General features: G+C 38.1%; 1 protein-coding gene and 2 pseudogenes across 1 annotated transcript; 2 read left to right on the forward strand and 1 right to left on the reverse strand.

The window, feature by feature from the left end:
• Positions 1–18,222: 18,222 nt before the first annotated feature.
• Positions 18,223–73,438, forward strand: LOC139183030 (craniofacial development protein 2-like; annotated as a pseudogene).
• Positions 72,833–631,695, forward strand: TAFA2 (TAFA chemokine like family member 2). The gene is made up of 5 exons (XM_019960906.2): positions 72,833–74,318; positions 464,223–464,329; positions 587,064–587,216; positions 588,288–588,412; positions 629,558–631,695. Exons 2-5 carry the CDS (start codon positions 464,224–464,226, stop codon positions 629,567–629,569), a joined length of 396 nt encoding a protein of 131 aa, XP_019816465.1. The 5' UTR covers positions 72,833–74,318; position 464,223; the 3' UTR covers positions 629,570–631,695.
• Positions 610,533–611,206, reverse strand: LOC109558289 (sentrin-specific protease 8-like; annotated as a pseudogene).
• Positions 631,696–1,153,433: the final 521,738 nt, after the last annotated feature.

Raw genomic sequence — 1,153,433 nt, forward strand, 5'->3', positions numbered from 1 at the left:
ATTTATTTTTAATTGGAGGATAGTTGCTTTATAATGTTGTGTTGGTTTTTGCTGCACAACACTAATTAGCTATAACTATACATATATCTTCTCCCTCGTGAGCCTCCCTCCCCCACATCCCGCCCCTCTAGGTATGAATACTTATTTATTTATTTATTTATTTTTGACCCTGCTGCATGGCTTGCAGGATCTTCATTTCGCCATCCAGGGATCAATCTCATTGTAGAGGCATGTAGTCTTAACCACTCAGTTCAGTTTAGTCACTCAGTCGTGTCCGACTGTTTGCCACCCCATGAATCTCAGCACGCCAGGCCTCCCTGTCCATCACCAACTCCCAGAGTTCACTCAAACTCATGTCCATCGAGTCGGTGATACCATCCAGCCATCTCATCCTCTGTCATCCCCTTCTCCTCCTCCCCCAATCCCTCCCAGTATCAGAATCTTTTCCAATGAGTCAACTCTTCGCATGAGGTGGCCAAAGTATTGGAGTTTCAGCTTTAGCATCAGTCCTTCCAAAGAACACCCAGGACTGATTTCCTTTAGAATGGATGGACTGGTTGGATCTCCTTGCAGTCCAAGGGACTCTCAAGAGTCTTCTCCAACACCACAGTTCAAAAGCATCAATTCTTTGGCACTCAGCCTTCTTCACAGTCCAACTCTCACATCCATACATGACCACTGGAAAAACCATAGCCTTGACAAGACGACCTTTGTTGTCTTTGCTTTTGAGTATGCTATCTAGGTTGATCATAACTTTCCTTCCAAGGAGTAAGCGTCTTTTAATTTCATGGCTGCCATCACCATTTGCAGTGATTTTGGAGCCCCCAAAAATAAAGTCTGACACTATTTCCACTGTTTCCCCATCTATTTCCCATGAAGTGATGGGACCAGATGCCATGATCTAATCATCAGACCGTTTTCTGAATGTTGAGCTTTAAGCCTACCTTTTCACTCTCCTCTTTCACTTTCATCAAGATGTTTTTTAGTTCCTCTTCCCTTTCTGCCATAAGGGTGGTGTCATCTGCATATCTGAGGTTATTGATATTTCTCCCAGCAATCTTGATTCCAGCTTGTGCTTCTTCCAGCCCAGCGTTTCTCATGATGTACTCTGCATAGAAGTTAAATAAGCAGGGTGACAATATACAGCCTTGACGTAGTCCTTTTCCTATTTGGAACCAGTCTGTTGTTCCATGTCCAATTCTAACTATTGCTTCCTGACCTGCATACAGGTTTCTCAAGAGGCAGGTCAGGCGGTCTGGTATTCCCATCTCTTTCAGAATTTTCCACAGTTTATTGTGATCCACACAGTCAAAGGCTTTGGCTTAGTCAATAAAGCAAAAATAGATGTTATTCTGGAACCACTAGACCACCAGAAAAATCCCATGAATACTTTTTTTTCAAGTCTGAAAGAACTTTAAGTTAAAGAGAGTAAATTAGCTTTTTTTAAATACAGAAAGACTCATCTAAGAGAAATGATAATTCACTGGAAAGGAAATTTTCCCCGACAATGATTTCATTAAGTAATTGCTATCATGATATGGAAGAACATTTATGATGAAATCAACTTAGGAATTAGGTGTTCCTTTATATATACCTGTGGCAGATTCATTTTGATATATGGCAAAACCAATACAATATTGTAAAGTTAAAAAATAAAATTTAAAAAAAGCTATAGAAATAGTATTATCTGATTAAGAATTGACTTTGGCACCTCAAATTAAATTTTAGGCCTTCTCCTTCAAAAAGGCGCTCTTAAGGAGCAAGGAATCCAAGAAGAGAATGCAGCTCTTCATCTGAACTTCAGAAAGGGATAATGGAACTCATTTGGAATTTGCTCTTCCTCTCCAACACCAAAGGTATGTTACGTATCCAGTGAACTATTAATGGCTGGAGGGTTAAAAAGGAAAAATCATTTCAGCCTCAGGTAGTATTCCTGAAAGTGTGGCCTCTGAATTAGCTATATCACAAAGAAGGTGCATTTAAAAATGTGGATTTTTAGGCCCAACTCCAGATAGAGTGAATCAGAATTTCTTGAAGCCTGCATATTAACAATCTCACAGGTGATTCTTGTGCTCTCCAGAATTTGGGAAGCGGCAGGAGGAGAAGGGGACAACAGAGGATGAGATGGCTGGATGGCATCACTGACTCGATGGACGTGAGTCTTGAGTGAACTCCGGGAGTTGGTGATGGACAGGGAAGCCTGGTGTGCTGCGATTCATGGGGTCGCAAAGAGTCAGACATGACTGAGTGACTGAACTGACTGACTGACTGAGTGCGGTCCATGGGGTTGCTGAGGGTCAGACACGACTGAGCGACTTCACTTTCACTTTTCACTTTGATGCATTGGAGAAGGAAACCCCAACTCACTCCAATATTCTCTGCCTGGTGAATCCCAGGGATGGGGGAGCCTGATGGGCTGCTGTCTATGGGGTCGCACAGAGTCAGATATGACTGAAGTGACTTAGCAGCAGCAGTGTAAAGAGAGAAGTTGGCTTCTGAATTAATTTTATCCAAATACAGGCAATGACCTTGTGATAAGGGCACAATTTTTTCTAGCTGTAAGGCTGGATTGTCAGTTCTTGATAGAACAATTTCCATCTCTAGCCCTCCAGGAATATTTAGTCTCAGTAAATTAAATAAACAAACCCTAGTATAACTCTCATATACCGTAACAGGCATCACTTCTCCTAGGATGTTTTTTCTTCTTAAGAATTATGACAATTTCTTTAATAAAGATGCTGGCTTGTATCAATGGACTGATATTATACTCAATAATTTCTTCTATTTGAGGTCTCTATATTAATCCTTTATAGTCCATTGGGTTTCTTTTTTAGTAGATAAATCATATTTCAGTTAAAACACAATAAACTAAGAATTGTGTATCCAACTGATGATAAATATTTTTAGTAAGTGGGCTTCCCAGATGGCTCAGTGGTGACGAATCTTCCTGCCAATGAAGTAGACACAGGATATGTGAGCTTGAGCCATGGGTTGGGAAAATCCCCTGCAGGAAGAAATGGAAACCCACTCCAGTATTCCTACCTGGGAAATCCCAGGGACAGGGGATCCTGGTGGGCTACAGTCCATGTGTTTGCAAAGAGTCAGACATGACTGAGCAACTGAGCATGTATTTTTAGTAAGCATTGTAAAAGTAATTTATTTTTATGTTAAAAATATAGCCTATACAAATAGATCTAATTTAGATTTGTTAAGCCTGGCTACCAATGGCTAAATATAAATATAATTCAAATATATGCTATGTCATATAGATTTAAAAAATATATTGTATATTATATTTATATATGTGTATATACTTAGATAATGTTTAAGCAGAGGGAATGAAGTACTTGTATAAATAGTGTGCCATATATTATATATATGTATACCACATATTTATCTACGATAACTTAAATGTGTGATAATTTGCAGACTGTATGTAAAACCTGTTTGCTTCAGATTTGTAAGGATCATAGTATTCATTACTGCATTTAAAGATCATCACACTAGAAAATCTCATTAAAAATGGAGCCTATTTTGAAAACACTGAAAAGATCTTTTTGTAGGCTGCTATGCAGCCATGAAATTAAAAGACACTTACTCCTTGGAAGAAAAGTTATGACCAACCTAGATAGCATATTGAAAAGCAGAGACATTACTTTGCCAACAAAGGTCCGTCTAGTCAAGGCTATGGTTTTTCCAGTGCTCATGTATGGATGTGAGAGTTGGACTGTGAAGAAAGCTGAGCGCTGAAGAATTGATGCTTTTGAACTGTGGTGTTGGAGAAGACTCTTGAGAGTCCCTTGGACTGCAAGGAGATCCAACCAGTCCATTCTGAAGGAGATCAGCCCTGGGATTTCTTTGGAAGGAATGATGCTGAAGCTGAAACTCCAGTACTTTGGCCACCTCTTGTGAAGAGTTGACTCATTGGAAAAGACCTGGTGCTGGGAGGGATTGGGGGCAGGAGGAGAAGGGGACGACAGAGGATGAGATGGCTGGATGGCATCACTGACTCGATGGACGTGAGTCTGAGTGAACTCTGGGAGTTGGTGATGGACAGGGAGGCCTGGCGTGCTGCGATTCATGGGGTCGCAAAGAGTCGGACACGACTGAGCGACTGAACTGACTGATCATACACAGACTTCTATATATGTAAGAAGAAGGTATGAAATATGTAAAAGTGGCACATTATTGGGTACCTCTCAAATTGGAAAATCAGGAGGTCAGAACTAGGAATTTGATGTATTAAAAGCCCCCTAGATGATTTTATGAAGTTAAACAGTCCTTTGAGAAATCTCAGTTATATAGAGGAGACCACAACATATGTTAAAAGTGAAAGCATCAGTAATTATTCTTTTTAGTTCCAAACATTCTGCATTTTGTATTGTGGCAGTGAACACCCACCCCTATCCAACCTCACCCTACCCCCAAATGAGTTCTAAATCATTTTTTCTTCCCTGGACCCATGTCTCTTCAATGAGTACAACATGCCTAGGGAGCAGCTTAGGGATGCATGGGACTGAAAACATGGCTTCCTTGAAAAGCACTGAAAGTGCCTATATATTGATTTATACAACTAACTCCTTAGGACTCATATTTTGACAGGTAAGAGATAATACAGTATGAGATTCAAAGGCGTCTTGAATAAGTAAACTTATACAACACAGAAAGACAATGGCAATATGATGATGGTTTTTAAAATAACTAAAAAAGATTAAATATACTTAAATTTAAGAGCAAAACATCAAGACAAATGCTATTTAGTGATACATTTCCCTTAATTGGAAACATAAATGAAAGGCTTGGGTTAGCTGTAACTAAGATTTATTTATTTGGGAATCATTGCCAAATAATTCAAGTCTTTACTAACAGTTTATAGTTGTTATAATCTCCTTTACTTACAATTATAGTCAAATATTTTCCTGTTTAAAATCAGAGTTTCGGATTTGTTACCTTGATTTAATTTAGCCTTGAGTGTCTATAATAAATATTAAGGAGAAAAACTCTCATTCACTTTCAGTACCTCAAATAGTAAAATACAAACTCTTGAAAGGAAACGTAAAGAGCAACTATTTGAGAATGAGAAGTAAATACTATGGAACAGTATTTACAGTGGTTGATATACATGAAGGGGGCTCCTGGGAACACTGAACAAGTTTCTGACTCTTCAACTGACAAATGAGGAGGAAACAATCTGTGAAAATCTCCATTTGTAGCGTCAAAAATCAAGTGTTCTTAGACCTCAATGGACCTAGCAATCATCTCATTTCATCCTTACCTTTTGGATGAACAGTTTAATAAGTGAGGTTGTGACCTTCTAAGGTCATAAAGCTAGTGAAAGGGTAGGGTTAGGACTAGCAGCCAGATAACCTGACTGTTACTTTTGCATAATGTCACACTAATTCGGTAAGTCACTATATTACTGATATTGGGCATTCTTAATATAACAGATTTTCTACTAAATTGGAAACTGGGTATGCCAAAAGTCATAGTACTCCCTATGGCAGAGATTGCTTATGGTCTACAAACCTATACTCTAATTTTCTTCCATAGCAACAGAAGTTTCAGCTGAACACATGGCTACACAATCAAACACTCTGAATGCGTTTTCTTTTTAAAAACCACTTTGAGATATAATTCCACATGCCATACATTTGACTCCTTTGAAGTGCGCCACTAATGTCTTTTAGTATATTCACAGAGTTGTGCATCTATTGCCACAATCAATATTAGAATATTGTCATTACCCTCCCCCAAACTCCACACCCCTGGGCTGTCACCCCAAAGCCCTCAGCCCCTCAGCCCCAAGTAGTCATGAATCTACTTTGTATATGTTATATGCTATGCCAAGTCTCTCAGTCACGTCCATGGACTGTAGCCCGCCAGGTTCCTCTGTCCATGGGGATTCTCCAGGCAACAATACTGGAGTGGGTTGCCATGCCCTCCTCCAGGGGATCTTCCCAATGCAGGGATCAAACCCAGGTGTCCCACATTGTGCGCAGATTCTTTACTGTCTGAACCACCAGGGAAGCTACTTTCTATATAGATTTGCCTTTTTGGACCTTTCATTTAAATAGAATCATACAATATATCCTCCCTTGTGACTGGGCTCTTTGATTTTGCGTAATGTTTTCAAGATTCATCCATGCTGTAGCATGTATCCGTGCATCATTTCTTTCTATCGAATAATAATAATTCTATTGTATAGATATACCACATTTAATTTAATCTACTCATAGTTGATGAACATTTGGGATGTTTTCACTTTTGGACTACTGTGAATAATGTTGCTGTGAACATGGTGTTAAATTGTTTGTGTGGATGTATATTTTCACTTTTGGGGCATATATACCTAGGAGTGGGATTGCTGGGTCAAATGGTCACTCTGTGTCTAGTCATTTGAAGAACAGGCAGACTGTTTTCCAAAGTGACTGCACCATTTTACATTGCCACTAGCAGTCTCTGAGAGTCCCTATTTCTCCAACTCTTAGAAACCTTTGTTATTATCTGTGTTTCTGACTATAGGCATTCTGGTGTGTGTGAAGTGGTATCTCATTGTGGTTTGATTTGCATTTCCCTGATGGCTAATGATGTTAACATCTTTTTTTTTTTTTTTTTTTTTGCTTATTGACCCTTTGCATATCTTCTTTGGATAAATATCTATCCACATCCTTTGCCCATTTTGTACTTGGATTATTTATCTTTTTTATTATTGAGTTGTAAGTGTCCTTTAGATATTTTAGATACTAGATCTTTATTATATAGACAATTCTCAGAGTCTTATAGCTTGGATCTTACATTTAGTCTTTGATTCATTTTGAGTTAAGTTTTGTATGTGATGTGAGGCATGGGTCTAATTTAACTCTTTTGCATGTGGAAACTCCAGCACTACTAGTTAAAAATATTATTCTTTCCTCCGTTGGTCTTGGCACCTTTTTGAAAATTAACTAACCAGAGCTACAAACACTCTCAGTTCTATTTCATTCACTTGTATGTTTATCCTTATGGCAGTATCACATTGCCTTGATTACTCTAGCTTTGCAATATGCTGTGAAATTGAGAAGTGTGAGTTCTTCAACTTTGTTCTTCTCTCGTAGGATTGTTTGTCTATTCTGAGATTCTTGAAATTCCATAAGCATATTAGAATTAGCTTCTCAATTTTTGTAGAGTAGTCGGCTGGGATTTTGATAAAGATTGCCGAAATTTGTAGATCAATTTGGTGAGTAATGCCATCTTAACAATGTTGTCTCTCAATTTATGAACAAGTGAACACACCATGGTTACTTAATCTGCCTTGCTAATATATGTGGTCATGTTCTAGGTTGTGGTCAATAGAATGTGAGCTAAAGTTATGTGTGAAATGTCATATTCATGCTCATATAAGGAAGGATCATGTTTATCACTCCCCCATTCCTGTTCTTCCTTTCTGGTGGCTAACAATTAGAGATGATAGTGAGAGCTAACGTTACCATGTTTTCTGTAAACTGGAGTTGATCTCCTGTCCTGGATTAAAGGACTTTAATCCCATCCCGAGGGCCCCATTTTTATGACCCAATCTATCTCTAATCACTTCCTAAAGGTCCCACTTCCAAATACCATCACATTGGGGATTAGAGCTTAAATATTTGAATTTGGGGGATGATGGTATACAATAACATTCAGTCCATAGCATTCTGGCACTGGCTTTCCCAAATTTATATCCTTCTCACAGGCAAAATACATTCACTCTATCTGAACAGCCCCCAAAGTCTTGACTCTTTCCAGGATTAACTCTAAAGTCAAAGTCCCATCTAAATCACATGTGGGTGAGACTTCAGGTATGATTCATCTTAAGGCAAAAATTCCTCTGGAGCTATGAACCTATGTAACCAGACAGGTTTTGCACTTGCGTAATTCAGTGTGAGACAGGTATAGGTTAGACATTTCCATTCTCAGTGGGAGAAGTGTGAGAGAAGGAAGGGTGTGGGTCCCAACAAGTTAGACTCTAGCAAGGCAATTCCCATTGGATCTTAAGGTGAGAGAATAGTCTTGGTTAGATGCTCAAATCTCCTGGAGTGGCAGTATCTCCCCAATGGCTCAGCGGGAACACGCAGTCTACACCTCAGCTCTAGCAGTGGGCGTCATGCCTCCACAGCTCCAGGCAGTCTCACTCTGGCTTCCCTTGGTGGCTGTCTAGCCTGTTGAAAATGTGGTGGTGGCCCTGATGATCTCTGAATCGCCCCCAGGGCCATTCTTCCCTTATCTTGAAAAATAACACCTGTTCACAGCTAAACAGCATTATGGTTTGGGTGATTTAGGGTGTAAAAACTCTGACAGCTTTCTTTGGTTTTGTCCCCTCTCCATTCCTTTCAGTTCAAACTGGCAGGGTTGCTGGAGTGGTTGATTAGATCTGTGATTAACACCCATGTTAAACTCCTAATTGAATGGTCAGTCAGCCATACCCTTAGCATTCTCTTATGAATACACTTTGTTCTTTTTGTGTGTGTGTGTGTGGGGGGGGGGTAGGATCAGAATTTTCCAAATATTTAAGTTCTAGTTCCTTTTTGCTCAATAGTTTTATCTTCAATTTAAATCTGTCTTATATGCAATCAGAAGGAACCAAGCTACTCCTACTTCTTCACACTTTGTTTAGAAATCTCAGCTAAAAATCCAATGTCATAATTTGTAAGTCCTACCTTCCGCTATACATTAGAACACAAACACAAGTCAGCCAAGTTCTTGGCCACTTTTTAATAAGGAAAGCCTTTCCTCCAGTTTCCAATAGTCTGTTCTTCATTTCTATCTGAGATTTCATCAGAATGACCTTTACCATCCACATTTCTACTAACATTCTGTTCATGATTATGTATTTTCTAAGAAGATGGACACTTTCTCTCTAGTTCTCCTCTTTCCTTTCTGAGCTCTCACCACATCACCTTTAGCATTCCCTTATGACAATATGAGCTTTTTCTACCAGGCACTTCAAAGTTCTTCCAGCCTCTTCCCATTCCCCAGTTACAAAGCTGGTCCACATTTTTAGGTATTTGTTACAGCAGTATCCTACTTCTTAGTACCAATTTCTTTATTAGTCAAGATCCTTCAAAGAAACAGAACTAATAGGACATATATATCCTATATATATATATATCCTATATATTTGTATATATATCCCATATATATATATCCTATATACACACAAATATATAGGACACACATGTACATATATAGGATATACATATATATATGTGTGTGTGTGTGTGTGTATTGGCTTAAACACTTATAGAAGCTGAGAAGTCCTGTGATCTTCTGTCCGGAAACTGGAGGGCTAGGATAGCCATTGGTATAAATTCCAGTCTGAGTTTGAAGACCTAAGAACCTACAGAAGGTGCAGATTGTGTAAGTAGTCCAAAGACAGTCGGTGATTGATGGCTGAATTCAAGTAGTTAGTCAGGGTGAGAGAGCCATCTCATGTTTTTTCCTTTCTTTTAATAAGGGCACAAATCCCATCATGAGGACACCACTCTCATAACCTAATGTAATCCTAATTGCCCTCCAAAGACCCCACTTCCAAATAGCATGGCACTAGGGATAAGGGCTTCAAAATATGAATTGGTGTTGGGCACCACATTCAGGTAAAAACAACAGGTCACATTACAATTAAGATGAAAATAAAGAAACAACTCAGAAATTGTGTCCTTTCAAACTTTATTTTTTATTGAAGTATAGTTGCTTTATGATATAATATTAGTTTCAGGTATACAACATATTGATTTAATATTTTTATATATTATGCTCCATTTAAAGTTATTACAAAATAATGTCTATATTTCCCTATATTGTATAATATATCTTTATTGTTTATTTATTTTATACACAGGAGTTTGTATCTTTTAATCTCCTGCATGCATGCCCAATCACTTCAGTCGTGTCCAACTCTTTGTGACTCCATGGGCTATAGCGCACCAGGCTCCTCTGTCCATGGAATTCTCCAAGCAAGAATACTGGAGTGGGTTGCCATGCCCTCCTCAAGTGGATTTTTCTGACTCAGAGATCGAACTCGTGTCTCCTGCAGCTCCTGCCTTGCAGGTGGATTCTTTACCGCTAAATCACTGAGAAAGCCCCATTAATCCCTAACCTCCTCCCCCGCCCCACCTCAAATTGAATTCTTTTTTTTTTTTTACTTTTATTTTTACTTTTTATTATTTTTTTAAATTTTATTTTATTTTTAAACTTTACAATATTGTATTGGTTTTGCCAAATATTGAAATGAATCCGCCACAGGTATACATGTGTTCCCCATTCAAATTGAATTCTTTATCTGAGAAAAAATCTCCCTATATTACTTAGCTTTTACTGTGTAGCCAATCATCCAAACACTTGGTGGCATACAGGGAATAGACTTTCATTTATTTCTTGCAAGTCTATTGTTACTAAGGTTTGAGAAATCTTACTTAAACTCAATTGACTTTGGCTCTAGCCACAAGTTCGGTCTAAGTATGCCCTACATTTCTGTTATCATAAGAATCAATATACCTGAGGCATATTCTTCTGATGTGAAAAGCTGGAATGCAAGAAAGAAATCTTAGTCATGTAAGCACATTGCAAGCCTCTGGTCTTGTCATGTCTATTAACATTAATTTGGCCAAAGGACATTATAAACTCCAAATTCAGTTCAGTTCAGTTCAGTTCAGTTGCTCAGTCATGTCCGACTCTTTGCGACCCCATGAATTACAGCATCCCAGGCCTCCCTGTCCATCACCATCTCCCGGAGTTCATTCAAACTCACATCCATTGAGTCGGTGATGCCATCCAGCCATCTCATCCTCTGTTCCTCCTGCCCCCAATCCATCCCAACATCAGAGTCTTTTCCAATGAGTTAACTCTTCACATGAGGTGGCCAAAGTACTGGAGTTTCAGCTTTAGTATCATTCCTTCCAAAGAACACCCAGGGCTGATCTCCTTTAGAAGGACTGGTTGGATCTCCTTGCAGTCCAAGGGACTCTCAAGAGTCTTCTCCAACACCACAATTCAAAAGCATCAATTCTTCAGCACTCAGGTTTCTTCACAGTCCAACTCTCACATCCATACATGACCACAGGAAAAACCATAGCTTTGACTAGACGGACCTTTGTTGGCAAAGTAATGTCTCAGCTTTTGAATATGCTATCTAGGTTGGTGATAACTTTTCTTCCAAGGAGTAAGCGTCTTTTAATTTCATGGCTGCAGTCACCATCTGCAGTGATTTGGGAGCCCCCAAAAACAAAATCTGACACTGTATCTACTGTTTCCCCATCTATTTCCCATGAAGTGATAGGACCAGATGCCATGATCTTCGTTTTCTGAATGTTGAGCTTTAAGCCAACTTTTTCACTCCTCTTTCACTTTCATCAAGAGGCTTTTTAGTTCCTCTTCACTTTTTGGCATAAGGGTGGTGTCATCTGCACATCTGAGATGATTGGTATTTCTCCCGGCAATCTTGATTCCAGCTTGTGCTTCTTCCAGCCCAGCGTTTCTCATGATGTACTCTGCATATAAGTTAAATAAGCAGGGTGACAATATACAGCCTTGATGTACTCATTTTCCATTTTGGAACCAGTCTGCTGTTCCATGTCCAGTTCTAACTGTTGCTTCCTGACCTGCATACAGGTTTCTCAAGAGGCAGGTCAGGTGGTCTGGTATTCTTTCAGAATTTTCTACAGTTTATTGTGATCCACACAGTCAAAGGCTTTGGCATAGTCAATAAAGCAGAATTAAATAAAGGCAAAAAAATCCTCCTCTCCAGAGGAGGAAGGAGACAAATGACTCTCTGTTGAACAATGTTTTAAATCTAATCTACTACAGTCTTCTTTTACAGTTGTAAATATTCTTTCATCAACCATATGTAATATACACTCTCTTTCATTTCAAGACACCCCCAAAGTCTCATTCAAGCATGACATCAGATTTAAAGTTTAGGATCACATGAATTTTTAGTGTATCTCTTTGTGATTCAAAGACCTAGAAACTTATAGGATAAAGTATCTGCTCTCAAATATTCAACATATTATGGTGGAAAAAGGAAAGGATAACTATAAAAGACATTTCCATTTGAAAAGGAGAAGAATGAGATACAGATAGGAGTCACTGGCTCATACCAATTTTGAAATCCTGCTAGACAAGTATTTCCAAATACCTCCACCTTGGGGAAACATAATGTTCCTTGGTGAACATCGTTCCCATCCATGCTTCTTCATGGCTCTTTGCTCTGTCCTCAGGTGAGGTGGAAGGATCTTTATTTATTTATTTATTTTATACTCCTCCCTAGTCATTTCTGAAAAGGGCTCTTCTTGGTGGCTAAGATGCTTTCACAGTCTGGTCCCTGCGTGTAGAAAGTTGGGGCCTAAAGTTCTTTTTATATCTGTAGAGCCTCAGTTTCTTTCAGTTCAAACCTGTGGTGACTTTTGCTAGAACAGCTTGAAGGAACAGTCATGGATTTCCTTTGTATTGATTCCAGTCAATCCTACATACCGAAAGGCTCACTCACAGTTCTTTTTGAGATATGATCATCTTACCTTATAGACTTACTTGGAAATACTTTGGGTACTGTCAAGACTTTGTTGAACCATATCCTTTATCTTTATAGATCCCTTCCCTGGTGGCTCAGATGGTAAAGAATCTTCCTGCAATGCAGGAGACCCGGCTTCAATCCCTGGATCAGGAAGATCCCCTGGAGAAGGAAATGACAACCCACTCCAGGATTCTTGCCTGGAGAATTCCATGGACAGAGGAGCCTGGTTGGCTACAGTTCATGGAGTCACAAAAAATTGGAGAATTGGACACAACTGAGCAACTAACACTTTCACTTTCTATCCAAGTGAAAAGATTTAGTAGGTAACACGTGTAGTAGACACCTACTACCTAAACTCATCTCTATGGCTGCATGATGGATACCTAATGACTAGTTTCCGATAAAAGGAAAAGTTTGAGCTTTATTTATGAATGATTCAAATCAGTATGTGGGTGAAAGTCAAGAAAAGAGTGGTAGTTACTCTACAGATCCATTCATGAGTGGGTTTAAAAAAAACGAGACCAGGATAAATTCTCTCAATCAGCAGAATTTTGGTTGGTACACTTAGTCATCCATTTTGTACGGAAAGACAAGTTTGTTCAGTGACCTGAAAGGAGAAATATTGTTAGTTTGAGGGCCAGAAAGTCTGAGGTAAAGTTATACGGATGGCCCTAGGGAGATGGGCAAAAGTGTCAAGAATTTTGTATTGTATGTGATCACCAACCATAAAACAGATACCCCAGAATAATATTTTGCCAACAAAGATCCTTTGGGATTGGGGGCAGGAGGAAAAGGGGATGACAGAGGATGAGATGGCTGGATGGCATCACCGACTCGATAGACGTGAGTTTGAGTGAACTCCGGGAGTTGGTGATGGACAGGGAGGCCTGGCGTGCTGTGATTCATGGGGTCACAAAGAGTCAGACATGACCAAGCGACTGAACTGAACTGAACTGAACTGAGGGAGATGGGCAAAAGTGTCAAGAATTTTTTTATTGTATGTGAGCACCAACCATAGAACGGATACCCCAGAATAATATTGGAACAAACAGACTGAATGACTCAAACAGTTGACATCAAATAGCCTCTATCCTCAGAGCTGTAACAACGAACACATGAATATCATAGCCAGAGTTGCAGGGATGATGGCTATACAAGGGGACTGCAGCGCAGTCTCCTACTTATCAAGACTGATCTAGCTGTTACTGCTGCCAAACATCCAACTTATTGGGAACAGAGATCAATACTGAGCCTGTAATATGGAATCATCCCTAAAGGAAGAACAAATGGTGTCATGTTAAATACGTTGGACCGTAATTCTGGAAAAGGCAATGATTTATCTTGATTACAGTTTATGTTACAGGTATGAATTTTCCTTTCCTGCCAGCAGTATCTCAAACATCTCCACTAACAAAGGGCTCACAGAAGGTTTGATGTTATTCCCAGGTGGCACTAGTGGTAAAGAACTCGCCTATCAGTGCAGGTTAGACAGAAGATACACTGGTTTGATCCCTGGGTTGGGAAGATCCCCTGGAGAAAGGAATGGCGATCTGTTTCAGTATTCTTGCCTGGAGAATCCCATGGCCAGAAAAGCCTGGCAGGCTACAGTTCATACGGTTGCAGAGAGTCCGAAACGACTGAAGTGACTTAGCATGGCACATAATATGTCAAACAAAAGGCTACCATCTTTAGGAGATGTTCCATTCCAGGGAGCATCCACTATGTAATGACTAGTTTAGTATAGTTCAGTGGCTCAGTCATGTCTGACTCTTTGCGACCCCATGGACTGCAGCATGCCAGGCTTCCCTGCCCATCACCAACTTCCAGGGCTTGCTCAAACTAATATCCATCAAATTGATGATGCCATCCAACCATCTAATTCTCTGTCATCCCTTTCTTCTCCTGCCTTTAATCTTTCCAAGTGATAGGGTCTTTTCTGATGAGTCAGGTGGCCAAAGTATTGGAGCTTCAGCTTCAGCATCAGTTCTTCCAGTGAATATTCAGGACTGTTGTCCTTTAGGATGGACTGGTTGGATCTCCTTGCAGTCCAAGGGACTCTCAAGAGGCTTTTCCAACACCACAGTTCGAAAGCATCAATTCTTCAGCACTCAGCTTTCTTTATAGTCCAACTCTCACATCCATACATGACTACTGGGAAAAACATAGCCTTGACTAGATGGATCTTTGTTGGCAAAGTAATGTCTCTGCTTTTTAATATGCTGTCTAGGTTGGTCATAACTTTCCTTCCAAGGAGTAAGCGTCTTTTAATTTCATAGCTGTAGTCACCATATGCAGTGATTTTGGAGCCCCCAAAATAAAGTCTGCCACTGTATCCACTGTTTCCCAATCTATTTGCCATGAAGTGATGGGACTAGATGTCATGATCTTAGTTTTCTGAATATTGAGTTTTAAGCCAACTTTTTCACTCTCTTCTTTCACTTTCATCAAGAGGCTCTTCAGTTCCTTTTCACTTTCGGCCATAAGGGTGGTGTCATCAGAATATCTGCGGTGATTGATATTTTTCCTGGCAATCTTGATTCCAGCTTGTGCTTCATCCAGCCTGGCATTTCCCATGATGTATTCTGCATATAAGTTAAATAAGGAGGGTGACAATATGCAACCTTGATGTACTACTTCACAATTTGGAACCAGTCTGTTGTTCCATGTCCAATTCTAACTGTTTCTGCTTGACCTGCATACAGATTTCTCAGCAGACAGTTCAGGTGGTCTGGTGTTCCCATCTCTATGGAAAATAAGAATTTTCCATATTTTGTTGTAATCCACATAGTCAAAGGATTTGGTGTAGTCAATAAAGCAGAAATTCTTCTGGAGTTCTCTTGCTTTTTTTTTGATCCAGTGGATGTTGGCAATTTGATCTCTGGTTCCTCTGCTTTTCTAAATCCAGCTTGAACATCTGGAAGTTCACGGTTCATGTACTGTTGAAGCCTGGCTTGAAGAATTCTGAACATTAATTTACTAGCATGTGAGATGAGTGGAATTGTGTGGTAGTGTGAGCATTCTTTGGCATTGCCTTTTTTTGGGATTGGAATGAAAACTGACCTTTCCAGTCCTGTGGCCACTGCTGAGTGTTCCAATTTTGCTGGCATATTGACTGCAGCATTTTAACAGCATCATTTTAAAGATTTGAAATAGCTAAACTGGAATTCCATCACCTTCACTAGCTGGTCCCATCACTTCACAGGAAATAGATGGGGAAACAGCAGAAACAGTGTCAGACTAATTTTTTGGGCTCCAAAATCACTGCAGATGGTGATTGCAGCCATGAAATTAAAAGACGCTTACTCCTTGGAAGGAAAGTTATGACCAACTTAGATAGCATATTTAAAAGCAGAGATATTACTTTGCCAACAAAAGTCCCAGTAGTCATGTATGGATGTGAGAGTTGGACTGTGAAGAAGGCTGAGCGCCAAAGAATTGATGCTTTTGAACTGTGGTGTTGGAGAAGACACTTGAGAGTCCCTTGGACTGCAAGGAGATCCAACCAATCCATTCTAAAGGAGATCAGTCCTGGGTGTTCTTTGGAAGGAATAATGCTAAAGCTGAAACTCCAATACTTTGGCCACCTCATGCGAAGAGTTGACTCATTGGAAAAGACTGATGCTGGGAGGGATTGGGGGCAGGAGAAGAAGGGGATGACAGAGGATGAGATGGCTGGATGGCATCACTGACTCAATGGACTTGAGTTTGAGTGAACTCCGGGAGTTGGTGATGGACAGGGAGGCCTGGCGTGCTGCAATTCATGGAGTCGCAAAGAGTCGGACACGACTGAATGACTGAGCTGACTGAGTGACTGACACTAGCTTTGTTCGTAATGGTGCTTCCTAAGGTCCACTTAACTTCACATCCAGGATGTCTGGCTCTAGGTGAGTGATCACATCATCGTGATTATCTGGGTCTTTAAAATCTTTTTTGTATAGTTATTCTGTGTATTCTTGCTATCCCTTCTTAAAGCTGCTTCTGTTTGGTCCATATCATTTCTGTCCTTTACTGTGCCCATCTTTGCATGAAATGTTCTCTTGGTATCTCTAATATATTTCGAAGAGATCTCTAGTCTTTCCCATTCCATTGTTTTCCATTATTTCTTTGCATTGATCACTGTGAAAGGCTTTCTTATCTCTCCTTGCTATTCTTTGGAACTTTGCATTCAAATGGGTATATCTTTCCTTTTCTCCTTTGACTTTAACTGCCCTTCATTTCTCAGCTATTTGTAATCCCTCCTCAGACAACCATTTTGCCTTTTTCCATTTCTTTTTCTTGGGGATGGTCTTGATCACTGCCTCCTGTACAATGTCACGAAACTCTGTTCATACTTCAGGCACTCTGTCTATCAGATCTTATCCCTGTTTGGCCTAGTGGTTTTCCCTGCTGCTGCTGCTGCTAAGTCACTTCAGTCATGTACAACTCTGTGCGACCCTGTAGATGGCAGCCCACCAGGCTCCTCCATCCCTGGGATTCTCCAGGCAAGAACACTGGAGTGGGTTGCCATTTGCTTCTCCAATGCATGAAAGTGAAAAGTGAAAGTGAATTCACTCAGTCGTGTCCGACTCTGTGCGACCCCGTGGACTGCAGCCTACCAGGCTCCTCAGTTCATGGGATTTTCCAGGCAAGAGTACTGGAGTGGGGTGCCATTGCCTTCTCCGGTGATTTTCCCTACTTCCTTCAATTTAAGTCTGAATTTGGCAACAAGGAGCTCATGATCTGTGCCACAGTCAGCTCCTAGTATTGCTTTTGCTGACTATATAGAGCTTCTTCACTTTTGGCTGCAAAGAATAGAATCAATCTGATTTTGGTATTGACTTTCTGGTCATGTCCATGTGTAGAGTCGTCTCTTGTGTTGTTGGAAGAGGGTGGTTGCTATGATCAGTGTGTTCTCCTGGCAAAACTCCGTTAGCCTTTGCCCTGCTTCATTCTGTACTCCAAGGCCAAATTTGTCTGTTACTCCAGGTATCTCTTGACTTCCTACTTTTGCATTCCAGTTCTCTATGATGAAAAGGACATCTTTTCTCAGCATGAGTTTTAGAAAGTCTTGTAGGTCATCATAGAACTGTTCAACTTCAGCTTCTTCAGCATTGGTGGTGGGGGCATATACTTGGATTGAATGGGTTGCCTTGGAATGAACAGAGATCATGCTATCATTTTTGAGATTGCAGACCAAGTACCGCATTTCGAACTCTTTTGTTGACTATGAGGGCTATTCTATTTCTTCTAAGGGATTCTTGCCCACAACAGTAGATATAATGGTCATCTGAATTAAATTCGCCCATTCCAGTCCACTTTAATTCACTGATTCCTAAAATGTCAATGTTAACTCTTGCCATCTCCTGTTTGACCGCTTCCAATTTACCTTGATCCGTGGGCCTAACATTCCAGGTTCCTATGCAATATGGTTCTTTGCAGCATTGGATTTTACTTCCATCACCAGTCACATCCACAACTGGGCATTGTTTTTGCTTTGGCTCTGCCTCTTCATTGTTTCTGGAGTTATTTCTCCACTCTTCTCCAGTAGCATATTGGGTACCTACTGACCTGGGGAGTGCATCTTCCATTGCCATTTCATACTGTTCATGGGGTTCTCCAGGCAAGAATCCTGAAGTGGTTTGCCATTCTCTTCTCCAGTGGACCACATTTTGCCAGAATTTTCCATCATGATACGTCTGTCTTATGTGGTCCTACACAGCATGGCTCATAGTTTCATTGAGTTAGACAAGGCCGTGATCCATGTGATCAGTTTGGTTAGTTTTCTGTGATTGAGGTTTTCATTCTATCAGCCCTCTGGTGGAGAAGGATAAGAGGCTTATGGAAGCTTCCTGATGAGAGAGACTGAAGGCGGGGAAATTAGCTCTCATTCTGATGGCCAGGGCCATGTTTGGTAAATCTTTAATCCAATTTTCTTTTGATGGTTGGGGCTTTGTTCTCTCCTGGTTGTTTGGCCTGAGGCCAAACTATGGTAGGGGTAAGGAAGGTAATGGGAACTTCTTTAGAGATTTTGTCTTTATCCCAGATCAAGTATCACTGCAATAGATTAGACTTGCTACTTCTCTGAAGTTGGAATTTAGTGATAAACAATTTCTGTTTTAATCCTGTAAGTTTCAAAATTTCTGGACTCTAAGTTTTTCTCAACTCTATAATTCAGGCAGTTCCTTTAAAGTTAATCTCTCTCTTTTTTTTTTTTTAATTTTAAAGATTTCTTTATTTTGTTTATTTATGGCTGTGCTTTGTTGCTGTCCATGGGCTTTCTCTTGTGGCGAGCAGGGGTTACTCTCTCTAGTTGCAGTGTACAGGTTTCTCATTGCTGTGGTTTCCTTTGTTGCAGAGCACTGGCTCTAGGCAGATGAGCTCAGTAATTATGGCTCATGCATGGGCTTATTTGTCCTGTGGCATGTGGGATCATCCCGGGCCTGGGATCAAACCTGTGTCCCCTGTATTGGCAGGTGAATTCTTCACCACTGAGCCACCAGGGAAGCCTGAGTTCATCTCTTTCTTATGCCTTTGCAAGTGGCAGCTAGCAGCCCACTTTTTAACATTCTACTTTTAAATCATCTCACCTAATTTCACAAGTTTATTAAATATATGTTCTGCCTTCCATGTTATTGCAGGTGACAATTGCCATTGCATAATGCTGCCATTTTTCAACTCTCCAGTGACAATTACATCATTGCCTGCTGCCCATTCCTAAGGTTAGTGCTACATAATTTAGGTTTTTGTTACAGAAGCACTTTAAATACCAAATTTTTTATCTGTCCAATTTTTCTGCCTTTCAAAACACCTCCAATCCTACTAATGCACAATAATCTGCATGTATTTCTTATCCTGCACTTGTGAGTGGGATGGAGTTTGGCTGATGTCAGTGGGGCTCAGCTGGTCTCCAAGCTACAGACTGGGACTAAGCCTGCTTCACAAATATCCCATCTTCAAGGTAAACCTGTTCTCATGCAAAAAGCAGAAGACCAAGAGACAAGTCCAACTATGCAAGCCCACAGTCAATAGCAGAGAAGTGTATTCCTCATGTAGGGCTAGGGAAAGGTGGTGATCATTTGCTGAAAAATCCTCTGTCTACTGTATTACTGGAATGTAGAATAGATAAGGCATAGAAAATATGAAAGAATAATTATTTAATGGAGAATAGACAAAACTCAACATTTGTCTAATAAGAGTTCCAGAATGAAAAATAACCAATATTAAAAGAGAAAATGATGATTGTTTTTTTTTTTTCCCCAGAAACAGAGTTTTCAGATTCAAAACTTAAACTAAACTTTATGTAAGTAAAGTGAGTGTCCAGGAGTCTCCATCAGAGGTGTGGTTCAGTGGTCGCCTGCTGCAGGGTTGGGGGCACTGAGTGTAGCAGTACATGCATGGGATCTTTTGAAGGAGGTCGCCATTATGTTCATTACCTCCACCATAGTTTGGCCCCAGGTACATCTGGTACCATCACTTCATGGCAAATAGATGGAGAAACAGTGGAAACAATGGCAGACTTTATTTTGGGGGGCTGCAAAATCACTGCAGATGGTGACTGCAGCCATGAAATTAAAAGATGCTTGCTCCTTGGAAGGAAAGTTATGACCAACCTAGAGAGCATATTAAAAAGCAGAGACATTATTTTGCCAACAAAAGTCCATCAGGTCTAGACTATAGTTTTTCCAGTAGTCATGTATGGATGTGAAAGTTGGACTATAAAGAAAGCTGAGTGCTGAAGAATGGATGCTATTGAACTGTGGTGTTGAAGAAGACTTTTGAGAGTCCCTTGGACTGCAAGGAGATCAAACCAGTCCATCCTAAAGGAGATCAGTCCTGGGTGTTGATTGGAAGGACTGATGTTGAAGCCAAAACTCCAATACTTTGGCCACCTGATGCAAAGAGCTGACTCATTTGAAAAGACCCTGATGCTGGGAAAGATTGAGGGCAGGAGGAGAAGGGGACGACAGAGGATAAGATGGTTGGATGACATCACCAACTCAACGGACATGAGTTTGACTAAACTCTGGGAGTTGGTGATGGACAGGGAGGCCTGACATGCTGTAGTCCATGGGGTTGCAAAGAATCAGACAGGACTGAACTGAACTGGACTGAAATAACAGGGAGGGAACACAGCTCCACCCATCAACAGAAAATCGGATTAATATTTGCTGAGCATGGCCCCACCCATTAGAACAGGAACCAATTTCTCCCTCAGTCAGTCTTTCCCATCAAGAAGCTTCCATAAGCCTCTTATCCTTCTCCATCAGAGGGGCAGACAGACTGAAAACCACAACCACAGAAAAGTAACAAATCACATGGACCATACATAGCCTTGTCTAACTCAATGAAACTATGACCCATGTTGTGTAGGGCCACCCAAAATGGATGGGTCATGGTGGAGAGTTCTGACAAAATGTGGTCCACTGGAGAAGGGAATGGCAAACCACTTCAGTATTCTTGCCTTGAGAACCCCATTAACAGTATGAAAAGGCAAAAAGATAGGACACTTGAAAGATGAACTCCCCAGATCAGTAGCTGCCCAATATGTTACTGGAGATCAGTGGAGAAATAACTCCAGAAACAATGAAGAGACGGAGCCAAAGCAAAAACAACACCCAGTTGTGGATGTGACTGGTGATGGAAGCAAGGTCTGATGCTGTAAGGAGGATAGGAACCTGGAATGTTAGGTCCGTGAATCAAGACAAATTGGAAGTGGTCAAACAGGAGATGGTAAGAGTGAATGTTGAAATTTAAGGAATCAGCAAACTAAAATGGACTGAAATGGGTGAATTTAACTCAGATGACCATTATATCTACTATTGTAGACAAGAATCCCTTATAAGAAATGGAGTAGCCATCATGGTCAACAAAAGAGTCTAAAATGCAGTACTTGGATACAATCTCAAAACCAACAGAATGATTTCTGTTCGTTTCCAAGACAAACCATTCAATATCACAAAATCCAAGTCTATGCCCTGAACCAGTAATGGTGAAGAAGCTGAAGTTGAATGGTTCTATGAAGACCTATAACACCTTCTAGAACTAATACCCCAAAAAGATGTCCTTTTCATTATAGGGGAATGGAATGCAAAAGTAGGAAGTCAAGAAACACCTGGAGTAACAGACAAATTTGGCCTTGGAGTACAGAATGAAGCAGTGCAAAGGTTAATAGAGTTTTGCCAAGAGAATGCACTGGTCATAGCAACCACTCTCTTCCAACAACACAAGAGAAGACTACACATGGACATCACCAGATGGTCAATAGTGAAATCAAATTGATTATATTCTTTGCAGCCGAAGATGGAAAAGCTCTATACAGTCAGCAAAAACAAGACCAGGAGCAGACTGTGGCTCAGATCAGCTCTTCATTTCCAAATTCAGACTTAAATTGAAGAAAGTAGGGAAAACCACTAGACCATTCATGTATGACCTAAACCAAATCCCTTACGATTGTACAGTGGAAGTGACAAATACATTTAAGGGACTAGACCTAATAGACAAGCAAACAAGTGCCTGATGAACTATGGATGGAGGTTCATGATATTGTACCGGATACAGGGATCAAGACCATCCCCAAGAAAAAGAAATGCACAAAATCAAAATGGCTGTCTGAGGAGGCTTTACAAATAGCTGTGAAAAGAAGAGAAGTGAAAAGCAAAGGAGAAAAGGAAAGATATACCCATTTGAATGCAGAGTTCCAAAGAATAGCAAGGAGAGATAAGAAAGCCTTCCACAATGATCAGTATAATAAATAGAGAAAACAACAGAATGGGAAAGACTAGAGACCTCTTCAAGAAAATTAGAGATACCAAGGGAACATTTCATGCAAAGATGGGCTCAATAAAGGACAGAAATGGTATGGACCTAAGAGAAGCAGAAGATAATAAGAAGAGGTGGAAGAATACACAGAAGAACTGTACAAAAAAGGTCTTCACGACCTTGATATTCACGATGGTGTGATCACTCACCTAGAGCCAGACATGCTGGAATGTGAAGTCAAGTGGGCCTTAGGAATCATCACTATGAACAAAACTAGTGGAGGTGATGGAATTCCAGTTGCGCTATTTCAAATCCTAAAAGACGATGCTGTGAAAGTGCTTCACTTAATATGCCTGCAAATTGGAAAACTCAACACTGGCCACAGGACTGGAAAAGTCAGTTTTCATTCCAATCCCAAAGAAAGGCAATGCCAAAGAATGCTCAAACTACTGCACAATTGCACTCATCTCACACGCTAGTGAAGTAATGCTCAAAATTCTCCAAGCCAGGCTTCAGCAATATGTGAACTGTGAACTTCCAGATGTTTAAGCTGGTTTTAGAAAAGGCAGAAGAACCAAAGATCAAATTGTCAACATCAACTGGATCATCGAAAAAGCAAAAGAGTTCCAGAAAAATATCTACTTCTGCTTTATTGACTACACCAAAGCCTTTGACTGTGTGGATCACTACAAACTGTGGAAAATTCTGAAAGAAATGGAAATTCCAGATCACCTGACCTGCCTCCTGAGAAATCTGTATGCAGGTCAGGAAGCAACAGTTAGAACTGGACATGAAACCACACACTGGTTCCAAATAGGAAAAGGAGTACATCAAGGCTGTATAGTTATATACAGAGTACATCATAAGAAACACTCGGCTGGATGAAACACAAGCTGGAATCAAGACTGCCTGGAGAAATATCAATAGCCTCAGATATGTAGATGACACCAACCTTATGGCAGAAAGTGAAGAAGAACTAAAGAGCCTCTTGATGAAAGTGAAAGAGGAGAGTGAAAAAGTTGGCTTAAAGTGCAACATTCAGAAAACGAAGATCATGGTTTATCACTTCATGGCAAATAAATTGGGAAACAGTGGAAACAGTGACAGACTTTAGTTTTGGGGGCTCCAAAATCACTGCAGATGGAGACTGCAGCCATGAAATGAAGAGATGCTTGCTCCTTGGAAGGAAAGTTATGACCAATCTAGACAGCATATTAAAAAGCAGTGACATTACTTTGCCAACAAAGATCCATCTAGTCAAGGCTATAGTTTTCCCAGTAGTTATGTATGGGTGTGAGAGTTGGACTATAAAGAAAGCTGAGCACAGGAAAACTGATGCTTTCAAACTGTGGTGTTGGAGAAGACTTTTGAGAGTCCCTTGAACTGCAAGGAGATCCAACCAGTCCATCCTAAAAGAAAACAGTCCTGAATATTGACTGGAAGAACTGATACTGAAGCTGAAACTCCAATACTTTGGCCACCTGATGCAAGATCTGGCTCATTTGAAAAGACCTGGATGCTGGGAAAGATTGAATGTGGGAGGAGAAGGGGATGACAGAGGATGAGATGGTTGGATGGCATCATCAACTCAATGGACATGAGTTTGCGTAAACTCGGGTAGTTGGTGATGGACAGGAAGGTGTGGTATGGTCCAGTCCATGGGTTCACAAAGAGTCAGACATGACCAAGGAACTGAACTGACTGATGTATGTAAAACTAAACAAAATCAACTCTCTCTCCATAGACACACACACACACATACATTCTCTCTTTCTCTCTAAAGATATGCAAACACATATCTATGTGTACAGAAATCAAAATGAGTTTGATGAGAAAAATAAATCCATACATATTCATACCTACATATATATAGGCTCTTTTTCATGAACATAAAAAAGAAATCTGAGAAAATATCTTAAATACTAAGGAAAAAGACAGTTCTCTCTTAGAGAAATGCCATTTAGATAGAAAACTTCCCATCAGTTATAGTATATGCAAGAAGACATTGAGAAAATATCTTAAAGGTACTGAAAGGAGAATTGCTATCAGCTTAAAATTGTGTACTCAATTGAATTATTCAAGATGAAGATGAGGGGAAATTATAGATTTTTAGGAAAAGATTGAGTTTACAACACACTGAACTCCCAGTTTCTCACATCATGTATTTTAGGAAGACGAAAATTGAATACAGAAGTGGATGTAAGAAGCCATTTTGAGCAAAGAAATAAATACATATAACTATTGATTAGACTGATTTTAAGAAGAGGTATTTTTAAAGAGTAATTTTGTGAATGAACCTTGAGAATATTATGCTGAGTGAAATAAGCCAGTCAGAAAAAGAATATAGGATTCCATTTATACAAGGTTCCTAGAGTAGTCAAATTCATAAAGACAGAAAATATAATGGTGGTTATAAAGGGCTTGGGAAAGAGATGAATGGGGGGGGGGTTGTTGTCTAATGGGTATAGAGTTCCAGTTTTGTAAGATGAAAAGAGTTTTGGAGTTTAAGTGCATAACAATGTGAAAATATTAACATTACTGATCTGTACACTTAAAAATGGTTAAGATAGTAATTTTGTTTTGTATATATTACAGTTAAAGAAGTTGAAATAATCTCAATAAGTACAGTAAATGGTCTAAGTATTAGCAGTATCCATTAACTTTAGAACAAGTGTGTTAAAACTGTAGGGGTAACTATCATTAAAAAAGAGGAAAAAAAGTAAATTAAACCACTTCACTAGAAGGAAGACAAGGAGAACAGCAAGGAGATCAGCAACAATACCAAATAGGGAGAGATTCAAAGAAGCAGCAATGGAAAGTATAGCATATAGAAAGCATAGCATATCTATGAGTAGCTGCTTCTGCTAAGTTGCTTCAGTCATGTCTGACTCTGTGCGACCCCATAGGTGGCAGCCCACCAGTCTCCGCTGTCCCTGGGATTCTCCAGGCAAGAATACTCGAGTGGGTTGCCATTTCCTTCTTCAATGCATGAAAGTGAAAAGTGAAAGTGAAGTCGCTCAGTCGTGCCTGACTCTTAGCGACCCCATGGACTGCAGACTACCAGGTTCCTCCGCCCATGGGATTTTCCAGGCAAGAGTAGTGGAGTGGGGTGCCATTGCCTTCTCCATCTATGAGTAGAAAGAAGGCCAAATACAATCACAGTAAATATGAGTAATTGGACTTGTTAAAAACCAGAGGCTTTTTAGTACTTAAAAAATAAAACACCCTTAAGCAGTTTATAAGAAGTATCTGAAACACGAAGACATATAGAAATATTGAACATAAAAGGATGGAAAATAACATGCCAGGAAAATACCAAAGACAGTTGGTTTTGCTGATATATCAAAACCTATTTTGGGTTGTCTTACCATCTATTATCAATCAAATTTCTATCAGTATAGACTTTGAGGCAAAAAAAAAATTATTAGGTAAAAGTCACCATTTAATGATTAAAGTAATAGTTTACAAGGGAAATTTAACATCTGGAGTCTTTCTGTAACTAGAGGCATGATCTCAAAACATATAAAGCAGAAAGTCTAAATAATTATAAGTAGAAATTGAGAAACTCTTTTAAAAGATGACAGAACAAGCAGAAATCAGTAAAGATAGAACATATCAGGACATCTTCAGAAATATACTTTATCTAATAATCATATATAAACTCTTTTGGCCAACTATTAGAGAATACAGATTATTTCGAACAAGGGTAAGGAATTTATAGAAAGCAAGCAGTACAAAGCCAGAAAGATTTCAGAAAATGTCAAACAATCCATGTCCTAAAGAGCTCCTTTTCTGAACAAAATTAGAACTCTAAAAGAAAGATGGCCCCAAATACTGTGTATTTGAAAACTAAATGGTTCATGGCTAAAATATTTCGAATTGGAAACTGCATAACATTTATAAAGTAATAACAATGAGAATAGTCTGGTGCTAAAATAGAACCAAGAGTGACATGTAAGGTCTAAATGCATAAATAAGAAAAAATGATAATTAGGGAGCTAGATTTTCATTTTTAAATGATAAAAGTACAACAGAGTAAGTCACAGAAATTAATAAAATAGAAACAAAAAAAAAAAATAGAAACAAACAAAAAAGCCAAAATCTGGTCCTTTGAAAAGGCAGGTGTATTTTATAAAATGAGAAGAATGATGCCAGTGCATAACGAATGTTAAATAATAGCTATAATCATTAAAAGAAGATTGCTACTGAGCCATCAACTTAGTTTTCTGGATTTATACCATGTAGTTAGGTTTTGCTGGTTCAAGTCTCTGGCATTTAACCACACAATAAAACAACAAAAAAATCAGTCCATAAATGATAGCCTTTACAAATAATCATGAGTGTATATTGTTGCTTGGTTTAATCAACTGCATAATGTTTTATAAAAATTACTTCATTTACTTGATAAACTGAAATGGCTATGGGGCTTGATTCTAGCCCAAAGGTACGTGATATGCATTTATAAATATGTAATTAGGCAGCTCTTAAAGCCAAATTTGCCACTGCTACACTGCAAGTCTAGCATTATAAGTACTAAAGCGTTTTCCTGCCATGCTTCCTTTATCAACTTTATTACTAAGTGGAGAAGCTCGGCATTCGAATGTAGTCTCTGTATGGAAGTATGTAATGGAGAATCAATAACCTGTGTATATCCTATATAATATTCTCATACTATATAAATATTTCACAAATAGGGGTGTTTTCATTTTCTTAATATCTTGAGTATCATAATATTTAAAATATTAATAGCTTAAAATCTTAATAATTTTGCCTGTAGTTTTCAACACAATTTTATGTAAAACACAAAGTTACTGTCTACATTTCAGGTCAGTGACTCATTTAAAATGACTTTTAAATGAATATAACTTTTGGGCTTTCCCTGGTGGCTCAGATGGTAAAGAATTTGCTAGTAGTGTAGGAGGCCTGGGTTCAATCCCTGGATCAGGAAGATCCCCGGAGAAAGGAATGGTTACCCACTCCAGTATTCTTGCTCAGAGAATTCCGTGGACAGAGAGAGGAGCCTGGCATGTTACAGTCCAGGGGGTTGCAAAGAGTTGGTTTTGGGAAGAAGTGTGCTTATTTTTTTTTGAAATGTGCTTATTTTTAAATAAAAAGTTTTTAATTAGAGTTTTACAAGTTGGTTAGTTACTACAGATTACATTCATATAGGGTATGTAAATTTCAATCTGTGTGAACTTTACTCCAATCAAAGTATTGTGTTTCCTCAGGTTAAGAAGACTTTGCTTTTTAATCTTTAGATGTATAAAGCTAAGTGTGTGTGAAATTCAATTTTAGAATTTGGGCAATTAAATTTTAAACTTTGAAATATTTGAAAAATACAGGAAATTACAGAAATAAAACATACACCTGTAAAATGACCATAAAACATCCTCAATAGTTAAAATTTTATCATATTTGCTTTATCCTTTTATAATATAGTGACTAAAACATTTAGAATTGAGAGTCATTGTCCCTCCTATCTAGTCCCATTTCCTTCCTCTTTCTCTAGTAAATTCAGTGTGTCTTTTCATTCAAATTTTATGCTTGTGCATATGTAAAAATATAGTTAGATAAAATTTAGAGTACAGTTTTATGTTTTAAGCTCTACTTAAATGAATTCATTCTGTATAAATCATTCTGCAACTGCTTTTTTGGACAATATTGTTTTTATAATCCACTATTTACACACACACACACACACACACATGTAATCAGTGGGTTGCTTTTACTTGCTATATGATGTTCTGTCATTTAAACATAGCACATTTTAGTTATTTTCCATCTGATTGACATTTCACTTTTGGTCAATATTTTGAATACATACCCTTTTATAAATATGTGTGAGAGCATCTCTAGAGTATGTATCTAGAAATAGAAATGTTGAATTTTACAGTATGTTCATATTAAACTCAAAGCCCTTCATTTACTTTTTGCCAAAGTATTATATCCAAATAGTTAAAAATTCAATGGGCATTATAGAGTATAGCATAAAAATTGTAGTCCCTATTTCTGCCTTCTCTCATGCTTGTCCTTGGAAGTCACCACTTTCAACTGTTTTAAAAGTTTATTCTGATATTTACCCCATTATATAGAATATGCACATGCTTTCATCATAAGCATCTATTGTCTTCTTGCTTTGAAACATAAATGCTTTATTTGGCTCATTCATAGCTTCTTATTCCTTTCTTCTATTTTTCTGTATAATTTTGTCTCAGTTTTTGATTATTAAACCTCTAATTGTGTCTGTATCTTTGACTCCATAAATATTGATCACTCCTGAGCCATGTGTTAACAGCATTCTTTTGTTCCCTGTTGTGTTCTTTTTTTCTGAAGCTGATAATTGCTTGATTTTTAAATTATTATTTTTCTTTGAAAATTTGAATAAAGTTTTCCCATAGCTCTAAAACCTCCATAGAATATATCTCAATCTAATTTTCATAATTTTCATCAGGCCTAAACTTTAAAACAATTATTCTATTGCTCCCTCCCCTGAAAACAATAACACTGGACTTATCTGATACCCTGCCAATCTGAATTGGTTGCATTCTCAGCTTTGATGTTCATTGTTATTTTGGAGCTTTCTTTTGTCATCATTTTTGGAATTTTGTTTACTTTCTTTCTGTCTGCTTTCTGGAGCTGAAAAGAGGAAAGAGGAAGAGAAGCACCCCACTGCTCAGTATGGACTCTTTTCACCACTCTTTCATTTGCCTGGTAATCTCCAAACTGGTACCTCTCTGTTATTTCCAGAGGACAAACACATTTCCCTCTGGTGACTGGGGAAGTTGCCTGACTTGTTTGAGGGTGAGGAATTGGGAGTTTTGTTACAAGCTGTACAGTTTTACAAGCAGTATCTGTTTTCAGCTCCTCTGCGTCACTGCCTCCAACTCTGGAGCCATTCAAGGGTTCTGAGGGCCAAGGCAGCTTGCTTATATTTGCTTCTCCCAGTATAGGCAAAAATGTTGTGTTTCTGTTTCTTGTTATTTGAGATAATTTCCAAATGGGGGAGCAGTCAGAAATGTTTTCTGTTCCTTCTGCCACGGTATATTGCTTTTTCAGAGGACCCAGAAGTTAGATTTCCACATTCCCAATAACTACTGTGGCAGCAGTTGCTGGAACCAAATTAGGAATTCAACTGAAACATCAGTAAATGAGACTGAAATTAACCTGGAGAAAACTAGATAAAACACCTGCATCAGTCAAGATAAGGACTTAATGTTGTAAAATTAAATTGAATGCCAAAAAGAAAGGAAAGGGTAGCCCCTTTTCAAGATGACAAAGGTATTTCTCAGTCCTCCTTTCGAAAATTCCTTCAAAACAGAAAAATGAAACAGAGTTTATCTCTAAAGAAACTTGGAGACATTTGTATCTCTGAACCACAGTAAATGAAGACAAAAAGGAAGTAGGTCAGATCTGACCTCTTTACAACAGAAGTATCAATGTGAGGCAAGTTTGCATGATCTGACCCAATCTAGTGTATCTTTTGTCACTTTCTTATGAGCATGCTAAGTCGCTTCAGTTGTGTCTGACTCTGCAACCCTATGGACTGTAGCCTGCCAGGCTACTCTGTCCATGGAATTCTCCAGGCAAGAATACTGGAGTTGGTAGCCATTCCCTTCACCAGGGGATTTTCCCAACCCAGGGATCGAGCCCACATCTCTTATGTCTTCTGCATTGGCAGGCGGGTTCTTTACCACTAGTGCCATCTGGGAAGCCCTTATCACTCTCTTACCTGTATCTTATGTTTAAATAGAAACAGGTCCTTCAGTTTCCTAGACTATATTTACATTTCATATCTTCTTATGTAGGACATATGCTATTCTCTCTGCATAAAATAATGGTTCTCAACCTTGTCTTGTGTGTGTGTAAGGAGAGGATGTTGAAAATTAAATATTCTCCTAGTGAGCTAGTAACATTAGAAACCATGGGACTGGAATGTCCTCACAATACCTTTTCTCTTCTGCCCTCAAACTTTTCTGTAGCAAAACTCTACTCATTTTTTCTGATCATCTCAAGGTCTACCTCAAACTCTTCCTGACCCTCTCACTCTCCATTGTCCTATCCAGATATTATCTCTTCTTCTAGTTATTCTCTGAGGCTCTTTATTTGTATACTTCTTCTGGTACATATTATATTCTTCACACAGAGGAATGACACTTGTTATTTGTTTTTGTCATCCCTAGACTATAAATCTATGGAAGGATTGAGCCTCTATTTTTTCATTTTTACATCTTTCAAAGCATCTAGCACAAGGGCTTTCATATAAATGGGTACTCAATAAACATTGGTTACACTAAATATTCAAAACCTTTTTTTAAAACACTTTTTATTTTGTTATTTTTGGTCGCGTTGAGTACTTCATTGCTGTGTGCAGGCTTTCTCTAGCTGTGGAGAGTGGGGCTACTCTTAGGTGCAGTGCTCAGGCTGCTCACTGTGGTGGCTTCTCTTGTTGCAGAGCACAGACTCTGGGTGCACAGGCTTCAGTAGTTGTAGCTTGTGGGCTCTAGACTGCAGACTCAGAAATTGTGGCACACAGGCTTAGCTGCTCTGTGGCAAGTGGAATCTTCCGGGACCAGGGATCAAACCGGTGTCCTCTGCATTGGCAGCAGATTACTACACACTGTTCCATCAAGGAAGTTCTTCAGAATTTTTGAATGAGATGCCTTTTTTTTTTTTTTTTTTTAACTGAGAAAACAGCTTAGAAGTCTGTGGACTGTGAAAATAAGGGCATATTCAGTGTCAGGTCAAAATTAATGACTTTTTTTTCTTCCATGTTTGAATGTATGGTTTAAAGTACTAAAAGTCTGATTAGTTATAATGTTTCTAACACAAAGATAAGTAACATACAGATCTTCAAAGATTTACCCAAGTTTATAATTTCTAATTTTCTATGTCAGAAAGCAACTCTGAAAAGAGAATCATCTTAATTATTATGTATTTCCAGGCCCAATAATTAGAAAGTCAATTAAGTAGTATCTGCTGGCTAGAAAATTACACAACATAGGAAAGAGGAAATTATAGTGCAATATATCAAAGCAACAGTATTTATAAATTCAAATTGCTTGTCAGTCAGCCTTTACCTGGTGCATCTTATATATTCATTGTTTGAAGGGCTTAAGTAATACAAGATGAACTGAAGTAAAAGTCTGATGAGGCAGGTCAATGCTAAAGATTGGGGGAGGGGGCAAGAACATGGTGGTAGCTAAAGCCTAGAGAATAGGTGGGATTACTTCAGAAAACTATGTCAAGAGAAATGTGTGGACCAAGAGTGACATCCTAAGATGCAATAGCATTTAAACGATGTCTTAGGCAGAAGAATTTATGAATGTAAATGAGGAGGATAGGACAGACAAGAAAAGGAAAAGCAGGAGGGAGTTGAATTGCAGAAGCCAAGGGACTAGAGAGTTCAAGGACTCATGAGCACTTCTGGTTTGAAGATGGTAGCATATATAGTTGGCATTTACCTTTTCTCTTTTGAAAAATCATCTGAAAGCAACCAGGGGAATGAGAAAGTAAAAGAACACAAACCAGGAGACAGCTAAAACCCCAGTCCACCAGATAGGTGGAAATGATGATGAAAACTTTAGAAATTAAGCAACAGTGTTTGTAGGAGGAAGCATAGAGAACACACCATTATGAATACCTTAAAAAGAGCCAGCAAAGTAAACTTGCCAGAGGCAATAGGCATAGCCTTGGAGCAAAATCTAAATACGTTGTTTGGGAATAGGGTGTATGTTTGTTGCATGAGACCATCTGTAGGATAAATTGCTAGAAGTGGAATTGCTGAGTCAAAATGCAGGAAACCCTGGAAATTTTGATAAATATTGCCAAATTGTCTATAGATCTTAAACTAATTTACACATCAACGAGCAATTTATAAAAATGCTAGCTTCTCTATACTCTATTAAGCTTTCTAATCTTTGCCAAATTTATAGGTGAAAATGGACATTTCAGTGTATCTTTATATATGTTTCTTTATATATGTTGGCACAATTTTTCTAATGACCAGGAACCCATGAAATGTCTCTAGATGTTCCCTCATTTTCCTTATTTTTTCTGAAAAATACTGATTTGGAGAAACTTTTACTATATAAGGGAAATTAATCATTTGTCAATGAATAAGTTGCAAGTTACTTCTAGTTTTGCTCTTTTTTTTTTTTTTTTACTATATTTGACTACTGGTAGAGATGATTACATGACTGTATATATTTGCCAAAGTTTATTATATTGTGTGTGCATGGAGGGGATGGATAGGTGTAGTTATAAAAGGGCAACTTGAAGGATCTTTGTGGTGATAGAACTGCTCAGTATCTTGACTGTGGTGGTGGATACACCAATTTACACATGGGATAATATTGTATGCTAAGTTGCTTCAGTCGTGTCCGACTGTGTGCGACCCATAGACGGCAGCCCACCAGGCTTCCCGTCCCTGGGATTCTCCAGGCAAGAACACTGGAATGGGTTGCCATTTCCTTCTCCAATGCATAAAAGTGAAAAGTGAAAGTGAATTCGCTCAGTCATGTCCGACTCTAGCGACCCCATGGACTGCAGCCTACCAGGCTCCTCTGTCCATAAGTATATGCATACAAATGAGTATGAGTAAAGCTGGGCAAATTTGTATAAGAACCAAGGATGTTATCAATGTCAGTATTCAGTTTGTGATATTAACTGTAGTATTAAAAAATATTATCATTGGAGGAAACTGGGGAAAGGGTACATGGGATCTCTCTGCAGTATTTCTTACAATTACATGTGAATCTATATTTATCTCAATAAAATCTCAGTTAAAAACTCAGTGAACTTGGGTGGACTTGGAGGGCATTATGCTAAGTGAAGTAAGTCAGAGAAAGGCAAATACTTTATGATACCACATATATGGAGTCTAAAAAATACAAAAAACTAGTGAATATAACAAAAAGAAGCAGAAACACAGATATGGAGAACAAACTAGTGGTTACCAGCGGAGTGGGAGGGGCAACATAAAAGTGAGGAAGCGGGAGGTACTAGGCTCAAGGACGTATTGTATAACACAGGAAATGCATTCAATATTTGTAGTAATGGTAAGTTGAAATTAATCATTTGTCAACGAATAAGTTGCAAGTTACTTCTAGTTTTGCTCTTAAAAAAAAAAACTTCTCTTGATTTTTCCATGTATTTTTTTTATAAAAATTAATTGTAGTCAAATTAGTCTTTTCTTTTATGGTTTTTAAGGTGGAAAGCACACACTTAGAATTTACTTATTTCAAGATTGTAAAATTTTTTCCACATAAATTTTTCTAATTTCTTTATGAAAAAAAGTGGAAGTGAAAGTTGCTCAATCTTGTCTAACTCTTTACGACCCCATGAACAATTTAGTACAGATTGATACTACTATTATTCATGCTAAGGCACCAATAGTTTATCCACCAATGCTTTTGCACCATTATCACAAATATCAATCAGCGACAAGGGCAAATAACATCTTCATTTTATTATGAAAGTTGTTTTGACTTCATGGGACCCTTAAAGCATCTTAGACACCCATAGGGGTTCTCTGAAATGCAGCTTGAGAACTGCTGGTTGAAGCATCAGAGTCTTTCTCTTTGTGACCCCATGGACTGCAGCCTACCAGGCTACTCTATCCATGGAATTCTCCAGGCCAGAATACTGGAGTGGGTAACCATTCCCTTCTTCAGGGGATCTTCCCAACACAAGAACTGAGCCTAGGTCTCCCACATTGCAGGCAGATTCTTTGCCGTCTGAGCCACCATGGAAGCCTCTATTAATATTTGAGTCTGATAAATCTGGAATTTTTCTCAGCATAAGATGGGATATATGAATCCAATTATATTATTTGCCACAAGACTATTTCAAAGTTATTTATTAATTAAATAATCATCTTTCTCAACAACTCAAAATAATTTTATTGTATTAGATCTGTTTCTGGTCACTCTCAGTTCAGTTCAATTCAGTCACTCAGTTGTGTCTAACTCTTTGCGACCCCATGAACTGCAGCATGCCAGGCCTCCCTGTCCATCACCAACTCCTGGAGTTTATTCAGACTTGTGTCCATTGAGTCAGTGATGCCATCCGACCATCTCATCCTCTGTTGTCCCCTTGTCCTCCTGCCTTCAATCTTTCCCAGCATCAGGGTCTTTTCAAATGAGTCAGCTCTTCGCATCAGGTGGCCAAACTATTGGAGTTTCAGTTTCAACATCAGTCCTTCCAATGAACACTCAGGACTGATCTCCTTTAGGATGGACTGGTTGGATCTCTTTGCAGTCTAAGGAACTCTCAAGAGTCTTCTCCAACACCACAGTTCAAAAGCATCCATTCTTCGGTGCTCAGCTTTCTTTATAGTCCAACTCTCACATTCATACATGACTAGTGGAAAAATCATAGCCTTGACTAGACGGACCTTTGTTGGCAAAGTAATGTCTCTGCTTTTGAATATGCTATCTAGGTTGGTCATAACTTTCCTTCCAAGGAGTAAGCGTCTTTTAATTTCATGGCTGCAATCACCATCTGCAGTGATTTTGGAGCCCAAAAAAATAAAGTCTGACACTATTTCCACTGTTTCCCCATCTATTTCCCATGAAGTGATGGGACCAGATGCCATGATCTAATCATCAGATCATTTTCTGAATGTTGAGCTTTAAGCCAGCTTTTTCACTCTTTCACTTTCATCAAGAGGCTCTTTAGTTCTTCTTCACTTTCTGCCATAAGGGTGGTGTCATCTGCATATCTGAGGTGATTGATATTTCTCCCGGCAATCTTGATTCCAGCTTGTGCTCCACCCAGCCCAGCGTTTCTCATGATGTACTCTGCATAGAAGTTAAATAAGGAGGGTGACAATATGCAGCCTTGATATACACCCAGGAAGTAGAATTACTGAATCAAATAATAACTATGTTTCATTTCTTTTGAGAAAGAACCGTACTGTTTTGACAGTGGCTACATCATATTGCATTCCCTTTCCACTCTATTGATAGCGTCCTCTGTTGCACAAGTGTCACAATTTTGATGAAGTCCACTTTATCTTTTTTTTTTCTCTTTTGCTTCCTGTGTTTTTGGTGTCACATCCAAGATGTCCTTGCCAAATTCATTGTTATAAAGCTTTCCCCCCCTCTATGTTTTCTTCTAAAGATTTTATAGTTTTAGTTCTTTCACTTGGGTCTTAATCCATTTTGAATTAGTTTTTGTATATGTTGTAAGATGAGAGTCCAACCTTACCTTTTTGTGTGTGGATATCCAGTTCTTCTGACATTGCTGAAAAAACTGTCTTTTCCTATTATGGTCTTGGTACCCTGTCAAAAATCATTTGATCACATATTACTTGTTTATGCATTTATATACAAAATTTAGAATCTGTTTGCCTAGTGGAAAAGTCCTGTTAGTATTTTTTATTTATTTATTTATTTATTGTTAGTATTTTTTAAATTGAGATATAATTGACATGAAACATTATTTTAGTTTCAGGTGTACAACATAATGATATAATATTTGTATATATTGCAAAATGATCAGCACAGTAACTCTAGTCAACATCTGTCAAGCATACATATCACAGAATTTTTTCTCTTGTAGTGAGAACTTTTAAGATTAACTCTCTTAGCAACTTCCAAATATTCAATGTGATGTTATTAACTATACTTATCATGTTGTATGGGCTTCCCTGGTGGCTCAACAGTAAAGAATCTGTGATGCAGAAGACCTGGGTTTGATCCCTGGGTTGGGAAAGTCCCCTGAAGGAGGGCATGGCAAGCCACTCCAGTACTCTTGCCTAGAGTATCCCATGGGCAGAGGAGCCTGGAGCATGGGAATCCATAGGGTCACACAGAGTTGGACATGACTGAAGCGACTAAGCAGCAGCAGCAACCGTGCTGTATAGTACATCCAGTGACAACTTATTTTATAATTGAAAGTTTGTACCTTTGACTTTCTTCACCCATTTTGTTCATTCTCCATCCCCCACCTCTGACAGCCTTCTTTTCTCTGAATCTGTCCTATTAGTATTCTTGTTGGGATTGCATTGAATCTACAGATTAATTTAAGGAGAATTTATATCCTAACAGTATTGAGTCTTACTAACCAAGAATATGGTATGCTTCCTCATTTGTTTAACTCTAGTTTTGTGTCCTTTAATATTATTTTAACATTTCTTTGTATAGATATCACACACTTTTTACTTAATAAAATCTTGGCTGTTTTGTCTTTTTATTATTATCATAGGTGAGATCTTTTCTTAATTTTAAAAAACTGATCACAGTATGTATACAGGAATTATTTTGTTTCAGTTCACGGAGAAAATATGAATATATATTAATTTCATGGTGAAATGAGTGGGTCACAATTTTTGCTTATTCTTCAGCAATGTTTTCTGGAGAGTGTTTTCAATTGTCTTTCCTTATTTGTTTACTCTGGTACAATCTTTGTGCAGATCTTGTGCTGGCTCTTTATTGATTACTCATTTGTAAGAAAGTTTTTGTGGACAAGAAGCCAGAGCTGTGTTGAGACTAGCGGAAATTTCCTTATGATCTAGAAGTATGTGTGCGTGTGTGTGTGTGGTGTGTTTTAAAGCCTTTAATTCTCTCCAGTCAATGGAGAAAGACATGTATGTCCAGGGGACTAGAGGTTTTCAAAATACAATGTCTCTTCACCCTTCTGTCACAGACACAGACTACTTCCTAATATGTCTTTCTTGTTTTAACCCTTATTTAGCCCCACTCCATCTTTTTGTTAGACTTAAACTCTTTGTTTAATGTGGTTTAGAATCTTTACTCTGGAAGTCTCCAACTTATGGATTTGTAAAAGTTTTCATATATTTTGGATATTAGCTCTTTGTTGGTTATATGTGTGGAAAATATATTCTCTGTACTTTTCTCTTTTCACCTCTGTATACTGTCGTTTGATGAACATTAACTCTTCATTTTAATGTGCTAGCATTTATCAGTCTTCACTTATATAGTCAGGGTGTTGGTGTCTTTAAAAAAAATTTTTTTTTCCTCAAAGATCATAAACTATTCTCTAATGCTATTACTGAAACTTTTTAATTTTGTCTTTACATTGGCTTCTCTAATCCTCCTAAAATTGATTCTTATGAATGGTGTGAGATTAGAGCCCCATGTCATTTCCCCCAGTTATCCCAGGATCATGTATTCAAAGGTCCATTCTTTATCCACCAATTCATCATGCTACCCCTGTGGTCATACTCAAGCAGGTCTTTCTGGGTTATCTGTCCTGAATCATTGATCCATTTGTTTATCCCTGTGATAATATTTCATTGCCTTAATTATCACAGCTTAATAATAAATCTTAATATCTGTTACCAACTTAGATTCCTAATAAAATATGTTAGAGTGCATTTCAATATTTTCAGTGTTTTTGGACACTGCATATTAAATAGTACTCTTTTAAAAATATATATATATATTCAGTGAATTCTGTGAGGTCTGAAACATTTTTTAAAGTTAAATTCTTTAGTCAGTGTTGGTCTATTCATATTCTCTATCTCTTTAAATATATTTTTAGTATTTTACAACTGTTCATGCATTTACCTTTGATTATTATCTTTATTACTATACTATTAAAATATTTTCAGTAATTTCCAAATCCTTTTATAGACAGCATGAGTAATTTCTGGTTATAATATATATGATAATAGCAATGTATGTATATCATAAAAAATTGGGAAGTATAGAAAAGTATAAAAAAGAATTAAAATGACCTATATTCTAACTACACAGAGATGATTATTTTGTTGAATATTTTGCTTCATTTCTTCCAGGCATCTCCTTTTTTTTGTTTTATTTTTAAAAGGAGGCTTTAGCTTTTAGAGAAGTTTTAGGTTTACAGTAAGACTGAATGGACGGTACAGAGATTTCCCATATGCTCCCTGTCCCTACATGTAGGTCTTATCAACATTCCTTACCAGAGTGGTCAGTGGGTTACAGCCTTCACTAGCACATCATTATCATCCAAAGTTCATAGTTCACAGTAAGATCCACTCGTGGTGTTGCACATTCTATGGATTCTGACAAATGTATAATGACAATGTACTCACCATTGAGTGAGTACAAATGTAGTCACCATTATAGTGTTGCAGAGAATAGTAGCACTGGCCTAAAAATCCATTGTGCTTTGCCTATTCATCCCTTCTCCCAAGAACTCCTGGCAACCACAGATGTTTATACTGTCTGTATAATTTTGCTTTTCCATAATGTCATATAGTTGGAATCATATATTAATAGTATTTGGCCTTTTCAGATTGGCTTCTTTCACTTAATAATATGCATTTAAGTTTCTTCCATGCCTTTTCACAGTTTGGTAACTCATCTCTTTCTTTCTCTTTTTTAAATTGGGGTATAGTTGCCTTACAATTCTGTGTTAGTTTCTGCTGTACAAAGAAACGTATCAGCCATGTGTATACATATATCCCCTCCCTCTTGGACTTTCCTTCCATCACTCCCCCATCCCACCCATCTAGGTCACCACAGAGCACTGAGGTGAGTTCCCTGTGACGTACAACAGGTTCCCATTAGCTATCTATGTTAGGACTCATTTCTTTCTTTCTTCCTTTTTCTTTTTTCTTTTAATTTTGGTTGCTCTGGTTCTTCGTTGCAGTGTGTGGGCTTTCTGTAGTTGCAGCATGTGGGCTTCTCTTGTTGTGGAGCATGGGCTCAGTAGTTGTGGTTTGTGGGTTTAGCTGCTGCACAGCATGTAGGATCTTAGTTCTCTAACCACAGATTGATTCTCCTGTGTTGGAAGGTGGATTCTTAACCACTAGAATACCAGGGAAGTCCCAGGGTTCATTTCTTTTTAGCTCTGAATAATATTCCATTATCTGGATGGACTATAGTTTATTTATCCATTCACCTATAAAAGGATATCTTCATCTCTTCCAAATTTTGGCAGTTATGAAAAAACTACTATACACATCTGCAGGTTTTTATGTGGACATAGGTTTTCAACTCATCTGAGTAAATATCAAAGAGTATGATTGCTGGATTAAATGTTAAGAGTTTACTTAGCTTTATAAGAAATGACCACACCATCTTCTAGAGTGGTTGTACCATTTTGCATTACTATCCACAATGAATAAGAGTTCCTGTTGCTCCATGTCCTCATTGGCATTTGGTGGTATCAGTGTTTTGGACCCATCTTTCTAATAAGTGTGTAGGGGTATCTTATTGATGTTTTAGTCAGATATTTAAAAAATCTCTGGGTTCTTATATTTAGTTTCTCACTTTATTAAATGGTATTTTCTTCCTTTTCACTAAATGGGCTTAATTTTGTAATTTCTTTTTCAAAATAATCATTAGTGTTTTTTTTTTTTAAACTGTATTTTTCCTTGTAGTTTATTTCCACTGCTTACTTTCACATGACTTATACTTCATTTTAATTCTTTTTTTTTTTTTTTTTTCATTCTGGTAGTTTGTTTCTGCCTCTCATTACATTCTGCCTTTAGTAAAGTCATTTTAAACAGTTTTTTAAGATGACATTTCAATAATTCAGCTGTTTAATAGACTTCATAATTTTGTTCTAGACTTTTTCGCTTTCTGAAACATAAGTATTTTCAGTTTTCATCTCACATTCTCTTTGATCACTAGGTTAAGAAAAATTCCAAATCTGTAGGTTAGCTTGTTGAGTAAGCCCTGTGACAGAATGAGATTTTGTGTTGTATCTTAAAGTTAATATATTAGAATAATTAAATGTAGAAAGTTATTTAAGGAGTAAGATGCACTGATACAGTTGTGATTTAATGGAAGAAGGCACAGTTTTATGTACAGAGTAGGTGGGTCAGTAGTAATAAGAGCAGTGAGGTTATATTTAGTGATATAATTGTCCTAAATTTAATGAGAAAATTCAACTCCTTTTTTAAAAAATATATATATTTTTGTAATTTTATTTTTATTTTTTTAATAGTATTAATCTTTTTTTTAAATTTAGTTTTATTTTTAAACTTTACAATATTGTGTTGGTTTTGCCATATATCAAAATGAATCCACCACAGGTATACATGTGTTCCCCATCCTGAACCCTCCTCTCTCCTCCCTCCCCACACCATCCCTCTGGGTCATCCCAGTGCACCAGCCCGAAGCATCTAGTATTATGCATCGAACCTGGACTGGTGACTCGTTTCATATATGATATTATACATATTTCAATGCCATTCTCCCAAGTCTTCCCACCCTCTCCCTCTCCCACAGAGTCCAAAAGACTGTTCTATACATCAGTATCTCTTTTGCTGTCTCGTTTACAGGGTTATTGTTACCATCTTTCTAAATTCCATATATATGCGTTAGTATACCATATTGGTGTTTTTCTTTCTGGCTTACTTCACTCTGTATAATAGGCTCCAGTTTCATCCACCTCATTAGAACTGATTCAAATGTATTCTTTTTAATGGCTGAGTAATACTCCATTGTGTATATGTACCACAGCTTTCTTATCCATTTGTCTGCTGTTGGACATCTAGGTTGCTTCCATGTCCTGGCTATTATAAACAGTGCTGTGATGAACATTGCGGTACACGTGTCTCTTTCAGTTCTGGTTTCCTCAGTGTGTATGCCCAGCAGTGGGATTGCTGGGTCGTATGGCAGTTCTATTTCCAGTTTTTTAAGGAATCTCCACACTGTTCTCCATAGTGGCTGTACTAGTTTGCATTCCCACCAACAGTGTAAGAGGGTTCCCTTTTCTCCACACCCTCTCCAGCATTTATTGCTTGTAAACTTTTGGATCACAGCCATTCTGACTGGCATGAAATGGTACCTCATAGTGGTTTTGATTTGCATTTCTCTGATAATGAGTGATGTTGAGCATCTTTTCATGTGTTTGTTAGCCATCTGTATGTCTTCTTTGGAGAAATGTCTGTTTAGTTCTTTGGCCCATTTTTTGATTGGGTCATTTATTTTTGTGGAGTTGAGCTGTAGGAGTTGCTTGTATATTTTTGAGATTAGTTGTTTGTCAGTTGCTTCATTTGCTATTATTTTCTCCCATTCTGAAGGCTGTCTTTTCACCTTGCTTATAATTTCCTTTGTTGTGCAGAAGCTTTTAAGTTTAATTAGGTCCCATTTGTTTATTTTTGCTTTTATTTCCAATATTCTGGGAGGTGGGTCATAGAGGATCCTGCTGTGATGTATGTCGGAGAGTGTTTTGCCTATGTTCTCCTCTAGGAGTTTTATAGTTTCTGGTCTTACGTTTAGACCTTTAATCCATTTTGAGTTTATTTTTGTGTATGGTGTTAGAAAGTGCTCTAGTTTCATTCTTTTACAAGTGGTTGACCAGTTTTCCCAGCACCACTTGTTAAAGAGATTGTCTTTAATCCATTGTATATTCTTGCCTCCTTTGTCAAAGATAAGGTGTCCATATGTGTGTGGATTTATCTCTGGGCTTTCTATTTTGTTCCACTGATCTATATTTCTGTCTTTGTGCCAGTACCATACTGTCTTGATGACTGTGGCTTTGTAGTAGAGCCTGAAGTCAGGCAGGTTGATTCCCCCAGTTCCATTCTTCTTTCTCAAGATAGCTTTGGCTATTTGAGGTTTTTTGTGCTGCTGCTAAGTCGCTTCAGTCGTGTCCAACTCTGTGTGACCCCATAGATGGCAGCCCACCAGGCCCCACCATCCCTGGGATTCTCCAGGCAAGAACACTGGAGTGGGTTGCCATTTCCTTCCATACAAATTGTGAAAAAAATTCAACTCCTTATGGCAAATACTGTTTACAACTTTAAGTGAAAAAAAAATTTTTGTTAGCAAATAAATGACTCATAAAATATATTTTTTCAAGTCAACAGTCCTAAAAATTTTACTATTAGAATTAATTTCTGAATATTTAAGAAAAACTCTGTCCTTGATATACAGAAATCTAGGTTTATATTAGTTTAGATTAAGTATGCTGCCAAGTCGCTTTAGTTGTGTCCGACTCTGTGTGACCCCATGGACTGCAGCCTACCAGGCTTCTCCGTCCATGGGATTCTCCAGGCAAGAACACTGGAGCGTGTTGCCATTTCCTTCTCCAATGCATGAAAGTGGAAAGTGAAAGTGAAGTCACTCAGTCATGTCTGACTCTTAGCGACCCCATGGACTGCAGCCTACCAGGCTCCTCCATCAATGGGATTTTTCCGGGCAACAGTACTGGAGTGGGGTGCCATTGCCTTCTCCCTAGATTAAGCATAGATTTAATTTATTTTGCTGTTACCATTTGTACATGCTCTCTAGTCTTCTCTTGTATCTACCAATGCTTGGCATTCCCCACTGGTGTTAGCAACATTTTCAAATTTTCTATTAAATACAAGTAAACCTGTGACCCGAGGTTTCACTTATAATTTTAACTAAAGCTAATTCTTCATTTCACACTTCAAATAACCAAATTAATTTCTCTTATATCTGTATTTGAACTCCTATAAATAAACCTAGATTTTTGTTTTTAGAAACAGAGTGTAATTTTATTCATTGATTTATGTAAGTATAATATTAATAAGAGGAACTTAAATATTGTGTCTTTTCAGAAATATTTTTCCATAAATTTTTTTTCTTTTGCTATACTCACCTTGATGTATTCATTCATAATATATTATTCTGTTCTCATCTTTTCTCATTTAGTCCAAATCACAGTTTTCGTATATTGCCATTTTAATCTCATCATCTCAAATCCAAAATGCCAAAATGTCTAGCTATTTTGCAAGTATGATATTACTGAATGTCCTATGTAAATGTGTAACTGCTTGAAAAAATGTCCTTCAGGATATCTTTAGTAAATAGAAAACTATTCCAATTTAAATGTCCTTTTGATATCTATTCTGATTATCATTGCTTTATTGACTTTGTGACTTGCAATGAGGTATAAATGAAATGTAAAAGAGAAGGAAAGTAAGTGGCTAGGAATAGCATTATATCCAATAACATCTGAAATATCTATTTGGCTTATAGATTTAAGAGTGTACATAAAGATAATGCTACTATATTATAGAAATAGATCAGTGCTTGACATATTATAAATGCCAAATAAATATTTATTTAAAGTAAGTGAGTGAAATTCTGGATTTTCACAGGAGGTAAAAACAAGTAGAGTTTGGGTTAAAATGTTTAGCTTCTTTGTTGAATAGCAAATGGTAGTTTTTCTCTGGAGTAATGTTATTCTTCATTTCAGTTAACTTGTGAAGTGAAAGGCTACACAACACACTACATAGCTTTTCAAGGAATAGGAAGGTGTGTTTATCAAAGATGAGGAGGGGAGTCTTTTTTGCCTTTCCTTTTTCTCCCTCTCTTCCACTCTTTTTTCCTTATAAATTAGAAATCAATTCACATTTATAAAAACCTAGAAGTAAAGTTTCTTTATTTCCCCTTTCCTCCCTTCATCTAATGGAATATAATTTTGGTATGTATATCTTAGGTAAGTTTTCTGGAGGAAAACATTCTCAGATGCACATTTGTTTGCAAGAAATTTATTGAAATATGTCCTTGAGATCAATACCCATGGGGAATGAAAGGAAGTACGAATGGTAAGAGGGAGGAGTTGAGCTGTGATGCAGTTGTGACAAGGGCCTCAACCATCTCAAGGGGAACTTTGGAACTAGCATGGCCTTTCTGAGGTGCTCCATTTTGAAGGAAGTGCTGAGCGTTTATGCCTTTGTATCTGGATTTGACTCTGGAGGTGGGTGGAACCCAGGAAAGGAATTCAGTTTTGGCCACATGACTCTCTTGAGCTGACTTAGGGAAGGTCTGGCAGAACCCACCTCATAATGAGCAGTACTGGCCCACTGGTCACCTGAGTCTCCACTGATCAGGCTCTGTGTCTTTATGAAGGTCCAATAGCACTCCAGAGACCTATTATTATGTTTTTAAATGCTGTACAACTCACTGCTACAGATGACATAGTTTGATAAGAATCCTAAGGATGTACATTGTGATTTTACTTTGGGAGCTTGTCTTAAATTTCACATGGTATCTTTTCCCATCACTCATACCTTGAATACTGAAGGATCTGCTAAGTCATACAGTCCAAGCACTCAGCCTGGACCTGCTGCAAGTCTCTTTCCTGCTTGAGCCCCACTCAGACTGTCATGCCACATGTTAAATATACCAGCAGTCTTGTTAGTGTGTAATATGTTACTTTCAGAACCAAAAGACAAATATTGGACATTATGCTTCCTTCTTTGTGCATAGAGACAAGTTGCAATAATTTGTTCCTTAGTTTAGAAAGAATGTCATGACTTGTCCCAGAGCCCTGGACTCTTGCATGTTACTTGTATAGCATTTCCCTGAATTTTTGTATAGTTTAACTCCTACTTTTTGGAACACATATGTTATACCAAGGCCTATAATATGTATGTAACTTGACAGGATTGCATTTGTGACTTCACCCCCATATTCTGGTACTCTAACAGAGGTAACATGTGATGTTTCAGTGTCAAATCAAACCCTGTGTCCAAAATCCCTTGGAAAGTGTGAGTATTCTCTTTGCTGACTATATAGTCTTAGGTCCTTTGGGGAAAGATTAAGAACATTTTAAACTTACTCACTTGCCATGGTGATATAGGTCTTTGGGACTTGTTCTTTCAATGGGTAAAACTTGTAGTCTTCACAATGATACAATTTTATTTAATGCTCATCATGTGAATAGCTGACAATATATAAGTGCCCTCTCCCTACAGATAAAAACCAAGTTTCAGGGAGTTTAGACTACATAAATAGTAAGTTGCAAAACCTATGTCTGTACCCATATCTTTTATTTTGTTGATTTGTGAAACAGTGTTCTTTTTCTTAAATCAAATACTATTCTGGATAGGCTGTGGCTACAATAAATTTACTGAAAGTAAGATTATATTTATTCTTCATATCTGAAAAACAAAGTTGAAAGGCAAAAATGTCAGTACTTCCCTAGGCTGTGGGATATGCTAGTAAATTTATCATTCTTGTATCCTATGAAGTGAAATGAAAAAATGCTGATCTTTTTTCATTTCAGAATATTCCCACTGTTAGGGCAACTTCTGGGAAAATGAATGACTTAGGTCTAGTGCACAGTGATTTTTCTGGTGACAATATCAGCAATGCAATTAATAAATACTTTATGAGAAAGTGACATCACTACTTAGAAAGTTTCAGTCTCCCATGTGAATATACATAGGTATCTTATACAAAAATGATTTAAGTTTTTAGTAATCTCTCTCAGATGAGTGTTCCAAACCTTCCTTCCTTTTCTAGACATCTTTTTTTACCTTGAAGCAGGAGAGTGAGTCTTAGCACTGTTGAAGGAGTATGAGTGAACATTCTTGTGTCATTCCTGACCTTAGATAAAGGCTTTTAATTTTTCACCCCGGTGGCTCAGACAGTAAATAATCTGCCTGCAATGTAGGAGACCTGAGTTTGATCCCTGAGTTGGGAAGCAGAAGGGAATGGCAACCCAGTCTAATATTCTTTCCTGGAGAATTCCATGGATAGAGGAGCCTGGCAGGCTATACAGCCCATGGGGTCGCAAAGAGTTGGACATGACTGAGTGACTAACACTTTCACTTTCATTGAGTATGATATTACCTGTGGGCTTGTCATATATGGTCTTTATTATGTTAAGGTATAATGTAACTATACCTTCTATACCTAATTTGTTGAGAGTTTTTATCGTGAAAGAATGTTGACTTCTGCCAAATGCTTGTTCTGCTTCTACTGAGTGAAGTGAAGTGAAAGTCTCTCAGTGTGTCCGACTCTTTGTGACCCCATGGACTATACAGTCCATGGAATTTTCCAGGCCAGAATACTGAAGTGGGTAGCTGCCGGGAGCCGGCATATTGCATATTGAGTGCAGCACTTTCCACAGCATCATCTTTCAGGATCTGGAATAGCTCAACTGGAATTCTATCACTGCCGGTAGCCAGCGTGAGGAACTCCGCCCATGACAAAGGTCATGAGGAAGGAGGCTCGGCATACGCAAAGGCGGGATCGAGCCTCAGGAGTCCCCCATCTACCCCCAAAACCAGAGTCTGCCTATTTTCTGCTTTGTGCTTTCACCTACACCTCTGACTTTATGAGGGGCTGTCCCCCACTACCTCTCTCTGAAAAAAGAGTTAGCTTACAGCTCCAGTTAATAATTCCTGGGTGTGACAGTGTTTCAACCTACAAACTCCTTTGGAAATCCTCTAGCCTGCCTGAATAGGTTTTTCCAGCCACATGTGATTGTTCAGAGCCTCCCAACTGTGAGAGGCAGGAGATGTTCTAAACTGTCTAAACACAGATTCTTTTGAGTAGTTAAAAGATTGATTAGAAATTGTATTGGTGAAGGGATTTTCACTTGTTGGGCCAATGTTTGCTGCTAAGTTTCCATATCCCTTACCTGCTGTGTCCCTGGCTGTGTATTGATTAATATAATTGGTGTAAGTAGTAGCTTTAATGTTTGTAACCTGGGACCCTTGAGTTAATTCTTTTTCTTGTTATAGCCCACCACACCTTTGCTCTGTAGGAATGCAACTTTATCTAATGCTTTTGGAGGGTGGCGCTTGACTTATCACCTTTAGAGAAAAATAAGTTTTCTGAAGAAAGGGTCTTAAAATGTTAACAGGCCTCCGGGCCAGAAGATGATGCAAATCACCTAAGCTTTTGCATAGGATAAGTTTGCAGGAAGAAAGCCTGGCTTGCTGCATGACTCTACCCCTTCTTCCCCCATTATCCTCTATGCATAACTTAAGGTATAATAACTACTTTGGAAAATAAAGTGCGGGCCGTGTTCACCAAAACTTGGTCTACCATGTCGTTCTTTCTCTTACCTTCTGGCTGAATTATTCAGCCTCTTTTCTCCACTGAATTTCCTCACTGAGCTATCCATATTTCAGCCTCTTTTCTCCACTGAATTTCCTCACTGAGCTATCCTCATTCTATTACTCTTTATATCCTTAATTAACATTTAATTAAGCAATTGTTTCCTGATCTTCGCCTACGCCGTCTCTCCTTCGAGTACCCTGGATCAGCCTGGACCGTGGCAGGTAGCCTTTCCCTTTTCCAAGGGATCTTCCCAACCCAGATATCAAACCCAGGTTCCCCACATTGCAGGCAGATTCTTTAACAGCTGAGCCACCAGGGAAGCCCACTTCTATTGAGATGATCATATAATTTTTATCCTTCATTCTGTTAATGTGATGCATCCTATTCATTGATATGCTTATGTGCTACCATCCTTGCATCAGGGATAAATCAATCAGGGATAAATCCACCTTGATTATGGTCTATGATCCTATTAATGTGCTGTTTTTAAATTTGACTTGCTGGTTTTTTGGTTGTTCTTGTTGGGGATTTTTGCATCTGTATTTATCAGGGTTATTGGCCTGTAATTTCTTTTCTTGTAGTGTCTTTGGCTTTGGTATCAAGCCATTTTGTCAGGCTAATTTTTGGGGAAGATCTTGAAAGGAGTTGGCATTAAATCATGTTTAATATTTGTAGAATTCACTAGTGAAGCCATCTTATCCTTGCCCTTATCTGCCCCCAGGTGTTCTAACTATGCTGGTTGCCTCAGCACTCTGAATGAAGTGAGACAGAAATAAGTCTCTTGGGCAGTTCCTGAAAGGCTACATACAGATGCTAGGTGGACATGTCATTCATTCTTTCCCCTGAAGATCAGATTGAAGGCTCAGTGGTCTCAGCCCTGAACTGGTGGCTTGAGGGAGGGGCCGACATGAATCAAGTGAAACCATTTTATTTTCTTGATTTTGTGCTCTTTTGGGGTGTTGCAAATTCTTAATTGGACACTGAAAGCCTCATAAAGGTATCTTGGCCCAAGTATTGTTGCTTTATTGATGTCTCTGTTGGGGGATCAAGAGGTGGAAATTTCTATTTCATCATCTTGTTAATGTCACTCAGGTGTCTAAATCAGCCCTTCTGTTTTTTTCTTTTCTTCTTCAAATGTGTGTCTTACATTTCTTATTAATTTATTTGGCTGCCCTGGGTCTTAGCTGTGGCCTGTAAGATCGTTGACCTTCCTTGTGGCATGTGGGATGGTTTAGTTGGGGCATGTGGGATCTACTTCCCCAACCAGGGATTGAACCCAGGTCCCCTCCATTGGAGCATGGAGTCTTAGCCACTGGACCACCAGGGAACTCCACCTGAATCAGCCCTTCTTAGTGGGGGATTCCTTGGTGGTTCAGGGGATCACTGGACTCCTTGAAACTGTTATTTAAATTTTAGAAGTATGTTCTTTCATCAGGTTCTTATTGGTTCCCCCAAAGGTAAGAGTCCAAAGGGTGTTTACATTCTGATAGTAGTATCAACTGGAAACTTGATTCAGCATCTCCTTTTTTAATGTCTTTTTTTCTGAATTTTTTATTTTGGTACACAGGTCTGGGAACCGACTCTCTGTTTCAATATTGTTTTCACAGATGAGGACATTCTGAGTTTCAAATAACATATAATGTCTTGAAAGACATCCCATTGTAAGTTGAAGCTCCCTACAGTTAAGATAAAGAATAAATGTTTTTGAAGGATTTCAGAGACTGATAAACATTTTTATTCTCTGAATTGGATTATAAATTCTAAAAGACAAGACCATGTATATTTAAAAAGCCCAGTACTACACAAAGGAGTACCTAATAGCAAACTGTACTTTGAATAATTATTAAACAAATTGAATTTACATGTTTAAGTATTCATAAAGAAAACTAGACAGATTGTTTATAAACAGATTACAACCAAGGATTTCTCCTCTGAATTCTAAGTATGGCTTAGAACTATTTCATTCTTCCTCTTATTGGGAAGAGAAAAATTTCCCCTCCCTACCTCTCTTGAGTTCTTGTGGCTGGACAAATAATAATATGGATACAAGAGAGATTAACAGGAGAAAAAGAAACAAATTTTAATTCATGTATATGGAGGTCTCATAGAAATGGAACCTAAGAAGTGCCAAAGCAGGGTAGCTTTCATACTTTCTAGAAAAATAAACAATACATTGTGAAGAATGGGCAGGACAAAGAAACAATGTTTGGGTATTTAATTAGTGAAGAATCTAAACAGAGTTTGGGCTTGTAAATTAAAGAAGTAACAAAGTTTGTTTACACAGGCTTTTTGGCTCCCAATTCCCTATCTCTAGTGATAAGAACGTCCTTCAACCTCCAGATGCAGGGAGTGTACCTTTCACATGACAGATTTATTTCCAGCTTTAGGGAGAGAGAGAGAAGAGTCAAATGGTCTCTCTTTCATCATGCCAAGTTGCGTCAGTTGTGTCTGACTCTTTGCAACCCTGTGGACTGTAGGCCACCACGCTCCTCTGTTGATGGGATTCTCCAGGCAAGAATATTGGAATGGGTTGCTGTGCCCTCCTCCAGGGGATCTTCCTAATCCAGGGATTGAACCAGCATCTTTTATGTCTCCGGCATTGGCATGGGTTCTTTACCACTAGCGTCACCTGGGAAGACTCTTGCATTGGATCTTCCCTAAGTAGCTTTAATTCAAAATAATCAATATGCCACTGAGGCACATTTAGGGATAGTGGGCCCTGAGTTCCAAGAGTTTTCTGCTCTGAAACTTCCCTGGAAGTTTTACATATTAAAATTTGAGCTGGTATATTTTTCCATCTCATTGAACCAATCTCTTAGCCTTGACAATAGGCTAGTTCACTTAGACCCATTTGCGTAGGTGGTGATCCAGGTGGGTTCCCAAAATTAGGTCTATACTTCAAGCAATTGTATATTTAATAAGAAGCATGTCCATGGAAACAAAAGAAAGACAGAGGTTAATGACTGGAGCAGATTATAAACCAGTTTCTGAGCCCAGAGGCCAGTCATTCAAGATGTCTAGATATCAGGGTTGAAGTTTGAAATGTCTCTGAAAATATCATCAGTAAGCTTTTCTGAATGGCTCATACAGCAGAGCATGAAGACTGTGGCAATTTCTCTGAAGTTTGTATTAAGTCATCTAGTATCAGTTTGCAGGCCTTCAGGTAATAGGGCAGTTTTAATTCTCAGTGATATCAAATGAAAAGGATAGCATAAATTTGGAAATGTTAGTTTGGAGAGTCATAGCCAGATGTTAGAGGAAACTATCTTTTTGCCTTTTCATGCTGTTCATGGGGTTTTCAAGGAAAGAATATTGAAGTGGTTTGTCATTCCCTTCTTCAGGGGACCATGTTTTTGTCAGAACTCTCCACCATCACCCATCCATCTTGGGTGGCCCTACAGGGCACGGCTCATAGTTTCATTGAGTTAGACAAGGCTGTGGTCCATGTGATCAGTTTGGTTAGTTTTCTGTGAGTGTGGTTTTCATTCAAGGTTCTGTTTGTGCCCTCCAAGAGTCTGTTTCCCCAGTCCTGTGTAAATTCTGGTGGCTCTATGGTGGGGTTAATAGCGACTTCCTCCAAGAGGGCTTATGCCATACCCAGGTCTGCTGGACCCAGAACCCCTGTCCCAGCTGCAGGCCACTGCTGACCCATATCTCCTCAGGAGACACTCAAACAGTTCTGGCTCAGTGTCGCAGGGTCTCTGGGTCCTGGTGCACACAAGGTTCATTTGAACCTCTGAGCATTGCTGGTGGGTAAGGGGTTTGATTCTAAATGCGATTTCACCCCTCCTACCATCTTGCTAGGGCTTCTCCTTTGCTCTTGGACATGGGGTATCTTTTTTTTTTTTGGTGGGATCCAGTGTTCTCCAGTCAATGATTGTTTAGCAGAGAGTTGCAGTTTTGGAGTTCTTGCAGGAGAAGATGAGTGTAAGTCCTTGTACTCTGCCATTTTCCAGGTTGTTCTACTCAAAGTTCAGAAAACTAAGATCATGGCATCCAGTCCCATCTGCTGCTGCTGCTGCTGCTAAGTCGCTTCAGTCGTGTCCGACTCTGTGCCATCCCATAGACAGCAGCCCATCAGGCTCCATAGTTTGGGATTCTCCAGGCAAGAACACTGGAGTGGGTTGCCATTTCCTTCTCCAAAGTATGAAAGTGAAAAGTGAAAATGAAGTCGCTCAGTCGTGTCTGACTCTTCAAGACCTCATGGACTGTAGCCCACCAGGCTCCTCCGTCCATGGGATTTTCCAGGCAAGAGTACTGGAGTGGGGTGCCATTGCCTTCTCCACCAGTCCCATCACTTCATGGTAAATAGATGGGGAAACAGAGGCTGACTTTATTCTTTTGGGCTCAAAAATCACTGCAGATGGTGATTGCAGCCATAAAATTAAAAGGCACTTGCTCCTTGGAAGAAAAGCTATGACAAACATAGACAGTGCATTGAAAAGCAAACACATTACTTGGCCGACAAAGGTTCGTCTAGTCAAAGCTATAGTTTTTCCAGTAGTCAGGTACGGATGTGAGAGTTGGACCACAAAGAAGGCTGAGCACCAAAGAACTGATGCTTTTGAACTGTAGTGTTGGAGAAAGACTCTTCAGAGTCCCTTGGACTGCAAGGAGATCTAACCAGTCAATCTTAAAGGAAATCAATCCTAAGTATTCTTTGGAAGGACTGATGATGAAGCTGAAACTCCAATACTTTGGCCACCTCATGCGACGAGTTGACTCATTGGAAAAGACCCTGATGTTGGGAAAGATTGAAGGCAGGAGGAGAAGGAGACAACAGAGGATGAAATAGTAGATGGCATCACTGACTCAGTGGACATGAGTTTGGGTGGACTCCAGGACTTGGTGATGGACTGGGAGGCCTGGTGTGCTGTGGTTCATGGTATTGCAAAGAGTCAGACACAACTGAGCGACTGTACTGATACTGATACTGATTAACTGGAACTTAATTCTTTGAAACTTAATTTTTTAGTAAAAATGAAGAAGTAAACAGTTGTGAATTGTAATAATATTATGTGGCTTGGAAAATTTTTGCATACATTTTATAATTTCTAGAAACATAAGCTATTTCATAGTAGAATCTTTCAATAAACCATTAAATACATTAACTAATAAACCAAAACTTATTTTGTTGTTGTTGTTGGGCAGTTGCTCAGTTGTGCCTGATTCTTTGTGACCTCATGGACTGCAGCATGGCAGGCTTCCCTGTCTTTCACTGTCTCCCAGAGTTTGCTCAAATTCTTGTCCATTAAATCAATGATGCCATCCAACCATCTCATCCTCAGTCGACCTCTTCTCCTCCTGCCCTCAGTCTTTCCCAGCATCAGGGTCTTTTCCAATGAGTCGGCTCTTCTCATCAGGTGGCCAAAGTATTGAAGCTTCATCTTCAGTATCAGTCCTTCCAATGAATATTCAGGATTGATTTCTTTTAGGATGGGCTGGTTGGATCTCCTTGCTGTCCAAGGGACTCTCAAAAGTCTTCTCCAGCACCACAGTTCAAAAGCATCAATTCTTTGGCCCTCAGCCTTCTATATGGTTCAACTCTCACATCTGCACATGACAACTGGAAAAAACCATAGCTTTGAATAGACAGACCTTTGTTGGCAAAGTGAGGTCTCTGCTTTTTAATGCATTGTTTAGCTTTGTCATAGCTTTTCTTCCAAGGAGCAAGCATCTTTTATTTTCATGACTGCAGTCACCAGTCTCATTGATTTTGGAGCCCAAGAAAATAAAGTCTATCTATTTTCATTGTTTCCCCATCTATTTGCCATGAAGTGATGGAACTAGATATCATTATCTTAGTTTTTTGAATGTTGAGTTTTAATCCAGCTTTTTCACTCGCCTCTTTCACTTTCATCAAGAGGCTCCTAGTTCCTCTTCACTTTCTGCCATTAGGGTGGTATCTGCCTATCTGAAATTATTGATATTTCTTCTAGCAATCCTAATTCCAGCTTGTGATTCATTCAGCCCAGCTTTTTGCATGATGTACTCTGCAATAAGTTAAATAAGTGGGATAACATCCTTGACATACTCCTTTTCTAATTTTGAACCAGTCTGCTCTTCCATGTCCAGTTCTGTTTCTTCTTGACCTACATATAGGTTTCTTGGGAGGCAGGTAAGGTAGTCTGGTATTCCCATCTCTTAAAGAATTTTCCACAATTTGTTGTGATCCAAACAGCCAAAGGCTTTAGCATAGTCAATGAAGCAGAAATAGATGTTTTTCTGGAATTCCCTTGTTTTTTCTATAATTCAACAGATGTTGGAAATTTGAACTCTGGTTTCTCTGCCTTTTCTAAATCCACCTTGTACCTCTGGAAGTTCTTGGTTCATGTACTGCTACTGCCTCACTTGAAGGATTGGATCATTATCTTGCTAGCATGTGAAACGAGTGCAGTTGTGCAGAAGTTTGAACATTCTTTGGCATTGGAACTTATTTGGTCTCTGTAATAAGAGGTCAAAAGTAGGTAAACAGACTTGTTCAGCAATAAATGTTTTAGTATTTTACCTTATTTGGAAATGATCTAGACATTAAATGCATCCCCATCATTTAATTTAATGTTGCAAAACTCTAACGGTATAATTACTAAAGAGATTTAGGAAACTATGTAGACATATCATAAAGTAATTATTGTTAAAAATTTAGTTTAAAAACTCTTATCTCATTTACATCTATTTAAATCATTTGTTTTTAAACAATATACTTAGATTACTCATGATGATTTCATGAGACAGTGAAGCATTTAGTCATTAAGTTTTGCTGTTATTGTTGACATACTGCTAGAGAGACTACATGAGGCCATTTGACTAGTATACCCAGGTAGAATAAAAGTTGTTTATCTGCACTATATTTAGTGCTGGCAACTCTGAAGACATACCTGTATTAATTAAACCAAAAAGCTTCAGTCTAATGCTCTCCCAACTGAGTTATTTCAGCCATTTAGACCAACAAGCCTAAAGTTAGCTTTTATTCACCAAAGATTATTCTAGATTATGTGAACTTGAAAAATATTTGGATTAGTTTTTATTATGTTTTGAGAACGTTTATAAAAGCACTTGCTTGTTTAGGTCAAATACATAGAGCTCTTTTACAAATTAATTTTGTAAAAACATACAATGGTAGAAAAATAGGGTATCTACAATGCACACGTGTAGATATGTAGAAAAGCACCACCACAGATCTCATAGTTACCATTTTAAAACTTTAGCCATTAATCAAGTAAACTAAAAAACTCAGTACTTGATAAGTAACAGTTGGAATAAATGAAGTTTACTTGCTCATATAGCTAAATTCTCTTATTATTTGTGGAGAATAATTTAAGATCTTTATTTGCCCTTGACAAGCAATTATAAGGAGGCTGTGATTTATTAGCAATGCAGGAGCAACCTTTTAACGATTTGTATTTAAAAAGGCCTCTTTCCTTTTTTGTTTGTTGTTTCAGGTTCTACCAATGGAGCTAGTATGGGTCAGTCTCAGGCAATGTGGGCTGTGTTTACATTTCAAAGACATAATAAGATTTATAACTTTAAGGGACAGAGAAAGAAAATTCAAGTTTTCTCCTAGGAGTTTTGGAGTATATTTCTCTATTATAAGTCTTAGGGTAATTATTATTAAAAAATTTTTTTTAAGTATGGAAAATGTTGCTTCATTATTCTGATCTTTTATAGTATCAACAAGCATTTTGAGAGGAATAGGTGAAGTTTTGGGACTGGTAAAAAATGTGGGCCTTGATTTGTTTCTAGAGTTGCATTTCTGGTGGTGTTGAGATTTGTAAGAGAAAGCCAGTTGTTTCTAATAGTCCTTGAATATTGGCTTCCAGATCATGTTTCTTGATAGTTTGTAGGAGAGTCTGGAGATGTTTTGTTTTGTTTTCTCCTAAGAAGAGAAATTTATGTTGGATCTTTAAATCTAATTTTTGTTTTTTTTCAGAATAAAGGATCTTTAAGGCTAGACATTATACTTTTTTCCCCCTCTCAGTTTGAGTACTAATATGACAGTTGTTTATAATGACAGCTCTAAAAAAATTTTCCTTTAAATATAACCAATTTAACGGGTCCATTGTCAGGCCATTGATGAGTAGGATCTTATATTAATTTCAAATAATGACTCAAACCAATAAGCCTTTTTTTTAAATGGCCTAACTAAAGATGCAAGGAGGCATCCCACATGAGAGCCTTCACAAAATCCAGAAAGCTCATTCCCAGAGTTCATCTAAGAAAGGGGATAAACTAGGAATTTGGAATTAACAGGTACATACTGCTGCTGCTGCTAAGTGGCTTCAGTCATGTCTGACTCTGTGACCCCATAGATGGCAGCCCACCAGGCTCCCCGTCCCTGGGATTCTCCAGGCAAGAACACTGGAGTGGGTTGCCATTTCCTTCTCCAATGCATGAAAATGAAAAGTGAAAGTGAAGTCATTCAGTCGTGTCCAACTCTTTGCGACCCCATGGACTGCAGCCTACCAGTCTCCTCCATCCATGGGATTTTCCAGGCAAGAGTACTGGAGTGGGGTGTCATTAACTTCTCCAACAGGTACACACTACTGTACATAAAATAAACAAAATGGTCTTACTGTTTAGCACAGGGAAGTATATTCAGTATTGAGAGAGCTAATTATTAGAAAGAAAAGTGAAAGTGAAAGTGAAGTGGCTCAGTCGTGTCCGACTCTTTGCAACCCCTTGGACTGTAGCCTACCAGGCGCCTCTCTCCATGGGATTCTCTGGGCAAGAATACTGGAGTGGGTTATCATTTCCTTCTCCAGGGGATCTTCCCGACCCAGGGATCAAACCCAGGTCTCCCGCATTGCAGACAGATGCTTTAACCTCTGAGCCAGGTTGATAAATAGTCCAGTAGTCATGTATGGATGTGAGAGTTGGACTATAAAGAAAGCTGAGTGCCGAAAAACTGATGCTTTTGAACTGTGGTGTTGGAGAAGACTCTTGAGAGTCCCTTGGACTGCAAGGAGATCCAACCAGTCTATCCCAAAGAAAATCAGTCCTGAATATTCATTGGAAGGACTGATGCTGAAGCTGAAACTCCAATACTTTGGCCACCTGATTTGAAGAACTGACTCATTTGAAAAGACCCTGATGCTGGGAAAGATTGAGGGCAGGAGGAGAAGGGGATGGCAGAGGATGAGATGGTTGTATGGTGTCACTGGCTCAATGAACATGAGTTTGTGTAAACTCTGGGAGTTGACGACGGACAGGGAGGCCTGGTGTGCTACAGTCCATGGGGTCACAAAGAGTCAGACATGACTGAGTGACTGAATTGAATTGAACTGGTAAAGAGTCCGGGGCCCTCAGGGAGGAAGGTATCCAGGGCCCTTGAGAGGAGAAAGGAGTCCAAGGCTCTCAAGGAAGAGAAAAGTACAAATGGGTCATATAACAATGTATCTTGCTCTAGGACAGGTTTCTCCTTTTAACAAAGGCCTTCTGACTAATCTTTTTGTCTTAAGACTTGTGGGAGTGGATCTGGTAAGGCCTTTCTATTGTTAATTCCACTCTTGTTGATTTAAGATGCGTGTTGTGGGAGTGGGTCTGGTTAAAATATATAAGGCCTTGATAAGACTAGTGAGGGGGGCACTCTCTGTTCCCCTTCTGATGTCTATGTCAGAAGCTTTCTCTGTCCCTTTTTTTACTTTAATAAAACTCTGGTCAACACCAAAATCAGATTGATTATATTCTTTGCAGCCAAAGATGGAGAAGCTCTATACAGTCAACAAAAACAAGACCAGGAGCTGACTGTGGCTCAGATCATGAACACCTTATTGCCAAATTCAGACTTAAATTGAAGACAGTAGGGAAAACCACTAGACCATTCAGGTATGACCTAAATCAAATCCCTTATGATTATACAGTGGAAGTGAGAAATAGATTTAAGGGCCTAGATCTGATAGATAGAGTGCCTGATGAACTATGGACTGAGGTTTGTGACATTGTACAGGAGACAGGGATCAAGACCATCTCCATGGAAAAGAAATGCAAAAAAGCAAAATGGCTATCTGGGGAGGCCTTACAAATAGCTGTGAAAAGAAGAGAAGTGAAAAGCAAAGGAGAAAAGGAAAGATATACTCATCTGAATGCAGAGTTCCAAAGAATAGCAAGGATAGATAAGAAAGTCTTCCTCAGCGATCAATGCAAAGAAATAGAGGAAAACAACAGAATGGGAAAGACTAGAGATCTCTTCAAGAAAATTAGAGATACCAAGGGAATATTTCATGCAAAGACGGGCTCGATAAAGGACAGAAACGGTATGGACCTGACAGAAGCAGAAGATATTAAGAAGAGATGGCAAGAATACACGGAAGAACTGTAAAAAAAGGTCTTCACAACCCAGATAATTATGATGGTGTAATCACTCATCTAGAGCCAGACATCCTGGAATGTGAAGTCAAGTGGGCCTTAGGAAGCATCACTATGAACAAAGCTAGTGGAGGTGATGGAATTCCAGTGGAGCTATTTCAAATCCTGAAAGATGATGCTGTGAAAGTGCTGCACTCAACATGCCAGCAAATTTGGAAAACTCAGCAGTGGCCACAGGACTGGAAAAGATCAGTTTTCATTCCAATCCCAAGGAAAGGCAATGCCAAAGAATGCTCAAACTACCGCACAATTGCACTCATCTCACACGCTAGTAAAGTAATGCTCAAAATTCTCCAAGCCAGGCTTCAGCAATATGTGAACCGTGAACTTCCTAATGTTCAAGCTGGTTTTAGAAAAGGCAGAGGAACCAGAGATCAAATTGCCAACATCCGCTGGATCATGGAAAAAGCAAGAGAGTTCCAGAAAAACATCTATTTCTGCTTTATTGACTATGCCAAAGCCTTTGACTGTGTGGATCACAATAAACTGTAAAAATTCTGAAAGAGATGGGAATATTAGACCACCTGATCTGCCTCTTGAGAAATCTGTATGCAGGTCAGGAAGCAACAGTTAGAACTGGACATGGAACAACAGACTGGTTCCAAATAAGAAAAGGAGTATGTCAAGGCTGTATATTGTCACCCTGCTTATTTAATTTATATGCAGAGTACATCATGAGAAACGCTGGACTGGAAGAAACACAAGCTGGAATCAAGATTTCTGGGAGAGATATTAATAACCTCAAATACGCAGATGACACCACCATTGTGGCAGAAAGTGAAGAGAAACTAAAAAGCCTCTTGATGAAAGTGAAAGTGGAGAGTGAAAAAGTTGACTTAAAACTCAACATTCAGAAAATGAAGATCATGGCATCCGGTCCCATCACTTCATGGGAAATAGATGGGGAAAGAGTGGAAACAGTGTCAGACTTTATATTTTGGGGCTCCAAAATCACTGCAGATGGTGACTGCAGCCATGAAATTAAAAGATGCTTACTCCTTGGAAGGAAAGTTATGACCAACCTAGATAGCATATTCAAAAGCAGAGGCATTACTTTGCCAACAAAAGTCCGTCTAGTCAAGGCTATGGTTTTTCCTGTGGTCATGTATGGATGTGAGAGTTGGACTGTGAAGAAGGCTGAGTGCTGAAGAATGGATGCTTTTGAACTGTGGTGTTGGAGAAGATGCTTGAGAGTCCCCTGGACTGCAAGGAGATACAACCAGTCCATTCTGAAGGAGATCAGCCCTGGGATTTCTTTGGAAGGAATGATGCTAAAGCTGAAACTCTAGTACTTTGGCCACCTCATGTGAAGAGTTGACTCATTGGAAAAGACTCTGATGCTGGGAGGGATTGGGGACAGGAGGAGAAGGGGACAACAGAGGATGAGATGGCTGGATGGCATCATTGACTCGATGGACATGAGTCTGAGTGAACTCCAGGAGTTGGTGATGGACAGGGAGGCCTGGTGTGCTGTGATTCAAGGGGTCGCAAAGAGTCAGACACGACTGAGCGACTGAACTGAACTGACATAAAAGCTCTTGAGTGATCAATCCTGGTCCTTGGTTCCAAAGCTAAATCCTTTTCTTTGGAGATCACAAATCTGATATCGTTCACTGTAAGTTGTCAGTATTTTATATTGCTGCTGCTGTTAGGCGCTTCAGTTGTGTCTGACTCTGTGTGACCCCATAGACAGCAGCCCACCAGGCTCCCCTGTCCCTGGGATTCTCCAGGCAATAATACTGGAGTGGTTTGCCATTTCATTCTCCAATGCATGAAAGTGAAAAGTGAAAGTGAAGCCACTCAGTCGTGTCTGACTCTTAGTGAACCTAAGGACTGCATCCTACAAGGCTCCTCCATCCATGGGATTTTCCAGACAAGAGTACTGGAATGGGTTGCCATTGGCTTCTCCAGTATCTTATAATAACTTTCCATAATATAATGGAAAAGAATCTGAAAAATATATATGTTTGTATATGGAAAACTGAATCACTTTGCTGTTCACCTGAAACTAACACAACATTGTAAATCAACTATCTTCAATTAAAGAAAAAAAAGCAAATCAGAGACCATATATGGGAGGAAAAGGATTCCTAGGGATCACTAAGTCCAAAGAACTAGCTCTACAAATATTTTCTTTTGCTAATTCTAAATTTAGAGAGAGAGAAAAGGGAATCTCACCACTTTTCTTTCCACCAGACCTTGCAGGCACTTGGTAAGAAGTCTTACCTTCTGCTAACTTTAGTCATGTATGGATGAAAGAGTTGGATTATAAAGAAAGCTGAGCACTGAAGAATTGATGCTTTTGAACTGTGGTGTTGGAGAAGACTCTTGAGAGTCCCTTGGACTGCAAGGAGATCAAACCAGTCAATCCTAAATGAAATCAATCCTGAATATTCATTGGAAGGACTGATGCTGAAGTTGAAGCTCCAATTCTTGGCCACCTGATGTGAAAAGCTGACTCTTTAGAAAAGACCCTGATGCTGGGAAAGATTGATGGCAGGAGGAGAAGGGGACAACAGAGGATGAGATGGTTGGATGGCATCACCGACTCAATGCACATCAGTTTGAGCAAACTCCGGGAGATGGTGAAGGAAGGACAGGAAAGCCTGATATGCTGCAGTCCATGGGCTTGTAAAGAGTTGGACACAACTGAGTGACTGAAAAACAAGAACAACAATCACCTTTGTCAGATATCCCAGGTCTTCTCAGCTGCAGCAGCCTCAGGATAGGAAGTGGGGACCAGCTAGCCCTCCGGTGGCTCACTAACTTTCCAGGAGGAGAAAATTTCCCCTTTTCGTCTCTTGAGTTCTTGTGGCTAGACTAATAATAAAATGGACACTGGAGTGGATTGCCATTTTCTTCTCCATGAGATCTTCCTGACCCAGGGATTGAACCCAGGTCTCCCACATTGCAGGCAGATTCCATACTGTCTCAGCCCCAGGGTAGCAAGACGGACACAAGAGAGATTAACTGGAGAAAAAGAAACACGTTTTAATTCATGTGTATGCAGTTTCATAGAAATAGGACCTAAAAAGTGGCCAAAGCAGGAAGCTTTTGTGCTTTTTAGACAAGGAAACAATTCATTTGTGAAGAATGGATAGGACAAAGAAACATAGCCTTTGGGTACTTAATGAGTGAAGAATCTAAAACAGAGTTTGGGCTTGTAAATTAAACAAGTAAAAAGGTTTGTTTACATAGACTTCTTGGCCCCATGTTCCCAATTTCTGGTGATAAGAGTGTCCTTGTACTTCTAGATACACATAGGGCACCTGTTATATGAGAGATCTATTTCCTGCTTTAGGGAGACAGAGAGGAGAGTTAAGCTGGACCTCTTGCATTGCCTCTTTCTACAGTAACTTTAATTCAAAGTATTCAATACACCATCGAGGCACATTTTGGGGCAGCCTGGCCTGGGTTCCCACACACTCAGCTACTCTCCAGCTGTGCTCCATGTCTAGTCAGGAGGGACTGAGCACTGTGTGGTATGCCAGTAGTTGTCTGGTCTAAACCTAGAAAAGAAAACAGGCATTTAGAGTAGCTTCTGGGTACAAACTGATTCAGAGGCTAAAACTGGGGCCTCGAAACTTCCTGGGTTGCCAGTATATGTTCTACTAATACAATCATTTCACAGCCTCTCATATGGTTATTTCCACCAAAGAGAACAAAATGTGTTATTCGTGGCTTCCATTTTACATAATTTCATAGTTGATATTTTTTTTTTTTTTAAGAACTAGGACATAAGGCAGAGACTTCAAGTTTCAACCATTTGTTTGGGCTTATTTTCAGGCATCTTCAGGAACTCTGATATTAAAAGTTTTAATTATACATAGCTTTAGATTCTGATGCTGGGAGGGATTGGGGGCAGGAGGAGAAGGGGACGACAGAGGATGAGATGGCTGGATGGCATGGCCGACTCAATGGAAAAGAGTCTGAGTAAACTCTGGGAGTTGGCGATGGACAGGGAGGCCTGGCGTGCTGCAGTCCATGGGGTTGCAAAGAGGTGGACGTGACTGAGAGACTGAAGTGAACTGGACTGCCTTCATACAGTTTGGTGATTTTGTTGCAAAGTTAGTTACTCATAATAAAGTGACTTAATAAAGCACTACATTTTGGGAAGTTTGTATGAAATGTAAACTGGAGAAGTTATCCTTATGATTGTCCTTCATGACTGCCCTGTTTACTCAGTTGTATTAGCTATACTTTGTCAGTGGGAGAGAATGGACTTATAGGAAAGAAGACAAGAATTTTGAATAATGGGCCGGTGGCTCAGTGGTAAAGAATCTGCCTGCCAGTGCAGGAGATGTGGGTTTGATCCTTGGTCTGGAAGATCCCACATACCGGGGAGACACTAAGCCCTTGTACCACAACTACTGAGCCTGCACTCTATAACCTGGGAACCAAAATTAATGAGCTTACTGCTCTGCAGCTACCGAAGGCTGTGTGCCCTAGAGCCTGTGCTCGGCAACAAGAGAAGCCCCTGCAACGAGAAAACCTTGCACTGCAATGAAGAGTTGCCCCTCGTCTCAGCAACTGCCGAAATCCCGAGTGCAGCAACAAAGACCCAGCACAGCCAAAAATAAGCAAATAAAACTGTATGAAAAAGGAATTTGGAATAGTCCTGGTACATTTATGAAAATATTTTCTGTCACACACATGAAAACTAATCAAAATGTTGAGAGCTACCGGTCCAGTCTATTACATAACCTTGTACACATGTGTTCTGTGTTGGGGCCAGCACCCTAGTAGAGCTAGGATTTCACAGTAGAATCTGACCCAGAGAGCCTAAGCACAAAATGAATAATTAAGAAAGAAGACATATTACCATTAAAAATCCTTTCCCTATCTTACGTATGGCTCTATGGCTATTTGTCTACCTTTAAAATTTAAACTATACCCCATCCCTAAAATTCACTCCTCTTTATCATTCACATAATTGGATTAGGAACTAATAACTTCATTTGTAGTGATGCCATCATTTTGCTGTCTTGGACTTTTTGAAAGGGCAGGTGCCATTTACATATAATTAAGCGTGTAGTAAATTCACTTAGATGATGATGCTGTTCTAATGTTCGTCTTATTAGATTGCTTGCTGCATGGTGTTCCCTTGCATTTGTTATTACTACTTGAGGGAACTTGATTTCTATAGGTTTCCCATCAGTTGTCTAGCTAGAGATTTTGTTGAATACCTCCAATATTGGCAATTCCACTCACTTTTTTTATGGCTCATTATCACCGACTCGATAGACATGAATTTGGGTAGATTCCGGGAGTTGGTGATGGACAGGGGGCCTGGCGTGCTGCAATTCATGGGGTTGCAAAGAGTCGGACACAACTGAGATACTGAACTGAACTGAACTGATGCTGTCTAATGAACCTATACATTAAAGTATGTTAAAAACTAAATTTATCTCCTCTTAATTTTGACTGATTCTTTTCACACAATTAAATTTTATTATCTCATTTCCTTTTACTCCTTTATTTCTTCTAGGATTTTGTAACAGGCACATCTTTGTTGATACTACTTCACTGGGATGACCCAGAGGGATGGTATGGGGAGGGAGGTGGGAGGGGGGTTCAGGATGGGGAACATGTGTACACTTGTGCGGATGCATGTTGATGTACGGCAAAACCAATACAATATTGTAAAGTAAAAAAAAAAATAATAAAAATAAAATAATAATTAAAAAAAAAATAAACTGGATCCTAACAGGAAAAAACATTTTTTTTTGGCTTCTCATTTTCACTTGCTTCTTTCTGTTGTGGGATTATCTTCTAAACGTACAAGCTTTACCTTTGAAAGACTTTAGAACTTTTGTCATGATTTATTTTTGTTGCTGTAAAGCAGGCAGTATAAACCGTAGAGACATCAGCACTTGCCTGCAGTTGCTCTGTTTTGACACTGGGTGGCTGAAATACACATAGAAGATTCTTGAAACTGTCTTAAATCTCTGTAGGCAACGTTTTGATCATGTTGGATGACAGAAACCATTTTTGTTATACTAGAAATGGGAGGAAATTTTGTACAGAAATCCAGAGTTCCAATGGAGGAATTTCAGGGTTTGAGTTTGAGCTTTCTGGAAATGATTAAACCAGAACAATATATGTAGAGTAAAAAGAACAATGGACTAAGTGATACGAGTTTTTATTTATGCTCTGGAGTCAGATCTAATTGCAATTCTGGCTGCTATCACTTTTTACCTGAATTGTTGAGCAATTTACTTAATCTCTGAGCCTTAGTTTAGAAGTCATAACATGAGATATCTCTTTTATAAAACTATTATGAGAAGAAATACATTAGTTTTCATTCTTTTGTTTTCCATTTCTGAATAAAAACTTGTAAACCTTGTCCTCTACTTAGTTTCAATAAAAACAATCTTTGGTACATGATCAATTAATTCAGTGGATTTGACACTCCTTTCCCCCTATACTTAGCCACATTCTGTGGATGAAAACTATGGGTTATTAATAACTCATTGGCAAATAATACAGGGAAATGGGATTCTGAGCTAAAGACTAGAAGGACCAGGCTCTTAAGCATGGTACTGAAATCTGACTTTCATCTTGGCTTGTACCTTTGCTGTGTGATATCTTTTGTTCCGTGATAAAGTGAGAGTCTGTCTGCTTCTACAACCTTGCAGTGGGAAAGGGAGGGAGGCAGGAGGGCAAAAAGGAGTGGAGACCAAAAGCAGTCTAGTTAGTCCAGTAAACCAGGCAGGAAGAACGAGGATTGGAAGAAACACTGATTGTCCATGATTACCATGGGCATGATAAAGTCAAGAGACAGATAATCTGGAGCTGGTAGCACTGGCAGAAGGCTGTGTATCACACTTCAGGCGTAGACCGAAGGACAACAAATCTTTGTCATTTATGAAAATCATATGAATGAAGACAGCCAATGACTTAAATCAGGTAAGGTTGTTAAAGACCCTAGATTTCCTACCTCAAACCAAAAGAGATTTTAATTTCTAGTGGAGGAAGGTAGTAATTAATTAAGAGTAACACTCTTAATCCTAAAGATCCAGCCCTCTAACCTATACTGCTGAGACTGGTATGTTCATTACATGGACCATTAATTTCTCATAGATCTGGATCTTGTCAGTCTCTGCCTAATCCTAAGCCCATGCTAGCCATTCATAATGATTTTATAGCTACTTACTTGCTTCCTATTTAGTTCTAGAAATCATGAGACCTCCTGCCTACTATGATACTATAGCATCTTTCCACCAGCAAGTGGTATATGTAAATAGTTTCTTTCTGTGTTATACTGCATGGGTCAAAAAGTTTGTTTGGGTTTTTCTATAAGATGGCATGAAAAACCCAAAAGAACTTTTTGGCCAACTAAAACACTATATGACTAACAGGTCCCAAAGGCCAGTGTTCATAGAACCCAATGTTCAGGCCATTAATAAACAGAATGGATACAAATTAAGTGCAGTCAAAAAGTAGTTTAAAAAAAATAGTTTTTTCTTCCATTGCTTTGATGTCTCAGGTGGCTTGTGGGACACCTGCTTGGTCTGTGGAACTAATATATATTAATATTTGGCCCATGAAATTTGCCTCTTAACTATCTGATAACCTTTTTTTTTTTTCCTGGTCTGCAGTGTTTGGTCCCTTCAGCTAGCCTCGTATCTTTAGAATTTTTCAGACAAGAAAGAGGTACTTTTCTCTGATTTCACATTTTCCCCCAAAACTACTGGGAAACAAATTTTAGATTCTCCTAAGGGTTCTTTGTAAGTCAGGTCTCTGCAACTCAGCAAGCAACTGGCCAAGGAGTGAGACAAGATTGTCCACCTTATCTCATCCTTCCCTGTGGCCGACCTCAAGTTCACAAGGAATGAGGATGTCTAGACTCGGGCTCTATACCAATACAGTATGTAAGGTGTCATAGGGAAGGGCTCCTACTGGGTGCAGCATGAAGCTGACACCAGGTCTCTTTCTTACCTAGCTACTCTGGCAATGTGGGCACATTTTGGGGAAACTGTCTATGTGCTTGTAACTGAAACAAGTTGCTCACCAAGAGATGGGTCTTTTAGAGTCTGGGGCTATTTTTTTTTTTTTTGGACCTTGGACTGACTATAACATTGTGGAGAAGTGAAACTTTCCCTGTACTCTAGGAACCACTGCAGTTCAGCTGTTGGAGGAAAGTGAACTTCTGTTACTATTCTAAAGTGGGGCTTCCTGCTAAAGTGTGCATAGAGGCAGCTGAACGTAGGAAATAGAAACAAGCAGGTGGGACTCTGTAGGTCAGCAGGACAAGAGACCTTGAGGAATGCATTTGAGTTCCTGTCTCTGGTGTGCGTGTGTGTGGTTGCAGTAATAAAGAAGACTAATTTTATAAACCATGTCAGCATTTTTCAAGATTGCCAGTAGCTACTTGGACTCTAGTGCCTAGATGAAGGTAATCCCTGTGATTAGCAAGATGAAGGCCTAACATCATTATTATTGAATATGAAAATAAATGTGACCATATATTGTTCCACAATTTTGTGAATTGAGATCAGTTGCTCATCCATTCATGACTGTAGCTTTGGTAGATGAAACAAGAATAAACATGACTATGTACCTTCAAGAGCATATAGTCTAACATAGGGTGGTCTATTAAAAATGACTCAATTACAATATGTTGTGGTAAAGGTTAAGATAGAAGGAACTATCAGGTGTTTGGGAGTACATAGGAGAAACAAGTTAATACAGTGGATTAAGGGGATTGTGAATGAGTTTTTGGAGGAGATAACCCTTGTCCTGAGCCATAATGAATGAGTTGGAATTAACCAGGTAGATTGTTTACAGATAAGGTGCATTTCAACCAACTGCATTTGGAAAGCCATTATAACAGGTATTACTCATCTCATTCTTTGGAGTATGGTAAAAAAAATCAGGAACTAAACAAATAAAGTCTCTAAATAACCAGAATTGATACTATTACCTCCATGTACCAAAGATGACATAATCTCTGACATATAAAACTTGCTAGTGATTTCTAGCTTAAGCAGTTAGATTTTTATAATACTGTTGATAAATCTGAGTTGTAAATTAAAGCACTGAGATTAATTCAATGGCTAATGTGGAAAGTATATAAAATCTTGGGAAATTTGTGCTTTCTAGTGAGACAGAATTGTAGAAACGTGTTTCAATGTATTGGTGAAAGCTGTTGGATGGACTGTATCTTTTAAACTGATCATGGGAACAGTCCAGGGACTCCATAATCTGGGCAAACTTTTTGTTTGTACCCAAGACAGGTGTCCTTTAATCTATAATGGGAATACTCTGCTGTGCACAAGTCAGATCACAATACTCCTGCTGGATTAAGCTCCTGTGCAAGATGCTAGCTATTATACTAGATTGAAAAATTGAACACAAAACCTTTCCCCCACTCTTTAACGTGTTTTTGTAGTTCTACCCATTGAGAGATGGAGTCCTTCTTCACCCCTTGAATCTGGGCTGGCCTGATGAACTGCCTAGCCAAGAGGACTGTAGCAAACATGTGAGCAGAGATTTGGAAAGTGCTGGGTATTGAGGCTTCCCCTATTGCCACTCTTAGAAGCCTGTGATTGCCACCGTGTTAAATGAGAAGAGACAAGCAGCTTATTTACTCTCCAGTTCTCCAGGTTTCGGTCAGTCAATGGGGTGAGGTACTATACTGTTGACTATAGGCACAAGAGTAAGCTCAGCTGAGTCCAGAGGAACTGCCCAGCTGAGCCTAGATGCACTCAACCCAAATTGCCAATCCCACAGAAATGTGAACTAAATAAATACTTGTTCTTTAAGCCACTAACTTATGGAGCGGTTTCTTGCATTTGCCTCCATACCCCACAAAGGGCAGTGCCTATGTACTCCTGCCTTAGTACTTTGTCTTACCGCTCTGAGGAGTAGTTCTCTTCGTTTATCACCATGGTTTCAGTCTGTTCACTTGACCAATATGGTTTCCTGATTATTGACTATAATGTATTTATATTTATTGTATGTTAGGTACTATGCTAGGTGATGGGGATTCTAAAAGTTAATAATGTACACATGCCACCTTGAGTGAGTGAGTGAAAGTTGCTCAGTCGTGTCCAACTCCTTTCGACCCCATGGACTATACAGTCCATGGAATTCTCTAGGCCAGAATACTGGAGTGGGTAGCCATTCCCTTCCCAGGGAATCTTCCCAACCCAGGGATTGAACCCAGGTCTCCCGCATTGCAGGCGGATTCTTTACCAGCTGAGCCACCAAATGGATGCTATGCTTCCTTCTGTGTACCTGATTCATGAAAATGAAAGTGAGTGAGAGAGACATTACTGAAAAAGATGGAATGAGGTGATTAGCACCAAGTAAACCAAACGAAAGGAGACAGCAGGGAATGAGCGGCACTTGTCTTCACTCATACACTAGAAATCAGAACTTTTTGCTCATTTGTTTTAATATCCTAGACCCTCAGAGCACTGAGGGAAGCTGGTGCTTGTTTTTCTTCTCTCTCTCCCACAAATAACTTCCTTCTATTCTTATTAATGTACCCATGTTCTTTGGTTTTTTCCATGCATGATGCATGTTAAGTCACTTCAGTACTGTCCGACTCTCTGCGACCCTATGGACTGTAGCCTGCCAGGCTCCTCTGTCCATGGGACTCTCCAGGTAAGAGTACTGGAGTGGGTTGTCATGCCCTCCTTCAGGGGATCTTCCTGACCCAGGGATCGAACCCGAGTCTCATGTCCCTTGCATTGGAGATGGGTTCTTTACCACTAGTGCCACTGGGAAGCCCAAGTTTTTTCCCATATCCAGGTCCAAATGATTTTAATTTCCCTGTAATATAGAAGATAGCCTATTTTAGTGGTGGTGCTGGGGAGGGTAGAAAAAAAATAAAAACCAAGGCGTTTCCCTGATGTCTCAGTAAAGAATATGCCTGCCAATTCAGGGGACACAGGTTCAGTCTCTGACCCAGGAAGATCCCACATGCTGCAGAGCAATTAAGCCCCTGTGCCACAACTACTGAGGCCTGTGTGCCCTAGAACCCATGCTGCACAACAAGAGAAGCTGCTGCAATGAGAAGCCTGAGCACTGCAACCAGAGAGTAGCCCCTAATTACTGCAACTAGAGAAAAGCCCCAAGCTGCAAGGAAGATCCAGCACAGACAAAAACAAACAGATTAAAAAAAAATTAAAGCCAAAACCAAACCAAAAACTGGTTTTGGATTCAAGTAGATCCATCTAGTTTGATTTCCAGCTCTGCCACTTAATCACAGTGAAACTGTCTCAATTTTTTTTTTTTTTAATGTGTAAAATGGGGTTATATCATGTACTTTGGTGGCTCAGATGGTAAAGAATCTGCCTGCAATATGGGAGACCTGGGTTCAATCCTTGGGTCAGGAAGATCCCCTGGAAAAGGGAATGGCTGCCCACTCCAGTATTCTGGCTTGGAGGATTCCATGGACAGAGGAGCCTGGCAGGCTACAATCCATGGAGTCCCAAAGAGTCAGACACAACTGAGCAACTAACACACACACACATTGTGTACTTTATGGCATGTTGTGAGGACTTAAGAATTTGAGTGTTTTTTTTTTTTTTTTTATAGAAAGCCTCTAGCAGAAAGCTTGCTGCTGCTGCTGCTGCTGCTGCTAAGTCGCTTCAGTCGTGTCCGACTCTGTGCGACCCCATAGACCGGCAGCCCAACAGGCTCCAACGTCCCTGGGATTCTCCAGGCAAGAATACTGGAGTGGGTTGCCATTTCCTTCTCCAATGCATGAAAGTGAAAAGTGAAAGTGAAGTCGCTCAGTCGTGTCTGACTCTTAGTGACCCCATGGACTGCAGCCTACCAGGCTCCTCCATCCATGGGATTTTCCAGGCAAGAGTACTGGAGTGGGGTGCCATTGCCTTCTCCGAGCAGAAAGCTTGAAGTGCCCCAAAGTGATGTTTCAGTAAGCCCTCAGAATGTGAAGAGCTGCACATGGAGTTGCTATCAGTGAAGTTCTGCATTCCAAGTAATTTTTTTTATTGTTTATATCAGATGAGGCAGGCAGTTTAAATAAACAGATGATTACAAATATCATCTCAAGATTTCTATTCAACTGGGACATATTTGCTGCTTTGTTTCAAAGGGAAAACAAAATACTTGATTTCAAAGTCTGGGAGGTGCTGGAAATAGGAAAACCTTGATCTAAAAATCATCAGATATTATCTAGATATTTACGAAAAGTACAAAGGCTATTACAGAATTATGAGTGTGGATAAGAAATTCTATTATATTTTGTAATTAACTTATACATTTGTTCTCTTCATGAACTTCTTTTCTGTATTTTTGTAAAAACATATGGGTTTAATATTGAAAATAAGGATGAAATGGCATACATTTTAACAATAAAATACAAATTCAGCAATATGAAAAAATGATAGATTTTCCTATAGTCACTGAGAGCTACTGAATTAGAAGCTAGAAGGGTTGAAAGTATGCTTTATATTTCTTGTAAGAAAGGAAAGCCAGTGTTCTGAAATGATTTTGTAAACGGCTATTCCTCCCAGCACAGAGCCCAGGTTCCCAGTCATTCCTGCTTGGATTCCATGCTACTACTTAACATAGCTGATTGAGAATTACTGTAGAACTGGCAGTGAAACAGTAGTGCCAAGTGTCTTAAAATGTAAACCTTGCTTCCTGAGGAAAGTTGCTAGGCAAGAGGAACAAAATAAAAATCTTTGACCATATGATATGAATCTTTTGAAAGAGACCAGGTGAGGGTACCTCAAATGATTGATATGTATTTGACTGATTCAAATCTACTCTAGTACAATTAGCTGAAAGAATAAAACTACATTATTTAGTTTTGGCTTGTGTGTGTGTGTACACATGCGTGCATGTGTGTGCATGTGCGTGTGCCATGAGGACTTCCCAGGTGGCACAGTGGTAAAGGATCTGCCTGCCAATGCAGGAGACACAGAAGACATAGGTTCCAACCCTGGGTAGGGAAGATCGCCTGGAGGAGGAAATGGCAGTCCACTCCAGTATTCTTGCCTGGACAGAGGAGCCTGGCGGGCTCCATGGGATTACAAAGAGTCGTACATGACTGAGCACACAGGCACATGTGTCATGCTATTATTCAAATGAAAGGGTAAAAACTACACTGTACCAGGAAATAGCAAATATGACAGTATTTTACAGCACAGCATCATAGAAAATCCCATGCAATGCTGTAGAGTGGAAAGTAAACTCACCAGATACTGTATATCACCCAAAGTGTCCAGGAAACTGCAATTAGAAAGCTGAATTTGGCTTTAAAAACATTCGCTCCTTGTTTTAAATGACTTCAATTAGTCTAAGCTATTTTTTAAAATAAATTCTTTTCTTTCTTTAACCCTAAACTAAATTAATTATCACATTAAAATAGAACTACTCCAAAAATTCAGAGTGAATGGAAAGGAATTTAACAAAAACTTGAATACATTTAAAAATAATTTTTAAATGGAATTTTTGTTTTCCTGCTTATTTTGACTATTTACTTTAAATTTTTATACATTTTTTTAAAGGTTACTTTTCACTTACAGTTATTACAAACTATTGCCTATATTCTTATGGTTTCCCAGGTGGTGCTAGTGGTAAAGAACCTGCATGCCAATGCAGAAGACGTAAGAGACATGGGTTTGAACCTTGTCTTGGAAAGATCCCCTGGAGAAGGGAATGGCAACCCACTCCAGAATTCTTGCCTAGAGAATCCATGGGCAGAGGAGCCTGGTGGGCCACAGCCCATGGAGTCACAAAGAGTTGGCCATGAGTAAACAAGTACATTGGGTGCAGTCTTGGTGTTGTACAACACATCCTTGAGCCTACTTTAGACCCAATAATTTGTACCTCTCTTTCCCTCAGCCCTGTATGGCCCCTCTCCTCCCCTTACTGATAACCACTTGTTTGTTCTCTGTATCTGTGGGTCTGCTTCTTTTTTGTTATATTCACTAGTTTCATGTATCATACAGAAATATTTTGAATTAAAACTTTCAAATAGTTCACAAAATCTAAATATTAATGTTACAGCTGGGCCCTAGCTTTAACTTGACCAAAGTAATAAAATATTGTAACATCTGTGACACTATCTTATTGAAGCAAACTTGTGTCCACTCCCTCTGGTTTAGTAAAGCCAATCTACTCTCTCTGGGTTGTGGTGAAGGAAAGAGCAATGTTTACTGTAGGCACCAGACAAGGAGTGCCAGTGCTGTTGCTCAGAAAACCCAGAACTCCTTGTCTGATGTCTACAATAATCATTGCATTTTCCCTTACTACAACCGAGTGTCGGTAGACTGGCTTTACTGCCCAAGGGTGAGTGGACCCAAGTTTTGGTTTGGTAATTCAGTTCAGTTCAGTTGCTCAGTTGTGTCTGACTCTTTGCAACCCCATGAATCGCAGCACACCAGGCCTCCCTGTCCATCACCAACTCCCAGAGTTCACTCAGACTCACGTCCATCGAGTCAGTGATGCCATCCAGCCATCTCATCCTCTGTCGTCCCCTTCTCCTCCTGCCCCCAATCCCTCCCAGCATCAGAGTCTTTTCCAATGAGTCAACTCTTCACATGAGGTGGCCAAAGTACTGGAGTTTCAGCTTCAGCATCATTCCTTCCAAAGAAATCCCAGGGCTGATCTCCTTCAGAATGGACTGGTTGGATCTCCTTGCAGTCCAAGGGACTCTCAAGAGTCTTCTCCAAAACAATCACCCCAGCCTAGCACAATTTAAGATGGCTAAAAAGTGAAACTATGTTTCACATTTCTTTGTAAATGTGGTAACCAGTATTACTTATACCTGTAACTGATGAAAGGAGTATGTGACCGTCTGTCAATGGTTTTAGTGTATTAGAACTATAAAAGCACAAAACTTCAGAGCTAGAAGGAATTTAGTCACCTTGACAAAGACTAGTTAAATAAGGTATGGATATTGGCTCCAAAGCAAGATCTGTGAGTTATCGCTAGATATAAGGGGTTTGTAAGATTTCCTGGATCCATCAGGATCATTTCTTTGTTTTAGATTTTCTTTTTCCAAATTCATTATTCATACTTATTCATTTTTGCATAATCCTCTAGTCACTAGATTAAAGTTTTGCTCATGGCCAAACTTAATCAAACTGAACCTTAGAAGACTCTTCATTTGAGCCCTTATGCCTACTGTTTAAGTCAGCGCTCAAATTGCCCAAACCTGTAAGGACATGACCTTTCAGCATTTTGCTATTAAATTTCTGTAACGACTGTAAGTTTCCTTTATCAAAGACACTGCTTATCTAGGCCTTCGGTACAAATCCTGTCTATAAATAAATTAAAGGTTGGAATTTGTAAAACGAAAAAAACTCTCTGAAGCCAGATACTCTTCCTTTGTGGAAAAGTTGAAGTCCCAGTTACAGCCTGTAAAGCGTACTAACCCGGATCTCCCTCTAGAGGGAGACATAGTCCAGCTTTTACATCTGCCCTCTCATCTTTTATTGCCTCTTTTTCAAGACCGCAGTTTGCTCTCAGAAGCAGGTGCGGCTGCTGAACAGAGGTGGCTATTGGGAAGAGAGATCGAGGGAGGCGACGCCGCCTGGTCCTGCCCTTGTATTTTCTAGCTTAACTCAACCTGGAGTGTTGGCACCTGTTTTCTCCTTGCACCTGCGTTCTCCCTGCACCACACAGGGAAGCCAGTCATTCCGAACTCCCTGGACTTCCAGGCTGGGTGGAATAAGGGGTCTGGGTGGAACAGGGGATTCTGTCCTCTACGGTGACTTTCTAAAAGGTACCCACTAGTGTGTTTTTGACAGTGCAGCACCTATAGGGTGCGAGGCGGAGAGGAGGCTTCGGTTACTAAACCGCTTCTTTTTATTCTGGGGATCTGATTTGTTTCCTCCGCCTTCTCCCCCGCCTCATCTCTCCCGTTCTTTAGCGAACTGACACAGACAGCACCTGCTGGCTGGTGTTCGATGTTGGAGCTCGCACCTTCTCGGTGGTGACGGTGCCAGCGTACTGGGGACAGGGGGACAGCGGCGATTTCCCCTCCATCCAGCCCATGATGCCTAGAGGAGCAGCGGCTGGGCTGCGTGGGGTTCTGCCCGCAGCACTTCGAGGCGGGATTGAGGGGCTGCAGCTGGCTATGAGTTGCTGTTAAGTGGACTTGGCGCCAAGTCTCGGAACCGGCATCAGCTGAGACCTATCTGCTAAAAGCCGGAACACAAGCGCCTGCCTGCACTGGGCAACTCCAGCGTCTTGAGGGCGGAGGACAGCGAGCTCGGAGCCTCTTCTCCGTCCTATCCCGAACCTCCCCAGCCACTCGCACGTCGGAGACCCGGGACCTGCGAGCCAGGGAACTGGAGAAATACGCGGCGGAGGCTGCTTTCCTGAAGGTGAACCGTTCCGTCCAATTGCCTTTCCCCAGAGAGCAAACGGGAGGGCGGGAGAGAGTGAACTGAGGATGTGTGCGTGTGTATCTGTGTGAGACGACGTGCAGCGGGAGGAAGAAAAGTCGTTACTCGGCGTTTTAAAAGCAAACAAATCAGAGATGGATAAGAGCGGCGATTGCTGCGAGACCGCCTTGATTCTCGCAGTGTGAGGAGCTGAGCGCACCGCGCGCACCGGCGAGGACAGCGGGCGACCGCGGGCGCTGGCGAGGGCTGGGGACTTTGGCTTCTCCCCTAGCCCACAAATCTTTTGATTACTTTGACTCGTGAAAAACGAGAGGAGGAAAGACACGTCACCTTCCATCCACTTTAAGGGGATTCCAGTTTGGATGTCAAGAGATTCCTGAACCCTCTTTGCTATCGGAGGAGGAAACAGACGCGCGCGCGCACACATACACACACGCACGCTCGGGGCCACACTCACACGCCCTCCACTAGCACACACCTCCAGACTTCGTTTCCCTATGCCCCAGAACGGTAACGGCGGATTGGCATCTTGGAAGCGATGCGAGAGCGATAAGGCTGGCGCGGGTCCGCGGAAGCTGCAGGAGCATCGCTAGGTGTTGCCGCCACCAGGAAGCCGGGCTGCAGGTAGGTGCCGGCCGCGCCTCCCGCCGGCGCTGGGGACTCGCGCGGCAGCCGGAGGACCTGGGGGTCGGGGGCTGTAGGGAGCTCACCGGGGGACAGCGAGGGGGTGATAGCAGATGCTAATTGGGAGGCCGGGGTAGGGGCGGGAGTAGAGGAACGCCGAGGGGGTCAGAGCAAGCGAAGGAGGTTCCAAGAGCCTTGCCCTTCCTCTCTTCTCTCTCTTCTCTGCCCCATTTCTCCTAACACAGAGAGCCACCCGGCCGAGGACTGAAGTGGGTGTTAATTCTATCCCTCTACCTAACCGATCTCGGTTGGTAATCATTTTGGACTCCTAATAAGAAGCTGGGGGTCGCGTATAAGGGACCCTGACATCAATAGCGTTTCAGGTCCTCTTTCTGAAATCCCCACTTTCTGTCTACTTCTGATTATTTCTCGGGCCTGTCTGCAGAAGGTGGGTGTTTCAATGAGGCGATTGCTTTCTCCACCTCTGACTGTTTTCATAAAGAATCATCTGGATAAGTTCTGGCGCCGTGTCTCCCTCCGTAAAGGCTTTACTTAGATTTGGTAGCAGACGCTTTACTACTGAGATAAAGATCTAGTAAAGGATACTACGGGAGAGGTTTAGGACAAGGATCGTTTTAGGAATAGCGTTCAGAAAACAAAACAAAACACAGCTTCGAGAAACTGACGGTTTTTCATTTGTTTCCGGATGGATGTCCCCACAATCTTGCTAATACTACACGGTTTTTCTGACCCACTGCTTGCCTGGCCCTTCCTCTTCTATTCCAGAAGGCCAGATTCCACCAAGAAGTGTTTTCTTTTAGGCCACTGTCAGTGGGAAACCTGTTATTTCCAAAAACTGCCTTTGCAAAGGAAAGTTTGAGGTCCATCGCCCTCTTTCCCCTAGAACTGCAGGCTGAGCCATCTAGTCTCCACATAAAGAGGACGAACTGTCGGTGCTGGAGAGCCCCTGAATGATGCGAAGCTTTCCGAGTCAGTGAGTCAGTATTCCACTTCCTGAGCAAATGTTAAACAATTGCCTGGAGCATGTGGAATCACAGGTGTAGTCACTACAGTAACTAGCTAGCCACTCTTCACCTGGTGCTGGGTGAGTTGGGCTTGTGGCCATAAGACAGAAAATAATCTTTTTGAGAGTGTTAAATACCGTCTTGAATTTTGCAAGCTCTGTTCTTGAAAAAACAAAGCCAAACCTGTATGCAACCTTTGCTCTGTAAAGTAACCCCAAAGCAGCCAGTGCATAAGGGTCTTTTACTCATGACAGGATGAATTTTAATGATTATTGACTGCATGATAATTATCTGATTCCTGTCTTCCCCAGCTAGATTGTTTGAGACATCAGCATTCAGACTGTTATCAATTAACACTTTAAAACTGATCTATTAGGCAGTGTAAGTTAAGACAAATGAGTAATTAATTTAAGATTTCTGTGTAAAGTGCTAAATGGCAATAACTAGCAGAGGAGACTGAAAGCACTTCTAAACCCTTTAAAAACCAAGCATTAAGATTATCTGTATTTATTCCAGCCTTCCAGTGTTTGCACATGTACTCTCAGACTGGTGAATCTTTTACAGTTTCAAATCTCACATCTAAGATTATTAAAAATGACCGGACACATTTAATCTTCTCTCTCCCTACTTTGTCCTGTTTTGGATCACCTCCTGGGTCAGTTGTTTGCATATTGACCTTTGTAGAATCCTAATTTTTAAAGTTATCAGTAGCCATTGAAAGGCCATTACTAACCACACTGGAGTTTATTTTATTTTCATTTTCTTAACTTCCAATGAAAAAAATTGGGTTACATTATTTATAGATATAATACTATGAGAACAGTGTTACACTGCCAACTGACTTCTTAGGTACTTAGATACTTTTAAGAGGCATAACACAGTTTTAGTATGTTGCTTTTTTCAAGTTAGTTTTTTTTTTTTGAGACTGGAATCTTGATTCTTGCCTTTAGCATAGTTTTATAGTTTAGGGTCCTTGAACTTACATATTTATACATAGTGCTATGACGTACGTCTCTTAAGGAAGAACCAAAAAACTTGGCATAAAAGCAAACACCTATAGTGCTACAAGTTGTGCTAAAAAGGAACCTAAGGTTACTGAGTTAATGTGATTTTGAAGCTGCAAAGTATTAGCTATTTTAAGTGACAGATTGGAGAGTGAAGATTCATTGACATCCCATGGATCTATGTGAAGAAAGGTACATATTTCTTGAAGACTGCTTTATAGTATTTACTAAACACCAAGTTATAAAATGTCATAACACAGCTGTAAAAAGATCTGTTTTTAGACATGGCCACTTTTCCTTTTTAAAAATTTATGAAGTGATGAAACTTAGGCGGTGATAGGTTTTATGGAAGTTATTTTGTATAGTATCGAAGTTTTAGTGGTCCTGGATTCTATATCTTCAATATAGTATTTTAATTTTGATTCTTTTACCAAGTGTTCTTGAGTATTGAAATGTTGAAAGTGCATTTTAGGGTTGATTTATCACTAATTGCAAGTTATGGATTATCCTATATAGATAGGCTAATATGTGCTTCTCTAGCATTTTCCAGGCTTTTTTTTTTTTTGAATCATGAGCTCTGATAAAAGGTACTGTCAGATTCTGCCTAAGTTTGGCTGTGGTAGCAAACTGATGGGCGTTTGCTTCTCTAGTGCATGTCCCAAACTAAGAATGTTCTAAAGTGTCATCAGTTTATTTCTAATATATTTGAGAGGATGAAACAACCAGAGTACAAACAGTTCAGTGCCCCTGCTTTTACTTCTCCAGTATTTTATTAGGGATGCCTCATTAAGTCACATTATTCTGCGACTGTTTTGTTCGTTGAAGATTCAAGTAAAAATAAGGAACTTGACTGTGCAATGCAGTTTTGTTTTCTAGGTGAAAAACCATAAGTTGAAGTAAAATAAGCATCTAATGTAGTCCCCTTTGATCTATACCTGACATTTACAAATGCAGTTCATCAACCTGTTATTTGTAGGGCTCCATCAAAGCAAAGAGAAAGAAATGCATTAACACAGACTGTTTCTAGATATGAAGGCCAAACCAGCTGCATCAACCTCATATCTGGTCCACATACCTGCACAGTGTTTCATGAAATATATATTGTTTATGAACCATTGATTTTAATGCCAGGTAATACGGTGAATTTGCCATTTTGTTTGAAAATTCTTTGATTTATTTTGAACTACTTGGAGCACATGGAACTGTACCACTGAAAGAGGAATGTATTCTCACAATGAGTCTTTTTAGAGAACAGTCTTACTTTAGGTTTAGAATGCAGTCTGAAATAAGGGAGAGGGAAAGTCAGGCCCAGCAAACAGCAGCCTAGGAGTTGGTTTTGGTTTTTAAGTTGTCATTGACCACTGGTAATTTTTAGAGAGCCTGATTCTGTTCATTTGGCACAATGAGTCAGTGCCCTTGTCAATGAAATCCAGCTAACAATTTTTGTCTTCTCCTCATTCTTGACAGAAATTTTAAGAGGAATGGTTAGACGTAATTGGAATGTGAAGAAAAACGGAATTTAAATACTTTTTTTCTGGCGATATGACTCTAATCTCGACTTCTATATGTTAATGTATGTACATGCATACACACATCTGCATTTAATGTATTGAAGGGGAGAGAAGGCCTTTAAAAAAAGGTCTACATTTTAAAGGTACCTAATATTTCACTCTTTTACATGATTTGACCTACAGTGCAACTGTAGCTGTCATTTAACAAGGTTGCTTATAATTGAGCTTTAATCTTTGAGCCACTGTTGCAGGCAGTATTTTTTCTCTTCAGTTCTCTCTTTTGGAGATATTTTTATTCATTAGGCTACAAATGCAAAAAACATCAGTTTTGTCCTCTATGTAAGGGCTTTTTGGAATGTGTTTATTGACACCATGACTGGCAATCTCAACACATTTTAAACAGTGACTATATCTATATTCTCTTTATTGAATATGTACCTCTGCAGTCAAAACACAAACTGTGCATTACATGAGAGAATGCTATTCTGGTTTCAAATGGTATCTATAAAATTTCCAGAAACATATTGATATTACACTCCAAGTTTGTTAAATTTCCTGAACCCACCTACTTCCAATGTGTGTACTACATGTATGTGTTGGGTTTTACCCTAGACTATAAGTATAGGCCACTTAGTGATTGGAATTAGTGAAAATTTTATGCAGTTGATTTTTATTAACATTTAAAAAATAGAAGACTTTCAGGTTACTTGGGCTTTATATAAGACATGAATATATAAGCTATGAGGAAAGTATTCCATTTTATTCACAATTATCCATATGGGATATATAATATAACTAGGGAATCAGAGCTTATATGCTTTTATTTGATAAAGTCCTTTTAATCACTTCCTTTAGTCTCCTAAATTACTCCATAGCACCTGTAATTATTTTATGATTTACCCTGAATGGCCAGTTTGAGAAGTTACATCTCCCTTTCCCCTAGCAATAGCCAAAACATACTTATTCAATTACATTTATATTTATAGTTCTCCTTTTACACAGTAGATTTTGGAAACTTTTTATAGAGAGAGAGATTGGATAATGTGATAATGCTGCCTGCTTAGCAATTATAGTGGTAGGCTGAATTTAGTACTTTGACAAAACGGGGACAATCAGCCCAACAAGTCTCCTTTGCTCTTTTATCTTCTTGAGCTATAAGTCTTCATATAGAGCCTGGAGAGTGCAAAGTAGCTTTTGATGAATGCAAGGTTTGTTTTACTAAATATTTTTGAGTTTTTTCCCTGCTATGAACTAGTCACTGTATAATTGCATGCATGTGAATGGGCAACTGTGTTGACCTTTAAAGGTCATGCAAAGATTCTAAGCCTTACTATTTGCAGTGTTAATTGCCTATGGCCTCCTGTTGCTGCATATGGAGCTTTCTGTTGAGTTTAATAATACAGAACAGATTATAGAGCTAGCAGATTATACAGCTCTTTATAAGTGAATTCATGAAGATATCCATGGTAGGCACTGTGACAGAAGATTTTTTGAAAAGCCTATATGTGCTTTAAAGTTAAAATTTTTGAGGAGAATCACCTGGGCTATGAGAAGACAGATTATTTCTGGTGCAAAAAACTGATCATTGAAAATTATTTTTGTGTAAAAACCGTGCTTTGGTTTTATTTGGCTCTGACTGAGTTTTCACTCTCAACATTCTTGGAGATCTGCAAAAGAATTGTACTTAAATATTAGAGAAAACATATGCTTGTTCTTTCCTGCTCTGTTACGATAAAGGCCATCTAGATGAGAAAAGCAAGGTGTGTTATTTGTTCTAGTCGGCATTATCCTGGCTTCATGTTTTTTGACTTTATAGATTGGAGTAAGCAAAGACGGGCAACTACAAAAGGGTTATGTGGTCATAGGAATAGTAATAACAAAATCTCAGTCTAGTAATAGAACACTGAGACTGTTAGAATATGTTCTTCAAGATAACAAGCCCTTTAAATTCCTAGAACTTAACGTCTACTCAAATAATAGAGCTTTGTGCATTGATATAGCCAGTTTGGGACTGCTCAGATCAGTCAAGAATTCAGAAGTGGTCAATTCAGATCATTTGAGGAAAGCACCATATATACTTTTTAATTTATATTAGTTTATGACAGTTCCAAATTATTTAAGGTAGAAAACCTAATTACTGTTACTACTTCCTTCTTAGTTTAGTTGTACCTTTTCGTAGGGGTATGATAGATGGCATACTCAAATTTGTTGGTGCTGAAGAGTTCAGTAAATTCTTCCTTAGAATGGCCATCAGACATATCAGCAGCAGTGACCTGGTCCTGCTTTGGTTTGTATTTTCTTCAGAAAGTTGGCTTGAATTGAGTGAAACAGTTCTAACTTTAGTTTTCTTTCATGGCATATAAGGAGAAAGGAGGTAGATCATCTACCTTTTGGGCAGGCAATCCAAAGGCCAAGGGTATTGACATCTCAGACTCTGGAAACAGAGGCCCCATTTTGGGCAGCTTTAAGTTCAAGGAAAATTCTAGCCTATTTTTTTTTTTTTCCTCTAGCTTTAGGTCCTGAAATGTTATATCACAGTAGTTTCCTGCTAAGAAGCATATTTAGCATTTGTTGCAAACTTCTTTTAGATTGATTGTTGGTGTGTGTATAAATACACCAGAAATGGGTCAAAATTTAGACTTTGCTATTTGAAGATATATTTGCTCATCACATTATTTGTTGAAGGGTTAAAATTCATTGGCTTGCATTTTGGTTAGCAAATAAATTTTGAAAATGATTTTTATAAAACCCGTGTGGTACTGTGGTGAGAGCTCTGGAAATTCTTTTGTAGCTCTACCAATAAATAACCACATAACCACAAGAAAATCACTTTACTTCTCTGTGCCTCAGTTTCTCAGCAATATATTTTTTTCATTTAAGTTTTCAAGATAATTAAAAATGTATTTTTTTGCTGTGTCCTGACCTATTAAGCTTCATGGTGTAGGAAATGTAATAATGTTGCAGTACATGCCTTTATTTAGAAAGTCAAGAGATGGCTAGCATAGAAAGTTTCTGGAACACCAGTAAATGTTCCATAAATGCTTTTCAGTAAGCAGTTTGTCAAAGTTCAGTTTTATATGATTGGGATGGTGATGATGTTAATGATGATTATGATGACAACTAAAGACTATAGATGAAGGGACACAAAATCGAATCAGACTAACTCTTATTCTATTTATCCATTTTTCCTAATTTGCATGATGCTTTTTTGTTGTGGAACAAGTTGTAACAGGCCTTGAGTCTTTGGTTTGTTGGAGTTACGTGTCTCTTCTCTACTGCTGGTTTTCAGAGTCACCGAATGAAAATGATTTGGTTGATTAACCCAAACAGAACTAGGTTAACAAATGAATAATCTTCATATACCTGTTGATAATTAAACACCTTCATTCAAAAATCTGCATGTGAACTTTTGAGAATTTATACTCCTTGGGAAAGTCCACAGATCTATTCAATGTCTTGAATACTCATTAGGTGCTTGGGGGTATTTCAGTAAACAAAGCTACAGAATTTACCATTTTAGTATAATACTTGACGTTTTGAAATGAATCTGGAGGAATGGTTCAACAATGTATTTGTGTTACAGCTGCTTTTACTATTCTTGTTTATAACTGGAGAATAGTTCCAAAAAGAAATAGTTATAATATCTGAGTTGGAATGAGTTGTGAAGAATAATATCACAGTATATATTTAAGGTGAGGTAATATGTAGTTAAGTGGGTTGATTCTAGCTCAAAAGATGGATTTTTAAACCAGTGTAACACAAACAATGGCTCCTTTTCCTGTTTTATGTACATGAAAGAAATAAATTCAGATAGGCTGAATGACTTGATCAGTGACGTGATGCTCCCTAGAGACTCGTAAAGGGGTTGCAAATTCAAATGTGCATAGGAGTCTGGCTGGGAATGTGAATTAATGAAGCTGGCCATGGCAACAGACAGTCTCAGCTACAGTGTTGGGGAGATTGGGGGGAATGGTAGAGATTCTGGCCAACATTCAGAATGGGAGAACTGAGCCTTGGCTCCATTTGTTGCCATGCCAGAATGTGGGCCTGGTGTTGCTAGATTTTCCGAATTGTAGAACAGGACTTAGAAGTGTAGAATTTTTACTGCGAAAGTTTTAGATTTATAAATGATGCTATTCAAATTTGAAATACTGGGTGGGCCAACAGACATATCTGCAGGCTGTATGTAGGCCAAGGGCCATGATTGTGTCATTCTTGAGAGGGATATGTGAAGACAGCTAGCGAGGGAGATATGTGTATGCCTGCCCTTCTGTCGTCTGTAGCCACAATCCTCCAACCCCAATTGCATCTGGAGCCAAGGTGGTTGACAGCAAAAGGGTTAGCTGGAAGAGCTGACTGATCATATTGAGAGGTTCAATCTCACCCCTGGTTTTAGTTTCTTTCTTACTGACTCATTGTACCGTTGATGCTGAACTCATCTTGATATTGGTGGTACTTTGGAGGGTTTAAGCAATGTGCTGTGAATACAGAAGTTTAAGTGTATGCCAGATATCTGGAATAGCTCTATAGTTCTGTAAAACCATTTCCTTTAGATCAGTGCTTCTTAAAGTTGGAAATGTACACTAATCATCTGGGGAAATTTTGCTAAAATGCAGGTTCTGTAGTGGGGCCTGGAGATATTGCATTTCTGATAAGCTCCTGGGTGGAGCTAATGCTGCTGGCACTGGAGTTGCAAGGTTTTAGAGAGTTTCCTCACCTGAATTTCACTCCATGCAAGCAGAAAGGCTCCTACTATTACTTCTCCGACAGGCTTCTCCTTGTAGTAAGCAGCCTGAACTTGGCCACTGACCTCAAACACTTGTCTCAAAGGTTCTTTAATTTGCGCATAGAATTCATAAGTGTTATGCTTAGTTTTCTAGTCTTCTATTTAGAGAACATATTTTCCCCCAGAACATGTCAGAAATTGCCTTTTCTTCACATATTAATGAAAATTTCATTTATTTCCTACAGTTTGAAGAAATAAGTTTATTTTATAAGTAAGGCACTATCTTAAACACAGATTTAGTCAAGTCAGTTTTAGCTCCTCAAATAATTTTTGTAATTTCAACAGTAACTTCTTTCTTTAAGGTTTAAATGTCACAATTTTGGCCACAATGTCTGGATTTTTGTTCAATTTAAGTAGTTATTTGGAATATGTGGGAGGATGGAGTTGGAAAAAGATGGTTTTCCTTGTGTGTTTATTGTGCTTATAACTTTTTTTAAATTTAAATTTATTTTAATTAGAGGCTAATTACAATAAAGTGAATCTCTCTCCTTTTCTTTTTTGCTCTGCTAATCAATCCTAAATAGCTTTCAAAAAAAAGTGATTTCTTTAACATTGAAGGCATAATAACTTATTATGTAGGGTATTTGACTTTTTTATAATTAATATTTTTTTTCTAAACCAGTTTTACTAATGCCAGAGGTGTTGTATCTCAAATGTGTAACTCGATTCAACTGAGAGATGACCTAGATCTCATGTTACAAGCCCAGTTAAAAAAAAATTCTGTTGCCAGTTTTATCAATGTCCTGGAAATTCTCAGGTTTTCTTCTTGGTATGTTAATTTCAATCTGAGGTTAGATTTAGACATGTCAGAGGGAAGCAGTTTGTTTTCTTGCATGCTGAATGATTAAAATAGTTTGTAATAGTAATGCTATTAAATCTTACTCAATTTCTTTTAAGTGCTTTAGAAGTTTCTATTACATTGAATAGCTTTGCTCATAGCTGAGAATTGATGTGAATTGATTTTACTGAATCTGTTAGACTGTAAGCTCTGTGAGGCAGAACCATAAACATGTTTCTATTAATTCCTGGTACTTAGCACAGTGTCTGGCATCTAACAGGTACTTAATACATTTAACAGGAAAATGATCAATAGCTCATGTTGATAGAATGTCTTTTTGTATGTTGCTTCAATGTGTGAGGAAGTATTATATGAACTGTCATTTATTCTAATTGTGTTCAGTGTGGCTGTGTGTGTGAGAGAAAGAGGGTTTATTTTGACTTGGAATTTCCATCTCTAACCTGAAAGGTATCTTGGCATTAAAAAAATAAATGCATTCTAGTCAAAACATCAAAGACAAAAAACAAAATGAGCATGCTGACCGATATTCCATTCTTTCTACAATTTATTGTAACCTGGAGGTTTAGAGACTACGTGTGCTTATGATTCTGCGGTTGTATAAATTAAATAATATTTGTCAATGTCAAATTTAAGTGTTGTTAATCACATATGGAATATATTTTGATTGCTCTTGTCAGTGACTTGACTCATCATTCATTAGGGAATTTAAAGCCATTTATTCTTATCCACGTAATTACCATTTTCATAATTTATCATGAGCCAGATTTCCTTCACTCTTTTGCCTTCAGAAACACTATTGACTGTGATATCATTGTTCTTGGTTTCAGTGATATTGAAAATTACTGGTGTTCTAATTTTAAATGCTATTTTGTACAGATAGTATGCGTTCAAGTATTGATTTTATTTTAGTTCTTCTGGGTTAAACAGAGCTTTTAAATGCTTGCCACCGTAGATGATTTCACAAAATTAAAATTCTTTGACTGTAATTGAATATGAAGGAAACTCATGTGTATCATAAAAACCAAAACAGTCAACTGATTAGTTCATTAAAAACTTAAAGTTGGATTGTGTTGTTTTCATTGTAAAAGATTGCATTAAATTGTATATATTTAGCATCCCTATATGCTTCAAAAGGTGCTCAAAGCCCTTAGACATAATGTCTTCAGTCTTTGAAATATAAAACATATTTTTGGAACTTTTTAATGTGAGTCAAAGGACAGGCTTTACACTGACTAGATCTGATTTTTCTTGGTATTGTTCAAAAACATACTTTATAATTAAGATCTAAGGCTATTGAACTAGGGCCATTGTGGAACATATTGAAAAAGATAGATCTATGCTTCTTCCCCAACTCAATCTCAAATATGAGGTTAATGAAAAATTTAAGTACTGTATAGTACTGAAAGATTTTAAAAATCAATAAGTAGAATTAAAGTCAAGCTTAATGTATACTGGTGAATTTTTCCTTGGAGCAGAGTTTCTTTTATATATCTAGGAAGGCTATTTAAGTTATAGTCATCTTTGTCTGGTATCTTTCCTTGCAGCTGATTACATCTAGTCTTTAAACTCAGGGTTTGGGGCTAATATTTCACTTTGTATTTTGTGAAATCTGCTTTAGGTTCACGGAGTGGATGCTATGGCAGACTGGAGTGAAATGAAAGCAGGAAGCAGACTGAATAGCTGGCAATCAGGGATTAAAAAGGTGGCAGGGTTAGCATTTTACAGGATATAGTGGGGAAAAAGGTAATAGATAGGGACCAGATGGAATGAAAGGGAAGAAAAAAGGTCAGAATGGAAGTTTGTTCTAGCTAGAATTTTTATACAAGAAGAAGAGGAAATGACCTTAGAGAGAAGGGAAAGTTAGACAAAGAATACATCCATTATAATTCTTGGAACAAAGAGGCAAAATGGCAACAAACTAAAGCTACAGAGGAGAGAAAGATGTATGGTGCCAAATGAATTTTTCCCTCTTGATCTTGTAAAAATTCTATCCTGGAATAGGAACTTTCTACGAAGGTGTTTTGTTTTGTTTTTCAACCAAACTAAAAGACTGGATTCTAGTTCTGACCTTGCCTCTAGATAGGCAACCCTAAAAAAAAGTTACTGAACATTTTTGTCATCAGTTTTTCCAATGTAAATGAGATGATTGGATTTAATGATTACTTAGATCCCTCTAAACTTTGTAAGTCAAAGATGACCATAGGTCATCCTTCTGTGCTTCTGTTCTGTCCCCTGAACGTTATCTTAGACCATGCTCTGTCCGCGTCCTTTCTAGACTGTGAAATTCTTGAGATCTGGAAATGTTTTGTTCTTTACCTTGTACCACCTAAGCCTACCTTAGAACATACTCAGGCATTTAATAAGTGTTTTACTAATTGATCTTTAATTTTATTATTCTAAAATTCTAGATTTTTCATCTACATAATAAACAGTGTATTGCAGAGGCATAACTAATAACCACATTTGCATGCTGCTTATTGTTATAGAACACTTTCATGCATGTGATTTTATTTGATATCTAAAGTCGCTATGAGATCAGGATAACTGCTATCCTCAATTTCAGGTAAAGAAATTGATGGAGACTGGTAAAAATCACAACTAGTGAGTGCCAAGAAGTTGGCTTGAATTCAAAGCCTAACTGTTGGGAGAAAATTCTCTATGTGTCTCTCAAGACACTAGGTATCCTATAGTTCTGTAATATCTTGTTCAGTTCAGTTCAGTCGCTCAGTCGTGTCCGACTCTTTGCGACCCCATGAATCGCAGCACGCCAGGCCTCCCTGTCCATCACCAACTCCCGGAGTCATATCTTTTTAACCGTGTTTAAAAAGTGAATGGTCCTGGAATAATGTCTCCCTCTGAATCACAGGGCAGATTTGCTTACTGTCCAGCATTAATAAAAATAATGTCTCCCTCAAAGGCAAAGGGCGCATCTACTAGTAGTTTATTATGAATGATTTCCTAAGCCCACATTCCTAATTTCCACAAAGCAGTGCGTATGCATCGTCCATATGGGCTGTTTTGTACTGTACCTATGGGACTTGGTGGCAAAGCAACTGACTCGAAAGTGATGTTCATGCTTCTTGCTGTGTAATAGCTCCTCTATGTTTTAACCACGAGTCTTGTGTCTTTTGCCATTAGTTCTGGGGTCCTTCTTGAGACCCATCCTTCTCTGATATTTAGAAAGATCCTTTGGTGGCACTATAGAGGTTAAGTTCCATGAGGGTTTGGAATAGGAAGTCAGGGAGACCAGCTAGAGAGCAAGTGAGAAATGGCAAGAATTTGAAGAAAGAAGTTGGAAGAAGGGAGGAAGAAAAGGCAAAGGTTAGATGTAGGAGATGGAACCAATTGATCATGGAGACTAAATGTGTAAAAGAGGGAGAGAAAGAGTCAAGGATAGGTCTTTGCTTGGGTGACTAGTACTGTGTTACACAGTGTGACCCCCAAAGTTACCCTAGTCTATCTAGATGAAGATAGTTGGTTGAATTTTAAGCATTTTGAGTTTGATGTGCCCTTGGGATATCCAAGATGAAGTCTAAATAAGTAGGGGTAAATTTGGGTCTGGTGTTTGGGACAGAATTATAGTTTAGACATGGGGATTTGGGAGTCATTGGTGTACATGCTGCTGTTGAAACCTAATTAGATGTGATCTCCAGGAAGAGTGTATAACAAAACACCAAGGAGAGAGCCCTGGGGAACAATGAAATATAGAAAGGAATCTCAGCTCTTTTTTTATGTCATAAAGAAGAGTCACCTTTCTATTTGTTCTCTCTCTGGGTTTTTGCTCAGCTTGCTACAACTTGGCCTCATAAACTAAGGAGTCCACCTTTCCTGTTATGATCTGCTGTATAGAGATGCTAATGGTAGCAGAAGGAGAGAGCAGTGGAGGAAAAGTGGGGAGTATGCCTGGAGTTCCTTATTTCCATTTTCCCCTCTGCTATCCCTGGATATCATTGTGTTTTAAGGCTGTACTCCTCAGGACTGTTGGAGAAGGGAATGGCAACCCACTCCAGTATTCTTGCCTAGAAAATCCCATGGACAGCAGCCTGGTGGGCTGCTTGCTGTCCATGAGGTTACACAGAGTTGGACATGACTGAAGCGGCTTAGCATGCATGCATGCATTGTAGAAGGAAATGGCAGTCCACTCCAGTATTCTTGCCTGGAGAATCCCAGGGACAGAGGAGCCTGGTGGGCTGCCGTCTGTGGGGTCGCACAGAGTTAGACACAACTAAAGTGACTTAGCAGCAGCAGCAACCTCAGGAATGTCATGGACAAGCACAATGTGAGGGGGTAAGGACTTTCCCCCTGTGGTCTTTACTCTTTATGGAGATCTATAGACATTTTAAAAATTAAAAATTTGGGCTTTTACAACATTCCAGGCACTGTACGAAACACTTCATGAATTATCTAATATACACAGTAATTCCAGAAGAAGGTACTACTGTTATCCCTATTTTGTAAGTAAGTGGCTTGACGAAGACTGCCCAACTTGTAAAAACCAGGTGAATCTTGAATCATCCTGCCTTCGGGGCTAAGTTTTTAACCATATAGTACTACATCTAAGTCATACTTTTTGGAAAAGTAGACCCATTCTGCTTAATACACTGCTGGTTAAAACACTGTTGATTCAAATTATTTCTACCTAAACATCATAAGTCGGAGAAGGCAATGGCACCCCACTCCAGTACTCTTGCCTGGAAAATCCCATGGATGGTGGAGCCTGGTAGGTTGCGGTCCAGGGGGTCGCTAAGAGTCGGACATGACTGAGCGACTTCACTTTCACTTTTCACTTTCATACATTGGAGAAGGAAATGGCAACCCACTCCAGTGTACTTGCCTGGAGAATCCCAGGGACAGAGGAGCCTGGTAGGCTACCGTCTGTGGGGTCACACAGAGTCGGACACGACTGAAGTGACATAGCATAGCATAGCATAAACATCATAAGTAGGTCTTGTCTAAGTTTAGAATTGTACCATTAAAATTACACTATAACATCCATAGCATTTTTTGAATCTCTCTTAGATTTCCCATATGTAGCTTTGTATGGTCCTCCAATTTCATATGATAAGACATTAAGTAATGAGATAAAGAGCTAGCATTCAAGAAAATATGAAAAATTTATTCATATATTCAAATATTTGTTCCTTTGAATCAAAAAAGGAAAAGCTCCAATTTCGAAACAAATGTGAGCTAAAATGTGTCTTTTTCTGGAATTTAAATTCAGGCTGAAACATTCTATTACATTTATCTTACAAAAATCTCTCTTGGGCTCTTGGTTATATAAGAAATGGGTTTCTTAAGGGTAGAGTGGGAATAGCTTAGGCAGCAGTCCTGGCTGCCAAACTCAGTTGCCTCTGTAGAACATCAATATAAGACTAATTAGATGCTAAATGCTTGGTGAGTATTGAACAGTGCAATCTTCTAATTTTCTGATTAATGACAAAGCTTCATGGAAACATTAATTATATTGGAAGAATTCAGACAATCCCATTTTTGAGTAAAACAGAAAATATGTATGTAAATGGATTTTTCCCCTAATAATATAGCAGCAGACACTCTATGGTCACATGAATAGTAGGTTCCTATTCTTGAGGGTTATGGATGTTTTTAATAATATGATGACAAAATTGAAGGAGGAGTACTGTATTATAGCTACATTATATTTTCTTTGGAATCTATCTTTAAAGCTCAGTGTTAGAAAAGAACATATTGAATCTTTTTTTTAAATGAGAAGTATCATGCAATGCAATTATATATATGTATATATATGTTCAGAATATATATGCTTTATATTCTCTTTGTATACTTCCTTAGTCTGAATTATTTGCTTCTAGAATGGATTAGTAGTTGATGATAATTTGTCTTATTTATCAATAATTTAAGTATCACTATAGATTATACTCTAACACTATAAAAAGCCCCAGCTAGAAAGTTTTGTTAGTAAGAGAAAGGTCTCTTGGGAAAGATATGATTTAAAATCATAACAAACAAGAGTGTACTTTAACTTGAAGAGCCACTTTGTTGAAGATGACAGGGCAGTTGTATTTCAAATGACTGGGGATATGGCAAAATGAAAATGTGGTATAAAAGGAGCTTATTGTAGATACACAATAACTTCAGAAAAGAAGAAAAATGTGCAGTTCAAAGAAACGATATAATCAGAGCAATCAGTAGGCATTTTGAATATTTTTCTTCACTCATTTTATTATAACATTTATACCTGATTCCACCCCTTCCCTGCCATAATATAATAGTTTTAAATCAGGAAAAGGCCTTGGAAATGTAGAATCCAGAAGTCTCATCTTATAAATGAGGTCTCAAGGTCGAAGAAGTGGCCAAAATGTGCTACAGGACACAGAAATAGTGTCAGATCCAGGTCTGAAACCTAGTTTTTCGGATTTCCTGAAGGGATGTTTCCACTGCAGACACACTTCATCAGTTTTTAATAGTCAAAGTTCTGGAAGGGAGTTTTAGAGGGCACCTAATCTATCTTACTTTCTTACACTGATTTAGAAAGTTATGTGAACATTGATCCAATTAAGGAAAAAAGATCTACAGAGAAAAGAATGCTAAAATTTCATTCAATAATTTATTCTAGAGTTTAGTACCCTGTTTGTCAATATATGTTGATACAGTTGTTCATGAAGTACCTACTATGTGTCAGGCACTATCCTATGTGCTGCAGATACTTAGTAAAGCAGAAAGAGTCCTTATTTCTTGGAGTTTTAATCCAGTAGGAGAGAGAGCTAATACACATACATGTATATTCATGAATATATGCATATTCATATAGACACAAATATATTTGCACATTAAGGTAAGGCTGTATCTTCAAATATTTAGAAAATAGTGTTGTATCAATGGATAGACATACAAGGAATAAGATTTCGATTCAGAAGGAGAAAAATATTGGAATTATTTAGAGCTGTCTGAAGATTAAGAGCTTTAGAAAGTGGTGATTTTATAACATTGGGGTGCTCATGAAAGTGCAGCTGGACAGCTTCCAGGAGAGCATTATTTTGGAGGCATTCAAATGCTAGATGGACCTCTTATTAAGTTATTTTTCTTTGAACTTCTTTATGGGAAAAATTAAATTCTTTGCCCAGTGGATTTTATTTAGGCTTCATTTTATTTGATTTCTCTGACATTTGATTTAGATGGCCATTACCTTCTTCTCCAGCTCAACTTCCCTCCCCACCCCCACAGGCTTAATAAACAATATTTGTGGTTCCTTTCTTTATTCTATGGTCTTTCTTTAGAACCTCTTTTGCTGGCTCCTCTTCCTCGGTTGTTGTTTAGTCACTCAGTCATGTCTGACTTCCTTGAAATAATGATGTTCCCTAGTACTCTGTCCTTAGAATATCTACATATGCATATTTCCTTGATCTTATTTACTCTCATCACTTAACTAGTGCCATTGTGTTACTGATTTCCAAATCTGAGATTCCAAGCAAGAGTTTTTCAATTGAAATATCCAACTGTATACTACACCTCTCTACCTGGATGTCTCAGATTGAACTCATTCTCTACTCTCAAAATTCTTCCGTGTTTTCCTTTGTCACCAAGTAATATCTAAATCTAACTAAAAGTTGTTTCAAATCTAGATCAGAAACTAAGACACAGGTTTCAAAGACTCTGGTCTGGAACAAAGTCCATGGCATGTGGTGAAGCAAAGTTGTTCAGTCATGTCCGACTCTTTGCGACCCCATGGACTCGAGCCTACCACTCGCCTTTGTCCATGGGATTTTCCAGGCAAGAGTACTGGAGTGGGTTGCCATTTCCTTCTCCAGAGGATCTTCCCAACCCAGAGATCAAATCTGGGTCTCCTGCATTGTAGGCAGACGCTTTACTATTTGAGCCACCAGGGAAGATGGCATGTGGTAGATATTTAATAATAGTCAACTAACTGAATGGATTAAACTTATGCTTGATATTGAGGTCACGTTCTTTCTTCTGCTCCTCAGTTCAGTTCAGTTGCTCAGTCATGTCTGAATTTGCAACCCCATGGACTGCAGCGCGCCAGGCTTCCCCGTCCATCACCAACTCCTGGAGCTTGCTCAAACTTGTGTCCACTGAGTCAGTGATACCATCTAACCATCTCATCCTCTGTCGTCCTCTTCTCCCGCCTTCACCTTTCCCAGCATCAGGGTCTTTTCTAATGAATCAGTTCTTCCCATCAGGTGGCCAAAAGTACTGGAGCTTCAGCTTTAGTATCAGTTCTTCTAATGAATATTCAGGACTGATTTTCTTTAGGATGGATTGGTTTGATCTTCTGTCAAACCAAGGGACTGTCCAAGGGACTCTCAAGAGTTTTCTCCAACACCACAGTTCAAAAGCATCAATTCTTCAGCGCTCAGCTTTCTTTATGGTCCAAATCTCACATCCATACATGACTACTGGAAAAACCATAGCTTTGACTAGATGGACCTTTGTTGGCAAAGTAATGTCTCTGCTTTTTAACATGCTATCTAGGTTGGTCATAGTTTTTCTTCCAAGGAGCAAGCATCTTTTGATTTCATGGCTGCAGTCACAATCTGCAGTGATTTTGGAGGCCAAGATAATAAAATCTCTCACTCTTTCCATTGTTTCCCCATCTATTTGCCATGAAGTGATGGACTGGATGCCATGATCTTTGTTTTTTGAATGTTGAGTTTTAAGCCAACTTTTTCACTCTCCTCTTTAACTTTCATCAAGAGGGTCTTTAGTTCTTCTTTGCTTTCTGCCATAAGCATGGTGTCATCTGCATATTTGAGGTAATTGATATTTCTCCCAGCAATCTTGATTGCTGCTTGTGCTTCATCCAGTCCAGCATTTTGCATGATGTACTCTGCATATAACCATGATGGTGTGATCCATTGTGGTTATCTGGGTCATTAAGATCTTTTTTGTGTAGTTCTTCTGTGTTTTCTTGCCACTTCTTCTTAATATCTTCTGGTTCTGTTAGATCCATACTATTTCTGTCCTTTATTGTGCCCATATCTGCATGAAATGTTCTTCTGCTCCTAAGGGAGGTTAAACCATTTGATAAGGAAGATTGTGGAATGACCTTTTTCAGTACTCTAAGTTCAGAATGTCTTCAAGGGAAATTAAGGAAGAGAAACTTCAAAATCTTTTCTAGTTAGGGGACCTCATTTTTTTTTTTCCTGTGTATGTAGTGAAGACAGGAGACTCGCATCTATTGAGTACTTTACATTGGACCATGCCCTGAGTTAGTAACCTTTATATATATGTATTTGTTCATTTATTCCTCATAATGAGCTAAGGGCCCCAGGGGTTAGTATTGATATCTTCTACTTCATTTTATGGCTAAATGGTTGATTGTCAGATTAAAAAATAGTTCTGTTAAAGGTCACTAAACTTATTAGGTGACTGAGCTAAAATTTGAACCCAGATTATTTAAATTCAAAGGCAAGGGCTTCTTCCAGCCTTCATTTGTTTTCTGTCAATCATTTTCCATTTACCAAGGTCACTGGCATTGTAATTCCATCTTTATATATGAAAACACTTTGCATGTTCATGTAGCTTTGAGTGTGAGTGTGTGCTTAGTCATTCAGTCGTGTCTGACTCTTTCCGACCCTATGGACTGTAGCCTGCCGGGTTTCTCTGTTCGTGTGATTCTCCAGGCACGAATACTGGAGTGAGTTGCCATTTCCTTCTCCAGGGGATCTTCCCAACTCAGGGATTGAATCCAGATCTCCTGTATCCTTGTAGGCAGATTCTTTTCCTTCTGAGCCACAAGGGAAGCCCATTTAGTGTGTAGTTAGTATGTATTAAACACCTACTTTTTACTGAGTATTATACACAATAAAAAGAGGGAATAGTCAGCTCTTGCCTTGAAAGAAATGACATAGTTATCCACAGGGTTATGAAGCATTCTCTTTAGGCCTCATGGAGATTGTAGAAAACTAATTAAAGCACTCTGGATCGAAGATTAATTCCTGTGATGCTTTATTTTTCTTGTTGAATTGTTGTAGTTACATGATCTTAGAAATACTTTTTGGTGTGTTGATGAATATATCACTTAAGTCATGTCAAGAGTCTTCTATTTAAATGGAGCTAAGGTTCCTCTTTTAAGCACAACTTTGATTTATATCCCTTAATGTATCCACTTTACTTTGTTGAAAGTATTTATTTATTTGCCTTAGTCACTAGATTATGTGATTCTTGAAGGCAGAGACTGTTCTTTGCTTATTTTCTGGCATATTGTTGTTCCTTAATGTTTATTGGAAAAAGAAGGGAGGGAGGAAGGAAGAAAAGTATCCTTGTCTTTTATCTCCTGAACTTATAATTTTGTTAAATAAAAATATTAAATTTGTCTGAAGTGTTTTATTTTTTCAATAGTCTTTCTACTACATGATCTATATGATTTTTCTCTTTGATAAAGATTTTTATGATGATTTGCTTTGGTAGGTTTCATTAAAAAAATAAATATGATATAGTTCTCCTCTGACCATCTTCCTAATCCTCCATGAATTTTTAAAAATGATAGGTGTGGGCCTATGGCCAGTTTCTTAATATTATAATAGATTAAATGTGTTTATTCATACTTTATTTCTGTATTATCAGTATACAATGCATCAAAAGAGAAGAAGAGAGGTCCTTTGAAGTCTCTGGTGAAATTCTCTTTTTTTGAGGGGGGGATGCCTCTTCCTACGGAGAAGGCAATGGCACCCCACTCCAGTACTCTTGCCTGGAGAATCCCATGGATAGAGGAGCCTGGTAGGCTGCAGTCCATGGGGTCTCTAAGAGTCAGACACGACTGAGTGACTTCACTTTCACTTTTCACTTTCATGCATTGGAGAAGGAAATGGCAACCCACTCCAGTGTTCTTGCCTGGAGAGTCCCAGGGACAGAGGAGCCTGTTGGGCTGCCGTCTATGGGGTCGCACAGAGTCAGACACGACTGATGCGACTTAGCAGCAGCAGCAGCCTCTTCCTAATCATTTATTATAAATGGAGTGTCATGCAGCAGAAGTTTCTTATTACTGTTCAAACTTTGTTCTAGTCACAGCTGTTGTTTTCTTTCAGTACCACTGAATATTTCAGAATTTGGAATTGTTCTGTAATATAAAATTTTAGCAGAGTAGAGCTGAAGGATTTGCTTATGTTCTCTTGTTCTCTTCAAACACTATAGATCATCTACATGAATCAGTTATCAGTAATGAGGTGATGGTTTATAATAAATAATAAAAATGATTAATACTAAAATAATCATAACAGCAATAATGTAATTTATAATAAGAGAGATCATGTGGTAACCTTAAGAGTGGTGAGTCATAGCAAAGTGAATAATATAATGTTGTTAGGTTATAAGCTGGCTTCCCCAGTGGCTAAGTGGTAAAGAATCTGGCTGCCAGTGCAGGAGATGCAGGTTCAATCCCTGGGTCGGGAAGATCCCCTGGGGAAGGAAAGGGCAACCTGCTGCAGTATTCTTGCCTGAAAATTCCATGAACAGAGGAGCCTGGTGGGCTACAGACCATGGGGCTGCAAAGAATCAGACATGATTGAGCACACACATATGCACACACATAGGTTGCAAGCTACTTATTGTTTTCAGAATAGAGATCAACCAAGAAATGCTATAGCAGCCTGAACAGATGAGTGAGAATGAACATGTTTTCAAAATTTGTGGATATGTTAATAAAGTATTGATGGGTGGAACTATAACAATAGGCCAAGATAGTCTGCTATCTGATAAAGCCCATATTGCAGTTAGGGTTTACAGTTCTTGGGGGTCTCTCTTGAGTAAATACTACAGAAGTAATAAACAAGTACATTACTCTGGTAGAGCAAATATGGAAATGGAAGAACATAAAAGCAGAGTTATCTATCTCAGGAACCTGGCTGACGTGATGTATGTGTTAGACAAATTTTGAAGCTAATATTTCTTTCATGTTTTGGCAGCGTTTCAGAAGAAGGTGAATCTTTACACTCCCTTTATCACTAGGAGATTTGTTTTCTCAAGGAGATTTGTCTAAAGTACCCACCCAGTGTGATGCTAATGACCTAACATCTGATTTACCTGACTGTAAAAGTACTTTTGCTTATTATTATGATGATGATAACACTGGACTCTGACATATAATTTTCTTTGTTTGACATTTAAAAATGGGATATCAATTATTTTAGGCCCAAGGGTACTATTAAATCTTGCCCTAGGGTCCTTGGGACTGCAATTTTCTCTTAGAGCTTTCATAAATCACTGGCACAACAAGACAAACAAGACAGTTATGCTGCTTGTAAAGAACTTGGAAACTATACAATAGGGGAATTGTCTTAGAATCTTAATTTAATTTTTAGATTTGTGTTTCATGGTAAACTTGTTTCTGTTATAGTCCTCAGATTCATTTCTATTATATAGGTGCTGTCATTTATGAATATAATATATTAACAAAAATGCTTTTTAAAAGGGCCTGTTACTTAGTTTAAAACATCTATTTTTTGTGTTTTCTAAGTCTAATTTACCACTCTTCTAGTTGGCCTCACGTTTTACTATAATAGGTACACACTTATAAAACTCTTACTAAATGCACATTTAAGGGCTTCCCTGGTGACTCAGATGGTAAAGAATCCACCTGCAGTGTGGGAGAACTAGGTTTGATCCCTGGATTGGGAAGATCCCCTGGAGAAAGGCATGGAAACCCACTCCAGTACTCTTGCCTGGAGAATCCCCGAGGACAGAGGAGCCTGGCAGGCTGCAGTCCATGGGATCGCAAAGAGTCAGACACGACTGAGCAGTCACTAAGCACAAGTACACAAGGCGTGGGAAACCCTGGAAAGCTAGGTAATATAGGCAGTCATCAGTTTACAAATGGTCGTGTGTAGGCATCTGTGTAGTGCATTTGAGAAAATCTCGGTGTACCAAACAGATCATAGACTTTGGCATCAGATAAATCAGATGAGTTCTATTGCTTACTGCTGCTGCTGCTAAGTCGCTTCAGTCGTGTCTGACTCTGTGTGACCCCATAGACGGCAGCCCACCAGGCTCCCCCATCCCTGGGATTCTCCAGGCAAGAACACTGGAGTGGGTTGCCATTTCCTTCTCCAATGCATGAAAGTGAAAAATGAAAGTGGAGTCGCTCAGTCGTGTCCGACACTCAGCGACCCCATGGACTGCAGCCTGCCAGGCTCCTGCATCCATGGGATTTTCCAGGTGAGAGTACTGGAGTGGGGTGCCATTGCCTTCTCCCTATTGCTTACTAGGTGCATGATATTTGCCAAATTACCAGCTTCCATAAAAAACAATTTATGGCTGGTTTTGTTCATCTATATCTTCATCTATTCCTCTACCCCTAGATTAGAGAGTCCAAGTTAGCTATTATTTCTTCTTAAAATATTTCAGTATTTTTCTAAAAGATAGTAACTTTTAAAAGTTTTATGTATTTTGGATATTAACCCTTTATCAGCTAGATGATTTGCAAGTATTTTCGGTTTTGTGTGTTGCCTTTTCATTTTTTCAAAAAACTACGGAAATGCTGTTTAATTTGATGTAGTCCCGTTAGTTTGTTTTTGCTTTAATTTTCAAATCCAAATAATCATTGCAAAGACTGAAGTCAGTGAGCTTGCCCATTATGTTTTCTTCTAGAAGTTTTATGGTTTCAGGTCTTATGTTCAGGTCTTTCATTCATTTTGAATTGATTTTGTGTATTGAGTAAGATAGTGGTTCAGTTTCATTCTTTTGCATATGACTGTCTGGTTTCCCCGGAGAAGCCAATGGCACCCAACTCCAGTACTGTTGCCTGGAAAATCCCATGGATGGAGGAGCCTGGTAGGCTGCAGTCCATGGGTTTGCACAGAGTCGGACACGACTGAAGCGACTTAGCAGCAGCAGCAGCAGCAGCAGTCTGGTTTCCCAATGCCATTTATTGAAAAGACTATCGTTTCCCCTTTGTGTATTCTTGGCTCCTTTGTCACAAATTAATTGACTATAATATATATATATATATATATATATATATATAGAGGTTTATTTATGGGCTGTGTATTCTATTCCGTTTATCTATGCATCTGTTTTTATGCCAATGCCATACTACTTTGATTTGTAGGTTTGTAATATAGTTTGAAATCAGGAAGTGTGATGACTCCACCTCTGTTCTTCCCCAGGGGTTGCTTTGTGTTTTCAGGTCTTTTGTGATTCAAAACAAATTTTAGCACTGTGTGTTCTATTTCTGTGAAAAATGCCATTGGAATTTTGATAGGGACTGTATTAAATCTGTAGATTGCTGTCGGTAGTAAGGACATTTAAACAATATAAATTCTTCCAATCCATAATCAGAGTATCTTTCCATTTATTGTATCTTCCTCAGTGTTTCATCATTGCATTATAGGATGTAAGATGTTCTATACTGTATATGATGCTATATACTGTGTATGACATTATATACTATATATAAGATGTTATATGCTGTATATATGTAATATATATATAATATATAAATGTATATGTACTTAAATATATAAATAGGTATCTAAAATATATGTATGTGTATGTATATAAAGTACTCCTGCAACTCAACAGCAAAAAAACAATTCAATTAAAAAATGAAGAACTAGATACACATTTTTCTAAAGACATACAAAGGACCAATAAGTACTTGAAAAAGTACTCACCATCACTAATTATTAGGGAAATACAAATCAAAACCTCAGTGATATACTTCATATTGTCAGATTGGCTATTATTAAAAAGAGAAGAAATAACAAGTGGTGAGGATATGGAGAAAAGGAAACTTTGTGTACTGTTCGTGGGAATATAAATTGGTATAGCTGCTATGGAAAACAATATGGAGGACCCTCAAAAAAATAAGACTATATCTACCATTTGATCCAGCACTTCCTTTTCTGGATATATATCCAAAGAAACTAAAATCACTATTTCAAGAAGATATCTACACCCTATGCTCATTGCATCATTTTTTAAATAATAGCCAACACATGGAAACAATTGAGAGATCCTTTGATGGATAAATGAATAAAGAAAATGTGGTATATTTATACAATGGAATATTCTTCAGCCATAAAATAGAATGAAATCATGCCCATTGGTCACAACATTGATGGACCTCAAGGGCATTATGCTAAATGAAATAAGTCAGACAGAGAAAGACAAACACTGTATTATTTAATTTATATTGAAATAAAAAAAAACTTTCAGAAACAGAACAGGTTGGTGGCTGTCAGAGGCAGGGAGTGGGGAAATGGGTGAAGGGGGGGTCAAAAGTTTTAACTATAAACTTCTAGTTATAAGGTGAGTAAGTTATGGAGATGTAATGTATAGCATAAAAGACGCTTACTCCTTGGAAGGAAAGTTATGACCAACCTAGACAGCATATTCAAAAGCAGAGACATTACTTTGCCAACAAAGGTCCGTCTAGTCAAGGCTATGGTTTTTCCAGTGCTCATGTATGGATGTGAGAGTTGGACTGTGAAGAAAGCTGAGCGCCGAAGAATTGATGCTTTTGAACTGTGGTGTTGGAGAAGACTCTTGAGAGTCCCTTGGACTGCAAGGAGATCCAACCAGTCCATTCTGAAGGAGATCAGCCCTGGGATTTCTTTGGAAGGAATAATGCTAAAGCTGAAACTGTGGTGCTTTGGCCACCTCATGCGAAGAGTTGACTCATTGGAAAAGACTCTGATGCTGGGAGGGGTTGGGGGCAGGAGGAGAAGGGGACGGCAGAGGATGAGATGGCTGGATGGCATCACTGACTTGATGGACGTGGGTCTGAGTGAACTCTGGGAGTTGGTGATGGACAAGGAGGCCTGGTGTGCTGCGATTCATGGGGTTGCAGAGTCGGACACGACTGAGTGACTGAACTGAAGAGAATAAATCTCAAATGCTCTCATCATAAGCAAAAAGAATATGTAACTATGTTACTATGTGAGATGATGGATATTATCTTACTGTGGGGATCATTTCACAATATATACATATATCAAATAATTATGTTGTACACCTTAACTAATAGTGTCATAGATAAAAAATCACAATATCTTCATGCCTAAACATTTAACATTAATTCCTAAATATTACCAAATATCCAGCAGTTGGTGTTGAAGTTTTTATGAGAACTGCTAAGATCAGGATCTTGAAAAAAATATATATAGACATCTTGGATCAGGATATATATATAGTCCATCTATTCATGACTGATGCCTCTGTTAAATATTTTTAAACCTATATTCCCCCTCCATCTCTTTTATTCTTCTTCCTTGTAATTTATCAGTGAAAGAAATGAGGTCATTTGTCCAGTAGACTTCCTATAGTCTGAATTTTAATGATTGAATTCTTTCTATGTTTTTAACGCATTTATTTGTTCCCTATATTTTTGGTAAATTGGTAATTCAAACTAGTAGTGTGGTCATCGGAGAAGGCAATGGCAACCCACTCCAGTACTCTTGCCTGGAAAATCCCATGGATGGAGGAGCCTGGTAGGCTGCAGTCCATGGGGTCGCTGGAAGTCGGACACGACTGAGTGACTTCCCTTTGACTTTTCACTTTCATGCATTGGAGAAGGAAATGGCAACCCACTCCAGTGTTCTTGCCTGGAGAATCCCAGGGACAGGGGAGCCTGGTGGGCTTCTGTCTATGGGGTCACACAGAGTCGGACACGACTGAAGCAACTTAGCAGCAACTTAGCAGTGTGGTCATATTCAATTTAGATTTTTTGGGACAAGAATACGTCACAGATAGTGTTGTATACTTGTGTAATATATGATTTTCTTTCTTTCTTGATGTTATTAATCACTATTCAGTGCTTAGATCTAGTAATTTATGAAGGGTTACAGAGTAGTGATATAGCAATTCAATTATTTGTTTTTTATTTATTGGCTATTCTGCTATAAGGAGAAATCTCTGCTTATTTGTTTCTCACACAGAGGTACAGTGTAGAAAAGGCAGTATAAAAATGTGATTTTTTTTTTTAATTTACAAATTTTCAAGTATTATTTTAGCATCTTTAAAAGGTGCCTAATGAAAAAAATAAGTGACTAATGGGTCCCTTAAAAATTGTAATTATGAAGTCATATTTCATATGTCTCATTCCACTGCAGATATTATCCTTATTAATGCTTAAATTGCCCTGTCTTTGGTCAGTATGAACCTTTTCAAGTTTCCTCATGAGTTTTTTTTTAACAACTCTATTTTTAGTGTGACAAGATGTCTCAACCTTTTAACAATACTTTTCTTTCTACAAACCTGGAACACACTATTTTTCTCAAGTAGCCCTGCTGCTCCTTGATAGGAAGTGGCATTTAGAACTAGGATCTGGGAATTAGGGTTGCCCATTGCTATTGGGTTGTATGTTGTTGCAAAGCCTTTCCAGTGTATAGAATTAGGAAATGCTGAGTTTTATGACATTTTATTATAAATTTATAATAATACCTCCAATAGGACTATAGAGCTTTTACTTAATTTCTTTGATTTTATGTCTTAATCCCATGCTGGAAAACCTGGTTACCAATGACAGCAATATAATTGTGCATTTGTTTCCTCTGACAGTATACGCACAACAGGCTCAGGATGATGGTACCAACTCTATCACCAATGAATGAGTGCTGAAAACATCTAATGTTAGTTAATAGTTTCTCTTTGTGCTTAGGCTACATAGATTCATTGGTTTCTTATTGCTTTTAGCTTTCAGAGCTTGCTTTTTAAAATTTGAAAGTAAAATATTTGTATCTAAAACACAAGGCATGTTCAGAGAACTCTGGTTTCTATCCCTGCCCCCTTCCACTGCTTCCCTCCCTCCCTCCCACCCTCCCTCTATATAGATAACTGTTTAAGTTTTTGTTTTTATAGACATTTAAGAATAATTAAGTGAATGTGTATATTTTTACCCCAAATCTTTAGATAAATAGCAGCATATTGTACATATTTTTCTCTCCCCCCTCTTTTTTTTTTTTCCACTTAAAATTTCTGGAAATCATTCCATTGTAATATATGGAGATTTCTGAACACGTTTTACACTTGCATAGTGCTCATTTGGTGTATGTAATAGAGTTTATTTGGCTAGTTCCTGTAGATGGACATTGTGGGGTCGTCAAATATAATAGTTAAAATGATTCAGGTAGAGATTACAGGCTTTATTGAGCTGATGAGCACTGGGAAGTACTTGAAAATCAGATAATTCCCCAAGCTGTTTCAGACCTGGAATTTCACAGTGTGAGAAGGGATGGCCATGCTGCTGCTGCTAGGTTGCTTCAGTTGTGTCCGACTCTCTGCGACCCCAGAGATGGCAGCCCACCAGGCTCCCCATCCCTGGCATTCTCCAGGCAAGAACACTGGAGTGGGTTGCCATTTCCTTCCCCAATGCATGGAAGTGAAAAGTGAAAGTGAAGTCGCTCAGTCATGTACAACTCTCAGTGACCCCATGGACTGCAGCCTATCAGGCTCCTCCATCCATGGATTGTCCAGGCAAAAGTACTGGAGTGGGGTGCCAGTGCCTTCTCCAGATGGCCGCGCTACTTCATCTTAATTGTTGGAGAGCTTGCGGCTAGGACAGTTAGAGGTGGTTTTGGTTCTTCATGCCTCATGTTTGGGATCATGGGTGTCAGTCTCCTACCAGCAACTGTCAGAGCAGTTCTTAAAGAGTATTTTTGGAATCTTTGTAGTTTTTTAAGGTCCAGGGGTGGGGGGGTGGGGGGAAGTGAACGCGAGGTAGCAAACAGAGGGGAAAAAGGAAAAGGAAGCAGAGATTGAACAAGAGAAAATAGGGTCTGTTTAATTCATTTGTAAGCTGTTTCCATTCCTTTGCTATTATTAAATAGTGCTTCAAAAAAGGGCTTTTTTTTTTTTTGGCCAGTATTACTTTGGAATAGATTCTTGGAAGTGAAATTGCTGGCTTATAGGCTAAAATCACATGTAATTTTGCCAAATTTTCCTCCTTAGGGTTTTAACTTTTCCATTAACACAAGTATTGTATGAAGTGCACATGGTTCTACCAGACTGCCAAAAGAACATGTTAGATTTTTTGATTAGTGTCAGTCTGATAGTTAAGAAGTGGTGCTTCAGTGTAGCTTTAATTTGCATTAGAGGTAAATATTCTTTTTAAGGAGAGATACATAAAAGAAAAAGAAAGTATGAGAAAAATCAAAGAATTGTTATTGTAGATATGTTTCTTTGCAGAAGGATTAAGGTAATAGCCTTCTCAAAAGAGCATTCATGATACTAGTCCCTAAACATCCTGAGAAGTCAGAATCCAGATAATGTTTGTTAATAATATGGAAGAAAGAGAGACTGACTCTAGTATGTTTAAGTAACCACCGATTAAGAAGAAAAAAAAAACAGCCCAGCTGACAAAACATTAAATTCTAGATTCTCTAAGCAGTAAGTTTGGGGCAGACTTCCTTACCTTTTTGTTGGAGAAAATAAAACAGATTTCCTGCTTTTCTTTGGCGTTATTATCGAGACTGTATTTTAACCTGAATTGTCTGTGGAAGACAATGCTTATAAAACCTTTCTAGAAAGTGAACTTCATTTGGAAAATGTTACTAGTGAGTGACATCAATTCTAAAAAAGTATTAGGTTGTTTAAATTTAATTTTTGTTTTTGTAAGAAAGAAACAATCACATTAATTCTGAGCACTATATGCCTTTTCTCATTGCCTCAATAATGTCAAAGAGAAACATTAAACATACTAATTGACATGTAACATTGCATTTTACTGAGAAATGGAACAAACATGGTGGATGACAGGGCCAGGTGGTAGAGAGTTCTGACTGCAAAAGCAAAGCAGGTAGCTCCTGTCTAGTAGGTGCAGTGAAGTAGTTGGACAGATTTGACCTGAGGAAAAATATGATAAAATGTGTGTGACTCAGGAAGACAGGTTACTGTCAGGGAGTTTGTAAGATGGTGAGAAATAAAGGCAGAGCCATTTCAGAGTAGTTGCTGGTAAGGAACTAAACTAATGTAATACTTGTGTTACTTGTGGGAGAGGAAAGGAAAGAGAAAAGAGATGCAACAGAATTTGTAATCAATCACTTCCGAAGGGCAAGGAGACTCAATGATGTCTTCATGGTTTCAAGACCAGAAGAATGATGGAACTGTTGACAAACTTTGAACATGAAGATTTTGAGCTACTCTAGAGGGGAAGATGATAATTTTTATTCCAGACCTAGTAATTTTGAGGTTATATTGGAACATTTATGTGGTAACGTCCGGTAGGAAACTGGAAATTTGCTGCTAGATTTCAAGAAAGACCTGAGGGCTGAAGATGTTTTAGAGAGAGTCCTTGGAAATATGTGTGAACTCTAAAGGAGAGAGAGGATTCAAGAGTTTAGCTCTGCAGTGTCCCCTTCTTTGGGCGCCTGAAGGAGCAAGAAAGTAAACAGAGAAGGAGTAAATAGACAGGAGTTGGCTTATGGTGATGTTGCTGAAGCTAAAGAAGAAGGCAATGATGATGGGAAAAAATATGAGAGGTTCAAAGAAGGTAATGACTGAGGGAAAGCCCATTACATTCTGAAATGATAATCAGTACAGAGGCTGAGAAGGCTTGCCATTGGAATATAGAAATGAAGATTCACCCTTCTCTCACAGGATCTTTCGTATGACAAAATAACTCATTATAATTGAAAAAATTATTTCCCCCAAGGTATTGGGAAAAGACTATTAGATGTGTAAGGGGGCCTGCATTCCAATTTCAGGTCTGCCACTAGCCAGTTTTGTAACCTTGGGCAAATGATTTAATTTTGCTGGGCTTCATTTGTCAAATGAACTGTTCAGTGAGGGGAGGGTGGATGACTATTGCTACAGCTACCACTACTGCTGTGCTGAACTGCTCAGATGAGATCAGTCGCTCAGTCGTGTCCGACTCTTCACAACCCCATGAATCACAGCACGCCAGGCCTCCCTGTCCATCACCAACTCCCGGAGTTCACTGAGACTCATGTCCATCGAGTCAGTGATGCCATCCAGCCATCTCATCCTCTGTCGTCCCCTTCTCCTCCTGCCCCCAATCCCTCCCAGCATCAGAGTCTTTTCCAATGAGTCAACTCTTTGCGCGTGAGGTGGCCAAAGTACTGCTAGCTGTTGCTTATTGAACCCTTTGTGCCAGGCCTTGTACTTTATCTCTATTCTTTCATTCATGTGATACTTAACGTTCCTTTTCTTGGTGGCTCAGACAGTAAAGAATCTGCCTGCAGTGCAGAAAGTTCAGTCCCTGGGTTGGGAAGATCCTGTGGAGAAGGGAATGGCTACCTACTCCAGTATTCTTGCCTGGAGAATTCCATGGAGAGAGAGCCTGGCAGGCTACAATCCATGGGGTTGTAAAGAGCCATGACTGACGACTATCAAGACTTTATCAAAACATCATGATTTAATCTGAAACATATGAGAAGCTCTAACACTTGGAAAATACTCTCAAATAACCAAGATTATGTCTGAATTTTTCTAGTTGATTAATTTTTTCCAATTGATTAACTCCTGGGTAGATTTATAAAAAATAATTTTCTTAAATCTCAAGTGAATCATGTGTGTATGAGAGTGTAAGTCCTGAACCCTGGCTAGATTTAAAATGTAGACATTTCCACAGAAGGCAGCCGTTGTATTTTTATGCTTATTTCTTCCACTAAAGACAGACATGCTTATTAAGATACTAAATGAAATATATCTTTAAAAAGAACTCTGTGTCTCAATAAGGCTGCCTGGCTTTGTCTGCAAGGCACAATGATGTCCTGAGTATAAAACTGTATCTTAAGTTCTTCAGGTACAAGATAGATGTTCTCAGGTTTGAGAGAGAGAGTTGTTGAGAAACTAAGTGAAACTTTGGCTGCCCTTCAAAGACCTCAAATTTACCAAATTGCAGATCAATGGACTCACCTCTTACTGAAACTTCTAAAGGAGAGTCCTATACAGAAGGATTCATGGCATAAGCACAGATGTGCTTTGAATCGTGCTTATGAAAAACAAATCAAATACTAGATTTCTTTTTCCACTCTCTTTGATTGCTAAAATAAGACTATTCATAACAGTTCCATTTTCTGTTTTCCAAAAATAAATTAGATCTTGGCTCTGATTATAGAAACATCTGTTGAAGTGAAAATCCTTTTAGTAAAGTCATGGGAAAGAGTTAAAATGCAGCTATCCACCACCCCCCGTACCCCCAACCCTTGTGTTTTTACTATCCCTATCAAAAAAAAATATGACATGTTATACAAATGGTTACTGTGGACCTCCATTTCTTCCTTTGCCCACCAGTTTGAGGATCCATTGCAATGAATGTAGGCCAGTGAGAGTTACATTACTTGGAAAACAAACAGGTATATTTGCTGTACTTAAATACAACCTCTCTTTAAAATCATCTGTCTTTGAATGCAGATATCATAAATGAAAGAGGACATTCTGTGGGTTCTTACATTTCCGTGACTGCTCATTTGGTTTCAACAAATCATCTTTAAATAGGTAAATTACCTCCGTGAAAACAAGCAGGAAGGTCAAAGAAAAACTAGAACCGCTGGCCTTAGCCTCTATGAGTGACAGCATAAGAAAAATGAGAGCAATGGTTGCTCTGGCCCAGAAGATCAGGAGTTGAAAACAAAGAAATTGTTCTTCTAAAGAGCTGTGCCATCTTAATAACAACACCCCAAACTGCTGCTAGCTGTTATGGAGATAGAACTGATAACTGTGGTCAGATTAAAGACCAGCTTGTAAGAGCAGTGAAAAGTTGAGATTTATGTTTTCTTCTGGTGTTTGAAGATTTTGTCTGGAATTGAGGATAATTTTTACAGAATTGTAAAGAGTGTAGCACTCCCCTGGTGTTCATAGCAGCACTGTTTATAATAGCTAAGACATGGAATCAAACTAAATGTCCATCAACAGATAGTGGATAATGACGATATATATACATACATATACTCATCTTCATATATATGTGTATACACACACACACACACAGTGGAAGATTACTCAGTCATAGAAAGAATGAAGTATTGCTGTCTGCAGTAAGATGGATGGACCTAGAGATTGTCATACTGAGTGAAGTAAGTCAGAGAAAGACAAATATCATGTGATACCACATATATATAGAATCTAAAATATGATACAAATGAATTTATTTACAAAACAGAAATAGATTCACAGACATAGAAAACAAACTTTTGGTTGCCAAAGGGGAAAGTTGTGGGGGAGGGGATAAATTAGGAGTTTGGGATTAACAGTTACACACTACTGTACATAAAATAATCAAGGTCCTAGTGTACAGCACAGGGAACTATATCCAATGTCTTGTAATAACCTATAAAGTAAAAGAATCTGAAAAAGAATATATATATATAGAAAGATACATATGTATATCTGAATCACTTTGTACACCTGAAATATTGTAAATCAACTATAACCTCAGTAAAAAAATAAAAAAGGAAGTGTGGCACTGAACACACCCTTTTGTATTTCTCATGAAAGATCTTTGCTAAATTTCAGAGACAAGCCGGGTTATGTTTTGAGTCAAGAGGAAACTCTCATCCGGCATGTGGATCTCTGCATTCTTATCCTAATGTCCATGACTGGTTTTTACTTCCAGTCTTCTGCATGCACACAACATCTCAATGTGACCAAACTTCTTAGGGTTCTCTAAACACTTAGCTTTTCCTTCAGTGAACTTTGTTCATGCTGCATCTTCTCTGTGTCATCTTCCTTCATTTCTGCTTTTAAAGAAATCTTCCCTTTCCTTAGACCTTAAAAGTCCTAAAATCTTAAAGAAAGCTTGTCTTTTTGTGTGTGTGTGTGGAATGCCACATAGAAACATCCATATAATAGATATAGAATTCTTAGTTGACATCTAAATTCCTTTTTAAATAACGTTTCATTATTTTCTGACTTCAGAATCCAAAGAGGAATCCCAATGAAACGTGGCAGATTTGCTGGTGACTGGAGAAAAGTCTGGGCTTCCCAGATAGCTCAGTGGTAAAGAATCCACCTGCCAGTGTAGGAGATGCAAGAGATGTGAGTCTGATCCCTGGGTCAAGAAGATCTCCTGAAGGAGGAAATGGCAACCCACTCCAGTATTCTTACCTGGAAAATCCCATGAACAGGAGCCTGGTGGGCTACAGTCCATGGGGTTGCAAAGAGTTGGACACAACTTAACAACTCAGTGCACATATACACACACAAGGGAAAGACTGCAATACATTGGGCATTTTTCTTCCCAGAATTCATGCTGGATGCTGTTGGGGAAATAAAATTAAAAACAACATCTCTTTCCAACTTAGGAAATCTCTCCACAAAGGTAGAGAGAAAGAGAACAGTTTTATTATTGAATAAGTATTAAACCAGAATGTAATGTATATCTAGGTGATTTATAGAGATTATAAAGACAAAGAGATCTCAGCGTTTTGGATTGCTAGGCATGTTCTCCAGATACATAATGACTAGTCCTCAAGTAAGGAGACTAGACAGTATCGCTTGTCAAGCATAGTTTATCATATATTCACCTAGTAATTGAGGTGACTATCCATATTAGCTAGTTGACTTTACCCAGAGGGAAACACACTTCTCATGGCAGGTGGTAGCTTTTGCAATTTGGCATGAAGTTCCCACTGAAGTTAGTAGTCATATCTTCTTAGATGGGGGTGGTCATCATCTTAGAAGATGGGGGTCCTATCCTAGATGATTATGTTTCAGAGAGTTGGATTCCAGGTCCTTGAGGGAGACATGCCTGGTTTTTTTTTGACCACACCATGCAGCATGTGTGATCTTAGCTTTCTGACCAGGAATTGAACCTATGCCCCTTGCAGTGGAAGTGTGGAGTCTTAGCCACTATACCTTCAGGGAAGTCCCCATTCCTGGATTTTAAAGTCAGCAAGAGATTGACTTATCTTTTAAAAAGATTTATGTGTATTTTGGAGAGAGAAAGAACTTATAAATTACAAGTGTTTGCAAGTAACTAAGGAAAGGGATGGTCAGTGGGGAGGATATATCTTATTTTCTTTCTTATCAAAAAATAATTCCAATATTTGAAACTTTCTTTAATATCCAAAAGAGCAATCCTCTCATTCACTGTGCTTTTGTTGTGTATATACATTTAGACTTTCTTTACTCTCTGAAGTATTTTTCTTTTCTGGTGGTATTTTATGCATCAGGTTATTCATTTTTTTATTGTAGTAAAATATATGTAACATAAAACTTTCTATCTTAATCTTTTTAAGTTTACAGTTTGGTTGAATTAGGCACCTTCCTACTGTGTGTAACTGTCACCACCATCCATATCCAGAATTCTTTTCATTCTATAAAACGGAATTTTCACTCCATAAAACTTAACTAAATATTTAGTTAAATAATGTTAACTAAATTAAATAATAACTTAAACATATTTAATAACATTAAATAATAACTCTAAGACTCTCTCGCCCTAGTCCTTGGCGATCACTATTCTACTTTTTTTTCTTTTTAAAAATCTCCCCTTTTCCGCCTGTGCTGCAGGCTCTGGTAACTCCCATTCTACTCTCTGTTACTATGAATTTGCCTTAAAAATACAAACACACACACACATACACATCACATATAAGGGAGATCATGCAATATTTGTCTTTCTGTGTCTGGCTCATTTTTTCGGCATGATGTATTCAAGTTTCATCCATATTATTGGAAATGGCAGAATCTCCTTTTTAAATAGAATTCTATTGTTAATGTACACCACATTTTCTTTATTCATCTGTTGGCAAATATTTAGGTTGTTTTCCTATCTTGACTGCTGTGAATGATGCTTCAGTGAGCATGGGTGTGCAGATGTCTCTTCTAGACAGGGATCAACTTTTCTATTTTAAATTTGTATTTGCCCTTACAATACCACCCTGAGAGCAACAAGACCTAATTTCAGACCTCTGTCACAGGTAAGGACCCAGAACTGGTCAGAGGCATACCTATGGGAGACAGACCTGCCTCATACTCTTGTGCACTTGCAGTTGATCATATTGAAGTCAGAAATTGGCAGTAAGAGTTTGTACTTTTCTGTTACGAGACATTACTTTCTGCTATATATTAGAGTTATTTATATGCATGCCTCATCTCCTTTGCATGTCTTGGAGCCCCTGGGTGGCAGGCAAAAACCAATTTCTTACTGTTTTCCAACTCACTCCTGTTTAGCCACATTTAATATTTTTTTGTGGTAGATACTGTGCTAAGGCTAAGGGAAAAGAGTTGAATATGAAAAAATGGCACCTTATTCGGAGTTACTAAGTATTTGCAACACAACTGACCAAGGCCTTTAAGAGGAGAAGAAACAGAATGTATGCGTGAGAAACTACCTGAAAGATTCTGGAAAGATTGTTTTAGGAAGTGTGGTGGTTAATTATGTATGTCAACTTGAGTGGGCCATGGGTTGCCCAGATTAGGCATTATTTCTGGGCATGTCTGTGAGGTTGTTTCTAGGTGAGATTAACATGTGAATTTGTGGATTCAGAATAAGTAGATTGCCCTCCCCATTGTGAGTGGGCATCACCCAGTTTTGGGGGGCTTGGCTAGAGCAAAAGGGAGTAGAAACAGAAATTAACCTCTTTTTTCCTGCCTCATTGCTTGAGCTGGAACATCTCCTCTTATTTTCCTTGCCCTCAGATGTGATTTCCCTTATTGGCTCCGCTGGTTCTCAGCTCTTGGGACTTGGCCTGAATCACACCATTGCCTTTCCTCAGTCTCTAGCTTGTAGACAGCAGACTGTGGGACTTCTCAGCCTCGATGTTTGCAGGAGCCAAGTCCTTGTAATAAATCTCCTTTTATAGCCTATTGGTTCTGTTTCTCTGGAGAACCCTGACTAATACAGGAAGTGACACTGAACCTTGGTAGAAATCTCTTTTATCAGTCTACTCATAGGTATATTGACTTTTTCTTAATCACCGTCTGGAATTGTAGAGCTGTTAGGGAAAGAAGAAAGACCAAGAGAGAGAGATTGTGTGTGTGTGTGTTGGGGGAAAATGGAGGAGGAAAGGGCAATTGCATGGCTAGGTTCCCAGGAGATTTTCAGAAAGGGCTTCAGATATACTCTTATCACCAAACACTTTGCCCTCTGAGCTCTAAAAACATGGGGTCTGATGGGGCTCTGGATCACAGAGGATGTCTTCTTGCTTGAGCTGAATGTGTTGGATAAAGGTACAGAGCTGAGAGGAGATCCTTGAAGACACAGAGCTCCACAGGCAGGGCATCCAAGAGTGTAGGAATAGGCATATCATGGGGCAAGCTACGGGCATCAAACATTGTCTTCCTTTACTGCTTTACTTCATTTGCACTGAGCTTAGCTCAGAAACTGAGACTTGGTAGAGAATGCAAGCCTATCATTCAGGTTCTGCCATAAAAAGTATTTATTGTGGCTTTCTGTTAAAACAACTTGGAGTTCTGACACTCAAAGGAGCAGCCTGTTCCTTTTAGAATATTTCTTCCTGAGTTATAATCCCTAAATGGGGAAATGCATCCTACAAGGTACTTAAGAATTTTATGATGCTCAGTAATTCACCATGGTCTCCTCAGTTTATGGTGGCAGTTCTGCTGGTAACGGTAGCATGAATATTTTTATTAATGGCCATTACATTGAATGTTAGTTTCTTCAGGATTATTAAAATCCTTTGTTTAGTTATTTGTTTCTGTTTTATTCTCCCCTGAACCTACCTTTTGGCAAGTGATTGACTACAGCCCTGCATGAGTCAATACTTTAAAGAAACAACTTGAGTATTCAAAAAATGTCTTTTAGTCACATCTAATGCAGTTATAGAAACAGAAGAGTTCTTCAGTGCTATGTCAAGTTACACCATGGGACAGGAAGAAATTATGTTTCTTCTATAATGAGTCTTTTGACAGCCTGAACTCTTAATAATTTTTTTAGAACTCCACATTGAATTAAAAATTCAGTTGTATACCTGTATAATATGTGAAGTTATTACCTTTTACTTCTAAACTGGAGTGTTTCAACAGAAGAGAAATATTTCTTCTTTCTTGCTTTAACTGAGTTGAGGAAGGAGTTGAATGCTTCATATCCTCCAGTTCCTTTTCATTTGTACTGAAAGTACATGAGCTTTAAGTGCTGGAGATAATTAAGGAGGTTAACATCCTCTTTTGCTTTTAATGGCATTATCTTGCCTTTACCATCCTGTCTTGGAAACTAAAAGTGAGAGACTAGCTGTGATAGAAAGAAAAAAAGAAACATCTAGAAAAAGACCAATTGTAGTTTCACAACAATGTCTTTATAACTGGGCAGGGTAGGAAAGAAGTGAATCTGAAGAATAGAGACCTAGGTCTAAGATACAAGATGCAGATTTAAGGGGCCAAAGCAATTTGAGATGGAGAAGGCGATGACACCCAACTCCAGTACTCTTGCCTGGAAGATCCCATGGATGGGAGAGCCTGGTGGGCTGCCGTTTATGGGGTCACACAGAGTCGGACACGACTGAAGCAACTTAGCAGCAGCAGCAGCAATTTGAGAGTACCAAGTCTAAGGAATTTAGCTGATAGCTCTGAGAAGATTTGACTCTGTTCCTGTAGAGAATTGACAGTACCTGGAAAAATATGTTCTTATATGCTAATAAATTGTGACGAACTCACCAGGGGAATATCTGGGTCAACTCTTCAGTTGTTTTGTTTTAGTACTTAGAATACTTCACTCAGTAGAAATATGCCAAATAGAATATGTTTTAATAAACTGTTATGTGAAAATTATGTTTATGATTTGAAATACTGTCTACTATATTCACCTATACACAGCAATTTAGTCCTTCCCAAATATCTAAATGTGGTTATATAAACTTGTTGTTTATGGAATGCACATGCATCTTTTTTTCCCACTCAACACATACTTAAGCAGCACTTACTTTGTGATGAGCCCCGTCTTTGGTACTAGAGATAGAGCTATTAAACAACACAGACCTTGCCTCTGCTTTTTTGGATCTTATATTCTAGTCTAGTAGGGGCATGTGTGCTAAGTTGCTTCAGTCCTGTCTTTGCGACCCTGTGGACAGTAGCCCACCAGGCTCCTCTGTCCATGGGATTCTCCAGGCAAGAATACTGCAGTGGGTTGCCATTTCTTTCTTCAGGGGATCTTTCTGATCCAGGGATCAAACCGGCACCTCTTATATCTCCTGCAGTGGTAGGTGGGTTCTTTACCACTAGTATCACCTGGGAAGGCCCTTACTGGGGTAGGCATAGAATTAAAAAACTGTCAGATAATTGTAAATGCTATGAAAAAAATAGAAGCGAGATGATGGTAGGACCTGGACCTGGACCTCTCTCCAGGGTGGGAGAGGCTAGAGGAGGTCAACTGTTTAATTAGGATGTTCCCAGAAGGCATCTCTATGGAGGTGATGTTTGAATCAGCACTGGGATGATGAGAAGGAAACAGCCATTGGAAAAATGGGAAGATGACAGCAAGTGCAAAAGCCCTGAGGTGTTAGTGAACTGGTGAGACTCAGGGCGACAGAGGGGTAACAAGGGAGGCAGGCTTGACTGCAGAGGTCTTGTTGGCCATGAATAGATGTAGGTAAGGTGATTCCTGAGGTTTTCTAAATATCTACTCCTTAATATCACTTACCACTTTAACATCGCTCATATTCAAATTGCATTTTAATATCTGCCTATGCTCTGATATTCAAAAATCAAGTAGCTGTGCCAATTGCTTCTTCATAGGGCACTATAATTATATTGTCACTGAGACAGAATATTTTCCTAATTTCTTCTTTCCTGCATTGATTTTTTTATTTTAGATGGTCCCTCAGACCATTTTCTAAGATATGAAAAATGTAAGACTTCTTGAAAGAAAAAAATATTTTCTATTATTTATTTTTGAATACTGAAGATAATTATTTTAAATTTCATGCTTAGGATTTTTTATAGTTTTTATTTGAGGGAGAGCATAGTGTTTCAAGGTATTTTAATGTACAAACTGCATAATTACTATTAATTTCATCACATGTAAATGAAGTAAAGGCATATATGCTCCATTTTTAGACAAAAACAAAAAAAGGTAAATAGTGTATTTACATAAAAATAAAGCAAAATGTAAAAAGCTCCTATACTGTGCTTTAATGTTATATACCATAACTGAATCGCATGCTTTTAATTTATGCTATCTTAAATGCACAAGGAAAAGATATTCATTCCTCCCGTTTGTTTCAAATGTATGTGTGTGACCTAATATTACTATATATTAGTTAATGTGCTTATATATTAGTTAAAATATAGTATATATTTTACCTTAGTATCTTTTTCCAAGATACTGTATATACATGAAAATAGTATAATATTTATTGCACTTAAAAAAGTTCAACTTTTGGAATACTGTTCAGCCATAAAGAAGGATGAATGTTTACCACTTAAAACAACATGGATGGACCTGGAAAGTATTATGCTAATTGAAATAAGTCGGACAGAGGAAGACAAATACTCTATGATATCACTAAGATGTATGATCAGAAAAAAACTAGTGAATATAACAAAAAAGAAACAGACTCACAGATACAGAGAATAAACTAGTGATTATCAGTGAGGAGAGGGAAGAGAAAGACAGGTAAGGGATTTAGAAACACAAACTAGTATGTATAAAATAAACTGGAAGTATATATTGCACAACACAGGGAATATAGCTAATTTCTTATAACTATAAATGGAATATAACCTTTAAAAATTGTGAAACACTGTTATATACCTGAAACTTAAATAATATTGTGGATCAACTACACTTCAATTTCAAAAAACAACTTTGTTTAGCTCTCTGGATAACAGAACCTTTTCAAATATGTTATCTCATATAATCCTTGACACCAAGTCTGTAAAGAATATTGAAGCAGACATTGCTAGTTACCTATTCATTCCAATCTCCCTTCTTTATTAACACAACTTCAGTTTTGACTGGGTTGGACATGTGTTCATCTTAAAAAGTGTGCATTTCCTAACCTTCCTTGCTACCAGTGGTGTGTGACACAGTTGTAGCCTATGAACTATAAATGGAAGTCTTACATGGATCTGAAGTCTTTTCTCTTCCAATAAAGCTTCTGTCCCCACCTGTCGCCTTTCCTCCTTTTATCACAGACACAGTTATTAGCTGGAATGTCAGGTCCATGAATCAAGGCAAATTGGAAGTGGTCAAACAAGAGATGGCAAGAGTGAATGTCAATATTCTAGGAATCAGCGAACTGAAATGGACTGGAATGGGTGAATTTAACTCAGATGACCATTATATCTACTACTGTGGGCAGGAATCCCTCAGAAGAAATGGAGTGGCCATCATGGTCAACAAAAGAGTCTGAAATGCAGTACTTGGATGCAATCTCAAAAATGACAGAATGATCTGTGTTCGTTTCCAAGGCAAACCATTCAATATCACTGAAATCCAAGTCTATGCCCCAACCAGTAATGCTGAAGAAGCTGAAGTTGAATGGTTCTATGAAGACCTACAAGACCTTTTAGAACTAACACCCAAAAGAGATGTCCTTTTCATTATAGGGGACTGGAATGCAAAAGTAGGAAGTCAAGAAACACCTGGAGTAACAGGCAAATTTGGCCTTGGAATATGGAATGAAACAGGGCAAAGACTAATAGAGTTTTGCCAAGAAAATGCACTGGTCATAACAAACACCCTCTTCCAACAACACGAGAGAAGACTCTATACATGGACATTACCAGATGGTCAACATCGAAATCAGATTGATTACATTCTTTGCAGCCAAAGATGGAGAAGCTCTATACAGTCAGCAAAAACAAGACCAGGAGCTGACTGTGGCTCAGACCATGAACTCCTTATTGCCAAATTCAGACTGAAATTGAAGAAAGTAGGGAAAACCACTAGACCATTCAGGTATGACCTAAATCAAATCCCTTATGATTATACAGTGGAAGTGAGAAATAGATTTAAGGGCCTAGATCTGATAGATAGAGTGCCTGATGAACTATGGAATGAGGTTTGTGACATTGTAAGGAGACAGGGATCAAGACCATCCCCATGGAAAAGAAATGGAAAAAAGCAAAATGGCTGTCTGGGGAGGCCTTACAAATAACTGTGAAAAGAAGAGAAGTGAAAAGCAAAGGAGAAAAGGAAAGATATAAACATCTGAATGCAGAGTTCCAAAGAATAGCAAGAAGAGATAAGAAAGCCTTCTTCAGCGATCAATGCAAAGAAATAGAGGAAAACAACAGAATGGGAAAGACTAGGGATCTCTTCAGAAAAATCAGAGATACCAAAGGAACATTTCATGCAAAGATGGGCTTGATAAAGGACAGAAATGGTATGGAGCTAACAGAAGCAGAAGATATTAAGAAGAGATGGCAAGAATACACAGCAGAACTGTACAAAAAAGATCTTCATGTCCCTGATAATCACGATGGTATGATCACTGACCTAGATCCAGACATCCTGGAATGTGAAGTCACTATGAACAAAGCTAGTGGAGGTGATGGAATTCCAGTTGAGCTATTCCAAATCCTGAAAGATGATGCTGTGAAAGTGCTGCACTCAATATGCCAACAAATTTGGAAAACTCAGCAGTGGCCACAGGACTGGAAAAGATCAGTTTTCATTCCAATCCCAAAGAAAGGCAATGCCAAAGAATGCTCAAACTACCACACAATTGCACTCATCTCACATGCTAGTAAAGTAATGCTCAAAATTCTCCAAGCCAGGCTTCAGCAATATGTGACCCGTGAACTTCCTGATGTTCAAGCTGGTTTTAGAAAAGGCAGAGGAACCAGAGATCAAATTGCCAACATCCGCTGGATCATGGAAAAAGCAAGAGAGTTCCAGAAAAGCATCTATTTCTGCTTTATTGACTATGCCAAAGCCTTTGACTGTGTGGATCACAATAAACTGTGGAAAATTCTTCAAGAGATGGGAATATCAGACCACCTGACCTGCCTCTTGAGAAACCTGTATGCAGGTCAGGAAGCAACAGTTAGAACTGGACATGGAACAACAGACTGGTTCCAAATAGGAAAAGGAGTTCGTCAAGGCTGTATATTGTCACCCTGTTTATTTAACTTATATGCAGAGTACATCATGAGAAACGCTGGACTGGAAGAAACACAAGCTGGAATCAAGATTGCTGGGAGAAATATCAATCACCTCAGATATGCAGATGACACCACTCTTATGGCAGAAAGTGAAGAGGAACTCAAAAGCCTCTTGATGAAAGTGAAAGTGGAGAGTGAAAAAGTTGGCTTAAAGCTCAACATTCAGAAAAGGAAGATCATGGCATCCGGTCCCGTCACTTCATGGGAAATAGATGGGGAAACAGTGGAAACAGCGTCAGACTTTATTTTTCTGGGCTCCAAAATCACTGCAGATGGTGACTGCAGCCATGAAATTAAAAGACGCTTACTCCTTGGAAGGAAAGTTATGACCAACTTAGATAGCATATTCAAAAGCAGAGACATTACTTTGCCAACAAAGGTTGGTCTAGTCAAGGCTATGGTTTTTCCTGTGGTCATGTATGGATGTGAGAGTTGGACTGTGAAGAAGGCTGAGCACCGAAGAATTGATGCTTTTGAACTGTGGTGTTGGAGAAGACTCTTGAGAGTCCCTTGGACTGCAAGGAGATCCAACCAGTCCATTTTGAAGGAGATCAGCCCTGGGATTTCTTTGGAAGGAATGATGCTAAAGCTGAAACTCCAGTACTTTGGCCACCTCATGGTAAGAGTTGACTCATTGGAAAAGACTCTGATGCTGGGAGGGATTGGGGGCAAGAGGAGAAGGGGATGACAGAGGATGAGATGGCTGGATGGTATCACTGACTCATTGGACGTGTGTCTGAGTGAACTCCGGGAGTTGGTGATGGACAGGGAGGCCTGGTGTGCTGCAATTCATGGAGTTGCAAAGAGTCGGACACGACTGAGCAACTGATCTGATCTGATCAGATTTGTTAAGACCAGAGGGAGAGGCCAAGAGAACTCCATGACTCTGGCCTTGCTTAAGTCACCAAGCCAACTCCACACTCCTGGGCTTCTTGTGTGAAAACAGCCCTCACAGTTATTCACCTGCAGGCAATCCATTACTAACATTAGTAGGACTCTTAGGTTAGAGTTTCATTGAATTGACTAAGAGCACACAGCACATAAACCTTGGGACTTGAACATTAGTCTTTATTGTTGTCGTTCAGTCTCTAAGTCATGTCTGACTCTTTGAGACCCCATGGACACAGCACACCAGGCCTCCCTGTCCTTCACTATTTCCCAAAGTTTGCTAAACTCATGTCCATTGAGTCAGTGATGCCATTCAACCGTCTTATCCTGTGTTGCCCCCTTCTCCTCTTGCCTTCAATCTTTCCTGGGATCAGGGTCTTTTCTAATGAGTCCGCTATTTGCATCAGGTGGCCAAAGTATTGGAGCTTCAGCATCAGTCCTTCCAATGAGTATTTTGGGTTGATTTCCTTTAGGATTGACTGGTTTGATCTCCTTGCAGTTCAAGGGCCTCTCAAGAGTCTTCTCTAGCACCACAGCTCGAAGGCATCAATTCTTTGATGCTTAGCCTTCTTTATAGTCCAACTCTCATATCCATACATGACTACTGGAAAAAACATAGCTTTGATTAAATGGACCTTTGTGGGCAAAGTGATGTCTCTGTTTTTTAATACACTATCTAGGTTTTTCATAGCTCTTCTTCCAAGGAGCAAGTGTCTTTTAATTTCATGGGTGCAGCCAACATCTGCATTTTGAGACATGTGGGATTTTGGAGTCCAAGAAAGTGAACTCTGACACTGATTCCCCCTTTTCTCTTTGTTTTCCATGAAGTGATTGGACCAGATGCCGTGATCTTCGTTTTTTGAATGTTGAGTTTTAAGCTAGCTTTTTAACTCTCCTCTTTCACCTTCATCAAGAGGCTCTCTAGTTCTTCTTCACTTTCTGCCAAGTGGTATCATCTGCCTATATGAGGTTGTTGATATTTCTCCTGGCAATCTTGATTCCAGCTTGTGCTTCACCCAGCCCGGCATTTCACGTGATGTCCTCTGCATATACTTGGGCTTCCCTGGTGGCTCAGAGAGTAGAGCATCTGCCTACAATGAGGGAGACCTGGGTTTGATCCCTGGGTCGGGAAGATCCCCTGGAGAAGGCAATGGCAACCCACTCCAGTACTCTTGCCTGGAAAACCCCATGGACTGAGAAGCCTGGTAGGCTACAGTCCATGGGGTCGCAAAGAGTCGGACATGACTGAGCAACTTCACTTTCTTTTCACTCTGCATAGAAGTTAAATAAGCAGGGTGACAATATACAGCTTTGACGTATTCCTTTCCCAATTTTGAACCAGTCTGTGTTCCATGTCCAGTTCTAACTGTTGCTTCTTGTCCTGTATACAGGTTTCTCAGGCGGCAGGTAAGATGGTCTGGTATTCCCATCTCATTAAGAATAGTCCACAGTTGTGAACGCACAGTCAAAGGCTTTAGAATAGTCAATGAAGCAGAAGTAGATATTTTTTGGAATTCTCTTGTTTTTTCTATGATCCAGTGTATATTTACAATTTTATCTCTGGTTTCTCTGCCTTTTCTAAACCCAGTTTTTACATCTGGAAGTTCTCCATTCACATACTGCTGAAGCTTAGCTTGAAGGATTTTGAGCATAATCTTGCTTACATGTGAAATGAGTACAATTGTGCAGTAGTCTGACCATTATTTGGCATTGCCTTTCTTTGGGATTGGAGTGAAAGCTGACCTTTTCCAGTCCTGTGGCCACTGCTGAGTTTTCCAAATTTGCTGGCATATTGAGTGCAGCCCTTTCACAGCATCATCTTTTGTGATTTGAAAAAGTTCAGCTGGAATTCCATCACCTTTACTAGCTTTGTTAGTAGTAATGTTTTCTAAGGCCTGCTTGACTTCACACTCCAGGATGTCTGATTCTGAGTGAGTGACCACACCACTTTGGTTACCTGGGTTATTAAGAGCTTTTTTTGTACAGTTCTTCTGTGTATTCTTTCCTCTTTTTCTTAATCTCTTCTGCTTCTATTAGGTCCTTGCCATTTTTCTCCCTTATTGTGTCTATCTTTGCTTGAAATGTTCCCTTGGTATGTCTAGTTTTCTTGAAAAGATCTCTAGTCTTGCCCATTCTATCATTTTTTGCTATTTATTTGCACTGTTCTCTTATGAAGGCTTTATATTCTGGATCGTATATTCTTTTTCACTGTTGTTTTATTTGTATCATACAATTGAGTTATCATTTTTATTTCATATTCCTGTTATTGTCCAAAATCTTGCCTGATTAGATGCAGCATTTTCTAGAGTATGTCCTAATGTTCCTCTTCACCTGACATGATAATGTGATGTGATAGGTTTGGTGGTCAGCGTGCCAAGCTTATGCCAGAGGTAGCAGGTCAATCCAGTTTTGTTGTAGTGATCACCCTGCTTTGAACAGTCATCACCAGCTACCTTTGAGAACAACTATAGCTGTCCTTCTACCTTCATATCACAAATTCCTAGTTCAAATTGTAGAAATCAGAAGTTGTATTTATTCATTAAAAACAACATTATTGAATGCCACGCACTGGGTAAGGTGGTGGTACTAGAATTATTAATGGAATCTTACTATTAGTATAATGAAGCGAATGTCCCTCCTCTGATTGTTATGCTAGACATCAACATATCACAACATTTTGGCATTTTTTTATTTGCCCTAGAGCAAGGGTTCAACACATTCTTGGAGCTTGATTAAAATTAAAACATGAATACTTTCTGGAGAACTGGCTCTATTGTTGTAATATAATTTGACACTTCAGTGGCTTTCAAATCTGTCTTTAGAGTCACAATTATGCTGGTGATTTGAGCAAAAGCAATTACCCATGCAAGTAGCTGCAGCTGTGTACAAATAGCCTAAAATTATTCATGGCCCCCATCACAGCTCTATGTCTCACTTCTATGAGAGAGTGACCCTGAATTTCAGAATAGCATTTAAACAGGAGATGAATTACTATGCAGTGGAAGACACTGTCAGAATGTTCATATCTAGCCCTCAGATCTGAATTAGACAGTTTTGGATTTCACATTTCCAGAGAACCGGAGACCTCTTTATGCCACAGGCAATCAACAAATAAGTAAAATCTCCAAACACTGAATGTTTGGTCACATTTTAGTGCTGCCTTTTGGATCAAGAGTGAATTGCTGAGTTTAAGGGGTTTCAAGGTGCCATATCTTCTTGGAGGGGGTCTTCTTCCTCCTTAGTTGTTTTATCCTCTGTAAGGAATTGACATAAGTTTACATTTCTCTCAGTAGTTCGCATCAAATCACATCCACATTGAGGTTTTTTCTTTCCATTGTTAACTGTGCATACAAATAAGTAATCTGAGAATGTGAATGTAATTAAAAAATGCTCTCTCATGAGCGTGGCAGGAAAAACCTTCCAGACGTCATCTTTTTTCCCCGCCTCTAGATACAGTTGATTGCAATGTAAGGTGTTTGCACGTTTTCCAAAGCAGCATTGTTGTGCTGTATATTTTACAGATCAGCTTGCTGTTTCAGAGGACTGTACTAAATCAGAAATGTCTGTTTTATTGAAAATATTTTGTACTACGGTCTTGCATTGTGTTTCCTCCCTAGAACCATAAACATCTAAAGGCTAACATGATTTTGTTCCTCTAGTTCACTGGGTAACTGTATCTGATAACTAAATGAAATGTAACAGAAGAATTTATTTTTTGAGTCTTGTTCATATTCCTAACCCCCTTAATATACTTCTCTAAATAATAGAGTCTATTCTAATATATGGCATAGAAATCTCATTGGGCTCAAGTGTGTGTAGAAAGAGATTTCTTTTCTATGTACTAGATACACAAATCTGGAGGGGAAGGAAATTAGCTTTGGAACATTTCTTCTACCAGCGTAAACTGGCCAAAGGATTTTCTTCTCAATGATAATATGTAATTAAGTTATGAAATTGTTGCTAAAATCTTAAAGTATCAGGTCTTTTCTATATGACACGAAATAACTATACACACATCAGATATTGCAAATGTACCATATATATTGTCATTCTGGGCAATCTTCTGCATTTAAAGTAGAGAAGACATTCCTTTACATAGCGAATACTTCCTAGACTTCTCTTCAAGTAACAAAATCTAGGAACACCATCTTTCTCTGTGGAGACTTTCAACAAGGACTGATTTGCAAGAGGCATGCACTGATGGGCTGTGGACAGTTGTCATGGACAGCTTTCCACACTGCCTCATGGGTTGGCTTTCTTCTTCATGGAGGTACGATGACAGGAAGCTTAAACCTGCAAGGTGGGTGCTTGTTGGCTGGGTGACCTTGAACTGTGGTTTGCTAAAGTGGTTGAATTTGTAAAAAGAGCGGCTTTCTTGACTAAAGGAAAGAAACCAGTTTGCATCTCAAGGGACCTTTTAGAGCTCCTCTGGCTCCAGGAGTCAGATTTCAGGGCACATTTGAAACAAAATTTGAAACTGCAGAATCACTCCTTCCTGCTGCTTTTGGTGTTGGTGTTGGTGATATGAACGTGGCAAAACTGGGAAATAAATAACTTATGATGGTGATGATAAGATCCCAAATGGATAAAAAGTTGAATTTTAGGTGAAAGTACACATGTATTGATGGTCATTTCTTCTAGAATGACGGGGCTTTACACATTTGGATATACCTAGTTTGGTTTAGGAATGGGTTACCCAGTTCCCTCCTCTCATAAACACAAGAAAGATGGAGCATTAGGCAGGTTCTATATTCTTTGCACCAAGACTATCTCTGATTGCTGCTGTTTGGTTGATTTTGAGGACCAGTGTGTGGTGTGGCAGTTAACACTTTTGAATAGGTGAGTGATATGATCAGGAAAGCCCTATTAGGAAAATCAATCTGATTGTAGGATGGATTGGAAGAGAGGTTCAGTAGATAATGATTCAGGAAGCGAAGAGAATATAACTTATCTACCCCTCTAGGCAAATTTAAATTAATGCCTTCTCTTTCCAAAACATGCTAGTTCATTTTGTTTGTTTACCGGTAATACTGTATGTGTTTTCAAAAACAGATATAAAATGGGTTAAAAATAAAGATATATACAAAAAATCATGAAAATAGAACAAGAGCTGTCCAGCCAAGATCTCTTGTAGGGAAGGCATTATGTTTTTTTTTTTTTAAATTTAATTTTATTTTTAAACTTTACAAAATTGTATTAGTTTTGCCAAATATCAAAATGAATCCGCCACAGGTATACATGTGAACCCTCCACCCTCCTCCCTCCCCATACCATTCTTCTGGGTGTCATTGGTTCCTACTGCAATGCTTGGCACCTTACCGAACCATTTAATATTGGCTGAATTAATGAAGAGTCGGGTGATAATTGGGTCAGAAAAAACAGCATCTTGAATATAGGTCCTTTCCCTGACTCTGTGCCCAGATTTAACTTTCAATTCATTGGCAGCTGAAGGCAAATCTAAATGACAGATTCTTTGATATCTTGAAAAAATAAACATGGAAGGTTTTTACGGCTCATGGCTTTAAGGGAAGTTCATGGCATGTGTTGTTATATAAGGAACCTGGACAAAGTCTTCAGTAACACTGTCACAAACCAAACAGAAATGTTTGTCATAAAGAGGTTCCTTATACTGACCCCTGATAAAGGCCAAGGCATAGTATTATACTTCTGTAAAGGCATTTCTGTGGCCAAGTTAGAGTTGAAGGAAGTTATTTGGCATAGCTGAATACTGAAGAGTGAATTGCAAAATTATTGACTGCATTTTGGCATAGTTATTAACACCACCTGTTTTTTTTACACCACTTTTTTTTTTGAATGATAGTTAATTGGTAAATAAGTTTCTCCAGGAAGCTTTTATTCTTATTTGATAAGGGAAGAAAATATGTACTATTTGGTTCATTTAAAGAAATTTATGTAGAAAATGGTTATTGTGGGGTGGCAAAACCATTTCCCTCAAATAAAATATGAATCCTAATATATGAAGCTAATGAATTATGGTTGACAATGTGTAAATTGAGAGAGCGGAAAGAACCACTACCATGAAGGTTCCTGTCATCTCTCTGTGGAATGCTAGGACTCTGCACAACCTGGTTTTGAAACCTCTTCCTCAAAGCTTTAGAAAGTTGCCTAAAGATCTATGTCTTATCCCTAGTTTTCCAACATTTAGAGGACCTGAATTTTAAGTCTTAAGAGCCAATCCCTATCCATGTTGATTCTTAAGATGTATGGCAAAACCAATACAATATTGTAAAGTAAAAAAAAAAATAAAAAAATAAAAAGAAAAAGGAAAAAAAAAGAAATTACAATAAAGAATCTGAGGGAATGTTACTGGGATTTGTGTCCAGAATGAATAGTAGATTCATGAATGTGTTTGTCTTGGAATCAAAAGCAAATTGTACATTAACAATCACTGTAACTCTATGCTAAGGCCTAGCTCAGGGTCGGGCTGAGAGTATGCTCACTCCAACTGAATTGTACCAGTGAGACAGGGGCCAGAAAAAGAATTCCAAGTCATTCTAAGATAATAATGTCAGGTAATGAGGTCACAGAAAATGGAAATTTTGAAAGACTCTCAGGTTGGGATGTCTGAAAAATCTTTGAACACTTTGATAAGAGGAGTCCAACGTATATTGTAAGACACATTTGATGATTTATTGAGGAAGAGGTCATATGAGCATTAGATGGAGTGACTTCTAATTGGTTATATCAAGTAACTGAGAAAACTCCTTCTGAATTACCAACATCAGTGAGAAAAGCCCCTTTGTTTCTACTTTGCCCAGTGATCATATTAATATTTTAATGAAGGACCTAAATTTTAGCAAGAGGCAGTCACTCTCTAGATCTCTGGCTCTGTATAAACAGGTTTTAAAACTCCCAAATGAAGATTATCAGGTCAGAGTCTGTATTTGACTCTTTATTTTGTCAAGTCCTAGAGATTTTAGTCCTTATCAGATATATTCCAGAGATCATGGAGAAGGCAGCCTTTTGCCACTTCAGGCTTTGGAATGTGTTTCTACATGTAATGGGATTGTTAAGTGACATTTTTTGCCTGAGATATAGAGACTAGATTTCAAAGCTAGAGACAGAGAGGTTAAACCTCTACTCTTCTTTTTCTGACTGTGTCAAGTGCCTTGCAAAATTTAGTTCCCTGACCAGGGATTGAACCTGGGCCCTTGGCAGTGAAATCTGAGAGTCCTAACTATTGGACCACCAAGGAACTATCTAAACCTCTATTCTTAAGAGAACTACTATAATGGAGAGCCACAGACTTCACTCAGGGCTGAGACGCAGAAGCCTTGCTACCCCCAGTCATTACCCAACCTTCTAGTCCCCAGTTCCAGTCTATAAAAGTTAGGTGAGGGAAGGGGGAGCTTTGTAGGCACACAGAGCATAGCCTCTAGGAGTGTGGTGCTTGATAATGGGAGCAGGGAAGAATAATAAGTCTGGGGAAAGGTATTTACTTTCTCAAGGTGAAATGAGGGTGACCTGGGAAAACTCCTTTTAGAGACTTGGGATGACTGCAAGAAGGGGAAACTGTCACTTCACTCCAGGATAGATGTTAGATTTGGCAAAGGACTTGATAGATCTCTGTGTTTATGTCAGCAGGGAAAAGGAGAACTGGAGTGAATTGCATGGCCAAGAGAAGAGAGAGGGAGAGTAGCCTGCCTTCCTACCATTTGGCGCTGAAAGGAAGGATGAGTGAATTTCTCATTGGTCACAGAGGTGCCAAGAAGTAGCTGTCTTTCTTGGACCCCACATAGTATGAAGGGCATCCCCACAAAAAGGGCTTTAGGGTATATACCACTCTGCTGAGAGTGGGCCAGCAAAGAGGTCAGGCTGGAACAAGATTTCCTCATGTCCAGGGACTGTGCATGGAGGACACCTTGCAGAGTCAGCTGACAGATTCACACATGTTCCTCATGAGAGAATGAGAAGTTGGACATTTTTTCCAGATTTCACATTTATGGCCAGTGGTACCCGGTGCTGTGCTGTGCTCAGCTGTGTCCGACTCTTTGTGACCTCCTGGACTGTAGCCCTCTAGGTTCCTCTGTCCATGGAATTTTCCAGGCAAGAATACTGGAGTAGGTTACCATTCTCCTCTCCAGGACATACCCATGGCCAGTGGTACCCAGTAATGCTATTCAAGTAAGAGGTGCTTGTTCCCTTCATCTGAAGGAGAGACTTAGTGGGGGAGAGCATGTCCTAGAGGGCAGTTTGTGGATGTTCACTCTAAAATAAATAAGGAAGATAAGTTAAAGAATATATTTTGCTCCACTCCCTTCATATCGTTTCTACCACAGACTGAGCAATGGCAAGTGGGGAAAGCTTTAGCTCTGATATGAGACTGGAAATCAGGTTGAACAAATGATTGATAACAAAAGGTGATTAAGGAGTGATGGAGCCTGCCTAGGATACTGTTAAATGCTTGCTATGCTGAGAAAGGAGGAGCTTTGGAGAGAGAGAAAAAAACACTGTTTATATTTCACCGAGGAAAAGCTTTTAAATAAACTGGTATGTGTAGGTGATGATATACTAACACTTTCAGGTTGGATATCAAGGCTAAGTCCATCAGGCTGAGGCATAGCTTCCAGATCAATTTCTTATAAGATGAGAATATACACCTCCTTAACCAGTCCATCTTGAGAGCAGCTTAATGAACAAACTGCCAGCCACAGGGCGATGTGATGATATTCTGTGGCATTGGAGCTAGGTGGTGTTCTCTCTAAAGGGTCTGGGATATTGTTTTAAATGATGCCATATATAGGGAGTATCTTCTTTTGGGATAATTTTAATGTATATTTGAAATTAGGAAAAGAAGCAAATCTAGTTACTTTACAGATATAAATCAGTGAAGGGTTATTCTTCTGCTTCTTTGTTCTGTGTCTAAAAAAGGATCACACAGTATTTATATGTTACCACACTGGACCAGCTCTCTTTGTGGGTTCTTTTTCTTAATTTTTTTCTACAAATGTCTAACTGTATCTGGACCTTTCGTTCTTTTTTTAATGGAGGTGAGGGATAGGGTCATTCCTTTGTAGAGTTTTGGTGACTTGACCTTTTTTGTTGACCTCTTCTGAGTAGACATGATTAGCAGAAATGATATCCAGTCATAACTGCATGATTCAATAGTGATTCCAAAAGCAGACCACTTCCTTCTTCTTAGTAGCAATGTTCAATGGGAAGTTGGTAAAATTTTGGATAAATATATTTCTTACAGGAACTTGGCTAACATTTCATGCTCTCTCTATTGAACTGTATCTTCTAGTGAAGGGCACACACATCTTAAGAACAATAGCAGTTATCATTTGCTAGTTCCATTTGAGTTAAACAGGAAAGAAAAAAAAAAAACTATCAATTATGTGGTAACATAAGGGAGCATTAGAACTTTAAAAGATAATTTGACTCAGTTCAGTTCAGTAGCTCAATCGTGTCCGACCTTTTGTGACCCCATGGACTGAAACATGCCATGGACAGGCCTCCCTGTCCATCATCAACTCCTGGAACTCACTCAAACTCATGTCCATTGAATTGGTGATGCCATCCAACCATATCATCTTCTGCTGTCCCCTTCTCCTCCTGCCTTCAATTTGACTGATGGTCTCCAAGAAATGGATACCATCAAGAGGAGACTTGGTGAGTAAGACTGGAGCAGGCAAAGAAGACTGCTATGAGACTGCCATTAGCTGAGTCTGGGCTGCTGCTCACAGCTGCTCTGGGCATATACTGCACTGATCTAGGCAGCTCCCTTCATGTGGATCACATAAATGATACCTGCTGGAGTTGTGCAGTGTGGTGGCTCTAGGGATGTGACTCTGGGCAGATTTTACAGGTGTTGAGATAAGTTCCTAGTCAGGTCATCTTTGGGCTGGTCAGATTCTTTGACGAGTTCAGCAGGTGAAAACATTCCTGTATATGATTAGTTCTAAGGTCTAAGTTCTGCATACTGATCACTTGGCTTTATAGAAGGTTGGGCATGCCATAACAGTACCTAGTTTTTTTCCTAAGTAAGTCTGCAAATGTGATTAGAGACTCTCCCCAGATGACCGTTGTGTATGGGAGATTCTTCTGCCAAAGGGGCTTCATGTTTTTGGGAACATAAAGAGATCTGTTAGTCTTGAAAGACTATGAGATTATGTCACAGATAGATGAGAAGTGACCTAACATGTAGTCATCTCCTTATTAAAAAAACTTGTTAGGCACAATTTACAATATTTATTTGTTTTTGGCTGCGCTGGGTCTTCATTGCAGTGTGGGTTTTCTCTAGTTGTGTCAAGTGGGTGCTACTTTCTAGCTGTGGTGTAAGGGCTTTCCATTGTGGTGGCTTCTCGTGTTGCCAAGCACAGGCTTCAGAGTGTGTGAGCTCAGTAGTTGGGGCTTGTGGGTTTAGTTGCCCTGTGGCATGTGGAATCCTCCCAGACCGGGGATTAAACACACATTCCCTGCATTGCAAAGTGGATTCTTAACCACTGTATTAATAGGAAAGTCCTGCTGCTGCTGCTGCTAAGTCGCCTCAGTCGTGTCCGACTCTGTGTGACCCCATAGATGGCAGCCCACCAGGCTCCCCTGTGCCTGGGATTCTCCAGGCAAGAACACTGGAGTGGGTTGCCATTTCCTTCTCCAATGCATGAAAGTGAAGTTGCTGAGTCTTGTCAGACTCTTAGTGACCCCATGGACTGCGGTCTACCAGGCTCCTCTGTCCGTGGGATTTTCTAGGCAAGAGTGCTGGAGTGGGGTGCCATTGCCTTCTCTGAGGGAAGTCCTAGGCACAGTTTTAAACTTAGCCATTTCTTAAGTCTCTTTAAAGGCAAAGAAGTCTGGAAAGACAGATACAAAGGAACTGTATAACACAGTCTCTGGCACTGGAGTCAGTTCAGTTCAGTTGTTCAGTTGTGTCTGACTCTTTGTGACCCCATGAACCACAGCACGCCAGGCCTCTCTGTCCATCACCATTTCCTGGAGCTTGCTTAAACTCATGTTCATTAAGTCCGTGATGCCATCCAACCATCTCATCCTTTGTCATCCGCTTCTCTTCCTGCCATCAATCTTTCCCAGCATCAGGGTCTTTTCAAATGAGTCAGCTCTTCGCACCAGGTGGCCAAAATATTGGAGTTTCAGTTTCAACATCAGTCCTTCCAATGAACACTCAGGACTGATCTCCTTTAGGATGGACTGGTTGAATCTCCTTGTAGTCCAAGGGACTCTCAAGAGTCTTCTCCAACACCACAGTTCAAAAGCATCAATTCTTTGGCACTCTGCTTTCTTTATAGTTCAACTCTCATATCTATACATGACTACTGGAAAAACCATAGCCTTGACTAGACAGACCTTTTTTGGCAAAGTAATGTCTCTGCTTTTGAATATGCCATCTAGGTTGGTCATAACTTTCCTCCCAAGGAGTAAGCATCTTTTAATTTCATGGCTGCAATCACCATCTGCAGTGATTTTGGAGCCCCCCAAAATAGTCTGCCACTGTTTCCACTGTTTCCCCATTTATTTGCTATGAAGTGATGGGACCAGATGCCATGATCTTAGTTTTCTGAATGTTGAGCTTTGAGCCAACTTTTTCACTCTCCTCTTTCACTTTCATCAAGAGGCTCTTTAGTTCTTCTTTACTTTCTGCCGTAAGGGTGGTGTCATCTGCATATCTGAGGTTATTGATATTTCTCCCAGCAATCTTGATTCCAGCTTGTGCTTCATCCAGCCCAGCGTTTCTCATGATGTACTCTGCAGATAAGTTAAATAAGTAGGGTGACAATATATAGCCTTGACATACTCCGTTCCCTATTTGGAACCAGTCTGTTGTTCCATGTCCACTGGAATACCTGGGTTTAAATCTTGGCTAAACCCTTATTCATAGTATGACTTTAGCATTTTCCTTAACTTCTGTGTGCTTCACTCATCTCCACTGGAAAATGGGGACACTAGTACTACTTACACAATAGAGTTTTCATAGGATTAAAGATGTTAATCCACATGGAGTAGGTAAAATGTTGCCTGGAAAATAGTTACAATTCAATAAATATTAACCTTTTAAACATCGTCTCAGATACCCTGCTTTGACAAGAGGTGAATCTGTTTGATTTCTTTGGGAATCCATTTAATTTAAAGGGAATTTGACTAGTTATAGGCTGTTAATCGTTCTTTCAGAGAATGCAATGGCACCCCACTCCAGTACTCTTGCCTGGAAAATCCCGTGGACGGAGGAGCCTGGTAGGCTGCAGTCCATGGGATTGCGAATAGTCGGACACTTACTGAGCGACTTCACTTTCACTTTTCACTTTCATGCATTGGAGAAGGAAATGGCAACCCACTCCAGTGTTCTTGCCTGGAGAATCCCAGGGATGGGGGACCCTGGTGGGCTGCCATTTATGGGGTCACACAGAGTCGGACACGACTGAAGCGACTTAGCAGCAGTAGCAGCAGCGGCAGCAATCCTTCTTTAGAAAATATCAGGGAATTTTGCCTGAAGTATTGCTGAGGCATTTTATTGAAAGCTCTGACTTGGGTAGAACTTTTCTCCTACTTTATTCTCAGTTTCTCCAATCAATATTGGGTGGTCATGCTTAGGAGAGATTAGCAGTTTGGTATGTCTCTAGCTGTCAAATTTTTCTGGAAATATAAGAGTGCTATGATCTGAAACATGATACAATATAGTGAAAGGAACTAAGGTATTTAGAAATTGAGACACAAAGTTGGAATTCCTGGTATTTACCAAAGTGTGACTCTGGATGGCAATGAGCCACCATTTGCTGCAGAATGTCCTCATCCATTTTCTTACAGTATTTCTAATTCTCATTGCCTTTAGGCCTTGTGAATTTCATTCATTCAAGAAATGCTAACTGATGTCCTAGGACTAATTGATAGCCTAGCATTTGATGATGTGAGCCAGGTGGAAAACCAGGAGTGTGAGTACTGCACAGGCTCCAGTAGTTATTTTTCCCATTTTATATGGGCCAGAACTGGCTTGGATAGGTTAAATAGCTTCTCTAAGATCACATTGCAAAGAGAAGTTACTTAACCTTTAGGAGCCCCTGCTTCTTTGATAAAAAGGAGAAGATAATACCTATTGCAGCTAGCACACATGGATATGAACATATCTCCTTGACTGACTGACGAGGATCACATGTAAAGTCTGGCATTTGTAGGTACTCAACGTGTTGTGTGTGTGTTAGTTGCTTAGTTGTGTCCGACTCTTTGTGACTGCATAGACTGTAGCCCACCAGGCCCCTCTGTCCATAGGATTCTCGAGGCAGGAACACTGGAGTGGGTTGCCATTTCCTTCTCCAGAAGGAACTATAGAAAGAAAGAGAGTGAAGTCGCTCAGTCGTGTCGAACTCTTTGTGACCCCATGGACTGTAGCCCACCAGGCTCCTCCATCCATGGAATTTTCCAGGCAAGAGTACTGGAGTGGGGTGCCACTTCCTTCTCCAAAGTACTCAATAGATGGTTGCTAATAACAACAGAAATGATGATAATTTAGTGTGAAGGCCAGTTTCAGTGCATTTCCATAGGAAAATTTAGTTTGAATTCTCCTAGATTACCAGGAAACCAATGATGACTGTAGCTCTGTCAACTGTTCTTAGTTGATGGAGTTTAGTGTTTACTGAGGCTTACCTATGAGTTCCATTAGGTTTATAAGATATGTCTGTGCACTAACAAAGCATTGCAAATCAACTATACTACAATAAAGATTAACAAACCAATAACAACAAAAAGAAAAGCCTGTGCAGAACTAACTATAGAAAATAAGCATTTGTTTTCCCTATTTGTGGCATGGCTCTCCTCTTCATTGCTTTGCTCACATTGTCTCTTATTGTTTACAGTTTAAGCATTTTAAAAGGCAGATAACAGTATAAAGCCAAATCAAAAGATGGCTCACGAAAAAAGGCAAATTGTTAGGCTCCAATATACAATAAAATTTAAGCATGGAAATAGCGAAGTGCCGGTTCTTTGTTTGAATGTTGTGAGTATCAAGTCTGAGGTTTACCCTCAAAGCAGGGAGCAGATGTGGAAGGTTTCAGGTAAAGCTTCTGAAGGTTGAGGTTTAGATGAGAGCCCATCCAATAGCAACAGGAACTAGAATTTCCAGGCTGGTACCAACAACCTTGAACCATTTCAGAAAGAAGTGTATCCATTAGCTGAGATAAGCCCTCTCGCCTGTTATGTTCTTGTCAGGCTATAGGAACACACAGGCCCCAGAACCCAGACATCATTCTGAATTTTCAATCTCCAAAGATGCTTCAGGGCTTTAAAACGACATTCTGTGTATGGAATGAAGAACTTTGTTTATTGTTAAAGGAATTTCAGGCATCTGTGATCAGGTTAGTGACCTTGAAGAATTTATTTAGCTTCTCTTGTTTCTAAAACTGTAAAACAGGGATGATAAAACCTACCTCAGAGCAGAGGGTGGTTGTGATGATTTAAAGGAGCAGTATACACGCATCACCCAGAATAGTGCTGACCAGGAAAAGCTAGTTATGATAAAACATGAACAGAGAGTCCTTCCTTAGTATACACTTCACCAGGGACCTGTCTGTCCTCTCTATAGTCTAGGCTGTTTTCATTCAGCTTATGTGCTAACTTTTTGATCTGATGTGAGCAAGGCCTATAGTCTTTGACCAGCTAGTCTCTCAAATTTTCCTGTTCCCACAGGAAATAACCCACTTCTGGCAGTACCAGTGCATAATCTGCACTGGGGAAGTTGATGAGAGGATGAACTGGGTACCACCCGGGGCTGGCTGAAAGTTTGTGGTTAGGATGTCTGTCTGAGAAACAAAGTAAATGTTTGTTGTAGGTTGGATTGAGTGGAGGCAGATGCTGGGACAGAGTTTGGGGGACAGTGTATTTATTGAGGATCCACCCCTGTGAAGGGAAAGAGAAAGAAACAGAATTGGGTGAAGGGAGAAGTAGAATGGTGATGTAGGTCTGGCAAAGCCTTGCTCCTCCTGGGCGTGAGCTTTGGACCAAATATCATGCTTCAGAGTTGTCCTGTATTTGCCCAACTGTTTATCCTCCCACCTTGCTTGCATACTGGATTTGGGTGCTACCAGAGGGCTTGATGGAGGAAATGGCAGCCCAGTGTTCTTGCCTGAAGAATCCCATGGACAGAGGAGCTGGGAGGACTGTGGTCCATGGGATTGCAAAGAGTCAGGCACGACTTGGCAACTAAACAAGAGGGTGTGAGCTCCAGTGAGGCAGTTCTGCAGCTGATGGGAAGCTGGAGAAACTGAGAGCTTAAGCTATTCTTTTTGTTGGGCAGGAGGAAATCCATCTTTGAATGTCTACCAGAACATTTTAGAATGAAGAAAACTGTCATTCCTGTTGCAGATACTCCCTCACAAAACTGCTTCTTATCTGCAGACATTGGTTTGGGGAGGCTGGGATAAAAATTTAATTCAACAACCGAATAACAGGAAACTGCTAAAGTATTTAACAATAAAATCCGCCAAGTTCCCAGGACAAACCTCTTTATAAAGCACACTCCCCCAAGAGCCCATATGCTCTGGGGAAGTGAAATATACACTGCCCCTCTGGTGTTGTCTTTCTAAGGTCTTTATATTAAAAATACAAATAAACAATAATAAATGACCATGACCTTTCTCTGTCTTTCCTCCTGCTACTTAAAAGAAAGGTAAACCAGGATGTCTTGAGTACTCAAAATATAGTGAAAAGATGGTTGATTGGGGGTTAGGTGACTTTATCTTGGTCCTGGCTCAGTCACTGTGTAAGCTGGGTTAGTCACTTCTCAAGTCCAGACCTCAGCTATCTTGTCTGTATAATGGAAAATTGGGCCGGATGCCTTCCATCTCTGGTGTGTTGGAATAATAAGAAAGCTTCTCTCTAAAGTGTTGGCTCCTTGGTCTTTTTTTAAAATCGCATGCCATGGTTTCAAGCAGTGCTTGTTGTTAAGACATAGGTCATTGGTCCCACAACCTGCTCACTGGAGAAAATGTTCCTCTGCTGTAGACTTTGGCTAACATATTCTTATTATTTCCAACCAGTAGAAGATGTAGTTATGAATGTCTTGATCTGTTGTTTAATTTTATATTAAATCAGTGAGTCAACTATAAAAGAGGAGGCATAAACTTCATATTCTGTCATAAAATTCTGTTTCGCTTTTCTAGTAAAAACAACTTGGAGTGCTGATTCTCAGGGGTAGAATGTTTCAGTTTATCCTGCTGCTGCTGCTGCTAAGTCGCTTCAGTCATGTCCAACTCTGTGCAACCCCATAGACGGTAGCCCACCAGGCTCCCCTGTGCCTGGGATTCTCCAGGCAAGAACACTGGAGTGGGTTGCCATTTCCTTCTCCAATGTATGAAAGTGAAAAGTGAAAGTGAAGTCGCTCAGTCGTGTCCGACTCTGTGCGACCCCATGGACTGCAGCCCACCAGGCTCCTCCATCCATGGGATTTTCCAGGCAAGAGTACTGGAGTGGGGTGCCATTGCCTTCTACGACTTCTTTGTAAATTACAGTCCCTAAATAGGGGAAATGAATCCTACAAAGACTTGAACATTTTATGAGACTCAGTAATTGAGTAAAGAGTAGTCATTTTACAGAGTTGGATGCACTGGTTGCGACAGCTCCAAGTAATTATAATAATGACTATCTTTCTGACTATTTTCTTCAGGAGTGTTAAAACACATTGACTTATTCCCCAAACCTGCCTTTTAACAAGTGATTGACAAGACCTCTGTCTAGGTTGGTATTAAAGGTATTAAGCTTTGAAAAAGTCCCCCCCTTCCATGTTCCCATAATTTAAACACATCTAACAATGTAAAAAATCTTAGAGTTTCTTTTATTTATCTAGTTACTCCATGGACAAGGGCAGAAATTATTATTTTCATCCTATCACTGGTCCTTGGGTGGTGTGAGATCTATTAATTCTTGTGGCACTCATTATAGAATTAAGGATTCCGTTGGCGAGCCTGTTTAAAATGGAAAGCTCACACCTCTTCTGAAAAAGGTTATTTTAAATTAAAATGAACATTTCTGTTTCCATTGTTTTAGATGTCTTAAGTGGTGCACTGAACTGAAAAGAGATGTGAAGCAGACGTTTGGTTGTACCAGGGGAAGTCAAACTTTGCTGAGTGCTGTGTATGCACCCAAAGGCTGCATTTAATTGGCATGCAGTGGAGTGTAGCAAGGCAGCCCTCCCATTACAGCAGCCATCATCCATATAGGTTTCAGAAGACTGCACAATTCAATGCCTTCTGTTGGTCTGTCAACTGAGACTTAAAGTAGTAGTGGCCATTTATTCATTCATTCATTCATCAAGTGTTGATTGTGCACCTACTATGGCCTTGGCATTGTTCTGGCGATTGGAGCTATAGCAGTAAACAGGCAAGATTTCCTGTTCTCATGAATCTTATATTCTGCAGGGGGCAGAAAACAGAACGTAAGTGAACAGGTAACATTAGTGGTATGTCAAATGATAATAAGTGATATAGGGAAAAATAAAGAAGGGTAGGGGGATAAGGAATGTCGAGGTAGAAGTTTGCATCTAATTTAAAATAGTGTGGTCAAGAAAGACCTCACATACCATTTCACACCAGTCAGAATGGCTGCGATCCAAAAGTCTACAAGCAATAAATGCTGGAGAGGGTGTGGAGAAAAGGGAACCCTCTTACACTGTTGGTGGGAACGCAAACTAGTACAGCCACTATGGAGAACAGTATGGAGATTCCTTGAAAAACTGGAAACAGAACTGCCTTATGACCCAGCAATCCCATTGCTGGGCATACACACCGAGGAAACCAGAATTGAAAGAGACACGTGTACCCCAATGTTCATCGCAGCACTGTTTATAATAGCCAGGACATGGAAGCAACCTAGATGTCCATCAGCAGACGAATGGATAAGAAAGCTGTGGTACATATACACAATGGAGTATTACTCAGCCATTAAAAAGAATACATTTGAATCAGTTCTAATGAGGTGGATGAAACTGGAGCCTATTATACAGAGTGAAGTAAGCCAGAAAGAACACCAATACAGTATACTAACGCATATATATGGAATTTAGAAAGATAGTAACGATAACCCTGTATGCGAAATAGCAAAAGAGACACAGATGTGTAGAACAGTCTTTTGGACTCTGTGGGAGAGGGAGAGTGTGGGATGATTTGGGAGAATGGCATTGAAACATGTATAATATCATATATGAAATGAATTGCCAGTCAAGGTTTGATGCAGGATACAGGATGCTTGGGGCTGGTGCACTGGGAAGACCCAGAGGGATGGTACAGGGAGCGAGGTGGGAGGGGGGTTCAGGATGGGGAACATGTGTATACCTGTGGCGGATTCATGTTGATGTGTGGCAAAACCAATACAATATTGTAAAGTAATTAACCTCCAATTAAAATAAATGAATTAAAAAATAGATAAGCAACAAGGCCCTACTGTATAGCACATGGAACTACGTTCACTATCTTGTAATAACCTGTAATAAAAGAGAATCTGAAAAAAAAAAAAAAAAGACCTCACAGAGGAGATGGCCTTTGAGACAAAGTCTTAAAAGATATGAGGGAGTTTGTAATGGGGAATCTGGGGGAAGAATATTCTTTGCAGAGGGAATAAGCAGGTATGGAAATCAAGAGGTATCAGTACATCAAGGAGGACATTTTCCTAGTTTGAAGCAATTTGTAGGGAGAGATTTCGAAGAACCAAGGTAAGATCAGACAGGCAAGTGTGGGAGCTAATGGAATTGGACTTTGTAGGCTTTTGTAAGGCATACAGTTTTAAAAACTTTAAAAAAATATATAATTTGTTTATATATTTATATAATTTTTATTGGAGTATAATTGCTATGCAGTGTTGTGCGTTTCTGTTGTACAATGAAGTGAATCAGCTATATGTATACATATGTCCCCTCCCTCTTGAATCTTCTTCCCAGCCCACTCCTCTATCCCACCCATCTAGGTCGTCACAGAGCACTGAGCTGAGATCCCTGTGCTTTATAGCAACTCCCAACTAGCTGTCTGCTTTACACATGGCAGTGTATACAATGCTACAGAGTCAATGCTACTCTCTCAATTTGTCCCACCCTCTCTTTCACCCCTGTGTCCAGAAGTCTGATCTCCTTTTCTGTGAACTCTATTCCTGCCCTGAAAATAGATTCATCAGTACCATTTTTCTACACTCTGTATATATGGCATATGGTTTTTATCCAAAATATGTTGGGGAGATATTGCAGGATTTGAGCAGAGGAGTGATGCTATTATCTAATTTATGCTTTAAAAGGACCACTTTGGCTGCTGTGTTGAGAGCAGAATGCATGGGAGTAAGAATGGGATCTGGGAGACTAGTGAGAGGAGGCTATTATACTATAGATGGAGATGATGGTGGCTTATACCAGGGTGTTTGTAGTAGAGCTGGTGAGAAAGGGTTGGGAGACTTTGAACTAGATTAGGTATATGCTCAAGAAAGAGGCCTGGGCTCTGTCTGTATTCTAAGCACTGTGAATGGTTAGGCCATCAACTTAGCTGTGGGGTAATAAAACAGAATAGCACGTGGGCTTTGGAATTAGAGAAATCTGGATTAGAATCCAGTTTCCTTCCCATATCAGGAATGTGGGCTTGGGCAGGTTACTTAACCTTATGGAACCACTGCCTTTGAGTGGGAATGCTGTAGTCTGAATGTTTGTGTTCTCCAAAAATTCATATGCTGAATTTTAATTTCCAAGGTGATGGTGTTAGGAAGTGGAGGTGATTGGGCCATGATAGGTGGGACTAGTGCCCATATAAAAGAGGTTCCAGAGAGATCCCTTACTCCTTCCACCACAAGGAGAAGTGCTAGCTGTGAACCAGAAAGGAAGTCCTTGCCAGAACACATCCATGGTTAATGTCTTGATGTGACATGCGGACACTTGACGTCTTCATTTGGAAGTCTTACAGTTCTGTTACCTTGATATTGGACTGCCAGCTTCCATAGCTATGAGAAATAAACCTGTTGTTTATAAATTACCCAGTCTGTGGTATGTGGGCTTCCCGGGTGGTGATGGTGGTAAAGAACTTTTCTGCCAACGCAGGAGATGTAAGAGATGTGGGTTCAGTCCCTGAGTTAGGAAGATTCCCTGGAGGAGGGCATGGCAACCCACTTTGGTATGCTTGCCTGGAGAATCCCATGGACAGAAGAGCTGGAGGGCTACAGTCCATAGGGTCGCAAAAAGTCGGACATAACTGAGGCAACTTACTGCATACAGTCTGTGATATATTGGTCAGCAGCTTGAAGAGTCTAAAGTAGGGAATAAACAACAACTCCAAGGGCTCTTATGAAGATTTAATATGGTGACAGAATGACAATAACCTGTAGAGGGATTAGCCTACTTAAGTGCTTGAAAGTATTAGTTTTCTTCAATTTTTCATTAGCTTAGATATTGTCACCTATCTTGTAAACTCAATAGAGCATGGTTTATTTGCCCATAAACTATTAATATGTTACCCTGACTCTCTGGGCAGAATCTGTGCAGGGTATTCCCCAGTACATCTATCCTTGAGGTGGCAGGGGTGACATGTAGGAGGTTTTCTGGCCAAATGACTGTAACCATGTTGAAGACAAATTCCTAATATAATGGTTTTTTTTCTTTCAGTTTCAGTCCCATGTTAAAGGTGAAGGTCCTCTCTAAAGCAGAGACTTTTCTTGGGGATTGGGGGATGGTTTTCAAGGATAGACTTAAAGGGCTCAGACAATCTCAAATATTATCAAAATTTTGTGTATATGCATTTTTTTCTGGGAATAAGAAATTGAAGATTATAAGAAAAAGAGGCCCTTGAGCCCCCCAGTATTATCAACCACTGTTCTATAAATCTTTACTTAGCCAATGACTGTGTTCTAAATACTGCCTCCCCATCCCCCACTCCCTAATGTAAGAGAAATTGTTGCCTACTCTTGCTAATTCTTTTAACAAATATTTCACCACAAAACACTTTGTGGTTAGGAGATGTTATCCCGGTTTCTTATATTTCTCAGGATGTCAATAGCTTCTGTCTTTGACTCCCCGACCACTGCTAATTATACACTTCTCTGCGTATATACTATTTACAAAAAAAGCTCAGGAGATCTTTATACCTTATAATTATTGTTGTGAATTACATGAATAGCTTATTTTTCCTGTGAAATGCTCCCCCAAAACCTGGAGGGAGTAGGGATCATATTCTGAAAGGTTTGTCCTTTGCTATTTGTATTTGTTGAATTGGAATGATAGAGTTTTCTAGAAGGGTAAAACAGGTATCTTTGAAAATTATCAGGGTTGAGAGAAGAATCATGGAAGAGATGGGAAGGGCTACATTATGATTCTGAATTTGTACCTATCTAATCCATCTGTAGCCATACTTAAAGTACATGATTCATACCAATTGTGAATCACTGTATTAACTGAAATAACTTAAAGTTACATGGATCTTCTGAATTGATGAAAGGGAACATACATTTTCTCTTAATGGAAATCTCTGTAATTTAAAAACAAAAACCTGTTCACTTGTTAACTTGGACTCATACCCCAAATACTGCTGTGTGTGCAAGCCAATGAATTTACAAACTTGAAAAATTGCATGCAAAATAAGTGTCTAGGCAGTGATGAGTCAAATATCGTCTCATCAGCATTCATCATGATGCCTCTGGCATGAAAAAGAGCATTCTTCTCTTGAGACACAGAGAGAGCAGAGAAAAGTCAATCAGGGTGAAGGAGCCAGGCATTCCTTCTATACATACATGATTTCTCCTGAGATTTACATTCTTTATCAGGTAGTTCACATTGCAAATAAGTCCTCATTCTTTAACTAGCTACTGACCGGTCAAAAGATACGCTTTTCTAAGAGCACTTCATATGATTTTTTGCATGATTGCATAATGCAAGCTTTGTTGCTAACTTAATTGAGCTGATGATATCCATAAGTGGGGATAATTCAAAGGTGGTAAATCAGCCTCTAAATTTGCTTTCTAAAAGGAAAGCTTGTTTTCTTATTTAATTTGGTTGTTTTACCATGAGATATAAGATCTATTTTTTATTACATGTTTTTTCTTTTCAATGTTTATTTTCATTTTCAAACAATCCATTGCTTTATAATGAATTTTCCAAATCTTTCTCACCTTGTTGTAGTAACACTCTGCTGGCTCTATAACCTTGTGATGAAGGGGTTTTTTACTTTTGTTGAGTAGTTGAGTTTCCAAATCATAAATCTGATGGCAATCTTCTGATGCCTGTCACTGGATTGCTAAGCAATTTATTGAATTATCCAGTTAGAGGAGTCAGATTTTGCTAAGAATGTGGCTTTGCTTGGGTCATTTGGAAACACACACACACACACAACTGGCTCTTTCGTGCAACAGACTCTTGTTCACAACCTCAGATCAAGTACCTGTTTTATTGAGAGAAGGAAGGGAACTGGTTTCGTTAAGTACCTATTATGTACCTGCTGCAGTGGCCAAGATACAGTCCTATTTCCATAGAGCTTACAGGTGACCAGGGAAAAGAGGTAATTAAGTAAATATTATAATACATGTGATTAGTATTATAGTATTAGTATTATACCATTATTCTAGTGGGCAGTAGTGGGGGCTTTACTTAGTATTATGGGCCAGAGAAGGCCTTCTGGAAAAGAATGATGTTAGGATGAGATGTGATAGAACAGCAGAAATTAGACAAGTGATGGGAAATAGGATCAGGAGCGGAGGTAGGTAGTACTGCAATACTGAGATGAAAGATGACTTTCGGCAGGAGGTGTAATATGTAAAAGCATGTTTGAAGAATTTAAGTCCACAAAGCTACAGAATATAGAGTTTGAGTCATATGAGGTGGACTAGAGAATTTAGCTCCAGTCATTTGACAATTATGTGCTAGATGTTGTGATAGATGAATTAAATAGATATGCTTCCTGTCTTTATCAACTTTACATTCTGGAGAGAGCAACACTAGATAAATAAGGGAACAAATCAAAACCAAAATTAACATAGATTGTGCTAAGTGCAGTGAAAAAAATAAATGGTATGCCATAGAAATGTGGGTGTGGCTACAGAGTAGTCAGGATGAGTTGGTAGGGGAAGTGACCCTTATGCTGAATCATGAAGTACTAGGAAAAGTCAGCCATTAGAAGGGAAAGAGAGGGACTTGCCTGGTGTCTAGTGGTTAAAACTTCATTTTCCAATGCAGAGGGTGTAGTTTGATCTCTGGTCTTGGATCTAAGTTCCCACATGCCTTGCAGGCAAAAAACAAAATGTACAACAGAAGCTATATTGTAACAAACTCAATAAAGACTTTAAAATGGTCTATATAAAAAAAAATCTTTTTTAAAAAAAAGGGAGAGAAAGAGCATTCCGAGAAGAGACAATCTTAAGGACATGACTGGTGAGGTTGTTTGCCCAGGTTATCCCAGGCAGTGAATGGCAAAGCTATGAAGATAGTATAAGCCTTTATTCTCCATGGTTGTTTGTCCAAGCCTATGTTGTTTGTTTAGTCATTCAACTGATTAATATTTATTGGCAACCAGGCACCATTCTGTGCTTCAGGGACACAAAATTATATCAGATATTCAAAATTCTTGCCTTCATGGGGTTATGTCTTGCTCTTTTCCCTGAGTCATGTTGCATCTTTGGAGGGCAAGGGGACGATAGAACACTTTCCATCTGTAAGTAATGAAAAAAATAGATTAGTATGAGTATGGCTTATGAATTAAAGGGAAATTGTTTGCTTATGTAATTGAAATGAGGCTTCCAGGATGATTGAGTAACTCTCCATCTCTATTTTTCTCCTGTCCTTCTCTTAGTCCTTTTCTCTTCTGTGATTTAGTATTGCTCAGTTCCAGATTTTGTATTCACCTACCACACTGTCCAAAAAGAAAAAAAGTTTCCAGAATTTCCATCATTAGTTCTGAATTTTGTTTTCATTGGGTTGACTTTGATGGAGCCAAGATAACATTCATGATGTCTGGCTTAGGCCTCGGCTCTGTATTTATTCCTGTGATGAGAATATTGCCAGATTCTTAATGGGGAGTGATATCAATCCTTGGGTGTATATGTGCAGAGACTTAGGAATGTTGTGTTATCACAATGAAGGGAGGGAGTTCCTAACTGACATTTAGTCACTGAAGACCAGGAGTGCTAGAGGTTCTTCAGTGCATGGGACAGGTTTGTACCACAAAGAAGTGTCCCATATTCTGCATACCTTTCGGATGTGCTTCTAGACAATATATAGGTGAAACGTTTTATGTAATCATCTGAACTTAGAGTTTAGCTGTGCCACATTTAAACACAAAATGGAGTTTGGGGAGTGTGGGGAGGAATATTTTAATACATAGTGAATTTCCCAGAAATGTCACTATTGGATATTTGGTGAGAATATTGTACTTTGTTCAGAATTTTTCTAAGATTTGTTCATCCGTTTGAAAAATCACATCAGGATTGTTATGATGCTCTGATATTTGAGATGTTTGTGCAATATACCTCATCAGTTGCATTTGTAGGAGTCTCATTTCATGGTGGTTCCATGGAAAGGTATAGGTATTTGACTACATTGTGTTAGTTGCTTAGTCATGTCTGACTCTACAACCCATGGACTGTGGCCCACCAGGTTCCTCTGTCTGTGCAATTCTCCCAGCAAGAATACTGCTGTGGGTAGCCATTCCCTTCTCCCAGGGATATTCCCAACCCAGGGATTGAACCCGGGTCTCCTGTATTGCAGGTGAGTTCTTTACCATCCAAGCTACTGGAGAAGCCCTTGACTACAATAGCGTGCCTAAATATTTACATCCTGAAATATTTTTGTCTTATGAATTCCTTTTACTTCTACTTTACATTTTATTTTGAGCCTTATGTTGATTTTTGAAATCATGGAGAGAATTGTTTGTATATTTATTTATGAATTAATTTTTTGGTATAAAAGGGATATTGGAAAATTGTTACTATTAACAGGGGCTGATGGACCTGGTGGGGTTGAAATCGCTGGTTTAGACCTATCAGAACCCACCTCTGCAGTTGGGGGTGAGGTTGATACTGTACAACCTGTTTAATATGCACTGGGGAAAATGTAGAATGGATATTGGGAAGATACAGTGTCAGTGGGATCCTCATTTTATTGTTAAAAATGTGCTTTTCTGAAGACAGAAGTGACGTGATTACAGTTTAATATTTTTTTGCATGTATTTTGTCAATCTCATAAATGACATACATCTCATAAATGGCAGACCATCACTTCTGCCACATTCCATTGATTACACAGACCAACCTTGACACAAAGTACGACTACACAGGAGTGTGAATACTAGGTATGAATACCAAGAAGTGACAGGCTCCAGTACCCTCGGGTAGCTGAAGTGCCATTCTAAACTTTAGTATAAAACTAAGGTTTCTTTTTTAAAATTGAAGTATAGTTGATTTGCAACGTTGTGTTAGTTTCAAGTGTACAGCAAAGTGATTCAGTTATGCGTGTGTATATCTCACACACATATGCACACACTAGTTTTTCAGATTCTTTCCCATCAGAGTTTATTACAAGATATTGAATATAGTTCCCTGTGCTATACAGTAGGTCCTTGTTGTCTCTTTTATATATAGTAGCGTGTATTTATTAATCCCATACTTCTAATTTATCCCTTCCCCCTTTCCCCTCTGGTAGTCGTACATTTGTTTTCTGTGGCTGTGAGTCTGTGTCTGTTTTGTAAATTAAGTTCATTTGTACCATTTTTTTTTTTAGATTCCACATGTGAGAGGTATCATTTGATATTTGTCTTTCTCTGATTTACTTCACTTGGTATGATAATCTCTAGGTCCTTCTATGTTGTTGCAAATGGCATTATTTAGTCCTAATATTAAATGCACCTTCAGGTAAAATCTGGAGAAGGCAATGGCACCCCACTCCAGTACTCTTGCCTGGAAAATCCCATGGATGGAGGAGCCTGGGAGGCTGCAGTCCATGGGGTCGCCAAGAGTCAGACTCAACTGAGCGACTTCACTTTCACTTTCCACTCTCATGCATTGGAGAAGGAAATGGCAACCCACTCCAGTGTTTTTGCCTGGAGAATCCCAGGGACGGGGGAGCCTGGTGAGCTGCCGTCTATGGGGTCACACAGAGTTGGACACGACTGAAGCAACTTAGCAAGTAAAATCTAGATTAAGGTAACTTTTTGTTGTGAATACTGGCCCAAAGAGTTTATTTTCAAAAGCAAGCTCACCTGGGATGAAATGTGACACAAGTTTTATTTCATGCTGAAAATTTTGTCAGTTTAGGTTTCAGATTGTCGCTTTTGACAGTTCAGTTTGTATAGGCATCTCTCATTTGCTGCTTTAACATCACATTTTCCATATTAATGTCGTGCACTAAATCCATGCTTCCAGCATCTAGAAGGGTTCTCAAACATAAACTTGATCTGGCCTGAAGTTGTTAAAGAGGGATGATGACTGAAATACTAATTTCTAGTAAGAGAATCATCATAGAATCAATAGTAGGATAGAAATGGAAGGCAGCAAGCAAAAAAATGGAGAATTTTGGCTTGGTTTATTTAGCAGGCTAACCAGTTGAGATAGTAACTCAGATAAAAGTTGAATAAACATATCTGGTTCCTTTAAAGCTAGGCTTAAAAAAGATAGAACATTTGAAAATGGCCATTTTAGCTAGGGGGAATAGATTTTTTTCTGCTGCTACAAAATTCACACCTAAGTGAATCTCTTATCTGTTTCCTTGAATTAAATGAAAAGTGTTTCTATTGCTTTAGTCATAATGTATCTGGTACAGTGCACACACTGGGCTCTTCCAGGTGCACAACCGAGAGCCATTTGAATTTTGCAGAAGAATTTGTGGAGAGCTACCGGGAACATGCCCAGAGACCTTCACTTCAAGGACTTTCTAAGTTTCTATAAAATAATGGATTTATATGCCAAGCTTCCTCTAACTATGCAGGAGTTAACTACTTGCTGTTGGATAAGCTTAGATGCACAGAGAAAGTGCAAATGTGACCTCTTTTTTTTTTTTTTCTTTCTCCCTGTGTGTGGATGCCAACCAGAGTCTTTACAATTTCAAGGGTTGTAGGTGACCTCTTAATTATAATTACTTAGCAGGGAACCAGCTCTGACATTTTGCCTTTGTGCCCTACATTTCTAGCTGGTCTAGTGAACCGCAGTGCTGCATTGCCTCATATGTTGCCTTCTTTCCACAAAAGCCAGTGAGCTCTATGGCATTGGCCCTTTTCATTAGTAAGGTTTTCCCATTTTAACATGTTGTCTTATGTCAGTTGGCTTTTTTGGTTTTGCATCAACATTGTAGTCAGTCGCTACCATTTTGTTAAGCTATTTGTTGATGCTTATCCCTTGTCGGGTTCTCAGTTTACTAACCACTGATATGATTTTCACTTTTCAGAAAAGGATTTTTACAGTTTAATAGAATGTTCCCAAACAGACCATTTTCTCTCCCCTCTCTTCTCCCTTTCTTGACTCTTGCTTATAAATTGGTATGTTCCTCTCAAAGAAAACATACTGTGTTTGGAAAACAGGAACAATTAAAACATATCAAATATGAGTCAGTGGATTTCAAGTGCCAACTAGAATGCATGCTATGGGAAGCATGTCATATGTCTACATACAGAAATGCTCTCAACCTCTGTGAACAGCTCTTGTGCTGTGTCTGCCATTCAGTGAGTGCTCCGCTGGTGAAGGCAATGGCACCCCACTCCAGTACTCTTGCCTGGAAAATCCCATGGACAGAGGAGCGTGGTAGGCGACAGTCCATGGGGTCGCAAAGAATTGGACACGACTGAGCAACATCACTCAGTCACTCCAGAAGTGCCAAATGGAACAAATTGAGGAACACACCAAATAATCACTTTCTAAATCTAACTAATAAGGAACTCTCATTTTCATTCATATTTCTACCATAGTCTATCCTGGTGAGTGAGTTGGGCAGTAAAAATATCATGAACTGGTTTTACTTTATCAGAAATATTAGTTTATATATTCACTTATTCCTTTCTCCCTTGAAGCAGATATCTTACTTTTGCCACTTCAGTTTTGAGCTAAAATGTAAAATGCTTTCCCTCCTTCAGGTGAGTTTCAGCAATAACAGGAGAAACTCTGAAGGCTTCCTGATAACAGTTGAAAATATATGTTACCTTCTTTGCTGCCAGTAAAAGAAATCGCGAAAGGGGACATTATGTATGAGGTTACAACTGTGGTTTTGAAGTCCCTCAGGCTCTCCAGTTACTTGTGACACTGGAGGCAGTTTACTTCCAAGAAGAGCTACTTCTTGTCTTCTATTAATAATTTATTCCTAAAAACAGCTGCTAAAATGTGAGGAGATTAAGTTCATGAATAGAGCAAATACTTTGGATTTATGTTTATCATCTGTTGTAACAAGGAAATGGGATTTCTGGCTTAGTCTAATGTGCTGGTTAATGGAGTGTTACCAAAGCATAACAGAGAGACTTCTTGTTTATCCAATATTGTTGGGAAATGGAATATTATGGTATTTTTGATCCTCAAGAATTGCCACATATGCCTGCTGAAGCAGTGACTCTCAGCTGGGAACAATTTTGCTCCCTAGTGGACATTTGGCAGTGCCTGCGGATATGTTTGATTGTCAGGGTGGTGGGAGGAAGAGGTGCTGCTAGTGTTGAGTGGATAAAGCCCAGGATACTCTGCATCCTGTGACACACAGGACGGTTCTCACAAGACATTATCTGGTCCAAAATGTCTGTAGAGACCCTGCTATGCAGCCTGGCACTTTTTATCAAAGTAGAATTCAGCAAAATTCAGTTAACTACAAGATGACAGCGAATACTTTTGGTGATTTAGATGATAATTTAACATCTTACAGTGCTTCAGTGTCTTTATCAACATTAATTACCACTGTGTTGGTAAAGGATAGGAGGGTTGGTTTGTGAAGATTCCTGGGTGCTAGAAGGCTAAAGATGTTATGCTGTGGTGCAATTATCTGAAGAGGCTCAATTAATTCTTGTGTCATAACAGTTATTTGAGTTAGAATTGCTACTTCTTTCTTATAGGGAGGATCATTTACTTTTCACATTACCACAAAATTGAAATATTACTTGGTCTCTGTTAGTGTGTTTTAAATATACTTTAAAAATAATAGGTGACATGGTCTTGGAAGAATACTGCTCTCAATACAGCTGTTGTTACAATATTCCATGCTTTTATTTTAAGCCTACTAGGGGAATATACGGAGAAGGCAATGGCAACCCACTCCAGTACTCTTGCCTGGAAAATCCCATGGATGGAGGAGCCTGGTAGGCTGCAGTCCATGGGGTTGCTAAGAGTAGGACACGACGGAGCGACTTGGCTTTCACTTTTCACTTTCACACATTGGAGAAGGAAATGGCAACCCACTCCAGTGTTCTTGCCTGGAGAATCCCAGGGACAGGGGAGCCTGGTGGGCTGCCGTCTATGGGGTCGTACAGTTGGACATGACTGAAGCAACTTAGCAGCAGGGGAATATAAGAAGGAAGGAATTTTTCTTCACTCATTTGGACAAAGTTTGTGTGCACAATACAACAAAATGGAAAAGAAAAATACTGCTTCTGGTTAGGAAAAATGAAGGAATCTGTTTATTATTAGTCAATGAATTAAATATTATGGAAGCTGTCTCATTCACAATCTGGGGCTAGCACAGCAAATAAGGTAGAACTTTTTATGATGTCATTTACTGAATTTTTTGAAAAATAATAGAAGTCTCAAGCATGACACTAAAAGTAATTTTTTGTGTCTGTAGTAACTTCTTGCACACATGGATTCAGGTGTGATATATGAGATTTAAGAATGTGGAGACTTCTGTCAATGTATGGCAAAACCAATACAGTATTGTAAAGTAATTAGCCTCCAATTAAAACAAATAAATTTATACTAAAAAAAAATAGAGCATGGAGACTTAAAAAAATAGAAACCACTGATTGTGTGACCCTAGTCTTGTCCTTTGAACCACACTGAGTTATAAGGTGATTAAGTATAGGTTGTCATCAGTAAGTAGGCTTATGCTGTCAATGATTTCTTTTTACTAAGCACATATTAAACACCTAATATTTGCTATGCTATTCTGGGAAGAAGAGATTAAAACATAAATCAGGAATAGTCTCTGCCCTTCTGTGCAACTGCTGGAGGAGGTTCTGGGGCCGGGGAAGAGAGAGTTGGACAGGGAAGTGTTGAGATTGTGGAGTGGGACAGGAGCGGTGGGGAGTTACATGAATATTCACATCAGTGGTAGGAGGATAAAAAACAGCATGAAAGAAACAAAATCTGTCACTTATACCTGTTTTGACCTCTTGTTTTTTTTAGCTGGGATTTGTTTATTTTTTACTCTTTCTGTTAGACACATTTAACTCTCAATTGTGTTGAATAACAAGCCTTGGGAAGGGCATGGTAAACATAAGCTTAGTATGTGTTTCACAAGCTCTGAGTTTCCTAAGAAATGAATTGTCTGAGTGTGAACTCAGTGCATTGATTTTTGTCACACTTAAACCTGTGGCTTCCAGGGCCATTCTCTAAATAGATTAACATTAAATAAACAGTGAAAAATCTTGAGCCTATATATTCTGCAGTTTCTATTTCAAAGTGTAATCCTAATTAAACTTTTACATAGTTTTGTTTTGTCCTAGAAGAGAGTGATCAAATTGACCTGAACAAACTGCTGAAATGGAAGGGAAAAATGTAACCTAGGTAGGCAACAATCTCAACACGTTCAAAACAGAATGTATAATTTTCCACCATACTCTTGTTTCTTACTCTGTACCCATTTTTTTCTTGCCTTGATTGTGCCTCCAGTGGATTTATTTTTTGCCAGTCTTGATAGCTTCAAATCTGTTCTCCACATGTGATGTCAGTAATCTACAGAAACCATAAATATGATGGGAGTAATATTAGCAGATAACATTTAACTAACACTTACTATGTACTTGGTATTCTTCAAAGTGCTCAATATATAGTAAATCTTAATTTTCACAATACTGTGATATCAGAACTATTATTACCTTTAATGCACAGACAATCTACATAAAATGAAGATTTATTATACTTGCCAAAGGAGGAAGACAAGAATTGGGAATGGGTGGTGAATAATGGAGTTGATCATTCTTTGGAAGTTGCCATCTTCTTTCTGACCCATTTCCTTTACCAGTTCTTTAGCACTTTTGGATTTATAATTATCTTGTACTCAAGCTCCACTTTCTAATGGGAGCACAGGAGAACACCATTAGGGCCAAACAGAGGCTAAATCCAAGACTACATCCAGTACATGAACCCATGATGAAGCATTCATGTACCCAGCAGACTCTGTCGCTCTCAATTTTTAAAAATGTATTCCATAAAATACTGACTGAAAACTGGTAAGTCAAGTAAATTGGTGAGTATCTTCCTAAAACAGTAAATCAGTATATCATGTATTATAGAGTATTTATTTAATGGATTCTGAGGAAAAAAAAGTTGCTCTATTAAAAAAAAGATTTGTTAAAAAAAAAGGCATAACTTTTCAAGAGCCGTAATGCTGAAACATGGTTCGCTTAACAGTTATTGTGAAATAGTTTATGCTTTTCTTAAAGTCCTTCAAGGTTCTGCTTTTGGGTGATTCTCTAGCGTCATTTTTCCCCACTTCCCATCTCAGCCCTTTTTGATGATGTTGTTCAGTCACTCAGTCATGTCCGACTTTTTGCGATGTCATGGACTGCAGCATGCCAGGCTCCTCTGTCCTCCACTATCTCCTGGAGTTTGCTCAAATTTGTGTCCACTGAGTCAGTGATACTATCTAACCATCTCATCCTCTGCTGCCCCTTCTTTTGCCTTCAGTCTTTCCCAGTTACTTGTTGAGATTGTTGTTGTTGTTCAGTTGTTCAGTCGTGTTCAACTCTTTGTGACCCTATGAACTGCAGCATGCCAGCCTTCCCTGTCCTTCACCATCTCCTGGAGCTTGCTCACATTCACGTCCATTGAGTTGATGATGCCATCCAACCAGCTTGTCCTCTGTTGTCCCCTTCTCCTCTTGCCTTCAATCTTTCCCGGTATCAGGGACTTTTCCAATGAGTTGGCCCTTTGCATCAGGTAGCCAAAGTATTGGCGCTTCAGCATCAGTCCCTCCAATGAATATTCAGGATTGGTTTCCTTTAGGATGGACTGGTTTGATCTTGAAGTCCAAGGGACTTTGAAGAGTCTTCTCTAACACAACAGTTCAGAAGCATCAATTTGTCTTTATACTTAAGCATCTACTCAGTGCTGTTTCATACCTGGGTTCCCACTGCATTAAATATCCATTTCCCCCTTCTTTATGCACAGAGTGGGTGTGTGGCTCAATTGAGGAATTCTGAACTTTGGAAACCTCAACCTTTTAAAGGGGGCTATTAGCAAACCTGTTCCAACTGTCCTGGAAGGACACATTATCTTTATTCTTCTGGTCAAAAACCAAATCTACCCACTGCCCTGGAGAGAGAATCACTGTATCTTGCAAGACTGTTTGATAAACATTCCTGAGCAGCTAGTCTAGAATACAATAGCTGATAATGCTTTTGCTCAGAAAGTGCAGAAACAGGAGAGCTGCTTGGAGAATTGTGCTCCAGTTGTTGCTCTTGGCACATATTAAAATTACTCATTTAAGTTTCTGGTTGGAGAGCTTATTTAGAGCAGAAATTTAATCTTATCAATCTTTACATTCTTAACATTTAGCATAGTGCTTATCCCAGAGTAGAGATTAATATTTGTGAAATAAATGAATAAATGAAGGCCTTTAGAAATAAACTACACTAAGCACAACTGTTTCAAATGCCAAGTGGCTCATTGGTAGCCACCTGGTTTTCCATGATCCAGACTCTGAAACCTTTGAAATAATTTTTTATTATATAATGATAATGCCAAATGTATTAGTTATTATGGACCCAGAACTTAAACTCTTTATAGATAATGCCTCAATATGTCTCGATAAGCAACCGTTTGAAATGGTACCATTATCATTTGCTATCAAAAACAGAGATTCAGAAAGGTTATGTAACTTGTTCATAGTCACACAGATGGTCAGTGGTGGAGATGAGATTTGAACAATGGCAAGTTGTTTGACTTTGGAGATTGTGTTTTTAGCCACTTAAGTGGTAGAGGCCCTCATAGGAGAGGAAAGAAAACAGTCAGCCTGAGTTATCGTAGGTTTTCTCAACAGATACTCTGTCTCCAAAGCCAAACTTGGATAGATAGAACAAAAAACAGATTCTGACATGCATTTGGTGAACTAAACAGGTTTTGATAAAGATGTCTTGCTTGCAAAGGAAATTCTTTGAGGGTAGTAAGACAAAGGTAGCATCTTTAGGGATGAAGGATCCACGAAGACATTCTTTTTGCTAACCTCCAGCTAACTAGGCTAGAGTGGGGCCAGCGTCATGGGCCTATTACCAATGTAGTCACATGGGGTCTTGCACTTAGAAGGGTTGTGCTTTGAAGGGTTTATTGGTTGGTTTTGTGCTCTGCTCTCCTGTCTTGAAATTCTTTTTTAAAATTTCATTCAGTTTTATAATATCATGTATGAAACGAGTTGCCAGTCCAGGTTCGATGCATGATACTGGATGCTTGGGGCTAGTGCACTGGGACGACCCAGAGGGATGGTATGCGGAGGGAGGAGGGTTCAGGATGGGGAATACATGTATACCTGTGGCAGATTCATTTTGATATTTGGCAAAACTAATACAATTTGTAAAGTTTAAAAATAAAATAAAATTTAAAAAAAATTTCATTTAGTTTTGACTGTGCTGGGTCTTCACTGCTGTGTGTGAGCTTCCTACAGTTGTGGTGAGCGGAGGCTACTCTCTGGCTGCAGTGTGTGAGCTGCTTATTGTGGTGGCTTCTCTTGCTATGGAGCACAGGCTCAGTAGCTGTGGCACCTGGACTTAGTTGCCCAGTGGCATGTGGCATCTTTTGTGGATCAAACCCAGGTCCTCTGCATTGGCCTGTGGATTCTTAACCACTGGTCCTCCAGGGCAGTCCTTGAAATTCTTAATACTTTTTCTGTAAGGGGTCCTGCATTTTCCTTTTGCTCTGGGCATCTCAATTTTTGTAGCTAGTCATGGGCTGGAGTCTTGGTTAATCATTTATGTGGCTAATTATTTGACAACGGGGAAGGAAGATGGACTGGCAACATCAGAGGAGCTACCAGTAAAGTCTTCAGTTTCTCAGTATTCATACTAGAGCTCTGGAGAGAGAAGCTCAGGCCTTGAATTTCTAGGCTGTGGAATATCTAATTCCTAAATATTTGATGATTCTACAAGATTGCCTTCGGATTGATTTTAAGATATTTATTGTAGAATACCAGTCTGTCTTAAGGGAAAAAATATTACAGATAGTATTTTCTGGAGTTTTAAAGATCTTAGATCTATTTTCGTTCTTTTTCCTGGTTGGCTGGTTTGTTTGAGGTCAATTTAACCATTCTTTTTTTTTTTTTTAACAAGCACCAAATCAATTAAATGAGAAATAATATTTCCTTGTAACAGGAATCAATATCTACCATTTCTATTTTGATAAGTTGCATTTCTATTATCTTTCATAAATGTGAATGCACTTTGTGACTTCAGGTTTTTTTTTTCTTTTTGATGTGTGTGTGACAGTGTAGGCTCAATATGCTTTATATCATCAGGTTTGCTAGTATATTTCAGTGATGTTATCAAAGATTCTATTTGTGATACCTCAGTAATTCTACCTACCTACTGCTGCTTTTTCTTTATGTCCTCAGGAACCTAACTAAGAGACTTTCTATAAGTTTGGGTGACATCCATCTGCATTTGCTTCTGACAAAGTGAAAGTCACTCAGTTATGTCCAACCCTTTGCGGCCCCACGGACTATACAGTCCATGGAATTTTCCAGGCCAAAATACTGGAATGGGTAGCCTTTCCCTTCTCCAGGGGATCTTCCCAACTCAGGGATTGAACCCAGGTCTCCCATGTTGCAGGTGGATTCTTCACCAACTGAGCCACTGGGGAAGCCCTGTTTCCAACAAACACACATGAAATCCAGATCTTACTTCTGATGATTATTTTCTTCTGTATGTGTTTATATCATTGTCTCTGCCATCTTTGAAATTTACCCTGCTGAATTCCACCATTCTCCATGTTAAAATAAGCAGGGGTAAAGAAAACACTGATTTGTGATGCAGTTTCTTAAAAACCACTTGTCCTGATTTATCGTTACAAATTTTCCAAGTCCTAAATCTTTTCTGTTTTCAAATGATTATATTCTGATGAATACTGAGTTGAATTTTACTTAAAACAGGAGAGATTCTCTAGGGAATGAGTTCCATAACCTCTGATGCCACAGTTACCTGTTTTACTGCCGCAGACCCAGCAGAGGGAGCCCGAGTTAGTGAACATAATTTTCTCTGTAACTATTTTGATGACCCAAATGAGTAACTCATGGTCCAAAGGAGATTTTTTGAGGGGCAGGGGGAGCAGTCAGAAAATATGGGGTATATGTGTACGTGTGTTAGAAAGAGAGTAGAAGGGAGAAGTAAAATAGAAGTTGCCAGCCATGTGGATTTTAAGATGCACTTGAAATGTGGGAGATATATGACATCTTCTGAAGGGAAACGACAGAACTGATGGAGAGAAGCATTTAATTTTCAGATCCTGAGGAGGTAGTTTCATGTTAAAGGTATAAAATTACTTTCTTTTTCTTACTTTTCCAGTTAGTTCTCCCTTTAAAACTTTTTATTAATAGATTGAATTCTTATACATTTCCATTTCTTGTGATTTTTATATTCAGGGTAATTTCCCATTGAAAGCTTTTTAAAAAATTCCCTTTCTCTGTCTATTACCTTACTGGCCCACACATTTTGCATCCTTGTCAGAGTCTAGAAAATCTTGGAGCTGTTTAAATTTAGGTGAATATTTATTCAATAGATTAATCAATTAGTCCACCAACTATGCAAACAGTAGTTATTGAACTTTTAGTGCTATATGAGGTGCAGAATGCGTGTACATCTGTGTATATGGGGAAGCAGTGTAGTCATAGGGGAGAATCGAAGCAAGTTTCTGTGTGCAATGAACTTACATGTAGTTGAGTCGATAAGTGTGTTTGGTAAAACACAAAACCTTATGTATGCGACCAAATGTTAGGCAATAGTTCTAAGTGCCCACAAAGTTAAACTGAGCATAAAGTAGGTTTTCACAGAAGAGACCTGCAGATCCTTGAGGTGGCTGGAAGAGCCCAGAGAGGTCTCAGGGAGGATATGAATGGACCTGAATGATGAGTGGTTCTGTGTGTGGTGAGAGCAGAAGAGAGGAGGGAGCCAGGCCTCCCTTGGTAGAGGAGCAACTTGAGAGAGGCTGTGAGAAAGAAAGCATGGTTATGATGGCGATACGGGGCAACTGTGAGGGGTTATGGTGTAGTGTACCGCATACTCCTGGGGGCGCCACTGATACCAGGCCTATGTGAATGGTGCTACTGGAGGCACCTAGCACCTTAGAATGAGTTCTGGGATGACGATGGTTATGTTGAAGAGTGACTTCTCATTCTTTGTATATTGTATTAATATAACCATCAATCTACTCTATTGAGAGGAATCTATATAGAGACAAGAGAGCACAGCGGGTCCAGATGAAATGTATAGTCAGACAGCCTAGATTTGAATCTTGGGCACATCAAAATATAGATGTGTGACTGAGGTAAGTTTTCAACCTCTCTAGGCCTTATTTCCCTCTTCCGTAAAATGGCAAGTAATAATGGTTTCTATTGCATGGAGTTGTAATGGTTAAATGAGATAGTGTCATATGCTTAAAACAGTGCCTACACTAGGCACTGTGAGCCCTCAGCATTAGCTATTATCATAAGAGAACTGATGTGTGACTCAAACAGAAAGCAAATATCCTACTCTTTCAAGTGTAGAAATATTCCATTAGGCTTTCTTTTATGAAAACCCAGGGTGTCATCTAGGTATCTTTGTCTTTTGCTGGTGAGGAGTGATGAAACAGATTATATGGTTTAAGATTATACCAGTTTCACAGGCTGATTTATGTAAATAAATCAGGTGTGACCAACCTTGTTTCAATAAATTGAAGATGACACTCATTTCAGTCGGATTGGTGCTCACCTGGGAATTTGATGGTTCTGATTGTGCTTGCAGTGCCTCCATATTTTCCAACTGTTTCAGACCATGGACAGAATATAAGCTCTCTGAGGGCAGGAACCATGCCTACCTTGGCTATTCTTGTATGTCCTTGTCATCTCAGTTCAGTTCAGTGGCTCAGTCACTCTTTGCGAGCCCATGGACTGAAGCACACCAGGCTTCCCTGTCCATCACCAACTCCTGGAGCTTGCTCAAACTCATGTCCATCAAGTCGGTGATACCATTCAACCATCTCATCCTATTGAACTATATTCAATAACCTGTAATAAACCATAATGGAAAAATATATGGAAAGGAATATATATATGTGTATATAACTAAGTCACTTTACTGTATAGCAGAGATCGTCAGAATACTGTAAATGCTGTAAATTAAGTATACTTGAAAAAAAAAGATGCAGCAGCTTATGTCATGGCTGCAGTCTGATCACCATACAGTTAGATTTTTCCCTTTGGTGGCAATTATAGTATCTGCAAAGCACCTCAGGAACGTGCATCAGACACTGTTATCTATATCCTTCAGTTCAGTCACTCAGTCATGTCTGCCTCTTTGCAACCCCACGGACTGCAGCACACCAGGCTTTCCTGTCCATCAGCAACTCCTAGAGCCTGCTCAAACTCATGTCCATCGAATTGGTGATGGCATCCAACCATCTCATCCTCTGTTGTCCCCTTCTCCTGCCTTCAATATTGCCCAACATCAGAGTCTTTTCCAAGAGTCAGTTCTTTGCATCAGGTGGCCAAAGTATTGGAGCTTCAGCTTTAGCATCAGTCCTTCCAATGAATATTAAGGGTTGATTTCCTTAGGATTGACTGATCTGATCTCCTTGTAGTCCAAAGGACTCTCAGGAGTCTTCTCCAACACCACAGTTCAAAAGCATCATTTCTTCAGCCCTCAGCATTCTTTGTCCTGGTACCTGACATTTACTCTTTATTATGGGTCAATGATTGAATGAAAGCATGATTTTGAAAGTTCTCCTTGTCTTTTACAAATGTGTGGAACGTTCTATTCCTGGCATAGATGAAGTAGGCCTTACAACAGAATGTCTTGAGTGATGTCTAATTAAATATCTTTCCTGGTGTTTTATCATTGCCATAAAATGAAAATCACATATTTTAGATCACTTAATAGCTTACAGATGTTGTCTTATACTTCATGTAATTTTCTACAGCATTCATATGAATTTGCTAATAATATTCCTTCCATTTAATAGATTGAGCCGTTTAACTCTACTGAGATTCAGTTACTCAATCTTACACATGGATTATTGTGGAATTCAGGCTTAATCTGAGGTCTTTTGACTGCAAGTGCAAAAATCTTTCTTTTAATTTTTGCAGCACCATACTTTTTCTGCCTGGATTAAAAGCCTACACAATTATATTTGCTGCCCAGGGAAGGATGAAGTGAAGTTGCTCAGTCGTGTCTGACTCTTTGTGACCCCATGGACAGTAGCGCACCAGGCTCCGCTGTCCATGGGATTTTCCAGGCAAGAATACTGGAGTGGGCTGCCATTTCCTTCTCCAGGGGATCTTCCCAACCCAGGGATCGAACCTGGGTCTCCTGCATTGCAGACAGACGCTTCTTACCGTCTGAGGCACCAGGGAAGCCCAGGGAAGGATGGGGCTTCTCTAAATTTCTCATATGGGCGTACGTTATTTATGAGATTAGGTTTGAATTACTTTGGAAGACACCCAAAGCTCTTAGGGGATGTGATACTGGCCAGAGCCTTGAGGTGCGAAGAGTAGTGGGCAGAGTTAGAATCTACCTTGGGTAGCTTGTAGAAATCATGGCATGTCCTTTGGAACTGGAAGGCCTGGATGGGATGTTCCACTAGAAGTTTTGAATAAAGGCAGTGGGAGTGTGGAAAACAAAGACAGGGAAGGAAGACTGGAAAAGAAGGGCCTTGCACAGGCATTACAAATCTTCATAATTTTATGTAGAGCTGATCTTGTTATTGAGTCAGATAGAAACCTAAAGCCAAGAAACTGAGTAGGCTGAAACTGTTTGACTGTATAGGGCTTCAGAACGAGAGAGTTTGGAAAGACCCTGTTTTTCAGTTCTTCTTCTGGGTTTGGAGAAAAGTCTTCATCAAATATATTGGCAACATTCATCATCTTCTGTGCCAGTCTTTTGGAGAAGGAAATGGCAACCCACTCCAGTATTCTTGCCTGGAGAATGCCATGGACAGAGGAGCCTGGAGGGCTACAGTCCTGGGTTCTCAAAGAGTCGGACACGACTGAAGTGACTTAGCATGCACACATGCATGCCAGTCTTTACATTATGTTCTGAGGTAATGCCTAGAAATGGATTTTGCCTGACAAATTTTACTACTGTTGACAGTTTTTATTCTAAATTCCCAACATCATGAAATTACTAAATGAACTTTTTAAAAAGAGATTAAAAATGCCTATTTAGTGAGAACTTTGAAATGTACAGTGCTGTATCCTCGTAGGTACTTAGTAATTACCAACGTTCTTGAACCCAGTCAACATTTGTGGGCACTTCCATTATATAGCTTATCATGGTTGGTCCCACCATAAATTTATGTCTCCCTGATTTTGTAATAGAGCAAATTTGTGTCCTTTATATTATCTAGGTCAGTGCTCTGACCATAGTAGATGTTTAATAGATATTTGTTAAAATGGATTAGAAATTAAATACTGTCACTTTTATAGAGTAAAATGGTGGAAAAAAGAGAAAAAAAACTCTTCTGAGATAGTGGATATTTGGCAATTAATTTACTTTTCGGTATACCACTTCTTTTTTTTTTTGAAGTCCTTTATATATTTATTTTTATTATTATTATTTTTTACTTTACAATATTGTATTGGTTTTGCCATACATCAACATGAATCTGCCACTGGTGTACACGTGTTCCCAATCCTGAACCCCCTTCCCATCTCCCTCCCCGTACCATCCATCTGGGTCATCCCAGTGCACCAGCCCCAAGCTTCCTGTATCCTGCATCAAACCTGGACTGGCGATTCATTTCTTATATGATATTATACATGTTTAAATGCCATTCTCCCAAATCATCCCCCGCTCCCTCTCCCACAGAGTCCAAAAGACTGTTCTATGTGTGTCTCTTTTGCTGTCTCACATACAGGGTTGTCATTACCATCTTTCTAAGTTCCATATATATATGCGTTAGTATACTGTATTGGTGTTTTTCTTTCTGGCTTACTTCACTCTGTATAATAGGCTCCAGTTTCATCCACCTCATTAGAACTGATTCAAATGTATTCTTTTTAATGGCTGAGTAATACTCCATTGTGTATATGTACCACAGCTTTCTTATCCATTCATCTGCTGATGGACATCTAGGTTGCTTCCATGTCCTGGCTATTATAAACAGTGCTGCGATGAACATTGGGGTGCACGTGTCTCTTTCAATTCTGGTTTCCACTTCTTTTTTTATTATTATTTTTTAATTTTTGGCTCTGCTGGGTCTTCATTGCTATGTTGGCTTTCCTCTAGTTATGGCAAGTGGCTGCTGCTGCTGTTGCTAAGTCGCTTCAGTCGTGTCCGACTCTGTGCGACCCCATAGACAGCAGCCTACCAGGCTCCCCAGTCCCTGGGATTCTCCAGGCAAGAACACTGGAGTGGGTTGCCATTTCCTTCTCCAGTGCATGAAAAGTGAAAGTGAAGTCGTTCAGTCGTGTCCGACTCCTAGCAATCCCATGGACTGCAGCCTACCAGGTTCCTCCGTCCATGAGATTTTCCAGGCAAGAGTACTGGAGTGGGGTGCCATTGCCTTGGAGGGTTACTCTAATTGCAGTGTGCGGGCTTCTCGTTGCAGTTTCTGCTCTTGTTTCAGATTACAGGCTGTAGGGCCTGCAGGCTTCAATAGCTGTGGCTCTGGGGCTCTGGAGCACAGGCTTAATAGTTGTGGCACTCAAGCTTAGTTGCTTCATGGCATGTGGGATCTTCCTAGATCAGGGATTAAACTGTATCTCCTGAATTGGCAGGTGGATTCTTTACTATTGAGCCACAGGGGAAACCATGGTATACCATTTCTTTGTGAACCAATTTTATATATAAAGTGAAGTGAAAGTCACTCAGTCATGTCTGACTCTGCAACCCCTTGGACTGTAGCCTGCCAGGTCTCCTGCATTGCAGGGGGATTCTTTACCATCTGAGCTACCTTGGAAGACTTTTACACAAAAGGTGGAGGTTAACTTGATTTCATTTAGAGTAGAAATCAAAATAAGCAATATACGAAATGCCCGTAAAAACAAATTAAATCCTAGTAGGAATGCAAAAATGGAAATGAGAGTGGATATGCAGAGCACTGATTATGCTTGCCTTTTCCACATTGCCATTGCTTTCCAGGCATGGTGTGTGTATGTGTGAGTTTGTGTGTTCCAACTAGTTAAAATAGATTTTTAAATATGTCTTGATGAAGGGATTAGGGATTCTTAGTTGTTTCTCTCCTTTTTATAATCATTCTTACTGTATGTGATAGAATTAGCAACTTCAGTTACTACTGTGTAAGGTTTTCGTTTAGGAAGGCATTGCATTAATATAAGTAAGTAATATCAGAATTTTGGGATAGTTTATTTTGGAAACGTGTAATAGCAATTTCCTGTAACTAGAGATCAATGCTTGAAGAATAAATACTTTATAAGTATCAAGAAAACTAGGAAATTCGATCCTTACAGTATATTAAAAAAAACCCTCAGCTCTAGATGGGTTAAGAATTTAAATGTTAGCAAATTTTTTAACACTTGGTAGACTATACACATGAATGCATTTTAGACCCAGAAGTCAGAAAATATTCCTTAAATAAGGCATCAAACGTTGACTACAAAAGAAAAGACATACATTTTACTATATTAAAATAAGAAATTTATCAAGAGACCACTTAAAGAAAATGAAAAGTCCTATCACAAACCAGGAGAAGATATTTCTGATATATACAACTGACAAAGGACTGGTGTCAGGAGCATGGAAACTTTTGGCAAAAAATTAAAAGCCTGAAAACAATAATGTTTGAAGATACAGATACACTAGATGTTTATTATGGGTCTGAGTGTAAATTGGTGCAATCATTTTAGAAAACATTGAACATTTTGTTGCACATTCATATATCCTAGGATCCAGAAATTCCACTGCTAGATATTCAGTAAACCACATGGGCATGGGTGACAGAAAACATGTACAAGGATGTTCCTATTAGTGCTAGTCAAAGAATAACCTGCACATGACCCAAATGTTATCAGTAGAAGCATGGATGAATAAAGTGGGATATATTCACATAACATGATGTAGTAGTCAAATAAAACACTGCATTTACAAATATGAGGGAACCTTATCTATGTAATCCTAAGTAAAAGTATCATTCTAAAAAAATTATGCCTTTTTATAAAGTTAAAAATAACTAAAATATCTCTTGAAATACGGCTAGATGTAATAAGTCTGTTAAACAAGGTCATCAAGGGAATGCTGAATATGGAAATGAATATGGTTATTGCCTTAGGTTTCAGAATTGGAAAGGTTATCATATGAGGTGACCATGTAGCTGAATGTGGTTCAGGATCCTCTTAACTTCTTTTGGATGGGCAAATTTGTGATTCCTTACTATATTATTCAAAAATGGCTAAATAAATGGAAGTGGGTCATATAATTACCAATGATGTGAGTATTGTATAAGCCAAAGATTATGATTAATCCAACTTTGTGCACCTCAAATACAAAGAGAAAAAGATGAACTAGTTCCCAAAATATATAACTATTAAGGACATTCAGTATTTAACCATATTTTCAGAGTTGACGTGGCATACTGTATTACCTTACTATTTTTATATTATGTATCTATGCTTTTTCAGATTATATGTTACATGAAAGAACATTTTGATCTTATTCCCAGATTATTTGTGTCTGTCACATAAAAAATAAAACATAAAAGTCATTCACCATTTTCTTGGTGCGTATTTTAATTATATTTAATCTCTTTTTAAAAACAAGGCAGTATCTGAGACCAACTTGTACTGCAGAAGTATTAGGTACTTGAAACATTTTAAGTGCTAAACATTTAAATAATCAGCCTAAACATACCTGTTAGAAAGATGTGGGGTCTTAGACTGAATTGATCTTGGTCAGTATGTGGAATTTCCCATCTAAAATATCGTATTTCCTAAAACACATTTCCTAAAATACAGTTTGTTATACTTAGAAAACAAAATTGAAAGCATCTCAGAATAGCAAAATTAAATCTGTTGTGAATTACTGTAACTACAATACAATACAAATATAAAGTGGCATATACAAGATCCACGATTATGAGAGAACTAATCAATAACAGGGATAGGAATTTCAGCTGACAAAACCAACTGGCAGTTTTTAAAATCTGAAAATACTATTTTGCAATGAATCCCAGGTATTTATTCACATTTGTATGAGTTTGCTGGGACTACCATAAGAAAATCACAGACTGGGTGCTTTAAGCAATAGAAATTTATTTTTTCACAGTTCTGGAGGCTAAAAGTCCAAGATCATTGCACTGACAGGTTTGATTTCTTTTGAGGCCTCTCTCCTTGGTTCACAGATTTCCACCTTCTTGCTCTGTCCTCTCAGGGTTTTTCTTCCGTGCGTAAACATCCCTATTGTCTCTCTTTTTTTTTTTTTCTTTTTTAATTTAATTTAATTTTATTTTTAAACTTTACATAATTGTATTAGTTTTGCCAAATATCAAAATGAATCCGCCACAGGTATACATGTATTTCCCATCCTGAACCCTCCTCCCTCCCCTACCATCCCTCTGGGTCGTCCCAGTGCACTAGCCCCAAGCATCCAGTATCGTGCATCGAACCTGGACTGGCATCTCGTTTCTTACATGATATTTTACATGTTTCAATGTCATTCTCCTAAATCTTCCCACCCTCTCCCTCTCCCACAGAGTCCATAAGACTGTTCTATACATCAGTGTCTCTTTTGCTGTCTCGTACACCGGGTTATTGTTACCATCTTTCTAAATTCCATATATATGTGTTAGTATACTGTATTTATGTTTTTCCTTCTGGCCTGTTGTCTCTTGGCTCTTCTCAGGATACCAGTTGTACTGGACTAACCTCCTCCCCACCCACCATCTCCCAGCAGCAGCTGCATTTTAACTTAAACACTACTTCAAAGAATTTTGCTTTGAGATGCTAGAGCTTAGGATTTCAACATATGAATTTGGGGGAAACACAATTCAGCCCATAACGCATCCTTTTCTGTGACTGATTCTTGTTGTGAGTGTGTTCCAGGCTCCTTTTTAGATGTTGGGGAATAGCACTAAAGCTTATTATCTGGGTCTCACAAGGCGCTCAAATTAGAGGAAAAGTCCTATGGCATTAAATGTGCAAATGCTATTGTTTCCAAATCCCTGTAGTATTTACTAAGGACTAGAGGCTTCTTCCTCCATTAATTGTTTAGAAGAATTGAAAGTGAAAGTGTTAGTCACTCAGTTGTGTCCCACTTTTTGCGACCCCATGGACTGTAGCCCACACGGCTCCTTTGTTCCTGGGATTCTCCAGGCAAGAATACTGGAGTGGGTTGTCATTCCCTTCACCAGGAGATCTTCCCGACCCAGAGATTGAACCCAGGTCTTACTCCTTGGAAGGAAAGTTATGACCAACCTAGACAGCATATTAAAAAGCAGAGACATTACTTTGTCAAAAAAGGTCCGTCTAGTCAAGGCTATGGTTTTTCCAGTGGTCATGTATGGATGTGAGATTTGGCCTATAAAGAAAGCTGAGCACAGAAGAATTGATACTTTTGAACTGTGGTGTTGGAGAAGACTTTTGAGAGTCCCTTGGACTGCAAGAAGATCCAACCAGTCCATCCTAAAGGAGATCAGCCCTGGGATTTCTTTGGAAGGACTGATGTTGAAGCTGAGACTCCAATATTTTGGCCAGCTGATGCGAAGAGCTGACTCATTTGAAAAGACCCTGATGTTGGGAAAGATTGAAGGCAGGAGGAGAAAGGGATGACAGAGGATGAGATGGTTGGATGACATCACTGACTCGATGGACATGGGTTTGGGCAGACTCTGGGAATTGGTGATGGACAGGGAGGCCTGGTGTGCTGCAGTTCATAGAGTAGCAAAGAATTAGACACAACTGAGCGACTGAACTGAACTCAACTCCTGCATCAGCAGGCAGATTATGTACTGTCTTCCACCTGGTTGGGAACCCTGACAACTGATAAAGAAATCCTTGTTGTTACTCACTCTAAGAGTCCAGAGCAGGCTGTATGGAGTTGAGCATGTGAGAGCAGCTTAATTGCAAGGGAACACCCATAATTAGTAGCATGTTTCATTGTGACAGTCAGTTGTGGATTCTTATTGGAACCTCTGTATTTTCTTTACTGACAAGGTTGTGCTTCATGTCTGAGATGCGTCTTCCCTAATTGTGGTCATGCGGGTCCCTTGCCCCTTGGAGTTAGGTGGCCATCTTCTAGAGCAACTATCTCTCTTAAAGTATTTCTCAGTCCTTCAAAGGGAAATTTGGGTTCCCTGGTGGCTCAGATGGTAAAGAATCAGCCTGCAATGCAGGAGACCTGGCTTCGATTCCTGGGTTGGGAGGATCACCTGAAGAAGGGAATGGCAACCCACGCCAGTATTCTTGCCTGGAAAATCCCATGGCCAGAGGAGCCTGATGGGCTTCAGTCCATGGGGTCCCAAAGAGTTGGACATGACTGAATGACTAACACTTTCACTTTCACAACACAGCACATATTTGAAGTCAGAGACCCAAACATACCCTCTAAATTTTTCCTTTTTTTTTTTAAGACTGTCTTTGTAATACCGTGTCACATTCCCAAAACTAATAATTTTCTGTGGTTGTTAGACAATACAGGCCACTTTAAGGCAGGAAATGGATGGTGTCACAGAAATGGAGAAAAGTGGCTTGGTCAAGACAGAAGCATCCTAACATCGCCATCAGGTCGCACTCCCCTGATAGCTCAGTTGGTAAAGAATCCACCTGCAATTCAGGAGACCCTGGTTTGATTCCTGGGATAAAGAAGATCTGCTGGAGAAGAGACAAACTACCCACTCCAGTACTCTCGGGCTTCCCTGGTGGTTCAGCTGGTAAAAAATCCACCTGCAGTGCAGGAGACCTGGGTTTGATCCCTGGGTTGGGAAGATCCCCTGCAAAAGGGAAAGGCTACCCACTCCAGTATTCTGGCCTGAAGAATTCCATGGACTGTATAGTCCATGGGCTTGCAAAGAGTTGGACATGACTGAGCAACTTTCATTTTCACAAGCAGTCTAGGCTGGCAAGATGGCTCCAGAGTGGAGGGGCACTGAGGTCCTGTCTTCTTTTAGCTCCCTAAATTCCCAAGAGTAGTTTTCAGCATCAGAGAAGCCTGAGTGTAAATTAGTCCAATCTCTGGCCAGTGAAGTCAGCTTGCTTTTGGCTACAAATGCTATATTGAAATGGCTTGAGCAGTTGAGCAAAGTATTTAATTGCTTCACTTGACCAAGAGTAGGCAGATGAGGTGGCATCTCTGTGAGTTCATGAAGAATCCTAGCTCTTTCCTCACCTCTGTTCTGCTTTCTTCATCTTGTTACCTTTGGGTCCTTGAGATGGTCACCGTGTATTCAAAAAATGACCCCAGACATTGTAGCCCTATACCAGTGCCCCATTCAGATAGGCAGGGAGGGAACTTTTCCTTATATGTCTTCCTTTTTTGCTTTCTTTTAAATTAGGGAGCACAATTTCTCGAAAGCCCCTCTGAAAACCTCTGCTTGTGTCTTTTTTTCAGTTTATCTGAAGAAAAACAAAAATGATTCACCCATTGCTCTTGCACTATATCTGTTGCCTCTGGCAACCAACAATCTGTTCTTGTATCTGTGAGCTTGGTTTATTTGTTTATTCGATTCCACATGTAATATAGAGCATTTGGTATTTACTTTTTCTGACATATTTCATTTAGAATAATGTCCTTGAGGTACATCCATGTTGTTAGAAATGGTAAGATTTCATACATTTTTATGGCTGAATAATATTCCATAGTGTATGTGTGTGTTTGTGAGAGAGAGAAAGAAAGATATATATAGTTTCTTTATCTGGTCATCCATTGATAGGCACTTAGGTTGTTTCCATATCTTGGCAAATGTAAATAATGCTGCAAGAATACTATAACATGACACCACCCTTATGGCAGAAGGCAAAGAAGAACTAAAGAGCCTCTTCAAAGTGAAAGAGGAGAGTGAAAAAGTTGGCTTAAAACTCAACATTCAAAAACTAAGATCATGGCATCCAGTCCCATCTGCTGCTGCTGCTAAGTCGCTTCAGTTGTGTCCGACTCTGTGCGACCCCATAGACAGCAGCCACCAGGCTCCTCCGTCCCTGGGATTCTCCAGGCAAGAATACTGGAGTGGGTTGCTTTTTCCTTCTCCAATGCATGAAAGTGAAAGTGAAGTCTCTCAGTCGTGTCCGACTGAGACTCCATGGACTGCAGCCTACCAGGCTCCTCTGTCCATGGGATTTTCCAGGCAAGAGTACTGGAGTGGGGTGCCATTGCCTTCTCCCATCTGGTCCCATCACTTCATGGCAAATAGAAGGGGAAAAAATGGAAACAGTTACAGACTTTATTTTTGAGGCTCCAAAATCACTGCAGATGGTGATTGCAGCCATGAAATTAAAAGATGCTTACTCCTTGGAAGGAAAGTTATGACCAACCTAGATAGCATATTAAAAAGCAGAGACATTACTTTGCCAACAAAGGTCCGTCTAGTCAAGGCTATGGTTTTTCCAGTAGTCATGTATGCATGTAAGAATTGGACTATAAAGAAAGCTGAGCACTGAAAAATTGATGCTTTTGAACTGTGGTGTTGGAGAAGACTCTTGAGGGTCCCTTGGACTACAAGAAGATCAAACCAGTCCATCCTAAAGGAAATCAGTCCTGAATATTCACTGGAAGGACTGATGCTGAAGCTGAAACTCCAATACTTTGGCCACCTGATATGAAGACCTGACTCATTGGAAAAGACCCTGATGCTGGGAAAGACTGAAGGTGGAAGGAAAAGGAAATGACAGAGGATGAGATGGTTGGATGGCATCACCAACTTGATGGACATGAGTTTGAGCAAGCTCCTGGAGTTGGTGATGGACAGGGAAGCCTGGCATGCTGCAGTCCATGGGGTTGCAAAGAGTCGGACAAAACTGAGCAACTGAACTGAATACTATAACGATCATGGGAATATATAGATGTTTTCAAATTAGTGTTTTTGTTTTCTTTGGATAAATATCTGAAAATTAAATTGCTAAGTCATATAGGAGTTCTAGTTTTAATTTTTTGAGGAACCTCAGTACTCTTTTCCATAGTGGTTGCACCAATTTATGTTGCCAGTAATAGTGCATGTGGGTTCCCTTTTCTCTACATTCTTGCCAAGACTTGTTATTTATAGTCCTATTGACAGTAGCCCTTCTAACAGATGTGAGGGGATATCTCACTGAAGTTTTGATTTGCATTTCCCTGATAATAAATGATATAGAGTATCTTAAACCTGTCAGCCATCTGTACATCTTCTTAGGAAAAATGTTTATTTGGATCATCTTCTGTCCATTTCTTAATTGGATTTTGTTTTTGTTTTGTCATTATGTTGTGTGACTTCTTCATACATTTTGGATACTAGCCCCTTATCAGATATATGATTTGCAAATGTTTTCTCCCATTTGCTAGGTTGCCTTTTCATTTTGTTGATAGTTTCTTTTGCCATGCAGAAACTTTTTAGTTTTTTGTAGTCCCACTTGTTTATTTTTGCTTTTGTTGCTTTTGCTTTTGATGTCCGGATTCAAAAAATCATTGCTAAGACCTATGTCAAGGAGCTTACCACTTATATTTCCTTCTGGAAGTTTTATGGCTTCAAGTCTTACATTCACTTTGAGTTAATTTTGTGAAAGATGTAAAATAGTGGTCCAGTTTTGTTCTTTTGCATATGGCCGTCCAGTTTTCTCAAATAGAAGAGACTGTTCTTTCCCTATTGTATGTTCTTTGCTCCTTTGTTATATATTAATTGACCATATGAGTGTAGGTTTATTTCTGGGTACTTCATTCCCTGCTTTTATGTCAAAACTATTGTTTTAATTGTTTTAGCTTTGTAATATAGTTTGAATCATGGCATTTGATGCTCTAGCTTTGTTTTTCTTAAATTCACTTTGGCTAGTCTGGATCTTTTATATTCCTATTAAATTTTTGGGATTGTTTATTCTGTTTCTGTGAAAATGTCATTGGAAAGCTCTCCAAATATTAAAGTTGATCAATTATTTTCATGTTTTTAGACAAGTTACAGAACTAGTATCTCATTTTATTTAAAAATGTGGTTGGTTTCTCTTTAGATTATCTAATGCTTTCTTCCTCCTTCCATACTATTTTCTGTTATTTGGGAGTCTAGACCACAGAAGGTTGTAGAGAAAAACAGTCGAATAATTTTATTGAAGTTGAGGTATCTAGAGGTGATGGGGCGATTGTGGATGGGTATGAATTTACACCTGGCAGTAATTTCCTTGGGTCAGTGGCCAAAGACTAAAAAGGAAGCTGGATGTCTGAGTAGATAGCATTGCAGATAAACAGCATGAGATTCATTCCATACTCTTTGGATTGTGGTACAATTATGCTCCCTCCGCAGGGTAGAAATCAGATCTAACCTTTGGAAACCACGACTGTGGGGAGAGCAGGTGAGTGTAGATGAGAAGATGCATCTTTAAATTTATTGAAATGACATTTCCATCACATGGTTATAGAAACATCAATATATAATATTTCTTGCCCATCTGAGTTTATGGTTTGCAATTTGAACCTGGCACTGTCCATTCTATATATTTCAGTTTAGATACAACAATCTCTGGTAACAAGGACTGAAAAAGATTGAGCAGCAGCATGGCTTGATCCAAGGCTAGAGAATCATGAACTGTAAAAATCTTACCCTAGCTCTTGTAATATGCTGTCATAAATTGAAAAAAATCAGTACAGTGTGAAATACTGGCCTTCTGCAATAGCATGAAGATGATCTGATATATAAACTTGGAAAATGGGGGCCTAGAGAGAGGAGCATACACAACCTTGGTACAAATGGGAAGGTAACTGTTGTTAGTTTTCAGTTTGGTGATATTCTGATCAGGCTGAATTTAATAGTTTCTCTTCAGGACTTGAGATTAACATAAAAATAGAAAATAGCCAAATTATGGGGAAGGAATTACTCAAAGGAGGTCACTATATTGAGAAACTATTTTAAAAAGGGACGGTGCTGTGTTAGTTTTAGAAATTAGCTTTGGCCTAAATGACCAAAATCACACTGCATTTCAATAATCCATAATTAGATCAGCTCATGTTCCATTAAATGATGCCCTTGATTTAGAAATGTCCCATAAAAGAACTCTGACAAAAATTATTAATAAAAATAAAATTCTTGGGGTAATCTTTGAGGATGCTTAGAGTCATGAATCATACTAAGAAAAACAACTTGTATAATTACAACAGTGTGACAATAATAAATATGCCTGTTAATATACAGCTGCTGCTGCTAAGTCGCTTCAGTCGTGTCCGACTCTGTGCAACCCCATATACAGCAGCCCACCAGGCTCCTCTGTCCATGGGATTCTCCAGGCAAGAACACTGGAGTGGGTTGCCATTTCCTCCTCCAATGCATGAAAGTGAAAAGTCAAAGTGAAGTTGCTCAGTCGTGTCTGACTTCTAGCGACCCTGTGGACTACAGCCTGCTAGGCTCCTCCGTCCATGGGATTTTCCAGGCAAGAGTACTGGAGTGGGGTGCCATTGCCTTCTCCACCTGTTAATATAAGTAGTGGTTAAAATCCTGGACTTTGGATTCAAGTAGGCTCTGATTCAAAGCCTTTGTCTACCAGTTAGTATCTGTGACCCTGGGCAATGCACTTTGCCCTTCTGTAAAATGGGAACACACGTACAATTCCACAGTATTGTTATAGATGTTAGATCAAGTATCTAATGTGTGTGGCAATGGTAATAATTTATATTATTATTAAAAATCTTTTCAGTTGGAGGCTTTCAGCAACCTGACCCATGATCTAAAATATTGCTTTTGGTTGGCTTTACAAAATAAATTTAAGTATTGAGACATTATGATTTCTTGCATTTCTTAAACAATCGAATCTTTTAACACATTAGAAATCACTGATACACAGGTAGTAGCTTCCATATGGTTTTTCATGAAGTATGGCAAAAAAAAAAATACCATGAAAAGATAAATGAAAGAATAAGTTCTTTAGACAATACTGTTCATAGCTTCCCAAGCAAGATAGGAAAAAGAGAAGATAATTGTAATGGCATCTGGCAGATACTAACAATATTAATGTAATAAATACTATAGTAATTTATGTTCTATTTAATAGCATTCTTATTTCAGTCATCTGGGAGAAATAAAGCTACTTTTATATGCTAAATGTGGAAATAAGAGGTTGTTTTTATGAATGTGCACTGAGGAAAATAGAAATGCAGAAGAGTTAAGAAATCCAGGGAAATGAGTTGTACCTATGGCTGATTCTTGTTGATGTATAATAGAAAACCACAAAATTCTGTAAAGCAATTATGCTTCAATTAAAAAAAAGAAATCCAGTGAATATCCTAAAGAAATAACTTTTCTTTCAGGTCTTTTATTTCAATTTCCTCTCTGAATACAAGCCCTACTTAAAATAATTTTAGTTCATTAAATCAGAATCCTGAAAATTTTGAGGATGCTATACTATAACTAAGAAAACATGACTTTAAAAAATTCCTCAGAATTCACTCCTGTTTTTCATTTTTAAGACAGAATGTGGTTTATTTGGAAAAATAAAGTCCAAACTTAGGACTCTGGCTGCATTTACTTGATATTCCCTTTGGTAATCTTCCTTTTTTGCCTTTGCCATTTTGAAGAAATGATCATTTTTCTAATAACTTTGTTAATCCTGATTGGTCTCTCTTTTCAAATTTTTTTTTTTTTAAAGAAAATATCAGAGCTATTTTAAAATTTTTGCCTGTACTACAGAGTGACCTGGGCTTCCCTGTTGGTTCAGACAGTAAAGAATCTGCCTGCAATGCGGGAGACCTGGGTTTGATCCCTGGGTTGGGATGATCCCTGGAGGAGGGCATGGAAACCCACTCCAGTATTCCTGCCTACAGAATCCCCGTGGACAGAGGAGCATGGTGGGCTACAGTCTACGGGGTCCCAAAGAGTGGGACACAAGCTGAGCGACTAAACACAGCACAGAGGGACCTAAATTTTTTTTTTTTTTGCTTTTCACTTTTTATTAATTACCTTTAATTACTTATCAGTAAGGGATTGAGGGTGTATCTTCACAGTCTAAGTATATGAAAGCAAAAAAAAAAAAAAAAAAAATGCATGAAGAGGATTAAGAAATCTTTGTTAGGGATTTTGTCTTGATCTTTATCATGGAGGCTCCACAATTCCGCAGTGCAGGAGATAATGGAGACCGGGTTCGATCCCTGGAGAAGGAAATGGCAACCCACAGCGGTATTCTTGACTGGGAAATCCCATCGACAGAGGAGCCTGTGGGGCCACAGTCCATGGGGTCGCAAAAAGTGGGACACGATTGAGCACACATACATTGTCATGGAGCAGTGGAGAGGCTAACAGTGAGTTAGTAAAGCAAAGCTCTCATTTCTTGAGAAATTCTTTGCGGGAGTCAAAAGATAGCAATGATCCTTTGGAAATAGAACGCTGTACAGCAGTAAGATGAAGCTCTTTTGCAAGCCTCTCCGCTGCTGCTGCTGCTGCTCCTCCTGACAGGGAAGCTATTTTAACTTTTAATTTGCTGAAAGGCAAATAAGGCAGCTGTCTTCACAGTAGGAAGTTAGGGGGTGAGTGTTGGAGACACAGCTCTCTTTTCATGTAAATTAAAGGAGAATATACTAAAGGAAACTATACTGTTGCTGTACAGACTCTCAGCAAGCAGGCCAGAGTGTCATCTTTAGTGATTCTCTTATGATTTCTTTTAATTTGCCATACACATCAGATCTGAGAACAGATTTTATATTTGACAGCACTGAAGCATCCCTTCCCTTTTGCCTTCCTCCACCTCTCCAAACACCAAAACTCAGGAAACGTTTTGGATGATGTTTGAATTTAAAACTGTACTTAATGTTTTCACTAAGCCTTTATTCTTTTCTTTATGATATTCCTTTTTATTGAAGCATTTTTCCAAGGGAATTGAAGCTCATGAGGGAAGAATTGTGATTGCACCTATTTTTCATTAAATAGGACTGTGTAAGTAACTTCTCAACGTTGCATGGAATATAGTAATGGCAAGTCTCTGGATGATTCCTTTTGATGTTGTCCTCTAAAAGTCTCATCAGAAAGCATTGCTCTCTGCATTATCCCCTTCTGATTTCTGGTGGTTTTGTTTTGTTTGGCTATTGATTGGTATGACACATCCCTCTTAATGCTAACATTAGATGATGCTTTATAAGAGCACTTAGTGGAAAATGACTGTATGTAGGTAGAAAGTTCATTAAATGGTTTGAACTATTTGTCTGAAATGCATTATCAGTCAGATGTATGTTCCAACTATAGGACTGATTGGGAACTTTGGTATGTTGACTCCTTTAACTTATCTCTACTATACTTCTCTTTTGTAGGGTAAAATGCATTATTTAGAAGAATGCGAAACTTCTCTTTGTTCTCAGTGTAATACATTTTTAATGGCTAATGATTGTATAGATAGATAATCTCATATGGGGAGCAAAAATATTTCCCTTTGGTTATTATAAATTTACTTCCGAACAAATTAAAAATGAAATCATCATCCCTGTCAGAATTGGGCAAGGAAACAAAGGCTTATTAAGGAGTTGTTTTCCCTTCGTGAAATATATTATCAATAATCATTGTAGTTCATAATGCATGTGGTTTGGCATGATGTTTTAATTTGTGCTGATTTGATGGTGTAGAAACCATTATTTTTTACACTTTCTTGTCTGAGAACTTGCAATAGTCACATATCTTCTGTAAATGAGTTTGGAGGTGGCTCAGTGGTAAAGAATCTGCCTCCTAATGCAGAAAATTCAGGTTCAGTCCCTGAGTCGAGAAGATCCCCTGGAGAAGGAAATGGCAACTCACTCCAGTATTCTTGCCTGGAGAATCCCACGGGCAGAGGAGGCTGGTGGAGCTACAGTCCATGGGATCGCAAAAGAGTCACACATGACGTATCGACTAAACAACAATCACACTGAAACTGGCTGGTATCAGGACAAATAAAAATTAAGAAGCTTAATCATCACTGTTGAAAATAAGGGAAGAGACTCCCCCCTCCCTTTTTTTCTTTTCTTTTCTTTTTTTTCCTTTAGAAAACTTGTTACTTGTACATACTTTCCCCTCTCTTCAAATGTATATATATCCTCTGAAAACTGGATGCACCTTTCCTCAGCTTTGTGACCCTGGAGTATCTTTCTCAAGGGCCTGGGCACCATCCCTTTGAAATGTCAGCACTGAAGAAGAAAGAGCCCCTGCATCCCTGTGTCTCTGGCATGGTAGGAGCCTAACTTTTGTGGGACCTTCTCACCAAGTTGACAAAATTACCTCTTGTCATAAAGAATGAGCAGTTTGCTTCTTCTCTAAATAAAGCTAATTACCTCACACAGATGGTTCCTCCAATTACCAGGTAAATTTAAGGTGAGCTACATGTGACAAACTGCGCTGTTAAGTCCTCTTGCTTGAGAACTAACTATTGTTAATCTTGAAAATATGTGTGCAATAATTTGTGTCCTCTTGACTATATAAAAAGAAAGATTTCTTTCCATCTTTGCAATCTCCCAGTGGATCTCAAGTGATGCACATTACATTCTGTTTTAATAATTCTTCAAAAATATAAGTGTTTTCTTTTACTATACCACCTTTAGGGAGAGTGTTTAGAGGAGATTTTGTTTTTAATTCCATTCCCGAAACAGTGGTCATGTGTGTGCTAAGTCGCCTCAGCTGTGTCCACTTCTTTGTAACCCTATGGCCTGTAGCCCTCCAGGCTCCTCTGTCCCTGGCATTCTCCAGACAAGAACAGTGGAGTGGGTTGCCATGCCCTCTTCCAGGGGATCCTTCCAACTCAGGGATGGAACCCGAGTCTCTTATGTCTCCTGTATTGGTAGGCAGGTTCTTTATCACTAGTGCCACCTGGGAAGCCCCAGTAAAGGTCATCAGTTCAGTTCCGTCGCTCAGTCTCGTGCGACTCTTTGTGACCCCATGGACTGCAGCACGTCAAGCTTCCCTGTCTATCACCAACTCCTGGAGCTTGCTCACACTCATGTTGTCTAGGTTTGTGATAGCTTTTCTTCCAAGGAGCAGGCCTCTTTTAATTTCATGGCAGCAGTCACCATCTGCAGTGATTTTGGAGCCCCCAAAAATAAAGTCTGTCACTGTTTCCATTTTTCCCCTGTCTATTTGCCATGAAGTGATGGGACTGGATGCCATGATCTTAGTTTTTTGAATGTGGAGTTTTAAGCCAGCTTTTTCACTCTCCTCTTTCACTTTCATCAAGAGACTCTTTAGTTTCTCTTCGCTTTCTGCCATAAATCATCTGCCATAAGTGGTGTCATCTGCATACCTGAGGTTATTGATATTTCTCCCAAAAATCTTGATTCCAGTTTGTGCTTCATCCAGCCCAGCGTTTCTCATGATGTGCTCTGCATAGAAGTTAAATAAGCAGGGTGACAATATACAGCCTTGATGTACTTCTTTCCCAATTTGGAACCAGTCCCTGTTGTTCCATGTCCAGTTCGAATTGTTGCTTCCTGACCTGCATACAGATTTCTTAGGAGGCAGGTCAGGTAAGGGAATAGTGGTCATGGACTATTATAAAAAACACTTTGACCAACCTATGCCTTGAGTTGTCTTTCCTTCTTTAATCAGATGTTCAGTTCAGAGATAACCCTCTTGGCTAAAATCGCTAATCAGTATTGTGTAAAGAACAAACAAGACTGTTTGATTAGCATTTTTTTTTTAGAACAGCCAGCATTCCATATTCAACTGTGAAAGCGATTGTGAAGATAGAATTAGCTAAGTGGCGCATTTGTCACTCTTTCTTTTAATTACTACTTAATACATTCTCTCAATCTATTTTTAGGCTAATGTTATTCTGTTAAAGTTATCACTATTCATTTTAAATACAACTTGCTTTCAGTTATATTGTTTATAATATCCTTATTATATTATTAAGGTGCAAAATGTTAAAGTTGGCATTGCTAACTCAAAGGTGACTTGTGGCATAGGAATGATTTACGCTTGTGGGATTGCAGAGTCTAAAAATAGGGCTTGATGTTGCATATGTACTGCAGTATGGAGGCCCAATAGGGTCAGAAGAGGATGGGTTTTCATCTCTGTCTATCAGTTTTCTTGCTTTTGTCTCCAAGTCTGAGCAGCACTGGAATAATTAGATTGCCCATTTGTATCATTTCCCTTCAGTGCATACCTTCCGGCCCCGCCAACTCCCAGGTGTTTACAAGGAAGCACATAGTCTGTAAATAGCCTTTCTATACAACCCTAAATACTATCTTACTTTGAAGATGTGCTTAGTTGCTCAGTCGTGTCCGACTCTTTGTGGCCCCATGGACTGTAGCTTGCCAGGCTCCTCTGTCCATGGGGACTCTCCAGCAAGAACACTGCAGTGGGTTGCCATGACCCCTCCAGAGGATCTTCCCAACCTAGGGATCGAACCCAGGTCTCCTGCATTGCAGGTGGATTCTTTACCATCTAAGCCACCAGGGGAGCCCATGAATACTGGAGTGGGTATCCCCCATCTACTGAACTGGGTGGTGATAGACCCTTGCTGTTAGGTTCTGGTGTGGTTAGTGTGGGACTTTAACCTTAGGATGACACTTTCATCAGAGTGTCTAGACATAGAGCAAATATTGCAAAAAGAAGGTATTTCTGTAAGCAAGGTGCATGACAGCAATTCTGGGCAAGGAGCATTTCTGAATGAACAACACACATTTTGGTTCTTGTTCCTTCTGGTTTGATGCATCTGCTTGTGGCTAAGTGTGAGATGACAGTGTTGACAGATGCTTTCCTTCAACCTTTCCAAGTATGAACTCTAATCAGATGAGTGGAAGTCATGTAATTGAGTTCACAGATCTATTGTTGATGGGGCCAGAAGTTGCATGAGCATAAGGGTGTGCTATAGAAAGGGAAATCAAGGCCAGTACCATTCAGAATATATATGGGTGACTCAGGAATTGGGTAGTTTATCTCCTCATTGGCTGGACTGGATTGGACTGTGGATAAGACAGATAAGCTGACGGAGCATTTATGTTCGGTATAGTTCCAGGCCCTTCTTTAATGAAATCTGTGAGGATTAAACATGATAGCTCTGAGTTTGTGTAGATACCATGAGTCACTAGCTTAGTTTTTCTCTATCAGAATATATTTGATTATGTTTCTTACTTTAAGGTGATGGGGCCATTGGGTTCAGGCTATATTATTATCCTGTGAAAGAGGAATTGTGTAGATTTTGGAAATAGCTCTGGAGTTCTGTAAAGCTGTGGTAATTTATAACTGTTCTGACACTGTTGTTTAATAGGTAGTTCAGCTCTTGGAGTTTCCTGGAAGAGATCTCAGGGATCAGCCTCTCAGCAATAATTTTATGTCAGTGTAATGGCTTCTGTGTTGCTGTGGTGTAACAATGTGGAACCTTTTATACTACTTGCCAGCTGCCAATTTAAATACACACTGGGGAGAGTAATCTAATTTTCAGGGAGTATTAACCTGATCTTAATGAATGTTGATGTTTAATTTAATTGTGACCTTTTAAGTTATACTTTTTGAAGAAAAACGTCTCATGTTTTCACAACATGAACTGTTGCAGAGTCAAGACACTGATTTTATAATGGATCTCGAAAAACATTTTAAGTAGAACAATTTAAATATTTTGAATCTAGCCCATTCCATTTTAATCCAAAAAAATAAACTTAGTGAATCTCTCCTGATTACCTACTTTAAACTCAAAGAAAATATAGTCAAAGGAAAACAAGCACTAATATGAGAGCAGAAAGAAAAATTTCCTCTCACACACTTATAATTAGTTATACAGGAAGAGTAAGATTACTCCCACTAGCTCTATCTCAGCTTCTTAACCAGGCAAACTCCTACTTGTCCTACAAAACCCATTGATAAAATTCCTTTTTTTTTTTTTTCTCCTGTGAATACTTCCCATTTCCTGGGCTACCCACAGGCAGAGCTCATTACTCTCCCAGCACCTTGTTCATATTTTGTTAGCACTGCTATGTTTTAAGAATTTACTTTTATATTTTCCTCTTTCCCTTGACTATGAGTTTCTTGAGGATAGAAACTATTTCTTACTTATTTCAATGTATCATTGTGTAATGTTAAACTTAGTATTAGACGTACAGTAGGTACTCCAAAAATACTTAATAAAAAAAGAGAGGAATGAATGGGCTCTCAAAAAACTCAAGAAATGGTCCATCCTCACTGTGTTGAAGTAGAATTTTCTATATTGGGGGGTGATGGTATGTGTCCTCCAGTGGTTTATTCTTATAGAAGCTCTACCTAGGGTCCTGCAGTTCATCCACTGCAGATTGACCTTGGAATCCCCTTACACTCTTAAGCACTTTGTCTTTCAGGATAAGAGCTATGTATGGGCTTAGAGAAGAACTAAGTCTCAATCTAAGAAAATTTGATAAGCAAGTATTATATGATGATTGTGTATCTCCAGGTAAATGCAAAATACCTTCAATCTAAGTTTAAACTCATGATAAGCATGAGTATAGGTCAGAGATGTGTCAGTTCTGTGTACCTTCATACTTATTTAGGAGATGGTCTCATAATTAGGTGTCAGCCTTGGCACTGTGTGGGTCAAGTTCATTAGTCAAGTATATGTTGGTTTTTGTGGATCTCAGGTGAATACGGATTATTGGTTAAGGAACTTAATGTGGAGTGCTGGATTCTCAAGCTGCTCTTATGTTTGAGGGATCACTTGGAATCTTCAGGATTGTCCAGGATCTTTGTATATTCTGGAGTGCTCTTGAAAAACAAGACTGTGAATCAAGGTTGTTATTGTATAATCTGCTACTAACCTAGACCATTTCTGCACTGTGAGTGTTTGTACAGGATATTGTCTTAGTTTGGGCAGCTTCAACAGCAGACCTTTATTTCTCACAGTTCTGGAACCTGGAAGCCTGAGGTCAGATTGCCAGCATGTCTGGTTCTTGGTAAGGGCCCCTCCTTCTGTTTCAGTCTTCTAGTGGTCACCTCACATGGCAGAGAGAGAGCAAACTATCATGTTTCTTCTTGTGAGGGCACTGATCCCATTCATGAAGGCTCTACCTTCATGTCCTAATTACTTCCTAAAAGCCCCACATCCTACTAATATCATTTTAGGAGTTAGTTAGGATTTCAACATATGAATTCGGGTGGCACAATTAGTCAGCCCTTAACAGGTATGTCTTAAAGTGTAACAATTAAACAATAGTCTATAGGAAACTATAAGATGTCACTTATCTGTGATTCAGGCTGCTCTTTCTGATGTAGCTCTATTATTTACATAACTTTTCAAGCCTTGTTTCCTCAATTTCTGTGATAAAGAGAACAAAGTGGTACCGAATTTTAGGCCACTGCCTGAGGTAGGCATTGCTTTTCCCCAGGAAGCACAGTTCATATTGTAGTCTGCTGCTGCTGCTAAGTCGCTTCAGTCGTGTCTGACTCTGTGCGACCCCATAGACGGCAGCCCACCAGACTCCTCTGTCCCTGGGATTCTCCAGGCAAGAACACTGGAGTGGGGTGCCATTGCCTTCTCCAATTCATGAAAGTGAAAAGTGAGAGTGAAGTCGCTCAGTCGTGTCCCACTCTTAGCGACCCCATGGACGCGCCTACCAGGCTCCTCCATCCATGGGATTTTCCAGGCAAGAGTACTGGAGTGGGGTGCCATTGCCTTCTCCAATATTGTAGTCTAAGTGACTACAAATTTGAAGGAGCTCTCTTAAAATTTGAAGAGCACGGTGTGTGCAACCACTACTGGAAGACCTGCATGGTTATGAAAAGTAATGAATCCCTGCACACAGAATGCTCTGCACAGTTCCTGGGACATGTACAGAAATGACAACCCCCATTGTTACAGGAAGGATCAGATGTTCTTTGAAGAAGACTGAATAGGATAAGGGATATGCTATGTTGCTCTTGTTCAGGTGCTAAGTCATGTCTGACTCTCTGTGACTAACATGCCTGACTTCCCTGTCCTTCACTCTCTCCCTGCATTTGTTTAAACTCATGTCCATCGAGTCAGTGATGCCATCCAACAATCTCATCATCTGTCATCCCTTTATCCTCCTACCCTCAATCTTTCCCAGCATCAGGATCTTTTCCAGTTAGTCAGGTCTTTGCATCAGGTGGCCATAGTTTTGGAGCTTCAACTTCGGCATCAGTCCTTCCAATGAATATTCAAGGTTGATTTCCTTTAGGATTGATTGGTTTGATCTCCTTGCAGTCCAAGGTACTCTCAAGAGTCTCCTTCAACACCACAGTTCAAAAGCACCAAGTCTTCAGTGCTCAGTAATCTTTATGGTCTAACTCTCACATCCGTGGATTACTACTGGAGAAACCATAGCTTTGACTATATGGACCTTTGTTAGCAAAGTGATGTCCCTTTTTTAATATTCTGTCTAGGTTTGTCATAGCTTTTCATCCAAGGAGCAAGCATCTTTTTAATTTTGTGGCTGCAATCACTGTCTGCAGTGATTTTGGAGCCCAGGAAAATACAATCTGCTTATAGGTTATAAGGAATACCATTTCAGAGTGATGCTAATAAGTGAGTAAAGGATTGAAAATGCAAACACAATCTATTTCATCAATTATTGGTAGACTTTATGTTTAGAAGTCCGGAGAAGGCAATGGCACCCCACTCCAGTACTCTTGCCTGGAAAATCCCATGGATGGAGGAGTCTGGTAGGCTGCAGTCCACGGGGTCGCTGAGGGTCGGACACGACTGATCGACTTTACTTTCACTTTTCACTTTCATGCATTGGAGAAGGAAATGGCAACCCGCTCCAGTGTTCTTGCCTGGAGAATCCCAGGGATGGGGGAGCCTGGTGGGCTGCCGTCTATGGGTTGCACAGAGTCGGACACGACTGAAGTGACTCAGCAGCAGCATGTTTAGAAGTCAGCTTGTTTGCTAGAAATCTTAGACCAAATTGCCTAAGAATATAATTACAGTCACATTTCACATATTTGGAGGTGATTTTCTATCTCTAATCCTGCTTTCTGAAATGTCAATTCTTTAGGATATAACTTTTACTAGACATGAGATAATAAACTGAGGAGGTTTCAGAGATGCAACCGTGAAGATAAGGAATTGACTTTCTGGGTTCTTGTAGAATTTTATGACTCTTAATAAACCTACAGTTCTCAAGCAGCATGGTCATCTTGTTTCCCCATCCATAGCAGATTGGAAGAGCAAACTTGAAGGTGTGTGTGTGTGTGTGTGTGTACATACATGTATCTGCTGCCGCTGCTAAGTAACTTCAGTCGTGTCCGACTCTGTGTGACCCCATAGATGGCAGCCCATCAGGCTGCCCTGTCCCTGGGATTCTCCAGGCAAGAACACTGGAGTGGGTTGCCATTTCCTTCTCCAATGCATGAAAGTGAAAAGTGAAAGTGAAGTCGCTCAGTCGTGTCCGACCCTCAGCGACCCCATGGACTGCAGCCTTCCAGTATCCTCCATCCACGGGATTCTCCAGGCAGGAGTACCAGAGTGGGGTGCCATTACCTTCTCCAATACATGTATCTAGAAAGCTACAATTAGGAAGACACAATACACAATGACAGCAAGTAGAATAATCACAAGCTTGGCTTGGAGGGGTTAGAAAGAAAAATGAAAGAAAATCCTCCATATCGATTATCCCTGACACATTAAGAAAATATACTCAATATTTTCTATTTAAAAATGAAATTCATATCTAAAATTAATTCCCATTTTGTGAAAGTGAAAGTCTCTCAATCATGTCCTGCTCTTTACAACCCCATGGACTATATAGTCCATGGAAGTCTCCAGACCAGAATACTGCAGTGGGTAGTCTTTCCCTTCTCCAGGGGATCTTCCCAACCCAGGGATCAAACCCAGGTGTCCCACATTGCAAGCAGATTCTTTACCAGCTGAGCCACAAGGGAAGCCCTCCCATTTTATGACCATTTAGTAACTAAAAATGGTCTAAATAAAAAAAAATTGTAGCTAAGAGAAGGCATATGATTGGTGATATGACTTGGCATTCGAATGGGTTTACATTCACCTCTTATGTTTAAGTGATGTGGGCAGATTAGTTAGTGCTGTGAACTTCTGTTTTCTTATCTCTCTTCTCTATAAAGTAGAGGTGATACCCCCATGCAGGGATGCTGTGAGGCTGGGACGACATCATATATGTAAAGTGCAACCAGGAAGGACCCCATACATTATTGCCTCTCATTCTATTATTTGTCTCCTTATCTGTTTGGTGAAATCTTTGTATCTAAAACACTCTATTCCCAATGAGGTTTCACTGCATTGCTATTTATTGATACTTGACTGAAAATTAAATTTATAATTCACATCTCAGATAACTGATAATTATATACTTTGAATGATCTAGATACTGCTAAAAGCCTGCAGGTATGAATCGGCAGCAAAGTGCTAGGGTTGTCTAAATCTCAAAACTATTTATAGTTTTGTGAGATTTCTGGAATGTTATGACTCTCTAGTATGAAGGAGAAAAGATACATTTTATTTATTACCTGTGTAACTGAAGTTAAGAAGACTGATTACATTCTTGTGTTAAATGCACTTTGGAAATAGTTTGGATAATGGTTCTGGGCTGTGTTACAATTCACTTTTTTTTTTTTTTTTCATTTACTCTTAGGTGCTTCTTGTCATTATTATATATCTTATTGATTTGCAGGATGTTCTAGAGACATGTACTATTGATTGGGCAGTGTTTCTATATTTTGTGATTTACCAGTTTTTGCTCCTTATATCATTATTACCACTAGAATCAAATTGAAAAGACTCACAGATCCTTTTCTATCATGGAATTTTTAGAGTTATTTTTATGACATGTAATGGATTAAAGAATTTAATGGTGGCTGCCTAATTCCTTTAAAGTTATCTAAAATATGCCATCTGCTTTATAACCTCAAGTGATCTTATGGTTTATTAGTTTTATTAAGCAAACATTTAATGTGTAAATATGATTTAATAAGCTTTCCGCAGGTGTCTAATTGGGTTTTAATTTCTTCCACTAGAATTAAATCCAGTAAAATGTATGTAGGTCTCTTAAGTCACAGTAATGTCTCTGAATGTTAGCTGGTCAAATATAAATTTGTATTTTGGTTCAATTTCAATTTTAATATCTATCAATCTCTGTTGGATTCTGCTACCAGATCACTACATTAAAGAGATGATTCTTAAGCTTTCAGGGGTAATTTATAAGCCAGAACTAATTCTGCTGCAAGAGACAGAGAAGTCCAACTCAGACTAGCTTAACTGAAAAAACTGATCATCTCAGATAGCTTGGAAGAACACTAGGGTAGATCTCCGAATTGGAAGAAGAGATGTAAGAACTAGACCTTAATGAGTGAAACCAGGGACCCAATGATCACAAAAATCTATCTGCCTAATTTTTTTTTTTACACCCATGTTTCTATTTCTTTACACATTTGTTCTGTTTTGGAGAGATTTATTTTTTCCATTTGGCAGGGGACAAGGCCATTGCAGCCCAAGCTTAGCAACTCCAGTGGAAAAAGTTTCTTTCTCTTCATCTTCATATGTCAGTGCCAGGGAGGACTCTGACCAGGCCTTGGTTACATGCCCATGGGTGATGGGAAGGCTTGCTAGGCACAGGTAGGTTGACCTCAGTCAATCACTCTTGAACCCTTCTGACAAGCTGATGAGTGTTATAGACCTCTGTAGGAAAATCTCTAAACACAAATGTGTCTGATTATTTACATATTCCTCCAGGGAGCTGGTTAATAGTCTCTCCTTAGAGGTGTATAGACTGCAGGTTAAGAACCCCTGTGATAAAATGTTAAGGCAATGTGAGTCAGCATTGAAATGAAATTTTGGCAAATGTTTTTATACTTCCAAAATATTAAATTCTTTAAGTTAAATAAGTGTGTGTGTATGATATATACTTATATATGCTTGTGTATGCTTGTATATGGGCTTCCCAGGTGGCTCAGCAGTAAAGAAGCTGCCTGCAATGCAGGAGATCCAGGTTCAATCCCTGGGTCAGGAAGATCCCATCTGAAGGAGGGAATGGTGATCCACTCCAGTTTTTTTGTCTGAGAATTCCATGGACAAAGGATCCTGGTGGGCTACAGTCCATGGGGTTGCAAAGAGTTGGTCACGATGGAGTGATTAATAGTTTCACTTATATATATGGTATCCAATAGAATTTTAGGAAATATCTCCTTTAGATACAAGGGAATATAAACACTTAATTATCTGGGGATAAACTTCAAAATCTTAAAACATCTTCAGGCTGTAATGATGAAGCAGCTTCCAAGAACAGTGAATATAGCTTAGAAGCATCAGAACTTTTCTTACACTATTATATGATTTGTCACGTAGAAGAAAAGAGGGATTCCATTGTCTCTAATAAGTCAAGGTCTTCCATGAAAAATAAGAGTCGGGTATACATGACTGGAGGGGAGAAGGAGCTCACGGAGAAAAAAATAAAAAGGAGTCTCCCTGTGCCGCTGCCGTGCCTCTAATTGGCCTGCTACCTTCCACCCTTGGTGCTTCCCCAGGGAACAGACAGAGCAATCATTTAAAGTACAATCAAGCAGATCATGTCCATATTGGCTAGTCCTTGTGCTGAAAATAGTTACCATGACCTATATGCCATGATCTGGCTCCTGCTTCTTCCCCCACCTCCATCATTTCAATTTTCCCCTTTGCTTTCCCTTCTTTCCATTCCTCACATTCCATTCTTTCCATTCCTCACATATGCCAACTCTCATTGATCTTAGGCCTTTAACCTGCTGCACCACCTTTCTTCTTTTTTTAAAAATATTTATTTGGCTGGGGCATATCTTAGCTGCAGTGTGTGGGATCTTTGATCTTTGTTGTGGCATGCAGGATCTTTATTTATTTATTTAGTTGTGGCATGAAAACTTTTAGTTGTGGCATGCTGGGATCTAGTTCCCTGACCACAGATTGAACCCCTGCCCCTATGCATTGGGAGCACAGAGTCTTGCCCACTAGACCACCAGGGAAGCACATTATTTCTTGAATGTCTTCTCTCCACTCTTTCCTGGCTCTCTCCTTCTTATCCTTCATGGCCTTGGTTTCATTATTACTTCCTCAGAAAAGCTTTCTAGAACCTGAGTCTCAAAGAACTGCTTCCTATTCCACCCCTTGATAGTATTGTATTACTGCAAGTTGTAAGGACATATTTCTTTGTTTAACCTCTCACTCTCTATTTTGCATTAATAAGCTCTGTGTGATCAGGTACCATGTTTGTTTTGTTCATTTGGTGCCTAACACCGTGCTTGGGGACTTAATGCTTTTTGAATAATCACTGAAGAAATGCAAAGAGAATAGTGGAGATTAGAAACAGCTGCAACAGCTGACTAAAAAGCTTAGAAGTAGCAAGGGATTGTAACAGCAGTAGACATTCTGGTGGCTGGGTCAAGGATAAAGATGCGTGCACAAAGCTCATGGAACAGAGTTGCAGCCTGGGGCACAGGGCTGTGTGATTTCAGGCGTGTACCCATGAGGACATGCACAGGCACATGAGCCTTCTGCTCAACAGCCTTGTGTGAATCAGGGTGACATTTGGGAGGCCTGGCGATCACCATAGCTTAGCAACCTTGGGAACGGTTTGCACATGGCCTGTGAGTGACAAGCTAAGCCATTTGTGCCTGTGTGTCAACACTAGCTCCGCTGGCAGGTTTGGCTTCATTTGTAACCCTGAGTTCGGAGAAGGCACTGGCACCCCACTCCAGTACTCTTGCCTGGAAAATCCCATGGACGGAGGAGCCTGGTAGGCCGCAGTCCATGGGGTCTCGAAGAGTCGGACACGACTGAGCAACTTCACTTTTATGCATTGGAGAAGGAAATGGCAAGCCACTCCAGTGTTCTTGCCTGGAGAATCCCAGGGACGGGGGAGCCTGGTGGGCTACCGTCTACGGGGTCGCACAGAGTCGGACACACTGAAGTGACTTAGCAGCAGCAGCAGCAGTAACCCTGAGTTATCATTAATGAAATATTGGAAATCAAGTTGTACATTTTGGAAGTATTTTCATTAAAAGTAAAGGCAAGATTTGATTGTTTGCCTTCTTCTTGGTGTGTGTACTTAAAAAAGGGGAGACTCAGTTGGAATTGGACTTTATAATCCTAGATACCCAATTTAGCTTCAAAATAAACTTCATTCCTCTGCTTTTTCAGCTAACATTTTCTATTTCCTTATCCATGAACAGGATCACATTGTGAGGTGTACCATGTCATTTTACATTTCTTAGCTTTTTAATTTTTTTAAAGTTTCTTCTTGATTAGGTATAGTTGGAGCAGAGCTCCGCCTCCCTGCCATTTTCTCTACAGTATGGATGGGATTTTAGTACTAGTTTTATCATGATGTGTGGGTGCTTGACTTTTAAAAGAGCACATCTCAAGATAGGAGTCCCCGGATCCATCTGGGAACTTGGGCTGTGCACAAAGATACTAAGAGCCCACCAGCAGATAAGATCCACAAATAAGAGAACCTAAGGCACCCCTCTGCTTCTCTTGATAAAGGCTTCCACATCTTCTCTCAGAACGCTGGTTTCACGGTGTGTGTGTGCTTAGTTGCTCAGTCATGTTGGAGTCTTTGTGACCCCATGGACCCCACCAGGCTCCTCAGTCCATGGGATTCTACAGGCAAGAATACTGGAGTGGGTAGCTATTCCCTTCTTCAGGGGATATTCCTGACCCAGGGATTGAACCTGAGTCTCCTGCATTGCAGGCAGATTCTTTACCATCTGAGCCACCAGAGAATGGTATTGGGAAGTGGTAAAGTAAAAACGTATTGAGAGGGCAATATAGAGAGACATTTTCCTATTATCAGTCTTCATGAAAATTTACTCTCTGAACCAGATGTGTTATGCCCTTCTTTTGGAGCTTTGCATAACTGTATCCTCTCATTTATCAGATTTCAGTTTAAATACCGCATCCTCAGAGAGGTTTTTTCTGATGTAGGTCAGTTCATGAAGACTGCTTCATACTTGTGGGTTGACAAACAAGGATTCTCATCTTCGAGCAAGCTCTTAGGTTTCTTTTGTATTACTGTGAATTAGACAGTAAGCAGTGCAGTGTACACGTGTATTTAACAATACAGTGGTGAGGGTGGATGCAGATTCCTGGAACCTCCTGTATTTTTCAGAGGCTCCGCCAAAATATAGTAGAATCAGGTGTGAAGGACTCTTCAGGTAAGAGGAAGTTTTGCCTTTTAATACCTTATTAAGCCCCTTATTTAAAAAATGCCATTTGAAGTGTACCACTCAGATATGGATAATGGTTTCATAATTTTTTGCTGTGTCACTTGTACATCTTATTCACTGCTGTGCCACCTGGCCTTACAGGGTTTCAGTGTTTTGGGCCTGACTGTGATTCTCTAGAATTTATTTCCATCATAATTCAAATAACACTCATTTATTTGCTTGTTTCTTGACTGTCTACCTCTTAACTCCAGCAAGGTGGTGATTACATCCCTTTTTATAGGTGCAGCCTCAGTGCCTAACATAGTTTTAGGAACCTTGAATTTTCTACCCTTATAGTATCATGCATGTATTGCTCTTGTGCTTGTATATGTCATGAAATAGGAAAGCTTTATAAGAGAGCAAGGCAGAAACTTTCACTACGTCTATTAAGTCTGGAACCTGGGATCTGGAGCTAGGTGAGCAGGTTTAGTGATATTATCACAGAGATCTTTAGCATTTGGAAGAATGGGCAGTTAGAAGAACTTGATGATGACTGAAATTTCTTTGTTAAATCTCCTCATTCCTGCAAATTTTATCACCTTTGAAACACACTTTGCTAACTTGTCATGATAATACAGCCAGTACTCTAGGCAGTGTAGGCTTTTATTTCAGAGAGTAGTCTCTGGATTGAGTTGCCTTTGTTTCTGTCCTCTGTCTACCTCTTGAGTTATTTGATTTTTGGTGGTTTCTTAATCTCTCTGATTTCAGTTTCTCCATTTTAAAAATAAAGCTGATAACAGAATTTATTAATATTTTATAAGGTTCCTGTAAAGATGAAATCAATATGTTCAATGTGTTTAGAACAGTATCTTGAACAGTAAGCATTTAATACTAGCTAAAATAAACAAATATATTAGCTAATTTGGGGATAAAATTGGGGTTTACATTTGTTTTGTAAGAGGTAAACTTATTTCTTTCTAAAATTCTTTCTTATTAAAGCCAACAGCTGCTTTAGTCAATGATACTAATCTTTTTAATGTTGGGAGATGTAACCCTGAGAAGGTTGGGGAAGGTTGGCTCTTAGGTGTCTAAACTTGCAAATACCCACAGGAAGGAAATGTTAAAACACAGAAGTTTCTGAATGTATTATCCAAGTGATTGATACCTTTCAAAGTATTCACTCCTGGAGGCTGCACACATTTCAACTCTGCTGTAATCGCTCAGTATATGTTAAAATCTCTTCCTGTTTTGGACTTGCCTTCAGAACAAATTTGACAATCTTTACAAGTACATCTGCCTTTTTATTTTGTATTATATTTAAATCTTGTTTTAGACTCAAGATAGTGTTACTCAGTTTTATTCACTTGAATTTATTGAAACTGACACCAAATAATTTTAGTTCTTAAAAAAAAAAGCCACCCTCAGAGTATGAACATGTTGCCCTCTGAGGACAATCAAAAGTGTGATGTGGGCTTTGGGAGTGTTTTCAAAGGTAGAGGTCCAAAAATGTTCTGAGCCTATGGCATCATCACTGGAAGATGGTGCAGCCTTGCAAGGTTATCATTTTGAGGAGGACAACACCAAGTTGCATGTATAATTTCTAGCAATTATTATCTTTGTAGCTAAAAACTTAGACTCACCAGGGGATCTGGTTAATTCTTTGCTGTTAAGACACATAACAACTTTGAAGCCAAAATTGTATGTGAATTCTATTAGTTTAAAAAAAAAGTCTCTTCATGGTGATGTTTGGCAGAAACCAACAAAATTCTGTAAAAGCAATTATCCTTCAATTAAAAAATAAATAAATTTTAAAAAATACAAAAAAAAATCTCCAGTAATGCCAATACACAATCTATTCTTGTCATTGCTATATCTTACCATTAAATTAAATATTAATTTTACTAATTATAATTAAATAGCAAATATAATAATTAATGTAATATAGTAAAATATAATTTTACTATTTAATTATATATATAATTGGAGAAGGAAATGGCAACCCACTCCAGTGTTCTTGCCTGGAGAATCCCAGGGATGGGGGAGCCTGGTGGGCTGCCGTCTATGGGATCGCACAGAGTCAGACACGACTGAAGCGACTTAGCAGCATAGATTAAATAGTAATTTATAATTCAAATTGCTATTAGCTGAGATTTTCATTTCTGTCATTAATATCTTGATAAACCCAGCATGTGCATAAGAAGGGCTTGTGTTAAAAAAATATATAAATACATTCAATTATTGCTTTTAATCTCAACACATTCCTGCAAATGATTATATAAAGCAGATAATATTTTTCCCAAAGGAATGATATTGTTGGAGGTTGTGTGCCTAACCAATGACAGAGAATCAAATAAATCAGAGACATAGCATTAATGCATTTTAAATGCAAAATTATAACAGGCAAGTTTTATATAATAATCTAAAATAATAAGTTGTATACTAAGTCCTATCAAATATCCATAAATATACTGTGCATATTGATAATAAAGAGAATATGAATGGACTATATGTTTTCATATTGCAAGCAAGACCTCTATTGGAGTGTAAATTTGACTGGAAACTAATGTCTGATCAGTCATAAATGGTAATTATTCATTTAATTATAATAATTTAAAAATTTTATGGTATTTGGAGGTAGGTTTGCAAGGCTCATGTCTTTGGAATGGTCTAAAGAAATTTAAACATTATGACTTTTCTCCCTTGATAGAATATTCCCATAGCAGGCAAATTTGTGAGGAAAAAAAAAATTAGTACCATTGACCTCAGATCCATCTCCCAACCTACTTTAGCAGGTTTCCAATACATTTGTTGGGAGATTGATTCATTGATTTCTTCAAGATATTTATATTAGACATCAACCGTGATCCAGGCCCTGACATCGGGTTATTATAAGTTGGGGAGTTGATCAGGAAGCCATAAAGGAGGCCGAGAAGTAGTGGAAAGGAAAACCAGAAGGATTCTAGAAGTCAGTTGAAGAAGGTATTTCAGGGAACCTGGGATAATTAGTCCTCATATTACTGGAAACAAATAAAAACTGACCACAGAATTTATTGAAGTGGAGGGTCATTTGTGATCTTGATAGGAGTGGTTTTGGACAGAGTGGAAGCTTGATTGGAGAGAATGGGTGGCTAGACATTGGAGTCAGGAATTTAAACAACTTTTAAAGGAGCTTTGCAGTAAAGGATTAGAGAGAAATGAAGTGATTAAGAAATGAAGGTACAGGGGAAAGAGGTCAAGGTTTTTTTTTTTTTTTAAATAAAATGGGAGAAATCACAGCATCTTTGTGTGTCGATGGTGCTGATCTATAAAAGGGACAATCTGTTTATAAAAGAGCAAGGGGAGATGGGCTGAATCAATGTTCCTGAGTAGGCGTGAGTAGATGGGATCTAGTGCGCAAATGGAGAGTTGAGCTTAGCTAGGCGCACAGATGGTTTCATGTTATCAAGACAGGAGGTAAAGTATGTGGGCAAAGATGCCAATAGGTGGGTATTATTTACCCTTTTAAAAATAAATTTAAATATTCAAAGGATTCATTATTGTTGCCCAGTGTCATACTGGATAATGATCAGCTGGAAAGAATATGTCACTCAACTTGATACTCTGTTGATATTCATTAGAATTGCTTTACTTTTCATTGGAAATATATTTAAAAATACTTAATAGCCACTCTTCCGGATGTGTTTCAAAATTCCTTTCCTATAGCAGGTATAAGCCAATTATGAAAGAGTCTGATGACTGAACTTACATTTCAACTTCAATTTGACAAATCATTCAGTGAATGTATAGGGGCTGGGATCACTTAAGTGTGGCTTTAAATGATTGCATTTGAGATATGAGTAATGAGAAAAGATGGCAAAGAGCTATATGAAATATGAATTACCTGTTTGGACTATCAATTATCTATCAGTTTTTCGTGGATGGTTTGGTGAGCCTCCTCTTCTCTACCTTCTACTCATAAAAAGGTTATAAAACTCATAAAATGTAAGACTTGTATCAGGAGAAATGTTACATGCAGGGTTTCCTTGTGTTTATGTAAGTATGTGTGTTATTTTAAAGAGGGAAACATGCACTTAATATTCGTTTCCTGTATGCTAAGCATGTGCCAAGCTCTGTAATGATATTTAATGTCTCTTGGATGTTCACTACCTTGGGTTGAATTGAGAAATATAGATATGAATGCTATATTGTTTAGAAAAAGACTGGACTGGAATAGTTGTAGAAAACTTGGATAAGAAATGAAGAACTTGCATTGGGACTTCAAGCCAAGTCTTTGCCTTGGCACCTGAGATAGGAAGAGGATGAAGGATGTATCTGTGCCTAGCAAAATGCTCGGTGTATATTAAGTACTTAAAAGTACCTGTTTGATTAATTTTGCTACATTATGTGTGTGAATATTCAAACCTTTGGTTCGCATTTCCTAGAAGTGGGAAAACAATGGAGACTAGGCATACATAATATGTAGTAAAGAATCCAGTTTTGCTAGCATTATTCAGTCTTAATTATTGGAAATCTAATTTAGATCCAAATTGGCTGTGCTCTGAAGGATTTATGAAATGTTTTAATAAAAGTGGCAGATTTCTGGAAAGAACTAAAAAACCAAAGAGGAGATAACTTGGCTCATTCATCTTCATTGAACTGGGAATATTTTTCCTGGAAAATAAAGGTTGCTATTGGGATTATCTATTCTTTAGAAAAAATATTTGTTGTGTTCAAAAGAAAAAAAAGGTTTAATTAAATGATTGTAGGAAATAAACAGAGAATAGACTAGTTTTTCAGTTGACCTTGAGGCTCTAGCACTAGAATTGACAGTAACTCTATTTCAGCCTCAATTTATTCTTCAATTGCCAGGAAAATGTCTTATTCACACAGTCTTGAGGCAAGCTCTAAGTTATCAACAGATTGCTCAAAGTGATGTCAACTGTTTTCTATAAAAACCTATTCTTCAAACTGTAAAAGTATGCTTCTGTTTTCCAAAGTAGAAACATATTGTATTTTCTGTTTTCTTTGATTTTTGTAGTATAATTTTGATAACTTTGTAGTAGAGTTTGAAAATTTTTGATTATATTATGGGCATGTAAATGACTGCCAGGATATTTTGTTCAGAGTCCAATTTCCTATAGCTCGTCACTTGTTTGTAGAAAAAGCTTTCAGTTCAGTCCACTGGTTGACATTTTTGAATAAATCCTACCACGAGTTTAACTCTACTGGACTAGAGGTTGTACAGATGATTTTGAAATCATGTTTAAATTTTATCCACTAAAAAAGCCAAGATCTGAATGTGAACAGAAACCAAGGGATACTAATATTGGAAAAGTCCCTGATGCTGTGAAAGACTGAGGGCAGAAGGAGAAGAGGGCATCAGAGAATGAGATGGCTGGATGGCATTACTGATGCAATGGATATGAACTTGGGCAAACTTTGGGGGATGGTGAGGGAGAAATATCAATAACCTCAGATATGCAGATGACACCACCCTTATGGCAGAAAGTGAAGAAGAACTAAAGAGCCTCTTGATGAAAGTGAAAGAGGAGAGTGAAAAAGTTGGCTTAAAGCTCAACATTCAGAAAACGAAGATCATGGCATCTGGTCCCATCACTTCATGGGAAATAGATGGGGAAACAGTGGAAACAGTGTCAGACTTTACTTTTTTGGGCTTCCAAATCACTGTAGATGGTGACTGCAGCCATGAAATTAAAAGGCACTTACTCCTTGGAAGAAAAGTTATGACCAACCTAGATAGCATATTCAAAAGCAGAGACATTACTTTGCCAACAAAGGTTGGTCTAGTCAAGGCTATGGTTTTTCCTGTGGTCATGTATGGATGTGAGAGTTGGACTGTGAAGAAAGCTGGGTGCCGAAGAATCGATGCTTTTGAACTGTGGTGTTGGAGAAGACTCTTGAGAGTCCCTTGGACTGCAAGGAGATCCAACCAGTCCATTCTGAAGGAGATCAGCCCTGGGATTTCTTTGGAAGGAATGATGTTGAAGCTGAAACTCCAATAATTTGGCCACCTCATGCGAAGAGTTGACTCATTGGAAAAGACCCTGATGCTGGGAGGGATTGAGGGCAGGAGGAGGGGACGACAGAGGATGAGATGGCTGGATGGCATCACTGACTCGATGGACATGAGTTTGGGTGAACTCCGGGAGTTGATGATGGACAGGGAGGCCTGGCGTGCTGTGATTCATGGAGTCACAAAGAGTCGGACATGAGGGAGGTGGGAGGGGGGTTCAGGATGGGGAACACGTGTGTACCCATGGCGGATGCATGTTGATCTATGGCAAAATCAATACAATATTGTAAAGTTAAAAAAAAAAAAAAAGTCAGACATGACTGAGCGACTGAACTGAACTGAACTGAGGGACAGGGAAGCCTGGTGCGCTACAGTCCATTGGGTTGCAAGGGCCTGAAGGTAACTAAGTGTGGAACACATTGTGTAGGCAGCCTTAAGAGACTGATAATATTTAGGTAGCACATAGCTATAAAGAACAATATCACTAGATATCCTTCTTAATTTTGGAGAAGGCAATGGCACCCCACTCCAGTACTTTTGCCTAGAAAATCCCATGGACTGAGGAGCCTGGTGGGCTGCAGTCCATGTGGTAGCTAGAGTCGGACACTACTGAGCGACTTCACTTTCACTTTTCACTTTCATGCATTGGAGAGGGCAATGGCAACCCACTCCAGTGTTCTTGCCTGGAGAATCCCAGGAACGGGGGAGCCTGGTGGGCTGCCGTCTATGGGGTCGCACAGAGTTGGACACGACTGAAGTGACTTAGCAGCAGCGGCACATAGCTATAAAGAACAATATCACGAGATATCCTTCTTAATTTAGACTATAGGATAGAATGATGAGTGAGGTTTGGATCTGCAGAAATACCTGTGACTAAAGAACTGTTAAAGGAATAAAGCAAATGAAGGTGACGAGATGAATGATGTTTGCATAGGCAAAAGCCTCATCAAGTATGTTACCCACAGTTGTTGATCTTGGAAATCAGGAAAATATGGACTTCCCCTAAACCATCAATTCTAATGACTCTTTGGCAATTACTTGTTCCAACTATGGTTTTTAAAAGATCATTCAGATACTTCTGTGAACCATATATTTTTAAAAGATCATACCAGGTTAACAGGAATATAGAATAGATTCAGTTGGCCTAAAGGGATTGATAGTATCTCCTGTGGTCACACCCTGCCCCCTTCCACATGTGCCGTCCCCTCTCCAACACCCTGCCATGATGTTACACCTGAATTTAGACTCTAGTTCAGTCCTGTTGCTCTTCATATCTTGTTTGTCTCATCCTAAAGCCATTAATTGACAAACTCTATTGTTGTTGTTGTTTAGTCACCCAGTCGTGTCCATCTCCTTGTGATTCCATGGACTGCAGCATGCCAGCCCTCCCTGTCCCTCACTGTCTCCCGAAGTTTGCACAAATTCATGTCCATTGCATTATGTCATCCAGCCGTCTCATCCTCTGTCACCCCTTCTCCTTCTGCCCTCAGTCTTTCCCAGCATCAGGGACTTTTCCAATGAGTTGGCTGTTCACATCAGATGACCAAAATACTGGAGCTTCAGCTTCAGCATCAGTCCTTCCAATGAGTATTCAGGGTTGATTTCCATTATGACTGACTGGTTTGATCTCCTTGCTGTCCAATCGACTTTCAGGAACCTTATCCAGCACCACAATTTAAAGGCATCAGTTCTTTCGTGCTCTGCCTTCTTTACACTCCAGCTCTCACAACTGTACGTGACCATTGGGAAGACCATAGGCTTGACTATATGGATCTTTGTCAGCAGAGTAATGTCTCTGATTTTTAGCACACTGTCTAGGTTTGTCATATCTTTCCTGCCAGGGAGCGATTGCCTTCTGATTTCATGGCTGCAGTCACCATTCACAGTGATTTTAGAGCTCCAAAAGAGGAAATCTGTCACTACTTCCACCTTTTCCCTTTCTATTTGCTCTGAAGTAATGGGGCTGGATCCATTATCTTAGTTTTTTAAATACTTAGTTTTAAGCCAGCTCATTCACTCTCCTCCTTCACCCTCAAAGGGCCCTGTAGTTCCTCTTCACTTCTGCCATTAGAGTGGTATCATCTGCATATCTGAGGTTGTTGATGTTTCTCCTGCCTATCTTGATTCCAGCTTGTAACTTAACCAGCCCAGCATTTCTCATGAAGTGCTCAGCATATAGGTTAAACAAACAGGGTAATAGCAGACAGCCCTATTGTACTGCTCTCTTAATCATGAACCAATCAGTTGTTCCCTGCTGCTGCTACTGCTAAGTCGCTTCAGTCGTATCTGACTCTGTGCGACCCCATAGACGGCAGCCCACCAGGCTCCCCCGTCCCTGGGATTCTCCAGGCAAGAACACTGGAGTGGGTTGCCATTTCCTTCTCCAATGCATGAAAGTGAAAAGTGAAAGTGAAGTCGTTCAGTCGTGTCCGACTCTTCGCAACCCCATGGACTGCAGCCTTCCAGGCTCCTCCATCCATGGGATTTTCCAGGCAAGAGTACTGGAGTGGGGTGCCATTGCCTTCTCCGCAGTTGTTCCCTACAGGGTTCTAACTATTACTTCTTGACCTGCATACAGGTTTCTTAGGAGACATGTAAGATGGTCTGGTATTCCTGTCTCTTTAAGAACTTTCCACAGTTTGTTATGATTTACACAGTCAAGGCTTTAGTGTAGTTGTTGAAACAGAGGTAAATGTTTTTCTGGAATTCCCTTGCTTTCTCTATGATCCAGCGAATGTTGGCAATTTGATCTCTGGTTCCCCTTCCTTTTCTAAACTCAGCTTGGACATCTGGAAGTTCTTGTTTTGCATAATGCTCAAGCCTAGCATGCAAGATTTTAAGCATGACCTTACTAGCATGGGAGATGAGTACAATTGCCCAATGGTGACACCTGAATTTAGACTCTAGTTCAGTCCTATTGTTCTTCATATCTGTTTATCTCATCCTAAAGCTATTAATTGACAAAAATCTATCACAAAAACTAAAAAAAACCAGTCCTGAATTCTTGGGTACTGTTGGAGTTCTTCCATTTAGGCTAATACCAGAATCATAGTATGGAGATAGATCACAAAACTGAAGCTTAAAATAGTCTAGAAATTATGGGTGGTAGGTAGAGAACAGCAATTCCCTTTGAAACACAACTAATCTTTCTGTTTGCTTCTTTACCCAGATCACACTACTCACTGACAGTCCCCAGTCAATTATCAATCACTTTAAAAAGTTTATTGGTGTATTTTCTAGTAAGAGATTTTAACTAAGTAACCTTCAAATATTAATAAAGGAGAATAATTCTAGTACAGAGCTTTGGTGTTCATATGGTTAACAGTTGTCTCAGATTTGGTTTGAAATCGTATTTTGCCTTGAAGAAATCTGTTGAAGTTTAAAATTAAGAAAACTTTAGAGAATTTTTCATTGCTACTGCTGCTTCTTTGAAGAGGGGAAAAAAGTGATGCTATTGATATTTCCATAGAGTATTTTTGTTTTCTGGTTCTTTTTATTTTTTGGTGAGAATAGGTAACAGGTCAGCCAAAGTTGTTTTTGTTTTTTGTTTTCTCAGAATGCAAAATAATACTAAGTCTAACCCTCATTGAGATTATCTCAGAAAATGACAACTTCTAGATATCCAGACCTATTTCTTGACTTCCAAATTTTCCATATGGCTAACTCCATCACTTCTGAGTTTTTAAATGCAAGGCATTCTTGTGGCACTAACTTCCTCCTAAGGAAGAATTCTTATATAGCCTTATTCCCCCACTTCTGATGTGTATTTTTTAAACTCAATGTCAGTGCCATTTTCTGTGGAGCAAGCAGTCTGTCTTTAGAGCTTTTCCCCCTGAGGCTTCCCCTCAGCTTTTCCTTCTATTCACTTCATGGGATAAGCCCATTGCAGGCTCTAGGCTGCAGCATACAGCTCATTTTAGCAGCCTTGCCAGGCCACCGATCCTCTTCCAGATCTTTGTTTCTGCATAAATAGAAGGACTGGGGGCATCATGAGAGCTGCTCCTGTATGTGCTGCTCCTCCTGGAAATTGTTCTTTTTTCCTTTATTTTTCTGGCCAGTTATTTAAACTTTATTTAGTTGGCTGATTCAATTTGCCTTTTTTTTTTTCCTACTGAAGTTTTGAGATGCATACGTATCTACTGAATTGAGATGGAATGAGGAACAGGTGCTTCTTGACTGATCATGGACGAAAAGAACTGATGGGTAAAACATATGGAATCCAGGGTGTGACTGAGTATATATCGGAGAAGGCAATGGCACCCCACTCCAGTACTCTTGCCTGGAAAATCCCATGGGTGGAGGAACCTGGAAGGCTGCAGTCCATGGGGTCACGGAGAGCAGGACGCGACTGAGCGACTTCACTTTCACTTTTCACTTTCACGCATTGGAGAAGGAAGTGGCAACCCACTCCAGTGTTCTTGCCTGGAGAATCCCAGGGACAGGGGGAGCCTGGTGGGCTGCCGTCTATGGGGTCGCATAGAGTCAGACACGACTGAAGTGACTTCACTTATATATATATATATATTTCTTTTTCATATTCTTTTTCATTATGGCTTGTCACAGGATTTTGAATATATTTCCCTGTGCTGTACAGTAGAATCTTGTTGTCCATCCTTTATTTATATAATAATTTGCCTCTGCTAATCCCAAACTCCAGTTCCTTCCCTCCTCTACCCCACATCCCCCTTGGCAACCACAAGTCTGTTTTTATTTTGTAGATATGTTGGTCTGTATATTTTAGGCTCCACATGTGAGATCATATGGTATTTGTCTTTTTCTTTCTGACTTTGCTAAGTGTTATAGTCTCTAGGTCCATTCATGTTGCTGCAAATGACATTATCTCATTCTTTTGGTGGCTGTGTGATATACCATTGTGTATGTGTATATATATATATCTCACAACTTCTTTATCCATTCAACTGTTGATGGACATTTAAATTGTTCTCATGTCCTGGCTATTGTAAATAGTGCTGCTATGAACATAGAGGTGCATGTATCTTTTTGAATTACAGTTTTGTCTGGGTATATGCCCAGGTGTGGGATTGCAAAGCTCCAACCTATTAAACAACAGCTTCCTATAAATCCCTTGCCCTTGCCTGAACCCCTGGCATCCACCATTTTATATTGAATCTCTATGAGTTGGACTACTCAAAGTACCTCATATAAATGAAATCATACAGTAGTTGTGCTATTTTAATTGGCTTATTTTATTTAGCATATGCTCTCAACATATGCTCTATTTAGCATATGTTCATATGAAAGTGAAAGTCACTCAGTCATGTCCAACTCTTTGGTACCCCATGGACTATATAGTCCATGGACTTCTCCAGGCCAGAATACTGGAGTGGGTAGCCTTTCCCTTCTCCAGGGGATCTTCCCAACACAGGGGTCGAACCCAGGTCTCCCACATTGGAGGCTGATTCTTTACCACCTGAGTCACCAGTGAAGCCCCCTACTTTGATTTCTCAAGATTCATATATATTGTAGCATATGTCAGAGTTTATTTCCTTTTAAATCTGAGTAATATTTCCTTAGTTGGTGATGGACAGGGAGGCCTGGCGTGCTGCAATTCATGGTGTTGCAAAGAGTTGGTCACGACTGAGCGACTGATCTGATCTGATCTGATATGTGTATAAACCACATTTGTTTATCCATTCGTTCATTGATGGATATTTAGTTTACTTTCACCTTTTGCCTATTTTGAATAATGTTGCTATGCATACAGATTTCTGTTTGAGCCCCTGATTTCAGATCTTTTGGATATATACTCAGAATTCCTGGAAAAAAGTGAAAGTGTTAGTCTCTCAGTTGTGTCCAACTGTTTGGGACTCCATGGACAATAGCCCACCAGGCTCCTCTGTCCATGGACTTCTCCAGGCAAGAATACTGGAGTGGGCAGCCATTCCCTTCTTCAGGGGATCTTCCTGACCCAGGGATTGAACCCCGTCTCCCACATTGCAGGCAGATTCTTTACTGTCCGAGCCTGGATCATATGGCAATTCTATGTTCAAGTTTTTCAGGAATCACCATACAATTTTCCATAGTGGCTACACCATTTTTCATTCTAACCTATAGTTGAGAGCTTTAATTTCTCAGCATCTTCACCAAAGCTTATTCTCTGTGTGGGTTTTGTTTGTTTTTTTTTTTTTTGATAATAGTCATCCTATTGGATGTAAAGTGGCATCTCATCGTAGTTTTAACTTGCATTTCTCTAATGAGTGATGTTGAGCATCTTTTTTTCATGGGTTTCTTTTTTTCTTTCTTTCTTTTTTTTTTTTTTACAGATACGCCTATTCAAGTCCTTTACTACTTTTTATACTGTTTCCTAAATGTAAAAAATTTATTTATTTATTTTTGCTGCCCTGGGTCTTTGCTGCTGCATGGGCTTTCTCTAATTGGGTGAGCGGGGGCTACTCTAGTCATGGTGCATGGGGTTCTCACTGTGGTAGCTTTTCCTGTTGTGCACAGGTTCAGGTGCATGGGCTTCAGTAGTTGTGGTTGCACGGGCTTAGTTGCCTTTTGGCATGTGGAATCTTCCCAGACCAGGAACTGAACCCATGTGCCCTGCATTGCAAGGCAGATTCTTAGCTACCGGACCACCAGAGAAGCCTCCTTTGCCATTTTCTTCTTTTTTTTAATATAAATTTATTTATTTTAATTGGAGGTTAATTACTTTACAATATTGTATTGGTTTTGCCATACATCGACATGAATCTGCATCAATTTTTAAAAATTGAGTTATAGGAGTTCTTTATATATTTTGAATATATCCTTATCAGATAGATGGTTTGCAAATATTTTCTCCCATTCTGTGAGTTGCCTTTTTATTCTGTTGATAATGTCCTTTGATGCACAAAAGTCTTTAATTTTTTTCTTTTTTAATTGGAGGAAAATTGCTTTACAATGTCATGATGGTTTCTGCTGTACAACAATGCAAATAAGCCTTAATTAAACATATATCACCTCCCTCTGGAGAAAAGTTTCTAATTTTGAGCAAGTCCAAATTATCTGTTTTTTCTCTTTGCCTGTGCTTTTGATATTATATGCAAGAAATAATTGCCAAAGTCATTGCTATAAAGTTTTCCCCTGTGTTTTCATTTAAAACCTTTGTAGTTTAGTTCTTAAATTTTAAATCTTCTATTTACAATTAATTTTTGTATATGGTACCTGTTCTATTTTTTAATTTCCATCACTCCAATAAAATATAAGCTCAGTAAAATTATAGATCATATCTGCTTGGTCTGCATCATATCCTCACTCCTTCATGAGAGTTTGGCATATAGTAACATACTAAATGAATGAACTAAAGACATGCATGTGAAGTTTCTAAGGCACATAAATGTTTACTTTTTAGAATCATAGAATTTTGTGCTAGCATCAGAGTTTATTTAATTTGTCTTGGTCACCTTCTAAGTCAACTTTCTTCTGTTCGTATTTCTTTTATGACCATATAGCCTAGAAGTTATACTCTTGGAAGCATGGTTAATCAGACTTAAATTATCACAATCCTCTAAGACTGGGATAAAACATAACATAGATAATGTAACAAACATCAAAAAGTCTTCTTTTGTACAAAGAAGAAATTGGGGCAATGAGCTTCAGAATAGTTTTTTTTTTTTTTTTAATTCTTTATGTTTCATATATCTTTTCACTTTAGCTTTGGCCAGTTTCTTTATTTACCTGGGGAAATACAGTCCTATTTATGATTCTTAACATTATGTGACCCCATAATTGAGGAAATGGGCCTAGAAACTTTGACATTCCTCCCCTTAATAATTGATTGGAGGGTAGAGAAGACTCTTCTTTCTGCCATTACTTCCCTTACTGCCCTTACTTCAGGAAAATCTGCTTATACTACCTGTGAAAGAATCTACTGATGGCGATAGGGAGATCTGATAAAAAGAAGACAAGTCATAATTTCCTTGATGGAGATTGGAGGTACTGAAGGATGAATTTAGGTTTGGGTAGCCTGGAACAGTGGCAAACAGACTTGTCTCGGTCAGGGTGGCAGTAATCACTCCGCTTAGGGCTTCCCTGGTGACTCAGATGATATGACTACAATGCAGGAGACCCAGGTTCAATCCCTAAGTCAGGAAGATTCCCTGGAGAAGGGAATGGCTACCCACTCCAGTTGTCTTGCCTGGAGAATTCCATGGGCAGAGGAGCCTGGTGAGCTACAGTCCATGGGGTCATAAAGAGTTATACATAAAGCATCTGTCTACCATGTGGGAGACCCAGGTTCAATCTCTGGGTTGGGAACATCCCCTGGAGAAGGAAATGGCAATCTACTCCAGTACTATTGCCTGGAAAATCCCATGGACAGAGGAGCCTGGTGGGTTACAGTCCATGGGGTCACAGAGAGTCGGACACGACTGAGCGACTTCACTTTTCAAGCGACCAAGTATACCAAACACACACAATTGCTCTACCTGGCTCTGGATTGGGGCAGGGAAATTTGCACAGATAGAAAGAAGTGTTTATCTTGAAGGAGCCTGGCTAGAGAGGGGTCTGTCAAAACCAACAACACTGGATTTTTAAATTTCTTAGTGAATACAGCAGCTGAAGAATTGCTCATGGATCCTAAAGCTTGAAGTAGTGTGATGAATGCAGTAACTTCTGGACACCTTAAATGGGTTCTCTTTCTCTTTTTGAAGAAAGAAAGAGACTTGGATAATATTTTAAAAGTTCACATCATAAGTAGAACTGAATTTTGTGTCCACCCTCTGGCTCTCGAGTTGTAGGGAACAACTACTGTATCAGGAAAGCCTTAGTAAATGTTCTAAGTGATGCTAACATGTCTTGCCTTGAACTTTTCTCTCTCACCATTTTTTTTTTTTTTTGAAATATGAGATTTCTTTTTCAATGCTTCAGATTATGGTAAAAGAAAACAAAATAAATTCTCTGGGTGTTTGTTAGAGTATTTCTTAAAGCTTCTATCATTCAGATACCTGTTTGCTATCTCTCCTATTTTTTGGTCCAATCTTTACCTCTAGGCATGAGTGTTTTTTTTAAATTTTATTTTATTTTTAAACTTTACAATATTGTATTAGTTTTGCCAAATATCGAAATGAATCCGCCACAGGTATACGTGTGTTCCCCATCCTGAACCCTCCTCCCTCCTCCCTCCCCATACCATCCCTCTGGGTCGTCCCAGTGCACCAGCCCCAAGCATCCAGTATCATGCATCGAACCTGGACTGGCATCTCGTTTCATACATGATATTATACATGTTTCACTGCCATTCTCCCAAATCTTCCCACCCTCTCCCTCTCCAACAGAGTCCATAAGACTGTTCTATACATCAGTGTCTCTTTTGCTGTCTCGTACACAGGGTTATTGTTGCCATCTTTCTAAATTCCCTATATATGCGTTAGTATACTGTATTGGTGTTCTTCTTTCTAGCTTACTTCACTCTGTATAATAGGCTCCAGTTTCATCCACCTCATTAGAACTGATTCAAATGTATTCTTTTTAATGGCTGAGTAGTACTCCATTGTGTATATGTACCACAGCTTTCTTATCCATTCATCTGCTGATGGACATCTAGATTGCTTCCATGTCCTGGCTATTATAAACAGTGCTGCGATGAACATTGGGGTACACATGTCTCTTTCCCTTCTGGTTTCCTCGGTGTGTATGCCCAGCAGTGGGATTGCTGGATCATAAGGCAGTTCTATTTCCAGTTTTTTAAGGAATCTCTACACTGTTCTCCATAGTGGCTGTACTAGTTTGCATTCCCACCAACAGTGTAAGAGGGTTCCCTTTTCACCACACCCTCTCCAGCACTTATTGCTTGTAGATTTTTGGATCGCAGCCATTCTGACTGGCATGAAATGGTACCTCATAGTGGTTTTGATTTGCATTTCTCTGATAATGAGTGATGTTGAGCATCTTTTCATGGGTTTGTTAGCCATCTGTATGTCTTCTTTGGAGAAATGTCTATTTAGTTCTTTGGCCCATTTTATGATTGGGTCATTTATTTTTCTGGAGTTAAGCTGTAGGAGTTGCTTATATATTTTTGAGATTAGTTGTTTGTCAGTTGCTTCATTTGCTATTATTTTCTCCCATTCTGAAGGCTGTCTTTTCACCTTGCTAATAGTTTCCTTTGATGTGCAGAAGCTTTTAAGTTTAATTAGGTCCCATTTGTTTATTTTTGCTTTTATTTCCAATATTCTAGGAGGTGGGTCATAGAGGATCCTGCTGTGATGTATGTCAGAGAGTGTTTTGCCTATGTTCTCCTCTAGGAGTTTTATAGTTTCTGGTCTTACGTTTAGATCTTTAATCCATTTTGAGTTTATTTTTGTATATGGTGTTAGAAAGTGTTCTAGTTTCATTCTTTTACAAGTGGTTGACCAGATTTCCCAGCACCACTTGTTAAAGAGATTGTCTTTAATCCACTGTATATTCTTGCCTCCTTTGTCAAAGATAAGGTGTCCATAGGTGCGTGGATTTATCTCTGGGCTTTCTATTTTGTTCCATTGATCTATATTTCTGTCTTTGTGCCAGTACCATACTGTCTTGATAACTGTGGCTTTGTAGTAGAGCCTGAAGTCAGGTAGGTTGATTCCTCCAGTTCCATTCTTCTTTCTCAAGATCGCTTTGGCTATTCGAGGTTTTTTGTATTTCCATACAAATTGTGAAATTATTTGTTCTAGCTCTGTGAGTGTTGATAATAGTCTAAGCATGAAGCCTACTAATTAGGAAGAAAAAATTCAACTTTAGTAAATGAATCAGTGAAGGAAGAACTTCCTTTGCCTATTCTCTTTTTCCCCTTTGGGGGCAGCAGTATTTCTCTCCTCATAATAATTTTTTGCAGACTTATGTCCCAACATTGCTGTCCAGGTTTTGGTAAACATTTTCAACTGTGCACTGGTAAAGCTGCTGAGAGACTTTCCCCACTTCTTGTGAATCTGACTTTGCACTGCTCTTTTTGGCATCATTTGTATTACATCTCTGCCTTTTGTACTGTGTTATTATAAACAGAGAAGAGCAAATGGAAAAATGCTAATGATTGTCATAATTGGGTTCATTATTTAAACAAGTATTAGATAAGCTGTTAGGTATTTAAGTATTAAGCCTATAATTGGGAAGTGGTTTTGTGCTCTCAAAAAGCTTTCCTGTAAACTTGGGTTTGAAAATTGTAAAAGGAATATAAAAACGTGAGAGGAAATATTTAAAAAAATGTGTTTCTGCCAGACGATTTTGTCTCCCTTTACATACTTAGGGCAGATTTTGATGAAAGGTTGGCTTTTTTTATATATGTAAGAAATGCACTGTGTATTCATACTTAAGCCATAAATCTCTTGAATTTGGAGTTCAGTTTAAAAACATGCCAGGAATACTGATGTATCTCTTCTTGAATGTATCTTTTGAAACACACACACTCAATCACATACACACAAAAAGATTAAAGTGTTATCCAAATAGCAGCAGTGTGGAATGAATTCAAAATAGATGATAAAAATTTTTAAAAATCACATAAAGGCTAAGGCTACTAACATAGTTTAAATGTTCTAGATATTTTAATGACAGAGATATTCTGTTGAGACTCCAGCACACTAAAGATACTACTGTATTGGTTTCTTCACTATCTATCTGGCCATTGCACCATAAAAGTATTTAAGATGTTTTTCCTGTCTTATGCTGAAACTCTGGGAGACAAAGTGCTAATGCAGAATAAAATGTTATTTGTAAATGACTGAGGTTTGAAGCTTTAAAAATACTGTTTAGATTCAGATTAACAAAAGCTCACTTTATTTTTGCTTTTGTTTTGATAGAGGGGAGGAGAGATATATTAATAAAATATAGACATATCTAAAAGATCAGACCTATACTTGACATGTACCACCAGAGAATATGTTTAAGCATGCTTTGGAGGATGTCCAGTAAGCATCATTCTATGTTCTCCTTTACAAATGAAAACTCTTCAGGTAACAGAAGAAAGAAGTGGTTTCTACCAATGTAGAAGTTACAGAAATTTTAGTGATGCATTTTCTACCCAAAGAGACGATTCACATTAAACCATGTCATAGTCCTATCAGATCATAGCAGGTTCATATAAGATCAGCTATCTGCTTCAGTTTATTATCTCCATTACCTAAACATAGAAAGTAAATTCCCAGTGCCTGTAGTTTAGGAGACACTCAACAAGATTAGATATTGTGGCAACAGAGTCTACTGGTGAGAACCTTGATTCTGGAACCAGATTATGAGAGTTTAAATTTTACTTCTACACTTACTGTGTATGATTTTGAGCAAATATCTTTTTTTTGGCTTTAGTTTCCTCATCTTTAAAGATGAGGATAATAATAGTACCTACTCTTGAGGGGTAGTTTGAAGGATTAAATGGGAAAAAAATAATTATGGAACATGGTGGAACTATAGTTCCATAATGTGTTAACTGTTCAGTAAGTGAGTTCAATTCAGGTCAGTTCAGTCGCTCAGTCATGTCTGACTCTTTGCAACCCTATGAACCGCAGCACACCAGGCCTCCCTGTCTATCACCAACTCCTGGAGTTTACCCAAACTCATGTCCATTGAGTCAGTGATGCCATCCAACCATCTCATCCTCTGTCGTCTGCTTCTCCTCTCACCTACAATCTTTCCCAACATCAGGGTCTTTTCAAGTGAGTCAGCTCTTTGCATCAGGTGACCAAAGTATTGGAGTTTCAGCTTCAACATCAGTTCTTCCAATGAACAGCCAGGACTGATTTCCTTTAGGAAAGATTTGTTGGATCTCCTTGCAGTCCAAGGACTCTCAAGAGTCTTCTGCAGCACCACAGTTCAAAAACATCAGTTATTCGGTGCTCAGCTTTCTTTATAGTCCAACTCTCACATCCATACATGACTACTGGAAAAACCATAGCCTTGACTAGACGGACCTTTGTTGAGAAAGTAATGTCTCTGCTTCAATGTGCTGTCTAGTTTGGTCATAACTTTCCTTCCAAGGACTAAGCGTCTTTAAATTTCATGGCTACAGTCACCATCTGCAGTGATTTTGGAGCCCCCCAAAATAAAGTCTGACGCTGTTTCCGTTGTTTCCCTATCTATTTGCCATGAAGTGATGGGACCGGATGCCATGATCTTCGTTTTCTGAATGTTGAGCTTTAAGCCAACTTTTTCACTCTCCTCTTTCACTTTCATCAAGAGGCTCTTTAGTTCTTCTTCACTTTCTGCCATAAGGGTGGTGTCATCTGCATATCTGAGGTTATTAATATTTCTCCTGGCAAACTTGCTTCCAGCTTGTGCTTCATCCAGCCCAGCGTTTCTCATGATGTACTCTTCATATAAGTTAAATAAGCAAGGTGACAATATACAGCCTTGACGTACTCCTTTTCCTATTTGGAACCAGTCTGTTGTTCCATGTCCAGTTCTAACTGTTGCTTCTTGGCCTGCATACAGGTTTCTCAAGAGGCAGGTCAGGTGGTCTAGTATTCCCATAACTTTCAGAATTTTCCACAGTTTGTTGTGCTCCACACAGTCAAAGTCTTTGGCATAGTCAATAAAGCAGAAATAGATGTTTTTCTGGAACTCTCTTGCTTTTTCCATTATCCACTGGATGTTGGTAATTTGTTCTCTGGTTCCTCTGCCTTTTCTAAAACCAGCTTGAGCATCTGCAAGTTCACGGTTCATGTATTACTGAAGCCTGGCTTGGAGAATTTTGAGCATTACTTTACTAATGTAAGGGAGAAAAGGAAAGATATACCCATTTGAATGCAGAGTTCCAAACAATAGCAAGGAGAGACAAGAAGGCCTTCCTTAGGATCAATGCAAAGCAATAGAGGAAAACAATAGAATAGGAAAGACTAGAGATCTCTTCAAGAAAATTAGAGATACCAATTAGAGATGCAAAGATGGGCTGAATAAAGGACAGAAATGGTATGGACCTAACAGAAGCAGAAGATATTAAGGAGACGTGGCAAGAATACACAGAAGAACTATTCAAAAAAGATCTTCACGACCCAGATAATCACGATGGTGGGATCACTCACCTAGAGCCAGACGTCCTGGAATGTGAAGTCAAGTGGGCCTTAGGAAGTATCACTGTAAACAAAGCTAGTGGAGGTGATGGAATTCCAGTTGAGCTATTTCAAATCCTGAAAGATGATGCTGTGAAAGTGCTGCGCAATATGTCAACAAATTTGGAAAACTCAGCAGTGACCACATGACTGGAAAAGTTCAGTTTTCATTCCAATCCCAAGGAAAGGCAATGCCAAAGAATGCTCAAACTACCATACAATTGCACTCATCTCAGTGAGTAAATGACACAAATTCTTTTTAGAGTCTGTATTTTTAAATTATAGTAAACGTTCTTCAGAATTCAACTGAAGTGTTCCATTGTGATAAGTTTATGACTGGTTACTACTTTGATACATGATGTGATTACTGTCTTTTCTTGACTTCAGAGCCTACACCAGAAGACTCTATGAGCTTATGAGCTCAATAAAAAATAGAAATCTGCTTTTTCTTGTGCTCCTAACTTGCTTAAGAAAAATTATTTAACCTTTTTAGACTCAGGTCTTTTCCCATTTGTAAAATGAGAAAAGTAATATGTACTTTATCTATTTTGCATTAATTTCTTAAATTATAAAATTGATGTGACAATAATTGTGAAGGTAACATGAACAGTTAAAATGATAATTTCAAAGGTATTTAATTCTATATATAGAAGTAATACTTAGGGGAAAGTTTTAATGCTAAGGGAAAATAGTGAAAATTTTTTTTATGAACTGGTTGTATAGACTGCTCTTCATGGACATAAAAATACAGTGAAGTTTGGGCCATTTTTTTTCTTTTCTGTCACCTTGTAAGTTTTATAAGTGTGTTATTTATGAATACATAGTCATACAAAGTAGGAATCATTATTTTATACATAATTAAACTGAAGGCAGAAAAATTCAGGGATTTATTAGATCCACATTGAATAATGTATAGATTTCAGAATTTTGTAAAGTTCGTGTATGTGGCAAATCAAAGAAGCCATAGCCGTAGCATACATCCTTCTCTCTGTGTCTATTGTTTCTTTCTTTTTTTCCTCATCTCCTTGGCCAAGATATAATTCAATCTAGCACATGATTGTGTGTTTGGAAAAAACTATTATAAGTAGGAAGGGTCATATGGGAGGGAGAGTGTTAAGAGGGCCCATGAGAGTTCTACCTTCTGGAGTACATCTTGATATAATCCCCTCTCTTTAAATGTGAGCCTGCACTAGGCCCATGATGAAGTTTTAAGAAAGAGAGATTTTCCTTGGTGAGCCTGAATCCATCAGATGAGTCTTTAAAAGGGACTGCACTCTTCCCTGGTGGCTCAGCTGGTAGAGAACACCTGCCATGCAGAAGACCTGGGTTCATCCCCTGGGTTGGGAAGATCCCCCGAAGAAGGGAACGGCCATCCACTCCAGTATTCTGGCCTGGAAAATTCCATGGACTGTATAGTCCATGGGGTTGCAAAGAGTCGGACACAACTGAGCAACTTTCACTTGTACCTCACTTGCAGTCTTCCTAGAGAACAATATTCAGATTGAGTGGGAATTTTTGACAAAAGGAAAAGGTCTTGTCACTTGCTTTGAAGACAGAGGGTCATATGGCAAGGAATGAAGCTGGCCTCTGAGATCTGAGAACAACCTCCAGCTGATGGCCAACAAGGAATTGGGGACTATAGTCCTCTGACTGCAAGGAATTGAATTCTGCCTCAACTTACTATCTTATAAGATGAGCTGAGTTCTAATTGAGAATACAGACTGACTGATACTTTGGTTTTAGCCTGTGAGACGTGAGCAGTGAAATCAGTGTCTTTGTGCTTGGACTTCTAACCTAAAGAACTATGAGCTAATAAATTACTGTTTTAAGCTGCTAAATGTGTGTTGATTTGTGATGCAGCAGAAGATAATTAATGTGGAGAGATTAAGGGATTGACTTTGCGATGGCTGTGCTACCTGATTTACTTTCTGTGAGCAGCTTCTGAAAACAAACAAACAAAACACAAATAGTGTGGCCCAGATGAACCAGTGTTCCAGACAGGAGTACTGATTTCAAATAATGGATTTAGTAACAATATGCTGTTAAAACTTTACTTGAAGTCAACAGCATGGCTTGACATAGAGATCTGTCAGAAACACTGAATAATTTGAATGTAATTGACAAAGTACATTTTTATTAACTTCATTTTAAATTTATGCTCTTTGTTTCTTATGTCAGTTTGCTACCTGTCCCAGTGACAGGGATAAAGATGTCAGGAGATGAAAGTTTGCAGATTTGGAAGTGTGTGTGTTTGTATGTGTGTGTGTTTGCATGTGTATGTATGTATGTGTGATAGAGAGAGAGAGTGAATATGAGAGTACATTGAGATTACACAGACATTCAGATGTTTCTGGGTATATGAGACCAGAAATTTCCCTAGGCTTCTATGTGCTTGGCTAGACTTACTTGAAAGAAAGAAGCTTGTAAGAGAGATACTAGTGTATAGAGAGCTAATTTTTTGATAGAACTGAAGTTGCAGATGATAACATGACATTGGGAATAGAGCCTGACTCGGTGAACCACATATGACCTCATAGAGAGAAAGGTGGTAATTACAATTTAAGAAATTGTTTTAAAGAAAATTTGTGAAATATGTACATAAACTGGGCTGCATGTATCTCCAGGGTACAAAGCAAACAAAAGTGGAGGATTTTATTGTTCTCTCCTTTTCCTTATGAAGTATGGCATTGTTCTGGTGGTATGAAGGCCATAGATACTCATGGATGTACCCAGAATGACATGGACAGTCTCTGACAGAGAAAATGGAAACGATTTATTGAGAGAGGGAATACAGGAGAGCTAACAGATGATTTGAGTGTGGGTTAGGAAAGAGAGAGTAAATTTGAAACATGTTGATTTTGAAGTCCTGGGGTATAGAAGTAGAGGTTTTAAAATATGGATTGGGTTCATCATTCCATATGTATGAGTTAATATAGGATACTTCTTTTTCTTTTTCTGACTTGCTTCACTCTGTATAAGAGACTCTAGGTTCATCCACTTCACTGCTAGAGAACAGACTTGGGTTCACAGCGAGGCAAAGTGAGGGTGGAATGAATTGAGAAAGTAGCATTGACATATTACATTACCATGTGTGAAATCGATAGCTAGTGGGAAGCGGCTGTATAACACAGGGAGCCTATCCCAGTACTCTGTGATCACCTAGAGGGGTGGGTTGAGGGAGGCTCAAAAGGGAAGGTATATTATGGGTGTGTGTGTATATATCTATATAATTATGACTGATTTACATTCTTGTATGGTGAAAATGAATACAACATTGTAAAGCAATTTCCCACCAATTAAAAAATAAAAGAAGTATGAATTGGGAACTTAGCATGAGGTTTGTGTTGAGGATGTGGATTTTGACAGCGTATTGGTGCTAGTTGAATTCACGGGTGTTGATGAAATCATTTTGGGAAAGTATATGGGATAATAAGAAGTAGCTCTGGAGATAGACAGGGCATACTGGAAAATACTGCTAAGTTGTCAGAATTTAGAAGAGAATTGGAACAAAGTTGGTATCCTGGCAGTGAAGGGAGAAAGAGGTTTTATATCTTTGTAAAATTTCTTACATGCTTTATAATACCTGTTGCATAGCCTTAGGGGGATTTAATGATCCAGTCATTAAAGTAAATTCTCAGAAATATGCCACAGTTGATGCTAATCCTCATTTCTTCACCAACAATATTACTTTCCTTTCAAATATTCAGAAAGAAGTTACTAAGCATTTCCTCTTTTGTAATTAAACAATCATTACTTGCTAATTTAAGAAGGAGCTTTAATTTTTAATTTACTCTTATGTAAAAGACAGCATATGCAGTGACTTTGAGCCAAAATATCCGTGAATATTTCTTTGTCAATTAATGAAAACAGAACACAGAATAAAAGCATCTCATCAAGCTGTGTTCATATGTTTTGCAGCTTCTGAAATCACTAGCGTCAAATTAATTGAAATTTCTTTAAACTGTTGGTTTTAAAGAGAGACCTAATCAAGTCAGCCAACAATAATTCTCTAGGTTGGTAATTAATGAGTTTAATAATTTATCTAGTGTTGAATAATTCTTTTTATGGCTGATGAATTTATAAATAATTATCTAGGATTAGAAGAATATGCAATATTTTCATTTATATTAAATATCTCAGAAAGTTAATCACCTAAATCTGGACTGATATCCTGGAGGAATCTAAAATTCATTGAGGCTTCATTTCTATCAGAATTCCACGTTTGAGGTTTCTCCTTTTCAGAGGTTCTGGTTTCATATTATTTTTTTTTCTCAGAGACTTTGCTACCTTAGGCAGCTATTTACATCTTCAGGGCCTTCAGAAAAACTATCTTATCTAAATAATGTCCTCACTAGCCCATGGGGATACTTCTGGGGATGAGAAGTTATATTTTTATTCCTTCTGCTTTGTAAGTATAACAGTATATTGTTGTTGTATAACAGTAAAACTTCTGGTTAATGCTGTGGAAAAAAGAATTGGTGGAAGCTGTTGTCTGACGTCCTTCTTTTGATGGTTTCAAATGTGATGTGAGATTGAGTGAGGAATGCTCATGAAAGATTCCTGGCCAATACACACAGGCTTACCTGTGGTATCTAACCTTAGTAAAAGAAGAATTGAAAAGAGTCATCAGGAGAATATTTGATTTTATTGAGAAAGATACCTGCAAAACCCTAAGGAAACCTTGTGTGTGTGTGCTTAATGGCTCAGTCATATATGACTCTTTGTGATCCCATGGGCTCCCGCCAGGCTCCTCTGTCCATGGGATTTTACAACAAGAATACTGGAGTGAATTGCCAGTTCCTACTCCAGGGGATCTTCCTGACCCAGGATCAAACCCACATCTCCTACATTGCAGGGGGATTCTTTACCACTGAGCCACCTAGGAAGCCCAAGGAAACCTTAGGAAGCAGAAAAAAAACATAGCTCACTCAACTGTCATATCAATAATAAGACTTTGTTGAAATCCAGGACAGGAAAGTGATTTTAAAAATGTTACACATATTTTGCAGTGAAAATATTTATTTATTAAAAAATCTCTATTTCTAAAGCCTTAAATTGCACTGAATTACCCTCCTAACAAAATCTAAAGATAATTTGAAGGTTTTTCCTTAAGAGATTTGGAGCTTTAAAATTCTTCATTTTTCTTTTTTGATTAGATTGCTGCAAAAGTAATTCTATGAATTTTAAATCATTATAACTAGACTCAAACACATCTTTATTAGTCAAAATAGGAACCATTACAATCAACACATTTTTGCCAATGAGAAATAAGTTTGTTTATTCCAATAGCATAAAAATCCCTGCTTCAGGATTCGACAGACTCTTGGAAAACATTTTCTGCCTCCTGCTGGTTGTGGAAGTGCTTTCCCTGTAACAAGTTGTCAAGATGCTTGACGAAGATGTAGTCAGTTGGTGAGAGGTCAGGTGAATATGGTGGATGAGGCAAAACTTTGTAGCCCAATTCCTGCAACCTGTGAAGCGCTGGTTGTAGAACACATGGTCGGATGTTGTCATGGAGAATTGGGCCCTTTCTGTTGACTAGTGCTGGTTGTAGGCATTGTAGTTTTCAGTGCATCTCATCAATTTTGCTGAGCATACTTCTCAGATGTAATGGTTTCACCAGGATTTAGAAAGCTGTAGTGGGTCAGATGGGCAGCAGACCTCCAAACAGTGACCATGACTGTTTTTTTTGGTGCAAATTTAGTTTTGGGAAGTGCTTTGGATCTTCTCTGTCCAACCACTGAGCTGGTCATTACTAAATGTTGTATAAAATCCACTTTCCATCACACATCACAATCCGATTAAGAAATGGTTTGTTGTTGTTGCATAGAATAAGAGAAGACAACAATTCAAAATGAAGATTTTTTTTTTTCTGTCAGCTCATGAGGCACCCACTAAGTGAGTTTTCTCACCTTCCCACTAAGTGAGTTTTCTCACCTTTTCCGTTTGCTCCAAATGCTGAACGACTGTAGAAAGTCAATGTTGAATTTTTTGGCAGCTTCTCGTGCAGTTTTAAGAGGATCAGCTTCAATAATTGCTCTCAATTGGTTGTTGTCACCTTCCGATGGCTGGCCATTACACTCATCTTCAAGGCTCTAGTTTCCTTTGCAAAACTTCGTGAATCACCACTGTGTTTTATGTTTGTTAGGAGTTCCTGGGCCAAATGCATTGTTGATGTTCCAAGTTGTCTCCACTGCTTTATGACCCATTTTGAACTCAAATAAAAATCACTTGAATGTGCTTTTTGTCTGACATCGTGTGTATGTGCACGTGTATGCTCAGTTGTGTCCAACTCTTTGTGACACATGGACTATAGCCTGCCAGGCTCTTCTGTCCATAGAATTTTTCTGGCAAGAATACTGGAGTGGAAGAGGAGCCATTTTCTTCTCCAGGGGATCTTCCCAACCCAGGAATCGAACCCGCATCTCTTGTGTTTCCTGCATTGGCAGGCTTCATCACTTTATCACTCAGGTTTCTTTATCATTGAGCTACTTGAGAAACCCCTAATATCATTGCCATAGTCTAAAATAAATATAATATAAGCAGCAAGTAGTAAGTCAGCAAAAAAATAAAGTGAGAAATGCATATTAAAACATATAACATAACCACATTTATGGAGAATGTATTCCAATATCAAATGGCAAATTTCAACAGTCCAAAAACTTCAACCTAATACTTTATATAGGTCTGTTGGATTTTTCAGAATAATGCAAAGTACATCAGATGTGCTCAAATACATAGAAGTAGGAAAGTCTCAGCATAGATAATTATCAATAAAATAACATAAGGAATAATTCACTTCCTGTTTGAAATGTACAGTTCAAATTAGCTGAATTTACCAAGTCAAACATTAGCAATATTGTTACAAAGAGATGGTATAGTGTAGTGTGAAGAACACAGACTTTGGTTTACTGCCTCCTCTGCTGACTGAAGGGTGTGTGCTATTTGGCAAACCACTCAACTGCTCTGAATATGTTTAGTTACAAAATAAAAGGAATATAATGAGGATCAAGAGAGAATGTTTTTAGAAATGTTTTCTAAACTGTAAGTTCAAATGTTATCATTAGCAATAATAATCTGGAGAAGGCAATGGCACCCCATTCCAGTACTCTTGCCTGGAAAATCCCAAGGATGCAGGAGCCTGGTGGGCTGCAGTCCATGGGGTCGCTAAAAGTCGGACATGACTGAGCGACTTCACTTTCACTTTTCACTTTCATGCATTGGAGAAGGAAATGGCAACCTACTCCAGTATTCTTGCCTGGAGAATCCCAGGGATGGGGGAGCCTGATGGGCTGCCGTCTATGGGGTCGAACAGAGTCGGACACAACTGAAGCGACTTAGTAGTAGCAGCAGCAGCAGCAGCAGCAGCAATAATAATTAGAAAACAATAGTTTCATTTACAGTTCATGTGAGTGATCTTGATGTTTTGGTCTGTACTTACTCTTAAGGAATTTATTGAATTAATAATCCTGCAAAAGTAAAACCAAAAGCCTCTATTGGTTATTGCCTATAAAACACACACATATATATACATACATAGAACCATACATACATGCATGTATGATCTATTGATTAGACTGGCTAAGTCACTGCAACAAACAAACATCAAAATAGTGGTTTAGTAATTTTACCATGATGATGTGATCACTCACCTAGAGCCAGACATCCTGGAATGTGAAATCAAGCGGACTTTAGGAAGCATCTCTGTAAACAAAGCAGGTGGAGGTGATGGAATTCAGTTGAGCTATTTCAAATCCTAAAAGATGATGTTGTGAAAGTGCTGCACTCAATATACCAGCAAATCTGAAAAATGCAGCAGTGGCCATAGGACTGGAAAAGGTCAGTTTTCATTCCAATCCCAAAGAAAGGCAATGCCAAAGAATGCTCAAATTATTACACAATTGTACTCATCTCACACTCTAGCAAAGTAATGCTCAAAATTCTCCAAGCCAGGTTTCAACAATACATGAACCATAGCTTTCTTATCCATTCATCTGCTGATTTGAATCAGTTCTAATGAGGTGGATGAAACTGGAGCCTATTATACAGAGTGAAGTAAGCCAGAAAGAAAAACACCAATACAATATACTAACACATATATATGGAATTTAGAAAGATGGTAACAATAACCCTGTGTACGAGACAGCAAAAGAGACACTGATGTATAGAACAGTCTTATGGACCCTATTGGAGAGGGAGAGGGTGGGAAGATTTGGGAGAATGGCATTGAAACATGTATAATATCATGTATGAAACGAGTTGCCAGTCCAGGTTCGATGCACGATACTGGATGCTTGGGGCAGGTGCACTGGGATGAGGAGGGAGGAAGGTTCAGGATGGGGAATACATGTATACCTGTGGTGGATTCATTTCGATATTTGGCAAAACTAATACAATATTGTAAAGTTTAAAAAAAAATACATGAACCATGAACTTCCATACGTTCAAGCTGGTTTTAGAAAAAGCAGAGGAACCAGAGATCAAATTGCCAAAATCGGTTGGATCATTGAAAAAGCAAGAGAGTTCCAGAAAAACATCTACTGCTGTTTTATTGACTACGTCAAAGCCTTTGCCTGTGTGAATCAAAACAAACTGTGAAAATTCTTCAAGAGATGGGAATACCAGATCACCTTACCTGCCTCCTGAGAAATCTGTATGCAGGTCAAGAAGCAACAATTAGAACTGGACACGGAACAACAGACTGGTTCAAAATTGGGAAAGGAGTATGTCAAGACTGTATATTTTCACACTGCTTATTTAATTTATATACAGAATACATCATGTGAAATGCCAGGCTGGATGAAGCACAAGCTGGAATCAAGGTGGCTTGGAGAAATATCAATAACCTCAGATATGCAGGTGACACCACCCTTAGGCAGACAGTGATGAAGAACTGAAGAGCCTCTTAATGAAAGTGAAAGAGGAGAGTGAAAAAGTTGGCTTAAAACTCAACATTCAGAAAACTAAGATCATGGCATCCGGTCCTATCACTTCATGGCAAATAGATGGGGAAACAATGGAAACAGTGAGAGACTTTATTTTCTTAGGCTCCAAAATCCCTGAAGATGGTGACAGCAGCCATGTTATTAAAAGACTCTTGCTCTTTGGAAGAAAACCTATAACCAACCTAGGCAGCATATTAAAAAGTAGAGACATTACTTTGCTACCAAAGTTCCCTCTAGTCAAAGCTATGGTTTTTCCAGTAGTCATGTATGGATGTGAGAGTTGGACTATAAAGAAAGCTGAGCACCGAAGAATTGATGCTTTTGAACTGTGGTGTTGGAAAAGACTCTTGAGAGTCCCTTGGACTGCAAGGAGATCCAACCAGTCCATCCTAATGAAAATCAGTCCTGAGTATTCACTGGAAGGACTGATGCTGAAGCTGAAACACCAATATTTTGGCCACCTGATGCAAAGAGTTGACTCATTGGAAAAGAGTCACCCTGTGGCTGGGAAAGATTAAAGGCGGGAGGAGAAGGGGACGACAGAGGATGAAATGGTTGAATGGCATCACCAACTTGATGGAAATGAGTTTGAGTAAGCTCCGGGAATTGGTGATGGACAGGGAAGCCTGACGTGCTGCAGTCCATGGAGTTGCAAGAGGCGGACATGACTGAGCAACTGAACAGAAACAATCTTAAGTGTTTTCATCTGGCTGGTAACTCTGCTGCTTATAGTCAAATAGGAGCACAGCTGGAATGACCTTGTAGCTGTGAAAAGGAGGAGAGTGTCTAGTCTGGTTGCACTGATGTCCACTCAAGCAAGTAAGGTGAAATGTGCATAAATTGCTTCTACTCACATTCTATTGTCAAGAGCTTGGGCACATAGCCACATTAGGTGAAGGGACCTTGGGCGTACACAGGGTCTATCTTTGCATCTGTATCCAACCTAGAACTTTATTCCTATCAAAAGAACAGGTGGCATGTCCACCATAAAGGGTACTGCTTTTTCCTTATTTTGCTTTTAGTGGAATACCTAGTACATTGAATGATTTTGATATTAAATAAGATACCATGTGGATAGTACATTTGTGTTTGATATATGGTCAGTACTCAACTGATAGCTGCTATTATTACACAAATGTTTCAGTTAATATCAGGGAACAAAAATGTATTTTTGGTACAATATTTGGTATCTGAAAAGGTAATAACTCATGTTCATGTTTCATCCATGACATTTCCTATAGTCATTAAAAATGTAAAAATCATGTAGATAAAAGGATTCCAGTTATATTAGATGTAAATATTGCATATATGAGTTTGCTTAATGCTGTTAGTCATGAACCTCTTCATGGATCACAGCCTTGTCATGGCAAAAGTGTTTCGATAACTCAATGAAGCTATGAGCCATGCTGTGCAGGGACACCCAAGACAGATGGGTCATAGTAAAGAGTTCTAACAAAATGCGGTCCACTGGGGAAGGAAATGGCAATCTACTCCAGTATTCTTGCCTGGAGAACACCATGTCAGTTTGAAAAGGCAAAAAGACATAATACTGGAAGATGAGACCCCCAAATTGGAAGGTGTCCAATATGCTACTGGGAAAGAGTGGAGGATAGTTACTAATAGCTCCAATAAGAGTGACTGGGCCAAAGCAGGAATGACACTCAGCTGGGGATATGCCTGGTTGTGAAAGTAAAGTCCGATGCTGTACAGACCAACACTGCATAGGAACCTGGAATGTTAGGTCTATGAATCAAGGTAAATTGGATGTGGTCAAGCAGGAGATGGCAAGAGTGTGCATCAACATTTTAGGAGTCAGTGAATTACAATGGATGGGAATGGGTGAATTTAAATTCAGATGACCATTATATCTACTCCTGTGGGTAAGAACCCCTTAGAAGAAATCAAGTAGCCATCATAGTCAACAAAAGAGTCTGAAATGCAATACTTGGGTGCAGTCTCAAAAACAACAGAATGGTTTTGGTTTAGTCCCAAGGCAAACCATTAAATATCATAGTAATCCAAGTCTATTCCCCAACCACTAATGCCAAAGAAGCTGGAGTTGAATGATTCTATGAAGACTTACAAGACCTTCTGGAACTAATACCAAAAAACATGTACTTTTCATCATAAGGGATTGGAATGCAAAGGTAGGAACTCAAGAATTATCCAGAATAATAGGCAAGTTTGGCCTTGGAGTACAAAATGAAGCAGGGCAAAGGCTAACAGAGTTTTGTCAAGAGAATACACTGGTCATAGCAAACACCCTTTTCCAACAACTTAAGAGATGACTCTACACATGGACATCACCAGATCGTCAATAGTAAAATCAGATTGATTATGTTTTTTGCAGCTAAAGATTGAGAAGCTCTATAGAGTCAGCAAAAGCAAGATTTGGAGCTGACTTTGGCTCTGATCATCAGCTCTTCATTGCAAAATTGGGTCTCAAATTGAAGAAAGCAGGGCAAACCATCAAGCCATTCAGGTATGACCTAAATCAAATCCCCTATGATTATACAGTGGAAATGAAAAATAGATTCAAGGGATTAGACCTAGTAGAAGTAGATAGAGTACCTGAAGAACTATGGACAGAGGTTTGTAACACTGTACAGAAGATGGTAACCAAAACCATCACCAAGAAAAAGAAATGCAAAGGCCAAGTGGTTGTCTGAGGAGGCCTTACAAACAGCTAAGAAAAGAAGAGAAGTGAAAGGCAAAGAAGGGGAAAGGTATAACCAAAGGAATGCAGAGTTCCAGCAAATAGCAAGGAGAGATGTGAAAGCCTTCTTAAGTGAACAATGCAAAGAAATAGAGGAAAACAATAGAATGGGAAAGACTAAAGGTCTCTTTAAGAAAACTGGGGATATCAAGGGACCATTTCTTGCAAAGATGAGCATGATAAAGGACAGAAACAGTAAGATTCTAGCAGAAGCAGAAGAGATGAGAAAGAGGTGGCAAGAATATACAGAAGAACTATACAAGAGAGGTCTTAATAATCCAGATAACCACTGTGATGTTGTCACTCACCTAGAGCCAGGCATCCTGGAGTGTGAAGTCAAGTGGCCTTAGGAAGCATTACAAAGAACAAAGCTAGAGGAGGTGACGAAATTCCAGCTGAGCTATTTAAAAAACCTCAAAGCTGATGCTGTTAAAGTGCTGTACTCAATATGCCAGCAAATTTGGAAAACAGCAGTAGCCACAGAACTGGAAAAGATCAGTTTTCATTCCAATCCCAAGAAGGGCAATGCCAAAGAATGTTCAGACTACTGTACAGTTGTGTCCATTTCACATGCGAGCAGGGAAGTGCTCAAAACCCTTCAAGCTGGACTTCAGCAGTACGTGAACCAAGACCTTCCAGATGTACAAGCTAGGTTTCAAAGAAGCAGAGGAACCAGAGATCAAATTGTCGACATTTGTTGTATCATGGAGAAAACAACGGAGATCAAGAAAAACATCTACTTCTGCTTCACTGACTATGCTAAAGCCTCTGACTGTATGGATCACAACAAACTGGAAATTTCTTAAAGAGATAGGAATGCCAGATCACCTTACCTGCCTCCTGGGAAACCTGAATGTGGGTCAAGAAGCAACAGTTAGAACCAAACATGGAACAATGGACTGGTTCCAAATTGGAAGAGGAGTACGTCAAGGCTGTATATTGTCACCCTACTTATTTAACTTATATGCAGTGTACATCATGTGAAATGCTGGGCTGGATGAAGCAGAAGCTGAAATCAAGACTGCTGGGAGAAATATCAACAACCTCAGATAGGCAGATAATACCATTCTAATGACAGAAAGTAAAGATGGACTAAAGAGCCTCTTGATGAGAGTGAAAGAGGAGAATGAAAAAGCTGGCTTAAAACTCAACATTCAAAAAACTTAGATTATGGCATCTTGTCCCATCACTTCATGGGAAATATAAAGGTAAAAAGTAGGTTTCTGTAGAAATAGTGACAGATTTTATTTTCTTGGGTCCAAAATCACTGTGTATGGTGACTGTAGCCATGAAATTAAAGTCGCTTGATCCTTGGAAGAAAAGCTATGACAAACCTTGACAGCATATTAAAAAGTAGAGACATTACTTTGCCAAAAAATGTCTGCTAGTCAAAGCTATGGTTTTTCCAGTAGTCATGTATGGATATGAGAGTTGGGCCATAAAGAAGGCTGAGCACTGAAGAGTTGATACTTTCAAATAGTGGTGTTGGAGAAGACTCTTAAGAGTCCCTTGGACTGCAAGGAGATCAAACCAGTCAATCCTAAAGGAAATCAACCATGGATATTCAGAAATACAGTTGCTGAAGCTGAAGCACCAATACTTTGGCCACATAATGTGAAGAGCCAGCTCACTGGAAAAAGACCCTGAACCTGGGAAAGATTGAAGGCAAAAGGAGAAGGGGGCAGCAGAATATGAGATGGTATGTAACATCATTGACTCAATGGACATGAATTTGGGCAAACTCTGGAGGATAGTGAGGATAGAAGAACCTGATGTGCTAGAGTCCATAGGGTCACAAAGAGTCAAATATTACTTAGTGACTGAACAACAGCAATTTGTCATAAAAGTAAAATGATGATCAAAAGATGCATCTTTGAAAGTAAGAGGGAAACAGAATTTATTTTTAAAGTGTTTTATGAATCTGTTCAGTTCAGTCACTCAGTCCTGTCCAACTCTTTGCAACCCCATGAACTGCAGCACACCATGCCTCCTTGTCCATCACCAACTCCTGGAGTTTACCCAAACTCATGTCCATTGAGTTGGTGATGCCATCCAACCATCTCATCCTCTGTAGTCCCCTTCTCCTCCTGCCCTCAATCTTTTCCAGCATCAGGGTCTTTTCAAATGAGTCAGCTCTTTGCATCAGGTGGCCAAAGTATTGGAGTTTCAGCTTCAACATCAGTCCTTCCAATGAACACCCAGGGCGGATCTCCTTTAGGATGGACTGGTTGGATCTCCTTGCAGTCCAAGGGACTCTCAAGAGTCTTCTGCAGCACCACAGTTCAAAAACATCAGTTCTTCGGTGCTCAGCTTTCTTTGTAGTCCAACTCTCACATCCATACATGACCACTGGAAAAACCATAGCCTTGACTAGACGGACCTTTGTTGAGAAAGTAATGTCTCTGCTTTTCAATGTGCTGTCTAGGTTGGTCATAACTTTCCTTCCAAGGAGTAAGTGTCTTTTAATTTCATGGCTTCAGTCATCATCTGTAGTGATTTTGGAGCCCCCCAAAATAAAGTCAGCCATTGTTTCCACTGTTTCTCCATCTATTTGCCATGAAGTGACAGGACTGGATACCATGATCTTAGTTTTCTGAATGTTGAGCAAACTTTTTTTTAAGCCAACTTTTTCACTTTCATCAAGAGGCTCTTCAGTTCTTCGCTTTCTGCCATAAGGGTGGTGTCATCTGCATATCTGAGGTTATTGATATTTGTCCTGGCAACCTTGATTCCAGCTTGTGCTTCATCCAGCCCAGAGTTTCTCATGATGTACTGTGCGTATAAGTTAAATAAGCAGGGTGACAATATGCAGCCTTGACGTACTCCTTTTCCTATTTGGAACCAGTCTGTTGTTCCATGTCCAGTTCTAACTGTTGCTTCCTGACCTGCATACAGGTTTCTCAAGAGGAAGATCAGGTGGTCTGGTATTCCCATCTCCTTCAGAATTTTCCAGTTTGTTGTGATCCACACAGTCAAAGGCTTTGGCATAGTCAATAAAGCAAAAATAGATGTTTTTCTGGAATTCTCTTGCTTTTTCGATAATCCAGCAGATGTGGCAATTTGATCTCTGGTTCCTCTGCCTTTTCTAAAACCAGCTTTAACATCTGGAAGTCCACGGTTCACATATTGCTGAAGCCTGGCTTGGAGAATTTTTAGCATTACTTTACTAGCGTGTGAGATGAGTGCAATTGTACAGAAGTTTAAGCATTCTTTGGCCTTTCTTTGGGATTGAAATGAAAACTGAACTTTTCCAGTCCCATGGCCACTGCTGAGTTTTCCAAGTTTGCTGGCATATTGAGTGCAGCATTTTAATGGCATTATCTTCTAGGATTTGAAATAGCTCAACTGGAATTCCATCACCTCCACTAGCTTTGTTTGTAGTAATGCTTCCTAAGGCCCACTTGACTTCACATTCCAGGATGTCTGGCTCTAGGTCAGTGATCACACCATCGTGATTATCTGGGTCATGAAGGTCTTTTTTGTATAATTCTTCTGTGTATTTTTGCCACCTCTCCTTAATATCTTATGCTTCTGTTAGGTCCATACCATTTGTGTCCTTTATTGAGTCCATGTTTGCATGAAATGTTCCCTTGGTATCTCTAATTTTCTTGAGATCTCTAGTCTTTCTCATTCTATTTTTTGAATCTGTTAGTTATGAAATCTGTTATGAAACTGTTAGTTATGAAAAAAACTTTGGCATATATAATTCTTACTGCAAATATTCCCAAATTAATAAATTTATCACCATCTAATAATTTTTGTGAATTATGAAATAAGACATCACTCCCTAAGCAATTAAATTGTGGTATAGACTAGAATTTGAGGGATTTAAAAGATCTTTCTTTTTAAATTAGCCCTTCAGTTTCAAGGCTAAGCAAGATAAGTATGGGAATTTTTGCAATGCAAAAAAATTTCTTAATGACATACAGGAAGAACTATAGCATTCTTGTGCTGTCTTGCTGGCTGGAATGTTGTGATGACTGGTAGTCTCCGTACTGTCTGAGCACAGAAATTTAAAGCTAACCTTGGTTTTTCAGTGCTTTAAATTTCCCTGTGTGTGTGTGTGTATGTATGTGTGTGTGTGTGTCTGTTAAGTCTGAGATGTAAAGGCGTAATAATACAGTAAGTTAAATCACTATTGCATCCATGTATTCTGCTAGGCAAGTCAATCAAATGAAAGCAAATTTGCATCCACCAACTCAAGTTCAAATTTAACACATACCTTAAATATGCTTCTATCATTAACACATAACATAGTTGAGCAGACAGAGATCTAACTTACTATCAGTTCAGTTCAGTCGCTCAGTTGTGTCCGACTCTTTGCGATCCCATGAATCGCAGGATGCCAGGCCTCCCTGTCCATCACCATCTCCCAGAATTCACTCAAACTCACGTCCATCGAGTCGGTGATGCCATCCAGCCATCTCATTTTCTGTCGTCCCCTTCTCCTCCTGCCCCCAATCCCTCCCAGCATCAGGGTCTTTTCCAATGAGTCAACTCTTCTCATGAGGTGGCCAAAGTACTGGAGTTTCAGCCTCCACATTCCTTCCAAAGAACACCCAGGGCTGATCTCCTTTAGAATGGACTGGTTGGATCTCCTTGCAGTCCAAGGGACTCGAAAGAGTCTTCTCCAACACCACAGTTCAAAAGCATCAATTCTTTGGCCCTCAGCTTTCTTCACAGTCCAAATCTCGCATCCATACATGACCACTGGAAAAACCATAGCCTTGACTAGACGGACCTTTGTTGGCAAAGTAATGTTTCTGCTTTTCAATATGCTATCTAGGTTGGTCATAACTTTCCTTCCAAGGAGTAAGCGTCTTTTAATTTCATGGCTGCAATCACCATCTGCAGTGATTTTGGAGCCCAAAAAGTAAAGTCTGACACTATTTCTACTGTTTCCCCATCTATTTGCCATGAAATGATGGGACCAGATGCCATGATCGTAGTTTTCTGAATGTTGAGCTTTAAGCCAACTTTTTCACTCTCCTCTTTCACTTTCATCAAGAGGCTTTTTAGTTCCTTTTCACTTTCTGCCATATGGTGTCATCTGCATATCTGAGGTTATTGATATTTGTCCTGGCAATCTTGATTCCAGTTTGTGCTTCTTCCAGCCCAGAGTTTCTCATAATGTACTCTGCATATAAGTTAAATAAGCAGGATGACAATATGCAGCCTTGACGTACTCCTTTTCCTATTTGGAACCAGTCTGTTGTTCCATGTCCAGTTCTAACTGTTGCTTCCTGACCTGCATACAGGTTTCTCAAGAGGCAGGTCAGGTGGTCTTGTATTCCCATCTCTTCAAGAATTTTCCACATTTTATTGTGATCCACAAAGTCAAAGGCTTTGGCATAGTCAATAAAGCAGAAATAGATGTTTTTTTGGAACTCTCTTGCTTCTTCCACGATCCAGCGGATGTTGGCAATTTGATCTCTGATTCTTCTGCGTCAACTTGCTATAGCAGCATACAAATGTGAAGGCTGGTCCTTCTTATCAAAATAGTCCATGCTCTCTCAGCACTGTATAGAAGGATTTGTTCTTGTCTGTGTAGCCATGGTATAGGAAGTCCTCAGTGCCACTTGAGTCCACCTGTCACTTTATAATGGCAGATAACTGAAAATATACTGTGCACCTACTGTGTAACCAGAAATGCATATAGTGAACTATAAAAAATTAGTTATCTTTAAATTCAATTCATTCTAAGAAAAATTGGAAGGCACTACGTGAATTTTCAAGTTAAACAGAACTGAAGTACAATCCTAGCTCTCAAACTTACTAACCGTGCAATACTACAAAGTTACCTTTTCTGAACATGAGTGTTCCCATCTGTATAGTAATACCTCAAAGAGCTTATGGGAAGATTAAATGGAGGAAGACAAGCAATGAAAAATGTCAAGTACAGATGGGGAAAATCGTAGAGTTACAGGGAAATCTTTAGGTAGAACTGTTTCGATATGGTATTTGTAGTAATTTTTTCTCCCCAGGTTCCAGTCTCTCTTTCCCTCTCTCTTTTGATTACTTCTGCTCACTATTCAGCATTGCTTGCTTTTGTTTTCTGAAATATGATAGATGGGATGTGGCACTTCCTGTTATCCAAAGCAGTGTCTTGGGTTAATTTGTTTCGGCACTTGCCCTTTCCTCTGTGTTGTTCTGGTGGGAGGAATTTAAAGGTCTCAGTGGCTTCAAAAGAGAACAAGAATATCCAGGAACTATATTTTGACACTGATTTCTCTTTCAAACTAAACAGTCTGATTGTATAAGAATGGCCTGCTCTTGGATGAAAGCCAGTGTTATCTGTTGATCATGGTATTTGTTCTCTTTTTTTCCCTTTGCCCCATCATTTTGTCATTCAGTATCCTCACCTGTGGAGTGGGGCCATGGGTTTAGTGTTGAGAGTGCAAGATTGTAATCACCCAAGGATCCTCATGCCCATTTTACATGTCAGCTTATCCATCTTTCTTCAGAGATGTAGCTTTTTCTAATGCAGGATACTTGGAGAATGAGTACAACAGAATAGTGATATGAGAATTTTGATATGCCTATTATGATACTAATTGTTATAAACATTAGGGTTGTGAAGTACATTGCTTGACAAAACAGCAGACCTGGTGTGCCTAGGTGTCTGAAACAGAACACAACCACAACAAAACTGCATTTCCTCTACCCCTTCTAGTCTTTCCCATTTCAGTACTGGCACTGTCATCCACCTGGTACTTGTTCAAGCCAAATGTCTAGGAGGTAGCACTGTTTCTGACTTTCCAGGTGCTAATAGTAAAGAACTATCCTCCCAAAGTAGGAGACGTAAGAGACGCAAGTTTGATCCCTGGGTCTGAAAGATCCGCTGGAGGAGGGCATGGCAACACACTCCAGTATTCTAGCCTGGAGAATCCCATGGACAGAGGAGCCTGGTGGGCTACAGTCCACGGGGTCACAAAGAGTCAGTATCTCAGATCTGTCTTTTCTTTTTTTCCCCTAACTTTCTAGTCCAAGTCAGCATGGTATCTTCTTCGTGTCCTTTCTTGGATAGTTGCTCCCCCTGAATTCATTATGTGTCTCTCTCCTGCTTCAGAACCCTTGAAAGGTCCCATCCCACTTAGGAAATCCACTCTCCTTATTCCAGCTTTCAAAGTCCTACACTTGCCTACTCCTCTGAGCTGCTTTTGTGGTACTGTCTCTCCCTAGCTTGCTCTGGCCACATGCCAAACGTCTTTGCGCTTAAATCCAGTGCACTGGGTATTCCCTGTGCCTAAGAGCTCTTCCTCCTTATCCTCAGAAGATGTTTCCTTCCTGACATTTCAATTTCAGCCTAAAAGACACCTTCTCAGAGAGGACTTTCCTGTTGCTTTCCTTCATGTGATTACTTTTAGTTATCTCCGAAGCATTTACCAGCCTCTGACCCCTTAGGGGCTAAGTTCTTTCACCGTATTCACAGAACCTGCAACAGTGCCTGTTTACAATCTATTTAGCATGTATTTATTAAAAAGCTTTTTTGCTTTTTCTTTGCAGTTTGTGTATTAAGCAAGATTTAACTTCACATCAATTGTAGGAGAGCATTAATTAGTAATACCTATTATCAAATGGCACAGTGTTAGAGAATCTGCCTGCCAGTGCAGGAGATGTTGATTTGATCCCTGGGTCAGGAAGATCCCCTGGAGAAGGAAATGGCCACCCACTCCAGTATTCTTGCTGGGAGAATCTCATGGACAGAGGTGCCTGGCAGGCTACAGTCCATGGGATCACAAAGAGTCGGACACAACTGAGCACACACACACACACAAATTAGTGATAGGTTCAGTTCAGTTCAGTTGCTCAGTTGGGTCCCCTTTGCGACCCCATGAATCGCAGCACGCCAGGCCTCCCTGTCCGTCACCACTCCCAGAGTTCACTCAGACTCACGTCCATCGAGTCAGTGATGCCATCCAGCCATCTCATCCTCTGTCATCCCCTTCTCCTCCTGCCCCCAATCCCTCCCAGCATCAGAGTCTTTTCCAATGAGTCAACTCTTCGCATGAGGTGGCCAAAGTACTGGAGTTTCAGCTTTAGCATCAGTCCTTCCAATGAATATTCAGGGTTGATTTCCTTTAGAAAGGACTGGTTGGATCTCCTTGTAGTCCAAGGGACTCTCAAGAGTCTTCTCCAAATCCACAGTTCAAAAACATCAATTCTTTCCTCTCAGCTTTCTTTATGGTCCAACTCTCACATCCATATATGACCACTGGAAATCTGTTACTAGGTCACTCTTAATTTATTAGTTACAACAGGTGTAGCCTTAACCACTACAGATGAGTGTAACCCTAACTACTAGTAGAGACCAAGGAATGGAGGTATGGCACTTTCTCCATCTGTTAAGGAACACTTAACATAAATGCTCTAGCCAAAGAGCTGCCACCAAAAGTCTTTTTGAATTAAGTCAAGTGAAAGATCACATTGTTGACTGTATTTGCTTTTATAGTTATTGCTCCTGGCTCATGTGTTTTGAAGCCTATTGTTCAATATGTATTTGGTGAGTATTATAGCATATTTTCTCTCTCACTCTTGCCCTCCTCTTTCTCCTTCTTGTCCCCTTTCTTCTCTTCTCCTTCTTCTTCCCTCCCTCTACCCATGAGCCATGTGTGTGTGTGTGTCTGTGTGTGTGTATACACACACATACACACTTTTCTGTCCTTGTGGAAGGAATAATATCCTTTGAGGTTTGCTTAAAAAATTACCAGTGGTGCCAGTGTTAGAGATTAAGAAAGTCTCTGCAGTCCATTGCTATTATTATACCTCATTCAATACAGTTTTAAACTTGAATTCTCCAATAATGTTTTAAAAATAAAGCAGTGCAAGCAATAAATATCTTAAGAAGGAAATTGACTTTATATCTTTGGAATTTCCTTTAGTTCTTTGCTGAGAGCTGATCTCAGATGGCTCATGAAAGAATGAAAGAATGGACAAATTAATATTACTCTCAAGACTATCAAGCAAGTGTATAAATATATTTGAAAAGTAAGGCTACCTTGCAACATTATAAGTATTAAAAAGAACTTGACAGATGTGCTTTGGCCATAATAAGCATGATACCTAATCCAAATAAAATTATTTTTATTTTAAAATGTGATAGCAGGTCTTTTCAGTATTTGTGGCTCAGTGGTAAAGAATCTGCCTGTTAATACAGTAGATGTAGATTTGATCTCTTGGAGAAGGAAATGGTAACCCACTCCAATATTCTTGCTGGGAAATGCCCTGGACAGAGAGCCTGGTGGGCTACAGTCCATGGGGTCACAAAGAGTCAGATTTGACTTAGCAACTAAACAGCAACAAAGCAAGTCTTTGCAATATTAATGAAGAGTGCGTTGGCCATACCTACTGAACATGAAGCAACGTGCATGATCACTGTTTTGTTGTTCTTCTCACATGAAAGAATCAAAATTCAAAGATCCAAGGGAGGCAATTGAGTCCTGAGTAATACGTTCTTTACTTACTCCTTTTTTCCCCCCAAGAGTAAAGAAAAGTTCTTAGACTCAATATACACATGTAAGGAACCTATTTACATGTTTACCTGGCTCTTAGGAGCTGCTCAACACACATCAGCTGGTGTCATTATATAGCATAAGGCATTTCTTATCTATTGTTCCTATTCTGCTGGAAGTCAGTCATGCTATTAAAATACAATTTGGGAGGACTCCTGGGAAGTGTAGCTTCTGAAGGTGGTTATCTATCCAGGAGGCAGAGCAACCCTGGAAAGCTACAGTTCAGCGTGCTCTGTTTTGGTAGCATGCTAGGTGTGTATAGAATAAAGGATTAGAATGCTGTCCCTTTCCCCTTAGACTCATAATAAGAGCACCAGATCAGTGATTTCCAGAAAATAAACAACACCGACCTTTAAAGAAATCTCTGTTTTGATTCTTCCCCTGCCTCTGTGCCAGTAGGGATTTTCTGTTATGGTCAGAGACAAACAAAAAAGGGTAATGGGCTGTTATGAAACAACGAGAAAATATCCATCCTGGAGGGCAGGAGACCTGTGTGTGGCCAAGGAGACACTTACTGGGGGCTTCCAGAGATTGCACAAGCTAATCCCCTCTGTGGAAATTGCGATTCAGAGTCACTCTGCTTCTTTTGTGATTGAGGTTTTTCAAGCTGGCTTTGTTCATTTTTAGAGAGTATATGCTTTGTGATAGCCCTACCTAAGAAACTTTTAAGACAAGAAAAGTATCAGTGACATCTCTGAGAAGTATCATTCCATCGGTCTGTGTGTTACTGGGTCCAAACTCGCTCTGCTCACTGCACAATGCGCCAATGAATCCAAGAGACAGGTTGAGGCATGGAAGAGACTTTAATTGGGAGCCAGCTGACTGAGAAGATGGCAAGCTAGTGCCTCAGAATAACCATCTTATCAGGGTCTGGATGCCAGGTGTTTTCATAGATGAGAGATGAGGACAGTAAGGAAGCAAAGTAAAAAGGCCATTAATCTTGCAAGCATCTCCTAGAATGGCAAGCCTCAGGTGGATTATGTGTTAATTTCCCCCTTCCATCCATCTACAAGCACACAGGGTTCTGAACAAAGGCACTGTAGCTTAATAGTCAGGCAGAGGGGCAGGATTCTTGGAGGCAGGCCATTCTGTATGATTATAATAACAAAAGCAAGGAAAAGCAAGTCAGAGGAATGGTTCCATTGTGGAGTCAGAATTGGCTTCTTCTCTGCAACATGGGCAGTGGTATTGATAACACTAATGTGTTCCATCTGTAAGAATTCATCGTTTCTATTTTTAAATGGCTACCTGTGATTGTCAATATTCCTGAGATTTGCAACCATGGAGGCTGCAGGTTCACATTTCCTGGTAATGCTTAACAGTGGCCGAGTCGTACAAAACATCTGAAATTCTCTCTGGGAAGTCAAAGATAACACTTGGCTTGGTGATGGAGAAATCCTCTAAACTGAATTTTTGAATAATATTTGGAGTCTGTGAATTTTTCCATTTCCATATCCAAACAGAAAGGGAACCCATCTGATAATTTGACTGGGGTGATGTATGAGCCCCTTGCCTAACTATTGTAAGACCTATTCCAAGGAGGCAGGTGGAAGATGAGATAATTCCTCTTAGGGCGCCAGCAGGAAAAATAGCTTAGCTTTGATATTTTTCAGCTTTTCAAAAGAGAGCACAGGTGAGGTTATAAAAAGAGAATCTCATCTCATCTCTCTTTCCCACAGTTCCATCCTACAACTTTGTGAGTGCCAAGTTATCTATGAAGGGGATTTGTACAGGTAACCGAGGATGTACTATTGGAAGTGAAGAGAGACCATGAGTCAACCATATTGGGGTATTTGTAATTTAAATTTCCTTGAAGGTTAACTTTATAGTTCTAGTTTTTTCCTTTAAATTATATTTGTAAGGACTTTCATCACAGTGTTTCCTATAATGAAAAGATATAAAAACATAGAGATCTGTTCTGAGGTGCTTTGACGTTTGTATTTTTGAAGTGAAGCAAGTAAATAAGCCTTATTATTTCTATTTTTGTAAAAGCCAAGGGAAATGGAATTATAGTCCAGTGTCAATAGAATTGAGCCACTGTGGAATTAGGGGATGGAGTTTGTAGAACTGAAACTCTGATGCTGATAGTCTTCCTTTCTATTCAGAAGAACCTGAACAAATAAAAAAGTAAAAACAAACATTATTAGAAAAGGAAGTAATAAAGAGAGATACAAATTGAAATGTCATTTAATAATGAAATAATGCAAACCTAATTATGAAATCTGATCTTTTATTTGTCTTGTTTGTAATTCCTGGATATTTAGGAGACACCCATATAGTCCTTGAAATTTCCTTTTGGTATTCTAAAGAGAGTGAATTTTTGACTGATGCTTTATCATTGAAAAAAATTGGGCTTTTTCAGGAAAAGGGGAAGGGTTAGCAGCCTTTTATTTATATGGGGAATTGTCCTATTTTTGCTTTCAGTTACTAATTGTCATTATCTTTTCTCTATGAAAAATTACTGTTCCTCATCACACAGAAATGACAGGATTTATCTCAAGATTTTCATACATGCATTGACACTGTCTGGATTACACTGACATTAATCATTGTAACCAGTTGTTTTTTAAAGTGGTGTGCTTCTGGAGACTGTTGGTGTGTTTATAACTGACGTACCAGAAAAAAGCTTATTTTTCTTTTATCATTTTGTGGATGATAATGCTGAGCACAGGTGTAAAAATTATTTTAAGGTGAAAGTTCTAGTTCCACCCCTATTAATCATTAATACACACATCCAGAGAGTCAGATATTTTATCAGTATACATAATATTGCTTGTTTAGTCAGACTCTATGATTCTAAAAATTGATCACACATAACGATCTGTATGATACAGAGGTCAGCTAAGAATAAATAGGAAGAAGTTCATGCTGCTGCTGCTGCTAAGTTGCTTCAGTCGTGTCCGACCCTGTGCGACCCCATGGACAGCAGCCCACCAGGCTCCCCGTCCCTGGGATTCTCCAGGCAAGAATACTGAAGTGACAGTCATTAAAAAGAATACATTTGAATCAGTTCTAATGAGGTGGATGAAATTGGAGCCTATTATACAGAGTGAAGTAAGCCAGAAAGAAAAACACCAATACAGTATACTAACGCATATATATGGAATTTAGAAAGATGGTAACAATAACCCTGTATACGAGACAGCAAAAGAGACACTGATGTATAGAACAGTCTTTTGGACTCTGTTGGAGAGGGAGAGGTGGGATGATTTGGGAGAATGGCATTGAAACATGTATAATATCATATATGAAAAGTTGCCAGTCCAGGTTCGATGCATGATACTGGATGCTTGGGGCTAGTGCACTGGGATGACCCAGAGGGATGGTACGGGGAGGGAGGAGGGAGGAGGGTTCAGGATGGGGAACAAGTGTATACCTGTGGCGGATTCATTTTGATATATGGCAAAACCAATACAATATTGTAAAGTTAAAAAAAAAAAAAGGGGGAAAAAAAGGAAAAAAAAAAGAATACTGGAGTGGGTTGTCATTTCCTTCTCCAATGCATGAAAGTGGAAAGTGAAAGTGAAGTCCCTCAGTCATGTCCGGCTCTTAGCAACCCCATGGACTGCAGCCTACCAGGCTCCTCCATCCATGGGATTTTCCAGGCAACAGTACTGGAGTGGGGTGCCATTGCCTTCTCCCAAGAAGTTCATATTAGTTCATAATATATGAAGCTCTGGGCCTGTACCCAGATACACACATTTCTCAGTCTGAATACTGATTTTGCAAGTCTAGGTATGATTTTGGAGTTTTCAACTTCACCTTTTCCCGTTGTTTTGATATTCTTATTGGTTAGGTTACTTAGGAAAACAAGTCACTTGCGTTATGTTCACTGATTGTTTTTTTGAAGTACAACAGGTTGCTGAGTACTTGATTTTTGCAATTTGGAAATTTTTATTCCTGTTTACTTCCCATACAAATATAATTGACATTTTGACTGCTCTCTGGTTTTTCCTGGGAGTGTGGTGTATCATCTTAATGAGCACTTTCTTAGTAAAATGCATATGTGAGTAGGATGTTCTGATTTCATGCAAAGTTTGTACTCGATATGAAAAAAACTTGCAAAAAACGTTTGCATCGTGACTGGTTTGGGGAACTAGATTCCTCGGAGGAAAAACAATGCTGTATGATTTGCTAACGCTGAGAGAGTTCCCTTAGGCATAGTGCTAAAATACAGCAAAACAGCTATCTAAAATAATATTGTACATAGCATTCAATTATATGTATACAGGACCTCATAGTGTTAATTAAACTAGTAAAATTAATACTAACATAGATAACAGAAACTGGACTTCTAGTTGAAAAGATAGAGCAAATTCAATAGAAGACTTCCGGCAAGGATTGTCAGTGTTACTTCTGTGGTGATAGTTTTGGAGGTTTTGTGAATTATGTGGACACTAAGCATATTTGAATGTTACCAACCACCATTTTGTTTCAGGTTTGCAGATGGATTAATACATAGTGAACTAGTATGTATCTTAATATCATTTATTAGGGAATACAATTGAGTGATATAAGTAAATTTTTTTACTAAAATTATACTGTATATGAAACAAGGGGAAACTTAATGATTATATTGAAAAGAAACATATTTGTATTTAGACAATTATTTTAATATTTTGCATTATCTCTGTTGAATCCCATGAAATCAGGTTTGAAAACCGAAGTCCAACAGATTTGGTGATGTATATTTTTCCTTTTATTCTCCTCTTATTATTTTTGGCTTGCAAGCTAGGCCTGGGTTCCCTCTTAATGTTGTACTGGCAGTATGTTAATTAGAAAACACAAGTAGCTATTTCATTGTCTACAACTATTATTGTAGGCTAATACATAAACTATTTTTTGTCTCTGTGTATATTCTTTGTTGGGAGAAGGAAATGGCAACCTACTCCGATATTCTTGCCTGGAGAAATCCATGGACAGAGGAGACTGGTGGGCTACAGTCCATGGAGTCATACGGAGTCGGACACAACTGAGTGATTAACATAACGTAACATTTACAGTTGTTGTCACTAAATCATGTCCGACTTTGTGATCCCATGAACTGTAGCATGCCAGCTCCTCTGTCCTCTGTTATTTCCTGGAGTTTGCTCAAATTCATATCCATTTAGTCAGTGATGCCATCTAATCATCTCATCTTCTGCTTCCCCTTTCTTCTTTTGCCTTCATTCCTCCCTAGCATTAGGGTCTTTTTCCAATCAGTTGGCTCTTCATATCAGGTGGCCAAAGTATTGGAGCTTTAGCATCACTCCTTCCACTGAATACTCAGGATTAATTTCCTTTAGGATTGACTGATTTGATCTCCTTGCTGTCCAAGGGACTCTCAAGAGTCTTCTCCAGCACCACAATTCAAAACCATCAATTCTTCAGCACTCAGCCTTCCTTATGGTCCAACTCTCACATCTGTACATGACTACTGGAAAAACCATAGCTTAGACTATACGGACCTTTGTTGGCAAAGTGATGTCTCTGCTTGTTAATATGCTGTCTAGGTTTGTCATAGCTTTCCTTCCAAGGAGAAAGCATCTTTTAATTTCTTGACTGCAGTCACTGTCCATGGTGATTTTGGAGCCCAAGAAAATGAAATCTATCACTGTTTCCACTTTTTTTTCCTTCTATTTGCCATGATATGATGGGACTGGAAGCTGTGATCTTCATTTTTCTAATGCTGAGTTTCAAGCCAGCTTTTTCATTCTCCTCTTTCACCCTCATCAAGAGGCTCTTTAATTCCTCTTCACTTTCTGCCGTAAGAGTGGTTTCATCTGTGTTCTGTGAGGCTGTTGCTATTTCTCCTGGCAATTTGTGTGTGCATACAACGTGGCAAAATGTGTTACAAAAGCCCACAAGAGTGTCCTTTTCCCAGAAGTTAAAAACTGTTAGCTAAGATTTCAGTAAATTTTAGAAAGATTGTGGGCTTTGAACTCGGATTCAAAAATCCCCACTCTGACACTTATTAGCTATTTAATCTTAAACAAATTTTTTAAATTGCTCAAAAAATGAATCTTTATTTTCTCATCTCCAAAATGGTCATGCCACATAAACTACACAATTGTTAGGAATGTATTAATACATAATTAGCACTTAGCTCTATCTCAGGAACAGAGCAAGTGAAGAGTAAACAATAGCTCTTATTACTGTTTTTCTAGGGAGTTGCTTTTCTTTTCTTGCTCTTAAACATTAGAGTCACTTTCTGTGCATAGCCAGCCACCTTTCTTAGGGACAACAATCAAAATCATTGGCTTTCTTTGTATTTGGATTCATTTCTGAGATCTCATTAATGGTGATTAAGTTTTGTTCTTAATTTTTTTTTTTTTTTTTTGTAAAGATTGATTCCTTTAATAGTTTACTAAGGGATTTTTTCCCCCCCCAAAGGAAGTAAATTAACATTTATTTAGTTCCTCTTTATGCCTTGTTCTCTTCTGCTTTCTGATTGTAAGAAATCTATGTATCACATGTTTCTATTAAACATAATATTTGATGTATTTAGAATGCTTTATTCCCATTTGGATAATGAATTTGCTATGTGAATATCATTTGTTGGGCAAATAGAAAATATGATTTGGTTAAGCATTAAGATGAATACTCCATTGCCTCTGTATCTGCCTTTTGATCAAAGGTGCCTTTTCTAGGAGTACATACTGAATAGATTTCATTGTCATAGAAAGATCCCAAGGGCGTTGACTAAAGGTTAACTCAAACTGTTTATAGAATACATATTTCTGTTTTCTCAGATAAACTTTAGGAGATGAGTGAATAAGAAATTTGTGCTATGATGTGGCATCTGGATTTATTCATAACACAAAATAGATAAATAGTCCAATTATTGTATCTATTGGCTTAGGTTAGCACTGGAAATTACAGGACTATTTCATGTTAAGATTTGGGCAAAACTTCAAGAATAAAAGGTTATAACCAATTTTACCTTTTACAAAGCACCTATCACTTAGAAGAAGGCTAAAATGACTAAATAATACTCAATAAGAAACTTATCTTTTAATGGAATAAGTAAATTTACTCTGAAATCACAAAAAATTTTTTTTAAATTGCCATTTCAGGTTGAATTAATGGAAAACTTTTGCATCACAAAAAGGACAGTTATCCTAAAGTGATAAAGTACCATGAACATAAACCTAGAGAAAGCAAAAAAAAAATGAATGTGTTATCATTATTAAATTTTTTATGGAAACAAATAATATTTCCCTGTTGTGACATGGTTTGTTATTAAAGATTTGAATTATTATTGTTTCACAAAGCATCTAAATGACATATAATAAGAACTTTTATAGTATGTAGCTTGAAAAGTTATTGTTCTGCATCACAAAATAAGTATACCCTGATAAAAAAATTCTATTCTAATTACTTAGGAAGTTTATTTCCTCTTTTGAAACTTTCTAAAATCACATTTGTATGAATAGTAATTTAATTATTGTAATTATTTGAAGTCTCTCATTTTTTGCTGTGCATGATGGAAAGAGGCCATTAATAAAACTTCTTCTTCTTCCCAACCCAGCCTTGTTTGTAGGCATTACAACTTTCTTGCTTAAGAACCATCATGGGGCCAAGTTACTAGGGTTGTGTGGAAGCAGAATGAAGTGAAAGTGAAAGTGAAGGCTGCTCAGTCATGTCTAACTCTTTGCCATCCCATGGAGTCTACAGTCCATGGAATTCACCAGGCCAGAATACTGGAGTGGGTAGCTTATCCATTCTCCAGCGGATCTTCCTGACCCAGGTATCGAACTAGGGTCTCCTGTATTGCAGGTGGATTCTTTACCAACTGAGGGAAGGTCAGAAGCAGAATAATGGATCCCCAAAGATGTGTGTGTCCTGAGACTCAGAATCTGTCAGTATGTTACCTTACCGCTGTCTTAGTCAGTGGTTGTTGTTTAGCCACTAACTCTTGTCTCTTTGTGACCCCATGGACTGTAGCCCTCCAGACTCCTCTGTCTATGGAATTTCCCAGGCAAGAATACTGGAGTGGGTTGCCATTTCCTCCTCTAGGGTATCTTCCCAGACCAGACATTGAACTTGTGTCTCCTGCATTGGCAGGCGGATTCTTTACGACTGAGTCACCTGGGAAGCCCAGTATGGGCTGCTATAACAGAATATCATAGACTGCAATGGGTGGGGTGGGGGCTTATAAACATCAGAAATTTAGTTCTAACAGTTCTGGAAGCAGGAACAGAGGTTCCAGTGAGGACTTGATGAGGACCCTATTCTGGGTTGCAGATGGCTGTTCTCTTGATTCATAGTGAAGGGGGTGAGAAAGAGCTTTCTGGGGCTTTTTTTTTTTTTCTTCTTTAGTAAGTTCCCATTCATGAGGGCTCTACTCTCATGATCTAATTACCTATCAAATGCCCTACCTCCTAATAACATTACATTGGGGTTTAGGATTTTGATATGAATTTGTGGGACTACCTGGAGAAGGAAATGGCAACCCACTCCAGTATTCTTGCCTGGAAAATCCCATCGATGGAGGAGCCTGGTAGGATACAGTCCATGGGGTCGCAAACAGTTGGACATGACTGAGTGACTTCACTTTCTTTTGTGGGAATACCATGAAGTCAATAACTATTGCAAAAGAGGCTTTGTAGATATGATCACAGGTAAGGGCAATGATCAAGGGTCAGGTGAGAGACTTTACTGGATTATCTAGGTGGGCTCAGCTAATTACAGGAGTCCTTGAGAGTGGAACACCTTTCCCTGGTGGGTCAGAGAGATGAGACAGAAGAAGGAGGAGGAAAAATTTGTGAGAGGGACTTGACCACTGTTCCTGGATTTTGAAATGGAAGAAGGGGGCTGTGAGTCAAGGAATGCAGCGGGCTTTTAAGAACTGGGAAAGACCTTTAGCCTATAGCTAGAAGGAAAATGGAGACCTCAGTTTTACAACTGTGAGAAACTGAATTTTGTCAACAAGCAATAAATAGCTTTTCTCTTAGAGCCTCCAGAAAAAAATGGAGCCTATCAACACCTTGATTTAGTATAATGAACTACAGAACTGTAGATTTCTGCTGTTGTAAGCTGTTATGTTTGTGGTAATTTGTTATGGAAACAATGGAAAACTAATACAGGTGAGTTTACCACTCCACAGCATTCCAAGCAGATCGCAACAGGGCAGTGGTGTTGGGCTCTTAAAAAAAAGTAATAACACTTGCTCTACTACTTGGCTAGGTAATTTTGAGGACTATGTATGAAAACTATTGCAAATTGTACAAATACCAGTGGAAAATAGACAGGTCCTTTGATAAATCAGCCTAGTTGAGCAAAGAATTTGTCCCAGAAACTAGTCTTTCCATTTATTGGTTCTATGATCTTAGGCAGTTCATTTGAGTTCCAAGTCTTGATTTCCTCATTTTTAAAAGAAGTATGATGATAATCTCTGTTTCATAGGGTTGGACTATTATTAGACTTGGTGGGCTTCCCTGGTGGTGCAGATGGTAAAGAATATGCCTGAAATGCAGGATACCCAAGTTCAGTCCCTGGGTTAGGGAGATCCCCTGGAGAAGGGAATGGCAACCCCCTACAGTATTCTTGCCTGGAGAATTCCATGGATAGAGGAGCCTGGTGGACTGTAGTCCATGGGGTCACAGAGAGTGGGACATGACTGAGAGATTAACACACTTACTAGATTTAACTTTAGAGTGAAAAGAGGCCAAGTTGGCCTGGAACCTATAATGCTACATGCTTGACCAGCCTTTCACCTCAACTGCACAATGACGAGAGAACTTGAAGAGTGAGATCCTTTGATGTAATTACTTCTTTTGTCATTATAAGTTTTGGCTCCAAACTCTGATCCTCATAAATTGGGCTATACTATGAGTGGACTTCCAGCTTCCCTTGTCTTTCTGATGTAAAGTGTTAGTTGCTCAGCTGTGTCTGACTCACTGTGACCCCATGGACTGTAGCCTGCCAGGCTCCTCCATCCATAAAATTCTCCAGGCAAGAATACTGGAATGGGTTGCCATTCCCTTTTCCAGGGGATCTTCCCGACCCAGGAATTGAACCCCAGGCCTCTGGCTTTGCAGGCAGATTCTTTACCATCTTAGCCATCAGGAATGTAATGCTATGCTATGCTAAGTCACTTCAGTCATGTCCGACTTTGTGTGACCCCAGAGATGGCAGCTCACCAGGCTCTCCCGTCCCTGGGATTCTCCAGGCAAGAACACTGGAGTGGCTTGCCATTTCCTTCTCCAATGCATGAAAGTGAAAAGTGAAAGTGAAGTCGCTCAGTCGTGTCCGACTCTTAGCGACCCCATGGACTGCAGCCTACCAGGCTCCTCTGTCCATGGGATTTGCCAGGCAAGAGTACTGGAGTGGGGTGCCATTGCCTTCTCTGTCAGGGATGTAAGGCCTAGACTAAAAACAGCCACATCATTCTCCTTTGTCCAGGCCAATACTTTGAACCTGATTCTTGTGGTCTTCCTACCAAGATGAGATGAGTAGGGAAGGATGAACCCAAGGAAAGAGGCATTACATTTCTTGCTGAGATTTAGAGCAGAGATGGCCTAACTAGCCCACTCACAGGTGTCCTCAGAGTGGGAAGGGAGGGATTCTCCCTAGCTTGGCAGTCCTAGTGAAGACTGTCTTTCCACACTCACTGCATAGGAGCATAGCCTTGAAAATAAGGCTGAGAGTCAAGAAAGCAATAGTCTTAAAAAAAAAAAAAATCAGTGGTGAAAGGATTCTAGGCACAGAAGAAAAGGCCTGTAATTTCTTATCATGTCACACTAAAGCCCATCTCCTGTGCCAATATTGTTATTATTTAATCAAAGAAGAACTTGTGTATTTTTATAACTTTTTATTGAATTATAGTTGCTTTACAATGTTGTGCTATTTTCCACTTTAGAGCAAAGTGAATCAGCTATTTTTGTTGTTCAGTTGCTCAGCTGTGTCTGACTCTTTGTGACCCCATGAACTGCAGCACACCAGGCTTCCCTGTCCTTCACCATCTCCCAAAGTTGCTCAAACTCATGTCCATTGAGTTGGCCATATGTACACATATATCCCCTCTTTTTTGGATTTCCTTCCCATTTAGGTCACCACAGAGCATTGAGTAGAGTTCCCTGTGCTATATAGTAGTTTCTCATTAATTGTCTATTTTATACATAATAGTGTATATTTGTTGATCCTAATTCCTCCCACTCCATTTTCCCCACTTGGTGTCCATGTGTTTGTTTTCTACGACTGTGTCTCTGTTTCTCCTTTGCAAATAGGTTCACCTGTACATTAATTTTATCCTCCATCAATATTCCCCATCCAGATGTAAGAAAATTTGTTCCCTCCATAGGATGGAGTGTGTTATTAACAGACTTAGCAGACATTTTAAATTAATAAATTTCATCTTGAAAATGAAGGCTCAATCTGATTTTCAGTCACCTGGTGAAATAAAAGAGTTTTATATTTTTACATCTCTCTTTCCTGAACCTCCTTTGGACCTCTTCATGCCAAAGGGGGTCTTTCCCTCTCTTACACTAAATAGCTTAATGCCCTCATGCTTAATAAAATACTTAGTAGAGGCAAGTTCCCTGTGGACAGAGTTTTGTCACTTGCATCTACTGATGTGTCTCTAACTGTTGGAGAATTGTCTGACCTGATACCTTGTAGGTGCTCAGTAAATACTTGTTGAATGAATGGATGATGTCTTCTTAATTTTTCTGGCACCTTATAACATCCTTGGGCTTCCCAGACAGCTCAGCTGGTAAAGAATATGCCTGCAATGCAAGAGACCCCAGCTAGATTCCTGGGATGGGAAGTTCCCCTGGAGAAGGGATAGGCTACCCAATCCAGTATTCTTGGGTTTCCCTTATGACTCAGATGATAAAGAATCCACCTACCACGTAGGACACCTGGGTTCGATCCCTGGGTTGGGAAGATCCTGTGGAGGAGGGCATGACAAATCACTCCAGTATTTTTGCCTTGAGAGTCCCCATGGACAGAGGAGCATGCTGCTGCTAAGTCACTTCAGTCATATCCGACTCTGTGCGACCCCATAGACGGCAGCCCACCAGGCTCCCCCGTCCCTGGGATTCTCCAGGCAAGAACAGTGGAGTGGGTTGCCATTTCCTTCTCCAATGCATGAAAGTGAAAAGTGAAAGTGAAGTCACTCAGTCGTGTCTGACTCTTCATGACCCCATGGACTGCAGCCTACCAGGCTCCTCCGTCCATGGTATTTTCCAGGCAAGAGTACTGGAGTGGGGTGCCATTGCCTTCTCCACAGAGGAGCCTGGTGGGATACAGTCCATGGGGTCGCAAAGAGTCAGACATGACTGAGCGGCTAAGCACATCACAGCACACAGCGTCTTTATTCCTGTGGTGCCTTCACTTTCCAAAGCAATTCTTAAACCTCATACATGAGAAACCTCCTAGTGGCGATACAATTAAATTATATTGAAAGAATGTACTAAAAAGCATAGGATTTTTTTCTACCTCACATCTTGTGACTGCCCTTTGATCACCCCATTTTCTATAGGATATATTTAATACTTACAACATCCCCAAAGACATCTGACTATAAGAACCACATAGTGACTACTGAAGGAAGGGACAGGAGACAAATTTCTAAGACCCACCCCAAGTGGGCAGTTTTAAAGACCAAAGGGTGGCATCTCCAGTGAGAGTAAACCAGTAAAATCTCATTGCGCAGAAAGACGATTCAAGAAGATGTGCTTGTCTGGACATTGTTGTTGAGTGGCAAGGAGGAAAAATGGTCATGCATGCTGCTACTGATGCTAAGTCGCTTCAGTCGTGTCCAACTCTGTGTGACCCCATAGATGGCAGCCCACCAGGCTCCCCCGACCCTGGGATTCTCCAGGCAAGAACACTGGAGTGGCTTGCCATTTCCTTCTCCAATGCATGAAAGTGAAAAGTGAAAGTGAAGTCGCTCAGTCGTGTCCGACTCTTAGCGACCCCACGGACTGCAGCCTACCAGGCTCCTCCGTTCATGGGATTTTCCAGGCAAGAGTACTGGACTGGGTTGCCATTGCCTTCTCTGGGTCATGCATGGGACTTTGTAAAGACAAAATAGCTCTCATATAAAGTTGAAATTTGAATAGCCATAAAAAACCTGAAGCCAGCAGCAGATTTCAATGTATTCTGAATTTCCTTATTTTTCTTTCTTTCTTTTTTTTTCTGAGGCTACTGGTAGAAACAAAGCTCAGTCTTTCCTAGAGGAAGGTTTCTTCTATCTATGCCTCTAAACAATTTCATTAAATAAGATAACAAAGCAAATACCTCAAAGTTGAAACGGCTTCACATGAGAGAACCAGCTGAAACAATAGATAATAGAATCAGACCCAGGGGCAGACAGACTCTAAGGGCCCCATGGTCCCTACTCCCAGACATTCACACCCTCGTGTAGTTTCCTCTCCTTGAGCATAGGTGGAACCTGTGACTCTTAACGAGTAGATGACAGAGAGAATGGATTGTCGTTTCTGTGATTAGGATACATAATATTCTATTGCACATTTTGCAAGGAGATTCTCCTTTGGTGGTTTTGAAAAAGGAAGCTACTTTGTTGTGAGATGTCCCATGGAGAAGACCCCATATAGGGGTCTGCCCTGGAGAAGGCAGCATCCAGCCAATGGCCAGCAGAGAAGTGAAATCCTGGGTCTGAAAGATTGCAGGGAACTGAAGGCTGCTGTGGAAAATTCTGAAAGACATGGGAATACCAGATCACCTGATCTGCCTCTTGAGAAATCTGTATGCAGGTCAGGAAGCAACAGTTAGAACTGGACATGGAACAACAGACTGGTTCCAGATAGGAAAAGGAGTACATCAAGGTTGTATATTGTCACCCTGCTTATTTAACTTATATGCAGAGTACATCATGAGAAACACTGGACTGGAAGAAACACCAGCTGGAATCAAGATTGCCAGGACAAATATCAATAACCTCAGATATGCAGATGACACCACCCTTATGGCAGAAAGTGAAGAGGAACTAAAAAGCCTCTTGATGAAAGTCAAAGAGGAGAGTGAAAAAGTTGGCTTAAAGCTCAACATTCAGAAAACAAAGATCATGGCATCCGGTCCCATCACTTCATGGGAAATAGATGGGGAAACAGTGGAAACAGTGTCAGACTTTATTTTTCTGGGCTCCAAAATCACTGCAGATGGTGATTGCAGCCATGAAATTAAAAGACGCTTACTCCTTGGAAGGAAAGTTATGACCAACTTAGATAGCGTATTCAAAAGCGGAGACATTACTTTGCTAACAAAGGTCTGTCTAGTCAGGGCTATGGTTTTTCCAGTGGTCATGCATGGATGTGAGAGTTGGACTGTGAAGAAGGCTGAGCGCCAAAGAATTGATGCTTTTGAACTGTGGTATTGGAGAAGACTCTTGAGAGTCCCTTGGACTGCAAGGAGATCCAACCAGTCCATTCTGAAGATCAGCCCTGGGATTTCTTTGGAGGGAATGATGCTAAAGCTGAAACTCCAGTACTTTGGCCACCTCATGCGAAGAGTTGACTCATTGGAAAAGACTCTGATGCTGGGAGGGGTTGAGGGCAGGAGGAGAAGGGGACAACAGAGGATGAGATGGCTGGATGGCATCACTGACTCGATGGACGTGAGTCTAAGTGAACTGTGGGAGTTGGTGTTGGACAGGGAGGCCTGGCGTGCTGCGATTCATGGGGTCGCAAGGAGTTGGACACGACTGAGTGACTGAACTGAACTGAACTGAAGGCTGCCAACAACCATGGGAACTTCCCTAGTTGAGCCTGTAGCCCTGGCTAACACCGTGGTTGCAGCTGTCTGAGACCCTGGGCAAAACATCCAGTTAAGCTTTGACTCCTGACCCTCTGAAATTGTGAGATACTAAATGTATGTTGCTTTAAGTTACTAAGCTTGGGGACTTCACTGGCAGTACAGTGGTTAAGACTCCTTGCTTTCAATGCAGGGGCCGTGGTTTTGATCCCTGGTTAGAGAACTAAGATCCTACATGCTGGGCAGTGTGGCCTTCCCCCAAAGTTACTAAATTTGTAGTGATACTGTTATGTAACATTAAGTAACTAATCCTCAAAGGTATCAGATATTGGAATGATGACAGAAAATATAATGAATATATATTTGAAGTTTGAAGAAATTAAGGATGGGATGAAAATGTGAGTAAGGATCAAGAGACTGTGAAACTGATCGAACAGATTTGAAAAAGGAAATAGAACTTCTAAATGAAAAATTTTAAAAAATGATATTAAAAACTCAATGGACAGTCTCAACAATAGACATAGCTGAAAATGGAATTAGTAGCCTGTCAGGAAGAGCTGATGAAATCATTCACAATGAACTTACCTTAACTCTTGCTGTTTGTTATATGGTCATATGGCTTGCTGCTTCACTCCTTACAGGTTTCTACCTACACATTACCTTATCTGGGTGGTCTTCTTGATCATCCATGATAAAAGAGCCACCCACCCTCATTCCTGCCTGTCTGATATCTCTCACCTTGCTTTATCTTTATTCGGAGTATTTATTATCCACTGACATACTGTTATTATTTATTTTGTTTATTGAGTGTGTCCCCATATCCCACCTTACAGACTATCCTTCGTGTTTAGTGCAGCAGCCCTGGCACCTAAATAATGCATGTCCATTAGTAGATGCTCAGTAATTACTTCTTGAATGAATGAGTGAATGAAAGTGGCACAGAGAGAAAAAGAGATGAGAACACATCTAAGGGAGACTGGGAGATGAAGCACTTAGGCTTATCAGACATACAACAGCTGTGATTATTTCCCTACTGTCTGCCTTGCCTCCTTAGAATGTTAGGACGCTGAGGGAAGGGTTTGACTGTGTTATTCACTGCTGTATTCCCAGTGCCTAAATGAGTCTGGAATTTAGTACTGCTGAATAAAATAATACATGAAAAGTCTATTATCTTTCTAATCAGAGTTTTGGAAGGAGAATGAGGGAGAGGTGAATTTTGAAAAGCTAATGACTGGGAATTTTTCAAAATTGATAAAAGATATTCTTTTTTATTTTTAAAAAATTTTTATTTCATATTGGACTATAGTTGATTAATGACGTTGTGTTAGTGAAAGATATTAATTATTAAGTTTAAGAAATCCCACAGAAGCCCAAGTAAACAAAAGGAAATCTATATCTGAGGCCCATCATAGTGAGAGTACAAAGATCTTACAAACAGCTTGATGAGAAGACAGATTTCTCTACAAAAGTTGACTTTTCAATGGCAAGAATGGGAGCCAGAGAGTAGTGGAATAATATCATAAATTATAATGTGAAAATAAAACAATTAAATAATTATAACTTTATGTTCAGCAAACCAGTCCTTCAAAATATGGGCAAAATAGATATTTTCAGAGAATTAAAGAGAGATTCGCCAAAGGAAATTCTAAAAGATATACTTACACGTGATTTCTTAAAGGGAGATCTGAATGTAAGGAGGAATGGTGATCAAAGAAAACCAGAACTTGTGGTTACAGCTAACTGATACCCAATACATGAATCAGTAATGACAGTGTCTAATTAGTGTGATTAAATAAATTAAAATATTTGGCAATAACATATAATTGAGTTGAAGTATGATAGAGTATGACAAGACTTAAAGTATCTTGAATTCCTTATATTTTTTGAAAGGAGGGAAATAATGTTGATTAATTTTAGGCTTTATGTTTTAAAGTATGCATAGTAAAATTTTAAATTTAAGACTGAAAGGGGACAGAGTTCATAATTTCCAAATTAGTGAAGTAAAAAAATGGAATGAGAAAGAAACTTAATTTAAAACAAGGCAAGAAAGGAAAAAAAAGTCTAGAAAATAAGAGAAAAAAGGAAGCACAATATCATATAGTAGGAATAAACCCCCAAATAATCACAATTTAGAAAGAAAACACAGTTTTAAAAGATAGGACCACCAAAGTCAGAATTTGTTTCTTTTACAAGACTAACATAATTAGCAAATATCTGGCAAGATGGATTACAAGAAAAAGAGAAAAGCAAGAACAAATTGGTAAGAATAAAAAGGGGACACAGATGAGAAATTAACAAGATCAGAAAGATGAGGTGAAAAACTTAATCACTAAATTTGAAAACTAAGACAAAAATGGGGGGAAATAATCACTTTTCATCAAGACTCAGAAAGAAATAGAAAACCTGAACAAATTCTACAAGCACTGAAGAAATGAAATGAATTTTAAATATCTTCCCACAAATAAAACACCAGGCTTTGATGCTATTATGGGTAATTCTTCCTAACATTCAAGGAACAAATATTTACAATATTCCACCATAAACTTTTCCAGAGAATAGCAGTGGATGTATAGCACAATCTTGACACCAAAATCAGAAAAGGACAGTATGAGGAAAGAAAATTTGCAGGCCTTTCTGTCTCAGAAATGTAGACAAAAGCCCTAAACAAAATAAATACTAGCTAATCTTGTCTTGGCAGAGGATTAGAAACCACCATCTTCATGTTTCTAAGGAAAGAATTATCCCCGCCCCCCCTTTTTTTTTCAATTGTATCAGAGGCAGGCAGCCCCCCCTGTTTAGCCTGCTAGGGAGTGCAGGAGTCAGTGTCTCTGAGGTAGTTCTTGATTTTCATTTTCCCTGGAATGTCGAACATTTGTGACTTCACTGTTTTGGAGACATTATGGCAAAAGAGTTTGTTCATCCCCAGGTATTAAGATCAGTATCAGAGCAGCCAGAAGTGTTCAGTGGTTGCCATAAATCAGCCCCCCAAAGTTGCAGACTGCTGAGATGGACACCTCCAGGGGAGTGGTTGTGTTGTGAGGGAGGTAAAGTGGGTAGGGGAACCTATGGACCATAAACTCCCCAGGCCCCCAAAGTTCTAGTGCAATTCCTCTCTCCTAACACCAACTCGATGGACATGAGTTTGAGCAAGCTCCGGGAGTTGGTGATGGACAGGGAAGCCTGGCGTGCTGCAGTCCATGGGGTTGCAGAGAGTCAGACATGACTGAGTGACTGAACCGAGCTAATACACTATCGGTGAGTGCTTTAGACCATATGCTGCTAGTACTACTTATTGTTCAGTTCAGTCTAATTATTATATGCGACACTGATTATATACATTACTAACTTTTCCAAGTTTAGACATTCTGGTTAGTTACTTTTATAGCATGATGTTCTATATACATTTTTGAAAATCAGAGGGCGTATTGGTTACTGCTGCTGCTGCTGCTTCACTTCAGTTGTGTCCGACTCTGTGCGACCCCAGAGACGGCAGCCCACCAGGCTCCGCCGTCCCTGGGATTCTCCAGGCAAGAACACTGGAGTGGGTTGCCATTGCCTTCTCCAATGCAGGAAAATGAAAAGTGAAAGTGAAGTCGCTCAGCTGTGTCCGACTCCTAGGGACCCCATGGACTGCAGCCGACCAGGCTCCTCTGTCCATAGCATTTTCCAGGCAAGAGTACTGGAGCTACAATAGCATATTGTTGAAGTGAAGATTGGAATGTTTGACACTTCTAGGAAGCTAGCACTCTAATGTGTGGGCCGTCTTGTGCTTCCCAACTTCAGATATCAACCTCCTCCACAAAAGGAGTTAGAAGAGGTGGATGGAGCAATATAAAGAGAAAAGTTTTACTTCCAGTTTTTAAAAATGTAGATCATAACATCAGGAATGAAAATTTGAGCTTTAATGCAAGGAATCATTTATTTCTATATTTGCTAGAATTTTAGATGTTGTGGAAGTGTATTAAATTCTTGGGTTTGAACTACAGAGATAAATTGTAAGCAAGAGTCAAGAGTTTTATATTTTACTTTTATACTTAAATTTATGCATAATAGTTCTCTATTGACTTTCAAAGATTTTTGACAGTTACCTATAATAATAAATAGGTTTTAATTATAACCTAATATGCATAAAAATACATAACTGAAAAGACATTATATGAAAAGATACTCATTACATATGATATAATTTAATATTCTATCATTTAACTAACAAATACACATTGTGAACCACTAAATTGATTTTGTGACATATTAATAGATTACAACCTCCAGTTTGTACTATGTAAAATATAATTAGATTGATAATGTTGCTTTAGTTGACTATTGATCTCTTTTATTGAATATTATTTATGAATAGTACTTCAAAAATTTTTTTCAGTCCTTGTGTTACCAAACTCAGGTTCAGTTGCTCAAGAATCCAATACTGAGAGACAAGTGTTGGGTGGAATGAAAGAGCTTTATTGAGGAAGCTGGCAATTTTAAGAAGGAAGCTAGCATGTTCCAAAGAAACCAAGCCAACTCCCCAGGTTTTGCTCAGAAGTTATATAGGGAGAAGAGGAAAGGACTATGTATTGGAAAGGGGTAAACTGTTTTTAGAGATGATTGTCTTAATCAGGTAGTTGTAAGTAGCCATCAGGTGTTGCCTGCAGGTGGAACACTATCTGAGCTGTAAATCTTTGGTTAGCTATTCCTGGAGAATAAGGAACAGGGTGAAGCTTATAAAACAACTAATCTTCAATCTCAGTACATCAACAGCTTTCTCAACCAGCAATAAGCTAAGCGTAGTTAATGTTGAACTAGGGTAGAAGTCAGGCATAGTAAACATAAGATCACAGCCACATCATTACTAAGAAACAGAGTTAGAATAATGCCAAGGAACCGAGAGCCCCTGGTTAGTGTCTCACTGCCTCAGTTACAATCCCCACTGTCAGGTTTTCTATTTCTATGGAAAAGGATAAAGAATTGTCTTCTGTGACTTCTTAAAGCTGAACATGGGCAACCAAGGATTCTTAGAGTGGAAGGATCTGATGTAGTGTAGAAACTAGTCTGGTTCCCTTAGGTGCCTGCTGAGGTCCCAGAAGAGGCATCCTAACCTTTTTAGTAATTATTTTGCAAAGAGTCATTATGCCAGTTACGATCTCCTTTTTTATTGGTTTTTAGTTGCTAAGTTGTGTCAGACTTTTTTGGAACCCCATGGACTGTAGCCTGCCAGGTTGCTCTGTCCATAGGATTTCCCAGGTAAGGATACTGAAGTGGGTTGCCATTTCCTTCTCCAGGGAGTCTTCCCAGCCCAGGAATTGAACTTGCATCTCCTGCCTTGGCAGGTGGATTCTTTACCAGTGAGCTGCCAGGGAAGCCCCATGACCTCCTTCACTGGAAAAGAAAATCCCACAGTAAAAGACTTAGTTCCAATGTAAGGATTCCTTCAACCATTCACCTAATTCCAGAGGGAATCCAAGAGAATAAGTTAGTAAACCAATCCCACCCTCCCTGAAATAGGGGAGTATGGTGGTCTAAAGTCTGTTGGAGCCAGGTAGCCAGTTGTCTAATCTTTTTAATACTAGTCTCAAGCTAGTCTCACGCTGTGAGGAGGTATTTATGTAAGAGCAGCAGGCATGGACTATGTGCAGAACAGCACAGTCAACTCTGACAATCATCTTGAAACTGGTCATGTGGTGGTTTGGTCAAATCATACTGATTGTTTTAAATGCTGCTGCTGCTGCTGCTAAGTCACTTCAGTTGTGTCCGACTCTGTGTGACTCCATAGACTGCAGCCCAACAGGCTCCCCCGTCCCTGGGATTCTCCAGGCAAGAACACTGCAGTGGGCTGCCATTTCCTTCTCCAGTGCATGAAAGTGAGAAGTGAAAGTGAAGTCGTTCAGTTGTGTCTGACTCTTGGAGACCCCATGGACTGTAGCCTACCAGGCTCCTCCATCCATGGGATTTTCCAGGCAAGAGTACTGGAGTGGGGTGCCCTTGCCTTCTCCTGTTTTAAGTGCAGTTAATCTTCAACTCCAGGACTGTTTTTTTCCCCCATCTCTTGAGGCCAGTTCCTGGAATTGTGCAAGCCATAGTTTCAGTACTGATCTAGTTGTAGCAACTAGGTTGCATTTATGTTGCTACACAGGCATTATTCCATTCTTTTCTATGGCTGAATAGTATTCCATTTAATATATGTGCCACATCTTCCTTACCCATTCATCTGTCAATGGACATTTAGGTTGTTTCCATGTTTTGGCTCTTGTGAACAGTGCTGCAGTGAACATAGTGGTGCATATATCTTTTTAAATTATAGTTTTGTCCGCATATGTTCCCAGGAGTGTATACACACACACACACACACACACACACACACACACATACACACATGGCTGTATACAGTCACCCTGCTTATTTAACTTATATACAGAGTACATCATTCAAAATGCCAGGTTGAATGAATCTTAAGCTGTAATCAACAGAGTATTAAGGATATAATGTGCAATATGATAAATATAATTAATGCTGCTGTATGTTATATGTGAAAGTTATTAAGTAAAAAAAACTTCTTTCTATTTCTCCAGTTATGCATCTATATGAGATGATGGATGTTCACTGAACTTGTTGTGATAATCATTTAATGATATTTGTAAGTAAAACATTATGCTGTACAGCTTAAACTTATAGTGCTATATGTATATTTGAATAAAAGTGGAAGAAAAATTTCAAAACCAAGATTGATAGAAGAAATATTAACAACCTCAGATGTACAGATGATACCACTCTAATGGCAGAAAGTGAAGAGGAACTAAAGAGCCTCTTGATGAGAGTAAAAGAAGAGAGTGCAAAAGCTGGCTAAAATCTGACATTCAAAAAGCAAAGATCATGGCATCTGGTCCCATCATTTCATGGCAAATAGGAGGAGGAAAAAGTAGAAGCAGTGACAGATTTTTTTGAGGGGGGCTCCAAAATCACTGCAGATGGTGACTGCAGCCTTGAGATTAAAAGATGCTTGCTCCTTGGATGGAAAGCTGTGACAAACCTAGGCAGCATTTTAAAGACATCACTTTGCCGACAAAGGTCTGTAGACCTTTATAGTCAAAGCTATGGTTTTTTTCCAGTAGTCATTTATGGATGTGAGAGTTGGACCATAATGGAGGATGAGTGCTAGAGAATTGATGCTTTCAAACTGTGGTGCTGGAGAAGACTTGTGAGAGTCCCTTGGATTGCAAGTAGAACAAACCAGTAAATCCTAAAGGAAATCAACCCAAAATATTCATTGGAAGGACTGACACTGAAGCTCCAATACTTTGGCCAACAGATGTGAAAAGTTGACTCATTGCAAAAGACCCTGCTGCTGGCAAAGATTGAAGGCAAAAGGAGAAGAGGGAAGCAGAGAATGAGATGGTTGGTTAGATAGAATCACTGACTCAATGGACAAGAATTTGAGCAAACTCTGGGAGAGAATGAAGGACAGGGGAGCCTGGCTTGCTGCAACATGTGGGGTTGCAAAGAGTCAGACATGACTTAGTGACCAAACAACAATTACCATCAGTTGGATTGCTGAATCATATGGATGCAACTAGAGATTATCTTGCTAAGTGAAGTAAGTCAGAAAGAGAAAGACCAATACCATGTGATAAGACTTATACGTTGAGTCTAAAATATGGGGCAAAAGAACCTATCTACAAGATAGAAACAGACTCATAGACAAAGAGAACAGATTTGTGGTTGCCAAGGGAGAGGGGGAAATGAAGAGGGATGGACTGGGATATTTGGGTTGGTAGATGCAAACTATTACCTTTAGTATGGAAAAAAACCAGGGAACTATATTCAATAACCTATGATAAACCATAATGGGAAAAATTGATATGTGTATAACTGAGTCACTTTCCTGTATAGTAGAGATTGGCAGAATATTATAAATGCTATAAATCAACTATACTTGAAAAAAAAAGATGCAGCAATTTATGTCATGGCTGCAGTCTGGTCATCATGCAGTTAGATTTTTCCCTCTGGTAGCAATTACAGTATCTGCAAAGCACCTCAGGAATGTGTATAGACTGTCATCTGTATCCTTCAGTTCAGCTGCTCAGTCATGTCCACTTCTTTGTGACCCCATGGACTGCAGCAGGCCAGGCTTCCCTGTCCATCAGCAACTCCTGTAGCCTGCTCAAACTCATGTCCATCGAATTGGTGATGCCATCCAACTTCTCATCCTCTGTCGTCCCCTTCTCCTCCTGCTTTCAATCCTGCCCAGTATCAGGGTCTTTTCCAATGAGTCAGTTCTTCACATCAGGTGGCCAAAGTATTGGAGTTTCAGTTTCAGCATCAGTCCATCCAATGAACATTCAGGACTGATTTCCTTTAGGATGGACTGGTGTCCTTGCAGTCCAAGGGACTCTCAAGACTCTTCTCCAACACCACAGTTCAAAAGCATCAATTCTTCCCTACTCAGCTTTCTTTATAATCCAACTCGCACATCCATACATGACTACTGGAAAAACCATAGCTTTGACTAGATGGACCTTTGTTGGCAAAGTAATGTCTCTTCTTTTTAATATGTTGTCTAGTTTGGTCATAGCTTTTCTTCCAAGGAGCAAGTGTCTTTTGATTTCATGGCTGAAGTCACCTCTGCAGTGATTTTGGAGCCCAAGAAAATAAAGTCTCTCACTGTTTCCATTGTTTCCTTGTTTATTTGCCATGAAGTGATGGGACCAGATGCCATAATCTTAGTTTTCTGAATGTTTAGCTTTGAGCCAACTTTTTCACTCTCCTCTTTCACTTTCATCAAGAGGCTCTTTAGTTCTTCTTTGTTGTCTGCCATAAGTGTGGTGTCATCTGCATATCTGAGGTTACTGATACTTCTCCCGGCAATCTTGATTCCAGCTTGTGCTTCATCCAGCCTGGCATTTTGCATAATGTACTCTGCATATAAGTTAAGTAAGCAGGGTGACAATATACAGCCTTGACATACTACTTTTCTGATTTGGAACCAGTCTGTTGTTCCATGTCCAATTCTAATTGTTGCTTCTTGACTTGCTTACAGATTTATCAGGAGGCAGGTCTGGTATTCCCACCTCTTTCAGAATTTTCCACAGTTTGCTGTCATCCACACAGTCAAAGGCTTTGGCATAGTCAATAAAACAGAAGTTTTTCTGGAACTCTCTTGCTTTTTCGATGATCCAATGGATGTTGGCAATTTGATCTCTGGTTCCTCTGCTTTTTTGAAAATCCAGTGCAAAGATGTGGAAGTTCATGGTTCATGTACTATTGAAGCCTGACTTGGAGAATTTTGAGTGTTACTTTGCTAGCGTGTGAGATAAGTACAATTGTGTGGTAGTTTGAGCATTCTTTGGCATTGCCTTTCTTTGGGATTGGAATGAAAACTTACCTTTTCCATTCCTGTGGCCACTGCTGAGTATTCCAAATTTGCTGGCATATTGAGTGCAGCACTTTCACACCATCATCTTTCAGGATTTGAAATAGCTCAACTGGAATTCCATCACCTCCACTAGCTTTGTTCATAGTGATGCTTCCTAATGCCTACTTGACTTTGCATTCCAGGATATTTGGCTCTAGTCCAGTGATCACACCATCGTGGTTATCTGGGTCATGAAGATCTTTTTTGTATAGTTCTTCTGTGTCTTCTTGCCTTCTGCTTCTGTTAGGTCCATACCATTTCTGTCCTTTATTGTGTCCATCATTGCATGAAATATTCCTTTGGTATATCTAATTTTCTTGAAGAGATCTCTAGCCCTTCCTATTCTATTGTTTTCCTCTATTTCTTTGCACTGATCACTGAGGAAGGCTTTCTTATGTCTCCTGCTGTTCTTTGAAACTCTGCATTCAAATGCTTATATCTTTCCTTTTCACCTTTGCCTTTAGCTTATCTTCTTTTCTCAGCTATTTGTAAGGCCTTCTCAGACAACCATTTTGTCTTTTTGCATTTCTTTTTTTGGGGGATGGTCTTGATCACCGCCTCCTATACCATGTCAGGAACCTCTGTCCATAGTTCTTCAGGTACTCTATCAGATCGAATCCCTTGAATTTATTTGTCACTTCCACCTGTATAATCATAAGGGATTTGATTTAGGTCATACCTGAATGATCTATATCCTTCAGGGAGGAACTAAAGATTTTGTGACTTTATTTTCCTAATCATTAACTATATAAGCCTGCTCTTTTGTGACTCAGGGGAAGGCCTGGGAGACTATTGCGTTTCTACAAGAAGGAGACAAGAGACATGGAGGGGCTTTTGCACCTGGAAGGGCCCTCAGGACCTCAGGGTCCTGCCAGGTTTCACTTGGAGTTTGTCCTTGGAATGGTGGCAGCATGGTAATTGTGACCTTCATAGCACATAATCAGCTTTGATAAGTTTACTTCTGCTGCTGAAGGTCTAAATGAATGACAGTGGTTACTGAATATGGAAATACCTATACTTATTGTAATAAGTTGACTAAATGGCTTGTGGAAAATCAGATGTGGAGGCTTTTATTTTTTTTCTGGCTTTATTGAGATATAATTTATATACAGCCCTGTATATGTTTAAAATGTACAGCATAATGATTTGACTTACATACTTCATGAAATAATTACCACAGTAAGTTTAATGAGTATTAATCATTCATACAGATACAAAAAGAAAAAAATTTTCCCTTGTAATGAGAACTCTTAGAACTTACTCTCTTAACAACTTTCATATGTAGCATACATCAAGGTTGATTATATTAATCATTGTTGTACATTACATCCCTAGTATTTATTTATCTCAAAACTGCAAGTTGTAGCTTTTTACCACTTTCATCCAATTCCCTCTTGAGAGAGTCATTTCTTTTTTTTTCGTATGTGCGTATTTATTTTTAATTAGAGGATAATTGCTTTACAATATTGTGTTGGTTTCTGCTGTATAACAATGTGAATCAGCCACATATACATATATCCCTTCCCTCTTGAGTCTTCCTCCCACTCCCTACTTCATCCCATTCCTCTAGGTCATCATGGAGCAACAGACGAGGCTTTTTTCTGTTGCACATATTTTTTAAAAACACTCTGGACTAAATGGGCTAAATATTAACTATTATAGTGGTCCAGGAAAGCCTATTATATATTTGAGAATAAATTTTGCTCTTTATTATATTTAGAAGATAAGAATACTGTTTTAAAAATAAAACTGTGTTGAAATCACAGTGTTCCCATACTTTAAACTGGGACACATTTATAATTCTTTAGTTCTGATATCACCAATAAATGCAGGTCCAGAAAACAAAGCATTTTAAAATGCCATGAAATGTACCCATGTGTTATGTATTTAGAACACAGCTTTACAGATTAGAATGTTGTTTTATGTAAAGTAGTAGCTTTCACACTTCAAGTATCTGGAAGAGTTTTATAAAACACAGCATTAAGTGTGAACTGCTCCATTTTTATTCACAGTTTATGAGATTCCAGAAGTACCATTATATTGCCTTTACTTTAAAGTACAATTCACAGTAAAATACACCTTCCCTTTCTTATTTAATAAGTTTCAGTGGGCTACAGCTTAATATGTCTTGTAACTGGTTTCCATCTTCTTCAGGCTGAAGATATTGAGGTGAATTCAGATTTTTGCCTCATTTGAGACTTCAATTTAAGTGTTCTGGAACTTTATTTTTGAAATGTTTCTTTGTTGGCAGCATAATGGGCAAGTCTTTATACTCAATCTAAGGCACTAATGAGGAAAAGGCCTGAAAAGGCAAAGTATAAACCTTTTAATATCATGTGTACATTTGAGTTTGTCGACATGCAGACACGCTTTCCATATTTTGAGTTAGAGGTGTTAACTGTCGAATCTGTTACTTTTGCTTTTTGGTTTTTTGGTCAGCTTGGTGTTGCTGGCTGAAAGCATTGCTTTGTCATCCTGCCTGCAGTGCTCTGTCTAGACCAGTGTTCCCCAACCTTTTTGGTACCAGGGACTGATTTCGTGGAAGAGAGTTGTTCCACGGACCGATGGAGGGTGGGATGGTTTTAGGATGATTCAAACAGATGACATTTATTTTGTTGCCGCTGATTTAACAGGAGCCAGAGTTCAGAAGGTAATGTGAGAAATGAGGAATGGCTGCAAATACAGACGAAGCTTTGCTCACCTGCCATTTATCTCCTGCTGTGTGGTCTGGTTCCTAGCAGGAACTGGTACCAGGGGTTGGTGACCCCTGCACTAGACTGGCCTTACAGCTGTTACTGGTCATTAGAAGTTCACACTTGTATCCTATGTACTGGGGTGTCCTCTTGTCCAAACTAAAAGACCCCAATTATCCTTTCTATATGTAGCTATAGTCTCGTTTGCAGTTCAAGGTCAACCTGTAGTAAATAAAATGACATAAAACCAAGAAAAATGAATGTATTTGATGGCTAACATTTATTCAACATTTTCTATGTACTAAACTCTGTTTATTTGCAGATTACAAGTATTTTCTCACACAGTCTCATATCAACATGACAAAGGGCTTCCCTTGTGGCTCAGCTGGTAAAGAATCCCCTTGCAGTGTGTTGGTCCCTGGGTTGGGAAGGGAAGGGCTACCCACTGCAGTATTCTGGCCTGGAGAACTCCATGGACTGTGTAGTCCATGGTGTAGCAAAGAGTCAGAAAGGACCGAGCAACTTTCCTTTCACTTCGCTTTCAACATGACAAAATAGGTTCTAATATTATTTCTATTTTACATGGGAACAAACTGAGACCCAGAGAGACATTAACTTGACCAAAGTCGCTCAGTTACTAAGCAACTGAGGCAGAATTGGCGTTAGTAGAATTTAATTCTGCTGTGTGAGATAGCTTCTCAACTTGCAAAGGAGTGAAAAAGGGTAGCGTCCCCCCAACATTTTCCTGATAAATTGAGGCCTTTTTTGTTGCATTATAAATGCTTTATGTTAAAATTATTATTTTTTAGTTAAAATAAATATTTCTGATAGGATCATAATAAAGTTACAAAGATTTTAGCCTATTTATTAATTTTATTTCAAAGTTAGTAAATTATCCATTTCTTCATTTCACTTCAGTTCAGTGGCTCAGTCATAATACGCCAGGCCTCCCTGTCCATCACCAACTCCTGGAGTTCACCCAAACTCATGTCCATGATGTCGGTGATGCCATCCAGCCATCTCATCCTCTGTCGTCCCCTTCTCCTCCTGCCCCCAATCCCTCCTAGCATCAGAGTCTTTTCCAATGAGTCAACTCTTTGCATGAGGTGGCTAAAGTATTGGAGTTTCAGCTTTAGCATCAGTCCTTCCAAAGAAATCCCAGGGCTGATCTCCTTCAGAATGGACTGGTTGGATCTCCTTGCAGTCCAAGGGACTCTCAAGAGTCTTCTCCAACACCACAGTTCAAAAGCATCAATTCTTCGGCGCTCAGCCTTCTTCACAGTCCAACTCTCACATCCATACATGACCACAGGAAAAACCATAGCCTTGACTAGACGAACCTTTGTTGGCAAAGTAATGTCTCTGCTTTTGAATATGCTATCTAGGTTGGTCATAACTTTCCTTCCAAGGAGTAAGCGTCTTTTAATTTCATGGCTGCAGTCACCATCTGCAGTGATTTTGGAGCCCCCCAAAATAAAGTCTGACATTGTTTCCACTGTTTCCCCATCTATTTCCCATGAAGTGATCCATTTCTTAGAGTCATATAACAGTCTTAAATACTCTTCATGTTAGTTTCTCTAAAAGATATTCTTTCAAACTCACAATGAAAAAATCAGTGAGAATAGTTTTAAACATATACCAGAAGATTAAATGTGTATTCAGAGCAGCATCTTATATTGACCAAACAAGTAAAAATCAATTACTGAGTAAATATTAATCTGAGTTGTAATGATATACACAAGACGCTTGAAGGAAGGAAACATTGCTGCTTGGGGAAAATGTACTGTTCACTTTTTATGTGTTTTCATGATTTTGATTTGGATGACAATGAATGAAATTAACTTTGATTTTAGAAGTCTTATGGGACCATCAGTAATTGCTCCCAGGAGATTAAATTTTGTATTTCTGCACTGTTTTAGCTTAATGCTCCATTCAGAAAATTCTATGTAATAAAAAGAAACACTAAACTCTCAACTTTTTCTCTCCATAATCTTTCACTTCTTTTAATGAGCCAATGTTAGTTTACTTAATTTATGAAGAAAGAGTGAACCATAAACTTCTCAGTAAACTTTCAAGTAATACTCAAATAATGAACCTTAAAAAAATTATCAGTTTAAAATTTGTACTCTGTTTGCTGCTGCTGCTGCTAAGTCGCTTCAGTCATGTCCAACTCTGTGCGACCCCATAGATGGCAGCCCACCAGGCTCCCCCGTCCCTGGGATTCTCCAGGCAGGAACACTGGAGTGGGTTGCCATTTCCTTCTCCAATGCATGAAAGTGAAAAGTGAAAGTGAAGTCACTCAGTCGTGTCCGACTCTTAGCGACCCCCTGGACTGCAGCCCACCAGGCTCCTCCATCCGTGGGCTCTGTTTAGCAAACAATAAATATCAGTGCTTGGGTGTAATCTTCATTTGCCGCTAATATATTCACAATATCCTCAGATTGTCTTAAATTCTACTTTTATGTGCTAGGTCCGATCCTGAAGTTCTAGAACAATTAGAATTTAGGCAGAGCAGCTTCCATCATTTTAATGGAACTGCTGAAACCAATTGCCTTTTCTGAGGGGCTGCTATGTATTAATGCCTGTTCATTATAGGTGTTAAGAGACTGGTAGAGGGTGCATAGGCAGAGAACTGTTTAAAGTAAAATATTATTATATGAAAGTATATAATCACTAGTTGCTTAGAGCAGACATTAGGACCGTCTTCCTGATATGAAGAGAAGGTAAAACAAGGAGGAGATAGTAGCAAGGATTAGAAGATGTTTGAATTGGCTCAGTTTTTAAACTTGAAATTGATATTAGCATACTGTGAAATTGGCATGCTATTGAATTAGCATACTATGGTCTGTAGGCCACTTGTGGCCCACTGCCTGTTTTTGTAAACAAAGTTTTATTGGAACTTGGCATGCTTGTCAGTATATATATTAGCTATAGATGCTTTCATAGTACAAAGGCAGAGTTAGTCATTGCAACAGAAACCATGTGGACTGTAAAACCTAAAATTGTTATCTGGCGCATTTAAAAAAATACTTGCTGACCACTTGTATAAATTTATATGAAAATTATCTTAAGTTTCTTTTAAGATATTATATATATACATGTAAGTTGATGTTATATCATGCAGCTAGAGTACTGTGATCTTTTAAGACTGCCACATGGAATAATTATTAAATTGTTTAATGATATAAAGATATATTCAGGAGCTATCTTTGGAAAAATGTTTTAAAAAATTTTTTTAGAATACAACTGCTTTAAGAACAGGTTGTTTTGTGTTCCTTTGGATGAAATAAATTTTTGCATGGAGATTTAATTCTTAGCGATTATATATTTTGATCATGTTGTAACAAAATTGGAATATTTGTTGTTCGAGTTTGTTAATATGGGGTAAACTATGTTTAGTTTTTACTTTGTTTATTGCATTAGATATTAGATACTAATGGAAATTAGTATATGTTAATTTTCTCATTTATAAAAGATTTTAGTTATTTATAAATGACAAAATATCAGTTGAATATTTCTTAGGCTTGGTAGCAATCTATGACATTAATGTGTGATGCACATAAGTTTCATGTTATATGACAACCATTAATATTATAAAATGCATTTAGTGGTTAAAGAGAAGGGTTCCTTTAGTATAATTGGTTCTTTCTTTGAATGGAGCAGAGAATTATTTTAGAAAGAATGCCAGCTGGTATATGTTTTGGTTTTATTTAATTCAACAGTTTTTCTGACCAAATAGGATATGGTTTTGAGGACTAGAGTGTGCCTTACTGCTGAGTGGCATCCTACATACAGCTCATACTTTAGTATAACTTTACTGGTTGCATGTCTGTTTCTCTCACTGTGTTTCTATATCATTGTGGACAGAAGAGGTATGCACAGTGCCTGGCTCTTTGTAGTCACTAAATATGAATTGCATTGAAGTATTTGTGTAATGAGAAGTTATTTATTTTTGAAATTCTCCTGGATTCCAAAATATTCTTGCTGTTCCTATTTTTATTGTTACAAAATATTCTTGCTGTTTCTACTCTGAAAATACACAAGGAAGCAGTTGTTTAGATGTCTGTCTGCCGGCTTGATCTTATAACCCTTCGTAAGGAGGGACTGTGCTTGATTCGTTTTTTCATTGCCAGTGCCTGGCACAGAACAAGGAGCACAAAGCAAGGTGATGAGTAATATGAGTGCCATTCCTCATCACAAAGAAGGGGCATTTGTTTGTGCATCTGGATGAAGTCTTTTTGCATGAAGCAGGCAAGAGGAGGAGGAATAAGGAGTAAATGTGTACGCCTCACTGGGTTAAAGGTCTGAGTAGTCAAGGATTGCTGAATGAATGAATGGCAGAGTAGTAATTAGACTCCTAGCTGTCAGGAAGCATGAAACTGAAATATTAGAGTAATACCAAAAGCTGATTTAGTAAAAAAAAAAAAAAAAGTCTTCCTCTGGTGTAATTTAGCAACACTAAGGATGCTGTTAAGGTGTGCTCCCTTGGAGAGAGTGAACTTTCAGACTTGAAAATGTTGGACCTTTGGAAATCCTGGAGCACTCTTCCAGACTGAGAGATAGGAAGGGATCCAAGTTTGCCTTTTATAGATCTGACGGATGCTTAGAGTCACAGTAGGCTGGTAAACGTTTAACAACTCCTCTCTAGCAGGGGACACAACTCTGATTTGCAGTGTTTTCCAGTTTCTTTGGTATAAATACTCCCACTATGGCTGTTAAGTTATTGACTTGACCTCACTGAACAAGGAGTTGGGAAGAAGTACCATACATAACTGATTCTCCTTAGCTAGTGCTAGCTGGCTATAGCACACAGCTGGTTTCAAATCACTTTAACTTTTGCTTTTAGGGATTTCCTGCCAGGTTACCAGGAGTTATATGGAGGTGTTCCATGTTGTTAACTAATAAGTATGGATACTATTTGTTTTACATACATGAGTGAATGTGGAATTGCAGTTTTTATTTTTTTTTTATCTTTGTGACATCTTGGCAAGAGATGCAATTGTAACTTTTAAAATGTGTGTGTCTGTAGACCAGAGGGCTGGTCTCAAGTGTTTTGTTTGCCCTTCAGAAATGGTAATAGCAGCAGCATGTGGGCATGCTCAGTTGTGTGTCGCTTTTTGTGACCCCGTGGACTGTAGCCCACCAGGCTCCTCTGTCCGTGGGATTCTCCAGGCAAAAAATAGTGTAGCAGGTTGCCATTTCCCCCTCCAGGGGATCTTCCTGACCCAGGGCTCAAACTCATGTCTTCTGTGTCTCTTGCACTGGCAGGTAGATTTTTTACCACTGAGCCAAGTAGAGGCATCTTGCAATTGTCTTTCCAAAAAAAATCGGCTTTCTCAAAGGTACCAGGGAGAGATGGCTTTGCTGTATACCCAAACAAGCTGGCGCTGTGCCATTGCTCTGGCCAGCATTGGTCTGATTTTATACTTGTGAATCTACACATTGTCTGAAGGTAATTCACACTTAGCTAAATTATTCAGCTAAATAAAAAAATTATTCAGCTAAAAAAAAAAAAAATTATTTGTGATATTCAGGTGGCAGCTTGGAAATTTTTCAAAGCTGCTCTTTTACAGGTAACTGCTAACAATGCTTCCCTGCAGAACCTTGTCAATGCTGTTTGTGTGTGAGGTGCAGAGGGTTTTCTTGGTAAGACTCTAATTTACTTTTTATGTTGTAAATATGTCACTCAATAAATCTAATAGCATCTTATATAATATATGTAAACTGACTTCACCTGGCAACCTGGTTTTCATCTCCTCCTATTTTTCCCATATATGTTGACTTTCTTCTAATGCTATTAAAATGTTAAAGATGATTGGAAACACCCCTTCATAGTCAGTCTTCTTGGAGAAAGGGTTTATATTTTTTTTTTCATTCATTCATTTCTTCCTGAATTCAATGTTGTTTAGCTTCTTTCACCCATTATTCATGGAGGAGGAACTGGCAGCCCACTTTAGTATTCTTGCCTGAAGGATCCCATGGACAGAGGAGCCTGGTGGGCTACAGTCCATTGGGTCACAAACAGTTGAGTACTACTGAGCGTGCACCCATTATTCAACTGAAAATATTTTAGTTAAGGACACTCTGTTCTTCTCCTTGTTGGCTTGTTTCCTGTATGCTGCTGCTGCTGCTAAGTCGCTTCAGGCGGGTCCGACTCTGTGCAACCCCATAAATGGCAGCCCACCAGGCTCTGCCATCCCTGGGATTCTCCAGGAAAGAACACTGGAGTGGGTTGCTATTTCCTTCTCCAATGCATGAAAGTGAAAAGTTGCTTCAGTCATGTCCGACTCTTCACGATCCCATGGATTGCAGCCTGCCAGGCTCCTCCGTCCATGGGATTTTCCAGGCAAGAGTACTGGAGTGGGTTGCCATTGCCTTCTCCAGTTCCCTGTATGACTTCCTCCAAACTCATGCCTGGGTTCACCCGCTTCCTTTTCATCCTCACAGCCCCTGGGTTACATGCCAGACACTTCTTACAGGGTCAGTGTGCTTGTCTGCTCATATCTCTGTGACCTTACATGTCCCCCCTCCAACTCACAGTGCTGCCACAGAGTGCACCATCTAAAGGAAAATCTGATCATGTTAGGTGACATCTGGCTGCCCTGGTTAAGCAGTGGTTTCATGCCCCTTCTGGAAAATTCTCTTTATTAAAAAAAAATTTTTTTTAACACCAAAAACATTTTGTATTGGTGTATGGGTGTTCTTTGGAAGGAATGATGCTAAAGCTGAAACTCCAGTACTTTGGCCACCTCATGGGAAGAGTTGACTCATTGGAAAAGACTCTGATGCTGGGAGGGATTGGGGGCAGGAGGAGAAGGGGACGACAGAGGAAGAGATGGCTGGATGGCATCACTGACTCGATGGACATGAGTCTGAGTGAACTCTGGGAGATGGTGATGGACAGGGAGGCCTGGAGTGCTGCAATTCATGGGGTCACAAAGAGTCGGACATGACTGAGCGGCTGAATTGAACTGAACTGATACGCAATTAACAATAATGTGATAGTTTCAGGTGAACAGTGAAGGGACTCAGCCATACCTATGTATGTATCCATTTTCCTTTAACATTTCTTTGGAGGGATGCCAATGGAGGGAGTGGTGGGTACAGGAAGGATTCTGGAGGCTCACTCAGGGAATGCCACCTCCTTCCCTTGAAGGCACATCACCAGAGCTGTTTGAACAAATACCACTGGAGGAAATACTCTTCGTCTTGAGACTTATTCTTTCATACAGACTCTCCTTGAGATAACTTTGTATCAGCACAGTTTTCTCCAATTTTCTAGTGATGGTTTCTTGATAACATGAGCAACTGCACGGCGAGTCAGCTTCTTAATGTGACTCTGCCTACAGATATCTTGCTTATATTATCAGATCATTGGTGATACATTCCTCTCCTTCAGTGTATGTTCGTTATGTATGTGGTTTCCAGCTAAAATATTTACATATTGCTAGTGGGTCCTGTTATCTACTATGAAATAACTCAAGAACGTTTGGGCCTTGGATTATGTAAAACCATTTAGTTCTCTATTTTATTAATTCTATGATTTGGGCAATTTGTATATTGAGTTTACTCATAATACAGCTTATCTGTCCACAATACAGGAGACCTGGGTTTGATCCCTGAGTCAGGAAGATCCTCTGGAGAAGGGAATGGCTACCTACTCCAGTATTCTTGCCTGGAAAATTCCATGGACCAAGGATCCTGGTGGGCTACTGTCCATGGGGTTTCAAAGAATGGGACACAACTGAATGACTAACACTTTCACTGTGATTATAACATGAAACTATGAGGGCATAAGTGTAAATGAATTTTATGAAACAGCATTATGATAAAATGTTGAATAGTAACTGACAACAAATGAAGATTCAGGAATCTGGGAATCGTAACTAGGAAAATGTGTACTGCTATGTGAGGATTTTAATTTCTAGTATCTCAAGAGTATTGTTACAGTCGTACATTTGCTTTTCCCTAAGTGATTCACTGTAGATGTTGAGAGAGAATTTCCCTGATTGGAAGCAATCTCTATCTTAAGCTGATCACCAAAAAAAAATTATTTGAAAAAATATACTTCAGAGATCACTTTATCATAACACATTGTTTTCTTTAAAGTAAGAATGTATGTAGTTGTCTTTTTTTTTTCTCTCTCTCTGATGTTTTAGGGCTTCCCTGGTGGCTCACACAGTAAAGAATCTGTCTGCAATGCAGGAGACCTGGGTTCAGTCCCTGGGTCCGGAAGATCTCCTGGAGAAGGGAATGGTTACCCACTCCAGTACTCTTGCCCGGAGAATTCCACGGACAGAGGAGCTTGGTGACCTACAGTCCATGGGGTTGCAAAGTGTCAGACAAAGTACTTGTGAGGAGTTTTCATTCAGAAACTTTCTGACTGAGAAAGTAATTGCCCATTTTCTGTTTTAGCCTCTGTTTATGCATATCCTAGTATTCCAGAAAATTCAGAACTAGATCATTCTTGAAGGCTAGTAGACGGAAGTGAAACTAAAAGGTTATTATTTACTTTTAAAAAATCTCACTAAGATAGTAAAATGACAGTTGCTTTGCATTTTGGCTATGTGTACTTCAAGGAAAGAAGATAATTTATTAATTAGTTAAATAAGATTTATGCTCAAATAAGTATTTATTTAAAAATGCCAAACTAACACTTTGGATAAATAAGTTTGAAAATCTGCATTGAAAATTGAATTAATGAAACTTAACAGTACTCTGTGATCAAATAAACTCAGCATCTAATCCAATTTATTCTTCATTATTTCTTATTGTTTCCTCTGTTGAGCTGAACATTGGTGGTAGTAATATATTTATATTATATTGGACTTTATCATTTATAAAGTAATGCCACTTGCACCATCTAATTTAGTTATCACAGTGCTCCTGGGACACAAGCTGAGCTTATATATTAAGGAAGAATTGTGGTTTAGAGAGGTTATGACTTGTCAGATGTCATGCAAATTATCAACTGGGGACCTAAAATTCAGGCATTCAGACACCTGGCCTTCCATATTTCTCTCTCCCTCTATCCTAATCTTATTTCTGTCCTAAAGACCTTGCTACTGCTGAGATGCTGCAGAGATATCAGAAGTGATGAAAATTTCTCTGATAATATGTTTATCACATATTAATAAATCACATTTGTTGATGCTTCAGTTCCTGATGTAATTAGTATTATTACTATTTTACTTAGCTAATTTTAGGATCTTAGTCTTCTTGCAAGTATTTTCTTTCTTTCTTTTTTTTTTTTAGCTTTTAATTTTGTATTGGGGTATAGCCGATTAGGGCCTAGATCTGATAGATAGAGTGCCTGAGGAACTATGGAATGAGGTTCGTGACATTGTACAGGAGACAGGGATCAAGACCATTCCCATAGAAAAGAAATGCAAAAAAGCAAAATGGCTGTCTGGGGAGGCCTTACAAATAGCTGTGAAAAGAAGAGAAGCGAAAAGCAAAGGAGAAAAGGAAAGATATAAACATCTGAATGCAGAGTTCCAAAGAATAGCAAGAAGAGATAAGAAAGACTTCTTCAGCAATCAATGCAAAGAAATAGAGGAAAACAACAGAAGGGGAAAGACTAGGGATCTCTTCAGAAAAATCAGACATACCAAAGGAACATTTCATGCAAAGATGAGCTTGATAAAGGACAGAAATGGTATGGAGCTAACAGAAGCAGAAGATATTAAGAAGAGATGGCAAGAATACACAGAAGAACTGTACAAGAAAGATCTTCATGACCCAGATAATCACGATGGTGTGATCACTGACCTAGGGCCAGACATCCTGGAGTGTGAAGTCAAGTAGGCCTTAGAAAGCATCACTACAAACAAAGCTAGTAGAGGTGATGGAATTCCAGTTGAGCTATTCCAAATCCTGAAAGATGATGGTGTGAAAGTGCTGCACTCAATATGCCAGCAAATTTGGAAAACTCAGCAGTGGCCACAGGACTGGAAAAGGTCAGTTTTCATTCCAATCCCAAAGAAAGGCAGTGCCAAAGAATGTTCAAACTACTGCACAATTGCACTCATCTCACACGCTAGTAAAGTAATGCTCAAAATTCTCCAAGCCAGGCTTCAGCAATATGTGAACCTTGAACTTCCTGATGTTCAAGCTGGTTTTAGAAAAGGCAGAGGAACCAGAGATCAAATTGCCAACATCCACTGGATCATGGAAAAAGCAAGAGAGTTACAGAAAACATCTATTTCTGCTTTATTGACTATGCCAAAGCCTTTGACTGTGTGGATCACAATAAACTGTGGAAAATTCTGAAAGAGATGGGAATACCAGAACACCTGATCTGCCTCTTGAGAAATTTGTATGCAGGTCAGGAAGCAACAGTTAGAACTGGACATGGAACAACAGACTGGTTCCAAATAGGAAAAGGAGTACGTCAAGGCTGTATATTGTCACCCTGTTTATTTAACTTATATGCAGAGTACATCATGAGAAACGCGGACTGGAAGAAACACAAGCTGGAATCAAGATTGCCGGGAGAAATATCAATCACCTCAGATATGCAGATGATACCACCCTTATGGCAGAAAGTGAAGAGGAACTAAAGAGCCTCTTGATGAAAGTGAAAGTGAAGAGTGAAAAAGTTGGCTTAAAGCTCAACATTCAGAAAACGAAGATCATGGCATCTGGTCCCACCACTTCATGGGAAATAGATGGGGAAACAGTGTCAGACTTTATTTTTCTGGGCTCCAAAATCACTACAGATGGTGATTGCAGCCATGAAATTAAAAGGTGCTTACTCCTTGGAAGGAAAGTTATGACCAACCTAGATAGCATATTCAAAAGCAGAGACATTACTTTGCCAACAAAGGTTCGTCTAGTCAAGGCTATGGTTTTTCCTGTGGTCATGTATGGATGTGAGAGTTGGACTGTGAAGAAGGCTGAGCGCCAAATAATTGATGCTTTTGAACTGTGGTGTTGGAGAAGACTCTTGAGAGTCCCTTGGACTGCAAGGAGATCCAACCAGTCCATTCTGAAGGAGATCAGCCCTGGGATTTCTTTGGAAGGACTGATGCTAAAGCTGAAACTCCAGTACTTTGGCCACCTTATGCGAAGAGTTGACTCATTGGAAAAGACTCTGATGCTGGGAGGGATTGGGGGCAGGAGGAGAAGGGGACAACAGAGGATGAGATGACTGGATGGCATCACTGACTCGATGGACGTGAGTCTGAGTGAACTCCGGGAGTTGGTGATGGACAGGGAGACCTGGCGTGCTGCAATTCATGGGGTTGCAAAGAGTCGGACACGACTGAGTGACTGATCTGATCTGATCTGATAGCCGATTAAACAGCAAAGGGACTCAGCCATATATATATATGTATACATACACAGACATACATTTATCCATCTCCCCCAAATTCCCCTCCCATCCAGGCTGCCGTGTTAACACTGAGCAGAGTTCCATGTGCTCTACAGAATGTTCTTATTGGTTATCCATTTTGAATATAGCAGTGTGTATATGTCTATCCCAAACTCCCTTACTATCCCTCTCACTCATCCTTCCCCATACCCCTCCGCAACCATAAGTTCGCTTTCTAAGTGTGTGAGTCTTATTTTGTTTTGTTAGTGAGTTCATTTGTATCATTTGTTTTAGATCCCTCATATAAGGGATGTCGTATGATATTTCTCCTTCTCTGTTGACTTACTTCGCTCATATCTTACATGCATTTTCTCTGTGTGTTAGCTTAAGGAATAAAAAGTAAAAGTGTAAATTCTTGGGATTTTGCGAGTAATATGTTAAAGTATTAACTCCATCTAATGAACAGAGCAGTAATCTGTTAAATAACTGTTAGACCAAGACAAATCCCTCAATCCACATGGTTTTAGTTATTCATGTATTGATCCTGACCATTGTTTTTGCTGATTAATTATGGCATAGGCAGTTAGAATGAAATGGGCCAAATAGCAATTATAGTACCAGAATTTACTTTATACTTGTATAAATATTTTAAATTTATATAAATATTTTTATATTGGATAGATTTGCTCTGTCAAAATAAGGGCACTTTTAGTTTCATTTTAAAATATTTTTTTTCAGTTTGATAACAGTAACCCAAAATTCAGAATAAACATGTTTAAGTGTTAACATTTGTTTTTCCCTTTAACACTTGCAGTGATTTATAACTCATATTAAATGAGATTCTGCATATCTTTTTGTGTAGTCAATTGAGATAGAAGATTGCAAAAGTGTAGCCTTTACAGTATCTTTTTCCTTTAATCTTTGTTTCTGATCAGTGAGCCGGAAGCTCCCTAATTGGTTAGCAATAAATCATAGGAACTGACTTATCTTAACTCATTTTTCTAGCTCTGATACACAACAAACATGGGAGCAGATTGAATTTTAGGGTCGAATAGTATCAGAAACACACTTTAATCTTTTGGACCCAGTCGTAGTTTTTCAAAAGCAAATTATAGCATTGCTGCCTTTGGGATCCCTTACTATAGCCATGGGCTACTCTGACCTTTGTATCCCTATCTAATGGGGGTCCCTTATTTCTCTAGCTTTTCTTCCTTTCCAGTTTCATCATTTCATCTGATTTTCCCTCCAATGTTCTTATCCTTAAGTTCTCTGTTAGTGCTCAGCTCCCTTGCTCTAGTCTTTCATACTGCAGGCAGTCTGTAATCTTTCTTGTCTTTTGTTGACTCTGTAGGCAATAGTGGTTTGAGAAGTTTCCTTGTGGTTTGTTACCTGTGTGTTGAGAACAATGGTTTCTCTCATATTGTTCTGGTAGCCATTGTAATTAGATTGATTTGGGGAAGGGGAAAGGAAAAATGTCATGTTAGATTCTCTCATATGTAATATTTTTCAGTTTTTTAAATAAACATTACAAATAGCCCCAGGTAATATCTGGCACCCCAGATATAGGTTCATTTTTTTTTTTTTAATAGAAGACATGACCAAAGTTTGTAGGGTGTAAGTTGAAAGCATAACATCTCTACCTGTAAATAATTTGTTGCTTTTGAATATTTTAGTTTTAACTGCAAATGTTAGAATCCATGTTACTTTGCTTTGAAAGAAAAAAGTAAGCATCCCTGTTTTTTTTTTTTTTTAAATTTTATTTTATTTTTAAACTTTACAATATTGTATTGGTTTTGCCAAATATCAAAATGAATCCGCCACAGGTATACATGTGTTCCCCATCCTGAACCCTCCTCCCTCCTCCCTCCCCATACCATCCCTCTGGGTCGTCCCAGTGCACCAGCCCCAGTATCGTGCATCGAACCTGGACTAGCGACTTGTTTCATATATGATATTATACATGTTTCAATGCCATTCTCCCAAATCATCCCACCCTCTCCCTCTTCCACAGAGTCCAAAAGACTGTTCTTTTAATGCTAACATCTCTCTGGGGAGTATGTCATGTGTGTTGTATGATGAAATATAGATTTGTCTGTTATAAGTTATTTATAGGAAAGCATGCAACTTCATTGCTTGGTCAGATTCCAACCAAAAGCACATAGTATTCAATGAATAACTAATACAGATAATTAACAGATTAAGAGAATGTGTGAGCCTAAAGCATGAGCAGAGAAATTGACAAGGAGGTTATCAGCATAAAAAACTTTGGAAATGAACAGCACAACTGGAGCATGAATGGAATCAATTTAATTTGTGGGAATAATATTTCCTTAGAATTATATTCTTATTTCTTTCTTATCACTTTGACTATATCCACATTAAGTAAGGAATATCCAGGTCTCAGATGTCTGTCAGATGGACTAGTTACATTTCTCCATAAACAAACTCATTGCTATATTAAATGGATGGTTGTATGTTTTTCCATTTATTTTTTTTTCTTTTTTTTAAATTTAATTTTATTTTTTTAACTTTACAATATTGTATTGGTTTTGCCATATATCAAAATGAATCCACCACAGGTATACATGTATTCCCCATCCTGAACCCTCCTCCCTGAATACTCCCTCCCCATACCATCCCTCTGGGTCGTCCCAGTGCACCAGCCCCAAGCATCCAGTATCGTGCATCGAACCTGGACTGGTGACTCGTTTCATATATGATATTATACATATTTCAATGCCATTCTCCCAAATCATCCCACCCTCTCCCTCTCCCACAGAGTCCAAAAGACTATTCTATACATCAGTGTCTCTTTTGCTATATTGTATACAGGGTTATTGTTACCATATTTCTAAATTTCATATATATGCGTTAGTATACTGTATTGGTGTTTTTCTTTCTGCCATCTCTGGTGTTCAAGGGCTCAAAATATCAGGCACAGTGATTTTCAAAGGGCCCAAGAAACACAGATGGGGACGGGTTTGTGCCAAATGAGAGGAGAAGCAGAAATCAGCTCAGCCATTCTAGGTCTTGCTCTGTTCTCACATAGTTTGGAAGCTTGAAGGAGATGAATTGCTTGTCTTCGCTTTCCGTACCTGAGAGAGATTTTAAGCCCAGCCGTTCAGCTAGCATTTGGCTAGTGGTACTTCAAAAGAATTAAAAAGACGCTATTCTCATGGAATCTTCCAAAAAAGGATTGGCCTCCAAGATGTTTGGCATAAGGACTAATGTCTGCTAAAGACTATTGATTTATCAGCATGTAAGCAGCAGACAGTGGAGCCAGATCAAAGGAGGATGAGTCTGAGCTAAAAATCACTCCACCTCCATGTTTATTAATGCTTGGTCTGTTGGCCGTTTCATGATGATGCCTGCCTGGTGCAAGCCAACACAGGCTGTTCAGACTTCCCTGCTCGTGGAAAATACACATGATTGGTCTGGTTTTATCCCCAGAATATGTTGCCCTTTGCTACCTTTTGGAAACTCCTTTCCCAGGTGTGGATTCCTGGTATCTTCATGATCTGTAACTTTCACTACTTTATCTGTGGATACAGAGATTTTGTTACTCTAAGTTACATAGACATAATAGCAGCTTTAAAGTGTTAAACCTAGGCAGCATGTTAAAAAGCAGTGACATTAATTTGCCAACAAAAGTCCATCTAATCAAAGCTATGGTTTTTCCAGTAGTCATGTATGGATGTGAGAGTTGGACCATAAAGAAAGCTGAGTGCTGAAGAATTGATGCTTTTGAACTGTGGTGTTGGAAAAGACTCTTAAGAGTCCCTTGGACTGCAAGGAGATCAAACCTGTCCATCATAAAGAAAATCAGTCCTGAATATTCATTGGAAGGACTGATGCTGAAGCTGAAACTCCAATACTTTGGCCACCTGATGCGAAGAACTGACTCATTTGAAAAGACACTGATTCTGGGAAAGATTGAAAGTGGGGGGAAAAGGTGACGACAGAGAATGAGATGATTGTATGGCATCACCGACTCAATGGACATGAGTTTGAGTAAACCCCGGGAGTTGGTGATGGATGGGGAGGCCTGGTGTGCTGCAGTCCATGGGATCACAAAGAGTTAGACACGACTGAGCAACTGAACTGAACTGAAAGTGTTAAAATTCCTAGATTATTGTTAGTTGTGTTTATATTAAGAATGTAAACTAGAAAGCTTTGGTCCATTTAAACAACAGGGTATAGATGAAAGGGAAGGAAGATTTTGTAATCTGAGTTTTTTTGGTACCTAGAAAACAAACAAGCAAAACAATCCATAACTCCTTAATATCCTCTGTACCCACTGCCTCCTGTCTTTCACAAAGGAAAATGGTGTTAATTTAGGATCATACTGTTAATGGATTCTCACGTACTTCTGTATGTATCTGAAAATACGCATTTCAAAGATGAAAACGTTTGGAAACTGTGAAGAACAGTTAAAGTCTCATGAGTAATTAATAGAAGATTTTTGAATTTAAGAGGATTATATTTGCTTTAGAATGTTAGAACAAGTGCCACTTGTTATCTTTTAGTGCTTTCCTTTGTTTGGTCTATTTTTCCAAAATGATTATCATAATTGTTAAGGCAGCATTCAATCTGATGGCAGTAAAGCTTTTATAAATCTTAATAAAATTCCCCAGCACGTGGTTTCAACCAATGTATAGGGATTTATGGGTTTAATATCAGATGGAATTATCACATATTATATGTTAGACAACTTAGGCCTTTCCTTTGAAGAATAGGCTCCTTGCAAGGTACTTAGTATGTGACATATTTCCAAAATTATTTGAAGCAAAACAAAACACCAACAGGTAAAATTTAAAGATTATTGTGACTAATTCTTGAGATTCAATTACTGTATAATTTTCATTAAGTGCAAATATTACTTATCCCTCTGAAATAAGGTAGGATTTAAGCCAAACACTGAAATATTAATTGAAGTGGCATCTTTTTTATTTTTAGAAATGAGACATACTACTTATAAATATTTGTTGCTTCATCATTTATGGCTTATATCTCTAGCTCTTTTTTTTGAGGTTCTGAATTTTATAAAACCATTGAGATTGGTAGAAATTATGAAGTTTTGAGGAAGAAGACTCTAAAGGATGCAGGAAAGACAAGGTGATGACAATTCTGTATTTAGGTGAATCCAAAAAGTGATCAGACGGTAGGTTGTGCTCAGGCCTGGGCTGTAGCACAGTTAACCTTGGAAGGATAGAGTATATTGAAAGGCCATCTCACTGGAACGGAACAGATGGTAAGATGATATATGCAGTTTAATATGGTTGATGAGATGCAGAGCCCGTTGTTAAAAAGTATAGCAACAAACAAAATAAAGGCTCTTCATAGAGTTATAAGTGTTTTGACAGGTAAGCTAACATAATATAATGTAAGTACTTAGGGCTCCAGGCAGACCTTTAGGCTGGTAGGACCAGAGAAGACATTCCACTAATTGCAAGTTCTCAGCCACTAGAATGGCATGTAGGGCAAGACTCTATTCCAGAAGAAAGGCTGCCCAGATGAAGCCAAAGTCTCTATTTTGGAGGAAAACATGCACCATACATGTTACTGAACCAAAGATTTGAGTGCAGAAACTAGAATTAAATATCAGTATTTGGTTATAAGCACCAGGATTGAGCTAACATCCAAGGAGACTTATGTTGATTCTATTTTATGCTAAATTTTGGGGTGGAGTTGCTCATGTTTTTGTTTATGATCTTATTAATGTTTTTAATAAGATTAGGATCCTAAACTCTGGGGCACAGTTGAGACTTCAGGTTAATTTTGATAATGGGAAGAAGAGAGCCTGGGGACAGATGAGGACTATCCTCTCTCCTGGGAATTCCCTTCAGGTACGGAATATTTGGCATTGTGGAGGTCATCTCTCTAAGAGACTTTCCATCATGATCATTATTTAAAATACATTTCTGTAAGGTATTAAGTCTACATGGATAAGTTAAATGCCTCTTGGATAAGCTTTATAACTCTGAGTCCAAAAATAAATATTAAATAATAAAAGAATGCTATCTCATTTGCTTTTCTGGATACTTGGATTTTAATCAGTATTGTAATTTTCTTTTAGAACTTAAAGATGCACAAAAAATTACCTTAAAATGAATTAGGTTAGCATTTGAAAAAAACCTTTTAGGTCCTGTGAGAAATCTTTATTAAACCATAAAGCTTTATTTAATATTCAGTGTGGTAAGAAAACATGATGCTATTAAAATGCTTAAATTTTACATTGTAATGTGCCATATGGTTTGTGTCCTAAGTTGATTTTCTACTCTTTATAAAGCAGAATAATAAATAAGTATACACATGATTCTGATTGTGACCTCCAAATTCTACCTCAAGATTTCCTAACCACATAGCCGGTTAAAGTTGTCCACCTGACCAGAAAGTCCATTTTATTAATACACATTGGTAGGAAATGTATTTCTTTTTGGCAGCAATAAATTCTAGGTACTTCTTTGTGAATTTTCTTTAGTTGCTCTGTGCACAAAAGTTCTCTCGGAGAGGAGAAATATCTTTTAATTATTACTGTGAAGTTAAGAAGACAGAGTTTCATTAATCTTCTTTTAGTACCTATCTCATGGTAATAATTACTGGAAAATACTTAAGGAGAGAACTGGATAGCTACATGCAAAAGAAAGAAAGTGGACGACTATCTTACCTCATACACAGAAATAACTCAAAATAGAATAACAGTTTAAACTTAAGACCTGAAACCATAAATCTCCTAGAAGAAAACATAGAATGTAAGCTCCTTGATGTACCTTAGAAATAATTTTTGACTCTCATACCCAAAGTAAAAGCAACAAAAGCAAAAATAAACAAGCAGGACTGTATCAAGCTAAAAGACCTCTGCGCAGCAAAGGAAATCATCATTTCTTCATCAAAAGAAAATAAAAACGCAACCTACTGAGTGGGAGAAAATGTTTGCAAATCATGTACCCCACAAATGGTTAATACCAAACATATATAAAAACTCATACAATTCAATGACAAGAAACAACCTGATTTAAAAAATGAGCAGAATATCCTCAAATAAACAACATACACTACAATCTAAAGAAATTAGGAAAAAAACAAAGCCCAAAGTCAGCAGAAGGAAGGGAATAATAAAGATCAGTGGGGAAATAATTACAGTAGAGACCCCCACCCCAAAATAATGGGAAAGATTAATGAAACCAAGAGTAATAGTACTTTCGGGTGTTAATTCAAGGAAAACAAAAACACTATTTGGAAAAGATATATGAACCCCTTTGTTGCAGCACTGTTTACAACAGCCAAAATATTGGAAGCAATGTAAAGATCCATAGATGGATGAATGGATAAAGAAATTGTGGTACATATATGAAATGGGATATTATTCAGCCGTGACAACTTGGATGGACCTCAAGGACATTATGTTAAGTGAAATAAGTAAGACAGAGGAAGACAAATATTGTATGATGTTTATTATACATAGAATCTTAAAAAAAACAAGTAAAACAACTAAGCTAATAGATTCAGAGTGGTGGTTGCCAGAGGCAGGGGGTGGGAGATGGGAGAAATGGGTGAAGGGAAGTCAGAAGGAAAATATATATAGTTCTATTTTCAGTACTTGACTAATTTCAGTAATTATTCCACAGAGTTCAGCAGTTCCAATGGAGGTCTGTTACCATGTAGTGGAAAGAACATGAATTTTAGAGGCAACAGATGAGTTTGACTACCTTTAAAAAGAAAAAACAAAAACCAGTTACGGCTCTCTGATTCTGGACAGTTTGCCTAACATTTCTATATTTCTGCTGTGAAAGGTAACAACTCCCTCAGAAGATAATTGTAGACACTAAATAAAGAAACAGTTAACATAATGTTGGCACTTTGTAATTTCACTTAAAGTTCAGTTTTCTTCTCAACTCTATTAAGCAGTGGAGGCTATGTATACCTCATCAGATTGTTTTAAGAGTCAGTGATGAAAATGTTTTGAATAGTAAGGTCCTATAGACTTGTAAGAATTTGTTATAGTTCTTTTTGGCTAACAACTGATGTCTCAAAAATGTTTTGAGATTTTCTTATCACATGACTAGTTGCTCACTTGACCAGAAAGATCATTTTAAAGGGGAGGCAAGTATTTAGGTAATTTCTATGAAATTCTTACATGTTTCTCTTTAATCCAAATTCAGTTTGACCTCTTTCCCCTTTGGTCCTATGATATAGCACTTTTCTCTATCCAACAATGATCTCTTAGCTTCCTTTGCTAGCACTTCCTCCTGTTCCTGTATATATATATATAACCAATATTTCATGGGGAATAGATGGAGAAACAGTGGAAACAGTGTCAGACTTTATTTTTTGGGGCTCCAAAATCACTGCAGATGGTGACTGCAGCCATGAAATTAAAAGACGCTTACTCCTTGGAAGGAAAGTTATGACCAACCTAGATAGCATATTCAAAAGCAGAGACATTACTTTGCCAACAAAGTTTCATCTAGTCAAGGCTATGGTTTTTCCTGTGGTCATGTATGGATGTGAGAGTTGGACTGTGAAGAAGGCTGAGCGCCAAAGAATTGATGCTTTTGAACTGTGGTGTTGGAGAAGACTCTTGAGAGTCCCTTGGACTGCAAGGAGATCCAACCTGTCCATTCTGAAGGAGATCAGCCCTGGGATTTCTTTGGAAGGACTGATGCTAAAGCTGAAACTCCAGTACTTTGGCCACCTCATGCGAAGAGTTGACTCATTGGAAAAGACTCTGATGCTGGGAGGGATTGGGGGCAGGAGGAGAAGGGGATGACAGAGGATGAGATGGCTGGATGGCATCACTGACTCAATGGACGTGAGTCTCAGTGAACTCCGGGAGTTGGTGATGGACAGGGAGGCCTGGCGTGCTGCGATTCATGGGGTCTCAAAGAGTCGGACACGACTAAGCGACTGAACTGAACTGAACTGAATGTTTGTATTAGTTTTCTAGGGCTGCTGTGGCTTAGAAAATGTGTGGCTTAAGGCTTAGGGCTATGGCTTAGGGCTTCCCCAGTGGCTCAGTGGTAAAGAATCTGCCTGCAGTGCAGGAAACACAGGAGACACAGGTTCGATCCCTAGGTCAGGAAGATCCCCTGGAGAAGGAAATGGCAACCCACACCAGTATTCTTGCCTGGAGTATCCCATTGGCAGAGGAGCCTGGCAGGCTAAGGTCTATAGGGTCACAAAAAGTTAGACACAACTGAAGCAACTTAGTACAGGCACTAGTATATATGCATCTCAGGATTTTCTAAGCAACAGGTGGTGATGCCAGCCTCTCCTTGAGGTCCCCTTTCTTGAGTTCTTAGCAGCAATCCTAGGCATACTAACAGTAAATATGGCATTGATACTGAGGCAGTGTAACATTAATTTTATCTGAGTTACTTTATTTTTTTTATTATATAAAACTTTTCATTTTATTTATATGAGACATAAGCAGTTTCTTTTTTTTTAAATTTTATTTTATTTTTAAACTTTACATAATTGTATTAGTTTTGCCAAATATCAAAATGAATCTGCCACAGGTATACATGTGTTCCCCATCCTGAACCCTCCTCCCTCCTCCCTCCTCCCTCCTCATACCATCCCTCTGGGTCGTCCCAGTGCACTAGCCCCAAGCATCCAGTATCGTGCATCGAACCTGGACTGGCATCTCGTTTCATACATGATATTTTACATGTTTCAATGCCATTCTCCCAAATCTTCCCACCCTCTCCCTCTCCCATCTGAGTTACTTTAAAAAGTCTTATTCTAAGCTCCATTTGGCAACAGATCTCTCTTGACACTGCTTAATGCCCTGCTGTCAACCATCAAATTTCTGCTTTACAACTGCTTGTTCAGAGTAAGAATCCAGTGAAAGGCGTTTCTCTTCTTTTTTTTTTTTTTTTTTGAGAAAATATGTTATGCACATCAGCCTCTTATTATCCTCTCCAGGGGGACCTGTGTAACATAAATTATAGTGATTTATTAGGAACGGAGAACCTATTAGAGTGTCCTTACTCAGTGGTTTTCATGGAGTGCTCTATAAGTAGAAGAATATTTGTCATTGTTGGATGGGTTCAGAATAAATAAAATAGAGAACTAGTATATGGTGCATAGAGTTTGACACATCAGATGAATTTGTATATCCTCACAATCCAGTGTACCCGTGGCATTTTGTACATGCATATTAGGAATTCTGATTCTGCATTTCCTGTTCTGCATTTTCTCTGCATTTGAGCTGCTGATGTCTCAAATCGAATGTGGGATCTAGAATATCCTTTGTGGGCCACTTGTGGCAAGGACAGAATCTATTACACTGTTTTAGAAAAGATGCAGGCGTCTTCTGAGGCAGATATTACAAAACAGTAATGCCATGAAGAGCAGTCAGGTCGGTGAATGGGCATATGGGAGATGACTGGGTGAGGAACTCGGGAGTAATCTAATTTCTTCCTGGGAGCTTGATGACTATCATGTACAAATGGCTGATTTTAATTTCCTGTAATAATTGAGACTTAAAATACACTCATGGTGGAAAAGATGGGTGAACGGAACATGGATTTCCTTCCTGGGAACCTGATATGTTGTACTTTCTTGCATAGCACCTCTAAGTGATAAAATGAAATGAGGATCCTGGCATTCCATCTTTTCCTCTTGCTTTATGTATGTCTAGAAGTTTTTCTTATATACAAATGAAATAAGAAAACTGATTAGAGTTGATATTCATGTATGTAGATAAGTACTCATTTTTCTGAAATTTGTTGAGTATCTGCTATATGGCTAGTATGGGGTACAAAGGTGTTTATGGTATTTTGTTTCCTCCAAAGAGATTTCAGTCTAGTAGAGGAAACTGTCAAATTATCAGGTATGAAAATTTATGTTGTCAATTATCTTTTATCTTGACCAATTAATAAATTGTTTCAGCAATAATTATTAATTATTGCTCTATTCTTTAAAGTATAGGAATGACTCTCAGATTTTGGTGCACATCAGAATTTGGCATGCAGGATCTCTTGTGGATTTTTAAAAAAGTATAAGTGGTCAGCTTCTATCTCTGGTTAATCTTATTCTATAAGTCTGTAGTGGGACCTGGGCATATATATTTGTAAAAGGCAGTGCAGACAATTCCGATGCTAGCCAAAGCTCTTGAACCCCTGCTACAAGTGCTTAGAAGCAGATATACATTATTTACTTACGGCATGAATGGTTTCAAAGTCATATGGTTTTTTTTTTAGCTGTAGCATGCAAACTCTTAGTTGAGGCATGTGGGATCTAATTCCCTGACCAGGGACCAAACCCAGCCCCCCTGCACTGGGAGCACAGTCTTAGCCACTGGACACCAGGGAAGTCCAGTAGCATTGACGTATACACACTACCATGTGTAAAGTGGATAGTGGGAACTGCCTATAAAGCACAGGGAGCTCAACTAGATTCTCTGTGGTGGCGTAGACAGGTGGGTTGGGAGAGGGGGGGCGCTCAAGAGGGAGGGGATACATGTGTGTGTATATATAGTTATTTCACTTTGTTGTACAGCAGAAACTAATATGACATTGTAAAGCAACTACACTCCAATTCAAAAAAGTGGTGGGGGTGAGAGGGAAGTTCAAGAGGGAGGGAACACACGTATACTTATGACTGATTCATGTTATTGTACAAAAAAAACCAGTACAACACTGTAAAGCAATAATCTTCCAATTAAAAATAAATTTTAAAAAGTGAAGAAAAACAATCATATCATTTTGCAGAAGACAGGAATTTGTCTGGAACTTTGAGCCAGAATTTCAGTGAGAGCAATTCAGTGACAGCACTGGCTGTTGGAGACTTCACCTGGCTCTTGGGTCAAAGGGATTCAATTGGCAGTGTTTATCCATCCCAGTTGGATGCTTAGGGACACTGGTTCTTGCTTCTTGGTTACTGGTTTGAATGAAACTCATCCTGCACAGATGGGCCATGGTTTGTGAGCACAGATGGAGAAGGAACAAAAAGTTCAGTGGCACAGCCCACACATGGGAAGGAGCAAGAGAGAAAAAGAGACAAAATCTGAAGGTGGAGGCACTAAACAAAATTAACTTTCACCTGGTCAGTGTTATGACAGAAAGCATTTGCTTATGGTTCTTAATGAGGGTGTACATATCAAGTCTTTTAGAAGCTCATCCAGATTTACTTAATTTATTGCCTCTAAATAACATGATAAATACCCACCAAGCACTCACTATATAAAAATCACTAACAATGCAGCAGGACTGAAGTAAAAAGAAACCTCAGTGACAAATTACATGCTTTTCTTAAAGCAGAAGGAACCGAGTTAATAAGGGTGAAAACAGTTGACTGACATTCTGTTCTAAACAATAAAGGTCTCAAGTTAGTACATGGGATTTTTCTTTAAAAAAGAATTACTCCTTCTGGTGACACGATGTCTTCATTTTCAGTATTTGATATTTGCTCTGGCTTTGAAATTTGATCTTTTTAGTTTTGTGATGAAAGTATGAGAGTATATTCATGTATATATATATATATATATATATATATATATATATATATATATGTATACACACACACACACACACATGAGGACATACTCAAAGGAGCATAAATTATATGGACTGTAACCCACCAGGCTCCTCTGTCCATCGAGTTTTCCAGGCAAGAATACTAGAGTGGGTTGTCATTCGCTTCTCCAGGAGATCTTTCTGATCCAGGGATCGAACCCCAGTGTCCTGCATTGCAGGTAGGTCCTTTACCACTAAGCCACCAGGGAAGCCCATAATCATTGCTACATATTCTATATTTTATAATCCTCATTTACAATTTATTTCCCATACTAAGTTTTAGCAAAATCCCACTCCCCCAGCATTACTCCTAGGCTGTTTGGTGAACACAGATGCACAAAAGGCGCCTGAAGTCTAAATGATGCAGATAAGTGAATGGACAATGAGGAAATATACAACCAGTGGTCCTGTGTCCACTGCCAAGGAGGCAGCTTACCTCATTTAGAACATCTCTGGAGAGGTCCACCAACTGATCCCCCTTCTCTTCTGTAGGTTTGGAGAGCTATCGTTTCTCTGACAGCTGTAGAACTTCACTCTTTAATTTCCTCTTGCCCTACCCAGGTTGTTTGAAAAATCACTCATTTCCTTATAGTATTCAGTATTATGTCATTGCTTGAAGCATAAAGGTCAGACTCAGTATTAATATCACCTACAAGGCCTTATGGCAGTGGTTCTTAACTGGGGATGGTTTTGTCCCCAAGGGCACATATGGCAAAATCTGGAGACATTTTTGATTCTCCTAGGATGTGAGGATTAGGGAATAGTGCCACTGGCATCTACCATGTAGACACAAGAGATGCTGTTGAACATCTTCCAGTGTGCAGGGCAGGTCCTCACAATAAAGAAGTATTGACTGCAAATGTCAGTAGCACTACGATTAAGAAACCTTGCCCTGTGGTATCTGGCCGCTGCCTGTTTCACCAGCCTAATCTCTGACTACCTTCTTATTGCACTGTGCACTCCAAGGCACGCTGGTTTCCTTTCAGTTCTTTGAATAACTTCTGTCCCTTTCTATTTTTAGGCTTTTGCATTTGAAACTCTCCATATTCAGACCCCATTTCTACTTCTTTCATTTGTCTTTCATGGTAGGAATTCACTCTGAACCCTTTAAAGCTCAGTTACCAGCACTCCTCAAGCACACATTCCATATCTCTCCCACTAGGTTAGGTGGCCTTATCTGGAAGATCCCCTGGAGAAAGAAATGGCAACTCACTCCAGTATTCTTGCCCAAGAAATCCCATAGACAGAGGAGCCTGGCAGGCTACAGTCTATGGGGTCGCAAAAGAGTCGGACAACTGCAGCAAATGCTCTTAGAGCACCATGCATTCCTGTGCCTTTGACCTTAATAACACCCTGAGTGTATTGTATAATCGGTTGTTCACATCTTACCTTCTTCCTGAGAATATAATCTGCAGCAGGGAAGGGCCAATTCAGTTTTGGATCTCCTGGGACTCTCATAGGGCTTTACACTTGGTAGTCACTCAATAAATATCTCGAATGAATGAATGATCAAATAAGTGATTTATAAAGTGATTTGTTGAGTAGACCTACTGCTATTTTTGACACATTAGCTGGGAGTGACATCTCTCCTCTAAATCTATAGAGCATTTTCAAATTTAAACCATATCAGTTATTAATCACATACTGTTTTGTATAGTAATTATAGACAAAGTAGGATATATTGGTTGTGGCTTTTTGTTTGCTTGTTTGAAAGGATTTCATATCTTTATTGTTAGAGAGTTCCCATGATAAATTTGTGAAGTCTATATATTTATCAATTATGGGGATTTGAAGCGTTCAGTCCTGGAAAATACGGAAAATACAGATAAATCTAACTTTCTAAAAGAAATTTTTTTTTCTTTTAAATTGGAGTATAGTATATGTGTATCTCCTTTTCCTTAGATTTCCCTCCTATTTAGGTCATCTGAGAGAATTGAGCTGGAGAAGGCAATGGCAACCTACTCCAGTACTCTTGCCTGGAAAATCCCATGGACTGAGGAGCCTGGTAGGCTGCAATCCATGGGGTCGCTAAGAGTCGGGCACGGCTGAAGCGACTTAGCAGCAGCAGCAGCAGCAGCAGCAGAGCATTGAGTAGAGTTCCCTGTGCTTATTCAGTTGGTTACCTATTCTCATTAGTTACCTATTTTATACATAGTAGTGAAGTGAAGTGAAGTTGCTCAGTCCTGTCCGACTCTTTGCGACCCCATGGACAGTAGCCTACCAGGCTCCGCCATCCATGGGATTTTCCAGGCAAGAATACCGGAGTGGGCTGCCATTTCCTTCTCCAGGGGATCTTCCCAACCCAGTGATTGAACCCAGGTCTCCTGCATTGCAGGCAGAGGCTTTACCATCTGAGCCACCAGGGAAGTCCCCAGTCTCCCAATCCATCCCACTACCCCTTCCCCCTTGTGGTCATGGCTTTTTTGAGTATGGTAGTTTTGTTACAAGTCCAAAATCACTCGCCTTTTTTTTTTTTTTAAATCATCATTCCTTGCTGTCCTTATTCTCTCTCACTCCAATTACATCTGACTGACTTCCCTGGTGGCTCAGATGGTAAAGCATCTGCCTACAATGAGGGAGACCTGGGTTCGATCCCTGGGTGCGGAAGATCTCCTGGAGATCTTCCAGTGATTAGGAATAGGTAGAGAATTTACATTTACATCCTGGAGAAGGAAATGGCAACCCAATCCAGTATTCTTGCCTGGAAAATCCCATGGACGGAGGAGCCTGTAGGCTACAGTCCCTGGGGTCCCAAAGAGCCGGACACGACTGAGTGACTTCACTTTCACTCGATTTCTACTTTATCTTTGCATTGTTTGATTTTTTAAAAAATTAATGACTATTACTTTATATTCAGAAAGATGAGTAACATTTCAAAATTCTATTGGAATTGGACTGGATTCTGGGATTGTCTCATCCAATTCCCCAAAATATAATTTTATAGGAATTTAATAACAAGAATATAGCACAAAATATGGCTATGGGGAAATTGGTGAGAAATTTAATTGAAGATTAACTATGTACATTAGAGTTGAGAATAAGAGATCATATTATGATCCAAACATCCTGCTTGGCTCACTGTCTAATATATACTCGGTCAAATATAGTTAACATAATTAGGCAGCTTACATAAAGCAGAGGTGTTCATCCTCTAGATTTTTCAAATAGAAAACAGACTGAATATCCTTATTATATTGATTAATCTATTATTCTGGAAAAACCTGAATGAACATTACAGCTAAAGAGAATAATGAGAAAACTTGAATTATAGGCCATTATATATGAATAAATTTGTGGAGAATGAATTGGCTCTGACCTTTCCTGTTGTAGGCAAGTCTAGTAAACATTTGAGTGTGTACATGTGATTTGTCTTCCAAGTAATGCCTAAACATCCTCCTGTCCCTTCTTAGGGTGTGGGCTTGGCAAAGGGAGTTGGGGTCCAAGAGAGGTGAAGACATCTACTGCTTACATTGCTTTCTAATGAAGAAATATGTGATCTGTTTTTAGCTGCCCTTGAGTCAAAATGCATCAAATTGCTGTCCATAATGTCATGTACCTGTTACACACATTTGTGTGTTAACTGAGTAATGATCTGTAAATACAGGACTTTGACTTACCCACCTTTGTTCCCAGCCTCTTTTATTCTTGGGCTATACAGTTAATTTTTCTTGAATGAATATATCAGATTTAATCATATGAAGTTGTTGATATTCAGCTATTATTTGACCTACATATATGACATTTTCATATGGTTCGGTTTAATATAAATGAGTGAATGGATGAACTTTAGATTTGTTTTTTCCATAGAGAAACAATATTGGTTCTAAGTGATAGTGAAACAAATTTGAATAGTATTGTTTGCTTAGGCACATAATAGTTCAAGTAGATTTTCATAGGTTAGCCAGGAACCTAGCCATTTTTTAAACCATTGATTCTGTAGGAAAATGCACGTCAACTACAAAATTCAACTTATATATGAACATTTGATACACAATGTATTCATAAATTGGTGATGTAAATCATTACACCTGTAAGAAAGTTCTTCATATTTTGGCAGGATCATTGATAGAAATTTCTCTGCTAGTTTTTTGGTTTAGGACCAGTGATTAGGAATAGGTAGAGAATTTACATGATAAAGTCAGTGTTGCTGGAATCTTTTTTTTTTTTTTTTTTTTATCTGAGTAATACAAAAACACAAATTTGACGAGATACATACACCCCTATGTTCATTGCAGCATTTTTCCTAATTGACAAGACACTGAAACAACCTAAGTGCCCATTGGATGAATGGATAATGAAGATGTGAGATATATATGTATACACATACACACACAATGGGTCCTTTTCTTGAGGCATTAACTCATTAATGGGAACCTCGGTCACAAGAGAACTGGATCTTTGAAATCTAAAGAAATGTAGCAAAAATGTGCAGAACTAATAAAAGCAAACATCTTTCCTAAGTGCTGATACATTCTGTATCAGTGATCTGCAATGAGTGAGATCATTTTTAGTCATTATCTATTTCCTGCTCTTAGGGTTTGAAGAATTCCTTTGCTCATGGATGTTAAGATCTCCAAACACACAGAAAGTATATGCAGTTTCATGAGAAACCTCATGATGAGAGTAGGCATATGGTAATGTTTCATCAGGAAACACAGGAAGGGTGATATTTCTGCCAAAGAGTGATGTAACTCACCATAATTTCAGCCTTGGAAAAGCAAGGGTAATTACTTAGCTCATTGCTTTCCATGTAGAAGTTGAACTAACTTTCCAGGTGCCAGTGTGACATGGCTGAAGGAGTGAGGTAGCCATCCATGCACGTGTTTCCTTGCAGGGAAGATCCTTAGTTGGGGGAGAGGAAGAGACAGAGGTGTGGATCATAGGTGTTTATTTACTCTTTAAATCCCTTGATGATATAACAACAGCAACAACAACAATGATAAAAAGTCATGAAGAGTGGGAATCATTGCTGAGGAGGAGAATATTCTTAGGTGAGAATGCTGCTTCCTTTTCTGATTTTATTTTTTAGATAAAAAGGAACATGGGAACTTCAACATACTTTTCCACTTGCCTGATTAATATTGAGCAGGAGAAACTAACAACACTCTTAATGCTCATAAATATAAGTAGCTGTAGGCATGTTTGTTGTTTTTTCTTATTAGAAGAGACCTGGAGATTTTTCTTTAATGCATCAAGAAGTCTTATATGATGATTTTTTTGAAGGAAAAGCAAGCAAAACCCATTATTACTATGGAACGTAATTAAAAATAAGATGAAAAATGATATGATTGCCAATCCCTTTATCATGCCAGGGGTTCTTAAGGCTGTAAACACTTCATGTGGTGAGACTAGAAGTAAAACTAAAATTATTATTATTATTACAGGTACAATTATAAGCATAATGCTTTGTATTCCCTATAACCCTTTTACATACTTGTGTTTTCGAAACAATTCTCAGAACAATTGTCACAGATACTGGCAAAGTTTGATTCAGTCTTAATGTGCATGTTATATTAATGTCAAGGTTACTACCAGATCCATCAGAAAAATTTGGGGTTGAATTGTATTGAGAGGAGTCATATTGTTGAATGAAGTTCTGTCCTGTTTCTCTGGTGTGTTTTTCCCTTGTCATAACTATCTCCTTCTGCTGTGTATGTTCAACATTATTCTTTGTGTTAAAATTAGCAGCAGAGGTGTTCGTAATTCATCACTTACCACTGATCTCTTGGACTAACACTTGCTTTGCATTTCCAGGTTGGTATTGTGCCATCAGTAACTGCTTTTTAAGCACACTTGCCAGCCAACTTTTAAATGTTATTTACATTATGGACCATATCTTCCCAGTTTGATCATTGAAAGCAAGCAGGGCCTAATTAGAATCTTTGCTGTGTTACGAATAATTTACTGTTTCTTCACAATATTCCTTATCCTATATCAGCTATGTATTTCTTACCAGATAAGAAATTAAATTGGTCTGGAAAATTCATTCTGAAAATATTAGAGCACACTTGAAACTAAATAAGATTGGTAATTCAGTAGGTCACCATAAATATTTGAATTATGCTCCATATGCTATAAAATATAGGTGATCAGAAGTGACACCATTTTGGAACATGGAGACATTTGTGCTTTTATTGCAAGAGGAATTTATAGCCTAGATGACTATTAAATTTCTGTTCTCCAAGTTCTCAAGATAAATACGCACAGCAATGTGTATTCTTTATAATATTCTGTGGGTTCGTCAGCACCTGTCTTGGTTGTCGAAAGTTCTTGGCTTTTGCACTGGACCCACCTCTTGATCTTCTCATGTATTGACTGGGACACGCCTTGTCTTCCTCATGTCAGTCAGTCCCAATACCAACTTTCAGTCTTCCAGGTCACACCCCACCATGTCCCATACCCAATTATTTCAGCTTCTGTACGCTGTCTTGTCCCTTACAACACTCCTCCCTGACTCCTAAAACCTCTTCCTGGTGCTTTCTAGAGCCCATGGACTGTTATCAGAAAAATATGTGATAGTTTTAGACTTTTCTCTGTATATTCCTTTTACTTCATCTGATGTTTAACTTTCTCTGAGGTTGCTGTTTGCATGGCCAGCCTGGCAAGAAGTGGCTATCCCCCTCCTGTGCCTCTGCTTTCTAGCCCCAGGCCTGGTGATGGGATCCAGGTTTTCCTCGTTCCTCATTGCTGTTTCCAGCCCATGCTCTGGCCTCCTCCTAAACTCCTTTAAACTGCTCTTACTCATTTCTTTGGCCTCCAGCTCCCTTGGGTCTTCTCTTTTTGTTTCTCCAAAGTTTCCCTCATGGCTCTCTCTCTCCATCTTAATTTTTGGTCATTGAAATGTACACTTAGGCGATCCTTACCATACTCTTGTCTCTGAGTTTCTAGGAGTCTCCATCTCCATTATCTTCTAACCCCAACCAGCTACCTCCTCACTCTGCCACCATCTGTGGGTTTCTAAGAATTCTGGTGTATTTTTACCTTATCTGAGCTTCTCCTTCTGAACAGTGAAATGATGAAAATTAATGAGTGGTGGGAATGACCATTGTGAATTCCTCCTGTAGGATAAATTGTGTACTTTTATGTTGCTAGAATATACATGAGTGACACCATGGAAGAATTCTTGTGATGCCTATTTATATGAGGGAGTCAGAAGAGATCTCAGTGGGAAATAAAAGTACTTTACTCTAAAAGCAGTGCCCTATGTTAATTCTGAGGTCATTTGTTCCATATACTGGTGTGATGCTATTGCTAGGTTCATCCTGATTCTCCAGAAACTTCTCTAGGCCCTGTGTGGGGTGTGTGTGTGTGTGTGTGTGTGTGTGTGTGTGTGTGTGTGAATGAATTAGAGAGAGTGAGAATATGAGAGAGAAAAAGAGAGAGAGGAAGGAGAAATTCCTTTCTTATGTAATTCCATCTATGTAGCCATGATCATGAGAGCTAGAGTCAACTTTCCTCATCTGGGTTTATTGTTCTGGCCATTTTAGAGAGACTTTGACCTCTATTTTAACTAGTGAAGCGATATAGAAGTATAGAGTGATTGCACTTTCTCTTGCCTTAATAGTCCACATTTTTTTGTGGATGGGTATAGGGGAAGAACTGTTTGTCTCATCAGCTGAGGATGTCCTGCCATATTGTCTGATAGGCACTCTCTCATGTGAATTTAAGTTTTTCAGGCATGGGACAAAGAAACTATAGTGCATAGTTTACTGGAGTTGGTAAATTTGCAAGCAGAAGACATGCTGGTTTTTACCTGCATGACCTTAGATGAGTCACATCTCTGAATTACTATAAAATGACTACGATAATACCATTTTGTTATCTATAAAATGACTATGATAATACCTCTTTCACAAGCATAATATTAGTGTTGAAAAGAAACATACAGGGCAACCTGTCCAGTATGTCAGGCACATGCTAGGTCTTCCATAATTTGATGGCTTTCTTCTTTGCATCTCAATCGACCCCAACAGTGCTGCCACTGAGTGTCTCCCTTGTAGATTATGTGTCCAACTCAGTGGTTCAGAATAGCTGGCCTGTTTTCACTTGGGATAAAAATATAAAAGCTGTTTAAAACCAATTATATGAGTTAAAATGTTACCTAATTTTTAATTAAAAATTAAATACATCGACAACATTTTGCATTTTCAATATTTACCATATTGTTCATTTAAAATATCCATCTTTATAAATTTTCTAATGTGTATCTATTAATTATACATTAAATACACGTTTAGCCCATGTATTAAGAATGAAAATAAGTATGGTTTTTGTGGCATGTTATTGTTATCACAGTACAGATAATAAGTGCCAGAGATCCCTCTTAGATATGTATTAGATGTGAAGAAGGGGTTGACGGAAGCAAACAAGAACTGAATAGTTTGGTCTACATTTTGTCCTTCGGGGTGTTTGTACTGGCTGTTATGACAGATGTCCCTTTTGCTGCTTAATAAACAAAGCTGATTTTGCTCACATTTGTTCTTGGCTCCTACCTTACAACAGGTGGCCCATCAACCTGGTGTCAACTTTGCAACTGCTGGCTGTCAGGGGCTTTGAGAACCTTCTGTTATGATTAAAGCAATAGTTTACGAGAAACTTAGGAAAACTAACTGAGTTTACACAATCTGTTTAAACTTTCTTGTAATCTGAGATGGATTCTAGGTACTCATGTGATGCTTTTCTTTTGTGCCATGTTGACATGTTTGACCACTGGGGCTTCTATTGTTGGCCACATTGTGAGTACTGAGTTGCTGGCAGCTGAGAATTATTTCATAAATGTCTTTGCTTGAGCCTTAGATAGAAGTGGTCTTTTTCTAAGACCTACTGATTTCTTACCCTGCAGACAAAAGAGGTTGAGGTTCAGAAGTTAAAGATGGGGAGAGAGAGGAGAGGCTCACTGTGGAGGGGCGAATGAACATCGGTCTTCCTTTCCCTTCCTGGTCAGCTCTTGGTAGACAGACTAGGTCCTCAAGCTCAGACTTATCATAGAAAATGAGTATGAACATGAGCTTTGTATACATTCCTTGAGAACTTGATATGGCACTAGAGTAGTAGAAAAATATTTGGGGAATTTTCTCTCTTTGGAAAATAAGAACACATCCATGACATGGCTTCCTGGGATTTGAACCCAGCCAGCTTGATAACAGAGCCTGCCTCTATAGCTCTGATGAGTCAGGAAGTAAACATCAAGACTGAAGCGTCAGAATCCTTTCACACAGAAAAAAGGATGACTGATTTGGATAACATGGAGACAGGAGATTTTTAGCCACTGCACCTCAGAACTCCTGAGCTTTTTTCTTATGTAATCTGAATTACATAAGATCTGACTCAGTCTGGTGATGGAAAAGCATTAGAACAGGCTGATGAAGCCTGTGAGTGGTACAGATACCTGGATTAAAATCTCTGCTTGATCATTTTTTACCTTTGACAAATGGGTGAATTTGTCAAAGGTAATTAATTAAACCCTGTGTTCTTCAGTTTCTTTATCTCTAAAATGGAAATAACTGCATAGAAGATTTAGATTACAAAGATAGAGTTCAAACTGGGGCTGGCATATGGCAAAGTGCCACATATGAAGATCTTTTTTTTTTTTTCCCCTGGAGCAGGAGTTAAATTTACTCTCTACAAAGTAGGATAATGTTGATGTACTATGCAAGGAAAAAAAAATCACCAGATTGTTTTGGGATTCTTATATGAAAATGCTATACAAATATAAGTATTATCAATCATAACACTAGCAAAGAGAAACTAGGAATCTTTTTTTGCTTTGCTTGTTACAATGAATTTCATTTTCTTAAAAAAAAATTTATGTAACTTATCTTAAGAATAATTTTACCTAGTAACTTTTTTTATCCTTACTCTATTGTCCCATGAACAACATTAATTTATTTGATTGTAAATATTATCCTCTTAGTCCATACCTTATGTCTAGGGCCATGTGCAAAAGCTGCATATGGCTTGTTGATTCTTTGTCTTGCAATCACATAAAATGCAATCAAAATAGTAACTTACCAAGTAATTTTCTTGGTCCAGCCTAGAAAATTTTCATTTACATATTTTAAGTTAGTCTTTTAGTTCAATGATTTTGTCTAATTTCATAGTTATAAATAGGTGGCAGATGTCATTTAGCTAAATTTGAAAATTAGGATTAATTATTGTAGAAATAGTGCTTTTTAATATGTCATTCTATGAACCATGGGAGAGCTATTATGCAAAACAGAAGAATATTCTGTGGAAAAATGTAAGTCTTTGAGCTATTGGTTTTTAAAGGAAAGACCCTAAAATTATTATGAAATGGGATAAGTTAGGACTATAATTTCATGCTGTGTTCTGATTTATCTCATGCTGTTTGATATTGCTACATAAGTGATGCCAGCATGGTCAAGCATTTAAATGCAAATTTATAATTCTAAGTGCTCTCCCTTGTTGAAGGCATTTTGTTTAAGCTTGGAATCCCCAAAAGATTTACCACAATTTTGATTTCTTTCTGAAATGGAAACCTTTGATAAAAATAGGAGATACAGAGAATAAGCCAAATAATAGCATTAATCAGCAAATTCAAAACAGGCCATTGCCCAGGCTCTGCAAACCAAAACAAAATTGGACAGAGTGACCCCTGTCTGCCAGCTGATAGAGGAATCAGAGCTGTTTGTGAGAAAAAAGACGGAATATGCTGCACGAAAGGTCAAGTTGGGCTGGAGCTGAAAAGAGAAAAGCAGATTAGCAAGCAGATGAACCTGTCATAGTGACAAGGGATGTTTCCAGGCTTTGCCAAGAGACTGGAGGTTCCCATTAGCCAGAAGGAAGCAAATCCATCATGGGTTCATCTCAGTGCAAATTGTGGGGAGACCTGGCAGAGAGGGGATCATGTGCTCCTCTCTCTTCTTTGTGTGACTTCTCACATTGGCTACATCCATCTGCTAAGGTCAACCTTCCTGACACATGGAATGTGTGAGCAATGGAAATCACACAAGTGGAACACCTAACCAACCTTCCCATTTCACGAGAGATTTGTCAGAGGGCTAGAGAAAGGCAGTTGACTAATTCTGATTAATCTTTTTCATGGTTAGTGTTTGTTTATCTAAAAAGCATGATGTGAATGCCCCTTCTAATTATTGTATTATTAGATTTTTTAAATCCCTTAAGATATAAAATATTAGTGGTCCTCATTGATTTGGTTTCCAAAAGTGCTAAAATATATATGGTATAAAAAAATGAAACAAGGTTGATTGTTTGCCATGTTAATATATGTTAAGTTATTTTAGAGTCTAGACTACTTACTCATCTTGGCTTTCTGTACAGTGCACATAGTAGGTGCTCAATATTTTTTATTAGAGTTTTTCTCTAGGTAGGCTATGGCTGATATAGATAATGACTCCTCTGATGGATCTGGGCAAAGTACAGTTGACCTTTGAATAATGCAATTTGAACTTCGTGGGTTGTCTTCTATGCAGATTGTTTTCAATAGTGAATATTGAAGTACTACATGATTTATGATTGAACTGTGGATGCTGAAGTCCAACTGTAAGTTACTTGCAGTTTTGAACTGTATTGAGGGTTGGCATCCTGAACTCCCTCATTGTTCAAGGGTCAACTGTAAATTGAAAACCTTCTGGAAAGGAGTCACCATTCTAGATGCCATTGAGGATGTTTGTTATTCATGGGAAGAAGTCAAAATATCAACAGTAACAGTAGTTTGGAAGAAGCTAATTCCAGCCATCCTGGATGACTTTGAGAGCTTCCACACTTAAGTGGACCAGGAAGCATCTGCAGATGTGGTGGAAATACCGAGAGAATTAGAATCAGAAGTAGAGCCTGAAGATGTGACTGAATTGTTGCAATCTCATGATAAAATTTTAGCAAATGAGAAGTTGCTTCTTATGGTGTGCAAATAAGTGATTTATTGAGATGCAATGTACTCCTGGTAAAGATGCTCAAAAGATTGTTGAGATGACAATAAAAGATTTAGAATAGTACATAAGTTAATAAAGCAGAAGCACAGTTTGAGAGGATTGATTCCAATCTTCAAAGATGTTCTGCTGTGGGTAAAATGCTATCAAACAGCATTGCATACTATAAAGAAATTGTTGGTGAAAGGAAAGGTCAACTGATGCAGCACATTTCATCATTGTCTTTTTTTTTTTTTTTAAGAAATTGCCACAGCCCCCTCAATCCTTCAGCAGCCACCATTCTGATCAGTCAGTAGCCATCAAGATCAAGGCAAGACCCTCCAGCAGCAAAATACTCAGGACTAGCTGAAGACTCAGATGATAGCTAGCATGTCTTAGCAATAAAATATTTTAAAAAAGGTGTGTACATTATTTAGACAATGCTCTTGCACACGTAATGGCTACAATGTAGTGTAAACATACAGGCATTGGGAAACTAAAAAATTCATGGGACTTTTTACCTGTATTGCAGTGTATTGTATTGCAGTGATCTGGAACTGAAACTGCAGTATCTCTGAGACATGCTTTATTAAATGCCTTTAAAATGCATGCTTATTATGCTTTACTAAGTGTGATGCAAAGCAAGTTAAAGCATATATATATATATATTTTTTTTTACACTGGCATTAGCAAAATAGCAGTAAGATGTTCTTGCTAATTTTCACCTGGTCTGCCTGAAATATAGATATGTTTTCTGTAGAAACTCTTCACTGTGAGTTGAAACAGTGCATAATAACATTTTTTTGATTTCTGTCCTACTGAGAAAAAGCGTCAAATAATAGATCGTCATTATGTAGGAATCAGAATGATTTCTCAGGTAGAACAGGAGTTTCATCTATCTACAAAGTAGAAACAGTCTGCAGAGGCTGTGTTCAAGTTAGTCAGTAGGCACCTTGAACACTGTCACAGAATCATTTTAGAAGAAGCTATGCCTATGAGAAGCACTGTAGCCCACCAGGCTCCTCTGTTCAGGGGATTCTCCAGGCAAGAATACTGGAGTGGGTAACCATTCCCTTCTCCAAGGGGTCTTCCCAACCCAGGGTTTGAACCTGGGTCTCTTGCATTGCACACAGATTCTTTCCCATCTGAGCCACCAGGGAAGCCCTTATCTGTTGCTAGGCCCAATTTATCAAACTCTCCATGACTATTCAGCCCACATAATATGGTTAGGTTACTTAGGCTGTAGATTTTGGAAAGTTATCTTTTCGGTAGTATATATCAAGTCTGTACAGAGAGCTAAGGAGAATGAATGCTGAGATCATGGAGCTGTTCATTGACTTTTCTAGTGTAGCTAAGGGTGATTGTACCAAATTATGGTGTGGTCAGATGGGGAAGGGGTCCAAATGATGTAGAGAATGTCTCCACATCCAAGGCAAGTAAGAGGAGTAGAAGCAGAATCTCTTCAAGCAGTAGAGGGAAGACAGTTGAGCCTGAGGTTGGAAAACTTTTAATTAAGTCAGACACAGAAAAGTACTTTAGAACAAATCTGCACTTCTGACACGACAGGCTTAACAAATGTCTATTTATCTCTTCTTTAAACTTTCTAATTAGGTAACTTAGGTTAGTTACCACAATAAGGATGATAATTTGCAGTAAAGAAAAAAAATTGAGAGGTAAATGTTGGTAGGAAGTTTTGGGAAGAGACCTGTGGTTTTCCCTACCTAATTTTTTTCTCTTTGCCTTTCAAAATCCCATTTGTCAGGGTGTCAAGTTTAGAATATGAAGAGTGAAAGTACAGTGGTAAAACTACCCATCTCAGGTGCATTGAAAAACATACAGAGGCACAGGATGCTGTCTTTCCCTCTTGGGGCTGTTTTCTAGTGAGTCTCAAAGGCATATTGCTACTGTAAGAAGTCTGCAGGGAATTCCAGACACACTTTAGCATCTTTCTAATCACAAAATCATAGTTTCTAATTTGTGGTCCATAAGTCTTGGGTTTGTAAATCTTTTAGTGTGTGGGCAATACTCTAACACAATGGTAACTTTCTTCTTTGTCATTTGATATTATTTAATTTTCCAATGACGTGATTAAGCCTAGGAAATACACCATAAGACACTGGTATCCTAGATGTACATGTAATTGCTAAATTTAGATCTAAACTTAAAAACAAATCGATTTAATATAAGCAAAATACTTAGAGGTGTGAAATACTTTCTAGAATAAATGAAGGCAAGCGCACCTCTTGTCCTTAACCTTGGTGGGCCCACCTCCTGTCCCCTATGCCCTTTTCCCTTTATTTCTAAGCTAATCATGCCAAGTAACAATCCCTTATTATTAGCTTTGTTTTTGGGAAACAGGCCCAAAGTACCATGTGTGAAGCACTGACTTCTGTCTTTTTTGGCTTCATTCTCATTACCAATACTTGTTAATTCTCTTTCCATCTTTCTATCATCTTTACTGTAACACACATCCACAAAACTATTTAGAAGTGAAAACTTTAAGAAGAAACTTTTCAAGGATTAGGTATATCCAACAGGATAATGCTGTGTTGATGGAATGATCAGTGACTGGGTTTCAGGTCTGAGATTGGTGGTGTGTTTGCTTTTCGTATTTAACTGTTGGAACTCCTAGGAACAGAAAAAACTACTTGCAGTTGTATACCCTGGCCTCTTCACTTTGCTTCCTGACATGTGAGAGACACTTAGTACCTGATTGTAGGGAGTGATGAATGAGGATGAATGAATGATGGCTCAGCTACCTGTCTTGCTTGATAAAAGGAGTTAAGGTTATGCTGCTGCTGCTGCTAAGTCGCTTCAGTTGTGTCCGACTCTGTGCGACCCCATAGACGGCAGCCCACCAGGCTCCCCCGTCCCTGGGATTCTCCAGGCAAGAACACTGGAGTGGGTTGCCATTTCCTTCTCCAATGCATGAAAGTGAAATGAAAGTGAAGTCGCTCAGGTGTTCAATATTTTCAGCTGGTGGTGCTTTAGTCACTAAGTCATGTCCATCTCTTGTGACCCCATGGACTGTAGCCTGCCAGACTCCTCTGTCCATGGGGTTCTCCAGGCAAGAATACTGGAGTGGGTTGCCATTTCCTTCTTCAGAGGATCTTTCCCACCCAGGAATTGAACTCGGGTCTCCTGCATTGCAGGCAGATTCTTTACTGACTGAGCTACAAGGGAATTCCAATATATTCACCTAGGATTGAAAAAAATCATGTGATTTGAACACTAAAAATATTTTCTTCCAAGAAAAGGGTTAAATCCAATCATGTTATTGTATATATGTCCCCAGTTGAGTAAGAATTACTTGCACAGTTAACATATGTAAAACTTTTAGTAACTGCCTAGTGAGTAGTTACAATAAGTACTAGCTATTACTATTGGGGCTTCCCTGGTAGTTCAGCTGTAAAGAATCCACCTGCAATGCAGGAGACCCCCGTTCAATTCCTGGGTTGGGAAGTTCCCCTGGAGAAGCAATAGGCTATCCACTTCAGTATCTTTGGGTTTCTCTGGTGGCTCAGACAGTAAAGAAAGAATCTGCCAGTAAGGCAGGAGACCTGGGTTTGAGTCCTGGGTTGGGAAGATTCCCTGGAGAGGGGCATGCAACCCACTCCAGTATTCTTGCCTGGAGTATCCCTGTGGACAACTTTATTTATGGACACTAAAATTGGAATTTCGTACAGTTTTCATGTACCTTGAAATGCTATTCTTCTCTTGATTTTTTTTCATCCACTTAAAAATACAAAAATTGTTCTTAGTTTGCAGGCCATACAAAATCAGGCAGCAGGAAAAATTTGGTCTGTGTGCTGTTTGCTGCTCCCTAGTCTAACAAAATGCCTGGCATGAGAATAGTGCTCAGCCGGTGCATTTGAGTGTGCATGGCAGCTCACTGACACAGGGAATTGACGTTCTCTAAAAACAGCATGTCTGTTTCTACCTGTAGGCCATGAGCCTTGTCTCTTTCTTTACTGAGAATGTCCTTTCTTGTTTTTGTTTGCTCGTTTTAATTTTCTGCCTAGTGAGCTAGTATTTGTTCTTCAAGATAGAGGATCAGCTTTCCAAAATAGAATTCAGCTCTCCTCCAGGTGAAAAAGGAGATGGGGTCTTTGACGAGTCCATATCCATCTGTGCTTCTATGGAGCTTTGTATTAATATTATATATCCCATTACTGTAGCACTTTTCATACTGTATTTTAATTATCTTTGCTTGTGTTGCTCTTTTCTATCATTTCCTGAAGTTATACTATATGCCTAGTACCAGTATAGGATATGACATCGATAGTCATTTAGTAACAATGAAATATTTTTATGAGAATTCTCAATATTCTGTTGAGACTGCTTGGCATCAGTCTAATCTATAATGATGAGACTGTCTTTCATTATTGATAATGAGGTATCTTTGGTGTCTAACACTGAAATAAATACAACTGAACTTGACTAAACGTGTTAAGTATCACTAAAAAATGAAAAACAATTAAATTGGAAGCTCAGGAAGTGAAAGCTTTGTGTGTGATATAAAACATCAGCTTTCTAATTTCATTTAAGCTTCAGTTCAGTTCAGTTTCTCAGTCGTGTCCAACTCTTTGCGACCCCATGAATCGTATCATGCCAGGCCTCCCTGTCCATCACCAACTCCTGGAGTTCATTCAAACTCATGTCCATCGAGTCAGTGATGCCACCCAGCCATCTCACCCTCTGTCAAACCCTTCTCCTCCTGCCCCCAATCCTTCCCAGCATCAGGGTCTTTTCCAATGAGTCAACTCTTCGCATGAGGTGCCCAGAGTATTGGAGTTTCAGCTTTAGTATCAGTTCGTCCAAAGAACACCCAGGACTGATCTCCTTTAGAATGGACTGGTTGGACCTCCTTGCAGTCCAAAAGACTCTCAAGAGTCTTTTCCAACACCACAGTTCAAAAGCATCAATTCTTTGGTACTCCGCTAAAATCTGTAGATATATTTAAAAAATACTGTCTTAAGCCTTTGCTTAGCAACACTATTTAATTACATGTATATATTGCTATTCTTTCCTGGAAAGATAAGGGAAACTGGTTGTATTAGAGATTTCATGGTGAAATGTAAAGGATTTTGACTAATTATTATGTTATTTCAGCAAGTTAACTGCTTTCAAAAGTTTACTTTGATGGGGTTTGCCTAGAAGAGATAGGAGATATTTTATAACATATCTTAGTTATAGTGTCAGATATTCCATTATAAATTCTCTCAGGCATCTTATATATGCTCAATACTTATTTACTGTGAGACTATCCAGTACCTTATATCATATATCTCTCTATTTCCTTGGGGAAATTTCCTGCAGTCTCCCAAACTATAAGATTTCCAATTGAGATCAGTGTTCTGGGTAGATTTCACCACAAATACATTTGGAAATCTCAGTAGGAATTGAAAGCACATCACCATGTGAGAAGAATAAGAAGCTTTTTCATTATTGATAATTTATTTTCATTCATTCTAATCAGAGAAAATAGTAGTGAGTGTGGTAACTTAGGTTGTCATTATAAATAGAATGTCTGAATGCAGGCTGCTTATCTTCTTTTATTGAGACAATTGCATACCAGTGATTGGAAATCAGCATGTATTCAGTTGGTACAGGTGTTTATAAAATATACGCCATATCAATGTGGAGAAAAGAGAAACCATGCTTGGGTGAACTTACCTAGTATTTAACTTGTAGGAAGTCATATTTCATAGAGGAAAAAATGTCAAATCACATTTATGGGATGGAAGAATGATGCTGAATGTAACAGAATACACAGAACAGGGATATTTTACACAAAACCCCAATCCTTGGTCCATTGGTCAGCTGTCTTAATTTAAGATAGTATGTATTTTCTTGTAAATTCATTCATTAAGGTTTAAACACCTTAATGATAGAAATTTAATCATATGTCTTTGTGTACATTGTAGTGTCTGGTACAGGGTTTTGCATATAACAGGAACACACACATTTGCTGAATTGTATTTATAAACAGTTCAGTGTGTAGAAAAAGTAGCAGTCTCTGAAATGTTCCCCGAGAATAACTTTTCCAAATATGTGCTATTTCCATAAATGTGTAGTAATTAAACCATGGCATCAGCTTTCATTCATTGAGAGCCTACAGTATCCTATTTTAATTTTTTTTTTTTTACACATTAACTCATTTAACTTGCAAAACAATGGTATGAGTTGGTATTAATCCTTTCCCCCTCCCAGAGAAACTGAGCCTCAGGGAATTTAAATAAACTGAGTTTATGTGTAAAATAAGAGTGGTATGTACTTTATAGGGTTTGTGAGGATTAACTGGGATGGATTATAGACCAAACTTCCTGGTGTGTGCTAAGCCCTTTGTTACTATTAACGATGTGCAGCTAACAAATTGTGAGTTGCAACTGCATCACAGTTAGTCTCACTTCAGAGCCCACACTCTTCATCATTGTGTTCCGATTTTCAACCCTAAATACAGAGTACAAATCATCTTCCTTCCTGTTTCGAGCTCCTGTAGGGCAAATGATAAGTCTTTCTTTTGTTTTATCTACTAGTACCCTGAACACATGATCATAAATGTTGTTGACTGGCTTGACAGTGACAGTTTATGGTTTTGTTTTCCATACGAATGGTTGGTAGATTGCTTGATTCTGAGAAGGACTCAAAGAAGTGTTGTCACAGTATGCCTTGCATTTTATATCCAAAAAAGTCCCCCTCCCCCAATAATATGCCACCTGCATCCTGATTCTAAATTTTGTTTCCCTTGGTGGTGGTATGAAGAAGGGACTGAGAACAGACATGGTATTCAGGTGGTGGTAACATTTTCCAGTGAGCTTTGTCAATTGCATCCTGAAGTCATTTCTGACGGTTGTGTCTTAGGATTTTTCAGAGTTAGACTTTTTTTTTTTTACTTGAGAGGTAAAACTTTCTCTGTGTTTTGAAGGTGAGAGAATTAAAAAAAACAAAACACTGGATCTCGTAGCCCTGGAGAACTTTCCTCAAAGGGAATCTGAGTAAAAAATGAGCTGTCAAGTGTCCTTGAGGTTCCTTGCTAGTCATATAATGAGGCATCATTTGTCAAATGCAGCTGTCTTTCTTTATGTGAAGATCCTGATACTGGGGGTGTTTCTCCATCCTTGAGCACGTGGAAGTCAGTAACAAACTCAGGACCAGCCCTTCTGTACGTGGAGGTGCTAAACGACGATCATACTCTCAGAAGGTATAATCAGCTTGTGTGACTCCGTTTTTTTTTTTTTTTTTTTTCATTGTGGAAGAAATGCATAACATAAAATTGATCATTCTGATTAAGTGTACAGTTCAGTGGCATTAAGTACATTCAAATTGCCCTGCAACCATCACTACCATCCATCTCCACAGTTTTCCATCCTCCCCAAATGAAATTCCGTGCCCGTAAAACACTAACTCCCCATTCTCCTCTCTCCTCAGCCCTTCATGACCACCATTCTGCTTTCTGTCTCTAAATTTGACTGCTTGTTTTAGTTTTATAACTCCATAATTTATTGGTTTAAACTGAGGCCTACATTTTCCCACTTTTTCTTATAATGGTTATTATCCAATTACTGAGATTGACGTTCCACTGCTATATCTTTGCAGTGAACTTGTGAACTTAATGCAGTAAATATTCTACTTTACTTCTTTGTATAGTAAACTCTTAAATCTTGTTATCACATCCTGAGGGGAAATCCTGTTATCTGTTCTGTTACCAGTGTTTGAGGCATTGTTGTACATTGTGGAGCAACAGTAAATATGTATAGAATAAAGATACTGCTGACTTTCATTATTGGACAAGTTTGTTTATTTAAAAAACATTAAAAAATATTTTACTGGACTTTTCTACTATGTAGGAGACCAGTTAAATCAGGTACTTCCTCTTTCTGTGATAACTTCTCTAAGTTTTTAAGAATTAACAAAGTTGAATTTGGGCTGATGCCCTCCAAATCACGGAGAAGGCAATGGCACCCTACTCCAGTACTCTTGCCTGGAAAATCCCATGGACAGAGGAGCCTTGTAGGCTGCAGTCCATGGGGTCGCTAAGAGTTGGACACGACTGAGCGACTTCACTTTCACTTTTCACTTTCACGCATTGGAGAAGGAAATGGCAACCCACTCCAGTGTTCTTGCTTGGAGAATCCCAGGGACGGGGGAGCCTGGTGGGCTGCCGTCTCTGGGGTCGCACAGAGTCGGACACGACTGAAGCGACTTAGCAGCAGCAGCAGCAGCCTCCAAATCATTTGCTTATTCATCCATCACCTGAGTATCCATCACCTGGGTACTGCTGTATGCTGTCTCCGTCTGCTAAGTACTGCTGTGCCTTAGGTGCTGGCTGTGCAATGGTGCACAAATGGCCTTGATCCTTGAACTCAGAGCCCTAGTGGAGAGCACAGGAGGTAAAAAGTGAACACACAGCTGATACATTCATTGTAAATTATGTGAAAGAAAAAGATGTGATGCTATCAAAAAGATCGATGATGGACAGACCACATTAAATTGAAGGAAGTGGAGAAGTGATAACTGTTTTCATGTTTGTGATGAGCTATGCTCTCGTGTAGGACAGCAAGAGGGCTTGTTTGAAAGATTCAAGAGGTTGTAGGATAAACATTCTTGTGCGTGTGTGCATGCATGCTTCAAAAATAAAATGCATGGCCTTTTCCAGATTGTCTCACTGCTGAAGGTAGTTAAACGTGACTTTGTGGAGATATTATACTCAAACACTGGCAGGTTGGTTTTGAAACCTGGTTGAATATCAGAATCATCAATTTATGTAGGAAGGTTCAGTCCATTGATTGATATTTAATAGTTCTGCTTAATACGTGCTACCTGAATCTGACTTTGAGTTGCTTTTTGGGTATATACAATGAGGGCAGCCAAGATGAGAAGTAGCTGAAAATGGTTTTAAATTCTTTCCAGCTCGCAAACACAAAATTAATTACTCAGCAGCACTGGTTAATATACCGTTTGATTAGGTCTGCATATTGGTATCTTGTGCCAAATTTGACTCACTAATATTCTAAATGTACACAGTAACCTTGAGGACGTAGCTTTTAATTACTTGCTTTTTGGTGCCTAATATAGAATCAAGATTAGTGATATCAGTAAGGCCTTTCAACTTAATGTATGTTATAGAACCCAGTGGAATAATGTGTATTGTAAAAATTTGGTGAATTTGTTTCACAGTAGCTCACAAAAGGTATCTGTCAACAATCAGCTATCTAGTATTTCTGGATCATCTCTTGTGTCCTAGGCACTATTTGTGAAAAGTGTATCTAAAAAGTTGGTCATTTCTTCTCTGCATATATTGATGCGACCAGCTGGGTATGGTTTGAGAAATGAAACTTGTTGCTGCTATATCAACTTTTGTAAAAGTGTAATGGTGTTTTGGCTTTTGACTATGCTATATTTGAAGGGAACCTTACATGGTGGCTTAAAGGTTAAAGTGTCTGCCTGCAATGAGGGAGACCTGGGTTCAATCCTTGGGTCGGGAAGATCCCCTGGAGAAGGAAATGGCAACCCACTCCAGTATTCTTGCCTGGAGAATCCCACCGACTGAGGAGCCTGGTGGGCTACAGTCCACAGGGTCACAAAGAGTCGGACACGACTGAGCGATGTCACTTCATTTACATGATGGCTTAACTTACATCTAATTTATCATATTTACATGTTGAATCTCTCATAGTGCCTAACTGTAAATGGTCAAGATTTAAAGACTAAAGTAGCTGAGTGAATAAGATAGGTTATCCAGTGGAATGACCTGGTTTCTACACATTCTATTGAAAAACAGTTTCACATTATTGCAGTTCATTAAGTACTACTGTGCACCTCACAATGTGGTTTATTACTCACACTGTGGTATTGGAATAGTAGTAATAAGGGTGCTTTTTTATAATAGATTAAGTCCAGCAGAGTCACCATGCTGTGTGATGATGATGTTTGTGGTGGTAAATATCTGGGTGTATTGTTTGCCTGAAAAACTAGATATTGGAATTATAGATTTATTATGTATTTAAGTCTCAAATGGTACCTAGTAGCAACAGGAAGTCTTCTTTCCTTTTTCTTGTTGTGTTTCTTAATAAACACTCTTAACAATTTTTTTAAAATATGTTAACCAGGAAAATTGTGTTCTACTTAATCCTATATTAGTTCAAGTCTGTTAACATACTATGATTAGAGATTTGTGGGTGGGTAGAGGCAGGCATTGATTTCTATTGTGTTGCCCTTACCGTAAATACCACGAATTTATAAGCTGCAAAGCTTGAATTTACCTCACTGATTTCCATGTAGTAAAATTCTTCCTCATTTATAACCTGGTAACCTAATCCTTCTCACATAGCCTATCCCACTGAATTTACTGATTCTTTGTCTGTGAACTGCAAATGCTCTGTAATAGGCTAAATTTGCATGACAGCATCTGGAGATAATCTAAATGTTCTCCCTGTGAACCTGTGTGATTTTAAATATGGAACCATGAATGCCTCTTAGGCAAGGAATTAATTTCCAGCATTTTAATAAGAAGGGTGTGTAAGTGTGCACTGAGGCCCTAAACTTTTCGTTAACTGGGCAAATTTTGTTTGTTTGCAGCATGAATGCACTTACATTATTTTCTGTAAGCTACATTTTCCTCCAGTATTTATATTTAAGTGATTTTTTTCCAACCTTGCAATAATTGAGAAAAGAGAATTTAATTTTTTTCTTCTATGAGTGCATTTTATTGTGGAGTATTTGGTGGTATTATTGTGTCTAAAACATTGATTCTCTATTGTTATTGGTGAGATTAAATTTCAAGTACTATGTTATATATGGGATTCCTAGCCATTAAAGTTCCACATATTTGTTTTTGTAGTATAATTTTAGGAATAGGATAAAGTCTGAGATGAAATAATTCGGACACAATATCACTCTTGCAGAGATTTTTCTACTTGTGTGTTTAGACAATTGAATAAGAGTATAAGCAATGAAACTTTGAAAGTACTAAGAAAAATGGGAAATACTTTCTGACCATAGGCACCTCTGCGCTACCACAAAACATCTACAAGAAGTTAAAACAACAACAGCAACACTGTTATTAAAACAACAACAGCAGCAACACTGTTATTAAAACAACAACAGCAGCAACACTGTTATTAAAACAACAACAACAGCAACACTGTTATAAACCAGCAGTTTGTTAGAAATGCTGGGAAATGGAGAATATGGTGTGTGTGCTTTTCATTAGTTTCGACGTGATATATTAAGAAAATAAAAGTAATACAAATAAGTTTTGTTACAGACCAGATATTTTGTTTTTTATATTTACCTTAGGAGAAATACAGATTTATCAACTTTTAATAATGTAACAGATAATTAATATTTATTGATAATTCTCTAGGCACTAGATTATATCAGGTGGTCTGAATTTTTAGTGTCATTGCTAAATCACTTTTATGTACTCAGCGTCTACTGGATATGACTAAAAAAATTAGACCTTAAAGATTCTAGATTTCTATAGATTCTATCTGTAATGTTGCACGTACATTATAAAAATGACTTAACATTTGAAAATTATATACAAATGTATGATTTATGAGAAGGCAATGGCACCCCACTCTAGTACTCTTGCCTGGAAAATCCACGGACGGAGGAGCCTGGTAGGCTGCAGTCCATGGGGTTGCGAAGAGTCGGACACGACTAAGCAACTTCACTTTCATTTTTTACTTTCATGCACTGGAGAAGGAAATGGCAACCCACTCCAGTGTTCTTGCCTGGAGAATCCCAGGGACGGGGGAGCCTGGTGGGCTACTGTCTCTGGGGTCGCATAGAGTCGGACACGACTGAAGCGACTTAGCAGCAGCAGTAGCAGTATGATTTATTTAGCATTTATGTCTTGAGAGCTCAACCAAGCATTTCACAAATGTGGTGGTCAGTACTAGCTCTGTTATACAGGTGAGGAAAACTGAGGTTTCCAGAAGAGCTTAGTGGAGTTGCTGAGATGCTGGTGTACTTAATGCAAGACCTGGAGCTCGTTGAGTATCTTATACTACAGTTTCAAATTAATGGTTTTGTAGGGATGTTTTAATGCTGCAAAATATAGTAAGAAGATATAAAAATTAGTGGAGACTGGTGTGTTTCTTAATCACATCTAAATAGGATATTAATAATAAGGCTACCTCTAAGAAGGCTACTTCTATAGGCCACTTCCCTTTATGCTTTTATGGTAATGGAAAAGCTGTTTGGAGGCCTTTTTCAAAGTACACTGAATTATTTTGACATACAGTGCAGTTGCACTAAGGCATTCCCATCAGAGTCTGAAGAGGGAAACAAAAGGAAGATGCATTTATTCTTTATGGTAAGATAAATTGTTATAAACAGAAAAACCATAGACTTAGATGCTAGCAGAACAGAGTTCAGATCTAAAATCTTATTTTTTCCACCTTGTAGGTGTCATAAAATTTTCAGAACATTGGTTTTCTTATATGCAAAACAAGGAATGTAATTCTCTTAGTACTTTCTGAAAGTGAAAGTGAGAAATACTCAGTTGTATCCAACTCTTTGCGACCTGGAATTCTCCAGGCAAGAATACTGGAGTGGATAGCCTTTCCTTTCTCCAGCGGATCTTCCCGACCCAGGAATTGAACCGGGGCCTCCTGCATTGCAGGTGAATTCTTTACCAACTGAGCTATCAGGGAAGCATCTTAGTACTTTCTAGGGGTGATAAAAGGATGGAATGACATAATGTATTGCTTGCAACGGCTTAGTCATTTGAAATAATATCAAACTTTTACATAAAATTTTTATATCTGAAATGGCCAAATGAATGTGTCTAAATTGCTCCATATCTAATACTGTTTCTTTTTGACTTATTCCATGGTGGTAATGTTATCCACCAAATCTTCCCAGGTGGTGCTTGTGGTAAAGAATCTGCCTGCCAGTGTAAGAGATGCTTAAGAGATGCAGGTTTGATCCCTGGCTCGGGAAGATCTCTTGCAGGAGAGAATGGCAACCCACTTCGATATTCTTGCCTGGGTAATCCCATGGACAGAGGAGCCTGGCAGGCTATGGTCCATAGGGTCACAAACAGTCAGACATGACTGAAGTAACTTAACTAGCATGCATGCATGCAGAAGTCCTGTTTGCTATGTTATTAATTCTGTCAGATCTAAAGGGGTTCAAACTATATATCATCTTTATATTCTCAGCAGCTGCTAGTTCCTGACATATACTAGGCACATGGTTTTGGGATCTTGAGTTTTCTCACCTGCTTTTTGATATCTCTGTAAAAAAGGATGGGTACCAGGGAATATGATGATTTCCTTCTCCACCTTTTGCTCTTATGATATTCCCCAAATTCATTTAATTGATTTTAAATAGTTTACTACTTTGCAAAATGTTATGAAGAGCAGAAGTTATGCATTCAAGATGATGGTTCTACAAATGGCTAGATACAGAAGTTCTCATGCCTTTGTCTTTTTTCAAAACGCTGGTTATACATGCTACCAGATTTCCTTTCTTGTAATTTGTGCTTGAAAGTGAAAATGATAGTCGCTCAGTTGTGTCTGACTCTTTGTGACCCCATGGACTATACAGTCCATGGAATTCTCCAGGCCAGAATACTGGAGTGGGTAGCTTTTCCCTTCTCCGGGGGATTGTCTCAACCCATGAATTGGACCCAGGTCTCCTGCATTGCAGGTGGATTCTTTACCAGCTGAGCCACCAGGGAAGCCCAGGAGTACTGGAATGGGTAGCCTGTCCTTCTCCTGAGGATCTTCCTGAGCCAGGAATCAACTGGGGTCTCCTGCATTGCAGGGGGATTCTTTACCAGCTTAGCTACCAGGGAAGCCCTCATGTGTATTTGGATGGAAATTTTCATTCAGAAGCATAACAAATTTTACTGGTTTCGAGGATTTGGTCATTTGAGAAGGAGATGCAAGTATGATCACAACAAAAGTCCTTTCTGTCAATTTCTTTTTGATTTTTCTCTATTTGACCCCACAATTTTCTTCAAAGGTCATTTCTCCCATCGTGTATAATATGGGGCCTAAATGTTGGCAATAAAATGGATAGTGTCAGGTATTTTTCTAAACACCAAATGACTGCAATCATTTTTCTTCTGTGTAATCCTGGTACATCTAGATATATGGTAATAGCAGAAAGCCAACTAGAAATATTTGGATATGTTAACAATTCCATCACTTTGCTTATTCCTTAGTGATTACAAGTATACTTAAAATCTGTCCTTCATAAAGTTGGACTTTTATAGTATTTTTAACACAGTCTAATATTTCTTTTAGATGAATTCTAGGCATATCATCTTTGGATCAAACTTAGAAGATGTCACAGTGTGTGATCATATGTTGAAATGCTTCTATTTTAACAAGTGTTGACAGTGTCATAACAAAAAAAAGCAATAGGTACTAGCATATGTTCACACATTTAAAATGTATATTTTTTTCTATGTCACCACTTTCCCTTTTTCTTTCTCAAGAAGCATTATTCTCTTAAAAGCTTTATTTTTAAAAGAACAAGAACTATGTGAAATATTTAACATTTAACCACTTAACTACTTCCAGGAATGTGATATTTTTATAGTTGTTTTTTGTTGCTATATTTTATTTGTCTTAAAATGATTGATCAAAAGGAAAAGACAATACAGTATTCCACCCCTTATCCTTGGGGAATACATTCCGTGACCCCCAGTGGATACTTGAAAGTATATTCCATGGATGGAGGAGCCTGGTGGGCTGCAGTCCATGGGGTTGCTGGGAGTCGGACACAACTGAGCGACTTCACTTTCACTTTTCACTATCATACATTGGAGAAGGAAATGGCAACCCACTCCAGTTTTCTTGCCTGGAGAACCCCAGGGATGGGGGAGCCTGGTGGGCTGCCATCTATGGGGTCGCACAGAGTCGGACATGACTGAAGCGACTCAGCAGCAGCAGCAGCAGCAGAACCCTATATACTATGTTTTTTTCCTATACATAAATACTTATGAATAATTTATAAATTAGGCCCAATAAGAGATAACAGCAATAATAATAGAATGATTATAACATTATAATTTAATAAAGTTATGTGAAAGTGGTCTCTCTCTCTACATATCTTTACTCAGCCTTCTTCTTGTGATAATGTGAGATGATAAAATGCCCACATGATGAGATGAAATGAGGTGAATGAAAGGCATTGTGATGTACCATTAGGCTACCATTGACTCCTTTTTTTTAAAAGACTTAAGTTATTTGTTACTTATTTTTTTTAATTGGAAGGTAATTGTTTTACAGATAAATGTCCGTGTTGGTTTCTGCCATTCAACAATGCAAATTAGTCATAATTGCATGTATATGTGTATGTGTGTGTGGGTATCCCTCCCTCATGAGCCTCCATCCCCTCATCCCAACCCACCTTTCTAGGTCATTGCAGAGCACCAGGCTGTTATATGGCAGCTTCCCGTTAGCTATCTGTTATGCATAGTAGTGTATATATGTCAATGTCTCTTTCTCAGTTCGCCCCACCTTCTCCTTCCCCTACTGTGTGCACAAGTACAATTTGTATGAAAACACAAAACACCCCGAATAGCCAAAGCAATCTTGAGAAAGAAAAACGGAGTTGGAGGAATCAATCTTCCTGACTTCAGACTATACTATGATGCTACCATAATCAAGTCAGTATGGTACTGGCACAGAAACAGACATATAGAACAATGTAATCAGATAGAAAGCCCAGAGATAAACCCATGCTCCTATAGGCACCTTATCTTTGACGAAGGAGGCAAGAGTATACAATGCAGAAAAGATAGCCTTTTCAATAAGTGGTACTGGGAAAACCGAACAGCTATGTGTAAAAGAATGAAATTAGAACACTTCCTAACACCATACACAAAAATAAACTAAAAGGCTTAAACATAAGGCCAGAAACTATAAAACTCTTAGAGGAAAACACAGAAAGAATAGTCTTTGATATAAATCACAGCAAGGCCCTCTTGGACCCACTTTCCAGAGTAATGAACGTGAAAACAAAACTAAATGGGATCTACGTAAAAGGTCTTGTATTATTGACCTTCTATATGATATGTCAGGGACAGCATCTGCTTCAGGTGATCGTGGATCATCGGGCCATGAAGGATGGTCAGATGTCAGGAACAGATTGTGTGAATGGTTGGGGATCCTGGGTAGAATTGAGTGGAATGGTGTGAGACTGCATCATGCTACTCAGAATGGTGTGCAATTTAAAACTTGTGAATTATTTCTGGAATTTCTCATTTAATGTTTTCAAGCCACAGTTGATGGCAAGTAACTGTGACTATGGAAAGTGAAAATGAGGATAAGGGGAGACTACTGGAATTCAGAAGAAAAAAATATTTTACATAGTAGTGCATTCAATTATTTAAATATCTGATCAATCTTTTTTCATGGTGTCTGCAAAATTTATTTGGTTAATTTGTTTATAATTTTTGTCTTTGCATAAAAAGGACTAAGAAAGGACTTATAAGTCCTGATTATGAAGACTTCTGAAAGTACTTTCTTAATAATCAATGGGAAGAAGATGGGGGTCTCTTTATTCACAATGATTTTTCTTTATAAAATCACAGAATGGGGCTCTAGAAGTCATTAGTTTATTCTCCCATTAAGAGCTGAAATTATCTCTGTGTTGGGCTTTCCCAGTGGCTCAGCAGTAAAGAATCCACCTGCCAATGCAGGAGACATGGGTTTGATCACTGGGTCAAGAAGATTCCCTGGAGAACGAAATGGCAACGCATTCAAGTATTCTTGTCTGGGAAATCCCATGGACAGAGGAGCCTGGCAGACTCTAGTCTATGGGGTCGCAAAAGAGTTAGGCATGACTTAGTGACTAACCACAGCAACAAACTCTATGATATACTTGCTAAGTTCATTCATTCATTCAATAAAAATATTAACTGATTAACACATGCATATGAGTGCTGAAGAATTGATGCTTTTGATCTGTGGTGTTGGAGAAGACTCCTAAGAGTCCCTTGGGCTGCAAGGAGATCAAACCAGTCCATCCTAAGGAATGATGGGCATGAGTTTGAGCAAGCTTTGGGAGTTGGTGATGTACAGGGAAGCCTGGTGTACTGCGGTTCATGGGGTGGCAAAGAGTCGGACACAACTGAGCGACTAAACTGAACTGATATTGGGCTAGATCGTGTTCAGCTCTTTGTAACCCCATGAACTGTAACTTGCCAGGCTTCCCTGTTCATGGGATTTTCTAGGCAAGAATACTAGAGTGGGTTGCCATTTCCTCCTCTAAGGGATCTTCCCGACTGAGGGATTAAATCCACATTTCCTGAGTCTCCTGCATTGGCATGTGGATTCTTTACCATTGAGCCACCTGGGAAGCTTAGTAATTGATTACCTAATATGAACCAGATCCTCTTCTACTCATTGTGAAAAAGCAGTGAACCAAATAAATAAACCCCCTGCCTCACAGAATTTGCTTCCTAGTGGGAAGATATGGACTGGAAAATCACTGTAATAACAGGAAATGATAAGTGCTAGGAAGAAAGTCAGCATAAAGGGTATTATTTTATATAGGGAGATCAGGGAAGAGCCCTTTGACATGGTTGCTGATGCTAAGTCACTTCAGTCGTGTCCGACTCTGTGCGACTCCATAGACGGCAGCCCACCAGGCTCCGCCATCCCTGGGATTCTCCAGGCAAGAACACTGGAGTGGATTGCTATTTCCTTCTCCAATGCATGAAAGTGAAAAGTGAAAGTGAAGTCACTCAGTCGTGTCTGACTCTTAGCGACCCCATGGACTGCAGCCTACCAGGCTCCTCCATCCATGGGATTTGCCAGGCAAGAGTACTGGAGTGGGGTGCCATTGCCTTCTCCGCTTTGACATGGTGCAGAGCCCTAAATGAACTGAGAACAGGTTCTAAGCCGTATACAGTCTTAGGGTCAGCATGTGCAAAGGCCCAGGGGCATGGTGTGCTTAACATGGGGTCACTATGGCTGAAGCAGGGGTAAAATGGTAGGAGAGCTGACCAGGGAACAGATAACATGCACAGATCATCATCACAGCATGTCTATCATGCTTCAAGGCAGGATCTGTTACTTAACCCAACGTAATAAGGGACATGGATTGTCCCTTTAGTCCACAAACAACCCTATAATGTAAGAAATGTTGTCCTAATTTTATACCCTATATATATATATATATATATAGTTTATGTAACTTGCTTGAGTCCAAAGCACAGACTTGTAATGAACATCTGAGGTGAACTGGGGATTGTCTCTCTTTTGTCTTGCAAGCACGTATTAAAAAGATCGATGGGGAATTACTCAAGAGCCGTGATAGAAAATGGGTGGAGAGAGGATGTGTTGGTCACAGAATTTGGTGACTTCCATTTAAATGACAGTGTCGGTGCTTGCAGTTGCTATTTTCCAATTGATAAGCAGGTGACAATCTGCTTGGCAAAATATGTTGAAAAATTGGAGTGGCTCCATCTATCTGAGGCAGATTTAACATTCTTTTCCTAGTGACAGCTTCCTAGCCATAGCTCGTTGTTCGACTTCAGTTAGTGGTAAAACAAATGTAAAATGTTGAAATAAATATAAATCCTATCATTCAATTTCAGTTTCTATGTCTCATAAATCTATTTTTCTTTCCAACTTTGAGTGCCTATACTACAACATGATGGTTATCTTAAAAATCAATCATTTGTAGTGCAGTATATTTCAGATCTTTAGATAATATCAGATATTCACATAACTCATATTTTCTTCTTTTTACCAGCAGAGGGCAGACTTCACAACCCTGTTTTCTTTGGTCAATAACAAGCACAGATGAATTAGAAAGAAAGGTTTAAAAAAAGAACAAAACCTTTCCAAAATGTTGAACTTTTAAATCCTCTGTACACAGTTTACAAAAAAAAAAGTATCCAATGGAAGGGAACTTAGGATCTAGTCAATACTCCTATTATCATGCCATATTTTATAGTTTCATGTCATCCAAGAGAGATTAAAAGTTGTTTCTCTTAATTGAGAGAAGAAAAATACAATAATAAATCCTTGCTATGAACCTTACTGGTATTAAAAAAAGAGAAAACAGATTTGTTTTGCCTCAGTAGAGCTTGATATGAAAATAATGCAAAGCAAATTGTAATAAATAGATGATTTGGGTGTAGATTATCCAAGGTTTACTTGCTTTGCAGTTGTTTCTTTCCAACTGTGACTTTCCTTTGACAGGTACGCATATCAGAAAGAGCATCAGACTTGAGCTGGGCACTCACTGTTTGCACAGCTTAGAGTATATGACCTGTCTCCGCGTCAATTTCCTTCTTTGTAAAATGCATGTAGTAAGGCTTGCCTGGCTTATTTGTGTCGGTTACTGGAGAGAAAGCAGGAGGTACAGAGAGAGGACCTGCATTATAGGCCGACTTTCTGACTCTAGACAATTGAACCTTGTTGGACCTCATTTTCCTGCTTTCAAAATGAACAGTCTGGACTAGAGTAACTACAGGTGGTACGTGGTCCCTGAAAGCACTTTTGTACTAAAATCTTAGCTTAAAATGGCTAGTAATATGGAAAGTGCTATATAAATGTAATTGAATAATAAGGCATGCATTTCACCAATATTTTAAAATTAAATTATGTTGTATGTGAGTTTCCAAGAGCATATCTGTACTCTGAAGCCACAGTGGATCAGTATTTAAAATCTGATTGGAAAGAGAGAAAGAAGCAAAGCTAAAGTGAAGGCAATATGAATAAAAATAGCACCCTTAAAAGGTAATCAGAATGACTGGTCATCAAGATATGACACTTCTTGCTAGGCGTCTTTCTTCCCAGAATGAAAGCAACCCTCAAGTTACAAACATATATATAATATATATAATAATACAGCTTATTATTTCATTCACTGATTATTTTATTCACTGATTCCCTAATTGAACATTTATATTGTCTTCCTTGTATTAAAGGCAGTTTATGCGTTGTCACATTTTCTGCCAAATGTGGAGATGCTGTTTTTTTCTTTTTCTCTCCTCATGTCAGAGCAGAGATGAGATGTTTTTTTCCTTTTCTACGATACAGCTATTTTTAGCTCAAGTAATTTTTCTTTTTTTTAACACCTTTTCGCACCCCCTTCCAGCTGTTGCTTAGTGATCTCAAATATACCTGCTCTCCTTTACCCTTTCCAACTCTCTTTTTCTTTCATTTAGATGAGCTCAAAAGAACCTGAATGTGGACTGGAAGTTGAACAGCAGTGCTGGTAATCTATTTGTAACAGGGATAAGCTTTGAGGTGAAAATAGATATAACAAAGGCCCCATTTCTAATAACCTTAAAAGGGCCTTAGAGTGCCCTTCAGAACTGATATAAAATTTCTGTCTTCCTTCTCATTTTCACTCTAATTAAATATGGCTGCTCTTAAGTGCTGGTATTCATAAAATAAGACTTTTATTAGTTGTTTTGCTTTTGAAAAAGGGAACAACTTTACTGGGGGAAATTTACATGCAAGAAAACTGCACATATTTAATGTATATAATTTGGTGAGCTTGCACACATGTACACAACCACAATACCGTAACCACAGGTGACATATCCATCACCTTCAAAACTTTGTGTTTTTCAGTTTTTAAAAATTCATTTTGGCTGTGCTAGGTCTTCTCTGTGGCATGTGGGCTTCTCTAGTTGTAGCACATGGGCTTAGCTGCAGTATGTAAGATCTTAGTGCCCTGACCAGGGATTGAACTCAGGTTCCGGCAGAGTCTTATCCCCTGAACCACTGGGGAAGTCCCTCCTTGGGTTTTTCATTAATTGCTTGATATTGAGATGGTTTCATTCACTGTTTTCCATTTATAATATATGGTATTTTAGATAAATATAAATTAATCATACTTTTATAGACTTAGTTGTGGATCTACAATTAGGACATTTGTTACTTTTAGGGAAAAATACAGAAATCAGCTTTTAGACTTTAATATATGGGTCATTAGGAACTTTCTAATCTTTTTTAACACAATTTTTGCAGAAAGATTGTACACAAGGAATCTGAAAGGTTTTACTACAATCTGCCTTTGGTTCTTTTGAAATCCAGCCAAGTCACACACAAAAACATACTTATGTTTAATTTCTTTAAATATATTTATTGTATATCTACTATGTAGTAGGCATTGTTTTAGGTACTCAGGATATATAATTAAACAAGACAGATCAAGACCTTTGTCACTCATAGAGTCTGAATTCTAATAGTGGAGGAGCAAGGGAAAGCAATTAACATAATAAATAAATTTTACAGTATAGTGGATGGATAAAAGAGCAATACTAGTAAGAAAAATAGTGCGGAGTGTGGAGGGTTGGGAGTGCTAGTCTGGGGTGAATGGGTTACAGTTTTAAATAGGATTTCAAGGTAAGCCTCATTTAGCAAAATTTGAAGACGAAGGAGAAACTCATGGGGACATACCTAAGATAAGAGCATTCCAGGCAGAGGAGACGGTGCAAAGACCCTGATGCATGGCATCTCTGGTGGGTTTGAGGCTCATTGAGGGGATCCGTTGCTGTCTACAGTGAGTGAACAGAGAGTAGTAGGAGAAGGGGAAATCAGATATGAAGGGCATGGATCATGACTGGGCTTGTAAGCCAATGGTTAGACTTTGGATTTTACTCTGAGACGGGAGTCAGTGGAGGGTACTGAACAGGAAGATTACATGATCAGACTTACTTTTTTTAAAGGATCCTTCTGAGTGTTCTGTTGTCAGTAGGTTGTTGGTAGATAAAATTGGAAGCTGGAGGACATGTTAGGAGACTTAATGTGAGATGATGATGGTGACAGAGGAAAGGATTTAAGAATAACTGCAAGGAAGTGGTTATAATAATTTTTCATGGAATTTTAATCTATGTAGGAGGGTGGAGACATATTAGGAGGGTAAAGGACAGTGAAAATTGGTAGGATCAATGCTCTGCAAGTTCCTATGGGGTCTAAGCATTGTCAGAGTGATCTGAGGTACAAGAGGAGGCATGCACCTGAAAATGGGATGTGATTAGGAAATGGGATGCATGAAATATAAATTTTTGGAGGATTTGTAGATAAAATCAAGGTGAGGAATGTGACTTGGGAGGGAGTGGCTAGAGGAGGGCATAGGACATAATTACTGGAGGAAAGAAATTTGGGGAGAGGCCAGGCTCTTAGAAGACCTATTTATGTATAAATTGAAATAGCCAAAATATGAAGAAAGGAGTTGGGCTTTAGAGAGTCATAGTACACAAGGAGCTAAAACTGTCAAGAGAAGATGACATCAACATTGTGGGCTTGGGTGATTAAATCTGATGAGACTCCAAGCTAGGATATTATATGGAGGAGAGAAGGAGAATGTAATGAGAAGAATGTGTTGTAATATGAGAATGTAACCAGAGAGAGACGCTGCAGTGAGAAACGAGGGTGCCTACCTCACTCCAAGGCCTGGCTGTAGGAAAGGAAGCCCGAGTCCTGAGACTCAAGGGAAGCAGGCTGCTAAAGGAGGAGCCAGAATTTCTGTTAGAGGAAGAAGGTGAAGATGACAAGATGGCTACATTCCCATTAAAAGGAGAAACCAAGAAATGCCTTTTATGATTGAAGTGTATGCCTCACAGAACACTTTTATCTCAAGGAATCAAATCTACCAATACTTATTGAATACCTGTAATACGTAGAGTCGGAGAAGGCAATGGCACCCCACTCCAGTACTCTTGCCTGGAAAATCCCATGGGCGGAGGAGCTTGGTAAGCTGCAGTCCATGGGGTCACTAAGAGTCGGACATGACTGAGAGACTTCACTTTCACTTTTCACTTTCATGCATTGGAGAAGGAAATGGCAACCCATTCCAGTGTTCTTGCCTGGAGAATCCCAGGGACGGCAGGGCCCGGTGGGCTGCCGTCTATGGGGTCACACAGAGTTGGACACGACTGAAGCGACTTAGCAGCAATATGTAGAGTACTATAGCTTATGATCCATGCAAACACAATGAAGCAGGAGCCTCTGGAAGATTCACTGGCTGTGACCTGCCCGATCATATCATGTCATTGCCTGTCCCTGAAGATTTTTTTCCATTGGATGGACGAAAGGACACTTGGTGTGGTTCATACAACAAGGAGAGTCTGGAGGGCTGAGGGATCTTTGGGCTGCTGATAAAAGCATCTGGATCTTATTTTTCTGGTAACACTGTTCTATTTGTACCACTATGGGATCATTTGATTCCAAGTTTCATTTGTATTGTAACTGTTTGACAACATCATCATTTAAGAGCCATTATAATTGTAGTTCCCCTAGTTTCTTCTGATGTTTAGTTTTTAATTAATTGTAATCATAGTGTATTTTTGTTTTACTTTTTATGTACAATTGAATCACTATATATTGTGTTGCCTAGAATAAAAGATGTCAGTTCAATTCATACATTTTTCAGATGTGGGCACACAGTGAAGTTTAGCAGCTTAACTGACTTGCAGAGCTGTCAAGGAAGCAATTGAACTTCAACAATGTCTTACAGACCAATGTTCTTGCTCTGATGCTCTTTCCCCTGCCTTTTAGAATTCCTGTAAAATATTCATAAATTACAGTGATATCATTAGGAAGGGGGGAAGGCAGTGGTGGAGCATAATAATGCTGATCCTCAAGCTTTTTGCTTACAGGCAAAAAGAGACATGTTTTTTTTCCCCAGTGTGCCAAGAGTCCCTCTTATGTCCCTTTCCCAAAGGCAATCGCTATTCAGATTTCTGTCTTTATACATTCATTCTACCTGTTTTTGACCTTATGTAAATTGATTCATAGAATATGAACCTCTTTGGGTCTAGTTTCTTTTGCTTCACATTCTGTTTGTACAAGTCACCATTATTGATATGAGAGGAGATGGTTTGTTTTATTTCATTGCCGCACAGTATTCTATAATTGTATTGCAATAATTCCTTTATTCTCTGTCCTGAAAGAACATGTAGATTGTTTCAGTTTGTGGATATTCCATTTATTACTGTTTTGAACATCTCTGATGATTTTGAGGGTACACATTTATACATACATGCTGAATATGTACGAGTAGTGGAATCACTGGGTCATAGGGTATGTATATGTTCATCATTGTCATTCAGTCACTAAATCACATGTCTGACTCTTTGTGACCCCATGGACTGCAGCATGCCAGGCTTCCCTGTCCTTCACTCTTTCCCAAAGTCTGCCCAAACTCATGTCCATTGACTTGGTGATACTATCCAATTATCTCATCCTCTGCTGTCCCCTCTCCTCCTGCCCTCAATCTTTCCCAGAATGTATATGTTCAATTTTCATAAATACCGCCATTTTTCCAAAGTGTTTGTACCAATTCTGACCTCCCTCTTGGAATGCATGAGAGTTCCATGTGCTCCATGCCGTTGGTACTACCTGATATGGAATCTGGTTCACAACTCTCATGATATCAAGGTCCTGACCATCTGTTATGTATTAGAAATTATAGCAAGTGTTGCAGGGAGTAAAAAGAAAGTATATGGTGTGGTTTATCTCAAGCTTCTCCTAACATAGTTGGAATAGCTAAAACATATGAAGAAAGTAAAGAATGACACAGGCAAAATGATAAGTTAGAGGGTTAGGCTTAAAGCTGCATTTATTATCTTTTATAATTTAATTTTGTTTGCTATATTTGTTTTCTTTTAAAAATGTACAAGAAACAGAAAGTGGCAGAAATCTTAATGGAAAAATAAATGAGTTGGTTAATTCAAACAAACATTTGATCAATTTATTTTGGAATGTCTCTGAAACCCATATTAATTTTTTGTTTGTAAGATTTTTCTCTGTAAATATATGAATATTTCTGAGAAAGTGCACCTATGTCAGAAAAGAGAGGTAAAAAGAACTTATATTAGCCACTATCTTACCTCTTTACACAATCTCACAGGTTTGGGGAAAGTCTTTATCCATCATTTCTGACATATGTCATCCAGGTCACCTTTCCACCCTTCTGATGGGAGGAGCTCAATTATTATTAGTTTTCATTGCCAAATTTTTCCTTTAAGTTCATTAAAAAACCTTTGTGCTCACATACATAACCTTGATTAATCTTCAAAATATTTTCTGGGATATAGGTACTAGTATTAATGTCATTATATAGATAAATAAGCAGGTACTGGTGATTAAGGAATTTGGTTAGAGCTTTTGAATTACTCTCTATGAAATTGTGTTGATTAGCATGGAACTGGGCACATGACAGGCTAATCAATCAGACAGCTAAATGATTAACCCACCATCAATGGATGATCAATGGGCTGATCATCACTTTATGAAGCTGTATCCATACATATATCTTCTCCATACTGTACAAAGTTATATGCTTCTATGTAAGATATTTAAGGTCTCTGTCCTTTAACTTCTTTATTTGGCAAATGCAGATACTAATACCTGAGGATCTTCCAAGTTGGATTTTTATGAGCTTAAGTTTAAATACTTTAAAATGAAAGCCTAATTGTATTCATATGTTGAGGCTATGGCATGAATTGTTTGGTAATGTCTGGGAAAATTTCATGAGAGTCTTAAGGCCACTTTGAAGAATGAGGCATGCTTTGGTAGACTAGGATTTTTAATTTTTCATTCAGTTATGTTGGAAGAGGGAAAAAAAACCCTCACATATTGATATCCTCTTATGGCAAGGGTATTTTTCAGTCTTAAATGAAATCTCTAGAGGAAAGAAGTGACAAAGCCTAGTATTTGAAACTAGGTCTTATTCACCCAGCTGAGTAAAAACCCGACCTCTTTAGCATAATGCCCTGGTATTATTATAGAGCAGGTTAGCGCTTGACTGCTATGCCCGGAAGAAAGTCCTAGAAACACACAAAGGAAAATGTTTAGCATGTTAGTCAGTTCAGTTCAGTTGCTCAGTCATGTCCGACTCTTTGCAACCCCATGAATCACAGCACACCAGGCCTCCCTGTCCATCATCAACTCTCGGAGTTCACCCAAACTCATGTGTATTGAGTCAGTGATGCCATCCAGCCATCTCATCCTCTATCGTCCCCTTCTACTCCTACCCCCAATCCCTCCCAGCATCAGGGTCTTTTCCAATGAGTCAACTCTTCACATGAGGTGGCCAAAGTATTGGAGTTTCAGCCTCAGTATTAGTCCTTCCAATGAACACCCAGGACTGATCTCCTTTAGGATGGACTGGTTGGATCTCCTTGCAGTCCAAGGGACTCTCGAGTCTTCTCCAGCACCACAGTTCAAAAGCATCAATTCTTCAGTGCTCAGCTTTTTTAACAGTCCAACTCTCACATCCATACATGACCACTGGAAAAACCATAGCCTTGACCAGACGGACCTTTGTTGGCAAAGTAATGTCTCTACTTTTTAATACGCTATCTAGGTTGGTCATAACTTTCCTTCCAAGGAGTAAGCATCTTTTAATTTCATGGCTGCAATCACCATCTGCAGTGATTTTGGAGCCCCCCAAAATAAAGTCTGACACTGTTTCCACTGTTTCCCCATCTATTTCCTATGAAGTGATGGGACCAGATGCCATGATCTTCATTTTCTGAATGTTGAGCTTTAAGCCAACTTTTTCACTCCCCTCTTTCACTTTCATCAAGAGGCTTTTTAGTTCCTCTTCACTTTCTGCCATAAGGGTGGTGTCATCTGCATATCTGAGGTTATTGATATTTCTCCTGGCAATCTTGATTCCAGCTTGTGTTTCTTCCAGTCCAGCGTTTCTCATGATGTACTCTGCATAGAAGTTAAATAAGCAGGGTGACAACATACAGCCTTGACATACTCCTTTTCCTATTTGGAACCAGTCTGTTCCATGTCCAGTTCTAACTGTTGCTTCCTGACCTGCATATTCCCATCTCTTTCAGAATTTTCCACAGTTGATTGTGATCCACACAGTCAAAGTTTTGGCACAGTCAATAAAGCAGAAATAGATGTTTTTCTGGAACTCTCTTGCTTTTTCGATGATCCAGCGGATGTTGGTAATTTGATCTCTGGTTCCTCTGCCTTTTCTAAAACCAGCTTGAATATCTGGAAGTTCACGGTTCACGTATTGCTGAAGCCTGGCTTGGAGAATTTTGAGCATTACTTTACTAACGTGTGAGATGAGTGCATTTGTGCGGTAGTTTGAGCATTCTTTGGCATTGCCTTTGTTTGGGATTGGAATGAAAACTGACCTTTTCCAGTCCTGTGGCCACTGCTGAGTTTTCCAAATTTGCTGGCATATTGAGTGTAGCACTTTCACAGCATCATCTTCCAGGATTTGAAGTCGCTCAACTGGAATTCCATCACCTCCACTAGCTTTGTTCATAGTGATGCTTTCTAAGGCCCACTTGACTTCACATTCCAGGATGTCTGTCTCTAGGTGAGTGATCACACCATCGTAATTATCTTGGTCATGAAGACGGTAGGTATTGCGAGAGGCATCAGAGGGCAGACACGCAAACCATAATCACAGAAAACTAGTCAATCTAATCACACAGACCACAGCCTTGTCTAACTCAATGAAACTAAGCCATGCCGTGTGGGGCCACCCAAGATGGGCAGGTCATGGTGGAGAGGTCTGACGGAATGTGGTCCACTGGAGAAAGGAATGGCAAACCACTTCAGTATTCTTGCCTTGAGAACCCCATGAACAGTATGAAAAGGAGGGTAAGAGAACCCAGGAGAACAGCTCTGCCGCATGGCTTGCAGTCTCAGGTTTTATGGTGATGGGATTAGTTTCCCGGTTGTCTTTAGCCAATCATTCTGACTGAGAGTCCTTCCTGGTGGTGCATGCCTTGTTCAGCCAAGATGGATGCCAGAGATAAGGATTCTGGGAGGTAGTAGGACATGTGGTGTCTCCTTTTGACCTTTCCCGGACTCTTCTGGTTGGTGGTGGCTTATCAGTTCTGTGTTCCTTACCAGGACCTCCTGTCTTAAAACATCTCATGCAAATGGTTACTATGGTGCCTGGCCAGGGTGGGCGGTTTCAGTCAGTGTGCTTCCCCTAAAAGACAGAGCAGCCTGGTGAACTACAGTCACTCAGTGGCAAAGAGTAGGACATGACTTAGTGACTAAACAACAGCAAAACATTTATCTTAAAAAAATGTGTAGATCTGAAATCATCATTTCAATGAAACCTCATATTTCCCCTCATACTGATGTTCTGAGTGACAGGAATTAGCAATCATACTTTTTAGGAAAACCTCTACTCTTCTTTTACCTGTCCTAGGTTATTCCCCAAATTCCTTCACTAAATGTATTCATTAAATTCCTTTTAATTTTCTCATCTTTCCACCTGTGAGCCTAGGATTTTCTTTTCCCTTCAGACTTGTATAATTTACATTTGACCTTTGATTTCCTGTGGATTGTGACTGAAGAAGCTGATCTAAGTTCTCTCCTTAGCATAAGTGCTTAAAAATAAGACTTCTCTTTGTCAGTAGTATGAACTGTTGTTTGTACTTTCTTACTTAAAAATTCCATTTAAAATTTTGTTTTAATGTGAATTTAGCTTTGGGTCAAAATATTCATTTGCAAGAAAAACTTACTGTTTGAGAGGATTAACGTGTTCACTTTTCTTTTAGATGCTTATGTCATTTGAATGCTTTCTTCCTCCCTGCATCTTTATCTACTCTTCTCTCCCTAGGGACCACTGTTAAACCTTTGTGTTGGTCCCTGGATCTTCCACTTCAGCCCTTCCAAAAAGGCTTCCCCACGTAGCAGTCAGAAAGATCCTATAGAAATGTAAATTCAGTCACATTTCAAAACTCCCCTGTGGCCACCTCTTGCTTTCCTCTAACTTCCTTCAAGAATTATGCTGCCTCTTTCCTGCCATTCTCGCGCTCCTTCAACTCCAGCTCTCCTGCCTTCTTGCTCTTCTTTGAACAGACCAAGTTCATTCCAACTGCAGAGGCCTTTGCCTTCCTGGTGAATTTGAGGTTCTTGCTTCTTGCAAAAGAATTGGAGATGAAGTGATAGGTAAAAAGTGGATTTTGTTCATTGTAGTCCCTAATTTGTGTCTGACTCTTCGCAATCCCAGGGACTGCAGCACGCCAGGCTTCCCTGTCCTTCACTATCTGCCAGATTTTGCTCAAATTCATGTCCATTGAGTCAGTAATGCTATCTAACCCTCCTCTTCTGCTCACTTCTCCTATTGCCATTGATCTTTCCCCAGCATCAGGGTCTTTTCCAAAGAAGTGGATTTATTTAAAGTGAAACAGATTCCACACAGAAGATTGTGGGCCATCCCAGAAGGTGAGAGAGCCTTGAAATATGGCATAGTTAGTTTTTATGAGCTGGGTAATTTCATAGGCTAATGGGAGGATTATTCCAGTTGTTTGGGGGAAGGGGTATAGATTTCTAGGACTGAGTCACCACCAGCTTTTTGACCTTTTATGGTTCACTTCAACTGTCGTGGTACTGGCGGGCATGTCATTTAGCACTTGCTAATGTATTACAATGAGTGTATAATACGGCTTAAGGCCTATTGGAAGTCAAATCTTCCGTCATGTTTGACCTAGTTGGTTCCAGCCAGTTTTTGTCCTATCCTATGGCCAAAGTTATGCCTTGCCCTCTTCTCCTGGTTCCCTTCTCACTTCATTCGTCTCTGCTCAGATACCACTCTTTCAAAGAATCCTTCTCTTGTCACAACCTCTTCTCATCACTCATTATCACTATCCTATTATTTTTAATTTTCCATCTATCACTAGCTGATATATATTTGTTTGTTACTTTTTGCTTTCCACTAGAATATAACCTCCAGAGAGTACAGATATTTTAAAATTAAGAACACTTGATGTGGTCAACTAGCGTGCTGCAGTCCATGGGGTCGCAAAGAATCAGACATGGCAGTGACTGAACAACAATAGCATTGTTGATGTGCAAAACTATATAAGCTTCAGGTATACAGCATAATGATTCACAGTTTTTAGAGTCTGTATTCCTTTTATAATTATTACAAAATATTGGCTATATTCCCAGTATTGTAGTACATCCACGTAGCCTATTTATTTTTTATGTAGTAGTTTGTAGTTCTTAATCCTTTACTTCTGAGGATGTAGATTTTGTTATGTCCACTGCTGTATTTCCAGGACTTAGAAGGGACCTTGGTTTATAGTGGATAATCAATATTTGATAAAGGAATGCATGAATTGAAATGATTTGTTGACTAAAGTGGCTTGGCAAGTGTGTAGACCTAAGAAGAATTTATTGCTATCTTATCTGATTGATATTATGCCATAATTTGGATTCAGGGTATTTGGTTTCTCTTGCTAAGCTGATGAGAATAGAGAAATATACTTTGAAGAGTGCTTGAAACTAAGACTTCTCCTTCCTAAACCACAACTCAAGACAAGGGCTTTCACACAGGTAGTTGATTTGGGGAAGTGACCCAAGGATGAAGAAATGGAACAGTCATGAAAGAGAAAGAGGGAAGCAATCATAATCTATCCAAGGTGAATTTTTGAACTGTTTGCTGCTGACTTAGCAGCTAAACAACAACTCTAGGTTTGCACATATACTGGACTTGATGGGCATTTCTGCAGTGTCCCTGTGGTTGCAGTGGGGGCCCCTGGTAGAAAGCTGAGGTGAGGGGCTGTTAGGTTACATCTGCACACAGCTGGTTACTGAAGTACCAGTTAGAGTAAAAAAGGGAGGGAGGAGGATGACAGATGGGTAACAAGAGGTTTCTTTTTTATGTTTTCCTGGCTGCGTGGCATGTGTGATTGCGATCTTAGCTCCCCAGTCAGGGATTGAACTCATGCTCCTTGCACTGGAAGCACGGAGTCTTAACCACTGAAATGGCAGGGAAGTTCCAACAAGAGTTTTCTGATGCAGTAATCTTCACTGTTTCCCTCTTACGCATCTTAAACTGGATTAAAATGATTCTTCATACTCTTTAAGGGCAGGTTAGGGGCCTTTTTCTTTTTGGTTTCCTTCAATATCTCACATGATATATAGTAGGAGTTGGAGAAATACTTCTTTACTACTTGATTGTCTTGCTAGCATTATTCCATATTCATTTACTTTTGGATAGTAACCTTAAGTATTATAAAACAAAGAATCTCTAGGTTAGTGTACATCTTTTGTCAATGAAATGTAAAAAACAAACATATAGACCCAATCAACCCATGGATTAGTTAACTGTACTCTTTTGGGGGGGTGTGAACAGCATTATTGTTATGCAATTTACATACTTATACAACTTACCTATTTATAAGTATACAATTTAGTGATTTTTGTGTATTTGAGAGTTTGTGAAGCCATTACTGCAATCCATTTTAGAACATATTTATTGCTTCAGAAAGAATTCCCATACTAGTGTTTAGCAGTCATTTCTTTCTTCTCAGCTATCCCCAGCCATAGACAGTGACTCACCTACTTTCTGTTTCTATTGATATGCATATTCTGGATATTTTATATAAACGGAATTATAAATATACTAGCAGATACACTCTTAAATCTTGCACATATTCATTGAACCTGAATTATTTAACTATCTACTATGAGCCAGGTACTATGCTAGGCATGGGGGAACGTGACGTTGGAAAAAAGCAGACCAGGTCCCAGGCTATACTTTATTAGAGGAAGCAGAAACAAACAAAACAACAAATCTAAACAACTACATAAAACAATTAGATATGTGCTATATTGAAGACATAGTATACAAATAGAGAAAAGTGATGATGGCAAAGACATTTTGATGGAATTGTGAGGTCATGAGCAAACACTTTCTAAGCAGGTGACATTTTTGTGGAACTTGAAGAAACTGATCATATGACGATAGAAGGATATTTTGAGAAGAGAGAGCAGCATGTGTAAACGCCATGCCATGAGCAGAAGCTTAGCTTATTTGAGAAACTGAACCATTGTGGGTGAAGCACAGTGAGCTAACAGTGACAGGGGTGCAAGACTGTGCACTCAAGTCCTTCTGGGACAGGGTAGGGGTGTGGGGAGTAGATGATGCAAGGCCTCAGAGATCAGTTTAAGAGGCTGGAGTTTACTCTCTTTGTATGAGAGGCTACTGAGGGTATTGCATAGGAGAGTGAAGTGAACTGACTTGTGTTTAATAGGATCATTCTTGTTGAATGGCAAATGGAAGAGATACAAGATAAATGAACCAATGAGGAGGCAGTTTCAGTGGTCTAGGCTAGCAAGGATGATGGCCTGTAAAGGGTTGATTTCAATGGAGATGCAGAGGAGTGAACATGTTCAAAATATATTGTAGAGCATAGAGAATATGACCCAGACCCAGATTCTGAACAAATGTTTAGAGATGAGATAAAGAAAAAGGAGACAGAGAAAACTCTCCAGGCAAGTAAGAAGAAAGCTGAGATTTTAAAGATGTAGAAACCAAGGATGATAGAGTGGGCAACTCATCAGAGGCTATGAGGATGTCAAAAAAGAGGAACAAGGAAGAGTCCATTACCTTTGGCAAAACAGAGGTCATTGACAACTTTGAGGAAAACAATATTGATGGAAAGATGGGTAGAAATGTGGTTGCTGCTGCTGCTGCTAAGTCGCTTCAGTCGTGTCCGACTCTGTGCGACCCCATAGACGGCAGACCATCAGGCTCCCCTGTCCCTGGGATTCTCCAGGCAAGAACACTGGAGTGGGTTGCCATTTCCTTCTCCAATGCATGAAAGTGAAAAGTGAAAGTGAAGTCGCTCTGTCATGCCCCACTCTTAGCGACCCCATGGACTGCAGCCCACCAGGCTCCTCCATCCATGGGATTTTCCAGGCAAGAGTACTGGAGCGGGGTGCCATTGCCTTCTCTGAGAAATGTGATTAGATGGACCAAAATGGGAATGCACATGAAAAGGTAGAGGTAGTCTGTGTAGACTATTAAGGAGAGTAGAGAAACAAGTTGGGGGGGTAAGTGAATTGGTGGGATGTTTTTTTCCTCCCTCCAGTTGGGACATATTGAAACACATTTGAATATTAGTGAAAATTACTCTGGAGAGGGTTTGAGACAGAGAGGCTTAAGATTCAGGTGAGAGGTCTTGAGAACACCATAGGATAGGAGATTGAGTATGATATGACTGGAGGCATTGGCTTTTAATAAGAATAGTGAATTTTCTTCATTGTAATCAGAGGGAAGAAGACAGAGCCAGCACAAACAGATAGGTTTGTTTAAGTTTGTGCTGGTGACAGAATTCCACTTTGATGGCTTCTTTTTTCTCAGTGGAGATGTCTGGACTGTGAAGAAGGGGAGAGTGTCCATGGAGCCTAAACTGAGGGTGGAAAAGGTACACTGTACAGGTGAACTTACCTGGGCAAGGGACAAAGGATAGGGTAGATGTATTGTTAAAAAATATTTGCAGAACCTGAGAGTTGCACGTTAAGTTTTATTTGGGGCAAAATGAGGACTGAAGCCTCAGAGACAGCACTTCATTTTTTTTTTTTTTTTTAACTTGGGGCCTCAGGCCCTGGGCCGGGTGGAGCTCAGGGACATGCAGCCTCAACCCCGTTTCCACAAGCGGCGGGGAGACAGCACTTCAAATAGCTCTGAGAAACTGCTCAGAGAAGGCAAGGGGAGGTGCTAAGATGTATAGGAATTTTGCAACAAAGAGTAGGTAGTCTGAATGCTGAAAGTTTACTGTTAAAGAAACCAGATATCTTAAGGAATTGAGTGCTTTGCTACGTATGGGAAGATACAAGAGTCTGGGCTCATTGAAATCATTCCTTTGATGTGCACCTCAGCTATGTGGCGCCAGTGTCCTGTGTTTTTCACGTCCTGAGTTCCCTCAGGGCTTGCCAGCTCACCATCCGTGGTGGCTGCAAGTACTGATGACTGTGGAATCCTTGTTTACCAATATGGCAGGAAATATGTTTATCAGTATTATGTGCATATGACATCTCATTGAATTACTTAAAATGAGCAAGTTTATTGGCTGGATTACTAGTTACAAAGTTGCAGGCCAGTTTGTAGAGTGGGATCTGGTGTTGAGCAGTTTGTGGTGTGAGTCAGAGATGAATCTAGACTTCATTCTATGTAGAGAGCTGTGCAGAGTTTCATAAGACAGCAAGAAATTTGAGGGATATGGTATTTAAGGAACATGAATCTTTCATCTGCTTTCAGTCTAAATTGGAGGGGAATGAAATGCAAAAACTTGAGGCAGATAAGGATCTTGTTAACACACACACTTTAGTTTCTGTGTTAGAAAATGATTAAGCATCTATTTCAGCATCTACACCCAACCGTGACCATTTGTTGAGTGTCCTCAATTTATGAATGTGAGAACTGAGGGTTAGCAGGACTAGAAAGAAAAATCCTGATATATGAAACTTGGATTCATCTAAGCAAATGGATCTCTACACTCTGAACTTCTGTGTCTGTCCAATGATAGGACTATTTGGCAATGATGAGGTTTGTAGCTTCTGACATCTAGGTACGTTGTATTCTTATACATATTTGTGTATCTTCTGGTCAACCCATCACTTAACACCTATTAGGAACATGATGACCAAGATATGAGGCAGAAAGACATTTTAATAAAATGGGTTCCAAATAAAGCCCTGAATGATATCTGTTTGGCAGATAAGATTAGCACACATACAGATTAGAAAATGATGGAAAACATGTATACTTGAGAGGACCGTGGTACCTCACAAGCTTTAAGCACTTTAATTCTGAGAATGGAGACACTGATATGAATTGGAATGATTCATATGGATGAATGGGATGCTGAAAAAGGAAATTACTAAGAGAAGCGCTGATTCATAGTGGAAATCTGAGATTTAGGATTGTAAGAAGGCATTCTGGATATAGTAAGAACACCAGTTTAAGGAATGGAAATGATGGTGGAATATTTAATGAGCAGAGAGACCTGGTGAAATGAATAGAGACTCTATTTAAAAAACCTTACTGCTGCTGCTCTCCAGCTTTGTGATTTAGGATGTGAAATATAACCTTCCTGGGATTCAGCTTCCTCATCTGCATAATAGGGATAATGATGCTTGCCTTCAGAGTTCTCATGAAGATGTGACATACTGTAGGCATTGGGCTTGACACTGAATGTGTAGGAGCTATTATTTATGGAACAACAGAGAGAGAAAGGATCATCATTCATTCAGTCTATTCTTTCAGAGAGTATATAAATGTGCTCGGCACTGTTCTTGGTTCCAGGGATGCAGCGGTTTATAAAATGCCCAAGTTTCCACTCTCATAGAACTTATAATCTTGTGGAGGGATGTATATTGAAAGAAAAGGAAGAGTAGTGTAGGTGAAGCAGAAAAAGGTGGATGAAGGAGCTGGTGAGGAGTGAAGGCTGTCAGAGATGAAGCGGTGGTCAGATCATATAGGACCTTAGCGAAGCCACCATCAGGGTCTGTGGTAGAGACAGTGGATTTGACAGATTGAAATGTGAAACCATCTAGATATTTGAGGGCAGTGGTGATACACATATGTTAAAGGCTCACCCTGGCTGCTGTGCAGCAACAGGCTATAGGGAGACGAGGGTGAAAGCACAGTGAATGGCTCTTGTGAAAAGTCCAGCTGAAAGGCAAAGGGGCCCTTGGGTTAGAAAGCAGTGGAAGCTATGAGATCTGATTAGTTGTTGCCTATATTTTCAATAAATAGTTGGCAGGATTTGTAGATGGATGGAATGTGGAGTATGAGAGAAAGAGGGTGATCAAGAAATATTTCTTCCGAATGTAGTCTCCATATACTAAAATTAGGGAGATAGAATAGTAGCAGCCATGTGTGGAATGATCAAGATTTCTGCAGGACATACAAACTGAGGCTCTTTTTTAGGTTTCCATATAGAATTAACTAATAGAGTTTGGAAGTTTGTCTGAATTTCAGGAGAGAGGGAGGGCCTAAAATACAAATTTGAGAGAAATTTGCACTTAGATATTTTTAAAAAGTCATATAACTGGGTGAGATGAACTAGGGAGTTGGTGTAAGAAGACAAGAGATCTAAGGATTGAGTCCTGAGTTAGATCAGTGCTTAGAGGTCAGGAAGATGAAAAGGAACCATCAGCAAAGAAGACTGAGAAATAATGTAAGAGAAGGATTGAAGGAGTAGTGTTTTAGAAGCCAAAATGTAGAGGCTGTTTCAAAAGACAGGGAGTGATCAGTGAAGTCAGTTTTTAATAGATGAGTGAGAAAAGCCCTGAGCAGTAGCAGTTGGGTTTGACAGTGTTGATTACTGACCTTGACTGGAGCTGTTTTTGGAAAACTAGCAGGAAATTAACTAAGTTAGAATAGGTTCAGGAGAGAATGCATCAGGATATTCAGACAGCAAGTATAGATAATTCTTTTAGAAAGTTTTGCTGTAAGAAGAAGCAAAGACATGAAATAAGGAAGATCAACAAAGCTTTTTTAAACAGGAGAGACGTAGCATTAATTTATGCTAATGGAAAAGAGCCAATAATGGGGCAATTGATATAACTGAACTGTAAAATTCATGTTCAAGGATGTGAGAAATATTTGGATAGTAGATGATAATATTAGACTTTAAAAGCCAATGAACTGGGACGACCCAGAGGGGTGGTACGGGGAGGGAGGAGGGAGGACGGTTCAGGATGGGGAACACATGTATACCTGTGGTGGATTCATGTTGATATATGGCAAAACCAATACAATATTGTAAAGTTAAAAAAAAAAAAAAAGCCAATGAAGAACTTGAGACCATGTTGTAGGCAACATGAAACCTTTATAGGAACTTGAATAGAGAAGTGACATAAAATCTATATGTGCCTTCAGTAAAATTCAGCAAATTGATTTATAGGCATCATTATGCTTTTTACCCCATTAAATATAAAAATTGGGAAAGTCTTTGCATTGTAAACACACAATTCATCCTTTGGTGGGAAGTGCTGTAGAACTTGAACTCTAATATGCTAGTCCACTGAATCCTCCTATCAAATCCAGAAGATGGATACTATAATTGACCACATTTTATAGAAGAGGAAACTGAGACCCAGAAAGTAAGCAGCTTTTCCTAGGCAGTAGATGAAAGTGGTAAAGCTAATAATTGCACCTAGACAATCCAGTTCTGGAACACAGTGTAAAGTAGCATGTTCTGTTGCTTCTCTCCATGTATTGTCTTATAATTTATAAATTTCATTTGGCCCCATTTATAGTTATTTCATGAATATCTAAAAAAATTTACTGTGTTCCTCACTTAAATATTCTGTCTCACCATTTCTATTAATTCTACAAATTATATTTCATTTGTTATAGCTCACATATATTATAATATACACATCACTGTGCATAATTTACAAATCATGTACCCACAAATTCTCTTTCTATACATATTCACCCCTTGATGTGATGGTCAAATGCAAAATCAGCTTAAAATGTTTTTAGTAATAGCCATTTCATAATTGCATAGTGCTGTATTGTTTACCGAGAACTACCCACATAAACAATTTTATTTAATACTTGTAACTACCTGGTATGTTTGTCAGAATAGATATAAATATTGCCCTTTAAGATTCATTGCCATTTAAACAAATGAAGAGTCAGAGATAGTGACACAGTGCTTAGCTCAGAATAGACACTTAGTTGAATAAAAAAAAAAATTGAATGAACAAATGGTCCATGGTTTTAGTCATAGAGTTTGGAAGAACAGTGCCATCATAGAAAACTGAGACTCCTGACTGTTAATCCAGGGATGTTCCCATTATATTGCAGTTGTCATGAATTTTTTAATCTTTATTTTTAAATGAAATCCTTTGGCTTCCAAGTACTAGCAGGTAAAATATAATCAAAGTGGTGAGATAGAATTCTTCATGTGCTGTATCTCAAATTGAGAGCTGGTTTTCGATTGGAGAATTGCCATGATATCAGAGGTAGCAGACATTTCTTTGGGTCAATATTTAATTAATGTCTCAGCAGATTGCTAATAGAGACTGAATCGTAGGGAGGGCTGTTTGGGAGGTGAAACGGATGAAGAAAAGATGATTCTCAGTTACTGAAATCATTAAAATAGTGAAGGTGATTATTTACACGCTTAGGGTGCATTAATTGTTCTGACATGGGCACACTCCAGCCCGGATAATCAATGTCCTCTTCATATCCCTCTCTCCAAGTCATTTTTAACAGGCTCTGAGGGCAATAGGTTTTGGCATCCTGTTTTGTGCACTTCTATACATTTGCTTCAGATGATGAGCTCTGCCAGATGCCGCGCTTGAAATACTTCTATTCTGGAGGTGGGTGAAGAGGTACAGGTTCTAACACCCATCTATGAATATAAGTTGTGAGTTGGCTTTGGCTTTTCTCCTCTAAAAGGTGGGCAGTGACATTCTTTCTGGATGAGGACGGCAGTTGCAGTGGTGGTATTGAGGGCTTTGGTAAGCAGTTAGAGTGGGGAGCACATGTTTTTATACTCTTGGTTAGCCAGGAATGATTTCATATAGCCTAGAAACTGTTGGAGTGTGATGGGCAATTTGGCCAAGTCAGGTACAATTGTCAAAGTTTTACTTTGAGGGGAACTTTAATGGGAGGACCCAGCTTTTCAATATGTCATTGACATGAGCCTTTTGGGGGGCAGTGGATAACCGTTGTGCGTGTGTGTGTGTGTGTGTGTGTGTGTGTGATATGAGGTAGTTGTTACTATTGTCCATCTCCTCTATGGATTGCCAAGCATCCTCCCACATCTTGATGAAAGGATACAGGCAGCTCTGTTATAGAATTCCATGCTTCTGCCCCAAACTAGTAAGCATAGGACCCTCTTCCAGCTAACTCTTCTTGGTGGTGAGTGCCACGAGGCAGTGCTACTTTAAATGTGTCATCTTAAACAGGTATGATCAATATAGCATGCTATCAACAAATATCTGTCTTAATTTTTTTTTTTCATGGTCAGAGGTATCTGAATCATGTAAGAAGCATTTGAGCGAAAAATCTTTATTTTTGAGAAAAAAACTGTTCCTGTTCACAGATACCTCTGTATCTATCTCTATATCATGATGAGACTGTTTTCTGAAACAATGAGGAAAGTTGAATTCCTAAGTGTCAGCATAAGATGACTACTTTTGCTTCTGTGACATCAATTAGAAGTGTAGACTCCTACTTCATACATCTCTTAGCAGAAAGCCCAAGCTTGCATGTACAGCCTCCTCCCCAAAGAGGTTTGAAATGGTATTTTGAGAAACAGTTCAAGAGACACGCTGTTCAATGAGAACTGAATAGTCTCTCAATTCTGTTGCAGGGGCCAAACTACATCACCGGAAGACAACACATCTTAGCTAAAACCTTGGTTTTCTAGTAGAATACATTGGTTGAGTAGTTTTTCTGAGTTTTTGTTTTGAGTTTTACTGGTGGAATATAATTAAATATTATATCATTGGCTTTGAACAAAGGGCAAGTTAAGAAACAGCTCTATTTGAAGAATTGTTCTTCATCAGAATTGCAGTGCACATGGCAATTGCTGCCAATAAACAGTTGTTGAATTAATGAATGAATTGAAGACATTCTGTACTCTGCTTCTTAAGGTTCTGTGCAGGAAGGGTCAAGTGGAAAACTCCTCCATGAGTTTATTACTAGCAGAGTTTTTGTTTCCATATGGGCTCACATACTTTTGATTTCATTACTTCCTAAATGGCTTCTGATCCATTTTAATTTTTAACTCAGCTGTTTTATGTATCTTAATATTATAAAAAACTCTCTAGACTCTAAATCTTGGAGCATTTCAGAATACATTTAGTTTATTTCGCTCTCTGTTGCCTGAAATGCTTCAAGTCTTATTGGGGAATGAGGCGGCCATATAAGATATATGAAAAAGAAGCCAACAAAAAATAATTTTCCCCAAAGTGCTTCCTCAGGAGAAAGAGAGATTTCCACTGAGACTTGTAAAGGAGGGAGTTTAGCTCAATCTGGAATTCACGATGGGCTGTGGTGGCTCAGGTGACACTAGTGGTAAAGAACCCTCCTGCCAATGCAGGAGACATAAGAGTTGCAGGTTCGATCCTTGGGTCGGGAAGATCCCCTGGCAAAGGGCATGGCAACCCACTTTAGTATACTTGCCTGGAGAATCCCATGGACAGAGGAGCCTGGCAGGCTATAGTCCATAGGGTCACACAGAGTTGGACATGACAAGCAACTTAGCACACATGCATGGCCCAAGAAATAATCCCTCAAAACCTGTGCATTTCCAGGGCAACCCTCCAACCTGACTGTACCCCACATACCTGTCCGAAGCAGCAATTCATCTACTGTAGAAGAATACTAACTGAAAGAAGGTTTCACCGTGATGATGATTTATCATTTTTAATTTATTTTATATGATTTAAGCCTTAGGAGAATTTATTGACTTTAATAGGCTTCAGCAAACATTGCTGCAAGCCTTGATTTATGTTGAGGTATTTATGAGAACCATTAGATTTCCCTCCCTGCGCTTCCTGAGCACACTCTGTTTTGGGGCAATGTTTCTGTGTCTATTGACTTCCTTCCACCAAAGAGAGCTTTTGTGAGATGCTACTTATTATTTTATTTGCAGATCTTGATAATTTCCTTTAGGTGAAGGAGCAGCCTGAATAATTTAATTTATTTGGGGTTTAGGTATTATTCTCAAAAGTACAGTTTTCAACAGGTTAACTGTCTTTGGGATGGGTGCAGACTTTTTTGGACTCTCTTTAGTTTGGGAGCTCGCAGGGGAATACTATTTACTGTCCGTTTCTAACAAAGGCAATATGCATTTTGAATATGGCAAGACACAAATTAGGTATGATACTCAGGCTGTGCAGTAATGGCCCCCAGATCCTGAGAGAAGTGCATTTGTACATTTGCTCGGTGATGAGTTGGCCACAACCATGTATTCCTTTGTCCTGGACCTAAATGGGTTACTGGCTTGAAGAGAAAGCAGAGATCTGTAGATAAAGTGCTCATTCTAACAGAAACTAGCAGTACTATTGCTCACCACTCCTTATTGGTTTTTTAATTCAGCCACATGTGAAAAGGATGCCAAGAGGAAGCACATTATGATTTATGAGTCGTGGAGCTTGCTGCACTAAGATTCTGAAAACTGTACCGCAAGCTTGTTCTGTGAATTTTGAAAAGAACACAAAGTTATTTTTATCCTCCTCATTTATAAAACTGGATGCTTAAAAACTATAACAAAATTATGATTTTAATGACTTTGTTTATATTTGGAGGAGGAAACTCAGCTATCTCAGATGAGATTCTTAGAGAAAATAATTAGTATCTTCTGTTTTAAATAATTCCCCAAGATGTGGGTTTGCTGGAGCTCTTTTTCTTGACCAAGAGAATTCGTTTTATCAGGTGGTGGCTTTAGTGCTGAGGAATGTGAGCCTCTGACATAGAAGCTTTGCTTGTCTTCTCCTTGGTTTGACTTTTATCAAGGCTGATTTATATAATATCAGATTTTTATGTAATTCTTCGAAATTTGAATGATTTTAGTTTTCAAACAGAGAATTGGTATGCTTTTGACTCTTATACACTTATAAATATATTTTTTGGAATAAAAAAAATTATCTCTCTTATACATACCCTGATCCTAACATCTGAGAGAAATAGCCATGAAGAAGAGGAAAGTGAAAATTTCTAATACATGTATATTGAGTTGTTTCAAAAGAGCCTTCTTTTTGTAAGGACTGTATTTGATTTCTGCTTGAATAAATACCACGTACTGAAGATTGAATTACATTTGTGATTTCATTACTATTGACCAACTACACAGACACATGCACTTTTTTCATACTATACAGTAGCACCATTTATTTTTATTTGATGCAATTAAAAATATAAAATACCTTACTAATTTTCATATTAATTACATGTTGAACTGATAACATTTTAGATATACTAAAGTATAAAATATATAACTAATAAGGACCTATTGTATAACACAGGGAACTCTACTCCATACTCTGTAGTGACCTATGTGGGGAAAGAATCTAAAAGAAGTGTTGGTATATGTATATGTATAACTGATTGACTTGGCTATATAGCAGAAAGTAACATACATTGTGAATCAAGTATATGCCAATAAAGGTTAAAAATGAAATGTACAAATAGGCAAATTAAAAAATTACCATACAGAATTATCATAACAATTCAGTGTATTTCATGATGATAGACAGTATAAATTAAAGAAATTTGTTTTTCTCCCCTAAGAGTTTAGGACTAGAAGACTGTTGCTTAATACTTTGTCCTTGATGATTTCCAGAAGATAAAGTGTATAAAGGATAAAATAAACTTCTAGTGGAAATTATTTGCAAAATACTTCTATTTTCTTTTGTTTATCCATGTTTAGGATATAATATACAAATCAAAATAAATCCAGTATTGCTATCCAGTCTTGAGGTCTGAGTCCTTAAGCTCTCAGTGCAGCAGCTCGTCTCCTTGATTGGATTTCATTGGTGTCAGACAGCATTGTCCATCAACACGAATGAACTGTGGCTTCTAGAGGGTAAATCGCATAATCAGCCCAACTTCACATTCAAAGCAACTTTCACCTTCTCCATCTCTCTAAATTAAATTCTAGGACAGTGTTTTAAACTTCAGTTCCTTTCACTTTCCTCAAGTTTAGTCAAGGAGAGTCTGGCTTATAATATAAAATACGATGTTTATTCTTACCCCAGTGAATGTGGACAGCAGCTATGTGTTCTAACTTGCTTGGTAGTAGAACACCATCACAATTCTAACAAGACTTGGTGGATATTGCTTTCATTCTGTTAGAAAATAAGCATCCTGACTTAATGGGGACAAGTTATATAATCACAGAAACAATTCCAAATTGTCAGTTCTTGTACCCCTTGTTAAACCATACATGTGATTATGTATATGTGTAAATGTATGCACATCGATTAAATGACTATGGTGATAATTTATTTAAAACTTAAATGCTATCCCATGTATGAGAAACATAACTGAAAATGCTCTTTAGAATAATAACAGTCTGTGAAGAGTTCTCACAGCTACTTTCTCTTTTGTTGCCTCTAAGCTGAATGTGCTGTGTGCTTAGTTGTTCAGCCTTGTCCAGCTCTTTGCACCCCTGTAGGCTGCCAGGCTCCTCTGTCCATGGAGATCCTACAGGCTCGAATGCTAGAGTGGTTTTTCATGCCCTCCTTTAGGGGATCTTCCTAACCCAGGGAATGGATCTCTGGAAAACCATAAAAGTGTTGAAGATACATGATGGAAAAAGGCAACCACCTTGGCTTTTACAGCCTCTTTTGTCATATTTGATAATGTCTTCCCTCAGCTATTGGTATGGAAAGAGCTACCTGGTTCAGAAGACCTGAGTTCTATTGCAAAGCTTACAGCTTTCTAGTCTGTTTCTCATATGAGAGTGTAATCTCCATGAGGGCAGGGACTGGGCTCTCGCCTCATTCATGATTTAGATCTTCAGTGGTCTATCATAATCTAAACTGATTTGTTCCACAAATATTTGAGAACCTTCTTTGGGCCATGTGCTGTTCTAGATGCTGGTGGTAGCCCAAGAAAAGAAACAAAATCCTTGTCTTTGTGGTGTTTACACTCTGCTGCTGCTGCTGCAAGTCACTTCAGTCATGTCTGACTCTGTGCAACCCCATAGACAGGAGCCCACCAGGCTCCCCTTTCCCTGGGATTCTCCAGGCAGGAATACTGGAGTGGGTTGCCATTTCCTTCTCCAGTTTACACTCTAGTTGGGAAATATATGTGATAAGTGCACTGAAAGATAGTATAGCAGAGCATATAAGGCAGAGTGCCATGAAGAGTGGCTGTGGAGGCATTTTTGCTAAATAGAAATGATTAAAGCCAGGAATGAGCCATGTGGATAGATGGGGATAGAGAGTTCAGGGCAGAATAATAGCAAGAGACCTTGGGTTGCTTGATATATTTGCAGAGTAGCAATAATAATAAAAGTGAACAAAAAGGAGTAAGCCTGAGATCATAGAGCTATTGGTATTAGGGCTTGAGGCTATTAGCTTTATTTGGTTAATAGGAGCTGTTAAGCTTGTTTTTCAGCCTCTGAGCGGGATATGCACTGACTTCCCTAATTCTTAAAATGCAGAACCTTCAGATTGATTTTTAGACTGCTGATTAATAACTCTAGGGATCTAGACCCTCGAATTCCACCCATCCCGTTTTACTACTTGGTGATAATAACAGAAAGTTTCCAGAAGGAAAGTTACTGGCAGTCTGAATGGGAGCTTTTCTTTGTTTTCTTCCTCAAGGGTGTCATTTCGGATCTCATTGGGTATAAATGGGAGAGTGTATTTATGGGAGATGTAGTGTATTGTGAAGAACAAAATAAATAAGGTGTTCTGTAGAAAATATACCATATTCCAGCACTGTTTAGTTTTTTAACTTCCCAGTGCTAGTCCCGGTACATGGTTGAGCCTTTTAAAACAGTGATATATTTTATCACCTACTCAACCCAAATTATTTGAGTTTATCAGTTTGTTCAGGTTTTTCCATAAAGTGTTATGCGTACATGTTTTCATAAGATGTTATGTAATACATGTAAGCTGTTGACCTTGTGCTTTCAGAAATAGGCCTTTCTTTCTCCTTCCTTTTTAAAACTAGACTTGAATGGAGTGTGGATCCACAGAGCAGGAAAGGGAATTAAAGAGCTTTTAAACATATGAAAAGCACCTAGGACAAAATGTTTTTTAATACTACCTCTTTTTTCCCCACCCAGTTGTTGGTAAGAATACAGGCATAGCTCAGAGATATTGCGGATTTGGTTTCAGATCACCATGCTAAAGTGAATATTGCAATAAAGCAAGTCACAAGCTTTGGTTTTCCAGTGCATGTAAGAGTTTTGTGTATACTATAGTGTGGTCTAGTAAGTGTGCAGTAGCATTACATCTAAATAACGTACATACCTGAATTAAAGAATGCTTTATGGTTAAAACATGCTAAACATCATGTGCACCTTCAGCAAGCTATAATCTTTTTGCTGGTGGGAGAGTCTTGCCTCAGTGTTGATGGCTGCTGACTGATCAGAGTGGTGGTTGCTGAAGGTTGGGATGACTGTGGCAATTTCTTAAAATAAGATAGCAATAAAATTTGCCCCATCACTTGACTCTTCCTTTTACTTGAACACTTATAGGCCATTGTAAGTTTACTAATTGGCCTAATTTCAGTATTATTGTGTCTCAGGGAATAGGAAAGCCAGAGAGGAGGGAGAGAGACAGACGCGATCAGTTGGCAGAGCATTCATAACACATACATGTCTTGGTTTAGTTCGCTATCCTATATGGGTGTGGCTTGTGGCAACCCAAAACATTAACAATAGTAACATCAGAGATCACTTAGCACAGATCACTATAACAAATAAAACAGTAGTGAGAAAGTCTAACACACTGCAAGAATTGCCATACTGTGACACAGACACATGAAGTGAACAAATGCTGTTGGAAAAAATGACGTTAGTAGACGTGGTTGACAGCAGGTTGCCACGAACCTTTGTTAAAAAAAGCAACTTAAAACAAAACCCACAGTGTCTGCAGAGTGCAAATAAAGCACCACACAGTAAAACAAGGGTGTGCCTGTCTAGTCATTCTGGAAATTTATCTGATAGAAGTTAATGAAATTAAGTTAACGTGTGCTGCATGGCCACTCTCTCAGACCTAGGTATGCCTGACAGCAAATTCTAACAAAGGTAAAGGAATATATCAGAGGATTATCTTCTCATCTGTTTTGGTGGTGATAGGAGTAGTACTTAAGAGCTAGAGGTGCAGAGGTAGAAAACTTTTCCCTTCTTCCATTCTCAATTCTTTGGCTGGTCTAATGTAAATGTATGGCTGATTCACTTTGCTGTACAGCAGAAAATAACACAATACATCCTCCAATAAAAAATTAAAAAAAATTAACAGGCATATTGGCAGGACAACATTTTCAATTTACTTGTACAGGAGATTATAAAAATACAAGGCCTGACCAAAGAAGGCAGCATTTTATACCTTTTAGGTAATTTAGACAATACATTTGTGAAGAACTCACAAAGCACAGGGGTTTGGGTTTGGGGTAGCAAATTAGTGACGAGGTCACAAATATTGTTTATACAGGTTTCTTGGCTCTAAATTCTTTGGTTCTGTTGATAAGGATGCCTTTTATCCTTTTGGTACAGCGAGGGCACTTTTCACATGTGAGATTTGTTTCCTGTGGACAGAGGAGGTTCACAATATCTTTATTTATTGGTTTTTCCTTAAGTAACTTCAATTCAAAATAATCAGTGGCATATTCTGCTCTCTTGGGCTCCAAAATCATTGGGCTTTCCTTAGAAGGAAGGCTATGACAAACCTAGATAGTGTATTAAAAAGAGACATTACTTTGCCAACAAAGGTCCATCTCATCAAAGCTATGGTTTTTCCAGTAGTTGTGTACGGATATGAGAGTTGGACCATCAAGAAGGCTGAATGCCAAAGAATTGCTGCTTTCAAATTGTGATGCTAGAGAAGACTCTCGAGAGTCCCTTGGACAGTAAGGAGATCAAACAAGTCAATCCTAAAGGAAATCAGTCGTGAATATTCATTGGAAGGACTGATGCTGAAGCTCCAACACTTTGGCCACCTGATGCAAAGAGCTAACTCACTGGAAAAAACCCTGATGCTGGGAAAGATTGAGGGCAGGAGGAGAAGGGGACAACAAAGGATAAGATGGTTGGATGGCATCACTGACTCAATGGACATGAGTTTGAGTAAGCTCCAGGAGTTGGTGATGGGCAGGGAGGCCTGGTGTTGCAAAGAATCAACAGAACTTAGCGACTGAACAGCAACAATAATAACAATAACAATAGCAATAGCAATATTCTTTATCAGAGGCAACAAAGATTTTTGTAACTAAGGAACTGAAAAGTAAAGTGTGGAGGATGTATACCCAACTTGTGCACTTCAAGGCAACAAATTAGATATAGATGGAGCAAAATGGACAGATATTAAAAAACTTAGATATTAAGAACCTGGTACAAGTTTAGAAAAAAAAGAATAAAAAAATGAGATGCGTAGTCTACTATTTACTTTTAATAAGTGAAACACATTCCTACGAACTTCCTATTTTCATAAATCTATGGTCATATTTCAGGACATATAGCAAGCAGTTTAGGAAAGGGGTTGGGACACCAAGCAAGGTAGGATTTAGGAATACATTGGAAGTTATGCCAAAGAGAGAGGCTTTCCAATGATGAGAGTGCCCTGTTTCCTTGCACCTGAGATCCAGAAGATAAAGCAAAGTCATGCTCTGTTATTTGAAAATCAAATAATCTTTTTTGATTCTCTGTTACTGTGATTCCAGTGATGTATTCCTGTGGGAGAACAAGTATTTGGAAGTAATTCTGAACAATGCATAACCATGAAATACACTTCAAAGATAACTTATGTAAAAGAAAATAAATTATTTTCTAAATAAACATTCACAGTGATGCCTCTTGGCAGTATGGTATTTAAAGTATTCTTTCAGAGAACACAAGGTTAGTAGGGCTCGCCTACAGAATGTGGGGAGGGGAATGGACTTGGAGGGCTGGCTGCTTATTTTTCCTTTTTATTTCTCTATTTCCACAATTATTCCTTTGTGAGATGTTTCTTCCCATCAGGTTCCCCATTTCTGCGTCTTTCACTAACTGGCTTCCTTCTGGGTGCTTTTACTGCCATGACTGGTGGCCTGGGGTGAGGGCCATGCTGGATGCTTACCTTGTGTTCAGAGTGCTTTTCTTTTTGAGATCGATTTTTCTTTTTTCTTTCACTTTTCTTATTTTCTCTGTTATTTTCTTAACTTCCTCCTTATGAACACTCCTTCCTTTTCCAATTTGAATGACATTTTATCCGATTCAGAACATTTTAGGGGCAGTACTTCAGTGACTTACTAGAACATATATTACCTCCCTCTTTCACACTCTTTCTATGCCCTGGTACGTAGATACACTGGATTTTAGCATTTTTAAGTAGAAAAGGTGAACTTATGCAGTCAGTTTTCAGTTCTGAAATGATAATACAGAAAATGAATCATCTTTTCAACACATTTTCTCTATTTGACTTTGTTTCTTTTTTATTAATATTATTTAAGTATTCATTTTATTCATATTCATTTTATTCATATTATTTAAATAATATGATCTAAAATCCATGATTTTGAGATATTCTTTAGTGGATTAATTTTTAAACCTTCATTGAAGATTTCTTTCCCTTGTTGATCCAGTAAGGCAGTGATTCCTTTTCTCATACACAGATTCCACTTAGTTATTGGTTCTCCAAGGATAATTACTATTTAACTAATTATGTGCTAAGTGCTCTGCAGTGGTAGGGTAATTATACAACTGTACTGCACCATAATAAAGTAACTGTGGTGTTTGGGGGAGTTTGTTTGACCAGAATTCATTTTGATGGTAATTCATTTGATACTAAGAGGGCATAACATCAAGTTATTTGTAAGAAAATGGCAAATGTCATTTAGTTTCACATTATAACCTATTATAGTTTAGCACTGAACAAGTGAAGTGCATTCTCTCATGAAAATGAATTTCACACACATTCTTGGTTACTGGAGAGCTAAGCTTTTGGTTTTTCCGATTAGGAGATAGTTGCAAGGGTTCATTTAGGAAATATTGACTATGTGTGCCTAGTTTGAAATGCCATGCACATATAGGCAAGATTAGGCAAGAGTCAGTAAGCATAGCCACTGCTCACATGAGACTTCGGTTCTTGCATTTTCTTGGAGTACAGTGCATGGACTGCTGCTTTGCAGTCACTGGTGAGGACACTGAGCCTCAGAGGGGATTCTTCTAGGGTTTTACCCTTCCCCCCAGCGCCCTAGGTTCCAATTCAATAGTTTACATGGAGCCCCAGAAATCTGCATTTTATCCACGTAGACTTAAATGCTCCCCAGTTGAGTCCAAGACATCTTCAACTTTGATAGCCACTCAGCGCCACAAGGACAACCAGGTTAATGCATGTGAGGGTGTGTGTGACCTGTGGGTTGCTTGTTCTTTATTGTCCTCGCCCCAGTGCTTCTCTCTGACAAAGATGTATGTCACATCTTCTTTCTGATATAGGAACATTTATCCTTTGTTTTCAATTTCAAAATTCATGTTCATTTTGAAAATGATTAAGTCCCCCATTTAGAGTATTTGTTACAAAATATTGTGACATTAATAGATGTATATCTTGGAATGTGGGATATGGTGTGTATGATGAATGCAGCTCCTGGATTCACCAGTTATTTTAGAAGTCATTTTTAAAGGGTGTTAGGCTTTTTGGAGATCATTATTAAATTCTCCTTTCAAAGTAAGGATTAATTTAATTTGGCAGTTACTCAGAGGGGCAGAGTATTTTATGTACATCATCCCTTTTAATCCACCTCCTCTTGAGAGAGTAATATTACATTTATTTCCACATGGGAAAATGTGGTATAGGGAAGTTAAGAAACTTGCTCAAAATCACACAGCTCAGTAAAAATTCATTGCTAAACAAAATCTCGGTAATGCTGCTATGGGGAAAGAAAAATAATAATTTTTCCTCAACCCTTCTAGGTTCTTGGCTGAGACCTCCCTCCTTTAATAAATAATAGATTAACAGGACAAAAACAAACAGCAGATGACTTGTTTACTTCTTATATACAAGGGAGATACGTAGGAAAACTAAGTGACTTCCCCAAATGACCCAAGCTACCACCTTAAATACTTTCTTCAGAGAAAGACAAAGGAGATGTTGGGAGAGAGAGAGGAGGTCAGTTTTGGAAGGTTGCCAGGGGAAACACAGCAATCAAGGGTAGGATTGTTATGTGGATTTAAATTCATGCCTTTTCCACTGATAAGAGATTCTAGAGATTTAAACATCCTCCTCCTGGTATGGAAAGGGAGATGTGGTTACAAATGGAGACTTCCTTTGTAAATATCTCTTACAAAAGGGTGACTTCTACTTGATTTTCAAGAGCTTTTCCTATGTCTGCTATTTCTTAAGAATAACCAGTACCCTAAAATAATCCTTATGCCAAGGGGACATATTTGAGGTAAATTCTGCCTTCCTTCACTGCTTCTGACACCCATACCATAGACAGTGTTGTGGGGCTGTTTTCATGAAAGTGAAAGTTGCTCAGTTGTGTCCAACGGTTTGGGACCCCAGGGACTATATAGTCCATGGAATTCTCCAGGGCAGAATACTGGAGTGGGTAGCCTTTCTCTTCTCCAAGGGATCTTCCCAACCCAGGGATCAAACCCAGGCCTCCCGCATTGCAGGTGGATTCTTTACCAGTTGAGCCACAAGGGAAGCCCACGAATACTGGAGTGGGTAGCCTATCCTTTCTCCAGGGGATCTTCCCGACACAGGAATAGAACCGAGGTCTCCTGCCTTGTAGGTGGATTCTTTACCAACTGAGCTATGATGTTTTCATGATTCCTAAAAAATAAATTCTTAATCAAAAAGAAGGCAACTCTTAGTCTACTGAAATCTGTATTACGATCCTTCCTTTTCCCTTTACCCTGCAATAATCAAAGGATGTCTGAGGACTGATCAGAAGAATGAGGACACCACTATGTTAGCATTATTAGGAACCTGGCTGAAAGACTGTTGTTCACAAAAGTGGCTGTTTTGCATTGATTTATGCTGAAAAAGACAAAGGGAAAGAGTGGCCACATACTCTAGGAAATGACAAAGACGTGTAGAATTAAATGAATGCAGCCACGAGAAAGCTCTGCTTTTAAAAAGAGTGACAATTTTACTTCCTTGGTCTACCAACTATAAGATACGCAAATACGATGTTCTTTTTAGAGGCCAGGTTCAGGGTTACTGAATGAGTTTCATGAAAGAAGAGGTTTCAGTCAGAAAGGGCTTGGCTGACAGCAGCACATCCATTATCTGAGCTTTGCAATGAAAGACAGGACATGCTTACTTGGTGAACAACATCAAATAAGAAAATCAAACAATAAGGCATTTTTGTTTCATAATTTGCTAGAGCTTTTATAATATTTCTAGTGTGAATACAAAGAGCCTAGACCATCTTTTAGAGAAGGAGATAATTAAAAATGCTTTTTTTAGTATTAGCAATTTAGAACCATTTTAAAATTTGGAGATGAAATGTTTTATTTATCCACAGATTTTGCTAAGAGAAGAATTGAAATATTGATCATATCAACCATTTAATGAAGCTTGGGCAGAAAAGTTTGTCTTTCATTTGGATTAAAATATATTAAATTTATAAAGCAAATTCACAGGAAAATTGCAAAATGTTTTGTGCTTAAAATGAATGTTTCTTATATTATTTTCCTTATAATGTTTGAATCGTAATAAACGTTGCTGACCAGATTCAAAGTAAAAACTGATTGAGTCATATGTGTTTCTTTTAACAGCTAAGATAGTCCATTTAAAAATTGTTTTTATGATACTTATTTTCAGAGTTATGTATGTTGCAAGATAAACTGAAGCATATTAAAAATTTTTGGAGTCTAATTGAGTAAAAAATCGATTCCAATTTGGCAACATCAAAATTATTAAATAGAAGTAGTTAGGAATGCTTCTCCTACAGGAGCCAGGGAAAAACTTACAGAACAGAAGGTGTGGAAACAAAGAAAGTAAACTATTTGCTTGGCTATGGCTTAATGCCTAGTTGGCTGTTTGTGATTGGTCGTTCTTAAGCTTTGATCTTGTAGCTCTGAGACATTTACAGGCTTAGATTTTGGGTAGGTTCCATAGAACCCCCCGTGGCATTTGAGCCACGTCAGTTTAATGACCTCATTGTTTAGTTAACAATAACAACTCAGGTTGTTGGAAAAAAACATTTGTCTTTTGATTGGGTGCCTAGTGAATTCAACAGTGGCTCAATGAAGAGATTGAAAGGTCAAATCATATCATCTTTGACTTTTTCATCTATGAAAGATTTGTCTAAGCTGGTGAAGCGGGAAAATGATTTTTAAAGGTTTGCCTCTTGAATTCCTCTTGATGTTTCAGGATAAGACTGCTAATATCTAGAATTGCACCTACGTTTGCATTAGAAATTGCAGATAATTTAAAAATTTCTTGGTTCATCTGGCTTTAGACCAGGGATTTACATTTATAACAATGGCTGAATTCTCCCCAAATGATTGGCTGTGTTGGGCAGGTGGAAATGTGCTCCCCTTTGCCTTCTTGAATTCTTTTTGGCTGCTCTAATAATAAAATTGAAACAAGACAGTCACATGTGTTTGCATAGAAGTCTCATAGAAATGAGACCCCCCAAAGTGACTAAAGCAGACTGTATATCATTACTAGACAAAGAACCAGATCTTTGTGACGATTTAACAAAGAAAAGGTGCTAGTGCTTAGGCTAGCCAACTAGTGAAGAAATAAGTTTGTTTATGCAGCTTTCTTAGCTTTGAATTCTTTAAGTCTGATGATAGGATGCTTTCTATCCTCTGGGTTTAAGGAGGATACTTTCATATGAGTTTGTTTCCTGCATTGAGGGGGAAAGCAGGTTGTAACTTTAATTGAAAATAAAGAATATGCCTTAGAGGCATAAGGAGCAGTCTGTTCTGGCCACCAGCAGCTGTATAGATTGTTTGCACATAACTTTGTCATAACCATGTGCTGTCAATTGGTGTTGCATGCCTAGCTGTTGGGGTTTCCCAGGTGGCTCAGTGATAAAAAATCTGCCTGCCAATGTAGGAGACCCAAGAGACACGGGTTCAATCTCTGGGTCGGGAAGATCCCCAGGAGGAGTAAATGGCAACCTGCTCCGGAATTCTTGCCTGGAAAATTCCAGGGACAGAGGAGCCTGGTTGTGTTATAGTCCCTGGGGTTGCAAAGAGTCGGAAACAACTGAGCACGTTTGAGCACTGAGCCTAGCTGTTGTTTAGATGAACTGATGATAATTGAGACTTTTTATTTTTGGACCAAGCAGTCAGTTTGCCACTGATGAAAAAAAATCTTTCCTCCATTTTTGTAGCACATGAGTTTTTTTCACCAAAGTAAACTGCATTGATTAATAATTCAAATGCTAGTATCCTTGCAAGTGTCTTATCACATAAGCCATAGAGACTGGATTTCATTTTGCTGTGAGCATTGTGCAGGAGATCAGCTGTTCTGGGTGGCATTGCTGCTGTAACAGTGTGAATTGCACTTTTAATTTGTCTTCCCATCTGACAGCACATCTAATTATACTTTATAAAATCTGTTTTAAATGATACTTATACCTTCCATTGAAAGATATTTACATAAAGGCGAAGATTAAATAAACATTTAAAAGTTATGTCATCAAATCATTTAATTCAATCACCCCTTCCATTGCATTTGAAATGTAATATACATTTTGTTCTTACTTAGCTAATTTTCAGGAAAACCACAGAGTGGCCAGAAACGACTGATTAGAATGAGAGTGAGGGATGAGAAATGACCTTTACTTGCTTTGAAGTTATTGGGTCACCCAATTTACATATCTGAGTATTTGGAAACTTTTTTCTACCACTAAACTTCTTTCTTTTTAAGTTTTCTTTAGACTTACATGTTTGGCAAGAGTAGTGAATAGGCCAGGCACATATTTTAATTATGTAGAGACTGAGAGATTCAATCACACCTCTTTAAATGCAATGGGTTACATTTCTTTTTCTCCCTTTGTCTTGCTTAGTCTTTTTCTGCTGCTGTCTTAATTTTTAATACTGCTAACATAATAGCTGATCTGCTTACTAGAGCATCATTATTTTTACATAATACACATTCTTATTCTTCTTCTTTTTCTGGAGAGTTTCAATAAGAATTATTACATTAAAAAATAAAGCTTTTTTCCCCCCAGACATCTAATGATTGTGATTACTTTTACAAGCCATGTTGATTCTTAAACTTGGCTATACATTTGGAGATTTAAAAAACAATTAATGACTGGCTCTCATCTCCCCAAGTTTATAATTAAATTAGTCTGGGGTGCAGCCAAGTTCTAGGGATTTAAGAAGTTCCCAGATGATCCTAGTGTGCAGCAAAGTCTGAGAGCTGCTGTTCTCAAGGGCTAATCAGGGTTCCTTGAGGGAGTTCTGTATTAACAATGGTTTCCAACCTGTCTGCACATTGGGATCCCCTGGGGAACTTCAAATAATAATGATGCTTGTGCCTCAAACCCAGAGGTTGTGATTTAATTGCTATAGATGGTAGTCTGTGATTTGGAATTTTTAAAATTCCCCATATGATTCTAATATGAAAACGAGGTTAGGAACCACTGTGTTAACCTATAATTAAAAAATAATAATCTAAATGGTATTTTCTAAGGACATCACAACTTATCTACCTTTGCAACATGTAATAAAAATGAGATATGAAGTAGTCTTTCCCCTTGATTGTTATATAAGGGAGTAGGTTAGAGGCACTTGAAACTTATAGCATTTTTGTAGTGTACCTTTAATTTGTATTCCTGTCTGCTCCTAAGTAGAAGAAATGAACTCAATGACTTTTAGTAGTAATAGCTATAATCTGTTTTTGATAGGTGTATTAAAAACATGCATTTATCTTAATGGATATGATAATGCTTGATGAGGAAAAAGTTGTTCTCTTATACAATTCACGTGAATATTTTCACCTTGGGATGATAATAAAGTGTTCTGTTTTCTGGTGCTAGTATTTGAATGGAATATTGAGGTAGGTGGGAAGATGATTTCTAAAGCATGAGTTATTTCATTTGGATCACTCGATTTTTGTGTAAGATATATCCTCTACTTCCTATCATGGATCTGTAATCCAGTTGATCCTGGTTTAAGGGTTACTCCTTGCACTTTCCCTCAGATAGTTCTTGTGTGCTTCTCTCTCTTGACATCTCATGCCCTTATGCCCAGCTCTTCCTCCAAATGACTTACTGCTGCCAATAATATCTATTTCCAATTATCAGTTTGTTCTTAGGTACTAGTGATTTGATCTTTTAGAAAAGTCTTTCTACTTGTTCATATTGCATTACAGATTCTTCATTCTGTATTCTTTTTTTACTGCTTAGTTCTTTCCCCATTTCTAGCTTCCCTAAGTTATCCAGACCAAATACCTTTATACCTTGCCCATCAGTAAGGGTTTGGCCAAGAAAACAAAATGCAAGCTGTGAATTCTAACTGCAAATGTTTTAATATATGGACTTAGGATCCACACCGGAGAAGGCAATGGCACCCCACTCCAGTACTCTTGCCTGGAAAATCCCATGGATGGAGGAGCCTGGTAGGCTGCAGTCCATGGGGTCGCTAAGAGTCAGACATGACTGAGCGACTTCACTTTCACTTTTCACTTTCATGTATTGGAGAAGGAAATGGCAACCCACTCCAGTGTTCTTGCCTGGAGAATCCCAGGGATGGGGGAGCCTGATGGGCTGCCGTCTATAGAGTCGCACAGAGTCAGACACGACTGAAGCGACTTAGCAGCAGCAACAGCAGGATCCATACAACTTTGCAAGGTCTAGGAGAGTGAAATTAACTAAGTTAACTAAGCTAATTTAAGGTCCTCCCTTCTTAACTTGTTCTTTATAAATACTGATGCCCTCACCCTGGTGCTTGATTTATTATTGGATATAACTTATTTTCCTCTATTAACTTCTCTTCTCATAATATGAATAACAAAATAGAATATATTCCAGATATTATATAATTTACCATTTTCTGATTCCTTCCCATCTTTAAAGACCCAGGTAAACTTTCTTTTTTTCTTTTCTTTTTCTAAAAGAAATCTCTGATCACCTTTTCTCATGTGATTTTTGGATGCATATTCAACATACATTGTCTTTGACTTCCGATCATTCCTTGTTCTTTTTTTCACTAATTTTGTCACTCCTTATTTTGCCCTGCTTTCCATATCCTCCAATTTTTCTTTTCATTCTTTAACTTCACTAATGACATGTTTTTCTATATCCAGTAACTTTTTTCAATCTTGATTCATCTAGAATTAATGAGTCACTAGATGTAGGGCTTACCTTCTCATTTTTGGAGTTCCTAGGTCTAAATGCAGATGTGCCAGAAGAAATGTTCCTCACCTTGTTAGTTTTTCATTTGTTTGTTTTACTTGTTTAAAGTGAATCACTGAGGACCCTTTTTTTTTTCCATTGCCTAAACCGTTTTTGGATTTTTCTTCTCTGTTCGCAATGCAGCCATTCTGATTTGGGTGTTCACGATGCTTTCTGTAAGAGCTTGCTAATTGGAGACTGTGGTTTCTGTAACCACTTAACAACTCCTCTATCCTGGCCCAGTAGGGACTTAATGCAGGTTTGGTAACTAATTTTCTTTAAAAAGTGCTTCCATTATGTCATTTTCTTGTAGAAGACCTTAGTTTTTGTTATAACCAAGTTCCTTTGACTATTGTAAGGTCCTTCAGGCTCTGGGCTTGATCTGCTATTTCATTCTTAACACCATAACCTCTGAAAGGAAAATGTTATATTGGCTACATTGATTTATTTCTTATATTTCACATGTGTTATTCCCCTTTTGCTCATTTAACTTTTACCTATCTTTGATAGCTAGCTTTGTTCTTATCATATTTAATAAATTACAGCTTCTGACATTATATTTTTTCTTTTGTGGCCATTACTTTTTAAAGTCCAATATTTGGGAAGCAAAAATATATATAAATTAAGAAAATTTGATTCTTCAATCAATTTTTAGTTGCTAACAAGTTTTATCATGAACACTTTTAGTCATTGTCAGTTCTATTCTCATTTGACGATCTCTACTTATAATTTCTGTTATCATTGGATAATTGATTTATTCTTTATCCTTTTTTATTCTTAGTGCCAAGAATAAAGAGTAGTATTTTATTCAGTACACACACACATGCACACACACACGAACACATATATATTTTAACCACAAAGGTACAGAAATCTGGTGTACATCTGGATTCAAATGGCAAGTCAAATATATTCTCTGGGTTCAAATGATAGAGCCCAAATTTCTGCTATGACTCTGTGCTTCTTAGCATGGCTATCAAGGTCTTGTCAACTGGAAAAATAGACTGTACAATTTAAGTGCTGTGAGTTGAATCTCTTCAGTGTCTTATTGAGGGACTCTGGCCCAGGAAACAGCCTCTCAGATAGCTGAGAAATTGTTCTGAAGAGATAAGAGGTGGGGCGAGATCTATATATATATGCGATTTTGGTAGCGCGCACGTGTAATCAAGCACACATCTAGACAGAAGGTTGCTGCTAGTCACAAGGGGCAGATATCTTAGTTAATGCTTTTCTTACTACAGGAATGTGCAGGAATTTGTGTTCATTAAGTTTTCTCCTGAAAATATCTGTCTGAAAGATTGTTTTGCTAGTTTTCCCAGAACACGGTATCTCATTCCTAACATCTGTCCTGAATTCCTTTCAGGGTGTTTGAAGGTCATCAGTACAGTGGCTAATGACTTAACTCTTGTAGAGCAGGTGGGAGTGACATACCTTAGTCGGCAGTCTTCAGCATCTGACTGTATGCTCCTTTCTTGTCCTATCTCTGATAGTACATCTTTATTTGCCCTTTTCTTTAGCCATATTGGATTTCTTGACATCCTCTGAACTTAATACATTGTAATTTTTTCGTGCACCTGTGCAATTGTTCTCAGTTTCCTCCATATAGAATATCCCTTTGTCTCCTTCTTTGTCTGTGAACTTGTATGCTTTTAAAGGGCCAAATTCAAATGTGTATTGAGTTCTCTGATCCTTCAAGCTTAGTGAATATCTCCCTCATTTGTGCCATTATATTATTATTTTTGTACCTTTTAAAAAGTGTTTACCACCTTATGTCATATATGTTTTCTCTGTTAGACTATGTGTTCGTTGTTAATCAGGTATATGTCTTCATTTATTTTTCACTTAGTACCTACTTGATCTTTCATTTGAGATGCTGATGGGTACATGCCTCTTATACACTGCTATCTTACACAATGTGTAATGTAAGATTTGGGCAAACAGACTAGATCCTGTATTTTCATAGATGTCTAATAGCCCCATGCTGGGTGAGGGTTATCCTTTGCAGTCACTGACTTTTTATCCAGACATCCTGTTACATTGTAGGTTTTCATATTCTTGGTATCTATTTAGTAATGGGTAATAGATTCTGAAGTAAGGAAAAAAGGAAGTTTAAAGTAGTTTTTCAAAAGAGTTTTTAAAAAACCTTTAAACTGCTTACTATTTGAGTATATATTTTCCTTAAAAATAAAAAATACATAGTCACAAAACATTTATGGATTACTTATGGTACCATTATTATACTAGGAACAGTAGGGCACAGCAATGTCATAAAGATATTTCTTAACTTGAAGAAAAAGGGAAGAAGAAATATAACTAGCTAAATATTTCTGTATGATAGTCACCTTTTTGTGTTTTATTCATAATTCCTGTTATTACTTATAATCACATTATTTTCTTCATGAAGAAATGTGGCTCAAAGTGGCTCATGAACTCACCTAGGGTAATATAGCTTGTGAGGGGTAGAGAAGGTATTTGAAATCAGTCTCTAATTTTGTGCATCTCAATTTTGTGTGTCTCTAAAGATGACACTAGTTCCACCCTTCACTATAGATATCATCTCTGCTGCTGCTGCTACTGCTAAGTCGCTTCAGTCGTGTCCGACTCTGTGCGACCCCATAGAGGGCAGCCCACCAGGCTCCCCTGTCCCTGGGATTCTCCAGGCAAGAACACTGGAGTGGGTTGCCATTTCCTTCTCCAATGCATGAAAGTGAAAAGTGAAAGTGAAGTCGCTCAGTCATGTCCGACTCTTAGCGACCCCATGGACTGCAGCCCACCAGGCTCCTCCATCCATGGGATTTTCCAGGCAAGAGTACTGGAGTGGGGTGCCATCGCCTTCTCGATATCATCTCTAGCAGATGTGAATTCACAGAGACAGGAATTCTAGGGCAAATTCCTTAACCTCTTTTCTCTATCAGTTTCCTAATATAGTTAATTGAAATAATTATCCTCATACCAACTTAACTGAAGAGCAGTGTTTCAATGATTGAAAAAATATGTGTAAAATGACTAGCACAGTGACTGAAACAGAGTAAGTTCTCATTGGAAGCTATTGTGATTATTATTATCATTAAATCATACTATCTCTAAAACAAATAAGCAAAGCAGGTGTGTGTGTGTGTGTGTGTGTATGTATGTGTGTGTGTGTGTGTATCTCCAAACAAACACAAGAAGCTCAAAATGTTGAATGTAGGACTTTGATAATGGCAATGAAACTGAGGCCCATGTTGTGTCTCAGGGCTTCTCTGATGGCTCAGAGGGTAAAGTGTCTGCCTGCAGTGAGGGAGATCGTGGTTCAATCCCTGGGTCAGGAAGATCCCCTGCAGAAGGAAATGGCAACCCACTCCAGTATTCTTGCCTGGAGAATCCCATGGATGGAGGAGCCTGGTAGGCTATAGTCCACGGGCTCACAAAGAGTTGGACACAACTGAACGACTTCACTTTCACACTTGTGTGTCTCATGTTTTTGTACAGTAGTTTAAGATGAGCAACAAGCTTTAACGTGCACTGTTAAAGCATGTAAAATGTAGAGGCTAAAGCACAAGCTTATTATACTATAATACATTTATAAAGTCTATAAGTTTGAGTTTATAGGAACTCAAAGTGATGTTTGGCTTGGAGAATGAAGTGAGTTAGGGAAAGTTAAGAGTGCTGACAGGGTTGTCATAGAAGTGTTGGTAGAGGGATTACAGAAGATATACCATGTAGCATGAAGAAAGACTCAGAAATCAGAATAAGAAATTGTATATGAAGAAAATGAAGTCAGTTCAGCAGAAATGAAGGCTTTTAAATATTTCATTTTCTAATTATCTAGCCACCTGTATAGCTACCTCAAAGAACAGCTAATATTGAAAGGAGATAGGGAACAGGTTTCAACACCTTTCAGTGATAATATGATGTCTGTTGAGTGATGAGCTCCCACTGCACCAGCAACAAGACCCTGATAAACAGTAGTTGCCCACCATATTACCAGGCCAGGACAAAAATTGCAGAAATAATGGCCGGCAGACCTGTTTATGGGATTTGTTGTTTGTGTGGATATCATGTTTGGATTATTATCTTCTTTGTTGGAAAATGGGTGACACTGGTAAGTAGATTATGTTTTCTCTTCATTCATGTAATACTACACTCCATAAATCCTGACTAAGTGCATGTTAGTTTGCTTTCTTCTGATAGGTATATTTTTACTCCTCCTGCTACTATTCATGATTGCTTTTTTAGTTGTGAACTGGAATGTATGAAAGTCCACAGGAGAACACTTCTGTGAACACTATTTTGAATGATTCAAGTTCTTTAAGCTTTCATGCTTTCATTTCAATTTCCAACATCTTGCATTATTATAGATTGAAAGAACAGTTCCAGTATGTTAGTGTTTCTTGTCTATGTTGACTGCTGAACGAGTTTTATTTAAACTCATAGATGGAACAATGGAGGCATAATATTTGATTTTTAAGTCTTTAGAATCAAAAGATTCTTGAGGATCAAATCATTTCACTAACTATGTAATAGATGGCTGTTAGATTCTCTGTAACTTATCCTTTACAGTTAGATGACTGTGTTTAAAAACTTTAAACTTTTTCTGGTATAGAACTTCTATGGGACATGGTTATTCCCAGATGGTATGTTACCTCTTGGGATCAAGTTAAATCCTTGAATTCTTCTTTGTAACCCCATTGAGCCTAGCACAGTGTTTATATTTAGCAGGAGATTAATTAGTGTATCTTGATTGAGTTAATTATTGCCTACTTACAGAAAAGTACATGTGCTGCTCTGAAAACTTAACACAATAAATATACAGGTAGAGAAAGATACACTAAAATGTCATCTCCTCACTGAAGCCTGACCCACAAGAAAAGGTCGAGACCTTCTGTGGTATAGTCCCTCAGCACTTCTCACTGTTAATTTGAAGCAATTAAAAAATTTGTTTGTAATAATAGATGCAATTTATCCCTAGGGCAGCTTGGCTATTATTCTCCCACATATTTGCTGCTCATATGTAAACTTAACACAATAGGATGTATACATAGAAAAAGATAGATACAGAAAAATGCTTCATTTGACTAGAAAAAAATTTTTTCATATTTATTTTTGAAATCTCCCATCTTAGTGTTGTAAATGTGTCTACATAGTTTAAAACACCTCAAATGAGAAAGCAGGAAGCTAGAAGTTGTGTTAGCATAGCTGCAAGTGAGAGCAAAGTGGGCTGTCCTCCAACCTCCCTTGAGATAGGATCATTCCATGTGATGTGCATCTGTTCTCCTTGGATGCTTCTGAGCTGAACTTTTTGCCAATTTAATTCCATATGTATTTATTGAATATTTATTATCTTATTGGGCATGAACTTGATGATGTGGATGATTTAAAAGATGATTAATACTAACTCACACCCATTAGATTAAAAACAAAAAAGACAAAGTGTTGGCGAGGATGAAGAGAAATTGGAACACTTATACACGGTTGGTGGGAAGGTAAAATGGTACAGCTGCTATGGAAAACAGTATGGCAGTTTCTCAAAAAGTTGAAAATAGAATTACTATATGATCTAGCAATTACATTTCTTGGTATATATCCAGAAGAATTGAAAGCAAGGTCTTGAAATTTTGTACACCTATATTCATAGCAATATTGTTCATAGTAGCCAAAAAAGTGGGAACAACACAAGTGTCCACCTATGGATGAAGAGATAAAATGTGGCATATACATATAATGCGATATGTTGTTTAGTCGCTCAGTCATGTCTGGCTATTTGCGACCCCATGAATTGCAGCACACCAGGCTTCCCTTTCCTTCACTATCTACTGGAGTTTGCTCAAACTCAAGTCCATTTAGTTGATCATGGCATTCCAACTATCTTTGCCCCCTTTTTCTCTTGCCCTCAATTTTTCCCAGCATCAGGATCTTTTCCAGTGAGTCGGCTCTTCACATCAGGAGGTCAAAGTTCTGGAGCTTCAGCTTCAGCATCAGTCCTTCCAATGAATATTCAGGGTTGATTTCCTTGAGGAATATGCATGCATGCTAAGTTGCTTCAGTCTTGTTCTACTCTGTGTGAACCCATGGGACTGCAACCCACCAGGCTCCTCTGTCCATGGGATTCTCCAGGCAAGAATACTGGAGTGGGTTGCCATGCCCTCCTCCAGGGGATCTTCCTGACCCAGGGATCAAACCCATATCTCTTACATTTAATCTGCTCTGGCAGGCAGGTTCTTTACCACTAGTGCCACCTGGGAAGTATAATGGAATATAATACAGCCTTAAAAGAAAGGAAACTCTGACATATGCTACAATATGAATGACCATTATACTAAGTGAAGTAAGCCAGTTACAAAGAGAAGACAAATACTGTGATTCCACTTAAATGAGGTACCTAGAATTGTCAAATTCATGGAGACAGAAAGTGGAAAGGTAGTTTCCAATTATGGGCAGAAGGGGTTGTTGTTTAATGGGTATAGAGTTTCAGTTTTGTAAGATAAAATGAGTTCTGGAGATTGGTTGTGTAACAATGTGAATGTACCTAAACTTTAAAATGAGGAAGATAAAAATTGTTTTGTATATTTTACAACCTCCCCTGCACATACACACACCAATTAAGACAGTGTTACTGCCTTTATGGTGAAAAAGTGAATGAAATTATAATTACCTGAGTGGAAAACTACAGAATAAGTGGGAGCTAGCTAGATAAGGAGAAGAGAAGGAAAAAAATATAAGATTCTGGGAGAGGCACATGGAGAAACTAGATGCTAGGATGGCTGAAGCTTAGAGGATGTGCTCAAAGGACAATAATATCAGATGAGCCTGGAGATGGAGGCAGGGTTCATATTTTTCAGAAATTTCTAGGCCATGTTACAAATTTTAGCTTTTGGCCTTTTGACTGGGGGGGTCACTGATTTGCTTGTCATCTCAGTCTCATTCCCACTTCACAGTGCCATTTAAAACTAGTTAAGGAGTAATAAGGGCTTCCCTGGTGGCTTAGTGGTAAAGAATCTGCCTGCCAATGCAAGAGGCATGGGTTCAATCCCTGGATTGGGAACATCTCCTGGAGAAGGAATGGCAACCCACTCCTGTATTCTTGCCTGGGAAATCCCATGGGCAGAGGAGCCTGGTGGGTTACAGTCCATGGGGTTGCAAAAAGAGTTAGACATGACTTAGCAAGTAAACAAAATAAATAATTTCACAGTTGTGTCCAAGTACTCTTGGAACTGGTCAATCCCTGGTTATTAGACTTCTTACTTTTTGCTCCTGAGATTCAGTCCTGTCCTGCCTCTAGTGTTCAATTCCCTCCTCCCCTCCAGTTTTATTGAGGTATAAGTGACAAATGAAATGTGATATATTTAAAGTGTACAATATGATGGTCTGTTACACATTAAGAAAGTATTCCCTGTATTTAACTTGTTTTGTGTGTGAGAACATTTAAGTTCCTTTCTTTTAACAGATGTATACAGTAACGTGTTATCAACTATAGTCACCATGTAGATCTTCAGACCTTATTTATCTTGTTACTGAAAATTTTTGCATATATAAGCAATACTATGTGATATTAATAGTTGTTTCTCTTTCTTTCTGACTTATTTCAATTGGCATAATGTCCTGTGGGTTGACTCATTTTTGTACCAAGTGACAGGATTTCCTTTTTTGTGGCTGAAGGATATTTCACTTATTAGAAATACTATTCAAGAAAATTAGAGATACCAAGGGAACATTTCATACAAAGATGGGAAAAATAAAGGACAGAAATAGTATGGACCTAACAGCAGCAGAACAGGTGGCACGACTACACAGGAGAACTATACAAAAAAAGATCTTCATGACTGAGATAACCATGATGGTGTGATCATTCACCCAGACCTAGACATCCTGGAATGTGAAGTCAAGTGGGCCTCAGGAAGCATCACTATGAACAAAGCTAGTGGAGGTGATGGAATTCCAGTTGAGCTATTTCAAATCCTAAAAGATGATGCTGTGAAAGTGCTGCACTCAATATGCCAGCAAATTTGGAAAACTCATCAGTGGCCACAGGACTGGAAAAGGTCAGTTTTCATTCCAGTCCCAAAGAAAAGCAATTCCAAAGAATGTTCAAATGACCACACAATTGCGCTCATCTCACATGCTAGCAAAGTAATGCTCAAAATTTTCCAAGCCAGGCTTCAACAGTATGTGAACCATAGACTTCCAGATGTTCAAGCTGGATTTAGAAAAAGCAGAGGAGCCAGAGATCAAATTGTCAACATCTATTGGATCATCAAAAAAGCAAGAGAATACCAGAGAAACATCTACTTCTGCTTTATTGACTATGCCAAAGCCTTTGACTGTGTGGATCAAAACAAACAGTGGAAAATTCTTCAAGAGATGGAATACCAGACCACCTTACCTGCCTCTTGAGAAATGTATATGCAGGTCAAGAAGCAATAGTTAGAACCAGACATGGAACAAATTGGTTCCATGACTGGTTCCAAATTGGGAAAGGAGTATGTCAAGGCTGTATATTGTCACCCTGCTTATTTAACTTAAATGCAGAGTACATCATGAGAAACGCTGGGCTTGGGGAGGCACAAGCTGGAATCAAGATTGCCAGGAGAAATATCAATAACCTCATATATGCAGATGATGCCACCCTTATGGCAGAAAATGAAGAGGAACTAAAGAGCCTCTTGATGAAAGTGAAAGAGGAGAGTGAAAAAGCTGGCTTAAAACTCAGCATTCAGAAAACAAAGATTATGGCATCTGGTCCCATCACTTCATGGCAAATAGATACGGAAACAGCAGAGATAGTGAGATACTTTATTTTTGGAGGCTCCAAAATCACTGCAGATGATGACTGCAGCTATGAAGTTAAAAGACACTTGCTCCTTGGAAGAAAAGCTATGACCAACCTAGACAGCATATTAAAAACAGAGACACTACTTTGCCAACAAAGGTGCATCTAGTCAAAGCTATGGTTTTTCCAGTAGTCATGTATGGAAGTGAGATTTGGACTATAAAGAAAGCTGAGAGCTGAAGAATTGATGCTTCTGAACTGTGGTGTTGGAGAAGACTCTTGAGAGTCCCTTGAACTACAAGGAGACCAAACCAGTCAATCCTAAAGGAAATCAGTCCTGAATATTCATTGTAAGGACTGCTGCTGAAGCTGAAACTCCAATACTTTGGCCTGATGCAAAGAACTGACTCCTTGGAAAAGTTCCGGATGCTGGGAAAGATTGAAGGCAGGCGGAGAAGGGGACTATAGAGGGTAAGATAGTTGGACGGCATCACCAGAGCAAGCTCCTGGAGTTGGTGATGGACTGGAGGCCTGGTGTGCTACAGTTCATAGAATCACAAAAAGTCAGACATGACTGAGCAACTGAACTGAATATTTCATTGTATACTTATATACCATATTTTCTTTATCTATTCATCATTGGCAGACACTTAGTTTTTGTCCATACATTGGCTATTGTGAATAATGCTCCTATGAACATGCGAGTAGGAACATCTCATTGAGGTCTTGATTTCAATTCTTTTGAAATTATATACCCAGAAGTGAGTATATATGAGAGTTACCAACTCTCATATGGTAGTTCTATTTTTAATTTCTGAAGGAACCTCCCATACTGTTTTGTATAGTGGCTGCATCAATTTATGTTCCCAACAGTGTACAGATGTTCTTCTTCTGCATGCTTACAAGCATTTGTTCTCTGTTTTGATAAGTCATTTAAACAAGTGTGACATGATACATCATTGAGCTTTCGATTTGCTTTTCCTTGATGATTATTGATGTTAAGCACCTTTTCACGTACTTCTTGACCATTTGTGTGTTGTCTTTGGAAAAATGTCTGTTCAAGTCCTTTGTCCATTTTTAAATTGGGTTACTTTTTAACATTTTTTTGCTATTGAGTTGTGTGAATTTCTTCTTTATTTTGGACATTAACCCCTTAGTGGATATGTGGTTTGCAAATATTTTCTCCCATTCTTTAGGCTGCACTTTTGCCTTGTTGCTGGTTTCCTTTGTTGGGCAGAAGCCTTTTGGTTTGATGTAGTCCTGCTTGTTAAGTTTTTGCCTGGACTTTGGTCAACTTGTTGTCTTGCTCCCTGATTGAGTTTTGCCCGTTTACCTGCCCACTATATCACTCTTTTCTCAAGAAATGAACCATTCTTGCCAGTTACCTTCTCCCAGGTGATTGCTTGCTTGCCTGAATTTGAAAGTCTGACCTTTCCTCAAATATTGTGTGACTATGCTCTGCTAACATTGATAGTTCACCTTTGAACCTCTCTACTTACTTCTTGATGGGAACCTAAAGATAAATGAAGCATTTTACTGTACTAGAGCCATTATAATCTGGTAGAGGGGGTATAGATAATTTTCCAATTCAAATCAAACTGCCCTGCATGTTTTAACAGAAGTATGTAAATTAATAATTTTTTGGACACATAAGAAAACCAATCGTATGGGGAAGATGAGGAAAATTTAGAGGTTCATATAGGAATTACAAATGACACTTGGACTGTTCCTGAAGGATGAATAAAATTATGACATTAGGCAAAGTGAGAAGAGAAAGAAAAATCTGGTGAAAAGAACAAATTGAGTAGTACCTAGCATTGTTCTAATACTTAACTAGGGTGTTGAATATTTGTTTAGTGAATAGATGAATGAATGAAGAAAAGTGTGGGATGAGGAAGAGGGAGTGATCAGAGATGACTCGTTGCTAACTTGGTAATGCCAAGACTCAGTGAGACATGGCAGACTGGGGGAGGCGGGGCAGTAGAGGAAGAGAGTTATTTAGCATGTGGTAAATTTGAGGTGTCTGGGCATGTCTTATCTCCTAGAGGTTAAAGCATTCTGATAGCTCAGCTTCAGCATAATTGAGCAGCTCATGGAGGGATGAAAAAGAGTGAAGGGGAGATGATTTGGGGACTTTTATAAAAATCTAGGTTAAAATGACTGTCTAAATTATGGTATGGGGAATATCAGTAAGGAAGGAGTGATAAGATTTGCTAATAAAGAATTTTATGAGCATGTAATCTGAAAACAAAGAAAGCCAAGTATAGACTACATATTTGGAGAAGGGAATGGCAACCCACTCCAGTATTCTTGCCTGGAGAATTCTATGGACACAGGAGCCTGCTACATATTTGGAGAAGGGAATGGCAACCCACTCCAGTATTCTTGCCTGGAGAATTCCATGGACACAGGAGCCTGGTGGGCTACTGTCTCTGGGGTTGCAAAAAGTTGGACATGACTAAGTGACTAACACAGTAATAATGATTAAAAGGATTTAGAAACCAAATAAGCAAGAATAAAAATCATAAGACTCAGTTTTCCATCCACTCATGACTGCATTTTTTAGAATTATAAGCATGGCTATTGTCTACTTTTCAGCTCCTAGGTGACTAAATAGAACACTATTAAGGAAAAGATGACCAGATCAAGCCTTTACCCATATAAAATAAGGACCTTATATATATATAAAATAAGAACTATTTCAGGGAGATAATTTACATTACTTGTGTTATGTTTTGAATTAAACTGTGATTCAGGTACTTGTTACTTTTCATGGCTTTGGGTTAAAATAATGAAGATAAGCAGGAATTACTGGAAGTTCTGTATTAAATGTAAAACACATGATCTTTAACCAATGAATGAATCAAGAATGAATGTGGCATTTGGTGGATTTTAATGCAAATCAATAGTGAAAAGTAGTGAAAGTATTGTTGTAATAAGCAAAGTTCAAATTATTGAATTCCAGTGTAAGGAAAAACACCAATGATAGGTAAGGTTTTTTGTCAATTAGAGGGATTAAGCATTCTGTTATTAAAGTGAAGTTGAATGCTATCCATTTGTTCATGGAGAAAGCACCAGATCGACTTGCCTCAAGTAGATAACAAGATAAAATCAAATAAATCTGGGGAATCTTTTTAATCTAAACATTTTGTGTTATAGAAGAGATTGCAACAAACATAGGCTTTATCTTCAAAACAAACAAATGAAAAACTTCTGGTCACATGGAGAACCTGAAATATACTCTATTGCATGGCTGGAGAAGTAAAAAGAACAGTTCCATAAACTTGGTGTCATAGGACCTGGTGTGTATCTCTGCACGACCATTCAATGTTTTTGTGACCGAACAAGTATGTGATGCTTATCCTCTTTAGAACATAACTTCTTTACCTATAAAATAAAGGGGAGAAGGTTTGCCCACTGACATTAAATTTATGTAAAAGCACTGTGGGATATAAAGTGTTATGTCAAGCCAGAAGTTCCCAGAAAGCAAAGCCAAAAAATCCCAGAAAGCAAAAGGTTTAACTCTAGAATAAAATTTTGCTTAGAAACCGTATTATCTCATCAGCCAAGATGACCACCATTATATAGCATTAATATTGGACAGAGAGTATATATCTAAGTAAAAATGATAGACCCAAGTTGATTGCAAATACGGAAAGGACAAAGAAGGGTTCCACTTTTTTTTTTAGTCACATGGTACATGCTTATGAGATACTGTAGATGCTTAGTTTAACAAGGCAAGTTTGAGATTGGAAGTTTTTTTCACTTAGGCAGGACTACTGCTGCTGCTAAGCCGCTTGTCATGTCTGACTCTGTGCGACCCCATAGACGGCAGCCCACTAAGCTCCTCTGTCCCTGGGATTCTCCAGGCAAGAACACTGGAGTGGGTTGCCATTTCCTTCTCCAATGCATGCATGCATGCATGCATGCATGCTAAGTCGCTCCAGTTGTGTCTGACTCTGTGCGACCCCATGGACAGCAGCCCACCAGGCTCCTCTGTCCACAGGATTCTCCAGGACTAAGTGGCTATAATTTTTAAAAGGCACACTGATAGTTTTAAAAATATCTGGAAAGGTAGTATAATTGACTGAATCATACAGTTGATTATATAGCTAAACACTGCTTTAATTGGAGGATGTACTACTTCTGATCATGTGGGTAACAGGAGCAAGTATGTGGGAGAGGAGCCAGAAGACCAGATTCCAGTCTTGTACCATCACTCTCTGAGCTGCTCAGAGTTGATGCCTTCATCTGAGACATGAGATTAATGATAAAGCATTTCTCACAGAGTGGCTGTGAAGATAAAATAAATCAATACAAATTGAGTGTGAACCACAAAACTCTGTTCAACAGACATATTTTGCACCAAAAATATGCCCAGCAGTGTGTTAGTTATTGAGGATACAGTGGTAACTGGGTGTAGCTTGTTCCCTTAAAGAATTCACCATGTAATGGGCTGGGCACCTTTCTGTGCTATCTTGTTGCTATGTAGAAATGCGTGCATAATGATTTGGGAGTGCAGAGGAAGGAGTGTTGAACCCAGAGATATTTTCTAGAGAAATTGAAGATAGAATCATAGTATAAAACAACAAACCAATTTCAGTTAAGATTTAAACTCATAGGCTTAAAGTGGTGAATGATAAAGACATTATTCAAGTTATTTAAATGTGAAATTGAAAATGAAAATAGGAAACTAAAAATTAAACAAATCCAGCATACAAACCATCCCCGTTTACTGGATAAAAAGTAATGCACTGAAATTTTTGATAAGCTGTAAATTTATGAGATAATTTCAAATATTTAAAGAAAAAGCAAAAATGCATACTTCGGATTGGAGAAGAAATATGTGGAAACTGAGTAATAATACATGAAATCTTAGTCCATATATTTATTAAATATCTCAGGAGAGACATTCTGTTTTTCCATCTCCATACAAAGGCATAGTGGTTGATGTTGGTATTATGGCCTTAATCTTCGTGCCCATTCCAGGACCCACACTGGTTTTACTTTATTCTTACTCAATAAAGCATGTACCTAAGATGTATATTTGTACTGGATATAAACAACTGATAGAATTAATGACAGAATTTGGTAAGTTTGCCAAATATGCACTACCTAAACAAAAGTAAGCAATTTATTTTCTTTGTCCTAGTAAGACATACCTAGAAATACTATATTACCTTTAGTGATAAAACTGTAAAATAGTTAGAAGTAAACTTACCCAGAGGAGTAGAAGACCTATACAAACAAAAACTGTAAAGCAAACATTGCATAAAGTAATAGATATATTAATTCTTATATGGGGGAGGCATATAATGAAAATATCAACTTTTCCAAAATTAACATGTATATTTAATGCAATTTCAATGAGAATCCCAACAGATTAATTTCTTAAATGGATAAAATGGTCTTATAGTTCATATAGAAGAATAAATAGCTGAGAATAGTCAATAAAAATGTGAAAAAGAAGGATATGGAGATGTTTTTCATATTAGATAAAACAACACACTATAAACCCTCTAGTCAAATCATTATAAAAATAGATGAATAGATTACTAAATAAGAGAATAATGAAGTTAAATATAAGGAGTTAATATTCAGACATTGTATCTTCAATTTCTTCGAAAGAGAATAAAAATGGATCCCTATCTTATGCTATATACAAAATAAATTTCAGATTAAAGTGTAAAAAGTTAAAAAATATATAAATGATTCAAAAAACATAAAGGTTATGGAAACTTCATTAACCAAGATGAATAACTGATTATGTACAAAGGAAAAAGAAAGCTTTTATCTAATCACTTAAAAGTTGAAAATCTATGTATGGAAAAAAACAGATAAACATGTGATAGATTTGGGAATATATACAGTCATGGTGATCAATATTTATATAGTTAAGAAAATTTTCAAAACAAAGGTAAACAGCCCAAGAAAAATAGGAAAAGGAGTACGTCAAGGCTGTATATTGTCACCCTGTTTATTTAACTTATATGCACAGTACATCATGAGAAACACTGGACTGGAAGAAACACCAGCTGGAATCAAGATTGCCCGGGAGAAATATTAATGACCTCAGATATGCAGATGACACCACCCTTATGGCAGAAAGTGAAGAGGAACTCAAAAGCCTCTTGATGAAAGTGAAAGAGGAAGGTGAAAAAGTTGGCTTAAAGCTCAACATTCAGAAAACGAAGATCATGGCATCCAGTCCCATCACTTCATGGGAAATAGATGAGGAAACAGTGGAAACAGTGTCAGACTTTATTTTTTTGGGCTCCAAAATCACTGCAGATGGTGACTGCAGCCATGAAATTAAAAGACACTTACTCCTTGGAAGGAAAGTTATGACCAACCCAGATAGCATATTCAAAAGCAGAAACATTACTTTGCCAACAAAGGTTCGTCTAGTCAAGGCTATGGTTTTTCCTGTGGTCATGTATGGATGTGAGAGTTGGACTGTGAAGAAGGCTGAGCACCGAAGAATTGATGCTTTTGAACTGTGGTGTTGGAGAAGACTCTTGAGAGTCCTTTGGACTGGAAGGAGATCCAACCAGTCTATTCTGAAGGAGATCAGCCCTGGGATTTCTTTGGAAGGAATGATGTTGAAGCTGAAACTCCAGTACTTTGGCCACCTCATGCGAAGAGTTGACTCATTGGAAAAGACTCTGATGATGGGAGGGATTGCGGGCAGGAGGAGAAGGGGACAACAGAGGATGAGATGGCTGGATGGCATCACTGACTCGATGGACGTGAATCTCAGTGAACTCCGGGAGTTGGTGTTGGACAGGGAGGCCTGGCGTGCTGTGATTCATGGGGTTGCAAAGAGTTGGACACGACTGAGCGACTGATCTGATATGATCTGATGATTTGCAGAAGGGCAAATACAAATGGTCAACAAATGTGAATAGATGCTCTAATCTAAATGTAGAGAAATGGAAATGAAAGTAAAAATGAGATATAACTTCATAATTATTAGAATAACAAAAATTGAAAGATATTAGTGATAGAAATTATTGGTAGGGATGTAGAAAAAAAGGTTATTCATATATTGCTGATGGAAATAGCCACTTTCAGAGGTTGTTTGAAAAAAATTAGAATTGTGGTGTTGGGAATTTATACCATAGAAATAAAAGCACCTATTTATAAGTAAGTATTTACTAAGGCATTTTGTCCTGTTGAAAATCAGAAAATAAAGTGTGTGTGTATGCTATATATAATACATGTATCTCCATAGTTTGGAATACTATGTAGCCATTTAAAGAAAATATTACTGTCATAACTTGGAAGAATTTCCATGAGACAGTATTGTGTAAGAAAAGGGAAGTTTAATAATATGGCTCATTTTTGATAAAACAATGACAAGAAAATTATATATATGTATCTGTACATATCTTTCTGTGCACATCTAGGTCTGTATAGGATTATATGAGTAAATAAGAAAAGAATACGCACCAGTTTGCTAACCTAGGTCCCCTGAGGAGCAAGGATGAGGTGCTATTGTAGATGGAGGTTGGAGGAGATGGCTGAAGGATAAGGGGATGTAGGAAGCTGAGTAAAAAGGGAAACTATAAGAAGACTGCCCTTCCCAAAAGTGTGAGCCACATTTATGCTTTTATGTGTGTGTATGTATGCATAATTAAAAACATTAACAAACTAAAGAGGAAATTATCAAAATGTGAGTGAGAGAAATGGCACTCACAGGTTATTATAAATTTGCCTACATTTGCAAACAAAGTCATTTATAAATGTTAATATTTTATTTATGTAGCAATTTACTTGTAATCCATCTCAAAATTCAAGCCACAGTTAAGTCACTAATCTGGATAGGGGTTTCCCATATTCTTCATCTCATAGCACATGTTGGAAATGATAATATTTACTTGGAACATTAGGGCTTTGGGGGAGGCTATTTGCAGATTAGATATTATGAGGGTCTCTGCTCTTATGGAAGCCATGTGCTCTGCTTCCCAGGGCTCTCTAGAGTTTCTCTTCCAGAGAACCACGGAGTTCAGATACCTGTGTGGCTACTCAGAATGCTGTGATTTCTGTTTTAATGATTGCTTTCTATTTTACTTAACCAGGAATCCTGATGTTACACGTGGATTATATTAGCTCATGCTAAATTTTTAAAACCTGGATTACAAATCTTTATATCCCATAGCCTAGATTTCTCCTCTGGTAACATATTCTCAAAAGAAGCATTGCATAAATGCCGAAGAAAGAGATGTCTGTGGTTCATTCATACTTAATTTTTTAAGAATTAACTTCAGAATTTTATCTTTCCAACTGAACTTATAATTTTACCAAGAACACTGTTATTATAATAAGGGAATCATGTTTGCCAAATGTCTCAGCCAAGATTGTTTTCTACTGTTAATTACAGAAAACCTGACTAAACTGGTTTAATATTGCTCACATAAAAAGAAATCTGGAGGAAGCAACCCAGAGTTGCATTATGAGTTACATGTTTTCAGCAATGTCCTGGGCTCGCTCTTTCTGTTCCACCATCTTCAGCATGTGGCTTCCATCTCTGTGGTCACAATTGGGATTCGCTATGTTCAGAAAGAAGTGGGAGAAGGCAGTGACTACACTTGAAAAGTAAAAACAGTCCCAGAACTTTGCAGCAGACTTTCCTTTATGTATTGTTCACAACCATGTAACATGTCATACTCAACTGCAAGGGAGATCTAAACTTTTAGCTGAATACATGGTAACAAAGGTTTTTTGACCAAACTTTGGATGGCTCCTTTGAGTCCTCTTCTTGACTCGCCCTCAGCTTTGGCTCCCACTCTGTCTTTGGCCTGCCCAGCCCAGTGTTAACAATAAATCCTGCTAAGTCATTTTAGTGAGAATTCCCCCACCTTTGATCTTGGTCACGCTGTTCATCCCCCATCTTTAATGTACAAATCCTTGACTTGTCTTAGCAAGAATCCTATTAGGTTATTTTAGCAGGAATCCTCTTGTCCTTGATGTTTCCTCTCTATAAATTTTTATCCACTGGCCCCTCAACTCTGTTCCTTGCCTGTAGATCCCCAGTTGCCTTTGTTCTTGTTGTTTTTAAAAATTTATTGATTTGGCTGCATGGCCCAGGGTCTTCAATCTTTGTTGCAGCATTTGGGATCTAGCTCCCTGACCAGGGATCAAATCCAGCCCCCCTGCATTGGGAGCACAGAATCTTTGCCACTGGGCCACCTTTGTCTTCGCTGTATTTGGAGTTGAGTTCGATCTCTGTCTCCTACTGCAATATCCCTATTGCTGTAGTTCCGGATTTAAGCTCTTATCATCTGAGGGCTTCCCTGACAGATCCGTTGGTAAAGAATCTGCCTGCAATGCGGGAGCACTGGGTTCAATTCCTGGGTTGGGAAGATCCCTTGGAGAAGGGAAACAAGTGTCAGAATTTTTTCTTTAACAATGGCCAGTCTGAACAGAAAAAGGATTCTGTTAGCTGAGAAGAGAAGAACGGATATGGATAAGCAACTAAGTGCCTGTCACACTAAATGTCTCCTTATTCTAAACTCAAGTCATTTATACTTGAGGAGCAAACATGATATGAAGTTATAAATCCTTGTGAGTGTGGGACTTACATTTAACTTCCATTCTCTTGGTCATATACCAGGTGATACACTATTTACATTCAGTAAAATAAAGCCTATAAAACTTTCTACCTATGTATTTTGCAGTGAAGTTTAATTAGCTAATGGTGATAAAATGATGTGAAGAAAGTTACTGCAAGTACATAAAGCTTTGTTAGATAATGTGTGAGTAATTTCACAAAATCTGGATAACCATCAAGTAATTAAAGGCAAATGCACTGTCAAGGCAGTTATGTGACTTCCATTAGCGCTCATCAGAGGCTGACACACCCATTGAGGGAGGAGCAGATCTTATGCGGTTCTGAAATGTTTTTTGAAAAATCCTTACTCCTCTTTTAAAATCACTTTCACCATCTGCTGGTAAAAGAATTGAGATGGCTGCCTGTGAACTTAGCAATTAAATGTGCTAATACAGTAGCTGGAGAAAATGACTGTCACACCTGTTTTTAAAAAACAACAACAACAAACAAAACAAAATTCCACTACCACCCCCAAACCAAAAAAACACCATCTGGTCTTCTGTGAAAACCTAACTTCAGATTCTTAAAAAAACAAACCCAACTACATTTTCAGGTATTATTATGGATACTGAAAATGTAGTCATTTTATCCCAGTTAATTTCTCAAAAAATTGGCATTTCAAGGCAGAGAGTCATCAAACCAATATTACTGTGTGTTTTCCTTCCTCTTTTTGGATTTCAAGAAGATGGAGGAAGGGACAAAAAACAACTGTGAAAGAGTTGTTTAATTTTGCTTTGTCAGTGAACTCCTTACTCCACCTACAAAAGACAAGCATTTGTTTCTATTGAAGACATATTAGTTGTTGAAGATGAGCATGTATAAAGCTGATAAGGGAATACATAGCAAAAGAATTCTTTTTTTTTAACAAAAGAATCTAGTGAGACAAGATGCAATAAAATGGAATATTTTGACCCTGACAGGGGTTCCTGAAAACCTTTGGAAAGTGTAGGACAAAAGTATTAGGGGAAAAAAAAACCAAAAACTAACTAGTCTTCATAAATTAGTAGGCCACTAGAATCTAATTTTCTGATAATTGTTATTCATGTCTTAGTATCTGCCACTAAATCTCATGCTCTCATCTTAACAGAGAAATTGTGGTTGAGACTAAATTAAAATGTTTGTACATATTATTGGGCTATTTAAATTTTAAAATCACTAAAATTACATCATTAAATTTGGGACATTAAGAGGACTTCCTGGCACCAAGAAAATTGATATAAATAAAATCACTACATGCTTTTGTTGATTCATGGTTCAATCATATCCACTGCTCCAATGTCCAGTGTGAGAACCATGTAATGCTGTACGTTAAGCAGTTCCTTCCAGAAAAAGTCAATCCAGCTCTTGACTATGTATTAAAGTTAATTTAATACACATTTTAATTAAATTTAATCTTTCTAGAAACATCTATTGTATGAAGGTAAACATAGGGTAATAATATTATTATTATTTGGTCTAAATAATGTAGTTAACATATGTGCCCAATCAATATTAATATTTTATCTAAATTAAGCAATAAATATCAGCTAGTAAGTTCATAATCCAGTTATTGTATTACTCTAATAATATGGGTCTTTAAGACACTATTTTTTAGTAAAACTAATATTATTTCCAGGTATTGTAGTCTACTCTTAATACAAGACCCTCAAAATACCTTTTACTGGGATGATGGTGTGTGTGTGTGTATTCAGGGAGGGTTATATTACCCTGGTACTTGTGAGCTTCTAAGAATTATACAATGAATGAAGACTTCAAGTTAATAAATCTTTTCTCTGGTTTAATGATTTCATGTAGGTCAACAAACCCTGAAATAGGGCTTGCTCTGAGAAAAAGTTCAAGTGGAAATATCTGTGTAGTAATGTAACAGCTAGACATTTTTTTTTGGGGGGGGGGGTCTGTCCCAGTTTCTAACATTAAAAGTTACCAAGTGTCATTTAGGTACATGAGTTTCCCATTTTGCAACAAACTGAAATTACATTTAACACTGTAGTAAGTAGCTCACCCAAAGAGAATTAAGTATTATTTGGAGGAAGTTTTAGAAAGGATGTTGATTATGTTCTCCACCCACTTTGCTCCCCACAATCACAGTGTCTTTTCAGCTCAATCTACTTCACCTACATATCTCCAAGCAATATTACCAAAGGTATTTTTCCGTTGTGTATAAAATTTCCCTACCAAGGGTGCTGACAGATGAGCTGGGTCAGGAGAAGACACTGATGCCCCAAGACTGCCCTTCAGTGGTAAGGCTGGAGGAACGGGCAGCTATGGTCTCATTGGTGGCATTTGAAACACCTCACAGATGCTGGGCCCCGAGAATGTGCAATGAAATGACACATGCAGGCTGCGTGGCCTTGGACCTCGGCAGACGTGCATTTGGAGCCCCGGAGTTCTAGCCCAGAAGCCCTTGTGACTACCCGTGGCTCTTGAGGCTGCCGGAAGGCTGCAGATTTCTGGCCCACACATGCGCAGTTCCCTCCCAATTCTGTCCTTAGGCACTTCCTCCCCTGGTAAGCATTCAGGCCACAGACAGTTCATATACCTGGACAGTCCACTGAGGCAAGGCACCTCATATTGGGGTGAAGACTGCTGGGGAGACCTTGAGGAGGATTGGTGTTTGTATGAAAGGTGGAATGAGCCAGGCCCTTATAGATGAGTCTGGGAGGAAGAGTCTCTGGGAGGGGTCTCCCAGGTGTTTTTCATCCTACGAATACCCTGTGGGCCCCTGTAATATCCTAAGGTCCGGTGAGACTGGACTTTCTTTGGGAAGATTGCTCATGGCTGCAGTACCTTCACCTGATTCACCTTTTCTGGGTTGTTTTTACTCCTGGGCACAACCCAACCCATCCTCTCCTCTTCCTTCATCAGGACCCAAAAAGGAAAAGAGAAAAAAAAATCTTATAAGGTTAAAATAGATACACATAGGAAAAATATTGGTTGACTGTGATAAAATCTATACTGTACATGAGATGCCTCTTGTTTTCTAAGCAATTAACTTGAATTTAGATTTATATATTACTGACTCCAAGGGCTACTTTGGAGAGTATTCCATTCTCTCCTTCCACTCCTCCAGAAGAAAAAGAAAAAGTAAATGTTCTCTCTGGAGTCTTGAGTGGACTTTTTGAAAACCTTTATTAGTCCCCATCAGTAGCTCTGCAGTTGCCTTAAAATTAATCCTGTAAGTTCAGTGTCACCCCTAAACTCTCTTCTAAACCTTTGCATGCATGCAAAGTCGCTTCAGTTGTGTCCAACTCTTTGCAACCCTGTGGACTGTAGCCCACCAGGCTCCTCTGTCTGTGAGATTCTGCAGGCAAAAATACTGGAGTGGGTTGCCATGCATCCCAGGGCATCTTCCCAACCCACGGATCAAACCTGTGTCTCCTGCAACTCCTGCATTGCAGGTGGATTCTTTACCACTGAGCCACCAGGGAAAGTCTCTCTAAACCCTTATTTCTAAATAAATTCAGGTAAGGGTAGATCTAAGAAAGTATGTTCTATTTTAATATATTTTTTAGAAAATGTGCATACAGTGACTTGTCATCAGTGAAATACCTATATCTGTGACTGATTGTGTGATACACTGTTCTGTCCTCCATGTCCCTGTGATTCTGAAAGCACATAACTCAGACAGAGACTTGAGCCTGCTCTTTTAAATGAAATAGCACACCTGTTTATGAAGCTCAGGTTTTTTATGTCTGGACTCAGAAAGAATTCAAAGAGGGACAAAGTGATAGGTAAATAGTGGATTAATTTAGGGAGATACACTTTCTATAGAGAGAAAGCAGTCCCTCTCAAAAGGCGAGAATGGCCTCAGGGCACAGGGTCATCTGAAAAAGGGAGAACACCCCTAATATAAGAGGAGGTAGTTTTCAATGGGCTGGATGACTCCATAGGCCAGTGGGAGGATTATCCTGATTAATTTGGGGAAGGAACAGGGATTTCCAGGAAGTTGAATCTTCTGCCATGTTGGACCTAGTTGATTCTAACCAGTTTATGTCGCATTCTCAGCTGCTATGTCATTCTTTTAAAGCTTGTGTCCTGCCCCTTTACCTACTGTTTCAGTACTACATTGGTTCAACTATGCCCTTGTATTTTGCTGAGTAAAGTACTTCCAGTTTAAGGAAGACATTGACACAGGTTCCCCAATAATATAGAAGTCATGAAGCTGTTATATCCTGTGTGTTGTTAACAGCGTACTAACTGAAGTCACTGCTTATTAATCATACATATTTGTGAGTGTGTGTATGTGTAGGCTAAAAATCCCATGGATATGTAGCAAATAAACTAGGATGTAAGCTAAAAGAACTGTGAATTCTTAGTAAGAGATTGGCAGTTGTTATTAATCTCAAGGTAAAGCTGAATCATAGCTGCACTTAATTTGTGCTTATTTTACAATGTAATTTTGGTGAAATTATACCTCTTTTGAATTACTGTTGCTCAACTATTTTCCTGACTTGAAAGGTGTTACTAACTTGTACCTGTTTTTCAATGGAGTAGTATCTTGCATTTAACTTATTGTTACTAATACTTGTAATTCAATTGAAATAACCACATGAAAAATAGATTAGTTGAGTGGTGGTAATACAAAGATGCCAAAGTTGGCAAGGTTGGTAATATAAAGGTGGCAAGAATACACAGAAGAACTATACAAAAAAGATCTTCATGACCCAGATAAGCAAGATGGTGTGATCACTCACCTAGAACCAGTCATCCTGGAGTTCGAAGTCAGTGGGCCTTAGGAAGCATCACTATAAGCAAAGCTAGTGGAGGTCATGGAATTCAAGCTGAGCTATTTCAAATCTTAAAAGATGATACTGTGAAAGTGCTGCACTCAATATGCTAGCAAATTTGGAAAACTCAGCAGTGACCATGGGACTGGAAAAGGTCAGTTTTCATTCCAATCCCAAAGAAAGGCAATGCCAAAGAATGTTCAAACTATCTCACAATTGCACTCATCTCACATGCTAGTAAAGTAATGCTCAAAATTCTCCAAGCCAGGCTTCAACAGTACATGAACCATGAACTTCCAGATGTTCAAGCTGGTTTTGGAAAAAGCAGAGGAACCAGAAATCAAATTGCCAATATCCGCTGGATCATTGAAAAAGCAAGAGAGTCCAGAAAAACATCTATTTCTGCTTTATTAACTATGTCAAAGCCATTGACTATGTAGATCACAACAATCTGTGGAAAATTCTTCAAGAGATGGGAATACCAGAGCACCTTACCTGCCTTCTGAGAAATCTGTATGCAGGTCAATAAGCAACAGTTAGAAGTGGAGATGGAACAATGGACTGGTTCCAAATTGGGAAAGGAGTACGTCAAGGCTGTATATTGTCACCCTGCTTATTTAACCTGTATGCAGAGTACATCATGCAAAATGCCAGGCTGGATGAAGCACAAGCTGGAATCAAGATGCTGGGAGAAATATCAATAACCTCAGATAAGCAGATGACACCACCCTAATGGCAGAAAGGGAAGAGGAACTGAAGAGCCTCCTGTTGAAAGTGAAAGAGGAGAGTGAAAAATCTGGCTTACAACTCAACATTCAGAAAACAAAGATCATGGCATCCGGTCCCATCACTTCATGCCAAATAGATGGGGAAACAATGGAAGCAGTGACGAACTTTATTTCTTGAGGCTCCAAAACCACTTCAGATGGTAACTGCAGCCATGAAATTAAAGACACTTGTTCCTTGAAAGAAAAGCTGTGACCAACCTAGAAAGCATATTAAAAATCATGTCTCTACATTATTTTGCCAGCAAAGATCTGTCTAGTCTAAGCTATGGTTTTTCCAGTAGTCATGTATGGATGTGAGAGTTGGACTATAAAGAAAGCTGAGTGCCAAAGAATTGATGCTTTTGAATTGTGGCGCTGGAGAAGACTCTTGTGAGTGCTTCGGACAGCAAGGAGATATAACCAGTCAATCCTAAAGGAACTCAGTCCTGAATATTCATTGGAAAGAGTGATGCTGAAGCTGAAACTCCAATACTTTGGCCACCTGATGTGAAGAACTAACTCATTGGAAAAGACCCTGATGCTAGCAAAGATTGAAGGCAGGAGGAGAAGGGGACAACAGAGGCTAAGATTGTTTGATGGCATCACCAACTCTATGGATATGAGTTTGAGCAAGCTCCAGGAGTTGGTGATGAACAGAGAAGCCTGGCGTGCTGCAGTCCATGGGTTCGCAAAGAATCAGACAAGACTGAACGACTAAACTGAACTCAATACAAAGTTATAGGTCTTTTTTAAGAGGAGTGCCATTTTTTTCTTTGAAAAGTGCAAGCATGCAATGCCTTTGCATAGTGCTTTCAGATTTGGGCAATGTTTTCTCAGGACACTGGAATAGCTGAGTCTTTACTTAATATTTCTCTAATTTCCAGAAGAGCCTTATTGCTTCATGGAGGAAATGATAAACATGAACAGGAGATTGGATGAAGAGACACCGTATAGTTTTGCTTTGGGTGAATGTGCTTTATTATTGACTCAGAATAAAATGACATACTTAAAAACTGGTCTTGGTTTTCTGGGCTACTTTGACAGATTTCTGTTTTTACAAAATGTAAAGGAGGAGAAATTGTCTTAAAAAAGGTCATCTTGAGAGCAAAACCAAAAACACTTGTCTTAGGCAGACACTTTACTATCTGAACCACCAGGGAAGTCTTTTATGGCCACATAAATAATCAAATATATTTGGAAACATTTAGTCAGGGAGTATGCCTGATTCTGAGACTTGTAAATGATTTTTCTCAAACTCTTATCTATGTCATAACTTTTCCACAGCTTCAGATATACAATTTTTTAAGGCAATGAAAAGAATCCTAAAGATTAACAAAAAACAAATTGGAAACCTGGTAGTGAACGAAACTTAGGTCCACTTATTCATGAGCAGTAGAGCCAATCTACTGACACCTAGTTGAGGAGAAGGAAAGTGCAGTGTCAGTATAAAGTGCCATACAGAGTCCAGGACAGGTAGCGATCAAAACCCCCAAACTCCCCAACGAGTTTCAGAAAAGCATTTTTTTTTAATTTATTTTTTTAATTTTATTTTTAAACTTTACACTATTGTATTAGTTTTGCCAAATATCTAAATGAATCTGCCACAGGTATACCCGTGTTCCCCATCCTGAACCCTCCTCCCTCCTCCCTCCCCTACCCTCCCTCTGGGTTGTCCCAGTGCACCAGCCCCAAGCATTCAGTATCGTGCATCGAACCTGGACTGGCGACTCATTTCATACATGATATTATACATATTTCAATGCTATTCTCCCAAATCTCCCCACCTCTCCCTCTCCCACAGAGTCCATAAGACTGATCTGTACATCGGTGTCTCTTTTGCTGTCTCGTACACAGGGTTATTGTTACCATCTTTCTAAATTCCATATATATGCATTAGGAAAGCATTTTTAAAGGTCAGATGAGGGAGGGGAGTCTCAGCATTTGTGAATCACCTAGTGCACAATTCTCTGACTGGTTGAAGGTGAGGTAACAGAGTGGGATTTCTTTGGAAGGAATGATGCTAAAGCTGCAACTCCAGTACTTTGGCCACCTCATGCAAAGAGTTGACTCATTGGAAAAGACTCTGATGCTGGGAGAGATTGGGGGCAGGAGGAGAAGGGGACGACAGAGGATGAGATGGCTGGATGGCATCACTGACTCGATGGACGTGAGTCTGAGTGAACTCCGGGAGTTGGTGATGGACAGGGAGGCCTGGCGTGCTGCGATTCATGGGGTCACAAAGAGTCGGACATGACTGAGCGACTGAACTGAACTGAACTGAACTGAACAGAGCCTTGTCACTGGGGGATTAGTATTATTAGTCCTCAGGCTCCCATAGGCCTGGGGCTGTGTGGTCATGGTCATTAAGTAGTTAATATCTGCTATTTGGTGGAGATTTTAGCATCTGTAAAACAACTCAGGAAGTGTGCATAAGATATTATTATCTAGGTAATATAGATCATGACATCTGGTCTCATCACTTCATGGTAAATAGATGGGGAAAGAACGGAAACAGTGACAGACTTTATTTTCTTCAGCTCCAAAATCCTGTGGATGGTAACTGAAGCCATGAAATTAAAAGACACTTGCTTCTTGGCAGAAAACCTATGACAAACCTAGATAGTGTATTAAAAAGCAGAGATATACTTTTCCAACAAAGGTCCATGTAGTCAAAGCTGTGGTTTTTCCAGTAGTCATGTATGGATGTGAGAGTTGGATCATAAAGAAGGCTGAGCGCCGAAGAATTAATGCTTTTGAACTGTGGTGTTGGAGGAGACTGTTGAGAGTCCCTTGGACTGCAAGGAGATTCAACCAGTCAATCCTAAAGGAAATCAATCCTGAATATTCATTGGAAGGACTGAAGCTGAAGCTCCAATACTTTGGCCACCTGATGCAGAGAGCCGACTCTTTAGAAAAGACCCTGTTGCTGGGAAAGATTGAAGGCAGGGGGAAAAGGGGACAGCAGAGGATGAGATGGTTGGATGGCATCACCAACTTAATGGACATGAGTTTGAGCAAACTCTGGGAGATAGTGAAGGACAGGGAAGCCTGATGTGCTGCAGTCCAGAGGATATGGGGGAAGGGTCTGTCCCAGGAAGGCCCCTTCAGGTCCTGCTCAGTTAGAAAATCTTGGTGTGGATACATGAATATGTAGATCTAAAAAGCTGCCTGCCATATCAGTAAACAAAGGATGTTGCAGACTCAATCCACTACACCTGCCCCTCCCCCCATGGCGAGCCCTAAGGGAACTCTGGATGGAGACCAAAGGGCTGCAGCCACCCCCAAGGGTGCATTCTCAGGGGACTCAATATGGAAAGAACAGGACACTGGCCCCAGATGGCCAAATTTTTTGAAAGTGAAAGTGTTAGTTGCTCAGTGCATGGAATTCTCTAGGCACGGATATTGGAGTGGGTTGCCATTCCCTTTTCCCAGGGATCTTCCCGACCCAGGAATTGAATCCCGGTCTCCTGCATTGCAGGCTGATTCTTTACTTTCTGAGCCACTAGGGAAGCCTGAGATAGTTAAGGAGAATATCAAAGGAATGATGGTAGTGAGCCCAGATTATTTTATCTTCCCATACATAGAAAAGTGCTAAATTCATTAACATGAGATGTCTGGTTTTCTTTAATTAACAGTAATCTGTTGATGTTCTGACCATTTAGTCTGTTGCAAAAACATTCATATCCTGGGTCTTCCCTTACCTGGTCAGAGCAGTCCCTCTCGGCTGGTCTGAGAGGCTGCCTCCCAGGCTTGACCTAGAAAGTCCGCCAAATAAAACATAATTCTCAACTTTTATGTTGTGTATTTTTTTGTTTTTTAGTCATCCAGTGTATCATCCAATGTATTTATGTAGAAATATTCTGTAAATAATAAAATGTAAGCATTGTATTTCTGAAAGCCTGTTTCCAATGAGCTTGTCTTTGTCAGTTCTTGGAGTTTTTGTGTTGATCCCAGGAAGGTAAGGATTTAGGTACTGAAAATCTAGGAAAGAATATATTAATTTGAATTAATTAAAAAATCTTGAACATAACAATAAGAGATAAAAATCTAAAACCTCAGGATGGGGCATGCAAAATAATAGTAGAGAAAACTGATAAAAACCTTTCATATTTAATATTTTATTTTTATAGTCTATTTCCCTGCTGAACATCTCATAGCTTCTTCATTATTACCTAATAGATAAAAATAATTATCTAATGAAAGCACTGAAATATAGATTGACATTATGGACATTTTTACCTTAAGAGAGTCTGCGGTGGAAAATGATCAGCATAGATATCTGTCTTGGTTCTATCTGCCCTCTTCCTGTCAATCATCACCTGGATAAATGGTCACATTTGCAGAGACTTGGTACTAGTCATGTGTGTCCAAGAAAAAAATCAGAAAAAATGTGGCAGTAGCGATGAGAAATACATTCTTTGGCAATTCATTTTCCTCACCACTTAGCCACCATTAACACCAGGAAGAATTCAAATTGCTACCCTGGGTTTAGCTGTCTTGGGTTATTAAATTACTTAAAGTCCTTTGCATTTTTTCTCAAATGTGTATTAAGCTATATTTAACTTATTTTTTTCTTCTTATGAGGTGAATATTACAGGTTACAGAAATCTGACTGAAGCCTTAAATGTTGACTAACAAATTTCATTAATAGGTGCAAATAGTGATTAGTTTGGCAGAGTTGTTAATCATGAATTCCAAGAATGGAGACCTGGTTGGCGGGGGGAACGTTTATTTGGAGTTTGTTAGGGCTGCAGCCCAAGAGAAACAGATACAAGATGTGCTTGAATTGTGTGCTGCTGGACCACAAGTGGGAGGAGATTATAAAGTAAGACACCTGCAAGGTTATGTAAATTGTTAGTCAAGAATTAGGATTGGAGCAGACGAGAAGTAATAGTGCTTGTTAAGAAACAAGTGGTTGGGGGGAGGGGGCACATAGTATTTCAAGGCGGAAGCCCTGTGTGTCTCCCTTTGCCTGGCCAAGTAATAAAGCTATCCTTTTCAACTTCACCTAAAACTCTGTCTCTGAGACTCGATTTGGGACCAGAGTGCAGACAGACTGAGCTTTTGGTGGCAGCAGGAGCTTAGATTTCCGAAGTCCTACTAACATCACTGTGTGTGTGTTCTCAGTTGCTCAGTCGTGTCTGACTCTTTTGTGACCCCATGGACGGTGGCCCACCAGGCTCCTCTGTCCATGGAATTTTCCAGGCAAGAATATTGGAGTGGGCTATCATGCACTCCTCCAGGGGATTTTGCTGACCCAGGGATCAAACCCATGTCTCTTGAGTCTCTTGCATTGGCAGGCAGATTTTTTACCACTGTGCCACTGCTGTCACTAAGACAATAATAAATAACACTTAACATAAATCATGTTTCATCTGCTAAAATATCATAAAGTAAATTAGGACCTGGAGGAAAAACAAGACTATCAAGGAGTGTCACTCCTTGTTGCAGATGTGGAAGCTCCTGCCTCCATTAAACCATTAATATCTCTGTTTTCAACTCTGGGCTCTTTCTTTGGTCTTGAAGCTGGGAAAGCACAGGTCTTGTAGGCCTTCAGGGTGCAGTCCAATAATTGGCCTAGCAGCCAGAGACTGAGGAAACTCCTGTGAGTGGCAGGATGTGGGGAAATACAAGACGGGATGGAGAGAGGTGGGGGTGGTCCACCAGCATGTGGGGCCTGAAAGTTGTAGGTGTGAACCTGGGCTGGCCATCCGTGAACATACAGGGCCTGCTTCATCTACACCAGACTCACATTGACTTACCTTCCTAGTGCATGCATCTGTGCTCAGTTGTGTCCAACTCTACGACCCATGGACTGCAGCCCACTAGACTCCTCTGTCATGGAATTTCCCAGGCAAGAATGCTGGAGTGGGTTGTCACTTCCTATTCCAGGGTGTCTTCCCGACCCAGGGATCGAACTCACATCTTCTGTGTCTCCTGCATTGGGAGGTGGATTCTTTACCACTGCCACCTGGGAAGTCGAGTATTCACTCCAGACTAGCTGGTGATTGTTCGTAATCAAAGAGACGGTGAGGAGCATGCCTCTCTCCTGGTTTCTGTGATAACTAATGAGCCTACCTGATGTAGATTTCCTTATAACTGGTAATTTCCTCTTTACCCCTTCCCCAGGGGCCAAGACTGGCTCCATGTCCTGCTGGCCATTTGCAGCATATAATGGTGTGTCACTCCAGGACCTTGCTTCAGATGTGTAAGCTCCCCCATACATTAAACCATTGATTTCTCTGTTGCTGGAAAAAAAAGAAAACTATTGGTTAGGTTTTGGAAAGTTTACATAGTTGGGAAGATTGTGGGTGGAGGAGGGCTTTGGAACTACAAAGTTGCAGCTAGCAGCTACTAGCAAATTCTGTTTTGAAAATGGCTGATAGTGTCCTCAAGTTTGATTCAGTTTAAAAAAGTCAAGTTCTCAGTGATACTGGAACATGTCTGAAACCATATCCACAGGTGGCCACCTGGCTCCATTTTGGATGCCTGAACTTTCATGAACCTTACTTCATTTTGATTTTTAAGTGATCTTAAATATGTCACCAGAAGTATGCCTTATTTGATAATTCCAGCGTTTGAAACTGGGTTGGTGATTATGTAATCAGGATCCTAGGGGTGTGGCTTATTTTGAAGTAGGAGAGTTGGTGAAGGACTGTTTAGAGTCACGATGGATGACAAAATTGGGACAGCAGTGACGCAGCAAGGTGATGAGAAAGTGGTCTGGCCATAACTCTGGCTATGTGACCTTCAACAAGTAACTTAAGTTCTAAGTCAGTTAACTGATTCTGGGTCTCAGTTTTTCCCTTTGTAACACAAGGCGGGTATAAATGTTTGCTGGGATCCCTTTTATTTCTAACATTCTGTGAGTTGGGAGCCTGAGAGTTCTGACTACAGCAGCAGGATCAATCTGGGGAGGCAGACAGTGGAGAATACTTGCTGTTCAGGATCCATTTATCTTCAAGCTGTACAAGTGGAGGTAGTCCCCATGTCCTGTTTGAGGAAGATTTCCTTATTTTCTTTAGACAGTTTTTGACCACATATAGAGTCTAGCTTTTATTAGACGTTAAGAATACCAGGGTTTATTTTTGCCTCTGCAGTTGTAGCTTTAGCTAAATTTTGCTTGACCATCTGAAAAACAGTAATATAATCTCTTTCTTTTGTTCAGATGTGTTTTTTACAGTCTTAGATTCAAAATTAAAGCCAGGCAGGTAGCACCTGATGTAACTCTATAGTTTGTGATATGACTTACCTCCCCATTGCTTCTCAGCCTTCCACAACCCAGTAGTGAAACTGAAATCAGTTATTACAAGAGACACTTAGCCCAGAGACTCCTCTACTTCTAAATAATACTTCTAAAATATAATATATATATTATTATATATTATATATAATATAATAATACTCCTCTACTTCTAAAATATAATATATATATTATTATATATTATATATATATAATGTATAATATAATAATACTTCTAAAATAAGAAAAGCCAAACTATAAAAATGCATTTAAGCTGGAATATGTTGGCAACAAATGTTTTTTCTGTTGTAAAACCATGAATCACTCACAGGGAAATAGTAAAAAATTAAGTAGCATTTTATCAGGACTTTGCAGCCTATTTTCAAATAGGTATTTACTTTACATAATAGGCAGTATTTTGAGAAAAGTGAATATAATGTGTGTATTATATGTACATACATTTCATATTTTATGTTTTTATTTAACATATTTTTCATATGCCAAGTCCTTTTCCAAGCATCTTAGAAAAGTTAATCTATTTAATGATTATTGCAGGTATGAAACTCTGTGCCAATGCACTTATTCATGAATTTACCAGCTAATTTTTTCCATGAAATATTTTAAATTTTAACTTATATTCACCTCCTAGCTTTCCTGAGTATATTCTAGTATATAGTACAGGTACACAATATAAATTATAAGTATAAACTATCAGAATAAATATTAAGAGGAAAGGAGGCATTATAAATATCGACACAGTTACATATTACTGTCAAGATTTCCTGTAGCACCAGATTCTGTTCAGTGGATATCCTTCCCTCAGGTAAGCCTAAAGGGGTGGGTGTATCATTTGGATCATCTTTCAAAGGGTGCCAAAGGCGGCATTATTGACAGTCCTTCCAGAACCCAGGAATGAAACTGTGACACAATTTTAGCTTGGTGAATTGATTTCCTGACTTATTTTGAAATTCATAGTACATGCTTCAGGGTCATGTGGAGAAAGAAAAAAAAAGGATAAAGTATGCTTCCTTTGTGACACATCTTCACTGTTCTCTTTCCTTCAGCGCCCTTCATCTCCTTTCCCTCTGTAGTTTTGTTTTCCAGACAAAGTTGCCAAGGCTTTCCCCTGTGGTTCTGACCTTTCTCTCCTCTTTCCGATGGTTCATTTAATTTTCATCTCACAACCAGTGGTCAGTTGTCTAATTGGAGCCACCATATTTATGCATACCTGTGCACATTTATTGCAGACATGGGCATCCACTTTTTGTTTATTCATAGTTTTCAGTCTAAATGGTGTTCTAAGTGGGAATAGTCCAAATTGCTGATATTTTTCTTTTTAAAATATTAGACTTCTTTTATTTTAACCATTAAAAAAAACCTTTCTAGAATGGATGTTTGCCTATAAAAAAAAAAACCCCACAAAATTTAACCTCTTGGTAAGATCATTTTTTTTAATTAAAGTATAGTTGATTTATAATGTTGTGTTAGTTCCTGCTGTACAGCAAAGTGCATCAGTTATACACACACATACATCCACTCTCTAGATTTTATTCCCATATGTCATTACAGCGGAGAAGGCAATGGCACCCCACTCCAGTATTCTTGCCTGGAAAATCCCAGGGACGGAGGAGCCTGGTGGGCTGCAGTCCATGGGGTCGTGAAGAGTCAGACAGGACTGATCGATTTCACTTTCACTTTCACTTTCATGCATTGGAGAAGGAAATGGCAACCCACTCCAGTGTTCTTGCCTGGAGAATCCCAGGGATCGGGGAGCCTGTTGGGCTGCCGTCTATGGGGTCACACAGAGTCGGACATGACTGAAGTGACTTAGCAGCAGCAGCAGCAGGTCATTACAGAGTAGTGAATAGAGTTCCTTGTACTATTCAGTAGGTTCTAGTTTGCTATCTATTCTGTATATAGCAGTGTATATATATCAATCCCAATCTCCCAATTTATCCCTCCATTCCTCCTTTCCTCACTGGTAACCACAAGTTTGCTTTCTACATCTGTGACTCACTTCTGCTTTATAAATAGGTTCATTTGTACAACTTCTTTAGGTTCCACATATAAGCAATATCATATTTTGTCTGTGTCTGACTTCACTCAGTGTGACAATCTCTAGGTCCATCCATGTCACTACAAATGACATTGTTTTGTTCTTTTTTTATGGCTAAATAATATTCTATCATATATATGTATCATGTCTTCTTTATCCATCCCTCCATGGATGGACATTTCAGTTGCTTTCATGTCTTGACTGTTGCAAATAGTGCTACAGTGAACATTGGGATGCCTGTATCCTTTCAAATTATGGTTTTCTGTGGATATATGCCCATGAGTGGGATTGCTGGATCATATGGTAACTCTACTTTTAGTTTTTTAAGGAATCTCCATAGTATTCTCCCTAGTGGCTATACCAATTTTTTCATTTTAATTAGTCCTTCAAGTGATTGGATGAAGGCAACCCATGTTAGCAAGGACAATCTGCTTTACTCAGTCTACTGTTTCAAATGTGTTTATTGTTATTGTTTAGTTGCTAAGTTGTGTCTGACTCTTTTGCCACCCAATGGACGGTAGCCCACCAAGCTCCTCTGTCCGTGGGATTTCCCAGGCAAGAATACTAGAATGGGTTTCAGTTTCCTTTCCCAGGGGATTTTCCTGATGCAGGGATCGAGACTGGGTCTCCTGTAACCCAGTCAAGTTGATGTAAAATTAACCATCACAAGTGATAAGCAGTAAATGATAGTAAGACAGAGAGGAACTACTTAAATAGGATAATTAGGCTTGGGTGGGGAGATGATGATTAAAGTAAGACAGAATGTTGAGTAGGACTCAGCAATGGGGAGAGGCACTTACTGACCTCTGCTCCTCTCCTGTATGGGTTTAATAGGAATGTGGGCTATAGAGCTAAGATGTCACAGCTATTGTATTTGCATAAAAATATATATACAGTTTTACTAAGAATTACAATGTAAACATCCAAAAACTACCAGCCACATCAATAAACGGATCATTTACAACACTCTTGAGCTCCCCATGATTACAATAAATTCTCTCCCCAGGGAGAGACCAGCATCCTGCCATTTGTGAAAATCATTTGCTTGCTTTTTATAATTTTTAAAATTTACAGACACATCATGAAATGATATAACTTGTTCTGCCAAGTTTTGTATTTTATATGAATCAAACCATTCTGAATATATTAATCAATCTTTAAAGTGACCTTCCCTGTCTCTGATTGTCTTATTTCCAAGGTCTTCTGGGGTGTCACACTATTGCCCCCATATATTTCTGTGGACAAAATTTCCTCTAGTCGATTTCTCCAGCTTTCAGATTTGTAACTGTTTGTATTAGAAGTTGTTTGCATTAAGGTTATGCTTCCTTCAGATCTCAAATATAAGGGACTGCCTAAACTTTTAATCTTGGCTTTGATGCTTATTAGCTGTGTGCCTGTGCGCTCAGTTGATAAGTTGTGTCTGACTCTTTGTGACCCCATGGACTGTAGCCCACCAGGCTCCTCTGTCCATGGGATTTCCCAGGCAAGCTTACTGTAGTGGGTTGCTATTTCCTCTTCCAAGGGATTTTCCCAACCCAGGGCTTGAACCCACATCTTCTGCGTCTTTGCATTGGCCTGTGAATTCTTTATCACTAAGCCACCTGGGAAGCCCTATTAGCTGTGTAATCTTGTGTAAGTTTCTTATCCTCTGCTCTGTGTAATGGGGATAATAATGCTATGGACTTGTGAAGATAGAAAATAATACACGTAAGGTGTTTACTGCCATGTCTGTTGAATGCCACTCAGTGACTCTTAGCGTTTACTATAACAATGAGGGGTTTTGTGAAGATTAAATTTGAAACTGTTGCTGCTAACATGTGATAGGTACTCTGTCATTCTTGGTATCATTTCTCTGTTTTTTTTCCTTTTAGGTGTGTGGCTGCTTGCCAGATATTTGTGATTTCTTTGTCATGAAACTTCCCTGTTGGGCTCAGACGGCAAAGCATCTGCCTACAATGCGGGAAACCCAGGGTCAATCCCTGGGTTGGGAAGATCCTCTGGAGAGGGAAATGGTGACCCACTCCAGTACTCTTGCCTGGAAAATCCCATGGACAGAGGAGCGTGGTAGGCTACCGTCCATGGGGTCACAAAGAGTTGGACATGACTGAGCGACTTCACTTTCACTTTTCATGTCATTAAAAGTATAATGCACTAATGCTATCATCTCTATACCAAGGAGACTGGGAAAATCTTGGCTTACAGGAATCAGAAAATTCATCCTCGCAGAGCATATATTGCTGGTTAAATTTTTGAAGACAGTGAGTGAGAGTGTTAGTTGCTCTGATGTGTCCGACTCTTTGTGACCCCACAGACTAGCTCACCAGGATCCTCTGTCCATAGAATTCTACAGGAAAAATACTGGAGTGAGTTGCCATTTCCTTCTCCAGGAGACCTTCTCAACCCAGGGATAGAACATGGATCTCCTGCACTGCAGGAGGATTTCTGAAGGATGGGTGAAAATTGGCTCAGTGAACCGAGGTGGGATTTTCTATGAACAGAATGGTAATTGGACATGCAAATTTTTAGAAAGGAAACATTACCTGTTCCTTTGAACATCATTGTTTTTCAGTTGCTGTAGAGAAGCTCGTGATGAAAGAGGTGACCAAGTTCTTAATTTTGGCAAGACCTACTTTTGTTTACAACATTGAATCTATTAAACCAATACTGTCTAATAAAATATAATGTGAGCCAACATATTATTAAAATTTTTCTAGTAGCCACATGAAAAAAAGTAAAATAACTGAAGTTAATTAAAAAATACTTTGTATACCATATCTAGAATTATTTTAATATATAATCAATATAAGAATTATTAATAATCTATTTTAAGGTTTTGTGAATAGTAGTCTTAGAAATTTGGTTACAGTCAACAGTTGTAGTATTATCAATTCAAATTATAAATTTTCATGAAAAGCACTTGATTTGTATTTCAGTTTTGTAAAATTACAGTTAAAAATAGATTCACATACACATGCTGTTCAAAACAAACATAAATGTTTTTAAATAACTGAATGAGGTTTATGTTTTAAAACTAAACTTAAAGTTTTCTGTGTGTTAGTTGCTCAGTCGTGTCTGATTCTTTGTGACCCCATGGACTGGAGCTCACCAGGCTCCTCTGTCCTTGGAATTCTCCAGGCAAGAATACTGGAGTGGGTTGCCATTTACTTCTCTAGGAGATTTTCCCAACCCAGGGATCAGACCCGGGTCTCCCGCATTGCAGGCAGATTCTTTACCATAAGTTAACTAAAATTTAAAGTTAAAAATTGACTTTTCAGGTAGCGCTAGTTGTAAAGAACCTACCTGCCAATGCAGAAGATGTAAGAGACACAGGTTCCATCCCTGGGTCAGGGAGGATTCCCTGGAGGAGGGCATGGCAATCCGCTCTAGTATTCTGGCCTGGAGAATCCCATGGACAGAGGAGCCTGGCAGGCTACAGTCCATAGCATCTTATAGAGTTGGCCATAACAGAAGCAACTTAGCACACACAGTTAAAAATTTAGTTCCTGACTCACATGAGTCATATTTCAAGTATTCAGTAGTCATAAATGGCTAGTGTTTCCTATGTGGAACAATCTGGCATCAAACTATATTCATCTGAAATAAATTAATACAATTTTCCCTAATGTAACTAAATGATAGACTCACAACTATAGTATTTTATCAGCTTCATGAAGTAGTTTATAGATTTGACCTGTTTTTTCACACATCTCTTTTTTTGAAGTTACCATTATAGCCCCCATTTATTTAGGTGGATCAATTTGTCTATATGGAAGGATCAATTCTCAGTCCTCTTACTTGACCTCTTACTTGACTAGGGCTCAGTTGGTAAAGAATCCACCTGCAATGCAGGAGACCCTGGTTTGATTCCTAGGTCAGGACGATCTGCTGGAGAAGGGTACTTTCACTGCTCCTTCCAGTATTCTTGAGCTTCCCTTGTGGCTCAGCTGGTAAAGAATCTGTCTGCATGTGACTTGATCCCTGGGTTGGGAAGATCTCCTGAAGAAAGGAAAGGCTACCCACTCCAGTATTCTGGCCTGGAAAATTCCACAGACTGTATAGTCCCTGGGGTCGCAAAGAGTCGGACCTGACTGAGCAACTTTCACTTTCACTTTACTTGACCTCAGAGCAGTATGTGTGTGATGCAGTGATCATCTTCTTCTCCTGGATGTACTTGCCTGGGACTCATGCCATCATACCTTCCTAGTTTTGCTCTGATCCCACTGGCTGGTCCTTCTCAGTTTTCTCTGGTGCTTCCTCTTTCACTCTAAATGTTAAAGGACTTTGGGTCTCAGTCTTAGACCTCTTTAAATCACTTATTGATGATTTAAATCACTTATTTGATGATCCTGTCCAGTATCATAACCTTGAATATCAATATGTTGATGACTCCTAAGTTTGAATCTTTAACCTAGACTTTCTCCTGAATTCCAAACCCATATATCTACTCTACTGCCTACTTTCATATCTGATTACACATCTCCAGTATACTCTTGAATAACATGAATTCGACATGCACAGTTCCACTTGTGCACAGATATTTTTTTCACTAAATACATACTACAGTACTATAGGATCAAAGATTGATTGAATCCATGTGCAGAACCATAGACACAGAGGACCTACTTTTCTGAGTGTGTGGAGGTTGGCACCCCTAACACCCATTGCTCAAGAGTCATCTGTAAATTATCTAAAACTGATTTCCCACCAAACAAGCTCTGCCAGTCTTCCCCATCTTAATGGTTAATGGTAACTATCCTTCTAGTTCTTCTGAGTAAGGTCCATGGAGTCATTCTCTTTCTCTTACACTCACAAATACATCAGTTAGTCCTGTTGGCTTTACTTTCAAAAATATATCCAAAATCTAACCTCTTCTCACCAATTTTTTTTCTGCTACTATCCTGGTGTAAGCCACCATCATTCTTATCTGGATAACAACAACAAGCTCCTATTGCACTCCCTATATTTGCATTCTTAACACGTTCAGTCTATTCTCAAGCCAGAATCCATAAATGACATTGTGCAAAACATCAATGACTTCCCATATCTGACTAAAAGCCAAAGTTCTGGTTATGGCCTCACACTGCCACTTGCCTCTCTGACCCTGTTCCACCCCCACTTTGGGCTTTTTAAAGAAAAAAAAATTTTACTAGAATTTAGTTGCTTTACAATGTTTTGTTATTTTCTGCTGTACAGCAAAGTGAATCGGTCATTCATGAACATATATCCCCTCTTTTTTGGATTTCCTTCCTATTTGGGTCACCACAGAGCATTAAGTAGAGTTTTCTGTGCTGTACAATAGGTTCTCATTAGTTATCTATTTTATACATAGTAGAGTGTTTATGTCAATCCCAATCTTCCAATTCATCCCATCCCCTGTACCCCCTTGGTATCCATATGTTTGTTCTCTACTTCTGTGTCTCTATTTCTGCTTTGCAAATTGATCCATCTGTACCATTTTTTTCTGGATTCCACATGTATGCATTAATAGGGCTTTTTGAACTCTGGGCTTGTGCAAGAATTTGAGACAGCTCCTGTCTCAAGGTCTTTGCACGTACTGTTCCCTTGGCCTTCTCCTCTTCCTCCATTCTGTACAACTCATTTGTTCACCTCCGGCGACCTTTATTTGATCGTCACCCTTTCAAAGAGGCCTTCTTTTACAAGCAGCCCCATTGCTACCTTGTCTGTGTCAACGAAGTGGTGCCCTCCCTGGAAGCATGGCTCTGTGGTTTGCAAAGGGACAAGGAGACCGGCTGCTGGGCTACTGCATTGAAAGGTACCTGTGACACTTGGTAATCTGTGTAATTGTCCTCTCTTGTGAAAACTATCTGGAAAGCTGCCCACAGTTTTCTGCAAAGAAGACTCTCTCTACTTCTAGGTGGTTTTTGACTTCCCTTGCCTGCTCAGCCGGGCACCCTCGTGCAGCTCAAGATGCAGAGGGTCGTGCTGAGGCCCTGCTGACCACTCCTCCCACCACATGTCTCCCTATCTCCCTCCTCACTTTATTTTTTTCTACAGTTTTACCTGCCATCTAGGAAATGCAAATGTTGGGCCACTTGTTCACAAGTATTCAGAATTTCAAGGTGACACCAGCACAATGTTAGGCCAAGCACAGGTCCTTCTGATCTCAGACCCTTGTGTTTTTGAAGTTGGCCCTGCTGTCATGTAAGAGACTAAAGATGGCACTTGTGTATTCAGCCTATTGTTTGTTCTTAGCATACTCAAATATAACCTCAACTGGGGTCTGGGCTTTTTTTCTGTTCTGTTTCTCTGTTATATCTGCAGCCGCTGGAACCTATTCTTTGACAGATAAAGGGATGTGCTAAGCATGACGTATAGGTGTTAAATATATTGTTAATAAAGCTGATTTTACACATGGGAAAGGTGAGGAAGATTGAACACTGTTCAGTGTATTGTCACATGTGTGGAAAGTGGGGGCTGGGAAGCTGTTCTATTTAGAAAGGGAGGCTCAGTGAAATTTAGGAACTTCCCCAGGAGTGAACATTTCAGTGCAGAGTATTGCTCTTTTTCTCTGAGTGCTACTTCAGCAAACAGCTTATTTTTGGCTCTTCTGCTATGAGTGGGTAAAGAGAACAGTCCCACCAGGAGAGATAAGTAACTAATGAATTTCACGGTTTCTCTCTTTTCAGTTGAAAATTCCCTTGATAATAACATTAAGTACTTGTATGTAGCTCATAAATTATCCCATTTGCTCCACAAAAATTCTCTGAAATAGACAGAAATTGTGCTTTTTCGTACTTTATAGATGTGAAATTTGAAATCCAAGTTGGCCAAGATTATGCAGTTTAGTGAGGAGTAGGGCTGTCAGACACCAAGTTTTTAAAGTCTTGGTTTCTCTTTGGGTTTTGTTCATGTTGATCATTGCAAAAAATGATTTTTTAAAACTTGTGGCAGGTTTCTTTGATCAGTGGTTATAATTTTTCTATTTCAAGGTAATGAATATACTGAAGAATGTCATATTCTTTTTGTTAAAGCTATGGTGTTTGTGAAACCTGTGTAAATCTCATGCTGAAACTATGTATATATCAGGAATTAGTTTCTGATTATATTTCATGGAGTTTAAAATTGGTGTGATGTAGCACATTGATACTTAATAAGGTGTTTATAAATTGATAAATAGCTCAGTGAATTATTTCATTGATTCAAGTATTAAATGGAAGTTTAGTGTGGTGGCTTTTGATGAATTAGAACATAATAAAAGTTTCCTGGAGAACTATGATATAGGCAGTTGCTTATGATGAGTTTCTATCAATTGAGAAACAGATTGTATTTCTGGAAAAGGTAGCTTGAAGTATTGCTTATCATTTTGGTACTTGTATTTCTTGGCATTCACTATTGAATAATTATTTTTGGATAATATTGTCAGAAACCAGACATTTTAAAAATAAAGCACACTCTCATAAAATTAACATTTTTTTCAAGAGTTGACTCATTGGAAAAGACTCTGATGCTGGGAGGGATTGGGGGCAGGAGGAGAAGGGGACGACAGAGGATGAGATGGCTGGATGGCATCACTGACTCGATGGACGTGAGTCTGAGTGAACTCCGGGAGTTGGTGATGGACAGGGAGGCCTGGCGTGCTGCGATTCATGGGGTCACAAAGAGTCGGACACGACTGAGCGACTGAATTGAACTGAACTGAAGGAATATTAGCAAAACTTAGCACTTTGCATATGCAGTTCTATTTTTCATCCTGATTCAAGTGATGGTGCTATATAGTCAGTAATTAGTTTTTTCATATATGTATTCATAACAGGCTTAGTTGGTGTTTATGAATTCAGCCAGGTGGACTCATTTTTCATAAATCTTACCTGATCTGAGACAAATCGATGTTCTTCATTTTATAAATACATTTCCCGATGAGTGAAAGTGTGGAAGGAGAGTCACACATTAAGTGTGGTAAGGAAGTGATTATTTGAGGAAATTTTTTCAAGAAGTGGTGAGTCTTTGTAAAATCAATATATTTCATTTATTTAGATTTTGGACTAGGTTTTTTTTTTTCCTTCCTGAATAAACCATTGAATTCACTATGTGCTAAATGTCAAGAGTGACCGCATTGAAAGTTCTGTCTAGAGAAACTCTCACTCAACTTGGATATCTGTAGCACAGCTTCTGAGATATAGAAAAGTATCTTTTGTAAAGTGTCACAAATATTATAGAATGAAGATGTGTCTGGATGAATTGAAGACAGTTTCTCTCTGCTTTGAGGCAGGGTTTTCTCAGGCAAAGGAGCATCTCGTTGGTATATATTTGGTGGTTCCAGGAGTTATCATATATCTCATCTGAGTTCAGCTGGGCATGATAAAGAAGTATAGGAAAGGGGTTCTTCATCATAATCATGGTAATTTTGTTCCTTTCTAAGGTGCTAAATGTGATTCTAGTTGATGTTTGGACTCACCATTAATTCCTAACAGAAGAGTTACTTACGTCCTGTACTTTAAATTTATTTTTAATTGAAGGATAATTGCTTTACAATATTGTGTTGGTTTCTGCCGTACATTGCCATGAATCAGCCTCAGGTATATGTAGGTCCCCTCCCTATTCAACCTTTCTCTCCCCTCCCACCCCTTCCTACCCATCTAGGTTGTTACAGAGCCCCGGTTTGAGTTCCCTGCAAATTCCCATTAGCGATCTATTTTACATATGGTAGTGTATATGCTTCCATGCTACTCTTTCCATTCATCCCACCCTCTCCTTCCTCCCCCTGACCATGTCCATAAGTCTGGTCTTTATGTCTTTGTCTCCATTGCTGCCCTCCAGATAGGTTCATCAATGCCATCTTTCTAGGTTCCATATATATGCATTAGTATAGTGTCATCTGTGGTGGTGAGGGTTAGGGTTTATTCATCAATTTGGAGTCTCTGAGCTCTTTTGAGTAAGACCTTGGGTTCCTCTAGGCCACCTGTTGAGGACTTCATGATTAGATTGGAGGTTCTGGTCTTCTGTCTCTGATGGGTATAGTACTGCTTAATAAGTACAATATTATTAGTATACTATATTAATTTATATATTAATAGTATAATTTTATACTATTAAAATTACACTATAAATATATAAATTAATATAATTGTATACTATAATTTTAATTATATCATGATATTACTTTACTAGTTTCTGGTTAAGGGAGTCTGTGGAACAGTTTTTATCTGACTGTCTTGAGCTCTGCAATGGGAGTATTTATGGTAGTGAAGATATATGGATTTACTTGGGCCCCAAGGATCTCTTTTACTTTTAGGTCTTGAGATATGTTCCATATACTAGGGAAAACTATTGTATTTAGAATACATGAACAAGATGAGCATTGGGAACTTCTTATCTGTCTGATCCTGGAGAAGTTACTTAACCTTCTTCAAGTCAAATTAGATGCCAATTTGGCAGACCCTGGAGTCCAATCAAGGGATGAAATCTCTACCTATCCAGCTTTCTCCTTACTGTTTGCACCACTCCATAGTGATAATTTTCAGTGAAATAACATCCATATTGTAAGGCTTTTATGAGATTTAGGAGTACTATGTGCATATGTTAGGGCTTCCCTGGTGGCTCAGTGGTAAAGAATCCACCTGCTAATACAAGAAATGCAGGTTCTATCCCTGGGTCGAGAAGATCCCCTGGAGAAGGGAATGGCAACCCACTCCAGTATTCTTGCCTGGGAAATCCCATGGACAGAGGACCTAGCAGGATACAGTCCATGGAGTTTCAAAAGAGTCAAACACGACTTAGTGGCTAAACAACAACAATGTGCATGTGTTAGCACTGTACCTAGTCTAGCAAGTGTTCAGTTAAAGGTCATTATTATTGTTCTTACTATATCTGCTACTATGACAACAGCTGCTGTTTTGAACAGTTTTAGTTAAGGAGGTGACATATTTTTAACCCCTGGGTTCACGTTCTGCACCTTTATTGTTTTATTTAAAACTTTGTTGTTTTATTTAATCATGACAAACTAATGAAGTAGTTATCACCTTCCCATTTACATAAATGTAGAAACTATAGCTCAGAGCAATTAAGAATGTATTTGTTAAGAATCTTTATGAGATTGAACTGGGACTTGGGTTCAGTCTGTCTGGTCCTAAATTCCATGTTCCTTCCTTGCTGCCTTGAAGCATCCGAGATAAATCTAGAAATGAAACAAATGTGGGTTAGCACACAAAGATTCCTTCCTACATCAGCACAAGTATCTCTTTTACCTTGACCTCCAGAGCCCTTTTTCACTATGTGGAAGTTTGGGGAACTTGATTTTAAGCTCAGCTGGGTAAACCTAATTTCTATCTATTTCTGTGTCTACCTAGAACCCTGCTTAGCTTTCATAGTTCCCCAGAGACAGCAGCTTGTAGCTTAGGGAAGCCTACATCTAGTATTTAATTTGATGGCTCTGTGATGCAGCAAAAAGTGTACCATGCAGAATAATTTCCAGTGGATTTTCATAAAATATATAACCATCAACTCTCTGCCAGGGAGAAGAAGGATATGAGAAGGTTAATGGAACCTTAACCTTTGGCACTTGGGTGCCAAAAATCTAGAGTCTTATAGAAAAAAAATGTTTGACGGGCGATTCTAGGGCATTAAAAGACTTGAGAGTGTGTGTGGTATCTTTCTTCTCCTTGCTGGACCATCATCTGATTTTTCCCTTTCACCTCTGTAGCTAATTTTCCCAGCCTCAGAAAGTATTATTACTATTCTCATTAAAGGGTTACCACCTTAAAGTTTCTTTTCAAAAGTTGTACACAAGTAGAAAAGAAAATAATATTTCATCATGTGTATCTTAATTCCTTTTTTTGTTGTCAAGAGCCACATGAAAAGACGTTTAGCATCATTAATTATTAGAGAAATGAGAATCAGAACTACCGTGAGATATCACCTCACTCCAACCAGAACGGCTATCATCAAAAAATCCACAAACAATAAATGCTGGAGAGGGTGTGGAGAGAAGGGAACCCTCCTACACTGTTGGTGGGAAATGTAAATTGGTACAGCCACTATGGAGAACAGTATGGAGGTTTCTTAAATAACTAAAAGTAGAGCTACCAAATGACCCTGCAATCCCACTCCTGGGCATATATCTGGAGAAAAACACGATCTGAAAGGATACATGCACTCCAGTGTTCATTGCAGCACTGTTTGCAATAGCTAAGCCACCTAAATGTCCAACAACAGAGGCACGGATAAAGAAAGTGTGGTACATATATACAAAGGAATATTACTCAGCCGTTAAAAAGAATGAATTAATGCTTTGCAGCAACATGGATGGACCAAGAGGGTGTCATACTGAGTGAAGTAAGTCAGAGAAAGGGAAATAGTGTATGAAATCCCTTATATGTGGAATCTAAAAAGAAATGATACAAATGAACTTACTTACAAAATAGAAAGAGACTCACAGACTTAAAGAACAAACTTATGGTTGCTGGAGGGAAGGGATAGTTAGGGATTTGGAGAAGGAACTGTACACACTGCTATATTTAAAATGGATAACCAACAAGGACATTCAATACAGCACATAGAATTCTGCTCAATGTTATTTGGCAACTTGGGTGGGAGGGGTGATTGGGGGAGAATGGATATATGTATATGTATAGCTGAGTTCCTTCACTGTTCACTTGAAGCTATCACAAGATTGTTAACTGGCATTACTCCAATACAAAACAAAAAGTTCAAAAGAAAGAGCCCTATCACTGATGGAATTGGTGATATAGGAGCAAAACTTGCCACTCCAAATGTCTCTGTGGCATGCAGATTATTTTGCGCTAGAAAAAAAAGAAATTCAAGACTCAGGAAGAAAGACTGAGAAAGAAACTTTGACCTTCCTCCTAACTGCCTAAAAGAATCTAGACAAGGAAGCGTGTTCCCTGGAATGGAGCTATCACCAGAGATATCTGCAAAGAATGTGGGCCGACAGTGGTGGGGGAAATTCTGACAGGGTACATGCAATCTGTGTCTCGTTTTCTCTACAGTTCAGTTCAGTTGCTCAGTCGTGTCCGACTCTTTGTGACCCCATGAATCGCAGCACGCCAGGCCTCCCTGTCCATCACCATCTCCCAGAGTTCACTCAGACTCATGTCCATCGAGTCAGTGATGCCATCCAGCCATCTCATCCTCTGTCATTCCCTTCTCCTCCTGCCCCCAATCCCTCCCAGCATCACAGTCTTTTCCAGTGAGTCAACTCTTTGCATGAGGTGGCCAAAGTACTGGAGTTTCAGCTTAGCATCATTCCCTCCAAAGAAATCCCAGGGCTGATCTCTTTCAGAATGCACTGGTTGGATCTCCTTGCAGTCCAAGGGACTCTCAAGAGTCTTCTCCAACACCACAGTTTAAAAGCATCAATTCTTCGGCACTCAGTCTTCTTCACAGTCCAACTCTCACATCCATACATGACCACGGGGAAAACCATAGCCTTGACTAGACGAAACTTTGTTGGCAAAGTAATGTCTCTGCTTTTGAATATGCTATCTGGGTTGGTCATAACTTTCCTTCCAAGGAGTAAGTGTCTTTTAATTTCATGGCTGCAGTCACCATGTGCAGTGATTTTGGAGCCCCCAAAAATAAAGCCTGACACTGTTTCCACTGTTTTCCCATCTATTTCCCATGAAGTGATGAGACTGGATGCCATGATCTTTGTTTTCTGAATGTTGAGTTTTAAGCCAACTTTTTCACTCTCCACTTTCACTTTCAAGAGGCGTTTTTTTCTACAAGGCTCAGCAAATGTGTGTTTAGCAAACATTTGCTTTTCCATCTCCTTGTGAGTTGCCTTCCTTCCCTTCAAAGTCCAAAACCACTATCCCCAATATCCTCTTTTATCTTCAGTTGGAGATGATATTTAAGGTGAGGGTTTTGCCCATTTTGATGAGTTACTGTTTTCCTGGGTCTCTCTCATGTATACTTGTTGTTAACCTTTTGTTTAATTCCTCCTGTTGATCTGTATCATGTTGATTTACTTCTTAGACCAGCCAGAAGAATCTAGAAGGGTAGAGGAAAATTCCTCCCTCCCCAGCAGTGGACTGAATTTGTAGTCGGCCTTCAGAAACCATTTTCCCCAAATGGGAAAGTATACAAATTGTTTTTCTCCTTTGAAAATACCATATGGGTGCTTTTTGTTTATGTACACTAATAATATACATTCTTCTACTACTTTAGATAAGGAAATTAGTTTTCTGGTATAAAATTTAATTTGAAATGAGTCAATAATTTATAATGCTATTTGAAGTAACTGAGGTGAAAAAAGTTACAAGGTAAAGGAGAAAATTTATGCTTTGGTGTAATATTTGCAAGGAATGAAAACATTGGTGAAGCAGAATTGTCTTCAGATACATTTTTGTAGGCAAGCAGAGCCCTGTAATTGAAGAAGGAAATGGCAACCCACTCCAGTATTCTTGCCTGGAGAATCCCAGGGACAGGAGAGCCTGGTGGGCTGCCGTCTATGGGGTCTTACAGAGTCGGACACGACTGAAGCGACTTAGTAGCAGCAGCAAGAGCCCTGTATACAGAATTTTGATTATCTATAGAAATTTCCTGGCACAAACCTGATACAAAAATTGGTTTGCTGTATATTACTTTTGTGTTCTAGAAGATTTCCCAAAGAAGATAATTCACCAGATAAAGTTGCTTTATAAGCCTGCTGTGCATTTTAAAAACAAAAGCCCTAGTAACATTACAAAATGATGGTGACCAACAGGGATCCGCGCAGCTTGAGTTAAACAGCACCTTCCATGCTGGAGATTAGCTTATTTCTCTTTAGTTTTTGAAATTATTTGGAGTAGAGCAGATCAAAGATTTTATGTATTCTGGAGGGTTTCACAAAAGACCACAGGTAAGCTTCAATAATGATTACATGGTAGGAGTGTAGATTCCTCAATCATGGCCTTCATAGAATATGCTTATAACAAAAATGCATTAAAAGGTATCCACTTTCACTGCACCTGGACAGTGCTTTGTGGTGTTCCTCACAGGCAGAGGAACTGGCATTGTGCCCTCTTGGTTACACTGATTTGAATTGGAGTATTGCAATACTTACATCTAAAATTAAGGTGTTTTTATGTATTAGATGAACCAAGGTGTCTGAGACTTCCAGTCTATTATAGGCATTCAGCATGAGGATTAATTTGTATGTGCTTATAGCAAGGATTGATTATTGAATGCTGAACGATAATGTATGGAACAGACTAGAATCCTAAAGTTGGAAAAAAAAAAAAGATAATACACTTAATCATAGAATGCCTTGGGGAAAACTAGAGCTATTTGTGATCATGATTAAACTGATGGTGGCATGAGGAGCAAGAACATGTTGAATAGTGTAATTTCTTCAGCTATTTTGACATATAGTAAAAGGAAACAAATGACCTCTCATTGGTCTGTCTAGTTATGTATTTTATCAAACCAACTAACTATAACCAGGCTTAAGTAGGAGACAGGTTCTCACTGTATTCATTAAGATGTTGGCGCCAAATTGCTTCTGCTATGGAATCCTCTTAGGATTTAACATCAAGGCTCTCAAAGGAAGCAGCTGCTCCCAGGTGAACCACTGTGCCCCGTGGCACCTGACAAATTGGATTACAGACATTGCTATTCAGGGGCCTTAGTTACTCCCTATCTCATGTAGAGTGCTGTAAGGGGAGACTGAAAATTCTGAAAGTATGTTCCAAGGTTTTGAGGAACTTAACTCCAGTGGAGAAATAAGCCCTTTAGAGATATCCACTGAATGTAATGTACTAACGTAAAGCAAGGTCCCAAAATAGTGACTATACAAATGGCTTGCTCTACTACTAGGTGTAAACAGTATGGAGCGTGATGGTTAGGATCAGGTGTCTTGTATCCAGCAGCTTGAATATTGATTTTTGCCCCTGGATAGGTATGAGGTTTCAGTTTTCTCATCTGCAAAATAGAGTGAATCATAGTTTTTACTTGTAGGGTTGCTGTGAAGAGGAATGTGATAATCCATGTAAACTGCTTAGCATGAAGCCTACCATATGCTAAATGTTCAATGCATGTTTCCTACTTTTGTTGAAGCGGCTTCTAGTATTCAGGGGGTACAAAGATGTAAACCTTTCTGTATTCCTTTATCTGAATTTTAAACTTAATTTAAACTAAATTTAAACTAACATTAATTTAACTAAATTTAAACTAAAAAACCCTTGATGCTTTCAAGGCTTCATTTTGACTTGTCTTTTTTAGGGTTATACAGTCACTTCTGCCTTAAAACCTAAGTCTGTTTTGGGTGAATAGTCAGATTCAGGGTTCTGTTCTCCTTTTCTTCCCCTTCTTCCCAAGGCTGATTCTGAGAGCTTTTGGATTTTGGCACCAGGGAAGTATCACATGGTCTGTGCTGCTTTTCATTTGCCATCTGCTGCTCTGTTGTATGTGTGGAAATTGCACAGTGATCGATTGATCTGGGGAGATCAATCCAGACTCAGTCTGATGTGGACTTCCTGTGATGACTTAGCCCCACCTTGGCTCTGGATATGGAGTTGCTCATCCAGTCTTCTTGGCCCCATAGCTCTTGCAAACTGTGCTTAATCAGATTATGTTTATTATTATGATTATCGATGTTTCTGACTCTTCCAAAAGAGTCTTCTAGAGATGAGAATAACACAAATTGAATATGGGTGCTAAGGGACAGCTTCTGTGACCATAAATTACTGTAGGGTCACAATGGCCAATGGGAAGCTGGTGATTAAATCTGTAAAAACAGTTACAGTTGACCTTGGACAACACAGGTTTGAGATGTAGTTTCACTTGTATGTGGACTTTTTTTCAGTAGCAAATACTACAGTACAACACTATCTGATCTGCAATTGGTTGAATCCATGCATGCAGAACCACACACATGGAGGAACCATGTTCACAGAGGGCGGACTATACCTTATGTGTGGGCTTTCAAATGTGTGGAGGGTCATGGCCTACAAAGTCAACTGTAGTTTGATAACCAGTTACTATAACTAAAATTTAACCTCAACTGTTCAGTTTCCAAGTCTCATCTCCTTTTCACTGTTGCTTTTACCACCTCTTCCCTGGTAGCTCAGCTGGTAAAGAATCCACCTGTAATGCAGGAGACCCTGGTTCGATTCCTGGGTCGGAAAGGTCCTCTGGAGAAGGGATAGGCTACCTACTCCAGTATTCTTGGGCTTCCCTGGTGGCTCGGATGGTAAAGAATCCACTTGCAATGCGGGAGACCTGAGTTCGATCCTTGGTTTGCAAAGATCCCCTGCAGGGGGAGGGTATGGCAACCCATTCCAGTACACTTGATTGGAGAATCCCCGTGGACAGCAGAGCCTGGTGGGCTACAGTCCATGGGGTGGCAAAGAGTCAGACACTACTGACTAAACACTACCTCAATTTTTGTTTTTTTAACAGATCTGTTTTTCATACAAAATTTTACTTTGTATTTTAAAGGAAGAACATACATCCCACCAACCGGAGGGCTAAGAACACTCCATTGCTCTGGACATATTTAATTCCATCTAAAAGGTCAAGAGAGAATTCTTCCATTTATTCCAATCATTCTCAGCCTCACTATTATTGGGTTGGCCGAAAAGTTCATTCAGATTTTCTGTGTGATTGCATGGAAAAGCCTGAACAAAATTTTTGGCCAACCCAATGCATTTTTGCCTTGAGCATGTAAGGACTAGTTTTGTTTGCTCTCTATTCCTTTAAAGTTGTTCTCCATAAAAGCTCCAGACTTCTCACACGTGCTAATTCCCATTAGGGTTGCCCATCCCCTCCTCTGTCTCTGCCTCCTACTCTCCTCATCTCCCAGCACTTTTACACTGGGCCCTTTAAGGTCGCTTGTAAACAAAACCTCTATATTCCCCATTTTCTCTGAACAGTTCCTTCACCTTCTTGTACTAATGATAACCTGGCTTTTCAGAGAATATTGCTTCCCCTGAAGGTATTTCAAGTGGTTGCTTTTTTCCTCCAATAGTTCTACTATCAAGGTTGGAAACGAGGGAGGTTTCCTAGTTACTCATCAGCAATTCTAACTCGTTCCCCCTTCATCCTCTCTCAAACACCCTACTGTTGAAACTCATGTCAGCAGAATGTATGATCTGCTGTCTCTCAGTGTTCTTACCACTGATTCTTAAACTATTCTGCACTTCCTGATGATTTTACCTTCTGCCACTGTTAATTCATGGAAATTTTGATATAACTCTGTATAATCCTTCCAACACTTTGACAACTTAATTTCTTTCTTTATTTTTTAAAAACTTTTTGGCCAAGTCACACGTCATGCAGGCTCTTAGTTACCCGAACAGGGGTCGAATCCACACCCGCTGCCTTAAAACATGGAGTCTTAACTACTAAGCCACCAGAGAAGTCCTGACAGCTTGGTTTCTTAAACTCCCTTTCTCTAATAGTTTGTCATGCTTCCTACTTCAGCCATTTAATCCCAGGTCATCCTCAGGCCTTGGCACTATTGATAACTATAACCCACACACAATTTCAATTTCAGCTGGGCTACTCTCTGACTACCATCCATGGCCTTTTAATTAAATTCCTTTTACTATACTGAAATCCTTCTCATATCCTTCATTAGCCCTTCAACCCCTCCAGGATCTTCAACCCATTAATCGTACCAACTTTACTATCCTCCAGTCTCTTTATCCTCTCAGCCCTCTCTATCTAATTTTAATCCCATGGTCAGTTTATACACTCACTACCTTGCTTTTGTTATTGAATTGCCCTTCTTTTGCATCTTTATACTTCCTTGGAGAAGCATAAACTTCTTTAAATCAAACTTCTCTGTTTCTGCACTGGCCCAGCTGATTTTTCAGTTCAGTCACTCAGTCGTGTCTGACTCTTTGTGACCCCATGGACTGCAGCACACCAGGCTTCTCTGTCCATCACCAACTCCCGGAGCTTGGTCAAACTCATGTCCATTGAGTCAGTGATGCCATCCAACAATCTCATTCTCTGTCGTCCCTTTCTCCTCCCACCTTCAATCTTTCCCAGCATCAGGGTCCTTTTAAATGAGTCAGTTCTTCGTATCAGGTGGCCAAAGTATTGGAGTTTCAGCTTCAGCATCAGTCCTTCCAATGAACACCCAGGACTGATCTCCTTTAGGATGGACTGGTTTGGTCTCCTTGCTATCCAAGGGACTCTCAAGAGTCTTCTCCAACACCACAGTTCAAAAGCATCAATTCTTCAGCGCTCAACTTTCTTTATAGTCCAAATCTCACATCCATACATGACTACTGGAAAAACGATTCCTTTGACTAGAAGGACCTTTGTTGGCAAAGTAATGTCTCTGCTTTTTAATATGTTGTCTAGGTTGGTCATAGCTTTTCTTCCAAGGAGAAAGCATCTTTTAATTTCATGGCTTCAGTCGCCATCTGCAGTGATTTTGGAGCCCAAGAAAATAAAGTCTGTCATTATTTCCATTGTTTCTCCGTCTATTTGCCATGGGATCAGATGCCATGATCTTAGTTTTTTGAATGTTGGGTTTTGCTGATTGAGGCAAGAGTAAAACAGGTTGACTGGTGTCTCTTTAAATATGTAACCATATACCTCAAATGGGTCTTGAATGCTTCTTGGCAATCATGCTGTCTTCTACTCTCCACATGTCTATTTCACCATTTTCCCCTCCCTCCTCAAAGGCCAGAACCCCTTCCTCATCCCCACTCTTCTCTGAAGGCCTTACTTCCTGAGTCTTTCAGAAAACTGAAGAATCAGTAGAGAACTTTCACCAACACGTCTACCCACCCATCACCCTCTACCTTCCTGCCTCCACTGTAGAGCATTGCTCTCAATCCTGTTGGCACAGTTAGAATCACATGGAGGTTTTATAAAACTACTGATGCCTCAGCTCCTGCACTAGATCAGTTAAACTAGAACCTACCTGGGCATTGCATTTTTAAAAGACTCTCCAGGGGGTGTTTCTGTCCTGCCAGCATTGTGAACCATTGCTATAGATGAATTATCTCTGTTCATACCTAAAGCCAGTCCCTCCACTTACTCATTGGAACAATGAACCTCACCTCCCATCTCCCAAGGACATAACTATGGATTCTCCCTTCTTTTTCCATCATCAGTTAATTACCTCTCAAGTGGATCATTTTTTTTTACCAGCATACATAACATTAAGTAATTTATGCAGGATTTTTAAAGTAATTTTTGCCACAGTTCCTCACCAGTTCCATCATTTTACCTCCCTTTGAAGAAATCTTGCTCTTCTTCCATTCTCTCTCTTTTTTTAACCCTTCCAATTTTATTGAGCTATAACTGACATACAGAACTGTGTGGGTTTAAGGTAGACAGCATAATGATGTGACTTACGTACATTGCAAAGTGATTGCCACAGCAAGTTTAGTGAACACCCATCATCTATATCATGTAGATGCAACATTAAGGAAATAGAAAATAATTTTTTTCCATGTGATGAGAACTCTTAGACTTCTTTTTCATGTGTAATGTAGGGCAGTGACTCTAAATATTTTCTAACTTTAATTTTGTTTTAGAGTGATGTAAAATATTTGCATGTTTCTCTTATAACAAATATAATCTGGTCTTTGTGTTCCCTCTTATTTAAATCTGCTCTAGTTAAGATAACCAGGGACTACCCCAGCAGTCCAGTTGCTAAGACTCCAAACTTCTGCTGCTGGCGGTGCATGTTCCATTCCTGGTCAGGGAACTAAGATCCCATGCGCCTCTTGGTGCAGCGCCCCCAAAATAAATAAATAAGATAACCAAAGACTTACACATGGCTAATGCCAATATTCAGTTCTTAGTCCTCATCTTCCTTGAAGAATTAACAGCATTTGACATAACTGATCACACGCTTCTCCCTGACACTCTTTCTTTATTTGACTTAAAGGAAACCACACTCTTCTATCCTGCCTCATTTTTTCTCAGTCTCCTTTACTGGTTGCTTCTCTTTTCCCTAAATACTCAGTGTTTGTGAGGTCTTGGGCTCAGTTTTTAATCCTGTTTTCTCTTCTGTATATACTCACCCATAGGCATAGTATCTAATTCTCACTTTTGTATTAAATTGCTTAATCCAACAATTCCACATGAAGAGCTGATAGACAGCTGATAGCCCTTTCCATCTTTGATAGTGGCAGTTCTATTTTCCAAAACCTTGAAGTCAACCTTGAGTACTCTTTTTCTAATACTCACATTCAATCTAATGGTAAGCCTTCATACTCTGCCTTCAGCCACATTCAATCGATCAGTAAGACTTCTGATTCTACCTTCAAATTATATCCAGCATCTGGCCACTTCTCACCACCTCCACTGTCATCGCTCTGACTTCTGTCACCATCATTCTGACCTGGATTAGTCATACATACAGGGAAGCCCTGTATGACTTACTTATTATCATAACATTATTAAAAGATCATATTATTCTATGAAGTATACTTAATGATTTATTCAATTGTCAAGGAAAGAATGAATATTTAATAATTCATTGTCTCAATTAGTATTTAAATTAGTGCTGATTTGTTACATCAGTTATATATTATACCAACAGTATAGATCTTTTAATTTCGTTGCTTGATGGTGTTTCAAGTACTTAAAAAATTGCCTATGTGCTCATTACTTTTTAAAACATTTTGCTTATAATAATTTCATATTGGTAATGAACTAATGAGACTGAGAAATTTTCACATGAGTCAACAGCAAGAAAGTGAAGTGGAAAATTGAGATTACAATACTGATAAGCTAGACCAAAAATGTATTTGCCTATATTAAGCAATTTGAAACAGACTTTTATTGTTTTGGGTTGAGTGATTAACTACTGTATACTGCCCTATTGCCCAATTTCCTACTCTTACTGCAGATTTAGACTCAATGATCATATGAGATAAATGAAGAAATTGACCATTATACAATTATAATTATGAAACAAAATATGATGATCAGAAAGATTGCATTGGGGAGGTGATGGTTGATTTGAGTGTTTCACAGATGGAAAATATTTATTCAGAAAGGCAGTCAAAAGAGCTTTCTAGGCAAAAAGTGCAACATGCCAGTAGGCTTGTTTTAGAGAAATGGCAGTAGAAATCAGGGGCTGGTGTCTAGGAGAGGGCAAGTTGAAAGAGGGAAAGGTTGGCTATGAAAGGTGTACTGAATATCAAATATACCATTTTCTGGTTGATTTTTCTATGTCCTGTTTCCAAAGATATCTTCTGAATTTCACACAGAGCATCAGAAAAAGAAAGGCAAGAGGGAAAGTGGTATTGATGGTTGAAGTAATTCCTTGAGGGAAAACTGAAATCAACACATTGTAATAATGAAAAGTAAAAAATGATGATTGCTACAAATTACTTAATGGGCTACTATCAGTTCAGTTCAGTTCAGTTCAGTCACTCAGTCATGTCCGACTTTTTGTGACCCCATGAATTGCAGCATGCCAGGCCTCCCCATCCATCGCCAACTTGCGGAGTTCACTCAGGCTCACGTCCATCGAGTCAGTGATGCCATCCAGCCATCTCATCCTCTGTCGTCCCCTTCTCCTCCTGCCCCCAATCCCTCTCAGCATCAGAGTCTTTTCTAATGAGTCAACTCTTCTCATGAGGTGGCCAAAGTACTGGAGTTTCAGCTTTAGCATCAGTCCTTCCAGTGAACACCCAGGGCTGATCTCCTTTAGAATTGACTGGTTGGATCTCCTTGCAGTCCAAGGGACTCTCAAGAGTCTTCTCCAACACCACAGTTCAAAAGCATCATTCCTTTGGCGCTCAGCTTTCTTCACAGTCCAACTCTCACATCCATACATGACCACTGGAAAAACCATAGCCTTGACTAGACAGACCTTTGTTGGCAAAGTAATGTCTCTGATTTTGAATATGCTATCTAGGTTGGTCATCACTTTCTTATAGGCATTGTGTTATAGCTTTACACACATTGTCTTATTTCATTCTTTTAACACCTCAAAGAGATTGTTAACTATGATTATCATCTCCATTTTACTAAAGAAGAAATATGGTTGGTACTGGCAAACCCAGGTATAATATTAATTCATACCTTTCTGACTCCAGAGCTCTTAATCATAGCACCGATATTTACCAAAGAGCCTGCCCTTGTTACATATGAAGTCTCCTGGGTCCCACACTGGACTTATTGAATTAGAAACTCTAAGGATAGAACCCAGTGCTTGCTAAATTGCTTCAGTTGTGTCTGACTGTTTACAACCCCTGGACTGTAGCCCACCGGACTCCTCTGTCCATGGGATTCTCCAGGCAAGAATACTGGAATGGGTTGCCATGTCCTCTCCTAGGGGATCTTCCCGACCCAGGAATTGAACCTGCATCTCTTTGCATCTCCTGCATTGGCAAGCAGGCCCCTTACCACTAATGCCTTCTGAGAAGCCCATGGAACCCAGTAGCTTGCATTTTAAACAAGCAGGTTCTTAGCCCAATGTAATTGGGAACCCCTGAACTACACACTACTGTCTCTCTAGAACTGCATTTGTTCATAAGATTCAGGAAATTTCTAAATGAACGGTTGTCTTTTTTGTTTCCAAAATTTAGCTATTGATTCTCTTTCTTTGGGCTAGGCTTTCCCTGCTGTTGGCTAAATTGTATGTGTGTGTGTGTTTTTTAACCACATGGCTTCTTGGGCCTTTAGATCTATGTCTGATGTAGGAATTGTGTGACTTTGATAGACTTATATCCAGGGACAGACAAACATTCTCATTCTGTTTTTTTTCAGGCCCCTAAAGGGCTTGTTCCCTAGTAGGAATAAGTTGGCTGGCCTGCTTTAATGGGCAACAGGAAAAATGCTATGTGTCCAAATACCTACCAGCCCTTTCCCCTCAATTTCCCACCTATTGAGCTTCCTGATATGTGACTCTAGTGAGCAGAGGTCAATTATACCAGGGAGTTAAGGAGGGTATGGAGTTTGATCTAATAAAATGAGCAAATGTCTAACCAAAAGATAGTCCGTCAGCAGAATGCTATGCCTTATGAGATAGTGAGCCTCTCACTAGTGGACATAATCAAGTAGAGCCTGGGTGTTTTATCCTCAGGAATACCACATGAAGAACTGGATATAACTCTGACCTTGTTATTAAAAAAATGAAATGTTTAATTTTTGACAGCTGAAAACTATGAAAAAAGTCTTGCATTTCTTTCAAAATGCTATCTAGACTTGGACTCATAGGGGAAGTTTCATGCTTTTTCATACTATTTTATTATCTCATGAATGCTTTCCTTGTTAAAATGTCTCCATGTCCAATGACTTCTGATCTATGCTGTTAAGGTTCTTACCAGGTTCTTCTGACAGTTATCCCTATTGATCTTGAACACTCATCTTCATCTCTCTCTCTTATCCTTGTATATTCTAATGGCAGGACTGGGGGCTGGGAGATCCACATGACTCACTCTCCTTGCCATGTACAAGTTCTTACTACTCCCAGTTGGGCATTTAGGTTAATTAGACATGAATGACAATGATGTGAGTGAACTTATCATAGTTAATGTAGCTATTAAGAATACATTTCCAGGCAACATCTGTACATAATTTGGATAAGGAAGCATAAACCCTGAAGTATATCCTTTTAAAATTATTTCTCAAGCAGAAATGGAGAGCATCTTAGATTAATTTGGAATTTTCACAGTGATTCTACTAATTGGGAATAAGTGATCTTTTTGAACATGTGTTACAGATTCACTGTAACATGTGGCTCAGATGTCTATGCTCAGAAATTTTTTTCTAAATAATAGTGGAATGAAAGCAAAAGCAAGCCAAAAAATCAGCAAATAAAAAAGCAAAAGTACAATATTGCAGCCAAAGGTGAAAAATGAAAAAAGACAATAGAGAGTCTTTAAGTAAGTTCAACAATTTCAAAGATGACCTAACAGTCACACTTTACTTTGGTCTAGTCGGATTACAGCTAGAAAGTAAAAATAATAACACTGTAAAAACAACTACCATTAATTAAACCTTTGCTATTTGTGAGATACCATGCTGGACAACAGACATGCTAATCACATTTAAACCTTGTAATCAACCTTTAAGGAATGTAACGGAACATTCTGATTCCTAGGACACAGAAGTTGCGAACCAGACTCAGAGAGGTTAATTAACTTGCTGAAAGTCAAAAATAGTTGGCAGTTTTAGAGCTGAGGTTCTAACACAGATCTATCAGACCCCAAAGTGTATTTTTAAAAAATTATTATGATATAAATTCTCCTTTTATTATGTTTAGCTCTGGATCTCATCTTTCAATAGGAACACAGAAAAATTGGAACCTATACAGAAGAGAATAACTCCAGTTAGAAACATTTTCATGCCATTTCATATGAGGAATGACTGAAGTCCCCAGAGAGGACTTAGATGAGTCAAGAGAAAGGTGAGAGCTGTCCTCTTAGTATTGAAAAATGCACATTTGGATGGGGGCTTTGATTTGCTTGCCTTAGGATGAGGATCTACTGGGAAAATGCATCTGTCCTAATTGGTGGAATTGAGTTCCTTTGCTTGGGGTGATTTCTAGAACACGTGCGACAGGCACTTGGTGGGGATCTTGCAGAGAGAACTGACAGATATGTGGACTACATAAGTTCGTCGTCCCTTCCAAATCTTAAACTATGTTAATTGGGGAAACAGAGTTTAGAGCAAGTTCCAAATCATGTCCACTATAAAACAGCTATAGAGAGACTAAAAGCCTTGTATAGCTAATTCCTTGTCAACTCTGGATCCCTTGCCTGGCATATAGCATTCACTGAAGTACGAGTTGAAGGAATCAGTGAATGGTATATGATAATATTAAGGTGAAGTCTTGAGAATGTAATGGCACGTCCTACAATCTAGCCATGAGGATATTTTTAGATATCTCTTTTGAAGGAAAGTCTCCCACATGTAATATTTTCTGCTAGGTAGTCTCTGCTTATTGATGGACCAAGAGAGTCTTTAACTGGAAGAACATTAATCATTTTCATGGGGTTTAGAGTGGACTCACGGCTTCCAATAACTAGGCTTTCTAAATAATAGATTCCAACCTTATGAACACTCAGGCAATTGCCCAAACTCCCACACTTTTGGAGAGTTGTGCAAACTTTGGGGAGCTGTATGGTGAAAGTGGGGCTTACCAGGTAGTGCTAGTAGTAAAGAACCCTCCTGTCAATGCACCTAAGAGACACAAGTTCAGTTCTTGGGTTGGGAAGATCCTCTGGAGGAGGGCATGGCAACCAACTCCAGTATTCTTGCCTGGAGAATCCAGTGGACAGAGAAGCCTAGAGGGCTGCAGTCCATAGTGTCACAAAGAGTCAGACATTACTGAAGCAACTTAGCATGCATACATGGTGAATATGATGCTCATATTTTGAGACTTCCTCCTCTCATGTGAGACAAACTGTAGACCCTTTACATAAATTTAATATTAGATCCAAAGACATGCCATTTCCCATGGCAAAATTAAGAAGTAAATGAAGTTTGATTTCAATGCCTTCATCCTAAACAGTAAACACTGTTATCACCTTATACTTAGTGAAATTCCACCTGTGGGTTTTCATCTTTAAAGGTACAGCATCAGGGACAGGTGTGTGGAGAGAGAGGGGGGATTAGGGTAGATTTCCTGGCATCCCCAAATTTTATCACTCTTTTTGCCTATAGTCAAGACTGATCTCATTCTTGCATGGTATTATTATAATTGTTTAGGATAGATGAAAGGAACAAATCTCTCCCTTCACAAACCACAGAATTCTAGAATGTTGGAGATGTTAGGGGATGGAGTGACTACTTAGTCTAATTCCAGCAAGGTTGTGTCCTGCTTCAAGTCAGTCGGGATGGAAATATAGTTGCTCTTTCCCTTTCAGTCCTGTGCTTGTAGTTACTTTGCGACACAGCTGCTTCCAAACGTGCTTATTTAAAGAGTTTTTTTTTTTTTTTTTGTCACCTCTATTCTGGATACAAGGAAATAATAGTTCTCAAGACTCAGATGTTGGGCTCTAGTGAAGGGTTGTGAAGATATGGCATCTACTTTCTCCCGTCATCTGACTGTCCTGAAGTCAGGCTGGGCATAGCTACCTTCCAGGCATATGTTTTCTAACCAGATTGTAGCTCTGGTGCATAAAGGACTTTGGTTCATTTTTTGCTGACCCCATTCATTTGCATAACAAATTACTGAGAAAGTGAAGCCATACAACAAATATTAATAAAGAATGTTACAAACAGAAGTTGGGATCATGATCTACTTGCTCCCTGTCGTTCACATCCTCCTAACTTCTATCCTAGGAACCAGAAGGATGTGATACACAGACATCAGAGGCTGGAAAAGAAGTCAGGCTTTTAAACTGCTATCTTTTTTTTTATGTGGCCCATTTTAAAGTCTTTGTTGAATTTGTTACAGCAGTTCTTCTGTTCTGTGATTCAGTTTCTTGACTACAAGGCATGTGAGATCTTAACTCCCTGACCAGGGATTGCCCCCTGCATTGGAAGGTAAAGTCTTAACCACTGGATCACCCACTTTGGGACATCCCTCAAAGTGCCATATTAAATATTGAAGCTTGGAGTACATTTCTTTCTCAGTATCTCCCAATTTTTTTTTTTTTTTCCCCCTGTGCCAACAAGAGCTGTTGAATTAGAGCTGTCTCCAGGGATTAATGTATGTAATAATCAATACATATCTTTAAAATCTTTTAAGAGAAGTTGGAAGTTTTCTCTGTCAATTGAAGATACTGATTTCTTGAGTTCTATAAAGGTGGACACTTTGTCTAGCAATCAGGACCAGTTCAGCTTTTTTAGTACTTTGCCTGCGTATTTTCTTTCCTGGTTCTTTCTTTCTTTACTTGGTTTTCATTCTAGTGCACTAAAGCCAACAGCCTCAAAACCAGGAGAGGAGATTGTTCATAGTTGCCTCCATAGCAATTATTGGACAGTTTTTATTTTATTTACTTATTTTTAATTTTTAAAAATTTTTATTGGGATATAGTTGGTTTACAATGTTGTAAACCATTAATTTACAACTGTACAGTTTCTACTATGTTAGTTTCTACTGTACAGCAAAGTGAATAAGCCATACATATACATATATCCTCTCTTTTTTGGATTTCCTTCCCATTTAGGTCACCACAGAGCAGAGTTCCCTATGCTATACGGTAGATTCTCATTAGTTATCTATTTCCCATACGTGAAAAGTGAAAGTGTTAGTCCCTCAGTTGTATCCGATTCTTTGTGACCCCATGGACTGTAGCCTGCCAGCCTCCTCTGTTTGTGGGATTATTCAGGCAAGAATACTGGAGTGAGTTGCCATTCCCTTTTCCAGGGGATCTTCCCGACCCAGGGATCGAACCCAGGTCTACCACACTGCAGGTGGATTCTTTACCTTTTAAGCCACCAGGGAAGCCCATTTTATACTTAGTAGTATATATATGTTAACCCTAATCTACAAATTCATCCCATCCCCTGCAGAGTATTTTTCAAAATTTGAGATTCGATTCTTTGAAGACAGACATCCGTCACCTATTTACCGAACACACGGCCACTCCTTTTTGTATTAGTAGTTCACCAGAACTGTTCTTCTTATCTGTATAAACAGCAGAGGATTCTATAAGTTTCTGCAAGTCTGTGACCTCGGGCCTACATGGCTGCTTCCTTACTGAGGTAGGGTGAGGCTTCCAAGCTCTTATACAAGTTAACTAAGGTCAGAATAGAAACCTCTGATCTGTTATCAGGTCTATTTTACTATTCCTTGAATCTTCTGTGATTCACTTCTGTTTTATCATGGTCATTCAAATACCTTTTGGAAGAGGCAGAAATTTCTTAGCTATTGTAAGAGGAAATAAAAGAAGAGTTTGTTTCCATACTTGGATGCTGGTGGCTACAGTAAACAGAGTGATTCCAGCAAGGAAGGTAAAATCAGGAGCAAAGTTAGAACTTTCTGTTGGCTTTTTACCTGTCTGAATATTCTTCATAGCTAAAACTTTGGGCTTCTCTGGTGGCTCAGATGGTAAAAGAATATGCCAGCAATGCAGGTGATACAAGAGACATCGATTTGATCCCTGGGTTGGGAAGATCCCGTGGGGAAGGAAATGGCAACCGGCTCCAGTATTCTTTGCTTCGGAAATCCCACGGACAGAGGAGCTTGTGGGGCTACAATCCATGGTGTCACAAAGAATTGGACATGACTGAGCAACTAAGCATATATTTAAAGTCCTATTTGTTTTAATGCCATTCTCCCAAATCATCCCCCGCCTCAATATTGTAAAGTAAAAAAAAAAAAAATCCTATTTGGAGACTCTGTTTTTCTAAGTTCATTTAATTATTTATGTATTTTTGGTCTTGCTGGGTCTCCATTAGTGTGCGTGGACTTTCTCTAGTTGTGGTAAGCAGAGGCTTTGTTTCAGTCATGTCTCACTCTTTGCAACACCATGAACTGTAGCCCATCAAGCTCCTCTGTCCATGGGATTCTCCAGGCAAGAATACTGGAGTGGGTTGCCATTCCCTTCTCCAGGGGATCTTCCCAACCGAGGGATCAAACTAGAGTCTCTTATGTCTCCTGCATTGGCAGGCGGATTCTTTATCACTTGCTCTACCTGGGAAGCCAAGTTGTGGTGCACAGGCTTCTAATTGTGATGGCTTCTGTTGTGGAACATGGGCTCTGGGTGCACAGGCTTCAGTAGTTGTGGCTTGTGGGCTTTAGTTGCTCTGTGGCATGTGGGATCTTCCTGGGCCAGGGATTGAGCCTGTGTCTCCTGCATTGCAAGGCAGATTGTTAACCACTGGACCACCAGGGAAGTCCTATGTTTTGTTTTAAAAAGGACTCAAGAAAGACTGAATTTATGCTCTAAGATAATCAACAGCAATATGAGGTATATAGAATAAGTATTAAATATTAATTGAATATATTTAACTTTTCTAGTTGTTGTTGTTCAGTAGCTCAGTTGTGTCTCTTTGCAACCTTATGAACTACGGCACAACAGGCTTCCCTGGCCTTCAGCATCTCCCAGAGCTTTCTCAAACTCATATCCTTTAAGTCAGTGATGCCATCCAACCATCTTATCTTCTGTCACCCCCTTCTCCTCCTGCCTTTAATCTTTTCCAGCATCAGAAGTCAGTTATTCGCATCAGGTGGCCAAAGTATTAGAGTTTTAGCTTTAGCATATTCAGGACTGATTTCCTTTAGGATGGACTGGTTTGGTCTCCTTGCAGTTGAAGGGACTCTCAAGAGTCTTCTCCAACACCACAGTTCAAAAACATCAATTCTTCAACACTTAGCTTTTTTTATAGTCCAAATGTCACATCCATACATGACTACTGGAAAAACCATTCCTTTGACTAGATGGACCTTTGTCAGCAAAGTAATGTCTCTGCTTTTTAATATACTGTCTAGGTTTGTCACAGCTTTTCTTCCAAGGAGACAGTGTCTTTTAATTTCATGGCTTCAGTCACCATCTGCAGTGATTTTGGAGGCCAAAATTAAAGTCAGCCACTGTTTCCACTGTTTCCCCATCTATTTGGCATGAAGTGATGGGACAGGATGCCATGATCTTCGTTTTTGAATGTTGAGTTTTAAGCCAGCTTTTTCAATCTCTTGTTTCACCTTCATCAGGAGGCTCTTTAGTTCCTCTTCACTTTCTGCCATGAGGATGGTATTCCCATCTCTGGATGAATCTTCCACAGTTTGTTGTGATCCACACAGTCAAACCTTTAGAATAGTCAATAAAGCAGATGTTCTTCTGGAGTTCTCTTGCTTTTTCTATGCTCCAGTGGATGTTGGCTATTTGATCTCTGGTTCCTCTGCCTTTCCTAAATCCTGCTTGACCATCTGGGAGTTCTCAGTTCATGTACTGTTGAGTCATATAAAAAAATAAGAGGGAAAATTAATTTTCACGATGTATTTTATTTAAATCTATATCCAAAATATCATTATTTCAACATGTGGCTCTAGTTACCGTTTAAGTGCTTGATAACCACATGTGGCTAGTGGTGACTGCAGTGGACAGCACAGTTCTAGAATGAGAACTGCATGCATTTTGCTTGCACAAACTCCATCATAAATAGCATATTGTAGAGCAATGAGCATTTTGAATCCCATCTTGGGCTCTTACTGTTTGGGTGACCTTAAGAAGTTACATACGTTTCTGCAGTTTGTATTTCTAATGTATAAAATAGAGTATTGATTAATGCCTAGAGAGTTGTTTTGAGGCTTAAATGAGATAACATGCATATGATGCTAGGCACACAGGCACTTGATAAATCAGTAATTATCAGTATCGGTAAGTTTCACTGTGGAGTTTGGATAAAATTGTTAAGTTTTTCCTCAAATAAGAGCTGGATGAGAACACTTAGCAAGTAGGGATGAGGCATTGACTTTGGCTTGGCTTTCATTTGGTTCTTTTTTGAGATTCTCTACATCCTTTCTGGTGTCCTGTGTTGTTTGCATTTTCATTGCTCACTTTCCTCTTCAGAGCCTTGCTTGTTGCTTCTTGGCTGCTGTTCTGGTGTTTCACCTTCTCAAGTTCTTGATGTCTCTCATTCAGAGTCTCTGTAATCAATTCTGGTTTTATGCCCAGTTCTATTTGTGACTCACTGTCTGGGCCTGATGCTTGCTTTCTGCTTCCCTGGCACCAACTCTGGTTTTATTCTTGTTCTGCCCCGGAAAACAAACTAGGACAGATAACCTTGCTCACTGGATGCGTGATAAGTGTGGGCTTTCTAAAGATTGGGTGTGATCTTCAGTACCTGTACCTAAGCCTAACAATGAATTCCTATGGGATTTAATTTGATACCCCAAGGTGAATTAATTTAAGGGCTATGTGAGTGGAAAATATCATAACTCAGACATGCAAAGAATTAACCACAGTGGAGCTTGACTTAGGAATTGTGAAAGAAATGGTAGGGTTGTTTATAGCTTAGGGGTTTTGATGGATTAAGGATTGGGCCAACTTCAGTGCTTATTTGCTTAAACAGTTGGCCAGAGACTGGGTGAAGGTGGGAATACTGAGAATTGGGGTAAGGAACTTCCTGCTGCTGAGTGATTCTAGGAGTGCTAATTATGGTAAATTGCTGTGATTTTTTGGTTTGGTTTTTGTTTTTTAAATGCAAAACTCAAAGAAGCTTTCCAATCCAATCTTAAATGAATGGCCCAGAAAATAAAACCTAAAGTAAACGTGGCTATTTTCTTCTGAAAATCATGAGGACAATATATGAATAAATGCAACCTTCGTGAACATCTGTACAAGCTATAACTCCTTAGCTAGGCGGGGAACTTGGAGGCAAATTACTTGTCCTATTTTTGCAAGTCCTGAAGACAAAGCAACAGTCAAGTATCTGATCTTTGAGGTGAATATCTCCTAAAATAGTGTTGTTCAAATCATTGGCAGTGTTAGGACTGCTGGTTACCCGCTTTGAAGAAATACAGATGATTCTGAGTTGCACAGGATGAGTTTATCAAGAGTGATGACAAAGGAGGTACTGATTGTGATGGGATTGGATATTCTTTGCTGTGCTGCATGGGGTCTCGACCTTTACCCAGTTTTAAGACCCAGCCCAGTTCCTGCCTCTTTCATAGCTTTCCCTTAAATGTATTCTTTTTTTCTTTAAATACATTTCAGTCTATAGCATGAATTTGATAAAAATTCTGTATAATCCTGGAGAAGGAAATGGCAACCCACTCCTGCAATCTAGCCTGGAAAATTCCATGGAACCTGGAAGACTAGAGTCCATGGAGTCACAGAGAGCTGGACATGACTGAGTGACTAAGCAGCAACCACTGCATAACCCTAGGGAAGCTCTCTCGTCGTCTTGACCAGTCTACAGAATCTTAATGTTATTTAAGATTTCTCATGGGTAAGTTTTATTTTCCAACTAAATTGGGAGCTCCTTGAAGACAGGGGCTATTATTTATACTACTTTAACCCCCAGCCCTGCCCAGGAGGTATTTATTGATTATATTTATCCCAAAGTCAATCTCTGGGGTGAGTGTTGTTCACATAGTTGAGACAAGCGGATAGTCACAGCCTTAGATCCCCGCCCCCAGCCTCTTCATGTGTTGCTTGTCCTCAGCTTATTGTACCCTATGGAAGTCAGGAGGGAGTGATCCTTTCCAGTCTTCCTAACACCTAGTTTAGTCCTAGGAGTTATGTTCCTAATACTCAAATTCTGATATGTAAATGAATAAAAATAAGAGACCATTTCTTTCCATGCTGTGGGTTGTACTCCCAAGTTGCATGAATCATCTAATGAATGCATGCTTTGTATCCTGAGGGACTGAAAGAGAAAAGAGGGTTAATGGATCTGATAGCCACCGGCTCCAGAACACACACACACACACACACACACACACACACACACACACACACACACAAACACAAGGATACTTGTGACTCTTGGGGACTTACTTTGTGTTGTACTGGGAATTATTTACACACTTGACTTTTTAACATCTGAGATTTATCTTGTGTATCCTTGTCTTTTCCTATAACCTCTTTAAAAAAATATTTGTCGAATAAATGCACTATCTTTACACATTGAAAAGTCAATAAGTATGTCAGTTGTTTATTTCAGTGGTCAAGAAAAGTTTTTAAGTTTTTATTAAGTAGATTCCTTTCAGTGACTATTCCAAATTTTTACCATTCCCTTTAAGATCCTACTCAACTTTTCCACTTTGATTTTCCAAAACTTAGTGTGCCTTTTCATGTATAAAAAAACTTAAAGCCTTCAGATGTGATCGGTCTCAAGTCTTCCTTTCTCCCATTTCCAATCTCTATTATTCTTTTTAAAATACACTTATCTACTTATTTTTGGCTGTGCTAGGTCTTCGTTGCTGCTTGGGATACTCTGTGGTTGTAGAAGGCTTCTCATTATTGTGGCTTCTCCTGTTGCAGAGCACAGGCTCTAGGGCATGTGGGCTTCAGGGGTTGTGGCTCCTGGGCTCTAGAACACAGGCTCAATAGCTGTGGTTCATGGGCTTAGTTGCTCCTCTGCAGGTGGGATCTTCCTGGGCCAGGGATCCAACTCGTGTCTCCTGCATTGGCAGGTGGATTCATTACCACTGAGCCACCAGGGAAGCCCTCTTTATTATGCTTTGCTACATTTGCCACTGCTCTTTGATTCCTTCCCATGTAACTCTATCCCCCATTGGCTGCCTAATCCTTGCACACTCTTGGCACTTCTCATGCCTCTGTGTCTTTGGCGTAGGCATCTTTTCCTTCGCTTTTCCTTAAATTTTGGCATTTTTCTTCTACAGCTCTGCTAACACCAGACTTTTTGCTGGTTGATCACATCATGCTTCTCACTCGTTAACTACCCCTCACCTCCTCACACATATCCATATGCTCTGATTCTCAAATGTATATTTCTAAACTAGATGTCTCTCCCCACGCCCCAGAGGCTCAAAATCTCATAGGGAAATGTCCTCCTGGTCAGCTTTACCCATGAAGAGGCTGTGTGCCCTCCTTACCCTTGCATCTCCAGGCACTACTAGTATGCTCTAAAATGGCATGATTTTTTTCTTATGCTATGATATCTCACCTCCATGTTTATAGACAAGTAAATAGAACCTTGAAAATGTTGTGACTTCAAGGTCAAAATGCTCGGTACAGTTTACAAATTTGTGACTAACTACTTATCCTGTGTAGGGCCTTGGGTGCCTTTCTCTCTAGATTTCCTGATATGTGAGCATCCTTCATTGTGTCCATGGGATTACAAACTGTCATCTCTGGTAACTCTCTGACAGTGAAATGCAGGCTCCTTCACGCTTCCTGAAATTGCACTGTTGGATCACTCTAGGATTAAAAATCACACTGCAGACCAGGGAATAAACTGACTTTGGGGGAAAGTTAGCAGCAGTTGAGACAGGCTGAGATTTGTAGAGTGCAACATTCTGATCATACAGTGAAATACGCAAATGGGAGAGACCGTGAGATACTATCTAGTTTATTCCTTCATGCTCAGATATAGGCAAAATTGTTTCTGTGTTGCTATGTAAAAAGATTTCCTCAAATTTACTTGAGATGAGTTCATGTTCTTTAATGATATTATATTCAGTGGATCACCTTTTGGTGTTTGATTTTGGGTGTCTGGGTTGATGATTCTTGACAGACGACATTCTGGGACATTCTAGCACCACATATCACTGTGTTTGACACTTTCAGAATTTATATTCTGCATATTTTCCAGAGCCCCCTGGAACCTGTATCCTTGTAGTAGGATTTGTGACATCCTTATATCCTGCAGGTGGTGATATTCTATAATGTGGTGGAATATAGGTGACTTTTCCATATTTTCAAGTTAGCATTCAATGTTTAGAATAGTTATACTTTTTCTTGTCAACCCATTAAGGACCAAATTCGTGTCCCTGCAGTTACTCTGAATTAGGTAGTATACTGTCTTTGTTAAAGGGAGATTAAAAGTACTAAAGATGCATGTTAACAACTTGATTACTGAACTTAGGCTTTTTCCATGTATTCTCAGATGAATTTGATAAAGTATTAAAAGAGACAGCTTTGGGGCTTCTGTGTGAGAGAGTGTCTGCATGCCTGGTAGCAATAGATAGATGTTAAAGGCATTTTGTTCAGGGACTTAGTAAAATGAGTGTTTGCCTTTTTGTAATTTTCAAAAAGCTATTATCCCCTATGTATGAGAAAGGGATTCTGCATTGTGCTTTGCTTTCATAACTGAGGAGGACAAGAACCTTTTTTTCCTGATTATAATCTCATTTCATACTGATTTGATATGAGGAAATTTTCCCACAGTTTTTAGGTAACAGTGGTCTGTCTGCTGATGCTAAGACTCTGGTGCTACTAATTCTATTCATTTCTTTAGCATTTTTATAGTTTACATATTCACTTATGTACAGTAGCAAACTTGATCCTCAATGTTAATGAAATAATATTGAGAACATCTTACCTTTTGAGGGGCTAAGCTGAGGATTTATTGTCTTTAGTTTGGATCATCATTATTATAGCTATTTATAACTCTCAAAACTAGTATCTTAATGTTTAAGATAATAGTAATGTTGGGTTATTGAACTATGGTTTCAAAAACAACTGACAGCTTATTGCGCTTTCATTTGTGGTACTTCTTATGTCATTTCAAGTAATTAGCACACTTATTAAAAGGCCTGGTAATGGCTTAGGCTTTTGAACAATAATACAATCTCTTACTCTAGAAGATAAGAGATTACATTTTTAAGATAGTCATAAAATATTTCTATTACATTGTAAGAATCTCATGTACTGCTGAATTAGGTACAGTAATTCTCCATGAAACAGAGTAATACTTGCTGGCTATATTCCTAGATTTAACCAATTAATTCTTAGGAAATGGAGAACCAGAAAATGAAAAAAACAAAACAAAACTCATAATTCTTCATTAGGTACTGAATGTACACTTTCTTCTGACTTCTTTTTAGCATCTAATTTTTAATGGAAACCTGCTGAAGATATTACATTTAAAAATACCTTGGCTGGTAAATGAAATCAGCATGGTAGATTTTTGTGGTTTTTCATTGACTGAAAGAATGAGGCCAATGAACCATTTATTTAATAAACCTTTCAGCATACTGACATTTTCTAGGTACAACTGCTCTTGTAGTCTCATTCATTTTATGCTCAGGCCAGTAGTTACAGTGTGCTTCTTGCCAGTGGAACCGAATAATGTAGACTATACATCGCTAGGAGGAATCGCATAGCCCATTGGTTAATGTAACCTGGTTGAAAATTATGAAAATAAGTTGTTTATCAAAGTGTTTTCATTTGTGCCATGTATGTCACCCACTTTATCTTGGTTGATCATCAATGGAGTTAGTATTATTTCCATTTTATCCAGGAGAAATCTAAAGGCTCTAAGTGAAAGTCGCTCAGTTGTGTCCGACTCTTTGCGACCCCATGGACTAGACAGTCCATGAACTCCTCCAGGCCAGAATACTGAAGTGGGTGTCCATTCCCTTCACCAACCCAGGGACTGAACCCAGGTCTTCCACATTTCGGGCAGATTCTTTACCAGCTGAACCACTAAGGGAAGGCTAAAACTAAGTTTCTACACTACTAAAGGCTTATTTTATAGTCCTAGCAACTAGTGTAGTCTCTAGGACAGAGTACTTGATGAGGAAACATAGGTAAAACAATCGAGTACAAACTTGTAAGAGGCAGAGCCAAATTTTAAACTTCTATCTAAAGTCTCCCTATACTCTCACTTTTCTACTCTGCCTCTTAAATAACTGAATTTTGGGGGAAGTTAGTCCCACTAGAAAAAACATCTGTAGTATTTTTCGTCCAAATGCCCAAACTTTTTTATTGAGGATGGTTTACCTTCAACCTGGTATTGTGATTGCAAAGCCAGGAGGGTCTTTATGTGTGTTGTCTTTAGAACATCATCCCCAACTGCCATAGTGTATTGATGGAGATCAAATTTGTATTTTTTTATGTTATTAATAATGTAGTCAATATAGAAGGATGCTTTAAGGTTTCTACTTCTAACTTCTATGATGTGTCAGTTTTTTAGTGTTTCAAAAACATGGCTTTACAGTTGCAGAAATCTTTAGTAATTCCTGATGATGATTCTTGAAAATATAGTAGACTTTCCGAAAGTCAAGCATTTTTCTCAAATCACTTAGACTGTTACTATTCCATTGTCTGAAAGGCAGGTAACTGAATGAGCGTAAATTACAGTTGATGTTTTAGAAAATAGCGTTTGATCTTGAACTTCCTTAGAAGTAAAATTAAATGTGAAGTTTTCAATTTCATGAGTGCAGTTGTGTTTTTGACTCACATATAATGGTTGATGTACAGAGAAACTGTAGAGATTTAAAATCACTGTTTCTTAAAATTAGAGAATAGAACACAAATCAAGAAATTTCTCCAGGACTGTTCAATTTGACATGAAAATAAAAAGAATTCAGGGCCTTTTTTGGGAATGGCTCGTGGGTATCAGAAGGAGGGGCTTTATAAAATTTTTTTCTTTCATAAATATTTATTGAGTGCTTATTATGTGTCAGTCACTGTTCTAGACCGAGTAATGTGGAACCCAGTAGTGAATAAGGCAGAAAAAATGCTTCATATGGAATTTAGATGCTAGTGGTAGGAATCATAAAATATACAAACAAATGCACAAATACATTATTATTGATAGTGATGTTCGTTGGATGGAAATCAACTGGGGACTAAGCTTTACATAACAGGTGGAAACCCTCTTGGAAAAGGTTAAATTTGAACAGAAATCTGAAGAATGAGGGAATGAGAGAAACTTTCAGGGAAAGGAACTAGACAATGTAAAGGACCTGAGGACTTGTGTGTATGTTCAGTCACTAAGTTGTGTCTGACACTGCAATCCCATGAACTGCCGCACACCTGGCTTTCCCAATCTCCTGGAGCTTGCTCAAACTCATGTCCTATGAGTTGATGATGCCATCCAACCATCTCATACTCTGTCATCCCCTTCTCCTTGTGCCTTCAATCTTTCCCAGCATCAGGGTCTTTTCCAATGAGTAGACTCTTCACATCAGGTAGCCAAAGTATTTGAACTTCAGCATCAGTTCTTTCAATGAATATTCAGGGTTGATTTCCTTTAGGATTGACTGGTTTGAAATTTGAGTTTAGAATTTTTAGGAAAGAGATGAGTGGGAGGGAGAAATATAATAGATCAAATGGCAGAGGTAGAATGGGCCAGATCATGCGTGGCCTATGAGGCCACAAGCAGGAGCTGGGATTTTATTCTCAGTAATAACAGCACGTTGGTAGTACCACGGCGGATGTTACGTGAACCAGTGTAAAATTTGCATGTAAAAATGGAATTTGCATGATGGCTCTTACATTATTAGGAGAAAAAATTCTACAGTGAAAGAGTGGAAGCAGAGAGGTCAGATAGTACCCCATTGTAGTGGTCAAGGTGAGACTTGGACAAGAATGGAGGGGGAAAGAAGTAGGTAGATTTAATGTATATTTAGGCTACTGAGTACAGGATGTGATGAAAGTTGGGAATGGGAGGGAAAATAGGTGACTTCTGATTTATTTACTTGGCAAGATGGTGGTATAATGAAGAATAGGAGAAATAGTGGGAGAGAACGATGGAAATGCATGACTCTATCTGTTAAGTATGAGATATTCATTAGTCATATACTTGGAAATGCTACATTTTCTTTTTGGCCATGCCACCAAGACTTGCAGAATATTATTAACATTTAATAGTTTCCTCACCAGGGCTTGAACCTGGGCCCTCAGCACTGAAAGCACAGAGTCCTAACACCTGGACTGCCAGGGAATCTTATAAATTGTTATTTGACTATGAAAGTCTGCCTCAGGTTAAGATGTCAGGGTTGGAGGAAAATTTTGTTAACAGTGAGGAAATCATATTAAAGCCATGAGACTTGATGAGGTGATTTGGGGATACACTGCAGACAAAGAAGGCTCCAACAGAGCCATGAGACACTGTGGTAACCATTCAGAGGTCAGCTTGAGGAGCAAATATAGGCTAAGCACCCTGAGAATGAGAAGCCAGGAAGGTAGCAGGAGAATCAAGAGTGTGAAGGTGTTCAATGCGTCACTTGTAGAAGAGGGCAGAGTGTTTCAAAATGAAGGGTAGGCTCAGTTGTATTTATGCCACAGACAGGCCGAGAAGATGAGGAAAGCAAGGTTAACTCTAGCACAGGAAGTGGTTTATGTGCTATTTTTTGAACTAAGCATTGATAGTATGCAATCTCCAGCTTTGAGTAGCTGGGCAGATAGAAAGTAGTCATGGTATTAATATCTTATTTTTAAAAGTTGTGACAGTCATTTTATAAATATATCAATAAAGCTGTTAACTGAGGTGATATATTTTTCCTTGATTCCACAGTTTGGCTAGAATTCTTACATTGTGTTACTGTACACAGCGTAGACTTCATAGGTAAAAAAGAGGTTAAATACCTACAGTGTCATACCATGAAAATATAGAATCTTTAATGTTAACGCCTGTGGCTAAATCAGTAGGTTGCAGTGAAAGAGCTTAAGTGGCAGAGGTGCAGAACTGGAAACCCTATCCATAGTCACAGGAGCTATAAAAGTAAAAAAACTGTGTTTTCTAGAATTGTAATCATATACATTAAAGAAGTAAAATTTGATACCTATGCATGAAGATTTTCAAAGAAACAGACCCCATTATCAGAAATGTATCGTGGCAGATCTGTGAGAGGATGCATAGCTGTATAATCATCATCATTAACTGATGTGGTTTGGCAATCTAAAATTGTCTCTTGATGCTGTGGGAGACATAATGTCACAAAGCTGTATGAATTCAAAATGTTTTATGGGTATGGTGCCTTCAACTCAACATTAAATCTCATTGTATTTCTTCTGATCTTATCTAAGAAAATACTTTTTATAGGCCAAGTACTTCTACTTTCTTCAGATGACCTCTTGCAAAAAATCATGATTTTGCATTATAATTACATTGTTTAGATGTCTTTTTCTGCTGTAGGAATACCATGTACTTATTTTGCCATAATTTGCAAGTGATGATAAAATTTAGAGAATGTTTTTTTTAACTACAACAGTGGAAAGTAGAATTTAAAAGTATTTTAAAAAGTGAAATTGAAGAGTTGAAACTCAGAAAGCAGATCAAATTTGGCAGCATTGCTCTTTTTCTTCAGTTGCCAAATCTTGTCTGACTCTTTGGGACCCCGTGAACTGAAACACGCCAGACTTCCCTGTCCTTCATTATCTCCTTGAGTTTGCTCAAATTCATGTCCATTGAGTTGGTGATGCCATCCAGCCATCTGATTTTCTGTTGTCCCCTTCTCCTCCTACCCTCAATCTTTCCTACCATTAAGGTCTTTTCCAGTGAGTCAACTCTTTGCATCAGGTGGCCAAAGTATTGGAGCCTCAGCTTCAGCATCAGTCCTTCCAATGCATATTCAGGGGTGATTTCATTTAGGACTGACTGATTTGATCTCCTTGCAGTCCAAGAGACTCTCAAGAGTGTTCTCCAGCCCCACAATTTGAAACCATCAGTTCTTTGGTGCTCAGTCTTCTTTATGGTCCAGCTCTCACATCTGTACATGGCTACTGGTAGAACCATACTTTTGATTATACAGACCTTTGTCAGCAAGGTGATGTCTGTGCTTTTTAATATGCTGTCTAGGTTTGTCATAGCTTTTCTTCCAAGGAGAAAGTGCCTTTTAATTTTGTGGTTGTAGTCACTGTCCACAGTCATTTTGGAGCCCAAGAATATAAAATTTGCCACTATTTCCCCATCTATTTGCCATGTGATGGGACAGGATGCCATGATCTTAGTTTTCTGAATGTTGAATTTTAAGCCAACATTTTCACTCTCTTTTTTCACCCTCATCAAGAGACTCTGTAGTTCCTCTTTACTCTCTGGGCATTAGAGTAGTACCATTTGCATATCTTAAGCTATTGATATTTCTCCCAGCAATCTTGATTCCATCTTGTGAGTCATCCAGCCTGGCATTTTAAATGATGTACTCTACATATAAGTTAAATAAGCAGGGTGACAATATATAGCCTTGAAATACTCCTTTCCCAATTTTGAACCATCCAGTTCTAAACTGTTGGTTCTTGGCCTGCATACAGGTTTCTCAGGAGGCAGGTAAGGTGGTCTGGTATTCCCATCTCTTTAAGAATTTTCCACAGTTTAGAAAATAGACAGAATGCTATTGGGAAAATATTCTTAGTCAAATAGACATATGTAGGCATACATTTTAGAAAGATCATTAAAAAGTGACCAACAGCTTCTTAAAAGAAAATCCAATATGCTTCTTATAAAAACAGATCAGAAATTGGTAATCACATGGACAGCTTAACTTTCTTTACTGGCTGGTTAGTTCAGTGGTAAAAAACAACAACAATGTGATTTTGGTGGCTCACTGATAGAAACAAAGGAATAATGCTGAATGCTAACATTAAACATCATTTACTTATTCAGAAATTAATGAATATCAATGAAAATCATGAAGTTAGACAAGCATCATATAAAAAGATATCAGCTAATAAAATGTTGATGTCAGCTGTGTGTGATAGTTGCTGAGTCACAAAGTCAACTCTTTGTGACCCCCATGAACTGTAGTCCACCAGCCTCTGCTGCTATGGGATTCTCCAGGCAAGTCTACTAGAGTGGATTGTGATTCCCTTCTCTAGGGTATCTTCCAACCCAGGAATCAAACCTGGGTCTCCTGTATTGCTTTCAGATTCTTTACCATCTGAACCACCAGAGAAGCCCATATATCTGCTATATCTCAATAAAAATTTGGTCTTAAGTAATGATAAAGGAAATACAAATTAAGATCAAAATGGATACTGTTTTAAACCCACTAGAATGCAAAAAAAAAAAAAAAAAAAAAGAGAGAGAGAAGCTTTCCTGTTAATATATCGAATGTTGGCAAGAGTGTAGAGTAATGGAAACTCCAACAGTGCTGCTAATGGGGGTGTAAATTAGGATGGACACTTTTGAAAACAATTTAGTATCATCTTGTGAAGTTAAACACATACATTCCCTATGACTAACAATTCTTTTCTTAAGTATAAATTCCAGAGGAACTCTTAACACATGTGAACCAGGAGATGTATATAAGAATATTTCTAGTTGTATTATTTAAAATGTCAAAAATACAAAAACAGAAATCCCTAGGAACATCCTAAATGTCCAGTGACAAAAATGGATAAGTATATTTTGCTAAAGTCACACAAGGGATTATCTAACTTTGAAAATGAATGAATTACAGTTGAATACAATGACACAAACACATCTTTGAAACATAATGTTGAGTGAAAAAAAAGACCCAAGTTTCAAGAGATTGTGTATAGTGTGATACCATATTTGTAAAGCTTAAACTAAGCAAATTGAATTAGTGCATTGGCTAGGAATACATATATAGCTGCAAAAATTACTTAAAAAAAAAGTTAGTGATTACTTTTGGATGAGGAGGAGAAGAAGGAAGGAAACTGGGAACTATATAGCTTTAAGAACAGTAGTAATTTTTTTGTTCTTGGTGATGGGTTTAGTAGGTGGTGGTTCACATCCACTTTTATTCTTCCTAACTCTACATATATTACCTGTTTTTCTGTGTATCAAATAGGATAGAAAGCAATTGCTTATGAAATCAGTTATTGTTCAAAACATCTTGACTGACAGCAGAGATAAGGTACGACCTAGGTAGGGCACCATGTTCTCAGATAACTATATGCTCCATTTGCTGTTTATATCACCAATAGCTTGATGGCAAGCAGAAGGAAAGAACACTGATAATACAGTTACATCTCTCTTTAGAAGCTTAGCTCAGATACTGGGCTGTTTCAGAAATCATTGAGTATATTTAGCATTTCCATTGACAATGAGACACGTTGTCCAATGCCTGCTGAGCCCTCTTTCTTCCTTCGTTCAGTTTTCAAAGTGCTGCCAAGAATAAAGAAAATCAAATAAATCATTTGTCAAAAGACTCACGTGTAAGGTATAGGTAAATAGTGTAGGAGTACTGATTAAAATGAGCAGATTGAAATGCTGATAACCAAAACCTCTCTAAGCAGATAGAGTGGCAAAGTAAGAGCTTCCAGCATTTGAAGTGGCCCCATAATATCAGGAACAATGATGTGAATGTGAATCTCAGCACTTGTTGAGTGCTGTGTATTTAACTGAAGAGATAATTGTATGCAAGTCTGTGGAATCCCTGGGCAGATTAAAAACACATGGTATTTGGTAGATTATAAAAATATTTCATAATGTTTTTTGTATTCATGAAAGTATAGTATAATTAGATTTTGGCTTCATTTGTGCTTGTGACTGCCATTGTTAATTTTTTTCATTCCAAAATTTTATTAACTCATAACCTCAGAGTCATTACTTTCCTTCTGTATTTCATACTTAGCTTTGGCTAAGTTTAAGGATGTAATTGCTATGGAAGGAGAAATGAAAAATAGAATAAAGAACTGGCTCCCTGTTGCCTCATCTATGGTCATAGATTTTTAGGTGCTATCCTCTTGATCCAACATTCGATAGTTGTATTCCTTCCCTCCCTAACCTTTGTATTATATCATCCTTCTCTTCCTTTCTCCCTCCATTCTTTCTCACACTTTGCTCTGTCTTCCTGTCTTCAGGTGCTGTTTGGATTTGTAGTCTTATGTCTAAACAAAATTCTTATTCACAATACTTTCGGTGGAAGGGAGTTACTCCTATATAAAATTAAACATCTGAGGAATTGGCATAATCTGTTCTTTATACCTTAAATTAGAACATTAGATTACCAGGTTGCCTAGGAATGCCTTCCTCCATTCTTCCATTTACTTATTCATCCAATAAACACATGTACTGAGTATCTAGTACATGGCAGTGCTCTTGTGGACTTCTGGGATACAACTCTGCAGAATGGCATAGTCCCAACCTCTGAGAAGTTCCCTTTATGAAGAGTCTGCTCAATTTATAATTTAGAGATATAAGCTGTCAAATATATGAACTATTGAGGTTATTTAAAATAAGCAAGGGTGTCTTTCTAGGGAATGCTGACCTTTGTGAATCCCTCTCTGAATCTCTCCTCCATTGTATTTGTGTTGGCTTTGAAGTCCTTGAGTAAATTCCAGGTGTGTGTGTGTGTGTCTGTGTGTGTATGTGTGTGTGCACATTCTCAGTCATTTCTGACTCTTTGTGACTATAAGGACTGTAGTTCAACAGGCTCCTCTGTCCATGAAACTTTCTAGGCAAGAATACTGCAGTGGGTTGTCATTTCCTTTTCCAGGGGATCTTCCCAATCCAGGGGTGGAACCTGCATCTCTTGCATCTCCTACATTGACAGGTAGATTTTTTTTATCATCTGAACCACCAGGGAAGCCTTCATCAGGTCTTACACTGATTGCAGCATTATTTACAACAACCGAGACATGGAAACAATCTCAGTGTCTGTCAATGGATGAATGGGTAAAGAAAATGTGATATTTATATAGTATGGTATATTATTCAGCTGTAAAAAGAAGGAAATCCTACCATTTGTGACAACATGGATGAACTGTGAGGGCATTATGGTAAATAAAATATCATAGAGAAAAACAAATAGTGTATGTTTTCACTTATATGTGGAATCCAAAGATGTTAAAATCATAGAAATTGAGAGTAGGCTGGTGGCTGATAGGGAGTATGAGAAATGAGATGTTGGTCAAAGCCTGTAAACTTCAAGTTACAAGATGAATTAGTTCTGTAGATCTAATGTACAGTGAAGTGACTATACATAACAATACTTTGCTCCATATTCGAAAGTTGCTAAGACAGTACATCTTAAATGTACTCTCATTACACATACAAAACTGGTAATTTGGTGAGGGGATAGAGGTGTTAACTTACCTTAGTTTGGTTGTTTTTCAATATATACTTAGATCATCATATTGTATACCTTAAACATACACAGTGCTTTATATCAATAAAGCTGAAGAAAACTGAGCTACAGTGTCATTGGTTTAGTTTTTGAGATCTGTTTTATTTTTGAGTATGTGATGACTAGATCAGGAAATAGTGAGTGTATCCTTTGTGAAGGGTAGAAAGATATCGAAGGACTGGACTTTTTAATGGAATCAAAGTATTTGACACTTCAGTACAGTTCAATCACCCAGTTGTGTCCAACTCTTTGCTATCCCATGGACTTCAGCACGCCAGGCTTCTCTGGCCTTCACCATCTCCCAGCGCTTGCTCAAACTCATGTCCATCAAGTTAGTGATGCCATCCAACCATCTTGTCTTCGTTATTCCCTCTCCTCCTGCCTTCAATCTTTCCCAGCATCAGGCCCTTTTCTAAAGAGTTGGCTTTGCACATCAGGTGGCCAAAGTATTGGAGCTTCAGCTTCAGCATCAGTCCTTCCAATGAATATACAGGATTGATTTCTTTTAGGATTAACTGGTTTGGTCTCCTTGCACTCCAAGGGACTCTCAAGAATCTTCTCCAACACCACAGTTCAAAAGCATCAATTCTTTGGTGCTTAGCTCTCTTTATGGTCCAATTCTCACATCCATACATCAATACTGGAAAAATCTATAGCTTTGACTAGATGGACCTTTGTCAGCAAAGTAATGTCTCTGCTTTTTAATATGCTGTTTAGGTTTGTCATAGCTTTTCTTCCAAGGAGCAAGCATGTTTTAACTTCATAGCTGCACTCACCATCTGCAGTGATTTTGGAGCTCAAGAAGATAAAGTCTGACTGTTTCCATTATTCTCCCATCTATTTGCCATGAAATGATGGGACTGGATGCCATGATCTTAGTTTTTTGCATGTTGAGTTTTAAGCCAACTTTTTCATTCTCCTCTTTCACTTTCATCAAGAGGCTCCTTAGTTCTTTACTTTCTGCCATAAGGGTGGTATCATCTGCATATCTGAGGTTATTGATATTTCTCCCAGCAATCTTGATTCCAGCTTGTGCTTCATCCAACCCAGTATTTCACATGATGTTCTCTGCATATAAGTTAAATAAGCAGGGTGACAATATACAGCTTTGACATACTCCTTTCCCAATTTGGAACAGGTGTATTGTTCCATGTCCGGTTCTAACTGTTGCTTTTTGACCTGCATACAGATTCCTCAGGAGGCAGGTAAGGTGGTCTGATATTCCCATCTGTTGAAGAATTTTCCACAGTTTGTTGTGATCCACACAGTCAAAGGCTTTGGCATAGTCAATAAAGCAGAAATACATGTTTTTCTGGAACTCTCTTGCTTTTTCTATGATCCAACAGATGTTGGCAATTTGATCTCTGGTTCCTTTGCCTTTTCTAAATCCAGCTTGAACATCTGGAAGTTTTTGATTCACTTACCATTGAAGCTTAGCTTGGAGAATTTTGAGCATTCTTTTTTTTTTTTATTTTATTTTATTTTTTAACTTTACAATATTGTATTGGTTTTGCCATATATAAAAATGAATCTGCCTCAGGTATACATGTGTTCCCCATCCTGAACCCTCCTCCCTCCTCCCTCCCCCCTCTTCCCTCCCCATACCATCCTAGCGTGTGAGATGAGTCAATTGTGTGGTAGTTTGAGCATTCTTTGGCATTACCTTTCTTGGGATTTGAATGAAAACTGACCTTTTTCCAGTCCTGTGGCCACTGCTGAGCTTTCCAAATTTGCTGGCATATTGAGTGCAGCACTTTCACAGTATCATCTTTTGAAATAGCTCAACTGGAATTCCATTACCTCCACTAGCTTTGTTCATAGTGATGCTTCCTAAGGTCCACTTGACTTCTTACTCCAGGATGACTGGCTCTGGGTGAGTGATCACACCATTATGGTTATCTGGGTCATGAAGATCTGTTTTGAATAGTTCTTCTGTGTATTCTTGCCACCTCTTCTTAATATCTTCTGCTTCTGTTAGATCCATACTGTTTTTGTCCTTTATTGTGCCCATCTTTGTATGAAATGTTCCTTTGGTATCTCTGATTTTCTTGAAGAGATCTCTAGTCTTTCCCATTCTATTGTTTTCCTCTATTTCTTTGCATTGATCCCTGAGGAAGGTTTCCTTATCTCTCCTTGCTATTCTTTGGAACTCTGCATTCAGATGGGTATACCTTTCCCTTTCTCCTTTGCCTTCACTTCTCTTCCTTGTCACCTATCTGTGGCTTTATGGATTGTGGCTAGTTGTTGAGAATCTTGTATATGTGTTATTTTTCTCACCTGATAAGAAAACATTTTTTTTTTTGAAGTGTGGTTGACTTACAATATTGTGTTAGTTAGGTGTACAGCAAAGTGATTCAGTTATATTTATATATATATGTACATACATATATACAGACACATATATATTTGAGATTATTTTCCATTATTGGTTAAGATATTGAATATAGTTCTCATTTTTATACAGTAAGTCTTTTTTGCTTATCTAATTTATGGACAGTGGTTTTTATCTCTTAATCTCAATATTCCTAATTTATCTTGTCCCCACCCTGCCCACCCCTGCTTACTAATTCCTTTTCTCTTTGGTAACCAAAAATTTGTGCTCTTTGTGAGTCTGTTTATGTTTTCTATATAGATTGATCTGTATTGTTTTTTAGATTCCACAAATAAGTGGTATCATATAATGTTTTCCTTTCTCTAACATACTTCACTTAGCATGATATTCTCTAGGTCCATCCATACTGCTGCAAATGTTAATATTTCACTATTTTCTATGATTGAGTGAGATTGTGTTATTATCTTCTTAAGATAATCATTTGTTGATGGGCATGTAAGTTGTTTCCATGTCTTGGCTAATATAAATAGTGCTGGTATGAACACTGGGGTGTGTGCATTTTTTTGAATTAACTTTTTTGTCTTTTCTGAATGTATACCCAGAAGTGCAATAGCTGGATTAAACTAGCTCTAATTTTAGTGTTTTTTATTTTTTTGGCTTTTTAAAAAATTTTATTTTATTTTATTTTTTAACTTTACAATATTGTATTGGTTTTGCCATATATCAACATGCATCCGCCACAGGTATACATGTGCTCCCTATCCTGAACCCTCCTCCCTCCTCCCTCCCAGTACCATCCCTGTGGGTCGTCCCACTGCACCAGCCCCAAGTATCTAGTATCGTGCATCGAATCTGGACTGGCGACTCATTTCATATATGATATTATACATGTTCAATGCCATTCTCCCAAATCATCCCACCCTCTCCCTTTCCCACAGAGTCCAAAAGACTGTTCTATACATCAGTGTCTCTTTTTCTGTCTCGTATACAGGGTTATTGTTACCATCTTTCTAAATTCCATATATATGCGTTAGTATACTGTATTGGTGTTTTTCTTTCTGGTTTACTTCACTCTGTATAATAGGCTGCAGTTGCATCCACCTCATTAGAACTGATTCAAATGTATTCTTTTTAATGGCTGAGTAATACTCCACTGTGTATGTGTACCATAGCTTTCTTATCCATTCATCTGCTGATGGACATCTAGGTTGCTTCCATGTCCTGGCTATTATAAACAGTGCTGCGATGAGCATTGGGGTACACGTGTCTCTTTCCCTTCTGGTTTTCTCAGTGTGTATGCCCAAACCCAGTGGGATTGCTGGATCATAAGGCAGTTCTATTTCCAGGTTTTTAAGGAATCTCCACACTGTTCTCCATAGTGGCTGTACTAGTTTGCATTCCCACCAACAGTGTAAGAGGGTTCCCTTTTCTCCACACCCTCTCCAGCATTTATTGCTTGTAGACTTTTGGATCGCAGCCATTCTGACTGGTGTGAAATGGCACCTCATAGTGGTTTTGATTTGCATTTCTCTGATAATGAGTGATGTTGAGCATCTTTTCATGGGTTTGTTAGCCATCTGTATGTCTTCTTTGGAGAACTGTCTATTTAGTTCTTTGGCCCATTTTATGATTGGGTCATTTATTTTTCTGGAATTGAGCTGTAGGAGTTGCTTGTATATTTTTGAGATTAGTTGTTTGTCCATTGCTTCATTTGCTATTATTTTCTCCCATTCTGAAGGCTGTCTTTTCACCTTACTTATAGTTTCCTTTGTTGTGCAGAAGCTTTTAAGTTTAATTAGGTCCCATTTGTTTATTTTTGCTTTTATTTCCAATATTCTGGGAGGTGGGTCATAGAGGATCCTGCTGTGATGTATGTCGGAGAGTGTTTTGCCTACGTTCTCCTCTAGGAGTTTTATAGTTTCTGGTCTTACACTTAGATCTTTAATCCATTTTGAGTTTATTTTTGTGTATGGTCTTAGAAAGTGTGCTAGTTTCATTCTTTTACAAGTGGTTGACCAGTTTTCCCAGCACCACTTGTTAAAGAGATTGTCTTTAATCCATTGTATATTCTTGCCTCCTTTGTCGAAGATAAGGTGTCCATATGTGCGTGGATTTATCTCTGGGCTTTCTATTTTGTTCCATTGATCTATATTTCTGTCTTTGTGCCAGTACCATACTGTCTTGATAACTGTGGCTTTGTAGTAGAGCCTGAAGTCAGGCAGGTTGATTCCTCCAGTTCCATTCTTCTTTCTCAAGATTGCTTTGGCTATTCGAGGTTTTTTGTATTTCCATACAAATTGTGAAGTTATTTGTTCTAGCTCTGTGAAGAATACCATTGGTAGCTTGATAGGGATTGCATTGAATCTATAAATTGCTTTGGGTAGTATACTCATTTTCACTATATTGATTCTTCCAATCCATGAACATGGTATATTTCTCCATCTATTAGTGTCCTCTTTGATTTCTTTCACCAGTGTTTTATAGTTTTCTATGAATAGGTCTTTAGTTTCTTTAGGTAGATATATTCCTAAGTATTTTATTCTTTTCATTACAGTGGTGAATGGAATTGTTTCCTGAATTTCTCTTTCTATTTTCTCATTATTAGTGTATAGGAATGCAAGGGATTTCTGTGTGTTGATTTTATATCCTGCAACTATACTATATTCATTGATTAGCTCTAGTAATTTTCTGATGGAGTCTTTAGGGTTTTCTATGTAGAGGATCATGTCATATGCAAACAGTGAGAGTTTTACTTCTTTTCCAACTTGGATTCCTTTTATTTCTTTTTCTGCTCTGATTGCTGTGGCCAAAACTATGTTGAATAGTAATGGTGAAACTGGGCACCCTTGTCTTGTTCCTGACTTTAGAGGAAATGCTTTCAATTTTTCACCATTGAGGATAATATTTGCTGTGGGTTTGTCATATATAGCTTTTATTATGTTGAGGTATGTTCCTTCTGTTCTTGCTTTCTGGAGACTTTTTATCATGAATGGATGTTGAATTTTGTCAAAGGCTTTCTCTGCATCAATTGAGATAATTATATGGTTTTTATTTTTCAATTTGTTAATATTACATTGATTGATTTGTGGATATTGAAGAATCCTTGCATCCCTGGGATAAAGCCCACTTGGTCATGGTGTATGATCTTTTTAATGTGTTGTTGGATTCTGATTGCTAGAATTCTGTTAAGGATTTTTGTATCTATGTTCATCAGTAATATTGGCCTGTAGTTTTCTTTTTTTTGTGGCATCTTTGTCAGGTTTTGGTATTAGGGTGATGGTGGCCTCATAGAATGAGTTTGGAAGTTTACCTTCCTCTGCAATTTTCTGGAAGAGTTTGAGCAGGATAGGTGTTAGCTCTTCTCTAAATTTTTAGTAGAATTCAGCTGTGAAGCCATCTGGACCTGGGCTTTTGTTTGCTGGAAGATTTCTCATTACAGTTTCAATTTCCGTGCTTGTGATGGGTCTGTTAAGATTTTCTATTTCTTCCTGGTCCAGTTTTGGAAAGTTGTACTTTTCTAAGAATCTGTCCATTTCTTCCACATTGTCCATTTTATTGGCATATAATTGCTGATAGTAGTCTCTTATGATCCTTTGTATTTGTGTGTTGTCTGTTGTGATCTCCCATTTTCATTTCTAATTTTATTGATTTGATTTTTCTCCCTTTGTTTCTTGATGAGTCTGGCTAATGGTTTGTCAAATTTATTTATCCTTTCAAAGAACTAGCTTTTGGCTTTGTTGATTTTTGCTATGGTCTCCTTTGTTTCTTTTGCATTTATTTTTGCCCTAATTTTTAAGATTTCTTTCCTTCTACTAACCCTGGGGTTCTTCATTTCTTCCTTTTCTAGTTGCTTTAGGTGTAGAGTTAGGTTATTTATTTGACTTTTTTCTTGTCTCTTGAGGTATGCCTGTATTGCTATGAACTTTCCCCTTAGGACTGCTTTTACAGTGTCCCACAGGTTTTGGGTTGTTGTGTTTTCATTTTCACTCATTTCTATGCAAATTTTGATTTCTTTTTTGATTTCTTCTGTGATTTGTTGGTTATTCAGTAGCGTGTGGTTCAGCCTCCATATGTTGGAATTTTTAATAGTTTTTGTCCTGTAATTGAGATCTAATCTTACTGCATTATGGTCAGAAAAGATGCTTGGAATGATTTCAATTTTTTTGAATTTACCAAGGCTAGATTTATGGCCCAGAATGTGATCTATCCTGGAGAAGGTTCCATGTGCACTTGAGAAAAAGGTGAAATTCATTGTTTTGGGATGTTGTTGTAGTCGCCCAGTTGTGTCTGACTCTTTGTGACCCCATGGACTGCAGAACACCAGTCCTCCCTGTCCCTCACCATCTCCTGAAGTTTGCCCAAGTTTATGTCCATTGCATTGGCGATGCCATCCAGCCATCTCATCCTGTGACCCTTGTCTCCTTCTTCTTCAACGCTTGTTTAAATAGTATATAATAGTTATTTTGAACAAACTAAAATGTAGGAAAGAATGGACTATTTTGTGTATGTATTTTTATGTGATCATTTATAAAATTTGAAAACAATGGAAACTATCCCCACATCCACTATCTTCTTTCTTTTATGGTGGAAAATTTGCTTCTACTACTTTAAGTCAACCCATCTGTCATGGTTTGGGTCTCATTTCCTCTCAAGGACTTTGGTCCTACCATTTTCATGCTTCTCAGTCCTGAGTTGTTCACTTTTCCTTTTCTACTGAATCATTCACGCCAACATACACAAATCCTCCTACATTTCCTGACCCTACATCTCCCCATGCTACCATCCTGTTTTCTATGTTCACTGTTTCCACTTCTTCATCTCCTTATCCCACTCCTAAGGGACTTCTGTTCCTCCCCTTCACTCTTGCTGCTGTTTCCAAGGTCACCAAGGCTTGCTTCCCTGTTATCCACTGTCATGGTTACTTGTTGAGTTTCTCTTATTCAATCCCTAGGCAACAGTCCACACTTTGGTCTCGGTTGACTATCTCTTTCTTTTGGGGATGTCTTTTTTCTTTTTATGCTTGTGGAAGCACTCTCTCCTGACTGTCTCCCCCTTCTAGGGCTCCTTGTAAACATTTTATAAACTCTTCTTTCTCTGTTACACCTCTAAAGTTCAGAGTGTACTAGGTCTTGGTCTTTCTTATTTAAAATCTTACTTTGAGTTGGGGTTTCCAGATATATCAATTAAAAATACAGGATGCCTACTTAAATTTGAATTTTATGTAACGTTTTTTAATGTAAGTAGACCATCCCCATGGAAAAGAAATGCAAAAAGCAAAATGGCTGTCTGGGGAGGCCTTACAAATAGCTGTGAAAAGAAGAGAAGTGAAACGCAAAGGAGAAAAGGAAAGATATAAACATCTGAATGCAGAGTTCCAAAGAATAGCAAGAAGAGACAAGAAAGCCTTCTTCAGCGATCAATGCAAAGAAATAGCAGAAAACAACAGAATGGGAAAGACTAGAGATCTCTTCAAGAAAATCAGAGATACCAAAGGAACATTTCATGCAAAGATGGGCTCAATAAAGGACAGAAATGGTATGGACCTAACAGAAGCAGAAGATATTAAGAAGAGATGGCAAGAATACACAGAAGAACTGTACAAAAAAGATCTTCACGACCCAGATAATCACGATGGTGTGATCACTGACCTAGAGCCAGACATCCTGGAATGTGAAGTCAAGTGGGCCTTAGAAAGCATCACTACGAACAAAGCTAGTGGAGGTGATAGAATTCCAGTTGAGCTATTCCAAATCCTGAAAGATGATGCTGTGGAAGTGCTGCACTCAATATGCCAGCAAATTTGGAAAACTCAGCAGTGGCCACAGGACTGGAAAAGGTCAGTTTTCATTCCAATCCCAAAGAAAGGCAATGCCAAAGAATGCTCAAACTACCGCACAATTTCACTCATCTCACACGCTGGTAAAGTAATGCTCAAAATTCTCCAAGCCAGGCTTCAGCAATATGTGAACCGTGAACTTCCTGATGTTCAAGCTGGTTTTAGAAAAGGCAGAGGAACCAGAGATCAAATTGCCAACATCTGCTGGATCATGGAAAAAGCAAGAGAGTTCCAGAAAAACATCTATTTCTGCTTTATTGACTATGCCAAAGCCTTTGACTGTGTGGATCACAATAAACTGTGGAAAATTTTGAGAGAGATGGGAATACCAGACCACCTGATCTGCCTCTTGAGAAATTTGTATGCAGGTCAGGAAGCAACAGTTAGAACTGGACATGGAACAACAGACTGGTTCCAAATAGGAAAAGGAGTACGTCAAGGCTGTATATTGTCACCCTGTTTATTTACCTTAGATGCAGAGTACATCATGAGAAACGCTGGACTGGAAGAAACACAAGCTGGAATCAAGATTGCCGGGAGAAATATCAATCGCCTCAGATATGCAGATGACACCACCCTTATGGCAGAAAGTGAAGAGGAACTCAAAAGCCTCTTGATGAAAGTGAAAGTGGAGAGTGAAAAAGTTGGCTTAAAGCTCAACATTCAGAAAATGAAGATCATGGCATCCAGTCCCATCACTTCATAGCAAATAGATGGGGAAACAGTGGAAACAGTGTCAGACTTTATTTTTCTGGGCTCCAAAATCACTACAGATGGTGACTGTAGCCATGAAATTAAAAGACACTTACTCTTTGGAAGGAACGTTATGACCAACCTAAATAGCATATTGAAAAGCAGAGACATTACTTTGCCAACAAAGTTTCGTCTAGTCAAGGCTATGATTTTTCCTGTGGTCATGTATGGATGTGAGAGTTGGACTGTGAAGAAGGCTGAGCGCCGAAGAATTGATGCTTTTGAACTGTGGTGTTGGAGAAGACTCTTGAGAGTCCCTTGGACTGCAAGGAGATCCAACCAGTGCATTCTGAAAGAGATCAGCCCTGGGATTTCTTTGGAAGGAATGATGTTAAGCTGAAACTCCAGTACTTTGGCCACCTCATGCAAAGAGTTGACTCATTGGAAAAGACTCTGATGCTGGGAGGGATTGGGGGCAAGAGGAGAAGGGGATGACAGAGGACGAGATGGCTAGATGGCATAACTGACTCGATGAACGTTGAGTCTGAGTGAACTCTGGGAGTTGGTGATGGACAGGGAAGCCTGGCGTGCTGCGATTCATGGGGTCACAAAGAATCAGACACGACTGAGCGACTGATCTGATCTGCTCTGATCTGATGTCCCGTGTAGTGTGTATCCACATACATCTGTCTATATCTATCTATCTACCTATCATATAAACTATTGGGACATACTTTTGTATGTTTCATGCGGTGTTTGGGACATACTTTTCACTAGGATAGAATTGAAATGCAATAGCATGTAAGTTTAAGGGGTATGACATATTGATTTGATAGATTTATGTATATATATTTATATGATTGCCATCGTAGCATTAGCCAACACCTCTTTCATATCACATAATTACTTTTTCTTTTTTTGTGGTGGAAATAATTAAGATCTATTGCTTGGAAAATCCCATGGACGGAGAAGCCTGGTAGGCTTCAGTCCATGGGGTCGCGAAGAGACGGACACGACTGAGCGACTTCCCTTTCACTTTTCACTTTCATGCATTGGAGAAGGAAATGGCAACCCACTCCAATGTTCTTGCCTGAAGAATCCCAGGGACAGGGGAGCCTGGTGGGCTGCTGTCTATGGGGTCACACAGAGTTGGACATGACTGAAGTGACTTAGCAGCAGCAGCAGCAGCAGTCTCTTAGCAAGTCTGATGTATATAAGATAGTGTTGTTGTCTATAATCTCTATACTGTGCATTAGATCTCCAGGACTTTCTATCTGCTCTACTGGCTATTTTATAATTCCCATATTCATGAAACATAAAGGCAACTGTGGGAAAATAAAAGTGAACATATTTCCCACCTTTTTTCTTTGTAAGTTTGTACCCTTAAACATCATCTTTCCTATTTTGGGATATACTTAAACCAAAATTATTCATTATGTCTGAAATTCGTGTTTAGCTTGTGTCCTGTATTTCATCTGGCAACCCTACCCAGTGTGAGTTCATATGGATACTTGGTGTTAAACAGCATCTGTCTGCCCCAGAATTTATCTCTCTTAGCTCCAGGTCTGGGTTCCCAACTTCCTAAGTATCATCTTGGACACCTCTCTTCTCAAACTTAGTATGTCCAAAGAGAATTATTCATTTCCATCTCCTCTCTTTGTTACTAATGACACCAATATTTTCTTTACTACCTTCTCATAAAATATTTGGACAAGCTCTGAGGTGTATATACTCAAAACATACCACAGTGTATGCAGTTTTATTCATCTTTGCTGATACCTTATTTGGTCAAGCCATCATAACAACTCACTTGCGATGGCCCCAGCTTCCTCCTAGCTCTATTACATCAACTCTGTACAATTCTGTATCCATGTAAAAACTCTTTATAAAGTGATCTTTAAAAGATGTTCATGAGATCATGTTATTTGACCTATTGTAAATTGCCCTATTGTAAAGCTTCCTCCACTTCTACCTTCCAATGACTTTTCACTGCACACTGAATAATCCCAAATTATTTTTTAAAAATTAATTTATTTTTAAATTGAAGGATAATTGCTTTACATAATTTTGTTGTTTTCTGTCAAAAATCGACATGAATCAGCCATAGATATACATATGTCCCCCAACCCTTGAACTTCCAGCCCATCTCCCTCCCCTGAATAATCCCAAATTCTTTATCTTAACCAAGGCCTCTGTGATCCAACTCTTGCCAGTATCACTTTTCTGACCCATGCCTACCTGCTGTGGCCACACTGCCTTCTATTTCAATATTTCTCTATTTTTCCCCTTAGAATATGCTTTCCCTTTTTTTCTCATGGCTAGTTCCTTTGACTACTATTTTTCTCACCATCCTCTCTGATGTTGCTTTGAAATCTCCAGCCTTCCATCACTGTCTATCACGTGGCTCTCTTATTTTTTTCATCAGCTGTAATTAATACTTGAAACTACCATATTGGTTTATTTAGATATTCATTTACTTTCACTCTTCTGGAACATAAATTCTGTGAGGAGAAGGACTTTGTTTCTTTTATTAACTATTTTATCTATAGCTCCCAAAATAGAACATAGTAGGTATTCAATAAATATTTGTTGGCACTGAATTAGTGGTTTTCTAAAATGCATTTGAGCCATGAAAATTCCAGCATGTTACCCTTCCTTGGATTTGAAGGGGAGCCTGGTGGGCTGCCGTCTATGGGGTTGCACACAGTTGGACACGACTGAAGCGACTTAGCAGCAGCAGCAGCATAGAATGAAAATATTTCCACTTCTTTTTCCCACTGGCACTTATGTTATGATGTTGAGTTGGACATGTTGATGAAAAAAACAGCAATCAGTACCAATGAAAACACAGAATGATTTCATCTGCTGGTATGAGCTGGTTCTGCCCCTGGGGAAAAGCCTGATATATTATAGCCAGTCAGGATCCTACAATGGATTGTCTTTCAAAGTCAAATTTCAGCCTGTCAAAGAGGTGGAGAAAATGATTTGTGACCTGAAGAGCTGGTAGATTAATATTTCTGAAAGAGTGTTCACTAAACCCCCTGCAGCTACTTGTTTGTTCCTCTATTAAGACATCTCTCCCTCTGGTGTAGGAACTGCTTTGCACAAAACAGCACCTTTGCTTTGTGTATAGACATTTCCCCTGCCCCAAGATGGGGTTTCCCAGTGAGGTGTAACTTTCATTAGCCCCTTTGGATGATGCACTTGCTGAAACAAGTTTGTGTCTTATTCTCAGAGCTTCATTTTAGAGCCAGAATGCACTGGGTGTCTGGGGGAGCTGTGATGTATGGAGCGGAAAGAAGATTGATTTTCCACCAGGTACCAAGTACCTGGAGTAATGAGAATGGCAAATTACTTGCTCACTGAGCAGACATGACAAGAATGTCATGGAGTGAGTTTGTATGTATGCAAACACTCTGTGGTCACATGGGGGAGAATTCCACAAAGTGACCTTATCTCTGGAAGGTATCTCTCCAAAGCACCACCATATGCTGGGAAGGCTACGCTCAATGAAAGCTGTGTAATAGCTGCTTAAAAACAAATGCTTCTAATGAATAATGTAATGCTCATGGTACAGTAGGAAATAGGATAAATTGTGATGCCATTTTAAAATGGAAGTCTTCAGCTCACAGGCTATTTCTGCCATTCATCTTGAATTTTGTGGCAGTAGAACATAAAATATCTCCTTTAATAGAGTAAATGAAATGGGGTGATTTATCCTAGTCACTGTGGGCCTTTAGAATCTCTCATTTGGTAATGGAAAAAATCAGTGGTTGATGGAGAAGCAGATAATTTTTCGATGTTTAGGCAGTCCAATGCATAGAGAACATACACGCTTCTCAGAACATTTGGGGCAGAAAGAAATTTTTTAAGTCTTTAAGTGACAGAAGGAAATGGTGGTAATATTCCATTAAAACATTTCAAGATCTCCAACATGACAGTTTACACAATTCACTTTAAAAAGCATTGCTAGTGCTTTTAGCTGTAAACTCTTAAAATAACATTAAAACGATAATTTCATTTTCTTAGTTTAAAAGCCTGCTGATTTTAGCAAGTCGTCTTGGATTTAAAATTTTTTTCCCTTGTTTGATATTTATTTGTTGATCATTCATCATTTGTTGTTTTGAAACCTTGGTTTGTGCCTGATGTTATGTTATGTTAAATGTATGGTCCACAGAGATCAAAGAAACCATCCAGGTCCTCAGGCAACTCATTCCTAGTAACTTACATTGTAAGGTAAAATAAAGCCAGAGAAAATGAACTTGTTAAGCCTAGTTGGGGGGACTGAGCCCTGAGAAGCAGGGTGGAACACATCATTGTGAAAGAGGAGTTATCTGCCTTGGCCCCCCAGTAGTCCCCAGAACATTGACTGGAATACTCAGCAGGATCCAGTTAGTCTAGATATTTGTCAGCAACAAATGTGACATCCTTTAACTTGGTACCCAATGGATAAACAATATATATGTTTTCTGTGTGTCATGCAACATCCTAACTGTTTCACTTGTCACCTGGCTTAGCTAATTTAATAACCCAGGTTCGATGCACGATATTGGATGCTTGGGGCTAGAGCACTGGGACAACCCAGAGGGATGGTATGGGGAGGGAGGAGGGAGGAGGGTTCAGGATGGGGATCACATGTATACCTGTGGCAGATTCATTTTGGTATTTGGCAAAACTAATACAATTATGTAAAGTTTAAAAACAAAAATTAAAAAAAAAATAACCATGCTATTCCTATTTGGTAAATTCTGGCATTAATTCCACTTTGCAGGCAAGGAGATGAATAGAGAGTGAGAGGAAATAATTCTACCAAAGTCATACAGGCAGTTTGTAGTCAAGGCCGACTGGCTGTAGACCCCTCTGGTGTACAGCCTCCTACAACCCCAGGGGAGTTGACCTCTGCTGGGAAGGAAGAGGATCAGGAGGGCTTTGTTTGAAAATAAATGAATCCTGCATTTTGGAATAAGAAATATACTCTAAAATTTACTTTGTGACTGCCTAAAGCATGTTTACGTACAAGGCAAATTCTATAGACTGAAATTCATGTTCATTTCTAGGATCTGTTCACTAAGAATATGGTAATATACCCACACCTTGATCCACTAAAATTTTCTTTCTTTAGGTTGCTTTGATCCTCCTTGGTGCTTGCCTTGTCCTAATATGTGTTGGATTATTGCATTCTTGCTTGGGGCCGTCATTTTTATTCTAAAGTTCTTTGTGTCTACTTGATCTTTTAAAGTGTAGCCTCTTACTGAATTTCTAAGAAAGATTGCATCCTTTAAAAGCTTTGCAGAACATGAGTTGTTATATGTACTTATCATTCTCACTTTGCCTGCTTTTCTGTTTGTAAGAGGATGTAGCTACGGTTGCTTCATGTGAATGACTTTTCTGTGTGGTGTTCTTTTACCTACAGCTAAGATTTGCATTTACTTTTGGTGGGAAGAGTTCCGATTGGGGCTGGAGTAATGACAAACTGCCTATGAGTCAGGAGCATGATACCTCCTTGCTCTAATCACTTAGAAATGTTCTGATTTCATCATTTTCTCTCCCTGAGTATTGTGTGGGTTACAGTAATAATAGAAGTTGGCAAGGCTATGGTTTTTCCTGTGGTCATGTATGGATGTGAGAGTTGGACTGTGAAGAAAGCTTAGTGCCAAAGAATTGATGCTTTTGAACTGTGGTGTTGGAGAAGACTCTTGAGAGTCCCTTGGACTGCAAGGAGATCCAACCAGTCCATTCTGAAGGAGATCAGCCCTGGGATTTCTTTGGAGGGAATGATGCTGAAGCTGAAACTCCAGTACTTTGGCCACCTCATGCGATGAGTTGACTCATTGGAAAAGACTCTGATGCTGGGAGGGATTGGGGGCAGGAAGAGAAGGGGATGACAGAGGATGAAATGGCTGGATGGCATCACTGACTCGATGGACGTGAGTCTGGGTGAACTTCGGGAGTTGATGATGGACAGGGAGCCTGGTATGCTGCGATTCACGGGGTCGCAAAGAGTCGGACACGAGTGAGCAACTGAACTGAACATTTCAGTATTTGCTAAGTGCTTTATATGTCTTAACTAATTTAATAATAAAGCTAATCCTATCAGAAAGCATTGTTTTCTATTGTGTTGGCCAAAATATTCATTCATGTTTTCCATAAGTTGTTGTGGACAAATCTGAATGAACATTTCAGTTCAGTTTAGTTCAGTCACTCAGTCATGTCTGTCTCTTTGTGATCCCATGAACTGCAGCATGCCAGGCCTTTCTGTCCATCACCAACACCCAGAGTTCACCCAAACCCATGTCCATTGAGTTGGTTATGCCATCCAACCATCTCATCCTCTGTCATCCCCTTCTCCTCCTGCCCTCAATCCCTCCCAGCGTCAAGGTCTTTTCCAGTTCATGAACCACATTGTTTTTTTCTTTGATATTTTAAATACCTATAAGAACTAACAATATAAAACAACAAAAGTCAAGAACCAATTATGTATATTCTCAGTTGCTTCAGTTGTGTCCAACTCTTTGCAACCCCATGGACTGTAGACCACCAGGCTCCTCTGTTCATGGGATTCTCCAGGCAAGAATACTGGAGTGGGTTGTCATTTCCTTCTCCAAATATTATATACATAAATTTTAATATATATATGGGCATAAATATAATTATATATATGCATGTATATGTATATATACATATCACACATAAATATATGTATGTATGTAATATGTGATTTATATTATATTATGTGATTATATATATTTATATTTATTACATTATAAATATGTTATTTATATTATATATATGTATGTAATATGTGATTTATATTATTATGGCAACCTACTGGAGTGGGTTGCCATTTCCTTCTCCAATGCATGAAAGTGAAAAGTGAAAGTGAAGTCGCTCAGTCGTGTCCGACTCCTAGTGACCCCGTGGACTGCAGCCTACCAGGCTCCTCCATCCATGGGATTTGCCAGGCAAGAGTACTGGAGTGGGGTGCCATTGCCTTCTCTGATATATATATATATATATATATACACATATACATATATATATATACATACACACCCCATATATATATATGTGTGTGTGTATATTTGGGGTATATGTTTATATATACTTATCTATTTATATATATTTGTAAAAATATGTAAATACATATATTTATCTATATCTACATCTATATATATACACATATATGTGTACATATGTGTATACACATACACATATACATAAATACATATATACCCCAGATGTGTGTGTGTGTGTGTGTGTATTTATTTCAGTTAGATTATAAGCCCCCAGTGATCAAGTAGACACAGATGTCCATTTGGACTCAGAGCTAGACCTTGACGTTATGAGGGCCTGATAGTGGGATCAGGCCAGCTTGGGTCTTTGAGGGAAGTTTCATTCTGGTAGGTGAAGCCTGGTATCTAGGCCATAAGGCAAAAGCAGCATAGCCCAGAGAATTCTTGTGGAGAGCAGGAGAGGTATAAGCAGACAATTAATGTCAAGGGAGACTATTGGGAGGTAGCAAAGACTAGGGCTAAGTTTCAGGATCAGAAAGAACTCCAAGGAGATGGCAAGAGCAAAGAGAAGTCCTTTATAGGTGCTAGATACAGAAATCAGGCCTGGAAAAATGATAGAAGCTCCATTTCCAGAACCAGGGCACCTGGTGAGGGCCAGACTGACAAATGTAATGTGAGTCCCATGGTTTGGGGCCAGCTCTACTTAAATTTCTCATTCCAACTGCTAGAACTGATTCTAAGTACTAGAGGGTGGGATGAATCTAAAGGAGAGGCAGATAGGTTCTAGCTTTAGAAAAATACTCTCCTTGAAACAATTTTTTAATATAAATTTATTATTCATCTTTTATTATTGTCCAATATTTCATATTTTAGAATGCTTAAGTGAAATGCTATCAGACAAGATTCAAGTGTTCAGCTAGTGGGTTAAACACTTCAGCTTCATAAAAGCCCTCTCCAACAGTCTCAAATGGGATTTTATGGTGTGGTTTTAAATCTGGGTGATATATTCATATACTCTCTGCTCTGAAACATCTTGATTACTGTCTGACCCTAAAACCTCTATAAAAGCTCATGGAAATTAATGTTCTTATGGCCTGAGTTTGAACTACTAGGCCACATCATATATCCTAAAGGGTATATTTTAATATCAGCAAAAGTTTTACTGATTTGGAACCATCATAAGCACCTTAGAAGTAGTTAACTTCTAAAACTACTATGGTTAATATTATACAATTTACTCCTGATGTTCAAAGACTGTGCATGTCCTTTTAATGGCCAGATTTTACTTTACTTCAGTCTTTTTTTTTAATTAAAATTTTTGTTTCTTGTAATTGGAGGATAATTGTTTACAATGTTGTGTTGGTTTCTGCCATACAACAATGTGAATCAGCTGTAAGTATACATAATCCCCTCCCTCCTGAGCCTCTCCCCCGCTCCCTATAATGCACTCTCCTTTATCAAAGGGAGGCCTTACCCATATCATCACTCAAATATTAACCAATTTTTTGTCAGAACTATGGGAATATTTCTAGATTTAGGTGTATTCCTTTAGTTATACTTACTGGGTTTCTTTCTGATTGGTTCTTGAGATGGAGTGAAGATAGTACCCTAAACAAATTTATTTCTAGACAAATTTGTTTCCTTACATAGAAATGAACATTCTGAAAGGAGAGAATACTAGTTTATATCAGTAGTGTTATCCTTTGTCAGAAGATGGAAATGAAGCCTGCTAAGGCAAGCACATCAATGGTCAAGTCACTAGCATGGAAGGAGGAGAAGAGTTCGACTCATTCTGTTGAACATAGTAGAGGAATAAAAAAGGGCCAAACTTCTCTGTCCCTTGGCATTATGTTGTCTTTCTCCCTTAGTGCAAAAATGACAACCAATATGAGACCCAAAACTCCTTCTGCTCTTTCATTTGGTGTATAACATTCCCACTGTTATTGCCGTAGAATGATTTGAAGGAACAAGAAATTTGTAATCAGAGGACCTGGATGGGGGCCTAAGTCTACCACTGATGGTTGTGTCCCTATTGGGCAAGTCATTTCATCTCCCTGAGGCTGTTTTCTTATTTTTGAAATGCTTTGTTCTAGACTTAACTTTTTATTCCAGTCCATGGACTTAAGGGTGAAGCCAAGTGAGACTGCTTGCCATTTCTAATCCTTGCATGTTTCCAGTTCCATATCTTTCCCTAGATTAAATTAGCTTTATCATTTTCTCAGTGCTTGTAGATTTGGTGGTAGGACTTCTGAATCTTTGCTGTTTGCTTAAATTTGTCTAAACATACCCATTACAGAATGAATACTTAAGTCATGATAGTTTCCATTTCTTTAAGATGATGTGACATTTGTATTAAATTAAACTTAATTTGAATATCAAAAACGTATCTTGATATGTCATGCTTTCTTATCATCTGTGCTTATTAAAATCTTACCCGTATGTTAAGATTTAGCTCAGTTATTTCCTACTTCATATACAGGGTTAACATTTATGGAGGATGTTCTTAGTGTCAAAAACAGAGAGGGTGCTTCCCATTTGTGGCATAATGTAACTGCCAAAATTGTGGAGGAACTGATATTCAGACAAATCTGCTTATTCTATCTTGATTTTTTTTTTCAGAAAAAATTTGAAAAAGCTGTAAGATTGGTAATGTTTTATTTTTTTATTTTATAGATACGAAAACTGGCTTGAAATAATTTATTTCCATTCATATAACCAGTTTGAGTGAAGATATGATTAGAATCTAACTCAGAATTACTAGTCTTGTGCTTTGTCCTATTTGTAAACATTTTATGAAGGTACGTTGAAAGGGATGTTTGGTCACTGTCTCTGCTGCTGCTGCTGCTGCTAAGTTGCTTCAGTCATGTCCGACTCTGTGCGACCCCATATACGGCAGCCTGCCAGGCTCCCCCGTCCCTGGGGTTCTCCCTAAACCTCTACAATCTTTTATTTAGTATTCCATGCCTCATTCTCCTACTTAAGTGATCTTATAAATCTCATGTCCGTTCCTCTATTATGAGTCCCTTAAAGGAGGAAGGAATTGGGGCTTGCTGATCTTGGTATTGCTTACAATGCCCACCAGAAGGCCTTGCATGAAAGACTCTTAAGAGTCCCGTGGACATCAAGATCAAACCAGTCAATCCTCAAGGAAATCAACCCTGAATATTCATTGGAAGGATTGATGCTGAAGCTCCAATACTTTGGCCACCTGATGCAAAGAGCTGACTCATTGGAAAAGACCCTGATTCTGGGAAAGGCAGAGGGCAGGAGGAGAAGGAGGTGGTAGAGGATGAGATGGTTACATAGCATCACCAACTCAATGGACATGAGTTTGAGCACACTCTGGGAGATAGTGAAGGACAGGGAAGTCTGGTATGCTGCAGTCCATGGGGTTGCAAAGAATCGGACATGGCTTAGCGACTGAACAACGATATTGCCCCAAGCCAAACTTGGAGTAAACAGTTGCATTTCCATTAAGTTTGCCTAATGGCAAATATATCTATGCTGTTTAATAATTATCACATAATGATGATGTGTATATAGTAAATAATAGTTTGTGAATTCAGGCTCAGTGTACTTCAGAATTGAATCTATGCCATTATACTCTTTTATTTATGGAAATTAACAGAAAATGAGCAATACATGATTAAAATGTATTTATAATCCTTTTATTAGCTGAATGATGAATTATTTTGTTTGCTATATTTTTGTCAAAACTTAAATCTACAACTTTAATCAAACTGTATACTCCATTTGTGCAAGGATCCTGCCTGTCATTTTCACAGATACATTATAGCCATTATTTAAAGTAACTGGCGTATTTGTTGGATGATTGGTGAGGTTATGGTTTCATTGAATGATGAACCTTTGACTCTTTAGATAATATGATTATTAGGGTTAAAACTTATACATTTTTCATGTAGATTAGCTCTTTTGATTTTCTTAACAATCCTGTAAAGTAGTTAGAGCAAGTATTATACCTTCAAAAAAAGCTGAGGCTCCAAGAGATAAAATAACTCCAGAAATCACTTCCCTAAGCAGTAGCAGGTGACCAATACTTGAATTCAAGTATTTTTACTCCAAATCATGTGTTTGTTCTGCATTTTCATGTAGTCAGTAGAGGATTTAGACATAGATTAGAATGTTGGCCAAGGTATTCACATTTGATACTTTTTAGAGGTGCTTTCTGGAGAGTTCACTTCAGTTCAGTTGTTCCATTGTGTCTGACTCTTTGCGACTGCATGAACTGCAGCATGCCAGGCCTCCCTGTCCATCACCAACTCCCGGAGTTCACCCAAACCCATGTCCATCGAGTTGGTGATGCCATCCAGCCATCTCATCCTCTGTTGTCCCCTTCTCCTCCTGCCCTCAATCTTTCCCAGCATCAGGGTCTTTTCAAATGAGTCAGCTCTTCACATCAGGTGGCCAAAGTATTGGAGTTTCAGCTTCAACATCAGTCCTTCCAATGAACACCCAGGACTAATCTCCTTTAGGATGGACTGGTTGGATCTCCTTGCAATCCAAGGGACTCTCAAGAATCTTCTCCAACAACACAGTTCAAAAGCATCAATTCTTTGGCACTCAGCTTTCTTTATAGTCCAACTCTCACATCCATACATGACTACTGGAAAAACCATAGCCTTGACTAGATGGACCTTTGTTGACAAAGTAATGTCTCTGCTTTTTAATATGCTGTCTAAGTTGGTCATAACTTTCCTTCCAAGGAGTAAGTGTCTTTTAATTTCATGGCTACAGTCACCATCTGCAGTGATTTTGGAGCCCCCAAAAATAAAGTCTGACACTGTTTCCCCATTTCCCATGAAGTGATGGGACCAGATGCCATGTTCTTCATTTTCTGAATGTTGAGCTTTAAGCTAACTTTTTCACTCTCCTCTTTCACTTTCATCAAGAGGCTCTTCAATTCTTCTTCACTTTCTGCCATAAGGGTGGTGTCATCTGTATATCTGAGGTTATTGATATTTCTCCTGGTAATCTTGATTCCAGCTTGTGCTTCTTCCAGCACAGAATTTCTCATGATGTACTCTACATATGAGTTAAACAAGCAGGGTGACAATATACAGCCTTGACGTACTCCTTTTCCTATTTGGAACCAGTCTGTTGTTCCATGTCCAGTTCTAACTGTTGCTTCCTGACCTGCATACAGGTTTCTCAAGAGGCAGGTCAGGTGGTCTGCCTGAAATTCTCATCTCTTTAAGAATTTTCCACAGTTTATTGTGATCCACAGTCAAAGGCTTTGGCATAGTCAATAAAGCAGAAATAGATATATAAATTGAAGTGTTTTGGTATGTGAAAGATGGCACTGCTAAGGAAGTCATGTTACTGAGGTTGGTGAAAGAATTAATTTGAAGCAGCTATGATTGGCCTTTGAGCCTTATACTGTGAGAAAACTAAGTACAAACATTTTATTCTCTGCTTACTTTGCATCTATATTCCAGCTTGTCTGAACTATGAGCTATTTAAGGCTTCACATTTTTACCAGAGTCTTTTGAATATCCTTTTGCACTCTGTAATTTTTGTTCCTCCCAGTTGAAAAGAACCAGCTGACTTTTTTGGTATTTTTATACCCTGTGCTTTATTGTCTTCCTCCTGTGTTTTCTACCCGACGCCAAAGTGCAGATGCTGTGATTACTACTTCTAGTTCAAGACATCTGATTTTCAGTAGGTCCTTTTCTTTCGTCCTCAGTTAGAATCTTTATGTGAGCATAGCATTGGATCTTGTCCTTGCAAGAACAAATACTCTGTTTTTAGCCTCTGGATTCTCCCATGGACAGCACACTTAGTTTTATGTTGCATTCATGTTCTAAACATCTCTAAATCTATGAATTTTAAAATATTCCTAAAAGTACAGTTCTCTGATGAAAAAGCACTCATTGGAAGTCACAGGTCTAGACACAATTTTCAGTTGGGTTAAATAAGAAGAATGGGGATGTTGTTTTTCAGTTGCTAAGTTGTGTCCAACTCTTTGGGACCCCATGGACTGCAGTGTGCCAGACTTCCCTGTCCTTCACTATCTCACTGTTTGAGAGTTTGCTCAAACTCATGTCCATTGAGTTGATGATGCCATATAACCATCTCATCCTCTGCTGCCCTCTTCTCCTCCTACCCTCAATCTTTCCCAACATCAGGGTCTTTCTGAATGAGTAGGTTCTTCTCATGAGGCGGCCAAAGTATTGGAGCTTCAGCTTCAGTATCAGTCCTACCAATGAATATTCAGGGTTAATTCCCTTTAGGATTGACTGGTTTGATCTCCTTGTAGTCCAAGGAACTCTTAAGAGTCTTGTTCAAAATCATAGTTTGAAAACATCAATTCTTTAGCACTCAACCTTCTTTATGGTCCAAATCCCACATCCATACATGACTACTGGAAAAACCATAGCTTTAACTATACAGACCTTTGTTGGAAAAGTGATGTCTCTGCTTTGTAATACACTGACTAGGTTTGTCATAGCTTTTTTTTCCAAGGGGCAAGCATCTTTTAATTTCATGGCTGCAGTCACTGATGGCAGTGATATTGGAGCCCAAGAAAAGAAAATTGGTCACTGTTTCCACTTTCCCCTTTCTATTTGTCATAAAGTGATGAGACCTGATACCATGACCTTAGTTTTTTGAATGTTGAGTTTTAAGTCATATTTTTTACTCTCTTGCTTCATTCTCAAGAGGCTTTTTAGTTTCTCTTTGCCTTATGCCATTATTATGGTATCATCTGGATATCTAAGGTTGTTGATATTTCTCCTGGCAATCTTGATTCCAGCTTGTGATTCATCCAGCCTGGCATTTCACATGATGTACTCTTCATAGAAGTTAAGTAAGTGGAGTGACAATATACAGCCTTGACATACTCCTTTCCAATTTTGAACCAGTCCATTGTTCCATGTCTAGTTCTAACTGTTGCTTCTTGGCCTGCATACAGATTTCTCAGGAGACAGGTAAAGTGGTCTGGTATTCCCATGTTTTTAAGAATTTTCCACAGTTGGTTGCAATCTACACAATCAAAGGCTTTTAGTGTAGTCAATGAAGCAGAAGGAGATTTCTTACTGAAACCCCATTGCTTTCTCTGTGAGCCAATGAATGTTGGAAAATTCACCTCTGGTACCTCTACCTTTTCTAAATCCAGCTTATACATCTGAAAGTTCTCAATTCACTACTACCAAAACCTAGCTTGAAGGATTTTGAGCACAAGCCTGCTATCATGTGAACTGTGTGCAACTGTACAGTTTTTGAGCGTTCTTTGGCATTGCCCTTCTTTGGGATTGGAATGAAAACTGACCTTTTTTCAGGCCTGTGGCCTGAAACTGCTGAGTTTTTCCAGTTTGCTGACATATTGCATGCACCACTTTAACAGTATAATCTTTTAAGATTTTTAATATTGTATTAGGTCATTTTTGCTATTAGATGCTCTCCTCCTGCTTGTTTTTCTGATTCAAGTCAAACAGAGTTTCTATAGCCTATGACTAGGAAGTTCTGTCTGTTCTAAAACATACCCCCCAAAATGGCAGATTAGATCAGAGGCCACGCAGCTGCCCACAGGCAGTATTTGTCATGCAGAGTGTTGAATTATTGAGAACATTTAAAAATTGAGAGATTTCAGATATGATTATGGATTTCTGGTTCCTAATGAGAATGGGAGGTATGACAGAACCAAACTCACATTTCCATGTACATTTCTTTCTCCTTTTCTCCTCTCTATCCCTCTGCCTCTCTCTCTTCCTCTTTCCCTCTAGTCTTATATCAGTAAATAGCTAAATTTATTTCCAGACATTTATAATTTTAATCTTTTTGAGCATGTAAAAAAATCCATGGTCAAGGTATCTTTTTTCTTTTTTTTGTATAAATCCTCCCCCACTCCCAAATATAGTAGGAATTCTTTAAAAATACATAATTCTATTTTAAAATGTGTTAAATAGGACATGAGCATTGTTGTTTTCATTACCAAACTGGAAAGAATTTTGGGCCTGGAGCTAAAAGACCTGGTTTTGAGTTCTGGCTCTGCCACTTAGTAACTTTGAACAAATCCCTGAATTTCTCTGAGCCTGTGTCCTCATCTCTGCAGGGGGATGATTATATCCGCCAGCCTCATGGTCATGTGTATCAAATGTGATCATGGATGTGAATGTTGTTAGTATACCATATGGCACTATGGAAGGTAAGATCCTTTTTAGGGAAGCAGAGCTATAGCATATGGCTTCTCAAGGAGCTTAGGATGTGGTTACAGAGATGGGACTCACATAAGATAGATTAACAGTTAACAGTATCCTATCGCCTGCAAGGGGTGGAGGAATTAAATGTTATCAGACATAAGAAAAAGTACATGATTATGTAGTGTAACCAAGTTCAAAATTAAAAGGATATATGTAGCATTTCTTTGTTTTATTAATTCATTTATTCCATGCCTACTCTGTGACAAGAAGTATTGTAAGTAAACTGGGGATAATGTAGTGAAATAGAAAGCCTGGGTTCCTGCTTTTATGGGGTCTGTATTCTAGTAGGGGGAGAGAAGAATACTATACAAATAACATATGCTGCTGCTGCTGCTGCTAAGTCGCTTCAGTCGTGTCCGACTCTGTGCGACCCCATAGACGGCAGCCCACCAGGCTCCCCCGTCCCTGGGATTCTCCAGGCAAGAACACTGGAGTGGGTTGCCATTTCCTTCTCCAATGCACGAAAGTGAAAAGTGAAAGTGAAGTTGCTCAGATGTATCCAACTCTTTGTGACCCCATGGACTGCAGCCTAGCAATCCCATCCTCTGTCCATGGGATTTTCCAGGCAAGAGTACTGGAATGGGTTGCCATTGCCTTCTTCAAGGCTGCATGATATTCTGCTAAATATACACAGCATGATGTTTATCCTGTATGATATTAGCTATTGTAATGTGATTTGGTAAGAAGTATAATTTATAAAATACTTTACAAACTACTTTAATTATACATGGTAAGAAGAGTATTGGGCTTCCCTGGTGGCTCAGATGATAAGGAATCCGCCTGCAATGCAGGTGACCTGGGTTCGATCACTGTTTGGGAAAATCCTCCTGAAGGAGGGCATGGCAACCCACTGCAGTATTCTTGCCTGGAGAATCCCCATGGACAGAGGAGCCTGGTGGGCTACAGTCCATGGAGTCTCAAAGAATAGGACATGACTGAGTGACTAAGCACAGCACACACATAAGAAGAGTGTTAACTCAGGGATTATTGGTTAAATTGCTGTTAAACTGACATGGTATCTGGCACAGTTGTTGTAAAGTATTCTACCTGCTGTGTCTTGGATTATTGTTCCCGACAATGAAGTAAGAGGATATAAATTGGGAGGAAATAAGGTCAGTAGGTTTTCAACAAATATGGAATGACTGGCTGTAATGGGTTAGTTGCTAAGTTGTGTTCAGCTCTTGCAATCCCATAGACTGTAGCCCACCAGGCTTCTCTGTCTATGGATTTCCCAGGCAAGAATACTGGAGTGGGTTGCCATTTCCTTCTCCCGGGCATCTTACCAACCCAAGGATCTAACCTGGGCCTCCTACATTGCAGGTGTATTCTTTATTGATTGAGCCATCAGGGAGACTCAATCAGTAGCTTGGACTAATCCTACCTGCCCCGGCCCCAGTGTAGGACTTCCTTCTAGTCTGTGTTATTTTGGGGATTTTTTCTGAAAGAGATTCAGGTAACACCCTTCTGCCACCACTTTGGGCTATAATTTCAGAATCTAATAAGTCTAATCATTGGGGAAATGTCTCAAGAGTGCACATTTAACTGCTTGACTGCTGCTTCGCTGTGTGATTTGCATACTGCTGGAACATACCCGCCCTCCAACCAAAGAAACCAAGTTCACCATAAAGAAAATGATAGGGATGGAAAGAAATGGCTAGTGGCAAAGATGGAAATACTGTATATTATGTGATTTTATTCGGAAAAGGAAATTCCAGATATTGGAAAGGGTAAAAAAGTAAGATTTTAAAAGGAGCCGAAATCTTGTTGTGAAAGGAAGAAGCCAGTAATCAGTATGTATGTGTGTGACTCTTTGCTACCCCATGGACGGTAGGCTCCTCTGTCCACAGGATTCTCCAGGCAAGAATACTGGAGTAGGACAATAAGGTCTAAACATATAGTGGTTGCTGCTTTAACTCTTAATGAACTAACTTCTCAATTGCTTATGTTATTAACTGAACAGTAAGTATAATACTTTACTATATTAAAATCTGCTCATGTGCCACCCTTCTCTCTAAAGGATTTCATTAACATTTATGAAGTTATGTACAAATATTGAACACACACAAGGAGTGTGTGTACAGTGAAGTAGTGAAAATGTACACGTCTCAGAACTGCAATCTCTTTTAATCATGCATTGCAACCTGCTGTGCTTGGAGTTAAATGATGGTACACATGGGTGTCCAAACATTTTGCTCAAACCATTACTCTTAGAGCAGAGTGTGGACTCTGTTGAACTTGATTACCTCTTCTTGGACTTCTTTCCATTGTTTTTTGTTTGTTTTTGAGGCTATAGAATGGCATGTGTTTCAACACAGCTCTCAGTGCCTTGTCCAAGGTTTGCTTGCTTTTATACTTTTCGAAGGTAAGGTTGAAATGAGTTAATATTAGTACCTTTTGGGAGATGGTTATATGTGAGGAGGCCTTCAGAAATACAACTTTAACCTTTTAGGTCACTTACTGCTGAGAAGGTTCTATGCTGAGGGAGGGACTATATTGCAGTGGTTTATTGGTAAAGACATGTTTCTCTCCTGAATGTATATTATTAGTGGACAATGTGTGATGGCCTATGGGCCACACTGGATGCCCTCAGACCTGTAGCTGTAGTTACAATGAGAAAGTGTCCTTGCGTGTGTGTGTGTTCAGTTGATCAGTCATGTCTGATGGTTTACAATCCTATGGACTGTAGCCCTCCAGGCTCCTCTGTCCATGGGATTTCCCAGGCAAGAATACTAGAGTAGGTTGCCATTTCCTCCTCCAGGGGATCTTCCCAACCCAGGGATCAAACCCATATCTCCTGCATTGGCAGGCAGATTCTTTACTGCTGAGCCACAGAAAAGCCTGAATGTGTCATTCTTAAGTTACAAAAGTTATCCTAACAAAGAACCGTTGAAGATGAATTATTTTTATCATTGCCACTCATTCTTTTGCTTCTTTGTTAGCATGAAGGAGAAATTGCGAAGTGGAGTGAATTTCTCCTGCAGCCTCATTTCCTAAGAGAACAAGGATAACTAGAGCAAAAGCAAAAAAGTACTTACCTAGTCTCAATGGTAATTGAGTGGACAAATATTTAGAACTGATTTTATGACTACAAAATATTTCCTTTAATAATCATAAAAGGTTTACTTAAAAGGGGAAGAAAATATTTTGTTATGAATCTTGTATGTGGAATTTAGATGTTATATGTAGAGCTGGTGATGATTTTGCCATACAGAATCACAAAATTATATCCTAGGTTTGTGATTTTGGCATCTATCAAAGAGTGAGTATGATTGGGAGTTTTCTTATTCTATTTAGTTATATGCCACCCAACAGCTGTGAAACATCACCATCTCTGTCACTCAGGAGTGGATGTTTTGTGGCTTGTCTACATACTGCCTGTCCTACCACCTGTTTCTAGCCATATTTTGACAGAGAATCATTGCTGTAAGAAGGTGGGAGGAGGTAAATCAAGATTTTTCTAGTTGACATATTTCCCTAAAGTTTTTGTAGGAGGAGATTGAGCATGAAATAAGATTTGTGTTGTCTAGATTTTAATAATCTAGCCATCTCCTTTATAAATATCATCAATGCACCATCATTTGATAGTACACATATATTCTATATTAAATGGTACGGCCTAGGCTTCTTTCCAATTAAATAGCTCTACTTCATTTTAAGTTTTATCTCAGTTATACTCAAATTTGCTTCTGGTTTATTGTTTGATGTCATATATTACTTGTTGTGGGTGGTTCGGTGTGAAATCTCACTTTGACCATACCAGGTAATCATAATGTTGTTTATTGTTGTTCATTCACGAAGTCCTGCTTGACTCTTTTGTGACCCCATGGACTGTAGCCCACCAGGCTCCTCTGTCCACAGGATTTTCCAGACAAGTATATTAGAGTGGATTGCCATTTCCTTCTCAAGGAATCTTCCCAACCCAGGGATCAAACCCACGTCTCTTGTGTTGGCAGGAGGATCCTTTACTGCTGTGCCACAAGCACATAACCATAATGCCTTCTGCTAATTTTTTCCCTTGGGAAGAGCAGATTTGAATTGTGGAAACAGTGTTTCATAATTAAAAAGAATGATAAATAATCGTAAGAGTAGGGCACTAAATACAAAACAGAAATGCAGAGAAAGAATTTTATTTAAGGTTAATATTGTGAAGTGAAAGAGAGATTAAATTAAAATCTGATTGATTTAACTACTATACTTTGAAAGGAGTAAAACACCCCAACAGGGCATGTAAGAATGAAGGATAGGTGTTTAGTGTTGTCTTCTTTGTGCCTTGTGGCAAAGATACTGAGATCAGTTACCTGGTTTTTCTGTATTGAAAAAAGAAGTTAATCACAGAAGAATTTTAAATGATTATTGTGTCACAGCTGGCATTTATAGATCAATTACTATGTGTCAGAATCTGTGCTTAGAAGTTTAAATAAATTAACTTAGCATTCCAGTAGGTATTGTTATTATCTACATATTACATAAGCAGAAACTAAGGCTTTATGAAATTAAATAGCATGTCTCTAGCAGGTGGTACAAAGTAGTCTCAACATCCCATTATGACTTCAAGCCTCATGTCCTTAGTTGCCATAAGACTAAATTTGCTACATTTTAAACTGGAATATACAATTCATATCTTAAACACTGGTCAGAAGAACTTAAGCCAAGTTGAAGAAGTAGTTTTTAGACATCTTTTCTTGAGTCTATATGCAGAAAATAGACAATCAGAAAACATATGAAGATTTATTTTATTTTCTACCATTCTCTATATTCTAAGTATGTTTTTTTTTTTCTTCAAGCATGTTTCCACATAGAAGTCAATGTTAATGTCTTATTTAAATTAATTGGAGAAGGGAATGGCAACCCAGTCCAGTACTCTTGCCTGGAAAAGCCCATGGATGGAGGAGCCTGGTGGGCTGCAGTCCATGGAGTTGAGAAGAGTCAGAGATGACTGAGTGACTTCACTTTCACTTTTCACTTTCACGCATTGGAGAAGGAAATGGCAACCCACTCCAGGGTTCTTGCCTGGAGAATCCCAGGTACGGGGGAGCCTGGTGGGCTGCCATCTATGGGATTGCACAGAGTCGGACACGACTGAAGTGACTTAGCAGCAGCAGCAGCAGTTAAATGTGAATTTTAGATAAATCTGATAAGGGATTTATTTCTGAAATATAGGGAACTTTTTATAATCTAACAGCAAAACAAAATAGATTTTAAAATGGGCAGAGGGTTATATAGACATTTTTCCTAAGAAGACTTACAGGTGGCTAACGGGTACATAAAAAGATGCTCAATATCATTAATCATCAGGGAAATGCAAATCGAAACCATGGTGAGATATCACCAAATAGCCAAAAGATAACAAATGTCAGTAAGGTTGTGGAGAAATTGGAACCTCTGCACTCTGTTGGTGAGAATGTCTACAAAGCACTGTGGAAAACATTTTTCAGGTTTCTTAAAACATTAAAGATAGGAATATCACTGTCGTGTTCAGTTGCTCAGTCATGTCCAGCTCTTTACGACCCCATGGACTGCAGCATGCCAAACTTCCCTGTCCTTCTCTGTTTCCCAGAATTTGCTCATACTCATGTCCATTAAGTTCGTGATGCCACCCAAAAAATTCTTCCGTATAGGAATACCATAAGAATCTAGCAATCCCATTCCTTGGTATATTTCTAAAGTACAATTGAACTTAATATCTTGAAGAGAGATCTGCACTCCCAAGTTTACTACTGTGTTGTTAACAATAGCTGAGATATTAAAACCACCAAAATGACTACTGACAAATGAATGGATATAGAAAATGTGGTATACTCGCTGTTGTTTAGTTGCTGAGTTGTGTCCGACTCTTTTTTCTACCCCGTGGACTGTAGCCCACCAGACTCCTTTGTTCGTGGGATTTCCCAGGCAAGAATACTAGAGTGGGTTACCATTTCCTTCTCCAGGGGATCTTCCCCATGCAGGGGTCAAACCCATGCCTCCTGCACTGGAGGACAGGTTCTTTACCACTGAGTCACCAGGGAAGCCTGGTGTACTCATGTAGGGAAATATTATTCAGCCTTAAGAAAGATGGAAATCCTGCTGTTTGTGATTACATGGATGGATCTGAAAGACAATATGCTAAGTGAAATAAGTCAGTCACAAGAAGACAAGTACTGCATAATTCCACTCATGTGAGGTATCTCATCAGTCAAACTTACAAAAGCAGAAAACAGAAAGTTGTTTGCCAGAAGTTGTGGGAGAAGATGGGGAGTTATTTAATAGGTATAAAGTTATAGTTATAAAGCATGAATAAGTTATGAAAATCTGCTGTACAGCATAGTGTGTATAATTGACAATGTGGCATTGTGCACTTTGAAATTTGTTTAGGTGGTAGAATTCATGTTAAACATTGTCCTTAACAGACTTATACACAGAGGGAAACAACACAAGGAAACTTAGGAGGTGATGGATATTTGTGTGTCTTGATAATGATGATGGTATCATGAGTGTTGACATGGCCAAATGCATCAAACTGTATACACTAATATTTGCAGCATTCTAATATATTATTTTTCTCAGTAAACCTGTAAAAATATAAAAGTGACTTTAAGTTGGCATCCTTTATTTTATCTGATAATCCTAAATTTGTCACTTCTGGTATAACAATTTTGTTAGGTCTAATCTCAATAGACTAATATCTGGTAGATATTGGACCCTTAACTCTGAAGTTTTAATTCACCTTTCACCAGATCATGCAGTGAGTATAAATAATAAAAGATACACCATTTAAAGATTGATTGTTTTGTAGCCCATAGACCACAGTAATGAAAAACAATAGTCTTTCCTTTATCCAGTGTCATGGAAATATGGTGATCTTCTTTTGATGATTTTCTAGATAAATGATAGTTAGAACTTGCTTTTAGTCTTTTTTTAAGTCTAAAATGTACCATCTACTTTGGGGCCCATTACAGAGTATTTGGAGTATTGTTAACTTGCAATGAGAACTGAACCAGTGGGCAGAAAATTGGTTTCAAGACCCTCCTCTACCATCTACAACTTGTCTTCAAATGTTCTTTCAGATTTGATCTGTAATCTGAGAATATTAATATGTACAAAGCTTACATCAGAAAGTTATTGTGAGGATCTTTTCACGTGCCTGTTGGCCATCTGTATGTCTTCTCTAAAAAACGTCTATTCAGATCTTTTGATCATTTTTGATTGGGTTGTTTGTTTTGTTTTTGATATTGAGTTGTATAAGCTGTTCATATGTTTTGAATACTAACCCCTTAGCTGTCATATCATTTGCAAATATTTCCTCCCATTCCGTAGATTATCTGTTCATATTGTTGATGGTTTGCTGTGAAAAATTTTTAAGTTTAATTAGATCCTATCTGTTTATTTTTGCTTTTATTTCATTCAGATCCCCCCAAAAATGTTTCTACAGTTTATGTCAAAGAGTGTTCTGCCTATGTTTTCTTTCTAGGAGTTTTAAACTTTCATGTCTTGCATTTAGGTCTTTAATCAATTTTGAGTTTATATTTGTACATGATGTGAAGAGATGTTCTCTCTCTCATTTTTTTAAAAAAAACATAATAGACTCTTTTTTTTAAGATTTATTTATTTTGTTTTATTTTTGGCTGTGGTGGGTCTTCGATGCCACGTGGGCTGTCTCTGATTTTGGCCAGTGGAGCTACTCTTCGTTGCAGTGAGCAGGCTTCTCCCTGCGGTGGCTTCTCTTGCTGTGGAGCACAGGCTCTAGGCACGTGGGCTTCAGTAGTTGCAGCATGTGGGCTCAACAGTTGTGGCTCATGGGCTCTAGAGAGAGGCTTAGTAGTTGTGGCTCATGGGCTCTAGAGAGAGGCTCAGTAGTTGTGGCGCATGGGCTTAATTGCTCTGCAGCATGTGGGATCTTTCCGGACCAGGGATCAAACCCATGTCACTTGCATTGCAAGGTGGATTTTTAACTACTGAACCACCAAGGAAGCCCAGGAGATGTTCTAATTTCATTCTTTTACATGAAGCTGTGCACTTTTTCCATAACCACTTATTGAGGAGACTCTTTTTCTTCATATATTCTTGTCTCCTTTGTCATAGATTAGTTGGCCATAGATACCAGTGTATTTAAAACTATAAACATATGTAGCAATATTAATAACTTCAGTTAGCATGCTGTGTTCCAGGTATCTCTATAGGCATTAGAGATAGCTAATGATCTAATGTATCTAATGATCTTAGAATTCTGTACATTTATAAATTTGATGTCTATTCTCTGATATCCCAGTATCAGTATTCATTTTGCAGAGCCATCTGAAGACTCTATTAATTAGCCTTGCTTTTTTTTTTAAGACTTTTTCATATTCCTGTCTTTAATTCTATAGACTTAGGATAAATTCCTAAAAGTAGATTCATTTTCACCTATGATTAAAACATGTAAGTTCTTTTACTTGTTGCTCAAAAACTATTTCTCACTAATTCCCAGCCAGGTGGCTATGCCCTAGATGTTATTAATAATGTATAATAATCACTACAGTTTGAGTGTCTACTTTATTCTGGCTTTGTGTCAGATTCTTTATATACACTGTATTTATTCCTTACAACAGTCCTACCAGTATGTAATAGTATTTATGCATTCTGTATGTGGGCATTGAGGCTCATAGTTGTTAAGTACACTCGACAGAGGCATTTTCCTATTGTATGTCAGAGCTAGGATCATATTCAGGTAAGCAGTTCTGTCTTGCAAGCCATGCTCTGAAAGAAGGATCTTTGAAGAAATAGTAGTAGTGCTGATTTAGCACATAACTTTCTTTTAAGTTCAAGCCATCACACAATTTCTTATTAGTTTTAATGACATTCCTATTTGAAAAAATAGATGGCATTCCCATTTTATAGGCTGAAAAGGAAGGTAAGTGATTCAGTTGTAATAACATGCACAGCAATGTGGTTTAGCTTAGCCCTCGTCATTTCAGGTGTCTGTCATAAATGATTGCTTTATTTTGCCTATAGTGTTTTTGTCTGTTTTGGGTATTAGCACTTGGAGCCTTAGAATATTGTATGTTTCAGGAAAAATCATTTGAAGGATAATACATTTCTATTTCCTATCATTATGGTCTGTAGGTGGCAAAGGCACTTATGTAAAATCAGCACTTTGGTTGTACATTACTAGGCATCAAGCAAAAGCACTCCTGGATTTCTATACCCACCAAAATTGCAGTATTGTAGGAAAATGAATGGAAGTATAAATTTTGGGTGAAGGAAGGAGGCAATAGTGGTTCTTAAAAGAGGCTTATATTTGCTGCCAGGCAATCCTTAGAAACCAGTGGAGCTTTCTTGGCTAAATCTCCAGGGTCGACTTCTTAACTGAATGGAATGTAAAAGGTACATTCATCATGAAACACTGATGTATTGAGTGAATTTTATAGCTATTGTTTCCATTTAGAAAAATGTGAGAACCAGGACTATATTCCAAAGTCTTTGCTTTGAAGTTACCTAAAAAAAATGTGAACTAATTGGACTAATCTTATGACTGGCATATAAAAATGCAAAGTAAATAAACTTTACTTTTTAGATATTCATTTGGCTACTTAAGGTCTTGGTTGTGACATATGGAATCTTCCACTGGGACGTGTGGGCTTCTCTCCAGCTGTGGCGCTCAGGCTCAGCAGCTGCAGCACACAGGCTTAGTTGCCCCTTGGCATGTGGGATCTTAGTTCCCTGACCAGGAATTGAACCCATTTCCTGCACTGCAAGGTGGATTGCTAACCACTGGACCACCAGGGAAGTCCTGTAAGTCTATAAACTTTTGATAATTTTAAAATGGGAAATACAGATTCTATTCAGTGGGTAGATTCTAATTTAAATAACATACACAGTTAACTGTGGTGTGAAATACTATAATGTCATGGTATTGGATATGTGGTATAAAGTGGATCCAAATGAATACCAATAATAAAAATGAGTAGAGATTACTACCTCAGCTTCTGGATAATATAATACAATACCACAGGATTATTGGTAGGGTCACATGATTATCTCTTAAATTTGCTACTATATATTGTATGTACAAAATATGTACACACACGGATCCCTTATACTTTAATATGCATCTATATTTATCTAATCTCAATACTGATATCACTGTCTGCCTGCCTCAAAGAATATTGCAATAGCAATATTCTTGACTAGCATAAATGCTAGTCAAGTTGGACATTATTATTGGATAAAACCAGCAATGTAGTGAAATTTGTGGCTCAAGATGTCATATTTAGTAGGGTTATTGTAATAACCTATCAGAAAACAAAGGATAATTAATTTTGGAAGATGCATTTGCTTCAATATAAAATAGGGAAATTAAAAGTAATAACAATACTTAGGATAATAATAATATTGTCATAATAACTTGTCTTTGTAGAGCATAGATATTTACAAAAACTTAGTCTACCCTGACTTTGGTATTTTTAACATACCTCTTCCTTCTGGCTTTTTCCAATCACCTGTTCAAGTCTCTCGCTACCATTTTGTCTTTACTTCCCTTTTCAGTATGTTTCTTAAAAGAGTGATTTAGTCTGTTTCCATTTTCTCATCTCCCATGCTCCTCACTTCATTTTGTATCTCTCCACACGCCAGCCTGTGCACCGTACTTTCCACTGACATTCTTAGCCACTGAGTATAGCAGACATTTAGTTGTTTAAAATAAAAAAGTTATGAAACCTCCATTAAAAAGGATTCATTTGTTCTGATTCTAAAATCAAGGCACAGATTCCTTCATTGAACATATGTTGATGTTCTGTGAGGTATTCTTTGTGCTGGCACAGTGATTAATAGAGAGGAACTTGGACTTCCCTGGCAGTCCAGTGGTTAAAGCACTGTGCTTCCAATGCAGGGACACAGGTTCAATCCCTGGTTGGAGAAGTTCTACATGCTGTGTGGTGGGGCAAAAAAAAAAAAGTGCAAAGGATTTGTCCTTATAGAAATAACATTTTAGTGAGAGAAAGAAGAAAATAAATACCTCAAATATGTAAATAAGTGAATAAAATAATTTCAGATTATAATAAATGGAGGAAATACAGATGGTCCCCAACTTTAAATGGTTTGCATTCATGTAACTTTGAATTTGACTATACTTTCAAACTATACTTTGAATTTTGAATTTTTTTCTTGTCTGGCAATATGTGGTACAATACTTGCTCCTGATACTGGAAAATATGGGTGAATTGAAGCTTCCTGTTAGCCATATGATCCCAAAAGTAAATAGCTGCTTCACTTAGAATCATTCTGTACCCATACTACCATTCTGTTTTTCATTTTCAATATAGCACTCAATAAATTTATGAGATATTCAACACTTCATTGTAAAATAGGCTTTGGTGGTTTAGTCACTAAGTCATGTCCAACTCTTGTGACACCATGGACTGTAGCCTGCCAGGCTCCTCTGTCCATGGGATTCTCCAGGCAAGAATACTGGAGTGGGTTGCCATTTCCTTCTCCAAAATAGGCTTTATGTTTGCCCAACTGTAGGCTAATGTTGGGCTTCCCAGGTGGTGCTAGTGATAAAGAACTTGCCCAGCAATACAGGAGACTTAAGAAACTTGGTTTCGATCCCTGGGTCAGGAAAATTCCCTGGAGGAGAGTATGGAAACCCACTCTGGTATTCTTGCCTAGAGAATCCCATGGACAGAGGAGTCTGGTGGGCCACGGCCCACCAGGTCATGAAAAGTTGGACGCAAAGCGACTTAGCATGCATGCAAAGGCTAATGTAAGTATTCTGAGCATGCTTAAGGTAGGCTGGTCTGAGCTCTGATGTTTTGTAGGTTAAGTGTATCAAATGCATTTTCAATGTACACTGAATTAATCTGGATGTAGCCCCATTTTAAGATGAGGAAGATCTATATGACAGGATATTAAGAACAAGAGAGAGTGGGGTGGGTGTCTCTGGACTCTGAAGGGTAAGATGCTCAGGAGTTGTTCTCTGTGGAGGTGACCATGAACTGAAACTGACCATGCAAAGACTAGAGGGAGAGCTTTCAAGGCAGAGCTAACATTTAATTTGGGTTCTAGAATGAATTTGGCTGCAAGGGGATTGATTTACACCCTTGAAGTTTCCAGGGTGAAATCTGAAACTGGCCTCCATATGTGGAGGGTGAGGAGGGATGCACAAGGGAGATTGGTTAAGTGGAGCATTTAACAAGCAAGGGAACTTACACTGGAGGCTTGTCTTAGGTGCTGGATGAGGGAAATCATTCCTCAGCTGCCCAGCAAATCTTAAGAGGCTTTACTAGGGTTCAGTCATGTATTCAGTCTGGATGGTCTTAGCAGCACACATCACCTCTCAAGGTACATCCTTGGAGTAGCTCTCCCTGTCGGCACAGTGGGCAGAATATACATTCCTAGGACAGGGAAGGACCCTCCGACTGCCTGGGTACAGCTTGAGTATCAACCAGCAGTCATGTCCTCCTGATTACCTCCTCTGACAAAGGGACAGAGGGAGGGCCAATGTGTCTGAAGTGTAAAGATGGAGGGGAACATGGATGTGAATTGAGGTCAGAAAAGTCAAGCAGGGAGATGATGTTGAACGTTCTCTCCAGTGAGAAATTTAGATTTTTACTCTTATTTCAATACGCAGGTAAATTTCTAGGGTTTTCAGCAAAGAGCGGGGTGTGGTATTATTTGATTTACATTTTATAAATACCATTCTGGTCCCTATCAGGACAGAAGGAACTTATCAGTTGGAGCATTCTATTTCAAGGTTAAATCCCTTTACTAGATTTGGCTGTTAAAGTTCATGCCATCGTAATTTGTTGACACAAGGTTGATATGAATGCTAGATCAGTGTAGAAAAACGTCATATAAAAAGACTTTTGTACTGAGCTGGCCAAAAAAGTTCCTTTGGGTTTTTGTAACATGGAAAAACTCAAATGAACTTTGTGGCCAACCCAATATACATTGCCTTATATGACCATTATTAAGGCTTCCCTGATGGCTCAGTGGAGTAAAAGAATCTACTTGGAATGCAGTAGACACAGGAGACTCAGTTTCTATCACTGGGTTGGGAAGATCCCTTGAAGAAGGAAATGGTAACCCATTCCCGTATTCTTGCCTGGGAAATCCCATGGACAGAGGAGCCTGGCTGGTTATAATCCATGGGGTTGCAGAGTCAGAAATGACTGAATGACCAAGCGTGCCTAAACACACACATACACATGACCTTTACTTCCACAAATAAGTGCCTTAAGCTCTAGGAGAGGCCAGGTGATTGGGTTCCAGGCTCCAGCTTTTTATCTTCTTGTTTATAAGTCTTTCCCACCTTTTTTCCCTTTCCATCTTCTTTATATTAGTTAAACCTGCCTTCTGTTTTTATGGTAAAGTGATTTTTCTAGGAGCATGATAGTTTCTTGCTTATTTATAATTGAAATACACTTTTAACATCAGTGTGGGGGCAGAGGGTTCTAACACCATTCAGACATCTGAATGGATATAACTGAAACATAGTACAGATGAGAAGAGCAAAAGAAAGTCTGGAGATTTAATTGTCAGTTCTCTACTTTGACAGCTTTTCACTTCAACATCCTTCACCGCCAAGGTTAGCATTTCTCAATTATTCTATTTCCCCTGTCTTGCCAGCGGCTGCTGCTTGGGGAGCAATTTCAAGGTTTCATCCTCTCTGTGAATTTATCCTTCAGTTTCCAGTTTCTTCTTCTCACAGCTTTTGCTGTTCTAAAGTTCACTTAAATGTTGCTTTAAAAAAAAAGAAAAGAAAAAAACAAAACAACAGTGTGACAATTTTGAAAGTGCATTCAACCTTTGACTATGGGGGAAATTTTTAGACTGAGACCTGGTGTTTAGCACCTTGAATGAGAAGTGAGTGCCCCCACCCTCTGTGCTCTTGTACAAGGTCAGGAAGAAGCATACCATCCAGCCTATTTTCTTTAGGGTTTTCTTCCTGGGTGCTGCCCCTTCGTGGAACATCAGTCATCACTCTGTTACATTTCAGTTTGCTCAATCTTGGTTGTTATTTTAAAATCAGAATAAATCACATTCCAGATTGGATTTCTCCCTTCTCTTTTTCTTCTTCGCTTTGTCTTATCTTCCCCTCCCCTACCCCTATCTCACTTTCTTCTTTCTGTGGGTCTTTTCCTAGTTTCATCCTAAAATAGTGACACACACTTGCTTCCTGCTCATGTTGGCAATGGCACGATATCTTTGGCTCTACAACATGATGTGACCCACGTTCAACAAATACTCTCTTAGTTATTGAGCTGAACCTTGGGCCAGGCTCTCTTTTATTGTTCAGTTGCTAAGTCATTTCTGACTCTCTGTGACCCCATGGACTGCAGTGTGCCAGCCTTCTGTGTCCTTCAGTACGTCCCAGACGTTGCTCAGATTCATATCCATTGAGTCGGTGATACTATCTAACCATTTTGTACTCTGTCGCCCACTTATCCTCCTGCCCTCAGTCTTTCCCAGCATCAAGGTCTTTTCTAATGAATTGGCTGTTTGCATCATGTGGCAAAATTATTGGAACTTCAGCATCTATCCTTCCAATGAATATTCAGGGTTGATTTCTTTTAGGATTGAGTGGTTTGATCTCCTTGCAGTTCAAGAGACTCTCAGGCTCTAGGTATTTTCAAATGTGTGGTTCACAGTCCCTATCTTTAGAAATCTTGTATGACAGTAAGGGATGGGGATAAGTAAATAGAAAATTATATTACAGTGTGACATGTGCCTGGTCTATATAGAGTAGGGCTTTTAACATGCTGCTGCTGCTGCTAAGTCGCTTCAGTCGTGTCCGACTCTATGAGACCCCATAGACGGCAGCCCACCAGGCTCCCCGTCCCTGGGATTCTCCAGGCAAGAACACTGGAGTGGGTTGCCATTTCCTTCTCCAATGCATGAAAGTGAAAAGTGAAAGTGAAGTCGCTCAGTTGTGTCCGACTCTTAGCGACCCCATGGACTGCAGCCCACCAGGCTCCTCTGCCCATGGGATTTTCCAGGCAAGAGTACTGGAGTGGGGTGCCATTGCCTTCTCCGGCTTTTAACATGGTCTTGACCAAATCCTATAGAAGGAATTCTAAGCTACACCCTGACCAATGAATAGAAGTTAGCAGTTTGAAGAGTCTGTGGCACATGGAGATGGGTGACATGTTTCAGGTGACATGGAGATTTAGTTGGAAGATGTAGAGGAAATTTTGTAGAGTTAAAATATTGACTATGAGTGTACATGGAGAGAGAGTTGGGGAAGAATGGTGTAAAGTAAGATTGGAGACAGAAAGACAGAAAAAGTAAAGTTATTGTTTTTAACTCTGATACCAGTACAAGTTTTTTTTTTTTTTTTCTTTCCCTTAAACCTAGAAGAGAATCATGTGAAGGTTTCAATCACATGAAGGGGGTCTCATGATCATAGTTACATGTTTGGCTACAATATAGAGTGTGCTATACGGGTTTTCCTGGTGGCTCAGATGGTACAGAATGTGCCTGCAACACGGAAGACTTGGGATTGATCCCTGGGTTAGAAAGATCCTTTGGAGGAGGGCACAGCAACCCAATCCAGTATTCTTGCTTGGAGAATCCCATGGACAGAGGAGCCTGGTGGGCTACAGTCCATGAGGTCACAAAGAGTCAGACACAACTGAGTGACTAAGCACAGCACACATAGAGAATGCGTTTTGCTCAGTTAGCAGTATTTATCAGGTACTTCCTAAGTACTAAACATGACAAACAGAATCATATGAAAAGCAGACAAAGATTCAGCCTTTGGTTCCCAAGGACGACAATATTGGCAGCAGGAAGTCCAGTTAGGAGGCTGCGTGTTGCCCATGAAAAATTTTGGTGGCCTGAACTGCAGTATTGCAGCAGGGATGTGTGCATAAGTAAGAGATATTCAGAAAGCAGTATTGACAGAACGTGGTCATTGACTGGATAGGGGTAGGGGTGGTATGAGAGGAAAGGCAGGGGTCTTTACAGACTTCCCTATGTTGACCTCCTTTCTCCTTCCTTTTTCAGTTTGACAGCCTGGTGACTTTGTGGGTGTTTCTGTTTCCATATGTCTAGTTATCTGTTTGACCAGTTGTCAGTTCTGTCATGCCATGTGGTCGGGGAACAATGATAGGGAAAATACAATGGGTCATTGACCTTGTAGCAGAGGCCATTTGCTACGGGAAAGCTATTATCAAGAATTATGCTAAGCAGCTCTTCTTGTCAGATGAAGTTTGCTAAACTGTTCATTCTGTTATAGGTTATGCAGTACAATATTGTTGCAGGGATTGGATGTAGGAGAGGAGGCAGGATGGTGGCAAAAATGTGAGAAAAAGAAGAATCTCATAACAAAGCTAACAGTAAGAGTGCCAAAAAACCACAAAGGTAATAGAATGGAAGATTTTAAATGGGAATTAAATGGGCACTTGAGATTGAATATCCCTAAACCAGATTGTTTTTCTAAGATACTTCCTGAGGACATTAGTATACTGTATTACGCTGTGAAGAAAGGTTTCTAGACAATGCTGTACACTCAGATATGCCTCTTGTTTCAAAAAATCTGGTTGCACCCAGAGTTTTGTAAATCTACTTGCCCCCTTTGTTTTTCAATACTGTATTAACATTCTGTGAAGTGATGCCTCGCAGGACACACAGATTTGGGAAATGCAGGTCTAACAAAGTTATGGCCGTAGTAATGGTTAACACCTATTGAGCATTAATTATCTTGTATGTGTAGTGGTAAATTCTTTCCATGAACTAACTCCTTTAGTTTTTGTACCAACAACTATGAGATAGATATTATTCTCACTTTGGTTGCAAAAATACTTAGTTAAGTAATTTATAAAGTCATATAGATAGTAGGCAATAAGCCAGATTTTAAACCAAGCCATCTAATCCAAAGGTCAACACTTATTCCTTTGTACATTATCTAAACACGTCACAAAACCAAGGTCCATGGAGGACTTGCAGCTGTTGGGTCCACTGAAATTCCCTTCAATCATCTCATGCATGGATGGGCCTCTCATGTACTCCAGGAACAACAAAACATCCAAATGACTGAACACTTTCCAGGCTCATAGTCATTGAGCCCTTATACATGCCAGCCATGGGGCCAGGCTCTTCACATACATACTCCATATGGCAGAAGAAAAAGTTGAAGCAGGAGATCCAGAAACTCACACAAGATTACTCAATCAGAAGCCAAGAGAGCCAGACTCAAATCCAAACAGTCTGATTCAGGAGTAAGTCTGGAGTCTGTGTTCTTAGTCACACATTGCTGCCCCCTCAACATCTGAATCAGTGTGAACAATCTCTCCAGGCCAAGAAGTGTAACTGTGTATCTGTATTAAATATGCATAAAATATCAATTTATTTTTAATCCATTTATTGGTATGAGTGACTCCTCTTCAAAATTATACAGTCATCATTGCTACCACAGAGTCATACTTTTGGAGACAGAATGTTTTGGAAGTGAAGGTGTGAGCAAAAAGATAACATGGAGGACTCAGGAGGAGGAATCAGGCTAGGTGAGGAAGCGACCTCACAAACTTGCACTGGAACTAAGACAAGAATGCAGGTCAGATAAGAATGGAGTTCTGTCCATTCAGGATCGAATCTGGGGAGGTACAGTGTGATGGATGTATATTTTATCTCCCTCATAAATAAAATGCGGATGGATTATATTTTATGTTTTGCTTACCCCTTAGCAATATAATAGTTAATGTAAAGATTTTAGATTAAGGCAATTTGGTGTTTGAGTTTTCACTCTATCATTAAACACAAATTTAATGTAATTTCTGTCCTTCATCATCTACAAAATGGGGATAGACATACCAACATCCCCAATTTGTCCTGAAGAACAGTTGAAATAATGTTGTATTCAGTGCTACAGAAAGTAGGTGCTAAACTTTTGTTTTGGGTAGCTATTATTTTATTATAACATTGCTTTGTTTTCCTGTTTTGTAGTCTCAACTTGCAAATGTTAACTTGCTATTTTTCATTCTCCTGTTTCATTTTTCTTCTACTCATAAAGTACAGCATGGTAGGTTCCAACAATATTAAGACACCTGTGTTTCAGCAGTAGTGATGTCGTACAGTAAAGTGACTTTTAAAAAGCACATTAGAAATAGTAGATTTGAAATGATTTTATTCTGTGCAGGAATTCATCAAATACGTTTTATCTCAACTGTTTACCCTGACCGTTTGACTTGGCTTTGAAGAAGAATTTTTTAAAAGTAAAACAAATCACTTACTTAAAGATTATTCAAACAGCTGTGCCTTGAATTTTTTGAAAAAGATGAATCTATATTTATATGGAGAGAAAAATAGTAATGTTTTTTGGTTGGTTTCAGCTGTCATTAAGTGAAACAAGGTTGATAGAGCTAGGGCCTCTCTTATCACTTGCATTGTATCAAGGTACTTTGTTTGGAAAACTTTAATCTTTTTTCTGTTCATAATTTATATGCAGAGAACAGTATTTTAATATAAGAAATGCAAATGTAGGTGTTAAAATGTCATAGGAACTTGTACCATGATTATAGTGGATAAACAGTGGGTTCACATACTTAAGATTTTTATTATTATTATTATCATTTTTTACAGGATGAGTAAGAGATACTTACAGAAAGCAACAAAAGGAAAACTGCTAATAATAATATTTATTGTAACCTTGTGGGGGAAAGTTGTATCCAGTGCAAACCATCATAAAGGTAAGTTCTTCTCATTTCTTCCTCGCTGTCTATGGAAGGAAACTCTGTTTAATACAGACTATTGTGTTCTGCCTTTACTGGTGAGTTACTTTTACTAAATATGGGTCTGCCCATTGCAGTTCTTTTCAAGTGAAGATGCAGAGATCCTAATATGGCTTTGATAGGGAATGAATGAGTATTAAAATGTTTCCAAGATTACTGTCACTTCTGCAAATAATATTCAGAGTACAGAACTGTGAATCTGCTTTATTCCTACCATTTCCATTTTTAAGATGTTAAAATGTTGAGTTGACAGGCAACAAAGATGAGTTTCAACGTGTAATTATCCAATAATGAAAGCACCTTTAATAATATTTATCTTAATAATATGTATACATGTGAATTTCAGTACTTTTTGTAGGTCATATTTCTTCATGCCAGAGTATATCTTTGGCCACTATTTGGGTTTTACCGCTAGTATGATATTAAGCAGGTTCAATCCTGCCATGAAACAGGGGAAGGGAGGATATTTGTCTTATTTATGTGTGTTAAGCTTGATAGCTCAAAATTATGCCTCTTTCTGTTCTCTTTCCTGAGCATGAGACTCAGCATAGTGAATAAATACTTTTTCCTAAATGAATTAAAATGGGCTATTTCTGGACTGTTCCTACCATAATTAAGTATTCATAACCTGAAAAGTCAATTTAGATTTTTCTGTGAAATATGATTTTACAATCTAGTTCTTTTTCCTCTGTAAAGTCCACAGATTAGCAACTTACTTTCTTATTTTTGATTAGAGTTAAGCGTGCCTTGAATTTTGTTAACACTTAAAATAGTTACACGTGTGCATTTAATTAGCATTACATGGAAGAAGTATGCCAGGGAGGGAAAGATGTGGTGTGACACTTACAAACACTTATAAATCTTTCCCCCCTATGTTTAAAACAAAAAAGTCACCTTTCAAAATATGAATTTTATAAAAAGTTTCTTCATATTTCACAATCCTGTTTTTGCCCCACTGTGCATGTTTTCTTCTTTTCCTTAGTATAGCTCACAGATCCATAAATAAAGCTTAAAAATTTTTAAATAAGGGTTACTGGTATAATATTAAAACAACATTAAACAACAACAACAACAACAACAACAATCCTGTTGTTGACTGAATCCTGTTCAATCCTGTCCAACACTTTGAGACCCCATGGACTACAGCATGCCATGCTTTCCTGTCCTTCACCATCTCCTGGAGATTGCTCAAACTCATGTCCATTGAGTTGGTGATGCCATCCAACGATCTTGTCCTCTGTCATCCCCTTCAGCCTTCAATCTTTCCCATTATCAGGGTCTTTTCTAATGAGTCAGCTCTTCCCATCAGGTGGCCAAAGTATTGGAGCTTCAGCTTCAGCATCAGTCCTTCTAATGAATATTCAGGATTGATTTCCTTTAGGATTGACTGGTTTGATCTCCTTGCAGGCCAAGGGACTCTCAAGAGTCTTCTCTAGCACTATAGTTCAAAAGTATCGATTCTTTGGCACTCAGCCTTCTTTATGGTCCAACTGTCACATTCACACTACTGAAAAAACCATAGCTTTGACTATATGGACTTTTTTGGCCAAGTAATGTTTCTGCTTTTTAATATGGTGTATAAGTTGGTCATAGTTTTTCTTCCAAGGAGCAAGCATCTTTTAATTTCATGGTTGCAGTCAGCATCTGCAGTGATTTTGGAGCCCAAGAAAATAAAGTCTCTCACTGTTTCCATTGTTTCCCCATCTATTTGGCATGAAGTGACGGGACCAGATGCCACGATCTTAGGTTTTTGAATGTTGAGTTTTAAGCCAGTTCTTTCATGCTCCTCTTTCACATTCATCAAGAGGCTCTTTAGTTCTTCTTCACTTTCTGCCATAAGGGTGTTTTCATCTGCATCTCTGAGGTTATTGATATTTTCTCTCTGCAATCTTGATTCCATCTTGTGCTTCATCCCAGCCTGGTATTTTGCATGATGTACTCTGCATGTAAGTTAAATAAGCAGGGTGACAATATACAACCTTGACGTAGTCCTTTTCCAGTTTTGAACCAGTCCTTTGTTCCATGTCTAGTTATAACTGCAGCTTTCAATATTCACCTTTTAAAAAGGGGCAAATTACTGGGGCCGAGCCCCCTGATTTGGACTTCACTAGAGAAGACACCAGTTTTCCAGTGGTCATGTATGGATGTAAGAGTCAGACTGTGAAGAAAGCTGAGCGCTGAAGAATTGATGCTTTTGAACTGTGGGGTTGGAGAAGACTCTTGAGAGTCCCTTGGACTGCAAGGAGATCCAACCAGTCCATTCTGAAGGAGATCAGTCCTGGGTGTTCATTGGAAGGACTGATGCTAAAGCTGAAACTCCAATACTTTGGCCACCTGATGTGAAGAACTGACTCATTGGAAAAGACCCTGATGCTGGGAGGGGTTGGGGGCAGGAGGAGAAGGGGACAACAGAGGATGAGATGGCTAGATGGCATCACTGACTCAATGGACGTGAGTCTGAGTGAACTCCGGGAGTTGGTGATGGACAGGGAGGCCTGGCGTGCTGTGATTCATGGGGTTGCAAAGAGTCGGACATGACTGAGTGACTGATCTGAACTGAATAGAGAAGACATATCATCCATATGGTCCCCATGGATGGTCATCCCAGTGCACCTTCTCAGTCTATAAAAATAGAATTGAGAGAAATGGGAGAGATTTATAGTAATTGTGAGTGTCAGTCCAGCAAAACAAGGGCTCATGATAAGGATGTTTTCTCATCTCCAAAGCCAAGTCGTGGGGTCTCTAAGAGAATCAATCAAAAGGACTGCTCCATAGTGAATACTGCATACAATTTTTAGAGCTGCTTTTAAGAACTTATAAGTTGTGCTCTGTTCTGTGCTAACCTCAAAACAAAGATCTTTTCTTACTTTTTGCCAAAAAAAAAAAAAGAATGTTTCTTGAACATATGAGATTGACTCAGAAAACCTACTCAAAGTGCCAAACCCAGTGCAGTATAGAAATGACTTTTGAGTTGTTTTGCTGATCCATTTCCACCCTATAAGAATATTTTGGAGGAAGAATGTAGGAAAAATTTCTCTTCCTCTTTCCCCTTTTCCTTTCTTTCTTCCTTTTATATTTTCTATGCAAATATTCCTTTTGTTTAAACTATTTTACATCTAATAAGTATTATTTACATATTATTTGACATGTACATAATATTTTAATTAATGTACATACAGCAATACGTGAACTGTGAAATTCCAGAGGTTCAAGCTGGTTTAGGAAAAGGCAGAAGAACCAGAGATCAAATTGCCAACATCCGCTGGATCATGGAAAAAGCAAGAGAGTTCCAGAGAAACATCTATTTCTGCTTTATTGACTATGCCAAAGCCTTTGACTGTGTGGATTACAATAAACTGTGGAAAACTCTTCAAGAGATGGGAATACCAGACCACCTGACCTGCCTCTTGAGAAACCTGTATGCAGGTCAGGAAGCAACAGTTAGACCTGGACATGGAACAACAGACTGGTTCCAAATAGGAAAAGGAGTACGTCAAGGCTGTATATTGTAACCCTGCTTATTTAACTTCTATGCAGAGTACATCATGAGAAAAACTGGGCTGGAAGAAGCACAAGCTGGAATCAAGGTTGCCAGGAGAAATATCAATCACCTCAGGTATGCAAATGACACCACCCTTATGGCAGAAAGTGAAGAGGAACTAAAGAGCCTCTTGATGAAAGTGAAAGAGGAGAGTGCAAAGGTTGGCTTAAAGCTCAACATTCAGAAAACTAAGATCATGGCATCTGGTTCATGGCAAATAGATGGGGAAACAGTGGCTGACTTTATTTTTGGGGGCTCCAAAATCACTGCAGATGGTGATTGCAGCCATGAAATTAAAACACACTTGCTCCTTGGAAGGAAAGTTATGACCAACCTAGACAGCATATTAAAAAGCAGAGCCATTACTTTGCCAACAAAGGTCCATCTAGTCAAGGCTATGGTTTTTCCAGTGGTCATGTATGAATGTGAGAGTTGGACTATAAAGAAAGCTGAGTGCCGAAGAATTGATGCTTTTGAACTGTGGTGTTGGAGAAGAGTCTTGAGAGTCCCTTGGACTGCAAGGAGATCCAACCAGTCCATTTTGAAGGAGATCAGTCCTGGGTGTTCATTGGAAGGACTGATGTTGAAGCTGAAACTCCAATACTTTGGCCACCTCATGCGAAGAGTTGATTCATTGGAAAAGACCCTGATGCTGGGAAAGGTTGAGGGCAGGAGAAGAAGGGGACAACGGAGGATGAGATGGTTGGATGGCATCGCCAACTCGATGGGCCTGGGTTTGGGTGGACTCTGGGAGTTGGTGATGGACAGGGAGGCCTGGCATGCTGCGGTTCAGGGGTCACAAAGAGTTGGACACAACTCAGCTACTGAACTGAACTGAATATTTAGGAAATATTCTTAAAAGAACACAAGTGTGCTCATCACCCGATTGAGACATGTAACATTTCTAATTCTTTTGAACATGTGTCTTCCACTCTAATTTCATTTCTTTGCCTCCTTACCTAAGCTAATCCCTATTCTAAACTTTGTATTTATAATTTCTTTGCTTTTATTTATAATTTTACCATGTATCTGTGTATATCCACATGACATGCTGCTGAATTTTGTTATTGATTTACATAATAGTGTTATACTGTGTTTTTATAATTTGCTATTTTGCCAAATAGTATATTTGTGACATTCATTACATTTGATGGTAAATACCTGTGGTTAATATTCTTATTATTTAATGTTGCTCTGTTTTTTTTTTTTTTTTGGCTTCCCAGGTAGCTCAGCTGATAAAGAATTCTCCTGCATTGCAGGAGACCCCAGTTTATTCCTAGGTCGGGAAGTTCCCCTGGAAAAGGGTTAGGCTACCCACTCCAGTATTCTTGGGCTTCCCTAGTGGTTCTTTGGTAAAGCATCTGGCTGCAATACAAGAGACCTGAGTTCGATCCCTGGGTTGGGAAGATCCCCTGGAGAAGGGCATGGTAGCCCATTACAGTGTTCTTGCTGGGATAATCCCCATGGATAGAGGAACCTGGTGGTTACAGTCCATACATGAATATTTTGTGTTCTTGTCATTATGAACTAAGTTTCTATGAATATTCTTGTGTATCTTTCCTGTTGTACATGTGCAAGGGTGTCTCAAAGGCACATTCCAATGAATAAACTTCTAGGTCATGGGGCATTGCATATCTTCAGTCTTGCCGGATTCTGTCAAATGGGTTTTCAAAGTAGTACTAAGAAAGTTTTTCAATTATTTCTTTTTATTGAGGTATAGTTGATGTATAATACTAGATTAGTTTCTGGTATATAACACAGTGATTCAAAATTTTTATGGATTATATTACATTTAATGTTATTATAAAATGTTAGCTACATTCCCTGTGCTATATACTATATCCTTATGGCTTATTTTATACATAATAGTTTGTGTCTCTTAATCCCCAACCCTTATTTTTCCCCTCCTCTTTTCCTCTCTCCACTATTAATCACTAATTTATTCTCTATATCTAAGAGATTGTTTCTCTTTTACCATATTCATTTGTTTATTTTAATAACATACAATGTTTGTCTTTCTCTCTCTGACATATTTGACTAAGCACAATACCCTCCAGGTCTATCCATGTTGTTGCAAATGGCACAATTTCATCCTTTTTATGGCTCAGTAGTATTCCATTGTGCATACATACCACATCTTTATACATTCATCTCTCTATGGATATTTAGGTTGCTTTCAAAACTTGCCCATTGTAAACAGTGATGCAATGAACATTCAGAAGCATGTATCCTTTCAAATTATAGTTTTCTCTGACTATATTGGTAAAATACCCTGGAATAGAATGGCTGCATCATATAGTAGATTTATTTTTCCATTTTGGGGAAAGATTCCATCCTGTTTTCCATACTGGTACACCAATTTACATTCCCCTTCTCACCAACAGTGTACAAAGGTTGTTTTTTCTCCATATCCTTGTGAACATTGATTACTTGTGATCATTTTTGTGATAGCCATTTGACAGGTGTGAGGTGGTATCTCATTGTGATTTCACTTTGCATATCCATGATGATTAGTGATGTTCATCTTTTCATATGCCACTTGGCCATCTGTGTGTTTTCCTTCAGAAAAATGTCTATTCACTTATGCCTATTTTTTAACCAAATTGTATTTTTTTTGAGTCGTATGAGCTGTTTATATATTTTGAATATTAACCCCTTATCTATCATATCATTTGCAAATGTTTTTGCCCATGTAGTAGGTTGTCTTTTGTTCTATTGATGGCTTCCTTTGCTGTGCAAAAGCTTTTAGGTTTAATTAGATCCCATTTGTTTATTTTTGATTTTGCTTCCATTGCTCTTTAAGAGAGATTCAGAAATGTATTGCTATGATTTATGTCAAAGAGTATTCTGCCTATGTTTCCTTCTAGGAGTTTTATAGTTTCAGATCTTACATTTAGTCTTTGATCCATTTTGAGTTTATTTTTATGTATGATGTGAGAAAAATTTCTAATTCTGTTCCTTTACTTGTAGCTGTCCAGTTTTCCCACTGCTTATTGAAGAGACTATTTTTTCTTCATTACATACGCTTGCCTCTTTTTTATAGATTAGTGACCATGAGGTGCATGGGTTTATTTCTGGGCTGTTTATTCTGTTCTATTGATATAGATATATGTCTGTTTTTGTGCCAGTACCATCCTAATTTGATGGCTATAGTTTTGTTGCATAGTCTTAAATCAGGAAGTGTGACACCTCTAGTTCTGTTCTTTGTATTCAAGATTCCTTTGGGTATTCCGGATCTTTTGTGTTTCAATACAAATTTTAGAATTATTCATTCTAGTTGTATAAAAAAAAAATCAAAACACCCAGCAGCACACTCCTCTCTTGTTATCTAAGCTATATGCTCTTGAGGTTCCCTCTAAGAGGGCTGTCTAGGTCCTTCTGTTGTGACAGATTGACTGTGTAGGCAATCTGGTGGGTTTTGTTGGCTTCTGGCCCAGATGATTATCAGACCCTGCCTTGCTAGTGGGGCCTGATCAGGAGGCAGCTGATTGCAGAACCCCAGGATGCCCTGAGGCTAATACTAACTCACTGGTGGTTGGAGTCAGAGTCCAGAAGACTCTGGGACTATCGTACCCACTACTGGTGAATGAATCTGAATCCTGGAGTCAGTGCCAGACTACTGGCAGGTAGTAAGATCAGTCCTAGAGCCTGGCTTCAGGTTCCAGGGATCCCAGAGCTCGTGTCAGATCATTGGTGGACAGGGGTCTGGTTCTTGACTCAGTTGCATATGTGGTCCATGGTGTCCTGAAGCTTGTGTTGGCCTGCTAGTTACAGAGCTGGGTCCCCACTGGTCCCAGGGTAGCGTCTGGCCTGATGAGGTGGACTATGTCCTCAGGCGAAGAATTGTGATTTTCTTACTGCTGTCTTATCTGCTGTCTGCCCCATCATAGATTAGGCTGGTCTAGAGGCTTGTGCAGGCTTCCTGATGGGAGCTGCTGGTGCTGGCCTACTGGTGGGTGGAGCTGGGTCTTGGCCTTCTGGTACTATGGACCCTTTGGAAGTGCTGAGTTTAGAGGTGGCTGTGAACTCGGGAAGTTTTTAGGCAGTCTGTTTGCTGATGGGTGGGACTGTGTTCCCAAACAGTTAGTTGTTTGGCCTGAGGTTTCCAGCACTGGAACGACAGAGGATAAGATGGTTGGATGGCATCACTGACTCGATGAACATGTGTTTGAGCAAGCTCCAGGAGTTGGTGATGGACAGGGAAGCCTGGTGTGCTGCATGCAGTCCATGGGGTCGCAAAGAGTTGGACATGACTGAGCAACTGAACTGAACTTCCAGCGCTGATGTCTAGAAGCTGTTGGATGGGGCCAGGTCTTGGCATTAATGAGCCAGAGGGAGGATCCCATGATGGCAGCTGCAAGCAGCAGTGTCCATGTGGTAGAAAGCTCCCATATATGGCTACTGTGAATGTCTATGTCCCCAGGGTGAATTGCAACCAGCCCCTGCCTCTCCAGGCAACTCTGCTAGGTCTAACTCAGGCTTCTTTCAAATTACTACTCCTGCACTGGGTGCCAGAACATGTGGGAGTTTGTGTGTGCTCTTTAAGAGTGAAGTCTCTATCTCCCACAGACCACATGGCTTTCATCATAGGTTAGGTTTAGGGCAAAGGAGCCCTGTTTGCTTATTTTCATTTTTTATTGTGAGATAATTAATAAGAAATCTGTCTCTGATCCAGAGCACACTGTGTGAGCATTCAAGGTAAAAGTAATACAGATGAATATTAAAAATCCAACAGCTCTATTTTAAGAGCTTTGTAGATATGAACTCATTTAATACTTATGACAATCTATAATGTAGCTACTATTATTTTATCTGTTATATAGATCAGAAACTGTGGCAAAGAAGAGTTAAATCATTTGACCCAAATTGCCTAGCTAGTGTAACTGTTGGGAGAAGAAATCAAATCTCGGAAGTCTCATTCCATGTGACATGACAAATATCTGGTAGTGAATTTCTTTGTATTATTTGGGATTTAGTTGACTTCCTGTGGATTGGTGTCTTTCATGACCTTTCAAAGAATTTCAGATATTACATCTTGAGATATTCCTTCTATATCTCTACTGAGCTAGAACTATGGTTATATGTATGTCAGCTTCCCCTCTCTGTACTGCATGTATTTCAGTCTCTTATATTTTGCACCTTCAGGTCTTTCTGTGCAGTATTCTGCAGTATTAATTCAAATCTTTTTTTTTCCTACCAAAAATGTGTTCTCTTCAGTCTAATTTGCTCTTTCACGTATTTATGGAGTCTTAATTTCATCTATTACATGTTACTAAAAACTCTTTTTTCTTACAAATTGACTTGGCTTTTGATATATTTTGTTCTTTATTTGCTTAGTTTTTATTTCTTTTTATACATTATATATCAAATGTCACACATATATTTGAGGCTTCTGTTTTATGAAATTTTTACGATTTCCTCCTCATGACTCTCACTCATCGTACTTTATTTTAGGGTTTTGTGATTTTAAAATTTTGTGAGCTAATATTTATTGGAATCATATTGTGAGAGTTTTTAAGGCCTATATTTAGAATTCATTCTTCATGAGTTGATTTGCATGTGTCTTAGGTAAGCTTCTCTAAAATCAGAGCCAAGTCAGGAATTCTTATTTATGTGATTTATAGAAAGAATACTCTCAGGAGGTGGAGAGCAAGTGCAGCAGGATAGAGTTGGAGACAAAAGTTGAGCACAAATAGGGTCTCAGCTGGAGAATAGCCTGGTCAAGTCCTTCAGGTGGCTCAAAAGATAAATTGCTTCACAGAGTTGATTCCCTCCTTGAAGTGAGATAAAGAGCCTCTTCTACATTTGTGTCCATTTGGCACTCTCTGTTGACATGTTAAACACGGTAGGGAGTAACCCTCCTGGAATATTAAAAGCTTCTCTTTAACAGGTGGTAGAGCCCTAAACAAGGGAGGGGCTGTGAATTGTAATCTCCTACCATTCACAGCAAGTATGGGTAAGGTGCGCTGCTGATAAAAAGGGTCTTGGTAGTGAACCAACAGCTACGTATCATGCAGTCCACTTCTTTTACCCCTTAGAGTTGCTTGCTTCTTATTTAAACTTACTCTGTCCAAGCAAAGCTTATCAAAGATTCTTGTTGGTTACAATTTCCAAAAACACTTACTTGAGGAGGAATTGTGGGGCCATCACTAATGCAGTTGATACCAAGGCCTTAGCTGATACTCATTATCTGCCCACTTCCTTAGCCATTAGATTCCTATTTCCTTCCTATTCAGCTAGAAGGCTTACCTTGATGATTTACCTAGACCTCACAGCTAAGGGTTCTAAGCTCTGTGTTATTATGCTCTTAATTCTGGGGTTGTTGTACTTACAAAATTAAAAATTTATGGTTGTAACTGGGCATTGGGGTTGCCAAGAAATACCTCAGTGGACGATATGAGAACCTAACCTATTTTCTTCTGTCAAGCAAGTACCCTCTTCCTTGTGACCAGTGAGGTCATTAACCTCATCACTATTTAAGTCCCTTTTTTTTTCTTGCTCATCTATGGGGCTGTTGTTTTTCAGTTGCTCAGTTGTGTCTGTCTCTTTGCAACCCCATGAACTGCAGCACACCAGGCCTCTCTGTCCCTCACCATCTCCTAGAGTTTGCCTAAGTTCATGTTCATTGAATCACTGATGCCATTCAGCCATCTCATCCTCTGTCACTCTCTTCTCCTTCTGCCTTCAATCTTTCCCAGCAACAAGAGTTTTTTCCAATGAATTAGCTGTTCACATCAGGTGGCCAAAGTATTGGAGCTTCAGCATCAGTCCTTTCAATGAGTATTCAGGGTTGATTTCCTTTAGGATCTACTGGTTTGATCTCCTTGCAGTCCAAGGGACTCTCAAAGAGTCCTATATGGTTCTGAGTAGGCAGCAATTGAAGCTGTATGTTTAGTAAGATTCTTATTGTTTCCCCTTGTACACACTTTCCCTTTCTGGGAACCAGGATTGCTAGACTCAAAGAGTCTATTGGTAGTTTTCACAGGAATATTTAAAGTGAATAATTCTGATGGAAAATATGTTTTACTCAATAGTTTTCGAGTACCCACAATAAGGACTGAGAATATGCAGTACATATAAGAGGCAAAAATGTTGTACTTGTGGAGTTTTTGTCTTAGAGGTGGGAAGATGGAATAAAAAGGAAACCAGTTTTATAGTGTAAATGCTATGGAAAAAAGAAAGGAAGAAAGAGGTAGGAGAATTGTTCAAGGGGGATTGTAGTCTTAAATAAGGCCTTTGGGTAAGACTTAAAGTTTCCAGTGGAACTAGCCGTGAAAATATCTGAAGGAAGGATGTTCCAGGCAGAGCAGTAAATAAGTATGAATGCTTTCAAATAGGAGCATGCCTGGAGAATGACGAGTAGCAAGGCTGCTGTGCGTAGAGCAGAGTATGTAAGGAAGAGAGTGGTACAAGATGAGATCATTACAGAATAGGTAAGTGTAGGAGATGAAACAACAAAAGAAATAGCTCTTCCAAATACCAGTGCAATAGCACTGTGTTCTCAAGAGCAACCAATTGCAGAATAGTTTTACTCTGTTTTTTTTTTAACACAATGTAGAAACACTGTAGAAATCTAGAGCATTTGTATTTGAAAAATGAGATATCTAAAAATCAGAAAATGTCATTGCCTGCTTAATAAAGTCTTCTGAGCTTTGGCCACTAAAAGTCCCTCACCCACAGACAAATCTCCACAGATATTCTGTCCTGAATTCTCACAGTTGTTTCAGGCTGGGCATTTTGGGAAGGGTGTAGTGATTAACTCAGAGCATTGTGACAGCCAATCAAAAAGTATAAGCACTATTTCCCCTTGGAAGAAATTGCATCAGGTATAGCTTCAGATAGTGGAGATCAGAGAGGAAATACTTCAGTTTAGAATGCCAAGTTCCCAATAGAAAAACAGTCATAATCTTAGAAGACTGTTTTCTTGCCTTTTCTTCCTATACCCATCATATCCAAACTAAATTTAGATAGAACGAATCATCATTGAATGTTTGAGTTGGAAAGTGATCTGTATTTAGTGTGGGATATAGTCACTTGGACTGCAAGGAGATCCAACCAGTCCATTCCAAAGGAAATCAATCCTGAGTGTTCATTGGAAGGAATGATGCTGAAGCTGAAACTTCAATACTTTGGTCACCTCATGCGAAGAGTTGACTCACTGGAAAAGATCCTGATGCTGAGAGGGATTGGGGGCAGAAGGAGAAGGGGACAACAGAGGATGAGATGGCTGGATGGCATCACCGACTCGATGGACATGGGTTTGGGAGAACTCCGGGTGTTAGTGATGGACAGGGAGGCCTGGCGTGCTGCAATTGATGGGGTCACAGAGTTGGACATGACTGAGCGACTGAACTGAACTGATACACAGATGAGAGTTAAACACACACACACATTTATTTATTTATTTATTTTAAAATTACAATATTGTATTGGTTTTGCCAGTTCATTTAATTATATGTTATCCTTCAGTGTCATATTAGGTGATTACTAATATGAGTTGGAACTTTTGATTAAATGAATTTTTTTCAGGAAAAAAGTTAAACTGTGATTTTCAGCCTAAAGCCTACATGAGAGAGCAGCCATTTAGTTTTTTCCTTTTGGTAGTTCTTGATTTATTTGTTGGTTCATTTGATAGTTTATTCATGTCTCCAACCAGTTACCCAATAAACAAAATATATATTTTTTCATTAAAACAAAATTTGTTTTAATTCCAAAACAATAAATATTTACTAACGACAGTACTTTGGCCACCTGACACTAAAGAGCTGACTCATTGGAAAAGGCCCTGATTGGGAAAGGTTGAAGGCAAGAGGAGAAGGGGGCAACAGAGGACAAGATTGTTGGATAGCATCACTGCCTCAATAGACATGAGTTTGATCAAGCTCTGGGAGATATTGAAGGACAGGGAAGCCTGGCATGCTGTCGTCCATGGGGTCACAAAGAGTTGGACACAACTGAGTAACTGAACAACAACAATAATTGACATTTTAAAAATATAGATAAGCAAAAGAGGCAGAAATAAGAGTCATTCATGATTTCATGTTCCAAAATAACCACTGTTACGCTTTCAAAAACTGTATAAAATTTTGTGACCTCCTTTTCTCACTTTAAAATATACAAAATACATATTGAGTATTTGTTAAGTGTTGGGTTTTAGGTCAGGTTCTGGAGGTTAATAAGTGACCAACACAAGCTTGTTTCATGCTCTGTGGAACTTACAAAATAGAAGGTGTGAAAAACACTAATTTGATAATTGAGAAAATAGATATTTAATTATAAATTGCATTAAAGTATTTAGAGATATTCAGGATAAGAGTATATAATATACAAAATGGGTGGAAGGCAATCAGGAAAGTCTTTTCTAGGGAAGAGACATTTGAATTAAGGCCTAAATGGAGAGCAGGAGCTGGCATCCAGGTAGGATCAGTAGCCTGTGCAAAGGTGCTAAAACACGAAGGAAGAGAATGCTTTGGAGCAAAAACAAGATCACTGTGTCTCAAGGACATAAAGCAGGGAGGATGGTGTGTGCAGTTAAACAGGGGATGTGGCTGGAGCGGATCCTTTGGGGTCATATTCAGTTAAAATTGTTTGATCTAACTTAGCTAGGATGTTACTATGTTCTCTTGTGCTGGTTTGCAGTTGACTATGATGTACACCAAAATTTAAGAACCCTGATTTATAATTCACAGTGTTTCAAGAGCCTTGTTTATAAGAACAATTAGATTAAAGGCCTAAGAGAAAGAAAAATGGCCATAACATTAACTGACTGTACTTTCGACTTTTAACAATACGTTTTATTATTTATTTCATTGAATTTTCAAAGTAATGCATGTTTATTTGAGAAGCTTTGGTAAGAAAGAAAAATATCAAGAAGAGAAATCAAATTACCCATAATTCGTGCACATAGAATTAATTAGATGGCATGTGGGCATATTTTCATCTGATTTAATTTATGAATGCATTAGACATATTTGAGAGCATTCTGTTCATTCAGTTGTTATTTATTTGTACATTTATTGACATGGACTAGGTGAGAGACTATGCGGTTCTGGGCTGGTAGTGTTATTGTTTAATCATGGAGTCATGCCCAACTCTTTTGTGACCATGGTCTTGGTGATTCTGATTTAAATGCTGTAGATAAAGTTGCGGTTTTCCTGGAGTTTAATATCCTGAGTTTTCTCCTCTTTTTAATATTAAGATATCTCATGAATACAGAATAATGCACAAAACACATATGTACACTCAAAATAACAATTATAAAGATAGCAATTGTTGTAAAATACCAACCAGGACAGTAAATAAAATATTACCAGCCCCCCAAAGTTCCTTATCCCTCTTCCTGATTACAACCCTTTGCCCACAGAGGTACCTCTCCTTGTCTTCTTATGCTTAACTGTAGAGGGTTATTTTGTCTGTTTTTTGATTTTGTTAAATTGGGATCATGTTAGGTATTTTTAAAAGTGTTATTTGAAACATGTAAAATATCATGTATGAAACGAGATGCCAGTCCAGGTTCGATGCACGATACTGGATGCTTGGGGCTAGTGCACTGGGACGACCCAGAGGGATGGTATGGGGAGGGAGGAGGGAGGAGGGTTCAGGATGGGGAACACATGTATACCTGTGGTGGATTCATTTTGATATTTGGCAAAACTAATACAATTATGTAAAGTTTAAAAATAAAATAAAATTTAAAAAAAAATAAAAAAAATAAAAAATAAAAAAATAAAAGTGTTATTTGCTTCTTCCCTCAACATTTTTTTTTCTTGAGATTCATCCACATTGTGACATAGGAGTCCATTGTGTGAGAAGAATGTGATGCATTTATCTTTTACTGAGGTGGGCATATGGGTTTTTCCAGTTGTTGGCTGTTATTGCCAATGATACTGTGGACATTATTGTACATGCACTTTGGTTCACAGGTTCACAATTTGCCCCAAGTATATTTTTCTGAATAAAACTCTATGGGCTATATATGATAAGTACATATTCAAATTGATCTTTTTCCCCACTTAGTAGTATAATTAGCAATAAATGCTAAATTAAAAGACAATTGCTTCTTGGTAGGAAAGCTGTGACAAACCTAGACACTGTTAAAAAGCAAAGACATCTCTTTTGCCAACAAAGGTCCATATAGTCAAGGCTATGGTCTTTCCAGTAGTAATGTATGGATGTGAGAGCTAGACAATAAAGAAGGCAGAGCACCGAAGGACTGATGCTTTCAAACTGTGGTGCTGGAGAAAACTCTTGAGAGTTTCTTGGAAAGCAAGGAGATCAAACCAGTCAATCTTTTTTTAAATATATATATATATATATTTTTTTCTAATTACTTTTTTTGCCATACATCAACATATATATATTTATTTTAATTGGAGGCTAATTACTTTACAATACTGTAGTGGTTTTTGCCATACATTGACGTGAGTCAGCCATGGGTGTACATGTGTCCCCCATTCTGAACCTCCTTCCCACCTCCCTCCCCATCCCATCCCTCACGGTGTCCCAGTGTACCAGCCCTGAGCGCCCTGTCTCATGCACTGAACCTGGACTGGCGATCTATTTCACATATGGTAATATACATGTTTCAATGCTATTCTCTCAAATCATGCCACATTCACCTTCTCCCACAGAGTCCAAAAGTCTGTTCTTTATATGTGTCTCTTTTGCTGTCTCGCATATAGGATCACTGTTACCATCTTTCTAAACTCTATATATATGCATTAATATACTGTATTGGTGTTTTTCTTTTTGACTTACTTCACTCTGGATAATAGGCTCCAGTTTCATTTACTTCATTAGAACTGATTCAAATGCATCTATTGAGATAATCATATGATTTTTATCTTTCAATTTGTTACTGTGGTGTATCACATTGATTGATTCGTGAATATTGAAGAATCCTTGCATCCCTGGGATAAAGCCCACTTGGTCATGATGTATGATCTTTTCAATGTATTGTTGGATTCTGTTTGCTAGAATTTTGTTAAGGATTTTTGCATCTATGTTCATCAGTGATATTGGCCTGTAGTTTTCTTTTTCGTGGCATCTTTGTCTGGTTTTGTTATAAAGGTGATGGTGACCTCATAGAATGAGTCTGGCAGTTTACCTTCCTCTGCAATTTTCTGAAAGAGTTTGAGTAGGATAGATGTTAGTTCATCTCTAAATTTTTGATAGAATTCACTGTGAAACCATCTCAAACCAGTCAATCTTAAAGGAAATGAACCCTGAATACTCTTTGGAAGGACTGATGCTGAAGCTCTAATATTTTGACCACCTAATGCAAACAGCTGACTCATTAGAAAAGACCCTGATGCTGGGAAAGATTGAAGGCAGAAGAAGATGGTGACGGAGGATGAGATAGTTGAATGGCATTACTGATTCAATTGGACATGAACTTGGGCAAACTCTGGGAGATGGTGAGAGACATGGAAGCCTGGTGTGCTGCAGTCCATAAGAGTAGCAGAGTCAGACACAACTTGGCTACTGAAGGTGACTGAACAGCAACAAAATAGCAACAAATGATGTGTATTTACTTATATATCTAAAGTGAAAGTGGAAGTTGCTCAGTCCTGTCCGACCTTTGCAACCCCGTGGACTATACAGTCCATGGAATTCTCTAGGCCAGAATACTGGGTAGCCTTTCCCTTCTCCAGGGGATCTTCCCAACCCAGGGATAGAACCCAGGCCTCCCACATTGCAGGCAAATTCTTTACCAGCTGAGCCACAAGGGAAACTCAAGAATACAGGAGTGGGTAGCCTATCCTGTCTCCAGGGGATCTTCCCAACCCAGGAATCAAACCAGGGTCTCCTGCTTGCAGGCGGATTCTTTACCAACTGCGCTATCAGTGAAGCCCTTATATATTTAAATATATATCTAGATATATTTTTTATATATCTAAAACTATCAATAAAACATTTTTTAATTGGGACATGAAAAAACATTGTAATAATGTACCCTAAATTACATAAGAAAATCTTTGTTGTTAGATTTCTTTGAGACTGTTTTGTTTGTTAATATTAATATAAAAACATTTGTGTGAGAACTTTTATTTATATTTGATATTAATATTAATTTAGTTCAGTTCAGTCGCTCAGTTATGACCGACTCTTTGCGACCCCATGAATTGCAGCATGCCAGGCCTCCCTGTCCATCACCAACTCCCAGAGTTCACTCAAACTCACGTCCATCAAGTTGGTGATGCCATCCAGCCATCTCACTCTCTGTTGTCCCTTTCTCCTCCTGCCCACGATCCCTCCCAGCATGAGGGTCTTTTCCAATGAGTCAACTCTTCTCATGAGGTGGCCAAAGTACTGGAGTTTCAGCTTTCGCATCATTCCTTCCAAAGAACACCCAGGACTGATTTCCTTTAGGATGGACTGGTTGGATCTCCTTGCAGTCCAAGGGACTCTCAAGAGTCTTCTCCAATGCCACAGTTCAAAAGCATAAATTCTTCGGTGCTCAGCTTTCTTAACAGTCCAACTCTCACATCCATACATGACCACTGGAAAAACCATAGCTTTAACTAGACGGACCTTTGTTGGCGAAGTAATGTCTCTGCTTTTTAATATGCTGTCTTGTTTGGTCATAACTTTCCTTCCAAGGAGTAAGCGTCTTAATTTCATGGTTGCAATCACCATCTGCAGTGATTTTGGAGCCCCCCAAAATAAAGTCTGACACTGTTTCCACTGTTTCCCCATCTATTTCCCATGAAGTGATGGGACCAGATGCCATGTTCTTCGTTTTCTGAATGTTGAGCTTTAAGCCAACTTTTTCACTCTCCTCTTTCACTTTCATCAAGAGGCTCTTTAGTTCCTCTTCACTTTCTGCCATAAGGGTGCTGTCGTCTGCATATCTGAGGTTATTGATATTTCTCCCAGCAATCTTGATTCCAGCTTGTGCTTCTTCCAGCCCAGAGTTTCTCATGATGTACTCTGCATATAAGTTAAATAAGCAGGGTGACAATATACAGCCTTGACGTACTCCTTTAGTTATCAATTAATTAAATTTTATTAATGCATTTTGTTCACTTTAAATTTATTTACATAGTTAACACAAGTGAGAACTTTTGAGGTGAAAAAGAATAAAATGATTAGTTTTGTGTCATTCAGCATTCACTCAGTAAAAAGGAAATCACAGTAAGTGGTTTAAAATAAGGAACTGATTACAACAGTGTTGAAAATGTTACTATCCAGACATTGGTTAACTACAGAAAGCTATAACTGCCCATAAGGATGGGAGAGCAAAAAGGAAAATGGAGTACCCAGTGAAGTGAAAGTCTCTCAGTAGTGTCTGACTCTTTGTGACCCCATGGACTATACAACTATACAGTCCACGGAATTCTCCAGGCCAAAATATTGGAGTGGGTAGCTGTTCCTTTCTCTACCCCAGACCAGAATACTGGAGTAGGTAGCTGTTGCCTTCTCCAGGGGATCTTCCCAACTCAGGGATTGAACCCAGGTCTTCCACACTGCAGGCAGATTCTTTACCAGTTGAGCCACCAGGGAAGCCCAGAGTTACCCAGAGTTCCAACTTATAGTGTTTACTGTTGAGACTGCTGAAGCACTGCTGGTGCTTTGGGAATCACTTCCATTGCTTCTAAGCCAGAAGCCTGAAACCAATTCTGTCTTGAGATTCCAAGAGCCCATGGGCCTCCAGCACTGCTGGGCTCTCAGAAAATGCTGCTGAACTCTCAGCAAATGCTGCTGAAGTCAACAGACATTCACACAATCTCCCTTAGCACTTCTGAAGCCAGAAGCTGGAGAAAAAATTGGACTCCCTCTTTCTTAAGAGCACTTTCCTCCAAGAAGCAGACTCCAGGACAGAATTCAATGTGCATGATTGTTTATTGTGGGAAATACCTTTGAAGTATAAAGAGGGAGGGAGCAGGAGTAGATGGGGTGAGTCTTCAGACCAGGAGGAAGGCTTGACACCTGTGAAAGAAGAGAAAGAAGAGAAAGAAGGAAGGAGGCTTCAGTAGGAAGAACCCTAAACTTTAGCCCAGTTTTGAAAATGTCTTGGCCAGGCCAATTCTGAGTCCTGGAGCAAAGGCTGCCCATTGGAGGGAGTCCCATAAAGGGCTGTTGTGTCACTGCCTGCTTGCCGCCCAAATGAAGTGTGGTCTTGACACAGATCCACAGGTGGAGTTACTGGAGGCCATCACTCAACTATGTTATTTGCAGTGGGTACTTTTGAGGGAGAACTAAGCATCCATCTTTGTGGCTGCCACACTACCGTGTGCAGAATCTAACCAGAAGCCAGCTGGCAAGAAAGTCGGAAGAATCTAGTATAAGTTTTCAACCCACTTCAATACAGACAGGAATATAGAAAGATACATGTTGAAAGAAAATGACAGGTAGCTGCTGCACAAATATTTATACATTTTGTCGAATTACCTTTTATTCCTTCACAGAGGTATATAAGACTTTGCTTCTCACCAGTCTGAAAATATTGGCTACAAATCAATATCTTTGTTAAGGTAGAAGGTCCTGACATAGTCTCTTATTCATATTTTAATTTATATTTTCTGTTAATGGATAGTTAATGTTTGAATTATTTTCATTTTCTAATATTTGATTTATTCATTGATTCCTTTGACAGTTTAATATTTCTTTCATTGATGTTTGAAAACCTTAGATAACTTTTAAACCTTGGTCACATCCACTGTATATTTTCCGTTTACATGGTTTTCAAATTCAATGTTTATAGATTGTAGTTTTTCAGAACATAGAGTGTCTCACTGTTGTCAGAGAAAATTTGAAAATGTATAAAATATAAAAAAGAAAATTTAAAACACCTTTAATCCTATACATATATAATTATTAACTTTCAAATATTATTCGTATAATATTGGGAATATACTGTATCCATAGATTTTTCTCCTTTCTTGTTGTGAGCACTTCTTCCTCTTTCCTGTGAAAATATTTATTTAAACATACTATATAATTGGATAGTAGAGCTGTTTATTTTTCTTCTAGTAAAAATAAAGCTGCAATAAACATTTATATGTGCAGTTGCTTTTTCCCATATCTATTTATTAGGTTAAATTTGCAGTGATCGAGTACTAGTTCAAATGGCTTAAATTTTAACATGTTTTAAAAATGATATTTTTAACTATAAAAATAACGTGTTCATTTTAGAATATTTGGAAAGTATAAAAGAAGCACTGATAAAATTAAAATGATGTAATATATGTAATATATTCACGAAGTGAAAGTGAAAGTCGCTCAGTCTTATCCAACTCTTTGCAAGCCCAGGGACTATATACAATCCATGGAATTCTCCAGGCCAGAATACTGGAGTGGGTAGCTGTTCTCTTCTCCAGGGGATCTTCCCAACCCAGGGATCAAACCCAGGTATTCTGCATTGCAGGCAGATTCTTTACCAGCTGGAGCCACCAGGGAAGCCCAAGAATACTGGAGTGGGTAGCCTATCCCTTCTCCAGTGGTCTTCCCACTCAGGAATCGAACCTGCATTGCAGGCAGATTGATTTATTAACATGATGCACGTTAAAATGTGTGCATTTTGATATTATTGAAAAATTACAAACATCCCTATTCATATTCCCATCAGCAAAGAGCTTACATACTATTGTCAACACTTGGCCAGACCAATTTGGAGTCCTTGAGATTTATCATTCTAACTAATTTTTGTCAATTTCATCCTGTTTTAATTTGTGATTTTTGGTTATTAAAGATTAAATTTTATTGGTTTATTGACTGTTGATTTTTTTACTAATTGCGTTTTCATGTAATTTATCCACTGTTTTTATTAGGTGACCCTGTTTTATGAGAGCTCTTTATAAAGGATTAACACTTTGAGCTGTTACCAGTAGTTTACATTTTGCCTGATCAGTGCATTTGCATATAATATGCAGGAGCACAGCTTCAGAACTCCAGACAATGTGTGTTTTCAACCACGTTTGTTCTTTTACTAGCTATGGGTAATTTTTCTTTTTTTCTTTTTTGTTTGTGGTGGAGTGATGGTGGGTGTGGAGTACCTGAATCCTTTTAACATAGTTTCTTTTAATTTAGGACTTCCCTGATGGCTCAGATGGTAGAGAATCTGCTTGCAATGCAGGAGACCTGGGTTCAATCCCTGGGTCACCTTAAATTAAAAAAAAAAATTGCCAATATATATCTAGGTTTTGTCCTTTTAATTATTGAGTGAATCTTTTCAAGCTAGACTTAAGTTTTCAAAGATAATCTTACTTTCACTTTTATTTAACTAGTGCTCCTATCTCTGTGTCCAGTTTCACTTTTTTTTGTATTTAAGTAGTGCTCCTATCTCTCTGTCCAGTTTCACTTTTTTCCTCCTCGCTCAGTTTTTGGATTTCCTATTGTTTGGCTGTTTGACCTCCTGAACTTGTCTTCTAATATTTTTCTATATTCTTTGTGTTCTTTTGCTCTTTTTGGAGGAGACGGGTTGGGTGATTTCTTCACCTTTATTGCCCAAACTTGTGCAAAATCTTATTCTTTTATACTTTTAATTTTTTGCATGCATACCATGCAAAAAAAAAATGTTTTCTGAATGTTCTTATGCCCATGCCTTGTGCCACCTGCCCCCAGCTCCCTGCTCCATTTATGAGTATTTCTTCTTGCAAAGTCTCTTTTTTCTCTTAGATTTTTTACTGTAGCTTCTTTCCCTGCTTTCAGGAATTTTTTGTTTTTGTAATAAACTCAAAGCAAGTCTGCTAAGAGAAGAGTGAATCTTACTATTTTAGGTGGGTATAGTTTTCTGGTGTTGGTTTTGATACTCACTGGATGAAGTTATATCATTATTGCATAGTTATATGCTTAAAAAAAAGAGATGAAAATTATGAAACATTTGTTACCTTTTGACCATGAACCATTCATTAATTTAAAAATATTCAGTTATTTCCAGGTGTATATACTAGACACTGCACAGTTATCAACAAGCATTTCATAACTCATTTTGGGGAATTTCTATAATGTATTCCTATGACTGATTGTAATCACCTAGCAACAATTAAAGGATGTCAAAGGAGTTTTGAATTTTTTTTAACTTACTGCAGAATTTGCTAATGCTTATTTACATAGAGCAGTGTTTTTCAACTCTTTTTCTACTTTTGCTCTCTAAGGAGATTTTTAGATTTTTTTTTAATTGATTCTCACCCCTTGAAATTTGTATATATTTATGTGCTGCATGTGTATCTGTGATTTTTGTAGATAAAGAAGGTAAGAGTTTTCCATAGTTTTTTCATGGTTCCCATGAAGCAATTTTCACACTCTTGTGGGATGATATTACTCTTGTTGCAAGTGCATGACCCAGAGTTAATCAATTTTCATTACTATGATTTCTGTTTCATAGTAATATTCTTTTCCTCTCATTAGTCATTGTAAAAATTCCTAGTAGCATTTGATATAAAGACTTGGAAAAGCTAATATAACCTACTAGATCAGTAATCTATACATTTGTGAGTTCATATGAAAAAATATTTGAGGAAAAAGTTCTTTTCTATATCTTATAGTTTGTTTTATTTGTATTTTTTAACAGTGTCATAACAAATAGATGATGGCTTATTGAAGTACTTAAATTTTTTTTTTCAGTCACAATAGACTTCTGTGAATACCTTTCTTATCAAATTACCAAATCATACTGTTCTATACTTTTATAATACAAGTTATCAAGTCACTGGAAAACATGTTTAATATCTTCTATAGTCTCTATTGGGCTTCCCCTGTGGCTCAGATGGTAAAGCATCTGCCTGCAATGCAGGAGACCTGGGTTTGATCCCTGCATTGGGAAGATCCCCTGGAGAAGGAAATAGCAACCCACTTCAGTACTCTGGCCTGGAAAATTCCATGGACAGAGGAGCCTGGTAGGCTACAGTCCATGGGGTCACAAAGAGTCGGACACAACTGAACAATTTCACTATAGTCTCTATTTTTTCATATTGTGAGTTCCATTTGTGTATCACTAATGTACTGGCTGTCTGTATAATGGGAAGTAATTTACTTACTAAATCAAGTCTGGTCATGATATTTGGATGTTAATAAAATGAAATCAACAGGACACAAGATTGGATATTAAATTATCAAACAAAATGACTACTTAGCTGATTACTCATGATGAACATGTCTACTTCCCCAAATAAATTGTTTATAAGTTCACAGTGGATATGAGAGAAGACTGCATCTGTAGGATATGCAAACTGTAAAACTAATTTGAAATGGTGCCTAAGCTACTTTACAGAGTGGTGAAAAAAGAAGATTTGGAGTTAGGAGAATTTAGGGTTTGAGCTGAATGCCCTTGGGTGAAATACATTAACCTTGAGATATTAGGGTATCTTAAAATAGGAGTGATAGGTGTTCATTTTCCTACACTGGATTGGTATAGAGGTAAAAAAAAATGATAATGCATATGAAATTTCTTTTAAAGTGCCATAACTCATTATAGTTTCTACTATATACAAAATTTTTAATTTTTACTGATAATGCTTTTATAAATATTGATAGTTTTGAAAGGCATTTCTTGGGAAATAAAATTAAAGTGTGAATCATAAAGGAAAGACTTTCTATTTTGAAATATGGTATATATAATAATCAACCCCATACATGAAATTAAAATGCTTTTGCAAATGTGCATCTATAGGAGTGTTTAGAGGAAACTGAGTGTTACCTGTTAGAAAAGAAAAAAAAAGATCTATCTGCTTGATAATATATTGTAAAGTTATAACTAGTTCACTGGAAGGTTAATGCTAAGAAAATCAATAAGTTTTTTCCTGACTTGAAACATTAGAGCTATAAAAAGAAGTGAAAATCAGCTATAGATAAAAGTGACAGCCACACTAATAGAGGATTCAGGGAAAAAACATGTTAGCATGCCATTTTAATAAATTATTAGGCTATTTGTGTTTGTGTAGTAGCTATGGCCTATGTGTTATTTCCTAACTCTGCAAATGTCTTGTCTCAAAATAGATGTTACTTAAGTAAAACCACTCTTGTGTTTGTTTCCTAACAAAGATATGCTATTCTAAAACTATGAAAGTAAAGGAAAGTGAAGTCGTTCAGTCGTGTCCGACTCGTTGCGACCCCATGGACTGTAGCCCACCAGGCTCCTCCATCCATGGGATTCTCCAGGCAAGAAAACTGGAGTGGGTTGTCATTTCCTTCTGTAGCAAATACTCCTCTACAAAGCTCATGCCTTAGGGACATTTGGGTCAAAGATAGATAAAGCACTTTCTTTCTTTGCAATATATATATTTTTAAAATTTATGTTAAATAAACTTTGTAAATGAATTAATTTTAGAAATGAGGAAATTTCAGTCTTTTTAGGTCAATTATGTTGACATGGGAATACATGTGTCCTAATGTATTTTTCTTAAACATTTTACATATTATAGTTTTTCAAAGTATTTATATGTATCAAATATTGAAGAGAAGTTACTTTCAGAAATAATATCAAATTCCCATTGGTTTTTTCTTTCCATTTAGTTTTCCAATAATTTATATATCATTCATTCATTCAACAAATATGTGTTGTGCATTTATTACATGCCAGATACTATTTAGTCACCAAGAGACTATCAAAGTGAATTAGATCATTGTGCTCTCAAGGAACTCATCAACTAAAAGAAAAACACAATTATCTAATGAAAATCTGAACACAATGAGTATTTAATAAAATCTTACCTATTCACAGACAAAGACAAAGCATGTGCACAGGTATATAAACAGCAGAAGAAATGATAGAGACAAGTCCATCTTAGCGCTAAAGAAAAAGTAAAATTACTAGAAAATGCATAAATATGTGTCAGCCTGAGAAGGTTGGTGAAAGCAGGAGACAGAGGATGTGTAATGAATGAGTGAAGGATTTGTGATGGGAGGAAATGTGTCAGGGCTGAAACGGGGCTCAGAGAAGCATGAGGAATCTGTGTGGGATGTAAGAAGGAAGGCAGGATGCAAGCTATGATCACAATATGAATTATCTGATGAAATACCTCTGGGACATAAAATTCAAGTCTTTAGTTTTTCTAGACTAACAGCTTGGATTTTGAAATTGCAAAACTTTGACCACTGTAACTTAACAGCTGTTGAAATTTCTTTGTGTTTGCATGAAACACCTTTCTAAAATGTGACTGTCAGTCTCAGAGCTGCCTTTGGCCAGGCAATTGTTTTAGGTTACAAGTCTCATTTAACCACAAATCAAGTTTTTAAGTGAAATAATATTCAAGTTACATAAACAAAGATAGTAGCTCTAATCAAGTCAACTTGGATATCACAGAAAGATTTATAACCAGTTATCCTTCAGAGATTTCTGACTTGAATTTGTTTTGGACTTGTGATCTTATTTTATCAGAGTACAGAATTCTCACATAAGTCATAAACTTTTAAGAAATTATATCATTAATGAAAATTCCTGGTAGAATTACTACCAAGAATATTATCTTGGTATAAGTACTAGAATGAATCCCATTCATCTTTCAGAGGTATTTCTGAACTTGAATATAACCATTTAGAAAAAGCTATTGAAACCAAATACGTATATTTTTTGATAAAAAGAAAATTTGAGAACAATGTCTTAAAAACTTGGACAAAAATATGCTATAGAACATCAAATGTCAAACCACAATAATTACACTATGTTAATAAGATAGGAAAAAAAGTCTATTCATCTAGTATATTAGATCTACAATGACAGTACCTGTGAAGATACTCTGGGATTTTGTATTAGTATTGATCAGTACTGGAATTGCCACTTTTCAAGGTTGACTTTGTTGTTCCTTAGGTAAAGTTTCATTTTTCTAAGAGAATCTGGACTTTTAATTTGGACTCTGAATATATTTATTTCAAAGTATAGGTTGATATTATTTTTAATGTCCTCAAAGTGGAGTAAAAAACTTTTTTTAATACAATGAATTCTCTGGTTATTTGAACACAACCATTCTATTATATATTGATAGATGTTTATTGTAGTGTTAGTGAAGGAATTATGATCTTAGGAAATGGGCTTCCCTGGTGGTTCAGATGGTAATGACTCTGTCTGCAATGCAAGAGACCTAGTTCTATCCCTGGGTTGGGAAGATACCCAGGAGAAGGGAATGGCTACCTACTCCAGTATTCTTGCCTGGAGAATTCCACGACAGAGAATGGGGTTGAGAATGGACAGTCCATAGGGTTGCAAAGAGTCAGACACAACTGAGCAGCTAACTTTAACTTTTCCTGTTCCAAAATGGGTTTAGGCAACTTTATATCTATTTTATTAATAGGAACATCCTGGAATCTTTCCACAAAGTATGTTGGTATGTTGGATGTTTTATATTTTTATAGAACCTTATTTTATGGATTGTTTATGTGAATGCTAGCAGCAAAGTGCTTTATAGAGTTAGCAAATGATTGCTTGAGCCTCTGGACATACTGGGGAACTTCAGTAATAATGTTGTATTTCCAAGTGCTGAGACACTTTCTTTGGAAAATCGGTAGTTTCTTCCCCAAAGGATACTAACCTAACTCACCCCTTGAGGGGATTTTTAAAAACTTAAGTACACTTGATTTACAATGTTGTGTTAGTTTTAGGTGTACACCAGAGTGATTCAATTATGTGTGTGTGTGTGTGTATTCTTTTTCAGATTCTTTTCCATCATGGGTTTTTTATAAGATACTGAGTACAGTTCCCTATGCTATAGGGAAGTAAGTCCTTGTTGAGGGGATTTTTTTTTAATGTCTCAAATATGGCTTCTCATATCAAATCCTCACAGGGACAATTTCTGTGCTAAAGATCCTATTCTTATTGATAAATCAAAGATTGATTATAGAGGCACAATGCTTCATGATGTGATATTTCGAGGTCTCTATGTCAGTTGTCCTGACCCTATAAGGTGATGAGAAATGTGGGGCTTGGGTTATTGGGAGCCAGAATCTGGGGGTGCCTAAGCTCTTGGGCATATTTGGAATCTCCATATGCGTTTTTCCCCCCTAAGAGATAGTGTCACAGAGTAAACAAGGAGGGAACCTAGGTACAAAGTATTAAGAATACTGTAAATAAAAATTTGAATATATTTACACTTTAGTAAGTCTCACTGAATGGCCTGTGTCACAGTAAAGAAACTCCTGTATTTTTGTCAGTGCTACAAATGCTGTGGACACGATTAGGCTGCAGCTATCTTAGGCACCCAAGATTTACAATGTCAACTCAACCAATTGCTTTCTCAGTTTATCATTTGACTTTTTTCTGTTTATGAAATTTCTGTTTATTCTGTACTGTTTACCCAGGAACCATCAGCTACCACTTCAAGTAGACTACTTCATCATTCTTAATTCATTTTGACTTACACACCATTTCTGTACTTGGTCCTAAGTTCAACATAATGGTAGCTTTCTTTGAATTTTAGATAGTCTATATGTAATATATAAATATACACTGTGTATATTACTTCTAAGTTTTGTAATACTCCAGATAAAGTTGCTTTGTGGAGTGTTTTTAAGGCAGGAAACAATACTACCTAGGTATGAGAGAACAACAAGTTATCCCTCATAGACAAAGATGATTTTCTATGAACTAATAATAGATTCTCACATGGCTGATCATTTTTCATGAGTTGTGCTTTTTAGCCAGTTTGTTACTTCTCTATAACTGTGTTTTGTGATATTTTATTGAAGCACAGTGACTTCTTATTTTAGAAGAATAAAATTATTATTTCTGTTTACTTTCATTTCAAATTAGATCATAATGGAAATCTTTGGGTGTAATGAGCTTTAAAACCTAGTTTCTATAAAAATGATTCATTTTAACCTATAGCAAAATGACTTTAGTCTCAGTAATATAAATTTTGTATCCTGAAGAAATAACAGCGCATAGAAAATATGTAGAAAATGCTTTCTTTTGTCTTACTATAAAAATAAAGCAAACTTGTCCTTCTATTTTGACAAATGACTCCATATATATGATTCAGTTCTGAATATAGCAACACTGAAACACTACTTGACCAGATTTCAGTCTTACTGAAAATGCCTTGAAATATTTCTCAGAAAACCACTTAAATAAGAATCTTTTTCAAACAGGAGATGCCTGCCACTCCATGTCATTCTGAAGTTCAAGGCTGAAGTAATTCTTTATTGGCTGAAATGTAGAATTAATTTAAAGTGGACTTCTCATGAAGTCTCATGTGGCTTTTCTAGGGAAGAAATTATTCAATGAATAATGAGAAGGCACTGGTTTATAAAAACTCTGATCTTTTAAAGCGTCACCTGCCCCCCATTATCTACATCTCTACATAAATTATTAAGTGCTTCTAGAACCACCTCTTATTAGCCAAGTATGTATTATTTTTCCAGTATTATTATTAACGCTGAACATTTGCTCTTTCCATGTTAACCAATTAACTCAAAATTTCAAAAGTGAAAAATTCTTGGAGGTCATATACTGTAACCATTAATCAGAGCATGACCATTCTGTCAGGTTGGCCAGCAAGTTCATTTGGCTTTCCCAACTGAACTTTTTGGCCAACTCAATGCAATACTCCTGACCAGTCTTCAGCTTTTTTAATGTATTGCCACAATCAGCAGTTTCAGTGTTTGAAATATCAAATCATTTGAACTTGTTTGAAAATTTTTCTCATGTCTGCATATATTTATATATTTGTTCATCTGTGTTTATACGTGCCTACTTCCATAATTAGAAGTAATAATATCTGCATAATTGCAACCAGTTGAAAACAGATAACAAAGCATCACATGACTATTCCTTCTGTGTAATGATCCTGTCAGTATTTTCAGGCACACATCTTTTAGTCCTCCTTTCCTTAGAATTAACATCCGCTAATTTCTCAATTCATTTTCAAAAACAGGCTTACCTTTATGATCTTTGGAGTTACTTCTGTGTTTTACAGATTACTCTAATTCTAGACTATTCCAAGCAGAATAAAATGAGAAATACAGTTTCCTAAAGTCTTTATGTTGCTTTTTCTGCAATTCCGGATTTTCCTAAATAACAATTTCCCCAATATCTAGAGTTCAACTGCTTCCTAATAACCCCCTCTAATCCATGGGGGATACATTCTAAGACCCCAAGCAGATGCATGAAACCAAGGGTAGTACCAAACTATATATATATATATAGTCTTTTCCTACACATACACACCTATGATAAAGTTCAATTTATACATGATGCACAGTAAAAGATTAAAATAATAACTAATGATAAAAGAAAACAATTATAGCAATATACTGTGATGAAAATTAATGTACAAATGTAATGCCTTTTCCATCTTAACCAAGCACTTATGCACTGTGGCCTTAACTTTTGCAGTTTGAGGTGTGACAGAGCTAGAGTGAATTTTTTCCCTCCTTCCGAATTTCACCAATGGAAGATTCATTCTTACCATAGATCTTAACAGTGTAGGTACACATTTTTTTTTTCTTATTAAGTCAAGAACTTCGAACTTTCCATTTATGGGAAGCACTCTACAGCTTCTCTTTGGTATCTCTGAATTGCAGCATCACTACTCTGGTGCTTTGGAACTGTTATTAAGTAAAACAAAGATGATCTGAACACAAGTACTGGGATCCTCTTATAGCTGATCTAATAATGTTGATTTACAGTCAGAATACATATACTGGACAAAGCAAAGATTCATGTTTAGGCAGGTCTGAGCAGGAGATTGTGAGATTTCATCATGCTACTGAGCATGACATGCAATTTAGAATTTATGACTTGTTTACGTCTAGAATATTCTGCTTACTGTTTTTGGAAACCAACAGTAAGTGAAACTGTGGATAATGGGGAATTACTGTAACCCAACTTTGTTTTGGATGAAGCACAAGCTGGAATCAAGATTGCTGGGAGAATTGCCAATAACCTCAGATATGCAGATGGCATGACCCTTGTGACAGAAAGCAAAAGTGAAAGTGAAGTTGCTCAGTTGTGTCTGACTGTGAAACCATGGACTGTAGCTTGTCAGGCTCCTCTGTCCATGGGATTTTCCAGACAAGAATACTGGAGTGGGATGTCATTTCCTTCTCCAGGGGATCATCCCAACCCAGGGATTGAACTTGGGTCTCCCACATTGCAGACAGACTCTAGCATCTGAGCCACAAGGGAATCTTGGCTTAAAATTCAACATTCAGAAAACTAAGATCATGGCATCCAGTCCAGTCACTTCATGGCAAATAGATGGGGAAACAATGGAAACAGTGAAAGACTTTATTTTCTTGGGCTCAAAATCACTGCAGATGGTGACTGTAGCCATGAAATTAAAAGACGCTTGCTCCTTGGAAGAAAAGCTATGACTAACCTAGACAGCATATTAAAAATCAGAGACATCACTTTGCCAACAATGGTCCTTCTAGTCAAATCTATGGTTTTTCCAGTAGTCATGTACGGATGTGAGAGTTGGACCATAAAGAAAGCTGAGCGCCAAAGAATTGATGCTTTTGAACTGTGGTGTTGGAGAAGACTTGAGAGTACCTTGGACTGCAAAGAGATCCAACCTGTCTATCCTAAAGGAAATCAGTCCTGAATATTCATTGGAAGGACTGATGCTGAAGCTGAAACTCTAATATTTTGGCCACCTGATGAGAAGAACTGACTCACCAGAATAGATCCTGATGCTGGGAAAGATTGAAGGAGACAGGAGGAGGGGCCAACAGAGAATGAAATGGTTTGATGGCATCACTGATTTAATGGACATGAATTGAGTAAGCTCTGGGAATTGGTGATGAACAGGGAAGCCTGGTCCATTGGGTTGCAAAGAGTCAGACACAACTGAGTAACTGAACGGAACTGAACTTTGTTTTAAGGAAAAAATGATGTAGCGTAATTTAGCAAATAATTTATCTGATGCAGGTAGCTTAGACTTGTAGTTACAGATAGAAAAGATTTTTCTGAAATAACTTTCCATATTGCCGTCTTCTTCGTCACGTGCTTTTAGTGAGGGAAGTTTGTTGCGAAATTTGTCCCTGGTCTCCTGTATGACCTAATAAACATACAGCAGGCCATTAGTGTCTCTCCATGTGGTAATTAATCTCAACACTACCCTGAATGTCTGGGACATTCTTCCCTCTGTAGACCTGCTCAGCTTCTCCGTGCATATGGCCACTCATCTACTCTCCAGTTTATTCAACATTAGTTGCAGCCACATGATGAATCTGGGGCTAGTGCAGTTCAAATATCAGTGAAAATTCATCAAAGAGATGTCTTCAGTAACAGTGCTGCTGTGCTTAGTTGTTCAGTCATGTCCAACTCTTTGCAACCCCATAGACTGCAGCCTGCCAGGGTCCTCTGTCCATGGGAATTCTCCAGGCAAGAATACTGGAGTGGGTTGCCATGCCCTCCTCCAGGGGATCTTCCCAACCCAGGGATCGAGCCCAGGTCTCCTGCATTGCAGGTGGATTCTTTACCATCTGAGGTTTAAATCTGACTTGTGCAGGGCATTTCAAAGAGAAAGAACATCTACTTCAGCGTTGTATAGCTCTTTGGGTTTTCCTAATGTTCAGTTTGTGGCTATTACTTTGTATTTTTCATTTTTGATGAAATTAAAACATCGTCAAATATTTGGGGCTCCTCATGCTTTGAGGGTTTTGAAAAAATGGGTCTCATCTGACTTTTTCTATCCTAGAATATGTGTTTTTGTTTGACTTATTGAAAGTATTGCACTGAGTACACTTGGCCTTGACATGAGAATTCTTTAAATGGGCTCATTATAAAAGTCTCACAAACCTGAATATACTCAGGTCCTTAACTTGGCTTCTTATTCTTCATACACATTTATGTAATCCACTGTTTGGAGGCTGAAGATGTCAGACATTTCAGAGGATTTGTACCTGACATTTTCAAGAACAAAAGAGTTCAACTTAAAAAAAAAAATCAGGAACATGCTATGTTGAAACTGGATCTGCCTTTAGAATACAGACTCTTGGTTGCACTTGATATTGAGCATTTGTTGCTGCTGCTGCTGCTAAGTCGCTTCAGTCGTGTCCAACTCTGTGCGACTCCATAGACGGCAGCCCACTAGGCTCCCCCGTCCCTGGGATTCTCCAGGCAAGAACACCTTCTCCAATGCATGAAAGTGAAAAGTGAAAGTGAAGTCGCTCAGTCGTGTCCGACTCTTAGTGACCCCATGGACTGTAGCCTACCAGGCTCCTCCATCCATGGGATTTTCCAGGCAAGAGTACTGGAGTGGGGTGCCATCGCAGTTGACCCCCCCACCAAAATAAAGAGCAAGTTCCTCCATGTGGGAGAAGCTCTTTGGTTGAATGAATCAGATGGTATTTTTTTTTTTCTACTATATATCTTTTGTCCCTGTGTGCTTTTGTAGGTGGCTGAGAAAATTCATGATCTAGTGTTAAGTGTAATTATTTTCAATACATCTTTAAATCATGAGCAAAAACAGAAACAAAACTTACCTATGAAGACTGTGCCATTAAAACCCCCTGGTCCTTTTCTTAAATCTTAAGCTTTATCTGGCATTGACCAGTATTTTAGTTGAGGGTAAGAAACTGAAATATAACTTGGCTTATCTGGGCTCTGTTTGTCTATTACCTCCCTTGACCAATTTGGATACCCTATTATCAGTTGGAGTTTCACAGTGGTAAAGAATCCGCCTGCCAATGCAGGAGATGCAAGAGACGTGAATTTGATTCCTGAGTCAGGAGATCCCCTAGAGAAGGACATGGTGACCCACTCCAATATTCTTGTCTGGAGAATCCCATGGGCACACATACAATCAGTCAGCTTGTAAACTTTTACTTTTTGAATTAGCCCCAGCCTTAAGAAGTATGCTGGCTTGAGAAAGGTTCTTCCAAAATACCTTTCTTTTGGGAAGAAAAGTCCTATGTTGACTATTTAAATTTAGAATAAAGGGAGAGAGCTTGTCATAATCTAATGCAACTCTTTTGCCAGGGTCTATTCTCGCTGTTCTTGGACACTATCTGTGATTGTACACAGTTCTCATGGACCACATTTATATTGTGTCTCACCAAATGTTGGACACGAATGAACGACTCAGCTCAGCACAGCACAGCATAGCACCTTCTGGTACAAGCAGTCTGTGGCCTGACTTCTAGCTCAGGCTGACCCTTGCTCCAGCTGGAGACATGGATATTCTTAGGGCCCTGGGAGGATTAGACACTCCATCAGTCTGTTGAATTAAATTGAAGATGCTTTGTGCCAGTATAAGACTCTTTTTGTAAGTGGGATCTTGACTCTCCTGCTGATGGTTGACCTTACTTAGCCTTGATTTCCAGCACCTCTATAATTATTGGCCTCTGACCGCTGGCCTTGACCATACTTTAACTCTAAATTTCCCTCATGCCTTCTGTTCCCGGTCTTTGAAGTGTCTATCGGTGTAACACCATCCTCACTGTTCCAGTCTCAGAAGAGAAACTGAATTAAAACTGATTCAGACAGTACAGTCCATGGAGTTGCAGAGTCGGACGTGACAGAGCAACTAACACTTTCAGAAAAGAAACAGATTATTGTTTTCCTTTGTTCTTTTAATAGGAAGTTGGTCAGGAAAATAGTAGCTTTTTTGTTTAGCTGGAGATCTAGATTATTTTAAAGAATAAAAGTCCTTTAATGAAAGAAAAAAGCCTAAAAATTTTGTGATGTATAACTACTGAAGACGACAAGCTGTGTTGGGAGTTGCCTTAGAAACATAGATAATTCACTGGCAGCCGGTATCAAATTGTTTTTCTCTCTACCTGAGATTTTTCAGTAGGCTTATTTGTTCTGTCATCTCTCAACCAGTGTCTTTAGTAAGTCTTCTAGTTACAGAATCTGTGTAGCTTACTGTCTGTTCTCTGGTTGAAGGGTATATGTTGGGCTTCCCTTGTAGCTCAGTTGGGAAAGAATCTGCCTATAATGCAGGAGACCTGGGTTCGATTCCTGGGTTGGGAAGATCCCCTGGAGAAGGAAATGGCAACCCACTCCAGTATTCTTGCCTGGAAAATCTCATGGACAGAGCAGCCTGGCAGGCTACAGTCCACGTGATCGCAAGAATTGGACATGACTTAGCGACTAAACTACCACTAGTTACAGAATCTGTGCAACTTACTGTCTGTTCTCTGGTTGAAGGGTATATGTTGCAGACTAACATGTATATAAAATTAAAGAAATGGTTGTCAAGGAACAAAAATGGAGGTGAATGTTTCATATACCCAGCCTTATGACCAAAGTAAATTTAAGAGGTTTTAAAATATGTAAGGTTGATTCCTTGTGTCAGTCAAACTGACTGGTTGTGAAACATGCCAAATAACATTATCCCTGATTTATCACACTCTCAATATACAGGCACAGTGAAATACAGAACTCAGGCACTTCAGGCACATACATAAAAATAGACTTGAAGCATATTAAGTCAGAATTAACCTAAAAATGCCACTACTTCCTACTTCACAGTATACCAAGTCACAACTCTGCTTTGTTAGCCAGACTGCCGCTACATTAGGGCTTCTCAAGTGGTACTAGTGGTAAAAAAAAAGAAAAAAAGAAAAAAAAACAAACACCTCACCTGCCAATGCAGAAGATGCAAGAGATGCAGGTTTGCTCTCTGGATTGGGAAGATCCCCTGGAATAGGAAATGGCAACCCACTCCAGTATTCTTGCCTGGAAAATTCCATGGGCAAAGGAGCCTGGCAGGCTACAGTCCACGGGGAGACAAAGGGTCAGACATGACTGAGCATGCGCGCACTCACTGCGGCTACATTGCTTTCAGTTTGAGTTCCTGCCCCTCTGAGGACAGCAAGGACTTACCCCTTCACCGTTCTATTGGTTAGCCTTCCCCTTCCTGGGTTTTCTGCCTCAGATTTCCTGAGGACCTGAGCCCCATGGACATTCCATGCACTCTTACAGCTCTGCTGCTGCTGCTAAGTCACTTCAGTCGTGTCCGACTCTGTGCGACCCCATAGGTGGCAGCCCTAGATCTTCATATTTCAGGCTCCTTTTACCTGCAATCTTTACTCCATTGTCTACTTCAGCTTTGCTTGGCTGAGTCCTTGTCATTCTTCTGATACTGATTCTGCTCATGCTTTTATCTTCTTGCTGCTGCTGCTAAGTCGCTTCAGTCGTGTCCGACTCTGTGCGACCCCAAAGACGGCAGCCCACCAGGTTCCCCCGTCCCTGGGATTCTCCAGGCAAGAACACTGGAGTGGCTTGCCATTTCCTTCTCCAATGCATGAAAGTGAAAAGTGAAAGTGAAGTCGCTCAGTGGTATCTGGCTCTTAGTGACCCCATGGACTGCAGCCTACCAGGCTCCTCCGTCCATGGGATTTTCCAGGCAAGAGTACTGGAGTGGGGTGCCATTGCCTTCTCCTTTATCTTCTTAGGCGGCTACTAAGACATATTTCACCTAGGAAGTGTTACCTGATCCCCTAGTCCGGGTTAGATTGTTATTGTTTTCAGTTGTGTCTGACTCTTTGTGACCCCATGGATTGCAGCACACCAGGCTTCCCTGTCCTTCACTATCTCCTGGAATTTGCTCAAACTCATGTCCATTGAGTCAGTGATGCCATCCAGCCATTTCATCCTCTGTCACCCCCTTCTCCTCCTGCCCTCAATCTTTCCCAACATCAGGGTCTTTTCCAATGAGTTGGCTTTTCCCGTCAGGAGGTCAAAGTATTGGAGTTTCCGCTTCAGCATCAGTTCTTCCAATGGATATTCAGGTTTGGTTTCCCTTAGGATTGACTGACTTGATCTCCTTGCAGTTCAAAGAACTCTGAAAAGTCTTCTCCAGCGTCACAGTTTGAAAACATCATCCTTTGGCACCCAGACTTTCTTATGTTCCAACTCTCACATCAGATAGTCACTTCATTGTTTTACATGATCATATGTTTATTGGTATCTTAGGATTGATTGTTGTCTATTCATCTTCATATCTTTCTATCCTATGGCCCCCATTAGTAAGTTTCTAGACCGCAACAGATGGCCTGCTTCAGTGTTCCCGAGGCATAGGCAAATTTTAACACCTGATAGAACAAGCCTGAATGAAATCTCCACTTTTTGGCAACTTCATGTATAATAGCTTTGCTATTACCTTGTTTACTGTAAGGCAGGGTTTCTCAACCCTGACACTATTGATACTTGAAGATGGGTAATTCTTTGTCATGGGGTCCTGTCCTCTGCACTGCAGGATTTTAGCAGCATCCCTAATCTCAACCTGCTCAATACAAGCAGTTCCCCTACCCCAGGCCTGAGAACCAAAAATGTATCCAGACATTGCTGAATGTCCCTGGGGATGGGGAGCTGGGATTTTCCCCAGTTGAGAATCATAGCTTTAAGGTTATTAATCACAATATTTACAAATGTTTTATTGCTTCAAAATTATTGACAAATGTACTTTAAAATTCTTTAAATTTCTTTTTTCACCATTAAAAAATTGAAGTATAGATAATTTACAGTATTGTGTTAGTTTCAGGTGTACAGCAAAGTGAGTAAGTGTTGTGTGTGTGTGTGTGTGTGTGTGTGTGTGTGTGTGTGTATAAATGTCCTCTGGGAAGTCAAACTCTCATCCTTCCACACTTATCCTTCCCCTGACTATTCTGCTGCACTTCTGCAGTACCTGGCATCTAATAGGTGCTCCAAAGTGTTTGCTGAAAGTACTTAAAACTACCTAGGAGGAACATGTTTTTCAGTCATTGAATTGCCTTTTGTGTTTGTTTGTTTCCTTTTCTGCTTCAGGAGGAACAGTATGAATATTTCTCATAGGCTATATCCCAGACTCTGTAGATGGTCCATAAGGCCCCCCAGGATTCCAACTCTTTCTACCTTGTCTCATCTCAGATGATTTCTCTTTTCATCTCGAAGGATTCTTTCAAGGTGTCAACTTTTTGTCTGCTTTGAGCCTTGGTGTCTGTTGTCTTCTCTGTCTGGAATACACTTTCTCCCATTTTACCTGCTTTTGTGACTTAGCGTGCTTTGGGTTGAAATGAAAAAAGAAATCATATTCTACAAGCTTTGGCAAACGTGGAATTTATTGGAAGCATGCTGCAGCACCTCCCATAGCTGTATGAAAGGCAGGAGTGATCCAGGTCTTGGGGACAACTGCCTCAAGAAACTTAAGTATTGCTTGGATTCCCTTTTGTCTCTGCCTCTCATGTCCATAAATCTCTCATATAGCCTTTATTTTCTTCTCCTACAATTTCTTCCCTCCCCATGCAAAGAACAGCCACAGCAAAGTGCTGGTTCTCCCTCCTGTGTTGACTCTTCTATGACTGGAGAGGCACTGATTCTCCTTTCTTAGGGTTAGTCCCCAGAATTGCCTCACCTTGGATCAAATGTCCATGCCTACTTTAATCAGCTCAGGCTGTGAGCTAAGCCTGTGTAAAACAGATGTGGCAGTGCAGAGTTCTTTGTGAATTTTGTGAGCCACTCAGCCAACTCCAAAGTTGTCTACTCTACTGGCTAATTATTCCCATTACTTCAGTGCTCCTCTCTGAGAGTAGTTCCTCAAAGAACCCTAATTACAAGCTCTTGTAGCGGTTTGCACTTCTTCATAACACTTATTAAAATTATAATTACTTTTTTATTGGTATAATTTGTTTGCCATTGCTCTTCCCCAGTAGAATGCAAGTTTCAGGAATGCTGCAACCACATCTGTTTGTTCTGTGTTATTTTCAGCAATTAGTGCAGAATCTTGCTAAGAGTACTATCTGATTAGTAGTTATTGAATGTAGGAATGCATTCCTGGATTCAGTCACAAAATTTCTAAATGAGCCGATCAGAGATAACAGTGATGATTATTAGAGATGAAGTGTTCACAGATTCCAAATTAGTTTCATTTAAAAGAATATTAGTGGATTTCATGTAGGTAGTGGATTTCATGTGATACTTTCTTTCATCCTGTCTAAACCAAGAATATGACTCATATTTAAATACTACTGGAGAAGGCAATGGCACCCCGCTCCAGTACTCTTGCCTGGAAAATCTCATGGATGGAGGAGCCTGGTGGGCTGCAGTGCAGTCCATGGGGTCGCTAAGAGTCAGACATGACTGAGCGACTTCACTTTCACTTTTCACTTTCATGCATTGGAGAAGGAAATGGCAACCCACTCCAGTGTTCTTGCCTGGAGAATCCCAGGGACCGGGAAGCCTGGTGAGCTGCCCTCTATGGGGTTGCACAGAGTCGGACCCGACTGAAGCGACTTAGCAGTAGCAGCAGCAGCTGAATGGTTATATATCAAAAGTGCTTTGCAGTTTATGTAACTGTCAAGTAGTCAACAATGGGTTAAAGGTTATGATATGAAGAAAGAGCAGTGTCATTTTTTATGCTTGTGAGGAGAGATGTTAAAGAATGAAGAAGAAATCACATAGAGGAATAACAATGTGTGCCACATAATCTTTGATTCAAGGCAAATTGGAAGTGGTCAAACAGGAGATGACAAGAGTGAACATTGATATTCTAGGAATCAGTGAACTAAGATGGACTGGAATAGGTGAACTTAACTCAGATGACCTTTATATCTACTACTGTGGGCAGGAATCCCTTAGAAGAAATGGAGTAGCCATAATAGTCAACAAAAGAGTCTGAAATGCAGTACTTGGATGCAATCTCAAAAATGACAGAATGATCACTGTTCATTTCCAAGGCAAACCATTCAATACACGGTAATCCAAGTCTATGCCCCGACTAGTAGTGCTGAAGAAGCTGAAGCTGAACAGTTCTATGAAGACCTACAAGAACTTCTAGAACTAACACCCCCAAAAGATGTCCTTTTCATTATAGGGGACTGGAATGCAAAAGTAGGAAGTCAAGAAACACCTGGAGTAACAGGCAAATTTGGCCTTGGAGTACAGAATGAAGCAGGGCAAAGGCTAACAGAGCTCTGCCAAGAGAACACACTGGTCATAGCAAACACCCTCTTCCAACAACACAAGAGAAAATCTACACATGAACATCACCAGATGGTCAACACCGAAATCAGATTGATTATATTCTTTGCAGTCAAAGATGGAGAAGCTCTATATAGTCAGCAAAAACAAGACTGGGAGCCAACTGTGGCTCAGATCATGAACTCCTTATTGCCAAATTCAGACTGAAATTGAAGAAAATGGAGAAAACCACTAGACCATTCAGGTATGACCTAAATCAAATCCCTCATGACTATACAGTGGAAGTGAGAAATAGATTTAAGGGACTAGATCTGATAGACAGAGTGCCTGATGAACTATGGATGGAGGTTCATGACATTGTACAGGAGACAGGGATTAAGACCATCCCCATGGAAAAGAAATGCAAAAAAGCAAAATGGCTGTCTGAGGAGGCCTTACAAATAGCTGTGAAAAGAAGGGAAGCGAAAAGCAAAGGAGAAAGTGAAAGATATACCCATTTGAATGCAGAGTTCCAAAGAATAGCAAGGAGAGCTAAGAAAGCCTTCCTCAGTGATCAATGCAAAGAAATAGAGGAAAACAATAGAATGGGAAAGACTAGATATCTCATCAAGAAAATTAGAGATATCAAGGGAACATTTCATGCAAAGATTGGCTCAATAAAGGACAGAAATGGTAGGGACCTAACAAAATCAGATGATATTAAGAAGAGATGGCAGGAATCCACAGAAGAACTGTACAAAAAAGATCTTCACGACCCAGATAATCATGATGGTATGATCATTCACCTAGAGCCAGACATCCTGGAAAGTGAAGTCAAGTGGGCCTTAGAAAGCATCACTACGCTAGTGGAGGTGATGGAATTCCAGTTGAGCTATTTCAAATCCTGAAAGATGACGCTGTGAAAGTGCTGCACTCAATATGCCAGCAAATTTGGAAAACTCAGCAGTGGCCACAGGACTGGAAAAGGTCAGTTTTCATTCCAATCCCAAAGAAGGCAATGCCAAAGAATGCTCAAACTACCGCACAATTGTACTCATCTCCTTGCTAGTAAAGTAATGCTTAAAATTCTCCAAGCAATATGTGAACTGTGAACTTCCAGATGTTCAAGCTGATTTTAGAAAAGGCAGAGGAACCAGAGATCAAATTGCCAACATCCACTGGATCATTGAAAAAGCAAGAGAGTTCCAGAAAAACATCTACTTCTGCTTTATTTACTATGCCAAAGCCTTTGACTATGTGGATCACAATAAACTGGAAAATTCTGACAGAGATGGGCATACGAGACCACCTGACCTGCCTCTTGAGAAACCTGTATGCAGGTCAAGAAGCAACATTTAGAACTGGATGTGGATCAACAGATTGGTTCCAAATAGGTAAAGGAGTACATTGTATATTGTCTGTATATTGTGTGTAAAAGTCTATATATTGTCACCCTGCTTATTTAACTTGTATGCAGAGTACATCATGACAAACACTGGGCTAGAAAAATCACAAGCTGGAATCAAGACTGCTGGGAGAAATATCAATAACCTCAGATATGCAGATGACACCACCCTTATGGCAGAAAGTGAAGAAGAACTAAAGAGCCTCTTGATGAAAGTGAAAGAGGAGAGTGAAAAAGTTGGCTTAAAACTCAACATTCAGAAAACTAAGATCATGGCATCTGGTTCCATCACTTCATGGCAAATAAATGGGGAAACAGTGGAAACAATGGCTGACTTTATTTTTATGGGTTCCAAAATCACTGCAGATGGTGAATGCAGCCATGAAATTAAAAGATGCTTATTCCTTGGAAGGAAAGTTATGACCAACCTAGACAGCATATTAAAAAGCAAGACATTACTTTGCCAACAAAGGTCTGTCTAGTAAGGCTATGGTTTTTCAGTGCTCATGTATGCATGTGAGAGTTGGACTATAAAGAAAGCTGAGTGCCCAAGAATTGATGCTTTTGAACTGTGGTGCTGGAGAAGACTCTTGACAGTCCCTTGGACTGTGAGGAGATCCAAAGCAGTCCATCCTAAAGGAGATAAGTCTTAGGTGTTCATTGGAAGGACTGATGTTGAAGTTGAAACTCCAATATTTTGGCCACCCGATGTGAAGAACTGATTCATTTGAAAAGACCCTGATCCTGGGAGAGATTGAGGGCAGGAGGAGAAGGGGACGACAGAGGATGAGATGGTTGGATGGTATCACCGACTTGATGGACATGGGTTTGGGTAGACTCCGGGAGTTGGTGATGGACAGGGAGGCCTGGCGTGCTGCAGTTCATGGGGTCGCAAAGAGTCGGACATGACTGAGTGACTGAATTGAACTGAATCTTGATTGTTAAAACTTAAGAAAATAGTAATAAAAGGAAAGAAAATAAAAATAACATTGCTCTAAGATAGAATATTGATTGCAATCCTTATCAAATCTATTGATTATTATATCATTCACAAGGTGGAGATACGTTTAAAGAATAAAGTTATAGAATAATGACTATGACTATATGATACTTTAAAAGTTTGGTCAGTTAAGCAGACTTCAAAAATTATTTATGACAGGTAATGAGGTAATAGCTTAAATACATTAAGAATGTTTTTTTAATACAAGCCATTAAGGGAAAACCCCAAAAGCAGTCTTAGAGGGTAGCATAAAATTCACAAAGGAAGAAACACAAATTCCCAGTAAACATAGAAACATTCAAGTATTGTTTCCATTTCAGTATTAATTTTCTAAAAACATAACAATTACACACACACACACACACACACACACACTCTTGGCAAAGTTTCCGAATTCTAAGTGATAGCTAATTTATGATAAAAAAGACACATGAATTAGTTTTGAGGAACAGAATTAGATAAACTTTCAACAAAGCAGTTTGGAACTATTTTATAAGAGCTTTGCTTCTGTTAAGGAATTATTTATATTTTTAGGTGTCATTGAGACCAGCAGAAATAGTCCAACAGCTGGCTTAAGGAGGAAATCATAAAATTTAAAACTGACAAAAATGTACATCAATTCACTCAACTGTTATGGATGGCTAAGGCCTTTACTTGGAAATTGGTCCTCTGAATAAAGTTTTGCCTTATCTTCCCTGTATAAATAGCACTCAATGTATGATCTAAATTTCCAGGTTGGGATTCAAGAATCTGAGATATTTTCTGAATAATCTGTGTGCAGCATTTTTCCATATATTTTTCTCTAATCTTTTGCACTTTTTACTTATGTCTGTCTTCTCAGAAGTACATTTTTAGTTAATCATCTTTCTTGAATCTTACCAAATCTTTCACATTTGAATAGTATCAATTTTTATAATAGTTAATTGGATTATGTAAGTACAGTTACAACTGATACAACTATGTTTGTGAGGACACTCAATTGATTTTTGGTAAATACAAAATTTAACCAGTAGGAACAAGTAGCCATAACCCAAGAGTATGCTGCTCTTGGTGTTGGGGAATCCACTAGTCAAAGGCTAGGAATGGAGGATATCAAATAATCCAGAGTTTAAAAATAGACGTGAGTTAAGGGAATATCTACTCTACTTACTGTTATTTCAGTACTGAAGATGCTTAGTACTTCTAAGTACTAATAATTGTACAATTACTGTATCTCCTTCTGGACGGGAGGCCCCTTAAGGATGGGTGCTATATCTTGACCATAGCTGTATTTCTAGAACCTATGGCAGGGTCTGACACAATATAGATGATAAAAAGCATAGTTTTTAGGTTAAATGAAGAAAGGAACAGAATGTTTGTGGTCTTTCATTCAGTAGTATTTCATTTCTATAAATCTATCTCAGGACAAATTCAGACCTATGTCAGAGATCTATGTTGTTTTGTTTTTGGGCTTGCAGGATCTTAGTTCCCTGACCAGGGGTGCAACCTGGGCCCCCTGTAGTGGGAGTGCAGAGTCTGCCAGGAAATTCCCAGAGGATCTATATTTAAAAATGTTTATTCATAGTTTTTTTTTTTTTTCTGGATAATTTAAAGATAGCTATTGTTAAGGATGACACCACCCTTATGGCAGAAAGTGAAGAAGAACTAAAGAGCCTCTTGATGAAAGTGAAAGAGAAAAGTGAAAAATTTGGCTTAAAGCTCAACATTCAGAAAACAAAGATCATGGCATTCAGCCCAATCACTTCATGGCAAATAGATGGAGAAACAGTGGAAACAGTGGCAGACTATTTTTTTGGGCTCCAAAATCACTGCAGATGGTGACTGCAGCCATGAAATTAAAACACACTTACTCCTTGGGGGAAAAGTTATGACCAACCTAGACAGCATATTAAAAAAAACAGAGACATTACTTTGCCAACAAAGGTCCATCTAGGTAGGCTATGGTTTTTCCGGTAGTCATGTATGGATGTCATGTAAGAGTTGGACTATAAGAAATCTGAGTGCCGAAGAATTGATGCTTTTGAACTGTGGAGTTGGAGAAGACTCTTGAGAGTCCCTTGGATTGCAAGGAGATCCAACCAGTGCACCCTAAAGGAAATCAGTCCAGAGTGTTCATTGGAAGGACTGATGTTGAAGCTGAAACTACAATACTTTGGCCATCTGATGCAAAGAGCTGACTCATTTGAAAAGAGCCTGATGCTGGGAAAGATTGAAGGTGAGAGGAGAAGTGGACGACAGAGGATGAGATGGTTGGATGGCATCACTGACTCAATGGACCTGAGTTTGGGTGAACTCCGGGAGTTGGTGACGGACAGGGAAGCCGGGCGTGCTGCAGTCCACGGGGTTGTGAAGAGTTGGACAGAACTGAGCGACTGAACTGACTGACTGATAGTGTTGCTCATAGTGTTGTTTGTAATAGTAGATGATGAAAAGTATCCAAATATTCAATAGTTTGAAAACCAATTTATCATTGTAGTGTCTAGTAAAATATTACAGGCATTAAAGATAATTTGTTTGTTAAATATTAAGTCTTCTTTCCCAAAGAACGAGAAGTGTACAAAATTTGACATATATAATTTAATAACAGTAAAAACCTTGTATAGTGTTATCCTCATTTTAAAAATATAGTTATTTATATATGGATATATCAAAACCTAGAAGGAAAAACATTACTGTTAACAGTGGCTCAGTTTGGATGGTATATAGTTTTTATGTTCTTCTTGATGCCTGTTCACAGGTTTCATGTATTCTAGAGTCAGAAGAAGAGAGTAAAGTTTGGGGTCAAGCTGATTTTTCTCAGGCAATGAAGAGAAATGGATTAGCATCTAGTTAGAAATGTAGAAAGCAGTCAAGACGGAGCAACTGAGACAACACAAGTAATTCTAGAAGCTCATAGTCACAGAGGAAAAAAAGTTAAGAAAATGACAGACAGGAAAAAAAAAAAAAGAAATATTGTGTTCCAAGAATTGTTTTGAGGGACCATGGAAGAAATAAATTACATGATTTTATGTAAAAAATGATTGCTGTGGCTTCAGTGAATTATATAATGTTACTGATTTTATTGCATAAGGAGTGATAATAAAGAGAAATGACTGTCACTTAGGCCAGAAAAAATAAGAATCTAGTCAAATGGTAAAATCAACTGTTGGTAGGATTTCAAAGCTGGATATTTCTTGCAGTTATTTCTCACTTATTTTTATCTTCAGGGTTTGTTCACTGTTTGAAGTTATCTAATTGGGATAGTCTCCTATGAGTTGATGTTTTCCTCAGGAAGAGACTTGGGAAAACATATACTGACCTCTTAGCAAAACATTGTGCAAAGCTCTGTACACCAGGTCAGAGCACAACTGTATTGAGACTTACAACCAGCGGGTGGGCTCTATTACAAATGGAGCTGCAGACTGGCCTGAAGGCGAAGTCAGTCCACCAGATTTCCCCCTGCAGAAGCTAAAGTCACTGGATCAGGCTAAGGTCAACATTGTGAATCACAGGAGTTACTCACTGCAGAAATAAGGGCTGATGTGCAGGTAAGGAATCCAGCAGCAAGTCACATCAGGCAGCCTGATACTATTGATTTTACTGACTTCCTGCTCATGCTGCCACATTCCCATTTCTCTTGAGTGAGAAGCAGACGCCTATAAGCTGGGCACATGTCCCTGTGAGGCGCAGGAGCAAAATGATGCAAACAGGAAGGAACCCTATCTAAGCTATGTTGATTTTTGGTGCTTGTAAGGATTGAGTGAGGTAATGTGTATGAAAGCATTTAGATCACTGCCTGGCATATAGAAAAAAAATAAACATAGTGTAAGTGAGAAAGTAATGAATTTCAGCAAGAAGGAGTAGTGATTAAGAGATATCCCCTGGATCTTGAAGGATGAGCAGATTGTTAATGGGTTCATTTGGCACAGTGGTTTCCATTCTTGGTTTAGGGACCAATCTGACTGCATGAGAATCACATGAGAATAGTGACAATCTCTGGCTTCTACCTCAGATCTTGCAATGGGGCTATTTAATGTGTGTGTTGCTGCTGCTGCTGCTGCTAAGTTGCTTCAGTCATGTCCAACTCTGTGCGACCCCATAGACAGCAGCCCACCAGGCTCCCCCATCCATGGGGGATTCTTCAGGCAAGAACACTGGAGTGGGTTGCCATTTCCTTCTCCAATGCATGAAAGTGAAAAGTGAAAGTGAAGTCGCTCAGTCGTGTCCGACTCCTAGCGACCCCATGGACTGCAGCCTACCAGGCTCCTCTGCCAATGGGATTTTCCAGGCAAGAGTACTGGAGTGGTGTGCCATTGCCTTCTCCAAATGTGTGTGTTAGACCTCCCCAAATTATTCTGATGCACAGCCAGATTTGAAGTCACTGATGTTTTGGAGCTGTGGAAAGAGTAAAACAGCATAATGAAATGTAGGGAGTCATGAAGGTTTATGGCATGTTTGGAGTAGTAAGTCTCCCCAGTTTGTCTGGGCAATAGAGTTCTGGAACATTATAGATGGAGATACATTCAGAAAGATAGTTATTGATTGGAGCTATTATATAAGGGCTCTTGGGTACTATGCCAGAGATATTTGACTTTACTGGCTAGGAAGTAGAGACTCATGAAGGATGAGTAGGGACTGAGAGTGATGTCCTTGATCCCAAGAATCAGGAATTTAAATGTTACCATTTCTAAAGGGGTTTGGAAAGAATCATACTGCCTTTTCTAACTTGAAATTCATGGTTATCAAATTAATTGAGACTTAACTGCAATTAATAATTTCATAGGTAGCTCTTAAACAATAACTGTGCTTTGCTCCCAATTCCTGAAGATCTGCTTTAGCCTTGATGAGATGGACCTTTGTTAACAAAGTAATGTCTCTGCTTTTTAATATGCTGTCTAGGTTGGTCATAACTTTCCTTCCAGGGAGTAAGTGTGTTTTAATTTCATGGCTTCAATCACTATCTGCAGTGATTTTGGAGCCCCAAAATATAAAGTTTGCCACTGTTTCTACTGTCTCCCCATCTATTTGCCATGAAGTGATGGGATTGGATGCCATGATCTTAGTTTTCTGAATGTTAAGCTTTAAGCCAACTTTTTCGTTCTCCTCTTTCACTTTCATCCAGAGGCTCTTTAGTTCTTCTTCACTTTCTGCCATAAGGGTGGTGTCATCTGCTTATCTGAGGTTATTGATATTTCTTCCAGCAATCTTGATTCCAGCTTGTGCTTCATCCAGCCTGAAATTTCGCTTGATGTACTCTGCATATAAGTTAAATAAGCAGGGTGACAATATGCAGCCTTGACATACTCCTTTCCAGATTGGAACCAGTCTTTTGTTCCATGTCCAGTTCTAACTATTGCTAGTTGACCTGCACACAGATTTCTCAGGAGGCAGGTCAGGTGGTCTAGCATTCCCATCTCTTAAAGAGTCTTCCACAGTTTATTGTGATCCACACAGTCAAGGTTTTGGTGTAGTCAATAAAGCAGAAGTAGATGGTTTTCTGGAACTCTCTTGCTTTTCCAATGATCCAGTGGATGTTGGCAATTTGACCTCTGGTTCCTTTGCCTTTTCTAAATATTGCTTGAACATCTGGAATTTCATAGTTCACATACTGTTGAAGTCTGGCTTGAAGAATTTTGAGCATTATTTTGATGGTGTGTGAGATGAGTGCAACTGTGTGGTTGTTTGAATGTTGTTTGGCATTGCCTTTCTTTGGGATTGGGATGAAAGCTGCCCTTTTCCAGTCTGTGGCCACTGCTGAGTTTTCCAGATTTGCTGTCATATTGAGTGCAACACTTTCACAGCATCATCTTTTAGGATTTGAAATAGTTCAACTGGAATTCCATCACCTCCACTAGCTTTATTCATAGTTATGTTTCCTAACATAAGCCCCCCTTGACTTCATCTTCCAGGATGTCTGGCTCGAGGTGAGTGATCACACCATTGTGATTATCTGGGTCATGAAGATCTTTTTTGAATAGTTCTTCTGTGTATTCTTGCCACCTCTTCTTAATATCTTTCTTCTGTTAGGTCCATACCATTCCTGTACTTTTTTGTGCCCATCTTTGCATGAAATGTTCCCTTGGTATCTCTGATGAAATATAACTTATTAAAAATGTCTTCCATTATAACTCTACGTAAAATAATACCCCTCTGTCCTTTTCACCCTGCTTTCTGTTTCTTCATAGTGCTGATTTCTATGTGGGATATTATATTATTGTGTACTAGTTTATTTTCTGTTTATTCTTATGGGAATGTATGCAGTCTCAGAGGAAGGATGCTGTCTGTATGGTGCATAGTAATATATATCCACACCCTAGAATAGTGTCTAACACATATTGTAGGTGGTCGATAAATACTTATTGAATGAATTAATCAATAAATGAATTTATAACTTAAATCCTAGCAATGGATGAGGTAATCAAAAGGGAAAGGGTTGAATAAAGGACCTTTGGGATTCCTTTGAGAGTTTATTCATTCAGAGGAAATGAATCCACTGAAAGAGATTGAGGTAGTGGGAGAATCAGAATGTGCTATGTCATGAACATACTGGTAAGATGAATATTTAATATAAGGTTGGAAAGGATGAAAAATGAATAGAAAACACTGGATTTAGTTAATAAATCTGTGAATGTTCTGGTTATTTACTGCTGCATAATCATCTATCCCAAACTTAGTGGCAAAAAGATGACCATTTTATTATGCTCAAAACTCTGTAAATCAGGAATTGGGACACGACAGAGCAGTGGTGGATTCTTTGGGGTGTCAGCTGAGAATACTTGGTTGGCTTGTTGTGACTTGAAGACTAGAGTTGGAGTCACTTGGAGACTTTGTGTCTCGTGCCAGGTCAAACATGAGTGGCAGATGGGGTTCAGCTGGGACTATTGACCAGAGCACCTCTGGGTGACATCTCCTCTGGCTTGGGCATGTCACAACATGGTGCCAGGGTTGTTTCTCAGAGGAAGTGTCTAAAGACACATCTGGAACATCTGATAGGTGGTCTTTCCAAGAGAAGCAGGTGTAAGGTGCATGGCCTTCTGTGGTCTAGTTTGGGAAATCACACAGTCTCAATCTATTGCTCCATAGTTTGGGGCACAAGCAAGATACTAAGGACAGCTCAGATAAAAACAGGATAAGCACACTCAAGGAGAGGGAAGTAGACTTCATCTCTTGATTGGCTAGTGCTAGTATCGCACTGCAAAAGAACATGTGCAAAGGGGGATTTCATTGCCATTTTTCTCTCAAACCTTCTTCTTTTATGTACTTGTGTTCATATTTTCTCTGAAGATGATTTGAAATAAATATATTTTAATATTGTCAGTACTTATAAACTAAATAATTATAGAAAGATTAGCATTATAATCTTTACTATTCTCCCTTATTATCTACATATATTACTATTATTTACATTTAATAAAAATTTTGGGATCAAAAAGAGATATATTTTTCCTAAAGATGTCTAGCTAATGTGTATTTTTTTGAAATTTATTAAATACATATATGTCCCTATTTGTTTAAACCTTTGGATGTTTTAAATTGTTTTTTTATGTAAAATTAGCAACTTTCAATATTAAATATAAATTATTGCATTTTCAGTTCAGTTCAGTTCAGTTGCTCAGTCGTGTCTGACTCTTTGAGACCCCATGAATTGCAGCACGCCAGGGCTCCCTGTCCATCACCAACTCCTGGAGTTCACTTGAACTCATGTCCATCTAGTCGGTGATGCCATCCAACCATCTCATCCTCTGTTGTCCCCTTTTCCTCCTGTCCCCAATGCCTCCCAGCATCAGAGTCTTTTCCAATGAGTCAACTCTTTGCATGAGGTGGCCAAAGTATTGGAGTTTCAGCTTTAGTATCAGTCCTTCCAAAGAACACCCAGGACTGATCTCCTTTAGAATAGACTGGTTGGATCTCCTTGCAGTCCAAGGGACTCTCGAGAGTCTTCTCCAACACCACAGTTCAAAAGCATCAATTCTTCAGCACTCAGCTTTCTTCACAGTCCAGCTCTCACATCCATACATGACCACTGGAAAAACCATAGCCTTGACTAGACATTTTACTATTAGAAAAAATAAATTTACATTAGTGACTAAAATAGTTTAATATATAAAGCTCATAAGAACATTTCCTCCAAGTTACATGTTCTCCTATTAACAAAGGAGCCAAGTAACTTGCTGTCTTTATTTAATTTATGTTATTGTGATTAGGAATTATGGTTATCTACCTGTTCATTATGTGAGCACTGATCACACAGAAGTTCAATGAGGCAAGCCTGTATTATATGCACAACTCTTTTTAAAAACATAAGTGTCCAACAAACAGCTCAGAAACTAAATGTATCCTGAGACCTTTATAGTTTTAAATAGAATTAATGAATACCCACAAATATCTTACCAGTGTGATGAGACATTTGAATAAGCTTAATTTAAAATTGTAATTGGGAAAAGAAACAAAAACATCATTAATTTATTCAAGATTATATTTGTATTCAGAATCAAACTGTCCATGTAGAGTCATTAGATAGCTATTCAAATGTTTATATATTACTTGGACCTCAGTAGAATCACTATTAATTCTCTTTAATTAAACTTCTGACATTTAGTGTTGAAAGCTACAGTTAGTAAGGTCTAAGAGATTTGATTGAAATCAGTTTGATTAAAGTTACTGAATGCAGCTTAAAAAAATTCCTGAGAACTATATATTTGGTTAATTTATTAAAGGGTAGCAAGTAATCTGATTGAAAACAGCTTGATCAAAAATTGGCCAGGACAATAATTCTATTAAAAAGTTGATCAAAACAAATAGTTTAGATACTCTTTTGTCAAGTATCAGTTATCTTGGCAAAACAATTTTTAATTTCATAGTTAAACAGTTACTATACCATGCACATTACTATTTATATAAAATTATGCTGTAAATTATATTATTTTGGTTTATTGTTGCTCAGACTCAGTTGTGTCTGACTCTGGCTGATTGCATAGATTGCAGCACACCAGGCTTCCTTGTCTTTAACCATCTCCTGGAGTTTGCTGAAACTCATGTCCATTGAGTCGGTGATGCCATTCAACCATCTCATCCTCTCTTGTCCCCTTCTTCTCCTGCCTTCAATCTTTCCCAGCATGAGGGTTTTTTTTTTTTTTTCCCCCCAATGAGTAGGCTCTTCCATCAGTTGGCCAAAGTATTGAAACTTCAGCTTCATCATGAGTCCTTACAATGAATAATCCAGGATGCATTTCCTTCAGGATGGATTGGTTTGATCTCTTTGCAGTCCAAGGGACTCTCAAGAGTCTTCTCCAACACCACAGTTCAAAAGCATCAGTTCTTAAGGACTCTGTGGGAGAGGGAGAGGGTGGGGAGATTTGGGAGAATGGCATTGAAACATGTATAATGTCATGTATGAAACAAGTCGCCAGTCCAGGTTCGATGCACGATGCTGAATGCTTGGGGCTGGTACACTGGGACGACCCAGAGGGAGGGTATGGGGAGGGAGGAGGGAGGAGGGTTCAGGATGGGGAACACAGGTATACCTGTGGCGGATTCATTTCAATGTTTGGCAAAACTAATACAATATTGTAAAGTTTAAAAATAAAATAAAATTAAAAACAAACAAACAAAAAAAACAAAAGCATCAGTTCTTTGGCACTCAGCTTTCTTTATGGTCCAGCTCTCACATCCATACATGACTACTGGAAAAACCATAGCTTTGACTATACAGACTTTTGTCAGCAAAGTGATATCTCTGCTTTTTAACGCTGCTGTCTAGGTTTGTCATGGCCCTTATTTCAAGGAGCTAGCATCTTTTAATTTCATGGCTGCAGTCACTGTCCACAGTGATTTTGGTGCCCAATAAAATAAAGTCTGTCACTGTTTCCATTGTTTTCCCATCTATTTGCCATAAAGTGATGGACCGGATGTCATGATCTTCATTTTTTGAATGATGAGTTTTAAGCCAGCTTTTTTACTCTCCTCTTTCACCTTCATCAAGAGGCTCTTTAGTTCCTCTTCAGTCTCTGCCATAAGGATGGTGTCATCTGCATATCTGAGATTATTGAAATTTCTCCCTGAAATCTTGATTCCATCTTGTGCTTCATCCCATCCAGTATTTGGCACGATGTACTCTGCATATAAGTTAAATAAGCAGGGTGACAATATGCAGCCTTGACGTACTCCTTTCCCCACTTTGAACCAGTCTGTTGTTCCATGACCGATTCTGATTGTTGCTTACTGACCTGCATACAGATTTCTTAGGAGACAGGTAAGGTAATCTCATATTCCTATTTCTTAAAGAATTTTCCAGTTTGTTGTGATCCAAAAATTTTTAATAGACTGTGCTTTATTATGACTAATGAAAAACTAATGTGGCCCATGCACATATGGTTTGATGGCCATATAATGTGGCAGTAATTATTGATTAGGAGATTAGATGTGGAAGACTAAAGGAGCACTTAGGTTACATAATTCTTTGACATTCCAACTCTCAGGATTCTAGCCAAGTGGCAAGTAAAGAAATGGGTTATAGTGATTATCTGAAGATTATTGACTTTCTTTCAATGTTATTTGCTAGGTTATCAGATGATTGAATGAAAGTAAATTTTCCTTAATTTACTCCTTCCTCTCTAATGTGTAGAATGCTTGTGAAACTAAAATGAATTGATAAAACATTGCTAAACTGAAACTGAAACCCTCGGTAGGTTGAGTATATGAATTGTTTCAAATGAGTTCATTGAACTTTCAGATGCCATCATTAAACTGGTAAACCACCCTTAATACATTGTGGCAAATGGAAAGGGGGTAAAAAAGGAGGACATGGACACATTTAATAGAACTAATTAATATCATCCTTAATTAACTTTATTTTCACAAGTGAGAAGTGGTTGAAATGGACCATCTTTTGATGTAATGAGTTTTCTGTTATTGGATGGTATCTAAGCAAGAAATGAAGAGCCATTTGTTGAACATATAGTAGGGCTTATGCATTAACTAGTGATTCAGAATCTCCAAAGAATGTTCTACAGAAGAGTATTTATGAAGTATGTTAATACATTTGTGTTTAAATGTTTCTATATTATGTTTCTAGGGGGGAAAAAGTTAAACATTTTCATTTATTTTAGGAATACTCTTATTTTTGGATATACTAATATGCCTCATGAATCTTAAGGGAATTAATTTTAAGTGCTTTCTAAACTTTTTTGACTTTAATACCCTTTATTTATATCTTATGAGACTTCTGCTTATCCAACTGACTACACATCAGGAAACATCAAACCACGTGTTACTTAAAATTTTTACTGCTCTGAGATTATTTGAATATAATCATTTTCTCAAAGTGGAGCTACAAGTTTAAAAGGAAAATAAAGCAAGTATGATTTCTAAGAACAAAGAACACCAGAGAAACTATTTCCTCAATAATACATGAGTGTTTTGGAATCACAAAGATAGGTTAGCAAGATTCAGAGTAATACTGCTTTAAGTGAGATGGAAGGTTATTTCTCTCATAAAATTCTGAAATGGTATTGGAGATGTGTGACAAGAATTCATCAAGATGGAAGATTCTTCTCCCTTAGTGCTTCAGCTTCCTAATGTGACCCCTTCATCTTCCTGGACCATGGTGGTGGAAAAGGGGAAGGGGAGGACAGGCTACTTTCTTTTATTGACAAGGGTACAACTTGTCAATTGTATATCATACTTCTACTGGCATCCCTGTGACCAAAACTAAATCAGAAGGCTACCTGCAACTGCAAGAGACTGGGCTTAGTTCATTCTGAGCTAAAGATTGGAAAGTTCTCTTACTGTACAAGATGGAGGACATGGGTATTGGAGAACAATATTCGGTCTCTGTATTGTCAGTACAGTTCCTTCCATATTTGTAAGAAAACATGGCCTCTACAAATTGACTCCATTTGTTTTTTGACATCTTGTCATTCCTTAAGTACATAAGACTGAAGGAAGTATGAAAATATTAGTAAGAGAACTGAGAGACAGAGAAATTGAGTGAATGAGAAGGTAAGCACAGTCTAGACTGTGCATATTGCATCTTGCATGAGTCAAAGCTGAGGGTAATATTTTGCATTTATGGTGAGATTCCCTGGCCACTAGGAAATTAATATGTACTATATCAAAACCCATGAGACTTCCTCAATGGGTCAGTGGTAAAGAATCCACCTTCAGTGCAGGAGATGCCAGAGAGAGGGGTTCAATCCCTGGGTTGGAAAGATCCCCTGGAGTAGGAAATGTCAACCCACTCCAGTATTCTTGCCTGGAAAATCTCATGGACAGAGAAGCCTGGTGGACTAAGTCCATGGAGTCTAAAAGGGTTGAACACAACTGAGTACGCATGCACTGCACCGTGTTAGAGCTCCCATGGGTGGCCTGACTTGTGGCCACTCAAACTTTCATAAATTATTTACTTTATGTTGGTGTTAATATTTCTAAGCTTAGAACTGTTTCCCAGTTTTCTTATTTTTAATCACGAGACTTGTCATTGACTATTTCTAAGTTGCATGTTTAAGTATTTAATGAGAATTCACTTTGCTAGCTATTTTACATCTGTTTTCTCACTTAAAACACAATTTCAACTTTACAGATATGTGTATGTATAATTATGGGTCAATGGATAAGTGTAAGCACTTTCTCCGTGTGATTGTGTTAAGTGCTGTGTTGAGATGTGGAAGAGCGGCACATCATGCTATGCGTGTTCTAAAAATAGAAACCATGGAAACCTGCTAAAACAAATGCAAATTATAGGATTAGTGGGCATGGTGTTTGCTTGTCTGGACCTAACATTCATCATCAAGAAATAACTTGCTTTCCATAGCTGAAGACAAAGTGCTATAATCTTGCATCTGGCTGTCATTGGTTCAACTCAGGGTGCTGTATTAAGAATTGGAAAGCATGTCAGAAAATTGCCCAAATAAGATATATAAAATGACTTCAGGTTTTTCACAACTTTCATCAACCTTTCCATATTCAATGCAGCTATACATACATTCCATTCTTATAGCTCTGTGGCTTATTTATATTCAAAATAGAGATAGAAAGTCTTCTTTCTCTTTAATTTTCCCTAATAGAAAAGGAACTTGCTATTCCAAAATAACAATTATAGTTTAAATTTGTGCTTTATAGATTTCTATAGCATCTTTTAATAAATATTTATTTTCATATTCTGAAAATACTCAGATCAGAGCTCTCTCCTTTTGAATTGTTCTTGTAATACATAGCCTGAAAAACATCTAATCTTGTAAAACAGCCTGAAAAACTCCAATCTTCTAATTTTCCCCACATTTTTATTCAAGATCCTTGTTGCTTGCATGCATGCTAAGTTACTTCAGTTATATCTGACTTTTTGCAACCCTATGGAATGTAGCCCACCAGGGTTCTCTGTCCATGGGATTCTCCAGGTAAAAATACTGGAGTGGGTTGTCATGCCCTCCTCCTAGGAATTGAACCCGAGTGTGTTACATCTGACACTGTGTAAAGAGTCGGACACGACTGAGCGACTGAACTGAACTGAACTGAACTGTGTTACATCTTCTGTATTGACAGGTGGGTTTGTTACCACTAGCACCACCTGGGAAGCCCTTGTTGCTCAGTCTCCTTGAAAAGGTATTAAATATATCACTGTGCCCATTTTTTTCTCTACCAACTTAGACTGACTCATCATAAACCTAACACTCAATCAGAACTACTGCTTTAGTTGTTTCCTCATTCCTTGATCTCCTTCTCCATACCTACTTCTCAGCCCTCCCTTCTAACTAGCCCTTTAAGTAAAATAGGTACCACATCCAACTATTCCCTCCTCACAAACTGGTACCACCTCTCAGCTTTCCTTACTCTGTTAATGATGCTTCTATTCCCTCTCATGTAGGCTTGGAATATCAGAGTCATTTTCAAGTCATTTCTAACATCTGTCTCATGCAGTCAGCTGTTTTGCTTATTCTAGGGTCCACATCCATGACATCTTTCTTGTCTGCCTGGATCCTCTGTTGATCCCAGCCTGTTTCAGGCCCTTATTATTTTTTAACTGATGCTCTATACTGTGCTGTTTATTGGGATCTTTCCAATAAACCATGATGACTTTCAAACGGAAATTCTCTATTATTTGAACATGCCCCTTATTCTTAGGGGCTTCCTTGGTGACTCAGCAGTAAAGAATCTGCCTGCCAATGCAGGAGTGTTAGTCACTCATTCATCTTCAACTCTTCTCGGCCCCATAGACTGTAGCTCAGTAGGCTCCTCTGTGCATGGAATTTTCCAGGTGAGAATACTGGAGTGGGTAGCCATTCCCTTCTCCAGGGGATCTTCCCAACCCAAGGATCAAACTTGGGTCTCCTGCATTGCAGGCAGATTCTTTACCATCTGAACCACCAGGGAAATCCACCAATGCAGGAGACTTGGGTTCAATCCCTGGATCAGGAAAATCCCTTGGAGAAGGAAATGGCAACCCCCTCCAGTATTCTTGCCTGGGAAAATCTATGGACAGAAGAGCCTGGTGGGCTACAGTCCATGGGGTCACAAAGAGTCAGACAAGACTTAGCAACCAAACAACAGAAACTTATTCTTAGCTCTGTGTGCCTTTATTCACTGTTTTCTCCCATAGAGTGTTCTCTTCCATGTATCCAGTTATTGAAATATTACCCATCTATAAGACTTATGGTTATTTATCTGAAATCAAATTTTAAAAAAACAGGTATTATAGATGGGTTCGTACAAGTAATTTTACTTTGCAATAATGCACGTATTTTCCTCTTTTCTGAAACTATGATCCACTAAGACATACAGTATTATAAACAACTTAAAACCTTTTTGCATGCACAACACATTGTCAAAACTTACTGCGGCAGAGTTGTAATTTTTCTTAGGACATCAGTCATGCCTTATTCATATCTGGATTCCCCAGAGTACTTTCCACAGTTTCCACAAAATAGAACTTCATTAAATATTTGATGACTGAATAAGTGAATAAATTTAAGATTTTTATTCTTAGTATTAGTGGACTCTAACTGCAATGAATGGCCAAAGACCTCATCAGTTAACTTTGAGCATAAGTTCCTCACTTATTTTATAAGGTATTCTTTATTTCAATTTTCTGAGAGAATAATGTGTTACATTTTGGAGGGAAATAAAATAGCTTTATCTGTTGTTTGAATAGAGAGTTGAAAATTGATCAGAATACTTTTTACTACCTAGCATGGCACTGATGAGCACCCTACACAAAATACAGGTATGAGAAGACCAATATTACCTTCACTGTTGTATTAGTTATCTATTGATATTATTACATTACAAATTACCACAAACTTGACAGCTTCAAATAACATGTGTTTTATTATCTCATGGTTTCTGTGAGTCAGGAGCTCAGACACTATATAACTGGGTTCAGTGGTTTAGGATCTTACCAGGCTGCAGTCCAGGTTTGGGCTGGATCTGCAATTTCATCAGAGGCTCAACCAGGTGAGAGTTTTCTTTCCAAGCTCACTCAGGTGATTGGCAAGTTCATTTCCTTGTTGCCTGTAGGACTGAGGCTGCCCTCAGCTCCTAGATACCAGCAGATCCCTGTAGTGTGTTTTCACTTCCTGGCAGCTTGCTTCTTCACAGCTGTCAAAGAAAAGAGACTCAGAAGCCATTCTGCTGGCAAGACAGGGTCTCATATAACATAATCAGAAAATGACATCCCATTACTTTTGCCATCTTCTACTTGTTAGAAGCTCATCACAGGTCACACTTATACTCAAAGGGAGGGAACCCTCAAGGGTGTGGACATGAGTAGCTGGGTATCTTAGAGGCCAATTTAAAATCTTGCACCACAGTGATGGCTTTCGGCATATGGTTGCTATTTGCTCATGCATAAGTCCTTCTTCAGATTATGTTGTTAATATTATGCTAGGAGTCATATCCCTACTTCTTTTTTGAAAAAAAAAAGTATCCAGAATATAGAATTTCAGACTTATTATTTATTCATTTATTTTGGCTGCACTGGGTCTTCTTTGCCGTGCAAAGGCTTTCTTTCGTTGCCACGAGTGGGGGCTTCTGTCTACTTGCAGTGTGCAGGTTTCTCATTGCAGTGGCTTCTCTTGTGAAGCACAGACTCTAGAGCATGGGATCAGTAGTTATGGTGCATGGGCTTAGTTGCCCCAAGGCATGTGGGATCTTCCCAGAATAGGGATCAAACTTATGTCTCCTGCATTGACAGGCAGATTCTTTTTTTTTTTTTTTTTATGGAAAACTATACTCTTTATTATAAAATTCAACCCACACATCATGTAGTACAACAAATAGCTTTCCTACCTCTGTTTAACTATTTGTATCTGTGGTCATAAATTGACAATGTTTTATTTTAAATTAATTTATTTACTTTAATTGAAGGCTAATTACTTTATAATATTGTAGTGGTTTTTGCCATACACTGACAAGAATCAGCCACGGGTGCACATGTGTTCCCCATCCAGAATGCCCCTCCCATCTCCCTCCCCATCCCATCCCCCAGGGTCATCCCAGTGCACCAGCCCTGAGAATCCTGTCTCATGCATCAAACCTGGACCAGTGATCTGCTTCACCTATGATAATATACACATTTCAACTCTATCCTTTCAAATCATCCCACCCTCACCTTCTTCCACAGTCCAAAAGACTGTTCTTTACATCTATGTCTCTCTTGCTGTCTTGGATATAGGGTCATCGTTACCATCTTTCTAAATTCCATATATATGCGTTATTATACTGTATTGGTGTTTATCTTTCTGGCTTACTTCACTCTGGATAATAGGCTCCAGTTTCATCTACCTCATTAGAACTGAATCAAATACATTCTTTTTAATGGCTGAGTAATACTCCATTGTGTATATGTACCACAGCTTTCTTATTCATTCATCTGCCCATGGACATCTAGGTTGGTTCCATGTCCTGGCTATTATAAACAGTGCTGCGATGAACATTGGGGTACACATGTCTCCTTCAATTCTGGTTTCCTTGGTGTGTATGTCCAGCAATGGTATTGCTGGGTCATATGGCAGTTCTATTTCCAATTTTTAAAGGAATCTCCACACTCTTCTCCATGGTGACTGTACTAGTTTGCATTCCCACTAACAGTGTAAGAGGGTTCCTTTTTCTCTGCACCCTCTCCAGCATTTATTGTTTGTAGATTTTTGGATAGCAGCCATTCTGACTGGCATGAGATGGTACCTCACTGTGGTTTTGATTTGCATTTCTCTGATAATGAGTGATGTTGAGCATCTTTTCGTGTGTTTGTTAGCCATCTGTGTATCTTCTTTGGAGAAATGTATGTTTAGTTCTCTGGCCCATTTTTTGATTGGGTTGTTTATTTTTCTGGTATTGAGCTGCAGGAGCTGCTTGTATACTTTTGAGATTAATTCTTCATCAGTTTCTGCGTTTGCTATTATTTTCTCCCATTCTGAAGGCTGTCTTTTCTCCTTGCTTATAGTTTTCTTCATTGTGCAAAGCTTGTAAGTTTAATTAGGTCCCATTTGTTTATTTTTGCTTTTATTTCCATTACTCTGGGAGGTGGGTTATAGAGAATCCTGCTGTGATTTATGTCAGAGAGTGTTTTGCCTATGTTTTCCTCTAGGAGTTTTATAGTTTCTGGTCTTATGTTTAGATCTTTAATCTATTTTGAGTTTATTTTGGTATATGGTGTTAGAAAGTGTTCTAGTTTCATTCTTACAAGAGGTTGACCAGTTTTCCCAGTACCACTTATTGAAAAGGCTGTCTTTTCTCCATTGCATATTCTTGCCTCCTTTGTCAAAGATAAGGTGCGTGGCTTTATCTCTGGGCTTTCTATTTTGTTCCATTGATCTATATGTCTGTCTTTGTGACAGTACCATACTGTCTGGATGACTGTAGCTTTGTAGTATAGTCTGAAGTCAGGCAGGTTGATTCCTCCAGTTCCCTTCTTCTTTCTCAAGATTGCTTTGGCTCTTTGAGGTTTTTTGTATTTCCATACAAATTGTGAAATTATTTGTTCTAGTTCTCTGAAAAATACCATTGGTAGCTTGATAGGGATTGCATTGAATCTATAGATTGCTTTGGGTAGTATACTCATTTTCATGACAGGCAGATTCTTAACCACTGGACCACCAGGGTTAACCATTGGACTAGCAGGACAGCCCATCCCTACCTCTCCTTAAAAAAAATAAAAAAGAAGAAATTCATGCCAGATCTCCACCGGTAGGACACAAACCTTGAAGGACCTGATGAATTAGGAGGGGATAGAAGACTATGTTTTGGAGAAGGCAATGGCACCCCACTCTAGTACTCTTGCCTGGAAAATCCCATGGGCAGAGGAGCCTGGTAGGCTGCAGTCCATGGGGTTGGTAGGATTCGGACACGACTGAGTGACTTCCCTTTCACTTTTCACTTTCATGCATTGGAGAAGGAAATGGCAACCCACGCCAGTGTTCTTGCCTGGAGAATCCCAGGGACAGGGGAACCTGGTGGGCTGCTGTCTCTGGGGTCACACAGAGTCGGACATGACTGAAGCAACTTAGCAGCAGCAGCAGCAGACTATATTTATCTGGTTTTGTTTCAAGGACTGAAACCACTGCAGAGTCCAAACTAAGATTCCTGAAGAGCAATTATACCAGGATAGAGTGCTCTGAGCAGGAAAGAACCTGTGAAGTTATCTGGTACAACTACTCACTTTGCTGACTTGCTAACAAAAGTACTCAGAGATTGAGTGGTTTGCCCAGAATTGAAGCTGAATTTGTGACCTTCTTGGAGAACCTGGGCTCTTAGATAGCAAAGTTAATGAGCACCTGCACTGAAATTACTTCACTTCAATATAGTTTATGGAGACTGGCTTTGATCCAAAGAAGCAGGTTTTTTAATATTTTTACAAACATTTTTAAATTGGCATAACACAGTGAAAATCACACAGATATTATGCTTATTTTGGCACATAAAGAGGAAAATTAGAAGATTCTTTTACACAATTTTTAAAATGGGATATTTAATGCATGTGCTAGCTGTTAGCTTATGGAATAAAAACAACTACCATTGTATTTCCTCAGAGTTAAATATAACTCTACAGAGAATACATATGGAATGAATGGTTGAAATGATCAATTATGAATAAATGAAGAACCTTTATCTGAATGTTGGCTGTATTCCTGGTGCTTTCTCTGATCCTGATTAGGATCTACTCCTTGGAGAATATATTTGTATTTTCCTTAATATAAATCATTTATTCTTAATTACATATTTATATACTTTAGTATAAAGTGTCTACATACTAGACATTACACTGGCCCTAGAAATACATAGGTCAAGACTTAGTTCTTATTTTTAAGTATTTCATAGTCTATTGGGAAAGAAGGAAACATAAACAAAATTATCATGCAATATGTTAAGGTTAGTATAGTCAAAGCTCTGATTTTCCCAGTAGTCATGTATAGATGTGAAAGTCAGACCATAAAGAAGGCTGAACACCAAAGAATTGAAGCGTTTGAACTGTGGTGCTGGAGAAGAGTCTCAACAGTCCCTTGGACAACAAGGAAATCAAACCAGTCAATCCTAAGGGAAATCAACCCTGAACATTAACTGGAAAAACTAATGCTGAAGCTGAAGCTCCAATACTTTGGCCACCTGATGCAAAGAACTGACTCATCAGAAAAGATCCTGATGCTGGGAAAAATTGAAGGTAAAAGGAGAAGGAGGCAGCAGAGGATGAGATGTATAGGTAGCATCATGGACTCAATGGACTAGATTCTGAGCAAACTCTGAGAGGACAGGAGATCCTCGAGTGCCACAGTCCATGGGGTCACGAAGAGTCAGACATGACTTAGCAACTGAACAGCAAAAACACATGTTAAGAGTGTGGTGATATAAACTAACCCTAGAGCAAATCTGCAGTTGGAACAGTTCCTGTATCTGAAGGGCTGGAGAGACTGACAGAGAAGTGACGGTTAACACCAGGAAGGTACACAGTGAGCAAATATCTTGTGCTCCAAGCTGGTTTCTTAGTTTTCTAGCATTTTTACCTTATCTGCATTTTGATTCTTCATGATTGAATTTTCATTCTGATTTAGAGTATTTGTTGTTGTTATTCAGTCCCTCAGTTGTGTTCCACTCTGTGATAGCTTGCACTGCAGCATGCCAGGCTTCCCTGTCCTTCACTCTCTATCCGAGTGTGCTCAAACTCATGTCCATTGTGTCAGTGGTGCCATCCAACCGTCTTATCTTCTGTCATCCCCTTCTCCTCCTGCCTTCAATATTTTCCAGCATCAGAGTTGTTTTCCAATGAGTTGGCTCTTCCCATCAGGTGACCAAAGTATCAGAGCTTCAGCTTCAGCATCAGTCCTTCCAATGAATATTCAGGATGGATTTCCTTTAGGATTGAGTGGTTTGATCTCCTTGCAATCCAAAGGACTTTCAAGAGTCTTCTCCAACACCACAGTTCAAAAACATCAGTTGTTCAGCATTCAACCTTCTTTCTGGTCCAACTGTCACATTCACATATGACTACAGGAAAAACATAGCTTTGACTAGATGAATCTTTATCAGCAAAGTGATATCTCTCTTTTTTAATATGCTCTGTAGGTTTGTCATAGCTTATCTTCCAAGGAGTAAGCATCTTTTAATTTCATAACTACAGTCACCATCCACAGTGATTTTGGAGTCAAAGAAAAAAAGTCTGTCACTGTTTCCATTGTTTCCCCATCTATTTGCCATGAAGTGATGGAACCAGATACAGTGATCTTAATTTCTTGACTGTTGAGTTTTAAGTCAGCTCTTTCACTCTTCTCTTTCACCTTCATCAAGAAGCTCAGTTCCTCTTTGCCTTCTGCCATAAGGATGGTGTTATCTGCCTATCTGAGTTTATTGATATTTCTCCTGGCAATCTTGATTTCAGCTTATGCTTCATCTAGCCTGGCATTTTGCATGATGTATGCTGCATATAACTTAAATAAGTAGGGTGACAATATACAGCCCTGATGTACTTTTTTCCTGATTTTGAACCAGTCCATTGTTCTAACTGTTGCTTCTTGACTTGCATACAGGTATCTCAGGATACAAGTAAGGTGGCCTGATATTCCCACCCCTTTAAGAATTTTCCACAGGTCGTTGTGATCCACACAGTCAAGTGCTTTAGCATATGTAGTCAATGAAGCAGACATAGATGTTTTTCTGGAATTCACTTGCTTTTTCTATGATCTAGTGGTTGTTGGCAATTTGATCTCATATTTAGGTGGGTTTATTGTAATAGACTGCAGTTAGAGGCACAGATGATTCATTTCCTTTACTACTGTATATTACCCCCAATTTAATGCTACAGGGTTTCATGGAAAATGCATTAATAAATATGTAATAAATAGGTGATTTATATTATATCTGCAGTACACGAATTACAAGATTTTGATGGTGAAAGAACCAGTTCTCAATGTTTTAAATTTATGTTTTCTCATCATCAAAGAATAAGATGAAAACCTTTAACTATAGTAGCTACAGATTGAATTAGTACACAAATTAATATTTTCTTTTCATTTTATCTTAAAATAAATGAGAAATTATAACTCACAAAATATATTCAGAGAGATTTTCCATAAAATCTATCATTAAATTTCTTGTATTTGTTGCTTTATAATTGATTTTTAGTTCTAGAAAGTTTTAAAATTAATTCATTTAATCACATATAACTGTGACTATCTATAAAATGGGGCTAACAATTCCCATTTACCCCATAAGTGGATTAGAAACTCAAAGATAAAAATGAATAGGAAAATTCCTATGAATTAAAAGTTCTACAGAAGTGAAAATCACTTAAAATTTGGAAAACTAAGTTCAGAAATTTTACTAAGTTTTAGAAAAAAGTTTTAAGGCATGGCAGAAAATGAGTTAATTAAAAAAAATTTTTTTTTCTGTGTCTAAATCCCATAAAGTCAGTTACGCATTGTTATAATTAACATTCTCTTGCAGAAGTGCTTAGTGGATTTTTAAGGATAGAGAATAAATGTGTTCTTATTAGAGTTCTTACTTGCAAATTTATGTTAGTATGAGTCACAGTCTGAGTGAGGAACAAAATTCCTAGAAACGTTTCCAACAGTCTCTCTCTCTTCCTCTCTCTCATTCTCCCTACCTCCCTCCCTTCTTCCATTGTTTTCTTCTCTTTTTTCCTTGCATTCTACTTTAATAAAAGATAATATTCACCAGGCTACCTGAAAAGTTCAGTTTGAGTTCTGAAAAATAACTTTTATTTAACTGTGGTTTTCTTTTTATTTCCTAACCACTTCCTAGATTAGCTGTTAAAAAGAATCATAAAAACAGATTCCATTTAATAAAATATTGAGAATTTTCAAGCCACTTACCTATATGATAAATACTTAATCATGAGTCTAAATGTATCAACATTTTACCTTATGGCTAGAAAAAGTGAGTTAAGAGATATATTTATCTTACATGCAGTAGTTAGTTCAGATTGTAATGGGATGTTTTAGTGCCCTCATTTAATTGCATGGTGTGTGTGTTTGGTGCGTGAGCCCTATGAAATGAAGTGTCAATACTATAAGTAATCTTTAGGAAAGAAGAGGAGCTGGTCCTTGAATGAATGCCTAATATGTAGAGGCAATAAAAGATGCTGTCTCTCTCACTAACAAATTAGAGAAGGTATAGACATCTCAAAGTTTGGTACAGTTATATCCCTTGACTGAATAATATTTCAAAACAAAGAACAAGAATATTTCTTTCTCTCTCTCTTTTCTCTGCATGTGTGTGTAGGTCCCTTTGTTAAAAAAGAAAAAGAAAACAACAACCACAAAATAAAAAACCTAATAGAATGTTACTGCTAGAATTACCAGTCACCTAGTCCCAGTCATTTGTTCTATACATGAGGTCCAGGGAGGGCAAGTATGTTTTCAAATATTCCAGCAAGGAAAAAGAGCTTGGATTAGAATCCATCTCATTTTCCAAGTAGAGTTATTTTCACGTTCATGTATTAGGCTTATCTTTATGTTTTCTTTATCTTTTTCTTTTCCTCTCCTCCTTCTTTTCCTTTCCTCTTCTCTCTCTCTCCCCCTCTCCCCTTCTCTACCTTCCTACCTCCTCTTCCTTTTGTGTTACTGACTCTGACAGGCAGCATTCTGGATAGTGGAAGTTCCTAAAACTCACAATTAGGTAGAGTGAAAGAATCATATAGTTAGAAAGAAAGAAATAATGCTATTATTGCTTCTTAGAGGTAAGTGAAAATCAATGAAGGGATGAATGTAGATGTTAATCTAAACATACATTTCCCACATTATTTGAATACGGTGAGACAGATTTAAGGTTGGAACACAATACAATATTATTATTATCTCTTGGTGTCCAGTTATTTGAACAATTCATGCCCACACCATCGTTTTATAAACATGTCATGTTGAAGTGAATAAATTAGATGCACAGTCTATCAATATGTCATCATTGATCCATAGAGTAATGGAATCCTTAACATGGTGAGAGATGTTGGCAACTATTGGAGAAGAAACTGATGTAAATGCAGATTCTTTAAGAATTCAACAGTGATTATTAAGACTTGTACAAACAATTTCTCCCCATGTTGTCTGGATAGGGAAGAGTGGCTCTTTTCAAGATCAGCTACACTTTTAACAAGATTTGGAGACTAAACGAAGTTTCATGATTATCTCACAAATTTGCCCATAGATTTTGAAATGAAAAATGTACAACGATTTTGAAACTTAAAACTTTGGTGGAGAAAGTTTTAACCTCCCAGATGTTGGTGCACTTATGAAATTTGATAAAATTTCATGGAAATGTGTACTGAAAAATGCCTTCCGGGACATTTGTCAGATTCTCAATATCGGTTCATGAAATGGAAAACAGAAGCTGTTCTGAGCTGTCACCATTATGTAATAGATAGTAAACTTGTGTTTTCGACAAGTGAATAGTTAGCAAATTAGGCATCTGGATGAAGTAGAATTTTGGATTCTAAATTGCATAATTCACCCCTGAACATCTGCCAGAGGAAAAAGAGCAAAGATAGCATAGAATCTGAGGAAAGATAGACGCTGATAAATAGGGAGTGATAATGCAGTATCTAACAAGTTTTTGAGTTCAGATCCCTAGTATGTTTTCTACAATGATACTATTTCTGTAATTATCCAGAGATATTTGGATTTACATAAGAGGTATTCTGGGGACGTGTAATTCAGCTGGTTATATGAGAAAAAAAAATCTGCTTATCTTTACATTTTACTATTGGAAAGATTTTACAAGTCCTAGAAATCCCATAAATGCCCTGACTTGATGATACTGAATGGGTTAAGAGGAATTCACAATATATTCTTTGAAGTAAACTTTTCAGGTAATCACAATTTTTCTAGTACATTTAAAAATTTTTAGGTTTTGCACATTTTAACTATTTATAAATTTATCAATGTTGTCATCTCTATCTCTTTAGCTCAAAACTATTATTTCTTATAGTGGTCTACATAAACCTGCTCCTTCCTACTGTTCTACTTTTAACTAGGATAAGTATTCCATGGGTCAGATATGCTTAACATCCATGTAAGAAACTGTAATTAACCAGTGATGATGGCTGATGAAGGCTAGGTTAGGAAGAGGTGATGTGGTTTAGAGGCAATATACAATAATAGGATAAGCAAGAGTTTGAATCTCATCCTAATCTCTTACAAATATGTAAACCATCAGGTTACAATCTCTGAGTGTGTGTCTTTTCATTTGTAAAAATGAGTATGATAGCATTGTTGGGGGGAAGTGAATGAGATACTGTTTATGGGTCAATTCAATAAAACAAAAATTAGCACTCAACAACAATATAGTTTCCTTGCCTCTCAATCTTCCTCTCCACATTAAATAGAATCTTTGGATATTGGAGCTAGACAGGAACTTCTTGATCACTTTGTTCAAAGACAGTCATGTGCCCCTTGGAGTCTTGAGACTTAAAAATATCTCAGGGGCTGTCATAGGAAAGGGTGATGATACTCCAGGGGACAGGACTCTGGAATCTTATTTCAACCTGCATCAGATGGTGATGGAGGTGATCCATTCCAGGTGATTTGCTTTGTATATTGATATACAATAGTATTTGGAGAAAGAATCTCACTATTTAATAAAGGTCTGAAAAATACTAATTTTAATCCACCCTACCCCAATTTTACTGATGAGAAGATGAAGTCCCAGGGAAGTTATATTACTTATCCAAAGTGAATATTTTTTTTTTGGCACATTACCAGTTAAACAGGCTTCCCAAGTGGCTCAGTGGTAAAAGAATCCACCTGCCAATGCAGGAGATGCAGGAGACGTGGGTTTGACCCCTCAGTCAAGAAGTTTCCCTGGAAAAGGAAATGGCAACCCAGTCCAGTATTCTTGCCTGAGAAATCCCATGGACAGAGGAACCTTGTGGGCTACAGCCTGTGGGGTTGCAAAGAGTTGGACACGACTGAGTGACTGAGCATGTGGCTATTAAACACAAGCAAAATAATATGAGCACTGAAATGAGCACAACTTTTATGAAATCGTGTTTGGCAGATGCTATATGGTAAAAGAAGAAGAAGAAGAAGAAGAAGAAGACATGTGACAGTATAGATCAGAGAGAATGAGGTGAAGATTTAATCATGGTTGAGCAGGATAGAGAGGAAGTTGGGGCTTCAGAAAAATGATCAGTCAGTTGGCTCAAATCCCAATGGAGGAAGATGTGGATTCCATTCTCCTGGTGAGGTTGGCTGCCATCCTGTGCTGAATTATGAGGAGGAATGATACAGCTGATGCTGGATGCTGGGGAGAGTCTGTTTTGGATAGCTGGCAGCCCTGGGTGTTGCTGAAGGATGATGGAAGCAAGAAGTGAAGGAAAACTGAACAGTGGAGGCTCCCCAGAGCCATCGCTGTGATTTAAAGTTTCTGAGAATGAAGTTTGGAGCATTTGGGGGAAAATGCCTGGAGAAAAGTAGAGGCTGGTTGAAAAGACCACAGAATTGTATCAATATGTCATTTTGAGGTGGCTGATTTATGTTTATTCTGGTGATTTTTATATATCACTGTTATTGCTTTTTGCTAAAATTCACTCATTGTGGCTTTTTTATGGCTGCCTTGAGCTACACTAATCTGCATCAAAACTGAAGAGAGTTATGGCATTGGTTTTTAAAGACCTAGGGCATACCTAGTCACCACTTAACACAGAAAATATCTTTAAAGCACTACCTTTAAGATGACCTTTGAGTATGAAAAGATAAAAATCTCACTTTTAGGGGGAAAAAAATCTTGTCTAGGAATTGATTGTGTATGTTTAAGAATTCCAGTAAGTCAAAATCATATAATATAAATTCTTCATTATATATTCTCTATCTCCAGAGTATATTTTGCAGTTTAGTTTCTTAATAATGTTATCCTATTAATAATTACTGACTGACTAATGATTAGGATATATTATCTGAAATACATATTATTTTTACTATCATGATAATCATTTTGTTGTTTTCCCTTTCTGACCGACTTAGCCCTGTCACATGAACATGGGACAGGAAGATTTGTTTATTTCCATTTACAGATTAGAAAATTAAGTCTCAGAGTTACTTGTCAAAGTCCCCAATCCTATTATATGTGAGGTCTGGTTTAAGAATCTTGCCTTCATATAAGCCCACTTTTAGTTCACTTTATCAGGATGTCATTATGTCACATATAATGTAGCAGGTACAATATGCCTCCTGACATATTTGCATTTCAGTCACTGTGTTTTTATACATCAGATCAGATCAGATCAGTCACTCAGTTGTGTCCGACTCTTTGCGACCCCATGAATCGCAGCACGCCAGGCCTCCCTGTCCATCACCAACTCCTGGAGTTCACTCAGACTCACGTCCATCAAGTCAGTGATGCCATCCAACCATCTCATCCTCTGTTGTCCACTTCTCCTCCTGCCCTCAATCCCTCCCAGCATCAGAGTCTTTTCCAATGAGTCAACTCTTCGCGTGAGGTGGCCAAAGTACTGGAGTTTCAGCTTTAGCATCATTCCCTCATAGTCTCTTCAAACAGATTGTGAGCTATTGGAAACAGCAACAAAATCTCTTTATTTCTTTTGATCTCCCAAATCTAGCACACAATAAATAGTTATCATTTGCTCATAATGTTTCAAAGTCATGTATAATAATATAGATCATAATAATAGCTCTATCAGTGCCAGATTCTGTACATACAAAAAGAACTAGTTATTAGTTAATACATTTGTTCTCTAAGTGCTCAGTCAAATGGGAGAAGACAGGTAAGAAGTCCAATAAGTATGGCTGCTCCTTTGCCATACACAAGGAAGGGTTAGGAGTAGGGTTGTCATACACACGTCAGCTTAAGTGTTTCCTCAATGAAGGAGTCTCTCACTCCCAATCTAATGATGCTTCCCTCCGCTAAACTCTAGTACTTTTTGTCAACTGAAGAAGACTTTTCCAACTGCTTCATTCATTTCAATCAGCCCTGAGAACCCACATCACCTCACTTTATTTTGTTATAACACTTATTTTAATTTATATTATTATTTATTCATTTGTTTTATTTTGTTTCACTGGAATAAATGCTCCATGAAAGCACAGGCAGTCTTGTCTTGATATTCACTGTTGTAATGTCCCAATATTAGAAAAGTAAGTGCTTAATAAACAGAGCATGGGGGAATATTTTATATAGCCTCACAGCTTTAACTACTGTCTAAATACTAATGATTCCCAAATTCTATGTAAATTTTTTGTCTCCAGCCCTTTCCTCTCCTCTGAGTCCCAGATGAATATACTCAATTGCCTACTTATCCCCTCTTGAATGTCTAAAAGGCATCTGAAATTTAACATTTTCAAAATAAAACTCTTTATTTTCCCATTCTTCTTCCTTCTCAACCTGTTTTTTCCACAATTTTCCCAACTTAATACATGTCTTCACAGTCTACGTCTTCAAGTCAAAATCCATTAGTCTAATGCCTCTTCTACTAGGTCTGCCTCAAAAATATATATCAGATTTTTCCATTTCTCTACTATTTCTGCCACTGCTGCTCTATTCATGACACTATCTTCTCTCACATTTAAATACTTGATGCAAAAACCTTATGTATTTAGTTTCCTATTGCTGCTGTAACAAATGACTGCACACCCAGTGACTTAGAGAAAAACAAATTATCTTACAATTCTGTAGATCAGAAGTTCACAGTGGATCTTACTGGGATAAACTCAGTGTGGAGTCAGGGCTTTGCTCCTTCAGGAGCATCTTGGGCAAAACCCATTTCCTTCCCTTTTTTAGCTTCTAGAAGGCATCTGCATTTCTTGACTCATTGCCCCACCCTTCATCTTCAAAGCCAGCAGTATAACATCTTCCAATCTTTTTACCTCTGTTTCCACTATTATATTCCCCCCCCCCTTTTTTTTTACATTCTCTCTTAAAGGACACTTTTGAGAACATTGGGCCAACCTCCAGGATAATCTTCCCATCTGAAGGTTTTTTAAATTAATTATATCTTCAAAGTTCCTTTTGCTATGTAAGGTGACATATACACGGATCCTGGGGATTAAGATGTGGACATCTTTGTTGGGGGGAGGTGAAAGTGAAGTTGCTCAGTCGTGTCTGACTCTTTGCAACCCCATGGACTGTAGCCTACAGGCTCCTCCATCCATGGTATTTTCCAGGCAAGAATACTGGAGTGGGTTGCCATTTCCTTCTCCAGGAGATCTTCCTGACCCAGGGATTGAACCTGGGTCTCCCACATTGTAGGCAGATGCTTTACCATCTGAGCTACCAGGGAAGTCTTATTGAGGAGAGGTATTGGTCTGATATTCATCACAGTTATTAATATTAGTCAATAATGAGTACAAACTAATTTTATAATTGGGTCTTTTTTGATAAAATATGATTTAGTCAATTGATGGGATGCTATACAACCACTATGATGAAAAAGTTTTAAAAGGAGGTTATACAACAGAAAGAGTTATTTTTGTAAAGCAGTATTCTGTGTATATACTCAAGGGAAAATTAAGGAAGGAACTATAGCGAACAAGCTAGGAAGTTATTTTGCATTTTTTAATTCATCCAAGTTTTTAAATCATCTTTGGTAAATTTTATTAAAAAGAAAAGTAAAGCACCAAACAAAATGGCCATTACACTAACACAGGGAGAAGAAGATGAGGCTCTTCAGGTTTGAACCCTCTAGTTCAATCCATACTCAATCACTAGGTTTATTGATCACATGGACTATAGCCCGCCAGGCACCTCTGTCCATGGGGATTCTCCAGGCAGGAATACTAGAGTGGGTTGCCATGTTCTCTTCCAGGGGATCTTCCCAACCCAGGGATTGAACCCAGGTCTTCTTCATTGCAGGCCAATTCTTTACCATCTGAGCCATGAGGGAAGCCCTTATCTAGCTCAGGGGTCCCCAACCTCTGGTCCATGGACCAGTACTAGCTGGGTCTATTAGAAACCCGGCTGCACATCAGGAGGTAAGAGGCAGATGAATGAGCGAAGCTTCATCTGCCACTCCCCATCACTCACATTACTGCCTGAACCATATCCCCACCTCACTTCATTCCCAGTCTGTGGAAAAATTGTTTTCCATGAACTTGGTCCCTGGTGCCAAGAAGGTTGGGGACCACTGATCTAACTGGTATAAAACTCTGCTAGTGGCTTTGTTTATGTGCTTAATAAAGTGAAAACTTAGTTTGATATTCAAGATTCACTATGAACTGTTGCTACTTATTTTTCTGGCTCTTTGCTCATTCATTTCCTATGTTTGATTATAGCATGTTTTTGTCCACTTGATTTTTTCCTAACTTGAATTCTACTCATTTAGGAAGGGCCAGACTAAGTGCATTTTCTATGAAAACTGCACTCTTACTGGAAAGTGAACGTTCTCACTTAAACTCTCATCATAGTCTTCAATATTATTATGACATATACTTTTGTTTTCTTATGGTTACGTTGTAGATGGTTTGTCTCCAAATAGTTTTAAAATTGCTTCATGTCATGATTTATGTCCTTTACATCTTGTTTCCCAAAGTCCTTGAATATCGTCATGCCCTGTATATAAACACTTTCTAATTGAACGGACAGTCAACTTATAGATTTGCTTTTTTTCTTATTGGCTTGAATTTCTTAATATTCTCTTTGCTCTCTAGCCATATGATTATCTTCCATTTGAGTATTTTAAATCCCTTCTCTACCAACTAATAACAATATAATCTTGGTTCAGTCACTTACCCTCTCTGTGCTTTATAGTTTTTAATGCTAGGATTTTCAGAATTAATTGTGATAATTATATAGAATTATGGGAGACCTGGGTTCAATTCCTGGGTTGGGGAGATCTCCTGGAGAAGGGAACAGCTACCCACTCTAGTATTCTGGCCTGGAGAAGTCCATGGACAGAGGAGCCTGGCAGGCTACAGTCCATGGAGTTGCAAAGAGTCAGACATAACTGAGCGACTTTCAGTTCACTTCATACATCATAAACAATTGATAAATATTGGACAAATTATTTTTTAAATTTATTTTTATTAACATTAATAATAGTTTATCACTTGACATTGCTATTTAGAAATCTTCCTTTGAAGATTTCCTTTGAGAGAAATTTTTATTTTTATTTACATGTAAATTATGTAGTATTAATGTATTAATAGTTGACTGTATAGTAATCGGACTGGGTAGATTAGCTAGGGTTACTCTAGCTTCTGTAAAAAAAAAAAAAACAAAAACAAACCACCAAATCTCATATGTTCATACAATAAATTCTATTCCCTGACAGTGCCAGGAAGAGTGGTGGGTTGATCTCAATTCTCACCCAGTTTTTCAGAAACCCAGGCTGACTAAAATCTGCTTTCTTCAAAACCTGGCTTAGGAAGTCCCCTTAAGCAAACACTTCCAGCTGGCTGACATGGGAAGAACAGCAGATCACTGAGGATTCTATAGGACATTTTTATGCCCCAAGAATGGAAGTGGTGAATCTCACATCCACCTTGATTCCACTGACTACAGCTTGGCCCCACCAAGGTAAAAGGGAAGATGGGAAGTGTAGTCTTTAGCCAGGCAGCTACTTTCCAGCAATGACTCTGAAATAAGGAAAGGAGTACAGGGAGATAGCTGTCTCATTAGATCACAAGCTATTTCTGCCATATTATTTAAATTTTATTAGTGCTTAAATGTTATGAGGGTCTTCTTAAAGTAATAGGAATCGTATCATGTGAAACAATAATTTGAATCTGTTCTCGGTTGCCAGCACTGCCCTCCCAAATTATCTAAATTTTATCTGAGGCTACATTTAATCCCCTAAAATGCACTTAAGTGTAAGTGGAGATATCTACATTTAAAGACAAAGGAGTCTTGCCCTAAAGTTATAGCATTTTTTTTAAAGGAACTCAAAGTAATGACGATGCCTCCTTTAACACACTTTCTCCTTCCCAGCTCCATTGAAAAAAGAGTCAAAATAACTCTAGGAAGTTAGGTTTAATACATTGAAGATCAGAGGCAGAATTTCTTAAAATATTGGGCAAGGCTTATTTTAAGGAAAAATATTCTGGTGTTCATTTACCAATGTTTGAGTAATCTTTAAGTGATGAAACAATAGGAACAGTAAATTTATATTTATTTTTTTACACAAAGGAAATAATATGATCAGATGGCAAAGATGATGAGAGAAGAAATGTAGTTCTCAGGAGGACCCCCATGGACAGTAGCCCACCAAGCTCCTCTGTCTTTGGAGTTTCCCAGGCAAAAATACTGGAGTGGGTTGCCATTTCCTTCTTCAGGGGATCTTCCTAACCCAGGGATCAAACCTGAGTCTCTTGCATTGTAGGCGGTCTCCTATATCGCAGGCAGATTCTTTACCTACTTAGCCATCAGGGAAGCCCCCAACCTCAAGTCTAGTAACTAACATTTATTGAAGCTGACTATGTGTAACCTGAGGGCTTTCCAGGTGGCACAATGGTATATGGCCTGCCAATGCAGGAGACCCAGGAGACATGGGTTTGATCCCTGGGTCAGAAAGATCCCCTGGAGTAAGAAATGGCAACCCACTCCAGCATTCTTGCCAGGAAGATCCCATAGACAGAGGACCCTGATTGGACATAGTCCATGGGGTCACAAAGAGTTGGACATGACTGAGAACATGTGTGCAGACGTGCACACACACACATGTGTAAGACAGTTTACGAAGTACTTTACTTTTATTATCTCAGCTAATCTTATAAGTACTATTATAATGCCATTTTAAAGACAAAAGCACTATTTTACTATCAGTATTTTAAATATGAGAAAACCACGGCTCACGTGGTGAAAGAACTTGCCCAAGTTTAGCTAGCGAGCATTAGGACTGTGATATGATCAAGGAAGCCTGACTTTTGATGCTGCTCACTGAACCTTGTGCTCTCTGCCTTTCCATCGGTGTGATCTTGCACAGAAAGCACCTTCAAACTGTGTGCTTTCACATAGCTCCAAACTTGGATGTCCTCTGTGATTCATCTGTTTCCCATCGCCACCATTTCTAAATGCCTTTACTAGCCTCCCTTTCCATTTTGATCTCATAGTTCATTCATTGATTCTTCACTTGGTAAACATTTACTAATTGTATATTGTGCTGCAGGCACCATGTAAGGATGTAAAGCTATTGCCAACCACATTAATTCATTGATTCCAATCTTCACCCCCATAACCCATCCTGCAAGACTCCTTTCAGACCAATAGTCCTTCAGTGTTGTTTTTATCCTGGAAATCTAAGCTCTTCTGCTTAAACTTAGAGGCTTTTAAAACATCAATCTAATCTTACCATCCTACTAAATATCATGCCCTATCCTCTCATTTGTCCAGTTCAGTCACTCAGTCGTGTTCGACTCTTTGTGACCCCATGGACTGCAACACGCCAAGCTTCCCTGTCCATCACCAACTCCTGGAGCTTGCTCAAACTCATGTTCATCGAGTCAGTGATGCCATCCAACCATCTCATCCTCTGTCGTTCCTTTCTCCTCCTGCCTTCAATCTTTCCCAGCATCAGGGTCTTTTCCAATGAGTCAGTTCTTTGCATCAGGTGGCCAAAATACTGGAGCTTCAGCTTCAGCATCAGTCCTTCCAATGAATATTCAGGACTGATTTCCTTTAGGATTGACTGGTTTGATCTCCTTGCAGCCCAAGGGAGTCTCAAGAGTCTTCTCCAACACCACAGTTTAGAAGCATCAATTATTTGGCGCTCTCTCATTTGTACTTCTAAGCTTTTGCACATTGCTTTGCTTCTCAGCTTATCTAAATTCTAATCATCCTTAAAGGTTTTCCCATGGGGTTTCTTCCCCGTGAGATGGGGAATGCATAGACATATACACACATACATTTATATACCATTTTTTGGGTCACTATACTTTTAGACAGAAAGGATAAAATACAAAAATAATCATACATTTTCCTTTCAAAATTACAGCACAGTTTGGGGAAACAAGTCATCATCTGCCCTCTCTATCCTTCACATCTAAGTAAGCGATTTTTGTTGTTGTTGTTGTTTATTTTTTTAAATTGGAGTATAATTGCTTACAATGTTGTGCTAGTTTCTGTAGTACAACAAAATGAATCAGCTATATGCATGCATATATCCCCTCCCTCTTGAGCCTCCCCCACCATCCCATCCCTCTAGGTCACGACAGAGCACGGGGCTGAGCTCCCTGTGTTATACAGCAGCTTCCCACTAGCTATCCACTTTACATATGGTAGTGTATATATGGTCAGTTTTCATTCCAATCCCAAAGGAAGGCAATGCCAAAGAATGCTCAAACTACTGCACAATTGCATTCATCTCACACGCTAGTAAAGTAATGCTCAAAATTCTCCAAGCCAGGCTTCAGCAATACGTGAACCATGAACTTCCAGATGTTCAAGCTGGTTTTAGAGAAGGCAGAGGAACCAGAGAGCAAATTGCCAACATCCGCTGGATCATGGAAAAAGCAAGAGTTCCAGAAAAACATCTATTTCTGCTTCATTGACTATGCCAAAGCCTTTGACTGTGTGGATCACAATAAACTGTGGAAAATTCTAAAAGAGATGGGAATACCAGACCACCTGACCTGCCTCTTGAGAAACCTATATGCAGGTCAGGAAGCAACAGTTAGAACTGGACATGGAACAACAGACTGGTTCCAAATAGGAAAAGGAGTACGTCAAGGCTGTATATTGTCACGATGCTTATTTAACTTCTATGCAGAGTACATCATGAGAAACGCCGGGCTGGAAGAAACACAAACTGGAATCAAGGTTGCCAAGAGAAATATCAATAACCTCAGATATGCAGATGACACCACCCTTATGGCAGAAAGTGAAGGGGAACTAAAAAGCCTCTTGATGAAAGTGAAAGAGGAGAGTGAAAAAGTTGGCTTAAAGCTCAACATTCAGAAAATGAAGATCATGGCATCTGGTGCCATCATTTCCTGGGAAATAGATGGGGAAACAGTGGAAACAGTGGCAGACTTTATTTTTCTGGGCTCCAAAATCACTGCAGATGGTGACTGCAGCCATGAAATGAAAAGACACTTACTCCTTGGAAGGAAAGTTATGACCAACCTAGAGACCATATTGAAAAGGATAGACATTACTTTGCCAACAAAGGTCTGGCTGGTCAAGGCTATGGTTTTTCCAGTGGTCATGTATGGATGTGAGAGTTGGACTGTGAAGAAAGCTGAGCGTGGAAGAATTGATGCTTTTGAACTGTGGTGTTGGAGAAGACTCTTGAGAGTCCCTTGGACTGCAAGGAGATCCAACCAGTCCATTCTGAAGGACATCAGTCCTGAGATTTCTTTGGAAGGAATGATGCTAAAGCTGAAACTCCAGTACTTTGGCCACCTCATGTGAAGAGCTGACTCATTGGAAAAGACTCTGATGCTGGGGGGGATTGGAGGCAGGAGGAAAAGGGGACGACAAAGGATGAGATGGCTGGATGGCATCACTGACTTGATGGACGTGAGTTTGAGTGAACTCTGGGAATTAGTGATGGACAGGGAGGCCTGGTGTGCTGCGATTCATGGGGTTGCAAAGAGTTGGACACGACTGAGCTACTGAACTGAACTGAACTGAACTGAGTGTATATATGTCAATGATACTCTCTCAATTCGTCCCAGCCTCTCCTTCCCCCATAATGTTCAAGGTCGGTTCTCTATGTCTGCATCTTTGTTCCTGCAAATGTGTTCGTCAATACCATTTTTGTAGATTCCACATATGTGCATTAATATACGATGTTTGTTTTTTCTTTCTGACTTCACTCTGAATGACAGACTCAATGTTAATTGTTGTTAACTTCATTCTCTTCTATATATCTTGATTGTAGACACTATATCTTATGTTTGTATTTAGTGTTGCATATTGCCGAGTACATAAATAAACAATTTAATATTTTATTAATTCTGTTGAAATAAAATCATCAGAAATTAGGGTCAATTCCACCCTAGCTCTGTGGTTTATGAATAGATAATTGTATTAAAAACATGGTAATGAGTTCTGCTTATTAGTATCCCTGTGCTTTCAAAAGGGAAAATTAAACAAGTTGACATTTGCACATGCTAGTGAATACACTTCCTTATTTCTACAGCATGTATGTATTCATTCTGGAAATTTAAAAATTATAGCCTAAGGTGTCTTGATGGACTTACTCTGCACTGTCACTGGTGAGGGCCTGAGTTGACCAGGGATTGAACTCAGGCCCTCAGCAGTGAGAGTGCAGAGTTGTAACCACTGGACTGCCAGGGAATTCCTCCCCCCATTTTTTTTTTTTTAATTTAATTTTATTTTTAAACTTTACAATATTGTATTAGTTTTGCCAAATATTTAAATGAATCCACCACAGGTATACCTGAAGTGTATTTTGTGTCCATTAAAAAAAACATATTATTATAAATTTAGTAATATGTAATCTAATAGTCATTGAATTTGAGTGTTTGAATTAAAATTGGATGTTTCTATATATAGTCAGGAATGAGGTAATGTATAGATATCTCACTAGCATGTGCTATGGGTCTCATTTACCCATTTTTTAGGACTGCTAATGTGTTTTAACAAATGATAATATTTACATATTGTGGTCAATTTTTGTGCATTAGAAAGCATTGTGCCTTCATTATATCCATTATATTTCTTCAAGTACTATTTATTTTAAATTAGTGAATCATCATTAAAATAAAATTTTGATCATAATATATATTGTCTTTATCATGGATTAATGTGAGATACATATTCTATTATGGATAGATAAAAATAGAATTGTTGATTTTGTGCAAGGAATGATTATAGCATTTATGCTATCCATTAATTCTGCTTTTAAGCTTAATTAAGCTTTAAGCTTAATAATATGTGAATGTTACAGTAAGACTTGTCCTTCTGTCTGGCTACAATGTCAAATCATTTTTATGTAAGAATAGGAATGCTATGGATAAAGGATAGGTAACTTTCCAAAGGCCATTGAAATTTGAAGTTTTGTTAATTTGAGTCTTGGTTCTACCCACTATGAGTATATAATCTTAGGTTGTTACTTAATCTATAGGTGCCTCAATTTTCTCATTTGATAAGTAGGAATAATAAGAGATACAAAGGGTTAATGTAAGGTTTAAATGAGATAGTGTGTACAAAGCATTTGGGACTAGAAAGTGCTTCAAAGGTGTTAGAATTTATTAATTTTTAAAAGACTTCCGGTCATAATGATTCCTGGAAGCATACTTACTGTAGGAGCTTGTTTCATAGAAACTTACCTTGGTTTGACGACCTTGACCCAAAGATATTATATGAATGACATCCAGAATCATTGTAATATAAAATGCAGTTCCTGACTCAATTCTCTGCTCCAGACTCGACCTAATCTACATTCTGGGTGACATTAACATAAGTTTATGAGTAGGAACTGGTTGAAGTACCCTTCTCATGTCCTTCTCTCATGGAGAAAATCATGGAGAGTGTGCCTGACGAGCTAATTCAAGTCTCCCTGAATCTGAAGTTGTGAGAAGGGAGTAGTATAAACCATATGGCTTTGTTTATAGCAAGTTCTTGACAGATATGCTTGTGAATGCTTATAATTAGTGACAAGAGTATTTGAAGATGGACATTATATCCTATATATTAATCACATTAATAGTGAATTGGGCACTTGTGTCAACTCCCTGTTACATGTTGAAAGTTTATAAAAGAGAAATATGAGTCACAGATTTTTTTTCATTTAAGTATGCAAAGCCATTGTATTCTAGTCTTGACTTGGACAGGAAACTGTGGATTGGTACTTGAGGTCTCAGAATTTATACTGTCATTTGAAGATGTTGAATATTTTGAGTGGGAAAGTTGTAACAAATGCACTGAGTTTGGTGCTATTTTTCTTCCTTAATTTGATAAGTGACGAATATTGTATCTAGTAATAATACCTCTCTTATGGTCTTATTAAGAGTATTAAAAGAGATAATATACATAATATGCATACAATTACACTTGGCACATGGGGAGTGATATGTAAATCTTAGCTATTCTTATTGTTCTTAGTATTCTGGAATATGTATTATATTTTTGTTATTTCAGTGATTTGTAATAGCTAATCTCCTGAGATCTCATTTAGCTAGTCATGAAGGCAGAAGTTACTATGCTTCAGATTTTAAAAATTCACAAAAATACTTAGTAAATCAACAAGCTATAGTTATATTTATTAAACAGTTGAGCAAAATCTTAGAAAAAAATTGTGTTTATGTTCAGTTTATGTATATATGCCAGCACAGGGTTGACTGATACAACATATGCCTAAGGGGATTTAGGCTAATTTTGTTACCCATAAGATGTACAATTACTGACATAGGTTCTTGCTTTTAATAATAGAATAATCTTATTCAGTGTATCTAGAGTGAATAGAACATTGATGCTTAAAGTTGGGAACAAAGTTGGTTGCAGAATTTGAATGAAATCTACCCTAAATGAAATCAGACATTGTTTAGTGTCACTTGAGAGTGAATTTTATAACTTTGCCATCATTGATTCCTCTTTTTCACTTTCTACTCTGTTGCATGATAGACTTAGAACTCCAGGGTAAAGTCTCCTTGGCCAGAGACTTTGAGCTAACAGAACTTTGGGTTTTAGAGCTGAAAACATAGCCAGCCATGCTCGCTAGTAAGTCATTCCTATCACTGGACATATCTTTCTTATCAGTTGCCTTGTCTTGTTTATCATCTGTACCACATGGATAAAAGTATTGGTTAGCTCTATATTCCACTGGAAGAAAATGTTAAATAGTTATTAATGCTCTCCATTCTTAAAAATGGAATATATTGCCTTTCAAAGTTCAAAAGCAACTTTTAAAGGATGGTGGATGTTTCAAGTTACAATGCTTTAAGTGTAGAATGGCACACAAATGGAGCTCTCTGACACTGAAAATACCTAGCCCCTGGATTCCTTTGAGGCAGTCTTCGTAACTGACATGCACTACAGTGATCCTTGCTGGCTTTACAGTGTCTTACACTGAGAATGATAAATGGCATCTCATTAACTTTTATCTCTTTTGTTCCATGTGGAGTCTATTTCTGACCCTGTGACTTGTAAGTGTTCTCTTGAAGGTCAGCAAAGGATTTTTCTCCCTACGGGTCCTTCTTAGCCTTTCTGAAGCATTTGACACAGTTGCCTACAACCACTTTCTCAAATCTCTCTTCCATTTCCATCTCTAGTTGGCCTTACCCTGATTCCCTTATATCTCTGAATATTCCTTCTCTTTCATGGTTCATTCTCACCTATTTCTAAAATTCTGCCTTCTGAGTCCTTATCATTGATGGTGCCCTCTCTACTCTTAAAGCTTCATGGATTTTACTGTTGTAGCAGATGACTTCCCAGCTCATTTCTCAGGCCAATCAAGTTTCCACATTTCCAACGAAGTCTTGATGAATTTCTCCCTCTATATTGGGCTGTTACCAGTAATTCAACATGTCCAAATAAAGTCCTCTCATGTTTTCCTGATTTCAGTTATTGAATCAAGGTTTCTCACTGGCAACTTCCTCCTAATAAATATAAATTGCCTAAAGCTGTCAAATTTTTCTTCTGAAAGGAAGGTTCCAATTATGCATTTCTTTCTCTATCAAGTTTTAAATTTGAATTCAGAGTTCCCATACAAGAATATTACCAACTTCTTAGGGTTGTATTGAAAATTAAAAGAGACATCATAGATAAAGGTTACCAACATTATATGTACAACATGGATAGATAGTCCGTATATTATTCAAGACTATGATTAATTATATTATCTTATGATTACTACTTTTATTACTTCAACTATGTTCTGCTTTTTAAGTGCCATTTAAATTAATTCTATGATATTTTCTCAGTTATCATTTATAAAAGTATCGGTTACCTACCATTACAAATGATAGTATTTATTTGCAAGCAATGTAATTTACTTGATTTATACAATCTTAAACTAGATGGATGGAGAAGGAAATGGCAACCCACTCCAGTATTCTTGCCTAGAGAATTCTGTTGACAGAGAAGCCTGGTGGGCTGCTGTCCATAGGGTCGCACAGAGTCGTACACAACTGAAGCGACTTAGCAGCAGCAGCAGCAGCAAACTAGATGGAATAGAAAAATTAAGACTTTTCCAGAGAAAAAGAGAACTGTACTAGAGACCCGATACCATCTCTCTTTGCCTGGATTCCACCCTTGAGTAAATTATTTTATCCTGTTATCCTTGTTTATTTAATCTCTAAATCGGACATATGCATATATTTTATAATTGTTTACCTTAGAAGTTTGTGGTGAGCCTTGGATGGTGGTCCTACCCCATTAGGGCTTTAGTTTTCTTGCCCTCTTGAAAGGGCTATACTCTTGGCCTCAGCTCTCACAAGCCCCTCTTATACACATCAAAACCTGTCCCAAGGTAGGACCAATGTCCTTAATGACAAAGTCTAAATTATTGATAACACCTATATATGACTTCTTCCCAAAAGTTAATAATAAATAATAATAATAATAATATACTACTAAGCAGTGAATGGAACATTATTTTTAAATATAAAGAAAAAGAAGAACAAACATATGCTGTGAGATCACAAATGGATTCTGTAATATTGTTCCCTATCCACAAAGTATTATTATCTGTCTGTGAATTTAAAAAATGAAATATGGATTTTAATCAAATGTTTGGTAATAAAGACTATCTGCAAATTTGGTACAAGTCATATAGAGAACCAGTGGAGCCGAGAATGAAGGAAGCTGTGTTCTCTATCCGTTTTTGTTTTTTGGTTGAAAGCTATTTTAGGATATGCTGCTTCTTGGTAGGTTCAAATTATTGGCAGTTGGACCTATGAAGGAAAATGGAGAAGAAAATTTGGTGATGCTAAGTATTTCCCTTTAAAGATCATATAATCAGTTATCTTAGATACTATTCTATAGAATATTTTATTTTATTTTTTATAAATTTATTTATTTTAATTGGAGGCTAATTACTTTACAATATTGTATTTGTTTTGCCATACATCAACGTGAATCCACCACAGGTATATACATGTTCCCCATCCTGAACCCCCCTCCCACCTCCCTCCCCATACCACCCCTCTGGGTCATCCCAGTGCACCAGCCCCAAGCATCCTGTATCATGCATCGAACCTGGACTGGCAATTCATTTCATATATTATATTATATTCATATATATATTAATTCATATATAATATATCATATATTATACATGTTTCAATGCCATTCTCCCAAATCATCCCACCCTCTCCCTCTCCCACAGAGTCCAAAAGACTGTTCTATACATCTGTGTCTCTTTTGCTGTCTCGCATACAGGGTTATTGTTACTATCTTTCTAAATTCCATATATATGCATTCATATACTGTATTGGTGTTTTTCTTTCTGGCTTACTTCACTCTGTATAATAGGCTCCAGTTTCATCCACCTCATTAGAACTGATTTAAATGCATTCCTTTTAATGGCTGAGTAATACTCCATTGTGTATATGTACCACAGCTTTCTTATCCATTCATCTGCTGATGGACATATAGAATATTTTAAATATCTCATGTAGATCTCTGTATCACTGATCTGTAGTATCTTTTCATAAGGCATTTAACAATATAATATATAAGTATGAGAGAACTTCACATTTTGATGATGGTTCTATTATATACTTATTCCTACTTTGTATAAATATTATACCTTAAAAATGAGCCTTAGTACCTAAGGTAGTCAGATTCATAGATACAGAAAGCAGAATGGTGGTTGCCAGGGTTTAGGGAGAGAGGGGGTGGGAAGTTAGTGTTTAATGGGTACAGAATTTCAGTTTGGGAAGATGAAAAAGTTCTGGAGGTGGATAGTGGTAATAGTTGCACAACAATGTGAATGTACTTAATATCACTGAACAGTTAAATGGTTAAAATGGTACATTTTATGTTATGTGTATTTTTCCACAATAAAAAAATTTAATCACCTTGTCAGGGCAGTGTTTTCTGAACTGCATGCTATGTGCGTTAGTTGATCATGAAAGCATTTTAATAGGTCATGTGTGTGGCTGCTAAGTTGCTTCAGTTGTGTCCAACTCTTTGTGACCCTATGGACTGTAGCTGGCCAGGCTCCTCTGTCTGTGGGATTCTTCAGGCAACAATACTGGAGTGGGTTGCCATTTCCTACTCCAGGGGATCTTCCCAACCCAGGGATCCAACCTGTGTCTCCTACATTGGCAGGTGGGTTCTTTACCACTAGCACCATCTGGGATGGTTAGCATATAAACAAATGAAAGAAAGAGGATAGAACAGAATAAAATATATAAATGCATTGCTCACCATAAGGGGAAGTATGGTTCAAACTTGTGTTTCATGATAATGTAGCCAATTGTCATGGCAGTAATAGGCTGTACATGGCTGATGTCTTAGTCCCTTTGATAAATTCCCTATTCTGATAGGAGATGTGCCGGTGAAAAATTGATGCCAGTGACACACTGAGTGCTGAGTATTTGGAAAATCCCCTCTGTAGGTAGGGGTTACTGATATGAAATATATTTCTTCTTGTGGTTGATATTCAAAATATTAAAAGACAAATATTTCAGATGGGAGGAAATCTAACTGATAGGCAGTAAACTCTTGCATCAACAAGTCCAGATAACCGATGTCTTACAGCTTTAACTGAAGCATCAGCAATAAAGCTTTATCTGCCTCTCTGGCCAAGGAGGGGTCTTGACTTTGTGGAAGATGAGATCACCTTTCAGGGAAACATGCTTTCACCAGTGAAGCACTGATTGAATAAATAAGTCCCTGTACCCTGAGGAGGCTGAAATCAGATGGATGAAAACTGGCCAGATCCTAGAGTTTCTACATGGACTACTCCATCTGTGGTTTTCTATTTTTTTTCTTTTTTTTTCTCACAGATTTTTGCACCCAGCTGAGTCTAGGCCGATTTGCCATGTAATTCATGTAAAACTTTCCCTGAATCAGCAGCTATAAATCCATCCAACTGTCCACTGCAGCTCATTGGAAGTGTCCTGATACTATTCTGGGCTTAATTTCACTGGGTCATTAGTGCATAACTCTCAAGAGAATGCTTACATTTTGACTTTTCTTGATTTTTTTCCCAAAGAGGAAAAGTTTTCCTTGACAGATGGCTGTTACTGGTGGCTGGCAAGCAAGCTGATGGATGAGGGTTTTTTTTTCGTTTGGCGTGTGCAGTGGGGCATGCTCAGCAGTGCGGCTGTGGCAAACCATTCATTAGCCTCGCTTTTGAAGGCTACTAGAGATGATATTGATGTGTGATGCTGTGTGAACTCTGCTCACATCCAACTGGAATAAATAGGTTAATTGCTCAATGAAATTAGCTCATCTAAGTTAGCTGGTCTGGCAACTGGGTGGTAAACAGTTACCAAGAATTACTCTTGTGAATTTACTGACTACTCTCTGGAACTAGTGGTCTGGTTGAGAGTTTTGTAACGGCTGCTTGAAAGATATATGACGAAGGATGTCCACTGTACCTGCACTGGCTTGGTAGTTCTTAGGAACGTTCCTGCATTGTAACAGGTTGTTGGTGTTCAGTTACTAGGTAGTGTCTGACTCTGCAGCCTCATGGACTGCAACATGTCAGGCTTCCCTGTCCTTCACTATCTCCCAGAGTTTGCTCAAACTCATGTCCTTTGATTAGGTGATGCCAACCAACTATCTCATTCTCTGTCACCTCCTTCTCCTCCTGCCCTCAATCTTTCCCAGCATCAGGGTTTCTGCATTTATATTTATGTTAAACTGTGCAGTCAGTAAATTTCAGATTCAGAAAGACTGCCTGTCACGTCTCATAATCTAGGAACAAGAAGATGCTTCACTGTTGTTCAGAGCTAAATTTAAGACAAGTTTAAAGCTAAGTTACTTTTGTCCTCTATTCATTGCAAAGACAATAGCTGGACTCAAAACTCATAGACATGCATGACTTTTCAAGTCAAATCACAATTTTAATAATACCTTTCAAATCTCATTTCTTGAGTTTTTCCCCATTTGACTAAGAAATTTCTTTCTTAGAATAGAATAGTGTAATTTTTTCCTTTAAAATATTGCCTTCCCACTTTTCCTCACTTTATCCTAGCTCCCAACTTCCAGGCAACCATGAATCTGCTTTCTATCATTACAAATTAGTTTGAATTTTTCTAGACTTTTATATAAATGGAATTATATAATATATGCTCTTTAAATCTGGCCACTTTCATTTTCAGCATAATTATTTGAGAGACATCTATGTTGTTGATTGTATCAATAGTTCATTGCTTTTTTACTACTTAGTAGTAGTATATTGTATGATTAGATCACAATATGTTTATCCATTCACCTGTTGATGGCTGAGTCATTTTAAGCTTTTGATGAGTATGCCTCTTTGTGTGTATATCTGCTATAAAGATTTATTTACAAGTCTTTATATAGATATGCTCTTACTTCTTTTGAGAAAATACTAGGAATAGAATGATTGGGTTATATGGAATATTTAGCACTCTAAGAAATTGACAAACTCTTTGCAAAGATGTTGTTCAGTTGCTTAGTCGTGGTCGACTCTTTGCAACCCCATGGACTGAAGCACGGCAGGCTTCCTTGTCCATCATGAACTCCCTAGCTTGCTCAAAATCATGTCCATTCAGTTGATGATGCCATCCAACCATCTCGTCCTCTGTTGTTCCCTTCTCCTGCCTTCCATCTTTCCCAGTATCAGGGCCTTTTCTAATGAGTCGGCTCTTCACATCAGGTGGCCAAAGCACTGGAGCTTCAGCTTCAGCATCAGTCCTTCCAATGAATATTCAGGAATGATTTCCTTTAGGATTGACTGGTTTGATCTCCTTTCAGTCCAAGGAACTCTCAAGACTCTTCTCCAACACCACAGTTCAAAAGCAGCAATTCTTCGGTGCTCAGCCTTCTTTATGGTACAACTCTCATATCCATACATGACTACTGGAAAAAAACACAGCTTTGACTATATGGACCTTTGTTGGTAAAGTAATGTCTCTGCTTTTTAATATGCTGTCTAGGTTTGTCATTGCTTTCCTTCCAAGGAGCAAGTGTCTCTTAATTTCATGGCTACAGTCACCATCTGCAGTAACTTTGGAGCACATTTGCTGTGATTTTTAAAGTAGTTGCTCTGTTTTACGTTTCCACTAGAAGTGTATGAGAATTCTAGTTCTTCCATTTCCTTCACAGTATCGCCAAAACTTGGTTTAGTTAGTTTTTTCAATGTTAGCAATTGTGATAGGTGTGTTAAGAAGGTACCATTGTGGTTCTGTTTGCATTTTCCTAATGACTACAGATGTTGAATGTCCTTTCACATGCATATGTGCTACCTGTCATATTTTTGTTGTTGTTGTTGAAGTGTTCTGTTTACATGTTTAGACAATTTTCCCAGCACCATTTGTTGAAAAGATTGCATTTTCTCCACTAAATTGCCCTTGTATTTTTGTTGAAAATTATCCATATGGGTGTGGGCCTATCTCTAGTTTCTTTATTATGCACCACTCTTCTATTTTTCAACCTTCATGACAGTACTATATAGTCTTGATTATTCTCAGTTCAGTTCAGTTCAGTTGCTCAGTCATGTCCGACTCTGTGACCTCATGAATTGCAGCACACCAGGCCTCCCTGTCCATCACCAACTCCCGGAGTTCACTCAAACTCATGTCCATCAAGTCGGTGATGTCATCCAACCATCTCATCCTCTGTTGTCTCCTCCTCCTGCCCCCAATCCCTCCCAGCATCAGAGTCTTTTCCAATGAGTCAACTCTTTGCATGAGGTGGCCAAAGTACTGGAGTTTCAGCTTTAGCATCATTCCTTCCAAAGAACACCCAGGTCTGATCTCCTTTAGGATGGACTGGTTAGATCTCCTTGCAGTCCAAGGAACTCCAAGAGTCTTCTCCAACACCACAGTTCAAAAGCATCAATTCTTCGGTGCTCAGCTTTCTTCACAGATCAACTCTCACATCCATATATGACTACTGGAAAACCATAGCCTTGACTAGATGGACCTTTGTTGGCAAAATAATGTCTCTGCTTTTTAATATGCTATCTAGGTTGGTCATAACTTTCCTTCCAAGGAGTAAAGTGTCTTTTAATTTCATGGCTGCAATTACCATCTGCAGTGATTTTGGAGCCCAAAAAAATAAAGTCTGACACTCTTTCCACTGTTTCCCCATCTATTTCCCATGAATAAACCTTTATATAAAACCAATACAATATTGTAAATAAAAAAAAAATAATAATAAATTAAAAAAAGAAGTATTAGTTCTGTAGCTTTTGTTTTGTTTTGTTTTCCAAAGTTATTTTCAATATTCTAGCTCTTTTGCACTTCTGTAGTAATTTTAGCTGCATTTATAAGATTCTACAGAATCTTCTGATAGGTTAAGATCACGACAAATCTAATGACCAGTAAGGGGAGAACTGACATCTTAACAATGTTAAATGTTTTGATTCCTGAATAAGATATATCTTTCCATTGATTTAGATATTCCTTAGTTGCTTTTATTGCTAAAGTAATCATAATTTTTGATGCTATTTAAAATTTTTCATTTTTTTAATTGTTGCTCATATATAGAAATACAATTTATGTTTGTCTGTTAATGTTGTATCCTTCAATCTTGTTAAATTCACTTAGTTCTAGTATCTTTTCTGTAGATTCTATAGGTTTTTTTTCCCTGTAGGTGATCATGTTATCAGTTAATGCAGTTTTATATCTTCGTTTTCAATCTGGATACTTTTCATATTTTTACCTTGCCTGATTGAACTATTGAGAACTTCCAGTAAAATGTTAATAGTAGTTGTGAGAATGGACATCTTTGTCTTTCTTCTGATTTAATATGTCACAGTTACATAGAATAGTTGTAGGTTTTCCATAGATACTCTTTATCAAATTTAATATGTTGTCTCCTACTCCTAATTTCCTGAGAGTTTTTTTTTTTTAAATCAGGAATAGATGTTGGATTTAGTCAGTTTCTTCTTCTGTATTTATCAAAATCATTTTCTCCTTGATTAATGTGGTAGATTACACTGATTTTCAAATACTAAACAAACCATGCATTGCCCGATCAATCTGTATTATCATTTTAATATATTGTTAGATTTATTTTGCTAGAATCTTGCTTTAAATTCTTACCTCTAAAAAAAAAAAATAAATAAATTCTTACCTCTATGTTCATGAGGGATGAACAATAGTTTTCTTATAATGAGTTAGCTGGTTTAGTTATCAGGATTATATGGACCTCAGAGAATGAATTGGAAAATAGTCTCTCCTCTTCAATTTTCAGAGGGTTTTGGTAGATCTGGCATTATGTCTTCCTTAAATATTTTGTAGAATTAATAAGTGAAGTCATCCAGGCATAGAGTTCTCATTGTGGAAAGGCTCTTAGCTAAAAATTCAATTTCTTTCATAGATATGGGCTATTTGTGTTATCCAATTCTTAAGTAGAGTTTCTAACTTATGTTTTTCAAGGAATTTGTCCATTTCATCTAAGCCATTAACATTATTGGCCCAAAGTTATTTTCTTTATTTCTCCCCTTTTAATATCTATAAAATCTGTAGTGAGGTCACATCTCTCATTCTTGTTATTGGTAATTTTTTTCTCCTCACATTTGTTCTTCATAATCCAGGCTAGAGGTTTATGAATTTTATTAAATTGCATAAATGTCTCAACCAGCTCTTGGTTTTTATTGATATTCTCTATTGTTTTTCTATTTTTCTAGTTCACTTATTTTTAATTCTAATCTTTAGTATTTTCTCTCTTTTGCTTACTTTGTGTTTAATTTCCCCTTCTTTTTGTAGTTCCTTAAGAAGGAAGCTGAGGGCATTGATTTAAGATTCTTATTATATATAAGTAATATAAGATAATACAATAATAATATATTATTATATATAATAATTTATATTTAATTAAATAAATAAGAATAAGAATATATTTTTATTCTTTTTATAATGTAGGTACTTAGTGCTGTTAGTTTCCCAGCATCCCACAAGTTTTGGCAGATTATAATTCATTTTCATTAAAATTTCAGTTAAAAGTATTTTACTTTCTCTTGCATATCTTCTTTGACCTATGACTTAAAAGTATGTTATCTTGTCTCCAAATAATTGGGCAATTTCTAGATCTTTCTAATTTAATTCCACTGTGTCCAGAAAATATTCTTTGTATAACTCAACTGTTATATCCTCTTGATAAGCTGACCTCTTTATCCCTGTTTGTATTCTTTTTTATCCCTGTTAATATTCTTTGCACTGGAATCAACTTTGTTCAAAATTAATACTCATTCCAGTTGTTTTGATTAGTGTTTGCTTAGTATGGCTTGTTCTACCCTTTAATTTTAACCTATTTTATCTTTAAATAGTTATCTTGAAATTTCATCTAATTTAATTATCTCTGCCTTGTAATCAGCGTATTTAAACAGTTTTGTTTGATTATTTATATGGTTGTTTATATCACTCATCTTCCTATTTGTTTTCTATTGGTCCTATATAGTTTTTACTCCTTTTTAATATTTTTTTGGCTTCTCTTGGATTGAGTAATTTTATGATTCCATTATATCTTAGTTGGTTTGCTAGTTATAACTTTTGTTGTTATTGCAGTGGATGCTTCAGAGTATACAGTACACATCTTTAACTAAAGGTAACAGTTTATTTTCCAGTGATATTATGTTTCACAAATACTGTGAAAATCTTAGGATAGTGTACTTCAGCTTCCCCTTTCTTGTCTCTGTGTTATTGCTAACATACATTTCATATCTACATGTGTTATTAACCTCAAACTATATTGTTACTGTTTATAAGAAGTCACTCTTTTAAATAATTAAATTATAAGAAAAATCCTATATATTTTCCCACGTCATACTATGTCCTATACTCTTTATCCCTTTACATAGATTCATATTTCCATTTGGTACAATTTTCCTTATGCCTAAAGGACTTCCTTTAACATTTCTTGTAGTGCAGCTCTGCTGGCGATGAATTATTTAGCTATTGTATTTCTAAAGATATCTTTATTCTGCCTTCAGTTTTAAAAGATATTTTTTGCTGGATATAGAATTATCAGTATGACAGTTTTTATCTTTCAGCCTCGAAAACATGTTCCACTACTTTTCAGTTGCATTGTTTCCAATGAGTGATCTTCTCTTTTCCTCATCTTTGTTCTTTTGGACCTTATGAGTCTCTTTTCTCTGGAAGCTTTTATGATTGTCTGTTTATCAGAGTAATATCATTATATTGTTCCTTGCTGCTGTTTTCTTCATGTCTCTTCTTCTTGGGGTTTGGTGAACTTTTGATATCTGTAGTTTTAAATTTTTAATCAAATTTGGGGGGTTTTATCCATTAGTTCTTAAAATATCTTTCTTTATCCTTCAACCTCACTCCCTTTCTTCAGAAACTCAAAGTGGATGAAAGACAAATAAGTAAATGTAGTTGAAACATACACACATATAATTAAAGAAATTCCAATTACACATAGTTTAGACCCACAGCTTGCTGGCTCTCTACTTATGGTTTATATTTTTAGTCTTTGTTTTGCTTCGTGTTTTATTTTGGGTTGCTCTGCCTTTATAGTATTGTTTCTTTCTGCAAGTCTGCTGCTGCTGCCGCTAAGTCACTTCAGTTGTGTCTACTCTGTGCGACCCCATAGATGGCAGCCCACCAGGCTCCCCCGTCCCTGGGATTCTCCAGGCGAGAACACTGGAGTGGGTTGCCATTGCCTTCTCCAATGCATGAAAGTCTAAGCCACCACAAATCTATCCTGTGTATTGTTTCATCCCAGACATTGCAGGTTTCATATTTCAGAGTTCACTTTGAATTATTTTTGTCTTTTCCTTTTCTCAAAACATTTTCAGTCTTTTTCTCTCTCACCTCTTAAATATTTGGAATGCAAATACAATAGCTGATTTGAGGTTTGTCTGCTAATTCTAACATCTATGTCAATTATGGATCAGTTTCATTTGCTTCATTATTTTATTTTCTTTTTTATAGGTCGTATTTTCCTGTTTCTTTACATGTCTGTTAATTTTTGACTGGTTGAAAGTCTTTATGAATTTTGCCCTTTTGGGTGCTGGATTTTTTAAAATTATAAATATTGTTAAACTTCATTTTGGTACACTGTTAAGTTACTTGGAAATAGTTTTATATGCTCTGGGTCTTGCTTTTTAAGATTAGTAAGGCAGGACCAGGGCAGCATTTAGTCTAAAACTAATTATCCTCTACCACTGAGGTAAGGTCCTTCTGAGTATTCAATACCTCATGAATTATAAGGTTTTCCAGTCTAGCTGTTGAAACCAGGCACTATTCCCAGTCCTGTGTGATCTCTAGCTACTGTTTCCTTTAATCCTTTTGGGTGTTTCTTTTCCCTGCCTCAGATACTTTCTTCAGAAGCATGTGCTGATTATTACTCTGCTCTTTACTCGAGTTCTCTCTCTGTGTAGCTTCTCCTCTATGGTAAACTGTTTTGTAAACTCTAGCTGTTTTTTCCTTCCTGGACTCACAACTCTGTCTCCTCAACCAAGAATCAACAGTTTCTAACTGGGATCTTCCTCTCTATTTTCTAAGTTTAATGCTTCATTTTGTACATGGTTCTGCTGCTGCTGCTAAGTCGCTTCAGTCGTGTCTGACTCTGCGACCTCTTAGAAGGCACCCCACCAGGCTCCCCCATCCCTGGGATTCTCCAGGCAAGAACACTGGAGTGGGTTGCCATTTCCTTCTCCAATGCATGAAAGTGAAAAGTGAAAGTGAAGTCGCTCAGTCATGTCCGACTCTTAGCGGCCCCATGGACTGCAGCCTACCAGGCTCCTCTGTCCATGGGATTTTCCAGGCAAGAGTACTGGAGTGGGGTGCCATTGCCTTCTCCGTATATTCCCCTGCTGCTGCTGCTGCTGCTGCTAAGTCGATTCAGTCGTATCTGACTCTGACAGGACTTACTTACTCACCTCATTATCAGGAAATAAAAGAGCTCTTTCAAATGTTCCTAAATACTTTAAATGAATAGAAAGTAAATATATGTGCTTCACCTAAGCTCATAAATTCTGCATTACATACAATGTCAACTTTAGTTAAAACCTCTTCTAAACCTTTCCTAAATTAAGAGGAATTTGAAACCTGGCCTTGAACAAGTTGCTAGACCAAACTTCTTTGAGCCTGTTTTAAAACTGTGAACTTTCCCTTTTATGAAGTTATAAAGTTTATATGAGATAATAGGTATAAAAACAGATTCAATATGCTATTCTGGGTTCTTCTTAAAGGTAATACTTGTTTTTTTTTTTCTTCCTGGATATCAGCTGAGGAAAAAGATCTGGTTTAGATGATAATATACCAGTGTACTCAATCATTACAAATTAAGTGTGAGTTATGATACAGAGACTGGTGGATAAAAGTTACTTTTATGTATGCATTTTATTTTAGTGCCAGAACAGCAAGTTTAGATGATATGGCATATTTATTTTGTAACTTGGAAAGTATTTAATACTTAAATCCTCTTATAAACAATGTATTTGGTAAAGCACTTTTTCTGTTTTGTGCTCAATTTTTGATTTTTTAAACTTCCAATATCTCCCATTTTTATTGATCGTTATTTTCTTTTTCCAACATGTCTTTCATAGGATTTTGCAAGGAGCATGTGTATATACAAATGACTTTTTTTTGGTTTGCATCAGAGTAAATATGTTTGTACCAGTAAACAAATATAATACAAATGTGCTCATATACTCAAAGTCCAGAGGTGTTATACTCCACATCCATACAGACAGTTCTAGGCATGATTGGCACTTCATTGACTACAAAAAGGGATGAGGTTCCCCTTTCATATTTACAGTTAATATGGCATTGCCAAAAAATAGGAATAATCTGGGCATTGGTTCCATGGAAAAACTACACTGTAGTAAAATGTGGTAACATTCATTTCCTGTTAGGATTCCTTTCTTAGGAGTCAGAAAATTAAATTTAAAAAGAAAAAAAAAGGAAATAATTTTAAATGAGAGAATGTAAAAAGACTAAATATATAAAGCTTTCCTTCCCTGTAATGTAAATTTGAAATACAATTTTTTGAAAAATGAGAAGAAGATATTGCAAGACACTTTGAATGTCCCGTTTCATTAAATTAGAACTTGTGATGAACTCCCATCTAATTTTCTTCTCTTTTGATAAATTATTGAACACTTGAAATTTATCTCTAAAGTATTTTCTCCCCCTATACTGGACTGTGAAAAGTTTCTCCCCAAACTCTTTTTCCAAACTGTGGATTGGAAACAATTCCATGAAGATGATACTATGCCAGTGAAAGGGGAAAGAGGAAACCCAGTCTGTATAACCTACAGCAAGACAGGGTTCTTACTTCTGATCTTAGATACAATGAAGACCAGGGGTGAACCATGTGTTACACCTTTCTCAGGGAGCTTCTTTTATGTCACTTCTCTTGATGTGCTTGGCATTCTTTGCTATGCTGATCCTAGGTACTGGATCCTTCTTTTAACAAGAAAATTTCTCAGAGCCTTTCCAATCATCCACACTTCAAAAGATTTAGAGAGAGAGGCAGTCTCTGCTGTGGACTGAAGCCTTATGTCCTCGCTCCCCAAATCCACGTATTGAACCTCCTAGCCCCCTATGGGATGATATTAGAAGATGGGGCCTATGGGAAGTAATTAGGTCTTGAGGGTAGGGCCTTGATAAATGGGGCTTGCACTCTTACTAAAAAGATAGGAAAGATATAACCTCACTCTCTCTCAGGCATGTGAGGATATAGCAAAAAGATAGCTGTCCTCAAGCCAGGACACTCTCACTGGACACTGGATCTGCTGGGGCCTAGATCTTGGACCTCCTGGCCTCTAGAACTGTGAGAAACAAATGTTTGTTGTTTAAACCACCCAGTCTATAATACCGTTGTTGTAGAAGCCCAAACTGATGAAGTCTGCTCAGTCTCTTACCATCTTTCCCCCTCTTTCCTTTCTTTCTGCATGGGATGGACTCATTTTCAAACTCTCAAAAAGATTAGACTATGACCTTTCCGTCTCTATCTTTCCACTCTTTTCCAGGAAAGGCCTATCTCACAGGAGAAATCATGATCACCTAGATAAACCTTGATCACAAAAGTCTGCTGCTGCTGCTGCTGCTGCTGCTAAGTCGCTTCAGTCGTGTCTGACTCTGTGCGACCCCATAGACAGCAGCCCACCAGGCTTCATAAAGTGACCATGCTGCTTTTATGTCTCTGACTGCCATTTGATCTTCTGTTTATGCATGATTTAAGTTTGTCTTAGGTTACTTATGTAGAATTACCACTATATTCATCTTCTCTGACTGATTGAACTACTAGTAAAAGCCTTGAAATGGAACATTAAGCTATATAAATATTGAAAAGACATACTTCTGTTCCTTCTTAATGACACTGACTTTAAAATTGTAAATATAGGGTGCTGAATTCTTCAGTTTTTAGTGGGGTCTTGATTTTGTCTTGGAACTTAAGAATCCAAATGAGTTACATTTAAAATAGTTTAAAATTATTTCAGAAGGAATGCAGTCTATACAACCGACAGCAAGACAGGGTTCTTACTTCTGATCTTAGACACAATGAGGACCATTGTCCAGTGGATCAGCTAGTAGACCACCTGTGCTCTACTAGTTTAAAGAGCATATCCTATTGGCCGCTTCCCTTTTCTGAAGTAATTTTTTATTAATAAAGTAAGTAATGTCAAGTCTGGAATAGAAGGTGAAGCATGCTTTGTTAGCTTCCTGTCTGGCATATCCTTAATGTTCATTCATTTCTATTCAGTAAATGTTTATTGAAAACCTACTGTCTACATAAAAAATACTCACAACCTAAAAGTTGAGAGTTATGTTTTATTCAGTGGGAAATTTTAGGATGTCAAACCCAAGAAACAGTATCTCAAGTAACCCTGAGAGAACTGCTCTGAGCAGGTGAAGGGAGGAACTAGGTTATATAGAAGTTTGAAGCAAAGGGCAGGTAGTCTGAACATCAAAATATTATTGTTAAAGAAAACCAGGTATTTCAAGTTGAGGAATTTAGTGTTTTTCTGTGTATGGGAAGATGCAAGAGTCTGGGCTCACTGAAATAAAATTTCTTTCATATTCATCTCAGCTATCAGGGCCAGTATCCTGTGTTGTTCACATCCTGAGCTCCCTTGGTGCTCACCTTAGGGAGTGACTGCAGTCTGATGGCTACCAGACTGTTGCTAGTCTTCTTCCCGAGTGCCCTTAGGGCTCACCAGCTCACCTTGAAGGGCTGCAGTCACTGATGACTGTCATGTCCTTGTTTATTGACATGGCAGCCAGTATTCCATTTTCACTACTCTGTGCCAAATTAAGAAATCCCTGTCTTAGCAGAGGAAGCCAATTTTTACAATAGAGTTTGATAACTAAGTACACTAGTACGACAGAGAGGAGTGGTACCAAATTCTTCATTATCAGAAACAGTTTATTATCAGATAGTATTATTATCAGAAATAGACTTGATTTTGTCATGTATAATTAGACATTATGAAATCAAGGCCTATTCATATGAATTTGTCTTAACCAAAAAAGGGAGGTATTATTCAACAGTACCATGTAAGTGAATACTAATTTTTGTATTCTTTATAATATTTCTTTATAGTTTGGTTTTTATATTTCTGATTGATCTTCTGTGGGCTCCGAACACTTCAAACTTCCTTGCCTGAGGCTGCTTATCAGGTAGTTACTGATCTGTAAGCAGTGTTTTATCTAAGTATTTTTCAAAAAACTTATTGACCCTTTTATTAAAGTACAGTATATTGAGAACAAAATATGTGAAGTGTTTTAGCATAGATTCTCCACAAATATTTTCCTCAAGCTTTAAGATTAAATTCTAGGACCTCCTGGAAAATAGATATAAATGTCAGCTCTGGTCTTCATTATCAGGAAATAAAAGGGCTCTTTCAAATGTTCCTAAATACTTTAAATGAATAGAAAGTAAACATATTTGCTTCACCTAAGCTCATAAATACTGTATTACATACAATGTCAACACTAGTTAAAACCTCTTCTAAACCTTCCCTGAATTAAGAGGAGTTTGAAACCTGATTAAATAACAAAGGGACAGGGAAAATCTTTACAAGCTTATTTTTTTAGGCCAAGAATTTAACCTTGTACTTTTGGGCTCAAATATTTACATGGGATAAAAGGCTTTTTTTAGTAGTCATTTACACCACCACTGTGCCTAATACACGATCCCTCCTGGCCCAAATCCCACTGTTTCCTAAGGAGGACCCCAGTTCAGGAGGTATAAGAACAAAATTCAGAACAGGTAGAAAGGGTTTTATGAGTTTTATGGGTTGGTGAATGACAAGAAATCTCATAAACTGCCATTTTTACTTCTATTGGCAATTATCCCTAAGTGAAAGTAAAATTGCTACTCTTCTGAGTTTTAAATTGTAATTATTATTATTTTAGTTCAATTATTTTGTTATAGGTTATTCAGTAAAATTTTTTTGTAGTAACATATTATTGTTACAATATTTTTTCTATAAGATTCACTAATGACTTTAAGATATATGTTTGTGGTTTATTTCTAACACTTTTACACTGAGGGCTTTTTTTTTTCCAACATGACATTGTCTGTAATGGAGGGGGATTGATAATTTTTGCTTTGCCTGAGGCTGTATTGTACATGTGTGCACACACACACATACCACAAATTTGATTCGTGCCGTAGAAAGAAAAGTGGAAAAACCATGTCCGATTTCAAGTACAGTGATATTCTAAAATCTAAGCTACTTTACAAGAAGTCAGAGTGTTTAATAAAACAAACCCTGAACATCTTCATTAATCAAGCTGAGTGTGGCAGCCTGTGTTTGCAGCTGCAGGACAAAAATACCTCAGCCCCTAACTTCTTTTTATCCCACCCAGCTGGAGGTAGATGAGGCAGACTCTAGGCTAAGCTGTAAATGTTGTGGTGTTTGTCTTTTCCCTCCTTTTTCTGACTTTTCCCCTCCTCCCCATTTCCCCTTTGTCCTTCTGTTCTTCTCATGCTTCCTGCTCCTCAATCCAAACAGGAAAGTATCTTATAAAGACCTATTTATACCTATTGATTGACTGATTACAACACTTCTGAAATGCCTTCACACTGAAGCATTGCATCAGCCAGACCTTTCTCTCCGATTGTAGGACAGGCTTATTCCCTGTTAGGAATACTCTGTTTCCTCAGCAAGCTAGTAAAGAGATTGTCTGGAAAGTGAGATTAGGAGGAGGCTCTCAGGAGCCTCAGAAATCACATTTATCCTGGTCACACAAAGTTAATTTAGACCTTGTAATGTTTTCAGTATCCAAGCACTGCTGTACATTGAGAGCCTGTGAAAGAAAATTTTGTGCTTTGTTGTTCAGTCGCTAACTCATTACAACTCCATGGACTACAGCATGCCAGGTTTCCCTGTCCTTCACTATCTCCCAGAGTTTACTCAAACTCATGTGCATTGAGTTGGTGATGCCATCCAACCATCTCATTCTCTGTCATCCCCTTCTCCTCCTGCCCTCAATCTTTCCCAGCATCAGGGTCTTTTCCAATGAGTCAGCTCTTCACATCAGGTGGCCAAAGTATTGGCACTTCAGCTTCAACATCAGTCCTTTCCATGAATATTCAGGGTTGATTTCCTTTAGGATGAATGGGTTTGATCTCCTTGATGTCCAAGAGACTCTCAAGAGTCTTCTCCAGCACCAGAGTCAATTCTTCGGCACTCAACCTTCTTTAAAAATGTCAAGGAAGACTTCATTCAAGACTAGTGCCAAGGGAAGAGAGATGGAATATCACTGAGAAAAAAGGCAGGAGAATTTTTAAACAATGGAAGCAGGGCTGGGAGGAAGAGGTTGAGTTGGAGGAAAAGTACTGGAGGACATTATCGGGAGACTGGTCTATCTGTGTTCCTTTGCATCTGCTAATTGGTACAGATTAAAGTGAAGCTCCTCCTCTCCCACAGGGACTGGGACAGGCTCCAACTTCCTTGATGATTATATTTCAAAAGGATGGCTTCTTTTGCATCCTTGAGAAAAACATTCCTGGATGGTAAAACTGGCAGGAGTCTGGGAGACAATTCATATCTCAAAGGAGGAAACGAAGAATTTTCAATTGCAAATTTGCTACAGTAACAGCTATTAAAAAAAAAAAAAAAAAGGACAGTCAGGGGAGTATAGTGTGCAAAAAATCCATCTCAAGTTTAGTCAAGCTGAAGACAACTTGATGCCTTCTGGCCATCCACTTTCCACATTCTTTCCCTTTCTAACCTCACCTCTAAGCTCTTCAGTTTTTGAAAAACATATGAAGGTTTCTGGTTCTCACTGAAGTTGATCTCATGTCCCTGCATATTTATGTGCTTAGTTGCTGAATCATGTCCAACTCTTAGTGACCCTTTGGAGTGTAGCCCACTAGACTATGCTGTCTATGAAATTTCCTACTCCAGGGGGATCTTCCTCCACCTAAGGATCAAGCCCACGTCTCCTATGTCTCCTACATTGTGGGTGGATTCTTTACCCACTGAGCCATCAGCTTCTTCCATTTGTGACCCTTGTCCTGCACTAGCACAGGTGTGTCTGTTGGCATTTATCTTCTCTGTATATGTTGCCTGCCCACCCTTTTGATCTGAGCTCTGCCATATTTTCCAAAGGCTCTATGCCTCGGAATCACCTATATTATGTTCAGGGAGATTTGACATTGTTTTCATGGGCATTTAATGACTTTTCACATTGTAACTGTCCTTTTCTGATCTCCTCAAACACACTTTGAACACAAAAATACACCTCTGGTTGTAAAGCTGTGCCTAAGATCAATATCATTTGGGCTGTATTCTCTTCATTAATAGAGATGTTATCTTATTGAGTATTAATGTTTATAGTAACAAAGGAAAAGCACAGATTTAGTACAAAGACACTGCAGATGCCACAGTTTTCTTACTGAATCAAAGCTTACTCTGCTCACTCTATGAGAAGCCAATGAATCTGAAGGGTGGGGTATTGAGTGAAGGGATAGGACTTTATTTGGATAGCAGGCTGGTGGATAAAATGGCTGACTAATGTCTCAAAATAACCATCTTGTCAGAGTCTGGATGCCAGGTTCTTTTATGGATCAGAGATGAGGTGGAGATGTGGAAACAAAGTAAAAAGACCATTTAATTTGTGCAAACATCTCCTAGAATGGCAAGCCTCAGGAGAAGGCAATGGCACCCCACTCCAGTACTCTTGCCTGGAAAATCCCATGGACGGAGGAGCCTGGTGGGCTGCCGTCTATGGGGTCGCACAGAGTGGGACACGACTGAGCGACTTCACTTTCACTTTTCACTTTCATGCATTGGAGAAGGAAATAGTAACCCACTCCAGTGTTCTTGCCTGGAGAATCCCAGGGACGGGGGAGCCTGGTGGGCTGTTGTCTATGGGGTCGCACAGAGTTGGACACGACTGAAGCGACTTAGCAGCAGCAGCAGCAGGCAGGGGGATGTGTTAGTTTCTTTTTCTTAAAATCATTCACAGGTGGCGGGGTCAGATTATCTTTCTCTGATCTAACCAAAGACACTTTAAGTGGCACAGAGCAGGCACGGTTCTCTGAGGCAGGCCATTATGTGTGATTATAATAAGAAAAGTGGCCAAAGACACAGATCTAGCATGGAAGAGTAAAAATTGATTCTTGCTAATCAGTTTTGCTTTGTGGTAGTGAGAGGAATGGAGAAGGCAATGGCACCCCACTCCAGTACTCTTGCCTGGAAAATCCCATGGATGGAGGAGCCTGGTGGGCTGCCGTCCATGGGGTCGTGAAGAGTTGGACACGACTAAGCGACTTCACTTTCACTTTTTACTTTCATGCATTGGAGGAGGAAATGGCAACCTACTCCAGTATTCTTGCCTGGAGAATCCCAGGGACAGGGGAGCCTGGTGGGCTGTGGTCTATGGGGTCGCACAGAGTCAGACACGACTGAAGCAACTTAGCAGCAGCAGCAGCAGTGAGAGGAAACTACTTGATTGTACCTGGGCAAAAACCTGGAGCCCAGCATATGCTTTTCAGAGAAAGAAACAGTGACTGATTCCTCAGAGTGAAAAATTCTCCATCCCCATTTAGGGAAGCCTGTACTTTCCCAATTGCTTTTAGTCTCTTCTGGAATTTAAGTCTCCCCTAATCCCCACCATGAGAGTTCATAAGACATAATGATCCACAGCAGCACATTTCTAAAAGCTTGGGTATTTAGGCTAGAGTAAGACTATTCCTATCAAAGGCAGGCTTTGGTTCAGGGTGAGCATTGGCTATGATTATATGTTCCAGTTTGCATATAGCCAGCTCCATTTAATACCTATTATTTAAGCATAATCATTAATAGCAAACCTTTCACTCTTGAATGGGTCCTGAGTCAGATAATAAATGATATGGTCCTTTGAACTTTGTCACTCAAAGTATTGATTTTTTCTGTGGGTCCTTGACTCCTATACCAGTGTATAGTAAAAGTACTCCTCATTCTGTCTGATTTCAGATGTGTGAAAATTAGATTAAAATTTCTCCTATTCTTTCTCACACACACACACACAGACACACACAGACACACAAAGACATGTACAATGCTACAAAGAATGTACAAAGAATGCTTACAAAGAATGTACTTCTCAGTCTGACTACCTTTTAAGCATAATTTAAGAAGAAAAATGTTTTCTTAAATGCAACATAATGTGCAAAGATACTTGCCCAAGGTGAACTCAGAGCTTTATATTATGACACTAAGCACAGTTCATTCTCTAGTGGAGCTCATTGCTTTGTGTTTTCAAAAAACAGAGATGTGGTGGTGATCTTTTATTTATAGAAAGATAGCCAAAGCTTTGAAAACGTATTTTTTTTCCTTTTTATCAGATCATATTTTAAAATAAGCTTCCTCTTCCATCTGTCTTTGCAAGCAAAGGGTCACAGGTAAAAGGATTTCTTTTCCTTTTTTGGTCTTAAGCAAATTACCAAGACAAGTAGTAGGTAAGTAAATGTAAGAGGGTTAGTCTTCTAGTTACAAGTGGTCATTGGTATTCACATGTCCCCACAGCTGAAACTTAATCTTAGAGCAATGACATAGGTCATTGAAGACAGCTAATAAGCATGAAGACCTGGGCTGATCTGACTCCATGGGTGCTAAATTGCTTCAGTTGTGTCTGACTATTTGCAACCCTATGTACTGTAGCCTGCCAGGCTTCTCTGTCCATGAGATTCTCCAGGGAAGAATACTGGAGTGGGTTGCCATGCTCTCTTCCAGGGAATCTTTCCAATCCAAGGATTGAACCCATGTCTCTTATGTCTCCTGCATTGGCAAGTGGGTTCTTTAACCCTAGTGTCACCTCAGAAGCCCAATCAGTTTCCATAGCCTGTATCCCAAATCATTCCCCCGTACTGCCTTCCAGCTGTATCATAGTTTGATCAAAATTTGTCTTCTCCACCAAGGCAGAGTTTGGCCTCCCTACGTTTAGCATACCACAAGTCATTAGTCAATAATAAATGAGTGAATAATTGAAGTTATGCATGAGAAGGGTAATAGGATGAGAGATAAGAGCTAGGGTGAGTAGGTGGGAACAGAATTGGACCAAAAGGCCAAGGATGATGGCAAGTGCCTGTTGGCAAATGTTCACAAGGTGTCATGAGGACTCTCATTAAGAACCCAAGGTAAGAAGCAAGTTCAGCTTGGGGTTGAAGGAAGAAGAGATGATATAGTGATGAATAAGGTTCAAGAGTGGGGTTTGGTGGCAGAACAGTTTGACAGTTTTTCTGAGTGGCTTTCTTGGGCCTTAGCCTAGAGAGACAATGCCCAGCAGTGGTTAAGTTGAGGGCTTTGAATTGACATAGTCCTTAGGTCAAGCCTTCAAAAAGAATTTCCCAAGGCATAGAGGTAACTACTTCACATCCAGTATTCCATTTCATCCTCACAACATTTTCATGAGGTGGATAGTTTGTATCCCACTTTATGACTGAGCCCCTTGAGAATTTGAAGTGAAGTAACTTCAGTGAGGTTAGCTTTCTAATCCAGGTGTTTCTGACCCTAGAGAATGACCTCTCAGCTATCCTATTCCTCAGGAAGGCTTCTTGAGAATATTATTTTGCGTAGTTAAGAAGTTACCTACCACCAACCACATCTTCCTCCTCACTCCCCACTCATCCTTCATCAATGACACTACCTCCTGCTTCACCAAAGGTGTTAGGCAAATCATCATTTATGTCAATAGCAAACATTTACAGAATATGTACTGTGGCCAGATACTGTTGTTGCAAATGCTCTCTATTTATTAGCTATTAAGTCCCTAAAAATGTGCTGTGAGGCAGATACTATGATTTTTCTTCATTTTACAAATGAGGAAACAGAAACATGGAGACATTCAGTAACCTGTCAAAGGTTATGCAGCAAGCAAAGAGCAGAACTGGAATTTGAATCTGAGTAAGGCAATGGCAACCCACTCCAGTATTCATTCCTGGAGAATCCCATGGACAGAGGAGTCTGGTAGTCTATAGTCCATGGGGTCGCAAAGAGTCAGACATGACTGAGTGACTAACACACAGTCTGGCTCTGGAGTCAGCAGTAAAGAATCTGCCTACAATGCAGGAGACACAGAAGCCTCAGGTTCAATCCCTGGGTCAGAAAGATCCTCTGAAGGAGGAAATGGCAACCCACTCCAGTATTCTTGCCTGGGAAATCTCATGGACAGTGGCAGGCTACAGTCCAAAGGGCTGCAAAGAGTCGAACATGACTGACCACATGTATGCACGCACACACACACACACACACACAGTCTGCCTCTAGATTTGTGTTCTCAGCTATGGTTGACCCATGAACAACGTGGCAGTAGGGGGCATCCACACTCGGAGCAGTCAACAGTTCCCATAAAACTTACAGTCCACCCTGCCTATACATGGTTCCGGTACCTTCAGGATTTCACTTGTGCAAATTCAATCCAGCATGGATGGTGCAGTACTATACTGTTTGCTATTGAAAAAAAATTTGTGTGTAAATTAACCATCACAGTTCAAACCCATGTTGTTCAAGTGTCAGCTATGCTATGTGCAATTATTTATATATTGGGAAAGATTAAAGGCAGAAGGAGAAGGAGATGATAGAAGATGAGATGGTTGGATGGCCTTACCGGACATCCAACCAGATATGATTGACATGAGTTTGAGCAAGCTCCAGAAGTGGTGATGGACAGGGAAGCCTGGCGTGCTGCAGTCCATGGGGTTGCAGAGTCAGACATAACTGAGCAACTGAACTGACTGACTTAGAGAAGAGAGTAACTTGCTGATGACTAGATCCATAAATTAGTTTCCTTTTATTCCTTGTTGGAGTATAATTGCTATACAGTGTGTTAGTTTTTGCTGTAAAACAAAGTGAGTCAGCTATATGTAAACATATATCCCATCCCTCCTGAGCCTCCCTTCCACCTACTCCCATCCCATCCTTCTAGGTCATCATGGAGCACCAAGCTGCCCTGTGTAGCAGCTTCCCACTGGCTATCTGTTTTAGACATAGTAGTGTGTGTGTATATATATATATCAATGCTACTGTTTCAGTTAAAACCACTGCCATCTGTCCTAGCTCTTATCCTGACAACTCTCCTCAGAAGGATAATAGGAGCCCTGTATTTGTAATAATATTGATAATAATAGCCAATAACCACTGAACACTGTCTATGTGGTGGACACAGTGCTAAGAGCTTTACCTACTTTCTTTTATTGAATATTCCTAACAAGATTGTGAAGTAGCTTTATTATTCCTGTTTGGCAGATGAGGAAACTGCAGCTTGACTGTAAGAACTTTGCTCAAAGTCACACAGCAAGACTCAGCTGTGGCAAAGCCGGCATCTGTCTGATTTCCTCTTGAAATCACCAGATGCTCTGCTACCCCCTAGCAAAAGACCGCCTGAGCCTCTGACTCATTAATTAGTTTTGCTGGATGGTGTCCATTTTACACTACCCAGGAGGGCCTTACTGTACATGCTCATATCACTTTTAGGAGAAAAAGTCAAATTATGCAAAGAACAAACTGACACCAGGGACCTTTTCCACTAAATAACATTCCTGGGATGTCACCCGGTTAGTATTCACTAACTGCTACATTTCACACTGAGTCTTGTATTTTTTCGTATCTGTGTAAAGCTACACTTCAGCACATCGGAGGGCTGGAAGCCGACAATCATGGCCAGGATTAATACTGAAAGTAAAATGATACTTAGGAGATAAATGTTTAAAGAAGCAGGACAAGTGTTTTAGAAAGGTTTATATTCTAAGTATTTTAATATATGGTTTTGGATGGTACATGTTCTGTGGTTCAATATACACATATTTATATTTGGCAAAGTAAACCAAATCAATAAAAACCTTTCTATATTTTTATTGAAAAGGTCAATGAAATTATAGAAATTTAAAACCAGAGGAACCTCAGAGACCATCTATTCCAGATCAGGAAGCTAAGTGAGGTCAGTGTTGCTAGTTTGGCTTGGCAAGCTTTCAAGCATCTTGCAAAATTCAGATTAAACATCTTCTTTACAAATTATTTCCTATTTCCCTTCTCATGCCTGCCCCTTCCTGGGTAGAATTCATGGATTTAGATTATCTTAGTACAATCTGTGGCTATGAGTGTCATGGCCCTTTAATCACTTTATTTTACTTTTTGTGCACATGGCTCTCTTCCTCTACTGCCTTCTGAACTCATTGAGAGTTGTTTTCCCTTTGGTTTTATATTCTCAGGAGACAGCACAGTGCCTGAGATATAATCAGTATTATGTATATCTTCCATATGTGAATGCAGGGTTAGTTGGTAGTGGAGTGCAAAGGAGGGCATAGATTTTTCCAACTCATCCAGCAATGATCCTTCTACTACACTTTGCTATTTCTCTCTTCTAATTTGAATTTCCAATCAAATGTGAATTCTGAACACATTTTTAAAGAAGACATTATCTAAGAAGCTATCAACAACCATAAAATTTGGTTTTTATGACAGTGTAAAGTTCTTACCCAATGACTAGGTAGTACGGAATATAATTTCTCAAAGAGCTACTGGCATCTGAAAACTAAAAAAAGCCTTGTCTAGTCTGCTTTAATAATTTGACTTAGGATTTATATCTTTTTGATCTAGAGTGACACTCAGAACCCAGAAGTTCCATATTGAAATTGCTGAAGTAGTGAGGAAAGAAAACCTAAATTTGCTTTTCATGTCAATCACTGGGAATAAAGAAAACCTTCCATGTATGAGAAAAGATTTTGTTGGAAGCCAGAGATTTTGTTCATTCTTGAATAATGTTGATTACTTCTGTTTATAGATATCTTGCTGGCCCCACAAAATGCCTCCAATGTAGAAAACCTCTTAGTACACTGAAGGGTATGGAATTATGAATCTGCAAAATTATATCCAGGAAATAGAAGTTCAACCTTCTCTCAGGGGATAATCATTTCTTAAAATTAAATGACTTTAGTGCCTCTATCTAGATTTGTATGTAGCTTACAGTAAATTTTCAGAGTGGAAAAGAAACAGAGATCCTTCTAATTGTGTGGTTGACGAAACTGCAGTCTAAATAAGTAAAATGATTTTTCAAAGAGCTTTCCTGACCAATTTGAGACCAAAGTTAAGGTCTCCTGTGTCAAAGTACATCATCACATGACTTCTCTGATGAACAGACTTTTGGTGATTATGTTGGAACTTTCTTCTGTTATGTACAAATGCTACTGGTTGAAATGCTTTTAGCTGACATATTATTTTCCTTATATATGATATTAAATAGTTTCCTATTTTATATGGCCAACTTTCTTATTTTGTGGATGATAAATTGTGATTTAGAGAGATTAGGTGATTTACTCACAATTAGTTGTGATAGTGAAGTGAAGTGAAGTTAAGTGAAAGTCACTCAGTCATGTCCAACTCTTTGTGACCCCATGGAATTCTCCAGGTCAGAATACTGGAGTGGGTAGCCTTTTCCTTCTCCAGGCGATCTTCCCAACCCAGGGATCGAACCCAGGTCTCTGGCATTGCAGGTGGTTTCTTTACCAGCTGAGCCACAAGTGAAGCCCAGTACTGTGATAGTACTGGAAATGGAATTTAGGGCTTCCAACTGCCTAATCCAGGGCTCATTGAATGTGTCTTTCCTCTTGAAACTCTACTTGGTTCTCCGATAGAACAAATTAAACACATATTCATGTATCCATTTCAATATAGCAAGGTCAAATGTTTTTACAATTCTAATAAGTTCATCTAAGACTGGACTTGAAAAAAATGATTAAAACTTACTGTTTTTTTCCCTCTCCTGAGAACTCTTATAGTAAAGCATTTATTTATTCATGTATTCATCAAGGATATTGATTTCTCTATTATGGATCTCAAACTGTGCCTCAAGCTAGGGATTCAGAGATGAATAATCATGAGTTTGGGCCTCACAATTTAGTAGAGGGAAAGAGAGATATAAAATGTAAATATAGAAAACTGCGACAAGTGTGGTAAAATAAGAAAATGTTAACCAGAGGACAGAGCAGTACAGTCTACCTGAGAGGTTGATTAACAGCTTCGTAGTTTTCTGAACTTTAAAGATGGGATAGGTGTTTCCTTAGAGTAAAAAGTGGGCCAGTATTCAAGAAAGAGTGAAGGTGCTGAGCAAAGATATAATAAGATTATAAAAATAGTTTATATAACTTCTGTGTAGGTTGTGTCAAGAGTACCCAGGAAAGTGAGGCTGGAGAAATCAGAATTGGTCTGATGGAAGGATGCTCATGCTATGCCCAAGAGTTTTGAATTTATCCTATGAAAAATAAAGAGCCAAGAATACTTTTAAACCATAGCCTTAATTTTATTATCTATTTATAATTTTTTTAGAAAGACCTACCAAGGAAGACGGTGTGTGTTTTTTTTGTGTAAGGGAATGATCTAGCCAATAGGGATCCTCATGATTATTTAAGGAAAAGTTGCTATGGATAGCTTGGCTAAGACAGTAGAAGTGAAGTTGTAGAGGAGAGAGAGAAAATAAGGAGGTTTAAAAGAGGCAGAAGAGAGGAATTTGGTGAACAGAAATGTGGGGGTTGGTAATGGAAGTGACACTGGACTAATCTTAAGAGAGCTGAGTACTAATCTCTGATCTTGAATTAACATGTTTTCTCACCATCAATTTCTGACAGGGAAACCTGGTGTGCTACAGTCCATGGGGTTGCAAAGAGTCAGACATGACTGAGTAACTAAATAACAGCAAAGGACTTTATTATTCTAGAAGTCTCTAAAAATCAATGATTCTCTCTTAGATATCTGCATTGTATATGAATAGATTCAAGGGTTTAAATAAGGTATCCATAATAATTCTACCTAGCATCTAATAATTATAGCTAAGATCTACTCTTTCTCATATATAAGCATCATTATGAATGTTGACTCAATTGATCTTCATTATAACCCTTTAGATGATAATGTAATTCTCATTACACAGATGAGAAGCTAAGGCTTAGAGAGGTTAGGTAATTTTTTAAAAATCACATCTTTTGTCTTCATGTTTCAGTCCACATGGAGTGCTATGACAAAATACCAAAGACTAGGTAGCCTATAAAAAACAGAAAATTATTTCTCACAGTTCTAGGGGTTAGAAGTCTAACATCAGGATATCAGGTGGTAGTATGAGGGCCTTCCTCTGGGTTTCAGACTCCATGTTGTATCCTCATGTTACAGAAGAGTAAACTAGCTTTTGGGGAGTTTCTTTCATAAAAGCACTAAATCTAATCACCTTCAAAGATCCCAAAGTTCCTTCTTCTTAATACCATCACCTTGGGCATGAGGTTTTCAATATATGAATTTTGAGTGGGAGAGGAGACACAAACATTCAGGCTCTTTTTATTCTCTGTGTAATTTTTCTTATCAAATGTTTGGAGTGCATCCAACTCCTTCCTACATCCATTACTAGGAATATTATCCCATACTAATTAATATGTGCTATTCTAACAGCTGTGCTTAGTCACTCAGTCATGTCCGACTCTTTGTGACTCCAAGGACTATAGCCTGCCAGGCTCCTCTGTCCACTGGGATTCTCCAGGAAAGAATACTGGAGTGAGTTGCCATGCCTTCCTTCAGGTGATCTTCCCAACCCAGGGATCGAACCTAGGTCTCCTGCACTGCAGGTGGATACCTCTAAATCTTACTGGTTTAACAAAGCCTAAGTTTATTTCTTGTGCATGTGAATCCAGTTAGTATCAGAGGGTAGATCTTTATACATCATTCAGGGTCGCAGGATGATGGTGACTCTTCAGGATAACCCTTGACACTGACTTCTATCTGAAAGAGGAAGACAGAGAGTGGCTGATAATGGGGGAGGGTTTTTGAAGACCTGATCATGAAGAAGTATAGCTCACTCCTGCCCTTATTCCACGTGTTGCATGCCAGGGAGACTGGAAAATGTAGTCTACTTGTGTTCCCTGTGGGAAAGAAAAGGGAGTCTTGGTGAATAGGTAGATACTTGCTTTTAAAGGTGGGACTTGAACCTCGACCATCTGACTTCAGACTCCTCACCCAAACCACCATGCTATATATAATATTCTGACTTGATTGCTCTCATGGAATCAACAGTAATCAAACTATTTTGTGCATAAAGCAGGATGAAGATATAGGTTGACTTTATAGTGAATATTATACTGTGCAGTTAAGATTCATGGCTTCATACAGATAAGAAATACATTCACAATATAAATTTCATAAACTCTCTTCTCAGTTTCTCATTAAGTTCAGTGACTTAATGAAGTTAATTTGTGAGTTTGGATCAATTAAAAATATGTTTTACTTCGACTTTCACTTTCTATTAGGTCTAATATATTGTACCCATTATAATGGAACTTGTCATTTCATAAGCTCACAGCATTTTAGAATTGGAGGGAACCTCTAAATTAACTCTAAAACTAGTCTGATTTCTTCATTTTGTAGATGAGGAAAGAAACTCAAACACTCAACATTTCACTCTTCAGGGACAAAAATCCCATGTTTTTTTCACTGCTCTTGTTACTCACTCTATCATTTTCCTCAAAAAGCACTTAGGCTGCACTGCCCTTCTTCCTACAAGCACTTATAGGAATACTAACAGTCATAAAAGAATAGCATTGACTCTCATAGTATTTAGGAATTGAGGGTGTTATGATTCTTCACATTTTGGGGGTATAATTTGGGATTAAACAGGAAGTTTATTTTTAAGTGTCTGGAAATGGCAACCCACTCCAGTGTTCTTGCCTGGAGAATCCCAGGGACGGGGGAGCCTGGTGGGCTTCCGTCAATGGGGCCGCACAGAGTCGGACACGACTGAAGCGACTTAGAGAACTAATACAATTATGTAAAGTTTAAAAATAAAATAAAATTAAAAAAAAAGAAAAAAAAAAAAAGAAAATAATGGACCATGTCCCCCTCATAGTAATTGGTGATAGTCATCTTTTGAAATGTCAGTTTTCAATATGAGATAAATATAGAAAGTGAGATGGTTGAATTGTGAATTTCCCAGATCCTACTTTGAAGGTAGAAATTTGTCTTTTGCTCTTAGAAGTGGGGGTAGAAAATATTTCTTTTCTTAATTGAAGTATAGTTGATTTACATTGTTGTGTTAGTTTCTGACGCACAGCAAAGTAAATCAGATGTGTGTGTGTTCTTTTTCATATTCTTTTCTATTATGGTTTATTACAGGATATTGAATACAGTTCTCAGTGCCATACAATAGTTCTGATTGCTAATTAGCTTTTGTTAATTTTAACTTTATTTAAAAAGGAGAAATAGCCTAGTCAGTATATTATTTGGGGGTCAAAGAACAGAGACATCATCAGATTATATCAGGAAAAAGGGACTTATTGAAACCTATTCTATAAAATGTTTCAGGAATTGAGGGAAAAGTTCAGGAAGCCCTAAGGAAAGGCAGACACGAGGGTGGATGGTAGAACTACCTACTTCTTTATCTCTTACTTCTGCCCTCATGCTTAGCTCCTGCTCTTACCTGCTTCTTGTGAGTCCCTATCTCTCAACATCATGAATCTTGCAAAAAGCTCTCCACAGGTCAAGGTGTGACTCCTGACACCAAAATGGCCTTTGGATGTAAGGGTCCATTTCCAGGGGACAATTCTGTAAGTCTGAGTTCAGATTTTTAGAGAGATGGATTTGATGGGTCCAGTTCCTCTTTTTCAGAGCAGGCCTTACCAGCAGAAGTTGCTGAATAGTTTATAAAGAGACCAATATTCCTTGAGGTTTACCTTCCTCAACATCACTTCTCATTTAAAACATAGTGGAAGGTGTTCATGATTGAGCTGAGGGGCAATAAATCTAAAACTCTTCCAAGAATAAATCTTTTTTTCTGCTTCTTTCTGTTAAAACAGATTGCAGGACATCCCCTGGTTGAGGGTTTGCTTTTGTTAATGGAGACTGTACTGTTATTAGGATTATTATCGTTTAGTGGCAATCTGGTTTTCCCTAATGATTTTATCTTTTCCATATGAAACTGGAGCAGTTTTAGAAAACAAGCTCTGTAAAAGTGTCATTGGCATTTGGCTATTTCCTCCCTGATCACCCTGACTTCATAAATTATGTGAACTTTTGAAATTTCATTGAGTTTTTTAAATGACCATTTCTTTCAATTAGATTGCTTGAGCATGAAAGTCTAAACATGTGCCCCATTTTTTTCAGTCTAATGAATTAACGTGAGAAACTAGCTGTCTCAAAAAGTTTTTGTTTCAGCACATTTTTTCCATTCAACGTGATTTACAGCAACCTAAGTCCACTAACTAGCTTGCATTTCAGATACCTTTTGGTGAATGTAGGTGATGCTTTATTTCTGCTTAGAAATTGTAATGCAGACTGTCTGGGGAGCTAGTCAAGATGATAAAACTATTCAAAAGAAGTATATGGAGACAAAATTTCAGAATCAATGAGACAAATCAGAATACAAATAAGAACTGAAATCTAATGGAGAGGAAATCAAGTTGGAAAAATTCACAACTTGATGCTAAGTTTACTCTCTTCTGTGGCTTGTGTCAGATTCTTTTTACAAGCATCTCATGTCAACATAATTAAGTATATATTATGAAATTAGAACTTTTATAGAATATGGATCTTTCTCAGCTCTATTTTTAAAATGTATATATGTTGAATCATTTTGATATTCATTTCATTAATAGTTACAATAAAAAATTTTAATGGTATACAATTTAAAAGCAGTTTCACATACATTATCTCATTTAAATCTTTATAAGGACTCTGGAGCTATTTTAGAGAGGAACAGCAGTTCTGTGAAAGGCAAATAGACTTAAACATTCACTCAAGTATAGTGCAGTACAGGGCAGAGTTGTACTGAAGGATTTCAGTTCCAGTGCCCTCGTCCTTTCAAGGCTACCAAGCATCCCTTGTAGGGACAGTGATACACTTTGTGCTTTCCTTCACATCACGGAAACTATAGTTTACTGCATGGTGTGCAGAGCTCCATAGAAAAGGCATTACATGACAGAGTTGAAGATCGTGGCTTCTGAAAGCAAACTGCCCTGAATTCTCACGTCTGGTTTTGTCTATTGGCTATTTTATTTTGGGCAAGTTACTTACCGTTTCCTGGCTCAGTTCCTTCATCTGTAAATTGGGGATAATTATAGTTTCCTCTTTAATAGTTGCTGTGATAATAAAATGGAATAATGCATAATATACAGTGAATATTCTATAGATGTAGGCCATGGTAATTATCCCTTGAATTGTTTCCAGAGTGAATGGATTATTCTTACATTTAGAATGTGATATGCATAGCTTTGTGTTCTTATTAACTAAAGGCAAGCAACCACTACTCAAGGTAAATGATTTGCATAAATATTATTCTACTGTGAATCCATTTTTCATATTTATGTATTTCTAGCAGGGCTTCCCTGGTAGCTCAGCTGGTAAAGAGTCTGCCTGCAGTACAGGGTAGCCCAGTTTGATTCCTGGGTCAGGAAGATCCTCCGGAGAAGGGATAGACTACCCACTCCAGTATTCTTGGGCTTCCCTGGTGGTTCAGACAGTAAAGAATCTGCCTGCAATATGGGAGACCTGGGTTTGATCCCTGGGTTGGGAAGATCCCCTGGAGAGGAGAATGGCTACCCACTCCAGTGTTCTTGCCTGGAGAATTGCATGGACAGAGGAGCCTGGCAGCTACAGTCCATGGGGTCTCAACTGAGAGACTTTCATTTTACTTTCTTTTCAGTTGGTTCATAGGTAATGAATAAAATGTGACTGTATTAACACACACACACACACACACACACATATATATAAAGTCCCTATATAAACAATATGTATATATAATTTTATGTGTAAATATAGGTATCTGCATATATATATATATATATTTAATTTGTGCACACATACAAACCAAATGCTATTCAGATTTTTTTCTCCTGTGGAGAAGGTGAAATGCAGTTAGAAACAAAGGATTTAGTAAAATGTCTTACAAGATTTCATCCCAGTCACAATGGCTTTGCAATAACATTTAAGAATCTTGAGATACGATTTAAGAGGCTGTCTCTTAAGGCCATGTTTCTAGGGAACCAGTAGGGCCATATCCTATTGTTGAAATGAGATACAAGGGTAGTAAGCTTGTTGTTGTTTAGTCACTAAGTTGTATCCAACTGTTTTTGACTCCATGGACTGCAGTATGCTAGGCTTCCCTGTCCTTCATTATCTCTCGGAGTTTGCTCAAACTCATGTCCATTGAGTTGGTGGTGTCATCCAACCATCTCATCCTCTGTTGCCCCCTTCTCCTCCTGTCCTTAATCTTTTGCAGCATCAGGGTCTTTTCCAATGAGTGGGCTCTTCGCATCAGGTGGCCAAAGTATTGGAGCTTCAACTTCAGCATCAGTCCTTCTAATGAATATTTAGGGTTGATTTCCTTTAGGATTGACTGGTTTGATCTCCTTGCTGTCCAAGGGACTCTTAAGAGTCTTCTCCAGTGCCACAAGTTGAAAGCATCAGTTCTTTGGTGCTCAGCTTTCTTTATAGTTCAACACTCACATCCATACATGACTACTGGAAAAACCGTAGCTTTGACTATGCGGACCTTTGTTGGCAAAGTGATGCCCCTGCTTTTTATTACATTGTCTAGATTGGTCATAGCTTTTCATCCAAGGAGCAAGAGCCTTTTAATTTCATGGCTGTAGTCACCATCTGTAGTGATTTTGGAGCCCACGAAAATCAAATCTTTCACTGCTTCCAGTTTTCCCCATCTATTTGCTGTGAAGTGATGGAACCAGATGCCATGATCTTAGTCTTTTGAATGTTCAGTTTTAGGCCAGTTTTTTCATTCTCCTCTTTCACCCTCATCAAGAGGCTCTTTACTTCCTTTTCATCCTCTGCCATTAGAGTGGTATTATTTGCATGACTGAAGTTGTTGATATTTCTCCCAGAAATCTTGATTTCAGCTTGTGAGTCATCCAGCCCAGAATTTTGCATGATGTATTCTGCATATAAATTAAATATGTAGGGTGACAACATACAACCTTGTTGTAGTCCTTTCCCCCTTTGAACTAGTCTGTTGTTCCATGTCCTAACTGTTGCTTCTTGACCTCAATACAGGTTTCTCAGGAGATAGGTAAGGTGGTCTGTTATTTCTAATCACTTTAGGAATTTTTCACAGTTTGTTATGATCCACACAGTTGAAGGCTTTGGTGTAGTCATTGAAGCAGAAGTAGATATTTTTTTCTGGAATTCCCTTGCTTTCTCTATTATCCAGTGCATGTTGGCAATTTGATCTCTGGTTCCTCTGCCTTTTCTAAATCCTGCTTGTACACCTGGAATTTTTCCATTCAGGTATTGCTCAAGCCTAGCTGGAAGCATTTTGAGCATTACCTTGCTAGCATGTGAAATGAGCACAATTGTGTGCTAGATTGAACATTTTTTGGCATTGCCCTTCTTTGGGATTGAAATGAAAACTGACCTTTTCCAGTCCTGTGGCCACTGCTGAGTTTTCCAAATTTGCTGGCATATTGACTACAGTACTTTAACAGCATCATCTTTTAGGATTTGAAATAGCTCAACTGGAATTCCATCACCTCCATTAGCTTTATTCAATAGTAATGCTTCCTAAGGCCCACTTGACTTCACACTCCAGGATGTCTGACTAGGTGAGTGATCACACCATCGTGGTTATCCAGGTAATTATGACCTTTTTTTTGAATAGGTCTTCTGTGTTTTCTTTTCACCTCTTCCTAAGCTTGTCTGTTTCTTCTTAGGTCCTTATCATTTCTGTCCCTTATTGTGTTCCTCCTTGCATATGATATTCCCTTGATGATATATGATCTGACAACGTGATTCACTGGAGGAGGGAATGGCAAATCACTCCAGTATTCTTGCCCCATGAATAGTAGGAAAAGACAAAAAGATATGACACTGGAAGATGAGCCCCACCCCCAAACTCCCACCCAGTTTGAAAGGTGTTCAATATGCTGCTGGGGAAGACTGGAGAAATAGCTCCAGAAAGAATGAAGAGGCTGGGCCAAAGTGGAAATGACTTTCAGTTGTGGATGTGTCTGGTGGTGAAAACAAAGTCCGATCCTGTAAAGAACAGTATCGCAATGGAACCTTGAATGTTAGGTCCATGAGTCAAGGTAAATTGGATGTGGTCAAGAAGGAGATTGGCAAGAGTGAACACTGACATCTTAGGAATCAGTGAACTCAAAGCAATGAGAATGGGCAAATTTAATTCAGATGATCTCTGGTTTTGGAGGCTTTGAACTGCCTTCTTAAGTGTACAATGCAAAGAATTAGAGGAAAACAATAGAATGGGAAAGAAGAGAGATATCTTCAAAAAAACTTGCGATATCAAGGGAACATCTCATGCAAGGGTAAGCATGATAAAGGAGGAAATGATAAGGACCTAACAGAAGCAGAAGAGATTAATAAGAGGTGGCAAGAATAACCTTGGCAGGCAACAATTAGAGTTGGGCAAGACTTGGTATTCCTGTTTTCATAGGAATTAAGCCTATGTGTGTCTAGTGTCATTTCACCAAGGTGTAAGAGGCAACATTTTGTGCTCTGCATTATGTCCAGGGAGGAGAAAGTAGCAGAAAGACGTGAGGGTCTTTTTTTTGTTGTTGTTATTGTTGTTCTTGTTGTTTTATCTTTTGTGACTTGGGGATTATGACATCAAGGAAATTGGTTGTTCTTTTTTCATTTAAATCTTCTCCAGGGTGTCTTGCATCATTTTAGTATGATGCTGATTGTCTGTGAAGTCTATTTTGTTAATTTGGAAAGGCCTAATATTTGACTAGATTAGTTTATCATGAGCTCTGCCTGACTCTGGGTAGAGAAGTCTAGTAACTGCTTTAATTTTTTACAGTCATTAAGCTTTTAAAGGAAAACCACAGAAATTAGTTTTACCTTCTTATTACTTGTTTACTAATTATTAAACATGTACCACATACTGAGCAGTTTACATGAAAAATTAGCCTTTGTCTATAAGAATTTGATGTAAGAGTTAAGTTATATAGCAGAAAAATAAGAATTATATATGGGAACACCTATGCAATGCTTTGCTGTTGTTCAATTGCACAGTTGTGTCCTCCTCTTTGCGACCCCATAGACTGCAGCATACCTGGCCTCCTGTCCCTCACCATCTCCTGACGTTTGCCCAAGTTCGTGTCCATTGCATTGGTGATGCCATCTAGCCATCTCATCCTCTGATGCCCTCTGTTTCTTCTGCCCTCAGTCTTTCCTAGCATCAGGGACTTTTCCAATGAGCCAGCTGTTTACATCAGGTGACCAAAATACTGGAGCTTCAGCATCAGTCCTTCCAATGAGTATTCAAGGTTGATTTCTCTTAAGATCTACTTGTTTGACCTCCTCGCAGTCCAAGGGACTCTCAGGAGTCTTCTGCAGCACCACAGTTCAAAGGCATCAATACTTTGGTGCTCTGCCTTTTTTACAGTCCAGCTCTCACAACCATATGTGACCACTGGGAAAACCATAGGCTTGATTGTATGGACTTTTGTTGGCAGAATAATGTCTCTGCTTTTCAACACATTGTCTAAGTTTGTCATAGCTTTCCTGCCGAGAAACAATTGTCTTCTGATTTCATGGCTGCAGTCACCATCTGCAGTGATTTTAGAGCCCAAGAAGAGAAAATCTGTCATTACTTCCAGGTTTTTCCCTTCTATCTGCCATGAAGTATTGGGGCAGAGTGCTATGATCTTAGTTTTTTTAATATGTAGTTTTAAACTGGCTCTTTCACTCTCCTCCTTCACTCTCATTAAGAGGTTCTTTAGTTCTCTGCTTTCTGCCACTAGAGTGGTATCATCTGTGTATTGCTTCTCTGGTGGCTCAGACGGTAAAGCGTCTGCCTGCAATGCAGGTGACCCGGGTTCGATCCCTGGGTCGGGAAGATCCCTGGAGAAGGAAGTGGCAACCCACTCCAGTATCCTTGCCTGGAGAATCACATGGATGGAGGAGCCTGGTAGGCTACAGTCCACGGGGGTTGCAAAGAGTCGGACATGACTGAGCTACTTCATTTTCACTTTTCATCTGTATATCTGAGGTTGTTGATGTTTATTTCACCTGTCTTGATTCCAGCTTGTAACTCATCCAGCCTGGCATTTCTCGTGATGTCCTCAGCCTATAGGTTAAATAAAACAGGGTGACAACAGATAGCCCTGCCATACTCCTTTCTCAATCCTGAACCAATCAACTGTTCCATAAAGGGTTCTAACTGTTGCTTCCTGACCTGCATACAGGTTTCTCAGGAGACAGGTGCCATGCTTAGGTGAATTAAATTTTGCTAGAAGATTCACTTGTCTGTTTTGAAGTATCTCATTTTGTTTACCACATTAACTGGCATATATAAAAATATTGAACAGCCAGTATTCTCCCTACCCATGTCTTCAAACTCTTTGAGTGTAGGATTATCCATCCTTCCACCCAACCCTCCACATCTACCTGCATATATTCCTACCATCTATTCCATTTTTAAAAATGTAATTATCCTTTCTTGTTCTCAGTCACTAAGTCACGTCTGATTCTTTGTGACCCGAAGATCTCCAGTCACCAGGCTCCTCTGTCTGCCTTCCAGGCAAGAATACTGGAGTGGGTTGCCATTTCCTTCTCTGATCCCTTTCTAATTCCCCTGAAGAAACTTTACAACTTTAATTTTTAATAAAAAGAACAAAGGTTGATAGAGTTTGTTTGTTTGCTTGTTTTTTACAAAATCCCACTTCTCACAAGGAAACAATCTGTGTGTCTGTGCACTTTATTCATAGGCAGAAAAGCTGTGGGTCTGTGAGGCTCGGTCTTCCAGGTCACCTTTATTATGAATCCCTTAACATTTAGTCCCATCTTCTCTGAAGGGAAACATGCCTCTCTTCTTCTCAGCGCAGCTCCAACCTTATCTTTCTCCTTATACCATATGGGCACCATTTCACCTTTTTTCTCCTCAAAGAAGAAAGAAGCACACTTTCTTCACCAGAGCTCTGACATACAGAATTTAGCCAGCATTCAGTTCAATTCAGTTCAGTCACTCAGTTATGTCCAACTCTCTGCAACCCCATGAATCGCAGCACACCAGGCCTCCCTGTCCATCACCAACTCCCAGAGTTCACTCAGACTCACGTCCATCAAGTTGGTGATGCCATCCAGCCATCTCATCCTCTGTCGTCCCCTTCTCCTCCTGCCCCCAATCCTTCCCAGCATTATCCAATTGGAAATAATTTATTACAATTCATTTAATTATATAAATGTCTAAACAGCATTTTCTTATATATATTTATTCATTGACTCAATGCCCTAGAATGATCTGGTTTTGAGATTATCATTCTTCACTGACTTGTCCACTCACCAATGCATTTGTGTGTGTGTGTGTGTGTGTGTATATATGTGTGTGTGTGTGTGTATATATATATATATATATATATTTCTATCTATCTCCTGTTGAACAACCTAGGAAGCAGTAGAAAGTACTATGGTATTGTCAGGGTAGGCTGTTTTGTGATATTAACAAGCAATCAAATTTTAGAGTCTTGTAACACTTTATGGTTTATGTCTTACTCTTATGTCCATGTGGTTGGTGGGGGCCCTGTTTCATGTCTTTTAACTTGGGAACTGAATTTGGTATAGTGTTTATCATCAACCTACCTACCATCTATTCTATTTTTTTTTCTAAATTTAATTATCCCTTTCTTGTGCTCAGTCACTAAGTAATTTCTGTATAATTTGTTGCTCTGGCTGGTGGGGAAAAATCTGGTGAATGAATACTATTAATACGTCCTCACAGACTGATATCCTTTGCTTTTGCTCATAAGTCTAGTTTTCATTTCATTGGCCAAAGCAAGTTCCATCACCACATCTAAATATAATTAACGGGGTGGAGAAGTACAGTTTTTCTTGTCAGGCAAAGTAGAAAAGAATTTTGACATTGGGAAGGGGAAACCAGATGCAGATTTTTCACCAACTTTCTTTTCCAACTTATGATAAAATCTCCATATGACAAAGATGATAGAATGGCCCTGGTGGGTAATGCTGAAATGGTGTTTCTTGTCTCAGGGTAGGGACCCATGGAACCTCACTGTGTGCGCCTGTCTTCTGTGGTTCTGTGAGAGAGAACTGAACCAACATCTGGCTCTCCCTGAAGCTGTCTCAGATCAGTGCTCTGCCTAATAGCATCACTATCTTAAGAAACCCTAATAATCTCTTGTCTCTGGCTTCCATTTAAAGACCTGCAGGACACATCCCATCATCCCTATTGGAGGTCCAAGCATCCCAGGTAGTCTGTCATCACACAGATGTTTATTTCCGTTTTGTGCTATAATCCCACCCCTCCGTTCATTCCACTATGTCTTCTACAGTTTACCGTGTGCATCAGCCAGCTCCCTGCCAGGCATTCCCACCACTCCTTCCCAGTACATTTATTCTTCCTCTTTGAAATACATATTTCATGTTTTTTTTTCTCAAACATCTCTCATATTTCATAGCAAATGAGATGACATCAGATATGAAACTGCATTATCTTCTAACCACCTAAACGGCTCACACCTACCTGACTAAATTCACGCATCCCACCTTCACTCTTGTTAAAATGGATTAAATGTCCCCACATGAATCTAACGCCAACCCCACCACATGCCCTGCATCTTAATTCTTTTTTTTCCCCTTTCAAGAACAGTTTTTTAAAATTACCCTCTTTCTCTTCTATATTGTCATTTTCTTTTTCTACTAGATTATTCCAGCAAGCAAGCATGCTTTTATGGCATCCATTAAAAAAAATTTCCCTGACCCTTAGACTCATTCCAACTACTGCTTCATTTTCTTTTTCCCTTTACAGAAAAACTCCTTGAAAGAAATTTTTATAATTGTCTACAGTTTTGCATCTCATTCTTTAATAAACTACTTTAATCATGCTTTTATCTCCATCATGCCATTAAAATGATTTTCATCTGGATCAAGTGCTAATAATAGCTAACACAGAGTGCCTGCTATGAGGCGGGGAATGCTCTAAATACTTTGTACATATTAACTCATTTAGTCCTCTAACCAGTCATATGAAGATAGTGCTATTAATATTCATCCTTTAGATATGAAAAATGCTAATCAGAGATAGTTGCTGACTTGGGCAAGGTCACACTACTATTTAGAAGAGCTTAGATGTGAACCCTGGAGAAGGAAATGGCAAACCACTCCAGTGTTCTTGCCTGGAGAATCCCAGGGACAGGGGAGCTTGGTTGACTACCGTCTATGGGGTCGCACAGAGTCGGACACACTGAAGCGACTTAGCAGCAGCAGCAGCAGATGTGAACCCAACTACTTCTTGCCTAGAGAATCCCATGGGCAAAGGAGCCTGGTGGGCTGTAGTCCATAGGGTCTCAAAGAGTTGGACACAACTGAAGTGACTTTGTACACGTGCACTCTGGTTTTGGAGGCTCTGTTTGAGCCGCTGCACCATAATACTGCTTTAGTAGACAATTATTTTGCTTTATTTATTAAAGCTTTCAGCAGCATTTGAATAACTGACCAATCTATGTTTCTTGAAACAGTTTATTCTTTAGTTTTCCATGCCTTGTCTCATGTTCTTTTCCTCTTACTTCATGTTCTGCTTCCCAATTCTAGAATTAGGTTCTAGACTATTATTTATCTGCTTCTCTATCAGTAGTCTTTTCATGGTAATTAGTCAGTGTATGACTTTAAATATCACCTATTAACCTAACTCACTTAAGTGTTTATCTGCAGTCCAGATCTCTTTCCTGAACCCCACTGTGTAAATGATGCTGCCTGATTTACACCTCTCCTCCAGTGTCTTATAAGACTCTCAGACTTAACAAAGACAAAACAGAAGCAAGCAATTCTGACCCAACCCAACTGTTAATAAACACCTCTTTCCCAGGCCTCTTCTATCTTCCAGAACCACCAACTTTTAATTCCTTAGGACAAGCTTAAAAATAATCTTTAACTCCTCTTTCTCTCACAGCTCACATTCAGTCCATTCAAACCAACTCTACCCTGAAATACCTCCTCATCTGGCACTTCATTCCAACTCTTAGTCTAGTCTGTGTCCCATCCTTCATCTCCTGAACTCCTGTAGCCCCTTCATGATTGGTATCCCTGCTTCCACTCTTGCTTTCTTCAGTCTTTTCTCTAAAGAGTGGCCTGAGTAAACTCCTAAAGCATTAATGAGATGATGTGCCTGACTCTTTGTGACCCTGTGGACTGTAGCCTTGCCAGGCTCTTCTGTCCATGGAATTTTCCAGACAAAATTACTGGAGTGGGTTGCCATTCCCTTCTCCAGGGGATCTTCCTAACCCAGGGATCGAACTCAGGTCTCATGTATTGCAAGCAGATTCTTTACTATCTGAGTTACGGGAGAAGTCCTAATGAGATAACATATCCACTCAAAGGTTTTGTCTTGTAATGAGAAAAAAATTCAATCTCTTTACTGTGGCACACCTGCCCCTAAGCCATTTCCCTCTGTTTCTGACACATTGTCCTCAGCCTCTCAGTTGTTCCACCATGGTGCAGCCACACTGGTCATCTTGCTGCCATTTCCCCATTTCAGAACCATGTCATTTGCTGCTCCATCCCTTTGGAAACTTATTCCTTTCTTAGCTCTTCATCATGGAGGCTTCCTTTCTCATCACTCAGGTCATCACTCAGATTACTTCCTCAGAGAGGTCCTCCCTGAGACTCTTATACAATTCTGCCTTCTCTCCCTGTTTGGTTACTCTCTATCACATTACCCTATTGCATCTCTTTTAAGAAGCTAGAAAATCTACTGTTTTCTTACTTAATTATTAGTCCCTAAGGATTATTCGCTTTCTCCACAGGCGTATGAGCTCTTTGAGGGCAGGTCTCTATTCATCTTATGCATTGTTGCATCCCCATTACTTAGAACTATCCCTGATATGTGGTAGTAACTCAATTAGAGTCTGTCATACAGAGTGAAGTAAGTCAGAAAGAAAAATAAATATCGTTTATTAACACATATATGTGGAATCTATAAAAATGGTACAGATGAACCTATTTGCATAGCAGGAATAGAGATACAGATATAGAGAACAGACGTGTGTACACAGGAGGGGAAGGAAAAGGTGGGATGAACTGGGAGATTAGGACTGACTTACACTACCATGGAAGGACTGATCATTGGAAGGACTGATGTTGAAGCTGAAACTCCAATACTTTGGCCACCTGATGCGAAGAGCTGACTCATTTGAAAAGACCCTGATGCTGGGAAAGATTGAGGGCAGGAGGAGAGGGGATGACAGAGGATGAGATGGTTGGATGGCATCACTGACTCAATGGACATGAGTTTGGGTAGACTCTGGGAGTTGGTGATGGACAGGGAGGCCTGGTGTGCTGCAGTTCATGGGGTGGCAAAGAGTCGGACACAACTGAGCGACTGAACTGACTGACACTACCATGTGTAAAATAGATAGCTAGTGGGAACCTGCTGTATAGCACAGGGAGCTCAGCTCAGTGCTCTGTGGTGACCTAGAGGGTGGGACAGTGGGTTAGGAGGGAGGTCTATGAGAAAGGAGATATACATATACATATAGCTGATCTGCGTTGCTGTACAGCAGAAATTAACAACATTGTAAAGCAATTATACTCCAGAAGAAAAGGGAATAAGTGAGGTTCAGTGTAGAAAGCAGTACTTTGACCTGCATATTACATAAAGCATTCAATAAATTGAGAGAAAGTGAATCATTATTAGCTAAGAAAATATTGTTGTCTAGAGCACAAGGAACAGAAATTTGGCTTTCAAGTTTTTACCTTTTGTAGAGATAGCCTTCTGCTTGAAGCACATACAGAGAAATCCCTGTTTGTATCTACCATGGCAGAAAAACCTTCATGACATTGGAAATGGTACTTGCTTCTTGCAATTCTTTTGAGGATTATGTGTCAAAGCTATACCTGAGTCTCTTGGTCTCACATAGGGAAGGAGGTGGACAGTGAATGTGATCTGTTCTCACAAGAAAAATCTAAACAGTCTAGTCTGAGTCCCTGCTCAGTGGTTCCCCATCTCTAAGGGGAAAATTAATATAAATGCATGATGTCCTAACCTTATTTACAAAATGGGTCTTAATATGTTTATAACATTAAATAACTTCAGATGTCCTACTTTTCTATTTAAATCTCTGTTTTTATAGCAATCACATGCTTTAAAATTTCTGAAAACATAACATTTCAACAAACGTTTGATTTTAAGCTGTTTTTTTATTTTTAGCAGATGGAACTTTTGGTTTATCGTTTCACAGTAGGGTTACTACTTTGAAGAAGATATGCTGGGGAAAAAGAAACAATGAAGGCAAACTTGAACCCTATCCTAATGTGATGAGTGGGGTCCAAAAATGTCAATCACCTCAGCAGCTGGGTAGCCTTACTGTGAGGCTGAGAAAACGGCCAGTGGAGCCTCACAGCGTGTTGGACTGGGTTTTGCCAGGGCAGATATAAGTCTGTCCACATTCTGGCTGTGGTTGTTGCCATTTGGTGGCAGTTGTTCCCTCAGGCAAAATCCGCAGGAATGATCTGTGGGTCCTGAGACTGGATGGGACTTTCAGGAAAATGGCAGCAATTTAAAAAAATCACCCAGTTAGTTCATTTCCAAGAAAACTGAGCAGAAGAATGTTGAGGAGGTGGGTTCCCACCCTCAGACTTCCTAAGTTCTGAAAAGAAATTCCCTTCCTGACTCTTAGCCTCAACCCGAGAGAGAATAACCTAAAGACTATCACCTTTATCAGCCCACCCACTTTGAGAATAAGGCTTGTCTCAGCCCCAGTAGAGGGCACTTTGTCTATGGAGTGACCCTACTTTGATCAACATATTGAACAAAAAGGTGTTAAAAAAAAAAAGCCACATGCAAATAAATATGTTTTTGATGGCACCACATATTGCCTCTATATTTCAGACTGTTTGTTCTAACAGCTCATTCTAATCTAGCCACTAACTGTTCCTGCTTCACCAGGCATTTACTGATAGAAATGGTCCTACCACATTTAGCAAAGAAATCAAATCTGCCTTATGGAGTCAGCATCATTGTATTTCTAGTTTCATGCATGGTGGACCCTTTATAGAGCTATATTTAATGCACTTCTAATTAAAAAGGGAGGGAAGTATCCAAAGCTTTCTCAGTGTTGTCTCATCTTTTGTTTTTGTTTTGTGTGCAGCTCACCATGTTAAAACAGGCACTTGCGAAGTGGTGGCACTCCACAGATGCTGTAATAAGAACAAGATAGAAGAACGGTCACAAACAGTCAAGTGCTCCTGCTTCCCTGGGCAGGTGGCGGGCACCACGCGAGCTGCTCCATCTTGTGTGGATGGTGAGGCTTTCCATTGCTCTCATGATAGTGTAACTGGGGACTGCATAGAACTGGAATCTCACAGTGATTCTCAGTTCTGGGGTTCATCTGGGGGGCCACACCATCAATCATATGGTTGGCATGAGATCATTTGAACAGCATTCTGAAATTTAAAATCCACTGAAAGAAGGTCTAAGGACTTGCACAGTCTTATAGCAAAAGGCACTATAATCAGGTTCCAAGAAGTCCATGTACTTCTTACTTTGATACCATGAAATACTGATTTGCTAGTGGAGGGCCAGTGTGTATGTTTGTGTGTGTAAATTAATTGGCAAAGGCAATATAAAAATAGATGATTAAATAGTTTGGGTCCTTAAACCCATGGATGGTTCTTAAGAATGAAAAAATAAATATCATACATATGAATGAATGTTTAGTTGTGGATAGAAGTCACATGAAATATTTTTATAGAGATTCATCAAAATGTTAATTTCTTTCTTGGAGGATTCACCGAATAGGATATAAATATTTATGTGGATCTGTATAATTGATGTGATCATAAATAATATTTTGTTAAGTGCTCATATATTTTCATGATGCATTCTTTGCAATGATCGTTACTGCCCATAGTTTAAAAAAAAAAAAAAAGACATCAATTTGAATGCCTTCCTGATTTTAGTCTACTTGGGGGAGATATGACATTGATTCTAAAATATTGATTCTAAACTGATCATAGACTCAATTTCTTATATGTTTATGTCTATACATAAACATAATACTACATCCACATAATTTGTTTCTAATATGCTAATTTCAATGAAACCTATGTGTTTGTATGAAAAACCCTTCAAAAATGTGCCTATCATTAACAATTCTGTATTATACACTGAACATATATAATAATATTTACCCTCTTAAAGTTTTAAGTATTCTTATCACAGTAAAATTTTTTAAAATTAAAAATATTTTTAGTCAGAAAATCTATAAAAATTTACTACCTTTGGACCAAAACAACAAAAAAAAGCATGCACACCCAGACAATTAACAAGCCCAAATAGAAAACCTTGAATTGCTTTTTTTTTCAATCTATAGCTTCCATAGTGGAACAGAAATGGTGGTGCCATATGCAACCATGTCTTGAGGGAGAGGAATGTAAAGTTCTTCCAGATCGGAAAGGATGGAGCTGTTCCTCTGGGAATAAAGTGAAAACAACTAGGGTAAGTGGACAGTCAGTCTGTGAAAGTTAAAGATCGCTGAATTCATAGAGCATGGAGCATGTGCAGTGACCTCTTTAAGTGGTTGTAGGATTGAGAGGGTACAGTTTTACACGGTACATTTTTTCCTCATTTTCTCCCTATTCATTTTTTCATAGCACATTTTTGTTTCACTCAGAATAACATCTGTAGGTTGCCAACAACTGTCGTGTTACCTAATAATTAAATACTGTTTATTCCTTAATGAGATACTCACAGTAATGTGAACCGCCTCCGACTCCTGCTGGAGGATGCATGTTAAATGCTGGGGAGGTGACCCTAATCCCTCATTCTTCTGATGGATAGTAATCTGAATAAATCCTGAAAAAAAGGAGAATTTATTTATGATTCAATAAACATTTCCTAGTTAATATTCTTTCATTTTTATGAAAGTAATTCTTTTGACCTCCCTAATTTCTGGATCAATAAATAGTTTTCTAATGGTTGCGTTTGTAATCACTGTAATGAATTACCTAGTGGAGTTTTCAAATCTCAGGGTCAGTATAAAAGGAATGCTCTTCAGATGGTGATGTATTTCACTTTGCAATGACTGATTTCTGGGGAGAAGTGAAAAATACTTTTATTCTTTGATTTTCTAATTACCTCCAATGGATATTGTAGACTGGCAGAATTTAAATTCTTTGTGGAATCAGCAGATGAAAGTTCTGTCTTATTTTGATTTTTGCTCTGAAGGGAAAGCTGACTATTGCTTATAATTGGATAATTGGGGACTAGAAGATAATAATGTTTTATAAAAAGTAACATTAAACTAGAGGCTAGTTAGGGTATTATTTAACAATAGCAGTTTCTTATTTTTTTTTTTTTTTAATCTTGTCTGGACATATTCAAGAGGATTAATTTAAAATCCCATGAGATATATAATGTTGAGTAATATCTTTAGTGTATTTTCTGTGTATTCAGCCATACACAGAAGTAACCAAGTTTATAATAAATAGTAACGTTATATTTTGTCAAATGAATCATGACTCTAACTTGTCAGTTAAATGCTGACACTCCTTTCTAAAATCCATGGAGGGCATGATCAGTTAATTAGAATAATTGTATTATTCAGTTAGCACATGATATAACCCATATTGATTTGTTAAAATCATTCTAGCAATATAAAACTTCCTTATAAGCTACTTATAGCATGAAAATCCACCCCCCCAATTATTAATCCTTGGTCTAAAATAACACTCATGGAAATGTGTGAAGATTTGATTATGAAACAATTTTTTTAAAGTAGTGATTCATCTAACATCTATGGTTTTCATCCCTTTTTATGGCTGAGTAATATTCCATTGTATATATGTACCACAGCTGCTTCTTTATCTGCTCCTCTATTTATGGAAATTCTGGCACCCCACTCCAGTACTCTTGCCTGGAAAATCCCATGGACGGAGGAGCCTGGTAGGCTGTGGTCCATGGGGTCGCTGAGGGTCAGACACGACTGAGTGACTTCACTTTCACTTTCCACTTTCATGCATTAGAGAAGGAAATGGCAACCCACTCCAGTGTTCTTGCCTGGAGAATCCCAGAGACAGGGGAGCCTGGTAGGCTGCCATCTATGGGGTCGCAAAGAGTCGGACATGACTGAAGTGACTTAGCAGCAGCAGTAGTAGGTTGCTTCCATATCCTGATTATTGTAAATAGTGCTGCAGTGAACATGGGTGCATGTATCTGTTTGAATTATGGTTTTCTCTGGGTACATCCCAGGAGTAGGATTGCTGATCATATGGTAGCTCTAGTTTTAGTTTTTTAAGGAATTTCTGTGCTATTCTCCATAGGGGCTGTATCTTTTACATTCTTACCAACAATCCAAGAGGATTCCCTTTTCTCCACATCTTATCCAGAATTTATTGTTTGTAGATTTTTTTGATGATGGCTATTCTGACTGGTGTGATGAGATATCTCATTGTAGTTTTGATTTGCGTTTCTCTAATAATTAGTGATTTTGAGCATATTTTCATGTGCTTGTTAGCCATCTGCATGTCTTCTTTGGAGAAATATCTGTTTAGGTCTCCAGTCCATTTTTGATTGGGTTGATTTTTTGATACTGAACTATATGAGCTGTTTGTATATTTTGGAGATTAATCCTTTGTCAGCTGTTTCATTTGCAAATATTTTCTCCCATTCTGAGGGTCGTCTTTTCGTTTTGTTTATGGTTTCCTTTTGCTGTGCAAAAGTTTTTAAGTTTAAATAGGCAGAGTTTTGAATGGACCTGGAGATTGCCATACAGAGTAAAGTCAGAAAGAGAAAAACAAATATTATACATTAACACATACATGGAGAGTTTTAAAAAATGGTATGATTATCTTGTTTGTAAAGCAGAAATAGAGACACATATGTAGAGAACACATGGATACCAAGGAGGAATGGTGGGGAATGGAGGTAGAATGAATTGGGAGGTTGAGATTGACATATATATAAATACTATGTATAAAACAGATAATTAATGAGAACGTCCTATCTATACAGCACAGAGAACTCTATTCACGCTCTCTGGTGACCTAAATGGGAAAGAAGTCAAAAAAGGGGATGTATGTTTATGTATGGCTGATTCACTTTGCTGTACGGTAGGAACTGACACAGCAGTTTAAAGCAACTATGCTCCAATAAAAAGGCTCTATGTTTTTATTAAATGAGCGGATAATGATGAAGCTAACATTTATTAGATACGTAAAATATATGTCATATACTGAAAACGTGCTTCATGTGAATTAGCTTATTTAATCCTCTTAATAGCCTGGTAAAGAAGGTAATATTATCTCCTTTTCACAGCTGAGTAAGTCAAAGCTTTAAAATGTTAAGTGACTTCTCAAGGTCATATAACTAATTAATGAGAAGTTAGGGTTCAAACTATACATTTTTTATTGCAGAACCTAACCTCTGAACCCATAGTTTATACTAGCTCATTTAACTTATATAACTGTGATTAAAACTTACTATAATTCTGTTCAAGCAGACCTTTAAAAATATTTTTAGCTTTTCAGAACATTGAAATGAAAAGGTCGGGACCATGTGATCTAAATTCTTGTAATTAATTCTTTCACAAGTGTTGCTTTACTCCCTGTTTGGCCATATTATCAAGAGTTCAAATAAAATTGAGTCTCTTCTTCACAAATTCTTCCTAGTGTAATTAAACAAGATGGATAAAAGACTGAGCGCTTGTGAGTAGGGAAGACCACATCTAGATCCTCTGGTTTATTTTAATTATAAGTTTATATAATTAATGTACTTATAGTGGATTGCCCTTTTTATTTTTCCTTCATCTCTTTTGCCCTGGAGAACAGCTGTAAAACCTCCTGGAAGACATTGTTGAAAGGTTTCATGAAACAGTAGATGTTTGTATTAAATTATGTTTTAATAATTCCTTCCAAGCCTAAGAGTCTTTGATTCTCATTTAAAAAGGAAAAATCATTATATATAAGAGAAGATAAAAGGCTTGAGAGAAGGAGCTTCTTGATTATACAATCAAAGTAAATTATTTTTATTTTTTGCTTCACAAGTAAAAAGATTGCTGGTGAAAATGAAGCTACTTAGATGTTTTCACCTAAAGGAGCATCATGGCATTTCAAATGGCTGGGCAAAATGATGTTAAATTATGAATGTGAGTTTGGCTTACACAACAACGTGGGTGAATTTCCCCGAAGCCCCAAAGAAGAAAAGTTCCCAAGGTCACCAGGTTGTTATTGTTCTGCCATCTCTGTTGAAATAGCCCCAAAAGTACAGGAGATAAGAAAAATTCTTGAAACAGTTCTGGCACATTACTTTACCCATAGTGAAAGTGTTGGATAGAGGTAGGGTCTGCCATACTTAAATAGCAGCAATATTGTTGAGAAGAAATCTGATTACTGTTCTAACCACTGGTATTACTATCCAGTTGAATAAGGTAGCCATGACTGTGGGGAGCCAACAAGCCCTTGAGGCCCTGATTTGGCAGGTCCTAGCCACAAATGCGGAGAAGGCAATGGCACCCCACTCCAGTTCTCTTGCCTGGAAAATCCCATGGACAGAGGAGCCTGGTAGGCCACAGTCCATGGGGTCGCTACGAGTCTGGCATGACTGAGCGACTTCCCTTTCACTTTTCACTTTCATGCATTGGAGAAGGAAATGGCAACCCACTCCAGTGTTCTTGCCTGGAGAATCCCAGGGACAGGGGAGCTTAGTGGGCTGCTGTCTAAGGGGTCACACGGAGTTGGACACCACTGAAGTGACTTAGCAGCAGCAGCAGCCACAAATGGGAACATCTAGAAGTTAAGCAGGAATAGGTTATAAAGTAACTGAAGAGCTGCTCTCAGCCAAAAGCCATTTGGGTTTCTTATGCAGAATATGTTGATCTTGTGGGATTACACTGCAAGCAAAATGGCTCAAGAAATGATTAAAATTTGCAATAACATACACCCTCCCTCATAATTGCCCATATCCAATCTGGAGTACTCTGGTAAATTTAATGTTAGAAGAGAAGCAGTCAGCCAAAAACATCAATGAGGCTTGCTTGGCCTCAGCAGAGATGCATGATACTTTCCAGAATTGACTACAGATCAGGGGCTGGGTGAATTCCTCATTTAAGACTAATTTGGAACTTACATTGTACTTCCCATAAATGCTAATTATATCCTCCTTCTGTCTTTGTACTAGATTCAGGAAGCTTATTGTTATAACCCATTTTCTATTTGTCCTAACAAGGGGAAAAGGCATAGCATAGACAGGCCTTGTTGGAGCATCAATATTTTGCATACATGCTTTCAAAACTTCAAACATTTATGCAGAGAAAGGAGGATGCAACATTTGTTTCCCAAGCCCTACTTCTCACCTCAAGGTAAAACTTAATGACTGCATACAACATCTGTAAGCATCTAGTGTATTACTTTAAAGAACTCCTAAGTTAAAAAGAAAAGAGCCATGAAAGGCTTTTGATTTCGAACTCACTTTCAAAGATAAATAATAAAGAACTTTTCAAAGAATCATTAATAAAAGAATAGTCTTTCCACTGTGAAAGAGCACATAATTATCTGCTAATTATAGAATAGAAAAGTAGCAGAGGGGAAAGGTGCTATAGAACATGTAAGAGTTGAGAAAAAAAAATCTTTGATAACATTGTTGGAATCCTCAGAAAAAATAGACTGTGGTTCATTTCTTTTAATGTTTGGATATACTTTCTCTGTGGAATATCTCCTAAAAGAAGTCACATTCTAATTTTAGGATTTACAGCCCTTCAGCATTGGTACAGATTTCAAATTTCAGTGGTCACACAGCTCTGAGGTCTGTTTCTTACCTAAGGATAAGTGAACTTGAGTTGATATTATACAAGAGTTTTATATTTTCATTAAAGATATTATCTTTATGAATCATGAATCCTCATATGCCTAACAAGACATTTTCTGAGTAATTTTTAACTAATTGGAATTCTTTCATCTTTACTCGTTTACTTAAAATGCCTTAAACAGATAAGAACTCTAATTTTTTAACATCACTTCAAACATAATGGATTTTAAGGGCATAAAATATGATTTTACTTTGTTGTGTAATTCAATGAGAATCAACAAATATTAAAAATTTCCTGTACCTAAATATTTTATGGTAAAAATGCTCATATTATAATCAAAGCAACAAAATCAAATATGAAAATATTTACTTAGCTCTTAAAGTATGCTGGGTACTCTGCTAAATACATTGAAGGTATTATCTTATTTAATTTCCCCAACTACTGTAGTCACTAACTAGAACACAAAGATATATATATATATAGCATGTTGCCTGCCCACCAGGAATATGCCCTTGAGTAGGGGAAAAAGTAGCATACAATTGCATTATTCTTTTGCTATCCATATGCAGATCACTAACAATAAACATTCGGAGAAGGCAATGGCAACCTACTCCAGTACTCTTGCCTGGAAAATCTCATGGACGGAGGAGGCTGGTAGGCTGCAGTCCATGGGGTCGCTACAATTTGGACACGACTGAGTGACTTCACTTTCACTTTTCACTTTCATGCATTGGAGAAGGAAATGGCAACCCACTCCAGGGTTCTTGCCTGGAGAATCCCAGGGATGGGGAAGCCTGGTGGGCTGCTGTCTATGGAGTCGCACAGTCAGACACGACTGAAGCAACTTAGCAGTAGCAGCAATAAACGTTGGAATCTACTGGTAAACATAAGTCAAGAATAACATTATTATAATAATAGGGATAGCATAAGCCTGTAGTTCAGCTTCCTCATCTGCAGAAAAATGAGAATATTGATCTAGATTCAATTTCAAGTTCCTCTAACCACCATTTATTCTTTGATTCCTTGTGCCAAGGACATTTCCAACTTCTTTTCCAGCTAAATTTATATGACACTAATAACTGGCTGATATCAGAAGATAAATAAGTGCTAGGTTTTTCATCCTCTCTCTCTAAGGGAGAAAAGAAATAGCATCTTAGGGTGCTTGGCTGATTACAGTCTCAAGTCACCCCTTTCCAGATGCTGCCTGATTTTATACCAAGACTTGATGACTCTGAGTTGGTGGGTCTGAATGGTGTCCAGGGGAGCAACTCCAGGTCCAAGGCAAGGCAAGAACACAGCAAGAGAAGAAAGGTTCATTTTCTCACTTTAAGGTGGTACAATTTGTGTGAATTATTCAATCACAAGCTCCCTTCTTGACTTGTGAATTTAACATAGACTTAGGGTAGTATGGTCTTTTTTTGATCAGCCCTTTCTAACAGACACATTCGTCATTCTTTTGTCTTTATCTCACCTCTGACCAGGCCCTGAATTGCATTCTTGTCCGTGTCCGTCCATGACAGATCATGATGACTCTTAGGGCTGTAGTTTTCAATTATTTTGATGGGACCTAAGTAAGAAATACATCTTACATTATGATCCAAGATATATACAACACCCACCCCAATACACACACACTCATATACCCCACACTATAACTAAAATTCTGATTTTTGTGTTTTATTTCCTTCCTTTGTTCTCCTTTCCTTCATTCTTCCCTCTCTTCATCAACCCCATAAATTGATTTTTATAACCCAACAAGATGTTTCAACATGCAAGTTGGAAACCATGACTTTAGAAATGGTGTTTGACTGCTGCTTGTGTTGGCTGCATGGAAGTGATAGCCACTGCTGACTTGCAAAGATACAAGCTATTGAATAGACAGTTTTCAAGTCAATTCGTGTTTTATATTTTAAATATTTTTTGTCAATATTTTGGGGTAAAAATTTCACAAGATCTTTTAAAATATAGTTTTCATGGGAAAGAATGTGTATACTGTATCTGTTCTTCAATTTAGCAAGTAATTATTGTCTTTTATTGTCAGGTATTATTCTAGGTTCTAGTGCACATTGGCCCAGATGGTAAAGAATCTGCCTACAATACAGAAGACCGAGGTTCAATCCCTGGGTCAGGAAGATCCACTAGAGAAGGGAATGGCTACCCACTCCAGTAGAGGATTCTGGCAGGCAACACTCCATGGGTTGAAAAGAATCAGACATGACTGAGCAACTAACACTGTCACTTTTCTTTTTTAATAGCACAGCACAGGGGAAAACAGACTGGATCCCTGGCCTCACAGGGCCTAGATTCTTATAGGGTGTGTTGGTTTTCTACTGTTGCCTTTGCAAACTTAGTGATGTGAAGCAACATCCATTACTAATCTGTAGGTCCAACTTCCATGCCTGGCTATTTTTCTGCTCTGTGTTTCACAAGGTTCAAACCAATGGGTTCTTAATCTTTTCCCAACAGGGCTGTTTTTTTTTTTTTTTTTTCTGTAGGCTCTAAGGGAAAATCTGCTTCCAAGCCCATTCAGGTCATTGGCAGTTTGGTTCCTTGCAGATGTAGGAATGAGGTTTCTATCCCCCTGCAGCTGGCATCTGGAAGACTCTCTCACCTCCATCAGAATGCCTGCTTTCTCTATCACATTGCCTCCTTCATCATCAAACCAGCCAGGGCGCATTTAGTCTTTCTCACACTTTGAATCTCTCTGACGTCCTTATTCCCCCATTTCTCCTCTGTCTGACTCTTGGGCTTTTAAAAACTCAAGTGATTACATTAGTCCCACCCAGATAGTCCAGGATGATCACCCTATTTTAAGGTTAGCTGATTAGCAACTTTAATTACCTAGCAAAGTCCCTTCACAGAAGTACTAAGATTAGTGTTTTTTTGAATTCCTTGGGGACAGGAATCTTGGGGATATATCTTTAGAATTCTTCCTGTCACACATGGAGAGACAAAATAAAGATAAATGAGTAAAGTATATATTAGATGGTGGTAGATGCTATGGGAGAAAGTAAAGCAGGGAGGAGAAATGGAGAGTGCTGAGCCAAGGGAGTTTGCATAGTGGAGTCTCAAAGGAGATATGAGGACAAGCCACATGACTATCTAGAGGCCATGCTTTTCAGGTAAAGGGAAGAAAAAGCACAAAATACCTGCCATGGAAGCTCCCCTGGGAATATCATATTCAAGAGATAGCAATGATGTTAGTGTGCCTGAGGGGAGTGAGCAAGGGCAAGTGGTCACATTTTGATTAGAAAGGTAATATGAGGCAAGTCAGTATTGACTTTAATTTTTGTCTTGAGCAAATAGAATGAGGAATTTGACATTATGTGAGTTGGGGAGAACTGTGGGGAGAACAGGCTTTATATTTTACATTAATACCCACTAAATCTAGGTTATGTAGTAGAAATTTAAGCATAACTTCTTAAATTTGATATTTATTAAGAGGAGTAGGTAAAAATTTTTTTATCATGGTAAGAAAAATGGAGATATTGAGTGAAATTCATACTAGAGAAGATTTAAAATCTCAAATGACACAGACATTTGAAAAAAGCATTTAAGCAATCCTGTAATTATTGTAATATTAAGTTTTAAAAAGAGATGTAGACAGAATGTTTTTTTCGTCAATTAGATTTGAGTCTAAGGGTAGAGGAATACCAAGCTAGATGTCCAAGCAGTACCACTTCTAAAAGTGACATTTTAAACCTAGTATTTTAAATTTAAGAGCTGCTTACTTAATTAATAGTAATTTAATAGAGCCAAGAGTGTCTCCTTTGTTATTTATTTAGAGAGTTATTAGAAATTATTGCAAAGACCTTTAACAAATAAATCATCAGAAAATATATTCTTTAAAAAAAACTTGGCCTATATTTTTACAATTAAAATGAGAAATGGACAACGCATGTGTGTTTTGAAGTTCCTATAAGATTTAAATGCTTCTACAGTACTTGGGCCCGGTATTTTTTGTGGGTGTTACTCTGAATATTGTGCTTATAATCTTATAATTAATTGTGAATGTTTGCACATTGTAATGGGAATCTAGTTCAGGCATCATAAAATTTCATTATGACATTTCATAATGTCATTAGCACTATGAGGTTTATATCTTTAGGCTACTGCCTAAATAGCATTCCTGTCTGTTATGTGAGGGCTAAAACTATGTCAGAGATTTATTTTTAATATTAAGGAGCTTGCTATTTGTTCAAAGTTATATTCCTGGGGGACTTCCCTGGTGGCTCAGTGGTAAAGAATCCACCCGCAATGCAGGAAACATGGGTTTGATCTCTGGGTCGGGAAGATTCCCTGGAGAAGGATAGGGCAACTCACTCCAGTATTCTTGCCTGGAGAATTCCATGGACACAGGGGCCTGGTGGGCTACAGTCCATGGTGTCACAAAGAGTTGGATATGACTGAGCACAATCAAAGAAGAACAGTATGTCATAGGACTTGGGAGAACAGGAAGTTGGAGCATCTCTAGCTAGTGGGGGTTCTATGCCTCTTTCTTTTCTGTGGTGTATAACAACCCCTCTATTAAAAATATAATCTTTCCTGAATACATTCTCCAATGGCTCTTTCCCACTACTCTCCACACACTTTCTATGAAATTTAAATGCCTGAATCAATGATTTCAGATCCATTTTTATTTTCTTTGGAGAGTATGGTAAAATTTCCCTCAAGCTCAGAATTCCAGATGCTTTGTGCAGAAACAGCTGTAGTCTAACTCTCTTGGATGAGAGTAAATCCCATCCCCCTCTTCGCAGACTACCTTTAAATAATGGCCAGTTGGTTGTGAGGTGTTAAGCAGGGTTGAGCTTAACTATATAATGGTTAGACCACATCTGTAGTACCCATAAAATTCTAGACACCAACGTTCAATGGGCAAGAAAAAAAGAAGTTTATATAAAGGATTTTGTTGATATTTTCCTCAAAGAATAGAAGCACTAGGAGTAATAGTTTTTTAATTTTTTAAAGATATAACATGCAAAAGAAAAACATTAGACTTGTTCTATGTGACTACAAAGAATATAATTAGGGACAAGGAATAACTCTCTTGGTGTCAGCTCAAGATGATGTTGAACGGGCTGCCTTGAGAAATGGTAATTTCCTCATTTCTGGAAGTCATCAATTTGTGATTTAAAAGGATAAGCAGAAGTTCAGAGTTAACTAGTTCATTTTACTACAACAAACACAAAACAGCTTATGCAAAGCCAGGGAGGCATAGATGAGCATGTCTTATTCCTGGAATTAAAATCAGCTCATGGGGTAATTTCATATGTGTGATGGAACACCTGAGAAGGGAATCATGATGGCCTTTTAACTGCCATGCTAAAAGAAGTGGGTGTTATTCTCTAAGCAATGGTGAACCACTGAAGAACCTTAAATAGTAAAGGTGAAGAGTCTGATTTACACTTTACAAAGTCTATTTGGCTACAGTGGTGAATTGTAGGGAACTGAGATAAGGATAACAATTTTGAACTAAGGGAAAAAAAAAAAAAAAAGTGATACACTGAGGGTGTCCAGGAGTAGGAAAGGAAAATCAGCAAGGCTTGGTAACAAACTGAATATAAGAGGCTACTGAGAGAAAATTATCTCCCCATATTTCTGGCTTAACCTGTTTGGTAATGCTAATTGATAAAGACGCAATGAAGTAGAGATATTGAGTGGATAGTTTACTATATAGCCCTAGAAATCAAGATAGAAGTCTAGGAATAATCATCCCTGAAGTGAAAGTGTTAGTCACTCAGTCGTGTCCAACTCTTTGGAGACCCCATGGACTTCAGCCCACCAGGCTCCACTGTCCATGGAATACTCAAGGCAAGAATACTAGAATGGGTGGCCATTCCCTTCTTCATGGGATCTTCCCTACCCAGGGATTGAACCTGGGTTTCCCTCATTGCAGGCTGATTCTATACCATCTGAGCCACCAGGGGAGTCCAATCATACCTAGATGGTGTTGAAATAATTAACTAAAAAGGCTGTCCTAAAAGGAATATGTTGAAAGGGAAGAGCATCAGTGACATTTTAGCTGGTAATGTATAAGGTACTTGCTAAGGAACATGAAGTGTAGACAGAGAACTCGGAAAACCAAGAGAGACAAGATTCCAAGAGAACACAGAATGGGAGAGTTCCAGAGAGACAGGGCCATCAGTTGATCCAACAAGGACATAGAATCTACAACAGATTATATGGTCTTTAAGTTTCTTTCTGGGTGTGATATTTGAAAGAAGTACTGGAAGTTCATGATCTGTCAGCTGAATATTACTTACTATCAAAATCTTAATACCAGAATCCTAGTTGGATGGTGTCATTGGTGACACATTGTAAACACTGCAGAATATACATCTATTTAAAACAGAATGGAGTGTTAGAAACATTTTTAAAATAGGAGTATGACTCCCTTTAGCAGAACTAACTAACTCTATTTAAGGGAAGCCTATCCATTTGTTTGTTCATTCAGTCTGTAAAGATCAATTGGAGGTCTGTTATGTGGCACTGAGCCTGATAGTGTGGTAGGCTTTGGGGATTCTAATTAAAAAAAAAAAAAAATCAAAAAACTTTGCTGTCCAAGAGTTCACGGTCAATTGGAGAGAAAGTCAATAAATCACTTTCATGTGCAGAAGTGGTCGGACAGAGGTTTGTATAGATGCCACGGGAATGCATGGGCAGTGTAATGTTGCTGGCCTATAACCTTCCTAAAACACATGGACAACAGGTTTTTAGACCATTCAAAGGCAAATTACTAAATAATTTGTCTGCTTAATAGATAGTGACTAAGCACAATGGAAATATTATGTTCTGTGATGTCAAAATATGCTTTCATTGTTTTCCACCTTTGCATCTGTTATTCTACTGCTATACGAAAATGAAAATCCATTAGGATGCTTTTTCGACTAGATTCTTTCGTCTTGATGAACTATTCATAGAGACAACACTAAGTACTTTCTGGATTAGACTTTTAAATCACTTAAAATTTTTCTGATAGTTTTAAAATATGAGAGAGGGGAAGGAGAAAGATTTGTATATGGGACCATAGTAATAGCTCTAATTAAACGGAGAATAATTTAAAATTGCCACCTGAAAAGAAGAATATTGGAGCCTTATAACACTGTGCATATCTATTAATGCTTCAAGCTTATAGAACAATTTTAAAATCTTTAACATATTACTAACAGCAAAACCAACCATTCAGTTAAAATGTCACCCAAGATATAAAACTCAAATCGCCAAGTTAAAGCAAAGAAGCCAAAAATCTTTATAGTTTATAACTAAGATAGGGAATTCCATGTATATAATGCTTAATATTGAACTTATAATAGACAAGAATTATTTAGCCGCTGAATGTACCTTTTTCTGCTGTGGTTCAGTATTATTGTGCTTTGCTCCTATTAAGTTGAGATGTTGGCTTCCTATGATTTATGATGGGATTAGCCTGAAGTCAATAAAGGGCTGTTCTGCTGAGGTTCTGTTTACTGTTGGCTATTTTACCTTTACTCTTTATTGCTTATTCTCTTCTGGTGGCAAATATATTTTACCTTTACCTTGCCTCTCCTATTCTCTTTCTAGCCCTATTAAAGGAACACTAGAAGTAAGAGAGACAGACAGACAGACAAAATAATACCAGGCAGTGTAAATTCATTTTCAAAGGATATTTGCAAATAATCAAATGCAATGTGTTTTACAACTTTAAAACACCCTATTCTAGAAAGGACTGTTTGAGTAATCATGAAGAGAGTTGATTTGGTCAGCCTGTTTCTAGGATTCATAACTGAGATGCTTTTATTCTATCTTGAAATAAAATTGAATATTCTCAACAAACACATTGGCTGACAAATAAATTTAAACAGGTATCATGATTAGAAATCTCAGCCTCCAACTTCAATTACAACATGTGATCGATTCATGAGATTACTGAAGGCAAATGTCTGCCAGACAGCCAACCATTGTTTGAGATTAAATTTCAGCAATGAAATCAACTTGTTGAGAGCACCCCTGCATGTATAATATAGATGTGAACTATCTGCCTCCACATTATAACCTTGATGATTTCTTGTATGAGCTGTAAGGAAAGTCCTTTATGAATAAAGCTTTCGGTTAATGGTGACTTTTGACAAATTCACATTTCACCTATGCAATGGTCTAAGGAGACCCTAATTCAGTGCAACTATATCTTATCACTGTATATTATACCAAAGATATTGTAACATGAAAGAAAAGTGTTCAGTATCAATAGATTAAAAATATCTAGGGTAGAAGTTACAGTTGACATCAGAGATTTCAACTGTATAGATCCACTCATGTCGATGTTTTTCAGTAATACTACATGATCCATGATTGGTTGAATCTGTGGATAAGGAATTGTGTATGTGCAGATTTTTGACTGTGCAGGGGTGGTACCCCTAAGCACTTCAGTATTCAGATCTCTGCAAACCCATCATGAAGGTAGACTAATTCCTGCTCAAAAGGCAAATGATAGCTACAACTTTATAGGCTTTACAAGTAGAATGGTCATATTGAGAGTGTCCCTTTCAAGTTCCACTAGAAAGAAATTCAAGAAATATTGCAACTGTTGCTCAGTCATCACATGATCTTGATTATTAGAAGGCAGTAAATATAGGAACCGTGTGTTCAGAAAGTCAGAAAGTCAAGGGCAAGGTATTAGTTGGTATATGGTTAATATTATATGTACATTTGTCTGGGCCATAGTGCCCAGATGTTCGCTCAAACATTTTAGGGGATGTTTCTGTGGAGGTGTATGTGTGTCTGCATGTGTTTGAGGGAAGAGAAAAACAGGTTTAATCAGCACTAGTAATTCCAAGGTCACCCCCACCCCCAAGTGACAGTAATCTTAAATGGTTTAAGCTACCTTTTGCATGAAGTCACAAGGTCTCAAAACTGTTTTACCTTATTTTAAATGGGTACAGCATGTTTACGGAATTACAAATGCCATGACACAACACATTGGTATATTCTCATTTTTAGAAATTATTGGAAAACTGATTTCACAGTTTAAAGGAGGACACACTACAGTATCTAAAAGATCAATTTTAGGGGTAATAACTTAATACCTGATGCATCTGGATCTAGCTATAATAACTCATTTGAATTTACATTTCTTATCTCTGGAATATTCCATTCCATAGTTTCCAAGACTAGGGACAGTTACTGCTGCTGCTGCTGTTGCTAAGTCACTTCAGTCATGTACGACTCTGTGAGACCCCATAGACAGCAGCCCACCAGGCTCCCCCATCCCTGGGATTCTCTAGGCAAGAACACTGGAGTGGGTTGCCATTTCCTTCTCCAATACGTGAAAGTGAAAAGTGAAAGTGAAGTCACTCAGTTGTGTCTGACTCTCAGCGACCCCATGGACTGCAGACTATCAGGCTCCTCCATCCATGGGATTTTCCAGGAAAGAGTACTGGAGTGGGTTGCCATTGACTTCTCCAGGGACAGTTATTATAGGAACTCAAATCAGATAGTCATTCCTAAAGGCTTCTATAAGGCTGTTTTTAGGAGCGATTTAAATTTATTGGTGGACTTGAGTAAAGCAGATTACCCTTCATTTGGGTGGGCCTCATGCCATCATTTGAAGTCCTAAATGGAACAAAAGACTGAACTCCTCTGTCTTATCAGTCAAAATACATAGTGAAATGGAGATAAGTAATTTTCCTGGTAAATAATTCCAAGTAATAGTATTTAAGCATGATCACTGTACTTGGGAGAGGAATAAATGAACACAGGGAAAACCTCAATATGAGAAGAACATATAAAAAGTACCAAATAGAAGTCACAGGACTAAAGTTTATAATATGTGCTTAGTTGCTCAGTAGTGTCCGATTCTTTGTGATCCTTTGGACTGTAGCTTGCCAGGCTTCTCTGTCCATGGGATTTCCCCGGCAAGAATACTGGAGTGGGTGGCCATTTCCTTCTCCAGGGGATCTTCCCAACCCAAGGATCGAACCCATGTCTCCTGGGTCTTTATCCACTGAGCTATCAGGGAAGCCAAAGTTTAGAATAACTGATCTGAAAAATATTTACACTACAGGGGTTCAACAGCAGACTAGAGGAGGCAAAAAAAGACCAATGAACTTGAAAACAGAACAGTGGGTATACCCTATCAGAGCAGTAAAAAAGAATGAAAAAAAAAAGTCAAGATTAGCTTAAGGAACTTAATGGACAATATCAGACTAACACTGGCATCATGGGATTACAGAAGGAGGAAAGAAAAAAAAAAAGGCAGAAAGCTGATTTGAAAAAATAATGGCTGAAAACTTCCCTAATTTGGAGAAGGAAACAGACATTCATGTTCTGGAAGCCCAGAGAGTTCCTAATAAGATGAAAACCAGAGAATCCAATCTATATTCATACATCATGAGAAACACTGGACTGGATTAAGCACAAGCTGGAATCAAGATTGCAGGGAGAAATATCAATAACCTCAGATATGCAGATGACTCTGCTCTTATGGCAGAAAGTGAAGAAGAACTAAAGAGCCTCTTGATGAAAGTGAAACAGGAGAGTGAAAAAGTTGGCTTAAAGCTCAATATTCAGAAAACTAAGATCATGGCATCTGGTCCCATCACTTTGTGGCAAATAGATGGGGAAACAGTGGCTAACTTTTATTTATTTTTTTTTTGGTCTCCAAAATCATTGCAGATGGTGATTGCAGCCATGAAATTAAAAGACGCTTATTCCTTGGAAGAAAAGTTATGACCAACCTAGATAGCGTGTTAAAAAGAAGAGACATTACTTTGCCAACAAAGGTCCATCTAATCAAGGCTATGGTTTTTCCACTAGTCATGTATGGATGTGAGAGTTGGACTGTAAAGAAAGCTGAGCACCAAGGAATTGATGCTTTTGAACTGTGGTGTTGGAGAAGACTCCTGAGAGTCCCTTGGAGTACAAGGAGATCCAACTAGTCCATCCTAAAGGAGATCAGTCCTGGGTGTTCACTGGAAGGACTGATGTTGAAGCTGAAACTCCAATACTTTGGCCACCTGATGCGAAGAGCTGACTCATTTGGAAAGACCCTGATGCTGGGAAAGACTGAGGGCAGGAGGAGAAGGGGGCGATGGAGGATGAGATGGTTGGATGGCATCACTGACTCAATGGACATGGGTTTGGGTGGACTCCGGGAGTTGGCAATTGGCAGGGAGGCCTGGCGTGCTGCAGTCCATGGGGTTGCAAAGAATCGGACACGACTGAGCAAATGAACTGAACTGAAAATTTCAAAATTAAAGACAAGGAGAGAATCTTAAAAACAGCAAGAGAAAAAACAATCTGTAAAGAAACCCCCGCAAGACTATCAGCAGTTTTCTCAGCAGAAATTTTGCAGGTCAGAAGGAGGTGGCATGAAATATCCAAAGTACTGAAAGAAAAAATTACCATCTAAGAATATTCTACCTGGCAAAGTTGTCATTTAGAATTGAAGGAATGGATGAATTTTCCAGACAAATAAGAACTAACCAAGTCCATTATTAAACTGGCTTCACAAAAAAATGTTAAAGTGACCCCTTTAAGTTAAAAAGGAAGGGCCCTAATTAGCAACAAGGAAACATATAAAAAGTATAAATCTCACTGGTAAAGGTAAATATATGGAGAAGGTAATGAATTACTTAGAAAGCTATTATGAATAATGAAAGATAAAAATATTTTGTAAAAATAACTATAAAATGTGTTAAGGGATACATAAGATAGAAGGATTTAAAACATAACATCAAAAAGATAAAATGTGGTATGGGAAATAAAACTGTAGAGCTTTAGATTATTTGTTCTTAAATTATTATCAACCTCAAATAGAGAGTTATAAGTGTAAGTTGTTATATGTAAGCCTCATTATAACCACAAAATAAAAACCTAAGAAACAAGAAAAATCTCTAACAATCCAACTTTACCCCTTAAGAACCTAGGAGAAGAACAGCAACCTAAACCCAAACATAGTGGAAGGAATGAACTAACAAGGATGAGAGGAATAAATGAAAAAGAGACTAAAATATATAATAGAAGAGATAAGATATTGTTCTTTGAAAAGACAAAATTAACATTTTATATATATATATATATATATATATATACACACACACACACACACACACACACATATATATATGACACCTATATAAAAAGAAGTGATATCTTTCTATATGCCTAGAGGATGTTTTTCATGTGTATAGTTTGGCACTCTATGTAAATACGGAGAAATTTTTTTACCCTGTATATCAGTTCAGTTCAGTCGCTCAGTCGGGTCCAACTCCCTTCTCCTCCTGCCCCCGATCCCTCCCAGCATCAGGGTCTTTTCCAATGAGTCAACTCTTCACATGAGGTGGTCAAAGTATTGGAGTTTCAGCTTCAGCATCAGTCCTTCCAATGAACACCCAGGACTGATCTCCTTTAGGATGGATATAGTTCCTATCAATAGATATAGGAAAACAAAATCAAATCTGAATCATTATTTACTAAGCACTTATTGAACATATATTCAACGCCAGTCATTGTATCAGGAACTGGATATCCAAAGACAAATATAATCACAATATTTCTGCTGAATGGAGAAGTCTCTTCGAATTACATATTTTCCTATCTACAGTAGAAGTTTTGACATATTTTCTGATCTCTTTAGTCTACATTCTTCTTATTATGACTATTAGATACAAGCTTACTTTGGAAAGGGCAATCTTCTAATAAGATATGTAAAGCAGACAAGTAGTTTGAAAAGTTGTAATCTTAAATCATCTATGTCTAAGTATGTGATTTTTATAAGAAAAAAAAAAAAAAAAACTGTTACAACACCAAAGAAAACAATCTCACTCCTTAGTTATACCACATACAACAGAGCTAAGAAGTAGAGTCATAAAAACACTGTGGAGCTCTATGCCTAGCTGCTTAGCCTAACATGTAAACAAAGAAGCTTTGTTTTTTGGGAGGGGAGTAAATAGTCTATGTTTAATTTAGTAGGACTTTTACATTAAAAAAAAAAAAAAAATTGTTGAAAACTCTAGGAAGGATCCCAGAGTTATATTAGCATTGCCTTAACCACTCTCAGTGGATACATTGTCAGGAATGTCTGTCTGTCTTTTCACAATGGATCTCATTTGCTTCAATGAGAAATGGAAGCTGCGTTCCATTGAGAAGTCTTCAAGGATGGTATAATGATTAAGAAACCAACTGTCTAGAAGTTAGATTACTTGAGTTCACATCCCTGTTGTGCAACTGAGTAATTGATGGACTTGAGCAAATTGCTTTACATCTGTGCTCCTCAATTTGCACATCTGTGGGATTGGGGCAGCAATGCACTTACCATATAGTTTCCGTATTTGGATTAAATGAGTTAATATTTGTAAAGCACTTAAAAGAACTCTTGGCTGAATGCAAGGGCTATATGGCCTTGTTAAGTGAAATAGATGAATCAAGCAAGTTACTAATAGGCTCAAAAAGTGGACCAGTTTCCTCACAACTCAAACATAAACACTATTATTCCATAGGAGTCAGTCTTGTTAAATAAATACTGACACAGAGATTTCTCAAGACTTCTTTTACCACCTCCATGCACATTGAAACAAAGGTTTTAAAGAAAAAACACAAGTTCCTTGAGGTTGGTCTATGTGTACCCATTCCCTCCCCTTTGGATTAGCTACAAAAATTCATCCTAAACCATAGAGATGGAGTAAGTGGATTCCAGTGCCTGTAATAGTCACAGGATCTGGGCCTTTCCAGTTACCTATTAAAGATAAGATAGATAAGCCTAGTGGGAACTTCTGTATTAATCAGTTATAAAGGTATCTTTCCCAGGTTTATGCTGCAGGAACTGAAACAGTTTCTCCATTGGTGGCTTTTCAGCAGCTTCTTTTGAGGATTTCTTGAAGTTACAAAGTAAAGGTGGCTTTTTTTTTTTTTTCCCCCCCTGCCTATTGTTGACATTAACTTCGCTGATACTTTTATATTCACTGATACAATTCAAGGAGGACTCACAGAAAGTATCCATTTATGGTTAAATTGTTAACTTGAAAGAGAGGGATGTTATGTTGTGGTTTACATGCTAGGTATGGGGGGGGGTTCTTTTTTTTTTCATGTAAATTTGTTGCAATTGTTTGCCTATAGCAATGTGAGATGAGATTAGTTGCTGCAGCAGTAAAGGACTGTTTTATTGAATGTGGAGCTCCCCTTGCCCATTCTGCTATTGCTAATACAACATTAATGCTCTCACTAAATCACAAAAACACCAAGTAGAAACTGATACTGGAAGCGTTTATAGACATTCAGCAATTAGCAGAGGCCAATAATTCCTATTTATGGCATAACAAATAAAACTTAAGTGATTTTTTAACCTCAGTATATTTCAAACAAAATATGTTATACGTAAGTTTTTGATCTCAGGAAATACACTACATTAGGTCTTATATATGTCTTATATATATATAGGTCCTATATATATAGGTCTTATATATATAGGTCTTATATATAGGTCCATAATATGCCTTCTTTATAATTTATCCTCACTCTTATATAACCTTTGAAAATAAAGTGGACTTGACCCAGGAGATGCATAGCATTGAAAGGACAATGATATTATCAAAGAGCCAGAAATGCATTTACATTTAATGCCTTGTTATATAATTAGAGTTCATATTTTATAACAGTGGAATAATGAGAATAATCTGGAGTAGCTAAACATGTTTTTGTTTTTTATTTTTCCTTGTAGAAGGAGTAGCATTTCTTTTTACTCCTGTTCCACATTTCAAAAATTATATCGTCTGCATTTTGAATTAAGTGAGAGTTGAGAAAGGTCACTTTTTCTCCTTTATATCTCAAAAATAAACCAACTTTTAGTAAGTTTCAGATGTAAAACAAGAGGTCCACCACAGACAAATGTCTGTGACAAACTTTCAACAAAGTTATTTAAGATTCCCCCTTTCTTAAAGTGCTCTAGGAATCAGATGGGTGACTATGGGCTAACACCATCTCTATCAAGTATTGGCAAAGGTTATACTGGGAAAGCTTTTGCTTGTTGAATAGAATAGGTATCACAGAACTGAGTAACTGATAATACTTCAATCTTGAATTAGGTTAGGTCTTGATCTGCTTCTAGCCAGTTGATCTCTTGAAATATGTGGGCTGTGCGGTAAGTTTTGGTCGCTCTGCGATTTTTTTCTTGCTTCTAGATTTCACATATTCTCAATTTGTTTTAGAGATCAATCTTTTTTCTTTGGAATAAACCAAGAACTGGAAAAGGCCAGTTTTCATTCCAACCCCAAAGAAAGGCAATGCTAAAGAATGCTCAGACTACCGCACAATTGTACTCATCTCATACGCTAGTAAAGTAATGCTCAAAATTCTCCAAGCCGGGCTTCAGCAACACGTGAACCATGAACTTCCAGATGTTCAACTGGTTTTAGAAAAGGCAGAGGAACCAGAGATCAAATTGCCAACCTCTGCTGGATCATGGAAAAACGAAGAGAGTTCCAGACAAACATCTATTTCTGCTTTATTGACTATGTCAAAGCCTTTGACTCTGTGGGTCACAATAAACTATGGAAAATTCTGAAAGACATGGGAATACCAGACCACCTGACCTGCCTCTTGAGAAACTTATATGCAAGTGAGGAAGCAACAGTTAGAACTGGACATGGACCAACAGACTGGTTCCAAATAGGAAAAGGAGTATGTCAAGGCTGTATATTGTCACCCTGCTTATTTAACTTATATGCAGAGTACATCATGAGAAACGCTGGGCTGGAAGAAGCACAAGCTGGAATCAAGATTGCCGGGAGAAATATCAATCACCTCAGATATGCACATGACACCACCTTTATGGTAGAAAGTGAAGAGGAACTAAAAAGCCTCTTGATGAAAGTGAAAGAGGAGAGTGAAAAAGTTGGCTTAAAGCTCAACATTCAGAAAACTAAGATCATGGCATCTGGTCCCATCACTTCATGGGAAATAGATGGGGGAACAGTGGAAACAGTGTCAGACTTTATTTTTTTGGGCTCCAAAATCACTGCAGATGGTGACTGCAGCCATGAAATGAAAAGACGCTTACTCCTTGGAAGGAAAGTTATGACCAACCTAGATAGCATATTCAAAAGCAGAGACATTACTTTGCCAACAAAGGTCCATCTAGTCAAGGCTATGGTTTTTCCAGTAGTCATGTATGGATGTGAGAGTTGGACTGTGAAAAAAGCTGAGCGCCGAAGAATTGATGCTTGCTTTTGAACTGTGGTGTTGGAGAAGACTCTTGAGAGTCCCTTGGACTGCAAGGAGATTCAACCAGTCCATTCTAAAGGAGATCAGTCCTGGGTGTTTTTTGGAAGGACTGATGCTAAAGCTGAAACTCCAGTACTTTGGCCACCTCAAGCAAAGAGTTGACTCATTGGAAAAGACTCTGATGCTGGGAGGGATTGGGGGCAGGAGGAGAAGGGGACGACAGAGGATAGGATAGCTGGATGGCATCACCGACTCGATGGACATGAGTTTGGGTAAACTCCAGGAGCTGGTGACGGACAGGGAGGCCTGGCATGCTGCAGTTCATGGGGTCGCAAAGAGTCGGACATGACTGAGCGACTGAACTGAACTGAACTGAATGTGTATAAGGGAGCCCAAAAGGGAATTAATCAATTTTTGTGCATATTTTGAAGACATCTTTACAGAACATATTGCTCTGAAGTTAGGGTTAAAGTGACACTTTCCACTAGAATAATGCAGAAGACAACATTCTTTCATGAGAAGGTAAGCATTCTAAGCATTCCTCTCCCAGGCATCTTCCCTCAGGCACTGAGATTGCAGCCTCCAACACTTGGGGACAGCAGAAGGAAGAGACTTCAAAAGTCAAATATATTTCAACAGCTCATTTTTAGCAAGTCTGGCAGTGAGATCTTTCCATTCTTCTCTCTTCTCTGTGATGTATGTAGGAGCGAGTAGCTGCAGTAGTGATTCTGGCTGTTGTCTAAAGAAGTTCTGACACAAGGCCTCAGTGTTCCATTTCACATACATCCCACAGTCATAGCTGTTTTGTTGAGCAGGGGTTTTCTCTTCCATAAAGAGAAGAAAGCCTAAGAAAGCCTCCAGTTTCTCTGCTACCTGCTTCACATGGAGTGAGTTACTATTACCATAAGAATCATAATGAAAAAGACCATTTTTATCTTGCAGATAAACCAAAAAAGCTCCAGTGGGTTCCCCCAGCTGTGTGGTTGGAACTATCATTGATGGCTAAAAATATAACTCTTATTGGGGAGGTCCAAGGGTTCAAGGAACATGGCAGTCTCTGCTGGGCTGCCAGTGCACTTGATGAACTGAGTAACTTCGGGGCTGATGAAGTAGACATGGTCAGAGCAGTCATGAAACTGACTGCTGGAAAAGTACTCAAAGGCAAACCCAATAACATGAACATTGAGCCAGCTTGGAGGATCCAGTAGTGAGAAGTCTGATTGCCACAGTAGACTGTCCATGTAACTCAAAACTACTGGGTCCATCTGGTATTGACCAGGGCTGCTCAGAAATTCCAGAAGCTGTTTCAGGCCTCACCATCCCTACCAGCCTCCAAACAGCTCTGTACTGGCTGGAAAAGCAATGCTATAGTCTCAAATCCAGAGTTTTCTACCCCAAAATTGTAACATTCCCCTCTAGTTCTCTAAGGCAGAGGTTCCCACCTCTGCTGTAAAGTGAAGAAAAGAAGTTTGGGTAGAGCCTCCTGAGGGCAATGAAATGGGGCCTAAACTTATGTTTTTGAAAATATTTATTTTCAAGTACTGAATCAAAGTGTTTGTTAGGATTTATTGTATTCTCACTACAGGCATTATTGCATTTAATCTTCACAGTAGTGGGATGAGATAGGGATTATCTAATTGTATAGGGAAGAAAAAGCTAATGGAGGTGATGGAATTCCAGTTGAGCTATTTGAAATCCTAAAAGATGATGCTGTGAAAGTGCTGCACTCAATATGCCAGCAAATTTGGAAAATGCAGTAGTGGTCACAGGACTGGAAAAGGTCAGTTTTCATTCTAATCCCAAAGAAACACAATGCCAAAGAATGCTCAAAATACCACACAATTGCACTCATCTCACATGCTAGTAAAGTAATGCTCAAAATTCTCCAAGCCAGGCTTCAACAATATGTGAAGTGTGAAGTTCCAGATGTTCAAGCTGGTTTTATAAAAGGCAGAGGAACCAGAGACCAAATTGCCAATATCCATTGGATGATTGAAAAAGCAAAAGAGTTCCAAAAAAACATCTATTTCCGCTTTATTGACTCTGCCAAAGCCTTTGACTATGTGGATGACCATGAACTGTGCAAAATTATTCAAGAGATGGGAATACCAGACCACCTGACCTGCCTCTTAAGAAATCTGTATGCAGGTCAGGAAGCGACAGTTAGAACTGGACATGGAACAACAGACTGATTCCAAAATTGGGAAAGGAGTATGTCAAGGCTGTATATTGTCATCCTGCTTATTTAACTTATATACAGAGCACATCATGAGAAACGCTGGGCTGGATAAAGCACAAGTTGGGATCAAGATAGCTGAGAGAAACATCAATGACCCCAGATATGCAGATGATACCACACCTATGGCAGAAAGTGAAGAACTAAAGAGCCTCTTGATGAAAATGAAAGAGGAGAGTAAAAAAGTTGGCTTAAAGATCATGGTATCTGGTCCCATCACTTCATGGTAAATAGGTGGGAAACAGTGGTTGACTTTATTTTTTTGGGCAGATGGTGACTGCAGCCATGAAATTAAAAGATGCTTACTCCTTGGAAGAAAAGTTATGACCAACCTAGGCAGCATATTCAAAAGCAGAGACATTACTTTGCCAACAAAGGCCCATATAGTCAAGGCCATGGTTTTCCCAGTAGTCATGTGTGGATGTGGGAGTTGGATAATAAAGAAAGCTGAATGCTGAAGAACTGATGCTTGTGAACTGTGGTGTTGGAGAAGACTCTTGAGAGTCCCTTGGACTGCAAGGAGATCCAACCAGTCCATCCTAAAGGATATCAGTCCTGAATATTCATTGGAAGGACTGATGCTGAAGCTGAAACTCCAATACTTTAGCCACCTGATGCCAAGAACTGACTCATTTGAAAAAGACCCTGATGCTGGGTAAGATTGAAGGAGGGCGGAGAAGGGGACGACAGAGGATGAGATGGTTGAGTGGCATCACTGACTCAATGGACATGAGTTTGAATAAGCTCCCAGAGTTTGTGATAGACAGGGAAGCCTGTCGTGCTGCAGTCCATGGGATCACAAAGAGTCAGACATGACTGAGTGACTGAACTGAACTGATAGGGAAGAAAACGGAGGGGTTTTTGAGAGTGAAATAATAGGGCTGCACAGTTGACAAATAGCTACCTCAGGATAAGCTCCCTGGCTGGTTGATGTTCTTAATCCCATGCTCTTAACCATTGCTTATAATTACTGCCTGCCTAATTTTCTGAAAATCCTAAATTCATCATTTTCCTCCTCCTCATCATCAGTTAATGAGCATTCATATGAGTCAAACATGTAAACTTTTTTTTAATTGGGAGAAATTGAAATTTACAAATGATTGCCTTTTTCAAGTTTGGGCAAAATTGGGAAAGTTCCATCATAATAGAATTTTTACTTATAAACTAATAGACATAACCCCCCAAATTCAGGAAATGAACCCTATACTTAAGACAGTGTTTTGAAATAGACCTAGATTTTGTACAAAGCCTATTTGCCTTTTTATTATAACAAATATTTTATCTTAAAAGTAATAGTTTATGCAATAGTGTTAATTTGCTTTTCAGAGTTCATGACCTTGGATTATAGTACTAACTAATAATATTATAGTCAATTTTTCACATTACAACCTCTATGTCTCATTTTTATGATGGAAAGGTTGAAGAACTTAGTACAGAGCTATATCTAGGAACCCTTCTTCAATGCCAGCCTTAAAAATTTATTAGCAATTTCATGTGATTTAATGGGTTTCAGAAATGTTTTATGCTTCAAGTTATGTTCCCCTTTTGCCTGAATTTCAGTGGCTGATATTCTTGTATCAGAGAGTCATTCATTCATAGCTTAAAGATTTCAACATTCAGGAATTATTTATTAAAATTCAAATTTCCACAATAAGGGTAATTACTCTATGTAGGTGATAATAGAATTTATGGTCCTGAGGCCTTATTTCCAGGGTAGACCCAACAGGAAGTCAGGACGACAGGTGTAAATCAGGATTATCCAAGGCAAACTAGAAAATATAGTCAGTGAAGTATAAGCAACTTAATTTCTAGTCTGACCATTAGATGAAAGTAAGTTTGAAGAGAAGACTTGAGTTAAACATGATTATAATGCAGAGGTATGATGCAGGTAAATACCAAAGTAAATCTGAACTGTTACTTAATTTGTTGGATGACTAATCAACACCAAGTTCATCATTAAAACTGATCCCACATAACTTGACTTTCACTTTTAGTAATGGATATTTAGTAATATGGTCAAGGTACCCCTTTCTTCTTTCCTGCCCCCAAAAGGAGATTGAAGAATTTGACAAATTATAAGGTGGTATACCTGGAGGCATTGAAAAGTCCACAAGAAAGGGAAGAGCATCTAGTCTAGAATCCAAGGTCGAGGGGTGGGGGGCAGGGAGGAAGGGTGGAGAAGTGGTGGTGAAGAGCAAGAGAGATTAGTCCAGTCTTGGGAGTTACTAAAGCCTTGGAGGTAACTGTCAGTGTTAACAAAAGAAGGCAAAGGAGAGGAAAATGGAATCTAGAATAAGTGAAACAAATAGCAAGTACTTGGTAGTTATTAACCCATATTTGTCAGTGATTATACCAAATCCCCCAGGCCTGAATGACCCAATTATTAATAACAGGCAAATACAATGATTGTCAATCTGGATCAAAAAATCAAAACACAAGTATATGTTATTTAACAGGAGTACCTGTTATATATAGTGCCTCTGAACTATAAAAATAAGGGAAAACAAAATTAAAAAAAAAAACAAACCAGAAAAAATACACTATGTAAAAACTAACCTAACAAAAAGTGATACAGTAATACTAGTAGTAAAGAAGAATTTGTGGCAACAATTACTGTTAAGGAGGGATATTTCCTAATAAAAGGTTTAATTCCTCATGAAGAAATCACATAAGTGACTTTCTGCATACATTACTGCTTCATGCTACTTCCCTTTTTACTAGAATTAGTAAAAATAACTAAGTTTTCAGTATTATCAAGAAGTATTATAAGCACTTAACACATATTAGTTCACTTAATCCTCACAAACATGTCATGAGATAGTCATGATTATTATCTTCATTTTATGCATGAGGAGATTGAGAAATGAAAATGTTGCCCAAAGTTTCAGAGCTAATAAGCAATGGAGCTGGGATGAAATGCAGGCAATCTACCCTTTAAGTTGTAAGAATAAATATTTGAGTAGAATAGCCTAAATGGACCAAATAGTTTTTGGCTTTCCCTCTAGTACACATTTCAAATGAGTTTGCCATGGATGGGGTAGCACCTAAGATATTCTTTCCCCTGTACTTTGGATATTAGTTTAGCTGCTTTTCCATCTCTTTCTTTCAGAATCTTCTAAAAGCAGAGATATGGTATTTTTTCTCATGACTGAACTCACATTTCTCTTTAACTTCAATAGCTCAAGAACAGCTGAATAGTTAGGGGGAGGGAACATGGCTTTAAAGCTTTTCTTGTAGACATGAAAAACTAAGTGCTACAATGGAGGGATGAGTGACCTTCTTATTTCTAGATTGGTTTTCTATACTAGAAGATGTCTCAATTTAGCTGCAGTAGGAGTGAATGTAACTCATGTTATGCAGGAATTCTTTGCCACCAGTCAGTGGAAAACATTTGCCAGGAAAAACTTCTGTTGCTTGCCCTATGTGTGTGGATACAGTCCCTGACTACCCTCTTCCTTAAAACACTGCAAGCCTTCATTGTCTAAACAGAAAGAACAGTAGCCCTCTAAGTTATAAGAATAAATATTTGAATAGGAAGAGAGTCCATTATGAAAAGAAGTCATCGTGGTCTCGTATGTACGTATGTACTTAGGCTCTCTCCAGGTCCAACTTCCAGGAATGAGGCTTCTAGAGGGAGGAGCATACAAAGCCATGTGTGTTTCTGATAACTTCAATGTGGTTTCTTTTTGTGCCCCCATGAGAACAAGGATAGTATCTGCATTGCCCCTTTTTACCCTAGTAACATAGGAGCAATAACACTTGTGGAATAAACAAAGAAATAGATGAATGAACAAATGAACAAACGTCTGTGACTTCATCTACTACCACTCTCCTCACTGCTTACTCCATTGCCACCACCCTGCCCTTCTTACTTTTCTTGTTTCTGGACATTTGCACATGCTGTTCCTTCCGCCTGAAATGTTCTTCCTCCAGATGTCAGCTTGATTGGCTCTCTTATCTCTGTGGGTGTTTCCTGCAATTTCACATTCTCAGCAAGCCTTCCCCATCTAACTGAACTTGCATATTCCTGCCTCAAAAATCCTTTTGTTTCTCTTAACTTTCTGTTGGCATGGCCTAACATACTTAAAAATTTTACGGGTCATGTCTGTCATTTGTCTGGCTCTCTAGATTGTCAGTTTCACAGGAGCAGTGATTTTTTCCCCCCATACAAAGGACAGTGCCTGCCACTTATTATGTGCTCAGTAAATATTAGTCAAACAAATGAATGGAAGAACCAGGTATGCAGGACCTGTTTCACTAGTTTTAAAGCCCCCCAAATAGGGATCACAGCCCCCAGAGTATCACTTACACTTATATGCTTCTTTGAGAAGCTTCACTTTTAAGTTATCTGAGCTTCAGTTTCTTCAACTATAACCTGGAGATAATAGTACTTAGTAACAAAGACTAACAATAAATTGTAAAAGTTGAAAAATTTCACATAATAATCATGAGGATTGCAAAAGAAAATGGATGTGCACTCAGCTGTCTACTGATGCTGGCAATTATGACCTGAGGAATGAATGCAAAGGAAGGGTGATTCCAGGTTTCCCTGAGGAGCAGAATGATTCACTGTCTTTGGCATTAGAATGTAGACCAGAAAATGCAGTCAGCTGCATTTTGCTAAGCAAAAATGAACTTGTTTGCCTTTAAAAATACTAGTCTCTTTATTTGAAAAAATAAAGTGGTGGTTGGAAGGGTGAGGCATCTTAAATATGGAGGCTATAAATTAAGTTAGTATGTCTATAGCATGTATGGTGGAGAGAGAGAGATTGCATGTACAGTATTTTGGGAACAAAGCGCTCATCGTGGTATCTGTTACTTTGTTACATCATAGGAAAATTGATATTTCATTTGTACCACCATACCTGATGCAAGTGAACATGTAATACCTAGATGTAGGGTAATTGTCACCACATAGTATTTCATGAGAAAATATCCTGACAGTGTTAAGCAGAAGTATGCAAATTACTCAAGAGAGTGATTTTTTTTAATTAGGATAATTTTTAACTGAAATATTAACTGTAATGAATATGCCAGAATGAACCTTGATGTATCTATTTGGACATTTCCTACATCCCAAGTGGTTAGTCTAAAACCAATTAAAGCACCACAGATTGCTATTATCTTCTTGCATTATTATTTTCCTGAATTAATTTCATTTTAAAAATCAGACCTTCTCCAAATGAGAATAAATTTAAATATCCGAGGTACAAATGTGAAGCTGATGTCAAGACCCATGCATATCTATAATTTCAAATTCTGAAACCACAGCATCATGGGAATAATCATAATTTTTTTTTAAATGGAGGTACTGACCTTTTGGGTCACTTAATCATTCCTCTTGCTATTCCCAGAGAATCCAAATAGTATCTCTAGTTTCCCTTCTGAAATTACTTATCACTTTTCCCTTATATTCATACATTAATTTGTTCATTTATCCATCCACCTACCCATTCCTCATTTCATCCTTTCATTTAGTAAGTATTAGGCATCATTTTGGCGCCCCACTGCAGTACTCTTGCCTGGAAAATCCTATGGACGGAGGAGCCTGGTGGGCTGCAGTCCATGGGGTCACTAAGAGTCGGACACGACTGAGCGACTTCACTTTCACTTTTCACTTTCATGCATTGGAGAAGGAGATGGCAACCCACTCCAGTGTTCTTGCCTTGAGAATCCCAGGGACGGGGGAGCCTGATGGGCTGCCGTCTATGGGGTCGCACAGAGTCGGACACAACTGAATCGACTTAGCAGCAGCAGCAGCAGCAGTAGCAGCAGGCATCATTTATGTACCTGGAATGAAATACGGCTTAGCACTGAGGAAACAAAATGTATGCTAATATTTTTTCAGTACATCATAGTTAAGTGAGAGAAACAAACAGGTTAATAAATAATCATAATGCAATAAGATAGGTTTTTTTTTTATTTTTTTAAATTTTATTTTATTTTTAAACTTTACAATATTGTATTGGTTTTGCCAAATATCGAAATGAATCCGCCACAGGTATACATGTGTTCCCCATATAGAAGTATGGAAAAAGTATGTTTTCCATCTATTATGTTGACTGGATGAATCACAAAGGCTTATGATTTAGAAGTGGTAACGTTTGTTCTGAGGTTTGAAAGGAAAATATTTTAGGCAAAGGTAAAATGTATCCAAAGATAAGGAGATAGGACAGGGCATATCAAGTCCTAGGAGGATTAAATCATTAGGTGTGACTGGAGTTGGGTCTGTGTATCTCTGAAGAGGGTGGGAAGAGGAAAGATGAAGCTGGGTGGGTTGAGGTCTTATCATAAACGACTGTCTGTATTACCAGCAAGAATTTAGATTTCCTTCTATAATTGGACATTTTTATAGCTTTTTCTTTTTAGGATCATGATAGCAAACAGGAGGAGAAGCTCCAAGGCATGAGACCACTCAGGGAGACAAATTAGGAGGTTATTCCAACCCCACAAACCAGAATAAAGGCTTCGATTAAGATAGTAACAATAAGACACAGGGGGGAACTGATTAAGAAGATGACTAGGGTCTAGAAACTAATTAGAGATAAACATCTGGAGAAAATGCTATCATTGTTAAAAATATTCAATGGGGAGAAATGAAATTAAAGAACCATCTATAAGGCTTTCCATGTTTTTGAACAATGTGAAGAAAATGGAGGCCTGGAAATATGAATTAGTGTATTTCTCATCTGTCCCTTGCTTTTTCTGAAAAATGTGAAGCTCTTCTAAATTTTCTCCAACTTCACCCTTTGCCTTCAGTCACATGTGACCATGGCAAGTCATGACATTGACCCACTTCATAACTGTATTGGCCCTGATATATCTGGATAAAGTAAATGTGACTAGAACCCAAAATTCCGTTCTTCCTCAGACAATCATTTTTATCTCACATTTTCTGGTTAGGTAGAGAGAGGCCAAGGTGATAATGATGGGAAAGAGGGATCTGTTCTTGTTGCACAAAGACCTGTTTTTGTTTGTCGGACACGACTGAGCCACTTCACTTTCACTTCACTTTTTTTTTTTCAAAATTAGAAAATATCTTTTTATATTATGACATGATTAATCTTCTTTCTGCTATTAATTTTAACTATCCAGAACTCTCACTTTATGTAGGAAATGTTTTTCTTTACTTTTGATTCATTTTACCAAAGCTCTCTGTTATCTGACCCTGATTACTAGCCACTCCTTCAGGTGATTCATGTTATACTGTCAAATATTTAAATATTTGAAAATCAAGTAGTACATGTTTTATATTTTGGGGGTACTTTGGGAAAGAGGGATTATAAAGAAAACTTTTGAAAGTCTGTCTACAAAATGTCATAAATTACAACTGAAAAAAGTCATGAATCCCATTCAGACCATTAGTGGGGGTTACACAGTTGATGATAGAGAACCACAAAGCTGCCTTGAGAATTGAAGGCCCGTGGATGGCCAGGCACACTGGGTAAATGACATGGCCTCATTTATCAGCATTAAAGTAGGTATGATTCAGGTTCATGCTTCAGCAAATTACAAATTACTGTAGATATAGATGTGCAGGCAACCTATGAATGGTTACAATTGCAAATATTAAGTCTGCGAATTCTAATTGAATATTGTTACATAATGTTTCTACAATTCTCTTACCCTTTTATGTTAAAATGGTTGTCTATTGATTTTTATACACTTTCTTCCTTGATTTTAAATGAACTCCTTTCTTACATTTGTGCAGAATGCTTCCCAAAATAGTCACGAGAAATGCTTACTATCCTTTTATCAGTTTCTCGTAAGAGCTGTTTATTTTAGGCCCTATTTATGGGTATGTGTTTCTCTGAAATAAAAAGAATGTTCTAAGAGTTTATAATCCTCTAGGAAAGATGCAAAACTGTCCCCATTGTGGGTTTTTATGGAGGTAAAGGAAGTTATTGTCTTGCTGTCCCTTTATGGTTGTTGAAATATTCCCCTTTGCCCAGGTCTGTTTCCTGTAATAATGTTTTTAACAGTGGCGTACCTGACATGGGTTTGTTCCTTAGGCAAACGTGTAAAACTCTTCAGATTTGAATGGAGTAGAAAGAGAAGGTTTCTGCTGTGTTTGATGATAGTTTTTTTATTTTTCCACATCCAAAAATGTTCTGGCTCCATGTTGGAGCGTTAGTGTGGCAAATCCTAGCGTTGGTGACATTCTAAGGAAGGGACAGAAGTTTCATTAAGGAGTAAAGATTCAAAATGACTCCAGAACTGCCTCAGTGGTCAGTAAAAAAGGCTCTGAATTATTCTTCATAAAAAGGGAAAAAGGGGAGGCATCATTTTTTTAATAGGAGGCCCTCAAACTGGCCACAAATAGCCAATGTCATTGTTGGTCAACCGAATGTTGTCACCTACAAAGACCCTGTAGCTAATATATTGTTCTCCTAAGAACAGAAACAAAAACCCTGAGTGTATAAGTGGACCTCTGTCAGTGTTCAACCTGCCTATGAGTCTGTAAATTAGCATGAAAAGCATGGAACCATCAAATTTTTACCTAATCTCCATAAGCCAAATGAAGATTGTGTTCTTACCTAATCATTCATTCTTTGTATGTTAAATTGCCCCTTAATTGAATAAACTATGTCATACCGGCATCTAGGTAATTAGAACTGGTTAGATTTAAAGATTCATATTTTAATCAACTTTGGGAATTTGAGACTACTGGATTAAGACTATTTTTTAAAAAGTGAGAAATATATTTGGGAAATAGAAACAAAGCAGAAACTTCCAACATATTAAACATCACTGCCTATGCTGCCCTGACCTTCAGAAAATGAATTCTAGCTTTTTTAACTTAGAGAATGATTTTTTTCCAAAGATATACCACATGTGGAGTGGTCATCTCTAAACTTAATTTTACGGCAGAATATAGGGATGAAAAAGAGTATATGCTGCTTCAGGCATGGTACTAGTCTCATGCTTCCACAAATTTCACCAAGTTCTTTTCAAAACGACAGAGGCATATTCTTTACACAGACAAGTATCTCAAGGAGAAGTTGTTACCAAGAGCAACTTACATTTATAACTCAACCAACCAGAAGCTAAGGGAAAATGTTGCTCTTGGTAATTCCTACACCAGTAACTCAGATTTCTTCAAAGTGTCAATCCTTCTTCCAAAAGTCCACTTATCTTAAAATCATCTTTTAAGCATAATTTTTTAGTGCTTACTTCTGTTAGCCCTCATGTGCTGTGAGGCTGAAATACTTAACTGTGATGCTTGAGCAGATATAAATTTTTAAAGTGTTTATGACAGAAATTGGATAAAAACTATCCATTCAAATAACTCCTTTATAAATGAGAAGTGAGTCTAAAAAAATGAACCGATCAAACTTAGGTAAAGTGCCTTTCCAACTGCATTCAAAGTCTCAACTGTCTCTAAAAATAGGTAAACTTTGCTATTAATAGTATATCGGAGAAGGCAATGGCACCCCACTCCAGTACTCTTGCCTGGAAAATCCCATGGATGGAGGAGCCTGGTAGGCTGCAGTCCATGGGGTCACTGAGGGTCGGACACGACTGAACGACTTCACTTTCACTTTTCACTTTCATGCATTGGAGAAGGAAATGGCAACCCACTCCAGTGTTCTTGCCTTGAGAATCCCAGGGACGGGGGAGCCTGATGGGCTGCCATCTATGGGGTCACACAGAGTCGGACACGACTGAAGCGACTTAGCAGCAGCAGAAAAATATTATTAAAAATCTACCAGCTTTCCTCAAAGCATTCAAAATAACTGTTCCCATTTTAAGGACTTTATCATGTTTCCATAAAGTTTGAACAGTGTAACCCCATTATACTGTTGTCTTTCAAAAGCATCTATTTTTTTGTCATTTTCCACCTGGAGTAAATGTAAGAATGTGTATGGTGCAGGACCAGGAGAAGAAGAAAATTTTAAAATTTTCTTAATGTCCCAGAGGAAATTATTAAATACCCAAGGAGAAACCAGGGAATGTTTTGTTTGGCTAACAGTTAATGTTAGCTGATCTGCCTCTGAGTGGATGAATGTGCATAAACGGCAATGGAAACAGTCATCTTCTTTCCTGATTCACATAGAAGAAAGAGTTCATGGCAGGCACACTGCACAGCTTTCAAACTTCCAAGAAATGGTGCAAGTCCATCTGTTCCCCAAGATTCATTTCTAGTAGAGATCTTCATTGGCACAGCACAGGAAGCTGAAAGCCACTGACAGATGTTGTATTTGTGGTAAAAAGCTCACTAGTTCTGCATTCTAATATAGGCTTTTCAGAAAAATGAAGTCTACATGGTGGCTATACCACCCATGAATTTAAGTAATCAGGATAAAGTTTTATCCTCTTTTGAATTAGTCCTTAAGAAAAGTCATGAGTTTGGGGACAGAAGGGAATCAGAAACTCACTGAGTCCAGCCAACTTGTTTGGCATGTGTGAATGAACCCTGGAGATTCAGAGATTTTTTTAAAGTGACTTGTTCAGAGTCATAAAAACCAGACGGTAGTATCACTGTTATAAACTCTTATCAGTACAAGGCCACCTCTTCTCAGTCAATCTGGGGCTCTGTTTTCTTTCTTTTTTTTTCCCCAGAAGTCTAGGAAGACTATGCCATTTTCTGCTTCCATATTGGGACCCACATTGTGGTACACATACATAGAATCAATTAACTACAGCTCTATTGTTTGAAATGACTATATTTCTAATTGCCCAAGGCTGTTAAATTTTTTTGAGAATTCCTAGAACAGATAACAAGGTCAATTCACAGTAATGTTGACCCTAGCTGAAGTGATAAGTAGATTGGCTTTTTGCCCCAAACGTGGAGGCCAATCCATAGCACCAGTCATTCTTGGGAAGGAAAATTAAACTATGATATGAAAATGTAGTCAGTTTCAGGGCTTATCGGAATCACCTCCAACACCATGAAAGCAAAATAGAGGCTTACTTTTTTATATAGATGTACATGTTTATGACAGTAATTCATGTAAGTCATTGCCTCATATTGCATCATCTATACTTAAAAGCTGTCTGGTCAGCTTGCTCTTAAATGATTACTTCAGACCAATAGGAAACTTTCATTTCATAATACCTCATTGCACAAGGTGCTTTAAGAAAGCACAAGCGCATTCATGTACTGTTACAACCAACTGAATGGCAGCTTTTCTCCTGCTTAAATGAGAAAGCCTGCTACTGCAGAGTAATGATGTTTTAATTGCACATTTAGTACACAAAGAGTGAAGCAAGAATTTAATTCATGTACTTGTAACAGCTACATTAAAAAAATACATTTGCAGTGAAGCAGCAATTATATTCCAAGCAAGAAAAGTTCATTCAAATCAGCATTTAGTGGTTTAAAAAATTGGGATTGCTTTAAGAATCCAGTTACTGATTCAGAAAGATTTTAAATGGTAGATTACCTTATGTTATACACATGAAACTAATATAATGTATATCAATTATACTTCAATAAAGAAATTAATTTAAAAAGTCAGCATTTAGGATTGTGAGGGTATTCTAGTCTTCCTTTACACCTATATTGAGTAAGTTAAATTTATTTATTAAAACATTCATTTGAAATGGGGCCTGTTAAGCAGTTGTATTGTAAAAATTGGACTTGTACTGCATTTCAGCCTACTGCCTCCCTTCAGAAATACAGCTGCATAGTCCTTGCCTTCCAGTTGTTTAAAGAATATCCATCAGTCTAAAGATAAGTGTTTCTCTTATTACACAGATATTTTAGCAAAAATTTAACTTTTTAAAAAATGAAATTGACTTGTAATCTTCATAAGGCATTGTCTTTAATATTTTGTATATGTGACTTATTTTACATTCAAAGGAATATAGTTCCTCATAACAAGATTTTCGTGACCACCCAGGAAAAATAAGAATATTTTGTAAATTAAGCTAATATGATAAGATTCACATGTATATTGTAGAGTTTTGGCATTGATTTCACAAACTTATATAGGTGGGCAAAGTGAATATCTAAAATTAAAAAAATAAATATCTGAGATGTAGGATAGAACTCAAATACATCAGAAGAAACATAATGAATAAGGAAATTTACAGATCTGCATTTTGTTTGGCATAATTATACCACATTTATTTTTAAGCCTAGATGGTTAAAGTACAGTACTAATTTCCTAAATATTTTTCCTGCATTCAGAGTCTGATGGCAGCTGATTCATCAGAAAGACCAATAATGGAATTGCCTATCAAGACTAGTAACATATGCACAGAAATAATTGAGAGCAAAACTAAGAATTCAGTGCATTCAGCTGCCTAGAAATGTATTCATATCTGAATAATAATAGTTACCACTTACATAATGCTCATTATGTACCTTGGAATATAATTATCTGTGTTAGTCGCTCAGTCATATCTTACTGTTTGCGACCCTGTAGACTGTAGCCTGCCAGGCTTCTCCATCCATGGGATTTCCCAGGCAGGAATACTGGAGTGGGTTACCAGTATACCAGTGGGTTCCTTCTCCAGGAGATCTTCCCAGCCCAGGGATTGAACCTGGGTCTTCCACATTGTAGGCACACTCTTTACCATCTGAGGCACCAGGGAAGTCTTAGAATATAAGCACTTGACTAATTAATTTATTTTTCCTCAGCTCATACAACCCTATGATGTAGGTACTAATATTATAGTTGTCTTATTCAAGGTCACATGCTGAGTTATCAACAGAATGAAACATTGAACCTACACAGCCTGACTTCAAAGTATATTCTTTTTGACCATTAAATACCCTCTCACCTTGTCTGAAACAACAGTCTCTCCCAAAGCCAACCAAAACAATAGTGCTTTCTTCTTTATATATAACTACCATCATATGACTTTGATTAACAGCATATGAAATGAATGATTGCAAATTCAGTTACTATAAGACAGAAAATTAACTAAATCAATATTTGTAGAGAAACAAGATGTAATGTCCTCTGCCGTAGATACCCTATGTATCACCTTTTGAGTCTTAGCTGGGAATTACTACTGTTACCACCTGTTAATATTTGAAAAGCATTTGCCTGGACTGACGCTTTGCAGGGATTATCTGATTTAATCACAATAGCAAACTTATGAGGGCTGATAATACCATTTTTGTATTTCATATGGGGAGACTAAGGCTCAGGGAGTTTAAATAATTTATTTCAACCCCACAGTGTGAGAAAGTGATAGGGCAGAGATCTGAACTCAGGCAGTCTGTCTGCAGAGCTCACACTATTTGTCACTATGTCTCTCCCCATAGTGTACTGTCTCCCATTGGTAACCTAAACAGCATGACTTAAACAGGGTAAAAAGAACTGTAGACTCTATACATATAACGATTTTAGGAACTGTATAGAAACATCAAAGCATCTTTTACATTTGGGGACAGAATAGATTCTTGAATATTTTTCCTTTTTAACCTTTTAAATTTATTTTACCTTGAAGATAGGCAGAGGATATAACACAATGGTCAAAATACAAAATTAATAGAGTATGAAGTAGAAAATGGCAACCCGCTCCAGTACCATTGCCTGGAAAAATCTGTGGATAGGGGATCCTGGCAGGCTACAGGCGAAGAGTCATGACTGAGCAACTGAGCACACACAATTTTAAAATAGTTGACTTCACTTAATCTCAAATATGCCATTTACCTGGTTTTGGTTTCTCAATTTAAACTGGTGAGCAGACTTAAAAGACATGATTTTAGCATAAATTATTGAGAAATTTGAAAGCCCTATAATAGATTTGTTCGACTGGAAGAAATAAATGGATGCTTTCATCTAAAAAAATAATTGGTGCTTCTTATTGAATGTTACCAGATTAGCTTCTTCATCCTGGTGGCTCATTACCAAGGTAGCTTTGTGCTTGTAACTAGAAATAATAATACTAATGGTTATTATTATTGCATGTGTTCAGCAGCCCAGCAGTTTCACTAACTGAATTGGCTGGTGTGCAGCACACACAAATAAAAGTTGCATGAAAAAGAACAGCTGTGTAGAATACTGCCTTTGGAAAGGCAAATTTACTGAGACAGTGATTATAGCATATGAAGCTCAAGGCATATCCGTAATGATCATAGGACCATTTCTCTCTCTCATGCAGTATTTTATATCTATTGCCCTCAGAATGAGAAGACAGTGAATTCATGATAGTAAATGCAATTTCCTATCCTGTAAAATTGATTTTATTGCAACCTCCTGCTTTTAGTCACTGAAAACTTGCTGAAAAGCTTCCTTAGAAAGTAAAACTTTTACTAGTTGGCCTCATCCAAAAGATAGGGCTTGAGTGAAAAGAGAATAATATTTAAGTTCTAAAAAAAAAAAAAAAGGCAGTGTTTCATTTGGTGTACTAAAAACTTACTTTTAAGTGAAAGAAAATTTTTTAAATGTTGAATTGTATAAGTATTGCCTGAGATCTCTCATATTAAGAAATTTCAGTTAAAAAAAATAAAGTTTCAGTTTATCATCTATAAAGGTTAAAATGGCAATCGTTTCTCCCCCATTAGCATGTCAGAATTTAACTATGAGTCACTTGGACTTAATGAGCATAAAAACCATAAATGCATTTTTTTGTATTACGTTTTAGACAATTATTTTTAAAATGTTATTTGGATCTTGCATATTAGATGATGAAAATTGGTGATAAGGTACCTGTATTCAGAATCATCTGCCTGTTTTAAAATCTTTGGCTTTGCCATTTTGTTTGGTACAAATCTGGAGCTTATCAAGGAGGGTGATGATTTATGTTCATATTTATATTTCATTGAAAAGGGCAAATTACGACAGCCTCTGTTTGAATTCTTAAGTGCAGTCCTCTAACTTGTCTGTCAGTAGGATCCTCTCATTCTACTTTCAGTGGTTCTCTTGTTAAAGATTTATGTATTGAAAGAAAAAAAAAAACTGACCCCAACTCTAAAACTTTTATTTTATGGTACTTTATAGTTGAGAAAGCTAGGTGTTCATAAATATACTTGATCCTCACAGGAACACTGTGAGGCTAACAAGATTATTCCGTTCTACACACGGGAAACTGTGGGGCCCAGATATTGCACGACACAGTCAGTGTCATTATTGCCACACTGACCTAAATCCAGCAACTATATGCCAACCACAGGGGCCCTCTGATCACAATCAAATAATTTGCAAAAATCATACCTAAAATTAATTGTCGCTTACTCTTCATCTCATAAAATGTAGGGTTTTTTAGGATTAAAAAACTAGGAAACATTGTGTAAAATTAGAGAATAAGGAAAAGCTTTCATTGTTTCAATCCATGCTTATTTAGACAATTACTTCTTTGAGTTAAGCTTAGTTTTCTAGCAATTATTTTAGCTGATAGAAATGTAAATGTACATATATATAATTCACAGCATAATATAAGTGTACATTTATGAGGATCTGGATTGTATAGTTGTGTTTGTATAAACTTATGTTTCCTCTACTGAGATGGAGGAAGATTGTATTTCAGATAGATAAGTCCTTGGTTTTATACTGTAAATTTGATGTCTGTTTTTAAAATTATTTGAAATTGAAATTAAATTTATGAAATTAAATTGAAATTAAAATTATGTGAAAATAAAGCTTTAAATACATAAATAGTTGAGAGAATCACTCCTCAGCTTTATATAAACCAGCAGAACAAAATGCTTACCTTGGAATGAAGATGTAATAATGTGTCTGCCATACCCACCAATAGATTACTTAGAATCTGGGCTTGTAGTAGTTCAAAAGGACATGTTACTCACTTTCCTGGAGTTGTTGCAGCGTGTCCCTTGAGTGCTGAACCTCTCCTGAGGCTAAATCATTTGTTCTCTTTGTTATTCCTGTCATTTCAAACACTGGTGCCCATATTACATTTCACAGTGATTTCTTCCTGCAACCAATAGGAGAATTCTCAGAAAAGGCAGGTGAATTTTCTCAGCCACTGGAAATCAAAGACCGTATTAAATCAATGTTTGTCCAAAAAAGTGTATCATAAAAGTAAAATTTCTGTATTTTTCACAATGATGAGCTATCTTCATTAGCAACCTATGACACATAGAAATATATGTCCTCCCCATATTCTTTTTACACTGACTCCCAGACTGGGAACCCTTCACAGACCTTGTATAAAGTAATCACTGAGTGGCAGACAAATTGATAATAAAATCGCTGCCCTGTCTAAGACACCCCTGCTCCCAGAATCTCTAGAGGCCAGCAGGCCCATTATGTTTGTATCCCTCCATCATCAGTTCAGTCCTCTGTGAGTGGGAGTAAGAAGCTACAGATTTGCAGGCAGAAGCTCCACCTTTGGGAATGAAACTGACCAAAGAGACACAAACATGGTTGCTGCCTCCATGCAGAATATACATGTTTGAATTTTACACCTTTTTTTTATACTGTAATTTGAAACCAGCCATGGCAGAGCAACATCTTGTTACTTTATGTTTTTATTTTTCATAGTTGATCAAACTACAAACAAAACAAAAACCCGTCTTTTGGCAAATGTTTCGTTAAAAGATAAGTAACTATGTTACTTAATGAAATAAAAATAAAATATCCACAATAATTTTTAAAAATTCACTTTTTGTTGTAAGCATCACTGGAAAAGAACTGTTAGGCAATCCTAAGTACCATGGTATTAAGAGCATAACTAGAAATTCATTGACACAGCAGAAATCTTTGTCTCTCTTTGTATCATATTTCTTCTGCATACATATAATGATATCTATGCACATATTAGGTATTCTAGCTATTATTCTTTTTTTCCTGTAAATAAACATTCTTTTGACTTGAGTACCTGTGAAAATCCACATGATTCTGCCTCAATAATATGTACAATAGCATTAATAATACTGCTCTAATAAATTTCATGAGAAATTTTGGGGACCTTAAAATTTGGTAAAGGATTGTACTATAATTGTTTTTCTCCCCCATTTTTTTTTTTTTGCATTATGAATAGTGGATTTTCTGAAATGCAGTTGAGTCAAATAAGCATTCAACTTGTCAACTATTTCAAGAATGGTTTTTATGGAACCAAATCCCAAGGGCTTTCTTGAAGATGTGGTCTGATTGGATTCCTAAGAACAAAAGTCTTTCATTCACTGACTCCTGGCGTGAAGTGTATGGTCTCTGGATTATATTCACAAAGTCTGTGCAAAGAACATGGATTCCAGAACCATTCTTTGGGTCCAAAAGGGGTAACTTCTCCAGTTGAGATCTTCCTGGTCACTGTTGGAGTCACTTGGATAACTGCAAATGGCTCTCAAAAATATTATGAAAGAATAGAGAAAATAATTTTAATAAGCTAGAAATACCTAAATATGGTAGTCCTTTAAAATTCAGTAATTTATTTAATATAGCAAATACCAGCACTTTGAGTTTTTACTTATTCATTTCTAATACTTAATTGTGTAGAGTTTTAAGATGATAGCTGTTATGAAATGATTCTACTTTCTTTTTCTTTGTAGGTAACCCATTAACCAAGGTGAAATCAAGTGATCCTCAAGGCTGATTACACTGAACATATGCATACAAACATAATTCATAGGTGATCTTGAAGGAAAAATTTTATACAGCTCCGAAGTGGCACTCTGGAGTCTATTACTTCTGGGGGATTTCATGGCTCATAATCAGCTTCTTGGAATCAAGACTTTTTAGAAGTCCTACATGAACTTCAGTATCATGAAGATTTCATCAGATTTGAACTGCGTTCAACTTGTATAATTGTACTTAAAAAAAGAACTTGAAGTTGCTCTCTGAAGAGTTGGCATTTCTGGATGGTATCAGAGACACCTACCCTTTGGGCTCTTGGCCCCAAATGTGACTGCCTTTCTTGTTTCTGAAAGTCTCTCAAGTGCACTGGCCTTCTGTCATGGACCTGTTCCTGGGTCCTGTGTTCACTGGCTAGGATTGTACATGGCTTCAGTGACATTTCCTTTGCAAACTTCTCCTCTGGCATGGTGTAGACTGAGACAATTTAATTTGTATCCTAACCTTGGAGCTCTGAAAGCCTACATGTTTTAACATCTTAAAGTTGCTTTTGTTAAAGGAATGGAAATATATATCCATTGATAATAATTATTGTTGGCAAGTTATAGTTATCTGAAAACATCAATCATATAAGAATGTATAGACAAGCTGACATGTTTCCCCAAGGCTAACACACTACTGCAGCTCTCTGTCAGTTAAATAGGTAGTAGTTAGAACTGAATTACCATTTTCATTATATACTCCTATTTGGTACCTCTAGAGTACATTCCCTTTCAGAGTTTTTTTTTTTTTTTTTTTAAGTGAACTTTTTCTTTTATTTTTATCTTTACTTTTTCCCTTCACAGAAATCATCAACGAGCAGTCAAGTATTTAGGTAACCTTCAGTTTCAAAAAATTGCCATGGATGCATGTGGGTTTTGATTTCTTAGCTCGAAAATTATTTGCTTAGATTTCTTCTAATATTTTTTTAAACTGTCATTTCTATCTTATTTTTAAAAGGCTGTCTCTTGCTTGATTCCAAGGACTGTTTGAATGCCTATTTGTTTATTCAAGTCTGTTGGTAGAATAAATTGTTCATTTCCTTGGCTTCAAATTTATAAATATTTGTTTCTAGTTTTCCCATTCAAACAATTTCTTAGGTCAGTTTTTGTCCATGTTTTTGTAGTCCTTTTCACATCTGTGGTTTTCAGTTCTAAAGGAAAATCTTACAAATATTTCAAGGCCTTAAACACGTATGTACTTTTTTTTCTAAGTTATTCACAGAATGTATAATTTTATACTACTTTTATTTTGCTTCATTTGTTATGTGGAGGGAAAGAAGAATGGACATTGCATAGCCATTCTGTAACAATATTGTGTAAATGTATAGTTTGAAGGATTGTAAAGGGAGAGGCTTCTGTGTTTACTCATCTTAGATTGATAAGAAGATACTTCAGGAATTGTCCTATTAGACATTCTATTATGTTAGACAGAGTGTAGGTATCTTCTGTGATTTTAAAACTCACTCACATGGCCAATTATGTATATGTTGATTTCCATGATGGAGGCTGACCTACAGACCAAAGCTCTCCAGGGTAAATTGGTAACAATCTTCAAAGACCAATATATTACCCAGAATCTTTTCTCAGCAGAATGACTAACACTGTAAAATTTGTTAAATATGAAATTTGTAAAGTATACTTTTGATATTGAACTAAAGTATACTGACCCATAAATCCATGGAATGACTTTCTTCTTCCATTTTCATTATGCATACAATTAGATGGCTCTGAGTGAATTTTGCAATGGTTCAAGACTGTCTGAACTTGTAAAGAAAGGAGTAATAGTTGTGCTGGAGTTTCTGCATCAGTGATAATATTAATTTCTTTGGAACAAAGTGGAAAATTATATTATTTTAGAAATTATGAATTTGTCCTAGGTTTGAAATTATAGATTATGCTCTCTTTTTTAAACTATGTCCTTTAAAACAACTCTGGAAATACTGTATTATATTCAAGTGTAATACATGCATATCAATAGAAAAAATAAATGGAATTTCAAATATACTAACTAGATTATCCCCAGTAATGTTGTGACTCTTCAGAAAAGGTGAATAAAATTGGAATATAAAAATGGACTCTCTTTCCTGAGTTATTTTCAGAGAATCTGTTTTTCAGTGTTCTATTTTAAAAGCACTTCAGTTACTATCCAGGAAAACCTCTGATTTTATGGGAAAGCTGACATATATTCTTTAATTGTTTTATAAAAATCCATGGCAAATCTTGCCATTTACACAAGGTTCCAATATTTGGGTTGCTTCTTTGCTAAGAAACAATTGAAATAGATATATTTATACTTGTGCCTCTTGCTCACATCTTGACTATGAGCACAACTGGCAAATTTTTGCTAGCAATATACAAAACTCATTTTATTAAAAAAAAACTGTCTAAAAGAATATACTGTTTATCCTTTGAAATTCATTATACAGTTGACCCTTGAAAACACAGGTTTTAACTGCCTAGGTCCACCTATACATGGATTTTTTTCAACAGTAAATACTTTAGCACTACATAATCTGAGCTTAATTCCAGGGAGGTGAAATCATGCATATGGAGGAATCACAAACAGGGAGGATGCATTCTAAGTTATATGTAGATTTTTAATTGTTATCTCCCCTGACCCTAGCATTATTCAAAGGTCAACCATATATGGGAGTGTTAATTAAAACAAATATGGCTATGATTTAGCCTTTTAAATTACTTTAAATAGCTTTGATTTTGAATTTAAATTTTTTATAAAAAGTTATGAAAACAGTTCAGAAGCCTTCTGTGTACCCTTTCCCCACCATTCCCTAGTGATAACATCTTATACAACCAAGAAATTGACATTGGTACAATACTATCCTCTCAAATACAGAACTTTTCAGACTTCACTTGTTCCACATACACTTTTGAGTATGTTTATTTTTGTGCCTGGGGTTTCCCTGGTAGTTCAGTGTTAAAGAACCTACCTGCTAATGCAGGAGATGTGAGTTCAATCCCTGGGTTGGGCAGATCCCTGGAGAAGGAAATGGCAACCCACTCCAGTATTCTTGCCTGGGAGATCCCAGGGACAGAGGAGCCTAGAGGGCTACAGTCTATGGGGTCACAAAAGTGTAAGATATGATTTAGAGACTCAGTCAGTTCAGTTCAGTCGCTCAGTCGTGTCCGACTCTTTGCAACCCCATGAATTGCAGCACGCCAGGCCTCCCTGTCCATCACCAACTCCCAGAGTTCACTCAGATTCACATCCATCGAGTCAGTGATGCCATCCAGCCATCTCATCCTCTGTCGTCCCCTTCTCCTCCTGCCCCCAGTCCCTCCCAGCATCAGACTCTTTTCCAATGAGTCAACTCTTCCCATGAGGTGGCCAAAGTATTGGAGTTTCAGCTTTAGCATCATTCCTTCCAAAGAAATCCCAGGGCTGATCTCCTTCAGAATGGACTGGTTGGATCTTCTTGCAGTCCAAGGGACTCCCAAGAGTCTTCTCCAAAACCACAGTTCAAAAGCATCAATTCTTCCACGCTCAGCTTTCTTCACAGTCCAACTCTCACATCCATACATGACCACTGGAAAAACCATAGCCTTGACTAGACGGACCTTTGTTGGCAAAGTAATGTCTCTGCTTTTCAATATGCTATCTAGGTTGGTCATAACTTTTCTTCCAAGGACTAAACAACAATAATATGTGATGTATGATCCTATTCTTTTTAATTAATTTGGTAAATATCTACTCCAGTATGTGACAACACAGAGTATGGGTCAATAGGTGTTTGATTTGTGATAACTTTTTTAAAGTTCTCTATTTATGGAATGATATCCTATAGAGTTATTTTTATACATTCTTATTGCATTAACACAATGGAAGCCTTCAGTTTTAACATCAAACCAGTACCATATAAGATTTCAAATTTTCAGTTGGCATTAATGGATAGGAAGAGGTCTGAGATTCTGTATCTATGGTTGAAATAAAAAAGGAGTTTGTTACTGTTCTTCATTTTTCTTAGCAAGACCCATATATACAATGCTATATAATTGGATTGTGACTTTTAATAGTACACAATGGTTAGTATCACAGCAATTAAGTGGGACATTAACTGGGTCATGATCTTTTAAAAGTTTTGATAATTTTCTCAATTCATGATCATATGTGAAAGTTGCTCAGTCATGTCTGATTCTTCATGACCCACAGACTGTAGCCTGACAGACTCCTCTGTCCTTGGAATTCTCCAGGCCAGAATACTGGAGTGGGTAGCTGTTCCCTTCTCCAGGGGATCTTCCCAACCCAGGGATAGAACCCAGGTCTCACACATTGCAGGCAGATTCTTTACCATCTGAGCCACCAGGGAAACTCTGATGATCATATATCCATCTGACAGAGCAACATGTGTAAATATATCTAGTAGTATTTATCATCATGGAGATGTTTCTCATTTTCACCCACTTATGTAGAGAGAATTAGGAAAAAGAAAGACATCTTAGAGAAGCTGAAAAGTTGGGGAGACTTATACTGGGCATCTCCCGTTCCCCTTATCCACATAGAGAATTCATAATAGAACATTACTGTTTTTATTAAAGTATAGGTTTGTCTGTCTGTCTGACTTCATACCTTCCTTCCCCTCCTTTCTTTTCTTGTTTTCTTCCTTACCCTCCTTTCCCTCCCATCCTGCCCTTGCTTCCCTTCTTTCTCTATTGTTTTAAATATATAGGATGCTTTGAAAAAAGGGTAGAGGTAGCAGATTTTATTCACTACTTGGTGTGATACTGAAAAGTAGTATAAATATTACAATTATCCAGCATCTAATTGACTTACTAAATTCCTACTAGACACAAGCATATTTGGCTAAATCAGGTGTTACCTGAAGTTTAACTTTTAAAGTGGTCTTTAAAATCTGTTCAATGGATACTTTTAAATGCCGTGAATCTTCAGGGCACTATGCTAATCAATGGAAAGTAGGTACAGAGAAGACTGAAGTGTTTCACATTTGTTTTTGATTTTTTTCAAATCTTCGCTATATTTCAAATTACTAAATGGTATGCACTTTGTCAAACATTCTTCTGGAAGGTTTTATCTGTTGCACAAAGCAATTGAACTTTATTCTAGAAGTTATGTGAGCAGGGCACTGCAAAGTTTTGTTTCAGAGATTTCAGCAAAAAGTGATAGAAGGTCTTAAAGAAGAGAGATTATGGGCTTGGAGAGAAGTTAGAGGCGACTGACATAATCCCGGAGAGCTACTGAGGGCCTGAGCTTGGACTATTACCTTGAAGAGAATGTGGGGAAGCAAATGGCTATCAATCCTAGTTGTAATTTAAATTATGTGAAGATATAAAACTACCAATGTCCAACTCTACTTTCTGAGAGTCTCTTAATTGGTTTAGGATTAGAGTCTGGGCACAAATATTTTTGAAAAGCTCTTTGGGTGATTTCCCTGGTGGCTCAGAAGGTAAATAATCTGCCTGCAATGTAGGAGACCTAGGTTCAATCCCAGCCTTGGGAAGATCTCCTGGAGAAGGGAATGGCTACCCACTCCGGCATTCTTGCCTGGAGAATTACATGGACAGAGGAGACTGGCAGGCTGCAGTCTATGGGGTTGCAAAGAGTCAGACATGACTCAGTGACTAACACTTTCTTTCACTGGGTTAAGAAATAATGAAGGATTTTGCCAAGGTAGAAATGAGAAGTTGGGTAGGATGATTGGATAAGTATAATGAAGATGTGGAAGAGAACTTAGTCCTGAGCCTATTAAAATGGGATAATTGAGATTTAGTTAAATATTAGAAAACTCTGGAGGAAAAGGAGTTGAGTGGCAGGTGGAGATGAGATAAATTCTTAAGCCTAATGAGTTAAAAGTGCCAAGGAAACATTCAGAAAAATCATGTTGGATAAGAATTGAACAGGTTTTATTGGATTTGTAATTACAGTGTGTTGGTCTTGGAAAGAGCAGTTTCAATGAAGTGTTTATTGTAGATTTGAGATTTCAGTGGGTTGGAGAGTAAATGAGAGATTTGAAAGTGGAAACAGCACATGTTTTTAATCCCCTTCTATTTCCAAAGGAAATAAAAAAGAAAAGCAGCACAGTGGTTGTGTCAGAGAGGCAGAATTGAAACTTCATTTTTCTTAATATAGAAATTAGGCTGTGTTTATATATAGTGTTATAGAAGGAAGGAAAGGAGGAGAGGCATGTTAAGAACCTAGGGCTAAAAATATAAAGCAATAAAGGAATAGATGGAAATAGGGGTGTTCCTATCTAGATGAAAAAAAAGAAAATGTATGAGGAATAAGCCGGACCAAACCCCATAGAAATTCTATGGGGATGTGAACATTGACGAGTCCATTGGTGTTTAGGTATTTGGTGACTGATGACAGAGAAATGTCATTAGGTAGTTAGACCATGAGTCAAAAAGCAATCACTGAAGTTGATCAGCATGTAGATGATTATCAGCTTGTCCCTGGGCTATTTAGGCTTACAGAATTACTCTAAGATCATAAATTCAGAAAACTAAGATCATGCATCTGGTCCTATCACTTCATGGGAAATAGATGGGGAAACAGTGTCAGGCTTTATTTTTGGGGGCTCCAAAATCACTGCAGATGGTGATTGCGGCCATGAAATTAAAAGACGCTTACTCCTTGGAAGGAAAGTTATGACCAACCTAGATAGCATATTCAAAAGCAGACACATTACTTTGCCAAAAAAGGTCCGTCTAGTCAAGGCTATGGTTTTTCCAGTGGTCTTGTATGGATGTGAGAGTTGGACTGTGAAGAAAGCTGAGCACTGAAGAATTGATGCTTTTGAACTGTGGCGTTGGAGAAGACTCTTGAGAGTCCCTTGGACTGCAAGGAGATCCAACCAGTCCATCCTAAAGGAGATCAGTCCTGGGTGTTCATTGGAAGGACTGATGCTAAAGCTGAAACTCCAGTACTTTGGCCACCTCATGGGAAGAGTTGACTCATTGGAAAAGACTCTGATGCTGGGAGGGATTGGGGCAGGAGGAGATGGGGATGACAGAGGATGAGATGGTTGGATGGCATCACTGACTCCATGGACGTGAGTTTGGGTGAACTCCGGGAGTTGGTGATGGACAGGGAGGCCTGGTGTGCTGCAATTCATGGGGTCTCAAAGAGTCAGGTACAACTGAGCGACTGAACTGAAGATCATGAATAGATAAATGAGAGATAAGTTAACTAAGTCTCAGTATCCTTATTCATGAAATGAAGGTATCTACCTCACAAGATTGTTGTGAAGATTCAGTGAATTAATACATGTAACATGCTCAGCACCCTATCTTGTACATAATATTTACTCAATGGTGGTTCTTTTATTGTGAAAAATGTCAAAATCCCATTTGTTCTGCAATGGTGTAAAGTCAAGTTGGTAGAAAATAATAAAGTCATATATGATATAAATGAGTTTGGAGCTGGGTAGTATCATTACAAATGATAAATAGAAGAGGACAGTGTAGAAGCATTATATTTAAATAATTTCCTCCCCCACCCCTGGAATTAAGTGTAACCTTACTCCCAGACTAAGTGAAAATATTTTTTCTGACAGGTGAAGGCAGAAAGGTTTATTGGCTGAGTGCAAGGAGGCAGTAGGGAAGGAGAAATTGATAAAGGGAGGGATGGATTAATATCCTGGAGGAAGGAGAAACAGGTGGGGTTGGGAAATATTAAGCAGAAGGGTTAGTGGGTGAGGAATAACCTTTCTTTTGTCAGGTAAGCAAAGAAAAAGATGGATGAAGCTGAAGACAAATTTAGTAGTGAGGCCAAGGAAAATAATGCTAGAAGCCGCTGGGTGAAAGAATGGCACATTCAGGTATTAAGTAGATTTTTGTCTGCTGAGTATACAGGGGGCAAAATTCAGTTTGGAATCTCCAAGGGGAGTAGAAAATATTTCAAGTAAACCTTGACGTTTTTAGATGCCTCTCTTGAGCTTACTGTGCCCCAGATGTTCTTTCTAAGTACTTTAAAGTGAAGTCGCTTAGTTGTGTCCGACTCTTTGCGACCCCATGGACTGTAACCTATCAGGCTCCTCCAACCATGGGATTTTCCAGGCAAGAATACTGAAGTGGGTTGCCTTTTCCTTCTCCAGGGGATCTTCCTGACCCAGGGATCAAACCCAGGTCTCCTGCATGGCAGGCAGACGCTTTACTGTCTGAGCCACCAAGGAAGCTTCTAAGCACTTTAAGTATGTATTTAATCTTACTTGAGATCTGTGTTATTGACATTATGATTTGCTAATTAAAAAAACTGGGGCCACAGAGTGTTTAAGCAATTTCCCCAGTGTCACAAAATAATAAGTGGCAGAGATAGGATTATAACCTCTAGAGTAGTAACTAGTAGGGTGTTAATTTAGCCATGAAAAGCATGTGTCATGAGCTGTAGGAAAATTCAAAGAGCAAATAAAATGGAATGTTGGTTTTTAAATCTAGGGAGGGGAACAGAGACTTGAAATAGATTTGAAAGTGGAGAACACTTATTAGGGATAAGTATTAATTAGGAGAGAGCCATTAATTCATTAACAAACATTTTTGTGTTCCTACTATGTGCCAAGAACTATGTTAGATGCAGTGAATAAAAGTTTTACCTTTTATTCAAATGATATCCTTCCCGGGAGTGATAATAAACTGAATTTTTAGTAAATGAACTTAATCTTCAGATAAATTCCACAAAACACTGAGTTTGCATAGAGCGGCACTCAGAGAGAGAGTAGTGACTCAAAGTAAAACATGGAAATGAAGAGCAGGAAAACACAGTGCTCCAAAAAGAAGCCTATCATTTTGATGAAGGTAGGCTACGTTAGCAATGAGGAACCTCACTAAGGCCTGAGTATGTCATAGAAGAAAGAATTTGCATAGTTTGCATTCTGTGTTAAGGATTTATGTTTGATTTTTAACTGGAAGCTGTTTCCTGTTACTATATCCATTCATAATGCATCAAGGGAAGATTTGTTAGAATGATGTATCAGTTACCCCCTGCTGTGTAATATACAATTCCTGAATGCAGTAGCATAAAAAAATAATGCCTCCGAAATCTATAGGTCAACTGGGAAGTTCTTCTGATCTTGGCTAGGCTCACATTTATGTCTGCAGGGAGCTGTGTTTGGACAGGCATTGCTGAGTCTATTGACTTTTTCACATCTCCTGGGAATATCTGACTGTAAGCTGGTCTAGGATGATCTTAGCTAGAACAACTGGACTACTTCCAAGTGGTAGTTTGGCTTGTTCTCATGGCAGAGCAGGCAGGGTTCTGTAACCATGAAGATACACACTCAGAACTGGTAAAGACTCACTTTGACTACATTTCATGGCTACAGCCAGTTACGAAGGTAACTCATATTCTGCAGGTGGAGAAAGCTGAAAATCACTGCAAATCACTACTTCTTACTGAAAGCTGCTGTAAAGTCACGTTGTAAGATTAGATAGAAGAAAGGATGAAGAGTTGGGCCCATGTTTTCAGTCACCTCTAGTGGCTTCATGCTAGTCTTACTCCCCTCCAATACAAACTTTGCTTGTTTATGTGAATAACCTTTCAGTTCTAATATGACTTTTGTACACATCATCTTTAAATTCTCCAATGGCTCCTCATGGTCCTGATATGAAACCTATACTCTATATCAGACATAAATGGCCTTCCATTTTCTTGCCCTTACATACTTTCTGCCCCCCACCCCCACCCCATGTCTGTACTAAAGGAATCCTAAAGGAAATCAACCCTGAATTATTCATTGGAAGGACTGATGCTGAAGTTGAAGCTCCGATTCTTTGGTTACCTGATGCAAAGAGCTGATTCATTGGAAAAAGGACCTTGATGTTGGGAAAGACTGAAGGCAGGAAGAGAAGGGGGAGACAGAGGATGAGATGACTAAATGGCATTACTGACTCAGTGGACATGAGTTTGAGCAAACTGTGAGAGATATTGAAGGCCAGAGAAGTCTGGGGTGCTACAGTCCATGGGGTCACAGAGTCAGACACAACTTAGGGACTGAACAAGAATGCTTGTACTGCTAATCCTATCACACCCAATCCTTGCATGTAGTTCTGAAAACTTCCCTCAGTTCAGTTCAGTTCAGTCGCTCAGTTGTGTCTGACTCTTTGCTACCCCATGAATCGCAGCACGCCAGGCCTCCCTGTCCATCACCAACTCCCGGAGTTCACTCAAACTCACGTCCATCGAGTTGGTGATGCCATCCAGCCATCTCATCCTCTGTTGTTCCCTTCTCCTCCTCTCCCCAATCCCTCCTAGCATCAGAGTCTTTTCCAATGAGTCAACTCTTGCATGAGGTGGCCAAAGTATTAGAGTTGCTCCTCCCAAACACCTCTTTTGTCTCTGAAGCTGGACTCTACCTTTATCTTCCTCCTACCTTGCCAGTCAGTTTTTTAAATCACATCTGTAAGTTTAAATTATCAAATTATGTTAACAATTCTACCATAGAATTAAATGGGAAAAAATTGAGACATCATAAGATTACTATTGGTAAAATAATTTTTAAACAAAGTCTTCCTAGAATGAAGCTCTCAAGAAGGACTTAATTCAGCTAATTCAGCATGCTGCTGCTGCTAAGTCGCTTCAGTCATGTCTGACTCTGTGAGACCCCATAGACAGCAGCCCACCAGACTCCTCTGTCCCTGGGATTCTCTAGGCAAGAATACTGGAGTGGGTTGCCATTTCCTTCTCCATAATTCAGCATAGGTGGTATTAAACTATTATTATTAATCTTAGTTATATATATATTTCCTGTTGATATCTTAAAGTTTGAACTGAATATAGTTTACATAGAATTTTTAAAAGTTGCTTGTGAGGTAATTATCTGCAGTCAATTAAGTCCTCTTTTTCTTTTATAAAATAAGGAGGTGGAAAAAAATAAGCACTTTCCTTCAGTGAGTGTCTCTGCCAAGTCTCCCCTGACCTGCCTCTCCCCCTACCCAAGCCAACTCTGATGCCTCTTCTCTATGTGCCCACTGCTTTTCTTTATAGTGTTTATTCGTTTGCTGTCTAACGTCTGCAGTCCTCGCCTTTTTGTCTCAACTTTAATTGTGCAAGAATGTCTGGGATGCAGCAGGTAGTGAAGACATTGCTTATTAAATGAAATCATTACATGATTCAATATGCACTACCTAGTCACACTTAGTAATAAGTGAGTTTGCTTCTTGTTGACTAACTTGTTCCTAACTTGGAAATGCTGAGTATCAGCTGTTAAGAAAGATTCTGGCAAATGGAGCATGATTGTGATTTGCAGTGCAAATGTCATGTTAATCTTTGTTTGTTTTCTGGCTGATAGTTAAATCTCTTGTACTATGCATCAAAAATGTCACAGCTAAACAATCTGAGGGATTAAATGGCTCCTTCTAATTTCCATGCTGCTAACTGGCAGAAAGATAATCACTGTTGTCAGTCTTTGCTGGTGAGTTCTCATGGAACATATTTCTTTTTTAATTTCAAGGCATTAGGAAACACTCAAATTATAATTTAAATGTTTATTCTAGAGTACACGAACAATCTATTGCTAGTTCATTGTCAGGCATTCCAAATATATTACTAAAACATCACCAGCATTGGTCATATTTTTACCTTAGATGCTTTTTATTAATTTATTCTGTGCTATTTTTTTTTTTAACTGGAGGATACTTGCTTTACAATGTGTTGGTTTCTATTTTTTTAAAAGATGATTTTAGACATTTTAAAATTCTGTGTTATTTTATTATGAAAACTAATGATATATATTTCCAATATCTCTAAACACTAATAGAAGCTTAAATATTTTGTTGGCTTAACTGTTTCTAGTAGCGTTGTAATGACATTGAATGAAACTTATTTGGCCCTCCTCATCTCACCTCAAGCTAAACATTATATCCTTTTGTCTTATGATTCTTATTTAGTTTTTTAAAAGTTAAAACAGCCTGTTTTCTCTATTAAAGGAACTCATTATTGGAACCAGTTTCAAAGAAGACCATGTGGCAGTTGTGAAAGGGAAGGTGTGAGGTATCTCTTAGCATCCCTAACAGGTTTACTAAGAAAGAATACTTGAGAATGTATTACACATAATTACTCCACAAGGCACTTTTACAAATCCAATTACCAGATTTCTGATTTCAGTGAAAATATGGGGAAAAAAGGTTTCAGACTCACATGAAAGGTGCTATTGTGCAGAATACCAAGTCCATCTTCAGAGTTCAACTGTGGGAAGATTTTGTAATAGCAATGTCTCCCTGTAACAGAACTCCACAGATAGCATTATGATGAATCTTCTGTGTGTGTTCATTTAATTTCAGGCATTGCTGCACTAAACAATAAACCAAATATGAGAAACTGAATCCGGATGTACCTTGTCACTTTCTTTCCCAGTCAGTTCAATCAAATGTCATTCTATTCAATTGAGTATAGACAGGGTGAATTTCAAGTAAAAGAAAATTCAACCAGAGTGACAAATATTCTCTTAAAGTTACTTTATTTGATTTCATCTTTGTTTCTTCTTTGGGGTGAAAACACAATGAAATGGAAATCAGGATGGCAATTCTACAGCTGCTTGGTGTTTCTAACTTGAGCTTTTGGATCAGTAAAGCTAGTTGTTTCATCCATACCTCATGTGCTCATATAGGTTGGGCACTGCACAAATTCAAGAAGCACCACTTAGCTACACCACTATGAGAATGTCAGTCCCTCGGTTTGTGCAGCATCCATCTCATGCAACTGTAAACAGAAGCTCTGCTGAATTTCCCCATTGTGAAAGAGGTATTTGTTTCAAGGAAATATAAAGAATAAGAGTGAAAGAGGTTTTTGATTTGTGACTTAGCCGTTATTTGAGAGCACTGCAGAGAATCTGGGCCATGAAATAAGTTGAGACTTTAGTCAAGCACATTACTTTTACATTTTTTGAGCCTTGATTTTCTCATCTGTGAAAAATAATAGTATCTGGTTTTCTCTGCTGCCCTAGACTGTTATAAAGATTAAGTTAAAGTAGCAAAGAAAACCATAAACAAAAGGACAGTGTACAGAACTGGGAGAAAATATTTGCAAGTGATGTGACAAACAACGGCTTAATTTCAAAAATATACAAACAGTTCATACAACTTGAAAACAACAAAACAAGCCAACTAAAAAATGGACAGAGGACCTAAAGAGATACTTCTACAAAGAAGAAATACAGATGGCCATCAGGCACATGAAAATATGCTCAACGTCACTAATTATTAGAGAACTACAAATCAAAACTACACTGAGGTACCACATTGCATCGGTCAGAATGGCCATCATTAAAAAGTCTACAAAGAAATGCTGGACAAGGTGTGCAGAAAAGGGATCCCTCCTATACTGCTGGTGGGAATATACGTTGGTGTAGTCACTGTGAAAAACAGCGTGGAAGTTCCTCAGAAAACTAAAAATATGATTACCATGTAATCCAGCAATCCTATTCTTGGATATATCCAGACAAAACTATAATTTAAAAGATACATGTACCCCTATGTTCATAGCACTATTCACAATAGCTGAAACATGGAAACAAGTTAAATGTCCATCAACAGATGACTGGATAAAGAAGAAGTTTACATATATAGAACAATACTGAATACTATCAGCCATTTTTAAAAAGGACAAAATAATGTTATTTTAGCAACATGGATGTAATGAGATCATACTAAGTCAGAGACAGCAAGACAACTACCATATGATATCATTTATATGTGGAATCTAAGTATGACACAGATGAACCTACCTACAAAACAAATATAGAATCATGTACATAGAACCAGACTGGTGGTTGCCAAGGGGGAGGCCAGTGGGAAAGGATTGGGTTGGGAGTTTGGGATTAGCAGATGAAAACTGGTACATATAAAATGGATAAACAACATGGCCCTACTGTATAGCACAATGATAAAGCATAATAGAAAAATATTTAAAAGAAGGCCTATATACAGATAATTAAGCTTCTTGGCTGTACAGTTCAGTTCAGTTCAATTGCTCAGTCGTGTCCGACTCTCTGCGACCCCATGGACCACAGCACGCCAGGCCTCCCTGTCCATCACCAACTCCCGGAGTTTACCTAAACTCATGGCCATTGAGTCAGTGATGCCATCCAACCATCTCATCCCCTGTCATCCCCTTCTCCTTCTGCCTTCAACTTTTCCCAACATCAGGGTCTTTTCCAATGAGTCAGTTCTTCTTTAGCCAGCATAAGTGGCCAAAGTATTGGAGTTTCAGCTTCAACATCAGTCCCTCCAATGAACACCCAGGACTGATCTCCTTTAGGATGGACTGGTTGGCTCTCCTTGCAGTCCAAGGGACTTTTCCAACACCACAGTTCAAAAGCATGACTTCTTTGGCACTCAGCTTTCTTTACATGCATTACAGGCAGACTCTTTACCATCTGAGCCACCAGGAAATCAGGAAGATCCCCTGGAGATGGAAATGGCAACCCAGTCCAGTATTCTTGCCTGGAAAATCCCAAGGCTGGAGATGTCTGGCCGACTAGAGTCCTTGGGGTCACAAAAAGTTGGACACGACTGAATGATTTCACTTTCACTTTTCTCACATCCATACATGGCTACTGGAAAAGCCATACCTTTGACTAGACAGACCTTTGTTGGCACAATAATGTCTCTGCTTTTTAACATGCTATTTAGATTGGTGATAGGTTTACTTCCAAGGAGTAAGTATTTTTTAAATTTCATCACTGCCGTTACCATCTGCAGTGATTTTGGAGACCCAAAAAATAAAGTCAGACACTGTTTCCCCATCTATTTCCCATGAAGTGATGGGACCAGATGCCATGATTTTAGTTTTCTGAATGTTGAGTTTTAAGCCAACCTTTTCACTCTCCTCTTTCACTTTCATCAACAGGCTCTTTAGTTCTTCGCTTTCTGCCATAAGGGTGGTATCCTCTGTGTATCTGAGGTTATTGATATTTCTCCTTGATTCCAGCTTGTGCTTCATCCTGTCCATCATTTGGCATGATATACTCTGCACATAAGTTAAATAAGCAGGATGACCGTATACAGCCTTGACGTACTCCTTTATTTGGAACCAGTCTATTGTTCCATGTCCAGTTCAAACTGTTGCTTGTTGACCTGCATACAGATTTCTTAGGAGTCAGGTGGTCTGGTATTACCATCTCTTTAAGAATTTTCCACAGTTTGTGGTGATCCACACAGTCAAAGTCTTTGATGTAGTCAATAAAGCAAAAGCAGATGTTTTTCTGGAACTCTCTTGCTTTTTCAATGATCCAACGGATGTTGGCAATTTGATCTCTAGTTCTTCTGCCTTTTCTAAATCCAGGTTGAACATCTGAAATTTCATGGTTCACATATCATTGCAGCTTGGCTTGGAGAATTTTGAGCATTACTTTGCTAGCATGTGAGATGAGTGCAACTGTGCAGTAGTTTGAGCATTCTTTGGCATTGCCTTTCTTTGGGATTGGAATGAAAACTGACCTTTTCCAATCCTGTGGCCATTGCTGAGTTTTCCAAATTTGCTGGCATATTGAGTGCAGCATTTTCATAGCATCATCGTTTAGGATTTGAAATAGCTCAAGTGGAATTCCATCACCTCCACTAGCTTTGTTTGTAGTGTTGCTTCCTAAGGCCCTCTTGACTTCTTATTCCAGGATGTCTGGCTCTAGGTGAGTGATCACACCATTGTGGTTATCTAGGTCCTAAAGATCATTTTGTATGGTTCTTCTGTGTATTGTTGCCATCTCTCCTAATATCTTCTGCTTCTGTCAGGTCTATACCATTTCTGTCCTTTATTATGCCCATTTTTGTGCAAAATGGTATCTCTGTTTTCTTGAAGAGATCTCTAGTTTTTCCCATTCTATTGTTTTCCTCTATTTCTTTGCATTGATCACTGAGGAAGTCTTTCTCATCTTTCCTTGCTATTCTTTGAAACTCTGCATTAAAATTGGTATATCTTTCCTTTTCTCCTTTGTCTTTAGCTTCTCTTCTTTTCTCAGGTGTATCTAAATACCTTTATTTGAGTAATTGTTGTTTGTATATGGCATTCTATGGAATGAGGTTCGTGACATTGTACAGGAGACAGGGATCAAGACCATCCCCATAGAAAAGAAATGCAAAAAAGCAAAATGGCTGTCTGGGGAGGCCTTACAAATAGCTGTGAAAAGAAGAGAAGTGAAAAGCAAAGGAGAAAAGGAAAGATATAAACATCTGAATGCAGAGTTCCAAAGAATAGCAAGAAGAGATAAGAAAGCCTTCTTCAGCGATCAATGCAAAGAAATAGAGGAAAACAACAGAATGGGAAAGACTAGGGATCTCTTCAAGAAAATCTGAGATACCAAAGGAGTATTTCATGTAAAGATGGGCTCAATAAAGGACAGAAATGGTATGGACCTAACAGAAGCAGAAGATATTAAGAAGAGATGGCAAGAATACACAGAAGAACTGTACAAAAAAGATCTTCATGACCCAGATAATCACAATGGTGTGATCACTGACCTAGAGCCAGACATCCTGGAATGTGAAGTCAAGTGGGCCTTAGAAAGCATCACTATGAACAAAGCTAGTGGAAGTGATGGAATTCCAGTTGAGCTCTTTCAAATCCTGAAAGATGATGCTGTGAAAGTGCTACACTCAATATGCCAGCAAATTTGGAAAACTCAGCAGTGGCCACAGGACTGGAAAAGGTCAGTTTTCATTCCAATCCCAAAGAAAGGCAATGCCAAAGAATGCTCAAACTACTGCACAATTGCACTCATCTCTCATACTAGTAAAGTAATGCTCAAAATTCTCCAAGCCAGGCTTCAGCAATATGTGAACTGTGAACTTCCTGATGTTCAAGCTGGTTTTAGAAAAGGCAGAGGAACCAGAGATCAAATTGCCAACATCTGCTGGATCATGGATAAAGCAAGAGAGTTCCAAAAAACATCTATTTCTGCTTTATTGACTATGCCAAAGCCTTTGACTGTGTGGATCACAAGAAACTGTGGAATATTCTGAAAGAGATGGGAATACCAGACCACCTGACCTGCCTCTTGAGAAATTTGTATGCAGGTCAGGAAGCAACAGTTAGAACTGGACATGGAACCACAGACTGGTTCCAAATAGGAAAAGGAGTACATCAAGCTGTATATTGTCACCCTGTTTATTTAACTTATATGCAGAGTACATCATGAGAAACACTGGACTGGAAGAAACACAAGCTGGAATCAAGATTGCCGGGAGAAACATCAATAACCTCAGATATGCAGATGACACCACCCTTATGGCAGAAAGTGAAGAGGAACTCAAAAGCCTCTTGATGAAAGTGAAAGTGGAGAGTAAAAAGTTGGCTTAAAGCTCAACATTCAGAAAACGAAGATCATGGCATCTGGTCCCACCACTTCATGGGAAATAGATGGGGAAACAGTGGAAACAGTGTCAGACTTTATTTTTCTGGGCTCCAAAATCACTGCAGATGGTGACTGCAGCCATGAAATGAAAAGATGCTTACTCCTTGGAAGGAAAGTTATGACCAACCTAGATAGCATATTCAAAAGCAGAGACATTACTTTGCCAACAAAGGTTCATCTAGTCAAGGCTACGGTTTTTCCAGTGGTCATGTATGGATGTGAAAGTTGGACTGTGAAGAAAGCTGATCGCTGAAGAATTGATGCTTTTGAACTGTGGTGTTGGAGAAGACTCTTGAGAGTCCCTTGGACTGCAAGGAGATCCAACCAGTCCATTCTGAAGGAGATCAGCTCTGGGATTTGTTTGGAAGTAATGATGCTAAAGCTGAAACTCCAGTACTTTGGCCACCTCATGTGAAGAGCTGACTCATTGGAAAAGACTCTGACGCTGGGAGGGATTGGGGCAAGAGGAGAAGGGGACGACAGAGGATGAGATGGCTGGATGGCATCACTGACTCGATGAACATGAGTCTGGGTGAACTCCGGGAGTTGGTGATGGACAGGGAGGCCTGGTGTGCTATGATTCATGGGGTCGCAAAGAGTCGGACACGACTGAGCGACTGATCTGGTCTGACCTGTATGGCATTCTTATGCTATTCTAAGCAGTGAATTGTATTTTATCTTCTCACTTCTAATTATAAATAAATTTTCTTCAAATGACCATCTCTAAGTTAGCAGTCTTAATTTAAAGACCAAATAAAAACAATACTTTATTTTAATTCAGTGTTTACTTCACATTTTTAGGTGATTATGCCATATAGTTTTAAGCCCTCTACAAATTTTAACTCATTTAGTCCTCACAACCATTAATGAAGGTGGTACTATGATTGTCTACATTTTGCTGATAGGAAACTGAATAGAAGGGGTTAAGTATAATAATTTGCTAGCTAAAAAGTGGTAGAGAAGGATTAAAATCCTGGCTATCCCGCTACAGAGCCTGTGGTCTTAAACATTGACTTGTTATCAATTTTGGTGGGTAATAAATCATATGGGTTATAAGGAAAGATGCTTACAGTTTCTAGGTTAGTTGGTTTGAATGCTGTACAAATAAAACCAAGATTAAGTGCCAGATTTGCATGTAAAACTCTCCAAGTGGATCAACACTATCTATGCAGATGATATCTCATCTGGACTAAACAACGTAAAAGAAGAGATGAGCAAATATCTAAGATCTTAGTAGAGTCATTGTGTGCTCCCCACTGCTGACCAAAAGTTGTCTTTGAATATTTCCACAACCATGGCTTCTCAGGTGGCACAGTGGTAAAGATTCTGCCTGCCAATGCAGGAGATGCAGGTTTAATCCCTGGGTTGTGAAGATTCCCTGGAGAAGGAATTCCCTGCTCCTGTATTCTTGCCTGGAAAATTCCATGGACAGAGGAGTCTAGTGGGCTACAGTCCATGGAGTTGCAGAGTTGGACACAACCGAGCACACACACACACACACAACCATGATCACACATGGGATGCTATCACAAGTCAAGATTCCTCCACATCCAGCTTAATATCTTAAAACAAATGTCCAATTAGAATAAAGAGGTTTATATGTCTTTTGTTTAAAATTGTGTGACTTAGTTATGTTTCACTGTAACTCTGTCAACACTCGTCAGTTTGTAAAGAATCTGCTTGAAATGCAGAAGACTCTGGTTCAATTCCTCGGTCAGGAAGATCCCCTGGAGGAGGGATAGGCTGCCCACTTCAGTATTCTTGGGCTTCCCTTGTGGCTCAGCTGGTAAAGAATCCGCCTGCAATGGGGGAGATCTGGGTTCGATCTCTGGGTTGGGAAGATTCCCTGCAGAAGGGCACAGCTACTCATTCCAGTATTCTGGCCTGGAGAATTCCATGGACTGTATATCCTTGGGGTCGCAAAGAGTCAGACACAACTGAGGGATTTCACTTTCACTGTTAACACTATGGTCAAGTGAATTCTGCATTACTTGGAATTATTATGTAACCTAGACTAGAATCGGAGAAAGCAATGGCACTCCACTCCAGTACTCTTGCCTGGAAAAATCCCATGGATGGAGGAGCTTGCTAGGTTGCAGTCCATGGGGTCACTAAGAGTTGGACATGACTGAGTGACTTCGCTTTCACTCTTCACTTTCATGCATTGGAGAAGGAAATGGCAACCCACTCCAGTGTTCTTGCCTGGAGAATCCCAGGGACAGAGGAGCCTGGTGGGCTGCCGTCTATGGGATCACACAGAGTCGGACACGACTGAAGTGACTTAGCAGTAGCAGTAGCAGTAGACTAGAATACATTAACTCTTTGTGCCATAATCCAACCATTATTTCTCTTTTAGTCTTTGGAAATCAGAACATTTACTACCCTTCATTTCCCAGTGCTTCTACATTATCTCTGATTATTTAATGATTGTTATTTAATGATTTGGTGCTGTAATCTGAATTCTTTCAATAATTTGGAGAAATAATCCATCTGAAACTGATGCATGAATCCATTGAAAGAATGTCTTCCTATATACATATATATGTGTCTGATTCCTTATTACTCATCTTAATTATCTGATGCAGTAGGAAGTGATTCTTTTGGAGATAGCAAGCAGAAATGAAACAGGAATTAAAGAAAAAGACTGTCTTTTAAAACACCCCTACTCTAACACCAAACCCTTGATTTATATAATCTCATTTAATACTTAAACCTTTATGTGGAGATGTACATAATAACTATGAATTTATAGGGAACCTTGATTCAGAGACATAGCTATCTCAGGGCTTCAAACCAGTAGCTGGTCTCTGCTGCTGCTGCTGCTAAGTCGCTTCAGTCGTATCTGACTCCGTGCGACTCCATAGACAGCAGCCCACCAGGCTCTGACATCCCTGGGATTCTCCAGGCAAGAACACTGGAGTGGGTTGCCATTTCCTTCTCCATTGTGTGAAAGTGAAAAGTGAAAGTGAAGTCAGTCAGTCGCGACCGACTCCTAGCGACCCCATGGAATGCAGCCTACCAGGCTCCTCCATCCATGGGATTTTCCAGGCAAGAGTACTGGAGTGGCTTGCCATTGCCTTCTCCTCCCAAATGCCAAAATACTTATACTCTCCATTATATTTTGAAATTCTCTCTCAATCACCATTTAACATACAAGCATCTGGCCAAAAAGAAGTGTTCTGGCCTTTCTATTGAGAGGAAATTAAAGAGAGTTAGTTTTACAGGAATTTTCCAGATGTCTCAGTTATTGATTTCTAATTAATATTCATACAAATCTGTATTATACACAGTCTGTACTTAATGTGTTCTTATCTTTTGCACATATCTTTTTTTATATAAATACTTGAAGATCCTTACAGAGCTGTTGGTAGAGCCATATCATTATCTTCAGGTAAATTCCTCTACCCCATTTTCAATAAATATACACATTTTTGAATCAACTTTTCTTTCAGCCTATAGGGATTCATCAATATCCATGACTAAAGATTCATTAAAAAAAGGCTGTGATACACTCCAAAGCAGACCTGAATCTTTTCATTGTATCCAGAACACTAATCCAGTCACTCAGGGTCCTTTGAAACACATAAAATGTGAGAATTGATCGGAATTATGAGGGTTGTCTTCACTTATTATCATAGTTTCTGAGGTTAAAAATACATCATGTTTAGCCAACATAATTTATTTCAGTATTTTTTTTTTTTAGTTTCATTGAAGCTATTCTTAAAAGATAAATGATTATACAGCATAAGCTAAGGCCTTTTATTTTATCAGATTCTAATTTTTAGGTGCAATAACACACATACAAGAGACTACTAAGATATATAATTTAAATTAGGTAATTAGTAATTTCTTACAATAAAATATATTAAAGTATTTGATCAAAGATGCATGCCAAGTATAAATAATTAAATAGAATTTTACTGGATTAGGTTAGTAGTTAACACAACTTTATCACTTTTAGGAAATATACACATGTGATCTTTCAGGAGACTTAATTTCTTAATCTAAGACAATGATGAAAGATTTGATCTTTTCTATTTAGATTTCCTCCCTAAAAATATTATTCATGCTAATGACTCCTCAAATTTAGTATCTCAGCCCTAATCTTGCCCTTGAATGCCAAGATCCTTACTCCAACAATCTACTTGACATCTTCACTCAGATGTCTAATTAGTGTTCAAACAGAATATTGACAAAACAGAAGTTTTGATACCTCTGTCTTAACTTTCAGCTCTCCTTTCTCAGTCTCCTTTAATTTGATAAATATAGTTATAATACACTCAGTTTCTCACATTAAAACTTATTCATCTTTAATTTTTTTTTCACTGCTACAACTAATACCATCAGCAAGTGCTATTTACTCCACATCTACAAACACTCTAAATCTATTGAATATTTTGTTTTATCTCCTCTGCTATCACCTGTTACAATTCACCATCATCTCTTACCTAGACAAATGAAAAAAAAATAATTAACTGGTCACCTTATTCCTATTTGCTGCTCTCCCCCCATTTCTCTGTCTGTTCTCTGACTAAGCTGTGTTGTGCTGTGCTTAGTCATTCAGTTGTGTTCGACACTTTGTGACCCCATGGAGAGTAACCTACCAGGCTCCTCTGTCTATGGGGATTCTCCAGGCAGGAATACTGGAATGGGTTGCCATTTCCTTCTCCAGCAGATCTTGCCAAACCAGGGATCAAACCCAGGTCTCCTGCATTGTAGGTAGATTCTTTACCATCTGAGCCACCAGGGAAGCCCAAGAATACTGGAGTGGGTAGCCTATCCCTTCGCCAGTTTGATCCCATTCCAGGAATTGAACTGTGGTCTCCTGCATTGCAGGCGGTGCTTTACCAGCTGAGCTACCTCCCTTTACCATAATCCATTCTCCATACAATAGTCAAAATAAAATTTCCAAAGTATAAAATTATCTTCAACAAATTGTGTGGGGACAATTGTACACTCACAGGCAAACACTAAAACAGATCAACAAAATCAGAACCTCAAAAATCTTAGCTTAAACTTCACACCTTATACAAACATTAACTCCAAATAGATTGTGGGCTTAAATGTGAAATGCAAAACTATAAAGCTTTTAGGAAAAAACATGGGGGAAAATATTTGGAATCTACAGTTAGGCAAAATGTTCTTAGACTTGATACTAAATATATGATCCATGAAGTGAAATGAAGTTGCTCAGTCGTGTCTGACTCTGTGACCCCTGGACTGTAGCCTACCAGACTCCTCCATCCATGGGATTTTCCAGGCAAGAGTAATGGAGTGGGTTGCCATTTCCTTCTTCAGGGGATCTTCCTGACCCAGGGATCAAACCCGGGTCTCCCACACTGAAGGCAGACCCTTTTCCATCTGAGCCACCTGGGAAGCCCATATGATCCATAAGTATTAATTAATAGCTTGCATCTCATTAAAATTTAAAAACTTGCTTTGTGAAATATCATGTGAAAAGATTGAAAAGGAAGATGATGGACTTGGATAAAATATTTTCAAACCACATATTCAATAAATGACTAGTGTCTAGAGTATATAAACAACTTCCAAAACTCAACAGTAAGAGTTTAATTTCATGATGATACAGGAAGCTTCTGAACTTACCTCCTCCATGGACACACTAAATCTACAGCTACAAATGGAACATTCTTTCCTCTGAAAGAAATTCAGAAATGAGCTGAGTGAGTGGCTCACATACATTTGACAAAAGAGAAAAAATGGGTAGGAGAGGCTGAGGAGATATTTTGTCATACCCCTTTCTTGGCAACATATAATTGGGACACCTGAGCATCAGCATATAATGGGAAGGAAGTCACAATGCTTCCCTGAGAAGAGAAAGGTTTAGACTCCATATCTCATGCCCCATATAATCTTTTCAGATTTATACCTGGGAGAGAGCTCCCTAAAACATCTACCTCTGAAAGACAACAGGTATTGTGTCCATGAAACCCATAAGGCTATTGTGAACTAAGAAAAGAGTTCTTAATGGGCACACATGGACTCTCCACTGGAATCCTCCCCCAGCAGGGCCCACTGCAGAGGTACTAGACTGAAACATCCTGTCTTCCCACTAAAGAGACCTATTGATTTATTATAAAAGCTGTCATCAGAGGACCAGGCTTCTAATTTAACACATTTCCAGGAGTTGACTGCAATACTGTCCAGATAATGGAGAGACTAGCTGTCATATCTCCCTCTGTCTCACTTTGGTATGCTAGTATTGCCCCAAAACAGATTGTGCACATGTCTGATATCCAAGCTAATATGCTTTCTGTTCAGAGGTCACTTCCTTTGATAAGCCTGGCTCTGAGGACTGCCAGGAATTGTATTCATTGGCCTGAGTATGGCAGCAAACAAACAAACAGTTCTTGATGCTCTATCCACCTAAGATTTGACCAGAGGGAGCAGGCAAAAATACCCATCTCCTGATCTCCCCTAAAAGAAGTATATTTACACATTTTAAAAACTGTTACTTGAGGATTCAGTTTCTAATAAGCCTGCATCTAGGTGTTGACTGAGATTCTCCTCTTTGAAACACTGACAGGTCTTGGAACAATGTCTAATACTGGGAATCACTATGAACAGAGAAAGCTGAACAATCATGAAAGTTTGAGAGACAAGAGTGAGGACAAAGGTAAACTAAAATTTTCATTTCCTACATGTGGCCACTTCTTCAAGACAGAGAGGATACCACAAAAATACACTATATCATCATTAACAAAATGTAGGAGAAAAATTACATGGTGGTTACAAACCATAGAGGCAGAAAAAGCAGTTGACAACATTCAAAATACGTTCATGATAAAAGCTCTCATAAACTTGGCACAGAGGGAACTAACCACAACATAATAGAGGTTATATATGAGACCACAGACTCTATGTTTAAAAGCTACAAGCTTTTCCCCAAAGATCAAGAACAAGATCAGGAACCCACTCTTATCACTCTTGTTCACCACAGTACTAGAAGTAAGAGCTAGAGCAATCAGGCAAGAAAAATAGACAAAATGCATCCAAATCAGAAATGAAGTAAAACTGTCTTTATTTCCAGATGACTAGATATAACATGTAGGAAAACCTTGAGAGTCCAAACAAGATTTGTTAAAAGTAATAAACAAATTACACTAAAGTTGCACACAAAATCAAGATACAAAAATCAGTTATGTTTCTATATACTAATAATAAACTATCAAAGGTAAATTAAAAAGTCATTTTTACAATGGTAACAAGAATAAAATGCTCATAATAAATTAACTAAGGAAGTGTAAGACCTATACATTAAAAACTGTAAGACACTGATGAAAGAAATTGAAGACATCATAAATAAAAGATATTTCATGCACATACACTGGAAAAAATTAATAGTTAATACTGTTATTACTGTTAATACTCCATACTACTTAAAGCACTTGACTGATTCAATGCAATCCCTATAAAAATTGGAAGGTCATTTTCCACAAAAATACAGTAAACATTCTTAAAATTTGTTTGGAACCACAAAAATCCCCAAATAGCCACAGCAAACTTGAGAAAGAAGAACAAAGATGGAGGCATTACACACTTTGAATTCAAACCATATTACAAAGCTACAGTATCCAAAATAGTATAGTATTGGCATAAAACAAAACAAACAAACAAAAAAAACAACAGGCACATAAATCAATGGAACAGAATAGAATGCCCAGAAGTAAACCCATGCATACATGGTCAATTAATTGTTAAGCCAAGAATACAATAGGGAAAGGATAGTCTTTTCAAATGTTTGCTTGCTAAGGTACTTCAGTTATATCTGACTTTTTGTGACCCTAAAGACTGAAGCCCACCAGGCCTCTGTCTGTGGAATTCTCCGGGCAAGAATACTGTAGTGTGTTGCCATGCTCTCCCCCAGGGGATCTTCCCAACCCATAATGAACCCTTGTGTCATTATGTCTTTTGCATTGACAGGCAAGTTCTTTACCACTAGGGCCACCTGGGGAGCCCAGTGTCCAATAAATGGTGTAATACAGCAACATGTAGAGGAACAGAGCTGGATTCATACCTTACACCACACACAAAAGTCAACTCAAAATGAATTAAAAATTTGAATGTAAAATCTGAAAGCATAAAACCCCTAGAATAAAACAGGGGGCAAGCACCATAAAATTCATCCTGCCAACGAGTTTTTATATATCACACCAAAAGTAAAGGCAACAAAGCAAAACAACAAGTGGGACTATATCCAACTAAAAAGCCTCTGCACAGCAAAAGAAATAAGAAAATGAAAAGGCAATTTACAGAATAGAAGAAAACTTTTGCTAATCACGTATCTGTAAAATGGTTAATTTACAAAATATATAAAATCTCATTCAGTTCAGTTCAGTTCAGTTCAGTTGCTCAGTCATGTCCAGCTCTTTGCGACCTCATGAATCGCAGCACGCCAGGCCTCCCTGTCCATCACCAACTCCTAGAGTCCACTCAAACTCACATCCATTGAGTCAGTGATGTCATCCAGCCATCTCATCCTCTGTCGTCCCCTTCTCCTCCTGCCCCCAATCCCTCCCAGCATCAGAGTCTTTTCCAATGAGTCAACTCTTCAACTCAATAGCAAAAAAAAAAAAAAAAAAATCTGATTAATAATGGACAGAGGAAGTGAATAAATACTTTCCCAAAGAATATATTAAAATGGCCAGCAGGTGCTGGCTGTTGAAAAGGTGCTGAACATTACTAATCATGCTGCTGCTGCTGCTAAGTCACTTCAGTTGTGTCCGACTCTGTGCGACCCCATAGATGGCCTCCTACCAGGCTCCTCTGTCCCTGGGATTCTCCAGGCAAGAACACTGGAGTGGGGTGCCATTGCCTTCTCCGACTAACCATAGGGAAATGCAAACCAAAAACTTATTCCCACCCTTGTTAGGGTCAAAAAGATAAAAGGCAAATGCTGGAAAGGGAACATTTGTGAATTGTTTATAGGAATATAAATTGGTACAACCACTATGGAAAACAGTATGAAGGTTCCTCAAAAATTAAAAATAGAACTATCATATGCTCCAGCAATTCTACTTCTAGGTTATTAGTTAAAAGAAACAAAACCACTATCTTGAAGGGGTTTCTGAACCCCCATGCTCAACACTGCATTCTTCATAATAGCTTATCAACAGATAAATTTATAAGGAAAACATGTACGTGTGTATGTGTGTATATATGTATGTGAGAGAGTTAATTCTTAGGCTGATAAGGAGTCCAGGGCCCTCAAGGAGGAGAAAAGTCACATAAGACATTCTTTCTTTAAGCCCAGAGACAATGATTACACAACAAAACAACTCATCTTGCTCAAGGGTATGTTTTACTTTAAATTCTGTACTAATAATTATATAACAATAATGTGTCTTTTAAAAATTGGATTAAAGATTTAGTGAGCATAGCCCCCCCCCCCCCCCCCCCATCAGAACAAGACCCAGTTTCCCCCTCAGTCAGTCTCTCCCATCAGGAAGCTTCCATGATCCTCTTATCCTTATCCATCAGAGGGCAGACAGAAAGAAAGCCACAGTCACAGAAAAGTAACCCTGTTGTCTAACTCAATGAGATTATGAGCCCCATGCCATGGAGGATCACCCAAGATGGATGGGGCATGATGGAGAGTTCTGACAAAACATGGTCCACTGGAGAAGGGAATGGCAAACCACTTACAGTATTCTTGCCTTGAGAGCCTCATGAACAGTATGAAAAGGCAAAAAGATGGGACACTGAAAGATGAACTCCCCAGGTCAGTAGGAGCCCAATATGCTACTGGATCAGTAGAGAAATAACTTCAGAAAGAATGAAGAGACAGAGCCAAAGCAAAAACAACATTCAGCTGTGAATGTGACTGGTGATGGAAGTAAAGTCCAATGCTGTAAAGAGCAATATTGCATAGGAACCTGGTATGTTTGATCCATGAATCAAGACAAATTGGAAGTGATCAAACAGGAGGGGGCAAGAGTGAACATTGACATTTTAGGATTCAGCGAACTAAAATGGATGGGATGGGTAAATTTAACTCAAATGGCCATTATATCTACTATTGTGGACAAGAATCCCTTAGAAGAAATGGTGTAGAAATCATAGTCAACAAAAAAGTCCAAAATGCAGTACTTGGATGCAATCTCAAAACCAACAGAATGATCTCTGTTTGTTTCCAAGGAAACCATTCAATATCACAGTAATCCAAGTCTACGCCCTGACCAGTAATGCTGAAGAAGCTGAAGTTGAATGGTTCTGTGAAGATCTACAAGACCTTCTAGAACTAACACCCCCAAAATATGTCCTTTTCATTATAGGGGGCTGGAATGCAAAAGTAGGAAATCAAGAGATACCTGGAGTAACAGGCAAGTTTGGCCTTGGAGTACAAAACAAAGCAGATCAAAGGCTAATAGAGTTTTGCCAAGAGAACACACTGGTCATAGCAAACACCCTCTTCCAACAACACAAGTGAGGACTTTACACATGGACATCACCAGATGGTCAATACTGAAATCAGATTGATTATATTCTTTGCAGCCAAAGATGGAAAAGCTCTATACAGTCAGCAAAAACAAGACCAGAAGCTGACTGTGGCTCAGATTATGACCCCTTATTGCCAAATTCAGACTTAAATTGAAGAAAGTAGAGAAAACCACTAGATCATTCATGTATGACCTAAATCATATCCCTTATGATTATGTTAGGTAGGTAGAATAGGGAAAAGGAGTCCAAAATGGAGGTGGCTAAAAGACAAGGAAGGTCCGAGGACCAGAGTGAAGACTTCAGGCAGAACAAACAGAACAAACAACACTTCTGGCTAAGCCCAATTTGCATAGGGCAGGCCCAGGTGGAGGAAAAAACATATAAAAGGAGCAGCCAAAGCGCTTTCTCTCGGACTCTCTCTCCTGCATGCGTGCGCGCACTCTCTCTCTCTCTTTCTCTCTCTCTCTTTCTCCCTCCCCATGCACTCCTCCACTCTCTTCTCTTAGAGTCTTGGATTCTCCTGCTATCTTATAAATAAAATGGAGCTGTAACACTGATTTGCCTAAGAGCTGTAACATGGTTTGTCTTAGACCCGAGAGCTGTGATGTGCTGAGGGCTTTAATGTCCATTGCTCCAAATCTTTGTTGTGACGAGACAAAGAACCAAGGAACACACACTCGAGTGACATCTATGGGGCCGTGACTCGGATATAAACTGGCTGAAACAACCTCTGCGTGGAAGAGGCCAAGCACAACAGGAGCCCAACTCAGCGAAGCTCCCGCACTAGAAGCGGAAGGCGAAGAAACCCAGCAAAGGGGAAGGCCCATCGTGCTGGAAACCGGGACAGTGAAAAACCAACTCAGCAGAAAGCTCACGCAGCCCAGTCTCAGATTCCAGAAGACCTCCAGTTAAGGTAAGAGGTCCTCTCTCCTATGGCTGGAGGGACCTTTACAATCTCTCGTTTCTTGTTTCCTTGAACCTCCTGTGAACAGGCGGGCGGCAGGGGCACAATTGAGGGACTCTGGAGAGGCTACTCCTCAGCATGTCCCAAAGGCGCTATCTGCTGAGTCCCAGTAGCTGTTACCCAAGCTGGTGGGGGTTCTTCTGTCCTTTCTCTTCTCTGTGCCAAAGTTCAGACCAATGAAACTGTGAGCACCGGTCAGATATTTAGCAAATTTTCTGGCGGGCTATGAAGGGGATTCCTTGGCATGTTTTTCCCACTGCTTTTTCCTCCTGTCCTTCAGCTCTCTCCCAGGACTCAAGCCCAGCCAAAACTAGTGAAACTCAGGCTCTGATGTCTCATTGCAAAATTTCATTGAGAGACAAAGAGGTAGATTTGTTAGGATCCAGAGAGAAGCCACTCTTCAGGGTGTGAACCATTGCCAAGGGCAAGGGCTTCGGCCATGGTATTAGGCCTGGCTAGGTTTTGTGAGGGGATGGAATTCATATGCTAATGAGTAAGAGGATCATCCCAGCCATTGGGGAACCACCCACTCCTCCCTCTTTTGACCTTGTGCCTTGGAGCTGTCCTGCCACCTCTGGGTGTGTCTGTTGGTTTATAGATTGGGGATTAAGGTTTACTTGAATTTGACTTGTCATCTTGGACCCAATTGATTTTAATTGGTTTACATTATACCCTTGTGCTATGTCATTCTTTCAAAGGTTGTGCTCTGCCCCCTTCCCTCCTGTTTCATGCTCTTTTCCTGAGCCCCATCCAGACCCACAAGGCTGCCCCTACAATCTTCTAGAGAGACAACCAGAAAATAGTTGGGAAATACTCTATAATATCCAACCCCTAATCCTACCCAATACTGGTCACACTGGAGCTCTTGGGTACGCCCAAACTCCAGTCCGGGGGGGGGGGGGGGGGTCCCAGGAGGTCATCACACCTTGACCTGCCTAGGGATCGGTCTTCGAAAGGTTGTCACGCCTCAACCTGTTCAGGGATCCTTTAGTCCCAGGGGTCCCAGGAGGTCGTCACACTTCGACCTGCCCAGGGACCCAATCCTCGGGAGGCCATCACGCCTCAGCCTGCCTGGGGATCTGCACCCTGACCCGGGGACGCCTAGCTCTCAGGTTGCAACAGTTCTGGGTAGGATAAGCTTCAGAAAGACTCACCCCTAAGGAAGTCCAACCATGGAAACATAAAGAAGCCTATTACTTGTGGGACTGTGCCCAGTCTCAGCAATAACTCAGGAGCCCAATGAGAACCCCATTGCCTTTCTGGAGAGGCTTAAAAGAGGTACTCCAAAAGTTTACCAACCTGGACTTAGACTCTTACGAGGGATGGGTGATTTTAAAGGACAAATTCCTGTCCCAATGTGCATCAGATATCAGAATTAAGTTACAGCAGCTACAACAGCAGGACCCTGCTGCCTCTTTAGATGAGATGGTCCAGACAGCCACCAATACCTTTTATAACAGAACAGGAGAAGGAGGCCAAGGCCCAGGAGAAGGAGAGAAAGAAAGAGACAAGGCATGCCCAGATGCTGGCCGCCCTCCAGAGAAGTCCTATGGCAAACCCCGAGTCCTTGAGGGACAAGGCATGAGACAGATGCCTGATCTGTAGACAGGCGGGGCATTGGGCCAAAGAGTGTCCAAACCATGACAAGTCTCCTAGAACAGTTTGCCACAAATGCCATCAACTGGGACATTGGGTGGCACTCTGCCCTTGGGACCCAAGAGCCTCAAGGTCAAGCGCCAAGCCTACCCTCATGATGGTTCAAGAGGACTGAAGCGGCCCGCTCCAGCCAGCCCGCCTGTCACAGATAACCTTCACGGGGCTGGAGCCAAGGGTGCAACTGGATGTGGCAGGTAGGTCCGAGAATTTCTTGGTTGACACAGGGGCTACCTACTCTGTCTTGATCTCCTACTCCAGAGCCTTCTCCTCCCAAACCTGCACCATTTTGTGTGCTACAGGAAAAGCAACTACTAAAAGATTCACCCAAGCACTTCTTTGTTGCTGAGATGGACAAATATTTTCCCACCAGTTTCTGGTGGTCCCTGAGTGTCCTACCCCCTTATTGGGAAGAGATATACTCACTAAACTGGGGACCACCCTTGTGATGGGAAGTTTTACAGCCCCTAGAACTCTACAGCTCCGGGTTACTACTGAAGAACCCATTACACCTTCAATAGAGAGGGACCAAAAACTATGGGAAGACAAAATTAACCCCCAGGTGCGGGATCAGGGGATTCCTGGACGAGGCCACCAAGCTGAACCAGTCATCATTGTCCTCCAAGATCCCACTCGGTTTCCTAACCGGAAACAATATCCTCTCAAAAGAGAGACTGGGGACTTACCTGGGAGTTCAGATTACACACGGGTCCAGGAGGCTGTCCTCTGATCGGGTACAAAGAATTCTCCAGTTGCCCTCCCCCACGACTTGAAAACAGTTGCGAGCTTTCCTGGGGCTAGCTGGTTATTGTAGAATCTGGATAACCAACTATGGTCTAATTGCCCAGCCCTTATACGAAAACTTAAAGGGACGAGATGATTCAATCCCACTGATGTGGGGAACTCCTCAAAAGGAGGCAGAGGCTACACTAAAACAGGCCTTAACTCAGGCACCTGCCTTGAAGTTGCCAGACCCAGAAAAAGCATTCCAACTTTATGTCCATGAAAGAGAGGGAATAGCCTTGGGAGTGGTAACTCAAAGGTTGGGATCTGAGCTTGGATAAGTAAGCCTGTAGCTTACTTATCCAAGAGGCTCGATCCAACTTTCCGAGGTTGGCCCCCCCGCCTTCGAAATCTTGCAGCTATTGCAATCATGATAGAAAATGCTTTAAAACTCTCCTTTGGGGGCAAACTAACTATTTTTACCAGCCACCAAGTAAAACAACTCCTAAATGGGAGAGGCCATTTATGGATGCCTGATCAAAGAATCCTCAGATATCAAGTAATGCTGATGGAAAATCCAGACCTCACTATATCCCCTTGTGAGGTTCTTAACCCAGCCACCCTCCTATCTACCCCCGAGGGCTCTCTCCCATTTCACTCTTGTCTAGAAACCTTGGACCACTGGACAAAACCCCTAGAGGGATTGTCAGAAGATCCTCTGACCAATCCTGAGGAAATCTGGTACACTGATGGAAGCAGCTTTGTCTTGGATGGAAAAAGAAGAGCCGGGTATGCAGTAGTCTCCAATTTTGAGACCATAGAGGCTAAGCCTCTGCCACCAGGTACTTCAGCCCAATTAGCTGAGCTCATAGCCCTGACTTGAGCTTTAGAGCTGGGAAAAGGAAAAAGAATAGCCATTTACACTGACTCCAAGTATGCCTTTCTGGTGCTACATGCACATGCGGCTGTTTGGAAAGAAAGGGGCCACTTGACCACCTGAGGGTCCCCAATCAAATATGGTGATCAGGTTCTTCAACCCTTGGAGGCAGTCCACCTGCCTACTGAGGTTTCAGTCTCCCACTGTAAAGGACACCAAAAAGGGAACATGGAAGTGACACAAGGGAACCAAGCAGCTGATCAGGCAGGTAAGATTGCAACATTACAGAACCATGACCTAATAGGGATTGCCACCTTAGTTCCACAGACTAATTTGCCAGAAACTCCTTCATATACTGAAGGTGAGACTCTTAAAGCTAAGAGCGAGGGCTTTCAAGAAGATCATATGGGGTGGTTCCAAAAGGAGGGACTCCTTTTTCTGCCTGGAAACCTCCAATGGAAGTTGGTTAACTCCTTACATGCCACTACTCATTTATGAGAAAAGGCCCTCCAAAGATTACTAGAAAGGTCCTTCAGAGGAACAGGCCTCCAAACAACTATAAGACAGGTGGTCTCCTCTTGTCCCATTTGCCAATTAAATAACCCTCAAGGAGCTTGAAGACCCCAGCTGGCCCAGCCCGTCCAACGACGTGGGGCCTACCCAGGAGAGGACTGGCAGATGGACTTCACCCAGATGCCAGTTTCTCAAGGGTATAAATACCTATTAGTTATGATAGATACATTCACAGGATGGATTCAAGGCTTTCCCACCCGGACCGAGAAGGTTGAGGAGGTAGTTAAAAAACTGCTCCATGAAATCATTCCAAGATTTGGTCTGCCCAGGTCATTACAAAGTGACAATTGGACATCATTTACTTCTAAGGTCACCCAAGGAGTCTCGAAAGCATTGGGCATTACTTATTATCTCCATTGTGCCTGGAGGCCTCACTCTTCAGGAAAAGTAGAAAGAGCCAATCAATTCTTAAAATCAGCGATAAAAAAGATAACCCAGGAGACCTCCCTGGGATGGAAGGAGGCTTTACCAATAGCTCTCCGCACCCTCATTGCCCCTAAGGAACAGGTTGGTCTTAGTCCTTATGAGATGCCATATGGGAGACCTTTTGTTTATGTCAATGACCTCTTCCTAGATCCAGAGGTTCAGATCCTCCAGTCTTATACCATGGCCATTGGGCAATTCCAACAGGATATACGCTTGTGGGGTATGAACCAGGACCCAAAAGATTCTAAAGAGTCACCACTATATGCTCCAGGAACTCAAGTCCTAATTAAAGTCTGGAAAGATGGGTCCCCAAAGGCTCAACTCCAGCCCACATGGAAGGGCCCCGACCCTGTAATACTTTCTACCCCTACAGCAGTCAAAGTACCAGGAAATGACTCCTGGATTCACTACTCATGAGTCAAGCCATGGAAGAAAACAGAAGAGGACACTCGATACACCTTTGAGCCCCTGGGAGATCTCAAATACCTATTCAAAACTACCAATGAGTGCCATTCTAATGAAGACCCCCCAAAATCTGGTTTCTGGGGATAAGATTTCTCAGGATAACTCTAAGGAGCCAACACAGCTTGACAGAGACTGTACTCCAAGACAGACAGGAAATAGATCTTCTGATCCCTGAACAAGGAGGGACTTGAGCTATCCTGGCGATGTGAATTTAAAATTGACCAATGTCCCTACTAGTCCTTGTTATGCTATATTGATGATGCTTATGATTATTCTATGTACTGTCAATTGTCTAACCTGTTTTGTCTCTGCCCAGGTCAACCAGCTACAACATGCAGTGCCAGTTCTACAAAGATATAAAACTACAGCTGACCATGGAAAATATCACACACACCCTTGGACACCGCTATAAGGACTCTGAGGCTTGAGACTAGCAAGAGGGGGAGGCCCAATACCCCTCGCCGCCCCAGTTCAGCAGGAAGTAGCCAGAAAGACCTCGACGCCCCTATTCCCAAAGAATTGGGCCTCCCATCTCTTGAGGGGGAATGTTAGGTAGGTAGAATAGGGAAAAGGAGTCCAAAATGGAGGTGGCTAAAAGACAAGGAAGGTCCGAGGATCAGAGTGAAGACTTCAGGCAGAACAAACAGAACAAACAGCACTCCTGGCTAAGCCCAATTTGCATAGGGCAGGCCCAGGTGGAGGAAAAAACATATAAAAGGAGCAGCCAAAGCGCTTTCTCTCGGACTCTCTCTCCCGCGTGCATGTGCGCGCACTCTCTTTCTCTCTCTCTCTTTCTCCCTCCCCACGCACTCCTCCACTCTCTTCTCTTCGAGTCTTGGATTCTCCTGCTATCTTATAAATAACATGGAACTGTAACACTGATTTGCCTAAGAGCTGTAACACGGTTTGTCCAAGACCCGAGAACTGTGATGCTCGGAGGGCTTTAATGTCCGTTGCTCCAAATCTTTGTTGTGATGAGACAAAGAACTGAGGAACATACACTCGAGTGACAATTATACAGTAGAAGTGACAAATAGATTCAAGGGATTAGATCTGATAGACAGAGTGCCTGAAGAACTATGGACGGAGATTTGTGACATTGTATAGGAGGCAGTGATCAAGACCATTCCCAAGAAAAACATACAAAAAAGCAAAATGGTTGTGTGAGGAGGTGTTACATAGCTGAGAAAAGAAGAGAAATAAAAGGCAAAGGAGAAAGGGAAAGATATACCTATTTGAATGCAGAGTTCCAAAGAATAGCAAGGAGAGATAAGAAAGCCTTTCTCAGTGATCAGTGCAAAGAAATAGAGGAAAACAATAGAATGGGAAAGACTAGAGATCTCTTCAAGAAAACAGGTGACAAGGGAAAATTTCGTGCACAGATGGGCATAATAAAGGACAAAAATGGTATGGACCTGACAGAAGCAGAAGTTATTAAGAAAAGATGGCAACAATACACAGAAGAACTATACAAAAAAGATCTTTATGACTCAGTAACCACCGTGGTGTGATCAGTCACCTAAGCCAGACATCCTGGAATGTGAAGTCAAGTAGGCCTTAGGAAGCATCACTACGAACAAAGCTAGTGGAGTTGAAGGAATTCCAGTTGAGCTATTTCAAATTCTAAATGGTGATGCTGTGAAAGTGCTGCACTCAATATGCCAGCAAATTTGGAAAACTCATCAGTGGCCACAGTACTGGACAAGGTCAGTTTTCATTCCAATTCCAATGAAAGGCAATTCCAAAGAATGTTCAAACTACCACACAGTTGCAGTCATCTCACACGCTAGCAAAGTAATGCTTGAGTAATTCTCCAAGTCATGCTTCAACCATATGTGCACTGTGAAATTCCAGATGTTCAAACTGGATTTAGAAAAGGCAGAGAAACCATAGATCAAATTGCCAACATCTGCTGGATCATTGAAAAAGCAAGAGAGTTCCAGAAAAACATCTACTTCTGCTTTTTTGCCTACACCAAAGCCTTTGACTGTGGATCACAATAAACTGTGGAAAATTCTGAGAGATGGGAATACCAGACCACCTGACCTGACTCCTGAGAAATCTGTATGCAGGTCAACAAGTAACAGTCAGAACTGGACATGGAACAACACATTGGTTCCAAATAAGGAAAGGAGTACATCAACACTGTATATTGTTACCGTGCTTATTTAACGTATATGCAGAGTTCAGTTCAGTTCAGTCGCTCAGTCATGTCTGACTCCTTGTGACCCCCATGAATTGCAGCACGCCAGGCCTCCCTGTCCATCACCAAGTCCCGGAGCTTACCCAAACTCATGTCCATTGAGTTGTTGATGCCATCCAGCCATCTCATCCTCAGTCGTCCCCTTTTCCTCCTGCCTTAAATCCCTCCCAGCATCAGGGTCTTTTCCAATGAGTCAATTTACATGCAGAGTACATCATGCCAAATGCTGGACTGGATGAAATACAAATTGGAATCAAGATTGCCAGGAAAAATAACAATCACCTCAGATATGCAGATGACACCACCATTATGGCAGAAAGTGAAGAAGAACTAAAGATTTTCTTGATGAAAGTGAAAGAGGAGAGTGAAAAAGTTGGCTTAAAACTCAATGTTCAGAAAACTAAAATCATGGCATCCAGTCTCATCCCTTCATGGCACAAAGATGGGGAAACGATGGAAACAGTGAGAGACTTCATTTTTGTGCTCCAAAATCACTGTAGATGGTGACTGCAGCCATGAAATTAAAAGATGCTTGCTCCTTGGAAGAAAAGCTATGACCAACCTGGACAGCATATTAAAAAGCAAAGCGATAACTTTGCAACAAAGATCTGTCTAGTCAAAGCTATGGTTTTTCCAGTAGTCATGTATGGATGTGAGAGTTGGACTATAAAGAAAGCTGAGTGCTGAAGATTTGATGCTTTTGAACTGTGGTGTTGGAGAATACTCTTGAGAGTCCCTTGGACTGAAAGGAAATCAAACCAGTCAATCCTAAAGGAAATCAGTCTTGAATATTCATTGGAAGGACTGATGCTGAAGCTGAAGCTCCAAAACTTTGGCCACCTGATACAAAGAACTGACTCTGAAGAGACCCTGATGCTGTGAAAGATTGAAGGTGGGAGGAGAAGGAGGGACAACAGAGGATCAGATGGTTGGATGGAATCACCAACACAATGGACAAGATTTTGAGTGAGCTCTGGGAATTGGTGATAGGGAAACCTGGCTTGCTGCAGTCTATACGGTTGCAAAGAGTCAGACACCACTGAGTGACTGACCTGAACTGAATATATCTTGCTCAAGGACATGTTTCTCCTTCTTAAGAACCTTCTGACTAATCGTGTTATCTTAATATGTAAGTCATGAGAATGGCTCTATTTTTAGTAACCAATTGAAAAGGTATATAAGGCTTTGAGAACACTGGGGAGTGGGGCACTCTCTGTCCCCTTCTGATGTCTGTGTCAGAAATTTTCCTTATCCTTTTTATACTTTAATAAAACTCTGTTACATGAAAGCTCTGGGTGATTAAGCCTTGTTCCTGGTCCCGAAGCTAAATTCTCTTCCTTAGAAATCACAAGTCTGACACTGTTCACCATAAGCTATCATCTGTGTACATACATACAATGGAATATAACTGATTATTTAGGAGGAAATTCTGTCATTCATGACAAGGTATATAGACCTTGAGGGCCTTATGCTAAGTGAAATGTCAGACATAGCATACTGTATGATCTCACTTTTATATGGAATCTACAATCAACCAAACTCAGAAACAGACAGCAGATTGGTCATTGCTAGAGGTGGGAGAAATCAGTTCAGTTCAGTTCAGTCGCTCAGTCATGTCCGACTCTTTGCTACCCCATGGACTGCATCAAGCAAAAAGGGAGAAGACTCAAATCAATAAAATTAGAAATGAAAAAGGTGAAGTTACAATAGATTACACAGGAATACAAAGGATCATAAGAGAATACTATGAGCAACTTTATGCCAATAAAATGGACAACTTGGAAGAAATGGACAAATTCTTAGAAAAGTATAACCTTCTAAAACAGAACCAGGAAGAAATAGAAAATATGAACAGACCAATTACAAGCACAGAAATCGAAACTGTAATAACAAATCTTTCAATAAACAGAAGCCCAGGGCCAGATGGCTTCACCAGCAAATTCTACCGTAAGTTTCAAGAAAAGCTAACACATTCTCTGCTCAAACTCTTTCAGAAAATTGAGGAGGAAGGAAAACTCTCAATCTTATTCTGCTGCTGCTGCTGCTGCTGCTGCTGCTGCTGCTAAGTCGCTTCAGTCGTGTCCGACTCTGTGATACCCCATAGACAGCAGCTCACCAGGCTCTCCCGTCCCTGGGATTCTCCAGGCAAGAACACTGGAGTGGGTTGCCATTTCCTTCTCCAATGCATGAAAGTGGAAAGTGAAAGTGAATTCGCTCAGTCGTATCTGACTCTCAGCGACCCCATGGACTGCAGCCTACCAGGCTCCTCCATCCATGGGATTTTTCAGGCAAGAGTACTGGAGGGGGTTGCCATTGCCTTCTCTGCAATCTTATTCTACAAGGCCACAATCACTCTGATACCAAAACTAGACAAAGATGCCGCCAAAAAAACAAACAAACAAACAAACAAAACAGGCTAATATCACTGATGAACATAGATGCAAAAATCCTCAACACAATTCTAGCAAATATAATCCAACAACACATTAAAAAGATCATATATCATAACAAATGCATCCCAGGGATGCAAGGATTCTTCAGTACAAGCAAATTAATCAATGTGATTTGTTAATTTGTTACCAAATTAACAAATTGAAAGATAAAAACCAAATGATTATATCAGTAGATGAAGAGAAAGACTTTGACAAAATTCAACACCCGTTTATGATAAAAGCTCTCCAGAAAGTAGGCATAGAAGGAATATAAACAGTGTTAGTCAGTCATGTCCAATTCTTTGTGGCCCCATGGACTGTAGACTCCTCGGTCTATGGAATTCTCCAGGCAAGAATATTGATGTGGATACTCATTTCCTACTCCAGGGGAATCTTCCAGACCCAGGAATTAAACCTGTGTAGCTTGCATCTTTTGCACTGGCAGGTGGGTTCTTTACCAGTAGCACTACTTTGGAAGCCCCTAGAAGGATTATGAAAGTGAAAGTGAAAGTGTTAGTCACTCAGTCATGTCCAACTCTTCGTGAGCCCATGAACTGTAGCCTGTCAGGCTCCTCTGTTCATGGGATTCTCCAGGCAAGAATACTGGAGCGGGTTGCCATTTCCTTCTAGAGGGGATCTTCCTGACCCAGGGATCAAAACCAGGTTTCCTGCACTGCAGGTAGATTATTTACCATCTGAGCCACTAGGGAAGCCCTTAAAAGGAATATACCTCAACATAATAAAGGCCATATATGACAAACCCACAGAAACCATTATCCTCAATGTTGAAAAATTGAAAGTATTTCCTCTAAATTCAGGAACAAGAGTGCCCACTCTCACCACTGTTTTTCAATATGGTGGAAGTTTTGGAAGTTCTAGCCACAGTAATCAGAGAAAAAAAAGAAATAAAAGGAATCCAGATTGGAAAAGAAGTAAAACTCTCACTGTTTGCAGATGACATGATTTTCAAAGAGAATCCTAAAGATGCCACCAAAAAGTACTAGAGCTAGTCAATGAATATAGTAAATTCACAGGATATAAAATTAATTCACAGAAATCTCTTGCATTCCTATACAGTAAAATGAAAAATCAGAAAGAGAAATTAAGGAAACAATCCCATTCGCCATTGCAACAAAAAGAATAAAATACTTGGAAATTAATTTCCCTAAAGAGATGAAGACCTGTTTGCAGAAAACTTTAAGACACTGATGAAAGAAATTAAAAAACGACCCAAACAAATGGAGAGATATACCATGTTCTTGGATTGGAAGAATCAATGTAGTGAACGTGACTATACCACCCAAAGCAATCTATAGATTCAGTGTAATACCAATCAAACTACCAATGGTATTTTTCACAGAACTAGAACAAATAATTTCACAACATTTATGGAAACACAACAGACCCTGAAAGGCCAAAGCAATCTTGAGAAAGAAGAATGGAACTGGAGGAATCAACCTACCTGACTTCAGACTATGCTACAAAGCTACAGCCATCAAGACAGTATGGTACTGGCATGAAAACAGAAATATAGACCAATGGAGGAAAACAGAAAGCCTGGAGATAAATCCATGCACCTATGGGCACCTTATCTTTGACAAAGGAGGCAAAATCATACCATGGAGAAAAAACAGTCTCTTCAACAAGTGGTACTGGGAAAACTGGTCTGCTACATGTGAAAAAATGAAATTAGAACACCTCCTAACACCGTACACAAAAATAAACTCAAAATGGATTAAAGACCTAAATGTAAGACCAGATACTATAAAAACTCTTAAGGAAAAAAATAGCATAACACTCTCTGACATAAATCACAACAAGATTTTCTATGACCCACTTCCTACAGTAATACAAATAAAAACAAAAATAAACAATGGGACCTAATTAAGCTTAAAAATTGTTTCTTTCTTGTTTTTTAATTCACAATGAAAGAAACTATAAATAAGGTGAAAAGACAACCCTGAGAATGGAAGAAAATAATAGTAAATGAAACAACTAACATAGAATTAATCTCTAAATTATACAAGCATCTCATGCAGCTCTTTATCAGAAACCAAACAGCTCAATCAAAAAGTGAGCAGAAGACCTAAAACATTTCTACAAAGAAGACATACAGATAGCTAATAAACACAGGAACATATGCTCAACATCACTCATTATTAGAGAAATGCAAATCAAAACTACAACATGATATCTCACACTGCTCAAAATGGCTATCATCAAAAGTCTACAAACAATAAATGCTGGAGAGGGTGTGAAAAAAAGAGAACCCTCTTACACTGTTGGTGGGAATGCAAACTAATACAGACACTATGGCAAACAGTATGGAGATAACTTAAAAAGATAGGAATAAAGCCACCATATGAACCAGCGATCCCACGGTGGGGCATACACCCCAAAGAAACCAGAATTGAAAGAGACACATGTACTCCAGTGTTCACTGCAGCACTATTTATGATAGCTTGGACATGGAAGCAACCTAGATGTCCATCAACAGATGAATAGATACGGAAGTTGTGGTACATATACACAATGGAATATTACTCAGCTCTAAAAAGGAACATATTTGAGTCAGTTCTAATGAGGTAGATGAACCTACAGAGTGAAGTAAGAAAAAGGAAGACAAATATTGAATATTAATGCATATATATGGAATCTAGAAATATAGTACTGACAACCTACTTTCAGGGCAGCTAAGGAGACACAGTTATTTTGGACCCAGTGGGGGAAGGAGAGGGAGGGATGATACAACAGAATAACACTGAAACATATACATTACCATATGTAAAATAGGTAGACAGTGGGAATTTGATGTATGACACAGGGAAGCCAAAGTCAGTGCTCCGTCCTGACTGTGACAACCTGGAGGGATAGGGTAGGGAGGGAAGTGGGAAGAGGGTTCAGGAGGGATGGGACATATGTCTACCTAATGCTGATTCATGTTGATATGTGGCAAAAACCATCACAATATTGTAACATAATTATCCTTTAACATCAGATCAGTCGCTCAGTCGTGTCCGACTCTTTGCGACCCCATGAACTGCAGCATGCCAGGCCTCCCTGTCCATCACCAACTCCCGGAGTTCACTCAGACTCACATCCATCGAGTCAGTGATGCCATCCAGCCATCTCATCCTCTGTCGTCCCCTTCTCCTCCTGCCCCAATCCCTCCCAGCATCAGGGTCTTTTCCAATGAATCAACTCTTCGCATGAGGTGGCCAAAGTACTGGAGTTTCAGCTTTAGCATCATTCCTTCCAAAGAAATCCCAGGGCTGATCTCCAGTATAAAATGGTGAAAGACATGAATATTTCATTGAGGAGGATTTGAAGACGGCAAATAAGTACATGGAAACGTGTTCAAAATAATTAGTTACTACAGAAATTAAAACTACAATGAGATATAAGTCAACACATATTAATATGACTAAAGTGAAAAACAATAGCAAGTAAAAGTGGGATACATTGAATGGATGCTAGTATTCTTTCTGTAATACTATAGTTTTGCAAGATGTTAGCATCAGAAAAACTATACAAGAGGTACAACATGTCTGCCCTTCACCATTCTCATAATTGTATGTGAACCTATAATCATTCCAATAAAAAATGCATCAAATGTACCAGTACCCCTTGTTTTTTTGCACTTTCCTTTATTTCACTTTGCAGATACTATGGTTTTTGCAAATTGAACATTTGTGGCAATCCTGAGTCTGGCAAGTCTATTGGCACTTTTGCTTTTTATTTTAAAAGCATTTGCTCATTTAGTGTTTGTCATGTCACATTTGGTAAATTCTCACATATTTTAAACTTTAAAATTATTACTAAATTTGTTATGGCAACCTGTGATCTTTAATGTTACAATTGCAATTGTTTTGGGGTGCCATAAACCACACCCTTATAATATGGAGAACTTAATAAAAGTTGTGTGTATTCTGACTGCTCCACTGACTGACTAGTCTCCCATCTCTCTTCCTTTCTTCAGGCCTTCCTATTCCCTTTGAGACAAAAATACCGAAATTAGGTAAATTAGTTACCCTATACAGAGAAGGCAATGGCACCCCACTCCAGTACTCTTGCCTGGAAAATCCCATGGACGGAGGAGCCTGGTAGGCTCCAGTCCATGGGGTCGCTAAGAGTTGGACACGACGGAGCAACTTCACTTTCACTTTCCACTTTCATGCATTGGAGAAGGAAATGGCAACCCACTCCAATGTTGTTGCCTGGAGAATCCCTGCCATCTATGGAGTCGCACAGAGTCGGACACGACTGAAGCGACTTAGCAGCAGCAGTAGCAGCAGCAGTTACCCTATAATGGCCTTTGAGTGCTCAAGTGAAAAGAGGTGCACGTCTTTCTCTTTAAATAAAAAACTATAAATGATTATTCTTAGTGAGGAAGGCATGGCAAGAGCTGAGATAGGCTTAAAGCTAGGTCTCTTGCATCAAATACTAAGCTATGTAGTGAACGTAAAGAAAAAGTTCTTGATGGAAATTAATAGCGCTACTCCAGTTAACACATGAATCATAAGTCAAACAGTCTTACTGCTGATACAGAAAAAGTTTTAGTGGTCTGGATAAAAGATCAAACTAGCCACAATATTTCCCTGAGCCAAAGTCTTATCCAGAGAAAGACCATTAACTCTCTTCAATGTTTTGCTATGAAGGTTGGAAGAGATGAGGAAACTGAAGAAGAAACGTTTGAAGGTAGCAGAGGTTGGTTCATGAAAGAGGCAAAGCAGCCATTTCCATAACATGAAAATACAAGGTGAAGTAGCAAGTGCTGATTTAGAAGCTACAGTAAGTTATCCAAAAGATCTCACTAATATAATTAATGAAGGTGGCTACACTAAACAACAGATTTTAAATGTAGATGAAACACATTTCCCTTGGAAGAAGATGCCATCTGACTTTCAGAGCTTGAGAGGAGAAGTCAAGGCCTGGCTTCAAAGCTTCAAAGTACAGATTGACTCTCTTGTTAGGGGCTAATGCAACTGGACTTGAAGCCAGAGCTCATGACCATTCCAAAAAACCTAAGGCTGTCTTAAGAAGTATACTAAATCTACTCTGTCTGTGCTCTATAAATGGACAACAAAGCCTGGATGACAACACATCTGTTTACAACATGGTTTACTGAGCATTTTAAGCCCACTACTGAGACCTACTGCTCAGAAAAAAAGGTTCCTTTTAAAATATTCCTACTCATTGACAATGAACCTGGTCACCTTAGGGTTCTGATGTATTCAATACAATGAATTTAATGTTACTTTCACACCTATTACCACCACACCTATTCTGCAATTCATGCATCAGGGAGTAATTTTGACTTTCAAGTTCTACCCTTTAAGAAATATGCAGATAGTGATTCCTTTGATGGATCTGGGCAAAGTTAAATGAAAACCTTCTGGAAAAATTTCACCATTCTAGGTGCAATTAAAAACATTTGTGATTCATGGGGAAGATTCAGAATATCAATACAAACAGAAATTTACAAAAGGTTGATTCCAACCCTCATGGATAACTTGGAGGGGTTCAAGACTTCCTCGGTGGAAAAAGTAACTGCAAATATGGCAGAAATAGCAAGAGAACTAGAAATAGAATCTGAAGAAGTGACTGAACTCATGATAAAATAAATGAGCATTTGCTGTTAATGAATAAGCAAAGAAAGTATTTTCTTGACATGTAATCTACTCTGGGTGAAGATGCTGTGAAGGTTGTTGAAATGATAACAAAGGATTTAGAATATTATATCAATTTAGTTGATAAAGGAGCAGTAGGGTTTGCGAGGCTTGATTCCAATTTTGAAAGAAGTTCTATTGTGGTTACAGTGCTATCCAAAAGCATGGCGAGCCACAGAGAAATTATTCATGAAAGGAAGGGTCAATCAAGGGGCAAACTTCACTGTTGCCTTATTTTGAGAAATTGCCACAGCCACTCTAAGTTTCAGCAACAACTACCCCGATCAGTCAGCAGTGATCAATATTAAGGCAAGACTCAGCACCAGCAAAAAAGATTATGACTCTCCAAAGGTTCAGATGATGGTTGGCATCTTTTAGCAGTAAATTATGTATTAATTAAGACATATGCACTGTATTTGAAGGGGCTTTCCTGGTGGCTCAGCAGTAAAGAATCCACCTGCAGAGTAGGAGCCACAGGAGACATAGGTTTGATCCCTGGGTCTGGAAGATCCCCTGGAAGAGGACACGGCAACTCACTCCTGTATTCCTGCCTGAAGAATCCCATGGACAGAGGGGCCTGGATGGCTACAGTCCATGGGGTTGCAAAGTGTTGGACACAATTGTGACTTAGCATGCATGCACATTGCATTTTAAATATAATGCTACTGCACACCTAATAGACTATATTATATGCATAACTTTTATGTGCACTGCTAAGTTGCAAAGTCACTTCAGTCATGTCCAACTCTGTGCGACCCCATAGATGGCAGCCTACCAGGCTCTCCCATCCCTGGGATTCTCCAGGCAAGAACACTGGAGTGGGTTGCCATTTCCTTCTCCAATGCATGAAAGTGAAAAGTGAAAGTGAAGTTGCTCAGTCGTATCTGACTATTAGCGACCCCATGGACTGCAGCCCACCAGGCTCCTCTATCCATGGGATTTTCCAGGCAAGAGTACTGGAGTGGGGTGCCATTGCCTTCTCCTCCAAAGGTCTACCACACTTCAAACAACAGAATAAACCCCATATTCCTTACTCTGACTGTTCCATCTGTCCTTCAGAGATTCCGGGAGTTAGCTTTCTAATTGTCATTCACATATCTTTTCAAATGTTTCCTCCTAAGAGATGCCTTTCCAAGTACCCTATCAAAGTATGCAATGCTTTACTCTGTCCATTCACCACCACTTAACTTTATTTCATTTTCCTTAAAGCTTTTGTCTAATATGGTATCATCTAGTTTACTCACATATTGCCTAACTCCCTCCCTAATTTGACACAAATGTAAACCCATGAAGGTATGATCTTGTTTATTTTCTTAAGAATTATTTCCCCAGATCTTAAATGAGTGTCCAGCGAGCAGCAGACACATTCCTGTTTATTTAAATAATGAAATAAAAAAAGAAAAAGGTAGGGAGGAAAAGAAAAGTTGGACTATCCGCTTTCTTGAATAGTTGAATCACAATATATGTCTGAGTGAAGACTGTCAATTCTGTTAACATAAAAAGACCAAGCTAGGGAGTGGGATATAATCAGTAAAGCAAAGATCTCCACTGGTAGGCAGCACTGAACACACAGAAGTGTGGTGAAAGGCAGTGCTGAGCTGCTCAAACCAGGAATGTGTTCATTCATTTCAGTCAGTTCAACTCCGTCACTCAGTGATGTCCCACTCTTTGCGACCCCATGGACTGCAGCATGCTAGGCCTCCCTGTCCATCACCAACTTCCAGAACCTACTCAAACCCATGTCCATTGAGATGGTAATGCTATTCAAACATCTTATCCTCTGTTGTTCCCCTCTCTTCCCACCTTCAATCTTTCCCAGCACCAGGGTCTTTTCCAATGAGTCAGTTCTTCACATCAGGCACAAAAGTATTGGAGTTTCAGCTTCAGCATCAGTCCTTCCAATGAATATTCAGGACTGATTTCATTTAAGATGGACTGGTTGGATCTCCTTGCAGTCCAAGGGACTCTCAAGAGTCTTCTCCAAAACCACAGTTCAAAAGCATGAATTCTTTGGTGCTCAGCTTTCTTTATAGTACAACTCTCACACCCATACATGACTGCTGGAAAAACCATAGCTTTGACTAGATGGACCTTTGTTAGCAAAGTAATGTCTCTGCTTTTTAATATGGTCATAGCTTTTCTTCCAAGGAGCAAACGTCTTTTAATTTCATGGCTGCAAGCACCATCTGCAGTGATTTCTGAGCCCCCCAAAATAGTCTCTCACTGCTGTGAGAGATAGTCTCCATTTGCCGTGAAGTGATGGGACCAGATGCCATAATCTTAGTTTTCTCAATGTTGAGTATTAAGCCAACTTTTTCACTCTCCTCTTTCACTTTCGTCAAGAGGCTCTTTAATTCTTCTTTGCTTTCAGCCCTAAGGGTGGTGTTCTCTGTGTATTTGAAGTTATTGATATTTCTCCTGGCAATCTTGATTCTAGTTTGTGCTTTACCTGGCCCAGCATTTCTCATGATGTACTCTGTATATGAGTTAAATATACAGCCTTGATGTACTCCTTTCCCAATTTGGAACCAGTCTGTTGGTCCATGTCCATTCCAGCTGTTGTTTGTTGACCTGCATACAGATTTCTCAGGAGGCAGATCAGGTGGTCTGGTATTCCCATCTCTTTAAGAATTTTCCACAGTTTGTTGTGATCCACACAGTCAAAGGTTTTGTTGTAGTCAGTAACACAGAAGTAGATGTTTTTCTGGAACTCTCTTGCTTTTTCAATGATCTAACGGATGTCATCAATTTGATCTTTGGTTCCTTTGCCTTTTTTAAATCCAGCTTGAACATCTGGAAGTTCACAGTTCACGTACTGTCGAAGCCTGGCTTGGAGAATTTTGAGTATTACTTTTCTAGCATGTGAGATGAGTGCAATTGTGTGGTAGTTTGAGCGTTCTTTGTCTTTCATTGGGATTGGAATGAAAACTGACCTTTTCCAGCCCTATGGCCACTACTGAGGTTTCCAAATTTGCTGGCATATTGAGTGCAGCACTTTCACAGCATCATCTTTTATAATTTAAAATAGCTCAAGTGGAATTCCATTACGTCCACTAGCTTTGTTCGTAGTGATGCTTCCTAAGGCCCACTTGACTTCGCATTCCAGGATGCCTGTCTCTAGGTGAGTGATCACACCATCATGGTTACCTGGGTCTTGGAGATCTTTTTTGTATAGTTCTGTGTATTATTGCCATCTCTTCTTAATATCTTCTGCTTCTGTAAGGTCCATACCATTTCTGTCCTTTATTGTGCCTTTATCCATCATTAATTTGTGAGTAAATAGAGTGAATATGTCTGTGTAACTGGAACATGGGAGGAATAAGTGGCACAATCACAGTCTTTAAGGAACTTGAAGGACAAGGAAGGTGAAGAGTCACTCTTCACTACATCACAGCTCTCTACCATCTTATTTCAAAGGTATGTCTTCTTGATTTGAATTGGGGAAAAGCAGAGCTATAGAGGGAGAAATATCTTTACTGAAATAAAACCTATCAGTCTGGCAAATCTTCACCAGTATTTAGAGGAACATAACTGCTCAGAAACACAAAATGGCTTCATAAGTGACATAGAGCTAAATGCACCAAATGCAAAAGTCTCAAAAATTCCTTTCATAGAGTCATGGAATTGATCTTGATAGCAGAAAAATATTCACTGTGGAATGGACAAAAGAATGTACATACTCAAATTCTGATAGAAAAATTTTCCTTGTTTCCTGTTAGCACAAAACCTGTCAGGATGGCCTGACATTTGCAGGAGAGAACACTTCAGAACTTAGAAGTGGGGGTTGACAATTGTTCTAGCCTCTACCACCAGGTAATCATGCTGCTTAGAAATCATGGCAAAGGGACTTGAAAACAATGTCTCCATATGCCACAGTTGCTGGAATTACCTCAGAGAGATTCCCTGATCATTTCTCGTATGTAGAAGCTCATTAGATAACTATAGGAAGAACAACTGGAGGGAAACATAGTGCTATTAGTAGAAAAGTCTATATAATAATGTATTTATATTCTAAAAGATCTTGCTGCAAACAACTTACTAGAAATAGTTATGGCTGGTCTTTCATGCCATCAGTTCAGTTCAGTTCAGTCACTCAGTCATGTCCAACTCTTTGCGACCCCATGAACTGCAGCACACCAGGCCTCCCTGTCCATCATCACCTCCCAGAGTCCACCCAAACCCATGTCCATCGAGTTGATGATGCCATCCAACCATCTCATCCTCTGTCATCCCCTTCTCCTCCTGCCCTCAATCTTTCCCAGCCTCAGGGTCTTTTCCAATGAGTCAGCTCTTTACATCATTGATGGCCGAAGTATTGGAGGTTCAGCTTCAACATCAGTCTTTCTAGTGAACACCCAGGACTGATCTTCTTTAGGATGGACTGGTTGGATCTCCTTGCAGTCCAAGGGTCTCCCAAGAGTCTTCTCCAACACCACAGTTCAAAAGCATCGATTCTTTGGCGCTCAGCTGTCTTTATAGTCCAACTCTCACATCCATACATGACTGCTGGAAAAACCATAGCCTTGACTAGACAGACCTTTATTGGCAAAGTAATGTCTCTGCTTTTGAACATGCTATCTAGGTTGGTTGTAACTTTCCTTCCAAGGAGTAAGCATCTTTTAATTTCATGGCTGTAATCATCATCTGCAGTGATTTTGGAGCCCCCAAAAATAAAGTCTGACACTGTTTCCCCTGTGTCCCCATCTATTTGCCATGAAGTGATGGGACTGGATGCCATGATCTTCGTTTTCTGAATGTTGAGCTTTAAGCCAACTTTTTCACTCTCCTCTTTCACTTTCATCAAGAGGCTCTTTAGTTCTTCTTCACTTTCTGCCATAAGGGTGGTGTAATCTGCATATCTGAGGTTATTGATATTTTCCCAGCAATCTTGATTCCAGCTTGTGCTTCCATAGGTAGTGACATAATACTCACTGTCTCAAACAGAAGCACAAAGACTGTCAATTTATATCAAATATTTGCTAGTGTCCTAGCCAGAGGGATTGTCTACTTTAATTTTCTCTTCCAATATTGGAATTCTATTAGATAGTTAGTGAAGTTCAGAAATGTTTATTCTTTTGGAAGCTAGAATGCTGAATTTCATATAACTGTAACATATTTCAATGGTACACTACTTCTATAAAAAGGACAGAATTGATTGGGCTTAGTGGTTCAGAGCTTGGTGTCTACAATCAGGAAGACCTGGGTCCCAGTTCAGTCTCGACAACTTGGCACAAGTTATTCATGTTTTCTAAGTCCTAATTTTCTCCTGTGTGAAATACGGGCTGCTGCTGCTGCTGCTAAGTCAATTCAGTCATGTCTGACTCTGTGCAACCCCATAGATGGCAGCCCACCAGGCTCCCCCGTCCCTGGGATTCTCCAAGCAATAACACTGGAGTGGATTGCCATTTCCTCGTCCAATGCATGCATGCATTCTAAGTCACTTCAGTCATATCTGACTCTGTGACCCCATGGACAGCAGCCTACCAGGCTCTTCTGTCCACAGGATTCTCCAGGAAAGAATACTGGAGGGGGTTGCCATTTCCTTCTCCAAAATAAGGGCAATGGCAACTAACTCTGCAGCTGTGAAAATTTTATGAAATAATTAACATCAAGAAGGATCTGACAGGGAAGTGGTTATCACAATTGTTATTGAGTAGTTTCCCAACTAATACATTTATTTTAAAGAATAGCTTTATCCTACTAGAATAAAGGATAAAATACAACATTCAGATAATCAAAACTTTCATTTTTTTCACCAGAGTGAGAGTTACCAGTATGAACAAATATATACCCAGGTTCAAATCAGTCAGAATGTTTTGAAATAGAATTGTTTTGTTTCTATTGAGGCTTGACACTCTAATATTTAGGTAAGATTTCTTGAATATTATTTTACCTATTTTGGGGCTTCCCGGCTCAGTGGTGAAGACTCCACTTACCAATGCAGGAGATATGGGTTTGATCCCTGGGTTGGGAAGATCCGCTGGAGTCAGGATATGGCAACCCACCCAGTATTCTTGCCTGGAAAATTCCATAGACAAGGGAGCCTTGTGGGCTATAGTCCATGGCATCGCAAAGAGTTGGACCTGACTGAGTGACTGAGCACAGATGCATTTTACCTATTTATGTCATATAAATCATGATTTCTATCAACAATTCTATTAGAAAACATTTCTTTTTGGTAACTTGCTATTTGGTGGGCAAGGTCTTTGCAGTGGCACAATTGGTAAAGAAGACCTACATAAAATGTGACACAAGGTCTCATGTGACTTTTGCCATTTGTGACTTTTTTAAGCCCTTGGCCCTCCCTCTGTCACTGATGCTAATGGAAAAATTTTATAACTGTAATCTCAGTTGAGACAGGGGTGACAGGGAAAAAGTCTAGATTTGAAAAACAAGCATTCATGTAACATTTTTAACAGATGACAAGTTCTAAGAATACAGTCTTCTTTGACTTACACTGGGCTTCTTTCAGGGTCCCAGAAAGTTGGATAGAAAGTTTTGTTTCCTTCTTAAGAATCATTTTTTAAAGAAGCCAAGAAAGGTAGAAATCTGTAGACTATGTATTCAATATGATAAATTTAAGCTTGAATTTGGAATGTGAAAAGTAGGTTATCTTTTATACTCTATGCTTTGATAAGATTATATAAGCACTTATCACTTTTCCACTTTTTTAAGACTTTGTAAGGATAGGCTAGAAACAAATATGCCAGGAGACAAAATTTACTCAATTTTCTTCCCTGTTGAACAGATTGAAAGAATAATTGTTTCTAGTGACTCACCATATAGATGAGTCTTGATAACTCAAGGAAACCAGATTTTTGTCAGGTCTAGTTTATGGGAAAGATACACAGAACCATAGGCCTGGGCTTTTATATCAGTCCAACAGTGGACTTATAATCACTGTAAAGTTGGCCCTGGAACAATGTAGGGTTTAGGGCTGCCAACTCTGAGCAGTGGAAAATCCACCTATAACATATAGTTAGCCCTCCTTAGACACAGTTCAGTTCCTCTGTATCTATGGTTCCATACCTACAGATCCAACCAGCTAGGAAATATGTAGTACTGTAATATTTATTGTTTAAAAAAAGGGGGTGTATGTGGACCTGTACAGTTCAAACCCATGCTGTTCAAGGGGCAACTGTATCTGTCATGTAGAAACAAGTTAATTGGAAGAAATGCTAGGAATCTAAACAAAGGATGTCGTGTAAAGAAAGATGTTAAATAGCCATCAGTGACATATTTTCATATGCCAAATGAAATATAGAATTAACTTAATTATACATATAGGTTAAAGTAAGAAGTAGATTTATCTTTCTCTTTTCAGGTATAAATCAACCTGGCAAAGGAAATGCAACAATTATGTAGAGTATCAAAAACACTAAGCACTGCTTGCCTGAGAAGGAAGGGATTTATAATTTGGTAATATTCAGGTCAAACAATGCTGAAGGCTGATTTTTATGTTAAATACCTTTTCCTATAAAAGGGTAGTTGTACTTAAAATTTATAGCATTGATTATAGAAGCAAAGAGGATAATGCCTAAGAAAAACATGTCAGGATAACCATCAGCTCCACCATATTAAAGCAGCATATAACTGTTTTATAGATTTATTGTAATAGTTTTAAAAGGTCATTTAAATATGAAGACAATCATTAGGCTTGGCCCTTTAAGAATTTGCTTTTAGCAAAGTACGTTAAGACTTATGTTAATGGAATTTCCAGGACCATGCTTCTAGTTAGATTTAGACCCCTTCAATATTTTTAACCTTTTACTATGATCTCTGGGTTTGAAAGTGGTGACTCCATTTCAGTCTGAGACCAGTCCTGCTAATATTCTGCCCCAATGGGCAGCCTCCTCATGGAATAGAATAAAGGTCTAAGAATCAATATACCTCACTTTCTAAAAGAAATTCTGGTTTTTAAAAATCCCCTTCTATTTTCTTAAGTATACTTGTATGTGTCACACTATGCAGCATTATTTTCAGTTTTAATAGAAAAATTACCATTGATAATATACTTATAAATATTCAAAGTTCAGAAACCGGGAAAATAGAACACAAGTCTGAAAATCTCATCTTGATGTTTCAGCAGGTGGTTCTGGATTTTCTCAGCTCTACCAAGACTCTCACAGTATTAATTTTCATTTCCATTGTGCATTTCTCTCTCACAGTTGCTCAGTCGTGTCTGTCTCTTTGCGAACACATGGACTATAGCCTGCCAGGCTCCTCTGGCCATGAAATTCTCAAGGCAAGAATACTGAAGTGGGTTGCCATTTCCTTTTCCAAGGGATCTTCCCAACCCAGGGATCAAATCCAGGTCTCTCACATTGTAGGCAGATTCTTCACTGTCTGAATCACCACAGAAACCCTTCATTATGCATTACATAAAGGAAAGTAACAGTAATTCTAAGTAAAAGGATGTTTAAAAAAAGAAACTAGCCCATTACAAGAACATGTGAGCGTGTGTGTGTGTGTGCATGCTTAGAAATTGTAATCATCCTATACAAAGGAAATAATCACTTTACTGGGGAAGAATTATGTTGTACAGAGATTCCTGGTTGAAGATAGGTGGTCCTAGAAAGTCCAATGAGACATGAGCAGTTACTTCCAGGTCATCTGGGACAAAGCTTGCTTTGTCTGCATGTAGAGGCAGGGTCCAATATCTCACACATCCCCATCGCAATGGGTCCTGAATTCACTAAAAGGGTCTCTGGTTGCTTCTGTGAAAAAATGTTATTCTGTAACTATTTCAGGAAAAACTCAGCTTGCCCAGTGGGGTGCTACAAGGCATATTCCTGATGAATTCACTTCAGCATCTTTTCTATATTTCTGTCACTTCCAGAAAAATGTCATGCAGCAACTGAATAGCTCTTGGACTTAGATTCGGAGGCCTGCTAAAGTTTAATTTTAAGCAATAATCACCATGCCATTGAAAGTGTGATGGGAAATGTTAATGCATCAAAGCAGGAACACATTATATTTTATTAAATTTGGAAAATATGTTTGATAGGCAATAAACATTAAGGCTAAGAGTTCTAAATTTTTTTTTTTCTACAAAAAGCTCTGATTTTCATTGTTGGGTCCTATAGTATTTCCTACATAGAATTTAAATGTCAATAATATTGAGCTGGCAATTTAATTTCTGTTCAGTTCATTTAAGTAGAATCTTTGTCCAAACTAAAAGTTATAGAAAGTCCACATATTTATAACTCAAAACAGTCTTTTAACTTTTACTATATAAAGTGAAGTGCTGCCATTTCTTGGATTGTACAAAAAGTAGTAATGACAATGTTCAAAAGAGGTTTACTTTAGTGATGCCAAATGGCAGTTTGATGCAATTATGTGTTTAATTCAGGGGAAAGAAAAGAATATCCTACCCAGTGAGCTGTATATTAAAGTAGCATGCTTATTTCCTAAATTCCTTGTAGTCTACGTTTTCCTAATATCTACTTTGGCAGCTACAACTCCAAACAGTCTAATATAACTGATTTTGTATATACCCATTGTGGGATAGTAAACAATAACAAAACCCAAACCTTTAAAAAGTCCTAGAATTCATATCAAGGGTCAAAGCAAGCACTTCATTCATTTTTCATTTTAGTGACATTCTTTTGTAGAAGACCCCAAAGTGACTTCAGTAGTTTTCCTAATGCTAAAGAAGCTCCAGTTTAATTTTATTTTCCAAACTGTGCATATTTTCTTATAACTAAACAGAGAGGTAAGAAGTCCAAGAAGAATTTCCTTGATTTGTCTCAAAACTGGAATATTATTTAAATATATTTTGTTTGGTGAATAGATGTAAATTCACTCAACTCATTCACAATAAAAGCTATGGTACCTTAAACTGCTTTTGCCAGTTACAGCCCTGTCAAGGTGACTTCTCTTTCTGTTTCAATTACTCAGCTTTGCCATTGTTTAACTATTACAGTGATGGAAGGCTTGCACTACTCTTATTTATGGAGGGTGACATTTCACTAGAGAGAAATCTCCCCCACTGAATGTAGAAGGAAATGTTACATTAATGGATACCAAAAAAGATGCCATGAAATAGCGAAATGAGCAGTTTCTATTCTGAAAGATTTGGAAATCAGAAAACATTATTTCTAATAAGTGAGGGATCATTACCAGTGCATGTTTTGTGCATAGCTTGCTTTCCCACCCTTTTGTCAAAGAGACACTATAGAGGCCCTTGATGTCTGCAAATTGGTGACATTTTCCCCATACCCTTGAAAATAAGCAAGTAATAGAGCCTTTTAGATATATTTTTGCATGGCGTTTAACTTGAAATACAATAGAGTTGGAGGTGACATTTCGAATGGGCTAATATATTTTGTTAAATGGCATTTTCAATAAGCTCTATAAGCTTCATTACCAGTTTCTCAAGCACAGTGAGTCTCAGATGTTTTGACCATCAGTCAATGCTGAGACATATAGGAAAACATTACCTTGAAGTGCTGTAGAAACTTATGAATTTACCACCAATTTAAATACTAATGGAAGAAGCTATGGATTGCAGATCCAGATAGAGACCACAGCAGGGTTTTGTCATAATTTTTACAAACAGTCAATATTATTCTTAAATCAAAGTCCATCAAAGAATAAACAACAGTAGGTAACCGTAGTATGCTTAGTGACTGCTTACCATGTGCTAGGCACGGTCCTAAATGCTTTTCACATATTCTCTCACTTTATCCTCAGACTGTGTACCATGAAACAAAATGATAGTCTATTTACAGATGAGGAAACTGAGCCTTAGGTTGTTTAAATAATTTGACCTGATTCAAAGCTAGCAAGCAATGGGTGCATATCCACTAATATGCTTACAAAGCCCTTAAGTATAACCAGGACATAAGACTGCCTCCTTTGTTCTTCTTAATGTGTTCTTCTGCTTCATATAAGAAGTACTGATACACAAGTAAAAACTGCTGGAAGACATTTTTATAGGGATGAAGCCATTTCTTGTCAGTGAAATGAGCGTAAAACCCTAAGAAATACTGACAGAAGCTTGGTGTAAACCTGTTCCTATGCAAATTTCTGCAGATGCTGCCACTGCTCACAGCTCAGCAGAGCTCTAGAAACCTTCTGTTTTTAAGAACATGCCATTCTCTTTATTCAGATGTTGCAGAGATCAATGTAATGGGAAACTAAAAAGGTGGTACTTGGATTCTATGGCTATCAAATAATCTAGTTCAAAAAAGTCAGGTTAAATACACTGTTTAAACACTCATTCTTGACAGACTGCCATAGTGGTATGCTCCCTGCTCGTCTCAGATCAGGAAATCTTCAAAGGTCATAATTCCCTTCCCCATTATATAAACATTTCTATTATATTAGTAGGAAAATGGTGAAGTGAATGGGTCAGACAGGAAAGCAGTTGAGAGTTTGGCCTGTAAGTACATGTATAACACTAAACATGCATCTTCATAACCTTTTGAACTACTTTGCTTTGAGAGAAGAGAGTTTTATGGACAAAATGGTTGGAGCTCCTTGAAAAATCTTCCTCTTTCCAACAATACTATGAGTCAATTGGTCTCCAAATCAGTCAATATATAGCACATTTTTAAACATACATTTTAATATAAATGGTAGATAATTAAGGTATACAACATGATTTGATATACACACATCAAATATATATGTATATCAAATCATGTTGTATAGTGAAATAATTACTAAATTTAAGTTAATTAATGCATCTCCTCATATAGTTATCAGTTCTTTTTATAAGGTACCTGAATCTATTCTTAGCATATTTCTGGTATTCAGTGCAGTATTAACTATAGTCACTATGCTGCACATTTGATCTCTGGAATTATTCACCCTACAAATGGCAACTTTGTAGCCTTTGACAAGTTCTCCCCATTTCACTCACCCCTCTAGCTCCTGTAACCACCTTTCTACTCTCTACTTCTATGCATTTAATTTTTTTGTAGATCCCGCATACAATATTTGTCTCTCTGTATCTGGCTTAATCTTAGCATAATCTTTTACAGGTTCATCCATGTTGTCACAAATGCAGGACTTCCGTCTCTCTCAAGGCTGAATAACATCCTATTGTGCATATATATATGCACATATATGTATATAATTAACTATATTTATATTCATTTATTTTGACATTAGAGTCCACACAAAAGTGGGATCACAGTATTTGTCTTTCCCTTTCTGACTTACTTAACTTAGCATAATACTCTCTAGGTCCATTTGTGTTATCACAAGTGGCAAGATTTCAATCCTTTTTATGTCTGAGTATTATTCCATTTTATATATATCCCACACCTTTGTTTATCCATTCATCTGTTGATGGACACTTGGGCTATTTCCATATCTTGGCTATTGTGACTAATACTGCAATGAACATGAGGGTGCAGATATCTTTGAGTTCCTGATTTCATTTCCTTTTGACATATAACCAAGAGTGAGGTTGCTAGATCATACCTTTATAAATTTTTTGAGGAAAACTGTATCATTTTCTATTGTGGCTGTACCAATTTATACTAGCACCAAGAATGCACAATGGTTTCCTTTTCTCTACAACCTCATAGCACATTTTATTACTGGTTTTTGGTGTATATTTCTCAATGATCTATCATATATGTGCATATGTATGTTGTACCTGTCATTGCTCACTATATAAGAAAGGTAACAAACAACTATGTATCAATAAAGAAAACTGAAGATGGGGAAAATGAATGTAAATCCTTAATGAACAAAGGTAAGGTCTAGGGATATTCTTAATGAGACAGCATTCAGTGATATTGTTGTTTACCTATTCTCCTTATTCTCCACACTTTAATCTCTGAAATTTGAATCCATTCAGATCAATGAATTTTTTTCCCCTTAAACTCATGACTTTGAATTTATAACATAAAAAGGGTTAATTAAGAGTCATTACACCAACTAGATCATATACATTTCAGTATTTTGAAAACTGTTAATAGATGGCAATCATCCATTCAACCATTCATCCAACCACACATTTCTCTCAAACCAAAAATGAAATGTGCAACCGTGCTGTTAAGTCAAATCCTGCTAGCTTTCCACCAAATTTTGCTCTTTACTTCTTTCAGTGGAATGTGGGTAGAAGTGAAATGTGTCCCCTTTGGACTGCAGGACCCTCCAAACTCAGTTCTACTATGCAGTTGATAACAATGCCCATAGGATAGTAGAACTGCCTTGCTCATCTGAACCACAGATTGCTTGATGGAGTGGAGCTTGCCTGCCAATCTTGCACAGTTAAAGTGCAAATTTCTATCTTATTTGAATCATTGATTTTGGGTCACTCTCTAACTGGCTCAGACAGTAAAGAATCTTCCTGAAATGCAGGAGACCTGGGCTTGATCCCTGGGTTGGGAAGATCCCCTGTAGGAGGGCATGGCAACCCACTCCAGTATTCTTGCCTAGATAATCCCCATGGACTGGGGGGTTACAGTCCGTGGGGCCACAAAGAGTGGGACATGACTGAGCGACTAGCACACACAGCACACTGCAATATCAAGTTGGCTTTCATACCAATCAATATACGTAACTTGAAAACTGGAACTATATCTAGCTTAGATTGTATGTGTTAAAAGCCTTGATCCTTAGCCTTTCTTGTATATTATGGAGTTTAGTAGCTTTATAATCCTCTTTTCTATCAGAAAGGAGTTGGCTCACCACACTGTGATCACTTCTTTATATTATCCTTGATATCCAAGGTGCAGACAGTTCTTATGCTCTCTGTATATAAGTCTATACAATTCAGATTTTAAGGTGTAGAGTCTTTATCAACTATATTTATGTAGTACTGGCTATATTTTCCTGTTTGCTACTGAAAAGATCCTTGTGATACTGGACTAGGGTAGCTGCATTCTCTGCATTCACTATCTTGCAGCTAAAGGTCATGTTTCATTTCTCTCTGGGTCTTGGTGGAAATTGACACATGAGACTAGGATTTTCTGAGTTATTGGCTACTCTGGTTTGGGTTTGGGTGGGCCAATTATAACTTTGATTAAGTTGTGTGAAGAACTCTGTCACTACTCATAATTCACATTATTTAACTTCCTTTGCTAAACTATTACATTTCCTATTTAATAGGGAAGTAGAATATATTTGACTGTATATATTTTGGTTCTCTTTTTCTTTAAATCTTTCCCAAAAGCTGTAAGTTACACATACCTTAGGGAAACAAAAGCCTTAGTAGCAGAATAACTGAGGCAGAAGAATGGATAACTGACCTGGAAGATAGAATGGAGGAAGTCTCTGCCTTAGAACAGAATGATATAGAACGAAAAGAAATGAGGACAGTCTTAGAGACCTCTAGGATAACACTGAACACATGAACACTCAAGTTATAGGGATCCCAGAAGAAGAGGAGGAAGACAAAGTGTCTGAGAAATTATTTAAAGAGATTATAATTGAAAAACTTCACTTCCATGGGAAAGGAAATAGTCACCCATGTCTGGGAAGTGCAGAAAGTCACATACAAGATAAACCCAAGGAGAAACATGCCAAGACACACATTATCAAACTAACAAAAATTTAATACAAAAACAAAATATTAAAGCAGCAAGGGAAAAGCAATAAATAACATACAAGGGAATTCCCATAAGATCTACAGCTGATTTTTCAGCAGAAACTGTGCAGGTCAGAAGGGAATGGCAGGATATATTTGAAGTGAGGAAAGAGAAAAACCTACAACCAGCAAGGGTCTCATCCAGATTCAATGGAAAAATCAAAAGCTTTACAGACAAGCAAAAGCTAAAAGAATTTAGCACCACCAAATCCAGCTTTACAACAAGTGCTAGATTGGAAACACAAGACAAGGAAAAGACATAAAAACAAACCCAAAACAATTAAGAAAATGGCAATAGGAACATGCATTTCAATAATCACCTTGAATGTAAATGAATTAATTGTTCCAAACAAAAGATAAAGACTGGCTGAATGGATCCAAAACCAAGACCCACAAGTATGCTGTCTACAAGAGACTCACTTCAGATCTAGGGACACACACAGAATGAAAGTGAGGGAGTAGTAAAAGATATTCCATGCAAGTGGAAATCAAAAGAAAGAGTAGCAATACTCCTATCAGACAAAAGAAACTTTAAAATAAAGGCTGCTATAAGAGACAAGGAAGGACACTACATAATGATCAAGGGATCAATCCAAGAAGAAGGTATAACAATTATAAATATTTTTGCACCCAACATAGGAGCACCTCAATATATAAGGCAAATGCTAACAGCCATAAAAGGGGAAATCAGCAGTAACACAACAGTGGGGGGTTTTAATACCCCACTTATACCAATGTACAGATCATCCAAATGGAAAATTAATAAGGAAACAGAAGCTCTAAATGACACATTAGGCCAGATAGAATTAATTGATATTTATAAGACATTTCCCTGGTGGCTTAGATAGTAAAATGTCTACCTACAATGCGGGAGACCTGGGTTTGATCCTAGGTCAGGAAGACCTCCTGGAGAAGGAAATGGCAAGCTACTCCAGTACTCTTGCCTGGGAAATTCCATGGATGGAGGAGTCTGGTGGGCTACAGTTCATAGAGTTGCAAAGGATCAGACATGACTGAGTGACTTCACTTATGTTTCATAAAAAGCAGCAGAATATACTTTTTCCTCAAGTGCACATGGAACATTCTCCAGTATAGTTCACCTGTTCAGTCACAAATCATGCTTCAGTAAACTTAAGATAACTGAAATCATATCAAGCATCTTTTCTAACCACAACACTGAGATTATAAGTCAACTACAGGGAAAAAAAAATACCGTAAAAAATAAACTCTTGGAGGCTAAACAGTATGCTACTAAATAACCAAGAGATCACTGAAGAAATCAAAGAGAAAACCAAAAAAATGCCTAGAAACAAATGACAATGAAAACACCATGACTCAAAACCTACGGAATGCAGCAAAAGCAGTTCTAAGAGGGAAGCAATACAATCCTCTGTCAAGAAACATGAAAAATCTCAAATGAACAACCTAAACATACATCTAAAGCAACTAGAGAAAGAAGAATAAACAAAACTCAAAATTAGTAGAAGGAAAGAAATCATAAAGACCAGAGCAGAAATAAATAAAATAGAAACTAAGAAAACAACAGCAATGAACAATAAAACTAAAAGCTGGTTCTTTGAGAAAAAGAATAAAATTGATAAACCTTTAGTTAGACTCAGCAAGAAAAAAGGGAGATGTCTCAAATCAATAAAATTAGAAATGAAAATGTTACAACTGACACCACAGAAAAATAAAGAAGCATAAGAAACTAAAAAACAGATACATGTCAATAAAATAGACAACCAAGAAGAAGTGGACAAATTCTTAGAAAGGTCCAGCTTTCCAAGACTGAACAAGAAAGAAATAGAAAATATAAACAGACCAATCACAAGTAATGAAATTGAAACCATGATTAAAAAATCTTCCAACAAACAAAAGTCCAGGACCAAATGGCTTCACAAGTGAATTCTATCAAACATTTAGAGAACAAAGAGCTATCCTTCTTAAATTCATCCCAAAAATTGCAGAGGGAAAAACACGCCCAAGCTCATTCTACAAGGCCACCAAAACCCTGATACCAAAACAAGACAAAGATGTCACACACAAAAGTAAATTAAAGGCCAATATCACTAAAGGTGGGCTTCTCTCATAGCTCAGTTGGTAAAGAATCAGCCTGCAATGCGGGAGACCAGGTTACATTCCTGGGTCAGGAAGATCCCCCAGAGAAGAAAATAGCAACCCACTCCAGTATTCTTGCCTGGAGAATCCCATGGAGAGAGGAGCCTGGCAGGCTACAGTCCATGGGGTCACAAGAGTTGGACACAACTTAACAACTAAATCACCACCATCACTAAAGAACACAGATGAAAAATCCTCAACAAAATACTAGCCTATAGAAATCACCAGCACATTAAAATGATCATACACCATGATAAAGTGGGTTTAATCCCAGGGATGCAAGAATTCTTCAATATATGCAAATCAATGTGATATACCATATTGAAAAATTGAAAGATAAAAACTATATGATCATCTCAATAGATGCAGAAAAAGCATGACAAAATTCAACACCCATTTATGTTAAAACTCTCCAGAAAGTGAGCAAAGAGGAACCTACCTCAATATAATAATGGCTGCATATGACAAAACCACAGCAATCATCATTCTCAAAGATGAAAAACTGAAAGCATTTCCTCCTAAATCAAGAACAAGACAAGAGTGTCCACTATCAGAGAAGAAAAAGAAATATTAACTAAAAGAATCAAAATTTGAAAAGAAGTAAAACTGTCAGTGTTTGCAGATGACATGATACTATGCATAGAACATCCTAAAGATGCCACCAGAAAACTACTAGAGTTAATCAATGAATTTGGTAATGTTGAAAGATACAAAATTAATGCACAGAAATCTCCTGCATTCCCATATACTAACAGTGAAAGATCAGAAAGCAAAATTAAAGAAACAATCCCATTTTTCATTGCAACTAAAAGAATAAAATACTTGGAAATAAATCTACCTTAAGATGGAAAAAAAAAAAACTATACTCAGAAAACTATAAGATACTGATGAAAGAAATTAAGGATGATACAAACAGATTGAGAAATACACCATATTCTTGGATTGGAAGTATTAATATTGTAGAAATGACTATATTACGCAAAGCAATCTAAAGATTCAATGCAATCCCTATCAAATTGGCATTAACTTTGGCATTTTTCACAGAATTAGACTAAAAAGTGTTCAATTTATATGGAAACACAAAAGACCCTGTACAATCAAAGCAATCTTAAGAAAAATGGAGCTGGAGGAATCAGGCTCCCTGACTTAAGACTATAATACAAAGTTACAGTCATCAAGACTGTATTGTACTGGCACAAAAACAAATATAGAACAATTGACCAGGGTAGAAAGCCCAGAGATAAACCCACACAGCTATGATCACCTAATTTATGACAAAGGAGACAAGAATATACAATGGAGAAAAGACAACCTCTTCAATAAGTGGTGCTGGGAAATCTGGACTGCTACAAGTTAAAAAAAAAAAGAAAGAAATTAGAATGCTACTTAATGCCACGCACAAAAATAAACTCAAAATGAATTAAAGACATAAATGTAAGACAGGACACTGTACAACTCTTAAAGGAAAACATAGGAAAAGCACTCTTTGACATAAATTCCTACAAGATCTTTTTTGACCCACCTCCTAGAGTATGAAAATAAAAACAAAAATAAACAAATGGGATTTTGTTTAATTAACTAATTGTACTTACGTTTTTGCACATCAAAGGAAAGTGAAAGTGAAGTCGCCCAGTCGTGTCCAACTCTTTGCGACCCATGGACTGTAGCCCACCAAGCTCTTCCATCCACGGGATTCTCCGGGCAAGAATACTGGAGTGGGTTGCCATTTCCTTCTCCAACATCAAAGGAAACTATAAAGAAAATAAATAGACAATCCTCAGAATGGGAGAAAATATTTGCAAATGAAGCAACTGACTAGGATTAATCTCCAAAATATACAAACAGGACTTCCCTGGTGGTCCAGTGGTAAGAATCCACTTGCCAATGCAGGGGATACAGGTACAATCCCTGGTCCAGGAAGATTCTACATGCTGTGAGGCAACAAAGCCTGTGTACCACAGCTGCTGAAGCCCATACACCCTAGAGCCTATTCTCCAAAACAAGAAAAGCCACCACAACAAGCACACTCACTCCAACTAGAGAAAGCCCATATGCAGCAACAAAGACCCATCAGCCAAAAACAGATAAATTAAAAAACAACCCCCCTTCCAAATATACAAATAGCTCATGCAGCTCAAAACCAAAAAACCCCCCAAAACCCAATCAAAACATTGGCAGAGGTCTAAATAGACATTTATGCAAAGATATATAGATGGCCAACAAACACATGAAAAGATGCTCAACATCAATAATTATTATAGAAATGGAAATCAAGACTATAAAGAGGTATTACATCAATCATAATGGTCATCATCAAAAAATCTACATACAATAAATGCTGGAGAGGGTGTGGAGGAAAGAGAACCCTAACACAAAGTTGGTGGGAATGTAAATTGATACAGCCACTATGGAGAACAATATGGAGGTTCCTTAGAAAACTAAAAGTAAGACTACCATATGATCCAACAATCCTACCTCTTGGAGTACTGTAGAAAAGCATAATTCAAAAAAATACATGCACCCCAATGTTCACTGCAGCTCTGTTTACAATAGCCAGGACATGGAAGCAACCTAAATATCCATTAACAGAGGAATGGATCAAAAAGATGCAGTGCACATATACAGTGGAATACTACTCAGCCATACAAAAGGAAAGAAATTGTGCCATTTGCAGAGACATAGATGTACCTAGAGAGAGTTATACAGAATGAAGTAAGTCAGAAAGAGAAAAAACAAATATTGTATATTAGTGCATATATGTGGAATCTAGAAAAATGGTATAGATGAAATAGCAAAGCAGAAATAGAGAAACCAGACATACAGAGTGAACATACGGATACCAAGGCAGATGGAGGGGTGGGATGGATTGGGAGATTGGGATTGACATATATACAATTATTATTGTATAACATACATAACTAGTGAGAACCTACTGTGTACTTCAGGGAACTCTACTCAGTGCCCTGTGGTGACCTCAGTGGCAAGGAAATCCTCCCCTGCATCCAAGAGGGGATATATATTTATTCACTCTACTGTACAGAAGAAATTAACACAACATTGTAAAGCAACTAGACTCCACTATAAATAAAAGAAGATGACAGTATTGTACTGAAGAATTGTTGAAATCTTACATGCTTTCAATTAGTATATGAATATTTTGCCAAAATAATGAAAAATCAGGAAATTCTTAAATAAAAATTCTGATGATAAATTTGGAAAAAATAAAGATTCAAAAATCCAAACAGCAGATTGTCAGAAATCCTTTACTTTAAAATCATAATCTTATCTCACTGTTCTAAATTCATGTACCTTTAAAATTGGGAAGAGAAAATTCACTGACCACCATGCAATTAGTGGGAGTGCCACAGTTCAAAAAGTCAATAGGTGAGTTGAAGGTAGCTAAAAATGCAGTTCTGGGTTCCCTTACCCTACTGCTTTCCACCTGGGTGCCCTTTCCCAATAAAGTCTCTTGCTTTATCCGCACATGTGTCTCCTCGGACAATTCATTTCCGAGTGTTAGACAAGAGCCCAGTTTTGGGCCCTGGAAGGGGTCTGCCTTCCTGCAACAAATGGCGACTCCACGGGGACTCTTCTTTGCTGAGACTGACATCCTGACCACTTGGGGGTACTCAGGGGTCAGCTTGCCTGCCAATGGACCAGACCCAGAAGCCACAACTGGGACCCTTTTGTCCCTGATCTCCTCCTGATGCGGACAACCAGCCAGAGTGCCCTGACCAGGCCCTACAGTGGATTGGTTTATAGAGAAGACAGCTGACCTGATCTCACCTTAAAATGATGCTCAAGCAGGAGAAACTACACTACACCAGGATGAAAAGATGATGACATCAGAGGTAGACAGCTTGCCCAAGGTGCTGGACATGATTTGTATGATCATTTATGTTTTCTTAACTTCTTAGACCTCTGCATATAAATCAAATGCTTTTCTATCATAAGCCTGATTCTATGCTAGTTTTAAAAATTAATTCAATTGTTGGGTTTGTGGCCAATTACCTGTGTCTAGTTCTGGGTTACCTTGTTAAATTTCTCTACTACAAGACTCTAACTGGTTGGCTCTGAGAAAATTTACTTAAAACAAAAATTATAGTCATATTCAGGTAACTGTGATATTACTAGATAGGATCCCCCCACTGGGCCAATTAATTATGCTGCTTTGACTCTGGCCATAAATTTGAGCTTTTTTCTATTACTCAAGCTCAATCAGAGCAACAAGAAAAGTTTCAGCAAAGGAGGAAAAAATCTCCCACAATTAAGGGATGGATTTATATAGATAACACCAGGCTATGGTAATTTAGGTTTAAAGTCTCCTCTGTGTTGGAAACAATTAGATCATACTAAGGGCAGACACACTGAAACCATACTCACAGAAAACTAGTCAATCTAATCACACTAGGACCACAGCCTTGTCTAACTCAATGAAACTAAGCCATGCCTGTGGGGCAACCCAAGATGGGCGGGTCATGGTGGAGAGATCTGACAGAATGTGGTCCACTGGAGAAGGGAATGGCAAACCACTCCAGTATTCTTGCCTTGAGAACCACATGAACAGTATGAAAAGGCAAAATGATAGGATACTGAAAGAGGAACTCTCCAGGTCAGTAGGTGCCCAATACGCAACTGGAGATCAGTGGAGAAATAACTCCAGAAAGAAAGAAGGGATGGAGCCAAAGCAAAAACAATACCCAGCTGTAGGTGTGACTGGTGATAGAAGCAAGGTCTGATACTATAAAGAGCAATATTGCATAGGAACCTGGAATGTCTGGTCCATGAATCAAGGCAAATTGGAAGTGGTCAAACAAGAGATGGCAAGGGTGAATGTCGACATTCTAGGAATCAGCGAACTGAAATGGACTGGAATGGGTGAATTTAACTCAGATGACCATTATATCTACTACTGTGGGCAGGAATCCCTCAGAAGAAATGGAGTAGCCATCATGGTCGACAAAAGAGTCTGAAATGCCGTACTTGGATGCAATCTCAAAAACGACGGAATGATCTCTGTTCATTTCCAAGGCAAACCATTCAATATCACAATAATCTAAGTGTATGCCCCAACCAGTAATGCTGAAGAAGCTGAAGTTGAACAGTTCTATGAAGACCTACAAGACCTTTTAGAACTAACACCCAAAAAAGATGTCCTTTTCATTATAGGGGACTGGAATGCAAAAGTAGGAAGTCAAGAAACACCTGGAGTAACAGGCAAATTTGGCCTTGGAATATGGAAGGAAGCAGGGCAAAGACTAAAAGAGTTTTGCCAAGAAAATGGACTGGTCATAGCAAACACCCTCTTCCAACAACACAAGAGAAGACTCTACACATGGACATCACCAGATGGTCAATACCGAAATCAGATTGATTATATTCTTTGCAGCCGAAGATGGAGAAGCTCTATACAGTCAACAAAAACAAGACCAGGAGCTGACTGTGGCTCAGATCATCAACTCTTTATTACCAAATTCATACTTAAATTGAAGAAAGTAGGGAAAACCACTAGACTATTCAGGTATGACCTATATTAAATCCCTTATGATTATTCAGTAGAAGTGAGAAATAGATTTAAGGGCCTAGATCTGATAGATAGAGTGCCTGATGAACTATGGAATGAGGTTCATGACATTGTCCAGGAGACAGGGATCAAGAGCATCCTCACGGAAAAGAAATGCAAAAAACCAAAATGGCTGTCTGGGGAGGCCTTACAAATAGTTGTGAAAAGAAGAGAAGCAAAAAGCAAAGGAGAAAAGGAAAGATATAAGCATCTGAATGCAGAGTTCCGAAGAATAGCAAGAAAAGATAAGAAGGCCTTCCTCAGCGATCAATGCAAAGAAATAGAGGAAAACAACAGAATGGGAAAGACTAGGGATCTCTTCAAGAAAATCTGAGATACCAAGGGAACATTTCATGCAAAGATGGGCTCGATAAAGGACAGAAATGGTATGGACCTAACAGAAGCAGAAGATATCAAGAAGAGGTGGCAAGAATACACAGAAGAACTGTACAAAAAAGATCTTCATGTCCCTGATAATCACAATGGTGTGATCACTGACCTAGATCCAGACATCCTGGAATGTGAAGTCACTATGAACAAAGCTAGTGGAGGTGATGGAATTCCAGTTGAGCTCTTTCAAATCCTGAAAGATGATGCTGTGAAAGTGCTGCACTCAATATGCCAGCAAATTTGGAAAACTCAGCAGTGGCCACAGGACTGGAAAAGGTCAGTTTTCATTCCAATCCCAAAGAAAGGCAATGCCAAAGAATGCTCAAACTACTGCACAATTGCACTCATCTCTCATGCTAGTAAAGTAATGCTCAAAATTCTCCAAGCCAGGCTTCAGCAATATGTGAACTGTGAACTTCCTGATGTTCAAGCTGGTTTTAGAAAAGGCAAAGGAACCAGAGATCAAATTACCAACATCCGCTGGATCATGGAAAAAGCAAGAGAGTTCCAGAAAAACATCTACTTCTGCTTTATTGACTGTGCCAAAGCCTTTGACTGTGTGGATCACAATAAACTATGGAAAATTCTGAAAGACATGGGAATACCAGACCACCTGACCTGCCTCTTGAGAAATCTGTATGCAGGTCAGGAAGCAACCGTTAGAACTGGACATGGAACAACAGACTGGTTCCAAATAGGAAAAGGAGTTCGTCAAGGCTGTATAATATCACCCTGCTTATTTAACTTATATGCAGAGTACATCATGAGAAACGCTGGACTGGAAGAAACACAAGCTGGAATCAAGATTGCCAGGAGAAATATCAATAACCTCAAATATGCAGATGACACCACCCTTATGGCAGAAAGTGAAGAGGAACTCAAAAGCCTCTTGATGAAAGTGAAAGAGGAAAGTGAAAAAGTTGGCTTAAAGCTCAACATTCAGAAAACGAAGATCATGGCATCCGGTCTCATCACTTGATGGGAAATAGATGGGGAAACAGTGGAAACAGTATCAGACTTTATTTTTGGGGGCTCCAAAATCACTGCAGATGGTGACTGCAGCCATGAAATGAAAAGATACTTACTCCTTGGAAGGAAAGTTATGACCAACCTAGATAGCATATTCAAAAGCAGAGACATTACTTTGCCAACAAAGGTCCAGCTAGTCAAGGCTATGGTTTTTCCTGTGGTCATGTATGGATGTGAGAGTTGGACTGTGAAGAAGGCTGAGCACCAAAGAATTGATGCTTTTGAACTGTGGTGTTGGAGAAGACTCTTGAGAGTCCCTTGGACTGCAAGGAGATCCAACCAGTCCATTCTGATGGAGATCAGCCTTGGGATTTCTTTGGAAGGAATGATGCTAAAGCTGAAACTCCAGTACTTTGGCCACCTCATGCGAAGAGTTGACTCATTGGAAAAGACCTTGATGCTGGGAGGGATTGGGGGCAGGAGGAGAAGGGGATGACAGAGGATGAGATGGCTGGATGGCATCACTAACTCGATGGACGTGAGTCTGGGTGAACTCCAGGAGTTGGTGATGGACAGGGAGGCCTGGCGTGCTGCGATTCATGGGATGGCAAAGAGTTGGACACGACTGAGCGACTGAACTGAACTGAAATGAAAAATGCCAAGTGCTGCTCTACAAGGTGGTCAAGGAACATGACATCTGAATGAAAAGGAGAGGAGAAAAAAGATGGTGACTAAAAGCAAGGAGATGAGTTAATTTCTTAGACATGTCAGGACTGCTCAATTTGTGAATCATGGCTTTGGCATCAGCTGACAAAGACAGAGGCAAGGCATCTACCCAGCCATGAACCTAAGTATCCCTTGGTGATCAGCATTCAGTATGAGGGAGGTGTATCTCAATTGTAGGACTCTTACTCAGGAAAGCTCTGGCTTAATAAGCCATATTTGGAGAAGGCAATGGCCACCCACTCCAGTACTCTTGCCTGGAAGATCCCATGGAAGGAGGAGCCTGGTAGGCTGCAGTCCATGGGGTCACTAAGAGTCGGACACGACTGAGTGACTTCACTTTCACTTTTCATTTTCATGTATTGGAGAAGGAAATGGCAACCCATTCCAGTGTTTTTGCCTGGAGAATCCCAGGGACGGCGGAGCCTGGTGGGCTGCCGTCTATGTGGTCGCACAGAGTTGGACACGACTGAAGTGACTTAGCAGCAGCATATTAAACTGTCTCACAGACACTGTGCAGGAAAACTGGTTCCAGTGAAAAATGACACTTCAAGATTTATATATGTACCACTCAACTGACATATTGATTTACTATAATATGCTTTAGCTTTGCTTGTTTTTATGCCAGATAATCCCTAGAGTTCTTGAAGGCTGATTATGGAGAGGAAAAATTTATGTCCATCAGTTGGGCATCTGAGTAAATTAAGGTCATGTTTACATTTTGCTCTGTGTCTGAACACTAACACTCTACCTATTAACTAGAAAAAAGTTCAGTCTTTTACTTGGTTAATTCCATGAATGTTTTCTCCAAATCCCAGATATGGTCATTAACCTCTGAATGAACTTCTATAGGTGACCATGGAACCCTGTGAACCAATGAGATGGAACTCAACAATGCCCAAGGTAGCCAGAGGAAATGTGCTACCATCAAGTGGACCTTACTTGCTTGGGAAATCACTGTGCCCTTGGGGAAGCCAGGGCTGTGATGCTTCCAGGGAAGCCAGAGTGTGAGGCAGTTGCTGTTAGTTTCATGCCCAGGTTTAGCAAGGCAAGAGCACAATGTCACATTCAATCCATGCATCCTATAGCAATCTTTGGAGCCAACAGTGGTGTTATCTATTTTTAAGGGTCTTGCTCTTTGGTGTTACCCTTACACATGTGGAAGATGCCAGGGAGACCGGATCAGCATGAGCAGTACCAGCCCTGCTAGAGCCTAGACATCTCCTCCAAACATGTCTGGGTCTTGGTGCTGCGCCCAGATCATTAATCCAGGCTGTTTACCTTTATGTGAATTTCCCCTTCAGGAGCTACTGGTATTAGTTATGAAGGCTGGATTCAAAGGACTTATTCAAGCTCATCAGCAATATTTTTATATTTAAAAACCTCAGAGAGGGTTCCAGTTCCCTTTTGTTCTGGGAGACTTGTCTGCCTTTCAAGAAGGGAATACTTGCAAATACAAACTTTCAAAGAAAAGCATCATTCAACTCCACTAACATCTGAGATCCTAATAAAAAGTGTCCAGAGATGATCAATGAGAATGTTAAAAAATAGCATTTAGACCTAAAACATAAATGGGAAGCTAAAATGTTCTGCTACTGTCAATAACTGAGAACTTAGGAGAGAATGCACTTTTTTTTTCGGTGGGTGGGAGGGAGGAGGTTTAATAAAACTTGGCACTTTGGGTTCCTTGTTGTGGTGTTATTAAAAGTCGTGTCTGTGTGTCAGCACCAATAGGTATTTATAAAATGCATATTTGAGCGGGCTATGTGCTGAGGGCAATATGAAGTGAATGAGAGACCCAACCAAAGCACTCATAATCTTGGGAGAACTACTTTTATGGGCTCAGTTTTACTTAAATCCCTTATTTTTTATCTTCACTTATCTTTATATCTCAGTCTCCAGTCTACTTACTACTTAAAGTATTAATTCTTAATGTCTGCAAAGACCTCACTGTGGCTTTGCTGTAACTAGGTAGAGAATACCTAGAAAGGAATACAACACATTTGAGAATTAATTAAGAATGCCACAGGGCACAATTTAGAATCAAGGGCAATTTTAAAATCTTGTGTGTGAATTAGCATTACCACCCAGTGTATCTAAAAAAGTTGCTTTTCCCTGGAAAGTCTAGATATTTTTGCTTAGGACAGGAAACAGAGTTTATGGTTTCAAAGCAAAAAAAGTGAGTTAAGGCAACTGTCAGTGACGTTTTTAATGAGACTGGGAACATGGCTGTAATTTCTGTGGTTCGTGCAGGTGCAGTGAAATGTGTGTGGTGACATTTCACAAGTTTTGAAACTATGCTGAGACTGCTCATTTTCATATTAAAGAGCTAATAGCTACCGTCTGCTCTGAAAGGAGATGTAATGTTTTAGCAAGATCTGCTGACAGGTGGGCTCTTTTACAGGTCTCTGCTCAGGATGCCAGTGTCATTACAGAAATTTCTGGTAGCCAAACGTTGTTTTCCACTTTTATAAAATGAGTTTCAGAAACTATAACGTTTTAGAATTGTGCATTGTTCATCACAGAATCTTTGGAGAGAAAACACCAAATAATTTAAGATAAAGGAGGCTTTTTTGGCAAGAAGATCCCCTGGAGGGGGAAATGGCAACCTGCTCCAGTATTCTTGCTGGGAAAATCCCATGGACAGACGAGTCTGTCAGGCTATAGTCCATGAGGTCTCAAAGAGCTGGACACGACTGAGAAACTGAACACAACAACACAGCAATCTATCAGAGGTTAAAGAAAAAGGTAATTTATATGTGGGTATTTACAGTTAACTTGAGTGAGTTAGTGAGCTGGAAAATCATAATGAACTCTTAAAAAATGGCTTTCACATCATACTTAAACTAAGCAAAATATTTTGTCCAATTCAATAATACATCCTTCATAATTTTTAAGTTGAAAAGAAAATAACAAAAAGTTCATGCTAGGTCTAACTTAGTTGAATTGTGTGGTTTGTGGCTGAAACTTTTCTTGGGTATTTGATCCTCCTAATGTCTTCTTTCTCTGAGGTCTAATGCTCTTTGCTTATAATCAATTACTTCAACCCTTCCAAAATAGTGCTTTATGCTCCAGTTCTCTCTTTTGACCCTGCCCTTCTTCTCCAGCCTGCCATTCAGATCTTCTCTTACCTGGTTGTCAGAGTGGTAATGAATAGCATAAGTCTGTTTCAAATTTGAGCCTACCTTATGGTATAACTGACATAACAGCTTTCTCACAAACTGTGCTGAGGATTTGTGGGAATAGAGTAACTAAAGTTTACATAGTATTTTTTCTTTTCACTTATAAAACCTTTTTTTTTTTTTTTAATGTGCAAGGCCTTGATCTTCATAATAGCCCTTTGCATTAAATATTATTAGATCCATTTTGCTAATGATGGTACTAAGAATCAGTGAGGTTAAGAGGTTTGTTTATCAGCAGCAGGGGTTGTATTTAAAGCCAGGTATTTAGACTCCAGAGTGCTCTTCCCACTATCAGCTCAGTTCAGTCGCTCAGTCAGACACTGACTCTTTGCAACCCCATGGACTGCAGCACACCAGGCCTCCCTGTCCATCACCAACTCCCAGAGTTTACTCAAACTCATGTCCATTGAGTCAGTGATGCCATCCAATCTATTCATCCTCTGTCGTCCCCTTCTCCTCCCACCTTCAATCTTTCCCAGCATCAGGGTCTTTTCAAATGAGTTAGTTCTTTGCATCAGGTGGCCAAACTATTGGAGTTTCAGTACTCCTGCAATTATTCTTATTTAAAAAAAACAATAATTTTGACCCTGTACCTACTTTTATTACTAGTAGCTTATAATTACTGAGTGGTTGGCATTGCCCTGGCATTTTCTCAAGCATTTTGCACATTTACGCATTTGCTCCTCACAACTCCAAGCATATGTGCATACAAACTGTTGCTTCAGTTGTGCCCAACTCTTTGTGAACCTATGGACTATAGCCCACCAGGCTCCTCTGTCCATGGGATTCTCCAGGCAAGAATACTGGAGTGGGTTGCCATGCCTTCCTCCAGGGGATCTTCCTGACCCTGGGATCGAACGCATGTCTTAGGTCTCCTTCATTGGCAGGCAGACTCTTTACCACTGCACCACCAGGAAAGCCCCACAACACCATGTTATTATCCCAACCATCTGGTGCACAGCTGAGGCCAGAAACCTGTGGGGAATCTATTTGCCCACAGTCACACAGCAATGCTGACCAGAAGGTGTCTTTCCACATCTGAGTACAAACTTTCTGGCTCTGTCCCCCTAACTTCTTTATTCCTCAGCCCCCAATTCAGAACATATTACATGGGCTTTAGCAGAATTTATAGAGGATTGTAGAATTCTAGAGTTGTTCCCCTGTTCATCATCCATTTCTAAATCCCCGAGGGGCTGACTTTGAAAAAACAATGAATATGTAGAATAAAACAAAATACCAAATACATGAGAAGGCTAATGCCTTGAGTCAGCCTCATTGAGTTCTTCCCTCATGTCTTATTCTTTTCCCTTACATATTTTTGAGCTACATTATACTTGGATCATAGTTGCTAGAACTATTTGCTTATCTATGCTAATTTGACTTTTCCAGGCAATACAAAGCAAATAAGAAGGGTTTCAACTTAATTTTACCATCAAAGTTCAATCACTATGTGGACATTTCTGTTGTTAAACTAACTCTTGTATAACCTCCAATCACTTGAACAAATGATCACTTGATCATTTGTACTGAATAGGAATGTATAATTAGTAACTGTTAATAACTGACATTTGCAAGGGACATATGGATCGCTTTTGGTAAAAATTGTTCAGTTTATATTCTCCAGATTGTTTCCTTGCTATAATTATGCTAAAATGGTAGCCACCCATATATTGCTTGGGCATGCCTGCACATGAATTGTGTATAATTACAGGTGATAGAGAAGTGAGCAATAGTGGTGTAGTGGGAATATCTCTGTTATTTTGTTATTGTTGTTAGAAGTCAGGTTTGAGTCCCAGAGTAACTTTATAAATTACAATCTTTGGAAAATGACTTTAATGCTCTAACCTCCTTTTACACATCTGTAAAGCAGGAAATAAGTTTGTTGTAAAAAATCAAATGCTTTAAAATACATTAGGGTCTTTGTAAACTATAAAATTATACAAACATACACACACACATTGAAAATCTGACCTCAAAATGGTAAATACGTGTCACTCATGACAGCGTTATTCTACTAGTTCATAGAAAATATTACTAATTTCAGTAGTCTTTCTAAGGAGTGTATGTTGGTGTATATACATATTTACTTACATATTTACATTTATAGTCAGAGTCCTTCTTAACATAGCTCCCAGTTGGTCACTACCAATCATCCAGAGATGTCCACTAGTTTAACTTTCTTCCTTTTCCTTGTTTAATTTAGCAAATTTTATTTGTATTTGGAGAAATTGTGATTCATTCATTGAGTCAGCAAACACTTATTAAGTACCAGAAAAGGTACAGGATGCTAATGATTAAAATACAAATAGAGTATATTTCTGATCTGGGAGCTTCTGTCTGATGGAAGAGGTGGTGGAGGAGTTAACATGATTATGGTAGGGTGATTAGCAATACAGTGTAGGAGGCAGAGAAAGAAATGCTTATTTATGCCCCTTGAGATTACAGATTTGATTAAAGCAGCCCTCAGGGCTGGGCGTGGGATTTTCAGAGGCTGTGTCAGCATGTTCATCCTTGGTTGGAAGTAATAAGGAGAATGTCTAATGCTGTAAGGAAACTTTACTAAGAATGAGAAAGCTGTATCCTTCAATTCCAAAGTTTTTGAAACCTCTTCTACGGAACATGTAAATTTTGAAGGGCTATTTAACTGATAAGGCATTAGGATAGTGACAAAGAGGTTTTTAAGAACAGAGATTAAAAGCCAAACCAACCAAACAAAACCACCATAATGAAGAAGCCAAATTTGAAAATCAGATTCAGATGACTGAAGATTCTGATGGAATCTGGGGAGCACATTCTGGGGAGTGTGGGAGTGAATCTACTCCCACAATCTGGGGAGTAGATTCTGGGGAGCACAAATACTCTTTCCAACAAATGGAGAGAGAAATAAGGTCATTAAAGAAAGCCTTATCATAAATTAAAGATGAACAATCACCCATATTCCTCACTATCCCAGAGGTAACCGTTATTACCATTTGGATGTATTTCCTGCCAGTCTACATATTTCTTTAACTGAAGTTTGATTCAACTGCAACATTAGTTCCAGATGAACAACATAGTGAGTTACTATTTCTATACATTATGAAATAATGACTGTATTATATCTAGTTACCATCCATCATCATACAAAGATACTACAACATAAATGACCATATTCCCTATGATGTACATTTCATCCCCATGGGTCATTTATTTTGTTACTAGAAGCTAGCACCTCTGGATCTCTGTTACTTATTTCTGTCTGTTCTTATGCCAGAACCACTTGGTCAACATTGTGCTACAGCATGTCTTAAACTGGGTCATCTGTTTCTAAACTGTGCTCATCGATTTTAAATTGTTTTGGTTATTCTATGTGCTTTGCATTGCCATATAATTTTAGAATCAATTTATCAATTTCTAGACAAAAGCATTCTTGGATTTGTATTGCACTTATGTTTAATGATAAATCAAATTGATAATAATTGCCATGTGAAAACCACAACAAAAAAAGACAAGCTTTATGTCAGAAGACCTCTTTTTCACAATACCTGGACCTGTTTTAAAGTTAATTTGTAATAGATGCCTAGAGCTTGGAAAAAGTTTGTCAGCTATTAGTTTCAAAGAGAACAAATTAATCCCAAAGTTAGCAGAAGGAAGGAAATAAAGATCAGAATGCAAATAAATGAAAAAAGATCAGAAACACTAAAGCAAGAGCAAAAATAAGAACTGTTGTATTTTTTAAAGATAAGAAAAAAAATCCTTTAGCTAGAGTAACTAAGAAAAAAAGACACAAACGAATTAAGTTAGAAATGAAGAAGAGGCATTACAATTGATACCACAAAAATACATAAGGTCATATGAGACTACTGTGAATTATTACATGCCAAGAAATTGAATAACTTAGAAAAAATGGATGAATTCCTATACCATACAACTACCAAGACAGAATCATGAAGAAATAGAAAATCTAAACAGACCAGTAACTAGGAAGGTTTCTAAATAGGTAGTCAAAAACCTTCCAACACAGAAAAACCCAGGATCAGATGGTTTCATTGGTGAATTCTACCAAATACTTAAATAACTAATGCTGTAACTAATGCCAACCTTTCTCAAACTCTTCCAAAAAATCAAAGAGCAGGGAACACGCCCCAACTCATTTTACCAGGTGGTATTACCCTGATTCCCAAGACAGGTAAGTATACTACAAGAAAAGAAAATTATAGGCCAATATACCTGATGAATACTGATGCAAAACTTCTTAATAAAATATTATTAACAATAACTGAATTCAACAATACATTAAGGGAATCATATACTATAACCAATTGGAATTTATCCCTAGGATATATGGATGGGTTCAATATATATCAATCTATAAATGTGATACACCACATTAACAGAAAGATAAAAACCACATGATCATCTTAATACATACAGAAAAAGCATTTGTCACAAACACAACATCCTTTTGTGATAAAAACACACAACAAATTGAGTATAGAAGATACATGCGTGCATGCATACTGTCACTTCAGTTATGTCTGACTCTTTGTGACTATATGAACTGTAGCTCACCAGGCTCCTCTGTCCATGGGATTCTCCAGTCAAGAGTACTGAAGTGGGTTGCCAGGCTCTATTCCCAGGGATCTTACCAACCCAGGAATCAAATCCATGTCACTTCTGTCTCCTGCATTGGCAGGCAGGTTTTATACCAGTAGCGCCACCTGGGAAGCCCATAGAAGGAAAGTACCCCAACATAAAACAGGTTGTTATAGTAACCCCACAGCTAACATTATACTCAATGATACAAGATAGAAAACTTTTCCTCAGATATTAGAAACAAGACAAGTGTGTCCATTTTTGCCATTTTTATTCATTGTAGTACTGCATGTTCTAGTCAAAGCAACCAGGCAAAAGAAATAAGAGACATTTTAATCAGAAAAGTAAAATTGTCTCAGTTTACAGATGATATGATCTTATATATAAAAAAACTCACAAAAACTGAACCCCACATCATTTGAAACCAATCAGCTAAGCAAAGGTACAGGATGTAAAATCAATATACAGAAATTAATTGTTTATATATAATAACAAATATCTGGAAAAGAGCTAAAATAATACTATCCTATTTATAACAGCATCACAAGCAATAAATACTTAGGGATAAATTTAACCAAGGAAGTGAAAACCTATACCAGGAAAACCACAACTTTGATAAAAGAAGTTGAAAATGCAAATGGAAACGTATCCCATGTTTGTGGATCAGAGTAATTAATATTGTAAAACATCCATAATATTCAAAGCCATCTATAGATTCAATGCGATCCTTTTTAAAATTATAATGTAATTTTTAGACAAAAATAGAAAAAAAATAATCCTCAATTTTGCATGGAACCAAAAAATACTTTGAATAGCCAAAGCAATGAGAAGAAACAAAGCCAGAGGCATCACACTTCTTGACTTCATATTATATTACAAAGCTGTAGTAATAAAAACAGCATGTACTGGCATAATACCAGACACATAGATCAATGGGGCAAAATAGACAGCCAAGAATAAACCCACATGTGTATGATCAATTAATTTTTGATAAAGGAGCCAACAATGTATAATGGGATATGGATAGTCTCTTCAATAAATGGTGGTGAGAAAACAAGAGAACCACATGCAAAAGAAGGAACTGAATCCCTATATTATACCATACACAAAAATCTACTGGAATTAAAGATTTGAATGTAAGACCTCAAATCATGAAACATCAATATAAGATGTAAGAGGCAAACTCCTTGACATGAGGTCTGACAATAATTTTTTGGATATGACATTGAAAACTAAGACAAAAAGCAGAAAACAGTAAGTGTGACTGCATCAAGCTAAAAGCTTCTGCACAATGAGGGAAACAAAATGAAACAACAGCCTACAGAATGGAAAAAAATATTTGCAAATCATATACCTGATAAGGGGTTAATATCCAAAGTATATGAGGAACTCATACAACTGAATGGTAAGAAACAAAACAATTCAATATAAAATGTGCAGAGGAACTGAATAGAGATTTTCCCAAAAAAGACATACAAATGACAACAGACACATGAAAAGATGTTCAGCATCACTAATCATCAGGGAAATCCAACTCAAAACCATAATGAGATAGCGCCTCATACCTGCTATTATCAAAAAGAAGAGAGATAATAGGCTTTGGCAAGGATGCTGAGAAAAGGGACAACTTGTACTCTGTTGGTGGGAATGTAAATTGGTACAGTTACTAAGGGAAATGATATGAAGCTTCTTCAAAGAATTAAAAATAGAACTACCATATGATTGAGAAATCTCACTTCTGGGTATATACCTAAAGGAAACGAAAACAGGATATCAAAAGGGTATCTGCACTCCATTATTAACAATAGCCAAGACCTAGAAACAATCTAAGTATCCATCAATGGATGAATGGATAAAGATGTGTTAGCTATATACAATAAAATGTTATCAAGTCATGAAAGAGAAAGAACAACACTGAGGGAATTATGCTTAATGAGGAAAGTCAGATATAGAAAAACAAATATTGTATGATATCACTTATTTAATGGAAGTTTAAGAAGCTGAACTTGAAGAAGCAGAGTAGAATAGTGGTGGTTATCATGGATTGTTAGGGAGAGACATTGGGGAAATGTTATTGAAATGTACAAACTTGCAACAAGGAGATAAAAAAGTTCTGGAGACCTAAGGTGTGGCTTAAAGCTAAACATTGAGAAAACTAAGATCATGGCATCTGGTCCCATCACTTCATGGCAAATAGATGGGGAAACAATGGAAACAGTGTCAGACTTTATTTTTGGGGGCTCCAAAATCACTGCAGATGGTGATTGCAGCCAGGAAATTAAAAGACGCTTACTCCTTGGAAGAAAAGTTATGACCAACCTAGATAGCATATTAAAAAGCAGAGACATTACTTTGCCAACAAAGGTCCGTCTAGTCAAGGCTATGGTTTTTCCAGTGGTCATGTATGGATGTGAGAGTTGGACTGTGAAGAAAGCTGAGTGCTGAAGAATTGATGCTTTTGAACTGTGGTGTTGGAGAATACTCTTGAGAGTCCCTTGGACTGCAAGGAGATCCAACCAGTCCATTCTAAAGATCAGTCCTGGGTTTTCTTTGGAAGTAATGATGCTAAAGCTGAAACTCCAGTACTTTGGCCACCTCATGCGAAGAGTTGACTCAATGGAAAAGACTCTGATGCTGGGAGGGATTGGGGGCAGGAGGAAAAGGGAATGATAGAAGATGAGATGGCTGGATGGCATCACCGACTTGATGGACATGACTTTGAGTGAACTCCAGGAGTTGGTGATGGACAGGGAGGCCTGGCGTGTTGCAATTCATTGGGTCACAAAGAGTCGGACACGACTGAGCAACTGAACTGAACTGAAGGTGTAACCTGTTAATTACAATCAACAATACTGCATATACTTCACAATTGCTAACAGGCTAGATCTTAAATATTCTCATGCAACAAAAGAAATAATTGTGGGATGTGATAATGGTGTTAGCTCAAGCTATGGTGGCAATTATATTGCAATAGTTTCAAATCAACACATTACACAACCTTAAACTTACACAATGTAATGTCAATTATATATCAACTCAAAAAAAAAGAACATTTTTCACTGTAGTAAATGCTGGACAGCTAGGATGCAGAATGAGTTATACAATCCTTTTGATGTCAGTGTGTTTATGGGAGAAAGAGAATTCTAATCAATAACTTTACTTCTATAATCCATTGTAATAGATATTGAATGAGAATTTCCCACTGTGATTCTTTCATGTACTTGTGTTCCCCTTCTTTTTCACATCTGCTTTTTTCCCACCCTCTTCTGCACAAGATATTAGTCTAATACACAAGATATTGTTGTAATACACCCTCCTACCCAGTCTCTTTAGGTAAAATCCAAATTGCCCAATGGTTGCTAATCTACAAACAAAATTGCTCCATTTTGGGGAAAACTTCTTTTGACCAATTGTTCCTGGAATTATAAATAAAATCAAAATCTCCTCACAATGTAGAAAACTTCAGCACAATGATAATGGAGAAACATTTTACTACTGAATGAGCATTAAACCAGAATGTTATAGGCACCATAAGCAATTTGTGAAGAGATTACAAAAACAATAAGAAACCACACCCCTTTATAAAGGCAAGCCAAGCATATACAGCTCATTGCATACATGTTCTAAAAATAAATAACTAGTCAAGTCAGGGTACTTGGCAGCACCATTTGTTACACATAGTTCACCGTAAATTCACCTGGTAATTGGGATGACTGTGGTAGTTAATAGTTTTCACACCAAAGGAAAATAAATGTATCATATCTTTATGACAAGAGGTAGTTTTGCAACTTGAGCCAGGCACTTGCTGAAGGCAGGCTCCTGTCCTCCCAGCAGACACTGGGAAGGTAGGGGTGCTATCTTCCTTAATGCTTGCATCTCAAATAGATGGCTCCTGGGTCCTTGAGAAAGATATTATTGGCTCATAAAGCTGGCAAGAGGCTTCATAACTTCTGAAAAGATTTACATGTATTTCAAAGAGACAAAGAAAAAACTTATGTTTTTTTAAAATAAATTTTCTAAGGAAAGGGAGGGGTAAAAGTCTATTTTCAAAAATGAAAATTAAGCATTTTATTTTTTAATTAACATTTGCCCTTGCACTGTTCTTTTTATTAGCTGAAAATAGTTAAGCCTCCTGCCAAAGCTCTATAAAGTCACCACCCCTATTTCTCAAATTAGAAAGATCATTTTGTGCCTTCTCTTGCTAGGCATTTTTAAAACAAAGTCTTATGTTAATGGTGCCATGACTGATTTTCTTCCATACTACTACCAAGTGGAGTCACACTATCCTTAAAGTATTACTCAGATTGACTTAATTGACTTTCCATAGACTGTTGTCTAGAAAAATATGCCTGCAAATATCAGGAGGTTCTGTTCTCATGGATATACCTGATTTCAGCTACTACCTTCATGATCTCAGTTTAGGGATCCTCTTATGATACCATTCCCAGTGTCCCTGCTATGTACCTAGACATCCCAGAGGTGGAATTCTGTCTCCTGGTGCAGATTATATATTTGAGATTTAGAATGATGGACAGGTCTATATTGCATCAATGAAATCAGCTCATTAGGACAACCCTGCTTCTAAGTTTCTCTGCAGTATTCAAAGTCTAGCTGAAATCTTCATTGTCCTCCTTTCTCCCCCTCCTCTCTTTCCTCTTCATTTCCCACCAACAAATTCCTGTTCATTGTCAATGCAGGGCAATAGCATGATAGCTTTTGTAGTCTTGAAGGCTGCCAACACGTGCCACAGGGGCTTACCTTTTCACTGTGGTTTAGAAATGTGTTACCTAATAAAGATAATTTTCTCTAAAAAGAACTCTAATGCCAACTTCTAGGTTAATACAAGTATATTTACTTATTTGAAAATGTAGTCATAGAAAACTACAAGGTCAAAACAAATTAAGTGAAGGAATGAGGTGACTAGGAGAAGTAAGTTTAGACTGAAACAAGTGTAAGTTTTCTGTACAAAATTCACATTCTAAGGTCTTGTATGTTTCTTGGAGGAGGAATAAACATTTCCGTTCTGTAGAAGTAGTTCATCTTTTAATCAAGGCAGAGGTGTGAACAATGTAGCATAAGCAGACCGAGTGGCTAACTAGGGCTACACACACAAGCTAAGGCAGGAATGCTGATTACCCTCAGCAGGAAAAAATATTTTACTCATCAGGATAGAAGCCTGGGGAAAGTACATCTAGGCAAAGGCATAAAATAGTACTTCTGGTGTGTAGGTTCAAGGAATATCAGATAGGCCAAACCTGGAACAGAAGGCATGGTGAAGAGGGGAGAACCATGAGGCTGGAAAGGCTAAAGGACCTTGGGTACCTAATAAAATGCCTAGTATTTATCTTCAAGTCAGTGGGGGGATTACCGAAGACTTTGAGCGGACAGTGACCTAAACATATTTATATTTGTTAAAATTTTTTTTTACTATGATACCAATTATGTCACTGTCTATACATTATTTTCGAATTACTTTACTCATTCATAAATCTCTGCTTGGAAGAAGGAATTTGTGTGTGTGTGTGTGTGTGTGTAACTCTAAGCAGGAATAGCAGTTATAAACATTGTTTTTAGATAAAAGACAAATTTTCACAGAGTTAAGCTTTTGGGGTTATGAATACATGAATCACACACAAAAAAACTTTATTCAGTTCAATTTATATGTAGAGTACAAATAACATATGTGTTTTGAAAACACAGGTGCATAATTTATTGGGATTAGATTCTGGACAATTAATTCACAGATGACTGGCATTTTCTGGAATTCCACAAGAATATGCCTTCTCTTCACCAGGAGGTTAAATTACTGATTCACTCAGAATTGTTAACAAAGCAGGTTGAAAATTTATAACCACACACACACACACAAAGCTACTAAATATCCTCTAACATGATATACCATATTTGAACATTCTATACTCTCTCACAATCACAATTCAATTTTCCTAAAAACCCATCAAATAAACTAGATTATTTAATACACTCTGTTCTTTCAAATGGTTACTATTTCAGCACCTTTGATGAAGTGAATCGATGTGATTTTATTCATGGTAACAGAAAATACTGCAAGAAGTTGTTAGCAATTAACACATTCAAGTAAGAAATAGGATGCATGTGATTATTTGATCTGTTCACATTTCATAGATATTCTAGATTAGCTAGAGAAAAAGGTTAGCCAAGAAGAAACTGTGAAATTATTTAATTCAAAAGGATTTAAAACTTATTTATAATGCTGTGATGGGAGTTGAGAAGTGTTATCTGAAAAGACCAAATTCCAGTGAGGGGAAAAATACACTCAAAAGTGACACAGGCACAGAAGGAAATTCACTCATAGTGACATGTTATTATGTCTGAGATTCCTATTTCTACTTCCTGAAATATTACACTAAATTTGAGCTAATACATCATTAGGAATGTTGTTTTTGTTGGGTAAAATGAATTACAATAGCATGTAAAGGTAAGGATTAATGGTAAATGGTATACTAGAAAAGCACATAATTATATCATAATTTACTTTTTTTCTTACTGGTTTGTGTTGATGATGAGAAAAAACACTGAGAGAAATACACTAACCATTTGTGTACTCTTAAGAGACAACTATTTCTTTATCTTATCCCTTCAGAAATAATTTGGATGATGTTTGAGTTAGTCTTCTACAATGTTTAAAATTCTAGGAAACATGAAGATATGTTTATAGAGATGTTCATCTGATGTGGACACTAATCATTGCAATTTTGATTATAAATTTGTGCTTTTATTGACATAATGTTAGTATTGCTTACTATTGGGCTGGCCAAATAGTTCAAATGAACCCAATACATTTTAGTGAGCAAGGGAGTAAACAGAGAGGTCTTGTAAAGCCTGTATGTGAGGCTAACCAGATGCTCTCAACCAGTGTCTACAACATGTTGGTGTGTCAGGTCTTTGATTCTTTCAGCTCTTGTGGCCTGGGAGATTTTGACACAGCTGAAACGCCAGGAGAATGAACAAATAATACTTTGTCTAAAGTGACTGAGCAAGTATTACCACTTTGTTCAAATATTTGGGAAGCACTGAAATAACACTTATGGCGAACATGAGACGAGCTAAGGTGAGAATGGCTCTTCTAGGGAAGGTTAATGGAAAGAATCAGAAAGATTCAATGGTGAGTCTTGATTTCCCTAATCTGTAGAGCTACAGTTTTCTGATCTATTTTGAGGATAAGATAATATGTGAAAAAAGCACTTTATACAACTGCAAAGAGCTACATGGATGTGAACACATGCAGTCTGATACTTTCTAGGTCCAATCACCCTTAAGAGAAAAATAGTAGTTCAATGAGTGAATGACTCAATGGCTCACAGATGAATGAATATGCACTTCTGTTGATAGAGTGGTACCATGGAACAACCAAGAGTTTGCAGTGTGACTTGAATTTAGATCTTGGCTCTGTGAACTATTGAGCAAAATAACTCATTTGAACTGTCATAATATTTTCTGAACACACACACAAAAAACCAGGTAATTAAAATTCACTTTGGAGGGTTATTTATAATATTTCTATGCATCTACGTATCTATCTGCAGGTATACCTGTGTGTGCACATACGCAATGCCTTCTTCATGAGGAAAATGGAGACAATACCAAGATGACAGGCTTATTGTGATAGGGAAGATTAGAGACTGATGTAATAATGTAAATACCTCTGTCATCTGCTTTTGGCTTCCCACCCTCGCCCTCTGGCCTTCATTCTGGTCATTGCAGTACATACCAAGTTTTTTAATATAGCACATTGATATTTTGGAATGGATAATTCTTTGTTGGGGAGGGCTGTCCTATACATTGTAGCATGTAGAATGACTCTAGACATCACAAACTGTCTTCTTGTAGCAAAATTGCCTTCTGTTGAGTACTATTACTCTAGGGTTTTCCAGAACAAGAACTCATTACCAAATGGGAGATAGTTAATAGTTACTTTGTACAAGCCTTAATAAGTTACAAAGCATCAAGATCTCAAAAAGATAATGTGGAGATACTCCAAAGAGGTGCCCTCCCTGCCAGAAAAAGGCAAAGAGTACATGCTATGGAGAAGCAGGGTTCATTCTTTTCTCTTTTAGTCAAAAATATACCCCGGCATCATTACCAATGTCTTTATATTTCACCTATGCCTCCTGGCACTTTTCTTCAAGGTAGAAAGTAGTAGGGAGCACAAACTCTCTCTGGTGATCATTGTGTACCTAGTACTGGACTTTACCGGGCTACCCAGGTGGCGCTAGAGGTAAAGATAGTGAAGTCCCTTAGACATGTCCTACTCTTTGCGATCCCATGGACTACAGCCTGTCCATGGGATTTTCCAGGCAAGAATACTGGAGTGGGTTGCCATTTCTTTCTCCAAGAGTAAAGAATCCACCTGCAAATACAGGAGATGCAAGAGACGCAGGTTCAATCCCTAGGTTGGAATGATCTCCTGGATGGGAAAATGGCAACCCATTCCAATATTCTTGCCTGGAGAATCCCATGGACAGAGGAGCCTGGCAGGCTACAGTTCACGGCGTCTCAAAGAGTCGGACATGACTGAGCAACTAAGAGCACACACATTGGATTCTATCACTACTGATGTATTAGCATCATTTTAGTTACACTGGGTAAACTGAATTAATGTTTTGATTAACTGATTAACATCTGAAATTAACTGTATTTAATAGTACCATATGTATGAGAAAATAAATTACAATAACCTTAGATCATATGGAGCTGAAGTAAGATACAATATTGTGATAAATTTTGCCATTTTGAAATGGAGCTATCTACCATGAAGTGAGTTTAGTTCTTGCTATTTACTTCCTGCATTTTCATGCAGATTGTGCAGCAACAAGAAAATTGGCAATCAATCCCCTACTGTGAAGTATTGGTTTCTAAAGCAGAATCAAGCCCATCCCCTTCCTGAGGTCCCATTAGTACATTCTTACATCATTTGGGGCTTATATTTACTAAGAAACAGTAGAACAGAAGTTGAAGATGATACTCAGTAGGATACAGGATTCTGATATATATATAATTTTCTTATGCCAAATACTGTGGATGAAAAGGAAGAGTGAAAGATGTGTATACAATACATGTTTGAAGATGTGATCTCTCGTCTTCCTTTATACATTATAAACCTGTACAAGGAAGAAATACAGACTGGTGCACAGAAACAATTTCTGTCTCTGACAGAGAGTCAAGGAGGTTGGGCAGCAATTTACCTTTGTTCAGCAAAGTCATACCAAATGAATTCCTATGGATAAACACAAGTGAGCTATGCATTTCTTTTTATATTTGTTTACTTTAAACCTGACAGAAGCAGTTTTATAAGAGCCTAAGGACTAAGGAGCAGAATAAAAGATTATCTGTGTTTTCTTTCTACTGACAATCTGAAGCCAGGTTAGTTTTACTTTATTAAAAGAAACAAGCTGATATCATTAAGATGGCAGAATAGGTGCTCCCTGACTTCAATCCCACTCACAAGACTAGCAACTATCCACAGAAAAGACACCTATACGAAGACCCCAGAACCCATGGGTTAGGCAGAAGCACTCCCTTGGACCACAGAGACTGAGAAGGACCACATTAGAAGTGCAAAAGGAATGATTTCACTTTGATTGCATTGCCCCTCTCCCCACACTGGCACAGCACCAAACTGAGAGGAGCCTCCCTTGGCCTTCAGTTTCTCCACTGGGCAAAAGAAAGCCCAACCTACGTAGACATTCTTCTTCACACCATTGTCAGATGCTCCCCAAAAGGGCCACTTGGATCTTGCCTCTAAGGCATCACTGGCTGTGCCTGGACACCCAGGGATCAGACAGGGATGGAGAAGGGGTTCATAGCAACCAGTGCATGAATATTGGCAGACCACATTTCTGCTGGTGGTGGTACAAGGAGAATCCCAGCTGTGGCTTCATTTGGCCAGAGAACTCAGTGAGCAATTATACCTGGGTTGTGTCCCCAGCCAGCAGCCATATAAGCCATGGAGCCCATTCTTGTCAGTCCTACCCAGACAAGAAAACAAATTACCAACCCTGTCCAACTGCTGAGTGTGGTTCCCATACTGCCGCACCAGGAAACACAGCCATAGATGCCAGGCAGCTGCAGAGCACATTCTAAGGCATGGCTGGGTAGGGAAATAAGTCAGCAGACCTGTCCAGTTCCTTAGCAAACCCTCCTGCCCAGTCTGACCAGGAAGACCAAGCAGTGGTTCCAGCTCAGACCCATCCTATGGAACTGCCCAGCCTCAGAGACTGGTTTGCAGCCCTGCCCAACAACAGAGTGCAGCCTATGGCTCTGCCTTATTGCTGAGTACACGCCATGACACCACCTGACCAGGGGCCCGGGACAGTGACCCACCCAACCAAGAAGCACAGCAGCCTCCTGCCATATCTAACTGCAGGATTCAGCTGGAGGCCCACCTGACCAGGCAGGTTGGCCAATGACCTTGCCCAACAGCAGAGCACAACCAACACCTGTCCAGTGGCGGAGCCCACTTGCGGCCTGATCTCACCTCAGGGCACAGGCTATGACTCTCTTGATTGTGGAGCACGGCCTGAGGCCCTGTCTGATCATGAAGCTCTACCTGCAGCCCTGCCTGAATGCAAAATCTACACAACTCGATTTGGGGAGCACAGCCTAAGGCCCCGTCTGGCCAAGAAAAGTTGAGGAACTCACCTTGCAGCACTAATTAAAGACTCCAACCAGGGGCATCACCCTGCCACAGAACACAGCCTGTGGTCCCACCCAACCAGAGGTGACTGTGGAGCCCAAATGTTCCAGCTTAAAATAGGATGTTTAACTACAAAATATCATATGTAGAACTTCACTGGTGATCCAATGGTTAAGAATGCGCCTGTCAATACAGGGGACACGGGTTTGATCCCTGGCCTGGAAAGATTCCACATGCTGTGCAGCAACTAAGTCCATGTGATCAAATACTGAGACCACGCACCACAACTACTGAAGCCCTTGTGCTCCAGAGCCTGGGGTTTGCAATAAGAGAAGCCACTACAGAGAGAAGCCTGAACACCGCAGTCAGAGAGCAGCCCTTAAAAATCTGTGTGTAGTAATAAAGACCCAGCCCAGCCATAATAAATAAATTACGTGTAGATGCATGGTAAGCATCAAGGAAAAACCTGTAGTACAAAAGAGTAAATTAAAGGAATCAAAGCAAACTGCCACAGAAAGTCATCATATCACAAAGGAAGACAAGAGAGGTAAAGGGTAAAAGAAAAACAGAACATAATGAACAAAATGGCAATAGTGAGTCCACATCTATCAATAGGTCCTTTGAGGAAATTTTACAAGCCAAATGGAAGAGTGACTGAATGAATAAAAAGGCAAGGTACATAAAATGCTCCTATAAGAGACTCCTTTTAGCCATCATGACATGCCTAGACTGAAAGTGAAGGGATGGAAAAGCTATTCCAAGCAAAAGCTTATTGAGACCAAGTGTTGTCATACTTACACCAGACAAAATAAAATTTAAGTTAAAAATGGTTACAAGAGACAAAGAAGGTTATTATGTAAGGATAAAAAGGTTAATTCATCAAGAAAATACAACAGTTGTAAATTTTTGAGCATCTAATGTCAGATGAGCTAATTATATAAAGCAAATACAAACAGATCTAAAAGGAGAAATAAACAGCAGCACAATAATAGTAGAAGATTTTAATATTCCATGATCAACAGTGGATATATTAGTCAGACAGAAAATTAATATAGAAAGAACTGATTTCAGCAAAGCTGGATTTCAAACAAGTACAAACATAGGTAAAGCATCTTATCAATTTTTATGTTGATTACATGTTGTTAACGATATTATTTTAGAAATAATGGGTTAAATAAAAGATGCTATTATTTTTTATTTTTTAATGGGATTCTTAGAACACTTAAAATTACACATGTTTTGTAGTATATTTCTGTTAGACAATGCTGGCCTAAAGTAACGCTTCTGAAACTTACTTGTTAAGGGACTGTTGTTATAAGGATGATGAGTTATGTGTGAGGGAAAAAAAAAAAAAAACTTGCCTTGAAAAAATAATTTGGTTAGCTGTTACACAAGATTTTTCTTCAGTATGTTCAAAAATATTATATCTATGAGAAAGTTTTCTAAGTATCTAAAATACAGCCTCTACCAATTCCTTCCCTCCTTGTATGAGAATATTGTTCTTTCCAACAAAAAAGTGGAACTTTTTCCTCCTCTTGCACCTACGCAGGTCTTAACTTTTTCCTGAGTAATTTAATGCATCAGAAGCTGTCTTGTCTTAGGATTTCTGATGCTAAATTCATTTTATAGGTGCTGTTTGGGATTATCAGAATAATCTTTCCTTGAACAATGGTCTGAAAAGATATATGCACCCCAGTGTTCATTGCAACATTGTTTACAATAGCCAAGACACGGAAGGAACTTGGATGTCCATCCACAGAGGAATGGATAAAGAATATGTGGTACATATATGGAATGAAATATTACTCAGCCATTAAAAAGAATGAAATAATGCCACTTGCAGCAACATGGATGGACCTAGAGAGTATCCTACCAAGTGAAGTAAGTCAGACAGAGATGAAGAAATATATGACATCCTTTATATGTGGAATCTAAAAAGAAATGATACAAAAGAACTTATAAAACAGAACCAGACTCACAGGCTTCCAGAAGGAGCTTGTTGCCAGGTGGAAGGTTGAGGATAAAGAATAGTAAGGAATTTGGGATGGACATGTACACACTGCTATATTTAAAATGGATAACCAAGAAGGACCTACTATACAGCATATGGAGCTCTGCTCAGTGTTATTTGGCAGCTTGCATTGGAGGGGAGTTTGGGAGAGAATGGACACGTGTATTCATGGCTGTATGGCTGAGTGCCTATACTGCTCACCTGAAACTATCACAACATTGTTAATCAGCTATACGCCAACAAAAAATAAAACGTTAAAAAAAAACACAACACTTTTCTTGGAACCCAGTCACTACCATGTTGCGAGAAGAAAAAGTCACGTGTTAAAACTGTGTGGACATACTAGTTGGTTAGCCCAGCTCAGACTCAGCAACAGCCAGGATCAGCTACCAGCTGTCATAGTGAATATCCTTAGGCATCTACCATAGTTTTGAGTTCTAATGACTGGAACCCTGTCCCTCCTGACAAACTCCAAGACCCTGAGCTGAACCCGCTCACCCTAAAGAATTGAGAGAAAATGGTGACCTGTTGTAAGAAGCCACTAAGATTGTGGGGAGGGTTGTTACATCCCTAGCTTTTCAGAAAAGGACTATTTATTAACATATCCTAAACTAGTTCTTCTCAGAATGACTCTATAAAATAATAACATAAAAAATCACAGAAAAGGACTATTTATTAACATATCCTAAACTAGTTCTCAGAATGACTCTATAAAATAATAACATAAAAAATCACAGAGTTTGTGCATTTTTTTGAAAAATCTGAAGTAACCACTATAGAATCAAATACTGTATATGTATTTTTATAACTGGACAAGGAAGAATAATAAAGACTGTATGGTGGAAGACAGAAACCTAAATGAAGGAAATGTGCGGATGTGGGAAAAAAGGAGCCTTTGCACATGTTTGTAGGGATGTAAAACGGTACAGTCCCTGTGAAAAACAGGATGGAGTTTCCTGAAAAGTTAAAAATAGAACTACCATGTGACCCAGTAACCCAAATTCTAAGTGTTTGTCAAAAAGAAATCAAATCTCTATTTTAAAGAGATATCTGCACGTCCATGTTCATTGCTGTATTAGTCACAATAGCCAATAATACATGTAAACATTCTAAATGCCTATTAATGAATGAATCAATAGATAAAATAGATAAAATGTGTTGCTTGCTTACAGTGGACTATTATTCACAGTGATTAAAAAAAAAGAAATTATGCCATTTGCAACAACACTGACAAACCTTGGGGGCATCATGTTAAGTGAATTTAGTCAGAACCAGGAACAAAAACTATATGATCTCATATGTGGAATCTAAAAAAAAATAAACTTACAGAAGCAGCAAATATAATAATAGCTGCCAGAGGCAGGATGTAGAGACATGGAAAATGGATAAAGGTGGTCAAAAGGTACCAACTTACAGTTATAAGAATAAACAAGTCCTGGGATGTAATATGCATCATGGTGATCATACTTAACAGCACTGTATTGTATATCTGAAAGTTCCTAAAAGATCCTGCTTATTTAACTGATATGCAGAGTTCATCATGAGAAACACTGGGCTGGCTGAAACCCAAGCTGGAATCAAGATTTCCAAGAGAAATATCAATAACCTCAGATATGCAGATGACACCATCCTTATGGCAGAAAGTTAAGAGGAACTAAAGAGCCTCTTGATGAAAGTGAAAGAGGAGAGTGAAAAAGTTGGCTTAAAGCTCAACATTCAGAAAACTAAGATCATGGCATCTGGTCCTATCACTTCATGGGAAATAGATGGGGAAACAGTGGAAACAGTGTCAGACTTTATTTTTTTGGGCTTCAAAATCACTGTAGATGGTGACTGAGGCCATGGAATTAAAAGACCCTTGCTCCTTGAAAGAAAAGTTATGACCAACCTAGACAGCATATTAAAAAACAGAGACATTACTTTGCCAACAGAGGTCCGTCTAGTCAAGGCTATGGTTTTTCCAGCAGTCATGTATGGATGTGAGAGTTGGACTATAAAGAAAACTGAGTGCTGAAGAACTGATGCTTTTGAACTGTGGTGTTGGAGAAGACTCTTGAGAGTCCCTTGGACTGCAAGGACATCCAACCAGTACATCCTAAAGGAAATCAGTCCTGAATATTCATTGGAAGGACTGATGTTGAAGCTGAAACTCCAATATTTTGGCCACCTGATGCGAAGAACTGAGTCATTGGAAAAGACTCTGATGCTGGGAAAGGTTGAAGGCAGGAGGAGAAGGGGACAACAGAGGACAAGATGGTTGGATAGCATCACTGACTCAATGGACATGAGTTTGAGTAAGCTCTGGTAGTTGGTGATGGACAGGGAAAATTAAAAAGAAATGCAGTATATAATCATGTTTAAATATTTTATATCGATTAAGATAATTTCTATGAAGTGTTTTAAATTACACAGCACATATGATAAGTTAAAATGTAAGCTACATAAAAAATATTATCATATACAGAAAAACACACATGAATTTGTAAGAAAATGTGAAAAGTATTCTAAAATACTAGATCTTTAATTTTATCAGATGGTTCTCTCCTGGTGATGATATAATGACAATTTGTATTTTTTTTTGCTATCTCATGAACTTACCACATTTTTTTTTAAAGATAATATTTAAAATCAGAATTTCTTTTTTAGAAGAAATTAATGCCTCTTTTCCATTTGTAATGGAATGTAATTTGCCCTTTGCTTTATATACAATTTGTGATGTGAGAAAAACCATGGTCACATTTTCACTTCTTTGGTATCAAATAATTTTAGTGAAGTGTCAGATGTAGAAGCTGAGCCAGAGCAGCTGAGTGCCTGTTCTTGGCCTGATATGACAATACTCGCTTTGAATATGTTTGAGTTTAATGCCAATTCAAGGACTATAAACACTAAGATGCCATTTTGGTAATCCAGGCTTAAAATAAAGACTATAAACAGAAAAATTTTCCCAAAGAGGGAAAAAATAAAAACGCCCTTACACTGTGAACTGAACTTAATCCATAATGTGGGAAAGGGTACTTAAGATGACTGTTTCTCTGTTATTGCCCTGTCACACTCTTTAGACACTAAATCTGACTGTGAGGATAGAAAGGATGACCAAATAGAAACACGGGGTTTGAGTGACTGTTTCCACATGGATTCCCTTAACTTTTCCCAATAGGGCTATTGACAATGTATATGTGAACCCATATGTTCATAATATTGTGACTCAGCTTTAGGTTTTATTCAAACTCTCTACATTTTGTAGGCAGATTGGGACTACAATTCAGTAGTTCCAAAGCTGTATTTTTCTGCATATTTGAACTTTTGTTCATTTGAATGCTAAGAGCTATTTCAACTCAAGGGAGAGATAATGTGTGGGTGGCAGGATGCTGCCTCAGGAAAAATCAAATTAAATTTCTTCTCAGGATCAACTGAAGGTTCTATCTATCATCTCTTATAAGATAACCCTGAAATGTGAGGGTGAAGTGAGAAATTTTTTGTAGGGGCATATGTTCAGATTTACATTTTAGGACATATGAACGGTGGAGATAGGAGTTATTGATAGATTCTAAATGACTTAGAGAATGCCCTCACTTTATTATTGACCCAGCCCATGCAGTTGTTCTTTTAATAGTGTTGCCTTGGAGGATCAATCCTATTTTAATAGAGAAGTTGATTTCTAAGTGGATTTCATCTTATCATCTTTTTTTGATTGATGATGTATGCATATAAATACACACATATCTATGGAGAACATGGACTTTCTATTCTTAGCTCATTTTCCATGGGAAATTTTAATCTTGGTTGGCCATATCTTTCTTGACAAAAATTTGAAATGTCTATGATATTAATGTATTATTATTTTCCGGTATTTCTCAATGCATATTATTTCCCAAACAGTTTTGAATCTTACACTATTTCCCCTTTTAAATGGAATAAATAACTTCATTCTCTGAACAATCTTATAAATAGCACAATATAACTGAATAATTAATAGAAGCAGTGCCCTGGAGTATCTACAGGAAGACATGTAGTGTAGTGGAATGAATCTTGATATCAGTGTATCTGACTTTTGGTTAATTTTTAACTATGACAGAACCAACAGACTTGATGGCATTACCTATTCCTATTCCAAAAAGTTTGCAGAGACAGAAAAAGAAACAAAATAATCTGATTAACTTTTGGACCTCACTGAAGTTGTTTAATTACCAAAAAAAATTCCAGAATGTACAGGTCTTGTGATGTTTGCTTTGCTCTAAGCTGGTAATAGTAAGAGGCATACGGAATGAAAGTCCCTTTTATCTGATAGGACTATTACCTAAACTACTTATTAGAATTTTATAGACTAGCAAAAATATTACAGTTACCTCCAATTATACCAGAAAGTGATATATGTTTGTAACCTTCTGATACATATATGCTTTTAAAGTATTTGATGCTAAGATAGACATAACTTCTCATGGAGCCACAAATTAAAGGTCTAAATCAAATCAAACTTTTCTTTCACAAAATGCATATTTTCTAAAGAAATTGTCCATAGGTAATTTATGATACCTAATGACTAAGTTTTCATTAAGCATTTTGAGAAAGTTACTGTCAATATAAGTAAATGAATAGTCAGGTCAATTCCAAAGACTTTTCTTGTAACTACACTCAGTATTCTTTTCAGAATTTGATATTTTCAACATTCCCTGTAATATTTGCATGTATCTGGAGTAAGGAAATTCTGTCATTGAAATTACTCTGATTTTCAGGATTCTGCATCTGTCTCCTGTTCACTCTCTCACCTTATCATTGCTTTCCCCAAGATTTCCCTTCTCTCATTACTTTCTAGAGAGTGATTGATGAGTGTGCCTCCCAGTCCTTTCTCTTGAAATAAGGGCAAGCGTGCAAATGTGCCCTGCTGGTTCCCGCCACCCCCCTCTCCCCCGCAACTGTGAGGACAAGGATATACCCAGACAAAATTTCCGTGAGTTAGAAATGTGATGGATATGTTAGCAACAGTGCAAGGAGATCTGAGTCTGAACTGAAAACAGGTTTAATCAAGAGATTTCTCCAGCACTGATTGAGTTCTTTTCAGTCAGTGGGTCACATTCCCATGGTTCTCCTATGAATAGCAAAAGGGAACAAGAGAGGGCAGCCGTTTTTTTCAGGCCAGTAAAATCAGTACTCAGGCATTCTGGTCACAGAAATATTTGCAGAAATCACTTAATTATTTACTGAGGGCTTATCAGGTGCCAGGTAGTGTGCTTGGCAATGAACAGGATAGAAAAATGTGGTTCCTATGCTGAAGAATGTACAAACTTGTTAGAAAAAAAAATTGGGGAAAACACAAAGTAAGCCACTTATTGTGACCCACAGGTCATAGAATATGAGCATTTTAAATATCACATCGCTTAGCTCCTTCAAACTGATAAAAACATTAAAAAGGAAGGTGTTTTCAGTCCAGATAACCATCCGAAAAGTATAATTTCTGACAACAACAGAACACAGTTTCCCTATTTCTCCTTTCTAGACTATTTGACTAGAGTTACAGCTCCAACAGGTTTCCCTGATGGCCCAGTGGGTAAAGAATCCTCCTGCAATGCAGGAGACACAGGAAATGAAGGTCAGTCCCTGGGTCAGGAAGGTTCCCTGGAGGAGAAAATAACAACCCACTCAAGTATTCTTGCCTGGAAAATCCAATGGATAAAGGAATCTGGCAGACTAGAGTCCAAAGGGTCAAACAGAGCTAGACAGAGCTGAGTACATACACACGAGGCTCCAACAAGTACAGGGCCTGAACCTGCCTTTTTTTCTTTTCTTCTTTCACAGAGAGAGCCAAGTATAGTGTCTTGCACACAGCAGATGTTTACTATTTGTTGAGTAGTATTATTGAGGAAGAAGAAAGGGTTTAATTCCCAGTTTAAAGAGCTTCTCCTTTACAACTTAGAACATTTTTTGAGGATTCTATTTTTCAGTCAGGAGTGCTGTGACGCTACTGCATATGAAGATGAGTACTTGTATGAGGAGATAGAGTAAGAGAGTTATTTATCCTTGACCCAATATATAAGCTTACCTGTATAAACTTCCTAACATAAAAAGAAGGGAATTAGTAAAATATACAGGGCTTCCCTGGGGACTGACATGGTAAAGAATCTGCCTGCAATACAGGAGACCTGGGTTCAGTCCCTGGGTAGGGAAGATCCCCTGGAGAAGGCAATGGCCACCTACTCCAGTATTCTTACCTGGAGAATTCCATAGACAGAGGAGCCTGGCAGCTATAGTCCATGACATCGCAGAGAGTCACAAAACATATAATGCCTGCTTAAATTCTGAGTACTGAGACAGGGCCCAGAGGAAATATATATCTTGTGTCAGCCAAAGCAGGGACCCCAGAGCACAGAGAAGGTAAGGGTCTCTCTCCATGGGCAGGTGGAGGGAATAAAAACCTATATGGTAGGGGGCCCAATAGCTAAGACAAGTTTCTAGATATCACTTCCCATGTCATGATTCTGTCCAACCAGGGGGCCAATATTGATGTGAGCTGCTTACTCTAGGATGGAGCAGCTTCCCAGACCACCTCCCAACCTGGAATTTGGTTTTGAGAGTCTACTTTGTTGCTTATCTGCCAACACATCCAGAGATAATTTGGACCAGTCTTCAAACTAAATTCTTCACTGATGCAGGATAACCTTGGTTGAGAAGTTATGTTTTCTTTTTCCTGTTTCCTTTATACCACAGAAATAGGAGTAGGAAGAGAATAGATGCATAAAATAATCTCTGTTCTTGAATTTTAACTAGATCTAGGGTAAAATTGTTTACTATTGAGGAATAAAGTAAAGTTAGAACTTGAAAATCCAAACCCAAGATATAAATGGATGTGCATGCATGCTAAGTCACTTCAGTCATGTCTGACTCTTTACAACCCTTTTCAGAGTAGCCCATCAGGCTCCTCTGTCCATGGGATTCTCCAAGCAAAATTACTGAAGTGGATTGCCATGCTCTCCTCCAGGGGCTCTTCCCAACCCAGGGACTGAACCTGTCTCTTATGTCTCCTGCATTGGCAGGTAGATTCTTTACCACTAGTGCCACCTGGGAAGCCCCAAAACTTAGCTAATGAATGGCCAAGCACAAAATACAGAACTTGTAAAGACAATGAGCAGAAATGCATCATGTCAGTCATCTCCAGGCCTAAATAGTACATTAGCAAAGATATTACTAGCTGCTATAAAAGATAAAATCTCAAATTTCAATAAATTGTATAGTCTATTTTTTTCTCCCATGATGCCCAAACAGGTGTTCCTGATTGATGAAAGGCTCTTCTCTCAGTGACAGAAAACCTAGTCTCCTTTCTTCTCTTAACTATTCAAGAATTTTCAACCTATGGCTTACAAAGGGGCCCTCAGGGTCATCTTCCTTCCAGCTAGTCAGCAGAGAAACAAAGCGTGTTGAATCCCTTGTGGAGGGTTTTTATGGTGTGGCTCCCTATCCACAGTCCACTGGTCAGAGCTTAGTCACACAGCCACATGGCTCCGTAGACTAATATAATATACTCCTGTCTCAGGAGAAGGAGGAGATGGGTTTGGTGAGCAACCAACTTGTCTCTGGCCTAGACTAAGTACTTAGAAAAAAGCTTCAGCAAATTTAAAAGGTAAAATAGAGGATAAAGATTCAGTGATAAGTAAGTAATATCTCTGAACTGTCTTTTAGAAGACAAATTGTGTGGAGTCTACAGAAAAAGATCAGCTATTTTGACAACACAAGAACAGGAATCCCAGTTGAACCAGTGCCATATTAGGCTAAAGATTGTCACCATTGCTTAATAAGAATAAACAGGATTAGTATCATAGCTCTACTGAATATATAGCTTTTAAAAGTATAATGTTTTCATATAATTATTCTAAGTAATATGTATATAATTCTTATTCCATAGTGGGGGATACTCTCAACTAAATATTTTGCTATCTTTACAAAGTTAAGAATAAAACAGCTTCAGTTGCTCAGTTATTCTCTTGGGTTGATATCTAGATGAGTGGGACCCATAGAATTATATTTAAGATTATGGTATCCAGAATGAAAAAACTTGGGGTTAGGAACCCCTTTATAATTTTTGATTTTTTTCAAGTTTCCACAGAGGCAGAATTGATTTACTCTTCAAAGAAACAAAGAGAAATATTGTAGACAGCAAACTGTGCCAGAGCTTGGTACAGAAAAAAATTTATCCATTATCATGTGATCAAAGATTAGAAAAGTAAGTGAATAGATTTTGGTATGCAGTTGCAAACCAGGTGGCAGATGAAAGAATATAAGAAAACTTATTGAGCTGCAAAACTGCATGGACTGCAAGTTCATAGAAAAAATTGTAAAAAGTGTTTGTTACACATAGGGCAGTACATACTGACTTGAATTTCATTAAGAACTCTCACATTTGGAACTCACTAATATCTATGTTGTTATATAAATGTACCTTGTTTTTTTAAATGTCTTAGACAGCCCCAGTCACAATGCATGCTAAAACTTTAGCAACATGAACCCATGGGAAGAAAAAGCGTTAGAAACAAGATTTGATTTGAGAGTAACAGAGGCTTCCCTGATGTCTCAGTGGTAAAGAATCCACCTGCCAATTCCAGAGACACAGGTACGATCCAGGGATTGGGAAGATCCCCTGGAAAAGGAAATGGCAAATGACTCCAGTATTCTTGCCTGGGAAATTCCATGGACAGAAGATCCTTGAGGGCTACAGTCCATGGGGTTTCAAAATAGTCAGGCATGACTTAGCAACTAAACAATAACAAACGGAATTGGCTACAGGTCTTAATCATATCAGGGCATTACAAAAAGTTCAATGTAAAGTGTTAGAAGAGTTAGACTTGATTTAGGCTAGTAAAGGTAGGCATGAAGAGCCAACCTGAAATATATTAGATGCTCAATATGTATTTGTTGAAAGAATGACTGAATCTGATGAACAGATTATAGAAAGAGGGGTCCAGATGACAAGGTACACTTGTATTGTATTTATGGCCAGGTCAACATATGTACAAAATTTATCTCCAAGGGAAAAGATCCAACCTGACCTAGTTGGCCATCAAAATAGTAAAATGCAGAGCAGGAGGACTAGAAGAGAAACAAAGGCTGAAGTACAGGGATTGTACACAAAGCAAAGGTAAGGTTAAATTTCAATTTAGTGGAGTTCTAAGATCGTCAAAGAAACATGAGTTTTCTTCTTGTTAATTCATGCCTGCTTTGGCCAGGAATAACTCAAGCTTCAGATACAGCTAGTCTAAAATTAATAGCTCTCATTTACAGTATTTGGAAAGGACAATGCACCTTTCTTACTTTTTAGCCTGTAAACCTCATGTAAACATGGAATAATCTTTGATTCTCCATTTTACATTCCATATATTTATAATAGTGTTAAGTACCCAACATATTTTAGTTTACTAGTTATATTTTGAACATAGAAGTTGATTCACTCTATATGAGATTTTTAAAAAGTACTAAGTAGGATGAACATCAAGAAGATACAGTTCTAGTTTAAAAGGTGCTGGATTTAACACCATGTTTAAATGACAGATATACTTCCTGAGAGCACTATCACTTAAGATAATGAAGAACCCCTTTCACTCTGCCTCATCCAGAAAAGTTGAGGGTTGGATCAATATTTCAGGATAATAGGTTATCTAGTTCCTCCAAATCTATGTGACTACACTACAACAATTCAGTTATATCCCAAATTGTAGATTATGACCATTGTTTTCTAAATTTACAACCAACATAAAATATTACATTGGTTTATCTTTTCACTTGTTTCATATATTACTGTGCCACAACTAATTTTCTTTGTTTCTGCTTTATTAATCTTCTGCATTTTCCATCATCCTATCCTTATCTGTTCAAGTTCTACTTAGTATTCCATTAAGATGTCTCACAGCTTTCTCCCTTTTCTTCTGCATTCTATGTACCATTATTCTAGCTGGACTTAAATCACCTATGTGCCTAAATTTCTATAGCTATCTCCTGGCTCAGATATGAGCTCAACAACCTCAGACTTGCAGATGATACCACTCTAATGGCAGAAAGCAAAGAGGAACTAAAGAGCCTCTTGATGAAGGTGAAAGTTTCGTGCTCTTGCTCATGATCAGTCATGTCCAACTCCTAGCGACCCCATGGACTGTAGCCCACCAGGTTTCTCTATCTATCAGAGTTTCCAGGCAGGAATAATGGAGTGGGTTGCCATTTCCTCCTCCAGGGGATCTCCCTAACCCAGCGATCAAACTTGAGTTGCTTGTGTCTCCTGCATTGGCAGGTAGATTCTATGGCAGGTAGAAGGTGAAAGAGAAGAGTGAAGAAACTGGTTTAAAACTCAACTTCAAAAAATGAAGATCATGGCATCCGGTCCCATCACTTCATGGCAAATAGATGGGGAAATAATGGAAACAGTGACAGACTTTATTTTCTTGGACTCCAAGATCACTGCAGATGGTGACTGCAGCCATGAAATTAAAAAACGCTGGATCCTTGGAAGAATAACTATGACAAACTTAGCATATTAAAAAACAGAGACATCACTTTGCCAAAAAGGGTCTGTATAGTCAAAGCTATGATTTTTCCAGTAGTCATGTATGGATGTGAAAGTTGGACTATAAAGAAAGCAGAATGCCAAAGAATTGATGCTTTTCACAACACCAACTGTGGTATTGGCGAAAACTCTCGAGAGTCCCTTGGACAGCAAGGAGATCAAAGCAGTCAATCCTAAAGAAACCAACTCTGCATATTCATAGGAAGGACTGATGCTGAAGCTGAAGTGCCAATCCTTTGGCCCCCTGTTGAGGAGAGCCAACTCACTGAAAAAGACACTGATATTGGAAAAGATTGAGGGTGGGAGGAGAAGGGGGTGGCAGAGGATGAAATGGTTAGATAGTAGCACCGACTCAGTAGATATGAATTTGAGCAAACTCCAGGAGATGGTGGAGGATAGACGAGCCTGGCATGCTGCAGCCCACGTGGTTGCAAAGAGCTAGACATGATTTAGTGACCAAATGGCAACAACTATCTCCTAGCTTAGTCTCCTAATTCTGGTCTCTCAATCACCAGGGCATACCGAGTGCTTTTTGCGTGTGTTTTAAAATTTTAGAGTTAAAAACAATCTGCCAAGCCCACAGCTAAAATCATACTCAATAGCAAAAGCTCTGCACAAATATTAGGAACAAAACAGGGTTTTGTTCACCATTTCTATTGAGCATAGTACTGGAAGTCCTAATCAGAGCAATGAAGAAAAATAAGGCATTACAATTGGGAAGGAATTTAAATTATCCTTGTTTACAGATAACTTGATTTTATACATAAAAATCCTAAGGACTCCAACAGTAAAACCCTGTTACATTAATAAGTGAATTCAGTAAAGAGGCAGCATATCAAATGAACACACAAAAGTCAGTAGTGTTTCCTCACACTAACAACAAAATATCTGAAAAAGAAAACTCATTTAAATAGTACCAAAAGCAAAACACTTAGGAATAAATTTAACCAAGGAGATGAAAGGTTTAATACTGAGAACTAGACATATAGATGAAAGAAATTGAAAACACATTGATGGAAAGATATCCAGGGCTCATAGATTAGAAAAATTAGTATTGGTAAAGTGCTTGTGCTTCCCAGAGCCATCTATAGAGTCAATGCAATTCCTATCATTATTTCAATGTTTTTTTTTTTTTTTATAGAAATAGAAAATGAATTATAAAACTTGTATGGGACCAAACAAGACCTTGAATACCCAAAGCAATCCTGAGAAAGAAGATCAAAGCTCAAGGTGTTACACTTCCTGATTTCAAGCTATATTCAAAGCTATAGTAGTCAAAAGAGTATGTGCTGACATAAAACCAGAAATGTAAATCAATAGAACAGAATAGAGAGCCTAGGAATCAACCCACACATATGTGGTCAACCGCTTTACAACAAAGGATCCAAGAATACACAATAGGGAAAGGGTAAAAAACTTCTACATAGCAAAGGGAACAATAAACAAAATTAAGTGAAAACCTACTGCATAAGAGAAAATATTTGCAAATAATGTATTTGATAAGGGGTTAATATCCAAAATATTAACATATAAGGAAATTCTACAACTCATAGCAAAAATATAAATAATTCAATTTTTAAAATGAGCAAAGTACCTGAATAGACATTTTCCAAAAAAAGATATTCAAGTGGCCAACAGGTACATGCAAAGGTGTTTGACATCATAATCATTAGGCAAATGCAAGTCAAAAGCTCCTCGCTTCTGTTAGAATAGCTATTATCAAAAAAGAGATACGGTTCAAAAAGTTACATGCCCACCTCAATGTTCATTGCAGCACTGTTTACAATAGCCAAGACATGAAAGAAACCTAAATATCCATCAATAACTGAAGAATATACAGTACGTATATACAATGGAATATTTCAGGCATTAAAACTAATGAAATAATGCCATTTGCAGCAAAACAGAGGACCCGAAGATTATCATACTAAATGAAGTAAGTCAGACAAAGACAAATATCATATACTATTGCTTATATGCAGAATCTTAAAAATGATACAAATGAACTTATTTACAAAACAGAAAAGTTTCACAGACTTAGAGAATGAATTTATGGTTACCAGGGGGGAAGTGAGAGGGGAGAGATAAATTGGGAGTTTGGGACTGAAATGTACATAGTGCTATATTTAGAATAGATAACTAACAAGGACCTACTGTAAAAATAAACAATTTTTTTTTAAGAGACACGTTTTGCAAGGATGTGAAGAATAGGGAACTCTTGAATGCTGTTGGTGAGAATGAAAATTGGTATAGCCACTACAAGAAATAGTAGGAGGTTCCTCAAAAAGTTAAAAATACAACTACCATATGATCCAACAACTCTACTTCTAGAAAATATCTGAAGAAAATGAAATCACTATCCTGAAAAGAACACACTACCCTGTTTATTGCAGCTTTATTTAAAATAGCCAAGACATAGAAACAACCTAAGTATCTATTGAGGGATGAATGGATAAAGAAAATGGGGAATATATATGTGAGCTGGCCAAAAATTTTGAGTTTTTTGTAATAACTTATGGAAAAATTTGAATGAATGTTTTAGCATACCCAATATTTACATATTTTCATATATTTATATATGTTTATGTACATAAACACACATATGTACAATGGAATAGTATTCAGCCATAAAAGATACAGAAATTCTACCACTTGCAACAACATAGATGGAACTTGGGGGCATTATTCTAAGAAATAAGTCAGAGAGGAAAACACTTTATAAGTACTTATGTGGGAAATCTAATAGCCAAAGTCATGGACACAGACCATGTTTGTGGCTATCAGGGCAAGGGAGTGGAAAGTTGGGAAATCTGTAAATGTGGTCAAAAAGTTCATACTTCCCATTATAATACAAATAAATTCTGGGGATGTAATGTATAGTGTGATGACTATCATTAATACTATATTTAGTATTAATGCTAATACTAATATTAATACTATACTATCATTATATATTTAAAAGATGTTGACATAGTAGATCATAAAAGATCTCATCACAGAGGAAAACTTTTTTTAACTATGTGAAGTGACAGATGTTTACCAAACTTATGGTAGTAATAATTTGGCAATAAATACATATATTAAATCATTATTCTGTATATGCTAAACTAATGAAATCTTACATGTTCATTATGTCTCAATAAAACTTGTGGGGAAAAAACTACCCTAAAAATATTTCTCCCAAATACAACATACTGTATAGCAATTTTTATTTCTAAGAATTTCAGATCATTTAAAATTTTTTTTATTAAAATTTAGTTATTTGAGAGTAAAGAGGATATTGTTAGGACCTATGACTGACTTATTACAAACACAGAATCTCAGGTACAACCCAGACTCACTGCATCAAAACATGCATATTGACAATGTCCCCAAGTGGAGCTTATGCATATTAAAGTAAAACAACCACTGTATACAGTTTGATTCTCCATTTGGTTCACATTAGAATAACCTGGTATGTTTTTTTAAAAAATGGTAATGTCTGGTCCCACACATACAAATTTATTGTATTCCTATCCCTCTTAGGTTTACTAAGATATAAGTGAGATAACATTGTATAAGCTTAAGGTATACAATGGGATAATGTGATACATATATATTACAAAATGATTACCACAATAAGGTTAGTTGACACCACAAAATATCTCACATAATTACCATTTTTTGGTGGTGAGAACATTCAAGAACTCCTCTCTTGGCAACTTTCAAGTATGTTAACACCATACAATGTTGTTAATTACAGACAGTACACTGTACATTAGACCCTCCACACTTATTCATGTTGTAACTGGAAGATTGTGCCCTTTCACCAACATCTCATTTCCTCAGCTCCTGGAAACCATCATTCTACTTTCTATTTCTAGGAGTTCAGTTCTTTCAGATTCTATATATAGGTAAGAATATACAGTATTCCTCTTTCTCTGGCAGACTTACTTCTGAATACTTTGCAATTATACATCTTAAAGCTACTTGTCCATGAACTGGTGATGGACAGGGAGGCCTGGCGTGCTGCGATTCATGGGATCACAAAGAGTCAGACACGACTGAGCGACTGAACTGACTGACGGGCTGATAATATCATTCTCCACATTAAAGATAGATGCACATGTTCTCCTTTCTACTTCCTCAAATTCAAGCTACTCTGAGAGTTTTCAATATGACATAATGCTTTCCATCCGTCTCCATTTCCTTCTATTCCTGAAGCCACATCCTGTGTTTAAATTATATTTGTGTAGCACCTTAAAGTTTAAAAGAAGCTTCAGAAATCTCATCTTTCTCACAATAAATAAAGTGGGTATGATTGTCCATTTTATAGAGATCCTAGAAGGCAATGCAAATTTGCCAAGGTCACTTAAAAAAGCAAATGGCAGAGCTCATTCCACTGTATTACAGTATAACTCCTGATACTTGTTTTTCATAGATTATAGTTCTTGTTCTTTTTTACTTTTAAAAATTTTGCTTCTTCCCTATTCTGTTAATTATAACTATTTTAGCCCACATTCATCATTTTGGTGAGTTATTTAGGTAAAATTCATGTATTTTAAGACCAGAACTTTTTATAAGCAGGGATCATGTTTTATTTTTGTAAAATTGTTAGGTAGCTAGAATAGGAAACAGGAGTCCAAAATGGCAGTGGCTAAAAGGCAAAGAAAGGGAAAAGCCCATGAAAATGAAACAAAAGAAAATCCAAGGACTGGAGTGAGAACCTCAGATGAAGCAAACAGCCCTCCTGGCTAGCCCAATTTACATAGAGCAGACTCAGGGGAAGGAGACAGAACATATAAAAAGAGGAGCTAAGATTGAGCCTCTTCTTTTGAGTTCATCTGCTCTCAGTCCTCAAGGATGTATTTTCCTTTGCTTGCCAAATAAAACTGAGCTGTAACACCAGTCTGCCATTTCAAATTTTTGCTGCAGTGAGACAGAACCCAGGAAATTACATATTCCCCTGACAAAATCATTATGATATCTTTTATAATATTGAGCCATATTTTGGATCAATACTTTTAGTTAAGGTGAATCAAACCGCTATTATATATACATGAATATATGCTGAACTTGGCAACTGTGAAAAGGTGGTCCTTGCCTGTCCTTGAGAAAATTTTAGACAATTGTGGGTTTGGGGAAATAAAAATTAAATAAGTAACTCTAAATTAAAAGCAGTAAGAAAGGCTCTAAAACAGAAGTATGTTTCAAGAGCTATGGGTAATCAAAGAAGGAAGAGATCTAGCTGTTAGAAGAAGTGGCAAAGGCTTCATGGCTCAGGTTACATTTGAAAAGGTCTTTGGAAGATGATTAGCAAAATAAAGATGGTACATTTGAAATTTAAAATATCTGCAAACATAATATAGTATGAATACTAAACACAGAAGTTATAAATTAAGAGCTCAGGTCATCTGAAAGAAAATGGAAATTTTAAAATATTCAATCCATTACTACTCATTCATTCACTCATATGACAAGTATTTGTTAAAACCAAAATATACGTGCTACCTTCAGGGCACCCAAGATCCCTAGGGAAAAAAAGTCATCCAAAGAAGTGTGAAATATGAAAGAAAAGGCTAGAAAGGCAGTGTGTACATAACATTACAGGAGCACTGTGGTGAGAGCCTCTGTCTTTGTGTTCGAATAACTGAAAAGTACTGCAATGGTGAAAACTAGACAGAATGGGTAATGTAGCTATGTTGGTCATTTGCATTTGAACTCTCCGGATTGGTGGTTTAAATTAATTTATTCTGAGCAAGTTGAGTTCCCTAGGCAGACAGGTTGATGTATCTCATTACATTATTTTGCTAGCATCCCATGTTCTCCCTCAAAGTAGAGCAGGAATTGAGTTCATTGCTCAGCAGAGCTCTTATCTTAGGCTTGTTAACTTCTTGGATGTAGCCCATGAACATTTATGTTCGTGTGAGAGAGGTTATGAAAATATCTGTAAGTGAATTGAGTCAGCAGGGGGTTACTCTAAGTGAAGACTCTGGAAGCAGGCATTCACTGAAAGGGTCTCCTGTGAAAAACACTGTTTGTAAGAGCTGACTGATTTTATTTGAAAGCATAAGCAGTGGGTATAATAAAAGAACACAATTACTGAGCAACTTTGTCATTTTGTGTTAATTTAACTGCGGTAATGGAATTAAAATTAAAATCTGTGATTTTTTTTCTGGCAGGTATGCAATATTTGTTTTACAGTAAACTCAGCAAGAAACACTACTAACTTCTTAATAGTTCTACTATAACTGGCTTCTATATTGTTATTGAGTATTTAAATAATTTCAGGCCTATTTCACCTTTATATGTAAGCAGTTTATTAAACAGTCTGGACTAGCGCTAACACTTTTCATTCCAACTTGACCCCCAAATCAAATGTAATCACAAGGACTTCCGGGAATAGAAAATCCTGTGTTTTATAGTTAGCAACTGTGCTAGCAACCACCAACGCTTGAGGACTCCTGCAGACTCACACTGTCCCTGATGCTATTTTGCTAAGTGACCGCAACTTGCTGTCTTTTTATGTGTTGTTAGAAGTAGCTCCAGGCTAGGACCAGTAATGTTAGTGCCCACGTGTGCCTCAACATGTTTCATTTTGCAGTGTGACCTTGGCGTGCTTCTCAGTTGGCCCACCACCTGTACCGATGAGATTTGGCAATGACACGAGAGAGGAAAAAGAAGATTAAAGCAAGATCTGAAAGAAAACTTTAGAAAATACCACTCCCAAATTAATTATCCCTTGTAGAAGCAGCTCTGTGAAATATTCTCGCCGCACACCCTACCTCCTGCTATTATGGAGGTGGTGCAGCAAGATCATTACAAGAAAAAGAGCTCAGACTTCAGTTTCACATGGCTGGCTTGTTAAAAGAAAGGACCTTAACCTGTGTTCTTTCACAGCATTTAATGAGCTGGTATGTCTACAATCAGCGGAGAGAAGGGGACAAAATGTACCTGTAAAGTTATATTAGCAAGTTATTAGCCATTTGAAATGACTGTAAGGAGCACATTGAGGTAAGATCAATGGGATGACACAGTCAGTGCAAGCCTTTTATATGAAAAGCAATTCTGAAACACAATTGCTAATAATAGATCTATTAATACTATAAAATATACTAACGGGTTCATTCTAGGGAGTAGGAAGTAGGTGATAATTAAGAAATTGGAGGTTTAAATGGCATGAGGAACCCTAGCAAGGTTCCCTGCCTACACTGTAGCATGCCCCATGTTACATGTGCCTGGTGATAAATTTCAAAGCAAAAATATATTTTAAAGGAAATTTGAGTCTTTTTTTTTTTTATTTTCAAATGTTCCGTGTAATTTCAGAACCTCTACTTTGGTTACCAGCAAAGCAAAATATTGGAGGCAGAGAAATGGGGAATGGATATAAGGGTGTGTGTGTGTGTGTGTGTGTATAAGGGTGAATTGTGCACTCATAGTGTGTGTGCACTGGTTAAAACAAGGGAGGGTTTTGCAACAGCATGATTTCTTTTGCACCTCATACTGCTTGCTTTTAGACTGTTCCTTTTCTTTTTGTATTGGGTTTCTTTGAAAACACTGCAGGAGACTTCTCAGTTTGCCTCGTGGCTTGACAGGCCTAGTATAGAACCAGGATTCTAGGAACACGATTTTAACCTCACAACTTCTTAACAGGTTCCACTTTTTTATGTCTCTCATCTTCTACCCTATTGAGTAAACCTCTTGCTAAAAAAAGAAAAAAGAAACAAAGCAAAAAAAAAAAAAAAAAAAAAGGGAAAACCTAAGGCAAATCACATGGTAAAATGATTGATTATGCTAACTTAAAACACCTCAGGGCTTAATACAAACATTAAGTTAAAATTGTCTGCTAATTGGCAACAAAAGATGCTGGTTTAAAATTTCCTCCCATGACTTCTTTCATTTTCTCTTTGAATTCTCAGACCTGTTAATTTCTTCTCTAAACTCTGTCTCTGGAATATATCATGTATTTCCACAGATCTGAAAATTAAGTAAATTCTTCTCAGTATTGTCTTGCATACCTGTTATGGTTACCTTCACTCTCATCTCACATCTAACATAAGGATAACTGAATATATTTATTCTTGAACAGAATGACTACTTTTTCCCCAGAGATTATCAGAAACATTAAACCTAAACAATAATATCAACATATGTGATTCTTTATACAGGTAATCTCATTTAATCTACATAATAACTGTGGAGTGTATACACTACCTCTATTTTTTAGATAAGAAAGCCTCAGAGAGTTTGGGTAACTTGTTCAAGGTTTCCTAGTAAGTAGCAGACTCAGGACTTCAATTTAGGTGTTATTTTGATGCTTTTGAACCATGGTGTTGGAGAAGACTCTTAAGAGTCCCCTGGATTGCAAGGAAATCAAACCAGTCAATCCGAAAGGAAATCTGTCCTGAATATTCATTGGAAGGACTGATGCTGAGGCTGAAATTCCAATACTCCAATACTTATGCGAAGAAGTGACTAATTGGAAAAGGCCTGGGATGATGCTGGGAAAGACTGAGGGCAGGAGGGAAAGCGGACAACAGAGGATGAGATGGTTGGATGGCATCACCGACTTGATGGTCATGAGTTTGAGCAAGCTCGAGGAGTTGAAGAAGGACAGGGAAGCCTGGTGTGCTGCAGTCCATGGGGTCACAGAGTCAGACACAACTGAGCAACTGAACTGAACTGAACTCTTATTTAACTTCCTTTTCCATTCATAGGTATATCTCAGCTACAGTGAAGGTTTGCTTTCAGACAACCACAGTAAAGCAAATACTGTAATAAAGGAAGTCACACAAATGTTTTGACTTCCCACTGCATATAAAATTTATGTTTACATTATATTGTACTCCATTAAGTGTGCAATAGCATTATATGAAAAACAATATACATACACTAAAACTTTCTTGCTGAAAAATACTAACCATCATTTGAATCTTCATCAAAGAGTACTATTGTCACTGGGGGGGTTTGAAATATTACAAGAATTAGCAAAATGTGACAAAGAGACATAAAGTGGACAAATATTGTTGCAAAATAGTACCGATAGACTTGCTCAAAGCAGAGTTGCCAGACAGCTCCTATTTGTAAAAAAAAAAAAAAGCAGTATCTTAAGTGCAATAAAGTAAAGAACAATAAAACAAGGTATGTCTGCATTAACTTTGTGCCTTTAGACAAGTTACTTCTCATTGCCTTGTTTCCTTATCTGTTAAAGCATTGTTGATAGCTTGCTTGACTCTACTGGACACACCATCCTGAATTGCCACCATTATTATTCTGACTCTAGAGTTTGCTTTCCATGCCAGGGTTTCTCAAACCTTTGGGTTCACTGGAATCACCTGGGATCCTCATGGCTCTGTAGGTTGGATCCAGTAGTTCTAGGTAGGATCTGAGATTTGGTGTCTCTGAAAGCTCCCAGGATGCTGATGCTGCTAGTCTGCAGGGTTGCCTACCACACTCTCACTTAGAGAGAGTTTCACTTGAATTGTTCATAGGGAAGTGGTGGCCAAAGTTTCATTTCTCCTTTGGGAAGATGAGTTGCCACAGTTCAGTCAGTTCATTCACTCAGTCATGTCCAACTCTTTGCGATCCCAAAAGTCAAAGCATGCCAGTCCTCCCTGTCCATCACCAACTCCCCGAGTTCAGCCAAACTCATGTCCATCGAGTCGTGATGCCAACCAGCCATCTCATCCTCTGTAGTCCCCTTCTTCTCCTGCCCCCAATCCCTCCCAGCATCAGGGTCTTTTCCAATGAGTCAGTTCTTCGCATGAGGTGGCCAAAGTACTGGAGTTTCAGCTTTAGCATCAGTCCTTCCAATGAATACCCAGGACTGGTCTTTAGGTTGGACAAGAGTCTTCTCTAACACCACAGTTCAAAAGCATCAATTCTCCGGCACTCAGCTTTCTTCACAGTCCAACTCTCACATCCATACATGACTACTGGAAAAACCATAGCCTGGACTAGAAAGACCTTTGTTGGCAAAGCAATGTCTCTGCTTTTGCATATGCTATCTATGTTGGTCATAACTTTCGTTCCAAGGAGTAAGTGTCTTTTAACTTCATGGCTGCAATCACCATCTGCAGTGATTTTGGAACCCCCCCAAAATACAGTCTGACACTGTTTCCACTGTTTCCCCATCTATTTCCCATGAAGTTATGGGACCAGATGCCATGATCTTAGTTTTCTGAATGTTGAGCTTTAAGCCAACTTTTTCACTCTCCTCTTTCACTTTCATCAAGAGGCTTTTTAGTTCCTCTTCACTTTCTGCCATAAGGGTGGTGTTATCTGCATATCTGAGGTTATTGGTATTTCTTCCAGCAATCTTGTGCCTCTTCCAGTCCAGCATTTCTCATGATGTACTCCGCATATAAGTTAAATAAGCAGGGTGACAATATACAGCCTTGATGTACTCCTTTTCCTATTTGGAACCAGTCTGTTGTTCCATGTCCAGTTCTAACTGTTGCTTCCTGACCTGCAAATAGATTTTTCAGGAGGCAGGTCAGGTGGTCTGGTATCCCCATCTCTTTGAGAATTTTCCACAGTTTACTGTGATCCACACAGTCAAAGGCTTTGGCATAGTCAATAAAGCAGAAATAGATGTTTTTCTGGAACTCTTGCTTTTTCGATGATCCAGCGGATGTCGGCAATTTGATCTCTGGTTCCTATGCCTTTTCTAAAACCAGCTTGAACATCTGGAAGTTCACAGTTCACATATTGCTGAAGCCTGGCTTGGAGAATTTTGAGCATTACTTTACTAGCGTGTGAGATGAGTGCAATTGTGTGGTAGTTTGAGCATTCTTTGCCATTGCCTTTGAGTTGCTACAGGTCATGTTATTCTAGCAAGATACTTTGTTGAGCTATCAGTTTTCTATTTTATTTTCTGTACCTATTTTGTCTCAACCTCTTCCCCCTGGCCCTTTAGCCTTCCTCACTTCAATGGTTTTTTCATGATAAGAAACAGAATCATGTTGCCAATTTCCTTTACATTAGAATAAAATCAATTTTATTTTCTTCTGAAAGACTGAACTCATTAAAGAGATGATGGATCCTTCAGGAAAAATGAATAACTGTCACTAATGTAAGGGAGAGAAAGGGAAAGAAGAGAAAAAAATGGGAAGGGGAAGAGGGAGGGGGCAGAACAATGAAGGAAGGAGAAAGAAAGAAAAAGAGGGTGTCTAGGTAGCTAGAGGGAAGCTTCTGTATAATACAGGGAACTCAGCTTGGTGCTCTGTATGACCTAGAGGGGTGGGATATAGGAGGTGGGAGGAAGGGATGTATATATAATCTATACATATAATTGATTCACTTTATTGACAGCAGAAACACAGTGTTATTAAAATAAAAAACTAAGATGGTGCCTCCAACCAGGAAGGTGCAGAGCTTGACGAATGCCCACATGAACGGGTCATCTTCTGCCTCATTTCTTGGCAGAAACGAAGCAGGTGGCAGACCTACAAAGGCCTATAAACCTGTCAAGAAAGGATCAGAGATAGTAGGAGTCTAAGACTAAACTCTGTTCCTTTCTTGGTGTATGGGCTACTGCTGCTGCTGCTAAGTCACTTTAGTCATGTCCGACTCTGTGCAACCCCACAGATGGCAGCCCACTAGGCTCCCCTGTCCCTGGGATTCTCCAGGCAAGAACACTGGAGTGGGTTGCCATTTCCTTCTCCAATGCATGAAAGTGAAAAGTGAAAGTGAAGTCGCTCAGTCGTGTCCGACTCCCAGCGACCCCGTGGACTGCAGCCTACCAGGCTCCTCCATCCATGGGATTTTCCAGACAAGAGTACTAGAGTGGGTTGCCACTGTATGGGTGGTAGGGTGTTAAAATTTTTTTCACTGGATAAAATCGGCAAACAATTTGATTTTAGTCTGATACTATTGCCAGAGATAGGCGGGTGAGGAACACATAGAGTCTGGATACTTAACTAGGAGGAGAGGAAGGGTGGGAGAATTTTTAAGAGATAGTGTGTGTGTGCATGTTGTGGTGGGAGGATGTGTGTTGGGGGGAATCTTAGGCCACTTGTGTTTGCTAATTGCTCTTACCCAAAAGAAAGGTAAAGTTGAGAGAAGGTAGTTTTAAACTCGGACAAAGACACCCACAGGAGTTAGGCTCCTACCCTCCCACAGAGACTGGGAGATAAGAGGCTCTATTTTCCTTGCTAATATTTCAAAAGGATGGCTCCCAGTTTCTTGAGAAAGATATCCCTGGCTTGTGAAACTGGTAAGAGGCTTTTTAAAAGATTACATTTAAAAATGAAGGAAATGAATGTACAGTTACAAGTTGTTTTTGTTCAGTCGCTCAGTCGTGTTCAACTCTTTGCAACCCCATGGACTGAAGCACACCAAGCTTCCCTGTCCTTCACTATCTCCTGGAGTTTGCTCAGACTCGTATCCATTGAATTGATGATGCCCTTCCACCATCCAATTACAAGTAGTCTAAAGTAAATGCTGTAAGAAAAGGGAAGTCAGGAGCCTATAGTCAGAACAAAACTGGTCTAAAGTTTAGTCAAGCCAAGGGAGGGAACTGTGCTGGTCAAAGGTTATTGGACTTGCTAAGATCTCATTTGCCCAAAGTTACAACCCAAGACCCCACCATCGCCGTTCTCCCTCAAAGTCCTGACATAAAAGTCTCTAAGTCAAAAAAAAAAGTCTCTAAGTCTGTCTCCTATGTTCCTCCATGAACATCACAAATGGAAGTACATAGTCCATTTATATAATGATTCAGTCATATAACTTTGGTCAGCAGGATATGATTCTAGTAGTAGCAGTAATAATAGTAACTTTGTATTTTAAGGAAAGGTGATTTCTTTTTAAACAAATAAATTTGGAGCTAACAGAGAAGGTTTCCTCAAATATTAGATAATATGTAAATTCAGATCTTAAAGCCTAATCACTAGCTCTTTCAATTGTGAGAATTTTCAGGAATCAAGGGTGATGACCAGCAGGGCTTGTGCCCAGCTTCTCCCCAGTTCTGCTGAGATACTTAGTCATTATCTCCTTAGCAAACCCCACTCCCTCTAGCTATTTAAATTTAGAACTTTTCCAAGGCAGAAGTGGTATGTCTTCCTAGATGTTGTATTACTACAATAGAATTATCTTGCAAATCTAGCTCACGTTTATTCAATGGCTACTTTGTTCTAGGTAATATTGAATGTCAGCTATTACTATTCCATTCAACATGAAGGGGACTGAGACTGTTGTAGCCATGCGTTCCAGGAAACAAACTCACTCAGAAGGACAATGCAGGTAGTGGAGTGCAGTTTATTACACTGGCGGGCCCAAGGCAGAGTCTCCTCTTAGCCAAGGAAACCTGACCAGTTTTTGTGAAAAACTTTTATACCCTAAGTGCATGTGCGCAAAGCTGTGCACAAAGCTGCCTCCCCAAATTCCCTGAAACTAGTCTGAACAAAGGAAAAATAAAGATACAGTCAAAGTTACCTGGTGATTTATATGCCTTACCTAGGTAGTTAACAGTGGACAATTATCAATAGGCCTGTGGTCATACCCCAATAAGCATAATAGAATATATGATTCTATTCGGTTACTCAGGTAGTTAGGGTATTATTTTAGGCGATGGAGAATCTAAGTATGAGCCCTGGGGCTCTTCCTTCAGGGGGCCTAGCTTTCCAGTTGGTATGTTGTTTCCATAGATACTGGGCATATAGCTCAAAGTCCACAGTCTGGCCCAAGATGGAGTCCTGCTTTCAAGACAGAGCCTGTTCTGTTTCCTCCTTCAAGACAAAGAAATAGCATAGGTACAAACAGAAGCAAAAGCTCAATCTTGTGGAAAGAGCCATATACAGCAGAGGGGCCAGCCCAGATGGTCCAGAAATTAGTATGAACAAAAAGAATGAAAACAGGATTTGAGAAATCATCTGTTCTTCAGAGTGGAGTCACTGAGAGGTCTCTGCAGTGACCTATATTTCAAAATTTTGGGGGCTTCCCTTTTGGCTCAGTGGTAAAGAACCCACCTGCCAATGAAGGAGATGTGGGTTCAATCCCTGGGTCCAGTAGATACCCTTGAGAAGGAGATGGCAACCCATTCCAGTATTCTTGCCTGGAAAATCCTTTGGACAGAGAAGCCTGGCAGGCTACAGTCCATGGGGTCGCAAAGAGTCAGACATGACTTTGGCAACCACACATGCAGGCACACAAATGTGAAACAGCTCCGTAAGGTCCATAAGCTAGGTTTAAATATATCAAACTCAGCTTGCTGATGAGGAGGGGTAATTTGGGGTAAACAACAATAGAAAGGTCTTAAGCAACAGTTTTGTGGATGGGTAAACTTCATAAAGTTTAGGAGTTGCCTAAGCTTCATGGGAAATAGATGGGAAAACAGTGGAAACAGTGTCAGACTTTATTTTTTTGGGCTCCAAAATCACTGCAGATGGTGACTGCAGCCATGAAATTAAAGGATGCTTACTCCTTGGAAGAAAAGTTATGACCAACCTAGATAGCATATTCAAAAGCAGAGACATTACTTTGCCAACAAAGGTCCATCTAGTCAAAGTTATGGTTTTTCCAATGGTCATTTATGGATGTCAGAATTGGACTGTGAAGAAAGCTGAGCACCAAAGAATTGATGCTTTTAAACTGTGATGTTGGAGAAGACTCTTGAGAGTCCCTTGGACTGCGAGGAGGTCCAACCAGTCCATCCTAAAGGAGATCAGTCCTGGGTGTTCATTGGAAGGACTGATGCTGAGGCTGAAACTCCAATACTTTGGCCACCTCATGCGAAGAGTTGACTCATTGGAAAAGACCCTGATGCTTGGAGGGATTGGGGGTAGGAGGAGAAGAGGATGACAGAGGATGAAATGGCTGGATGGCATCACTGACTTGATGGACATCAGTTTGAGTAGACTACAGGAGTTGGCGATGAACAGGGAGGCCTGGTGTGCTGTGATTCATGGGGTTGCAAAGAGTTGGACACGACTGAGTGACTGAACTGAACTGAAGCTTGCAATTATTCAAAATTTGCTTTTATGTTAAGTCACATAATGACTCACCTGCTAGCTCTAGGAAAATTTCCCAATTGTATTTTCATGCCTCTTATGATGTTCTAAGCTAGACAATGTTGGAAAGCAGTTAGGTTTGATTTTAGCTCTACTGTTTTCCAGGATTCTAGATTCTCTTTTTGGCTTTTCCCCCAGACTTAATGGTAAGATCATTATAGCTCTGTTTGAACTGTCATTAGCCTCCATAGGATACTGATAAAAGATCAAACACCTAATAAGCTATATCCTTCCAAATGAGGGGTGGTGCTGCTGGAAAGCAAAAGTCTGAGCAGCTGTAATATTGTGAAAATGGGTTAGGGGTTGATGTGCACCTGGTGGTCTTTCTGTGTTTCCTTTTAAGACCAACTCTATTTATTTTATAGCTTAAAAACCTGCAATTGGAAATTAATGTGATCAATATATGTGACTTATAAATTGTTTTGCAACCAAACTCTAGCAATCAAAGCCCTGTATTATGTTAGAAGGCATAACTTTCTCCGCATTTTCCCTTTAGCTTGAAAACAGGGAATGTGAAACTCTAAAAGGCACTGAGATAATGGCTCTGAGCTAGAGAATTTTAAATAGGCTTCCAACTTATCAAAGCTGACTTTTCCCATTCCTAATAGATAAGCAGCTTTGTGACATAGAATGAAGAGGAAATGCTCTGTCATAAGCATTCACTAAAAAAACCTATGCCCACGAAAGGCTTTCTTTCCCCTTTGGGAAATTCAAAACTTCTGAGTAATAAATTGCTCTGGGAGGACACGTCGGTAGCATATAACAGCGTGTTGGCTGTTTGTCCACCCCGTGGAAGTTCATTATCTTCTAGGCTGGCATCACCTTACTTGTGATGAAAGGCACTTAGATTATTGTCCCTTTTCTTTCAGGCTCAACAATGACACAAATGCACAGACCTACTATCATTGTCAAGCAAATGACATATTCATATACTATTAAAGCAATTTTCCAGGGGAGTATACTATAATGATAATATAATATCTATTCAATGTAAAGTCTGCCAAAGTAGTGAAGATATTTCCTGGTCTGTGACAACAGAACTATTCAGTTACAAAGTCAAGTAACTGTGCTTTTTAAAAGTTTTTAAAAGTTGTAATTTCTCTCAAATATAATCACTGCATTTAAATTCTCATTTAAGACTTCTGTCTTCCCCTTTTTTATTTTTCCTGATTTTACTTTCTATTTTTGCTCTGAATAAGAACATCTTTCCTATATTTTGTTCAATTCTCAATCTCATTATTTTTTGTTTCCCATAGAATCTATCCCTCTCTTAACACCCACTTGTGTATACCCCAAACAAGAACTCTGCTTATTCTCTCCTTTCACCAATCATATCCACTAACAATTCTGTCCATCCTTTTTCAAATTATATTATGAGTGTAGCCAATTAGAACCACCTTCACACTTCCATATACCCACTTCCATGTACCTAGTCTCTTACCAAGATTACTATTAAATGCCTTTTAATTACTTAACCTATTTCTATCAGCATATTCTATAGTTTCTTCACCAAACAGGAGTGATAGCCTTTCAAGACACAAATCAGACTGTATCACTTTTTTTCTCTGAACTGTGCAGTTGGTTTCCATGATATTTATAATAAATTCAATTGTTTTACTGTGGTCTACAAAGGCCTGGGATGGTGCTAGTGGTAAAACAATCCACCCGCCAATGCAGGAGATGTAAGAGATGTGGATTCAATCCCCTAGATCCCCTAGAGAAGGAGAGGCAACCCAATCTAGTGTTCTTACCTGGAGAATTCCATGGACAGAGGAGACTGGCAGGCTACAGTCCATGAGATCACAAAGAGTCAGACACGACTGAGCACACACGCACACAAAGCCCTACATGACTACCTTTCAATCCTTCTCTCACTTCTGTTTTTGCTCAGAGTCCCATTGTCCTCCCTGTCATTCCTCAAACATGTCAAGTCCCCACCTCAGCAAATTTCCACTCACTCTCTTCTCTCTTCCTGGAAGCTCTCTTGTATCCTCGCACACCCGGATCCTCATGTGGATCATTTCTCATTCCCTTCAGGTCTTTGGTCAAATGTCACTTCCTCTGACATTCCCATCTGCTCACTGAATCCAAAATATCTATGCTTCCCACTTACCATCTTCATCCCTTTTTATACTTGTCCTACTTTCTTCTTTCTTGCACACATCTTCTGCCATTGTATCATATAATAATCTGCTTATTCTCTTTCTACGTGTCTCTCCCACTTCAGTGCAAACTCTGTGAAGGTGGAGACATTTTCTTTTTGGTTCCTCATCTTAACCATGAGATATAGAAGTGCTGCCTAGTACAAGCGAATGTAAAAAAAACTATTTAAATGAATGAATGTTACATTTTCTACAATGCTTTTATGTTTTTGGAATTTATTTCTTATCAGCTGACAAACTACATTTTTCAAACTCTTCCTCCAAAATAAAAAAGAAAAGCATGACATCTACATTTTGAAATGCTATATTCAAAATGTCTGAAACTAAAATAAAAAATGATCACAGTGGAATGCAACATGATCAAATAATGCTAATATACAGACTTCTGATTTTAGTAAATTCACTGAGTAGTTAATTTGTTTATAGCTTGATGCAGATCAGAAACTAGACTATGTCTAAAATTCAACTTTCCATTTTATTCAAAGACATTAGTCCTGTTATTCTAGACATATATGATCTGTTCTTCATTATCTATCACCTTATCTCACTGCTTTCTAATCATATCTTCCATTAGGTCAAGCCTATTTTCATGTCATTTCTGTCAGAGGACTTGCTGGTTTAAGGTTTTGGTTGTGCCCTGTCTTGGATCCTGGAATTTTTTCTTCTCTATTTCCAACCAGTCTGAAGTTCTGTGATGATCTATACAAGGTCAGCCTTGCTCACCCTTGTATTCCCAGTGACTACTGCAGTCCCTGGCATACACGAGGTGTTCACTAAATGAATTAGCATACTGGCCTTTACTAATACACTTCTCTGTTGTGGATTGTATATCTCTTCTTTGACTGTCTCCTTTCTACAGTAAACTTTTAAGGTATAGTTTTTTTTCTGAAGTTACAGGAAATAAGATAAAAGAATTGCACAAGAAAATGGTCCATATATTTCTAACTAACAAAAATTATCTGGAAAACTGATAGAATATTGACCTCTATGCCATTGTAATAACGATGACTTAGTTACAACTGACAAAATAAATCCTTGTAAGTATGAAATGCTAGTAGACAATTTCAAAATAAATTGAAATGTTAAAAAAAGAACAAGGTTTTTTCCCCTCATAGCATATTAATGCACACAGATTTTGTTTATTCATTAACATTTACTAACAGGGCAAAAATAAATGGACAACTGTAGGCGCCTATAACACTCATCTTGTTGAAAAAAAATGGATAAATTTTTAATTGCTTAATACATTTCCAAGAGTTCTAAATTAAACTTAACATTCATAAATGCCATATTATTAGAAAGAATTGTACTATAAATTATAGTATTTATCTAATAGTTAATGAAAATATAACGATCTTAGTGAAACTTTTTCATATGGATATAAATTTGTTTTATGCTGCTTCTTTCAGAAATAAGAGTAAAGAGACTCAACAAAAAATTATTTTGCAGCTTATTTTCATGCATTTATTTGGTAGAATATCAACTTAAAATTTTATTTTACTACCTTTTGCAAAACATTTTGCATAACCTTTTGCAAAAAATTATAGTAGCATTTAAATATAGTACCCTTAAAATGTGTTGTGCCTTTTCTGACAAGAATGAAGAGTGACTGTGAAGTTATTAGTTAGAGCTTTAGCCTCTGTTTTCCTGTTATGAGAGGTTTATGAGTAGAATCACTTTATTCCAATAGTCTTCAGATCAGATCAGATCAGTCTCTCAGTCGTGTCCGACTCTTTGCGACCCCATGAATTGCAGCATGCCAGGCCTTCCTGTCCATCACCAACTCCCGCAGTTCACTCAGACTCGCATCCATCGAGTCAGTGATGCCATCCAGCCATCTCATTCTCTGTCGTCCCCTTCTCCTCCTGCCCCCAATCCCTCCCAGCATCAGAGTCTTTTCCAATGAGTCAACTCTTCGCATGAGGTGGCCAAAGTACTGGAGTTTCAGCTTTAGCGTCATTCCTTCCAAAGAAATCCCAGGGCTGATCTCCTTCAGAATGGACTGGTTGGATCTCCTTGCAGTCCAAGGGACGCTCAAGAGTCTTCTCCAACACCACATTTCAAAAGCATCAATTCTTCGGTGCTCAGCCTTCTTCACAGTCCAACTCTCACATCCATACATGACCACAGGAAAAACCATAGCCTTGACTAGATGCACATTTGTTGGCAAAGTAATGTCTCTGCTTTTGAATATGCTATCTAGGTTGGTCATAACTTTCCTTCCAAGGAGTAAGCATCTTTTCATTTCATGGCTGCAGTCACCATCTGTAGTGATTTTGGAGCCCAGAAAAATAAAGTCTGACACTGTTTCCACTGTTTTCCCATCTATTTCCCATGAAGTGGTGGGACCGGATGCCATGATCTTCGTTTTCTGAATGTTGAGCTTTAAGCCAACTTTTTCACTCTCCACTTTCACTTTCATCAAGAGGCTTTTTAGTTCCTCTTCACTTTCTGCCATAAAGGTGGTGTCATCTGCATATCTGAGGTTATTGATATTTCTCCCAGCAATCTTGATTCCAGCTTGTGTTTCTTCCAGTCCAGCGTTTCTCATGATGTACTCTTCATATAAGTTAAATAAACAGGGTGACAATATACAGCCTTGACGAACTCCTTTTCCTATTTGGAACCAGTCTGTTGTTCCATGTCCAGTTCTAACTGTTGCTTCCTGACCTGCATACAAATTTCTCAAGAGACAGATCAGGTGGTCTGGTATTCCCATCTCTTTCAGAATTTTCCACAGTTTGTTGTGATCCACACAGTCAAAGGCTTTGGCATAGTCAATAAAGCAGAAATAGATGCTTTGCTGGAACTCTCTTGCTTTTTCTATGATCCAGCGGATGTTGGCAATTTGATCTCTGGTTCCTCTGCCTTTTCTAAAACCAGCTTGAACATCAGGAAGTTCACGGTTCACATATTTCTGAAGCCTGGCTTGGAGAATTTTGAGCATTACTTTACTAGGTGTGAGATGAGTGCAATTGTGTGGTAGTTTGAGCATTCTTTGCCATTGCCTTTCTTTGGGATTGGAATGAAAACTGACCTTTTCCAGTCCTGTGGCCACTGCTGAGTTTTCCAAATTTGCTGGCATATTGAGTGTAGCACTTTCACAGCATCATCTTTCACGATTTGAAAGAGCTCAACTGGAATTCCATCACTTCCACTAGCTTTTTTCGTAGTGAAGCTTTCTAAGGCCCACTTGACTTCACATTCCAGGATGTCTGGCTCTAAGTCAGGGATCACACCATCATGATTATCTGGGTCATGAAGATCTTTTTTGTACAGTTTTTCTGTGTATTCTTGCCATCTCTTCTTAATATCTTCTGCTTCTGTTAGGTCCATACCATTTCTGTCCTTTATCGAGCCCATCTTTGCATGAAATGTTCCTTTGGTATCTCTGATTTTCTTGAAGAGATCCCTAGTCTTTCCCATTCTGTTGTTTTCCTCTATTTCTTTGCATTGATCGCTGAGGAAGGCTTTCTTATCTCTTCTTGCTATTCTTTGGAACTCTGCATTCAGATGCTTATATCTTTCCTTTTCTCCTTTGCTTTTCATTTCTCTTCTTTTCACAGCTATTTGTAAGGCCTCCTCAGACAGCCATTTTGCTTTCTTGCATTTCTTTTCCATGGGGATGGTCTTGATCCCTGTCTCCTGTACAATGTCACGAACCTCATTCCGTAGTTCATCAGGCACTCTATCTATCAGATCTAGGGCCTTAAATCTATTTCTCACTTCCACTGTATAATCATAAGGGATTTGATTTAGGTCATACCTGAATGGTCTAGTGGTTTTCCCTACTTTCTTCAATTTAAGTCTGAATTTGGCAATAAGGAGTTCATGATCTGAGCCACAGTCAGCTCCTGGTCTTGTTTTTGCTGACTGTATAGAGCTTCTCCATCTTTGGCTGCAAAGAATATAATCAATCTGATTTCGGTGTTGACCATCTGGTGATGTCCATGTATAGAGTCTTCTCTTGTGTTGTTGGAAGAGGGTGTTTGTTATGACCAGTGCATTTTCTTGGCAAAACTCTATTAGTCTTTGGCCTGCTTCATTCCGTATTCCAAGGCCAAATTTGCCTGTTGCTCCAGGTGTTTCTTGACTTCCTACTTTTGTATTCCAGTCCCCTATAATGAAAAGGACATCTTTTTTGGGTGTTAGGTCTAAAAGGTCTTGTAGGTCTTCATAGAACCGTTCAACTTCAGCTTCTTCAGCGTTACTGGTTGTGGCATAGACTTGGATTACTGTGATATTGAATGGTTTGCCTTGGAAACGAACAGAGATCATTCTGTCATTTTTGAGATTGCATCCAAGTACTGCATTTTGGACTCTTTTGTTGACCATGATGGCTACTCCATTTCTTCTGAGGGATTCCTGCCTGCAGTAGTAGATATAATGGTCATCTGAGTTAAATTCACCCATTCGAGTCCATTTCAGTTCACTGATTCCTAGAATGTCGACATTCACTCTTGCCATCTCTTGTTTGACCACTTCCAATTTGCCTTGATTCATGGACCTGACATTCCAGGTTCCTATGCAATATTGCTCTTTACAGCATCAGACCTTGCTTCTATCACCAGTCACATCCACAGCTGGGTATTGTTTTTGCTTTGGCTCCATCCCTTCATTCTTTCTGGAGTTATTTCTCCACTGATCTCCAGTTGCATATTGGGCACCTACTGACCTGGGGAGTTTCTCTTTCAGTATTCTATCATTTTGCCTTTTCATACTGTTCATGGGGTTCTCAAGGCAAGAATACTGAAGTGATTTGCCATTCCTTTCTCCAGTGGACCACATTCTGTCAGATCTCTCCACCATGACCCACCCATCTTGGGTTGCACCACGGGCATGTCTTAGTTTCATTGAGTTAGACAAGGCTGTGGTCCTAATGTGATTAGATTGACTAGTTTTCTGTGAGTATGGTTTCAGTGTGTTTGCCCTCTGATGCCCTATTGCAGCACCTACCATCTTAAGACTAAATAGAAACATACCTGGGGAACCATTTTGGGACACTCACTGTCACTTTGAAGTTTCAGGGTTCTGACATTTTGTTGCAACCTGAGAACACTTGCATAGCCCTCTCTTGCTTCCTTTTGGTAAGACTTTTTGACAAGAATTATTATTCCTCTTGTCAAAGATATAAATGAAGAATAATTGGAGAAAATAGAATTTGGGTGGCTTCTCACTGCATTGTATATTACAAGGGGTGTGACAGCCATTACTCCTAATTATATTTAAGCTGAGGGGCAATTAATTTAGCATTTGTCTCTATATTCCTTTGAATTTTTGCTTTTATTGTATGATTTCCCATTTTCTTATCTCTACTGATATTCATTATTCCTCAGGACAACATGCAAAGAATAAAGAAGAATTCTTGGCATACTCTCTAAAACCCATGACAATGTTAAAAACAGTAGGTGGTGATAATAATTAGCTTAGTGAATAAATGAGAGTGAGGTATAAAAGACAGTATAAGCATCATCTTTAGTAGCCCATAAGGAAAATCACTGCCCACAAATTTGATTGTGAATTTTCCTCCTCCACCTTAAAAAAAAAAAAAAAAAAGCTGGCAAGTAGAATAAATAGAACTTTTTTTACTGGACTTTTTATTTGTATATCATATCACTCAGGGCCTGGCCTTGCATTGTAGCTCATGATGCTCAAAGTTCCGTACTTAATAACATTAGCTGTAACCAGCTATACATTTTCGAGGGTTAGCTCTGTAAGGCACATAGTCCAGGTCTCTGCTCCCTGTTTTCTGAACTTTTCAAAGAAAGCTTATAGAAGTTAGTCAGTGTAATACTATCTTACTCCAGTTGCAAAGAGAATGATCTAAACTTGGATTGACCTAAAGATATAAATTTTATGTCCAGGAATATATTAACTTTTATTTTTGCATTCATTCTTTCATTTATCCATTCATTGATAGAAAAGTAGCCATGGACAAATAAATATCACCACACTAGGGTGGACGCCTTTCACTACAGTCACTATGACACTATAATTCCTCCATAGCAGTGAAAGACCTGAGTCCTAACCACCAATCCTAACCAATGCCGGGGAACTCCTAAAAGTTTGCTGTCTTTGGGGGGAAAAACAAACTCACAATTGACGGTGATCCCTGAAGTTTGATAGTATGGGTTTTTTAAGTCTTTAGGAGAAAGAACCTCCACTTTGGAAAGAAAAAACTAGGTTTAGAAGGTGATTGAAGTAATTATTAGTTTGTGGGATCGAGCACGTTATGTAATTTATCTGGACTCCTCTGTCCGGATTGGCCAAGGATGGTGTGAGGATTAAATGAGATTAAGTATGAAAATCACCAGGCACACCAGTTCAGTTCAGTTCAGTCGTGCAGTCGTGTCCAACTCTATGAGACCCAATGGACTGCAGCACGCCAGGCCTCCCTGTCCATCACCAACTCCCGGAGTCTACTCAAACTCATGTCCATTGAGTCAGTGATGCCATCCAACCATCTCATCCTCTGTTGTCCCCATCTCCTCCCACCTTCAATATTTCCCAGCAGCAGGGTATGTTCTGGTGAGTCAGTTCTTTGCAACAGGTGGCCAAAGTATTGGAGTTTCAGTTTCAGCATCAGTCCTTCCAATGAACACCCAGGACTGGTCTCCTTTAGGATGGACTGGCTGGATCTCCTTGCAGTCCAAGGGACTCGCAAGAGTCTTCCCCAACATCACAGGTCAAAAGCATCAATTCTTCGGCACTCAGCTTTCTTTATATTCCAACTCTCACATCCATACACGACTACTGGAAAAACCACAGCTTTGATTAGATGGACTGTTGTTGGCAAAGTAATGTCTCTGTTTTTTAATATGCTGTCTAGGTCGGTCATAGCTTTTCTTCCAAGGAGCGAGCGTCTTTTAATTCCATGGCTTCAGTTATCATCTGCAGTGATTTTGGAGCCCCAAAAAATAAAGTCTGTCACTGTTTCCACTGCTTCCGCATCTATTTGCCATAAAGTGATGGGACCAACATCTGGAAGTTCACGATTCAAATATTGCTGAAGCCTGGCTTGGAGAATTTTGAGCATTACTTTGCTAGCATGTGAGATGAGTGCAATTGTGCAGTAGTTTGGACATTTTTTGGCATTGCCTTTCTTTGGAACTGGAATGAAAACTGACCTTTTCCAGTCCTGTGGCCACTGCTGAGTTTTCCAAATTTGCTGGCATATTGATGCAGCACTTTCACAGCGTCATCTTTTAGGATTTGAAATAGCTCAACTGGAATTCCATCCCCTCACTAGCTTTGTTTGTAGTGATGCTTTCTAAGGCCCACTTGACTTCACATTTCAGGATGTCTGGTTCTAGGTGAGTGATCACACCATCGTGATTATCTGGGTTGTAAAGCTGTTTTTCGTATAGTTCTTCTGTGTATTCTTCCCACCTCTTCTTAACATCTTCTGCTTCTGTTTGGTCTGTACAATTTCTGTCCTTTATTATGCCTATCTTTGCATGAAATGTTTCCTTGGTATCTCTCATTTTCTTGAAGAGATCTGTAGTCTTTCCAATTCTATTGATTTCTTCTATTTTCATTGATCACTGAGGAAGGCTTCCTTATCTCTCCTTGCTATTCTTTGGAATTCTGCATTCAGATAGGTATATCTTTCCTTTTCTCCTTTGCCTTTCACTTCTCTTCTTTTCATACCTATTTGTAAGGCCTCCTCAGACAAGCATTTTGCCTTTTTACATTTAGTTTTCTTGGGGATAGTCTTGATCACTGTCTCCCATACAGTGTCATGAACCTCCATCCATAGTTCATCAGGCACTCTGTCTATCAGATCTAATCCCTTGAATCTATTTCTCACTTCCACTGTATAGCTGTAACAGATGTGATTTAGGTCGTATCTGAATGGTGTAGTGGTTTTCCCTACTTTCTTCAATTTAAGTCTGAATTTGGTAATAAGGAGTTCATGATCTGAGCCACAGTCAGCTCCCGTTCTTGTTTTTGCTGACTGTATAGAGCTTCTCCATCTTTGGCTGCAAAGAATATAATCAATCTGATTTCAGTGTTGACCATCTGGTGATGTCCATGTATAGAGTCTTCTCTTGTGTTGTTGGAAGAGGGTTTTTTATGACCAGTGCATTTTCTTGGCAAAACTCTATTAGTCTTTGGCCTGCTTCATTCCGTATTCCAAGGCCAAATTTGCCTGTTACTCCAGGTGTTTCTTGACTTCCTACTTTTGCATTCCAGTCCCCTATAAGAAAAGGACATCTTTTTGGGGTGTAGTTCTAAAAGGTCTTGTAGGTCTTCATAGAACCGTCCAACTTCAGCTTCTTCAGTGTTACTGGTTGGGGCATAGACTTGGATTACTGTGATATTGAATGGTTTACTGGAAACAAACAGAGATCATTCTGTCGTTTTTGAGATTGCATCCAAGTACTGCATTTCGGACTCTTGTTGACCATGATGGCTACTCCATTTTCTGAGGGATTCCTGCCTGCAGTAGTAGACATAATGGTTATCTGAGTTAAATTCACCCATTCCAGTCCATTTTAGTTCGCTGATTCCTAGAATGTCGACATTCACTCTTGCCAACTCTTGTTTGACCACTTCCAATTTGCCTTGATTCATGGACCAGACATTCCAGGTTCCTATGCAGTATTGCTCTTTACAGCATCAGACCTTGCTCCTGTCACCAGTCACATCCACAGCTTGGTATTCTTTTTGCTTTGGCTCCATCCCTTCATTCTTTCTGGAGTTATTTCTCCACTAATCTCCAGTTGCATATTGGGCACCTACTGACCTGGGGAGTTCCTCTTTCAGTATTCTATCATTTTGCCTTTTCATACTGTTCACAGGGTTCTCAAGGCAAGAATACTAAAGTGTTTTGCCATTCCCTTCTCCCGTGGACCACATTCTGTCAGATCTCTCCACCATGACCCACCCATCTTGGGTTGCCCCAGAGGCATGTCTTAGTTTCATTGAGTTAGACAAGGCTGAGGTCCTAGTGTGATTAAATTGACTAGTTTTCTGTGAGTATGGTTTTGGTGTGCCTGCCCTCTGATGCCCTCTTGCAACACTTACCGTCTTACTTGGGTTTCTGTTACCTTGGGTGTTGGGTGTCTCTTCACGGCTAGTCCAGCAAAGTGCAGCTGCTGCTCCTTACCTTGGACGAGGGGTATCTCCTCACTGCAGCCCTTTCTGACCTTCAACGTAGGATAGCTCCTCTAGGCCCTCCTGCGCCCGTGCAGCCATGGCTCCTTGGACGTGGGATTGGTCCTCCCAGCCGCCGCCCCTGGCCTTGGGCGTGGGGTTGCTCCTCCCCGCCACCACCCCTGGACTTGTGGGTGGGGGCATGGGGTAACTCCTCTCGTCACAGCCCCTGACCTCGGACGCGCGGTAGCCCTCTCAGCCGCCCCCCCTGACCTTGGACGCAGGGTAGCTCCTTTCAGCCATTCCTGCACCTTAGCAGCCTGGCACTCTCGGCTGCTGCCCTTGACCTCGGGCATGGGGTAACTCCTCTTGGCTGCTGCCCTTCAGGCATGGGGTCCTCCTGGCTTCTGCCCCTGACCTCAGACATGGGGTAGCTCCTCTCGGCCGTGCTTAGTGCGCCGGTCGTCGCAGCCGCCTGCGCTTAGTGCGCCGGTCATCGCAGCCATCGCAGCTGCCTAGTAGCATACGAAAAGCAGAGATATTACTTTGCCAACAAAGGTCCATCTAGTCAAGGCTATGGTTTTTCCAGTGGTCATGTATGGATGTGAGAGTTGGACTGTGAAGAAAGCTGAGCGCCAAAGAATTGATACTTTCGAACTGTGGTGTTGGAGAAGAGTCTTGAGAGTCCCTTGGACTGCGAGGAGGTCCAACCAGTCCTTCCTAAAGGAGATCAGTCCTGGGTGTTCATTGGAAGGACTGATGCTGAGGCTGAAACTCCATTACTTTGACCACCTCATGTAAAGAGTTGACTCATTGGAAAAGACCCTGATGCTGGGAGGGATTGGGGACAGGAGGAGAAATGGACGACAGAGGATGAGATGGCTGGATGGCATCACGGACTCAATTCACATGAGTTTGGGTGAACTCCAGGAGTTGGTGTTCGACTGGGAGGCCTGGCATGCTGCGATTCATGGGGTCTCACAGAGTCGGACACGACTGAGCCACTGAACTGAACTGAATGAAGATAATGGTGTCCTTCTTCAAAAGAGTCATGCTGCTACACTCAGTGTCCACAACCCTGCAGCAAGCCACCATGAACCCATGTCTCTGCCAGAGACTCCTGGACCCTCACAGCAAGTCTGGGTCAATCTCCTGTGGGGTCAATGCTCTTTTCTCCTGGGTTCTGGTGTGTACAAGGTTTTGTTTGTGCCCTCCAAGAGTCTGTTTCCCTAATCCTGTGTAAGTTCTGGCAGCTCTATGGTTGGTTAATGGCGACCTCCTCGAACAAGGTTTATGCCATACCCAGGTCTACTGCACCCAGAGCCCCTGCCCCTGCAGCAATTCACTGCTGACCCATACCTCCTCAGAAGACACACAAACACAGTTCTGTCTCAGTGTCTGTGGGGTCTCTGGGTCCTGGTGCACACAAGGTATGAGCCCTATCTCTGGTGGGTTTGGGGTTTGATTCTAAATGTGATTTCACCCTTTCTACCATCCTGCTGGGCCTTCTCCTTTGCCCTTGGACATTGGGTATCTTCTCAAAGTCACTCCAGTGCTGCGCAGCTGCTGCTCCAGTGCCTGTTGTTTTGCTGGAGCTTCTCTGTCCCTGGATGTGGGGTATCTCCTCACAGTTGCTCCAGCACTGAGCAGCAGACATGGGGTATCTCCTCACAGCCACTCAGCCACCATGCAGCCACTGCTCTAGGGCCACCAGGCACATAGAAGACAGCTAAAAATGTTAACCTTGCTGAGCCCTCATCTATCCTCCTTCAGTCAAGGTCAGGAGTACATTGGAAGTAGGAGGTTAAAAAGGAGAAGAAAATAATGTATTTTTTTCTTTGAAACACATACTATACCCGCCAATTTAACCTATGTTTTTTGTGGTTAAATAAATACCTCATCAAAACTTCCATGGGCCTGGGGGTAAATTCTTAGGCATTCAAGAGTTACTGTTGGGATTTTCACATAATCACAGTGCCAACATTTATATTTGTGTTTAAGATCTTGTTTGTCCAGATGAAGACCGAAAGCCCCATAAGGTACTGTGTTGTTGTTTAGTTGCTAAGTCATATCCAACTCTTTGTGACCCATGAACTGCAGCATGCCAGGCTTCCTGTCTTTCAGTATCTCTCAGAGTTTGCTCAAACTCATGTCCATTGAGTCAGTGATGCCAACCATCTCATTCTCTGCTGCCCACTTCTCCTCTTGCCCTCAATCTTTCCCAGCATCAAGGTTGTGTAAAGGAGGGTATTGATGTAGCTTAGAGAACATCAGTGGAAAATTGAGATTCAAAGTAGTATAGGTACAGCAAGTGTGAGGAAGCTGTGCTGAAATTGCACTGTCTATAAACATTGTGACCAGAGTTATAGTAAACCTAATTTGTATAGATCATTTATAGCATTTCATTAGCATGGACTATGGTAAAAGTATTAAATTATAAATATTTTCCAACATCTATCAATGATTAAGTTTTCATTCAGTTTAATACTAATTTGAATGAGAAAGTTTTCAGACTGACTTTTGAAACTGACATTTGAGAATATGCTTAATAGCCATGACTTGTAAGTGGTAGTTGTCTTGAGTTTTCTGAAATTGGGATCTATTAATGTATTCTTACCATATTTTTGCAAAAATCCATGTTCTGAATTAAAAATTAAAACTGAAGAATTATGACATACAGAACTAGTCTTGAGGCTCCATCTTTTAACTGTTAAACCCCAACCTTGTCAATTTAATTCCAGGACACAACCTCATCCATCACAATAAATAAGCTGTAACTATTTTTTTTTTTTAGTGTTTAAATATTTAAATTAATTTCAGGGTTATGGTAGTTAAATTATATAAATGAAATGATTTTACATCTGGTTTTGTGTTTGTTTAACTTTGAAGTCATTTTACAAAAAATTTATTTTAATATCAATAGTCTTTAAGACATTGTTTTTTCAAAGTGGTTTGTACATTTTAAGTTTTAGAAACATTGACAAAATGGATGGATAATAATAGCTAAAAGAATGCAATAACCTCCTTACCTTATTTAAATAGAGAAAGATGGTTTCTAAGTCTACCTCCATTACTTTATTTGAAGATCTCCAAAAATAAACAGCAAATGTAACTTAGACTATCAGAATTCCCTCAAAGTAATCACCTGTGGAAGAAGAGATAGAATTAAAAGTCCTGGTTGAATCTGCAAATGTAATTGAATCAGAAACACAAGGATTAACTTCTTAGCACAAGAATCCAGTCCTTCTAAATAAATGCCCTAGGTGCTTGGCTTAATCAAATGTCACTTTGAAAGCAGCAATGATAGTCTTGTTACCCAAATGCCTTACCCAAACTTCATCTGAGAGAGGAGAAATTACAGGGGATCAGTGGAATAAAGTGTTAAAAGAAGAAATTATCTCTTGTCTTTGTAATTCCCAAACATCTTCAAATCTATTAATATATTTCTTTTGGAGAATATGGACTGTGGGAATTCAAACATTCATTCAGGAAGATCAATATCTTTGCCTCAGATATATGATGACTTAGATTTTCTAAGTCAAGCTAGACATATTAGCTGAGACTTATCTTAAAACCACTAGAAAATGACCAGGAGATATTGACAATAAATTAAAAACTGTCTTTACATAGTACAAGGTAGACAGTTGTTTTAAAATCATGTCCTTTGAATCACCTATGATGTTATAGAGATTAATGAGTCATTTTACAGCTGCTTTCATTTACAAAATGAATCTTCCTACTTAGACAACTAGGAGCAGTAGCGTATTTTCGTGTGTGAGATTAAAAGTGATTTAATGAATATGAAAATTAGAGATTACTCACATGGGATAGAGAACCCAATTACATTTCTCAGGCTCTTAAGTATAGGTAAGCAGTAAATTTACATTATTAAGGATATTAGGCAATGAATCAAAAGGTGACCATTTTTTATATAACCAAATTCTACTTTGTCTATTGATGTATCTCTTTCAACTAGAAAGTAAAACTCACATATTCTGCATAGCTTCATGGCTAAATTTTAATTATTTTCTAATAATTTATAATTTATAAAAATTATTATTTGAGAGTTAAATTCCTTTTATTTTTATTTTTCAGTTTTCAAAACTTTGAACAATGCTTTAAAGTTTTAACTTTTAAAATTCCTCTATTTGAAGAGGGCAAAGATTTTATGCTATGAAATTTGAGGCCCTTAGCTAACAGAACTATTTTTAATTATCTAAGGAGTACGTCAAGGCTGTATATTGTCACCCTGTTTATTTAACTTATATGCAGAGTACATCATGAGAAACGCTGGACTGGGAGAAGCACAAGCTGGAATCAAGATCGCCGGGAGAAATATTAATAACTTCAGATATGCAGATGACACCACCTTAATGGCAGAAAGTGAAGAAGAACACAAAAGCCTCTTGATGAAAATGAAAGTGAAGAGTGAAAAAGTTGGCTTAAAGCTCAACATTCAGAAAACTAAGATCATGGCATCCGGTCCCATCACTTCATGGCAAATAGATGGGGAAACAGTGGAAACAGTGTCAGGCTTTATTTTTCTGGGCTCCAAAATCACTGCAGATGGTGACTGCAGCCATGAAATTAAAAGACACTTACTCCTTGGAAGGAAAGTTATGACCAACCTAGATAGCATATTCAAAAGCAGAGACATTACTTTGCCAACAAATGTGCATCTAGTCAAGGCTATGGTTTTTCCTATGGTCATGTATGGATGTGAGTGTTGGACTGTGAAGAAGGCTGAGTGCTGAAGAATTGATGCCTTTGAACTGTGGTGTTGGAGAAGACTCTTGAGAGTCCCTTGGACTGCAAGGAGTTCCAACCAGTCCATTCTGAAGGAGATCAGCCCTGGGATTTCTTTGGAAGGAATGATGCTAAAGCTGAAACTCCAGTACTTTGGCCACCTCATGCGAAGAGTTGACTCATTGGAAAAGACTCTGATGCTGGGAGGGAGTGGGGGCAAGAGGAGAAGGGGACGACAGAGGATGAGATGGCTGGATGGCATCACTGACTCAATGGATGTGAGTCTGAGTGAACTGTGGGAGTTGGTGATGGACAGGGAGGCCTGGCGTGCTGCAATTCATGGGGTCGCAAAGAGTCGGACACGACTGAGCAACTGATCTGATCTCATCTCATCTGAACCATTCTTTACTTCTGTAGATTGAATCTACATAACAATTATTTGTCCACCTGTGCTAGGTATGGGTCTAGCCTTTGGAGATACAGAAGGAAAAGATTCCTGCTCTTATGGATTTGCTTTCCAGTGTGGAAAGATCCAAAACCAAAACAAAACAAATGATGAAGGAAATCTCATGTAGTGAGTGATGTTATAAGTAAAATAACTGATTTCTACAGGAGTAATGGGGGTGAAAGTCTTACCTTAGACAGGTTGGTCAGGTGACATTTTAGATGTGTTCCTAAATAAGGAGAGAGTCATCCAAAAATATCCACTGGGGCCAAGACCCTTTCTTTGGTTGACAGAGAGCAGGCCTGTGGGCAAGTTCTGCACAAGCCTATAGATCCCAAGAAGAAGGGGGAGGTTAAGCCATCTGTTGTCAGTTCTCTTTCCAGTTTATTGATGCAGTGATTAAAGATACCTTCATGATTAGGGTTTTAAAATGAGGCAAAAGTCTAAAAGTACCTTCCTAAAAACCTTTCATGAAACCAGAGGAGTAGAACAAACATATTTATGCTCCCCTCCAAGAAAAAAAAAATCTAGATTTTATTCTAAGGACAATGTGAAGCAACTCTAAGAATTTAACCAAAAGCATGACCCTGATTTACAGGTTTAAGGGAGCATTCTGGTTGTAGTCCAAGGATGAGATTGTAGGAGAGTGAAAAGTGATAGCAGGCAGACTAGTTGGGAAGCTGTGCAATGACCCAGGGAAAAACTATGGTAGCTGGCTAGGGAAGTCATGATAGGGGAGATAAGAAGTGGTTGAATTCTATGCTAACCATTTTACTAGTGTTATGACCTTGCTCAAGCCACAGAGGCTCGATTCTGAAATCAAAGCTTTAAATTTACTCTTGTTTTCAAACTTAAGTAGAATAGAGATGGTGAGAAGGGGATAGATCTTGTTTTGGAAGTTAAATTGAATGCACTAGCTAATGTATATGTTATGGGGTGAGGGAACAAGAATTAAGGGTTCTGCATACACACTATGAACCAGTTACCAATCAACAACACATGGTCTCAGGTCTGTTTCAGTTTAGTGGCTCAGTCATGGCCAACTCTTTGCAACCCCATGGACTACAGCATGTCAGGCTTCCCTGTCCATCACCAACTCCTGGAGCTTGCTCAAACTCATGTCCTTTGAGTCAGTGATGCCATCCAATCACCTCATCCTCTGTCATCCCTTCTCCTCCTGTCTTCAGTCTTTCCCAACAGCAGGGTATGCTCTGCCTTCTCATGTTCCCATGGCTTGTGCATGTTGTTCCCGCCACCTAGGTAAACTATTCTCTAACTTTCTGCCTGGTTAATACCCACTGATCCTTCAAGTTGTAATTAAAATGTCACTTGCTCTCTAACACCTCCCCGATCTAAATTAGATACTTCTCTTTGACCTTCTAAAGACTCAGTGCATGTACTCCTCGAAAATCAATTACCATACTTAATTCCAGACTCTCCTCACTGCAAAGTGTGGGACAGATAGTCAACAGGAAGTATGCCTTTCCCCTCTATACCTCTATTTCTTTACATTTTACCTCCGATATGGTATAAACCTAACATGTTTGTTGTGAAGCTTACATCAGTTCATTGGTGTCAGCTTCTAATCCAGAATGCTAACAATTTTGCTGTGGTGGGGACTGTAAGCAGTATTTGGAAAACTGCCCCCTTTCATTACTTCTCTTAAATGGTGAACATGTTAGAGAACATGGGTGCATTCCTTTAGTAGGTTACATAATTAAATGTTTGCCTACATCAAAGGAAATATTGCACAGGATAAAGTTAAACAGGCAAGGAAAATTTTCAAGATTATTGCAACAGAGGAGAGGCCAGAACACAGTCTGAGCTCAACTCAGTTGAAGCAAAGGGCTGGGGAGTTTTTTAAGAGCTGAAATGAGAAGAGTCTTAGGTCATTTGTGTTTCCTAGTTGGCCTTACCTGAAAGAAGAGTCAACTTTCCCCTATTATCCTAACAGGAGGTAGGCTGTTTTGCAACCTGGATCAAGGAACTCATAGGAGTTAGGCTCCTACAAGTCCTCAGAGAATGGGAAGTGGGTCCAGAGCTTCAGCCTGTATTAGGACAGCATCCCATGGTCTACCTTGGAGCACATGGGTCAGCTTTAGTAATTTTATATCATTCATGGAATATGAATGTATAATCCTTTGCATTCACTACAGGAGGCAGCATAACATCCCTGTGTTTATTTCTTCTCCCCCTTTCAGGTATTCCTGGACCTCTCCCAGAAGCAGGAGCTAAATGAGTGATGAGGAACTTCACCCTTCAGGGAAGTAGAAGCTCCTCCAAAAGAAAGAGCCTGGAGGCCCCAAATACCCTGTGTACCTGTTCACACCTATGGTTGTTTCCTTGACTTTATTTCAAAGAGATGACACCCAAGTCCTTCAGACAGACATTTCTGGGTGGTGAAACTGGTAAGAAACTTTTAGGAAGATTTACATATCAAAGGGGCAAGGAAAGGGTTCACAATCACAAGTTTTCTAATGTAAATTCTGTAAGAAAAGGGATGTTAGGGCATAGAGAAGACCATCAAGCTTTTAGTCAAGTAAATCTAGTAGACTGTCTTGGTCATCTACCACATTTAAGATTATATTTACTTTTACTATGCTCTCAGAGAGCACAAAGATTGCCAGATTATCACTCTAAGATATAATTGCTAGTCCATATGCTTTAATATCCATTTACTGCATATCAGGAGGTATAACAGGCTTTCATGTTTTGGTGACTTTCAGATCCTGGTGAGGAAGTTATGATAATGGCTTTATTTTCTGTGAGTGGAGCAGCCAGTCTGATTTATAATTCTCAAAACGATGTGTTCTTGGTAGATTTGTTCATAATCTACCACGTTGCCACAAATTTGAGACTGGAGACAGCTTCTGTGCCTGCTTAGGGGTTGTGGGAAACTCCTATTTGAGTTTCATGCATTTCAAAATACCTGGAAAAAAAGGTAAGAACCGGATTCTAAGATTTCTTCTCTTGACAGGGCCTTTGATCAAGATTTTGTTTGAATAAAATTTCAGGCTTAGTCTTCAGAACATAAAACTTCCCTCAGAAATTCAGAGTATTCTTTTCTGTGATGTTAATAAACAGACTCATTATTTATTGTAGTGGGGTGCTTTTTACTTATAGTGTTTGCATAAGGCAGTGATTTGGGAAAAGCTGTATGTTTGTTCTGAAAGTAAAAAATGTGGCTATAGTGAAATTGTTGATTAATTCCCCCCTCTCTCATTCTCAGATTTATCTGTTGGAGACTCAGCATTTTGCAGGCTCATTCTAGAAACATTTTCCTCTCATTACTGAAGCACTGCTGTGTCATCATTTTGATACTGGAAGACCAGATTGTATGACCAATGGGTGGTCAAGCCCTGCAGCAACTAGAATGTCAGGCACGGACTTCTCATCGCTTTTCACAAAGAAGAGTGTTTGAGTGAGGGATTCAGATTGGATGCATGGTTTTCTAGTGCATTTTTATTAAACTCTTTGACTTTGCCTACCCAGAATGTCTAGAAGGGAAACCTAGAGAGGTCCCAGACATCAAAGAACCAAGTCTGGAGGCAAGGAGAACATGAAATACCATGTTCATTTCTTTGGCTGAACCCATGCCCTCCTAGCATCATTCTCCCCCATCAGAAAGGAAAATTGATACTTTTAATTATAAAATTGTTGGAGATCTAAATGCTTGCTGGAAGGTATCCACTGTGGGACTTGCTATTCAAAATGTACTCAGATCAGTAGCATTGATATAACCTGGGAACTTGTTAGAACCAGAGACTTGGGCCTCACCCCACACCAACTACATCAGACACCCAGGGAGTTTATATGCACACTGAAGTTTGAGACACACTGCACTCAGGAATAGTTTTCCTTGTCTTAGTAAAATAGCTCATTAAAAGCATCAACAATAATGGTACATCAAGATTTCACTTAGCCTTGAGTAACAGAAAAACTGGCAAACAGATGTTTAAACACATACAAGGTTGTGAAAACAAACGAAGACCACCCAAATGAGAAAAAGCAGACTATTTATTCAGAACTTTCTATAGTAAGTGAGTCAGACATTGTCATTTGCATTTGGCAGAGACTCAAAGGCAATTGGAGGATTGGGAAGATTTTATAGTTAAAAAAAAAAAAAAAAGACAAGGTTTTACATGTGCTCTGATTGGAGGTTATTGACTTGGGGAAGCTGGAGGCAGGCTCTCTAGGAATAGGGCATCTTATATGATTGGTTTGGAGGGAAACACTGACATTTGCTGGTTGATCTTGAGTTTGAATGAGGAGAGAAAGCAAAAACAGTTGTCAGGAACCCTTGACAAAGTTCTGACCATTTCTAGGCTCATTGCTGCAGGGGTTTGGCTCCCTGGGCTTCATTTGTGAACCAGAGTTCTATTCCTGTATTTAGTCTGGCCATTGCATGTCTACTTAGCCTTTTAGGGTTAATGTTTCTCATATAATAAGAAGTCCAGTGTAGGCATCCAGGGCTAATATAGTTGTACAAAAAAAGTCATCAAGCACCTGGCTCTTTTCATTCACTTGTTCTACCATTCTTCAATATTTGGATCTCATGAATTCTGGGAAGGGGAATTCAGCAAAGGGTTCAGTAACCACCACTTAAGTCTTCTCCCGGAAGGATCTGTCTTTTGATTTGACATGAAAAGTCCTCCCAGGTATTTCTCTATCCTTGTCATTGGTCAAAACTTGATCTCCTACTCATTTCTGGCTTATAGAAAGCTTAGAATCATAGTATTCTGCACCTAAGCCGATGTTTTGAACAAGACAAGGGGGAAAATAGGAATTTGAGACAATCTGTGTGGCACCCCATTCCAGTACTCTTGCCTGGAAAATCCCATGGATGGAAGAGCCTGGTAGGCTGCAGTCCATGGGATTGCGAAGAGTCGGACACAACTGAGCAACTTCACTTTCACTTTTCACTTTCATGCATTGGAGAAGGAAATGGCAACCCACAACAGTGTTCTTGCCTGGAGAATCCCAGGGACAGGGGAGTCTGGTGGGCTGCCTTCTATGGGGTCGGACAGAGTCGGACACGACTGAAGTGACTTAGCAGCAGTAGCAGCAGCAGTGTTATCTTTCACACATATAAGGAGCCTTTCTAAAAAGCATATACTTTAACAAAATATGCAGTCGTGCCTCAAGTCATCTGCAATTTTAAGTTACAGCTTTTATAATACCTAAATTCAAGTTGTATCACTCATAGAAACATATTACTATTCCATGGCTGAATACATGGCTGTCACATGTATCAGCTGTATTTATTCACATGTCTCTACATATGGACATGCTCATATCCTTATTCCCACAGCTGTCTCATCAGGTATATACTATGTTCATCCTATTTTTCACATGAGGAAGCTGAGGATAGTCTAGCAATTTGTCCAAGGTCAGAAAGCTAGGAGGTTATGAGATAGGATTTAAACCCAGTTGAACTGGGTCCAGAACCTGTGCTCTTCATCACTCTGCCATGCTGCCTTTCATTCAGTACACAATGGCATAGATGAATTCAATTTAATGGAAATAAGTGTTATGATGGAAAAGCGTAGAGAGTAAAAGGTGAGAGTATATAATAGGGGGCATGGACTGATTTGTGATAGGTTGGGGAAAGCTTCTCTCAGGAAGCTGTATTTATCTGACAGTTGAAGAATGAGTTGGAACACGGTAGAAGAATTTGAAAGAATTCCAGATAGAGGGAAAAACATGAGAACCAAACTGCTGGGAGTTAGAAGATGTGTGTAGTAGCCAGTGTTTGGGCCACAAAATAGGATGCACGGACTGAACAGCAAGGCTCTGAGAGTGACCGATCTTTGAGACTACAATTGGACACGCTCTGTGGTCCTGGCTTGGGCACAATGGTGAGGGCACTGATGAGAAGCTAGGGTCTTAAAGATTTTGGATATGAAACTCAGTATCCAGGGAAATCAGAGTTAGGGAAATTCAAGAACTAGGATCTGAGGCTCTCCAACACACAAAGTTCAGGGGAAAAAGAAAAGGGAAAGAAAACCATAATGACTAAAAAAGGGACCAAACAGTGAGGTAAAAATAAAACCAAGCTAGTGCAGGGAGCCAGAGACAGCTTGTTCCCTCTAAATCAGTTTAGCCCTCTCTCTCACAGCAACAGAACTTTCACTTTTCACTACATTCATGGCAGCTCAGAATGTTACCCTCTCAGCTCCCCTGGTAGGAATATGTTGTGTGTTAAGTAGTGTCCCCTCCAAAATTCACATCACCTGAAACCTCAGAATGTGATCTCATTTGGAAATAGGGTCTTTGCAAACATAATTAAGCATCTTGTGATAAAGTCATCCTAGGTTGGGCAGGGGGTGGTCTAAATCCAGTGACTGGTGTTCTTCAAGAGAAGGAGATTTGTAAAAACATACAGAAAAGAGGGCAGTGTAAAGACAGAGGCAGAGGTTGGAGTTATTTTCTCACAGGTCAGGAAACACCTGAGACCATCAGAAGCTAGAAGATATGAGGAAGCATTCTTTCCTCATATTGCAGTGGGATCTTAATCCTCTGTCACCTTGATATCCAAATTCTAGCCTCCATAAATGAAAACAAAGCTCTTGAATTTTCCCCTTCTATGAGATTGACCCATTAAGTGATCTCTTCCAGTCATACATATGTATTTTATTTTTGGATAGGTAATACATCCAGGAAGCATAACCTTCACAAAGTACAAAAGAATATATATTAAAATATTTCTCTCCAGTTCTTGTTCCCAGCCACATAGTTCTCATTCCAAGATGGGACTGCTATCAGTTACTTTTGCAGATAGGCACATGTATGTTTGTGCTGGGCTTCCCAGGTGGAGCTTGTAGTAAAGAACCCGCCTGCCAATGCAGGAGGCATAAGAGACCACCAGAAGCTGGATTCAATCCCTGGGTCAGGAAGATCCTCTGGAGGAGGGCATGGCAATCTACTCCAGTACTCTTGCCTGGAGAATCCCCATGGACACAGGAGTTTGGCAGGCTGCAGTTCATAGGGTTGCAAAGAGTTGGACAGCAATGACTATGTGTATATGATCTGTGCACACATGCTTGTAGACATACCTATATTTTCAATAGATGCCAGTTCTGGCCTATTTTCACTGTTCTGCATGTTGCGTTTTCACTTAATATGGGAGCTTCCAGGCTCCTCTGTCCATGGGATTCTCCAGGCAAGAATATGGAGTGAGTTGCCATTTCCTTCTCCAGGGGATCTTCCTGACCCAGGAATTGAACCCTGGTCTCCTGAAGTGCAGGCAGATTCTTTACTGACTGAGCTATGAGGGAAGCCCTTCATCTGAAAAGTCTGTACAAATTTTTTTACTCAATCCTAACTAATGGACATGTAGACCATTACCAAATTATTGAAAATGTAATGGAAATACTGTCTACATTAGTCTTTAATCTATAAGAATATCCATAGGCTAAATTCTTAAGGAGAAGTGATTAAAAGAGTATATGGATTAATTTTGATAATCAGTACCAAGTGCTCTGTGTATTCAATGCAAGCCCTATCAAATTACCAATGGCATTTTTTCATAGAAGCAGAACAAAATTTTTTTAAGTTGCATGGAGACACAAAAGACCCCAAATAGCCAAAGCAACCTTAGGAAAAACAGAGCTTGAGGAATAAGGCTCCCTGACTTCAGACAATACTACAAAGCTACAGTTATCAAAACAGTATAGTACTGGCACAAAAACAAAAATATAGACCAATGGAACAGGATAGAAAGCCCAGAATAAACTCACATACCTATGGTCAATTAATTTATGACAAAGGAGGCAAGACCAGACGATGGAGAAAAGCCAGTCTCTTCAATAAATGGTGGTTGGATAACTGCACACCTTCATGTAAAACAATGAAATTAGAACATAATTTAACACCATACACACACACACACACACACACACACACACACACACACACAAAACCTAAAAATGAATTAAAGATCTAAATTTAAGACTGGATAATATAGAACTCTTAGAGGAAAATATAGGAAGAACACTCTGAAATAAATCACAATCACACCTTTTCTCTTTCCTAGAGTAATGGAAACAAATTGAAAAAATAAACAAATGGGTTTTACTTAAAAACAAAAGCTTTTGCATGGCAAAGGAAACCATAAACAAAATGAAACTCACAACCCAGAATGGGAGAAAATATTTGCAGATGATGTGATTGATAAGAGATTAATTTCTAAAATTTACAAACAGCTCATTTGGCTCAATTTTTTAAAAAAAGTATCCCAATCGAAAAGTGGGCAGAAGACTTAAATAGATGTTTATCCAAAGAAGACACATAGATAGCCAAGAGACACACAAAAAGATGCCCAACATCACAAATTATTAGAGAAATGCAAATTAAAATGACAATGAGCTATCACCTTAGACCAATCAGAACGGCCATGATCAAAAAGTCTACAAATAATCTGGAGAGGTTGTGGAGAAAAGGGAACCCTTCTAAACTGTTGGTGGGAATGTAAGTTGGTGCAGCCATCATGGAGAATAGTATGGAGTTTCCTTAAAAAACTGAAAACAGAGCTACCATGTAATCTAGCAATCCCACTCCTGGGCCAGAGAAAACCATAATTTGAAAAGATACATGCACCCCAATATTCACTGCACCACTATTTATAATAATAAGAATGTGGATGCAACTAGAATGTCCATCAACAGAGGAATGGATACAGATGTGATATATATATATATATATATATATATATATATATATATATGCATACGTATATATACAATGGAAAAGTACTCAACCATTAAAAATAATGAAATAATGCCATTTTCAACAACATGGATGGGTCTGGAGATTATCATACTAAGTGAAGTAAGTCAGACAGAGAAAGATAAGCATCATATGATATCACTTATATGTGGAATTTTTTTTAAATAATAAAAATGAACTTATTCACAAAACAGAAACATGAAATGGAGCAGGACCCTGTGGTCCTTGCCTCCCATGTCCTCTGCCTGCCTTTTGTCTGTGGACAAGATTTAGTCAAAGAATAAGTTTAATCAGAGATGTGACAAAATGCAGAAACAAAAGAAAAGAGTTAAAGGAGACCAAATTATAATAGTTCAATTATTAAGGATATTCAAGGACTATAGATAATATACTGAGTCATAGCCTGTGAGCTGTTTTGCAGATACTGAAACATCTACCAGATGGAAGAAGTTAACTACATGATGACCAGACTGTAGCCATGACATAAACTGCCATAATTCTGAGAACTGGCCTCATGGGAATGGAAACAAACCAAACCTGGAACTGAAGATCAACTGTGCTGAAAACAATCAAGATGATAATGGTCAGACCACCAATGACCAATTTCAAGGCCACTGTTAGAGCTGACTGTGCTGTTTCTGTATGTAGCCCCCTCCCTCTGCCTCTAAAAGCTCTTGCCCACTGATTGTCAGGGGTTGGGGGAGTTGAGCTTTGGACAGGTGTCTGCCCCCAACCCTCCCAGTTGCCAGCATCCAAAATAAAGCAAACTTTCCTGTCCACCAATTTGATCTCTTTATTGGCTTTTGGGTGGCAAGCAGCTGGCCCGTATTTTCGGTTACAAATAGACTCACAGACTTAGAGAATGAATTTATGGTTACCAGGGAAGAAGAGGGGAGGGGAAGGAGAGAGTGGGAATTGGGGATTGACACATACACACTGCTATATTTAAAATAGATAACCAATAGGAAGATGTGGTGTATATATAAATATATTGTATAGCACAGGAACTCTGTTCAATATTCTCTAATAACCTAAATAGGAAAAGAACTTGAAACTAAATGAGAAAAGAACTTGAAAAATAATAAATAAATGTGTATGTATCACTGAATCACTTTGCTGGACACCTGAAACTAACATAACATTGTTAATCAACTATACTCCAATATTAATATACAAAATATGCAAAATTTAAGAAAAATATACAAAATATACTCCAATATACAAAAATTAAAAATCCATATATCAGTTCCAACATTAAAAAGAAATTGCCAAATAGCCTTTAATAAAGGTTTTATATACTTTGACTTTTAGCTGCAACATGTAAAAACACCAGTTGCTCCACATTTCAATCACAATGTATTTTATCATTTTTATTGCACATTGAAAAAAGTTATACATTGATACTAGAAAATGAGATAAATGTTGACATATTAATACTTCTGAGCCATGTACATTTCTCTATATATTGATAGTCATTTTCCTAATTTTTCTATAGAAGTGCTGGTATTTTTCTTACTGATTAATAGATTTTTTTTCTTTTAGAGAAATTAGCAGTTATCTACAATATGAGTAATAAATCTTTCTAGTTTACTCTTTTAACTTCATAATTTTATGATACATTCATTTAAAAATACCTATACCTACTGTATACTAATCTTCTCTTTTATTACTTCTGCGTTTTACCTAGAAATCCCCTATTTCTATTACACCTACTCCTTGTTCTTAAAACTGGTAAAGGGAAGAATTAAACATTTTTCTTGACTTGTCAGTAGAAATTTAGACAGAATAACAAATAGACCCAGTTGATGAAAGAAAGGAGAGGAGGGGTTATTTAGTTTTCACCTGTGAGTTGCTCTTCCCAAATATATAACTGACTGTAATTAAAACTTTGGTTCTAAATAACATTTTACAGAAAATGTAAGGGAGAAACAAATTAAATTTTGAGGATACAATTAGATAAGCCCAGAAACAATCTAAGATAGTCTATTAAGACAGTTGGCCCAATCAAAAAAACAAAACAAAACAAAAAATCAGTGTCATTAGAAAAAAAAAAAGGTGTTTAAGAGACATAACCAAATTCAATCTGATATTTGATTGGATCCTGTTCCAAATAATAGAAAAGCTGAAAGTATTTATAGCTTTCTGACAACATCATAGTCATAAGCAAATTCAAAGTCCTGTTATGCTCAAATTGTTCCTAATGTATTAATTGCATTGGAACAAATTCACATTTCATGAGAAGCATTATAACAGAACTGACTGTATTTTCAATTTGTTAATTGTGATAATGATACTGTGCTTATGTAGGAGAGTATTTTTTTGAAGAGATGCATGATTAAGTACTTAGTGATTAAGTCAGGTCTTCTAAAACACACTTTGAAATAATTGAGCAAAATACAACATAAATGAGTAATATGACGATGTTTAGGGTTGTTGAATTTAAGCAGTGGGCATAGATGTTTATCATATTTCATTTTAAAATATGAATTAGTTTTCTATTGCTTCTGTAATTTGTTAACTTGAATGGAGATCAGAAGAGCAAGTACAGAATAGTTCAATTGGGACCTCTACTTCCAATATAATAAAATCAAATTTAACTAGTCAGCAAGGCTGAGTTCCTTTCTCAAGGCTTGGGGAACTAATGTGCTTCTAAGGGCAGATTAATTCCTTTCAGTCATAGGACTGAGCTCTCAGTTTCCTTGCTGGCTGTCAGCTAGGTACATCTATCCTCCTGCTGCTGCTGCTGCTGCTAAGTTGCTTCAGTCATGTCCGACTCTGTGCGACCCCAGAGATGGCAGCCCACCAGGCTCCCCCGTCCCTGGGATTCTCCAGGCAAGAACACTGGAGTGGGTTGCCATTTCCTTCTCCAGTGCATAAAAGTGAAAAGTGAAAGTGAAGTCACTCAGTCATGTCTGACTCCTAGCGACCGAATGGACTGCAGCCTACCAGGCTCCTCCATCCATGGGATTCTCCAGGCAAGAGTACTGGAGTGGGGTGCCATCACCTTCTCCTAGAGGCTGCCACAATCTGGCTCATGGCTCATTCTTTCCAGGTGGTCTCCCTTCAGCAAAGGTGGATCAACATCTTTCAAACCTTCTTCCCTCCAACTTCTGTCACATCACTTTGACTCCAGCCAGAGACAGCTCTCTGCTTTTAATTAGACTGGGTTCACCTGGATAATCCAGGGTAACCATCTCTTTATCTTAAAATTCATTTCCTCAATTATACCTCCAAACTCCCTTTTGTCCTGTAAAGTAATATAGTCACAGGATTCAGGGATGATGTTGTAGGTATCTTTGGGGAGCTATTATGCCTACCATACTATATATTTGAAAATTTTGTAATAAACATAAAAAACATAGAAATGCTTCTCCACTACAGAATATCAATAATAACCACCACCACATTCTATGATACTCCTTTTAGAGATTTTGTGGTTTTATTTTTATATGCAAGTCTTTTTTGTTTATTTCTCTCCTCCTTACATGGGCTACCTAAGGAGGGTGACACATGCTATCAGCAGTGTTAGCATCACCCATTTTTATTTTTTTTTTTATTTTTTGAGGGGAGGCTGCCACATGCTCTGACCATGCAGTATAATTCATATTCTTACAGATCCTTGTGTTCGAGTTTCAGTTTCAATTAAAACAAAGAAAAATGTCCATCTCATGAAGAAATCTCTTCTGCTCATGCTTAGTTCAATTCAAAAGAATGCACATTAAAAAAAATTTCCCTGTAATTGCCTCAATTGTCTTAAAATATACTTTTAATCCAAATCTGACTGCTTTTCATAAACTGAATTCCTGGGCCATATTGTAAAAGGTAACTGGGCTAGAGGTTGCCTTTGGATCCTGGCTTACTCATTATTTCCTTAGTTAGAACCTACTGGGAGTTTAGACTGCAAGAGGATTAACTCACGATAATGAAGCTCTGTGAATTATCCATTATGCTCTGACATGGCAACTGGGACAGCTGGAGCACTGGGTGAGTCTATGGAGGAGAAATTAAACATGGAAAGTGGATAGGATATTCACAGAGAAGAAAGGCTTAGGGAGACCAAGATCTCTCTGGATCCAGTGTGTTAGCAGAAATAAGGAACTTTTATAAACATGATAGTAAGCACTGTCTTATTTCTGGTAAATCAGAGTAAATCATCCAGAAAAAAAAAATTCAGAGGAAAAAGTTAACTTTCCCAAAAGACAATGAACATGATGGTTCATGGCACTATTTACCTAGATAAGGGCTGAGACCAATTACCAAGACTCCTTGCTCTTACCAAGCTAAGAGTTATGTCATCTACATATTTTCTAGTAGATCTTCATATTAACTAGTAAATGCTTTGCTAACCTAAGTCACTTCAGTCGTGTCCGACTCTGTGCGACCCCATAGACGGCAGCCCAATAGGCTCCCGTGTCCCTGGGACTCTCCAGGCAAGAACACTGGAGTGGGTTGCCATTTCATCCTCCAATGCATGAAAGTGAAAAGTGAAAGCGAAGTCGCTCAGTCGTGTCCGACTCCTAGCGACCCCATGGACTGCAGCCTACCAGGCTCCTCCGTCCATGGGATTTTCCAGGCAAGAGTACTGGAGTGGGGTGCCATTGCCTTCTCCCGTAAATGCTTTAACCATTACTTTTTCTAAATCTGATATTTGGCTGTAAAATATGGAAACTCAAACCTTCTACATGCCCTCCAAATTACCTCTGCCTGAGGCTCAAAAGCTTTTAGGAACTTTCCACATAGCCTTAGGGTTTCCAACCTATGGAGTAGATTGTAGCCTCTAGCAAGAGAAAAACTCTTTACTCAAAACCAAACTTCTCCCCATTTACAGTTTGCTTTTGGTTGGCCCTGGAAAAGAGACAAGAGAACTCGGTTGGGTTTTAAAATGTATCAAGTTGGAGTTCAGGATTTGGGAAATATATAGCATTCAGCAGATTGAGATTTTATTACAGAAATTAAAAAGTCAAAATGCTTGGAGACAGGAGATGCAGAGTGTTTTTGATTGAAAGTGGAATAGTGATTAGGAGCCAAATTTAGAACAGAATCAAAATTACTGGTGCACATGTGCTTCACAGGGCACAATAGCTTTGGCATGTTCAGAAAAAAAGTTCTACAATTATGGAGCGGTCCTGGCTATTTATTAGGCCACTTCATGACTTTAACTTGCTGGGCCTTTGTTGGTAATAAGAAAGCATTAAAATCTTTTATCAGGCTACTTCCCCAACATAAGTAAACAAGTCTCCTGTTTTTCTCTCTTTTTTTTTTTTTTTTTGTTTTCTCCTTATTCCCTTTCTACTTCCTGCATTCTTTTCTTCCTTACCTTTATATCTTTTTTAAAAATTTTATTTTATTTTTAAACTTTACAATATTGTATTTGTTCTGCCATATATTGAAATGAATCCACCTCAGGCATACACGTGTTCCCCATCCTGAACCCTCCTCCCTCTTCCCTCCCCATACCATCCCTCTGGGTCGTCCCAGTGCACCAGCCCCAAGCATCCAGTATCGTGCATCGAACCTGGACTGGCGACTCGTTTCATATATGATATTATACTTTTTATCCTTTACTCTTTTTTAGTTTTTGATGAAATTGAAACCATATCTTATAACCATATCATAAGAGCAATACCCACTACTGAATTTAAGTAATTGAACATCGAAGAAAAGGTTTTCCCTTTTGAGGAATAGATCACACTCATTCCACTTGAATGTCATTTGATTGTGTGCTTTAGTATTTTTGAATACTTAACAGGAATTTGCAGATTTTTAGGCCACCCATGTATCCGTTTTCTACTGTTTCTATAACACACTGTCACAAATTTAAAGGCTTCAGTTCAGTTCGGTTCAGTCACTCAGTCGTGTCCGACTCTTTGCGACCCCATGAATTGCAGCACGCCAGGCCTCCCTGTCCATCACCAACTCCCGGAGTTCACTCAAACTCATGTGCATTGAGTTGGTGATGCCATCCAGCTGTCTCATCCTCTGTCGTCCCCTTCTCCTGCCCCCAATCCCTCCAAGCATCAGAGTCTTTTCCAATGAGTCAACTCTTTGCATGAGGTGGCCGAAGTACTGGAGTTTCAGCTTTAGTATCAGTCCTTCCAAATGAACACCCAGGACTGGTTGAATCTCCTGGCAATCCAAGGGACTCTCAAGAGTGTTCTCCAACACCACAGTTTTAAAACAACATAAATTGAGTACAGTATAGTTCTGTGGGTTAGAAGTCCAATACAGATCTCATTGGCCAAAACCACTGTGTCAGCAGTTCTGTGTTCCTTTCTGAAGCCTGTAGAAAAAGAAAAACAAAAACAAAAAAAATTCCAAGCCTTTCATAAAAGCTTTCAGAGGCAACCTACATTTCTTGTTTCACAGTGATCTACCTCCATCTTTAAAGCCAGCAACGTTAAATGTCTCTGAGCTACCTCTCTAGCCTGCTCCTCTGACCACAACTGGGAAGGGTCCTCTACTTTTAAGGACTGGGTGATTAGATTGGACTCACCTGGGTAATCTAGGCTCTTCTTCCCCATCTCAAAGTCATTTACCACAATCACATAATTAAACTTAAAAGCTTTTGAACAGCAAAGGAAATCATAAACAAGAGGAAAAGACAACCTTCAGAATGGGAGAAAATATTTGCAAATGAAGCAGTGGACAAAAGCTTAATATCCAAAATAAACAAACAGCTCATGGAGTTCAATATCAAAATATAAATTTCCTTTCTTGTGTAAGGTAAATAGTCACAGGTTCAGGAGATTATGAGGTGGGGAAAGGGGAGTATTCCAACTACTGCAACCTCTATCAGAATCACTTGATTTTCTAGTAATTAAAAAAAAAAATCAAGATTTTAGCACTCTATCTGCACTCTATGCCTATATAAGATTGAAACTCAGGACTTTGCCATTTTAAGAGTTTCCCAGATATTTCATTGCACATATCTTCCTCATTTTATGTACCATTCTTTGACCTAGTCAAAATTGAGTGGCCTGGGGACTCAGAACAAATGCTGTCTGAGGAACTTGCATGTTGGTGCAGTAGGTGGTCATGAAACTGAGTCCCAATTATTTCCAACTCCTCAGCATAACTGTGATATCTTTAAAAGATTCCTAAAATCTTCCAAAATTTTAATTTAGATAAAAATGTACCATGTTTAAGTGAAATAACACCTACCAGATGCTTTAGACCAATTTTAAGCAATCTACAATTGTTCTAAACAGAAGTTTATAGATATGGAGAGCTGTCATGCTCCGTGCTGTTTAATTTAGAATCTGGAATTCACCCAGTAGATCACAATGTCTATAAAGTGAACCATGTGAATGATAAGTGATTCACAATGTAGAATCAAATTTGAGTCAGTTCTAATGAGGTGGACAAACCTAGAGCCTATTATACAGAATAAAGTAAATCAGAAAGAGAAATATAAATATCATATACTGATGCATATGTATGGAATCTAGAAAGATGCTACTGATAAACTTACTTTCAGGGCAGCAAAGGAGAACCAGGGGCTTCCCTGATAGCTCAGTTGGTAAAGAATCCACCTGCAGTGTGGGAGACCTGGGTTCGATGCCTGGGTTGGGAAGATTCCCCTGGAGAAGTGATAGGCTACCCACTCCAGTATTCTGGCCTGGAGAATTGCATGGACTGTATAGTCCATGGGGTTGCAAAGAGTCAGACATGACTGAGGGATTTCACTCACTCAATGGAGAACCAGACAGAGAACAGACCTATGGACATGGGGAGAGGGGAGGAGAGAGAGGGTAACATGTATGGAGAGAGTAACATGGAAACTTATAATACCACAGGTAAAATAGATAGCCAGTGGGAATTTGCTGTATGACTCAGGGAGCTCAAACAGTAGCTTGTGACAATCTAGAAGGGTAGGATGTGGAGGGAGATGGGAGGGAAGTTTGGGAGGGAGGGGACATGGGTGTACCTATGGCTTATACTTATTGATGTTTAACAGAAAACCACAACATTCTGTAAAGCAATTATCCTTCAATTAAAAAAAAAAGTAAACTGGCAAAAAAAAATAACCCATACCTGTGCTCTAATAGCTAGACACAATGGGGCAAATGAAGGGCTGAATTTATTCCATAAATTAGAATGTCTTATAGTAATAGAAGTGGGGAAAACTACAAGACCATTCAACTATGACCTAAATCAAGTCCCTTATGACTACAGTGGAAGTGAGATATAGATTTAAGGGACTAGATCTGATAGACAGAGTGCCTGATGAACTATGGACAGAGGTTTGTGACATTGTACAGGAGATAGGGATCAAGACCATCCCCAAGAAAAAGAAATACAAAAAAGCAAAATGGCTGTCTGAGGAGGCCTTACAAATGGCTGTAAAAAGAAGAGAAGTGAAAAGCAAAAGCGAAAAGGAAAGATATACCGATTTGAATGCAGATTTCCAAAGAATAGCAAGGAGAGATAAGAAAGCCTTCCTCAGTGATCAGTGCAAAGAAATAGAGGAAAACAACAGAATGGGAAAGATTACAGATCTCTTCAAGAAAATTAGAGATACCAAGGGAATATTTCATGCAAAGATAGGCAAAATAAAGGATAGAAATTGTATGGACTTAAAAGAAACAGAAGATATTAAGAAGAGGTGGCAAGAATACACAGAAGAACTGTACAAAAAAGGTCATCACGACCCAAATAATAACGATGATCACTCACACTCACCTAAGACCTGGACATCATGGAATGTGAAGTCATGCGGGCTTTAGGAAGCATCACTATAAACAAAGCTAGTGGAGGTGATGGAATTCCAGTTGAGCTATTGCAAACCCTAAAAGATGATGCTGTGAAAGTGCTGCACTCAATATGCCAGCTAATTTGGAAAACTAAGCAGTGGCCAACGGACTGGAAAAGGTCAGTTTTCATTCCAATCCCAAAGAAAGGTAATGCCAAAGAATGCTCAAACTACCACACAATTGCACTCATCTCACACGCTAGTAAAGTAATGCTCAAAATTCTCCAAGCCAGTCTTCAGCAATATGTGAACCATGAACTTCCAGATATTCAAGCTGGTTTTAGAAAAGACAGGGGAATCAGAGACCAAATTGCCAACATTCACTGGATCATGGAAAAAGCAAGAGAGTTCCAGAAAAACATCTATTTCTACTTTATTGACTATGCCAAAGCCTTTGACTGTGTGGATCACAATAAACTGTGGAAAATTCTGAAAGAGATGGGCATACTAGACCACCTGACCTGCCTCTTGAGAAACCCGTATGCAGGTTAGGAAGAACAGTTAGAACTAAACATGGAACAACAAGCTGGTTCCAAATAGGAAAAGGAGTACATCAAGGCTGTATATTTAACTTATATGCAGAGTACATCATGAGAAACGCTGGGCTGGAGGAAGCAGAAGCTGGAATCAAGATTGCCAGGAGAAATATCCATAACCTCAGATATGTAGATGACACCACCCTTATGGCAGAAAGTGAAGAACTAAAGAGCCTTTTGATGAAAGTGAAAGAGGAGAGTGAAAAAGTTGGCTTAAAGCTCAATATTCAGAAAACAAAGTTCATGGCATCTGGTCCCATCACTTCATGAAAAATCGATGGGGAAACAGTGGAAACAGTGGCTGACTTTATTTTTCGGGCTCCAAAATCATTGCAGACGGTGATTGCAGTCATGAAATTAAAAGACGCTGGCTCCTTGGAAGGAAGGTTATGACCAACCTAGACAGCATATTAAAAAGCAGAGACATTACTTTGCCAACAAAGTAATATAGCCTCTAGTCAAGGCTATGGTTTTTCCAGTAGTCATGTATGGATGTGAGAGTTGAACTATAAAGAAAGCTGAGCACTGAAGAATTGATGCTTTTGAACTGTGGTGTTGGAGACGACTCTTAAGAGTCTTTTGGACTGCAAGGAGATCCAACCAGTCCATCCTAAAGCAGATCAGTCCTGGGTATTCATTGGTAGGACTAATGTTGAAGCTGAAACTCCAATACTTTGGCCACCTGATGCGGAGAGCTGACTCATTATAAAAGACCCCGATGCTGGGAATATTAAAAAGCAGAGACATTACTTTGCCAACAAAGATCCCTCTAGTCAAGGGTATGGTTTTTCCAGTGGTCATTTATGGATGTGAGAGTTGGACTGTGAAGAAAACTGAGTGACAGAGAATTGATACTTTTGAACTGTGGTGTTGGAGAAGACTCTTGAGAGTCCCATGGACAGCAAGGAGATCCAACTAGTCCATTCTAAAGGAGATCAGTCCTGGATGTTCTTTGAACGGAATGATGCTAAAGCTGAAACTTCATTACTTTGGCTATCTCATGTGAAGAGTTGACTCATTGGAAAAGACCCTGATGCTGGGAGGGATTGGGGGCAGGAGGAAAAGGGGATGACTGAAGATGAGATGGCTGGATGGCATCACTGACTTAATAGATGTGAGTTTGAGTGAACTCCAGGAGTTGGTGATGGACAGGGAGGCCTGACGTGCTGCAAATCATGGGATTGCAAAGAGTCGGACATGACTGAGTGACTGAAGTGAACTGAACTGAACTGATGCTGGGAAAGATTGAGGGCAGGAGGAGAAGGGGATGACAGAGGATGAGATTGTTTGATGGTATCACTGACACAACGGACATGGGTTTGGGTGGACTCTGGGAGTTGGTGATCAACAGGGAGGCCTGGCGTGCTTCAGTTCATGGGTTCACAAAGAGTCAGACACGACTGAGTGACTGAACTGAACTGATAGTGATAGATGTTACTTACTTCATTATTGTTGCTTTCATAAGCATAACTATCGTTCATTAAAATGTAATATCATTAATGGCATTTGAGTATATTAGTGTCCATAAATTAGTATCTACTAAGATTTTGGTAGTTCAATATTTGGCAGATTTGTAACCTAAAGTTTTCAATGATGTCAAGCTGTAATCTTCATTTAGATTTAGAAGATCAAGTTTAGTTATAGCATAAAATAAAACTCTTCTATATACCATGTAGTTCTATAACAGTTAATAAGTGCATAGAAAGAAGAAAATCATGACTCAGCAGAAGGATGGAGACAAGAATTATTGGAGAAAAAACAATAATGAAGGTGATATCAGGTTGGCCTTATTGCTGGTCGTGTTACTTGTGTTAGTTGTTCAGTTGTGTCTGACTCTTTGTGACCCATGGACTGTAGCCTGAAGGCTCCTTTGTCCATGTCCATGAAATTTTCCAGGCAAAAATACTGGAGTGGGTTGCTATTCCCTTTTCCAGTGTATCTTCCCAACCCAGGGATCGAACCCAGGTCTCCTGCATTGCAGGCAGATTCTTTACTATCTGAGCCACCAGTGAAGCCAACACAGTGCTCAGCTGTAACATTTGAGCTGCTCATGGGAGAGTGCCTCCTAAAACCCCTTTTCCTTCATTGTGGCCTTTATTCAATGAGACATTTATTTCATTTCTAGGCTTAAGTTTTGAATCTTAAGATTTCTTTGAAAATGCAAATGTTCTTTGAGGAGATACCACAATGAGTATCTAATAGATTAAAATGAAGGAGTTTGTCTAGTTTCCTCCAGGTTAAGAGAGATTGGGAGGAAACAAGCAATTGTTATTATACAAAAATGAGAGTGACACAGAAAATGGAAGCCAGATGTCCCTAAAAGCTACTTCACAGTTTTTCCTGAGTCCAGCGCAAGATTTTGTACATAGGCCAGAAGCCCAATGGGAAGTATCATCTCTCCAAATCCATTCTCCTCTTCTTTCAAAGTAATAGATACACCCCAAATGTTAGTGGTAATATTTTCCCAGAAAAACACCAAAAGACAATGAACTTTTGGCCTCCTTTGTGTGGCCATGACTATGCTCTTTGCATGTAAAATGATGTGATGTTTCCTCAAAGACAAGCCTTTTTCTTCCTTTTTATCCTCCTAGTTCTGACATGCAGTTATGCTACAGATGATCAGCCTTTTTGGCTGCAGGGTGGAATCTTCCTTTTAAAAATGAGAGCAAAGCAATGTTATGCGACAGCTGGGATGTGAGGGGAATCTGGGGGAGAATGGACACATATATATGTATGGCTGAGCCCCTTTGCTGTTCATCTAAAACTATTACAACATTGTTAATCGGCTATACCCCAGTATAAAATTAAAAAGTTTTCAAAAAAGAAAAATGAGAACAAAAAACAGAGGGAGACTATAGTACTGATGGTCATAGAACAATACCACCAGCTCTGAGTGCCTAATTTACATGAGGGAGAGCTAATCATCTTTCTTAATTAAGCCACTATTATTTGGGGTTTTTTGATGCTTGTTGCTAAGATAAATATTAATTAAAACAGGTACTTTAATACATAACAATTTATTTCACAACTGGTTTAGGAGCAAACAGTACTTAAAAAAAAATTAAATAGCAGGTGAGTAAAGAAGGAGTGGGAAAGTATGCTAAATAAATGTTTCATTTGTCTTATTTTTTTTTCCTTCTTTTTAATCAGTCATTCTCCCTGATTCTCTCTTCTAATTCCATGCATTCTGCTGACTTATACATATGTTTATCCACCATTTATTAAACGCCTATTGAGTTTCACAGCACTGGGCAATATGAAAAGAATACAGATAGGTTTCACAATGAGACATGAATGCTCTCTGTAGCCTTTGCATTGCTAAGGCTAGATTGTAAGTTAGATTGTAGGCAGATTGTAGGACTGAAATTGATCTTAGGGATCAAGAGGGCCAAATCCCCCATTTCACAGGTGAGAAAACCTAGACTCAGAGGTATTGTGTTGCACATTAGGTAGTAGTAGGAGCTGTGGAAGTTGAGGCTCTCATATATGAGACCAGTGTTCTTTCCATTGTACCAGTTTAATTTCAGTGTTTCCCATGCAATGGGGGTTGCCTCTACTTTTGAGGGGACATTTAATTTTGCAACTTAATAGAGGATAAAGGAATATGCTCCAAAATCTAGCCAAATAAATTTGTGCTCCCCATAAACTCTGCCTCCAGTAATTATATGTTGCTTCCTAATAATGTGCAGGGGTGCATGTAGTGATGGCAACTTTGGAATCCTGGATTTTAATTTGATTTTGAGAAATATGGCAATACTTTTATTACCTAAACAGTGGTGATTTTAATTAGGTTTGCACAGTGGTATGGAAGATGTAACCATGTCAGGTTAGATTGGTTAAAAATTGAGTTGCCAGATTGAAAATTAGCTCCAAGTTTTCCTGCCTGTAGGGTCTGTAGAGTTGAGAGAAACAACCCAAAGTGATAGAAATGCTCTGGATTAATTGGGAGGTCTGAATACAGAAATCAGAGCAGAAACAGCTATTTTTCATATCCTATGGCTGTGCTTCTCCTGTTCACCTTCCCCCTGCTGTGAAGTTTTAATGAATTGCTATAAAGGGTGAGGTAGTTTGAAACTCAGGAAAGATAAAATCATTGGGTTCCAAGAAAAACAAAACAGATGGCATGTCTTAAAATTTTTGCTTTCATATTTCAATTATTCAAAAATACCTTCTGCAAAGCTGGTGTCTATTTTGTGAAGGGCCTTTACACAGTAAGGAAGTTGCTAAATGAGTTGGGGAAAGCAGGTTAGACAGCTTAAGGCATTTTATTTTTATTACAGCAGAAAGATATTTTAATTAGTTATTTACAGTGTTTCTGACTTGGAACTAGCTGCTTATGTGGCAGAAAACACCCATTCTCTGTTAGTAAATATGGGCTGATTTCTATCCTGTTTTGCTATTTTGAATTATATTTTAAACACTTGAAGTTTAGATTTCTATCAGATCTTTAGAGTGACAAACTTTATTCACAATCTTTAACATACTTCATACTCTACTAAATGCCAGTAACTTCAAGCAGCAGTTATGAGTATCTCCACATTTTGTGCAATGCTGTGTACTAGGTTCTGTGAATAAAGGTTTCATGATCTCAGGAAACTTAGAGTTTAATGAGAGAGACATAGTTCACTGAAAGAGGAAGGAGAAGGGACCAACTCTTCCTGGAAGAAGAAAAGTTTTCATAAAAGGGCTCCTACTTGAGTCAAGAGCTGAAGATATACAAGGCAGACAAGATGGGGTTGGAGAGATTAATCCAGGAAGAGAAAAAGCAAGGATAAATATGGAATCAGAGCAATTGCATGGCATATTCCGACTCTTTGCAACCCCATGGACTATAGCCTGCCAGGCTCCTCTGTCCATGGGAATTCTCCAGGCAAGAATATAGGAGTGGGTAGCCATTCCTTTCTCCAGGGGATCTTCCTGACCCAGGTTGAACCCAAGTCTCCCTCATCATCCTTTAGGCAGATTCTTTACCATCTGAGCCACCAGGGCAGCCCACATGGCATATTTGTGTTATGTTAAATATTTTAGGGTAGTTGGAAAACTGAATATTTGAGGGAAAGTGGCAGGAAATAAATCAAGCAGGTTTCCAATGGAAGATGTTTTCTTCTTGGAAACTTTCACATCCTTACCATGTTCCTCAATCTCTTGGGCTTGCACCTCACCACGTACTTGAGTTTCAGCTGATAACCATGCTTCACATTATGATGACAAAGAAGTCACCAAATGGGCACTTAATCTTTCTACCACCAAATCTAAAAGTATAATTCTACCAATCTCTATGGCTTCCATTTATGACAGTGACTCAACAGATAAAGTGTCAGAGGCTAGTTTTTGCTTGTGTGCTTTGGATTCTATTCCCATGAAATTCTGTCTTCTGAGATTTCCTTTCTCTTCGGCTTCTATCTCATTCCTCTCTCCTTCCCAGACTGTTCTCATCAGATAACAAAAATGGATTACAATATCTCCCATCATAAAAAACAAACCAAGCACACCAATCAACAAATAAAAGAATATTCCTTGAGCCCTACCTGCTGATTCAATTTGGGTGGTATAGCAGTATATGTACACTGACTATTTCAAGAGCTCCCTTAAAATTTCCAATTTTCCTGGGTCATTAGACTGGTTCTGGCTCTTGGAGTGTGAGTGAAAGGTTTATGTAATGCTAAAAGCTGGTGTACCTTTTCCATAGGTCTTGTCACAGTGAACTTAGAGGCCACATGTTCTAGACATCATGATTATGGGATTGGGAAGTGCAGGAAGGATCATCACCAAACACCACATGAGTGAGACATACTGACTATGTGAAGTCCTTGGGTTTGTCTGTTAGAGGCAGCTAGCATATATTATCCTGATACACAGAGCTACCACTCTGTCCTTCCACCCCTTCCCACAGTCAAACTCCTGTAAAGACTTCACACTTTTTCATTTTCTTCACATGTATGTCCCTTCTATATATTTTACTTTTCTCCCACTCAGATTACTAAGGACTCCCATAATACAAAGGGAATGAACTTTTTATTTTGTATATATTTTATTAAACCTAGCAGAAGATAATATTGTTGATCACTTTTTGAAACAGTCCTTTCTCTTGTCTTCTGGGATTCCCTGGTGGCTCAGATGTAAAGAATATGCCTGCAATATGGAAGACCTAGGTTTGATCCCTGGGTTGGGAGATCCTCTGGAGAAGGGATAGGCTACCCACTCCAGTATTCTGGCCTGGAGAACTCCATGGACTGTATAGTGTGTGGGGTCACAAAGAGTTGGACGCGACTGAGTGACTTTCACTTTCTTCTTTTTTTCTCTTGTCTTCTAGTGTTTTTTCTACTCTTTGACTCTTTTTCTCCACCTCCTTTGGTGACTTCGACTCCTTTCCAGATTTCTCAATAGCAGAGTTCTTAAGGAACTGACCAAAGATCCTCATACATTTCCTTTGTGTACTCTCCTTCTAGAGTCTCTTAAAGCATGGCTTACAATTCATTCTGTGGTGGTAACTCCAAGATTTCTCCAACTCAAACATCTATTCTGAGTTCTACACTCCTCAATCCTATAGCCAAATATTTGTCATTTCCAACAGACATCTCAAACTTAATATTACACAGATACACTTTTGATATACCTTACCCTGTCTCCCAAACTGCTCTTCTTACCATTACCCACAAGAAAGTTCTACCACCATTGACACAATTTCTGAAGTTAAGAATACGGGTCATTCTTGACAAGGATCAGCACACATTCTTGTTTATTCATAGTTCCTTATTTGTTCAATTCAAATAAACTTGAAATCTACTTCACTTGACCTATCTCTGCCTCTGCCCTAAATTGTTACTATGATCTGGCTGCTTTTCTTCCTATCTCATCTCCTAATTCATTTTCCATTCAGCAGCTAAACCAATATTTAAAATTTCTGTTTAAGAGAATTTCATCTATTTGAGAAGAGTGTATAAATACAAATAACTGTTATAATAAGGACATTTTAAATAAATGAATAAAAATGAAGGAAATATATGGAGACTATATATCTAGGATGGTCAGGAAATGCACATTAAGTCTTTAGGCACAGAATTTGTTTAAAGTGCCACCAATATGTCACATTCTCAATAGAAAGACCAAAAAATCATCATTTTCCCTAGACTATTACTTTTTTTATTATGAGTAGAATAAATTATTCAATACATACTATTCAGTTAAAAATTTTCCATCTATGATACAACAAAATATGGCAATAAAAAGGTATCATTTGATTTGATAGCAATGTATATACATTTTTTCATGTTCCAGATATGATTCAGTGTGAATGGTGAGTGATACAATTTATCTGACAAGAGTTACCCAACAGCACTGAATGCCAATTGCCATGTAGATAGTTTAATAGTCCCCATTAATATCAAACCCAATGAAAAAAAATAATGCCTTTTCTAGATTATGTTACAAGTAGTCTTGGTAGATTTTAACTTTTCAGCACTATATATAAATAGCTGTTTGCAATTTCCTGGGGTCACAGTTCTTTGAATATGCTCCCCAGAAAAGTGAGCATAGTCACAAACACATTTTCTTATCACTTTTGTTGCTATTCTGAAAGATTGCTAGAGATGGTTGGATTTAAACAGCAGGTAGTTTTTTAAAGAGGAAGTGTACATGTGTGTTATGTTTGCCTGTTCTTATGAATATGTACTATCATTTACTGAAATGACATTCATGATTCTAACTTTCCCTTATCTCTTCAAAAATATTTTTTATAGTTAATTTAAGTCTTTTAAAAAATCATAATGAGATATCACCTCACACCTGTTTGAATGGCTTCTATCAAAAAGACATGCTAAGTTGCTTCAGTTGTGTCCAACTCTTTGCAACCCCATGAATTGTCGCCTGCCAGATTCCTCTGTCCATGGGATTCTTCAGGCAGGAATAGTGGAGTGGGTTGCTATTTCCTTCTCCAGGGAATCTTTCTGATTCAAGGATTGAACCCGCATCTCTTATGTCTCTTGCATTGGCAGGTGGGTTCTTTACCACTAGCTCCACCTGGAAGATGACAAATTCTGGCTAAGCTATAGAGAAAGGGAACACTTGTGCACTGTAGGTGGGAATGTAAGTTGGTGTAACCACTGTGGAAAACGCTGCAGAGGTTGCTCAAAAATTTAAAATTGAACTGCCGTGAGATCTAGCAATCCCAATCCTGGATATGTATCTAAAGGAAACAAAATAGACCTCTCAAGGAGACATCTGCAACCCCATGTTCGTTGCAGCATTATTTACAATAGCCAAATTGGAAAAAAAAAAAAAAAAAGTGTCCTTTGACAGATGAATGAATGAATAAAATGTGGTTTATATATATAATGGAATATATAATGGAATATTATTCAGTCATAAAAAGGAAATCCTGCCATTTAAAAACCTAGATGGACCTTGAAGGCATTATGTGACAGAAAAAGACAAATACTGTATGATCTTTGTGGAATCTAAAAAATAAAAACTTGAACTCATAGATACAAAGATCAGATTAGTGGTTGCCAGAGGTGTGACTTGGGAGCTGGAGTAAATGTATGAAGGTAATCAAAAGGTATAAACTTCTATTGACAATGTAATGTCAATATTATATATTTGAAAGTTGCTTAAATAGTATCAATAGATCTTAAAAGTTTCTTGTCACAAGAAAAAAGTCCCAACTATGTGAGGAAATTTTATGTTAACTAAACTTACTGGGGTAATTATTTTGAAGTATAGATGTATATCAAATTACTGTGTTGTACATCTTAGACTAATACAATGATATATGTCAATTGTATCTCAATAAAACTAGACAAAAATAATTTAAGTCTCTTGCAAAGGAGCAAAAAGAGAGAAGTCCAAAGTGTATAAATCCAGATGTTTACAAAGAAGAAAAACATTAATAAACAAAGCAGGGATGTGTATTCTCTCCCAGTTTTCCAGCCCAGGCTGCATCTTGTGCCACAGCTTTTGAAAGCTGAATAAAGGATAAAATATAAAAGCTGCTTTTAGAAACTCTCTCAAATACTAGAGACATAAGTGCTTGTCATCACACTTCCCTTCTCTTAGCCAGATTACATTTCTGGATTTTGGTTTTAGGAATGCAAACACAGTCGCAGACTTTCTTCCTGTGAATGGTTCAGGTTGATTAAAGTTGTGAGCAACATACAATCGTGCCATATATTTCAGTTTTATTGCAACTTTCTAAAAAAAATCTTGATGTTTCTGAATTTTTCTACATTGCTTTCTTGGAACCCCAACCTCTAAAGTGATGGTGAGAAGGAGTTTTGAGGTAATGGAGCCAATATAAATTAAATTTATCCACTATGATCAAGGGGCTTCCCTGGTGGCTCAGTGGTAAAGAATCCACCTGCAATGCAGAGGCTGCGGGTTTGATCCCTGGGCCAGAGAGATGCCCTGGAGGAGAAAATGGCAACCCACTCCAGTATCCTTGACTGGGAAATTCCATGGACAGGGGAGCCTGGCGGGCTACAGTCTGTGGGCGGGGAGGTGGGGGGGGGTGCTATGTGCTAAGTCACTTCAGTCGTGTCCGACTCTGTGTGACCCCATAGACGGCAGCCCACCAGGCTCCCTCGTCGCTGGGATTCTCCAGGCAAGAACACTGGAGTGGGTTGCCATTTCCTTCTCAAATGCATGAAAGTGAAAAGTGAAAGTGAAGTCGCTCAGTCGTGTCCGACTCTTAGAGACCCCATGGATTGCAGCCTACCAGGCTCCTCCCTCCATGGGATTTTTCAGGCAAGAGTACTGGAGTGGGGTGCCATTGCCTTCTCCGGGGGAGGGGGGTAGGGGTCACAAAAATTCAGACACGACTGAGCACAGCAGGGCACCATGATCAAGAGATGTCTTGGTGGTTGTGGTAGAGACGCTGAACTTGTCAGAATGCATAGATATAAATTATGGTTTGTGTCATTTATAGTCAGTGAAAGCTTAATTTTGTTTGGTTGGGGTTTTTTTTGGCCGCACCACACAGCATGTGGGATTTTAGGTCAGATATGTGCCCCCTGCATTGGAACATGCATCCCCCTGGTATTAGAAGTCTCAACCACTGGACCACCAGGGAAGTCCCTCAGTTGTTTTTTATGAATAATATGTGAAATAGGAACAATAATATAATATCTACCCCATAGGATTGTTGGGAGGGAAAAAGTATCTAATCTTTCAAAAAATATTTAGCACAGTACCCTTTATTCAGGGTATGTGCATTTTGCTAAATCTGGATCACAATTCACAGAATTAATACAAATTAACATTAAAGTTTGCATTGTGGAGTTAGAATAGATCTTAGATGGTTTCTACCAATTCATTCTCTTTGTAGGAAATCAAAGCCAGCTGAACTGATTTGCTTGGGATCACACAGCTAAGGGCAGTCCTGGGGCTGAAACTCTGGTTTACTGTGAGCAGCCTTGTGGGCTTTTTACCCGTGAACCTTGCTGGAAGAAAAGTGACATGGGTCACTGTGTACAACCAGGCATCACGTGTTGCCAAATGTGCTTCTGTTAAGAAAAGTAGAACATCTAGCAATTTTATAGTTATGGTGTATGGGGGATTGGGTTCAAAAAGGGCTCTTCTGTTAGCTAACAATGATTTCTAGTGAGTCGCTTCTTAACTTTGGTAGCAGTCTTTATCATAACCCTCTTTCAAAATTGTTGTCTCAATTTGATTATGAAAAGTTATGTGAATGCACCCAGTACCATGTTTTGAACATAGCATTTTCAATAAATGTGAAATTTGGACCTATGTTGTGAATTCATTTAATATATTCTGCCAATCTAGCTAATTTAGACAGAAAATATTCACCTTAAATGGTCTTTTCTCCAATTGTCTAAGCAACTTATTTTTAACTCTCTGAGTCTTAATGCCTCTGGAAATTTGGCCATGATGAGTTGTTATATTACACTAGTTAACTTCCTAAGGTCACACTTCAGCAACAGAAATTGAATCGCACCCTCCAAGTAGCACCCTCCAACTTTCTTTAGATAATCCAGTTATGATCATGGAATTTAATTTTATTTCTTCCATTTTAGCTACTCATTTCACTTCCAGCCATGGTAGGTAAGGGAGATTTTGTTTGTATTGCTTTTTACTGCCCTCAAAATGTTAACCAAAGATACGCAGATATGCCCACCTGTTTAAGAGCCAAAGTGACTTCCAAAAGGGGGTTGCTTTTAATTGGATCTATTTATATTCTTTTTCATTTGGCTGGGGCACTGACCCATGCCAGGGGCACTTCTGCCTGGTGGCTTGCCCCAAATTTATACAGTACTTGACCTGTTACACTCCATTTCCTGAGCTACAGTCCTGATAGAGTCGATTTCCATAACCCTCAGAACCCTGACATCACTGGGATGACAGACTTTTCCTTAAACAATAGCCTGCCCCCAAACCAGCCTCCAATACACTACTCTATTATTAGAAATATATATTTTGTTGGCTATAAAATCATTTATACTCCACAGCTGCTTGATTGTTGGGGTATTTCCTTATGAAAGTTCTTTAAATTCAAGCTGTCACTTCATCCTAAGACCTGAGCAGTGGTGAGTGACTCCAGATGGAGCTTTTCCCTCCTTCCTCAATTGATTATTATAGTCATTTATTTTTTCTGGGATCCTTGATAACTTTTTCATTAATAGAAAGATTAACAGAAATTTAGTGAAATCTTGAGAAAGACTCAGTTTGTATAATGAACATACAATTTTCTGAATGGCTGCTAGTTTAAAAGCAGATTTCTATGCTCTTAAACAGATTGCGAGAGATCAGTATGCCATGGAAAGATGTCCAATACATATTGTTATGTTGTTATTTTAAAAAATTGTAAAACATGCTCCACATAAATATGCATTTGACTTACATGTGCATATATATGTATAATATACACACATACATATATATAAACATAAATGAAGAGAGATTGAGAAAAAGAATAATAACGCACATACTGTTAACAGTAGTTATTCTGTGAGATTCAATTAAGGAGGATGTTCCCTTTATATTTTATATCTTTCATAATAGTCTGAATATTTGCAGTGAATTACTCCATTAGTAACTTTTTGAAATCAGAATAAAGTGTTTTTAAACAGCAGGAATTCATAAGGAAACTAGAGAAGGTTTGAGCACTTCCATGCTGTTCCAGGAAGATGCTTCACTTTTCTGAGTGACACTGTGGAAAAGAAGGAACATGTTGACATTCCTTATGAGTGTTCTGAACATTAAAAAAAAAAAAATTAAACTAAGTTAACCTATTATGGAGCTTCCCTGGTGGCTCAGACAGTAAAGAATCTGCCTGCAATGCAGGAGACCCAGGTTTGATCCCTGGGTCGGGAAGATCACCAGGAAAAGGAAGTGGAAACCCACTCCAGTATTCTTGCCTGGAGAATTTCATGGACAGAGGAGCCTGGCAGGCTACAGTCCATAGGGTCATAAAGAGTTGAACATGACTGAGCAACTAACACTACCTAACCTATTATGGGCCCCTCTATTCTTCTATATAAAATTATCATTTCTGACCACATATTTAGGCAGTTTAAAATATCTATTATTTATTTACAAAGTCGATTTCAAAAGCTCATATAGGTTTAAAATCAAATTGATGGAAGGACTTTAAGTCAGAGAACATATGCTATAAAGCTGAAATATTCTTTTGTGTTCAACATCAGTTTCGCTTCAACAAAGTTACTTTCACTAGTATATGTAAAACTAGTTGTATATTTTGACACTTCAGCTTCATTTTGGACTGGTATGTTACAGCTCATTTCTACACAATTATAAATTAGGTGTTCATCACCACCAATTTTAAGTACATTTTTATTTTTAGATTTTTCTTAGTTAACGAGAACTTGGTTTTGCTTCACAATGTGCTCCACCCAAAATTGTATCCACACTGTCATCCCAAGAAAAATCATTTTCAATTTTGAGAATTAACTGAGTTTATATTAGCATTCAAACTAATGTCATATATCACCACTGAATTAATGAATATCTTAAAACTTTACTTAGATTACATGAATTGGATGAAACATCATATTTATCAAAATTAATTTTTTGACATTCTATTTGAAGTATCTTTGTTGTTGTTTAGTTGCTAAATTGTCCAAGTGCTTTGCAACCCGATGGAAGGGTAGCCCACCAGGGTCCTCTGTCCTTGGGATTTTCCAGGCAAGAATAATGAAGGGACCCAGCATTTCCTTCTCCAGGGGATCTTCCTGACTCAGGGATTAAACCCGCATTTCCTGCATTGCAGATTCTATACTACTGAGCCACCAGGGAAGCCCAAAGTATCTTATGACACACAAAATTTATGTTTTTTGAGTGTCTGTGAAATTCTTCTGCTACTGGAACTAGTATAATAACAGCTATTGCTTCACTTTCTGTATGTGCACAAGAAAACCTGGAATTGAAAGCAAGCAATTTCATCTAAATACAAACTCAATCTTCACAAAATAAATTGTAAACGTACAAATAAAAAAGGGTCACAATTTAGTTGGGCATATTAAAAATTTAGTTGGGTGATTGTTTTTAGTTTTTTTCAACATTAAATGATTTGTCTACATATGTAAGGGGAGTAATAGTTGTTAAATATATGTTATAGCTAAATAAACAATATATAAATCTATGTATAATAGACCTAGGCCAATCTTGTGTTTTGATTTGCATTTATTCATCTATAGGCTTAAGCATTGTTTTCATATTTAAAATCAATAACCAACAAGGTCCTACTGTATACACAGGGAACTCTGCTCAATATTATGTAACAGCAGCCTAGATGGGAGGGAGTATTTGGAGAGAATGAACACATATATAGGTATGGTTGAATCCCTTTGTTGTCCACCTAAAACTATCACACCATTGTTAATTGGCTATACAAAAAGCTAAAAAATAAGAAGCTTAAGAATTATTTTGGGAGAAGGCAATGGCACTCCACTCCAGTACTCTTGCCTGGAAAATCCCATAGACGGAGGAGCCTCAGAGGCTGCAGTCCATGGGGTTGCGAAGAGTCGGACATGGCTGAGTGACTTCACTTTCACTTTTCACTGTCATGCATTGGAGAAGGAAATGGTAACTCACTCCAGTGTTCTTGCCTGGAGAAACCCAGGGATGGGAGAGCCTGCTGGGCTGCCGTCTATGGGATCACACAGAGTAGGACACGACTGAAGCGACTTAGCAGCAGCAGCTTAGCAGCAGCAAGAATTATTTCAAAATTCTGTTTACCATTTACATGTTTCTTTTTATGAACTTCTCTTATCATTTGTTTATTTTTATATGTTGCTTAACTTTTCATTATTGATTTGAATGATAAAGAAAATATCCTTTGTTTATCACTAGTACAAGAACTTTATTTAAACTCTCTTTAACAAGTCTGAGATTACGTTATCATTTTTAGAAGTAGATCTTACCTATTTTCTATCTAGGGCATCTAGAGTTTCTCCAGTAGTTAAAGTATTTCACTATCCTGAGCAAAGGATGTGGGAGAACTAAGGTTTTTATTTAATGATGGGAATATTGGGTTCCTGTAACACATAGATTTTGATGATTTCAATTTATTATTTATGTACATATATTACACAAATAAAATCATAACATTCTCCTATTTTAAAACCAGTGATGTGTCTTATTCTTTGTCCTTAAGATTAAACTTAAATTCTTTTACCATAGCCTCTAAAATCCTGCATGATTTGAACTCTTTCTATTTTGCACATTAAACCATCTAAACATCTGTCACCTTTGGGCTTTTTACAGTTCATTAAATTTTCAAATGTCACTTGGTCTTAGAGCCTTTGCATGTGCTATTCTCACTGCCAGGATACATATCTCCTTCCATCCTTTATATGGAAGACTCCTTTTCACCACTTTTGTCTTACTTAAAATATTACCTTCTCAGAAAGACTGATCCTCACCGCATCTATCATTCGCTGAATCAGTATTTTGTTGTTTTGTTTCTTGCATGAGACTTACAAGGTTAAATTACTTTATTGGTTTGCTTTTAAATTATACATTTGCAAATGATTATTGATAAATTTTCTTTTATATTTTACTACTTTTTCAAAAGTTAAAAGGAAGAGTATAGCTTTTAGTTTCATTTTGCAAATGAATTTCATACACTTTAATGTTGGTGAGAAAGCTATTATTAAATTAATTTTAAAATTAATTTAAATTAAACCCATGGAAATTGTTTTTATTGGATCAACAAATTCTCTGCCTTGTGAACCCATGAAAAATCTATGCTGTGATCAAGAAGTAAAACTGACTGCTCAGAAAATTACAATGAACCTGTCTATTTTCATCTTCCAGTTTGAGACAAAAGGGGGAAGAGTGTTAAATCAAAGTAAACAGAATGTTTACTCTGCTTTCAGTTTTAATAATTAAATGTATTATTCACAGTTAAGGAGCTTTACTGATATACACCTTCCTTCTCTGTTTTTCCATGATAGAGTTTTCCTTTTATTCTTCCCCAAACTTCCTTATATCTCCCTCACCTACTTTAAATAAACAAATCTATGTAAATTTCTTTGCACATTGAATGCAAAGAAGGTCTATACTTTGTTGATGAATATCTGACTCATTCATAGTTTATATTTGGGTCTTGATTATAATATTTGAAAATAAATTCAACTTTTGTGGTATCATGTTAGCTTAAAACTTAAATAACAATTTTACAAACATTTTCTGAGCCTCCATTATGGCCAAAGCACTGTGCTAGGTACAGGACATATGCTGGTGAATTTAAAGATTCAATTTTTAGACAAATTCAAACTAGCCTTCTAACTTAAAGTCACTTATCACCACTTTCAGGTGCTCCAAAGCGTAATTTATTTTATGTCCCTATTGGATCACAGGGCATACAAAAGCTGTCACTATGGCTCTTTTTGCAGTATAATGAATATCAGTATTTTCAGCTGCCCAGTCTTCCTTTTTTTGGTATAAGAGAACTCATTATTTTTCTTTTTCAGTTCATGTGATTTGAGTGGAACTGATTGGAAGGACTGAGGCTGAAGCTGAAACTCCAATACTTTGGCCACCTCATGCGAAGAGTTGACTCATTGGAAAAGACCCTGATACTGGGAGGGATTGGGGGCAGGAGGAGAAGGGGACGACAGAGGATGAGATGGCTGGATGGCATCACTGACTCGATGAACATGAGTTTGAGTGAACTCCGGGAGTTGGTGATGGACAGGGAGCCCTGGCATGCTGCGATTCATGGGGTCGCAAAGAGTCAGACACGACTGAGCGACTGAACTGAACTGAACTGATGCTGCCTCCTGGAATGGTCACATGACTCAGGCCTGGCCAAAGGGAACAGAATAACCCACTCAGCTTTTGGACTAAAAGTAGACATGTGAGCAAGCCAGGAACTCAATATCAATCCAAGCATTTTGCTAGAACTGGAAAATGAGTGTGCTCTTTCCATAGTTTTGCTATGCCAGAGCAATGTGAGTGAGCCACTGCCAGAGAATGAAACCAGTAAAGAGTCAAGTTGAAATTACACATCCCTGACTTCATTGCTAGCAGCCTTGTATCCAGCCGGTCCTAAAGAAAGATTTTTCCTTGAACTTTTCACTTATTTAAACCAATACACCTTCTAAGTAAGTTTTCTTTTTAAATGTTGTGATCTAAACAGCTTAGAAAAATATACATAGTAACAGTTGAATTCATATCTAGCCATTTTCTCTAGAACACAATAAACTAGGAACAAACTCAGAGAAGTTACAACTATTTCCTGCAAGTTGCTTATAGGAACTAAATGGGCCAGCCTGAAAAGGAAGATGAAGAGGGAGCTGACAAGATAACTGGAATAAACATCTTTGAATAGCCTGCGGAACACTATAAGAACCATTACTCATTTTCCCAGATGTAGAATCAAAAAGACAGCCTTAGTTACACTGACCATTAGGAAGTAAAACCTCAAATGTAACATAGTAGTTATTCTGTTTTTAATAGTTAATGTGATATTTCAACAGATGCATAATAATGTTCAACGGGATAGTTATATTGAAGAGGAAACAGACTGGCTCTGAATGTCTCAAATAGGACAGTCGGGATACATAAGTTTTTGCTCCAGGAAAGAGACTGCGGTACTCTTCTGAGAAGTATCTCATCAGTAGAGTGTTTCCTTTATGTGCCAGATAACCACCAGGTGTCAACGTTGATAGGTGCTTAAGCACATAAAAGTAGGCTGGAAATGAGTCCCTTTCCTATCTTGTCCAATTCTGAGATGAGATGGCTCAATGCAAACGGTAATTCTGCCAGACTGGGCAGTTATTCTACCTAGATTGTTGTAACACTTCATTCTTTCTGGAAGGAGGAATTCAGTTCAGTCACTCAGTCCCGTCCGACTCTTTGAGACCCCATGGACTGCAGCACAACAGGCCTCCCTGTCTCTCACCAACTCCTGGAGTTTACTCAAACTCATGTCTACTGAGTCGGTGATGCCATCCAACCATCTCATTCTCTGATATCCCCTTCTCCTACCGCCTTCAATCTTTCCCAGCATCAGGGTCTTTTCATATGAGTCAGTTCTTCGCATCAGGTGACCAAAGTACTGGAGGTTCAGCTTCAGCATCAGTCCTTCCAATGAATATTCAGGACTGATTTCCTTTAGGATGGGCTGGTTGGATCTCCTTGCTGTCCAAGGGACTCTCAAGAGTCTTCTCCAACACCACAGTTCAAAAGCATCAATTCTTCAGTGCTCAGCTTTCTTTATAGTTCAGTTCTCACATTCATACATGACTTCTGGAAAAACCATAGCCTTGACTAGAGGGACCTTTGTTAGCAAAGTAATGTCTCTCTGCTTTTGAATGTGCTATCTAGGTTGATCATAACTTTTTTTCCAAGGAGCAAGCATCTTTTAATTTCACGGCTACAATCACCATCTGCAGTGATTTTGGAGCCTCCAAAAATAAAGTCTGTCACTGTTTCCACTGGTTCCCCATCTATTTGCTATGGAGTGATGGGACCAGATACCATGATCTTAGTTTTCTGAATGTTGAGTTTTAAGCCAACTTTTTCACTCTCCTCTTTCACTTTCATCAAGAGTTTCTTTAGTTCTTCTTCACGTTCTGCCATAGTGGTGTTGTCATCTGCATATCTGAGGTGATTGATGTTTCTCCCATCAATCTTGATCCCAGCTTGTGCTTCATATAGTACAGCATTTCTTATGATGGAGGCATTCAGTTAACTCTATTTTGCATCTCTCTGTTGATATGTGCTAAGATATGGGGACATGGCCCTCATAGAAATATTGTCATAAGAATTTTTTTTTTGTATTGAAATGACTGACAAAAATCAAAGTGAAACAAAAACAAGAAAAACTCACTACCTGGAGATCAAAAGGGAGTGAGAATTTGGCAGTCTTGCAACTATTTTGGTCAATATTGTTGTTGCTGTTTAGTTGCTAAGTTTTGTCAGACTCTTTGTTACCTTATGGGCTATAGCCTGCCAGTTTCCTCTGTCCACAGGATTTCCCAGGCAAGAATACTGGACTGGGTTGCTATTTCCTTCTCCAGGGGATCTTCCAGACCCAGGGATCAAGGAGGCAACTACTGCATTGGTAGGCAGATTATTTACTGCTGATCACCAGTGAAGCAAATTTTGGCCATTAGAGACTGCTAAACTGTAAGATTTAAGTAAGTAATGATTTGGATTTTGAGATCAATAAAATTAACTATGAATTAACAAATGCTCATACTATATTGTGTGGATCATTGTTTTCCAATTATTATGTAGCTTTTAATGTGTGAAACTGTTTTATAATTAAAATTCTATATTTAGTTATTAAAAATAATAAGGACATGCTCTTTTAAGTGTGTAATAGAATAAATGTAGGATTCTTGACTAAAATATATGCTTCTGTCTTGTGGAGAGAGCTCAAGGAGGTGGCATAATATTGTGATCCAGAGAATAGACTTGGGATTAAAATAGCCTTGAGTTCAAATCTTTGAATTGTAGCTTCTGTTCATATACAGTAATTACTTTAATTGTAATTTTACTGTTTTTTCTTATGCCATTATATTTCTTAATCTCCCTGTCTGTTTTCTGTCTTAATCTTTTCTATAACATTGTTTCCTCACACCATGCCTGGCACATAGTGGTCAATAAATATTTGTGAAAGAATATACAAAGGTCTTCTACAAAAATTCAATGAGAGAATGCCCACAGAACACCTAAAAAAACACTGCTTTATCACTGTAAGAAGCTTCTATTAACTAAAACTTTGCACCATCCTTTTGCTCACCAGAATTTTGTCACGGCTACCTTCAAAATTAAAATAATAACACTATCATTTCTATAAATATATATTATAAATTAATTTAAATAGATACAAAGATTCCTTCATAGAACCTACCAAAATTATAATTGTAGAGTTACTTACATTTTTGCAATTTATTGTCTCTGTCTGTCAGTACATTTTAAACTCCTTGAAGACAGGGCCATGTCTGGCTTATTCCATGCTGTACTACCAGTTCATCCCACAGTGCTAAAGCATGGAATTTGAGATTTCTCCTAAGGCCAATGAAATCCTTGAAGTATTTCAAGCAGTGGAGTGACATATCAGATTTGATAGTGTAGAAGATCACTCTAGTTAATAGAAGGAGACAAGGTTCATGTATGTCCAATTGTATGTAGACAGAGCAGCTCTGAGGCTGTTGCAGTTTTCTGTGCAAGAAATTGGATGGCTCAGACTAGGGTGGATGATAGCAGAGATCAGAGATACAGACTCAAGGCTTGTTATGGAAGTAGAATCAACAGAGGCTAAGGACTTATTCGGTGACAGTAAGTGAAGAAGGGAGATAAATCTGCTATTGTTATCTGCTGTAATAATAAGCACAAGTACTTTCATTAGGTTAGATGGTTGGTGGCATATATGTGCTCAGAAGGAAGGGGTTATCAAAATGAAACTGATAAAGTGATAAAATACTCCTCTGTATAGAGTAAAAACATTAATAGAATCAGCAGCTAATTTGTAAAGTATGTATTTGGCAGTTTTTACCTATCCTACAACAGTGGAAAAAGCTTCACACTGAAAGTGCAGGGAATATATTGAGGGCAATATTACCTTGTTTACCACCCTTAGCTGTACAGAAGTATAATTGACAAATAAAATTTTAAGATGTTTAAAGTGTGTAACATGGTGATGTGCTGTATGTATACACTGAAAAGATTCTCCTCAATTAATTAACACATCCATCACCTCACATATTTACCTTTTATTTATTATTTGGTGAGAACATTGAAGTTCTCTGCTCTTAGCAAATTTTAATTATACAACACAGTTGTTATCAACTACAGTCATCATGTTATACTTTTGAGCCTCAGACCTTATTCATCTCATAACTGAAAGTCTGTACTTTGTTTTCTATGGAGCAGGGAGGGGATTGTAGGGTTGGTTAGTAAAGGGTTGTTTCCAATCTCAACCACTGGGCTATCTCCATATTTCTTTCACTGGGTGTGGACAGAGGAGATGACAAGTCAGATCCAGTAGATGTACATGTGTCCTACACAGTTAAAATGATTGGCAAGACCAGAGAGCAAAAATGAGACCAGTGAGGCAATTGACATTTCTGAGATAAGCAGCATTTGCACAAAGAAAATATAACTTGAAACAAAAGAAATGGTAAAGGAAAAGAAATAAAGACACCCAATTCAGTGAGCCCAACATAAGAGAAACTGAGTTCTAGCAAAGTGAAATGAACAAAATTGGAAGGGATACAAGAGGTCCCTTTGAGAAATGGGAGAGTGATCACTAGGATGGAGCTAGCTGGGCAAGGTGTTGTCAAGTGCTGTCATGTTTAGGCATCCTTATAATCCTTTGAGGTGACTTTCTATTTTCATTTCTTGGAGAATGAAACAAACTTAGCAGAGTTTCATCACTTGCTTATGTTCACACATGTGTCAGTGGCAGAGGCTGGATTCGTTCCCAGGTTTGTCTAACTCCAAAGTTTTTTTTTTTCTTCTTCTTCTTATTTTAAAACCACATTATGCCTCAGATTAATCCCAACTCAAAATCTTTCAGGGGCAAGATAGGTAATAGAAATGAGCAAAACTGACCAGGGTGTGAAGCATTAAGAGTGGAGGATGCATGGGCAAGCCAGAGAGCATATGGTATGCTCTTAAAGGAGGCAGTGCCCAATTAGCTCCCGGAAGATACTGCCTCATGGGGATGTGGGCTTGGTGTTGTCAGATCTTCAAACTTCATAAGACAAACTGAGAATTCATGTTTTTATGTGAAAGCTCTTAATTTGTAGAGGCTGCTAATTAATTCAGTATTTCAGAAAGCTGTTGACTGATCAAAAGAAACTCCTCTGAAAGCTAAATCCAGTTGATGACTGCAGGGTAGTGACCTTTATGTTACATCCTGCTGATTGGGGCTCACTTGGCAGTTAGCACATTAAAACGTTTTGTGACACAATGGCTGGAGTTTGTGTAAATACATGAACAGTCAAAAAGCTCTAGTCACATAGAATCAAAACAGGTAATAAATAGAAAAGCAAGTACAAGGCAAAGATAACACTGCCACATCACTGGAGGGATTCTAGTTAGAAGAGGAATGAAGGCAGATAATACCCCTATTCCCATGGTCTCTGAGGCTGGCTCACGTCAGTGTATGAGAATCAAAATGTCAAATATCCAAGAATTGTGTTCCTTGACGTTAAAGAGTAGTTAGCTTGTGGGAGAATTTATATCAAAGAAATCTGCAAACACTAATAAGAGATTTATGTTTCCCCAGAGAGTTGGTTTACCAGCACTTCAGTGCCTGTATCTTTTGAAAATGTGTATTTACTAAACAAAACCACTTAAATGTATTTATCATTTTTTATAATATGATTTGGTTACTCCCAGGCATGTATCTGTCTCTGAAGAACTAATTGAATAAATCTATTAAGGAGTTTATGTTCAGGTGAGCTCAGGTTATCATTTCATTTCCATGTTGGTGACCCAGCAAGCATGATTTCAAGACTAACATCTGAGAAGCAACTATTGCAAAAATTGCATCCTGAGTAGGGAATAATTAATTACATGTTTAATTTTAAGTAATATCAGTTAACATGTAGAGAACACTTCTAATTGCCAATGTATTATTCTAAGAGATGTACAAATACCAGACTCAATTTAATCTTTATCAGTAAAACTATGTGGTAGAAGTTTTAATGCTATTATTTTCTTGATTATAAAGTTAAGGTCCAGAGAGGTCTCTACAGACAGTCAATGATACAGTTGTGATTTGAATGAGGCTGTCACTCTAGGTGGATCAGATGGGAAAGAATCCTCCTGCAAAGAGGGAGACGTGGGTTCGATCCATGCGCTGGGAAGATCCTCAGGAGAAGGAAATTGCAACCCACTCTAGTATTCTCGCCTGAGAATTCCATGGACGGAGGAGCCTGGCAAGCTACCGTCAATGGAGTCAGAAATGAATGAGCAACGAACACTGTCACACTTTCACTTTCTCTCACTCCAGAGTTTGCTGTACTGCTGTAAACTACGTACACTGCACGCTGCAGCACTGAAAATATTAATGGCCTCAAAGTGAATGTTGTAATTAGATCAGCCTGTACACAAGTTTGTCAACAAGATAGTAGGAGAGATAATGGTTAAGTAACAAGCACAGTTCCTGGATCATAATGGGTGATAAATACATGCAATTTTCTTCCTTTCACGTCCTGAAGACTACAAACATTTCACAAAAACATTACTGAGCAGAATGGCCCAGCTTTTCCCCACCAACTTGATATATCTTAATATGATATAAAAACAAATTGTCCAAGTTTATATAATAGCAAACAAATTGGGAAACAATTGGGATATTAAGCTCTCTTTTTTAAATAAAAGATTTTTCTATAAATGCTATACTTTGAAAGCCCCAACTACATACACTTATAATAATTTTTCCTGTGCTTTCCACCTTCTTTCTGAAAGAGAAAGTAAATTATGTAAGCTACCTCTCTAAAAAAATTAGTATAATAAACTGTATGGTACCAGGTATGATAAATCCCATGTAGTTTTATGCTTTTACTAATGCAGTTATATGTTAGAAATTGAGGCTAGAACACATATTCAATTGTTATAGGAATTCTGCGAGATACAGAAATTTTGATTGAATCAGCCTGTACAGAGGTTTATCAACAAGATAGTATAAGAAATAACCCTTATTAACTGAGAGGTAGTTTTTTTTAGATAAACACAAGTGTTGTAGAAATTTACTTGTTATCCTTCTGTCACATTGCTATAGAAAGTTTTTTTTTTTTTTTTATTTCTCAGTGTTCCTGAATATACAATTCTTTAATACTAACTACATAAATATTGCTATAAAATTATAGTGTTTAGTTTTATACAAGAGGCAGTGATCAAGACCATCTCCAAAAAAAAGAAAGGCAAAAAGGCAAAATGGTTGTCTAAGGAGGCTTTACAAATAGCTGAGAAAAGAAGAGAAGCTAAAGGCAAAGGAGAAAAGGAAAAATATACCAATCTGAATGCAGAGTTCCAAAGAATAGCAAGGAGAGATAAGAAAACTTTCCTAAGTGATCAATGCAAAGAAATAGAGGAAAACAATAGAAAGGGAAACTAGAGATCTCTTCATAAAAATTAGAGACACCAAAGAAACGTTTCATTCTAAGATGGGCACAATGAAGGACAGAAAAAGAACGGTATGTACCTAACAGAAGCAGAGATATGAAGAAGAGGTGGCAAGAGTATACACAGAAGAACTATACAAAAAAGATCTTAATGACACAGATAACCACAATGGTGTGATCACTCACCTAGAGCCAAATATCCTGGAGTGCAAAGTCAAGTGGGTCTTAGGAAGCATCACTACCAAAAAGCTAGTGGAGGTGATGGAATTCCACTTGAACTATTTCAAATCCTAAAAGATGATGCTGTGCAAGTGCTGAACTCAATATACCAGCAAATTTGGAAAACTCAGCAATGGCCACAGGACTGGACAAGGTCAGTTTTCATTCCAAAACCAAAGAAAGGCAATGCCAAAGAATGCTGAAACTACCGCACAATTGCACGCATCTCACACACCAGCAAAGTAATGCTCAAAATTCTCCAAGCCAGGCTTCAACAGTACATGAACTGAGAACTTTCAGATGTTCAAGTTGTATTTAGAAAAGGCAGAGGAACCAGAGATCAAATTGCCAGCATCCGTTGTATCATAGAAAAAGCAAGAGAGTTTCAGAAAAACATCTACTTCTGCTTTATTGACTATGCCAAAGCCTTTGACTGTGTGAATCACAACAAACTGTGGAATATCCTTACAGAGGTTGGGATACTGAAAGGTTGTTGCTGAACCATGAAAAGATTCCGGGATTCTTGGCCTCCAGAGGCGAAGAATTCAATCCAGGGCCAGAGACAAGGCCTGATTGCTCAGAGCTTTTGTGTAATAAAGTTTTATTAAAGTATAAAGGAGATAGAGAAAGCTTGTGACATTGGCATCAGAAGGGGGCAGAAAGAATACCTCCCTGCTAGTCTTCAGCTGGATGTTATATAGTCACTAGCAGTTTGTTAATGAAAGAAAGGAATGGCTTAAAACTCAAAATAGCACCAGGCCCCTCATCCTTAACATGTATTTTGGGATAATATTGGCACCAGACAATTCATCCCTGGCCATAAAATGATTTACTTGAATCTTGTAGAAGGGCAGATTACCATACAAATAGTTTCATTTACATTGATTAGGGTAACAATGTCTGAGTATAACATAATGGTTTGTCAAGTAGGTTCTGAGCCATTAGGCAGAACTGACTTGAAGACAGAGTCTGGGGTAAATGCATAGTACATTAACGTAGCTTAAGACAAACATTTCGATAAGAAAAATGCATTGGTTAACTCAAGGTTTGAGAACAGTTAACTTCAGATGGAACCAGGTGTAATTATGGCAACACAGTATTTTAAGAGAAACCTTTTAAAATTTGTATAGAGAAGGGAATATATATATATATATCTCTCACTAGTTTGTTTCCTCCTGTGGCTTAAGAAAGATAAAAAATGTCTGACACTTGCAGCCTATTTCCTCCATTTGCAGACCCCCGGCCTTCCTGACTGTTACCCTCTCAATACCAGACCACCTTACCTACCTCCTGAGAACTCTGGATGCAGGTCAAGAAGCAACAGTTAGAACTGGACATTGAACAACAGACTGGTTCAAAATTGGGAAAGAAGTATGTCAAGGCTGTATATTGTCACCCTGCTTATTTAACTTATATGCAGTGTACATCATGCAAAAGGCTGGGCTGGAAAAAGCACAAGCTGGAATCAAGATTGCCAGGAGAAAAATCAATAACCTCAGATATGCAGATGACACCATCCTTATGGCAGAAAGCAAAGAGGAACTAAAGAGCCTCTTGATAAAAGTGAAAGAGGAGAGTGGAAAACCTAGCTTAAAACTCAACTTTCAAAAAACAAAGATCATGTCATCCGTTTCCATCACTTTATGGCAAATAGATGGGGAAACAAAGGAAACAGTGACAGACATATTTTCTTGGGCTCCAAAAATCACTGCAGATGGTGACTGCAGCCATGAAATTAAAAGACGCTTGCTCCTTGGAAGAAAAGCTATGACCAACCTAGACAGCATATTAAAAAGCAGAGACATTACTTTGCCAACAATGATCTGTCTAGTTAAAGCTATGGTTTTTCCAGTAGTCATGTATGGATGTGAGAGTTGGATCATAAAGAAAGCTGAGCACCAAAGAATTGATTCTTTGAACTGTGGTGTTGGAGAAGACTCTTGAGAGTCCCTTGGACTATAAGCAGATCAAACCAGTCAAACCCAAAGGAAATCAGTCCTGAAGGACTGATGGTGAAGCTGAAACCCTTATACTTAGGCCAGTTGATGTGAAAAACTGACTGATTGGAAAAGACCCTGATGCTGGGAAAGATTGAAGGCAGGAGGAGAAGGGGACGACAGAGGATGAGATGGTTGGATAGCATCATGGACTCAATGAACATGAGTTTTGCAAGCTCCAGGAGTTGGTGATGGACAGGGAAGCCTGGTATGCTGTAGTCCATGGGGTCACAAAGAGTTAGACCTGGCTGAGTGACTTAACAAAACTGAACTGATATTAATTTCCCATCTGTGAAAATTATTTTGGATTTCAGGAAAGAGAGTTCCTTTCCCTAATTTGTTAAGTAGTCAAAGGTTTAATAATCCCTTTCTTAAATTTTTTATTCCATAATAAATAAGTTCTTCATAATTATTTTAATCTCATCTTTGTTTTAAAGGTTTCCAGATTTAGCCATATGTAGGAAATTAATCCAGAGAAGGCAATGGCACCCCACTCCAGTACTCTTGCCTGGAAAATCCCATGGATGGAGGAGCCTGGTGGGCTGCAGTCCATGGGGTCGCTAAGAGTCAGACATGACTGAGCAACTTCACTTTCACTTCTCACTTTTATACATTGGAGAAGGAAATGGCAACCCACTCCAGTGTTCTTGCCTGGAGAATCCCAGGGACGGGGGAGCCTGGTGGGCTGCCGTCTATGGGTTTGCACAGAGTCGGACATGACTGAAGCGACTTAGCAGCAGCAGGAAATTAATCAGTTTCTCATGAGATAGTATGACACTGGACAAAGTTTATGGTTACAGTATAAATGATCTGTATATACTTAATGCTATAAAAGGGAAACATTGGAATGCCCTACACCTTTTAGGGGGCCTAGGTGATAAAATGGGAAAAATAAGTGAAAAGTAATTAGGAACAAATGCATAAGTGCTGAATCTTGTGAAGAATACAAATGAAGGAGTTGTGCACATAAGAGAGGCATAGGCATAACCTTGGCCCCAGTCCTTGAATGAAAAGATAAGTCAGGACTGGACATGTTGGGAAAGCTTTATGGAGGAAGTGAGAGTTCAATAGGATCTTTCATGATGCTGCTGCTGCTGCTGCTAAGTCGCTTTAGTCATGTCCGACTCTGTGCGACCTCATCGACTGCAACCTACCAGGCTCCCCCCTCCCTGGGATTCTCCAGGCAAGAACACTGGAGAATTGTTCATGATAGGTAAGTGTCAAATACTTGTAGAAGAGGAGAAAAGGCCCTTTAAATTGAATGAATCAAGGTAGGGATTAGCGTTTAATGTATGTTGGGCAGTGGTGAGCCAGCCCGGCTGGAAAGGAGGACTCCCACTTGGGACATAAAGCTCTTGGACAGAACATATGAGCTTTGTTTGCAGATATGAGTGAGACTAGAATTATAAAGACATAGACCATCCAAAAAGGACTATTTTTTGTTTTTAAAGTTGTGTTCTTAGAAGAATAATGGCAAACCTATAACTGAAATACAATGATTCATTCAACAACATAATGAGCACATTAGATGTGACAGGTAGCCTGCTGTGTACTGAGACATAAGGCCCAGCAAACCATATTCTTTGTCCTCAAGGAGTTAACCAGCAAGTAGAAAAAATGAAATAGATAAACAAATAATTAGAATAACTTTGAAATATGTATTACAATAAGTTTTGTTCAAAGGGCCATGGGGAAAGGAGGGAGGAGTGACTCATTTTGAAGAAGATGAACTGAATGTCTCCAAAAAGGAAGTGATATTTGAGGTTGAGAAAGTGTTACAAAAGAAGACAGCGCAAAAGTCTATGAATTCAAAGGCAGGGAGACTTCTGTTAAAAACATACCTTGAGCCTTGGTCAGACAGGGACAGAAAATAATACACAGCTCATGCGTGTGTGTGTACATGCACATATATGTGTACTCCCATGTATTTGGATTGAACTAATTGCAGTGGAGAGGTTGTAGAGAGAGGCTTCTGATGGCATTATGCTGTCTTATGATAACCTGCTTGACCATGAAGGCCAGGGTTAGTTGACAGCTGAACTCATTGTTGGAAGTGAATTGGAGATTGGACACTTGTGTTACATGTCTCTAATCATAAAAGCAATTTATTTGTCTCATATTGGAAAGTGATGCTGTCAGTGGTGTTATTTCCTTCATTGAATTGAAGATTGACTTTATGCTGTTCAGTTACAAGCACCATAAACTCTCCTGTGACCTTGTGCTCTAGTCTCATGTAACTACTTGGCTACAGTCTGGATATTATTGACAATACATAATGCATTGCTAAGTCATTGAAAATATGCCACAAGGCTTTGCTCCAAAGAAGTATATTAGATTGGTCTATAGATGACCTTTCATTGCTCAGACTTCGTTAGATGACTAGAGTGGCCCTATTAATCCTTTATACCCAGAGGAGTTGTGTTTCTGAGACCCTGAGAAACATCTTTAAGAACCCTTTGAGAAAGCAAACAGATATTTAGGATTTTTACTATAGACCCTCAATATTATGTAGAGAAGGTATGCCACATGTGATTCAACCTACCTGCTCATTGGGTTTTTCAATAAGCAATTATTGAAAGCTCATTGCATACCAGGCACTTTGCTTAGCATTAAGAAATTAACATTGGATGTGACAAAACCTGGTGGTGCTTGTGATAAAGAACCCACCGCCAATGACAGAGACGTAAGAAATAAGTAGTGTTCAATCCCTGGGATGGGAAGTTTCCCTGAAGGAGGGCACAGCAACCCACAAGGAGCCTGGTGGGATACAGTCCATAGGTTCTCAAAGAATCAGACATGACTGAAGCGACTGTACACACACACGCACACAAGCCACAAAGGTTGCCCCTCAGGATTTTAGTGCAAGTGTGCCCTTAGGACTTTAATGTCAAATTAAATAAGCCACAAAGTCTGCCCCCAGGACTTTAGTGTCAGGACTCTCTCTATATAAAATATAGTGAGATATTTGCCATAATGGATCTGCACAAAATGTTTATGGGGATAGAAGTAAGAGCACTTAACTAAGTCAGCTTTGGGGAGTCGGGGAAGACTTCAAAGAGGAGGTGATATTTAAGTTGATACAGAGGAGTCACATGAGATGGGGGAATTGGTGCATTGTGAGCTACTGGACTTGAGCCTGGGGAGAATAGAGTATCAGCTCATGAAGGGCTTTATATGGTCAGGAGACTGAATTTCACATTTAAGACCACCATAACCCCAAAGGCTTTGAAAAGGAAGAAAGAAAGTCAACTTGGATTTTCAGAAAGATCATTCCAGCAACAGTGCAGAGCTGGGATAGAGAGAATGGAGCCCTTGGGCTGTAGTAACCTAGGCAGGACTGATGAGCCCTAAGAAGGCCCATAAAAATGGTCAAGAGAGAACAGAGTCAAGTGGAATGAGAACTATTTAAGTGTCACAATTTACATGATTTGACTAATTAGATACAACGAACAAGGTGGGGTAGGAGGAGCCACTTTTGATACTTACATAACTCCTTTATATATTAATTTCTGAATTGATTCTCATCAGCCTTAAATGGTCAGGTTTAATTTATGCAGCCATTCCTAATGGGTAAATTAAACCAAAATGTTTTGTTTGGCCCTATGACTTTCCTCTTTGGCTTTATGAATGTAATTTTGGCAACAGGTGAAAAGTCATGTTTAGTTGTCAAATGAATAATGAAGAAAGTGAGAGAGGGAGCAGAAGAAAAGGGGAAATAAGGAAAGGAGGAGATAAAGGGAGAAAGAGAAGGGCAGAGAGAGCTCATTTCTAGTGCTGAACCTTCCATGATTGGTAAAATCACTTATTTAGAAGTGACAAGTTAACAAGTTCTGGTATGGGACAGATGGAAATGGTGAATGATTAGCTGAAGTGAAGTTAATTTAGGGTACTGAGACTCAGCACACAAGTTGTTTGTGGGCATTTAGTGTGGTAAACAGGTATAAGAAATAAGAAGATCAAAGTTGAAACCATAGGATATAAGAGAGATAAATGAGGTCTCTTTTTAAATAATGAAGAATATGAAAAAAAATAAAAGGCAAAAACCTAGAGAATGCTAACTCTTAAAATGTTGAATTAGAAAAATAGGAAATTGTGGTTAGAAAAGAAATAACCAGACAACCTGACCTGCTTCTTGAGAAACCTGTATGTAGTTCAGGAAGCAACAGTTAGGACTGAACATGGAACAACAGACTGGGTCCAACTAGGAAAAGGAGTACATCAAGGCTATATATTGTCACCCTGCTTATTTAACGTCTATGCAAAGTACATCATGAAAAATGCTGGGCTGGAGGAAGCAGAAGCTGGAATCAAGATTGCCAGGAGAAATATCAATAACCTCAGATATGCAGATGACACCACCCTTATGGCAGAAAGTGAAGAGGAACAAAAGAGCCTCTTGATGAACGTGAAAGAGGAGACTGAAAAAGGTGGCTTAAAACCCAACATTCAGAAAGCTAAGATCGCGGCATCCGGTCCCATCACTTCATGGCAAATCGATGGGGAAACAGTGGAAACAGCAGCTGACTTTATTTTTTTGGGCTCCAAAATCACTGCAGATGGTGATTGCAGCCATGAAATTATAAGACGCTTACTCCTTGGAAGGAAAGTTATGACCAATCTAGATAGCATATTAAAAAGCGGAGACATTACTTTGTCCACAAAGGTCCATCTAGTCAAGGCTATGGATTTTCCAGTGGTCATGAATGGATGTGAGAGTTGGACTATAAAGCTGAGCACTGAAGAACTGATGCTTTTGAACTGTGGTGTTGGAGAAGACTCTTGAGAGTCCCTTGGACTGCAAGGAGATCCAACCAGTCCATCCTAAAGGAGATCAGTCCTTCGTGTTCATTGGAAGGACTGATGTTGAAGCTGAAACTCCAATACTTTGGCCACCTGATGCGAAGAACTGACTCATTATAAAAGACCCTGATGCTGGGAAAGATTGAAGGCAGGAGGAGAAGGGGACGACAGAGGATGAGATGGTTAGATGGCATCATCGACTCAATGCACACGAGTTTGGATAAACTCCGGGAGCTGGTGATGAACAGGGAGGCCTGGTGTGCTGCGGTTCATGGGGTCACAAAGAGTCGGACACAACTGAGTGACTAAAATGAACTGAACTGAACCGAAATAAGTAAAGATAACATGTTGGTGAGGATGTGGACAAATTGGAACACTTTTACACTGTTGGTAGGAATATAAAACAATATGGAGGTCTGGGGAAAAAATTTGGAGGCTCCAAGTGGGTGGAATGTATACCATGATCTAGACCAAGTCATTTATTATAGCCTTGTTTAATCATCTCATAACAGCATTTATACAGAGTCTGTTTATCCTGATCTGGGCCTCCCTAGCTAAACTTGTCAGTCAGCTACTTGAGTCTTAGCTGCTTCAAAATTTCTCTTCTATTATGCATTTTAGATGCCATTTTACAATCAATTCTGTCACTTATTTTGGCATAGAACATTTTTCAGAAAGAAAGTTTTCTATTATCAGTGACGGGGAATATACTTAACGTTAGGTGATTAGATGAACTAGTTTGAGCAAGAGCCCCAGGGTTTGAGTATCTGGGGGAACTGAAAGGAAATTAACATTTATCATTACTTGCTATTTTCTAGAGTCTAAGCCAAGAACTTTACATAATCATCTCTTTAATCCTTACAGCATTATAAGTAAAGGATGCAATGAGAGCCATTTACAGGTGAGAAAAGGAAGGCTCATGGGGGCTGAATAACATTGCAAAGCTCCTTCATCTACTGTAAGACATTGATTGCAACCTTGTGGTCTCCACATGCTAGGCATGTGGTGACATGGACAGGAAGTTAGCAATTGTCTGACCTAGTCCATAAACCATAAATACAATAGATATGTGGCCAATAATACTTCTTTTAGTAGGTAGGAGATATCTTTAGGGGAAACTCTAATGCAACCATCTTTATGGGAATGATCTAATAACTTTCAAAATTAAAGAAAGGGGATTTGGGAGTTATTCCCAATTTTTGACTGCTGTGAAAATGTATTTAGTACCTCCAGTCCCAAGTTAGGAAAAAGTTCAATATTTTCTTTTAAGGAAAGAAGTTACACACTTTTCCTCCCTGTACCTTTTGTCAATTTATGAAATGCCTTTGCCAAATACTCTCAGCACGTACACATTCATGCACCTTGAACCATGTAATTCTTATTCTTTGATAACAACACCTGAATCATTATTTGCATCACTGGCCTCCATGCTACTTTGAAAGATAATGTGGGAGGATATGGAACGTATTTTAACAATTCTGCTGCATCCTTCATATTTTCAGTGTGCATTTGATGAAAACTTATTAGTTCTTATGTTGGAATGCTTTTTATTTCTATTTATTTATGTTTGCTGGTATAATTTATTCTCTCTTTATCTTCTAACCCACACTATTTTTGGATGAGCAAGAAGATCACTGGGATGTGACATCAGAAGAACTGGGTTCTCATTCTGGCTAATACTAATGGCAATAGAACAATGTCAAGAGAAAAATAGCAATACCAAATGCACCAAATGTTTATTAATATTTATTTGGGAAATATTACTATGGAAATATAAATTAATATTGCATATTAATATTATTTTCATTAATATGAAAATATTACTATGGAAATTATTACTATGGGAAAGACTGTTCACTGTTAATTCAATAAATATTTATTGAGCACCCACTAGGTATCCAGGCAATTTTCTATCTGTTGGGGATGTAACCAAAAACAAAACAGAAACAAATTCCTGATGTTGTGGCTTACAATGGGTGTGTGTGTGTGTGTGTGTGTGTGTGTGTGTGTGTGTATGTGTGTGAGTTTAGGATATAGACAGTAAACAAAATAACTAAAACACAGAATATATCAGATAATGAAAAATATTATGGAGTAAAATTAAATAGGGAGGAAGTTAGGGAGTTCAGGGAGTCATGCGTGCATGAGAGCTGTCGCTTCAGGCATATCCAAATTTTTGTGACACTACAGCCTGTAGCCCATCAGGCTTTCCTGTCCATTGGGTTCTCCAGGCAAGAATACTGGAGTGGGTTGCCTGGCTCTCCTCCAGGGGATCTTCCTGACCCAGGGATCAAACCCGTGTCTCTTAGGTCTCCTGCATTGGCAGCAGGTTCTTTACCACTAGCATTGCCTGGAAAGCTCTCAGGGAGTCACGGGAAGGTTATAATTTAAAATCAGGTTGCTAGGCAAGCTGCAAAGGTGATGCTGGAGATAATGAATACAGGCATGCAAATACCTGGGATGGTAGGGGAGGGGCTGTGTAGGCAGAGAAGAAAGGCCCTGAGGTGGCTGCATATTTGCTGCACTCTATGAAAACAAGAAGGCCAACGACAGAGGATGAGATGGCTGGATGGCATCACTGACTTGATGGACATGAGTTTGGATGAACTCCGGGAGCTGGTGATGGACAGGGAGGCCTGGCATGCTGCGATTCACGGGGTCGCAAAGAGTTGGACACGACTGAGTGACTGAACTGAACTGAACTGAATGTTAAAGGGGCAGGTAATGAAAGGAAAAGTCATTTCAGATCAAGTAAGAGACATGATAGAGGACTAGGTCAAATGGAGCTTTATAGAGCAACATCAGAACTTTGGTTTTGACTCTGAGATGGGGTACCATTGGAGAATTTGAATGGAGTGACTGTGGAATGACAAATTTATGTTTACAAATATCATGAGTTGTTGTGGGAGAATGAAAAATAAACTGTGGGTTGCTCAATGAAGAGCCTGTTGGAATAATCTGCATGAGAGATTATGATTTGACCATGTGGTATGGTGTGGAAGTAGTGAGAAGTGTTATTATCTGCTAAACATTTTATAGACAGTACTTTATTTAACTAGCTTTTAAGAATTTTCTGAAATAAGCAGACTAAGTGTCAGTATAGTCATCTTTAAGATGGGAATATGAAATGGGTTCTATCTCTCAATATTAGCTTAAGGATGGATAGTTACAGCTCCAAAGAGACACATGATCAAGTTGCAGCCGACTAAACTATGAGAATGAGGCAAGATGGATGGCATAGGGAAAAGATCAGTTCTTTGAAAAAAGATAGAGCTGAAAGTTAGAGTTTTGTAAGATCCCATTTTGCCCTGCAAAACTGAACGTCCATGTAAAATAAAGAGGAGCAATCTGAAAACTCAGTTCCAAGATGAGATGCAGGGGAAAAATATATAAAAAACAATCAGAATGACAAAGTGTGGAACAATGTAAGCCGACTGGTTACTGGAGGAGTTAATCAAAATGTGAAGGTCAATTGATGCACACACTGGAACCAGGCAACTGGAGGCTCCCCGACCCCTCCTCTGTTCTTGGAATGTGTATTCAGCTTGCCTTCCTCACTCCCAGGAGCTGCTCCAAGGAAACAGCCTTGAAATAGATATGTGATGATGAGGCTATGGACTCGGCTTATGGCTGATCCCTGGTAAGGCCTACACTGTAAAATTTTAAGATTCTGGCAGGTATATACAGAGATCTATTGGTCCTGTAGCTGCCCAAGACAAGCATCCTATGTAAGTCCTTTGCGTACTGAACCTGCCACCTATCAAATAGAGTAATCTACCTTTTACTTGGGCTTCCCTGGTGGCTCAGCTAGTAAACAATCTGTCTGCAATGCAGGATATCTGGGTTTGATCCCTGAGTTGGGAAGATCTCCCCAGAGAAGGGAATGAGGACCCACTCCAGTATTCTTGCATGGAGAATTTCATGGACAGAGGAGCCTAGTCCATGGAGTTGCAAAGAGTCAGACATGGCTGAGTGACTAACACACACACCAACAGCTTTTTCTTGGTCTCCCTCACCAAGGACAGGGGCCAATTTCAGATTACGCCTGGAAAGTTCCTAAAGTGGTTGTGGAAGCAACACTAGTTGCCCTGGAGAAGCACATTTATACCCTTTTGTGATCAGAATTATAGGAGAAAGAAAACAAAAGGCTCAGTATATACCTCTGGTATGAGACTTCTTGCAGAAGAAAGAGCATATTGGTTGTTGTATCAAACCAGCATAGTTCATTTCACAACAACACTGATAAAAGAGTCATGTTGGCGCTCATACTGAAATGCTGTAGGACAGACCTCCCTGTGTCACTTCCTCTTGTTCATAGAAAAGCTTTAGCTTCCTAGGCCTTTCCTGAGTTCCAAGGAGCAAATTTAATCAGAGAAATAAGAAAATTCAAAAACAAAGGAAAACAGTCAAACAGGGCAAAATAATAGTAGTTAGCCATAAAACAAAGTCAAGGGACATTAGTTCCTCCTCAAGGGTTGTGATAGAATCCTGAACCATATCCTTGAGCTGTCTGCAGATGCAAGAAATAATTGTATGCTAACCACCTGGATGTAGATCTCAAACCACTTGGAACCGGAAGGTTGATGATTGAGATTCCCAAAATACCACCCAGTTACCTCACCACCAACCAATCAGAAGAATATACACAAGCTGATCAGGTACCCTGCAACCCTCTCCTTTGCCTTGCCTTTAAAAACCCTTCCCCAAAAGGCACGAGAAGTTCAGATCTTTTGAGCATGAGTGGCCTGTTCTCCTTGCTCGGCTCCCTGTTGTGCATCTTTCAATAAACACTGTACATTTTGCTCATCACAATCTGTGGTCAATAGATTGATGTTGCTGACAGTCAGTCAAGCAGACTCAAGTGCGGTTCATTAACAATATTTTTTCTGGAAACTTTGCACAGTCTCACCTACTTCAATGGGGAAAAAATGGAAACAGCGTTAGACATTTTTTTGGGCTCCAAAGTCACTGTGAAAGTGACTGCAGCCATGAAATTAAAAGATGCCTGCTCCTTGGAATTAAAGCTTTGAAAAACCTGTGTGGATATTCACTCAGTCGTGTCTGACTTTTTGTGACCCTGTGGATTGTAGCTTGCCAGGCTCCTCTCTCCTTGGAATTCTCTAGGCATGAATACTGGAGTGGATTGCCATTTCCTTCTCCAAACAAACCTAGACAGCATATTAAAAAGCAGTGACATCACTTTGCCAACAAAGGTATAGTCAAAGTTATGGTTTTTCCAGTAGTCATGTACAGATGTGAGAGTTGGATCATAAAGAAGGCTAAGAGCCAAAGAACTGATGCTTTCAAATTGTGGTGCTGGAGAAGAGTCTTGAAAGTTCCATGGACTCTCAAGAAGATCAAACCAGTGAATCCTAAAGGAAGCCAACTCTCAATATTCATTGAACGGACTGATGCTAAAGCTCCAATATTTTGGCCATCTGATGTGAAGAATCAACTCATTGTAAAAGGCCCTGATGCTGGTAAAGATTGAGGGCATGAGGAGAAGGGGGTGACAGAGCATAAGATGGTTGATGGCATCATTGACTCGATGGGCATGAGTTTGAGCAAATTCCAGGAGACAGTGAAGGACAGGGAAGCCTGGTGTGCTTCAGTTTATGGGTCACAGAGTGGACATGACTGAGCAACTGAACAATAACTGGTGAGGAAAACTAAGAGTCCCTTAGAGGAACAAGAAACAGTTCCTCAGGCACCACAAGGTCACACCTTCCAGTGACCTTCCTCTCTATCTTCATGTCATATAGAGGTAGGAGCTTTCATTCAGGAGTTTTGAGGATCTAGCTGGTGGGGCTAAACTAAGAAATATAACAATGTAAAGTCAAACTGAGTCTTGTCTGTACCCCTACATGACTATAGCTTGAGAGATGGTTGGTAATGCTGAATGAATGATTTGAAAATATACATTTTTATACATGAATAGCATACCAGAATTAAATCTGTACTCAGAAGGGATATCAGGACAGAACATGAGGATAGAAAAAGGTTAATGTCTGACTTTTTCATTCCATGTGCCATCACTTTGACCTCCCTACTCCCCAAAGACTCTCATTAAATGCCTCTACACTACCAAAACCACAGTTGTGCTGCACCTCTCACTCTTCTTTCAAAATTTATCTAACCTAATACCTATTTTTTCCAAGTGTGGATTCTTACAAGATCTTCATAATACCTTGATTTACAAATCCATCGTTCTAGTGGTCTATTCTGCTTTCCTTGACAACACATACTCCTCTGCCTCTGTATTTCTGGTTATTATTTTATTTCCTTTATATACTCCAGCTTTTCTCTCATATCGTGGTATTGATACATTACCATTTTTAGACTTAAATATTTGGTTTGAAATGCCTATAATAAATCTGTAAGGAGATGCTAAATAGGTAATAGACTATATGAACCCTTGGGTCCCAGGCCTAGTGTGATCTAGAGAAGAACATCTAAGAATCATAAGGGAACATGCAGTAACTGGAACCAAGGGAGTAGAATGAATCATCATGTAAAGAGTAGCCTCTGAAGAGAAATTTGCCTCAGAGGTAATGTTCAGGTAGAGGAGACTACCTTGGGAAAGCCCAACATTTAAATTTCAGGAACAGGAGGCTTCTCTGGTGGCTCCTAACAGTAAAAAATCTGCCTGCCATGTAGGATACCTGGGTTCAATCCCTGGGTCAGGAAGAGCCCCTGGAGAAGGGAATGGCTACTCATTCCAGTATTCTTGCCTGGAGAATCCCCATGGACAGAGGAGCCTGGCAGGCCACAGTCCATGGGGTTGAAAAGAGTCGGACACGACTGAGTGACTAACACAACAACAACAGAGGAGATTAAGCCAATGAAGAAGGCCGGGAATGCATAACCTTAAAGGTAGAAGACAAGTTATGAGGAGGAAGTGTCATGAGAAGCAACAGGAGAGAATGCAACAAGAAATTGAGGATGGGCATCTAAACAGTGATGATGAGCTGTCAACTGTGTAGTGTCTACAGGATACAATGATGTTGAAATATTAGGGGACATTATTCAGGGACTTTTAATGGAGCCTGGGTAGGGGGAGGAGCTAGATGAGATGAGTGAAGATGAATGGAGAGGTAATGAAATAGAGATAAGGCGTATAAATAATTTGAAGTCTGTGGAGGAGGCTGACAGAACAGTAGTTAAAAGGAAATGTGGAATTAGAGAGGTACAAATTTAGGAACATATTTAAAAGCTGATCGAGTTTTGTTGAGAGAGAAATAAATTGTTCATGTATACTTACCTCCACACTTTCAGAAAGCCAGTTATGATGAGAATTTAAAAATTAAGAAATATACATATATATGTATATCCACAATGGTGACAATGAGTATGCCATACACTTTTGAAGAAGCATAGAAATTTAGAAACTAGGCTATTGCAGAAGGAGATATTAACGTCGCTTGCTGAATTTTCAGTACATCTAAAAGACTCAAGACCCTTCATAGAGTTTCAGGTCTTAGACAAACCATGTACCATAGAAAGTAAAGAGCAGGCATAGGAAGAAAAGAGAGGGCTCTTGAAGATCTCTGAATGGAGGACTTGAAGTTGATGATCCATGGCCTCAGTTATCAAAATCAGGAGAGTCTCCCACAGCTATCCAGGGGGCTTTTTCTCTGAGGAAATTAAATAAAAATGTCAGGACACCTGACACAATAAGATGTGTGTGTGTCTGTATGCGCGTGTGCGCTTTTGGGTGTGTTGATGGTGAAGTACAGGACTAGAAGCAGAGAAATTGAAAGTTTATATACTGAAAAGTGGCATCCCAATTGTTATTTATCACCCTGCTCCTTAAATGGCAGAAGCCACAAACACACTCTCCTGAAGCACATTTAGAGGTGTGGTATTAGTTTGCTAGAGGCTTCCCTTGTGGCTCAGTGGTAAAGAATTCACCTGCAATGCAGGGGATGTGGGTTTGATCCCTGGGTCAGGAAGATCCACTGGAAAAGGAAATGGCAACCTATTCTAGTATTCTTGGCTGGGAAATCCCATGGACAGAGAAGACTGGAGGTCTGCAGTCCATGGGTTTGGAGAAGAGTTGAACACAACTGACTAAACAATAGCTACAAGTGTCAGTAGGTGAGCTTTACTACATACAGGTGCATGGGCCCAAGTTTGGTTCTGTAACAGTAGAGCTATTTGAGGTGCTCCCGAAGTCCTGCGATTGAATAAAAGTGATGGAGAAGGTACCTGGAATGAAGAATTATCTTAAAACTCTCCAAATAACTCAAAACAATAAAGAAAATTTGTGAAATGTAGTATATATATATACATATATATACTGAACTGATAAATATCAGTTCAGTTGTGTCTCTCAGTTTTGTCTGACTCTTTGCAGTCCCATGGACTGCAGCATGCCAGGCTTCCCTGTCTATCACCAACTCTTGGAGCTTACTAAAACTCATGTCCATTGAATCAGTGATGCAACCATCTCATGCTCTGTTGTCCCCTTCTCTTCCCGCCTTCAATCTTTCCCAGCATCAGGGTCTTTTCAAATGAGTCGGTTCTTTGCCTCAGGTGGTCAAAGTATTGGAGTTTCAGCTTCAGCATCAGTCCTTCCAATGAATATTCAGGACTGATTTCCTTTAGGATGGATTGGTTGGATCTCCTTGCTGTCCAAGGGACTCTCAAGAGTCTTCTCCAACACCACAGTTCAAAGCATCAATTCTTTGGCGCTCAGCTTTCTTTATATTCCAACTCTCACATCCATACATGATTCCTGGAAAAACCATAGCCTTGACTAGATGGACATTTGTTGGCAAAGTAATGTCTCTGCTTTTCAATATGCTGTCTAGGGTGGTCATAACTTCTCTTCCAAGGAGCAAGCATCTTTTAATTTCATGGCTGCAACCACCATCTGCAGTGATTTTGGAGCCCCCAAAATAAAGTCTGTCAGTGTTTCCATTGTTTCCCCATCTATTTGCCATGAAGTGATGGCACCAGTTGCCATGATCTTAGTTTTCTGAATGCTGAGTTTTAAGCCAATTTTTTCACTCTCCTCTTTCACATTCATCAAGAGGCTCTTTAGTTCTTCTTTACTTTCTGCCATAAAGGTGGTGTCATCTGCATATCTGAGGTTATTGATTTTTCTCTTGGAAATCTTGATTCCAGCTTGTGCTTCATCCAATCCAGCATTTCTCATGATGTACTCTGCATATAAGTTAAATAATCAGGGTGACAATCTATAGCCTTGATGTGCTCCTTTCCCAATTTGGAGCCAGTCTATTGTTCCATGTCCAGTTCTAACTGTTGCTTCTTGACCTGCATAAAGATTTCTCAGGAGGCAAGTCAGGTGGTCTGGTATTCCCATCTCTTTCAGAATTTTCCACAGTTTGTTGTGATCCACACAATCAAAGGCTTTGGCATAGTCAATAAAACAGAAGTAGATGTTATTCTGGAACTCTTGCTTTTTCGATGATCTAACGGATGTTGGCAATTTAATCTATGGTTTCTCTGCCTTTTCTAAATCCAGCTTAAACACCTGGAAGTTCATTGTTCACGTACTGTTGAAGCCTTGCTTGGAGAACTTTGAGCACTACTTTGCTAGTGTGTGAGATGAGTGCAATTGTGCGGTAGTTTGAGCTTTCTTTGACATTGCTTTTCTTTGTAACTGGAATGAAAACTGACTTTTTCCAGTCCTGTGGCCACTGCTGAGTTTTTCAAATTTTCTGGCATGTATATATATATTATATATATATATATACACACACACACATATATACATATACGTGGAACAAACCAAAAGGCAGCCTGGAAATAAGCCATGCTGTAAAAGTAAGCATAAAATGTAAATAATTCAAGTGATCAGTCAGTTCAGTTCAGGCACTCAGTCATGACCGACTGTTTGCAGCTCATTGATTGTAGCACATCAGGCCTGCCTGTCCATCACCAACTCCCAGAGCTTACCCAAACTCATGTCCATTCAGTGGGTGATGCCATCCAACCATCTCATTTATTCAAGTGATATTCTGTATCTTTTTTGCTTCCTCTTTATGTATCTACTTCAGTATTCTCTTTCTACACTAGATTTCACTGCTTGACATGTACATGAACAAACCAGGCCACTTCTCATGTCCAGAGTTTAAATGTTTTCTTTATTCACTTGACCAGCCCAATTCTAAATTCTTGGGACAGAGAATCTAACTGGTGCAACTTTGGTCTAGTATGTTTCCTAATTCCATCAACTATGTCTGTGAAATGTGTTATATACTCTTAACCTGACTTCCCGGGGTCAGTCTTGCAAATTAGGGTTAGTTCTCAGGGAAAGGGCGTCAAGATACAAGTAGAGGTTTGTGGAGATGTCTGTTTAGGCTTCTAATTCAAACAACTTGTGCCTGTGAAATGTGTTAGATACTTGTAACCTAACTTCCTTGGGTCAGCCTTGCAGATTAGGGTCAGTTCTCAGGGAAAGGGTGTCAAGATACAAGGAGATGTCTGTTGAGGCTTCAGGGAAGTGAGATGTCAGCATATTGGGTGAGATATCCAGATTTCCCCAGGAGGATGGCAGGTTTTGAAGGAGAGATTGTGAGCTAGTTGCCCAGTTTGTCACTGAATGAATAAGTTCTCCAGGTTAGTACTGTAGAGGAACATAACAAGAATTTAGTCAAATTGTAAAATCTTGGGAGAGAGAATCTGATTGGCATAGCTCTGGTCAAGCACCTTTCCTAATCTAAACAATTGCATTGAATCAATAATGGCATTCACTCATTCGTATCAGTAAGTTAACAAGTGTTAAGCATTGCCACTGTCGACAACAGAGAACCAGTATTGGAAATTGGCAAAGACTGAAAACTTTGGAGGTTCAAATCTTTGCTCCTCTATTTACTAGCTGTTTGGCCTTGAGCAAATCATTTGTTTTCAGTCTGAGTGTGCTTTCCCATTTGAAAAAAATAGAGAAAATTTTATCTCTGACTTTAAAGAATTAAATGCTACAACAGAGATCTGGGTACTTAGCATGGAAGCAGATGCAGAAAGAACTTTTCTAAAATGGCAACATGCTGATAAATCAATAACTCAAATTGTTTGAGGGTGACAGACCAGTAAACAAACAGTGAAAAGGTTACTATAGACTTGTGCACACAGCTTTGGGGCACAGAGGTGAGAGAGATTTGGGAAGGAGGGACCTAGGAAAGCTTGCATGAAATTCTATGCCTGAATAGAGTTTTGAGGGACATGCTGGAGTTAGCTTTATAAACAGAAAAACTTTCAAAGGAACAGAGATACGGAACCACATGCCTCATTTGCAAAACTCTAATTGGTAGAATAATACTGCAGCAACTGATATAGACATTTTGTTGTTGTTGTTGGAAGGGCAGAAGAGGCTGAGCAAGAGGGTATTACAGGTTCTGGGTATCCTTGTGGCTTAAGCTGGTATTTAAAGTGAACATTTAGGACCATGTGGATCTTTGGCATAGGGATAGTAGAAGTCATACTATTAGACATAGAATGGACACGGCTAGGTGGGCATATACCTAGTTGGCCTTGTTACCATACCTAGTTCACAAAATTGCAGTGAACTAAGTAGCAAAGTAGTTGCTACTGAACCTGGAGAGTTGGGCATGTGAGAGCACAAAATTTAGACACATGATACATTCTCCTAGGGTTGGTGATGAAATAAACACAGAGTGTGCACCGAGTGGCCTGATAACCCTAGTGATGAGGGGTGGATGTGGTGCTTAGGTCAGTGATAAGTGGAAGCTGAATCCAACATGTGCATTCCACCTGTATCCATCCCCAAGGGTGCCAAGAAAAGGCCTGCTATGGGGAGGCTGTCTCAGCTTTAGGGAGCACAGCTGGATGTGTTGATGGTGTCAGAAGTGCAGTCAGTCTTCACACGGAAGCCGCCTCAAACCGAGAAAGTAGAGAGGCTGGGAGAGTTGCTAATTCATGACTTTTTGCTGAATGAATATTATATTTCATTCAAAGTCTTTCAGAAATATTTTCAGGAGAAGTGCATGAAAAACTTTCAAGAACTTTCTTTCCTCCTTCACAAGACGAGTTTCTTAATGATTAAAATTTGGGCACATTAGAGGGTTTTCTATGGAAACCAGAAGACGGGCAAATCTTACTTTAGGCGTTAGATGTGACTAGGGAAACCTGTTTAGAAACATATTTTAGCATACAGAGTACTATATAAGAACTACTTATTTACAAGAGACCCTAAGAAACCCTTCATTAATACTTTTCCTAAAACAAACTATCCCTTAATTGATTTGCTTTTCTTGCAGCTACAAAGACTGTAGACATGGAAAAATACACTGTGTCTTAAAATCTTGTGAGAGATAGATTGATGATTTCGTCTCTCCCGTTTTCTGGGGTCTGCCTTTCTCCCTGTACCTCTGAAATTTTGTCTTAACTCAGAATCAGGTCTTTTCTTTTACGTTCTCTACCTGATTGCATTCAGTCAAGTCACATACTACATGAACCTTTGAAGAGAAGAAAGTTCCATTTTCTGATTGTCTGGGGTCACTTAGAATTTAATCTTAAAAGTGCTGATTACCAGTTCCTTGATTTCTCCCTGGGGCTCTAAAAAGACCTAAATATAGAGAGGTTTTTTTTGTTTTTTTTTTTTTTTTTTTTGCGTTTGAAAGGGTCCTCGAATGTGAAAGCAATGATTAGCAACTTTAAAACTATTTTTCTCCTAAGTCTTAAATTCCTATTTACAAAGCCCAGGTTAGTTTTGTTCCCAAAGAATTGTGATTGGGGGAATTCTTTTCTCATTCTCTCATATACTAAAGCTATTTTAAAAGAAGGAGCCTAAATTGTTTCGTTTTCCTTTTTTTTAATTTTGAATTCATGCTGACTGGTCACATCTTCTTCCTCTCCTTTTTTTCTCCCTTTTATGGCTTCTGGCTCCCCCCAGATCATATCTGGAACAAGATTATTATCTTGAGTGATCTTCTTTTATGAGGTTTTCTTGTCAGCAGCTTCAGTGGAAGTCAGGCATGCAGAGCTGTGATTTATCGCCACCGAGCCCCACGTGATTTAATGCATTCACACATCTAGAAGAACAAGGCTAGTAGATGAATGGACAGCTACTTGGGAATGAGACTAGCTGGTTCACTCACCTCAGCTGGAGGGGGGAGCTGGCTGCCAAGGTAAATGAATTGAGCTTGCTTAGGGAGATGAACAGTTTTTGGAAATCAGGTAAAATGTTGTTGTACTTGCTGCTGTGTTTGAACACAGTATAAAATACTACATCCTGTATGCAGAAGGTTGATTGACTCGTTGTTCTTAATGAGAGAGTTCTGTGCACAGAACTGAGCAAAGGAAATGTTAAGTGAGGGGATAATAAGAAGAAACTGACTTTGCTTCTTAGAGATTCTGAGATAGCAAAGCAGGGGAAATAAAACATAGAAAATGAATTTGCATATAGAAATATATGTCCTAACATTTAAATACTGGATTCATTTTCCCCTAAAAACTCACTCACTGAGCTAAAATAAGAGTTAACCTTTGAAAATCAAACATTCTTAGTCATAGGATGATCTTATGGTTTTGCCTTAAATTTTAGGTTACTTGGCAGAATGATCTCCAGTCACTGACATTTGCTTCTGAGAAATATCCTGCATTTGGCCTCAGGTAAGGACACCTTCTTTCCTATGGAGATTTTGAACCACTCCAGGAAACTTGAGTCATTTTTTTTGTAGCGTTCTTTGAGTCAGAACTCCATCCTTTTTTTTTTTGTAGTGGTTCCAGGATTGCCCCTTTGTGGCCCAGAAAAACTGTCTCAGCTCTCTTATAATACTCTCAACATGAAATCACTAGTCCGTGTATCAGCTGCATCAGGCACTGGTGTGCTTTGGGATATACATTTCTGAGAACTACTCTAGATCTGTAAGTTAGAAATACTGGGAAGTGGAAACTATGAACCTACATTATTACAAACCCTATAGGGGTTTCTTATGTACACTAAAGTCCTGAAGCACTCACTGAAAAATGAACAAAAAGAACACATGTTTATGAACACTTCTATGTGACAAATGTGTCACTTTTCTATGTGCTTTTTGTATATTGGCTGTTCAGTCTTCACATGTGGTATAAATCAGTCATTATTATTTCACAGGGAGAAAATGTGGTTCGTCTTTCTCTCCCACGCTCGCAAAGCCAGAAAGTGTAAGTACTTCAATGCAAAGACACGTTTATCTAGTCCAGCTTCAAAGCCTACGTTCTTTTCTTTAAAGCACTGATCTCTTCATCATCGAGGGTGAGTTATGTCGCTGGAACTTTTCCAGGCTGCACTGCCATCCAGCTCTCTGCGATAAAAGTAAATACACACTCATCTTGGCATTGTCCGCTCCTGAGTCACAGCATCTCCTTTAGGGGTACTGCCATGTGTCTCTTCCAGCTCTTTCATAGATAGTTCAAACTAAAAATGAACTCAGGGTGATGCTACAACGGTGATTCACACGAAGGTTGCTCTGCCAATCCATCCGTGTGATTGCTTAGTGTCGTTACAGCAAATAGCGCAACACTACATTGACCTATTGACTCCCAATATGTTTCAGTTCATAAGATTTGATTCTTGGGTTTCAGGTTTCAGATGGCTAAACCCTGTGATGACTCACGTTACTGTGGAGGTTCAATCCGGTTTGCAGACTCAGACATTGCCTCTTGACAAAATGGTTTTCATTCATACAGCGTACTCACACACCAAGTTACAGTTGATTAAATGTGACATGTGCGGTCTGGCTTTTAAATCACTGCATATCAACCTCTTGGTCAGAACACAATTCCCTCTTACGAAAATATTTGGGAAATTATACTTGGATGATATTATTTGACTTACAGTGTTATTCTCAGAACTATGACAACTCTGAAATTTTATTAGCAAGAGGGTGGCAGGATTGAAGGAAGACATACATTAAGCTGCTGAATGGTTAATTTATCATATATATTTCTAAAATGACAACCTTACCTTCTTGATTCACCTCAGTGAATCACCTCCCCCTCTCTCATTCTACTATCATTGTTTTCAATGATTGTTAATAGTCTTCCAACTGATCAGTATCAGCTCTGGCCTCATTCCAGACCTTATATCATACTAAAGATAGTGTGATATTTTGAAATCTGATCATGTCAATGCTTGCTCTTAAGAGCAAGATAAATCTCTTTCTATGGACTCCAGGTCAGCCATGATCTGGCATTGCCCCAGTATCTACCCTCATTTCTTGCCATGTAGCCTCTTGCCATTTGCTCTCCCAGAATGTTTATCTTCTTTCAACAATTCTTTCCCACCATGCTCCACCATGTCCGACCTTTGAACATGCGGTTTTCTCTTCCTACTAGTCAAGCTAACTTTTACTCCCCTGGAAAAACCTTTTATCGTCACTAGCTGACCAGAAGTTCCTCCGGCTGGAAAATTAGTTCCAAGTGGCCATCAAAATTTCTCAGTAGCTTTTCAGTAGTCAAATTAGTCCTGTGTTAGCTGTTTCATGAGCTCAGGGCTTCCCTGAATCTCCTGGATTTTGAGCCAGTTTTAGGGTGATGCTGAAGCTGAAACTCCAATACTTTGGCCACCTGATGCAAAGAACTAACTCACTAGAAAAGACCCTGATGTTGGGAAAGATTGAAGGTGGGAGAAGGGGCTGACGGATGAGATGGTTGGACGGCATCACTGACTCGATGAACATGAGTTTGAGTAAGTTTCGGGAGCTGGTGATGGACAGGGAAGCCTGGTGTACTGCAGTCCATGGGGTTGCAAAGAGTGGGACACAACTGAGTGACTCAACTTCAACTTCGAACTTATGGTTGTGAGCTTGGTCAAGAAGCTCACACTCAGTGACCAATTTATATCTGCTCTTTAGATCCTGAGGCATGCTCATCATTTTATCATGTATTCTCATTCATTTTGGAGAAAGCCTAAGTAAATATGTGAATCAACACTAAAACTGTGTGTGTGTGTGCATGTGCTCAGTTGTGTGCAACTCTTTGTGGCCCCATGGACTATAGCCCACCAAGCTCCCCTGTCCATGGAATTTTCCAGGCAGGACTATTGGAGTGGGTTGCCATTTCCTACATATATATATATATATATATATACACACACACACACACACATATATATATACATATATAATTATGTAATTGTGAAACAGTGAATATATATGCATATATAATGAGATAGTTGTGAAACAGTGAACACACACACAATTCCATTATTTCCATAAGGCTGAAAACTTGTCCCTTTGCACCTGTTAAACAGCCACATTAAAAGAAAATACATTAATTCTTCACTCATTCCTCCTCCTGCTCCTTCTTCTAATTATCTCTTATTTACCAAACACTATGATAAATGTTTCACATACACTGTCTTATGAAACAACATTCTGATTAGCCCTGCCTTACAGACAATTTTGAACAGGGAGAGGGTTAAATAATGCACCTAAGATCACAACATAGTTAAGTTGCAAGCCAGCTACAAACTCAGGCTATTTAATTCAAGAGCTACTCCTTACATAACCAGGCTCTTGCTCTTCAAAGTTTGGTACCTAGACCAGCAGCAGCAGTATCCACTGTGAGTTTGTTAGATATGCAGAATCTCAGTCCTGCTCCAGACCTACTGAAATGGAATCTCAAATGTAACAAGATCCTCCAGTAACTCACATGCACTTTAAAGTCTAAGCTGTACCACAGTATGTTATGTAACTTCTTAATTTTATGGAGATCAACTTCCTGTTTTCACATTTGTCTCTGAAGAATATTGTCTTGATTCAATAGTCATATATTTGTTTCCTTTCATTCAGTGTTATAAAATATAGGGAAAATAGAGCTATAAAGTGCTCTTTGGGCAATTTGAAGGTTGTACTTTTAGTTTTGCTTACATTATTTTAAATGCCTGAGAGATCATCATTCAATGTACCTGAAATAACTTAATCTGCTAATACAGAATTTCATGGGAGATGAATACTTGGGATATGTTTTGGGAGTGGGAATTTGGGGAAATCAATGACGGCAAATTGTTTTTCTACTAATATGTTTGACATGAAAACAAGATGAAGAGGTAAGAATCCTGTTCTGGCCTGAAGTGATCTTTTAATGAACTAAAAAGCTATTTTTGTTTGATATTATCTTTGCATCTGGAGAGTATTTTCTTAAAGAGAAAGCAAATAGAAGGCTGAAGTCTTGGGGGTTGTTGAGTGTAAGGGGAGTAGGAAGCACTGGGATGGTCTGCAAGGTTATGTAATGTCTTCCTGCAAGGAAATGCTTGGCAGCCTGATACCACGAGGGGAGCTTTAAAAGGGAAAAGCATTCTTTACAGTTTGGGAGTGTTTTCTGGATAGTCAAACCTTGACTTTGTTTATTCCTTTGGAGGTGAAGAGGTATCATCATCCAGGACCTTTTCTTGCCTTTGCTTGTGTTTGTGTATGTTCTAAGCCGTACTTCTGTAACGGTGGTCATTCACCTGGAGACTAAATGAGGGTCCCCTGTGCTGTGGTTGGGGGCTATAATCTCATCTTTAAGCCTAAGAAATTTGGGCAGGGCTTTTGGTTCTGCCATGTAGGCTGTGTCACCTTGGGCTATTTAGTTAACCTCTATGATCCTCAATTTCTACGTAGTAAGATAAGAATAACAATGACTATCTCTCAAGGTTGTTATGCAGATGCAAAGGGACATGAAAGCAGTGCTTAGCATTCTGTCTGTCAAATGGTTAGTACTCACAAGCCAAATTATCTTACAATAAGAACTTTTCCCCCCTATTTTGCTTGTCACGTAAGAAAAAATCTGTAATTGATATCATTTTAAATATATATATAATGTAAGTGTATACACACACACACACACGCATACGCAAACATCCATCCATAAAGAATATATGTATATACAGTGAAAGCCTTCTAAGTGTCTGGCTTATCACACTGGAGAACCTCACTGTGGCTTGGCTCAGCTTTTCACATTCTTATCCACAATTTCTTCTGGAGGGGAGGTTGTCTAGCCCCCACAAAAGCATGGATTTTTGGATGGATGGAACCCCTCCTTCACTTAGCCCACTGTAGTTTCTGCTGTTAAGTTGCCAGCTTCTTGGAGGGCAGCTTCCTATGTACACAACTTCAAGATTAAGAACTCCCATAGGAATTGAGATTCTACACTAAACAATGATATATGTTCATTAAAATATTAATATGTGAAGCAGAACTTTATGAATTCAAAGTTTTTTAAGACAAAAACACCTTTATACAAAATATTCACTCTATCTGCTGCCCTAAACTAAATTTAGGAAGTCTTTGGATTATGTTGCTGTTTAGTTGCTAAATCATGCTATCATGTCTGACTCTTTTGTGACCCCATGGACTGTAATCCACCAGGCTCCTCTGTCCATGGGATTTCCCAGGCAAGAATACTGGAGTGAGTTGCCATTTCCTTCTCCAGAGGATCTTCCTTACAAAGGGATCAAACCAGCATCTCGTGCAAAGCTGGTAGATTCTTTAGCACTGAGCCAACTGGGAGGCCCCTTTGAATTATACCTTGTATTGATTGTTGTTGCCACCCTGCCTACCCTCAAGGTAGACACAGAGACTTAGCTGCATACTTCAACTTCTGATGTAACTAAAATTGTCCTGTTCTCTATCTGCCTCTAGAAAGGAAAATGGGAAAAATCTAACAATAGCCAAACATCTTGCTGACTGACTAGTTCTACTTTAGTGTGAATGAGTTTCAAATGGTCAGCCTAGACATTTTTGGTAAAGTTTATCTTTCATCTGTTGTGAAATACATGTCTTTTATCTTTTTAAGAAAAATGTAAGATTTAGTAAGCAAATACATTGATTTTTTCCCCAGGATTTAAATGGGAATTCCCTAAATAATATAGAATATTCCATACTGGAATAATAAGCCCTATGAAACTCTTATTCTACCCTGGTAGATTCCTCCTTCCCTCAGAAAGCTGAATTGGGCTTCCCTGGCCACAGGACCTTTGCATAGGATGATAGTGGGTCCTGCAGGCTAATAAGAAGGCCAACTTCTTCAAATTTATGCTTTTATTCTTTCTACTTTACCTCTCCCCTTTGCTCTCTCTCAGTGTCATCCTTTCTCTGTATTTCTTAAATTTGTCGCTGTTCAAAATGAAATTTGTATTTCATATTAAACATATCAGACACCATTTTAAGCTGGTATTTAATATAATTGTCCTGCCTTCCTGATGAAATATCACAAAGTATCTCTATATTGAAAATTATCTTTATTGTCATTTGCTAAGGAATTATTATGTCAGGCAATACATACTTTATGTGTATTTTCTTATTTAATTAAATGAAAGAAAAAAAAAAAAAAAAGAAAGTGAAATCACTCAGTTGTGTCCGACTCTTTGCAACCCCATGGATTGTAGCCTACCAGGCTCCTCTATCCATGGGATTTTCCAGGTAAGAGTACTACTGGAGTGGGTTGCCATTTCCTTCTCCAGGGGATCTTCCCAACTCAGGGATCAAACCCAGGTCTCCTGCACTGCAGGCAGATACTTTACCATCTGAGCTACCAGGGAAGCCCCTTAATTCAATGAAGTAGGCATCATTTCAGTGTTCTTGCCTGGAGAATTCCAGGGATGGGGGAGCCTGGTGGGCTGCCATCTATGGGGTTGCACAGAGTTAGACATGACTGAAGCAACTTAGCAGCAGCAGCAGCAGGCATCATTCATCACCATCCTGAGGAAACAGAACGACAGACAGGTTAACCGATTTCCAAGGCAAATGGGATCCAATGATGAACAGGTAAATTTAATTTGAGTTTTATTTTGGTAAGTCATTTAATGGGAGGAACAGGCAACTCAACAATAATATTCACTATGACGTGATTAGGTTTTTTGCTTGTTTGTGTGTGTGTGTGTGTGTGTGTGTGTTTGCTAGAGAAACACATACAAAGAAGGGGCATCTAAGCAAGACTTGGGAGAGGTTGAGTGGATGCTTTCCCAAGTAAGTAACCTGGATCCTGGAATCAATCAGTAGATGTTAGGCAGCAAGGACAAAGGGTAGATTCAAGGTTAAAGAGAGTATTGTTTTTAGGAAGTAAAAGAAATTTTAAAAATATAATAGGAAAAAAAAATATAATAGGGCTATGAGTTTCAAGGGGGGAATGAATATGAAGGGTCCTATGAGCCATTGATAAGCCGAATTACATACCAAGGATAATGAGGAAACTTTTCAGAGCTTAAACCATGGGCCACAGTATGATTAAATTGTCTTTCTGAAGGATTAGTCTAATAGTTCTGAAAAGAATAGTAGAGGGTGAATAGCAGAGGGAGAAGATTGGAGGTAAGGTCAGTTAGGAGGCAGCTTCAGAAATAGAAATGTGAGGGGATGGTGGCTGAACTTGATTAATATTGTTGTTGGTAAGTCACTCAGTCACGTCTGACTCGTTATGACCCCATGAACTGGAGCCCGCCAGGCTCCTCTGTCCATGGAATTTTCCAAGCAAGAATACTGGAGTGGGTTGCCATTTCCTTCCCCAGGGGGACCTTCTTGACCCAGGGATTGAACCTACATCTCCTGCAAGTCTCCTGCACTGCAGGCAGATTCTTTACCACTGAGCCACTAGGGAAACCCATAACCGTGGAGAGAAATGGAGAGAGTTAAGAGGTATTTTAAAAACAGAAATGCAGGATTGGAACCCTAATCTGAAGAAGAGCATAGACTATTTATTAAGAGTATGTGATCTGGGGACAGATTTTCAAGGACCAAAATCCACTTTCACCTCTTAAAAGCTTTGTGGCCTTGGTTGAATCACCAAGTGTTCTAAACCTCAGTTTCCTCAGTTTGTAAAACATGTTGTGGCAAGGGTCCCCTAAGCTAACACACGTGAAGCACTTAGTATAGTATGGAACAACAGTCATCCCTTAAAATACATAAGCTATTACTTTTTGTACTAAAAGCCAGCTCTCTGACATAAAAGTTAATTCATTCACCAAGCTTGTAATCAGAGCCTACTATGTCCTGGTGGATCATTTACTCTTTGGACTTTAATTTTCTCATCGATAAAATGATTGCCTTGGAGAAGTTCTCTGGGTTGCTTCCAGCAGAAATTTGGTTGGACTCATGTTCATTAGCACTAAGACTACCATGCTGATTAAGTTGCAGTTAAGGGAAAAGTGACTCATTTCACTAACCAGGCCTCTGTGTGTCATTTGTCAACCCTTTTCTGTGGAGGGAAGCAGGGAGCAGGAACGTAATTGATTCCAGAACTCTGAGTGACTCCCTATTAAACTGCAGAGCAGGAGGATTTACTCTGGAGCATTTAATGACTCAGGGATAATGTGCCACAGGATAACAAAGTTTACCTGGGCTAGCACAAATTTACTTTCTGAGATGTTATTACAGGACCCTGAACAAAGCGGTGCAAGTGGAGGACAGAATATGAGAAACATAACCTGTCATTGTGCTGGTGCCAGAGCCTCATAGGAGGAATAAAAGGCAGGTTCCCCACTGCTGGGGATTATTAGTGCAGGCAGACAGGTAGGGCTGGGAAATTTTGAAGCGTTAAGGGTGTTTAAATGGATTTCCTGCTGAGTTGGATAATGCCAGCTGTAACTTTAGTGTATTAAACATGGTGTCTCTTGCTCTCCAGAGGTTGGGAAAAAGATGGTGAAAATGTAAAAAATTTCCAAAATGTAATACTGGCTCTCATGTGTTAAGCATTTCCTGTCTATCACATTTAGGTGATCTGATGCATTATGTATATTGACTAATAGTCCTTATATCAGTGCTTCAAGGTAAAAGTTTCATACCTAAATTGCAGGTGAATAAACTGAGATTCGGAGAACTTACATAATTTACTGAGTCCATGTGGCTAGTCTGTGTGGAACACAAGATCCATGCTCCAGATGGTCTTCTTCCAATGCACTATATCTTTCCACTACTATACATTTTGTTTAAATCATCAATTATTTTAAAATTAACTATTTTTACAGATGAGGAAACACAAAATTATCTGCAAAAAACAAATCACTTGATCACCCCAATACTCAGTTTTGTTGTTGTTCAGTTGCTAAGTCATGTTCAACTCTTTCCCTGTCCTTCACCATCTCCTGAAGTTTGCTAAAACTCATGTCCATTGAGTCAGTGATGCCATCCAACCATCTCATCCTCTGTCGTCCCCTTCTCCTCTCACCTTCAGTCTTTCCCAGCATCAGGGTCTTTGCTGGTAAGTCAGTTCTTAGCATCAGATGGCTAAAGTATTGGAGCCTCTTGAGGCATTACTTCCAGGTCACGTGCTTTCTTTAAAAAAAAAAAATTCACTGAGTTGTAGAAAGCTGTACATGCTTAATGTATGCAACTCCATGAGTCTCAGGATAAGCATATATATATGAAACTATTGCTACTATCAGTGCCATAAACAAATTCACCACTTCCCCAAATTTCCACTTATTCCCTTTATTATTATACTATTTACTTATTTAGTGGTGAGATGAGTTACTACAGACCTACCCTCTTAGCAAATTTTAAGTATATAATAAAATTAGCTATAGGCATGTTACATAGTGGACATCCAGAAGTATTTCTCTTGCATAACTTAAACCTTGTATTCTTTGACCATCCTTTCTTCATTTTCCCAGTCCCTGGCAACCAGCATTCAACTCTCTGCTTCTTTGAGTTTAAATATTTTATATTGCACATATAAGTGAGATAATACAGTATTTGTCTTTATGTTTCTGGCTTATTTCACTTAGTATAATGTGTCCAGATCTATACAAGTTGCAGCATTTGTAGAGTTAGTTTAAGCAGATTTTTCTTTCACTTCTTCCATTATATTTAAGAATAGAAATCTCATAAAAATTATTAACTACATCTATTTTCTGCTAGATTTTATTCTGGATATATCCTGAACTATTCTCTCTCTCTCTTTTTTTTTTTAAGGAGTGGATTAGAAAAGATCAGAATGAATTGGATGGATAATATTTTTCTTAGTAGAATGGTGCTCAGGAGTTATTTCTTTCTGCCTCAAACAATGGAGGGCATGAGAGTCTAGAAACCAGGTGAACCTGTGTCAAGGGTGTTTGGGAAGATGTCATGGTGAAGATGAGGTACTAATGGTAGAGGAGTTAACGGCCACCTGCAGAGTCCAGGAGAAGAAGGCAGGAGCAGTAAGCTTATTGGTACAGGGCCAGGGAGGAATCCCCCTTTTCTCAGGAGTGTGACCTGGCATATCACTTACAGCCCTTAGAGGCCCAGCAAATCTGAGACTGCCCTCAAAGAAAACTTAGTCCTGGGAAACAGAACAAGAATCACACAAGGATTGGTCACTAAAGAAGAGAGATACTGGACCTTTTGCAAATGAATGCTGGATGGATGATAAAAAAATAAGACTTGTTTTCCTGAGTAGGCATAGAGAAATATCTTCTCTTTTTGTTACATTAGTACTGCTGCTGCTGCTAAGTCGCTTCAGTCATGTCCGACTCTGAGCGATCCCGTAGACGGCAGCCCACCAGGCTCCCCCGTCCTTGGGATTCTCCAGGCAAGAACACTGGAGTGGGTTGCCATTTCCTTCTCCAATGCCTGAAAGTGAAAAGTGAAAGTGAAGTCGCTCAGTTGTGCCTGACTCTTAGCGACCCCATGGACTGCAGCCTACCAGGTTCCTCCATCCATGGGATTTTCCAGGCAAGAGTACTGGAGTGGGGTGCCATTGCCTTCTCCGTACATTAGTACACATATATGCTAATATGAAGAATCCAAAATAGGAAGAAGTTAGAAGGAACAGTAACAAAATGCTAACAGCGCTTTGAGGAGATATCTTCATCCATTAAAATCAAGTACTCACACGAACTACCATTATCAGCATAATTTTTGAGATTATTTTTATTAGCAGCAAAGATGTTTAGTCCAATTAGATAGTTGGGTGTTATGATCAAGGCACTATTAAAAAGGAGTAGAATCAAAAATATAAATTGATTACCAGAATGTAAGAATGTAAATGGTGCAGCTTCTGTGGAAAACATGGAAATTACTTGAAAAATCAATATAGAATTACCATATAATCTAGCAATTTCACTTGTGGGTACATACACCAAATAAATTAGAACTGGGATTCAAACACACAATTGTACACCTGTATTCACAGAAGCATCATTCACAAGAGACAAAAGGTAGACACAATACAAGTGTCCATTCACAGATTAATGGGTAAGTAAAATGTGAAACATAGAGACAATGGAATATTATTCAGACTTCCCAGATGGCGCTAGTGGTAAAGAACCCGCTTGCCAATGCAGGAAATGGAGGAGGCACAGGTTCGATCCCTGGGTCTGAAAGGTCCCCTGGAGGAGGGCATGGCAACCCACTCCAGTATTCTTGCCTGGAGAATCCCATGGACAGAGAGAGGAGCCTGGTGGGCTACAGTCCACAGGGTTGCAAAGAGTCAGACATGGTGAAGTGACAGTTTGCACGCAAGAAGGAAGAAAATTCTGACACATGATACAACATAGATTTACTTTGAGGACATTTTGCTGAAAAAAATAATCCAGTCACTAAAGGACAAATATTATATGATTTCACTAATATACAGTACCTAGAGTAGTAGAATTCCTAGAGTTGGAAAGCTGAACTGTGGTTGCCAGGGGCTGAGTGGAAGATGAGATGGGGAACTGATATTTAACGGACAGAGACTTTCAACTTGGGAATATGAAAAAGTTCTGAAGATGGATGGTGGTGATGGTTGCACAAAAATGTGAACATACTTAATGTTCACAGAACAGTACACTTATTGGCTACAATGGCAAAATTTTGTTATGTGTATTTTCCCACAATAAAAAAGTAGATATATATATATATATATATATTTATTTTAAATTTAGAACCTTTATCACAGCAATATATATCATGGTGGTGGTAGTTTAGTTGCTAAGTCATGTCCGACTCTTGGGACCCCATGGACTGTAGCCCATCAGGCTGTCCATGATATTCTCCAGGCAAGAATACTGAAATGGGTTGACATTTTCTTCTCCAGGGGATCTTCCCAACCCAGGAATCAAACCTGGGTCTCCTACATTGCAGGCAGATTCTCTCCCAACTGATATGTGAGTGAAGCCAAATATGTATCATATGTACATTGAAAATAATTGTTCAGTTTGAGTAAAATAGCACACCCTATTAAATTACTGATGGAAAATTTGATATTGTTGGTTTGATAGTTTTATCATTTTTAATAATTTTAATAATATTTTTGTTTTGTTTAAAGATTTTATACATTTAGAATAGGTCTTCCTTTATTAAGTCTATAGTTATAGGTATGTATTATAATAAATAAATAAAAGTTGTAACAGCATTTGTGGCTAGATAAATTAAGACAGGAGTCTAAGAATTATTAAATTTGAATCATGATGTTATTATTGCTATACCAATGGTAATTGGTTGCTTGTGTATCTTTGATGACTATTTTTGACATATTTTTTACAAAAATTTCAAGTTTACAACATAATTAAGAGGCTCTTTATTAACTATCTACTGCTTTATATGTAGTTCATCAATTGTGGTGTTTGGTCTTACTTGTGTTCTTTGATATAAACTATATTCAGTGATTTTAAGTTGAAACACCTTATAGTTTGGACACAATTGCCCACTGATTACAGTATGTTTGCTTGGGAAGGTACTATCCTTACCTGAATCTGTCAGATCCCCAGTGATGCTGACTACATGCTAGTTACCCTAATGGTGTCTCATCAGAAATTGTCCCACCTATGGTGAACCCATCTTGCAAAATGTCCTCTATGTAATGCTTGTGACTGATTTGGCTACAGTAAATTGGTTGTTAAAAAGTCACCTGCAGATTGCACCTAGAATTTTGATTGAGGTAAAGTATATTTGCTCCTCTAATTCTTTTCACTCTTGCAAGTGGACCCCAAAGGATAAGAAGGTAAACTTGCCCAAGTGTGTGGGCCACTGTGAGCCCTAAAAAGTTTTAGAAAACCCCTACTGCTTGCCAAGAAGAAGAAATGATTGAAGCAGCTATTTAGAAATGACTTTTTTAGAAAGGTTAGTGAAAATGTTGTACTTTTCTTTCATGGCCTTTTTTACTGATGACACTGAGTAATTCCAGCAGTCTAGGAATTACTCAAAAAATGTAGTCAAAAACAGAAGTCTAGACACTTATTTGCTACTGATTTTCAATCAAGATAATTCAGGTGACAAATTAAATGCAATAGGAAAACTAAGTATTGGCTCTTAAATTAATACATAATATTAAAAATTCAAATATGTGCTATTCTTCTCCATAATACTTATCCAATGGATCTGGGTTCAAGTCAACTTGTATTTGGGGAGAGTTTGTTATGCTGTGATCAATAGGTATACACACTTAGTTTCAAAACCAAATGAACATTGACTCTTTAAGAGTTGAATGATCTAACTAGATTTCTTTTGAGTCCATTTAGATGATCCGTAGACTTAATATAGCCAATTCAAAATAAAATAGATTTAGATCCTTAATATATCTTTGAATGTTTGAAATCAAATACTAATTTCATCTAGTTCCTTCTGCAGCTATTTATTACTAGACCTTATACTTTGTTTCTTCAGCACAGTGTGTGCTTTTTAATACCGTGTGTGTGCTTTTTAATACCGTGTGAGGTTATAGGTCATACCAAATAGACTTATTCCAGTGTGTCTTTAAAATATGAGATGCCTTCAGAGTATTGTCTCTCTGTGTACATTACTGGTTTGTCCCTGTTAGGCTGGTAATATCTCACAGCTGAAGACAGGAAATGGCATGAGGCACATGCTGGTCCATTGTAAACAAGAGAGACAGAAATTTATTGTCCTCAAAATTGAGTTCTCTCAATGATGGAGGGAGTAAAAATGGCTCATTTTAAATATGTTTTCACCAAGTCTAATGAAAATGACTATTAATAAGAGAGTGCATTATCCAAAGCAGGAGAGGAGTACAGAGAAACAGAAATTTTCCATAGCATGAATCACTCAGCAGTAGTAAAAATGTGTTAATGCTTTCCCTACGATAAACTTATCTTTATTAAACCACAAAACCCGGAGTGATAATGGGTGATCCACTTTCAGTATAATACATCCTCTCACTGCCTTCTCTCTCTCCTTTCTTGCCTATTTTCTTGCCTCTTTTATTCTTCCTTTTTTTAAAGAGCAGGTTTATCTTTTTAAACTACATTGTCAGTTTGCCCAAGACATTAGTACTCTGCAGTAATCCCACATATTGTGTATAAATTGGAACCTTACAATTCATGGCAGGTGACCTATAAGACTATGAAAAGCATCAGCTTAGCAGTTAGAGGAGGTAAACATCTATCATTATATACCCACAAGACCTTAATGTTACTTTCTGAGTCTAAGTTTTATCATCTATAAAATAGTAATATTTGTATGTATTAACAGAAGCACCTATAAGGTTTTCAAAAGTTTTAGTAAATAGCAACTATTTAACAAATGCTTACCACATGCCCTGCATTTTCTGGATATTTTGCATACATGAACTCATTTAACTCTCAGAACACTCTCTCCATTTAAGTATCTTGAAAAAATTAAAGCAGAGATTTTCCCAGAGATTTTCCCTATCTATCTTTAAAATGATATATTGTTAAGGTTGCCAGATAAAATATGGGGATAACTAGTTAAGTTTCAATTTCAGAAAAACGATGAATATTTTTTAGTATGATTATATCCCAAATATTGCCTGCAACATACTTATGCTAAAAAAAATCATGAAATATATTAATTGTTACCTGAAATTCAAATTTAACTGTGTCCTGTATTTTTATTTTCTGAATCTGGCAACTCTCTGTATGGTGATTAAATATTTTTCAGAAAATCGAGTTTGGAGGAAGGACATTTAGTCTCAAATACTTTCAGTTTAATGAGATCCAGATTAGAAGTGTAGTGATGAGAGGGAATACATATGGTAGAGAGTAGGGGGATGCCACCAAAAGGCAATGTGGTCAAGAAGAGTGTAAAGGTACCATGCAGTGCTCTTCCATTTTCAATCATCATCTCAATCTTTTGAGGTATTTTTCATATTGAATAAGACAAAATAAAAGCTAAGCTGTTACAGATCACATAGCTAATAAAATAGCTATAAAATAAAAAAGCTTGGTATTGAATCCAGCTCTTTTTGACACTTAAAACTGATTTTTAAATTGCTGTGAGGTTTTCCTTCTTTCAAAGTTAGATGGAGAGGAAGAGTAATTCTTTTTCCCTGATAGAAGGATAAAAGTAAGGAGTTAATTAAGATGTTCAGAAAATTTGAGGTGACGAGGTAGCAAGATGGGGTAGTTCATTGGAACTCATTTTCATCCAATTATAAAATAGTATCATCATAGAAATTGAAGATGGTAGGATTGGGAATCAATCGTCAAAGAAACTGGAAAACGTTTGGAAACTGAAGTGTGGATATTATGAAGAAGTTAAGTGAGATATTTCATGATAACTGCCTGTATTGTGGGAGACACAGTTTTGATCCCTGGGTCGGGAAGATCCCTTGGAGAAGGAAATAGCAATCCACTCCTGTATTCTTGCCTAGAAAATTCCATGAACAGAGGAGGCTGGAGGGCTCCCATCCATGGGGTCACAAAGAGTCAGACACAATTGATTGACTACACTAATTGGCTTTAAGAAACAGCTAGTTGGAAGGTAATTTATTAACTTTCCAGTCAGGTGATATACTGTGACGTGTGATTGCTAGTGGTTCTGTTATGATAATATAAAACTCAGAAGTTGTGGACTACATGAAAAATGCAATGGTTTTAGACTTGTGGCCATAAGGGAATGCATGCATAGGCAGATGTCCAGTAGGCAGTTTTAGAACTACATACGAAACAGCAGGGTTAGAGAAAAACAACTGTGAAAAAATGAAGAGGAAATATAGAAAGCAAAATAATAAAGGCATGATTTACTATCTATACTACATGAAGGCATTTTCTAGATGTCTCTGATCATCCAATAACAATACAAGCAGGTATTATGATCATTTGGCAAACACAGTCATACTGAATAATCTGACCCACATTTGATTGTCAGACATAATACTGAAATCTGGGTGTCTCCAAGTGCCATGCTAGTGGTCTTTGGAGAAAGTATACAGAGGAGCAGATCATAGACTGGAGGAAAAGATGTGTATGTTTAAGGGATCAGTAGAAGAGGAAATAAACCAACAATAATTAGAAGGGACCACTAACCTAGATATGTTAATATTGAATGTGCTGATTATTTTTATAATATATTTATCCAATCATCAAATTGTACACTTTAAATATACATAATTCTTAATTGTCAGATACACCTCAATACAAAAATAGCAAGAGAGAACACTAACCCAAAGATATGGAGGAGAGACTTGTCAAGAAGGAATATTGGTCAGTGGATTCTCCTGATGGGGCTGTATTTCAAAGAAGTAGAGACATGACTTATCCACTTACAATCTCTTAGAGATCAGTCAGAGGGCTGGTATTAGAAGACATGCTGCAAAAACATACACTAAACGTAACTGGCGAGAGTAAAGTTTTAATTTTATATTACTCTTTCAAAATAACAGAAAACTGTGTATGTTGGAAGATGACATGTATAAGCCTGCTGCTTAAAGGAGTGAGGTTACAATAGACAGACTGGGAATTAGTTTCCTGCTGCTGCTGTAACAAAGTACTGCAAACTTGGTACTGTTACATTACAGTTCTGGAGGTCAGGAGTCCAAAATGGGATTGGCTAGGCTACAATTAAAGTGTTAGCATGGTTGTGTTCTTTTGGAATTTCAGAGAGAATGTTTCCTTGCCTTTTCCACTTTCTGAAGGCAGACCGTATTTCTTGGCTTATGGTTCCTTCTTTCATCTTCAAAACCAGAAGCATAGCATCTTCCTATCTGACTTTCCTTCTTGCTTCTTTCTTTTACAAGGATGTGATTATATTGGGTGTACACAGTCTACACAAGTAATCCATTATAATCTCCCCATTTCAAAAACCTTAACTTCATCACAAAGTCCTTTTTACCATCCAAGGTAATATATTCACAGATTCCCAGCATTAGGATGATTAAAACATGGACATCATTGGGGGCTATTACTCTACTTATAAAAGTCTGATTTTTTTTTTTTTTTTTTTTGATCTGGTGACAACTCTCTCAGGAACAGCTCTCCTTCCTCTGGAAATAGCTCTCTTTTCAGTCCATTCACATGGACACTAAGGGGACTCTCATGTTCTTATGTGACCTTGTTCCTCCATTACTGTTCTTTGATACATATTGGGTACTCTATCCAAGCTGAGACACTCCCTTGGCATCTAGAAAGTCCAATGAGTCTTTCAATGCTGAAGCAGTCAGACATAAACCTGAGTTTTATCAGGGGCCATATTTTTGCCACATGTGCAGTTTGTTAGTTTGGAATAAGAGGTTTTTGAGCAGAAGGAGGCTGATTAGGTGTTTAGGACTCCATTCTTACACTGCCAAGGGCCTTGGTTGGATCCCTGGTTGGGGAACGAAGATCACACAAGCCACATGGTATGGCCAAAAACAACAACAACAGCAGCAACAAACAAGAGAAGGAAGCTGAGTTGAGGCCTGGGGGTCATCCTGTACTGCTCGCACTCTTGTTCCTTTGCTTTCTGAGGTCAGCCTGCATTACCATGCAAGCTCATTTATTAATTTGGTTGATCAACTCTTTCATGAGGAACTAGATTTTCTATCCAACCAAATCCCCCTTTCTGTTTAGCTTATTTTGAGTTGAGTTTCTTTGTAATCTACATATTCCTTATTAATTCAGGAGCTTGAGTAAGTGAGGTCTTTTAGAATGCAGGAGGGGCTTGCTTGTAAGATGATGAAGAGTCACTGAAGAGATTTCTTTTTAGTCAAAAAAATCAGATATCTGTGTACACATTTCTAATTTGCTTTTGCTAAGGGTAAAAATAAGAATTCTTTCTTGCAGTCTAACCCTATGACCCCTAGATCTTTGCTTCTGTCTTTCCAGTACAAATACAGGACAAATTTCCTTAAATGTTTCATGAAGATCTTTTCTTTCCTTTTGTGAGTAAACTTTGATGGATTAATACACATATAGCACATTAATAAGGTTCTTGTTTTTTAGGATCTAGTCATGAATTTATTGCTTCTCTTCTTCCCCAAAATCTCTTCAGAGGTAAAATAGATTCCTTTTCCCAATTCTCTCTTCTTAAAGATTTCTGAGCCTTGGTGATTATATAGCTTATTTTATAACAAGATAGAAGAAAATTGTTCTATTCTGAGTAAAAGGAGATTTAGTTTCTTTGAGTATTATTTTTAAAATATTATATATTTATTTACCTTAAACTAGCAACAGCCTGCGGAGAAGGCAATGGCACCCCACTCCGTACTCTTGCCTGGAAAATCCCATGGATGGAGGAGCCTGGCGGGCTGCAGTCCATGGGGTCGCTAAGAGTCGGAAACAACTGAACGACTTCACTTTCACTTTTTACTTTCATGCAAAGGAGAAGGAAATGGCAACCCACTCCAGTGTTCTTGCCTGGAGAATCACAGGGACGGCGGAGCCTGGTGGGCTGCCGTCTCTCTGGGGTCGCAGAGAGTCGGACATGACTGAAGCGACTTAGCAGCAGCAGCAGCAACAGCCTGGCATACATGCTCTGGACCCCATAAAGTCTTTATTAAGCCCAGTGAAATACATCAGGAATCATCAGATGGCCTTAAATGCTTATATGTATATGATATTTAGTGACATAAGTTTTAAACATATGCTTCCCCCCGCCTGCAGAAACAGAAATTTGCATTATTATGTGGACAAATATCACTGTCTCCACTGACTCACTTAGAAGAACCTATTTGCAGGGTAGGAACGAGGCGCAAGCACAGAGAACAGTACTGCGGACATGGGTGAGCAGAGGAGAAGGTGGAACGAATTGAGAGTAGTATTGACACATACACACTACCGAGTGTGAAGCAGCTAGCTAGTGGAATGCTGCCATACAGTCCAGGGAGCTCCATTCAGTAGCCTGTGATGACCGAGAAGGGTAGGAAGCTCAAGAGAGATGGTATATTTATGCATATACACATACACATACATACATATAGCTGATTTGCATTGTTGCATAGCAGAAACAGACACAGCAGTGTAAAGCAAGTATACTCCAGTATATAATAAATATATTATATAATAGATACAATATACTATATATATATATAATAAATAACAAAGCAAACAAATAAATTCTCCTCATTGTATTAGCTCATCTATTAATTTTTAAAATATTTGGTAAGGACATACTATGTACTGAATCCTGGGGGTTATCCTATGAGTGATTTACAGTTGCTCTCACTGTGGAATTTATGATTGAACTGGGCAGGCAAACAAGGAAACAGGTGCTAGAGATAATTAAATACAGGTTCTTTGAAAGATTTAAAAATTATAGAGAGCTTTAGAAGAAGAAGGGGAGGCAATACTTTGTTGTTGTTGAGCTGAGGGTCAAGGATCAAAGGAAGACTGGGAAAAACAGATGCAACAAATGTAAAACTTCATCTTGCTTTGTAGAGAGCAAATGTTCCAATAGTTACCTGCATGAAGACAAGGTGAGATCACTCCCACCGACCCAGTACCTCAGAATTCCTCTGGTTCTTGGACTTATGTTTAGTTTTCTACTTTATCTTATTTTCTTATCATTTGGAATGATTTAGTATGTCTATGTGTGTGTGTGGGGGGTGTTGTATAATCAGACAACTGTGGCAAGTTTTTGAACCATTTCAATCAATGATAAGGTGGCCTGTAAAGAGAAGTAATACTTGCTCTGGGATTTTTGTTAAGTTACTAAATGTTTCTGCTCTCATTCCCCTCACAGGTCCATAAAAGAATTAGTTGCCTCTGTTTATATTCAAGGACACTTAGCTCCAAGAGGACTTATCTTTCAATTTCTGGCAGTATTTCTTGCACAAAACCCATCTCAAAATCTGGCCCTAAAAAAGAGAGGGATGGAATTGCACAAGCAGGAAGCATATGTCCTTTTCTCATTCCACTGCATTTTGGAGAGTTGCAAAAAGGACGGTAATAAAAACAAAGTTTGTTTATCAGTTGGATCATAGGAAAAAGCAAGAGGATTCCAGAAAAAAAACATCTACTTCTGCTTCTTCATTATGCTAAAGCCTTTGACTATGTGAATCACAACAAACTGTGGAAACTTCTTAAAGAGATGGGAATACTAGACCACCTTACCTGCCTCCTGAGAAATCTGTACGCATGTTAAGAAGCAACAGTTAGAACTGGACAAGCAACAATGCACTGGTTCATAATTGGGAAAGAAGTATGTCAAGGCTCTATACTGTCAACATACTTATTTAATTTATATGCAGAGTACATCATGCGAAATGCCGGGCTGGATGAAGCGCAAGCTGAAATCAAGGTTGCTGGGAGAAATATCAATAACCTCAGATATACAGATGACACCACCCTTATGGCAGAAAATGAAGAGGAACTAAAGAGCCTCTTGATGAAGGTGAAAAAGGAGAGTGAAATGCTGGCTTATAACTCAGCATTCAAAAAAACTAAGATCATGGCATCTGGTCCCATCACCTCATGGCAAATAGATGGGGAAACAATGGAAACAGTGAGGAAGTTGCTAGTTATGAGTCTTTACATTTAGGGAAGTCAATACCTAAGGCTTTCCTATAATGTATTCATAGTACATTTCTAGTTCCTCTCATCCAAATCCAATTTACCATGCAGGAGTCATTTTGCTAAAGTTAACCAAAGGCCAATGTTTTCACACCATAGAGGAAAGAGTTTTACAAACTCTTTACCTAAAGGTAGAAGGTGATTGAGTAATTCCTCTAAGGCCACACCTCTGGGAATTAGGAAACAGTGAGTTATCAAGGTCTGAACTGAGGTCTTGGAGAAGGAAATGGCAACCCACTCCAGTATTCTTGCCTAGAGAATCCTGTGGACAGCAGAGCCTGGTGGGCTGCCGTCTATGGGCATGATTGAAGTGACTTAGCAGCAGCAACAGCAGAACTAAGGTCTATTTACTCCTACAAGTCAATCTCTTTCAACTCTTAGAGTGTCTTCCAGTAGCAAAGGATTTCTCTGTAAAAGGCAGCAATAACTGAAAGCAGAACAGACATAAACTTAGGAGTCATGAAAAACACTAGGGTAATTCCTCCTCTGAAACAGGGGAGAATGAGGGAAAGAGAGATTAATTTATAGATTATTAAGAATTGACAGTGTTATTTTCAAGATTTATGACTTGTAGAGTGACAGGCATCAAAACATCCTAGAATCAGTTTTATTGACGGGTAGAATAATCTCTCAGTGTAATGCACTTATTTCTAATTAACTCGTGAAAGTTAATTTCTCCAATAGAGGAGTAAGTGGCACTAACTTAAAATTAGAAGTTATAGACCTCATTACATAAACAGTAGTTCAACAGTTGCAATTTTCTAGTTTCTTTCCTATGTGAATGAATACCACATCCCTTCACATTTCTTGTGTAAATATTTGGTAATAAACTACCTCACAAGAGAGATTCTTTAGATGTTCAACATGATTTACAACATCACTGGACAAAATAAAATATTTGAGCTCACTCAATTCATTTAGCTTAGTGTCAAGTAGAAAGGAAGCATATGTATATAAAATTTTCCCTAAAAGTGGCAATATATGATATAGTCATCTTTGAGCTAGTGTAGTGGAGTCTGTCCACTCAGGAGAGCAAGAATTTATTTTGTCAGATTCAGTACTTTTCTAGCCACTGAGATGGAACACACTATACAGGTACTATTACAACTGTCTTGTAATTGTGGATTGTGGATTGCCCAAAGTGCTCATGCTTTTTTCTGTATATTGTTATCTCAGTGGAGTTCCAACTGAGGAAATTAAACGTATGTAGCGGCTTAATGGGAAGCAGAGGTGTTTAAAAATGCTGAAATGGGCATATTCAAACATGGTTTGGTTTAAAATAAAACTGCGGCAGTTTTCAAAATGGAATTCTTACTCTATTAAAATGCAAATAAACAATGTCTTTTTTTCTGCCTTCCTTCCAGACTTTTCAGACTAGTTATAAAATACCTTTGAAATACACTGTCTTTTCATTGTTGGCACATGAACTTCTTGTGCTAAATTTTAATAACAAATTATTGTAAATTCCCTGGAAGCCCAGTGGTTAGGACTCTATGGTCTCATTTCTGAGGGCCTGGGTTCAACCCCTGGTTGGAGAACTAAAATCCCACAAATCATGCGGTTTGGCAACAACAACAACAAATTATTAAACTACCATCTTTCTTTTGTTATTTGTGCAGGAAATTGGTCAGATAAAACTTAAAAACTGATTTTTTAAAACTACAAATACATAGAAGAGATTCCTAGAAGAAATATAAACTGATGAGGGAGAAAGAAGGGAAGCCTCTGAAGCCTGAAATAGTAGCTTCCTCTGAGAATCAGATAGTACGCACGCTGTTGGATTAGGCTTTGAGGTGATTTCTTTCTGTATTTTAGTCGATCTCAACTCTCCAAAATTAAATGAAGAAGAGAAACTTTTCTTTGCTGATTGTACAACTGCCTTGATGTAAGGAGCTAACATTAATTTCCTGCCTACAGCATCCATCTCAGATGGGTATTTTCTCTTCCTCCCTTCTCCCCTCCTCTTCCTCTCCCTCCCTCCCCCTTTCCTTCCACGTTTCTCTTTGCATTTTCTCCCACGCTCTCATTAAAAGATCCAGACTGCATTCTTTAAGGGATAGGCAAGGTTCTTCAGTTTCTCTTTGTTACTGAAGTTGAAAAGACAATAGATCATTTCAGTCCTTACACTGAATGTCACTGGGAAATTTAGATGCTTCACATTTTCCAGAAGGAAATTGCTATAAAAACAACAAAACTTTGTCTTGTTACTTTTGTCTGCCTCTCTTAGTTACTTTATATCCAGTCTAAAGCTAGTCAGTCAGTTCAGTCACTCAGTCATGTCTGACTCTTTGCAACCCTATGAATTGCAGCACGCCAGGCCTCCCTGTCCATTACCAACTCCCGGAGTTCACTCAAACTCACGTCCTCTGTCGTCTCCTTCTCCTCCTGCCCCCAATCCCTCCCAGCATCAGAGTCTTTTCCAATGAATCAGTTCTTTGCATGAGGTGGCCAAAGTACTGGAGTTTCATCTTTAGCATCATTCCTTCCAAAGAACACCCAGGACCGATCTCCTTTAGAATGGACTGGTTGGATCTCCTTGCAGTCCAAGGGACTCTCAAGAATCTTCTCCAGTACCACAGTTCAAAAGCATCAATTCTTTGGCGCTCAGCTTTCTTCACAGTCCAACTCTCACATCCATACAAGACCACTGGAAAAACCATAGCCTTGACTTGACTACACTGGACCTTCGTTGGCAAAGTAATGTCTCTGCTTTTGAATATGCTATCTAGGTTGGTCATAACTTTCCTTCCAAGGAGTAAGCATCTTTTAATTTCATGGCTGTAGTCACCATCTGCATTGATTTTGGAGCCCCCCAAAATAAAGTCTGACACTGTTTCCACTGTTTCCCCATCTATTTCCCATGAAGTGATGGGATCGGATGCCATGATCTTAGTTTTCTGAATGTTGAGCTTTAAGCCAACTTTTTCACTCTCCTCTTTCACTTTCATCAAGAGTCTTTTTAGTTCCTCTTCACTTTCTGCCATAAGCTAAATGAGGACCTTTTCTAGCTCAGACAGTAAAGAATCTGTGGGAGACATGGGTTTGATCCCTGGGTCAGGAAGATCCCCTGGAGAAGGGAATGGCTACCCACTCCAGTTTTATTGCCTGGAGAATCCCATGGACAGATGAGACCGGCAGGCTACAGTCCCTGGGATTGCAAAGAATTGGATGTGTCTGAGTAAATGGGTATGGGTTTTTCTCTCTCTCTCAGTCTCTTCTCTTACCAAAGCCTTGCTCCTAGAAAGAACTGGAGAAAAACCCTGTCCTGACATGTATTCAGTATTACATTTATCCATTGTATCTGCTGTCTATTACTGTGTAACAAACTACCCCACAGCTTAAAGACACAAAACAAACAGTTTTCTTATGCTCACAGGTTCTGTGAATCAGTTTAGAAAGGTCATAGTGGGGCTAGTTTGTCCCTATGATATTTGGGTCACAACTGGGAAGACCCAAGTGGCTGTGAATGACTTGAATGACTTGAATAACTGGAGGCTGGAATTATCTAGAGAGTTCTTCACTAATATGTGTCTGGAAGATTCTTCTGGTGCCTGGGATTTCTTCATGGCATAAAGACTTCAAGATAGTCAGATACGGAGCTTGAGATTCCAAAAGCAATTGTTCCAATAAAAATAAGGAAAACTCTGCATGATTTTATATGAACTATCCTCAGAAGTCATATGGTGCTGTGTCCATCATATTCTGTGGTTATAGCAGTCACAACTCCACCCAGATTTAAAAGAAAGGGGCAGACCTCTATTTCTTGATGGTCACAGTACTGAAGACTTTTTGTTCATATTCTAAAACTACTATACTCTTACTTGTAAGGGTATATTTATTTCTTTTGGCTGTTCTTCTTTGTTCAGATCGGCTCACCTCTTCCTAGCAACCAGGCAAGGCATGAATGTAAGTCAAAAAACACCCACATTAAATTTTGTTCAGAATCATCTATTCTGTCAACTTCCATCCAATTTTCTTTGAGTCAACTTTGAGTTTCTTGACTTCATCTCCCTCTCTACTACTTAGAATATTAAAAGGAAGATCTTTAAGCAGCAGCTTGAAGAAATATGCTCCTGGTTGTCTGCCACACTAGTTCAGTTCTTATATCTTTCCTATGGATCCAGCCAGACGTGGCTGAACTGACAAAACCCCATCATTTAGGGTTTTGCTCTAGCGCCTTTGCCTCTTTGAAATGGTAACCTTACAGAGTTGCTGCTGCTGCTGCTAAGTCGCTTCAGTCGTGTCCAACTCTGTTCGACCCCATAGACGGCAGCCCACCAGGCTCCCCCGTGCCTGGGATTCTCCAGGCAAGAACACTGGAGTGGGTTGCCATTTCTTTCTCCAATGCATGAAAGTGAAAGTGAAGTCGCTCAGTCATGTCGACTCTTAGTGACCCCATGGATTGCAGCCTACCAGGCTCCCCGTCCATGGGATTTTCCAGGCAAGAGTACTAGAGTGGGGTGCCATTGCCTTCTCCAACCTTACAGAGTTAGTTCTAATAAAATCTAAAAAAAAAAAAAAAATAAATGCACAGTTACTTTGTAAAGCAAAAGGAATATTACAAACTTGTTATTATGAGTAGCCAGGTATTTTTGCAAACTGTGTTCCTAATATATCCTCTGTGAAGATATGGTTTATATCAATTGTGGGAAAATCTCTGTTACTTTTTAGGCTGAACAGTGATTGATTTTGTGCATATTGCAACTAATGTTGATTTAGTAATTTAATGACTATAGAGGAGAAGGAAGAATGGCAAACAATGTAATGTTATCTTTTACTGTTTACACCAACTTTTGGCCTAATTAGGTAAAAGGAAAAAAATACATGCTCATGAAATTTTGGAAATAATATGGCATTTCAATATTATTTCCATGGAGAGTCGTATTTGGTAAAGCAGCAAGAAGAAATTTTAATGAGAATACACCACATAAATATCATGAATCTTGGAATATCACTGGTATATAAAGTGACTAAATTTTTCAAAATAAAAACCAGGACACATGTGCTGACAATGAAATATAATATTTAACTCTGCAATTGAGCTGGAAAATTTGGGTTGTATGGTCTACATAACTATGTAGAAGCATCACATAATTGTTTAAATATATCTTCAGGCATAATTCAGGCAAAGCTAAATTTATTATGCATCTATATTGATCCTGAGCATAGCTAGTGATTAATAATAATACTTAACCATATTCAGCAGCTCTTTTTGAAGGTTCAAAATTATTCCAGCAAAATGCTATTAGTTTCTATTATCTTGGTGGTATATGGCAAGAATGATTACACTTGACTATATAAGGTAGCGGAGAAGGCAATGGCACCCCATTCCAGTACTCTTGCCTGGAAAATCCCATGGACGGAGAAACCTGGTGGGCTGCAGTCCATGGGGTTGCTAAGAGTTGGACACGACTGAGGGACTTCACTTTCACTTTTCACTTTCATGCATTGGAGAAGGAAATGGCAACCCTCTCCAGTGTTCTTGCCTGGAGAATCCCAGGGACAGAGGAGCCTGGTGGGAGGCCGTCTATGGGGTCGCACAGAGTCGGACACGACTGAAGTGACTTAGCATAGCATAGCATAGAAGGTAGACATGCAGAGATGTGCTGTACATTTTTTTAACCATATATGAGAAATTTGGAGCAAAAACATATGCTAAGGTTTTGTTTCTTTTTTAGTTCAAGTCTAAAATCTGTGCTTCCTTTTAAAATACTAGTCCAGCAAATATTTTTACTCTTTTATTACATCATTTCAAGGAGGAGAGAATAGTTCTACCCTAGGGTGTTCTCAACTTTGCAGGATCCTATTTGTGAGCAGAAATAATGCAGCTCTTAATCCTGTTTTTCTATCATCAGTAAATGTAACACATTACTGTATTTTTATGTTCTTATATGTTGAAAGATACTTATGAAACTTAAGTAGGACATAATAGAAATATTCAATATATTTTCCTGTGAACTATCCATTGGTTCTAGCTAGATATTTCTTGGACCAACTGACCAGATTGCCAACTGGATTGATAAACTGGCCATTCTGGCTATTCATCCTACGCTGGATCACAGTCCATTTATTTGGCCATATATGAACATACAGTAATAGTAAAACAAGTAATACTTGTTTTGACAGAGTTGCAGATTTCTTGCTAAAGTTCCAATTGTCAAGTGTAGCTTAATATTAACCAGTGGTTCAAGAAAAAGAAGAAAATGTTTAAAATGCAATACGATAAGTAGGGTGGTTGTTCCTTTATTATTTTTGTTCCTTTAACAGATAAAGAAACAATCACAGACGTCACAGAATGATATGTACTCCATGAGGTATTCTCAGGAGGGCTGAAGTGCTGTGCTTAGGGACCTGCCCATCAGTCTACATGTCAAGACTTAGAGGAAAACAAAGGATGAAGTTGTTGCATAGAGAGCGGTTTAATTTTTTTCTTGAATTAGGATTCAGAATTGTTTTTGCATAACCCTGGGGAGAGGCTGTGTGGATTCCTTCTCTTTCACAGAGCTAAATATTGAATGGAAGCTTATAAGTGTGTGTGGTTTGAGGATGTCAGTTGTCTATATATGGGGAGTACAACACCTGGTAACAAGGAAGAGAAGATAAATTCAATAAAAAAACTGAATTTTCTTAAGATTTAAAAATTATTTTAAATATTTGATATATTATAAAGTGGTCAAGATACAAGTATTTTTTAGAAGTAAATTATGTTATAAATTTATACAAAATAAACTATAAATTCATATAAAATATATGAATGAATCATATTTAAATTACTTGAAAATTAATATTATATGGATTAAGAACATAAAAATTACAGATATATTTATTTTTCAATTATAGCTTTGAGCCTGAATTAATTGACTGATTATAGCTGATGTGTTTTAATTATATTTACTTCTAACCCTTTGGCATCTGCTTCTATTTTAAGATCAATCCCATTTAAGATGTTAAACTCGGAGTTTTTTTTAATAATAGTTTTTGCATAAGTATGTGCTGCTGGTAATGGTAGCATGTGATTTTGATATTTCTATAGGAAAAAGAAACAAGATATGAAAGGAGTAATATGAAAATATAAATTACTTACAAGAAAAGATGTTTATTAAGCAGTCATGCTGAGGATCTAAAACAAGGATATTTGATGAATTGTCACCATCTCTTTTTATATCTTTAATCAATACTCTATTAACTAGTGTTACCTTTTATATATTAAATTTAAGTCAATCAACTTTATTTTGCATTTCATTTTCACCTTCACTAGCCAGAAAATAACACTATTTGCTTTTTGTAGATGAAGTTTTTTATGCATAGTCTACATAAAATCCTCATTAATCACATATGTGTTTCATGTTATAAAAACTCATCAAAATAATAAATGGAATAATTGGAGCCTTTTCAATTTTCCCTTTCAATTCAGCAGAATGGGCCAAAGAGCCCAGAGCACTGTGTTCTGCATTTTTCATTTGCATCAAGTAATAGCCTCTACAGAAGAACTTCACAGTCTGTCTTTCTATTAACATTCCCTACAATTTCAATTCTTTATCAGGCAGTATGTGAATGAATAGGCAGAGAGTGACACATGTTCTCATCACTCAGCTAGGTAACCAGGGCACGTTTCTGTCTCACAGCTTGTATATGTTTTAAGAAAAGAAAATAATGGGGAATCAGTGATTTAAATTTCTGATATTTTTGAATATTGCTGCCTATCTACGACAATTTAAATTCACTTTTCCACATGATGTCACAATCTTATTCTCTATTCCTCTCCAAATCAAAGCCCACTATATAGTCAGAGGTGTGGAGTATTTTACATGATGGAAAAATATACTTTTGTGGGGCTGGTAAATTTACATGGGGTCTCAGGGGATTCATTATCTTGCTCAAAAATATATTTTTATATAAAATATAATAATACAGAACACATATATTTGTATTTACAAATATAGCTGTTTAATTTTTAAAAAAAGAAAATAATTAAGTCTCAGTGGTCTAATTTTAAAGAGCACCAAGCAAAACACCTTTTAGGAGTAAAATATAAATCATTTTGCACATCAATAAATGCTTTTCAGGATGACTATCTTGAATTTGGGATCAAAATGGAACAACCTGAGGTGAAGTTTAATAATTGAATATACTTTTAAAAAGTTAGTAAGATAATACAATAACTCTGTTTAGTCTGGAGAAATTTATAGGGCAAGTGTTCTGTTAATAGGTATTGATAATTCCAGGAACTAACTTTACAGAAAGATGGCATGTAGGCAGAAAGAGAAATCTTTCACTCATTAACAGTTCGGAGAAGGCACTGGTGATCTACTCCAGTACTCTTGCCTGGAAAATCCCATGGACAGAGGAGCCTGCAGTCCATGAGGTCACTAAGAGTTGGACATGACTGAGCGACTTCACTTTCACTTTTACTTTCATGCATTGGAGAAGGAAATTGCAACCCACTCCAGTATTCTTGCCTGGAGAATCCCAGGGATGGAGGAGTCTGATGGGCTGCCGTCTATGGGGTCACACAGAGTCGGACATGACTGAAGCAACTTAGCAGCAGCAGCAGCAGCATTAGCTGTTATATGTTTAAATCATTCACTATGCTTCTTTGATATTTATACTTGTCAGAACATTTGGATGGGGTGTAACATGGGATGAAAAGAGACAGAGTGTTTCAAAAGAAGATAAACTCAGTTGACTCAGGGTTGAGATGTTATGCTCCAATTCTGCTGTCGTATTTATCTCTAGTAGGTTTGAGGGTACAGTACTGATAGGCTGCAGATTTCCCCTAGATACTTGTCTGCAGTAAAGATTGTGCTGCCATCACAGTGCCACTGATGTAATATTTTAGTGACAGTCATTGCTTTTAAGACCCATAGTACTAACCATGGATTAGTAATGTCTTTCCATTCACTTATAATTTTATTTAATTAAAATACAGAATAGATGAATAGCTAAACTTAGCAATATTAATTAGCACTGCTGAAACCCTGTTAAAAAAAATACACCTACTCCCAATTTAATGCCCTTAATTTGTTTTCCCCCAACAGAGTGTAAGGCAAAAAAGGCTTTTCTTGAAATAACTCTTACCATAAAGCACATTCTGTTGAAAAGTACAGCGCTGTTTATAGCAAAATTCAGACCTGAAAAGCAAGCCTTCCCTCACCATATCAGATACAGAGAAAGTGAATATTCTGGCCACTGCTCTTTCTTACTTTCTCACTCTCTTTTTGCTGACCTTTTCTGAATTACTTCTGAAGATGATGCTTCTCTGAGCTCTCTCCGAAGCACTTTCGCTTTTCTAAAATCTCTTTTGAAACAATTTTCATGGAAGATGGGGAAAAAAATTGAGATATAGCACCTCACAGACAGACAACCTCATGTATGTTTACATGCTTAAGCATAACGTAAAGAAGGCAACGTGTGGTGGTTGGTGTTGAGTACTAGCACCACTGGCAATTCCTTTGCAGAGAGACCGAGGCTGGCTGAGCAGAGGAGTGAATATCTTGGTTGGATTCAGAACTAAGGTATTCTTTCTGCTTTATTATTGAGAAGAGAATTGTTAAATGGATGCAATTATTCCACAGTGCTATTCCAAAAATATCAATGCTTTCTGAAGAAAAAGAAATTTATAGAGATAAATGCCTAGGTACAACTAGACAACTTTTTTTTTCACTAATAATTGCCTTTCGTTGTCTTAAATAGGCATTTCACATTCTTGGTAGAGATAGTAAAGTGAACATTCACATTCACCTTTATTCTCTGTAAAAAATCCCTTTCAAAATAGCAAAAGGATTTATAACAAGATATAAATAGCAAAATAGCAAAAGGATTTATAAACGAGATAATAAACCACTTTTGCTGAGAGCACTGGAACCTGGAAAATTGAGGGTAAGTGATTATTAACTGACCAGCTCAGAGAATGTGATTTGTAAGCCTGTGACAATAAAATCTAAGAAAGGACTTAAATGATGAAATTTGCTTTAAGAGAAAGTTGGTTACCCAGGTCTTCCCTAATTTAGTTCATCCCTAACAGACCGAACACTGGAGTTCATTCTCCAGAAACCACAAAACAGAGTGATGGGTAGAAATACCTTAAAGAAAAGCTTAAGTAAACATTTACACTGAAGGTTGAAAGACATCATCATCTTTTCTTATCTTACAAGCAGGTATGTACTCTTCAGACAGGGGATCTGACAAGCCCAAGATATGAACATAGTGATATCCAGGGCTCCCCCATCAAATGGCCTATGGTGAAGATTGCAAATGGAAAGACCCTTAGCAGGCATAGAGTTTTCAGTCATCTCTGTGTGTGTGGGGTGTGTGTGTGTGTGTGTGTGTGTGTTCTTTGTCGTGTCTGACTCTTTGCAACCCTTTGGACTGTAGCCCACAAGGCTCCTCTGTCTATGGGATTTTTCAGGCAAGAATACTGGAGTGGGTTGCCAGTTCCTTCTCCAGGGGATCTTCTTGATCCAGGAATCGAACTCGTGTCTTCTGTGTCTCCTGCACCGCAGGCAGATTCTTTATCTGCTGTCATCTCTTTGGTACTCTAGAAATAGATCTGTGCATACATTGGACATCACAAAATATCTAAAGTAATGTATGAATAGCAAAGTCCAAAACTAACAAATGGGGAAAAAATGATCAGCTTCTCATTTAACATGGCATTTATAGCGTTCACTTTATGTCAACCATTGTTATGAGTACTTTATAACTATTCAGTTCAGTTCAGTTCAGTCACTCAGTCATGTCCAACTCTTTGCAACCTCATGGACTACAGCATGCCAGGCTTCCCTGTCCATCATCAATTCCCAGAGCTTACTCAAACTCATTTCCATTGAGCCGGTGATGCCATCCAACCATCTCATCCTCTGTCATCCCCTTCTCCTCCACCCTTCAATCTTTCCCAGCATCAGGGTCTTTTCAAATGAGTCAGTTCTTTGCATCAGGTGGCCAAAGTATTGGACTTTCAGCTTTAGCATCAGTCCTTCCAATGAGTATTCAGGACTTATTTCCTTGAGGATGGACTGGTTGAATCTCCTTGCAGTCCAAGGAACTCTCAACAGTCTTCTCCAACACTACAGTTTAAAAGCATCAATTCTTCAGTGCTCAGCTTTCTTCAAAGTCCAACTCTCATGTCCATACATGACTACTGGAAAAACCACAGCTTTGACTAGACGGACGTTTGTTGGCAAAATGATGTTTCTGCTTTTTAATATGTTGTCTAGGTTGGTCATAATTTCCTCCAAGGAGTAAACGTCTTTTAATTTCATAGCTTCAGTCACCATCTGCAGTGATTTTGGAGCCCCCCAAAATAAAGTCTGTCACCATTTCCACTGTTTTCCCATCTATTTGCAATGAAGTGATGGGACCAGATGTCATGATCTTAGTTTTTTGAATGTTGAATTTTATGCCAACTTTTTCATTCTCTTTCAATTTCATCAAGAGGCTTTTTAGTTCTTCTTTGCTTTCTGCCATAAGGGTGGTATCATCTGCATATCTGAGGTTATTAATATTTTTCCTGGCAATCTGGATTCCAGCTTGTGCTTCATCCAGTCCAGCATTTACCATGATGTACTCTGCATATAAGTTAAATATGCAGGGTGACAATATATAGCCTTGAAGTACTCCTTTCCCAATTTTGAACCAGTCTGTGGTTCCATGTCCAGTTCTAACTTTTGCTTCTTGACCTGAATACAGATTTCTCAGGAGGCAGATCAGGTGGCCTGGTATTCCCATCTCTTGAAGAATTTTCCACAGTTTATTGTGATCCACACAGTCAAATGCTTTGGCATAGTCAATAGAGCAGAAATAGATGTTTCTCTTGCTTTTTCAATGATCCAACAGATGTTGGCAATTTAATCTCTGGTTCCTCTGCCTTTTCTAAATATAGTTTGAACATATGGAAGTTCACAGTTCCTGTACTACTGAAGCCTGGGTTGGAGAGTTTTGAGCATTACTTTGCTAGCATGTGAGATGAGTGCAATTGTGTGGTAATGAGCATTCTTTGGCATTGCCTTTCTTTGGGATTAGAATGAAAACTGAAATTTTCCAGTACTGTGGCCACTGCTGATTTTTCCAGATTTGCTGGCATATTGAATGCAGCACTTTCATAGTATCATCTTTTAGGATTTGAAAGAGCTCAACTGGAATTCGATCATCTCCACTAGCTTTGTTCGTAGTTATGTTTCCTAAGGCCCACTTGACTTCCCATTCCAGGATGTCTGGCTCTAGGTGAGTGATCACACCATGTGGTTATCTGGGTCATGAAGATCTTTTTTGTATAGTTCTTCTGTGTATTGTAAGTATTATTTATTTAATATTTGGAACAACTCTATCATTTATAATATTGATAGATAAAGAAACTGATATTAAAGGGTTAACTAACTTTCCCAAGGTCACATTAACTAATAAGCAGTGGGGTCTTGACTTGAATGCAGGCACTTAGTTACTGGAGTCTGTGCTAATAATCACTATATGACCTCTTGATTTAGAGTAAATATGGGCTTTTAAGGCAGAAGAAAATATTTATAATGTCTCTGATATTTGTAAAGCAACAAGAAAATGTACTACACTAATTAAATAAGAAAAACATGCCACAAAAAGGAACATCTAGTTGTAAAGTGAATTCTTAGTTATTGAAATATTATAAAAATAAAAAAAAAAACAAGAATAAGAAGATAAGATTAGGAAAATCTCCTTTCCCTATTTTCTAAGTGATTTTTTGGAGATTTATCAAAGAGATAAAGATATATAAAGCCAGAGAGAAAAGATAACATAATTAATGAACCAGTCCAGGTGATCCAAGATCACAACAGCGTGACTGCCAGAATGAAATAGAAAACAAACAACAGAAAATCATCAAAGAAGCAACTTAAGAAAAATACATAGAAATGAATATCATTTCCAAGACTGAGAGTCCCCCCTCCAAGTATATAGCATAGTGGATGAAAAAGTCATACTGTGCCACCTATCACTCTGAAATTTCCAAATGGTACAAAGAAGATGACCTGATATTTTCACAATCAGAATGGTACTAGATAATCTTTATAGACACACTGGAAATTGGAAGGTAATAGAGCAATGGCTTAATAATTCTGATTGAAAAATATTTCCTATCTAGAATCTTTATTTCCAGATAGAGGAAAATATGAAATGAAAAACACAAGGCTCCAAAAAGAATAAAAGTGAAACAAATGCCAATAAATCAGAGAGACATTCCCAAGAAAACAACAGTGTATCAGATTCAAGGACAATCAGGCTAATGCAGGGCAAATGATTCCAGGAAAGATTTCTTTAAGAAAAATGAAAGTAATGCGATAACAAATTGTTTCAGTGTGTTGAGGTGAGGCTTGCACATCTCACTGTGTGCATGCTGCTGCTGCTGCTAAGTCGCTTCAGTCGTGTCCAACTCTGTGCGACCCCATAGACGGCAGCCCACCAGGCTCCCCCGTCCCTGGGATTCTCCAGGAAAGAACGCTGGAGTGGGTTGCCATTTCCTTCTCCAATGAGTGAAAGTGAAAAGTGAAAGTGAAGTCTCTCAGTCATGTCCGACTCTTCACGACCCCATGCACTGTAGCCCACCAGGCTCCTCCATCCATGGGATTTTCCAGGCAAGAGTACTGGAGTGGGGTGCCATTGTGTGCATCCTAGTCGTGTCCAACTCTACAGACACCACGGACTGTAGCCCATCAAGTTCCTCTATCCATGTGATACTCCAGGCAAGAATACTAGAGTAGGTTGTCATGCCCTCCTCCAGGGGATCTTCCCCACCCAGTGACTGGACCCGTGTTTCTCACCTCTCCTGCACTGGCAGGAGGGTTCTTTACCACTAGTGCCACTGGGAAGCCCCACACATCACATTAGATTTAAGGAATTAAATCAGTGGTGACTACATAGAAAGCTAATCAGACGAGCAGAAAAAAATAATTACAGGGAAAACAAAACATTGTCCAGAAAAGCAAAAATAATTATGGTAAAGGACATAGTTCAGCAGTGACAACCATGCATCTAGTAAAGAAAAACAGAATATTTATCTTAACCAAATTCAGAGGTTAGAGGATTAAGACATGTGAATGTGCATGTGTAGTAGGCACCAGGAGGGCATTATCTACTTACTTCATAGTGCCTTAAAATGGAAATAAAATTTACAAGTATCACTATGAGAAACTATTAGGGATAAGGAAATAAATACGAAAAGTTTTAGCTAAAAGTGAATCCTTTGGAGAGAGGAAATGGTGCACAAAATATTGCTTTTTTTTTTTTTTTTAATCCTTGTAGAATTACTTGTTGCCTCATATGGTAAGTATATTTATCTTTGATAAAAATACTAACCAAATTAATTAAAAAGCTCTATTTTCATGCTGTGATGCCTAAAAGATGAGAATGTTTGAGTATTTTCATCATCAGTTTATAACAATAAGAAATACCTAGGTATATCTGCTATTCGGTGACTTGTCTGTTTTCTTGGAATTAATATAGCTATTTCTTGCAATTAATGTAGCTATTTCTTGCAATTTATTGTCAAAATCTTTCTCAGAGTTTAAAGAGGTCTCTGGAACTTTAGGTATGAAGTGTCAGAAGGTTTTGCCGTTTCTTGTAGCTGGACCCATACCTACTTCAGCTTGAAGAATAGCTCGTTACTATTTTCTTTGACATGTGGATGCTCTAATTCCAGCTCTCTTGCCTTTGACTTTATTTTTCCTTCTGTATAGTTAAGTGACCAGAATCGGCAGTATTTTAAGGTGCTGATGAAAGTTTGGGTTTCCCTTAAATGGAAAGAAATCTCACCTTCTTTTCTAGCTCTCTGCAAGAATTTTCCTTCTCTATAGATCTAGATTTTAACAGGGTTTTGTATGAACCAAAACTTAATTTATTTCCATACCAAATGAAATTCTTACCATTTTCTTTTGACAGTGCTGATAATGACAAACGATTTACCTTTCAGAAACAAACCTTTGAAAGAACAAAGTAGCTTCTTCTTTTTTTTTTTTTTTGCTCTTAAGCGCTATATAAGATTATTAAAATGTTAGAAAAATAGCCTATTTCTAATCCCAACCATTTAACATGAATTTTAGTTTTACAGATTAACTTCTGAACTTTATGTTTTCTGTAACTACAAGTCACAGTGTCAATTCCTCTCTTTGTTCATTTTTATTTTTATTCTTTTCCCATTAATACCAGAAACTCTGTATTTCTCCACAGTCTTCAAAATTATGATTCTAACGCATGGCATATTTCTTACAGAATTTATGTTATGTGCTACTCAGAGAATACAGGGAGCATGTCTGTGTGTGTTTAGATATGTAGCTAGCATTTGACAGCCCTGCCATGAGCTTCTTTTTATCTATTGATTTTTTCCTTCCATTCAGTTATCTTTATGATGAATTTACAGAGGTGACATTCCTGAGACAAAATGAACATTTTTGGTTCTTGCTATATATTGTTATGGGTGCATGCTCAGTCATATCTGACTCTTTGCGACCCCATGGACTATAGCCCACCAGGCTTCTCTGTCCATGGAATTTTCCAGGCAAGAATACTGGAGTGGGTTGCCAGTTCCTACTCCAGGGGATCCTCCTGACCCAGAGATTGAACCTGCATCTCTTGTTTCTCCTACATTGGCAGCGGGTTCTTTACCACTGTGCCACTTGTTATATTGCTTGCCTTTAGGGTTTTTGCAGCTCAAAATTCAGCAAGTTTTGTATAAGCATATTTGTTTATCTCCAGTATAAATGCTAAGTAGAACTCCTTTCCCTGCAACTTAGTAGGGTTAAAATGATATTTAAATTGTTTTTTATATGGATTTCTAAGTTTAGCAGTGAGGATGAACTATTTTAATGTTTAGAATATTTGCTTTTCTTTGGTTGCTAACGATCTATTCATGATCCTTGCCTATATAGTCTTCCCTGGTAGCTCAGCTGGTAAAGAATCCGCTTGCAATGTAGGAGACGCCAGTTTGATTCCTATGTTGGCTTCTCGGATGGCTCAGCTGGTAAAGAATCCACCTGCAATGTGGGAGACCTGGGTTCGATTCCAGGATTGGGAAGATCCCTGGAGAAGGGAATGGCTAACCACTCCAGTAGTCTGCCTTGGAGAATTCCATGGACTGCATAGTCCATGCAGTCACAAAGAGTTGGGTACGACTGAGCAACTTTCACTTCACTTGCCTGTGTATCTCTTGGGGGTCTTGATATTTTTATTGTAAATACAAAGGCAATCTCTGCATAATATGAACATGAATTTTTTGATATGAACATGAACATAATATGAACATGAACACTTACATATAGCAGGAGTTTGATTTCCTATATGTCTCAGTTTTGCTGATTTCCATTGTAAAGATGTTTCTGAAAGTTTGAAACTGCCTATCTTTTCTCCATGGCTTTTAAAATTTTTCTAAAGCTGAGAAATTATCACTAGTTTCCAGATCTGAAAAATATTTTACTATAGTCTTCTGCCAAACTTTGTATAATTTTGTGTTTGTATTTCAACGTTTTAATATATCGGTGACTACTTCAGGCATATGACCAGTAAGAAATGCGGGCACCAGATCCCCTATTAGCTGCAAGTGAAAAAGAGAGCTAATTGGGAGGTGCGGTGGGGTGGGGGTAGAGTATTTGTTGTCTCCGCTGCAGGTGAGAAGAATGTTCTAACATGTATCAATTGAAGCAGATGTTTATTCAAGTATGGTGGTGGTGGGGGGGTCACTTTTCAAACCACTCAGTAAAAATATTCAAGACATCCAATCATTAGGGGAATGACTTTGGCCCAAGTGAGAGACCAGGGCACAAACTGGACTCAGGACCCAGGGCAAGGTCACCCCCAAACATGCCCCAGTAGCATATTGACTATTTTGAATGAAAATTAAGTAAGAAACAGCCAAATAAGAGGGACACTTTAACTTTCTCCTCTGTCTGCCTAAGGCAGGAAATAAGTCAGCCCCTGGTCCAACTGGCTGCCAGACCCTGTCTCATGTGGTGGTTGCTGGCCTGCTGGTGGGCAGGGCCGGGTCCCAGGGTGGCTGGCTGCAGGACAGCCCGGTGGCAAGTGAGGGTGTGTCCTGGGCTGACTAGCAGGCTGGGGCTGGTGCCAGCCCACTGGTGGGTGGGGCCAGGTCCTATGAAGTGGGCTGCTTGACCCATGGGTACCAGGACTTGTACTGGCCTGCTAGCAAGCAGGTAAGCCCCTGCCACTAATAGCCGAGTGGGAAGACACCAAAATGGTGCTTGCCAGCATAAGTCTCTTCATGGTATAACGTTTCCCAAAGTGGCTGCCACCAGCATATGATCCCAGGGGAAGTCCCAGTTTCCTGGAGGGAAGCTTTCCAATATCAGCAAGTGGATTTGACCCAATTTCCAATCAGTCCTAAAGGAAATCAACCCTGCATATTCATTGGAAGCACTGATGTTAAAGCTCAAGTTCTAACACTTTGGCCACCTGATGTGAAGAGCCAAATCTTTGGAAAAGATCCTAATGCTGGGAAAGATTGAAGGCAGGAGGAGAAGGGAGTAACAGAGGATGAGATGGTTGGATCACACCACTGACTCAATGGACATGAGTTTGAGCAAACTCTGGGAGATGGTGAAGGACAGGGAATCCTGGCATGCTGCAGTCCAAGGGGGCCGAACGAGTCGGACACAACTTAGCAACTGAGTAACAACGACTTTCCAAATTACAGCCTCTACACTGGGACTCAGAGCTTATGAGAAGTGGCATGAGCCTTTTAAGGTTGGAATCATTTTTTTCAAAATATCAAAGGATATGGAAATTTGTATATTATTTTACTTCTTAAATGCCTTTTTCCTCCTCTAATTCTGCCACCTCTATGTTATTAACTATATGAACATGAAATCTCATGTTCATGAACATGAACACATCGTTTTGGGCTTATTGATAAATTAATATGCAAGTCAGTTTTTAACTACAAAATTTTTAAGCAAAAGAAAAAGGTTTATTTCATAATAAATACAAATTATTTTATAATAAATACAATTTATTTTGTGGTAAATTGTAAATTTATCCAAGTAATTTATTGAAATAATTCCAATGAATTGGAAATGCTAGGACTAAAGATACTCTAAATTTATAGCTTGAGTTCAAACTATAATAGACTTTCTCCTACTATTCAGATAGGACTTCATCAATCTTTTCCCCCATTGTTTATATGCTTATGCTTCCTAAAACTGTACATATGTTACATTTTTAATCTTTGGCGATATGATATTACAAAGAAAGTGCTTTTCTTCCGTCATTTTTCAGCTCAGTCATCTTCGTATATGCTTAATCCTTACTAGTCACTTGTGTTATTTCACTTTTTTTCCCTTCATTTCCCTTGGTATATCAATGTCTTTGTTACTGATTTCCAGGAACTCAATTATGAGTAAAGATGCTAGTCATTTGTCATGCAATGCAAATGAAATACCATATTTTGTTGCCATCAGTTTAGTATGGCATTTTGTGCTTTGTGTATTGAATTATACACATTGTATATGTTTTGTGCTTTGTGTATTGAATTACAATTGTTATTTTAAAAATAAAGATTGGCACCTCTGGCTCCTACAGTCCTTTGGCTCTCCTATATGCAAGCTCCAAAGCCTTCCAAAGCCAGATGTTCTGGATTCTTGTCTTCCCAGTGCAGGACCCCCAGGTAGGGGACCCCAATATGGGGCTTAGAGCCCTTGCTCCTTGGAGAGAATGTCTGCAATTGTGATTATCCTCCCCAAATCACATCCCAGGTGGATTGCCTACCTGGACTATACTGTGTCTCTGCCCCTGCTCCTATCTTACTGTGGTTCCTTCTTTGTGTATTTCTTTGTGGAGAATCTTTTCTGCTAGTCCTCAGGTCTTTCTCATAGGTAGTTGCCCTGTGAATGGTTGTCATTTTGGTATGCCCATGAGGTGAGATAAGCAAGGGCCTTCCTACTTTACCATCTGGTCACTAGGTCTTTCCCAAGAAAAATTTTGATCAGCTTCAAGGACCGTAAAACTCACCCTTCTTGCAACAGTGTACAAGACCACCAGGAGACTCTGCTCCTTACTTTAATCTTTTTGTTTTTCTTAAACTCTTCTGTGAATCAGATCTTGAATATTTAAAAGATCTTGTTCGTTGTTGGCAAAGCAAAGGAGAACATAATCTTTTGCTCACAGCCATCCTAATTGGGACTGGTTTCTCCAGATCTTCAAGGATCATTACTAAGATAGGAAACATACAATTTTGTGATTGAACTTTTTTCCCCCTTTTTTATGGAGTATTCATTCTCTATTGTGGTGACCATTGTGACCTGTATATGATCACCAATTCTTAATATATAAACCACGCCCTTAAAAATTAATGATTTAAATATTTTTCCTTTTTTCCTACTGGATGGCAATATATGGTGATACCTTCCTTCTTTACAATTTTGATAAAATAATCTAAGAAAATTTGAATTGACTGAATGTTTTTGAGCTCCAAGGTGCCATAAACACAATAGAAGAAATGTCTTTGAAATGTTTACAACTTAAATGACAGATTAATCAGCCGTGGTCCTTATTAAAAATCAAAATTCAACCTAGTCTATCTGAAGAGCTGATTGTTTTATTCAGTGATTCATGAATCAGGCAGCAATACTTCTAGTAAAGCGGGGGATGCTCAGAGAAGTTATATAAAATGGAAAAGATTTTATAGGAAGAAGGGTGGGGCAAAGGAGCTATTAGCAAAATGAAAGCAAGGATTATTTAGGCTAGGACATCTTTTTTGGGGGAAAAGGGAATGTTAAGGGTTTTATCATGCAGATTGCCTCTTCTTCCTCTGTACCTGGTGGGTGTGGGGACTGGGGAATGGAGAGGCCCCAGATGACAGATTATCTCGTTGGTTCTGAGCAGAATTCCAAACTAATCAATTATTATTGTATTTCTGAGGAAGGCCAAAACAGCCATTAGGTTAGGTATTAAATCTAGATTTGGTATCATGGGCAGCAGCACAAGTGACACCTTTTTGGGCTTGTGGTTTTTCTCTTTAACAGCCTTCAGGGAGTTGGCACCATCGATTCAATGCAGATGAGTTTGAGCAAACTCCTGTAGACAGGGAAGGACAGAGAAGCCTGGCTTGCTGCAGTTCATGGGGTCTCAGAGTTGGACAAGACCTAGCAAATGAATAACAACAACAATAAGCAACAGGATTCATTGACAAAAGCCTGTAGGAATTAGTCTTTCCAAAGGGAACAATTAGGGTAATCAGATGTAATGTCTCAAAGACTTTTAATCAGTTTTTTCCCCAACTGGCCCACACCTTGTTTTCTCAGTGTTTTTTCCTATTTTACAGTTTCATTGTTTACTTCTGCTTTCTTTTTATCATTTCTTGTAGCTTTATTTTATGCCTTCCTCATTTTCTGTTTAGAATTTTGTAAGTTGCTACAGTGGTTTTATTCCTTGAATGCTGCATTTTACATTTAAACACCATCCCTTATGCTTTATAAAAGAATCTATCTCAGAAAGAGAAAAATTCACTATTAATAATTTAATAATATACAGAGGAAATATATATTTAGAACATTTTTATAAATGTGGAGAACTGGCTTTGCTCCAGACACCAACATCATGGTCCCAGACCTAAGAACATTAAACTAGTTTGCATTTAATAAACAGAAGAAAGGTAAGTATTTTAAAATACTTCAAGTATTCGAAATGCAAAACTGAAATAACCTGCAATGCAAATTTAATGATCAGGTCCATTTATGAAATGATACACTTTCTCATTTTTTCTTTTTCCCTGTTTTTCTCCTATCATTTTCTATTCCCTTTTCTCTTATTTTGCTTCTATGTATATGTTGCAAATACTAATATATGTGCTATGTGTGCCGAGTCTCTTCAGTCGTTTCGGACTCTTTGCAACCCCAAGGACTGTAGCCCTCCAGGCTCCTCTGTCTGTCGGATTCTCCAGGCAAGAACACTGGAGTGGGTTGCCATTTCCTACTCCAAATATATGAGAAAGGAGAAAACAACCATAGAAAGTCATTAATTGGTGCCAATTTGCATTAATTGGTGCCAGAAAGCTGAAGTTTCCTTTGATTTATAGCTATTACTTGTTATTAGTAAAAAATAAAAAAAATATATATACATATACATATGTGTGTATGTATGTGTGTGTGTATGTATATATACATATATATATATACACACATACATATATACATATACATATAAGCATATATATATATATGCTTCCCTGGTGGTTCCAGTCAGTAAAGAAACCACCTGCAATGCAGGAGACTTGGATTTGATCCCTGGGTTGGGAAGATCCCCTGGAGAAGGAAATGGCAACCCACTCCAGTATTCTTGCCTGGGAAATCCCATGCACAGAGGAGCCTGGCAGGCTACAGTCTATGTGGTCACAAGAGATGGACATGATTTAGTGACTAAACTACCACTATATATGTATATATATATATATATATATAAGCTTTACCTTGTCTCCTATTTCTTAGCTGAAGTCTACATTCAGTTCAGTTCAGTTCATTCACTCAGTTGTGTCTGACTCTTTGCGACCCCAGGAATTGCAGCACGCCAGGCCTCCCTGTTCATCACCAATAACTTCACATAATGACAGTATTAGAGAGACACAGAATGAGAATAAATGTTGATTCACATTTTTAGAGATAATGTATAAGTAACATTTTAATGTTGGATATAACACCCAGTCTAAACTTCATTTAATAATATTTTTGTTATACACTTAATGGAGATTTGAGTGATTAATGAATAATTCATCTTGATTTTAGTGATTTGCTTTCATTAATTTTTTTTTCATTTTCTATTTTGACTCTTTGATCCATTATTCTGTGTCTTGGGCTCTTATTATCTTTTCTCCTTCTCTTATGAGAGTCTACTCATATTTCTCTTCCCTTGGTTTTATACTCTTTCCCCCTGGGATTTTTCAGTGGATGAGCATGCATCATGGTCCTGTAATGTTTAATTGCAAATTTACGCATGTCTATCTCTGAGGTATGAGCCAAAAAAATAGAAATCCAGGCAGACATGCCCATATGGGATTGGTCTCAGTGTAGTATTTCTATAACAGGTCTTTTTTAATTAAAAGAATCAATAGCCACTGATTTTGGTGTGGTGAGTAGAGATGTAGTGATGGGAATTCTGATTTTAATCAGATCTTCTTCATCTCTACTTTAAATGATAGACATTCTTTGTTTGACTTCAAGGTTATTTTCTCTTTGACTGAAAGAACTGTGAGACTACTTTGCCTTTTTTACTGTTTCTAGACCAGAGTTTAAAAAAAAAAAAAAAAAACATGGAAGAGGAAGAAAAAAATAAGGTAAGAATAAACTACAAATGATTTCTTCTTTAATATGTAATGTGAGAAGATTATAGGATTAATTTTCTTAACTGTATTAGCAAATTACACATATTCTGACAATAAGAGGAATAAAACTTTTTTTCTTATCTCGCTCTTACAGGCTTACTTTTAGTTTTAGCTCATATTGATGTAGAAGAGAAGACTGTTATTAATTCCACACCTCATTTAGAAGGTAAATGCTGGCAGTTATCAGATTATGAGTATTGTGAAAATCTTGAAGCTCAGCATGGGATGTGAGTTCTACTACTTTCATGAGACGCTCTGAGACATAAGAGGGTAGTCTGGACAAATGCAATTAGACAAATGTTAGCAAGCTTATTCCTATTTTCCATGTTTGCCTTCTCATCAGCACTTGCTAGCTCCGTTGTCTCTTTGCTCCTCTGAGTCTGTTGATCCCTTCTCAGACTTGTTGCTGAGAGCACGATTTCTATGTGTCTACATCTTAGCTTTTACTCGAAACCCTATACTTGAGCATACAGGCCCCATTTACTCCAGGATCTGAGCCATGCCAAACTGTTTTTGACTCTACTACTGCAGTGTGGGCTCAGAAAATTGTGAGGAAGCTCAATCAAAGACCTGGGACAGAACAGGAAGGGTCTTGTTCAATACAGATGACATCTTTCCTCTGCATAAACCTATGGGAAACGTGGTTTATGCAAGGCTGCTCTGCTGTCCAAATATTATACATTTTTAATAATACAGTTCTTAATAAAAACACTCTGGTTTTTCCATTCTAGCATCTTCTTTCATGTAGTAAATATTTAATAAGTTTCTAGTAAGTCCCCTGCACTATGCAAAGTGACACATACACAGTGGTGAACTAAACAGGTAAAATTTTCACTCCATTAGTGCTTTCTTTCCCTTTTTGTGAGCCCTTTCCTTCTAACCTAGTTGATAGCTGGAGAATTACTGGATATATAAAGCTTTGCTCTTTGCTACATTGGCCACAACTGTAATTAAATAATTCATTATATATTTAGTAGTTTTACACCTCTGTCTCCTGGTCAAATGTTAAGTTTATATAGTTAGCACTACATCGGTCTGTATTTCTCCTGATTTCCCACTTGTTAGCCAGTGGCCTTGAAAAAAGTAGTATTCGAAAAATTTATGCTGAATGGCTAGATGAATCCCTGTCTATTGTTAATGAGGCTTAAATTCATAATCAGCATAAAATGTGCTAAAGCTATCCAGTCCTCTGTACAGATGTGGCACTTGAATTATCTCAATAGCAATGTCTAGTCAGGGTCAGTTTTAATTTGATGACCAAAGAGTAGAATCTTGACCAATACTCTATCATTAAAATTGTTAAAATTGACTTTCAAAGAGAAAACTGAAAACAAGTTATTTTGCTTTTAATCCAGTGAGCTTTATCACACACCAGGGCTTCCCTGGTGGCTCTAATGGTAAAGAATCTGCCTACAATGCAAGAGACCCAACTTCCATCCCTGGGTTGGGAAGATCCCCTGGAGAAGGGAATGGCAACCCACTCCAGTATTCTTGCCTGGAGAATTCCACAGACAGAGGAGCCAGCCTGATGGACTACTGTGTGTGGGGTCAGAAAGAGTTAGACACAAATGAGTGACCAACACACTTTTAGTACACACAAGATAGAGTCAGAAGATGTACCTCCTGAAAATGGCAGAATTCCTAACTCAAGAGAAAGTAAAGATTTTCAGTATGCACCGTGAGTTGCAATTTATAGGGCTGTGTTTTCTAAGGACAGAGAGGGTAACCAGTCTTGATTTCTAAGGACAGAGAGGGTATCCAAGCTGGTTCTGGCATGTCTGATTGGAGGAGGGCAGATATTTTGGCAGAATCATGCTAGAGACAATAAGCATCTTCCAAAGATATCCATGTCCTAATCTCCAGGTTTTAAAGGTTACATGGCAAGGGAATTAATGTAGCAGATGTAATTGTTTGCTAAGAGACTAACTCTGGGATGGGGAGATTAGCCTGGATCATCCAGGTGGGCTCAGTGTAATCACAAGGGAAGAGCAGAGGAGGGAGGTGGAAGAGTAGAGGAGGGAGGTAGAAGAGAGGGAACCAGAGAGTTGGCAGTGTGAGAAGGGGTCAGTTCGATGTTCCTGACTTTGAAGATAGAGGAATGGGGCCACAAGCCAAAGAATGTGAGTGGTCTCTAGGAGCTGAGAAAGGTAAGAGAACAAATCTCCCAGAACTACCAGCAGAAACTCAGGTCTCTCCTTTTGGCTCTGACTCCTCAAACAAAAAGACAGTAAGTTTGTTTTGTTTCAAGCCACTAAGTTTGAGGTGATTTGTTATAGCAGCAATAGGAAACTGATATGATCACATTCTAGAAGATGCAAGAAAAATGTTATAATAAAAACAGGGGAGTATCCTGTTATCTTAGGTCGCCTCCACAGACAACTACAAATCTCTCTCTCTCTCTCTTTTTTTTTCCTAATGTGTCAAAACTGGCCTAGCAGCCAGACATTCAGCGTTTAGGCTCCATCTGCACATGAGGCCAACTGATATTTCCAAGTTATGATGCTAAAACTGGCTATACACATCTTTTTCAAAATTGGAATTCATGTTTCTGTTCAAAGTACTGCAATGTTAATCAATTTGTATCATCTTGCAGGTTTTAACTAATATAGAGGAATGTAGGGGAATTCTAGATAAGAAAATTGGATGTGGGAAAGAGGTAATAGGCTCTGAGAACAAAACTACTAAGAAGGTGGGGAATACATATGAAATGAATGGAAACTTAAGTAATTCACAAATATTACTTCTCTCTCGATGGGCATAGTCTTTAGTGTTATTTTTTAAAATAAGTTTTAAATTTTTGGAACTGTTCTAGATCTACAGAAAAATTACAAAGACACTGTTATTTTTTCACAAAAATGTATCCAAACATTCTACTCAATAGACCACTAGATATTCAGTGTTAAAGTGTCTTCTGTAAGCTAGGAGGCAAAGAACAGATATATTAAATTATACATGAAACAACTAAATAAAGATAGAACATGACTAAACAAACTACTCTAAAAACAAAAACAAAAACAAAAACTACTCTAGCCTCTGTTCCCTTAATGACATTTCTTGAATATGTAATTTCCATTGTATTTGTTTCTACATCTGTCTCCCTGATCGGACTCTGAGCAGTGAAAGAAGGCATCAAGCTTAATTTATTTTCGCTTCCCTGGCACCAAGCACAATGTAGGCAACTACTCAATCACTGTTTGAAGAATGATGCTAAGATATATGGTATTGATAATATTGGTGTTTCAGAGCATAGGAAGATTGATATGGGTTTGAATGCTAACAGAAAGCTTCATGAAGAAGAAGAGCTTGAGGTAGCCCTTGAAGGAAGTGGGTCAATACTTTAACCCCTGAATCCATATAAATAAAGGAAAGGAGGCAGCATGAGCCTGGCTATTTGCAGGACGGACACAGAGGACACAGCATTATGGGAATAAATTGTTTATGTTGAGAACATAAGCGCTTGCTACAGAGAACACAAATGTACTTAATATTATTGATATTATTTGAATTAGGTAGTGTTTCTTGTGCCAAAAAGACTATTTTGTTTGCTCTTTCTGACTCCCCTTTTGAAATCTTGACTTTTTACTTTTCTGCAAGCTCTGCATATTAAACATTTTAGTACATGCTCAAGGTATAAGTATATCAGTTCTATTTCAGCTTGTCTCATTGGGAAGAAAATGTTCCTCACTGAAACCTAACTTACTCAGTTATTCAATAGAGGTTATATCCACTTGTTTTTAGGTGAATTCTTAAAAACTTGGGAAAATATAACATTTCTTTGGTATCTTTTAATGCTTTAAGAATTAAAAAAGACCAAATATATACCTATGGCTGATTCATATTGAGGTTTGACAGAAAGCAACAAAATTTTGAAGCAATTATCCTTCAATTAAAAAATAAATTTAAAAAAGACCAAATAGAGGAAATTATAAACCAAAGATGTTTCACAGTTCATATAACAGAAGTTAAAGCCTTTGGTATGCTAAGAATGTTTAACTAGTTATATCTCTTCTGTCAACAGGTGTTCCAGCAGTGGATACTGAAGACCAATTATTTTTTTAACATTTGCAAGTGTTTTGTGTGCAGTGTAAGTATTATTGGGTTTTCTTTAGCATTTCCTATAGCTTGCTACAGAGAACACAAGTGTACTTAATATTATTGATATTATTTGAATTAGGTAGTATTTCTTGTGCCAAAAAGACTATTTTGTTTGCACTTCCTGACTCCCCTTTTGAAATCTTGACTTTTTACTTTTATGTAGCTCTGCATATTAAACATTTTAATAAGTGCTAAATATTGGGTTTAAATTTTAAAAATTGGGTTTAAAAGAAAGGAACAAAACACAGCAGAGTCAAGTATGTATTTTCTTTGGTCCAGCACTTACAGATACCTGAACCTACAACACTCACACTGAGGAAGCTACCTAGAAATCTTTTTTTCTTTCCCTCTTCTGCACACAGCTTCTATTCCTCTTTAACTCTCAGTTTAAACATTACTTCTCAGAAGACTTGCCTGAAACATCATGTTCCCTGTCTTGCCAAAAGCTTGAACAACAAGGAGCCTGTCATGTACTCTAGGCTTATAACTAAAGTATCAATAGTAAATATAATGGATTAAATAATTTACTATTAAATAAATAGTAAATATTATATCTTGTCTTGTAACTGCTGATTTACTTTCTGTGTAGTCCACTGATAATTCATTTTTATATCTTCAGAATCTAGTACATTTCCCAATACATATTAAGTATTTGAAACTGCTCTTAAATAAACGATTGAATAAGTGTTAAGTAAATTTTGCTACACAGCAAAAAAAAAAAAAAGAGAGAAACTTCAGACTAATTTATTGGTTCGGGATGTAGTACTATGCTGGTTATAATACAATTGCCTTCTTTGCTTTTAGATTTGAAATACTTTTATGTTACAGATGCTTATCTTGGCATCTCAAATACAAAGATATTTTAAAATGCTTATTATATGTAATACTAAATTCAATAAGCAATAAATTGAGAAATGTACTATATTCTATTTAGAAATTTTCCAAAAGACAAAAAAAATTATATTGACTTCAGTTTCACATTCTTTTCCCTCATATATATTGAAAAATTATTAGCATGAGTCAAGTTAAAGAATAAGACTAAAAAAAAACAAGCTTAGATTAAAACATTGTTTGTGAATTGTATGGACAGGGACTGCATTTTGGATTAAGGACCACCTCCAACAAGCTAATCATGTTTTCAGTCACTAAAGTGTGTTTGGTGGGTTCCCAGACTAATTTCGAAATGTTTGCAGCAATTGACACTTTGACTAGTACTGCACTTACTGATGTTCTTGCTAGCATGGGATGGTATATCTTAAATTTCTGCCAAGCTGCTAGTTTAAAAACAGTACCTTGTTCTTTTATTTGCACTCCCTAGGCTATGGATCGGAGAAGGCAATGGCAACCCACTCCAGTACTTTTGCCTAGAAAATCCCATGGACGGAGGAGCCTGGTAAGCTGTAGTCCATGGGGTCGCTAGAGTCGGACACGACTGAGTGACTTCACTTTCACTTTTCACTTTCATGCATTGGAGGAGGAGATGGCAACCCACTCCAGTGTTCTTGCCTGGAGAATCCCAGGGACAGAAAAGCCTGGTGGGCTGCCGTCTATGGGGTTGCACAGAGTCGGACACAACTAAAGCGACGCAGCAGCTTCAGCAGGCTATGAATAAATTGGGGAATTCATACATTCATTTAATATTTGGACTTCTATGAAACTCTTAAATCATTTGTTGATTTTTCTTCATGTTGTTTGCCTTTTCTTCTCAGTGTATAGGTATTTAATGGTTGTTGGATTGATGACTCTTAGTTGTTGTTTAGACACTAAGTCGTGTCCGACTCTTTTGTGATCCCGTAGACTGTAGGCTGCAAGGCTCCTCTGTCCATGGGATTTCCTAGGCAAGAATATTGGAGTGGGTTGCCATTTCCTTGTCCAGGGGATCTTCTCGACCCAGGGATCAAACCTATATCTCCTGAATTGGCAGGTGGGTTCGTTTACCACTGAGCCACCAGGGAAGCCCTATTGACTATCTGCCCCATATTTTGCCAATAGTTTTCTTAATCTATCACATGCCTTTGGACTTTGTTTGTAATATATTTATCAAACACTTTTTTATTCCTTTGTATACAGTCAATTGTGTCTACATTTTGTCTTTATACATTTTGGGTTTATAACCTTTGTAGTATGATTTTCTTCATTCCAAATTTACACTGATAATCTCCTACCTTTTCTTCTAACACAGAAGACCTCAGCAAAACAAATGATTGCCTCAGCATTTAAATAATTTTCTCCTTCAGTTAAAGCAACATCAGCAACAAACTAATCAAATACATTAAAATTAGGACAAATTGAATTTAATTAATAAATTAGGATACACATTTCATAAAAGTATTTACTCAATAAATAAATTGAATTTAATAATTTAATAATTAAAATTTCATAAAAGTATTTATTCAATAAATAAATTGAATTTAATAAATTAAATTCAATTTGTCTTAATTTTAATATATGTGTATATTGTAAAGCATCTTTAATAAGGATATTATATATTTGATTCCTGATAACTGTTTATAACAATTCCCCAAAACAAAATAGCATCTTTTTCTTTAAGTTTACTAAAAAATGACTTCAATAATGTTCAGACTTTCTACCATTCTATTAAATTATTGGTGGTGGTTTAGTCACTAAGTCGTGTCTGACTCTTGCTACACCATGGACTGTAGCTAGGCAGGCTCCTCTGCCCATGGAATTCTCCAGGCAAGAAGACTGGAGTGGTTTGCCATTTCCTTCTCCAGGGAATCTTCCTAACCCAGGAAGATTATTAAGTAGATCAATTCTCAAATGCTAATACATAAATGTCCACAATTAATTTATAGGGAGATAAACAGAGAAGTGCAAATAAATGTGTTACAGAAGAGCTTGTGGGAATTTGTTTAGAAGACCAAGCTTCGATTTCCTATCACCTACTGTTGTGTATAGAAAAGAAAGTTCTAATATTGTAAAGTAATTAGCCTCCAATTAAAATAAATAAATTTATATATATATATATTTTTTTTAGCATGAAAAACTTCCTGAATTATATCTTTTTTTTTTTTCTCTAATTTTACTTTATTTTTAAACTTTACATAATTGTATTAGTTTTGCCAAATATCAAAATGAATCCGCCACAGGTATACATGTGTTCCCCATCCCGAACCCTCCTCCCTCCTCCCTCCCTATACCATCCCTCTGGGCCGTCCCAGTGCACCAGCCCCAAGCATCCAGCATCATGCATCGAACCTGGACTGGCAACTCGTTTCCTACATGATATTTTACATGTTTCATTGTCAATCTCCCAAATCTTCCCACCCTCTCCCTCTCCCACAGAGTCCATAAGACTGTTCTATACATCAGTGTCTCTTTTGCTGTCTCGTACACAGGGTTATTGTTACCATCTTTCTAAATTCCATATATATGCGTTAGTATACTGTATTTATGTTTTTCCTTCTGGCTTACTTCACTCTGTATAATAGGCTCCAGTTTCATCCACCTCATTAGAACTCATTCAAATGGATTCTTTTTAATGGCTGAGTAATACTCCATTGTGTATATGTACCACAGCTTTCTTATCCATTCATCTGCTGATGGACATCTAGGTTGCTTCCATGTCTTGGCTATTATAAACAGTGCTGCGATGAACATTGGGGTACACGTGTCTCTTTCCCTTCTGGTTTCCTCAGTGTGTATGCCCAGCAGTGGGGTTGCTGGATCATAAGGCAGTTCTATTTCCAGTTTTTTAAGGAATCTCCACACTGTTCTCCATAGTGGCTGTACTAGTTTGCATTCCCACCAACAGTGTAAGAGGGTTCCCTTTTCTCCGCACCCTCCCCAGCATTTATTATTTGTAGACTTTTGGATTGCAGCCATTCTGACTGGTGTGAAATGGTACCTCATAGTGGTTTTGATTTGCATTTCTCTGATAATGAGTGATGTTGAGCATCTTTTCATGTGTTTGTTAGCCATCTGTATGTCTTTTTTGGAGAAATGTCTATTTAGTTCTTTGGCCCATTTTTTGATTGGGTCGTTTATTTTTCTGAAGTTGAGCTGTAGGAGTTGCTTGTATATTTTTGAGATTAGTTGTTTGTCGGCTGCTTCATTTGCTATTATTTTCTCCCATTCTGAAGGCTGTCTTTTCACCTTGCTAATAGTTTCCTTTGATGTGCAGAAGCTTTTAAGGTTAATTAGGTCCCATTTGTTTATTTTTGCTTTTATTTCCAATATTCTGGGAGGTGGGTCATAGAGGATCCTGCTGTGATGTATGTCGGAGAGTGTTTTGCCTATGTTCTCCTCTAGGAGTTTTATAGTTTCTGGTCTTACGTTTAGATCTTTAATCCATTTTGAGTTTATTTTTGTGTATGGTGTTAGAAAGTGGTCCAGTTTCATTCTTTTACAAGTGGTTGACCAGATTTCCCAGCACCACTTGTTAAAGAGATTGTCTTTAATCCATTGTATATTCTTGCCTCCTTTGTCGAAGATAAGGTGTCCATATGTGCGTGGATTTATCTCTGGGCTTTCTATTTTATTCCATTGATCAATATTTCTGTCTTTGTGCCAGTACCATACTGTCTTGATAACTGTGGCTTTGTAGTAGAGCCTGAAGTCAGGTAGGTTGATTCCTCCAGTTCCATTCTTCTTTCTCAAGATCGCTTTGGCTATTCGAGGTTTTTTGTATTTCCATACAAATTGTGAAATTATTTGTTCTAGCTCTGTGAAGAATACTGTTGGTAGCTTGATAGGGATTGCGTTGAATCTATAAATTGCTTTGGGTAGTATACTCATTTTCACTATATTGATTCTTCCAATCCATGAACATGGTATATTTCTCCATCTATTAGTGTCCTCTTTGATTTCTTTCACCAGTGTTTTATAGTTTTCTATATATAGGTCTTTAGTTTCTTTAGGTAGATATATTCCTAAGTATTTTATTCTTTTCGTTGCAATGGTGAATGGAATTGTTTCCTTAATTTCTCTTTCTGCTTTCTCATTATTAGTGTATAGGAATGCAAGGGATTTCTGTGTGTTGATTTTATATCCTGCAACTTTACTGTAGTCATTGATTATTTCTAGTAATTTTCTGGTGGACTCTTTAGGGTTTTCTATGTAGAGGATCATGTCATCTGCAAATAGTGAGAGTTTTACTTCCAAACTCATTCTATGAGGCCACCATCACCCTAATACCAAAACCTGACAAAGATCCCACAAAAAAAGAAAACTACAGGCCAATATCACTGATGAACATAGATGCAAAAATCCTTAACAAAATTCTAGCAATCAGAATCCAACAACACATTAAAAAGACCATACACCATGATCAAGTGGGCTTTATCCCAGGGATGCAAGGATTCTTCAATATCCGCAAATCAATCAATGTAATACACCACATTAACAAATTGAAAAATAAAAACCATATGATTATCTCAATAGATGCAGAGAAAGCCTTTGACAAAATTCAACATCCATTTATGATAAAAACTCTCCAGAAAGCAGGAATAGAAGGAACATACCTCAACATAATAAAAGCTATATATGACAAACCCACAGCAAACATTATCCTCAATGGTGAAAAATTGAAAGCATTTCCTCTAAAGTCAGGAACAAGACAAGGGTGCCCACTTTCACCATTAAATTTATATTTTAAAAAAGAAAATTTAAATATAGTCTCTCTGAGATCTGCCCTTCCGAACTTTCACAAGGTTCATTTTAAACTGAAAGCACCACGGTTACCGCTCTTCTAGATCTCGGCCACAGCTGTTCTCTCAGCTACAATCTGGCACTCTTCCTTCACTTTTCATGTTGTGCTTCTTCGGATTCTTCAAACATTATCTGCTTTAAGCTGACACAGTTGGTGCTAACCATCAAGTACTTAACTAAAACTTCTACTTAACTTCTAAAGACTATGGAGAATGTTATTTTCTGCATATTTAAAAAAATTAGTGTATCTGAGGATATTCGGAGCTCACTAAAAGTTGGTTGACATAGCAGAGAATTAGTAGCAATGGATTCTGTTTACATTGATAAGATGCTCACATTTGGTTGGCTGAGGCAGAGATTAGGATTTCAGGGTGTGGTAATGAATTGAGAGCTGTGTTTTAGAACCAAGTGAGCAGTGCTGAGTGAATGTATTTCCAGGTCTTGAAGTTCAGTAAGGTTTAGTATCATAACAGAGAAATCAAACAGCACTAGAGCATCTGCAAGAAGGTTGAGAAAACATTAGGCTATAAATCCTCCAAAGACTGGAAAAGCTTAACATTTAAGCACCTAAGGTTAGAACGGGTTTCTCAGATGGCTCAATGGTAAAGAATCCACCTGCCAACACAGGAGACTCATGGGTTCAATTCCTGGGTCAGGAAGATCCACTGGAAGAGGAAATGATAACTCATTCCTGTATTCTTGCCTGGAAAAGTCCCATGGACAGAGGAGCCTGGAGGGCTATCACCCATGGGGTCACAAAGAGTCAGACACCACTGAGTGACTGAGTGCACATGCCTGTATGTGAAGTTAGAGTAGAAATTCAATCAAGTTAGTAGAATACTTAAAATAAACCCAAATAAAACTATAATAACAACAATCCTGAGTCCAGATACACTATTGATGATGAAGATCACAAATATAGCTACCAGGCAGAAAGTCAAATATTTAGAATAATACTGTTCAAAGATAGATAGATAAATGCTCTGTGTTTACAGGGTGGTTGGGGGAGAATGAACCAATAGAGACATGACCTTCCTTAATGATAACTAATCTGTTTGCTTCATCTTAGGAGCAGACAGCAATGGGGATTTTATGTAATTCATGGCGGGGCAGAATCCATTGGGATTCACCAGTCACATTTAAAATGTGACTTCTCTGGAGCCAGAGTAAGGAAGTAGCAATAACTCAATGGACGGTGGAATAAATAGGTGGAGAACAGCTAGGTATTCATCAAATAACTCTGAGAGCAGATCCTCAGAAAATTATTTTACCTGTAGCAAAAATACATTCGATGGTTCCTGCTTTGATAGAAACATTTCCAGAGAATATCTGATTTAAGGATGATGGGGTAAAGCTGGCATTTCTATTCCTTCCTATTACCCCAAAGCAACAAGAAATACCAAACACAAAATTAACAAATCAATTTTTGTGAAACTAGGAGACAGCTAGACCCACAAAGTAAAAACTAGATGAAAGGGTTGGCAAAGTCTGAGAAGACTGAACAGGAGGGTGTGTGGGAAGAAGAGGAGAAAGTGTATAGCCTCTGCTGGTCTTTAGAACAGCTAGTACTACATGTGGTTCTGGAAGCTAGGGCATTTTGTGGGTTGAAAAATCAAGATCCTTTGTTTACAAAAGCATCTGTTTACAAGATGCTTGCTTGCTCTTGTAGTTTAAATTCCTTTGAGCCAAGTTAAGTTTCTGAAAGCAAGAGAGAGGGTTTTTTTTTTTTTTTTTTTTTTTTTGAGAAATAACACAAGCTATATCTGTGGGATTCTATTTGACAACAGGGGAGAACAAGTCTGGTATTGTGCAGAGATCCATGGCAGAGGCTACACGGAGACACACAAAACCCTGGTTCATAAGGAAAAAAAAATCTAGCTAGCTGGGAACATAGCTTTAGTCCATGTCCAAATATTTAGTTGTGGCTTATGTGCTTTATAATTTTTTTTATTCTGTGCTTTATAATAATTTTCCTTAATCTAAAGGGAAAAAATAAAATTTCACAATATTCTGGCAACTCACTTACAATTTTGTACAAAGCAAAAGGCAAATGTCTAAAATTATCCTAAATATACCCTGCAGTCTGGTATTTTTCAAAATACAAATACAGGGTCAGGTCAAAATATTCACAATATTATTGAACTCAGATTTTAACCGTAATAAAGAATACACACAAAGGCACACACACATATACTCTTTGTAATACCTATATAGTTAATAAACAAAGGAAATGACTTCTTACCAAGTATCTGTTGTTATTTGTAGAATACAAAGGCAAATTAAATGGGAGAAAGAGGAAAATTCTTCCTTTCTTGGCTCAAGTCTCAGTGATCATGTCTCCATTCATACATATATAATGAGTGCCTATTCCAGTGGTCATGTGTGGATGTGAGAGTGGGACTGTGAAGAAAGCTGAGCACCGAAGAATTGATGCTTTTGAACTGTGGTGTTGGAGAAGACTCTTGAGAGTCCCTTGGACTGCAAGGAGGTCCAATCAGTCCATCCTAAAGGAGATCAGTCCTGGGTGTTCTTTGGAAGGACTGATGCTGAAGCTGAAATTCCAATACTTTGGCCACCTCATGTGAAGAGTTGACTCATTGGAAAAGACCCTGATGCTTAGAGGGATTGGGGGCAGGAGGAGAAGGGGACGACAGAGGATGAGATGGCTGGATGGCATCATCCACTTGATGGACGTGAGTCTGAGTGAACTCCGGGAGTTGGTGATGGACAGGGAGGCCTGCCGTGCTATGATTCATGGGGTCGCAAAGAGTTGGACATGACTGAGTGACTGAACTGAACTGATTCTTCACATGTTTGAAGAAAGAAAAGAATATGATGTCATCCTTGGCTTCAAGTAGTTCACAACTTGAGAAATTAATGGTGCTTGCACGCGTATACATTATTAAAAGCATGCTATTTAAATGTCAATATTAGATCTCTCACACAGTGGTATAAGAGAAGGGATCAAGATTTACTTGTATATTTAAACTCCATGCTCTTCATTCGAGGGAGTTTAAAAAAATGCTATTCTTTAAAAAATGCTATTTTAGTAAAGGGAATTAGAATGACCATGTTTTGTTGAAGCTAAGGTGCCATTTGTTTGCTGTAAGAGGTACTGCAATGTCAGAGATACTAAAGTGTGAGGGGGAAAAGTGCATCTTCCAAATACAGCATTAAGGCTCTTAAACATCTGCTACACTTTCCAATGTTGGGGCAGTGCCCAGCCCATAGTGGCCCTCAGAGCATTTGTTGACTGAATGAGAGCATCTGCTTTCCAATCCTATCCTATCCACACTGAACGATACACAGCCTTCAAATGTACCGGAGTTGTCAGTATTTAGTCACTCAACCTGTAAGAGATGAAGGACCAGCTGAAACTTCTTGACACAGTGCTTAGACAAGAAACCCAATATTGTTGAATAAGAAATATCTTGTTATATATAGATTTTCCTTTAAGTAGACACATGTATTTGCTGAATGTGTTTTAAAGAGATGAATAATAATAAAACAACCAAGTTCTCATTTCATAAGTAAATTTTTGATAATGCAAGTTATTTCTGTGGCTTCCCATTGTCTTGAGGTATCATCTGATTTAATACTCTCTATCAAGTATATGGTTCAGGAGGACATAAATAATATATATTACTAGAACTAGTAAAAGAAAGACAAATTTGTATTTTTAAGATGTCAAAAAAATGGGAAAATTATATTAAATCTAAGTAATGCTCAAAATTCTCCAAGCCAGGCTTCAGCAATACGTGAACTGTGAACCTCCAGATGTTCAAGCTGGTTTTAGAAAAGGCAGAGGAACCAGAGATCAAATTGCCAACATCTGCTAGATCACTGAAAAAGCAGGAGAGTTCCAGAAAAACATCTATTTCTGCTTTCTTGACTATGCCAAAGCCTTTGACTGTGTGGATCACAATAAACTGTGGAAAATTCTGAAAGAGATGGGAATACTAGACCACCTGACCTGCCTCTTGAGAAACCTATATGCTGGTCAGGAAGCAACAGTTAGAACTCTACATGGAACAACAGACTGGTTCCAAATAAGAAAAGGAGTACGTCAAGGCTGTATATTGTCACCCTGCTTATTTAACTTCTCTGCAGAGTACATCATGAGAAACGCTGGGCTGGAAGAAGCACAAGCTGGAATCAAGATTGCCGGGAGAAATATCAATAACCTCAGATAATGCAGATGATACTACCCATATGGCAGCAAGTGAAGAGGAACTCAAAAGCTTCTTGATGAAAATGAAAGAGGAGAGTGACAAAGTTGGCTTAAAGCTTAACATTCAGTAAACTAAGATCATGGCATCTGGTCCCATCACTTCATAGGAAATAGATGGGGAAACAGTGAAAACAGTGTCAGACTTTATTTTTTGGGGCTCCAAAATCACTGCAGATGGTGATTGCAGCCATGAAATTAAAAGACGCTTCCTCCTTGGAAGGAAAGTTATGACCAACCTAGATAGCATATTCAAAAGCAGAGACATTACTTTGCCAACAAAGGTCCATCTAGTCAAGGCTATGGTTTTTCCAGCAGTCATGTATGGATGTAAGAGTTGGACTGTGAAGAAAGCTGAGTGCCAAAGAATTGATGCTTTTGAACTGTGGTGTTGGAGAAGACTCTTGAGAGTCCCTTGGACTGCAAGGAGATCCAATCAGTCCATTCTGAAGGAGATCAGTCCTGGGTATTCTTTGGAAGGAATGATGCTAAAGTTGAAACTCCAATACTTTGGCCACCTTATGTGAAGAGTTGACTCACTGGAAAAGATTCTGATGCTGGGAGGGATTGGGGGCAGGAGGAGAAGGGGACGACAGAGGATGAGATGGCTGGATGGTATCACCGACTCGATGGACGTGAGTTTGAGTGAACTCTGGGAGTTTGTGATGGACAGGGAGGCCTGGCGTGCTGCGATTCATGGGGTTGCAAAGAGTCAGACTCAACTGAGTGACTGAACTGAAACTGAAACATTTTGTAGTTGAATTTACTTAAAAACCTTAGTAGATGAATTTTCATTTATTTCACTTGAAGGTCAAATTGTTCAATAGCACTACTTATTTACTTAAACTGAAAGCCTAGTGATAACCTTCCTGCAACAGCTTAAAATTTTGGATAACTAATAATGCATTAAAACAAGTGGCTTTCTATAATTTACACATTCATCTCATTATGAAAATAAATATTTTAAAAAATGAAGTGGGTTTAATGTTGATACCAAAGACAGTTTTCCATATGATTTTACTTGCATAGCTTTATTTTTCTCCCCAAATCTAAAGTACCTAAACAAAGAAATATCTGTAATAATTTGCTTGACTACAGCAGACAGAATCACATGACTATGAATTAATAAATTGGTTTTCTTCCACTTCATAATGAGTGTATGGGCATTCCAACAAAATGTCAATTGTTAATAATATGTCTTTCAGTTTTAGCATATAATATTTGGATGTTTATGCATTAAAATTATGCAGGAGGACTAAATGGAACAAGTAAGAAAGACAAACATTATTTTTAAAGATGAAGAAACCTAAAAAATTATATTGGTTGTGATTTTGTTTCAAAACAAGTTTATTTGTAACAGAGCTAAGGTCAATCTCATTACTTGTAATTTGGGAAGAATCAACTCTTTCTAGTTTCTACTAATTGCTTTGTCATATAGAGACACAAAGGTCAATAAAAATTAAAAGCTCGGTTATCACTGTGGAGGACTGGAAAACAGTAAAAGGCAAAGTTCCTCTTTGGAAGACACTTGTACATGGGGAATGATACAAATAACAAATGACATTTTCTACAGCATACATTATCAGTTTTGACTGGAATACTCTTGTGAATGAATTTGGAAAGGCAGAAATTAATATTCTATCACTGGAGAAATTGAGATTAAGAGAGGTTCTGATTTACATAAGGTCAAAGTATTCAATGTTATTGTTTGACTAAACTCAGAACATTTACCCCATAATAAATTACTCAAAAAACATTTTAAGCCGTGATAGAGGAAGTCTAAACAGTAATATCTCAGTTCTTGAAACTTGTGAAAATTATAATGTCAAATGTCAGAAATGAACAGAAGGTAATTTGAGGGAACTGGTGGAGTTGAAATTTAATATCTGTCTTTTGGCTTCTTTAGAAAGAACTGAGAGTTATGTGCCATAGTCAGAGAGATGGGCATCAAAATATCCCTTTCATAACTGATATCTTACACTTGGCCCCATCTTCAAATGTATCCAGAGTTCACCCACTTTTTACCACCTCATCTGCTACTACTCTAATCTGAGCCATAAGCATTGCCTGTCTGTGCTGTTGTAATAGCCTCCTACCTGGTCTCCCTGCCTGTCCTTTTCTCCCTTGCTGAACACTGCAGCAAGAGCAAGCCTTTTTTTTTTTTTTTTTTAATTTTATTTTATTTCAAGCCTTTTAAAATGCCATCAGTGGCTTCCTTTCTCATTTAAGAGTAAAAGCACAAGTGAAAAAGTGCAGGTGTTAGTCTCTCAGTCTTGTCTGACTCTTTGTGAGCCCACCAGGCTCCTCTGTCCATGGAATTCTCCAGGCAAGAATACCAGAGTGGGTAGCCATTCCCTTCAGCAGAGGATCTTATAGGCCCAGGGATTGAACCCAGGTCTCCTGCATTGCAGGCAGGTTCTTTATTGTCTGATCCCCCAGGGAAGCCCAGAGTAAAAGTACAACAGCCATACAATGTCCTATTACCTTTCTATCATTTCCTTATTCACTTTGTTCAATCAACTTGGCCTTCTAGACCATTCATGATATTTGTATTTGCTGTTAAAGTATCTGGAATACTTCAGTTATCCATATAACTTGATCTGTCACTTTGGGATATTCATTCAACAGTCACCTTTCAAGAGAGGCCTTCTCTGTTGCCCTATCTGACATTGTAGTCCTACTTCCTCCTATTTCCATGCTTTTTCTTCTTAGCACTCACCACCATTTAATAAGATACCTATTTCACTACTTTATCTTGCTCATTATGATTCTCCCACTTAAGTGAAATTACATGAGGGTGGAAAATTTTAGCTGTTTTATTCAGTGCTGTGTTCTAGAGCCTTGAGCAGTCCCTGCCATGTAAAAGCTGTCCAATATATATCAATTGACAAAAAAAATAAAATTTAATGGAGAGTCATTCAGATCAGATCAGATCAGTCAATCAGTCATGTCTGATTCTTTGTGACCCCATGAATCACAGCACGCCAGGCCTCCCTGTCCAACACCAACTCCCAGAGTTCACTCAGACTCACATCCATCGAGTCAGTGATGCCATCCAGCCATCTCATCCTCTGTCGTCCCCTTCTCCTCCTGCCCCAAATCCCTCCCAGCATCAGTCTTTTCCAGTGAGTCAACTCTTCCCATGAGGTGGCCAAAGTACTGGAGTTTCAGCTATAGCATCAGTCCTTCCAAGAAATCCCAGGGCTGATCTCCTTCAGAATGGACTGGTTGGCTCTCCTTGCAGTCCAAGGGACTCTCAAGAGTCTGTTCCAACACCACAGTTCAAAAGCATCAATTCTTCGGTGCTCAGCCTTCTTAGTAGTCCAACTTTCACATCCATACATGACCACAGGAAAAACCATAGCCTTGACTAGACAGACCTTTGTTGGCAAAGTAATGTCTCTGCTTTTGAATATGATATCTAGGTTGGTCATAACTTTCCTTCCAAGGAGTAAGCGTCTTTTAATTTCATGGCTGTAGTCACCATCTGCAGTGATTTTGGAGCCCAAAAAAATTATGTCTGACACTGTTTCCACTGTTTCCCCATCTATTTCCCATGAAGTGATGGGGACCGGATGCCATGATCTTCGTTTTCTGAATGTTGAGCTTTAAGCCAACTTTTTCACTCTCCACTTTCACTTTCATCAAGAGGCTTTTGAGTTCCTCTTCACTTTCTGCCATAAGGGTGGTGTCATCTGCATATCTGAGGTGACTGATATTTCTCCCAGCAACAGGGAGAATCATTAAAGCTGTATAAATACAAGAGTACATGGGAGAAAGAATGAGATGAAAGCTGCAAAATAATTGAGGATTCTAACCTACTATACGGAGAAGGCAACGGCAACCCACTCCAGTACTCTTGCCTGGAGAATCCCATTGACAGAAGAGCCTGGTAGGCTGCAGTCCATGGGGTCGCTAAGAGTCAGATATGACTGAGCGACTTCACTTTCACTTTTCACTTTCATGCATTGGAGAAGGAAATGGCAACCCACTCCAGTGTTCTTGCCTTGAGAATCCCAGGGACGGCGGTGCCTGGTGGGCTGCCGTCTATGGGGTCACACAGAGTCGGACAGGACTGAAGCGACTTAGCAGCAGCAGCAACCTACTATATGTGAAGAATGGCATTACTGGTGTCCCACTATTATGCAGAAAATTCCTAATGTCATGTAACACATCTTATAGTCAAACAATTCTCCCAAATTCTCAACATGGTCACTAAACCTTCACCATGTAGCTGACTTTAGTGCCATTGGTGATTGTCTCAGCTTTTTTTTCCCTAAAGAAAATAATAGCTTATAACATAAACTGAACACTGTGTAATACATTAATCACTTGACATATATTTTCTCAATTAATTCAATATCACCCTATTTTTCCAAATAGAGAAACAGGCTTGGAAGAAGCTCAACAACTTTCCTAAGTGATGTGACTGGGATTTGGATCCAAAGTATTTTTCTTCAGAGACTCAGCTTATATAATAATATTATTCTGTCTCCTAATAGAGGCCATCTGGTGTGACTTCCAAGTGTTTCCTGATAATCTCTCCTGTCCTTCTTTCTTGATATCTTAGCAGAAATATTATTCCTTCTGTTTTAGGCTAATACACCACTCATATTTTAGAAGCCTATTCTTCTAATTATTTATGTTACCATGAACCTTCAAGTCCCCTCTGTACACTGATGCCTTTTAAGCAAAATACAGACCAAAATGTCTCCCATCTAAAAAATGAAAAAAAAATAAAAATAAAAACACAAGAAAATAAATGTAAACAAAAACTTTGGTTTCATCATGTATCTATACACTCTGCATCTTTCTGCAGTTACAGCTTTTATTCTCTGCTTTCTTATATTTTTAAAAAAAGTTTTCTTTTTAAAATTTTATTGGAATATAATTGCTTTATAATGTTGTATTAGTTTCCACTGTATAGCAAAGTGTTTCCTTTTACATCAAGCATGAACTATATATCTCCCCTTGTCATTCACATTTCCTTATTAATTCACGTTTATTTAGCCTGACTTTCATGGTGGCTCAGACGGTAAAGCGTCTGCCTACAATGAGGGAGACTCAGGTTCGATCCTTGGGTCAGGAGCATCCCCTGGAGAAGGAAATGGCACCCCACTCCAATACTCTTGCCTGGAAAATCCCATGGACAGAGGAGCCCGGTAGGCTACAGTCTACAGGGTCACAAAGAGTTGGACACGACTGAGCGACTTCACTTTCATGCCCAAACTTCTGCTGAAAAGATTTGTGCTTCCTAATTATAAATTATGTCATTCTTTTTTTTTTTTTTCCTGTACCACTTGCTACTGCTAAAGCATCTCTTGTTTGAGAACTTATCTTCCCTTTTATCCTATGATGTCAGTCTCACCTAGTCCTTTTTCTCCCTTTTTTTTTTAACAGCTTATTATTCACTATTCCAGGGCTTCTCTTCCACCACTTGCCCCATTCACAGTGTTCAATCCTCAGCTTGAAACTGCATTCATCCTCTCTAATCCTCTTTGGTATTCTCTGTGCCACACTCATAGTTTTAAGTTCAAATTTTATGACTCCTATTTATGACTTCAAATTTTATGACTCAAATTTATGTCTTCAATATCCCTCACTCAGACCTTTCCCTCCGGCCCACATCTATATTTCTCTTTGCCTATTGGACATCATAAACTAGATAGCAACAGACATCTCAAAATCAGCATTAACAATAAACACATGATCTAGCCTGTCACCTTTCTTCCAGTCAAAAAAGTTACTCTTCCCCTGTTTTTCCTGAACCAGAGAATGTCCACCTTTCACATTCAATTTTGCAACTCAGAAATAAAAGATTCACAAGGGACACTCCTCCTTATTCATATCCACAATAAGTTCATCCTAAAATACAATCCTGCCTTGCAAATTTTTATATTCTCAAATTCCATTTTTTTTCCTCCATTTTTAAAAATTGTGGTAAATACACATAGCATAAAATTTACCATCTTAACCCTTCTAAATGTACAGCTCAGTGGTATTAAAAACACTCACATGGTGGCATTAAATATATTCACCAATCCTCCCCATGACTCTTTTATCTTATTTTGACTTCCTCTTAATGCTATTGACAATGCTTAATTAAAGCACAAGTTATTTCTTAATTGACTTATGACAATACCCAAGACCTCCTTACTGGTCTGCTTAATTTTCATTCAGGTCTCTTCTGAATGAAATTTATTTCATTTTATCTATTATTTCTATTTATCTCTTTATTTCAATTTAGGTGTCAGTAAATTTTCCAGAAATTAACATCGTTCCTCCATACTTACTCTTGATTGTTTTCTATCTAATCTTTAGGATAAGGTCCACATACCCTAATTGGCCAGGTAAGGCCAGCTTATTTAGGTGATTCCCTACTTACCCCTGTAGCTTTATTTTTCATTACCTTGCTACCTCTATCCAATGTAAACAGCATAGAACCCAGACAAGAACATGTACACATTTTATATTCCAGTCACACTGAAATGAAATAGGTTATCTGATGCATCAGAATATCTTTGCTGCATATATTTCTGATAGGCCAGAATACTGGAGTGGGTAGCCTTTCCCATCTCCAGGAGATTTTCCCAACCCAGGGATTGAACCCAGATCTCCCGCACTGCAGGCGTATTCTTTACCATCTGAGCCACAAGGGAAGCCCATATTTCTATTAGGCTTGCTTCAAATCCTGAATGCACAAATACATGCACACAATCCAAAGATAGAAATTTGCTATTATAAATTCCCAGTTTGCTGTGCAGCTTTCCTCTTTGCCCTAGAAAAAGTATTTATATTCATGCTAGCCTGATTTTCATTACAACTTGATGTTGCTGCTGCTGCTAAGTCGCTTTAGTCGTGTCTGACTCTGTGCGACCCCATGGATGGCAGCCCACCAGGCTCCCCTGTCCCTGGGATTCTCCAGGCAAGAACACTGGAGTGGGTTGCCATTTTCTTCTCCAATGCATGAAAGTGAAAAGTGAAAGTGAAGTCGCTCAGTCGTGTCCAACTCCCAGCAACCCCATGGACTGCAGCCTACCAGGCTCCTCCATCCATGGGATTTTCCAGGCAAGAGTACTGGAGTGGGGTGCCATTGCCTTTTCCACAACTTGATGTTAGGGATATGCAAATAATAATGGAACTGTGTTGTTTCTACAATCCCCTTTTCTCTGATAATCCTTTTATTTGTGGCTGCACTGGGTCTTCATTCCTGCACATGGGTTTTCTCTAGTTGTGGCAAGCTGGGGCTGTTCTCTAGTTGCAGCACAGGCTTCTCATTGTGGTGGCTTTTCATGTTGCAGAGCACAAGCTTTAGGCATGTGGGCTTCAGTAGTTGTGGCACAGGGACTTGGCTGCCCCTCAGCATGTGGAATCTACCCAATTCAGGGGTGGAATCTGTACCCCCTGCATTGGAAGGTGGATTCTTAACTACTGGACCACCAGGTAAGTCCCCTGATAATCTTAACCTATGTTTTCCCCTCACCTCTTGTGCTTTAGAATGTCAGCTAACTTTGCAATGGATACTTCAATTTCAGACTTCTCCTAATATCATAAATCTCTCTATGACTGATTCACCACACTATCCTTGCTTGTCAGTAATGGGAGGAGAGGACTTATTGAGTAACTGAAGCGAGGACATTTTGAGTGATTGTCCTCTACTTCCACAGAAACTATGATACTAATTCAAACTAATAAACAGTAGGGGACACCAGGATCAGAAACAAGAGATGACTCATGTGTTACCTCACCACAAATTCATCAGCCTTTGATTTCTCTTTCTTGTCTAAGCTTCAGAAGGGCCGCAAAGACCTTAAATACCCTGCAGCAATGTCAAGGAGAAGGCAAGATCTGACAGACTGCTAAGTCTTTCTTTTCTTCTTCTTTTTTTTTTTTACGCACACACGGTGTTCTCTTGCAACAAGAATCGTACTAGTTAAATGTAAATTTGAGTTCTCAATTAAGAAACAGACAATAGTATTTGCATTTGCTTCTGGTAAATCCGAAAGAGGAAAAGTTAATTCACTTGATGGTTAGAAGTTGTTGTTGCTGTTGGTGTTCAGTTGCTCAGTCATGTCCAGTTCTTTGCGATGTCATGGACTGCAGCATGCCAGGGTTCCCTGTCCTTCACCACTTTGCTCAAACTCATGTCCATTGAGTTGGTGATGTCATCTAACCATCTCATTCTCTGTTGTCTCCTTCTCCTCCTGCCTTCAATCTTTCTGAGCATCAGGTTAGAGGTCAGTATAAGTCAAATTGATTCCTTGCCATGGATCATGAACAGATAGACACACCCTCTTTCTCCAGATCTACTTGGATAGACTTCTTTCCAAAGAAGTTCAGGTTATATATCATGATTTTCAGACACCATTCCCTGATTCTCCCATCTGAATTAGAAGACATCTTTCTGTGATTCCTTTGTATATCCCTAAATAACATTTAATACACTGAGCCATAATTATTCATCAACTTAACTTTTATCCCTATTCCAACAGAATATGAAAGGGGGAATGAGTTTTATTTAACTTGCATTACCAGGGGCAAGCAGTTTATAACTGTACACTGGGCACGACGTGTAGTTAGTAATGTTAGTAAAATTAAAAAGAGAATGATGCAGGAAAATGGGAAGGTAAAGGAGTGGAAAGGAAAAAAAGTGAAGGGGAAGGAATTTAGGAAAATGGACCTAATTCATTGAGCATACAGTAACTCTCAAGTTTCTAAGCCATCTTTACAGCTAAATTCATGACTATTGTGATGTCCGGATGTACCAAAAATTACTCTACTGAGCAAGGAGGAGCTTTTAATTCTGCTCTCATTGACAGTGGTGGTAGTCATTACTTACCTCTCTGTGATAGCACAATGAAGCAATAATTGCAATTTCAAAAAAGTCTTTAAGTAGATATTAGATGTCATACCATAGCTCCACCAAAGCAACTGTCATGGTCAATTAGGTGAATAATCATTGCTTTAAAATGTCATTAAATAGTGTTAATGATGGGCATTAATAGCTCCTTTGGAGCTGTTAGTTGGATCAATAATTCATATTTTAAAAATAGTGAAAGTGCATATTTTTACATTAGATTATTAGGGTCTCCTCAGTCAATATCTTCTGAAGAGATAGATTTACATAGTTAGCAGTTTTATAAGTAATTCAATATATTTCTATGTCAATTAAATAGATTATGGTAATTAAAATTAAACAGCTCATTCCCTCTAAATCTCTCTGATTATGGAGATAACAAGTATGTAGAAACTGAAGAAGAAGAAGATTCTTATTATGCTTTATAAATAATTTTAATATTTAAATATTTTAAACAATCATAAGAAATCACAATATTGCTTGGTTTTAGTCAATATTTCTTTAAGTAAATCTTTTTAAGTCTCTGATGGAAAATGATAATCACTGAAAGGGAAAAGTTATTTTTTATAGGAATTTTCAAATCTATTTTTAGCTTTATATCATTTCATATTGAAATTCAATAATATGATTTTTGTGAATAAGAAAAGGGATCAAATTAGAGTCAAATAATTGGGAACAATTCTTAAAGAGCTGCAAAATCCCTTTGTCTCCATCTTATCTAGTTCCCATTGGTTTACATATTTTATTCTGGGTTTTTTCTATTGTATTTCTAAGAATTATAGTCTTTTTGCATTCAGCAAACATTTATTGATCAATTACTACATGGAATATTATGCAAATATTTTTTATTTAAAGCTTATATACTCAACCAGTCTAATAACTCAAAATGTTCATTTTTATCTTTTAAGCTTTTCAATTGAGGAAATTTTGATTGGGAAGCTTTAAATGACACTCTTATTACCATTTACAAGGTGATACTAGGCAGAACTTGGTCTTCTGACCCCAGGTTAAGTGTTTTCTTACTAGTCCAAAGCTGCCCAGAATTACCCTTTCAATACACCAGAGATTTTGACAAACTACTGTGAATCACTACCAAGTGGATGATTTGGAACTCAGCATTACCCCAAATTCCCTTTTCTTTTCCATTTGAACAAAACATTAATACAAAAGGGAGACTTTTCAACTATATTGCAATCTTAACAAAGCCTATTTAAAGTCTCTTGTTTATTCTTCCACCCAAATGTCCTCATTGCCTAGTTTTCTTTTCTCCTTAAATTTACCATTCTTGTCATGATGTAAACGTTTACCTGTGTTTTCTCTCTGTTTCTCCTCTTTCTTTCCCCCTTCCTGACCCTCTTTTTCTGTCTCTTCCTTCTTTCCCTTCTGATCATGTATACACTGTTTCTCTTTCTCCTTTGCTTTTGTTCTTTCTTCTCACTTTCCTCTTCTCTTCTCCACATCTCATTCTAATTGTCTGAGAATCTCATGATTCATTTTTCACTCCTACATAGAGCAACAATCAGTTCAGCCTTATCTTTTATTCCCAAATGTCAACACTCAAATTTTCAAGGGCATTAAAAACACAAAAGAACATTCTATTTAAAAGAATCAGACATCTAAGAACGTAAGAAAGCAGTTTAGTGGTACTCTTCCTTTACTGAAATAATCCTGGGGTGGTTAAGAACTAAATGAACAACAAACAGAGAGAGAGAGGGACAGATTTCCCCAAGGAAGATATTATTGAATTAAATTCTTCCATTCATATTACTTAATGTTGGTGAATGTATCAAGAAATGTTAGTGACAATGCAAACTAGAATATTTCTTGAGCTGACTGTTTATGTATCTACAATTTTAAAACTTATGTATTTTTGGCCAGCCAGAGTTGAATTTTCGTCCTATGTTTTAAGAAAATTATCAAATACACATTATCTAGAAAATCAGTGGAACATTGCTTATAAGCAAAATTGGAAGGGTTATTAATAAATAATAATAAATAATTAATTAATAAATAAACCAAATAAATATTAATAAATAAAAATAAAAAATGAATAATTTATTTATTATGTAACAGTTATGTTACATTATGATATAATCTAACAGAATGTGGTACATTATTACAGTAAAAAAGTATATTTATATGTTTCAATATGAAATATATAAGGGATTTATTTCCAGAAGTCTTTTTAAATCATGATCATAGACAGTAACTATAGTATGGTCTATTTCCATTGTAATATCAAGATAATTAAGGACTGTATTATGACAGAGCAGGAAAATAAATATACTCATAGAGCAAAGAGACTATGTGTGTTTTCCCACGCAGTAATAAAGAACAGCCTTTGATCCTCCTTATCGATAAAGATTTGGAAGAGTGCATTAACCAGATCAATAGCTACACACTACATACCTCATTATTCTCTCCAGTGAAGATACCTCATTTTGCATGGTAACTGTGATTCGGGCTACCACTTGGCAAAATTTATGGAGCTCAACATCATCTGCCACTATCTATTTAATTTTTGCAGAGCCCAACAAATGTATTGATTGAAGATGTAATGGATACCACCACCCCTAAATCTTTTATGGTGGCATTTATTCCCATACTTCCTTTTGGGATGTATTGTAGCTTCTGATTTACAATATTGATGAGTTAAGGAAGTTTCAGGGACTTCATACTTCTTTTCAGGTCAGAGTTACTTCATTTACAGTTACGATGGGGTAAGAGAATACTAAGAGGAACCCAGGTGGATCACTTATATTCCTTTCCACGCTCATTTTGTAGAAACAGTATTATTCCTCCTACTGGTTAGGATAAATTACTCCCCCAAAGATAACGACTTCTCTTCGTTCCTAGACACAGTTCAGTTCACTTTAGTCACTCAGTCGTGTCCGACTCTTTGCGACCCCATGGACCGCAGCATGCCAGGCCTCCCTGTCCATCACCACTCCTGGAGTTTACCCAAACTCATGTCCATTGAGTCAGTGATGCCATTCAATCATCTCATCCTCTGTCATCCCCTTCTCCTCCTGCCTTCAATCTTTCCCAGCATCAGGATCTTTTCAAATGAGTTCAGTTCTTTGCATCAGGTGGCCAAAGTATTGGAGTTAGACACAGGGAATACAAAATATTCTGGTGGCCACCATAGCTTATAGTTCAGTGGGAACTTTATTGTGTCCACATGCAAGATGGCACCACTTATAGAAACAAGGATCACTACTCCTGCAGAGCCCAGGGTTGTGGGAATGGTAAACATCAAGGTTAAATCACTTGATACCATGGTAATGGTCTCACTTTCATACTTTCTTTGCTATGAAGAGTATGTCCTGTTTGGGTGTTGTGATGTATCAGTTCAGTTCAGTTCAGTCATTCAGTCGTGTTCAACTCTTTGCAACCCCATGAATCGCAGGCCTCCCTGTCCATCACCAACTGCCGGAGTTCACTCAAACTCACGTCCAGCGAGTTGGTGATGCCATCCAGCCATCTCATCTTCTGTCATCCCCTTCTCCTCCTGCCCCCAATCCCTCCCAGCGTCAGAATCTTTTCCAATGAGTCAACTCTTTGCATGAGGTGGCCAAAGTATCGGAGTTTCAGCTTCAGCATCAGTCCTTCCAATGAACACCCAGGACTGATCTCCTTTAGGATGGACTAGTTGGACCTCCTGCAGTCCAAGGGACTCTCAAGAGTCTTCTCCAACACCACAGTTCAAAAGCATCAATTCTTTGGTGCTCAGCTATCTTCACAGTCCAACCCTCACATCCATACATGACCACTGGAAAAACCATAGCCTTGACTAGATGGACCTTTGTTGGCAAAGTAATATCTCTGCTTTTGAATATGCTATCTAGGTTGGTCATAACTTTCCTTCCAAGGAGTAAGCATCTTTTTATTTCATGGCTGCAATCACCATCTGCAGTGATTTTGGAGCCCAGAAAAATAAAGTCCAACACTGTTTCTAATGTTTCTCCATCTATTTGCTATGAAGAGATGGGACCAGATGCCATGATCTTAGTTTTCTGAATGTTGAGCTTTAAGCCAACTTTTTGACTCTCCTCTTTCACTCTATCAGTTCAGTTCAGTTCAGTCGCTCAGTCGTGTCCGACTCTTTGCGACCCCATGAATCGCAGCACGCCAGGCCTCCCTGTCCATCACCACCTCCCGGAGTTCACTCAGACTCACGTCCATTGAGTCAGTGATGCCATCCAGCCATCTCATCCTCTGTCATCCCCTTCTCCTCCTGCCCCCAATCCTTCCCAGCATCAGAATCTTTTCCAATGAGTCAACTCTTCGCATGAGGTGGCCAAAGTACTGGAGTTTCAGCTTCAGCATCAGTCCTTCCAAAGAAATCCCAGGGCTGATCTCCTTCAGAATGGACTGGTTGGATCTCCTTGCAGTCCAAGGGACTCTCAAGAGTCTGCTCCAACACCACAGTTCAAAAGCATCAATTCTTCGGTGCTCAGCCTTCTTCACAGTCCAACTCTCACATCCATACATGACCACAGGAAAAACCATAGCCTTGACTAGACAGACCTTTGTTGGCAAAGTAATGTCTGTTTTTGAATATGCTATCTAGGTTGGTCATAACTTTCCTTCCAAGGAGTAAGCATCATTAATTTCATGGCTGCATATAGGACTACTTAATTGTGGATTAAGCATTCCATAAGACCTCAGACAGTGTTGTTGGCTAAGACTCTGAGGGCAGGAAAAGCAAGCACACACTTGGAATTGGTAACTGTCTTCATGAGGATGAACTTCTGACCCTTCCAAATAGAAGAGAAACAATTTAATCTACCTGCTGCCATAACAAAGGCTGAGTGATGGTTTCTGTTCTTGGTAGGCTGGACAGTTAGAAGCAGCAGCATTAGACAGATCTAGGAATGTTGGAGCGGAGAAGGCAATGGCACCCCACTCCAGTACTCTTGCCTGGAAAATCCATGGATGGAGGAGCCTGGTAGGCTGCAGTCCAAGGAGTCGCTAACAGTGAGACTGAGCGACTTCACTTTCACTTTCATGCATTGGAGAAGGAAATGGCAACCCACTTCAGTGTTCTTGCCTGGAGAATCCCAGGGACAGGGGAGCCTGGTGGGCTGCAGTCCATGGGGTCGCACAGAGTTGGACACGACTGACGCGACTTAGCAGCAGCAGCAGGAATCTTGGAGTCCTTCCTGTTGGGCCCATATAGCCCATATATCTATATATTATGCCATTTCTGGGGTGCTTATGATGAAAGCAGTCTGATCTTTTTTTTTTTTTGGTGTTTAGTGTATATTCCATGACGCCTGCTTTCTGGTTTTATAGAAATCTTTACATGCTTTGCCAGTTCTTGTTTGTCTTTTCTTTTTCTCTACTAGCCTTCTTTATCACTGATCTTTCAGTCTTCTCTCAAGTGCCTCTCAGATAGCCATGTATCACTGGCCACTTCCCAAGAGTATATATTCTCACTCACATTATTCTTCTACTCTGTCTTTCACATGTGTGAATGCTAAGAGGGTTTAGTGAGTATCTTGCAATGAAGCATTCTGGAGCCTCAGGACAGAAACCCAGAGTTCCAGGGATGGAGCTAAGGAAAGGAACTTCATGATTTGATCTGATCAGATCCTGCCAAAGTTCACAGAACTTGTAATTTCTCCAGTAGCTGGAATGAAAGGTGGGGTTGTGAGTGTATGAAGTAGTACACAAGAAGTGTCCTGACAAATCACATTGAACAGCCAATACCAAAGGTAAACTGAAGTCTTATAATGCAAATGGGTGGGCTACAGTCCATAGGGTCACAAAGAGTTGGACACGACTGAAGCAACTTTGCACTGGGGCATAAGGCAAATGCCTTTCTGAACAATTATAACTTTTTCCATTATTAACCAAACTTAAAATTAATGGCCATGCCGAGTTTAGTTTGCTGAGAATAATGCTCTGTTAATGAAATCTAGATAAGATGCTAAGTGAGAAAATGAGAGCAGTGTACATATGAAAAGAGTATATGCTGGGGGGAGAAAACAAGTAATGGCCTTCATCAATATGAAGATCATTTTGCTTGATTTATCTGTCACTGATTGTGGCCACCATTTTTTTTATGGCTTTTGTGTTTTTTTGTGTATGGTTGTTTTTTGTGTAAGGTTGGTATGGAGATTTGATGTTAAAACAGATACAAAATCTTTGAAAGAGTTAGAATTGCAATTCAAGTTTTTATCCTGGGAGCATTTATTTTTTTTAATGTAGCTGTTAAAAAGAAATGGATGAGGTCTCCAAGAATTAGTTAATTCATAAACTAACCCTTAAACAGCCAAGAGTGGCTTGCATTTCCACCTTATTCAGAGAGTCATCTAATCAATGTGAGAATGTCAAGGTTTTCAGAAAGTTTGAGGTGATTGGTCTTGACAATGACTTCCAGACTTGCCACATTGTAAATGGGATCATATAAGTGAAATGACAGTTTTTGCTGGGTTTGGAGAAAATCTTTCCATTATTTTGCTCTGCCTAGGGATGTCATAATTCCCATATCATTTAGGTCACAGTGCTTAACATAAATTCAGTTAATTAATTGTGATTGGTTGGGACTTGAGCATTCACTAGAATTTGCATTTTCTTGGCATTTAGAAGACAGTATCAGTATTGGTTCCTTGAGCCTTGTAAAGAGAGAAGAAATACCTCAGAGGTCCTCAGAGTTTCATGTATGTTCACCTAAACTGGTTCTACGTATATGTCCCTTTATCAAGCAAGTTTTCTAGTCAAAATACTGTCAGAGATTTTTTTATGGTGTATTTGAAAGAAAATAGTGCTCCATGAAGATGATAACAAGTGTTTCTCTGAGAAAAGCACATGTGCATGAATGGTCCTTTAGGGGACTGGACAGATTCAGGGTTTGATACCATTGCCTCTTTGTATGAACAGCTTACAGAAATTTGGCACAACTACAGAAAGAAAACGTGATTGGGCTGACCTCTATGAAGTGACATTTATTAGTGGTGCGGCTTTATACAATGCAGCATTATTGGTGCTGCACTGAGCCAGTTCACAGGTGACTATGTTCCATCCGAAAACTGGTGTGAGGTAGAGGCAGTTGCTACGTGTGGGCTTCAAGAAGTAGGGATCTGTCCTGTATCCTGCTTGTTTGGTCTCTTAGATTTTATACCATCATTGGAAACCTAGATCATGTGGTTATTCAATTTATTAAAAAATTATAAATAATATAGTTTACTGGAATACACTTTGCATTTTGTGAGGAAATACACTTTAAATAGGCAAGGTTGCATTTGCTGTACATTCAAGCCCTCATTGCTTTTCTCTGCTCTTTTGTACATGTACCATGCAGAACCTAACAACACGAAAGAACAGTGAGCAGTTAGTACAAATAATCTTTGTGTTTTACAGTACATTTATGTACATGCTTTTGTTGAAATTTTCCTATAAACAAGACAGAGTTCAGTACTTTGTGTCATTACAGAGTCCATTATCCTCTCAAATATTGAGCATGGAACTAATTTTCTTTTATCAGGTGGGCCAGTTGTGAAACAAATGATGTCATTAGATCCATTGGTTTAGATGCATTTGATGAGTAATAAGAAGGCGTTAAATTGAGTTCAATGGGAAGATTACTAGGAAGGTTGACTCTTTGTTGTGACCTGGAGGTTGCTTGCTTTTAGTCACCTTGTTCTGGCAGAGTAGTGTAAAGGCCTCTATTTCTGTAGAGTAAAATATTCATACTTAAGAAGTGCCAGAGACTTCTAGAAAGACATTTCTTTTGTTAGCCATTCAATACTCCAAATAAACAGCATTTGCAACTAAATCTTTATAAGAATAAAGAAATTTTAGAAAAGCAGCTGTTTATTTTCCTGTACATATTATTTTATTCAATGGTGTTTTAAAAAGAGCATTAAACTCATCTACTGCTTTAAGTATATTTCTCCAAATATTTTGGGTTAGGAAAAAAAGATAGGTTTTAACAAGAATTATATATTTTTAAATTCACACAGGGATTATTAAATATGAAAGTGAATTAGTTTCATTCAATTTAGTTATGTATTAGAAGTAGCTTTGGGAGATGAGAAAAATGTATTAGTGTCATTAATTTTACTCCTTAATAATGTTTGATTGATACTCATGTGATAATAATGAAAGTTCTAAGTATATATTAAATGTTATCCTCGAAGGATCCAGGAAAAATTAACCATGAAGTCCTCCTGATGTTTTTGGAAGGCCACTGATGTTCTGCAGCTTCCCTGGTGGCTCAGATGATAAAGAATCCAGCTGCAATGCAGGAGACCTGGGATCAATCCCTGTGTCAGGAAGATCCCCTGGAGAAGGGAAAAGCTACCCACTCCACTATTCTGGCCTGGAGAATTCCATGGACAGAGGAGCTTGGCAGGCTAGTCCATGGGGTCACAAAGAGTCAGACACGACTGAGTGACTTTCACTTTCACTGATGTTCTGAGTTTTTAACTTTATTAGAAATTGATCTTTAAAGAGAAATAAATTGCTAGATATAGATTATTTTGTAACAAACAGTCAAATCAGTCATAAAAGACCTAATAACATTGTAATTATTTATTAAAAACTAGAACTCCAAACTATTAGTAGGTTGATGTGAAAAGTATTAGGAATTTAGCGTGTGTCAGGGGAGTGATATGCCAGTTATCAGTGAATTGCCTCTCAGCTCTCAATTTAACCTTCATCACCCTGCTTCTGGTTCGGATTTCTCTCTGGTACGCTGGCCCAATGTTAAGCAATGCCAGTTGAGGCAGCATGAGGGACACAACATGAGGAAGCGAGTTCTACTCTTTCTGCTGCGATCTTCTTCCTACTGGTTCCTGTGCTGCTAGACTGGCATGCAGAGCAGCCAGTGGAAGAGGCATCTCTGGGCAAGCCTTCCTGCAGGTTCCTCAGGCCCTGTATCTGGTTTCCTGGTCACCATCCTGCTGCTGCTGCTAAGTCACTTCAGTTGTGTCCGACTCTGTGCGACCCCATAGACAGCAGCCCACCCGGCTCTCCCGTCCCTGGGATTCTCCAGGCAAGAACACTGGAGTGGGTTGCCATTTCCTTCTCCAAAGCATGAAAGTGAAAAGTGAAAGTGAAGTCTCTCAGTCGTGTCTGACTCCTAGATTTCCAGTGGACTGCAGCCTACCAGGCTCCTCCATCCATGGGACCTTCCTGGCAAGAGTACTGGAGTGGGGTGCCATTGCCTTCTCCATTCACCATCCTGCACGTGCATCCTGCACGTTCCTCAGGATGCCCTCCCCTACCTTCTTCCTCAAGGTGATTTCCAGGAGTTCCAGGGGTGCCCCACATAACTTTCTGATAACTTCAGCATCTTTTCCTTCCCACCTTGGCAGGAAGTTTTAGCAAATTCTGTGGGAGTCCAACAAGCTCCCTAGTGAATTTAATGAACTTTAATTTAATGAAATTTAGTGAACTTCATTAACATTATTGGGAAGTTCTCCAACTCCTAGGTTCAGATCAGTGACTATGGACTAGCTCTGGTGCTGGGGAATGCCATGAATTTTTCCAAACTCCAGCGTGTTCAATTGCACTTTCGAAACAACAACCAAACTCCAACCTGGGAAGGGGCCCATCTCCAAGTTTGTTTTACTCTTGGTACTCTTTCTTAGCTCTAGTGTATTCTTTAGAGTTTTCTTCTTATCCCCTTGAGTAGCTAATTACCTATAAGTAGTTTATATTTCTTCATATAAAACTTCTGCTGTTCAAATTACTGTGTGGTTTTTGCCTCTTGATTAAACCCTGACTGATAAGAGGTTTAAAGAGAATTTAGTGGTAATTATGGTAGTTTACTGAAAGCTTCACTAAGGATATGATTTAATCATTTTGTTTGAAGAATTTTTCTATTTCTTAGTGGAAAGGTACTATTTGGAAATATGACTGCACTTTTAAATGCTTTTAAAAACTAGGGGGAGCTAGATATATTTCAACCAGTAAACTTGGTTATTTTTCCAAATTTGCTGGCATACTGAGTGCAGCACTTTCATAGCATCATCTTTTAGGATTTCAAAGAGCTCAGCTGGAATTCCATCTTTTCCACTAGCTTTGATCATAGTAATGCTTCCTAAGGCACTTGACTTTGCACACCAGATGAGTGATCACACCATCATGGTTATCTGGGTCATTAAGATCTTTTTTGTATATTTCTTCTCTATATTCTTGCCACCTCTTCTTAATATCTTCTGCTTCTCCTAGGTCCATACCATTTCTGTTCTTTATTGTGCTCATCTTTGCATGAAATGTTCCCTTGGTATCTCTAATTTTCTTGAAGTGATCCCTAGTCTTTTCCATTCTATTTTTCTCCTCTATTCCTTTGCATTGATCAATGAGGAAGGCTTTCTTATTTCCTTACTATTTTTTGGAACTCTGCATTCAGATGGGTATATCTTTCTTTTTCTTCTTTGCCTTTAGCTTCTCTTCTTTTCTCAGGCCTTTCTCTTGTAAGGCCTACCCAGACAAACATTTTGTCTGTTTGCCTTTCTTTTTGGGGGATGGTCTTGATCACTGCCTCCTGTACAATGTCACGAACCTCCACCCGTAGTTCTTCTGGCACTCTATCAGATATAATCCCTTGAATCTATTTGTAATTTCCACTGTATTATTATAAGGGATTTGATTAAGGTCATACCTGAATGGTCTAGTGGTTTTCCCTACTTTCTTCAGTTTAACTTTGAATTTTTAGTTAGAACCAAACATGGATCAATGGACTGGTTCCAAATTGGGAAAGGAGTGCATCAAGGCTTTATACTGTCACCCTATTTATTTAACTTATATGTAGAGTACATCATGTGAAATGCCAGGCTGGATGAAGCATAAGCTGGAATTAAGATTTCTGGGCGAAATATCAATAACCTCAGATATGCAGATAACACCACCCTTATGGCAGAAAGCAAAGAGGAACTAAAGAGCCTCTTGATGAAAGTCAAAGAGGAGAGTGAAAAAGTTGGCTTAAAATTCAATATTCAGGAAACTAAGGTCATGGCATCCAGTCCCATCACTTCATGCCAAATAGATGGGGAAACAGTGACCAGATTTATTTTCTTGGGCTCCAAAATTTCTTCAGATGATGATTGCAGACATGAAATTAAAAGACGCTTGTTCCTTGGAAGAAAAGCTATGACTACCCTCGACAGCATATTAAAAAGCAGAAACATTACTTTGCCAACAAAGGTCCATCTAGTCAAAGCTATGGGTTTTCCAGTAGTCATTTATGGATGTGAGAGTTGGACCATAAAAAAGCTGAGCATTGAAGAATTGATGCTTTTGAACTGTGATGTTGGAGAAGACTCTTGAGAGTCCTTTGAACTGCAAGGAAATCAAACCAGTCAATCTTAAAGGAAATCAGTCCTGAATATTCATTGGAAGGACTGATGCTGAAGCTGACGCAACAATACTTTGGCCACCTGATGCAAGGAGCTGACTCACTGGAAAAGATCCTGATGCTGGGAAAGATTGAAGAGAAGGGGACAACAGAAGATGAGATGGTTGGATGGTATTACCGACTTGATGGACATGAATTTGAGTAAGCTCTGGGAGTTGGTGATGTATGGGGAAGCCTGGTGTGCTGCAGTCCATGGGGTTGCAAAGATTCGGACACGACCAAGCAACAGAACTGGCTGAAATTTGGTGATTTTACCATGATTGAAATCTTCTTTTCTTGTTTTCACACTATTCATTACTGTATTTTCCTGTTTTCTGCTTCTATATTTAATGTAAATCTTGTTTATATTTTGATTACTTTGTATATATAAGTATCACTTGCCTTTAAATGTAACAAATACTCTGCAATAAATGCATTTTTCTCCTGAAAGGAAAACATATTTGTATTTCCAGAAGTATATTCTTGATACTGTTAAAAAAAAATACCCCCTAACGTATATACTTTGAAAACCTGAGGCTTTTTATATGCAATTATGCTGAAAAGTTTTTCCTAATTTGCAGTCACTTTCTCATTTAATATTAAAATTTTTTGATAAAACAAAATGTGAGTGGTTCTCATAGTTCATTTTAGTAATACTTATTTTGTTAAATGTCCAATGATCTAAATTCTAAATAATAAAATGGGAATAAAGATAGGCTGAACATCTGCTTACTGTAATCCAAAATTAATTCTGAACACATGTGCATTATGTAGAGAAATTGATTAAATGATGACTGCTTTGTTGGTCTCCTTTCTCTACTGTATTTTATTTTCACGTATCTCTGATCCAGGTAAATGAACTATAGTTACAATAACATTAGGTCATGTCTGCACCCACATGAAGCTGCAGATGTCACACTGCCCATATCACAACATTCAGGGTCTATCTATTATATTTTCAGTTTTTTCATGTTCTTTTTCAAACCAAAGTGTTTGATCTTATTGGTGCTCCCCTTGCTATCTTATCTTCCCACTTATCAGCCTGGTTTTGACGCCTCATCTCAGCCTTAGGTTGAAGTTTGTTTCCAAAAATTCGATTGTTTTTTGACTAGTAGGTTATCTCAGAAATAATCTTGCATACTCTGCAACCTACAGTCTAGACCTGATGCCACCCTTGTGGCTGGGACTTGTCTTAGAGTTCCAGCTGAACAAGAAGGGGTAGTTGGCCAGGAGGCTTTGTCTTACAATACTTAAAAATCATGAAACCATGCAAACCAAACAAATGTCACGGTACTTGAATAAATCACTAAATTATCAACTGTGTTTTATGTCTCTTTGAAAAAATTTAAAAGCATGTTTCAAACACGTAGGGTATACACACACACACACACACACACACACACACACATTGTTTCTTTTTCTCCCTCTTTCCCTCCCCCAAACTCAAAGATATGCGCACTTAAAAATGTACTCTCCCATATTTGCACATGCACACACCAACATAAACTCATAGACAGTCGCTGATAACATAAATGTCTAGAATCATAACTTTTCTGTGCTTCTTGCTTGAGAGAGTTGAGTTTTGAAGCCAGGCACTTTGAGCCTTGAAGTGGTCATAGATTTTGGCCTGTGGGTATATTGAAGGCCAAAAGTCAAAGAGCAGGAACAGGGCTGAATTGTTCTTCTATGTCCATGGTTCTCACCCCTGGTTGCACCTTAATGTCACCTGGAGAGCTTTAAAAAGTTAATATCTGGACCCAATTCTAGACCAATTAAAATAGATTCTCCAGTGGCAGGGCCTGGATATTAGAAGTGTTTTACTTAAGGGCTCTCCAGGTACTAATAATTTTCAGCCAGCATTGAAGTCCACTGCTTACTCTCCTATAATTTTCATTCCATTGCCTCCGGTTTTAACTTCAGCCAGGCCTGCAGCAGCAGCAACCATCTTATGTGCTGTCATACAGCTAATTTTGCCACTGCCTTCCTACTTGCTAGCAATTGTTCAGCAAATATTATTGAGCACATACATGTGAGCACTTCCATGTTTGTGGCTTTTAGGACACAGAGGTGAGTGAAACAGCAAAAACTCTGTCTCCTTCAGTAGTGGGAGAAGGCAGACAATAAATACATAAACGAGTACACACATAATGTGCAGGTGGCAATAACTGCTATGAAGGAAAATCAAGCAAGATAAGGAAGTGGAATGATGGGGACAAAAAGTGGGTGTACTATTTTTTACATAGAATGTCATGGGTGGTGTCTTCATAAGATTATATTCAACGAAGAGCTCAAAGAAGTGCCTGTGGATCTTGTTGTTTTGGGAAAGAGCATTGTAGATAAAAAGAACCAGAAAATTAAAAGATCCTGAGTGTATACACTGCTGTATTTAAAATGGGTAATCAAAAAGGACCTACTGTATAACACAGAGAACTCTGCTCAGTATTACATAACAACCTAAACGGGAAATGAGTTTGCAAAAAATAGATACATGCATATGCAGAACTGAATCACTTTGTTGTATACCTAAAACTAACACAGCAGTGTTAATCAACTATATTCTAATATAAAAGTTAAAAAATCCTTAGGGAACATATTATTTTTAAGGGGTGTTCAGTAAAAAATTTTAAGTGTTAATTCCACCGAAAATGTAGGGTATCTCTGTAGAAAAGTGTGCCAATTGCATTTTCTTCTTATTATTAACTTTATTGATGTATAATTTACATTATTAAAATAAAGATATATTAAGTGCATACTTTGATAAATTTTGATAGCTGTGTATACTTGCTCAATCATCACCAAAATAAATGCATAGAAATTTCTCTTTATCCATTTTAACTCATATTACTTCCCCCCCGCCACCCTAGGCCACGCTTCCCTGTCCATCACTGTCTGCTGGAGTTTGCTCAAATTCATGTCCATTAAGTTGGTGATGCTATCTAACCATCTCATCCTCTACCACTACCTTCTCCTTCTACTTTTGCTCTTTCCTAGCCTTGGGGTCTTTTTCAATGAGTTGGCTCCTCAAATCATAAGGCCAAATTATTGAAGCTTCAACATCAGTCCTTCCAATGAATATTGAGGGTTGATTTCCTTTAGGGTTGACTGGTTTGATCTCCTGGCTGTCCAAGGGACTCTCAAGAGTCTTCTCCAGCACCACAATTCAAAGCATCAGTTCTTCAGTGCTCAGCCTTCTTTACGGTCCAACTCTCACATCTGAACATGACTACTGGAAAAACCATAGCTTTGATTAGATGGAACTTTGTTGGCAAACTGATGTCTGTGCTTTATAATACGATGTCTAGGTTTGTCATTTTTCTTCAAGGAGCAAGAATCTTTTAATTTCATGGGTGCAGTCATTGTCTACAGTGATTTTGGAGCCTCAGAAAATAAAGTCTGTCACTGTTTCCATGTTTTCCCCATCTATTTGCCATGAAGTGGTGGGATCGAGAGCCATGATCTTAGTTTTTGAATGCTGAAATGCCAATGGGTAGATGGGCATCCCAGGAGGCCCTAGTGGTAAAGAACCAGCCTGCCAATGCAGGAGACATAAGAGACAAAGGTTTGTTTCCTGGGTTGTGAAGCTCCCCTGGAGGAGGGCATGGCAACCCACCCCAGTATTCTTGCCTGGAAAATTCCATGGACAGAGGAGCCTGGCAGGCTACGGTCAATAGGGTCACACAGAGTCAGACATGACTAAAGTGACTTAGCATGCATGCACAGATGGCTAAAAGACATGTTGAAAGCAATGACACCTATTTTCCCATATGGAGTTAATTGTGATGCTAATACACATGCACATATAGCCTAACTTACTTCATGCAATTCCCATGTAAGTGCTACATAAGACTCAGAGGGTTGTCATTATTAATAATAGCTTATTTAACTTTTGCTGCTAGCCCGAAGGATGAATAGTGACCAGATTTACTCTCACACCCAAAAACAGCTAAAAAAATTGGAGACTAATATATGAAACAACTATTTTCAGATATTGGCAGTCTTCCTGAGTTGAGGAGATTGAGTTGAGAGTTCAGTAAGGCCAAGGTAGTTGGAATTCACACAGCAGAGTACAGTGTTTCATAGAGAAAGAGAAAAAAGAGAACACATTTTAGAGATCTTCAGAGTCTCCCTCTAGTCTCCAGCTGAGCACTGATCATATGTCAGAAAAAAATTCAAAGGCTGGAAAAAGAACCACCTTGAAAGGAACAGAGTGCAACCCCTACAAACTCACATATGGCTAGGCCTAGCTGTGTTCCCACCTGCCAGAGGATAAAAGCTTGAAATCAAGGTACATTATGTAGAGTACTCAGAATGGTATCACCTCAGTAGTGAAGTAAAAAATCATCTCTAGACCAAAGACTGCTCTGGTTCTACCTAATAAAACTGAAAAATTGTTTCTAAGTAGCATAAACTGTATCTTAGAAAATAGTTTAAGAATTTATAAAAATACAAAATTTCCAGACTTGATAAGTTAAAAAAAAAATTCAATCAAATAGTATAAGGCATGAAAAGAAGCAGTAAGATACAACCCATAATGTGGATAAAAATCAATCAATGGGAAGAGACCCAGAAGTGACACTGATTATAATATTAACAGACATGACATGGGCATTAACACAGTATTATAATATTTTCCATATGTTTCAAAAAGTAGGGGAAAGATTAATTTCATTGAGCAGAACATGAATGATATATGTATATATTTGAAAGACCAATGTTGAACATCTAGAAATGAAAATTGCAATGTCTGGAATGAAAACTATACTGGAGAAGAACGATACCAAAGAAGTTAGTAGCCTACTGGACACTGCAGAAGATAGATATGTTTGGAAAATTTGCAAGAGAAACTATCCAAAATGAAATAGGAATTGGAAAAATAAAGGAACGTTCCGTGCTCTAGGTAGTACTTTAGGCGTTTTACATACAGTAACTCATCTAACGGAGAAGGCAATGGCACCCCATTCCAGTACTCTTGCCTGGAAAATCACATGGATGGAAGAGCCTGGTAGGCTGCACTCCATGGGGTCGCTGAGTCGGACACGACTGAGCGACTTCACTTTCACTTTTCACTTTTATGCATTGGAGAAGGAACTGGCAACCCACTCCAGTGTTCTTGCCTGGAGAATCCCAGGGACGGTGGAGCCTGGTGGGCTGCCCTCTGTGGGGTCACACAGAGTCAGACACGACTGAAGCGACTTAGCAGCAGCAGCAGCAACTCATCTAATCCTAGTAAAATACCAAGAGAACACTATTATTTTCCTCATATTATACATAAACACAATGCAGAGAGAAATTAATCCATCATCCAATTCTTACAATTCACTTGGTAACTAAATGCCTAAGCCAGTGTCAGAACATACACAAGTTGGTGAGAGAACGTGTAATCTCACAACATGAAGGCAGAATCAGTCAAGGAAGAGCTGGTCTTAAAATAGAAAGTAGAGTTCTGGATGCTTCATTTAAATTTCAAAGCCAGTGGGAGTATCTAAGCTCAGTGCAGGATGGTACTGTGGGTTTGGTTTGGGTTTAACAAAGAGCAGCTCTCAGAACTGTGTTCTGGGTGGATTCCTCAGTAGCATATTTCATTTACTATTCTCTTGACTATGCAAGTATAATATTCCTAATTACTTTTAAACCAATAAATAGCTTTATTTTTATTTCTACGATTTTTATGGTTTGTCAATTCTACTTCCTATTGGTCTGTATTGTTATGATGTTATTTCTCATTTTTAATGTCATTTTTTATGATTATCAGTGCTTCTTTATCCCTATCACTTTTTCAAATTAAATGTCTTCAAAAGAATAATTGTAACATATGAATAAATAACAACAACAATGGTAACATCTAAATACTCCATACTCACTAACATTCATCAGATATTCTTCACTTTGGAAGGCAAAGACCTATATTAGGCATAGGACTGTTACACTATGGCTATGTACATGCTTATATATGTCCTGGTATGCATATGCATGAGCTCTTATAGGGTATATGCCTAAAAGTCAACTTGCTTGGCATATGGTAAGTGTATCTTCAACTTATATAGACAATAATAGAAGGTCTTTCAAAGTTGTTGATCAAATAACATTCCCCGAGCATTGTCACAATTCCAGTTAGTCCACATTCTCCACAAAGCTTAACATTTTTATGCTTTTCATTTTTTTCCATTTTGTGAGTGTGAAATGGTATATGATTATGCTCTTTTTTTTTTTTTTTTCACAAGTTGTCTCTTCTTACCTTTGCATTCCTTGAGGCTAGAACAAGTTTCCCCAAAGTCAGTTGGCAGTAATCAGGTATATATTTGTTGAATGCATAAATGAAGTTCAGGATTCAGTCTGTCCGATTAAGAGAATGGTAATGTCTATGCCCCAACCAGTAACACTGAAGAAGCTGAAGTTGAATGGTTCTATGAAGACCTACAAGACCTTTTAGAACTAACACCCAAAAAGATGTCCTTTTCATTATAGGGGACTGGAATGCAAAAGTAGGAAGTCAAGAAACATCTGGAGTAACAGGCAAATTTGGCCTTGGAATACGGAATGAAGCAGGCCAAAGACTAATAGAGTTTTGCTAAGAAAATGCACTGGTCATAGCAAACACCCTCTTTCAACAACACAAGAGAAGACTCTACACATGGACATCACCAGATGGTCAACACCGAAATCAGACTGATTATGTTCTTTGCAGCCAAAGATGGAGAAGCTCTATACAGTCAACAAAAACAAGACCGGGAACTGACTGTGGCTCAGATCATGAACTCCTTATTAACAAATTCAGACTTAAATTGAAGAAAGTAGGGAAAACCACTAGACCATTCAGGTATGACCTAAATCAAATCCCTTATGATTATACAGTGGAAGTGAGAAATAGGTTTAAGGGACTAGATCTGATAGATAGACTGCCTGATGAACTATGGATGGAGGTTCGTGACATTGTACAGGAGACAGGAATCAAGACCATCCCCATGGAGAAGAAACGCAGAAAAGCAAAGTGGCTGTCTGGGGAGGCCTTACAAATAGCTGTGAAAAGAAGAGAAGTGAAAAGCAAAGGAGAAAGAAAAAATATAAGCATCTGAATGCAGAGTTCCAAAGAATAGCAAGAAGAGATAAGAAAGCCTTCCTCAGTGATCAATGCAAAGAAATAGAGGAAAACAACAGAATGGGAAAGACTAGAGATCTCTTCAAGAAAATTAGAGATACCAAAGGAATATTTCATGCAAAGATGGGCTCGATAAAGGACAGAAATGGTATGAACCTAACAGAAGCAGAAGATATTAAGAAGAGGTGGCAAGAATACACAGAAGAACTGTACAAAAAAGATCTTCACAACCCAGATAATCACAATGATGTGATCACTGACCTAGAGCCAGACATCCTGGAATGTGAAGTCCAGTGGGCCTTAGAAAGCATCACTATGAACAAAGCTAGTGGAGGTGATGGAATTCCAGTTGAGCTCTTTCAAATCCTGAAAGATGATGCTGTGAAAGTGCTGCACTCAATATGTCAGCAAATTTGGAAAGCTCAGCAGTGGCCACAGGATGGGAAAAGGTCAGTTTTCATTAAAATCCCAAAGAAAGGCAATGCCAAAGAATGCTCAAACTACTGCACAATTGCACTCATCTCACATGCTAGTAAAGTAATGCAAAAATTCTCCAAGCCAGGCTTTAGCAATATGTGAACCGTGAACTTCCGGATGTTCAAGCTGGTTTTAGAAAAGGCAGAGGAACCAGAGATCAAATTGCCAACATCTGCTGGATCATGGAAAAAGCAAGACAGTTCCAGAAAAACATCTATTTCTGCTTTATTGACTATGCCAAAGCCTTTAACTGTGTGGATCACAATAAACTGTGGAAAATTCTGCAAGAGATGGGAATACCAGACCACCTGACTGGCCTCTTGAGAAATCTGTATGCAGGTCAGGAAGCAACAGTTAGAAATGGACATGGAACAACAGACTGGTTCCAAATAGGAAAAGGAGTTCGTCAAGGCTGTATATTGTCACCCTGCTTATTTAACTTATATGCAGAGTACATCATGAGAAACGCTGGACTGGAAGAAACACAAGCTGGAATCAAGATTGCCGGGAGAAATATCAATAACCTCAGATATGCAGATGACACCACCCTGATGGCAGAAAGTGAAGAGGAACTAAAAAGCCTCTTGATGAAAGTGAAAATGGAGAGTGAACAAGTTGGCTTAAAGCTCAACATTCAGAAAACTAAGATCATGGCATCTGGTCCCATCATTTCATGGGAAATAGATGGGGAAACAGTGGAAATAATGGAAACAGTGTCAGACTTTATTTTTTGGGGCTCCAAAATCACTGCAGATGGTGACTGCAGCCATGAAATTAAAAGATGCTTACTCCTTGGAAGGAAAGTTATGAGCAACCTAGACAGCATATTCAAAAGCAGAGACATGACTTTGCCAACAAAGGTCCGTCTAGTCAAGGCTATGGTTTTTCTTGTGGTCATGTATGGATGTGAGAGTTGGACTGTGAAGAAGGCTGAGCACCAAAGAATTGATGCTTCTGAACTGTGTTGTTGGAGAAGACTCTTGAGAGTCCTTTGGACTGCAAGGAGATCCAACCAGTCCATTCTGAAGGAGATCAGCCCTGGGATTTCTTTGGAGGAAATGATGCTGAAGCTGAAATTCCTGTACTTTGGCCACCTCATGGGAAGAGTTGACTTATTGGAAAAGTCAACTGATTCTGATGCTGGGAGGGATTGGGGGCAGGAGGAGAAGGGGACAACAGAGGATGAGATGGCTGGATGGCATCACTGACTCGATGGACGTGAGTCTGGGTGAACTCCGGGAGTTTGTGATGGACAGGGAGGCCTGGCGGGCTGCGATTCATGGGGTCGCAAAGAGTCAGACACGACTGAGCGACTGAACTGAACTGAATGCTGTTAACAGAAATGAAAGGAAAAGGGGGGGAAATAGGATGTGATCATTTCTCTGAAGGTCAGGTAAGATTTTTAAAATGAAATAAAAAGAAAAGTAGATTGTCAGTTGAAAGACAGTGGCCACATCTATTGAAAAATGCCATATATTTTTTGTATTATTGCCTCATAAAATTCAGTCCAGTAAGTAAGGATAAAATTATTTCCTATGACTTATTTTTTTTAAGACTAATTGTCTTTTTCATAATAAATGAAGAAAATCATTGTCTTACTTAAATATTTTTAAATTTGGCAAGAAAGTATAAGTAAATTATGTGTGTCTTTTTAGCCATCACTGATATTAAGTCATTGAATTTTTTTATGATTAAGACTGCATGCTGAGATAAATGAGTCATTTGTAAGAAACCTGTCCTGATGATGAATCACCCATTATTTCAAAGAGAAGATGTAAGCATTGTTAATGCTTCAATGTAAGAAATGTTTCACAGTTAAAAAAGGAAATCCCTTTAAAATTATCAATAGCAAACACAAACAAAAACCTTAGGCTATAATAAGCTGATCTAATCATTATGGCTTATAAGCAAAGCCGAGTTTTATGTTCACCAGTGGATTAATAAAGCTTCTGCAACTGGATGTTTTAATTAATATATTTCAACCGGCTATGTGATGAACTCAATGTTCAATGAATATTTGCTCAGACTTTCCCTTTAATTTGGTTATGCCTGTCTAAGCCTATCAGCATTTCAGCATGTCATTTAAATTATCATTTCACATAGCTACCTCTTTTTTTATTATGGAAATAATGGCTTAAGAGTAATTTGATAATATAATTTTCAAATTTTGGAAGAAGGATTCTCCAAACATATGGTATGTATTTTTGTACAATCTTGATCCAAAATTGTAATCCCTTTTCATATTTAGGCAAAAGCTAAAGTCCTATACAGAGTGATGTTTGTGTTTGGCACAAACAATGACAAGCATTTATTCCACTAGAAGATATACCTAAATTTGAGAAATAAAAACAAACAAACAAGCAAGCAAACAAAAAACGCTCATAAAGTTCTTAAATAGTTGTATCTGTCCATTTGTGTAGTTGCACAGTTGGCTTATTAGACTCATTAGGTGTTGGAAAAGTGAATCTGAATTTCAGAGGATAAACCATAGGGTTGGCAAAATAATGGAAAAAGAAAGTATGGAAAGGGGAAAAAAAAACCTGGCAGTATTCATACTATCATCACTTTGTCACATACTTTCTCATTTACTTTTTAATATGTCTCTTATGAATTTACTAGTTTCCATTGTGTTCAAAGTTTTCTGTGAGACATTGTTACAGGTTAAAGTGTGTCTACCCATAATTCATATGTAGGAGTCCAAACCTCCAATAGTTTAGAATGTGACCTTGTATGGAACTACATCGCTGTAGATATAATTCATCAAATTAAGAAGATATAATTCATCAAATTAAGAGGAAGGCATACTGGAGTACAGTGGGCCCATATTTCAATATGGCTGGTGTCTTTATAAAGTGGGGGAGATTAGGACACAGACACATACACAGGGAGGATGTGGCGTGAAGACTGGAGTTAATAACCACAAGCCAAGGAACAACCAGAAGCTGGGAGAGAGATCTGGAACAGATCCTTCCCTTGCACTTCAGAGGCAGCATAACCCCGCAGACACCTGGATTTCAGACTTGTGGCTTCCAGAATCACGAGGGAATTAAGCACAACAAATCCAATGTTTTGTGCTTTGTTATGGCAGCCCTAGGAAACTAATACAGGTGGCTTTTTGACATGGAAGTAAGGTCAACCAAAGCCAGTAGATCCAAGTATATACACAAGATGGAACTTCATTTTCATCTGTGCTGAGATGAATGAGGGAAGGGCAAAATATGGAGACTATGGGGTTAAGTTAACAAGAAATCAATTTACCTAATAAATGCTAGCAGTGTTAATTAAGGGGAAAAAACAGTTAAATGGAGAGTTAAAAATATTCATAAATGCCCTGAATATTTTATTTTAACCTGAAACATATAAATATACATTTCTGGTTTTTTGATGCATAGCAAAGACTTTTCTTTTTCACTGATTGAAATTCAACATCATTCTTTTGGCATAAACCACACCCATAAGGCATTATCTAAGGTTTCCAGTTTGAATATATTTAAAATAGAATAAGGCTATGTGCATATATAATCATACTGAGTGAATAATTCTGGATGTTTATGACCTTTTTTCCCTCAGTCTTTTAAAGCTGGCAGCCAATAGCAATGTTTTAAAATATAAATCCCATTTATCAAGTCTTTTCATATTATTCAAATTAGTTTTCACAGAAATAACAGTTTTTTTCCTTTCACACTCATATCATATTGATTTACATAATAATAAATTACTTTATGCAATGACACTGACAAGTCCAACTGATAGATTGGAAGCCAGTGCTATTGATTTACTAGTAGAAGAAGTAAATAATACTGCTAGGAAGTAGTCTAACAGCGGTGAGATTTCAGTATCCTCTGGACACCAGCCTTCAGAGAGGGAACAAATGCCTGGAAAGTTGAGTTAGTAGAGATTTATCAAAAGAGTTTCCACTGGTACTTAAAAAAGGCAGAGGTGTAAGAGAAGAGGACATTGGTGAGCAGAAGTGCTGAACAAAATTGATAATCAACTCAAAGTTTGAATTAAGTACATACTATGTTCTATGCATTGGAGTTACAAGAGGGAAGGAAAAAAAGTCCCTATTCTCAAGAAGCTTGTATTCTTAATAAACATATTACTATATAATTAATAGAGGTGTGATGAAGACTGAGAAGAAAATTAAGCCAGAGTAGGGAAAGAAAAAAATCAATGTTTTTAGATGTTTGTTAATGAGGGTCTTTCTGATAAGGTGAGTTTTAAGTAGAGACGTTAATAAAATAATGGGGTTACCAATGAGGACATTGGTAACATTAATTGGCATTAATCATAGACAAGTAAGGAGACTACTTGGGACAAAGGAAAGTAAACAAGGTGCAGAATGAGAGGAAATTGAAGCACTGATCACAGGCTGGGGATGAGGGTGGAGGATGAAGATGGTGAGATTCCTTTTAAGGAAGATGATAATTCATTGAAGGGATTTTAGCAGACAGCAAAATGTTCTACTGTATTTCAAAAGGATCATTCTATTGGCTGTGTGGAAAGTAAAGCAGAGATGAGAGCTAGCAATAGCAGAATTGGTATTTCCAAACTAGATGCTGTTGAGCCCAGATCATGCCATTTTGTTTCTTATTCAGTTCACAACCATCTTTAAGCTTCTCTGCTCCTTTCCTAGAATCCTCCACACTGGCTTTATGTTGTTTTGTGCTTAGTCTGTCAGTCGTGCTTGACTCTTTGTGACCCCGTGGACTGTAGCCTGCCAGGCTTCTCTGTCCATGGGGATTCTCCAGGGAAGAATACTAAAGTGGGTTGCCATGACCTCCTCCAGGGAATCTTCTCAACCCAGGGATCGAGCCCAGGTCTCTGGCACTGCATGTGGATTCTTTACTGACTGAGCCACCAGGAAAGCCCAAACTGGCTTTAATTCCAATGAATCCTATGTCATTACATAATCTTCTCCATCTCTCCCATTGTTGATTACATCAACCTGAAATTCATTTCTGCTTCCTCCTTCTCTCTTTCATTGCCCACATCCAATCAGCCACTAAGTCTCTTCTGTCCGTTTCTACTCTTGCAAACTGCTCTAAACTTATCAGACCTCATGGCCCAACATCCATCTAACTCTAATATATTTCTGCCTCAGCTGCCACCCTTATGGCAGAAAGTGAAGAGGAACTAAAAAGCTTGATGAAAGTGAAAGAGGAAAGTGAAAAAGTTGGCTTAAAGCTAAACATTCAGAAAACTAAGATCATGGCATCTGGTCCCATCACTTCATAGCAAATAGATGGGGTAACAGTGGAAACAATGTCAGACTTAATTTTTTTTTGGGCTCCAAAATCACTGCAGATGGTGATTGCAGCCATGAAATTAAAAGATGCTTACTCCTTGGAAGGAAAGTTACCAACCTAGATAGCATATTCGAAAGCAGAAACATTACTTTGCCAACAAAGGTCCGTCTAGTCAAGGCTATGATTTTTCCAGTGGTCATGTATGGATGTGAGAGTTGGACTGTGAAGAGAGCTGAGCGCTGAAGAATTGATGCTTTTGAACTGTGGTGTTGGAGAAGACTCTTGAGAGTCCCTTGGACTGAAAGGAGATCCAATCAGTCCATTCTAAAGGAGATCAGTCCTGGGTGTTCATTGGAAGGACTGATGCTAAAGCTTAAACTCCAATACTTTGGCCACCTCATGCGAAGAGTTGACTCATTGGAAAAGACTCTGATGCTGGGAGGGATTGGGGGCAGGAGGAGAAGGGGACGACAGAGGATGAGATGGCTGGATGGCATCACTGACTCGATGGACATGGGTTTGGGTGGACTCTGGGAGTTGGTGATGGACAGGGAGGCCTGGTGTGCTGTGATTCATGGGGTTGCAAAGAGTAGGACAGGACTGAGCGACTAAACTGAATCCAATACTCTCCTGTGACAACAATGACTAGGGTACAACCTTAGGGAGCGTAGTAGCACGCACCAAGTAAAAGATGTCAAAGATTCACACTGAACACTATTATAGTTAGCATAATTTTATTCTCACATTTGTATATGTTTGTGCATGCCTGCTAAGAAAGGCTATTCAGACAATGCCCTAAGATCATTTAGAAAACAATTCAAGGCTGATTGGGAGATAAAATGACTCAATCATTTTAAAGAGACAGACTTAATAAGTTCAATGGTTTCCTTAAGCACAATTTATTTTATAATTGTTTTAAACTTTGCAAGTTCAAAATGATAAAAAGCAGCAGTTTAATTTTATTGCCATGTCTCTTATCATTTCAGAAGGAAAAATATCTAGGCCAAATCTAAATTTAAGAAATATGTAAGCGATTCTAACTTGTCCCATAGTAAATCTCTGACCTCTATGTCAGCCAAGCTAAGAAATATAGAACACAGCCTGTTTCAGTTCAAATTAAAGAAGTCCTGTCTCATTGAAAGGCTGCAGAAAGGTATTCTGTTGAGTGTACAAGATTTTAAATGAGAGTTTACCACTCATCCTTCTTGCTTTTTTCCTCATTGATTTTTTTTTTAATACCAGAAATGCTTTCGAACTTCTGCCAGAAAATGAGTTTCTCTATAGAACCACAGAGCTCCTTTGAATAGCATATAAAAGATATTCCACCAGGATGGTATCAGTGGTCACAGAAGCATGTTTTTAATTGAATATACATGTGTTAGCTTTTTATTATTCTTGCATATTAAAATGTTTCAGTGCTTCCAAGTACATTTCTTAAAAAATAAAATTATGCGAAAAGAAATTTCAATGCAAAGTGAGCTACAGCCTTACAGAATCCTTGAATTCTTAACCTAGAAAGTAGGCACTAGTTGATGCAAACCTGGTAACTCCCATTTCAGCACTTTGTCTTCTCTTATATTTGTTTATATTCCCCCACCTCTTTCCTTTAATCACTGGTCTGCTATTCTTTTCTTAGTGTATATTCCTTCCCTTAGATACCTCTTTTACTTCTAAAGCTTTAATCTCACTTCTATACATATTGCTTCCAAAGCCTTTATCAACATAAACTCTCTTCAGTACTCCAGAAACATAGCTATATTTCATATATATAATATATATATTATAAGAAATATATATATAATATTTCTTATTGCCAACCTACTCATCCTCTCAATTTCAAATGTCAGGGCCCAAAGTCAATATTGTATCTATCAATCTTCAGTCCTTTTAAAATGTCCTCATTACCGTTGATCAAAATATTGAAGTCTGCTGTAGATCAGAGTGGTGATAATGAGAGAGAAGGTGTTCTTGAACCAGCCCAGTGTAGTCAATCTGAAGTGCCATTAACAACAGAAGTTCTAAAAGGTGCTCAACCTAGACATTGTTCTGTGTCAGGAACAGATCTATTCTCATTTGACCAAGAAGTTAGTAATACACTTCCCAAATGATATCATCTCTGTTTCTCTCTCCCTTTATCTGAATCCACGTTACTTGTGGTTTAAACTATCACCTTTTACATCATTTAGATGACATTTTTCAGTAAGGTCAAGAATTTTTCAGATAATGTTTTTATCTGAAAAACACCAAACAAGCTTCTACTAAGTGCCTGAAGAATTAAAAGTTCTTCATCACTCCTATATAAAGTCTTAAAGTCTTGATTATACTGTCCCTGGGGTTTGTTTTTTCATTTAAGTAGAAATATTCCTAGAAATTTCTCATAGAACTAGACAGTGTAATAGAGAATATTCTTCTAGAGACATTTAGATTTCATTCCTTCTAGATCAGTGACGGAAAAGGAAGAATATTACCATATTTTATTATGATTTCAAGTTCAAATAATAATAATAATTAATTTCAGTTCAGTTCAGTCACTCAGTTGTGTCAGACTCTTTCCAACACCATGAACTGCAGCACACCAGGCTTCCCTGTCCTTTACTAGCTCCTGGAGTTTGCTCAGACTAATGTCTACTGAGTCCCTGATACCATCCAACCATCTCATCCTCTATTGTCCCCTTCTCCTCCTGCCCTCAGTCTTTCCCAGCATCAGGGTCTTTATCAATGAGATGGCCTTTCACATCAGATGCCAAAGAACCAGAGCTTCAGCTTTAGCATCAGTCCTTCCAGTGAATATTTAGCATTGGTTTCCTTTAGGATTGTCTGTTTGATCTCCTTGCCATCCAAGGGAGTTTCACGTATTTTCTGCAGCACCATAATTCAAAAGCATCAGTTTTTCAGTGCTTAGCCTCCTTTATGGTCCAACTTTTACATACGTAACGACTACTGGAAAAACCATAGCTTTGACTACGTGGACCTTTGTTGGCAAAGCGATGTCTCTTTTTTAATATGCTCTCTAGGTTTGTCATATCTTTTCTTCCAAGGAGCAAGCATCTTAATTTTGTGGCTGCAGTCACGGTTGGCATTGATTTTGGAGCCCAAGAAAACAAAATCTGTTACTGTTTCTACTTCTTCCCATCTAGTTGCTATGAAGGGATGGGACCAAATGCCCAAAACTATTTGACTGTCTTTCTCTTATGATTAGTCAGGTCTCCTATCAGATGCCTTATTCCCAGGCTTCATGAGATGCTTTCCATGTAACTCACAATCCTTCTTTTCTGGATTCTTAAAAAATGGGTTAGAAATATCAATTTTGCTGTTTATTAGTGAGGACCATGACTCACACAAAAACAATATAGAGGACATTCATCATCCAGTAAACTGTTGGAGGCTATGTTGAAACTGAAGAATTTATCTGATATTTTAGGTAGCTCAATGGTAAAGGACCTTTCTGCCAATGCAGAGACACAGAAGATGTGGGTTCAATCCCTGGGTCAGGAAGATCCCCTGGAGGAGGAAATAGCAACCCACTTCAGTATTCTTGCCTGGGAAATCCCATGGACAGAGGATCCTGGTGGGCTACGGTCCACAGGGTCGCAAAGAGTTGGACACGACTAAACACACACGTTGAAATATAATTGACACACAATGAGTTGTGTGTATTTAAAGTGGAGAATTTTATAGTTTTGAAATATATGTATGTTTGTGAAACACTACACTCACAATAATTAACAGTCATAATCCTTTTAACTTTCTTCTCTTCCTTTGTGATTCTTCCCACCTGCCTTTCCCTATCTACCTCTTCTCACTGGAACAATCACTGATCAGCTGTTATTTACATATTAATTTGCAATTTCTTGAATGCAAATTACATGAAATTAATACCACGTACTCTTTTGATCTGGGTTTTTCACTCAGCATGATTATTTTGAAATACATCCATGTATTTTCATGAATTGTAGCTCATTTATTTTGATTAATAATATTCCAATGTGTGGATGTACCACAATTTATTTATCCATTTTGGGTAGTTTCTAGTTTTGGATGACTATAAGTAAAGCTGCTATAAATATCCATATATATATGTATATATAGCTTTGTATGGACATGCAATTTTATTTCTTTTGGATAAATACCTATGGAATACAATACATATGGAAGATATATGTTTAACTTTGTAAGTTGCTACCAAACAGTTTTCCAAAGTGGTTGTACTATTTTACATTTCTACTCTGTATGAGTGTTCCAGTTTATCCATCCTCAACAACAATTGATATATTAGTTTTTAAAATTTTAGCTACTCTAATAGATATGTACTGGTAGCTTATGTCTTTTTTCTCTGTGTGTTTTATATAGATATCATTTTTATTGAAATATAGTTGACTTACAATATCATGTTAGTTTCAGATGTATAGCAAAGTGATTCAGTTATATATATACAACTGAATATACATATGTATATATTCTTTTACATTCTCTTCCTTATAGGTTACTACAGAATACTGAATATAGTTCCCTGTGCTATATAGTCAGTCCCTGTTGGTCTCATGTAGCTTTAATTTGCTTTTTCCTAAAGGAAAAGATGTTGAGCATCTTTTCAAATGATTATTGGCCAGGTGCTTCTTTTGTGAAGTAAGTTCTAAAATATTTTACCCATTTTTAATATCCTTATGTATTCTGGGCACAAATACTTTATTAGATGTGTGATTTGTAATTATTTTCTCCTTACCTGTGGTTTGAATGTTTGATTTTTGAGAAAGAGTCTTAATTTTGATTAAGGCCAACTTAGTGATTTTCGTTGTTTTCTTTTTTTGCTTTTGGTGTTATATATTAGAAAGTATTGTCTACTCCAAGGTCACAGAGACTTCCTCTTTTATTTTATTTTAGATATTTTACAAGCTGTAAATTTTGTATTTAGGTCTATGATTTGTATCTATTTAACTTTTGCATGTGATGTATGATATAATAGCCAGAATTCATAATATTAGCACATTTGACTATTAAAAAAAATAGTGAATTGAACTGCTCTGGTCCACTTGTACAGATATTTTCCACTAAAGATGTACTACTGACAGAGTCAATTCCTAGGTAGGAAGATAAGAGGTCCAGGGCCCCCAAGGCAGAGAAAGGGGTCCGGAGCCCTTGAGGAGAAAGGGGTCTGGGGCTCTCAAGGAGAAAAGGACAAATGTTTTTTTCTACATTGCTTTGTCTTAGTCAGCTTCCCTGGTGTCTCAGAGGTTAAAGCGTCTGCCTGCAATGCAGGAGACTTGGGTTCGATCCCTGGGTTGGGAAGATTCCCTGGAGAAGGAAATGGCAACCCACTCCAGTATTCTTGCATGGAAAATCCCATGGATGGAGGAGCCTGGTGGGCTACAGTCCATGGGATCGCAAAGAGTTGGACATGACTGAGCTAGCGACTTAACTTTTTCTTAGTCAATATAACAATGTTGCTGGAGGACATGATTTTCCTTAACAAGAATCTTTGGACTAGTCTTGTTACCTTAAGACATATATTGTGGGAGTGGGTCTTATAAGATCTTTCTATTGTTAGTTCTGTTCTTGTTAATTTAAGATGTATGTTGTGGGAGTGGGTCTGGTAAAAGTATACAAGGCCTTGATAAGACTAATGAGGGGGGCACTCTCTATCCCCCTTCTGATGTCTATGTCAGAAGCTTTCTCTGTCCTTTTTTCACTTTAATAAAACTGTGCTACACAAAAGCTCTTGAGTGATCAAGCCTGGTCCCTGGTCCCAAAGCTAAATCTTCTTCAGAGATCACGAATCTGATGTCATTCACCGTCGGCTATCACTACTACACGGTCTGCCTGCTTGGTCGAATCTGTAGATGCAGAGCCATGAATACAGAGAGCCCACTATAAAGTTATACACAGAGTTTTGACTGTGTGGAAGGTTGTAGCCCTTAGCCCTTACACTGTGTATGGGTCAAATGTACTGTATTCTAGCCATTATGCTTTATGTCATAATATAATAAGCAAACTTAAGGAGCATGGGAAAAGAGGAAGGTAAGAAAATATGTAATAGACACTGATGTATAGAACAGTCTAATGGACTCTGTGGGAGAGGGAGAGGGTGGGAAGATTTGGGAGAATGACATTGAAACATGTAAAATATCATGTAAGAAACGAGTTGCCAGTCCAGGTTCGATACACGATACTGGATGCTCGGGGCTAGTGCACTGGGACGACCCAGAGGGATGGTATGGGGAGGGAGGAGGGAGGAGGGTTCAGGATGGGGAACACATGTATACCTGTGGCAGATTCATTTTGATATTTGGCAAAACTAATACAATTACGTAAAGTTTAAAAATAAAATAAAATTAAAAAAAAAAAAAGAAAATATGTAATAGAGTCATGATAGAAAAAAGTTGTCATATGCTTGACTGATGACTTCTATGTTGGATCCAATAAATTTAACTGCTTAAATTCCAGTTGGGTAAAACATAACTTGATAGTAGAAATAAGTATGAACAAAAGAAATTAGTAATTTTAATGATCATAAGAGCAATAATAATAAGCCATTTCATTTGCAGATATGTTATTTTGCTATGATATTAGTATACTATACAGAATCATTCAAAGTCTGTTCTCATCTTCTTTGCCAATTTTGTTTTCCAAACTTATTCTTCATAAACTCTAAACTGCATTCATCCCTCATGGATTCACAGCTTTTATTCAGCATGCCATAGTTTTTCTTCAAATTTCATATATTGAAAGCTAGGGGCTGATGTCATGCTCTTCCAACTCAGACATTCCTAGTCATTCAAGTTCAATTATTATCCTATTGTGAAGACTTCATCTTTACAGAAGCCACTGCTCTCTAGGCAGAGTAAGTTGATATATCTCTGTCACTAGCACATTAAATATATCTCTGTTCCAGCACTGTGTGTACCAAAGTATTTTGCTTCCTGTATCATGCTACACTGTGAACACTCTTCAAGTAGAAAGGCCCTATGTCGAGCTCTACTCTTTAATACACATCAGGGCAGAGTTCAATAATGAAGAGCAAAGATAGTGAGAAGATTCAAAAATTCAGCTTTGTTCTTTTCTTTTAAATGAATGGATAAAGAAGAGGTGGTATATAAACATATATATATATTTGTGTATATATATATATATATATATATATATATATACATACACAATGGAATACTACTCAGTCATAAAATGAATGATTTTTTTTTTTCATTCTGAAAACATGGATAGAGCTTGAAGGTATTATGTAAAGTAAAACAAGTTAGGTAGAGAAAGAAAATTATAGTATAATTTCACTCATAGCTGGAATATAAAAAAATAAATAAAAACAAACATGTAGACACAGAGAACAGAGGAGCAGTTACCAGAGGAAAAGTGTTGGGGGAGGGTGAAATGGGTAAAGGAAGTCAACTGTATGGTGATGGTTGGAAACTGATTTTTTGGTGGTGAGCACCTTGTTAGTGTACACAGAAGTAAAATTATAATGTTGAACACAAGACAGTTATATAGTATTATAAATCAGTTACCTTAATAAAAATGAATAAAAGAGCTCAGTTCGCAAACAACTGAACAGTCTGAGGGATTTTATTTGTAGAAAATTTATCAGAGGCTAGGTTATCTGAAAGACTCTGTGTGTGGAAATGGGATCACACTGTATAGATTCAGACACTAGGATTATGGACACAAGATAGATATGAGATTCTTGGGGTCAGATATTTAAGGAGTTTGCTTTTATACAGTTAAAAGTTGCCTGGAAAAAAAATGATCTATTTTAAGAAGCTTATTCTGTTCAGCAGTTTGTTCAATATATGTTCTAAAAATACTTGGCAGGCATATTACAGATGAAACTGAAACATTTGAGGAGTCTAGATGAAAGTCCATCTATTAACATTTCTGACTGTTTAAATTTGGAAGCGTGAACTCTCTATTCAGACTTTGTCCAAGACTTTGTTTCACATATGTCTTTTCTTTCTTTAATTTCCCACCCTCCCCTTACTTTCCATTATATTCCATTTCAGTACTACTAACAGGCTCTAAAAGAGTGAATTCCAGCAACTAATGCAGTTTAGTTTCTTAATGGGCATGTCTACTTCCAATTCATGTCTTTTCTAATTTATTATTTACAACAGAGTGATGTCTTGAAGACTTTTGCAATGTTATCCCCGTCTACCTATAGGATCAGGTCGGTGATTAGAAGTTATTGAGCATGTACAATACTAATTACTTCTACCATCCATCATCTCATTCATCTCATTTAATCTTCACAACAAGCCTGTGAGGTATTAGTAATATACTTATTTTACATCCGGTGAAATTTGCCCAAGGTAATGTAATTAGTAAGTGATGAAGATGGGAATCTTTCTGGTTTGATTCCAGAACTATTATGCATTCTTTACATTGTCTTTGAACACCTTATTCTGACTCTCAATAACTGCATTTTGTTCATATTATTTATCCACTCCTATTTTCCACTGGTTTTTGTCCTATATTAATTTATTTCTGATGAGTCGATCAGTTCTCTACCACCTGAATGTGTCTCATGTATTCTTCATACAATAACTTTCTTAGTTTTTCTAAACTTTAGTTTCCTCTTCTGTAAAAGTAGGGTAATACTACTTATTTCTTAAGGCTTTTGTGGGGGTTAGCTGAAAAAATCTTGCATAAAGTATAGACCAGGCACATAGTACGCTTTAAATAAATGTAAACTGTTATCATCCTTATAATTACTACTGTTACACATTCTAGTAACAATTCATGAATGAGGTGTATAAGTAAATATATGTTAGAAATGTGTAATAAAAAAGGACCATGCAAATTCTCATTTGAACCTCGTAGATGGTCATATTACACTGTGATTCCATTGTGAACAGGATCCATGAATGCAGACCCACTGAGTTATTGCTAGTCTATCTTGCACAGGTACTTAACAAAAATTCCTTTGAGTGGTATTTATTTAAATTAGCCTATATTAAAGCCTATCACATGAATTGCTTAATGTAGCATTAGCTTAATGTGAAGTAGATTCAAATATTGTATACTGAATTTTAAAAACTAAATATTGAGATATTTTGGTACTTCTTCCACTTGGTTTTAAGGCATATTAAAGCAAACTGATTAATTTAAATATTATAAAAATAAATGATAATGCTGTCTAGAAAAATTAGAAAAATGATTCAGTTCAGTTCAGTTGCTCAGTCATGTCCAACTCTTTGCGACCCCATGAATCGCAGCACGCCAGGCCTCCCTGTCCATCACCAACTCCCAGAGTTCACTCAAACTCATGTCCATCGAGTCGGTGATGCCATCCAGCCATCTCATCCTCTGTCATCCCCTTCTCCTCCTGCCCCCAATCCCTCCCAGCATCAGAGTCTTTTCCAATGAGTCAACTCTTTGCATGAAGTGGCCAAAGTATTGGAGTTTCAGCTTTAGCTTCGGTCCTTCTAATGAACACCCAGGACTGATCTCCTTTAGGATGGACTTGTTGGATCTCCTCGCATTCCAAGGAACTCTCAAGAGTCTTCTCCCACACCACAGTTCAAAAGCATCAATTCTTCTGCACTCAGCTTTCTTCACAGTCCAACTCTCACATCCACACATGACCACTGGAAAAACCATAGACTTGACTAGATGGACCTTTGTTGGCAAAGTAATGTCTTTGCTTTTTAATATGCTATCTAGGCTGGTCATCAGAGAAGGCAATGGCACCCCACTCCAGTACTCTTGCCTGGAAAATGCCATGGATGGAGGAGCCTGGTGGGCTGCCATCCATGGGGTCTCGAAGAGTCAGACACAACTGAGCAACTTCACTTTCACTTTTCACTTTCACGCATTGGAGAAGGAAATGGCAACTCACTCCAGTGTTCCTGCCTGGAGAATCCCAGGGACGGGGGAGCCTGGTGGGCTGCCGTCTATGGGGTCGCACAGAGTCGGACACGACTGAAGTGACTTAGCAGCAGCAGCAGGCTGGTCATAACTTTCCTTCCAAGGAGTAAGCATCTTTTAATTTCATGGCTGCAGTCACCATCTGCAGTGATTTTGGAACCCCCCAAAATAAAAGTCTGACAATGCTTGGTAAACATGTATTCTGAATTAAAGGATATAAAGGAATTATTTTAAACATTGTTTGCTTTAAAGAAACCTAGTGTCTGGGGTAAAATGAAAGAGAAAGGTAGCAACTTAGTAGAAGCTTATATTCTTATATTTTCTCTGTTATGAGGCTTAAAACATGAAGCATTAACCTACAAATATATCAAGAAGTTACAAAATGCAATGGAGCAAGATCTTGAGTTAAAATTGGCTGGAGATTGAAGTGGGGAGGATCAAAAGCAGAAAGATTCAGGGCTTAGAAAGTACAATCAGAAGACTGTCAAATTTCACTGATATCTCAATGCAGGTTGTAGATTGATGGATGCTACTAATGATACATCAATAGAAATGTCTCTGGCAGTACTGGATATGCTTTTATCAGTGTAAGAAAGGATGTCTGTAAAGATTGATATAAATATTTTGCAGTCTTCTCTCATTATTCATAAGTGCTTTTGATGATCAATTACAGGGCCTATGCCTTATTCCGTTTGTGACTTTCATTGGGAAACGGTGTATAAACATGCTCTACTGCTTTTTTTTCCAAGCCTCATTATTTCAAGTTATGTTATGCATGATGTGTGAGTACACATGAACACATGTGTTTATGCACATGTATATGGTATACATACATGTGCATGCTTGTGCACTATTTTCCTGTTCTTATTGAAGTTATTGCCTACAATTTTTGGTTTCCATGTAGGTGACCATGGCCTGATCTGACCTTTGGTCAGATGTATGCAAAATATATTATTAGCCAGAAAAGACAGTTAGGTGACTCAAGTGCTACATGTTGGAAAAGACCATCTATAATACTTATGTTAATAAAATACGAAGAATATAGTGTGCTCATCTGAATACTCAACTGGAAACAAAATAAGAAAACATTTTCAAATCCTTTTTTGTAAATAAAGTCATACTCATAAAAAATAATTTTCTGAACTGGAGGAGGAAATCTTTATTTAAAGCAATACTCAATATTGTCAAAATCTTACAGCAATTTGAATATATATGCATAGGATTTTTTGAATTTATAAATCTACCTTTGGTGGACAGACTCAACTCTAAAAAACATTTATCATGTTAAGCTATTTCCATTTGGACTGACAGTAAATTCTTTCTATGAGAACTGTCTGAATGGATGAAATGAGCTCCTTTTTCACTCTTTACATTTAAGTTATGTGCACCCAACACATTTTAGATAATAAATGTTCTTGAGTTTGGTGAGTAAAAAATATAGGAAGTATATTTCTATTCAACCTGATTTTCTAGTGAAACACAGTATGTTTTCTTTCTTAGAAAGGCCTCTGTAGCTCTGGTGCAGATAAATTTTCCTATACATATTTATTATTAAGTGAAAAATATTTCATTTAAAATAAATACTGGTTGAAAGAAAGAATAAATATTTTACCATATTCAATAAACTGGCTCACACATTACAGCAAAAGTTAAAAATAACAGAGGATAAATTACATTTTAAAATGCTTAAAATTTGCTCAATTAATCTACAAAGTTTTAATTAACTCTCTTCTGGGTTGAGTAAGGTGCAATAGATAATTCTGAAGGCATTCTTCAAGTAAAATTAAAATCATTATAAATCACACATTAGTTTATGCTATCAAACAACTGGTTTTATCCCAGTTTTACTGAACTAAAGACATCAAATGTGAAACAAATATATATGCAGAATATAATAAAACTCCCCCAGATAATGCATGGAAATAATAAACCAAAGACTGAAATTGGACTGCATTTTAAAGTCAGGTTTTTTTAGTATTATATTTTTAAATGAGTCTGAACCAGAAATTAATTTACACAATATAAGGGATATTAACTAATTTTGTAACCTCAGCTACTCATCTAGGCTGTGTTTATACTATGGTTACCAATGTCCATTAGCTGAGAGGAATATTTAGAAATCCATCTAGGGAGTTTCAGTAAAAAGCACTAGTCATCACGTAGCCAAGCCATGTCAAAACTCCACCTACTCAAAGTAAGCAGAAGCAATACAATATAACACCCAAAATGTTAGTGTGCATATATATCCTTTCTAACTAAAACATATGCTATAGTAATTCAGCTTTGCTAGTGATACACTTTTCTGGAAAAAAAAAAGAAAAAAAAATCTATTATTTTTTCCTGAATTTGTGAAGAATATTTTTTTGGATAAAAATTCTGGGTTTGCAGTTTTCTTTCTTTCAGCACATTAATATTATTTCACTGCTTTGGGGCTTGCTTGTTTCTCATGAGAAGTTTGTGAGCACTATCTTTGTTCCACTGTATATACACAATGAGGCCTTTTCTCTGGCTTTTTTCCAATTTTTATTTTATTTTTTAGCAATTTGATTATGAGGTTTTTAGTATGAATGTTTGTGTTTTGTGGCTCTATATTTTTCTGCTTTTCATTAATTCAGAAAGTTTTCAGCAAGTATTTCTCCATATATATATATATATATATATATATTTTTTTTTTTTTCCCTCTGAATCCCTTCCTACCTCCCAAACATAAAACTATAAGAGTTAGAATGCTTGATATAGTCACTTGAATCACTGAAACGTTTCATTTTTTTGTCTTTCTCCTCTCTGTGTTTTATTTTGGATTGTTTCTACTACTGTATCTTCAAGTTCACTATCTTTATCTTCTGCAGTGTCTAATGTCTGATTGTTGGCAAAACCTTGCAGAGAAAAGTTCATTTCAGAAATGCTATCTCTTATCTCAAAAAGTTGCACATAGTTGATCTTTATGTTGTTGTTTATTTCTATTTCATTATGTCCACAATTTCCTTTGTTTAAATCTGTACACTTATAATAACTTTTTTAAAGTTCTTGTCTGGACATCAGCCAAACGGCGGCACTGAAATTTCTACCACTTCCTTTTCCCCCACCATAAATTCACAAGAATCAGTCCGGGAGTTGGTGATGGACAGGGAATCCTGGCATGCTGCAGTTGATGGGGTTGCAAAGAGGCGGATACGACTGAACGACTCAACTGAACTGAACTGAAGGGTTCCAGGTGAGAGATTACAGGGATTACAGAACCCGAGAGAGGCACAGAAATCCCCCCCCCCCCCCACACACACCAAAAAAAAGGAGCTTTTGAGGAGAGAAGGCAAGACAGTCTCACATTACCCTCGGTACCCCTCCTTCAACATCCAGGGACCAGAAGGAGGCACGTGCGCATGCGCAAGTAGAAACACCTGTCAGGAGGAAGAGGCTATAAAGTGAACATCTGACTCACCTACTAACCTTACTACTGAGCCCCCTTGCCTCAGGACCAGGCTGACTCCCACCAGCTACGTGGCTCCCTCAGGGCTCCCAAGAACCCAGCCTCTCCCCAGACCAGTGCCTCCACAGCAGGACTCCCTGAGTGTTCCTGGAAAACCTGGCCCCATCTCACCTCCTGCTGGCCTGAAGATGTCCTAGGCCCTGCTGCTGCTGCTGCTAAGTAACTTCAGTTGTGTCCGACTCCGTGTGACCCCATAGACAACAGCCCACCAGGCTCCCCCATCCCTGGGATTTTCCAGGCAAGAACACTGGAGTGGGTTGCCATTTCTTTCTCCAATGCATGAAAGTGAAAAGTGAAAGGGAAGTCGCTCAGTCGTGTCCGACCCTCAGCGACCCCATGGACTGCAGCCTACCAGGCTCCTCCAACCATAGGATTTTCCAGGCAGTGGGGTGCCATTGCCTTCTCCGGTCTAGGCCCTACAAAGCCTCTATGATGCCAGACCAAAAGCCGGTGTCGGTGAATCAAGAAACTGGCTCATCCTGCGTCTCCCAACTCCAGGCCTCCCCGCTACGCTTTGCCCCTTCTGTACCTGCCAGTCCAGCAGGCCCAGGATGTCACCATGGCACTAGGCTCTGGGCAGGCCCCAGAGAACCAAGGCCTCCAGCGCATCCCAGAGCGGGTCGGCTCCAGCAGCCTAGGTCACTCCACGCACACGCTTCCGCCAGCGGGTCAGCTCACCCCCACGCTTGCCGGCTCTTGAGATACTGAGCGTCTTGCATGGACCAGGTGTGCCCACAATGGCGGGCTTCAGCAGATTCCCACGACCCGGAGGCCCCCTCCTACCTCCGCCTGCAGCTCCAACGCCTCAGCAGCTCCAGACGCTGTCCCGGGCAGTTCCCAGGTGAGTTAAAGCTTCAGGTTTTAAGTCTTATGTTGGAGAAAGCACAAAAGTTGCCAGAATTTAAAGCTCCACTAAGTCACTAGTTTTCTTTTTAGTTGTGCCCCCAATGGGGCTTCTCTGGTGGCTCCGTCGGTAAAAAATCTGCTTGCAATGCAGGAGACCTGGGTTGGATCCCTGGGTCGGGAAAATCCCCTGTGGAAAGGAATAGCAACCCAAAGGCTAAGTTTCTTCACAGAAAACAGTGTTGTAAATAAAGACAATAAGTCCTTCATATTCTTTAATTCAGAATATGTTTATTAAACATTTTTTCCCTAATTTTTCTAGATACTTTAGCCATTAATTTCCATAATGATGCTGTTGATAGTCGCTAAGTTGTGTCTGACTCTTGCCACCCCAGGCACTGTAGCCCACCAGGCTCAGAGGTCCATGGAGTTCTCCAGGCAAGAATTCTGGAGTGGGTTGCCATTTCCTTCTCTAGGAGATCTTTCCAACCCAGGGTTCCAACTTATGTCTCCTACCTTGGCAGGCGGATTGTTTCCAGTACTTTTGCCTGGAGAATCCCATGGACGGAGGAGCCTGGTAGGCTGCAGTCCATGGGGTCGCTAGAGTAGGACACAACTGAGCGACTTCACTTTCACTTTTCACTTTCATGCATTGGAGAAGGAAATGGCAACCCACTCCAGTGTTCTTGCCTAGAGAATCCCAGGGACGGGGAAACCTGGTGGGCTGCCGTCTATGGGGTGGCACAGAGTCGGACACGACTGAAGTGACTTAGCAGCAGCAGCAGCAGCAGGATATATACATGAATATGTTTTTAACGTGCATGAATATGTTTTAATATAGTTTAAATTGGGAGTGCCAGATTATCTTGAAATTTAGGTTTTAGTTAAACGTGATAGGACATTCTTTCAATAAATGCCACTGAAAGGAATTTTTAAAGAAGGCACCTGTGCAAGATAGACTAGCAATGACTCAGTGGATCTACATTAAAGGATCCTCTTCAGAGTGTAATTACAAGGTATTTATGAATGCTTATTGTGTTCAAATGTGAATTTGACTTGTGCTTTTTTAATTATGTGTTTTTAACATATTTACATATTCCATTTGTGAATTGTTACTGGGAAATGCAACAATACTGATTGTAAGGATGCTTTTTAAAAAAAATATTGTAGTATAGTTGATTTTCAGTGTGTTAATTTCTGTTGTACAGCAAAGTGATTCAGTTGTACATATTTTCTTATATTCTTTCCATTATGGTTTATCATGGAATACTGAATATAATTCCATGTCAATATGCTTTTTATTGAAGAATAGTACAAATGTGTCTTACTGGAGTATGCATAAAATACAAATAACTTATTTTCTGGTTATGGTAAATTTACCACTCAGAATTTCATAGCATACATGTGTAGAACAGCACATCTAGCTATTTCTTCTCCTGAACTTTTTAGGCTGCAGTGACTTCATTCCTAAAATGTAATCTTTTTCAAGGTTGAGAGCAGTCTTAAGTTCTATACATTGCCATCAGTGGGGAGGATGGGGGAAGGGTCTCTTGGTAGCATGTTACTAACAGTGTTATCTGCTCAAAGAATACTGGGTCTTCATCTGAAACGGCAGAGAGCCAACTCAGAAAAGTGCAATATCACCACATATTGGTAGATTGGAATCAAGAGACAGTATAATCAGAAGAGCAATGGTTTGGAAATTCTTGGAGGATGGAGTATGACTACCCTTAAAGGGCTGTCTGACCCATGATCCTGTACGTGTGATTAAATGACTGCCTTGGGAGCCAGAAGTGTTGGTATTAACAGAATTAATAGGGTCAGGGATATCATTTTCCACCTCACTACCCTCAGGTGCTGAAGACTGAAAGTGGTGGCATTGGAAGAGCCCATCCACTAGCATGCAGAGCTCCTCACGCTGCTGGTGAAATTTAATCAGCCTAGAGATTATTGAACTCACCTGTCCGGAGAAGGAAACAGCAACCCACTCCAGTATTCATGCCTGGAAAATCCCGTGGACCGAGGAGCCTGGTGGGCTACAATCCATGGGGTCGCAAAGAGTCGGACACGACTGAGCGACTTCTGTGTGTGTGTGTTCAACATGAGTGAGCATCCCAACAAGTCAACACTGTGGTTACGAAGTTTTACAAGTTTAACTGTAGTAACATAGTTTCACAGTCTTGTGAAGGAAACACCTGTGTGAGTTATCAGAAGCAGTAAGTGTGAAAGCCTTCCTTCTAGAATCGTGCAGTCCTTAAACAGTTCCATATGCATGTGTGTCAGAGCTCCTTGTGACATTTAACGGATCCCTTGCATGGGAAGGTTCTGAGAACTCTCGAGACAAATGGGGACTGAGCCCACACAATTTCTGGGCAAAGCTCAATGGATCTCCACTAGTCTCTTGCTAGTAGTCTCAGCTGTTCCCAGGCAATGCAGGAAACCTGCCTTTGAAATGAGAAACATTAAAAACCCCTGAGGTGCATGGCCAGGCTCAGGACTGCCGCCTCTATCTAAGGACAGTACTTCTTTTACTCTAGTACAGAGTTTCTAACATCAGCACTATTGACCTTTTAGCTGAATAATTCTTTGCTGTAGGGAAGGAAATGGCAGCCCACTCCAGTGTTCTTGCCTGGAGAATCCCAGGGATGGGGGAGCCTGGTGGGCTGCTGTCTATGGGGTCGCACAGAGTCGGAAACGACTGAAGTGACTTAGCATACTGTTCTGGAAGGTATAGAATGTTGACCACCATCCCTGAGTTCTACTTGCTACATACAAGTAGTACCTCTTTTTCCCCAAATGTGATAACCAAAAATGTTTTCATACATTACTGAAGATGTTATGCAGAGGTAGAACCATGCCTTATTGAGAAATGCTATTTCAGATTTCACTTAATTCTACTAATAAAGTATAACCCTTCTAGTGTTTCTACTGAATCATTTGACTATTGGATTAATTCTCTGCTTTTTACTGGCCAGAACTTTACTCTCTTCCAGCGCTGTGTTAGCTCTAGAAGTTGCTTTTCTTAAAGTCCCCTGAAATTTCTTTCTTTCTTTTTTTTTTGTTTTTTTAATTAACCTCTTGGAGTTTCCACCTATGCATTTGTGGCTTACTATTCAGCAGCAGATTTAAGAAAGGTCCTATGCAGATTTCCTGAGCCTTTCCCTTGTATAACTTTCCTCTTTGTTAATTTGCCCTGCAAATTTCACCACCATCCTTTGCTGAATGCTCATCTCCATCTCCTCATTTCTTCCAGAATTCTGTGAATGTCTTAGGATAACTGTTCTTGCCCAAGCATCTCTAGGTAGAAAAGGAAGGTAAATACAAGTGCACCTCATTCTCTCCTGGGTCGCAATGCCACCTTGCCTAATGTCCAATATCTGAAAATAGGTGTTCAATATTCTTTGTGTAGTATTCTAGTTTATTATGTTAGAATAAATTCAGTTTCAGCTACTTCACAGTAGCTGAAAGAAGAGGACTTCCCCCCCATCTTTTCTTAAGATCAACTTCTTGACCAGAGTTTTAATATTTTCAATGTCTATTCTTCATTTTTCACTCTCACCTCAATCTTCTCTAATGGGATTTCCATCTCCTCACTCTGTCAAATAGCTTTGTTTAAGTTTATTAAATGACTTCTATATCCCCAAAACCACTTTTTGTTTTTTTGTTTTTTTTCACTTCTTTATTTGACCTCTCAGCAGGGTTAGGGGCTTCCCTGGTGGCTCCGATGGTAAAGAATCCACTTGCAATGCAGAGACCCAGGTTTGACCCCTGTTTTGGGAAGGTCCCCTGGAGAAGGAAATGGCAACCCATTCCAGTATTCTTACTTGGAGAATTCCATGGACTATATAGTCCATGGGGTCACAAAGAGTCAGACACGACTGAGTGACTAACACACAGGCACACACACAGCAGGGTTAGACAGTATTTTTAAATTGCAACCTCTCTCCTTTGGAAAAAAACAACATGGACCAAAACCAAACCTTCTTTCATTTGGTTTCATGACACTTGGTGTCCTGGACTTCCTGCTACTTTGCTGACCACATCATTGCAGTTTTATTCTTGTCCATCCAGCTATTAGAAACCTCACAGCACAGGCTGAGACCCCTTCACTGAGCTCCAGAACAGAATGTTCATTTGCTAACTTGGCATTGCCATCAAGCAGTCTCAAGGGAATATCAATGTGATATCTCAAAGACAAAGCACTTGACTTCACTTGTTCCGAAACACGATGTTCTTCCTGAGTTCCCTATCTCAATAAATGATACCATCATTCATCTACTCTGCCAAAAAAAGATATGCTTGACAATTTCCTCACCTTCACTTCCATGCCATCCATCACTAAACCCTGTCAGTCAATTGAGCCTCCTAAATATCTTATAAATTCATCAGTTTCTTCCCCTTCCAACTGTTGATTAAATCAGCTTCATATCTTCTGGTCTATTTCAGTCTCTTACTAAGTGATCTTTCTTTATTTGTGCTGGCTTCTGTATTACCTCTTCTCCACCCTGCAGCCGGTGATCTCAAGATACAATCTAGTTATGACACCTCTTGCTTAAGTGGGTTCCTTGGTAGCCAATTGCTTTTAGAATAAAACTAAAATATTTAATATGGCATACAGAAAACTGCTTTATCTCCCTGTCTGTTTCTACATTCTAGTAATACTGGACTGTTTTCAGTTACAGAGTATTTGAAATCTGGCTTTCTCTTGCATTCAAAGGTGTTTGCATATAGCATCTTACATACATAACTACTACCACAAATCTCCCCCTCCAACCCCTAACAAACAATGTACAAACAAACACATTTATTGCTTTCTCATCTGCAGTTATCAGGTCAAGTGGTATTTTCTTAAAAATGTTTCCTTGTCTGGTCAACTTCTTTTGTTTTAAGCTCTCATGTGTTAGGTAGAATAAGAAAAAGGAGTCCAGAATGGCAGTGGCTAAAAGACAAAGAATGGAAAAGCCCAAAAAATAGAGAAAAGGAAAGTCTGAGGACCAGAGTGGGAACCTCAGGTGAAACAAACACAGCCCTCCTGACTAGCTCAATTTATATAGGGCAGGCTCGGGGGAGGAGAAAATACATGTAAAAAGAGGAGCCAAATTGAGCCTCTGGGCTTCTCTTCTCTTCTGGGTTGGCCCGCCCTCATGCCTTGAGCTTCATATTTTTGCTGTGGTGAGACAGAACTGAGGAAATTACACTCTCTCAATACATGGAATCTTTATATATATATATATATATATAATTATTTAGTTTGTTTTTATCTCTATAGAGTAAACTCTATGACAACAACATCTTTATCGTATTTGAGAAGTATTTTCTGGCATAGTGCATTGAATATAGTACATAATCTAGTGGATGAATGAATGATGGAATAATCTTAACTGGTGATGTGCTGTGCTGCGTTTAGTTGCTCGAGCATGTCCAACTCTTTGCGACCCCATGGACTGTAGCCCACCAGGCTCCTCTGTCCATGGGGATTCTCCAGGCAAGAATACTAGAGTAGGTTGCCATGCCTTCCTCCAGGGAATCTTCCCAACCCAGAGATCGAACCCAGGTCTCCTGCATTGCAGGCAGATTCTTTACTGCCTGAGCCAGCAGGGAAGCCCAAGAATATTGGAGTGGGTAACCTATCCGTTCCCCAGGGAAACTTCCAGACCTAGAAATTGAACCGGGTTTCAGGCAGATTCTTTACCAGCTGAGCTACCTGGGAAGCCCTAACTGACTATAGTGGAAGTCAGAACCATACAAAAGCACAGGGTTATCCAGATAGTTCATTTAAAAGAAGTAAATTATGTAATTATGTAATATTTTTTAAATGATCTCTACTGCATTCTGTAGAAAGGATTGATCTGAATATCCCCTGCATATGATTCGTGTGCTTCTTCTGATCCATGGTTTGATTTCTTGTTTCTATTAAAGAACAAGAAGAAACATATTTTAGCAATCTGTTACTCTATACACTTGATGCAAATACTTCCAGTTTCAATTCCTTAGCATTATCTTAGTTGTTTCTTTGTTTTTTAATAGCTAAGATTCTTTTGGGACCCCATGTTCTGTAGCCTGCTACACTCTTCTGTTCATGGGGTTTCTCAGGCAAGAATACTTGAGAGAGTTTCCTTTTCTAGAGGATCTTCCCAACCCAAGAATGAATGGAACCCACAACTCTTACTTGGCAGGAGCCACTCTGATTTTTCCTTTGACTTCTCCCATTTATCTGACACTGCCAACTCAGTTTCCTGCCCGATTTTGTTGTTCCTGTACTCTTCTGCCTTTCTCAGTCTATTTTGTTCACTTTCTTTTATTTCTATGCCTAGCCATGATTAGGCACTTTCATGATGAAATTGCAATAAATATATAAGTTACTTTACAACAGAACTGGAGCTTCCCCAATGGCTCAGTGGCTAAAGAACGTTCCTGCAATGCAGGAGACACAGAAGATGTGGGTTCAGTCCCTAGGTCAAGAAGATCCCCTGGAGAAGGGAATGGCAACTCACTCCAATGTTCTTGCCTGGAAAATCCCACGGTCAGAGAAGCCTGGCAGGCTATAGTCCAAAGGATCACAGAATTGGACATGACTGAGGGACTAAGCATGTATGCACAACAAAATAGCCAACGTTTGGGCTTTGTGAAGACTCAGCCTTGGTACTCCTTTTGTTGTAGCTTTTTCTATCCCTCTCATCTTCTTGGCAGATAAATATAGCTAGAAGTCACAAAATCATGACAATTATGTTTATTGTATTGTCCTTACTATATTTGAATAATCCTCTTATTTATCTTGTGTTGTTGATGACCAGCATGAAGACTTAATTTTATTCCTGTGACAACTTTTTCTAGCTTAATATGTACATTACTCAATGCTTGCTTACTCCACTCTCAAGCTCTTATTTTAGGAAGTAGATTCACTTCTTACTCTACCATATATTTTCTTACAGAAATAATAAATTTGTCTTACTTTTACTTCTATTTTCCTAGAAATATGTTTCTATTCTCTCAATCTTTTATTTTTAAAGGCTCATCTCTCCTACTTGGAATTCTATTTTCAATGAATCTTTATTGTTCATGGCTTCCTCTCATAGATGCAACATATGTATGTCCTCTGTGTGCACATGTATATGTATAATCACCTATTTGCCATAATCTTTTCTCATACTTCACTCTTTTGAAATTTCTAGTGGCATTGTTAGTGATAGGCAAGCTCTCCTGTATGGGAATAGTCTACCTTTATTTCTGTGACTCTGTACTCACTTAGCATCATCACCCTTCATTCTTTTTTTTTTTTTTTTTTTTGAGTTTTTTTTTAATTGGAGGATAATTGCTCTACAATGTTGTATTGGCTGCCCCTTACCACAAAGTGAATCATCCATAAGTATACATATATCTCTTTTCTCTTAAAACTCACTCCTCCTCCCCCTCACAGCCCTCTAGGTCATTACAGAGCACTGTGCTGGGCTCCCTGGTTACATAGCAACTTTCCACTAGCTATTTTACACATGGTGGTGTATATATTTATCAGTGCTACTTTCAGTTCATCCCACCCTCTCCTCCCCCTGCTGTGTGCACAGGGCCATCCTCTACATCTGCATCTCTATTCGTGCCCTGTAAATAAGTTCATCAGTACATACTAGATTCCATATGTACGCATTAATATGATATTTGTTTTTCTCTTTTTGGCTTATTTCACTCTGTATAACAGGCTCTAGGTTCATCTGCCTCACTTGAACAGACTCAAATTTGTTCCTTTTTATGGCCGAGTAATATGGCTGGGTGGCATCACTGACTCGATGGACATGAGTGTGGATAAACTCCGGGAGTTGGTGATAGACAGGGAGGCTTGGCGCGCTGCAATTCTTGGGGTCGCAAAGAGTCGGACATGACTGAGCAAATGAACTGAACTGAACTGAACTGAATATTCCATTATATATGTCCTCCTTCATTCTTACCCACACGATGTTGTTACTGTCTGTTGAATTTTGTTTTATAAGAATATCTTTGATTTCTCTGGTTTCTCCTATCGGCAACCAGTAAGTCCTATTGATTTGACTTGCATAATGTCATTTATATTTGTCACTCAGAGTCCCATATGCTTAGGCTCTCGTTATCTCTCATTTAGACTGATACTTTTATACAAGTGTTATGTAATTGATATTCTTCCCTTTATTGTTTACAATTTTTAATCCATCCTAACTTGTAAATCAAACATAATCTTTCTAAAATATAATTTTACAATGTTATTTCCACTGCTCAAAAAAGAAAAAAGGAATATTAACAATCCCTCCTTATCACTGAAGAAAATATAAACTCTTCATACTGGTGTATAAAACTTCAAGCAAATGCTCCTTCCTTATTTACCCTCATCCCATTGTACATGCCCTTCGCATCTAATTGTAATACTCTCAGGCCTGTGGTGGAGAAGGCAATGGCACCCCACTCCAGTACTCTTGCTTGGAAAATCCCATGGATGGAGGAGCCTGGTAGCTGCCGTCTATGGGGTCACACAGAGTCGGACACGACTGAAGCGACTTAGCAGCAGGCCTGTGGACACACTCTGCCTCACATGCCACACTCATCAATATCAGACTCTAAAGTCCATCTTAAGAAGTGTCAGTAAATCCATTTTATTACAGAAATACAAAACCTACCTTGGAAAAATTAAAAAACTTCCACCTTTACTATTTCAGGCCCTTTCTTTGTAGCGGTACTTGTAGTGTAATACTGTATTGAGTATTGTTGTGTAATTATCTACCTTCCTAAATCAACTGAAGTTTTGAAGGCCAACATCAATATTTACTCATCTTTGCATTTCAGTTATTATCCAGCTCAATTACTGCCACAAAAAGCATTCTATAAACTTTTTTAAAAATTGAGTTCATTAGTTAAAACCATTGGGTACAATCTTTACCTTAATTCTGGTCTCTTCTGCTTATAATTAGTGGACTAGAATTGGTACCTTTTGCTGGTTTATAACTATAAAGGTATTGCTAAAATATTTGAGGGTTCTACCTACAGATTATTTTAAAGATTAATATTATAATAAGTTTTTAAAGCCCTTGTTCTCTTTGGGGCTTGCAACGTATTCCCTCATTTACCCTTAACAATAAACTGGTGAAAGAGGCATTATTATCTCTGTTATATATTAGGAACCTGAGGTACAGACACATTAAAGAACTTACACTTGGTCATAGAGTTAATAAATAATGAATTAAGGATTCAACCCATTTTAATATTAATGCGTTTATATGTGTAAAGTCTCTCCTCATTAACATACTTAAATGCTATTTTTCACTTGTAAAACAAAGTCACCCACAGACCTATTTTCTTACCATTGAAATGTTGATATTCAATCTTTGATCGATTAATTTCTGAAAATATTTGACCAGAACATTTGGCTCAGTTGGTCCGGTGGAGTAACACCCTCCCTTAACTGTGTTCTTGTTTGCTTAATTAAATCATAAAATTAAGACTATAAATTAACACATTTTAAAGCACCAGTTATATAACAAACTCAGTACCCTTGTATTTTGGTGATTTAACAGTGGTTATTCAATGTCTTCACTATAATGTGCACTTTTCTTATTGATGTTTAATTACTCAAGTTATAAGGTTTAATTTACAAACATTCATTTTGTTTTAAATACTTTTGTATATTTGTGTTGGGGATATACTAAGTTATTGTGTATTCTGTTATATCCTATTCTCCATTAGTTTGATATGTATTTTCCATTGATTCATTTGCAAACCAGCAAGACAGTAAAATCAGCACTGATTTAAAATGAGTATTGGCATAAATTTCATCTTAATAACACTTAAACATAAAGGAAATTAGTAATCTAATACTGTATGAATTAAATACTTTATAGTCCCTGGTGGCTCAGATGGTAAAGAATCTGCCTGTAATGCAGGAGACCTGAGTTTGATTCCTGGGTTGGGAAGATCCCCTGGAGAAGGGAATGGCTATCCACTCCAGTATTGTTTCCTGGAAAATCCCACAGAGGAGCCTGGCAGGCTACAGTTCATGGGGTTGCAAATAGCTGGACACAACTGAGCAGCTAAGCACATAAGCATGACAGTAATGTTGCATGTTCTGTTGATGTTATACTGCGTGTATTAGACCTCATGTTACTTAATGAACGTTGATCAGTGACTGCTTAGAATAACTTTTTGTGGGAATTGTTTATCACCTGGAGGCTTCTGACTGGATGGCCTTGGAAGCCCTGCTATACATAGTTTATAGTCTTGTGCTCACATTTTTGATGATAGCACTGGCACTTAAAATACTTTTTTCTGGTTCTTCACATCTTTGATGCTATCTTTTGTCATGCTAAGCTAAGCTATATAATCTGAGATATGTTTCCAGGTCTCAATTCCTCACCTTGAAAAGCCAAATAATTGATAGGAATTATAGGCAGGTCTCCCTCTGCACACTTGCATGATAACTGAGATCAATGTAAAGATATGGTTCTTATACACATGATCTTAGTGGGTTGAATGGTAGCACCCCCAAAATGTATGTCTGTCTTCTAACCCTGGAACCCATGATTGTTACTTTATTTTAAAAATAAAATCTTTGCCATTGTAAATTATGACAAATCTTTTTAATAAGACAAAGGCAGAGGTGAATTTGAGACAGGAAGAATAGAAGCCAGAAGAGGGGGCAATGTGATTATGAGGCAGAGATTGCGGTTATGTGCCTGTAAATCAAGGATTGCTGACAGCCACCAGAAACTAGAGGAGGACAAACAGTGGATTCTTCCCTAGAGCCAGAGGGAGTAGGGCCCTGCTTACAGCTTGATTATGGACTTTTGACCTTCAGAACCATGAGGAAATAAATTTCTTATTTCAACCACCAAGTTTATAGTAATTTCCTATGGCAGTCTGGGAAACGAATGCAAACAACTTCATTTACAGATACTGTGCAAAATTAAAGACTGCCTGCATTTGTTATTAGTAATTTTTTTTTTTTGCTCTTTTAATCTAGACCTCTGTTTTTATTTCCATATACCTATACTTCATATACACTGAATTTGTATTACTTGTCTAAATCATCTGTACAATTCAGTATATGGGCATTTTTGTATTGGGATGATTCTTTAAAATTTCTTTTGAGGCAAGTATTTTACATTTTACTTGCTTGTCTGTCTGTTCAGATGAAAGAAAGGAGGAGAACTAGTCACGACATCTAAGCACTAAGTCATCTCTCACTGCCAGCTTATCGCCTCTAGGCCAAAGACTCCCAATTACTTTAAGCCATTCTAATTGGCATTATTTTTCAAATACTCATTATCCTTCTTTTACCAAATGATTGGCTCTTTAAAGTAAGCACTCTCTAATCCATATCCATAGAAAGATAAGCATTTCAGAACACATTGTAATTGCTATCTTTTGTATACCTTCAGCTAAACTTAGCTTTTGTTTGTTGTATAAATATACCATATGTCATCTAAAATATATTGTTTACTGGTTATGTGGATTGACTGCATAAGTTTCTCTCTTAGTTTACTCAGTACTCTAAATATATAACCATTGAAAAGATGAAAATTTATAAAAGATAAAATGGGACTGAGAATGTGTGGATGAGACTTCATAAACTTCTGTACAAATGAAGCTAGAGAGAGGAGGAAGGTATAGAATATACGTTTCACATCATACTGATATGAATGAAAAGAAAGTCAATTAGAGTCACTGAATCCAAAAGATGTTGCCATCTCAAAGATGCTGCTTGAAACAGAGTACAGGGACAAATTAAATGACATAACATGAGGATTGGTTGGAAGTCAGTATTTGGAGGAAGCAGAACCAATGTTTCCTCAACCCTGCTCACTGAGTGGACAAATGACTATATCTCCACTCGATTAAAATAAAGAGCCAATCAAAGAATCAGAGATGCCAAGTAGAGACTGAAGGCAGAATTTGGTATGTGGACATGAGTTTGAGCAAGCTCCGGGAGTTGGTGATGGACAGGGACTCCTGGCGTGCTGCAGTTCAAAGGCATTTTTTTCAGAGTTGACTGGTTTGATCTTGCAGTCCAAGGAACTCTCAAGAGTCTTCTCCGATATCACAGTTCAAAAGCATCAATTCGTCAGCACTCAGCTTTGTTTATGGTCCAACTCTTACATCCATACAGGACTACTAGAAAAACAATAGCTTTGACTAGATGGACCTTTGTTGGCAAAGTGATGTCTCTGCTTAAAGTATTGGTATCAAATAGTTAACTTCTAAAATCTACACTCTCAATCCTCAAACAAAATACCAGGAGCTTGGTATCTACTCTTTCTAGAGCTTCTGGTAAAACTGACACCTGAATAGTTTATCAGTGAAAATGAAAGCTTTTTTCCAAACACACTTTACATAGACTGTTTCTTTCTTCCACAGAACTTCTAATCAGTTTTTTTTTTTTTTGGTTTGACTATTTTATTATTAAATATAATGGATGAATCAGTGGTTAACAAACATGTGAATAAACCCTTGAACATGAGCAGCAGAGATTATAAAAATAGAAAAATGTGAACCATGAATAAATATTGTTATCTTTTAGAACAAAAGAAAACTTCCATTCTCTATACTACAAAAATGCAAGAAAGTCCAATCCTCACATGTTAAGAGGTGTATGAAATAATTGCATATATAGAAAATAATATCACCTTATTTAAAATAACAAAGAGCCCTTAGAATTTTAAACTGTGATGTGACCATAATGAAAAAAAAAATCCAGAAGAAAGATTAGATAAAAGCAGAGAAATCTGTTAGGAAAAAGGGATAGAAAGATAACAACTATGAGAGGAAAAATAAAAACTGAGATGAGATTCTGTAAGATTCAATATCAGATGGATGAAACAGAGAAAATGGAACAAAGATAATATATATGACAAAAAATTTTTCAGAACTGAAACATGTCAGTCATTTGAATGGATCCATTGAGAGCTCAATGAAATGAATAAAATACACTAATCATTAAGCGCATCCTGTTAAATTTCAGGCAAATAAAAATTCTAGCAGGAAAAGCTGCATAAAAACAAAGTATAAGCATATATCTTTTATTTTGTTCATTTTGTTCAAAGGCTGATTAGAAATTTCAATGAGATAAATGATATAACCTACTGGGGAAGTTAGAGATATAGGATTAAATGTAGCCAAATTATCATATATAATATTGGAAAATTATAGTATCTAATATTTATTATTAAGAAATATTATAAATATATTTTGTAGAAACATGGAGAAAAGCAGGAGGAAATAAGCAAAAAAGAGTAAACAGGCGTTTTTTTCAGAGTACCTGGTCAAAGAATTACCATCTTTGGATTACAAGTATTTATCTACTATTATATTTATCTAATATGTATATTATTTTAATTTAAAAGTTAAATAATATGGATGGAGGGAGGTATACCTTCTCTGGTAGCTCAGCTGGTAAAGAATCCGCCTGCCACGCAGGAGACCCTGGTTCTGTTCCTGGGTCAGGAATATCCGCTGCAGAACGGGGTAGCCTACCCACTCCAGTATTCTTAGGCTTCTCTGGTTGCTCAGGCAGTAAAAAACCTGCCTGCAATGCAGGAGACCTTGGTTTGATCCCTGGGTTGGGAAGATCTCCTGGAGGAGGGCATGGCAACCCACTCCAGTATTCCTGCCTGGAGAATCCCCATGGACTGAGGAGCCTGGCAGGCTACAGTCCATGGGACTGCAAAGAACCAGACATGACTGAGTGACTAAACCGAGCAAAGCAGAGGAAAGAATAGAACAAAATAAAGAGAAATGGGTTATTTAGAGAAAGTATTACATTCAAGGTTGTAACTGCTATCTGAGTGACTATAGATTTTTAGGGTTCTTACTGTAACATTGCTTCCTCCAGTTTCTCACTCACTCAGGTACAAAGCTTCAATGATAAGTTACATAGTATTATGTGCGTATGCATGCTAAATTGCTTTCAGTTGTGTCTGACTCTTTGTGACCCTATGGACCATAGGGTCCCCAGAGGACAATAGGCTCCTCTGTCCATTGGATTCTCTGGGCAAGAATACTGGAGTGGGCTGCCATTTCCTCCTCCAGGGGATCTTCCTGACCTGGGGATTGGAACCATGTCTCTTGAGTCTCCTGCATGGGCAGGCAGATTCTTTACTGCTAGTCCCACATAGAAGTACATTCAAGAGCAAATATCAAGTGTCTTACATCAAATAGTGAGTTATTTTTTCTTCTTCTCTGGAAGAAGTTAATGCAGGTGATCTTCTTAGCAATCCAAGCCTTTTCTTAACATTTCATCGTCTTCAACACGTTGCCTGGTAACTGAAAGATAACTCTTTATCTCTTAGGTGTCACATCCATGTTTTGGATAGGAAGAAAGGAAGGGGAGAGGCATATGTGGACTTCTACATATATTTCATTAGCCAGAACTGTGTCACATGGCCACTCCTAAGATGCATGTGAGGTTAGAAAATGGAATTTTTTCCTTTTTATAGTGTCTAACAAAAAGTCAGACATAAAATAAGGGGTTTAGAAGAGTTTGGATCAGGAAATTTACATTTGTTACAAATTTTATGGTGGAAATAGTCTATAGTGGAGCATGAAGATGAATAAATTTTAACAGGCATTATGCTATTGAAGTTAGTCAACTATTAGGATGGCTTCTCACTGAAACCTGAAGATAGACCTGTTGACAAAGATGGAAGTAGACCTGAAGTAAATTTTGCATTATTAGCTTATCAGACATTTTGGTAACAATTTACATATATTACCTCATTTAATATTCACAATGAACTGATATAATATTTCTTCATTTTAGAGATGAGAGATAGTCAAATATATTAATGTATCTAAGGGCACACAGTAAGTGAAATGTTCAGTGAGTTTTTACTACTGTAATAGCAAATAACTCATATTCCAAGAATTATAGGGAGGATTTCCTTATGGGTGCATAAAATTCCATGTTTCATTATGTTAAGCATAAATGTGGTGCTTACTGATTCAGTGGTGAAGAGTGTGTAGCACATGGTAAATTTAGAGTTGCCTGCTCTTCTGGGAGTTCATATCCAGAAAGTAAAGTGCCAAAAGGAACATCAGAACCTCCAACTCTTTACCATTCTTTGACCCGTGGCGGGTGAGCACTGATGATCAAAAACATGTGAATATATTTCCAGTAAATTTAAAGGTCCAAGTATAAGCTGAAGAATTTGGATTTGCAGGTGATGTTTTCATCTTTCCCTATCTGAGGTTCATAATTTTCAATACAGGGTAGTCTGTAAGACAAATAACTGGTTTTAAGTATATAAATAGTTAATATTGTGTGGCCAGTTTAATTAAGCACTCTTCATTTATTCTTCTCAGCTAAACTTCTTTGTGGTAATACTGTTATCTTCATTTTATGTGATAGACTGCAAGTTCTTGAAGGATAAATGTTTCACTGAAGTGATAAGACTGACCCTACTTCTCTACTGTCAAAGCTGATGTCTTTAACGACTTTGATATTTTTATGTCAAAAATTTTTGTTTTACTAGACCACAGTGGAAACTCAGTTTTGTAAAATATTGTTAGGACAGAAAGGAAGGAACATCCAAGAACAATATGGTTGAGAATAAGAACAGAGAGCAAAGTTAGCAGACGCTGCCTGCTTTTCACCTCGAAAGGCGGCACTGTTTTGCTTTTTTTGTTTTTTGTCATCTCAGAAGAATAGAGTCTGAAGAAACTAGAAAACTTGTAAATTAAAAATAAGCATCTTTCTTCCACTTATGGAACCAAAATACAATGGGACAAATAGGACTAAAGCAACAAATGATCCTCCTGCAGATGGGAACTGCTAGTAGAAGTGTTCATTTATGGTAGGAGAACAGAGCAGATCTCATGGATAGAAAGTAAAGGCTGCACTGAGGTTGCAAGGTTTGTGAAAGGTGATGAAAATAAGACTTACAATTGTCACTGGGGATAAAGCTTATTTAAATCCCCCTTCTTGGAGGATGGGAGGAATTGGACATAATCCAATGCTCAGGATCTGGGTAAAACCTCCATTGCTAGAAGAGTTAATCTAGAGAAATTTAAAAATTGCTAGACAACAAAGAAAATTTCAAAATTTTTAGAGAAATTTCAAAATTGTTAGATGACAAAGGATGAAAATGGGAGAGAAAAACCTCACTTCAATTCAAACTACAGAGTCCTAACTTTTATATACATGAAGAAAATTAACACTGAGAACAGTTACCAACATCAAAAGTCAGAAGGATGTAACCAGATAAATGAGAATAGAGCAATCTGAAAATAACTTAAAGATAAATCTATCAAGGATGGTCCAAGAGAAAATATAAAGTGAAACAAAAATGCTCAGAAATATTGAATAGAAAAGAAGAAAATATAAAGAATAAGTTACTGAAAATGAAATAAAAATTCTTTAAATGAAGAGACAAAATTTGAGTACATAGAAGGCACAATTTAAATATCATTGTAATAAAATCAAAAGACCCTCATTTTTGTGTTTTCGTTCTTTAGCACAGAGGAAAGATGTTTTGCTGGTAAATCAAAACAAGTAGGAATGATCAAGGCTTTCGGTCATGCAGAATAAAGATAACTAAAAATTTAACCCCCAGTTTTTGCCTCTTTCTTATTCCTTAAAATGAGAAAGAAGAAGAAGATTAATAAATAATTAATAATTGTCACTGGGGATAAAGCTTATTTAAATCCCACTTCTTCGAGGATGGGAGAAATTGGACATAACCTAATGCTCAGGATCTGGGTAAAGCCTCCATTGCTAGAAGAGTTAATCTAGAGAAATTAATAATTAATTAAGAAGATTAATAATAAACAAGAAGAAGATTAATAACATCACAGAGTGGTACTTGTAACATTTTAGGGATGACTGAGAGGATTTTTTTTTATAAACCTTTTATCCTTATATTTGGAAAACTACTTCTTATGAGATATTATAAAAATGTTTTTCTATATTTAAAAAATTACCTGTCCCCTATTTCTGAATTTTTCTTGTTTTGTCTATTCCAAAGTATTTTCTAGCTTTTATGAAGATTTTACTCCGAGACTCTTGCAATGGTAATGAAAGAGAGAAATGCCCTTGATAATGGTTAGATTTATTTTTCCACCATTTCTTTCTTGCATTGTGAATACCAAAAGAGTAAAGCCCAGTGAATGTGTCAACATATTTCCTGGAACACTTGAAACTGCTATTATTATCTATCGCTGAATTAAATATTTTCTGTTTGCAATATAAAACATTTTAATTACAATACAAATTACATGGTACCACCATGTAGCAGTAAACAAAGAACTAATTTGTGTTCTTTCTGTACTTATCATTTGTTGACTAATTAGTTTCTCTATGAGACACCAAGTGACTCTTATAAATGCAAACCTCCTGAGGATATAAAGGTTAATTTTGAAGTGATTACAAATATTCCAGTAACATTGTAATTAATAGTTACATCTGTGATGCATAAGTCTTCTAAAGCAGCAGTGAGTAACCTCTGTAAATTAGTACACATAGTTGGCATCATTTAGGATACATTATTCCTTTTGCATTATCTCTTTCATTCAGTCAAGTTTCAGGGAGCAGCAGGGTCGCATATTAAAACCATCATCATTCTAAAACTATGACCCCGTGTGCTTGCATCTGATAGATGTATGTGCCTGTATGAGAGTTACCACACACACACCTCCCTGTCTCTGCACACGTTATCAATTCATATTAGGCTGAACTTGAGCTAGGACTGGACATGTTTTGGAATGATTCATTAAGTTATGGAGATGTCATCCATTTATATGTGGGACACAGAAGGCTGTTGGGAAAGAATTTACCCTCTCCCAAGGAGAAGATGACAAAGCCTCTTTCACAAAGCACTAATGGAAGGATGATTCTGAGAACAGATATCTACCATTAAGCTATAATTCTCTTACCAACTTATATGCATTTATAAATAGGTTTTAGGAAGTAAAAGAGTCTGTGATGTTAAAACTGAAGTTTCTTTTCTCCTCCCTCCTAAAATTTCTGAAAGTCCTTGCAATTCTGACATGCCACTGATTGGATTTCACCTTATCCTTTCAGTTCTTAACTTTTGGTAATTGTTAAAGATGTTGAATGGAGTTTTTTTTTTTTTTTTTAAATAATAGGTCAAGTACTAAAGTGTAGTACTAATTTAAGTGTTAACTATTTCAAATTATTTTTGCAATCAAGCATGACATATCAGTCTCTTGAGAGGTAAAGAAAGGAGTAAGTCAAGAATGGTCATCAGAAATTTGGTGTAATCCATAACTTGTCTTATCACTATCATAGTCCATATTAATATATAATTGAGGCAGTGGTTATATAGTGGGTTTCCCAGGTGGCTCAGTGGTAAAACAATTCACCTTTCAATGTAGGAGGTGTGGGTTCGATCCTTGGGTTGGAAGAGGAAATGGCAACCCATTCCAGTATTCTTGCCTGAAAAATTCTATGGACAGAGAAGCCTTCTAGAGTCCATGGAGTCAGACAGGACTGAGTGACTGAGCACCCAAACACAATGGTTATATAACACTGCTGGGCTTTCCAATTGTGATTCTATGGTTACTTTTCTTCCAAGTTTTACCACTGGGTTAGTTATAAATAAGAGAGTAAAAAAGACTAGAATTAGATTAGATTTAAAATAAATCTCTTCTGGCCTGTTCAGTTGACATCTTAAGCCTAATGAACCCAACTGAGTTTCTGATAATTTGCACCAAACCTGCTTCTCCTATAATCTTGTCCGTTTAGTTTTTAGCAACCCCACCATTCTAGCGGTTCAGGTCAAAGATCTGAGACAATTGGGTTGTTTCTTTATTTCAACACATTTTTCTAACATGTCAGGTAATGCTCTCACCTCTCAACTTACAGATGTATAAGAATATAACCACAACTGCACCTCTTGATCAAGCTTCCATCACCCTTACGTAGATTATGACAATCCCCTCCTAATGGTGCTCAGTATTTGCATCTTTGCCCTCTTCTGATCTCTACTCAGTCCAGAAGCCAGAGTGACCTTTTAAAATATGAGTTTGATTATATTTCTTCCTTGTTCAAAATCCTTTGCTTTTATATTTAATTTTTTGGACTTTTAACTTGTTTTTAATTAGATAACTACAATGTTGTATTGGTTTCTGCTGTACAATAATGTGCATCAGCTATAAGTATACATATATCCTCTCCTTTTTGAGCCTCCCTCCCATTCCCTCCCCATCCCACCCCTTTAGGTCACCACAGAGCCCCGAGGTGAGCTCCCTGTGCGAGCTTTACAGCAGCTTTCCACTAGCTATCTGTTTTACACATGGCAGTGTATATATGTGAATGCAGCTCCCTCAGTTTGTCCCACCTTCTTCTTTCCCTCACAAAACTTTGCCCACCAGTGTGTTCTCTATGTCTGTGTCTCTTCCTGCCCTGCAAATAGGTTCACCAGTACCATTTTTCTAGATCCCATATATATGCATTAAGATATGATATTTGTTTTTCTCTTTCTGACTTACTTCACTCTGTGTAACAGGCTCTAGGTTCATCCACCTCACTAGGACTGACTCAAATTCAAAAATTCATTAAAAAAAGTAAAAGCCAGAGCCCTGTTCTTTGACCTACAAGGCTCTATATAATCTTTCTTCTCATTACTTGTGTGAACTCTTGTCCTACTTCTCTCTTTCGTCTATTCCCAATATTCTAGTCGTGTTTCTCTTTGAAAAACCACCTAGGCATGCTTCTGTCTGGAGTTACTTTTTTCAAGTGACCACCCTATTTAAAGTTGCATCCCCTCCTCCTTTCACCCAATAATTCACATTTACCTTCTCAGCTTTAATTATTTTCTCTTGGCACTTATCTCAGTAGGCTATATAATTTGTTTTCTTTCGTATCTTCCCATAAAACATTTATGAAGGTAGGGACTTCTGTGTGTGTTCTCTTCTTGTAAACCATGTTTAGCACAGAGTAAACGTTTGACAGAATTTTTAATGAAAAAGAATATATCTTACACAAGTAAATGATTTCCTTTAATCATTAAAGGAATTAAATTCCTTTCATTAAAATGATTAAAATGATTTTCTTAAATTTCCTTAAATCCTATTAAAATGTTTTCCTGAAATAAATAAGTCATTAAAATGATTTACATTGGCTAAATCAAAGCTATCATTCAGGATACAGGTAAAAGCAGCAATGATATTATGTCTTAATCAATGAAATCTGTATATTACATGTTGGGTCATAGTGCATTTTTATTTATTTTTACTTTTTTTAATTGAAGGATAATTGCTTTACAGTAATGTGTTGGTTTCTGCCATATAACAGCACAAATCAGTCATAATTATAATAGTGTGTATTTTAATGTTTGTTCATTTGTCCATAACTAAGTCACTTTGCTGGTATTGTATATGGAGTCTTAAAAACATTAAAATGCATTAAAATAAAATTTAATACTATGTAAGTGAGATAAGTCACACATTTATTTTTATTCACAGAATATCAATTTTTGATCTCTCTAAATTTTTGATTTAGTTTTTTCATGTTTATAAAATTACATTATAAGTTAACTTCATATGTAAAGGCCAAATGAATAGCAATTTTCCTTACTTTCCCACCAAAGAGTGTCTTGTTTGATCAAAATGTGGATATGTCTGTGAGAATGTCATTATTTGAATATGACCTGCCATTTGTATCCCATCACAAAGTGTTACATGGAGCGTTCTCTATCTGCCACCACAGTTTGAAAACAGGAAATTATACCACTATCACTATCTTAAACTATATAAGTTTAAGATGTGTAGCATAATGATTTGATTTCACACACATCATGAAATGATTACCACAGTAAGTTTAGTGAACATCTAATATCTCATACAGATACAAAATAAAAGAAAAGGAAAACATTGTGTGTGTCTGATGAGAACTCAAGATTTACCCTCTTAATTTAATTCTCTTTTCTCTTTGGGGTGACAGAAAATAAATATTAGGCTATGCCATATATGCAGACCTAAGGAACTATCTCTATATAATGTTAAAGTAACTTGCTTTCTTTGGCTTTACCTTTCATATATGTAAAATGGAGTCCTACTTCTTTTTTCTCATTCTCTTTTATTACTAGACTGGACACAGTTTTAGTGAGGCTTAAGTAACATATTTACAGCATTTTGAAAATTATAAAGTCATACATGAATGCAATGGGTCATTCTGGGTTAATTAGGGCTTTAGTGTTTCTTCCAAGCAAGGCAAATGTGGAGAATGCAATTTTTAATTATGTAAATATAAGAATCTTTTTTCCTAATTCAAACTCTTATTCAAAAGTACATCCTCTCCCCCCCGGTCCCAAGAGCAGTATCAGTTTGTCGGAATCCCCTTGATTCTGATGGCCTGTGTAAGGGAAAGAATTATCTAGTGCTTATTTAGCTTTAGAATCCCATCTCAAAAAAATCAGTCAGCAGACATATTCACAGCTTGCAGCTCTTTTTTAAAGAGCAGTCATGTATGCCTTTTGTTGATAAATATTTGATTCTGCTCATAAAAGTCCTCTGTTTATTGCTTGATGTCATTATTTTGCTAACAAAGCAACTCCCATTTCAGATCCTTTAGGTGAATATGTTTTCTGAAGAGTTTTCCCAGTTGTAAGGGAGGAGAATGGTGAAAGATAGAATAGAAATATATTATTTTATGAGAGTAGATTAGAGTTATACTTTCTCCTGCTGCTTACAGGCCAGTTGGAAGTAGCAGTGATCTCTATTATGTTACATAATAACTCAGGAGTGAGGGTAATCCTGAATACAAGAGGCCATGAGGCAGTTTGACACAAAATCCTGGTGAGGCTGAAAGTGAAAATATTTTTTCTCAGTGCTTGCCTTGGAGACATTTAATAGGAGGACACATTAAACAACCATATAGTACAATGATTTTTTTGTAATAGAGGAATGCTTGTCTTATAGTTCTCAGATGTCCAATTATTTTCTTTTATTTAAAACACAGAATCTTACAAAATTCCATGGACTGTAGTATCTCAAAGCAACAAACTTCAAACATGTCCACCACAGAGGAGTCGAGCCTGTAGCATTTCATTATTGTCCAGTGTTCACTTTTTCCATTTGTGTGTGTGGTTTGTTATTTAGAGCAGATATCACTAAAGTCATAGAATTCATATTAATGCCATCTATAATGTCTGCCTAAAATTGAGCAACTCTAAGTAACTTATATGTAAAACAGAAGTTAAATCTATGTAAATACATTTTGTTATTTCACACCCACTACAATTATAACTTCCCCAAATCAGATGACTTCTTCCCCAACCCTTAATAAAATCTCTTTGGAAAATTCTGGATTCTCTATACAATGTTTTACAAATATGTGTTTGGAATTAGGGTCACTCAGGTTCTTCACTCCTGGTCATCCTTGGAGAAACTCACAGTGGCACTGTGGCTGGTTCCCACCCACAAAGGGACTTCTGTCTTGCTATGTGTCATGCCAGTGATGCCTCTGACTAGCTTTCCCCTTGGGGTCACCCTGAGCCCTCAGTATCCCTTTCCTTCTCAGATATTTTGTGAGATTTGATGGAAGATGGTTCTCTCCCAGCCTGTGTTTCCCTTTGTCTCTTATAAGCGATACTGGATGTGAAATCAGCTTTCTTAGCTTCTTCTCTAACTGGATTTATGTTGGGTAGAGTTCTATGATGACCCCAAAGATCCATGAACATGCCCTATTTAATCTCCTCCCCTTGAAAAGGGGACCTGTGAACAGGATTCAGTAGTCATTCTCATGTTATATGGCAAAGGTAAGGAGATTTTTGCAGAGGTAATTGAAGTCCCAAATCACTTAATTTTGCATTAAGCAAAATAGTGATTACTGTGAGTGGGCCACCTAAACAGACAAGACATTTAAGAAAGATCCTAGAAGTCAGTGATTCTCCTGTTGGCCTACAGTCCTCCATGTGTTCCATGGCTGCAAGGGACTGAGTTGTTGAAATAATAATGTAGTCTTAGAAGAGGAGCCCATGTCTCAGATGAGATCCCAAACCTGGTCAACACCTTGATCTCAACTTACTGGACCCTGGGCAGATAATGCATTTAAACTATGATGGACTTTTCACCTACAGAAACCGAGATAATTAATGGATATTGTTTAACCTTCTAAATGTGTGGTAACCTGTTATGAAACAATAGAAAACATATCCCTCTTCATTTATAGCATTTTGAAACCAAAGGGGTCATACCTTCTTAATTTCCCACTTCTCTCAACACTCCTTTTCATGTGCCTTCACAAAGATGCGTTCCTTCTTTTTTCACCCTCAGTTCTAAGGTGAGCTCAACCTGGATCACTTTGCACTTACAAAAATGGAAACTGAGACTGCTTCAATCCAAGTAGGTAACAAGCTAATGTGCACTGATGTCAACTGGTATGAAAGAAAGTGGTTTTGATAGATCCCATACAGAAATGAGGACCTTATTTAAAACCAAGAGTGAAAGAAAAATACTAGTTTTTCTGAACAGGGTTAGTCTGGGGCGCTAAATGCATGTTACTCTTGCTACCACTTACAATTTTTACACTCATGTCAGACATTGGTAATTTATTCACCTTTCCCCTCCTTCCTCTCCAGTAAACCTCAATACAGACTTGGGATTTTTCTTAGAATCTGTCCAATTATCTTCTTCTAATTTGGAAAGTCAGAAGGAATAAAACTTATATCATATTTTTTTTCTTTTTTTATTTTATTTTTTAACTTTACAATATTGTATTGGTTTTGCCATATATCAAAATGAATCCACCACAGGTATACATGTGTTCCCCATCCTGAACCCTCCTCCCTCCTCCCTCCCCATACCATCCCTCTGGGTCATCCCAGTGCACCAACCCCAAGCATCCAGTATCCTGTTTCGAACCTGGACTGGCGACTTGTTTCATATATGATATTATACATGTTTCAATGCCATTCTCCCAAATCATCACACTCTCTCCCTCTCCCACAGAGTCCAAAAGACTGTTCTATACATCAGTGTCTCTTTTGCTGTCTCGTATACAGGGTTATTGTTACCATCTTTCTAAATTCCATATATATGCGTTAGTATACTGTACCGGTGTTTTTCTTTCTGGCTTACTTCACTCTGTATAAAGTTTTCACATGTGAGCTAGTAAAAAGTAGTCATTAATGTCATACATTTGCTTTATGCCCTTCCCAAACTTCTATTGAAACCTTGTACCTAGTATGTGATAATGACATATTAGGCACAAAGTTAAAATGGTAAATAAGATATCCTGAATAATTCTAACCTGAAGGGTACATGTTATCCTATTTTGGACACATATGGTTTACTTAGTAGTCAAATATATTTTATTTCACAGAATGTGAATAATTTCCAAGTAATTTTTTTACTTAGACAATAGATAATATTATCACCCTGCTTATTTAACTTATATGCAGAGTATATCATGAGAAACGCTGGGCTGGATGAAGCACAAGCTGGAATCAAGATTGCCGGGAGAAATATAAATAACCTCAGATGCAGATGACACCACCCTTATGGCAGAAAGTGAAGAACTAAAGAGCCTCTTGATGAAAGTGAAAGAGGAGAGTGAAAAAGTTGGCGTAAAACTCAACATTCAGAAAACTAAGATCATGGCATCCGGTCCCATCACTTCATGGCAAATAGATGGGGAAACAGTGGAAATGGTGGCTGACTTTATTTTGGGGGGCTCTAAAATCACTGCATATGGTGATTGCAGTCATGAAATTAAAAGACGCTTACTCCTTGGAAGGAAAAGTTATGACCAACCTAGGCAGCATATAAAAAAGCAGAGATATTACTTTGTCCACAAAGGTCCGTCTAGTCAAGGCTATGGTTTTTCCAGTAGTCATGTATGGATGTGAGAGCTGGACTATAAAGAAAGCTGAGTGCCAAAGAATTGATGCTTTTGAACTGTGGTGTTGGAGAAGACTCTTGAGAGTCCCTTGGACTGCAAGAAGATCCAACCAGTCCATTCTAAAGGAGATCAGTCCTGGGTGTTCATTGGAAGGACTGATGTTGAAGCTGAGACTCCAATACTTTGGCTACCTGATGCGAAGATCTGACTCATTTGAAAAGACCATGATGCTGGGAAAGTTGAGGGCAGGAGGAGAAGGGGACGTCAGAGGATGAGATGGTTGGATGACATCACCAACTCAATGGACATGAGTTTGAGTGAACTCTGGGATTTGGTGATGGACAGGGAGGCCCTGCATGCTGCAGTTCATGGGGTCACAAAGAGTTGGACATGACTGAGCAACTGAACTGAACTGAAGGAATTATATCCAGATTCTGTGGAGTGACTATATATTATCCCTAGTAAACTTTTGAAAGGGAAACTTAAGTTGCTTGAAATCAGATGGGGCCTCAAATTCAGTTCTCTGAGAGGTTATGTTGTTGTTCAGTCACTAGATCATGTTTGACTTTTTGTGACCCCATGGAATGCAGCTTTCCAGGCTTCTCTGTCCTCCACTATCTCCTGGAGTTTGCTCACATTCATGTCCACTGACTTGATGAGGCTGTCTAACCATCTCATCCTCTGCTTCCCACTTATCCTTTTACCCTCAATCTTTCCCAGCATCAGGGTTGTTTCCAATGAATCAGCTGTTCACATCAAGTGGCCAGAGTTTTGGAACTTAAGTATCAGTCCTTCCAATGACTATTCAGGGTTGATTTCCTTTAGGATTGACTAGTTTGATCTCCTTGCTGTTTAAGGGACTCTCAACAGTCTTTTCCAACACCACAGTTCGAAAGCATCAGTTCTTCAGGGCTCATCTTTCTTTATGGTCCAAATCTCACATCCATACAGGACTGCTGGAAAAACCATAGCTTTGACTATATGGGTGTTTGTAGGCAAAGTGATGTCTCTGCTTTTTAATACACTGTCTAGGATTATTATAGCTTCCCTTCCAAGCAGCAAGTGTCTTTTAATTTCATGGCTGCAGTTACCATGTGCAGTGATTTGGGGACTCAAGTAAATAAAATCTGTCACTGCTTCTACTTTTTCCCATTCTTTTTGCCATAAAGTAATGGGACTGGATGCCATCCATGATCTTAGTTTTTTGAAAATTGCATTTTAAGCCAGCTTTTTCACTCTCCTCTTTCACATTTGTCAAAACACTTTTTAGTTCCTCTTTACTTTCTGCTGTTAGAGTGGTATCATCTGCGTATCTGAGATTATTGATATTTCTCCCAGCAATCTTAATTCCAATTTGTGATTCATCCAGCCTGGCATTTCACACCATATACTTTGCATATAAGTTAATGAGCAGGGTGACAGTATACCACCTTGTTGTACTCCTTTTCCAATTTTGAACTAGTCCAGTTCTGATTGTTGCTTCTTGACCTGCGCACAGGTTTCTCAGGAGACAGGTGAGGTGGTCTGATACTCCCATGTCTTTAAGAATTTTCCACAGTTTGTTTTGATCCATAGAGTCAAAGGCTTTAGCATAGTCAATAAAGCAGAAGTAGATGTTTTTCTGGAATTCTCTTGCTTTCTCCATGATACAACAAATGTTGGCAATTTGATCTCTGAGTCCTCTGCCTTTTCTCAGCCTAGCTTGTACATCTGGAAGTTCACATACTGCTGAAGCTGAGCTTGAAGGATTTTGAGCATGATGCTGCTGGCATGTGAAATGAGCACAGTTGTACAGTATTTTGAACATTCTTTGGCATTGCCTTTCTTTGGGATAGGAATGAAAACTTACCTTTTCCAGTCCTGTGGCTACTGCTGAGTTTTCCGAATTTACTGATGTAATGTGTGCAGCACTTTAACAGCATCATCTTTTAGAAATTTAAATAGCTCAGCTGGAATTCTGTCACCTCCATTAGCTTGCTTCATAGTAATGCTTCCTAAGTCCCACTTGACTTCACACTCCAGGATGTCCAGCTCTATGTGTCCAGCTCATTGTGGTTATCCAGGTCATTGAGACCTTTTTTGTATAGTAATTCTATGTATTCTTGCCACCTCTTGTTAACATCTGCTTCTGTTGGGTCCTTACTATTTCTGTCTTTTATTGTGCCCATCCTTGCACAAAATGTTCCCTTGAGTTCTCCAATTTTCTTGAAGTGATCTTTTTTCTTTCCTATTCTATTGTTTTGCTGTATTTCTTGTATTTCAAATATGTCTTCTTATCTCTCCTTGTTATTCTCTGGAACTCTGTATTCAGCTGAATGTATCTTTCCATGTCTCCATTGCCTTTCACCTTGCTTCTTTTCTCAGCTATCCTCAGGCAATCACTTTGCCTTCTTTCATTTCTTTTTTTGGGGATTGTTTTGGTCACTGTCTGCTGTACAGTGTTATGAATATCTGTCCATAGTTCTAAAGGCACTCTGTCTACCAGATCTAATCTCTTGAATCTATTAGTCACCTCCACTGTGACGATTAGATTCAATTTATTTACCATTATCAAATCCTTTAATTGTAAGGGATTTGATTTAGGGCATACATGAATGGCCTAGTGGTTTCCCTACTTTCTTCAATTTAAATCTGAATTTTGCAATAAGGAGTTCATGATCTGAGCCATAGTTGGCTCCAAGTCTTGTTTTTGCTGACTGTATGGAGCTTCTCCATCTTCAGCTGCAAAGAACATAATCAATCTGATTTCAGTTTTGACCATATTTTGATGTCCATGTGTAGCATCTTCTCTTGGGTTGTTGGAAAAGGTGTTTTCTATGATCAGTATGTTTTCTTGACAAAACTCTGTTAGCCTTTGCCCTGCTTCATTTTGTATTCCAAGGCCAAACTTGCCTGTTATTATCAGCAGTCAAACTTTAAGAACATATATCTTTAGAATAGATTGCTTGTCTGGTTTCTAATGGAAGCTATTGGAATATCACTAAGTAACATTTGATTTTAAATGACAAATTTAATCAGAAAGATGAGTTAAGCTTACTGATTTCAAACAGCCTTGTCAGAAATAGAAGTGTGATATCTCTATGTTCTAGGCTCTGTAGAAGAGAGGAAATTAAACAGGGCATCTCATTTGATAAATTTAAATTCACCAAATTTTACAAAAGGCATACATAGTGGTAATCAAATCTCAGGACCATACTGACAAGCCTGAAGCAAGAGAAGAAATGGCACAGCTGAAGGGAAGTCTTTGACATGGCAGAAAGAAGTGCTGTCAGTTCATGGAAAGAATGCAGGGACTCAAACAGTAGAGACTGAGGTTCAGAATATTGTATCCTCTGCACTTTTGGTATTTTGGGGCCCCTCTAATTCTTAGTTGTGGGGAGCTGCCTGTACACTGATGATATCTAGAAATATCCCTACCCTCTATCCACCAGATACCAGTGCTTTCCCCCACCCTAAGCTCTGACAATTATAAATATGTTCAGACATCAGCCAAATGTTTCCAAATGTTCCCAAACAGGCAAAAGAACTGTTGAAAACCATTGTTATAGTTGTATAATGTAGTTAACTAAGTTGGAAGTCAATGTTGTAGGAAACAGCTCTTTTGAATAAGATGTTCTGTGATTAATTATTTTTGGAAATACTCATTCCTTCATCCAACAAATATTTGTTAAATTCATACCATGTGCCAGGAGTTGTTTTAAGTGATTAGGGTTCATCAGTCAGCAAAAGACAAAAATCCCTGCTTTCAATGGATGTGATATTAAATTTTACAGTGTATTAGAAGGTGAGAAGTACTAAGGAAAAAGGCAGGATGAGGAGGATTAGGATTATTTGAGTAGTGGGGGAGGAAGTTTTCAGTTTTAAATATGGAAATGATCTAAGGAAAGTACGAGGGAAAGAACTTTATTTTTCATCTTTTTTTCCCCCCCACAGAGCTAATAGAATGAGCTCACATGGTAGGGAACACAGTATGTTTACTTATTCATTAAGCAATTATTTATTGAATTAGCTGTTGATTTTCTAGGCACTGAGCTGAAGTTATGATGATGAGCAAGGTAGACCTGGTTTCTCCCCTCCTTGCATGTATATGAGAGAGAGATCTCATTGAAAACAGTTATAGAATAAGATATAAAACTTCAGCTTGGATATTTCTATTTAGAAAAGACACAGAGTTAAGAGATATAAATAAGATGGATTTGTCATAAGATGTGTGTGAGTAAAGATTTCCATGAAGAAATGATAATATCTTAGAGGAGTTAAGTGTGCAGTGGGAAAGAGGTGAAGATAAAAGTTGTAAAGAAAGAGAAAGAAAAGAAAAGCATATGCAAATAATCAGTGGTAACTGGAGCTTAGAGAATAACTTGAGGGCATCATGGAATAATGTGAGGAATGAGAGGTAAACTTTAGCTACCTCATGTAGAGCATATTGTAATTTGCATCTTTATTTTAGGAGCAGTGAAAAGCCAATGGCATGGTCTAAATGGAGATGGGGAGGTCACATGATTAGATTTTCATATTGAAAAAAGAAAATCTAGCTGTAGGGGAATAGCTAGCTTGAGGGGGATGAGATAGAATGGAGTATGAATAAAAGATGAACTATGAAGGATGAGAACTGGACTATGGAGTCATCAATTGTCCTTGGGAGAAATGGATGGATTCTAAAGATATTTAGAAGGCAAAATCAGTAGTGATTTTGTGATCAACTGAATGTAATGCTAAAGGGCGCAAGAATAACAGTCAAAATCTACAAGTATTTTGGTGATTCTCTTGCACACTACTAGAGTTGGAGTAGTTTGTGAATTGAGTTTCAGATCTGTTCATCTTAAGATGTTTTTGGACATCTAGAAGAAATGTTTAGAAAGTACTATATATATGGGAGAAGGCAATGGCAACCCACTCCAGTACTCTTGCCTGGCAAATCCCATGGACGGAGGAGCCTGGAAGGCTGCAGTCCATGCGGTTGCTAGGAGTCAGACACGACTGAGCGACTTCACTTTCACTTTTCACTTTCATGCATTGGAGAAGGAAATGGCAACCCACTCCAGTGTTCTTGCCTGGAGAATCCCAGGGATGGGGGAGCCTGGTGGGCTGCTGTCTATGGGGTCGCACAGAGTTGGACATGACTGAAGTGAGTTAGCAGTAGCAGTAGCAGTATATAGTATATATGAGACAGAAACTGGTGTGTTTTTGATTGAATTTAAAAATTGATAAAATGGGTGATAAAAATAGTAACATTAGTTCTGATAGTCTTATTTAAGAAATGGTTAAACAGTCCTTTTAGGAGTATGGCCAAAGGATTTATCTCACTTAGGGAGTTGTTTATCTCAGACAAAAAGTAGACCACTGGTATCATGGCACTGTTAGTACCAATAGCATTATAATATGCTTACATTTAACCTTTTTTTAAGGCCAATGGTAGAAGAGAATTCAGAAGCTGCAGTCTAGACCCACAGGCAACTTTTGTTGTAGGCTTTTAGGTTATAAAGGCAGAACTAGTCTTTTTTACTCAAACCACACAAAACCAAACATAAATGTGTTTAGTTTTGAACATTTAGTACAATTCTGTGTAGTTCATATTCTAAGAGGGTTAGTAGTTTTCATGCTACTGCAGGTATACTATACATACTGTTCTTTTTCAGTATTTTTTTTATTATATTGTTAAAAATCTGATTAGTCTTGTCCTTTAATCGGAGTGTGAAAGATTGTTGGATTTTGATAGGCTTCCCAAAAGTAATGGAAGTTTTGCCAAGGTCTATAGGGAAATTGTTTCACATGTGGAGAAAATAGGAAGGAAACAATTTTTGGACAGTTCCTAGAAAGTACTGAGAGAGGAAAAATTTTATGAAGATACATGTGATCAGCACACATGCAAGACTAGCAGTAACAACAGAGTTATTCACATGACTTTTAAAACAATACTTATAAAGATATGACAATGTCATGATGATTTGAATGGGGAAAATCCAAGTCTGAAATAAGGTGTCAGAGCCTAATGTGTCAGAGTACTGAAACATCCATACTTCCTTATGGTGATGTGTGACTTTAGGAAAGCTCTGAGCCATGGAAACAAGTTGAATTGTTATGTCATTAACAACTTTGACCTCCATACCTGTCTACATAAGCAATAACTTTATTTAAAAACATTTTTAATTATAGTCATTCTTTTGAAATGAAATTTATATGCTTTTATTAACTATAGTCATGCCATCCAATTTAGTTACCTTGTAATTACAAAAGGTATTCAATAAGTGTGCAAAGGGGAGGTTGTCTCATGACAGGCATGCTTTAATATTTAGTGCATAACATTTCCTTGCAGTTTTAAATGATTTGCAATAATTTATGCAGCTTTTTACAATTTTTAAAAAAGCACCTGTGTGTATACTGCATAACTGTTTTTTTTTTTCTTGAAGAGTTTTTTACATTAAAAACTACATTTTCCTTAATAATGTCATTCAGTTCAGTTCAGTCACTCAGTTGTGTCCGACTCTTTGCGACCCCATGAACCACAGCATGCCAGGCTTCCCTGTCCTTCACCAACTGCCACAGTCTACCTAAAGCCATGTCCACTGAGTCAGTGATGCCATCCAACTATCTCATCCTCTTTTGTCCCCTTCTCCTCCTGACCTCAATCTTTCCCAGCATCACAGTCTTTTCAAATGAATCAGCTCTTCGCATCAGGTGGCCAAAGTATTGGAGTCTCAGCTTCAACATCAGTCTCTCCAATGAACACCCAGGACTGATCTGCTTTAGGATGGACTGGTTGGATCTCCTTGCAGTGCAAGGGACTCGCAAGAGTCTTCTCCAGCACCACAGTTCAAAAGCATCGATTCTTCGGCTCTCAGCTTTTTAGTCCAACTCTCCATACATGACTACTGGAAAAACCATAGTCTTGACTAGAGGGACCTTTGAGGATAAATTAATGTCTCTGCTTTTTAAAATGCTGTCTAGGTTGGTCATAACTTTCCTTCCAAGGAGCAAGCATCTTTTAATTTCATGGCTGCGGTCACCATCTGCAGTGATTTTGGAGCCCCCCAAAATAAAGTCAGCCACTCTTTCCCCTGTTTCCACATCTGTTTGCCATGAAGTGATGGGACCGGTGCCATGATCTTATTTTTCTGAATGTAGAGCTTTAAGCCAACATTTTCACTCAGCTCTTTCACTTTCATCAAGAGGCTCTTTAGTTCCTCTTCATTTTCTGCCATAGGGTGGTGTCATCTGCATATCTGAGGTTATTGATATTTCTCCTGGCAATCTTGATTCCAGCTTGTGCTTCTTCCAGCCCAGGATTTCTCATGATGTACTCTGCATATAAGTTAAATAAGCAAGGTGACAGTATGCAGCCTTGACACACTCCTTTTCCTATTTGGAACCAGTCTGTTGTTCCATGTCCAGTTCTAACTGTTGCTTCCTGACCTGCATGCAGGTTTCTCAAGAGGCAGGTCAGGTGGTCTGGTATTCCCATCTCTTTCAGAATTTTCCACAGTTTATTGTGATCCACAGAGTCAAATCTTTGTCATAGTCAATGAAGCAGAAACAGATGTTTTTCTGGAACTCTCTTGCTTTTTCAGTGATCCAGCGGATGTTGGCGATTTGATCTCTGGTTCCTTTGCCTTTTCTAAAACCAGCTTGAACTTCTGAAAGTTCACGGTTCACATATTTTTGAAGCCTGGGTTGGTGAATTTTGAACATTACTTTACTAGCATGTGAGATGAGTGCAATTGTGCGGTAGTGTGAGCATTCTTTGGCATTGCCTTTCTTTGGGATTGGAATGAAAACTGCCCTTTTCCAGTCCTGTGGCCACTGCTGAGTTTTCCAAATTTACTGACATATTGAGTGCAGCACTTTCACAGCATCATCTTTTAGGACTTGAAATAGCTCAACTGGAATTCCATCACCTCCACTAGCTTTGTTTGTAGTGATGCTTTCTAAGGCTCACTTGACTTCACATTCCAGGATGTCTGGCTCTAGGTGAGTGTGAGTGATGACACCATTGTGATTATCTGGGTCATGAAGATCTTTTTCGTAAAGTTCTTCTGTGTATTCTTGCCACCTCTTCTTAATATCTTCTGCTTCTGTTAGGTCCAAACCATTTCTGTCCTTTATTGAGCCCATCTTTGCATTAAATGTTCCCTTGGTATCTCTAATTTTCTTGAAGAGATCTCTAGTCTTTCCCATTCAATTGTTTTCCTCTATTTCTTTGCATTGATCACTGAGGACAGCTTCCTTATTTCTCCTTTCCATTCTTTGGAACTATGCATTCAAATGAGTATATCTTTCCTTTTCTCCTTTGCTTTTCACTTCTCTTCTTTTCACAGCTATTTGTAAGGCCTCCTCAGACAACCATTTTGGTTTTTTGCATTTCTTTTTCTTGGGGTTGGTCTTGATTACTGTCTCCTGTATAATGGCATGAACCTCCATCCATAGTTCATCAGGCACTCTGTCTATCAGATCTAGTCCCTTAAATCTATTTCTCACTTCCACTGTATAGTCATAAGGGATTTGATTTAGGTCATACCTGAATGGTCTAGTGGTTTTCCCCACTTTCTTCAATTTAAGTGAATTTGACAATAAGTAGTTCATGATCTGAGCCATAGTCAGCTCCTGGTCTTGTTTTTGCTGACTGTATAGAGCTTCTCCATCTTTGGCTGCAAAGAATATAATCAGTCTGATTTTGGTGTTGACCATCTGGTGGTGTCCATGTGTAGAGTCTCTCTTGTGTTGTTGGAAGACAGTGTTTGCTATGACCAGTGCATTCTCTTGGAAGAACTCTATTAGCCTTTGCCCTGCTTCGTTCTGTATTCCAAGGGTAAATTTGCCTGTTACTCCAGGTGTTTCTTGACTTCCTACTTTTGCATTCTGCTGCTGTTGCTGCTAAGTCACTTCAGTTGTGTCCAACTCTTTGAGACCCCAGAGACAGCAGCCCACCAGGGTCCCCTGTCCCTGGGATTCTCCAGGCAAGAACACTGGAGTGGGTTGCCATTTCCTTCTCCAATGCATGAAAGTGAAAAGTGAAAGGGAAGTAACTCAGTTGTTTCTGACTCCTCGCGACCCCATGGACTGCAGCCTTCCAGGTTCCTCCATCCATGGGAGTTTCCAGGCAACCCACTGGAGTGGGTTGTCGTTGCTTTCTCCGACTTTTGCATTCTAGTCCCCTATAATGAAAAGGACATCTTTTTTGGGGTGTTAATTTTAGAAGGTCTTGTAGGTCTTCATAGAACCATTCAACTTCAGCTTTTTCAGCATTACTGGTCGGGGCATAAACTTGAATTACCGTGATATTGAATGGTTTGCCTTGGAAACGACCAGGGTTCATTTTGTCATCCACGTACTGCATTTCAGACTTTTTTGTTGACTGCAATGGCTACTCCATTTCTTCTAAGAGATTCCTGCCCACAGTAGTAGATATAATGGACATCTGAATTAAATTCACAACTTCAAACAAATCCTAAACCAATTTCCAATGAATATTAAATGGATCTTACAAATTTGATTCAGAGGTCCTCTGGACACAATGAGATTGTAAAGGAAAAACTTTGAAGAGCTTTGCCTTGCCCTGAAACCAGATGTTATTTAAAGTTAGTTTCCCTCGTAAATCTCTCTTTAATTCTATCTTACTCTATCTTTCCACATATAATTTTAGAAATATTTGACAGGTAGTGTGAGAATAGAAAATGGAGTATGTCAGCAGTATGGAAGAGAATGCTAAGAATGGCTAACACATAAATAGGAAGTTGGAATATGAAAATGCTGTTGTTTATAAAACCTTAGGGAAATGATGAATTCTATAGATAAATGAAGTTGAGATAATTGGCTATTTGAAAAAAAAAATTCTCCCTTAAACTAAACAGAATAAATTAGAAGTTGATTAGAAATCTAAACTGTCAACCATAAAAGGAGACAATTGTCTCCTGAAGTAACCACACAGAACTGATAAATGTGTTTCCCTCTAGGAAAGGGAACTGCAAGACGGTGGATCAGGGTGTCAGAGAACTTAATTGCCATTTTCTATTGTTTTGCATAGTTCAAATTATTTACCATTATTTGTATCTTAAAACAATAAAATCAACACACACTTAGCAGGGCCACTTTGGGAAATTAATCCTGTGGGTATAAGATGAACAGAAACAGCATGAACCTACACACGTTCTAGAAGAAATTTTATACCTGTGGAAATGGATAGGGTTACCTAAGCATGCTGTAATAATTCAGATACAACTTAATTAAAAATTAGATTTTTTTTTTTTTTACTTGAAAATCTTTGTAAGAAAAAGTGAAAACAAAGCAACTCATTGGGAGAAGACCTTTCCAACTAAGTAGAGTTTCTTTGCTTTATTACTTATTAGGGAACATTGAAAACTTTAGGGAATTGATTGACACCCATACTTTGGAAAGGCCAGTTAATCAGAACTCTCACGCCTAGCACCAGGGATTTGTGGCATTCTTTCTAAGGTGTTAATAAAAATGGCGCTTGTGCCTAACTGCTTCCAGACTCCATATTCACTCCAAACTCAGTCTCCTATGAGAGAGAATGTGATTGACTCAGCTTAAAGTTGTATCTTCCTCTATCAGCACTGCCCATGAAAACTTTTTGTGATGATTCAGTATGGTAATCATTGATCTTACGTGAATACTGAGCACATGAAATATAAGTATAACTGAAAATAATAATTTTAATTTTATGTAACTTCATTAATTTAAATTTAATTAGCCACATATGGCTATTGGCATAATGAATACTGACTCTATAGGCAGGAGGGTAGTCATGTAGAGATGTGTCCATTATCTACACAACCACCCTCATTCTTATAAATATAGAACAGATAAGGCCACTCAGGAAATTCTAAAATATAAGAAATTACTGTGAGCTTAGTGTGTGTATAGATTTATTTGTACTGATATCGGGTGGTAAAAGTGATTATTGCTTATTGACAAGGACCCTCTGCCAAATACTTGAATAAATGTTTTATGTGGATTAATTAATCCTGAAAACAACTTGGAGGTAGGAAGTACTGATATTATAATCATTGTTATTATGAAGCTGAACCTTTGAGAACCTCAGTGACTAACTCAAGGTAATATGGCCACTAAGAGACAGTCATCATTTCACATCCGGCAGTCTGTACTTGTACTTGCTTAGTCTGTTGGTTGTGTCTGACAGTTCTCTATCTTTCTGCCATAAATTGCAGTTCCTATTCAGCAGGCCTGCTGGACAACATGCATTTAGAGACACCACTTTTCTATTCTTCTATGTGTTACAGGTGATCTTAACTGTTCATGTTCAAGAGCAAAACATGAAGAAGCTGAAAAATCAATCCCTTCTCCTTTAGGATTATCTGATTCCAAGTTTTTAATCTGTCTTTATTCTTTTCATTTTAAGAATCATATGTTTAAGAAACATTCTGAGAATGGTTCAAAGTATCACATTAATGAAAAATTGACGTAATGAAAAATACTCAAATATGGGTAAGGAGTATCAATTTATATTACCTACTTGTAGTGTGCCTTTACAAAGAAACTGGCATTTACAATGCTCTGGAATCTTCCCATAGTTACAAAAAGTACATGGAAAAAGAATGGATACAAAAAAATTCCTATATAATAAAGTGCCAAAATGCTGCATCTCAGTTCAGTCACTCAGTTGTGTCCAACTCTTCGTGACCCCATGGACTACAGCATGCCAGGCTTCCCTGTCCATCATCAACTCCTGGAACCTACTCAAACTCATGTGCATTACATTGGTGATGCCATCCTCTAATCCTTTGTTGTCCCCTTCTTCCACCTTCAACCTTCCCCAGCCTTAGGGTCTTTTCCAATGAGTGGGTTCTTCGCATCAGGTGGCCAAGTATTGGAGTTTCAGCTTCAGCATCAGTCCTTCCAATGAATATTCAGGACTGATTTCCTTTAGGATGGACTAGCTGGATCTCCTTGCAGTCGAAGGGACTTTCAAGAGTCTTCTCCAACACCACAGTTTGGAGTTTACTCAAACTCATGTCCATTGAGTCAGTAATGTCATCCAGCCATCTCATCCTGTCATCCCCTTCTCCTCCCACCTTCAATCTTTCCCAGCGTCAGGGTCTTTTCAAATGACTCAGTTCTTTGCATCAGGTGGCCAAAGTATTGGAGTTTCAGCTTCAGCTTCCAATGAATATTCAGGACTGATTTCCTTTAGGATGGACTGGATGGATCTCCTTGCTGTCCAAGGGACTCTCAAGTGTCTTCTCCAACAGCACAGTTCAAAAGCATCAATTCTTCAGCACTCAGCTTTCCTTATAGTCCAATTCTCACATCCATACATGGCTACTGGAAAAACATAGCTCTGACTAGGTAAATTTTTGTTGGCAAAGTAATGTCTCTGCTTTTTAATATGCTCTCTAGGTTGGCCATACCTTTTCTTCCAAGGAGCAAGTGTCTTTTAGTTTCATGGCTGAAGTTGCTATCTGCAGTGATTTTGGAGCTCCCAAAAATAAAATCTGTCACTGTTTCTGTTGTTTCCCATCTATTTGCCATGAGATGATGGGACTGGCTGCCATGATCTTAGTTTTCTGACTTCTGAGTTTTAAGCCAACTTTTTCACTTTCCTTTTTCACATTCATTAAGAGGCTGTTTAGTTCTTTTTCACTTTCTGCCATAAGGGTGATGTCATCTGCATATCTGAGGTTATTGATATTTCTCCTGGCAATCTTGATTCCAGCTTGTGCTTCACCCAGCCTGGCATTTCTTCATTCAGCATGGCATTCATACTCTGCATATAAATTAAATAAGCAGGGTGACAATATACAGCCTTGACGTATTCCTTTCCCAGTTTGGAACCGGTCTGTTGTTCCATGTCCAGTTCTAACTGTTGCTTCTTGACCTGCATACAGATTTCTCAGGAGGCAGGTCAAGTGGTCTGATATTCCCATCTCTTTCAGAATTTTCCACAGTTTGCTGTGATCCACAGAGTCGAAGGCTTTGGCGTACTCAATAAAGCAAAACTAGATATTTTTTCTGCAACTCTTTCTTTTTCTATGATCTAGTGGAATTTGGCAATTTGACCTCTGGTTCCTCTGCCTTTTCTAAATCTAGCTTGAACATCTGGAAGTTCATGGCTCACATACTGTTGAAACCTGGCTTGGAGAATTTTGAGCAATACTTTAGTAGCTAAGCTCAGAAATGAAGAGAATACTTTATTTATTACCATCCTACTCTATAACTTCAAAGAAATTTAAATAATAACATGTACTTTTGAAATAAAGAAAAGAAAAATTAAAAAGTAACAAGGTAAACATAAGCATGTTTGGTTGTGTTTGACTCTCTGTGACCCTATGGACGGTAGTCTGCCAGGCTTGGGATTTCCAAGTAATTTAAGAATTTTGAAGAGAAAAAATCCAGCAGCATAATCCAAAGAAAGTATGAATAGAAATAAAACCTAACAAAAACTAATGACAGAAAAATGAGGTAGCTGGCATCAATAATTAATATTTTGTTTTTTAAAAGGCTAATGATATAGATAAAACTCTGGGAACATTGATTAAGAGAAAAAAGACAAGACATAATGTAACAAAAATCTCTCCTACACATGAGCTGTTGCTTTATGTATTCTGAGGCTGAATTTTTAGTTGCATATATGATTATGATGGTTATATCATTCTGCCCTGTTGTTCCTTTAGAAGTAGATGGTGTCTGTCTTTGTCTTTTGTAATTCTGATATATTTTTCTTTATTGACATAGTAAGATTTCTATTCTGGTGTGATTTTGATTCATTTTTGCCTGTGTCTTTTTTCTTTTGCATCTTTTTTTTTTAATATGACATTCAATTTTATTTTATTTTTAAACTTTACAATATTGTATTAGTTTTGCCAAATATCGAAATGAATCCACCACAGGTATACCCGCGTTCCCCATCCTGAACCCTCCACCCTCCTCCCTCCCTTCCCCTCCCTTTTGCATCTTTTTATTTTCCAATCCCATTGATTTTTATATGTATCTCTTGAAACCACATACATTTCAATTTTAGCTTTTTCTTCTTTTAATTCAATATTTTTTATTCTGTCTAGGAGCTTCTAGATTTCAGTGGGTGAGTGTAACCAATAGACACCTACAGTAATTTCTCTTATATTAGAATTTATTTTTGCCTTAGTTTGCAAATTTTCTACTTACTGAACTTTCTGTTTCTGTTTTTGTCTATTTCTGCTTGACATTGAATAAATGAAGCTATTATGTTGGCTTAAAATTATATACTCTTGAATCTTATGGTAATTGCCCTTAAATTAAAAATTAATGCTTATTTTTTACTATTACTATCTTCTTTCCCCACATCTTCTGGATTTGTTTTCCTTATCTGTGAACTTCATCCAAAAGTTTCTTCAGTGTAGGTCTTTATAAGACTAAATATCTGAAACCATGAATGATGGAAATAGTTTTATTATGCCATGAATTTCAAATAATAATTCAACTGAATATGAAGTTTTATATTCAAAATTTTAACTCTTATTCTTTGAAAATTATGTTCCAGGATCATTTTGCATAGTAAATTGTTATGGAAAAATATAATGTCATACATTATGATTATTTGTCCTTTTCAGTATATTTTTTTAACTTTATTGGAATAAAAAGCTGGTTCATTTCTTGTTCTCTAGCAATAATTTATTCACATCTCTTTGTCAAAAGTATAAAACTCCTCCCTGGATGGACCAAACATATCAGATGATTCAATATGTCCTTTTTTCCTCTTACAAACATCTTTCCTGAAATCCTGGATCCCTCTTTTCCTCTCTGCACTGGTCCATCAATTGGCTTCTTTCTCAAATCTCATCCTTGTGTTTCTCCTTACCTATATCCTGGTGATTTTGTTAGTTACATATGTGTTGAATTTTCTTTATTCCAGATGTTATGTTTTTATAGTTATATTGCTTTATTCACTCTTTCTGAGGAGCACATTCTCAACATATTTTTTTTCATTTCTTGCAACTATTTTCTATAATACTAAGAAATATGGTTTTCATTATGCATTGCATGTGTATTTATTTGTTCAAACCTAGAATATGCTCAAAATAGCTTCATATTTGCTAACCCACATCCTGTAGTAAAAAACCCTGCGAACTAGAGTACAATATTTGTGTTTTCTTTTTTATGCTTAGCCTTGGAGAATATATTAAAAATATTATTTTCCAAGGTTATTTACATTGATTCTCCCCCTGCCTCTTAAATAAGTTATATTATCTGCTTGCAGAGCAGCCAGATTCATCTGTTTTTTGTTGTTGTTGTTGTTCCATGTTGGCCTCCAAACTCTGTCCATGTTGATTTTATTTACTTATTTAAATCTATAAAATAGTAACACAGTTCAGTTCAGTCGCTCAGTTGTGTCTGACTCTTTGTGACCCCATGAATCACAGCATGCCAGGCCTCCCTGTCCATCACCAACTTCCGCAGTTCACTCAGACTCACGTTCACGTCCATCCAGCGAGTCAATGATGCCATCCAGCCATCTCATCCTCTGTCGTCCCCTTCTCCTCCTGCCCCCAATCCCTCCCAGCATCAGAGTCTTTTCCAATGAGTCAACTCTTTGCATGAGGTGGCCAAAGTACTGGAGTTTCAGCTTTAGCATCATTCCTTCCAAAGAAGTCCCAGGGCTGATCTCCTTCAGAATGGACTGGTTGAATCTCCTCGTAGAAATACATAAAAACTTTATTTACAGTAGTATCAATATGGCTCCTATGATTCTATCTAATCTGTTTTTTTCTCCCATTCTTTCCACCCAGTTTTTATGCAAAAACCTTGTGAACCATTGTTATATAACCTTCATTTCATTAGTTTCTGATTTATCCCATCTATGTTTCTAATTTGCATAAGTGAATAGATGCATGTACACTTTATTATTTTCTCTTATATTTCTATTAAAATATTTTTCTTTTTTTTTTGTCATGTAATAATTAAACCTGCAGTCACTCCCATCAGTTCATAGAAGTTGTTTTGTCTTTTTTTTAAACAACTTCATTGTTCCTCATAATATATAGTTACTATATTTTATTCAACCACTCACCTATGTATGGCCATTGTTGAGATTGTGTATACAGTGATGCAGTGAGTGAACTTGAGTATGTATATTTGGGTAAATTATTAAATGTACAGTTGCTGAATTAAAAGGTAAGTGGACATGCAATTTTGATGGGTTTTGCAAAATTGTACTTAAAATTTTTGTACCAGTTTTAAATTCCCACTAGCAATACATAAGAGTATTTGTTTCTACCCAAAAGCTACACAACAGATTCTATTTTCAGACTGTTAACTGTTTTTGCAGTTTTTGAGATAAGAATCAGATACTCAGTATCACTTTATTTCAAATTATGAGTAAATTAAATGCATTTTCTATTTTAAGAGTAAAGGATATTCCATTTTATTTTGTGAACTATGTAAACTTTTTTTTCTATTAAATTCTGACAGTTTCCCCTGCCAATTTTATTTATACATAGTTTCAGATGACTAGCCTAGTGATTAAGTATTTTTGCTGTTTATATTCCATTAAAAGCAATTAGAAGATAATGACTATTATTCTCTGTGCTTTATAATACATCTTTGCTGTTTTATCTGTTTTATACATGGTAGTTTTTAGTTTTAATCCCTTTCCCATATCATGCTACTTTGCCTTCCCTCTCCAACTGCTAACCACTGGTTTGTTTTCAGCATTTGTCAGTCTGTTTCTGTTTTGTGTATATATTCATTTACTTTGTTTTTCAGTTTCCATATGTAAGTGCTATCATATCTTTCTCTAGCTTAGTTCACTGAGCATAATATTCTCTAGATCCATCTGTGTATAATATTTACATGTATATAATATATAAACACACACACACGCTACATCTTCTTTATCCATTTGTCTGCTGATGGACATTTGAGTTTCCATCTTGGGTTGACTATTTTAAATAACGCTGCTGTGAATATTGGGGTGCATTTACCTTTTCAAATTGGTGTCTTCATTTTTTCTGGATATATACCGAAGGAGTGGAATTGTTAGATCATATGATAGTTCTGTTGTCAGTTTCTTTAGGAACCTCCATACTATTTCCATAGGGGATGCACCAGTCTACATTCCTAGAAACACTATGCAAGGGTTCTCTTTTCCACACATCCTTGCCAACATTTCTTATTTGTATACATTTTGACGTTGGCCATTCTGACAAGTGTGAGAAGATACCTCTTTGCGATTTTGATTTGCATTTCCCTAATAATAGAAATATAGGTAATCATTCACTTAGAGCCAGATATCCTGGACTGTGAAGTCAAGTGGTCCTTAGGAAGCATCATTATAAACAAGCTAGTGGAGGTGATGGAATTCCAGTTGAGCTATTTCAAATCTTAAAAGATGGTGCTGTTAAAGTACTGCACTCAATATGCCACCAAATTTGGAAAACTCAGCAGTGGCCACAAGACTGGAAAATGTCAGTTTTCATTCCAATCACAAAAAAGGCAATTGCCAAAGAATGCTCAAACTACCGCACAAATGCACTCATCTCACACACTTTTAAAGTAATGCTCAAAATTCTTCAAGCCAGGCTTCAACAGTATGTGAACAGTGAACTTCCAGATATTCAAGCTGGATTTAGAAAAGGCAGAGGAACCAGAGATCAAATTGCCAATATCCGTTGGATTATCGAAAAAGCAAGAGAGTTCCAGAAAAACATCTATTTCTGCTTTATTTGACTATGCCAAAGCCTTTAACTGTGTGGATCACCACAAACTGTGGAAAATTCTGAAAGAGATGGAAATACCAGACCACCTGACCTGCCTCCTGAGAAATCTGTATGCAAGTCAAGAAGCAACAGTTAGAACTGGACATGGAACAACAGACTAGTTCCATATCGGAAAGGAGTACATCAAGGCTGTATATTGTCACCCTGCTTATTTAACTTATATGCAGAATACATCATGTGAAATGCTGGGCTGGATGAAGCACAAGCTGGAATCAAGATTGCTGGGAGAAATATCAATAACCTCAGATATGAAGATGACACCACTCTTACGGCAGAAAGTGAAGAAGAACTAAAAAGCCTCTTGATGAAAGTGAAAGAGGAAAGTGAAAAAGTTGGCTTAAAACTCAGAAGTCAGAAAACTAACATCATGGCATCTTGTCCATCACTTCATTGCAAATAGATGAATAGATGGGGAAACAGTGACAGACTATTTTTTAGGGTTCTAAAATCACTGCAGATGGTGACTGCAGCCACGAAATTGAAACATACTTGCTCCTTGGGAGAAAAGTTATGACAAAGTTAGACAAAATTTTAAAAAGCAGAGACATTACTTTGTCAACAGAGGTCTGTCTAGTCAGGACTATGGTTTTCCCAGTGGTCATGTATGGATGTGAGAGTTGGACTATAAAGAAGGATGAGCGCTGAAGAATTGATGCTTTTGAACTGTGGTGTTGGAGAAGACTCTTGAGAGTCCCTTGGACTGCATGGGGGATCCATCCAGTATATCCTAAAGGAAATCAGTCCTGAATATTCGTTGGAAGGACTGATGCTGAGGCTGACACTCCAATACTTTGGCCACCTGATGCATATTGAGCATCTTTTCATGTGCCTTTCGGCCATCTGTGTGCCTTTGGAAACATGTGTATTCAGGTCTTTTTATCATTTTTTGATTGGGCTGTTTATAATATTTTCACTAATTCATGTGTGACTCTTTGTGACTCTATTGACTGTAGCCTGCCAGGCTCCTGTCCATGGAATTCTCCAGGCAAGAATTATTGGAGTTGCCATTTCCTGCATTGTTTGGGTTTACTTATTTTTTGCTATTGATTTGTATGAGTTGTTTGCATATTTTGAATATTAACCCATGTTGGTCTTATCATTTGCAATTATTTTTTCTCATTCTGTAGGTTGTCTTTTTGTTTTGTCAATGGAAATCACATTATTTGCTGTACAAAACTTCTAAGTTTAATTAGAATATTTATTATCACATTATTTCTCTCGCCTTAGGAGATAGGTTCTAATAAATATTGCTGCAGTTATATTAAAGAGTGTTCTGCTTGTGTTCTCTTGTAGGAGTTATATGGTTTCAGATCTTACATTTTGGTCTTTAATCCATTTTGAATTTATTTTTGAATGTGGTGTGAGGAAATGTTCTAATCTCATTCTTTCCAGTACAACTTATTGAAGAGACTGTGTTTTCTCCATTGTGTATTCTTGCCTTGTTTTTCACCTATTAGACATGGGTGTGTAGGTTTCTTTGTAGGCTCTCTATTCTATTCCATTGTTTTATTTTAAAAATTTTTGTTTATAATTCACTTTTGTCTGTATGGGGTGTTTGTTGTTGCTTGCGCTTTTCTCTAGTGTTGCCAGGTGGGGACTCACCTCTAGAAGTGGTTCACAGGCTTGTCTTTGGCGGCTTTTCTTGTTGCAGAGCATGGGCTCCTGGTTGCACGTGTTTCAGTAGTTGTGCCATGTGGGCTCAGTGCCAGGCGTTCCCAGTCTCTAGAGCATAGGCTCAGTAGTTGCAGTGCATGGGCTTAGCTGCTCCATGGCATGTGGAATCTTCTCAGATCAGGGACTGAACCCATATCTCCTGCATTTGCAGGTGGCTTCTTTACCACTGAGCCACCAGGGAACCCTTCCATTGATTTATACATTTGTTTTTGTGCCAATATCATGCTATTTTGATTACTGTAGCTACATAGTACAGTCTGAAGTCTGAAAAGATGACCTCTCCAGCTTTTTTTCTTTTTTCTTAGGATTGTTTTGGCAATTCTGGGTCTTCTGTGATTCCATAGGGTTATTTATTCTACTTCTGTGAAAAATAAGGATATTTTGATAGAGAGTACATTGAATTTGATAGAGACTACATTGATTTGGGTAATCTGGACATTTTAATAATATTAATTCTTCCAATCTAAAAGCATGGGATATCTTTCCATTTTTTGTGTGTCTTATCTTTCCTCAGTGTGTACTAGCAACAATCATCTTGATAGGAGGTGAGGCTAGGGATGAGAGGCTGGAGCCAGGTATCAGGTGTAAGCTCTCCCTGTCATCTCAGTTACCTTCGCTACCCTTGGGTGCAAGATCTGACTCCAAGTTTCTGGAGCAGAAGTTTTGAGCCTAAGTAAGTTGCTTGGCTCTGTCTTGGTCGTGGGCTGAAGTGGTTGTGGGAAGCCAGCAGTCACCAGAGCAATCTTCTAAACACCTTCTCCTCTCTGTTTTAAATCTTGGCACAAGGAAGATGGCAATATAGACTCCCTAGGGACATAGTTTTAATAAACATACAGGAAAGAAATTAACTGATCCTATAATATAATCATTCAGAAGCTAGGCATTATTTCTCATCAGTAGAACTGCAGGTCAATTTATTAATTTAGTAAAAAGTTTTATCCAAAGCTTGTGTAGTTGAAAAAGTTCAGTTCTGGGTGACTTTTACTTCAGAAGGCAAATCTGGTCATAGGGGAAACTCTCGTATGGTCAGGAAGAAATTCAAGTCCCATGCCTTGTTTGGTTTAGGTACTTCTTGCACTTTATATTTTAAATAGTCAAATCTCTGAACACTTGCTTTATATTTAATGGGCCACATATGACTATAGGATGTCTTTAAATTCAGGATAAAAAATTAATGTGCTGTGAAGATGATTTTTTATTTCAGATATCAGTATTTTTTTGTAAAGCTTCTTATCTTTTTGAGGATCTGTGCTTTGAAGTTTTAAAAATAATTGTATGAATTTTGATTTTTATATACTACATTTTAATCATAAGTAGCTTTAATATAGAAATGCTATAAATGAAAATATTAGTTATAAAATATGATTAATAAATAGATATTTTGATATTTTGCAGTGACTTCAGGCACATAACACAAATTTATTTTTGTAAAAATTATACAATTTTCTTTTATACATTCTATAAAAGTTTGGGGCCTCAGATGATTTCTTGGGTACTTATGAAATTATTTTGATAATAGTGGTTAAGTATAAGGTGGAAGGAAACACAGAATATCTTTTTGCAAATCAAAGAAGTGAATAAGTCAAGGTCATCATTTGGTATGTTAGTCATTGCACCTGAGGGCTAGATAATACATCGGTCTCCTCTAGACAATTAATTATAAAGAGGCTTTTTGCAAGATCACTAATTTCAACAAATAAAATACAAATTAATTCTTTTCTGTTTTATAATTTTAAAAATTGAAGTATGCTTGATTTACAAGTTTGTGTTAGTTTCAAGGCATACAAGGAAGTGATTCAGATATATATATATATAGATATATATATATATGAAAATTTTCAGATTCTTTTCCATTATAGCTTATGTTGCTGCTGCTGCTAAGTCGCATCAGTCGTATCCAACTCTGTGCGACCCCATAGATGGCAGCCCACCAGGCTCCCCCATCCCTGGGATTCTCCAGGCAAGAACACTGGATTGACAGTATATTAAATATAGTTGCCTATGCTATACATTGGCTCCTATTGTTTATCTGTTTTATATATAGTAGTGTGTGCCTGTTAATCCCAAACTCCTAATTTATCCCTCACCCCTTACCCCTTTGGTAACCATAAGACTGTTTTCTATGTCTGAACTTAATGATACAAATAAGTTCTTTTGTATCATTTTTAAATATTCCACAAATAAATGATGTCATATATTTGTATTTGTATTTCTCTTTCACCTATATACATTAAACTCCAGGTCTATCCTTTTTGTTGGAAATGGCCTTATTTTGCTCTTTTTTTATGTCTGGATAATATTCCTATGTGTGTGTATATGTGTGTACAAGTAAATTTGTGATATATGTATCACATCTTTAACCATTCATCTGTCAGTGAACACTGAGACTGCTTTCATGTCTTAGCTATTGTAAACAGTGATGCTTTGAACATTGGAGTGTATGTATGAATTTCTTCCAGTTAGAGTTTTCTCTGGATATGTGCCCAGGATTGGGGTTGCCAACTCTATTTTTTTATTTTTTTAAGGAATCCTCATACTGTTTTCCATAGTGGCTGCACAAATTTACATTACCATCAACAGTGTAGGAAAAGCTCCCCTTTTCTACACACCTACTTCCAGCATTTATTATCTGTAAACTTTTTGATGTTATTTATTCTGATGTCTACTTTAGTATGTGTTTCAGTATATGAAGTATAAACTTCATATAATTAACAGACTAGTTCCAAATTGGGAAAGGAGTACGTCAAGGCTGTATATTGTCACCCTGCTTATTTAACTTATATGCAGAGTACATCATGTGAAATGCTGGGCTGGATGAAGCACAAGCTGGGATCAACATTGCCAGGAGAAATATCAATAACCTTGGATATGCAGATGATACCATCCTTATGGCACAAAGTGGAGAGGAACTAAAGAGCCTCTTGATGAAACTGAAAGAGGAGAGTGAAAAAAGCTGGCTTACAACTCAGCATTCAAAAAATGAAGATCATGGCATCCAGTCCTATCATTTCATGGCAAATAAATGGGAAAATAGTGGAAACAGTTAGAGACTTTATTTATTTTGGCTTCAAAATCACTGCAGATGGTGACTGCAGCCATGAAATTAAAAGACACTTGCTCCTTGTAAGAAAAGCTCTGACCAACCTAGACAGCATATTAAAAAGAAGAGACATTACTTTGCTGACAAAGGTCCATCTAGTCAAAGCTATGGTTTTTCCAGTATTCATGTATGGATGTGAGAGTTGGACTATAAAGAAAGCTGAGCGGCAAAGAATTGATGCTTTTGAACTGTGGTGTTGGAGGAGACTCTTGAGATTCCCTTGGACAGCAAGGAGATCCAACCAGTCAATCCTAAAGGAAATCAGTCCTAAATATTCATTGGAAGGACTGATACTGAAGCTGAAATCTCCAATACTTTGACCACCTAATGTGAAGAACTGACTCATTTGAAAAGATCCTGATGCTGGGAAAGATTGAAGGCAGGAGGAGAAGGGGATGACAGGAGATGAGATGATTGAATGGCATCACCAACTCGATGGATTTAAGTTTGAGCAAGCTCCGGGAGTTGGACAGGGAAGATGGACAGAGAAGCCTGGCGTGCTGCAGTCCATGGGGTCACAAAGAGTTAGATATGACTGAGCAACTGAACTGGACTGATTCTGATGTGTGTGAGGTGATACTTCATTGTAGTTTTGATTTTTATTTCTCTAACTAATTATATTGAGCATCTTTTCATGTGCCTGTTGGCTATCTGTACGTCTTTGTAGAAATGTCTGTTTGGGTCTTCTGCCCATTAAAAAAAATTTTTTTTTGTGATACTGAATTGTATGAGCTGTTTGCATATCTTGAACATTAAACCTTTGTAGGTGGCATTTTTTGCAAATATTTTCTCCCTGTCTGTAGTTTGTCTTTTCATTTTGTTTATGTACTTTGCTGTGCAAAAGCTGTAAGTTTTAGTAGGTGCCATTTGTTTATTTTTGCTTTTTTGGGGGGATGCTGACTTAAGAAAATGTTGCTGTGATTTATGTGGGAGAATGCTTTGCCTACATTCTCCTCTAGGAGTTTTATGATATCATATCTTATATTTAGGTCTTTAAGTCATTTAAGTTTATTTTTGTGTATGATGTGAGGCAGTGTTCTAACTTCACTGATTTGCATGCTTTCACAACACCACTTGCTAAAGAGACTGTCTTCCATTGTATATTCTTGGTTACTTTGTCAAAGATTAATTGGCTGTAGGAGTGTGGGGTTATTTCTGAGATCTTTATTCTACTCCATTGATTCTGTTTCTGTGCTGGTACCACACTGTTTGGTTATTGTAGCTCTGTGGTATTGCCTGAAGTCTGGGAAGGTTATGCCTCCAGCTTTTTTCTGTTTCCTCAGGATTGCTTTGGCAATTCTGGATCTTTTGTGATTCGATATAAATTCTAAGATTATTTAACCTACTTCTTTGAAAAATGTCATGGTAATTTGATAGGGATTACATCAAATTGGTAGATTGCTTCAGGTGGTTTGGCCATGTTAGCAATATTAATTCTTCCAGTTCAAGAACTTGAGGTATCTTTCCAGTTCTTTGAATCAACTTAAATTCCTTTTATCAATATTTTATACTTGTCAGCATATAAGTCTTTCTCTTCCTTTGTCAGGTATGCTCCTAAGTATTTTATTTTGATGCAATTTTAAAAAGAGTATTTTTCAATGTTCTTTTATGATATATTTAATATTGTTGTATTCTTTTAGTTTTAATTGCTTCTCAGAGAAATTCTTTATCTCGTCTTCTAAATTGTTATCTTGCTGGGTAGAGTATCCTAGGTTGCAGGTTTTCACGACTTTGGTTGTGTGAGATCTTCTTTCCATGTTCAGTTAGTATTTTGTGAGAATTGTTCCACATGTAGATATATTTTTGATATTTTTGTGGGAGAAGGTGAGTTCTGTGTCCTTCTGTTATCTTGATAGCCAGTAAAGTAATTATTTTTTATATTTTGTGGAGGTTCTAACAAGTGAATGTATTTTTTGAGACAATTAGATTTATATGGGCAATTAGGTTTATATGGGCAATTAGGTGTAAATACAAAGGTATTATAATTTCATTTTGAATTTACTTTGATCAAGCAGAACCAAAATTACTATGATAAGGATATATATTTGGTAGTTATTAAAATTTTCAAGTTATTATTTAAATGAAAATAATATGTGAAATTCCAGTAATTAAATTTTATGAAAACATTTTACATATGTATTAGTTTTTCTCTATTGTTAATAATTTTAGAGGTACTCCTTTACCATTGAACTATTTTTTTTCTCTCAAGGAGCAGTGAGCATCATTGGTCCTTTATCTGTTGTGTTGGTTGCCTCTTTTCTTGGGTGAAGTTCTCTTGGCTGCTCCTAAGGCCCACCGTGAGTGTCTTTTCTCATTCATTCATGGGGTCATTGCTTACCAACAATCCACTTTTTACTGTATAGCATTCATATGATTTTGATTCTTGTTTCAAAGATGAAATCATGATATTGTAAAAATTGCCATTTGTACATATTGGTTTGTTATGAATTTACTTTGGTTGAATAGAACAGAATTTTCTTGAGATATATTTGAGAAATATAGGTACCGTCTTTTTGAAAGTTTACTTTTTCCCATGTAGCTTTTACGAAGAAACTGTAAGAGTATCTGTTTTTACTAACTGAAAGAAATCAAACAGGATTTTTACTTTCATGAAAAAAGGTAACTGCTTTTTTGCTTTATGCCATTTTGGCTTCAAGATTTCATGAGAATGATCTGCTCTACTTTTGGATAGTGGGGCAAATGTGTAATTAAAATTAAATTAAAATACACTTCCATTTGTGTCCAAAGGTTCTGATTATAAAGGACCAAATTTACTAAAGGCAAACAATACTTTTTAATAATTGAATCATAAACCCTTCATATCTTCTAAAGTAATTATATACCTAGAGTGGACTGTAACAGTTGTTTAAATTCATTATTAGTCATCAGTAGAAGTCAAATAATACTTGATATAGTCTCTTTACTAAGGAAGAAATATAGGCTCTATCTAAGATTTTTATCAGATCATGTGAAACCTAATATTTTCAACAGCTGGGAAATTCTCTCTCTGGAACAGTACATTTGGTTTTGACAGACAAGGTCAGTGCATTCTGATGTGAACTACAAAACTCATGCAATACAAGGCCAATCATTTAATAAGGCCCTTCAGCCAATCAAAAATGGACCTATAATGCATCATAGATGATGCTGGGATTGAAATGTAATGGTCTGTTTAGTACTTCCTGGCAGTCGACTTAGGCCATGATGCACTCACTGATGGTTATGAATAACAAGTGTGTTTCAGTTAATGTATTTTGTAACTTGTCTAGAGAATGTGTCTGGTCAAACCACTCTAGTTTTTAATATCAGATTTAGAAAAAGAAAATTAAGATTCAAGATTAAATATTTACTGAGGAATCTATTTAAATATCAAGGAATTTACAACCCCATCTTTTTCTTCTGTTTTTTCTTCTCCATTCTGATAGCAGCAATTCAGTATAATTTAAGAATGAAAAAATAATTGAGAGCCTTTTACTTATATTCTTAGATTCTGCTATAATATCAGCAGGTCTTTAGCTAGGACATTTGAGGGTTACTTTTAGCTTTGGTTTGTGCCCTCCTAAAATAAATATGTAGAAGAGTTTTGTTGTTGTTGTTTTTTTTACTCTTAATTATGAATTTAGAGGAAAAATGAAGTAAGCAAAATGAAGTAAGTCATTTAATGCTACAGTAGGCTGCTTTGGATCATAGTTTTGTTGTAACTGAAATAAAAAGATAATATATTATTAAAATATTTATTCTTAGGGTACAGTATTGTTTATTTAGTGTTGACGGGTAAATCAACTTTCAATTATGTGTAATGGCAGGGAGTAGCTCAGTTAGACTAGATAACTATCAAATGCCTGGGTTTTATAGCATCTTTAATAGCTACTGCCTCTTTAAAACGTGATTAACATGCTAGAAAATGTAACTATTACATCAATTAAGAAAACTAAAAATCATACTTCCTCTAGTGATGGACTGCAGAGAAGGCGATGGCACCCCACTCCAGTACTCTTGCCTGGAAAATTCCATGGACGGAGGAACCCGGTAGGCTGCAGTCCATGGGGTCGCAAGGAGTCGGACAGGACCGAGCGACTTCACTTTCACTTTTCACTTTCATGCATTGGAGAAGGAAATGGCAACCCACTCCAGTGTTCTTGCCTGAAGAATCCCAGGGACGGACGGGGGAGCCTGGTGGGCTGCCGTCTCTGGGGTCGCACAGAGTCGGACCCGACTGAAGTGACTTAGCAGCAGCAGCAGCAGTGATGAACTGTCATCCTCTGCTTGGTTATTGACAGCCAGAAATGCAGAAAGTTTGATTTACTCTGTTCCCTTAGCTGCTGTTAGTAAAAAGTGTGATAACATGAACTAGTTTGATTTGGATGCCAGCAATTTTCCTCTTCTAAACTATCCTCTGTGAAAATGCTAAGTAAACAAAGGAAAGGTCAATAAATAAGAGCAAGAGCCGTGAGAAAAGTGTCAAGGGGCCTGGCTCACTTATGGAATGTATGGCACGGCAAACCCTGGATGGTGGTATATTGAAGATTTTATGTTTCAAGCAGAGTGAAGGAGAAAAATGCTTTTAGTGAAGAGCAAAACATTTACAGGGGCTTCTCTGGTGGCCCAGCGGTATAGGATCCACCCTCTATGGAAGAGACTGCCTGCCATGCAGAAGACACAGGTTAGATCCCTGGCCCAGGAAGATCCCCTGGAGAAGGAAATGGCAACCCACTCCAGTATTCTTGCCTGGGAAATCTCATGGACAGAAGAGCCTGGCAGGCAACAGTCCATGGGGGTCACAGGAGTTGGACACAGCTTAGCAACTAAACCACCATCACCACCAAAACATTTACAATGAAGAGAGTCTGAAAAACTGATGAAATGTGAAAGCTTGGTTATTATGAGAAGTCTAGGAAAAGTTTATATCATAGAATATAAAATTGTAGATGAAAACATATAGTTTTATAAAAAGTATAGTTTTATAGTTCATATTGTATAAATTTCATATTATAATTATAATATGTATAAAATATACATTTGTGTTTTTTCAATAAAAATATTTGACAGTTATAAAAAAGACAAAATGGACTTTGCTTTAGCTTTATGGGAGTACAAATACCAGAGATAACTTTGAAGAATTTAAAGGTTAAATTGTTGATTGAAAATAATCAGTGACATCAAAATAGTTGTTAAATTGTTGATTAAAAAGAATCAGTGACACACGAATTGTTGTTCTTTAAGAAAAATATGATTTGATGAATCTCTTTCTTAAGTCACATTTAAAAAATATTTTTCCCATTTTTATGAAAGTATAGTTGACATGCAACATTATATTTGTTGCAGAGTTACAGCACAGTGATTTGGCATTTATATACATTAAAAATTTATCACCAGGTTAAGTCTATTAACCATCTGTCACCGTATGAAACTATAATATTACTGACTATATTCCCTATGCTGTGCATTACACTTCTATACTTACTTACTTTATAATTGGAAGTTTGTATTCTTTAATTCTCTTTACTCATTTTTCTCATCCCCCACCCCCTCTTCTCTGGAAACCTTTGTTCTCTGTATCTGTGGGTCTGCTTCCGTTTTGTTTTGTTTTTTCATTTGTGTGTGTGTTTTTTTTTTTTTTTAGATTCTACATATAAATGAAGTTATATATAGCATTTTTTGGACTTATATCACTTAGCATAATACCCTCTAGGTCCATTCATGTTGTTGCATAATGGCAAGATTTCATTCCTTTTTATGACTGAATAATATTCCATTGTCTATATAATATGTCTAATTTATGCAGACATCTACCAGTAGGTATCTACCTCTCAGTGACTCAATAAGGTATAAAATACTTTTCATTTTGTCTAAATTGTAAGTTTCCCAAGTTCAAATATCTCATCATTTTTTTTTTCAACATTAGAAGCAGGGCAAAAAATTGTGTTTACACATTAAAATCATCTGTGGAAAGTCAACAAAATATACAGTGCTCTAACCCTGCCCCATCAGTGAAATCCGAAACTTTGGGAATAGAACAAGGTGTGGGCATTTTCTGTCTCTGTATTGTAAGATGTGAACCCTCACCCAAATATGTGTTATTCTGTAGATTATTATACTGATAACCACCACATATACCAGAAATATAACTTTTTCATTCTCATTAAAATTCCCTCAAAGTAGTTAACTACTGGATACTGAATCACTTCTTCATGTTTTTTTTTTTTTTTACAGTTTTCTTACCCAAGACTGCAGTTTGGACACTATAATTTGATCTTGCTATTTTAAAAATCATTGTTACTTCTTTTATGGCTTCATCCTTTTTTGTTACAATTTTGGGCTTCCCTGATAGCACAGTTGGTAAAGAATCTGCCTGCAATGCAATAGACCCCAGTTCAATTTGTGGGTTGGGAAGATCCACTGGAGAAGGGATAGGCTACCCACTGCAGTATTCTTGGGCTTCCCTTGTGGCTCAGCTGGCAAAGAATCGGCCTGCAATGCAGGAGACTTGGGTTCAATCCTTGGGTTGGGAAGATCCCCTGGAGAAGGGAAAGGCTACCCACTCCAGTATTCTGACCTGTAGAATTTCATGGACTGTACAGTGCATGGGGTCGCAAAGAGTTAGACACAACTGAACAACTTTCATTTTCTATCTTTTGAAGAACCTGAGTTAGTAGATACTGAAAATGGAGATAGTCGAATTCAGTACTTTATTATTTGGTTATCTAGTAATAAGGTTTATATAGGAAAGGTAAAATAAATGCTTGGTTCTTTTTATTTACCAATTTTCAAGATAAAGAAATACTTTCCTTTCATTCTTCATCTTCCTTAAAATAATTTTATATACTCTTAGATTCATGCATGTTTGGAAGGCTTGGAAGGTTTAATTGCATTTAATATAAGAAGGAAGTTATAATTTTCCCATCTTTGGGGTAAAAGGAGATTCATTAGATTGACTCCAGAGGCTTTTTGACCTTACCTGAGCCTGAAAACTTCTTTACAATTTGATATGATAAGATGTTCTAGGCTCACCTTTTGCATTCCCTGACCTAGGCTTGGAAGGAGATAATCTTCTAAGAAGGCTTCATTTGTTTATTTGTGTAATAGTTTAAGACTGAACCTGTGCACTAGAGATGCTCAGTGTTACCTGGCTGGTCACTGCTTTTTGACCTCTTTGGTCATACCTAAAGTTAGGTATAGGTATGCACGTGTACTAAGTGCATGCCAAGTCACTTCAGTCATGTCCGACTTTTCACAACCCTATGGACTGTAGCCCACCAGGCTCCTTTGTCCATGGTATTCTCCAGGCAGGAATACTGAAGTGCCATTCCTTTTCCAGGGATCTTCCCGGTCTAGCTATCAAACCCTGGTCTCTTACGTTGCCTGCAGTGGAAGGTAGGTTCTTTACCACTAGCAAACCATCTCATTTCAGTTCAGTCACTCAGTCATGTCCGACTCTTTGTGACCCCATAGACTGTAGCACACCAGGCTTCCCTATCTATCACCAACTCCCAAAGCCTACTCAACTCATGTCCATTGTGTCAGTGATACCATCCAACCATTTCATCCTCTGTTGGCCCCTTCTCCTCCAACCTTCAATTTTTCCCAGCATCAGGGTCTTTTCCAATGAGTTGGTTCTTTGCATCACGTGGCCAAAGTGTTGGAGTTTCAGCTTCAGCATCAGTCCTTCCAATAAATATTCAGGACTAATTTCCTTTAGAATTGACTGATTGCATCTCCTTGCAGTCCAAGAGTCTTCTCCAACACAACAGTTCAAAAGCATCAATTCTTTGGCGCTCAGATTTCTTTATAGTCCAACTCTCACATCCACACATGACTACTGGAAAAACCATAGCTTTGACTAGATGGACCTTTGTGGGTAAAGTAATGTTTCTGCTTTTTAATATGTTGTCTAGGTTGGTCATAGCTTTTCTTCCAAGGAGCAAATGTCTTTTAATTTCATGGCTGCAGTCACCATCTGCAGTGATTTGGGAAGTGCTAATTTTATACGTATAGATATAGCACATATATAAATATATATAAAATATGTGATAAACTACTTAATGGTCTCATGCTGATTCTTCTAATCAAATTAATTAAACTTAATCTTTTCTATATTTGTATCTTCTTTCTTCCAAACCAGGAATCATCATTCTCAAGGTTTTCGTAATAACTTTAGAATAATCCTCTTTTCTTTTATTGTACCTTGTAATCACAATAGTCTCAGAATATCGATATTGTTAGTATCACTACCAACATAGTCTATTCTGTGTGCATACTAGCCATGACGCACTATGCTTTCTCCTTTCTAATCTCTTCTAATTGTAGTTCCACAATTAACTGTATGTTTAATGCTCATCACAAGTCTTTATGCCAGTGTCTATATAGTTATCTGCCTGCCTACTCTAGTAGATTCCTCAGTAGATTTTCATGGGAACAGTATTCTCTGAGCTCTTCCATACTGATAATAGTTTGTCTGTAAACATGGAAGTGTTACTTGCTCAGTCATGTCCAACTCTTTGCCACGCTATAGCTTGTAGCCCACCAGGCTCCTCTGTCCATGGAATTCTCCAGGTAAGAATACTAGAGTGGGTTGCCATTCCCTTCTCCAGGGAATATTCCTGACCCAGGGATTGAACCCAGGTCTTCTGCATTAGAGGCAGATTCTTTACTGTTGAGCCACCAGGGAAGCCTGTGACTTTATCTGTATTATCTGTACCTTTTATAGCAGTAAAAGGTACGGTTATATATCTGTAACAGTTTATCTGTACCTTTTATAAACTCTTGGCTTATATTTAATTGGAATATTTTGCATATATGACTCCCATTTTCTTCTGGCAAAAAGCACTGTGGTTGAAAAGTCTGATAATCTAACATACTGAAGTTAAGAACTTTAAATGTAGAGAGGTCAGCTGACAGAGCTTTATTCTTTTTACAAAGCTATTCATATAAGGATAGAACTACTATTTTGAATGCCTGCAGTGAAGTATGTGCTTTATGTATATTAATGTTTCCACACTTTCAAGCTCTCTCTGTACTAAGTCAATTTGATAAAAGAAGACTTTGAGACCCATATAAGAATTTTACTCTAAAACTGAGGAATTGTAATTAAAGTATTAATACAAGTCTACTTAACATCAAGGCCAAAATCAATCTACTGGTTATGCTGTCCTTCTGACAGGGTGACCTCATATTCTGTTTTCCTTGGGAGACTCCTACTTTATGCCTGTCATCCCACAGTATTACTAATAATATCTCACTTTCCACCAAAACTTTATGTTTTGGAAGATAAATTATATTGTCACATTATCTCTTGACCAACCAATAGTGGATTCAGCTTTAAGCTCTTTAGTAAACTCTTAAGAGCATATATTAGAATCATGAGTGTCTATAGTTTCAGAGCCTGTTCTTCAGCTTTTTCTGTGTCTACAAATTGCATTGCATTGCCATCCTTTAAGTATTTGCGTTGCTCCTGAAACTTCTTATGGATGTAAATCTTCTAGAAAATTAAGGCAAAGAAAAACACAATAAAAATGTTTCTGTTTTATGTGGTCCAAGTCCTAGCCTTCTGACTTTTCCTTTATTGGAGGAAACTACTACTTTTAGTATAGATTTGGTGGAAGGGTGGGGAGGGTACTATTTTGCTAGAAAAGTAAATGCTTTATCATTCATATTCTTTTTTGGACACTAAATTCCACTGAAAATAATGGGGAATCATGGTGTGGGTTGAGAGTCTGATGACATATGGCCAGTCAGTTTAAGTTCCTAAGAAAGAGGCAGTAGGTCTATAATGGTCCTCCAGGGAATCTAGATACTGCATTAAAGCACGGAACCAGGAGCCAAGAAAAGAAAATGCCACCTGAGCTCCTACTTCTGGAAGCCAATGGCAGTTTTCAGAAACTTACATTATGCTATGGTTTTGTGAAACTGCTATACAAATAACAAGAAGAAATGCCCTGGAGAGCTGTTTGTAAGACTGATAACACCAGAGTTATCCTGGAGAGATGGTTTGCCGGGAGAGATTCTGTCAGGAATCTAATGGGGCCACAATAGACACTGGCTACTATGTTCTGAATGTAAGTGCTCTGCTGGGGGTGGGCACCTTGGGTCTGGATCTCACTTGCAAGTGAGGATGCCACCATGTGTATTTTGGGCAGTGTGTGCTGGTCATTATATGTATTACTTTAGTATTTATAAAAGAGGGTAAGGGGTTTATATTACTGTCACTGTTGACTTTTTTAATATTAAAGTGATACACACCCATTGAAATAAATTTGGAATAGAAAGGTACATTTTAAAGTCAAATGGTCCCAAATCCATCTCCCCTCAGCATGCTGACCAATTATATGGACATAACCACTGTTAATATTTTAAAGTATAGCTTTCTAGAGATTTATGAAGTATATTTAACATATTAACTCTTATCCATAAGACTAAAATATATTCTTTTCAGGAATTTGCTGGGTCTTTTTTCTTAAATTGAAATTATATCAGGGACAGCTTTTCCATGTTAGTATAGATACACCTATTTTGGTATTTTTTAGCAACTGTACATTATTCTGTTGTTTGGATATATAACCATATATGTAATCAGAACTGCTTCCTTATAAATTTAGGCAGTTTCCACTTGTTTCCTTTTATGAACAGTTTGGTCTTGAACTTACTTGTGTACGTCTCTTTGTACACATATGGGTACATTGGACAGATCTTGCCAACTTTCCCTTCAGTTTATACTACCAGTCACAGTTATGGAGTACCTATCTGTCAACCTTTGCATCTCTGTTGGAGTTGAAATGTGGTACCCGTTTTTATTCAATTTACATTTTTCATCATGAGTAAGGTGGACCACCTCTTCTTGTATCTATTGTTCTTAAAGCAGTGTTGAATAATGGTTGAACATTCAGGCTTTGAAGCTAGGTTGTCTGAATCTCAACTGCACCATACGATAGCGATGTCACCATATTCTAGTAACTTCCCTGTGCCTTACTTTTATCTTGTGTAAAATGGTATGAGACTGATATTATTTACCTCTTGTTATTGTGAGGATTAGTAAGTTAACATATGAAAGTCATTCAGAATAGGTTTTAAGATAGAATGAACATTTGCCATTATTAAACATGGTTTTTAAGGAAATTGAATAATTATGTTTTTTGCTTATTTTTTCTGTTCAATTATTTATCTTTTAATTGACATGTAAGAGCTCATTTGGAACAAATCCTCTATCTCCCTTGCTTCTTTAAAATGTTAATTTCCTTAAGCAAGGATGCTCTCTGTCTGGATTTTAAATAACCAGCATACTTAAGTATTTTAGAAAATCTTTGATTTATTCACTAATTCAGAATTTATTGATCCAAAAGCTTATTTTCCAAAAATTAGATAGTATCAAGAATATAGAAGTAAAGAAATAAACATAGATGATCCTTACTGTCCTGAAGATATAGTGTGAAGATAGTCAAGTTGTCACTATTGTGAAACAATGTAGTGAAAACTCTAATAGAACTAAGAGAATTAGAAAGCCCCTTAGGAAATCAGGCATGGATGACATTCCAGCAAGATGGTAGAGTGTGTTTTGGAGATGTGAAATTATTCTCTGATGGTGATGCTGACATAAAGACTCATTTTGGCCCACTGGAATAAATGTGGCAGTAGGACTCAGTTCAGGGTTATTTCTATGTTCAAGGTTGCATGGACTCAAATTCTCTGAAGCAGAAAACCTGACATCATTACTTGATGAGACATAGTCAGAGAAACTAAAGCTCCCATAGGAAAAATGAAGAGGATGTAGTAACTAACTCCATGAGAACTTGAAATCACTACAAGCTGTACAACCTTTATCTGTCATTCTTTCAGGAATGGATTTGATGAGATGTTTGTATGAACATTTGAGCTATCCTAGTTTTTGGCAGCATAAAACAACATGACGTATAGAAGAAAATCCAGAAAATATTTTATGTTCTCATGGATAGGCAAACATGAATATAGTGATTGCAGTGTGTCTTATACAAAGACATGTTGAACAACATTGCAAAGGAATGAGCTATGGCTACATGGAACAACATGGACAATTCTTCAAGCCATATTATTGTGCAAAATAAGCCAGATACAAAAGAGTATATATTTTATAATTCCATTTATGTGAAGGTCAAGAATAGGCAAAATTTATCTTTGATGCTAGAAATCAGAATAGTAGTTACCTTTAAGTGCTGGAGACATGGAAGGCCATGAGGGTTGATTTTCAAGGTGTTGGTAGATACTCTGTTTCTTAAATCAGAAGATGTTACACAGAACTATCAACTTGAAAATTTCCCTAGCAGTGTAGACTCATGCTTTGTGCATATGTGTGTTACAAAAACAAATACTTGCATGGCCTTCTTTTATATACAGCCTCTTTTCCTTGAGTATGGAATTATACTTGCATCAGAAATGAGCAGTGTGTTAAAGAAAATATTATCTATCTTTTGGCATGCATGTCAGTATGTGCCTGCAGTGTAACCTTGAGCTCTAAGCATTGCATTCTAGACCTGTGAGAACTATGCTCTTCTGTGATATAAAGCAGTATGATGTCCAGTCCCAAAGACAGATTTACAGTCCTTTCCCTAAACTTCTTTTTAAGGCTATGTTAAGTCCTTCCACTTGTAATTCTGAGAGCTTCACTTAACTCTCTTTTAGGTGATGCAGCATTGCTTTGCCTGACAAGCAATACACTGGCTTTTTTTCCTTCTCAACTCTAGTGATCTTAGTATTTTGATCCACTAATTCACATGTTTAGGTTCCAAAAACTTGTAGATCACAGATATTCCTTAAAGCATTTTCAGTCACTGGCACAATATACCGAGGTGTTTTTAATAGTAGGAACTGACTTCATAATTTAAGATATAGTATATGATGAGCTTGCTTTTGTTCAGGTACATTTTGAAGAAAGTAAACATCTAATCAGATGGATTTTAGTGTTGGAAAATATTTAATATCTGTTTACAAACTTAGAATGCCTTTAATATTGTTACATATGCTACCAATAGTTTATATAATATGATAAATACATACTGTTTCACTAGTACAAGTCTTATTGCTTATAACATTACTATACTAAAATGTAACATTTTCCTGAATATTGATACATTTTTATTATTATGCCAGGGCCACTTAAAAATGCACATATACACACAATTATAGTATAGTGTAAGAATACTAGAATTACTGATTATTGACCACATTTCTACTAAAAAATGATGCTAGATATTAAAGACTTTTGAGAATCCTGTTAATGGAAATTCCTAAGGAATGAAAGATTTGCTTAATTTCAAAGACATTTTCTAAAATACAGACTTAAATGACATATATGCTTTTTTCTTTTGAAGTTGTGCCAAGGGCCTGCACTAACATATTATCTGATCCCAAGCCACAGAAACAAAAGGTATAAAAGAAAAAAGTCAATAGAGTTGTTTAATGATCAAAAAAAGTTAATTTGCATTTTTATAGAACCAATTGATTTTTTGAAACAGCAATTGATTATCTACATTGACAGTACCTTTTAGCCAAATCCCTATTGCTTTTATTTCAGGGTGATTAAGGAAAGATAAAACTGCATTCAAAATAGTTTATCTTCCTTGTGATCAATCAAGAGATAATAAAGTATTTTTAAATACCTTAATATCACTGTGGTATCATATAACTAAAGCAATTCTAATTACTATATTTGAATGTCACCTGATTTTACTGCTAGAAAATAATTGCATGTATCAATGAGAATTTTTCTGGGCTAAATACTCTCATATTAATTAATTTAGTGTCATGATATTTCTCAAAAATCCAAATCCAAAAAAAAAAAAAATACAAAAGCAGGATATGTTGTTGTATTAGAGAGGGATTTAGTTTTTAAAAAATCAGTGGTGTTTATTTTAAAAAACAAAAATTATCATTAAAATATTTATTTCTTAAAAAAATATTTTGGCCAAAATAATTCTATAACATGGAAGATTCCTCCAGTAATTTCACATGAGGGTGAAGACAAATACTTGCATGGCCTTGCAAATACCCTCATGGAAATGCCTGTATCAAATTTTAAGATCTCTGACCTCTCCTAAATCAAATAATGCTAATTAACTATGAACCATTGAACTTCCTGAAGGCATTTTTTGGAAAAGTCATGCTTTTGCTTTGTTTTGTAGTTAACATTTCAAATCACTCATTTGTCACAGAAATAAATGTTCATTATATTGCATAAAGACTATTTATGTGAATTCTAGACACATTTCAAGTAATGATTAATATATTTAATGTGATCCATTCCTATAAAATAGGTTTGTCATATTTTCTTTATTAACACAAGTAGAAATTCCTGTTCAATGGAGTTATATGAATCTTTAAACTTTGGGTGACAATTGGCTAAGATGTAGACACAGAAAACATGCTGAGTAACTTAGAAGCAATTATACTTAGAAATATATTTCTGCCTCATTTCATCTTTCCCAGAATGAGAGTTACTAGTATGCTGAGTAATGTGGAAAAGCTTAATGGTTAGTCTCTATCTGGTCAAAAGTGAAGAAAAGAAAAACGCAAAAACTTGGAAGAGCCAAAGGTAGTTGATGTCAAAATTCTATTCATAAGAAGAAACATATTTCTCGTTTCTAACTCGTAACACCCCAATACATTTTTCTCACAAATTACCTAAAAAATTAAAACTTTAAAACCTATTTGAGGGACAATCTAATTAATACTTTTATGATAAAATGATCTTCCTATAAGAATACAAATAAATCTTACAGGGTGAGATGATGTCAGTCCTGTACATCTTAGTGTGAATTTACTCCAGCAGATGACTTTACTTCTAACTGATATCCATTTTACTATATGTCATATGGGGTGCAGCATCTTTATTTCTTTTACTTTCAGTGCCACTTGATTCTTTGCTTCTAACACTAAAATCTAAGTAAACCATATTTTTATAGTTTAGAAACTAAGTTGAACTGTATTTTTGAGTTAAAAATGGCTATATTACATTATATATGACTTAGCTTGTTTGAAAGAGTATTTTGCAAGTTTACCTACAACTTATTGAAGCATAGCACATTTTTAAGGAGGGGTTCCTATACTATCACAAAAGTAAGTATTTTATTTAAAGCTGTTTTGGGGGAAATGTACACCATAATAAAAACTTTCAAAGATAAGAAAATTATTTTTGTTGGATGATACTAAGTATATTTATTTAATGATTTTACTTCCATCTATTTTAAATGAAAGTTTGAAGATTCTTACAAAGAAAAAATGTAGATACTTACGTTTAGTGTATAAATTTGTTTAAAATTCCTAAGAGTTTGTGATAGGCATTCGTGATTCTTTTAGATACTCTATTTTTGGAGAAGGGCTTTTCTCGTGGCTCAGCTGGTAAACAATCTGCCTGCAATGAAAAATTACACTTGTACACTTCTGAAGTTTCGTGTGCCCTGTATTTAAGTTAATGTGAAAGAACGTCATTCTAAAAGAACAGAGGGAGTAGGCAAAGTTTTCAGAATATTTTAACCCAGTTTCATCAATAACAAAATGTTTTATCTTTATGGAGAACAGTCCTGTGTTGTAAATCTAATGTTCTAACAATAAATTTTATTAGAAATACAGTGTTATAATGGTTATATGCTGTCATTATTTTTTAAAAACTCTCTATATTTTATACCCACTAAATTTTTGTGCCATATATTCAATAAAATATCAACAAAATACATGTGAGCACTATGGAAAAATCACTAGTGTTGAGACTTTGTTATTTAAATGAGTGAAACTGGCTATTTGCAGACTAACTGGCTGACTCTAAATTTACATTTACTTTTTTTTTTTCTTTTTTTTTTTACTTTACAATATTGTATTGGTTTTGCCATACATCAACATGAATCCGCCACGGGTGTACACGTGTTCCCAATCCTGAACTCCCTCTCCCACCTCCCTCCCCATACCATCCCTCTGGGTTATCCCAGTGCACCCGCCCCAAACTTTCTGTATCCTGCATCGAACCTGGACTGGTGATTCATTTCTTATGTGATATTATACATGTTTACATCTACTTTTAAGTGGAGTAATACTTGCCTCCCATAACTGTTTGGAGGATAAAAAAGATGATGTATATACAGGATCTTGTGTATTGGGAAGCATTATTATATAAGTGTGAGGTCTTGTTTTCATCACTTTTGTACAACTGTTTGTACATTCTAATTCGAGGAATAGAGTATGTGTTAACAATAAAAAGTAAATAACATTGTTAATATCATTGATTAGTGTAAATTTAACTCTTTTCAGATTATTATGTTGTAGATTTTTTGTAACACTTTTATTCTACTTTAAGTAAATTATGCATAAATTTAGAAAAAAATACTTAAGATAATGAGATGAAAATATAGAGACACCTGTCATCACTTTGAGTTAATTTTCAGCTTTTATCAGCAGATTTTTCTTTATATGTTATTTGCCAGTTATAATAGCAGAATTCTTCTCCTTAGATGTGTAGTTATTGAAAACATTTGTTTTTTATTGAGATCTCCATCCAAAAAATGTCAGCACTTCTAGAAATAAAACTTTTATGCTCTTAATTGTGTAGTTGAATAAATTGTTCATGTTAGATAGGAGATAGATGAATAATGTCTTTTGTAATAAGTATGTATTTCTAACATTTTCGCATAATGAACATAAGAATTTGAACCGTTATCATAATACACTATTCTGCTATCTAAAAACATGTCTTTTTTTTGTTCTGAAGGTATCTTCCAGTTTATCTTACATTTTCTTTTCCTCGCTACCCTTCCTCTTCCTTTTCACTTTGTAGAAGAAAGGAGCAGCACAAACATTTCCTTAATGTTTACTTGAATATTGAGCCACCACAACAACACTGACTGTATATTAACTGCCACAAGAGCATGGAATCCTGCTGCTAAAAAATCTTCTCATTTTATCTAAAAGCTTCTCATTGTAGCTGCGAAAAAGTCATCTCTTTTCAGGAAATAAAAGGTCTCACTCAGATGCTTGATTGGAGAATCTTATAATTCCTGTGATTCCTACAAATCTTATGCTGTAATTTGTTAAAGTTACTGGAAGCTTCTCCTATAATAGAAATAATTGCTTTGTGACCAAAAATTATATAGGAAAAATTGGGAAATTTTGAATTATATTATGATAGATGATGGGATAGAATGTATATTTTATATCATAGTCTGATATTTATATCAAGGTTATTTCTGCATTGTATTTTCTGAGGAATGTTTGAAAGAATATAGAACTGGAGTCTTTAAGCTACTCCTGTAAGTATGTAGCTATATCCATTTATTCAGTAAACAAAGTAGCTTCTGTTTTGGTGCTCCTTGTGTATTGTACAAAATGGTAAACTCAAAGCAATATTAACAGTGTGAACTGGTATCATCAGTAACTTGTGAGAAGAGTTGAAAGCATAATATGTGGGGCAATAATTACTGTTAATATTGAGACTTTCTCTTTAAGTCATACAGAATGTTGAAAGAGATGAACAAGAGGGCAACAGTCAATATTGTAATGTTGGAAGTGCCTGTTCACCTTTCTCAAACAATTAATTTCCAATTGTGAGAAAATATAAAATTTTAGGTTAAAAATATTTTTAAACTGTTTTCTGAATAGATTAGTATCATATTATTTTTACCAGTTTTCTATCCTTCTAATTATCACTGTCATTATGGATATTGGAAACTAATTCCAATTTATTGGTCTACAATATGTCACTGAGTTATTTTATTACGTGTTTCCTAGATGACTTGATTATCGCTGGAAACATCAAGCTAAAAACTTAATGAGCTTGAATTGTAGTTTCACATTGTGCTGCTGCTATTGACCAGAAAGCTGACTTTTAGATGGAATACGTGTTTGTGTTTATATGATGACAATACCTGAAAGTTATTTGTGTTATGATCTTCTAAAATGTGATATATAATATTATAAGTATTATGAACCTACTTAGACTTGAAAAGATAGAACTGGAATGCAAGGAAAAATCAAAGTACTCAAGTATTTCATTGTTGTGGAAGTCTCAGTTCCTCCAATTCTGCTTTCTTTTCAGGAATTCTGAGATGTGCATGGTTGTCTGATAGTTTCAGGATTTCTGAATTTATAACATGTCCTCCATGCACAGTTTTGTTTTGGTTGAATACCCCTCTTACCCTATTATAAGACATCCATAATGACATTCTAAGTGATTTGGAGCTGGAGCAAAGATCAATTACTTGAAAGATTTTCTGTTGATAATAAATGATTAATAATTATTCAAAGATTTGCTTTTGGGCCAGTGTATGTTTAAGTGCCAATATAGAGGATGAAATGAAGAGATTAAAAGCATGAAAGAAATGAAACTACACAGGTTTCAAAGCAGAGTAGAAAATGACAAGTTAGGAAAAGAGGGCTGCCAAAATCTTTTCCATATTAACCAATTAAAATGTGCTGCTGCTGCTAAGCTGCTTCAGTCGTGTCCGACTCTGCGTGACCCCATAGTCTATTTAAACATAAATATATTAATGCTTATTAAAATGAAAAGTTCAAGTCCTTGGTCATGCTAGCCATATATCCTGTGCTCAGTAGCTTAATAATCATCAGACTAAAGGCTCCCACAGTAGATAGCACAGTTATAGACTATTTGCACCATGCAGAATCTTCTATAGGGCAGCACTGAAGCACCAAATCATCACACAGAATAAGAAACAGCTAGGGTAATAGTCAACATACCAGTACATTTGTTAAACTCAGCAGTGCCCACAGGACTGGAAAAGGTCAGTTTTCATTCCAATCCCAAAGAAAGGCAATGCCAAAGAATGCTGAAACTACTGCAGAATTGCACTCATCTCACATGTGAGCAAAGTAATGCTCAAAATTCTCCAAGTCGGGCTTCAGAAGTATGTGAACCGTGAACTTCCAGATGTTCAAGCTGGATTTAGAAAAGGCAGAGGAACAAGGAATCAAATTGCCAACATCTGCTTGATCATCAAAAAAGCAAGAAAGTTCCAGAAAAGCATCTATTTCTGCTTTATTCAGTATGTCAAAGCCTTTGACTGTGGATCACAACAAACTGTGGAAAATTCTTCAAGGGATGGGAATACCAGACCACCTTACCTGCCTCCTGAGAAATCTTTATGCAGGTCAAGAAACAACAGTTAGAACTGAACATGGAACAAAGGACTGATTTCAAATCAGGAAAGGAGTACATCAAGGCTGTATACTGTCACCCTGCTTATTTAACTTATATGCAGTGTACATCATGTGAAATGCTGGGATGGGTGAAGCACAAGCTGGAATCAAGACTGCCAGGAGAAATATCAATAACTTCAGATATACAGGTGACACCATCCTTATGGCAGAAAGTGAAGAAGAACTAAAGAGCCTCTTGATGAAGGTGAATGAAGAGAGTACAAAAGTTGGCTTAACACTCAGCATTCAGAAAGCATGATCATTGCATCCAGTCCTATCACTTCATGGCAAATAAATGTGAAAACAATGGAAACAGTGACATACTTTATTTTCTTGGGCTTCAAAATCACTGCAGGTGGTGACTGCAGCCATGAAATTAAAGGATGCTTGCTCCTTGGAAGAAAAGCTTTGACCATCCTAGACAGCATATTAAAAAGCAGAAATATTACTGTGTCAACAAAGATCATCTAGTCAAAGCTATGGGTTTTCCAGTAGTCATGTAAGGATGTGAGTTGGACAATAAAGAAAGCTGAGTGCTGAAGAATAGATGGTTTTGAACTGTGGTGTTGGAGAAGACTCTTGGACTGCAAGGAGATCAAACTAGTCAATCCTAAAGGAAATCAGTCCTGAATATTCAATGGAAGGACTGATGCTGATGCTGAAACTCCAATATTTGGCCACCTGATGCGAATAACAGACTCATTGGAAAAGACCCTGATGCTGGGAAAGATTGAAGGCAGGAGGAGAAGGGGATGACAGAGGTTGAGATGTTTGGATGACATCACTATGTCAATGGACATGAGTTTGAGCAAGCCCCTCGGAGCTGGTAATGGGCAGGGAAGCCTGGCATGCTTTAATCCACGGGGTCGCAAAGAGTCAGACACGACTGAGTGACTGAACTGAAATGAGACCAGTTGCCTTTGTTAAGGATATATAGTTCAAATAGAAAAAGTAATCAAGTTCACTTGAATGTTAATAACAGTTTGAAATCCAAAATATGTTCTTATATTTTAATCCATCTGAGGGAGACCTTTGAAAAGTGAGGCTTTATATTTCTATTCTATGTATCTCTGAACATGTACATTTTCATGTTCAGTAAAAATAAAACTTCTTGGTGTATGCATATATACACACACATCTGTACATTTTTCATGTATATAGGGAAAAACTTGAAATCTGAAATAGTGCCATAGTACCCACAAAGGATTTTCTTAGACACAGATAACATTACTCTCTTCTATTGACCTTCTCTTCAGGGACTGCTGTCGTGGGAGTTTGGGGAACAGAATCAGAGAATCTTTGCATTACATATTTTTAAAAAATAAATAAAATATTTTGGCATTGTAAGTATTGTGTGCTTTGGGATTTTATGGTAAGTCTTCATTGACAGATGCTAAATGCTTATGGGAAGGCCAACAAATTACTCATTTCAGTATCTTGGATATTTTATTTTTTATTGAGAAAATAGTTCTATACTCTTCCTTTTGCAATTGTCTTTTTCATTTTCTATCATGCCTTTGAAAAAAAGAAATCAAGAAGCAATAAGAACTTTAGTTAACTATATTTTATACATAATCATAAAACCTACAGAGCACTTTTGAAGGTTTCCTTTCCTTTGATTTTCTGTTAGCATGCAATAAAAAAGCAGCTCTAAGAAATGAGTTTTTAGTTTAAAATGTAGAACTACATTGTATACAGCATTTTACATGACCATTCACCTCTGCACTTAAGAAATCCCCCATTGTTAAATATCTCACTTCTAAAAATTGTCTGTGACCTCCATGTCTTCCTTCAGTTCAGTTCAGTTGCTCAGTTGTGTCTGACTCTGCGACCCCATAGACTTCAGCACACCAGGCTTTCCTGTCCATCACCAACTCCCAGAGCTTGCTCAAACTCATGTCCATCACATCGGTGATGCCATCCAACCATTTCACCCTCTGTCATCCCCTTCTCCTGTCTTCAGTCTTTCCCAGCATCAGGGTCTTTTCCAATGAGTCAGTTATTCACATCAGGTGACCAAACTATTGGAGTTTCAGCTTCAGGATCAGTCCTTCCAATGAATATTCAGGACTGATTTCCTTTAGGATTGACTGGTTTGATCTCCTTGCAGTCCATGAGTCTTCTCCAACACCACAGTTCAAAAACATCTGTTCTTCAGCTTTCTTTATAGTCCAACTCTCACATCCATACATGACTACTGGAAAAACCATAGCTTTGACTAGACAGACCTTTGTTGACAAAGTAATGTCTCTGCTTTTTAATATCTTCCTTACTTCATGGTATATAGTTTATGCAAACTATTGCCTCCTACATGTTGTTAAAATACCAAGATCATAGCCCATAAAACTTTGCTGCTTTTCCTATGCTTCCTGATTTCTGACTGATGATTTTTTCATTCTGATTTTCATTGCTGATATTTATCTACATTTTTTCTCTGACTTTCTCTCCTTCCCCAAATTAGAGTTTTGTATTTTCTGCCCTATGCCTTTCCTCACCCCCAAGTAAAAAAAGAAAATTGAAATTTCACTCTACCAGCAGTAGCCCTCATGTGACTGTCTTCTTCCCTGGTTTTCGAAACAAGAGAAATCTCTTTCTTTCTGACTCTCTTCCATTTAACTCTCACATTTCCCCTCTATTTACACATTTAAACTGTATGACAGTGTACATACCATGTTAGCAGTTATGTTTCTTTTATCTCTTTTTAATAATTATCCTTTCATTTCTATTCCTCTTCCTTATAACCTAGTTTGAAAATGCTGTTTGATGAAAATATGAAGAATAAAATGTCTTCCCACATCACTGTCACTTGCTGATATTCTCCTTTTGCTAAAGTGGATAAAATCTTGGAATGTCCAGTTGGAAGATCATTTAAATATTTTGTTTTTCTGCCAGCTTATCTTCTGAAACAGGAATTCAAGCACAGGATGGTTAGCACGTCTTTTTCAAGACTCTAGAATTCCAATTTTCTGAAGCATAGATTTAAAATCCTCCTAATTTCCAAAAGGATCAGGACCATGTGTATCTTATCTAAATCAAAATAAGTATAACCTGACAGAAAAAAAAAGGAGCTTTGGGTACAGTTGACAGACCTCTAGGTTCTACCCACTGATTCAGTGGGTAACTGTAGAAAACATAGTTGACAGCTAAGTTTTAATTTTTCTTTCTCTGTAACAAAGATAATACCTACCTCACTGAAAGTAATAAATACTACATGATATAGTGAAACTCCTCATGTGTGAGTTTTCTGTAATTCATCCATCAATGACATAACTAAAAATAGAAGATTCCTGAATAATTATAATTAAAATTTATTATCATCTTATTCGGCCTTCCCAGGTGATGTTAGTGATAAAGCCACTGCCTGCTAATGCAGGAGACACAAGAGATGTGGGTTTGACCCCTGGGTCAGGAAGATCCCCTGGAGTAGGGCGTGGCAAGCCACTCCAGTATTCTTCTCTGAAGAATTCCATGGAGAGAGAAGCCTGGTGGGCTACAGTCCATGGAGTCACCAAGAGTTGGACATAACTGAGCATACACACACACACACACACAGTCCATGGAATCACAAAGAATTGGACATGACTGAGCACACACACATACACACACACCCCAATCATCTTATTAGTTTAATCCCAAAATGTATTTGTAAGTGTATTTGACTTGAATATGCTTTAAAATAGCTAGGCTATTGCTCTAAGGCTGAATGCACATGTATTCAAGAGTTAGAAATTGAGTTTTCGGGAAAATAAATTTAGGTTTGTTTGTACTGTTGTTTGTTTAATAACTGCATTATGAAGACAGTGTGAAGTATACACCTATTATATGTGACCTGTGGCCAAAATTCTAAGAATGGACATGAGGTGTATATCTATACCAGGGTCAGAATAGATCAGAATTACAAAGTCAGGTTATCTTCAAGCAATAGCTGTCACCCTGTGAAAAAAAGTGTTGTGCACAGATAAGATGAAGTCTTAGAAATCATTATTGATCTTGGAAATACTCCTGGACAATTATAAGAGTGAATTTGAGAGGGTAGATACAAGGCGATAAGTGGAAGGATAGGAAAGTGAGCAAATGTTTTAGAATAGCTGAGGCAATTCATCTCAACTCTGCTTCAAATAACTGAACACTTTCCCTGAGACCTAAGAACAGATCAAGCACAGGTCACCTGGGACATGACAGAACAGACGGATATATTAGCAGAGACCTGACTCCGTGGCCAGACCAGGAAGAATACTGCTTACCCTGAAAGGGATTCAGGTAACTGCTAGAGGGAGTGGAAGCTTCCTTCTTTCAATTTTGTTTGTAGTAAAACCAAAAATTTCACAGTAAATAAATTCCTACAAGTAATGTGGACATTCAGCTAAGCTAGGGAGAACTTGGGAGGCAGGGAGGAGCAAGGGGGGCTTTTGCAGTCTCAGAAGAGCCCAGGTACCACTGCCTTTTCCAAACATAAACAGAGGTGTCGGGAGGAGAAGCACATGGCAGGAGATTTTAGCCAGGCTGCCAGTTCATGAAAGCCAGTTTCCTGGTTTAAGGAAAGGCATTTGCTTACTCATCATTGCTCAGATTCCACAAAGTTGTTTCCACAGGATGGAGGCTTGACCTTTGGGGTAGGTATGCAAGTAATTAGGTAATTCTTCTGGAAATTAGCTACATATATACTTATTGTCCATCCTGGAAAAATAATTTACAGTAGATAACTGGGTCTAGAAATCCTGTAAAGTATATGTATCCTTGCACAAACCAAAGTATTTGCCATCTTTAGAACTGCAGAGGAATAATATTTTGAAAATGATGAATTTTTATTTTCAGTCTTTCCTTTAGTATGTAAAAGAAAGTAGTCACCTGAGTCAGTAGTCTTTTTTGAGTGATAATATTTAATTACCACCATGTAGAGAAAAAACTTACAGAAATGAAGAAAAACAAAAATATTTAAATAATAGCAGATGAACTAGTGCTAAAGTCAGTGAGCTGGAAGAACAATTTATAGGAAAAGAAGGGCAATACGGTTATCCTTGTAGTGTTTTGCCAGATTTATTCCAATGAGATGGTGACAGGAGCTCCTACATTTGGGGGTATCTTAGTACATAAAGCGGAGAAAGCAATGGCACCCCACTCCAGTACTCTTGCCTGGAAAATCCCATGGACAAAGGAGCCTGGTGGGCTGCAGTCCATGGGGTTGCTAAGAGTTGGACATGACTGAGTGACTTCACTTTCACTTTTCACTTTCATGCATTGGAGAAGGAAATGGCAACCCACTCCAGTGTTCTTGCCTGGAGAATCCCAGGGATGGAGGAGCCTGGTGAGCTGTTGTCTCTGGGGTCGCACAGAGTCGGACACGACTGAAGCGACTTAGCAGTAGCAGCAGCAGCAGCAGTACATAAAAGAGTCTATATCTAGCTTCCTGGAGTGTAGCTTAAGGAGATTGTGTTACAATAGAGAAGTACCATATTCAGCAAAGCATGTGAATAATAGGGTAGCAATGCTTGGATAAAAATTTCAAGGAAATGATCCTGAAGGATGTCTCACTGTTAAAAGGATAACAGTGAAATATCTATGAACCCTCCTTTTAGTATGAAAATGACTCAGAGAGGTCTGCTGTGCCTCCAAGGGCTTGCAGCCAGTATAAGAAAAAAAAATTGAGGTGCCTAAGTATGTGAAACTCAAATATATTCTGAGTGAAGCTGCATTTGCTGAGATTTTATTTGGAATTGATTTGTTTGAAATGTAATTGAAATGTTGAATAACTGCTCATCTCACTGTTTAAGTAAAAATATATTAATTTTTATCATAATTGGTTATTAAAACCTAGTTACAGCTGAGTTTTGGGGAAAAACAAAAACAAAAAAAACACCTTTACTGTATACCTAACCTTTTCTATGATTTTTGGCTGAAGTGCCTGGGAAGCATATGGGGAGCAACTGAAGTAATAATTGGTTGAACTGTAAAATGGTCCAGCAATTTTGGAAAACAACTTGACACTTTCTTGAAGTGTTAAATATGCATCTACCATAGAACACAGCTAATCTACTCCTACTTATTTACTAAACAAAAATAAAAATGTGCATCTGCACAAAGCCTTTTAAACAAATATTTATAGAAGCTTTATTTATAATAGCTAAAATGGGGAACAGTCTAAATATACATAAACAGGTGAATGCATAAACGTATTATGGTACTTTCATACATTAGTACTCAGCAGTAAAAATAAACTACTGATAGATTAACCACATAGCTGAATCTCAAAATTATTTAGGTTAAGTGAAAGAAGCAGGATAAAAATAGTAATTATTATATGATTCCATTTATTAAAAGTCTAAGCACTGCAAACTCATCTATATTGACAGAAAACAGATCGGTAACTGCATCATATTTCACAAGGTAGGGTGATAGGGAGAGGAACAAGGAAAATTTGGGGAATGAAGATATCTTCCTTGCATTTAGTATGGTTATGATTTTAAGCTAGTATACATATCTCGGAACTGATCAAATTGTTCACCTCCAATATATGTGCTTTATCGTGTAGCAGTTATACTCCAATAAAGCAGTACTGGTACAAAAGAAAAAGCAAAAATGAAATGGAGACTTTGTAAAGCATATACAGTATTGTGAAGGGCTTTACAAATTGTTTTTAGCAGTTTGGATTTTATCCTTAGGATAGTGGTGGAAATATTCAATTGAGAAAAAGTTTGAGGTATCTGTGTGAGGGAAAATGGTGGCCTCTATTAGGGTTGTTGTTCAGTCACTCAGTCAGTCGTATGTGACTCTTTGTGACCCCATGGACTGTGACATGCCAGGCTTCTCTGGCCATCTCCCAGAGGTTGCTCAAACTCATGTCCATTGAGTTGATGATGCCATCCAGCCATCTCGTGTTCTGTCTGCTCTTGGCTTTAATTTTTCCCAGCATCAGGATCTTTTCCAGTGAGTCAGCTCCAATATCTAGGTGGCCTAAATATTGGAGCTTCAGCTTCAGCATCAGCCCTTGGAGTGAATATTCAGGACTGATTTCCTTTAGTATTGTCTGGTTTGATTACTTTGATGTCCAAGGGACTCTCAAGAGTCTTCTCCAGCACCACTGTTCAAAAGCATCATTTCTTTGGCCCTCAGCTTTTTTTATTGTCCAGCTCTCACATCTGTACACACCTACTGGAAAAACCATCAGATCAGACCAGTCGCTCAGTCGTGTCCGACTCTTTGCGACCCCATGAATCGCAGCACGCCAGGCCTCCCTGTCCATCACCAACTCCCAGAGTTCACTCAGACTCACATGCATTGAGTCAGTGATGCCATCCAGCTATCTCATCCTCTGTCGTCCCCTTCTCCAAATATAGCTTTGACTATATTGACCTTTGTCAGGAAAGTGATGTCTCTGCTTTTTAATACACTTTCTAGGTTTATCAAGGCTATGGTTTTTCCAGTGGTCATGTGTGGATGTGAAAGTTGGACTGTAAACAAAGCTGAGTGCCGAAGAATTGATGCTTTTGAACTGTGGTGTTGGAGAAGACTCTTGAGAGTCCCTTGGACGACAAGGAGATCCAACCAGTTCATTCTAAAGGAGATCAGTCCTGGGTGTTCTTTGGAAGGACTGATGCTGAAGCTGAAATTCCAATACTTTGGCCACCTCATGCCAAAGAGTTGACTCATTGGAAAAGACTCTGATGCTGGGAGGGATTGGGGGCAGGAGGAGAAGGGGATGACAGAGGATGAGATGCCCGGATGGCATCACCAACTCGATGGACAAGAGTTTAGGTGAACTCCGGGAGTTGGTGATGGACAGGGACGCCTGGCGTGCTGCGATTCATGGGGTCACAAAGAATCAGGCTTGACTGAGCGACTGAACTGACTGACTGAGGTTTGTCATTTCTCTTCTTCCAAGGAGCAAACGTCTTTTAATTTCATGGCTGCAGTCACCATTTGCAGTGATTTTGGAACCCAAGAAAATAGTCTGTCAGTTTCAATTGTTTCCCCATCTATTTGCCATGAAGTGATGGGACCAGATGCCACAATCTTCATTTTTTGAATGATGAGTTTTAAGCCAGCTTTTCCATTCTCCTCTTTCACCTTCATCGAGAAGTCTTTAGTTCCTCTTTGCTTTCTACCATAAGAATGGTGTCATCTGAATATCTGAGGTTATTGATGTTTCTCCCAGCAATCTTGATTAAAGCTTGTGCTTCATCCAACCCAGCATTTTGCATGATGTGCTCTGCATATAAATTAAATAAGCAGAGTGACCACAAACAGCCTTGACATACTCCTTTCCCAATTTGGGATCAGTCCATTGTTCCATGTCTGGTTCTAACTGTTACTTATTTACCTGCATACAGATTTCTCAGGAGGCAGGTCAGGTGGTCTGGTATTCCCATCTCTTTAAGAATTTCCACAATTTCTTCTAATCTACATAAAAGGCTTTAGTATAGTCAGTGAAGCAAAAGTAGGTGTTTTTCTGGAATTCTCTAGCTTTTTCTATGATCCTGTGAATGTTAGTAATTTGATCTCTGGTTCCTCTGCCTTTTCTAAATCCAGCTTGCACATCTGGAAGTCCTCAGTTCACATACTGTTGAAGCCTGGCTTGAAGGGTTTCTAGAATTACTTTGCTAGCGTGTGAGATGAGTGCAATTGTGCAGTAGTTTGAACATTCTTTGGGATTGCCTTTCTTTGGGAATGGAATGAAAACTGACCTTTTCCAGTCCTGTGGCCACTGCTGAGTTTTCCAAATTTGCTTGCATAATGAGTGTAGCATTTTAACAGCATCATGTTTTAGGATTTGAAATAGCTCAGCTGGAATTCCATCACTTCCACTAGCTTTGTTCATAGTAATGCTTCCTAAGGCTCACTTGACTTCACACTCTAGCAAATCTGGCTCTAGATGAGTGATCACCCCATCATGGATATATGGGTCATTAAAATGGCAATCCACTCCGGTACTATTACCTGGAAAATCCCATGGACAGAAGAGCTTGGTAGGCTACAGTCCATGGGGTTGCAAAGAGTCCAACACGACTGAGCAACTTCACTTTCACTTTCACTTAAGATCTTTTTATATAGTTCTTGTGTGTATATTTGTCACCTCTTCTTGTTACGCCCATACAGTTTCTCTCCTTTATTGTGCTCATCTTTGCATGAAGTGTTCCCTTGGTATCTACAGTTTCCTTAAAGAACTCTCTAGTCTTTCCCATTCTGTTATTTTCCTCTGTTTCTTTTTATTAATCACTTAGGAAGGCTTTCTTATCTCTCCTTGCTGTTCTCTGGAACACTGCATTCAGATGGATATGTGTTTCCTTTTCTCCTTTGCCTTTGCTTCTCTCTCTCTCTCTCTCTCTTTTTTTTTTTCCCTCAGCTATTTGTAAGGCCTCCTCAGACAACCATCTTGCCTTTTTGCATTTCTTTTTCTTGGGGATGGTTTCAATCACTGCCTCCTGTGTAATGTTATGAACCTCTATCCATAGTTCTTCAGGCACTATATTAGATCTAATCTCTTGAATCGATTTGTCACTTCACTGTATAATCATGAGGATTTTGATTTAGGTCATACTTGAATGGCCTAGTGGTTTTCCCTGTGTTCTTCAATTTAAGTCTGAATTTTGCAATGAGTTCATGATCTGAGCTGCAGTCAGCTTCCAGTCTTGTTTTTGCTGACTGTATGGAGCTTCTTTATCTTCAGCTACAAAGCAAGTCAATCTGATTTCAGTATTGATTATCTGGTGATCTCCACGTGTAGAGTCATCTCTTGTGTCATTGGAAGAGGTTGTTTGCTATGACCAGTGCATTCTTTTGGCAAAACGCTATTAGCCTTTGTCCTGCTTCGTTTGTACTCCAAGGCCAAACTTGCCTGTTATCTCAGGTTATCTCTTGACTTCCTATTTTTGCATTCCAGTTCCCTATGATGAAAAGGACAACTTTTTTTTTTTTTTCTTTTTTTAGTTAGTCTTTTAGTTAGTTTGTTAGTTTTTTAGCGTTAGTTCTAGAAGTTCTCATTGGTCTTCAGAGAACCATTCAATTTCAGCTTCTATTAGGGTAATGAAAGTGAAAATGAAGAAAAGCATATGCATGAGACATGTTGCATTCTATATAATTTTATTTTACCTTTAATTAGAATATATCTTCTAGAATGACTTGGTCTGTACTTCCTAAGATCATTTGTAAGATTATGTGTCAAATTGTACTGGTTGTTAAGTAGCAATTAAATATATTTTTAAGTTGGGAACTGGTACAAAAATTACCTTAGTGTTCTCTGAATTATTTATTTTGCTGTCTTGACTTGCTTCTTCATTATTAATATATTTTGATCTCAATGTCAATATTGATTTAGCTTTATTCTAGAGTACTGTCATGTTTATGAGTGTCTTTTCTTGGTTATGCTATTTTCATAATAATGTACACTGACATTCATTCAATAAATCTTATCCCATAAAGATATGAGTCATGGAATTCCAGAGCATTGTATTGTTATTCATATATATGTACACATATATGCATATATAATTTCCATTATACAAAACTTAGCATAGTTTTTCCTAAGTAGTTTGTTGTGCCAATATTTGCATGAAGCAATGAATTTTTAATGTTATAAATATCTTATTCTACTCCCTTTATGATTTATACTGTGATTGACTAATATGCTTTGTAAATACATTTTTCCTATATTTTAATGTGCTAACAAATCGAGGAGATGGAAAACCTACCAAGATATTATAGACACACCAAGATTTATCAGGAAGTAATGTGTCAAGCATCTCTGTAAATGAAAAAGTGCTTTCTTAGAGACATCTATGCCATTATGCAATGCAATTGATGAAAACTTGAAACACTTATAATTACGAATGTGAACATTTTGTTTCCATGAAAGATTGAAATTTTGTGTTTTTCTGAACTTCATTTTCAAATGTTAAACCCAGAGTTAAAAGTTTCATTTATCTATGTTCATCAGTGATATTGGCCTGTAGTTTTCTTTTTTTGTGGGATCTTTGTCAGGTTTTGGTATTAGGGTGATGGTGGCCTCATAGAATGAGTTTGGAAGTTTACCTTCCTCTGCAATTTTCTGGAAGAGTTTGAGCAGGATAGGTGTTAGATCTTCTCTAAATTTTTGGTAGAATTCAGCTGTGAAGCCGTCTGGACCGGGGCTTTTGTTTGCTGGAAGATTTTTGATTACAGTTTCAATTTCCATGCTTGTGATGGGTCTGTTAAGATTTTCTATTTCTTCCTGGTCCAGTTTTGGAAAGTTGTACTTTTCTAAGAATTTGTCCATTTCTTCCACGTTGTCCATTTTATTGGCATATAATTGTTGATAGTAGTCTCTTATGATCCTTTGTATTTCTGTGTTGTCTGTTGTGATCTCTCCATTTTCGTTTCTAATTTTGTTGATTTGATTTTTCTCCCTTTGTTTCTTGATGAGTCTGGCTAATGGTTTGTCAATTTTATTTATCCTTTCAAAGAACCAGCTTTTGGTTTTGTTGATTTTTGCTATGGATCCTCTATGACCCACCTCCCAGAATATTGGAAATAAAAACAAAAATAAACAAATGGGACCTAATTAACCTTAAAAGCTTCTGCACATCAAAGGAAACTATTAGCAAGGTGAAAAGACAGCCTTCAGAATGGGAGAAAATAATAGCAAATGAAGCAACCGACAAACAACTAATCTCAAAAATACACAAGCAACTCCTACAGCTCAACTCCAGAAAAATAAACGACCCAATCAAAAAATGGGCCAAAGAACTAAATAGACATTTCTCCAAAAAAGACATACAGATGGCTAACAAACACATGAAAAGATGCTCAACATCACTCATTATCAGAGAAATGCAAATCAAAACCACTATGAGGTACCATTTCACACCAGTCAGAATGGCTGCGATCCAAAAGTCTACAAATAATAAATGCTGGAGAGGGTGTGGAGAAAAGGGAACCCTCTTACACTGTTGGTGGGAATGCAAACTAGTACAGCCACTATGGAGAACAGTGTGGAGATTCCTTAAAAAACTGGAAATAGAACTGCCTTATGATCCAGCAACCCCACTGCTGGGCATACACACTGAGGAAACCAGAAGGGAAAGAGACACGTGTACCCCAATGTTCATCGCAGCACTGTTTATAATAGCCAAGACATGGAAGCAACCTAGATGTCCATCAGCAGATGAATGGATAAGAAAGCTGTGGTACATATACACAATGGAGTATTACTCAGCCATTAAAAAGAATACATTTGAATCAGTTCTAATGAGGTGGATGAAACTGGAGCCTATTATACAGAGTGAAGTAAGCCAGAAGGAAAAACATAAATACAGTATTCTAACGCATATATATGGAATTTAGAAAGATGGTAACAATAACCCTGTGTACGAGACAGCAAAAGAGACACTGATGTATAGAACAGTCTTATGGACTCTGTGGGAGAGGGAGAGGGTGGGAAGATTTGGGAGAATGACATTGTAACATGTAAAATATCATGTAAGAAACGAGTTGCCAGTCCAGGTTCGATCCACGATACTGGATGCTTGGGGCTAGTGCACTGGGACGATCCAGAGGGATGGTATGGGGAGGGAGGAGGGAGGAGGGTTCAGGATGGGGAACACATGTATACCTGTGGTGGATTCATTTTGATATTTGTCAAAACTAATACAATTATGTAAAGTTTAAAAATAAAATAAAATTTAAAAAATTAAAAAAAAAAAAAAAGAAAAAAAAAAAAGTTTCATTTATACTTTAGATCATCTTAATCTCTTATGTGGTTTCTATATAACTCTGCTTCTTCCTTCTTGTCTTCTGGAATTCTTTCTAGACCATATTGAGACTTGTCCTTCTTGTGTAAACATATTCAATTCTTTTTTATTTTCTCAGAAAAAAAGCTCAAATTCAGCATAACTGGATTATTTGTCTGTTCAGTCTCCTTTTTTGATTCCTTGTCACTTCTCTCCTCCCAGTTTTCACCATTTGTAGCAGATGCTAGAGCTGTGCTTTAAAGTGCCTAAGTGCTTCATGCTTTCTTTCACATCTCTCCAAGGCTTTACCCAAGTTGTTCCCTCTGCACGTCTCCATGGACTACTCTCCTTTTCCTTAAATTCAACTATTTTATTTTACTCTGCTTAAAATACACTGACTTTAGGAAACTTCTGACCCTTTGCACCAGACTGAGTTGGGTGTCACACTATGCTCTCCCAGAGTTCTATAGAATACTTATACTGCCTTTAAATTGCCTATCAACATGTGGGGCTCTTTCATAAGACTATCAGTTCATTGAAAACTGAACTGTTTCAATAATCCAGTAACCATTTTTAATGCTTATTAGAACACACAACATATATGATCTAAGTTCTCTCTGTTTATTTCTTATGGTTTCTCATTATTCTCATTAATGCTGATTTTCTCAAAATTCTATGTAATCATATTATGCCAGCTTCTTTAATTAGTAATTTGAATTGCATAGTCTTTGTCACCTCTTTATTATAGAAATTGTTATGTAGTTTTGTTTTGTGTATCCTTTATTAGGAATATGCATCCATATTTGTTACTGTATTTCTGCTTTTTCTTACTTGTTTTACATTAAGGCTGGTTTCAAAACTGATTAAAATCTGTTCATACTTTTGTTTCTAATAATATATTTTGATATATTTCTTTAATAGTAGAATGGATATAAGGATGTGAACCTGAAAATATTTGACCAGAAGTCCTCCTAGGCATCAATTTTATGTTCAGTAGTCTTTACCTCCACTATATTGTGAGCTTTTTGCAAGCACAGGTGGATGAAAGGATGTGTTATAAATCAAATATTCTTAGATATAACATTTGGAATATTTGAGTCAGAATATCAAGTAATGAAAATTGTTTACTGAGAGCTTTTGTATTGGCCACAAATAAAATATACTTTGTGTGTCTTCTATTTGAAATCCATCTTTCTTTTCCTTAACTATGTGTAAGTTGTTTCCCCTTGCTACTTAAAATATTCATCTCCAGATTTCAAACATGTTGGAGAATCCTTTAAAGAGAAACTTTTAGAAAACATAGTTTCAGGTAATATCAGTTCAGTTCAGTAGCTCAGTCGTGTCCGACTTTTTGCGACCCCATGAATTGCAGCACGCCAGGCCTCCCTGTCCATCACCAACTCCCGGAGTTCACTCAAACTCATGTCCATCAAGTCAGTGATGCCATCCAGCCATCTCATTCTCTGTCATCCCCTTCTTCTCCTGCCCCCAATCCCTCCCAGCATCAGAGTCTTTTCCAGTGAGTCAACTCTTCGCATGAGGTGGCCAAAGTATTGGAGTCTCAGCTTTAGCATCATTCCTTCCAAAGAATACCCAGGGCTGATCTCCTTCAGAATGGACTGGTTGGATTTCCTTGCAGTCCAAGGGACTCTCAAGAGTCTTCTCCAATACCACAGTTCACAAGCATCAATTCTTTGGTGCTCAGCTTTCTTCACAGTCCAACTCTCACACCCATACATGACTACTGGAAAAACCATAGCCTTGACTAGACGGACCTTTGTTGGCAAAGTAATGTCTCTGCTTTTGAATATGCTATCTAGGTTGGTCATAACTTTCCTTCCAGGTAATATAGTAGTAGAAAACAAAGGGAAAAAAAGAAGAAAGTAACATTAAAACCTAGGTAGCATATTAAAAAGCAGAGATATTACTTTGCCAACAAAGGTCTGTCTAGTCAAGGCTATGGTTTTTCCAGTGGTCATGTATAGATGTGAGAGGTGGACTGTAAAGAAAGCTGAGTGCTGAAGAATTGATGCTTTTGAACTGTGGTGTTGGAGAAGACTCTTGAGAGTCCCTTGGACTGCAAGGAGATCCAACCAGTCCATCCTAAAGGAAACCAGGCCTGGGTGTTCATTGGAAGGACTGATGCTAAGGCTGAAACTCCAATACTTTGGCCACTTCATGCGAAGAGTTGACTCATTGGAACAGACCTTGATGCTGGGAGGGATTGGGGGCAGGAGGAGAATGGGACAACAGAGGATGAGATGGCTGGATGGCATCACCGACTCGATGGATGTGAGTTTGGGTGAACTCTGGGAGTGAGTGATGGACAGGGAGGCCTGGTGTGCTGTGATTCACGGGGTCACAAAGAGTTGGACGTGACTGAGCTACTGAACTGAACTGAACATTAAAGGAAATCAGGCCTTCAATCATGTGTTAAAAGTGATGAACATAAGAAATTCTATAGTTCCTGAAACCATAAATTGAATTTGGTTGATAATCCTGATTATTCTAATCAAGATTTTTTGTTAGCTTGATATAAACAGAAATTTTAAACCAATTGGAATGCTTTGATTTGCTCTTATGTAGAGAAATAGAGTTGAACCACATCAAAAAATTTCAATTGGGGCATTATTTGAGTAACAATTTTAAGTTACATTTGTTGCTGACAAGTTCAAATGGGCCAATATGACCAGTTCTTGCACTGTTACTTTTTAATACAATCAAATGTCAGGGTTATAGTAATATTAAATGGTTGTTATCTCAGTTCTGTACATAATGATGCATTAAAAAAAACTAAAGCAGACTGTATGATTAGATTTTAAGTAGGTCTGAGGAGGCTGTACAAATAGCTGTGAAAGGAAGAGAAGTGAAAAGCAAAGGAGAAAGGGAAAGATATACCCATTTGAATGCAGAGTTCCAGAGAATAGGGAGGAGATATAAAAAAACCTTCCTCAGTGATCAGTGCAAAGAAATAGAGGAAAACAATAGAATGGGAAAGACTAGAGATCTCTTCAAGAAAATCAGAGATACCAAGGGAATATTTCATGCAAAGATGGGCTCAATAAAGGACAGAGATGGTATGGATCTAAGAGAAACAGAAGATATTAAGAAGAGGTGGCAAGAATATACAGAATAAGTGTACAAAAAAGATCCTCATGACCCAGATAATCACGAAGGTGCGATCAGTCACCTAGAGCCAGACATTCTGGAATGTGAAGTCAAGTGGGCAAAGCTAGTGGAGGTGATGGAATTCAAGTTGATCTATTTCAAATCCTGAAAAATGATGCTGTGAAAGTGCTACACTCAGTATGCCAGCAAATTTGGAAAACTCAGCAGTGGCCACAGGACTGGAAAAGGGCAGTTTTCATTCCAATCCCAAAGAAAGGCATTGACAAAGAATGCTCAAACTACCACACAATTGCACTCATCTCACATGCTAGCAAAGTAATGCTCAAAATTCTCCAAGCCAGGCTTAAAAAATACATGACCTGTGAACTTCCAGATGTTCAAGGTGGTTTTAGAAAAGGCAGAGGAACCAGAGATCAAATTGCCAACATCCACTGGATCATAAAAAAGACAAGAGAGTTCCAGAAAAACATCTATTTCTGCTTTATTGACGATGCCAAAGCCTTTGACTGTGTGGATCACAACAAACTGTGGAAAATTCTGAAAGAAATGGGAATACCAGACCTGCCTCTTGAGAAATCTGTGTGCAGGTCAGGAAGCAACAGTTAGAACTGGACATGGAACAACAGACTGGTTCCAAATAGGAAAAGGAGGACATCAAGACTGTATATTGTCACCCTGCTTTTTAACTTATATGCAGAGTACATCATGAGAAACACTAGGCTGGAGGAAACATATGATAGAATTCATGTTGATATATGGCAAAACCAATACAATATTGTAAAGTTAAAAAAAAAAAGATTGCCAGGAGAAATATCAATCACCTCAGATATGCAGATGACACCACCCTTATGGCAGAAAGTGAAGAAAAACTAAAGAGCCTCTTAATAAAAGTGAAAGAGGTGAGTGAAAAAGTTGGCGTAAAGCTCAACTTTCAGAAAACTAAGATCATGGCATCTTGTCCCATCACTTCATGGCAGATAGATGGGGAAACAGTGGCAGACTTTATCCTTTGGGCTCCAAAATCACTGCAGATGGTGGCTGCAGCCATGAAATTAAAAGATGCTTACTCCTTGGAAGGACAGTTATGACCAACCTCGATAGCATATTCAAAAGCAGAGACATTACTTTGCCTACAAAGGTCCTTCTAGTCAAGGCTATGGTTTTTTTTAGTAGTCATGTATGGATGTGAGAGTTGAACTATAAAGAAAGCTGAGCACCGAAGAACTGATTCTTTTGAACTGTGGTGCTGGAGAAGACTCTTGCGAGTCCCTGGGACTGCAAGGAGATCCAACCAGTCCATCCTAAAGGAGATCGGTCCTGAGTTTTCATTGGAAGGATTGATGTTGAAGCTGAAACTCCAATACTTTAGCCGCCTGATGCGAAGAGCTGACTCATTTGAAAAAACCCTGTTACTGGGAAAGATTGAAGGCAGGAGGACAAGGGGATGACAGAGGATGAGATAGTTGGATGGCATCACCAACTCAATGGACGTGAGTTTGGGTAAACTTGAGGAGTTGGTGATGGAGAGAATGGCCTAGCATGCTGCAGTCCATGGAGTTGCAAAGAGTCGAACACGACTGAGAAACTGAACTGAGGTGCCATAAAATGTGACTGTATATTTCCATTGGTTAGAGAACAGAAGTAGAACTAAAACATGTTTGGACTGATGCATTTTATTCTATGTAATTTAATCAAACTGTTTATGTTTTATTACTAATAATAGTTTGAATTTATTTGCTCTTTAATGTATAATTTTATTTATTTTAGAAAACTAAAAAGCTCATGCGTAGAGCAATTTTCTTCACATTTTATATTCCTTTTTCCCCAAAGTGCTAAAAACTTATAAAGAATCTTGTAAACAACTTATCAATTGACAGGTCATATAGTAAGTCTTAGCTAAGCTGCTTTATTATATTAATAAGTTGGTTTCTTAATTTTGAATAAGTAATAAGAAATCAAGTTTGGGAGCAGCATGTATAGGAAAAAGATCTGTGAAGCTTAGAAATGAAAAATACATTGTGCAAGGTTAAAAAGATCAGCTTTCTTTGCCAGAGCTGGGAGATGAATCTAAATCTTCCTGACTCCATCACATTCTCATGGTTTCATAAGCATCATACATGTCCATGGTTGTCTCTTCAGCTATATTGCAGAATTTCTTTGAAATCACAACTGGCTTTTATTAATCTATTCATCTTCTATGTACATAGGATGCACATAGCACACTGATTATACAAATTTGGTACTTTTGCTCCTTTTCCATCTGTGTGTATTTACTGATAACAACTCCAACTACTAGTTCTGCTATTTCTCAGTGTGCTTATATGATAAAACATCCTAGGGTTGAAATCAGTGCAATTGCAGAGGGACAAAGGAGAAAATTTCTACAATATTCCACTGCCTGAATATACATTGTTGAATTGCCTGCTCTTCACTGCTTTGCTACTGCCTACTTGTTTCCTCACTGGCAATGAAAATTGATAGTGCTGAGAGGAGTAAAACTTAAATAATAATTACAAATCAGGGCTACACAACAAATTATAATATATAAACTGAATTGAAATGCATTATCTGTTCTATCCTCAAATCTAAAGAGTATGTAGGGCTATTAATTGTATTTTCACTTTACAGGTATGCAAATTCAGTTTCAAGAAAGAATAAAAATTTATCAAAGGTCATGTGACTGGAAATGGTAGATCCTGGATGAAAACTTTTGGCACCCATGTCAGAATTATTTTTATTTAATTTTCAGAGGAGATTAAAAATAGTGATTTTTAATATATCAATGTTAGATGTTATACACATTATGAGTTACCCTAGGTGAAGACATAGTACTTTTTATTTAACTATGTAATTCTTATTTAATAGAAACTCAGTTGGGATGAAATTGACTCTAGTCAGTCATCATGGCTAAATCCTAATCTTGAATTAGGCTTTTGAATGGAATTATATTTAAAGATGGCCTGTGATAAAATTTGGCTAATAATTCATGAGAAAAATGTGGAGTGGATGGGAGGTATTTTATGAATAATTTGCTCACATCTAAAATCAAACATACAAAGTGATAAAGCTTCTATGGAATGTTTTGTCCAAATATAATGATTAGAAGTTCTGCATCTTGTGATGATGAAAGGCTTTGTCACTATTCAGGATAAAATTTAGGTTTTTCATGGTGTCTTTGAGAGTTCAAATTAGCCAATCCTGTATAACCTTACCTTAGATTTATATATATATATATATATATATATATACACACACCTTAGATTTATATAAGAAACAGCCCCTAATTTTAAATCCCTTTGTGTCATAATCTCTCTCTAGAAGCACTTAAACTAATAAAGTGTCTATTGGAAAAAAATGATAAATGAACCCAATGCACCTGGAATAATCTTTAAAAGTAAAGTTTCATTTATTTAGAGAATATTTACACATGTTCAGTAATATGAATGTGAAAGTGAAAGTCACTCAGTTGTGCCCACCTCTTTGCAACCACATGGACTATACAGTCCATGGAATTCTCCAGGCAAGGATTCTGGAGTGGGTAGCCTTTCCCTTCTTCAGGGTATCTTCCCAACCCAGGGATCGAACCCAGGTCTCCCACATTGCAGGTGGATTCTTTACCAACTGAGCCACAAGGGAAGCCCAAGAATATTGGAGTGGGTAGCCTATCCCTTCTCCAGTGTATCTTCCCCACTCAGGAATTGAACCGGGGTCTCCTGTATTGCAGGCGGATTCTTTACCAACTGAGCTATCAGGGAAGCCCGGTAATATGAATAATTGTTTTTCATTGACTGAAGGCTTCATGCTATTATATTGGAATAAATTGTCATAATTTCTGTTATCTTCCTAGGTTGGTCATACAATTACTATTTTTCATTTGAGTTTGGTCTCTTAAAGTGCAAAACTTCATGGTATCCAGGAATGAGATATTGAGGATTTTTAAAAGGTATTTGTTCTTTGTGTGACCAAAATATTCATAGGTAGCAAATACTAGACTGGCAATTATTTTCCTTAAAATACATTTAATTATGAAAACCTGAAGGTCTTCCAAAAGAAAAAAATGGAGGCACATTTGAAAATTCACACTTATTTTTACTCATTAGAATTTTTCTTTTAATTTACAGTATGGTTCAAACTTGAAAAAAATTGTTCATAGTGAAGTCTTTTAGTGACAAGCTGTTTTTTTTTTTCCCCCCCTGACACATTTGGACTGGACTGAGTTCAATTAGATAGCTAGTTAAAATATTTTTCTGTTTATTATTTTTTATTAATGTGTGGGAATGTGTGTGGAAGCTAAACCTCTCTTAAAGGAACTAAGAAGTGGAGGAGAGTGGGTGGGAAGATAAAAAGTTTTTCACTGTATGTTGAAGTTTGCATCCCTGTGAGTAGAGGGCGTAGCTTTTAGTTTCGAATATAGTATAGTATTCAGTAATGTTGTCAAAGATATGTACCCAATTCCCCTATGAAGCCTGACATATTTTAACCATTGCCTTCTACTTTTTGAGCCCTTAGATAATTATCATTTCATTCTTTAATAACAAACTAATAGCATTTTATTTTCAAAATTTGTGGATTTTATTTGGTGTTATCCCAAGTCATGTTCATCTGTGTATCTTTTAATTTCATGCTGTTTCTTCAAATTGTTCTGTCTCTATTTCTTCCTCTTTCCTTATAGCCATTATCATTTTGCTAGAGTCTTGATCTAGATTTTATACATTTTTTAGAAAATTTTAATTAAAATATCTAGTTGGTTGTTTCTCTCGTTGGCTGAAACTTTTTAGTTTGAGGTAGTCCTTTCCTGTTGGAGTAGGTCATAGAGAGCACATGATAGATGGGTCCCCTGCAAGCTGGACCCATGCAATTGGTCTCCTTACCTCCCTCTTGTCCTTGGAATGTATGCTCCACCCACCATTTCCACACTAGGAATTGTTTCAAGGACATAGCCTTAAAAGCGTAAGGTACAGTTGAGACTGTGCTCATGCTCAGTTGCTCAGTTGTGTCCAACACTTTGTGACCTTATGGACTATAGACTGCCAAGCTCCTTTGTCTATGGTATTTTTAGGCAAGAATACTGAAGTGGCTTGCCATACCCTCCTCCAGAGGATCTTCCTGATCCAGGGATGGAACCCACGTTTCCTGCATCTCCTGAATTGTAGGTGTATTCTTTACCACCAAGCCACTGGGGAAACCCACTTGGACTGAATATGATCAAACCCAGTTAAGGCTTCTACATAAACTGTTAAGATTCTAGTGGACATATGCAAAAGTCTACTCATCTGTGGTAATCCAAGACAGGCCTCCTGTGTAAATTCCCTTGTTCTCTAAAACTGTCACCTAGTACTCTGGAGTTTCCTTTTACTTTTGGTATCATGCCCAAATAATCTTTGCAAAGGCTAATGTCAAATAGATTTTTTCCTATGTTTTCTTCTAGGGGGTTTTAGATTTCAGGGCTTATGTTTAAGCCTTTAACATATTCCACATAAAATTTTGTGAGTGGTGTAGGATCAGGCTCCAGTTTCAGGCTTCTGTGTGTAATTACTAGTTTACCCGAAACCGTTTATTCAAGAGATTCTTCTCTCTCTCAAGAGTTCTCAGTTCCTTTGTCAAATATTAGTTGAATCTATATGTGAGGTAGCCTGTGGGATGGGACAAAGTATTTGAAAGCTGTCTATCTGATAAGGAGTTAATATCCAAAATATATTAAAACTCATATGTTCAATAGCACAAAGCAAGCAAATTGATTGAAAAATGGCCAGAGGACCTCAATAGGCGTTTTTCCAAAGAAGTTACACAGATGGCCAACAGGTTAAAAAAAGATGTTCAACATCACTAATCTTCAGGGAAGTGTACATCAGACCCACGATTAGATATCAGTTTATACCTATCAGAAAGGCTATTGTCAAAAAGATGAAATCATAGGTGTTGGAGAGGATGTGGGGAGAGGGAACACTTATGCACTCTTGGTGGGAATCTAAATTGGTTTAGCCACCACTGAAAACAGTATGGAGATGGAGATTCCTCAAGAGATTACAAATAGAACCACCATATATTCAGCAAACCACATCTGGATGTATACTGAAAGAAAGTGAAATAATTATCTTAAAGAGACACCTGCATTCACACGTTCAATGCAGTTTTATTCAAAGTGGCCATGATGTAGAAACAGACTGTGTGTCTTGGTACAGATGAATGGATTACATACACACACACAATTGATATGTATTGTATATCTAAATGTACATATACAATGTAGTGTACTACTGAGCCACAAGAAAGGAGGAAATCTTGCCATTTGTGACATGAGTGGACCTAGAGGGCATTATGCTCAGTGAAATTAAGTTAGACAAAGGCCATACTGTGTGATCTCACTTAATAGAGTCTAAAATACTCAAGTTCGTAGAACTAGATAATTGAATGGTGGTTGCCAGAAGTTGGGCAGTGTGGGAAGGTAGGAAATTGTTGGTAAAAGGATACAAGGGAAGTTGTTGGTTGAAGGGTCCAGTTGTTGTTCAGTCACTTAGTCACGTCCGACTCTTGGTGACCCCATGGACTGCAGCACACCAGGCTTCCCTGTCCTTAACCATCTCCAAGAGTTTGCACAAACTCAGGTCTACTGAGTCCATGATGCCATCTAAACATCTTGTCCTCTGTCGCCCCCTTCCCTGCTGCTACTGCTAAGCCACTTCAGTCATGTCCGACTCTGTGCAACCCCATAGACGGCAGCCCACCAGGCTCCCCCGTCCCTGGGATTCTCCAGGCAAGAACACTGGAGTGGGTTGCAATTTCCTTCTCCAATGCATGGAAGTGAAAAGTGAAAGTGAAGTCGCTCAGTTGTGTCCGACTCTTAGCAACCTCATGGACTGCAACCTACCAGGCTCCTTTGTCCGTGGGATTTTCCAGGCAAGAGCACTGGAGTGGGGTGCCATTGCCTTCTCTGGCCCCCTTCTCTACTTTCACTCTATCTTTCAGCATCACGTCTTTTCCAGTGAGTCAGCTCTTCACATCAGGTGGCCCAAAGTATTGGAACTTTAGTGTAAATCCTTTCAGTGAATATTCAGGGTTGATTTCCTTTAGGACTGACTGGTTTGATCTCCTTGCAGTCCGAAGGACTCTCAAGAGTCTTCTTCAGCATCACAGTTCCAAAACATCAATTATTTGGTGTTCAGCCTTTATGGTCCAACTCTCACATCCATACATGACTACTGGAAAACCATAGCTTTGACTAGACGGACCTTTGTTGGCAAAGTGATGTCTCTACTTTTTAAATACACTTTCTAAGTTTCTCATAGCTATTCTTCCAAGGAGCAAGTATTTTTTAATTTTGTGGCTGCAGTCACTGTCCACATTGATTTTGGAGTCCAAGAAAATGAAATGTGACACTGTTTTCAATTTTCTCCAATTTGCTGTGAAGTAATAGGACTAGATGCCATGATCTTCATTTTCTGAATGTTGAGTTTTAAGCCAGTTTTTCACACTCCTCTTTCACTTTCATCAAGAGGCTGTTTAATTCCTCTTCACTTTCTGCCTTTAAAGTGGTATCTGCATATCTGATATGCAGATGATAGTATTAACTAATTCTATTTTGGTTATAATCTCAATAAATGTAGAAACATTATCTAGTTGCTAATTATTTGTTATACAGAAGTTATATGTCTTAGTATTTTACCCTCTGATCTTATTGAATTCTCTTATTATTTATAATCATTTCTTAGCTGAGTCTCTCAGATTGACAATCTTGTCACCTGTCCATAATGATGGGTCTGCTTTATCTCCACTATTAAAACTTCTAATATTAATGGACATCAATTCCAATCTTCCTGTCCATGGAGACCTGTACTCCTTTTATTAATTACATTTTTCAATTCATTGGATCTCTGCTTCTCCTTTTCTCACTGGCTGTGGTCCTCTGACTAGAGTAGTTAAATTCTCTCAGATGGATCCCAGTTGATGGCAGGAAAAAAAATTTGAAAGCTAATTTAAGCTTGTAGGAGATTGTTATTTTGGCAGTTACTATGCTTTATAACCAGAGAAGGCAATGGAAACCCACTCAATATTCTTGCCTGGAAAATCCCATGGATGGAGGAGCCTGGTAGGCTGCAGTCCATGGGGTGGCTAAGTCAGACAAGACTGAGAGACTTCACTTTCACTTTTTGCTTTCATGCATTGCAGAAGGAAATGGCAACCCACTCCAGTGTTCTTGCCTGGAGGATCCCAGGGACAGGGGAGCCTGGTGGGCTGCTGTCTATGGGGTCACACAAAGTTGGACATGACTGAAGTGACTTAGCAACGACATGCTCTGTAACTGGGTGGAAACAGACTTTTCTTTGGGCTTCCCTGGGGGCTCAGATGGTAAAGAATCAGCCTGCATGTCGGAGACCTGGGAGAAGGGAAATGGCAATTCACTCTAATATTTGTGTCTGGAGAATCTCCATGGACAGAGGAGCCTGGCAGGCTACAGTTGATGGGGTCGCAAACGGTCAGATATGACTGAGCAACTAAACACTCAGTACATGTTCTACAACCAATATAGCCCTCAGATTATATTGTTTTCAAAGCCAAGTATTTTAGGCTTTCAGTAGAACTCAAAGACCAATTTTGCCTCAGTTTGTGCTCTCTACAACACAGAGTATGTTAGTTGGTTTAGGATCCTCAGAAGTAAGTTCTAACAAAAAGACTGCAACCCAAGGGTTTCACACTGAATCTAGTCTTTTCTACCTTCTACTGACACTTTATTGAAGTGATATGATTTTGATATCTTTGTTAATTTCTGTAACTAGTGAAAAGTTTCTCCTATTTTAAAGTGGGAGTGGAGTGCAGAATCAAATATATGTGTTTAGTTAGGTTACTCCTTTTCCCTAGAAATCTTTCTGTCCATTTTAGAAAATAAAAATGCTTTTTATCTGTATGATGTTGTTTCCTAGATTTTAAGTGGTTTATTAAAATATAGTTTCCCATTTACTATTATGCCATTTCAGTTATCCTTCCTTTTTTCCATCTATTGAAAATACAATGATTTTAAAACAATTTATAGTATTTCCTGCTAGTAGTGTAAGCTTAATTATATATTCTCAGAAAAATATTTAAAAATGCTTTGAGGCATTACTTTTAGAAATAATTTAGGCTTTATTTTTAGAAATTATTCTAAACTCAACCATTTGAAATGATCTCTCAATGAAGAGGCCTGTAAACTCAGAAAAGGCTTTTGGGAGCATCATTATATCTATACTTTTAAGTATTTTTTGTTTGAATTCATAAAAAATAATATATTTAATAACAAAGCAAAAATGAATTCCACCAATTCAATAAAATATAATGATATTTTAGCTCCTCACACTTATTTTCAGTGTCTGGTGGAAAAAACTATAGTTTTCACCTTTCATTTGATTTAATATATTGAAAAGCAACTTCTGCAATTTATAAAAACTTAAATAGAATTGTTTTGGCTTCTGTAATAGATCCATCATGATAATAATAAATTATGTGTGAGGTTAATAATCATACAAGAAACAGTTACTGCCTCCTGCAAAGTTCTGAGACTTAATAGGAAAAAAATTTGCAAAGTAGTCCAAGACTGTGATAAGAAATGGTTTGCATGTCTGAATATGCTTGTGTGAGTTTAATTACAATAACAATATCTTGTTTTCTTCTCTAATCTTAAGTTAGAAAAACATGGAGTGGGTATCATTTGAGATATTCAGTTCAGTTCAGTTCAGTCGCGCAGTCGTGTCCGACTCTTTGCGACCCCATGAATCGCAGCACGCCAGGCCTCCCTGTCCATCACCAACTCCCAGAGTTCACCCAGACTTACGTGCATCGAGTCAGTGATGCCATCCAGCCATCTCATCCTCTGTCATCCCCTTCTCCTGCCCCCAGTCCTTCCCAGCATCAGAGTCTTTTCCAATGAGTCAACTCTTCGCATGAGGTAGCCAAAGTACTGGAGTTTCAGCTTTAGCATCATTCCTTCCAAAGAAATCCCAGGGCTGATCTCCTTCAGAATGGACTGGTTGGATCTCCTTGCAGTCCAAGGGACTCTCAAGAGTCTTCTCCAACACCACAGTTCAAAAGCATCAATTCTTCTGTGCTCAGCCTTCTTCACAGTCCAACTCTCACATCCATACATGACCACAGGAAAAACCATAGCCTTGACTAGACGAACCTTCGTTGGCAAAGTAATGTCTCTGCTTTTGAGTATGCTGTCTAGGTTGGTCATAACTTTCCTTCCAAGGAGTAAGCGTCTTTTAATTTCATGGCTGCAGTCACCATCTGCAGTGATTTTGGAGCCCAGAAAAATAAAGTCTGATGCTGTTTCCATTGTTTCCCCATCTATTTCCCATAAAGTGATGGGACCAGATGCCATGATCTTTGTTTTCTGAATGCTGAGCTTTAAGCCAACTTTTTCACTCTCCACTTTCACTTTCATCAAGAGGCTTTTGAGTTCCTCTTCACTTTCTGCCATAAGGGTGGTGTCATCTGCATATCTGAGGTTATTGATATTTCTTCCTGCAATCTTGATTCCAGCTTGTGCTTCTTCCAGCCTAGCGTTTCTCATGATGTACTCTGCATATAAGTTAAATAAGCAGGGTGACAATATACATACAGCCTTGATGTACTCCTTTTCCTATTTGGAACCAGTCTGTTGTTCCATGTCCAGTTCTAACTGTTGCTTCCTGACCTGCATTACTTATATGTAATATATCTGACTATCAAGGCAATATGTATTCCATTCTGTTTTCCCTCTCATGTGTTTCTGAAAGGAAAACAAATCACAGATTCTGCCACCAGGGATTTATAGTATGTAGGGAATGTAAAGCACCAACACATATAAACATGCATGTAGATAAATTTTGTAATGAGGGTATAAATACAGAATCATATTATTTTAAGATTTAGAGATGGGAGAAGGATATGCTGTTGCAGAGAAATGAGTTGCTAAAGTACAAAGATAGGGACATAAGATATATATTTTAACTCACCAAATAGTTTGATTTTATTGAACAATAAAGAGAATACACTGATGATGTTTGAAAGAGGATTGAAAGGATAGCTCCTGACCAGTCTGAAAAGCTTTGGAAGTATTACATCCTCGCTTTGTTTTTGTTTTCTTTTCCTCTTGCTTTCAGTTTTACTTTAGTATCATGAACATTTGTCACTCCATTGGTAGCATTAAAACATAAATACCTGCTTGTTCTGATCCATGGTGATATTATCTAGTTTTGTCTTTTGTTTTTACTTTAGGAATTTATGGGTGAATAAATTGGAATGAATAAGATACAATGCTTGTATATAATTTTTAAAAGTTACAGAATTGTTCATTCAAAAATAAGCAGCTTGATAATGTAATTGCTGTTCTGAATTCCAGGGTTTAATACATGGACTAGATTCATTCCAGTTTATTTCTCTGTTAAATTTAGACATTCAAAAGTTTTCTTTAGTGCATGCCAAGGTGGTAGTTTTTCATAAATTTATGGGAAGAATTTTAAGACAAAGCAGTTTAACATCCTAAGGCAGAACATCTTGCTATTTCTGGCAGCTGTGCTCCAACCCTGAAGTTTGGTCTGCTTTGGTGTTTGCCTTTGTTCTTCCTAAGCCTATTGAGAAACTGTCCATTTTCATTAAGCATGTAAGTCTTCAGGAAGTGTTCCCAGAAGTCTTTTTCTTTATAGTTATTTTATTATTTTATTTTATTTTTTTGGTTTAACAACATCTTTCATCTCAGTTCAAATAAGCTTTGTAGTATGATTAATATGTAAAAAGTTAAAATTTAAAGACATTGGTAAGATAATTCATAATTAATGTATCTGTCTTAAGTAGATTCCTATTAATCAAATATATTAATATAAATAAAGCCACTGATTATGGGAAAAGTCTCCTGTGTTCTGTGTGCAAAATCTTCACTGTTATTTTATAAGTCCCACATCAGGCCTTTAGCTCTTCAAAGTGTGAGAGATACTATGATAGTACTTTCTTCTATTACCTTTACGTTATAAATACCAAAGGAGATACTCTTGCTTGTGTCAGGGTAGTGTGTAATTTCCTTGGTTCTGTTTCATCACAACAAAAATTTGAAGTGACGGACCAGCGTTACAGCCCTTGGATGGACCAGTGTTACAGTTCTGTGTTACAGCTCAGTTTTATTTCGAATGTAAGGGAAAATACATCCTTGAGGCATGAGGGAATGCCCACCCAAAAGACATGAAGAGAAGAGAAGCCCCAGCCCAGTTTTGGCTCCTCTTTATATATGTTTTTTATCCTCCCCCTTGGCATGCCCTGTGTAAATTGGGTTAGCCAGGAGTGCTGTTTGCTTCACCTGAGGTTCTCACTCCAGTCCTCGGACCTTTCTTTGTTCTATTTTCACGGGTTTTTCCCCTTGTCTTTTAGCCATGGCCATTTTGGACTCCTTTTTCCTATTCTAACTACCTAACACTCCATGGCACCCCACTCCAGTACTCTTGCCTGGAAAATCCCATGGATGGAGGAGCCTGGTGGGCTGCAGTCCATGGGGTCGCTAAGAGTTGGACATGACTGAGTGACTTCACTTTCACTTTTCACTTTCATGCATTGGAGAAGGAAATGGCAACCCACTCCAGTATTCTTGCCTGGAGGATCCCAGGGACAGGGGAGCCTGCTGGGCCGCCGTCTATGGGGTCGCACAGAGTCGGACATGACTGAAGCGACTTAGCAGCAGCAGCAGCAACACTCGTATTAAAAATTATTGAGGAAAACAATTCAAAACAAAATCTCCCACTCCAGAAATCCTCTCTATAGAAGTAATAGAGAACGGGAATACTTTTATTATTGAATATGTGTTAAAGCAGAACATAATGAAGAGCACAGGCAATCTGCTGCTGCTGCTGCTAAGTCGCTTTAGTCGTGTCTGACTCTGTGTGACCCCATAGACGGCAGCCCACCAGGCTCCCCTGTCCCTGGGATTCTCCAGGCAAGAACACTGGAGTGGGTTGCCATTTCCTTCTCCAATGCATGAAAGTGAAAAGTGAAAGTGAAGTCACTCAGTTGTGTCTGACGCCTAGCGAACCCATGGACTGCAGCCTACCCGGCTCCTCTGTCCATGGGATTTTCCAGGCAAGAGTACTGGAGTGGGGTGCCATTGCCTTCTCCAGGCAATCTGCTAAGAGATTGCAAATACATATTGCAAATCATCACATGCTTATATAGCCAAGGAGACATAACCCATTACATACATGCTTTCCCCACTCCAGTGTTCTTGCCTGGAGAATCCCAGGGACAGGGGGGCCTGGTGGGCTGCCGTCTATGGGGTCGCACAGAGTTGGACATGACTGAAGTGACTTAGCAGCAGCAGCAGCAGTCCTCAAGTTAGAGAAACTGACAGCATCATTTGTCAAACTACTTCATCCTAAATTCACCTGGTAACTGGATGACCATCTGTGTTCAGTAACTGGCTTAATCCAGAGGAGAAATAAACTTGTCAAATTTTATGACAGGAGGTAGTTTTGTAAGGTACCCACTGGAATTTGCTCCTGCTCTGTCCCAAACACAGGGATCCAGGGGTTCTTTCTTCTTCACTGTTTGCATTTCCAGAGGATGGTGCCCAGGTCCTTGAGAAAGCCATCTCTGGGTTATAAACTATAAAAGACCAAATGACAGAAGGCCTGTCTAGTTTTTCAAAAAGATTTACATACATTTTAAGCAAATAAGAAAATCTTAAAATTACATTTTCTAAGGTAAAATCTCTGAGAAAATGGAAGAAAGAGAAATCTCTTCATTTTACAGGGAGAGTTAAGCCTCGTATTTAATTTATATTTGTCCTTAAAAAAAATTCATCCACTCATTTAGTTATATAGTCTAATAAACAAAAATAATATTGATTTTAAAGTAATTAAAATTGTAAAAAGAAATATATTTTAAAGTTATGGGGAAAAAAAAAAGTTATGACCCGACTATAGGCTAGCCATTATTTCCAGTTTAGGAAATAAATTGTGAGTTTGTTTTACATAAAATTAGAGCAGCAAAGATTAAAATAAAAACAAATAGTTTAACCTAATATTGGCAATTCTGACTGCTTATTATGATCATAAGTTGCCTTTGAATGACTCAAGAAGCTGTATGAAACTGACATGAGATGAGGCTTTTTTTCTTCCTAAAGTTAAAGAAATAAATAAAAGGAATATAAATACATCAAGCAACAGTGATCTGTAAAACTGAAACTAGGCATGTTAAGAATTAAAACCTAAATGAGGAAAGAAAAACGTATCAAATTCAAAAGTGGCACATTCTGTAGGTCTATGAAGCAACGCTTCAGTGACATGTAGAACATGATGATCTTAATTAACACTACATCAACAGGTGCATTTCTTTATACAATTACATACTGAACCTTACTATAGAACTCTTCTGTGCAGATCAAATTATCTCAGAATCTATTACCATATTGCCTTTGTATTGCCATTATTGAATATATTTCAATCACCAAAAATTAGATTTAATAAATTTAAAGATATTTTCTCAGCATAGAATTCAGGATAATTATTGATGAAGCATTGGCGCCCAAGATATATTGCCATCATTTATAATATCTGTCTATATCAAGCATCTTCAGTACAGTTACCTTTGTTGCCAATTTGTTCAAAATGTATTTACCACTAACATCAAAGTACATAATAACAGGCAAGTCTTTTGAAATCTTTAAGAGACTGTGTTTGTGCTTCTGGTGCAAGTTTAAAAACACAGTGGGAAGAGTTTGAAAATGCAGAAGCTGTTTCATGCCAAAAATCATTCATAGATTAAGTTCCCTGACGACCAGAATAATGTCTGTTCATCTCGCTGTGGCATCCCAGCACCAAGTACACTGCCTGGAACTAACTGATTCTCAATAAATATTGTTAAATATGTTAAAATATGTATAAAATACTAAAGTGTGGAGTAAATCATTATAAGGATATCTATGAAATATTTAGAGTTTATTTAAAAAAGTTGAAAACAGTTATGAATTTACTTATCACAAGGTTATACTTAATTCCTATGCTAAAGCAGGCAGTGTATACATTTAAAAAATAGTTAAGAACAATGTTAATTTTTAATCTAAAGCTTCAGCAGTATTTTGGGTATTTTAAAACACACAATTTTCTGATATGATTACTTTAGTATTAGTCTAATTCTTTTATTTTTGACTCACAAAAATGCCTTATTTTCCAAAGGCTAATTATGACATTGAATTTTTGAACTAAAAGATGATAAAATCAGAAATTCTTTGAATCAATGGTTGTGTCCTCAGATGTTTTAATTCCTAGAAGATCAATGGATGGGCTTCAGTAACTTTGTGAAATATGTAAAATTATTTGCAATATTTTGAATGTAGAAAATGTCAGTAGCGCTTCTGATTTTTTTTTAATCTCTCTCACTTTCAAAAGTTTAAGATTTATTTTATTCCATTTTTATGGTCTTCAAAGTGTGGTTCCCAGACCAACAGCATAAACACACCTGGGAACATATTAGATATGTGACTTCTTTGGTCCCACTTAGTGAATAATATATAGGTATACCTTCAGTTCAGTTCAGTTCAGTTGCTCAGTCGCGTCCGACTCTTTGTGACCCCATGCGTTGCAGTACGCCAGGCCTCCCTGTCCATCACCAACTCCCGGAGTTCACTTAGACTCACGTCCATCGAGTCAGTGATGCCATCCAGCCATCTCATCCTCTGTCGTCCCCTTCTCCTCCTGCCCTCAATCCCTCCCAGTGTCATTACTTTGCCAACAAAGGTCCTTCTAGTCAAGGCTATGATTTTCCTGTGGTCATGTATGGATGTGAGAGTTGGACTGTGAAGAAAACTGAGCGCCGAAGAATTGATGCTTGTGAACTGTGGTGTTGGAGAAGACTCTTGAGAGTCCCTTGGACTGCAAGGAAATCCAACCAGTCCATTCTGAAGGAGATCAGCCCTGGGATTTCTTTGGAAGGAATGATGCTAAAGCTGAGACTCCAGTACTTTGGCCACCTCATGTGAAGAGGTGACTAATTGGAAAAAGTATACCTTAGTGAATAATATATATGTATACCTATGGCTGATTAATGTTGAAGTTTGACAGAAAACAGAAAAATTCTGTAAAGCAATTATCCTTCAAAAAAATAAATTAATTAAAAAAAAATCTTGTAGGGTAGGACCCAGCATAGTGTATTTTAATAGCCTGTCTTCCAGCTGACTCATACTAATGATTGAACACCACTGGTTGTTCTCTAGCCTGAAAATTCATAGTCCTGAATTTAAATTTTAATCACCCAAAGTGTTAAAACAGAAATACCAAATCTCACAACATATCCTGAACTGATAAAAATCAGAATTCTGAGAGTGAGGAAGGTCAGGCCCAGATTTTGGTATTTTTTAAAATGACCCAGAGGGGTGCAATATGCAGGAAATGTTGAGAATCATTGGCCTAGTTAGATGTTCTTTTTTTTTTTTTTTTTAACAGCTAACATTTCAAATTAACAAAATGATTTCAACCAACAACACCCTACCTGTCCAATCAGCATTAGCAGTCTTAGATTAGAACTATATTTGACTCCATAGGGCCAGGCTTTTTCTAGTCCAGATTCAGTTTATCACCACATCATTTCTTTGGATAGTTTTTATTACCTACTCCATCTCTTCAGGACCTTCTAATCTCTCTTATTTTTCTCTCCTGTCCTTTTCTCTGAAAGTATTTGACTAAATTTCTTGTTTCTCTTTGTTTTTATTTCTAGGCTTCTTTGGAGTTATCTTTCCCCATTCTTTTCATTTATCTACTCTATTTACTTAAAATGTCCTATTTACCATAATAAATATCTTTTTCCCTTCTGTTTTTCCTATAGTAAAAAAAGAATACAAATAATATCTGAACATAATATGTATGAAAATCATCACACATGAAAACTCAAGATGATTATTCAGGGCCTATGTGGACCACGGTTTTTTTAGACCATTTAATCTGTGGAAATATGAACTTTTTAACCTAGCAGAGAATTTCTGGATGTAAATGATCCTCTAAGGACACTGTTGGTAAAAGCAGGAGTAATGCTGCCTTGATCAGCTTTAGCATTTAAAGTATTATTTATCTGCCTATCTGTCTTAATGTTTATTGTTCTATCAATCTAACATCCTATTCTTTATATAGCTCAGGGACTCTTGATATGCCCAAACCACTACTTATAAAAAATTTGAAACTGTGCTGATACTTTTGTTTTTCACGTGTCTCAGGGTCACAATTAACATTTAGCAAGCAAGTTCCAAGAATATCAGAATACCTGCAAGATATGTTTCACTTATTTTTTACTTATATTTTAAAATATCAGGTACAGGAAAAAAGCTTGACATTTTTAATACTCAAAATGTAAATTTTATTTTCTCTACAAAGCTGTTATATCACTGCATAAATATTTTATAAAGAGTTATATTAGAAAAACAGGAAAAGGTTTATTGTATTTTGAAAACTTAAGCAAACCTATTGAAATCCAGAATTCGTCACTAGAATGTTCATAAAACTGCCTATAAAAAATGCACATTGTTATTTCTTATGGAAAATACAAAATGTACTAAAGTTTCCTAATCTACGCAGCATTGGGGAAAAATCTTGCCAAGTTACTAGAACTGTTCAAGTACCATTATTAAAAAAAAAAATCAAGTGGAAACTAATGAAACATGTCAGTAATCACTGAATTGTTTTCAGTAGATGCTACTAATAAAATTAAGTTTAATTCCTTGAATGATAAATTATTTCTTAAAGTATGCAGTGGCAATGGAGACTAGTTTAACTATCTCATCTCACAATAAGAGGAGTTTCCAAAATTTTTTTCTTAAAAATATTGTTTTCTATCTAGAATTTGTTGATACATTAAAATCAGTGAAATATAAATATCAAAATTGAAATGTTTCACAGTATCATACGTCTCAATTAAACAAATGTAAGTTTAAATGATGTTAAGAAACAGAAAAAACTCCCTAGATAAGCCTCATTAAAATTAAAGGAATTGTGAGATTAGTAAACATTTATATATTTAAAAGTATTTTCTTGCTGTGATTGTTATATTCCAAAATTGAGAGATTTTGATAAAAATAGTCTTAAAGTGTATTTCCAAGTGATTTGGAAAAATATATTGCCTCTAATTCAATTCAGGTCAGTTCAGTTGCTCAGTCGTGTCTGACTCTTTGCGACCCCATGAATCGCAGCACGCCAGGCCTCCCTGTCCATCACCATCTCCCGGAGTTCACTCAAACTCACGTCCATCGAGTCAGTGATGCCATCCAACCATCTCATCCTCTGTCGTCCCCTTTTCCTCCTGCCCCCAATCCCTCCCAGCATGAGAGTCTTTTCCAATGCGTCAACTCTTCGCATGAGGTGGCCAAAGTACTGGAGTTGCAGCTTTAGCATCATTCCTTCCAAAGAAATCCCAGGGCTGATCTCCTTTAGAATGGACTGGTTGGATCTACTTGCAGTCCAAGGGACTCTCAAGAGTCTTCTCCAACACCACAGTTCACAAGCATCAATTCTTCGGTGCTCAGCTTTCTTCACAGTCCAACTCTCACATCCATACATGACCACAGGAAAAACCATAGCCTTGACTAGACGGACCTTTGTTGGCAAAGTAATGTCTCTGCTTTTGAGTATGCTATCTAGGTTGGTCATAACTTTTCTTTCAAGGAGTAAGAGTCTTTTAATTTTATGGCTGCAATCACCATCTGCAGTGATTTTGGAGCCCAGAAAAATAAAGTCTAACACTGTTTCCACTGTTTCCCCATCTGTTTCCCATGAAGTGATGGGACCAGATGCCATGATCTTTGTTTTCTGAATGTTGAGCTTTAAGCCAAATTTTTCACTCTCCTCTTTCACTTTCTCTTATTAAAAAGATATGATTTATACATTTGCCATGAATATAAAACATGTTTGTCCATTTTTTTATAGTGAGCTGAAAACAATAATAAAACCTTTGATGCTAAAATAAAATTTAATCAAATTACCCAAAGTTTTTGGTTTCAATTAACTTTTGTTCCCATTTTTATACCTGTGGTATTTCTCATACCATATGCAACTACACAGATGCAAAGGAGTTCAGTGCAGTAGTACAGGTACTGCAAGCATAACAAAAGTGTGTTTTCTGAGTTGAAGTTAGAGGCAGTTACTCTTCAAAGTATGAAGTAAAACACTTTGTATCATCAGTATTAAAATATTTAATTTTACATGTTTTTTCACTTTGGATCTTTTAAATAATTTCATTGATCAAAATAAGTTAAAAGGTTATATATGTATAAGAAATATTTTTAATTTAATAGAGATACATAAAGTGAAAGAAATTCACTGAATTTCACTAATAAAGGTTTTGCTTTAAAAATATTTCATAACACCACAAACATCCATTTTTAAAATGTTAATCAGTATATATTATAAAAATTACATGCTGAAACTGTTTTAAAAATTTTGTTACTCTAAGTGTTTTAAAAGTGAGATTAAAATCATGATACATTTTATGATAATTTTTAAAGCTATTTTGGGTTTGACTTAAACTCTCTATTTTATCTAAAGTATACTGAAAAACTTCTTACTGGACACTGACATACTATTTCAATTAAAAAATTCAATCTGTATGTCATTTTATGAAGATTATGGTTCTAATGTTTTAAGTACTAGAGACTTAATTCAAGATTACATTTTAAGATAGTTGATATAATGGGGAAGATGTCTAGGATCGTCTTTTATTCTATGTTATGACATAGGAAATTATAGTCTCATTGGTCATGTGAATAAAATTCAGCTGGTTTGTAAAAGACTCAGCTAATTTCACAAGCTGAAATCAAGATTGCTGGATATTGAGTTTTATGAGCTCTTTGTATATTTTGGAAATTAATCCTTTGTCAGTTGTCATTTGCTATTATTTTCTCCCAATCTGAGAGTTGTCTTTCATCCTGTTTATAGTTTCCTTTGCTGTGCAAAAGCTTTTAATTAGGTCCCACTTGTTTATTTTTATTTTCATGACAAGGTATTCAAACTGAGTTCTGTAACAACCTAGAGGGGTGGGGTTGGGGAAGGAGGTGAGAGGGAAGTTCAAGAGGGATGGAACCTAAGTATACCTATGCTGATTCATGTTGATGTTTGGCAGAAACAAACACAATATTGTAAAGCAATTATCCTTCAATTAAAAATAAATAAATTTAATTCTGAAAAAATAACTGCAGGAAAAATAAGAAAAAAGATTGTCTGGAGAAATATCAGTAACTTCAGATATGTGGATGACACAACCCTAATGGCAGAAACTGAAGAGGAACTAAAGAGACTGTTGATGAAGGTGAAAGAGAAGAATGAAAAAGCTGGCCTAAAACTCAACATTAATAAAACTAAGATCATGGCATCTGGTCCTATCACTTCACTGCAAATACATGGGGAAAAAATGGAAAACAGTGGCAGGTTTTATTTTCTTGGATTCCAAAATCATGGTGGCTGCAGCCAAGAAATTAAAAAATTCTTGCTTCTTGGAAGAAAAGCTATGACAAACCTAAACAGCATCTTAAAAATTAGAGACATCACTTTCCTGCCGAAGGGCCATCTAGTCAAAGCTAGGGTAAAGAATCTGCCTGCATATTTTTGAGATTAGTTGTTTGTCAGTTGCTTCATTTGCTATTATTTTCTCCCATTCTGAAGGCTGCCTTTTCACCTTGCTAATAGTTTTCTTTGATGTGCAGAAGCTTTTAAGTTTAATTAGGTCCCATTTGTTTATTTTTGCTTTTATTTCCAATATTCTGGGAGGTGGGTCATAGAGGATCCTGCTGTGATGTATGTCAGAGAGTGTTTTGCCTATGTTCTCCTCTAGGAGTTTTATGGTTTCTGGTCTTACGTTTAGATCTTTAATCCATTTTTTTTTTTTTCTTCTTTAATCCATTTTGAGTTTATTTTTGTGTATGGTGTTAGAAAGTGTTCTAGTTTCATTCTTTTACAAGTGGTTGACCAGATTTCCCAGCACCACTTGTTAAAGAGATTGTCTTTAATCCATTGTATATTCTTGCCTCCTTTGTCAAAGATAAGGTGTCCATATGTGTGTGGATTTATCTCTGGACTTTCTATTTTGTTCCATTGATCTATATTTCTGTCTTTGTGCCAGTACCATACTGTCTTGATAATTGTGGCTTTGTAGTAGAGCCTGAAGTCAGGTAGGTTGATTCCTCCAGTTCCATTCTTCTTTCTCAAGATAGCTTTGGCTATTCGAGGTTTTTTACAAGCAACTCCTACAGCTCAACTCCAGAAAAATAAATGACCCAATCAAAAAATGGGCCAAAGAACTAAATAGACAGTTCTCCAAAGAAGACATACAGATGGCTAACAAACACATGAAAAGATGCTCAACATCACTCATTATCAGAGAAATGCAAATCAAAACCACTGTGAGGTACCATTTCACACCAGTCAGAATGGCTGCGATCCAAAAGTCTACAAATAATAAATGCTGGAGAGGGTGTGGAGAAAAGGGAACCCTCTTACACTGTTGGTGGGAATGCAAACTAGTACAGCCACTATGGAGAACAGTGTGGAGATTCCTTAAAAAACTGGAAATAGAACTGCCTTATGATCCAGCAATCCCACTGCTGGGCATACACACTGAGGAAACCAGAATTGAAAGAGACACGTGTACCCCAATGTTCATCGCAGCACTGTTTATAATAGCCAGGACATGGAAGCAACCTAGATGTCCATCAGCAGATGAATGGATAAGAAAGCAGTGGTACATATACACAATGGAGTATTATTCAGCCATTAAAAAGAATACATTTGAATCAGTTCTAATGAGGTGGATGAAACTGGAGCCTATTATACAGAGTGAAGTAAGCCAGAAGGAAAAACACCAATACAGTATACTAATGCATTTATATGGAATTTAGAAAGATGATAACAATAACCCTGTGTACGAGATAGCAAAAGAGACACTGATGTATAAAACAGTCTTATGGACTCTGTTGCGGAGGGAGAAGGTGGGAAGATTTGGGAGAATGGCATTGAAACATGTATAATATCATGTATGAAATGAGTTGCCAGTCCAGGTTCGATGCACTATACTGGATGCTTGGGGCTAGTGCACTGGGATGACCCAGAGGGATGTTATGGGGAGGGAGGAGGGAAGAGGGTTCAGGATGGGGAACACACGTATACCTGTGGCGGATTCATTTTGATATTTGGCAAAACTAATACAATTTGTAAAGTTTACAAATAAAATAAAATTAAAAAAAAAAAAAGAAGAAGAAGAATCTGCCTGCAATGCAGGAGACCTGGGTTCAATTCTTGGGTCAGGAAGATCCCCTGGAGAAGGAAATGGTAACCCACTCCAGTGTTCTTGCCTGGAAAATCCCATGGACAGAGGAGCCTGGCTAGCTACAGTCCATAGGGTCACAAGAGTTAGACATGACTTAGTGACTAAGCCACCACTAAAGCTATGGTTTTTCCAGTAGTCATGTATGGGTGTGAGAGCTGGACCATAAAGAGGGTAAGTGCCAAAGAATTGATTCTTTTGAACTGTGGTGTTGGAGAAGATTCTTGAGAGTCCCTTGGACAGCAAGGAGATCCAACCAGTCAATCCTAAATGAAATCAGTCCTGAATGTTCATTGGAAGGACTAATGCTGAAGCTCCAGTACTTTGGCCACTTGATGCAAAGAGCCGACTCATTGCAAAAGACCCTGAAGTTGGGAAAGATTGAGGGAAAGAGGAAAAGGGGGTGGCAGAGGATGAGATGATTGGATGGCATCACCAACTCATTGGACCTGAGTTTAAGCAAACTCTGGGAGCTAGTGCAGAACCGGGAAGCCTGGTGTGCTGCAGTCCATGTAGTCCATGGGGTTACAAAGAGTTGGACACAAATTAGCAACTGAACAATTTGTGAAAAACTTTGCTTTCTCTTTTTTTCCTCTTGTGATGGATACGTTTTTTTTTTTCCCCCCTTTGGCCAATGTAATCTCTTCCATTTGTATTCAGATATTTAATTATCATTGATACTTATTCTAGTGTCTATCCTTTTTTTGTTGTTTGTTTGTTTGTTTTCTTATAGTTATTTCAAGGTATGTTGTTGATCATATTTTTTTTGTAGTCAAACTTGTTAAATATATGTTAGTACAGGCACTTGACTACTGTATGGTTTAGTAGTCATATTTAAATATTGATACTTTGGAATACATAACTAAACTATTTCATTATACACTATTCTTGTTTTCTCCCCTATATTAAAGATCTGTATTTTTTTAAAAAGTTGTATGTGTAGGTTTATACATAAATTTCATTTCAGGTAGTAAAAAGGATATTACAAAATATTTGTTTTAAAAATATGGTGCTTTTGGTATGACCAGGAAGTACTGATCACTTACCTGTTCATTTTAGTACTACTCAGGGCTAGAATAGGCTTTGCTGGTGGCTCAGGAGTAAAGTATCTGCCTATCAAATCCTGCCAGTGCAGACTAGAGTTCAATCTCTGGGTCTGGATCAGGAATATCCCCTGAAGAAGAAAATGGCAACCCACTCTAGTATTCTTTCCTGGGAAATCCCAGGGACAGTGGAGCCTGCAGGCTACAGTCCATGTGGTTGCAAAGAGTTGGACACAACTTAGTGACTAAACAGCCTTAGAATCTAGCCATACTCTGTCTACACAAGGCCCAGAACCATGTTTATACTCTGTCCTTTGCAACTAATGTTGGAAGGTGGCCTTCCTGAAAAGCTTTCTCTTGGACTGACTTGCTTTATGAGTGCATAATTCACTCAAAATGTATCTGTAAAGAATAGAAGTCATAGGACAAAATTATAGGGCGTATTTAAAGGCACAAAAGAATCTGTTAATGGAAGTGCAGTATGCCTCAAGGAAGAAAATGTCATGAAATGGTTTGAAATGCAAGTTTCTTTGATTTACCATTTAGCATCAGCTGTGTCATAATATTGAAGGTGTATTTGATTATGTTAAAGGAAGGCATAGAACCTTGTGCTTATAGAATGCAGCCTAGGGAACAGAGTATTTAATTCAAGTCCCCTGGTTGGAATAACTCTTAAATTTAGTAAAAGAAATTGAACTGCATCTTTCCTGCTCCCATTTATCTTTACCAACTAAAGTAATTTTGGCTGAGATGCCAACACTAATTAACTTCTGTTTTTAAATGATGATAATATGACTTGGGGTTACTTGGGGGAATTTAAGGGCTTCAAGCGCCCATTTGATGAACTTTCTCCCCACATTTTCATTAAAATACATCTCTGAGCAAATTATAGAGTAACTTTTCACATGCACTAATCAGCTACACAGGAGAGGCAAGGGGATCTTTCTTCCCTCTCACAGTCATAGCCATTTCCCAGTTCTGTGAAATAGTTTTTAGATCATCTTATATGCCAAGGGGTTTTGTGTTGTTTCTTTTCATCCTTTGTGACCCCCAAATAAAATGGAAACTTTCTATGTTCATGACACTCTTTTCATGTAGAGCTCATGGGGGCAGGAGGTCATGCTACCAATATATTTTTAAGCTTCACACAATTACCCTCAACCCCAGTAAAGCATAGAGCAGCAGGACAGTATTTATGACTTGTCCCAATGAAAACCACTGTCTCAGGCAGCCCCACGGGAAACCAAACATTATGCAGTGCTTATAAAAAATATGAAGGGATGGAGCAGGGCTAACATATTTAAACATCCCATTAATGCATCTTTGAATATCAGTTTTTCCAGCCTGGATTTTCTGCTCTGAAGTTAAGCTGTGTGGTTCCTCTGCAGGTTGCTGAAGTGGAAATTATTTTTCTATTTGTCTACTGCCTATTATTTTCCAAACACAATTATCATCCTGCGTTGTAAAATTGAGGGTGGGTGGTTATTAACTTTAAGCACACGGATCCAAGGACACTTCACAATATATTGCCGCTTTGTTCCACTAGGCCATACCGTTTGACTAGTTCTGAAGTAAACACAATCACATATTAATGCACAGCTTTGAAAAGAAATTTTTAGTTTTCAAATTGTTGTTCTCTGTGCTTTATTAAAATAAAATTTCAATCTTTAGGATCTTTCAAAAAGATAAAACTAACCTAGCAAGACAAAAATGATTATTAACTGGTATATAATATTTAAAATGTTTGAATTACAATTCTTGAAAGTGTGCGTCTGGAAAAATTAAATTACTTCTCCAGGGTGGAGTAGCAACTATGGTCTTGGGAAAGGTAAATAATATGAACTGAACTTTCTACTCTCCCATTTATCTGGTGCGTTTTCTCAGCTCAATGGTTTACAGCAACATTGTACCTTACACATGTGAACTTAGCTATTGTCTCTCAAGTCTGTCAGTATGGGCATCATCAAGATTTATATCAAATAACAAATCCAGTGTGATGCATCAGACAGCTTTTTAGAGTCTCTGAAGCTTGGAGTTCACCCTGGAGTCTGCTTTGAAGCTAATATTCTCTCTAGCATTGAAGATGACACTGGATCTCTTAATGGTTCTATCTCTGCTGGCTTCCTCTTTTGGTTCAGTGTCACCTGAGGCTTTGTTAATTATGCATATGAGACATCTGGTCAAGAGGAGTTACTCCATTCCCCTCAGTACTTGTGCAAATCTCTCTCTCACAATTAGAGTAATCCAGACACCTGTCTTGGCTTTCCTGGTGGCTCAGATAGTAAAGCATCTGCCTGCAATGTGGGAGACCCAGGTTCAGTCCCTGGGCTGGGAAGATCCCGTGGAGAAGGAAATGGCAATCCACTCCAGTACTCTTGCCTGGAAAATTCCATGGACAGAGAAGTCTTGTAGGCTGCAGTGCATGGGGTCACAAAGAGTTGGACACGACTGAGCAACTTCACTTCACTTCACTTCAGACACCCGTTATCAGTAGGTCAGCATTTAGGCTCTGGAATACAGAATTTATGAGAATAAATACAACAGAATGTCCATATTTGGATATGGTATAAGTATCCATCATATAAGTATGGTACAAGATAAGTATCCATATTTAAATCCATATTTGGAGCCTCTGCTTTTGTCCAATATTTTACCATGTTATCAGGATGAAAATACACTTAATATAATTGTATCATACTTGAAAATCACTATTAAAAATATATTCTATGGAACAGACCTGAATTCTAATTGTCTGATTGCTTTAACAGGGATGGAAATTCTTGATTTTCAGTGTTGCCTGGACTGAAAAAAAAAAAAAATTGTAGACTATGAATGTTTTCTATGGAGCTGATAGGGCTTTGAATGGGGGAAAAAATGTGTGCCCTAGAGAATGTTGGGGGCTTCATTGGTAGTTCAGATGGTAAAGAATCTGCCTGCAATGCAGGAGACCTGGATTCAATCTCTGGGTTGGAAAGATCCCTGGAGAAGGAAATGGCAACCCACTCCAGTATTCTTGCCTGGAGAATTCCATGGACAGAGAAGCCTGGCAGGCTACAGTCCATGGGGTTGCAAAGAGTCAGACACAACTGAGCAACTAACACTTTCAGAGAATATTATTGAGAACGCCTAACAATATTTTCCTTTATATTTGAGATATGATTTGAACATTTTTGGCCACAAATAGACAATATATGATGTCAACTTTTTATTTGTGAATTCTTCTTTTGCAGATATATTTTGAAAGATTTTCTCCTGGTTGATAGAAGGTAAGTATTCAGAAAATTGGGACTCAGCATGTTGTTATAGTTAGATTTCTAGGATAGGTGACATTGTGAGTTCATGATTTAAATTCCTGTCTTTGTCCCCAGATATATACCTTTGGCAAAGACTAAATTAATTCAAATATGATTTATATTTAACTATTATTATAAGCATATAATCAGTATGGTATTGTTTCTCCCAATGGTCAGAGTTACAGAATAATCCATCTCTTTCTCACTGATTTTAAAATGCCATTTTAATCACATATGTTAGCTCTGGTCTTTTAATCACATATGTTAGCTCTGGTCTTGAACTTTCCTAAACTTCAAGTTTACATTATCACATATTTTGATTACTAATCCTTTATAATAAGGGAATTATTATTTTGTAATACATGTCCCTTTACATGTTTTTTATGATTGGATGGAAAAAACACTTAATAATTTGGAAACATTCAAAGAGAATAATTTTTATGATATTTCAGTGTGCATAATTATTAACAGTTGGTTTTAGAAAATCGATTTATTTGGCCCAAGAAATACTTTGCAAAGATGTCACTACAGTACTTCATGTAAATATTAATAACCTTTACAAGAGTTTAATGGCTTAACATTTATTAATGTCTTGGATTGCTAAGAAGTCTATGGAACTCATCTAATAAGAAGGCCTTCTTTTATAATTCCTATTTTGGATTTTCACTGGGCTGAATGATCCAGTTATTTGATAAAATAATACAACAGAAACAAAGCTATGTAAAATTTTTTGACCACTTAGTTGGTATATTCTTGTTTTGGTAGTGAATTGAATCTAAATTATTCTATAAATGTGTTAGGCTCTTCCAAGTATAAATTTAGAAGACTACTTGAGGAAATATATTATTCATGGCAGTCTCCCCACCCATTGAATTTTCTGTGCAGTGTCTGATTTGAAATATTCTGACCAGTGATCTACTTTTCATTAAAAGATCTCATGTATTACAGTATTTGTCCTTGCAGAGTCTTTCTCTGTGTTATCTCTATCTCTCTCTCTCTCTCTCTCTAAGTGGCACAACATACTTTTTCTAGGAACATATCTTCATCATATATGTAAACATTGTGAACATCAAAAACAAATATTGAAAATTTCTCCCTCCGAATAAGGAATCATTTGTGGCTTAGAGCAGCACTTGAAAAGTCATTCAGAGTAAAAGATAACATGATGTGTTGTTTTATAGTGAGGTTGATGTGATAGGAATAGTGAAGTTCCAAAGTCTCAACTTGTATAGTAGTCCAAGATAAAAGTAACAAATTAAAATTAACAGTTATAGTATCAATTAAATTAACTTTCTAGAAAACAATTGGAAATTTTAGGCTAATACTTGCTGAGGAGTTTTGTGACCTTTGTGTAGTTGGTTTGGCTCAGGTACGTAAGTGTAGTGATCCTTGATTTACAGGGGCACAGCCAGCATATTTGACGTCAGTCTTCTCTAATAGTCCTGATGTTTACTGTATGACATTTAATAATTATGTGTTCTAAAATCAGGGGATCAGGGGTAGTGAATGAAGTTCTATGATACTGAGGCACAAAATAGTTGTATAGTTTAAATGTAAAATGTCCTACCAATCAATGCCTAAAGAAATACACATTTCTAATAAATGTATTAAGGATAAAAGTACAATTTAGAGGCTCATTTTAAGTATATTTTTATTCTAATGGCAACAAAACCTATTAATTTATAGACATGTGGAAATAACCTTCTGATAACAGAGCATTTTTCGTCTTTTAAAATTTACCCTACATGTGAACTTTCCAGGTATTTTAATTCAAGCAATTTCTTTTGCACTATATATCAGAGCACTTAAAGTGACTCTGTTCTGAAAATTAATAATGGAAAGAATAGTGGCAAAAGTACTTTAGGTTAAGATAAAGACAATAGTAAAAAGCCTAGTATAATATCTAGAAATGTAAACTCTTAAATCATAAGCATTATACTTACAGGAGCTGTGACCTTTCACTTGGTAGATTACATGTAATAACATACAGGTCTTGTTACTCCTTTTTATAGAAATGAAGCAGTATTTATGGTTATGGGTTGCAGCATTTTCAAGGCCAAATCAATATACTGTATTTCACTTTCATTTCAATTTGTCAAGAGACACTGACTAAGCAGAATTATTAACACAACAATCTCATGATTGACTGGTAGTGTATCAGAGGAGGAGACAGCCTGTCTTCTTTTTCAGTTGATATTTACCTTTGTGAAGATAAACAGTGGAGGGACCAAAATTGCTCATGTATACACATGTGTGTGTATAGGGAGCTCAGGCATGGCTTTCTTTTTTTTTTAATTCTCTTAACATTTTTTTTTTACAATGGCTGTATTACTTTTTAACACTATTTTCCAATTTCTATTAAACATTGTAAAATATTTGCTTTATTAATTTTACTGGAGTATTGTTGCTTTACAATGTTGTGTTACTTTACATTACATTACATTACATTTACTTTACAATGTTGTGTTAGTTTCTGCTGTGTAGCAAAGTGAATCAGTGTATTCCCTCTTTTTTAGACTCCCTTCCCATTTAGGTCACCACAGAGCACTAAGTAGAGTTCCTTGTACAATGCAGTAAGTTCTCATTAATTGTCTATTGTATATATAGTAATATATTATTGACATATATATGACATATAATGTATATATATGACATACATATATATATATATATGTGTGTGTATATATATATATATATATATATATATATATATATATATATGTCAATCCCAATCTCCCAATTCATCCCACAAACCCCCTTCCCCTCCTTGATATCCATAAGTTTGTTCTCTACATCTGTGTCTCTGCTTTATTTTGCAAATAGGTTCATCTGTACCATTTTTCTAGATTCTACATGTAGATGATATTATATGATATTGGTTTTCTTTTTCTGACTTATCTCACTCTGTATCATAGCCCCTAGATCTCTCCACATCTCTGCAAATGGCTCTATTTTGTTTCTTTGTTTGGCTGAGTAGGGAAAATTTTGGAAATACTTTAGTTTTTGACTTGGGTTATGGATTAGTTCTTTTCCCAAACTGCATTAATACTTTACCCTCACTTCCAACTTATCCTACCTATTTATACCATGTCATGTATGTCTCTCACACAAGTTTGTGAGAAAACAAACAAAAAATTATGATATAAAAACGATTATAAGATTAATAAAATATGAGTACACACTGCCAGCAGATATGTGAGTACATTTTATCCCAGGAGATGGATAGATTTAGTAAATTTGTTGAGTTTGATAGAAGCATTAGTGGTTTAGTTGCTAAGTTGTGTCTGACTTTTGCGACCCCATGGACTATAGCCCACCAGGCTCCTCTGTCCATGAGATTTTCCAGGCAAGAATCCTGGAATGGCTTGCAATTTCCTTCTCCAAGGGATCTGCCAGACCCAGGGATCCAACCTGGGTCTCTTGCATTGCAGACAGATCCCTGTGTTGCAGGTGGATTCTTTACTGACTAAGCTATGAGGGAAGTCCATTAGAATGCTAGAAGATTTTAAATTATCTAACCTCAAAATAATGTTAAAATCAGTGGCTAGGTACTGTATCTAAAATTTGTTAGCAATTTCCTTAAAAAAGCAATAGACAAAATAAACAGTATGTTGCCTTGAAAAGAGTGATGAAGGCTTGCTGGATAAAAACAAAACAGAAGTGAAATCAAAAAGTGGAAAGAGGAAAAGAAAATCTAGCACTACTAAAAATATAATAATAGCTTGCAGGGAAAAGGTAAGAGAAATTTGATCAAATTACTGATTAAAATTTGATTAAATTACTGTTAGAATCAGAGTAGGAAAATGAAGACATTTATTGAGAAAAATCTGTAGGACAATAAAGAGTAATCTAGTAAAAACAACTACTTTCTAAATAATGAATGATAAATTATTTTTAATAGCATATTTAAAAGAAATGTACTATTTCCTTTATCTGTTGATTTAAAAGAAAAAAGTACTGCCTAAAGGATTTTTTTTAAGTTGATATAATAAAGGCTGAGATTATTGGAGATGAGATAATATGTTTTGTTTTTATTAAAAAAGATAAGTTTATCTGGCAAAAATTGTCTTTAACTGGATATCAGATAATTTTCTTAAAAGAACTAGATATATTTTAATTATCACAAACATAAAAATCAAAAGGTTAAAGCAAAAATAAACAAATGGGACCTAATTAACCTTAAAAGCTTCTGCACATCAAAGGAAACTATCAGCAAGGTGAAAAGACAGCCTTCAGAATGGGAGAAAATAATAGCAAATGAAGCAACTGACAAACAACTAATCTCAAAAATATACAAGCAACTCCTACAGCTCAACTCCAGAAAAATAAATGACCCAATCAAAAAATGGGCCAAAGAACTAAATAGACAGTTCTCCAAAGAAGACATACAGATGGCTAACAAACACATGAAAAGATGCTCAACATCACTCATTATCAGAGAAATGCAAATCAAGACCACTATGAGGTACCATTTCACACCAGTCAGAATGGCTGCGATCCAAAAGTCTACAAATAATAAATGTTGGAGAGGGTGTGGAGAAAAGGGAACCCTCTTACACTGTTGGTGGGAATGCAAACTAGAACAGCCACTATGGAGAACAGTGTGGAGATTCCTTAAAAAACTGGAGATAGAACTGCCTTATGATCCAGCAATCCCACTGCTGGGCATACACACTGAGGAAACCAGAAGGGAAAGAGACATGTGTACCCCAATGTTCATCGCAGCACTATTTATAATAGCCAGGACATGGAAGCAACCTAGATGTCCATCAGCAGATGAATGGATAAGAAAGCAGTGGTACATATACACAATGGAGTATTACTCAGCCATTAAAAAGAATACATTTGAATCAGTTCTAATGAGGTGGATGAAACTGGAGCCTATTATACAGAGTGAAGTAAACCAGAAGGAAAAACACCAATACAGTATACTAACGCATATATATGGAATTTAGAAAGATGATAACAATAACCCTGTGTACGAGACAGCAAAAGAGACACTGATGTATAGAACAGTCTTATGGACTCTGTGGGAGAGGGAGAGGGTGGGAAGATTTGGGAGAATGGCATTGAAACATGTAAAATATCATGTATGAAACGAGATGCCAGTCCAGGTTCAATGCACGATACTGGATGCTTGGGGCTCGTGCACTGGGACGACCCAGAGGGATGGTATGGGGAGGGAGGAGGGAGGAGGGTTCAGGATGGGGAGCACATGTGTACCTGTGATGGATTCATTTTGATATTTGGCAAAACTAATACAATTATATAAAGTTTAAAAACAAAATAAAATTAAAAAAAAAAGAAAAGAAAAACAAACAAAAAAAAATCAAAAGGTTAATATGGTAAGGGCAGATAAGACATGTAAATGGTATATGTAAGTTTTGTGATTAGATTAAATCCTTCTGAATAACTTGGACACTAGAACTACATTTCGTAAAGAAGGATTGGGGGGTGCAAAAATCTATTTTGGATGAGCCCATAATGATTTGCAGAAGACTTTCACTTAGATAAGCTTCAAGATTCATATCAACATCCCTTATCCTCTCGTATTTGACTATCTAAACTAGAGCTCATCCCAGTTTTTCATCTTTCTTTTTAAGAGCTTTATTGTGATATGATTCATATACCATATAATTCACTTATTTAAAGTATAAAGTTCAGTTGTTTTAATATGTTCACAGAGTTGTATGTCATTCACTTCAGTTCAGTTCAGTCACTCAGTAGTGTCCAACTCTTTGCGACCCCATGAATTGCAGCACACCAGGCCTCCCTGTCCATCACCAACTCCCGGAGTTCACTCAAACTCACATCCATCGAGTCAGTGATGCCATCTCATCCTCTGTCATCCATCCAGCCATCTCATCCTCTGTCATCCCCTTCTCCTCCTGCCCTCAATCCCTCCCAGCATCAGAGTCTTTTCCAATGAGTCAGCTCTTCACATGAGGTGGCCAAAGTACTAGAGTTTCAGCTTCAGCATCATTCCCTCCAAAGAAATCCCAGGGCTGATCTCCTTCAGAATGGACTGGTTAGATCTCCCTGTATGTCATTACGGTAATGTAATTTAGAACATTTCCTTCCCTCTGAAAGAAACCTTGTACCCAGTACCAGTCATTCCTTACTTCCCTCCAATAACAGTCAACCACTGATCTCTATTCTATCCCTATTGATTGATATATTTTGGACATTTTATATCAATGGAATAATACAGAATTTAGAGGAGTATGATTGGCTTCTTTCACTTGGTGTAATGTTTTGAAGTTTAACATGCTGTAGCATGTATGAGCTTACCTCATAGCTCAGTCAGTAAAGAATCTGCCTGCAAAGCAGGAGATGAAAGTTTGATTCCTGGGTCGGGAACATCCCCTGGAGAAGGAAATGGCAACCCACTCCAGTATTCTTGCCTGGAGAATCCCATGGACAGAAGAGCCTGGCAGGCTACAGTCCATGAGGTTGCAAAAGTCAGACCAACTTAGCGAAAATAGAATAAACTAGAGCATGTATGAACCTATGTTACTTCTTTTTTTATTGATGAATGATAAATAATTTTGTGTACATATCACCTTTTGCTTATCACTTAATCAGTTGATGGACATTTGGATTGTTTTTACTTTTTGAATATTAAGAATAATCCTGCTTTGAACAGTTGTGTACAACATTGTATACAACATTTGTGTACATCTATTTTTTTTTTAATTTGGACGTTTCCCTAGGGGTAGACTTCATTGGTCACATGTTAGATCTATATTTAACATTGTGAGGAACCAGGAAACTCTTTTCCAAAGCTGGTTTACCATTTAATATTCCCACCAACAGTATCAGTTCAGTTCAGTCACTCAGTCATGTCAGACTCTTTGCAACCCCATGAATCGCAGCATGCCAGGCCTCCCTGTCCATCACAATCTCCCGGAGTTCACTCAGACTCACATCCAGCGAGTCAGTGATGCCATCCAGCCATCTCATCCTCTGTCGTCCCGTTCTCCTCCTGCCTCTAATCCCTCCTAGTATCAGAGTCTTTTCCACTCTTCACATGAGGTGGCCAAAGTATTAGAGTTTCAGCTTTAGCATCATTCCTTCCAAAGAAATCCCAGGGCTGATCTCCTTCAGAATGGACTGGTTGGATCTCCTTGCAGTCCAAGGGACTCTCAAGAGTCTTCTCCAACACCACAGTTCAAAAGCATCAATTCTTCAGTGCTCAGTTTTCTTCACAGTCCAACTCTCACATCCATACATGACCACTGGAAAAACCATAGCCTTGACTAGACGGACCTTTGTTGGCAAAGTAATGTCTCTGCTTTTGAATATGCTATCTACGTTGGTCATAACTTTCCTTCTAAGGAGTAAGTGTCTTTTAATTTCATGGCTGCAGTCACCATCTGCAGTGATTTTGGAGCCCAGAAAAATAAAGTCTGACACTGTTTCCACTGTTTCCCCATCTATTTCCCATGAAGTGATGGGACTGGATGCCATGATCTTCGTTTTTCTGAATGCTGAGCTTTAAGCCAACTTTTTCACTCTCCTCTTTCACTTTCATCAAGAGGCTTTTGAGTTCCTCTTCACTTTCTGCCATAAGGGTGGTGTCATCTGCAGATCTGAGGTGATTGATATTTCTCCCGGCAATCTTGATTCCAGCTTAGGCTTCTTCCAGTCCAGCGTTTCTCATGATGTGCTCTGCATGTAAGTTAAATAAGCAGGGTGACAGTATACAGCCTTGATGAACTCCTTTTCCTATTTGGAACCAGTCTGTTGTTCCATGTCCAGTTCTAACTGTTGCTTCCTGACCTGCATACAGATTTCTCAAGAGGATGGTCAGGTGGTCTGGTATTCCCATCTCTTTCAGAATTTTCCACAGTTTATTGTGATCCACACAGTCAAAGGCTTTGGCATAGTCAATAAAGCAGAAATAAATGTTTTTCTGGAACTCTCTTGCTTTTTCCATGATCCAGCGGATGTTGGCAATTTGATCTCTGGTTCCTCTGCCTTTTCTAAAACCAGCTTGAATATCAGGAAGTTCACAGTTCATGTATTGCTGAAGCCTGGCTTGGAGAATTTTGAGCATTACTTTACTAGCATGTGAGATGAGTGCAATTGTGCGGTAGTTTGAGCATTCTTTGGCATTGCCTTTCTTTGGGATTGGAATGAAAACTGACCTTTTCCAGTCCTGTGGCCACTGCTGAGTTTTCCAAATTTGTTGGCATATTGAGTGCAGCACTTTCACAGCATCATCTTTCAGGATTTGCAATAGCTCAACTGGAATTCCGTCACCTCTACTAGCTTTGTTCATAGTGATGCTTTCTAAGGCCCACTTGACTTCACATTCCAGGATGTCTGGCTCTAGGTCAGTGATGACATCATCGTGATTATCTGGGTCATGAAGATCTTTGTTGTACAGTGCTTCTGTGTATTCTTGCCACCTTTTCTTGATATCTTCTGCTTCTGTTAGGTCCATACCATTTCTGTCCTTTATCGAGCCCATCTTTGCATGATATGTTCCCTTGGTATCTCTAATTTTCTTGAAGAAATCTCTAGTCTTTCCCATTCAGTATAGGAGGGTTCTAATTTCTTTACATGTTTGATTAAAGCCACCTAAGTGGGTATGAGTGGCATTTTATTGTGACATTGCATTTCACTCTTATTAATGATGTTGAACATCTTCATGTGCTAATTGGTCTTACACATCTCTGTTGTGGAGGAATCTATGTTTAAATTCTTTGCCTTTTAAAGCATATTATTTCTCTTTAGTTTTGAATTTTAGAAACTCTTTATATTCTGGGTATACATCTCATTAAATATGTAAATTGTAAACATTTTTATACCATTTTATGGATTATCCTTTCACTTTCATGATGGTATAAATTACAGCATGAAAGTAAAAGTTGCTCAGTCACATCTGACTCTTTGTGACCCCGTGGACTGTACAGCCCTTGGATTCTCTAGACTAGAATACTGGAGTGGGTAGCCTTTCCCTTCTCCAGGAGATCTTTCCAACCCAGGGATCAAACCCAGGTCTCCCACATTGCAGGTGGATTCTTTACTAGCTGAGCCACCCGGGAAGCCCAAGAATACTGGAGTGGGTAGCCTATCCCTTCTCCAGAGGATCTTCCCAACCCAGGAACTGAAACAGTGTCTCCTGCATTTCAGGCAGATTCTTTACCAACTAAGCTTATCAGGGAAGCCCAATTATGGCAGAAAAATTTTTAATTTTAATATTCTTAGATTTATAATTTTCTTTTGTGGTGTGTGCTTTTGGGGTCATGTCTAAGAAACTAGAATACTCCAAAATCACCAAGACTTAATACTGTAGTTTTCTAACCATTTTATAGTTTTAGTTATTAAATAGGTCATGGATCCATTAAAAAAACAACAAAAAACAAATTTTGTGTACAATTTTTAAAGGTTACTTTCCATTTACAGTAATTACAAAATATTAGTTATATTCCCTGTGTTGTACAATACATCTTTGAGCCTATCTTTCCCTCCTGCATCCCTGGATAACCCTTCCCCCTCTCCTATTGGTAACCACTAGTCCACTAATTTTTTTCTCTATATCTGAAAATTGTTTTTGTTATATTGTTAGTCTGTTGCATTTTTTAGATTCTACATATAAGTGATATATAATATTTATCTTTCCGTGACTTATTTCACTTAATGTAATCCCCTATAAGTCCTGCCATGTTGGTACAAATGGCAAAATATATTTATTTTTATGCATGAGTAGTATTCAGTTATATATATATATGTATATATATATGTACATATATATATGATTTTATTATATATTAGTATTTCTGTGGGGATTTTTTTTGGATATATATCCAGGAGTGGAATTTCTGGGTGATATGGTAGTACTATTTTTAGTTTTTTGAGAAACACCAATGCTGTTTTCCGTAGAGGCTGCACCAGTTTACATTGCTATTAACAGTATGCTGAGATTTCCTTTTCACCACATCTTCACCATCATTTGTTTTTTGTGTTCCTTTTGATGACAGTCATTCTGACTGGTATGGGTTTACATTTCGTGTGGTTTTGATTTTCATTTCCCTGATGATTAGTGATGTTGAGAATCTTTTTATGTGTCTGTTGGCCATCTTCATTTTCTCTTTAGAAAAAAGAAATGTCTATTCAGTTCTTCTGTCCATTTTTAAATTGGGTTAATTTTTTTATGTTGTGCTATATGAACTGTTTGAATATGTTGAATGTTTTCGAGTTAATGTTTGTAAATGTGATTAGTAGAGATCATGTTTTGTTTTTGACATGTTGATTTCCACTTGTCCCAGGACCATATTTTGAAATGACAGTTCTTTCCCTATTTAATTGTGTTGGAACCCTTGTTGAAAATAATCGAAGTTAAAGGCAAAGATAAATTTCTCTACACTCAATTCTATTCCATTGATCTATATGTCTGTCAACGTGCCAGTACCATACACTCTTGATTACCATAGGTACATAGTTGGAAAATGTGAATATTTCATTCTTATGCTTCTTCTCAAAGGTTGTTTTGACTATTTTGGGTTCCTTGCAATTCCATATGAATTTTAGAATCAGCTCGTCAGGTTTTTTTTTTGTTTGTTTTAAATCAAGGTATAATTGACATACATTATATCAGTTTCAGGTGTATAACATTGCACTGTGAAGCAATCACCACAGTAAATCTAGTGAACATCCATCACCATACATATTTACAGAATTTTTTTTCTTATGATGAGAACTTTAAAAATTGACTCTCTTAGCAAGTTTCAAATATGCAATACAATATTAACTACATTTGCCATGTTGTACATTACATCCACATGCATTATATCTAACTGGAAGTTTGTACATTTTGATTCCCTTCACTCACTTCATTTACCTTCAACACTTGCCTCTGGCAACCACCAATTTCTTCTCTATATTTATGAACTTGTGTATGTATTTCTGTCTATGAGGGTTTCTCTGTTTGTTTGTTCACCTTAAAATTTCACATATAGGTGAGATTATAATGGTTTTTGTCTTTCTCTGACTGACATTTCTCATAACGCTTTCAAGATCCAACTATGTTGTCACAAATGGCACGATTTCATTCTTTTTCATGGCTGAATAATACTCCATGGTGTGTGTGAGTGTGTGTGTGTGTGAGTGTGTGTGTGTGTGAGTGTGTGTGTGTGTGTGTAGGTGTATATATATGTATATTATATATAATTATATACCAAATTGTCTTCCTCTCTTTATCAGTTGTGAGACACAGATTGTTTCCATATCTTAGCTATTGCAAATAGTGCTGCAATGAATGTGGGTGTGCATATATCTTTTAAATTAAGTATTTTCATTTTCTTTGTGTAAATAGCCAGAAGTGGAATTGGTGGATCAGATAGTAGTTCTACTTTTAGATTTTTGAAAAACCTTCATACTCTTTTCCAAAATGGGTGCCTGAATTTGCATGTCCAACCACAGTGCACAAGGGTTACAAATGATAATTATTTAAAAAGACAACTGAGATTTGAATAAAAAATGCATTTTAACTGTGAATCAATTTGAGTAGTGTTACCATCTTACCTGTATTAATTTTTTTTAAATCCATAAGCATGCAGTGCCTTATCATTTATATGGATCTTTCACCATTTTCAGTAATGCTTTGTAATTTTTATTGTACAATCCTGTATTTGTTGCATTTATACCTAAGCACTTATTTTTTAAATGCTATTATCAATGAAATTGCTTTCTTAATTTTAATATTGGAAGGTTCACTGCTCTTGTATAGAAATAAAATTTATTTTTCTGTATTGATCTTTTGTCTGGCCATCTTCTTGAGCTTGTTTATTAGTTCTAGTTATTTTTTAGTGAAGTCTTTAGGTTTTCTGAATGAAAGATGATCTCACCTGCGAACAGAGATAATTTTACTTCTTTCCAATGTGCATATGTTTGTTTACTTTCTTTGCCTAATTGCCCTGGCTAGTAATGAGAGAGAACATCCATGTCTTGTTCTTGATTTTAAAGTTTTTGGCTTTCATTATTCAGTATGACGTTAGCTGTGGGGTTTAGATGCCCTGTACCATATTGAGGAAGTTTCACTCTACTATAGATTTGTTGAGTGCTTTTATCATAAAGGATGTTGGATTTTGTCAAATGCTTTTTTTGCCTCTACTGAGATGATCATGTTTTTGTCTTTTATTCTATTGATATTATATAAATATTGATTAACTTTTGTATGTGAAACTGACCTTGCATGCCTTTCTTGAAAATTAATATACACCAACTCCACTTGATGGTGTATAAATCTTCCATATGTTTCTAGATTCTGTTGTTAGTATTTTTTAAAGATTTTGTACCTATATTCATTGGAGATTTTAGCCCACATTTTTGTTTTCTTGTGATGATTAAACTAGCTTTGGCATCAAAGCAATACTGGCCTTACAGAACAAGTTGAGAAGCATTTTTTTCTCTTCTGTTTTAGTTTTTTTTTGAAAGTTTATAATGAATTATATTAATTTCTCTTTAAGTTTTTGGTAGAATTCACCACCAAAGTAATATGGGCCTAGACTTTTCTTTTTGGATAATTTTTAAATTACTGGTTTCAATTTCTACTTGTTATCAGTCTGTTTACATTTTTCTACTTTATCTTGGATTAGTCTTAGTACTTTGTGTGTTTGTAGGTATTTTTCCATTTCACTTCCCTTTGAACACTACTTTCCCTGCATCCAATAAGCTTTGATGTGTTGCATTTTTGTTTTCATTCACCTCAAATAATTTTCTTGTTTTGCTTGAAATTTTCTCCTTTTTCTCATTGGTCTATTAGAGTATATTATTTAAGTTATATGAATCTTTCAATTTCCCAATTTTCAATCTGTAATTGATTTTTAATTTAACTTCTTTGTGACCCAGAAATATTTTTTATATAATTTCCATCCTTTTACATGAAGTGAGACTTGTTTTATGGCCTCATCTGGTCTACCCTGGAGAATGTTAAATGTGCATTTGAAAAAAAAATGTTCACATGGCTGTTTATGCTGTAAAAACCTTTGTTCGTACTATTTTATTTATATAGTATTTTCAAGTCTCCTGTTTATTTGCTGATTTTTGCTTAGTTGTTCTGTCTTTTACTGAAAGTGACTTATTAATGTCTTTTATGACTGCTGTTGATTTATCTGTTCCTTCTTCGTAGTCTATGATATTTTACTACATGTCGTTTGGTCTTTGCTTTCAGGGGCATATGAATTTTTCAGTATAGCCAAATTGAGATGTAACTAATACACAATTAACTGTACATCCTTAATGTGTAAAGCTTTATGAGTTTGGCCATATGCATATACTTGTGAAACCATCACCACAGTCTCGAATTAATAGACACATCTATCACCAAAAGCTTCTTTGTGTCCCTTTGTGGGTTTTTGCTCATTTACTTGTTTTTTGGAGACTGTAATTGGAGTTAATAACATTTAACATGTTATCTACCCTCTTAAATTTTAAAGTGCAAAGTACAGCAATATAATTTTTGACTGTAGGGACTATGCATTTCTCTAGAGCTAATTTATATCATATAAGTGAAATTTTATACCAAACGACTCTCCATTTCCCTTCCTTTAGCCCTTGGTTACTATTGTTCTGTTCTCTATAAAATTTCCTATTTTGGGTAATTCATATAAGTGGAATCATGCAGTATTTGTCCTTCTGTGACTGCCTTATTTCTCTTAGCATGATGTCCTCCTGATTCATCTATGTTGTTGCAACTGGCAGGACTTCTTTCTTTCTTAAGACTGAATAATATTCCATTTCAGGAGTATACCACTTTTTCTGTATCCATTAATCTGTAGATGGACATTTGGGTTGTTTCTACTCTTTGTTGGTTGATTTGTTTACAGATGGGAGAATGCTTTCAAATCTGGCCTCATCCTGCTCTGAGTACCCCTGAGTGGTTGTAGTTTGGCACATGTACACAGTCTTCCCAATCCCTAAATTTGACTATAATCTCAGGAAGACTCTTGGACAAACCTTTCCAGATTCTCTCCATTAAACTTCAAGTTCCTTTGATATTTGCTCATATCCTTTTACTTGCTTTCAATGCTGCCCTCAGGCAAGTTGTTCTCCACTCTGTTCTAAATAATGTCAATCCCCTTCAGCAGATGTGGAGCTCTTCATTTAATGGCTTGCCTTCTCCCTTGAGCAGAATCCTTGCACCTCTGTACCAGAACTGGAGTTGATGACTCACTTTCCCTAAAGTGAAATTCCCACTCTATGAGTGGTCATGGGTGGGAATGGCAAGCCCTGATCCTCTGGACTGTCTCTCCTAGTAGGAACTTCTCCTCTGTGAACATGATGGAGCAGGGGCAATTGGAGTCCTTTTATCCTCAGGCTTCCCTATCTGAGGAGGGAGCTCTAGCCTTCCTGGCTGTACCTATCTGGACTGAAGTTTCTAGGACACAGAACTGGAGAAATAAGGAACAACTGTGTCTGCGCCTTCTGAAGTATTAGCTTTAGTCTTGGATCTTGGGGGATAAGGAACCCTGTTTTCTTGGCTGACTTGCATAGAGGAGAATGCTCTGAGTAGTTTCCATAAGATGGTGCTGGATGGGAGAGAGAAGGGATCAAGTTGTGGCCCAGATGCCACAAGTTCTCACTGGTGGCCCAAATGTCACAGGTTCTCACTGTTCCTGCTGAGATTTAGCATATTTTCTTCAGTGACATTTTCTACATTTGTTCTTTCCTCATAGGACAATTTACAGTAACAAATTATCATTAAAAAATAATATTAATCTCTTAAATTGTTTTGCTGGGGGAAGTGTCTACCAATCTTTTTAGTCTGACATTCTGGAATTTCTGTCCTCAGTCTAATTTTTAATCCAAAGATACATTTTAATCCAAATATATATTTTACTGCCTTCAGTAATGAAATGCTCATTCTTTCTTCATTATTATTCAAACAGTGTACACTATTAATGCTCCAGATGTGTTTAGGTGAGTCATTGATGGTAGAGACTCAAAATTGATTGAGATTATTTTTACTTCCTGTCTGAGAGTTTAGAACCATCTGGGAGACAAACATGCATGCATACTATACAAAGGCTGAGACTACAGATCTTCAAGATGTCAAGGGCTGAAATAGAGTTAATACAGATCAAAGACTTTCACAAACCCTTGAGCCAAACATGACATACTTATAAGTTAGAGTAAATTACTCCTTAAACATTACAAAACAGAAAATTAAAATTTCCCTTCATGAGTTAAATTGAAAATAGGAAGTATAGATTGCAAATAGGGATATGCAAAGATACCTTAAACAGAAATGGATATCCAAACAGAAATTAGATTTTCAGCATAATTTATTAATATCTATGAAAGGTATATGCAATAATATTTAAAGAGATTCCAGGAACATAGGAAAACTGTTGATGGTGATGATTGTAAACAAATAGATCCTGTATGTATTGACAATGTCATTTCTGGTGTTAACATGAAATATGGATAAGAAAATTTTAGTCATTAGTTTTTAGTATTTTCATTTTATTAGCAAGAACATATTTATTGTGAGATGGACAGTGTGTCTTAGCCTAATTACTTTAATATTTGATTCAGTTAAATATCTCCTTGTGTTTGGTCTACCTGCTCATTAAGGGACTTATGATTATGATCTATATTTCCATGTAGTTCTGTCTACCAGGTCTGAGCTAACTTTTCTTGTTCATACATACTCTATAAAACATGCTAATTTTATTGCCACTTTGTAATTACAGATTTATATTCAGATTTCATGTATCACATACAATTTTGAATAATATGGGCATGCCTCTGACAAATGAAGATATATTCATTATGATGATAAGATTAGGTTTCTGTTTACATGGAATTGCACATTAGGTACTAGGTTATGATGAATGAATCAAGGTAATGCAGAATGCAGGATGTCTTGGGAGAAAGTGAACTGCTTGAATTCCCGTAGAAAACACACTTCTTTACTTGGCACAAGGGAAGTGTTCAACTGCTTTCTTGCTTAAAATCTCTACACAAACTAAACCGATAAGTTAGATGATGATAATCATCATTTTGAATGCTAAGGTGTCTCAGGTTCTCTGCTAAGTTTTGTGCATCTCTCATTTAAACCCTAATACACTGGCACGATAGTTTACAATGAGTTGTGGATTAATTTCCCCATTTGCAAAAATGTAGGATGTTGATTTCTCTGTATGTTTCTGAGGTTTTGACGTTAGTGGATTTAGCTTCCCTTGAAATTTCAGATTCTATTTTAAAGCTTTCCTTTTTTGGAGCTTGTCTGGTTTGGTTCCTTAGTGGATAAGTAATGTAAGCATTTTCTGAAGTCTTATGTTAATATAAATTAGTTCAAAAACTTTACATTCAAATCAGGGGAACATGCCATGAAGATGCTTCCTGAAATTTATCCTTGTACACATGTGAAAACATACAACACACAAAACCGATGCAAATATGGATCTCACCCGCAAGTGGGAATAGACATATGTATGTGACACCTTCAAACTGACAGAGCCATGAACATATGTGTACAAACAAATACAAACTCAGACAGGCACATGTACATTAAACACATACAAACATAGTTACACGTATGGGCATACACACATATGTATGCATATACTCACAAACATGACCATACCCCTAGACACATAATCACATTGAAACACAACTACATACTCAGGCATATAAGTATATGCAGACACATGAATATATACACTTAAAATTCACCATGATATAATGGATACTTTCTAGAAATAAGTAAAAAATTAAATAATTTGAAATACATAATAGAGCTTACATATTTAAATAGTACATATTTTCTCTGATATGACCATTTTAATAATTACAGTAAAGAGTCTGCCTGCAATGAAGGAGACCTGGGTTTAATCCCTGAGTCAGGAAGATCCCCTGGAGAAGGAAATAGCAACCCACTCCAGTATTCTTGCCTGGAAAATCCCATGGACAGAGGAGCCTGGCAGGCTATAGTCCTTGGGGTCACAAAGAGTCAGACACGACTGAGGGAGTAACACTTTAGAGTCCTCAACCTTTTACAGAGATGTTTAGGTTTTAGAAGATGGTACTGTTACCTGGAGACCTACATCCAAACACATTAGCTTACATATTTAAATAGTACATATTTTCTCTGATATGACCATTTTAATAATTACAGTAAAGAGTCTGCCTGCAATGAAGGAGACCTGGGTTTAATCCCTGAGTCAGGAAGATCCCCTGGAGAAGGAAATAGCAACCCACTCCAGTATTCTTGCCTGGAGAATCCCATGGACAGAGGAGCCTGGTGGGCTTCAGTCCATAGGGTTTCAAAGAGTCGGACATGATTGAAGAAACTAAGCACGTACACACGTTAGAATAATTTAAAACATCTCATATCTTTTGTACATTTACTGAGAAGTACATTGAACCAGTCATGGCCTCCAAGTAAAGAAACACTAGGTTAATAGAGAACTGGAAACCTGTTTTTCTCTTGTCCACAGTGTTAAAACTGAAGCATCAACAAAAAGTATCAGCAGCAATGAAGATAGTGGAAAATTAGCTAGAAGATAATATTTTATATAATTTCAGAAGTTAACATATATGGTCAAGTATATTCTATGTATCATATACTTTTTCCTCTAATGTTGAAATGACTAATCTTATTTTTCTGAGAAAGTTCTTCAATGAAGATGATTCAATGATTAAGAGAGTTAAATGCTTAGTTCCAGGTTTAAAATATCTGTGACACTTCTGGGTAACTCACTGCTCAATGGCATAATTATTTTTAGTCAATGCATTTTCAGAGTATAATTTTCAAAGAGTATTTGCATAAAATAGGGCACAGTGAAATTATATTTAATGGTACTGTCATTAATATAAGGAATCAGCAGTTATTCAGAAGAGAAGTAAACAGTAACAGTTTTGAGTCAATGTAGGCCTACATGGAATTAATATTTAATATAAAAAGTATGCTACCTTTTATGTAAAACTGTTTCATGTTTAGTCTGTCTTTCATGACCACAAAAACAATATAAAACAAAACAAAAACAAGCTAAAACATTTCTAGATAGAATGTGTCTCTGTGATTTTGTATTTATGCCAGTGTTGTGCTGTTTCTGAAAATGACTGTAGATGCTAGGTTTATGTTATCTTGATTCAAAATATGGATTCATTAGTAAGTATATTTTGAACTTAATTAAGTGACACAATATTTTTATTGTGCCTTCTCCCAATATTTTTGGCAACTAGTCTTTCTAATTAATTTTAGCACTTGGAAATGATTTTAATCTGTAAGATACATGTTTATATGTTGATCTCAATGCAATTTCCCTAAAAATTTAGAAGCATAGGTTTTTTTGATCATTCCAGGGGACTACTTTTGTTGAGTGCCAGTGTCGTTTAGCTGCCAAAATCAAGTAGACTTTTTAGTGCCTACTATCTTAGTATTAATATTTATGCTCTATTTTGATATTTCTGCTCACACTCAGCTCCTTAAAACTCATCTTCTTTTCTTCCTACTGCATTTTTCTAGTTTTCCTGTGCTTACTGGATTCTTTATTTCCAATATTTGTCATTTTCTGACCTTCCTTTTAATATTGATGTCTCACAAGGCTTAAGTCTTGTTGGTGTCTTATACCCTCCCTGGATAATCTTATACATTCCATTCTCCTTTCTTTTACTATATTTTTATGATAATGATTTTCCTAATTTTGTAGCATTTCCATCTGAAAATATACACCTAAATTGTTTATTTTAAAACGGAATCTACATACCTACCCAATAACTGCACAAGCTCCATTCTATCAAATTGTTACCTCAGTTGGAAATTCTATAATCAGTTCAGAGTTAATGTGTTATTTATTTACTATATCATATTTGCATAGATTATGGAAAACCTGCCTCCAATATAAGGAGATATAAGTGAATGGGACTTTCACTGTGAGGAAAAAAGGGTAAAAGAACAAGAATACAGAGAAGCTCCTTCCTTCTGTTGATCCTTGTGGCCAGAATGGTGATGAGTTGGGTACTCTTTTTGAGAAATCTGCTTATCTGTGTCTCTCTTTTCTTGTATTTAAATGGCAGGGCTGCAGTGGCAGGGGGTGTTTGTGGGGAGGACAGACTCCACCATGTAGCCTAGATGGGCTCTAGATTTCTTAGAACACGCATGAGGAATTGGAGGTGGAAGATCTGGGACAGATGAAGAAGGAAGACTCACAAATTAGTGGGAGAGAGTGGCAAAACTCATGGATAGCCCCCACAAATATAGTGGCTTAAGTGAAGTAAAGGTTTATTTTCCTCATATAAAAATACTCCAGAGTTGGTGATCCAGGGCCAGTGGGGAAATTCTGTCATCTCCAAGGTCATGCTGCTCATTTTCATTTTCCAGTCATTGGGGAAGAAGGAAGATAAAATTACCCTTAAAGATGTTTGTACACAAGTTGAACACATTGCTGTCAGTTATAATCTCATTTGTCCTGAATTGAGCCACATGAGTATAACTAGCTACAGGAGGCTCTGTGAAATACATTTTGTACGTAGGCAGTCATGTGTCCAGTAGAAGTGCAGGAGTTTCTATTACTAAGAGTACATGTGAAGGTAGTTAACTAACTTCATCTGAGCAAGGAACATGGGAATATACCAGGTCAATATCTAGTCAGGAAAAAAACAAAAAAATCACTGATAATTCAAATAAAGAGGGAATAAAAAAGGGGAATTTATACAAACTTTTTAAAAAAAATCTGGAGGACCCACAGAGAATAATAATATCTTACGTTGAGACTAGGAAGCTCCAGTTAAGCCTGAGATGTAATGCCAAGGGGGGAGGTTATGTATAACCCAGATGAAGAAATTACTGTTTTTATGAGCTGAAGGTACAAAGTGGAAATGGAATGCTACCTTGAGAAGAGAAAACTGCCATTGTTACTGGGTTGGAAACAACAAGCCCACACTCACTAGAGAAGTTGCTGCCAGGTGACACCAATGTACACTGTTGTAATTGCTGGAGCTGCAGTCCTTGTTGTTAATACTATGGAGCTTCTGTCCCCCGCACTGCTGAAATCAGAGTGCTGTGGACTATTAGTATCTGTCTGTCACTAATGGGCCATGGTTCCTGGTATTGTCAAGGCTACTGCTGTCACTGGAAACATTATTCAAAAGTAGAGTGATTTCTACCTTCCCACCTTCTAATGGGGCACAAGTTGCCTCCCAGTGAAATAAAGAAGCAAGAAACTGGTTGGCAGTGAACTAAGAAACATGGTTTGGAGATCATTCAGCTTCGGCTCCATAGAGGTGTAGAGGAAAATATGGAAGCTTGAGGGTAAAGCTGTGAGCTAACAGTTAATTCTGTCACAGGGCTGTAGAGCTTTTGTATGTTCAGTGACCAGGAAGAGCATATGCAATGAAATGACATTTGAGCAGAAACCTGAATGAAATTAGAGCCAGAATCATATGGATACCTAAAGAAGAAAAAGAGTACTTGAAAGAATGTGGGCTGGAAATGTGCATGGCATGGTGGACAATGTAGTTGGACAGCAGTGAATAAGATATTAAAGGCAGAAAGACAGTTGAAGGTGCAAGCTCATTATGCAAGCTTATGGTTCATGGCAAGGACTTTGGATTTGATTCCAAGTGAAATGGGAAGCCATTGGAGGGAGGTAAGGGTATTTTTTTTTTTTTTAGTTAATATAAGGAGGTGTGTCATAGGATCTTAGTTATTCAGATGTATTACAGAGACTCAATAATGTTTCCATGTTACAAAATATCAACGTGTAAAATGGAATAGAAAAAATATGAAATAACTACTAGCGCACAAAGGAACTTAATAAATGAAAGATAAAAAATATTATTATAGGATAATAACTTGAGATGACTGAATATGGGAAATTATCTCAGTACAGATACTGAGTATACAGTATAGATACAGTACAGATGTAAATTTACATCCTCCTAATCAAATTGGCTAGACTTTGGTGTCCACTTATTTGGCCAAGCACTAGTCCAGATGTTGCTATAGAAGGATTTATGGATGTGATTAGCATTTATGATCAGTTGACTTATATAAGAGCTTCCAGGTGGCACTAGTGGTAAAGAAACCTCCTGCCACTGCAGGAGACCTAAGAGTTGCAGGTTCGATCCTTGGATTGGAAAGATCCCCTGGAGGAGGAAATGGCAACCTACTCCTGTATTCTTGCCTGGAGAAACCTATGAACAGGGAGCCTGGCAGGTTATGGTCCATTGGGTCTCAAAGAGTCAGACACAACTGAAGTGACTTAGCTCATACACATGCACAACTTTGCATAGGTAAATGACCCTCTATAATGCGGTGGACTTCATCCAATCAGTTGAAGGCTTTAAGGAAAAAGACTAATTTTCTGAAAAAGTAATTCTACCTCAAGAGTACAATATCAACACTTACTTGAATAAATATCAAGACTGCTGGTCAGCCCTATCAGTTTCAGACTCGCCAGCCCCTACAACTGTGTGAGCCAGTCCTTAAAGTAAATTCTCTGTCTCACTCTTTTACTCTCGCTGTATATACCCTGTTAGTTCTGTGTCTCTGGAGAGCCCTGTGTGCAGTGCTTAGTTCCCCAGTCATGTCTGACTCTTTGCGACCTCATGGACTGTAGCCTGCCAAATCCTCTGTACATGGGATTCTTCAGACAAGAATAACGGGGTGGATTGCCATGCCCTCCTCCAGGGGATCTTCCTAACTCTAGGACTGAACCCAGGTCTCCAGGAATGCAGGCATATTCTTTGCCATCTGAGTCACCAGGAAGGCCCCTGTGGAACCCTAAGTAATACAATTCTTCTGTTATACACAAACCAAAAAGAAATTCAGATGAAGTAAATAGATGTGAAAATATAAAATTGCAAAACAATTAGTTACATGTATTCGCTTTGTATTCAATAAGCTGCAATGTGGTTTAAATTGAATTAAAATATGGTTTAAATGTGGAGTAAAAGAAATCACAAGTAAAAAGATTAATATATTTGACTAAAATGTAAAAAGAAAAGTATTCCATCTATGACTAATCATTATAAACATTAAGCTAACAACAAATGAGAAAAAGGCCAAAAATGATTAATATTTTTAATATGTTAAGAACTACTAAAAGCTATAATATACTAATATAAAAAATTTACAATATACAAGTAGAAAGGCTTAAGGGCATACATAATCTCTAAAAGTATGAAGATGAATTAGTAATAAAATATGATAAATATGGAATGTCATATAAGCAATTATATGAGTTGTAATATTCTTGACATATACTATTGGTGGTGTTTTAAATGGATGCCAATTTTTTGAAAAGCCATTTGGTAATATGTATTAAGGGCCATTGACACAATAAATCTGCTTTTAGAAATATGTCCTAAGGAAATAAACAGAGATATAGACAAAGAGTTATGTACAGTGGTATTCATGATAGAATTATTTATAATAGTACAAAATTGGAAGCAGCTTGAAATAATCAACAACATGGAGAGTGTTAAATAAATTATTATACTTTCAAGTAAAGGAATATTATAAAGACATTAAAAATCATGCCTTGAGGAATATATAATGACATGGGAAATGCACAAAATCTAGTTAATTGAATTTCTTTTTTAAAAAAAGATTCTGAAATTGCCGAATCAAGATTGTGATTTATGCTAACACATTTAATTGCCCTTCACCCAAGTTTAGATTGAAATGAACAAAGAATAAAAGGGGTAATAATTTATTTCAGTACTGAAAAATTGGGAAGAGAGCAAGAAACTGAACAGTTTGTATCAAGACATAAGTATTCATGTGAAACTTAAGTTCTTTTTCTTCATTTTTCCTGTGTTTTAGTTTAGATTTCATACTGCCATGGTGGGTGGGGTTGCAAGTCCCATCTTTTATTAGGATAGAATGTAAATGTACCTCTAGAACAACAGCAACCAAAAAAGTTGTGTTTCTCAAGTGAATGCTTTCTCTGGACTTAAGGAAGAGCCAATATTTTTCATTATTACATATTCAGGTACAGATTAATGTGTGATTTTCCTCTTCCTGAATACCCACTGTAAGTTACTATGGAAGAAAGAAGACAAGAGAGAGAAACCTGAAAGGGAGTGAGTGGGTCACCTGTTGTTTAGTCACAGCCACCTTTAAATACCTTTGTACCAATGTGTACTGAAGTTTCCCCTAATCTATGTATATGTAGTGGTCATTCAGGTCACCTAGAATCTTCCAATTTCTCTGACTCCCAGCTGGGGTCCTAACCATGTGGATCTCCATGGGTGGATCTAAACCCAATATGGAAACCCACTCAGTTAGGCTATTTGGTGTAAAACTAAAAAATTAGTTGTAGCTTAGAGCCTAGAATCAAATAAAGCCAAAAATATTATCTTAATTTTTACGCACACTCCTTCTCTCCCCAGCTCCAACTGCATACTTAGGCAATGAAGAAAAGAACAGCCTGAACACATCACCAAGCAAAGGTGGCAAAATAAACAGCCAGATCATATGCCGTAATGGCAAAGGCCTTTAAACAGGCCCTTTCATGACAAGGCAGCAGGCCTTGGAGCCAACTGCCCTTTCTAAGTTGCTTGGAGGAGATTTTATCCTCAGAGGATCTATCATTCCCTTATTGATCATTTAATATTTATTATTATTGCTATGTGCCAGATGATGCATGTATGTGATAGTGAATAAGACAGATATAAACTCTGCTCACCCATGGTCTACAGGCTAATGTGAGATGTAAGCAGAGTAGGTGATGACAGTAGTGTGATAACAACTTTGGAATCATACAAAAGACCTACTAGGAAATGTAAAATCATTTCAATTTTCTTTTCAGTGCAATAGGAATGTATTGCCTTGATGGAGTTTATCCAGTAGAGTATAAAAAGATTTTCATTATCCAAAGATCCCTCAGGCTTCCATGTAGAGGATGGATTAGAGTGTGGCAAAATGGAACCAGTGATCAAGGAGGAAACTTAGTAATCCAGCTGAAAGGTGGTGATGGCTCGATTTGGGACAGTGGTAGTCAGAATGGAGGGAAATAGAAGCTTTAATATATCTGTAATAGAAATGGTTATCAGGACTTGGTAATAAGTGTAATGTGGGAAGAAGGAGAGTAAAGGTCAAAAGATATCTTCCAGGTTTCCGATTTATTTATATATCCCTACATGAAATATCCCTACAAGGGGCTTCCCTCATAGCTCAGTTGGTAAAGAATCTGCCTGCAATGCAGGAGATGCAGGTTCGATTCCTGGGTCAGAAGGATCCCCTGGAGAAGAAAATGGTAACCCACTCCAGTATTCTCGCTTGGAGAATCCCACAGACAGGAGCCTGGCAGACTTCGGTCTATGGAGTCATAACAGTAGGACATGATGGCAACTGGACCACCACCACCACATGAAATGTAGTGATTTCAATGAAAAGGGAAAAGGTAGGTGGAGGAACAGGGGGGCAGATCAGTACTTCATGGGAGCCATGTTAAAATGGGATGCTTATGAAATATTTTAAGTGTATTTGTATTGGGTTGGCCAAAAAGTTCATTCAGATTTTTCCTTAACATCATGTGGAAGAACCCAAACTAACTTTTTGGCCAATACTGTATATAAGGTCTAAAGCTCAGATAAAATATTGAAGTTTTAAATAAGTGTGAGGCTCTTGTCATATAGTTAGTGTTTAAAGCCATAAGAACAGATGAAGTTCAGTTCAGTCACTCAGTTGTGTCCAGCTCTTTGCGACCCCATGAACTGCAGCACACTGGGCTTTCCTGTCCATCACCAACTCCCTGAGCTTGCTCAAAGAGAATTCAATCATCTTTCCTTCAGTTCAGTTCGGTTCAGTCGCTCAGTTGTGTCCGACTCTTTGCGACCCCATGAATTGCAGCACGCCAGGCCTCCCTGTCCATTACCAACTCCCGGAGTTCACTAAGACTCATGTCCATTGAGTCAGTGATGCCATCCAGCCATCCCATCCTCTGTCGTCCCCTTCTCCTCCTGCCCCCAATCCCTCCCAGCATCAGAGTCTTTTCCAATGAGTCAACTCTTCGCATCAGGTGGCCAAAGTACTGCAGGTTCAGCAACAGCATCAGTTCTTCCAAAGAAATGCCAGGGCTCATCTCCTTCAGAATGGACTGGTTGGATCTTCTTGCAGTCCAAGGGACTCTCAAGAGTCTTCTCCAACACCACAGTTCAAAAGCATCAATTCTTCAGTGCTCAGCCTTCCTCACAGTCCAACTCTCACATCCATACATGACCACTGGAAAAACCATAGCCTTGACTAGACGGACCTGTTGGCAAAATAATGTCTCTGCTTTTGAATATGCTATCTAGGTTGGTCATAACTTTCCTTCCAAGGAGTAAGCGTCTTTTAATTTCATGGCTGCAGTCACCATCTGCAGTGATTTTGGAGCCCCAAAAAAATAGTCTGACACTGTTCCCACTGTTCCCCATCTATTTCCCATGAAGTGATGGGACCAGATGCCACGATCTTCATTTTCTGAATGTTGAGCTTTAAGCCAACTTTTTCACTTTCCTCTTTCACCTTCATCAAGAGACTTTTTAGTTCCTCTTCACTTTCTGCCATAAGGGTGGTGTCAACTGCATATCTGAGGTTATTGATATTTCTCCTGGTAATCTTGATTCCAGCTTGTGTTTCTTCCAGTCCAGCATTTCTCATGATGTACTCTGCATATAAATTAAATAAGCAGGGTGACAATATAAAGCCTTGACATACTCCTTTTCCTATTTGGAACCAGACTGTTGTTCCATGTCCAGTTCTAACTGTTGCTTCCTGACCTGCATACAGATTTCTCAAGAGGCTGGTCAGGTGATCTGGTATTCCCATCTCTTTCAGAATTTTCCACAGTTTATTGTGATCCACACAGTCAAAGGCTTTGGCATAGTCAATAAAGAAGAAATAAATGTTTTTCTGGAACTCTCTTGCTTTTTCCATGATCCAGCAGATGTTGGCAATTTGATCTCTGGTTCCTCTGCCTTTTCTAAAACCACCTTGAACATCTGGAAGTTCACGGTTCATGTCTTGCTGAAGCCTGGCTTGGAGAATTTTGAGCATTACTTTACTAGCATGTGAGATGAGTGCAATTGTGTGGTAGTTTGAGCATTCTTTGGCAATGCCTTTCTTTGGGATTGGAATGAAAACTGCCCTTTTCCAGTCCTGTGGCCACTGCTGAGTTTTCCAAATTTGCTGGCATATTGAGTGCAGCACTTTCACAGCATCATCTTTCAGCATTTGCAATAGCTCAACTGGAATTCCATCAACTCCACTAGCTTTTTTCATAGTGATGCTTTCTAAGGCCCACTTGACTTCACATTCCAGGATGTCTGGCTCTAGATAAGTGATCACACCATCGTGATCATCTTTCCTTAGTGAACATTTATTCATTGTTTTTCAGATTCTCTCTAAACTTAGTTTCATTTATATCATTGCTTCAGAATTGGTAGGAGTATTTTACAACCTTCCTAATACTGCAAGGTTTCTATTAATTTTCTTGGTACTTCCCCCAATTTTGATTTTAAATATTCTGAGATTATGTTATGCAGCCCTTAAGTCATCATAGCTGTTTCATCCTTCTATCAAATGACAATCCCTGTATCTCTGCCTTGGATACTCATTTAATCTATATTTTTTCCAGAGGGCTACCTTCTAACATCCCTCTTCTTTTCTTTAGCTTCGGCTACCTCTCTCTTCTCTACTGCAGCATTTGAGAATGTTCAAATTTTTCTGGTCCTCAGAAACAAGCAAGTTAATAGTGAATTCCTTCCATTGATCCCACATTCCATTTCTGCTGCTGAATGAGCTCTTCTCCTTTACAGCCATAATTCTTTACTCTAACACCTTTTCTGTCTTTTGCCCTGACCACTTTACTAAGCTGTGTTTGCAGTGTCACTCCAGATATTGCTGTTACTAAATCCAGTGGGCACATATCTTACTTGACATCCCTGAACCAATTCATAATTCCACTTTGGCTTCGGTTCCATTAAACTGTCAACTTTTTCCTTCCTGCTCAGTCTCTCCTGAGTTTCAACACATAGGTAGGGAGAATGGACAGTTTTCCCATAATTTTCATAAAATCTCAAGAGGTCATCATTAAAGCCCTGTATTTACATTTCCTGATAGTCAACCAAGTCAGTAAAAAAATTCAAATCTTATGCAGATAGCATTAGGCAGATATTGATATTGGCTTATTTTGAAAATTATTTTATTATAGATGCTACCTAAAATTATCAGTATAAGTCAGTGTTTATTAACAAGTAAGAGTTCTATAACAGGATTGAAATAATACATGCTTGTGAGGTAGTTTCAGGTTATGATAGCAACTAATGTTCATTTTCGTTATCTTGATACCGACATGTATTAAAATTAAGTTTTACTTGAATTAATGGTCTAGAAGTTGCTGATTATTGTTGTGCTTCATGGTTTAGTGTACATTATTTGAAGATGATCATATCAGAGTGCTCCAGAATTCAGTAATTGCTCCCTGCAGAGTGATTGCTGGTTTCTCCTTTGAAGTAGCTTGTCTTAGGAAAGTGTATCATGCAGAATGCATGATCATTTTCTTTTATTTTACTCAGGAGTTTTAAATACATGCAGTAAAGGTAAAAGTTGTGTTTTTATTCCAAAGCACAGTGAAATGTCTTTTAAAAAATATAGGAATTCCAGCTATCACTGTTTGAAAGGGCTTGATTTTCTCTCTGAGATCATGAATCTTTGATAAAATATGCAAATAATTATAATTGTATGTAATTGCATATCAGTTTTCCATAACTGTTTTTGATAGTTCATATTTTTACTACTCTCCAGTTATCTGTGATTTACTCCTCATACTTTTAATTATTAATGCATATTCAAATGTAGCATCAACATTTTAATATAAAAAATTTACTTTGTTTTTTTCTGATCTATTATTTTATGAATATTGAGATAATTTTTATGTATACAATTTTAAATAGCTACAGAAGACACGTATTATCTCCATCCTGTCAGGATCTACCACATTCAAACCATAAATATTGGAGGGGAAATGGGACAATATATCTACTAAAATCTTATTTGGAATCAACACAGTTTAGAGTGAAAGTTATTATTCACTATTTATTAAAGCCATTGTGAAGATGGAAATATTTTAATAAATTACTGTAGCCAGTTCTCATACCATCAAGTCAGAATCTTTGATTGGCAATATCTAGATATTACTGTTAAAACAAAATCCCATAGATAGTCTTAATGTGCAGCAACTTTTGAGATATGCACAGCTTTAGTTAAATAATAGAACACTTAAGTATTAAAATCAGGGTGTAGAGCATACCTGTAATTTAATAAATGGTAAGTGTTATTGTTATTAGTGGCATTGTTGTCATCATCATCATATCATCATTTTTCAGTTGTAAATTGTAAAAATGAAAATTTTCATGTTAACTGTGCCACAGATATGCATGAAATTGTTATAAAAATCAGACCTATATGTGGACATATTTATATATGTGAAATAATAGTATGCCAAGTAGAAAAAAATCTGGGGTAAACATACACCCATTAGGTGCAAAGGGCTTCCCAGATGGTGCTAGTGGTAAAGAATCCACCTGCCAATGCAGGAAATGAAAGAGACGCAGGTTCAATAGCTTTTTTAGTATTTTTTTGCTTATTCTCTTTGTGTGTATCCTAAGATCTGATAGCATCATTAATTTATTTCTCACTTGAGTTTTCAGATCTTATCTGTTTTAATTGAAAGTGATAGTCGCTCAGTCTTGTCCAACTCTGCGACTCCATGGACTTTATATAGTATATAGTTCATGTAATTCTCTAGGCTAGAATACTGGAGTGGAAAGCCCATTCCCTTCTCCAGTCCCTCAACACAGGGATTTAACCCAGGACTCCCACAATGGAGAAGGAAATGGCAGCCCAATCCAGTATTCTTGCCTCGAGAGTCCCATGACAGAAGAGCCCAGCAGGCTGCAATCCATGGCATCTCAAAGAGTCATACATGTCTGAAGCATCTGAGCTCCCACATTGCAGGTGGATCCTTTACCAGCTGAGCCATCAGGGAAACCCAAGAATACTGGAGTGGGTAGCCTACCCCTTCTCCAGAGGATCTTCCTGACCCAGAAATTGAACAGGGATCTCCTGTATTGCAGGTGGATTCTTTACCAGCTGAGCGACCAGGGAAGCCTTTATCTGTATTAAATGTGGTATAAAATTCAAAGTTATGCATTGTGGCTCTTCATTGGTGAACATGGCACATCCTATAATCTGTTATTGTCACATTAGACTTTAATTTAGGGTGGAACAGATATTAAAACATTTATATTTGAGGATGTAAAGCCAAAAAATGTATAATGGCTGAATAAATGTTTTTTTAGGGAATTCTATTATGCACAGGAGGGAGACAATTCTTACTCTCCTTAATCCATCATATACACAAATGACAAGGAAGATTCAATTAACACACCTCCACTGGAAGACATCAAAATCTGGAGAAGGAATGGTGTCATAGTAGTGTCTAACCAGAATGAAGCCTATTTTGAGAAATGAATATTGATTTTTATGTTTACTGACATAGTGATGAGTTCTTCAAAATGTGTAAACTGAAGAATTCATCTAGATGGTTGAATGTTATCTTTTTGAAGAAAAGTTAGTGTCCTCCAGCTTTATCGATTGTTGGTAGGGAATCAAAATCAAATATCTTATGACAAATATCAAAACATAAGTTAAAAATGAGGATGATACTTAAGAATCATTGTAAAATCTCTTTAATTTACAACTGAAAGATGATTGATAGTGCATACAGACTTGAAATTGAAAATTTTGAATAGATTTTTCATAAAAATCAGCATTATTGAGAAAACACAATATTTTAAAGATATTTTTCTGCTCCCATTATTATGTTTAAAGCAATTAAAAATATATAGTGCCTATCAGAGTGTCTTGCACCCTCTATACTGTCAAATTACTAATATAGTAAATATCAAATCACGAATTTTTTAAATAAATTCAAATATTTTAGTTAGCAGTATGGTTTCAAGTCCTGGTTACTTATGAATTCACTATGTTTCTTTAGCTATGACACTGGTTTTCCTTAGTTGTAAAAAGAGGTTGAGAATAACTACCTCATATCATTTTTGAGATGACTATATAAAGGAAAAAATAGGGTTTAATTCTAAATTCTGTTATTTTCTATGAGGTTGTTACATAGTCAACAATTATGCTGCCACCAAACATTGAAAAAGTGTCAGAATAAATGAAATAACTCCTCTTATATTTGACCATCAGAAAGTGCAGAACCATGATCCCAAAGAGAAGAGAATCAAATGAGGCAAGCCCTATGAATGCCCTTACCTTTTGTGTGGAACTTTGTTCAGAATGATGTCTAGAGAACAGGAATCAGAACATCTCAATGTCCTTGCAGAGTTTAGGAGAGAGAGATTTAAATGAGGGAAGGTACCTTGAGGGGAGACTACTTGAGTGACTGAAGCTACACATAAAGATAACTCCAGAGACCTTCAGAGGGGTCTTCAGTGAATACTTAAATATGAAGGCCTGAAGTGATACTTGATTATGCCAAGGAGATAAAGGAAGGTATCTGCTGAGTGGCATGCCTCAATCAATGATTTTGAGGTGAAATTATGTATGTGTTTATAATGTGCCTATTAGTGTAAATAGTTTAGTTGGGTTGGAGAAATCATTAAATGGACGGTGAATTTATAACTCTGCATGACCTGTAGGTATGGAAATGCACACTAAGAGCCACATACAAATACTTTTGCTAATGAAGGATACAAAAACAGTGAGAAGTATTAAACAGTGATAGAAACAAGCAGTAAAAGCCTTAAAAAAGAAAAAAAAAGTGGGGGGGTATTCACCAAAGAAAGATTTAAAAATAGTATTGAGTGTGCTGACTGAAAGCATAATTTCAACTTAAGACTTACTATGGGTGAATCTGAGAAAGTAAGCCCATTATGCTTAAGAAATCTATAGAGGAATGGGACTTTACATTTAAAGAGATAAAGGATTGTTAATAGAAAATTATGGTCTGTTGGAGGGGATCATTTATTCCTCACTCATGTTCCCATAGAGAGGGACATTGTTTAAAATGATAGTTCTTGTCTTTCTCTCCATCTTATTTAATCTAGTAGGTTGACCTCAGTGAGTAGTGAACTTAGGAAAATGAGCTAGATGCGTGTGTTGAGCATCCCTCTGACCTCTTGTTTTGGGGACTGCCCTGGGCACAGACTGTGTATCATGACCACCTTTATTCTTCTGTATAGTAAATTTCATAAGGTAGGTCCTTGGAGAGAAGCGTACAGTTTTTCAGTTCAGTGTATAACTAGAGTGCATAAAGCTAATTCTGGGTTAATATATTAGCAAACTCACTTGCCTGATGGTCTTAGCACCGTATTTACCAAACTTGCTCTAATGTTTGGATCTCTGGCTATGATACTCATATGTTTATCTCACAATATTTTACAAATTTGAATATGAGGAAAGGGTTATTATTACTGTTCTCAAATTTCAAGAAAGACAAGGACTAAGGAGAAATAACTGGGGACAAATCAATCAATAAGCATCTTATGAAAATGAGGAGAAGAGTGAGTTTTGGGTTCTGAAAAATGTTGGAAGCATTTTGTCAGTGTGAGCTTATGGAAGATAAAAGGAGACTGGAGGAGAGAATATTTCATATTCTAGAAAATAATGGCCTCTTGGGCCTCAACAGAATTCAGCAGAGACTTGGGAAAAGTTGTCAACAATTTGGTTGGGTCATGTCTGCCGTTTTTCTCTTTCTACAGTGGTGATGGCAATTGCCTTTGAACCTTGTCAGTGGGCATTTGTAGATTAGAAGTAAGAGTGGGCAGGAACAATTAAGCGTGAATCTCGTGGTTCTCTTCAAGACAGGGAACCAGGTGAAAATGAGCCCCAACTTCTGAAGGTTTGGTCTCTGTTAATACTCCTTATCCAGTCAGTATTCTGAGTTAAGTCAGTATTCCTTAGAGACCAGGATGGCATCTTTAGAATAAAGTCCAAACTCTTTAATACATGAAAACCTATGAAACTCTATGCACTTTGACCTCTATTTTTCTTCTTCCTTTCTGCTACCTATCCCTAAACCTAACTGAACCAGTTGTGTTATTCTTTTTCAAAACTCACATGGAAGGTAGTTTATACTTGCCTGAAACTTCTCCATTCATTACTGCAGAGACAGAATATCTTCAGGTTAGTTCATTCATTTTAAGTATGTTACTTCTCTGGCACTGCATTTTTACAGTCTTGCATTTTGGGGGTGAGGGGATGATAAATCTTTTTTTAAAGATTGAAATTCTGCACATTCATTTCTTGTTATTTACTAGTACCTCTACCTAAAAAGGTGGCTCAGTGGTAAAATATCTGCCTGCCAATGTGGGAGATGCAGGTTTGACCCCTGGGTCAGGAAGATTCCCTGGAGGAGAAAATGGCAATCCAGTCCAGTATTCTTGCCTGGGAAACCTCATGGACAGATGAGCCTTGTGGACCGTAGTCCATGGGGTCACAAAGAGTTGGACATGACTTGGTGACCAAACAACAGTGTTGAGTTAACCCTCTTGAAAAGAAATGGAAGATGTAATAGTCATCTATTCCAGTAAAAACACCTACATAAGAATTATTCAGGTGCTTTGAAAATGCACATTCCTGAGCTCTATCCTAGACCCATAAAACCAAAATATCTTGTGATACAGCTGAAAAAAAGAAAAAAAATTCCTGCACTTAAGTAAGCTTCCTAGGTGATTTCTCTTATGCCAAAGTGAAATAATCTCTGAGTCAATGTGAAAGACAAACTGACAACTAAAATTCAGTGGCATGAGTCAAAATAAGGATGCATTTTCTAATGCTAAAGTGGTCTGTCTCATTCAGTGAGATGAAATGAGATCTAAAATGTTGTATCAAGGACGGTTCAACCAAATGAAGAGGCTGGGAGGAAGTAGAAAATGTCCTAAGCAAAATTAAATGGGTATGCAAAGACTTGGTGATGAGAAAAAAGCATGGGCATCTATTGGAGGATCTGAAAATAGTTCAGCTTGGACAAGGTACATGTTTGTGGGGATGTAGAGGAAGGCCAGGGCAGGAATGTGTGTGTGTGTGGCTGTGGATAGGGGGAAAGACCAGGGCAGGAATAGCAAGAGATACAATTGGAGAAATAAGCAGTGAGTAGCTAGGTTATAAATGGGCCTTGTAAAGCATCTTAAGGGCTTTGTATGTCACCTTAAGGGGGAAAAAGAAGGCAGAGAAGAGGATATGAACATGCTTACATTTTAGAAAGCTCATTGTTTGAGGGGGATTTGACCCAAAGCTATTTAACCTGGCAATAGGCAGGTGACTGTCATAAAACTGAAGGCTAGTTGTTCCCCAAGTGTGGCACGTGCTTCCTAGGAGATCAGATCCATGCCACCCATGCAGAAAAGAGTATTTGAGCTATTTATTTTTCAACTTATCTTTGTGTACTTTCTGTTTTATGCTCTCTAATATTTAAAGATTGAATAATGTAAGCTTACCTGCATGATTTATAAAAAAAATAAATGTATACATTTTAGAAGTACTTGCTTAAGGTTTCCACTGATATAGAATCATGGTAAAGACTTGATAAACACTGCTCTAGACAAGAGGTCGGAGAAGGACATGGAAACCCACTCCAGTATTCTTGCCTAGAGAATCCCATGGACAGAGGAGCCTGATGGGCTGCTGTCCATGGGGTCACACAGAGTCGGACGTGACTGAAGTGACTTAGTGGCAGCAGCAGCAGACAAGAGGTGATATCAACCAAAAATAGAATACAAGCACAAGGAGAGATACATAGATGAATTCAAGAGGTGTTTACAAAGTGCAATTGGAAAGATACAGTAATTTATTGCAAGTTCAAATTAAGAAAGAAGGAGGAATAAATGATAAATCTAGGTATTTGGCTTATACAGATGAGTGAGTAGTGTGTGGTGGTCTTTTTGGATATGGGAAAACTACAAACCAAAAGTAAAAAATATGTTCTAGAAATATGTGTCTACAGGAAAATATGAGAAAATTAAATTGTGAGAGTTAACTGGAATAAAATGGTGACTCTCACTGAGTTTTGTTTTGTGATATTTTGATGTACTCAGCATTAAAATCTTCAGATGCCTTTAAAAGAAAGTCAGTTTGGAGATTTGTTCCAATATAATTACTAAGAAGCCCTGTTATACTTTGAATGATGATTAATTGAAGTCTTATTGGAATAGAATAACAATGAATCACCACCCCCACCAACTCAGCATTTTCCTTTCCTGTAATGAAACTAGGCTTTCATATAAAATGACAGATGTCAATTACTTGTAAATGTATATGTGAAAACTGGGAGCAAAAGTGTTATACTTAGTTACTTTTAAAAATGTATAGCAAACAATAAAATTACAGTAAGGGCATGTGAATATATTTGTATGATATGCATATATTGAGTACATATTAAAATAACTTCTTAACCTGCCTGTTTTCCTTTAACTTCAATTAATAGAGATTATGCATCTCATATATGAGAAAATTATTTACTCCAGACCAACACATTGTAGAGTTGTGGATCATCTTTCCAATTTTCTTTACCTGCCCACAGCATGATTTCTTTTAGGCTCTGAGCTGTGCTAATTTGCATGCTGAATTAAACCACTTTATCACTTTGACTTCTTGTCTATAGGAGCATAGCTGGAGAGGAATGAAAAAAAAGTGGACAGTGCAGCTAGGAGCTGGAGGCATGTCCTACTGCTCGCATTGAGTTATGATAGTCTCTAGTGAATCGTGAAATTATAGAATGTTAAAGTTAGGAACAACCTCAGAGATCACGAAGGCCAACTTTTTCCTTTACAGGAAAATAACCTGCATTCAGTAGGGATAGGCAACTTGTTCAGGCTCATATAATCTCCAATAGCTAACCTTTTTTCTCTTCTTTTTTGAAATAGATCTATTTCACAGATCTTTTGTTTTCTGTTATGATCTATGTTTCAAGCAACTCAATAAATGTATTTTGTAGTAATTATTTGATAAACACATTGATATGATATAAAGTACAATATATTTGGTGGGTAACTGTAATATACTGTAATGTCATTTGCATAGCTTGCTTTTCAGTAGGAGAGGCAAGATGCAAACAAATAACAACTATTCAAAAGTGTGTGTAAAATGTGCTGTAAGAAAATTCAAGGTGCTGAAGGGTTTTGGAGAATATTAGGATTGCACTGGAATTGAAAAATCATAGAAGGCCTCCTTGAAATGGTGACATTTGGGTGAGTCTCTGTAATTTGGTAATATAATAAGAGCTATCTATTTGGTCTTCATCCCTGGTTTCTGGACTAAAGCTTCTAAATCTCTTGGACATTTTTGAGTCATAGGGATGATAGGAAAACATTTTTTGTTACAATATTTTGTCCCTGGTTCCTGACAAAAGAGATTCTGAGAACTTTGAAATTTCCGGCACAATATGAGTGTCCTTTTGTGGGTTAATGAGGTGACCAGAGGCCTGAGGTAGCTTCAGCATGGGGGCTGATCACCAGAAAGACCCAGGTATCCACAGAGGGTTGAAACTTTAAGTCCTACCCACTGACCTCTAAGGAGTGGAGAAGGGCTGGAGATTAATCAGCAGTGGTCAGTGATTTAATCAATCATGCCTACATAGTGAAAGTGTTAGTCAGTCATGTCCAACTCTTTGTGACCCCATGGACTATAGCCTGCTAGGCTCCTTTGCCCATGGAATTTCCCAGGCAAGAACACTGGGGTTCGGTAGCCATTCCTTTCTCCAGAGGATCTTCCCGATCCAGGGATCAAACCCGGGTCTCTTGCATTGCAGGCAGATTTTTTATCATCTGAGCCACCAAGGAAGCCCCCCAAAAATCCCTTTAACTACTGGGTTCAGAAAACTTTTGAGTCGGAGAATTTTTTACAAGTCCTGGAAGAGTGGTGCATCTCAACTCCGTGGAGACAGAAACTCCTTATCTAGTGATCCTTCTGGACCTCGCCCTCTTCATCTTGCTTGTACCTCTTCATCCAGCTGTCCATTTGCATCCTTTGTACTGTCATCTGTAATAAACTGAGAAGTGTAAGTACAGCAATTCCATGAGTTCTGTGAGCTATTATAGCAAATTATTAAAAGTGAAAAGAGGATTGTGGGAAACCCTAGTTAAAAGCTGATTGGTCTCAGAAGTACAAGTGACACCCTGGTACTTGAGACTGGCATCTGAAGTATGAGCAGCCTTGTGGGACTAATCCCTTAACCTGCTGGGCTAACTCTGAATGAATAATGTCAGAATTCAATTTAATTGTAGGACACCCTGATGTCTGACAGAAAATTAGAGAATTGCTTGTTGCTTGGTGTGGAAAACTCACACATCTGGTGTCAGAAATGTTGATAGTGAAAACTAATCATAGTCTCAGAGAATGGGTAGGCTATCAGTTGGCCTGCCAAGAAAAAAATGTGGTGTTATGAATAAAGATGAGGTGATGGGGAAGGAAATAGACATGTTTGAGAAATATAGTTGGAACAGTTTTTGGATCATTTGGGACAAATGGAGTAAGCCTGGAAAGAATAGATTAGGGCAGATTTGAAGAAAGCTTGACTACATCAGGTTGAGAGAGGAATGGTATGAGAATGGTATTATCTGTGAAAGTGAGACTGAGCTTTTAATTTCAGTGAACTTTTAATTTCAAAAGTAGTGAGGTATGGAACAGAGATGGCAGTAGGCACTATAGAAAGGGCAGAATTTGAGAAAAATGGCTCCTGATTCAGAATGGTGATAAGAGAGTCCAAATAAGACAGAAAAGAAGAACATGACAGATGTTGAGTTGACAAGAATTGAGGCTTTATTCTATGTAAGGAGTGGGGTGGAAAGAACACCCCATATTACACCAAGAGGGGAAGAAGAAGGGAAGTGTTTAAAGATGGAGATGACTGAATTAAGATCTAGACAGGTTGAGTTTAAGAAGTAAATGAAAAATTAATGTGTTGTGTCCATTAGGCAGATGAAAATGCGAGTCTTGTTCTTGAGAAAGTTTGGAATTATAGATGCATTTTGAAGTCCTTTGCAGAGAGGTATTGCCTAAAGTTATGATAAGAGTGGAAGAAGAAGACAGTGTACATAATAAATAGATGCATTCAAACTTGGTGGGTAGAAGACAGGAGAGAGAACAAGGGAGATCAAGATAGAAAACACTCTGAAGAAGAGTTGGCTTAACAGCTGCAAATGAAAATATGGATAGTTACAAAGGATGTTGGGCTTTCCTCGTGGCTCAGATGGTAAAGCATCTACCTGCAGTGTGGGAGACCTGGGTTTCATCCCTGGGTCAGGAAGATCCCCTGGGGAAGGAAATGGCAATTCACTCCAGTACTCTTGCCTGGAAAATTCCATGGACAGAGAGCCTGGTAGGCTACAGTCCATGGGGTTGCAAAGAGTCTGACACAACTGAGCGACTTCACTTTCACATTCACTTTTCACAAAGGGTGTTGATGAGTTGAAAGCCATTTTTAACCTCCAAATGAGGTTATTTGATTAAGGCAGAACACGTATTTATATCCAATGTGCTGTGTTGTTGTTCAGTGGCTAAGTCATATCTGACTCTTTCCAACCCCATTGGCTGCAGCACTCCAGGCCTCCCTGTCCCTTACCATCTTCCAGAGTTTGCCCAAGTTCATGTCCAATGCCTTTATTATCACATTTACCAGCCAAGGATCAGGGAAAAGGTTTAGTAACCTTATACTGCTAAAACTTACTTCAAACTATGACTTTAAAGTGTATCCCTCTCTAGTAAGCATTTATCCAATGTAAAATATATATTGGATACATACTGTGCGTCAGATAGTGTTCTAAGAAGCAGTAGGTATGCAGCAGTGTACAAGACAATCAATTTCTACACTTTTCTTTGTTTAGGTGATGGAAAAAATAAGTTAAAAAAACACATTATTTCCTGTGAACTGGTAAGAGGTGTTAGGGGAGGGAAGGTATTTGAATATTCACTCTGTGTATATTCATTTTGTATTTGAATATACACATATGAATGTTTAGGTAGATCTTTGCCAACAAAGGTCCATCTAGTCAAGGCTATGGTTTTTCCTGTGGTCATGTATGGATGTGAGAGTTGGACTGTGAAGAAGGCTGAGCGCCAAAAAATTGATGCTTTTGAACTGTGGTGTTGGAGAAGACTCTTGAGAGTCCCTTGGACTGCAAGGAGATCCAACCGGTCCATTCTGAAGGAGATCAGCCCTGGGATTTCTTTGGAAGGAATGATGCTAAAGCTGAAACTCCAGTACTTTGGCCACCTGATGCGAAGAGTTGACTCATTGGAAAAGTCTCTGATGCTGGGAGGGATTGGGGGCAGGAGGAGAAGGGGACGACAGAGGATGAGATGGCTGGATGGCATCACTGACTCGATGGACGTGAGTCTGAGTGAACTCCGGGAGTTGGTGATGGACAGGGAGGCCTGGCGTGCTGCGATTCATGGGGTCACAAATAGTTGGACACGACTGAGCGACTGAACTGAACTGAACTGAGATGACCTAAAATTCTTCAAAAAGCAACAAATCAACAACAGAGAGTCAGATAATTTTATCTAACTGAGAAACAATGGAAGGTCAGCACCTTTCTTGCATTCCTCTAATCAAACTGTGGAGATAGCATTGCTTTTATTCTTCAGTTGCAAATTTCATCACAGTTTGCACAACTGAGTATTATAAATTTAAGTGTTTTGAATCCACACTGAAACATACATCGTAAATGCTTTTGTGAATTTTCTCTATAAGCAATGCAGTCAAGAATTTCCAGGAAGTGATTTATTTTGATAACACCATCAGTGCTGTATATAATGCCTTCAATGTATAATTTTTGTAACTTTTTTTGCTAATTACTCAATGAAGTTTTTATTTAAAAAGCAGTGATTTTCCTTTCTAAATATATGTACAAATATAGATAGCATAATATATACCAAATTTGATCTAGGAAATAAATTATTTAATGAGTATTTGTCACTTGTAATGAACAGTTTATTATTTCCTGTAGGTAATATACAATTTAATGAAAATTGTTATTATTGATGATACAATGGCAGTGCTATCACTTTTATTATGAAAACATTCTTTATGCACACTATCATTCTTATATACCCGCTGTGCTAATGTCTTTTCATTGAGAGCTGTGAGGCCTGTAATCTAGTTGCCTGGGAAATATAGGCATTTGACTGAAAAACAAGTTATTTATAATGTAGGGGATTTGCTCCTGGTTATTATTTCCATCTGTATGAAGCATGTCTATATAAGGATTGAATCTAATATTTTGGTTTCTCATTAGCAATACAGTCTAATGACCCTAAGTGATTTATTTAGAAAAGGCTGCTTAACACCATGTCGTGGTCTATCCTAATTGCTACTCAAGATACCTATTGGTTATTTCACAATATTTTATATTAGAATCATGAGGGCTTTCCACTACTGATCTGTTGGTTATTGTGAGATGTGTGTGTGTGTGTGTGTGTGTGTAATTTTCTTGGGGAATAATCTTTCAATGGCTGCATAAAATAATTTGCAAAGTTTATTAATGTGTTATTGAAATTTGTGTCATAGATAGGAAATACTATACTGAAGAATAGTATAAGATATAAGAGTTTCATAAATTAATAATGCTAGTATTAATTTTGATACAAACCATTATTATATGATCTTCCATTTCAACATAGGTATATTTGGAAAGTCATTTTTCACATACATTTTTTAAATTAAAATTCATAAGAAAAAATATCTTGGGTCTTATGACTGGTAAAATAGTGCACCTCCTGTGCAACTAATTTTTTTTTTTTTATTTTACAGACACTTTTACCGTGTATTGTTGTTTTTACCAAAGTAGAGTATGTTACATAATGTAACAAGAGACAAGCAAAATCACAGATAATGTGATGGAAATTTTAGTTTGCTTTTCCCATGGGTAATAATTTCAAACAAGTAAAATGTTTAATCTGTATGTATTATGAAGGAGAAAACAAAATTTCTAGGACTGTTTAAGATAAACATGAGACTTGAGATAATTTTTTCTTGCTCCTGCCTCATAGCATCACTGAAGCTATGTAAACACTCTTCAGTGGAGAATTTTTTTTATAAAAAGAGATAAAATTATCCTGTTTTCTTCTTTTATTTGACTTAAAAAATACATGGCATGAATTTTCGGTGACAAATTCCTAACCTTAGCTTCATCTCGCATGTGTGCTCAGTGGCTCTCATGTCCAACTCTGTAACACTGTGGACTGTAGCATGCCAGCCTTCTCTGTCCATGCGATTTTCCAGGCAAGAATATTGGAGTGGGCTGCTATGTCCTTCTCAGAACTTCCTGACCCAGAGATTGAACCTGCATCTCCAACATTGGCAGGCAGATTCTTTACCACTGAGTCACCTAGGAAGCCTGTTAGTTTCATCTTATATCTTGCTTTTCTTCAAATTCTCACTTCCATTTTATCTTGTAATAATATATGTCTTAAAAACCACTTGAAATACACATTTTAAGATAAAATGTAAAGAAGAAGATCATATTTAGTTCATTGAGGGTATACAGGCAAATAATAATTGTACTAACACACAGAGTCAGAAAGAGTTAAAGGATTGGTGCCTAAACATTTTAGCTAATGTTCAGTGTGGAAGAAAGATGATAATGGTCTGTCTGGGAAATACACTTTCATTACTAATACAATTAGTGTAGTTCTTAAATTTAGTGCCATGCTCTGGGGACTGCAACTACAAGGGTGTTGGTGAAGGGAATGCAGTTACCCTTTCACCCTGTTTGTTAAACTCAATTAAACAAAATAAAAGTTGAGGGAGGATAATAGGACTATTGTAACATCATAATTTCTTATAGCCCATCTTTTACAAATTCTGTCTTTGCTACACTTTATTATTCCAAAATTAATAAATCCTGTTCATAGATAAAAGTGATTTTGTATATCTCAGGGCTATACTGTTGCTTAAACAAGCAATTTCATATATTCATTTTATAAAGATGTTCTTCCTTTCCTGCCAGAATCTTATGAAATTTTGTCCTTGGTATTAATTTCTACTCTGCTGCACTTGGAAAATCTTTTAGAATAGATTTAAGTGAATAAATTCTAGGCTTCTAACCTACTTATATAGGAATTTACAGTGGGATTTTAGAATCACATTGGAATAAAATCCCAAGAATTGTAATAGTGGGAGTGATTGATGTCAGTTCAGTCAGTCAGTTCAGTCGCTCAGTCATGTCCGACTCTTTGCGACCCCATGAATCACAGCACGCCAGGCCTCCCTGTCTATTACCAACTCCCAGAATTCACTCAAACTCACGTCCATTGAGTCGGTGATGCCATCTAGCCATCTCATCCTCTGTCGTCCCCTTCTCCTCCTGCCCCCAATCCCTCCCAGCATCAGGGTCTTTTCCAATGAGTCAGCTCTTTGCATGAGGTGGCCAAAGTATTGGAGTTTCAGCTTCAGCATCAGTCCGTCCAATGAACACCCAGGACTGATCTCCTTTAGGATGGACTGGCTGGATCTCCTTGCAGTCCAAGGGACTCTCTAGAGTCTTCTCCAGCACCAAAGTTCAAAAACATCAATTCTTCGGTGCTCAGCCTTCTTCACAGTCCAACTCTCACATCCATACATGACCATTGGAAAAACCATAGCCTTGACTAGACGGACCTTTGTTGGTGAAGTAATGTCTCTGCTTTTGAATATGCTATCTAGGTTGGTCATAACTTTCCTTCCAAAGAGTAAGCATTTTTAATTTCATGGCTGCAATCAACATCTGCAGTGATTTTGGAGCCCCCAAAATAAAGTCTGACACTATTTCCACTGTTTCCCCATCTATCCTCCATGAAGTGATGGGACCAGATGCCATGGTCTTAGTTTTCTGAATGTTGAGCTTTAAGCCCACTTTTTCACTCTCCTCTTTCACTTTCATCAAGAGGCTTTTTAGTTCTTCTTCACTTTCTGCCGTAAGAGTTGTGTCATCTGCGTGTCTGAGGTTATTGATATTTCTCCCGGCAATCTTGACTCCAGCTTGTGCTTCCTCCAGCCCAGTGTTTCTGGGCTGATGTACTCTGCATATAAGTTAATAAGCAGGGTGCCAACATACAGCCTTGACACACTCCTTTTCCTATTTGGAACCAGTCTGTTGTTCCATGTGCAGTTCTAAGTGTTGCTTCCTGACCTGCATATAGGTTTCTCAAGAGGCAGATCAGGTGGCCTGGTATTCCCATCTCTTTCAGATTGATGTACCTCATTCTAAATAGGTCAATTAAAACAACACCGCACCCCAAGCATGTAAATTTATATTTTTCCTTTCTTATTTCTTAAGTTCTGTTAAAAAAAATCCTTTATATGGTAACATTTTTTATACATTTTATAAAAGCTTTACCTATTCATTATTCAGAAAAATAATTATTCATATGATCAAACAAATTTGGATTTTATTTTTATTTTGTGGGTATACTATAAATATACCCTTTCTTGAGTCCTCTGAATCATTCTCCTCCCTTTTTGATGAGTTATGTCCACATCCTCACGATATTCTCATAAGTCTACACCTTAATTGCCGGCTCCTAAACTTGATGTGCTTCATTTGGCCACTTTCAGCCCTGGCAAACTCTCCATGACTTTCTAGTATTTGGCAGACTTGAAATGAGCTTGACGTCGCTCATGTTTGCTTTTAGCATTTGTCAACAGCTCAGTTTAATTCTGTACTCCTCTTGAGGTTTATCTTTGGTTAGCTTAATCCCCATTTCTTCTCTCTGGCACTAACTCCTTCACCCCTATCCCAGCTACAAAACTTTGGGTAGAGGAGAGTATACTGATAGGCAGAACCTAACTCCCAGATTGAAGTTTAAAGCAAAAGTAAACAGAGCACCAACCTCCAAAGTGTCGCATGTAATCTAAAAATGTTGTCACTTTTAGGAGGAATAATATTTTCCAGTAATGAACCTTTTCATTTAGCTCCAAATATGCCCCAGTTCTGTAATCTAGGGATGAAAAGTGGATATTTTCCAACTGATGATTGTTCCATGCCTGTGTCACAGAGATGAAATGCCTTACTTTGAATAAATACTCTGTTTTTCTTCTTAAACCATACCCTCATACCGCATCAAACAGTTGCATTAAAAATAAACAACAACAGTAAAACCAAAACAAGTCTATAAATAAGTATCCTTACAACTCAGACTCAAAAGATTCTACTAATAAAAATTCAGGAGGCAACCTGAATTGATAAATTCTTACAGAACTCAGTTTCAGTACAACATGAATCAAAGACATATGAGAAATTGTTGTTGTTCAGTCGCTAAGTCATGTCTGACTCTTTGTGACCCGATGGACTGCAGCATGCTAGGCTTCCCAGTCCTTCACTATCTCTTAATATCTGGGAAATTAGGGTAAGTCAGCACAGCTCTTTTAAAGAGAAGCAAACGGGGGGAAAAAATCATGAAATCTTAAAAATATCCTGGGGTTTAAAAAGAAGAGAACCACTCTAGGAAATTGAATGAGTATCTGAACAAATTTCTCTTTAGAAAAAAGAATGTATTAGACTTGTGTTCTCAACAAATTTCAAGAAAATGTTGCATGAATTAGTCTAAAATATACATCATGATGATGAACATGAGTTTGAGCAAATTTCAGGAGTTGGTGATGGACAGGAAAGCCTAGCATGCTGCAGTCCATGGAGTCACAAAGAGTCAGACACGAATGAGTGACTGAACTGAAATGATGAAGTATTTTGAAATAAGTAGAGCAAAGCAATGATGTATGGATTAAAATCACAATTGCAGCATTAGGGGGGATAGAATTTGAATGCATAAAAAATCAAATTACTTTAGTAGGAGATATATTAGAAACATAGTCTAAGAACATAGATGAAAAGGATAAAGTAATGTTCAAACTGTGAGAAAAGATAAATGCCCTGGAGAACATATTAGGAAAAACAGAGAGGAAATGATACTTGCTGCTGCTGCTGCTAAGTCGCTTCAGTCGTGTCCGACTCTGTGCGACCCCAGAGACGGCAACCCACCAGGCTCCCCCATCCCTGGGATTCTCCAGGCAAGAACACTGGAGTGGGTTGCCATTTCCTTCTCCAATGCATGAAAGTAAAAATTGAAAGTGAAGTCACTCAGTCGTGTCCGATTCTAGCAACCCCATGGACTGCAGCCTACCAGGCTCCTCCGTCCATGAGATTCTCCAGGCAAGAGTACTGGAGTGGGGTGCCATTGCCTTCTCCGGAAATGATACTTAAGAAATAATAGAAAAAAGCAGAATTGATTTTTAAAGAAATGACTGTAGCAAAAAATATAGAACCTGAGTCAAGTTTCAGGAAACCATAGCTAAAAATAAATACATACTAAAGATATAAAAGCAAACAAAAATCTTGATGGGTTTACCAAATCTACAGGTAAGGAAAAAGACTCCACAGTAATCCAAGACTTTAGAAGTAATATTTAAAAAGAGCAAAATTGGACTTACCTCTGACTTCTTGCATGCAGTCGTGAATGGTATAGTATGATGAAATGATATTGCATGTGGTAGTGAAGGAAAAAATGTGACATAGAATTCTGTGCTGCATATTACTTGTCATTTGTATGTGAAAGCAACAGAACGGTATACACAGATTACAGAATAGAACACGCACAGAATGCTCTTCATGAAAAATCTACTTAAAATTTTAGGATAAAAATAATTTGCAAATCACAAGTAATATGAAACAAATTGGGAATTGTTGTCTAGAAATAAATAACATAGAAAATGAACTGCTAAATTTTAAAGGTGTACATTGTCAATGCTTCTAGAAATTGTTCTGATTCTCCAATAATTTTTGTCATGTTCTGTTTCTCCCATCTTTTGAGAATTGGACACTGGGCAATTTATCAAATGGCAATATATCCAGTACTTAAAACTGTATATAGCCCTTAAGCTATTTTTAGCTTATTTTTGTGTATGGTGTGTATGGTGTGATGGAATGGTCTAACTTCATTGATTTGTGTACTTGTCCAGCTTTCCCAACACAACTTGCTGAAGAGACTGTCTTTTTTCCATTCTATGTTCCTTCCTTCTTTGTCAAATAGGAGAGTTTATGGGTGTTGGGTTTATCTCTGGGCTGTCTATTCTGTTACATTGATTCATATGTTTGTACCAATATCATTTTTTGATTACTGTATCTTTGTAGTATTATCTGACCTCTGGGGGGTTTATACCTCCAGCTTTGTTCTTTTTCCTCAGAATTGCTCTGGCAATTCTGGATCTTTTGTGGTTCTATACAGGTTTTAGGATTATTTGTTTTAGTTCTCCAAAAAATGTCATGGGTAATTTGATAGGGACTGAATTAAATCTATAGATTGCTTTCGGTAGTATGGCCATTTTAACAACATTAATTCTTCAAATCCAAGACAGGATTTGGATCTGAAGACAAATCAAAAAATCATTCCATTTTTTGAATTGTCTTAAGTTTCCTTTATCAATGTTTTATAGTTCTTAGCATGTAAGTTAGAAGTACATATTACAAACATTAATTCTAACCAAAAATTGATAGCCAAACCCCAAGCATTAATGTGAAACTACATGATGTTTTTACACTAAATGCTGATTTCTAGAGAGTACAGAAGAGAAGAAATCACTTCTCCTCTTTGTTCTTTTCAGATTATGATTTGGTTTATATTCATTAAGTGTGATGTAATAAAGCATACTTGAACTTTAGGTGCAGACAGTATAAATACTTCATTGCCATTTAATGGATTTGTATAAATCCCTCACCAACATTTAGTAGATTTCTCACTTGGGCAAGTCACCTTAATTTTCTCAGACTCAGTTTATTAGCTTGTAAAATTCAGGGTGATAGTATTTACTTTCCAGTTATTTAAGTAATATAATGAAAGGAAGGAAGAAAACAAGGATAGAAAAGGAAGAAGAAATGAAGGACAAGGGAAAGAAAAGGAGAAATGAAAGAAGGGAGGAAAGGGAAAACAAGAAAGAAGTGAGCACCTATTTTCAGTTGGCACCCATGTTCTTTCCTCACCCCTTTCACTGCTTTTCCTAAAAGCAAAAATAAATATTTGTTTAATAACTATTAATCATCCCCTGAGTATAGTTCTGGGTACTGTTAATATAAATGTGTGCTGTGTATCAGTCTAGTCAACAAGACAGAACCCACATTAGTTTCTTCAATAGAGAGAATGTAATTTACCTTAGGGAGCTGGGACTTGAGTTTCTGAAGGTTAAAAATGCAAAAATGGAAAATTTGAGGTTACAAAGTAGCAGCTAGATCTCCTGGGGCTGAATGAGTAAAAGAAAAGGTGAGGCCCTATGGAGCTGAACCTGAAACTTCTAAGGAGGGGATGTAACCCAGTTTCTCCTGGTACCATGAGGAAGTAGTGCCACAGATCCCTGACCAAGACTTCTGGGGAGAGGAGACTGCTTCACAGCTGCCAATGCCTCTGAGGGCTGCAGTGAGGCTAGCTAGTTTTGGCAGTACCAAAATAGGCAGGTGGCTGAAACAAGAGTGAGGAGTCATGCCTAGGGTGACTAGCCACCAGGACAGGAAGCAATCCCTCCTCCTCTCATTTTGCCTTTTGGTCTTCCTCTAGTGTTCCCTGTTGGCAGAACCTATCAGGAATGCACCTTGATAGTAGCTGAGAGAAATGTAATTTGAGAGAAGAGAAATGTAATTTGCAGGGTCATAGCCACAGAGTCACAAAAGTATAGAAAGGTAGATTTAGAGTTGAGAGATAATAGCCTAATAATTGACACAGATCTCACCCTCAAAATATTTATCATTTACAAAGACTATGTTATTACTATAGTTGAGTTGTTGTTCAGGATACTTACCTAAAAGTGTTAAGAGAAGGCAATTGGATATTTGACTTGATTAACTTACTCAAGGTGCCAAGTTTTGCTATTTCTAATAAGCAGTACATAGTAATTTAAAAAATTTCTTATGTAAACAAATACTGTATTTGATTGCACAATTTCCCCACACTTCAAATAAAATTGGTTGTACTTGCCTATCTATCATGAGTACAACTTTCAAATTTAAAGTTTAAAAATGACTTAAGTTTGTATTAAATTTTGATTGCATATAAAATTCTGATAATATCTTTTAAAAATTAACTTCAAATCCTCTCTTAAATATTAATCAACCTAAAATCAGTCTCCTTACATTTTCCAAATCATTACTGCTTCATGTTTTTAAAAATAGTTTCAGAGAAACTATAAATCAGTTGTGGCTCTATTTTTGTTACACTAATAATAATATGTGATATCTGTCTAAAAATATGATTTGCTTCTTGACTTTATATAAGTTGATTCAGCTTTCAAATTATAGTACTTTGACAAATATTGCTTTAATATTTAAAATACATTGAGTCTGTAGTGGAAATGTAAAAACAAGCCTCAATTTATCTGTGTTATTTATTAATATAAATAAGAAAAACATAAGGCTGACACATTCTTAAAAACAAGTTATACATTAATTTTAGTAGTACTGTCAGATTTAATTAGGTTATACATTACCATGTTACTAAATCTGATTATGCATTTTATGAGAAATAGGAATACAAAGAGTTTGTAGCATTTTTGGTGATCGATTTCTTGTAATATTTCACAGCTTATTCTTTTAGTCATGCATGCAAAATGTAAATGGGCCAGTGAATGTGTAAAAGAAATAATAATTAAGTTTGACAATAAACTATGTAACTAAATTTCTATTAACACCCACAATCCTTTCAGAAACCTTGTGGTTCATCTTCCTTCAAAGACTGAAGAGAACACTCTCTGCTTCTGTCACCTGCTGTCGTTACCAACATAGATTGCTGAGTGATTAGCACACGGGCAGCTCATATCCACAGAGAGAAAAATTATCTCTGAGGACAGTTGCAAAAGACTGTAATTAATGTTTCACTCTCTACTTTCCATATATCTTAATGACTTTACTTAAGTTTCTTTCCACATAAGGATAGAGACAGTTTTGCAAGCCCCAAGGAAAACACTTTAAAATCAATGAACTGCTTATTCTAAAAAGTTATTTTAAGACTTAATTTAAATTTAATTTAAAGAATTTCACCTTGCCATGCTAACACAGAGTACCAAATCAACCTCAATGAAAAGCAGCTTAACTTTAAGGGACTGTCCAAAAGTTTAAACTAGAACAGTGAACAAATTTGCTGAGTGATCACTCTGATCTGGTTAAATGGCTGTTGACCATCTGATTGTTTTCGTTCCCTGAGAGAGTCTGTTGGCCAGAAAGGACATTTGTTTCTTTAATCAATAAATCACCCTTGAACCTGGAAAACTGTCAAGTCAGTTAAGTGCCAAGATACTGCTTTATGATGGCTTAGCTAACCAACTCCTATAGGTGGTACTAGTGTTGAAGAACTGCCTGCCAATGCAGGAGACATAAAAGAGATGTGGATTCAATCCCTGCGTTGGAAGATACACTGGTGGATGGCATGGCAACCCATTCCAGTATTCTTGCCTGGAGAGTCCCAGGGACTGATGAGCCTGGTGGGCAACAGTCCGTAGGATTGCAAAGAGTTGGATATGACTGAAGTGACTTAGCATGCAAGCATATAGCAAACTGAAATTCTACCCAGACCAGATTAATTACAGAGTAGTCAGTCATGGCTCTCTGCTTTGAAAAGCACAAAAAAGTATATTAAATATGTCACAGGGAAAATATCTAATGGCTGTCATTGGTTCAATTATGACATTTATGTTGATATATGGAGTATTTTAATTTGATATGTGTGATTCTTTGGAAGTAGGTACAATTTTGCAAAAAAGTTAATTCATTAATTATAATTTTAGGTTACACAAATGTGTCCATTTTTAAGTTATTTGAAATACTGAAGCAAAGTATAAAGATTTGTTGGAATTACTTTTTTTACTTACTCTTTTTCTAGAGTCATCAAGCAAATTTCTCAATTTATAACTAATTTTTGCTTTTAATTTGGTGGTAGAAACATGATGCCTCTCTTAAACATTTGTAGAACTTCATAAAATGTTGATGTATTTTCACACACATATTTTCTTAGATGTAATGGTTTTGTCTGAAAATGCACTTACAAGATTTTATAAATGCAACTTGCAGGTTTATTTTCTTTCTGTGATTAAATCTAATATAGTTCCACAATTAAAAATTGCCTCCTAAATCTTAGCCTGCCAGGCTTCTCTGTCCATGGGGATTCTCCAGGCAAGAATACTGGAGTGTGTTGCCATGCCCTCCTCCTGGGGATCTTTCCAACCCAGGGATGGAACCCAGATCTCCCGCATTGCAGGCAGATTCTTTACTGCCTGAACCACCAGGGAAGCCCCTGCTAAATCTAGAGCTACTTAATTTCCATGTTTGCAGACAAAGACAGTGAGGCTCTGCTGTTAGAATGCTTGGGTCCAAGTTTCAGATCTGCCAGTTGCGGTTTATTTAATCTTAATTAGTTCTTTTTAACCCCTGTAAACCTCTTCTGCAATAAGGGAATCATAATGGAACAACCTCATGGGTTTGCTGCATGGATAAAGTGAGATGATAGCATGTGAAGTGCTCAGTGTAATGCTGTTAATAGGGCTCAATAAAGGATAAAAACTCTTATCTTAATAACTTACTAAAGGTAAAAAATTCTCAAATGTTTGATCTTTCTATAATATTTTACACATATTTTATTTCATTTGATTTTTTTCTTATGTATGAATATATACCCTATATATGAATTATACTTCATAAGATAAATTACCTGACCCTTTTACATTTGTGAGCTTATTTTAATCCTCAGAAAAATTTTATATAACACGAAATAGATATTGCTGGAACTGCTTCATAAATAAATTACAATCCTTAGAAATCAGAACTAGTCATGATTATAGTTAGGTTATGGTTACAAAAAAAGAAATCAGAAGCTAGTAAATTTTTCCCAAGGTCTTATAGAAAAGCAGATTTGAGAGAAACATTAATGTTTTATAAACAGTATAATATGTATTACTTATATTGTGTCTAATTTGGGTTTCACTTTTAAAGTGATTCCATCTTCAGTTTTATTGTAATCCTCATCCTTTTCAAAGGACATAGGATTTTTGCCCAGCTCTATTTTCTTGAGAAATCACTTGATATTCTTCCCATTGTCAGTCACCATATCTGAATCCTGCTTTTGTTTTATCAATAAATAAATTAACATTTGCCACAGGTCTCAGGCATGAATTCCCCTGACTTTTAATAGATATCCCTGTAGGAGTGGGGTGTTAGTTATTCAGTCATGTCTGACTGTTTATGATCCAATGGACTGTAGCTCACCAGGCTCCTCTGTCCATGGGATTCTTCAAGCAAGAATACTAGAATGGGTTGCCATTCCCTTCTCCAGGGGATCTTCCCAACACAGGGATAGAACCTGGGTCTTCCACATTGCAGGCAGATTTTTTGCCATCCACACCACCAAGGAAGCTAGATACTCCTCTATTTGTCTACTAAGATTGGAAAAACAAAGACTCTTACCTTTCTCCAATTTTTAGTTCCTTTAGGACTTTTTTTTGATTTCATGGCTTACTAATGTGTTTATAAAAAAGTAATATTCATTGTCTAGTAGCTGCTGCTATAAGAGCATCATATTGCACATACTACTGCATTCTGCTCCAAAATGTATATCCAGTTATTTTTACTCATCAAATACTGTATTAAAATATACTACTTCCCCCCAAAGCAATTTAAACACCATCAGCCATTGGTGAAAGTGAGTGAGCAAATTAGATGGCATTGTCCTTGTAGAATTCCCATTCCTTCATTGCAAGGGCACTGAAAAAATGAACCTTGCACTTCCTCTGTATGAAAGCACAGTGTTTGTGGACTTGCTCATCATCCATCTACCTAGCTGAATATTAAAGATGGAGCTGCAAGGTATATAGCAGCTCATGAGGTCCCAGGGAGCATTCATTTTTTGGTACAGCCAGAGTGTCAGCATTTTCTATGGGTTAAGTCAACCATCTTTCCAGTAGCTACCCAGGAATGCTGCCCATTTGTCAGGGGATACAGAAGCTAAGGTGACAGTTATAACCCAACCTAGTTAACTTTTGTTTTTTTCCCCCATTCTTCTTTCCTGTCTTAGATTTTTCATACTCTTATATTACTGTCAATTATATATTTTAATTTTGCAGTTATTTTTCTCTCATAATGATTCTTGATTTTTAATATATCAATTAGTATAATCATTTGTAGATATTTAGAATTGCATTGAAATAATGGTTTTAATGAGGACTCATGCATTTGAAGGGGACAAGCAAATTTCAGAATACCTAAGTTACCATGTTGTTGGAGGTGGAAGTATTATTAACTCTCTTTAGAAGAAACTCAGGTGTTTATTATCCAGCTTGTGGTCCCCAGCAATACACTCTACATGAAAATTCTGGAGAATTGGTAAAATGTCGAGACCAGCTCGACAAGCAGGGTTTCCTGCTTGATATGGGGTTTCCAAGCATGATACATCGAGAGAATGAGAAACAAGACACAAGAATTCAGAGAAAAGTGAGGATCAGGGGACCAAGACGGCTCCAAGGGGAAGGTGCCGAAACTGAATCCAAGCCAGCTTTATTATACTTCCAGCTGTGAATGAAAGAATAAGTGGGGGGTTAAACTGTAACTTATGTGGCCTTCAGGGCCAAAGAACAAAATGATCATTAACCACTGAGTAATTAGGAAACAGTAATCAATAACAAATCAGTAACTAAGACTAATATTCTTATCTATAGATTTTATACCAGATACGTAAAACATGTGACTCTGAGACACCAGTTGAGAAACAGTCTAGGGTCGGTTTTCTGACCCCAGGATCATATCTTGTTTTCAAGATTATGAACTGTTCCCTCTGGACTTGTTCCAAGAGTCTCATGCCTTATAGCATCCAATTTATCAATAATTATAAATTGTTTTGCAGCCCTTGCCAGGGCCTGCTTTTCTTTTATTCTTCTTGTCTCCTACAGTTAAAGTTGAACTTAATTGCCTATTACACTTGGAAATTGGGTTGTCTTCCAAGAGTTAAGTTACTCATTTCACTGGGGTATCTAAACTATAAGCTGAATGAATTCACCTCTTTATTTTAGGTTTGTACCAATGCAGTTAAATATTGTCCAAGAATGTTACAAACAAACAACAACAAAAAACCCCACCATTTGAATCTTTAAATAGGCACTTCCCATTATGGTATAATTTTATTTAGTATTCATGTATGTACTTATTTATGTAACTTGTTCTCTCACTTTCCGCACTGACTTCTTAACTCTTCTTTTGCTTCCCCTTTGCACCCAAGATTTTTGGTTTCAAATGAGAAGGAATATGCAAAGCTCAATATTAGCACAAAGAAAGGGAAGGCAGATTTCTGGGAAGGGTATCTTCACCAGCCTAGAGATTCAGATTAGAAGTCAGTCTGGAACTGTGGTAGACAGAATAATATATCTCCAGAGGTGTCCTTATCATAATCCAAAAACATGTGAATATCTTACTTTAATGATAAAAGACACTTTGCAGATGTGTTAAGGATTTTTCAGTGGACAAATTGCCTTGGATTATGTGGGTCGGTCTAGTGTAACCACAAGGATTTTTACAGCAGGGAAGCAAGAACATCATAGTCACAGAAGGAAACGTGATAATGGATGCAGTGGAAGTGCTAGTCTCTCAGTTGTGTCTGACTCTCTGCCATCCCTTAGACTGTAGCCCACCAGGCTCCTCTGTCCATGAGATTTCCCAGGCAAGACTAATGGAGTGGGTAGCTATTCCCTTCTCCAGGATATCTTCCCAACCCAGGGATTGAACCCAGGTCTCCTGCATTGTAGGCAGATTCTTATCATCTGAGCCACCAGGGAAGCAGAGAGAAGAGCAAAAAGGGGAGCAGGTAAATAGAGTGAATAGAGAAGAGAGAGTTGATTGGAAGATGCTATGTTGATAGCTTTGAAGATGGAGGAAGGGGCTATACACCAAGGGAAGCAGCTGGCCTCTAGAATCTGGAAAAGGCTAGTAAACAAGATTCTTCCCTAACACAATCTTGTATACACCCTGAATTTAGATCTTATGACCTCCGGAATTATGAGAAAGTTGTAGTTGTTGTATTAAGCCATTGGGCTTGTGATAATTTTTTACAGTAGCAATAGAGTGTTATAGACACCAAGAGGGGCATCACATAGTCATGCTCCAATCACAGAAATTATTTACTTAGGGTGCTAAAGCTTGCTCAGTAGCTGTTCCACACTTGTCTTAATAGCATTGTCAGAGCCCTATGAGTTATTCCCACCTGTTCTTTTAGTTACTTTCTTAGAACTGAAAGCTCACATGAAAATATCATTTTGGCTGAGTCTAGTTTAAATTCCCACTTCCTAGTTGCCAGGGCACTTGGAGAATGACTCTACCATGACCTTATATGGAAACCTTAGTGACAGCATGTCTTCCTTGATTATCAATATACTCCTTTCACAAGAAGGCTGTTCTGACTCTAATCAGCCCAAAGAAATGAGCATCTCATTCAGCTTCTGAATACACATCCCTCCTGTTCCTTTAAAGACATTAGTGAGCTTCCTGGTGCAAAGTAAGTGCACAGTTTCCAGTATTCATCTTACTTCATTTTCCGCTGCATTCCATAATGTGGATCATTCTATTCTTGAGCCAGACGTTCATATATGTTTCTGTGAGTTCATGCTCTGCTACTAAGTTAACCAGTGAGTAGGCCATTGTTATTCTGCTGTTTCATCTCATCTCCTTTGACTCTTTATCCTCTTCTAACCTGTCTCTAAATGTTGAAATTCCCAGAGTTTATCCTAACTGTCCAGATCTTTTTCAGTTGTCTCTTTTTAATGACTCAACAATTTCCATGGTTTTTAATATCATATATATGGTAATGCTCCCTCAATTTTTGATGACATCTCTATTCTTAACCACTGAACACTCATTTCCAACTGCTTATCAACAATGGCACCCCACTCCAGTACTCTGGACTGGAAAATCCCATGGATGGAGGAGCCTTATGGGCTGCCATCTATGGGGTCGCACAGAGTCGGACATGACTGAAGCGACTTAGCAGCAGTAGCAGCATCAATATCTCTTTACACATCCCACAGACACCTCAAACTAACATATCTAGAGCTTCATTCTTCACTTTCATTTACAAACCTCTCTCAGCCCCTAGCTTAGCAGCTGTTTCCTCAGATGTTTAAACCAAAACTGGGAAATTGTAGAGTTCTTTGTGTACAAACCACAGAATCAGACTCTGGCTAACACAAATGCCAAATTATTCCAAGTAAACTTAGACTTTCCAAATAAACCGAATAATTGATCCAGACAGGAAACAAGAACTGTAGCAGTGGTCTCATGACAGGAGCTGCAAACCTAGGAGGATCTTCTAGTCAATGAACAACATCTGTTCCAACCTTTACCTCTCCCTCAGGATGGAACCATCTGGAAAACTGTGCCTTGTGGGTTACGCCTTTAGCTTTGCCTTTAGCCTTTGACTGTATGGATCACCACAAACTGTGGAAAATTCTTCAAGAGATGGGGGTGAATACCAGACCACATTACCTGCCTCCTGAGATCTGTATGCTGGTTAAGAAGCAACAGTTAGAACTGGACATGGAACAATAGGCTGGTTCCAAATTGGGAAAGGAGTATGTCAAAGCTGTATATTGTCACCCTGCTTATTTAACTTATATATGCAAAGTACATCATGTGAAATGCTGGACTGGGCAAAGCACATGCTAGAATCAAGATTGCTGGGAGAAATATCAATAACTTCAATATGTAGATGACACTACCCTTATGGCATAGAAAGTGAAGAAGAACTAAGGAGCCTCTTGATGAAAGTGAAAGAGGAGAGTGAAAAAGTTGGCTTAAAACTCAGCATTCAGAAAACTAAGATCATGGCATCCGGTCCCATCACTTCATGGAAAATAGATGGGGAAACAATGAAAACAATGAGAGACTTTATTTTCTTGGGCTTCAGAATCACTGCACATGGTGACTGCAGCCATAAAATTAAAAGACCCTTGCTCCTTGGAAGAAAAGCAATGACCAACCTAGACAGCATATTAAAAAGTAGAGATATTACTTTGCCAACAAAGGTCCATCTAGTCAAAGCTATGGTTTTTCCAGTAGTCATGTATGGATGTGATAGTTGGACCATAAAGAAAGCTGAGCCTTGTAGAAATGATGTTTTTGTTTTGTTTTCTAATTAATTTATTTTTTATTGAAGGATAATTGCTCTATAGAATTTTTCTGTTTTCTGTCAAACCTCAACACGAATGAGCCATAGGTATACATATATCCCCTGCCTTTGGAAACTCCCTCACCATCTCCCTCCCCATCTCCCTCCCCATCTCCACCCCTCTAGGTATACATATATCCCCTGCCTTTGGAAACTCCCTCACCATCTCCCTCCCCATCTCCCTGCCCATCTCCACCCCTCTAGGTTTATACAGAGCCCCTGTTTGAGTTTCCTGAGACATACAGCAAATTCCCATTGGCTACCTATTTTACATATGGAAATGTAAGTTTCCATGTTACTCTTTCCATACATCTCACCCTTTCCTCCCCTCTCCCCATGCCCATAAGTCTGTTCTCTACGTCTGTTTCTCCTTTGGAATTGGTGCTTTTGAACTGTGGTATTGGAGAAGACTCTTGAGAGTCCCTTGGACTGCAAGGAGATCCAACCAGTCCATCCTAAAGGAGATCAGTCCTGGGTGTTCATTGGAAGGACGGATGCTGAAGCTGGAAGTCCAATGCTTTGGCCACCTGATGCGAAGAGTTGACTCACTTGAAAAGACCTTGATGCTGAAAGGGATTGGGGGCAGGAGGAGAAGGGGATGACAGAGGATGAGATCATTGGATGGCATCACCGGCTCAATGGACCTAGATGCTCATCAGCAGATGAATGGATAAGAAAGCTGTGGTACATATACACAATGGAGTATTACTCAGCCATTAAAAAGAATACATTTGAATCAGTTCTAGTGAGATGGATGAAACTGGAACCTACTATACAGAGTGAAGTAAGCCAGAAAGAAAAACACCAATACAGTATACTAACGCATATATATGGAATTTAGAAAGATGATATCAATAACCCTGTGTACGAGACAGCAAAAGAGACACTGATGTATAGATCAGTTTTATGGACTCTGTGGGAGAGGGAGAGGGTGGGGAGATTTGGGAGAATAGCAGTGAAACATGTATAATATCATGTATGAAATGAGTCACCAGTCCAGGTTCGATGCACGATACTGGATGCTTGGGGCTGGTGCACCGGGATGACCCAGAGGGAGGGTATGGGGAGGGAAGAGGGAGGAGGGTTCAGGATGGGGAACACAGGTATACCTGTGGCGGATTCATTTCGATATTTGGCAAAACTAATTCAATATTGTAAAGTTTAAAAATAAAAAAAAATAAAAAATAAATGGACATGAGTTTGGGTGAACTCCGGGAGTTGGTGATGAATAGGGAGGCCTGGTTTGTTGCAGTTCATGGGGTTGCAAAGAGTCGGACACGACTGAATGACTGAACTGAAATGAACTATGGGTTATGCTTCATGTATCTAATGTATCTAATCCCTGGCTAATAATTTAGGAAGAAAGGATCTGACAAAAGGAACCTACAGGAATATGTTCAATTTCCCAGTTATGATAGAATACATAGTTTTATTGTTCTGTAAATTCTATGCACTGTGGGAGTCTTATAATATGGTGAAAGGCAATTTGAATGCTGTTAGAAAACAGTGATGAATTCTGCACAATCACAAAAATATGGTACCTACTATAAAACTCCAGTACAACTCAGCATTGTATTATCTGACTCTTGTAACTCAAAACAACTCTTTTTTCTCTGTTCCCATTTCCAAGTCACCATCATTTTGGCACATTAATGGCAGTGGTCTACTAACTGATTCCTTTACTATTCCTCTTACTTATCTCTCATTTGACACTACCTTCAGCAAGAAAGTGGCTGTGCAAAAATCTAAAATGTATTACGTCCCTTCCTAAACTCTTCCATGTTTTCAAATTGCACTTAAATAGAATCTGGATTTCTTAGTATCACTTATGAGGTGATAAGTGAAAGCAAAAGTGAAGTCGCTCAGTCATGTCCAACTCATAGTGACCCCATGGATGGACTGCAGCCTACCAGGCTCCTCCGTCCATGGGATTTTCCAGGCAAGAGTACTGGAGTAGGTTGCCATTTCTTTCTCCAGGGGATCTTCCCGACCCAGTGATCGAAGCTGGGTCTCCCGCATTGTAGACAGACGCTTTACCATCTGAGCCACCAGGGAAGTCATGAGGCGATATGAACTTATAAACTCATCTCATTCTAGTCATTGCAGTGTTAAGATATTTTGATCGTCTCTTAAATTTTCTGCAGTAAAATTTTATTCTTGTCTGTGGAGTTTGACTTCAGATTCTTCAGGCTGAGTTGATATTTCATGTGCTCTTCCAGCAGATAGCCTTTCTTAGCTTTCACTCTACATTTTAGGAAGAAAATTTTGGATCACTCAACCAATATAAGGTTCACTCTATTCTCATCACTTTCTGTAATTTTTTAGAGTACTTATCACAATTTGTAATAATTTGTATTTAGCTTCTTTCCTTCTTTATTTTAAACTACATAATAACAGGAACTATGTCTATTTTTGTTATTTCTGGCTTGTAGCTTCATATCTAGCAGGTAGATAGCACTAAACAAATAATTCACATGAACAAATATATTCATTTCTTAGGACGCCATTAGCAATGTAGCACAAACTGAGTGGCTTAAAATAACAGAAATCTATTGTCTCACAGTTCTAGCAGCTATATGTCTAAAATTAAGGCATAAGCCATGCCATGCTCCCCTTGAAATCTATAGAAAACAATCTTTCCTTGCCTCTGCAGAGCTTCAAATTGTTGCTGACAATTCTTGATATTCCCTGGTTTGTACATATACACTCCAGTCTCTGATGCTATCCTCTCATGGCCATCTTCCTTGTGTCTTTACATCTGTTCTTATAAGGTCACTGGTCAGACTGAATTAAGGACATATGCTATTTCAGTATGACTTCATCTTAAAGTAACTCATTATATCTACTATGATTTTATTTCCAAATGAAACCACATTCTGATGTACTGGGGGTTAGGGCTTCAAATTAACATCTTTGGAGACACAATTCAGCCAATAAAAATGGATTATAGGAAATGTGTAAACTCATTTATATACTGATGATTTTTCCTAAAGCAGAGTGAGACTTACCTATACCAAGCCTTTAGAGTGAATTTATCAACCAGGAGTGATGATTAACAATAAAAAAAAAAAAAAAAAAAAAGGAGAAAGAAGGCAAGATTTTATTATGTACATTTCTCTATCCAAAACAGGAAATTTTGATCCAGATATAGACATTCCACTTTCCTAAGATTTTTAAACCTGGGTGCCATGTCCACAAGCCCACAAGTGTTGTATTATTTTCTATATTATTCTCTTTGATATGCTGCTATTGTTGTTGTTCAGTCACTAAGTCATGTCGACTCTTTGTGACCCCATGGACTATAGTCTGCCAGGCTTCCCTGTCTGTCACTGTCTCCCAGAGTTTGCTCAAATTCATGTCCATTGAGTCTGTCATGCTATCTAACCATATCATCCTCTGCCACCCTCTTCTCTTTTGCCTTTGATCTTTTCCAGTATCAGGATCTCTTCCAATGAGTTGGCTCTTCACATCAGGTGGCCAAAGTATTGAAGCTTCAGCTTTAGCATCAGTCCTTCCTATGAATATTCAGGGTTGATTTCCTTTAGGATTGACTGGTTTGATCTCCTTGCAGTCAAATGGAATCTCAAGAGTCTTCTCCATATCACAATTTGAAAGCATCAATTCTTTGGCACTTAGCCTTCTATATGGTCCAACTCATATCCATACATGACTACTGGAAAAACCATAATTTGACTATTTGGACCTTTGCCAGCAAAGTGATGCATCTGCTTTTTAATATGCTGTCTAGGTTTGTAATAGCTTTTCTTCCAAGGAGCAAGCATCTTTTAATTTCTCTTTGATACATTCAATGATAAAGCAAATATCTGGAGAAAATGATAGCTGTCCTAAATGCATAAAAGTGGATAGAAGCATAGAATATGGTGGGAGTAAGAAATCAGAAGAAGGTACTGAATCAAAACTGTGGGAGTATCAGAAAAATATGACAAATCTGTGACACTTTCTTGTCTATTATTAATTGACTTGTGCATGTGTAAATATATTCCAATCTGTTTAAGAGGTTGAATAGCAAGATTTAAATTGAAACAAAAGTCTATTTTCTAGTACAAAAAGGCTGATCAATCTATCAGCTAATATAGATTGTCCCAGTTTATGCAAACCTGTAGAGCCTTGGTGAGGATGAACATTTTTTGGTAGCACCTTTAATCTATTATTTGTCCGTAAATTTTAAAGACACACTTATTGAAAATCGATTATACACTCTTTAACTACTTCATTTCTCAATATTGCATGAAAACTGACTATACATTACTATACTAAAATTGTTTTTGTCAAAAACATCACCAATATTTCAATATTTATCCTAGTCCATAGGTGCTTAGTCACTCAGTTGCATCTGACTCTGTGGCTCTTTGGAGTCATAGCCTGCCAAGCTACTCTATCCATGGAATTTTTTAGGCAATAATAGTACAGTGGGTTGCCATTTTTTCCTCCACAGGATTTTCCCCACCCAGGGATTGAACTTGCATCTCTTGTGTTTTCTGCATTTCAGGCAGATTCTTTACCTGCTGAGACATTGGGGAAGTCAATAGAGATGATTCAATTTTTAACTGTATTTATCTTCTTTGATACACTACAGATTATCACTTACATGCTCTTTTTGAAATACTCCTCTCCTTAGGATTTTGTGATACCTACTACACTTTCTATTTTCTCTTTATTCTCTGACCAGTTCTCTTCACTGAATCTTTTACTCTGATTTTAAAATTTTAGTATTTTATAATGTTTTATCCTTAGCTTTCTTCTCTTCATCTGTGTTATTGGTGAGGAAAAAAAAAAAAAAAAAAAAGCTTACTAATGGCTTCATGTCCTGCCTATAATCTGATGATTCCCTAATTTTTATTCCCAGTCCAGAAATGTGTCCTGAACTTCCCTCATAGAGCCAGAACTTTACTACACTTATTCTAATCCTTGGTGTAAGAAATTCCACATATCTAAGTTCTAATTCATCATTTCTCCTGTAAACTTTGTCATCCTATTATATATTTAACTGTAATGAAAGGTATAACCAACCGAGAAGACATGAAATCATTTTCTGCATCCTTTTCTCAGTTCAGTTATTCATCACATTTTGTTTTAAATCTTTTTTTTTTTTTTTTTTTTAATTTTGGCTCCCCTGGGTCTTCACTGTGGAATGCATGCTCTTTGCCACAGTGCACTGGGACTTCTCTAGTTGCCGTGTGCAGGCTTCTGTTGTTGAAGAGCATGGGATACAGAGCATGCAGCTCAGCAGTTGCTGCATGTCAACTTAGTTGCTCTGTGACATGTGGGATCTAAGTTCCTTGACTAAAGATCAAACCTGCATCTCCTGATTTGGAAAGCAGATTCCTAACCATTGGACCACCAGGGAAGTCCCAGTTTTAAGTCTATTTTGAGTAACTTTCTTCCTTTGTTTCCTTTGCTTCTATCTTAGTTATGACTCCTATTATCTTGACTTATCTCAAAAGGGTTTTATTGCTTTTTATGCCTTAAGGATGGATAGCCTCCAACCATCCACCTGCCGGTGAGATGCTCTCAGAGTTAAAATATTTATAACACAAATATGAGCGTATCTCTCTTCAGCTGCATATCTTTCTACGTCTTCCATAATTTACTTGGAAAAAAAGGTCTAAATTTTTATTATGACGCAAAGCTCATTACTTGCTTTTGTTCGGGCATTATTTCTTGCTGCTTATGAAAATTTCTGTTTGGTTTTGCAATACAAACTATTTGGAGTTTATTGCAACATTGGCTTTCTGTCTTCCATAAATATATTCTTTGTCTTTACATGTTGTGTTTCTTTTTACTTAGACAACTAAACCTTCATTTCATCTTTATTCACCGATAAAACTTGTACTTATGGCTCAAGAATTTCCTGACACACCCCTTTCTCTTACTGCCTCAGAGTAGTCTGCATTGCCTCCATTTTCACTTCTAAGCAGCCTGACCCATCTTCATCACAGTGTTTAGCGTTCAGCATAATCTGTCTTCTGCATTAGATTGTGAGTTCATGAATGGTAGTGTTTATCTCCTTATCCTAAACAAATTTCACTTCTGTTGCATTTTTCAGACAGTCAATATTTATTGAGTTAAAGATTAAAGTGTAGTTCTAACTTTTAAATATGATCCTCTTATTGTGAATCTAATCTATGGGAAAACATCGTAAATGATTCAATTATATTGGACACATAAGCCTATCGTTGGACAGGTTTTTATTGCAGTTAAAATGAAAAACAGCAAAGTCTCTTTCTATTACAAAAAAGTTAATAGTAACTTTTTTCCTGTTTTGTATGTCTGACAATTATGTCATATAAAAAATGTTTGAGCACAAGGGAATGTTATGCTTGACAAAAAGTAACTAAAGTGATTATTTGAAAGCAGTTTCATCTATTTGAAGAGCTGACATGGGAAAGAATGATTGAACTTGTTTAGTGAGTTGATTTTAATTTTCACCAGAAAAAAGAACTAACATTATTAGCTGAAAGTAAGCTTACCTTGTTTAAAGAGAGGATGTAATTTTCTGAGAACTGAGACTATGTAACAGTGGGATGAATAGCATGGTGAAGATGATGAAAGTATGAAAATAGAATTGTGAAAATTGTAGGCCAAAGATGCTATAAAGTAAGCTGTGACTAAGGCTTGTAATTTGTTTTATACTCCTTATGTCTCTCTTAGTTTATACCTTATAACTCAGAAAAGTTAAAACATAAGGTGATTTTAATTTTGGCTAATGTTTTCATAAACATAAACTGCAGAGCTGTTAATATTAGAATTCTTCTTAATTCTTTATATTATTCTCCAAAACATGAAATTGCATAATTTCCAGACACTAGAATTATGTATATTATGTGTGTGTATATATTTATACACACACACATATATATTATATAATGTGTATATTATGTATATATTATGTGTGTATATATATATAATGTGTGTATATATATAACACACATAATATATACAGTATATAGTATATATTATGTGTATAATATGTATGTTATATATATTATGTGTGTATTATGTATATTATGTGTATGTTATGTATATTATATATATATTATGTGTATATTATGTATATTATATATATTATGTGTATATATATTGTATATATTATATTTATATATGTGTATATATATGTGTATGAATTATGTGTATATATATACACATACATAGTCAATATATATTTGGAATATATGTATAGAACATTTAAAGAAAGGTTCAGAAAAAAAGTAGATATAGTCCACACAAACTGCTCAACCAAGAGTTAAACTATCGAAGAACATTATACCAGTTAAAAAAGAATTATTCTTTAAGTGATAACTTCTCTGTTCCTGATCTTTGCATCATAGGAAAATATTAAATCCCCAGATGACCTGCTTTTGCTTAATGAAATTCTGATGGACTCTTTCCTGCTCTGCTATCTAAGAGAAGACTGTACTGGAAGTGGGCTATCACCTGAACCAGAGTGGTGCTGAAGCCCTGATTGCCAACTGCAAGCCTCCAGAACTATGAGAAATAAATTTCTGTTGTTTATAAGTCATCCAGTCTATGGTACTCTGTTAGAAAAGCCTGAACTAAAATAATATCTACTTGCATATCATATTGAATAATTCATAGTTTCTTAAGTATTTAGCATATGTTTATTAACAACACTTATGTTGTTAAAGTTCTTTTGACAGACATTGTTGAACAGATTATCTTCTTCACTTCTACCCTATAAAAGTGGTAGTAATTGTGGTATTGGTTTCAAATGTACTACAGTATATCTTTCTGCTTTATTCTCTGGTGTGCACAATGAGAATGAGACTAAGAAGTAAAAATGTGAAGGAAAAGAAAAGCTTTAGTTAGAGTGAACTTTAAAAATCTAACTTAAAAACATATTTGCAATTATATTACACTATCAATTTATGAAACAAAAGAAAGTCAAAATGCAAAGAAAATAAGGTATTTAGAGTTATAAAAATAGAAAAGGGCTAGGCTGTAAAAAGAAGGTTTTGATTTCATTTTGGATATAACTTATAGAACAAAAGTGCATGCATGTGGTTAATATATCCCATTTTAGACAAAAGCAATTGCATTTTAATTATAGCATTTAGAATAAGATCACATTTTACTGACTCAGGTTCCCCAAGTAAAGGTTTTAACAAATGTCTTGGTTTAGAAATGAGTAAATGGAGGTTATTTCTAGGCAAAAGGAATATCCCAGATGGCCAGCTTTGAAACAAACACAAAATAATAAGGGACTAAATCTTTAAACATCTTTTGTGGCTCAACTTTTATGCAGTTATGAATTTGAGATCATCTTATAAATACATGAAACTATGTATGCAAGTCCAAAATATCTTCATGGTTATGGTACATTTTAGCTGTAAGTATTAAAATGGCACTCTGTAATGTTAGTGATTAAGTGTAACCATCTATGGAAAAGGCCTTGGGAAGTCCAGAACAAGTCTCCAGGTAATCTGAACCTCAGGAGATGGGAGAGAATGAAGGAAAACTGATAGAAAATTATTGTGGAGAAAGAAAATACCCACTAAGAAGAGGATGTTTGGACCCTGATAACCTGAGGGATCCACACACAAGTTCTGTTACACATTTGCTTGGGCAGGCTCCAGAAGGACATTTTGGATGAAGCAAACTTTGAGTCATCATACATTGAGTTCAATTCTAGCTACCTTGCAAGTAAGGAGTTGCACCCTTCTCAATAGTAATATGTGGTGGTTTAGTCATTAAGTTGTGTCTGACTCTTTTGCAGCCCCATGGACTGTAGCCCACCAGGTTCCTCTGTCCATGGGATTTCCCAAGCAAGAGTACTGAAGTGGGTTGCCATTTCCTTTTCCAGGGATCTTCCCAACCCAGGGATTGAACATGGGTCTCCTGTACTGAAGACAGATTCTATACCATCTGAGCCATCAGAGAAGCCCTGAATAGTTATATAAATAGTAGTAGTAATAACAGTAATACTACTACTACTACTACTACTACTACTACTACTACTACTAATAAAGTAATAACTTCTACAGATGTGCCACATTGTATTCTAAGTGATTTATGGTTAATCTTCACAATAATCTTAGGAGGTGAAATTACTGTTCCAATTTTATGTATGAGAAAAATAAAGTATGAAAGTTAATTTGCCCTCAGACATATAGCTAATGCATATTAGGGGACAGAATATGAACTCAGGCAGCCTGAATCCCAAAATTATAATCACAATGACTATGTTTTACAGCCCTCTCAGAGGACCAATTTTAAAGAACCAATTGGAATTGCATTGGAAGAGGGTGCATCTGAACTTAGCAAAAAATAGAAGAATCAGAAACTCTTGAAAGGGATTGAATTTGCTAGTCAGTGAGAAAAAAACCCTAGAGTCACTGAAATGGAGATAGTGAAGTCGTGACAGGTATATTTCTGTCCTTTAATGCTCCTAATACAGCTTTTATATTATTGGTTTATAACACTGTATTCACTGAAATGCAGAGTCTACTTCCATAAAAAAAGGAAAAGCAAAGAGGAAGGGATGGAAATGAAATATCTATGCATGCTACATTACAGGCTGTACCCTTTTTTGATGTAAGTTCAACTAAATTTATACTTATTTTCTCTTCGTACACCACACAAATACAGCTGTACTGCTTTTCATTAAATTCTGTACATGTATCTGAGGTAACATGGCATTGACACATAACATATGGTGTCCTTAATCAATTTGGGGGCCACACGAGCACCTCAGAGAGTTAGTCACTGGCTGGAGTGGAGTTTCTCAACCTTGGCACAACTGATATTTTGAATAGGATAATATTTTGTTGTGAGAGTCTCCTGTGAATTGTAGAAATTTTAACAGCATTCAAAGTTGCCAGTAGTACCGCCCCCTGGTCATTACAAAATTCCCCCAGAATTGACAAATGTCCTCTCGAGGGCACGGATTTCCCAGTTGAAAACTACTGTGTTGTAGCCCCTGTAAATGAAGTTCTAGGTCAAGTTGCTTCTCACTTAGGCTACTCTGTCTAGTCATAATCTGTGGCGAGTAGCAGTGATTTTTTTTTTAATAAACAGTAAAATTTCTCTCAGAAGAGATCTGTAAGGAAAACTGTAATTATGTGAATGTATGTGTGTTTCAAGATAAACAAAATAAGTTGGTGAAGAAATGATAGTTTATAGGTTCATAAGAGGGAAAGAATTCTTTAGCAAATACCAAATATCCCCCTGAATATAAGCAAGCAATTGTATGATTATCCTGTATTTTCATTGTGAGATAATTAGATATACACAAAATGTTTTACATAGTATAATTGTTTTTTTTTTTAAGTTGGAGGATTATTGCTTTACAGTGTTGTGGTGGTCTCTGCATGCATTAGTGTGAATCAGTCATAATTTTATATATAGATATATATCCCCATCTTCTTCTACCCCACCCCCCACCCCGCCTTTCCACCCCTCCAGATCATCACAGTGTGTTAGTCTGGGCTCTCTGAATTATGCAGCAACTTTCCACTGGTTATATGCTTTACACAATACTGTATATGTGTCAATGCTACTTTCTCAATTTGTCCTACCATTTCCTTCCCCTGCTGTGTCCACTTGACGATTCTCTATGTTTGCATCTCCATTTCTTCTCTATAAATAGGTTCTTCAGTACTATTTTTTGTATATTCCATATATATGCGTTCATATATTTGTTTTTCTCTTTCTTACTTGCTTCACTCTGTATAACAGGCTCTAGGTTCATCCACCACACTGCAACTAATTCAAATTCAAATTTGTTCCTTTCTGTGGCTGAGTAGTATTCCATTGTATATAGGTACCACAACTTCTTTATCCTTTCATCTGTCAGTGGACGTCTAAGTTGCTTCTTTGTCCTGTCTATTGTAAATAGTACTTCAGTGAATATTGGGGTGCATGTGCTTTTTGAATTGTGGTTTTCTCAAGGTATATCCAGTAGTGGGATTTCTGGGTAATATGGGAGTTTTAGTTTGTTAAGGGGTCCACATACTGTTCTCCATAGTGGCTGTAACAATTTACATTCCCATCAACAGTGCAGAAGGGTTCCCTTTTCTCCACATCCTCTCTAGAATTTATTGTCTGTAGTGTTTTTGATGATGGCCTTTCTGATTGGTATGACAGGATACCTCATTGTAGTTTTGATTTGCATTTCTCTAATGTTGAGCAGTTTGAGCAACTTTTCATGTGTTCATTGGCCACCTGTTAGTAGCATTACAGAAACAATGAAATTAGTATTGTTTTGATTCTGATAACTAAGAGACAGCATTGGAATTACCCACTAGTGTTCTTTTGCTGGTTCCAGGGTTCCATCTGGGCTCTCATTACAATTAGTGACATGTTTTCTTAGTATTTGCCAATTTGTGAACATTTGTTAGATTTTTGTTTGTTTGTTTTTTCATGACCTTGACACTGTTGAAGAGTACTAGCCTGTTATTGAGTGCAATGCCCCTCAGTTTTGGTTTGCCTGATGTTTTCACATGATTAAAGTGATGTTTTTTATTTGGGGTTTTTTGTTTTGTCTAGAATACCCTAGAAGTAATTGATGCCCTACTCAGTGCATCGTATTAGCAGGCACATGATGTCTCATTACTGGTAATAACATTGATAGCTTTGTTAGGGTGATGTCTTCTGGGTTTTTCCATTGTAAAGTTATTTATTTTTCTCCTTGAAATTCATTTGTTGAGAAAAACTCTTAAGACCATGTAAATATCCTGTTTCTTATACTTTAATCTTCCAATTCACCATTTATTGATTATTCTTGCCTGCAGGTATTAGTACTGTGCTGGTTGCCTAATGGTGATTTGGAAATTCTACTGTAAAGAAACACTATCCCACCTTGCACATTTGTTCATTAATTGAATTTTTATATTAGTTGGACCCATGTATGCTATGCTATGCTAAGTCACTTCAGTTGTGTCTGACTCTGTGCAAACCCATAGACGGCAGCCCACCAGGCTCCCCCGTCCCTGGGATTCTCCAGGCAAGAACACTGGAGTGGGCTGCCATTTCCTTCTCCAATGCATGAAAGTGAAAAGTGAAAGTGAAGTTGCTCAGTCGTGTCCGACTCTTAGCGACCCCATGGATTGCAGTCTAACAGGCTCCTCTGTCCATGGGATTTTCCAAGCAAGAGTACTGGACTGGGGTGCCATTGCCTTCTCCGAGTTGGACCCAGAGATAGTTATTTTATCTATGGTTTAAAATCCATTACAATCCTTATTTATTTTGTCCTTTGAGAAGGCAAATAAAGTAAATCTTGAAAATTGAAAAAAGTCAAACACATTTTGGGTACCAACAGAAGATATAATGCAGAGGTTTTATAAGAGAAGTTAAGAGCATTTTAGGTTTGTCACAAAACAACTGAAACAGTTAATAACATTTATCTCTTCAGTTGTAAAGGTTATCAGATAAATTTAAAGGGGCTTTTTGACTCTTAGGCATAATGAAAGCCACTAAAAGAGACTGAGACATCTGTTAAGCAAGACACATTGAAACCACAGCAGAAGTACAGTATCTATATTCTAAAGAAACTGATATTTAAAGTTTTGTCAAAAGTAGTTTTATTTCTTTACTTTTTTTTAACTTTTTGTTTGTATTGAGGTATACCCAATTAAAAATGTTGTGATAGTTTCAGGTGAATAGCGAAGGGATTCAACCATACATTTCAGTTCAGTTCAGTCGCTCAGGCTCAGTCGCGTCCAACTCATTGTGACTCCATGGACTGAAGTATGCCAGGCTTCGCTGTTCATGACCAACTCCCGGAGCTTACTCAAACTCATATCCATTGAGTCAGTGATGCCATCCCACCATCTCATCCTCTCTTGTCCCCTTCTCCTTCTGCCTTCAATCTTTCCCAGCATCAGGGTCTTTTAAAATGAGTCACTTCTTCGCATGAGGTGGCCAAAGTATTGGAGTTTCAGCTTCAGCGTCAGTCCTTCGAATGAATATTCAGGACTGATTTCCTTTAGGATGGACTGGGTAGATCTCCTTACTGTCCAAGAGACTCTCAAGAGTCTTCTCCAACACCACAGTTCAGAAGAATCAATTCTGCAGTGCTCAGCTTTCTTTATAGTCCAATTCTCACATCCATACATGATTACTGAAAAAACCAAAGCTTTGACTAGATAGAACTTTGTAGGCAAATAATGTCTCTGCTTTTTAATATGCTATCTAGATTGGTCATAAATTTTATTCCAAGGAGCAAGCATCTTTTAATTTCATGGCTGCAGTCACCACCTGCAGTGATTTGGGAGCCCCCCAAAATAAAGTCTCATTGTTTCCCCATCTATTTGCCATAAAGTGATGGGACCAGATGCCATGATCTTAGTTTTCTGAATATTGAGTTTTAAGCCAACTTTTTCATTCTCCTGTTTCATTTTCATCAAGAGGCTCTTTAGTTCTTCTTCACTTTCTGCTGTAAGGCTGGTGTTATCTGCATATCTGAGGTTATTGATATTTCTCCCGGCAATCTTGATTCCAGCTTGTGCTTCATCCAGTCCAGCATTTCCCGTGATGTACTCTGCATATAATTTAAATAAGCAGAGTAACAATATACAGCCTTGACACACTCCTTTCCTGATTTATGATCAGTCTGTTGTTCCATGTCCAATTCTAACTGTTGCTTCTTGACCTGCCTACAGACTTCTCAGGAGGCAGGTCAGGTGGTCTGGTTTTCATTACCATCTCCTGAAGAATTTTCCACAGTTTGTTGTGACCCATGCAGTCTTTGGCATAGTCAATAAAGCAGAAGTAGATGTTTTTCTGGAACTCTCTTGCTTTTTCGATGATCCAGCAGATGTTGGCAATTTGATCTCTGGTTCCTCTGCCTTTTCTAAATCCAGCTTGGACATATGGAAGTCCATGGTTCATATACTGTTGAAGCCTGGCATGGAGAATTTTGAGCATTACTTTGCTAGCATGTGAGATGAGTACGATTGTGCAGTAGTATGAGCATTCTTTGTCATTGCGTTTCTTTGGGATTGGAATGAAAACTGACCTTTTCCAGTCCTATGGCCACTGCTGTGTTTTCCAAATTTGCTGGCATATGGAGCACAGTACTTTCACAGCATCATGTTTTAGGATTTGACATAGCTCAACTGGAATTCCATCACCTCCACTAGTTTTGTTTGTAGTGATGCTTCCTAAGGCCCACTTGACTTCACATTCCAGGATGTCTGGCTCTAGCTTCCTAAGCCCACCTGACTTCACTTTCCAGGATATCTGGCTCTGGTCACACCATCATGACTATCTGGGTCATGAAGATCTTTTTTGTATAGTTCTGTGTATTCTTGCCTCATCTTCTTAATATCTTCTGTTCTGTTAGTTCCATATCATTTCTGTCCTTTATTGGCCCATCTTTGCATGAAATGTTCCCTTGGTATCTCTAATTTTCTTGAAGATATCTCTAGTCTTTCCCATTCTATTTTCTTACTCTATTTCTTTGCATTGATCACTGAGGAAGGCTTTCTTATCTATCCTTCTGTTATTTTGAGCTCTGCATTCAAATGGGCATATCTTTCCTTTCCTCCTTTGTATGGCCCTGGAGTGACTTTGACGAGATACCCCACATCCAACTGCAAAGGAGAAGCCCCAGCAAGGTGGTAGGAGAGGTGAAATCATGTTTAGAATAAAACCATACCCACCAGAGACTCTCAGAGGGCTCAAACAAACCTCATGTGTACCAGGACCCAGAGACCCCACAGAGACTGAGACAAAACTGTGTTTGAGTGTTTCCTGTGGAGATGTGAGTCAGCAGTGGACTGCTGCAGGGGCAGGGGCTTTGGGTGCAGTAGACCTGGGTATGGCATAAACCCTCTTGGAGGAGGTCGTCATTGACCCCACCATAGAGCTGCCAGAACTTACCCAGAACTGGGAAACAGACTCTTGGAGGGTGCACAAAACCCTTGTATGAACTAGGACCCAGAAGAAAGGAGCAGTGACCCCAGAAAAGATTGACCCAGACTTGCCCGTGAGTGTCCAGGAGTCTCCAGCAGAGGCATGGGTCGGCAGTGGCCTGCTGCAGGTTTGGGGGTACTGCATACAGCAGTGTGTGCAGGGGACATTTTGAAGGACCCATCACCTTCAAAAGGTCCCATTATGTCTACCATAGTTTGGCCTCAGGTCAAATAACAGAAAGGGAACAAAGCCCCGCCCATCAACAGAAAATTGAATTAACGATATCCATGTATCCATTCTCCCCCAAACTCCCTTCCCATCCAGGCTACCACATAACATTGAGTAGAGTTCCATGTACTATATCACAGGTCCTTGTTTGTTCTCCATTTTAATATAACTGTGTGCTAGGGGGAAGGGTGAGGAGAACAGATTGGAAGTTTAAGAAAAGTAGAATTTTAGCCAGGACTACTTCTTTTTGGCATGCTTCAAAATCTTTTGCTTGAGAATGTGTAGTATAGGGTGTTTGTTAAGAGCATGGACTGGAGCCAAATAACCACAGTTAGTATCTAGATTCTACCCATGAATTTTCTAAAACTACTGCAAGTTAATTAGCCCCTTCTAAACCTCAGTTTACTTGGTAGTAAAGAGAGACAAAATGGTACCTATCTCATGTAGGTGTTACCTGGACTGGAGGAGATATTAAAGGTAAAGTGTTTGTTGACATATTTGGCATGTACCAAGACCTTTAGACTTCCCTGTAGCTCAAACAGTAAAGAATCTGCCTGTGAGGCAGGAGACCAGGGTTCAATCTCTGGGTTGGGAAGTTTCTCTGGAGAAGGGAATGGAAATCACTCCAGTATTTTTGCCTGGAGAATTACATGGACAGAGAAACCTGGTTAGGCTACAGTCCGTGGGGTCTCAAAAAGTTGGACACGACTGAGCGACTAATACAGTCCTTGCTCACTTAAAAATAATAGATATTATTTTAATAACTTTTTATTTAAAGGCATATTTTTTTGCCTTTTCATACTGTTCATGGGGTTCTCAAGACAAGAATACTGAAGGTTAGCCATTTTCTTCTCCAGTGGACCACGTTTTGTCAGAACTCTCCACCATGACCCATCCATCTTAGGTGGCCCTACATGGCATGGCTCATAATTTCATTGAGATAGAAGGTTTTTGTCCATGTGATCAGTTTGATTAGTTTTCTGTGATTGTGATTTTCATTCTGTATGCCCTCAGATGGATAAGGATAAGAGGCTTATGGAAGATTCCTGATGGGAGAGAAAAATGAGAAAACTGGGCCTTGTTCTGATGGTTGGGGCCAAGCTTAGTTCAGTTCAGTTCAGTTTAGTTGCTCAGTTGTGTCCGACTCTTTGCAACCCCATAAATCGCAGCATGCCAGGCCTCTTTGTCCATCACCAATTCCTGGAGTTCACTCAAGCTCACGTCCATTGAGTCGGTGATGCCATCCAGCCATCTCATCCTCTGTCATCCCCTTCTCCTCCTGCCCCCAATCCCTCCCAGCATCAGAGTCTTTTCCAATGAGTCAACTCTTTGCATCAGGTGGCCAAAGTACTGGAGTTTCAGCTTTAGCATAATTCCTTCCAAAGAACACCCAGGACTGATCTCCTTTAGAATGGACTGGGTGGATCTCCTTGCAGTCCAAGGGACTCTCAAGAGTCTTCTCCAACACCACAGTTCAAATGCATCAATTCCTCAGTGCTCAGCTTTCTTCACAGTCCAACTCTTACATCCATACATGACTGCTGGAAAAACCATAGCCTTGACTAGACGGACCTTTGTTTACAAAGTAATGTCTCTGCTTTTGAATATGCTATCTAGGTTGGTTATAACTTTCCTTCCAAGGAGTAAGCATCTTTTAATTTCATGGCTGCAGTCACCATCTGCAGTGATTTTGGAGCCCCCCAAAATAAAGTCTGCCAAGCTCAGTAAATCTTTAATTTTCTATTGATGGGCGGGGCTGTGTTCTCTCCCAGTTGTTTGACCTGAGACCAAACTATGTGGAGGTTATGAAGATAATGGCGACCTCCTTCAAAAGGTCCTGTGCACACACTGCCACACTCAGTGCCCCCAGCCCTGAGGTAGCCCACCACAGACACACACCTGCTCTGGCAGAAAGCAAAGAAGAACTGAAGAGCCTCTTAATGAAAGTGAAAGAGGAAAGTGAAAAAATTGGCTTAAAACTCAACAACTCAAAAACTAACTTCATGGCAAATAGACGGGAAACAGTGGAAACTGAGAGACTTTATTTTTAGGGGCTCCAAAATCACTGCAGGTTGTTACTGCAGCCATGAAATTAAAAGATGCTTGCTCCTTGGAAGAAAAGCTATGACCAACCTAGACAGCATATTACAAAGAAGAGACATTCCTTTGCCAGTAAAGGCCTATCTAGCTATGGTTTTACCAGTAGTCATGTTTGGATGTGAGAGCTGGACTATAAAGAAAGCTGAGCACTGCAGAATTGATTCTTTTGAACTGCGGTGTTGGAGAACACTCTTGAGATTCCCTTAAACAGCAAGGAGATCCAACCAGTCCATCCTAAAGGAAATCAGTCCTGAATATTGTTTCAAAGGACTGATGCTGTTGGTGAAACTGCAATTCTTTGGCCACCTGATATGAAGAACTAACTCATTGGAAAAGACCCTGATGCTGGGAAAGATTGAAGGAAAGATGCAGGAAAAGGGGACAACAGAGGAGGAGATGGTTGGATGGCATCACCGACTCAATAGATATGAGTTTGAACAAGCTCTGGGAGTTAGTGATGGACAGGGAGGCCTGGTGTGCTGCAGTCCATGGGGTTGCAAAGAGTCGGGCATGACTGAGTGACTGGACTGAACTGAACTGATTTAAAAGGTAAACTCAATTAAAAACATTAGAATCAGAAAGAAGCCATTTTGCTTGTCCTTGAATTAAATTAGAATTACTTTAAAATCATACTTTGATCTATTTTTTGAAGAATCATCACGACCATCTTATAAAAATTACCTAAAATTACAAACTTTGATCATTGGAACTTTTTATTTGCTCCATCCTTTTTATTCTCTCTGTGATTATAAGTTTCTTTTGTCTTCCATGTCTATATTATCTTCTATGTATTCATTGTTTTCTCTGTGGGGGCTCAAATTGTTTTTACAGTTCACTAATATTTTATACACCTATGGCTATTCATTAATTCAAATAATACCCTAATGTTTTATTTTTATGGTTAACTTCAGTGGTTATAGTTTTCATTTCTTTAATTCCTACCTGGTTCATTTTCAAAACTGCCTTCATTTTTCCTTCTCTTTGAACATAATAAGCTACTTATTTTGAAGTCATTTCAGATTTTTTTTCTAATATTTAGCTTTTGTGGGTCAAGTTACTCAAATTTTTTCATACTTCACTTTCTGTGACAATTCATTTCTCTGCCATGTTTAAGGTCTTTGATGCTGAGTTTAACCCATCTAGGTGTTGCCGTCCATGGGATTGTTGTGTGCTCTAAACTGTGGGATGAACTCTAGCGTTGCCAGGGCCTTACAGATGTGGATCGGTGTTTATACTAATTTCTTTGTCTTAGTGTGGTTTTTAACCCTGCAGTAGGATGCTGGCATGAAACTCCAGTTTTTCAGAGGTGGTGGTTTTCACTTAAAGTCATAAAACATGGCAAAAATTCTTGCTGCTTTCTAAAGTGGTAGGTTGAGGTTGTTTTTTTTTCTTTTTGTTTTCTTATTGTTTTTGTCTTTATTCAAATAATCTCACTGAAATGTTTATAGCTTAAAGCCCTGACTTCTCCCCTCTTCTGTTGAGCTTTGGTGACACTCTTAGGTGATTAACTACTGGCTATTAATCTCATCTTCATTTCTAAAACAAGGATATTTGCTTTCTTGCTATCAAATTCAGTTACATATACATACTTTTAATTTTTTTTATTATTTTAGCCAACATTTGCATTGTTTAAAGCATAAAGTGTGTTCTTCCACATAAGCTTCTCAATCATATTTACTGGAGTTCTGGAACCAGTTCTAAGATTGGTTATAATAGGGCTAAATTTATTAGAGTTATGAAATTGAATTTACAGTAGTATTTTGAGTACTCATTTAACCTACCTGTTGATGAGTATTCACGAAGACTTTGTAATTTGAATTCAAAATGAACCTGATATCCATTGAATTGCTTTATGAAAGGGAACACTTTCTCCTTCTAAAATGTGCAGAATTTACTCCTCTGATGATCACCAATATTAGAAACCGACATAGTTCTATGAATGTTAGAATGGTTTTCTCATTCTCTCTGTTTCTATCTCTCTTTATAAATAAATATATGATTTGCAATTATGTAATATATGATATAAATATAGAGAAACTCTAAGTTTTGTGATTATAACTGTACTCCCACTTGCCTATTTATGAATTTATTACAGAGCTATTAATCCATTTATTCACATCCCATCTTTTTTAATAAAGATTTTAAAGTAAATGGACAGTATTATTCAGCATTTGAAAATTCTTATATGATACAGAGGACAGATTGGTGGTTGCCAGAGGTGCGGGATGGGGGGGAGTGTAGTCAAAATGCATGAAAGAAGTCAAAAGGTACAAACTTCTAGTTAAAATAAGTTTTAGAATATATAAGATGTGATATACAATGTGGTGACTATAGTTACTAATACCATATTGCATATATGAAAGTTGCTAAGAGAGTGGATCTTAAAAGTTCCTATCATAAGGGAAAAACATTCTGTGAATACGTATGGTGGCAGATGTTAACTGGGCTTATTGTGGTGATCATTTCATTATATATATATATATATATATATATATCTCAAATCATTATATTGTACAGTTGAAACTAGTATAATGTATGTCAATTATACTTTAATATTAAAAAAAGTTTTTATATGAATTCATTAATGTCAAAGACACAATAGCATGTGTTTGTCACTCAATCATGTCTGACTCTTTGTGACCCCATGGACTGTAAGCTGCCTCTGTCCATGGACTTCTTCAGGCAAGAATACTGGAGTAGGTAGGTATTCCCTTTTCCAAGGGATCTCCCAACCCTGGGATCAAACGTGGGTCTTCTGCATTGCAGGGAGATTCTTTACCATCTGAGCCACCAGGGAAGCCTCCAAAGACACAATATTTACCTAAAACTGAGTGAAATTTCATGGTACAGAAGTCTCAGTGCAATGTTAAAATCTCATTTTAATTTTTAAAAAAACAACTAATTTACATTATTCCATTCCTAAAGCTTTGAAGTTATTTTGAATACTCAGTGCTATTACCCAGCATAAATCCAGATTCCAGTGACATCTGCTTAACTTGCTTAAAGTAATACTTGCTCACAGATGCCATTCAACCTGCAGTGTCAGTGTTCACTATTCCTCTCACAATGTCCTCCATTTAATGGGATTACAGATCAACATTCTTCTTGTGCATAGTTAATTTAACTTTTAATAATCAGTGAAAAAAAGTGTAAGCTTTTTTAGCAGCCACAGAGATAAGGAGAATATACTCAGGAAAAAAAAAAAAAAAACTTTTCGTGCATGTAAGGTGTTCCTGTATCTACTCTTGTGTCCCAGAGCAAATAAACCTGGAGGTGAAACCATCTTCTAAATCATAGTATCTTGAGGAACTGTATGCCTCAAGTATTTTTGACTCTCATTGCTTCATATTGTGCTTTGAAAAATTTGTTTCAGTCACCAAAGTTTCAACAGGTGTTGGATCTGTAAGCCCTATGTCCATGATTTTCTAAAGTCTGAAAAATGACAAAAATATTTATTCTTTGGTCCAGCATTGCTTTAGATGTACAGTTTGATTACTGTACATTGTATATTACTTTAATTTTGGTTTAGTATGACTTTCTTTTTTAAAATTAGCACAGAAAGCTGCTATCTCTCCACCTATTTTTTTTTTTTTTTGGCTCTAGTATCAGAAACTGGTTTGATGGCTATTTAAGGAAATGCTCTTTATAGTGGTATAAGGAAATATTTATAAAAGTAAAATACTTCTCACTGTGAATAAACTCTCCAGCATCCTTGCCAGCTATAAAATTCTATGAATACTCTGACCACAGTTATTATGGCACAGCTATTTGTATTCAAAAATACAGTATACGCTTCTATTCCACATTATTTCCTTTATAAATTTCATTCTATTTCCTTAATATAGTAGATATAATATTGTAGGAAAGTAACGTAATTGTCCGTCTAGTCAAGGCTATGGTTTTTCCTGTGGTAATGTATGGATGTGAGAGTTGGACTGTGAAGAAGGCTGAGCACCGAAGAATTGATGCTTTTGAACTGTGGTGTTGGAGAAGACTCTTGAGAGTCCCTTGGACTGCAAGGAGATCCACCCAGTCCATTCTAAAGGAGATCAGCCCTGGGTGGGTGTTCTTTGGAAGGACTGATGCTAAAGCTGAAACTCCAGTACTCTGGCCACCTTATGCGAAGAGTTGACTCATTGGAAAAAACTCTGATGCTGGGAGGGATTGGGGGCAGGAGGAGAAGGGGATGACAGAGGATGAGATGGCTAGATGGCATCACTGACTCGATGGATGTGAGTCTGAGTGAACTCCGGGAGTTGGTGATGACAGGGAGGCCTGGCGTGCTGCGATTCATGGGATCGCAGAGAGTCAGACACGACTGAGCGACTGAACTGAACTGAACTGAACATGCTGCTGCTGCTGCTAAGTCACTTCAGTCATGTCCGACTCTGTGCGACCCCATAGATGGCAGCCCACCAGGCTCCCGCGTCCCTGGGATTCTCCAGGCAAGAACACTGGAGTGGGTTGCCATTTCCTTCTCCAATGCATGAAAGTGAAAAATGAAAGTGAAGTCGCTCAGTGGTATCTGACCCTCAGCGACCCCATGGGCTGCATCCTTCCAGGCTCCTCCATCCATGGGATTTTCCAGGCAAGAGTACTGGAGTGGGGTGCCATTGAACATAATGTAAATTAATTACAATAAAGACAAGAAGGAAATGAAATTTCATTTTATTTATCTATATATCATGCAGGAATATATTGGTCAGCTAATGTATGTGATGAGTAATGGCTTGTTTCCTTTGAATAGTATCTGCTGTTATATGGTTAAAAAAAAATCTGAGCTGGAACTTTGTGTTATTTAAATCTATAATCTCATAGCCTGGCTCAGTACCCAGTAGGCTTTCTATAATGGACTGATTGAGGATTAAAATGTTGAGATTAATACATGACATGCTACTAACTTTTAATAACCATACCATAACTTCTAGGAGAATTTGAGATTCTAGATTTGAGTATTTTGATTTGAGTAATCTATCTAAACTTGAGTAATTTTGATTTCCCATCAAGCCCCTTTCCAATGAGTATATAACTAGATGAATAAACATCTGAAAAATGTGAAAAGTAAGTACGTATGAAATAAGTACATACTTATTTTACATATGAAACATAAGTAAATAGCTAGCCTAATAATTAGCTACCTAACTAGCATTTGTTCTCCCTAGTTAGGGAACTAATATTTGACACAAGACCACATCTTCAAGAGTTGCAATGCTGTAGGGTTACCCAAAGGGACTGTGTCTTTGATAGCTATAAAATCTAAAGGTTAGTTTCTTACTTTTGAAAGAATTAAAATGACATGTATCTCTCAGATACACTTCAAGCCATCACAGGCATCAAGGCAGCAGAGCCAGGAGGTCACAGGTGAACTTTCAACTAAAATGGTATTTTATTTCCTTGATAGAGAATTTTCCATAAAGTGATAGGCATACACAATATCTCAAATCTTTTCCATTATTCCCCTGCTGAGAGCCTTTTACTTTACATTTCTCCTACTCACTTTTTCCTATGAAATTTTAATATCTTTAATATAGTGTGTGTATGCCCAAGTGTATGTGTGTGTGCATTTGTGTGTATAGCGTAGTTGTGCTTTATACATAAAAAATACAGATTTTTTTACATCGTAAGAACTACTTTGTTTTTTCCTTTGGGGCAAAAGCACCCACTTGAGAATAAATAGCTTATACTGGTATTCTGAAGTGTTGGCTTTTAGAAGTGCCCAAATGTTCTAAGAATGATGGAAGGTACAGGATGTGGGCAGGAGCTTCTCTATAAATGTATATGTATTTGAATGTAAGTGTGTATGCATGTGAATATATCAGTGCTTATGGAGTTTAGTGGTTCTTAGTGAAACTCTCTGTGAATGTGATGGGCAGGATTCTAAAAGCTTGAGTGCAGAGTACTGCTCAGTGTTCTAAGAATAGTTTTACTATGCTTGTCTTAACTAGATCTTTGTAGCTGTATCCTCTCTTGAGTAAACTTGTCATCAGAATTGAAGAATAACAACATCAGTTTGTCGGAGAAGGTAATGGCATCCCACTCCAGTACTCTTGCCTGGAAAATCCCATGGACGGAGGAGCGTGGTGGGCTGTAGTCCATGGGGTCACTAACAGTCAGACACGACTGAGCGACTTCCCTTTCACTTTTCATTTTCATGCATTGGAGAAGGAAATGGCAACCCACTCCAGTGTTCTTGCTTGGAGAATCCCAGGGACGGGGGAGCCTGGTGGTCTGCCGTCTCTGGGGTTGCACAGAGTCGGACACGACTGAAGTGACTTAGCAGCAGCAACATCAGTTTGTAACTTGCTCCCCTTTGGAAACTCTAAGAAAGATGGGGAAAAAATGCAGACTAGCAGTTAAATTAAGAAATCACACCTTGGAAAGAACCAGCATTGAAAAATGATCATGTTTTTACAGAGAAGATAATAGCAATCCTTATGAAAGATAACCAGAAAGTATAGCATGCTTCTTTTCATCCTAATAATATAATTTAAAAATAATTAGGTAGAGGCTGAGAGAGATATGCATTCTCCTGAGGAGTGGGGGATTCAGTGGGCAGGAGGAAGGGTAAAAGGTGGGCAAGGCCCAGCATGAGTTGTCAGAGCTCAGGAAGGGAGTGGAGATGCTAATGGGGGTAGGGAGTCGGTGATGACTATTAGAGATTAGTTCCATATTCTAGAGATTAATTCAGTAAGTAATTATATTTAGAATAATGAGAACTAACTTTATCATTGTCAGAGAAAGAAGATGCAAATAGGAAATGAAAGAACACTAGGATAAACCTTGCAATATTGGATTAGAATTAGAACTGCTGATACAAACAATTAAATATAAATATAGAAGTGTGTGTATGTACTGATGCATGTATTCTCTAGCTCTGTCCAGAACTGATGTGTCCCTACCAGTTTCTCAGTTGATTTCTAAATACCATTCCCAAGAAAAATGAAGCAGGGCACCTTGGAGAAAAGACAGATAAAAAAATATGGAAATATGTCAGAAAGACACAGAATTGATCTTGAAGAGGTCCCTACTGAAAAAAAACTAAAAAAAATTGTGTATCCAAGTAATTAACCTATTGATTAAAAAGCAACTCATGAGTTGATACCGATGTAAATGAATGACTACAAAGATATTCTTTTCAATAAAATACAACAGATAATGGTAGGAAATAATAATGGAATTAGAAAAGTACTGTTAGGTAACCATCATAATAATAGTTAATTCAATCAAGAAAAACCAAAGAAGATAAAAAAATATTTAAGAAATAGGATTCTTATACAGAGTTAATTAACCTCTCATCAAAATGATAATTGCAGTGGAGAAAATGTAGTAATCTCACAAAGGAAAAAAAAATTGGCAGAGGTGGATTTAGTCAAGTGAACAGTGTTAATATCTCAAGAAATTAGAACATTGAAATCACATGGGACTTGATAAGATACAAGTCCAAATATTTGTGATCTTCTTGCCATGGGATTCTCCAGGCAAGAATACTGGAGTGGGACTTGATAAGATGCAAGTCCAAATATTTGTGATATTCTTGCCATGGGATTCTCCAGGCAAGAATACTGGAGTGGGTTACCATGCCCTCCTTCAGGGGATCTTTCCAACCCAGGTACTGAACCCACGTCTCATGTCTCCTGCATTGGAAGGTGGGTTCTTTACCACTAGTACTGCCTGGGAAATTGTGTGTCAAAAATGTATGACCTGAAACTAATAATAGTGGAAGCTCAGGTAAATCCTAATTGAGGTATATTCTAAAAATTATTTACACAAATGCAAACATCTCAAAATCATGAATGTCAAAGATTAAGTAAGAGTTTCAGGTTGGAAAATAATAAAGAGACATAACAAATGAGTACACAACACATGAGCTTGGCTCAATTTTCTGTAAACATTATTGCAGCTATAAGCAACAAAGATTCGATAGATCTATGGGTTAGATAGTAATAAAGTAGCAAACATTTTTTTTATTTTCATGGTTTATTGTCTAGACATAGAATAAGATCCTTATTTGTACAACTTATACTCCAAAGTATTAGGTCAAAATGAGTCATTATATCAGCAACCTACTCTCAAATGTTTTGGGGAAGTAAAAGAGCTATCTCTTTTAATTTTCTAGCTATTTTGCAGTTGAAAATTATTTCGAAATAAATATTATCTTCTTTTTAAAAATGTTATTTTTTACAAATATACTTTTACTAAGTACAAAATTAAATCCAAATTAGTAGCATAAATTTTTTTCTTGAAGAGAGTCTCTGGAGACATATTTAGTTCTATTTGTCACTAATTATGTACGTCAGTTTGGCCATATCTTTTAAGCTTTATGGACCTGATACTTTCGATTAAGTCTGTGCTAAAGCTTTGACTATTTTACTCCCTTTTCAGTCTTTCCTTAGCACCAAACTCACTGTGAATTATTCATAAACTGAAGAACACTTTGGAGTTAGCAAAATCATTCTTGTTGCTAATTAACTTGGCGTTTCTGTCCTGATAATTGAATTTTACTCCATTTCCCTGTTCCCCTTCCTCTTCTTAGAGAATTTTCTAGAATTTTAGTACTCTGCAACTTAAATGTTGTTATTATCTTTCCAATTTACCATTCTAACACAGTACAACTTTTTAACCACACCCTCCATCCAAATTAGACTTCTGCTCCTTTTTGACCCTCTAGTCTCTGTTAGACTTCACTGATATCATGTCTGCATGTCTTAGAATCTTTGAGGATTACTAGCCTTGGATTGATCTTAATGCTTTACCCATTATGTTACTATACCTATTTTCTATACTCAGGGCAATCTGAAACACCAGCATTATTGCCATGCTCTTTAAAGGCTATGATTTCTTTTATTTTGAATTTTGTTTCAGCAACTGCAGCTGAGAATGTGAACCCTCCCCCACCCCACCCCACAGGTATGCCGTAAACAAAGAGACAAATCTAGTTGAAACCAATGCTTTTCAGTTTTTTCTTTGTCATCATTAAAGTTTAGTATATGCAATTGAGTTGTAGCAATTCATAAAACAATGTTGTTTCCTGTATTTCAATTTCTAGCAGGATGGTTTCAAAGGAAGAAAGATGATGTCTGACTAAATTTTTCTACAAGGAAAGCCCTACTATTTAATATACATAGTGAACTTGATAAATATTTATGGAATCAACACAAATGGAATATCATACATGCCGTTTTGGGGGGAAAAAAGGTCAAATATGAAAATTAAATTGACTTACAAAATATTCTTCATTGTTTTGTGAAATGCCAAATCTTCTGATTCAGAATCTAGCTGTAGAAGGCTTTGTCAAGAAACTGGATAATAATTGTATTACCTTGTTCACTAGAAGGATGCACTTTATGCCTTTAGGTTTATATCAGGTGTTTTTCTTTCCTGTTTTAATTATTTATCGATCATATAATGTTGAAATATTCATTCATTAATTCCCTGAATAGTTATTAAATAATGGGCCAAATCCTTTGCCAGGTGATGAGTATATAAAAATAAAAAGTACCTACATTCTCAAAACTCACAGTCTAGGAGAAGCAGATTCCTATATATTCTTAAAAAGATAGGACCATGAACAGTATGAAAGAAAGCATTAGTATTTTTCAGGGGCTGTGCATTTGATCCTTTACATAAATCATGTAATTTTATTCTCACAAAAACCTGTGAAACAGAACTGTTTTATTTGTTCAACAAATTATAAATATGATCCCTTACTATGTGTTAGGCAATATTCTAGGCTCTAGTTATAAAGCTATTAGCAAAACAGACAGAAATACCTTTTCTAGTGTAGATTACATCTCTTTTAGGAATAGAAACCAAAGTAAAATAAGTAAGCAGACTATTTATTGGATTTAATGATGATAAGAGCTGTGGAGGTAAGATGAGAAATTTGAGTTTGGGTGGGTTACAGTTTTAGCAGGGTTAAAGGGATATTTTTTGTTATGTTATATTTAATAAATTATTGGATCATTGTAATTAAATATAGAAACCAAGGTCCACAGCAGGTAATTAATTTGCTGAAGGTCACAGAAAATCTAGAAGAGCCCAGAGTTAAACTCAGACTGCCTGTTCTTGTGATTTGCTTACAACCTCCCAAGTGCCTATTCTTACCTCTACCCCAATTTTACATAGTTTCTTTTTAAAAGCATCAAATTTTACTCACCTTTAATATCCTTTCATCAGTTAGGTTGAAAAGGAGAGTAACTTAGTGAATTGACTTTCCTGTCAGCAATGAAAAATCTAGAGACCTTGGATAGCACCAGAGCAGGAGTTCATAAAGTACCTCAGTCAGTTAAGTGACTGATGTGAAAGTAACTTTAGGAAGTCCAGGTGTAGCATTGGGCTTCTCACATCTTGTGACTGCATGCCTTTCCTAAGTACCACAGAGCACATTGTAAGACATTTCAAACTTTCTACCTCCCTCTAAGTCCAAACACATCTGGAGCAAACCCAGTAAATTTGGCCGTCAGCCAGCAAGTTAGACAGAAATTCCCATTTGAGAGTCAGCCTAGTGGAATGTGAATAAAAGAGGTTGACCATTACTCGCATTTATCTGGTAACCTGCATCACCTTTATGTCCACTTCTTCAACCCTCCTTATCGTGTCTTTATAAATAGGACAGTGAAAAAAAAAAAGAAAAAAAAATAGGACAGTGATTTCAAGTACCTCAGAATTTATCTAGCATCTCTTATTCAACCCTAGAGGATTAGCATTCTACTCACACCAAAGCTAGTTACAGGATCACCCCCTTAAGCCCCTCAGAGACCTCCTGGCTGATAATTACTGCTATTTTATTTATGTCATTGAAGGATTTGTACTTTCTTTTTGGCCATCTGTCTATCCAGATTGAATAAGATCTGTTGGCCCAGTGTTACTGCCATGAATTTTTCAAGGACCACACAGTGCCACGTTGTCTCGAGTTAGTTAATCCTATAAAACCCTTTTGGAAACCATTTGAAACACTGTTATGTGGAATGCCATGTAAAAAAGAAAGTGCACATTGTCATGTTTTCAGAAGCATCGAGTAAGACCACCCTTGTTATTTCAAGTCAGAAATACTCTAAATGAGATTATGATGGAAGAAAAAATCCTACTGTTCCATTCCCTCTTCCCCACCCCCCAAACCCCCTGGTAGAGCTTACACTTTCAGGAGTTTATTACAGAACTGTGTTTTCTGGTATAACTGCTAAACTTTCTCTAGAGAAGTTTGTTGCATTTATGTTTTATGTATTCTCACATCTTTCTAATATTAATATACTATGACAAATATATTTCAAGTCAAGCTTTATAAACCATTTTATTAGCTTAGAAATACAATTTTATAATGTGACAGATTACATAGCAATATTAGCTTGTCATTTTAGATGAGAGGTCATTAAAATTACCTCAACTTATAGTTTTAGTCAGCTTTACTACCTGCTGTGTCAAACCTCTCAAATTTCTAAATTTCCATAATGATTATAGTTCAATGACTACTTTAATGTCCCATGTTATGTTTTGAATTCCATAGCAGTTGCATGAGGAGGTGATTGGCAATAAATCTGTACTCTGAGTTCATTTAAAAACTTACTCTTGATGTCTTGATTTACTTGCTTAACCACAACTTTCTGAGTCCAAGGCAAGCTCCTACAATTGTTTCCAGAATCAGAGAGCACTTTAAGCTTCCAGAAACCTGTGTGTGTGTGTCCCTTATCACTATAATTTTGAACTCTCTCCACATTTTAGAATTTTAGAATGTCAAAGCTAGAAGATTCCTAGATGGGTTATTTAATACAGTTATCTGACTTAACAGAGAAGTAAATTGCTCAATGTTACACAGATAAAACATAATGGATATTGGACTATAAATTAAGCAGGATTCAAATGTGGTTTCCAAGATTCTTACCTCCTGGTATACATGTCTTGTAATGTAATTTTCTACATTTTATTGCTGATGAGTTAAGTAGTAAGTTATCACTTCCTTGATAAGGTTACAATATGTGGCAAAGGTGAACAGATTTTTGGAGATATAATTCAGGTCCCTAAAAAGTTTATTTTAAATTAATCAAATAGCAGATTAACATTACTGGGGATGACTGAATAAGATGAGCGCTTTAAAAGAAAATCTAAAGATCAGAGGTAAAATAAGCTAGAGAGATTAGGAACAACATAAATTTTCCTATTAGTATTGAAGAAGCAAAGAACCAAAATCGAAAGATGACCTATGGAAGCTGAGTGGTCCCCAGATGATAGATAATAATTAAGCAGATCAATTCAGTAAGGCAAGAGACTGAATTCTGCCAACAGCCAGGTAGTTTGGAAGAGAATTCTGAGTCTCGCGTGGGACTAAAGCCAGACTGACACTTCTACTCCAGTTTGGTGAAACTCTGGGTGGGGAGCCAGGTGATCTATTCCAGAACTCCTAACTTAATAAAGTTGTGAGATAATGCATCTGTATGATTTTTAGCAACTAAATTTTTGTTACTTATTACACAGCAATAGAAAAATAATGCAAAGCATAACTCAGAATTTTTTTCTTAATTCCAAGAATCAGTGGCATTTCCTGTATATTACTCAATGTTAATATCACATGTGTAATAAAGTTAGTGTTGCTCAGTCGTGTCTGACTCTTTGTGACCCCATGGACTGTAGCCCACCTCTGTCCTTGGAATTCTCCAGGCAAGAATACTGGAGTGGGTTCCCATTCTCTTCTCCAGGGGACTTTCCCAACCCAGGGATCAAACCTGGATATCCTGTATTATAGGCAGATTCTTTACCATCTGAGCCACCAGGAAAGCCCTGTGTGATAAAGTTGAGAACCACATTATCAAATCTAGATATTACTTATTTTGGTAGAAAGAATATTATCTTCATGTCTCTGGACACTTATGTCATATGTCCAAATTGTGATAGAATAAAATCTGTCACAATCTGTGGATCCATATATATCCATATTTGTAAATTTATTACTAAAAAACAAAAAAAATGACAATATCTATATTTTCTTTGTTATTTTTCTAGTACCAGATGACAAAAGTATTAAATGCAATGAAGTCTAAAGAATATTTGTTTTCCATTCAAGAGATTAATTTGATTTCCAGGGGTAAATATAAAAAGAAAGGAAAGTATGACAGAGTTAATAAATTGAAAAATTGAACTCAGAAAAGGAAGTTTTCCTTATTACTCTCAATGTGAAAGCCTGATTCATGTTTCAAACCATACATATCTGTACTGTTTTTCCAAATTTGCCAGATATACCTTTAGGGAAATCAGTTAAGTTGTTTTTGATTCTCCTGAATTCCCTTTGTGTCTTAGAAAAAATATCCCTTTCTATTTTCTGTCATACAGAGAAGCTTCAGCACAGATATAAAACTGTAACTATTTCTTAACATCTCTAAACTGTTTCTTTGAAAACATAAGCAGGCCTAGACTCTACCCTAATTGATTTAAATATGAGGAAAAGTCTACTTTACACAATATCTGTACTTGGGTAAAATTCAACAAGTGATCACATTCATTGCTACCAGAGTTTGCATTCATGTAGGAAGATAAACTTGAAAGTGGGAGATTTAATCACAAATTGTAGTCACTATGCGTAAAATCTTCATTTTAAATCCAAGGAAATGGTGTGAAAAAGCACTGATCTAATATAAATTGTACTTCCTTTTTTTACTTTCCTATTGATGGCCATATAATCTCTGCCTATGTTTAGAAAATTATTTGGTGTATTTCAAAACTCAGGATGTTGTATACTTGCCTGAAACAAGTAAGAATAAAATCAATTCTACTGGCCTTTATGTTCAAACAGATTAATTCTCATTTTAATTTTCCTTTTAATCCTCATATTTATATATAATATAAATATTAAAAAAGAAAACTTTTAATGTTATAAGTGCATCTCTTCTAGACAACAGTCAAATGGAGAAAATTATACAAGGCATGTGTATCAGGACACAGGAATCTTGGACTCCATCTGAGAATTCTGCTCACCATACCATCCAATATCCATTATATTTTATTTAGCGAGCTTTGATCAGTGTACTTCTATTGCCATCTGTATAATTAGGTAATTTAATGTTAGTCTTAAACTCAAGTTTTTAGAAATGATGTGCCTACAGACTACAAATTTGCGAATTCTTCATCATAATTTAATATATAGACCTGGACAGTAGTGTGCTGGAACCCTGTTTTGCTAGCTCACAAGAGCTGGTTGTGTTCCCGATTGTCCAAGTTTGCATTCAGTGATGTTATCCCAGTAGCTTAAAACTGGCCATAGTGTTGTTATTAAGTCTCTCAGTTGTGTCCTTCTCTTTGTGACCCATGGACTACCACACGCCAGCCTTCTCTGTCCTTCACCATTTCCCGGAACTTGCTCAGACTCATGTCCATTGAGTCGATGATGCCATCCATCTCATCCTCTGTTGTCCCATTCTTCTCCTGCCCTCAATCTTTCCCAGCATCAAGGCCTTTTCTAATGAGTCAGCTCTTCACATCAGGTGGCCAAGTATTGGAGCTTTAGCTTCAGCATCAGGCCTTCCAATGAATATTCAGGGTTGGCCATAGTGAGACTATGGTAAATGGTAAATGTGAAAAGCTAGAATTTTGTTTATTATTTTTTTTCTCTTTTAAATATCACATTCAAGAAAAAAGAGACACAAAGGAAGGATTAGGAAGAAAGAAAATTACTAGATCATGGTTATAGTTTGTTGTGATTGGATTTAGATATACCAGTTTATTATTTATTTGCTGTTGGTGCATTTTTATCTATTTTTTCCTATCTTCTTTTGGATTATTTCAATATATTTTAAAATTTATGACCATTAGCTATACATTTTTGTAATGTAAAAAAAATTTTATTTATTTATTTTATTTGGAGGCTAATTACTTTGCAATATTGTAGTGGTTTTTGCCTTGCATTGACATGAGTCAGCCATTGGTGTACATGTGTCCCCTATCCTGAACCCTCTTCCCACCTCCCTCCCCATCCCATCCCTGAGGGTCGTCCCAGTGTACCGGCCCTGAGCACCCTGTCTCATGCATCAAACCTGGACTGGCGATCTATTTCACATATGATAATATACATGTTTCAAACCATCCCACCCTCACCTTCTCCCACAGAGTCCAAAAGTCTCTTTACATCTGTGTCTCTTTTGCTGCCTTGCATATAGGGTCATTGTTACCATCTTTCTAAATTCCATATATGTGCGTTGGTATACTGTATTGGTGTTTTTCTTTCTGACTTACTTCACTCTGTATAATAGGCTCCAGTTTCATCCACCTCCTTAGAACTGATTCAAGTGCATTCTTTTTAATAGCTAAGTAATATTCCATTCTATATATGTACCACAGCTTTCTTATCCATTCATCTGGCAATGGACATTTAGGTTGCTTCCATGTCCTGGCTGTTGTAAACAGTGCTGCGATGAACATTGGGGTACACATGTCTCTTTCAATTTGGGTTTCCCTGGTGTGTATGCCCAGCAGTGGGATTGCTGGGTCATAAGGCAGTTCTATTTCCAGTTTTTTAAGGAATCTCCACATTGTTCTCCATAGTGGCTGTACTAGTTTGCATTCCCACCAACAGTGTAAGAGGGTTCCCTTTTCTCCACACCCTCTCCTGCATTTATTGTTTGTAGACTTTTTGATAGCAGCCATTCTGACCAGCGTGAGATGGTACCTCATTATGGTTTTAATTTGCATTGATCTCATAATGAGTGATGTTGAGCATCTTTTCATGTGTTTGTTAGCTATCTGTATGTCTTTGGAGAAATGTCTGTTTAGTTCTTTGGCCCATTTTTTGATTGGGTCATTTATTTTTCTGGAATTGAGCTGCAGGAGTTGCTTGTATATTTTTGAGATTAGTTGTTTGTCAGTTGCTTCATTTGCTATTATTTTCTCCCATTCTGAAGGCTGTCTTTTCATCTTGCTTATAGTTGCCTTCATTGTGCAAAAGCTTTTAAGTTTAATTAGGTCCCATTTGTTTAGTTTTGCTTATATTTCCAATATTCTGTGAGGTGGGTCATAGAGGATCCTGCTGTGATGTATGTCAGAGAGTGTTTTGCCTATGTTTTCCTCTAGGAGTTTTATAGTTTCTAGTCTTACATTTAGATCTTTAATCCATTTTGAGTTTATTTTCGTGTATGGTGTTAGAAAGTGTTCTAGTATCATTCTTTTACAAGTGGTTGACCAGTTTTCCCAGCACCACTTGTTAAAGAGATTGCCTTTTCTCCATTGTATATTCTTGTCTCCTTTGTCAAAGATAAGGTGACCATAGGTGTGTGGATTTATCTCTGGGCTTTCTATTTTGTTCCATGGATCTATATTTCTGTCTTTGTGCCAGTGCCATATTGTCTTAATGACTGTAGTTTTCTATATATAGGTCTTTGGTTTCTTTAGATAGATTTATTCCTAAGTATTTTATTCTTTATGTTGCAATGGTGAATGGAATTGTTTCCTTAATTTCTCTTTCTGTTTTCTCATTGTTAGTGTATAGGAATGCAAGAGATTTCTGTGTGTTAATTTTATATCCTGCAACTTTACTGTATTCATTGATTAGCTCTAGTAATATTCTGGTGGTGTCTTTAGGGTTTTCTATGTAGAGGATCATATCATATGTAAAAAGTGAGAGTTTTACTTCTTCTTTTCCAATCTGGATTCCTTCTATTTCTTTTTCTTCTCTGATTGCTGTGGCTAAAACTTCCAAAACTATGTTGAATAGTAGTGATGAGAGGGTGGACCCTTATCTTGTTCCTGACTTTAGGGGAAATGCTTTCAATTTTTCACCATTGAGGATAATGTTTGCTGTGGGTTTAACATATATGGCTTTTATTTATGTTGAGATATGTTCCTTCTATGCCTGCATTCTGGAGGGTTTTGTGTTTTTTTTTTAATCATAAATGGATATTGAATTTTGTCAAAGGCTTTCTCTGCATCTATTGAGATAATCATATGATTTTTATCTGTCAATTTGTTAATGTGGTGTATCACATTGATTGATTTGTGAATATTGAAGAATCCTTGCATCCCAGGAATAAAGCACACTTGGTAATGATAAATGCTCTTTTTAATATGTTTTTGGATTCTGTTTGCAAGAATTTTGTTAAGGATTTTTGCATCTATGTTTATCAGTGATATTGGCCTGTAGTTTTCTTTTTTTGTGGCATCTTTGTCTGGTTTTGGTATTAGGGTGATGGTGGCCTCATAGAATGAGTTTGGAAGTTTACCTTCCTCTGCAATTTTCTGGAAGTTTCAGTAGGATAGGTGTTAGCTCTTCTCTAAATTTTTTGTAAAATTCAGCTGTGAAGTTGTCTGGTCCTGGGATTTTGTTTGTTGGGAGATTTTTTATTACAGTTTCAATTTCCATGCTTGTGATGGGTCTGTTCAGATTTTCTATTTCTTCCTGGTTCAGTTTTGGAAGGTTATACTTTTCTAAGAATTCATCCATTTCTTCCAAGTTGTCCATTTTATTAGCATATAGTTGCTGATAGTAGTCTCTTATGATCCTTTGTATTTCTGTGTTGTCTGTTGTGATTTCTCCATTTTCATTTCTAATTTTGTCATTTTGATTCTTCTCCCTTTTTTTCTTGATGAGTCTGGCTAATGGTTTGTCTATTTTATTTATCTTCTCAAAGAACCAGCTTTTAGTTTTGTTGATTTTTGCTATAGTCTCCTTTGTTTCTTTTTTATTTATTTCTGCCCTAATTTTTATAATTTCTTTCCTTCTAATAACCCTGGGGTTCTTTATTTCTTCTTTTTCTATTTGCTTTAGGTGTTGAGTTAGGTTATTTATTTGATTCTTCTCTTGTTTCTTGAGGTAAGCTTGTACTGCTATGAGCCTTCCCCTTAGTACTGCTTTTACTGAATCCCATAGGTTTTGGGTTGTCTTGTTTTCATTTTCATTCATTCTATGCATATTTTGATTTCTTTTTTGATTTCTTCTGTGATTTGTTGGTTATTCAGAAGTGTGTTGTTTAGCCTCCCTATGTTTTGTATTTTTAATAGTTTTTTTTTTTTTCCTGTAGTTGACATCTAACCTTACTGCATTGTGATCAGAAAAGATGCTTGAAATGATTTAATTTTTTTTGAATTTACCAAGGCTAGATTTATAGCCCAGGATGTGATCTATCCTGGAGAAGGTTCCGTGTGCACTTGAGAAAAAGGTGAAATTCATTTTTTGGGGGTGAAATGTCCTATAGATATCAATTAGGTCTAACTGGTCCAATGTATCACTTAAAGTTTGTGTTTCCTTGCTAATCTTCTGTTTAGTTGATCTATCCGTAGGTATGAGTGGGGTATTAAAGTCTCTCACTATTATTGTGTTACTGTTCATTTCCCCTTTCATACTTGTTAGCATTTCCCTTACATATTGCAGTGCTCCTATGTTAGGTGTATATATATTTATAATTGTTATAACTTCTTCTTGGATTGATCCTTTGTCTCTTTTCACAGCCTTTATTTCAAAGTCTATTTTTATCTGATATAAGTATTGCTACCCCTGCTTTCTTTTGGACTCCATTTGCATGAAGTATCTTTTTCCAGCCCTTCACTTTCAGTCTGTATGTGTCCCTTGTTTTGAGGTGGGTCTCTTGTAGACAGCATATATAGGTGTCTTGTTTTTGTATCCATTCAGCCAGTCTTTGTCTTTTGGTTGGGGCATTCAACCCATTTACATTTAGGGTAATTATTGATAAGTGTGATCCCATTGCCATTTACTTTGTTGTTTTGATTTTGAGTTTATAAACCTTTTCTGTGTTTCCTGTCTAGAGAAGATCCTTTAGCATTCGTTGAAGAGCTCGTTTGGTGGTGCTGAATTCTCTCAGCTTTTGCTTGTCTGTAAAGCTTTTGATTTCTCCTTAATATTTGAATGAGATCCTTGCTGTGTATAGTAATCTGGGTTGTAGGTTTTTCTCTTTCATCACCAAGTATGTCCTGCCATTCCCTTCTGGCCTGAAGAGTTTCTATTGAAAGATTAGCTGTTACCCTTATAGGAATCCCCGTTTGTGTTATTTGTTGCTTTTTCCTTGCTGCTTTTAGTATTTGCTCTTTGTGTTTGATCTCCATTAATTTGATTAATATGTGTCCTGGGGTGTTTTGCCTTGGGTTTAATCATGTTTGGGACTCTCTGGGTTTCTTGGACTTGGGTGGCTATTTCTTTCCCCATTTTAAGGACGTTTTCAACTATTATCTTCTCAAGCATTTTCTCATGGCCTTTCTTTTTGTCTTCTTCTTCTGGGACTCCTATGATTCAAATGTTGGGGCAATTAACATTGTCCCAGAGGTCTCTGAGGCTGTCCTCATTTCTTTTCATTATTTTTTCTTTTTCCCTCTCTTCTTCATTTATTTCCATTCTATCTTCCACCTCACTTAGCGTATCTTCTGCCTCCGTTATTCTACTGTTAGTTCCCTCCAGAGTGTTGTTGATCTCAGTTATTGCAATATTCATTATTGACTGACTCTTTTTTATTTCTTCTAGGTCCTTGTTAAACATTTCTTGCATCTTCTCAATCCTTTTCTCCAGTCTATTTATCTGTAACTCCATTTTGTTTTCAAAAATTTGGATCATCTTTACTATCATTGTTCTGAATTCTTTTTCAGGTGGACTCCCTCTCTCTTCCTCTCTTGTTTGGTTTGGTGGGCATTTATCAGTTCCTTTACCTGCTGAATATTTCTCTGCCTTTTCATTTTGTTTATATTGCTTTGTTTGGGGTGGCCTTTCTGTATGCTGGAAGTTTGTGGTTCCTCTTTATTGTGGAGGTTGCTCCCTGTGGGTGGGGTTGGACTAGTGGCTTGTCAAGGTTTCCTGATTAGGGAGACTTGCATCAGTGTTCTGATGGGTGGAGCTGGATTTCTTCTCTCTGGAGTGCAATAAAATGAAGTGTCCAGTAGTGAGTTTTGAGGTGTCTGTGGGTTTGGTGTGACACTTGGCCACCTGTATTTTAATGCTCAGGGCTATGTTCCTGCGTTGCTGGAGAATTAGTGTGGTATGTCTTACTCTGGAACTTGTTGGATCTTGGGTGGAGCTTGGTTTCAGTGTAGGTATGAAGGCTTTTTGATAAAGCTCTTGTCGATTAATGTTCCCTGAAGTCAGGAGTTCTCTGGTGTTCTCAAATTTTGTATTTAAACCTCTTGCCTCTGGCTTTCAGTCCTATTCTTACAGTAGTCTCAAGACTCCTCCATCCTTACAGCACTGATAATAAAACATCTACGTTAATAGTGAAAAGGTTGTCCACAGTGAAGGACACTCAGAGAGGTTCACAGTTACATGGAGAAGAGAAGAGGGAGTAGGGAGATAGAGGTGACCAGGTGGAGAAGAGGGAAAATCAAAAAGGGAGAGAGCAGTCTAGCCAATAATGAATTCCCTAAGTGCTCTCCACAGTCTGGAACACCCAGAGAAGTTCATGAAGTTACATAGAGAAGAAAAGGAGAAGGGAGATAGAGGTGACCAGGAGGAGAAGATCAGATCAGATAGGTCGCTCAGTTGTATCCGACTCTTTGCGACCCCATAAATCGCAGCACGCTAGGCCTCCCTGTCCATCATCAACTCGCGGAGTTCACTCAGACTCATGTCCATCGAGTCCATGATGCCATCCATCTCATCCTCTGTCGTCCCCTTCTCCTCTTGCCCCCAATCCCTCCCAGCATCAGAGTCTTTTCCAATGAGTCAACTCTTCACATGAGGTGGCCAAAGTACTGGAGTTTCAGCTTTAGCATCATTCCTTCCAAAGAAATCCCAGGGCTGATCTCCTTCAGAATGGACTGGTTGGATCTCCTTGCAGTCCAAGGGACTCTCAAGAGTCTTCTCCAACACCACAGTTCAAAAGCATTAATTCCTCGGCACTCAGCCTTCTTCATAGTCCAACTCTCACATCCATACATGACCACAGGAAAAACCATAGCCTTGACTAGACGAACCTTTGTTAGCAAAGTAATGTCTCTGCTTTTGAATATGCTATCTAGGTTGGTCATAACTTTCCTTCCAAGGAGTAAGCGTCTTTTAATTATGGCTGCAGTCACCATTTGCAGTGATTTTGGAGCCCAGAAAAATAAAGTCTGACACTGTTTCCACTGTTTCCCATCTATTTCCCATCAAGTGGTGGGACCGGATTCCATGATCTTTGTTTTCTGAATGTTGAGCTTTAAGCCAACTTTTTCACTCTCCTCTTTCACTTTCATCAAGAGGCTTTTTAGTTCCTCTTCACTTTCTTCCATAAGGGTGGTGTCATCTGCATATCTGAGGTTATTGATATTTCTCCCTGCAATCTTGATTCCAGCTTGTGTTTCTTCTAGTCCAGCATTTCTCATGATGTACTCTGCATAGAAGTTAAATAAGCAGGGTGACAATATACAGCCTTGATGTACTCCTTTTCCTATTTGGAACCAGTCTGTTGTTCCATGTCCAGTTCTAACTGTTGCCTCCTGACCTGCATAGAGGTTTCTCAAGAGGCAGGTCAGGTGGTCTGGTATTCCCATTTCTTGAAGAATTTTCCACAGTTTATTGTGATCCACACAGTCAAAGGCTTTGGCATAGTCAATAAAGCAGAAATAGATGTTTTTCTGGAACTCTCTTGCTTTTTCTACGATCCAGTGGATGTTGGCAATTTGATCTCTGGTTCCTCTGCTTTTTCTAAAACCAGCTTGAACATCAGGAAGTTCACGGTTCACATATTGCTGAAGGCTGGCTTGGAGAATTTTGAGTATTACTTTACTAGCGTGTGAGATGAGTGCAATTGTGTGATAGTTTGAGCATTCTTTGGCATTGCCTTTCTCTGGGATTGGAATGAAAACTGACCTTTTTCAGTCCCGTGGCCACTGCTGAGTTTTCCGTATTTGCTGGCATATTGAGTGCAGCACTTTCACAGCATCATCGTTCAGGATTTGGAATAGCTCAACTGGAATTCTATCACCTCCACTAGCTTTGTTTGTAGTGATGCTTTCTAAGGCCCACTTGACTTCACAAGACGGACAGTCAAAAAGGGAGAGACCAACCTAGCCAATAATAAGTTCCCTAAGTGTTCTCCACAGCCTGGAACACCCAGAGAGATTCAGAGTTAAATAGAGAAGAGAAGGGGGAGGGTGGAGATAGAGCTGACCTAGGGGAGAAAAGGGACATCCAGAAAGGGAGAGATCAATTATCCAGTAATCACACCCCTAAGTAAAAATGGGTACTGAAGATTAGATGCTTAAAGGTACAAAATTGATAACAAATACCAGAAAGCAAAGATTAAAAATCTAGACTAGAGGTTAGACTCTAAAAAATATAATATTAAAAATACAAAACAAAATCAATCACAAAAATTATAAAAAATATATATGTGAAATTTGCTTTAAAAATAGGGTCTTTTGTCAAGGTTATAAGATGAAAATTAAAAATAAAATGATTATCAAAATGGTTATAAAAATGAAAGTTAAGGAGTAATAAAGAACTTGAAAATTAAAAAAAATTAAAGAATAATAATAGTAAAAATATATCTAGGAATTTCTCTGGAGCTCTTGAGGGCAGTGTTGGGTCAGTTCAGTTTAAGATAGTTCCTTGTTCCAGCTTATACTTCTTCTCAATTTCTATAGGCCCCTTCCAATGCTTAGTCAGTGCTAAATACAGGTCCCTTCCAGAGCAGCTCCCTCTTCTTTGTTTATTTTGGCTTCCTCTGTTTGGAAGTCTCTTCAGTGTCTAATTTCTGCCCTGACACAAGGGGCAAAGGTGGTAACTTACTGAGGCTCACTTGTTCAGTTGTGCTGTAGGGAGGGAGGAACACTGCAAACAAATATCACTGGCATGTGTGGGGAGTGCTCATAGGGTATAGACTCCACTGGGTTTGCCCCAGTTCACAGCACCTGGGCTTTCCCAGACTACACTGCTCAGGCTCCAGGTTGCTCTAAAGGGGAACTGTCAAAAGTGGGCCCTGAGAAAGGCAATGCCAAAGAATGCTCAAACTATCACACAATTGCACTCATCTCACACTTCCCAGGTCTAAGCTGCTCAGGTTCAGGTTCTTGGGTACTCCACAAAGGCACAGACTCAGTTGGGCATGTGTTTTGTGCCATTCCCAGGTCTGAGGAGCTCAGGCGACCAGGTGCTTGGAGAGCACACTATCTCAGGTGTGTGGTGCATCTTATCACCTCTCCTGTCTCAGCTGCTTGGTTTCCTGGGTGCACTGTCTGCTGTGTGTCTCCTCTGGGGGGCTGATCTCAGGCTGCGACCCTCCTGGAAGATGTCAACTGTCCAGGATCCCAGGAAGACTTGGTTAGCATCTGGGAGCCTGCCTACAGTTTGGTAGAGGATGCTGTCTCTGGGCCTGAGATTGCCTCTCACCTTCCAGCTCTGGCTGCGGCCCACTTGCCTCTCTGCCTCTGGTAGGGGGATGCGCTGGTCCCCAGCCAGCTAGCTCTCCTTTAGTATTCACTCAGTCCTTTTGTTCTGTGAGCCGGCCAGGCTGTGCCTTCCTTAGATCTTTTCATGGAAAAGTCCTCTCTCTTTTTTTTTCCTCTCAAACTGTGGCTATCCGACAGTTTGGATTGCTATCTCACATTAGCTCCTTCAGATTGTCCTCAGGGCATTCAGGCCTGGCCTTATCCTAAGCATGCAACCCGCACCTCCCCCGCTTGCTGGTGGCAGACATGAGCCTCTGGGCTATTTCTCCGCTGTTAGTTGTGGTTAAGGCACATATCCTGTGGGTTTTGTGTTTTGGGTATTTTCCCCTCCTGGTTATGTTGCCTTCTGAGATTCCAAAACTCCCCACAGACCACTGGTGAGAGGGTTTCCTGGTGTTTGGAAACTACTCCTCCTTCATGACTCCCTCCCTGGGATGGGTCTCAGTCCCTAACTCCTTTATCTGTCTTTTTGTCTTCTATATTTTGTCCTACCTCCTTTTGAAGAGAATGGGCTGCCTTTCTGGGTGCCTGGTGTCCTCCACCAGCATTCAGAAGTTGTTTTGTGGAAGTTGCTCAGCATTCAAATGATCTTTTGATGAATTTGTTGGGGAGAAAGTGGTCTCCCTGTCCTATTCCTCTGCCATCTTAGGACCACCCCCCTTTGTAACTTTTAATGGCCAGTTCAAGGAAACTTTCTGAAATCTATATGTACTATTGATGAGTTCATTTCTTAATTTCTCCAATCTTTATATATAAATATTGTTTTTTCTTGACTATAACTGTTTTCTTTTGGAATCACTTGGATATTTATTTGCAAAGAACCTGGCTTTAATACATAAATGGATATACCGATAAGCAAGTTCCTTAATCTCTACAAACCTTTATTTCCTTAGTGAGGAAAATTAGTTAAAAATACCTTTTGCCTGAAAATAGGAAAAAGTTTTGTATTATTTAAAAATAATGCTGTCTTCAAGGAAAACAAAATACATGTATATGTATATACAACTCAGAACCATCAACTTAGGGTTGCCAGATTTAGCAAGTATTAAGGATGCCCAGCTAAAGTTGAATTTAAAAAGAAATATTTGATGGCACATATGTTCACATATTTACTTTGACAAGTTTCCTTTTGATTTAAATTCTTTATTTGGGTCTATGACCCATTTTGAGTTAATTTTTGTATATCATATGAAATGAATGTTCAACTTTTTTCCTCCACAAATAAATATACTATTACTGTTAACAGTGTTGTTCATTGAAAAGGTCCTCTCTCTTGTTTTGAATGCCTTGTAAAGTTTTTCAAAGATCAGTTGACTGATCGTGTCTTTCTTTCAGAATGCCTTGAAACACTATTCCATTATTGTGTGGATGCATGCTCAGTTGCCCAGTCATGCCCAACTCTTTTGCAACCCCATGGACTGTAGACTGGCCGGCTCCTCTATCCATTGGATTTTCCAGGCAAGAATACTGGAGTGGGTTACCTTTCCCTCCTCCATTATTGGGATTAAACTTAAAAAAATTCCCCCATCATTCTTATTATTATAACTTTATATTGTCCTGAAATACCCTTAGAAAACCCTTGGATCAATGAAGAAATCAAAGAGAAAATCAGAAAATACTTTGAGACAAGCAAAAATAAAAAACAAACTTTTCAAAATCTATGGGATGCAGCAAAAGCAGTTCTAAGAAGGAAGTTTATAGTGATCTAGACCTATCTTAGGAAATAAGAAAAACCTCAGATAAATAATGTAACCTATCGTCTAAATGAATTATAAGAAGAACAAAGATCCCAGTGGATAGTGGTGGAAGGTGTGGAAACAGTGTAGTTTAAGAACCAGTTTGTTTGTTTACTATCTGTTGTGGGAAAAGTAATCTTATGCCCACTATTGGCTCAGTGTTGATCCCTTCACGTGGACCATCCGATAGACTTTTGAGAACACTTGAGTGAATCAGATACCCCAAATTTAGAATTCTAGGACTGCCACTTACTGGATGTGTACCTTGAAATACTCTTCCTTATCTAAAAAAATGAGAATAGTGATAGTTACCTCCACAGAAGTGTTATCAAGAATTACTTGCTGTAGTTTCCATTTTATTCAATCCAGCTGTGGGTAGTGGGGTTGTCTGTAGAAAGTCCCTAACTTTTTTCAGAAGTCTTTTTGGATGTTCTCAAGGGTAGACTTCAGTGTTCAAGGCATTAAAGATATGCCCTTGATCTGGAAGACTTTTAAGTTCAGTTAACCAATGTCCACTTATATTAACTGTTTTATCATTTAATATTTAAAATCCATTCCAAGAAGGGAGTCCTTTAGAGAAATATATCTGCAAAATTAAATACAAATATTAAATTTGTAACCTAATTGAATAAGATACAAAACATATCTGTGAATTTGACATTTGGGACTTTAGTGTATTTAATATTCACTCTTTCATATTTTAAGTGAATTAATTATAGCATTTAAGTAAATACTTACCAGACACATACTATGTATTAGACCATATTTTACCAGTACAACACAAAAATATAAATATTATATGTTCTGTGCCCATGAAAAATTAACAGTTTAATTGTTTTTCCAGATGAAATGGAACTACAGCTTTAACAGTTTCATGAGGCCATTCCTAGAATGGCCATGCTGTCACAATATAAAAGTGTATTTATCTCCTAGTTTGCTAAGATATAAGGTCATGCATTTAAATTGCTCACATATGAGGACATAATAAAAAGAATGGGTTAGTTGATCACCTCTCCTATTCTAAAACTTGTAATTTTCTTATTGTAGTCTACAGCAACATTAGCTGGTTTGAGAGGAATATATCACCATGTCTAATCACTGAATTAACTGTTGCCTAAAGTCTCAATAGAGATTTTTTTCTTCTTTTATTTTCACACATGCCACAGCTAAACAACTTTCCCCCATTTCTTCTTGTACAATTGGAATTCAGTATGTTGAACTCTACCAGAGTTTCATTCTTAGAGTGAAAACCGAATAGATCATTGAACATAGATTTCAACATATGTGTTTAGATGGGTCACACAAATGAATTAACATTCACAGTAAAGTAAAACAATGTTACTGTTAATCAAAGAAAGGGTAACTCTCTCTATATGTGAGTATCCCATCAAAATGTAGTCATATGATCTTGAAGAAAGATACATTTCAGTATCTTTTCCCTGAGTTTTTATGAATTTCTGTGCTTTACTACTTGTACAAGTTTTAAAGTAATTCATGTTAAAGTGGAAGAGCAGTCTTAGTGAGACATATACCTAGGCAATTTTTTTTCCTTATTAAATATAGGTTGTCTTTGAATATTCTGATATGTTAGCTAAAATGATAGACACACAAAGCAAGCAGAGAATTTCTATTAAGTAATTTAGCAAACCCTATACCTTTCTTTTGTGATGTTTGTGATTAATCTCAATATGCTGAATGATGGCTCATTTCTCAGACAAAACAATAGCAGTCATTGGGTATAGGCTTAAAAAATAATACTTTAAATGATTTCTAGACCAAAGGCACATGCATGCTTCTATTTATTCATTTAAAAATGGATTATAAAGTGAAACTAGATCTACAGGGCTTCCCTCATAGCTCAGCTGGTAAAGAATACGCCTGCAATGCAGGATACCCCAGTTCAATTCCTGGATCAGGAAGATCCCCTGGAGAAGGGAAAGGCTACCTTTCCCAGTATTCTGGCCTGGAGATTTCCATGGACTTTACAGCCCATGGGGTCTTGAAGAGTCGGGCATGACTGAGCGACTTTCACTTTCACTTTTCACTTTCACTTCATTAGATCTAGAGAATGTTTGTTTCAAGTTAATCTAACTTGAAACAAAAACTTTTGAATCATAATTTTGTACAATATAGAAATATCCCACAATGCATATTTTTAAATGAACAAGTGACATAATATAGACTTATAATTCACTATACTCTTTCCTTTCTGTGTGTTTGTGTGTATTTTAGTTTATTAATAAAATTGAACTTACTATATATGTTTACTGCATGTTTTATTCTATACTGCATGTATATCCTTTAAGATATCTAGAGAATATGCATTTTATATGCAGTCTGAGACCATAATTATGTGTAATAAAATATATCCAGAGATGACTTAAAATTTTTAGTTAATAATCAAGTTTTAATCCATGGATTAAGTATATTACATCATAGGTTAGCTTCCTATTAAGTGTTTCTTTTGACAAATAATAACTATATGTATCAACTTCCAACTCCTCTTTGGCCATGATTTCCCCTGAGTCTGTATCATCAATTTCTCTTATTTGGATCTATTGATCTTTCTTGCCTGACATCTCCATCTCATCTTGTATTTGACCTTATCCTGTTTGAGGTGTTACACACTTATTCAATTTTCTTTAACCTTTCCCACCCAAAATTTTTATATAATTAGCCAGTAAGTATTGGTGAGCCCATCATTTGTTTTAATGCTTCAAGTATTGGTACTCTGAGTTTCTGGCTGCTTGATTTCATAATCTCAGTCTGCCCACTGACCCCCGTATTACAGTCTTACTTTGTTATTTATGTAGAAGATGGTCTTTCTTACCTATCCACCTCTAGTTCCATATCAGTGTGTGTGCCCTGCTCTGCCTGATTCTTATCTCTACACAGTCAACAGAAGTATACAAAAATCGTTTTCTCTAATTTCAGAAGCCAAATTGGGTTGCTATTCATCTGGCCTCAGGGTGCTTTAGGTTCTATTGACCCAAAATGAAACAGATTTTTTTTTTTAAATTTTCTACCCTGTAGAAAATGAAGTAACACATTTTTGCTGTTTTAATTCTTTTTTAGTTCCTTTGGTTAATATTTTTTTTTCTGTTTGTTCATGTTGTATTTGAATGTTGTCATTGTTCAGTGGCTCAATTATCTATGACTCTGCAACCTCATGGACTGAGACATGCCAGGTTCCCTGTTTTTCACTGTCTCCCAGAGTTTGCTGATGCCATACAACATGTGTTTGAATAATTGAACACATGATGTAAATGTAGCTCTTATTATTCTTATTTTTATATTTGCAGATTGAGGTCTGTGGTATTATGGAAGGGAGTCTGGATCATGTATATTAAACATCTATTGATATTTTAAGTCAGAAACCTCTAGATTCTATTTAAAGGATCTTTAATGTATATAGGTCCTTACACACTTCCATGTCTCATTTGGGTTCTCACCTCCTGTGAGAAATAGCTCAAACAAAAACACCTACCTCAAAAAAAAAAAAAAACAAAAAACAAAAACAAAAACAGAGAACCTATCTCCATAAAAGCAAACAATGCCTTGCAGGATCAGTAAAGTCTAAATTAGTTCTTACAAAAAAAATTTTTTTTTTTCTTGGAAGAAAACATAGTATATAGAGCTGCATTTCTACCTTTCATGTCATCAGGATATACAGAAATTCTTGGTCTGGCTTTTTAAGCCCTACCTACCCTGCAACTTTAGTAAATGAGAAGGTGCTTGTTGGACTCTGCTGATAACTGAGTTGGGATCAGGAGCTACTGACTTGTGACAAGATGGGGGCAGTTCTTGTAATGTTCTAAATGGTCTTACACAATGAAGACGATGCCAGTATTGTCCCCCATTGGAATGCACTGTAAGATACAGTTCAGTTCAGTCTCTCAGTCATGTCCAACTCTTTGTGACCCCCATGGACTTCAGAAACCAGGCTTCCCTGTTCATCACTAACTCCAGGAACCTACACAAAGTCATGTCCATCGCATTGGTGATGCCATCCAACCATCTCATCCTCCATCATCCCCTTCTCCTTCCGCCTTCAATCTTTCCCAGCCTCAGGGTATTTGCCATTGAGTTGGTTCTTCGTATCGGGTGGCCAAAGTATTGGACTTCCAGCTTCAGCATCAGTCCTTCCAATGAATATTCAGGACTGATTTCCTTTAGGATGGACTGGTTGGATCTCCTTGCAGTCCAAGGGACTCTCAAGAGTCTTCTCCAACACCACAGTTCAAAAGCATCAATTCTTTGGCCCTCAGCTTTGGCACTCAGACTTCCCTGGTGGCTCAGATGGTAAAGTATCTGACTACAATGCGGGAGACCCGGGTTCGATCCCTGGGTTGGGAAATCCCCTGGAGAAGAAAATGGTAATCCACTCCAGTACTATTGCCTGGAAAATCCCATGGACAGAGGAGCTTGGTAGGCTATACAGTCCATGGGGTCCCAAAGAGTCGGACACGACTGAGCGACTTCACTTCACTTCAGCTTTCTTTATAGTCCAACTCTCACATCCATACATGACTACTGGAAAAACCGTAGCTTTGACTTAGATGGACCTTTGTTGGTAAAGTAATGTCTCTGCTTTTCAATATGCTATTTATGTTGGTCATAGCTTTTCTTCCAAGGAGCAAGTGTCTTTTAATTTCATGGCTGCAGTCACCATCTGCGGCGATTTTGGAGCCCATAAAAATAAAGTCTTTCACTGTTTCTACTGTTTCCCCATCTATTTGCCACGAAGTGATGGGATTGGATGCCATGATCTTGGGGACTGGATGCCATGATCTTAGTAAGACACAAGCCCTTCACAATTTTGTCATATTCTTGTTGATTTGCTTGCCTTATTTGTTTCCTTATTCATTAATTCTAGGGACAAGCTCTATTTGCTTCATACTTTTCCAGAGACATGGAGTTTTCAAAGACTTCAGAATGAAGTTTTGGTCAAGGCATTTGTTGCACAATTCATCCTTTCTGTCTGACCTGATAAATTCTAATGAGAAAGGTATTCAGTCCATAAATTTAGGGACACAAAGAATACTCAATTAGAAGATATGTTAAATTAAAAATAATTCTGACTCTCAACTCAAATCCTGGCAGCTAGCAGAAAACGTAACTTCTGTCATTTTTTGAGTCTGTCTTCCCAGAGTAGTGTGGACTCCCTGGATATTAACATATTGCCTACCATTTAACTGAGTCATTCTAGTCAGAAATTCTGAGGCTAAACTTGTTACTTTAGTTCTACCCGTGACTGCAGGCAGCATTGTTAGTTCATTAGAACCCTGTGGCTCTAATTGGATGTGATAGGCTGGAGGAAAGAGAATCTTTGAGACAGAGGACTACATAGATAATGGACTGCTATTCTATCCTAAAGGAAATCAGTTCTGAATATTCATTGGAAGGACTGATGCTGAAGCTGAAACTTCAATACTTTGGCCACCTGTTGTGAAGAACTGAATCATTGGAAAGACCCTAATTTGGGGAAAGACTGAAGGTGGGAGGAGAAGGGGATAACAGAGGATGAGATGGTTGGATGGCATCACTGACTCAATGGACATGAGTTTGAGTAAACTCTGGGAGTTGATAATGGACAGGGAAGCCTAGCGTGCTGCAGTCCATGGGGTCGCAAAGAGTAGGACATGACTGAGCAACTGAACTGACCTGATACATTAATATAGTGGTTTATTTTTTTGTTTTGTGTGTTTTTGGTTTTCTTTCTTCCCATGTTGTTCACTTCATAGCCAATAACTGAATTTCCTACAAATATTGTTTATAGAATGTGTTTATAATAATATACAACACTTAAAATAATGAGGTCATGCCTTTAGGAATCAGGGCTTCCTTGATAGCGCTGTTGGTAAAGAATCCACCTGCAATGCAGGAGATCCTGGTTCGATTCCTGGGTTGAGAAAATCAGCTGGAGATGGTACAGGCTACCCACTCCAGTATTCTTGGGGTTCCCTTATGGCTCAGCTGATAAAGAATCTTCCCACAATGGGGGAGACCTGGGTTTGATCCCTTGTTTGAGAAGATCCCCTGGAGAAGGGACAGGCTACCCACTCCAGTATTCTGGCCTGGAAATTCCACGGACTGTATAGTCCATGGGGTTGCAAAGTGACACAACTGAGTGACTTTCACTTCACCCTTAGGAATAATGACAATAAATGTTTCTTTTTTTTTTTTTTTGAAAATAAACTTTTTATTTTGGAAAACGTTTAGATTTATAGAAGAGAAGAATTGCAAAGACAACTCTTGCAGACAGCTCCTATACATCCCCCCCCCCCCACTAATGTTAACATCTTACATAAGCCAGGAATGAGAGATTAACATGGGCATGTTACAGAGTTTTTTTTTTTTTTAACAGTTATAAATTGAGATTTTAATGTCCATAACTTAGTCATTGATACAACAAAGAGACAAAACATCAATAAGGATATAGGATGCTAGAACAACATCATCCAAATTCACCTATTTGATGGTCATAGAAAAATCCTTGCATCTTCTTAGAGAGCACATCTAAGACAGATCAGATTCTGGACCATAAAACAAAATTTTGTTTTGTTTTCAGTAAATTTCAGTAATTCAGTAAATTTTTTTGTATTAGCAAGGTGAAAAGACAGCCTTTAGAATGGGAGAAAATAATAGCAAATGAAGCAACTGACAAACAACTAATCTCAAAAATATACAAGCAACTCCTACAGCTCAACTCCAGAAAAATAAATGACCCAATCAAAAAATGGGCCAAAGAACTAAATAGACAGTTCTCCAAAGAAGACATACAGATGGCTAACAAACACATGAAAAGATGCTCAACATCACTCATTATCAGAGAAATGCAAATCAAAACCACTATGAGGTACCATTTCACACCAGTTAGAATGGCTGCGATCCAAAAGTCTACAAATAATAAATGCTGGAGAGGGTGTGGAGAAAAGGGAACCCTCTTACACTGTTGGTGGAAATGCAAACTAGAACAGCCACTATGGAGAACAGTGTGGAGATTCCTTAAAAAACTGGAAATAGAACTGCCTTATGATCCAGCAATCCCACTGCTGGGCATACACACTGAGGAAACCAGAAGAGAAAGAGACACGTGTACCCCAATGTCCATCGCAGCACTGTTTATAATAGCCAGGACATGGAAGCAACCTAGATGTCCATCAGCAGATGAATGGATAAGAAAGCAGTGGTACATATACACAATGGAGTATTACTCAGCCATTAAAAAGAATACATTTGAATCAGTTCTAATGAGGTGGATGAAACTGGAGCCTATTATACATAAATGTTTCATTTTTTAATCTCCTGTTTTGTTTTAACTGACTCTACAACTTGTCTCAGGATATGAGTCTTCTCTAGTTATTAATAAAGTACCATACAGAGACAGCACCCTTTGGTATGATAAATAATAAGTTGCTCAGTCATGTCCAACTCTTTGAGACCCCATGGACTGTAACTTATCAGGCTCCTCCGTCCATGGAATTTTCCAGGCAAGAATACTGGAGTGGGTTGCCATTTGCTTCTCCAGATCTTCCCAACCCAGGGATTGAACCCGGGTCTCCCACATTGTCGGCAGATGCTTTACCATCTGAGCCACCAGGGAATTCCACATTGGTATGATAAATATCCACTATTAGGTCAAACCCCCCTCCTGCATCCCCCCCTTTTTTTTTCTAAAATACAGCCTTTTTTCTCCCTAAAATAACTTTAGTGGGATGATTTGGGTGGCATTTGTTTATTAAAATACTGTATCAGGTGCTTAGCTGAACAGTCTTCTGTTTCAGCAATGGAGGGTATACTGGTTTTATTTCTTAAAAGGTGCAACATTAGTCTCCAATGCCTCTGTAAGAGACTTCACAGAGTACTTTGACTATGTGATTTTTAAAACTATTTTCTATTGTTTAGGGCTCATATGTTGATTTCAATTTATATTGCTTTAAGTGTGTACTGTAATACATTCTAAGGTTCTTTCCTAAGTTATTATTTTAATAATAAAATGATTATGAAAAACATAAACAACATTTATTGGGAACATAAATACTGTGTTTCAGACACTAATGTAAAAGTTTTACTCATATTCATTTCTCATTCAGTTTTTACAACTACCTTATGAAGTAGGTGTTACCATTGTTCCCATTTTATAAGTGAGAAAACAGAAGAAACTAAGCCATAGAATATTAAATATGGGTTACAGTTGGCCAGGTCCACAGCTACTTCTTCTACCATAACTCAAATTTTCAGTTCTACTGTTAGAGAGTTTTACTGTGGCTTGTATGTTTCTATTCTCAACAACACTCAGGATCTCTCAAACCCTCCTCCCATTCCCACTCCTATACTTGCCTTTCTTGGTTAATCCCTTGGGTTCCATGTTCCTGGCTTTTGTACTCTGATTAGCTGGGGTACCTTGGGGACATACATGGATTATAACAATCTTAATTTCTTCCTGAGGCTTCTTTAAAATAAAGTAAACATTTTGAGACTTCTCACTTGCTGAAATTCCTTAGAAGAGCTTGTTGAATATCCTGTATCTATTCCATTAAACTTGCCTTTTCAAATCATATTTGTTTTGAATTTAAAGTATATTTCTTTCCGCCCACCTGAAAACTTTTATTTGAACATTTTAAATACTGTTATCTCTGTTGTTAGCTAAATCACTGAAGAATTTGCCTGTGATATCTCAAAGTGGATTAAATAAGAAAATAATTATTCTTCTGTTCTCAAGTTTTTGTTATACATGTGAAGACAAATATGCAATGTCCGTACTTTACAGAGGAGGAAAAAAGTCATTAAAAAGACTCATAAAATAAAAAAAAATAAGCTTGCCTTTCTAATACATGAATATCTGAATTAAAGTGACTATTATGACTAATCATAATAATCCCTACATTGTTAACTAGTTGATTATATTAGAAATTTGATACTACTAACTCTAACTTTTTCAGATAAAAGCAGTTTTATCTGTAAGTCAACTAGGGAAAATAAATTTGGATTTTTATTAAGGCCCTGTGTATCTGCCTGTTGTTTAATTCTATGCATTTGTCTATTGATTAGACCTTTTCGCCCCATTACAGTTCTTAGTAGGTAAGAGCCAATGATAGTTTAAGCAGAAATTTTCATAATTTTTCTATTATTCATAGCAGAGACTATCAACTCTAAAAACTGCAAAATAATAATCCTTCAAATAAGACAAAGGTTCCTAGGCTAACTAATGGTGTTTAACCTTAACAACAAAATCATAAACAGAAACTAAATCAAATTCAGGTTCATGATTTTATAAATTGATCAGGCCTGCTCCAGACATTGATCTCTTCTGTTACTAAAACATGGTATCAGTCTCTTTTTAGTGAGAATAATAAAGAAATAATTGCAGAATCTGATCATGTATAAGAGGTTCACAATACTGAATAAATTAAAGCAACCTATGTGTTTTAAGTAAAGCAATGAATGAATAATGAATCTTCTGTCTGAAGTAACCCATTTTCTAATAAATTTGGATTGGAGTGTTGCACACGACTGAGCGACTGAACTGAACTGATTGCTGTATATGAGTAACTTCATGGTATGTCTTCTCTAAAAATAGAAGGTTAAAGACAGAAACTGAAAATCCAAATAGAAAGAAATTAAGTCCATTAAAGAATAGCTTACTGAAAATTTCTCATACACCAAGTTTATGTGCAGTGTACTCTAGTATAAACATATTGCATGTATTCATTAAACAGAAGCACTTACTATTTCCATAAAAGCTAGCAAGGTATGCCAGCAGATTAAAGTCTTTACTATGTCTTTGTGAAGAGTAATTAGAATAAATGTCAGAGCAATAGATAATAGCCTGTCACTAGAGTTATTTGGATAACATTTTCAAGGAAATTTGCAAATACAAGTATTTATATTTCTGAAAGCAAATTTATCCCAGAGAAAATTGTAATCTTCTGGACCACTTTTGCTTTCTTGTTTATATTTCTAATTTCTCTGATGGTTTCTTTCTTCAAACTAACTCTTCTTAGTTTGAGTTAGAGCCAGGTTATCATGGTCTTTCATGCCTATAGGCATCTCACTATGACTTTACAAGTTCAGTTCAGTCGCTCAGTTGTGTCCAACTCTTTGCAACCCCATGGACTGCAGCGCTTTACATCCTTCCATAAAAAGAACATTTCCTCTTGGACTCTAGAGGAAGTCTGTTTCTTTTACTTTAGTGTAGTTCTCTGCTTCTGAGGGTGATTTACAGGGTTTACTCAAATGAAAAAATTGTGTATATAAAGATATTGTATTTATCTTATGTGGTGTGTGTGTGTGTGTGTGTGTGTGTGTGTGTGTGTGTGTATTTCCATGGTGGGATGTTGTTTTATATATAGGAAATGTTACAATTATTAAATTTAATTATTACATTTAATTATATAAATAAATGAGATTATATGAAGGAGAGTCATATCTTATATATGATAGTACATTTTAGGAATAGGAACATTAATATTTTCTCTGACTTATAGCCAAAGATAATTGTTAAGTCATGACAATTAAAGCCAATTAATCCACTCTCTCTCTCTCTTTTATTTTAAACATAACCTGGGTGTTGTTTTTTGGCATTTCTTCTGTGCTGTACAGAAATTATAATGCTTTCCTAATTTAATATCTAAATTGTATTCTTTAAAGTTTCTCAGTTTAGAAAGGCCTGTCTTACATATTTCCTCACAGTTTATTCTTATATTAAGTTTATTAGTCACATTTATTTATCCTAGTATATTCATGGTGTTGTACAACCATCACTATAATCTAAGTTTAGAACATTTTTATCACCCCAGTAAGCAACCCTGTACCCATTAGCAGTCATTCTTCTTTGCATCCATAGGCTTTGGACACCAATCATCTACTCTTGGTCTCTTTAAATTTGCCTATTATGCTTATTCCATTTAAATGGAAAAATACAATGTGTGGTCTTTTGTGATTACTTTATTTTACTTAGCATAATGTTTTTGAAGATCATCTGTATTATAACATTTATTAGTACTTTGTTCTTTATTATTGCTCAGTGATCAGTATGTGCTTGTGCTTAGTCGTTCAGTCGTGTCTGACTCTGCAACCTCATGGACTGTAGCCCGCCAGGCTCCTCTATCCATGGGATTCTCCAGTCAAGAATACTGGAGTGAGTTATCATTTCACTTCCTGACCCAGGGATCAAATCTGCATCTCCTGCACTGGTGGGGAGATTCTTTACCTCACAACCACTTGGGAAGCCCCAGGGCTCATCCTAAATCTGGATGATGCCATGCCCTCCTCCAGGGGATCTTCTCAACCCTGGGATCAAACCCAGGTCTCCCACATTGCAGGCAGATTCTTTACTGTCTAAGCCACCAGGGAAGCCCATAATACCACTATGCCATATTTCAAATATCCTCTTATTAGTTGATGGACATTTTGACTCTTTATACTCTTTGGCCATTATTATCCATGTACAGGTTTCTGTGTGTGTGTGTGGGGGGGTGTGTTTGTTTATTTCTCTTGGATGTGTAGCTAGAAGTAGAATTTCTGGGTTTTATGGAAACTCTATACCTCATATTTGAAGAACTCAATTTCACCATGTTGTATTCTGAGCAACAGCTATGTGTGTGGGTTCCAATTCTCCACATCTGCACCAACAATGTCTTTAATTTTATTTTATCCATTCTATAGGATATATAATGATATGTCATTGTGACTAACAGTGATGTTCAGAATCATATTTTGTGCATATTAGCATTTGCACATCCATTTTAGAGAAACTTCAATTCATAATCTTTCACTGTTTTAAAACTGGGTGATTTTTCTTTTTGTTAGCTATAAGCTGACAATGTTGAAAGAAGTGTTGAGAGTTGCATGTATGTGTTCTGTTCCTAATCTTAGAAGGAATTTTCTCCATGTCTTTACCCTATTCAGAGTTTGTTGAACTTCTTGAATATGTAGATTAATGCTTTCCAGCAAATTTGATAAATTATAGCCATTATTTCTTTTTCCTGTGGTCCCTTTGTCTCTTTCCTTTTTGTTTGGTAGTCACATTATATGCAAATTCGTGGCTAAGATTGTCTCATATTTCTGAGTCTCTTTTAAGTTTCTTTATTTTCTTTCTCTTTTCTTTGGATTATATAATCTTTTTTGATCTATTTTATAGTTCAGCGATTCTTTCTCTACCACATCAGACCTGTTCTTTAGCTCCCTTAGTGAACTTTACATTTCAGTTAATGTAATTAATTACACATTTAAAAATTTTCCTCTTTTAAAATTATTTGCTTTTTAAAAATTATAACTATTTAATTTTTATTGTATTCTGTGTATATGTCATCATGCCTTCCTTTAAATCCTTGGAGAGCTAAAGGTCTTCTTTAGTTCTCGGAACATATTTATAATGGCTGCTTTGAAGTCTTTGTCTAGCTCCTTTCAGAAGCAGTTTCTACCACCATCTCTTTATTCTCATATACAGATCACTCTTTAATATTTCTTTGTATGTTTCATACACTTTTGTTAAAAAAAAATCCTATTTTAGATAATATGTTGAAGTAAACTAGAGATAATGATATCCTCCTCTTCTCCCCACAGGTATTAGTGCTGCTCTTGTTGTTTGCTTGGTCATTTATTTATTTGTTCAGTGATTTGGTTGAAGCTAGTTCTGTGAAGTCAAGTTCTTACAGTGTGCAGTCTCAAATATTCAGATTTTTTTTCTCATAAATGTTATTTTTCAGCTTGGCTACAGAGTAGTCATTTCATTGCATGTGTGTGTAGTCATGTCTGATTCTTTGTGACCCCATGGACTGTAGCCCACCGGGCTCCTCTCTCCTGGGGATTTTCCAGGCAAGAATCCTAGAATGGGTTGCCTTTTCCTACTGCAGGGGATCTTCCCTACCCAGGGATGGAACCTGTGAGTCTTGCCTCTCCTGCATTAGTAGGTGTAGTCTTTACCACCATGCCACCTGGGAAGTCCATCGCGATTATTCCTGGGTTAAAAAAAAAAAAAAATTGGCTACTTAGTGGTCAAAGGCTTCTCTCATGGCTCAGATGGGAAAGTATCTGCCTGCAGTGCAGGAGACCCAGGTTCAATCCCTGAGTTGGGAAGATTCCCCTGGAGAAGGGAATGGCTACGCACTCCAGTATTCTTGCCTGGAGAATCCTATGGACATAAGAGCCTGGCGAGCTGTAGTCCATGGAGTCGCAAAGAGTTTGGCACAACGAGTGACTAACACTAGTGATCAAGGTTGTACTTAAATAGTCTTTGCCAGTTAGTTTTTCAGTTTTTGCTATTCTGTTTGTGTGTTTATGTCTGTCTTGCAGGCTACTACTTCAGTTCAAGGAATTTGTTTTTGACCCCTGCTACATTCAGCTAGGCACTAATTGTTTGGATTTTTCCCCTTCAATCACTCAGACAGACCTCATCCTTCGGCACATTCATGGTCTTCCTATCTTCCAGAGACCTATGTGATTTTATTTTCAAGTTGTTTCTTGGAGTTTTTTTTTTTTTTTTTTCCTTTACCCTTTTGTTTGTTTTTTTTTTTTCAATTTTATTTTATTTTTAAACTTAACAATATTGTATTAGTTTTGCCAAATATCGAAATGAATCCACCACAGGTATACCTGTGTTCCCCATCCTGAACCCTCCTCCCTCCTCCCTCCCCATACCCTCCCTCTGGGTCGTCCCATTGCACCAGCCCCAAGCATCCAGTATCATGCATCGAACCTGGACTGGCGACTCGTTTCATACATGATATTCTACATGTTTCAATGCCATTCTCCCAAATCTCCCCACCCTCTCCCTCTCCCACAGAGTCCATAAGACTGATCTATACATCAGTGTCTCTTTTGCTGTCTCGTACACAGGGTTATTGTTACCATCTTTCTAAATTCCATATATATGCATTAGTATACTGTATTGGTGTTTTTCTTTCTGGCTTACTTCACTCTGTATAATAGGTTCCAGTTTCATCCATCTCATTAGAACTGATTCAAATGTATTCTTTTTAATGGCTGAGTAATACTCCATTGTGTATATGTACCACAGCTTTCTTATCCATTCATCTGCTGATGGGCATCTAGGTTGCTTCCATGTCCTGGCTATTATAAACAGTGCTGTGATGAACATTGGGGTACATGTGTCTCTTTCCCTTCTGGTTTCCTCAGTGTGTATGCCCAGCAGTGGGATTGCTGGATCATAAGGCAGTTCTATTTCCAGTTTTTTAAGGAATCTCCACACTGTTCTCCATAGTTTCTTTTGGGTCAGAGTGGACTATTTAGCCAGTGTTTGATCAGAGGTTGTACTTAGGCCCCTTGATGGGTGAGGCTTCTTTCATTTGTCAGCTGATCTTTGTATGGCTTTGGGAATGTTTCCAAGTCTGCTCTACATCTGTTAATTTTAGCTTAATTACTCAATAATAGGATAGGCACAATTCATTTAATGCGTGTAAATTAAACACAATAAAGTGTTTCAACAGCTACTATAAATACAGGAGATAGAGCAATCACAAGAAAGACAACTATCTTGCCCCTGCAGATCTTGCATTTTAGTGGAAGAAAAAGCCAACAAAGAGTTGATGTGAAGGATGAATTTTTAAATTAGTTTACTAATGTAGGAAGCCTGTTGAAAAATTATCTTAAAATCAAACTTTCTTAAGAGAAATAATTCTCTTCATTTCTTCAGTTTCTATTAAAATGTCAAAACACAGGTCTGTCTCAAAAGATAGTAAAAGAAATATCATAGAGAAGACAATTGTTCTTTCCTTGTAAATCAGCGTGTTTCTTAGTCCATGATGCTGTTTCACACAATATTCACGTGACTTATTGTTGTTGTTTATTTGGTTTTAACAAGGAGATTGATTTGGTATTATCTTACACATTGGGCATTACTATTGGCTTATTTACATATTAGGTCAAGGCTTTATTCTTATGCTTCCGAAGAGTAAAGAAAAAGACAGCAGGTGTATGTTCATGAAAACAAAGAAGCATAGAAAAAGTAGCTAAGCAATTTTAAGTTCTTGTTACAGAGATCTACACAGCTATGGAGTGATCCACCAGGCAAATTCAATACAAACACATGAAGGATCTAGGATTAGACTCCCCTAAAATCCTGCTACGTCTAGGTCAACAGTTGCTGGAAAAATGCTCTCATCTTGGACCCGATCTTGCCTTTCTTTATCATCCATCTCCTAAATTTTATATCTATTACAAATACAAGACTTACATGTTCATGCTCTCTATGTGTATTTCTCTGTATGGAAGAAATAAAATTAGATCCAGGGAAATTTGAGGCAGTATATGATGTTCTTGGCTATTTAGGTTTTGTAAGACCAAGCAGTTTTCCACACTTCCACTCATCACATCCTCAGAATATTCAAAAGTAAATGGTTCCAGAACCCTTCCTTGCTTTTTAATTATGCTGGGTGCTCACAAGGACTTATAGCCAGATGAAGATAGATGTGATCCCAATAGGCATGCTTAATGTGCTCCAAGTGATTACTTAGATTCATAGGCATTCCTTAGGGCTTCTATAACAAATTATCACATATTTAGCAGTTTAAAACAACCCACATAAATTCTTAGTTCTTTCACAATTCTGGAGGCCAGAAATTCAAAATCAAGTTGTCTGGCAGATTTGGTTCTTCTTGGAGTCCCTAGAAGAAAATCTATTCCATGCTTCTCTCCTTGTTTCTGGTGGTGGCCAGCAATCCTTCATACTCATGACTTGTAGTATAACAGCTTCAATCTCTGCCTGTGTCTCTTTGTGTCAGATCTTTCTCACTTTTATCTATAAGAGGTGATAAAACTAAGTCAATGGAACTAGGGCTCATCCTTGTTGTATGGCTGCTAAGTTGTATCCAACTCTTACATGGACTGTAGCCCATCAGGTTCCTCTGTCTATAGGATTTCCCAGGCAAGAATACTGAAGTGGGTTACCATTTCCTTCACCAGGGGATCTTCCTGACCCAGGGATTGAACCTGTGTCTCCTGCACTGGTGGGCAGATCCTTTACCTCTGAATCACTTGGGAAGCCCCAGGGCTCATCCTAAATCTAGCATGTCATCTCAAGATCTTTAATTTATTCATATCTGCTAAAGATTCTTTTTCCAAATAAGTTTTATTCATAGATGTATGAGGTTAGTATTTGGACATATCATTTGGGGAGGTCACAATTAATACACAAAGGGTGTATTCTTATTTTCTTTTTGTATTATTAATGGAAAATCTGGAGCTGAAGAAGGGACCAAGTTAGGATTTGAGGATGTGACCTACCAAATGGAAGTGAAAGAGAAATACTAATGATTTTTCTTGATGGTACATGAAAAAAATCCCTGGATTCCAACTATCCCAGAAATAACTCATAGGAAAAACCTAGGTATTCCTTACACTGATTCTTTTTGACCTGCTTATTAGTTCTTCCTTCTTTCCTTCCTCCCTCCTTCTTTCTTTCTCTTTCTCAGTCTCTGCTTCTCTCTCTTCTCTCTTTTATTCATTTCCATTACCTTGCTTCTCTTTTAATGTTAGTTTTTAATGTTACATATGGCTTTGTATAAGTCACAGTTTGTGATACATTCTATGTGTCCTATATTATATATAATGGGGCCATTCATGAATTCCTCCATTCTCCATCTGTTAAATTCTTACATTTTTTGATACATATTCTTCCTTGTCTTACACATTTTATTTCCTCCCATTATTTTTAAGTCTTAAAATATGAATGTCTTTCTTTTCTGTTTCATCAGCTTCATCTATTCATTCTTTTCTTCAGCATCCCTAACTTCTCCCATCTTAATAATAAAATTAAATTGTCTGGACTGTACAGTTTTCTCCATTTTTATATTTCCCTCCAAACTAACTTTTTTTTAAAGAGCTTACACCTTATTTTTTCTATTCCTGTGCCTCTTAATCATTCACTATTTCATTACAGTCTGTATTACTGTTCCCTCTGCTTGGTAAAGCTGCAAATACTAAAGCTACTACTGATATATTGCTTGATCCAATATGTGATTTCTAGTCTTCATCTTACTGTACTTCATGAAACAAAGGATTTCAGTCAATATTCTTTTTAGTACTTTCCTTCCTCAGCTTCAACTGCATTATAATCATCATAATGCTATTTTCTTCTTTTTCTCCCTTATTTGCTTTTATTGTCTTCTCTTCTATTTAACTTATGAAATGCTGGGGTTCATCTAGAACCTCAACATGTTCATGTTCAGCTAGAACACAGTAATCTATATTCTTTGTCCTCTGTTCTCTATGTTAGTAATGTTTTCAACTCCTTCTGGCTTCCATGCCAGTTATACATTGACAAGTATCACATCTGTGGTTTCCAACCAGTATCTCCTTCTACACTGCAAATGTGTATCAAACTACCACCTTACAGTCTCTACTGGAATACTGAATTCATATTTCCCACATCTTTCTTTTTTTCTTCTCCAGTTTTTCTTCCCTGCAGTAAAAGTACCTTCATGAACCCAGTTATTTGTGCCAGAAACCTGGAAGTCATAATTGATATCTTCCTTTCACTTCTGACATTCAATTCATTGCCAAGTCTTACCATTATGTACTCTGAAATAAATTGTTGTTCCTCAGTTGCTCAGTCATTACCGACTTTTTGTGTCCCCATGGACTTCAGCATACTGGCTTCCTGTTCTTTACCATCTCCCAGGGCTTGCTTAAACTCAGGTCATTGAGTCGGTGATGCCATCTAAACATCTCGTCGTATTTCATCCTCTTGTACTCCTGCCTTAAATCTTCCCCAGCATCAGGGTCTTTTCTTATGAGTTGGCTCCAAGTAGCCAAAGTATTGGAGCTTCAGCTTCAGCATCAGTCCTTGCAGTGAATAGTCAGAACTGATTAACTTTAGGACAGAATGGTTTGATCTCCTTGCAGTCCAAGGGACTCTCAAGAGTCTTCTCCAACTCCACAGTTCAAAAGCATCGATTCTTCAGTACTCAGCTTTCTTTATAGTCCAAATCTCACATCCATACATGACTACTGGAAAAACCATATCTTTGACTAGACGGACCTTTGTTGGTAAAGTAATGTCTCTGCTTTTTAATATGCTGTCTCGGTTGGTCATAGCTTTTCTTCCAAAGAGCAAATGTCTTTTAATTTCATGGTGCAGTCACCACCTGCAGTGATTTTGAAGCCCCCAAAAAGCAAGCTCCATTTTTCCTTTGTTTCCATTGTTTCCCCATCTATTTGCCATGAAGTGATGAGACTGGATGCCATGATCTTAATTTTTTGATGTTGAGTTTTAAGCCAGCTTTTTCACTCTCCTCTTTTGCTTTCATTAAGTGACTCTTCAGTTCCTCTTCACTTTCTTCCATAAGGGTAGTGTTATCTGCATATCTGAGGTTATTGATATTTCTCCCGGCAGTCTTGATTCCAGCTTGTGTTTCATCCAGCCTGGAATTTTGCATGATGTACTCTGCATATAAGTTAAATAAGCAGAGTGACAGTGTGCAGCCTTAATGTACTCCTTTCCCAATTTGGAACCAGTCCGTTGGTCTATGTCCAATTCTAACTGTTGCTTCTTGACCTGCATACAGGTTTCTCAGGAGGAAGGTAAGGTGGTCTGGTATTCCCATCTCTTTAAGAATGTTCCAGTTTGTTGTGATCTGTAGAGTCAAAAACTTTAGTTTAGTCAATGAAGCAGCAGTTGATGTTTTTCTGGAATTCTCTTGCTTTTTCTATGATCCAACAGATGTTGGCAATTTGATCTCTGGTACCTCTGTCTTTGCTCAATCCAGTTTAAATATCTGAGATTGGAGAATTTTGAGCATTAGTGTGTGAGATGAGTGCAATTGTGTAGTAGTTTGAACATCTATTGGTATTGCCTTTCTTTGGGACTGGAATGAAAACTGATCTTTTCCAGTTCTGTGGCCACTGCTGAGTTTTCCAAATTTTCTAGCATATTGAGAGCAGTACTTTAACATCATCATCTTTTATTTTTTTTAATTTTTTTTTTCATTTTATTTGCTTAGGTTTTGTTTTTTTAATTTTATTTTATTTTTAAAACTTTACAATATTGTATTAGTTTTGCCAAATATCAAAATGAATCCGCCACAGGTATACCTGCGTTCCCCATCCTGAACCCTCCTCCCTCCCCCAGGCCCCACCCTCCCTCTGGGTCGTCCCAGTGCACCAGCCCCAAGCATCCAGTACAGTGCATCGAACCTGGACTGGCGACTCGTTTCATACATGATATTATACATGTTTCAATGCCATTCTCCCAAATCTCCCCATCCTCTCCCTCTCCCACAGAGTCCATAAAACTGATCTATACATCTGTGTCTCTTTTGCTGTCTCGTACACGGGGTTATTGTTACCATCTTTCTAAATTCCATATATATGCGTTAGTATACTGTATTGGTGTTTTTCTTTCTGGCTTACTCCACTCTATAATAGGTTCCAGTTTCATCCATCTCATTAGAACTGATTCAAATGTATTCTTTTTAATGGCTGAGTAATACTCCATTGTGTATATGTACCACAGCTTTCTTATCCATTCATCTGCTGATGGGCATCTAGGTTGCTTCCATGTCCTGGCTATTATAAACAGTGCTGCGATGAACATTGGGGTACACGTGTCTTTTAGGACTTGAAATAGCTAGCTGGAATTTCATCACCTCCACTAGCTTTTTTCGTAGTAATGTTTCCTAAGGTCCACCTGACTTCACACTCCAGGATATCTGGCTCTAGGTGAGTGATCACACCATTGTGGTTATCTAGGTCATGAAGATATTTTTTGTATAGTTCTTCTGTTTATCCTTACTACCTCTTTTAATATCCTCTGCTTCTGTTAGGTCCATACCATTTCTGTCCTTTATTGAGCCCATCTTTGCATGAAATGTTCCCTTGGTATCTCTAATTTTCTTGAAGATATCTCTAGTCTTTCCCATTCTATTGCTTTCCTCTATTTTTTGCATTGATTGGTTGGGAAGGCTTTCTTATTTCTCCTTGCTATTCTTTGGAACTCTGTGTTCAGATGCTTATATCTTTCATTTTCTCATTTGCCTTTCACTTTTCTTCTTTTCTGAGCTATTTGTAAGGTCTCCTCAGACAACCATCTTGCCTTTTTGCATTTCCTTTTCTTGGGGATGATCTTGATCACTGCCTCCTGTACCATGTCACTAACCTCCATCCATAGTTTTTCAGACACTCTATCAGATCTAATCCCTTGGATTTATTTGTCGCTTCCACAGTATAATTGTAAGGGATTTGATTTAGGTCATACCTGAATGGCCTAGTGGTTTTCCTTACTTTCTTCGATATAAGTCTGAATTTGGCAATAAGGAATTCATGATCTGAGCTACAGTCAGCTCCCAGTCTTGTTTTTGCTGACTGTGTAGAGCTTCTCCATCTTTGGCTGCAAAGAATATAATTAATATGATTTCGATATTGACCATCTGGTGATGTTCATGTGTAGAGTTGTGTCTTGTGTTGTTGGAAGAGGGTGTTTGCTATGAGCAGTGCATTCTCTTGGCGAAACTCTCTGTTAGCCTTCACCCTGCTTCAATTTGTACTCCAAGGCTAAACTTGCTTGTTAGATAAAGGTAACATTTTACCTAAGGTAAATTTTACCTTGCTCCAGGTAAAATTTGTTGACTTCCTACTTTTGCATTTAAGATTCATTCAAATCACTATCATTGCTAACAATGCATTAGTCCTAGCCCTTATCTTGTCTTACTAGCACACTGCAATAGCTGACTAAAAGATCTATCAAATCTTCCCTTACCATAACTGAATGGTTTTTTAGTCATATAAGTTGTATTTCATCATTTTTAAACTTAGATCTCTCTTTTTTTCTTTCCCTAACATGGCTTTGAGGTCTTTCATTAGGTTGAGCTCAGCTGCTTTATCAGCATAATACTTGGTCACCACGACCTTGTTTACTGCATGGTAGCTACATTGACCTTTCTTTGTTCCTGAAAGGTGCTGTGTATTTTCCTACATCAGGGCACCTTTGTTTGTGTTCTTTGCTCACTCTGATACATTTATACCATTCACTCTTTGACAGTAAACTCCACTTTAATCCTTTTAAGTCACTTCTTAAATAATCTTTACTCCAAAAGGCTATTCCTAAACTCCCCTACCCTTTTGGCCCCCACCATCCAGTCTGATTCATTCTTTGTTATAAACTTTCATAGTATTTTATATTT

Source organism: Bos indicus, chromosome 5 (genome assembly GCF_029378745.1).
Source record: "Bos indicus isolate NIAB-ARS_2022 breed Sahiwal x Tharparkar chromosome 5, NIAB-ARS_B.indTharparkar_mat_pri_1.0, whole genome shotgun sequence".
Taxonomy (NCBI): domain Eukaryota; kingdom Metazoa; phylum Chordata; class Mammalia; order Artiodactyla; family Bovidae; genus Bos; species Bos indicus.

Coding starts and splice junctions, on each gene's coding strand:
- TAFA2 (XM_019960906.2), top strand. CDS start 464,224: ATGAGTAAGAGATACTTACAGAAAGCAACAAAAGGAAAACTGCTAATA. Junction 464,330..587,063: donor CAGTGCAAACCATCATAAAG/GTAAGTTCTTCT, acceptor TTTTGTGTGCAG/CTCACCATGTTAAAACAGGC. Junction 587,217..588,287: donor TGCTCCATCTTGTGTGGATG/GTGAGGCTTTCC, acceptor TTCAATCTATAG/CTTCCATAGTGGAACAGAAA.